At 42.1% G+C, this 1,153,433-nt stretch overlaps 2 protein-coding genes and 1 pseudogene across 13 annotated transcripts in view; 1 reads left to right on the top strand and 2 right to left on the bottom strand.

Moving 5' to 3' along the window:
* Window positions 1-263,634, top strand: part of NTM (neurotrimin) — a 929,477-nt gene extending 665,843 nt beyond the window's left edge. For 3 of the 6 annotated variants that reach the window (XM_037000867.2, XM_073239476.1, XM_073239475.1), the window contains 8 exons: window positions 97,987-98,219; window positions 152,546-152,671; window positions 242,072-242,206; window positions 244,137-244,257; window positions 248,482-248,633; window positions 251,749-251,784; window positions 257,018-257,050; window positions 261,890-263,634. In XM_037000867.2, coding sequence (XP_036856762.2) covers window positions 97,987-98,219; window positions 152,546-152,671; window positions 242,072-242,206; window positions 244,137-244,257; window positions 248,482-248,633; window positions 251,749-251,784; window positions 257,018-257,050; window positions 261,890-261,990 — 937 coding nt within the window. In that variant the 3' untranslated portion in view covers window positions 261,991-263,634. The remainder of the gene's footprint in view (window positions 1-97,986; window positions 98,220-152,545; window positions 152,672-242,071; window positions 242,207-244,136; window positions 244,258-248,481; window positions 248,634-251,748; window positions 251,785-257,017; window positions 257,051-261,889) is intronic. The other 3 variants (XM_073239473.1, XM_037000868.2, XM_073239474.1) reach the window with 3 other exon arrangements.
* Window positions 135,877-136,364, bottom strand: LOC108393611 (ubiquitin-conjugating enzyme E2 C pseudogene; annotated as a pseudogene).
* Window positions 263,635-312,961: 49,327 nt separating the features above from the next.
* On the bottom strand, window positions 312,962-1,141,288 carry OPCML (opioid binding protein/cell adhesion molecule like). Of its 7 annotated transcripts, none has more exons than XM_073239470.1 (9): window positions 1,141,126-1,141,288; window positions 815,174-815,258; window positions 530,407-530,639; window positions 422,624-422,749; window positions 345,505-345,642; window positions 344,972-345,092; window positions 344,342-344,493; window positions 343,388-343,414; window positions 312,962-330,004 (listed from the first exon to the last, which is right to left on the bottom strand). In XM_073239470.1, the coding sequence occupies exons 2-9, from the start codon at window positions 815,215-815,217 to the stop codon at window positions 329,904-329,906; spliced, it is 942 nt and encodes a 313-aa protein (XP_073095571.1). In that variant the 5' UTR covers window positions 815,218-815,258; window positions 1,141,126-1,141,288; the 3' UTR covers window positions 312,962-329,903. The 7 variants fall into 7 exon arrangements, with proteins under 7 accessions (XP_073095571.1, XP_073095572.1, XP_073095573.1 ...); XM_073239471.1 differs by lacking the exon at window positions 1,141,126-1,141,288 and adding an exon at window positions 816,296-816,410; XM_073239472.1 differs by lacking the exon at window positions 1,141,126-1,141,288 and adding an exon at window positions 815,406-816,287.
* Between the last annotated feature and the right edge of the window lie 12,145 nt (window positions 1,141,289-1,153,433).

Below are 1,153,433 nucleotides of genomic sequence, written 5' to 3'. Positions count from 1 at the left end.
AACTGTAAAATGAGAGGAGTGATATTAGTACTGGGCTCATGGGGCTGTTTTGAGGATTAAGTGCACATTTTGCAGGGGCCTGGCCACGTGATCAGTGGTCAATCAGGGCTCGCTGCCGCTATCGCCATGCTCAATCGCATGATGCCCCGTCGTGGTGGTCATCCCTGGCTCTCGCGTGCCCTGCCAGCTGAGTGAAGACTCATTTCAGCAGGCTCTCAGTGTGGGATACCAGCTCCAAGGAAGAAAAGTCCATGGTGTTAGGGTTCCCCAGAGAGACAGAACCAATAGGATGTATAGAGACATATAAGAGGAGGTTTATTATGGGAATTGACTCATGAGCTTATGGGGGCTGAGGGAGGCTATGATGGAGACCCAGGGCCATGGGTGGTATACTTCGGGCCAGGCCTGAAGGTCTGGGAACCAGGAGCTCCAGTGTCTGAGGGTAGGAGAAGGGAGACTGCCAGCTTAACAAATGGACTTTGCCCTTCCTCTGGCTTTCTGTTCTGCCTGGGCTCTCACGGGATTGGATGATGCCCGTCCACACTGGTGAAGCAGATCTTCACTCAGCCTACAGAGTCCAGTGCTAACCCCTCGGAGACCTCCCGACGGGCACACTCAGCAATCTTGCTTATCAGCCATCTGGACTCCCCTTTGCCCACTTGAGTTGATGCTAAAATTAACCATTGCACCTACTTTACCCAGGCAGGGTGGCCCCTAAAGAAGTTACCTGTGTTTCTTTCTTATATCCTCTGCTCTGACTCCCTGGATTCTCTTCCCATGCTGGGTTAGTGGTCTCCTCCACCTAGGCAGAGCCTCCTATTGTCTACTTTCTGACATGCTTCTTGCTTTCTTTTCATTATTATTTTTCATAAGATTTAAAAAATATTGACATATGGTTGATATACACTATTAGTTTCAGGTGTACAACATAGTAAATCAACAATTATATACATTACTAAATGTTCACCGTAAGTGTAGTTACTCTCTGCCATCGTACAAAGTGATTACAGTATTATTGACTCTGTTCCCTAAGCTGTACTTTCATCTCTGTGACTATCTTATAATTGGAAGTTTGTACCTTTTTTTCCTCTTCACCTATTTTGCTTATCCCCCCAGCAGCCTCCCCTATAGCAACCACGAGTTTGTTCTCTGTGTTTATGAACCTGTTTCCATTTTGTTTGTTTTTAGATCACACACATAAGTGAAATCACATGGCATTTGTCTTTCTTTGTCTGGCTGTTTCACTTAGCACAACACCCTGTTCAGTCCATCCATGGTGTCACAAATGGCAGGATTTCTTTCTTTTCTATGGCTGAATGATATTCCATTGTGCCTGTGCACCACATCCTCTTTATCCATTCATTTATTGATGGATACCTAGGTTGCACCCATACCTTAGATATTGTAAATAATGCTTCAGTAAACATAGGGATACATATGTCTTGAATCTGTGATGTTGTTTTCTTCAGATAGTCACAGGAACGGAAGTACAGCATAGGGAATATAGTCAGTTGTACTGTAATTTCTTTGTGTGTTGACAGATGGTAACTACACTTATTGTGATGAGCATTTAATGATGTATGTAATTGTTGAATCACTATGCGGTACACCTGAAACCAATACAATATTGTATATTAACTATATTTCAATTACAAAGTAAAACATAAGAGCAGGAGAAAAAAAAAAGCCTAAGTCTATGCCTGACACTAGGAAGGCCCTTCATAAGTTCTAATCACAGATTCCTGACTAGATTCCTCTATTTGTCATCTCAGAAGCCAGGTGGGCTGGAGTGAGAAAGACCTTAAGACCAGGATATAGAGCAGAGAAGCCTTAGCAGAGACTGTCAGAGGCAATGAAGCTGAGAGAATGGATGGAGTTAGCAGCCCTGTGGGCAGGGAGTCCCGAGGGGGGCCTGAACCAAGGGGAGCAGAGGTGAGCATCACCTGCAGGTGTGTGGGATAAGACATCAGCTGTGCAAATCAGTCATGCCCTCAGACTGTGCATGTCCCCAAGTGAGTCACTTGATCTGTCTGCAGCTTAGCTTTCTCACTGTGAATGGCAGTATCTGCCACATTCACCTTACAGGCTTTTTGTGAGGATCAACCAAGGCATCCACATGAATGTAATTTCATATATATACATACATGAAATTACTTATATATACAAATATATGTGTATGTGTATATATATATATATACATACACACACACATACATACAACTACTCAAATGTTAGTGGTTTATTGTAATTTCTGTTTCTCAGTTTACCAGTCTGAGAAATAGACCATAGCAGGAATGGCCTTTGATTATAATGAAGAGTGAGTGGGAGGAAGCATACAGCTGAAGGGTTGTAAATAACTAGTACTATCTGGGGATTGCCTCTGTGAGCCAGCCAATGCAGGGAGCAGAGGTGCGATGGGCTAGCTTAAAAGCCCAGAGGCAGACTAGAATACCTCCAGAGACCTAACTCAAAGGGATGATTATTATGAGAGTTACATGCAAGATTTGGGCCAGTTTGGGAGACACTTTTTAGTGCAAGAGCTTATGCCTTCCTCAGCACACCTGCGGGCATGTCTTCTTTCATATTACCCCCAGATTAGTGATAGCCCATGGCCCAAACCGTTTGGTATTTGACCAGAGTATGTGATTGGTCCCCAGGTCCTAGACATCGCCCCTTACTATCCTAGACTGTAGGACAGGCGGTTGGGGGTGGCAGACAGCCTGTTCAAAACTCTCCAGCCATTAGAATCTGGGAGCACAGTCTCTGTTCTCATCTTCTTCAGACTCTTGGAGAAACCTTTCTTCTGCCAAGAGGTGATCTCTTTAACCTGTTCAGGTCTTGAGAGAAGGGAACAGATTTTACCTGGTCATGTGCTTTGGTTTCGGATTTTGATTTAGTTATCAACCCACCATTTGCAGCTATATGACCATAAGCACATGAGCTGAGTACCCAATTTCCTCATTTGTAAAAAAAAAGGGGGGTAAAGCTAATCTCACACTTGTTACAAAAATTAACTTAGTGATAAATGTAGAGGTACCCAGCACAACTCCTGGCATAGTAGGCATCCTATAAATGTTAGTTTTGCCCTTCTGTTCATAAAATAAATAAGCTGGAGGCTTCCATATCCAGTGTTAAAAAACAAAAGGGTTTCATTTGTCAAGACTTGGAGGAATTTGTTTACTAGTCACATTTATCAAGATTGGAACCTTTCTTTGTTTAAAATGCACATATCAGCCTGTATCTCTTTGCTTTCTCTCTCTCTCTCTCTCTCTCTCTTTCTTTAATGATGTGTATGTGTGTATGTGTGTGTGAGAGAGAGACACACAGAAAGGGAGAGAGAAAGGGGTTTGTTATTAAAGGACTCCTTTTGTTTTGTTTTGTTTTGTTTTGTTTTAATTTGTAACCAAGGCAATGTGAGTGAAGTATAGGCAGAACCAGATGGAGCTGAAGACAAGAATGTAGAAATCAAGGCTGTTCACCTGGCTCCATTGAAAGAGCTGATATAAAGGATTTTAGTTTGTCAAATTCCCTCAAATGTATTCAGAATAACCTTAAGCATATTTAGACAGTTATACATTTTGTTTTTGTCTCTGGGCATTAATGTGCTGACTTGTGGGATTATTAAACTATAATTCCCAAGATATATTTCTGTCACTCAGTGGGTATGGATGTGCAATCATCAACAAACCCAAGATTTAGGATATTTGCTTCTCCATGTTAAGTGGGAGCAGAGAAAGGAGCATGACAAATGTCAGATGCGGAGGCAGTGCCCCCAACCGTTCCTGAGTCACTGGGAATTCTGAGTGAGGTGGAAAGGCTGTGCGATTTGGCACTAGAAGACATGAGGACCAAGTCTGGCACTACCATTTATTAACAACTCGGTAAACCACTCTGAGGCTTAGTTTCCTCATCTGTAAAATGGGGAGAATGTCAGTCATGTTGTGAAGAGCAAATAAGTTACATATTTTAGCAGATTAATGAATTGTGAAATACTAATTATAATTATGACATTTATTATTTGTGTCCTAAATTAGTATTCAGTTTTCCCAGTTGGGAAATGAGTACCAGGGTTATACCCTAATTATTATGAAGGCCTGCCTTTCTGTTGACTACATTAAGTTTGTAGTCATGCAATGTTTTAATGCTGGTGGTTGGCAGGTCACACACAATGTGATTTCTCTCTCACACTGCAAATGACAGAAAAACATCTACTCACTTTCTCTAGAACTAAAATGAAGAGTTCAAGTAGGTCAGAACTCAGAGGGACTGCTTTCCTATATATCAGTAATGAACAAGTGGAAGTTGAAATTGAAAACACAGCATTTGTACCCAGGAATTCCACTCTTAGGAATTTACCCTAAGAATGCAGGATCCTGGTTTCAAAAAGACACATGCACCCCTATATTTATAGCAGCATTATTTACAATAGCCAAGAAATGGAAGCAACCTAAGTGTCCATCAGTAGATGAATAGATAAAGAAGATGTGGTACATATACATAGTGGAGTATTACTTAGCCATAAGAAGAAAACAAATCCTACCATTTGCAACAACATGGATGGAGCTAGAGGGTGTTATGCTCAGTGAAATAAGCCAGGTGGAGAAAGACAAGTACCAAATGATTTCACTTATCTGTGAAACATAAGAACAAAGCAAAAACTGAGGGAACAAAACAGCAGTACACTCACAGAACCCAAGAATGGACTAATAGTTGCCAAAGGGAAAGGGACTGGGCATGGGGGGATGGGAAGGAAGGGAGAAGGGGAATAAGAGGCATTACGATTAGCACACATAATGTAAGGGAGGGCATGGAGAAGGCAGCATAGCACAGAGAAGATAAGTAGTGACTCTATAGCATCTTACTACACTGATGGACAGTGACTGTAATGGGGTATGTGGTGGGGACTTGGTAATGGGGGGAATCTAGTAACCACAATGTTGCTCCTGTAAGTGTATATTAATGATACCAAAAAAACCTACAGCATTGCAGTAGCATCCTCCAAAATGAAATATTTAGGAAAAATGAAATACCTGTACAAAATATGTACAAGATCTATATGAGGGAAACTGATGAAAAATATCAAAGAACTAAAAATATGGAGATATGCTTCATATCCATATCAATATTGTCAAGATGTCAGTTCTCCCCAGCTTGATCTGTAGATTCAATGCAGTCCCAATGGAAGTGCCCACAAGCTGTTTGGTAGATACCAACGAACTGATTCTAGAGTTTATATGGAGAGGTGAAAGACCCAAAACGGCCCACACAATCTTGAAGGAGAGGAACAAAGTAAGAGGTCTGACACACCCTGACGTTAAGATTTCCTACGAAGCTACTGTCACCGAGAGTGTGGTGTTGGTAAAATAAGAGACACATAGATCAGTGGAACAGAGTAGAACTTAGAGGTTATGTTTAATTTGACCTTACATGTCACATAGCACATCCCTTTTCCTTTTTTTTTGGAGAAAAGAGCCATGTTCCTGCATTACATTTCTAAAACAAATGTGGCTAGAAATGCTCAAGGGACATTTACATTTCCTGCCAGTCAGTCGCTTCTCTGCAGGGTCTCCAGCTGTGTTTCTTCCCGCTGAAGAGGACCAGTTTATCCAAACCAACAAAAATTATGTCAAATCTCCATGGTGATGCGATCCATATCACCTTATATCCCCAGCACCTAGGACTGTGCCTGCCAAACACTTAATGCTCAAAGTAAATATTTCTGAGCATTATTCCATTCACTGAGCTTAGACACTAATTTATGCCTTTGTTATATAAGTAGAAGTGTGAAAGTGGAGGATGTCTAGAGGCAGGGGCTGATGTTGGATGCCAGAGAATAAATGTTAGGTTTCAGAAATCCTTTTACATTACTCTGCAGACCAAGGAATTGTTGAAAGCCATTTGTTTTGGGCAGGATGCTGAGGAATCCTGTCTTTATTCACATGTTCTTGCTACTGCTTGTATTTGGTTTGTCTCTCTCCAAATTCCTACATGGCCACTAAGAATCTGGGCTCTGTTTTAAAACTTGACCTAATTCTTCCTCCTTCAGACCATGCTAATGGGCTTGCCAAAAGCAAAAGGAACAATCATAACCACCTGTCACTTAACAAAAGGCATTTTTGAAAATAAGGACCACATGCATTTCAACAAAGGTGGGGATTGGCTCACTGTTTAGACCTCACCAAGCTTCTTTCCTGCACCCACCATCCATATCTGTAGCATTATTGAAGTCTGGCATGTAAGTGAAGTAAGGGACTCAGAAGCATATATGGCCCTACATGAAAACATAGACCCTGACTCAGGCAGTTTTCACAGTTTGTTGATTTGGGTTCATTTATGGTTTCTACAAGATTAGAAAGTGGTCGCCCATTATGGCCCTTGGCTTCTCCTTCTGGGTCAGTTCAAGCAAATGATTCAGTTATTCTCCGCCTAGCTGGATGGCAGGGGAAAACCTGTTGCAACATTGGCTGTTCAGGAGAAGTCTGCATTTACTGTGGTCCTCCAATATCAATTGATGTTTTTAGGGAAGAGGAGAGAATTAAGATTGATGATTCTTGCAAAGAATTATGAGTTCTGGTTCAGTGACGTATATAGAATCTGGCCAATGTCTCTTTGGCCTAGGACCATTCTTCTGGTTAAAGAAGATCCAATCGTACTACACTAGTTGGGGTGAACATTTAATAATGGCGATAACTATTGAATCACTATGTTGTATACTTGAAACCAATATGATATATTGTATCAGCTATACTACAATAAAAAAGAAAGACAGTCTAATTGGATAAGTGACAGTGCTGCTACCATAACAGATAAAAAGGCAGATGCTGACGGTGTGTGTGTTAGTATCTGAGGGTGCAGTGCCCTCCCTGTTCTATGGCTTATGACCACCCAGCCTCTCATAATCTCAACCCATAGCAGGGCCCCATTGGTGATGACTTTACCTGAGTGATTCATTCTTTCAAGATTGTAGAAGACCTTTGCATGTTAAGATTTATGCTACTGCTGCAATACATGGAAATCAGATAGACAGGACGCTTTGTGTTTCAGAGGTGGGAAATCTGAGGCCAAAGGAAATAGAAATTGTAAAAATCAGTAAGTGTATCAGTTCAAGAGAGAGGATGCCCTCCTGCATATTGTCATTCCATAGCATCGCTTTCGTTCATTTTCTCACGGATCAAGATATTTTCTTATTTCCTAGTCCCTGAAGTGGCCCACAGCTGTGAGAGAAGATGAACGATATAGGACAAAAGGTTCGGGAAATGAGAGAACCAAGCCATCCTGGCTTTTACTACGGGCATCTTCTCAAGTACAAGGAAAACAGTCTCTGGAACAAGATTCCAGGTTATGCAAGTTCTCGGATGTGACTGGGTTCCATAATAGCCTGAGCTTTCATGGAGCACCGCCTAGGGAAAGGAGCCTGCAAGAGGAGGGGGGCAAAGGCAGTTCTCACTGGATAGTGGCAGCTTTGAGTTTCTGACCAGATTGTTCGTTGCATTCCATTTATTGCTGGGATACACCGTCCCCTTCGTAAGCACTTACATATCTCTTTGCACTCATTGAAGGGTTAAGCACTGGCAATTCGTTCACAGGAAGTGGACTTCCAGGTGATGCAGACAGTGCTGCTGGGGAGGGAGAGGAATGGGGAAGGAGGAAGTCCCTGTGAGAAAGGTGGGGACAGGGCAGGAGCCGTGGTCCTCGCCCTCGCGAATGTACGACTGTATTAGCAGTAGAGTACGCTCTTTACAAATTGGTAGCGTATCTTGTTTCAGTTTATAGTTCTACACCTAGAGATATCTGAAATTATTATTTTGTTCTATTTCTTTATATTTAGATTCTTTTACAAACATTATATTATGGTTCCCCATGTGAGTAATTATTTTTCAGGCACATGATTTTAATGGCTATTTAATACTCTCTTCTACGGCTAGCTCACCATTTCCTTAAATACATTTTAACAGGAAAGGCATGGAATGTACTTTATTCCCAAGTTGGAATGCAGTTAGTTCAGAGGCAGGTTTCTTCTTAACACAGGTTGTTATCAGTGGGGCTGAGGTTTTTCTCTCTGGGCCCTTCTGCTTTCCCATGATGCACCGTGGCAGCCTGCCATCCCAATATTCCTGGACCACCAACTCACTTTCTTAGACCCCCTGGAACAGGTGACCACTTCTTCTGAGCTTTTTCTGAAATTCCACTTTCTCTGGAAACCCATCCAAGGATCCACAGCAGTGACTTAGATAAAAACATAAATAGACAAGAGAATACTGCTGTCCTGGTTCTGTACAGAGTATGTGTAGAAATACAGTTGCTTATACGAAGTTCAGAAACTGAAATAGAATTTTATCTGGGCAGCTGTCTTCCCTACCAAACTACCACCATCCTTACCCCATGACCTTGGCCCCATTGCTAAACGTTTTCAAGCCTTCATTCCCACAAAATGGGGATAATAATAGTGCCTACTTCATAGCATGGTTTTGAGGATTGAATGAGATCAATAAGATAATGTGCATGAAGTGCTTAGCACAGAGACTGACGCCTAGTAAATGCCCACAAACTGGTGACAATTCTTGCTGTTTTGTCATTATTGTTAACATTCCAAGGTTTTCCACAGTAGAGACCATATCGTATTTATCTTTGTTGGAACATCAACAAATGTTTGTTAAACTGAATTAACTGTTCTAAGTTAGAATAAATAAATGAGTAAGGAGAAAAGCCCACAAAAAGTCTGTTCCTTTGTATAACAACACGGCACTTCTGCTGACCAGCGGAGAAAGCATACATCCTTACTGCTGTGAGCTATTATATGCTCTGAATAAACATAAGACTTTCATATGACCTAATGATTAATGACTTATGCACAGAAATTTTAATACCATTAATAAAAAATTAAGCGGCAAGCTTTCCCCACTTCCTTGACAGTATCAGGCTTTCACCTGTTCTCCTGGGGACAACAGGTTTCCGGAACATGCTGAGTACAGAAAATGGATCATTCCCAGAGCACCCCCCCCTGTGTTCTCTGTGTCTTTCTTAGCAGCATGAGGGATAGATGCAGGACTCTCTCTAGGGAGAGCAGAGGGGGTCTTCCTGGCTTGGGGCAGTGAAGGCAGCCGAGTGCTTGCTTAATCTGTCATCTATCTATCAGTCATCTGCTTTTTCTCTCTCTCTCTCATCTATCTAGCCATCCATCTCATATCTGTTCATCATCTCACTTTTTACTGTTTACTCTATGTCAGAAATTGCACTAGAATCTGTCTTGTTTAATCCTTGTAGTAACCCTAGGAGGTTCATATGGTTATCTCAAGTTTACCTATAAAATCCCGGGCTCAGAGACTGTCTCCTATCCTTGGCTGTATGGCAAATACATAACAGGTTTGTCATCGGAAAGAACGTCTGCCTGTTTCCTATGTTTCTGCTTTACCTCCTTGCCTAAGTCCAGTCTCCTGTGTTCGTATGGACTGGGATCTGAAGTGGACATCAATCATTCTAGGCAGGCTGAGCAAGATTCTGGCACAGGATACTCAGGAAGGGATTTGTATCCAATTAACTGAATAATCTTTCAACTCAGAGGCCAAATATCGAGCAATGTATTCAGGCCAGCCTGATGCTGCATCTTGAATATCCCTTCTGAATGCTTTCTCTCCAAACCTGAGGACAACAGTGTTTCCAACTCAGATGCCATTTTCCTCTTCCTTCAAAGGTGTGGTCTTAGAAGCAAAAATAACAACCATCCAAATCCTCAGACTTGAAAATGAGGGGAGTCTGCCAGAGCCCAGTCCTCCCTAAAGTGCCTACAAACATACTAGCTTCCTGGCCACACCTCTGGTCTTGACCCTAGTGAAATGGACTGGATGGTATGCAAGCTCAGCTAGACATTCACATCTTGAGTAAGCTTCTTTCTCTTGGACCTGCCTGTTTCCTCACAAACTGACTTGTGCCAAGAGAAGAGAGCTCTGTCTTTCCCAGTGAACTACTATTCATGGTATTGAGGGCACCTTGCCATCTTTGAGCCATCAGAGAGCTCTCCTTGACACCCAAGTTGAGGGGACTGACTGTGTGAGGTCTCAAGTGTAAGGTTGGATTAACCCTGTATCTGTAAGGTCCTCACTTCTTATACTGACCTAGAATTTCATCCTTAATTGGTTCATTTTCTTTATAACTGTGTAAGTCTGCATGTATGCACCTAGGTTTGTGCTTCTGTACCTACTCTTCTTAGCTACAGTTAAACTTTTAGAAAGAAGAGGCCATACCTTCTTTATCTGCCTTTTGGATGAGTTCAGAGTAGAGGGTCTCATGAGGGTCTCAAAGCATACCACTGCCTGACCAGTATGTATGCTTCCTCTCTGCTGCCGAAACTGAAGGCATTCCCTCTCCCCTCCTCCGGTTCCCAAGCAGAGCCCAAGAGATTCCCTCAAAGAGCCAGTTTTCTTCCATGCTCTGTAAACATCCCTGGGTCCATACCACATACAACCCCTCGTGGGGAAAGGGTATGCCGTTCTCTGATGCTAAAAATAGAGGGACCAGTATTGCAGTGGCGGGTGAATAACAGGGCCATGGACACCCTTGAAGCTTTGCTTGTCTGCACCTCTGGAAACAGAAAAAGAACAGGCTTTTCTCACCTATCAGAGCGGAAAGAGTTCTGCATTTCTTGTCATGATTCCAGAGCCCCTCCGAAGCTGTGTGTGAGAACGCAGAGGGAACGTAGTTGGCGTTTGTGGATGGTTGGGTCCAGATGGCAAACACAGTGGCTCGGGGACCCAGGAGTCAAGAAACCCCAGCAGAAGTCACTCTGACCTCAGGCATTAGCCTCACGCTATCCTCAAAACAGATAAGCAGAGAAACCACACTAGCATCAGAAACAAGAACAACAAAATGAACACAGACTGTGGTCTCCAGAAAGAAAGAGCTGTTTCCGCTAGAGCAAACACCAGCCAGAGAGTCTTTACTTCAGCCCACACTGCTGCTGGGGGATGCCTCAGAAGAGTCAGCCCATAGCCTGTAGGGGATTCTGATGTACCCGAGAGAGTAGGAGGACTTCTGTACTATGGTTCAGCATTTTGTTTTTTATTTTCTTATTAATTATGAGCCCAAAAGAAAACAAAGCCATGTTTCCAGATATAACCAGGTTATAGGAAATCAAATTGAAAGAAAATACCATGGAGGGGGTCATGTCACATAGCCTCTTGATTTTAAGGTTTCACACCTCAGATGCTTACTGACAAGAAACAAACAAACAACTCGGAAACATCTGATAAAAAGGAGAAAAATCAGCGCATAATGTCTGAAAAAAATCCCCAAGTCCCCCCTGGAGGAAGACATCCCCAGATGGCCCATCTGTGGACAACACACAGGATCACACAGGCTAGGCACTTCTGAGGACAAAGGGGAGTGACTGTGTTCCTCTTCTCCCTTCACTGCTGTTGGGGCTGGTTATCCATGAGAAGGTCACTAGATCCTTTTATCCCTACCAGGCTCCTCCTTGAAAGCAGGGCCGGGGTGAGGCAGGGATGGAGACTGCAAAGACGCGGGGCAGCAGGCAGCATCTGCAGTGAGCACAGGGCCAGCCCCCCCGAAAACACTGGTTTGGAAGACCATAAAGTCTCTCCTGCAGAGGCAGTCAGTGGGAGCAGCGTGCTCTTGGCTGTGACCTTGCTGGTTATCAGCACTGTGGGACATGTTTATGGCTTCCATCATACTCGTCGGGGACCAGCTTTTACTTATGTCGGTGGTGGCGTGACTAGTGGGGATGTGATTTGTCCAGGGAAGCCTGCGCAGTGCTGTGTTCAGATAGAGGCACAAGGAAGGAAAACTGCTGGGGAGAAGACAGACCACAGGGGCATGCCTTTCTGTTTGGCTCAGTCAGGAGGGCAGCCATTAAGGGGCTTGTCTCTTTGACATACCTTCCACTTGACAGGGGAGGAGCTGCCAGCTTAGGAAGTCGGCCCTTGGAGGAAAACATCCCATTTCTGAGTCTTTCTGTGGGCTGCTCCCAAGTGTTCATGGGATGATCTCCAGCATCATTACCAGGTCATTTTGAAAGATGTGGTATCTCCCTCCCAGCTTTCCCACTGACCTTTTCTGAATTTCTACACTGGGCTTTTCCAAAGGCAATCAGAAATTTGCTCAGTGGCATTTACCTGAGGCCACTGGCTGTGTGACATGGTTGGGTGACTTTAGGGTTTAGAGAGAAAATACTGGCAGGAGAATGGGGTGGGCAGGGAGGCTAGAGGGGAGATAGAATGCTATGCAACTGTCGGAGACAAGCTGGTTAGCTAATAATCACCCGGCAGGGGCAAGCTGATGGAGACCCACTGTCCAGTCAGGTCTGTGTGGGAGAAATGGAGAACCCAGATATGAAGCCAGCAGGACCGAAAGACCTGCCTGCTTTCACAGCCCCTGCCCTGCCCTCCTAGAGAAGAATATTCCACACAGTTGCTCCTCACAGCCAGTGTTGACAGCCCACATCTTCAAGATTTGTTCTGCTCCAGAAATCCCTGAACTAGATGCACAGGAGACAAAAATGGGAAGAAAGGTGCTGGGCAGTTCTGGCCCTGAAGGAAATACATTCTATAATTATTTATGTTGTATACCAGCCCCTGTGCCCACGGTTGGAGCCAGAAGGGAACTGTCCCTGCCTTAATGGGTGGTACCATGATGCTAGGAGACAGACAGGTGCACAGCTGAGCAAACAATTGTTTCCTGTTGAGATCTGAGTTTCAAGGAGAAGCATTTGATTCGGGAGGGCTTATGGGGGACAAAGCCTAGATTGGAGGGTCTAAAACCCCCATGAAGAAGTTCCCTTCAGCTGAGACTTCAAGGATGGAGAGGACATGGTTAGGGACAGGGAGGATACAGATCTACCCGTGAGCAGAAGGTCCAGCCAGAGGCCAGAACCCCCTGAGCTCACAGACACCAGAAAGGCCCGGGGCGGGGCAGCTAACAGAAGTTAACAACAAAGCTCGCAGGGGCTGTGAGGGCTCCTCTTTGGCTTTATTTACCGCCTTCTGTTGTCTTCCTTTCCATACGTGTATGTGCTGCTTCTCTACAGACACTATCAGCAATTTACATTGTCTCACCCTTCTCTGCGTAACCATGCCTGACTGATAGCAGGAACTCCTTAAGGAGGACTTGAGGAATTCGGAGCCCTACTATGTGTCAGGGGATGGAAAGAATGCCTTGTGGCTGCTGGTTGGCTAAGGGTGGCCAAGAGACAGTCCTGTTCCCTGGTTAAGGGTTTGCCGTCTACAGTCAGTACATGTCAGTTTGAATCCTAGCCCTGTGACTTGGCCAAGTTATTTAGTCCCTCTAGATCTCAATTGCACTGGTGGAAAAATACAGATAATACTTGCATTCATTTGCAAATGATGATGGTGATGCATATGATGGTGGTTAAGATGGTGGTGATGATGGCACTTTCATGCCAGGCCCTGTTCTGAGAGTTTCCATATACTAACCCGTCCAATCCTTAGTGACTTTTTAAGGTGGGTTCTATTATTATTCCCAATTGACAGATGAGGAAACTGAGACCCTGGGAGGTTAATGCACAGACAACACAGGCTGAAACCCGGATGTGAACTCCATGGATCCTGGGTCCTGCATCTGCACTCAGCTACCATGTTGTCTTGGACTTCCCATCTGTGTGGGACCTGGAGGTGCTGGTGAAGCCCAGTCCACAGTGGCCACAAGGAAAAGAAGTGAGGTGCACAGCGAGCCAGTCCTCCTTTCTTGTCCCTCTTTGCATATCATTACTTCTCTAAGATCATTAGTTTCCTATGGTGTTGGTCTCTTGTGTCCCTGTGGTAAGGGTGGAGAAACTTGAAGGGTAGGCTTTGACTGCCTGGACAAGCAGTGCCTGGTGGCGGAGGGGCTGCCAGGTTGCCAGCAGGACTGGCAAGGGGGCCTCATGCAGCAGAGTCCTGGCTAAGCCCTGTTACTCCTCATTGTCCACCCAACCATCTCCATCTATAGCTTTGATCCAGAAAGTGAGGATCCAAACACTGCATGAGCTTTCTCGAGTGCTGAGTCTATTTTAGGGATGATTGTCAGGAACTCTTGGGTGCCAGTTGCTTACTGCGCTGTGATCCCTCAGGATTGGATTCAGTGCTGTGGAAGCTGGCAGAGTAATGGGCCTGACCTTGCTTTGGGGGGAGGATCACTGACTGATTGTACAGTTGGCCCAGAGCTCATCTCCCAGGCTGCGTAGAAGTCAGAGGCAAGAGGATCGATTGAATTGATGGGGGAAGTTTTATCTTTAAAATATGGAAGGAAAAAAATAAGGCCTTTTATATAGAAGTGAATGCAATTATTAATGGAAAATAAAATCTTGGCATGTTAATAAAATACACAACTGGTTTAGAAAAGTGTTCTCTACATCCTCAACAGACATTTATCCAGTGGAGGAATATTCACTAAGCCAATTGCTCTTAATTCTTAATCCACAAAGCTCTGATCCCATGATTTCACAGTGTAAGAACTGGCATGGATGGAAATTGGAACTCACCCTCCCTCCCTTTCTTCTGGGACACCAGAATTTTCTCTAGGTTTGGGAGTCCTGACTTATTTTCTTCCTTAGAGAGGAAAGTTGGAGCACGCCTCCCACCACTGTCTTTGGCATTCAGCGTGTAAATGGCACTTTATCAGGTGAGAATGTGAATCTTGTCAACAGCCCCCAGCTCTGCCAGCTTATCAAAGAAAGAGAGAGATTCAGAGAGATGTACCTAGTTCTGTTCATTCCAGAAAAGCGATAGATAATAACATTTCCAGGCAAGAAATAGCAGGAAATCTGATGGACAGGAATTAAGGCACCAAATGGAAAAGTCAATCGTTTATTCACTCCAACTTTCAAATTTGAAGGAAATGTTATTTGGTTTGGAGGCTCTCTCCTCTCCCCTCTTCTTCTTTCTAGAGGCAGGCAGAATAGCAGAATTATTTTCTGTCTTTACACTTGTATTTTCCATGCTCAGTGAGTTAGTGTGTGTGTGTGTGTGTGTGTGTGTGTGTGTGTGTGTGTGTGTGAATTTTCATTTAACTTGTACTAATGTTTTGTGAATGTGTATTTCTCAATCATGTTGGGTATTCAAAGCTCCCCAAAAATAAATCCGTGATTCCTTTTCTTATGATACCTCCTGTCACCTCTAAAACTAAAGCAAGAGCTACCGTCATAAAATAATAGCTATGCTGCTTTTCCAGTGTTATGCATCTTATCTGTGTTTGATAGTTTTCCACTGCATTTGCATCATCTGATTGAAATCACTAATTGCAATGGCATATCAATCACAACAAAAATAATTATCTACTAGCACTGGGTATGCATGTTGTAAGTTAATGCTTACACTAGCCCTATGTGGGAGGGGCTGCCAAGCTCTTCCTTGTCCAGAGAGGAAACACAGACTTAGAAGGTTGAGTAACGTGTCCAAGGTCACCCATCCAATAAGTGGTAGAGGTGAAATTCAATCCAAGGCATATTGACTCCAGAGCTTAAATTTTAAAAGGTGATGACAATCACCTGGCAAAGGACTTGTCAGGTTACAAATAAAGGAAGGACAGATCCAGGCACTGGATTCAGGTCTTATCAACTCTTATAGCTGTTCTTCTTACCTTGCCAAAGCTAAGAATAAAGAGAATCTAGCCCCCCAAACAAACTAATTCCTATAGGGTTAGGGACCTTCTAGCCCTCTCTCAATGTGACAGAATTCTGGACCAGGCCTGTAGGTGTTACCTTGGGATGTGAGAAGGTAGAGGGTTAGTGAAAGTGGGAGACCAACCTTCTAAGGGCAAAATAACATAAAACAAAGAATAAATACTCTCTCCTCCCCTGCCACCCTATCTTTCAAATGAAATTCTTGCAAAATTCAGCAACCACATGCTTAAAAACTTCAAATAGAGGGTTAATTGTTTCTAAAGCTTCCCAGGTGTTTTCCTAAAACAGAAAGCACTTAATAAGTGTTCTTTCTTTTCCTTGGACTGATTACCCTCATTGGTGGCTTTCCTTCCAGTAGCAGCTGCCAATTCCCTACCCAAGTGGTTGCACTGGATCTTGGTGTCTATTTACAACAGCAAATGATGTGGTTACCCAACAAAAGTCAACCAAAAAATAAAATAAGAAAGCCAAACAAAATAAAATACTGCACCTCCGCCTCCTGCTGTATGAACGACTGGGACTTGGTATGTAGACATGTATGTTTCAGGAGACTCGGGGTTGGCATCTTCGAGTCTTGACTTTTGTTCTTTCTTTAAAAGCAAAGCTGTAGATTTAGCTCCAAAACCATTTGTCTACACCATCCATGGATGAACACAGGTGATTCTGACTTGGAGTCATATTCTCTGAAAATGGCTGCATGTTTTTGAATGTACTTGGATGTGAAATCTTTCTCTGAAGAGTTCAAAGTGACTTGGTATTTATTATGTGTATTCTACTCAAAAAATTCCTTTAAGATGAGAGGTTGATGGTGATAATTTTCATATGAGAGAGAGGGAATGGACGGAGGCACAGTTTGTTTGCAGCAAGTTACAGAGAGGTCAGCATCTCCTTGATTATGCTGGTGGCTGGTGAACAGACTGATTATAGAATATTTGACCTGGATCCAGGAGGGCAGCAGGAGAAGGAGGAGGAAGAGGGGGGAGCGGGCACACCAACTCAGGAACTAGAGATTCAGAAGCATTATTAAATCTACCTTGGATGGAAAAAAAAATACATCTCTTTAGGTAGTACTGGTAACCTTCTAAAAGCTAATCACATATTAGTGTAGCTTATAACAAACTTAGCCAAATGATTCTGTTAGATGGTGGAACTGAGTTGGAGAGAGTGGAGAATGATCAGGTCCCTTCCTGCAGGGGGTGCAGCTCAGAACTATCCCTGGTACAGCAAAAGCTGAGCAACAGAGACGGGTGGTCGTGGTAAGGCATCAGAGGGCTTGGTACAGGGTTACCGAGGCAAGAAGGTAGGCAGCAGAGCCTGAAGAGATGTCCAGGTGCTGGAATGTGAGCTCAGTGTATTCTAAGTGTTCTTCCCTCTGTGCGGAGATAATTCCTTTAGGGAACATAACTGCTGTGGACATTTAGGTGTTAGCATTCTCCTGGTCATCCAGATATAATAATGGCTGTCAGAGCTGAAATCCATGCCAAACGAAAATGTCTGTGTGTTGATTTTGTTTTATTTTGGCTTGGTTTTTTCCTCAGTCCTCTAAGAAGTCTTGCTCAGGTTATTGCCTGCTCGGTGGAGGACACCATTGACCGTAACTGAGGGCAGCACTCACTGTCTGTGATAGGGCACTAATCCCAGAGTCAGTGGCCTCATTCTACCTTCCCAGCATGTTGTCATCACCCCCACTTTAAGGTAAGGAAGTCATAGCTATTAGAGATTCAATAATGAATCCAGAGTCACACAGCACAGAGTGGCTGACTACAGAGCATGGGTACTCAGCCACTATCTCAGGCCTTTCCTTGTGAATTTAGTTAGAAGGGAATTTGAAATTCCTACTAATTGGCTTATATGGGTCTCAGCACATGTCTACAGTGACGTGCCTTTGATCAATAACGAGTATGGCTTTGTGGCTAATTCCCTGCGTTCCAGCCCTGCATCTGCCACTCACCAGCTGTGTAACCTGGGTCAAATCGCTTAAGGTATCTGTGCCTCAGAGGACTGGTGTGAAGATTAAATGAGTGAATATTTATAAGTCATGCAAAACATTGGTGTTTGATATTACAAGGATTTGAGGAAAGCTGGCTGGCCCAGTGAATGAACTCAGAGAGGGTCTGGGTTCCCTGCTGAGCTATAGAACAGAGTGGGTCACGTCACAGAAGTGGACACTGGCATGGAGGTGGGGTCCAGTCAGGCTGTCTTTGTCAATTTCCATTCTCTGATCTTCTCAGTTGGACACTTTTTATTGGCACTAAATTTGTTTTAAAATAATGAAAGCAGATGGTCCCTGTATGCCCTGACCCACTCACCTACCTGCTGCCTCTCAAAGCCACCCTCTCGCCCTCAGGGCTAACTCAGCTGTGGAGTCCATGAGTCTGGGCTGAGGCTGGTTCTGGGAGAACTTGTTTCTGGAGAGCCTTAGCCTCAGAGGGGTTAATGCATTATCTGGGCATATTTGAATCACATGAACTCATGAGATAAAGAAACACACCAACTCGCAAATGAACAGAAACATGTTTATTAGAGTGGAAGAAAAACAGCTTTTTGGCACTGCCAGCATGATGGCATCAGGAGCCGCAGCTGCAGTCTGGGACAGCCGACAGGGAGGGTGAGAAAGTAAACATGTATTTTCAAAGTGCTTAACATCAGGAGTGGGTGTTTCCAAGCAAAGGGTGTGTGTGTGTGTGTGTGTGTGTGTGTGTGTGTGTGTGTGTGTGTGTGCATATTACAGAGAGAGATGCAGAGGGACAGGGACAGAGCCATAGTCGAGCAGCACAGAGATAACTGGGCAGTAGGAGGTGGATATAAGACCAGGTGGACCAGGGTTGAGTCCATCTCTTCCACCCAGGAACTAGGTGGCTTTGGTCCCTTTACTTGACCTCTCTCAAACTTTGTTTCTTTATCTGCACAATCCTAATTCTAATCTGTCCTTGGTGATCTTGTTTCTCAGGATCACAGGGATGATATATTCGTCATCTAGCACAGGACCCAGCACACAGAAGGCGCTCAGTAAAGGCCAGTCCTCGCTGCAGCTCTGTGGTAGAACGTTCCAAGATGCTGCAGCTGGGCTTCTGGGCTCCTGAGCACGAGGCGGCTGTGCTTCCAGAGGGAGGAGGAGGAGTGAGGGGCGGGAGGCAGCGGGACATCGTCATGACGAGCATATTTGAATTTATGAATCCATTCTTGAAGTGGGTGAAGACATATGAAATGACAAATTCCTTGTCTTTTAAAATTAAAAATTGGAAATATTCATCTTTATTCAATAAATTCAAAATATGATTAAACTATACCTTGTTCCAAACTTTGACAATTTAAAATGGAGAGAGGAAAGAGAGGGAGAGAGAGAGAGAGGAAAAATGAGTGGCTATGAGAATGAGCCCTGGGTGACGATCCTGGGTACCCACACACTCCCACCCCTGCCTCGAAGGAGCAACTCAGTTTTTATAACGATGAATTTTCAGTGGAGTTGTCACTGACAGAAAGGATTCTTCTACTGAAAATACAAGTTTGATAGCTAGCAATGCATATCATTTGTTATCTATTCTTCCATCCTAAAATGTAAGCTCCATTTTACATTTACATGATACAAGGGATCAATAGGGCATATAGTAGGTGACCTAGCATATAGGATGAGCTAATGCATGCATGAGTAAATGGATGGAGAGACAAGAGGAAGGGAGAGGAGAGGAGAATCAGACTTTTCTTGGATATAGAAAATGTCCTGTCCTTGAATACTGAAACTATTTTTTCAGTCTTGTCTTGCTCTTCTCAAAATCCCCACCCCATGTTGTATAAATCAGCACATTCTGTCATTTCTTTGTGTGATGTACTCCAATCTCATTAGCCAACTTCTTATACCTATCCAGATTATCCTCAACCTTTGCATGTTCAACTTCTGCACAATCTACGAAGTCTGCAGCATGCTACGCTGAAACCACTTTGCAGATGCCAAATGGGGCCTTGTGCCCCAATGCTGACTGAGCTAGGGCTCAGCAGTGCTGCCGGCCAGCCAGCAACTGGGTTTCAGGCATACCACCTGCTTGGTTAGGAGAGCAGTGTTTGTACAATTGTTTGCATATTTTATTGCATTCTTCCCTCATAGAGAAATGAAAGTGCTGATACTGATAAGAAGCATAAGTTTCAGAAACTTTACACAGTTGAGGTAATGATGGCAAGCACAAAGCACAAATGTTTAGCCTCCCTCAAGTGCTGTCTGGCTATGAGTTCAGTTGAGAAGGAAAAGAGAAAGAAAACACACAATGCAGGAAATATGGACAAATATGAACCCTGAAATATATGGTACATGATGGAAATTTTTAGTTTCTAGGAATGCAGGCGTGACTGGTTCTTTTTTACTCTCACACATGTGTTTAGCCATGTCCTGCAGCAGGGTAAGAATCTTTCTGGCTTCTCTTTCCTCCCTCTTCCTGCTCCAACTCATGATTTATTTTTACCAATACCACCCACGTCTGTTAACATATCCCTTCTTTACCATAAGGTTCTGCAAGGTTTCCAACTACAGTAAATAGACTGAACTATGTGTTTTATTTTCAAGAATTTTAGTAATGTCTTCTCAATTTTCCAGTTTTTAGGAAAATGTTCCTGAAAATAAAAGGCTTGCCACTTCTGCTTCTGCTAACATGAAGACGCCCTTGTACGCTGCCCTTTCTCCAAATACTGAATCACCCTGCCTCTCTCCTCTTGACTTCTAGATCCTACTAAGACTACAGTTTTTCTTTTAAATTGGGTCTTCTTCTGGATCAACTCTAGAGGGAACTCTTAACACTTACTTTGTATAGGGCAACCGTGCCTATGTAGCAGATCCTAAATAAACAGTTAAATTTAATTTTAAAGTGAACCTAGAGTCCCTATGTTCTTTCTCAGCATTTTTTTCATTTACTAAGAATATCCAGGAGACAGGAACTACTCGGTCACTGCTTGGGGGTTTTGTTGTGTATTTTCTCTCTTGTTTTCCTCCACTGACTGTATCACATGATCACCAGGTAAATTACCTAAGGTCATTGCGTCTTGTGCTTGCTTCTCATTTCCAAGATACCTACTTTGTTCTTTTATTTTCATAAAATACCCCTCTGTGCTTATTTCATAATTCCTGTTCTTCTTTATGGGTGAACCATGTTTCCTTATCTTACTGTAGAGATGAAACTTACTTATATAGACCTATTCTCATTCCTTTTTTAGCTCTGATTCCTCTTGAGTTTGACTGCTGAGCCTCTTTTATTTTGTTTCTTCGTTTATTTTTCATAGGATTGGTCTTTTGGACTGCTTGGCGATTCTTGATTGGACACTTACCTTTGTAAGGCCCTGTCTATGCCTTCTGAGGGTGGAGGTGGGTAATCCGCATGGGTCACGGAGCATGCGCTGTATTCAGTGATGATGCAGAAGGAGCGGAAGCTGCTGAGGGATGGTGCACCTGGTCCTGATTGTGGCTGATCTCTGATCCTCCCCAAGTTACCAGCCTTGGGAGCTGGCCCTGCATATGCTTGGCATAAGGAGTAGCCTGTCTGGCTGTTCCCACTGCAGTGGAGTAACTGCTGCCATGTTGCATCAGACGGTCTCCAGACCTTCAGCCACCACTTGGCATGAGCACTTTCTATGGCTGAACTTCCCCATGCGTCCCCTGGTCTGTAGCTTCCCTCTGTGCTGGTGGCTTCACATTGTTCTACATCATTCAGTGATAACTTGGGTTCTTGTTTCTTGTATGTTTCCTCTCATATTTGGTGGGCTTGTCTGGGGCAGGGGGTGTCAGGCAGGGGGACTCTAGGAAGCCATGTAAAACTAGGAGTCATCTCCTTCTCTGAGTCGGAAGCATGCTGACCCAGATTCTCCCCAAACCAGGGCTTTGTGATAAAGGACCCAAATTATGCTACCTGAGCCCTGTCACCTGGCACACATCTGCAATCTGTGCATCTCGAATGGAAGAGGCAGTGGGTGCTTGCTCTGTTCTGGGTGAAATCAAGCCAGTATTCCCCACAATTTGTGTGGGAACTATTGTGAAAACCTGAAATAGAAGAGCAAAAGGGAATCTAAGTGTCCTGCTGGTATAAAACCCTCAAACTTCTTTCACAGAAGTTTTAAAATGATCACCCCTAAGTTCATATGTATATTAACCTAATAATGTGAATGGAGAAAATATGATACCTCCCTGACCCTGGCTGGTGCTATCTACCTCCTTCCATCCCCCCCTCCACGGTACCTGCTCCTGCTCATAATCAGTGTGTCCAGAATCATTCTCCCGACTTCCAGCTTCCTTTGGGGTGTCCACTTGACTCCTGTCAGTTCTCGCCTCTTTGGAGAAGTGGGCTGGTCTGACCTGCTGGGCACATGGGCTGACAGCACCGAGGCTCCTGGCCATCTCCTGCTCTCCGCTGCCTCCGAGGCTCGGCAGTGGGCCCCTTGAGAGTCTGGCCTCACGAGGGGAGAGCCAGACCCGGGAGGCACATTTGTTGCCCTTGTTTGATCCAGGCATGCGATAGACTGAGTGAGGGTCCCCTAAAATCATATGTCAGAGTCTTAGTCCTCAATGTGTCCGTATTTGGAGGTAGGATGTTTAGGAGGTAATTAAGGTTAAATGAGTTCATACGGGTGGGGCTCTCATCTGATATGATTGGCGGCCTTAAAAGAGGAAGAGCGAGAGGTTTCTCCCCACACACACATAAACCAGGAAACGCTGTGTGAGTGCCAATGAGGATGGAGCCTCCTGTAAGCCACCAGAGGGCTCTCCATGGTCCCCATCCCCCCACGCTAGTGCCCTGATCTCAGAGTTACAGTCTCTGGAGCTGTGGAAAGGCAAGTTTTGGTTACTTCAGTCCCCAGTCTACGGTGTTTTGTTATGCAGACGGATCCAACTAGGATGAGGTATCCAGTCTTCTCCAAGTCACAGAACAAGAGAGAGGGAAAGGCCTTAGGGGTCAGGTGATAGCTGCTTCACATGCTCATTTGACAAACGAAGGAACTGACACCAGACATCAGATGACTTTCCCAGCAAGTTGGTAGCACTGGCAGGACTTGAATTTTGATCTCATGATTACCAGCCCAGTGAACGGGTGACCCAAATCTCACGTTCTGAAGCAGACCGAGGTCTATACAAACTAAGCATCCAAATACACCCAGGGAGGTGGCTTTGTGATCAGTTCCCATGAACCCATTTCGGAGCCCCTTGAATCTCTCTCTTCTTACCTCAGCCTTGGATTCTGGTTCATTTTCTCGGGCTACTCCTCTCCAGGATGCCCACCTTTGCTATTCCCTGCCCTCTCTGCTGTCTCCTGCTCCACTCCTCGGCCAGATCCAGAGTGGCACCCAATCCTTTGGGCTCCCTTCTTGCCCTGGGTTCTCCGGAGCCTCTCCTACAGTGTTGGGAGCTGCATATTTATTTTTTCCAGGTTAGGGTCTCTCACAACACCTACAGCCACTCAAGATCCTCAGGCAGGAGCCTCACAGCCCCTCCGGGCCTCCTCAGAGCTCTAGCGATGTGGATCCAGGTAGAGGCTCTCCCTCCTCCTGAGACCAGGCAGGGCTGCCTCCACAGGCTAAGACCCAGTCACGCTGCTTCCCATGAAGACCTCCCCTTGACTTTAAACTTCTTCCCGAGGGCACGATACATCCAGCAACTCAGGCTGTCTATTGGTTCTGCTGCTCTCGTGTTCTTCTGTGCTCAGATGTCTTGTGGTCAGTCCCTCCTTGTTAGGGGACTGGCAGTGGGGCTGTGTGGGAGGACCCAGTTTACCTGGTGCATTCAGGCCTGCAGGCCTAAGAAAGCACAAGAGACGGACATCGCCTTCCCAATTGTTTTCTTAAGTGAGTATAGCCTAGAGTGAGGGCTTCCTAAATTGTAAACACTAATATGCTATGGATGGAAGGGGTATTCATTTTTACTGGGACAGAGGCAATAAGACACAGTGAAATATTTGTCCTCCACTGATGTAGAGAGAGAGAGTTTTTTGCTACTGATAAACTGATAAAGCAAACACACTGTGGAGCGATACAGAAGCATTGCACCTGCCACATGTTATTGCTGTTCGTAGAAACCAAGGGCAGACTTTGACTTCCAGTCACAGAAGTAATGTACTACCTTGGATTTCCTTGAGAATATACCATCTCTTGCCCAATGGCAGGCTCCAAGTATTTCCCTTCTAGGAGGGTGTAGATCTGAAGGGGCAGAAGAATGTAGAAACCCGTGTATTGCCTGCTTCATGTGGTGCGATTAATCTTTTTTGATTTTACATGTCTGCAAATGGTGTTAGTGGTCATAACTGCAAACTATTGCTATTTTTATTGGTCTGGAATGTGAATGTTTGTGTTAGAGCATCTGCAAAAGCAAACACATTTGCTATGTTGAAACATAATGAAGATCTAAGTGATTTTAAGATGGCATTTTGTGAATGGACATTAAAATGCTGCTAGATTTTTATTTGTTTTATTGTTAATGCTGCACTGAAGATACAGTCATGCTGCAGCACAATTTTTTTCCGTTTCTTCTTTTCCTTTGTCTTTTGTTAAATATACATTGAAGTTGCAATTTTTACTCAAAAAACAAGATAGTCATGCATTAAAATAAGTTCATAATCTAAGAAACAAATAAATGTCTTTAGCCTACTGCCAAAGCATCTCATAGTAGTATCAGCTATTTTGTGTCTTACATAAGTAGTATTTTGCTTTGCCACGGCATATTTTCTGTGTACATTTTAATAGGATGGCCAATGTATCACAGTCATCTAAATATCCTTATCAACACCTTAGGTGTTAAACTCACTGATGTTTAGCATGCTTCATGTTGCAATTATAAAGGTCCCTCAAACTCTGGCTGATAAACTATACTAGGTAAGTTCCTTGTGGGGAGAGGCTGTGTTTAACTAATTTTCATACCAGCCTGTACCTAATAGAGTAGTGGCTAATGAATGTGTTGAATTAAATTGAATTATATTGAATCAGATTGAGTTGAACAGAACTAAATTGAATTGTGTTGAATGATGAAACAGAGAGTGAAAGTACGTGGTGATCTGGTGGCATCTGATAATGATAGAATACTGAATTCATATACCCAACTGTGGAGACATTTGATAACTCAAAAGTAAGAAAATTGCCCTCCTCCTATGTTATTGGGTATCCTTGTCAAGAGGAAATGATTGTCACATGAGACCCAAGGCAATTACACAGTTCAAGCATCTGTATTTGTGCAGGGGTACACCATGCCAAGAGGGTTACGAATATGCTTTATTATTCTATAGGTCACCAAGTAGGAGCACCATTTTTGAAAGAACTTTTGTTCAGCAGTAGATGGCTTTGTGCAAGCATTTACAATAAAGTGATGTGAGGGTGTGTGTATCAGATGGGGGTATTGTTTGCCAGTTTTAATTGGTAGATTCAACATCTTCGGCTGAGAGTGCAGAAGCCTCTGGCTGAGACGTTACCATGGTAAATCAAACCATGGTATCTGATTAGTAGACTTCTGAATCAGGTACAATCATTTTAATCAACTCAAGGGAAGTTGAGGCCATCTGGTTTTGCCTCACCTGGAAGTAATTTACCACCCAGGTGCAATAAAATTACCCTGAGGTCAGTAACAGTAAAGCTGCCTCAAGATGTTCCAGCAGAGCGTGAAAGAGGAGCTGTGTGACATAGTAATTTTTATCTGTTTGTTTTTGTACTGTTGAGCTTGGGAAAGTGAGGGGCTAATCATGCAAACCAGAGCCAAGAATAGATTTGGCAGGTGCTAACCCAGCTAGTTCCAAACAGCAGAGCAAAAATCCCTCAAACTCACTGTGGTGAAACTATTTTAATGGTCCAGTTCTGAATGTCTAACACATTTGGATTTATAAAAGGCACTTTTCCTAAGAATCAAGTTTCTCAAAAATGTGGCTGAAGAAAGTGGTGTGCTTTGGTGGAGTAAGGAGTGAATGGGATACATCTTTCAAAAAGGCTTTTCCCTCCAACAGTGTATTCCGGGCATATCTGTTTCACATAGCATCTTAGTATTTTAGATATTCTTGTGATCACATAGGATGTAACCAGCTCTAACCCAAATGTAGATGGTGAGAGGACTTTAGAATCATTAGCTTTTTGGAGTAGTTAGAAAGATTTATTTGACTCATGTGACATTGATTTGTTTTGTCTGCACTTGAAATGTGTGGTCTCTGTAAGTCAATAGAAATGAAGTCCTTTATTGAATAGTAAAAACTCCGTGGAGTGAATTACATGAAGAAACAGAAGGCCAAGGCTCTCAGTCTAAGGTGCGTTTGTTGGGGTGAGTACCAGGGAGGGTAGGATGGGTTCTGGAAAGGAAAGCACAGGGGCTTGAAAACAAGGGGCGGGTAGGAGTTGCAACATCAATTTAAAGGGAAGCCATGGAAAGGCCTGGTTTGGAAGTTATCAGGGTGAAACGTGTGGTCATGGGAAGCCCAGGAGAAGGGGGGCATGGCCCACCTGGTACATCACTGGAGGTCAGTGATTGTCCCAGAAGTGTCATAATCCCTGAGGGCTGAGATTGGAAAGGCCCTGCAGAATCCTTTAGTGAGATGCCTTGTTTTATTCATGAGGGTTGGAGGGCCGGACAGTGGCTGAGGCAAAGCTGGTCAGGAGCGGTCACAGCAGAGGTGAACCCCAGCTTTACAGTACCGTCTTCTGGGACCTGCTGACCTGGCAGACAGAGCCTGATGCACTAATGGATCAAGTCCCTGCCCCAACCCCCCTATGTCCTGATTGTTCAGTTATATCAGTCAGTTGACATGATTTTAACACTGTGAGGATTAAGGTGGAATGGCTTGTTGTCCAGATTTTCTTTGATCACTGGCTCCATGTCATAGAGGCCATAGCAGGAGTGGGAGAAAAGTGTGTCTTCTCCGGCCTCCATGGGTCTGGAGAGGCAGAACACTTAGAAAGAGTCTCAGGCAAGTCAGTCTCCTGCTTCAACTCCTCCAAGAGGACAAGCAGCACATGTGGTAAACCAGCCCCCTCCCCATCTTCACCCGCTCTGAGCTGCCAGTCCTCTTTCCAGAGTCACACCGGAGGGAACCCACTGAACGTGGCCTGAAAAGCAACACAAGTTTAGGGAGCAGAGTGTTCTGCCCCAGAGCCCCTGGTACGGCACAGTCAGCTCTGAAAGCTCACTAACATGGGAGGGAAACTGAGGAGGAAGAGGAGGAGGTGGAAGGGCACCATGAAGGTGTGATGGGAGGGGGGCGCAGGGGCAGGGGGAGGGTTGCCTCTAAGGCGGAGCCTCTGTGGGTTACATACCATTTTTGAGAACCTGGTAAAAATGATCATCTTTTTCTCCAGGAAACAAATCCCAACTATCCCATCTAGGAGATATATCTCTATCTATCTGTCTGTCTACCTTGTGCCTAACTTAACTGCAGTTTAGCAAAGATACGTTTAAATGTATATGTATACATATTATGTATATGTCTGTGTGTATGTCTATACATGTGCATGTGTAGGTGTGTGTATGTATGTATGTCTGTCTGTATCTGCTAAACTGCGATTATGTTAGGCCCAAGTTACCCAGAGGGAACAGAACTTAGATACCATATACAACTCCTCCACTCCTCATTATTGAAAGGTACCAGGGTGAACAACAAGAGGGCAAAATTCAAAGGAAAAAAGACAAATTCAAGGTGACTGTCAGGAACGAAGAGTTGCTGGTGAGGCCTCCCACAATGTAGCAACTACCTTTAAGGGAAAGGATTTGAAGACACAGGTTTTAGATGATTTAAAATGAGCTTCCCTAAAGCTCTGGATAACCCATGTAAGGAACAAACCTGAAAATAGCTTGAGGAGCAGGCAGAGAAGACTAACAGATCTTTACTCTTTGAACCCCTTTCCATTTCATCTTTCTTCAAGCTAACAACTTTACTTTCTGCAGGGAAGGCAGCTTAAGTGACACCACCGTAGATTATGGGTCAGAAAATCGTCCCTCACTATTTCAAATGGATGAACGTTTCATAAAATCAGTGCATTTCCCTCCGTTTCCAGAACATGATTCATTGCATGTATGTTTCTGCATTTCTTCTTAGTTGTGAAATGCAATGCAGTATTATGGATTCATTGTCACACCTTCAAGGATGTACGCAATTATTCTAAAATTCTAAGTACACATTTGTCTCTGCTCTCATTGGATGATGTTAGGGGACTGCATGTTTCCACTGGCTGCTCTGTGTGCAAGAGGGCAGGGTGTGTAACTCTTAGAAAAACATGCAGCTGGCCATCGGGATCACTAGGGATCATGAATGGCAGGCTTTGTAAACATTCCCAGGTACTGAACATTGTGCCATTCCATAACCAGCTCCCTCAGAAGAGATGTCAAGCTCCAAGAAGACAGTTCCTTTCTGGAGAAACTTGCATGATCAGACTACTGCGAGCTCTTCCCCAGCACAAGTGCATATGCAGCATCTTCCAGCTGTTAAGAAATCCTATGTGCCTGTCCACTTTTCTGCCTCTCAAAAATAGTCTCAAGTTAGAAAGGGGCAGTATTTGGAAATGTGTTTCCTGTGCTATCTCCACTCTTAATCTGGGCCTCATTCCTCCTTCCTGGAATCTCTTGTGGCATGTTCCACACTGGCCCCACTTACTTTTGTTCATGTCGTTCTACCACCAAATGACTCTGTCTGAAACACAGAGAAAGTTAATCAATTTCACACTTAAAAATCTTTCTGTGGATTCTACCTCACATCAAAGTTCAGAACCCTTGTCATTCAGGAACTTGGCATTCTGACTTGAATGTACTTTTCTAGTTTTGCGGTGGAAGATAAAGGGTTAAGAGTCTAGGTAGTAGTCCTTGTCTTTCTCACTTGCTTACTCACTCTTGCTGAGTATTGAATCAAGTTCAAGGAACTGTGTAGGTGTGTGACAGACATGGTTCTAACCACCAGGTGAGGCAGATGCTCTTACCTCCATTGCATACACTGAAATCAAGAAAGACCAGTAACTTATCGGTGGGCACCTGCAGGAGCCTCGTTTGAGTTCAAGTCCATCTGCTGCCAATGCCCATACCTTAACCACCCTGCTCTGCTGCCTTTCTTCACCTTTGCCTTTATACTCTTCGGGAGTCTCTCTTTCCTTTCCAAACTAATGTGGAAGGTGGTAGAGTACGCTGGACCAGTGGTTTTCAATGTTTTTAGTTTTTCTTATCAGACATGAAGCACAATTTGACAATCAGTAGAGCACCTCTGAGACAACACCTGCTATGCCATTCTAACTGTATCTTTTCAGCGTTGGTCCTGCTCCACACATTCTCAACACTCACGGATGTAACGGTTCTTCCACATTGAGCAGCATCTTCTCAGAGCATGCTGGTCTCTTCGGGGCTTCTGCTTCTCTTGTGCATCCTCTCTCAGTCCTCTGTACCCACAGCACAGGTCCAGGTCCTTTGGAGTCTTTTGTTTGATTCTTTGTTGCTGTCACCCTGCATTATAGTTATCTGAATATTCACCATTTGCAGGGCTTTTGAATGCGAATCCTAATGTTTTCATCTTGGTTTTCTATGGGGTCTGTATTCATTTCCTGTGGCTGCTGTAACAAATTACCATGAATTTGATGGCTTAGAACAGCACACATTTATTCTCTCATTATTCTGAACCCCATAAGTCCAAAATCAGTTTTACCGTGCTGAAATCATGGTGTGGCAGGGCCATCCTCCTTCAGGGCCATAGGGGAGAATCTGTTCTTTGCCTCTAACCACTTCTGGTGGTTGCCAGCATTTGTTGTCTTAGGGCTGTTATTACTCCAGGCTTTAAGACCAGAATCTTTACATTTCTCTGTTCCATCTTTTGCTGCCTTCTCTTCTATGTGTGTTCAGCTCTCCCTCCATGTGTCTCTTCTTAGGAAACAATGTGATTGCATTTAGGATCACCTGGATAATTCAGGGGACTCTCCCCATCATGGGCTTAACTTAGTTACATCTGCAGAGGCCTTTTTCCTTTTCTCCATAATAACCTTATACTCACAGATTCCAAAGATTCGGAGGTAGATATTTTGGGGAGCACATTTTTCAGCCTACCACAGGGTCAAAAATCTCATCTAAATATCATCAGCCCCCAAAGTCCCAAATTTCATCCTCTAAGTCAGTATGGGTGACAGTCTGGGTGTGATCCATCCTGAGACAAAATTTACCTCCATCTGTGGACCTGTGAAACTAGAAAACGCGCTGTCTGCTTCCAAAATGCAATGATAGGAGAGGCACTGGGTATCAGTTCTGTGATATTCTTATTTCAAATGGGAGAAAATGGAAGGTAGAAACCAGTACATAGCACTTTCAAAAATGTGACAGGGTAAATCCATTAGGGTAGAAGTGCTGGGAATGATCCTCTGTGATTTATGTCTCCACCCTCTGGGTCCACAGTTTGGCCTTCTGGCCCTGTGGTTCTGGCCTCTTGGTTCAAGGTGCAGCCCTGAGCCAACCTTCCTTTTTCTCAAAGGGCAGCACCTGTTTACAGTTCAGTAGTGTTAGAAGCCTGTATCCTGTCTGTAGAACTTGGGGAGGCCAGCAGCTTTCTTTTGTTTTATTATATCTTCACCCCTTTTCAGAGTAAGCTGGCACTATTTCTGCTTTACGATGTTCACAAAACTTTATGGGTCTCTTATGCATATCATGACGATTCATACTATTAGGCAAAAGGGTCTTCCACAGAACTTTTCTGGATAATTCCATCTCTATTCCTGGCTTCTGCTGACATGATTGGGAGGATCCATGAGTCATATACTTAACATCTTTAGCGCTAGTGAAAGGTTGTCCAGCCATATCCTTGGCCTGCTTTTCACGTACATTTTCGTAACAATGAATCCCCTACTTTAGCATCCTTTGCCATTAAATAGACTAATAATTTCTTAAATCACCAAGTCATTTTTGTTTAACAGTTCTTCTCCCAATTTATCTTTTTCCTATCATATATTTTACCATAACCAGACATTAAACATTAGGTCGTGCCTCCCACATTTTGCTTGGAAATCTCCTCATGTAAATATCCAAGTTTATAACTTACAACTTCTGATTTCCACTAACTGTAGGACAACACAACTACTTTTTCTGCCACTATATGGTAAGGATCACCTTTCCTCCAGTTTTCAGTACATGTCCCTCATTTCTTACTGAGACCTCACCATAAGTACCTCTATTGCCCATGTTTCCACTAATAATCGGTTTAAGAAAATGCATACTTTTTTATCATGCATCTAAGAATCCTTCTGGACTCTATCCACTATCCAATTCCAAAGCCAGTTACACATTTTTAGGTATTTGTTCCAAAAGCACCCCATTTCCTGGTGCCAAAATCTGCTTTAGTAAAGGTTCAAAGGGAGAAATAGAACCTGTAGGGGACATACATGAAGGGGTTTATTGCAGGAACTAGCATACTGCCAAGTATTGTGGGGGCTGGCTAGACAAGTCCAGAATCCACAGGGCAGGGCAAGAAGGGCAGACTGGAACCCTCCCGCACAGGTTGAAGCTGCTGTCCATCGTGAAATTTCTTCTTCCTAGAAGTCTCAGTTTTGTTCTAAGGCCTTCTAGAATATCTAGGGTAATCTACCTAAAGTCAGCTGATTTTGAACATTAATCACATCTATAAAATGCCTCCAGAGGAACAACTGCATTACTGGTTGAGTGAATAACTGGGCATTGTTCCTAGCTAAGTGGATGTGTAAACTGAGTCTCACAAGGTGCCATAGTGCTCGCTTATAATAAGTGCTCACCACATGTGTACAGATTAAAATTAAATACTATGGTAGTAGATTTATCCTCATACCAGTGAGGAAACCATATGAAGTACAAGAAATTAAAGAGTCACTAAAACCCATTAGGCATGGTTATAATGGGACTGTAGGGAAAGGCCATGCTAAATGTTTAGAGGGAGTTAAACTTCTAATAAAGTGACCGCTCCAAATCTGGGATCATTACAGCCAGAGGAGCTTCAGGAGGTCCATGAACTTCCCAGAATTATATGCTTTGTGTATGTGGGAAAGAGAACACATGCACGTTTCTTTTTCCTGAAATTAGAGGCACCATTTTTATCAGATTCACGAAAAGTTTCCCTGTTTGAATATTTAAAATATAATGAAATATTACCCTATTGATATGGTAGCTGGGCCATTCATCAGTAGAAATTGGCCTGCTTTAGGAATCTGGACTATGGCTCTAATAAAATCTTCTGTATCCATAACCTGCTCCCATTTGGATAGTCTAGAGTCAACTCTTAGAAAACTCAAAAAGGTAATGCTAAAAATGGTTCTCATGGGAAGTAGTTAGGGCAGAATCAGCAGCTGTCTGTTTCCCCAGAGCCTGCTAGGATGTGCTTTCCTACTAGTAGCCAATGCCTGCTGGCCCCAAATCAATGACTGGGTAGAGGAAGAGAGCAGAAAGGCAACATGACTCGGTGAGTGAGCCAGCCCCAGCCCTTCCCCTGACTTCAGAAAGGGGTTAATGCACACAGATGGCTGCAAACCCCCAAGCAGTCAGCATACTGTAAAACAATATTAACATCGCTGCCTTTTGACTATCATGCCTTGTAAACCCCAGGATATGACAAGCCTCTTTAGAATCTTCTTTGATTGTGTTACTCGGTCTCCCGTAGGGAAGTAGGGAGGGGTAGGGGGTAGATACCAGAGGAAACATATAATTAGGAGTCTCTTAGAACAAGAAGGTTCTCAGACACAAATGCACGAAACTGATTTGTTGCTTTTGGTTATTTCTGTTGGTGGGTAATTAACCCAGTACTGGGAGAGCGCGCCCTAGCTTGGGCAATGGGCTTTGGGAGCCAGGCGGAAGGAATAGTTCCCTTTAGCTATGTTTTCAGAGAAGTACTAAAAAGAGATGTGAGTGGAAGGGGAAGAGCAGGCTTCTGGAGAGATGCCATTATGGTAATGTCAGAATGTCCTTTCAGTCTCAGATAAATCTTTCTCGTTATCATCCTTATTTTTAGTTTTATTTCTGTGAAAGAATGCTGTGTACACAGATCTCACCGCCTCCCCAGGGGAGATCCATGGCTGTGTCTATGCGTCTCTGGCTCTTTCTTTTACTGTAGCAATTCCTCATCCTGCAGGGAGCATGTGCAGATCGTAGGAAGGGGATGTTTTTATTTTACTACTGAGAGGCATAGAGGTTTTCTCCTGGGAAATCTTCTAAAGAGAGGAACAAGTTCCTGACAAAACATGTTTTGAAAGTTACTCAATGGTCAGATGTGAACAAATCTGAAGACTGAGTTATTTCTGAGGCTGGTTTAAGAGTGTGGCCGTCCAGTTCACTGCCTCAGCTTAGAGATGGGCTAGCTCCCCTTTTTCTGGGGACTACTTGGGCTTAGTGTAATTGGCGTAAGAGGAAAGAGTTTGACATTTCTCTAGGCTAAGGGTTTCCAAATTGAGTGGCTGTCTGAATTAATGATCAGGATGCAAATGGGAATTTTTGTATTTATGAAGGGTATCTACTGAAAGTAAAATATTTTGGTTTACTTTTTAAACCTTGGGCATGCAAATTACTTCCCTGGGTCTCAGTTTATCCAACCAGAAAAATGGGAGCAGAGGTGCTTACTCATCCACAAGAATGTTATGCGACTTAATGACCCAATGCCTACGTGATGGTGGGTGGATCAAATGGCCCCAACAGTGCATTGCATTAGTTGCCGTAAATTCATGAAATACCTAGCCCTCCAATAAAAAGGACATTTAGAAATAGCAGGTTAAGAATATTGTCAAAAGGAGAAATGACTTCATCTGCTTTCTAGAGAGGTGCTTGAGAAATATAGGGCCACTTCAATACCACGGGAAGAGGTTCAAAGTGCCCTGACCTGGAGCCATCCTTAAAACCTACAGCAAAGCCTCATGGTGAACGGCACCTGGCTAACCATCCATTAAAGTTGATTCAGTTCGGAAATAAAGCACCAATAATTCAGCTGTCTAGTCGTCCAGGTTCCTGCACAGTCCCAGGTTGCTTTCAGAGGCCAATGTAAATGTTGAGGCCAAGGAGCCCTTCCTACCAGAGGAAGCGCTTTCCTGCCAGCAGTGTCAGAACTCCATTCTGTGTTTCTCCTGTCAGCTCTCATCTCTGGCCAGAAACCTGTTTGAGTTTGATAGGCCATCAGCTGACATACACACCTTCTCTCCCATCAAGCTACAGACTGCTGAGGACACTGCGAGTCTGCAAAAGGGGTTCTTTAGGGACTTTGGGGGATCAATGTGATATGAATGCATGCTATCAGGCCACTGTCACAGTGGCAGTTCTAATTGGCTGAAGCTGTCTTGAAATGTCACAGAAAGATTTATCTCTCAGCACACATTCTCCCTCAACTAATACTGCAATAGGCCATGGGATAATGAGTTATTTGGGAAATAATATTCAGTCTCAGTGGCTTGCTGTTTTAGAATGAACTCGGTAGGTTTCTTGAAGCAGAAGGGCACATGGGACAACACCCACCACTGGCTTAGTGACTGTTGGCGCTGGAGCAACAGGCCTTGTTTGTGTGGGATTTTTGTACGTCTTTCTCAGGGTGCCACCACTGTCCTTGTGGGGACTCATCAGACAGGTGGGTGGAGAAGCCTACCTTGGAAGTTAGGGCTTGTGAAGAAATACGGTACTTGACATCTTGAACCTGTCATATCAGCAGCAAGGATTAATTTCAGAGAAGGTATTTCCGAAAAATGGATTTCCCCCACTCTTTTGGTTTCCCAGGAAAATATATTTTGTTGTTTGAAGGTTCCATCAACTATAAGAGGCTTGTTGACTTAATAACACCTTTTTAAGGCTGGGAGAAGTAGGAAGATGGGTAGTACCATGTTACATGCACATACAGATCATAAGACAAATTCCTAATTCACAAATGTTAAAATGTGAAAGTGTATTTTGCAAAACTGAGAAAAACAGTATTTTTGGGAACCCAATTGCAAAAACCCATTTATATCTTAGATTTGGTCTAGAATACCTTCCACTGGGATTCCCAGCTTGATATTGCATTTCTTTAGGTAGTGAAGGATTTTATCTTTTATTGGTTGTTTTATATATGTTTACATCTTAATAAGAAGAGAATTTCTGATGATTTCAGGCTCACACAAAGCCTTTGTCATCTGCAAACAGCTTTGGATGTTCTGAGCTATTATTAGCTTGGAGAGTATAGATAATTGCAATCTACACAGAAATCTAAAAATAAAGTGTTTATTCATTATCTCTTAACAACTTCTTTAGCACACAGCTTTTTTCCAGAAAGGTTTACAAGTGCTTAAAGGTTGACTCTTTCATCCACCTTCTTTCCCCTGAAAGTTTGAAGAAAAAGTGAGGCAGTCTAAAGGTAGAAATCAGGAGAAAAAAGCACGTGGAAATAACAATCTTATTCATCTGTCTTAGAATGATTGAGAATTGGGTAAAAACCCAATTCTTTTTATGCAGTAGGTAACCTTTATCTTGCTGGCATTTACCTGAACTAAGGTAAATGTTGATAACATTGGTGGGAATGTAATCAATGACATGCTTTCATTAATTTTTTTTTTAAACAAAAGACCATAGTAGTATTGATTATCCCATATATTTTATGCTAAATAACTGCATTTACCTGACTGAATGAGTATGTATTGTTGAAACAGTTGTCTTGCAACTGTAACCTGTTTTTATCAATCGTTCTGCCTGGTATATATTTTTTTCATGTATAACCTCTACTTGATTATCGTGAACCAAAGGTCAACTAATTTCTTCTGTAAAGAACCATATAGTAAATATTTTAGGCTTTGTGGACCATACTGTGCCTACTACAGAAACTTACCTCTGTCACTGAAGCACAGAGGCTCCCATGAATAATGTGTAATCAGATTAATATGGCTATGTTCCAGTAAAATTTATATTGCTTAGCAGTTGGTGGATGGGATTTGGACCATGGGCTATCTTTGCTTATCCTCCATGGTGGTCCAAGATTGGAGAAAGAAATCATGAACACCATCAAGACTTATTGAGGGCCAGCTATATCGAGAGCATGGTTCAACTCTATGGTAGCAAGCTGGGCAACTTTCCTGCTTTTCTGGAGCTAATATTCTCATGGTGAGTAGGGCCCCAAAATGCTAATAAGTAAATAAGTTAACAAAATTATTTCAGTTGGCAAAAGCTTTATGTGGAGAAAAAAGATGAGTGGATAAATACTAACTTATAGTTTAGGGGACATAATTTATAGGGCTTTGAGAATAAACCCATGATTTTGAGACCATACTGACATTTTCTAAGGAATCTTGTCGTGTCCCCTTCAGCCTCGGTGTCCTCATTTATAAATTAATCGATAGCAATGCCTATATGATAGGGTTATGCTGACGAGTAAATACAATTTGTGAAGGGTCTTTCATGAACCAATAGAGCCATTGTACGTTCCTTACATCTTGTTGATGATATTGTTTTTGATGTTGTTTTTATCACCCAAATAACACTCTCTGTTACTGCAAAACAAAATAGAGGTTCTGTAAAGACTTGGTGGATTAGAATTCTTTGCCTTTCATACCCACTTTTGAGATTTCTGTAAGTCATTAGCAAGTTGAAGCTGTTACCTTCATATTCAGTGTTTAATATCCACACTTTGTCCCTACTAGAATAGCTATAATTGTCAGCAGTCAATCTTGTGGACTTGTTGAAAACATGCATAAAAACACAGGGTGAGCTGGTGTAAACCCTCATAAAAAGAGTGTGAAAAAATTTAGAAATTGTTCTTGCTTAGCAGAAGCTTTATAAACCTCCATTGATGAAAGTGATTGGTGACCAACTGAGATCATTAAGCTTTATCATATTCAATCTTCTGTCTGATCCAAGATGACCATCTGAAATGTATACTTACATTCTGGAGGAAGATTTCAATAAAAGTTCAGAGTTTTTAGAAAAAGCATGTCTATAAAATGGACATAGCAAGAAGACAAAATAGCAGCTATCCTTTGCTGAGACCTTTTAAGCCAGGGACTGTCTGGGTGCCCTGGATTCAACTTTGTCCCAAACCCTTATAGCTCCAGGGGGAGGGTGTTCCTGGCCTGGGACAAGTGCCCTGTGAATCTGGTAAAACCAAAATAACTCAAGGGAAAGGTAGGTCAGGAGAAAGGCTTTTATTTCTTACAGTTGCTTGAGTTTGCTAGCCAGGCCCTGCTCCAACCAACTCCTCCAGCCACAGCTCCCGCTCTGCTCCTTCCCTCTGGTCACGGCTCGTGCACCTCTGGGCATGGCTCTGTCTGTCCCTCCAGTCGCTGCAGGTGCTCTCCTCCAATCCACTCTCCCTGGTTCCTGCTAGCAAAACCCTCTCTGTGCTCTGTTTCTCTGCAGCCATTGTGGTGAGCTCTCTACTTCCTGCCTGCCCCTTCTGGGAGGAGCTCCATGGGTGGTTCCTTGGTGATTGGCAGATGCAGGACCAATTATGTACCAGGATGGAGGGGAGGAGAAAATGGTTGTTTTATCTCCACCCCTTGCCCTGAAAGCTGCTGGAAACTGCAGCAGTAAACACCAATTGATATGCAAATTGTCTAAGGCCAGGTAGGAGATTCTGGAAATTCTGCCATTTACCCCACAACCCTGCAATAAACTACCATAATCTTTAAGGTAGTAAACTTCTCATTTTACAGAGGAGGAGATGGAGACTCAGAGAATCTAAGTGTCTTCCTTGAGATCATCTGGCTGGTGAGTGGCAGAAGCAGAATTCAAGCCCAGATATATCCAACCCAAAACCAACCGTGCTTGCCAGGCAGTGATCTCTAAATTTTTTTGACTGCTTACATTCACCAATAGAAAAACAAACCATACAAAACAAAACAAACAAAAAACAATTAAATCACCCATAAAAAGAGTCACCCATAATATATGTATGGACACATGTGTAATATATGTTGGCATTGGCACATCATCCAAAATATGTGTATATTTAAATATGCATACATTTATTTACAATGTATATGGACACATTAAACCTCTGTACCATTCATAGAACATATTATGTACAAATTATCAGATATTCACAAAAATATAAATGTAAAAAGCATGCACTAAAAAATAAATACAGATGGAAGAACTCCTATATTTTCCTCTAAGTGAGAGGATCACGACCTGCTTCAAATGATGTGTATATTTTGCAGACCACTGCCCTGGACCACCCCAATGGGCCATATAGACGCATCCGGTCTAGCAATATTTTGTCTCCCTTATAAATATAGTTTAATCTCTACGTGTAGATCTCCTATGTAGGCTTTGTATTCCAAGAATTCCAAATGAGAGCTGCATGGCCTGGTGAGGCTGGCGTAAGGTATTGGGAACTGGTCCTCATTGGTACAGGGCCTTATCCTTCAGCAAATCAATGGCACATGGGTTAGCATGTCACCAGGAGCAGAGCAGAACCTCCCTCTCAGCTGCTCTGGCTGCTGCGGCAACTCATTCAGCATCAGGGTACCTGGGTGAGTGCTGCTGGACGACCCAGTGTAGGCTCTGGGCATTTCAAAAATGAACTGCCTCTTTCAACACACAAATATCTTGCTAATTTGTAATTAGTTATCAAGGGAGAAGAAACTGAGGGGAACTGGGGATCTGAAATAGTCTCCTAGGAGACACTGGGGAAGAAAAAGCAGCACTTAAAGTGGATGAGTCAGATAGAAACTGGGAGCTGCCTCATTTGGGCATGATGTCTCAAGCTACTTTTCTAAATGCTTTAGATTCAGCAAAGGGTCCCAGTGCATTCTGCCAAGTGTTTTTCCCTTTAATTTTTAAATGCATTCAAATTTCAAGGGGAATTTAATCCGTATGTTTCTGGTTCTTTTACACTTAACTCATCAAAATGTTGTTCTTTAAGAGCTGTTTGATCTGTAAGGCTTATGAGCCTTTGTAATAAGCCTTTTCAAAACCTCTTTCCCTCTTTTGAATGAGCAAATGGAATTGTGCCAATTCTGAATGGAATTTGAATAAAGAGAAGTCCAACTTTAGGATTAAATGCAGAAACTCATGGGTATCTGAGCTGACTTTGCAGAGACATGCACTTGACCCTTGAATGGTAGTAGGACCAGCAGCATCCTGGGTACATTCAGCACAGGCAGCCAGTGAGAGCCCAGAGCAGAGACATGATGCAGCTCGGAGGCCATTGCTTCTGTTAGGAGGAGGAAACCTTAGAATTAGACCTTCAAAGTCACCCAGCACATCCTTCTACTCAGTGGCATTGTGACACAAAATAATGAAAATAATGGTATCAGTAACAGCTAATACTTGGGAACATCACCTATACTGCCAACTGCTTTTCTAGCACTTTATATGTACCATGTCCCTTCGTCCTCATCTCAACTTTATGCACTTGGTGTAGGAGTAGCAACATGCAGTGGATGTGCATTTGCAATTGAGAATCAGCTGACCTGCATTTGAATGAACACTTGTAAACTCTAGTACATTAGGAACATTCCTTAATGCTCCCAAATTGTGCTTCTGTTGACTCTTGTTCCTATTTTTATTGTGCCAAGGCTGCTGATGGCACCTCACTGCTCTGTTATCTTCTGGGGCAGCCCTTTCTGTTGTAGCTACTAGTGTGGAAAGTAGTCCGTCCCTCCCTTTTTTTGTTCCTTTAGTTTTTGTTCCTGTTTCTGTGTCGAAATCTCCTGTCTTTATAAATTAAACTCCTTAGTTTTAAAGTGGAGTTAGGATAACTCCTCTTCTGTGCAGGCCTTCACATGCTTGAAGACAGTTATGATTGCACACCCATACTATTGCTTTCCTTGGTTACTAATCTATATTTGATCTGCACTTCCTGATAGGGACGTGGTTCCTGGCCTCCGTCTTGCTGGTTGCCCTGTCCTGTCACACTAGAATGAGCCCAGTGTGTTAGAGAAGGTCTGACCAGGTCGTAGCACAATTGGACCCTGCTCGATTTTGTTTTGTATTTTATACTCCAGTTGATTTGGTTTTATAATCCTTTAGCTTTGGCAAGTCACATTACCCCTTTTTGTTCATCTAGAGTTAATGCCAGTAATACAAGTGTTGGTTTGTTTACGTGAACCGTTTTGAAGGCCGTGCTCCATTTTCTGTATTTATGCACAGTTTATTTTTTCTTTTTGAAATATGGTTCTTTCTTGTGGATCCCGTTGAATTAATAAAAATAAAGGGGGATTTAATGGTGAGAATGCATATTGTCTTGAGTATTTAGATGGTAACTGGGGAAGTGGTCAAACAGGAAGTCTCATGAATTCCTTTTCATATATTAACTAAATTCACAGCCCCCAGGTCCCATGTGCACAAAGCGTCATGTTGAAGAGTCATTGTTAAGCTCAGGTAAGTTTTATCATGAAGGAAGGCTGAAAAAATCAATTGCTTGTGGCCCTCCCATTGGATAAGCAACTGAGAGTGAGCTTACAGCCTGTGGAGGACATCTTTTCATTTGCCAAGTGACTAAATGTGCCTTTCCGGCAGCAGGCATCTGCCAGCTGTGCTGCATGGCCCACTCAGCTGGATTGCTTTTCAAAGAGCAGGCAGTACCACATCCGGGTACTAAAATCCCACGCCAGAAAAATGATCATTGAGTTTGAGCATTGGCATGAGATTGCCAGCTGCCAAGTGTAGACAACTTTGCTTGACAAAGGCAGGCCTCTTTCTCCAGGCCAATGGGCAACTTCTGGGGAGCCCTTTGCCCACTGCTGGGCACCATGCTCAAATGACTAGGCCCCAGGGCTGCCTGGTAGGCCTGCTGGAGACTCTAGCCATCTGTCCACTCACCTTGAACCTGCGATTCATCTCTATGTTCTCCTGGGCTCTGGCAAGCCTTTTCTGCTTCACTGGCCTATGCCAACTGTGAGCTGGGCAACCCTGCAGGTGTTTACTTAACCTGAGAGCTTTTTAAATTCATCTCCATGGAAATTTCTTCTCTTGCTAACAGTCCTTGGTTTGGATTTTAATCTCAGAAAACTGTGAAATGTGTTTGTTTCATATGATATTTTTCTGAGTGGTTGCACAGATATCTAATCATTGGGTAGTTTATGACAAGTGGGAATGAAGAAAATGGATTAAGCAACAGCACTGCATTCTTACTGTGTATCCAGCCCAGGAGTAGACCTAGAAAAAAAAAATGAAACTGGCCTCTACCTGGTTCTTATGACTAGTTAATATGATAGAGGGACACAGTTCTTGCATAGGAAGTACTATAAGTACATGAAAGACAATATAAGCGGGTGCTAAAGAATTTAGCCCAGGCTGTAAATTCTGTGGCCCTCAAATGAGAAAGAGCCTACAATAGGTCAGAATCATCCAGAAGGCAGGACAGCATCAGGACATTTGAGACGGGTAGGATTTAGACAGTGCAGGAAATGATAAAACTCGGGATTAAGGATGGATCACTGAGAAATTATCCTATGTGGAAACCAAACACACACACACAGGCAGACACATAAATACACTCCAGCTAAGCCAACATTGCGTCTGCAACATTTCCCAGTAACTAAAAGCTATATAGCTGCTGTTGCCAAGAGTGGTGTAATTTGGCACCTTTTTTCACTTCCCAACAGGATGGACACTACCCCTTTTGAGAGCCACAGTAGCTCTTTAAATCTACTAACCCCTGTCAGAAATAAGGTCCAGAATCACCAGCAAAATAGTGTGTGAAATATCCCAATGACTGGCACACAGATGAAAAGTATCTATAATATTTTTACTTTCTAGAGTCCTTACTGTATGCTAAGCACTCTCCCAAGTGCTGTGTATTATATATATGTATATAATATATGTGTGTGTGTGCACATAAATGTATATGTATATTTATATATAGTTTCATGTGACCCTCACAGCAACCTCTGAGGGTAGGTGACATTACTATCCCCATTCACAGACAAAGAAATCAAGATACTGAGAGACTAAGGGCTGAGAGTTAATACATGCTGAAGTGAGGCTCTTACCAGACCTTCTGGCTCCAGGTAAGATAAGCATTTAAATGATGTGCTATATATAATAAAGTCATCCCACTACACATAGCAATCAACAATTGCAAATAACCTTCTGATGTGCTGGCTCCTTGGCCATTCATAACGTTCCTATGGCAGAGGGAGCCTTGTGCCCAGAAGACGGCTGGGGCCACGGCAGCAGACACGTGTCTCCTGAGGGCTATCACCCTGCGTCCAGCTGCTTTTGGTGATGATTTGGCAAACGCTCTTCCTATCTTGTTTTGACGTTCCCATCTCTAGGTCCTTCCCATGCTTCGCAAACCCGTGCTTCTCCTCCAAACTCTGGGATTGTGCCCAACTTCTTCAGCTCCTTACCCGTGGGGTCAGATATCATGTGTTTTGACCACAAACTTCTGTCCTCCCTGAGCCTGCATGTTTGGTGATTTCTCTTCCTTGAAGAGAGACCTAAGGCCCGCCAAAACCTATGGCTCTTTGAACACTGTGTTTGCCCTCAGTCACTCAGCTTCATCCTCCTTTGCTCCCTTCCTCATCCATCCTGGACATAGGTGCAATCCATGACTTCATCTACCATTGCTGATCTCCTCAACACCCTTCTCCCACTCTCCGTGTACCCTGTTCTCCTGGCAAAATTCAGTCCCCCAAAAAATCACATCATGAGAGTTTCCACTGGGAGCCACCAGAGAAAATCATGAAGTGTCCTACAGCGGTGTCTGTGCACATTCATGATCTCTAACCTCCCCTGGACCCACAAGAACACCTAGTGCTTCTGTTTCTCTATGTCAGTGTCTCTCATTCTCCACAGTAGCCACTTCAGTCTTTTCTATAATGCTTAACTCTTCTGATCCTTCTTTGTTCCCTTGTTTCCAGAGGATTGTACTCTAATTTGACCTTTTCTCCTTTGGCAGATTTCTTGTAGGACTCAAACACCCTTTTACCTCAGGGAAGTTCTTCCTCAGAGATGTGTAATTTCCCCAATTATAGTCCATGCCACCTGTTTTTATTACTTGTTTACCATTATCTATAAGATTCAAGAGGTCAAACAACATGTGTTGTATCCTCTGCAACTATATATTTTAGTAGGTGTCCAATAAATATTTGTTGAAAAAAAGGATGGAGGGGTAAATTAATGAATGAAGATAACTACAGATATGCCCTCACCTAAGAGCTTTCATGACCTCTTGCCAGAGAAGCTGTGGGTCCTTCACCTTTTGCACCTCTGTCCCCTCACAGAAGTAAGCTGTTAGCCCCACCTGTACTTGCATCTTCCAGGGGTGCTAGAAACCACAGTGACTCCCACCTTCGTTGGCACCTTCTTTCCTAAGTCTTCTTCTCTGTCCTACATCTTTCATTTATTTCTCTTGTTTCTGTCCAACAATTAAACATGACTAAATATAGCTCATACTGAAAACCCTCTTCTTGATTCTGTATCCAGCTTCTTTTTGGTCTTTCCATAGGCACTGTTTATATTTGATGTCTCTACGTTTCCAGCTCTCTCTTAGTCCTCATTCTACCTGACTCTCTCTACCACTGCCCTGAAACTGTGTTCCTTGCGGCTCTACTTCCTGGAACAGTCATGGAAATGTTGATGTCCCCTGGAGCCAATTGCCAAGTCCATCGTTTTCCCTGGGTTCTGGTGCCATCTCTGTGTCGATGACTCCCTCGTCAACAGCTGCAGCCTGGTCTCTCTGTGGCCCTCAGTCACTATCCTCTGGACATCTCCATGGAAAGACCCATAACCACCTCAAATTCAGCAGATCTAACAGATTGCACTGCCTTTCTTCCCGGCTCACTTGGCATGCAGTGATCTCTCACCCAAAGGATGAAGTCTGAGACTTCCGTAACATCCCAACTCTGCTACCTCTAGTTCCCAAATCTCCCTCAAAGCTGACTGCTGGTCTCCATCCTCACACCCTCCTGTCTAACTCAGGCTGCCTTGATTTCTCACTGGGGTTACTGCAGCAGCTCTTGCCACCTCAGGCTGCCCCTGATGCAGTTCATTCTCTGTACTACAGGCAGAGAGAGCCCTTGGAATGGAACTCTGATTCTGATTCCATCTTTTAACTGTTTAGAACTTGTCATTGATTTTCTCTTATGTTCAGGGTATAGTCCCACCTACCTAAGTGGGCTTCAGGGGCCCTAAGTCACCCACCACCTGATGTGTGCTTGTCCCCCATTTCCACCCTATCCCTTCCAACACATCACCCCCCTCCCTGAAACATACATTCTATTCTCTGGCAACAGTGAACACATTCCAGCTTCCTCCCACACTCTCCCAGCCTCTAGACAGTGCATGCTGGTCTTTGTGCCTGGGACACTGATCAGAAGGTCTGTCATAGCAACACATACTTAGTGAGCCCATGTATTGCTCTTACAGAGAGCCTGGTACACTAGTAGGAACCCAAGATTTAGAACCAGAGACCTGGTTTGCCAACCCGTTCTTCCCTCTGTCTCTCCAGCCATCCCAACAGATACTGAATCATGAGTTCTTCCTTCCTCCAGAACACACTTCACCTGGCTGTCTACTTCTATGCGTCATCAACTGCTGCAGAGAGCCCTCCTGCAACATACACACACTTCTCTGCTTTTAGCCGGTGTATTGTGCCTGAGCTTCCCCCATCATCGCAGTTTCCTTCAGCCAACAAATACATGTTGAATGCCTCTCTCATACAAGGCATTGCACCACACATGGCCAAACTATACACTGCTCATTTACTGGCCTGCATCCCAAGTAGGGAGGCATGCTACATGAGGACTGTGACACAGTGAGCATTTCATAATTGTGTCATGTTGGTAACTAGCACTGCTTCTGGTTTATGGTAGGTTTTCTGTCTGTGGGTGTGTATTTGTTAGCTGGTTGGCTGGATAGAATGATGGCAGGTTAAGTTGGCAAGCCTGGTCTCTCGTTCCACATCTTTGCTTTTCTTAGTGTTCCAGGCTCTCTGCAGGCTGAGGAGGCATGAGTGACTTTGCTGGCCTTCTGACATCCCATGGGGGCACTAGTCAGTGGGGCCAGGGCTTCCTCTCCCTGGCTCCTCTGGGGTGTCTGTACCTCACTGCTCCCTGTGAGAGCCTCTACCATTAAAGATCTCAGGCCTTCTCTTTAGGATGACCCCCAAATCAACCGAAGAGTGCTATTAATCTAAGGGAAAGGCTGAATTATTTGGTTAGAATTTAGCAGTCCATTGAGGACACTGGACTCCACGTGCCGGTAAATAGAGGTCCTTTTCAGCAGAAGAGCAGCAGGCTTTTCTTCCTCTTTTATTGTGATGATTATTATTATTTTTGTGGTTACCATGGAAACAAGCAGAGTGAGAGAACAAAAAAGTCAGGGAGGTTAGAGTGATGAGACAGCCCCCATATGCTTAAGAAAACTAAGCGTGTCTGTTTGTGTGTGTCTGTGTGTGTGCATGCACTGCACTCACTTTGTTCGCCAGCACACTGCTGGGTCAGGGGAAATTGTGATGTTTATTCACGGCACTTGTTACAATCGGGCTCAACAAGGAGACAACTATCAGCTTTTGGCAATTAAGCAGCCTTTGTCATGACAGCTCCATCAGATTAATAGCAGGGGGAGGAAAGCAGAGATGGAGACGTTCAGAATGTGAGCCAGAGGAGTGTCAGAGAAGAAGATGTAACTCAAAAATACAGTCGCGGCTTGAGTTGCTCTCGTTGCCACTGGCGCGGGATTGCTTGGTGCCGTGCTTAGTTTTAATGGGTCACAGGAGAGGCAGCTGCCTGCAGGTCTGGGGTCCTAGAGCTCTGCATCTCGGCTGTCACTTCCACTGCCCCCACCTTCCTGATGCGTCACCTCACTTGGGGATCGGAAGGAAAGCCAGCCGGGGGCGCCTTCTCAGAATGGCCAAGCAGGGCAGCAGAGCACTAACATACTGAGAGAGGGTCTCGGGACTTTTCCAAAACAGGCTTCCACCCGCTGTGTCCCTGCCACCCTTGTGGGACAGTCAGGCTTCCCTCCAAGGATCACTGCGGCCCTAGTATCAGGAGGCACTAGGTGCAACCACAAAAGACCCAGAAAGAAACAGACTTAAAATCTTTGCACTGAGTGATTCATTCTGATTGTCATTTGGGTAGAGAACACAAAAGACAGGAACCAAAGAGCCACTGTGTCAGATTGTACCCCCATCCATGGCACTTAGTGTGCTCTCAGCTGTGTTCACTTGTGCCTGAAACGCCAAGGACGTGGCTTCCCAGTCACCCACGCATCGGGGTGTGGCCAAGGGTCAGGGTCTCATTCATGTGGTTACACGTGACGCTTCCGGACCTACCACCAGATGCTTTTCAACAGGCAGGGTGATCTTAGGAGACTCATGTTACAAACAGAAGGAACCCCAGCAGCCTGGGCCACTTCCCGCCTGCTCAGAGCAGAGCCCACAGTGACCCCAGACGTGCCTGGTGCCCAGGAACACCCACGCTGGATATAATTGAACCAGAGGCTCTTCTGCTGTGTTAGCCACTGGAATTGTTGAATTGACCAGTCAGCACCTACCACTACCCTAACTAACGCAGCACTTCATGGTACAGTGGGAAGAAGGGAGAGGCATTTCCTGCCCTGCCCTTACTGCCTTGACAGCCCCCCAGTTTGCCACGGCCTCTCTCTGGAGAAGAGCGGTCAGGCAGCCTCTCACTGCCCCACCTTCTCCTCCTTCACTACCACTGCCAGGGACTCACCCCTTACCTTTTAGGCTTTTTTCCCTCTGAATGATTAAAAAAATTTTTTTTCTTTCTAACCAGTGGCCTTTGATTGCAAGGAGCAACTCAGTTACACATTACCAGAGTAACAGAGTGTGTTGTAATTGGCCGGGAATCGGTCTTGAAATGTCAAGGAAAGATTTATTTCCTAGTGCAACCTCTCTAGGTGCTAATTTTGCTATAGGCTGCTGGATAATGGTTCCCGCTTACAATGGGCAAGAGTTCCTAATCAGAATACAGGGCTGTAATTGGGTTGAAGGGATTTTAAATCATTAAAGTTGCATTTAGGATGGGGAATAGAAATAGAACCCCAAGATTGAATGACTCACTTAGTATTTAATGAGGGAGTCATGGAGTATTACTTATAATATTCTCTTAATGACCTTACAAGCAATGGAACTCCCCCCGCCCTCCAGGGTCTGTTCACAAGGCACATTTCTGCAGCCTCAGATTCAACACTGGAGCAATTAATTACTGACCCATCAAAGAGCAATCGGGCTCTGCCCGGCCAGCAGAAGCACTGATTTCTTTCCCCACTGTCTCCTCACTCTTCATCTCCCTGACTACCTTGTTCTAGGGCTGCCAGGAGGGGAGTCGACATTAACCAAGCCATAAATCATCACGCGGCTGTTGGAGAGCCCAGCTTACCGTGAGAGCAAGAGGGTGTCTGAGAGGACTGTGTGCAAGGTCTGAGAGCTGCAGACGTCAGAGGGAAGATGGGAGGCTCTGAGTGGGGAGTGCACAATTTGCAGGTGTTCAGGTGCCAGTTTATCCAATCTCAGTCTCTACTTTAGCTCCTTGAAGACTGGATCTCCAGACTGTGGGGAAGCACACGACTTACCACCAGAGTCAGAGAGCAAATGGCATTAAGGGAAAGAGAACAGACTTGGATGTCTCTGGGATCACGCCTTGCTGCTTAGGAGTCGCGTGACCTCGAGCGTGTAACTAAGTGTCAGGCACATGGTAGGCACTAAATAAATGGTAGCTTCCTTCAGATGAGTCAGTTTATTGACTGGCTCACTCAGTGTACTTCAGGTAGTGCAAAGCTCTAGCTCTTATTTTGGATTTTATCTCCAGGCAGATCTGCAGGACTCCTAAATCCAAAATGGAATTCTCTATAAGTGGAATGTCTTAAAATTTAGGTTTTAGAGGCACAGCTTGGGCACATGCACCTATTTTTCCTGCAGGTTCAGAAAGCACCTACTTCCAGAGAGAGCATGTATGTGTTGTTTGTGCACTGGCTGTGGCAGTGCCAGTGGGCCCCTGCCACTGGGGACACAGAGTTTGTCTCTTGGAGAGGGATCTGTGTGGGGGACCATGGGTCAGTTCCCAGGTTAGTCTCCCCTGTCATGTGCCCTCGTTATCAGACTGTTCCTGGGCAACAAGGACTTGGGATTCTGAATCATCAGTAATGCCACTTGTTCCATTCTGAGTTAGGTCCTTAGGGAATTTACTTTGTCTCTTCTAGTACTTAAAAATAAGTCTATAGGTTCCTTCTATGCTTCAGGTGTAATTGCTATTTTCTTGACATAACAGTTAAGACTTTATGATGAGTGACACTCACATGGCCTCCCGTATCGGGCCAGTCAGGAAGATGTCCTAAGTGAGAATGTTTATATTCAGGGCCCTGGAAGGCAGTAGGGACTTCAGTGATACCTGTGAGAGTTCATGGGTAATACAGGTTTTTCTCTTTAAGAGTACAGTCTTACATATTTCACTTGGGTGATTGTGAAGAGACCCATCTCCCATAAATGGGCAACTGGGAAAGGAGACTGACATTTGTTGAGTGACCCCCAATGGGCAGATGGTGGGCTGGCCCTTCATTGCACAGAAAGGATCTGGTTTACTATGCCTGGTGTGCAGGGAAGACATGCCTTGCGTGGCGTATAGCCTTGGTGATAGCCTAAAATTTTCCCTCTACCAGTATTCCCTTTATCCAACCAATGCAAAGAAAGATGTGTGGCAATTATTCTGTTAAAATATTTGTTAGTATGAATAGCCATTGAGCCTACTAGAAAGAAATGTGTCATGATTTGGAAATTTAAAACAGCTAGGATATTCTTTAATTATGAGGTGTTGGCTGATTTAAATTCAGTAACTGTAAATACATCAGTAATATTGGTAATTTACCAAAAATTAAAAAATGATAATGCCCCCTTCATACAAATCAAAGCCCCAACAATGTAATGTTGTGTGTGAACGAACATGCTTTATTTTATGCAATTAGTCTCTTTTTCCCCTAAATTGTGACTCATCTATAATAAATCTAATAATGTCTTAAATGCGAAAAGGCTGTCCATTATTTTAAAAACTCCCACAGAGACGCTTTTGTGTAGATTCTTTGGCATTCTGGTCATCTCCATTACGTCGTCCGTTCTGAAACCCCCAGTGTCTGTGCTTTTCTTTTAAAGAGGACCGCCTCTGTGCAGTATGATCTGGACTGTTAGAAATTCTCTTCATGAGTGGTAGCTGTTACCTACCTAGATGCTAGAATTACTGCAACTTATGCTCCAGCCACACACCTCGGTTGCTCCCAGAGGGTGGCCATTTTCTGCCTCTAATGCTATTGCTGTGGCTTTGGCTTTTCAATCTTTAGTTTCAATTCCAGCCTGGACTGGCACTAGTCCTTAGGGCACCTTTTCTCAAGTAGAAAACGTGCCCTTGTGGGCACACATAGCCTCATAACTGCAAGGCTTCGTAAAACTATAGCATATTTGTGCAAATTGGATCAGAAGCTACAACCCCAACCTACAGCTCATACCTGGATTTTATTCCCGCATGTTCCCTTGGCCAGGCTCCTTTGTGCAATGAACAACCTGTGCAACTCATAGTACGCAGCCCTGTTCTCTGACAACTGGGACTGTTTTGATCACAGCCAGAGCAATGTCTGAGGGATCTGCTACCCATTCACATGAACTGTATGTTTTTTTAGTCTGAACATTAGTTTTGTCTTCTTTATGGAAGCAGAGAGTCCCTAGAAGCTGGTCAGGAGCACCAGCTATTCACTGCCGGCAGAAGCTGCTGCTTATCTCCTTGTACCAACCTGCTTTTTAGAGATCATGTTTTAATTAACTCATGTTTATCAAAACTGAAATTGTAGCAACATTGTAAAGTCAAATTGTAAATGAAAGATAAAGAGGAGGAAGCTCTGCTGACCAGGGAAGGGAGCAAGGAGCTCTCACCCGAGCTGGTGGTTGGCTACAGGCTCGTTGGTGGCAGCCTGCTGAGATGCAGAATTATCAGATAATGTTTATTCCACTTGGAAGGGATCTTGGAGCTGCTCTAATCCAGCGACTTTCAATTTTTTATTTTATTTTATTTCATGACATACGACTTATTCCTACAAGGTCCAATATACTCTGATATATTCTACTGTATCCTGTTTGTTTCGTTACAAAAAAATGCTAGTTCAAAAGTCATCCAACTCATTTCATGATCCATATGGATGCACAACATGGAGACTGAAAAACAGCGATCTAGCCCAATCTGTAAACTTCAAAGATAAGGAGTGAGGGCCAAAGAGGTGAAGTGACTTATCCCTCTGAGTGGCAGAGCTTGTGCTTCCGCCCCAGTCTACTGAATTCTTCCCAGCATCTCTGTACCTGTCACCTGCTGAGCCCCACCCCTGCCCACACCCAAGACCCAGGACCTGGCTCCTTTCAGTGTAACATGGGCTGAGCGCACCCATGAAGTGTCCTTTGGGGAGATAGGTGCCTTCTCACATAAAAAGTGTTGGTAGTGACCACTGGTATTTGGTGCACTGCTCTGTACCCCCATACCACGACAGTCTTGCTGTGCTTCTTTAAAACTGTGTGCCTGCCACCATCATTCTCTCTTACCTGCCACTCACATTGCATCACCTGGTCCAGCTTATAGGCCCCTATGTTTGAGCCGATCCTTCTGAACTGCTGGATTGAAATAGAACAGGCTGTCTTAGGGAGATTACCTTAACTCTACATTTTAAACAAGAAAACGTGGGATACCATGACAGACAGTGCTTAATTTCTCTGCCTGTGTTTGCATATTTGTGCCGCGCTGAAAGGTCTCCAAATGCAAACCTCCTGGTTGACAAGCACACCTGTTTGCCTCCTATCACTCGTCAAAGCAATCCACGGAACAAAAGAGAGTTTAGTTAGTACCTTCCTATAATATTGACCAGCATCATTGAGAACACACGCACTTACTCTTGTTTTCCCAGTGTGGGGATTGATTTGGGAGATGGTGAGCCAGCACCCATGATGCTCTCTATGCATGGGCAGGCCAGGCGTCAGACTGAGGGGATGAGTTGGCCCAAACAGTATAGCAGGTTTAGTTTGTCTCGTGCAAGCCCCCTTTGAGTTCCACCCATTAGCACATGCTTCTGTATTAATTTAACTCCAAAATACAGATTCAGGATGGAGGGCAAGCCATCCGTATTAACTTCGCATGAAACCACTGCCCCATTTCCTTTGCCCCAGGCATCTGGGCACCAACTTCTGCTTGAATGGCTACCTTCACAGAACCCCAGCTTCCTACAGCAACCTGTTATCATCTGCTGCTCCTTATCAACTGCTGCTCCTTAGAAGAGCTTTACTCTCTTCTTGCTGAGGGAATCCCCTCCTTCCTTTCTTTTCTCCCCGTTCACTACCCGTTCCCCACCCCCTCAGGAACACATACAGACCCTGAGCTGCGTCTAGATGTGAGGTGGGCTATCAGCTGTGATTTCATTAAGAGCATCACTGTCAGATTTTACAAAATGAATCATCAGACGGTGGAGGAAGGTATCTTCATGGAAACTAAAGAGGGAAATTTGAAAGTGTTTTCAATTTTATTACCAAAGCATTTGCAGTTCAAAGCAGGTGAAACAATAATGTAATCTTAGCACTGAATGCTCATTTGTATCTGAGTGTTTCAACAAATAAAATGATGGGGGGGAATGAAGGCAGACCTGTTGTCTCCAATCCACTAAATTTAATATCCAGAGTATTGACTGACAGCTTTTTATCACCATAATTAGTATGGATTGTTCCTGAGGTTATTGATCAATCTTTCCTACCTCTGTGGACTTGAGTGCCTTCCTCTTTTGCCCTCCCCACCTTTTATTTTAATATCGATCTTGCCAGTTGCCTCCCCCGACAGGGAAGCTGCTAACTCAGACAAAGGAAACCTCAGGGTGAGCAGAGATGGCTGAGCCACTCCTAAGTGGTATTCCACCTCTGTCTCCTGCGCTGCAAGCCTGTGACCTGATTCCTGGTCCAGTGACCTTCAGCTCCTCAGAGGAAACCACACATATGTCTCTCCCACTGGGTAGGAGCTACATGAAGACAAGTCACAGACCCAGGGGTCAGTACATGCTTGTCGAGTGAACCTCTCTTCTTAAATGTCACCAGGCTAAAGGAAGGAGTTTGGATAGACTGATGAACTCAGCTGTGTATGAGTGTGTGTGTGTGCGTGTATCCATGCACACACTTTGCTCCAGATAATGCTCACCAGCAACCTGAGACCCTCTTCTGTCTCACCAAGTTTCTCCAGTTTGATTCCCTAATTATTTTATTCCATCTTCTCTCTGTCTCTGTCATGGGTGACGTGGTTATAGTTCTCACTAGCTCTTCCCTTAGCTATTGTGATCATTCACTACCTCATCTCGTGCCTTCCTGCCTATCTAACTAACCTCAGCCATTTATGCTTAAACCCTCCACATGGAGGGCAGGTAGATATCTGTAAAATTCATGCTTGTATTAGTCCCATTGAGTGTTTCTTGTTCAACCCCTGGCCACCGCAATGAAGCTTCTGTAACCGTACCCCTCCCTACCTGAAGGTCCTCATCCCCACCACCCCTTCCCCGTACCTCACATTCTGGCAGGACTGTCCAGGTTTGCCTTACCATCTTTCTCCCTCCTCTGTCTTTGCTCATGTTAATTTTGCCTGTAGTAGCCTTTCTATTCTTTTCCTCCTTGACTGCTATTTCTCATCCCTTGGGAATTAGCTCAGCTGGTATCTCTTTAAGGAAACATTCTTTTCGCCCCAGAGTGTTCTAAGTATGTCTTCCTCTGTATTCTGAGGTTTGGATGGAATATGCATACATTTTCCTTTTTGTGTCTTTAACTCAGTAGAAATCTAGTAAACCTCTCTGGGACAGGGGCTCTGTACTTTTTTCATTCTGTTCCCAGTGCAAGGGACACCCAGATACTTAGATTGTGTTTTTTGTAGTGGAAATAAGCAAGCCTAAGAAGAATATCACCCAAGAGTTGGGGCACCCTATATGTCCAACAGGATACGTTCCTTGTGCACAGAGCGTGCTGTGCCACAGAGCTGTACCGGGAATAAGAGTGAGGCTGAGTCTTTTTTACTCACAGAGTCGTGGGAAGAGATGGGTAAACATGCCTCCCGCAGGTAAGGAAGTAACAAGGCATCTGTCTCTGACCATAAAGAACCCACTTTGTAGTAAAGTTCTCACCGTGGGCATCACTTTTTGCAGGACGTTTCCAAAGCGGAGCACACGTTATGCATTTCTAAGGGTGCCCAGCTGAGCCCTCGTGGACTGGCATGACTTCCAAGCTGTCTGGGAAATGGCCCCCACCCCAAGTCTGCCTGGCAGTGTGAAGCCTGTCGTCCCATATCCCCGGCACAGCAGCCCGCCCCCATGGTTACAGGTGCCTGCACACATCATATGCCTTATGATGAGGTATTAACCTAAGTGTGACTCTCATTGCTAACTCAGCACAACAGAGCCAAATTGGACTGTAAAGGCCACACCTTCCTAGGGCCCAAGAGAGCCTGTGGCATCTACAATGCAAATTGGCCCCATAGAAATGAAAACAGTGCCAGGGCTGGCTGTCATTTCGTCCCCATCACGCCTATTGTGGAACATCAGCAGCAGATGTTTCTGGAGGTGACCCCCAGATGCACGTGGGTACACAGCACCTCTTCCTCAGCCCCCTCCATCCAGGCTTTTATAAGACAGATATGACAGACTGATACCAATTGGCACATCTTCTCTGCCAGATTAGAATCAGTCCCTTCTACCATCTTTGGGGTCCATTGTGGATTCAAGGAAAACATACAGAAGGAATGTAATTCACAGCTACAGGGCCAATTTTCCCTTTGCTACTGTGCTGGCATTTCTAATCTCGGGCATTTTCTTGCTGCAGAGCACATAACAACAAATGCAATCTCCAGTTCAGGAACTTCAATATTTTCAAGGGTGTGAAAATCTCTTTTCATGCTCATTCAGTTGTTCACCTTAATTAATTATTTTATATTGAAGTGCATACAATAAAACGCACAAATCCTAATGTACAGTTTGATGAATTTGACATGTGTATACTGCTTAACTTATTTTAAAAGCTAAACTATTAAATGAGCCTTAGATTTTTTTTGTTGTTTTGTTATATTCTTCCTAACTCAGTGACATAACATATGGCTGGGGAAGGGTGGCAAAAAATTAAGGAAGACACCTACTCTCTTTCTTTACTTGAGATGTCTGTGGCTTCTGCATGCATATACTTTAGTCTTGAAGGAATATAACTGTTTTGCCTCCAGGGCTCATGTCCTAACTATACCACTAACTGGCTGTTAATTTAGGCAAGACACTTAATTTTTCTGAAATTTCATTTCCTCACATCTAAAGTTCTTTCTGGGTTGGTGGGAGTGTTAAGCAAAGTAACATATATGAAGAGCCTGATATACAGCAGGAGTTCAATAAATGTATTTCCCTTCCCTTCCCAAACTACATAGAGTCCCTTTCAGATGGCTTTCCTATGGCCTCCCCTTTGAACTTAAAATTGTTTATTAATAGTATCATCCCTTTTTATGTCATGCATATAATGTATATGTGCAGGTATAGTTACAAGTATGTGTGTGTTATTTATGATGTGTGTGAGCATCTACATTTGAAATGTCTACATATCAAAATGTTTACAGCAAACATTTCTAAGTGACAGGACTGTAGAGTAACCCCTTCCTGCCTTCCCTCCCTCCATTCCTTCTTTCTCTTCTCTCTCTCACTCTTTTTCTTCTTATTTACTCTGTCTCTCCAGCCCTCCTTTCCTCTCTTCCTTCCCTGTTTGCTTCCTCCCCACTCATCTATCTTTCCTATAGTGAGCATTTTATAAAACAGTAAAATATATAAAAAATACACTGGCTCTTTAAAAAAATGATCTCACGAGCAGCCAAGTGCAGAGAGCGTCCTTGAAATCGCAGGAGGAAGCCTAGCTGGATTCTGTTTCAGTTGTGTCCCTGCAACTCTCACCATGAGAAAGCCTCAGGTCTGGCCATGTGCAGCAAACCCCCAGTCTGACCCAGATTCCTGTCCCCTTCTGGGAGGCATATGGAAGGATTCACCCAAGGCTCCAACCCAGCACAGCCAACGGAGCATGATTTGGGACCAGGGGTCTGAGCAGAGTTGCAGATGTAATGCGGTTGCTTTCAGCTGCACCCCATTCAGTGAAGCTGAATGGCAGCCAGACATTCAGAAACTCCCATGGGAGTCAGGGATGCTCTCGGTTCTCAATACATAAATGGGTCTGCTTATTAATATGTGCTCTTAGCACAGGAACCCATCTGTATTAGTGCAGAGAAGAAAGGTATTAAAATTCATCTAGGAGAGAAACATGAAAAATCAGAAGGAAGGGAAAAGGAGCAGAGGGCATGAGGAAGTGAGGAGAGAAGGGAGACAGAGGGGAGGGGACCAGGTGGGAGATGTGTGTAAAAAGAGTGGAAAGGATAAATAGAACAAAACAGAAAGAGACAAAGCCGAGGACCTCTGCAGAGAAGCTTTTATCCTAAGTTTCCAGGGTCAAGATAACACTCAGCTCCTGCCACAGTCCGACCACATGGTTAATTGTCCTTAATTATTATGAGTTGACTCCTCTGGGCCCCCAGGCTGGGGTTACCGGCAGTCTGCATTTTCTCTGATTGGCTGCCTGGCCCTGCAGCTTTCTTTCCTCACACAGCCTTGATGGGTTGGCCACCCGGATGGGAGCTGGTTCTTCTTGGTGGGGGATGCTGGTTGTGGGCCCACCTCCACCCTACCCATCTATTTCTCCTTAACCTAAAGATATTTTGAGACCTTGGAAGAGGCAGTGGTCTAGATGGCACCTAGGCATGCCATGAAAAGAGGTAGGAACAGAGTACCATGTACCGGGATACATCAGCCTGCAAAATCCTTGCTGTGAGCCCAGCCCCTCCACACTGAAGGACTGTGGGAAGTCAAGGCAACCCGACAGTGGTCTGGGAGCATGTGCTCAATGGCTAATAGGGTGGATGTTGGTCTGTAATAAGTCAGTGAAATAGTGAGTTTCAATTACTTACATGTTCCCTGAAGCTAAAACAATTGCCATTATCCCACATAATATTGCTTGACCTACATTTTTACTTGAAAGCCTTCAGCTAATAATTAGTTTGAATGTTGAGTTATAAATAAACACATTCATATGCCAGAATGAAAGGGGGAGGGGAGTGATACCCTGCACCCTCCCTCTCTTCCCACCCTTTTTTTCCCCTTGCCTTTTGCATATTTCAACTTAGCTTTGCCAAGGTGATGACCACTGGGGAGGTCTTTACAGGGGCCCTTTCAGGAGTAATGAGGCAACTGGGCTTTTTCTGGGAGAGTGGCAGGATCCTCGGTGCTGGGGAGATTTGAGCCATCTGGATTCAAAGGGTCAAACTATCCGCTGGCAGCAGTTAGCAGCTCCGTGTGGAGAAGCCATGTGATCACAGCAAAGCAGCTGCCAAGAACAGGAGATTAGTAAACAAAAGTACCCACCAGAAGGTGTCCAGGTTGGCCACTTCTCTGGCCACTTGGCATTTGTACAGCTTCCTCTCTCTGCTGTGCCCCATCTGTCTGCACCCATGGCACACCTATATGCTGTCTGCAAAGAGTTTAAACAAACTCAGAGCTGAGTTTGTTGAAAATTTTGAAAAGCCAGAGCCACGTGTATCATAATGATAAGTCTCAGACATCCACAAGTCCCTTCCCAGATGTGCTTGCAGTGTCCTCGATATTTTTGAGTGTTCTTCACTGCTTCACTGCGATAAGTCAAAAGACATGGTTGAGTAAAATGCTTCATTCTCTCATGTTGATCGTGATAGCTTATCAATAGACATTTACAACTAGGTTAGGGAACATGTGCCTGGATTATTTTAGTACAGCTTCTTATGAAATCTTGAGGATAAACTGAATGATGTTCTGAGTTCTGGAAATCTCTTATAAAAAATTCATAAAGGCTGCCAAAACTCCCAAATGTATGCATTTGTTCATTCAACAAAGTTATTTGCCAGGCTCTGCCTCAGTCCCCATGGCTGAGACCAGGTCTCACACACATTACCTCTTGGTAGCAGTTAAGGGGGAATAGCCGTTGTGACCGCAGACCAGATCCCACATACACTCCTTCTGATGTCCAGTTGTGGTCAATGACACAAAACTAACTTTTCCTGATGACTTATACCACCTTGAGGCTTTCCTGTCTTCCACTGTGTGCCAAAGTAGAATGGTAACTCAAATAAAAGCTCTGTGCTTTTTCCGCATGAGTTAAAGGCAGCTTACTGCACAGCCATCTATGATACATACTCATTGTGTCTAATTTTCTCAGTTTCCATGACATGTCACTCTTCCTGTTTTCTTTATACTACTTCAATGGACATTGGTCCCCTACAGCAATCTTGAATGTTGGCATGCTGAAGGACTGAGCCTCGTGTCTTTCACTGACGTACACTCTCAGGATCTCTGTTTGCAGTTACATCTTTGCCTCAACATCTCCAGATTTTTGGGAACAATGATCTGATGGACAGTCCCATGCAAACATATAGTGATAATTCTTACCATGCATTTGAGGGGTGATTACAAGAGGCCATTGTATTTCCTGTTTAAAACAGAATTACTGATTTTTCTCTCAAACCCTGTTAATCACAGGCCATCCCATCTCAGTGAAGAATGCCACTTCCCACTCTGTTTCCCAGACCAAACATGAGGAAGTCAAACATCATTCTTCTTTCATTGTTCCTCCCAGCCCTGCCATCTACCCTGTTTCCAATATACTTTCAAATTATGTCCCTAACCCATATTTTGGTCTTCCTCTCCACAGCCTCTAGTTAAAGTCACTACCATAAAACAAAACAAAATGACAGTCACTGCATGGGTTTCTTAACATCCTCCCTGAATTGGATCTTCTTCATGCACTGTTGTTCTCTAAAAAGAAGTCAAAGACATCTTTTCAAAACATAAATCATGTAGCTTCTTTGCCTAGAAGCCTTCAGACCAAAGCCCTCTCACTCAAATCCAGTCAAGACCTGCAAGACCTGGCCCTACCTTCCTCTGGGCCTCGTGCCTAACAGTGTTCCACCCGGCTTGGCTGCCCTGGTCCTGCTCTGTTCCTGGACTACACCGTATTTTCTCCTCTCTCAGCACACGTGCATTGCTCTTCCCTCTGCTCTTCCCCAGATCTGCATTTGGCTGGCTTTTAGTCATCATTTAGATTTCAGGACAAATGTTACATCTTTAGAATAGATTTCTATAAAACATGGCACCTTCTACCCAGCTCCCTCATTATTCTCTAGTCTGCTGCCCTGTGTGCACTACTTGGAGCACTTACCGCCCTCTGAAAAAAATGTGCACTCAGTTTCAGTGTCTTTCTCCTCCAGCCACTAGGAGAAGAGGAGTTTCCTCTTCTGTGTGCTGGGCCCCTGTGCCTAGAGCTGAGATTGGCCCAAACTTGGTGGCTCCCGAGTTCACTAAGTGAATGAATGGGTCAGCGCATGCATCATGAACTCTTCCATTATTTCGTTTTTCTTTGCACCAACAAAACTTAAGAAATGATATCCTCTTCTCCTCTTCAAAGTTTCTACATGCCTCAACTCCATCCAGGACAGTTATCTCCCTGGAGAGCTGAATGTCAGCCTATTGGTGAAGTGTGGGCCAGTGCACTGTCAGCATGCACTAGCATGTTCCTTGGAGCACATACACTGGGGACATGGGATTTATACCTTTTCCATTTTTTGGCTAAATGGCTTCACTATGAATGTTTTAACTCATATTCATGTTTAGCTGAAGTTTTGTGGCAAGAGTAATTTAAGGAAATTGCATGAAAACATACTATTGTTTCTGAATATATTCTCAAGATTTAATTGAGTAAACATAGGGTTGTTTCTTGAACTTCCGTATTCATATAGAATAATTCACGTGTTTTTTTCCTGAAGAAGAAAACTAGGATGTGGCCTCCCTGCTTTATGTTACACGAGAACTGAGCATGTGGTCCAGAGCATAATCCCAGTTTGAAATGGAATAAACTAGGCTCCTTTGTAGCGATGGTGGGGAATCCCTAGAGCTTGTCATGTGCATATGTATGTATGCATATATACATATACATGTGTCTGTCTACCTAGAGTTTTTGATCTCTTGACTTTTTCTCCTTTCTCTTTTTTTTGTTGGAAAAATTTGGGTTAACAATACTTCAAACCAAAAATACTTTAGAGTAGGGTAAGTGAACAGAAAGAACATATTATCCTGAGCTACTTTTTAATAAGCTTAAATACAGCTTTAATACAGCCTAGAGGTTTAAAACGCAAGGGCAGCCAGTGGGAATTGATGTCTAATGTTAGTGTTGCAGGCCTGAGTCCTAAGCGAGCCAGTCGCCCCTCAGTGCCAGTCTCCTATGTGTAAAATGTGAATTGTTTTAGGAATAACGGTGAGAGTCTAATGAACTGACCTGTAAAGTGTTGTAGATGCCCTCCAATGTCAATGTCAGCTAAAGAAAAATAAGCAGTAGGCTTCAGATTTATTTCATGGAATGACTTCCTCAGTCTCCATTCTACAACAGGCAAGAGATAACACATTTCCTTCTTCCAGCCAGTCAACAGCAACTGGGATTATAGACTGTCTCCACGATCACAGTTATTAACAAAAACTCTTTAGTGCAAGTTGGTATTTGTTGGTGAGATTATCAGTGATCCATGCTTGAGGCAGGAGGAAACTGGTTTGATTCTAACATAGGCACTGTGGCAAAGGAAGAGGGGAACTTGCCTTTTTTCAACAGAGGCACGAAATGACTTTGATTGTTGACTACTGTGCAACAGAAGCTCACCCTTTCCCTCTCATTTTTCCTTCCCCAATTGTCTGGAATGAGCGCCAACCTAGCCCCCACCCCAGCTTGTTTCTGGTCTCTCAATGCATGGCCCTCTTTATGTGGTGCATTCTGGTCTGCGTGTGACCCAGGCTGAGGCAGCGCCATGCAGATGGGTGCATCTTAAACAGACCACAATTGAAACAGTCTTGCATCATTTGTCCTACCCACTATAAGGCATTCAATGGTAAAAGAAAGAAACTAGTGTCCCTTAGCATTTAGCCTAGTTACACGTCTTGAAAGACAAGTTGCATAGAAGGGTAAAGCTAACCTACTGGGTGAGTGGCAGGCGGTATTAAAGAAGAAAGGAAAAAACCCACATTTTTTCCAAAACCATTCACTTAGTAAATAATGGGACTTCTTAGAAAATCCCTTGAGCTTCTCTGAACTGATAGAAAATGATGCCTCATCCTGGTATGGAGCATGGCCAACTGAGGTCAATAGTAGGAAAGCCTGACCTCTATTGGGAGGGCAGACACTGCAAGCTCTATGTGGGCAGTGCTGACCTGGCCCAGGCATCCTTCTGAGAGCAGGCCCGCCTCCAATGCTGACCTCGGGGCTCTTGGAAGGCGACGTTTGGCCTGAATGCCTGTGTTGACCTTGCAAATATTAACGGGCAATGGGAGTGTGTTCCAGCATGAACAACACACATATTACCTGATAGTGATCCCCTGATCTAGGGGAAGGGGCTGCTGATCGACCACATCCTGGGGCTTTGTTCAGGCTGGCTTTAACTGAAAACAATTGCAACTTTGTTTCTGCCTTTTAAAGATTGCAGAGATAATCATCCTTGGCCACAGCTGGGGCTACAGCCAGAGAGGGGTCTTGTTACCTCCAGAAAAGCCTTGGAAGACACTTGAATTCCTGTTGAGCCTACCAGTCCATCTTTTATGATTTTAGACAGAAGGAAAGTTTATTCCAGTAAAGATCTTGAAAGCTCCTCCTCCCAGGCACCTTCCTGGTTATTGTTTGTGTTATTATATCACCTGGCGCATCCCTCAAAGTGTGTTCCTTCTTGTATGCCTCCTGTGCCTTATCTGATTGCCCAGATCTAGGTAAGGATGAGAACGTGCTCTCTCTGCCGTGCTCTGTGGCAATGCAGCCAATGCCTATCTTACCAAGGCACTTCACCTGCATGGTTTGTAAGATATTCAACCAGCGACTTGCTTTTAAAATAGCTTTGGAATCATAACCACAGTTGTAATAAATGCCTCTGTATTTGCATTTAAATAGTATTTTCATGCACAGATCACAAAGAGGAAAGCTATCTTAACTCAGCATCATGACCTGAATTCTTTTCATGGCAAAACCAGCCCGTGTGCACCAAGTACAAATTTCTCCTCGGTGCCTCATTCATATCTGTGTCCCCTGTGATCAAAATAAATGTTTGCTTGCGTTAGGGGGCGGTGCCCAACGGCACTGGTGTGCACTAGGTTCTCAGCCTTGCCCACGCATCGTTGGCTGGATCCCAGGGAGCTGGGACTGCAGTGCCCCTGTCAACGGCTGTGGTGTCCAAGGCTGGGGCAGGCATGGCCTCCTCAATTCAGTAAATAGAGACCCCCGCGTCTCTGTAGCCGTCATTTCCTGAGTACAGGCGCTCTTAATGGGATGCACCGTGTCCCCCTGTGGGTCCACTGACTTGTCAGTCCCTGGGGGCACTGGAGAGACAGAGCTGGCAGGAAAGGAATCTGCAGTACGCGTCAGGCAGAAGACCTCACCCCCATTTATGAGAGCTCCATCCTGATTACCCAGTTTATCCACTGCTGTGGCCTTTCTCACCACTCAAGTCTTTTCATCTTCTGGCAGGAGTTTTTTTTTTTATGCTGTATAGTTGAACTTATTTCATCATCAACATGTTTTTCTCTGTCCCATGGATTCTTGAAAAGACATCCTTTAAAGATGTGTTTCTATTCAGACACAAACTTTTGTTTAAAAAAATAACAAAAGGTGTAAATGTGGAATGTTTTGAAAAGGTCTTATCTTGCTTTAGACATGACGTCTGAAAATATGTTTAAAATAAAGAGCAAGTGTTGTGCAAGGCGTGCAGCCAGGCAGCTGGCCTCTTGGAGCGAGAGCTGCTGCTGCTTTAAACACATTTCTGTCCCTGCGAGTGCGTCTTGTGTATCAGGTCCCCACAACCCCGCTTTTTCTTTGGTCTGGCTCCTGCCTGCCCCACCACTAGAGGGGCACACGGTGCCCTTGGTTTGCAACCTCGTTCAATTACCGTAACTCAGCCACATTCAATGAGATGAAGTGTTGTTCTAAAACTCATGTCACCCTCCTAGACAGCATTCTCTTCCTGACTCGCTGCTGCCCTCTTTCCTTCTCTGATCCCCCTTTCCCGCACTCTCCATTCCCCATTTGCTGGGCATGTGCACATAACACATTCATTATTCCTTTGGCAAAGGGGAGTGTGGGGAATTCAAGTTTGGACTTTAAGGCCTAAACTGCAGTTGTAGATAACTGCAGGGGAAGGATCTCAGACATCCTCTAGTTTATCCTTCTTAGGATGAGGAAACCTAAGTTCAGAAAGGCAGTCCAACTTGCTCAGGGCCACTCAGTAACTCCAGGCAGCTCCTAATTGAAAATTGTTCAGTGGGACCTTCAGAATGCCTTTTAGTTCAACATTACCTCACCAGGTGCACTTACCCGATGTCTGTCAATGCCAGCGCCTGGAACCTTAACTTCTATAGCCCTGTAGTTAAAAGTTAGAGTAGGTATTCTAACATTTTCTAATACAGACTTCAAGAGGCATTCCTGAAGGAGTAAGTAGACTCCTTTCATAAGGGGAGGCACCGCCAGACGGTGTCCACTCTAGCCAGCAGCCGAGCCATGCAGGCGGCCCTGGGAGCAGCTCTGGGCCCAAGATCTGTTGCAGATGCCATGGCTTAATATTCCCATGACCACTTGCTCTTGTTCTTTTAATGTTTTCTTAATTTACAAGACGATGCTGCTGCATTCTTCTCTCTTCATTGATTAGTACTCAAAGCTTTTACGGGTCTGGAAATGCAGATCATTCCGAATGCTGCACAGCAGAGGCAGCTGGGCTCCGCTCCTTCATCACCTCTGGATGTGTGAAGGCCTGCTGTCTGTTGTGGCTCTGTGCAGATAATCAAAGCAGTTCCTGCCTCTCCACTGAATGATCCAGTGCTGAAGCCAGAGGACAAGGGAGCCCGCAAAATGTAGGAAATGTGGTTCTCTGGGTACAGAGGAGAGCAGAGGAGAGCAGGAAGTGCACAGAGCAGGAGCATGGATGGCCATGCTCCTTCACTGGCCTCGCAGCCTCCTGTCCTGGTGCTCTTGTGGCACTCACCGCAGAGTGACTTCACTGTCATTAAGGTTACTTCCAGGCAAGGATTGTTTCTCTACCATGGGCACCTAGCACAGTGCCTGACATGGGGATATGGAATGAATGGGTGCCGGGGTCTGGGAGATAATGCTATGGAAGTGCAAGTAATCATTAATAAGATCAGGTAAGAGCACAGAATCCACTGAGGTGACTTGGCTGCCTACCCTTCTGTACCACATGTGACAAACGTACAGCCCCGACTTCCCCCAGTTCCCTCTTCTTCTGTGGACTTGAAGATGAAAAGCAATGCAATTAATTAAAATACTGCGAATAAATGAAACGGTGTTAAGGGAGAAAGAAAGTGCCATGTGGGGCCCACAGGACAAGCGTCCACTGAGGAAAGTGCTGAGCTTATGCTGACAATGTTCTCAGGCTGCAGCTCTTTCCTGGCATGGATAGAGAAGGCAAAATCCCCAGCTCCACCCGTCCTGAAAGTCCAGAGTTCCCAAGTGACTCATATTCATTTAAAATTCTGCATTAGAAAATGTCTCTTAGAAATCAAGTATGTTCTTTTAAAATGATCATTTTGTTATATTGCAACTATATTCTACCCATCTAGTACACCCTCTAGCTATGCAAATGGTATTCAGTCTTGCTACACCAGGACAAAAAACACATTTGCAGAGCTCGCTTGTAAGAGAAGGGAATGTGGTTTTTGTTCTGTCTGTTGAGCTTGAAGAGGTTGGAAAGGTGTGTCAGGCTTCAGGTGGGGGATGGGGAGCCAGGACACTCCCACCCCTCCCTGGTCTGTGTGTGCCTCCTGGTCTGTACTCCTGGCCATGTCACATTTGCTTTGGCAAGCGTAGAAAGGGTGACATGTCCTTACTCTCAAAAGTGGAGGGCTGTGATTTGGCAAGGGGCTCTGAAATGCCCTGATGCATAGAGCATTACCATCACGAGGGTAACTGGTTTTTGAAGGAGTAGTAGTCCCCCCAGGAAGAGAATCCCAATGGCAGGAGGCTCTGATCTGCCTGGCCGATGTGATGCAATAATAATGAAATAGTAAAATAGCACCACCAGCCACATTTCCTGTCCTTCTTACACTCATTTATTTTTCTCCATCGCACTCACTATCTGATGTATTTGCCTTTTTTGTTTTTTGTTAATGTAAGGTCCATGAGAACAGGGTCTTTGTCATTTATTTATCTTTTTAATTTACTGCTCTATTCCTGCCTCTAAGGACAGGCACACAGTGGGGGCTCAATAAATGAGCATCGTACAGAATAATATACATTCTAAGTACCTGTGCAACTTCAAGGCCAAGCTAAACCAGCAGTGATAGGTGTCTGTCTGATTTATTCCTGTCCCCACACCCTGAAGTACCTAATTCAAAACAAAAGAACTTGGGCCTCTTTGGAACTAACAACTCTCAGCTATCTTGAATTAAATCAATCTTGTCACTCCCATCTGCCTGCCTCCATGTTAGAGTAGATTAATTAGAACATAATATAAAACACATTTACATAGCATCTTTACAATAGTCTCAGGTCCTTTACAGTCTTACAGTCTAATTAAATTGTAGCTTCAAACATGAATTTCTTTAGTTTAAATGCATAAACTAAGCAGGCAAGACTTTCTTTTTTAACCTTCCTATTCTAAAACTAAAAGACCAGCTGATTTCTAAGTCCCTGAGTATTATTAATTACCATTGGCTCCAATCAATGCACACGGTTTATCTAGAAAGCTATTTCCTCTTTAGGTGGATGGCTGGGAATACAATATGTAGTAATCAAGTTTGTGATGGCTGTAGATGGAGAAAAGCCTGGGGATTGGCATTCCCCCCCACAGCCCACCACCACTCCCCCCACCTGTGCAGACAGCAGTCTTGACTCTCTGCAAGGAACACAAAGCAAGGTGGGGGTATTTTCATCACAATCACACCCACCCTCCTCCCCCTCCACCCTCCAGCAAAAATGGCAGAGAAAGGATGAAAACCCCAGCACACGGCCTTCCTCTCCCAAGACAGAGACTTGCAGTGTGGAGCAAGCTGATCTGCATTTCTTTCACCTGGGAAAACTGTCCTCCTGAGGCACTGCAGTGAGGGGGCTGTGAAGAGACGAGAGCCCACCAACTAAGAGAATGATGAAGTGGCCCTTTAAATATAAATCTCTGGAGCCCCAAACCGGTGGATGTTCCCTTAAGTATTCAAATGAGATTGCAGCATCAGATTGGTATGCATTAGGCTGGTTTCAATGAAAATTAACATGTAATTGCTTCAAATGAAGTAAGTGAGGAGGTAATCTGTTCTTAAATTGGATTCCCAGGATTTTGTGGTACCATAATGCAGCTGTGAAATGAAATATATTTTAAGGATGATGTCCTCAAGGGGGTGCAGGGGCTAGGGGGTAGGGGAGGAGGAGAGAGAGTCCGTAGTAGAAGCTTCTCTCCCCCCAACCTGCCCTATCCTTTCTCAGGCTCATCTCCAAATGACAATGGATGAAAACGTGGTCTCCCACCATGAGAAACCATCTACAGACGCAGTCCTCCCGCTTGGCACTGGCTGGCAGGGTGGGTCATGTTTTACAAAGTACATTGGGCAGCAGTAGGAGTCATTGCTCCTTGTGGGCCTGGTATCTGAATATGGGAAATGCACGCTTGACCTCAAGGCTAACCCTTCTGATGCCAAAGACTTGATCTGGCCCAGCAGCAGGAACAAGCCAGATTCCTCTCCGCCGTGGTCCCCTGAAGCCCAGATCTGCCCAGACAAGCACACGTCCACCCCCAGCAGCCGTGATGTGTTCTGTGAAGATGAGCCTGGGAATAGTTAACCTCCTGAGACTTCAGTCAAGATGGGAAGCAGCTGGGTGAGCAGTTAGTGCAGGTTAACACATTCCCTTGTCTGCCTTGGCCATCCTAAGCTGGAAAGGGGCTTTTTGGTCACAGTTGAAGTGAGCTGGTAGTGCTTTGGTGCTGTGGCATCACTTCTTTCTACCAAAAAGCCATCTCTGATGGGCTCTGGGGAACCTTCTGCACCAAGGCCGCAGACGGGCAGAGCTGGTATGTGAAGTGACTCACCCTGCAACGCCAGGCACAGCCGGAAGGGGCTCAAACAGCTGCTCTGCAGCTGGTCTAGAACAAGTGCCCCATAGAGGTGCTGGAATCACAATGGCATGGCTAACTGTGTCTCAGCTCATGAGGATTAGAAGCTCATGATTTATAATATGCTGTATAAAGAATATACGTTTCAATCAAAGAGCCCCCATCAGAGCTATATGGCAGGGAAATTAATAGGAAATTGAGAAGAATGAGATTCTGTGAATTCACTATTGCACCGCTGAATCAGACTCCCACTCTGAACCCCGCTTGCCTTTTCCCCGAGTCACAGCTTGGTTTTACAGCTCCACTGATGATTTTTTTAAATTCCTGTCTTTGTTTCTCCCTCTGTTTATGTTGCTATTTTCTTTCTGCACATGTTGAACAGTGCTGGCTTTAAAACTGATCAGAGCTAATGGCTTCTTCAAATGTACATGTTGTATCTGCCAGGACATGTGACCAGGAAGATATTTGAAAGAATGCCAGGATGTTTCCGTTCTCCTCGGGGGTTGGTGGATTGATGAATTCAAAGCAGATAAAGTGCTGAGAATGAGAGTGAGGATAGGTGAGGATACTCAGCTTACATGGCTGAGTTTAGGTCTCCCTAGAAATAATGGGACGCTTGTGGCTTTTATTTCCCACTGTAGGTATGGCTACAAGGTTGCAGAGAAACCCCTACACAGGGTCTTTGCTGTGGGCAAGAGAGGAGTCACTTGGAATGATGACATTTTAATCGCTCCATATAGGGAATCGGACCCCCAGATGCTTTTTCAGGTAGAATTTCTGTACTACATTGGACAAATCATCTGCGTTGATGGGTTCCTTTCTTCATCTGGGAATAGGAGAACAGTATTTGCCTATCTGCCTCGTGTTTTGCAAGGAGTAAAAGCTGTCTTGTCCTCCAGATTGAGGCACACCAAAAGCAACAAAAGAGAGCTTAGCATACTTTTCTAGATTATCCAGAGATATAGTATTTACTACACAGTATATTTCTAGTCTAATATCTATTGTCACCCCTTCATAGGATCTGACCAGGCAGCTGGGCTAAGTCAGGAGAGGCTGGATGGAAATGGATGTTGTAGGGGTTGTTTGTGTGTGTGTGTGTGAGAGAGCATGTACACTAATGATTAGTATTTGATGATCTAATATCTTGATTAATCATTCAACACCCTATCCTGCTATCAAAACTGTCAAATGATCACTTCAATGTGCTCTTAAGCAGAAAATGCCAGTGGTGTTGTTCCCATTTTCGAGACAGAGAAGGAGCTTTTCACTCTATGAACCTGAAGAAGTGCAATTCACCTTAATCACTGAACTTGTCTCCTGAGATGACATCCATAAGCCCTCTTCCTGGGACCTCATTTGCTTTGAATATAAAATCAGGGTCATGGTGTTAATTCCTTGCTCTTAAAATACAAACCAACGTCAAGACCCAAGTATAAAAAATTAAATATAAACCCAAATGCATAAAGCAATAGTAACAGAAGACGCTACAGTGTAACATGAGATGCTGAAAAAATCTAGATCACGTGTGAGACGCCTGGGGTCCGCAGGGGTGTGATGAGATGTGGCCGATGAGGGACTAACTGGCAAATGCCTGACTTCATTTATTTAAGGAAAAAGACTATGAAGTACATAAAATATAAGTGAAAGGCTGGTCCATTACAGGATCCTATCCCCAGCCCTATTCTTGCCATCCCCTCTTTTGACCTATAAAATCCCCTCCTGTTCCTCTCTTAAATTCTACTTCAGAAGCTTTAATTCTCATTTTATTTTCCTTTCCTGCTTGTAATCTATGTCCTCACACAGCTCTGTGCCCCTCTATTCCAACTGGCAGGCCCGCCCCTTCTGTTCATCCTCTCTCCCTAACGAGCCTAGACTGACAATTTTGCCAATAGTTTTCATACATAATAACTTAAGTGCATCACTTTTCTGGAAACATGTTATCATTAGAGTCCAGTTCTTCTGCTCCTAGCCTTTGTGCCTGGTAAATATATTCCTTTGACGTGTGTTTGGAAGATGGCTCCATTTTATGCATGTGCCATTAGTGCCAATTGCACAAAGCAGAAACACAAATTACCTGCATTCTATAGACATATCTAATAACCTAGACACCATGGACGAGCATTCACATCAGCCTTTGCGTCTAGACACCAAGTGGAAAGAGGGACACATACACTGCCATTAATTTGAACTGCAGGTAAGTGCTGGAGGTGTGGAAGGGCTTGTTTAGGGAACCTGTGGCATAGCCTTGTACTAGGAGGTGTGTGCTGAGCATGAACATGCACCAGGTTGGATGGCAATGTGCCAGCCTTTCTGGGGAGATCTGGGACTGGGGCACTTCAGACCCTGCCAAGGCTGAGAATTAGTATTAAAGGCAATCCCTCGTGGATATGGAAGCTGAAGGGAGGTAAAAAACAGGGGAAGCCAAAGATGGGTGCCCCTCAGTGCACAGACATCCAGAGAGGCAAGTGTGGGTTTTTCTCTCAGATTCTCTTCCAATTGGCTTTATTTAGGCAACTGTGTAGTCAGCTTATCAGCCTCCCCTGGGGCTGCTGTTCAGCTCAAATCTACAGGGTTTGTATGGGGAACAAAATTTATAATGAAGAACCCAGACTCTGCTAGTGCCACCTGCAGTCAGACCTCATGAATTTGTTCAGGGAGCCTAAGAGGTGCCTCCTCCGCTGGGGGACGCAACACAGGCCTCTCTAGAGGTAAATGGACTCTGCAGCTTCTGCTCCTCTGGCCCCGAGCTTCTCTCTGGGGTCTACCTTCCCAGGACAGATCAGCAGTGAAGCCTCAGAAAAGGCAGGAACGGGGCTGACTGGACGACTCCACAGTTCCCTGAGCTGGCCAGGCCCTCATCACAGCGCCTCACTGGGGAGCCCCCTGCAGCCCACCTTTCCCGTGGCTCATGCGGCCTGGTTTAGATTCAGGAGCTCCTAGTTGGTGTTTCTTTAAAGATACTTAATCTTACCCTGCTGAGAATTTCTCAGGTATGGAGCTTGTCACAGTGCTGCTTGGAATGGGATTTTTGATGCCTTGTAACACACATGCGTGTGCACGTGCACGCACACACACACACACACACACACTCAAGCACTTATTCATCTAACAGGAAACAATAGATGGCCAAGAGAATGGAAAAACCTGTCTCTGTGTTTCTCCTTTCTCCTCATTTAAAAAATATTTTGCTTATGTTCTTCCTCGCGGGCCTTCTTGTGTAAATTTCTCTCTCTCTCCTGTACTCTGTCCACTCAGCCTCCCTGCTCCCTAGTCAGGACTCCCCCACAGCTGCTTTCTGTCTCTTTTCTCTCATTTGCACTGAGGCTGCTCAGCTGCCTGAGGGTCAGTGCCGTATACAACTGAGGGATCAGCGTGAGGGCCACACTGACAAGGAAAGCTGTCATCAAATTTTACAGCTTCATATAAAATGTGCTGTCCGTGGCAAGGACAGAGGAGGGCCTGGAAGGGCACAGGTTGTGGTTTGGGGTGAAGAGGAAATAGGAGAGAGGCTCCGTCATAGGTGGGGGTGAATTCAGGTGCTTTTCACAAAAATGCATCCCTAGAGATAGATCTGCTCTCTCTTCTAAACCCAAACATGTCCCTGGAAGACTCACTAGGAGACCCATCAGCTCATTAAAGCTTCCGTGCAGGACCGTCTGTGTGGCCCACTGTACAGACCCATGGAGCTGGAGCACAGCCATCTGAGTGCAGGCATCTAAGACCATCGTATGGATGTGACCTCCCACCGCTCTTCTCTGAGAAGTGGTAGGGGACTCTACTGCCACTGGGTCTTCTCATAAACAATACAGTGTGCACCACAGGTTCGCCTGCCGTGGTCCCAGCTGATAGGAACCACCACGGAGGCTCAGCAGAAAGGCCCCTGTCCTAAAGGCACCATCTACCTGCAGAGGTGAGGGAGGCCAGACCATCTGAATCAATCAGAGAGCCATGTGTGACAGTTAATTACCCAGACCGAGGTTCCTGCACACACAGGTCTTACCCTCAAGTCCCATTTTTCTCACCCATTTACCCAAGCTAGAAACAGGAGGCAGAAAGAAACTTGCTCCATGGACTACAGGCCTCTTGGAGACGTACTACCACAGATGCAGTCCCCACTCTGTGATGCGTTGACTCTGTGTCCCTTAGTGATGGATTAGGCTTCAAGTTCCTTGCGTGTAACGTGGGGGTATTTTTGACATTTCTCTTACAGCAAAGGAAGTAAGAGAAAGTAGGTAAAGTGAAGCACAGTGCCCAGCGTGAGCTGGTTAGCTGTTATGATTGTGCGGCACCCCTTCCTTACCTTCCTCATCTCTGCCACCCTGGAACTGCCCGTCTGGATGAGCACCCCCCTGCTCTCCAGCTCAGGGTCCTGTTCTACCCCAGGCCTCACAGCGCTGGCTGGGATGACCACGGGCTGGGCTTGTATTGCTCTCTCTGCGGCTCCTCATTCTGCTCTCTTGCCGGCAGCAATGCTCTCTTAGAACGCAGATCTGAGCTCTTTCCTGTCCTGTTTGTGTCTGCACATTATATTCCAAATTCCTTCGGTGACCAATGTGGAAGGCTTTTCCTGAACATAACTTGGCTCACCTGCCCAGGTGTTTTACACATCCGCTTCCTACTCAAAGCCTACTCTCCAGCCACTGTCAATAATGGTTCTCGGCTTTATATATCAGGATATCTGTGGAACTTATTTCGAGTATTGGGTGAGTATTAATAACCAGCTCACTTTGTCTTTATTTATAATATGCAGATTTTTTATTTAATTCCACAAGTGCATCTGATATACAGTTCAAGCTGGAAAGAAGTAACACTGTCCCAAACATGCCCTGCTTGTGCCCACACAGCAGGCAGGAACCCTGGCCTATTCATCATGCACCCAGCCCCTAGCACACTGACTGGCACACAGCAGGGATGCAAAAAAGGTTTTGTGGTGACTGGGTGAATAGATAAATAAAGGATGTTTTCCATGATATCTGAGGGAGTTAGACTAAATTACATGAACTCACATGATTCAGGGAGGTAGAAGAGTACACAGTACAACATGCTGGAGTGGGTGAGTATGCACACGGAGGGAGGGGTCCAGGGTGGGGAGAGATGCGTGGGCTGTTGACAGAGGAAGCCCTTTGTGCAACATTGCATTTTGTAAGCACCACAGGTCCCCACGGCACCCCTGTGTGAAGCAGCGGGTGTGGGAGACTGAGGACCAGGGGGTTCTGACCATCTGTGTGTGAGTGTGTGAGATGCATGTGGATGGGAACAGAGACAGAAACAGCCAAGGTCAAGAGGATTCTGAATCCATCAGTTCTTCCCAGAAGGACAGTCTGATGGATCCAATTCATCGGAACGGGACCACTGGAACAGCAGCAGGAGATAGAGGGTCTCTGCAGCTTAGCTGTGGTGAGTGACTCCTTCATGGTAAGATGGTGAGGTACAGGGATGGTGCTGGGGTGTCCAGGGACACCTGCACCCGTTATTTACTGTGGGAGACCAAGGTGGTTCTTTCTTTTTCCCTCCCATCACCCCTCTCTTCTGTGGTAGGTGGGGACGGAGCTGTTTGCGGTCTGCAGAAGCTGACAAAATGAGGCGATCAGATTGGAAATCACAGCTCTCACCACGGCTGGCAGTGCGCCAGTGTGCGCAACTACCTCCTGTGGTGGGGGCAGCAGAAGGGGGAGGAAGCAGCTGCTGTCATTTTCCCCCCTAGGAGTTGTTTTTGGTTTTACTTTTATTTCTCCCAAGAGGAGACATGCTGGAGAGGGTAGCCAAGGCAGCCAAAGAAAGAGAGGAGAAAGAGGGAAGGGCCTGGAATGTACCAGGAGCAAGAGCCATGCAGCTGGGTGGGGGGCAGGGGGCGATGGGCAGAGGAAGGGAAGACTTCCAACATGCCTTTGTCCTGCTTGATGCTGGTTGTGGACCCACATCCTGTCTCCTTGCCAGCTGCCCTTCCTCTGTTGCTAGAGGGGCTCTCTGTGACAGTCAAGTGTGGTTTAACTTAACAGGGCATTCTGGAGATGATCCATGTGCCTGTTCCTGTGACAGGTCGGGAAAGTGAGGCACAGCACATTCAGGACCCATTAACTCTCCCCTCCAGGTCCTGCTCTCAGTCTTTTGTCTGGAGGATTCCAGACTGTATCCCTGCATCCACCTTACAGCATGAAGAATTTACCATTTCTTTGCTTTCGGGCCCTTTGTCCTAGGACTCCACCTGCAGCAAACTGCCCCCAGGGGAGTGGGGAGGGCTGGGGATGGGGGTGTCCCTGAGCAGGAGTCTTATGGGCCGACTCTGCCCTCTGCTGGATCAAAAGGTAGAGAGTGAGACAGAAAAGGGAACTCATTCCAGAAAATATACCCTGGCATGCTTCCCAGGAAAGTCTTTGGTTAAAGCAACCCAGACCCTGAATGAATACAGCTCAATATGCCTGTGATGTATTAATATCCTGATAAGCTGGTCAGAATAGGTTTCCAAATAGACCTATTACATGAATGGCAATAAATACTAACGATCTCTTCTCTCTCTGTGGTTGGTGTATAGAGAAGGATCTACAGTGCAGAATTCCAGGGCCATACAAACAAGGTCTTGGCAAATCTGACCTTCTGACTGATGGGAAGTCCTGAGCGCCTTATAACACAGGTCCCCTGTGACATCCGCATCACACAGTCGTGCCCTTTGCCCACCGCTTTAATGACTTTCTATTTTGTTTTACAACCCGCAATCTGCTGCATGTTCTGGTCAACAGTATCTATCTTTTCTGCTATTGCTTGCTACCTTGGATGCTTTTATGGGCATTGATTCCCTTCACTGGTTCCCCAAAGAGGTTCTTTTCCTTGAGCCAGAGCGTCATTCCAGCGGATTACACTGTCTGCCACTCTGCGCTCCGATTTATTGCCATCCTGGGTTTTATTCTCTCCTACACTTGGAGCCAAGCCTCATTCATTTCATTTTCTGGGGCGAGCAGAATGGAAGATGTTGCTATTAATAGGAGAAAGGATGTCATGCCAGCAGGCTTAGTGATGTCTAAGTTTATGGTCTGCAAGTTTCAGAGCCTAGCTCTGGCCTTAGACACATCCTACTTCCTCCAAGTGACTGAACTGAGCAGGATTCTTACATAGGAACAGACCCTCCGGAAATTTTACAGTCTTTTCAGGCTTTTGTGAACAGATGATACTCTTGTATATGGGCAAGCTCACCCATATATATGTCCTCCGCTTTCTTCTGCCTGTGAACATGAATTTGCATGGAAGAAGGCTAGGCAGGGTTTTGGATGAAGCCAGAGTGCAGAAGAATGGGTGAGAGGGAGAAGGGGAAGAGAAACACGTGACAAGTGTGATAAGTGACATGCCAGGTTTTAGGATGGTTTGCTTTTCAAGTTTCCTAGTACTAATATATGTGAATCCAACGGAAGTAACTCTACGGGTTTTATTTACTTTGATAAACACATTTACTAATCATTCATCACAAATCAAATAGTAGAGCAATCTCTAAACAATGTCCTACAAATAATAAATGCCTTTCGAATATGCTTGCAAAATATTACATCTCAATTGCTGCCAGTCCTGCTCACTCTCTCAGCAGCAAAATTTAGAAACTACTTGGGACTATAAAGAGTAAAATGTCAGTAGCTGCCTCTCCAGGGACCTTCCTCAGCTCACTGTGGACTTGCTGTGTAGATTTGTATCTCCTTTAACATCAAAAGGAGCCACAAAGAATCTTCAACTGGGTTGTAGTTGTGGGTGTAGAAGTTCACCCAACCAAAATGACTCTCTGGCAGACAGTACAGGGTATAGATAGCTGGTGAGTTCAGAAAACACTGTGGACAGTGCTGGGAAGTCTTCTTTGGGATGGTTTGGTGGTTGCAGACAGAGACAACTTCTCTTTACAAAATGATCTTGGGAGAGTAAAATTTGCAAAGGAACAGCATGTGGGGGGGTGGGCAGGAAGGACTGTAGACTCTATTTGGCCATATATTTTAGAAGAAAAATAGTGGAGGTGGTCATATAGGGACTTGGTATCCAAAACTATTTGCATTCTGAAAGAGCAACATTGTATAAAGCACACCACTGTGTAAGAAGTATTCGTTACTATGGGGTCTCTAATGACAGTTTTAGAGTCAACTTACCCAGCTTCTTGCACATGTATCCATCCCAAGCATTTGACTTTATCTCCAGCAAGATAGCAAAGGGTCCAACAACCTGAGTCCAAGATATGCTGTTCCTAAATGAGCCCATATATCAGAACTCTGGGAAACTTGACCCAAACACTAAACACCCTCTGGTCTCCTAGCCTCACTTTTAAGATATGCGTGACTTTTAAGATGGAAATCTTAAGTACAGACCTTAGCTGGGTTTTCTACACCCGCCTAGAATAAGGTGACCATTGGATCAATCTACAATCTTAGGTCAGTTCTACTTCAAAATCTTTGAAGGAGAGACTTGTTAGGAAATGAAAATTTGATTTTTGTTGTTACTGTCTTTGGTTTTCTTCAACACCCACACAAAATAGTTGCCTCCCTCTACCAGCCATTTCAATTTGGGGTTTATATGACACTATTAGAAAGACAAGGGAGAAAAATGTGGAGTATCAGAGAGACCAGAAGTCCATGGCCTTCACCCTGGAAAGTGGTCTACGCTACTCTAAAATGGTTTTCTGTGCTTGCCCACCCTCCGTCTCCTCCATTCCCTTTGTCCTATTCCTCCCATTTCCTGAACTTTGGGATAAAGTTTGACTCAGGCTTTTTATTAAGAAAGATTTGAGTTCTTGTTTATAACTGCCCAGCCACTGCTTTATTCTATGGGTGTTCTGCCCATCATTGAACATTTTTAACAGATTTGGATGAAGCTGAAACTACCAAAGCACATCTTATTCTTAATTACAAAAACCCAATTCCAGAGACTGATAGGACTTGGGGGGCATGCCATTTGTTCTAACACTAAATATTCTTGGAAGGAGAAAAGAACCCAGAGGTGACCAATAATCAGAGACCAACTTGGCAGACAGGACCACTTGCAGCTGGAGAACCCTTGATTAGTGGGGTAGAGGGAAAGAAACGAAGCCTCCCAAATTAGCTTTGTGAGGGAAAAGCTAGAGAGTACCGTTATCAGTCATATAAAGTCACAGGATCAAGGAGAGTGGAGTGTGTTTCCCAAGTGAAACGAAGCAGAAGAATCTACATTGTCATCCCTTTGACTTTTTTGTAATTCTCTTGATAATTACAATGAAAGGAGCAATCATGTTGCTAAATTTACTCCATGCATTTAAATTCTAATTAATATTATTTGATTCTTCTGTGTCCTGCTGAGGTGAAATAAAACATGCTCTTTTACACTTATGCCTCTCTTCCTCCCAAAAATTTGCATAAAAAGTGAAGTCATGTTTGCACTGATTGCGTTTTACTAATTGTCACCCTGGCTTTTCAGTTCCACACCACCATCTGTTCTAACCTCCTAACCTTTCCTCTTTCTGTTCACCTTGGCAAAGAGAGAGCCAGTCAAGGGGTTCAGACTTCCCTGCCCATGAGGGAATAGGGACGTTGTTATGGAGGCAAGGGCTGCAGACCTGGGAAGTCTTGTGGAGGTCCGGGGGTCCCTTGGAGATCTTTGTGTTGTACAGATAAGACACTGAGAGCCTCCAGGTGAGGTGACTTGCCCACAGTCACACATGTATATAGTCCTAGGTTTGGGGTTAGAGATTTATCTCTACTTGCAGGTTGGTTTTGATGATTTCATGAAATATAATTATATGTGAAAGGATTCTGCATGTTGTCATGCACCAGGAACGTTTGAGCTACTATTTCTGTAATAAAATTGCCAAAAATACTCTTATAAAATATCTGCTGCATCCTTGTTCTCATTCTGCAGGCTTCTGTGGAGCATGGGCCGGGGCTTGGTGACTTGTGGTAGCGGGGCACACCCATGCTACGTGTGCAGGCCTGGCAGGCTCCTGGCAGCCTGGCATTGAGTAACCATGGAGAACAGTTGGAGAGATTCCAGTATTTGGGTTGTGCCTGAGGCCAACTGTTGTCTCAGAGACACTTGGTTTAGGGTAGATGTCTGCTGCAGTATGCCTTCACTTCAAGCAATAGTTGTTGACTGCCTGCCTGTTGTAATGGATGAGGTATCATAGAAACACAACTGATTAGGGGGTTTAAAACATAAAAGTAAAGAAAACACACTGGTTCTGCCTTCCCAATTGCATTTGGCCTGGTAAGTGAGATGCAGATGTTCATAAATGCTACGGACATCAATGCAGACATGGTAAGGCAGAGGGACCCTTGTAAAGGAAGGTGTGCAGGGGTGTAGAGGTGGGGATGGGTATTCTAGACAGAGGGGACAGACAGCATGCACAATAGTTTGGAGTCATGGAAGAGCATGCCACATAGACAAAACTACAAGACCATTGCAAACACAAACTGTGATTCGGCTCCTGTTCAAGGTGATGGGTCCAAATGAGGCAGGAGGTATCCTGGTATATTATGAAATATTGGAGCTTCATACTGAAGGCTGTAACTGGAACCTCTGAAGAGTTTTGAACAAATGAGTAAAACAGATTTTTTAGAAAAATCCTTCTGGCATGAAGAGGGAGGGGACTAGAAAGATTAAATCTGGAGCAAGTGGCCAGATAGGGGAGGCTGGTGTGGCCAACCACCTAGGTGACATGATATTGGATTCTCCCCTGAGCCACCCCACTGCCTGGTGTTCAGAAGTTGGTTGATTTGAGGGCCAGTAGGGAATGATTTAGGCTTGTTGAATGGTCAAGAATGGAGTTCTTTCTGCAGAGTGCAACCAGAATCCCTTCCTGTGGAGACCAGTTAATAAAACACATTACCAAAGGCACCAAGAGTTTCTATAGGACTTAGGTAATTATTTTCCCAGTGTTCACTGGAAAACATTACTTCAGAAGGAGCCACGAGAGAGGACTCACTCCGTGGGCTTACGTTTTTGCATTTGTACGGCTCCCCTCCCCTGCCCTCCTCGGCCTCACCGCCAGGCGTCTCCTAATTTAGTTTCCTGCTTTGGTTCCCAGTTGGACGTTGTGCTTTCAGGGTTAAAACCGGGCCTGTTTTTGCCTGTGTCTGTTCCCTGCTTGTCATTCCATTGCCTGTGCAGGTCCCCTGCTTTCTTTCATTTAAGCAGCTGTTATCTTCTTTGTATCATAAACTCTGAAAATATAGAGTAAGGAATATGTTTGGTTCTGAAGAGTGAGCACTGCATCTCCACAGGCATAAAAGCACATAAATAAATGTTTAATGTTGAGTATGGTGATGTAGGCATGTGTGTGGTTACTTGGGAAATAAAACTGAAGAGAGGGGATGACTGTATTGTCACACAGAAGATTTGTAAACAGTCACACCTCCCTGCTCTCACAGAGTTCGGATACTCTTGCCTTAAATACTTGCTTTGACTCTCATGATAACCATAAGAATGGAATGGCAGACAGTTTTCCCCCATTTGACACATATGAAAACTGAGTCACACAAAGTCTCGGGACAGAGGCTTGTCACAGCAGATCAGATAATGAAACAAGGACCTTGCTAGTTCAACTCCCTGGAAATCGGGCCAAAAGCTCTGGGCATGGTTGCTGCTTCCCTTAAATATGAACATACATGGTGAGTTATATCTAATAAAATATACTAATGCATGGCAGCTTCCAGAAGGTAGAGATCTTGTGAAAATCTGACGAACACTAGTCCATTGTCAAGCTTTCGGGAGTTTATTACAGATTCTCTCTTGGAATCCACTAAATCCAGAAAACATTGCTATTTTATCTCAGGTGAAGGGATCAGGAATTGCGGATTCTCAACCCCTATTTTTCTTGAGCTGAATAGCTACATGGCCATAGGCTTGTGAACGACCTGACTTCTCTGCAGTCTTATTTAGACACTGGGGGGCAATGTTCAAGTCCCTCCAAGCACCAAATTTATGTTCACTTGTTAACTTCTCAGGAGAAACACCACTTCCCAAGACCAGAGTGGGTTCCCCAACACCAGTCTATTTCTGTACAACCCCACACAGTACTGTTTCAGATGACCCCTCATACCTATTATCATATGTCTTTTCTTTTTGCCCCTCCTGCACAAGCATAATGTCTGTCTGCATCCATCTTATTCATCTGTGTATCACATTGCTTATGTGCTAGTGCTTAACACAAACCTTCCACACAGTAGGTGCTCAATGGATATTTGTCAAGTGAATAATTCAGATGAATAATTCAGTAAACCTATTCCTACATACCTCAGTTTAGCCACATCTTTGGAGGTAACAGTGAGAGGTGACATGCTGGTGATGAATGAAGGGTAGAGCTGTCTCCCTGGAACCTTGGATGTAGTAAGGCCAGTAAATGGGCCTGAAGAATGGGTAAAGACCTTGTGAGTCCCTCCTGCCGGCCTGGGCTAGGCTGATCTTCTCTTCATAGAGTACTTGCTTAGATATCTGATGTTATGAATAAACCCAACATGTTTTAGAAGGGAAAGCTTCCCAGGAAGGGGAAACCTCAGCATTGACAGTGTTTAGGGCAGTGACTGGCTCCCCACCCCACTGTCTTCTTTCCTGCACTGCTGTCCGGTGTGATGTTCATTCTGCCATTTGCTACTCTCACCCCTTAAATAACAGTTCACACTACAGGTGAGCAAACCCCTCAGCATGGGGTTCTTGGGCTTCTACAGGCAGACCATGATCTTGCTTCTCACGCTATCTTCCTCCGCATGCCTCAGAGCCCTCCTGCCAGACCAGACCCTCCCGTACCACAAATCCACACCCTTCTGTTTAGATTCTGTTTTCTTCCTATGGAGAAGATCCTTTCACATTTCACTCTTTACGCAGATGTATTTTTCATAACATTTCCAGCCGGTGTGCTCTTTCCACACCACCACACCACCACACACCTGAAACCCTCACCAGCTGTCTCTTTTAGCACTGGTGCCTGGCTGGGTTATGTGCCCCTCAGTGTCAGTGGCCCCTGAGGGCCCCAACTCTCTCTGTTCTCCTGAGCTTCAAGCTCAACTCAGCCCTATGTTCTCTCTTCCCAGCCCAGGCATCTTCCTGTCACCTGCTCTCCTTTGCAGCTAAATAAGACTATCCTGGTTCCAGAGCTGAGACACAGGCTCTGAGATGCTAGTTTGTGTAAAGATGACTTATGAAGAAAGGGCTCCTTGGAGAAACTGCAGAAGGAGTGAAAAGTGAGGCAGAGAAGCCCCAGGAGCCAAGTGGAGACTCAGTTTCAGGCAAATACCCAAGAGGGGGCTTTACTGGGTCTGCTGGAAGTGCTGGCAGGTGCAGAGAGCAGCTTTCATGCTCCCACACAGGCAGCCCACCACCGCTATGGGCCACAGTGCCCAGACACCCCCAGTGGACACGAGTGGGCCCTTGGGGCTCCAGTGCCTGCAAGCAGGCACCTGCGGGGGAGCATCGCAGGTGTAGGCTGTGAGAAGCACAGACACACACAACTGGGGTGCAGCCTCGGTGTGATGGGGCCAAGGAGCCAGGCTGCACACTGGCTACTGTGAGGCCCCAAAGGGCAGATGCAGTTGGTCACAGGCCAGGGCCCAGTTCAGCTGCTGCTTCCCCTGGGGCCGACTCTCTGGCTCCAGGCTTCAGTGCCCCACGGGAACCCTACCCAAGGCCTCTCTGCGGACCTGGGCTCCCACTGCAGGAGGCTCTTCCTCCAGGGTTGCCCTTTTTGCCAGCAGTCCAGCAGAACAACGGGTGCATCCTTCCTTTCCTGGGGTGAACACCCCGTGAGACTTTTCCTAGGCCTTTCTTGTGGCATAGGAAAGGTACTTTCAGGGTCTTCCACAGTCCTTGGCATGTGAGGCAGATGAAGCCAGCTGAGTGCCAGTAGGTCCATTCCCTTCAAGGGGCTTCTCCCCAAACGGCCGACCTCCACTTTCTGATGGAGCCAGGGAGGGAAGGCCAACAGCCATGCGGGTCTACGTGCACCTGTGACGCACTGGTTTGAGCTGTCAGAGGGGACAGATGAAGAAAAGGGACAGAACAGGCATCTGATGTGTCTTCACCTTGGGACTGGTCAGTAGCAGGGAGGCCTCCAGAGCAGTGACAGGCCAGAGAGAAGTCAGCTCCTTCCATGGGGAGCTTTTGTCTTTCTGGGGGGTGCCTCTTGCCCCGCAAGCATCAGGCCACTCAGATTAACTGTCAGACAGGTCCGGTCGCCTCTTCTGCACTTAATTATTCCTGCATTCCCTCATCACAGTGAGTGCTGTCTTCCTGGTCTCTGGGTGCCCTTCTCCTCCCGGGCCACCAGAGGAGCTTTGCAGCCACTCCAGTGCACCTGGGTAGGGGTCCTCGCCTTGGCCAACTTTGTCTCAGCCTCTCGGATGGTAGAATTGGCACTTTGTGACCAGGCAGCTGCTCTCCTGGGAGGAAGCCAACCTACTTCTAGCTGTCCGTCATTTCTACCCAGACCCAGGGAACAATCATTTTAGACCCAGTGGCCCCACCAAGAGGTGGAATAATGTGTGGTCAAAGTCATTTAGCAGGAAGACCGAGAGCGCCCTTCTAACCTGGCGCCGTCTTTGTCATTTTGAAAATCTAGCTTTAATCGGCCTGTTCTTCCTTCCAGTGTGAGTCTGTTGTAGCAGACCGCATTCCCAAGAAAGGAGAGGAACAGTTCCGGCTTCGGACTGCATTGCTTCCATTCTGAGCCCTCCCTCCCCTGAGACAGGGTCATGTGTGTTATGCATTCTGTGGGGAGAGGAGCAGGTAGGAAGGCATCCAGTCAGAACTGATTGGGTATCAGGCCTCACACCTGCTCGCTGGAAGGTACACATAGTATGATTGGCCCAGGATGAGGTTTTGGTCTCCTAGGCCATGAGGTTCTTCCCATATCAGTGGTGTTCACATCCTAAATATAGGTGGCCCTTCAGAGATGATAGAAAGGATGCTGAAGACTGAATCCAGCCCTGGGGAAGGGATTTAAAGTGGGTTTCATCAAGGAGATAGAGTTGCAACTAGCCCAGAGATGGAGTCAGGAGCAGCACATCTTTCTCAGCCATTCCTGTCCCTGGGCTTGGGAGGAGCCTGGGATTACCAGACCCCTCCCCTCGTCCAGCCTGGCACAACATGCCAAATATATCCTGTCCTTCTGGCCCATCTGAGTCTCACATCTCCATGATGAAGCCCCAGCTCAGATGGGGGCTTCACATGGTCCAGCTGCTGAGGAAAGGGTCAGAGACAAAGAGAAGAAGACAAAGAGATTGCAGAGGGATTCATTTGCTGGAATCCCATTTCTTCTTCCCAGCCCCTTCCCTGCCAGAGAGGGTGGCCTGTCAGAGAAGAGAGGTTTGGTTTATAACCATCAAGTGTATAACCACTGGTAATTTTTGAGGTAGCCATTCCAAAATTCTTCATTTAGGTTCTCTGGTCTTTCTTGTCTTAGAATAAAGTAAGAAGAAAATCTTTCACGTGGCATACTCCATAAGCTACCTGCAGTAGTCAGGGCTTCTGTGGGGAAAGGATGCATGCTCAAATTGGTTAATTTGAGGAGAGTTGGGTAAAATGGATATTTACAAAGGTGCAGCCAAAGCGTAGGAGAACCCCAGTGGGTAGTGAAGACTCCAGGGCATCATTAACACCTCTAGTCCTATAGGGTGAAAGGAGCAGGTCACAGCTCCCCCCAGAGAGAGGGGGCCACTAGCCAGGAGCTATGGACAGAGAGACGGAGGCGGCCTGTGACAGCCCCTCTCCTATCCCCTCCAGCCCTTCTCCTGCCACTGCCTCGCAGCAGCAGAACCCATGGGGAGCCAGAGGACAGCGGAGCCTGCTGGTGTGATCCAGTACAGAGGGGATCTAGGGAACGGGAACAGCAGTGTGCTCACCCACTGGCCTCATCTCTCCTAATTTTTTTCTTCTACCAAAATCTCCAAATCCCCAGCCTTCTGAAAACATGCTCTCAAATGCTGAGAACATGCCGGTCAGTATTTTGTCACAGCTCCATTCTGCTCTCCCCTTTGCCTGAATGGCCATTAACTGCCCCTTTCTACTGAGTGAGCTCCTTCCAACCTCCAAGGCAACCTTAACTCTCCCAAGGCCTAAATTGCCCCGAAAGTAACCAAGAGTCCTTGAAATAGAGAAATATTGTTTACTACCTGTCCTCCCAGAGCCCCACCTATCACAGGAAGATGGAGCATGAATACTGCAATTAATACATGTGAGAATAAAAGTGTGTCTAGAGGACATTCCTGGAGGATTAAACATTTTCACAGAGAAAAAGTAGTGGGGATATAAAATAACGTTTCAAATGGGCCTTGATAGGGAAGTAGGTTATGCATGATAAGAATCTAATACATGATAAGAAAGGGCATTGGAAATGAGGGAGTCACTGAATCCTAAACGTGAGCCAAGTGCTCAAGGAACTGTGAGAAGTAGTCCACTCTGCCCAGGGCCTGTCACACCTGGAGCCGCAGGGGGTGGGGGAGAGGTGGCTTGTCAGATCATTCACTGGGGCCCGAGGTCAAATGTCAGGTGAAGTCCCTTCTGGGCTCTCTTGCCTAGGAAATGTGCATCTCCGCCAAGGGCTTCAAGAGACTCCACACCTACATTTGGACTGTTTGGGACAAGTTTGGGAAACAATGGAAAGAAAAGCTTCCAGGCGTCCTGGCTTGGGTCACTTAGGGAAAAATTTCAGTTGCTTCCATCTGCAGTCATGTGACAGAATCGAGATGTTGCATCACCTGATCATCTTGAGTTTAGGATCCTTCTTTGCCACATGGGTGTAAAATGGTTATTGAATAAAGTAGGTTGTGGTAGCTCTGGCTTACAAGTATGATATGACCTACTGAGAGGCCCCAAGCCCCTTCAGCATTTAGACTAGCATTGGGTTTTGTCACTGGTATAAATCAAAGCATTGTGGTACGGGTTTCAGAAAAGTTGTGGCCCACCTAATTTGGCAGAGTTTGTTTTGAGACTATGCTATTTTATTTGACGGGGACAGAAAGGACATACGGATAGGTGGGCTTATTGAGAACCTTTTTTGGAGGTCCACAAAACCAAGCGTCTTCCACTTATCTCCAAGACAGGAAAGAAGTGGAAGGTTACAGACTACACTGGTTTTATTTGCACAAAGCATGAGTAGGCATAAATGGTGTGTGTGTATTGTATGTTTATACATGCAGGTTGGAGGCGACATACAGAGTAGTCATCCTGACAACCTGAGCCTCTAGTGATATAGAACCATGATTGTTTTCTCTTCAGGAGTTTGTGAATGGTGAGAGATTTTAACAAAAATAAAAAAAAATCAATCAGTCAAAAGATATTTACTGAGTGTTTCATATGCATTATAATGTTGAGTGTAAGGACACATGAGAAAAAAATAGGGCATGGGCCTTGCCTTCCGAGATCTTGCAATCTAGTTAGTGATGTCACACATATCTGTATATACACCTATGATGAGAAAGTTGTATGCACAATAAATTATATAGTCCTACCATTCGGGTTCTTACTACGTAGGGAGCAATGCATTTAAATGAGTGATCCCATTTAATCTTCTCATTGACCGCATGCAGGAAGAAAGCTATTTCCATTGCAGATGAGTGAAATCAAATCCAGTGAGGCCAGAGAACTCCTTGAGAGGCAACAGGAATGGAGCTGGGACTTGGATTCCAGCAGTGTGACTTCAGAGCTGTCTTCTCCCTCTCCGTTGCTGGGACTGCAGCTGGCCTCATGTGCCTGACTGCAGGATGCACACAGCTTTGGCCTGCCTCGTCCTTGCCCCTCTATTATGAGAGCCCCTTCTGCTCCGCCCTGCAATGGTCAGCCTTGTCATTTTCTCATAACTAAGAAACATTTCATAGCACACATCCATTTTTTAATGGAAAGCAAAAAAGGAGTGGTTGAGGGATGTGACGTGGTGTGAACTGAGTATAAGTTCCCTGTTTGCGTCTCCGATTGACCAAACCAATTTTATGGATGAGTTTAGATTTTAGTAGGGTCAAAATTAGCAGCCCCGCTAGTGAAGGCTTCTCCTGCATAAAGAGACAGGGTGCCCATGGTATTTGAATTTTCAGCAGCTCAAGGACAATGTGTCCTGGCATGTCTGTTGGTTGTTTTTTCCCAGACGTGGAGCTGGAAGATGCACTGCCGCCTGCACAGAACTGAGTATTGGTATTTCTGAGCCATCCACATTATAATGTTTCCTGTGCAGCTTGAGTGGAGGGGCGGGGCATGAGCCAAATGCTCAGAGGACCAAACTTTGGGGCAGCTGGAGCATTTCTGCACGATAAGAGGAGAATGTGACCGGGTGCTGTGAAGGGCGGAAGCTCTTACTTCACTGTAGTCTCGAGCTTTGCTTGAGACGTGTTGCTTTTCAAAAGCTGTTAAAGGGTCATTTAATAGAAAGAACGGTTGGATTACCCACTGTCTGGATCCATTATAGTCCTCAGATCTTCAGGCAGTGTATTTAAGAAAGACCAGTCCTGGATTTTAACCTTTCTTGGATATCTTTCTCTTTATTTCAACACTCTCTTTGTCTATCTTTAGAAGGTTCCAAGCAGATAAATTTGCTCCATTTTTTCCCAATTTCCAGGTTTTTTTCTCCCTCCCTCTCTCTTTCATCAACCCTCAAATCCAAAAGTAGCTTGAGGCCCCAAGTCCATACTTTTATGGTGTTATCTCTGCAGCACTTAACCTGGGATTGCTTAACCATTTTTTTACTATTCCTCTGTATAAATGCAGCAAGTGCAGTAAAGCTGCTATTCATCAGGAAGAGTTTAAGGACATAAAGGGCTACATTTTTAGAGCTTTGGCACAACTGGTGCAGCTGCAGAAAATTACAGGTGTAGCAACTGGCTTTGTGCACAGTGTAAGCACTGTGCTCAGGTGCAAGGTCCGACATGGACCAGATGGCTGGTCCTATTCTGGTCAACTACACATGAGGTTTCATCGAACAAGAAAATCACTGAAGGTCAGTGCAGGCTGGGAACCCTTGATGATCTGTGTTCAGCCTATTTTCTTTAGGAAGAGACTTCTCTAAGAAAGGATCAGGGTACATGTAGATGCACAGGCTGTGGCTCAGCCGTGAGGTGGTAAACAAGTGTCCCTCCCAGGTTTGCTCTCTGTCTACTGGATCCTGGTGGGAGGTTGCATAGGTCAGGCCATGGGCTGCCCATGGGGTCTGCACACAGGAGGGGAGGAAAGCAGGCCTGCTGGGAGGAAAGACCACTCACAGGAACACTGATGGCCACTTGCCAGAAGGCTGTAGTATGGACATAAGGGAGGGCAAGAGGTTTTCAGAGCAAGAGATGCTTGAAGTTTGGGGATTTTCAGGTTCCAGGCTCGATCCAGAATGTGTAGGTGTGCAAAGGCTGCCCTTCTGTTCTTTTTATGTGTGGCAGCATGAGCGGGAAGGATGCTCAGGGTGGAGGCTTGATGTACCTCAAGATTGTGGGGGGAGGCGAGAGGCTTTCAAGGTTTGGGCAGGGCACTGCCAGCTCTTTCTGGCTTTCCATTGTCTTCCTGGCCTGCCTCATGACGACCTGTGACTGCTTCCCTGATGACAAGTGGTCACCTCCAGCTGCAGTTCCCTAGGCTGAGTTTCCAGCTTTACCTGCTCCCAGTTAATAGCATAGTTAGTCACCTTCCTGAGGGAGATGAAATACCATGAAGTGGCTTAGGAGTCATATGCAGAACCTTATTAAGATCTGTCTCTGATAAAAAGGGGGCCTGTTGACTGAATTTCCTACCCCAATCTTCTGCCAAATCCCCACTAAAAAGCATTTGATGGGGCTGAGAGAGTCATTCTGCTCACTTTTGCCTTTTTTCTTTAACCTGGGAGAATTGTCTCCTCTGCATTGTTGTGAAGACTTGATAAATGAGACAGATAATGGGGACAGGTATGAGGAGGAGATAGCGGTTGGCTGCCAAGTTACCTTCATGATCCATCTCTGCAGAAACCAGCATTAATTCTGTAGAGACACAGCAAGACTGATATCTGGCAGTGACAATTTGGACATCTAAACATGACCTTGGATGTGCCCAAAACCACAGCTGAAGCTATGCCAACCCTCAGTGTAGGACATCACAGGGGCCGCATAACTGCACTGGAAATTGGTGTGTTCGGAGCGTTAGCACATCTGTGGATGAACGTCTTGGCCCCGTAAGCATGGTGTGGTGAGACTACTTCGTTTCAGTCAATTTCCAATAATTAGACCCTCACAAGGAGGCCCAGGACAGTCCTCTGGCATTCATCAAGAGTCTGTGAGATGCCCCCACTGGGGACATCAAAAACAATTACTCAAGCAGTTTAGAGGCTGTTGATCAGCATTTCCGGCACCGTGGCTGGCCATTCACAGGGTCTCTGGTCAGATTTAAGCTGCTAGAGGAGAAAATAATGAGGACTCTGCTTCTGGCTTCCCAGAACATATTGGTTACAAGAATGTTCTCTCCTGTAAAGTAATGGAAAACTGTTCAAACAAGAGCCGTTTCCTGGTGCCTGTTCTCTCTGCTGCTCTCATTTCTCCAGAAACCAATTATTGAAATTAATGATTTTCTAAGTGTGGTCTCCAGACCAGAGAGCGGCCCAGCAATCTGTATTTTATCAGTGTTTGCTGGTGATTCTGATGCATGTTAAATTTAAATGTGATAGGGCTTTTGGGCAGCCTTACGGACGTTCAAGAACCCTGAGGCTGAAGAAAAAAAACGGATTCTCTGCAGCTTATTTTCAGTGTGATCTTATTGGATATTCTTTAGCCTCATTTAACCCCATCTGTAAATGTGCAATAATAAATGAATCCCACCTAGTTTTTGAGATGATAAAATAGTGCACATAATAGGCTGGCATGGCACCAAGCATTATGTGACATGTATTCCATAAACATTAGCCAGTGATATGAAATCCACTAATTTCTCTGCTCGAATCCAGACAAGCTTTAGAGCACAGAACACCATTACGTTTATTACTGATAACATCCTGGGTGCCTTACTAGCACTAGTAAGCTGTGGAGTGTGTCTTTATTAACGAATTTCAAGCCACTGTGGTTACAAATTGACATTTCAGGTAAGGCTGCCTGACAGGAAGAGCATCAGGTTTGTGAGGACTATAAGGGAAGGTGTTTCCCTGCCTCTTGCTCACTTTCAGAGTGTATTCTGGGCACTGCCATCAAAGCCAATAGCAAGTCTTGGAGTATACTGTGAATTAGTCCAAACTCCATGTGCATCCTAGTTACTAGAGATCTTATTAAAATGCGGATTCCAATTCACTACATCTGAGGTAGATCCTGAAAGTCTGCATTAATAACAAGCTCCCAGGCAATGCTGATTTGCTGTTTTCTGACCACATTTTTGCACAGTGAAGTGCTAACTCAGTGCTTCTCAAATGCTGATGTACATATATGTGATTCACCTATGCATGTATGCTACTTGGCAGCACCCGGGAGTGTCTAAAACTGCAGGATCTCAGTCCCCAGCCCCCAGACCCATCCAATCAGAATATGCATTTCAGTGAGATTCCAAGAAGCATTCATGAGTACAGTGAAGCTTAAAATCCATTGAGGCCATGTATTTATGCAAACACCGAATCAGCACTCAAAAGGGCCCTGCACTTGGCTAAATGTTCTGCTCTCATCATCTTGAAAGTCTTAATAATTTTTTAACAGAAGGCTCAGCATTTTCATTTTGCTGTGAATCCTACCAGTTATGTAGCTTGTCCTAAACACACTGCTGTACACCTGTAGTTTTTAAACTTTGGTCGGTATATGGGATATATATTCCAACTGGGATAGTGTTAGAAATTCATATTTCAGGCCTCCCAAAGATTCTGAATCAGTTGGGCAGAAGAAGAGACTAAGAATCTGAGACTAACAAACCCCTCATGTGATTCTGATGCAAGCGGTCTGTGCCCACTTCCAGAAATACTGATCTTTCCCTAGTTCCATCTTCTATCATTTCCATCCTGCTTTGTCCAGAAAGCACAATAAACAGCACATTTTCTGGACTCCAGAGCAAAGGTGTTTCTGGTTGAGCGGTTTTCCCACAGGGGCGTTCAGCAAGGCTCCCCGCAGATTTCTGAGTGGCCCTGCAATGATTGTGTGACATTTACACAAATACAGCCTGAAAGGATGCACAGCACAGGATGTATCTCAGCTCAAGAGGGGCCGCCCGAGAAGCTGGTCTGCACAGCAGCAGTGTTTCTTAGGCTTTTTATGTCCAGAGTCCATTTTGAGAATGCAGTGGGAGAAACCATCCCTCCCCACTGAAAAATGCACCATTGCACGTTCAGAGGAGCACACAGGACCAGGAATTAGACGACCTGGATGAGAAGTCTAATGTCGCTTCCTAGCTTTCTAGCCTGAAACAAGTCACCAGACCATTTCAAATGATGGAGTCCTAATCTTTGAAGTAGAGAATGGGTAAGATCATCTACCTTACAGCTTTGCTTCAAGAATCTGGAACTGAGACAGTATGTATGTATGCTGGAGACTGTATGTATGTCATACTGGAACTGAGACAGTATGTATGTAAAGTACTTCATACACTGCAAAGAATGTATGAATTTGAGGCATCATTATACATACAGTGCTGCATTGCTATTTCCAGCATTATAGTTAGGATCAGGGCACTGCGTTTGTGAATTTAGCCTGAGGCCATAGAACGTACTTGGTCTAGTGAGAGAGGGAAATGAATACAGACAGAGAGATGTGATTAGGACTTGGCGAAAGAAGCTGGGAAATTTGTAAGTTAGGAAAAGAGAAGGGAGTTTTTACAATTTGGGGACTCCAGATGTAAAAATAAAAGAAAGAGCATGGGCGGAGCCAAGATGGCGGCGTGAGTAGAGCAGTGGAAATCTCCTCCCAAAAACACATAGAGCTATGAAAATATAACAAAGAAAAATCTTCCTAAAATAGAGACCACAGGACACAGGACAACATCCAGACTACATCCACACCTGCAAGAACCCAGCGCCTTGTGAAGGGGGTAAGATACAAGCCCCAGCCCGGCGGGACCCGAGCGCCCCTCCCCCCGGCTCCCGGCGGGTGGAGAGAAACCGGAGCGGTTTTTTTTTTTTTTTTTTTGGCGAGCGCTTTTTGGAAGCCTTAGAGGGACGGGCCCCCGTTGCTGGGGAGGCAGGGTGGCGGGACCGGTGAGGAGGTGCCTGGGAACGGCGCCGGAGGACAAAGAATATCCTGCGTTTCTCCCTGCGAGACCTGGGGGCGGGTGCCTGAGACCGGTGCCTGAGGACGGAGGAGGTCGCGCGTTTTTCCCCTTTTTTTTTTTTCTCTTTTTGGCGAGCGCTTTTTGGAAGCCTTGAAGGGACGGGGACCCCAGTGCTAGGGAGGCACGGTGGCGGGACTGGTGAGCGGGTGGCTGGGACCGGCGCCTGAGGACAAAGAATATCCCCCGTTTTTCCCTGCGGGACCGGTGGGCGGGTGCCTGAGACCGGCACTTGAGGACAGAGGAAATCGCACGTTTTTCCCCTTTTTTTTTTTTCTCTTTTCTGTGAGTGCTTTTTGGAAGCCTAAAAGGGACAGGGACCCCGGTGCTAGGGAGGCAGGGCGGCGGGACTGGTGAGCGGGTGCCTGGGACCGGCACCTGAGGACAAAGAATATCCCGCATTTTTCCCTGTGGGACCGGTGGGTGGGTGCCTGAGACCAGCACCTGAGGACGGAAGAAATCGCGCGTTTTTCCCCCTTTTTTTCTCTCTTTTTGCCGAGTGCTTTTTGGAAGCCTTGAAGGGACAGGGACCCCGGTGCTAGGGAGGCAGGGCAGCGGGACTGGTGAGCGGGTGCGTGGGACCAGTGCCTGAGGACAAAGAATATTGAGCGTTCCTTCCCTGAGGGACCGGTGGGTGGGTGCTTTTTGGAAGCCTTGAAAGGACAGGGACCCTGGTGCTAGGGAGACAGGGCAGCAGGACCAGTGAGCGGGTGCCTGGGACCGGCACCTGAGGACAAAAAAAAAAAAAAAAAAAAATCGCTTGTTTTTCCCCTTTTTTTTTCCTTTTTTTTTCTCTTTCTTTCTGTTCCCTCTCTCATTGTTGCTGCTGTTGTTTTGGTTTGGAGAGTGCTTTTTGGAAATCTTAAAGGGGCAGGACAGGTCACTTAGACCAGAAGCAGGGAATCTGGGGATCTCTGGGCACTCTAACCCCCTGGGCAGCAGGGAGCACAGAGGCCCCTTACGGAGATAAATAGTCTCCTGGCTGCTCCCCCTCCAACGGGGCTCCACCATTTTGGAGGAACAGCCCCAGCCAGGCCAAGCCCACAGCAACAGCGGAGATAAACCCCAAAGCAACTGGGCAGGAAGCAGAAGCCCTGTCTGCGCGCAGCTGCCCAGCACAAGCCACTAGAGGTCGCTATTCTCCCAGGAAAAGGCTACAAACCAACAAGAAGGGAAGCTCTTCCAGCGGTCACTTGTACCAGCTCTGCAAACTATCTCTATCACCATGAAAAGGCAAAACTACAGGCAGACAAAGATCACAGAGACAACACCTGAGAAGGAGACAGACCTAACTAGTCTTCCTGAAAAAGAATTCAAAATAAAAATCATGAACATGCTGACAGAGATGCAGAGAAAAATGCAAGAGCAATGGGATGAGATGCAGAGAAAAATGCAAGAGCAGTGGGATGAGATGCAGAGAAAAATGCAAGAGCAGTGGGATGAAGTCCGGAAGGAGATCACAGATGTCAGGAAAGAGATCACAGAAGTGAAACAATCCCTGGAAGGATTTATAAGCAGAATGGATAAGATGCAAGAGGCCATTGAAGGAATAGAAGCCAGAGAACAGGAACGTATAGAAGCTGACATAGAGAGAGATAAAAGGATCTCCAGGAATGAAACAACACTAAGAGAAATATGTGACCAATACAAAAGGAAAAACATTCGTATTATAGGGATACCAGAAGAGGAAGAAAGAGGAAAAGGGATAGAAAGTGTCTTTGAAGAAATAATTGCTGAAAACTTCCCCAAACTGGGGGAGGAAATAATCGAACAGACCATGGAATTATACAGAACCCCCAACAGAAAGGATCCAAGGAGGACAACACCAAGACACATAATAATTAAAATGGCAAAGATCAAGGACAAGGAAAGAGTTTTAAAGGCAGCTAGAGAGAAAAAGGTCACCTATAAAGGAAAACCAATCAGGCTAACATCAGACTTCTCAACAGAAACCCTACAGGCCAGAAGAGAATGGCATGATATACTTAATGCAATGAAACAGAAGGGCCTTGAACCAAGGATACTGTATCCAGCACGACTATCATTTAAATATGATGGTGGGATCAAACAATTCCCAGACAAGCAAAAGCTGAGGGAATTTGCTTCCCACAAACCACCTCTACAGGGCATCCTACAGGGACTGCTCTAGATGGGAGCACCCCTAAAAAGAGCACAGAACAAAACACACAACATATGAAGAATGGAGGAGGAGGAATAAGAAGGGAGAGAAGAAAAGACTCTCCAGACAGTGTATATAACAGCTCAATAAGCGAGCTAAGTTAGGCAGTAAGATACTAAAGAAGCTAACCTTGAACCTTTGGTAACCATGAATCTAAAGCCTGCAATGGCAATAAGTACATATCTTTCAATAGTCACCCTAAATGTAAATGGACTTAATGCACCAATCAAAAGACATAGAGTAATAGAATGGATAAAAAAGCAAGACCCATCTATATGCTGCTTACAAGAAACTCACCTTAAACCCAAAGATAAGCATAGACTAAAAGTCAAGGGATGGAAAAACATATTTCAGGCAAACAACAGTGAGAAGAAAGCAGGGGTTGCAGTACTAATATCAGACAAAATAGACTTCAAAACAAAGAAAGTAACAAGAGATAAAGAAGGCCACTACATAATGATAAAGGGCTTAGTCCAACAAGAGGATATAACCATTCTAAATATATATGCACCCAATACAGGAGCACCAGCATATGTGAAGCAAATACTAACAGAACTAAAGAGGGAAATAGACTGCAATGCATTCATTGTAGGAGACTTCAACACACCACTCACCCCAAAGGATAGATCCACTGGGCAGAAAATAAGTAAAGACACACAGGCACTGAACAACACACTAGAACAGATGGACCTAATAGACATCTATAGAACTTTACATCCAAAAGCAACAGGATATACATTCTTCTCAAGTGCACATGGAACATTCTCCAGAATAGACCACATACTAGCTCACAAAAAGAGCCTCAGTAAATTCCACAATATTGAAATTCTACCAACCAATTTTTCAGACCACAAAGGTATGAAAGTAGAAATAAATTCTACAAAGAAAACAAAAAGGCTCACAAACACATGGAGGCTTAACAACATGCTACTAAATAATCAATGGATCAATGAACAAATCAAAATAGAGATCAAGGAATATATAGAAACAAATGACAACAACAACACTAAGCCCCAACTTCTGTGGGATGCAGCGAAAGCAGTCTTAAGAGGAAAGTATATAGCAATCCAGGCACACTTGAAGAAGGAAGAACAATCCCAAATGAATAGTCTAACATCACAATTATTAAAACTGGAAAAAGAAGAACAAATGAGGCCTAAAGTCAGCAGAAGGAGGGACATAATAAAGATCAGAGAAGAAATAAACAAAATTGAGAAGAATAAAACAATAGCAAAAATCAACGAAACCAAGAGCTGGTTCTTTGAGAAAATAAACAAAATAGATAAGCCTCTAGCCCAACTTATTAAGAGAAAAAGAGAGTCAACACAAATCAACATAATCAGAAATGAGAATGGAAAAATCACGACAGACTCCACAGAAATACAAAGAATTATTAAAGACTACTATGAAAACCTATATGCCAACAAGCTGGAAAACCTAGAAGAAATGGACAACTTCCTAGAAAAATACAACCTTCCAAGACTGACCAAGGAAGAAACACAAAAGTTAAACAAACCAATTACAAGCAAAGAAATTGAAACAGTAATCAAAAAACTACCCAAGAACAAAACCCCGGGGCCGGACGGATTTACCTCGGAATTTTATCAGACACACAGAGAAGACATAATACCCATTCTCCTTAAAGTGTTCCACAAAATAGAAGAAGAGGGAATACTCCCAAACTCATTCTATGAAGCCAACATCACCCTAATACCAAAACCAGGAAAAGACCCCACCAAAAAAGAAAATTACAGACCAATATCCCTGATGAATGTAGATGCAAAAATACTCAATAAAATATTAGCAAACAGAATTCAACAGTATATCAAAAGGATCATACACCATGACCAAGTGGGGTTCATCCCAGGGATGCAAGGATGGCACAACATTCGAAAATCCATCAACATCATCCACCACATCAACAAAAAGAAAGACAAAAACCACATGATCATCTCCATAGATGCTGAAAAAGCATTTGACAAAATTCAACATCCATTCATGATAAAAACTCTCAGCAAAATGGGAATAGAGGGCAAGTACCTCAACATAATAAAGGCCATATATGATAAACCCACAGCCAGCATTATACTGAACAGCGAGAAGCTGAAAGCATTTCCACTGAGATCGGGAACCAGACAGGGATGCCCACTCTCCCCACTGTTATTTAACATAGTACTGGAGGTCCTAGCCACGGCAATCAGACAAAACAAAGAAATACAAGGAATCCAGATTGGTAAAGAAGAAGTTAAACTGTCACTATTTGCAGATGATATGATACTGTACATAAAAAACCCTAAAGACTCCACTCCAAAACTACTAGAACTGATATCGGAATACAGCAAAGTTGCAGGATACAAAATCAACACACAGAAATCTGTAGCTTTCCTATACACTAACAACGAATCAATAGAAAGAGAAATCAGGAAAACAATTCCATTCACCATTGCATCAAAAAGAATAAAATACCTAGGAATAAACCTAACCAAGGAAGTGAAAGACTTATACTCTGAAAACTACAAGTCACTCTTAAGAGAAATTAAAGGGGACACTAATAAATGGAAACTCATCCCATGCTCATGGCTAGGAAGAATTAATATCGTCAAAATGGCCATCCTGCCGAAAGCAATATACAAATTTGATGCAATCCCTCTCAAATTACCAGCAACATTCTTCAATGAATTGGAACAAATAATTCAAAAATTCATATGGAAACACCAAAGACCCCGAATAGCCAAAGCAATCCTGAAAAAGAAGAATAAAGTAGGGGGGATCTCACTCCCCAACTTCAAGCTCTACTACAAAGCCATAGTAATCAAGACAATTTGGTACTGGCACAAGAACAGAGCCACAGACCAGTGGAACAGATTAGAGACCCCAGAAATTAACCCAAACATATATGGTCAATTAATATTTGATAAAGGAGCCATGGACATACAATGGCAAAATGACAGTCTCTTCAACAGATGGTGCTGGCAAAACTGGACAGCTACATGTAGGAGAATGAAACTGGACCATTGTCTAACCCCATATACAAAGGTAAACTCAAAATGGATCAAAGACCTGAATGTAAGTCACGAAACCATTAAACTCTTGGAAAAAAACATAGGCAAAAACCTCTTAGACATAAACATGAGTGATCTCTTCTTGAACATATCTCCCCGGGCAAGGAAAACAACAGCAAAAATGAGCAAGTGGGACTACATTAAGCTGAAAAGCTTCTGTACAGCGAAAGACACCATCAATAGAACAAAAAGGAACCCTACAGTATGGGAGAATATATTTGAAAATGACAGATCTGATAAAGGCTTGACGTCCAGAATATATAAAGAGCTCACACGCCTCAACAAACAAAAAACAAATAACCCAATTAAAAAATGGGCAGAGGAACTGAACAGACAGTTCTCCAAAAAAGAAATACAGATGGCCAAGAGACACATGAAAAGATGCTCCACATCGCTAATTATCAGAGAAATGCAAATTAAAACTACAATGAGGTATCACCTCACACCAGTAAGGATAGCTGCCATCCAAAAGACAAACAACAACAAATGTTGGCGAGGCTGTGGAGAAAGGGGAACCCTCCTACACTGCTGGTGGGAATGTAAATTAGTTCAACCATTGTGGAAAGCAGTATGGAGGTGCATCAAAATGCTCAAAACAGACCTACCATTTGACCCAGGAATTCCACTCCTAGGAATTTACCCTAAGAACGCAGCAATCAAGTTTGAGAAAGACAGATGCACTCCTATGTTTATCGCAGCACTATTTACAATAGCCAAGAATTGGAAGCAACCTAAATGTCCATCTGTAGATGAATGGATAAAGAAGATGTGGTACATATACACAATGGAATACTACTCAGCCATAAGAAGTGGAAAAATCCAACCATTTGCAGCAACATGGATGGAGCTGGAGAGTATTATGCTCAGTGAAATAAGCCAAGCGGAGAAAGAGAAATACCAAATGATTTCACTCATCTGAGGAGTATAGGAACAAAGGAAAAACTGAAGGAACAAAACAGCAGCAGAATTACAGAACCCAAAAATGGACTAACAGGTACCAAAGGGAAAGGAACTGGGGAGGATGGGTGGGCAGGGAGGGATAAGGGGGGGGAAGAAGAAGGGGGGTATTAAGATTAGCATGCATGGGGGGGAGGGAGAAAGGGGAGGGTGGGCTGCACAACACAGAGAGGACAAGTAGTGACTCTACCACATTTTGCTAAGCTGATGGACAGTAACCGTAATGTGGTTGTTAGGGGGGACCTGATATAGGGGAGAGCATAGTAAACATAGTATTCTTCAGGTAAGTGTAGATTAAAAATTAAAAAAAAAAAAGAAAGAAAGAAAGAAAAGGGGGATTACTCCTTAACAGGATAAAACTATTGGTAAATCAAAGATCAACGCATGCTTTAAATATCCTTAATGTTGATCACTTAAAGGGTGTCAGATGATCAGCTATGGAGGTACTCTTTTCTGATAATATTCCTTTCTCTTAATTAAAAAAAAAAAAAAAAAGCAGTTACTGTGTGCTGACCTCCAATGAGTTCTGCACAGTGGTATAGAGGGCATGTCAAAGTGTGGGCAAAGGGTCTGTTTGTTTCTAGGCAGAAGATCAAGGCCTAGCTTGGATACCCAGAAAATGAACTAAGATACGATATGAGGAGGAGCTTCCGGCATCAGCACTCTCTGGAGGACTCGTGCCGGGGGATGATCATCAAAAAGCCTCCACAGGGATCCGGACGATGCTGCGGTTGTGGCTGCATCCAGCCCACCGTCTCCTGGACTTGCCATAAGAAGGAGGAGGGAGATGTCTAGGCTGGCATGTGCATACAGTGAGACAACGAATTTGACTGGATCTGTACTGTTGGAACTCAACCAGGAGTTGGGAGGGGTGCAAGTTGTAGCACCCCAAAATCTCATGACTATAGACTATCTATGGTTAAAAGAACATATGGGATGTGAACAGATCCCAGAAATGGGCTGCTTTAATTTGTCTGATGGTTCAAGTACAGTTCGAAAATATCCATCATATCATAGATAAATTTTCACAAATGCCTAGGGTGCCTAAATGGTTTTCTTGGCTTCACTGGAGATGGCTGGTAATTATAGATTTGCTTTGTTTATGTCACCGTATTCCTATTATGTTAATATGTGTGTGCAAATTAGTTAGTAGTTTAAAACCTGTACATACTTAAGGTACTATACAAGAAGATATGTCAAAGAAATAATCAATCCTCCCAAGTTTCCTTCATATGCTACATCTATAGCTTTTCTTCTTCCTTCCTAATTACAAACCTTAAATAGAATTCGTGCCTCATATCGAATTTACCGAGTATCATAATTCCTCCAGGTGGTAAAGATACCTCGAGACAAGTGCTGGGCATAGAAGCCACAGGGCATAAATCTGCAAAGAAGTTAAAAGCTAACCTTTGCAAACAATATGGCTTCTCTCTCACTTACCAACTTTACATTTCCCTGTATGGCCCCGGAAGATGACTGGTTAGCCAGAGACGGGTAAGATTCCTCAAGGGAGGAACAACCTAAGACAGGCACAGTCGCAGGGGGGCCATCAGGTGAGAATTTGGGGATCAACAGAGGTGAGGCTCAGAACCTCACCCCCCCTGCTTTGAGAGAAATCTTCTGCATCCGTGGATGTCTTGCTGCCCTTGTCTAGCCTGGATTAATACTTAGTCCATAGGCACACACCTGATCATCTGATCATCTACATTTGCCTTCTTACAGCACTAAACTATGTTTTCTACCTTTATCTTGCATCTACCTACCACTTCAGCATTTTATTAAAAATAAAAATAATAATAATAATAGGAGAAATGTGGGATCAACATATAAATCAAGTACAAAAATCAAATGAATATTCATATTTGACCTGATGGTTTATAGGTCATATTGCATGATCAAAACCGAAAGTTTCTGTGATGAATGCCCTTGTACTGTTCACCATGTAAGAATTTATTCACTCTGTAAGAATTCGTTCACCATGTAAGAACTTGTTCGTTATGCTTCAGAAGATTGGAGACTGACGAGAATTAGGCTTGAGATGGATTAATGATTGTACATTGAGCATTGACCCCCCTATACTGAATTTTATTGTTGTTAACAACCATTTGATCAATAAATATGAGAGATGCCCTCTCAAAAAAAAAAAAAAAAAAAAAAAAAAAAAAAAAAATAAAATAAAATAAAATAAAAGAAAGAAAATCTATTTTTGCATGTGCAAACAGTTTTGAGATTTGGGAAAATGCTTTTAGTCTAGCGATAATTGAACATTTTTCTTTCCCTGGGTTTGTGAAGAAAAATGGCAATGGTGGTGGTCCATATTTAGTTTTGACTTCAGAGGCCTTCTGTTGGGATTCACTCTTTGACGATGAAGGGAATAACATTTTGTGGTTAAAATCTGGATCTGTGATCTAGCACATATTATCTGTATAACTTGGAGGAATTATTATTTTCTTTATTTTGCAAATCCTTTTACCAACAAAGGCTTCCTCATGGGTTGTTGTAAGTACTGAATGACTTAGTACCCCTGAAACACTAGAAGACAGTGTGAGGGATTATCATCATGCATGTCGTGGAAATCCTTAAGCAAAGAAAGGGCTAATGGTGCTGCCAGGGCCCAGCTATTCTGGGTATGGAAGATGCTTCCAGGTTATAACTATTAGATAGGTAGGGCTTTAGAAGTCACCCTGTGCTCAGGTGGTTTCAGAAGCCCTGAACTGCTCAAGACCCAGATGTCTGAGAGAGCTAATGTTCTGAAGCTGTAATCCCATAAGACCTCTACTGCTGAATTCCAGAAACTGCACCTATGACAAACAGGAAATGTATGTGTATATTGGGGGCAGGGGGCAGAGACAAGGCCCCAAAGGTCATCTCAGCCTTGCCAAGAAGACCCCACTCTGACAGACCCCTGTTCCCTCTGGTCCCTTGACTTACGCATCTGGTCTTCCTTCCAGGTGCACGATTGACAACCGGGTCACCCGGGTGGCCTGGCTAAACCGCAGCACCATCCTCTATGCTGGGAATGACAAGTGGTGCCTGGACCCACGCGTTGTCCTCCTGAGCAACACCCAAACCCAGTACAGCATCGAGATCCAGAACGTGGATGTGTATGACGAGGGCCCATACACCTGCTCTGTGCAGACGGACAACCACCCGAAGACCTCGCGGGTCCACCTCATTGTGCAAGGTAGGCGGAGCTTGGCAGGCCATCCGGGTCCAGCCTGTGGTGAACACTTTTTCCAGGATCCTCAACAGAGATGAGTTCTGTATGTTCTACCTGCCAGGACAACTTCTTAATTGTCATTTTGCTGTTAGAAGCTGAATTTTCAAATAATTTCCCCATTGAATAGGACTAGGAATTTTTTTCTTTTGCTTTTGTTCCAATAATATATTTTCTCAGAAAATTATCTTCTAATTATTGCTTTCTCTGCCTTTTTTCTCCTCTAAAGTTTTTTTTAATCTGACTCTAAGCATGCTTTATTTTAAGACAAGTATTTTTGCTTTCTGGCACTATACATATGCCACACACTCCCACAGCCTTCAAAGAAAGCAGGGCTGACCACAGATGTTCTGGGCACCTACCTGGGATGCACCTCCACAGCCTCCTCCTCCACGGCCTCCAGAAGGCCTGCATCCTCTCTCACTCCCTGCCTTTCTGATCCTGCATTCTTCCCTCAGTCCCTGGGTCTCGTTCTCCCTGGTTTGGTGGTACCCCGAATCCCTCCTCTTCATCGGCCCCAGCTTTTGAGGCTGTGTATTTGCTTCATTTCTGCGTCTCTCTTGGTTGGCTCTGTGTGCTTCCCAGCCCCTGGGACTGGTGCTTGTCTGCTCCCCAGGAAGCAGAGCTGGCCCTGGGGCATTCAGACAACATACCCAGAATGGATGGCTTCCTCACAGGGAGTAAAAAGCTCAGAATCAGATGCGGCTGCTGTCTGGCTGTGAGACCTTCATCCAGTTACTAAGTGGGCCTTAGGATTTCCTTCTGTAAAATGGAGTCGTTGTTAGGAGCTGTGGTGAGCATTACATTGTACATGTACTAATGTGAAAAACATAGAAGAGGGCCTGGTAGAGAGGTGTGGTTGTGTTAGCTATTATTATTATTTCCAATAGTGTTGTTACTTTTTAACTTTCTTAACATCTTTTATAATGGAACAAATACCTCTGAAGTTTTGTTACCTCTGAAGCGTATACCCTCAACAGTGGAACCAGGCTCCTGCCCTGGGGTTCCTTTCTGGGTCCAACTGTGCATCCCCTTCATCCAGCTAAATTGTGGGATCAGGGCAGTAAGCTCCTGCTGCACAGGCACCTGCAGCTGCCCCCAGACAGGGCACCCCAGGAAAAGGGGAAGAGTCGCTGGACGATTGATTAGAGAAACAAGGGGCAGATTTAAGAAGGAGGAAGGCAAAGGAGCTGGAGGAATTAAGGGAAAGCCGACGCAGAGAGAGGCCGGAGGAAGCCCCTGGATCATGGATGTGAGCTGTGCAGCTCGAGGCTGGCTGGGCAGTGAGGAGAGGACGCAGGAAGAGGAGGGACTTGGGCTCCAACTCCACCCGTTTCCTGCCGGTAGGACCTCTGAGCCCCGCGTGGTGTGGCAAAGCTTGGTCAGACCAAGTTGTTGTCATTAATTTTTTTTCCTTACTCTTTCTTTCCCAATGGAAAGTATAAAGGCTTTTCTTTTATTGGTTCTCTACAGGAATGTTTTTCAGACTGCTGGGTGCAAACGGCATTTTTTAAAGGAAATAGAAGCCTCTAATAGAGGGTATTAGAAAAGCAGAGCAACTACTGTTACGTAAGATTTTTGTTTCAGTGTTTTAATACAAAATACTTCTCTTATTGTGCATAGTTGGCCACAACAAGCTTGAAAATCACATTTCTGTGATGAGGAGGCTTCGCAAAGGGTCCCGTGGCGCGGTTCCCAGTCTGTACCCCGGGTGCGTCGGAAGCTGTTCCCTACGTGCTTGCTCAGTGCCTACCCGTCACACACACTTACTGTTGAGAGCAGAATATCTAGCAGTGACAGAGAGATTAGGGACTATACACTATTACAGACATTTCCTTTTGGAAGCAGGGCCTGTGGAACTGGGAAATAGAAGCAATACTGAAAAATGCTGAAGCCTCCTTGAAAACAAGGACCATGTTTCTGACATTTTTTTTTCATAAGCCCCCCCCGCCCGCCCCCCCCCCCCACACACACTTCCGCACAGGGTACTTGGGGGAATGCCTTATGCAAAGTGCATTTAATAAATGTTTATTAAAGCAAATAGGTGGAATTACAGCACAGAAGTCTTATATAGGCTTAGAGAGAGCAGGTTCTGTGTGTGGGGGTTTGGGGAGATGGAATGGGGTCTACATCAATCTCCGCTCATGTCCGAGCTAATGGAAAATGTCTAATCCCTAGCTAGGTGTTTACATCTGTGGCTTGGCTAGGTGGCCTGTTAGCATGACACACCACCCTGAGTATTGGAATCTCATCTTGTGCTAATTTTCAAATGCTGATGGGTGTATTGATCTGGAAACAAGCTGGGTTGAAAAAGGCACTGCTCCTGTACACAGACTCAGCCCAAGCTAACCTGCTGTCGATATGCCTGGGCTGAGTGTTATTGACACTCTAATGAATAGGGGACCATAGTTTTTTCAGAGCCAACCTGTTCCCCCCTCTTAAAAGCAATCAGACAAACTAAATAGAGTCAGTCTCCCCTGTTTCTGTTTTGGAAAGAGGATGCGTCACCAACCAGGATTAAAAAAAAAAGATTTCTATTGGGATCATTTATTGTACTGAACATAAACCCTAATTCCCCAAGCAGAAGCTGGCTGTCTGGATTTTGTTGAAGTTGCTATTCAGCCCTGAACAGAGCACTGCTGGAGTGCAAGTCAGACATAGAAAGTTTTCAAATGTTATTATGGTCATTAAACACACGCTCACGCACACACAGTAGCAACATTAAAAAAGACCTAAACTGCTATTCTACCCTTGAGAATGTCCATTTACGTATATGCAGTCAACTTCATGTAGAAATGAGCCCACACAGAAGGAAATTAATGGCATTGCCATAGTATTGTGCCGGCTGCTTAATGGCTGGGATTCTATCTTTCCCTTTACTATTAAATACCCCTTCTTTCTCACTGAAGGGCCCCCACCAGTAAGATGGCGAACTTCCGGCTTCTCTTCGGGGGTCCTCGGTTCCTGCCGGCGCCACCTGAAGCCCAATCACCTCTCGCCCCCCTCCCAATCCCAGCACCTAGCCAATAGCCACAAGTCCCGTAGAAGTAACACCACAATCACCCCATGCCCCTTCCTACATAACCCAGCACCTTTCCCTAATAAAGCGGAATTCTCCAGTGAATTGCTGCTGTGTGTCGCTCCTTTCCTTTCACTCACTAGTTCTTTGAACTGGCTCTTCTCTCTGGTTGTGATTCAGTGTGCTTGCTTCTTGCTGGCAGCCGAGATGCCGTTGCATTTGCCCAGGGGTCAGACCCTTCAGTCCTGTGTGCTGCACTCACAGCTGTCCTTCTCTGACAGTATGTGATCACTGAGGAACAGCTCTGGTTACTGGCACGCAGGCCAAACCTAGTCCATGAAGATAAATAAAAAGCTGCCTTTGAAGAGTCAGTTCCCTTTCACGTGGAGAAAGTGGACTTGTATATTGTTTGCCCAAATTATCCCCAGGAATAATATAGCTTCTGAAAATATGGCTGTTGTTGGCCACATCTTTCTGGGGCACCCATGTGCTGCAAATGCCTGCAATGTGGGTGTCCTCATCCCCATGCTACTTGATTAGACATTTTAATAGAATTTAGAAATGACCTGTATGGAGATCAGGCTGGTCCACTTATGGGGCAGCCAGATTTCCCAGTGCTATTAAGTACTGGTCTGTTCTTTAGCTCCAGCACAGGCGTGGAGGGCCAGGCGCCTTTCCTTGCTTCGTTTTCCAGAGCTTCCACTGAAAGCATCATCTGCGGTTCTTCAGCCTGCAGGACAGCTGTTCACTATTGGCAAATTCTAGATGTGTGCTGTGTTATCCAGGATATGTTTTAAATCTGTTGATAATACTTGATATCCTTGTAGTACAGGTAAAAAGAGAACTGCTCAGTTCCTTTTTCTGTTTTGCTTTGTTTGTTTCTTTGGTGGGTCCACCTCTTCTATTCATGAGCTTGTAAAAGGTAAGGAAAACCACCTATGGAACTGCATACCCACTTAGGCAGGCAGAACATAATCTTCTAGGCTAGAGTGAAGGAGATCCATTTGACTTATTAAAATTTGGGTCTAATGATTTCCATCCCTTTTTGACCTTAGGGTGTTCTGCTTTAGGTGTGTAATTAATAAGTGCTTGCTTCTAGAATCTAGCTGCATATTAACTCTTTCTCCCCTTGACCCTGCTGCCAAGCCAAGCTTCTCAGAGTATCTAAAATGGCCATACTCCTGTGTCTTGAAAGAGAGTGGATCTTGGAAAGCACAGAGTGAGTGAAACACTTTGTGGGACTGAATTGTTTGCCAAATTAAGGGCAGTGTGAAAGGCATCTCAAAAGCCCTAACTGTATTTCTAAAAGTAAAACACACAGTGTGGTGGCACAGCAAAACGGGCCTGGTAGTCTGCAGGTTAGCCAAGGCCCTCGTTACCCAAGTGCAGGGGCCTGGCTTAGGCCCCTGAGGGGTTTTAATCTCACAGGATTGTGTGATGCAGCGTGTTAGAATACAGTGTTTATAAAAATGGGATATTGGTGTAATAATAATAATAATAATAATAAAAGGTTTTGGCCTCATTATCAGGTTTCAAGGTCTCTGTTTTGTCATTAGTGCATCTAATCACTCTTCCCTTTTGTTTGCTGTAAATGAGCTTTCCTATTTCTTCCTGGGCAGAATTAATCTGAAAATCCCTGCCATTGTTTGAGAGTTAATTACCTGACTTGGAGTCAAACAGCTCTGAAGCTCCTGTGAAAGGAAGGACATGCTAATGTCTGTGGAATGGGCAGGAATGCAGGAAGGAAGCCGGGACAGGCTGTCCCTTCCAGGTGTTGGTGGGGTTCTGGAGAAAGGGGCCCGGCCCTGGAGCTATCCAGCACAGAGGTCACTGGGAAACAATGGAGCCCCCCCCTCCCTCCGCCACCATTTACTTCTTTATTTTATTCATTTTGTTATCATTAATCTACAATTACATGAAGAACATTATGTTTACAAGACTCCCCTCTTCACCAAGTACCCCCCACAAACCCCATTACAGTCACTGTCCATCAGCGTAGTAAGATGCTGTAGAATCACTACTTGTCTTCTCTGTGAAAAGGCATGCGCACTCTTGCCCTTACTTTTTATTATCTTCCTGTTCTTCCTCCCCTCTCACCCTCCTGATATATGTAATAGTGTTCCTTTCCAGTCCTGAATAATTAATTAACCTTGTCAAGCCAAACTCATTATTATGATTAAGAAAACAGGAACAATAACTTTTAATTTCTAGACACCTGTGCCCATAGACTCCCCCACCTCGAAGCTAAACAAAAGAAACTTGAAACACAGCATATCAAAGGGAACAATGTGCTCTAATCCTTATACTGAAGGCAAAGCTATCTGTCTCTTCAACTACATCACCCCAGAATACAACACGCCCTCTTGGCCTGCGAGGCTCCCATACAGCCGAGAAGACTTTTGCACCAACTAATTTCCATTCAGGCCGAGAAGACTTTTGCACCAACTAATTTCCATTCAGGCTGCATCTAGTTCAGTCCACGGTGGAGGAAAACATCATCATACAGTTGTGAACCAACAAAAGTCACCTTCTGAGTACATCTGTGTCCTCCAGGTTTCAATAGCCCTGTGTGACAATAGGTCACATTTGCCATCCCAAAACGCTTTCCCAAAGCACCTCTTCTCTTCCTGTTCTGTTCAAAAAATAGATGAAAATGCCCATTCATTCTGGTTGGAAGACTGCACCTAAAATTGACAAAACTTTCAGAAAGTCAGGATATTAAATTAAATTCCACTACAGAATTAGACCAATCCTCAAAGCACCCTGGAGAATGACAAGTGAGTAGCACATTTACCTGAAATTGATTTACAGAATTTGGACTGCATGCAAATAAGGCAACTCAGTTCTGCCTGGTGAATTTTTAAATTTCTCCATGTAGCTACTGACAATGGTGGGGAAAAATGTGTTAGTGAGCTTACTAACATTTCAGTAAACTCCCTGTAACATGTCTGCTAAGCCAAGTAGGATAGAGACCATTAGACTAAAGAAGGCTGAGAAAACTGCTCTAATCACAGTCATAACGGTTTGATAGTGGCATTTTCTGGGCCTTCTGATATGGCTGGAGGGCCCTCATGATTCCTAAGCAGTGTGGACAACCTGGCAGCTGCCTCCTGATGTTTCTTGGTCAGAACAATAAATAACAATAGTGTCACCCCGTCCAAACCCTTCACACCGCTGATGGCTCTAAGGAGACGGAAAGCTCAGGTGACCTCATTACTTCTTAGCAAACACTCACTGGAGTCAGGCAGCATCCCTGCAGGTAAGCTGTGAGGGCTCCCGTGGGCAGGTCTGCGAGCGACTCCAGAATTCTTACTCCAATTTAGGTGGCTTCACCCAGGGAGACCGAGTGCCTCACATCCCATTGCCATGGCACTGAGGAAAGGGGATCTGACTTCGCCTGGCTCTTACATATCCCTGCAGCTTCCAAAGAAGTCAAGCTGTCATTTTCTTTTGGGGAAAGGACAAACGTCAGACCCTGAATAAGTGGCACTTCCGAGATACATCCCTGTAGATTCCTGTTCCCAAATCATATGCTTCCTGTTGTTTATTAAAAATGAACTTGAAGCAGCTAGTCTTAATGAAGGATCATGTGGGGTATTTTTATAGTCTCATGACTCACTGGTACAGATCTGGCTAATCATGGAATATGTCCCCATAAACCCTCATTGCCGTGAGTCAGAAAGGTTTCAGTAGGCCACGCCTAGAGGTTGTGTATAAAGTGACATCAAGGACAGTATCACTGATCTGAATACTGTGACTGTTACAAGAGGACTCTTAGGTACTCAGAAGATTCGTATCTTCTCGCTTAAGTTGAAATAGGTAGCTTCTTAGGGCATAGGGTGAATTTGGTGACTAAGTCTTTTAGTTCATCTGTTGTCAAATTGAGGATTGTCAACTGATAACTTTCAATTTCATTTAGCAATGTTTTAAAGCTGTGCTTTGGGCACAAAGATTCAGAGAGCATTCCTACTGTGTCTAGCAGAAGAGACCACTATTTTAACAAAGAGCTGTCTTATAAAATAATAAGGATTAGTATGTTCATGCATATAAATACTATGAATACACTAAAAGGAAGTAATTGAATGTATCTGCAAGATTAGACTAAACTACAAGATTGCTTTTCATCAGGGTCTTTAATGGTGACTAAGGCATTCCACGGCATCTGGAGAGGACTCCTTCCTGAGAGCTTTGTCTGTAATCTGGCCCCTCTGCCCCACCCCCTCCCAAGCAGCAACATCATGTGAAAAGCTTGAAAGTCTGGAATTGTATGACACATTGGAGGAGTGAGGATCCTAAAGTGGTCACAGGACAGGGTTCCTTCTGTGAATTCCCTGGACACACGGCCAGAAGGATCACTGGCATCTGTTCTGTGGATAGCCCGTGTGTGGAAGGAAGGGGTGCAGTGAGAAGGATTGGCCTTGGAGTCTTGTAGGGTTTCAATGCAGCCTTAGTCACTTTTATTCCTCAAGGAAAGTTATATTGGATTGTTTTGGCAAAGGATGAATATGCAGAGGGCTATCGGTGGAATAGAAAATTACAGGTACCAGGGTCAATGAACCTTGGGAGAAAGGAAGATGTATATTAGAAGGAAAGAATATATCGAAACCCAACTGTCTCGATATCCCTTGCATGATAAAGATACAAAGGGGGAAAGATTGCCAGAGACTCTTCGACTGCCAGGTCAGTTTTTAAAGCACTAAAATGTGTGTTTTGTAATTACAGTCACAGTGATGATTATTTTCCCATGGTATAGTTAAGGCACCTTTCGTTGTACACTGGCAAATAGACTACCTCGTACTGCTGCTTTTTTCTCTTGTCTCTGTGATGATTGTACCAGAGAAGGCAGGGCACCGCTCAGGATAAATGGAGAGGCAGGGAGGGGTCTGCAGCCCTTAGGACCTGTGCCTGGCCTGGCACCAACGGCCACCTCTCCCTGGTACCTGAGAGCCCATAATACAGATGACGAGGGTCTGCTTGAAATGTGTCCTGGCTAATTTAATCTTTAAGTTGTCGCTACTTGGAGACTATCTTAAGACTTATATTCCTGTTGAACATTGTCCATGGTAAATTAGCATCTAACATTGGTATGAACCTAATTGGCTTCTGCTGGGGTTGGCTCAGTGGTGAAAGGCTTCCGGAATTGTTGGAGCACAACATTTTCCTTTTTGAGAGATCTTCATTTCATGTTATTTGAGAAAGAATTTATTGATTTAAAATTAGGACAGTTTAATTTGGTGGCATGTTTTCTTTATGTCTCAATTATATATTCATGTCTTTGTGGTAAACTCAGCTGGTGGGGGGATTAAGAATTCAAAATAGAGGATTTTCACTTGGCAAATAGTGCTTTCTACTGTGATTAATTGGGAGTCTGCACAATGAACTTCGTGTTGGCTCTGTTGGGGATTGAATAGCTTAGTAGAAAAAAAGTAAATTCCAGGATTTAGGAGTCCTGGATTCCAGTATGAATCTTGACAATGAGTACCTGGAAAAATGACCTATGTCTTTAATCTATTTCAGATTAGACACCCTGCATATAAATTAGAAATGTTTCAATATATCACGTCATCTAATTTGGAGAAAGCTACCAAATAAAAAGGAGCCGAATACCACGGCATATTAACATCCTCCATGTTTGTAATCATTTATTAATAATAAAGGTCTCCGTGCTCTTCATTTCCCTTTTTCTTCTTTCGACTGCTTTAAACAGACCTGGTTCTCTGTACCAAGGACCACATACATGACAGGGCATGTCCTCCACTTCCTTACCATCATCCCCTTTGTTCTCACCCTTCCATTTGGACATGCTGAGGTGGTCTCACGGGGCTATGAACCTGGGCTTCACGTATGTACCACTGCCTCCACTCACCTGATGGACTCCAACTGGCCAAGCCCTTCCTGCTACCCTGAGAAGGGGGAGGCATTTTGATTTGATTTGCTCCATTTCTGTTATGCATAGACTACTGTGCAGGAAGGATGGAAATAGAGGCTGGAACGATGCAAAGGTGAAGGGCCTGGTCCCTATGATCAGGATATACAATGGAGGCGAGGCAGCAGTTGAAGTGTATGAAACGTAAAAGACAGGCTGCTGTGAATGAGCCTTCCTGAGAATCTCAGGAATGAGATGTGGGTGTCCTCCACACTTGGGAGCAGGACCTGGGGGGCCACCAGCAAGGGCAAACAAATGGAAGTCTTTTGAAATGTGTGCTCTGACATTTTTGTTCTCAGCTGTTAAAATGAAAATAAAATCGCTCATCTGCCCACACCCACTGGGCTTTCCATCATCCTCCCTCTCTCCACTCACAACCAGAGTGGCCTTTTCCAACCTGAATGGATGGACATGGGGTGTGGAGATTATCCTGCATTATCCAGGGGTGTCCTAAATGTAATCACATGTGTACTTATAAGCAGAGGAATATGTGAAATAGACACATGCAAAGGAGAAAGTGACATGGTAATGACACAGGGAGAGGGTCAGAGTTGCTGGCCTTGAAGGCTGGAGCGATGTGGCCATGAGCCAAGCAATGCCAGTGGCCACAGAAGCTAGAAGAGGCAAGGAACAGACTCCCTGACATCATCCGGAGGAAGCAGGGCCTTGGTGTTAGCAGAGTGAAAACTGATTTGGAATTTTCTGGCTGTCTCCCGGAGGGCCTGGACAGATGGCGCTGGAGACCAGCCATGCAGCTGGGGGGTGTGCACAGTGACAGTGGGTGGCCCAGTGTGACTGGTAGCCCTAGACCAAAGAGACAGGTGTTCTCAGGAAGTGGTTTGTCAAGGTTGAAAGAAAAGGGAACTTAAGGTTTACATCTTTGTAAATTTACAAGTTTCATAAATTACAAGGTTCATAAATTTACAAGGAAGGGAGAAAAGACTGTGCTGGCTTGTTTCAGTTTGGTATCCTGAGAGCTGGCTTTCAGCTTATTTCACGGAAACCCCATCACCAATAAGAGATAAGAATTATACCAGGCCATGAAGAAAGAATAAAGCTTAAAATAAGACAGGATAGGACAGGGTTAAGCATCAGCAGGGCCTTTAAACAGGAGAGGATACTTGGAAATATTCAGAGAATACCAAAACATGAGATACCAAAAACTGCCTCTCAGACCATGCTACTACATGCCACTCATGAGGAACTTTCTAGAAAAAACAAGAAGAAAGTTGACTGTGCTCCCCAGGCTGACTGGACCTGAATCACACAGGTGCAAGTGTGGTTGGGGGACCTTGCATAGGTGGGTTTTGGGGTCACAGGTCTGGGACCCAGCAAAGGTAAGGGCCAGAGGCAACTGAAAGTCAAATTTACAACATTTTTTAATATAAAATCCTAAATTACATTCATGCTCGTTAGCAGGAATTGTGTCAAATCAGGTGAGCAGGCTTGTTCCATAGTTATAATTACAGTGTGGCTTTCATCTCCTGAGCTTGTTGCTATATCGCTGCTCTAATGAAAAAAGGCAAATGGAGACATAATGAAGAGCTGCTCACCTAAGTGGGTCAGTACAGTCTTACCCCCCCAACCCCTTCTTTGTGGCAAAACTGTTTCTAAAGAGTCATTAGGGTTTAGTCCTTCCTAGATATATACTAAGAATCTCAGCCCTCTCTTTTCTCTTAAGGCAGGGCAGAATGCAGCCTGCCTACTACTCAGTAAAGGCATTTTCAGTCCTCTTCTGGAGCTCAGATGGTTGTTTCTCCCATTCCCTGGATTCACAGGACCAGAGACCACATGGTGGAAATGGGAGGGGCACCACTGCTGTCCTAGTGACCCACTGGAAAATAAATGTGTGCTTCTTACTCCGGTGACTTTGTGTTCTGCTGGCCTAGAGGTCTGAGTCCAGAGAGAGCAATGCCTCCACCAGGAGATGTAACAATATCCCCAATGAATGGAAAGTTAACACCATCGCCTGACCACTTTGCACAACCAGTGCCTCTAGAGTTATGGAAATTGCTCGGGGGATAGGTCCTGATTGCCAAGAGGAAGCCACAACTGAGCGAAACAAAAGTGGTATTCTTATGCCTGGTTAATAAGGCCAGTGGAAAAGCAACAACGCAATCCAGGCAGGACTAGAAATGGTCCAGATGCCTTAGGAATGAAGGTTTGGGTCACCCAACATGTAAAGAACCATGGCTTGCAGAGGTGCTTGGTGACAACAAAGGGAATATAGAGCAGTTAGTGGAGGAAGGTAGTTATAAATACCAGCTACAACCACGTGACCAGTTATAGAAATAAGGACTCTCATTGTCGTGAGTATTTCAAAAGTTCCTCTTCATTTTGTTATGAATATGTTTGCATGTATATATACGTATATTAAGCAAATACCTTTGCTTTCTTGTCTCTCTTGTTCCCTTATCATGTAGCATAAGATAACTGACTTTGCATCACAATTTAAGTGTTATTGATTTTACATCATAGTATTTAAGTTACAGGATGTCAGGAGAAGAGTGAACATCATTGAAAGACTTTACTTCCTCTTCTAGGGAAGAGATTCATGCATTTTCTGTTGTGCATAGAATGGTGTATAATGCTAGGCATAATAAGGACCTTGTTATTGTCTTTATTTGGAGATTAAGTATAATTTAAGGAGATGGGTATGGGTGCCAAGTTAAAAAGGGGGGGACTTGTGATGGTTAATTTGCATGCCAACCTGACTGGGCTAAGGGATGCCCAGAGAGCAGGAACATTATTTCTGGGTATATCTATAAGGATGTGTCCAGAAGAGATCAGCAACTAAATCAGAAGACTGAGTAAAGATCTCCCTCACCAATGCAGGTTGGCATCATCCAGTCTGTTGAGGACTAGAATAGAACAAAAAACAAACTTGCTCCCTTTGTTTGAGCTGGCATACCCATCTCCTCCGGACCTCAGACACTGACACTCCTGGTTCTCAGGCATTTAGACTCCAGCTGAGGCTTACACCATCAGCTGCCCTGGCTCTCAGACTTTCAGACGAGGACTGAATTACACCACCGGCGTTTCTGGCTCTCCAGCTTGCAGAGAGCAGATCATGGGACTTGTTGGTCTCTGTAATTGTGTGAACCAACTCCTATAATAAGTGTATATATACATATCTATTTCTCTGGGGAACCCTAATACAGATAGCAAGTGAGTTCTTCATGCTAAAAATCTTTCTTAGCTTTAGAGTAAGTTTAGCTTTATAGGCGATAGCTGATGACACTGGTCTGTAGGTAGTCCAAGGGGAGAGAGGCCCAAATTAGGAGAGAACAGACCCTAATCAAGGAGTATTTCTTTACAGTTTCAGCTTTGAAGAGTGTCTCTGGGAGGAAAGCAGAGGCAGATAGGCCCCTTGTGGCTCATCATACGGTCCATCCATTCCTTACCACACCTACTAGAAGTTAAGAGGAGACAAAACAAGCTCAGCCTGCAGTTTAACCTTGAGCAAGGCTTAAATGGTTGACTGATTTTCCAGCCCAGCTGCAGTGAAGATTCAGATCAGTAGAGATAGTATAGAGGTGGATAGGCACCTTCCCTTTCTGCCATGGGCAATTCGCCTGCTCTTTGCCACTCTCTGTCTGCACCTCTGAGGCTGTCTTCCCTGTGGGCTCACCAGCACCTTCTTTTTCATTGCCGCATGTGCATGTTGTTGTCCTCTGTCTGCTGCAGTTGGTCATCGTTCCTTGTTTCTCTTTAGCCTTGTTCCACCTTAATGGTCCCCTCGTTCTCCTGTCTGATCCACTCCTCTCTCACTTGTCGCTGCACTGTTCTTCATTACAGCCTCCTGCTCTCAGAACTGTGCCCTCTTTTGTTCACATGCTGTTCTTTCTAGTATGTGCTACACTGTCATTCACCCTCTATGTCTTCCTTATGCTCCTTTCCCCTGTCTCCTATTTCCTTTGTCCCCTGCCTGATGGCACCCTTACCTGTCACCCATTTTCTTTTCCTTCCCAGATGGTAGCTCCACAATCCCCAGCATGCTGTCCCCTCCTGGCTCTGCAAGTCTCAGATCCCCCAACCTGTCCATGAGGGATGTTCTTCCTCTAAAGGGAGTCCATGGTTTCATCTCCAACATCAAGAGCTCACATTGCCATTGTGGAGAGGATAAGATAATAAATGCACCTTTTTATTTATTTATTTTTGATTTCATTTAATAAACACATCTCAAAATTGAGCTGCAGTTTCACTCACAATCTATTATTTCCCCTTGGGAAGCTGTATGCAGCCCCCACTGAAATTCTCTCTCCATGCAGTGCAGGAAAGAAAGATGTATATTTAAGATTTCTTTGTTGAGACTCAAACAGGTTGTGTGTGTACTTTTCCCTAATGTAATGTGTGTGTGTGTGTGTGTGTGTGTGTGTGTGTGTGTGCATGTTTCTATTTATGAGCCAAAAGGAGCTCACAGCTGATTATAGACATGTACTTGGATTCACAAAGTTTATCTAGAGTGAACGTGAAGACCTGGTAGTGAAAGGGCTCAACCCCGGGGCTGAGGACTTCTGGCAAGACTTTGGAAGAAGGGCCATTCCGAAAGGCTGATGCTTTACTCCATGTAACCCTCCTCCGATCTACTCCAAGAGACCGACAGGCTGTGAAAGAACCATCATCAGAAATGTCATAGCCACTCCACCAGCCACCTGGGACCCTTCTCCACAGAGAAGTGCAGGCAAAAGCATGCAGCAGCTGCAGCAAAATATGTGGGCCGAGTCCCAGGGGTCTTCTTTGGTGTCCGCTATGCCCAGAGGGCCCTTCTGCTCCAGTCTGGGGTAATTTACTGGGGCACAATGACTCTGGTGTGCTCATAGATATTCTGGTTGCAGATTATAAGCACAGCTTCTCATCACGTAGCACTGTTAGAGACAACTATAGGGAAGCAGTAGCTGGCAGGGTGTCACCATGCAGTGATAATATTCGTAGCTATACCTTTTTGAAACCCTACTATTTTGCAGTCAGGAATTTGATGAAGCACGTCATATATATTATCTCATTTAATGTTCAGAACCACCCTATGCAGCAGATGCTATCTTTTCCCTCACTTCAGAGAGGAGGAAACTGAACTTACAAACCTGGGTAAGGTAAGAGGCAGAGCCAGAATCTGAACTCAAGCCGTCTGACTCCACACGGCCCACGCTCAGGCACTGGGCTCCCATTTATGAGCAAAGGCTGAGGTTCATCTGATGCACAGGACTAGATCATCAGTAGGGATGGGCTCTATGGGCATGAATCATGGTCTCAAATCATCTCAGACCTGGAAGCCAGCTTGAAGGCTAACTAGCCAGTAATCTCACCTCATTGTGCATTATGATTACTCGGTACCTTGTTCAATGATGGCAGCATTGAGGTCCACTTTACAGAGGTTCAGATTCAGTTTACTGTGGGTAAGGCCGTGGTATGATTATGTTTTAAAAATTCCTGAGTCCTTGTATTTTTCACCTGTGTTAAGAGCCACAGATCTAATACAGGTACACCTCATTTTACTGGGCTTCTCTTTATTGCACCTTGCAGATTCATGTTTTTCACAAATATAGACTTATGGAAACCCTTATGCTGAGCAAGTCTGTTGTCACCATTTTTGTCAACATTTGCTTCCTTGGTGTCTGTAGCACATTTTTGTAATTCTCATAATATTTCAAACTTTTTCATTATTATTTTATTGTTCTGCTGATTTGTGATTAGTAATCATCATTGTTACTACTGTAATTGCTTTGGGGCACCACAAACCACACCCATGAAAATAATGAACTTAATCTATAAATGTGTGCTTTGACTATTCCACTGACCAGCCCATTCCCCCATCTCTCTTCCTTTCCTTGGGCCTTCCTACTCTGAGACACAATAATATTGAAATTAGGCCAATTAATACCCTACAATGGCCTGTAACTGTTCAAGCGAAAGGCAGAGTCACATATCATTCACTTTAAATCAAAAGCTAGAAATGATTAAGCTAAAAGTCATGTTGAAAACCAAGAGAGGTCAAAAGCCAGGCCTTTACTGGCAAGCAGTTAGCCAAGTTGTGACCAAAGAAAAGTTCTTAAAGGAAATTAAAAATGCTATTCCAATTAATTTCTTAATGATAAGAAAGCAAAAGATCCTTATTGCTGAGAGAAAGTTTCAGTGGTCTGGATAGAAGATCAGACCAGCCATACTCGCCACTCACACCAAAGCCTAATCCAGATCAAGGCCCTAACTCTCTTTAAGTCTGGGAAGGCTGAGCGAGGTGAGGAAGCTGCAGAGAAAAGTTTGAAGCTATCAGAGGTTGGATCATGAGGAATAAGGGAAGAAGCCACCTCCATAACATAAAAGTGCAGGTGAAGCTGCAAGTGCTGATGTAGAAACTGCAGCAAGTTACCCAGATCAAGCTGAGATTGTTAATGAAGGTAGCCACACTAAACAACAGATTTTCAGTGTAGATGAAACAGCTTTCTATTGGAAGAAGAAACTTTCTAGGACTTTCATAGCTAGAGAGAAGTCAATACCTGGCTTCAAAGCTTCAGAGGACAGAATGGCTTTCTTGTTAGGGGCTAATAAAGCTGGTGATTTTAAGTTGAAGCCAATGACCATTTACCATTCTGAGAATCCTAGGGCCTTCAAGAAGTATGCTACATCTGCTCTGCCTGTGCTCTATCCATGGAACAACAGAGCCTGGATGACAGCATGTCTGCTTACAACATGGTTTGCCGATTATTTTATGCCCGTTGTTGAGACCTACTGATCGCTGACAACATACCTGGGCACCCAGGGGCTCTGATGGAGAAGGGCAGCAATATTAATGCTATTTTCATGCCTGCTAACACATCCACTCTGCAAACCATGGATCAAGAAGTACTATCTACTTTCAAATTTGATTATTTAAGAAATACATTTTAAGGCTGTAGCTGCCATACATGGTGATTCCTCTGATAGATCTGGGCAAAGGAAACTGGAAACCTTCTGCAAAAGATTCACCATTCTATTGAGAACATTTGTGATTCACAGGAAGAAGTCAAACTATACATGTTAGTGGGAATTTGGAAGAAGTTGATTCCAACCCTCATGGATGACTTTGAGCAGTTCAGAACTTCAGTGCGGGAAATAACTGCAAATGTGGAGGAATAGCCAGAGAACCAGAATAAGAAGCGGAACCTGAAAATGTGACTGAGTTGCTACAATGTCATGATAAAGCTTGAATCCTGGAGGCGTTGCTTCTTTGGGATGAGCAAAGAAAGTCGTAACTGGAGACAGAACCTACTCCTGGTGGAGATACTATGAAGACTGTTGAAATGACAACAAATAATGTGATGTAAGCTTAGTTGACAGAGCAGCGACCAGGGTTTGAGAGGACTGACTGCAGTTTCGAAAGAGGTTCTAGAAATTGTTTGCAATAGGAAGAATTGGTTGATGCAGCAAGCTTCATTGTTGTCGTATTTTAAATAATTTCTACAGCCATGCCAAACTTTAGCAACCACCACCCTGATCAGACAGCAGCCATCAACACTGAGGCAATACCCTTGGCTAGCCAGAAGGTTACCACTTGCTGAAAGCTTAGATGTTGGTTAGCATTTTTTAGCAACAAAGTATTTTTTTAATGAAGGTATGTACATTTTTAAGACCTAGTGCTACATACTTAATATCCTATAACATAAACATAACTTTCATATTACCTGGGAATAGCAAAAAAATGGACTCCCTTTATTGTGAAACCACTTTATAGCGGCACTCTGGAACCACATTATCTCTGAGGTACGTATGCCTGTATTACATATTGGAAAACATGAAGCTGCAGAGGTTAACTGACTCACCCAAGTCAGACCACTGGCTGAGGGCGGTTGTGAGGACCAATCCCAGCTCTTCTAGCTCTCATCCAGGGCTCATTTCCTTGTCCTTGATCAAAGATGAATCTTGCCTGTGTGTGTGGGAATATAGTAAAAGATAGTGTGCAAGGATTCGGAGTGAGACATGACTGGGTTAGAATAGTAGCTGTGTAACCTTGGGCTTTAGTCCTCTGTACTTTGGGTTTGTCTCATCTGCAAAATGAGCATTATAATAAGGCCTGTCTTGAGGTGTTGTGAGGTAATATTGTGGGGTGATAGCAATAAAGATTTCAGCAGCCCATCCAACATGAAGTAAGTTTTGTTATTATATGGAAAGGACCATTCATTAAACACCTTTCTTGCCAGCATTTCTCATGGTATTTATCAGTAATATCAACTTTGGTTTAAAAAAAAAGAAAGAAAATAATGGTATACTATGAGTTCATTGAAGATGATATGTGTTCTTAAAGTGTACTGTGACCAAGTTGATAATCACTAGAGGGGCCTCGCTGAGTCTTGAAGCCAAGTGTCTGGGTTGGCCAGAGTATCACAAGGGTGGATGCTTCTCTGCCTCCCCAAATTCTCAATCTCATCACCAGAGTAGTAGCAAAGACCTTTATAATGCTGATGATGGGGACTAGCCTTAGCACTTACCCAATAGACTGACAACGAATTATTAGAATTATGGAATTATTACTTCTGGGGGCAAGATTGTGTTTCATAATTTTTTTTCAGTTCTATCTAGCAAGGAAGCCATGGTAGAATGGAGTTTACTCTCTAAAGATCTTGTCCTTTAGCTTATGTAATACGGTCCTTCAAGTTTCCCCTTACCTCGTTAGACCTTTCCTAAACAGCTGTTTTATCCTCTGCTTCCCCTCACCTTTTGGTCTTCACACTCTACCTGTCTGATCTTCTCCCTGAGACCACATCATAGCCAATGATCTTGCCAAGCCCATGACTCAAACTATTGTGCTTTCACCAGTGACAGTCACATCCTTACATCCAACACCTGCAAATCTGTGTCTTTAAGATCCTAATGGATTTGCCCCTTGAAAGTGCAACAATATGCTCAAAATTAAATCATCTTACCCCACTGCCCTTGCCACCCTAAATCTTCTTGCTTCTGTATTAGTGATCTTGAAGAATGGAAAAGAGCATATTCCCATTTCCCAGAATAAAGACTATAGGATTTCCTTGATTCTTTCCTTTCCCTAGCATTCCTCATTCAGTCAGTCACCCTCCTGTAAATATCATCTCTCTCCCTCTTATGTCTGTCTCTCCATCTTTACTGTCAGTGTCTTAGTTCAGGTTTTATCCCATTTGACCTGACAGATTGCATCCCCTATGGTCTTTCTCCTCCACTGTGCATCCTCTGTGCTGCGGTCACAGTGATCATTATAGTAAACATTTATTGGGTACCATGTTTGGCACTTAAAATTTAAAAAATCTCATTTAAATTCCACTGCAACCATAAACAGTAGGTGAGAATATGATATCTACACTTTGTAGAGGAGAAACCTGAGGAGGGGTTAAAATATTGCTACAGGTCATAAAACTTCCACACACTTCCAAATAGAACATGGGGTTTGAACCCTTGTCCACTGTGGAAAGAATGTCCATGGGTGTCTCTACACCCTCATCAGGAGGCTCAGCTCTTGTTCTGCTTTCTTAAAATCATCTTGTTGCCAATTGCTTTTTGTGAAGAAGAGTCTTTTTTATTTTATTTCTTGGGGTTTTCCTTGTTTCCTCAGCAATGTTGATTTCATTGCATTTTCATAATATTTCATGCCTTAATTTAATTTATTCAGTGCTATTGTACAGTGCCCTAAGCACCTTGGGAGAAGCGAAATTTTATAAATAAAATTATTATCACCGCTGTTCTGATGGAGCCCTTGAGCTATCTAGTAGATGTATCAATTACTCTCAGTGTTGAAAATTTTCACCTAAAGCCCTTTGTGGCCCATGTTCCCCTTGTCTTTTGCTCCCTTCTTCTGCTTGCTGTAGCCCTGACACTGTGGTGTGGCATTTCTCCTTAGAATCCCCATCAGAATTAAGCAGAGAGCACCTCAGCTGAAGTTGCATGTGATGTATTCTGGAGTAACATGAGCTAGTTTCCTTAACCTTTTTGTATCACTGAAGTTCCAAATCCCATTTGCTCAACCCATAATGTAAGTTTTGCAATTAAGCATCCCTTCTTTTCCACCTTAATGTTATATAAGACCTCATTATCTGTTAGTTTGTGACAGGAATCTCTTCCAGGCACGCTAGAGCTGAACGTGAATTGAGCACACTTGTTTGGAACCCAGGACTTCAAGACTCTAGACTTGGAGACATGTGTAGACAAAATTTTTGCCAGTCTTGAAAAGAAGTGATGCCTGCACAAGTCACCTTGTTATTGACCATCATTTCTAGCACAAGGCTACTTGCTGGAGTCTGGCTGCTTCCTCCTCATCTCGCAGCACTTATGAGCCAGAGATGTGAGAGGACCATTGTCTTGTCTTTCTAGAATGACAGTGACGTTAAAGGATTCACAGGATAAACTAATGGTCAAGTGGGATTTCTCCCAAATCATGCTGTTGGATTTGAACTTCCCTCTCCTATTCTCCACAAAGCATGATCTTTTTCCATTTATTTCACCACACTTTACTCAGTCACCCATTCAATAAAAATTCACTAAGCACTAACTATGCACCAACTATATGGCTGACATCAACAGTGATGGACAGGACTGGTATGGTAGTTCCTTACTCCTTTTGGAGTTTGGGTATTTCACTTCTCCTGTCTTCTTGATGCCCCCCCTTTTCAAACATACATTATTTTCAAAATTTACAGCTGTACTGAAGATTTCTGAAGAAATGTCCTAATTAACCAGGAGCAATACACGGCACTATCTCCATTCTGTGTTTTTTAGAAAATGAATGAAAGTAGTCAATCTGTTTATTACAAATGAGCTCATTCCTATTCAGGCAGCGGCTGTGATGCACCTTGCCTGAGGCTTCTTATGTTATGAGCAACATATTGGCTTTAGTTGTCCATACTTCTTCCGAGCTATACTGGGAGCCCTGAGAGAATGGAAGACACAGTAACTCAGAAGACTTCATTGTACTATACAAGATGGCCATGCATAGTTTCAGTAACAGGAAACACAGTGACCTTGTTCACAGCAGATATGTCCAGTGCTCTCTCCTGGCCAGATAGACATTGTTGATATCTAACAACTCTATTTCCATCTAGTCAAATAAGGATATGAAATGAACTATGACCTAGATATCTAGGTCAGCAAGAAATAGATAGGAAAAAGCCTGTTTTTCCCCCAAGGGAAAAATAATTTCTACTGAAAAATGATTGACCAGAAATATTCAAATTGCTGTAAAGAATATAACATTGAGAACTGCCTAATTCAGTTCAGGTTTCTTGTAGCTCAGAAATATTTTGCAATCCACATAGTGGATCTGAGAGAATGCCAGAAACTTTGCATTCCTAGACAGAGTATTCTTAAGATACATGAATCCCTTGGTGACAATCTGCTTCCCTACTAAGCCCCAGTCACTGTTCACAGTGCTGCTTATGCTTTATGGAGTTTCTCTGGCAAGACACATTCTACCCCAGTTCTACATTTTTTGATGAGTTAGGCTGGAACACTTGCTTGTCACCTCTCTGGAATACACCTAAAGAAGTACAATTCTAAGTCCGTCTTTCCCCTCCCATTTCGCAAACTATATGTTGAACTTTGGAGGCCTTCTGGCATGCGTCAGGACAATCCTGGATTGTTCACTGAAGGCTTGCTTGACCCACTTGTCCCTACTCTATTGGGTATCTCATATCACTCTCATTGTAATTCTGTGTTAGAGCTTTAATAAAAATAGCCAGCAAGCCCGGAGATAACAGAATAGGAATCAATGGGACCTGCGATTGTCTGCATGCCAGATTCTCTTGTCAGCCTGGGCTCCAATCCATTCTGCCAAGTCAACCTCCTCTGGGACCCAGATGTTGGAAAACAGTGCAGCAGCCTCATCTCCCAGGCAGTGTTTTTCTCCATCATTTGCTTTATTAAATATTGATTTTCTGTTGCATTATTAAACCTTAAGTCCAGAGCATAAATTCTGGGCTGATACTTTAATCTGGCTTTCCTCATTTTTTTGGTTTTTAGAACTGATTTTCAGACCAGCTCCCATGGGGAATCTTTAAGTCAACTCAAGGCCTGAGAGAAACTTGCCTGTAAGAATGGGAGGAGCACAGACTTGAGAGGTAGCTCGCCTCACCAATGCACTGCTAAAAAGACTGAGCTTCTGCAAAGTGTGTCTTCACTTCACCCTTATTCCAGAGGTTTCTGCCCATTCCCCTATCCCCATGGGGACTCAAGCCAGTGTATCAGGAAGGTCTTTTGGTTTCATACTACCAAAACTTGAGTAGGAAAATGGTATGCTGAACTGATTTTAGAATCAGACATCACAAAGCTCTTCAGACATTATCTAATCCATTATCCATGCACCCTGTTTCCTTTTGGTCCTTGTCATTCCTAGGATTTGAGTCATCCGTTCTAATCACACTGGCCTTTGGCTTTTCACTTATTTTGGCCTCTGAGTTTTTCTTGTTTCCTCTTCCTCTCCCATTTTTCTGAGGTCTGGTGGTTGAGTAGTCAATTATCTCAATCCATTGTAGAATGGAGCATCACACACTTTATAAAATTTTTTCTGAGAGATGAAGACATTTTCAACCAGCTGAGTTAGCTAGGGTGATCTTCAAATCAGCTCCTTATCCTTGGGATAACTTCCTAGACTGGCACTGTCATTGGTCTGAGCATGAAGATAAGAAGCAGAGGCATCATCAGGTCTTTGTCTTCAACACTGGCAGGCAAACAGGAGAAAAAAATGGAAGTAAATATTTATGGAGTTTCTCTGGCAAGACTGGAACATGTTGTTGTCTACATGGATGCTTGCAGAAAGCTGTGTCCACCTCCCTGTCCAGAATTCTGTCCATCCCATCTTTCTCTCTGTATGCTATTAGGACATGCATCTCCAGAAATCTAGTGTTAGGAAGTTATTCCAGGAACTGTCAATACCTCAATCCAAGGTCAGGGGTTTGAAGAAGGGTGAGAAATGACTCACTGTAGAGTAGAGAGGGAACACACCTAACCTGGGCTGGCCATTGACCACCTGCCAAATGTGAACCTTCAGGTGCTATGGGCCAAGTGGCCACCTCAGATGCAATTGAAAAATATCCTTGGGAGATAAGCTGGAATAGACCATCTACATTTTTCCCGCTTCCCTCATGTCACCAACATCCTTATGCCTCCCAAGAGGAAGAGATATGCTCTTAAATATCACAGAAATCTCAGGCCATGTATCTTCTCACAATTCCTCTTGCCAGAACTGAATTTCTCCATGATAGGTAGGAAGGCAGGTAGGTAGATAGTACCTACCCCTCGTTAGAACATTGTCAGTAATGGGCAACCATCTACCTACTCATGTAGGTCCTACTTCCTTTACAAAATCTCTGTTTTTTTTTAATATTAAGCCAAAATTTGCCCATCCCAAGGTTGCCTCTTGCTTATTTTTGCTGGAACTACATAGAATAAGTTGGATCCTTTACAGTAATGGAAATGCTTGTCTTTTAATTGAGAGATATGAATTTTGAATCTTACTACCTCAGTAAATTTCCACAAGTTACAGGTCAAAGATGTCTAAATATTAGCAGTTGCTATGTTTCAATGTGATATTTAATCTGAGTTCCAGCTTTTTCACTTAAAACAGCTTGAGTATAACTACTCATCAGTTCACTGAGAAGGGGGGTTGAAATGAAAGGAAATGCCTAATATTAAGAAGCATCAGTACTTTTTAATTCAATTTGACAAATGTTTGTTAAACTCTTACTAGTCAGTGTTAGGAATAAGAAAATGAATCATAAATTGCCCCTGACCTCATGGTGGGAATTACAATAATGGAAGATGTCTATTAAGCTCTTGAAGTCTCCTTTTCTTCCCCTAACTAAACGGTTCAAGCATTGTGCACATCTATCATTGTGCTCACATTATCTTTTCACCCAAAAGATTGAACTCTTTTGAGCTCAAGAGTCATTGCTGAGTATCACTTATTTTTCTCAATATGTACAGGATGTTGACTGAATGTCTAATTCTCCATCATTGCTTTAGTGATGTATTTTAGTTTCTTCCCATATTTCTTTGGATGGTAACTAACTTTCTCCCAGAGCAGCACATGCACATGGGGCCAGTGAGTGCTCTGATGTCCATATCATCCCTGCACGTTGCCAATTGCTTTCTTGCACTTTGACTATTTCTAGTATCTCTTTGGTTTCCTTACTGACAGTCGCTACCAACCCAATCTGTGTCATGGTTGAATAATCCATTTGAATTATAGGAATTACCTAAATAATTAGGGTTTATTGGAAAAATGGGCTGAATGGTGCAAACATGTGCAGGAAGCACAGACCATGCCATGAGAAGGGACTGCCCTTGACAGTTCCTCTCTGCTCTTCTCTTTTTGGGGTTATGGTTGCCTTATTTGTGCTTCTCTCCACTCATCTGCTGTCATCTCTTGAGTCTCTTACTTCATGTTTCACTGATCCACACTAACATCACCTCACATGTGGCCCTGGTCCACCTCGGGGCACATTCAGCTTGCTAAACCTCAGCCAGATGAGTTGGTTTTGGTGTTTCAGGTCCAAATTAGCAGGGAAACTGTTCAGACTGTCTTAGTTGGAGCCAGGTGACCACCCTTGTTCCAGTAGCTGTAGTTGGGTGAGGGTAGGAATACTATGATGTATGATGCTTTCTCTGTCTATTCTGGGTTCTGCTATTTCAGAAAGTTGATGGGGTTAAAAAGCAATTGGTAGCTCTAATACAGAGATATTTTGTAATGTTGACAAGACTAAAAACCAAAAGTGGTCTGCTTGAATGCTCTCTGCTTCCTTCTCGTTTTTCTCATCCACCTTTTTCTCTGAGCACTGCCAGGGTTATTTCTCTGCCCGAGACACAGTCAGAAAATCTATCCAAGGAATACAAGACTTCTTTTCAAAAGACAGGTCTTAGGGAAAATGTATTCAGTGACTAGAAATCAGCCTAACTTGAAATATTTGTCCTTATAAAGGAATGAGACAACTAAAATCTACTGACATGTCAATAATTAAAATCAGGAAAGCACTGGAAAGGCCAGCTGTGTTCCATGCCACCTCCCTATTTTCCTCAGCATGCATCCTCCCAAGATGTGTAATTTTCCATCTGTACATAGTGGAGGGCTCCAGGTCACATAGGAATATTGCAAATGGGTTGGAGACCCAACGTCTTTGGGCTATTTCTGTCTCAAGTTATTTTGATTTTTCTACTTGATGCTGTCAGAAACTCAGGAACTGACCATTTGTGCTGGAAATAGCCTAACTCCTGCCCGTTGTTTCGATCGCTTTTGCTATGTTTGATTGGTGGATTTGATTGCTGGCCACAGAAAATTGCATTTGTGTCAAGAGCATTCTGAACAGATCAATGTAGGAGGGAACCAGGCAAGATCAATTGTAATATCAAAGGACTAGTATGAAAAGTCATATAGCATGCATGTCATTTTGTTACTCTAAGTGTCTAAACATCTTCCAGCTTTCTCACCACAATTCACTAGTTGAATTTTATTACCCCATTAGGTCGATTAGTGTCTGATACTGGACATGTAGACATGGAAAATAGACTATGTCAATCCAATTGTCCTTACACAGAACATTTGCAAAATTTGAAAAAATACGACAACATGTAATAATACAAATAATTATTGTGATTGCTCCACATATTTTCCAAGTATTGTGTTGTCTTCTATGTACATTTTTAATTTAAACCTCAAAAGAAGCTTATAAGTTAAATCTCTTCATCAATACCACTTATGATTAAGAAATCAGATCTAATGAGGTTAAATAAGCTGTTTATGATTGCCCATGAGTGCACAGAAAGTGGGTATTGGAACTTCTGACTGCTCCAATTTCATGCTTTTGACTATCTCCATTTATTTTCTTTGCATGTTAAGCCACAAAGTTGTGTACCAATATGATAAGCATTATGATTGCTGCCCCTATTCTTGTTACTTTACTAATTCTACCAGATGTATTTCCTCTTTTCCATGAAGGGTCTCTGAGGTCCTGGGAGGATGGTTACTCAAACTCTTACCACATCTGTAATAGTTGACTGACTTAATGAAGTGGTTTCCCTGTCCATTATCACATCCACCTTATGAAGTAAGTAGGCCAAGTATAATCAGTTCCATTTTTGAAGTGAAGAAAGTGAGTGAGGCTCACAGAATGTGACTAGTGCCCTACTGAAGAGTAGAGCCCCCTGGCTACAGATCTGCTGGTCTTTCCAATTCCTTGCTCTTCTATAGGGTAACACATTTACTTTTAAAGGTATCACAGCCTAAATGGTATGAACTTCTTTTTTCAAATAATGGACTATCTCCACCCTTACTTCCTAAAACATGAAACAACAAGCAGAAAAAAAAAAAGAAAGAAAAAGAAAAAGAAACAGAATGCTTTAGCCAAAGAATGTGTCTTATGTCTTTGTGGTTAGACCATGTCTTATAAAACCTGTTTGCTCCTATCCAACCTTCAATGGAGACATGCATTGGAAAGAGGCCTACACTGGCTATTAGAAGATAAAGTTTGTGACTTGAAGACACTTAATAGTTAAGACTTATCATTTTTTAGTCCCAAAACTGTTTACTGATGACCTCCTGTGTTCTAGGCCCTCAGCAGGTCACTTAATAACTAGCTGACCTTGGATAAGTCACTTAACTATTCCAGGCTTTGATTCTGTTATCTTCAAAATCATAACGCTCCTTTCCCTACTTTAAATAGTTACTTCACGAATAAAATTAAGTCATGGATGTGAACTAGTTAAATCAACTGATGAATCCCTGCATTTATGTGATGCATTGTCTTAAGTTCTCAAAAATGTCTGTGAACGGATTGGCAAACGAAGAATGTATTTTTGTGCATGCCCTAAAGGTAACAGAAAACAATGCTGATAAAATGACATCATGGACTCAGTTGTGTTCAATGAGGAGCAGAACCATAGGAAAGTCACCTCATGCTGCTGTCTTTTTCCTTCTGGGTGGATAGCGCTTCCTTTTGCAGGATTTAACCACTCATCTTTGCACTTGGAACTGCTTGCTCTGAATGGTGCAATTTCTGTGGCATTTTCTTCTTTTTCTTCCGCTTTCTGGCAATGACTTTTTGAAATATTATTTTTGCTTCCTCGATGGCAGGGCTGTATAATTGATAGCCTCTCTGGCTTGCTGGAGCTGTGCATTTAAACCATGCTTGCCTTGGCTCCAATGCCTCAGAGTTCATTACTTTTTGAAAAGCTTCACGTCTGTTTGTGTTCAGATTATTGTTGCTCTGGAGAGGGAGGTTATGGTCGGGCAGGAAGAAGAGTGTGGAGCAGAATTCATGATAATCAAATTCTCTCTTCTCCTTAGATGAATATTTCTGGGTAACAGGACTTCACATTTATCTGACATGGCTGTTCTGAACCAGGTGACCAAGGCCCTTCCCTTTTCCCCTGCAGCATGCTGGAGGGAGTTAAACAACATTCAGTCCTGGGATGTGGGAGGCTGCTGCTTTGCAAATAAAGTGGGTAATAAAAGTGCCCAGGCTTGGTACTAGAGAATGATTTAGTGCAGAATATATACATGTAGGATTTTTAATTAAAGGTGTGGGCTATATTTGGTTCTCAGTGATCCTGTGAGTGGAGGCACATGGCCTTTCCTCTTGAGCCTGTGATCTTCTCTCAGCTTTGCAGTGATCAGCTTATCATTCTCAGCCCATAGCCCTTGTCTCTCTTTCTTTCATCACACAGCCCACCCATACTATTGTCACTTACATATGTCCACACCCTGTCTCCTGTCCTCTCTTTTGCATCTCCATAATCATTAGGACCTCAAATTTGGTCAAGTTAACCAAGATTTTCTAAAATATACCAGAATGTAGTCTTTACAGCTGATGAAGACTAAATTCTCCATGATGAGATGGAGATGCAGAGACTGACTTTCTGGAGTAGTTGTAGGAGATATAACCAGGATCTCATTCAGATTCTGTCAGTCTTTGCTGCTTTCTGCTTAGCCAAAAAAAAAAGTCCTAACTCATTCTTTCTTTGAGAAGCCACCCTTAGATACTCCTATACTCACCCCACACCACCTCAAAAAGCCACTGGGTTCCCCCTTTGAATTTTCAAATATTTTTATTCTTTTCATGATTGTAGTATTCCTTATACCATTTTGTGAGTATCTGGGTGTTTTCTTTGTCCTCATTGCATCCCTTGAGGATACAAGCCAGGATTTTAAACTTTATTTCCATATCATCACCATCTACTGTGATCCCAATATGTTTGACCCTAGAGAAAGTTTCATTGAATAAATCTATGAGAGATATTGCTTAATCAAAGCATATTCAGATTTTTCCTTCAGTTAAGCATTACTGTATGCAGAACAATCTGAAGTATGCAGAAGGGTTGTTCATTCATCTATCCATGGGATGCTCATATTGCTTCTCATTCCAGATGAGAAGTAGTCAAATACAGTGCCTCAGGAGGGGCTACTGCACAAGGTTAGGTGATAAAAAGCAGGCATTTGTAAAAGACGGCTTTTGGCATTTTGATCAGTTAGAGAAAGAGAATCAACCTTCAAAAAAAAAACAGGAAAATCAGTTTCAGAAAGTTTTCCATTTCTATAAGAGATGAAAAACTTTTAAGTTGAAGGCAGTTTCTTTCGTATTTGCAGTACAGTATGTAGGAGTAGAGGTATTGTTACATCTTGACATTTGAAGGGTGTAAAACGGGGGTATATAAGTAACAAAGGATAGCACACATATGCTGCTGTTTAACAAATAATAAGTATTTAAGGGATTCTTCTCTATACATTCCAAAGGACTTTTCAAATAAGACACCGAGGGGGTGGATTTCCTCTCAGAGTGCTTGAGATGGAGTATTGTATCTACATATTCCTTAGTATCCTGGGAGTTGGAAGAATTTTTATCCCTCTGATCTTAGTCAAGTATACAAGTCTAAAGTTTTTATTGTTTGTTACTCAACCTTCTCCTAGCATGATATATTCCACACTAGATTGTGTGGACTACAATAGCTTAAAACTCAATGAAGTGGAGGTGATTATAAGAATCTGAAATGCTGTGACATTTTGCTGCCAAAAAGTAATTGATTTATTAGAGACATTACAATGTACGCATGATTCAACATAAGAAGTTCCTTTGAACTTGTTCAGTAGCAAATCCTGTGGGAGATTATTTGCTTTCAGCACCATGGACAGAAACTCTCTTTCCTTCAGATTCAGTTGGCCTTATACAAGTATATATTGGAGCTCAACAGCAGCACTCCAATCCAGTGACCACAGTATGATCCAATTTAATAGCTTTAACAGTTCCAACTGGTGAATACCAAAACCTTAATACATTTTTTTGCACTTACGTTGCTACAGAATGGAACAAGGGATAGGATCGATGACACTGTTATGATACTATCATTGCTGATAAAAATAAGGATAATGTTTCACAACAAATTAGATAAAATACAGAGCATTTCAGAAGACATTTGAATTTTCCTAACCACAACTTCTTAGTAATGCTGTACTTCAAAGCTCTATTCAAGGAGCCATAATTGAGTTCAATGCTTCCACACCTGAGCAATGAACCAAACAGAGTAAAATAATGCCTAAAGCAAATGAAAACCTTGTTGTTGAAATCAACAAAGCTCCTGTGGGACATGGATAAAACACTGGGAGAATTATGATCTCTGTGCTAATGACTGTGAACTAATATACTTATTCTGACTAGGTAAACCTCTAGTTAATTCCCAGTTGATGCAGGCAACTGTTCAAAAACTTAAAATAGAGACACAGTCTTAATCCAGGATACTGTTTGCTTCCTTATTCAGTGTTTCTTGATTATAATGTCCGAAAGCAACTCTATTACTCCTCACACACATGACAAAAGAAATGAATAAACTAATAGTGGAGTAATTCAGCGGCTTTGCTGAATAACTTCTATTAAACTGGGTTATAGAATACATACATATCTATGTTGATGCCTGAGTTAAAAATATTTACAGAACATAAGATGCCATAAGTCTTAGATCACATGTGGTTCATGTAATAGATAAGGAAACCCTGAATTATCAGGATCACCAAGATTGAGATCTCAGGGATAAACACATGGCTTATACTTACTATTTGTGTAAAAAGAGTGAATAAGGATAAACTTAAATATGTAAGTTAGCTTCTTTCTTTTGCTTTTCATAAAAGCATCAATGTTTCCTTCTTACTTAATAAAGCAACCATATCACTAAACATCTTTCCCATTTTCCCCTTCCTGTCAGGAGCTCAAAAAGCAGTTTGAAATTTACCATAAAAATTTATGTTGCTATTTATGCTTGATATTTGAAGTATTCTCCCTTTCCTTGGACCTTACCTTTTGTGTTTTAATTTATTCTTTTATTTAATATTTTCTTTGTAAGATGCCTCAAATTTATTGTGGAAACAGTACAATATAAGTAATTAGGAATAACTTATTTTAAATATGCCCTGGACAACTGAACACTTGTGCTTTTTAGGGATGTGGATCATTTGTCCATTTTAAAAACTGGAGGTGGGGGTGGAATGCTCTTCATTTGTCCACAAAGAAAGCATGATGAGGAAGAAGATAATTAAAAATTAAAAGAAAAAAACTTCACTAATGTACATGTAGGCCATCTCATAGAGGAAATACTTTTATTCAGAGAAAAAATGTTTTAAAAATATGGAGAACTGTAGGTTATGTGAATTTAGCATTTCATTTGTCCACCAAAGCAAATAAAAAGTTGAGTGTTTCAGTTATTCAGTTCAAACAATTATATTAGTTAAATAAGCTGAATTCACTTTTTAATCCATATTCTATTTATTTACCATTAATTTATTGAGTACCTGCTATGTTACAGGCATTCTGTACTGTCTGGGTATTCAAATATAAAGGAGAAAGGCTGCTCTCAAAGAGTTTTTAGGAAGCTCTACCCTCTGTTAGCATGTTAGCATCTAATAACAATGAACTGTGGTAAGATGCCAGAGCAACCACAAAGAAGGTCAACATTGAACTGTTTCAAGGTAGAGTGGAGGGGAGGCTTCCAGATCTGAGTCTGGATTTGAAGAGGTAAGATGAGTTAGCTGTGTACTTTTCCCAATCCAAGGAACCAGAGTGAGTGCATGAGAGAGAATTCTCGCGAGGTGGAGATAGACAAAGATCCTAAAATATATCGTAAGTAATAATGGTAGAAAGACGGTGGTAGGTAGACAATGGCTATGAGAGAGAGAGAGAGAGTGTGTGTGTCAGAGAGAGAGAGGGTGTATAGTTGGATGCATTGCAGTAAAGAGTGAGATTGGAGAGGTGTAAGTGTGCCAATCCTGAAGACCCTGAGTTTATATACTCAGTGAAGGATTTTATGCCCTCTAAACCTGAATGAAAAATGAATACTTTAAAATATGATAAGCAGATGATATTTTCATTTCTGAAAAGATAATTCAAAGTCATTTTGGAAAATGGTTTAGAAAGGGGACAAAATTGACTATAGTAACTTTAGGGTAGTAGTGAGAATGGCCTGAGTTAAGCTAATTAGCCACCATGGTGGAAAAGATACAGGGTTGAATGGCTTTTGTTCACCAGTGAGGATCCATGGGACTCAGTGACTGGTATGGGAAGAAAGGGAAAATTCCTGGATTGAGGGTTGGTATAACATGTGGCCACTGAGAGCAAACTGGTTATTTTAAAGTCCGGCTGTTTACCATGAAACGTTTCTTAACCTCTTTGTGCCTCAGTTTCTTTACCTGAAAATGGGAAATGGTAGTAATTGTAATGTTAATTTGCATACACTTTCCTCCACTGGAAAATCTCATTCCTTCTTTGAACCTCTTTAAAGAACATAAACACCAGTTTAATAGTTCTTGGAATGTAAAAGAAGGAGCAGGTTTGGAGAGGAAGGTGATTCATTCTGCACGGGACTTCACATTCACTTTGTATCTGTATTCACAGTGTAATAAATAATTGCATAATCTGAAAGATGAAAGAGGATGAAATGATCCAATAGAGAGATGTTGGAGATCATTAGCAAGGACTTTCAGAAGGCAAAGGGAACAAAGGGAAGTTGATAGTTAAGTCAAACATGACTTTTAAAGAAGCTACTAAACTATGATAGATTATTATTAAAGGCAGAGATTAGCTAAGAAGTAAAGTAGATAACTTCAAAGGAACAAGGAAAATGAAAAAAAAGTGTTTAAGTCCTTAAGGGAAGAGGATGAATGATGGAAATTTTGTACAACTGAACAGCTTCCCCTAAACAAGTCGTTCTGGTCTGTCCTTGATTCCAGACCTGCATGCTCTTAGGTTTCCAAGCCAGAGTTAAAAAGAAAACAAATCTTCACAGATTTTTCTGTAATTTGTGTCCTGGACAGCTACGCACAAATAAAAGGACCTGAGTTACTAATCTCTGTACGTCCAATACATTTATAGTCACCATAATTGGTAGTTCAGCAGAACACGTCAGTCCACCTATCCTTAAAGGATAAAAGAAAATACAATTTGGTGAGGCTTGTCATTGGGCTTTCTTTATTTTTATTCTTCAAGTAATCAGCCTCAAGTAAACATGGGCTCTTTCCTGGAAAGAGTTTCAGAGGAATAAAAATAAAATGCATACAGAGAAAAGTGATAAAGTTTGGTTTATTAGTATGTGAGTATGGTCAGTCATCCATATATAAATTTACGCTACTTGCTTTACTTAAGGATCAGAATAAGGTACAAATAAGGAAGGTACGCTATTCTTCTAAGGACCCCAGTAATTTCCTAGTGTCAACTTCCACGATGTCTTTTCACTTTTTTTCTGCTAGAATTGACATAGTTGCCACCACTCTCCTTGATATTCTTTCTTCCTAACTTTTCATGAAACCACTCTCAGACTTTCAGCCAACTTTAAACCACTCCACTCAGTTTCCTTTGTTTGATAATCTAGATCATTCTCTTAAATCATCCATGCTGGCATTTCTCTGAGTTCCAAACTGAGTCTCTTCCCTTCATGTCTTTCCCAGGTGATTCTACTCAGTCACGGCACTAGCATGAAGGTATTGATCTGAGCAGTCATCAGGGTCTGTTCTGCTTCATTTCTTTTCTAAATTCCCAAATGATTACAAGTCATCTACTAAACATCTTATCTTGTATGCCCTGTGGACAACTTCAACTCGAAATATTCCAAACTGTTCTAATTATTCACTGTACCTAACTGGGTTCTTGTTTTCGATCAAGAGAGCTTGATGCAGGATGATGTACAAAAGGGAAATTGATTGCAAAGATATTGTAGAACTCATGGAATTGATGGAGGGTTGGTTCAAAAAAGGGGAAGAGATCAATATACAGAAAAAGTCACAATATGAGCAGAGTTGCACCAGGCACTGCAGCCACTGCAGCCAACACAGGCACCACTGGGGCCCTTCTGAGCATTAGATATCTCATGAATTTCAAACTGTCTCTACCTTTTTTCATCACTTGCTGTAAAGTCAAAGTCCTTGGCAAGAGCATCCATTAGACAGAGACCACTCGATATGTCAATTTTCCAGCCAACAAATTGTAAGAGCACAACTCTGACCTTGCAATATTTCAATGTGGACTCACTATCTAGATTTTTTAAATATAGGAAGATGGTTCAGATTCTAGATAGTAACTTGAAGGAATGGTAAATGCCCACTGAATATTTCATGAGGTAAGTCTTCTCTTTAGGTATTTCTCATCTCCACAAATGGCACCAAACATACATTCAGTCAAGTAAGCCAGAAACCTGAGAATCATCTGCAAGGTTTTATTTTTGTTTATTTTTCTTTATGGTACACATCTACTCTGTTAGTATTGCTTATTTAAGTTACTACATCTTGCCATTCTATCTACCAAATATTCTTTAATTCTGTTGCACTCTACTCTTTCCCCTCGTAAGTCCACTCCAAGTCATTTCTGAAGAGGATTTTTAATACTTCCCAGCAATGATGACCTTATGGGTGTTAAGGGTATGGGCCCAGTGTCAGACTACTTGTGTTCAAATCAAACTTTTCCTACTCTCTAGCTGGGTGACCTTAGACTTTACCTAATGTTGCTCTATTGTATGTAAAATAAGGTTAATAACGACTGCCACATGGGTTGCAAGGACAGACTGAGGCAGTATGCTTAGAGCATTTTGAATACTCAAAAACAATAGGCATTCAATAAAGACAGGGTAACACTAAAAGTGAAAAGCAGTGGTGAGTGGGGTGGGGAACATTGTAATAATGATTGTAGTAATAGTAGTAACTACTTCTAATTAGTACCTCTCTCGGATATGTACTCTATACTGCTCCCAGCATTATCTTTCCAGAACATAAATTTGATTTTGTTATTCCCCTGCTTAGAATCCTGAGAAAAAATCCAAACTCTTTAGTCAGACATAAAAACTACTGCAAAATGGGACCCCAAATTATCTTCCTATCACCATCTCCTACCACTCAACACCACATATGTTACAGTAGAGGAGCAAGAATAAGTCAATTCACCAACTCCTCGGCATTTCGGAGATGTACTTCTAGCTTTCACGCATTTGGGTGCGTAACACTTTCCTTTGAGGCCTTGGAATTCCCATGTTTCCTGTAAGGCTCAAATGCATATGGCAGCTTTCTTTGCATTTTCCCCCAAGGCTCCCTCCCTATGTTCCCATCACAGTCACATGGCAGCACTCCAGTACTTTTTGCATATATCATTAACTTCTGCATATCTGCTGGCACACCCTTGCAGTGAATGCTCCTGTCTTATTCATTCCCTTCTCTGTTATGCGGTACTGGCGCATAGTAGGTGATCAGGGAATGGTTGTTCAACTACTGCATAAATGAACACATTTGTAATGACTCTGTGAAGACCCAGAAAAGTTCAGGAAGAGGTGTACCAACTGGTTCGAGACGAGTGCACCATGGTACACTGGCTCCACTTGATAATGAAATGAGCAAACCAAGTGTGTGAGGGCCTTAAGGAAGTTCCACCTTAATCACTTACAGTTTGTAATTGGCACCATGCACCTTCCTAAGACTTTAACAGGATGTGGGAAGACATGGTCCTTTTATCTATAATACTCTCCTTTGATGTCTTAGAAATCTCAGATTTCCTGTAAGGTTCAAATACATGGCAGCTTTCTTTGCATTTTACATTAGAATTTCCATTACCTTAGGAAGTCTGGATTAACAGACATCACACTAACAGGGCCCAGATTTGTGAGCAACATTAAGGGGAAGAGCCTAGGAAGTGTGCATTTACTAGCACACTGTTCCCAAACAGAAATGACTACCTTGATAAACACAGGTGCCATTTGAAGAAGTCCATGTTCCTTGAGAGAACCAGGGAAAGCACATATTCTCTAGATCTATGAGGCTGTAGAAACCTTAAAGCTACAAACTCTTAATTAGGCTAAGGCCAATTATTTATTGTATTTGAAAATAAAAAGTGCTGTTGTTGGAAACTAAATTACCTAATCGGGAGCAAGAAGAAGAGATGAACTAAATTTAGGAAATCTCACAAATTTAATTATTGAAAAATAATAATTTTATAATAATGCACGAACACTTTTTTTATTCTGAAATATGATACTCTACCCAGACAGAATTTCTGTGAAATATTAAGTTCTGGAGACCAGAGTTGGGAAAATACTGGTATAAAATATTTCCATCTCAGTCACTGTGCTCTGATTTAAAATAAAAGATTTTAGTAGGTAATTGGAGATTTTAAATCATTACATAATAAACAAGTGAATGCACAACACAAAGGTACAGTACCCTCATTTCACTGATTTCCCTGCAATCTGGGCCAACAGCATCAATTTATCCATTGACAAATGGCAGCCGTGACTGCTTTAGGATCTGAGGCCTGCATCCCTTTAACCTCCTGCAACGCCAGCAACGTTATGAATGTTACCTGCGTTGTTAATGAGGAAAATCATTTAATCTTAGCACCTCCTATACATACCCTTGAACTAAAGTAAGAAAGGAAAGGGTTCTGTATTTCAAATGTTTCATTATGTTTTTTTGAGAGCCCACCAGGAACGGGGGTATCCATAGTTTTTCCTGCTCCCTATCCGTGTCTACCAATAGACAAAGGGAAAAGCCACCAAAACTTGTGCCCTGCTTAGGCACTGGAGAAAATGTTCTCTCCCTTTTTTCCCCAATTTAACCTTCTTGGAAAAGAAAAGCTGAGGCTGGGCTGATCCAGCTGACCCACTGGCTACTTGCAAAGCAGAGTCCTCTCCCGTCTCATGCTCTTTGGACCCTTCTTATCCCAGGTGTAGAAGACACTTGCACATCCAGGTTCTTGCAGTACACAGACAGGTAGGGCTCTGCTCCCTCTAAGACGCTTCCAGCTACTACTGGATAATTAGATCAGATTGGCTCTAAGCAAAGAGCTGCTTCTTTTCACTTCAAGAGGAAGGGACCAGTGAGTCCCTTTTCCTGCAGGCCTTGTCCACTCCCAGCTCTCCTGCCCTGGCAGTAATACTGGTATAGCCTTTAGGTCCCACCTGAAGCCTTTCTCAGCTTTCTATTGTTAGAACTTAGAAAGGAGAACCAGGAAGGGATTGGTACCCTAAAATTGCAATGCTGTGTATTTTGAATTCATGATATTTCTGTCACATGAATTTGATGGAGAATCAACTAGTTCTCTGGTAAAAAGAATATTTAATTATAGGCAGTTGGCCTTGAGTTGGGTGAGTACAGTATTAATGATGCACTGTGTCACCATGGACCTGTTTCATTTCCTGGGGTCAGATTTTGCAATTTAGGAAGCAAAGTTCTTGAGAAACTGTCTTCCGTTTTCAGCTCATCTTCCTGTTGTTTTAATTCCTGTTGATTTGGATTATTATTGTCCTCTACCTCACACACCAGATTTATACATTGTGACAGCCTTATGATGACATCTGATCTGCTATTCTCTCAGTTCCTCTAAAAAAGTCGTGTGTCTGTGTTCAGTGCTGTAAAAATAGAACAGCTCCTTGACAAAAACAGAAAACAAAACACTCTAAGTTCTCAGTGTTGGAAGATATTACATGCTTAGACATCAAACGCTTTCTCTCTGCCTTCCTCTCTACTGCCTTTGCTCTCACTCATACCCTAACATGTGGCATGCATGTATATATGTACATGTATGTGTATACCTAAGTCTGCGTACATATATACAAACAAAATGTATATGCATACATATTCTGCAAGAGATATCAAACCTTGCATTGTTCCCTTTAATGCCCTGTTCACACTTTTCTTTCTCAAGATAGGAAATTTTCTTTTATCAGAGCATTGCTCTGAAATAAACTCTGCATTTATGATGCCCGTAAAGAGTTTTCCAGTGCTTGTCTAATGAGAAGCGATACCCAAAATTAGAGCTTGCTGCCTTCCAATTATCCCATTGCATATGATTTTGTTATACCACAAATAGTTATTTTCTTCTCTCCCCAATAGCTACATAAATGGGACATGGTAATCCATTCCAAATTAAATGGCCAGGCATTGCTAATTTTGCTGTATATAGTAAAAAAAAGAAAAGAAAAAAACCCTCCATTATTAAAATATATGTACATATATTGTTAGCCATTAGTGTCTGCTGGCCACAGTCAGTAACATAGCTCCAGATCTCTGACATGGGAGAAAGTTGAAGTTAGTTCAACAGCTTCTCTGACTGCTGAGAGAAGCCCGAGTTAGGGTAGAGAGGGGCTGCAGGGCTTCAGGAGCATCAATTACTTTCACTTTATTTGGGGGCTTGGATTTTCTGATGTTGACACTGCTTTGTGCTCAGGCAAATAATGGGTCAAGCACTTAAAAGCAGACAGCTGTGCTGGATTTGATTCATCCTAATCAAAAATAATGGCCACACTTGCCTATTAATCTCTTTTCCATCCTAGAAATGAGAGATTAGGGGAAGAATGAAGTCAAATCTAAAGTGTTCTGCCTTAGATGGTTAGGAGGAGATTGAAATCGATAAATCCTAGGCTTTGGGGAAGCACACTTGATTTCACATTTACTAAAGCAGAAAGAAACACAGGCAGGAGCCGTTGGTGACCAGAACTTGACCGCTGAGCTATTGCCGCAGCTCTCTCCTCACGGAGGTCTCCTAGGGGCACCTGAAGTTTTACTTGATTCCCTCTCATTCTGATGTTCTGCCTATGAGGAGCATAAATCATAGCGAGGTGTGATCAAGCAAATTGGAAAACAGAGCTGCCAAAGGTAAAAGAAATTGCCAATGGCCAGCAGACCCCTGAATACATGAGTTTGTGTATTTCTAACAGCCCAAACCTCGTCAGTGGAAATCCCATCCAGTCTTAGGTTGCTTGGGCAGCCTCCGCTTTGATTTGGCTCTGGGCTCACAGCTCGCTGAGCAAACCGCAGGTCACTGGAAATTCATAGTAGTGGCAGCGGATAGAGACACCATCTCATCCTCCACACGGCCATGGCATCCAACAGCTTGTCTCTCCGTCCCGGAAATGTTCTGGTCTGCAGGCATAGAATCACAGCCGCACCTTTTCTTTACTGATGTGAAAACACATTCACATAAATTGCCTGATTTGGTTCCCACAAAAACTCTACAAGGCAAGGCAGTTGTACTCATTTCTATTTTGTACATGGAGCCCGTAAGCCCTGAGGCATCATCCCCCCTTCGGCCCCGAGGTGCCCTCACTTTTTTTTTTAAACCCAAAATGGATTTATTTAATATATTCACAAGGGCTCAACCAGACTTAATTTAAAAAACAAAACAAAAATGACACCACAGCTTAAGATACAGAGTTCTATAGAGAAATCAAGGAAAGGACAGACCATCTAAGGAAAAAATAAAAAGACAACACAGGAGAGAGGCTGGATCAGGGTTCTTGGCTGGAAACCTGCTTTGAGTAGGTTTCTTGAAGGTACTTTTTAATGGCTGTGGGGTTTTTCCAGAGCTCAGCAGCATGTGTGTTCAAAGGGCTGTCAATGTTGGGCTCTCCGAGCAGGCTCTGGATGGAGAGCAGGATGGTCCTGAAGTCATACAAGGCAGACCACTTGTCCTTCAGGATGTCCGGGCAGAAGTTACCCTGGGTGTCCACGTTGGGGTGGTAGCAGGGTGTGAGGAACCTCACCGTGGGTGCATTGTAAGGGTAGACACTGGGGAACTCCAGAGAGAGCTTATACCTCAGGTCTTCGTATACTGTGCCAGCTGCTCCGTGGATGGTCCCCACCCATTTGTAAAGGTTGTCTGATTCAGGGAAGGCAGAAATTCCTTTGTTGCCAGAAATCATGAGGGTCATCAGTTCCTGCTATAGCCTCTTGACACTGTGGTGTCACCCTGGTGCCAGTGCCTGTCACACTGCTACTTCAGGTGGCTCTGGCAGGGGCTCCCTGTGCTCTCACGAAGGAGGGTTGGAGGGCCTGGGTGGCGGCATGGAAGGCACCTGTGGTCGTGCATTCAGAGAGCGTTGTGCGGTGGAGACAGGTATGTGAACACAGCCACCCCCTTTATCCCTGCCTTGGAGAACATAGTGTATCTCTAAAAGCCAGCATCCATATATGTGCCATCTCTCAGTCTCCACTGTGTGTCTGATGAAAATGGAGCTGGCACGGTCCTTGGCCTTTCTAATCTCACCATGAAATCCCATGGGGACATGTGTGACTCTGAGGACGTTCTCAGAGTCTTGCTTCTCTATTTTTCATCTTCACAGGGAAGGACATTTATCAGAGGGTGGGATTTTTTTTTAGATTGGGTGCCCTGAGAAAATAAGAGAAGTCTCCAAGTACATTCAGCAACAGCATATCCGGCTTCTCTGCAACCCTACCCCCCTAACATTTTTCTTAGCTGTTCTGTTTTAGTTAGTGCCAGTATAGTGCTCCCCTCCCACATATCCCTTTAGGGTGAAATGCCTGCTCAGTGTGCTTTGGAAAGGCAGTATATTTTAGGCAGCCTGATAAAAGACTCTAATAGCCCCAGATTAATGCATTCATTCCTAGCCGATTGAAGGATTCATTACAGCGCTCAGGCTGAGGCTTCTCTCTGACGAATGTGCCCTGGGTAATGAGCCATTCAGCAGCTGCTCCCCTGCATTGCTGGTAACCTGCAAGAGGGGGCAGTGAGATAGTGCTGAGTAGATAGTAGGGAAAGGACAAGAGAGTGAAGAGCTTCAGGCGCCTCCAGGCCCTGGAGGGCAAGTCAGTGCTGTGGACGCGGCATCTGCCTCTGGAGCAGAACTGGCCAGCATCCATGGGGGATGTGCCGAGGAATGTGGCGATGCAGAGAGCACCACTGTTCCTTCAAGGGCTGAGAGATGACCTTCATGGCACACAAAGTATGTCTCTGCTTTGAAAGTGAACCATGATTGGACAACTAGAAGGCAAATGATACGTAGGAGAAGCTTCCAAACAATTGCAACCTGTGCCTCTAAGAGGGCAAAAGAGGCACAGAGTCAGGGGAAGTGAGGAGCCCTCTGAAGCATTAGCTAGCACAATAGTTCTGAGGGGAAGGGGTGGGTGTGTGATGGTGACTTTACCCTCCCAGGGACATTTGGCAATGTCTGGGGACAGTCGTGGTTGCCCGAACTTTGGGGGTTGGGGAAGTGAGATTCTACTGGCATCAAGTGGGTAGATCAGTGATGCTGCTAAGCACCTTACCATGCAGACAATAGCCCCCAGCAAGAAGCGTCCAGCCCAAAATGTCAGAAGTGCTGAGTTGGAGGAGCTCCAGCTAACCAAACCCCTCCTGTTAAAGATGAAAGCTGAAGCCTGGCGCATCGCAGCTGGCTCAGGGTTGCATAGTGGAGAATGGAAGCCTTGGGTCTCCTCTCTCTCAATGACTTGCCCTTAGAACCAGGAGGCCAACTTTCCAATTAGGTCCTGATAAGTACTTTCGGACATGAAGTTGTTCCATCTTCTCCCAGACTCCAGAGCCCCCTTCCCAGTCCACATCTCCAGTAAGGAAAATTCCACCACCTGCCTTTATGAGCTCATGCTGGTCCCTAACCACTTTGGTCTAGGCAGATATCTTTTGGGGGTTAGCTTATTATATCTGTTATGCATTTTAGAAGTAGATGGTAGTGCTGATAAAAATAGGAATTGCCAGAGAAGCTAACACTAGACATTATGAGATGCTGTATGTGCAATGTTGTTGCAAACAATTTCCCCATGAGGATGAAATGGAGACCCCTTAAACTGTATCTCACAATTATTAAATATTGATTCATCTCAGCAGGGCCCTGTGCCTGATTTCAAATGAAGGCAAGTACATTAACTTGTGCTAATCTCATCTAGATCCACAGCTTGCACCCTTGATGTCTCTGCTGACCCTCATTCTCTGATTGACAGTGTAGGTGGGAGCTGATTTCTTTGCCAACCATTCTGACTCTAGGAATAAGCATGTATGAGTTTATATCTGGAGTTTTGGCCATGTGGGGGCTGAATGCTAGAGCTTAATAAGAGACGAAAGAAGTTTACTTGGTGATGAATAGCAATTACAGGGAATTAGATTAGTATCAGTGTCTGGCGTAATCATAAAGATTTTCTGGTGCCAATGTTTGATGGCATTGGGAGGTGGGGGAAGCGGGGGATGATAGAAAGGAAGAGAAGCCAAAGATAAGAACAAATATGCAAGTCCATAGTGTGTTCTTAATAGAACTGAGATTTATTTTTCTGTGTGTCTTTTTAAGCCTCTAGATAGATCACAAAAAATACAGCCAGCCAGAAAAGAAATAGCCCAAATGTAATTTAAAGGACAGCTTTTTAACCAATACTTCAGCTTGAAGACACCTGTCCTATGTTCCTTGATGCCCAGCTCAGGGAAGAGTATTAAAGTTACTGATTTATCTTCAGTAGCACAGACCTATTTTTAATTTATTGCCCAGTGACAGGGTTTTCGTTTAGTTTTCCTCTGTTACTCAACACAACCTTCTCTGTAAAAGAAGAGCAGCCTATAGCCCACTGTTTCCTTTGATATCCTGGTGCCTTAGAAGAGGAAACTGAACTTGGACTTTTCAAAGGCGTGTTGACACTTACTCTGGTTTCTTGACAAGCAGTCATTTTGCACTAGAAAACATGGCTGACCTGCCCTCCGATTCATAATAGATGTGTGTGTATATACACGTATAGCACCCATGTGGCTTTTGGGATGTGTGTGGCAGTAATAATTTAATAATCCCAGTTAAATAGTTAGGTCAGACCAGAAATATGTCTTTTAATAGCAAGGAGTCACAGGAAAGATAATACATATGATTCAGTTCAAGCACACAAATGAACAGTCATTTCCGGTGCCCCTATTTGCAGAGAACCCTGCTCCAGGCTGTGAGATGTAAAGGGAAACATAGGAGAGAAATAAAAATATTGTGGATCTTTCTTTATAAGTCTCATATTCTAGGGAAGGTGCTGAGTACTTATGGCAGCAGTTACTGAGACAGACTATGACGTGCTTTTTGAGAGTGGTTTGAACAAAGACTGCAAGAGAACAAAGAAAGGAGAAATTATTTCTGACCAAGGGAGTTTTTGTCTCCAACAAATATTTATTGCATCACTACTGTGTGCTCGGCACTATTCTAAGGGACAGGGATAGAGTGGACAACTATGGGCCTGGTCCTGTTCTCATGGAGTTTACAGTCCAATGAGAACAGATAAACCACTGAACACATAAATGAGCATTTCATGGAGTGGATATATGTCATAAAATTACTGAGGCAGACCAAGGGGATGGGGCAGGGAGCTGTGTTAGATCGCATGGTCTGGAAGGATGCAGAGTAAGTAGCAATTGAGAACTAAATGACAAACAGCTAACCAGATGAGGGTCTGGGAAACAGTGGAAATGAAACAGAAACTGCAAAGGCACAGGGGAAGGGGGCCAGCTTGCTACCTTCAAGGAACAGAAGGCAGGTGTCGGGACTGGAACTGGGTGAATTCTGGGCAAAGCAGTCCATGGTGTAAAGCCAGAGTTCCCCAGAGACCTGCTGTGCTGAGTCTTAGGGGCACAGGTGTGAACTCTGAATTCCATCCTAAGCGCAATCAGGGGCCATTAGAGGTGCTTGCCCAGGGATGGTGTGATCTGATTCACACTGTGGTTGTTTTTCATTACGCCAGCTGTGATGCCTGGAACGGAAGGTCCATGTAAATAGTAGAAACTGGAAAACTAGAAAAGAGGTTATAGACATGGTAGTAAGAGGGAGGAGAATGATATCAAGGCAGGCGGTATATATTTGGTTTGGTTGCTAATGTATTTTGTTCTCTGGAGTGTGAGAGACCCAGCTTCCTGCATAGCCTTTAATTAGTTTCTGGATGATGACATCTCCACTGAGAAGCAACTGGTAGCATCCCTCCAATCTCGGGGGGAGATAAAAGAATCTAATAAAGACATTTGGTATTTCTAGATGACGTGTTGACAAGCTTTGTATTAACAAGAAGTCATGTTGAAACTTTTTCTCTCCCAGCTGCACGCCATCTCTAGCTCCAGCTCTGTGACATTTCACAGGGGGATTAACAGAGCTGCTGCATTTGCTGCAAACTTGTAGCTTAAAACAGACCAACCCTCATGCTACAGGGGAAGAGGCTGCACCTTAACCTTTATGAGGGATTTAGTGGCAATAAGGCCTAAGAACAAAAAATCAGTTTAAAACCAACCGACAAGTCCCTTCGGACCGCTATGGGGCCACTGTTCAGGCTTCAGTATTCAAAGCCAGACAATAAGATGTTCCCTCCTTGCCTACTTTATTCCCAAAGACTATGGTCATAGAGAGTGTGGACACAACTCAAATTTTTATTCTGGCATGATAATTCAAAAACTCCAGAGACTGAGAGGACTCTGAAATAAAAGGGTTTATTGAGCCACTACAGATGCAACCAAATAAGGACTAAGACCTGCAACAGGAAGTTTCTTCTCCAGCAATGATAGCAATTAACAGAAATAACTGGTCCTCCAGAATCAAGAAACAGGACATTTATGAGGTGTCTAGTTGTCTAAATTCACACTGGCTACAGATAAGGAAGGTGGACTAATCCAGAGCTGGGAGGGCCGGAGTAGGTGGTTAGTCCCCAGAGAAGGTTTGTGGATTGGTTGTTGATGGTGATCAGGCCCCTGTTCATGTGCAAGAGAGATGTGAGGGTCCTGAGGACCTTCTAGATGATTGTTGAATGACTTCATCTAGGAGCTGGGGTTTCTGGTCAGCTACACCCGTGGCTGTTGACTGAGTACCTTCCCTGTCTCTCTCCCCCATTCTCTGGCCCTCATGTCATTTAATTTTAGGACCTCTCAGAATTTTTCCTTACTGGGTATAAGTAACATCAAGAATCTGATGGACAGAGTCAGAAACTTCCCTCAGGGCTGTCTACCTCCCTCTGAACCCAACCGGGCAGTTTCTTGAGGGGAAAGAGAAGTCAGTGGAGGAATGTGTACCACCCATGGCCAAGGGTGAGGGGGGTGGGCTTCAGCAGAACATTCCACTGCAGTCAGCACAATTTCCTGATGCGTATGTTCTTATAGCTCATGTTTGAGTGCATGACTACCAGTGGTTTTAGGCAATTAGGAATTAAAGTGCTGATGACACCATCTAGGCAGCTGAGAATGTAAGTGAGCTTGGCGCTGTTGGCGGCTAGCAGACTGACAGCCCAGAGCTGCAGGGGGAACCCCCAGGAGGTGGGGCCACCATCTCTGCCAGGTTCCTTCCTTCTGACTTGCATGGGGCAGCCTGGGAGAGGGCAACTATTGGTATCTGCCCACCTGGGCAGATTTTAAGGGCAAGAGGAGAGTGTGAGCAGAGGGAATCATTGCCAGGAGTCCAAGATTCTGGCGACATGACCATACATACTTACATATTTTACTTATACTATCTCAGATGGAGAAACATGAACTCCACCCTGGTGTGAGATGATGACGCAGACTATTCTAGAAAGACCATATGTCTCTCCACAAGCTAGGTGTCTAAGCAGAAGCAAGGACACCCAAGACACAGAGCTAGCTTACCTCTTCCTGAATTTGGAGAAAAGTGACCTCCACTGAAAATGAATACCACCACAGGAACTGCAGTCCCTCAAACTGGAATGTATCTAAAGGGATCCTCCAAACACAGCCAAGGCTGCCAGGGTGCCAGCACTATGTCTGCAGCTCCATGGGGTCAGCCTCTTATTTCCCCGGAAATCTTTGGAATTTGTGCAGAACATTTCTCTGGGGGAAGAAACAGTGGGTGGGGTCTGGGATATGATACAAATGGCAGGTACAGTTGGATAGCTTTCCTTAACTGGTCACTGGAGTGTCATGGACATTAGCTGCATGCTTGCTTTGGGGAAAGAGACATAGTAAGATGTCAGGTGCAAAGGGAACAAAGGAAACTGCTTAAAGAGGCCTTGCATCAGAGTCACACTGGATATAGCAAGGCTCCATCTGCTAGGAACAAGAGCAGACAGTTTCTGGTAAGAACTTAGAAAGGGGAGGAGGGATCAGAAAGTTCTTGCCAACCCCTGCCTCTGAGGTACATGTGAAGAACTGTGCATGTCAAAAGATGTTGCAGGCATGCTGTGAAGAAATCTTGGCCAGCCATTCCATATTGGTTTTGCAGAGGACATTCATGCTCTTTACCACCAATTGACTGAGCTCTGCATTATCTCAACTCACAATAGCATTCATTTGAAGAGTGATTAGCAAGATCACTAAGTGCTTCAATTATACCTACATATTTTATTTGATCTCAGAAAACCTGTAGGAAGAGCATGGGTGTGAGATCTACCAGTTTTTAGATTAGTGGCTTTGAGCCCATTATTAGCTATTTAAAGCCTGAATGTTCTGGACTAAAGGGGGACATATGTGGGAAGTAGGTAATATTTACTAAGTGTTCAACAGATACTAGTTCTTTTCTGTGAGAAATAATCATGAGAAAGTAATATCATCCTGGGTTTCTATTTTTTTCCATGTGAAATTATCTGAGTGTGTCAGGTTGTTTATTGATTCCCTTTTTAGTAGCAGTATTTTAATTTTTGAGGACTTTGAGTTTGTGTAAATTTTAGCTTTTTTTTTATTTTTTAGGGACAACTTATTAGAGAATATACAATTGCCTGACTTCCTGTGTGACGGCCTTGGGTTAGTTGTTTAACCTCTCTGGGTTGCAGTGTCTTGTCCTTACAATGGGCAGGATGCTTATGAGTTACTGTGGGGATTTAAGTTACTGTGAGGAAGAAGCAAAGGCCATGGCCTCGGCAAAGAGCTGGGCATAGGAGGTGTTCATTAGTCCCGTCCTTCCCATCCCATCTTCTTCCTTCATAAACTGGTCCCTAAAGATCTGGTCCTGTGTGGGCATTGGGGGTGGGGGAGTGCATGAAGCCAGTCATGTGTATGCACCCTCAAGCTCACCATTCACCATGTCCTGTCCTGTCCATGCATGGCAGGTCCATATCATGATTAGAAATCACTCCATTACGTTCCCACATTAAACAATTGATGAAGAAATACTTCCCAGCAAGTTTTTGCATGTTGCCAAATATAATGGAGCACTTATGGTTACAGATAGGTTGCTGTGAAATTCAATTTACTGTATCATGGCCAGAAGCAGGAAAGCATGCAGTGAAGAATGCATTGGTGTACTTTTTACTCCTATGTCTCTATCAGGAATGACTGAACTAGGTCAGGGAGCCGAGAGCTCATCAGAACTTCCACATTTCAGCTGATCCCATGAGGAACAAATTCCAAACTTCAGCACCAGTGGTTTATGACTAATCCCACCTAAATCGCTAGCTTTTCTCCCTGGGCTTCATGGTTTTCCAGCAAACATGAGTGATTTTAATAAGGAGAGAGAGGAAAAAAAATGAGATGTAAGAAATGACAAAAGGTAAAAGAAATGACACTGCTGGAGGCCATTTCGTTGTGGTACTCTCTGCATTTTCCAGTTCTCTTGGGGATCTGAATGTCTGTAATCTGACTGGTCCCTTCTGGAAGGTGAAGGCAGCAAGCACAGAGCTAGCAGGGAAGTAGGGTCCTGATGCACATCCCCAGTCCGTGCTGCATCCCAGGTCCTCACTTAACAGATGTTGTTTATCTCAGAACCACTGGCACATCTGATGTAGTGGTTAGCAACCACTTTGGGTTATCCATCTCAACCTATACCCAAAACAGCCTGCCCCTGCACCTAACCTTTGTATCTGTTCTCATATTGGCCTCTAGAGGTGCTTATTAATAAAGCACATTTCAGTAGTATTTCACGTTTAAAACTTGTTTTCTCACAGTTTCATCTGTTCCACAAAACATCAATTTTGAAGTGGCAAGACAGGTGTTGCTATACTTAAAATAATCAGAGTTAAATGATTTACATGAGTTTATACAGCTAGTAATGGTTGGTCTTGGACTTAATATCTGGTCTTCTCATGCAAAGGTTAAGGTTATTTTTTATCAAAATAATACTATGGATTTCACATTACTGCAATATGCATTGTATCATATACATAGTTCTATAGGAAACAAGGAAGGAAAAAGGAAGGCCAGAAACAAGGACCGACTAGTCCTTTCAGTCAAACTAAGTCAAATGAGCACCTCTCTCTGTGGACTCAGCCATGAGTTTATGTGATGCTTTCTCTGCGGTAGGAGAGAGACAGCTAGGGACGCCTGGATGCAGGCAGCGGCAGTTACAGAGCCTCTCAGAAGAAAGCTCTCATGGGAGGCTCCAGCTCTGCTTCAGTCCACACTGAGGGGCAGAGGAGCAGGAGAGTGAGGATTAGGAAGGATGGGTGACCAAATAGGCAGGAGGATGAGAAAGCTAGCGACCATGGGAAAGTCCACAACATACACTGATACAACCTCCCATCCAGTTTTCCCACAGAGAACAACCCATGTAAACGAACAGCGAGGTCTCCCTTTCCTGTATGGGTGTACAGACGTTCACATGGCCAAGTAGATGGGGAGGCAAGATGAGGTATGGGTCTGCACGTGGGTAACGAGGTCAGTAAGGCCCAAGGATGCAGTGCTGTGAACCTGAATTCTACTGGACTTTACTCTGTATGAAGAGAATATATTTGGGATCATATATAATCTATTTTCAGGACTTACCTTCATTATTATCTAGGTAACCTTGAGCAAGTCAGTGAAGTCTCACTAACCCTTAGTTTCATCATCTGTGAATAGGAATAATAATAGTACAGCCTCACAGGAGTCTTGTGAGATTAGATCAACTAACTGAGTCTGGTTCCTATAAAGTGTTTAATATGCAACAGAGATACATAATGAATCAGGGTCTGTATACGTGATTTATACATGTCAGTGTCGTATATATGCCTGTATATATAATATGTATGTATATATAGTTTCTGGATTTTTTTAGTGTTTGCATCTGAGATTCCACATGCATTTATTATTTTTCTAATCCATATAATCCCTTATTAAAAAGCACAGTAATTTTCAGTTGTGTGTCCTTGAACAAGTTCCATGACCCTGAGGATATAAGTATCCTCATCTGTAAAATGTGGGAAGGGAAATAAGTAGGGTGACCAACACATCGCCAGTCACCTGGAACATTACCAGTTTCAACACTTAAAAGTCTTATGTTCCAGGAAACTCCCTAGTTCCAGGCAAACCAGAATAGTTGGTCACCTTAGAAGTAATATCTACTTGTGGGATTAATACAGGGGTAAAATAAAGTAAAGGTACCACTTGTAAAACACCTGTTATACAGCTGGTATTTGCTAAACAGTAATTATCAACATTATTATAGATGTTGAGAGTCTTTGGGGGTTATTTAAATCTCTTGAGGAAGTACAGTGATTTAAATTGATTTGCATTTCCATACAGCCTTGTAAAAACACCCTTAATTCATTCATTCAAAAAATATTTATTGAACAACTGAGCCAGATACTATGTATGTGCTGAACCCTTCAACAAACAAGACAACCAATGGAGCTTACATTTTATTTAGGAGAGAAGACAATTATGCAACAGTCTCATACGGAAGGTTCTTTAGAAAAGCTGATCAAGGAAAGCTTCATAGGGGTGCTAAGATTTACAGAATAAAACAGACCAGCCTGGTGAAGAGCAGGGAGGCTGGCAAACAGAATGGACCTGAATCACGAGAGGCTTGAGGTATTTCAGGAGGAAAGGAGGCCAGTAGAATGAGAAAACAAGAATGACATGGATTAGGTGTGTGGAGGGAGGCAGGATCTGTTCATGAAGGGCCTTTGATGCCAAGGAAGGTGTTTTCATGCTCCATGAAAGGGATTCACCTCTTTGTTCAGTCTGGATGAAGGAAAGAAGTTTCTAGATCAAACATATCTTGTAATAGTCTGTATTTACAGTTTAATAACTCAATTTTTTACTAAACTTTGCCTTGGTCCATAGTGACCAGTTTTAAAAGATGGATTAATCCACATACCAAAGTCTGTGTGAATGTGTCTTTCAGAGCTCTCTGATCTACAGTGGATATTCATGCTTCAGGCCATTGACAGACAAGAGTGTCTCTGTTTGGGATCTGGGAACCAGGGAAGTTGAGGATCCTCTACATGGTTCATCTGTAAAGAGAAAGGTCCCAAGGCCTTAGCAGCGAGTCAGCCCACTGTGAAAACTGTCCCACGTTGCCATGGGCATCTCAGATCTTCACTAGGGAATGGTGCAGGAAGAGAAGTGACATAGGAAGCCATCTGGGATTCATAGATATGCATGTGTCATGCAGGGTAACCTGGTCCAAACAGCTTATGTGCATTCTCAGCCCCACAGGACCATGCAGTGCTTAATAAAGCATCTTAATTTGGATTTAATAGGATATCTGCTGTGTGCTAAAAACAGAAAATTGCTAATTATTAATGACATAATTATTAAAACTTAACACCTGGGCAGTTGAAGCTAAACCAAGAGTGGGGAAGTTCCCTAGAATACTGTTTTAATAATTATCTTATTTAATTATTTACACATTTGAATTAAAATTCAACAAGAGTCAGATTAAACCTTAATATAATGTCCTAGGTGGGGAGCTGTATCCAAAGAGTGTGGCTCATTGGGTTTCTGTCTTTTTTCCAAACATAACTAATCACTTCTCAGTATTCCTGATTCCATATTGGTGTGTTTTCTAGGTTCAGACTTCAAAAGTGATCAGAGACATCACATACGTGGATCTGAAGACAAGCTGATGACTTTTTAGTGGACCATGGGTTCTTAGCAAATCTCATTTACCCTTGTGGCTTCAGTCCTGGCCCCTCTATTTATTTTTGGATTATAACCTGCAACCTAGCCCCAGATCTTTGGTTGTCTAACTGCTCACAGGATAGTTCTGCCCGTGCACACCATGTCAGCTCACTGTTAGGCTGTCTGAAACAGAATCAAACTGTCTAGACTAATGTCCTCCCCAAAAGCAAATCTCCATATAGCATCAAGGGATCTGCTAGCCCAGCCCTCCAGCTGCTGTTAGGTACAGAGGCATTTATTTTGGACTCCATCTTTCTATTTTCTCCATCTAGGCAATCATCAGCATCTGCAAATTTCCCTTGTGCTCTCAAATCCATGTTTTCTTTCTATCCATATAGAGCCAACAGTTTAAGGCAGGCCTTGAATGTCACTCTCACATACATTGATTTCTTTGACTTCATTTTCTGTCTATTCCCCTCCCTCCAACACATTGTTACTAAATTATTTTGCTTAAAGTGCATTTTTAATAAAACTATGGCATTCTCTTCTTTAAACTGTTTCAAATACTTGCCTTTGCCTATATATACAACAGAGTTAAAATCTAGTTCCCCACCAATCAGACTGTTCCATAATTTGGCTATAGCTTACTTCTCCAATCTTGTATCCCATTCTTCCTTGAGTAATTTAATATTTATCGTATGCCCATTCTGTACAGACACTGCCTATGTGTGTTTGCTAAACACACACAATATTAAAACTCACTTGCTGAGCACTTTACAATTCTAGGCACTTCTATAGGTGCATTTTATAAACTTACTCCTTGAATTCACAAGAACTATGGGAGGCTCATCTATTGGCTTCACTGCATAGGTGAGGCAGTGAGGCCCACAGAGGTCACCCAGTTTGAATATACTAGGGCCAGGATATCAACCACGACTCTCTATTGCCCCAACACTAAGTACACTTTCTGTCTTCACACACTGCATGGGTTTCTGCCTTCCCATCTTGTCCCTACTTGAAATATTTCTGTCCTACATGAAGCAGCTTCACTTTTTCTGTTGAAACGACTGTCTCTCATTTTTTTTAACCTGAAATAGATTGTAGAGCTGAGATGAAACCACCCTGACACTCCTACTTGCTCTGATCCTCCTTCTGTCTAACTCACAGATTTACTGTTTGCACCATTCATTTGACATTCAACCACACAAAATTTTGTGACAGTTTACCTTATTATTCATTTCTTCGGGATGTTTATAGGCACTGTCTCCCCAGGCAGATTAGAAGTTCATGGAGAGCCAACAGAATTTGCATCTCTCTGCATCCATTCATGTGCCTAACACCCAGTTGGGAATAGTAGGTGTTCCCTAAATGTTGGTTGAATGACTTATGTCTCAGCCTCCTCTAACAACTTTTCTTCCATTACCAGTATGTGGGGCCACAAAAAGTCTTAGTAATAGCACTTTTATTGTGTTGTTATCTTTTTCTAGAATGCCTTACCTCCAGTCCCCATCAGAGTTGATTAACTTTCACTTAGCTTCCTAGGCTTAACTTAGGTGTCACATATCCAAGAAGTTTTCCATGATATCCATCTCCAGCCTAGCTTAGGTGTCTCTCCTCTGTTTCCCTCAACAACTTACATATTCCTCTATGTCATAATACATTAAGGGAATATGCTTCTGTACACATTTTAACATCTCTAAGCTATGAATTCCTTTCGGACAAGGACTGTGTCTTTTTTGTGTTATGTTCTTAGTGCCAAACACAGAACTGATATATGGAAGTAACCAATGACTATTGAATGAATGAACAAATGAATGAATAAGTGAAAAGAAAGCATGTTTGTTTCTAGTAAGTTTCTAACAGCTTTCATGATGAAAGGTCAGACATAGAATATATTCATGGGAACAATTTAATAATACACATAGCCTTATCTCAGTTGGTTGAAACTTCTATATGAACATGGATTATCTGAGGCCACAGTGCATAAAATACAATTCAATTTTAAATATCAACAATGTGCCAGAAGTTGCCACTTAGAAAATGATTTTTCTAATTTCTTTGTGTCTTAGTCACTATGCCAGTTTGGTTCTGATAATTGATTGCACCTCTGGTCAGACCACCTCAGCTCTATGCCATGAATGGTCTACCTTTCAAATTCATCCAGGGGCAGTTTTCCACCTTTGAACTATACTCTTAGGCAGGATTGAAAAGACAGCAAGCATTTCACCAACTTCCACTTCATGAGTTGGATACTTTCCAACTGTGGAGGGAGACAATTCTAGATGATTCTTCCAAGCATGAGGTGTGATCGTCTCACTTAATATACTTACTGTGCTGACAGCTCTGGCCCAGACCACCTTCTATCCTACTTGGGGACTGTCCATTGTTCTCTAGTGTATGATTAGCAGATTAGCTATCATGTAAGAAGCCAGGAAAATGAACTCCCAGTAAGCCCTTCCAAAGCAAGAGTAATTCATTACCCAGCCTGATTTCCACTTAAAATGTACTTTAAGCACACTTCCAACTACAAACCCTAAATCACCCTGTGTTCACAAAGTCCATCATTTTTTATTTTATTGCATGGCGTTGGTGTGACATAATCCCTTGCAGAGCATCTCGGAGTGCTTTACAGATCAATAAATCACTTACCTGCACAGCTGAAGCAACGCCTGCAAGGCCAGCACAGTCATTCTGCAGGCAGCCTGTCCTCCAGGAGGCAAGCAAAGCTGTGTGGGTGCCAAGGATGGGCAGGAGCAGTGGCCAGGCAAAATATGGGTCAGGGGCATGGTGGCATAAGAAGAGAATATGCCAATTAAAACTGTGAATAAAATACATCAAGTTTAAATGATTCTATAACTAAAAGAGTTTACAAATCTGGAACCTTCAGACAGTCTGCAAATCAAGTGTTCAGTCATTAAGTCATCAATTATCTTTCTGTCCTGGAAGATTCAATCTAGCTTTTAAATTGACATAGCCATAAATTGTGGTGTTATGTCTTAGAAGTCCTGGATCATAGAGCCATTGTTCAGTCCCCTACCCTGACCACATTGAAACCCCATTGTCCCTGTCCTAGGAAATACCTGTGAAAGTGCAGATAAGTGTGTGTGCAAGTACACACACACACATACACAAAGCCTCTTTACCTGAAGCCTGATGTGGATTTAATTCTAAAAATGATTAATTGGTGCTCATTTTATACAAGACATCCTGTTCAAGTCAGCAGAAGATAAAAAGATGAGTAAGGCTCTTGCTTAATATCTTATATTCAGATAATATATAAACATAGAAGAAAGAAGAGACAAATGTAACATAGGCAAGTTAATATTAAATGCTTTGGAGGAGCTATGGGATCCCCAGGAAGGAGAGATCACATCCTCTTGGAGATCATCTGGGAGACTTACAGAAGGGTGACTCAGCCAGGCCTTGAACAATCCCAATGGGTGTAGACAGTTGGAGGGAAGACTAAGTGATCAAAATCACCAGCCAGAGAGAAAGGGCGTGGGCATGGGGATAAGGAAAGAGAAGTGGGACATATGTTCATTAATGAGCGTTCCTGATTGGTCAGAGTGCAGAAAAGGACGGAAAGGCAATATTCAAGAAAGTGGGAAGAATGAAAGCAAAGAGAAGGTATCTGCATGATACCCCGTATTCATGGAGGGGAAAAAGCCATCACAATTAGGAGTGCGTGACTAATAGTTCAGCTAGAGGAAAGACCAACACTGAAATTTTCAACCGATCTGATTCCCATGTGACGGTCACACTTTGACCTTGGAACAGGGAAAAAGGCTGATGTTGAGGTTCCCTGGAAGCTACAGGAGGCCAGGTGGCATTGTGTACTCAGTGGAGCATGTGCCCGGAATTGCACCCCAGTGGCTCATAGAAAATGCTTATTCAAGATAGGAACCTAATGGAAAGCAACCTAAGAGCTGGATGGAGGGGCCACTTAGTTTGTGAAGAACTGATGTGTCGTAACCAGTGTCAGAGATGATATATGTTAATCATCCAATCAGAGGTTGTTACAAAGAGACAGCAGTCGGGCAAGATGGTTCCCTTGAAAAACCGCTATAATTTCATCCTATAAATATGTGTTGGGCTTTTGCTGTGGATATAAATATGGTAAGTCTTGGCTCAGGCTGTTACAAAGCTCATGGGTATCTGGTGGGTGAGAGATGCTAAGCAAATAACCATACCACAGTGGGATAAATGCTAAGAATTGGAGTTTGGCCCCAATAAATGACACCCTTACTTTATAAACCAGTCGGCAGGTGAGACAAATGAATAGTCATACACAAGCCAAATATCATGTTCACTAGTGGTAAAGAGGATACTAGAGAATTAGGCTTGGAGAGTGAGTGATAGTGAACTTCTAATTCTGAAACTCCAAATGAGACTGCATGCAGGCGGATGCCAGCTGTGCTGTGGATACACCAGGCCCTGTGGGACACTGACCCTGTGAAACATGCATAAGGAGGAACGCAGCAGAATACAGCTTTCTAAGGGAAGCCTGGTTCCAAAACAGAAGACTGATGTAGTGGAAGGTCCTGCCCCAGATTTACTAATTAGAATAAGCCCCTCCCACCTTTGGGGAGATGAAATTAGGGTACAGAGGGAAAGAGACCAAGGGTGTTCTGGCTAACTGGCTTCCCTCGGACTCCTCACCAGGTGTGCATGATGTCCTCCGGGAGCTCTGGCGAGAAGCAGTGGTAATTTGAATTGGAAGGAGGGCAGAGAGGAGTCGGGGCTGGGAAACCTGTAGCAAATGGGCGTCCACTGGACCTTAAAGCATGACTGGGAGTTTTCCAGGGAGGACAGAAGAAACAATGTAGATTGAAAGTACTTGATGACCAGGAAGGACATGATGTACTGGGAGTCACAAGGTGTGGTGGAGGGTGCGTAAGAGTTGAACCTCTTGGAATGTAAGTGGAAACACAGGCTGGTGCTTGGTTCTGAATGGCCTCAGGTGCTGGGACAGGAGCTTGGATAGTATTAGGGAGGCAGTGGGGAGCAACTGGAGGTGTTCAGGCAGAGAGGTGATATGATCAGCATCGTGTTATATAAATGCCTTGAATGCAATGTGTGGAGTGACTGCTGGATGTGTGGGAGGTGGATGGGGGTAAGCATGCAGATAGGAAGAGGGGGAGGCTAGGGAACCAGTTGCTGCAGTGTTTCAATAGACTCCATCCCCATTTGGACTCTCTGACTGTGTTCAAATGGAGGAAACAGGACATAAATCCAAGGTAAAGTATTTTTTTCATGTCTAAGGTAATTCCTCTAATTTCTTATCATTTTTTCTGATGGTACTGATATTTCATTCCCTGTCAACTACCATTTTAAGACAACAAAGAAATGTTTCAGCAGAATTTTTATTTTCCTTCTACCTATTTTGTCTCCACAGTATCTCCCAAAATTGTAGAGATTTCTTCAGATATCTCCATTAATGAAGGGAACAATATCAGCCTCACCTGCATAGCCACGGGTAGACCGGAGCCTACGGTTACCTGGAGACACATCTCCCCCAAAGGTAAGAGGAGCAGTTTGCTGTGTCATGTCACAAGAGGAAATGGGAGCATCGTTGGCCATGGCCAGCAGGTCATGGTGTTGGTGACTTAGTCCGAAGGCTCTTACACGTTTAGAAACTTGATAACAATATACTCATGACTGCAGAGAATTCTGGGGTTGTCTGCCAGATATGCATATCCCCTTAAGATTTCAGAAATCACATTTGATTGTCTCTCCCATCCCTGGGAAATCAATCCCAGTTGCTTCTAGGTGAAATAGTGGTGAGATGTTCTGGGTGTCCTTCACTGGTCGGGTTTGATGACAGCACAATCAGCTTTGGCGACATTGTCCAGCTGATTGTTTTAAGAGGTAGAAAACAAACATGCAATGATGAACGAGAGCTTTTGAATGGCCGTGTTCCCGAAAGGAAAATGACCAAATCTGCCTCCTCAGCACTGCCAAATATGTGGTCGTCAGTCCATTAGCTGTTTTGTGGTTTTGTTGTTGTCCTACTCTAATGAATCCTAGATAACATACAACTTAATGTGTGACTAGAGTGCAGAGTTTACTTTGTCTAAATGTCTAGATGTTTTGTGGACCAGATTGGACAAAGTATTATTTTGTGCTTTCATGGATTGAACATTAAACCTTTAGAATTTAAGGCAAGAGGCCATTTATCATTAAGCTAGCTTTTATACAAAGTACATCAAATTATTTCATTTGTTCTTAAATATTTACTGAGTGCTTGTAATAGTCCAGGCACTCTTCTAAGCACTGGTGGTAGAGCAATAAACCAAAACACACAATATCCTGCTCTCATGAGTTCATATTTTCATGAGACAAGTGAAAAAAGAAGAGAGGGAGGGAGAGAATAAACAATATAACAGGTGGGGATTAAGATGAGAAAATGGTGCAGTATAAGCAGTACACAGAAGGATAAGAAGTTTGGTCAGGGAAGGACTTTGAACAGGTGGCATTTAATCAGAGCCATGAATTTGGATTCTTAATTGCTTTGCTTGTTGCTGGTTAAGGAGAAACATATTTACGTGAGTGCGTCTATATGTATGCATGCATGTATAAGGGAATATGCATGGTGAGCAGTGCAGGATGCTAAAAGAACCATAGTGGTAGTTGTTTTGGTGTAGCATGTTGGGTCCCCCAAAAGCAGACCGTGAGAAGGTGGCTGGTGGAAGAAGCTTATCCAGGTCCTCTGGGGATCAACCCCTGTGAAAGGGGGGGAAGGAGGCAGGACTGGGCAGAGGATGCAGCCCAGTGGAGGATCTCATCTGGTGGGAAGTCTGTCTTTTCTGGGAGTTCAAAAGTTAGGATTACCTTTCAGAAATGGCCTCTATTGGGGTGAGGGGGGTGGCCTTTCATGCCAGCACAGCAGTCAGTCACAGATGGGCTGCCTCCACCTCGGACCGGGTGCCTCTCCTGGTATGAGACAATCCCCATGAGGGGCTGCACTTGGAGAGACCCCCAAACAGCACGGCAGTCCAACAGGGCAACATTCTCCGTTCCCGAAGAGGGCCACGCGGCACGGTGTCCATACGCTTGGACATTCAGAAAATCAGTTTGGGCCTATATCCTAAAATATCCCCACATTTCCAATTCCCTCTCAGACAGTGACATTTGCCCCGACAGAGGTTCTCAGAGAAAGTGTGGAATAGTCAGTGTGCTGGGCCTGAATTGCTGGGAGCTGTTCCGCCCCACCATTGCTGTTGTTACCCTTGATCAGAGGGTCTGAGAGATTCCTCACGTTTCCCCCAAAGTCTCGATGTGAAACGGCCTTACAGATGGCCTGGCTCACAACCTGGAAGCAGGCTTTTGCTGTGTGTGAGATAATTAGTGATGGGATGTGGCTGTGGCACCCATGGGAGGGAAGGGCATCCAAGTGGGCAGACGTTCGAAGTCCAGGGCACAGGCCATTCATCACTGCTTAACGCCAAATCCCCAGTGCTACAGGATGCAGGGCGGCTTGTGCTGCAGGAGCTGCGGATCATCCATCAGCTCAGGTAGATGTACTGTGCCTTCTGTCAGGGACGCTGTGCCTCTCTCTCCTGCATGTCCCCATTGTCTCCTGTGTGACATCTTTTCTGATTTCCTTCTCTGGCCTTTCCTGGGTGCCTTTCCCTGCTCCTCTGTACGTCTTCTCCTTCTGTGTTCCCACTTAGGTTTTCTCGTTTTGTTCTTAACTTTCCTTTCTCTCCAGCCTCCTAAATAATTCTACTTTAATTCTGTTTCTTTCCACATTTTTTTCTTTCTCCCCCTTTTCTCTTCTCACAATTCCTTTGTCTCTCTCTGGCACTGGAGCCCTCTTCCGTTCATCTTGCTGAAGCTCACACTGCTGTACCATAGAGCCCTCCCTCTTTCCGTGTCCCCAGAGGATTCACCTGAGCCTGGGCCAGATGCTTCCCTTTTACCGGGGTTTTAGCTGCTATGGAAACAGAAGATAGATCAAGGGGAGAGAAGCAGGATAATCAGCATCTACCTGTGGATCAGAGAAATTTAGAGGAACAGCTTTCTCCCGATCCCTGGTTCAGATTAGCTATCCCAGATTCAAACTGATGAGACACGCGGAGCAGTAACTAATCACCCTGGAACTCACCAGGGGTGCCGTTCTCCTGGTGACTGATTATTTGGAGATCAGAGATGTCATTGGGCTGCTGCCAAATCTGAACTGAAGCTGGAGAGCCTTAGCAGTCAGACCTTCATCTTTCCACACTAAGTATTTCCAGAAAGATACCTATTGTAAATAAGTTGGGACAGGCGAGGGGTGCCTTGGAGAAAACGATATACTCCACCTTAACGAAGGCTCCAGAGACAGAGAGCTGTTGTCATCTTTTGTCCCCTTCTGTGCAGTTAGATCATGTGTCAATCTAGACCATTGTTACGTGTGTATCCCTCAGATCTCTGAGTGGATAGCTGCTGGGGGCTGAGCACATCTGGCAACCCGATGGCTTCATTGCATTTTCTCTCTCCTGACAGGTCTATTTGTTCTGTATGTTTCTGAAATATCCTACATTCTTCCATCATAATTCATATGATGCTGCTTGCACCTCTTTAGCACTTCTAGCCTTGGCCACCTTTTGTGTGGGGAAGATTCCTATATTGGCACATTCCCAGGAGGCCAACATGAAACTCAGGTGGAGGTATGCATCCGATCGCTGATGTGTGGGTTCTGCCCACAGATGGAATCAGGGACCACTGAGTGTACTAATGGAGCACCCCCTTTGGGTGCACGTACCTCTACCGTTCACCCATCACAGAATACACTGAAAATAAAATCTCACCGAGGCTACTGAAAGGACACCCGGTACCAGTATCCGGATATTGGCTGGGGCCAGAGAACTGTCTGCAGAGATGTCCTGATTTCTGGTTCACGAGTTCTTTAACACCAGGGAATGTGTCTTCCTCATCCTTGATTTCTGACCTCCCAGCATAGCGGCCAGCACCTAGAAAGCATTCAAGAAATGGTTGTTGATTCAGCAAATCAGGACTTCGAGTTGTCAGTGCCCCAAAGGAACGAGCCTCCTCTCCCAGTCCCAAGGTGTCGTCCTGACCCTTGATCCTCTTCCACTTTGATGTTGCCATCGAGACTCGGTGTGTCTTCCGCTGAGACTCTGCTCGTGCGGCTTGTGCTGCAGGAGCTGGGGTTGCCTGGTCTGCCCAGGGACTTCAGGCCTTTCCGGGTTCTCCCCTAGCAGAGAGCCTGCGGGAGGCAGGGCTCCACTGCTCCCTGAAGGAAGACTCCTCGTCAAGTGCTCTTTCGCAGATGTTGAGAAGGCTCACGACTGACTTTGAGGTGGATCTTCTGTGAGCTCCCGTCTGCCCCGTCCCTGCCTCACTGCGGTCACTCTCCTGACGGGTGTGTTTCTCTGACACAGTCTCCATCTGGCCTTTCTAGGGCCCTCGACCCTTTGGGTGTCTCACTGTTCCCAACCCTACCTGTGCCTCCATAGGCCTCAGTGGCTCCCAACAGTCTCATTTAAAAAAATCCTGGACGCTGTCCAGGAGATTTCGTTCAACTGCATATGAAAATGTGTTGCTCCTCATGGGTTAAAACAATGAAAATAAAAAGAAAGAAATGAGTACAAAAATGAGAAACATTTTAACATTTATCCTCACCCCCCACACCGTGTGTGACCTAAGGTGGTACAGAGGTTGATCGGTTTTTCCAAGGCCATAGAAAGACATACAAAGACCAGGGGGCAGAATTAGAGCAGGGCCCTGGGTCCGCTGGGCTCCAGACCATGCCCTTGTTATGGGTGCTCTCTCTTCCCACACTGCATGCCCTCCACACGGCGCCTGTGACACAGACTCAGCAGCCTGCCTCAGCTGCCAGATCTCTTCCCTTCCCACCTGAGCTCTTCTGCTGGACTTGAAGAGGCCCAGTGGGCAGTGGGTAGCCCTGGGCCTTGTTTCTCAGAGTTTAAATGGCACCAAGTTGGTAAAGACAGAGTCACCCTTGGATGGGAGCTCTCCTCGCTAATGCCCCGAGCCCTGCCCTCCCCCTGCCACATGTCCAACTATTTTCCCATTTGTGAGCACTGACAGGCCTTCTTCCCCAGCCAAGCAGGACACTGAAGCCCTAATTGGCACTGGAGGTATCACAGCTTGAGTTCAACCAGAGCTGGCAGGCGCCAGGAGTCCGGTGACAGCTCTGCGAAAAAGTGTTAGGAGTAGGGCTCTGGCATGCCATCGGCTGACTGAAGCACCCTGGCACTAATGAGCAGCCTGTCAGTACCAGCACTGGGGCCCCATGTGGCACAGAGATCATTAGGATGGCAGACGAGAGAACCTTCTCCAGCAAGGGGAAGCCAGGGATGGCAGGGAAGGAAGACAAAATAGAGCTAAAGTCATCCTCTTACCTACAGATGGTGACTACCCAGGAGAGGACCAGAAAAAGGAAAGAGAAAGATGTTTCTAAAAGATCTCAAGCCAATCTGGACAATTACAGTCTCACCCTGCAATTAATCGATACAGGGTATAAATCCATTATGCTGTGGGGGAACCCAATGCCTAAATTAATTCTCCAGTCATGGCCACCAGGCTATGAAACCAGGAGTAGCCCAAGTTCCCAAAAAACAAGGGCCTTGGGACAAAGAAAGCTTTGGGACCTGTGTCTTCTTGCTACTTGTCAGGGCAGGCTTCCTCCCTTGGGTACCTGCTGCCCCGCCAGCTGCCTGTCTATCTTCTGCTGGAGAATTAGAGTCTAAGAAAGATAATAACAATAAGAAGTTTTTTCCTCTGTTCTTTGATCTCAGAGGTGGACATGGGAAATGGCCAGTGTGTGCTCTATTTCTCTGCTTCCTGAGGGCAGGTGTGAATTTCCCAGCATGTCCATTCTCTGACTTTGAGCAGCTCTGCGCTTTATGGAATGTCTGGCCCTTCTTTGAAGCTTTGGTTATCTTCAGTGGCTCCAAATCCACGTGTGGAAGCTGCCTGGTAAAAGGTGGCAAGTCTGTCCAGAAAAGATGGGCTTTGAAGCCTGTCCCACTGACAGAATTTCCTTCCACTAACCACCAGGTCATGCTGGGGTGGTGACAAACCTCTCCAAAGATGCACTTCTTCATTACTTTTTTCTTGGTTCTTGACATGACACCTAGAGTTTTCATTATTTGGTCTAATATTTGGTCCATTATATAATGCAGTATTTTTCTTCCCTTTTTAAAATTAACTCTTTTGGGTGAAGAATTTAAAACAAAGTCAGTTTTAGTGGGTAAAGGGTAAGCTACAGGATCTTCACTTCTCCACATCATTCTTAGCTGTCAACTGCATGTGTCTCAAACCAATGAAGGAATTCTGTAAGAAAAGTCTCTCCCCAGTGGTCAGCCCCCTGGACCAAGCCTTAGATTCTTCATCTGCAAAACGGAGATTGTAATGCCTTCTTCACATGGATGGAGTGAGAATAAGTGTGTTCAGTCTTGAAAGCACCTGGCCTGGTGGGGACACATAGTGGGGTGACTGACAGCACTAGTTTCCATAGCCTCGGCCAGCCCTTTCCTCTCGCTTCCATTCCCATGAGCCAAGATCAAAAAGGGGAGGAAATTAAAGTTATTTTCTCTGAAAAGGTTGATTTCCTACAAAAGACCAAGCCCAGTCTATTGCTATAATGGATGGATATGCCAAGGTGCCTGATCAGCAGCTCCTGACCCCCACCATTTTCTAATTAATGTAGGTGCTTGATTAAAATTCCCAGAGTACCACAAGTAGCTCTCCCAGGAGAACCAAGTAATTGTAATTGTAAAAGGCATTACAGTGGTCATTGATGGTGGGAGAAAAAATAATAATTGCATCATAATTGAAAGTGGCAGATCTCCTGTCCACAGTAACAGCAGAGCATACGGTATGAGGCCCAACCTGTACTGAGAAAGCAATTTATTATGATAAAGATAAACCAGTGATACAACCTCAAGCATGGGGCAGAGCGATCCAGGAACTCATTAAGCAAATGGCTTAAACATAGGCATACAAACCAAGGTGGAAGAGAAGAAAGCAGAGGAAGACATTTGTAGGTCACTCTTAACTCCGTAATTCTCTCTAACTGTAAAATTACCACTAGATAGATGCAGTTAGGGTAAAATTTGCCAGTGTCAATAGGCTTTTTGTAAGTTTAATATTTATGTTCTGGTTAAAGCAATATTACAGCTGTGCAGCTTCCTACTTCAAAGAAGATGAAAATCATAAAAAGACTAGGGGAAATTAATGAGTGCCGTGGGCCTGGATGGAGAACATATGAAATCAAGGCTCAGTCTAGAAACCGAGGGCAGAAGCGCACACCACAGACACTGTTTGTGGTTTTGCCCAATTATTTTAAAGCTCTTGAAAAATGTTGTAGCATCAGACGTCTGCTGCATTCAGACACTGCTAACAGCATCCTCCCCCTGCCCCCCCTCCTGAGTCTGAGGCTATTTATGCTGGAACTTGGTGACCGTTACCAGGCAGAACTGTTTAGATAGAACAAAAAAGGAAACATAAAAGCAAGGAAGTTGTATCATCCCCGCAGATACTCACCACCTCTGGCTCAGTAAGACGCAAGGCTTATTAAAATGGTAGCCGCCCCCCACCCCCAGGCCAGGAGACCCCATCTCTGGTGAGCGTCCATCATAAGCAGCTCTACTTGAGGTCGAGAAGAGCCCCACAGGGCCAGCCCTCCCCAAAACCACAGCGACCTCCTCGCCATTGCACCCCAGTGGACCAGCTGAAGGCTTCGGGTGTTTCCTGTCTGGGATCCACTGTGGAAGCTTTGAGACAATTTCTTTTCAAAATGCCTTTGTCGCTAGTACTTCCATGTGTGTTTCTACATTTGGCCCCTGAATCTTGTTCTGACCTGGGATGACTGCTTGTCCCCTAGAGTCTAAATTACAACCAGAGCTCCTATCATTCAAAAATAACAAAAACTAATAGCTTGCGATATTTAAAAATGTGCTAGGCAATGTTTTGAACATTGGCACATAGTAGTATGTGTTTCTCATACCTCAGCGTGACACAAGGGCTTAGCCGCGGTGCTATGTAGCACCATTCTCAAAGGGTGGTCGCTGGACCAGCAGCATCACATGGATTATACCGCAGACCGAGGGTGGGACCAATAATCTGCATTTTATCTAGTCCTCTGGGTGACCGTGATGCATACTCAAGTTCAGAATTATGGTTGTGGAGCATGTATTTGCTCTATGTTGGGTACTCTGCTTGGCATGCATTACATCACTCAGTGTCACAAGTGTCCAGTAAGTAGGCATTATTTTCATTTTAACAATAAAGAAATGGAGATTTGAGGGGACAGTTTGCCCACAAACATTAAAAGGCCTAGGTCAAATTCAAATCCAAGTCTTTTTGACTCCAAGATCCATATTCTTAATGTGAATCAATTTCCTGATTTCTGATCCATGGCTCCTTCTAGATCTCTAGGCCATGTCTCCTCTTGGGTTCCAGGTGTCCTGCCAGCCTGGGGCCTATGGTGCATGGGTTGTCCCCTTTTCAAAGCATTCCTGCAAATGCATCGACACCGTGGCCATACCCCAGACTCAGGCTGGACACTGCTTGGCCTCGGCATCCTGTCTTCCCTGGTAATATCAGGCTCTTCTCCGTGGATCTTTGCAGGGAGGGATACCTCTGAGCAAATGATATAGCCCACCCAGAGTGGAGGTTCGTCCTCTCTTCAGTTCTCAGCTGAGTTCTCACCCTCCCACCGAGTGGGCCTCTCAGGGCTTCACCCTCTCTCTGCTCCTCCCCCACCTGGCTCCCGGCCATGGCAGTGATACAGCTGCTTTCTGACTTGGTTTATTTTTTCTTCATTTAAGTATTATCACTTATTCACACAATAGTATGTCTTCTTCTTTGATTGTTATTATTAGGTTGTTTTACACTTTAACAGCTTTAGACATGAAAAGAAATTGCTGGACTCCAGGGTATGTCTTTCATTATCTGACAGCACTCATTTTCCCTACGTGTCCTTCTGGTATTGGGCATCTTTATCTTCCTAGTGGTGTGAAATGCGTTACCTGTGGACAGCTGGAAAGGAATGAGCAGAATACCAATTCAGTTCCTCTGATATCAAGGCTCTAGCCTCCACCCTGGTTAGGTTCCATAAGTTATCCAAATATACCACAGTTGTCCAGGTCACCACCTTGGCACATGGGGTGGGGAGGATGCAGCCGTTCCTCCACTAGCATCTGAACTTCTTACTTCTCTCCAACAGTGACTGATTCCTCTCTGCTAACCTCCTCCCCTGGCCCCAAAAAACAAATCCCTCTTCCCTCTACTAATAGAGAGTTTAAAGGAATGACTTTGGACTTTCTGGTCCCTCCGTAATTGATTCTAGACTCCTCCTGTTTAACTGAGCTCAGCCCCAGAGACCTTGTGTTCCTTCTCTTAATTCCTTGCATCACTGCTTTGCCCTTTACCGAGTGGTTCACAGGGTCACTATGGTTGAAGATATTTAACCAGTCATCTGCATGATAGAGGAAGATGAATGGCTTTCTCTCTCCATTGATTGATTTCTTCCATCATACACCATTCCAGCAAAAGAATTAATCAGAGAAAGTAACGTAGATTTTGTCCCCAAAAAAAGTCCTTGACAAAACCATTTTCATTGTTCATACATGAATAAGCAATTTATTAATTGCTTATTGAGTGCCTACTGTGTGTTAGGCAACTGTCGTAGGCATTGGAGACACAAGATTCAGCAAAACAGAAAAAAAAATCCTGGCTTCATGGAGATTGTATTCTAGTGTGGAAGATAAAAAAATAAGCTGCTGGCTAATTAAACCTTGTAATGTGTTATGTGATAATAACTGGAAAAATGAATCTGGATAAGAAGCAAACAGCTTATCAGGCCTGTGTTTGGGGATTGTAATTTTAAATAGAATAGATGAGGATGGATTCACTAAGAAGTTATCCCATAGAAGTTGAGGGAGAGACGTTTAGATAATTCAAGAAGGAATGTTCTGGCAAGGCTAACAGTGAATACAGAGGCACTGAATCAGTACCCACCTGTCATGTCCAAGGATCATCAAGGGGACCACGTGGCTACCAGCAGATTTATTTATACCTGCCCTCCTCTCCATAGACTATAAGTTGCCTGAGGGCAAGAAGCAGGCTTTTCCTTGCTTACTGCTGTGGGGATCAGTGCTTAACATTTGCCTATAAAATTATGAGCAATTAATCAATGTAATAAATAAATGACTGTGTGCATAAAATAATCTGGAATTTAATGTGAGTAGTTGAGCAAGCATGTTGGAAAATCACAACAGTTCAGTCCGGCATTGTGTCCTCTTAAGTAGTGACTTTCATGTTCTGGAGAATAAAATATCCAGGCCAATAACCATAGTAGCATATGGGAAGACAGAAGGGAAGGTCCATGGAGAAGAGGGGTCCAGGGAGCTGACAGTACAGGTGTCTGACAAATCATCAAAGGGAACAGAGAAGTCACCCAGATAATGGCCAAGGTTAGTGACAAGTAGGGCTGTGAGCCAAGTGTGAAAGCCCTAAAAGAATCATGAGGAATTCAGACCATTGGTCAGCAAAGGAGAAGAGGGGCAGGCGCAGCATTGCCAGAGGGCAAGGGTGCAAGGGGCAGGGCTCTCAGTGAGAGAGTGAAGGGGCGGGTCTCCCAGCGCCCTTGAGGAGGCAGGAGGACTATCACCCTGCCTCCACCTGCCAAACAAACCACCCAGCAATTTCCTGAGAGGGCTACAGGGGAAGCACTGCCCTCCAGAAACAGATGGGGTGCAGCCTGGAGGCCAAGAGCAGCATTTTGCTCAAGTAGTGAGTGTTCAGAGGGCTTGGTGATCTGCCAGGGATGGTGGGAGAAACAGGGATATGTGAGGAATGCCATTCTGCAGGACCCTGAGGAGGGAGGGAGCATTAAAGGCTGCCTGGTCACCCTGGCAGTGAGATGGGAGGCATGTGGGTTGAATCCCAGCAGTCCCCAGGGGAAGAAGTGAGGCCACACCTCACAGATTCTGGCTGCAGCCTGTGCCTGTAGTAAGAGACCAAAATCCCTCTCCTCTGTGAGCTTTAAGGTGGGGTGGTGACACTAAGTAGTCCTTGGCAAGGTGAAGCCTTCTTGTGATCCAGAGCAAGGCTTATCAACCTTTAGGAAGCCATTGAAAGGTCAAGGCAGAGACCAAGACATAATTGGAGTGGAGACTAGAGCATGGAGGGAGAGGTATACAGAGGGCAGAATTGCTGGAACCTGGTGACAGGCTCAAAGTGGGGGAGAGGGACGGGGGACTGCACTGAAAAGGCCTCCCATGTTTCTGGCTTGGCCCCCTTATTGATGCTTTGGGGGACTAGGATTATCCATCGAGCTTTTCTCCCATGTGGTACTGGGGGAGATGTGGGGAACTAGCTGCTGTCTGATTTATTTCTTCCTCTTGACCCATGTGGCTTAGTTCCCTTTTCTCCAAAAGTAATCCTAATAACCCCAGACTTATTTATTTATTTAAAGAATCAGGATTTATTAGGTTGAATAGAAGTGGTAGAGTACAATAGAGACAGGATAGATAGGCAGAATCAATCATCTTTTATTCAACAGATATTTATTGAGTACCTAAAACATGCCAGTGCAAATCTAGGTCTTCAGATTGTGTTGGACACAGCATTCAAGAACCTCTGCCCCATGGGGTTACCATGGGGAAGAACAGGTAGTATTTGACGTAAAGAATGATAGGTAGTGCCAACTTAGGTGAAGTGTTGAAAGTCGGCTTGAGCAGAGACCCGGAGACCTGAGTGAATGGAGATGGCGAATGGGACACGTCCAGATGGTATTCTAGGCAGAGGTACCCACAGTACCAAGGTCAGGAGCTGGGAATGTGTTTTTATGTATGAGGAACAGCAAAGAATGTTGGCACAGAGAGATTACATAGTGTACTTTCAAGAGAGCCAAGTCTGGTCATGTAGTTCCTGGAAAATCATGTTAAAAACTTTGACCTTTATTGCAGTAGCAATCATTGGCAAGCAGGAGAGTGAAATGATCATATAAACGTTTATAAAGAGTCATTTTAACTGTTTGAAGAGGAAGACAGGGATCGAGAGGAAAGTAAGGGTAGCAGGTGGGACACCACTTAGAATGTTGCTCTAGAACATCAAGAAATGGTGATTCCACAATGTTTCATCTGCAGTATATTCTGAAATTAAAGCTGGTGAGATTCGCTGATGGATCGGATGGGTGTTGCAAGAACAAATCAGGAATCAGTGATGACTCTAAGATCCAAGGCCCATGTCACTGGTGACTAGAAATATCTTTCGCTGTCACCCAGAATGCAAAGAGGAATGGGGTCATCAGGAGAAATAAGGAGCTTGGTACTTTAAATGTAAGTGGAAATGTTGAGTAGATAGTTGGCTATACAAGGATACAGGGGCTAGAAAAATAAATCTAGGGGTCATCAGCAGTAGGATGGTATTTAGAGCCATGAGTCTGCTATCACTCCCTACAGAGTAAAGACAGAGGAGATTTCTGTGGACTGGGCCTTGGGGCATTCAAATACTTAAATGGAAAGAAGAGAGGATCTGGCAAAGGTGACTGTGATGGAGTGACCAGAGAGTTGTGAAGGAGCTGAAAGCCAAGAGAATGTTTCATGGAAGGAGGGAGTGACAAATAGCACAGGTGTTATTTGGAAGTCAAGGGAGATGGGGACTGAGAACTGATATAAGGCACTTCTATGATGCATTGGCAAGAATGGTTCTGGTGAAAGATGGTAGATGCAAGATCAATGGAAAGGAGAACAATGTTTTGAAGAAATGGAGAGAATAATAAAATTTGTGAAAAGTTTTTCTATAAAGGGTAGCAGACTATGGGTTAGTGGTTGGAGAGGAGGATGGGGTCAAAGAAAGCCTTTTTCCCAAGGTCTAAGTACACACCCCCACCCCCTGCCAATGCCCAGAGGAGGCTCCAAAGGGAATGAAAGAGAAAGGCCAACAAAATACCCAAAAATCATGAACAAACAAAACCCAGGTCCTCCAGCTGTTTGGAGCAAATGTTTCGGCCCTGCAGATCTATGCCCTAGAAACTGGGCTGCCTCAGTGTTGCTGAGTCTAGGTCAGGCAGGGCAGAGGAAGCAGATAATCCCGGTGTTGAGTCTAGAATAATGTTAGAGGTAGCGGGGAGTTCAGCTCCCTGGAAGGAAGTACCTCCTGGACAGGTAGTGACTTCTCCACCTAATTCTGGATCACAGGTAAATTCCCGAGTATCCATCCAGTATGTTTCTCCTCAGAGTCTTACCATTGCTCTCATTACCCTAGAGGCGCACTGTGTAAAATACAAGGATTAGAGGGAATGGGTTCCATGCCTCCTGCATCTCCGTTTCTCACCTGAGCCCATTGAAAATCCGGGCAACTGAGCGTGACTGCAATGTTTTCCTCAACATAAGTCTGCTTCCTTGGGCTTTGCTGCCAGGCATCCACACTGACCAGCCCCTGCTCTGCTCTTGAATGGTCACATTCCTCTGTGTGTGGATCTTTTTTCTCTCTTTATCACAGTACTTCCCTAGGCCTCTTGATTTTGGTCACTCAGGTGTTGTCATGGCGATGACATCCTCAGCAGAGTGAGGCTGCTCATGTTGTCATGGTTATAAGGACCTCTTGATGAGAGCCCTACTTTATTGTCTGCATGATGACAGCAGTAAGGGACCCTAGGATTTCTTGGCAAGTCTGAATTCTTTAGGCTGGGAGTTAGTCGTTCTGAGCCTAAAAATGCAAGTGGCGGTAATTAGAGAAATAGCAGCAGTCTTCAGTAGTTCAACTCTATCCATTTGAAAAGAAAATTGAAAAAGAGGTCATCACCACCATCCTCACCATAATTACCTTCCTTTCCTCCTCCTCCTTGTCCTAGTACCTAACATTTTTTACTGAAGGTTGGCCAAGTTCCAGGCACTTTTGTATGTGTTTTACATACATGAACTCTTTAATTTTCTTGACCACCTTAAAATATAGATGCTATTACTGTGCTTTCATGAATGAAGGAAGCGAGAGCAGAGAGCTCACTCCGGCAACTGGCTCAAAGGCATGGCCTCCTCTGCAAGGTGCCCAACACTTTAACCAGGTGGTTTGGCTGCAGATGCCTCACTCTGAACCCACTGTTCTGCTGTCTACTCTCATCCGGTTCTACTGTTGACAGCGAATCGGCATGAATCAGCACAGCTATCAAAGGACTTGCTAACTCAAGCCATGTTTTTTTGCTAGAATTCAAATGTTTATATCTTTACAACACTTTGACGTTTGAAAATATTTTCATTTGATTCGCTAACGAGGTTGGTATTGCTATTAACTTTATGGTAGAGATGAGAAAACCCAAGTTTGGAGAGTCTGTGATTTCCCAAGGAAACTTGGCTGCTAAACTGTATGTCAGACTAGGCCTGAACACACAACTACCTATAGGTTCAGAATCTAGGGTTTTGTTACACCTTTCTGCATGCCATATTGTATTACAGAGCCTGGGGAGGAGAGTTGCCAGACCATGTAAGGAGAATGGTTATGGAAAGAGTGATTGGCATGTCTTGCAGTGTCACTCTTGTCACTGTACATCCTGCCGGGCCCTCCTTAGTCGACGCCTGGTGACTCTCCTGTTATGGTGGCAACTCTCATCTATCCCAACATAGGCAGGACAGCAGCAGCCTTCATTCCATCCCATCTTCTGTCATTGATTCTTGACCACTTTGAGCAAGTCGTGTAACCTGTGTGGGAAAACCCCAATTAAAGGTTAATTGCAGCTCTGTGTCTATGCTGATTTTCAGAAAATGACAAACACAAGCAAGTTCCCTGGAAGCTAGCCTTCTAGAAAGTACAACTTTTAAGGCAGAAGCAACTCAGGCCTGAGTTGATGGACCCTGTCATTCGAGTACAAGGGAATTGTGGGAGATGTGGGTGGGATGACACTAAGATTAACAAATGTGATAAAAACAACATAGTGCAGGCTTTTAGTGTTCTTATTATGTGCCAGCGCTTTACCGGTATCAGCTCGTTTAATCTTTGGAATTGCCCTATGAATTTCAATACTATTATAATACATATTTGACAAATGAGGAAACTGAGGTGCAGAAATGTTAAATCATTTGCTGAAGGCCAAGTAGCTGGTATGAGGTAGAGCTGGAAGCTGAGCCTCGCCTCCTGGGTCCACCTGTAGGTACCAGCATGCTCTTTCATGCGTATGGACGAGTCTTAGGATCTGGGTCTGAGCATAATCAGAGGCATGACCTGGCGACTTTCAAGGCTTGAGTTGATTATATTTTCTAAACAGTGTCTCCCTGGACACATTGCTCACCCTCTCTGAGCCTTTAGTCATCTCATCTGTAAAGAAGATCATGATAGAGTACATAGTCTAGGCTTCTTGTAAGGATTTCATGAAGTAACACATGTGAATGCACGTCTTATGCCTGGTATAAAGTAAATGCTCACTAAATGTTTGTCAGAGAGTGGAGGCACCAAAGGTAGTGCTATCAGCAAGCATTCAGGGCATGTAACTAACCCTTATCCTAAACAATAACATGATCTCTTATTTTTACAGATGAACAGGCTACTCCCAACACTTGAGTGAGGTGTTGTAGGTCATATGGGCAAGTAAGATATGGATGTCCAACCCAGTGCCTTTCAACTACACCCCATTCCATCCAGTGTAGAATTCAGCCAATACTATTTTTAAATGATCTCTTGGGCTGCCATTTCCTTTTGACAGTGTTTCCAAGAGCCTCAGTTTCCCCTTGAGTCAAGCCTACAGCCTCTTCTAAGTTCCCCAGTGGAATCGGGCTCCTAATGAATGTCCATGGAATAGAGATAGTTAGTACCTGATGGCCTGCTGACTTGTCCTGTACCAAAATAAGCTCACAATTAGCATCATCCAATTTGGATGGGAACAGAAGTTTAATCAAAGAAACAAAAAGTGACTGAAATTTAACCAAAAGAATTAAATTGCCATAGGTTTTAATAAACAAAAAACACAAATGGAAAATTCTATTTCTACTATAAAAAAAATCACTTACCTGTCATGTAACAGTCCAGTCCTGACCTGGGGTGTGTTCTTGTCATTTCAATGGGAGCAATGTTCCAACCACATCAAATCAAGCTCATACAGCTATCAGCTAGGATGCCCACCTGCAGGGATGGGAGGCATGACAAAGAGCCTCCTCCATCCCCATTTCCCAAAAATGTAGCTTGGACAGAGGGTCAGGGCTGTCCACAGGACTTGATAATATGAAGATTTTTTCTGCTGTCTTGATGTGATTCTTACACATCAGTTTTGGGGGCTTTTCCCATGTGCCTTTTTAAATGAAAACTCCCTTCTCTGCCTGGCTAATCGATAGGGCAGCCTAGCGAGAGAAGGCCCGTCTGCCACCCTCTCTTCCCACGCCTGGGCTGCTGAGTGAGTTGAACACAAAGTGAGAGAGAGCCAGGAGGGTCACAGCGGTGTCTCTTTCAAGATACCAGTTAGATACAAAAGGGAATTAAAAACTTCATGGTGAGTTGTTATCACTTTACCCAGGTCTCGCCTCAGAGAGCTCTCCAGCTGGAGAGTGCTGAGAACTCAGCCCTTTAGAGCTATTACAATTCATATTGACTATAAACTTCCCACTGTGCGAATAAAGGCAAGGGGGAGCTTGCTAAGTGCTCAGAGGGGCGGATGTAAGTTATTTCACCATCTGATGATATACACCATGTTGGGAAACATTAAGAGGAAAACAAAAAGGGAGACAAGAAAGAAAAGAGTGGTCGGGAAGCTGGCAGCTGATGCCCAGTGCTCCCTGGTGAAATCCTGGCTGAGACACATGGGTGACACGGAGGGGGCCATTCTGCAGGCACTTGTCTTCACTAATGAAGCTTGGTTTCTCTGGTCTATGCTTGGGGAAAGGGGAACCTTCAACACACAGATGCCCACCTGACATGCCAGCGTCTCACAGGAGAGAGGGTGGCAAGGAAGTCTGGAAAGTGAGGGGCACTTTTGGCAGGACATCTGGTTTGACTCGTGGCTGTGCCAGTTACTAAGTGGGTGACCCTCCACAAACCAGTGAACCTCACTGAATCTCTGCTACCTCATCTGTAAAATAGGATCACAATATGAGATTGGCAATCTTACATGGCAGGTGCTTTGTAAACACAAGACATTATGTGCATTTTCGTCCTTAAAAGTTCTGTGTTAATCAAGCGTGTGTTCCAGGGCAATGCCAAGAAAGTCAGGAAGGCAAGGAGGTGAGATGTGAACCCAGTACAGAGCAAGCTTCTAAGACAAAGATATTTTTATGTTTTTGCAGGACAAACTCAAAAAGCAAATGATGTCATTGTTGTTTCTGACTGTTGTTATAACAGTAGCAATTATCACTTGTTCCCATTAGCTTTGTTAAGTTTGACATTTATTTATGCAGAGTCATTCATCTGAAAGTTCACCTAAGCATTTCACAAATGCTACATAGACTGTAGGCCGAGTGAGGAGAGTCGAATCTGGAACTTGTTCAAAAAGAGCAGAACAGTAGGGCACACTGTGCGGAACAGAAATCACAAGACAAATCGCAGGAGACAAGGAAGGTTTGCATGGAAGCTCATACAATCTGGCCTGCATCTTTGATTTGTACAGGACTGAAAATCTCAAAACCAGTGCTGGTTCTCGCTGCCCTATTTCATGACACCCTGAGATGCAGACTACGGTCAGTAGACCAAATCTGACCTGCTAGCTGCTTTTGAACAGCCTGTCTGTTCAGGAAGAACTTTACATTTTTAAATGTTTGAAAGAAACTAATGAAGAATAATATTTCATGAAATGTGCAAATTATTTGCAATTACAATGTTTTATGAGAATGTAAGACAGTTTTATGAGAACACAGACACACCCATTTGTTTATGGCTGCTTCTGTCAAAGAGGGTTAGAGTTGAGTAGTTGCAACTAGACTGCATGTCCTACAAAGCCTAAACTATTTATTATTTGGCCCTTTAGAGAAATATGCTGATATCTGTACTGCATGAAGGCTAGCTGACTCCTGACAGCTCTAATCACAGCTATTAAAATTCTTGTTTTTATCCACACTCTCTTCTTTGGTTCCCTTTTCTTCTCATCATTCTGTGACTTTACGGTTATGGTAGTCCTCATCCACACCAGTATGATCCTTCCAATAGTGGTCCTCCCAAGAAGGGCCCCAGGCCAATCCTCAGGGTCTCCTCTCTGGCTTACAGATGTTACACTTCACCTGACAGCTATGGCTCATCTTGCTTTTGACCTCTGCTGCCACAAGGCTCTTGCTTGTCTGGCCCCAGAAGAGTGCTTCTTTGATCTGCAGACCATTCTGTGTTGTACCTCCTGTGTCTTCTTTGGAGTGGCCTTTGTCTGGGGTGGGTGGTGGAGCATCATGAAAAGTCAGCCCTCGCCCCTGGTCTTTGATTTGTTAGCTTAAAACATGCTTGCTGATCTGTTGTTGATTCTGGTTTTCCCCTTGAGGAAATTTGTTCAGATGTTATTGCTGTTTTTCTCTTTCAGGTACATTTTATGGTAGCATCTGCACCTGCCTTCACTAGGGGTCTAGTGGGTGGTTGCCATCTCCTGGGAGGAGCATGTTTGCATGAAGTCACCACCTTCCAACCATCCCTTGTATTGCTGACTCCTTAGCCCGCTGGGTCCACATCTGTATTTGACCATCAGACCAGCACTACCCATCTCCTCCCTTTTTCTGTCTGTGATTCATAGCACTGAGGTGCCAGGCCTTATGTTTCCTCAATAATCAGTGTCCTATGAGCATTACTCAATTTAATACATTCCTTTTGAATTCCTCAGGCATCTCTTAGATGATGACTTTCAGAATCCCATCATTTTGATTTCCTAGTTTCAAAAATATTTTACACATTATTATAATAGTGATAATTTGACCAAAGAGAGAAAAGGATGAGTCTGTCAAAGAGATTTATTTTCTGTTGAGAGGCACTTTGAAATCCTGTCACTCACTTTTAAAAATGAATCCCAATTCTTACATCAAACATTGATTAGTATTTGCTGCTAACTGTTGGAAGTACAGGTGTTATTTATATTCTTCTTCATAACTTTTCTACTTTTTAAAATGTTTAATATGTTTGCAACAATTTCATCATCATAAACTTGACCTTTAGAGACAGACTTCCAATTTTAAATTCTAGGAAGATATGCTTGGAATAGACAAGACATCAAATTAAGAAGGCTAGACCTTTGGTGAACCACGAGAAAACACGCTCTGTCTTAGACTAATTCACACCTGAGGACAAAGCCAGGATGCATTAATTGATTTCCCTGTTTCCGATAATTCATAGAGATCCATATGACTTAAGTCTCTCTTTTAACAGAAGTCAGAGTCATGTGTTCTATAGTTGTTGTCAAAGGGATAAAACAAGGCTCAGATTCTAAGGTCAACCCACACAGGTTTCCTGGTGCAGAGGTAGTCACCTCTGCTTCCATCCTCAGGGAACACTACTAGAATCATCTTCAGCCCTTTGGGGAGATGAAAAATGCTGGATTCCTATAATGCATCAGTGGCAAACAGAGTGTGTAATCAAACACCTATCAAGCTGTAATTGGTATGTGCATATGTGCATGTGCCTGTGTGTTAGTGTGTGTCTATATGCATACGTATGGGTGTTGTGTGCACATGCATGCATGTGCACAGACACATGTATATATGTGGTGTGCACATGTGTGTACTTGCATGCACGTGTGTGTGTGTCCGTGGTGTGTGCATGTGTCTTTAGTTCCCATGCATCTCTAGCCTCCAAACTGTTCTTCCTCTTGTATTCTAATTAAATTGGTTTGTAAAGTGATGATGTTTTAGACTTAACAGATGCCTAGATTCACCAGTAGTTTGGGTAGCACTGAAATGGGGAGAAAAAACTTTCAAAATGAAGTTCTTTGTCTTTTCTCTATTTTTTCTCTTTTTCTTCTCCCTATATGCCACAAAAGAATTCTGTGCTCCCACAGAGTCCCTTGGGCCTTTTTATCAGTTTGCTGAGGTAATTTATACTGAGACACAGGGGACTCAGAGAGACTGTCCCCACCAGAAGAATCAATGGTTAAACAGCTGGCAGAATAAATGGATGGCTTTTCCTAGATGGTTCTACAAAATACTATGCGGGCCTATTATTACCTCATCATTAGGATTTTAAAGTGAATCCCCTGGGAAATCTTGCAACTAATTAATTCTCACCTTTGCGTGTATTGTCTATTTGAACAATATGGTGTTTTCAACAAATACCAGAATTTAATATTTAATGATACCCTCAGTCATCAACGATGCTGAGAACCTAATTTTTAAATACCTGTCATGGAAGTGCCTACTTAAAAAAACAGGAGTATAAATGCTCCTTTACTCAAAGAATTTGATGGCTGTATGTATACAGTACAGTGTGTGTGTGTATATATGTGTATATGCACATATATGTTCACTCATCTAATTCATGATACTTTGATCCACATGGCTACTTATGAAATAAAATGCATGTTCGATGTTGATTTTCCTCTCATTGAAGTTATTAATAAGCATCATTAAGTAACTTTTCTTGAACATTGACTATTTGCTAAGCCTGTGCACAGTACTCAACATCTATAATCACATCTAATCTTCATAACAGCCCAACAAGATGGTACCATTATATTTCCCATTTTACAGACAAGAGTATTGAAATCTCATAATGGTTAAGTGAATTTCCAACGTCACGCAGTAATACCTGCTCTGGCTATTGTTCAGTATGTCTTATGGTATGGAAACTAATTTTACATAGAAGGAAATAGCACAGAGGGAAGAGCATAGACTTAGTATCAAACAAATCTGTGTTTGGATCTTAGGACCTCCGTTTCACCTTTTTGGCCAGTTTCTTCATTTATAAATTGGGAGTAATCTTTATCTCTAAAAGTAGGACTGCCTAAGTATTCAATGTCAATTGCTGGCGCACAGGAGTATTTAACCATCAGCAACAATGATTACTAACTTTATTATGAGTAAATGATGGGGAAAGACTTATCTATACAGGTATCAATTTAGGGATGGATGAGCAATGAACACTTTGGAATCGAAATCAGAGACAGAGAAGCCCTGGTGCTGCTGTGGGAAGGCAAAGTACAAATGCTGGCTTAGTGTTTTGTAATCATGTGAAAATACGTCCATGAGTTCTTTGAGTCCCTCCCATCTGATGGGGCTGAAGCCCCTTTCCCGGACGATGGGCTTGATATCATGACTCCCTCCTATGAATGGAGTGAGGCGGACACAAGGCTGGGGGATGTCCGAGGCCTTGAGGCTTCTGCTGGCTTGTTGTGAGACACCATGTAAGAAATGCAATTACCCTGAGGTTGCCATGGGGAGAGACCTCCAATTGAGAGAAGTTAAAGAGCCCTAAGTTCTCAGGCTCAACTTTTGGGGTCAGAGTGAATAAACCTTGGTGAGAACTGAGACTCCATTCACCCTTTGACCCATGACCTCATGCAAAACCATGTCAAGATTGCCTGGCTGAGTGCAGACTGCTCTAGCTTCTTGAGCAAAATATGACCCTGTTTTGAGGGGTTTGTTACTCAGCAATAAACTACTGGAATGTGGGCACATCACACAAGGGAAACAAACTCACTCACTTAGGTACCACATCCATCTGTTTCTGACGTTGGTGTCTACTTCCCTTGCACATTTTCCCTCTGGCCAGAGACAGCATAGACCTAGTGATGTTGGTCACATTGTGGTCTTTCTGGTGCCCGCAGTTTATGGTCTGATCTCAGAATCTCCTTCTGGATTTCAGTCATTTGTGATGAGCCGAGCATTTCTCTCAGGCTTCTGGGAGCTTCCAGAATGGCAGGAGGCTAAGTCAGGTTCTATGTCTTGAGAATCAGCTCACTGTTCTCCCTGCTTCTGGGCTGCAGCACCCATAAAAATGGGGAAATTTGGAGAAGGCTGTCCTGTAAATGTCCCTAGATTTCCAACATTCTCACTCCCTTATAAAAAGCCCCACTTAGTCTCACTATCTCAGGCTGTAGGGGCCTCTGTGGATTTGATGCCAGTCCCTCTTTTCTGGCATTCATACCGTCCCTGTCTTTCCCTATAAATCAGACACAGGATAAGTAGAAGCATAGAGATCTCTCTCTCTCTCTCTCTCTTCATAGCCAGAGGAAATCAGAGAGCCGAGAGAGATTTGGAACACTTGAGTGGAAGATAAAGACTTCATCCTACTATCTTAGCCTAGGCGCCAAGTAAATTAACTGAACCATTTCAACAGGCTTGAATTCTGTCAGCAGCTCAACCATCCCCTTGTTTACTGTTGAAATAATTACTACTTTGCCATAATATTAGCTCTGAGCCGTGACTCCATTACCATTATCACTGGAATATTACCCATTTATTATCTCCCAGCAACCCTGGAAGATGAATACTGGGCTTCAGAGACCAATTGTTTTACAGCAGACAGGATCTTGGTGTGCATTGTTTAATGAGGTAAACTGCATTATAGCCAGTATTAATTTGGCTGTGGCGCACTCCACTAAATCACTCTTAACCTGTAAATCTGCCACTGTTTTTGATTTGCACTTAATCAATGAGGAGGGGGATATCACTTGAGAAGGGGATTTTGCTGGAAGGGGAAGAGAAGAAAGAGTGAAAGTGGGGAAGCCCACAGTCCTGTGTGCAGGATGAAGCTCACTCCAGAGCTGTCAGGGGGCCACAGTACAGGAGGAAGCAGGCAAAGGCTGCTCCATCCCTGTACCTTTGGACCAAAATCCCGAGAAGATGAAAGGTGATTCCATGTCCTAGACAGGATGAGTGTGCCTGCATCCCACAGCTCAGGGGTTCTGAATCCACAGAAACCACTTTCGAATCACTTCTAGCTTTTCTCTTCTTTTGTTTGACATCCTCAGTGTGACCACAGCAACCCACAACAGATAGATAGGAGCAGAAGACAGACAATGAGATTGTTTTTCGCTGTGTCTTTTCAATGGGAAGCACACAGCTCTCTCCATTTGGTGAGCCCCCAGGAGCCTGCATGTGGGCACACAGCACTCACTGACTGCGATGAAATGCAGCTGGAAACACACCAGGGGAATCAGAGCAGCAGATAAAAGGAGTTTCTGCATCATTCCTGCCTCGTCACCTGCATTCCTGCTTGCCAAGCTTTCAGAGGCATCTAATCACCTGGGGATCTTGTTAAAATGATTGTTCCGATTCAGTAATCTGGGGTGGGGCTGGAAACTCAGCATCTCTACTGGAATACTGATGCTGCTGGTGCTCAGACGGACCACTGTCTGAGAGGTGAGGACACCTGACAGAGCAGGAGCTTCTTGCAGGAGAAGGAGCTTTCACCTCTAGAAATGCCAGCACTGGCTTTTTTTCAGAGCATGCCCACAGCCATCTGATAAAAGAATAGCATAGTCCCCGTTTCAGAGGTGGGCACATGGAAGTGTGGTGCTTTGCTCCATCAAATGCTGGTGACTTCCACCCAGATCTGGGGATGAGTTAGGCATGAAAACTTCCCACAAATACTGTTGCAAGAACTATAGAGAGCAGGAAGACTGCCAGCAGTTGGTGCCTTCAGTTTTGAGGGGGGACAGCATTGTATTCCTAAAGAGGCCTAAGGCATTACTTTTATATTACATATTGACAAAGTACCAAATGGGCTTGATTACAACTTCAGACTCTTGAAACCTCAGTTTAATCATCTTCTCCAAAGAGAGATCTATTCTGTCCTGCCACTTGTGAGTTTCCCCAAGTCACTTCTTTTCTTGATCTTGTAAACCTTCTCTCTACATAACCTACATAAACTTGAAGCTTAAGTAATTAACCCACATCCAGTCCAAGTACTCAAGGTTGAAATTAACAAAAGTGTTTAAGGAGTGGAGTTGACATGCTTCTCAAAAACCTGTCTCATTTTACTCCCTGTCCATCTTCCCCAGTGCCACTGAACTTTTCTGAGAGAGACAAGAGAGAGAAGGGGAGGGAAAGAGAGAGAGGGTCTTTGTGATTTGATAAGTAATCTCGGAAGCAACAGGAACTGGCAGACAGTATACACTGGGAATATATTTTACTGTATATTTTCCATTTCAAAGCCTTTTTTTCTATCCATCTTGAAAACTTAGTGTTATTAGAATCTTTATCTCAGGGAATATCTGTTGGTGCATGTGTATTTGTGTGCCATTATATATGTGTGTTTCATTCTTTATAATATCAGAATAACAATGATAATTTTCTTTTAAATTTAATTGTAAACAAAGAAAAAGAACAGTACCAATTCAATTTCCTATTGTCTACCAAACTGTTCCACTTAGTGGTTGGATAACATTTATATGGTTTAGGAGCATTATGCCTTCCTAGTTCATCTACCCATCCATCCATCCATCCATTTACTAACATTTATTTAGCACCAATATGATTACTAATGGTTCCAGTGAAGCTGGAAAACAAAATAAGTAGAAAAAATAGTGAATGAAATATGGTTACTACCCTCAGGGACTTCACAGTTTAAAGGGAAAAGCAAACACATAAATACTTTGTTGTGATGCCACATGGATAGTCCTTACCTGTTCTCTACTTTCTGTGATCCTATAGACAGTTTGCTTTACGATTTACACATTGGTATTATCTGTAATTCCTTTTATTCAGTCAGAGACGAAAGTCCATGTAGAATCAAGCAGGAAGTTCAGAGTGTAAACTTGGACATAATATTCAAACAGTGATTATAATAGTCCTCTTGTGGGGTGGAGCTCTAATACAACTGAAACACCAGCTCTTTCTCTTGAGTTCTCCAATTTTAAAACTAGACTATACTAAGTTGGTTATTCCACCTCAAGAACATTTTTGTAAATTCCAGTGCTAGATTGTCTTGTTCCAAACATGGGGGACCTCTTGGCTTACCTTTGTACTGCAGCTGTCCACTGTCCTCACTACATGTTTGAGAGAAAAACACCAGCCTGTCAAAAATGTTTGCCACTGGCCATATTCAAGACTTTAATGAAAGTGTTCAAAAAAAACCTTGAGAGATAGTGAGATGAAATTAGAGAAAAAAAATCCAAACTCTGAGTTCAAGGGATCATTAATAAAAGATGCTTTGGCATACCAAGTTGGCAAATGGAAACAACCATGAACGCTGGAGACAGGGGATCTGCAAGTGTTTCCTTAAGATGTAGTTAGTAAGATATTTGCCTATTAACTTAATCTTGAATCTGTGTGTGTGCGTGTGTGTATGTATACATAGGTTTAACAGTCTTTATTGAATGTTAACCACGTGTTGGATACAAAACTCTGCATTTAATATAATATTATTTAGTCTTCATTCCCTCCTAGCAATACAGTTCAGTGATGTCTACTTATATAAACCAAATTAACTAAGGGATGTTTTGACTATTGAGCAGGGACCTAGCATCAGAACAGGGCAGAGTTGTAAATACAGACATTGTTCTTCCTTAATTGGCCCTGTCCAGGAATCCTTGCCTCCTACCATGACCTATTACATTTTCTTTATAAAATGAAGCTAATAATGAATTGCTCCTACTCTTAATACTCAAAATATCTATGATATAGAAATAAACTTTTTGGACCAGACTTAAAAGCTAGCATGAAAATACACAGTTATTCTGCATGTGTTGGTGTGTAAGGCTTTTATCCATCAGTGCACCCTCCTGTCCTGCTCCTTCATTTCTAGTATATCCATCAAGCCCAATTGCCCATAAACAGTAGAAATGCTCTGTTAAGAAGCAACGTTTGGGAGGAAAAAGGTAAACTAGCCTTTGTTGTGATAGTCTCTGTGTGTTATGCTGTGTTCTCTCTCCCTTAGAGGCAAATTGCTGTGGGTAAAACATGCATTATGCTATCAGATTCCATTCCTGCCATTGTTCAAGAACTCTTTGCACAGGCACCGTAGATTGTGGTAGTTTGATACCATCTCCTTGTTTTCTTTCATCGTGTTTTCCTGTCTCTCAACCAATCAGCAGAATTCAGAAGCTCTCTGCAGGTCTCTCTGTCCTTAACCCCAGATGAATCAGTCCAGCCTTCATCATCCTGGGGAACCCTCTGGAAGTCCAGCCTTCTTTATTTGCTTTATTATTATTACTTTTTTATCCACTCTCAAGGGAATCACCATCCCAGCAATTAAAGGACATACAAGATGACTGAAATCTCTTTTTGGCTTCCCTGGAAATGCGGGATCATCCAGAGTAAATTCTTCAAGCCTCTCAATTTGCAAAGACAAGTGGTAAATTGTAAGCAGTTCTGCTTAGTTTAAAAAGTGGGGAGAAGCAAGTGGGAGAAAGAAAGAAAGAACAGCAAAGAAAGAAAAGGAGTCATTTGGGCATCTCCCTGGCCTTTCCTCTACCCTGGTTTACTCAAAAAGCAAAGAATCCCCTCCCAGCCCCCCGCTTCTCTTTCTTCCCCAGATGCCGATGTCCACAGCAGGGTCAGCCCGTGCTGGGTTTGAGGCGGGTTTCACAAGGTCCAAGTAGCAACTGCATTTGAAAGAAAGCCAGAGCAGCTATGAGTATCGGAGATTCATGAGATCACTCCACAAATTAAAACCTTTTATCAGCTTCTAATAGCTGTGCAAACTAATTATATTTTGGCCAAACTTTGCCAGTGACTCCCCCGAGGTATTATTATAAAATTTTGAGCTTGGAAATGTGTCCCCATTCTGTCAACATGAAGATGTTTCAGCCGCAGGAACTGGCTCCTCCTCATTTCTGCTCCCATGATGTGCTTTGCATAAACGGTGGCATTTGCACACCGGTGTGGCCAGGAGGGGGACAGAGAGAGCACAGCTGTATTTGAGAACACATGGTGGGGGTCGGAGGGGCTGTCTTCCCAGCAGTTAGACCTCTGACCTAGGGGCTGAGGTTCAACAAGAATCTATTTTTGACCCAACATTTTAAGTAGATACTGCAGGGTTCTGAGCTTACGATGTAAAGCCACTAGCATTGTTGTTGAAACAGCCTCTAACTTAGGGGGGAACGTGCTGCCTCCCTTCTAAGAACCTCCATTTCTTCATGTGCTTGAATGGCATTCTAGCATGTTGTCACTCAAATCCTTGATCTCAGAGCAAAATCTGGAGGAGGGAGAATTTCTCAGAGTTGAGGAGTTCGAAGACCCAGATTTGTCTCTGGGGAGTTAGGTCTATAAATAATGAGGGTTGAAATCCTATGTGATTCAAATAAGAATGAAATGGTCAGTTTGCAAGTGTTTATCAGACACACTTCAGCCATGTGGCATTTATTAGAGATACACACTGGCACTGCTGTGTTTGTGTATGCCAGAGGACCCTTCCCTGTCCCTACCCTCTGCATGGCTGGCCTCAGAAAGCAGAATCACTGGTGGCAAGTGTAGCCTTATTCATGCACAGAGTCCCATCAAACAGTAAAAATTAAAAGTGACTGGAGACACTCAGGGTGTTCCCTCAACCTTCGCCTGCAGCACAGAGCCAGAGACAGGAGGCACTGCTTATTTCTGTTGCCGGCTTCATTTACTCCAGCTGAAAGCAGAAAACGGAGTGCGATGACCTTCCTGAGTCCCCAGGTTCCTTAGGACAGTGTGCTGGGACCCCTGCCAAAGCCGATCATCTGCTTCACTCTTCAGCCAACCAGAGGCCACTGAGTGGCCATGGCCACGGGGTCTGGAGGGCCAGGGGTGCTGGGACGCTCTTGCCCAGTAGTCCAAGGGAGAGTTTCAAGGCTGGTCTATTGGTGGCAGAAGAAGATGTGGAAGGAGACTGCCAGGGTCCACACCCTCCTTCACCACAGGATCCCAGATTCATTTTTATCTCTGCCATCTGCCATCCCATCTCAAGGGTTCACATGATGGGTTCATCAGATTCTTGAATTCTTTCCATTTGTCACTAATTACACTGCAGATCAGTAAATCATCCCAGGCTAGGGCTGACAGGGAGAGGAATGAGCCCTCTTCCATGTGGAGCTGGGGTTCCCTGCCACACCTGCAGTCATCCAATCAGCGCCCCGTGCAGGTGGGAACGATGCCCAGGTACGTAGGCCCCAGGGACCTCTCTGTCCCCGAGCTGGTCCTGCATGTGTGTTCCTCCCTGGTCCCTGTATCAGGGAATACAACCAGACTGGAAGAATTTAGGCATCTTGTCTTTGACCGGAGGCTTTGATTGCTGTGTGGATATTGAAGGCAGCTGAGGGGAAAGGTGATGTTATTACTTCTTCTGGAGTTTTATGAAGTCAGGACAGCACTTCTCAAATTTTGTTGAAATTTGAAGGCTCTAACTGACCTGTTCCTGGATGAGGTCTTGATGTTCTCTTTCCAGCCTTGCTGTTTTAATAAGGACATGGATTCCTTCTGATTAAAACCATACACAGCCACTCTATATGCTGGAGCTACATGTGCAGCCCATGTGTGCAGGCCTGTGATCTCTCTGAGTCCTGCAGGCATGGTGTGGTGGGCTGGGAGGGGTGCCCCCAGAGCCTCAGAGCCCCCAGCCCTGTGTCTCCCAACCCGGATCATTCACTGCACAGATTGCTGGCTAATGGGGCGGAGCCAGCTGAAGTGCCTTCTATTAATGGAGCAGAATATAAACAGAATAAAGCCTTCATTTCCCAGGCTGTGGTTTCATTATTAATATACTTTACAGTTCACAGGTTGTACGTTTGCGCCCGTGTTTTCTCAGCTGGTGTAATCTGCAGCTCCGAGTGAGAACAGTCATAAAATTTTCATTTCCAGTTGAATGTGCGTCCAATTCGCCGTGAAATGTTCTATCTGTCGTGAATATTAAGTGCACTGGAGCAATGGCTGCTGGATTAGGTGGAGAGGTTCCCTGGTCCCTCCCAGGCCTAGCAGAGGACAGAGGCTCACCGTGCCTCTGGGTGACTTTTACTGGGGAGCTGCATGGCGTGAAGCCTGTGGGTTTGAAGCCAACTCCTGGATCTGTGGTGAAGGAAAGGCAAGATGGAGTAAAAGTCAGCTGATGGGGCAGGAATAATGCAGACTGTGCACCTCGGGGCCCATGAAAAGCAATTGGATAAGAGGCAAAAGAGGCCTGGAAGTTCAAGTGCAGAGAAGAGAAGTAAAGGGCAAGGTCATGAGAGGCCGGGGGTGAGGCAGCAGGGACTTGCAGAGGAGAGGGTAGGCCTGCATGGAGAGTGCACACAGGAGGCTGGCTGATTGGGCCTATCAGACAGAGCCAGCAAGCATTTTATGCACAGTTCCTTTACACGCATCAATAACATGGTGAGGGGCCAGCCCAGTGAGGGAGGAATGCAGACAGGCAGGAGAGACAATCAGGAAGTCATTTCTGTCTGATGGCCAGTGGATGGACTTGGTCCTAAGAACAGAGGGATCCTGCTGCCCCCTGGCCTGGAGTGGAAGGTGGGTGCCTGACAATACTAACTTACTGCCCTCACCTCTCCTGAACCATCTGTTGCTATTCCAGCTAGTCTGGATCTCACGTCTCTTCTCTCGTCTTCTTCCCACTGCAAAATTGTGTCTTTCAGGGCTGTGACCCCTCACCTCCCCCAGGGGCTTAAGAAGCACCATGGGGAGCTGTGGTGGTAGGCTGGTGGCAGGGGCGCCCAGGAGTCCCAGCTCCGGGTTCCACAGCTTCGCTCTGACTGTGGAGGCCCTTTCCTCCCAGCCAACACCCACTGTGAGGGTTTGATGTGGTGGCTGCCACCCCAATCTGGAGGGGAAGGAGGCAAACAGAAGACTGAGCTGCAGCACGTGGAGTCTCATTGCCGCAGGCCCACAGCCTCCTGCAGGGACCCTGGGGGGACACTGACTTGGCTTCCTGAGCTGAAGTGCTGACCCAGGCCGAGGACCCAGCCATCACTTCCCACCCCGCCAGGGCCATCTCTAAGCCCAGCCAGCTGACCTGGTGAGAGTGCATGTGCACGTGTGTGTGTGTGTGTGTGTGTGTTTATGTAGACACACTCACACCCATACCACCTTGGGCTATTTATAGTTAAAGCTCTTAGTGGCTCAGCTGCGGCTACTTCCTCCATGTTTGGTAAACCAGAACAGCCCAGAACTACTCACATGCACACAGGGGTCTTCCTAGCCCAGGCTTCCTTCCTGTCTCTGCTCACCGCTGCTTTGCAGGTCCCCAGTTCAGGCATGGTTTATTTATGACTCTGCAGATGCTGTTCCCTCCGCCCTGAACACCAGTCCATGCCCCATCCCCACCTCCCAAACCTCATGCTCACCTTGCAGTCTTTCCAGAGTTGACTTAAATGCCCTTCCTTGGGGGACCCTTCCTTGGCACCTGTTTTCACCCTCAAAGCACAGTCCCACCTCAGGGCTGCCCATGAGCTGGAGCTGGACATGTGCACATCTCAGCTGCAGGGGTCACCTTACGGTGGTTTGCTATCCATTTGCCTGGCCAGCTCCCTTGAAGGATGCTGGGTTTTCAGGGCAGGGGCTATAGAATAGTGAGCTCAGAGCCTGGGAGCATAGACGCAGAATTAGATGGACTTAGATGGAATTAGATGGGGCTTCAACCCCAGCACCGCCACTTAAGTGCCATGGAATGCTGGCCAGCTAACTCATATGGCCTACGTGTGCCTCACTTTTTTCATTTCTAAAATGCAGATAGTTAGCTTCTTTAGAGGGCAGGTTGTAAGGAATCAGGGAGGTAATATGTGTAATAGAAAATGTAGAAAGATACTAAACATAAAAATGTGCTTATAAATGTTGGTTCTCTTCCCTTTAACAAATAATTCTTCTTTTCAGTAAATGTTTATTAAGTGATTACTAAAAATATATAATTAAGTCCGACATTAATTATGGTTCAGATTCAGATATTAGCTATGCAGAAGGTAAAGGATCATCCAGAGCAAGTGCGGCCAAGGTCTTCCGGGAGGAGCTGGGCCCGACGGGATCCTTGATCTAGAGATGAGTGCCCTTCTCTTCTGAATTTAAGAGGGTCACTCTCTACACATTGTAGGTAAATCCCCTCTTCTCTCATTCCTTTTGTTTACTGGAGCTAAAAATTTAGCTGACACTTCCTGCCACATGAAGATTTACGCTGTGTCTTCAACATCAAATTCGAAATCACTAACCTCTAAGAAAGGTTTCTTCCAACTCTGAAATCCTGGGATCTTCTCAGAACTCCACCTTTTCCATAGGCACTGGGGAGAGGTGTTAAAATGGCACTGATGTGGCATTAAAGGGTCACAGCCCAGACCATCTACGCATGAGAGGAAATGGAGAAATTAAGAGAAAGTGCTCTCAAAATATGCATGCCTGTTGAATCTTTACTTCCACCCCTTGTTGCTCAGAACTCCTCCCCTTAAACTGCGTTCAAAATGAATTCCACCAGTGGCCCATTCTCAGGGAGAGACAGGGCAAAAAATCTGCACATCCTTCTCCAGGCTTGTCACTGTAGAGTTGAGATAATAATAGTCTTTTTCTGATCCCCTGAACTTTCCCATCTGCTTCATAAAACAATGGCAATTTTTTTTCCCTTGCTCTGTCTCCCTCTCTCTCTTTTATTTTTATCCTCCTACACTATAATTTAAAACTGTGGCAGTGCTATAGCCCTTGAGTTTTTTCCCTTTCTTCTCCCCTTGCTTTAATACATGATAGTTATTTAAAATGGCCTTTCTTCTGAGCACCAGGAAGCTGCCTGAGCAAGGAAATGGCCTTGTGCCTTTATAGTGTGGGGTAGGGCCAACGGCCCCACTCTCACCCAGGATCCAGTTCACTTCAGCACAGCCATGAAAATCACAAGTGTTTTTTGTGTGTTTGTTTAGATTTCCCCCAAGGCATTTTTAAAGAAACCATCAGAAGGCAAGGTCCTAGAAATGCCCCTCAGTTTGGAATGCCCATCATGTCAAGCTGGGGACCCTCAGTGGTCTGCAGGCATCAGGTCCAAACAAAGCATTATCAGCTGGATGCAGGAAGTTGTGTGTCTGTAGATGATTCCAGGAGGGGAACATTTGTCAGCAGCCAAGTGCAGAGGCATTCAGCTGTTGCTACATAAACTTCTCCTCATCATCTCTGCTATTCACATCCACCGTTGTGCATCTCTGCCACAGCTGTGTGGGTGGTGCACATGTAAGGGCAACAGCCAGGGGCTGCTTTCCTAGGGGAAATGTCATTTATTTTAGTTATCGTGAAGGAAGCCATCTGACCCTGGTGTTTCCCATGCAAGACTGCAATACCCCCTGTGTGCTGGTTTGGGTCTCTGGCAAGTTATCACTCTGCTGGAAAAGCCTCCACATACTGCCTGTCTGTGTCGGTTCATTTCCATGCATGCACCTGTACCTCCACAAGCGATTTTGGCCTTGTCTTTTCTCTCTAAGCTCTCTCCAGAGTCCCCTCTGAACTGGCATCCACAAAGCAATCATGTTATAAATGATCTTCATGAAGGAAGATGCCATTGCAATAAAATACAGAGACAGAACAAGTCTCAAGGCTAGAAAGTTGCATGTGTGTGAGTGTGTGTGTACGAGGGTGGGCAGGAAGGTGCATCCCGGCCCTCACGGGGAGGATTAGTCCACTCGGGAGTTTGCAGGCATTCCACCAGCTGGAGAAGGAGCTCTCTAGGGAAACCAGGGATTGCCTGTCCCCAGCTGGTTTGCTGGAAAGGCCACACACCATCTGCTGGAATTGGACAAGAGTTTTATCCTAGCTGGAGTGGGCTGTTTCCTTGGCTGTGGTACCCAAAAGGACTGGTGGCATTAGGAAGTAGCTGGAGATCTTGTCTCTTGGTTCAGGGTATTGGACTAGGTCCTGGATGTCATTGCTTCAGTCCTTTCTTCTGTTTTGGGATTTCCCTTCTCTTAAACATTGGAAATGATTTTTGAAATGGTGTAAAATAGAAATATGAAGATATAAGAAACTACACCTGGGTTTACTCGTAAATGAGATTCCCAGCCATCAAATGGTGACAGAGGGCAAGGCCCACAGCCACATACCCACCTCTGTCTTCCTTTAACTTTTCAAAGGGTAATTTAATCAGTTATATTCATCTTATTCCCTGATAATCCAAGGATGTCAGAATATCTTAAATTCATCTGTGTCCAACCAAGTTCATTGTTGTTGCTGACATAGAGTTTAATTAAGAACATATACTTATGGTATTGTTTTATACAATTTTCATTTATCATGCATTTACAAATCCTTTGCTTTTCATTCCCTGAACCTTCATCTGGGATTTTGTTACTGTTTTTCTGCTTAAAGTACCTTCTTTAGGGTTTATTCTGGTGTAGGTCTGCTGTTGTCATATTCTCTCATTTTGTTTAGTGAAAATGACTTACTTTGCCCTGATTTCTTAAAGGTACTTTTTTTGAGTATAGAATTTGGAGTTAGAAGTTATTTCCTTTTAGCTTAATACAGGTTTTTTTTGACTCCCAACATTATTTTCGAGGAGTCAGTTGTCAATCATAATTTTGTTTGTGTGAAATTTATCCATCTTTCTCTCCCACTTCCAATAATCTTTGTTCCTTCTAAGACCTCCTTTGTTTTTGTTTCTGTTTGCAATTTGGCTATGCTGCTCTACAGGTAGATTCCTTTTTTTTTTTTTAATTTTGCTTGGGATTTGTTGGTATTCCTGAATTGATGGATTAATGTTTTCTTTAATTCTGGAAAATTCTCAGCTATATGTCTTCAAGTACAGTCTCCTGTTCTATTTTTCTTTCTTTGTCTCCTTCGAGGATTCATTACTAAATGTGTGTTAGACCTTCTTTTTTGTCCCTTACTCATTATTTTACATTTTCTATATTTTTGTCTCTTTATTCCACTATGAAATTTTTCTTATGTATCTTACAGCTAACTGATTCCCTCTTTAGCTGTGTCTCAGCATTTAAGACTTTCCACTGGTATTTTTAATTCCAGGTATTATATTTTTTCATTTCAAGAATCATATTTTTATTGACTCCCCAAAATATGCTATTTACTCTTTATAGTTTTATTTTTTTCCATGAAAAATTTTCAAGTGTGCCATGTATTTCTTTATATAAAATTAGCATAGCTCTTGTATAGTCTGTGTTTCATAATTCCATTATTTAACATATATTCAAGTCTGGTTTTTGTTGTCTATCTTATGCTGCTCTCACGTATAGTATCTTGTTTTCTTGTGTGCTTGGTTGTATTTTGCTGTGTTCTGTTAATGAAAAACTTAAAATAACTTGAGACATGGGATTAGAGTGCCTTCTTATAGGAGTGGTTTGGGTTTATGTCTGCAAGATGGCCAGGGAGCTCTCTTTAGAACCACTTTAAGCTAAATTAAGGTCTTTTGGTTCCCCTATAGCCCAGGTAATTCAAACCATAATGTGATTCCTTGAAAGAGATGTTAAGCTTTCAGCTCGCTCTCATTTTGGGAATGCAGTCTTCTGAGGTCTCAGTTTTTGTAGAGAGGGTTTCCTGTTAGATGCCCCCACTCCGAAAGAGCCATGGGCTCTGATTTCTGTTTTCTGGCCATTAGAGGTTGTTCAGACTTGCCTAACTCAGCAGATACCCTCAGGTCAGGGGCCACTGCCTCTTGATTCCTGTTTTCCCTATAATTAAGGATCTGGCAGTTTTATCCCAGGAAGGAAACTCTTTGGAGATTTTAAGAAAGATGTAAAATGTCATCCAGCTCTTTCAGTTGTTTTCAACAGGCAGTCTGGCTAATAACCCTTCCCAGAAGTAGGAAGATCAGTATTTTCTTAACTCAGAACCCACGTCACCTTTCTGTCCATGTGCTAAAACTTGTTACTGTGACACTGAATGTCCTCTTTGGGAAGGAGAAAGGCATGTGAATAGCATTCCAGTACTCACTGGCTGTTTTTATCCTTCTGAACCTCAGGTTCCTTGGTTGTGAAGTGGGGAGACCAACACCTGTACCGCCTACCTCACAGGGTTATTAGAAGCTGAAATAGCATCATGAGTTTTGGTTTTTTCATTGATTTGATGGTGTCTATGAAAGTGCTTTCTGCTACGCTGAACCTCCTGCATATTCACTAGGCTTAGAACTTGCTTGCTTCTCAAATGGGTTTGTTAAATGACAAAAACAGACTTGAGGAGGGGGAGGCCTCTGGCTGCCACTGTCTCCACCCAAGAAAATGACTTCAGGCCAAAAGTGACAAAGCCCAGCATTGTGAGAGTGAAGTGCCTCTGAGCCTGAGGCTGTGGCCGCACCTGCCCCGCTGCCTGTGCAGATAGAGTCTATGGGCACTGGGAAGGTGTGGCCTTCAAGTGGGGTCTTCCTCGTGAAGGTGTTCACCTAAACTGAGCCTCCTCCTCTTAGGGCCCTTTTCCCCCCCCCCGTCTCAGCCCAGCCAGTCACTCTGCGGCAGTTCTCCTTGACAGAGCTAGTTTTCCTCATCTTTATTTTACCATGTGTTCCCTATCTTATGAAAAATTGGAACTCCATCTACAATCAGCCCTTCATCCTGCCTCCCTATCACTCCCCTGCTCCTCACTTCTTCCCACATATTTCTGACAGGCATCATGTAACAATTCTTAATTTGACGAGCCGGATACAGCACCCAGGCACAGCAGTGAGCTGGACAGGGCTGATGGCCGGGTCTGGTTAGCAATCCTGCCCTCTGCACAGAACCCACCCACCCACTGCCCACAGCAGGGTACCTGGGAAGCGGGTGGGCAAGGAGAGAAGTTGGGGTTGGGGCAGGAAAGGAAGCCCCCACAAGACCAACAGTGTCTGTGAGGAAGCCTGGAGAAAGGGAGCTACACAGAAAAGCACATGAGGCTCTGGGTGGGGTGGGAGGTGGGGTCCAGAACAAGAAGCTCATTGCCAGTTGAAAAATCGGGACAAAGACTATTTGCAGCTTCAGTACTTGTGGGTGAGAAGCACGGCTTGGATATATGGAAACCTGGGTCTTTTCCTGACTGATGTAAGGCTGAGTAAGCAAGGGCTGTGTCTGTATACACCTATTTCTGAAATTTGTGTTCAAAGTAATATCAGTGGTCTCTTAGCAGGAGACTGTAGGGAGGGAGAAATACACCATGAGCAAATAAGTTTAAAATACTGTGTGTGCTCTCCTACCCATTTGGAGACTCATGATGTATAAGAATCCATCAAAGATTCTGCAAAACCCTACATTTAATTCGTTTAACCCAAAGTTTCTCCAACATGCTCGATGAAGAAGTCTTTCTTTTCAGAATACTGATTCAGTAACATCTTGCAGGACACTTAGAATTTGATTAATCTGAAAACCATTAATCTGAAAGCAATAGCCATTCTGCTTTTTATGGATTCTTCATAAAACAGCATGTTTCCAAAATGGTGGCCGTGAGCAAAACTCTGCCTGAAGCACAAAAATCTCCTCCTGTCTTAGGCATTCACTGTCTGGTGATGATAACAATTCCTGCTTATGAGGGCCTGCTGTGTGTCCCGTGTCCTTTGTCCAGGCATGACCTCTAATCCTCCTGATGACCCTGAGGGAGGGATAGCATTGTGCATTGTGCCCCTTTCAAGGATGAGAATACTGAGAATTAAGCTTGTTAAGTCATGTGCCCAAGGCCCATAGGGAAGCCAGGATTCGATCTCAGGTCTGCTGATTGTAATGCAATGCTTTTCTACCAAATTATCCCAAGATTGAACTTGGAACATGTTTACAAAACAAAACAGTTTAAAACCTGGACACATTCAGCAGCCTTTCGAAAGTTATATACAAGCACCATTTTAATGTTAGTTCCTGAAACAAACCTGTGAATTATCTAGCAGCATTTTTCTTTTCCACTTGCAAACAAGGAAACTGAGATCTGGAGAAAGTGCCCTGACTTGCCCAAGATCACATGGCCAGCTGGGTGTCAGGGTCAGGCTGATCACCACTGATTACCCTGGCTTCTGGCCCAGAGTTCTTTTTACCAATGGCAACTCTTACTCCCTTCATGTAATTGACAGAGCAGAAACTTCTTGTCTGGTTAAGATTCACCCAAGTATTCAAGTGAAGATGAGGACACACACAACCCCCTGCCACCACCAATACAACCCATTCCTTATACGAGAGAGCATCAAGCTCGAAGACTCTCCTATTCATCTGTGTGTGCTGGAGCTTAGCCCGGTGCCTAGAGCAAAGGGTGATTGTCCAGGAATCTCCTGAATTCTCCTGCAATGTAGAATCTGGAGAAATGAAGTAATCTACAGGTTTACTTTATGAACTCAAGCCAAGGAAGGGCTAGAACTCAGCCCCAGCACCCTCTGCCCCAAGCCTCATTCTCACATTATGTCCTCTGCACCCCTGCCTGCATTCCACCACCTCCTTCTGGATCTGAGCTGCTAAGTAAAGCTGGCGGTGGGCAGTGTCAGGTCTCAGGTGCTGACAGTGTCAAGTGCAGCTGCTGGCTCCAGGCTGAAATCATCATCTGCCTCACCCTTTCTCTCAGAAGCTTCTTCTCCATCTGCCTTTACCCTTGATTTCTTAATCCTCCTCAGTCATGTGTCTCTTACTAGCTTTACTTGTCATCTGTGATTTCTCTTCTCTTGTTTTACCTAGAACTGTTCATTTCCTCCCCACCTTCTCCCATGGTTTGGAAGGCCAGTCTTGCTCTCTCACCATCCCTCCAACACATGCCCTGTAAACATACTGTTTGACCTCTCTTCTCGGCTCATCAAACTTCCTCATAGTACTTCTTCACACTTCTGCCCTGGCATTCTCTCTGAGTTACTTCTACCATTCTCTTTCCTTGAGCCATTCCTTCCTCATTTCTCTCCATTTTTTTTCCCTCTTTATGTATTTTTCCTCTTCTGCCTTGACCTGTCTTTTCAAGAACATCCATTTCTTTCTCCAACATGCTCCCTGCCCCTCTGCCATTTGTGTGGGAGCCCCTTTAATTTCTCCTCTCCTCTGTCACTGATTTCCTGATTGCTGGAAGACAGAGTAGCTCCATTCCCTGAGACGTCCCCAGCTGGCAGGCTGAAGGCAGCCAGGACTTCGTTTTCAGTATATCTGGGTTTCCAGTGGAGTCAGCATCCCTGGCTCCTGCTTGGATTCTCCAGCCTGGGGTTTCTCCACATTAGCGCTACTGACGTTTTGGGCTTCGGATTCCTTTGTTGTGGGAAGGTTGTCCTGTGTATTGTATTTAGCAGCATCCCTGAGCTCTGCTCACTGCCTGTTAGTAGCACCCACCTCCCAGTTGTGACAACCAAAGATGTCTCCAGATGTCGCCAAGTGTCCCCTAAGAGGAAATTACCCAAGTCTAGAACCACTACCATAGCCCACAGGCTGCAGCCTCATTTTCAGAATGGTGCCAGGGTGAAGACACAGAAGAAGCAGGCAGTGGACAGCATGGACTTGAGCTTTTGCCTTTTTGTCATTGATTTTGGTAACTTGGTCTCTGCTCTGACCTTTGTTACTCCCTTCGTTCGTCTTTTTATCCCTGTTCTCTTTAGCCTTCTTTCACCATAGTCCAGATTTCCTTCTCACATGACGACACGACAGTCTTGAGTCTCAGTCTGCTAAGAACAGCCTGATTAAACCCTTTCAATGATTCTTACACAAGAGACTCTGCCAGTGTTCCATCTGAACCATCAGAAGGTCAAGGTGTCACTCAGCTGCTCAAGGGAACTCAGCTTCTTGAATCCCAGGTGGTTAATGCCTGTTTGATTAGCTGTAAAACAAAATCCAGAAAACGCCAAGAGGCAAATCTCAATTTGCCTTTCAGAATGAAGCTCACTGCCCAGTCAGAGAAGGGGGTGCAGAGGGGGTGGTTAGTTTCACAGCTGTTACATTTGAACAGGTAAGCAAGCAAATAGACTCAGTTCTACCATGGCTTTTCTCACTGCTACACCACCTGAGTCACCTTCAATTATCAGCTGCTGACTTCTGGCTGGAAGATAGCTCAGTGCTATTTGCTGTCCTCTCTGCATTCCCAGTTAGGTGCCCTCCCTCCATGCCAGGCAGCCTTCCCTTCCCCTTTTCCCATACCATCCTGTTACTTTCATTCTAAGCTCCACAACCCACAAGCTGGTCTTGGTTACATGTGTTCGCCATGCTTCTCTAGCCTCTTATACATCTTATACATGACTGAGAGGTCATATATCTCCCTCCCAAATCTGCTAAAAAAATTTAGACCAAAAAATAAAAGAAACCAGACGTGCCCAGTGAACCTTCCCCTGCATAAGATAAATTCCCCCCATGTTCTCTTCTGTCTCTCTGAAATGCCCCCCGACATTCTCTTCTTCCTCTCTGTATTGCATTTATACACATGCATAGTCCACCCTGGAAGGCAAATGCAGAGTATTCAGTCAAAGCATTGGGGATGGTGGGTTCCCAATAATCACCTTCTCCCATGATGCTCTCCTGCACATGCCCTATGGTTCCAACCTGTTCCAACCTGATTGTTGCCTTGCTTGCCAAACCTGTCTTTCATATTATTTTCCAAATCGCAGTGTGGTCTCCCCATGTGGCGCCATTCATTTGGGAAGACAGCAGTACTGACCCCACAGTAATTAATAATTACTGCACAATCAGGAATAGATGGGGCTGAGCGCCCAGGGTTCCCCTGGTCTTTAGCGATCACAGACACACCATGCCCAGCAAGCTGACCAGGATTCACAGTGTCATCAGTGGTCTGGGCCTCTGTGCTGTGGGCTTCCATCATGTGTGTGCTTGCCTATCTGATGGGGCCAATTCATGGCTTTCCATCTCTGAGTGACCTCACTTTGCCCACTTGTCTGACTCTCTTTGCCTTTCTGAGCATTCACGGCTCACCAGGCTGTTTTTACCCCAGGTCATTCTTAAATAGGAATGCTCACTGAATCCAGCCAGACCCTGCACTTGTTTTTCTCTGAGCCTGTATCAACAGGGATGGCATGTTCTCAGGTGGGGAATGTAAAAGCGGTGTAAAGGGGGCATGTGTGTGTCTACACAAAGCCCCTCCAGATGGTCTGCAGGAGAGGCCGAGACGGGCTCATCAACAACAGTTTCCAAAGCACACAGCTCACCTGTGATGCCTGCTGATTCCAACTGGACAAGAGTGGGCATGCCTCCCGTGGACGGTGTCATTGTCGGGACCCCCAGCTCCCACAAACAGGATGTGTGTGTTTGTCTGGCTGACTTTCTGCAGGAGCATCTGTCACTCTCCAGCATTTCTTTTATCATTGCAGCAAAGTATTTAAACAGTACCCACTGAACCCCATCTGTCACTGAGCCCCATCGCTGTCAGGGCCCTGCCTCCCCAGGTCTGTGAGGAAACTTGCCGGCAAGGCTCTGTGCCAAACAACAGGGCAAATTAAATCAAATCGCGCTCTGGCACCCAGGGGGAAAATGCACATCAGCTTTGACTTATTGCATGGAGCACACTTACAAGAGAGAAAGCAGCGGCTTTTGTCACTGCAAGGGGCCATGAAAAATGAATTAGGGCCTCTGCTGGGAGAGGGCATGGAGGAGAATCTTTCATTCTGAGATGTTGTCCTCTCTCACCTTGCAAGAAGGAGATAATGAAAGAGGAACTTGTGGTGGGTCTAAGACTCTCCAAGGTTCCGAGGTTTGGCTGTACCCTTCAAGTACTCCTGAGTGGAGGAAGTGAGTGCGTGGGGAAAAGAGCTCTGGGCAGCATGGTAACAGCCTGTGCCGCACGCACGGCACTCCCAGAAGGCAGGAAGGTGGACAGGCCCAGCTGAGAGTGAGCAGCACCCTGCAGTGGGGAGGGATGCAGGCAATGAGGGGGTCCAGGGGGAATGCCAGGTGTGGTCCTGATCCTGCAGATCAATTCAGGATGAGCTGGAGAAACTGGCCATGACCTTTCCACACCCTCATTGTAGGTCACGTAGTGTGGGCTGACTGTTCTTTGAAACTGATTTCTTTTAATCCTCACGTTCCTACAAGGTAGGATTATTTTTGCCCATTTTACAGATGAGGAACCTTGAAGAGTTTCAAGCAATTGCCTATAGCCATCCAATTTGTGTGTGGCAGGGCCAGGATTCAAATCTGCATCTGTCTGATTTCAAAGCCCATTGCCTCCCTTTATAGAATTTCCTCTCTGTCTCCAGGCTCCCTGTGAGACACAGCTCATTTATTTTCCTATAAGGAGGGAGGGGCCTTTGATTTCCTAATAGATTGCTCACCTGCCATCCTAATGGGGCTGGCATTCACTGTGGGTTTAGCTGCAGAGCCTTACCCACCAGATCCATTTGTACTTTGTGACAGTGTGGAACACGTGAACCCAGGCATTTCTAATAAAGGCCTTCACAGGCAGAGATCTTGACTGCAGATAGCATGACTCCATCTTCCAGAAGAGGACAAGCCCCACAGACCATCTTTAATTTGATCCTAGGCTGGATGACTCAGCCTTATGCACCGGTAGCAGGCAATGTGCATCAGGGTATTAGCTGGTCTGCAGAAAGGACACAGGACTGAGATTTTCTCTCTCTTGACCTCATCTCAGTAGCCTTCCCTGCTGTAAAACATCATTCTGTCTATTTATATCACCATGTGGGCTTTTCATTGTTTGTTTAAGAAAATTCTATAGTTTTGCCTTGGATAAAGTTGCTTCCAAATATGGGTGATATAATTTGAAAATACAGAGAGAGAAGATGAATCAAAATAATGAAAGAGGAACTTGTGGTGGGTCTAAGACTCTCCAAGGTTCCGAGGTTTGGCTGTACCCTTCAAGTACTCCTGAGTGGAGGAAGTGAGTGCGTGGGGAAAAGAGCTCTGGGCAGCATGGTAACAGCCTGTGCCGCACGCACGGCACTCCCAGAAGGCAGTTCTGGGAGTTGCAGTCCCCATACCCAACTATAATAACGGTACTTAATAGCAGTGAGCTAAAAATTTGGTACACATCTGTGTCCTCAGATTTGCCTTGTCCAGTTTGCAAGTCAACTAGATTATTTTTGCACAACTGGATAATGAAATATTTTTTTAAAAGTGGTTTTTATTCACAATGTAGCTAAATTGACTTGTTTTGGCTGAAGACCTGCAGAAAAGGTCAACAAGTGGGAAAACCCTTCGTCTCCAGAGCATGGCCTGAAGCACAGCTGAGTTTTTAGGTGTTGGCAGCGGAATGCCAGGGAAACTTATGTGCAAATGCATCCTCCACCCAGCAAGTCATAATCCTCATCCTGGTTTGGAGACTGGCTTATAGGAGTCTTGCCCTCATTGCATCCTGAGAACTCCTTGTGGGCCAGTGTTCTTTAGGAGAGGAAGGCAAGAGCTATGGGCTTAGGTGGGAATGGTGTCGTGGATAGAGCTCATGCTTAGGAGTCTGAGGATTCGAAGCCAGTAGCTAGCTCTCCTTATTCTAGCTGCATGGTCTCAGGTATGCCTGTTAGCCAGATGTGATGGTGAGGTGGTGATGCTCATTCCATTAGCTGACCTGGCACACTAAGCCATTGTCACTTATCTTCCTGTAGGAAAAGGTAGGTTTTCCATATGGAGAACTAACCAGAGTAGCTTCATTTACATACCAGAATTTCCAAACAAGCTCTTAACAGTCTTCAAATATACTTATCTCTCTGAGACTCAGTTTCCTCATCCCTAAGGTGGGGGTGGTCATGATACCCACCTGACAGTGGGTGGGGAGGATGGGAAGAGGATTGGGTGGGAAGCACAGTGATATGTATGGGGGTCCAGGCACACAGTCCAGGGATGCATATGGGTGACACCACCACCCTCCCCCCACTCCTGTGGCCCTTGTAACACTGCATGGACTGGGGTAGACCAGCAGGGCAAGTGCCACAGAGAAGGGAAGATCCAAAATCTCTGGTCAGAACTGATTAAATGTCCAGCTGGTAGTTGAAACTGCCCACATTTGGAGATCTAGTTTAGATGAAGGCATTTCTTCCACGCCTTTAAGATTGAAGATTGGAGCCTAGAAGGCCGCACAAGCACAATAGGAGAGAGAACGCAGGTACCTCATTGTCTGGAAAGCAGATGGATTGCAGGCTTTAGTAGAATAGGAGCTGCCAGTCAAGCATTTTTAATAGAACAGGAGAAGATAGATTTCAATAAAAGAAATGAGTATAAATATTGTGAGTGGAGAAAGGGAGAAAGCAGAGAGATCATGTTTGACTAGTCACAGTGGGGAAACTTTTTAAGAACTCTAAACTGAAAACTCTCACAGCTGCAGCAGGTGACTGGGCTGACAGCTGCACGTCCAGGGCCTGCTTGGGGGTCACCCCTGAATAAGACTGCCACTGGATGGCGGAGACTCAGAACTGGTGGGCTCCAACCAGATGGAAACCCCAGGTGTGTGCAACGGCCCTCGGCTGCCTGCTCCCTTGGCAGCCCACGGGCAGCTGCCTGCAGAGTCTGCGGCTGCTGCCTCACTGTCCTAGAGGCGCAGAAAGGATTCACTCCAGGAGGACTGCACGGCAGCCCCACAACCATAGCCCCACAGGTTTCTTCCTTAGAAACTTCCTGATTTACCCACTCATGCAACCTGCCACCTACTCAGGTACCCTGTGCCCTGCTCCTTCCTGTGCCAGGTTCCCAGGGGAAGCAGGGTCTCCCTGACACTGTGCAAGAGCTTGCCTTGGCCTCCTGTCCTGACTCTGTCTTGCTGCTGGTCGATGCCCAGGTGGCCTGACACCCAGGCTACACTTCACATCGAGGACAACTGCTCCTTCCACTCACGAACCTGCCCCCTTCCATCTTCTGCTCCATATGGACATCTCCTGGGTTGTCACCCTCCTCGTGGACTAAACCTGTGACTGCAGACTCCTCCTGGATGTGCCCTTCTGCCCTGGCCTTGTCTGCCACTTTCCTCAGCTCCTTTGCTCTGGCTCCACTCCCTCCCATTCCCAGTTTGTTACAATCAAGGCTCATGTTAATTCAAAGTCTGTCTCTCCCCACTGCTGGTGCCAATGATAATTCAAGGATGTGGTTTGAACATAAAAGGTTTATCTTCGATTTTGTGGTAGAAGCACAGCCTGGATCACTATGGATCCCATAGAACTAAAATCAGAAAACACGATATCCTTTTGGCTGGAGACAGGAAACTGGGATTTATTGAATATCTACTTGGTCCGAGTCTCTCTTCTTTCTTGCCTGGAGTTTACAACAGCCTACTAACCTTAAAACTGCCACATCTCAGCCCTGCTTTGGCCTATTTGTGGCTCAGCACCCAGAGTGACCTTGTTAAAGTTGTGTCTTGTCACTCAACTGCACAAAAGCCTACAGTCATCATCCTTCATCCCCTGCAAAGAACAACCCTGATGACCTCTCCGGCCTCATTTCCTCCATCTCTTCCCCTTGAGACCTCTATTCCAGCCACACTGCCTTCTTGCTTATTTTTCCCAGATGTGCCATGGAGATCCTGCCTCAGGGCCTTTGCACTTGCTATTATTTCATGGAATCATCCTTCTCCAGACATCTACATGCTCACTTCCTCATTTTCTTTAGCTTTTGTATCAAATTCACTTCAGTGTAGTTCTCTGAGTTTCCTGTATCACTTCATCCTCTTATCACAGAAACACTATCCTACTCTGCTTTCTTACCTCTCAACATTTATCACATCTGTATGCTATTTATTGATTCACCAATTTTATTTGTTTGTATCCCCACTTTGAGGTGTAAGCTCCCTGTGGGCAAGACTTTTGTCTGTGTTTTGTTCGTTATTCTATCTCCAATGCCTAGTACAGTGTTTAGCATGTAGTAAGTGCTTGACCAATATTTGTTTAATTAATAAAACACACATTCACCCCTGCCTGCTTTATAGTTTGATAGCTGTCCTTCTGGAAAATGTTCTGTACATTTATACATATGTGCATAAATAACAATATCATACATAAGTGTGATTCCACTGTACTCAGAGTTAGTTGTATAAGTACATGTTTTAAACTTAACAACCTAATGAGTAATTTTTTCACATGCATCTACATAGCTAGATGGCATTCATCTTGGCACTGTACAGGTCATAATATAACCCTGTGGATATTTATTAATCTTTTTGATATATAGTCACTTCTAATGTTTCACTCTTTCCAAGAGTTCCTCCCTGAATAGCCTCAGACACACATATTCATACATATATATGAATATTTAGATGTGCTGGATTCCTATAATGGAATTGCCTGGTCAAAGGACATGTTTACTTAAGAAGTTTACATTACCAGCCAGATTGCCCTCCAAAAGGGCTGTGGCATTTAGTTATCTCACCAACACATGGAAGTGCCTTTACCAAGCCCTTGGCTCATAACAGATACTCAACAGTTCACATGTCTGCCAGTGTGATAGGCAGGAATTGTACCTAATTTAAACGTACATATCCCTATTACTAGGAAGCTACCATGCATATTGTTTTCCATATTTCATACTTTTATTGGATATTTGTATTTCTTCTGTGAATTGCTTGTCCATGTTCTTCATCCATTTTTCTGTTGGGGTGTTTATCACTTTGTAAAATTGATATTCAGAAATATTGTATATATTAAAGATGTTAACCCTTTATTACAAATGTTGAAGATATCTTTTCCAGTCTGTCTCTTGTCTTTTAGTTTATTTTATGGTGTCATTTGTCATACAGCTGTTTTAGATTTGTATGTCATAAAATCTGTCAATCTTTCCTTTATGGCTTCATCATCTCATGTTTCACTCAGGCAGGCTTTCACACACATATACTGTATTGTGTATTTCTGTAAACTATGTTAAATCCCTTAAAAAAATAAAGGCAAGACATAAAGAAATGAATGAATTAAAATAAGAAGAATTCCTCCTAGGCACATCACATGGGAGACAGAGGCAGCTTCTATTTATACAACACTTGTACTTCCTAAGTGTTTTCAACTTTATTATCTCATTACTCAGGTCTGCAATTTATCCAATAGACAGAACTGCCAAAGGCTCCCTCGAGCAGCTGCTCATTGTATTTACCACCATTCCTTCTGCTGCCACCCCTGGAGGGATGTGCAGGCCCCTTTAGGTTTGTCACATGGGGTTCACAGCCATGTCCCAAAGTTCCAGACTGCCTCCCAGAAGCCCCTGGTAGGTCATTAGTGAGGAGATGCAGAGGCAAGGAACGGCGCCACCTGTGAGGTGTTTCGGAGGCCCCCATTGCTGAGTGGTCACAGACCCTTCCTTCCCTGCGGCATCTGGCCTGATGGTGACAGCGCCCAGCTACTTCATCCCTAACATGGAATTCAGCTTGCGATGGCAGGATGTTACAGATGCTACTCTCAGTGAGCAGCTGAGAACCAGAGCATGGGGGAAGGGCAGGAGGGAAGGGGGGAAACTTCTCATCCCTACTGTAGTCCAAGTGGCCCTGTTCTTGACAGCTTAATACCAAGGTTCTGAGCAAAATCTTAAAATGTTCAGATAAGGACATGCCGAGGGAAGGAGGCAAGCCCTCGAAGCCCAGAGGCCGGGGTTAGTATATCAGACAGGCTGGGGACAAGGCAAGTCACTTGAACTTCTGTCATTGTACGCTTCTTTTCACCACTGTGACACTAGAATCTACTCTTAGCTTGGAGGATTGTTGATTGAGAATTAAATAAAGTTACACATCTGATGCATTTTAAGCATAATTAATACTCAAGAAGAGCCAGCTATTTTTATTAAAAAGTTAGAAGCATCAAAATCATTGGTATGGCTGCAAAGGGATGGCTTTTGTGGGTGAACCTCAAGGCTTTGCCATTTCCAGCTGTGTGATCTTGGGTAAATTACCTGACTTCTCTGACAGTCTAAACTTCTTTCCCAGACCAAAGGGGACATCAAATCTGCTCAGACTTTGCTCTAGAAACCACACCAGCTCTCCATTGCCTCCTGAACCCTAACTCGTAGCAGGGTTATACCAGTTAGGATTCTTTGTTTGCCAAAAACCTGTGCTGATCCTGACTAATATAAGCTAGAGAGACTGCAGCATTAAGAATTTGGGAACTTACACAATTTGTAGAAGGTTGGGAAGAATCAGGAAGCATGGCAGCTGAGGAGAAGGAAAAGAATGAAGCACACAAGTGATAATTGTGATGATGACGATGATGACGATTACGATGATGACAATGATCACATCGATGACAATGATGATGATGACGATGATGATGACAATGATGATGATGACGATGACTGCAATGACGATGACGATGATGATGACGATGATGGTGATGATGATGACAATCACTGGGAGATTAAGAAAAAATCTCAGAGCACTTGCTCAGAGGGGCAGAGCTGGGACTCAAAGCCAGCAGTGGGCTCTCACTGTGCTCCTCACCTGACATCGCTAGTAGGATTCCCCACCTTACCTGCCTCAGGTTATTGGAAAAATGGAAACTTCGGTCCAAGCCTTTCCTGCTAGCTGCTTATTCAGGGTGTGGACCCAAGCAAGAAAGAGCGAGTGAGGGCAGCAGGTATGAGGGGCTGCCATGCTAGAGCTGCTTGGTTTCACAGTTCTGGACCTGGTGATCTGGTCTCAGGAATGACTCAGAGTGATAACCAATAATTGCTCAGACAACAATTTGTCACCTGGCTCCTTCCCACCTCTTGGCTCTGGTGGTTGAGGCCCACCCTAAACAGTTAGGTGTTAACCCCTTATCTCTGGCTGGGTCTCTCTGCCTCCCAGAAGCCAGAGACTCCCTGGGGCCAGTCTTTATCCCCTTTGTGGATGATGCTGTCTGTAGGCTCCTGGGTCTCTGGTGGCAATGGCCACTGTGGCTTCATTCTTATGGCCACAGAAGAGTGTGTGTCCAGTCTGAGGTCATGGCCACTGAATGTGCCACAAACAGCCAGAGCATCCTGGGGTGAGGTAGAAACTGAGTGCCATCTCCATCTCCATTTTATTTTTTAAAGAGTAATGTTATTTATTAAAATTTTAAGTTGGAATGGCACACACCAAAACGTATCCAAACCAAAATCTATCTTTGGATGCTGTATTTATGGACAGTTCTTCTTTCTTTTTCAAACCTTATTTTCTAGGGTAAATTTTATATTAAACATATACTATTTTTATGATAGAACTAATACAATTATTTTTATCAGGGAAATATGCATAAAATAACCTTTTCCTCTTGTGAATACCTTTAATGAATGTTAACTACATTAACCATCTGTTTATAAACCTCAGATATTTCTAAATTTACACAAAGCATATTTAAGAGGATATAAACTCAATGTGAAATGCAGTCATGGGTGAATCTGAACTATGCATGGACTAATTTTTACTTGTGAATATGATTTTTTTTTATTTTGGTATCATTAATATAAAATCACATGGACAACATTGTGGTTACTAGATTCCCCCCATTATCAAGTCCCCAAAACAGAACCCATTACAATCATTGTCCATCAATGTAGTAAGATGCTTCAGAGTCACTACTTGTCTTCTCTGTGCTATACTGCCTTCCCCGTGCCCACCCTATTTTATGTGTGCTAATGGTAATGCCCCTTATTCCCCTTCTCCCTTCCTTCCCACTCTCCCTCCCCAGTCCCTTTCCCTATATAGTAACAGTCAGTCCATGCTTGGATTCTGTGAGTCTGCTGCTGTTTTGTTCCTTCATTTTTTTCTTTGTTCTTATGCTCCACAGATGAGTGAAATCATTTGGTACTTGTCTTTCTCACCTGGCTTATTTCACTGAGCATAATACCCTCTATCTCCATCCATGTTGTTGCAAATGGTAGGATTTGTTTTCTTCTCGCGGCTGAATAATATTCCATTGTGTATATGTACCACATCTTCTTTATCCATTCATCTACTGATGAACACTTAGGTTGTTTCCATATCTTGGCTATTGTGAATAGTGCTGCGATAAACATAGGGGTGCATATATCTTTTTGAAACTGGGATCCTACATTTTTAGGAGTGGAATTCCTGGGTCAAATTGTATATTTCTTTTTAGTTTTTTGAGGAACCTCCATACTGCTTCCCATAGTGGCTGAACTAGTTTACATTCCCACCAGCAGTTTAGGAGAGTGCCCCTTTCTCCACATCCTCACCAGCATTTTTTGTTACTAGTCTTTTCTATGTTGGCCATCTTCACTGGTGTGAGGTGATACCTCATTGTGGTTTTAAATTTGCATTTCCCTGATAATTAGTGATGTGGAGCATCTTTTCATGTGCCTGTTGACCACCTGAATTTCTTCTTTGGAGAAGTGTCTGTTCATATCCTCCACCCATTTTTTAATAGGGTTATTTACTTTTTGGGTGTTGAGGCATGTGAGTTCTTCATATATTTTGGATGTTAACTCCTTGTCAGATACGTCACTTTAATTATTGTTGTCATTCGTCTCCATATATTGGGAGAAATATATTCTCCCATACTGTAGGATGCCTTTTTGTTCTGATGATGGTGTCCTTGGCTGTACAGAAGCTTTATAGCATTTTGTAGTCCAATTTGTTCATTTTTTATTTTGTTTCCCTTGCTCGAGGAAATACATTCAGGAAAAAGTTGCTCATGTTTTTATTCAAGAGATTTTTGCCTATGTTTTCATCTAAGATCTTTATTGTTTCATGACTTACATTCAGTTCTTTGATCCATTTTGAGTTTACTTTTGTGTATGGGCTTAGACAATAATCCAGTTTCATTCTCTTGCATGTAGCTGTCCAGCTTTGCAAACACCAGCTGCTGAAGAAGCTGTCATTTCCCCATTGTATATCCATGGCTCTTTTATTGTATATTAATTGACCATATATGCTTGGGTTTATATCTAGGCTCTGTAGTCTGTTCCACTGGTCATGAGTCTGTTTTTGTGCCAACACCAAATTGTCTTGATTACTGTGGCTTTGTAGTAGAGCTTGAAGTTGGGGAGCATAATCCCCCCAGCTTTATTCTCCCTTCTCAGATTTCTTTGGCTATTCAGGTCTTTTGTGGTTCCATATGAATTCAGAACTATTTGCTCTAGTTCATTGAAGAAGGCTGTTGGTATTTTGGTAAGGATTTCATTGTATCTGTTGATTGCTGTAAGCAGAATGGCCATTTTGACAATATTAATTCTTCCTACCCAACAGTACAGGATGAATTTTCATTTATTAGTATCCTCTTTAATTTCTCTTAGGAATGTCTTGTATTTTTCAGTGTATAGGTCTTTCACTTCCTTGATTAGGTTTATTCCTAGATATTTTATTCTTTTTGATGCAGTTGTGAATGGAATTGTTTTCCTGATTTCTCTTTCTGCTAGTTCATTATTAGTGTATAGGAATGCAACAGATTTCTGTGCATTAATTTTGTATCCTGCTACATTGCTGAATTCAGATATTAGATCTAGTAGATTTGGAGTGGATTCTTTAGGGATTTTTATGTACAATATCATGTCATCTGCAAATAGGGACAGTTTAACTTCTTCCTTGACAATCTGGATGCCTTTTATTTCTTTGTGTTATCTGATTGCCATGGCTAGGACCTCCAAAACTATGTTGAATAAAGTGGCGAGAGTGGGCATCCTTGTCTTGTTCCCGATCTTAAAGGAAAAGCTTTCAGCTTCTCGTTGTTAAGTATGATGTTGACTGTGGATTTGTCATATATGGCCTTCATTATGTTGAGGTACTTGCCCTCTGTACCCATTTTGTTGACAGTTTTAATCATGAATGGATGTTGAATTTTGTCAAATGCTTTTTCATCATGTATAGAGATGATCATGTGTTTTTTGTCCTGTTTGTTGATGCGGTGGATGATGTTGATGGATTTTTGAATGTTGCTGGGATGAATCCCACTTGATCATAATGGATGATCTTTTTCATGTATTTTTGAATTTGGTTTGCTAATATTTTGTTGAGTATTTTTGCATCTATGTTCATCAGTGATACTGGTCTGTAGTTTTATTTTTTGGTGGTGTCCTTGCCTGGTTTTGGTGTTAGAGTGATGTTGGCCTCATAGAATGAGTTTGGGCATACACCCTCCTCTTCTACTTTTTGGAAACCCTAAAGGAGGATGGGTGTTAGGTCTTCACTAAATGTTTGATAAAATTCAGCAGTGAAACTGTTTGTCCCAGGAGTTTTGTTCTTAGGTAGTTTTTTGATTACCAATTTGATTTCCTTGCTGGTATTTGGTCTATCAGATTTCCTGTTTCTTCCTGGCTCAGCCTTCAAAGGTTGTATTTTTCTAGAAAGTTGTCCATTTCTTCTAGATTATCCAGTTTGTTAGCATATAATTTTTCATAGTATTCTCTTATAATTGTGTATTTTCAGTAGTGATTTTTCCTTTCTCATTTCTGATTCTGTTTATGTATGTAGACTCTCTTTTGTTCTTGATAAGTCTGGCTAGGGGTTTATCTATTTTGTTTATTTTCTTGAAGAAACAGCTCTGGCTTTCATTGATTCTTTCTATTGTTTTATTTTTCTCGATTTTATTTATGCTCTAATCTTTACTATGTCCCTCCTGCTACTGACTTTGGGCCTCATTTGTTCTTTTTTTTTCTAGTTTCATTAATTGTGAGTTTAGACTGTTAATTTGGGATTGTTCTTCCTTCCTGAGGCAGACCTGTATTGCAATATACTTCCCTCATAGCATGGCCTTTGCTGCATCCCACAGATTTTGCAGTGTTTTAATTATTGTTGTCATTGGTCTCCATATATTGCTTGATCTCTGTTTTTATTTGTTCATTGATTCATTGACTGTTTAGGAGCATGTTATTAAGTCTCCATGTGTTTGTGGGCTTTTTCATTTTCTTTGTGTAATTTATTTCTAGTTTCATACCTTTGTGGTGTGAGAAGCTGGTTGGTACAATTTCAATATTTTTGAATCTACTAAGGCTCTTTTTGTGCCCTCGAATATGGTCTATTCTTGAAAATGTTCCATGTGCACTTGAGAAGAATGTGTATTCTTTTGCTTTTGGATGCAGTGTTCTGTAGATGTCTGTTATGTCCATCTGTTCTAATACATTGTTCAGTGCCTCTGTCACCTTACTTATTTTCTGTCTGGTTGGTCTGTCCTTTGGAGTGAGTGGTGTGTTGATAGTATTTGTTTCACATATGTATGTGATCGTTGGGTGCTTATTTATAATTGTCATATCCCCTTATTGGACTGACCCCTTTACCATTATGTAATGTCCTTCTTTGTCTCTTGTTACTTTCTTTATTTTGAAATCTTTTTTGTCTGATACAAGTACTGCAACTCCTGCTTTTTTCTTCCTACTAGTTGCATAAAATATCTTTTTCCATCCCTTTACTTTCAGTCTGTGTATGTCTTTGAGTTTGAAGTGAGTCTCTTGTACAGCATATAGATGGGTCTTGTTTTTTTATCCATTCAGTGACTCTATGTCTTTTGATTGGTGCATTCAGACCATTGACATTTAGCGTGATTATTGATAGATATGTTCTTATTGCCATTGCAGGCTTTAGATTCATGGTAACCAAAAGTTCAAGAGCAATTCCCTACTATCTAACAGTCTCATTTAACTCACTTAGTATGCTATTATATGTGCATAACCAAAAGGTTCTTTTTTTTTCCTCTTTTTCTTCCTCCTCCATTCTTTATATATTAGGTACTGTATTCTGTACTCTTTGTCTATCCCTTGATTGCCTTTGGGGGTAGTTGATTTGATTTTGTATCTGCTTGGTATCTGCTTTCTTTGCTGTGGTTTTATTTCCCCTGGTCACAGCTATTTACCTTTAGGAATACTTCCATCTATAGTAGTCCCTCCAAAATGCACTGTAGAGGTGGTTTGTGGGAGGTAAATTCTCTCAGCTTTTGCTTATCTGAAAATTGTTTAATCCCTCCTTCAAATTAAATGGTAATCATACTGGATAGAGTATTCTTGGTTCAAGGCCCTTCTGCTTCATTGCATTAAATATATCATGCCACTCCCTTCTGGCCTGTTAGGTTTCTGTTGAGAAGTCTGATGATACCCTGATGGGTTTTCTTTTGTACATGATATTTTTTCTCTCTGCAGCTGCTTCTAAAAGTTTGCCCTTATCCTTGATCTTTGCCATTTTAATTATTATATGTCTTGGTATTGTCCTCCTTTGGGTCCCTTGTGTGGGAGATCTGTGCGCCTCCATAACCTGAGAGACTATCTCCTTCCCCAGATTGGGAAGTTTCCAGCAATTCCTTCCTCAAAGATACTTTTTATTCCTTTTTCTCTCTCTTCTTCTTCTGGTACCCCTAGATTGAGAATATTGTTCTGTTTGAATTGGTCACACAATTCTTTCAATATTCTTTCATTCTTAGAGAACCTTTTTTCTCTCTGTGCCTCAGCTTCTTTGTATTCCTCTTCTATAATTTCTATTTCATTTATTGTCTCTTCCACTACATCTAATCTGCTTTATTCAATCCCTCCATTGTATTTCTCATTTCAGATATGAAATTTCTTAATGATTGAATCTCTGACTTAAATTCATTCCTGAGTTCTTGAATATTTCTCTATACCTCCATGAGCATGTTTATGATTTTCATTTTGAACTCTCTTTCAGGAGATTGGTGAGCTCAGCATCATTTTGTCCTTTTTCTGGTGTTTCTGAGATTTTTGTTTGAACCAGTTTCCTTTGATGTTTCATATTTGTATGTGGCTCCCTCTAGTGCCCAGAAGCTCTAGTGTCTGGAGCTGCTCGGGCCCTGGAGTGATGTGGGGGGTTGCAGGGGAGTGGTGGTGGTGCCCTGGGGGAGGAAGGAGCTGTTTCCTGCTTCCCAGCTGTAGTGCCTGTCTCCACTGTCAGAACCAGTGGGCCGAGCACACAGATGTAAGTCTCTGCACTTTGGGTCTATAGCTGCCATAGGTGGAGCCTCCCTCTGGCTGGCCTGATGCCAGGCAAGGACTGCCATTTTGCCAGCCTGTGCCAGCTGGCCAGGAGGAAGGTGCAGAGGGCTGCATATCACAGTGGGGGCCTTTGAGCTGAATATCCAGCCAGGGGTATGGAGTGCCTGAATCTCCTGAAGGTTTCCAACCTGCTGGGCAGAGTGTGCCCAGACAACCTTGTCCACCTAACCCTTCTCCTGCACAGCAAGCTCCATGCAAACCCTGCTCTTTCAGCAGTCCTCTTGCTGCTAGGAAGCCTCTCAGACTGCCTGCCTTTCCTTTGTCCCAGAGTGGCCAGATGTGGATCCCTGTCCTCCACAAATGGCTGGAATCTCAGTTTCTCCAAGTATTCCACCTGTCTTAGCTTTCCAACCCCACTAATCTCCAGAGCACCATGCAATGTAGGTTTGTGCTCCCAAAGCAGATCTTCAGGGCTGGGTGTTGAGCAGTTCCAGGCTTCCACCCACTCCCAGCTCTGTTTCTCTTCCTCCTGCCTGTGAGCTGGGTTGGAGGAAGGGCTTGGGTCCTGCCAGATCAATTCTTTGGTACATTACCCTATTTCGTGAGGTCTGCTCTGTTCTCCAGGTGTATGCAGTCTGGTGCAGCCTTCTTACTTGTTGCTTTTTTAGGTCCATCTATATTTGACTTCACATGGAGGTCACTCTATCAGGGCCAAGCCAAAGCCACACATAATGAGGAAGGAGGTCTTTAATCTCCTCCTCTCTGATGGCAGCATGATCTACAATTTAAAGACAGAACTCGAAGGCTAGAAGGTTTATGTGATTTGAGTGAGGTTTTATGGCTATTTAGATGTGGTGCAAAGAATCCAGGTGCCCCAGACTTCCTGAGGGAAGACTTCTGAATTTTTGCCTTTTATTGGTAGTATAGATCTAATATGCTCATGACAGTTTGAAGTCACATGGTAAGAGCTACAGAAAAGAAAAACTGTGGATATGTGTGGAGAAAGATGGTGGCCACCGATTTTGGAATAAGCACATTTGGAATAATGACTGAGTGTCTTGGTTCAAATTTGAATCAGAGAAGCTCATTAATAGATTTTGACTTGTTAATATTTCATTTGAAACCAAATGATCTTTTCAGTGAGTACAAACACTAAGAGCTGTTAGTCCTCATCAGGGAAATTGTGATGAAAACATCCAACACTGATGCTCAGGTAACACAGAGGAAAGGGGTGCTCACAATTTATCATACTTTTCATTCACTAGCACCTTGTGATAAGAACAAGCAATACCTTATGTGTATATACTGTGTTTTCTTTCCCTGGAGTCGTTAGATCAAAGTAGTCTCCTTGTGAAAGCTCATTTAGTCTCATAGCAAAGACTCAGTAGATGAAAGACTAGATGTACAGCGTGGGAGCACAAAATCAATTAATTTGGAAAACACTGTGTGATATATTACAGCTGGTTACTTAGATGCTGCTGCTAAAATACTGTAAAGATCATTGGAAGACATGCTATCATTTAGATATATACATTCCTCACCCTTTGGTTACACAAAGCTCCTTAAATCTACTGAATTACATAATCTTGCTCACCCACACTTTCTTTATCCGTATTCAGTGGGTTTCAAATATACATCTAAGCCCTCAACTTAGGCATTTTCTTGAAACGATCTTTCATCTTAACTTTTCCCAGATGCTTATTTTTTCTTTACTTAAAAATGTATGCAAAAATCATACCTTAAGGTTTCCCCCATGGAATCCAAGTGGGTATATTGTTCAACATCCAGGATAGAAGCTAATATGAAAGAAAAATCATCCAACACATCACTGAGAAAACTCTCTTTTCCTCTTGTCTCTGTTGGGTACAGGCTCTTAAAGTCAGAGACTGAATCCTAGAATTTAGCACAAATATTCTCACCTACATTACTACCAAATTATGAATTTAATAACTATCTATTGCACACTTACAGTGTGCAAAGTTCCTTGCCAGTGGGGAGCAGGAGATACATAAATAGAAGTGACCTAGCATGCTTTTCACCTTACATATACATGGTAGTTGGAATTCATCCCTACAAGGTGTGTCTTAAAGGTACACTTTTGAAATCCTTTATCTTTCTTAATAATCACAAATCTAAAGTAGATATAAGTGATTAAAAAGAAAAAGAAAGCATGTACCGAGTATCCCTTTTGCCAGACACTGCTAGTTGAATGTTTATTATTATTTTATTTTATATCACAAATATGACAAGTAGATATCATCTTTATTTCTCAAATGAAAAATTCCGACTTCATGATAGTTCAGTAAAGACTTAGCATGCATATAATAATCAAACACCTCCTGTATCATGGTGTTTTTTTTTTTTTTAGAACATTGGCATAGGTTCTTGTTTGATGAGAGAAGAGGCTGCCTGTATTTTGAGGGTGGGCTGATGACTGTGATTATTGCGATAATTATTTCAAGGGTGTGTGTGTATGTGTGTGTTTGGGATGGAGCTATGAATTTAGAATGAACTCAAATCATTTTTGAAGGTAGACTGGGCTGATAATTTTGTGGGTCAAAAAGAAGTCCAGTTTGCTGAGAGGACAGTAATATTGATAATGACATATCTAGCAGACAAGAAGTTATGGGGAATCTCGGTCAGGGGTCTGATGGAGGTGAGAGAAAGCTGGCAATAATTTTGAGTGACCTGAAGTGACCTTCCAGGCATGGTCAGTCATGATAGCTCAGCCTCAGATATAATCGCAGGATCATCAGAATCTCCATTGCTCCTAATGCTTTTAATCCCCTGATTCCAGAACAGAAGCCACATGAAGGGGCCCAGGGGATGAAATTGAATCTGAAGGCAGACTCCATGTGTCCAGTTTAATTAAATGTCAGAGAGGCTGCTGTCTGAAGCAAAAGAGAAAACTCAGGAGAGAGAACTCAATTGTTCTGAAGCAGGGAAGCTGAGTACATACAGTAGGACAAGAAATAACATAAGGAAAAACTACTATCTTATGTGCTTGAGAACTTGTCTACCATTTAGACTTGCATCCCATTGCAGATCTAGCAATCAGGAGATGAGAGAGGGTAATACTTGTGATTTCTTAAAAATTATTGACCAAAGATAATTAAATCTTTTCTTTGTGTTTCATGGAAACAAAATAAGCCAAGCTCAAACCGGCAGACTGGCATGCTCTCTTCACCAGGAGACCACTGCACCATCTATTCCCCCTGAAAAGCTGCAACTATTTCAACAGAGTGTGGTACTTCTCTGTGTAGACTTGTGTTAATAAAATACTTAGCAGTTAACAGTCCCATCTAAAATGGCAGATGTTTATCTAGATCTCATATAATTCAATCTGCACAACAACCCAGTGGAATAGTTTTTTTACAGGCCAGGCCAGAATGTACACCAAAAATTGCACAGCTCATAAATGATACAGCCAGGATTAAAATCAAGATTCCTGACTTCCAGTTTGGTTCTCTGCATTATGCAATACTGCACTGAGACTCCCAGAATGCTGCTGCTGAGCAAAGAAGGTGAGAAGTCATTGTGTGATTTGGGGGTCCTAGCAAGCCGAAAATGTAAACATTTTCCTGAAATCTCATCACTCAGGAACCAACCCTGCAAACACATCTGAGAGATGTATGATTTACTTTGTCAAGCAACTGGTTTATTGAAATCAACTTTACTGAACTGTAATTTACGTACAATGAAATTCAAACATTTTAAGGTTGATGGCTTTTGACAAATAGTGTACAGTCATGTAACCACCACCTTAATCAAGATCTAAAACCTTTCCGTCTACTAAGAAGATGCCTTCATGCCCCTGTACATTCTCTCTCCTTAGCACCCAGCCCCAGGCAACCACTGATGTTATTTCTGTAACTATGGCTGGAGTGTCATGTACATGAAATCATATATATTCTGAAATAATATATTATTCTGGATGGACTTTTATCACTTAGCATAATGTCTACATGCGATGACATGTGAGATTCCTCCATGTCATGGCATGTAGTATCCCATTGCATTATCACACTCTAATAGTTTGTCCATTAATTTATTGAAAGAGATTTAGACTATATCTAGTTTCAGGCTATTATGAATAAAACTATAATGAGTATTTGTATGCCTGTCTTTGAATAAGTATATATTTTTATTTTCTTGGATAAATACCAAGGATTAGAATGTCTGTGTCACATGGCAACTCTATCTTAAACTTTACAAGATATATCAAGACCATTTTCAAAATAGTTGAGCCACTTTACTACCAAAAAAAAAAAAATGAATCTTCCATTTGATCCACATCTTAGCTAAAATTGTGTCATATTTTGGTGTTACAATAAATTAATTAGATTATAATATAAAATATAACACATTAAAATAAATAAATATGGTCATCATCATTATTAAGATATAATTAACTGGCTTACAATTCAGCCATTTAAATGTGTACTATTCAGTGGGTTTTTATGTATTCACAGAGTAGTTCCAAGTGTCATTATTTTGTGATAATCAACACAGTTTTAGAAAAAATTTTATTACCCTCCAAAAGAAATTTGTATTCTTTAGAAGTCAGTCACTCTTCCTCTTACCCATCCTCAGCCACTAATCTACTTTCTGTCCCTATTTGTATATGTCATATGAATGGCATCATATCATGTGGGATCTTTACTTGTGGCCTTTATTGCCTTAGCATGATGATTGCCTTAGCAAGGATGATTCCTATTATAGTATTTATCAGTACTTCACCCCCTTAGTGCTGAATAACATTTCATTGTATATACCATATTTGTTTTTATCCATTCACCAGTTTATGGGCATTTGGAGTGTTGCCACACTTTCGGCTGTTGTAAACAATACTGCTGGACCATTTTTTTGCAAGTTTCTGAGTGTATATACCCATTTCTCTTGGAGTATATACCAAGGAGTGGAATTGCTGGGTCATACGGTAGCCCTGTTTCATCTTTTGAGACACTACCAGATTATTTTTCCAAAGTTGCTGCACCATTTTCCATTCTCACCACAGTGTATTGGGGGTGTCAAATTTTTTATACTCACACAACATTGTATTATCCATCTTTTCAAGTATAGCCATCCTAGTGAACTGTTACTTCATTGTGGTTATGATTAGCATTATATTCATGGCTATTGATGCAAGTATCTTTTCACATGCTTCTTGGCCATTTGTATATCTTTTTTGGAGAAATGTCTATTGAGAATGTTTGCCCATTTTTACTTTGGTTGTCTTCTTTTAGTGAGGTGTATGAGTTCTTCGTATTTTCTATATATGAGTCCTTTATCAGAGTAATGGTTTACAAATGTTTTCTCTCATTCTGTGCATTTTTATTTCACTTTTTTCATGTTGTTCTTTGATATTATTTTTTTAAGCTTTAAATTTTGATCCAGTCCATTTATGTTTATTTTCCTTTTGTTGCTAATGCTTTTGGTGTCATATCTAAGAAACCACTGCCTAATCCAAGATCATGAATATTTACCCCTGTTTTCTCTTGAGAGTTTTAGTTCTTACCTTTTCCATTTTGAATTAATTTTTGTATACAGTGTGTGGTAGGGTCCAACCTCATCTTTTATGCATGTAGATATCCAGTTGTCCCTGCATTGTTTGTTGAAAAAATTACTATTTCCCTTATTAAGACACCCTCTTTTGACACTCCTTTCAAAAAGAAATTGACGGTAAATGTGGGGGTTTGCTTCTTAATTACATTCCATTGATCTATATATCTGTGCTTATATCAGCACCACAGTGTAGTATGTTTGATTTTGTGGTAGGTTTGTTTGATTTTGTAGTAAGTTTGATTACTATGACTTTTTAGTAAATTTTGAAACTTGAAAATATGAGTCTTTTTTGTTCTCTTTCAAAACTGTTTTGGCTATTCTGTGACCTCTGAATTACCATATGCAATTTATTATCAGATTGTCAGTTTCAGCAACAAAAATCATCTCATTTTGTTAGTCATTGCTCTGAATCTGTAGACCAGTTTGGGGAATACTGCTGTCTTAACATTAAGCCTTCCAATTCATGAACACAGAATGTCTTCCAGTTATTTAGATTTTCTTAATAACTTTCAATGATGTTTTGTAGTTTTCTGAGTATGGGTTTTGCATTCTTTGTTAAATTTATAGCTAAGTATTTTATTCTTTTGATGCTGTGGTGAATTGAATGCCTTTGTAATTTCATATTCAAATTGTTCACTCAAAGTGTATACTTATTTTTATGTTGATCTTGTATCCTATAATATTTCTGAACACTCTTATTAGCTTTAATAGTTTTTAATGGATTCTTCAAATTTTTTTTTATATATAAGATTATGTCATCTGTGAACAGAGATAGTTTCACTTTTTCCTTCCAATAGCCCTGGATAGAACCTACAGTACTATGACGTCAAATAGAACTGCTTAATAGTAGACATTCTTTTCTCATTCCCGATCTTATAGGAAAGCATTCAGTCTTTCACCATTAAGTTTGATGCTAGCTACGGTTTTAGCAAATATTATCAGGCTGAGGAAGTTTCCTTCCACTCCCAGTGTGTTGAATATTTTTGTCAGGAAGGAGCACTAGAGTTTGTCAAATGCTGTTTCTGATCTATTGAAATGATCATGTGTTTTTTGTACTGTGTTCTGTTGATATGGTATATTACATTGCTTGATTTTCAGATGTTGAGCTAATCTTGCATTCCTGGTCTAAATCCTATTTGGTTTTAGTGTATAATCATTCTTACATGATTCCGGGTTTTATTTGCTACTATTTTTTGTCGAGTATTTCTACATCAGTAGTCATGAGACAGATTGGCCTATCGTTTTCTTATGCCTTTTTCTGGTTGTGGAATCAGGGTAATACTGGCCTCATACAATGAGTGGGGAAGTGTTCTCTTGTATTTTTTTCTTTTTAAAGAATTTGTGAAGAATTGTCATTTAATTCTTCTAAATGTTCAGTAGATTCCCCAGTGAAGCTATGTGGTTGTGGCTCTCTTTGTGATTTAATTTTAGCTACTAATTTAATCTCTTTGTTAGACATCTATTCAGATTTTTAAATCTTTGTGAGTCAGTTTTAATAGTTTCTGTGTTTCTATAAATGTGCCCATTTTGTGTGAATTATCTAGTGTATTGGTGTGTACTTATTCATCATATTCCTTTATAATCCCTTTTTTCCTGTACATTTGGCAATGATGTCTCCTCTTTCAATTCTGATCTTAGTAATTTGAGTTCTTTCTTTTTATATTGTTGGTCACACCTTTAATGGCTTGCCAAACCAACTTCTGGTTTTGTGGATTTTCTCTACTATTTTCTACTTATCTATTTCATTAATAGATGCTGTATTCCTTATTATTTTGTTCCTGTGCTTTCTTCAGATTTAGTTTACTTTTCTTTTTCCAGTGTATTCATATAAATGTTCAGGTTATTGTTTTGAAATCTTTCTTCTTTATTTTAATATAAACTTTAAATGTCTCTCTAGGTCCTGCTTTAGTTGTATTCCATAAATTTTGATGTACTGTATCTTCCTTTTATTCCATCTCAAAGTATTCTCTTATTTCTCTTTCACCCATTGGTTGTTTAGGAGTGAGTTGTTTAATATTCAATGTTCGTAAACTTCCCAAATTTTTCTGTTTTGATTTCTGAATTCAAGTGATTTTGGTCAAAGAAGATAATTTATATGATTTCCATCCTTTTAAATTTATTGAAGCTTGCCTTAAAGAGTAACATTGGTCTACCTCAGAAAATATTCCATATTCCAAGGGTGTTTACTGGGTGGAATATTTATCGGGTAGAGTATTTTCTATGCCAGTATACACATTTTTGCCGTACAGTGAGTGTTAAGTGTTTTCTCATTGTGGTTTCAAGTTAAGTTTTTCTGCTGAATAATTATGTTAAATATATTTTAATGTTTTTATGGGTCATTTATATATCTTCTTTTATGAAATATTCTCAAGTTGTTGCCTATTTGTAAATAAAATGTATGTGCTTACTCAGTTACAAGAATATCATATATTTGAGATACAAGTTCTTTGCCAGCTATGTATGTATTGCAATGATTTTTTTTCCTCATTCTTTGGCTCAACCTTTCATTTTCTTCAGATACCTTTTGAAGAGCTAAAGGTGTTACTTTTTATGAAAACTGAATTGTCAGCTGCTTCTTATATAGTTAGCTTTTTTCTTATACATAACTTTTGTGACCTAAGGATCTTTGTCTTATCTCAAGGTCATGAAGATGTCCTGTTTTTTACTTCATGATATTTTATAATTTTAGCTTTTATATTTAGATGCGCAACCCACTTGAGTTACTTTTTATATGTTGTAAGAGAGGGATTAGTATTATGCTTTATCTTTCTGATTCAGATATCTAGTTTTCCAGAACATTTTTTGAAGGGACTACCCTTTCACCCACTGGGTTACAGTAGTGACTTTGTCAAAAATTAGTTGATGATATATGTGTGGGTATTTTGGGACTATCTATTCTCATCCATCAATCTATATATCTGTCCTTACAGTTATCCACAATGTATTGATTATTGGAACTTTACAGTAAACCTTAAATTTGATAATATAAGTCTTCCAAGTTTATTCCTCTTTTTCGCCCAAAATTTTTGACTAGTCTAGGTACTTTAATTTTTCATATGTATTTTAGTGTAAGTTTGTCAATTTCATTAAAAAAAAATAAGCTTTGGTGTTCTTATTGGTAGATATTTGTTCTGAAGGAGTTAATGTAGCAGACCCAACATATTTCTAAAGATAACTCCTTGCAAAGTTGTCCTTTAGGTGGTATCTGGGAACTTGGTTGTTAAGCAGTTCCTTATATTTATATAAAACTCCCTGACTGATAAGGGAAGCTTACTGGGTCTAGACTCTTTCTACAGTGTGGTTTATGCTGCACATCTGGAAGCCTGGAATCTTGGCACACACTAGGCAGAGGATGACTACGTGACCAGCCCAAATTAAAACCTTGGGCATTGAGTCTCTAATGAGCTCCTCTAGATAGAAACATCACACACTTGTTGCTGCGTACTCATTACGATGGAAGACTGTGTTCTGCGTGGCTGCTCATGGGAGGGAGAGAGCACGCAGAATCTCACACGGATTCCTCTAAACTCCAACTGCGCCTTTGTCCCTTCTGATTCAGCTGTGCAGCCTCACTATGTTCCTGTCTCGGCCATTAGCACAACTACATGCTGAGTACTGTGAGTTCTTCTAGTGAATCTCTGAGTGTGAGACTGGTCTTAGGGACCCCTGACAGATTATTCTATTCCAGTATGTTGATACATTCACTTATTAATTCTAGCAGGATTGTGTAGATTCCTCATGTTTTCTACATGGGCAATTATGTCATCTGCAGTTTTATTTCTTTTCTTTTCTAATCTGTAACTCCTTCCATTTTTGTTTTTTTATCTTACTGCCCTAGTTAAGTCTCTTATTGATCAGAAGTGGTAAGAGTACACATTCTGGCCTTGCTTCTTATTGAAAGCAGAAGACTTTCATGCTCTCATTATTAATTTATCATTAACTTTTCAACTGACTTATGACTTAATGACTTTACCATTGCTTGATATTTTGCTAAGAGCATATTTCCCCCAAACAGGAGGTAAAATCATAGCAAATACTATGTGAGGACCTGGCAACTAGGATTGAAGGGGGAGACTATTGATGAGGATAAAAGGAATTGAAAGGTGTTGTGCCATCTGAAGAATTGCTTAACATTTTTTTGCAGTTTTTCTTTTAAGTTGCCCTCCTTCTTCTTACTTACATATTTTGTAGTCCTTAGCCTAATGCCTTAGATAGTAGGTTTTCAAATGTAATAATAATGATAATAAGGCTTTTAGAATAGTTGAATCAAGTCAGTCATTATATGGAATTATTAATAATTGTGTCAGATGTCATAATTGTATTTGGCAATGTAAGATCAAAAGCATTACTTTTCAGATATACTCAAAGGTAGGAAAATGATATAATATTTGGGATTTACTTTAAAATATTCCAGCAAATAGCAATAGTAACTAACATGGAATTATCAGAATATGATCATTTTAAAAGATGTGTGCTGTGTATATCATACTAAAAATCTTTTAAAAATATTAATCACTTGTGCTAAAGTTTTGAGACAAATAGGTTAATTATGGCTTGGGAACTTTTATTTTCTGAGTTCCAAGAAATGAAAAGCATATTGGCCAATTAGTTTTTCCTAACAGATTATTGAGAAGTGTAAGAGATGCTAGTACTGACCCATCCTCAAACAAGATAGGAGAAATGTGTGTAGAAGGAGAAGTTTATCTCACTGTCTCATCTTCCTCAAGCCACATTCACTGCTAAACTCACTAGGATCTGATGTCTAAAGTCATCACTGCACTGAGAGACTGAGACCACCATGGTTCCTCTAGTTGCCAAATCTAATAGATGCCTCATCATCTCACTTCAACTGTTTGCCTGCTTTTGTTTATAGACTGCACCATTTCTCTTGGATTTCTATTCTTGGGCTTGGCTTCTGTTCCACTTAGCTAATGCCCTGTCAGTGCCCATTCCCAAGCTTAGTGTTATAAAGCCAGCATTTTGTCACGCTCACAGACACCTTGAGCTTGAGCATGGTGGAGACAGCTTGTCTCTGCTCTATGATGTTTGGGAGATCACCTTAGAAGACTGGAGGCTGGGCGGCTAGACAGCATCAGGAGTGGAATGATCCTGAGACATCTTCACTCACCTATGTAATTGCTTATACTGACTGTTGGCTAAGACTCTGCTAGGCTGTCAGCCAGGCACCTAAACATCGTGTCTCTGAGTAGTCTGCCGGCAGGACCTTAACTGGGCTTCCACACAGCAAGGCGGCTGGGTTTCTAGAGAACATGGGAAGCTGTAATACAATCCTGCCAGGCTATCAGGCAAGAGTGTCACCAGCTCCACCTCTCAAGGAAAGGACCATGGAAGTCACTGCTGTCCAGTGTTGTCCAGGGATCTTTGAAAAACACCTCTGCCTTGGCCACATTACACTCTTCCATTGTTCCCTTCCCTCTTTGAAATTTCTTTCTTTACCTTAGTTTCGACTCTATCTCCTTATGCTTAAATGACAGTAACTTCCAGTGTGGGGCTGATATGAATCCTTTGCTCTTCATTCTGCATTTTTCCTTTGATCTCATTCCAGTTCCCCGCCGTGACCACCACCAATGGGCAGTCGCTGTAAACGACATAACAAGCAGACCTGCGTAGCTCAGAGTTGACTAGGCAGCTCCACATCCACATAAACTGTCCCGAAGACACTCCCATTGTAATGTCCTACTTATATTACCCAGATGGCATTCATTATTTGTTTCCCCTAGTCTTTATTAGTGGGAATCTCACCACTGTCCTGTTGCCCCAGACAGGGAATTGTGGGTTATCTTAGATTCCTTCTGTTTATTCCACATATCTTTTCAATCAGTTTCTAAGTACTGTAATAACAGCATCTCAATTTCCAGTCCTTCTGAATAGCCTGTCAATACATTCATTTCTCTCTATTCCCACTGCCTCTGCCTAGTTGAAGCTCACATTATCTCTTCCTGGGATCATTGCACTATTTCCTTTACTAATCCTTTGTCTTTTAGACTTGTTCTCCTTCATCCTCCATCCTGCTGCTAGAGGGCACTGTGTCATATATATTAATTATGTTATTCTCTTGCTCACATTTTGTACATGGTTTCTCATGCTGCTCGGGAATACCCTAAAACATTTTTGCTTGTCATATTTGATAACCTACCCAAATGTGCATATTTAATGAACGTCATTCTTTCCACTACTGCATGTTAAGCCCCAGGAACAACAAATCACTTTAAAACATCTCTTCGAGTGCCATATTCTTTGATGTCTCGGAGCCTTTGCACATGCTATTCCATTTGCCTGGGATCCTTTTCCTCCCTTTGTCTTCCAGGCTTTTTGTTTATATTTGGCCTTTTAAATATCAGTATAAGTGTTACTTCTGCCACGAATACGTCCCTGATAAGCAATCCCCTTCACCTACAGAGATACACAAACTCTCCAAAATTAACAACTGAGGTAACTGTAGACTTGTGGATATAATATTCTGATGGTAGTATTTCCTCTGCCTACCTCCAATATAAAATATCACCATGTGTTATAATGGTTGTATACATGAATCTATAGGCTGTAAGTCTCTTAAATGAGAACTCTGTTTCAGCAACCTCTTATTTATTAATTCTATCAACAACTAATGCTAGTAACTCCTACCACATGCCAGTCCCTGTTGTCAGAACAGGATGCCATGGTAAACAGGAGTTCACTTACAGTCTACCTCTAGCTCAGAAAATCTGTGTTGAATTTTTAAATAAACAATGAGGTACTGTAGATGCTTACCTGTGTTGTTAAACAGTTAATGAGAAGAAACGTGCCTTCATGGATGTTAGCTGGGGTCGTCAGAGAAATCCTTATATGTGCATAAGGCAGGAATTGTGCCTTAAATTTGTTACTAAAGCTCCCTTGATTTATGTTAAAGGCTGTTGATATGTGAATCCCAAAGAAAAAAACATTGCTAATGTAGTATCGTGAAAGTCCTGGAGTCCCCAGCAGACACATGCTGTCCACGTGGCCAGGCCGAGCCCAGTGCTTTTGCTTTTGAAGCTCTACTAGCCTGAACTCCCCTAGGGGACACCTGGTGTGTCACCCAGACCTCCTGCTCTCCCAGTGGTCTTCCGCTGGTGGGCTCTCTAGGGAATTCCTCCATTTGCTTCTGCTTATGTAGATCACACCCAGATTTCAAAGCAACAAATAGGAGTTTTTCACCTTTTTGTAGAGTTGGCTGTGATTGCCACAGGGCTATGAAGGCTCTGGAGGTAAATCATACTTGAGGCAAAGAACACTATTTCCCTTTTACCAGCTTTTGTCTTTTTTTGTTGGGGGAGGTGCTCTATCACCTTGTAGACATTTTTATAAGAGGCATAAATCTTTGTTTAATTTTATTTGACATAATGCTGCTTTAAAAGTGCCATAGTGCCAGAGTATCACTCATTTAGTAACGCAGTTCTGCTCACAGCTGTAAAAGAACAAACACCCTACGGGTGACCAGTGGTCATTTAGAGTGTAGACTCACATTTTCTGTGAGGCCAATTAGTTCACATGCCAGTTAGTGAAGCATAATCACAAGCCTGAAGGGTGCAAGAACTTTTCTTACAGGGAAGTAACATTGTCACTTTTTTCTGTATATTATCATCATTTTAATAAATACCTGCCAGTATCTAGCTAAGTAAATTCTGTGTATACAAAAGTACCAGGCCTCCCAAAAAAAGGGGAACATAATTGAAAATTATATATTATATGTGTTTCATAATTTTACTTATGCAAATAACACAGAAACATTTGCCCACTTTCCATTGACGCTATTTATTGGGTCCTCATAGATGATTGAAGTCCTTGCCCATCCAGTGGGCCCTGATGGCGGAACAATCTTCTTTCATGAGCAGGACCGCAGTCTCTTCTTACTAGAAATCTAAAAATAGAGAAGACTGATGCCCAAAAAGAGCCCATGGAGCCTATTCCCAAAGCACAGAAACACGAGGCCCAGGGCACGACTAGGCAGTACGTGCTCACTCACATACAGGTCAGTCATGGTGTAGTTTTCTTTTAGGTTTGGAAAAAGGGGTTAATCACATAATCTAGGGAGCATTCAGGAGCACAGCCTTGTGAATTCTCACAGTCACAGGTAATATCAAAAATTAGCCTCACATGATGAAAAGAACAAGAAAGCTGTGAATTCTTTCAAGTCTTAAAAAACACTACTGTGATATTAATAACACAAATGAAATGTATTTTTACTAACTCCTACCTCTAAAATTTCAAGCAGTGTGCTTCAAGCCCACATCTAATACTGTTATGTTTTATTGCCAAAAGTAACGATGTATTGATATTTCAGAAATGCCACAGGGCCTTTATGTAACTAGTTGCTATTTTACCTCAAGAAAATAAATAATGCTCCCTGTTTTTACTTTTACTTATCTGGAATAAGTAGCTATTGACATCTTCTGAAGTCAGTATAAAGATTTATTTACCTGAGTGCAAATATTGACCAATAGGGAGCCTGGCTCAGTGTTCATATGGAAGGACAATAAATTGTGATATTGACTGGACTGAGACATCAATATTTGCATTGTTGTAAACATTTAAAAAATCTCCATGAAATATTCGTCAGGAATTCTCATCATCGGAGTAGCTGAACCAGAGCTGTTTGGGGAATAGCTTGTGTCTGGGAGTGAGGGGGTAACTTGAAATAGCTATAAATCGTTCTGGTTTCCAAGCTTACAGAAAAACAGATTTTTTATGGTGATGGATAATGGTGATTATTAGGAGCTTTCAGATGACAACCCAAAACTCCACCCCTAAAGAAAGGATTTTTGTCTAAAACAGCTCCCTGAGCAGAAATATCCTCTGTGATCAACTTCTGTATTGAAAATCTCATTTTCTGAAAAACATCTGATCCATAATACAGCAAAACATTAACTCCTGTTAGACTAATTCATAACTTGGACTATTTATACTCAGATGAGAAGAATTTTTCCTTCGTGTTTACCTTGCAAAGATGGTTTAAAACTGATTAGTATAGGTAAAATGGTAAATTGAATACTTACTCAGTTTAAGAGAAAAGTCTACACAAAATCTTTTATCTACCTGTGAGTGTCTGTGTTCACCTGTAACTTCTTAAATATAAGTAATATGTGTGCACTTCTGTAGAATATATAATTTTTAACTGATTGTTTGCATAAGTATGTGGTGGCATACCTTTGTCAGCATGCATTCACATTATTGTATGCCCTTGGAAGACAGAAGAAATGGGCTATTCCTATTATGTAGTGTGCAAATTAAACTTCCAGTGAATTCTTAACTCCTAATTATTTTCAAGTCTGTAAAGCCATAACCTACTTTGGCCAGCCCAGTATATTCATTGAGTGCCTCAAGGTAATGAGCCCCAGCTTTCAGAGAAACACACAGACTGAGCATCTCAGTGCAGGTCTGATGCCTGGCGTCTTTGTAAAAAAAGGCAAGAGTGACAGCGTCCTGAGCAGAATCAGAGAGCTTGCGGAGATGAGCCAATTATGATGCCTGTTAAGTTTGAGCATGAATGTGGATGGAAAATTTGGCATTTTAGAAAATATCTGCATCATGGGTGTATTCCTACAGTATGAGAAAGAAGAAAAAAATGCAGAAAACATCCAATGCATCCTGCAGTTGCTTGAATCTCTTCTGTCGGCTCTTCACTGTGCCCTGTTCTAAGTCAGTCAGGGAACTGACAGTGCTTTCAACAGAGGACTGCAGGAGGAGGCCATGATGGGCAAGACTAACATGGGTCTTTGCTGTTGAACGAGAAGCTTCTGAGGGAAAGTAGGGATTTTCCTTCCATAATGGTGGCTGCAGATGAGACACTCAGCTCTTGACAGTTCCCATGACAAGTGTCTGTTCTGCCGTCACCTGAGGGGCTCCACTTCCATCTGCCCCTCCCACCCCTTGCCTGGCCTCCTCCCTCTCACCTACTCCCTCCTCTTGGGGAAGCTGCTCTTATCCAGCTCTGGGCCTATGTGTCTGAATAGATGTGCATGTGACTGGGCAGAGGGCCCTTGAGCCAGTCATGTGTCAAGCTGTGAGTGTGGATGAGGTTGAAGTTCTGTGAGTTTCACAGGGAAAAATATCTAGTTAATAAGAAAAAATAAACCACTAAAAAGACTTGAGAAAGGGATCTGGGAGACTGAACAACCCCTAGAGAATACGATTATAGGAAGTTAAGTGCAAATGAATCAGGGACTTAGGATTCCATGAAAGTTTCCCAATTTAAAACTGAAAGATAGATTTAAAGGGAAATAAATGGCAAATTTAAGTATTCTGCTAAGTAGAGAAATAGAGAAATATGTTAACATATGTGTATGCGTGAGCATGCATGTGAGTATGTTCCAATAGGCTTACAATTTTATGAGTCTGTGTGGATGCCCAAAGAGAGAATATAGCAAATGTGAATAAAAGGAAAACCACAGTGCTCTGGGGATGCATTGCATGTCTGTGTGTCTATTTTGAAGAATACTGAAGAATGATTAAAGCTATTTATTCAATAAACATTTGTGTGGGTGCTGGGGACAATATATATATATTATCCCCAGAGACAATGCAGTTTAAAAGTAAAATTTTAGTCCTTTATATGCTTTGCAAAACATAGTCTCCTCTCCTGTGAAAAACCTTCAGCACTGTGGCTATACACAGAGCATACAGCTAGTGTTTCTCTGGAAACCGAAGCAGATGGTTCTACCAACCAGTGTAAAGGGGAGACAGTCTACACAGGACACAAAGCAGAGAATGGAGTGATTGTCAGAGGAATCCAGAACCGAGGGCTATGGAGGCCAAGAGGGTTGTGAGCTTTCCAAAATCCCCAAACTATTTGAAGGAACACTGAGTTTCTCAGTGCATAGAAGATCCAGATTTACTTAAATTTAAAGGACAAGTAGATTTTAAGAAGCTGTAAAACTTGGAGACATCCAAGATTCTGACATATGAAATAAATTTGTTTGGCATCTATAATGTTCAATGCACTATGTTAGCTTCTAAAATTAGCTACGTTTTAAGTGTACATTTTTGTGAGTTTTAACATGTTCATAGATTCATATGTCCACCACCCCCAGAAATGAACAGAATACATACAGCCCCATTATCCCAAAACATTTATTGTGCTGCCCTTTCATAATCAAGCCCTCTCTTAACCTGTGTTGTTCAGACTGGATGGTTTCTATCCATCTATCTTCAGGTTTACTGACTTTTCACTGTGTTATCTCCATTCTGCTACTGAGCCCTCAGTGAATATCTAAAATTCAGTTCTATTTTTTTTATTTCTTGTTTATTTCTTCTAGTTCTCTGTTAGAAATTTCTATCTCCATATTCATTTCAAGCATGTTCACTTTTACTTCATAGGGCATAGTTATACCAGCTGCTTTGAAGTCTTTGCCAATCACAGCGTAAAGATCTCCTTAGGGCTGGTTTCTGTTAATTGTCTTTTCCCTTGTGAGTTATTTAACTTTTCCTTGTTCTTTGTATGATTAGTAACCTTGGATTATACCCTGTATATTTTGAATATTAGATTTGTAGACTCTTGATCCTGTTAAAGTCTCTTGAGCATACACTTAGAGGTAGAACTGGCTGTTTTTACCACCAATCAATTCAGGAGGTTAATGCCGTAAGTACTCACCCTCCCTCTGCTGATTGTGGTTGCGATGACAGTTCCATTTTCAAAGTCTTCACAGTGTTATGAAGATGTGTTCTCCATTGGTCAACTATAATGCTGTGTGGTTGTATGCACTACAGTGCAGTTCTCAGAGCTCTTGGTATACTGTTTTGGGTGAGTCCCACACATGTTCAAAGGGGAATCTGAGAGTGTATTCACTTTTCTATGTGATCTCGTTCTTGACCTCCCTTCTTTCTGTGATTCCCTCTCATTCTCTGGCTCCCCTGGGCCCACTTTCCCTGACTTCTGCCTAGAAAGCAAAAATATTACTTCCCATTAATGTTTCTCATGTCCTATGTTTCAAACTCCAGAGCCAAGTAGTGAGACAAAAGAAGGGAAAAATAAAGAAACGGACATTCCTTCACATTTGTCAGACCACATGGGCCCCTTTCCCCAGGTCCTCTGATCACAAAGAAGTTGTTTTCCTTTCAAGAGCTAAGTGTTTATCTGACCACTGTTAACCACTGCGATTGCTGCTGTGGGGCAGCAGCTCCAGGAGTGAGGTTTACTCCAGGGCAGAGCCAAGAGGAAAAAACCACCACAAAAACTGGGCGTGTCTCTCACTCTCCCCATCTTGCAAGGTTCCCCATTCTCCAGCCTCAGACCCAAAAGAGGGCATTTATTTTGAAGCCTTTTCTGTTTGCATCTACTGCACAGTTTCAGGATTCTGACTGCTCTGAGTCTAAGCCAGAAAGATAGGGGAAAAAAACATAAAAGAAACAAAAAACAAGAAACTTACTACTACATTGTTCTTTCTTCAAGTTTTGATTTTCCTCCCCAATCTGCTTTCTCTTGTTTACTTTTTGGAGTAGCCAGACATATATTTTTTACTGTGTCTGTCTGCTTATAATGAAAGGGAAAGATTAGATAAGGTGTGCTTTCTCCATGTTAACTGAAACTGCAAGTCCTATGAAGAATTAATAATAATAGTAGTAATAATAATAATAACTAAAAAAATCAGTCCAATTCTTCTATTATTACCATGCATGTGTAATGTTTAAACAATAGCAGTCAACAGACATCCACTACTTACCTGCCCTTGATAAACCACTGGAATAGGGAAAATGGAAGCTAGGAGTAATGGAAAAAGGTCTACACAGTCAGGTATGTGTATCATGCGTTATCAAAGAATTTAACAAGGGTGCATTCCTTCATTTTGGGGCTGTGAATACATATTTGAATGCAGAGTAGGTTAACAGAGTGTGTCCATCCAAATACAGAGAGAAGATTAATGTTGACCTAGGAAACTGTAAATTCATTGGAAGCAGGGAACATATCAGCTAAAGCATTCATTCATTCATTCAACAACTGTATATTGTGAATACTGTATGCTGTAGACACAGCCTTTTGTTAACTTATATTCTGAAGGGAAAAATAGATAAACGACTAGACCATTTCAATATGATGTAATAACGTATTATCTGTAGAAAAAAGCACTGGAGTTCTGATGTACTGTGAAGACGGAGGCAAGGAGGTGTTATCCCAGGGGACCCAAAGGTTAAGGAAGGATTCTCATAAGAGATGTAATCTAAGTTGTGACCTGAAAGGAGAAAAAAAAGAAAAAGAGAGACAGCTTGAGAGAGAAAGTGTTTCCAGGTGATAACATGAGGAAAACTATGGACAAGAATATAAGATGACATTCTTCTGGAACTGTAATTTTTTTCAGTGAGATGTGAGCCAAGTACAGAAATATACTGTGGGGAAAGAATAAGAAAATAAAGAGGTGTTAGGTTATGATGGGCCACATAGTCATTTATGCTGAGTTTGGGTGACTGGATCAGATGTATATACCTACCTAATAGTATTATTGAAAAATAATGTCTGTAAATAAGCTTTGCAAATTAGAAAGTCCAGAGGCTATTTCAGTAGTCCCTGAAGTATAAGGTGATAGGGGTAAAAAAAGAAGAGGATAGATTCAAGACATATTTCAGAGGTAGGATCAATAAGACTTAGTGATGGAGTCAGTATTGTGGTCAGGAAGAGGTAAGTGTTGAGAATGATTCCCAGAATCTTCTTTTGAGCAATTGGGTCAATAAAGATGCCGTTTGTTAACAGGAGAAAAACTGAAGGAAAAGAAAGTTGGAAGGAGAAAATGAACAATTCCATGTTGTACACATCAAATTTGGATGCCCATGAGACTTCCAAGTAACTCTTAGGTAGGGCATTGCATATATGAGTCTGGGACCAATGAAGAAGATATAAGCTAGAGGTATAAATTCATGGTTGATTGCTATAAAATTGCATGTTCAAAGACAAGGCATAAATAACATTACCTGGAAAAGAAAGAATTTCATAAGATCTGGCTCTAAAATTTCCTAGCACATGGAGGTTGGATAAAATAGTAGAAACCAGTAAGGGAGATTTAGAAGAAGCATCCAAAGAGATAGAGGGAAAATCAGGAGAAAAAAGCCAAGAGAAGGCCATTTAAACATTGTCAACCAAGTAGATTGCCACCAAGAAATCCTTAAGAAAACGCTAAAAGTGTGCAATGAATTTGGCAACTTGCCAGTCATTCATTGACCTTCATGTGAGTAGGTTCAGTGAACAGATGTGGGCAGAAGGGAGGATGAACTGACTAAAGAGTGAATATGAGGTGAAGAGTTCTAGAGAGCACACTTGGACAACAGTTTTGAGAAGCTTGGCTGTGAAAAGAGGCTGTAAAACATGGAGTCAGTTGGGGGAAAGTGGTGTTAAGATAGACATTCAAGGTGAAAAATATCTAGGTACATTACAACTATGAACTAAGGCTGGAAGAGCAAACTTACTCTTATCTCTTGAGCAGAAATCATTTGGTGTGCCTAGAATGATATGTTTAAAAATAATAATAAAAGGAAAATCTTTGAGGCATAATAAATAAATTGGAGGGCGTGAAGGCATTGAAAAGTGAGAAGGGAAGAAATTATGGATCAGAAGGCAGCACTGGCTTCTTGATAGAAGGGGATAGAGCTGTGCGGTCAGACAGTGTAGGAAGAGTGGAGGTAAAGGAGTTGAGAGTAGTTTCCAGTGAGGGATTGCAATGAGGGGTTATGAAATCAAAGTTTTCTAAAACTTAGGAGACAATGAGATGACAAGCACATAGAGGTCTGTAGATTTGATCGTGAGAAAATGAGAGAAGCCTGGCTTTTTGGTCTCTGCCTCTGTAAGTTGATCACCATTAAAGGATAGCAGAGGTGGACGGGATAATGATGCGGCGGTGAGAGGTCTGCAGAGAACAAAGAAGGGAAAATAAGCCTTGAGAGAGAGCCACACAGAGTGTGGTTATCAGGGAAACACTGTAGAATTTCAGGACAGTGATGAATGCTCACTTGAGGTAGGTGGACATGGACGTGTGGTGAAGTCAAACTGCTTGTCAGTGGGAGATTCCCAGAGAAGACACAGGGAAGACAGGTATTTGGATCCATCAAGAGTGCGGTTTCTTCAGGCTAGTGGAACGTATATATAGAGGTGAAGGAGTTGTGGATATTTCTCAGGGAGAGATTACAATGATGGGCCATAAAAACCTAGGTTTTATCACATTGGATATAAAAATAAAAGGAACTAAAAATTGCTCATCAGTGGATTTGAGGCCTCAGTGAAATAAAATAATTCTTCCCATAAAGTCACTGAGCACATGTTTTGGCAAAGACAAGAAATCATGGATAGTAAGATGCTCAAATTCATGACCTCCAAGGTGATGCTGTTTCAGACAAGTTCCAGGTGTGACTGTGTAGAAGTGAGCAGAGGAAAAACTCATTGGAGATGAGGACATCGATAATGTGAGAATCAGGTTTTTGATGGATTATGTTTCTGGACAACAGAGTCACAGAGCATGATGATGGGAGTTGGGATGGAGATGAGGACTCTACGCCGGGAGCAAACATGCTCAAGGTGTGGGTCGGAATGACCAGAAGGTCAATAAAGAGGGGCAGTGTGGTGAGGCAGAAGAGCGCATAATTATTTGGGTGATATAAGCCTCGAGGGTGCAGGGTTTAAAAAATAATGGAGCCTAGAAATTTCATCATAAAGTAAAGATACAAACTGACAATAAAATATATCAGCAGGCTCCATTTGACAGGCAGGATAGGTGATGCCCAGTCTGTATGACAGTGAGGCGGAGGTCTCTGTCTGAGAAGAAGGTGAGGATAGGCAGGAGTGACTGATTCTGCAGTGGAGGATGTGGAGAGCAGGGTGGAGGCACTGTGAAGGGAAGAAAGGGCGTGGAGTTGAGTCAGATGCAAAAGTGCAACATGAGACTATGGGAAACAGGAGGAGGCTAGAGAGATTCAGACTTGCACATCAGGGGTCCAAAGACTACCAGCCAAATCCAGTAGGCCGTCTGATTTTGTGTAAGTCCTAAGGGCTAAGAATGGTTTTTACATTGAGTAAATTTCATCAAAAGCAGAATATTATTTTGTAACACATTAAGATTATGTGACGTTGAAATTTCATTGTCCATAAGAAAGCTTTATTGGAATGCAGCTTCTCTCACTCATTGTCATATTCTCCATGGCTGCTATAGAGGTCGAATGGCCTGCAGGGTCTGAAATATGTTAAGTTTTGTCTTTTACAGAAAAAAGTTTGTTGACCCCAAAGGACGTTGAGGAGGGTCTATTGGAGAAGAGTGGCTACCAAGTCAATGCGAGGGTCTTCAAAGTGTCATCGGTCACTTCAGTGTTCAGGCTAGCTGTTCCCAAAGACTTCAGCAAAAGAGTAGTTGTGGTTAACACTCCCAGAGGGGTGCCAATGGCTTTGAGCATTGATGAGAACACAGTAGTCATGCGAGTGAGCTTCCGATTTGTAAGGAACTGGTAATTGCCTTTAGCAAACACGTGCATTTTGCCTGCTTTCTGTTTTATATGTAATTTTGTCATCTGCTTATCTTGCTTTTTTACAGTCTTCTCCTCTTCTTCTCTGTCTCTCTGTGTCTCCCTCTTTATCTCTCTCTCAGCCCTGCCTTTACCAACTGCTGACACCATCGTGCATTCATGAGCTCCTGTCCATTTCTCCACCTCACCATGGAAGTGTCACTCAAGTCTTAGATGTGGCAATTAATCTACTGAAGTAGAGAAATAGAACAGAAATAAAGGATAACTTGAGGCCATCAGTTAAGATTGTTAGTTTTTTCAAGTCAAAGACTAAGATTGTTAGTTTTGGCTGGTGATCAAGTAAAATGTTCCTTTATCACATCTCTTGGAATTATGAGAAAGGGAGTTTCTAGGTTTGGATAAGCCCGGAGGAGTGGGAGTTCGTGCAGTTTAGGTGGAGCAGTTGAGGACAGGTGCGTGGGGACGGAGCAGAGCGCCGTCCGTGGCAGACGAAGCCCCAGATCCCAAGAAGGAAGGAGGGCGGGGAAGTCAGGTGAGCGCACGTGTGAGAACAGGGGCATTTGTCCCACTTGCTTGTTCATTTTAGTTTCAAACTTCTTGAAGCAGGTAATGGGGGAGCTCAGGATGGTTCTGGTGCTCCGGCACAAGGTTGCCACATTAGGCTGAGTTCAGTATTTTCTCAACAGAAGCAGCTGTTGCTTTAAACCACATGCCCAGTGGCCAGCTTCCATTCTTGGCATAGTGCCGCTTGCTGGAACGCTTGCTGTTAGTGTTTCTAACGTGGAGGCTACCCTACCCCAAAGTGGAGTCCCATTTTGTGTCGATGGCAGCACTTTTTTTCCTGCCTGTTCCAGAAAGGTACAGAGCCTAATCACACACCCAGCAATCATCCCACTACTAATTACGTATAGACAGAGCTGAATCACCAAGCTGATTCCACTTGGACAAGATTCAGCTGAATTGATGATGACATAAAAAAGCTCTCTGAGACACTTCTGATTAGGGCACGCAGATCCTAACTCATTCAGAGGAAGCAGGGACATTAGCTCCAAGAGCCTTTAACTGAGGGCATTTTTGGAGATGGCCAGACCTGGCACTTTCCTTATTCACACCAGGTCTAGCTTGAAGAAGGTTTTTTTTTTTTTAGTCCTCTTTAGGAAATGTGGAGAAAAAAAATATTTAACCTCAGGAGATGTGAGAGGTCTCTTTATATGTCTAGCACTTTATCAGACTGAAAAAAAAACATTCAAGGATAGATATCTGCTGTTTTCTTAACAGTCACCAAAGAGGGCTTTAAATAGTTCACTATGACAGCCAGAAGAGCCCCCAGAATTAGCAGTCAGTTGTTCCGTTCATTCAGTCTTTGACCATATAATCATTTGGTGCCTTCTGTGTTAAACACACTATATGTATTAGTATTAGAGATATAAATAAGGTTCCCCTCTCTCTTGGAATTTTGAATCCAGTGGGGTAAACATATGGAAATACATAACAATGCAGTGTGATTAGTGTAACACTAGAAACAGACAAACAAAAACCCTGTGGAGAGGAGGTAAGGGAGCTTGAGTGTCAAGAAAGAGTTCCCAGAGGAAAGATATCTAGGTTTTGAACGAAGCATAGACATTTGAAAAGTAGACAAAGAGGTATTAGATCTCTGGCTGAGAAGAAGATACCAAAGCATAGATACACAGCCTAGTGCTGTAGGAACTTACCTGGTGCATCAGTGGGTGCGGGAAGAAAGAATTTAGGAATGCTCGTAGAGATGGAGACAAGCGCCAGCTCACAAGGAGCTCTTACAGCCTTGTGAAGGAGGCGCATGGGGCCATGGGAGGATTTAAGCAGGGCTGAGATGGACTCTTTTTGGTGATTATTTTGACAAGAATAACAATAATAAACTGGAGGTAGGTTGGTCAATAAATAGGGTGTTGTAATAATCCAGAGTAGATAATGGGTATCTGCATTAAGGTAGTTAACAATGATAGGAAAAGAGAACACATTTGAAAATCTAAAGGGGCTAAAGGCAACAGAATTTGTTGATCAGAGGTGAGGAACTAGAGAAAGAGAAAAACCAGATGGGACTCTGTTTTGTCTTAGGAGAATGGGGAGTTTACTGTGCTACCAACAGAGAACAGCAGACACAGGGACAGGAGAGAGGTTGAGAGGCAAGATAATGAACTCAGCCCATGGTCTGTGAGGCACTCAGAGGAGGCTTTTGGTTGGCAGTTGAGCAGGTCCTACTGGGATAGGGTGTAGATGTGGAAATCACTGATAATTTCAAACTTATAAATGAGAATGACCCAGTGGCAGGGGACAGGACCTTATTTAAGGGCAGGGTAGCCTTCCTCCTACAGACTGATCCTTCTGGCATTTGTTGACCACCTATTATGTGTCTCTCTGCTGTGCATGTGCATGAATTTTCTCTTATAATCTTTGGACCTGACCTGTAAATGATACTAATGTCTGCATTTTGCTAGCTAGGAAACTGAGGCTCAGTAATTTACTCAGGGCTACCTGATTGCTAAGAGAAGTAGCCACAATCAGGATTCAGAGACACTGGGCTGTTCCCAGTCTCACACATTCTGTCACACATGTTGTCTTGTTTTCATACCTGTGTTCTATCCAGGACCCAGGTGGGCATATCCACATTCACATTCTGTGTGAAATGAAGGGAGGCAGAAGGAAGCATTAGTAGTTTAATTAATGAAAGAGTAAATTAACTCTTCCTTTCCAACACTCTCTTTTGTTTTAGAGTTTTTGTGTCAGAATTCCACCCATGTGTAAGTGGCACAACAAGATCAGGTAAGGTCAGGGCCCAAGCACATGAGTCTTGCAGTACCATTTGCCAGCAAGGAGCTCTGGTGGTGGGTAAATTTTCAGAACTATTTGGAAAGATTTTACTTTATATTTTTGTATGTGTGTTTAAAGGCTATCATCAAATATGGAAAATACCAAGGCTCTCAGTCATGTCTTCCTTTCTCTCTGGGCCCATATCACCCACACCAGCGGGCTTGCTGCTATTCTATATTTCCATGTGATTTTCTCAAGTCACTCACACACATCCTGTCACCTGTGACCATTGGGAACACTAGGACATTTCCATCTGTAGTACTGGTGGCACTTTGCGGTTTCCTCTCATGAGCTGATCTGAATTTTTCATTAGGTTATCTTAATTGTAGAGTCATTCTCCCTCCCCATCTTTTCTACTCTCTGTTTTCCCCCAAGTGTCATTTTGTCATTGGATGTTTGTCTACGAATAGAACACGTCAGGAAGGCCTTCACTCTGTGCTGTATCTGAGGGTGTTTTGAGAGGCCCTTGCCTCCCTGCTCCCTCCGTGTGTGGCGGGCGTTTTGTTGAGCACCCAGTGGCTGTGCATCTCCACGGGAATGAGAGAACCCTGCGCACTCCATCCCTTCCATTCTAAGTCTTGATGGGAAAAGAACTCCCTCCTTTTAATAATACCGCCCCCCTCCCGTCAGGTATGTCCATCTATTCTTCAAAAGGATTACTTACAAGTTACTTACCTTCCCATCCTCCACAAAGTATTTAATGAAACACTCGCAAGGCTGTGCTGTACTCCTACAGGTATGCCTCTCTTCCTATCATCAGTTATAGTTTGAAGAGTTTTTCTGTCTTCTTTTTTGTGGGGCTGAGTGCTGATAGAGATTTGATTCTGTGCCGTCACTGGGAAGTGAACCAAAGGAACATAGAAGGGTGGACAGTAATCTTTTTGTGCTCTAAGCGCCACAAACACATACGCACACATGCGTCATATCATCTCCCGAGGTCAAAAGCCCCTGAGGTTAGATCCTACAGTTCTCAGATAAAGAGCCCCTGTTGTTAAACAATCAAATGTCTTCATGGTTAAATTATAGACTGACTTTCCTGAATGCTCAGCTTTCCCAAGGCAGCTCAGCACCTGGGCTTAAGGAAGCTCCCTGCAAGTGGACTTTTGACCTGAGGAAGGGGGTAATAGTGTCAGGAGAGCCTTAACCCGTTAGGGGCCTCTCAAGGAAAGCCGGGCAAGGGATTTCAAATAAATTAAATTCTTCACATGTCTCATTACTCACTACTGGCTTACATTTCTGAAGATTTAGAAAAAGAGAAACTAAACAGCCAAGATACTGAGGTAATATGACACTGAGAAGTTCTATATTTATCCCCTATCAATGTCTTTCAGATCAAATTGGCTGAGTTTACAAATCAAAACCTGATTTAGTTATTTACTTATTTATTTATTTATTTATTTTTGTAGCAGCCATCAGCTGCGTTACTGCAAATACCCAGGTTCCAGACAGCAAGCTGCAAACTCCAAACATCCAGCTGCTTGCTTTCTGGCTTTGATATCATCACCCATAATAGAGGGTCTGCATGCAAAACCAAGCCGACAAGGTCACAAACAGGCCTACAGCAGAAGAGCGCACAACTCCCAGGGCCCAGCCGGCTGCTGAGGTCACATCTACCAAGAATACAAGCATCATACCATGAAGGGAAGGGGTAGGCCTCAGACATACGCAGGGCCTGGCTCTGTGGAGGACAGGGCTCATTGTCCTATAATTACATTTGGGGCTGCAGCTCCTCCTTCACACAAAGCTAATGGTTATTCTCAGAAAATTTCCCAAAGATTTAAGGAAATTATTTTTTCTTCCTTCTATATATCTGTAAAAAATATATAACATTTCATATATGCCTATTCACACATATGCAAACATATACATATATTCAGTTTCAACTATCAAATGAGTTCTTAATATATGCCAAGATTATATATAAGCAAAACCTTTTGCTGACAGAGATAGACAGAAAGATAGGTAGGTAGATAGAAAGATAGAGGGATGGATGGATAGATAGATAGACAGATATAGATAGATGATAGATAGATAGATAAATAGATAGATAGATAGATAGATAGATAGATAGATAGATAGATAGATAGATAGATAGATAGATAGATAGATAGATGGATGGATAGATGGATAGATAGATAGATAGATAGATAGATAGATAGATAGATAGATAGATAGATAGATAGATAGATAGATGTAGATAGATGATAGTTAAATAGATGATAGACATTCAATTTACAGTTGACATCTGTTTATGTAATATTTTTATTGGATCTCTGTCACTTTATGATAGAATCATGTTATTAGATTAATTTTTAATCTGTCACTTTGTTTTTCCATCTTAAGCAAAGAGGATAGTGAACACTGGAGCTGTTTGGAGGATGGTATCTTCTTTGTGTAAGACATGATGTAAGGAAAGCTGTAACAAGCTGGAGGAGCTCACAAACAAACAAGTCTCAGGAATCCGATGGAAAGCTGAGGAAAATAAGTTTCCCAAAGCAGTGTCCATGTGAAACAGTTACAAATCTGAGGCTGGCAGGCAGGGAATGACATGCAGACACCACCACGCATTGTACACAGAAGGACCACAGTTCGTGTTACACCAGCAGCCAACACTGTACTGTGTTCCAGGGCAATGCCTCTCATAAATGGAAGCCAGCTACTGAGAACAATTCAGTCTGCCTCTTCCCCCAAAATGCTACCTGTATTTACCTGCATTTGTGATCAAGGGTAATTTTCTCATCTGCTCTCTGAGGCTGTACAGTGCTATAATATGCAAAAGCAGAACTTTTTTCCTAAAGGAGATCTTATGAATTCACTCCTTCATGGAGACCCCATTAGACTCACCTTGCCACCAGCCAGGCCATTTGTATCCAGAGGAAAGATCAAGGAGAAAAAAAAAAAATATATATATATATATATATACAATGTGTTTATATCTTTTTATTCTTCATTGTGAAATGAGAGACATTTCTCAAGCCCATGAGCAGCTACACAGTGTATCTGCTTTCTTAGAAGAAATGATCCTGAGAAATTGTATCTCTTGTAAATCAAATCCTGTTTTAAGTGAAGGGAGTAGAACTCCCTAGTTAAAGGATTTGTGGTGAAACCTTTGTCAAGTTAGTTATTATTAAATCTCTACTAGAAAATCAGAGATCTGATTATTCTTTCATTTCTGCCTGGTGATTTTCTTGTATTAAGGATCATGTATGTTAAAATGTGCTCAGACCGAGTTGTGGCATCAGGAAGAATGATGGTCATGATAAGTACCATTTATTGAGGGCCTACTATGTTCTGAGTACTTTACACATATTCACTTATTTAATACCCTCACTAACCTTATAAGGTAGGATGAGGTCACCATTTTACAGGTGGGGAATCTGAAGTGCAGAGGATGACCTCCCAGCTAGTGTGATCTAGACCCCGTGTGAGGGCACAGGAGCTAAACATAGCCTCACGGTGCAGCCAGGGGCAAGTGATATGGGCACCAAGTGGTGCTCCAGCCTGACCTCAGACCCTTGGAAGCAATTCTGTGTAGAGAGTTCAACACTGACATCACGTCTGGAACCCCTGTTACACTGGTAGTCTGCCCTGTGAGAGAAGGTACCTGACTGGCTTTGTGTGTCTGATCCCGCAGCACAAGGAGTGCATCACTGCGAGGCTGATGCAGCCCTTAGGGCCAGTTTGCATGCCTGGGGACCCTCAGCCTGACCTCAAGACTTTCCTCTGACTGGTCCTGGGAGTCCCTACCATGTGCTCAAATACAAGTCTCCTCATGCTCTTCCCCTTGCCCTGCCCCACGGAGCCCCTCGCCAGGGCCTCTGCTGGCTCAGGAGAATGGAGGTCTATTCTAATCATTGTTGCCTGTGCACTCACCTTCCAGGCTGCACGGGGTCCTCAGGTGGCAGGGAATATGGAGGCACCCCTGATTCATCAGCAGGTGTTGACAGTGGCCCACCTCTAACGTCTTCTATAGCCACTGGCCCTAACCCCTTGCTCCAGCACATCTCAGACCCATCCCTCCAGGCTTGCAGGGCTTAGTCCCAAGGAACAGTAACCAGGTCTGTCACATTGTCCCTCTCCAACCGATCTCCAAGCATCTGAACAAAGCATGTCTTCTTCCGTCAAAGCACAAAAGCGGCCATGATAGTCAGTTCATAACAAAGGCACATGGAGGGACACCAGCTGACCTGTCCTGTGAAACAGCTGCCCCTGGAGCCCCATCTGAGTTGAACAGGAACATCCTGGTACGAACTGAGAGGGAAAGTGGGAGCAGGGGCCAGAGATCCAGTCTAGTATGAGGCTAGTCACAGTGTTTGAACTAATCATTAAAATAATTCCCTCCAACTCTCAAGTTCTGGGATTCTACGTTCTTTATTTTTCCAGTTTCTGAGGTCCAGTGGTTTTTATCTCAACTGCTATATATGCCATAAAAATATTTAGCAAGGAGACAGCTGTGTCCTCTCCTCTCCAATGCTACAGCTGTTCTGACAAGCTTATTCTTGGGTGCAATAAGAATGATAATTGTGGCTACTACTATTTTGTGTTGTGAAGGATTTTAATGCCCAATTTATGAATTCAGAAACCTGGGGTTTTCTTTTCCAAAGGGGTATTACTTCACAGGGATGTTTTTGTCCTTTGCTTGGCTGTAATCTGCTGAGCTCAACCCTTTGGACAATGTGCAACTCCTTTGGGGATTTGGGGGCAGGTGTAATTATGTTTCCAACTTGCTTCATTTCACTGCTGGGGTTGTCAGATTCCACTTAATGAAATAGCTGTGCTTCTCAAAAGTTGGCTGTAAAACAAATTCTGTTAGATAAATCATACTTCCTCGGCAATCTATGTTTTTAAATTAAAGACACATACCTCTGAGGAAATAATCGGCCCCAAGACTAAATATGCATTCTACTAAACACTCAGTAAACCTTTTAAAATCACATATTTAAAGGAAGTCTGTTTTGTTAGAACACTAATAGCGATGATACTTTTTAAAGTCGGGAAATACAAATATTGCACTAAGAAAAATTGCCGGAAGTGACCCTGTCTAGGGAATAGAGCCACATAAGGATCAGGAGAGTGACATGGGTCCCCTCTTATTTTTTTCAATTGAATTCAGACTATAGTTCTGAGTCTGTCAGTCAACTGGTTTATTAATAAGAAGTTTACAGATTTCAAATGACGTAAACTACTTTCCCAGGTGCCCTGAGAACCAGAAAAGTCGAAGACTTGGTCCCTGCTCTCAAAGAGTTCCTATTGCCTTAGAAAATAAGACTAGTGCATAGAGCATAAAAGAATTAGAAAATACTATCATATTTACAAGAGCTGTAAATTCTGGCATCCAGAGACCTGTTGTGCTCTGTCACTAACCAGATACAGACCTCTCTAAATTGTAGTTTCCCACATGAAAAATATAGGGCTTGAACAAAATCACTAATTCTCAAATTTAGCTATACATGAAAATTTCCTGGTAAAACTTTGAAACTTCTCATCCAGGAGATTCTGCTTTAGTCGGTGTGGGTGGGATCTAGACATCTATATTTAAGCAACTAAATTGGTTTTACTGGAGTCAGACTGTGTTCTAACATGGCAGCTATGGAACTGTATCATCATTGATGTCACTTTAAGCTCTTTAGTTTCATTCTTTTATGATTTTAAAGACTAGAGGGACTCTTCATGCAACAGGTGTGCAGGGCAGTCATAGGCACTGAGAGTCAGGAGATGGATGGGAATGTATTAGTCTCCTCAGGATGCCATAGCAAAGTACTAAAAATGGGAGGGCTTACATAAAGGAAATGTGTTGTCTTACTGTTCTGAAAGCTAAAAGTCAAAAATCAAGGTGGCGGTCAGTCCCTGTTCTCTCTGACAACTATAGGGGAGAATCTTACCTTGCTTCTTCTAGCTTCTGAAATTTGCCGGCCATCCTTGGCTTTCCTTAGCATCACGTGGTCTTCTTCTTCCTGTGCGTCTTCACATCATCCTCTCTCTGTGCACAAATTTCTCCTTTTATAAGGACACCAGTCACAGGAGATTAGGGACCACCCCAGTACTGCATCATAATTTGCTTACCTTTGTAAAGACCCTGTTTCCAAACAAGGTCACATTCTGAGGTGCTGATGCCTCAAAATATCTTTTGGGGGATTACAGTTCAGTGTATAGCAGGGTGTTTTTATGGAAGAATTAGAATTTGAAAGCGAGGTGGTATTTGCTTAGGATGACAGGAAGAACGTAGCTTCCAAAGTGGTAGAAGCAATCTGTGCATAAATGGAATAATCATGTCTGTCCAAGATGAAAACTAGCATGCTCTGGCTTCAGAGTTGTAGTAGAGGAGGTGTTGATAATAATGATAATTATACTGGCTTTCCATCCTCAAAGCGACCTTAGGTAATATTATTCTAAATGAGTCATAGAGCTGAAGACAACGGTGGTGCAGAGGACTTAGGTAGCTTGACATGTCATAAAACTTGTGGGTAGAGGATTATCTGATCCCAAACAAGCTTTTCACCATAATTATCTGTTGCCTTCCTCACGGCGCTAATGCTAGATAAACTCGGATGAGTAGATCGGGGCTCCTTCATGAAGGACATTGATAAGGCAGCAGAGTTTGTGTTTGATGTTATAGAAAATAGGGAGCCATTTTTAGTGTCTGAAGAGGTGTGACATGATGAAGGGGATATTTTAGGAAGATGAGTGTGTCATTACCACTTAAGGATTCATTTTCTTTAGAAAAGAAAGACTTATAAATGAGGAGCTATTGACCATGAAGAGTTTCTGATTTGCTTCTTCCTCACTGGTATCTCTTAACCAAGAATTTCCTTTAGCAACTTTAAATGCCCTTTAAAGTATATTCTCTTGATCTTTTTTTTTTCCTCTGATATTCTGTGTAAGTTCTTGATACGAGTGATAAATTATTTCATAGCCAGAGAACAAATGCTGTTAAAGGAAAACTTCCCTGGAATCATGAACTCTTATAAATTCAGATTTCAATTTAGTGAGGTTTTTTTGTTTGTTTGTTTGTTTGCTGGTATTGGTTTACTTGTTTGCTTTAAGCAGCACCTATGGGAACTTCCTTTTTGGTGGTTCAAAGTTCAACTGTTACGTATATAGTGATCAACCTCATTTTGTTTTTGCCGTGTATGCTTCTGGTAGAGAAAAAGTATGTGAAGACAAAGGTGAAAATAATGATAATGAAAGCTAAACTGTATGAAGCATTTTATTGTATACAAATTAGTTTCACGTGCTTTGCCCAGTTTAATCAGAAAGTGTGAACGTAGTAATTGGTGAGTAATGGAGTCATTGTGGCTTTCCTGTAATTCTACATTTGGTCTGGAAGCACATGATAGTAAAATTTAGCCTCATTGTTTTTTCCAGGATGACATAAGTATAGATCCCCAACCTCTGTAAATAGCAACCTGGATCAGTAGGGAACATTCACTTCCCCCAAACCTTAAGCCGTCTAACTTCTTTCCCTATATAAGATTGCCTGATATTATTATATAAAATTATATGTACACTAACACACATGTTCCCAAAGAAAACTTGAGTTCTTGATTGTGATTACCCTGATATTTGTGTACTTGCATTTCAGCCAATGACTGCAAACCTCTAACTTGCTTCTCTATTTGGGTATCCGTACAACAAATTCATAAATCTTACTGTGATCACATAAGAACATATTTGGATTATAGAATTAAAACAGATGGATGGTCTCTAGTTGGAGAAAAGAGTAAGAGACCATGTCACTTTGTTTCCTTGCTTCAATGGTGTAGTGCATGGCCTCCCAGGAGATCTGGGGTCCTAGCAGTCACTGCTTTGACACTGGAGCTCAATCCAGAAACAGCTGTCCAGAGCTAATTTATTTCCTAATGGTACGGCACTGTTAATTTATAAATTACATTGGTAATTCAAGCTATTATTAATTTCAGATGGTGTAGGGCAAGCCTAATTAAAATATGACACCAATTGCCACACATATGTACCAAGGACTACCATTTAAAATTAATGGGAATATTAAGTGTGACACTGATTCTCCAAGATGCTTTGCACAGTAATTATAGCATTCCAGCAGGGAAAGATGTGACAAATGTAGGCTTGAGGTGGGGAGCAAATAAACAATGACAATACAAAATGAATCACACATTTTTCAGTTAAACCTTTCCTTCTCATTTTCTCTATCTTTCCTCAAATCAAAGTTAGTACTTTTTCCCCTAAAGACACTTAGAAAACAATAACAATAAACGCTACTATGATGATTAGAAGTTTCTTACTGGTTGGGATTATGAGTCTTTATGAGTTTATGTGGTTGTCCTCTCTATATCTGGACTTTCTGTCTCTGTTTTCTACTTATTAACATTTTCCTAGTTATTCCTGTGAATTTAATTAACACTTGTTTGCTATGATAAATAGAGGCCGTTCTTTTACTTTTCTGTAGGTAGTAGAGGCAGCAGAGTTTCTACACATATATAGTGTGGATTCCATGTGGCATGAAGATGCATAAGGAAATGCTCAGGATGGCTTATTATTAGATGGTGGCACAGACTTACCATGACCAAGGTGTGGGGGCAGAGTTGGGCAGGTAGTGGCCCTTCTTTACAAGATAGGTGTCTTGTTTTTGCTGCCGTTGTTATTGCTACTGTTGTTATCTTGACAAAAATGGTGACCTTAACAATGTCAGAAAACAAATACAACCATAACTTACCTCCTGCATATGTCACTCTTTGTACGGTGTTAGTTTCTTACTGTTGTCATTTTCATGCCTTGGATTAGCAAGTTCACGTGGCATGATGGAGGGCTTTTATCACCTGGAAAGAAATGTTCCTTTCTTGACTTTCTCCTCCTGTGGGCCCACTCATGTTAATATAGCTTCACTCCACTGCAGTCTGCACCCCGAGGCAGATTCCAGGATTACTAACTAAAGTACTAGGTGTCCAGCACACCAGAATTCTTAAAGTGCTTTTGTGTATATATATAATATACACACACATTTTGTTAGTCCAAATAACCCTGTGGGGAATGAGGACTATATATTATGCCTGGGAAAATGTCTCAGCTTAAGCTTGTTGTCCCATAACAACTATTAAGAGCACCCTCTTTTCCTCCAGTTTACGTGACAAAATATACCATCATGTTGAATACCTTTATTTAACAGAGGAGTGGGATAGTCCTGAGATGAAAGCATGTACTTTTTTTAATGTGAAAATGTTCTTTTAAATATTGAGGTACCTGCAATAAAATGTAGGAATCCTGTTGTACATTTTGATACATTTTGACGTATACATACACTTCTGTAACCATCAACCAGATCAAGGTATCAAACATTCTTACCGATTTTCCCCCTTTACCATTTGATCCATCCCCCTCCACTTGGCCGATGGCAACCACCAGTCTGTTCTCTGTATCTATGAAACTATTTCTGTTTTGTCTGTGATTGATTTGTTTTTTAGATTTCACATGTAAGTGATATCATATGGTATTTGTCTTTCTCTGTCTGACTTACTTTATTACTTAGCATAATACCCTCTAGGTCCAACCATGTTGTCACAAATGGAAAGGATTCACCCTTTTCTATGGCTAGTATTCTATTGTATATGTTATCTTTATTATCCATCCATCTATGAATGGACACTTAGGTTTCTTCCATATTTTGTGTAAACAAGGCTCTGATAAACATAGGGGTACATTTATCTTTTTGAAGTAGTGATTTTGTTTTCTTCAGTTAAATTCCCAGAAGTGCAATTGCTGAGTCATATAGTATTTGTCTTTTTACTTTTTTTGAGAAACCTCCATACTTTTTACCACAGTGGCTGTATCAATTTTTATTCCCATCAACAATGTATGAAGGTTCGCTTTTCTGGATATCCTTATGACAACTGTTACTTTTTATCATTTTGATACTACCCATTCTGTCTGGCGTGAGGTGATAGCAATGATCAGAGATATTCTAATTGGCTTTGGAAAATGTCTGTAAAGGTCCTCTGTCCATTTTTTAATGAAATTAGTTGTGTTTTTGGTGTTGAATTATATGAGTTCTTAATATATTTTGGGTATTAGCCCTTTATTGGATATTTAATTTGCAAATATATTCTCCCATAGAGTAAGTTGCCTTTTTGTTTTGTTGTTAGTTTTCTGTACTGTGCAGCAGTTTTACTTTGATGCAGTCCCATTTATTTATTTTTGCTTTTGTTTCCCTTGTCTGGGGAGACATATCTAGAAAAAAATGACTAATGCTTATATACAAGAGTTTACTGCCTATGTTTTCATCTAGTAGTTTTATGATTTCAGGTGTTATATTTATGTTTTTAATCCATTTTCAGTTTATTTTTTTCTGTGGTGTAACACAGTGATCCAGTTTCATTCTTTTGCATATAGTTATCCAGTTTTCCCACCACCATTGATCAAAAAGACCATCCTTTCTCCCCACTGTATATTTTTACCTCTCTTGTCATATATTAATTGACCATATAATTGTGGGTTTATTTCTGGGCTCTCTGTTCTGTTCCATTGATACATGTGTGTGTGTGTTCTTACACCAGTACCATACTGTTCTGATTACTGTAGCTTTGTAGTATAGCCTAACATCAGGGAGTAGGATACTCCAGCTTTGTTCTCTTTTTTCAAGATTGCTTTGGCACAAGCAGTTACTTTTTTTCTCCATTGCCTTTCTTCATGGAAGCTAAAGCTCAAGTGATTATGGGTGGGAATTGTGAACCCATCTTCTAGGCTTTCCATATTTGGAGGTTTATATCAAGGTGTCAGGTAGGATGACTAGTAGGTAGAGGGTTGTTATTGTTTTTCAACAGAGAGCCTGAGTCTCAGGATGGTGAAGGGACAGAGTAAGATATGCAGCCGTGTCTTCTTGCTCTTTGCCCTCTGCCCTGTTTGTGTTTAGAGTACGGAGTCCCTTTTGATGGTTTGTCTTCAGGATCATGTAACCAAGAGCTCTAGCAGATTGAAGTTTAGAAAACTGCATTTTGCTTATCTCATTGTGTATCTACATTTAAGAACAGAAATTTACATTTATTTTATAAGTATTTCCATTGCCTTTTATGATTGTGTGTGTATGTATGTGTATAAATGCTAATGGGATATTTTAATTGATCCATAGTCTGGGTTGAAGTGATCACCTACACACTTTAAGGTTCAGTCTCAATGATACCTTGAGATCCGAAAGAGTTAATATTTACAAAGGTTACCTAACTTAAATCCCAGAGCTCACCTGCTAGGTAAGATTTGGTCAGTGTAAGTGATTATTAATCACTTACTGAAGATCGGTAACTCTCTAGGCACTGTGTTTAGTCCAGGTAGGGACACAAACATTTCTGTGGATCCAATGGAGAACTTCAGACAAGTTTTTTTTTTTAATTGAAGTATTGTTGATACGGAATCTTATATTGATTTTAAGTATACAACACAGTGGTTCAACAGTTACCCACATTATTAAATCCTCACCTCAAGTACTGCAGGTACTATTTTGATGGGAGCCGCGGACAATCAGGGCAGGGAGCGTCAGGACAGCTCATCAGAATCCGAACTCAGAAGTGGCACATTCTCTGCAGACATAACCATCTTATACTTTGTTTTCTAAGTTTATGCCTTCGGTGTTTTTTTTCTCCAACTTCACCACACCTTCTCCTGTAGCTGTGGGCTTTGTGAGTGAAGATGAATACCTGGAAATCCAGGGCATCACGCGGGAGCAGTCGGGGGACTACGAGTGCAGTGCTTCCAATGACGTGGCTGCGCCGGTGGTCCGGAGAGTAAAGGTCACCGTGAACTGTGAGTGGTCTCAGGGACCCCGTCCTGCACCCGCATGGGCCTGGCTGCTATCATAGCCACAACTAAGAGCCAGGTGGCAGAGCCAGCTGCTGACTCAGCACAGTAAATAATGCAGCACCTTGGCCCATTCACTGCTTTCAAGAGCAACAAATCCAAAACTCTAGTTTTAAAAGACAATGTATCCCAAAGGAGTTTAACACAGTCCCGAACTTGACTTATAGTCAGTGCATAATTTATATAACTGTGTCTTTGAATCCCTGTTTTCTCCATACTTTACTCATAACATTTCCAAGCTTCTCCTTCTTTAGACCTGTCATCTCCATAATAGGGAACACAAAAACTAGATGTGTAAAGGAAATACTATAATTTCCATGTACGGTACATTATTTTATCTCATCCTTTTACAATGATCTAAGTTAATGTACAAGGTATATATTCATAATTTACATATAGATTAACATATACATATTAGAGTGTGTATCTCAAAACCTGATTTTGACCAATAGAAGTACAGAATCCAAAAGGTTTGGGGGCCACTGCTCTAGACCCCTCATTCTCTTTTATCTACCATCCAAATTCTCTCTACACCTTTCCTACTCAACTCCACCTTCTCGCTCTCTCACCCTTTCCCTCTTAATTCCTCATTTTGTACATTCAGTTCTTTATGACATTTTGAACATTCTCTTTGCTATGCGCATTCCAGGAAGTCTTGTGACAGAATAGAACGCAAGGACTGATCCAACAGACGGGAAGCTTTTCCCTTCAAAACTTGGGTGGGGCAGACATAGAGGAAGAATATTATGTATTGGTGACTGCTCATTCTTGACTTGCATAGTTTGGTTTCTGTTGTAATCTGAACCTAATTAATGCTTTAAGAAGCAAGGAAATAGGACTAACAGCGCTACCATTTTTTATACCAAAATTGGCAGCACAGTTTCTGTTAAAAAAAGAGGCTTAAGATGACTAGCCGTTGTTAAAAAAAATTATCCTAAAGAGTAAGGAAATGTAAGCAAAGGGTAAACTTAGTTAGGAAAATAAGTGAAAGCTAGGGATAAGTCAGCACATGAAATATGTACCACTAGGTGGCTAGATGCAGGTCCAGAATAGCTAGGTGTTTGGCTGAGTCGCTAAAACAAAGAAGGGAAACATTTGCTTTAAACTTTATGTCCATAAAATAAAAGCAAACTCACTGTTTGGGAAAAGCCCTGCTTTTCCTGTTAGTGAAACCCTAAAGATATTTCTCTTTAGGGTCTCCACAAATAGAGCACTTTGAGATATAGTCAACAACATCACATATGCTATTTCCGCAGTAAGTAGCATGGCGAGTTTATTATGGCCGTTTGTCATAATGTACTTCCATGCAGACTGTAGGATGGTTAGGTAAAGACTTCAAATGAATGTGGGCCCAGTATCTGGATCTGGTTTGGTCTGACTTGACTCAGGGATACATTTTAGAATACCTAGAATGACTGATCTATCTATCCTTCAGGCAATTCTCTGTGAATATTATTTCTTGCAACTGAGCTTTTGATGGGAATTGAGTAGTTCAGGGTTATATACTCTGGCAAGAACCTAGTGTGCAGAAATTCTATAAGGCTGATTAAAGGTGCTGAGTGTCAACCCTTGGAGCATAGGGTTGATGGCTTGGCATCATCCTATGAAAGTTAAAAAGTTTAAACAGGAAATATGCCTGAATACCTGGTCATCCCACTTTTGAAGAAAGAGGAACAGAAGTAATACATGCTAGGAAGACCAAATTTTCTTTCAGAACAACCCTGAATGGCTTCATTCTCTGGCACAGTTAGTACAGCAATTTGTCAGCTCCATGAAGCTGAGGTAGGAGCAGGGAGTGAACCACAGAATCGGTGAATGAGACAGGCTGCCTCACTTCAGAATGCATTTTACAGGACGACGGGTCTTCTCTCTGCAGATCCACCATACATTTCAGAAGCTAAGGGCACAGGTGTCCCCGTGGGACAAAAGGGGACACTACAGTGTGAAGCTTCAGCAGTCCCCTCAGCAGAATTCCACTGGTACAAGGATGACAAAAGGTAAGCCTCCCTCCCTGCCCACCTCCCGCGCAGAAGGAGGAAAGCGTTTTTCAAGTCCTAATTCCAGGTGGTTGCAAATGAATTCCCACAAAACCCTCTTCTCATGGGCAGGGTACCTCGTGCCCATAAGGGGGAAACTGTGTGTAAACACATCTTTTCTTATTATTAGTGGACTTCACCTTTGTTTTTAATGTTGCCATGTGCAGTAAGCTCACCAGCCAACAGGCCTGAGAGTAAACTTTTTTCAGAAAAGCAAGATCTCAAAGGAAACCAAGAGGCCTATGTAAGGCTTGTAAATTTTTTATAGGCCAAGGAAATAATGTGTTCGGCCGGAAGCTATTTTTAACACGTTGTCAGGCTCGCATTAAGAAGTAAGGGTGCTCACAGGGTGCTGGGAGTGGCTAGCGACTTAGCTGTTGCTAGCCAGTCTCCAGGCCAGAAGCAGACAGTATCAGTGGCAGTGAATAAGAGAGTCCGTGACCCGATTAAGCCCTCCCTTTGTGCCCAGGTTGTTCTTTCCCTGCAGGAGAAAGGAGAGGGGGCTATTCCCTTCTCTTCCATTGTGGCAGCCATCGTAGAGATATTTGTTGTGATTCACTGAAGATTGTCACCGCAAGGAGTTATCAAATAGCACGTTAGCACAGGATCAGCAGCTCTGCGCAGCCAGGCAACATGACAATTACCGTTATCAAAGAGCTTTGTGAAGGGGAATGAGCAACAATGGGAAGAGCTGCCCATTTCAGAGCCCCTGCATAACAGACGGGGATGGGGGGCATGCAAAACGTCCTGAGGGGTGTGTGGGTTACAGGGGAGGAAGAGGTGACAGGCCAAGAGGCTGAGAGAGCAGCAGAATTGTGAGAAGGGGAACAGAGAGCAGTTTTGGGCCCAAGGTGTCCCAGCCGTTGCCCGGACTACTGAAGACCCCTCCCACGTGCCTGCTTTATCCAGAGGTTGGTCAGACAGCAGAAGCTCTTCCGGCCTCTGAATCAGTCATTAGATTTTGTCTAGAACCCTCTCACTTACTCATACGATTCATTGTGTCTTCTCCTAATCCTTCCGAGTGAGATGTAGTGCTTGTCATTGCTAAGTACAAACGCTGGCAACCTCTTAGTGAGGTGTGTTGCGTTCATCCAGCCCCTTTTGTAGAGGAAGGGACTGAGGTGGAAGGAGTAAAGCAAACTCAGACAGAGCTAAGGAGAGACAGCTGGTTTCCCCCCACTCCATACAAGTATTCAGAATCAAGCAGAAGGGAGCAGCGTTTTCCCAATAAATGGACATGGTCATCTCTCTTAGGAATCCTTCCTCTTTGTTCCCCCCTCCCTTCTTTCATATAGAAGATGTGTCAGAAGAAAACAAAAACCGTGGAGCTGCCGGGTCAGTTCCCAAACCTTCAGGTGCCCAGGTCTTTGTGAAAACTAATCAGCCACATCCTGTTCTTATTTTGTATGGAAGAAAAATGCAAGGAAAACATAGGGGAAAGCAAGGTCTTAAAGTATGTGGAGACAAGTAGAGCAGGTCATAGGCAAAAGTGACCACGGGGGAGAAAAGGGAAGAGAGAGCTCAGTTTTGCAGGCTTGTGAGTCACAGGAGGCACCGCAGCCTGCGGCACCATTCACCCGGGTGGAGAAGGCCAGATAGAGGCCCGGGGGAGGTTCAGAGGCCTCTGGCTCAGGCACCTTTGCTTCCTCCTCCATCTGAATTCTTCTCAAGGAGGCTCCTTGTCTCCCCACTAATGGAGTCTGGTCAGTTTTCCACTGGCTCCTCATTTATTTATTTCCAGTATTCTCCCATTGGTGGAGTTGTCTGTCCTCCTGGCACCCAGCTCAAGAAGACCACCTCTGCCTCTGAGGTCCTTGCCACTGTCCCACTTTCCTGGGCCACCGAGGAGGGCAGGCTGCCTCCTCCAGGTAGCGCTCAGAGGGCATCTGCATCTGCCCAGGGGGAGGTGAGCTCTACCCTCGCTCACATTCCCAGCAAGATAAGTGTACTTCTGAGGCAAAGCAGATCCCCAAGAGATGGGATCGGGCAGATATCTCAAAATGTAGGGTAGAAGACTTCTGATTGTGGACTAGTGCCACTCAACTGCATGCCGCCATGTGGGTCATCAATCAAAGGGAGAGGAGATAGAACGCGGTACTTAAGGGCCACCCATCCATGTGACATGAGCCAATGAAAAGCTCGCAGGTTCATTAAGAAACCGAAGCACGGTAGCAGTTGTGGGCTGGGCAAAGGTGTGACCACACAGAGAAAGGCTAGTGTGCCGTCCCAGAAGCTGCAAAGTGCCGCAAAGTGGTGTTTGGGCACTTTACACTGTTTCTAGCTAAAGACACTTCGGAGCTGTCAAGCAGGAGCCTGCTTCGGCGAGTGCCTTTCTCCACTGCAGAGCCGAAATGTAATTCACAGTTTGGTTCTGATGTGAAGGCTTCTTCCCCAGCCCAGAAATGGCATCAAAATGGCAAATGGGATCAATACGCTTGAACAGTTCTGCAGAAGCCTCCTGGTGGGCGGGCTGTAGCACCCTCTTTGGACAGCACCCCCTAGAGGATCAATATCTACATAACAAGCTGGAAATATTACTGGCTTCTGGCTGCACAGCCGGACGCCTTATTCCATTCAGACAGCGCTCACATTTTAATGAAGTTCGTGGACTCAGGCCAGTTCATTGACCCCTCGCTTATGAGAGAAAGGCTCCCAGAGGAAAACCTACATAATGAAAAGCAAGGCAAGTTCCTCCGACCAACCCCCTGACTTCCCTGGAGACACATGTTGGGTGAGAACTGAAGCCAGAACCTGGCTCTCTTCTTGGTGGTGGAGAGAATCACTCCAGACTCCTACAGAGACAACACCTTCAGATAATGATCAAGTGGCTGTCCTCTATGCCAGGAACACACTGTGACTCAGGGACAGGCAGTGCTCTTGACGTCTGACTCCATAAAAATATATTGTGTTGAATCACATGTTAAAGTTTACAAAGATGTTCTCATCATTGTCTTGCTGAGTTTCACTTTCCATTTCTTCCCCAAATATTGTTTTTCTTGGTTTAATGATGCGGCCATTGCTCCAATTCTTGTCCCCTGATTCTGTTATGATACGCCTCCACCTTGAAATGGTTTACTGTCTGCACATCCTGCCCCAGCCAGGCCCTAAACAAGGCCGTTTAGGTTTGTCTCCATGTTCCCTGGGACTCTCCATTTAGAGAGATTTTTTTCCCCAATAGCATTTACCTTTCCTGTAATATAGACTCAGCTTCTGGACAAGGAAGACAAATTATCTCAAGGAAGGTAAAAAGTTTGGCTTAAAGCCTGTTCTCTGAAATAGGACACTCCAGAGGTTTTAAAAGGAAGAGAGGTGGTCTCATAATTTCCCAGTGGACATGCAATTGTCGTAGGAATTGTGGCTTACAACCTCGAGAGAGGGGGCAGTGGCCCTGCCAACCCTGACAGCAGGTTTCTCCTTACCTTCTCCATCTGCCCTGAAATGGAATCCGTGGTTCTAATGAGTACGTCTAACTGTTTTCCCCACTAACTCTCTGTGGTATCTCTTTGCAGGCCCCTACAAATTGCCTTAATGGATTGCTCAGGGAGACTGTCCTGGCCCATGGGGTCATGTTCTTAAGAATCTGCAATCCTTCCCACACTCTAGGCAGATTACCTCTTCCAAGCCCCTCAGAGTCCCCTGATGTCAAAATGCTCCCTGGTTCTTTTACCTTATTCACAGCCAAAAGCAAGGTATTATCTCTAGAATGTCTCAAGTTCTTGAGAGAAAACTTTACTCCCAAGATGCCTGGGAAACATCGCCCTTTCAAACCCCTCCAGTGGTTGTTCTCTTTGAAGGTGGGTTTTTCATTTCCATGGTTTTCGTCATCTTCATTGCCACCATGATCCACAACAGTGAGGACCAGGTCACGAGCACCTACTGTGTGAATAACATCATGCTGAATGTCACACAGCTAGCGCGTTACGTCTGCTGAAGGCATTTGCCTTCAGAGGACTTAAATATCTGTATAGGGAGATGGATATCTGTACAGGCCACGAGTGTCCCCAGGGACACACAGCAAATACAGTTACATGTGTCCTTGTGTGTGATCTTGCTGTGTAGTTGAACGGAGGAAGAAGTGGTTATAACGATGTCACAAAGGGGTCAATGAGATCCTTCATTCCCAAGTCTGCTTTCTATGAGAAAAATATAACCATCTCCTTTTCTGTCTCTCCCTTGTTGTCTCAGGCTGGTTGAAGGAAAGAAAGGGGTCAAAGTGGAAAACAGACCTTTCCTCTCAAAACTCATCTTCTTCAATGTGTCTGAGCATGACTACGGGAACTACACTTGCGTGGCCTCCAATAGACTGGGCCACACCAATGCCAGCCTTACGCTGTTCGGTGAGATTGAGCCCTGAGCTGGGCAGGGGGAAGGGCCATGGGGAAGGAAGGCCTTGGGAAGAGGCTGGGGGCATGTGGGAGAATTAGGGGTGAAGTGGGGTGGAAAGAAGGAGCAACGAAGGGAAGAAAAAACTAGTGTCCACTTCAAAGCAGATGCCTGGAGAAGGGAAAAAAAGTAAAAAGAATGTTCATATTTCATTCTATAATGGGAAAAATCCTGAGACAGGAGAGAGGGGAATTGGGAAGCTGAGGTGACATTTAATTTTTCCTTCTCAGTGATATCTCTCCTAAACTGGCCGTGGGGATTATAATTGGACATAATAGTATAGAACCCAAAGAGGATATTTATGATTTCACTATGTTGTTCAAAGGATTAGTGTAAAATGTTAACTATTTCTGAAAGTTTTCCTGGCCATTGGAACATGAGAGAAACTAAATTATATTTATGAACATAGAATCCTGGACCTTGGGATCCTGAGTAATATTAGCTTTAGAGGGAGAATTAACATAGAAAATGGGATTTCCCTGGTGCTCCATTTGAGTCAATGGATGCTGTCTGGCTGGATTAAGATATGTTTGTCCAGCCAAGACACCATCCTGACAGAATCCCATAGTCATTCATGCATTCATTCATTAAACAACTATTTATTGAAGGACTAATGAGTGTGAGGCAAATTGCTCTGTGTTCATTGCATGTCTGATAACTGCACTGGCTGCTAAAAGAATGTAAAGGAAACAAATAAACCAGCACCCTAATTAGACCTTGTGTGTCTCCAGCTCCCGTGAGTGGGACAGTGACACAGGCGTGAGCTTGCGTTGTGTCTGTGTCAGCGGACAGGGCTCCAGGCACCCAGGGATGGCTTTCATCTCTTGATGGAGACAGATTCTCCCTACAGAACACATGGTTCATTTATGGTCGCTTAAGGGGAAAAATCCCTCAATATCCAACACATTTGGTTAGCTTAGAAGCTTTCTAATCCATTCCCCTAGACTCCCATGTTAATAATCACTCTTGAATGTGGTGGAGAGGGAAAGGTGAGGAAGTCAGCAGTGATTGGCAAGAACACACATTCCTTTTATTTTGAGAATGTCCGAAAATCTCATAGCTTCCAGCTCCTTGCCCTCAACCCCTACCCCTGCCACATCCCCTCCATGGCACATGCACTCAGCTTGCCCCCCAAGCAACCTGACTCCATTGTTCAATCTCTGCTTCCAAATCACATTTTATCCCTCTTCTGTCCAACACATAAAATCAAGCACGGCTGGGAGGAGGGCTGGGAAGGGGAAGGCTGCCTTTGACCCCAAAGCTGGTAGCTCAGAATAGGCACAGCTGTGATTAGTGTGATTGATCTGTCTGACATCTCTCACACAGGGATAGTCATAATTGCCCCTCACGTTTGTCAGGCCCTTTGACTTTTTGGCAGGTGTCTGTCCACGTCCAGAGAAGGGCCATGATTAGAGAGGAGCGAACCCCTCCTTCTCAAGCCCTGCACATCTAAGGCTCTCACTAGGCCCCCAGTCCTGCCCTCCATCTTCCGCCCACAGTGGTCCTCGTTCCTGTAAACAGTCTCCCTCCTCTTTGGACCTCGCCCTTCTGATTTGGGTGCATGAAATGGTTTTGCAACTGGCTTTATCATTCCTGTCTAATTCCCTGGCCTCTTCCCCTTAAGCCATTTTAATATCAGAAGAAGGAGAAGCAGCAGACCTTAAGAATGAATTTGCTGGCATTTGTGACAAGGAATGTCGTGAAGCTTGTGTCATAAATCTGCTCTTTTCAGCAGACCCATGTGTGGCAATTAAAACCTCTGCCTTCATGCCATCGTTTTGTCAGTATTCACCCTGTGCATCATTTGGGACATTCCTACAGTTGCCAGCTTCCTGGAGTCTAGGGTTGTCAAAAAAATAAAAAAAAAGCATTAAAAAGTGATAGTATGTATTCAAATAATTTCAGTTGAGACTGAATCAAACAAAGGTGAATGTGTCCATATGGGAATGTTCTTTAATGCAGGAGGTCTAAGATCCATCACATGCTAAATCTCTAAGAAGGAGAAAAAGTTTGGTACATGTTCCCAACTTAACCAAACAGAAACAACTATTTTAGCCTCAGCTAAGAGGTCAATTCTGAGGAGCCCATCACAGAAATGCTCATGGGTGTCATAGTTCCAAGGTTCTAGTAAAGCCCATTAATGTGCGAGACAGGCGTTTCTACCCCACTGGCACTCACTGAGGCTAGTCCAGACATTGCAGCCCCTAAACTCATTATTGAAATGCACCATCAATAAGGCTTTGTGACAAATATAAACTTATTAGAGAGTTTTCCATGTCATTTCCCATTGTCAGACATCACAGCTCAGAGCCAAGAAACAGACATGGACAGGTCAGAAAGCAGCACTTACTTTATGTGAATATACAGACTTTTTGGTGAAGGATAGCATCACAGGAAACAAGCAAAATTATCATCATTTTGCCACCAACCTGTGCATAAACTGCACACCCTTTTCACAAGGCCTGAAGTTGTGAAGTGAGAGGTGCCGGCACTGGGCTCAAAGTGTACTTAAATTAGACAGGGGCAGGGCTGGTCCTTGCAGGCAGATGCAGTAGGGTCCTGCATACCTGAGGCTGCAGAGCCCAGACGAGGCCCAGAATTCTGCTCCCACCATCCTGAATCACCACGGTTTCTCAGAGACCCTTCTTCCTGCCTCATGCCATAGGATCAGAAATTCCTGAACTTGTTCTCCCAAACTCAAACAAGTGGGGAGGATGTGGGACAGAAACCTCACCTGCAAAAGGACTTCAGTCCTTTGTTCCCAAGTCAGTACCTTATCCCAGCACCAGCCGGGAGTCCATCCATCTGCCCTGGAAACCGTCCTATGGCCAGCAGCTAGCTCCCTCCCTCCCTGTGTCCAGGTTTGGAAGCAGAAAGCCCTTGAGTGTTTCTCATGCTACCTCTTGTCCTACCACCCTTGGTTTTTATGTCTTCCTTTATTTATCCATGCCTGCAGAAATGTTTGTAAAAGTCAGTATACAAACTATATATGACATATATATAGCTACTGTATATAATATATGTGTTTGTTTTCATTTTTCTCTCCTGTATGTCCCTCACCCGATTTAGAACTAAATGAGCCTACAAGCTCAACTTTGTTGCAAGGTCAGTATCCCCCATGCCGGACGGTTTCTCTCCCCTCCCTTTCTCCCAGAGCCCCCCACCCCTGCCCCGAACCTCCATTACCCAAGGCTCTAATCTGTGAAGTTGCTTAGAGGATGACAGTGGCTTCAAAGATGTTACTGGGAGCTTAGAAAATCCTAAGGAGAGCCCCCTTTTCTCTGCTCAGAGCCTGTGCACACTTCCCTGGAGGGCTTGGGAGGAGCAAGGGAAAGAAACATCATGAACACCTCAAAGCCCAGAGATCTGGGTGGGCAAAAGGTTGAGAGAGTGAGGCTGGCCCAATAGGAAGACAAATCCAACCCCCTGTGCAGTGTCTGTAACGAGTCCTATTGATTATCCCTCAGCAACAGAAGCGACACCATGTGCATGAAAATTCAAATATTCCCTAAAATGCATCACCCGGCTCCTGAGGAGGTTCTCCAGGGGAGGAAGGTGGACACTGCGGCCAATGAGCAGCCATCTGGAGTGGGATCCCTCCGAGTCCTACCTCGGAGCCTGACATCTCATACTTGCATGCTGTCAGGCACGTCACTGAACATTACTTAGACTCAGTTTCCTCTTCTGTAAAATAGAGTTGATCTGCCTTATCTACTTAGAGTCGTTCCAACATTCAACAAAGAATGCACATTGAAAAGGCTTTGAAAACTGCTGGGTGCGCTTCGAATCATTAGCGTCCAGTCTCCAGATGCAAACTGGAGGACAGGGACCTCCCTCGGTGTGACATCACAGGGGTTCATGTGCTCCTTGGAGCTCTTTTCCCCTGCCACTCTGCACCCTCGTCCACCTCACGGTCTGCCCCGGGGTATGACTCCTGCATCTCTCGCCTGTTTGCAAAGCCCCTCAGACTTCCTCAAGGTTACTAGCCTAGCATAAGTGAGTCCCTGGGCCTGTGACTGAGCATCTGGGCAGCGGGGCGCCCAGGTCAGCAGTAGATGAAACCCGGGCTGAAAGGGCAGCTGTTTTCCTCAGGACGGTGCCAACCACACAAGAGGCTGGCAGGAGGGGAGCTGTGAGGACAGCGGGGGGATGGCTTTTCCTGCCTTCCACGCCAACACCCTGACCTTTCTCCTTCCACCTCTCCCTACACCCGTGCTACTCATCAGTTCACATCGGGCTGTTCAGTCACCGGAGGATGGCATCAGACCTAGAAGGTGGGGGTGGGGGAGGAATGGAAGGGAGTTACATGGGAGGCTGTGTGACAGGTGAGGAAAATATTTTTATGGTGAAAAGACTCAGGCGGATTCACCTGAGTGACGTGGAGTGCCATGGAGACGGACCACAGGCAGGAAAGCCAGACAAAGACCTGAAAGAGAAAGTGATGTCAGTGTAAATACTCAGGTTCCACGTATGACTTGACTTACATGTATCAGACCCCTGTGCAAGGATGTCCACAGAAGTAAGAGAGCGTTAGAAAGTAGCCAACATAAACGGTGAAAGGGGAGTGTGAGAGTCAGGCTCACGCCGATGATGGCACAGGGTGACTTTCAGAACGAACCAAGCTCGTTCTGATCACTCAGTTCTTAGTTCTCAGAGTGAGTGGGTACATTTAAAACAGGCAGTGGTTGCTAAGGAGTTAGTATTTAACTGATGGTATAGATAGAGGGCGTGTTGTCCCACCCCAAAGCCAACAATAAGAAAACCAGCCAGAAACAAGCAAACCACCCCCTGGCTGCTGAACCCCGCAGGTGCAGGAACCCCATTATCAACCCCCTACCGCTGAGGTGAAGCTGTCCTGCCTCCCCTCCCCCTGCTGTCAATGCTGAGTGTGGCACAAGGATCTCTGCGCCAACTCTCTGCTCTCCTTTCTCAGGCTGCTCTCAACCCCTCATCCTTGCTGAGTGCAGGGCAATGGGTCAAGGCCAGAAGCTGTAGCTTACAGATATCTGGAACATTCCGAGACTTGGATTCGTAGGGTCTTTAGTACAGCTGTTGGACTCTTTCATACAACTAAGGAATAATTTAGCGGAAAATAGGCCTCAAACCTGGGGCATTTCCCTCACTCATCTGTGTGCTTTATTTCTGTTTGTCCGTCTGTCCCTCCTCCTCTGCTAGTCTCCCATAGAACAGAGAGCTACCTATTTTCTCAGGGAATACCCCCAAATAGTGCTCATCTTATCTCAGATAGACCAAGCAAGTTTTACATGAATGCACAGATTCCCTCTAACTGGGAACAGTTGACTTTAACAGAAGTCTTTGCTACTCAATATCTGGATGGAGTAGAAAGATTTTGATAAGAGAATCATCCCTCCTCAGCATTTTCTGCTGCGCTTGAAGTATTTCTCTGCTTCCCTTTTGCAAACACAACAGATTGCATGTCACCCTCTCGTATTAATATTTGGTGGTGCAGGACTCCTGCCATGATAAATAAGGACTTAGGGATGAGCCACCATCCCTCACTGAACTCCCTCACAGGCAAGTGTGCCAGGGCTGCGCTGCAAACTCAGCGACTTGGGGGCTGTTCATTTCCCATCTACGGTCCTTTGTCTTTTATCTCCCAGGCATGAAGGCAGATTTGATGGTATCAGTGGGCTGGGAGAGGTTGGCTGATTAATGTCTGTGAACCTCACTGTAACCATCAAACCCACTTATTAAAGAATGGGGGAGTAAGTAAACTCTGTATCACAAGCAAAAAAACTGTAGTAGGAGAGATGATCTGTTCTCCCTGGCAGAGGATTAAAGCTTGTTAATTGGGTCCATCCATCCAGCAGTTAACATTTCTATGGCACAAGTGTCTAAATGCAGAAGGTGTAAAAACAAAAACAAAAGATCTTTCTAGAAGGTTCATATATGCTTCCTGGCATGAAACCAGCTTTCCTCTAGCCGCCAGAACCAGGCAGCAGCCCTGTAATTTCCTGGATACTTGCGTTCAGCTACAAGCATTGTCTTTAGTGACAAGAGAGATCACTGGTGGGTTGACCAGAGATGCTGGCTGGAGTCCTTGAGGCAAGTGGTTCTTTTCCTTTCTCTTTTCTCTCATTCTTTCTGTCTTTATTTTGACTATTTTTTTCCCACTCTACCTGCCTTCTCATTAATAGAGCAGCAAAAAGATTACAACATTCAGTCAAGCTCTTGGTGAGGAAAACACATGCTTGAGTTTCAAGGGATTGTTTGTTTCCTTGATAGCGAAGGGTTAGCTCACACATGTGGGTGTGTGACTCGTGCTCACTTTGGAGACTCAGGCAAGGCTCAGACTTCTGCACTTGGACCCCATGTCAAGAATGTTATAAAAAACAGCATTAGCATTTCTACATCTCCTTTCAGTACCAACTGAAGGGAATGAACTGTAGTGCAGTCTGACGAGTTTAGAATAAAATAAAAAATATCTTGGCATATTCCCAACATCACTGCAGTGGATATAAGGGGGACAGGGCATTCTAGTTAACCAGAAGAGTTGGAACACTGCTTCCTGAAAAAGCCCAAGGAAAACTTCTAGCCAAGGTTAAGCATGAGATTCAAGGTGGTCCTTTACCTTTACCTGGGTGGATGCTAAGGAGTGTTGGTCTTGCAAGGAGTGCTTGATGGAGAGTCACCGAAAAAGTAGCTAGATGGGAACAATTCAGTTGAAGTTGTTTTCAGATCTTTGTCTTATGGAAAACCACTTCTCCTATCTAGGAGAACTTATGCTTTCTTATCTTTCTGAAAGTTCCAGCACGTCAGACTACCAAGGAGAACCCTGTCTTGTGTCCTTCCTTCCACGGAGTTTAAACCACAGCCCCCCTGCCCACCCTGTGGGTGACACTCCCTGAAATGTACCCTCCATTTGCACTGCTTGTGGTTTGGGGGGTGAAAGGACTATGACTGCTTTGTCCCTCCAAGATCCTCTCCGGCCTCTCCTCCCTCCTGCGTATTGCCTCCTTGCCCAGAGAAGCCAGTGGCTCCTGAATGAGACAAGCCTTTCCTTAGCTTCTGGGCTGGGTTTTAGGGCCCAGCAAACACTGCAAGGGACTATCCTTGCTAACCACAAAGACAACCGGCACCCCTGCTTTTCTCTGCCTCCCTGGCTTTACATCAGATCTTCTTCTTTGGATCACCCTTGATCTTTGATCATAGATCACCCCTCCCATCTTTCTCAGAGTGGCTTTTTAGGGTCACCAATGTCCATTTAGACCAAGAGGGATTGCATATGTTAGGTGCTATTAAAGAAAGGTTAAGAACTTGAATGAGCAAGTATGTATTCATCTGCTTTTGGTCAAATGTTTTAGTGGAGTTTAGGCTGAGTTACAGTGAGGTGGTCTTCCCTTCTCTGTGCAAGGAAGGACCTTTGCACAAAGAACAGTATCGCATGGTGCAAAAGACTTTAATGTCATTTTCTTTTCTTTTCAGCTTTATTGAGGGGTGAGTAAATAAAAGTGTAAGATATTTAAAGTGGACATCACGGGGCTTTGGTATAAATATACATTTTGAAAGGATTTCGTAGCCTCTCTACATCCAGATTGAACAAACTGCAGATGCTCTAGTTACAATCCCTACAAAAGGCTCTATGGATTGTTGTGAGATCTTGAAGTTGGTGAAATGGCAATCATTCATGGTGCCGTCAACAGAGAGGACCTGGCATCTAAGCATTTCCATAGGTGGCTCCCAGCGAGGGCCAGGGTGGCAGCCCAAATGCAGGTCTCATTGCCTCGGGGTGGCCCAGAGAGATGAGACCTCTGGGCCCGCCTGCTATAATCTGACTCATCAAGAGGAGTCAGGTATCAAAGGTCTGAGCTTCTCTGGCAGTGGAAGCAAGCTCGGCAATGTTTCCCAAATGCATAGGTAAATCCCGGTCAAACTTTTATATGTCCGATATCGCAGGGGCACCTAAATCCAAATCACTATAATATAATCTATTTGTATCAACCAATTATGTACTTAAGCCCTACAGACTTTAACTTATCAGGGTATGATCTTGTGGCCAAAGGCAGAAAGTTGGTTTAGAAAGCAACATTGATTGGCTTGGAGCCCCAAGGTATACTTTAGTCCCTGCTAAGATGAAGCAGCCGATTGTCCTCAGACCAAGGAGCCATTCCAATCACTATTCCTCTCCTTCCTCAGTCCTCAACTCAGCCCTTAAGGTGGCTGGCTCCCCTGGCCAGGATGCATGTGTGAGGGCTCAGCTGGGGTCAGGACAGCAAGGGGCCAGCGTGGGGCTGGCTTGTTCCCAGAACACATAGGGGCAAAGTGCGTGCCTCTGACTGCTTTACCGTAACAGTGACTTGTTCTTAATTTCTTTTAGAAGTGAAAACTACTGCTCTGAGCCCTTGGAAAGGTTGGTATACACATTTTCCAGGCAGCTGCTGCCTCAGTGGGGATGGGCCTTCGTCCGACACCTTCTCTTTTGAGCTAACCCCAGGAAGTAGCCCAGGAGGAACCCTCCCTGACCTTGGGCCATCTCTGTGTCTATGCAGATTAACCCAGCCCCAAGGACACCCCATTCTCCCTGTGTAGCTTCCACTTGCAGAAGTCTAACTTCTCTTAGCTGGTGGCACTAATGAGCACCCGTCAGTGCCCAGAATAGCTCCGTGTCTGTGCATCTCTGTAGCAGGCCTGCCTCTCTCCTTGCACAGGGATGCACTAATGTGATGACCTCCTTAGACCTGGGCCTTGCATGCTGCCCTTTGCTTACCCCATTCTCTCATTCTCTCTCTCTAACTTGGAGCTGGAAGGGACATGCTGGGAGGGAGGGGAATGTGGAAGGAAGGGGGAGGTTCTTGGGTGAGTCACTTGGCTATGAATAAAATGCATCTTATTTGAGGCTCTCATTGCTGCCAGATGTTTCTGACGGGTAATGGACACTCATCACAGTTCTCTGGGACCCTAACTGTCCTGGTAATTGGTCTCTTTAGGCCTTCACAGCTCTCTGATGAGATAGAGGCAATAAAGGCATCCAGCACAGAGGGGAGGCAAGGCTGGATGAAGAACAGAGCCTCTTCTGTAAGGCCATGTCACCAGGCAGATGGGCTGCGCTGTCCCTCTGGCCAGCACAGGCTTTGAGAAGGCCTTGCATCTGCCTGGTACGTGTGGGATGGCCTGTGTGGCTCCCACCTTACCTGGTACCCAGGTGTGGCAGGCCCTGTGGCCTCATTCTCTCTTCTCTCTTCATCCTCTGAAGATGTGTGAGTTACACAAAGTGACAGTTCCGAATTAGTGGAAGGGAAATTGCACTTGGAGACAAGTCAAGGGACTGTGAGGAAATCACTTAAGCTCTCCAAGGTTGTTTCCACATATTAGAGCAGGAGATAATAATCCTCATCTTGTACACAAGTGTCTTTAAGAGGCTGGGAACACCCTTCTGACTGCAAGCAGTCTACCTGAAATCCTAATATGATTTCACATCTGTGAATACCCTCCTCCAACCAGAGATTTTTCAGTGATTTTTATTAGGAGTAAAACTTATACAGTAACTTTTATGGTTAGAAAAAGAGGGTAAGGGTGTTTGGAAGAGAAAATTGAGTTAAGGCAGAAATTAAAGACAAGGTAGGAAGAGTGTTTTGTTGTTTTTGGCTTAGTCAGTCTTTTGTTTGTTTGTTTGTTTGTTCCCCACATAGAATCTTAAGAGAAAATAAAACACCAAGTAAATATGGACACATCAGCACATGTTGCAGTGTTCTGGTTCCTTCCTTCTTTCAACAAATGTTTATTAAATAACTGCCATCGGCCCTGTTAGATACAGACCGTGACCTTAAGGAGCTTACAGTATAGAGAAGGCAATAAATGTTATAATATGTAAAGAGAATTATAATAGAGTGGTGTGCATTTTAAAAGCAGGCCGCATTTGGTGCTGTGGAAGCAAGCCAAAGCAAGTCAAGGAAGGCTGCTTGGAGGAGGTGGCTGGGGGCTGGAACAGAAGCTGCAGCAGGACTGGAAATGAGTTGGGTGTAGAGCTCCAGGGAGAGGGGCAGAGGGTGTGAAGATGGGAAGGAAAGGGGATCTCTGTAGCACATGTGCCTCTGTGTGGCACATGCGTGGTTGTGCTGCATGGAACAGGGGCAGAGAGAAACTGAAGAACGTGTGGCTGGAAGAACAGCTAAGGAGGCAGACAGCAAACAGATGCGCAAGTGCAGTGAGTGCCCTGCCAAGCAGTTGGGAAGTTTTGTAAATGCAGTAGAAATGAAATAGATTACTAGCATAATCAATTTGGAACCAGAGAACTATCACCCTTCAATAAGCATAAAGAATAAAATCCAGGGGTCCAGACAACAGGTGGCAGTTCAGTTTGTGAACATATTCAGAAATTGAAGGGAGAGCTGATCCAGCTGTGCCTGGAGAGGCAAGTGGAGCCCCCAGCGCTGCCTGCGTGCATCGCCTGGGACTCTGGGTGGCCTCTTCCCCCTGGCCAGCTTCATCACATGAGCTTCCCCTGGCATGCCGGAGAAGGATGGGCTGAGGAGAGGACAGGGCATGTGAGGAGATAGGGGCAGGTGGCCTGTGGTCCTGCACAGTGAGTGGCAGCTCCCCTGCCGACCTGGGACAAGAGAGCAGAGAGGCCCCAGAGCTTGTCCAGGGAAACAACACAGGCAAGAAGGCTGGGCACACCTGGTGGTCTTTACCTTTTTCTATGGGAAGAATTTTCTGACAACAGGTAAGGACGCCTCCCTACCCACTCTGTGTGGTGCTTCGCAGCAGGCAGCCAAGCCACAAAGGAGTTCTGAGGGGCTGAGGAATGAAAGGGGACACGGGTGCCCAGAGAGCACCGCAGGGCCGCTTGCCTCTGTGAGATGCCTACTCACGGCTGCTGCGCCTGCAGACAAGGCTGTCCCCTCTCCTACCTGGTAACCAAGCTAGGCCCCTGCTGGCTTGCATGTGGGGCTTGTGGCCTTCTCCATCCTCCTCTCTGGAGACTTCCACTAGCTGAGCAGCCCTGAAAGGTGTAAATTCAGGGAGAAGCAGAGAGCATCTGAACTCAGGGAGCTGGGATTTATCCCTCTTGTCTCTTACCGTGGAGCATCTTCATGGCCAGGGCCAGGGGTGGAGACATGCACTGGGGTAAATGGGGAGTGGGTTTCAAAGAGCTGTGTGTAGCACAAATGCTCAGGAGAGCAAAAAAGATGAAAAAGAAAAAGAGCTGTGAGCCAGCAGATGCGTGTGTGGCCCGGATGGTGTGCCAGGTGTACAGAACACCTTTGGAATCACTATGCAGTGAGCAAGCAGGCAGATGGGATGCAGCCACTAGCTCTGCCCAGCTTAATATGAAGCCTGGCTCCACAAAGACCAGCTGGGCCCATGGCTCAGAATCAACCTTTACGGCCTGGAGTCAGCATCAGGCACAGGCACAGGTCTTGCTGCAAATGATCTTGGAGTGGCTCGGAGTGGCTCAGAGTGACAGGCCTTCCTCAGAGAGAGAAACAAATAACCTCTTCTCTTAGAAGGCCCGGGTAGAGGTGGGAGGGTCTTCTCTCTGGAGATCCCAAAGAATGCTATAGATATCAGAGTGATTGCATGTGACAGAGGGGTTTTGTGGTGGTGCTGTATGTAGAAACATAGTCATTAGATGGTAGAAGAGGCAACCAATTAGTGATCAATGGTGAATGATGTATGTAGCTCACCGGGATGCCCAGACTGGGAGGAGGGCATTTGAGGGCAGATGCCTTCAGTTCTGTGTTGCCCAGATGTTCACCTCCCTGAGGGGTGGAATACAGAACAGGCGTCTCATGTGTTTCTCAGCATGAAAACTTGCACTGCCAAGAAGTTTTGGCCGTAGGAATACTGTGGACCAGACACCAGAGGCACATGAGGTTGTGAGACCTGGTGCATTTCTAACTCCTGACTATCTACTTAGCCAGAGCCCCAGAAACAGGGATTTGTCCCAGAGGTCTGAGAAATAAAATCATAAGGGCAGTGCTTCCTGGCCAGGAGTTCTAAGACTTGATGGCATATTTCCACAGAGGGTCAAGAAGCCTGGTTTGATGCTGATTTGCTATAGTCGGAAATGTGTCCGATGTTCATTATCAGAGTCAGGCAAGCATGTTCTAGTTTTGTTCCTTCACCCCTGGTGAGGACATGGGCTTCGGGAGGACACCAGCTTCAAATGCCTCCATTAAGTTCCAAGCAGCAGCATGCCTAAGCAAGTGCAGTCTGAGAAGGTGCCCTGCTTCGTTAGGCACCTTATTCATCTGGGCATCCAATCTTGTGCATAGTGTTCATGAATCCATTTGTTACAAGTGTTTTTGGCCACAGAGCCAGAGTAGCCAGAAAGCTTATGCTTCTAGCAGTAGGGAAGCTGCTGCAGAATTTTATGAAGTCATGGTTTTCCTGCCTCATGCATTTGGCTCCATCTTAAAGCGTATCTGTTTGCAGGCCAAGTTGGTGTGACCCTCCATGAGAGATGTCATCCACTTCCCGCCCTCTCACACTGTGCTATGGCCAGCTCTGCCTCCCACTGTCCACATAAAGCTTTCCTTACTCCCAGCTACACAGCAGAAGGCCAACTGTTTCTTTACTTATTCCCACATCCTCTTCATGTGTGCTGGTTCTAGCCTGTCAGGCTTGTGGTGCTTGAGCTAGTCCTGCTGTTACCTTATCCAGATGGGAAAGAAGCCAAGCGCTCTAGGCGGAAGCCCAGGGCCTTGCCCTGAGATAGAGTGATTGACAGCATGGATGCCGAGTCCGACACCACAGCAGGGAGACAGACAGTTGTGGCCAAGAGGTCCTGTCCTTCATGACAGGTTGAGCCACTGGAGGGTCAAGTGAATGTTTAAGGCAACCAGTGCTCAGAAGTGGTTGGAGGATGGTGCAAAGATCACAGAGCTCTTACAGTACTGCAGCTCTATGTAGGATATTAATTTATGCACCACATTCTTCATGAACTTGACCCTGAACTATGGCCTTAGCATGCTACGACACAAAAAGGAGTAATGGCCAATGGAACACACCAACCAAGGCCTCAGTTTCTCTCCTTGCAAGAGGCTTCCCATGTTGCAGCGTTCACCCATGTGATCACAGCTGCAGAAGGTCCATTGCTAACACAGGCTCTTATATAGGGAGCTGGAACAGAAGGCTTCCAGTGGGAGGCCTGCCTCATCAGAGGCATGACCTAATGGCAGCAGACCAGGTAACGGGCATTTCAGCTCAGGGCACGCAGCTCATGGCCAGTGTGTTCTCTCCACAGGCCCGGGTGCAGTCAGCGAGGTGAACAACGGGACATCAAGGCGGGCAGGCTGCATTTGGCTGCTACCTCTTCTGGTCTTGCACCGACTGCTCAAATTTTGATGTGAGGGTCATTCCCCCACTGGGGAAAGCTGCCGGCGCCGCGGCCACCATCACAACAGCAACAGCAACTCCGACAGCAACACGAGCATACCCGTTTCTACACCAGATATCAGCAAATGAATTCCAAGAAATAGCCTGAGGGACACAAATTCGAAGGAGGGGAACAAAGAATACTTTGGGGCAACAAGTCTAAAAGGAAATTGAAATCGCCTTGCAGTCCTTGCTGACATGTAGGTACAACTGAGTTTTCTTTCTTTCCCCAAATGGGAAGAGCGCACGCCCGGCTTCGGACCCACATGCAAGCTGCACTGTGTGACCTCGATGTGTTACCGGGGTGGGCAAGGGCTCAGCTACTCTGCCCACTAAAGTGCCCCCGCCAAGGAAAATTCTGGAGCCGGCCATCCCAGATTCAGTAGAGACAAAGAGTGAGACGTGCAGGCCCCACCGTGAGGCTGAGGGCCCTTTCATAGACTGCCACTATTGTGTGTGTGATGAAATGCAAAATATAAAAAAAAAAAAGAAAAAAAGAAACAGGAAACTAAACAAGACAGCCTGCCAGCTACAACAATCCCACAATCAACAGTCACAAAAGATATTGTTAAACTTTATTTCTCCCCATTTTATTACATGGACATTATGGATAATAAGGGATTCTGATTCATGATTAATTTTATTAATTATATTTTCTGATATGAGTCTAGAACTTAGTGCAAAAACAAGACAAAACTAAAAAAAAAAAAAAGTTACACACATGAAAAGGGTGATGAGAAGTATGTCTGTTAAACATTAAAAATGAGTAGTGTACTTCTAAACTAGGTTTACAACTGGTGGACCACACACTGGGCACTAACCCACCTGGTGAGGATTCGGCAGGTCCACCAAAAAAAACCACATACGATTTAACCAACCTCTCCACCAGCGCTACAGATTTCTCCTTATTCTGGCTTTTAATGCAGGAACCACTATGCTTCTACGTGCTGTTTAGAAACGGAAGGGTGATGTGCACTGTCTCTTGAGTTTCTTGGCTCTGCTTCTTTTGATGATATATATTATACAGTATATATATATATACATCTATTTTTTTTGTTAGAGTTCTAGCCATTTAATTTCTCAGCAGGGTCCTGTCTCAGACATACTGCATGCTGTATATGGCGTTAGCTGTGTGTTGATCTTCTAAAAGATGATAGAGTTTACTGGTAATTGTGTAATCAGCTCCTGCCTTTTTCTTTTTCTTGGGTTATTTACATGTCAGAGACATTTATAAAAAGTGCAAAGAGAACACAGAGAGAATGCTAGTCCCAGGCGCAGCCTCTGCTCCGGGGGCGCTCCGAGAGGGGAAGGCCTTCACAGGGCGCCTGCGTCTCCTCTCTGTCAGGCCTCAGCATGAACCAACACAAGCACCTGAACCAACTAAACAGTCCGTCACCACTTGCTTTAGCCCATTGTGGGAATTTCGGATGCCTTTGTGACCACTGGAGAATCGAATCCTCTTGGTTTCTTTTATTTAATTTTCCACCTTTGTGTGCGTGTGTATGAAAGAGAAGAAAATGCAGTTTTTAGGTACCCTCTTTTTCCTCCTCCCCGAAGTCTGGGAACCGGAGAGGCCTCGGGGAGGGGTCCTGGATGTGGTGAGGGAAAGTGGGGTTGGGGGCTAGGGGAGGGAGGGGTTGTCTCTGACTTGACATTAAAAAGTGTTCCATGTCCCTCTTCACCTGGTGTGGTACCTCATTCTCGGGCAGGGGGTGGTGGAGAGCCGAGCCTGCCCGGCTCAGGGGTGCACGCAGGGGGATGGGCTCCTGACTCGCGCTGCCACCCTTCAGACCCTCCTCCAGGTGGAGTGGGCTTTTTCTGTGGGTGTGCTCAGATGGCAGATGGCAGGTCAGGAGGCCACTTTCAATCTCCAAAAGAAGAAAAGGCAGGGTGGGTATCCTGGGGAGCGCGTGTTGAATGCCTTCAGGATGTCCCACAGAGGCTGGCAGCATCCTCCGCAGGCCCAGATGCCTCGCCTCATAACCTGGGCCAAATGTCAAGGCCAGTTTGGGAAAGGCTTTCATGTGTGATTATTTCTGGGATGCAGCATATTGCAGCTACCACCAAAAAATAAAAAAGAAGAATAAAAAAGCTTGAAACCTTATGGATTGGTATTGAATAATCCCAACTTCCACCAACCAGTGTTTTGGGGTCTCTCTTCCCTTCATGCCTACCCCTCAAACCTTGCCTCTAGTTGCAAATTAAGAGAAAAGGTAGAATTTAATAGAAAACAGTATTCAAATCATTTTAACCGATTCAGATTGATTCTGGGAATTAAGTAAGTAGCTGACGATCCACTGAGAGGAAGAAATGAGGTCAGAGATGACACACTGAAGGATTATTTGTGTTTTCAGGGGTCAGTTCCATCTGAGAGGAATAGGAAATATTTAGAAAGAAGTTTTATTTCCAGCTGCTACTAGCAAAATTGAGAAGAGATTGTGTACTTCATGTTTCTTTGTGCCTTTTGGACCTTCCACCCCCATCACTAGGTGCCAGACACCCCACTTCTCCTTGGCAACATGGGTGGCCAGGCCTCCCAGATTTTGACTGCATTGATGGTATTTCTTTCTTATGTCCCAGAACTGCCAAAGGCAAGGACTTTAGGTCTTCTCAGAAAGAGAGTGGGTGAATGGGATTTACTAGCTGACCGTGCCTGGAACTGCTAAGGATGCTGATGAGAGGATTTGGGTGAAGATCATGGCTCATTGGAGGAGAGTGGGAAGAACACAGGTAATTTCCATTTGTTAAGCCTGAGCCCAGACCACTTCTGAGGAACATGTACTGAGGCACCTGCAGTGAGCGGCTTCCTAGACTTTGCTGGGACAGGAGAACCCAACAGCCCAAAATCTCCATTTGAATCAGCTTCCTTGTCCATAGTTACTAAGCATGCTTTAGATCACTCCACCACCATCTTCCCGGGACAGATTGGTCAGTCACAACCAGCTCTATAAAGTGACACTGATGAGGAAGATTGAATTTTACCTATGTGCCAACTCGATACACCTCCTTCTGCTGCAGTTCTTGAGAGCTCTGGTTATTCAAGTGCACATCCCTTATAGACCCCATTTTGCTGTGACTGATGGCTTCAGTTGACAAAACTCCCTATTCTTCCTCAAAAGGGGTTTCCTCTCATCCTTTGCTTAGTGAACCCCACAGCCCCAATCTGCTGACTTTCATCCTTTAAAGAGACTATCCAGCTGCTCATGAGAAAGACCTTTAACCAGATTTAGAGCTTCATTCAGGAGGACATAGCTTTGATAGGAGCTTCTAGGGACCACTCTCAAGCCTGTGTCTTCTCAGGGAACAGGAGCTTGGCAAGAGTGTTCATTAGAGTGAGTAAAGAAAAGCATCATAAATAGTATCTACAGTCATTTATCTCAGCACAGGTACTGATGGAAGACTGTTGCCACAGGCCAGCCTGGATCTCAAATATACTAGACACTTGAGACGCAAGTCACTGTCATACATTAGGATTCATCCACTACTGTAATATTAGGATATCCTTTGGAGAAACCGTGATTTATATTTGGCAGATAACCCATAAGAGTTGCTCAAGTGTGTAGTAGGGGATGTGGGGGATGCTCAAGCTCTAACCCACTCTGAGCAAACGTCCCTGTAGAATCCCACTCATCTTTCAACAGAGTATCTGCTCCTTCCCAGCCACACTGCTGTGTGATTGTTCTCAGGTTCTGCAGTTAAAACTCTCCCCACAGTCTCTTCCACAGAGGGGTTCGGATATCTAACTTGAAGTGCTGTGAGTTCTTGTCTAAGAACCGACTCCTTCTGAGGAGAGAGACTTTCAGAGCTACATTCAAGGTGGATGAGCCACAGAGGAATGTTTCCGTGGCTGTGGATGGTGATAATGATGGTGGTGATGAATGACGGTTATTGCTCTTGAGCTGGAGATAAGTTAGCAAGTGAATTAACACTAAAATTGGGCTGAGGTTTCACACATTTCATTGGACTGACCCTGTCTTTAACTTATACCTTTGAACCATGAGTTTAGAAGGAAAAATAGTCAAACATCCTCAACAGGAATGACTCTTTAATGTGTAGATCAGCCAAACATCTATGATTTTTTTATTCTTATAATGGTAAAAATGTGAGGTACTTCTCATGAGAGGAGAAAAATCTATGCCAAAAAAGAGATGTGGCAGAGTAGATGGTGCCTGTTTATGATGAGCACACAGTTGTGGTACTACAGGCCAGATGTATTTATGCTGGTCTTTTACTCTTCATCAAATAAGCAACTTAAAAGGCTTGAGATTGGTGGTCTGAGAGAGGCACTCAATAATACATTTTTCCAGCATTTTTTTTTAAGTTATTTTAAACGAAATCCCAGAACTGATTGGGATTTGATTATATAGAAGTGTCTCCTTTGTCATCTGTAACTGCTTAACCAGGCCATTCTACGGCATTAATTCTTACTGCTCTTAATTCAGACTCTGTGTTTCCATGCGTGTCCAACCCTATCTTCCTCTAAGGAAACAACACAGATGAATACTCCCCAAGACATGTGAATAACTAAGTCTCTGGGTCTCTGCATCCTCAGTCCCATTCCCCTGTCTCCTACACTCCACATCTCTCCCGTCATACCCACATCATGTGACCAGAGCAACATGGCTTTCTGGAGAAAAGACTCCCTAATTCCGCTTAAGATCACTTGTTACAATATATGTCTGGTGCATTTTGGTGCATCGTTCTTTATGAAGGAGGCTTAGTTTGGCTTTCATTTTGGAATGTTGATTTTTTACCCTCATGCAAACCTTCCAATAACTTAAATATTTGAATCTGCATATTGTGAAAGTATCTGGTCTATTTCTATACTTTATTTGAAAATGACTTATTCCTCTGCCAGATTATCTGTTTGATTAGAACATGTAAGTTGGCTATGGTCATCTGTAGCTCTTACCTAGTTTCCAATGTCTCTGATTTGGGGATTTCTGGGTATCAGTGTGGTATCTGAATACAGAACTGAATTGCTAATCAGTAGACTAGGTTCTAGTCCAGATTCTTTTACTAGTCCAGATCTTATTACTAACTAGTTGGCTCCCTTTCCTTATCGTTTTTATAAGATGTTATGATGGCAGCTTGCTAATCATTATTAGTCTTTAAAATCTAGTAATCCAGTAACTTCAGATTTTATAAGATTTCTGCAAGAAAAATTTGAGAAAGCTCCCTTTTTGATAAATGACAACTGAATGTGTGAATCTGAGGAAGTTTTACAGTCAATGCAGCGTCCTTGTTTCCAGCATGGCTAATAAAAAGAGAAAATGCATAATCATAGCTGCATTTCTGCAGATTTTTGCAGTGACTCCTTAGGAGAACATGAGGCATGGACATTGCAGCACTTGGAAAGGAGTGTTATTGAAAAAAAGACTGTTTTCTTTCCTTCTTTTTTTTCTGGAACAAGAAATGATGCTAGCCCCAAGCTTCTGTTCAGCTTTGCACTCTATATGACACCCATCTTGATGTCTGGGAAAGTAAATGACTTTGGGACTAGGCCACGTTCTCAGAGGTCTCACTTGGAATGCATGTGTTTGTGTGTGTGTGTGTGTGTGTGTGTGTGTGTGTGTGTGTGTGTGTGTGTGTGTTATTTACTGTAATTACTTAATTCTTCAAAACATTTAACACCTGTTATTCCCAAGATTCATATTCAAAATAACAGGACATAGTGTGAGAAGAGAGGTCTCCATAAAAGGATTTGAATGGTATCACATCATCCTGATAAGTGTCCTGTCGAAGGGCCCAAAAATGTCTGTGCAGATCTCACTTAGCATGTTCGTATATTGTTGGTTCATCTTTCATCCTGCCCCCTAGACTTTGTGCTTCGTTTTTTAACTTCTCTGTATAGAGCAGTGGAAAAAGCTCAGACCGAGCTTTGCATTGGAAGATGAGAACCCAAGTCCCTTCCCACAAATGTTTGTGCTAGTTGCTCTCTGAGCCCTAGTTTCTTCTGAAGCTTCACTTGCAGAGCGGATGGGAGGATCATATGGAGCCATCGAGCTACACCTCTGCACTCTGTGAACTGTCAAGGGAAGAAGAGCAAATGTGACATAGCCCACACGGAGGTGAGGGGTCCCTGTCTTCCCTTTGAAAGGTGAGGGAGAAAGAGAAGGAAAAAGAAAATAAATGCTTTGTCATGTCACTGAATCAAAGCTAGCACAATATCGTTCTCCTCACTCATGTTCACAGTTCTTGATATTTCCACTTGGAAAGGAAGACAAACAGGAATTAAGATGTACAGTGAGAAATGCTGTTAAACACAAATTCTTTTCTCTAAGTGTTCATCTTAGAGTTTAACAAGCAAGAAAAATGAAAATAAAATGACGAAATAGAGAAGAAATCCAAAAAGACAAAATTTATCCTTGAATGTATTTGCATGAGGGGGTCTACATATAATACATCCAATGTGTCCTGTGGTGTTAAAAAGTGAGTTCTTAGAGGGTAGAGGTGAGATTCGGCCTCCTTCCTCACCAGTCACTCTAAGCACTGTTCCTAGACAGGCTTTTGGCAAAACACAATCCAATTTTACATAGTAAAGGTATCATGCGCTACTGCATGCCAATGTCCCCTCATTTTTGGACATTCTGGACATAGGTAGAGTAGAGAGAATATTAAATTGGCAGCCAAAAGATGCATTCTAGCCTAAATGCAGGCTGAGATTTACTGTGGGATCTATGGCAGGTCACTGCAGGCCTCAGGGCCATGATTGCCTAACTGGTAAAATGAACACTGGACTAGCTGGTCTCAGAGGCTCTCCGAGCTCTGAAATCCTCTGGACAACCTCTGCATTCTTCCATAGTTAACATCTATTTCCCAAAACAGGAATAGTTCATGTCCACACTGAAGCCAAGGCAAAGCCTTCAAGCAGGCATTGGCCACATGGAGATATCTAAGAGGTATCTCTATTCATAGTAAGGTAGGAGGAACCCCTTTCTTTTTCTGGCACGATATAAAGGTTGAAAAAGCTACCTTTGGATGTTAGGCTACTCTTTGAGAAACTGAAGAACAAACCTAGACATCCTCTCAAAACAAGAAATCTAGACAAATACAAACAGATGAAACCCTCTAGGTCGTTACAGGCTCACCAATGAGATCCATGTTAAATAGCCCTGAGTTTCTTGCCGGTTGCTTAAACTTCTCAGATATACGCAATAAGAATTGTGTCCTACATGCTTTAATTTTTAACCAACTCTCTGGGAGCACCCAGGGAGTCCCATATGGATTTGAGCCCATCATTTAGGATTCAAACCTGTAATGACCATACTATGTAGGATATTTCATCCCAAACTCTTTATGCTGACTGACTCTTCTCAGTGTCTGTACAATTACACCAGTTTAGGTAAAACCAAACCTGTGTGTGTGCTCTTATTTTTAGTAGTGATTCTGCCTCTTCCTTTCAGCCAAATGGCTCAGAGCCCACTGTGAACCAAGGAAATCACATCAGTACTGTCTTTACCCCAGGCCTGGTAGGCTTAAGGTTATCAGGACATTTGACTTAATAAAACCTAAGTAACCAAACACTCCATGTTCCACAGTGTCGGGATAAGTCATTCCCACTAGCACTTTTTCTTCACAATGTGGGTGTGGGATGTCCCCCTTCAAGGGAGAAACACATTTTTTTATTTACTAAGCATTGATTGTGCCAACACTAGCACAGTATGTGTGCAAGAGGGTCAAGCACACCATGCACCCAGCCCTGGTTCTGAACCAGGAAATCAATATTCCACCGTGTAATTCACTAGTCAGAAATGATCGCCCTCTATCACAGCAGCACAAGGGCAGTAAATTCATTACAACGTGTTTGCTGCCCCTTCTCTCATGGAACTCAGCACTGCTGTTTTACAGATACTTCAGACACCCTGGCCTCCTGATGATTTTTGCATTAATACATGTCTTTTTTCCCAGCCACATATAGAATCATTTTTCTAAATTTTGACACACTAAGAACATCTATATTAATGTCTCATCAGTCCTTGCCTTCAGAAATATAAAAGAATAATCAGTCAGGTAGAGTCCACTGCATAGGATGGTCTGAGCTCCAAATCCGATAATCAGATTAGAATTTGTGAGAAGGAGCATAGACCATTTTCATTAACAAACATTGCCGTGTTAAAGGCACATCACTGAACTATCAACGAGAAAGCCTTTCGAATTAAATAACCCTCTTAACCTAGTTCACTCAGGTTGTCCTTAGTAGCATTTTATATATGTTTCCCTTTATGTCCTTTTCTTTCCATCATTTCCTTCTTCTAGTACAGCCTACCTGTGCCCTAATAACTTAAGAAACTAGATATCTAAGAAGAACCAGTTTAGAAAAAAGACATCAATTTCACAGGATTTTTCCAATACCCCCTTGTTTACACTAGGCATTTAGGAGCAACATAATGACTTTTAAAAAAATTAATGTGATCTGGTTGGCCTATACCTCGGAATATGAATTACTAGTACTTTGACTTAGATGTACAATTCTCCCATCAATCTGAATCATTGTCAAGGGCTTAGCTGACATCTAAAGCAGTTCTTTGCTACAAGTTACCTCCATAGATCCTAGCCACTTGGTTAACTTTAGTCAGGAATGTTGGTTGGACTCAGGCACATTCATTCAGCTTTAGCCATCTGATGAATAACTCAGATTAGCCACATGAATAGCACAATTGACAATGAACTTCAGATTCCATTACTTCAAAAGTTTCTCGAAGAGTGACATCAGCAACATGGCTAATAAGACGTTCTCATCATATTTCCTCTCAATAACAATTTGATATCTGTCGCTGGACAAATGTGCCTTTGTGGGAGCTGTGGGATCCAACACCACGTGCCAGGGGGCTGGGAGGCTTCTCCCTTTGTGTTGGGAAATAGGCACGCAGATGTCAGTCCTGGCCTGGGGCCCTGTGATGGCCCATGAACCAGCTCCAGCCGCAGCCCATGAGCCCCAGGAGAACATTGTCTTAGACAATCATCTGTAAACCTGAGAGCCTTTGTGGAAGTCCAGGTTCCAGCAGAGAAGTTCAGCACAGCATTAGAGCTAAAAATATGAGTTTGGATGCCCTGGATAGGGTAATAAGAACAGGTTGATTTTCCCTGAAAAATTTGTATCCTTAGACAGCACACCCCATAGCCAAGAGAGACCTTCTGGTTCCATGATTTCTCCCATGGGGAAAATAAGAATGTGAGTGAGGACTCAGCTTCCCCAGATGTGTGGGGCATGGCCAAAAGGGCTGATTTCTTTATTGCTCCATCCAGAGTATTGAGTCATGAGCTACATGATCCGGGCATGGAAAAGGCTGGAAGAGAAGCAGAAAGGACCCCAAGAGCATTAAAAGGATGTAGATTCTACTAACTGGCTTCAGCATCCATCAAGAAGCCTTCCCATGAGTTGTTATCAATACCTTGGCCATGGGTTCCCCCGTTGGCTCATGGCCACCCCTACCATCCTGCATGCCTCACCCTTAAGCCCCCACACCCTGTGGCTGGCTCTTTGTGCAGGCTTCTGACAATGGTAAGAGTAAACTTTAATAATGGCTAGTGAGTATGCACAGAAAGCTGGCCCAAATCTATGGGCCAGGGAGAAATCACAAAATTGAGGTTTAGTGCTACTACTGGAAAGACGAAAGGGAAGCATCAGCATTTGGCCTGGTGCATTACAGGATTGAGAGACACCATACACTCTTAAAAGTTCTGGCAGAAGAGAGAGTAAGAAGCATAGAGCAGTCATATCCATAGGTCTGGGAAAACCTCAGAATCCCTAGGAGATCTGGCAGAAGGTATTTTTCTCCCAAAGTTAGTTAGTAAAAATGGAAAAGATGACTGCTCCTGAAATATGAATATAGAAACACAAAACTTGAAAGAACATGAAATATCAAGGAAACATAACACAACCAAAGGATCGCAGTAATGTTCCAGTAACGAACCCCAAAGAAATGGAGGTCTGTAACTTCCCCAATAAAGAATTGAAAGTAGCTATTTTAAGTAAGTGCAATAACCTAGAAGAAAACACAGAAAAGACAAGTCAACACAATCAAGAAAACAATACACACACAAAATGAGAAGTTTAACAAAGAGCTAGAAATTGCAAAGAATCAGAGAAATTCTGGAGGTGGAGGACATAGTGAATAAAATTAAAAATGCAATAGAGACCATAAACATCTAAATGAATCAAGCAGAAGGAAGAATCTGTGAATTAGGAGACAGGACTTTTGAAATTATCCAGAGGTGAACAAAGTAAAAAGAATGAAAAATAATGAAGAAAGACTATGTGATCTATGAGATACCACCAAGAGAAGAAATTTGCAAATTATTAGAGTCCCAGAAGGAAAAAAGAGGCAGAAGGGAATGGAAAGTTTATGTAAAGAAGTAATAGAAGAGAAAATGTGCAAATCTTTGGAAAGAGTTGAATATTCAAGTTCAAGAAGCTCAAAGGTAACCAAACAAATTCAAATTCAAGAGATCTTCTCCAAGACACATTATAATAAAACTGTCAAATCAAAAACCAAAAACAAAGAATCTTAAAAGCAGCAAGAAAAAGAAGGTTATAACTTATAAGGGAACCCTAATATGGCTATAGGTGAATTTTTCAGAGAAACTTTATAGGCCAGGAGAGAAAGGGATGATATATTCAAAGTGCTTTAAAAAAAGGAAAAAAAAAAAAAAAACCTCTAGCCAAAATTACTCTGTCTGGCAAAGCTGTCCTTCATAAATGGAGACTTCTCAAATAAAAAGCTAAGAGTTTATCACCACTAGATTTGCTGAAAGTACACTAATTTGTAACATGAAAACATATAAAAATATCCAAAACACTGCTAAGGTAAGTATATAGTCAAATTTATTAAAGCACCATATTTTAATATGGTGGTATGCTAATCATACAGCTCCAGCATAAAGTTACAGAGCGTAAGTATTTTAAAAGCTCTATAGTAAAATGTGTTAATGAATACACAGTATAGAAGTAAGTCATGACATCAAAAATATAAAGGGAAAGGGTGTAAAAGAGTAGAATGTGGGTGATCAAACTTGTTAGTATAAAACAGTCTTATTATAAGATGTTTTATGTAAGCCTCATGGTAACCACAAAACAAAACCCTATAGTAGATAAATAAAATAAAATAAAAAGAAGGGAATGAAAGTATTCCACTACAGAAATGCATCCATTTCAAAGGAAGAGAACAAGAGAGGGGGGGAAAGAAATAAGGGAACTACGAAACAGCCTGAAAACAATTAAAAAGATAGCATCAGTAAATCCTTGTCTATCAATAATTACTCTTAATGTAAATGAGTTAAAATCTTGAAATCAAAAGACATAGAATAACAACAAGTATATAAAAAAGCCCCAACTAAATGTTGCCTACAAGAGACTCACTTCAGCTTTAAGGACACACATACACTCGAAGTGAAGGGAAAGAAAAAGATAGCCTATGAAAATAGAAACCATAAGAAAGGAGGGGTAGCTATACTTCTTATCTTATACAAAGTAGACTTAAGCCCAAAACTGTAGCAAGAGGAAAAGATCAATCATTATACAATGATAAAGGGGTCCATGTAGCAAGAGGATATAACAATCATAAATATGTATTCACCCAACAACAGAGCACCTGAATGTATTAAGGAAATACTAACAGATCTCAAGGGAGAAATAGACAACAATCCAATAATAGTTGGGGACTTTAGTACCCCATTTCCAACAATGGATAGATCATTCAGACAGAAAATCATAAATGCTTTAGACCAAATGGACCAAACAGACCTATACAGAACATTCCATCCAACTGCAGAAATAAGCAAATTCTTCTCAAGCACAGATAGAACATTACCCAGGACAGGTCATATGGTAGGTCACAAAATAAGTCTTATCAAACTTAAGACTCAAATCATACCAAGTATCCTTTCTGATGACAATGGTCTGAAACTAGAAATCAATTTCAGGAGGAAAGCTGGAAAATCCACAAATAGGTGGATGCAAGACAACTAAATCAAAAATAAAATGGCAGGAGAAATAAAAGAAAGAGAAACAAATGAAAATGGAGAAACAACAGTGAGATATCACCTCCCACCTGTTAGAATGGCTATTATCTCAAATTTAACAATGCTGGCAAGGATGTGGAGAAAAGGGAACCCTTCACGCTCTGATGTTGGGACTGTAAATTGGTACAACTACAATGGAAAACAGTAGGGATGTTCCTTAAAAAATTAAAATGGAGCTATTATATGATCCAGCAATCCCACATCTGAGTATACATCCAAAGGAAATGAAATCAGGATCTCAAAGAGATAATGGCACTCCTATGTTTATTGCATCATTAATAATAGCCAAGACATGAAAACAACCTAAGTGTCTACATATGGGTGAATGGATAAAGATGTGATATGTGTGTGATTGTCTGTGTGTCCATGTGTGTGTTTAATGGAACATTACTCAGCCATGAGAAAGAAGGAAATCTTGACATTGTGACATCGTGGATGGGCCTTCGGGCATCCTGCTAAGTGAAATCAGTCAGACAGAGAGAGACCAAGTACAATATCCCTTATGTGTGGAATCTAACAAAGCTGAATTCATAAAAACAGAGAGTAAAATGGTGGCTTCCAGGGTCTGAGGGAAGGGAAATGGGATGTCAGCAAAAAGCACAAACTTACAGTTATTAGATGAATAAGTTCTGGGGATCAAATGGACAGCATGGCAACTACAGTTAACAATACTGTATTATATACTTGAAAGTTGCTTAGAGAGTTGACCTCAGATGTTCTCACTGGGGAAAGAAGTGGTAATTATGTGAAGTGAGGGAGATGTTAACTCACCCTGCTGGGCGATCATTTGGTAACATATAAGTATATCATGTCATCTATTGTATGTCTTAAATGCACACAATATTATATGTCAACTATATCTCAATAAAGCTGGGGGTGGGTGTTCCTTCAGGTAAGGAGTGGGTCATATTGGAACCCCGTTCCCTAGTGGCCAGGGTTTCCGGCGTGAGAGTTACTCCTTAGAGGTTCACTGCAAGTTCTCACTTCAACACAAGTATCACGTGGGGACTTTAAAACTTCCTTCTGGATCATTATGACTCCACAGAGAGTTAAAAGGGGAATTCAGTAGACTTGTTGTTGCTGACATTTAAGTTTATAGAAGGACTTTTTCACCCAGTTGTTTTCCTTATATTTCTGAATCATATTATCTTCCTTCTGGGGCATTTGTCCCTACAGGTAAACAAGGATCTTCGAGAAATCAATGACCTGCCACCAATAAGGAGAAAAGTAGGTTGCACTTGGAACTGGATAAGAAGCCTCATGTATACATTTATCATCCACTATTTATTAAGGACCTAATGTATTACAGACATTGTACTAGGTACTGGGGATAAAATGATGTGCAAAACAAAAATGGTTCCTTCTCCTGAAACATTTCCAGTCTAGTGGGTGAGAGAGTCAATAATAAATTATCACACAGACACACGCAGACATACACTACAAATGTGCTTTGCACATGGTGCTATGGACACGTGTAACATGAGGGGCCATATAGGAGTCCAGGAAGGTTTCCTGATGAGGTGAGATTTGATTTGAGCTGCTAAGGTGAGAAGGAGTTCTCCATGTAGGTTGCAGAAGAGAATGGACAAAGGCACCACAGGGTTCAACGGCCCTGAAGTAGGAGAGAAGGTGAGCATAACAGAGAAAACCTTCATCTACAATTTTATTCTTCTCATATATATCATTTCAATTATTTTTTTTTTCTGGTACAGGGAACCTTTGCATGTATAATTAAATGCAAATCAGATAACTAACTGCTATTTATCTTAAACACAATAAAAGCCAGTGAACTTTTTTTAAATACAAAGGTTTTTGTGTGTTTTAAGACTTGGACTGTTTTCCAACCTGAATGCAGCCCATCTGAGTCACTGGCGGAGGCACCTGTTAGAATCTCCAGGGGCAGGGCCGTGGAGTGTGGATTCTAAACAAGTTCCCAGGCGAGTTCTCACAATCAGTAAGCCCAAAAAAGCAGAACTTACGGTTCTTCCAATTGTCTTTATTTCTATACATAGCATCAGCAAACATGGCTCAAACCAAAATCCTAGGACTTTGGCTTCCTCTTTCTCACCACCCACACACAATCCTTCCAGAAATTCCACCATTTCTGACATGGACTTCACTGTGTCCAGTTCTGCCAACTTTACTACCATTCCTTCAAGCCCCTGTTGTTGCTCCAGCTACTCTCTGCCAGCCCTCAGCTATCCCACATGAGCCCCTAATGGCCTTCCTGTTTTCTGTGTTTCTACACGCCTACTGGAGTGATATGAAAACAAACACGCAAAACCTATCATTCCACAAGTCATCATAGCTCTTGATTCATTTGAATCTGATTATTCCTGGCAGTTCACCTTTGGGCTGCTTCTCTGACTCTAATGTTCAGATCTTTATGTTCAGGCCCAGAGAGCACTTGTCAAGGTGTCTGGAGGAAAAGGCAGGGTTTTATAGGGGGTCTGACTCTGCAACTTGCAGGTCCAGTCTTTGAACTATACCATCTTTAGAAAATACCACTTTAATTCAATTTGAAGATACACCTGTTTTCACTTGAAAATCTTGGAAGTTGGAGATGTGTCTTAAAATCAATGACACATCACAGTTCAACTGGCATTGCTTTTTTCTTGTGGTATATAAAAAAAAGGCATGTATTACATCTGATGGCTGTCAGAGTTGGTGAAATACAGTACTTGTTGAATGCATGGATGGGAGTAGGAGGTCAGTGGAGCTTCCCCGGGCCACTCTGCTTTAGACTTAGCCTCCAGGGGAACAACACATACACAACACATGGAATAGTTTGGAACAAAAATTAGTAGAGACCTATGTAATTAATATTATTACCATCAAATACTTATGGTTCCAATTCATTACATTTTACTGTATTTAACAAAAATAACTTAAGAGAATATTACATTAATGTATATCTAACCCTTGCTTAACATTTCTTGATGACTAATAAGAATTTAGACACTCCAGTATTTCTTATGACCTGTTATTGTAAAACTTTTTAAGGCATTAATTTACCAATTTTCCATCAATCTGGCTGTTTTGAGCTAGATTGTTCTAATTTTAGCCACTATTATTCTTCTTCTCTGTGAGTCACACACTTAAACACAGCCTAATGTTTTTTTCTTTTAAATTTTTTATTGAAGTGTAGTCGATATACAATGATATACTGGTTTCAAGTAAACAACATTGTGATTAAACAGTTGTATACATTATTAAATCTTCGTCCCAACTAGTGTAGTTACTATCTGTCAGCATAGAGGTTTCGGAGCTATTGACTGTGTTCTCTAGGCCATACTTTCATCCCAGTGACTAATTTATATTATTAGAGATTTTGTGCCTCTCTATTCGCTTCACCATTTCAGCCATCTACCCCAACCCTCCCTCACGGTGTCCTCCAGGCACTGCTCAGTGTCTATGACCATCATATCTATTTAGTGAGGATTGCTTGCCTCTCCACTTGTTGACCTGTATTTTATTTATTACTTTATGTGGATGATTTGAATTGGATATTTGGGGGTTTGCAGATGACAATCAGTGAGTGAGGAATGTCTGCTTATACAGTCATGCACTAGTATTGGTATTAAAAATAAAAATTTATGCTCATCTATTCTTTGCAGTTTACCAAGTACTTTCCATAGTCTCTCTCATTAACCTCCTTTAAAGCTCTCCATGCAAGGAGAGACGTGACCTTTCACCATCTGCATCTTCTTAATTATATCTCTGTGAGTACTCTCTGGGATCTGAAATGACGACTTCAGATAGACCCAAAGTCATGAATTAGCCAAGAGGACACTGGGTCAAGAGTCTCAGCAAATTCTGGAAGTGTGTTTCTGATTGCTAATGAGTCTGCAGCTGTGGACCAGAGCTTACCAACAGGGGTTCCATGGCACCTGACAGACAAAGATTCTGACAGAGAAAATCAACAGGCCAGGGCCTGGGCAGCTGGAACCCCTGAGCTCATAGCATCTAACTGCAAACGAGTTTGTCCATTTCCCCTAGCATTCTATACACATGTTCCATGTGTGCAATGACACATAACAGTCTGGAAACTGTGCAGACTTCATAGCTGATTAAACCTTCCATCTGGGCTTTACCAACCCAGGCATGCTTCACTGCACAAGCTTCAGGCATGTCATTCCCTCTGTATGAGGAAGTACCACGGAGCTGCAGAGGGGGTGCCCAGCCTGCATGGCTTCAGCTGGTGCCCTGCACCTCTCTGTAACATAGATGCTAAAATTAACTCACCATCCAAGTGCGAACGTTGCCTCTTTTCCATGATTCCATGCCAACTTAGGGACTTTGAAAAACTTTGAGGCTTTGGAAAATGTCTAGGAATAACCTGATCATCTCTGGAGCACTAAACTCAGAGTAAGAATACACTGCATAGCTGTCATTGTGCCTTCTTCTCGTCTCCCAGTGACTTGAGCAGACTCGCACAGACTTCCCTTCTGCTGAGATGAATTTAATAGTGAGATTTCCGGGTAGGACCGATAGTGCTAGGACCAGTGTCGCGACCCTTCAGGGGCCGAGGCAACACGCCCAAGGTCTTGATTCTTCTCTAGGCTTTATTGTCTAATCTCTCGCGGCAGTTACAGCAGTTGTCGGGGAGCTCCTCTCCCTCCCGGCGGGCTCCCTTATATTCAGTCACCCAACCAATCCGGGACAGTATCATGCGTGACCTTTAAGCGGATAGGTGTCATGCGCCACTCTAAGCGGGCAGCACGAGCTGTGCACGGGTACGGAAGTCTGCTGGGCCAATCCCCAACAGGGAAGAGGGGAAAGGGTGGTGAGCAGGAAGCTTTAGGGCGTTGTACAGCTAGAGTGGGGCTCAGCCTCGGCCGTAGGCCGGGCCCCCACAGACCAGGACTTGCCTGGCCAGAAACATCATTCTCTGTGGCTAACCCAGCATCACTGAGCAAGAACCCATGACTAAAACCCACTGATACAATGCAGGGATTAGCTCTTTATGTTAAAAAGAATTAGTAGTCCAGCCATTAAACAGAGCTGTAATGCCAGAGGCTTTAATACCCTCCAGGAGACCACAACCTTTGGGAGTTTTTACCTTCAATTCCTTTTAATTCCAAGAGGCTTTCACCCTACTGGCAGTTCCAGAGTTACTGCTGAGGCTTAGGGAAAAGCTGTTATGAAAAGCTGAGGTTGTTGCTAAGCAAAGGAAATCTCTCCCAGGCAACTGACAGAGTAAAAGCAACACCTGGTTAAAGTGAAATTGGCAAGAGAGTTCCTCTGACTTTAAGCTACTTTTGTAAGGGTGAGAGTTCCATCCACCTAATATAGAAAAGGCAATAAGCATAGAAAATCACAGATCCACCACACATGCATTTCCCCAGCAGCGGGGTCAGGGGCAGAAATTCGGCAAACCATGAGGGTGAGCAAATTCTGTCTGGGTGTCAGGGTCCGGAGGGCCTTAGCAAGTCTTACACACCCAGGCGTCATGTGTGCCATGTTACGGAAGGGTGGGCTGTGCGGAGGAGAAGCTCTTTCAACCTGGCATCCTCAGGGGTGCTCCTCCAGCAAAAGGAATCTGTGAGGAGAAACGGCTCCTCGTAGTCACAAGGCCGTCAGACCACGGCTGGTCTGAGTGAAAGCCTCCTGACATCCAGTGTGTAGTTGGTTTTGAACGAGAGGAGCCCGGAAGAATCGGTCAGCCTGTTGTCCTTTGGGGGTTCTTACCCAGGGCTCAGTACCATGCTGGGTGTGTGAGGAAACACAGGGGCGCCTGCTCAAGGTCTAACCCACAAGGGAGTCTCCTCACGGCAGCAATGATACAAGAAACGGAGATTTATTGTAAAAAATAGCAGAGTGTGGGGACATGCCAACTGGGGTCACACAGCAAGTGCTCAGAGGAGATGGAGTCAGGACAGGGGGTACTGGAAAGGCCATGGAAAGCCATGGGGTAGGACTTGAGTGGGGCAGAAAGGCAGGGTTTGGGCAGCAAGAGGACAGGACGTGGCCTTGCAGCAGGAGAGCCACATGAGGCAACTCTGAGGGAGTGGTGGACGGAACCATCAGCACTCTGTCTAGTAAGAAGAGGCGTACGAGGTGGCTGGGCCCACATATTGCTCCGTATTTGCCTTCCTCTAATGCACATCAGCAAAGACCCTACAGAAAGGTCGACTGGCAAATGCACTCAGCTTATTGCTGTATAGCTTTGTGTGGGGAAAATGGAAGTGTTTGACCAGAATTCCCACCTGCCCTTAGTAGTGGCCACTGTGTATACGTAGAAGATCCTGTTTGCACATCAAGGGGATGTTTGCCAGAAGGGGAGCTGCTAGCTAGTCACAGAAGTTGCGGCCCTGTGGCAGGGGGCAGCATGGAGAGGCTGTCTTCTCCTGAGTTCCTGTATGTAACTGGGCAGAGACCCGCTGGTCAGCAGGGCCCTGTCCACAGAGTTCCTCCTGGAGCACGGGGTGGGGATTCAGGTGCCGAGTGCACTGCAGCCAGAGGGAGAGAGCTTCGGAGCCAAGCCTGAGGCCGCAGGGAACTCGCCGGGAGAGAGAGAGCCAAGCCGTTGGTACTGGAGCAGGAAGAGACTGAGTCATGAGCCCCTTAAACGTCGTCATTTCCAGTCCCTTGCCCTTGTTTTCCTTTGGTCTCATGAGATTCATATATAGAACGTGCTCCCCCTTCCTCCCCGAGCTACAGAGTGCAGCCAGGGGAAACCCCCAGACCCAGACCTGGGTGGGCTCCTGGTGGGTCAAAATCTTACCATCTGTTTACTTAATAATTTGTGACCCTAAGAGATGGAGAAGTTGCTTCCCGTTCTCCTTCGGCTGAATCTGACTCTGCTGGAGTGGTAAGTTCTAATGGGCACTAATACAGAGGGAGAAAGGGGGAGTTACAGTCTGAGACCTGGTACTTCACACCTGGTGCCAGGGTAGAAACGGATCTCTGACAGTTGGTGAAGCAGGGGCAAAACCAGAGCAGGGCAGACTCCAGCCCTACAGGAGCTGGCCTGGGGGTCTCCTGCGCGGCCAGACCTTCAATGTTTAGTGTTGGGCACCTTCCTTTTGCCCGTCCAAACCATTCCTTCCTTCTCTACTGTGCTCTGCACCTGGGAGCCTGGCATTGACTGGCATCCTCAGCTAAGTCCCCTTGTTGTCTGGCTACAGGCTGGATTTGGCTGGTGGGAGGTCACCAGCAGATCGAAAAGGTAAGGAGTGAGAAGTCAGGCTATTTATTTCCTGGGTCCTCCCTGACAGGCTGAAGTTGGCAGTGGCTGTGTTCCTCCATAAAGGCCTCAGTTCCCATCAGTTGACTCTCTCCACAGCTATATGTCAAACCGAATTATCAGAGCCTCCCCATGCCCTTGACATTTCAGGCCGAAGCATAGTGGTAGTAGCTGCTCACTGTTACAGACCTGGAATGTCTCACTACCCCTTGATGGTTTTCCTTCTCCCCAGACACATCATTGTACCTGAGCCCTACTCTAATCCCTCTTCAACCACCCTTTTGGGGTTGCTACCGGCTTTTTGCAAAATTCCTGAATGATTTGTGTATAGCTTGAGTCTCCAGGGGAGGGTGACTGAAATGTCTAAAAAGGTCAAGGGCATTTTGGGAGACTAGCAGCAAGGGCCATGTACCAGCCAGTGTGGAAGCATGTCCATATTTTAGGAGCTACTCTAGTCACACAGGCGTGTGCTGGCTGCCTGTCACCCCCATCCTGAGTGTTACCTGCTCCTATCTCATCTTTCAAATAAAGAAACTAAGACTCAAGAAGGTCAAATGAAATGGCCCATTATAGTTTTCCTGTCCATAAGGGTTTGGGGTTTCAGCTTACAAATCCTTTTAGGATGGTGAATGCCACATTCTATATATAAAACCATGACATATAAAGGAAACATGTAAGAAATTCTTTCAAAAGGGTCAGGACCCTGACTGCATTTATGTTCTTTACCTATGTTTTTTTTTTTCAGCAACTCAATGAATTTAGTTTCTCTGCTCCCTGGGAAGAGCCTGTATCATAGCAGAGACTTTGCCTAATTCTTTGTTTTGGTACAATGTCTAACATGTTTTTGGCTTTTAATGAATGTCTATGAATAGTGCCTATCCATGGGGGTCTCTGCACTCAATGAGATCACTTGCTGTTTCCTATTACAGATCTATAATACAAAATAAGGGATTGATTTTTTTTTTTCCATGTGAAATCATAGTAAGCTCTTGAGAGGGCTTTCAGAGGTCATGTGGCTCAGCTCCTTGTCTCCAGCCAGGACTGGGCTTGAACCGTGACAATCAGACCAGTGTCCCCATGGACATCTTTTATAGGTCCCTGGAGGGCCCTCCGTGACTCTGACAGCTGAGCAGCATGAAGTTGCCTCCCCCTGTGTGATCTAATTCCTCCCTGCCACTCTGCCTGCAAAGTGTGCACACAGTGGGGAAAGGCAAAACCAGTTACCGGCTGGGCAGGAGGAGACGGATGGTTCGTGAGAGCGAACCAAGCAGAGAGTACAGGAGAGGGCTGAGAGATGGTGGGCATGCTTCTCCGCAGTGGAAAGCAAAAGCATGTGCTGTGGTAAGACCTTCATGCATTCAGCCACGCAAGAGACAGACACTGATCATCCCTGTGTTTGGGGCACAGTATTAAGCACTAAGGATGTAGGAATGAGGGCAGATATAGGCACAGGATGTAGGAATGCGTCTTGACCATGAGAAGCATTCCTTTTAAGAAGGATGATGACTAGAAATACCGTGGTTTTTGGTTTATTCCCTCCCACATTCAGATGGGAGGACTTGCCTTCAGAGCTTAGGATATGACCAAGGGAGCTCTGTCCCTCCCCCCCAGGAGGCTTACTGACCAGCAGGGCGCTAGGACAACAAATGTTTTAACAGTTACTCAAATACAGTGGCACAAATGACTTCTGTTTCATTTTTCTACTGGGGACCAGAAAAGGCTTCCTGGAGGAAATGACATTGAAGCTGAGATCTAACAAATGGGCCAGGGTTAACCAGGTAAAGGTGGAGCGAAGACTGGGATTGAGCCTTCCAGGCAGAGGAACTGACATTGTGCAGACACTGGAGCAAAGAGCACACATAGGGACTGTGGGTGGGAATGCAGATAAAGAAACAGTGAGGGATGAAACTAGAGAGATGCTCAAGAGTGGATGGTGCAGAGCATAGAAGCCTGGGCAGGGATGGGCTGGAGTCAAGCCCTGACAGTGGGATACCAATCAGCCTCCCTGGAGTGCTCCAACCCCTTTGACTGTGATCTGGCCTCCTGCAGCACTGAGGACCGCTATTTCAAGGGAGGTCCACCTTTGGCTCATGACTCTCTTGAGGTAGTTACTGGGGATGGCCCTGGAGCTGAGTACAATCTGCCTGGGTCGAGTCACATCTGAAAACAATGCTATACCCAGTGAAACATCCCCAGTCAACTCACTGGGTCCTTCCTATTAAAACGTAATTATTTCCATCACCAGAGAATAAGCCTCCCAGACCAATAGACAACTGAAAAACCTCGAAGTCGGGCTCCAAAGTTGGTAGATTTAAGATGGGAAGGGTGGGTACAGAGGGGACCAGCACTCCATGCACTGATGCAGTGCCTTCACAGAAAGAAGCAGCTCAAACTCCTACTTGTAATGGGATCTCTCTGGGGAAAGACCTGTAGCAGCTCAAAAATGGGCAGGAGACACAGTCTGGGGATGTGGAGCCTTCTATACACCAGCAAAGCCTCAAGCTTGGTCTGCAGGTAAGCAATGGCTAAAGCTGCCTCCCCCATCTTCACGGGGCTCTAACACCCACCAAGTCTGAGCCCAGTAAGGCATGCTATTAGGACTCCATTTTTCAGGTGACATCTGTCCCACGCAGAGGGAACCAGCCCTGCAGCCCTGCAGCAGGTCAGCTTCCAGCACCCACAGGCTCAGGCCAGGGCCCCCGCCCCTCCGTGCCCCCAGAGGGCCAACATGCCCTGAGAAGGAGCACTTCATGTTTTCCTCACAAAACATAAAATATTTCATTCATCCTTTCCTTAGACAGCATAACCTATTCAGCCCCTGCCTTTCTGAAAGAGGTTCCAGAACGACCTCCCTCCTAAGGGACTCATCCAAGCACTTCCTGAGTGTCCAAGGGCAGCCACCCAGTGATTTCTAAGGAGATTTTTCTGAATTTGCCAGTGCTGTGAAGAAGCTAGCACTACCTCGCAAAGAACAAGGTGCACATATAGTTCATCGCAGTGGCAGACCCTGTTCAAAGGTGTTTAGGACTATCCTGCTCAAGGAGACTAGTTTTGGGAGAGTGTGCTAGTCTCAGACTTCCACTTTCAGCCCTGGTGAAAAAGCAGAACTGCACTCTTGCCTTAAGCAACTTGAAAACAAATTGAATTTGGGAACCCAGATTGCAGTCAGTGGGTGACAGCCGAGGTGATTCAGGACGGCTGTACATAAGAGAAAGGGACAAGTGGGTGAGGTCAGCGATGCCCAAGCTTATTGATCAAAGAGAGTTTCCAGGCTTCAGTACAGGAAGCAGGCGCCCTACACTGAGCCCAGCAGTCTCCTCAGCTGAGAGGGTTTGGAGTTCAGCGAGGCTGACACAGCCAGAACCCACGGCAGAGTGTCACAGGCAAGCAAGCTGCTCAGAAAAAAGAGGATGGGGGATGTGCACAGGTTCCCATGGAGTTTCCTGGAAACTGGGCGTGTGACCACATATGATCATGTGAGACCCAAAATCCAAGAAGTCCACTAGAGCAGGGCAGGCAGACAAAAGGGCCACACATCACACAGGGGTGGGAATCCCAGGTCCGCCACATAGAGTGCAAATGCCTCCTTACACAGACCTGCTTTAAAAAAAACTCAACTGCTTGACACTACAAATGCAGATTCCTACTTATGGAACAGACCGCCTGGGTGTTCCCAGGCCGACTCGGAGAGGAAGCAGATGCAGGCATTGTTGCTGTGCTGACTTCCAGGACGTCCCCGGACATGGGATCCCTCCAACAGGTCAGAGGGGAAAGAGAGGCTGGATAAGTGTAGCCATTTCTTAACTACTTTCTCCTGGAAGCCACACATAGCATGTCTTCTATCATCGTTTGGGAAGAAATTTGTCCCACTGGCTCACGGATTCTCTGGTTCACCATCAGTGGGGGCTTGGTTCCTGCTGCAGACAGTAAGACAAGTCCAGCCAGAGCTGTTTTATTTCAATGACTGATCCTAGAAAGAAAGCTGAGGGGTAACTGGTGGGAATTAATATGATTGCCTTTGAAAGATCAAGTCAGGACTGAAAAATTACTCCCAAATCAGAAGTGCACTACCATTGTTTGATTGCCTATCATGCCATTACATGTCCAACCCAGGTCACGCTTTAACCAAACTCAGATGAACTGAAACGGGCAGTTGATGATTCAGCTCCAATTTCACCCTTGAAATCATCATAATTTGTCAGCAACCAGAATGTAAGGAAATAAGTGGCAAATTCATGTTTGTGCAAAGTAGTCAAAGTTAAGAGATATGGCCTTTTTCTTTTTCTCTTCTTTTTTTTTTTTTTTCCCATGGTCAGGGATAGTGGGGCTGTACTGTCATTACTCAAGTATCAAAGTTCAGGAAAAATATGTGTTTGACCTGGCACTTCCCTTCACTGCTCTTTGGTGGCTTCGATCTGGCCACAGCCTTGGGAGAGGCATCGGTGGCAGGAATGCCAGGCTGGCTGCATGAAAACACATAAATCACCATAAGACAACTCCCTTGATATAGCCACAGCTCCAGCACTCTTCTGGAGCTGTGAATCAAAGCCACAGAAATCTTTCATTATGAACATTTTTTCCTGATCATCAGCCGCAGGAAGAAGATTTAGTCTGATTTCAGCCGCAACAGGGCATGGGGGAGCTGTGCAGTAGCATCACTTTCTATGAGCACAGGATGTGTGATATAAACTCTGGTGGGTCGGTCCTGGCTCAGCCTACACTGGCTGGGCAGCGGCAGGGTCCAAAGGTCCCCAGGTATTTATTTGCATGAGAGAAAAATAGCACCCAGAGCACTGTATTGTGTCACACAGCCTGGGCAGAAGGTGGGAGACATCACAGGCAGGACCTGATGGTGGGACTCCTCTTCCAGCTCATGGTTCCATCTAAGCCCCATGCAGGGAAGCAGGCTCCCTGCTTTTGTGTGTGGAAACATTGTATGTGTCGAGGAATAAAATCATGTGGCTTCTCAGGATGTTTTTGCACCCTTGAGAGACAGCATTTTAAACACTCCTTGAGAATCTCACAGAGGGAACCAAGAAGAGTGGAGATGGTGTGGTGTCGCACCATGCAGCGCTGGCTGCCAGCACCTTCAGTGGAGCCTCAGGGCGAGAGTGGGAGAAACCATGGCCTCTGGGAGGAATGAGGGGAAAGAAGAAAACTAACCGCCTTGGGAGACTTGGCAGGTGGGGCTGGGCCAGGGAGGAGGGTGTGAGGTCCTGCAGTTACTCAGATGGGCGCAGAGGCCAGCAGTGTGCATGTCACAGAATTCACAGGACATGAGGGTGAAGCCTGGGTCATTTGTGGGATAGTCTAAGGGATCTGATGCAGTATCTGGGGGGAGACTGGTCAAGAATTCATTTGCCTCATGACTAATTGCTATTGTTAGGACAGAGTCAGGAGTATGCTGTCACCAGGGTGTCGACCTGCCGTGTGTCTCCTCAGAGTAGATTTACCTTCAGCAGCTGGGTCCTGGCATATCCCCCAACAGCAAAGACAAGCTGTTGGAACTACATTGATGTTGAAGGAGTGCTCCTGAGGGATGACCTATTAGAAACTGGACTTATCAAACAGGATGCAGAGCCTATGCAATTTTTTACGAACTCTTAAGTGGAAAAATGTTTTTACATTTCTCAAGAACATCAGGAGAGGAAGACCCTGGGAAGGTAATGCATATGTCAGAATCTATGTGCACCCAACTTCTAAACCCATGGAAGACTAAGCTGGACCTAGAAAGAATGCCTATGGCAGATGCATGAAGACAATGGCAGGGTGTGTCTACTGTGTGGACAGCTGCGTAGGCACTGTGGCAGGTGGAGAAGAGCACAGTGAGGCCCCAAGCGAAACCACACTGTAGGAGATTGTAAGAAGTGCAATGATAGTGCCTAGAAAAGAATTTATAAGCCGTGATTCTACCAAACCATTTAGATAGCACAAAACTGGCAGGTCCCTGAGGCAAAGCAGGATGATAATTTAAGAAGTCCACAAGCCCCTGCACAAAAGGTCATCCGTGACCTCAAAACTGCTCATGCCACGGTATCTGTCACCAAGGGTTTGATATGGCTTAAATGGCAACTGGTCATGTGGAGAATGTAGGAACCTGCAAGTCAATGTTCTTTGCTATGATACAAGAGGTAAAGAAGCCCTGAACGCTTTGGAAATTAGGAGGCTACACAGGTGGGAGCATGTGATAGAGGTGGGCAAAGACGTTCTACTGGGCCTGTGGACATTAGACCTTCCTTAGCATCAAATGACACTCTTAAATTTCTCATTTGGAGCTGAAGGTTCACTTTAGTGAAGTTAATTCTGGAGGAGGAAGAAGAGAGTTGATGGTAGAAGTTTTCAGATAACAGGAGAGGCAGGGGAAAGAACAGCTGAAGCAGGGGGAATAGATGAGGCTGTCAGAGCCCCCTGAGGTCAGCCCTTAATCCCGAAGTCTTTGCGAGGGGGGCAGCTGTCTTGTCCTCCAGGCAGGGTGTTTTGGGTACTGGCCCACTACTTTCTGTCCTGAGGAATATGAACACAAGCAAATCAGCCGCGGGAATTACCCTCTGGTCTCTATGGAGGCAGGTGTGCAAGGGACAGGGGCTCAGCCTTTCTGGGGGTCTGTCCTTGCAGCTACTTCCCTGACACTGAAGCCTAAGGGGGGCACCACTCAGACCTCAGAGGAGTACTCTCGGGGAAGCCTGAGAACTCTGGGAGGGCACTTGCTTCTCTTATAAGTAAGGCAGGTGCATTAGCTTCCTGTCGGTTCTGTAACAAAGCAACCCAGCTTCCTGCTGGTTCTGTAACAAATCAGTCCATGCATAATCACCTAAGACAGTACAAAGGTATTATCTTACAGTTTTGGGGCTCAGAAGTCCAAAATCACTCTCACTGGGCTCAAGACCAGGTGTCAGTGGACTGTTCCCTTCTGGAGGCTCTGAGAGTGAAATCTATTCCCTTGCCTTTTCCAGCTCCTTAAGGATGCCTGCATGCTTTTGCTCATGGCCTCTCCTGCATCTTCATAGCCAGCAGCCTGACATCACCTCGGCCTCCGACCTCTGCCTCCTTGGTCACATCGCCCACTCTCATTCTAACCTTGCTGCCTGCTGCTTATAGGTCCTCTTGCGATGTCATGGGCCCTTCCCAAATAATCCAGCATGACGTCCCCGTCATAAGATCTTCAATTTAATCAACAGGCAGTCCTTTTTGTCAACTAAGGTAACCTCTTCACAAGCTTTGGGGATTAGGATGTGGAAATCTTTGGGGATAGGGTGGGGGCATCATACAGTCCAGCACGGGCCTAATGGTGATTTGTGGCAGCTGACAGCGATGATGCTGTACCCTTAGTGAGCCTCTTGGCCAGCAAATGTCCTCTTGAAAGGATGGTGATGAACCAGAAGCGCCCAAGGGAGAAGACATCACGATGCTTGCAAGCAAAGGAATTCATGAAACAGTTTCTTGAGAGGTGTCTTTTTTCCCCCATGGATGCAAGTGACCCTGAAAAGGTCATGAAAAATAGGGAAGCCCTGGGCAGAGAGAACTGTATCACTGCCCACAACATTGGTGTTCAGTGATAACTCAAGTTTTATTTAGGACAGAGTTGGTATTACACTGCATTTGTTTACTATGATGCGATTATTTGGGAACTCACAGACTCTAAGTATGGGGTGAGGAGCTCCTTCCAGACACATGGCAGACAAAGATACTGGCATAAAACCTGGAACTTGAAATCTTGAGCTTGAGAGTGGGTCTAGAAAACCATGTCCATCCATCTAGCCAAAATTCATTTCTGGGCTCACTCTCTTTGACTCAAAAACAGCTGCCGGCCAAGAGGCCTTGGAAAGAGCTTCCCCAGATCAGGACTAGTGGGCAATGACTGTGGCATTCATGCCAGAAAGCCAGTACTGGGCTAGAAGAGCCTTCCCCAGTGGCTCTCTTTAGGAAGGCCAGAACTCTGCTTAATGCCCAGCATAAGCGACACTGATTCTTGGAGCGAGGCATGGAGGAGGAGCAGGGCCCTGACCCCTTGGAAACCTCACTGGCTGCCCAGCTGGGGGAGTGTGCTCAGCAGACATCTCCGAGCTGTCTGCTCCTTCAGGGTCTGCCACGAATAGGAACCACCTTGTTCAAGGCCATGCCCAGTCTGAACGGCCCACATGCAGTGACAGTAATGCAGGGGCCAAGCCCGCAGCCAGTCTGGATAGCTGTGGAATACTCTGTAAGGAAATACTTTTGCCAGAGCTCCCTTCCAACTTGACCGAAGTTTTCTTGAGCCTGAATAATGGTTTGACCTTTCACTATGCCCTGTTTTTCATCTTCTCCCTTCCTTTAACAGAAGTTGATCCTTAATAAATATCTTGTACTCCAGACAGCACACGGTTTGGTTTTGGCTAAAGAGAAGTCACCTTGCCTCAGAGAAGCATGAGCAGCTTTTGTAAGACCTGAAATTGGGAGCACAGATGGGCCTGAGCAAGGCTTGGCGGCAAGGAAGGGCATTATCCTGGGGGGAAAATAAATCTAGACACGGAATGCTTGTTCAAAGCCAAGTGCCCTGGGAAGATCTGGTGGTGGCAGCGTGTGCCATGATGGCAAGCTCCTTCGGCCCGGCCACCTGGCAGGGTGGTGTGCTTTAAAGGAAAGCAACTGAGCATGTACTCATGAGCTAAGAAAGCAGCAGCCTCAGAGGGCAGGCATGCAGTCCCACGCAGAGCCAGCAGGGATTTCAACTGGCAAACGCCTTTCAGCAGCATAGACAAGAGTTGTTCTTAGCAGTGACAACATATTGCAGCCAGAAGGAATGGCAGAAGACCAGTAAGTTACATCTGTTCCGTGTCTACCTGTCATTTGAGAAAAGAGCTGTTGTCCCCCCACCCCCACTTCGCCCCTCACTCCTTGGTGGGACTGAGTGGTTTCCTGGGGTTTTGGACAATTCAGGAGGCTATGCCCTTTAGACAGTGAGGCACTGCTTCCCATTAATGATTGTCCTCGGGTGATCAATTAGAAATATACAAGAGATGCGGATGTACTTGCATCCCAAACCAGCAGAGCAGATCATAAAGATATCATGTATTTACTCAATTGACACTATTGCTAATGCATAATGGCAAATTAGTATTAGCACTTATAGCTTCCATTTCCCATGTGTGCAGAAGAACTTATTTGATTTTCTCTCAATGTAAGAGAAGTTAAAGGTCATGAGTGTGAAGAGACGGGCATGGACAGTATGGACTTACCTTTCTTCTCCAGAAAAGAGGGTAGAACACAGACAAGACACACCTTTGGTTTCAGGAGGCCCCCTCCTCTCTCCTCTTCGTCCTGGCAGCAGGTTGATTACACCTGTCCATAGAGTGACTTCAGCAGTCAGAGGTTTTGTGCAGTTGGCTACTGTTGCACATAGATTGCCATGAGTTAATCTCATGAGAAAGATTTTGTGTCATGAGCCTGTGTCACTGTGCACCCCTCACAGCAATGTAACAGTCATGGTGATGATTTTTATTATTATTCCACTCGGGCAGGGTCTCAGGAAAGGGAGTTTCCCAGGATGAAGGGGAATGGGGATGTTTCAGCTGCTGTTGTGGCTATGAGAGGGATACAGAAGTTAGGAGTCTCTGAAGGAAAGTCCAGGTCAGGGCATCTCATTTGGGAAGTGAATCAGACCCCGTCTGACTCTGATCTCAACTAGGTAGGCACCAATGACACAGAGGACACACAAAAGTGGTGCAGACAACAGGATTGCTGCTCTTTCACCTGGGAGCCCTGTGTGGCCTGAAGAAGACAGTATGAGAAAAGGCAGCACTGCAGGTCTCTGCTGAGATGGCCGGAGTCCCTCCATCTGTGTTTGAGGCACATGGCTCTCAACAGTCTCCACTAATTAGCAGTGTCACAGTCAGCTCTGAGGCATGTCAAAGCAATTTGTTGGCAATAATAAAGCAACAATCTTTTCCAATGATTTCTTTTTTTATAAATTAGATTAACATGTTAAGATTCCTTTGGTTGCAACCGAGAGATAGCCAAATTGAATTAGTTTAGGAAGAGGAACTTACTGCAAGCTCTACAAAATTCCAAACAGGGGTACAGCTGGCTGTCAGTTTGGAACAAGGCATCTAATGTCTCAGGGCATGCACACTTCACCCTTCAAATCTGCTTTTCTCTGTATCTTGGATTCATGTTGGATTCACTGTATGACAGCCTCCTCTACACAGTAGGAGACACAGCAAGAAACTCTTCATAAACCTCACATGTCACGCATTTTGCCAGCAGAGCATCCTGAACCTCTGGTCCATGCTTCAGTTTGAACATCTCTAAGGAATTATTCCTATAGGTTTATCTGAGGTCATGAAGCCATTGCCAAAATAATCAGCTGCGGCCGCGGTGTTTTACATTGTGTTCACCAGACTCCAGCAGACCACCACACCTCCCAGGTGAGCCTAGTTGCCCCAGACCTGATCTCCACATCACTTAAGTAGCCATTACTCTGGCCCAACTCTGCACATCTCTCTGACACCCTCTCTATTCTGGTCAGAAACTTACAGTCTGTTCATAGAAATGTCTCAGAATCCTGAATCCTTCCCTAAAAGAAACTTTGATGTTTTTCTCCTAACTTCCCTCTAAAAATACTACCATTCCAGTTCCTCTCTCAAATGTGGCTGATTTTTCTGTCTCACTGTCCCTGAGATACCGCAGGGTCTATACTCCTTGCTTACTGTTGCTGCCTCCAGACCCCTTCTTCCTCATTCATTAGAGGGTGGAAAACATGCTTTATCGGCACCCTCTCTGCCTCCATCTTCCATATCCATGTGGACCATTCAGCCAACATCCTGCCACTGTATTTGGGTTACACTTGGGCCAGTAAGGACCAAAGGGTTGCAGAGGACAAAAGAGAAGGTAAGTGTAGCTAAAAAAGTAAAAAGTTAAAAGTTAAGGCCTCAGTTCATCCTTGTGTTATGTATGATTGTTATACAGGTACTGCATGGACAGCCTCATAGGAACTAGAAAAGGTCTCATTCATGTCAAAACCAGAAGTGCCATATTTAAAGAGTATCATCTTTTTCCCATTTGGACAGTAAAGGGAAGTTAAATAACTTGGCACCACACGTCTTGAGCACCGGGTCTTGCACATTAGACGGTAATTTACATCTTGGGCCCTGCCCTTGGGCTGGATTCCCGAGGGAAGAGGCCCTCTTCCTCATCTTCTGATCTCCTTCATCCACCACAGCACACGTCCTGGAGTCCCCTGCTAACTGCAGGAAAGAGCCAACCTTTGTGAGATGCCTGAAGATTTGATGCTCATAGAACTATTTATAAAGAAAAAAATATGATGAAAAAAACATATTCCACGTGACTAATAATACTTTATAGATCATCTTTAGAAAGCCAGCCAATCCCAAGCCCTGGGATTAAAATTTTGTGACTTAGACATTTTTCAAAACCTACTCTAGAGAACCGTGATTAAGCTGCGCTGTGCTGAGGGGTCTGCGAACAAGGCTAATACCTTACATGGCTTTATTGGTTTACAGTTTGCAAAGTGCTTTTCAGGTACATTATCTTATTAAATCCTCTCCATCAAGTTTGAGAGAGTGAGTGGTAGGTTTTATTACTCTCACAGTGAAGAAAGTAAAGCAGAGACTTTAAGCCACTTGGCCAAGGTCATATAATAAGTAAGTGGTAAAGCCTGAACTTAAACTGGGATTTTTGGTTCCAAGAACAGTAATCCCTCCATTGCTTAGCACTGCCTCTAGGTACAACGAGGACCTCTGACATTGCAGAGACTGTAGGTAACAAGTGAGGTTGTTATATGACACTACTATAAAAAATCCAAGATAAAAGCCACCTGTGCTAATAAGTGTGAGAATTGCCTACAGAAACTGGCAACACTTTAATCCTTTCATTGCTTATGCTGTTGGTCAGACCCTTGTATTATGCCTGGTCTGAATCTGTCTTTCAAGAGAGATGTGCAGACACATGAAAGCGACTCAGTCTGTTATATCTGATCTAGGAGAGAATATTATAGGGAGAATTATGTTCACATCTCCACAGAGGGTACAGCCTCACAGGAAATTAGCAAGTTGCAGCAACACAAATATAGGCTAGACGGAAGAAAAAACTTACTGATTGTGAGGGCTGTGAGCTGCAGGGAGTGTGTTTCCAAAGCAGGATATGAAACCTCTATCACTACAGATTTTAAGAAAAGGAGAAATTCTGTTCAGAGGATGTTGAAAAGGCTGGCAGCCAGAGGACATATGAAATCAGCTCTGCTTCTGTCTCCTCCAGGCGGGGCGTGAACTCAGTGACCTTGGAGCTTACCCTGACCTTTCAATTTTCACACATCTCCCTCTCCGACCTATGTTACTGTGAACTTACTTCTTACAAGTACATTTGTTTTGCTCTCTTTCTTTTATAAAACGTGTGAAGTGTAACCTAGGATCCGATTCTCAAGGAAAATCCACTGTCTGAAGGGTACCACCTGTTGGTGGTACCGCATGTGGAAACAGAAAACAGAAACGAAACCATCTGTGTCTCTCCCATCTGGGTTCGTCACATTTTGGGTTCCAAACCCATAACCACATCAGAAATATCACTCAACCCTTTACAAGTGTTTTAGTTGTTCTTTCCACTCTTTACCAATTGCTTTATTCTGTACTCTTCCTCGGCTCTGAAGTTATCATATTTGTCTCTTATTATTAATATATATGCTATGCATATGTGTGTACCATTGCTAGGGTTCATGTGATAGGTTAAAAAATGACACAGCTGTTTCCCATTCCTGCATCCATACGCCCTTGAGATACATGATACTGAGAGGCCTGAACTGAGTCTGGACTCATCATTAGGACTTGTTTGGCTTGTGGATTGTCAGCAAACCTGACGTAAGCAGAGGCTGCAGGAGCTTTGGCCTTGTGGCTTGTCCTCTCATGCTGCCCCTTTTGAACCTCGTGACCACCCTGTAGGAAGCTTAGGCTGGCCTGCTGAAGACTGAGAGTCCACAAGCAGAGATAAGCAGAGGGAAGCCATTCCCGTGGAGGTGCCCAATAGGTCACCTGACTTGCTGACTGCCAGACGTGGGCTAATTCCATCCTAGACCATCCAGAACTTTGCCACTCACCCCCTGACCTCAGTCTCATCAAAGACCAGCAGAGAATAACCAAGACTAGGCTATCTTAGACCAAAATATCCACCAGCTAATTTGTGGAATCATGGACTAAACATGTGATTGTTTTAAACTACTTAGCTTTTAGTTGGAGTGTTACACTGCTATAGATGGAGTCTGTAAACTTAGAAATGGCATGATTTGTTTCTAATCTCTTCCATTTTGGGTTGATCTTATTTTAGAAAAAAAACTCAAAACCTAAGACCTAAAATGCATACAGAGATGAATGTATGAAATGCCCATAGGCACAACACTAGATTTTCATATTGCATTTGTTTCAAATCATTCAGTGTATAGAGAATTAAAAATAAAATTGACCTCTTTACAAACCCATTCTCCATTTACTTTTTTTAACAATTGCTCTTAAAAATTTGGTGTGTATTTCCTCTGTCTGAGCTTTTGAACTTTTCTTATAAATATATATACATATATTTAAACAGAAATATGTATAAATATGTATAGACTAATCTATATTAAATTATATATAAATTTCCTTCATATATAGGTAAACCTGAATTTATTTGATCCCCCATTAATGGAAATTTGGGGTTCCTTCCAACATTAAAAACCATGTGTCTATAAAGATTCCTGTATATATCTCCTTGGGCACATATGTGAGTGAGTATTAGCTAGAAACAGTTATTGAATCATTTAATGTTTTACTTTCCCAACTATATGAGAAATTGACAGCTCTCCAAAATAGTAATGATAATTTAAGTTTTAATTAGCCATGCATAAGTTTCAATTTCCACAAATGAAACAAATACTTGATTTTTTTTCAGGCAAGGGTGGGGTTGAAGATTAAAATGAACATTAAAATATCAGAAAATGATCTCAAGAGAGTTGTGTACAAACAACATACATAGAATAAATGTTAATACATTTTTAATCAAATGAAAATAGTACCTTGTTTAATTTGCATTTTATTGATTACTGATATAGAACTATATACTGTGATGTAAATTAATGTAATCAATATTTTTATACAATAGGTAGACTTCCTTCACTCTTTTTTTGAAAAATTATTTCCTCTATCAAGTTTGTAAGATATTTACATGTATGCCCTTTAATAATTTTATGGTTTTGCATTGCATCCATGTAGAATTAAGTTTTGGGTAGAATGAGAAAGAGATCATACATTATTCCACATGGCAAGGAAATTATTCTTGTACCTTTTTAACTATTTCTGCTTTCCTCATTGATTTTTGAAAACATCTATATTAAGTGATAAGATTTTTTAAGTGCTTGGCTCTGGTTGTAGGTTTTCTATTCTGCTCTGTTCATTTTTTTTGGTCTATTATTACAACAATACCACATTCTTCTAATTACTATAACTTGAAAGTAAATGTTGACAAATGGTAATATAAGTACCTTTGTTCTTATTTTGTAGAATGCTTTGGCTATTTCTGTTCATTTACCATTTTATTGTAGGCATGTTTTAAGTTCCACAAAAAGTCATTTGACATTATGATTAGAATTTCATTGCATTTAAAGATTAAATTAGAATGGTTATATATTTGTAATGCTGAATTTTCCTATCAGAATAATGGCTATCTTTCTATTTCTTAGGTCTTCATTGATAGCCTTCATGAGTTTTTTATTTCTTTCCATAATAGTTCTGCACATCTTTTGTTTGATTATTCCAAAGGACTTTGTAAAATTTTTTATTGTTATTGCAGATAAGATTTTTCTTTTCTGTAACATTTTCTGTTTGATCATTCCTGGTAAAGAGGAATATTGTTAATATACTCAGATTTTATCTGGCAACTCTTCTATATTTTTTATGTCTTTAGATTATTTGGGATATCTAGGTACACAACCATATTTTAAATGAGTCAAAAGGGATTTGTACTCCCCCTTTCCAGTTCTAAAACATTTTTTTTCTTTTTCTTCCTTATCTTGCCATTGTTTAGACCTGCAATAAAATGCTTGATATTCATTTTACCACCAAATATTTATTGAGAACCTAACATATGAGAGATGCTGTTTAGATGCTTGCGATATATAGTACACAAAACAGGAAAACATTTCTTCCCTCAAGCTGCTCACATTCTAACAGGAGACAGATATGTGTGTGTGTGTGTGTGTGTGTGTGTGTGTGTGTATGCTATAAGGAAAATATAAACCAGGATTACAGGTCCCTAGCTGTATCTTTAGTTGTGATTATCAGGGTAGGCCTTAACAAAATGAGATTTGGGGAAAAACTTGGAGGAGGTGAAGGAGTTCACTTTGCAAATGCCTTGGGAAGAGCATTCCAGGCAGAGGGAAATTCTTAGGTTCAAAGCAGTGAGAGAAGAGAAGAGAAGAGAAGTTGCTGAATTCTGGATTTTCTGGATTAGATGTGATTTTTTCAAAAAGCAAGCTCTCAAGAAAGATTCTAAGGTTTCTAGCTTAAATTACCAGAAAGCTGTATGTTCTCTCCACTGGAAAAAGAAAGACAAAGCTAAACAGCTTACAGGGGGGAAGAACAAGAATCTACCTTCAGACACGGAGAGCTTGACATGTGGGTAAGACATCTGAGATGGCAATGTGCTATTCAATTTGAAGTTTGAAGTAGAAGTCTGGCTGGAGATACAAATTTAAGAGACACTGGGAAAAAAATGTATTTAAATCAGGAGAGTAGATGGAATCATTAAGATTGAGGACTGAGCCCTGGGGCACTCTAAAATTAAGAGAATGTAGAGAAGAAGAGGAAAGGTGAAGGAGAAAGAACAACCAGTTAGGAAGAAAACTGAGGCGACGGTATCCTAGAAGCTAAATGAAGAACGTGTAATGAGGAGGAGAGAGTGAGCAGTGATGTCAAGGGCTGGACACAGGTCAAATATGATGGTTCTAAATATTAACCATTGAATGTCATAATGTGGAGCTTTGTGACCTTTACGAGTTCCTGTCTAATAGAATGATAGTGACAAAACACTCAGAGATATGAAGAAAGACTGGAGAGAGAAATCTGACACGGTGATAATCGGTAACTCTTGAGTTTTGTTATAAAGGAGAGCAGAAAACTTGAGGCCAGAAGGAGAGAGAGGAGGAAAAATAGGAGGAAGAAGTAGAAGGAGAAATGGATGAAAATGAGAAAGAGAGAGAGAGAGGTGAGAGAAAACTACTGAGAAAGAAAAACAGAGACATAGAAACAAGGAGAAATAGCCTGTTTATATGCCGATGGAAATATCAAATAGCAAGAGAATGTAGTGTTGGTACAAAGGAGAATTGTAGGCATGATGTCCTTAAAATAAGTGAAAGGGGTTGAGGTTGAGTGTACAGTTGGAGAGCTTGGTTTAGATAGAGCTACTAGGGAATTTCTAATCCAATCGTGGATATGTCCTTCTATTCTGCTAAAAGTCTGTTTTGATAATGACTGAATATTAAATTGCATCATACTATTCTCTGTGCCCTATTTAGATAATCGTAGTATTTTCCTTTTTTTATTTATGAGGTATATTACTAACTTAGCTCATGCTGAATAACTTTGCACACATGGGATAAATACTACTTAGTCATGAGCTGATTTTATGCACTTTATTTCCAATATTCTAAGAATATTGCTTATATGTTTATAAATTACATGAACTTATGATTTTTTTTGCACAGACATTGTTCAGTTTTGGTCAATAATAGGCTAATGTTTAAAGTGAGTTGTGTAGTTTGTCTTAAAAAATTTATTCCCTAAAACAATTTTATGTGCTAGGAATTACTCATTTCTTTCTCATTCTTGAGGATTTAATGAAATCTGTAAGACTATCTAGAACTGATGCCCTTTTAGTAGAACATTTGACTAATAATTTAATTCCTATCACGGTTATTGGTATATATTCAGATTTTCTACTTCTTCTGGAGTCAATTTTGTGATTATATGTATGCTTCATATGCTTTTTATTTAATGGTGGGAACAAAGTTGTTTATAGAATTGTCTTAACTGCACCTTAATTGTGTCACTTTTTCCCAAGATTATTTTGGAAGATCCATATTTGCATATAATGTTTTAAAAACTAATCTTATCATGAACATTTATTTTTACTTAGATATATGCAAGAATAATAATAATGATTATTTCTAATTCCAAGAGAACCTATATACTTAAGTTTAATTCTGAAAAATTCTTTGAAACTTAATTAATGTATATATACTACAAAGTTTATGAGTAAATTTAACATTCTATAATACCAAATAAGTAAATATAATTTCCCACAAATGACAATCAAAACAATCATAACTTAAAGTTATAATCATAACTTAACTAATCATAACTTAATCATAACTTAAAGTTATAAATATAAACCACTTTAGTTGGAATCTCTAAGGAAAATTTCTTGTAAAGGAAACTAGTTAGGAAAGCAATTTTATGGTAAAATATAAGATAAAAAAGTAGATATTTTTTAAAAAAAATTTACACCACCCTGCTAAAAAGTATTCTTGTATCTACAAACCTTCTATCTAATGTTGTCTCTTGTATCTAAGAACTTTCATTATTTAACATTGAAACTAGTAACCTATGATTTATTGAAATTTAAACTGAGGCTGAATTAATGTCTTAGGCACTTATAATTTTTCATTTCCACTGTCTTTCTTTCTTGAAGTTTTCTATTGGTTATTTTAATTCATAGAATTGGTTTTTGGCTTGGTTGAAAATAGATCCATTTGTTTTTTTTTCTGTCAACCATTTTTGCTATTTTTATTATTTCTTCATTTTGTGGTATATTTTTCTTGGTTAAGATTTGTGCCTGAATGCATAACTTCTTAAGTAACTCAAGTTTCAGATATTTTTAACTTGTGTGTTTAAAGCTACAAAATTGCATTTAAAGCCATAAATTCCCTCCAATGACTACTTTAGCTTCAATATGCAATTTTGATATACAAAGCTTTTTTTGTCACTCATGTATAGATATTTTATAAGCCTATTGTGATTTCTTCTTTAATTCATGAGCTACATAGCAATATATTTTAAGTTGACAAATATATTGGAAGAAGTAATTAAGATTGTAATTTTGCTGGTAATATTGCATCATCATCAAAAAACTCAGTCTGCATAATATCTTTTCTTTTGAATTTGTGATAAATGTATAAATATACATTAAAAACCTTCATGACAGTGGTGGCTTGAGCCAACATGATTTCAGCTCTAAAGAAAAAATATAAGCTCTTTGCTTCTGCCTTCTGCTTAGGTGTTTTCTTACAAGAGTCTTGTTTTTGAGTTGTGGAGGTGAAATGAAGCATGGAGCCCAATGAGGAATTGAAAGAGGGTGAGGGGAGGGTCCCAAGTGTCGTAATTCTCCCTAGCCAGTCTCTCCAGATCATATCAGTGAAATGGGTGACAACAAACTTGGCAGATCTCGGAATCCGTGCTCTCCTGGGCATCTCTGCTGGCCATGCAATCCTGTGTCGTCTCCGTGGATATTTCAGGCAGAGTTGACAGCCATCATCAGGCGGCTCAAAACTGAAACTGGGGCAGAGTTGGATTCGGATTGCGAAGCAAGACTTCTGGGCCTTTTAGCAAGTCCTCTTCTCAGTGTGCTTTCTTCCTCCCTAGGGCTAGTCCACGTAAAGGTTTTCACTATAAGTAATCCTAGAAGTCCCAGGTACTGAGCCATGAATTATAGACTTCGTGTTTCTCCTGCCTCATTGCAAAGTGGAAGCTGACTCAGTAAATCATTATTTCCATGGCTTTGCATCTCTCTTTGCTTTCACTTTCCTTTATGTACCCTCACTGACCTGGTCTTGCACTACTGAAATAAAAAGTCAGCGCTGTAATGCATAATTCAGGTTCTGTTGTTTGGGAATCTCAAACCAAGGCAATTGATAATACAAATGAAACCTTATATCCTTAAGATTGTTTTTGAGTTGTATTATCTACCTGTCTGGAAGCAATATAGACTTTATTGTTGGTAGTTACTGGAATGATAATAAACTTTCATATGGAGTAGCATTCCAAATGATTTAAGCTTTCATTGGTGGTTAGTTGGAATAAAACGTAGTTAGAATGCAAGGCACTGGAAGAACACGTTTCAATGTCAGTAAGTACAAGAACTGTGAATATTACAAGGATTGTGGAGTTGGTGGATGATTGTGATACCACTGGAGACTGAAAAAATAAGTCTGGAACAGTTTTGTGCCAACTTGGCATGTCCTTAAACTAGATGGCCTCTCTGGTAGCTGTAAAGGTGACTCTTATGTTCTGAAGTCTCAGAATAGAACAAGCTGAAAATTAGACCCTGAATCTGAATTAAGTAACAAAGGTGTAAAGAAGACTATGAAGGCATAGAAGTCTTCCACTATAGAGGCAGCATCCTAACAGTGAGAGACAGGATCTAGAGACATGCATGGAGTCATTTTTATGCATGATCCTAAAAAATATTGAACTCACAAGTTTTCCTGAACAGTCCTGCTAGGGCAGTTCTCAAGAGGAATACTGTCCCTTCTTTCTCAACAGAAAAACATACCCTCCCTTTTTGGGGAGACCATGTGATAACCTCACATAAAGAATTTGCTTTATAGGATGATTATACTCTCTGCAAGGTTACCTCTGAATTGTAGGCTGATAGTAAGAGTCCAATGTAAGCACAAGTTAAAGAATGGAGGAAAACAGTAATTTCTCCAGGAAGATAGAATGCACACACTGAAAGGATTTCAGGGCCTAGCAGTATGCAGAGCAGGAAAGTGGAGAACACACATGGAAGTGGGTCTTAAAGGTATTAAATCAAGGTTGGGTTGAGCTATAAAGCAGGATCATGGATAATTCACTAATTTAGGGCTACTCTTCCACAGTTCAGGCATCAAGCTTTTGGCAAGAACATCTGGAGTAAATCCTAAAATTGTCTGGAAGGTCTTCTGGAAATTTAGACTCAAAAATGACGTGCGCTGAAGTATGTAGATATGTCAGCTTGAAGAGGAGGTTATAAGAGATAGGGAGATGGGTAGTTAGGGTGAGTTAACTCTATTTGACTGTGGATCCCACCATCTGATTACACCCCCCGGAGAGTCCAGAAGACACACTTCACTAGGCAGTAAGGATTCAGTGGTGATGGGTGCATTGGGGTGAAGAAGCTGAGTAATAGCTGTCTTCTGAGGGATATAGTAGATTGTGGGTGCTGGCTTAGCAACCAGTTTGATGTGGCCTTTTGCATATCAGTATCAATAATGGGATCATAAAATGACAAATGCCACATGGCAGCACTCAACCATTACAAGCAAGATGAATATAATTGCTGTAATAAGCAATTAACCCACAAGAATATATGGTGGTAGCTAATAGATCATGGTGTCACTTAGGACAAGATGGAAGGACAAAACACTAAGATATTATTCAGTTTATATAATCAGGAAAATAAACACTGAAATAACAAGTAGGAGCTTGGTGTTAACTGCCACAGCAGTAAATCACACTACCTCATCCAGATATCAAATCTTAACTAATTCACAGAATCAGAACTCATTGCTTGAAGACAACGCCATATCCCTATCAGAAATTGCCCTTAACTCCACTTTAAGTATTTTCAGTAAATATTTCTCTGATACTTTCCAGAAAATACTTTGAGAAAAGTCCTTACTAGGCAACAGGGAAATAGCTATTTTTAGGATTGTTGACTATTGAGTCTGAACTACATTAATGTCATGGAATGGGAAAACAACAAGGACCCCATAATTAAGATAAGGGCTTCTGGAAGTCAGTCGATAAATACATTTTGGCCTATGGTTAACTCAATTGTAGTTTCACTGAGTGAGCAAATTCATCATGTGGCTATTTCCTGGGACTGCAAATGTATAATTCGGGTAGATTAGTTTAGCATCTGGTTTCCTGATCTGTGGATATTACAGTAGGTACTAGTCAGTGTAAACTTCTGCAATAGCTTTCCCATCATTCCTCTTTTCCCCATGGCCTAGGAGAAATACTGTATCCCTTGAGAAAAAGCAAATATTTTTTATATTACAACTAGAGACATAAAAAGAAGCAAAGGTAATTGTCTCAAGCATCTCTTTAATTTACCTGTCTGGCCCTTACAAAAATAGATCATGGCAGATGGTTGTGGAATATAAGATAACTTAGTAAGATGATAGTCCAGATCATAAGTATTTCACAAGTCATCTTTGTTGAGAAGATTAATGCAGTTTCTGCCATTACGAATTGTGGATCACGACTAATAATTTGAAAAATGTTATTGCCTGTGGTGTAAATCTGATAATTAAAAGGACAAAAAGTAGTTTGCCTTTATGTGGCAAGGAGGGTAGTAAGTATACCTTACCGTCCTGCTCTAGGACATGTTAAATAGTTTGCTATATGTCATAATATAGTAAGTTCACAGGGACTTTTATTTTCTTGATGTTCTGTCAAACATCAAGCTCATGAGCAGGGATTCACAAGTAGAAACCTAGAGAAATGCTTCTCATGCTACTTGTAGCAAAGGTTGGTTTAAGAAAGTTTCATTGTGTTTCATTTTGTTTTATTTTAATTCCAAGTATTCACAAACCAATACTTTAATTTAGTGAAATACAGAGAACCAAATGCTTGGATGTTGTGGAAATGTCAAAATGACAAATAAAAGTGTCTAGTCACTCTCACTTCCTATACTTATTAAGTTATCTTTTAGACCAGTTAATTTATCTTTTGGATTTATTTTTGAACTGGCAATAAACAGTTCATAGACCAGCAGCAGATTGAGGATCATATTTTGAGTAGCAGTTCTGTAAATGCCTGTGTAAGATATATATGTATACCTATGTACATACTCATATTTATACACATACATAACATATATATTGCTTTTATTTGTCTATTTGTATATGCATGTATATCTGTACATATGCAGATGTATGCATACATAAACACACATACCAACCATTCAATAAGAAATTTTAAAAAGTAAAGATATTTAGAAAAGTGGCATATCAATGAAGATTTTAGGATTTTAGTTATCCAGTGGCCTGGAGTATGCTGTGACATGTAAAGTACAACTTGCTGCATTTGGTACCTCCTTCAACTAAATAAGAGCACTTGGTTGTTCTCCTTGGATTTTGGAAGTAAAATATACTTCATTTGGGAATATTGCTTCACAGTATTTACTGAGTCATCCACAGACCGCCATAAAAGGGTTTTTGGTAGGTTCACACTGTAGGACATGCTCTTCTGCCTCTAGGGCCATATAATTCAGGTGATTAAAAGACCTGTAGTAGAAAAGGATGTTACATGAAATTTTTTCCAAACTCCAATACAAGTCACAGAGAAGACATCTAAGGTTCTGGCACAAAGCCATGATTTGTCTACCAGAGAACTTTCCACTTGAAAAACAGCTTCTAGTGAGATACTGGGGCATAGTAGACTGAGCTCCTGATTGCAGAAACCAAGTGACTGTAATCTGCAATGGCAGAAGACCAAGAGCCCACCTCCAAGCATAGAGGCACATCTCAAGTTCTGTCTGACTTACATCTGCTAATAAACATTCCACTGACCCAAGAAAGTCAGAAACCTAACTTAAAGTCAAGAGGCAGAAAGTACATTCTGCTTACTCCAAGGTCAAAGAGTCACATGTTCAGGTCAAACATCAGTGGAATCAGGATGTATATTCCTTTCATGGAGGTAAAGTGGGGGAGTGGATATTTTTTAACAATAGCAGAAATAATATAACTTTTACATTGGACACACTGATCAGAAATCTACCATGGAATTGAAGGGATACATTTCGAAATAGCTTAAAGAGATCCAAGAAGCACATGTGTTATACAAACAGATGTTCTATCTTACCTCTGTTCTCTGAGCCTGTATTTACAACCTCATCATGATGTGAGAAGGTTCCTATTGACCAACTGATGGGAGAGGAAAGGAATTTGATCTGATTCCCAGATGTCAGTACAAAATGTTAGTGCTGACAGGAAATGAAGTGCTGCCTTACCATCTGGAAGACTTGATGTACTAGTGAAAGGAAATCCTTGGGATAGAGCTAATCATCTTTCTAAGAGGAGAAGGTGGCCAGAAGATATGAAAGATAGAGACAGACTTCTAACAGAATGGCTTGACTGCTTAATCACAGGCAGGACAGAATAAAACTGCAAGGATGCAGATAAGGAGATGTGAGTATGAATTGGGGTGAAGGACCTTTGAGTGCATGAAACAAAGTGTGGAGACCTGTTTTTGTCATACCAATGTCAGGAGAGAATATGCCACGTAGAGTAGCTGCTCGATAACCTCATGGGGAGGACAAGCTTCCCAGTGGAAGTCAGCTTCTTTCCTCAGCTACCTAGATGCATGGCCAATAGGCTATGTAGGCAGAGAGGGGGACTATGAATAAATCCAACAAGCTAAGCTTGTCTTCACCAAGGCCTGTCTAGCTGGTGCCTCTGACAGCAGCAGAAACAGACACTTGACATGACTCCTTGGAGCCCCTACCAGCCATTCAGCAGAGATAACTTCTACTAGACTGTTTCCATCATGGAAGAGCATAAGTTTGCCTTTATTAGAATAAATATAAGCATGTACACGTGCCTCCACCATCACCGCCATCCAAGGCATACAGAATACCTTGTTCAGAGACATGCTATTAAAAAGAATGCTTCATAGCAAAGGGCACATTTAACAGCAAAGGAGATTCCACAATGATCTCATGACTGCAAAGTTCACTGTTTTGTCCTGTCACTCAGAGGTAGCCAGACTCCCATAACAGTGGAATCTCAGGGGAGGTACCAGCAGGAAGGCTTCTGTCCTCCAGGATTTGGTATATGTGTTAAATCAACCACCGATATATAGTTCTGTAACTCTCTCATTATCACACCCTGTGGCTCAGTTGTAGAATTCCTAATGTTGCCTCAACCTTGAGCTCCATTCAAGTCCCAGTTTACAGGGTGTGGAGATGCTGCCAGGGGATTCATTTGGGGTTCCACTGAACTAGGAGCTGCAAGTGCCACGTGGCTAATTTGGGCTTCTTATGTGAGTGGGTACCCAGACAAAGAATGGTGTGAATGTAACTGGTGGGGCACACAGGTCTTGTTTACCATGAGGAGCTAAAATTGATACTATATTGTAAGGGTAAGTGATTATAGTTTCTTCACTAGAGTATCTCTTAGAACTCCCATACTTGATAATAACTGTTAATGAGAACTCATAACAAACACAAACCAAAAAGTACAGAGAAACTAATAGCTTAGATGCCTTTGAGCTCAGGGTCAAGATCACCATACCAGGTATGTAACCCTGACCAGCCTGATTGCTTTCCCAGAGTGAGAGAAATCTGGAACTGCTGGCAGAGGAGACAAGTGAAGGACATCAGCTTCAGGCTTGGGACCAGATGCGGCAGCGGGCAATGTTCTTCATATCATTAGCCCTTTTTGCTTACATGTTTCAAGAGCTCACACAGTTTGCTATAACCTTAAAGGAGACTCTATAAGCAACCCTTACCCTTTGAAGAAAGCACAAAGGCATCATTTTTCTTACAAGACATACATGCACAGAAGCACTCAGGATGGAGGTCCTGTATTATGGGAGGAAGGTGAATTGGGTAGGTACACTCGCTACCTCTGTTACTACCTTCCTACCAAGCCCTGCTCTTCGGCCACTACTGCACAATGTTTTTGCTTGGAATTTGTAGCTCCTAGTAATGCTCTGAACTTTGATGAAACAGCACACTGCATGGTGTAGGATGTCATCTCCCAACTGGTCATCAAAGGGGTCAGATGGTGCAATATAGAAATTCAGGAGACTTTACACTGCCCAGAACACTTTAACTAATGGAAAGCAGGGGCTGGAATGCACCTGAAAAAATAAATTCTCCTTTTTCCTCTCTCCCATGGACTATTCCAAGGCATAGTATTTTCATGTACACCATCTAGAGAAGACCCACGTGTTGAGCAGCAGCTGCTAAGTGCCAGCTTTGTCTCTTCCTGCTGCATTCACTGTGAAGCAGCAGCCAGGAGGGTAAAGTGTCATGCTCTTTTACTGAAGTCTCTTATTGTTAGATTTCACTGTTCCTCCTTCCTGCTATTCTGGGTCTGCCCAAATAAAGCATCAGAGTTCCTATTTGCCAAGGCATCTAAGACTAAGAGGTGAGCCTTCTTCTGTACACAGGCATTCTAACCTCTCACCTGTCCCAACTAGTAAGAAAGATCTCCCTAGTTCTACGTGAAGGCAACTCTCCTTGCTCAGTAAAATCCACCCCCCTGTTTTCCCACTTAGTTTCAAGTATTTGATTTGCAACTGTTTACACTGTCTCCTACCTTACCTTTTTCTCTCTCTACTGGATCATTCCCTGCAGATCACAAACATGCCAATATTCCCCATCCTTACCTCCTCCTCCAACCATCTGTTCCTCAGATATCTTTTTAGGGTAAAGCTCGTTTAAGTAACTCTGTTCTTTCCACATCCTCTACATCTATTGATTATCATATGCCAGGATTTTGTCCTCACTATTTTACTCACTCAAACTGTAAGACAGTGGCCTTCCTCTCAAAAACTAAATTTTTCCCAAGTACATGAGTCAAGCGTCAATCTTAATCTCGTTACGTCTTCTGGCAGCATCTGCTCCAGTGGTCGCTGCCTCTTCGAAACACATTTTTTATTTGGTTTCTCAGACCATCCCTCTGTTCTCTTCCTACCTCAGTGGCAGCTCATTCTCATCCTCCTCTTCTTGATTATGCTCTTATTCCTCATCTTTAAATGTTGGGTTTCAGACCTCTTTTCTCTATCTGTAATTTCTTCCTAGGAGATTTTATCCAGATTCTGGCTTTGTATCCATTCAGTCTCCTGATAGCTGCCAAATGTGTGTCTCCAGCTCCTATTTCCCCCTAAGCTCTCAACTTATGTATTCAGCTACTTGGCAACTGCACGTTCAAGAGAAACCTCAAATGCATCATGCATGTACCTGGACGCACATGCACGCACACACACACACTCTTCCACTTAACATCCAGTAAGATAGAGCCACCCTTCTTCCAGTCATTCAGAAAGAAAACAGGAGGCATCACTGATGCCTTGATAACTCTTTCTCTGCCATACTCCACTATGTGAACATTAGCAACTTCATTAGCATTCTCTTAAAAATAAACCCTAGATCCAAATATTTTTCATGATCCTCACTGACATCACCTAAGAGAAGCCACAAAAGTGTCTAGCCAGGATGACAGTGATATTTTCCCAATAGTGCTCCCTTTTTTCTCTCTTTCTTAAAATCTACTCTTTACAGAGTAACCAGGAATGTTAATATAAAAATGTAAATGAGATCATGTTATTCCTAGATCACAAGCTTCCAGTGTTTTCTCAACACACTTAGGTTAAAAAAAAAAAAGTTGTTCTTACAAGATCCTACAAAACCAGGCCTCTGGCAACCTTTGTGGTTTTGTCGTTAACTGTCTGTCTTACACAGATTTAGCTTGACTTTTTGCCATTTCTCAAACATCTAAGCATGTGCTTACCTCCGGACCTTTGCACCTGCTGTTTCAGGTGCCTAGAATGCAGTTTGTTAATACCTTCATGACTCGTTCCTTCACAGCTTCCACATCTCTGCTTGGTCCATCTCTTTTAGTCTGTGTTATGTTCCTTCAGAGCACTTATCACTAGCTGCCAATTATTGCATATTTACTTGAATATTTTCTGCATTTCCAACTGGAAAATGAAGTCCATGAGGGTTGGGATAAGGTTTTATTTATCCATGCATGAAACATTTAAATGAGCACTTGGCTCAAAGTTAGTATTCAATAAGTACCTATTACATAAATATATGGTTAAATTAAATGACTTAATTGTTCTTTACCGTTAACATTTACACATATACTCATATGTAGACTTGCATATTTATTTAAACCACTTGTTCTTTTTTTTGTATACTTATAATGTGTTCTTCAGGAATTTTAGGTTTCTCCCAATTGTTTTTTTTAAATTTAAATATTGTGATGTTAGGTTTTGTATATATTTTAACATACAAATTATGAGCTCATTGTTCCAGATATTTTCTTCTGTGAGGGTTCTGTGTGTTCTGTGGATTGTGGAAATGTCCATAAGAAGAGGCTTCTAGTTGCCACTGTCAAACTCTTATTAATAATGTAGGTTCCAGACAAATTTTATTTAATATGAAAATGTGGGTCTTACATCCTAATGCAATTAGGGTCTCTGATTTCTCGCAGTGGGATCACTTTTCCCATATGGTCTAGAGGGAAGCATTGCCTTCCTGCTTACTTCAGGCCAGGAAGTGAAGTTTTCTCCAAGTAAGCACATTTTCCAGATTCCTGGCTTTATCCAGGGAGCATAGTTAATTGTCTGTCACACTCAGGACTGATACCTGATGTATCCCACATAACATTACAACCCCATGGCGTGTTCTCCTGCCTGTCTTCTTTTACAGACCCTATCATCTCAGCTTCTTCTTTCTACCATGTTTTCCATCTTTCCTCTGGAAAATAGAGTTAGTCTCTTTTTGATTCCCAGGCTTGGCTACACATGATTTCTTTTTAAAAAATATGTAAGTGTTTCAATGTGTTTGAAGTGGAAGGTGGCTCTCCATTATAGTTTGGGAGTCTAAACTAGAAATTTCACACTTGATTTAAAAACACCTAGGACCACATCATCAGCTCAGAGGTTCACATTGATGTAGCGGTGATCATGAAAATTATATAGGAATGTGAGACTCTAAAGAGGCAATTGGTTTGGAAGCACATCCAATTGTCTGCAAAGAGGTAATGATGGTATATTCATTTCCTATGGTTGCTATAGCAAACCACACAATCTTGGACATTTAGAACAACATATATTTTTTCCCTTACAGTTCTGGAGGCCAGAAGTCAGAGATCAGTACCCTTGTGATGAGACCAAGGTGTGAACAGAGGTTCTTGCAGAGCATCCATGTCTTGTCTCTTCCAGCTTCGGGTGGATGTCAGTATTCCTTGGCTTGTAGCTACGTTGTTCCAATCTTCAAATGCCTCTCTTCTCTGCCTTTGCATCCTCTTTCCTCTGCATATTAAAATTCCTTCTGCTCTTCTTTTATTAAGGATACATGCAATGGCATTTGGAACCCACTATATAATCTAGGATAGTCTCTCCATTTCAAGATCCTTAACTTCTTTTTTTTTTTAAGATCCTTAACTTTTTAATCACATCTGTAAACACTCTCCCCCATTTTTTTTCCTATATAAGGGTAGGTTCAGAGAGTGCAGATTGGAATGTGGGTATCTTTTAGGGGACTATTTTTAAACCTGCCACAGATAAGTATAAATAGAAAAAGTTGCCCCTCCTCTCCCAGCATCTTAAAGCAACAATTTCAGAAGGACAAAGTAAGACTCATAGAAAACATGGAAGCCAAGACCAGACTTATACAGAGGAAGAAAAAAGGAGATGAATCAAGTCACAACTGGAAATTCAAATCAGAGATGATAGTTTTGAGATGATTGTGTTCCCTGGGTAATTCTAGGGAGAAAATTGGTACAAGGAAGATGATAGAGCCACCTTCAACCTTCCCAATTCTCCATAGCTCAACTGGGTTTTTAGGCAACAGTATTTACTTTGGAATTAAAACAGTTCACAGCAGGTATGAATGGCTAATGGAATAAAATTTCAGAAGCACAAAGAACACATGGTTCCTGAGGTGAGACAGAAATCAATACATGCATTTCCAGTTCACTAGGGTCAACCAAAGGTCAACAAAAAGTGCCTCAAAATAAGCTGAGGCCTTTGGTGTAGGAAGAGTATATTTCCTAAATTTGGGAAGGGAGAGAGGGGAAGACCCTGGCCTATAGGGGTCACATAAAAAGAAAGGTGTGGTTGCATGAAGTTCAATAAACAATAATTTTCATTCAGGTCAAAAAGAAATGAACAGAGGTCACTTGTGTCAAGGTAGAGTCTAAATGAGTGTTGTTTTCATTTCAAAATTAAACACAATAAGAGTGTTCACCGAAAACAAAAGCAGTCAGAGAAAAGATAGGAATTGTTCTACAAATACATTATGGTTTCTTGAGATTCAACATAAGGACGAGGCAAGCTACGTTTCAGACATAAGGATCCACATAATTGGTCCACTTTCTCCTGACACTAGGAAAAATAGTGGTGAGGTGGGTGGCTGAGGACTTTTAATGGAAAGGTGAGGGAAACCTCCACACTTTGAACATGATCTCTTACTCCTTATAGAGACCTAAGGCTAGCAGAGCTCATCTTTTTCAAAGGCAAATAAACACGGAATAAATAATACTTGAATAATAATCTTTAATACATATAATAAAAAGCATAATAGTTTATATTTAAATAATAAATAAATAAATACTGGTCATTTACAGACCTCCGTGTGAGTATCTTCAGTAAATGAATCCAGTTGCCTTCCTGTGCTCCAGCTCTCAGGACTGAAACACAGACATTCAGCTGGAGTGTGTGCTAGTTTAGAAGAAAAGCGAGGGCCAGCCGAACCTTGGGGTGTCCCTGGAAGGGAAAACTGGAGCTGGGAGCTGTGGTCTGCCTCAGGGCAGGGAAGGGAACCCAACAAGCATTTATTTTCAGTTACATGTCAAGCACATGGCCACTTGTAGGTCACTAAAATTTTCTGGACAAAATAATAGATGGGAAGACTGCATCTTACAAATGCAAGAGAGCTCCTCAGAGCACAACGGTTAGGGTCAGAGGCAGCGGAACAGTCTAAACTTGATTTCTTTGTCTTACTTCCATTTTCAGGAGGATTCCAGGGGTTCTGGGAGGTGGGTTTTGAAAACAACAAAGGAATGCATGTCTTCATGTCCCTTACATGGCGATTGCCTCAGATCTGGGGGAAAAATGTAGGAAAATTCCCTTTCCTGCTACTGCTCCCTCTTTGAGGTGGGCTTAGCCCCTCTACTGCACTCTGCTTACGTCCAGGCCTTAGCACTGCTGCTTCACATTCGCCCCTGTTCCGGTTTCCCCCACTGGGCTTCCTAAGAGCGAGAGCTGTGTCTTCCTTAGGTCACTTACCTGGAGTCCAGCACAGAGCTGGTAATAGATACATGGCACAGAAACTGCGTGCTCTCTCAGGTGCAGTTCCAACATCACTTAGTTCCCCGGGGGCAGTTCTGAAGTTTTCCGTGTTCAGGCCCCCTGCCAGGTACTCATACATAATCTTCATTCATTAATTCTCAAGCAGCTCTGAGACACAGCTATGATTATTCTTAATTCCACAGCTAAAGGAAACTGAGGCTCAGAAAGGTAAAAGGACTTGCCTGAGGTTACCTGGCAATAGGGAGTGTTAGGTTTTGAGCACATGGCATGCGGAGCTTCCCCCACACCAAACTTCCTTTATGCCCCTCCACGGACACAGCTCTATCAGGACCCACAGGAGAAAACATGGCCTTTGCACAAAGAGAGCTTGAGATAAAAGAAGACAAAGAGAAATACCCAGGGATACTTTAAAAAGCAGCCAATGCAATGTAAAGGTAAAGGGCCAACTGACCAACTCGCTGGGGAGACCCGGGGTTTAGGAGTGAACCCGGCTAAGTGGGGTTAAGCAGAGGAGGCCAGGTTTCCTACAGGAGGTGACATTTGAGCCAGCACAGCCACCAGGTCTGCACTGCAGAACTGGCTCACTGAAGAGCAGCTCTGCTCACTGGAAGCGGGTGTAATTAAGTCCTTCCCCAGCAGCTGCAGAGCGTGAGTTGCCGGTGTATTGCTAGTGCCCCCCTGTGCGCAAAGGAAGAACTGGAGCGGCTTGAGGGGCAAAGGGGTGGCACTGAAGCCCTGCGCCCTCCACCAGGACCTGCATTTCAGGGCTGACTTCCCCAAACCAAAACTGTGAGACAGCTCTTTCAGACTGAGTAAGGAATACCAGCTGGTCTCCCCACCAGAGTGAGACCCTCCCTTCTCACCACCCCTACTGTGCGCCTCTGGGCCTGGGGGCCTCAAGGGCTCCCATCTCTGGGTCTGGTGTGGACAAGGCCGAGCTGGGTACTCCCTCCAGGCGAAAGGCAAGGTTTTCACTTCCAGGCCCGGGCTCTGTGCAAGGGCAGCCCAGTCTAGGTGAAAGAGCCGGGACTGGGATTCAGAACGTGTAGGCTAGAGATGTCAGGGCTTTTGCCTCATTTTGTTTTATTGGGAATTATTTTTTTTTTCCTCTGGATCGCAGCTTCTCCATCTGCAAAAAAAATACTAAATCATTTTGGAGTTGCCCTGGGTGTCAGTGTTCATGGACCCTCTCGGGCCTCCTTGGGTGCTGCGGGACAGTGGTACTTGTTAACCCTTCCCCTCCATGGCCCTCCATTCTCTCCTTTCCTCTGGAATCAGTCATAAAGAATTCAGAAGGTATAATGGGGCTGGTTATTTGGATTAGAAAGTGAAAGAGGCATTTACTGAGGAACCTCTGGCTGCAGGCTTAGATTCCATATTAGAATATTCAGCTATCAACCAGAAGGTAAGCAGCATTGCATTTTTGTTCCCTTACTTTAATTCAATTGACTTATATTTATTTAGGGACCATTATATGCCAAATGACATACTGCCAACCCCCACCCCAACACCACCAAGCCAATAATCTGGAGAAGATACCCATTTGCGTCTTAGTAACTGTAATACAGAATTTTATCTTTGCTATGATTGCATCTCTGTCAACTTACCTATGTATGAGGATAAAAATTGGAGAGAAACAGAAAATTTAAAAAAAGACAAGAGCTGATTTGATAGGGTGTTTGGAATGTGGGAACGGGCAGCTTTTATTGTCATCTATGCAAACACACACTAGACTGTAACAGGTATGTACAGACGGAAGGAGGGTATTAGTCACCGGATAAGACTGAGGCAGCACAGTCGCCTTTGTGACAGCATCTGGAAAGTCTTGGTACAGATGTCATTTCAGTATCAACATTAAAGGAGGAAGTTCATATACCCAAGGAAGCAAGCCGTGGAATAAAAAATCAGATTCATTCATTCATTCACAACTGAAGATACACAGATAATTAATACACAGTCCATGCCCTGGAGGTAAACACAGAGAGAATAAACATGAAGGAGTCAAATATTCTTTATCAAATGAGCACACATCCAAGAGAAGTGTTTTCTTAATTAGCAATTAGTGATACCTTCCCACCTTCACAGCTCACTGTTTATAAGCAATCTGTCAATTGGAAGTATTATTATTATTATTAATATTATTATTTATTCAGGACTTTCTGGGAGAAGTGGGAGGGAGAAAAGAAAGTGAGAACATGGCATTTTAAGTGGAGGTCTGGGATGGAGTGGTATCATTTGGAAAGCAAGGCTCTAAAAAAGAATTTGTGAAAACTTGAAAAAATCTTAGCATGCAAATTAATCTTGAACTCACCCACTGATAGCAGCAGCCTCCCTCTCCTCCCACACCCATGGCAGTCTAAATAAGGATATATGACTTGTTTGATTTACATTCCTTTCTCTCAGCAGCATAAACTGCATGCTGGTCCTCTCTGTCCCTCGCGCTGTGCTGACACCAGACCGGTTTTACCAGTAGCTAGAGGCGCATGAAATCTCTTAGCCCTCACATACACTTCCTACTTGGTTGTGATACAGAAGCAAGACCAACACTGGGGAAAGAAACGGCTTATATGGAGAACTGGGGATCAGGCTGTACTGTCTCCTTGCCCTCTGGTTAAAATTCAGGGCAGCCTGGAGAGAGACAGATGCTAACCCTGTCTGCATCATAGACCCTTGACACCAAGGAAAAGTTCATGGGAGGCCTGAACGCCACTGGACGTGGGAGCGTCTCCCACCCCTTCCATCCCTTGCCGGGGGACAGCCCCTTGCTGGCCAGTTACACGCTGCCTCAGTGGCAGGTCTTCAATGACTGGGCACTGACTAAACGAGCTCTGGAACCCCAGGCCTACCCCTTTTGTGAGTTCCTATCATCTAATAAATGATTTGGTTCAACAAACAGGAAAGCAAAACCCAAACTTCGCCCCATCACCACCATTACCATCAACATTTTCACTCTCCAAAGAATTCTGGGCTTTACTTCATAGGAATAAAATAATCCCTTTTGCCCTGGCCTCCCTACCCTGCTTCGCATAACATTAAGCATGCCTGTGGAAAAAGAGTGCCTTACAAGAAACTCCATGGAAAGCCCATATGTTTGTTGAAGGAAAGACCTTGACTTGGTGTCGCAGGGAAGTCAGATATGAAACTAAAGTCAAGAAGCAAAGTAAGTTTTAATGCACTCTGCACAGAGTGACAGAGTGGGTCTGCCTGAGGTGAGACAGGCCCGGCTGCCCCTTCTGAAGCTGCTTTTATGTGGGTTTGGCAGGGCAGAGAGGTCCTTGATTGACAGCTGTCAGCTCTCTAGGCTTGTTCTGATTGGTGAAATGAGGACATGGGCTGTACTGTCCCATGCTTCTGAAGTTTCTGATCTGAGGAGACCCCGGACATTTCCTGAGTCCCTCTTGGACCCTGTGGCTTCATCTGATTAACTCCCCGAGTCATTTCTGGAGGCCCTCTCTCCTTTTCGTCCTGCTCGTTTCTGTCTTTCAGCCTAATAGATTTTTGTTTGTTTGTGAGGGGCTTCCAAAACAAGCTGCCATCTTTAGCGTCCTTTTCTCAAGCTCAATCCAAAAACAAAATTTCTGTAACTAAAACAAATGAAGAAATTAGAGCAGAAAAGTTTGACAAAAATCTGACTTTTTTTTCCTTTTAAGGATGTATCGAGGTTAAAAATGAAAACAGACAGACAGCAGCCTCTGCAGGAGAAAGTATATCAGAAAAGGCCCTGCATATTGCTATGCATTTCATTTTTTAAAGCAATTACACCTGCCCTTTAAAATCAAGCATGGGGAAATGGATGTGGGTCAAAGACTGGGGGCTTGCGGAGGGTTAAATGCCTTTTTCTTCATCAACTGTGTGCTCTGGGGATGGGAGAAGAACCCTGGTCAATAGACAGATATATTGACTTGTTATTATTTAAAGTTGTTTAACCAGGTAGAGATAAACGAAAGCTTTCAGCAGCTGAACTACCACACAAATCACAATTAAGGTGGCATATGTGTTTGGAAGACGTAAAATCAATTCCCGCGAAGATAATGTTTTAGTCTCTATTTGAACTTGAAAACAGAAGTAAATTTTCAGCAGCAACAGCTGGACTTGTTCCATCCAGCAGGCTCTGTATTAACTGTACAAGAAGGGCCTTTATTACCTCTTCTAATGGTTTTCCTCTATGGTTTTGTCTTCATCAAAAAAGCCAAATTGATTGCCGCGGTGCTGTTTGCTGACGTGGTGGTGAGGTGAGCAGCGGCAGCCCGTTCTGTGCTCACCCGCTCTGTCTTTGACCTCCCCCTCCTCTCTGAGTGCCTCTGAGTGCTGTTCACGGTTTAAGGAGAGAACAATGGGCCCCTGGGGGCTACGGCTGGACTGGGTTGGGGAGGAGGGAGGATTTGGCCTCTTTTTCAACTTCACTCCCTAAGGTAGTCTTTCCTGAGCTTGACTGGGTGGGGAAGTCTGGGAATAGGAAAGGGAAGCATTTGTGCATCTACAGTATTCTCAGTGATTTAATCACCCTCCAAAGGTTCTCCCTGTGTGACCTCTAAGGACTGCACCTCACTACATAACATTTTAAACACATGTCTGCATATATGCTGTCCTCCTAATTCTACCCTATACTCCCTGGAGGCAGGGACCACATGCAATGCCACTGGGTTCGTTATTGGATGTGGTGTATGGTTCTGACACACAGTAGCTGTTCCTGTGAAGGGGGCCATGGACACTGGGAATCCATTGGTCCAAAGGCAGGCATCTAATTCACCTCCTCATCACATTACCCTTTTCAGTCTTTATTCATGCCAGTTCGTGGGAAGCAGGGCCAGGTTAGTGTTTCCCTTCTGTTGAATTCTCCCTGTCTTTAGTGTGGGATAGAAAGATGCAGTATAAGCTGGATGGCAATGAGCGTGGGGCATGGGTTGCCCTTCTGGGGATGATGGGGCTCATCTGTATCAGTAAGAGGAAAAATGGGCTGAAGATGTAGAAGTTTGACTCCGCAGAGAAGGAAGAAGGGGGCAAGGACTTTGCAGTTGCAAGGTGAGGACAGAAGCAGACCAGCAGGGGAGAGGTGACCAGTAAAGGACTAGCAGCCAGGGACTTGGACGCCAGACCTCATCTGGTGCGAACTAGCGAGCATTGACTTCTGTGCTGTGGATGCTTTGTCTAGAAAATAAATAACACGAGTGAAGCCCAGGTTTCTTAAAACTTATGCATTTATAAAACTGTAAGATTGCTATTGCAAGACAAACAAAATAAACGAAAAAAAAATTAAAAGAGACTAGCTGATCTCTTCAGGCCCATTTCCTTTCAGACAAAGAAGTATCTCTAGTATCTCTCCCTGCTCAATATTTCTAGTATCTGTGTGTTTCCAGCCCATGACCGCCTGACCACCTCCTGCGTCAGAGCTCAGAATCACAAACACGGACCACTAGGAAAGCTCTACCTCCCTGCTCTCCTGCCTGCTGGCCCTTTATCCCTTTCACTCTGTCTAGTATATCTCCACAAAGCCTCTGCTCAAGGGCTGTTTCAATCATGTTAATCCTCAGCTCAAAAGCCATAGGTTTATTCATTCAGTAGATACCGAGGTTTGCCACAGAGCAGGCTGTGTTATAGGTGCTTGGTAAACAGCAAACACACAACCTGCTATCACTGAGTTAGATGTAGTGGAGGGTGACAGGGTGGATAATAGACACAGAGAGAGAAAGAGATGGGGAGAGGTTTTTACGTAGACATGTATTTATACGTATTTGAAGTCAATGGTTCCCATTTGCCCAAATGGAGGTACATTTGGCTAAATAGAGCCTGTATTTCATCATCTATAATCTATTTTTCTGGGTTGTTTTTTGATGATCTCTCTTGTTTTATCAGAACTAGAAAACAGAGAAAAATTCTTCCCTCTTACTCGTATGATACCCTGAAGCCTAGAATTAATTCTTTCCTCACCTCGATTCTTTGTAGGATTGACAGTTCCCTCTTACATGTTGCTTCTCAAAGTCTCTCAGACTTGTGCACTGTTTAGGGTCAGATACATAGAAACCAACACTACAGGGGCTTTACTCTTCAATGGAAACAAGGAAAGAGTTTCTGCTGAAGATCACAGACATTTTTTGGACTTGACCCTTGGAGCCAGGAGATTGTCTAAGGATTCGCTACCATTTTCTTCTAAGAAACAGAACTTCCTGCCTTCCTTTCCTGGAAGCTCACAAAGAAGGTAGCCTTACAAAAGACTTATGTGACCTGCTCTTGTGTATGTAAGATAGAGCCCAGTGTGTTTTGGAACATGGGGTCAACCCTGAGAATGGGGCAGTTTTGAGTTGAACCGGAAAGAGTGTGCTGTATGGAGTCAAACCGACCTGCTTGGGACCCCCAACCCTGCTGATGTATACCGCTGTGCCTCTGAGCTTCAGTAAGGGTAAGGCACCACTCCTGAGGCTGCTTAAAAAATCATATGAATTAGTACATGTCAAAGCTCCTTTGTTCCATGTATCATGCCAAGAAACAAAAGTGTTAGCAGTCTTTGGCCCTTGCTGTGGTCTCTCCCTCCTCACCCTGCACAGACATTGCTATTGTTCTGCTTTTGCTCAAGGGATGGGTCTGTTACAATATAGCATTCCTTGTGTACTTCACCATGCTGCAACAAAAAGCATATTCCTGAGGCATCATTCTTCATCGCTGTGGTACCTTCTACCGCTTAACTCTCTTCCTTAGCAGTTTCAAGTTTCTTAAGGTAAGAATTAAGCAGAGGGAAGGGGCCAGGTTGAAGAGACCGGACTTGCCCACAGAATAGAGATCAGTACAGGAGAACAAGGCAGGGACAATGGAGAATTCTGCGAGCAGCTCAACCAAGTTGACATCAAAGAGGGCTAATTCAAACGCTTGGACTGACTCAGGCGCTGGAGCCACTGTCATGGAAGGTGGAAACTGTAAGACGGAATAATCACAAATGGGCTCGTCCACGCTGCCAGCCGCAGCACGGACACTGAGACTCTGGCTTCATCAAGAGAAGAACTGGTGTCTTTGTATCTGAGGACCTCCGATGAGGCCGTTTCCTGTCCTAACTGACTTGAACACACAGTGACTATGTCTCTAATAAGCTGGTTCCCCTGAGACCTTTACCAACGAAGAGACAGAAAATGAAGTGATTTAGTCTTGTAACCAGAGCAACCGTCCCCTTGCAAACTCACCATGCAGGGAACAAGACCAAAAGTAAAAAGAAGCAGGCCCCATGGGTAGTGCCAGCCTGCCTTATTCTTCAGGAACAGCCAACCCAGAAAGCCCTTCCGTGGCCTGCAGGGTCTGGGGGTCAGGGAATTCATAGACATTCTTTATGCATTTCTTGTTAGTTCATTTATGCCCCAGTGATTGCATGTAGACAGAGGGAAAAGGGGAGAAAGAAGTGGATCTTATTTAACACTTCGGAGCTAGACACTTAGCTGGACACTCTTTCCTATAAATCCTAACAACTAATTTGAGGATATGATATTTAAGCACAGCCATCCCTCACACTTATGCCTTCTAGAACATCACATGTGGTAAGTGTGGGGGTAGTTTAGAAAGGGGAGAAGACAGAGCACAAGGTGAGCAAGGAAATTCACCTATTGTCCACCCCTCTGAGCCAAGCATCTATAGGCCAGGAGTTTGCAGGTATGTTTCCACCGTACCTTCTCTTACACACCTCACCACAGTCTCATGGCATAGTTACTATCACTACTTGCAAACAAGTAAGCTGAAGTTGTAAGGGATGATGCTGGAAGCTCACGGGTACACATCTAGTATATGACCGAAGCAGAACTTAAACTCAGTTTTCCCTCATTTGCAGATCTTACTGCCTCATCTCAGAGCAGCATATAGACATGGGCTCAGATGCACATGGCTCTGTGTCGACACACATTAATAGGGCAACCTGGAAAAATCATGTTGCCATAGGATGCAGCCAGACACCATGCCTTCCTGCAGAGATTCAGCAGTCCCTCATTCAGGAGGGTGTCTCTGGGATCACTGGGAAAAAGCTAGACAGAGCTTGAAGAACATCTATATTCCTGAGTCATTCAAGTACAATGCATTCCTCTTGGTCATAGGGAGCTTTCTGATGAAGTTTGGAAGCAGAAGAACCATTCTGAAATATGTTTGCAAGCAAGAGAGCATCAAATAATATGGTAAAACACAAAGAGTTCTTGCCTCACTGTAATATGACAGATGAGTTGTAATAAAACATGTCTGAATATTCTCAGTACCCAGCCAGTTAATCCTCACTAAGGGAACGGTGGTTTGGCCCTTTGCATTAGACATGAGAAGTGTCAAACCCCATCTGCGTGGTGGGACAGCTGTGCCAGGTCCCCCCCTTCCCTGCTTAAATCATCTGTTATTTCCTGACTGCCTAATCAGAGAACTGCTCTCTATCCTTCCATCACAAGCAATAAAAACAGTACCTTTCTTAGATAAAATCAAGATGCAGAGGAAATGGAGGATGAGAAATGAATTGATGATCCAAGGAACTAGAGTCCTGGGATTAAAGTGGGAGCCAGAGGAAGGAAATCAGAAATCCCTCCTAGATGACAGTGCACGTAAGTAGATGACTCCGGAAAATGCTGATGGTGTTTAAACCTCCCCACCTGGAGGACCTAAGGATATTTGAAAACGGATATGCCAAAAACTGGATGGGACCTCATTATCCTCCTGTTTCCAAAATCATGGTAAAGGTCCATCTTACACCCAGCTGGCTAAATTGGAAACCTGGAGTATTCTCCCCATTTCACCCTATGCATCTAGTCCTCATCTGATTTACACTGTAAACATCATCCCAACTTACCCACTTTCTATTGCTCCTCATCATTTCTCACCTGAGCTATTTCAATTCCCCCTAATAGGTTTCTCCCTTGCCAGTTTGATCAATGCCCACTAATCTGCCCTCCTGCCATGGCGATCTTTCTAAATTGCAGATACGATCTAGCCACTCTTTAGATGAAATCCTTTCTTTTATCCCCCCTTTCAGGGCAGAGCCCAGCATCTCTGCATTCCTTATACAGTGGTTAAGGTCCTCGCTCTTGCCTACCCTTCTCTCCTTCTCTCTTGCCTGGCCACCTCTGCCACACCCCTCTCGGGATAATCTGCACTTGCAGTTTTTTGACCTTGCTGTGCTTCTCATACACGTATGGATTCATCAAGAAGGAGCCTGTGCCATTACTCACTTGTCCCCCTTCCCTCCATTTTCCTGGCTACTTCCTTTTGACCCTTCAAAACTCAGCTCAGTCATCTTCTGGAAGTGTGCTTTGAGTCCTGCTGCCTGGTTATGGACCCTCTACAGGGATCCTCTAGCCCTTGAACAACCCCTACCATGCTGTGCAGTACTTTTAAATCCTCCCCCAGACTGAGGCTTTCTTAGAGACAAATGCTCTTTCTCCTGTTTGTATCCTCAGTCCCTGTCATGTATGAGCTACCTACATAATTAGATGACTCCAGAAAATGCTGATGGTGTTGAAACCTCCCCACCTGGAGGATCTAAGGGTATTTGAAAACGGATATATCAAAAGCTGGATGGGACCTCATTATCCTCCTGTTTCCAAAATCGTAGGATGGTCCATCTTCCACCCAGATGGCAAAATTGGAAACCTGGAGTATTCTCCCCATTTTACCTTATGCATCTAGTCCTCATTTGATTTACACTCTAAACATCATTCCAACTTACCCACTTTCTATTGCTCCTCATCATTTCTCACCTAAGCTATTTCAATTCCCCCTAATAGGTTCAATTCCCCCTGCCATGGCAATCTTTCTTAGAGATATGTCTTCCTGCAGAGATTCAGCAGTCCCTTGTTCAGGAGGGTGTCTCCGGGATCACTGGGAAAAAGCTGGACAGAGCTTGAAGAACATCTATGTTCCTGAGTCATTCAAGTACAATGTATTCTTCAACCAATAATACATGGTTATCAGATTGAGTTCTGCTTTATTTTTTTCCAACATTCCTATGGGATTCTACCAAAAATCTTCCCACTTTCCAAGCTTGTACCCTTGAATGATCCAAAACTCAGATATTTGTTTCTCCATTTTAAGCTTCAATTAAGCAACAGCATAAAATTATTGTTTTCCATATTTTGAAAGAAGCAAACATAGTTGAGGTTATATCTTAACAGAAGCTCAGGGAAATAAGCAACTTATATGCACCAAGTACTATGTTAAACATTCTTACCTGACGATTCTCATAGTCCTCTGAGGTGGGTATTATTACTGCTGTATTAACAAAAATGAGACTGAAGTTCACACAGGTAAATGTAAATAACATAACTTGGGACTTTGAAGTCAGAATTTAAAAATGTTTCCCCAAACTGCATCACACTATGTCTCTAAAGAGAAAATACTTGATTAGAGGACTTAAACTATGTAAAAGGAAACATGCCTCATAGGACATCACAAATCTAAATATTCTGAAACAAGAGACACTGTTAAACACTTCATTGCAAATAAGTCAGGTATTTCATCCTAAATTCCAGAGTCTTAGACAAGTCTTATCTGGAGAAACGCAGTTTGGAGGGGACTATTTCACAAGTCCAGCCTTGGTCTCTGCCTCTTACCCTTCAAGTCTCTGCCATGCCATGCTCCCATAGTTTCCTCTTTTGCTCATCAAAAAAGAATCATGGAGCCTTGAGGTGTAGTGAAAGATAATATATTCAACAATCCCCTGTGGAAACGAAACTTTATATTCTAACCAGATTCGACATTCTCGATGATTGTCTCTCTCTCCGGGAGATCCTGTGTCAACTTTATCATCAATTGCAAGTGTGTGTGGCCCTCTGACCATGTACAGTCTAACTCGTGGTACTCATCCATCTAACAGATACCTATTCACAAAATACTTGGACACTGAATGTGCCATAATCCTGATATCCCACTTACTTTTGTAGCAATACATCCGTTCACCATATCCAATGCCTATATCATCTGTCTATATACCAGCTTTTCTTCACTGGGTGTGTGGTGGGAGAGAGAAAAAGCTTTGTATCACTTCCCGATATATGCTCTGACCACAGTTGTTTCTCACATCTCTGTCATAATACCTACAATATTATACTGTAAATTTTCTTGTTATACAGCTCTTCTCACATCTCAAATGTGAGGAGTTCCTCACTAAATGCAGTGCATGAACAAAGGAATAAATGGGGAAAAAAATTTCTTTAAATATCCTAATGATGAAATGAATATACTAAAGGAAGTCAACATCATTTATAACCTGAAGGTTTTAGTTTTCAAAACTTATCATAGGATTTGATACCAATGAGTCCCACCCCCTAATTTTAATCAAAATAAATGATTTGTTCAACAGAAAATTAAACAGAATAGTTGCCAGTCTCTCCTTTTCTTTCAGGCATTTGTTATGGTCATTGCATGACTGCATTCCTAGTCCTGGGAAGTTTAACATTAACATCTGCTCATCTGGGTGTTTCCACTCCCTGCCCAATTCTCCATCCTCTTCCTACTATAATAAATCCTTACAGGAACAAAAATGCTCTTAATATATTTCCTAAATTACCTCTTTATGTATATATTTTTAAAAGGGTGTGTTGTGGGAGAAGATAACAAAAATGCATCCAGTCGTTTAGCAGCTGTGCTTAAGAATAACTGGATAAAGCCTGCCTTGCAGAATGGAGAGATAACAGCACAGATTTTCATTACCTTGAAGTGGGTTGGTAAACAGGTATGTTGCTGAAGGCTAGTTGGAGGATGCTTGGTGGATGGATAGGTAAGGGAGGGATAAATGGTTTAAATAAATAGATGGGGAACAATCATATGAGGGAGGTGCATGAGTGTATAAATGGAATAAGCATTAGATAAATTGGAAGATAATATGTGAATGAACAGGTGAGTGGTTAGCTGATGGAGGAATAAATTGGTACATATGATTGATGGAGCTGTATGGCTAGATGGAGAGAAAGCCTGATAAATGCTACCAGCAGGACAGCAGACGGAGGGTGCATGTGGTACGAACAGGAGCAGGAGAGGGTCAGGTGTGGATGGGAGGGCAATGATTAAAAGCAATAGTAAGAAAGACAGGGGAAGAAGAGGAGCAGCAAAGGTGTTAAGATGGTTAAGGGAGCCGGAAAGCCATTTCCTCAACAAGTCATGCTTTTGCAATGAGTCTGAGGAAATTGGAAACTCTCCATCATTGGTACCAACTATTTCCTTGGTATTTTAACTTATAAAGAACATGATCTAGTCTATCAAGTTACCCTGTAGGGGAGACTGAGTCATAAAAGGTCAGAGAGTAGCCCTTCTCTACCTTAGGAAGCCAATGAAAACCAAACCTTATAAATCTAGCTCAGGGTCTTGGCCAGAGAAGCTAGCTGTGCTGTAAAATCCACTGAAGAATTTTAACCCACTTTCTGCTGAATTCCCAACACGTAATCAATCATTGGTCTTGTGATTCATCAGAGGCAGTCTTGAAAAATTCAGTGGTTGAAAGAGAAACAAAAACTGTCCAGAAAACTCTAAACTGGAACATACTAGGGGTGTAAATTCACAAATGGTACAGACAAAGAAGAAACAAAGACTAACAAGGTCAAGTGTCCAGCCCAAGGTCACAGACCTAGTCCATGGCAGAATCAGGAAGGGTTAGTTGACATATAAACAGGTGATGAGAAGCTGAGTTGTAAGAAAGAGGTTAATATCCATTTCAGATGAATGTGTGATAAAGATAGAGAGGAGTTGGAGTTTTATTGGAAGAGGAAGATGTTTCAGAACAGGCAGCCAGGAACGGAGCTTCTCCTCCAGGTCTCATTTTCGCACCATTACCCATGTGTGTACTGCAATAGAACCTAAGACGGAGAACAGCGGTACATACTTTTAAAAATAAATACTTTAAAAAATATACGTACATCATAGTCACTGTATTTTCTCATCCCTATTATTGTCAAAGGGTGCTTAATTGAGTGGAATGAAGCCACAGCAACTGTTAAGGAGTGCCCAAACTGAGAAGTACCTGGTCATTATTTCTCTGAAACATCACTTCTGATTTCACTTTACCCTGGGTCAGTAAATTATTCAGGATTTGAGGCTGTGGCTATATTTTATATCATTTGTAAATGGCATAGATATTTGACATACAGGTGTAATATGAAAAGTGTCTAGATTGCCTTCCATTCTGTGTATGTACATGCATCATAAGTGCATGAGTGACAGAGAGAGGGAGAACAGGTTACTGACTTTTCTGATTCCGTCTATGTCCCCAAAGCTGAAAACACACATAGAAGAGGAACATACCCTGTTTCACTTTTCTCCATTACTTGATGTCCAATGAGATAGCCTAATAAACAGCCCCCCAAAAGTTACAAATTTCTTTGAACTTTATTGATACACTGCACAATCACAACCATCTCGTATTCATCCTGAATTAGAAAAGGTTACAACTACAATGTAACATGCACAAAGTTCAGGTAGTATATTCACCCTTAATACAGTTATTGACAGAAATCAAGTCTCCATTGATTTTTTTTTGAAGGAAAATATAAGAAAGAAAACAAAAGCAAAAAAATCTCTAGAAGGCTGACAAAATTATACTCTTGCATCATGTCATAAATTTTTAAAGCATCTGAACACAGATTTTTTTTAAGGATAATTGTGAGAATGGGCACACCCATTGTCTGACACAGCTATAACGGCACCATTGAAAAGTCATAATTATTTTTTTTATCTAAAGGACTCTGAACTTGACAGGTACATTTTCGTAAACCCACACATTCCTCACAACTGCACTTTACATGTCACAAAAATTTTTGAATGATTAAAAATGCTCCCTTTAATTAACACAAGGGCAGCTATTATTACTTATTTCTGCTATTATTGATAAATCTGCCAACAGCATAGAATGTGGTCCCTAAAGGATAGTAGAGAGTTCACAATCTTCCTTTCTCCACTCTACAGTGTGGAATGACAACTGTGTGCCTTAAAAGGGCACCTTTGAAAGAAACAAAAAGGAGTCTCTTTCAAAATACTGGAAATCAGGCTTAGCTGACTACTTTCAGGATGAAGACAATGGTGTCTAATTAAGTCCACTCCACATTCCTTTGGACTCCAAGTGTTCTGCACCTGAAGGCTAAATTACACTGGCTCAGCTCTATCTTTTGACCACATCTTTTAATTGCAAATCTATTTTCTTCCTTCTTTCATTTACTTCTCTTCTCTTAAGTAAGAAATGAGGGAAATGAGACTAGCATTTTTATTTGTTTGCTTTTAGTGATCATTAGGAGTTCTCATCATATGGTATCTTTTTGAAAATGTTGCCTTCCTACTTACACACCTGTGAAGTTTTACTGAAACGGCTCAACTGGTTTGTCTTAAAAGACAAGGACAAGGAAACTTTGGATAGCAGAAGGGAGGCAATGGGGTATATATTTCTGGGAACAGGGCTTGTGCAAAATAAAAACAACAGATTCTCACTGTTGAGGAAAAGAAAGGAAAATTGAATACTGCCAACAAGAAAAAATTTATGTTGCTTGTTCTAATTCCAAAGAAATTAAACTTTTATTTGTTCATTTTTATTTTTTGGGAGAAGGAGGGAGGGCTGGTTCTAGGTGTTGTAAAACCATTTTTCTGATGGGAACTCAGGGTCAAATTGGGGGAGGTCGGCCTGCTCCCACATTCCACCCATCTTGTGCCTTTCCTCCCCGCCTTCTGCTGACAGGGTTGATAACAACTGCACAAGGCTGCAGGGGAAAAAGCATTTCATTGGCACTGGAAGTACTGCCCCAAACTACAGTATTCGATTTACAACCACTCCTGATGCAATGCAGTAATAAGCTCTCTGTGAGGTTGACTGCCCACTTGGAGGTTCTCTGCTCTTTACATGTAGAGCTCTTCCAGTGTGAGTAGAACTTGCAAACTCCTCCAGGTTGAGAGCAAGTTCACTGCATCGATGCAGAAACAGATCGTGAAACTCAGCCTCAGCTGTGGAGTTCCTAGGGCCCCAGAGCACACTTCCCACCCACGTTTTGAGAACTAACTGCCCAACCTGTGAAACGTATCATCTCGTATGAGACCTGGGTGTCCGAGGAAAGAGGCCCAAGCCTGTGTTTGATACAAAACCTTCCCTTTTCTTCCACTCAACTGAGCATAATTGCAGCAGAACAACCACTCACAATGCTCGCTACATAAAATACATGCGCATTTTGATGACCACTCCCCTGTATGTCCCGCTCCCCCAGTTAAAAAAAAGAATGAGAAAAACTAAATGCACTTGCTTAGACTTGCAGACGACTGTATCAGGCACTTGACATTCAACTACTGAAAAGAAGCTAGGCCAGAACCATAACACTAGTACTTTCACTGGCATTACTTTGGTGGGAATACATATAAGTTTGTTGTGTTGGGTGAGGTTCAGAGTAACTACATTATGGAATATCTCTCACCTCATTTGATAAGCCTTATTTGGTTTCCTTCCCATGTGAAAGACCCGTGAAGAACTATAGGTTCCTGTAGGTTGTTTATTTTCCCTCCTTTACCCCTATTCCAACCCCCACCATTGGCACCTTGAAAAATATCTATCCAGCTGGCCTTATCCATTTATATTCCATATGAAAAGTTGAGAAAGCGTATGTAGTACGGCTATTTCCTTTAGCACGCATTACTGCTTTGTATATTTCAAACTGTTGGCTAACAGCTGTCATATGGAGTCGCCCCACCAAAGTAACCCCAACATAGGAGCTGGAATATGTCTATCATGAAGAAGAGCCATTTTATTTCCCAGGGCCCAGTTTCCTTGGGTATTATTTACTTGGTTTTCTTTATCCCAGACAGATGAGGATTGACTGTAGGATTTTTTTTCCTCTGAATGTGGCTGAAATAGGGAACCACTAGAGGTGCTTCCTGGTATCCTGGTGTAGAGAGAAGTACAGAGTTCTACAGTGACTCTGAGATCCAGCCTTGTCTTCAAAAGGTTCTGGTGATCGTCCTGGCCAAAGACTGTGTTCCTCTAGAGCAAGTCTTGGAGTGAACAACATGTACAGCTTGTCCATTTCAAGCACCGTGTACTCCAATACCATCCACTTTCCACAGCCTCCACATTTATTTTACTCCAAAGTAACAACTTTATTATCAGTAGAAAACTGAATGACACATTTAGTTCTCATACAATGTCTGACACCAACCCTAGTCCAGGTGCTGAATGTGGTGACAGATTCTGAAACACTGATGTCCAACCTTTAATTCTGGCTTCGTGGCTGCTCATGACTTTCCCTGGAACCTGGAATTGATAAACTGTTTTGGGCACATCATCTATGTTGCCAGAATCTGGCTCCTGGCAGCTAGCTAGGAAATGCAGATGTCTGTTTACAGCTGAAAAATGTAATATTAGTTTCACTTGTACCAGCTCTATCATGAAAGTGCCTAACTTTTTGTATGCCAGCACTGCAAGACAGTCTACATTTGTATTTGTCTAGGTATGTGTGTAAATATATATATATATATGTGTGTGTGTGTGTGTATTTCCCCACTGTGTATGTCCTGTTCATGTGCCATAATTGACAAAAAGAAATAGGTCACTTAAATTGGAGAAAGAAGGTCAGTTAAGCATTAAAGGAATGGACGTCAACAGAGCTCGTGTTATTATCTTGTAGACCATGAACCTGAAAGAGTTTTCCAGTTGAGGGCAGGTCTGTGGACAGTCACTGATGATGCTTCTATATAATCCTCTTGTTGGTTCAGTGCTTGTGGCACAGGCTGAGGGAGGCACGACCTTGTGTGGTTTCCCACATCATTCCTTTGAATCCCAAGCTCCTTTGCCGGCTGGGTCTTTCTTGTCCCAGGAGATGATGCAGAAAGGTCAGGTCAGCTGTTATTTGTATGCTGGGTCTGCTTTGAATGTGGAGAGCTGAGGACATTCTTCCCCAAAGCCACTGGAGAAGCAGCCTGTATCAGAGGAAATTGTGTGTCACTTACACTTTCCCACTTCTGTTTGCAGTGTTGTGTTAATCAACGGCTTGGAAATTAAGTCAGTTGCTCAAGGGCCCTCAGCTCAGAAGAGCTTCCTGAAACAAATACCAGAGTTGTCAACACACCCACCATGTAATTGGCTTCCATCAGCTTTTTGCCAGATAGTTTTCAAACAGATTAAACCAAAACTGGGGCAGGGAGGAGACCGTAGCTGCAGTCGTCACACTCAGTCAGCTGAACTGCTCTCTCACATTGCAGCGACAGACAGTGGTCTTTTTTTTTTTTCCTCATTCTTGCTGTTAAGAAAATCCAGCCATGGAGTAAGTCCCAAAGATTCCTTAAAAAGACATTCTTAAGAGGCCAAGGAAAGCATGAAGGTTGGTACCTGGGTCCTTCAAAAGTGAAAGAAAGAAAAAAAAAAACACACAGTACCAATCAAAGCTTTTCCAGGGCTGATCTGCTTCTCAAGAAGATATTTTTGGAAACACAGTCTCTTCTGGGAATAGCGTGACTGATGAGTGGATTGCTACTTTGGTCCATCAGTGAATGGTGTCTACTTTGGGTGGATGGGATACCACCTTCCAAAGTGTCCACAACATATTGCTTTTCTGTGGTGTTAGCCTGTGAGATCATTGGCTTTCACATGAGAGGCTGATAGGTAATTCTGAAGATGCCAATGTCTGCTATAGGTAGAGGAGAAATGAATACAGTGGAATAGATACAATATGATTAAGATTAATATGGTGATGAATTGATAGTGAGTAGTGGAGAAAGAAATGGAAAGAAGTGTTAGATAATCACATTGGTAAACTGAAAAATAGAGTAAAAGAGATTGCTACAGAGGAAGGTGGGTAGGTAGATAACTGGATGGAGAGGTAAATCAGACAATCAAACAGATAGATAACCATATGATTACATTGATAGATAGTTTGATAAAACCTAAATAATCAGCCATCTATGGACCATTTTTAGTTGGTTGGACAGCATCTTTTAAAGAGAAGTACTGTCCTCAAAATGTCTCCCATTTTTGGTCATTTGGCTTCTAGATTTTTAGTTTTGGGTTGTGTGCAGAGCCCCAAACCACTGATCCCTATAACTGGTGGAGAAATCATACAGGACAGAGTAGCTAGAGAAAATGGGAAGATTGTACAGATATGGATACACGGAGATAACTTCCCAGAAAGAAAGGATGTGCACCCAAATGAAAACAAACAGGCAGGGAGGGTTATGTAAATTATAATAAGGAAAATGGTCCAAAGTGTAAAAGACACAGATAACAAGACACTTGGATACAACTCTGGCTGTGCACCACCTTATAAGTCAAGTTGTGTCTTCAGGGTGTTTATCATGAGGCACAGTTTCTGCCCAGATGGAGCTTATGGTTGGTGTTGGGTGGAGGGAGGTCCGCAGTGATGATGATGGGGAGAGAAGCAGAGGAGGAGGAAGGGCCAGGGTAGCAAGGAGATATTCCATTTTTGGACACACGAATGCATCATTATCCTACACATGGTAAAACCCTGCCCACCCCTCCCCATAACCCCACTCATCCAAACTAGAAAACAAACAAACAATCAAATAAACCAAAAGAGCCAAAAAAATGAAAAATCAAGAAGATAAACAAACAAAAGGAAGCCCAAAATGGTTTGCCCTCCGCAGTGTAGATTTAAGTCTGTGATATGGAGAAGCAGGCGTTGCTCAGAGGACCTATGGTTTCTTAATCAAAACTTGACGAAGAAGTGGGCAAAGAGGGTCCCTGATAGCCAGAGACAAGCCAGCGCTCTAGAGGCCGAGTTTACACCATCAATGACTGCTCCAGGCCCTGTGTGAGGGAAAGAGAGACAGAGCCATTAGCATGCACCCAAAGGCTGCTGTACTTGTTCCCTGGCAGACAACTACACAGTCATGCTTCTCTGTAAACATTCCACCACCTCCTACCCCCCTCCCCCACCGACCCTTCTAAGTCTGGACAAGGCAGAACTCAAAAGGGCAAATCACTGGGGTGATGACCTCTACAGCCTGCTCTCAAAAACAGGAGTTTAAAAAATGAAGTGCATAGAGGGAGGTAACAGCAGTCAGGTAGGTCTATGTGCTGGAAAGTTAGGGCAGCAGACAGGGCTAGATGGTATGGTGGGACCTACAGCTGCCTCTATCTTTGGAGATAGTGTCCAGACAGACAGGGAGGAGAGGGGAAAGGTCAGCGTGGGGGAGGGAGGAGAAAGTCCAGAGTGGAGAGAGCTGACAGGGAAGAAGGGAAACGAAAGGAAATATTCTGTGAGCAACGGGTGTCTATAGGGGTTGCTGTGGCCACCCTTTCATCCTGTGTGCTGAGAAGCCTCCTCCTGAAAGAGTCAGGAGGAAAGAATAATTCTGCCTGAGAATTTTAGAGACTGTGATTGGATTTATTCTGACTGTGAGCAGTGCCTCTCCAGAGGCAACGGGCAACACTCAGTTCGCCGTCTCAACTGCCACCTGGTGGTTCAGCCTGATGGGGTTCTCCCTCTACCCCTTCCTCCCTTCTTCCCTCTCTCTGGCCCTTCTACACAGCCCTGGTGAATCACCCACGGTCACGAATGCTGCTCCTTTCCCTTCATCTGCTCCCTCAAGAAGGTAACCCACATGGACTGGGATTGTCGAGCCTGTTCCAAGGACCCAGGGCAGAGGAATCAGTGTTTAACCACTCAGCATTCTCCCATCACCTTTATAAGAATTTTCTAAGACTGGTGTCATAAGCAAGACTAACAGCTTGCAAGCAGAGAGTATTCTAAGGAAAGCAAAATCAAGTATCAGCCAATGGGTTAGAAGCTGTCCAAAGACATTCCTGTCCTGTAGGGCAGCTGACAAAGGGAGGGAGTTGCAGGCAAGACCTTGCCAAGCCAGCTTCACTGATGCTTTTAGAAATAAATTGGCTTATTGGAAATAAGCATGACTGCTAAGGAAAAGCATCCGTGGGGAAGGGTCTCTTCAGACAGGACCCAAGCCATGTAGCTTGCTTGTCAATGTGATGCTGTGGATCTGTACCTTGCCTGGGAAGACACTGATCTTCCCTTTTGCTTGGGGGAGTGTAGGTGTTCTGTCAGTGGTGAAATCCAACTGTTCCAAGCCAGGGACTTCAGCATGGATACCTTTTCCTCCTCTGATTTATAATTTACACAATTCTCTTACTGACTAAAACATCATATTTATTTGATAGTTTCAGAATCTGGCTTATATTGCTCTGAAATTTTGTTATAGGGTATTCACAGATAAGGGTGGGAGCCCAAATCTAGTGCTATGATTCCATGAATATTTATGAAAAGTAGCCTGACTCTGGGGCCTCCATCAATCCAGGCATACATGTACCCTAAGGAATCTTGCCGGCCTACAGAGTGTACTGAGTTGGAAAATGTCCAAGTGAAAGCTCAAAGTAATTCTGTATAATGTCTTCTGCAGAAGACGAACCATTTAGATTTTTTCTAATGAGTTTGTAAGGAAGTGAGCAATGCAGATTTGTAAGATTCATATTTCTTTTAGATTGCCTTTCATATATATATATATATATATAGACAGGTAAATATGACATACATTAGTGTGTGTGTGTGTGTGTGTGTGTGTGTGTGTGTATACATGGTGTGTATGTGTCTTTGTCTAATTCATTAACTTAAGAAACAATTGAAGCCCTAATAAGTTCAACTTTACAGAGGTCTTTAGTGGAGGAATCACATTATTCTAAGTTTTATCAGTGGATTTGAGCATTTCTATGGATGCCATGCGACCAGCACATGGTTGGATATAGATAAAACCAACAGGAGAAGAGAAGTGTATAAGGAAGGCAGAGCCGAAAAGCGTGAGGTACAGAGAGAGAAGGAAGCCGAATCAGTAAGAGAAATGAATGTTTCAGGTGGCGTATGGCAATTGCCATAGGATGTTCAGTGGTGATCGGGCAGACGGTTTACAGCCGCAGCTCATCTTCAGTTGAGTGTTCCAAACAGTGGAAACCATGAAGGCGACCTAGTAGACATAGAGGCTGCTCAGCTTGCTTAGTGTGATGATGATAACATGCATTTACATTGTGCTTTTTCTGTGGCAAACAAAACTCTAAATGCTAAACAGCTATTAACTCATTCACTCTTCACCAAACCCTATGAGCTTCTCCCTATGGACATTCCCATTTTATAAATGGGGAAACTGAAGAACAGAGCAGTTAGGCACCTTGGCTGTGGTCATACAATTTATACACCTAGTGCTGGATTAGAACTGAATTACTCTGTCTGCAGTCTGTGCCCTGGTTGACTACAACTCCACATACTCGCTATGAAAAATGATCCTTTGTGCATGTTTATCCAGCAACCACAGCATCCTGTGGTAAGAGGAAAAATGAATGGGGAATCCAGAGACCCAATTTCTCTATGTGACTCTGCTGCTCCCTGGTTGAATGACATCTCCTCTCTGGTCTTGCTTCTACCATCTGCAAAATTAGAGGAGGTTGGGATGGCGACCTCTAAAGCTCTTCTATTAGCATTCTGAGTTATTGTATGAATGGAAACTCTACATCCGGAGCTAGAAGAGACAGCTGGTGAGCAGCCAGACAGCTCTTTCCAGCTGGTACTGAACCATCACCACTCATTGTTGTGTGCCTCAGCATGTCATCTCCTGGGACAGCAAGGGGGCACAAATATTCCTAGACCCTACAGTTTCCTCTTTTGTGGCCTCATTTTCTATGAACCTTCAGGACGTTTTATTCTTTAGCAGGTAGGATAAGCCCTACCTTATAGTATCAGATGATGTGGCAATTTATTACCAAAGTGCCTTTGGTTAATGAGTCTGTGAGAAATAGCTGAGCTACTCTGGCCAATGAGCTAATCTAATCCACTATGATGGAGATCAAAACTAGCAATGCTTGCCTCATTCCGATCCTGGACACATTTGAGATTTGGCAGCTAGACCAAATGCCAGGATTGTGCGACACATACAGGAGGGCTTCTGGGATTTGTTGAGAACAGGGAGAAAGTGGCTCACATCTATGTGCCACCCTTCAGTTTGGAGAAATATAAGACAAAGACCATCAGCAATGAACTGTCTTTAATTTATCTTTATAGTCACCCTGATTCTACTGGAAATGAGGAAAAGAAAGCATCTGGGTTGGGTCTTTTCCATAGGGCTTCTATTTGCTAAGGCCATTCATCTGATTAGGCAAATGCATCTTTGTGCTTAATATAGAAGCAATGGATTGTTGCTTTTCAGCTAATGGTTCTTGTCCCATGATCACTCAGGGCTGACTTTTGGTCTCTTAGGCTGGTAGGCTTTTGCAAATGTTAGCTCAGTGAATCTGTTACAGGGAAGGATGTGGTACTGGAGGAACACGTAACCTGAGTTAAGCAGGGATAGCAATAAAGCTTGAATGCATGTCTTCAGATGTTGGGCCGCATATGGTTTTCCTGTATTTTGGTTTCTTTGGATAACAGTTGTATGTATTTCTCCAAGTATTTGGAACCCAAGATAATATTAGTTCTAATTTCAATAAACATGGTCAGGAATTCAAATGGTGTTTCCATTCATTTCTTCTTCTCCTTCTCCTTTTCCCCTTCTCCTTCTTCTTTTCCTTCTCCTTTTTTTGGTGGAAGTAGAGAGAAAAGTAGTTCTTATCCCACACTTAGAATCCAGAATTTGGAAATGTGAAACAAATTTTCAATTATGTATTCTACTAAGAAAACTTACCCTGAACTGCACCTGGATAAAGGACATGGGTTTGAAGAAAAGATGGGAATGGAAGAAAAACTGAGTAGTGGCCATGGACCTATAGGTAAGACAAACTAGGGACCTTAGGAAATGTTTTCCATAGCTTCCTCCTTGGCTTCGCTACCTTACCTTTGCAACACTGAACATCCTTTGGGGTAATGGCACTAACCGCTGTAAAAGTGCAACTGATCCTGGCACCTTTGGGGTCAGACCAAATTGGGTTTAAATCCTGACTCTGTGGCTTGCCAGCTATGTGAACTCAGACAAGGTACTTTCATTTTCTCATTGAATATAAGGGTAAAATACCAAGTTTACGAAACAATTTCAGAGGGAAAGGTAGACGTAGTCTCTGCCTTCACAGGGCTTATGCTCCGGTGCCGCCCAGACTACCCTCCATCCTAGTCTAAATCAATCAATAAATCAATCACTTTTTAAAACCCTCTCAGATTCTGTGATAAAAGCCGTTTGGAACAAATAATCCAACATCCCTTTCATCAGGAACACCCTTCCTTTTGGATATTCTTAAGAGGATTGAATTCAAGAGTCAGAGGCCACTGAATTTGAATTCTGGCTCTGCTCCTCCCTAGCAGGGTGACTTTGGATGAAACATTCAACTTCTCTGAAATAGTTTTTGTTTTAATACATACAATGCGGGTGGGGCAGTAGTTTTACCTATCCTTGCAGGGAACTCTAAGGATTAGTTAAAATGATGTATAAGATCACCTATGTATTGGATAAATAAACATTAGATGAATTAGAACCAACAATAATTACTGATCCCTAAAACAGCATCTTTTGCAGGGATCCTGCTGAAAGAGGGCCCATGAAATGCCAGATTCTCAAAGGTAACTGTCAAGCACGGGCTGGAAACAATCTTGGCTGGGACTAGCAAGCAAGTGGCCTGATCTCCCCTTAAAAGACCTGAGGTGTATGCTAACCACAGTTAAAAGCTTCTGTAGGGGGCCCAGCTATCCTGAGCAAGTGTTTTTAGAAGCCTAACTCTTTCTCTGGACAAATGCTACACTTAAGGAATCTTTATTTATGGTTAACAGTGACTCAATTCTGTTAGAATGGCTGTTACAAATATCAGGCTTAATTAAATATTCTTCAGGATAAATTGGAAGTGAGAACGTGTAATTATGCCCTTTCTCCTCACTCCAGCGAGGCCACCTCGGCCCTTTTCAATGCTCAACATTGTTTCCTTCATGCTTGAAGTTGAGCAGCTTTGAAAATAAAAGTTTACATGATGAAGCAAAACCACAAAAAGTTCACACACTGTCAATGGCAACAATGATAACCACAGAACACCGCCTTGGGGACAGCCATGCACACAAATACAAGTTGGTCTCCAGCATGTAGGAAGAAGGGACAGAAAGACAGAAATGATCAGGAGAAAAAATCCAGGAAATGGTTAATTGGTGTGTGCACTTTGGGCCAGAGGAAAGCTTTTATGGCCAGACTAAAGCTCAGCAGGGTTAAGACAGGTAAAGAAATAGACAAACAAATTAATACATAAAATAAAGTCCTCTTTGGAGAAGTTACTTATTTTGTTAAATTAAATATATTAAACATTCAATTTTTGAAGAGCAAATTCAATTGAGGGCTTAACAAAGAATTAACCTGCAGGTCTAGCTACCCTGGGAGTAAGAGTTTGCTGCCCTGTTCAAGGGGAGGCTGATCACCCTCTGGAAGAGCAGGCGCTGAGAAATCAAAGTACCCAAACTCAGCGCAAACCTCCCAGAAAAATGTATCACCTTACTGATGAGATCCTGCCTTGTAAGAGATTTTGAAGCTTAAAAATGGAGTGTACATTACGAGCAGTAAGGTATTGCAGTGTGTCACCGTTTTTCCCCCTCTCATGATTGCAATGAAAATACAGCAACACTGGACTGTAGAGCTGTGATTCTACTAAAATAGCAGGTGGTAGGCTGATGGCATTCAAACAGGAAAAGAAGAAAAAAAAACCCACAGGCAAGTTGAACTTGGTGATAGCCCAGTGAGAAGAATGAAGTATCTGAAGTCTAAGAAGATACATTTTTTTTCTGAAATTTGCATCATTTTTATAAGTATGAATGTGAACTATGTGACCTTCCTAACGAGGAACCAAAACGATAATGATGTTCTTAGTGATTAAAAGAGGAGCAAGGAAATCTAATTAGAGGATGTATTGGTGAAACAGAAACCTATTTTCAGCAGCACCAGCTGATGAAGGCAGGTCATTCCCTTCAAAGGGAACTTGCCTCCATTGTCTGTAATTACAGCAGAAAACATGGCACCGTGTTGTTTTACAAGGAAGATTAACCAGGCTTTGTGGCACAAAGAAGACAAGCAGATAAAGAAGCAAAAAAGGCAGCCATCTTTGTTTTGTTCTTTTCAGCACTCCTGTTTTGTGTTTATTACAAACAAAAGCTTAAGAAGTTCATTTCAGAAGTTAATTCAAATCTGTCAGCTCATCACAAACTTGAAAGAGACAAGACTTTAGTCTACACGGAACCATAAGCTCGTGCGTGTGTGCTGACATCAGCACCCCCTGAATGCTCAGTGTTAAATTCTAAATGCTTAGGCTAACAGCCAGATGTCAATGATTCAGACAGAGGAGGGTGGGGGTGCAAGGGAACGACAAGGAACCTCATCAGGAATGAAATGTGAAATGTCTGCATATTTTTTTTTCTAATATGTTGACATTTTGCAGGTTGAGAAAAATACAAATGATTACACTGCAGTCATCAGCCAAAAGCAGTGGTATTTCTCTCTGACTCATTCCCTCCCACCTGGATTTAAATGGTGGATTTGGAAAATAAAAATCATATACATTATCAGGAGGAAATGGACAAATACGTGGAGCTTTTGATGTGTCTGCAGGAAGAAATCATTTGATGAACGTCTTCCTAAACAGTGAACTGGGATGTTCGATACAGTCTGCCTCATAAGGAAGACTGGGGGAGAGGGATAAACCTAAATTTCAAAATAGAACTGGAACATATGTGCAGCGGGAGTACAAGAGAAAGTGTCCGAGAAATAGTGATTTGGCCTTCCTGGGGAGAGAACAAGGCCTTTTGAATATTTGGCTTTCCTTTGGTTAGTGGGGAGTTTCACACTCTCTAGAGACCATAACAGAAACCCCCAATGAATGAAAGTTGTGTTTATTAATTCAACAAACGTTTACTGGGCAATAGACATCGCAAGATACAGTGCTACATCCTTTAAATGCAGAAACAAATACAAACAAAATACCAGCCTGAGGGTGAGCTACCACAACCCAAAAGATGAGTGATTCTTCAAGGCGGTTCAGAAATACTTTGGGGATAGGGTAACATTGAGTAGAACGTTTGTTAAAGGGCAAATATGATTTTATCAGGCAGGGAAGAGGGCAAAAGCCTCCATCTGTGACCCTACAACATGCAGGAAGAGAGAACATATGTACAGGAAAGACACGAGTGATTAAGGTTAGACATGTGGAGGTCAAACCCAGGGTCGCCACTTCCTTTCGGGCCAAAGCCCTATCTGTGGGAATTCAGTGTCATCACTAAATTCTCTGAGCTCCAGGCCCTTCTGTGAAGTGGAAATCATAATAGTATCTATCTCAAAGTGTTCTTTGCTGTCTAAAGTCATGTCTGCCTGACACTTAATAGCTGGTAGCTTTTTCATTCCACCAGCATAGCACTTATTATAGCCCATTATTCTATTGTAATTATCTATTTACTTGTTGCACAGGGTTGGGAACTTTGTTCCTCTTTGTAATTCAATGAAGATGAAGAGAGCTGAAGTAGCACGTGTGTTGTGGGATGTGGGCATGTCTGGTAGGGGCCTTGCAGGTGACTAGGACTTGAAGCTGTAGGGGAGATGGGTCTCAGAGCGAGAACAGCCCCTCAGGCCTGCTTCCCTTGGCAGTTTCAGGCAGGGTGTGAATAGACTCAGAGTTTTGGGAAGGTCACTTGGCCCTGAAGTGGCAGACAGACTGGAGAGGCGTTGTCAAAGACTAGGGAACTGGAAAGAGATTCTCTTAATGGCCCAGGTTAGGCACACACCACAGAGTGAGGATGGATAGAGGGGAGAGCGCGTGGGCTGGGGGATCAGGGGACGGGCTGCAGCCAGCCTGCTAGGACTCGCTGCCTGGTGGGTGAGGGGTAAGGGAGAGGAGGCACAGGGACCACAGACAGTCTGGAAGATGCTTGTAGGTGAAGCGAGAAGTCATACATTGTGCGAAGGAAGTTAAGATCATTCCCATTAGACACCTGAAGACAGAAGACCTCTCTCCTCTCACTGTGATACTAATGACAGGCCGTCCTGGGGGCAGGTGGTAGAGCAGCTATATGCAGACTCAGACACAAAGGAAAGAAGAAAGCCACCACCCAGTTATATCACAGAAGGCAGGTGCGGGGTGTTGGGGACCAAAGGGAGGTCTGGAGCCTAGAGGGCATTGGATGTGAGAACACAGGTGGAGCGTAGCCCATGGAAGTGTGCCTGGGGCTGGAGGTGAAGAGGCCCCGAGCTCTGACTCTCACTTTCAGAGGTTAGGAGGTGATGAAAGAGGACATGTTAGACTGGTACACAGGGTGAGGAGGGGCAGACTAGCGAGAGTCCTCGGAACTCACCCCTCAAGACTCACCTGGGACCACCAGGGGGAAGGTGTGGTTTTTCTCAGACCTTAATAAAGGAGGGAGGTGGTGGGAGAGGGCTGGAGGGGACAGGGTGGGTGCACTGGGGCTGCAGATCAGCCCAGGGGCTGGTTGGGGTTGCCTCTAGTTGAAGCAAATCTGGTTTGAAGAGCCAGACCAGTAGGTCTATTCGTTCTGGCAGAATGGCCATTAGCAAAGAAAATGTAGATTCTGTCCTTGTGGCTTCCTGGGGCCACAGCCTGGCTGCTCTGAGGGGGCTTGAGGCTTTGCCTGAAGAAAAAATCCAGAACCCAGATGCTGCCTTAACTGGGCTATTTTGCCATTTTCATTTGCAATGACTAGATTCCTATGAGTTACCCGTATTCCTGGTATTTAACTCCTAATGCAACTAATTTGTGTCGCTATGATTGCAGAGATAAAGTGTGAGAAATCTGTTTTTCTCTCTGCAGTAACCCTCCTCCTTTCTGGCTGTTTGTGTTCTCAGTCCCTCTCCCCTGCCAGTTCCAGTAATCCAGGCGTTTCTATGCCTCATTAAGCGCATCACACTCTGTGGTGCCGGATGTAATCAAGTTCAGAATCTTCTCTCTTTTCTCTCTGAGGACAGGAGGATGGGGCCTCTTGCTCAAGACTCAGTGGAGGCAAAGTGGGCTGGCAGGTTGAGAGAGAGCGGCTTCAGGAGGAGAGCCTTGGCCAGCAGGCTAAGCCCTGCCATGCCCTTGCTGCATGCAGGCCTGGTGGACTTCCCGGAGCAGGGCTCCAGGTGGGCCTTTCAGGTGGTTCGCATACACTCAATAATGCTTACAGACTCTTAGAACAAGTTGCTTTTTCATGAAAAAGCATTTTCATTGCCACCATTTCCAAGGTTGTTGATGATAGGTTTGAAGACCTCTTTTATACAGTTTTTCCATTGTTTTTCAAACTTAGAACAGAGACTTAGAAAGCTGGAAGTAAGCCAGGAGTCCATCTTGCTCTTGTTTTGGCCTTATCCATACAGCAGAGTGTCATTGTTTGTCAGCACCAAAGTTAGGACTAGAACCCAGTCTTCCTTGACCCCAATTCTCATTTTCTCTCTACAGTCACCAGGGCTCCAGGAAGCACAGGGTCTAAAAGCCACTCTGAGCTGGTACTCTTCCTGCATGACCTGTCCTGTCTGTGTGGCTTTCGAAGGGGTGGTAACTAGCATGGGAGAAAGAAACGTATCAGTGCCAACCACTGATTTGTCTGTGAGTATCGCCCACTTACCAAACTGTTCTCTCTCACAGTTTGCCTAATGGCTTCCTGTTTCAACCCACACACCAATCCATTGTTTCTATAGTCTTTGTCTTGTGTGTTCTTTTGAAATAGCTTTTATCCCATTTTCCTTTGTTCTTTACTGTAGATGGGAAATACATGAAAGATGTGTTTGTGTGAGAAGCCTATTATGACTGAGTGTTCCGATGGGTTCACACTGCAGTCAAAAGGGTCTCCAAAGCCAAACATCCAGTCTGTGAGGGCAAACACCAATGCTTGCCTGGGAGTATGGGATGTGTGTGTGTGTGTGTGTGTGTGTGTGTATTTGGGATGTATGAGCACCTGGGCTGTACATGTCAAAGTTGTCCTTTAAAAGAATGGGTTCAGTTTGCAATAGAAGAGGGGAAATGGTATGGCAAACTGATCCAAGCAGACTAATTGTCAATATGGGGCTCCATTCAGAAGGTCACACACCAATATCTTTGATGGTTTGTCAAGTATTGTGAGTTGCATTGAAATAGTAGAAAGAGCTTGTGTGGTATTAATGCCGTATCCTCATCACTTCGAACAGTGCCTGGCTTCCTGCAGATAGGGAGGCTTGGTTTGTTGAGGGAATACTCAAAACACTGGAAACAGAGTGCATAGGCTTAAATCCCAGCTCAAGCATTTATAAGGCTGTATGAGTTGAGTAATCTGCCTCACCTCTCAATGTCTTCCTCTGTACAATCAAGATTAATATAGCACTTATTCTTTAGAGTCATTACATGAAAAAAAACATGTAGAACACACAGACTAGTGGCCCTGCACATAGTACGTGGTTGGTAATAACAGAGGACCAGAAAGAACATTCATGGACAGCTGAAGGGTTTGGTCAACTGGACAATATCAGTCTGATCTTTTGTTGAAGCTATTGCCTCTCAGGCATAGTATCAAAGAATTTGGCTTCGTGGGGGCCATGGAGAACATCTTACTGAAATGCTTTCACAGATGAAAGAACCAAGGCCTACTGAGATTGACTTTCCCAAAGCAATTTAGCCAGTGAGCAGCAGAATCTGGCCTCAGAGAGGTTCTGAGACTCCCACTCCAGTCCATCACATTTCATTCCTGACAGCTGAACTCCTCCTGTTCCGGGTATCACCAGCCCAGCCCTCCAATCTCTGCATGTATACACTCATTCATTCATTTAAGAAAATTTCCCTGACCAGCTACTATGTCTAAAATTCTGTGCTCAGCTCCAAGGATCAAACCAAGCATGGTCCTGATGCTCATGGAATACACAGGCTAAAGGGGAGAAAGACTTTAATCAAACAACCTAAATACAATGAAATAAAAGTAAAATTTCAACTGGAAAGTGAAGTATGTAGAGACAAAGAGTCTATCTGTAGTGTTAATGCTGTATCCTCATCACTTAGAACAGTGCCTGGCTTGCTGTAGGTAGGGAGGCATGGTTTGTTGAGTGAATACTAGTGAGTACCCTGTGCAGAGTACAGCATTCAGAAGCATTATATGAGAGAGGTCAGGGAAGGCTTCCTTCAGGAATAGATGCCAAAGTGTGAGTAGATGTTAAACAAGTGAAGAGACATAGGATGAATTTCGGGGATCAGTGGTGTTGTAGTAAAGGACAGAGGAGACTTTGGAGGAAAGAAAAGCACAGTCCAGTTGAGCAAAAACACTGGCAGCCATACCAAAGGAAGCATGGATAAGATGGGCTGTATCACAAAACTGTTGGCAAAAAATTTCAGTAGCAGCCAGGATGGTTTACATTGACACAAGTTTTCAGTTTGTCATCCCTCTATAGTGAGTACTATCTTATTGATAATTAACAATGACAGTCTGCAGGCCAGGAGATATTATCCCAATTTTAGCTGAGTAAACTGAGGCATGTAGTCTTTGTGAGATGTCAGTGTCACACATCTAAACATAGCATTTGTGGGAGTCTCTCTCTATGACCTTGTTAGTCCTCCCACCAGCCTTCGAAGGTACCAATCCCAGTAACATACATGAGAAAGGTGAGGCTCAAAGGTTAAGCCACTGGCTGTAGCCGGCTAAGATGGGATGTGAAGTCTTTCCTACAGACTGAATTGTGTTCCCCAGATTCATATCTTGAAGCCCAGCCCCCAATATGTGTTTGGAGATGGGACCTATAAGGATTGATTAAGGTTAAATGAGGTTATAATGGTCAGACCCTGATCTGATAGGATTAGTGCCCTACCAAGAATAAGAAGTCACCCCAGAGAGCCCTCTCCCTCTCTATTTCTATGTCTTTGTCCCTCTCTCCTTCTCTTCCCATACTTGTCCAGAGCAAAGGCTAGATGAGGACAAAGGGCTGTCTACAAGACAAGAAGAAAACCCTCAGCAAAACAGATGATAGATCTTCCTGGCCTTGTTCTTGGATTTCTGGCCTCCAGAACTGTGAGAAAATAAATTCTGTTGTTCAAGACATTCAGGCTGTGGTATTTTATTTTGGCAGCCCTAGCAGACTAATACAGTCTGAGGACACATTGCTGTTTTTATCTGCCATGACGTCCCTCTTGCTTTAGTTCATGGTAGAGAAAGGTAGTTGTCAGTCCTAGGCTCCTTCTCTTGGCCACATTCCCCACCCTGTCAATCTCACTAACTAGGGGGTAATGGCAGGATGAGTGGCAGTACCCCAATTCTACCCTTTCCTGCTGGTTTTGTCAAGACCTAGGAATGGGCATTCACAGACATCAAGGTGTGGTCAGAGCTAGTGGTGTGGGACTGTCTGGGATCCAGAGCTGTGGAAAGTGACAAGTTTCACAGTTGATTTCTGGTCTGGAAACTTCAGCAGTTACCACTTTCTATGTATGTGATTGAGATTGATCATATTAAAGTATGGCTGGGAGCTTTCTACCTCTGGAAGCAGAGCTGAACACCAGCTGCTGCTTTGTCAAGGGTGCCAGTGAGCAGGTGTGTGTGTGTGCATCTCTCTCTGGTTATCCTTGGGATAAACACCCCAGTATCTGATGGGGGGGTCCAAAGCGGGAGCTCACTCAGCATCTTGTACTCGTGAGTTACATGCACTTCAGTGTTACTTAACCTCTTTGATGTTCCTTTTACTCATCTTTTAAGATGGGGAATAACCAGTCTTCTACAGCACTAACATAATAGCTAGAAACCAGTAAATATTCGTTAAATGTAATATCATTATTATTATTATTAATGATCCAAGTACTTCTATTTTAAAATAAAGTATTTAGACTTAAGTCATTATATTTTTCCCTTGGGGCTTAAAGAATAAAACATTCATACTAGGGACTTCCCTACAGAGACAAACATTTAAAAATCCATTGGGTCTCTGTGCTGGGTTGTTCCTGGTGCAGCTCTGTGCAGAAATAGAATAATACTCATCACTGTTAAAGGCCTCCAAGTAGAAGTGTATTGGTTTTAGGGGGAAACACCCTTTTTCTGAAATATGTGATATTTCACCTGTATGAGTGTAAAAGCCATCATATTCTACACACTTGTTACTGAACTGTGCAAACCAAACCCTGAAGTCTATCCACTAAGGAGAAATAAACCGGGGAGGTGGAGCAGGCAGCCTATCTTTGAAGAAGGCTTAAACTCAAAAGCATAAGCATTCAGGCAGGCAGAGGAAGGAAGGAACATGCTGTACCCACCTGCCACTGCTGATGAGGGGCTTATTTCTAAGACACACACAGCACAATGCACACACAATGCAGAGAGAAAACAAGAGACATAGATCACACATTTCAGATGGTTGGTGGACAAAGTTTAGTTCATGTCAATGCTCAAAGCTTGTACGGAGTCTGAGATGCAGGTGGAAAAATGAATACTTTTTCATCCTACTCACCATATGCTCCCCTGTAACCAAAGCTCAGCAAGTAAACAAATACATACAAACAGGAAATATCACAGCAAGCTGGCCCTGGCTCATGGTGTGAAATGTTGCACAAGAAGATGGACACAGCAGCATGGGAAGATTGAGTGAGGGGGAGATAGGGGCTTTCAAGGGGGCCAGTCATGGCTCCGGGGACCTCTCTATCCATATGGGAGGAAAAGTCCTTCAGAGAAGAGTTTGATGCTCCAGCTGTGGACGGAACAGTCACTTTCATGAGGACTCAGACGACTGCTGTATCCTTTCCAATGAGTGAGAGCGTAACAGGGTGATCGACATGAGCATCATGGTGGCAGCAGTTCACTTGGTTTAACACCATGAATGTAACCCCCAGAATCATAGATGCTTACTATAGAAAGGATTTTTAAATTATATCTAATTGACCCCTCAGACCTTTAGGCAGTACTGCAATTGAGCTGTTACATGGTTCTTTCTTCTTTATGGCAGCCACCATTCAACTTGCTTCAGAATTTGGCTTATTCCTTTTGCAAAGTGCAAACCTTGCCTTTCAATAGACCAGGAGACAGCAGTCAACTGGCAAATAGCACTGTCTCACGTGCTAGGAGAATGACAGGGAGGAACATTTCATATCTAAGGGTGCGAGGCTGAGCAGCATGGATGGACACAGGCCAAGCAGACTGAGCCGTCCCCCTCTTGAGCCCCTGGAACTGCCCTGCATGGCCTAGCCCACTGCATCCGGGCTTCCTGCACTCACCATACAGTGTTATGCTGGCATTGGTGTTCCCGAGATTGTTTGTGGCCACACAAGTGTAGTTCCCGTAATCCTTTTCTGAAACATTGAAGAAAGTCAGAGTGGATATGCGGCCTTTGTTCTCAATCCTCACGCCATCCAGACCGGTGGCTAGCCTGCAATGAGAAGGTATTGTTGGCCTGGTTCCACAGACAGTAACAGCGGGGAGAAGTGCTAAGAGAACTCAAAGATGCCATAGATCAGTCCTACAAGGGGCTCTCCTCCTCCCAAAAACCCTCTCCTCCACCCAATGCAGTCCTTCTGTCTCCAATCATGACACCACGGCCTCCATTGGGAAGGAAAAGGAAAGGATGCTCATGCTCTAAAAGCTAAATTTGCTGGCCTCTGGTCATTAAAGACTACTACTGTATCAACAACTGATTGGTTTCTGAAACAAGGTCAATTCATTTTGCACACTTTTCAGTTTCCTCAGTGTTCTGTTTCAGGTTCTAACAGGTGACTCTGTTATAAAGGAGGCAGTAATGAGCCTCGGCTTTGCCATTTTTTCCCCCATTACTTTATTATCCTCCTTCTATGCGGGGAAGGATCCATCAGCTCTGCTTCAGACATGTCCTATTTCCATGTTCATGGTACCTGGTGTCTTCCTTGAACCACTGGAATTCAGCCATAGGCACTGCAGAGGCTTCACAGCTCAAGATGCCCTTCTGGCCAACTGACACACCGGTGTTCTTGGCTTTTGAGATATAGGGAGGGTCTGTGGGGGGAAAAGTGCAGAGTGGTTCCATGAAACAGATGAAGGGCACATCCAGTCACCTGCTCCTCAAATGTATTTCTTGTGACACTCACCTTCCAAGTTAAATAACCATTTGATTTTTTTAAGTAATTTATTGCTTAAAAATATTGCATTTACCCCAGAATTCTCTTCAAAAATCAAACCAATTCATAGTTAACAATTCTCCCCAATAGCTCAAAGCTCTGACAGTCACAGGAAGCCTCTCAGCACAAATGGCCATGGAGATGGTGTTGGGCAGAGCAATCTGGTCAAGCACTTTCCTGTGAGAAACAACTTAAGTCTATCAGAAAATGGCCTTGACATTAACTAGTTTGTCCCCTTAGCCCCTATGCCCTCTTTTGCCCTGGAACTTCTGGACAATGGGTCAACTCACAGTTTACAGTAATTTGCACTTTTCGCACATCAGGTGCAGCAACGTCATTGAGGGCACTGCATTCATACTCCCCAGACTGGTCCCGTCTGATGTCAGAGATTTCCAGGTATTCATCCTCACTCACAAAGCCCTGGCCTTCTGGGCGGGAAGGAATGCACAGGAAACAATCAAGAAACTTTGAAACCACAGATAGAATGACATTCACATTTAGAGCTTAGAGGACTGGAAATAGGGAAAGCCATAGACATGGGGCTTGTACACCAAGCCAAAGGTTATAGGACATGTTGGCCTAACAGTATGGCATTTGAAGGATGAAATTCACTGTTTTTGACTTGCATCACTGTGTTTTTGTCCGAGTCGCTTCAACATTTTAGAGCATTTGAGAAGAAGGGAATATCATTCTTTTTCTGTCTTATTTTTATGAGGATTAAATAAAAGAGTAATGTGAAATAGCCCAGCACATTCTTAAACTTTGATATTTTAAGGAGAATTATCATGATCATTAATATAGTGAAAAAAATGTGGGGATAACTTTAGGCTGTGTTGATATGGGCATCTTAATTTTTCACTATGTAAAAATGCCTTTGTGTATCAGATGTGAACTACTTGAACAACAAATAAGGGACCATTTGACACTTTAGTAACAAACAGATGCAAAGCAGTCGATTTGGTCTCAAACTGTGCTGGAGAAGACAGAGCGGTGAATGAAGGAATGAAAGAAGAAGCACTCAGTGACTGCTCTGTCAAAGGTGCCGCTGAACATTTGCCAACAGAATAAATGTGATACCCCACATGATAGATCTATGGTTACCAGAAAGCCTCATGGACTTAATACCCGGCTTTGTGAAGTATTCTAGAGGCTTTATTCTTAGGCACTTGTGCAGCTTGGAATTCATGATCCAAAATATTCTGGGGCTGCAAAATGTGCATTGCTTGCAGTCACCATTACATGCTCCTGCAGCAGTCTGGCCCCTCTGCCTTATGCTTTTTCCTACTCCCAGTGGTTCAGTGCAAGGAGAACAGAACCTCTGTGCTCAAACCTAGACATTGCAAGTTCTGTCAAAGCACCAGGCTTCTGTGAAAACCCAGCCAGCACAAAGATCAAGGAAAAAATGAAGCCATTTGCATTTCTTACAGTCTTGCTGCCCATTCCTTTTTCTGCTCCAAGCATTAGAGGGAAATTAGTTTTCAGGGTGATAAAACTCATTGTAACTTTTCTCACAACTCTGTGGAAGCATGTTCTGATCCAATGGGTACTCAGTCAACTAAGCCTGGGACTGCCGTGGGTGTGGGGCAGGAAGGTGGGGTGTCTCCTAGCGGGTGGGAGAGTGGAGGGGCGAGGCATAGGGAGGCAGGTGTTCTGCCATTGTGTCTTTGCTCCAAGGCGAAGCCTCAGGGAGTTTCCACCCCCTCTGCCCACTTCCCCTGACCACAGGCCTTTCAGCTCTTGCTGCCTTCCTTGCCTCCACACCTGCCCCAAGCCCTGCCCACCCAGGCTCTGCTGTCAGTGTCCAGATGCTGGCCAAGGCATCCCTAGAAGGGGTGGGGCCTCAGGCAAATAGTTTTCAAGGCCATTTAAATCATCCCAAGTCATCACCATCCTTTCAGCCCAATCTCATGCTATTCCATGAATGGTATCTGCAATGGCCAGCAGGAGCAATCCTTTGCCAGGCCACACTCCTGGAACTTGGACCAATCGACCAGGAACCAGGACAAGCCCACAGGTGTGAGTTTTTGGATCTTGGGGGAATCTGGTTAAACCCATGTGAGGAGCAGCTAAGGGCAGAGGTTGAAAAATGCACACCCTGAAGGGGAGAAATGGGTCCATGGGCAGGTCCACACACTCCCAGTCTAGGATGTGAGGGTCTCTCCTGAATGATACCACCAGCCTAGAGTGGTCCCAGGTACCAGGGGTGTCTTATAAAAATTTGAGGAAGATGATGCCGAACAGTGTGCCTCCTGGGGCTGGGGTAGGGCCCTGCTGGCTGGGATCTCAGGTGGCAGTGCTGGTTACAGCCCTCTACCCCATCAGACATTAAATCACTCAGGCTAGTCCATACACCAATTCCTCAAGATTCATTAGAGGGATCTTCTTATTCTTGTTTCCTTATCCCTCTCAGACTTAATAGAATCTCAGAATTGAAAGAGATTTTGAGAGCACTTATTTCAGGAAGTTTAATAAAGGTAAACATGCTGCCATTATTGCAATGGTGCTGGCTGACCAAGCTAAGTATTTTTAAGGACTAAACAACAGTGAACTAGACACTCCAAAATGACTTTTCAGATTCACCATACCTTTTCTGCAGTGAATAAATATGGCAGAATTGAAAGTCTGGTTTCCTACTACTAAGACTCCCTTATACTTTCAAAATGTACGACAGTGTGTCACAAGCATTTAACCAAATAAGTGAGCTCCCTGCAGTGGGCCTGGAGAAGCCTCAGGTAGCGACACTGGCCCCCTTTCCTTGGAGAGAATGACACAGACCTATATCATGTTCCTAGGGTCCACCCGACAGATGTCTCACAGGCCTGGATAGGGCAGGTCTCTGAATACAAGCCAGCTTGGAGGTGGCGGCTTGCACAAGGGAACCAGACCAACTCAAAGAAGACAGAGGGCTGTCTCCTGGGACCGTGAGTAATTCTCCACATGTATATGAGTAGATTGATCGTGGGTCCTTCCTGGGAGAATTATGGGACAACAGAGCTACCATGTGGAATGTGGGGATTTATTTTCACTGTCTGTCATGCTGACTTTATAGGACAGTTATGTGACAGCAAAAAAGGACGGAAAGCAGACTGTTTCATGTAAAATGGGGATCGTTAGGATGATACTACCTCATTAAGTGAGAAAATGGGTTTTGTCAAGTTTATACTATAAAGCAAGTGCTTCTCAGATTTTAATTTGCATATAAATTCCTCCAGGATTTAATAAAAAATATATCGATTCTGATTCAGTGGGTCTAGAGTGGGGCCTGGGATGCTGTATTTCTTGCATGTGCCCAAGTATTTCCCTGTGACTGGTCTGGGGTCCCCACTCTGTTGTGACTGCACAGCGCCACCCAGCTCTGGTCTGGGCTCACCCTTGCTCACACATTTATAATTACTGGGTCTGTGAAGTGGCCAGTTGTTCAACAAAGCTTACTGAGTATCCTTTATGCTGAGATCCTCGTGGACCCACCATCTCAAAAGATACCCTTTTAATGGAATATGTGGCTTGGGAGGGCTCACCAAGGATTGGACCCCTGAAGCTAACTTTTCCCATGAGTCTTCATGATCTTACAAAACATGCATCCTCTCAGTTCTCTTTGCTAAAACATCGGATGAGAACGATGGAGCTCCTCTCCATCTCAAGTCCACTGAAGTGACTGAGATGTCATTCCCCTAACTATCTTGAATACAGGGTGAGATTTTTAAAGCAGAACAAGCCTAGGTTGCTAACTGCCTGGAGACCTAGGCAACTGCAGGGTGCAATGCATTCCCTGCCCTCTGCAGTTCTGGTTGGGATCTAAAATTCCCATTCCATGCTGCAGAGAAAGGGCAGAAGGCAACATGTGTGTTAATCCTCGTGGCTACGTGCCAGGAAACCAAACTGTTGCCTGGAGGCACAGGAAGGGAACCAGCGGCATGGAGAGAGCCGTGAGGGAGGCACGGGAAAGGAGGGGGGGTGGCCGGTGTGAGGTAGGAGCAAAGGCAGGCAGGGGTTCAGCTTGGGTCGCCTTAGAAAGATTCTGAAGACACACTCAAAAAGGATTAAAAAAAGAAACAGAATACAAGATGGCAATATTTCCTCAGCAGAATGTATGAAAACAGGAGTGCCAAGGCAGCCCCACAGTTTTGTTTTATGGAGAGAGGCCCTGTAATGAGCCAATGACCACAGGCATTCCCCGCCAGCCCTGTGCATCCAGACATCCCGGTACAGCATGGTCAGAAGCAAAAGGAAGTGGACTCTGAAACACTGGCAGAAATATATTAAAGACATAGAGGTTATTCTCTGCACAGAGGAGTGCTTCAAAGAAGGTAAGTTCAATTCACTGCATTAGCAAGATTATGATCTGCAAGGATATAGATGGGGCCATTTATCAGGGACGTGGGAGGTCCCAGGACCAGGGGCCCTCAGATGCAGGGTGCATGCTCGGGCACAGAGTAAGCCCCCTGGTTCTGTGGGCACAAGGGTTCTGTATATGCTGACTTAACACAGTCACAGAATGCAAAGGAAAGCCATGTCTAATGCTCCTGCTTAGAAATGGAGGTGCCGTCGAAACACTGCCTTGGGGACTGGATCCTGGCACGGCTGCAGTGATTGGCTCATAAGACCACAAGAGAAGCATGGAGTTAAACACTGGGTGGGCAGTGGAGGCGGGGTGGAGACAATGTGGAAGACAAGGTCCTTGACCTTGGGTAGCCTGGAGGCTCAGGAGCCCAGACTGGAGCAGTTTGTATTTTTTTGTTCCCAAAGCTCAGCTTTTTAGTTCTTAATTATTTTTAGATCCCTCAGGGAGGGTATAGTAGGTCAGAAAGATTTATTCAAGCTAGAAGAAACCTAGGCATTTGGGAATGAAGAGATCAAACAGGAAATCCAGAGTGAGCCCTGGAGGCCCCCTGACCTACTTCCTCTCCTTTCTTTACGCCTTCCCGTCCCATCCTTCCAGCCTTATCCCTTCCATTCCCCATGTTCCCTTCTTTCTGCTCAGGCAATTCCTTAGACGTATAGAGCTGGAGGTACCAGGGGGCGTCCAAGATTTCAGGCTCCCACCTTCTTGCATCCTCATCCCTGGCAGAATGCTTTCCCGTCTGTGCGACCACCCCGGGGGGTGATTTCCAGGGGGCGTGGCCTATGCTTTGGCTAGACATTTCACACTGCCTAAAAAAGCCATTGTCATTGTGAGATAAACCCTTTCTGTGTTCTCCCTTTGAGATGATTCTAAGTCACTGCCTGGGTGCCCCCAGCCCCACGGTCCTTCCTCATATGCCACAGGAAACCGCTGCTCTATCTAGGGAAGCTGCTTTGTGAGGTTAAATGTCAGCACCTGTCACAGCTTTTGCCGTGACACCTGTCAGGAGGTGACTCGCAGTGGCACAGGCCTGGGGGCGGCTGCCTCAGAGGACGGGAACAGGAGGAGGAGAGCAGAGAGGAGGGGTAAGAACGGAAGGGGCCTCAGCACAGAGGGGGAAAGGCACGGGGCAGGAACGGCTGGGAGACTGGATGGGCAAGCAAGCCAGAAGAGCAGCCAGGAGGAAGCCCGTGGGAGCAGGGAGGGTGCTGGGAGCCCCAGGGGGCCCTCCGGCTCAGAGGGCAGGGTTTCTGGGAAAGCAAGGAAAGAAGTTTTCTTGCTGCCCAGCAAGATGGTTTGATTGATAGTAAATTTGGCCAGTTAGAATCAAATGCCCAAATAGTCACATACATGCTTCCAACTTGTTAGGCCACAAATAACATTTTTGATTAATTTTAAACACTAGCTTCTTGCCCATGCATCAAAGCTAGGCATTTACTCAAGTGCTCAAGGAACTAACATTTTATTCTTGCAAGGGTGTCACTGTGCTTAGAAAAAAGTGTGGGTTGACCGGCACGTTGTGTATCCGCTGGGAATCCTGTCTAGAGGGCTGGAGCAGGGCAAGGTCAGAGGAAGGACCTTCTCAAGGAGTCGCCTCCCACTACATGGGTGCCCTGCGGTGTACAGGACGAGGTCGGTACAGTCAGTAGCTCAAGAGGGGATGTGTGCCTAAGAACTGTCACTCATCCATCTCTCTCTCCAGGATTCTGGCCAATAGCACATAATCACATAAAATGAGCCATAAGCAGATCAAAGTATCTGCTTCAATGCTGTCAAGCTGGCCTGCAATCTGGGCTTGGCATCCACAGCTGACATGGGGTCTTGTTTTTCTCCTTAAGATCTGAAGACAGCGGGACTTGTGCAGTAGGGGCACTTGGCCTGGGTGCTCAACCATGAGCAGAAGCTGGGGCTGACAGTCAAGGCTGCACTGAAGTGGAGAGACCCAGGGTGAGGTCCCCTGAGGCCCAAGCAGAGGTGGGTCAGGAAGGTGGTGGAGAATCAGGAGGGCTGCCCTCTCGTCTAGGTGGTAGCCTGACCCTTGCCCAACTACGGGCAATGGATGCCTGAGCAAAGACCCTTACCAGTTACATTAGTCAGCCAGCACCCACAGGGGAGACAAAGAGCAACCAAAGTGGGAGGGGTCCTGCTCTCCCTGGGGAATGTTCTTTCTGGAAGTCTGTGGACTGGGAATCAGTTTCTCCTTCCTTCCTAGAGCCCTCTCACTGTCATTCTCGATCACGTACCTCCAGACACGAGCACCTCCTGCTCTTGGAGGAGAGAAACATCAGTACCAGGCTAGGGCTGGAGCCAGGGAAGGGGTCAGCTCTTGGGATAGCCTGGCTCACATGACCTCAGTCTTGCACTGTTTGTACTTACATCCTAAATTGCAGCCATCCCACTGTCTATTGCAAGGAATTGAGAAGGAATCACACCTCCCACTTATTTGAACTCTTTATGCATTTCATGTAGGATAAACATACAATATTTGTTCACTCTACCCCATGCTTACAGGTTTGGAGACTCTGAATCCCTCTACCCTCTCCTTCGTGATTCACTTAACCTTCTCTGTCTGCTAGTCTCCTCTCCATCCTCTCTGTCCCCTCCCCCATTCCTGACTCTCCTGCAATAAGCAACTCAGGCCACCTCCTCAATTAAACCAGGAAGCGTGGACAGCCATCCATTCCATCCTTGCTTGCTCCCAACTCCCAGATACACCCTTCACTGCACTGGAGTTAGTGAAAAGTGTGATAAACCCACTGTTACATTTTCCTTTAATTAATATAAGCAAAAGTCATTGTGCTAAAGTCATTTTGGTTTGGAGAGTGAACCTCGGGGTCAATACCCCACTTGCTGGCAGTGACAGAAGTTCTTTGTCCCAGGCTTTCTGTCGTTTCCCAGGCCGTGGACACCAGAACCTTCCCCATGGGAAGGGTGGCTTGCCCCTCTCAGGGCTGCCTTGCTGGCTGCCTTCCCTGAGGCTGACAGTAAGTTGGTTAATGACAAGATCACTGTGTAACTGTGAAACGTAACTGAGCTTCCAGTGAGGGAAAACATCCACAATCATGCTCCCACTAGCTGGGGGTGCACAAGAATCCCCAGCAGTCTCGAGTTTCCTAAGTCCTTGACATTTTCTGATGGGAAGATGGGGATGACACAAGAAGAGAAGGACTCAAATGACTCATCCTGTAGGACTTTCCAGAAAGATGACTCCAGATATACTGGGCTCTCTACAAGGAGAAGAAAAAGCAAAAGTGAGGGTTTCATCCGGTAGGTGGGCAGGAAAAGGAATGCCAAACCACCTCTCTGCTATGAGGTCTGGAAGCAGTGCTGAGAGGTCCTGTCCTAGGTGACACAACAGAACGACCCTAAGAGCACTTTAAAAATAAATGCATTTGCTCATGCTCAGACTGATTGTCCTGGCCTGGCATCAGCATCCTCTAAAACCATCCCAGGGATCCAGGGTGCCAGCCCTGGTTAGTACACGAAGATTTCTGTGGCCTTCACTTTCCAGTGCATACTCCCAGACATCCTCTGCCGAGATGGTGCTCCGGGCCTGCTAATACAACTCTGCACACCCCAGAGTGCACCCAGGACCTCTGTTGACTGTCTTTGGCCTCTGTGAGGGCTATACAATCAGGATGGAAGCAGGTGAGTCCTGGAAAGGGGACCTTGCAGCAGTGCAGGTCTGGAGCTGGGCCTGACAGGGTTTACTGCCGTCATCAGCCCGTATGGATAGGGGATGCTGGATCCTCATACACGGAGCATGAAGGCAGTAGCAGCTTCTTCCCAAAACATGGTGAAGATGTGTGTTTAGCTGGGTTTACTTATGTCCTTTTTTCTGAGATGTTTATAAGAATCAGAACAGGAGACAACACTGTTGACCCAGAGGGAGTTGTCCTGAGTGAGCCATACAGAAAGTGCTAGCATGGTTGCAAGGATGGCCCACATCCCGTGGGTGGAAGTTCAGAGATCATGCCAGAGAAAGAAGAAAGGAGCTGGACACAGAAAGACAGACAGACAGCTAGAGACAGTGGTATAGAGAGAATGAGAATACAGAATGCAGAAAGCTGGAATTTCATATAAAGGCAGACAAATGGCTGAGCACAGAAGCTTAAACCCATTTGGAGAACAGAATAGCCTACGTGGGTTAAAAACAGCTAACATTTATATTCTAAAATGTTTCTAAATATAAACAGAAATAAACCATGCAGACCAAAAGGACATGCAGGTTGAAGATTTAAAAAATTACTTTTCAAAAGTTGAACTTCAACAGCTGATTAACAAAATGTTAAGGACATTTGAAAAGTTCTATTCAGTATGTGTCTTCCTCTTTTATTACTATTATTTGCACTCTGAACTAACAGGGTTATTTCATTATTCATAATTAAAAAGTGAAATGAATTCAGTGCTTTAGTCCAAATAAAGTACTTCTTTAAAAAAACATCAGTAATTAAAGAAAAAAAATAAAAAGGAGCTTGAACAAGGTCTTGAATGAGATACTGCTTATCTCATTTATTTATGTCTTAAGATAAGTTTGCCTGGACCTTGCTGGCATTAGCTTAAGCAGTAATGACCAGTCACCCAGGCCCAGTTTCTCTAAGAAAACATTTTGGAGGAACAGAGACATCCTGTGCCATGGAGTGAGTGGTCAGTGGGTCTCTAATAACAGAATTACCTGAGGGTGATTTCGAAAATTGGCTTCTTGAGCACACAGCAAACCTATCGGGTCAGATTCTGGTGGGGGAAAGTGCTGTCCAACCTCTTCAGATTATTTCTAATAATAGAGCAACATCAGAGTACAGCCTTAACTCCTTACTTGCCATGGGTAAATTAAAATTTTCTTTTCTTCCAACACTAACTGCACCTGGCTTGTTCTTCTTGGGAATAATGCTTTTTCTATAGCAATGTCAGGAATGCCTTTGTTATTTTTACAGGTAAGATGACGAAACACTTAGGTTTGTTGGGACAGTCCCAGTTAACACTTGTTTTCCCAACGTGATTATTAAAGATCACCTGCTCTCTTACTATGCTGACAGACAGGGGGGCAGCAACTTGATAATATGGGTGAATGTTGAAACCACAATGTTGATTATATGAAACCTTCATAAAATTGTATATCAGTGGTACTTTGATTAAAAAAAATTACCTTCTGCTCTCAGAAGTGTTCTGGTCTGGATTAAAAATTATGTGGCTGCCAAGCTTCCACCCTGTAGAAAAGCCTGCTGTGGGGCCCTAGTGCCTGGGTGGCTCTCATCACCTTACCTTGCCTTGGGGCTGTCCCGACACTCGCACTTTCAAATCCAATGTGAGTGAGGGGTTTGGTCCCCAAGTACATTGTGGATTCTCAAGTGTAGGATCCCGTATGCTCTGCTCCTTAAAGCTTGAGGCTACCTTGTTCTCTGCAGGTGCACATGGAGAAGCTGCTTGGAGACCAAGCTAAGTAGAGGGAGGGTCAGCACTGTAACCCCCAGGGTTTCTGGGGTTCTAGAGATCCTGGTCCAAAGTCCTGGCGGGTCAGATATCAGACCTGAGCTTTCTGAAATGGTTTGGAAGGCCTGGAGCACATCAGAAGCAGCCCTACAACCTTTCAGGCAATGGAAGATATGCTCTTTAAAGGGAGATGGAGCGTAGTTCCTGCAGGTGAGGCCTTGATGCAGCCCGACTCTTCCTGCGTCCTCTCTCTCTTTCCTTCCTTGTGTTCTCTTTTATCCTCTGCCCATATCAGTTCTCAGAAGCATAGCTGTGTGACAATGATGCTGATTATCAAAGTTCATTAATATTTTTTAAATATTTGTATTAGCTTCCAGGCAAAATACCCTCTAAGCTAAGCAGTGCACTGGGTATGCCAGCCACAGCCAGAGATGGTTTGCATGCTCCGCAGAGCATGAGGCCTGAGCTCGGAAGCATCACAGGGAGATAACTGCTCACACTCAGCTATAGCATGAGCTGAAAGGAAAGGATTAGTTGCTGTGGGCTCAGTGGGTAAGCCTTTCCCTTGGCGACCAAGAGCCCCCGATGTGATGTTGGGTCCCTGTGGAAACTTTATTGGAAGGGCTGTCTGCATCTGCACCTTATGCTCTTCTCAGCAAGTCTGTCTGCCTCTTACCATCCAACCTGAACTCTTAATTAAGCTCACCTTTTACCAAAGGCATCTATCTTCCTGGCCTCCTTCTTAGCCTACTCACCATGGAAGCCACATTACACATGGCCTTCTATGACTCTGCCAATTGTAAGAACAAGCAGAAAACAAACACTGAATTGGAGATCAGAAAACCCGGGATCTAGCCCCAGTTTTGTCATTAACATGCTATGTGATTGAGTAACTCCGCTCAATTCAGTTTCGGAGTTTCAGCACTCCAAAACTCAATTCGTTTTTTTCTATCAAATAAAAAATTTGCACTGGGTTATCTCTAAGGTCATTTACATATTATAACAGATATATGGGCTATGACCAGGAATCCTAAACAATTCCTTAAATTCTAGAATCTGATGGCCATGGTGTTGATGGGCAGAGCTCCAACCCAGGAGTTCAAGGTCGCTGACCTATAAGGAACGGGCCTGCAGTCAGGCACACTGACCTCAGCTGCCCTAGCTTTATCTGGGGTCTTGACACTACAGGCACAAAATAGAGACACCGTGCAAAAAGGTGCTATCTGCACTGTTTTAGCTGTTCTGTGATGAGGAGGAAAGAGGGATTTTGACAGTTATGAAGGACTGTGTGTGTCTGAAGGTAATGTCTTATATGAATAGGGGAAATCAATTATTTCCTTTCCTTTGTAAGACTCCTCTATTCACGTGGATTTTGACAAGCAGCTGTTCTTCCCACCCTACCCCGCTCAATGGGTAGATGGGAATAATATCTGATAGGTAACACTAATCATCTGCTCATAGATTTGAGGTCCATTTTCATGGGTTTGAGAATATTCTCCAAATGCAGGAAAATGATGCTTCTCTCTGCTTTCTGTCCTTCCCTGCCTTCACAAAACTATCCCTTCTTAGTTGTATGGCTCACCTCACTAATCCATCCTAACAGAGAACAGGTACTGACAGGGAGAGGCATCTCACCGTAGTAGAGGCATGGTGGTCTGCACTACCGGACTGTCCCTTCACCTGCACTGCCAGAGCTGGCCTGCAGCCACACCAGAGCAGAACCAGTAAGATCGGAGGGGCCATGTAACGGTTTACGTAACGTGACACCCAGACCGGGCTAATGGATTCTCAGATAGCTGGTAAGTATTATTTCTGGGTGTGTCGGTGAGGGTGTTTCCAGAAGAGATTGAAGTTTGAGTCAGTAGACCGACTACAAGATTGCCCTCCGCAGTGAGGGTGGGCATAATTCAATCCATCAAAGACCTGAACTAAGCACAAATAGGGAGGAAGCCAATTCTCTCTCTCTTCTTGAGCTGGAATGTCCATCTTCTCCTGCCCTTGGACATCAGAGCTCCTGGTTTGGGCCTCCACACTATGAGAAGTATGCCAGCAGGGCCTCCCCGCATCCCCCCGTTCTGACACCTTTGGAATGGGACTCACACCCTCTACCACCCTGTTTTCAGACCTCTGGATTTGGCCTTCCTGAGTCTCCAGTTTCCAGAGGGCACACCCTGGGGCTTCTTGGCCACCATCATCACATGAACCGGTTCCTATAATAACTCTGGTCTTATCTATGTCTTTATTTTTCCTCTTGGCACTATTTCTCTGGAGAACCCTGGCAAACACAAGCCTAAGGGAAGCTCAGGAAGCAAAGGTGCTGGTCTCCACTCCACCGGTGTCAGCCAGGAACTCTGGGAAACCCATTTCACTTCACTCGGCTTCAGTTTCCTGATCTCAAAATAAGCGCATTGGACCAGCTCATTTACTGGGTCCTTAGACACCGTCATTTTTCCTACTTAATTCCTGGCAGTCTTTCTGGCCTAGTTCCTAGGGATTCTGTATTCTTATCATCTGTCTCTGGGCAGCACTAGCATTTGATCAGGGCCTGAAGCTTCTGGGTAGTGAAGTTTAGAGGTGGGCACATCTTGTTTCTACTCTTGAAACTTAGGGCTGGCTCTGCTTCTGGAAATGCAGAACCCAGCACACCTGAATGGATGGGATGTGAATGCTCAGGCAAAGGCTCACCAACCTCTAAACCCCCTCAGCAGGTCCTGTCGTGTCTCCCTTCCTGCCTGTATTTCCTATGCTCAGTGTTCACTCACATATGTCCCAGCACGCCTCTGCCAATTTGACGCATCATACCTGGAAAGAAAGGAGAGTCCTGTGCATTCCTAGATTTTTTTTTCCCCTACTGGCTTAGATTAGTTTGTCTGGCTCAGTTTTGTTTTTGTTACCTTAGGAGGCCTTCTTGGCAAACAATGTCAGTCTGGGGAGAAAAGCAAGGGGGGTGGTAAGGGTGACTGGATTCTAACAGGGCAAGCCTGGGCTGAAGAGTCCAGGACAAAATCAGAGAGGTCAGAAGGGACTGTTGTATACCAAGCCATGCAGGCCAGGGACTTGGAGCCTTGTAGCTAGACTGGTGGTCAACCACTGTCCAGGACAACCCATAAAGGGATCTTCTGAATGGGTCAGGGTGGATAGTATCAGCCACCTTTGTAATATGGACCTTACTTTAAGTTTACTTACACACAACTCTAGAGGCTTTTTCCCCCCATTTAGAGCATATTGTACCGTGATCGTAAGTCATGGAATTAATGTAAGTAACAGTGTAGTATTTATTTCATCCTACATATTATTCATATTATTCACACATGAACACCCAGCTATGCATATGAAATGCATGCATTATAGTAGAGAAACATTCAATAGAGATGGTAAAACATAGAACTATTACATACCAATTCCAATGTGTGGGTTTTCCCCCAACACTAAGCAATTCAGCAACAGCTGGGTGTCTTACAATTCAACTCAATTCTGAAGTTAACTACCTGAAGATAGTATCAGATGCCACAGGTTAAGGGTTCAGTCTTCAGTCCTGCAAGACTGCACCCTCCACATACACTTCAGGTACCAACTGCAAGGCCAGGCTGTTACCCATGCTTCTGATCAATTAGCTAGAGTTCATAGATTCCCATGACCCTTCCTTGGGTTTGATTAATTTTCTGGAGCAGCTCAGAGAACTCAGGGAAACATATTGCTTACTGCAGTACTGGTTTATTAAAAAAGGGTATAACTCCCCAACAACCAGATGGAAGAGATGCAAAGGGAAAGGTATGGGGACAGGGGCTCAGAGGTTCCATGCCCTCTGAGTGCTCCACTCTCCCTGAATCTCCTCTGTTCATGAACCTGGAAGCTCTGAACCCTGCCCCTTTGTGGTTTTATGAGGTTTGATTAAATAGGTATGGTTAATTAAATCATTGGCCATTAGCTATTGAGCTCAATCTCCAGCCCATCTCCCCTCCCCAGGTGGTGGTCGTGGGGTGGGGGAGGTTGGGGGAGACTGAAAGGTCCAGCCCTCCATTCATGGGATTGGCCCCCCTGGCACCAGCCTCCATCCACCCTTAGGTGCTTTGTAAAAGTCACCTTATTGACCTCACAAAAGATATCTTTCTTTACATTACAGGAGATTCCAAGGGTTTTAGGACCTCTGTGCCAGGAACTGGATAAAGGCCAAATATGTATTTCTATCTTGTCACAGCCATTCTTTTCAAATTTTCCTCCTTATTTAGAAAATAGCACTGGACTAGTTCACAAGCCATCTCTACCCTCTGTGCATATTTAAGTAAGTTACTTAATCACCCTGGGCCTCATTTTCATCACTGGTAAAAATAAAGGTGTTGGATTAGATTATATTTTAAAAGAATTAACTATAATATTTGATAAGCAATAGCTAGCTGAAAAAATATTGTGTTCCTTCTAGTCACTGACTTAAATTGTGTGTGTATGTGTGTGTGTGTGTATAAAGAGAAATAGAGCAAAATAAGGAATAAACCTCACATACAATCTCATGAGAAGAGATAAAGGTATAAGAAAACCCAAAAAACCTTGAGCGGAGCAAATCAGAAAGCAATTCATCTTGAGAAGAAAACAAGTGATATTTACATTATTAAATCACAATTACAAAGCCAATCAGCTGCAGAAGATAAGTGCCCATTGCCATCCATTATTACTGAACTGAGCATAATTTTTCAATCACCAGCAGATTGTAAATGGGAGCTACAGCTCATCCAGGAACTCTTCCATCAGAGAAGTTATTAATCAGATATTAACTTCTGCGAATGATCAAGGACGCCGATGAGGCAGGAGGGAAGCAGGACTCCGGGAGAACAGGAGGAGAGAGCCAGGCTGACTCCTGCGATGGAGGCAGAGCGGTCGGCCACCATCTGCCAGTGCTCATGCTGCACGAGGGAAGCACGTGGCCACTGGGGTTTTCATTTCAAACATCAACACATGAACAGATAAAAATAAGTAAGAAGAGCATAAGTCACTGGCTATTGAGTTCCCATTGCAGGAGCGCTGCAATGACTACAGATTGCATCGGGCTTTACTGTGAGCGGCCTCCGGCTTCAGGTCGCATCTCGGGCTGCTGACTTTGTTGAGCTCTCCACCTGTGTCCCTAAACTTCAGGGTGTTTCAGTCTTGGTGGAAAGTATGGGGTGCCTGGTCCATCAGAACCTCATTTAAATTTGGGAGAATAAGAAAGCACAGACTTTCTTCTGTGCTCCATTGCTGTGCTGGAGTTACCCTGTGGGTCTCAGTGTTTAGTGGCTTGAGGGTCCTCTGGCCCTCTGTTCCCTATCTTCCTCTATCATACTGCTTTTGAACACTCTGGCCCCAGTGCACTTCAATGCCACAGTAGAATGAGGGACTGCAATTCCCTTCAGCTGCTATGGGTCCAGTCCCCTGCTTTGTGACATGGCAAGCTGATCTACCCGGAAATTACTGTGTGTTTTGTTCTCAAATCTGAGGAAGACCAGATGGAATGAGAGGGGTTTTCTTTTTCCCACAACCCAAAAGGTGCTGGGTTTTGTGGACTCTCAGTTCAGAGCTTGTTGTTACGCTAGGATTGTCAGTGACTTTTCTGTCTCGGGGTCTAATGCAGTTGGTAGTCATCCAGAAGACGTGTATTTTGTTTTAAAGAAACAGAACAACAAAGGGTGTAGGCTCCGATGGGTGGGTGAGGGCCAGCCTGGGGGCAGGTGGAGAGTCGGGTGGGTTTGTGGATGTGGGTCCTTGACCGGCTGAGTCCTACTGCTTTCCTAGACAAATGCATGGTGAGTGACAGCAGCTCAGAGAGGGTGACAAAGAAGCTTGATCCAGAAGCAGAGGTCCAGTACCCCCCTTCGCTGTTCCTCCATTCAGGACTGAACGATTTTTACCACCAAGGACTGAAAAACTAGAGGTCCTTGTCTCAGCATTCTGGCCACTCTAGAGAGGAAAGACAGTCCCCCAAAACATGACTTAGATTTGATTTCTCACCTGCCAGGCCAGTGGGGGCTCAACAGATTAACTATAAATGCAGCAATGATTCTTGTTCTTGTAACTGAATTTTAGGGGATAGAAATCACATGTGCAATTTATACACTAACCCCTCTATCCCCTTCCTTTCCCCTAAGTAAGGATGATTTTCCTTTGGGTCTCAACTCAGATTTTGCTTTCCTGGTGAATGTGCTACACTAGATATTTCCCTTTCAACCTTCCAGAAACCCTTGTCACCCTTCTTTGCCCTGCTTTTTTCCTGAGTAGGCAACTTATGTGGACTACACCAACAGGATCCCTTGCCATTGGCTTCTGGTTGGGGTGGCTGATAAGAAGCTCAGCAGGTGATTGGAAAAAGGGGAGCAAGCTCAAATATATATGCATTTTCCAGCAAGTCACCTCCCATACCTGTGTCATATCATCAAAGGTCATGACTTGTCTCTAGTCTCCACACAGCACCCCTGTCCCACTCCAGTAGCTGCCTGGCCTCACTATCTGGCCCAGAGGCATGAACAGTCCTGCTGTTGTTAGCTTTGGGTACTGCACTGTCTGTATGGATCCCCTTCATTTCCTCCCCCTGTAAATAATTCCCTCACTGAAGCTGCCTACAATTATTCTAAGCTGAATATGCCATCTGTTCCTGCCAGGACTCTGACTCATGGATCCCAGAGTCTCAGATGTCCCTTCTCCAGGATCCCGTGGTACCTGCATTGTCACATTTATCACTTTAGTGCAGTAATTATCAGTGTGGTGACTTTACCCCCTACGGTACATTTAGCAGGGTCTGGAGACCTGTTGCTTGTCAAAACTAGGGCTGGCAAGCAGGTGCCACTGAAATCTAGGGAGTGAGGTCACATGTGATGCTAAAAACCTTCCCATGCACAGCACAGTCTCCCACCAGGACTCATCTGTATCAAAATGTCAATAGCACTGAGGCTGAGAACCCTGCATCAGAGCATAAGAGTCAATTTAATCGCCTGTATCTCACACTAGCAGGAAACTCAGTGCATGCAAGGCCCATCCATCTCATCCTCAGGTGCCTCATGCCACTGTCAACACATGGCAGAGCCTCACGAATAGCTGTTGAAAATATGAGACATAAATAAGTTAATTCAGTAATGAAACCCAGTCCCTGTTTCCAGTGCTGAGGATAAGATTGATTGATTCATATTTAAATATAAACCTAGTAAGAAATAACACTATCAGTGTGTGGAGTTTAACCCCTCATCAGGATCCGAAGGAAATATGAGGCACTGGTTATTTAGTTGGGGCAGGATGGGGCAAACGGATGTCCCTGGGAGGTAGGTCGCTAGGGCTTGAGGCAGGCATGCAAATGCTCATGCATGGCCTAGAAACAGTTCAAATAGGGTGGGGAGGCAGGAAAATTCTGGAAAGTATATTGTACGTTATTTTATCACTCTTACTGCTTTTCTGAGAAAAATTACTGACGGCTCTTGGTGAGTGGATTCTGGTTCCAGGGGAAAACTGCACTGTTAAGTGACCTCACGGAAATTGTAGACATGAGTCAATGGCGAGTTCATGCTTTACTTTCTTATCATACCTTCCCACTTTCACATGATTAGCAGGAAAAGATGCCTAGTATGTGCAAAACACATGACAGGCAACATAGTTTTTTGTTTTTGTTTTGGTGAGGGTGGGGGTTAAAATACCTGGACTGGCAAGTAGAAATCACTCAGTGAATATCTATCGATTGTAATTTTCTTAAGCACATTGTTTTTCATAGGGTCTCATTTGTGTGATCTTTCATTTTTGACTCCAAGTGACTATAGAGTCATCTTTCAATTCTAGTTCCTGCTTTATAGACACAGCTTCTTCTAGGCTATAACCTGCTCTTGGGAAATAACGTTTGAGTAAATCAGCATTTGTGCCCAAGTCTTTGGAGAGGTCAGCAACAGGAGAACTTATCCTAAAAGTTTGATTGTGGAAGTCCGATTCAGAGGGTGGGGACCAGAGCTCCATGAGTCAGAGGCCACTTGCTGAGGTCAGGCTTCAGGGAGCTAGTGTCTAATCAGGAGCCACCACGCACCCACGCTCCAGCGGGCAGCCCCTCCAGAGTGGGGATGCTCCCCTGCCTTCCCCAGGGGCTGCTCACAGTGACAGCCCCTCAGAGGGGCTCTGGGGTGACGACAAAGCACAGAGAGGGGGGGACCAGCATCCAAGGCCTTTGCGGGGTGTGGTGGCAGCCATGGCCCTCCCAGTGGAAATGAAATGGGGTTTGTGGTTTGGGGTAACAGATTCTGGGGGGCCTATTTCAGAGAGGCGAGAGGGGCTGATTTCATATCCAATCAGGCCTCTCTATAGGAAACAGGAGGGGAAATCCACACCAGCACATAAATTGCTTCATGACTGTGGGGACATAGAATATCCACACACAGCCGATATGCACACCACCTAGAAATGGAATTTGTCAGTCTAAAATGTCAATTTATTTTTTTCCCAGTAGGGTTTAATAATCAAGTGCTGACCCCAGACCGAATAAACATGTCAGGGGCAGTACCAGTATAACATCTGATTCACCTGCTTCCTGTGAAGCATTTGTAATTTTATGAACAGAATGTAACACCATTATAATAAAATGCATCACATACATTTGGATATATTACAGGTTGAACCCTTCTCCTAAACTATCACAGGGACATTCTTAAAGGGCCTGATCTAAATCCTATGATCCTAATACCAGCATTGAAAAGGAGTTTCTGTGCTCATCTCATTTCTCCTTTACTGTAAATTCCTTCAATTCAGCACAGGATTAAACACTGCTTTTCTCTGAAGACGATCGTACACTCATCAGCTGGGTGCCTTGAAATACTGGGAAGTGAGCCTGGAGCATCCAAGGTACAAATAACACCCATGATACAGCTCGGGGTCCTCTGACCCGGTCACCATCACCTCACTCCCAGAGGAATGTCCTGTCAGTGATGATTCGCTCCCCAACTCCTTGGTCTCACTCTGGCATCGCCCTTAAAATAGCTGAGTTCAGTCAGTAGAACTCTACTGGGAGCTTGGGAGGGGAATGGCAGCAGAAGTGGCATAGAAACCTACTCTCCTCGTCGGCTAGAAAGCACATTCATTTCTCATCCCTTAGCGTCAGAGAGCCATGGACCCAGTACTGTTGATAGGACACTTCATTCAGGCCCAAAGGAACCTTCACCTTCTGGCTATGGCCTCAGTCTTTAGACACCCAAATATTGGGAGAACTGAGTAATTTGCAGTAAGACTGAGAACGGATTGTTTCTTGTCATAACCACTTGCAATAGGGCAGAAACAAACAGGATCTCAAACCACCTTTGCCAAGGGTGAAATCTTCCAAGTTGCTCTCCGTCAAGATCCCCTTGAGATGTCACTCAGAGGAGTACATTTTTGCTCTACTCTGCCAGAGACGGTCATTGGTTACATCTCAGCATTGTCAGTCATTACTTACAGGTCAACAGAATCATGACTGTCACAACTTGAACTTTCTAGAGGGTTTCAATGTAGATAATACATTATATGAAAACGCTACATTTAAATCATCCCAAACTCCAAAGAAGTTTTCTTCTTTTTAAATATCTTAAGCCAATCATATATCAATGGAGACCTTTGTCAAATGGATTCATTCATAAGTCCTGTTTGTGAAAGATTACCTACTGTATTCACTGTAACGCTGGACTTCATGGAGCTTACATTTCAGTGGGAAAGGAACAGATATCAGATGATATGACAGATCATATATGCTAGTGTTTAGTGGCTGTCAAACTTGTTTTTAAATAGCAGAATGCTCTGCCAGTGACATCCTACACTGAAAACTCATTGAGTTATAAAAGCTCAGTTGCTTTGGGGTTGGGGTGAGGGGTGCATTGGAATGCAGAACCCTCATCTCTGGCTCATTTCATAGCCATTCATCCTCTCCTTCCCTTACTCCCTCTCTCCTTTCTCTCATCCTCACAGAGGCACCTGCGGGGTTCAGAGGAATGCCTAAATGCCTATGCTTTTTATCAATTGCAGTTGGGATAAACAGGTTCCCATTGTTAAGCAGAACACAGTGTAATAGGGGAACCAATACATAAATAGGTATACTATTAACTAACAATGGAAGATTTCAGTAGCAAGTCAGAACAAAGAAATGATGCCTAGTGCTGTGTGAATTAAACAGCTAAGCGGTCTAATAATTACTAAAGGAATGTTAAGGATGGAGAGGTCACACTGGGCTGGAAATTTTTAAATGTATTTTCAGCCAATTATTTTAGGGTTTATGCATTTTAATTGGAAGAAAATTCCATGCATCTAGCCTAATAGCCCCTTGATGCATTTTGTTCATTTCCAAGTATACTGTTGTCAGTAGCAATAGAAGATAGCTGAAAAGACTTCAGGCCTTCCCAGTCAACCCATGACCACATTATTCATCCACTTATTCAACAAATGATAAAGGATTCCCCTGGGTTTCATGTAGAGGGTGGTGGGGGTAGAGGCCCAACTTACTTCCATCAGAAGGCAACATAATTCACCTAAGTCATCAAGTGTGGAGGTCAGAACAAGAGTGCATATACGGAGTGCTTTGAACTTGTCAGAGGACTGTTATCAAATACAAGTGTGGTATTACTGTACTGTTTAACCAAGTCCAGCTAAAATATTTAGAGATTTAAACAATACTTTTTATAATATGCTTTACAATTCCCTGGTTATGTATAAGCATACTAATCGTAATTGTTCAGCCCGCAATGCCTGTGTCTGGCAGTAGGAGTGCAGACTGATAAGACACTCCAAGCTGGAGGCTTAGGGTCATAATGATTAGAACAGGAAGTGTGACAAATGAAGCAAAGGAGACCCAGACAGCAGGTACAGAACCGGACCTGAGATGGCCCCCAGGAGGAGCTGAGATGGGCCAGAGACCTGGAGAATGAAGGGGAATCAGCATAGCCAAGGAATTCAGGAAGGGCCATCCAGGCAGGGTGGTGCCCTGTTCAAGGTGCACAGACAGGAGGAAGTCGGGCTGCTCTGAAAGCGCAGAGCAGAAATGAGGCCAGATGAGAATGGCCTGGAACACTGCCCAAAGGACCAGCCACTTCCAACAGGTAACAAGGTGTAAGACGCATATATTATCTTTGAAAGTTTATACTATAGTTGTTGAGTGAATTTTTCATAAAATGCTTCATTCCTTTAACATATGTTTATTGAGGTCAGGTGGCTTGGAGAAGTTGAATTGAGCGCAGTTGCAACAGAAGCCTGGGCTTCTAATAAGGTGCTGAGAAGGCCTTTGGAGTTTGACCTTGATCAAGGCCACGACCTGGTCTTTATAGCAACTAGTGGTTAGATATTCTAGGGACTGATTAATTACTGATAACACTGCAGCAAATGATGTAGAACTCCTGTCTTCTAGTGGAGGGACAATGAGTAAACGATAACCAATAAATAACAAATACAACATCACAGGGTAATAAGGGCTGTGAAGAAATGTCAAAATAACAATAATAATGATAATGATGAATAAAATGTGTTGTGTAATTATTGCTTGACAATCACTTGCCATGCTTCACTTGTTTTCCCTGCTACAGCCAAGGCCGTGGTGTACCCACCAGAGTCACTCTTCCGGACTGAAACACTCATTTCCCTGGGTGTCAGGAGTCCTGTCTGCTGAGTCCCTCTCAGAGAATCGGCGTGGGAGGTGGGAGGCCCACCCAACGTTATGCCCCTTCACTGAACCCCTCATTGCTGTAGATGCAGGGACCCCTCAGGATGGACCCAGGCTTCTGTTCCAACTGCATTCAGTTCAGCTTCTCCAAGTCACCTGACCTGCTTCCCGCATGCTTTTCGGGTTGTTTGAGACAGAACACCCAGTGAAACTCAGTGACTACTTCCTGAGGACAACAACCTCACACACTTGCAAACCTTCAAGAAAATGAAGCTCATGCCAGTGCTTGACCAGGGTCAGCAGTTAGGGAGTAGTGCAGCTCTTACCAGCCACATTTAATTGATTCATAAGCTGGATGCACAACTAGCTACTGTGGCTCCGAGGAGGTGGTGACACATGCATGACAGACCATACAGTGCTATCCAGAACCTGTCTTGGAGGGTACTTATCTGACAGGAGCACTAATTCCCAAAAACATCCCAAACATCTCAAGGCATTCATTCTTTCATTCACCAGTACCGATGAACACCTTTGGGGCAGGCATCATTCTGTGAATGGGGCCACATGGGGAACAGAGCAGATGTGTAAGAGCTTAGACTACTGGGAGGAAAGCCTGTCCATAAACCAATGAGCCAGTGGCAAAGGAAAAATACACCAAGCGGACTGATGATGGGGAGAACTATGGGAAAGGGCTGCTCTACCCTGGGTGGCCAGAGAGATTCTCTCTGGAAGGGAATCTTTAAGCTGAGACCTAAAGGGAGTGAGGAAGTGAGACATGAGGATTTGGAGGTGGTGGGGGAAAGAAATGTTTCTGAGTATAAAAGAGATGGATGGCACACAATCGATGCATCTAAAAGCATGCAAACTCATAAAGAATACCCCTGGAGCCCCTGCAGACCTGACTTACTCTCATGTCAGACAAAAGCTGCATAACCCTGGTGCTGGCCTGTTCCCTGGGCTGATGTGGTCTAACACACCCTGACCAGGGGCTACAAAATGTGGATTATCACCTAGATTTGCCATTTAATTATTCTGCCCTTTCCCCTGCAACAAGAAGACGACATCGTTCTTCATCAGTTTACCTTCTGGATTGGTGGGAGGCTCTGAGGTGGTAATGGCCTATCAGAAGGAAGAGTTTGTCTGTCACCATAATAAAGTAGTTCTCAGACTTTCTGGTCAGGACCCACTGACATGTAAAGAAAGTGTTAAAGACCTGAAAGAATTTGTTTTGTTATATAATACTTACTGATACTTAGTCTATTAGAAATCATTTAAAATACTTATTTAATGATTTGTTTTAAAATAATAAGCCCATTACATTATAAGATAAGCAACATATTTCTATGGAAAATAAGTATTTTTCCAAATGAATAATTAGATGAGTTTTTACATTTTGGCAAATACCTTGAATGTCTGCCTTTACAGAAATCAGTTAGATTTCTGTGTCTACTTTGCATTCAGTCTGCTGTGAACGGTTATTTTCATTGAAATATCTAAGAAAATGTAGCCTCACACAGAGGTGTAGTTAGAAAAAAGATTATTTAAGTAGCGTTTTCAGGTAATTGCAGATTTTCTTTTGTGATATATACTAAAACTTGACAAATGGTAGTTTCCAAATGCTTAATTTCAATGTAGAATCTGAAACCACATTGATAAATGAACATTTATATTCTTTTACTTTAAAATCCACTGCTCTGTCTTTCCCTCTGAATAGTTCTTTTATCCGTGCATCATTTTGGAACATTATTGGTAATTTAGAAAAATTTTCATTCACTGAATTATGTAGATATTCTAAATATTGACACATTTCCTTATACCTAATAATAATAATAAAAGAAATAAATTCATCTGTTAATGTCACCACCAATCTCATCAGAAAAATACTTAGGCATTGAGAACCTTTAAGTTCTTGGTAGTGAATACAAGTTTTCCAAAATTCTAGTGAAATCTTGGAAGTTCAAATTCTATTTTTGATAAAAAATGCTGTCCAGTTGTTTTCCTCTAAGGAACAGGCTCACATTATTCACTTTGAAGAAAATATCTGCCAGATAACGAAGTCTGAATGACCACAGTGTATCTGCCAGCTGTTCTTTAAAAGTGAAAACACCCTTCTCTGGAAAAAAAAAAGTGAAGCTACTTCAGCTCGCAACTCAAACTACCTAACAAATGATTTCTCCTTGAGAAAACATTGTACTTTGTGATTTATGCATTTATTCCATCCCACAAAGTATTGAAAAGTCATGTATCCCAGTATTGAAATGTGTAGCATTGATTTTTACTGCTTCAACAAGAGCATTCTTAAGTTAGAGTGTCTTTTTTGTTTCTTTTTATTGTGAATGTGTGGTGGTGAAAAACACCATGAAGACTAGCAGAGTTTGATGATGCTTAATTGATTAATGATTAATGCTAAGATTCTAGCATGTATACCCACCGTTGTCTTTGTACCATTAGAACAAATGCCAACACATTGGAAAAAGCAAATCATGTCTTAGTAATACCATGAAAATAATTTTAATCTCACAGACCCCCTGAAAAGGTCTTGGGGACCAATGAATCACAGGGTCAGTGAATCACGTTTTGAAAACCAATGCCAAAATAAAAACTTAGATGCACTGAAGTAGACAGGGCAGGGACTGTGGGAGGAAGACACGTATTGACTAAAGATAAATGAAATTGCAGCAGCAAGAATTGATGACTGGTATCCTGACAGCAAGGAAGAATAAGGAAGAACTATAAAAAGTAGACACATGAACTCAAAAGCAAAGCAACTGGGGGTTCTCTTTTACAGGAGCAAATAACCTTGCACTTCAATAGCTCCAGAGGGTATCACTGAAACCCAGCACTGTCCACTGAGCACTGTTCACAGTGATGACCTTGAGTCAAGACAAGGTTAAAAAATAGTCAATGAACTACATTTAAGAAGCCAAGGAAAACGGGGATTTCTCTTGGAAAAAAAATATTTCCATAGCAATCATTGGGATTTTTTAAATTGCTTTGGGGTTTTATTTGTATGTCTACATGTGTGGACTAGCTCATTTCAGATGATGGATAAACAAAGCATCTCAGTAATTAAATAAAAGCCCATGAAATGAGGTAGGATTACTTATTCCACTTTATAAATGGGCAGGAGCACTGAGTGAGATTGATGACCTGTGTGAGGACATCGAGTGAGCCAGAGGAAAAGCAGAGTGTGAGTCAGTCTCTGATCCCACACAAGTACCCCTTCCACAACCCATTCCTGAGGCTGCTCAGCAGATTGTCCCCACCACCTGTGAAACTGACATCCTCAGCATCTCTGGGAAATTGAGCCCCACCCAGAAGGGCCCAGGAGAGCCGGGTATTCGGGGAGATTGAACTTGATCTCTGCCCATCAGTCATCCCGAGCTGGGAGCTAGTGGCACTGAAGGACAGATGATGATTTATAACATCTAAATAATGCAGCCGGGTGTGCTTCCTGGCCAGAGCTTCCTTGTTAGGCACGCTGAGAGCAGGTTCCTCTGCTGTGAGATGCATGAGAACATAATTCAATTACATTGCATCTATGTGTCTGGAAGGGAAGAAACAATGGGCACCCAACAATAAAGACAACATATCTTAATCAGCCTGATCCATCTCCTAGGCAAACATGTAATTCCTGGCAGTAAAGTGAATTTCCACAGACACAGGGTGGCCAGTGATCAGGCCTGGATAATTAGGTTTTTCTGGAAAGCAGTCCTCAAGTTTGCAGCTCAAAATTGTCCCCAAAGGTCACATGTCGGGAAGGACTGTAGTAGCAAAGAGTTCAAAATCCCCAGACCTCAGGGAGAAAGATGGCATTTCAGCAAGACCACAGACACATCTTACTTGCTGCTGCAGCGTGCGCTTCTTGGGACATGTATAGGAAGTGACTAAGGAGTTTCCCCCATGCCAATTATCTGGATTAATCAGGCTTAAAAATTACCACATCAAGAAGCAAAAACTTTGGGATAGTTGACTTATCTGCATATTTGCCTCAACGTTTTCCTTACAGTTTGGTATAGATATCAACTGGGAGCTGTGCTTTGGAGATCTCATTACATCCTTTCTCTCAGTATTGGTTCATTTCCTTCCTGCCCCGTTTCGTCCCCTTCAGCACTGCCTCTTTCTCAGCACTGTCACACACTCACACAAACATTATTTTCTATCACTGGGCACACAAAAATAATACTTTAGGGCCATTGTCACATACACAAATGAAAGCGTTTAGCTTCTTAATCTTTTAGTCTCTAGAGTTGAGGCCCAGGTGGCTCTAAGAAACTCTCCAGGAAACTCTAAGTTCTTGGGACTCAGAGTGTGGTCCCTGACCAGCAGCCCTGGCAGCATTACGGGGCTGGTCAAAACTGCAGAATCTGAGGTCCCATCCCAAGTGTCCTGAATAACCTTTGTAATCTAACAAGATCCTGGGGATTTCTTAGCCGTGTCACCTTTTGAGAAGCACTGCTCCACTGCCCTTCAATGTCTGAGAAACTTTGAGAGCCAGGGGAGCTGGGTTTAGCCCTACGCTGTCACACTGCAGAATAGCTTCTATACCATTCAGCCTTTGAGGACACCCGTCTTCCTATCTACTGAGGGTGGGGCTTAGCCTAGATACTTAGTTCCTAACGTTGGCTGACCAATCATCTATACCACTGAAGTCAATTTCTAAAAATACAGATTACTGGGCCTCTCTCCTGGGGATTCTAATCCTACAGTTTCTGAAATGCAAATAGGCTTGGGTCCCACTATTCTAGAACTGGGCAGATTTCCCAAATTCAAAGAGATGTAGGTTCAGATTTAGCTTGACCACATAATAAGAAAGGCCATGCAACCTGGGACAAGTTACTTCATGGCTTTGGGTCTCAGTTTCTTCATCCTGAACATGGAAATATTATTATCAACTCCCTAGGGTTTAGAAGATTAAAGAATTTATGCCATTTATAGAGATCACTTAGTACATAACCAAAATGTGTTTCATTATTTTCCCAATCTCCCGCTTATCTCCCTGAACCCCCTTCACTCTTTCCTACACTGCATTTAAACACATGGAAAATGTTCCCCTTCGGGGTTTGTGCACTTGCTCTGTATCTATCCTTCCCCGGCCTTTCCCTGGTCTGGAAGGTTCTTTCAGAGCTACTTGCTCCCTCCTGCAGGTCTCTGCTCAGAGGTGAAGCCTTAGATGACTATTCCGCATGAAATCACAAATACTCCCGAGCATTGGACCCCCAGCTTTCTTCGCTGGCCTATGTCTTTATTAGAGGACTTCACACTATCTGATGTTATATATGTACTTTTTTATGCCTGACCCCCTTCCCCACTCCCCCACTGCCTCCCACCTGGCCACTAGAATTAAGCTCCGTGAGGGCAAGAACTTTGCTGTATCTCTAGTGCTTAGAAAGTTGCTTTACACTCACTTGTGAAATTAATGAGTAAGTAAACAGCTTTTTCCATTAATCAGATATCTCTGTTCTCATTAATCATTTCGTGTTTTCATGGACCTTGCCTTACCTAATTTTTATCTGGAAAAACAAGCAAATCTTTGATGCTCTCTCAGGACTCTTCAAACAAACTCCATAGAGAATAAACTCCTATGTTTATTAATAATAAATTAACCGTATAAGTGGGATCTGCATTTTTTTCTTCCTTTTCTCTTATACCCTTAATAGATGAGTAGACTCATTGATAAAAGATTCAAACCATGAAGAAATATATTTAATAAGATGCAAAAGTGGTCCCTATTCACAACTACTTTCTCCCAATTTTTTTCCCCAGAGGAAAACAGTTTGACATTTGTGGTGCATCCTAACATTTTAGTTCCTGAGCAGTTACACATATGGAAGTACATATATACACATCTTTGTATTTTACATAAATGGGACAAAAATATACTTACTATTTTGCAAATGCTTCACAACATGCCTTTCCATGTCTTACTTTTTTTATTGGCTGAATAAAAAGATATACCACAATATATGTAATGTTCCTCTTAATGGGCATTAAAGTTGTTTCTAATTTCTCTCGATTAACCTATGTTGCTATGAACATCCCTTTACACCTCTGTTTGGTCATATTACAGAAATTTCTTTAGAAAATATTCTTAGAACCACTTAATTAAAATTTGTGTTCTGTGCTGCCAAATTGACCTACAAGGGAGGTTACGAATTTGCATTTTCATCTATGTTTCTTGAGGATGCTTGTCTTCCTGGTCCTCCAAAGTCAAATTTTATTTATCAATTTAATCTTTGCCACTCCCATTGCTTTAAGATATCACCTTATCATACTTTGTAATGACTTGATTTCTAGTGAAATACATCATCCTTTTTTATTTTTTACCACTTATGTTGTTCTACTACATATTTCCTATTTATTTACTTATTTTTTCAATTAGATTATCTTTTCTTTTTCCTTTCACTAGATTTATAAGAATCTGGTAAGTGTTCTCTGTATATTTCATTTTTTCTTATAGATATTGAGAATATCCCCTCCCACCACTATGTACATTTTAATTTCATATATGCATCTTTCTTTCTTTGTAATAAGTTTTAACATGGCCAAGTCTCTCAACTTTTTCCTTTATAATTTCTGCACTCTGAGTTTTGCCTAAGACATTATTCCCACATTCAAGGTTGTAAAAATATCCTATTTGAAAATGCTTTTTCACTTGTATGTTTAATTCCTATTGGAAATCATTCTAAACAATTTCAAACACTTTTAAAAATGCTTTGTTTTTTACCACTAACCTATACATGTCTTTAAAAATGAAAAAATAAGGTAGTAGACTAATTTATCATACTCAGGGCACTATTTCACATTCCTCTCTTTTTCTTTCATGTGATTTAGGAATGATTTTGATGTGGACTCCACCAACACATACTCGTGGAGAGAGAATTTTTGATCTTCTCAAGTATGTCAGCATCCCTTTCCAGCAAGGCCTTCTCTCCCTTGAGACTCATACAAAGTGTCTCGTGGATAGAAGACAACAGCAGAGGGACATGGCATGGGAGAAAGCCCAGGTAACTCTGTGTGAACAAATAAAATGCTTATCAATCCTTGTCAACTCCTGTTGTAAGAAATGCCTTTAAATGGAATAAATTGAAAGGACCAATTATGGTCTGAGCTGAATCAGCAGTGTGGAACAGTTGGCCTCAGCAGCCCAGGATCTTATTTCTTACTAGGTGTCTATAAGCATGTGTAAGAGCTGGTGTAGCAAGCGCCTCCAGCAGAAGCTCTGTTGGGGGTGGGAGGGGGGTGCCTAACTGTAGATTAATCCCTTCCCTACCCAGAGATTGCACCCCCTGTAAACACCCGGGCCGGCACCTTGGTCTGTGTCCTTAATATGTAGCAGGTATGCAGTTGGCTATTGTGGATCAGATAGTGAACAAAAGAAACTGAGGCAGGGAATTTTAATTATACATGCACAGATGTGTATTTGTATGGAGGCTTATTATAACGTTGGAGCTTCAAATATGAAAAAGGAAGGAAAGGTAAAAGGTCACCTAATATCTTTTCCTTTGTGGAAAGGGAGGGGACGCCACTGAACAACAAAAAGAGGAAAAGATAAGACCCTTCTAGGCTGAGGAATGTAAGACTATAGGATAATAAAATCGAGCTGATGCAGTTTAAAGACTTCTCATTACCTGGCCTGAGATATGGTACTATTGTTGCTAGTGGTTGGAGATTATTTCTCAGCCTGCCTCTGGCTGATAACAGACTCGTCCACTGGCCTGAAGGCTTATTGCTCTGCAAGCAGAGACAGCGCCTTGGACCGGGGCAAACTGGTTTTCAGCCACAGCCATGTGGCTTTGGCCTTTCCTCTCCCTTCAGTGGGATTACAAAGGAAAATCAAGAGTTTCTATCACTTGAGAGGTGCTCTGGGACTTTTACAATCCTCCCCACTCACACTCCCATGACCTAATTTGGATCAGGGTAATTCTGAAAATAAAATGCTGAAGTTTTCTTTTCCTTGAGAACAATGTCACATTAGTCAACTTAAAAAGACTTGCTCACAGCACAAATTGTCTGTACAACTCATTTTGTCCCTTAATTATATTCCACCTTGTTTTATTATTTAAAGGTATCATGTGAGTTAAGTGTTTCTAGATATATAAAGTGTTGGAGCTGGAAGCACGTCACGTCTAGAGATGTAGTTTAATGTTCTCATTTAATAGGCTGGCACACTGAAGCCAAAAAGCCATGGAGAGTAAGCTCATCAGAGAATATTGAGTGGGGAAATGAACCTTCTCCCCCCCTCTCCCCAAGGTAACATTGTGAGAAAGAGGTTTTTGGGTCAGGTGGAAAGGGGGCCAAGGACCGCAAAAATTGTGGAGCTTACAGCCTCTCTCAAAATAATGTTTCATGGAACTAAATGAAAATCAAAGATTTCAAACTCAACGTTCAGAATCTTCCATCCACTGTTCAACCTGTTTCTAAAGACAGGGGTGCTGACAACGTCAGAACAAGGTCCTGGCTGGGTGCCTCCCAAGGTTGAGTAAATAAATTCCAGGAGGTGAGTGATATCCCTCTCCTCTCTGATCTTCATGCTTACAAATTTATATTTATACCTAATCTCATTACCTCTTAGCCCAAAAGGAGGAAGTGCTGCTTATGTGGACAAACCTAATCTCTCCATCTGGCTTCTCAGTTGGGCCTCCCATGCCCTCTGCCTGGACCTTATTCATTCAGTCATCCCTCTTTATTTTCTAAAGCTTTCACTCTCTTCTGGATTTTTCTTCAATTTGTATAGATGCCCAATACCCCTCATTAAAAAAAAAACTGTGAATTCCCCTTTAGCCAAAGAGCATACCTCCTCTTTCCTCTACAGACAAATGAATTATAAAAGAATGCACATTTTCTATCTATACACCCCTTACTTCTCCTCTTTACAACTTTATGAAAAGCTTCTGACCTTCCCACTCCATTTAAACTGCCTTGGCCAAGGTCCACTATATAAATGCAAGAGATTCTTTTCAACCTGGCCTTCACTTGACCTCTTCATGGAAAAGTCCAGGACACCATGGACCATTCCATCATCACCATCATCGTCATCATTTAAATCCCTTATCGTTGACATGTTCTTTTCTCTTTGGTTCAATAATGTTCTCCTACTTCCTAACATTCTCATTCCTGGTAGTGCCTCCATACAGACTACGGTTTGTCCACCCACCCAGCTCTCAGTGTCGGTAACCCTCAGGCTCGGTCCTCAGCCCCTTTGTTTTCTTGCTCCATGAAACACTCTTGGTGTTTCAACTATCATTTGCTGCATAAATCAGAATAAGACAACCCTGACTGTAACACAATCTTACATTTTTCAAATGAGGAGAATCAAAACAGAATTTTGATCATACTTAAGAATTTAGATGAAATAATCAAATAGTACTATATTCATATTCAATTACTTAACCTAATTAACATACACATTTAAAATAACATATGATATAAATATACCATTTTAGCTATGTTGCTTTTTCCCCCATGGTCAATTCAACTTTCCCCAGGGGTCATGACACCAGCCTCTTAGATGTCCCTAAAGGAAGTAATAAGTCATTCAGCACAGCTAAAATACAGCATCTTCATTCTGATGTTTCAACTAGAGCACATTTTGACCTTTTGAATCTTCCTATGATGCCATTAATGGAAATTAAATCCTGAATTACTACTACCTTTAGTTTTCATAAAATGTTTGTTGTTTTGTTTTTCTTAGAGGTGTATATTTTGTGATTTCCACTTATGATGTGGCTTTTTAAAATGATTCCTTAAAATGATCCCTGTTAAAATATGTATCTAACACTTGTAATTTTTAGGTCACAGCCACAAAAAAAATTTTTTAATCAGCTTTAATAATCTTTAACCTTAAAAAAAAATTGACTCTATCAGATAATCTCCTAAGTATCCCAAAGTAGCATTGATTGGAGGTAGTTTCAGGTTAATGTGTCTGCCCAAACATTACTTCATTGCTGTAAATAAGTAATTAAGAGAGCACTTTGGATTACAGAATGCTCTAGAAGGACTTCAAAGGTAAAACAACTCTCTCTCTTCCTGGGGACTAATTTGAGGGGAAAATATCACATTGAATTAGGTCTCTTTGGTAAATGCAAATGAATCTCAAAACAACATATATCTTCCAGAACTCTCCTATACTCCAGAACATGGGTTTAACTGCATACTGTGCCAGCCATATACAGACACCAACAGGCACCCCAAACTCAAAATAGTTAGAATTATACCCATTATTTAACCTCCAATTAACTTGTCTTCTGTATCTTATCAAAAATAACCACTACCCAAACCAGTTAGCGATGTCTGAATTCTGAAAATATTCTTAGACTATTTACATTTGTCTTATTGGCATTTATTCATCAAACAAACTTATGCTGAGCCTATATTCTGCTCTGAGCCATGTTTTAAGTGCTACAGATACATCAATCAATCAGAAGCATAAGACCAATGTTATTGTGAAATGTATAGTCTGGTAGGAGGAGTTAGAAACAAAATAAAGAGAAAATGCCACAGGGGAAATGAAGGAAAGCGAAAATAAACTATATAATGATGAAAATGAAATAAGATGATGTGTTAGAGAATGACTGCATGCTACTTTAGATCAGACCAGAGATGAGCCTGAATAACCAAGAAAGGGTTAACTATGTGCAGAGACAGGGCAAGAACACTGCCGGCAGAGGCAGCAGCATGTGTGCAAAGGCCCTGGATGGGGAGGAGTATGGCAGACGAAGGCCAGGAAGAAGACCGGTGAGACGAGACCAGAGCAAGCAAAGGGCAGGGCAGCATCATGCATTTGTGTGTGTGTGTGTGTGTGTGTGTGTGTGTGTGTGTGTGTGTGTGTGGTGGGGGAATGGGGGGAGGGTGATGGTTACAAAGTAAGACCAGAGAGGTAGCTAAGGGTGCAATTTAGAGGAGATGTTTGAATTTTATGCCAAGTGCTCTTGAAGTACATTTCAGGATTTTGAGCAGATCAGTGATGCAATTTGATTTGTGTTTTTTAAAAGACAACCCTACAGTGTAAAGCATGTGTTATTGGGGAGGATACAAAAGGAGAATGGAGACCAAGGCAAAGGCAATGTTTGTAGTTCAGGAAGAAGAAGCTAGTGCCTGGAAAGAAGGTGATGGCATGGATGATGGAGACACATAGGTAGACTGAGGGTGTATTCTGGAGCTAGGGATACCAGGATTCCTGAAAGATGGGTATTTGAGATGAAGGAATGTGAAGGATTAAGGAAGACTGCTGTGTTTCTATATGAGCTTTGACTACATGGATAGTTGTGTCATTTACTGAGACAAAATGAACTAGGGGAGGAACACTTTGGGGTCTGCAGGAAACCAAGAATTCTGCTTTGGAGTTCAATAAATTTAAGATATCTACTAGACACCTAACAGAGATTCCAGTAGGAAAAGTAGTATTAATAGTATTGGTAGGAACAGCTTTTATGTTAGTATCTCGTAAGTGTGGTAATGGGTACTACAAAGATCTTAACTGCAGAAATGACTAAAATTAATTTGCCCATGGTCACCCAGTTATCAAATAACAGGCCTGGGATAGAGACCCAGAGTGTCTAGTTCTCAAGTTCATGCTCTTAACCATTAAACTAAACTCCTTAGATGAATTTTGGAATCATCATATAACTGCAGTTCAAAGCCAGGAGATTTGTTGGGATTATTTATAAAAATGTAGAGACAGAGAAGAAATGTTACCCTAGGACTTAGATCTCCAATACACTAACACTTTGCAATTGAACAGAACTGAAAAAGACCTCTGGGAAGCTAGGAAAGAACCCATGAGAATATGGGCATCTTAAAAGTCAAAAAGGAGTGATTCAAAAAGTTATTGGTCAAATATTTCAAGTAAAATGAGAAATAGAAAGTGATCGATGGATTTGATAACATGTAGTTAAACACTGACCTTGATAAATGTTCTTTCTTCAGGGTGGTAAGGCAGGAGGAAGGAGGCCAGAAATACAAACTGGGGGAGGAGAATTTGACAGGCCCAGTACTTCATCTATGTAACGGCGGTGGGAGCAGAATATTTGGGTGTAGAGGCCATCTCAATGGGTGATTGACCTTGACCTTTCTGGCAGCCTGCTCATTGCCTACATTCCTATTCTTATTATTTAGTTACCTATCGCTGCAGAACCCAAAGCTTGGTGGCTTGAAACAGCAATAACGTTTTATTACTCTCATGGTTTCTATGGGTCAAGAATTTGAGAGTGTCTTGGTTGAGTGTTTCTGGCTCAGGGGCCTTCACTAAGGTTGTCATCAAATCAAACCAGGCTATGGTCATCTGAACGTTTGACTATGGCTGGAATGTCTTCTTCAAAGTAGCTCATGCACAGGACTAGGAATTGGTTACTCTCCATGTAGGTCTCGAAAGGTCTGATTAATTGTTTCTCACACCAGGAGGTCAAGGTGAAAGCTGCAATCCGTTAGATGACCCAGCTTTGAAAGGCATACTCCACCCTGCCACTGCACCCTATCGTTTACACAGCTCAGCCTCATTCAGAGTGGGAGAAAGACCCACAAGGACATGAATATCCGGAGTCGAAGAATGCTTGGGGGCCATCTTGGTCACCATCTGATTGGTAAACCTTAGAAACCAAACCTCAATCATTTCCATGTCCCTGTACTTGGCTGAGCATCCTGAGCAATCCATGCTATCTTGCAGTGGGGATGTCATGTTACTTAACAAAAATTCCAGGAGAGCTTGAGCGCAAGCTCAGCTGACATACACCTCTTTCGCTTTTGCTTTTATCTTCTGCTTTTTCCCTGTCTGGAATCTGGACACAATGTTTGGAGGAGCCATACCTCTATTCCATGCAGGCAAGCCTTATGTGCTAAAGAAATCTCTGGAATGCTCCTCTCTTTCTGTGAATAAACATTCCACATTCAATACTCAGTTAAGGGATCTCTCTCAGAGCATCTTGCTGACAAATATATATATAGATATCTTTCCCCTACCCTTCTAGGCCTCCTTGCACTTGGTATGGGAGTCCATTGCAACACCGATTCATCTTTTTCTTACATTTATTTGTTTATAGTTCTATCTTCCATTACTAGAATATAAGATCCATGAAGTCAGGAAAGTATCTTAGTTATCTCATATCCCCAAGGCCTTGCACATAGTAAGCACCCCACAAAAATCATTTGCATGTATAAATAGTCCTAGTTAATATCTACCCATAGATAGCCTAGGGTTAACACAATCCATTCCTGGCTGACTTACCCATCCCCATGATAGCCTGTCAAGGGCTCATTATGAAGGACAATGCTCTGTAATGAAGTCTTCTTGCATATCTTTGGTAATAATCATCATAGAGGGAGAAAATGAGCATCTCTCTGTAATATTTATATTTCCTAGCAGCAAAGACATTCTCTTCTGTAATTCTGCCTGTAAAAGCAGCAAGAAAGCCAAGAATATACAAGTTCTCCATGGCAACTGGATCACAGCAGCATGAACCTGGGCCAAGGTTTCAGATAAATGGACTAAGTAAAGGTGAGCTACCGCCCGCTTGATCAGTGCCTTCCAGTGGGGCTTGCATGGAGCCACCTCGGCCAATGAGGACCCAGAGTCCACAGCACCAGGGCTCCATGCACTGTGACTGTAGGGGGCGGTGGAGGGATGGCCCCATGGCATCTGATCATCATGTCAAAGTGCTGAGTTGGGAGTCCAGTCTCAGCAGATCAAAAAGCCACCAAGTCAATCAACTATCCCCACACCCACTTGAAAAAAAAATGCCTATAAAACACCTCTTATGTTCTCAACGTTAACCCAAGAAGATTTTCCCCAACCCACCACAGAGTTCTCTCTATTTATCCTTAAGCTCTCTGATCATTTATCGCAACTGCAAGCTAGAGAGCCCTTTCCTTCACTCAGCTTGGAAGGGAACCAGATTAAGCATCTGGTTAGAGGGAACACTTGTGTAATGTATGGTGATGAAAACCTTCCATTCAAATCAGTCAGCCCCTCCATCAAGGACCAGAGGTGCCACACACACACACAGCCGCAGCTGAGTGAAAGACCTTTGGCAAAGCCATTCTCAGGAGCAGGGTCGCAAACCAAGCAAAGACATTTGTGAAAACTCACAAAGGGGAAATCAACTTACGAGTGGGTGGGATAGAGCCTCCGGGTAACTCCTGACACCGAGCCCCTGTCTTTGGGGCCCTCCCTTACAGGAAGCCCGGCTCTGCAAGTGAGAGCCTCACAGACTCACACAGATGAAAGAGCTGTCACTAAAGGAACTCTAAGTGGGTCAGTGATCTCACTCACTCCTTGCAGGTGCTACTGAGGAAGTCTTGATTGTAAACTCCTGTGTTTGGCACAAAACTATGACACTGATGAGGAGGTTGCATTTTGAGAGGTCAGGGTTTCCTAATGGTAGAGGAGGGGCTTTTCTAAAGCCCCTTCACGGCTGAAGTCAAAATCAAAATTAGGGAGGACTACACTAAGGAACAACTTTGCAAGGTGCCTGAAAAGCATGAAAAAGGTGACGATTCAAACCGACCCTCTGTATGAAGAGACCAACAGCCCTTTCTGCAACCCAAGGCCAGTTAGTCAGTGGGACCATGAGTGCACATGCCAGGGCTTGGCAGGAAGGATGGGAGAGGGCTGACTTCAGGTGAGGGTAAGAAGCCCACTTGTGCTCTCAGGCAGGGACAAGCAGCCCCCTTTTTCCAGCGGACAGACCATATGTGCTGCCACAATCATATTTATAGAATCCTAATCACAGAGGCAGGAACATTTGGAAGGAAAGCAGACTGGTTGGGTCAGGTAGCCCGCCTGCTGCATTTGCAGCTTTGATCCCCAGAGTAACTTCCTTGGCCCAGTGTTTATCCTGTTTATAATTTGCAATGAAAAAGCACAAGAAGGCATGCATTCTGGAACCTCTGGCCAAGGAGAGATCAAATTAAAGGAAGAGGGCCACCTTATAAAGTAGAGGAAAAAAACCAAGGGGGATATAAGAAAGCAGTAAAGTCAAACACCAGCCAGCTCTCAGCATCCCTGTGGCCAGTCCTTGTCAGTCCTTGATTGCCCCAGGCGTGCCCAGTAGCAAAGACCTGTACCCTCTGTCTTTGCCCAGCCCAACCCCACCCATCCCTGATGAAGCCTGTGGACTCAAATCTCAGCCCCACTAGTGGGCAGAACCAGAAAGTCTTCTGCAGTGACCACAAAATGACTGAGGCCCTCTAGCCTTGGTCTCTAAGCTCACTGTTGGTATATAATTGGTATGCTCACTCATGTGATTGGTCTTCTGTCTCGCTTCTCTATTTATACTCATTTCCTCCCCAGTGGGAGGTCTACTCTGAACCTCAGCATGTTTTACTGGGACCAGGACACCTACCTCACTCTATGGGCCTGTCCCCCAAAGTCCTCAATTGTAGTGGCTGCTGGCAGTATAACAGCTATCCCTGGCACCCCAGTTTTGTGGCCCTGCTTGTTAGGAGAATGTGCTGCTCTGAGTGCACAGCAGGTGTCTGCCCCCCTGGGGTTCCAGTATGAGTCTGTCTCAGCCCAAAGTTGCATGCCGAGTGTCCTGTATCACCATGGCTGAAGGCATTGCTCCTGGCTGAGCAGCTGCTTTATTTCATGAGCCCTGGACCATTGGAACTTCCATATTCCCTTCCCTCCACCTTCTCCTGGGGCCCCTGACTGAGTCACAGAAGAACCCGTGGAATAAGAACACGGAAAGATTTTGGAGGTGTCATTTGAAAACTCAAGAGATTTTAGGGCTAGCTTGAATTCAAGAGTTATGAAATTTCTCCTATCACATTGTATTAAGTGGATCGCTGAGTATATAGAAAAAAGGGTGTTGGAGAGATTTTAAAACTTGCCTTACATGTATCTCTCTAAAGAGCAAATTAGAGAAATTCATTAACCTCCTGGTATGAGCTGAGTTGTAGCCCCCACCCCAAATTCTTATATTGAAACCCTAACCCCAGTACCTCAGAGCAGGACTATATTTGGAGACAGAGCTCTTAACAAGGTGATTAAGTTAAAATGAGACTCCTAAGTGGTCCCTAAACAAATTTAAGTGGTGCCCTCATAAGAGAAGATCTGAACACACAGAGACCCCAGGGATGCAGGCAGACAGAGCAAAGAGAGATGAAGAGGCAGCAAGCAGGTGGCCGTCGGCTAGCCGAGCCGGGAGACCACAGGGGAAACCAACCCCGCCGACACCTGGACCACGGGCACCCAGCATCCAGAACTGTGAGAAAGGAGTTTCTGTTGTTTAAGCCCCCGGCCTGTGCTCGTGTCCCAGGGCAGCCTCAGCTGCTTCCTTTTAGTACCAAAAAGTCCACCGTGCAGTGCTGGATTCACACGCAACGGCTCCTACATTAACTTAAATACACATTATAAAGGAAGATCTACAGATCGTCCCATCTATATTTATCTATGATAGACAGACAAATAGATCTGTGTGGCCCTGGGTGAGTGTCCTGACCCCTCTCAGCCTCCACTTCTCTTCTGTAAAATGGAGATGATAAGAGTATGTACTTTACTGATTGTTGTGAAGAGTTGTCTACCACTTGGAAGCCCCTGAACCTATAAGCATAAGTGACACAAACAATACACACATACGCTCATCCTTTAGCCACATGCATTGTATTTATATGGAACCTTCAAATCCCAGAACCATGCTCAAAACTCGAAGGAGCCTTAGAAATTACATAGCTCTTCTCTATCTTTTAAGCATTAAGCCTCCTTTTAAAAAGTGTTCCCCATGTATCCTATTTTTTGAAATATTTTGTCTATCAAACATTGCATTAGTTTTTCCAACTTCTTTTTTATTACTATTATTAAATGCAGGTATCCTTTTAATCTGTTCATTATGCTTAACTGATATGACTTCAGCTCAAAATAGGTAATTTGACCATTTGTGGACTTTGACAAGATTTATAAACATTGAAAATCATTCACAGACTCTTGTGCTCCCTACATGGACCCCTGTGAACCCAGGTGCCTCAGGCTGAAGACCACCGATGGAGCCCAACCCCTGTGTTCAAATGAGGATGCTGAGGGCCAGAGGGATCTACCCAACATGGCTCTTGAGTCCAGGTCCCCAGGCGCTGTCTGGAGCTCTGTGACCCCATGCTCCTAGCTACACAGCCTCCACCCCAGTGAGCCTTCACTCCTCAGGACAGACCTGTCAGCTGACAGCAGGGGTCAGAACCCAAAATGACCCATATCTCTCACCAGAGAGCAGCAGACACCCTCTTTCCTCTCAGACTAAATGAGGCTGTCACACAAGGAGACAGATTTCAAGGAGGGAAGAGATTATTAGTCAAGCTGGGCTGGGAGCTGGAGGCTGGTTTTGGGAGGCCTTTGGGGGCAGGGCATGAGTTCTGTGTCTGACACAACTTTGATTCTAGAAAACTGGGAGGGACCAAGAAGTGGCTTAGGGCAAAGGTCAAGGCTGCTCAGTGTTGTTTTATATGCAGGCTTAAGAGGAGGGGGTCCCTAGGAATTTACCTGAAGAAAACAAGATCCCTGATTCAAAAAGACATATGCACCCCTATACTTACCACTGCACTATTTGCAATAGCCAAGATATGGAAGCAACCTAAGTGTCCATCAGTAGATGAATGGATAAAGAAGATGTGGTACACATACACAATAGAATATTATTCAGCCATAAAAAGAAAAGAAATCCTCTCATTTGCAAAAACATGGATGGATCTAGAGGGTATTATGCTCAGTGAAATAAGCCAGGTGGAGAAAGACAAATACCAAATGATTTCACTTACTTGCAGAGTATATAAACAAAGCAAAACAGAAGGAACAAAATAGCAGTAGACTCATAGACACCGAGAAGTTTCTACTGGTTATCAAAGGGGAAGGGTTAGGGAGGGTGGTGGGTGTAGGGAATTAAGGGGCACAGTAATTCACAATCACAAAATAGGGTGGTCACGGGGATGGTAGAACACTGCAGAGAATACAGTTAATGATTCTGTAACATCTTACTACACTGATGGACAGTGGCTCCACTCGGGGGGGGGGGTGAGGACTGGATAATATGGGTAAACGTTGCACCACTGCATTATGTATTTGCAGACCAACATAAAATTGTATACCAATGATACTTCAATAAAAAAAGAGAAAGAGAGAGAAGGGGGTTTCTCTTAACCTTGAACACAGGAAGTAGGGCAAGAGATCAAGTCTGATGCACAGCCTATCTGAAATGAAGAACACCCATTTTTCTGGAGTGTGTTTGTGTTTTTTTCCCAGGGGCTGGGGGTGGAGTGTGGCATGCCAAAAGGTAGGGAGCATGGACCGGTGTATTCAGGCACTCACTCACTTCAGGAAAGAGGATTCTTTATTTCCTTTTAATTGTGAACTCTATTACGATACATTGAGAAATTGAAGAAGTTTTAATTTACAAGCGAGGACTCCCTAAAACCATTTCTAAAATCAAACGGTAAATCAAATGAAGTACACATTTCTATCTGAGGTGACTAAAGTTATTTGCTGAGAAGTTACTTATCTCATTTTTAAATGTATGGAGGGACTTTTAAGTTAAAAAATAATGACGTTTATTTAAAGGCATTTAAAGGTGAGGATTTCTAGCCTGCTTGAAACCCAGCAAGTATGCAGAGCATACGAACATACACAGTATTACCCACACTGAAATGAAGGACAAGGCATGTGCAGTAATACACTATGGTCTTTAAGAATTTGGACTGGAATCAAACAGACCTGGGAGCAAACAGCAGTTGTCTAAGCCTACACTCTGTTTTTCCATAAGTTTCATTAGTTTTCTAATTCTCATCCTATCAACCTGAGAATAGGTTAATGAAGGTTAAATGATGATATGAAAAAATACCAATGACATTACAGAGCACAGAATACCTGGCACATAGTAAGTGCTCATTCAGTATGGGGTACGATTCTGGTGAGGAGGAAGAGGAAGATGAGAATCGGCAAGACGAGCAGGAGGCGGACACACGAGGAAATTGAGGAGGGGGTACACAAATGCCTCCTTAACACGTGTTCCCCAAAGAGTCATTTGGAACAAGGATATCATCAGTTCAAGCAGAGAATGTAAACATGCTGTTGAGGGAATAAAGTTCTTTTAAAAAGAAAGCCGAAACCATTACGATCAGCATGTGTGATGTTGGGGGGGCGGCACGGGGAGGGCTGTACAACACAGAGAAGACGAGTAGGGATTCTCCAGCATCTTACTACGCTGATGGACAGTGACTGTAATGGGGTTAGTGGGGGGGATTTGGTGAAGGGGGGAGCCTACTAAACATAATCTTCCTCATGTAATTATAGATTAATGATACCGAAACAAAAGAAAAAGAAAAAGAAAAAGAAAGCCAAAGCATACAACGACTCATCAAGCCTAAATCTGTGTTTAAAGACTTGTTAAATAATAATTGATTGCTGCTGTCTTTATCATCAAAAATGATGCTGGTAGAGCCTGGTAAAGCTATTAACTTTGCTTGTTTTTACTTGTTAGTTTCTAGGGTTAATTGGTGTTGCTCTTAATACCAATTGGCTGCTTTAAGGGTCTAAGAACAGCATCTACTAGTGAATAAACAAAATGTCATCCTGAGATAAAAGCAATGTGAATTGGGCTAAATATAAGAGTCAATGATGTTCTTCATTCACAAATTAAGGGCTGTTCATCAGCTGCCCATGTATCAGAAATGTGTTCTTTCACAATGAGATGGGCAGAAGCATGGAAACGACATACATTCAATTGGTTCTTCATGCACTCTCCAGGACAGTTGTGCAAGCTGATCCAAGAATAAGCACCTGGGAATTAACCATTTTGTTCCCAGAGATTAGAATGAACACTGTCCCTTCAGTCATAACAAATGGGTAACTTTGCATTTTCTGTACTTTTCCGAGGCAAGTATTCATGACAATGCAGGACCATGAGGTGATGACAGATCTCAACCAAAACTGCTACACGAGGAGAGGATTCCAATCATTTTTGTTTCTTTTGTATTGAGGTTTAATTTATATACAATCAAATGCATGGATCTTAGGTGTTTAACGTGATGAGTTTTGACAATTGCAAGCACTCGTGTAACAATCACCCCAATCAAGAAATGGGGCATTGCCTTCAGAGAATTCCTTCACTGTTTTTCCAATTTCTGCTCACCTTGCTGCACCAACCCCCTTTAACCCAAGGCAACTGCTGACTTGATTTCTGTCCTTATGAATTAGTTTTGACTGAGATCTTTATATTAATGAACTCAATATGTAATCTTTTGTATCTGGATTCTTCTTCTTAACCTAATTTTTTTTCTTTTTTGAGTTATCTATGCTATTGTGCAGATGGTTTCTTCCTATTGCTGACCAGTATTCCAGTGATGAAAATATGTATGTAATTTGTGTTTTCATTGTCTACTGATAGACATTTACTCAGTTTCCAACTATGAATATTATAAATAAAATATTCTTGTTTAAGTCTTTTTCTGGATATTTTTACTTATTTCTCTATTTTCGTATCTAGGAATGAATTTGCTCTGTCACACTGCAGTGTGTAACCTCCTAAGAAAGGGCCAAATGGTTTTCCAAAGTGTTCACCCAAAGTTTTACACTCTCAGCAATGACTTTTAATGCACAAGGGTTCCAGCTACTCTACATCCTCCCCAACACTTTACACTGCCAGTCTTTTTTATCTCAGCCATTGTAGTGTGTGTCAGGTTTTCTTGCTGCTATAAAAGCATGGTGATTAAATACTGAGATGAAAACAAGAGTCCCCATGTATCATACAATTGCCTGTGTGGCCCCAGTGCTGTGGGATTCTGGGAAAGAGCTTCCTGGACCAACCACTGATCTATGATGGTTTATTAACAGTAATAAGCATGTGTTACCAAGGTTTCAGTGAATTGACAAGACAGCAAAGGAGCCTGAGAAATAAATTGCTGAAAAAGGTATTATGAGTTTTAGATTTTTAAAACCAAACTTTTATGTGGTCTTTTAGAAAATAATTCTGTGCCAAAATAAGTTCAGAAAGTGCTATATATTGTTTCCCTTCTTAGTGCTTACAAGGTATATCACCAGCCCATTTAAACCTCAGCAAAATGCTATACCAGTGAGAGTATTTACTTCTATTTGGACTGTTGTCTTCCAAGTTGTTTGTCAGGGCATCTATGTATGTATTATGTATGTATGTATGTATGTATGTATGTATGTATGTATCTATCTATCTATCTATCATCTATCATCTGTCTGTAAATCTATCAATATTCTTTCCACCATTTTGGGAAATGTTGGTTTAAAACATTGATGGCAAGCTTTAAATCAGTTTCCTTGATTTCAGTCAGTTTAGCAAACTGTAAACCAAGGGGAGCTTGTGAAATAAATATATTTGAAGAGATTGAAATTTGGGCAACAACTTGTTTGTTTTTTCATATTTACCACAAGCCCACTGGACAGAGGCCAAGTCTAATTCAATGCTTATTGAATTCCATTTCATATTACTGCTACTCAGTAAACATTAATTATTAGTGATAGTTGACTAAATGATAATGGTAATAATGATTATGATAAAAATGCAGTATTTTCAACTTTGCCATAAACTAAAATATCTGAGAGAAATCTTAAGACAGCCTGTAAAACCCAAACACAGCTGGGCTCTCTTGTCTCCAGTGGGGATTTTTCTCCCTGAAACAAATAACAGTTGCTACACAGAGAAAAACAGGTTGTTGCTGGTCACTGAGAGACTATTGCTCAACCCATTGCGGATCTAGAGACAAACCCAACTACCAGGATTTTCTAACATATGCTCGCGATGGTCAACCTCATGGTGCCTCTTTAGGGTTTCCCAGGTGGTGTTCCTCATTGACTTCCAGGTCCTCCATGAGGGGGTCCTGCTGGACCTGGGGATGCCATCTGCCACCGTCTCCAGCATTCCCACAGGACATCCCCCTTTCGCTCATTCATCTGTTCCCACAGTCATTCAACACATATTTCTCCAGAATTGCCTGTCTAGCAGACCCTGGAATAGGAAGGTATACTAGACAACTGTGAACAAGAGACGTCTCCAGGAAAATTAATGTCACTTCATGAGCCACCTTATTCTTTCTTCTCCTGATGCTTCCCTTGATAAGACTCCCTTTTCTCTTCCTTTTTGCTTGTATAAGCTTCACTTCCATTTCAAGACCCAGTTTTGGGTTTATTTCCTCCAGGAAACAAGCTCGGATCATATCAGCTTGCCAGACAGAGTCACAGGAAGGTCACTGACTGGAGGAGAGCTCAGAAACCTTCCGGGTCAGCATCCTCACCTTACCGCCAAGGACCCTCAGGATCAGAGCCCCTAAGGGGTGGTCCTGGGCACATCGCTCACGTGACTGCCCGTGATTCTTAGCTTAATAAACAGTAACAGGCATTTCTGTTTTCTAATGTGCATTTTAGTTTAGTCTTCTCAATTAGACTACTTTCATGCTTTGAACAGTGCTATCCATGTAGGTATGTGTATTTTATTCTGTTCTCTTCTCATTACTTCCGGGATAAAATCCGAGCTTCTTAGCTTGATGCGTGTAGGTTTTAACCAAACTGGCTCAAACCTACTTGTCGAGCCTCACCTGCTGTCTGACTGCATTCGCTGCCTCCATTGCCCTGGGCCCTTGCACATGCTCATTCTTCTCTCTCGCTGCCAGGAAAGCCTAAGGATTCCATACCCAGAAAACATCTGCCATTCCGAGAGATCTCATGAGGATATCACATTTTGTGTGGAATATTCTTTGATTACTTCCAGGAAACAAAGTTATTGAAGGAACTGAGATGCCATCGCACTTTCCTCCTACTTTCTCCTGCTGGACTGTGGTCCTCTGCTAACACTGAGAGCACTTGGAGAACAGGGGCTGTGTCCTCCTCCTCATCCCTTCTTAAAATCACCCATTTTCCACGCTGCGAGGAGGGCGTTCTGTTTTCCTCTCTCCTTGCTGGGACTCCACGTCGGTTTCTTTGGCTGGATGTTCCTGTCCTCCCCAGTATTCAGGTGTGGAAGTGCTCCCGGGCGCAGAGCTCAGCTCTCCTCGCCTCTTCACCCACTCCTTCAGGGCGATCACCAGGTGCTCTCACTTTAAGTATGCTTCATACACAAATGATGCCCACCCTCATATCCTCACCCCGACTTTTCCCCAAAACACGGATTTTATACGTTCTACTTGTGGCTGTACTCCGGTGTCTGACAGCAGTCTCATGTTTATCCTGCTTGAACCAGAATTTTGTTTTTGGTTCCCAAACCGCCCCTGTTGCAGTTTCCTCCTTTCAGTTAAAGCCATCCTCATTCTCCTTCCGATGCAAGCCACACCCCTCAGCTCCGTGCTTGACCCCCCTCCTCCTGTCACACCCCAGGTCCGCCGCTCCACACCCAGTCTGCTCTCAGCTCGCCCTCTGAGAGTGACCGCACCTCGCAGCCCTCCGAGCCTCGGCTCGCGCGCCCCACCCCTCCCCAGCACGGGCTGCCTCACTGTCCGGCCCTTCCTGCCCCCTCAGGCCACTCACCACAGCCGCTGGCGGCTGTCTTTGAAAGTGTAAGTCAGAGAATGTTCTCCTGCTCAAAACTTCCGATAGTTTCACATCATGCTCAAAATAAAATCCAGATTCCTCACAAGGCATGGAGCCCCCCGCGGTCACGTCCCTGTGTCCGCTTGCACACTCCCGCCTCACTATCAGTCTCTAAGCAGAAGGCATGCTTCTTGCTCCAGCTTTGCACGCCACTCCCTGTGCTGGGCTTCAACACCCTCAACACCTCCCTGGAGCACTGGCCTCAGCTCAGTTCTATCTCTGCCCTAGTGTCACTTCCTCAGAGGGGCTCTAAAGGGTGTTCCCTGACTATATGTCTAAACTGGGAACTCAGATGCTCCCCTCCTTCTCACGTGTTTTATTTTTAGTCATAGCATCAATCACCACCTGAAACTATATTATGTATTTAATTCATTCATCCACTCATTCATCCATTTAATCCAGTGAATAACTGTTCAGCCCCTGCTTTGGGGGAATTGTTGACCCAGTGGTGGGGTCCGCAGCAGGGATCTAATGCATAGACTCCTGCTCACCAAGATCGTCCTGCTGCTTGAGGAGGACATACTACAGTTGACCAAGCAAATGAATGAATACTGTGCTGGAGGCAGTAGGTGCTGAAGGAAATGACGCTCAGCAACGGAGATGTGGAACGCGGGGCCAGGCTGTGCTTTCTAAAATATCCAGTGGATAAGCGGGGGCTCACAGGCAACGTGACACTTGAGCAGAGATGCTGAAGGAAGTGACAGCATGAGGCACCTGTGCAGCCAGGAAGAGGAGGTGACAATCAGAGGAGACAGCAGTGATTCGTGGTCAGGGACCTGCAGGTCACCTGTGCCTAGAGCAACAGAGGACAGAGTAGTAGGAGGTGAAGACAGAGAGGTGACCATGTCCAGGTCGTGTGGGACTCTGCTGCCCACTCTAAAGAGCTGGCCTTTACTCCGAGAGAGAAGGCAGGTGTTGGAGGGCTTTGCACAGAGGGTGGCCTGATCAGACTTCTATTTTAAAGGTTCGTTTTGGTGTGGAGGGGCTTGAGAGGCGAACAGTCAGAAGGCCATGGCAAACCACTGGGAGGGGGCTGACAGAAGCTGCCATTCAAGGGGTAGGAGGGAGGAGATTCCAAATTCTGGGTAAATTTTTGAAGGTAGGATCGGCAGGAATTGCTGGTGCACTGGGTGCAAGAAAGAGAGAGGAAGCCTTACTCCATTTTGTACTTTTTGTTTTTGGGTCTGGAAATCTAGAAAATGGAGTTGCCTTTTTCTAAGATGGGGAAGAACAAAGGAGGAACAGGTGGAGAAGGGCCAGGAAATGAACGGCTTCATTAGGCCTGGGGAGCCCAGTCGGACTAGCAAGCGGAAATGCCAAGCAGGCAACTGAATATACGATTCAGGAGTTCAGAGAGAGGTTCAGGCGTCATCAGCATATAAAAAGCAGGTAAAACCATCGCACTGGACTTCTGTATTGTCCTTTGGCCCACCCGGAGGGCAGTGACTTTGTTTTGTGCCATTCTAACTCCCATAGCAGTGCCTGACACATAGTCCTTGCTCAGTATTTGAATGAATGAATGAATGAATGATTCTCTCCAGAGGGTGAGCACAGTACTGGCATACAGGAACCGGGACTCAAAACACACTAGCTGCTCAATAAATCCTATGTGAATGGCTGGCAGATTAAAAGTGATCCAGTAAAGAACTAGGTGTCCTGCTCTCAGGACCAGAGTTGAGAACAAAAAGCTACAAAATGTCATGTTTCCATCTTTGTCTTTTTCTTTGAGGCTACAGTAAGTTTGGACGATGGTGAAATCTCTGTGTGAGACTGGGTAGACAAGAAGTTGGACTGTGCTGGGAATTACAGCTTGGTTGTAGAGCCAAGGGAGTGATGAAAGATGCCAGGACCAGCCTCCTGGTAGGATGGATGCAGAGGTTGAGCTGGACATGGGGAGGCTCTGAAAAGAAGTCATTCCCTCCTCCTACCCAGGCACTGCAGAGAGGTTCTGCCCTGATGGTCAGACAAGGAAGAACTGTGCAAATACTTCCCCAAAGGCAATGTAATTTCACCCTGATGACCCAGGGTGCAAGATAAATATTCTAGAAGCATATCAGTATCTTTTCCTGTTACTGTGCCCTCTCAGTAACTTTTAATTCAGACTGCTTCCCTGTCTATGTCCCTTTACAGTTTTTATTTTTCCTTTCCTTTTCTCTCTCTGCCTGGCTGTTCCCTTTCCCTCTCCTTCCTGATTCCCACTTCTTTGTTCAAAAGGCCTCCAAAAAAGTAAAAGGGGGAGAAAAGATGCATAGAGCATCCCACTGAGAGGGAACTGAAGAAAAAGAATAGCCAATTTTGAAGAGCTATTCCCTTTTTATTGCAATGTTTTGAGCCTGCCCGTATCAAATCTTTAAAAGAAACACTAACATTAATAATACATAGTTCCCTTTGTTCAATTCAATTTTACCCCGATCCAAAGGGCTTGGAATGCAAGGTACAGGAACTTGTTTACCCCATGCTTCACAAATAACAGGATGATTGCTCCTTCCCTGTTCCTATAAGCCTCTTTTCTCATCTGTTTTGTTTTCCAGGTGCAAGACAATTTCCGCTGGTTGCAGGAGGACTGGCACCCTCAGCTTGAGCTTCCTGAGCGCCACTCCTAGCTGTTGCCAGCTGTGTTTCCTGCAGGGGGCCTCCCACCTGGCTATGCCTTGGCTGACTGCCAGGCCTCCTGACTTGCCAGCCCACTTTATGTTCACGTGCTGTGGTCACCTTGAACCCTAGGAAGTAGTGGTGACTGTTGCCAACTCCCTTTCAAATCCAAGAAGTTGTTCTCAGTCATATTTCTATAAATGCAAGAAGGAAAATGCACGCTGATCTGTATTGGCTTTGTCGTCCCATACAGCCATGAGTTATGCACACTTCCATGGGCTGCTAGTTAGAGTAAAACTGTAACAATGATCTCTTTAAAAATAGATACTTTCTCCTGTTTTCAGTAGTGTTCATGGTATCGAGGATTTTGCAAAGAATGAAATGAACTTTTTTCTTTACACAGAGCTGAGTTCAAGCAAAACCTGATTGTAGTGTATTTCTTTTTTTCCCTTTTTGACAGCAGAAGAAAAACAGGGATTTTCTTTCCCCTCCCTAACCCATGTTCTTTCTTTTCCTGTCTCTGTCTAGATGGATGGCAGTGAAACCCTAATAATTCTCTAAGAAGCTGGCTCTGCATGAGGATGGGAGACAAAAAGCTCAACAATTTCTGTGTCTTCAGTCAGCAGAAGGGAAGGAAAAAATCCAGCATTTTCATTTTGGAAGATGTCCATGTTTTTACTGACAAGTAATCTAAATCCACAGCCGAGAACATGGCCATTCAATGAGAGCATCCCAACCAAAAGCCAAATAATCCTGTTTTTCAAAAGAGCATTTTTTTGCAAAAATATCCCTTCCTCCCCCTCCAGACAAACACCAGATCAGGAGATGTCCCATGGGGAATAATAGAGCATGGATCCTGTAACTTTCTAAGAGCCTTGGATATTTGCCTTTAGGAGAAAAACAAGAAGAAGCTCTTAATTGGCTTAGACTCAATTTCAAACTACCTGTGCTTTGAGAATGGACCTCAGACTGTGTGGGAACAAATTCCAACTAGAAAGGATTTTCTCTCAACCATGTGGGCCACTCATTTTTTTTCCATCATCCTACATTTCTGTCTCCTTTTGTAGCTTCTCTGGATATTCAATTTGCATCTAGGTTATTCTAATCCACTCTGTTTCTTCCATTCTTTCCATTCTGTCCCATTTCTCTCAACGAAGCATTTATTAAGCATACATCCATTAGGACTCTGTCTCTGACTTTTAAGAGACCCAATTAAGCAGGAGTGATGAGGGCAATAATGCTGATATGGATGATTGTCATAAGCCAGTAACAACATCAAATAGAATATTAATGTTCTAAAAGAGAGGTGCAAAACATACTCTGGGATCAAAAGGAGGAAGTTGAAACAGCTGGGAATAGGCTGTGCAAGGACAATAGAACACTGATTTCTGCTCAGAAATCAAACCCATAAAAGTAAAGCTTTAATCCAGGAGTGCATCAAATTAGAATGTGTTTATCGGCTCCCTCAGGACAGCTGGGAGGTTGGGTGATTATCGCCTCTCACACTCACATGTTTGCAAGGACACACTCACACAGATTCAGTGACTTATATGGGATGGGTGTTATAAAAAGCGGCTTGAGATAAGTGTTCTAAGTGATCCATAAGCCAAGGGACACAGTCCGTTTCTCCTTTCACTGACTCCTTTCACACAGTTTGACCCCTGATTTTGTGCCAAGTGCTGGGACAGGCACTAAAGGTAGAGTCATGAAGACAGGAAGGCAGTCCTTGTCCCAAAGCACTGAATCTCTTTTTAGTGGGGGCAGGTCTGAATGGCCCTCCCAGGCCTTGCCCGTGGTGGTGCCTGTCACACTGTTCAGGGCCTCCACGCGGTGGAAGAAGAGCCAGGCTCTGCCCTGTCCAAGCTGGGCAATGGCCTGAATTCATAGATAGGAAAGTGCCTGAAGGGTGAAGGATTATTAGAATCAATTCTGGAAGAATCTCAGAGCATGTTGGTGATAAGTATCACCTACAAAATGCGCTTTTATTCAGAGTAATATTTCTGAGAAGAGTCAGAAGTGAATGCATATTTTATATTTTTTTCTGAAAGTTCTTCCTGATGCTTCATGATTCTTATTGGAAGAATCAGTTGCTTCCTCCGGAGACCCCTGCCTTTTCCTCTTGAGCTGTGAAGGGTGTAGGATGAGACGTACAGTTGGCCTATGAAAACTCTCTTCTGACCAATCAGATATGCTGTCTTATCAACTTGCACCAAGTAGTTCCCCAGCTGGCTTCTAACAGAACTTCAAATCACCTAACAAGTTCAGGATCATGGAAATAAAACTAGGAAAATACTTGCAAAATTTGTGCCACTCAGAATTTGTTACTAAATGAAACCAAAGAAAACCAAGATTAAAGTTTAAAGCTCTACAATGCCCAGACTAAGAGAGTCTCAGGATAATATATTACCATGATATTCCCAGAGAAAACTAAAGTTGTCTCTCTAGGAAAAGTCAAAGAAAAGATATGAATGGCCCTGATAGTGTCTTTCAGAGCCCTCTGTCAGGACAATGGGATACCATTCCCTTGATAATTATTGTGTCCAGGTGTCTTGCATACATTCATGCTTTAAGCCAACAATAATACTGTACATGGACTTATTCAACATACAGCCTCAAATCCCTGCTCACAAATGTGTTCCAGGCAAGCAAAGTGCTTGATTTCCCAGCTTCTCTTGCCACTGGGCATGGCCATGTATGCTATGGAGGCCTTCTCCTCTTGAATAAAATAACAAGCTCCCCAAGGGAAAATACCTTTTCCCTTGTTCCCCTTCTCTCTGTTTCTTCTCTTGAATGTAGGCATGATGGCTGGAAGCATAGTAGCCATCTTGCAATAACGAGGTAAGAAACCATGAGAAGGAGGTGTAGTGACCTCTCACCCTGCTCTAGGAACTCTCCACTTTCCTTATGTGAAACAAAGAAATCTCTTTTTTTTAAATTACTTCTTGGTTGTCTGTTCCTTGCAGCCAGACGCATCCAGGCACTCATTTATTCACAAAGAAAATATTTATCAACTGTCTACTAGTTGCCTGGTACTGATACAAGAGCACAGGAAACAAAATAGACTCTGCTCAACTACATATATCCTAGTGTGAAATAAACAGATAAGATAATGGTCAGTGTGTGTGTGTGTATGTGTGTGTGTGTGTGTGTGTGTGTGTGTGATGGAAAAAAAAACAGTAAGGAGAGACGGGAAGTGCTGGGGGATGACAGGCATGTTGCTATTTTATAGAGGGTGGTCAGAGACTATCCCACTGATTCAGACCAGAAAGAAGTTTGGGAACAAGGCATGCATATTTTTGGAGGAAGAACTTTCCAAGCAGAGGAAAGTAACCATACCCTGCAGTGAAAGCATGCTTGACACACTTAGGGAGCAGAAAGGAGCCTTTTTGGCTCAAGTGCAGTGAGAGAAATAATGGCAGGAGATGAGGTCAAGAAAGTCACCAGGCCGGGTGACCAAGGCCCAGCCATGGTAAAACCTTTGGCTTTCACCCTTTCATCCTTCAGCTACTATGGATGTCAGAGACAATTACAGTGTTATTTCAAAATGAGGGGTCCAACATTCTGTAGTTAAATATCCTTATTTGTAGTCAATGCACACGAACAGAGCTCTCTGAAAACTTTCAAAATACATGGATGAGGATGCCACATCTCTAATCAAATGGAAGCTGAAAGTATAAAGAGAATTTCGTACTTAGAGGACATGAGGTATGAGTCTAACTACACTACCTTTTTTTTAATAGGTTTCATTTTAAACCTCTACCCTAAGTAAAGTTATAAAAGAGAAAGAAAAATATTTTTATTTAGATAATCCCATTTCAGTTCAAAAAAAATATTGGTTTCATTATTCAAACAATGTCTTAAAGTGACTTAATACTGCTTAAAGTTTCAAGAAATAAACTAGGAGATTTTTTACGCAGAGGTAACAGTATAACTGAAATTCAAGACATCAAGAGCAAAGGCCACCAATCAGCTTATATTCTTTCTTTCGAATCTCATAGTCCCTTTGTATATCCAGAGGTGTCCATATTTTCCTCCCATTTTCAAAGGACTCTGACCATGCAATCATTACATTCAAAGAACCATCAATCACAACAAAAATTTGCGCCACACAGCTTCAGGTTCACGATTTGTCTATTCAATTTAAGACAGAACTAGGCAATTTTTACCTGAGAGAGCATCTAACAACAATGTCTAAGGATACTGACACCCATCCCGATTGCTTGGCTATATTCACATTCTACAAAGAAGGTTTGAATTTTCATTTTTAGCAACTTGGAGGAAGTCTGAAGAGGGCCTTGATATTTTAAAATGATATGTACCAGAATGCAGTAGATTGTTTTATTGGTAATGGGACACCCCATAGACTTGAAGAGGGATGAAAATTCACATTTTAAGAAAATTTGGTTGTTTCAAATCTTAGAAGAAATGAAAGCCAGCAGAGATGAGAATGTGCTGCAGAATGGATTGGGCATAATTCCAATGGATATGCTATTTTGGTCTTTCTGGGGTCTTAAGCAAAAGTCATGCTTTCAGAATTCTGTGCATCTACTTCTCTTCTGGATGGCAGCACATATTGAAATTCAGGCAGGGTCTTACAGCAAGGCAGGCAGGACGAGAGGACAAGAACAAAAACTAGACAAGGCCACTGTGGGCTGAAGGTGGAGATGGGATGTGCCCAGGTATAAGGTTTGAGGACAGGATCCATAACAGAATACAGGAGCAGAATCAGCACCAAGCAAAGAGCAGATGGATAATCTGCAAAGTGCAGCTGAAAGGGTGAATCAACAGCCACCTGGCCAGGCAGCTGCTCAAGACTATCATATTATCTTCCTCTGGGAAGCTGAGACTGACGGCTTGTCCAGGGCCATGGGGTCTTGCCTTGGGACTATGCCATAGTTATCTCTGCTAAGCCTGACACATCGTGATGATCTCTAAGAACAAAAACTCCACCAGCTGTCTGTAGAGAGGTTAACAGCTCAAACTGGAAACCATTCCTCACACCCAAGTGAGGTGAGCACACCGATGGTGTATTTCAGGTGAGGCAGAATAATTTAGTGTTGAAAAGCTCAAACCCTTTAAATGCTTGTGTTTGAATTCTGTTTTGCCGCTTGCTGCCTAGGTGATCTTGGGTTCTTAAATTACCTCTCTGTACCTCAGCATCTTTAACTGAAGAATGGGAACACTCACAGTTACTCTACCATAAGGCTACCTGAGGACAAAATGGGTTATTATTATCAAGGACATGCTGGCACACACAGAGAGCTCAATTCGTGTTAGCTTTTATTTTAACCGCAGTCAGTTGGTGTCAAGGTATGCTTCGTCAACGGGTAGCAGTATTCAAACTCTAACTGACATTTAAAGACATTATTCCAATTCCTAGGAAGTAGATTGGAAAGGTGAAGGTAGAGTCTTAGACTCAAGGGACCAGAGGAACTGAAGTAAAGCTCTATGGATCCCACCTTGGGCTTAAAACCATGTTTGGAGAAGCAGTGAAGATGAAGGTAATAAGTTGTGAATTGCAGTTATAGAGTTGCTTAATTACCTCTTACATCAAATACAGATTACATCAGGACACTGATGTTGAGTCTGAATATGGGAAAATCAACCGGTTGGTTGGGAGTTTAGAGAAATTAAGTTTCTCAATAGATAGTGCCTTACAGGTACCACCCTGTCTTGGTCTTATCACACTCCCATACGCTGTCAACCTGAGATTGTTAACTCCTCTAAGATTTAGTATTTACCAAGTTTGCCTGGTTGCTTATTAAATATATAATCCTCAGGACTATCTCCCAAAAAATATGATTTGAAAAGTCTGGGTGAGGCCTGAAATGTATGATTTTACAAGAAAATAAGGAATTCCTATGATCAGACAATTTGGGAAACACTATACCAGGTGGACAGGTGAGCCATGCACTTGACCACGGGTCCAAGAATTGTTTCCCAAACTAGCCACCAACAGGAGCCAAATGGCTCTGAAGAAGTTGACCCAGCATTCCTCTGGTCTGGCTGCCTAGTCCCTCCATGAACTGTAGATTCTCATGGTTTTCTCCATCTAACTGGACTCCAGGTCCCTGGTGCTAGTGCAAGGGGCTTGTGCTTCAATAGCATAATTTCTTCCTTTCCTCTTTTGTTGGGACCTAACATTTGCCAAATGGTCTTGATTCAGTCAAATCTCTGGGCCTTTCTGGAACACATCACCTCTACCCAAGAAGGTGAACCCAGACAGATGGAGAGTCTTTCATGCCAGGAGGCATGGGTGGCATGGTTAACTATGGTCATCCCACACAGTCACACTCACTCCTAATGCGAACTGTGCTTCTCACCAAAATCAGTGACTGATTTTATCCATTTATAAGTTTGAAAATAGGTCATCTGTTGACATGAACAGAGTGGACAAGGGAAGATAGTGGGAAGACAATTTAAACTAGTTCTTAGTTAATTAAACTAAGAAGGTCTTGGTGTTGAGGGAACGGTGAGTAGAGAGAAGACTCTCATATTTGGTTATATCTTGAGACAATTTCAGAGGAATCTGTTTCTGAGTCATGTTTCTGTGTGAACCCTGGGGAGGATAAACAAAGAAAATGTAGGAGAGATGGTGTGGCATAGGCCTGCACCATTAAATGATACCGTAGGAGCTCGGGCAGGGAGAACACACGTTCAGATGAGACCAGCAGGCCTGCCTTTTCATTACAATCTCTTCAAGGCGATGTGTGCTGGACGCTCTCAATGGGACTATACAAGTCATTTCCTAAAGCATCGATTTCTATGCACTGCCTTTTGCTAGGCTGACCCCCACAGCACTTGATCGCTTGCTCTTAATAACCGTCTGTCCTCCCTGAGCTTCTCAGGCAAATTTCCACTCATCTTGCCGTCTTTGGTCTTTTCTTTCTCCTTCTCTTCTTAGGCTTTACATCTTTCTAATAAGTTTCTGTTTTTCAGTCTCTCCCTTCCTCACCTCGCCCTCTTTTTAAAAATCAGTAGCCTCATCCAGCCAGGACCAATGTGCCCTTTCTCCTCACAACTCCTTCTGTGCTCACCGTTGTCTTCCGGTGTTGCTGGTTCCCTCTCCCTCCTGTCTGCCCTCATCTTGTTTCTCTTAAGCTCCTGTGCTTCCGGATACCCTTCCTGGTCCCTTTCCTCCGAGCACACAGGGCTGACAGAATGGGGACGCCAAATGCAGTTACAATAATATTGGCAGCTCAGGGGAGAAAACTGAAAAAGGAGAAAAGCAAAAAAAAAAAAAATAGAGGCTTTTAATTAGATATCCATGCAACTGCTTCACACTTAATATGCTAATTTTAAGCCGTTAGATTGTTAGGTGAAATGAGGTTTATTTAAATGTAAAAATGGCTGAGAGATGGAAGGGTAATTAAGTAGCACTGAAATGTAAACCCATGTTTCACGATGATGATGCCTCTAATAATATATGAAAATGAAAAGATTCTTCTCTAGGAAGGGAATGGTGAGCCTTGGCTTCCTGCACGAGGTGGTGGTGGTGGTGGTGGTGGTGGTGACAAGGACGATTTTTATGTGGTAAACTCTGGTTCCAAAGTACTTTCCTTCCTTTATCATATTTGATCCTCATAGCAATATTCCAAAGAATGTAGGGCTGATTGATTAGCTCCCTTGTACAGAGGAGATCAAGAGGTTCAAAAATTGTAGTGCCTTATTCAAGATATCCTAGCTGGTAAAAAGTAGAGTCACCTGGGGCTCCTTCTCCTATTTTACACAGACAGAACTGGGGTCTCAGTCCCAGTGAAAATGGTTTGACTGTATAGGCAATGTGAAGAACTTGAGCTTTGGAAAATAATTTTTTGTACCTCCCTTTGCTGTGGCATTTAATTGTCACTTTGGGGGTGGCAGAAAAACTGCTACTCTACCTCAAAGGTTCTCCTTTGTGACATTATCACTGCTTTAAAACAATGCAGTACTTGTAAAACTATAATTCGCAGCATTCACCACACTAATCATTACTGCTAGGATGTATTGATCATCTATGTGTTGTCAGGTAATGTACATTTTTCTGTCTCCACTGTTGCATATAGCGCTTCACTTATAAAAGCACAATTCCATTAGCAAATAAAAATCTAACAGTGCATTAAACAAATAAAATGTATCTCAAATTAATTCCAAGAATATAAAGATATGTCTATAATGTAAGTGTAAACAGATCTAGAAATCCTAAAAAGAATGAATTAATAAAAGTTAAACATTTATTTATAATCTCTCAATAAGTGAGATCTCTCTGAAAATAGAAGCTAGCATCATACTCATTGGAAAATAAAAACACTATATACAATTGTATGAAAACAGAAATAAGACTAAGTTACAATTATAAATATTCAACATGTTTTAGGAAATTCTAGCCAATGCAATGAGACAGGAAAAGAAAGAAAATAAATACATAAAGTACTTCTACTAAATAAAGACAAAAATGATCTCTATTTAAAATTGATATGATTGTCTACCTCAATAACCCAAGGATTATACATATTTTAACCTGTTTGAAAAATTTGAGAATATGTAATGTTGGCTATCTTTTTAAATAAGCTAACACAACAATGGTACAATGGTATCTTTCATATACTGTTGCTTAAAATAGAGATATCTGCTTCAAAGCTGTATCAAAGGTTTTTAAAAAACTGGAAAATCACAAAGTAAAGACCCAAATGCATCTTCCCTTCTTACTAAATAACTTATGAATATTTAGGAAAAATATAGCATTAATATTTTTAGTAAAACTAAGATTTAGGAAGAATATAGGTCCTAACCAGAAACAATGCTACTTATAAGGAAATGGAGTTGGAGTGATTAAATTTTGAAATCATGGCATAATGTAATTTTATGATAAAAGATTGCAAAGGAAGCATACAACCCTGATTTTTCTTCCTGCTCAGATAATAAGGGTTTAACCCAGAGAGGACCGAACAGTCATTAGTAATACAAAGCTAACTCAAATGAATGGATGTATTATTAGTTATCTATTGTTCAAAAACAAGTTGCCTTAACATTCAATGGCTTAAAACAAATAAATATTCATTATCTCACACCATTTCTGTAAGTCAGGAATTTGGGAACCACTTGGCTAGATGGTTCTGGCTCAGGGTTTTACTTGAGGGTGTAGTCAAGATATAATTGGGCATAGCTGTCATCTGAAGGCTTGACTGGGGCTGGAGGATTTACTTCCAAGGTGGGTCATTCAGAATCCTGATAACTTAGTACAGGTATTGGCAAGAGGACTCAATTTCTCATCACAAAGACTGTCCATGTCCTCATGTCCTGGCAGCTGGTTTCTCTCAGAGTGAGTTGTCCAAGAGAGGAAGCAAGAAAGAGGTCACAGTTGCCTTTTATAACTTAACTTTGGGATTTTTATGCCATGACTTGGCTGCAATAGTTACACAGACTAACACAGATGCAATATGGTAAAGAACTACAGAGACATGAAGATAGGAAGTTGGGAACATTGTGGGCCTCCACGAGGCAACTATCAGAATAGATTATCTAAAGTAACCCAATGCACTTGTAATATCAGTGCAGCATCAAACTAGATTAGCAAATAAGTATTCCTATACCTTCATTTATTCCATTTCTTCAACCCCGATTACATATCAGAAATCCCAGGAACAAAGAAAAAAGTGCCGTTTCAATAAAGCAGAAGCATAACTGGTTGGAAGCCAGCTAGACTGGGAAATGAACCAAGAGCACTGCAACTCAATATATATTTCAGGAATAGCACCAAAGTGCAGAGGGTGGGGAACAAGGAGACAGCCACACACCGCACAGATTGTACCATTTTTGAGAATATGTATTGAGATAATATTGTAGAAAAAAGGAAATGAAGCCCACTCACAAAATTTCAGATTGTTCTTAAAAAATAACTTCCATTGCACAAGAATGTGAATGCATTTGTGCAACTGAACTATACACTTAAAAAAGCTTAAAATCATCATTTTTATGCTCAGTAAATGTTATCACAAAAGATATTTTACTTCTAGGACTCTAATAAAAATTTTAAATCATCTGGCAACCTCAAAAGAAGCAAGAAAAGATGGCATCCATGGGAGGATTAAGGAGACAAAAACTGAAAAAGAGGATCTGAGAAGAAACAGGAGCTAAGAGGTCCAGTTAGGTAGGTAAGGACAGCAAGTAAGGGGTCTTCAAATAACATTACTATTAAATCTACATTGGAAGTAAAACATATTAGATGTGAAGCTTCAAGAAATCAAATGAAATCCAAAACTGAGGAGGTCTCCCTGGCTACACAGGAAAAGACAATTTGACAAATCTAATGAGAGAGAGAGAAAGATGACTGATAGGAAGGAAAGATAATGGACAGCCAGCATGTGTATAATTAAGGTTCCTGAGAACAAACTACGCAGAATCAACAATCAAATATTTAATAGATACTCACTTTCTTACACCGAAGAAAGGCTTGTGTATGCAACAATGAGATTATTACACATTAGGAGAAGCAGTTATCGAGGGTACTTCCATACTTCTGGAAAAAGTTTTAAATCCAAAGATAAAGGATTAAGCAGTAAGTGAATTACTCATCAAATTACAAAAATCAGAAACTAAGGCCTTAGAATGCTCCACTTTATCACTAAATGCCAAATAAGAGAGTAGTAACTACAGGAATTTTTTAGGGTACAGCTTGTGACCTTTGGGTTTTTTATTCAGCAAAGATGTCACTCACATTTTTTGGCAACAAAAAGATCTTCCTAGATATATACTTCTTGAAGTATGTGGTGCCTATGTTGTTTATTACTCTATTTCCAGCCCCTACCACAGCTATTGTTGCAAAAAGGTTTTCAATAAATATTTATCACATGAAAGAAGAAATACCCTAAGAATTAGAAAATAACATATCTTTTTGGTAAACTTTTTGAAATGTATTCAAAACAACTCGGAGATACAACAAAGGGAAAAGCTAATGAACAACATCTACAAGGCTTCATGAAAGGTTAGTGGAGATCTGTCTTAAAGATACTAGGCTAAGGAACTGCTCGATATTTGACAATTAAGCTCAGTGGAAGTACAATGTTTCATACATAATCATGGACTATAAATCCAAAATGTGGTTTTGCGAAAGATCAAGAAGCACAAGTGTTAAGATAGGAATGAAGATGGAAGGGAAACCACTGCTGTTCTTGCCTCAAATAGGAGCACATGAAAAAATATTTCACCCAGATTGAATAATTAGATGCATATCGGTTAAAAATACTCAGAAACTTAAATGTAAGTACCAGTATGAATAAAAGCATGATATATTCATTCAAAAGCCTCTAGAGGATCAAAGCAAAGAAAATGTGTTTCAAATAGTACAAGGTATAAAACATGAAGAATACTAGACAGAACAAACGCACAGAACAAAAAGATGACAAGGAACAAACACATCAGCGTTAATAGTATCTGCTAGTGGGTTCAACTCACCACTGAAAGAGAGGCTCAGATGGGATTAAAAAGAGAGGAAGAAACAGGATATCTTTCTGTTCTGTTTACAAAAGATACACTGAATCAGAATAATAGTTATGTTTTCTTTAAGGATGGGCAAATGTATTTTGAGTATTAAAAAAATCAAATCAGGAAATACAATATTAATGTCAGATAAAGTTAAATGCAAGACTAAAAACATTAAGTTGTAATAAAAAGTCATTTATATTGATAAAGGGAACAATTTGTAGTGGTGCTTTTTTTTTAACTTTACACATGAAATATATACAGCAAAAAAATAATATAAATGCATGAAAACACCACATTAAAATCTTATATCATCTACTCTTGGTTTCAAAAAGTTTGAGGAAGAAAATTCAATATGGTTATATACAATCTGAATCATAGAATTATCTTTCTGTGTGGAATATATTTATAATATTTATTCTATACTATATATATGTACTTACGAAGTATTTTAGACTACATAACTGGGTATGCATGTATATGTATGTATGTGTGTATAAAAACAATATATATAGTTACACCTTATTATATATACATTGCATATGTTTATATAATACCTACTGTTGTATATTCATACATTAACATAAGTATTTACAAATTTGACAGTCAGGAAGCATTTATCAAAATTGATTGTACAAATTTCCAAAACTAATTCAAGAGATAAAAATTCTTGATCAGTGTGTTAGAAAAAATTGCCAAAAATGTACGCACAAACTAGGCCAGGACCTGAATGAGTGCATAGCCTATTTTTATCATCTAAGTAATATAAATTCCTTATTCTATTTTAAGTGATTCAGAGAACAAAATGATGGAAAGTCTACCAATTCATTTAGCTATGGTATTATAAACAATACTTAGCAACAAGTTTCTTAAATATATGGTAAATTATAGACATCCCTACTTTGACTATAAATGTAAAAACAGTAAATAAAATATCAACAAATGGAATATTTCAACATTAAAAAATATAATACCATTATTTATATGCACTTTGATGATGGGGAAAAATGCATACAATTATTTCCATAACTTATCAAAAGATAATTTGATAAAACCAATTCCTGTCTGAACTAAACATTTTTATTGAAATGGTAACAGGGGTGTTCTTTAATGTGATAAAGGGTCTCTCTGAAGTCAGCATCATACTTAATAGAAAAGCACTAGAAATATTTCTACTACAAAGATGAAAGACACAGATCTCAATAATGATTACTATTAACTATTGCTTTGAAATTTCAACAGTACAAACTATACTTAAGCTGTTTCTGAAGATAATTACAAAGAAACATTTTTCAACTAATTTTAAAAGGCCAGAATAACCCTGATACCAAAACTAGACAATAACATTATAGACCAATAGCCCTTATGAACACATATGCAAGATTCTTAACAAAAGTTTGGCAAATTCAATTCAGTAATATAAAAAAGAAAAGATAGTGCATTATGAGCACATGATGTTTATCCCTGGAAGGTAAAGTTGGTTTAGCATTAAAAAAATTATTAATTAGAATTCATCATGTGATCATCACAGTAGATGCCAAACAAAACATTTTACAAAATGGAAAATCCATTCACAAACAATGAAAAAAACAAAAATCTCTCAGCAATCAGGAATAGAAGAGAACTTCCTCAATCAGATGAAGCCCATCTGTGAAAAATCTACAAATAACATTATACTTAATGGGAAAAAAAATATTTTTCTTCTAATCAAGGATTGATAGAGACAAGGATGCCAGTTATCATCATTTATATTTAATCTTATATTGGTAGAGAACTTAGCTGGTGTGGTGTAATAAGGTAAGAAAAAGAAGTGAAGCATATTGATTAATAAAGAAGAAATAAAACTATCTTTATTCACAGAAGACAATCATTTATGTAAAAAATTCAAAGTAATACAAAAAAAATACTAAAACTAATCATAAATTTAGCAATGTGATAGGATGTAAGGTAAATATACAGAAGTCAACTGTATTTCTATATATTTTCAATTAATAAATGAAATTTTAAAAATACACTTTGCAATAGCACTCAAATCATGGAACACACTGGAAGCTATAAAACATTGTTGAGAAAAAATTAAACAAGATCTAAATAAATAAAAGAATTCATTTTATAGTTTGGTAAATCAATACTGTTATGTAATCAGTTTTCCCCATTGACATATAATTTCAGTGTATTTCCAGTCAAAATCCCCCCAAAATTTTTTTTTTGGTAGGTATTGACAAAATGATTCTGCAATTATGTAAAAATACCAAGGCATATATAGGCCAATATCTTAAAAAAGAGCAAAGTATAATTTACACTATCTGATTTTAGGACTTAATGTGAAGCTATAGTGATCAAAACAATATGATGCTAGCATAAAGATAGACATATAGATCAATAGATAAAAAAGAGTTCAGAAAGGGGCCCAATGAATATCCAATGGATTTTTAATAAAGAATCCATGGTAATTCATTAGAAGAAGAATAGTGTTTTCAACAGATGGTGTTGGATTGCTGGAATACCATATAAGAAAATTAAAAACTGAATCTCAGGTTTTAAGACCTGACCTCCACTATGCACATAAATTAACTCATGTGGATCTTATACCTAAACAAGAAAAGCTAAAGTTTTACAACTTCCAGAAGGAAGTATAAGAGACAGTCTTTGTAACCTTGGGTTACATTCTATGAGTAAGAAAAGTTATGTAAAACAGATTTAAAACATTAAATATTAACAAATTGACTTCATGAAAATTAAAAACTTTGGCTCTTGGAGAAGCACCACTAAAAAATAAGAAGCCAAGACCCAGGCAGAGAGGAAGTATTCTCAATACATATTTATGATATAGGACTTGTATCTAGAATAAATTAATAACTATTATAATATACAATAATTAGAAAATAAACAATCCAATTAAGAATAGTCGATTTCAATCAACACTTCACAAAAGAAGATATTCTAATGGTCAGAAAGCACATAAAAAGATTCTCAATATCATTAATCATCATAAATATGCAACTTAATACCAGAATGTATTTTACCTTATACACTTATTAGAATATCTGTACATAAATTGTCTTAGCAGCTTTATTCATAATAGTCAAAAAGTAGAAACTGGAAAATAGGTAAACAAATATTGATATGTTTATGTAATGGAATACCACTCAGCAATAAAAAGGAAAGGGCTACACACAATAACATGAATGAAATTCAAAAACTGAGTGAAAGAAGACAGGAGAAAAAAAATACATATTCTAAGACTGTATACATTTTATGAATTTTTCTATAGTATAAATATGTTGTGTATATGTGTATGGAACTTCAGAAAGAAGCATAATATATAATAGTAGAGAACAGATCGACATTTGTCTCAAGCTGGGGGAGGGGCTAGGTTTGGATACGAAAATAGGCAGCTTGTTGAATTATGATAATGCACTAATGTGCTATATCTTAGGGTGGTACTTACAAAGATGTAAAAATTTGTCAAAACTAAACAATCATAGGTGGATCTTGAGGGTATTACACTAAGTGAAATAAGTGTAGAGAAAGGAAATACTATATGATATCACTTATATATGTAATCTTAACTCACAGAAAAAAAAAAGTGATCAGATATGTCATTACCAGGGGCAGGGAATGCAGGGAATGGGGTGGGGGTTGCAGGAGAATGGGTAAAGGTGGTCAAAAGGTACAAAATTCTTACTACACTGATGGACAGTGACTGTAATGGGGTATGTGGTGGGGACTTTATGACGCAGGGAGTCTAGTAACCATAATGTTGCTCATGTAATTGTAGATTAATGATACCAAAATAAAAAAAACAAAACAAAACAGAAACAAAAAAAAATGGTACAAAATTCAAGGATAAGATAAATAAGTGCTAGGTATATAATGTACAACATGATGACTACACTTAGTACTGCTACGTGGCATATTTCAAACTTGCTGAGAGTAAGCCCTAAAAGTTTTCATTATAAAGGAAAAATATTTTTGTAATTATATGAGATGATGCATGTTAACAAAACTGTGACAATCATTTTGCAATATATTTGTATCAAGTCATTGTGCTGTACAACCAGAAACTTACACAGTATTGTATATCAACTATATCTCAACAGAACTGGAAGAAAAATAAAAACCCTCATCAATCTACCCTTAAAATGGGTACATTTTATTTCATGTAAATTATGACCATACAGAAATGGATTTTATAAAGCCTGTGGTCTTACCTTCTATGCACTGCCTATGTAGCAGTTCACCATTTGCTTCCTATATACTATCTAAGACTCATCTTACATCACTTTTCTGGGGAAATAACATATATAGCAAAGTATAGATGTTTTCTTGGTTCTTGGGCTTTATGTTGATCAAGACAATCAACATAGAAAGTTGTTAAGAGGCTAAATTGATTTATCTTAGAAAGCTAAGAACATTACTACTGAAAGAAGAGTCCAGGTACTTTAAGCAAGAAAGCAGACATCTGGGTCACCAAGAGCTTCGGAGGAGTGAACTGTGAGGAACACCAGTAAACACATCATCCAACTATTTTACTATCTGTTAGGTAAAACATGTTGGGGCCACTTTGAAAGATTTTGGTAAAGATTTAGCTTACATTAAAATGTTTTGTTTTGTTTTGTTTTGTTTTATTGGCGAGTATGACCAATCCCGCTTCCTTATAAAGCAATATCCTAGTAGGACCACCAAGGGGTACCACAATTTTATTGGGGTTATAGCAATTTCACACTATATGCTCCAGGCACACTGAACCACTTGTGTATTTCCAATCACACTATGCTATTATGCTATTTCTCATTTCCATGTCTTTCATCTTGCTGCCCCCACTGCCTGCGATGTTCCCCTTACTCATATTCTTCTCTTTCCTTTGGCTAAGTCTTAATCAGTTTTTAAGAGTCATATTAGTCACCTGTTCCAGGAAGCCATCCCAGATTCTCCTGTATTTCCCAGTAGGAGTTACAGGTCGTCTCTTGTGGATGCACAATATTCTGAATGTATAACCAGGCACCTATCAAACTGCTATAATTATACGTTACTATGTCTGTGTCTTTCACCAAATATGAGCTCCTTGAGGAAAAGTATAATGTTATTTACCTTCATAACCCCTGTATCAAGCATAGTACCTGACACATACTTTGCACTTACTAATTATTTAATTATGGAATGAGTGCATGAATAAATAATTGAATAAATGTTGTTTTCAACTGCAGTCAGTTTAACAAGTCTAGGCTTCAGATTCTTCCCCTGTAAAACGTGTGTGCTAGCCCCTGTCCTTATTGTATTAATTTTATTTTATTTTAATTCTTCTGGCTGTATTTTGACAGAAAACATTTGTGAATGCTAAATGAGATAAAGCCTTAGTGGCAAGTCACTGAATTTAAGGGATGATTTTGGTGGCAAGGATGGTGACAGTGACAGCAAAGTCATTGTAATGTTTTGTTGGATTGACACTTGCAGTCAAAGGAGGCGAACAATGAGAAATCCGGAGTCCAGCAAGAATGAAAGTCTTGACAGTTATCAGCAACCAGAAATAGTCATGGGGGATGTCTGCTGAGACAAATCCTTGAAAGATCAGTAGGTCTTAAGGTTGAAGACAGGTGAACTTTGAGAACACAGGTCAGGGGTTTTGAGGAAGCAAGAGCAGGAAACGGATATACTGGCCGGCCCGATGTGTCGGCACAGATACTGCTTCCCTGTCCCCTTTTTGGATTATTAGTTGGAACTGGAGGGTCTAGGCACTCAGATAGTGGTGGCACTTCCAGCTGGAAGTGGTGCCTAAGACCTCTAGGTACATTACATCTTAAACAGAACAAGAGATGATGGAAATACTGGGATTCTCAAACTATACTTGAAGTGTATGGCTTCTGGGACAGGAAATGCTGCTAAAAAGATGTCTGGAGTGTTATGGAAAGTTTAGAATTGAGTCAGGAGGGAGAAGAACAAGAGAAGGGTGCTAGGGAAGGGGGAGAATGAGTGGGCAGGAAGATGAAGCTCTAAATATCTTGCTTTATGATGTCCCCAAGCTCCCTGCAGCCCCATGGAGCTCTGAAAAAAGCCTCATTTCTTCATTAACAATGCTGGCAGCATCCTTACTGTTCATAAGGGAGGCAGAACCTTTCACTGCAGATGTAATTACAGCATCCGGTTCCAGTTGTGCAGGGACAAATAAGCATAGACTCCGTGGAGCAGGGGGAGGCCCTCTGGGGCCCCAGACGAGAGCCCTTGAGGCTACAATGGGGCCGAAAGCAGAGGTGAGCTCAGCAAAGCTTGTGGGGAGAGAGAGAGAATTCAGGAAGCAGAGCGCATGGCAGTTCTGTTTATACCAGTTACTCTATTCAACATTTCTCTTAGGAAGCAAAACATCCAGGGTATCATTAAAAACAAACTATTTCCAGCACCCCTGGGGCTTAGTCTAACCAATACATGATTGTGGAGTGGGGAAGCTGTTGATAGCATAAGGAAAAAATAAGGAGATGCAAACAAGGAAAACCAAAAAGAAAAAGCAGAGATGGCTTCAGTATCTCTTCTGCTGACTAATGAGGCTTTGCAGGCTTCCAGGAGGGCAGTGGAGGGGGCCCTTGGCTCTGCTGAGGTGGGACATAGCCGCCTTAGGGAACCTCAAATTCCCTCCCAACTCACTCAACCCCAGCTTTTGTTTGTGTGTGAGTCACTCACAGCCTCCAGCTGCGAAGCGCAGATTCAAAGTGACACTCAACTATTTTTGCTTAATAAGATCAGTTCCCCTCGATCTTACTTATGTCCAGTGGAATTTCCCTCTGCAAAGCTGGAACACCCTAAGACTGGGTAGCCCTGTTTCTTCCTCTTCCCTCCCTCCCTCTAAATCACCTGTAAAGAGAGGCAGCTAGTGAAGCATGGTCCTTATCTTTAAACGGGGGAGGAAAAAACTTTTCCCCACTACTGCCATTTCTAGAGTCATACCTTCACCCTCAACCCTTGTCATGTTGAAGCGAAGACTCAGCACAGACAGGAACCTGCAGGGGTAGGTGCTCTGAGGGGGAAGACAGGAAGATAAGAGCCTGCAGAGACAGGGAAGCTAAAACTCATGACTGTAAGATGCTAAAGTCATTAGCTCAGTTCATTCGAACTGAACTGCATGTGATGAGATAAGTCATCCCAACTGGCGGCATGCATCTTCTTTATGAAGTGAATGAGTTTTCCAGCACAAATCATTGCCCACAAGGACATGACAGATCAAGAAGTGAAGAACATCTTCCACATCACAGATCAAGGTCATCTGGAGACCCAGGCTGATGGGAGTCTCATTATTGGGTTAAAATGTGATAGAAACAAAACCTTAGCAGTAGGACTCTCTGGTACCCAGGACAGCATAGAAGTTTTAGCGAAGGATGGATCACGAGAGATGGTGGGGAAAAGGAGAGAAAGCACTTAGTGATGAGACAAAACTCCTGCCACCTCCTAATACCAGTAGAATGCAAGTGTCTTCATGCCACGCATAGGCATTCCCTGTTACCATGGAGAGAAGGTTTCCTAGATCTGGGGACAGACTAGTCTTGGCAGATCCCACTGTTTTCTCCTTTCTTTTTCTCTGGCTTGCTCTAGGATCAGTGTAGGATTGATAAGTAAGCATGCTTTCATTCAATAGGCACTTTCTGATCAATTTTGAAATGCAAAGCATTTTGCTGCTGGGTGCTAATTGCAAATTTGTGGGTCCAGTACTTGTTCTCAGATAGCCCAAGTCTACAGAGAGGGAGGAATCAGCTTTGGCCAAGGTGGCATACACCATCTTCAGTAATAGTAAATTCATGAGTCAACTAATTAAGACAAGTCACAAGTCACATTTGCCCCCAGGATGAAGATGGAGGTGAGGTTTATGCTGCTTATTGTTGTATCAATGCACCTATTGCAGCAGGCGTGCCAGCCACACCCCATGATGGCCTGAATGAATGTCCGGCGTTCAGATGCAGAGGCAGGGATGGCCTCCTGTTGTTGATGGCTGCATAACTCAAATCCAGAGTCTATGTGTATGTCTTTACCTGACTCTTGCTGATTTAGATGTGGAATCCTTACGCAGAGCTCCTTAGTTAACTCCTGGGGTCTCCTCCAACCCATGGTGGAGACAGTGGCCCTGGAAAGTTCATCAGGATCCTAGGCAGCCCCCTCCCTATCTGTTTCATAATGGAAGAGGCTTTCTCAGAGGTGGTGGGGCACCAGGCATACTGTGTGGCAGGGCTATGCTCACACCTCCCTCCCTGTCTCTAGGTTTAGCACAGGGATCATGATCTGTTCACCTTGGTTGTACACTGCCTTTGCATCACAGGATGAATCTAATCAGAGCTGCTTTGGCTGTAAGTGCTGGAAACCCAGTTTGAAATAGCTTGAGTTTGAAAAGGTGGTTTACAGGAACTTCAGCCTTAGAGAAGTAGCAGTTTTTACAAAGAGGTGTAAATGGCAGTGAAAAGGAGTTCCTAGGCCCATGGGTGCATACATCTGGCCCTGAAGGTTGCTCGTCGAGGAGGCAGCAAACTTCGCTGAGGTTCCTTCAACATCTGGCCAGATGAAAGAGCTCAGGATCTAAATTAAAGTGCATTATCTCCAAAGGTGGCTGCAGTATGTTAGTGTGGAACCAGGCTGCTTATTATTTTCTATTGAAGCTTATGGTCTTTTATTCAGCAGCAAGACTCACCATGGACCCACTGCTGAGGCCAATTAGATCTACAGAACTTGTAAAGCCAGTCTCAATTTTATCAGTGTCCGACTGATTTCAATAGCATAATTTGATACAGCAATTGCAGAGAGAACGCTTTACAACAGACGGTAGGCAGCAGTGGGTGCCTTCCCAATTCTATTTTTACTTCACAGTTAGTAGGGCTTTTTGCTTGTTATGATATATATTCATATCCATTCGTACATTATAATCTAAAAAGTATTTGGAATAGATACTACCCAATTCCCTTCTCCCTTCCTCCATAAAGGGAGTTATTATTTACTGCTTTCTGGTTTATAGGTGGCAAAACTGAGACAGGTATTGTGATTTGGTAGATTTGCCTAGAGAATGAGTAGATCAGAAACGAAATGTTCCCAGTTACATCCAGACACAGGAACATCTCATTTCCAAGTATTCTTACTTGCAACTTTCTTTGTATTTTCTAGTGCTTTCAGAATAAAGACCCAACTTTAAAGGGCTCTGTGTGATCTGGCCCTTTAGTACCTCATCTCCATCCATTGTCTCCTGCTTTCTACACATTCAAGACACAGTTCTTTTGTTTCTTGAGGAGCCTCATTACGTCTCACCTCAGGGCATGTATACATGCTGTTCCTCTTTGCCTAGAAGGTTTCCATACAGCCCAGCTCCAAAGTATATATACATGCCAATTCCTGCCCCTAGGTCACTCCTACTCATTTTCCTTTCTCAGTCCAAGCATCACTCTCTTGGGAAAGACTTACCCTAGCTCTGCTCACACCCCGTTGCCCATCTTCAGAGTCATTAACACACTCTGAAATTATATTTTCTTGATGATGTGATTAATGACTATCTCCATACCTAGATTATAAGCTTCAAAAGGACAGGAATCATGTCTACTTTACATATTGTTGCTATAGGAGCAAACAAGTATGCTTAATGCATTGAATGAATGAATGAACGAATGCAAAAGAGAAAAACGGAGCCGGCCTTGCAATAGACAGCAGGCAGCGTTTCCAGTTCCAATTTTACGTTTGAGTAAGTCGGGCTTTTTACTTGGTATGGCATGCTAATATCCATTCTTCTTATAATCTAAAAACTCAGTGAAGAAGCTAAACATTACTTCAGTGCAAGCCTAATTTCCAGCTGGCAATTTATGATATACATAGTTTCCCAATTCAGTGTGAGGAGTGTGATTAGTAATAAGTACAGTCACATATCAAGAACCACCCTAACCACATTGCTCTAATCAATTTCTCTCAGGTGAATTATTGCCCCTGGGCCCTCAGGAAGACAACCCTAGGGAATTATTATCTAATTCTTAAAGGGGGTTTTCCCATCTAGGAAGGAAGAGAGAGGAACATTACCAAGACGTCGTGAACCCATGCTTCCCAGTGTCCCAGGGTGAAATTTCCCTCTGTGGAGACAGGTTCAGGGCCATCAGCTGCATCAGGTACACAGTGGTGCCGGCTGCCTGCGTCCATCTGCCAGGATAACTCACTCTGTCCTCCCCCCACTCACACAAAAGAACTTCGGTCTCCCAATAAAGAGATTCTCAGGAATTTATGACTCAATCAACCCACCCAAAAGGAGCATAAATGGGATTAGTTTTAATATTGTTAAGTTGCAAAAATACAAGCATATGTGCATGCCAAAGCGAAAATGTACGCAAGCAAAGGGGGAAAACATATGGGTACCCATATGGTGAAAAGCGCATTGCTAGACCTTCATACACTTCTCATTTACAACAAGAAGCAAAGTTAGTGAACATAAATTTGCTTTGCAAAAATGTGAGAGGAACAGCTTGTTTGCCCATAACTGTTCCACTGAGCAAGATATGTATAACCTTGATTTCTCATCTCAGACACCTCTTTCTCACACTCTGGGGATTAATTAGGCTCCAAACACGACTTCAGATTAGAAACAAGGATGCAGGCTGCCTTGGAGAGGGACAAAGAAATAGTAGCATGACTGGAAGATGTAGCGGGTCAACTAATAGGCGATTCTTACCAGTGGCTGGAACTCTGAAGGCTTAGAAGACAAATGGGGTGGGTAGGTCTCCGCAGGTTTATTTTAATTGAAACAGAGAAACAACAGGGACCTATAGCAGACAACACAATGAGTGTAGTTTCTTTTGGAGGCTGTGCATTTCTTAGTATGAGTGGTGGCTAGAAAGTGCCTAGACATTGGAAGGTTGGTGTGGAGTTAGGGAAGGAAAGGTAAGATACGGGATGATGCTCAAAACTAGTGAGCACCCTTGGGTGCCCCAGATAACAAGCAGATTATGATAAAATACTTTATTATACCTGTTCCAAAATTTTTATATTGTACCTATTCCAACCTCCTTGAACAGGATAAAGATCTCTAGACTTGAAAACAGGAACAAAGTTCCCTCTCATAGAACTGCCACTTTAGTTAGCTGTAAGTCAGGCACCATTACTTAACCCTACCAAGTCTATCTCCTTACCTGTGACATAGGCAAAATATTCCTTTTCTGACCTATTTTAGAGAGCAGTTGTCAACCCATTAGAAATGATGCATGTGAAAATGTTTTATGAAATATTTTATAAACAAACTATGAAAGCATGTTATTTGTGAAAAACCAGAGGTTCATTTTATTTATCATCCCTGTCTTTTTAACTCTTTATTTTGAAATAATTATTGATTCACAAGAAGTTGCGAATACAGTAGAGAGACGTCCCATGAGCTCATCAGCAGCTCCCCCAATTGTGGCATCTTATATAACAAAAGTAGGTTATCAAGCCAGGTTATTGATGTGGGCACTCTGCCTTGTAGAACCTACTTAATTTCACCAGTTTTTGCATGTCCTCATTTTTTATGTCTTTGTGTGTGATTCCATGATGTCTCATCATGCAAATGGGAGATTCATATATGCATGTAACAAGACAAGTTATGGAATTGTTCCATGACTTTAAAGAGTTCCTTTCTCTCCTCTGCCCCAGATTCAGCAACCACTGATCTGCTGTGCATCTTTATAATTTTGCCATTTGAAGAACATTATAAAAGTAGAATCACACAATAAGCAACCTTTTGAGAGTGACTCATTCAGTATAATGCCCTAAGGTTCACCCAAGTTTTTGATGGTATTTTGAATTAATTCCTTTTTATTGCTGGGCAGCATTTCATGGTGCAGATACACCTCTTTGTATAACCATTCACCCATCACAGGACATTTGGGTTGTTTCCAGGTTTAGCTAATACAAATAAAACTGCTTATATCATTCTGAATTTTTAGCTACACCAGAGAGACACTGAATCACTAATGAATGACCGGAGATTATTAAGAAATGAAGACAAAGACAGAGGTAGGAATAGACCTAATAATAAACATGATAATAGAGAATAAAAACTTGTAATAATAAATATTATCACTTTTCTCTGAGGGTTCCTGGGGCATTAAATGAGCTAAAACATGTAAAGTGTTGTAATAGGGCTGGACACACAGTAAACACACATTATACCATCATAACCAGTTTCCAGGCTACTTGTAAGCTACAAGGATTCTGAGAAAGAATTCACATAAAATCATGACACAACAGCAATTTAGAAAGACCTGTTAGGCACTGTATATGTGTCCAGTACTGTCTCATGCCTTCCATTCATTTTCTCTTTTGACCCTTTAAACAGCCTGAAGAAGTTGGCATAAATAGGCCCATTTTGCATTCTAGAAGGTTGAGGTTCAGGAAGAAGGGGCGAATTTTCTAAAATCACTCTGACTGTTGACTGCTCAGGCCAGACTTCTGTCTCAGGTCTTTAAGACTCTGAAGTCTGTGTTGTGTCTGTAAGATGACATGACCAGCCAAAGGGAACCGGCCCATACCCATGAGTGCAGGTTACTGATGCTTTTATTTGGGATGCTGAGGACTTGGAAATTTCTTTTAAGTCTTTCTCCTCAGGAATTTCTAGCATGAAACATCAGGGTGGTAGTGCAGTCTTGGAGCAGTACGTTTTGTGACCTCAACCTCTAGCAGAGTGCACGGAAGATAGACCCTCTCAACTAGGTCAGAACCAGGGATCATGATTTTGTGAGAATTACATGTGATCCACACATCTCACAGCCTCACACATCTAGATGAAGCAAAACTTTGCTTGCCTTTCAACAGCTATCGCCAGTGCCATTTATCACTTGCATGAAAGCTCACGTCTTTCCTCAGAGAAGATTCTCCCCACCACGAGACTCTTGGTCAGGACTAATCTACTTGGTTATATGGATTCTTGCTCATGACAAACTAAAAGAAACATAGCTGCTAAAAGGAAGACACCCTGACTTCAGGAAGAATTGACAATTAATAGTTCATTGGAGAAAAGGAAGGAAAAATAGAGGGACTATGAAAAGCAGACACAAGAATTTAAACAGTGTTTTAGGGCCATATTCCCAGTTAGCCCAGTCCTCAAATGCTGATATACAAACAATTGCTGTGGACGATGTTGATGTGGCATTATAAGGATGAGGCTAAATTTCCCCCACTACACTAAAGGAACCAGAAGATAACATGATACAGTTTTTAAATGCTTCCATTATAAATGACTCACATCAATGATAAAGGAGTCAGCCTTGGTTACCTGGAAAATTCACTTCTGTGAAATAAGTCATTCATTTGCTCCCTGAGGTATTACGACTGTGTATGAGTAGATTATCAGAGCAGCTCACTCACAGGTGAATAGCTGTCATCTTAAAAATCTCCATGGAGAGGAAACACAAAAGACGACTTTATTATTTTCCTCAAACATCTGGCATTCCCCAATACGTCATTGGAAAGGGGGCCAGGTGTGTAAGGCATTATAGTAGATTATTATGGCATTGTAAAAGGGACAGACAAGCCTCTTTAAAACACAAAAGCCTCTACTGTCTCCTCTGCCACACCTATCTTTGCAAGTTTGTTTGCACATTATATATGTTTTTTACATGCATAAGCCTTCCAATGAGTGCTGGCCCAGTGCCCCTCTCATATCCTTCAGGAAGGGAAAAGAAAATTATCCTTGGAACCCACCTGTTTCACAATGCATTCTAAGCACACTGGTCACCTGGCAATCTACTTTGCTTGCCTGCCCATTCTTTTTGCTCAACAATTCTTTGAGGCAGAGCTCTATAATTCCATCATCATCCTGTGGGTAGTCGGTACAGATGTTTATATGTATAACAGCTGTTAAACAAGTACTATGTTCTCTAGCATATCTATATGCTAGAAAATCCATATTTTTTTCCTTAAAAAATTATCTGATACTGAAAATAAGTTAAACATAACTTTTTTTTCACCATTCTCAGTATTTATTTATTTATTATTAAGGTTTCATTGATATACAATCACATGAGCAACATTGTGGTTACTAGATTCCCCCCATTATCAAGTCCCCACCACATACCCCATTACAGTCACTGTCCATCAGCACTTTTTATATCTAAGGCTAAAGAGTAAATACATGGGCAAATGCTCAGTGTATCAGTTGCAAAAGCCCTGAATGCATGTTTACACAGCATTTTTCTTTGAGGTGTTCACAATACCTAATAATCATGATCCTATAAAAATTTCCAGCTTTCCTCGGAAGTGAGCCAGATTATCCTGTGGACATCTTGGCGTGATTGCCAACATTGCAAAGGAAAGTGGGGGTTAAGGGGAGTCTCCAGCTGCGTATCTAGTCGGGAGATCAAAGACACTGGGAAGTCTTTAGGTCCACATCTGGAATCTGGGTGTTTTTTTTTTTTCCCAGAACTTTTACCCTACTTTCATAAGTGCTTGTTTTTGGTCTGTTGGTTTGTTTTTAAGTGAAAATAAGACTAAAACACAAAGTTAGTTCAAAAAGTTCCCAGGAAAGTGGCAATAATGGAAATATTCACACCAGGGATATTGGCAAGTGCTCGGGGCTCCCTCTCTTTTCCTCTCCGCAGCCCCATTCGGTTTTAAACATTCACCAGGGCACCAGGACCTCAAACCATTCCTCTCTCAGGTGTCTGTCACTTCAAGGACAGATTATGTTCCAGTGTTTTGAGCTGTACTTTCCCCCCTTTTTTATGTCTATTTACTTTTTATATTTCAGAGATTCTCCATAGTTTCTGATCTACAAGAGCTTACCTTATTATTTTTTAGTATGACAATTGAATCACTACTTATTGAATCATTAATCTTTACCTCTTTTCTGTAATTTCTAGGGATTGGCAGCATGTGTTTGATCTGTTATTTTCAACCATAAGCATTGTCACTATTCTTAATCTTTAATAATCTGTTCATTAAAATATTTTTTTCTAAATGAAAACTTCATTTCTGTTATGTAGATCTTCAAACATAAACGTTAGATTTCAAACACTGCATTCGCATTTTAGGACCATACCTTTCCAGTGAGCTGAATTCTTCCATGTAATCCTATTGGAATTTCAAAGGAGATGTCACTGCAGCTTTGATTTCTTATTCTTGCATGTTGAACTAACCAGTAAATTGTTCTAAAAATGCTGTTTGATGTCCAAGCTTTTCCAAAAGACTCCTCACCTCCAAGTGAGGAGTAGCCTTCTAAAAAAATATATTGGTACTCACCCTGCAGATGTGAATTTTAAACTTGCAAACCCTCCAGGTTCCAGTGCTTTTCAAATTTGGGAAACAATGCCTTGAGTTTAAATGGTTTAAATGTTATTGAGACAGAGGAGAAAAGACAATAGGGGAAATGAAAGACAGCAAAGAGGAGGCCTCTGCTATGAAAAAACAAAAGACAACTTGAAAGTAGAACACAGCCAGGGAGATTTAAAAAGAAGAAGGATAATCTAAATTTAGGATTTTCCAGGCTTTTTTTGAGGCTGAATTGCAACTATTATAATGTATAAAAGATTGGGAATGTGTATGAATCTCCCTTATTTTAAGAGGGAAATCTTTACCAGTGTACCATCATAAAGAATTGCTTCAAAACACTTACACAAAGTCAAAAATGCCTTTCAAAAGATTTCTAGGCTTAGAGAACTATGTATTTAGGATCAAATAAATGTGTTCTGAGATTTCAAGCATTTATAAAGACATCTGACTTTACCGAAACAGAAATTGTTCTGATGGTTAGACATATTTTTGTATATAATATAAATTCAAAATTTTTCCTGACTTTAAGCAAAATTCCCATGGGGCTATGTCTTTGGGAACACAAGCTATTGTTGTGTTTACATTAAAGTTGAGCTTTGTGATATCCTTTATGTATACTTTAATATTTGTGTCAATATTGCTTTATCATATTGACATTTAGGGCTTCAATATCTGAGGTCTTTATTTAAAGAATGTTTGGATTTATTAGCATTTTCTTTCCTTATAACAAGGCAGGGGCTAAAGCATACACTCTTGATTTGCATGAAGGAAATTAGACAGGGAAAGCTTAAATGATGCTCCTAGTAACAAATACAGTCTCTCGTCTGGTACGTGCTGCTCACGTAACTGTTGTTTCAAACTGACGGGAATATTTCAGGTCATTATTTCCTCCATCTCTATATGTAGATTTTTCAATTTTATTGATATTTAATTTTGGTACAATAAAATGGATCTCTTTTTAATACACAGCTCAGTTAGTTTTGACTACTGTAAATACCAACATAACTCCACTCAAGATGTAAAATATTTCCATAGCCCCCCCAAAACTTCCTCGTGCCCCTTTGCTGTTCAGTCTCCCGAAAGCCCAGTCCCAGTTAACCACTGACTTGATTCCTGTCACTGCAGATTAGTTTTGCCTATTCCAGGATTTCATATAAATGAAATCAAAGTATGTATTTTTTTGTGCCTCTTTTCATTCTGCATAATGTTTTTGTGATTCATCTGTTTTGTTATGTGTATCAATGGTTTGTTCCTTTTAATTGCTGAGATGTTATCTGTTGTTTAAATATACCAGAATTTATCAGTTTACCACTTGAGGGTTTTGGCTTATTTCTGTTTGAGCCTATTATGCTATGAATATTTGTATACAATGTAATTTGTATTCACTGAATACCTAGAATTAGAATTGCTGGGTCATATGCCAAGTGCATATTTAGTTTTATAACAAATTGCCACAGTGTTTTCCATAGTGCTTACAGCATTTTACAGTCCCTGAGCTAATGTGTGTCAGTTGCTCCACATTCTCACCCACACTAGATATTGTCAGTTTTGTTCATTTTTGTCTTTCTGTAGTTGTATAGTGCATGTCATTATAGTTTAGTTTTCATGTCTATGATAAATAGGTTGAGCATATTTCCATGTGCTTCTTTTCCATTCACATATCTTATATGAAATGACTGCTCAGATTTTTGTTCATTTCGAGATGGGTCATTGGAGTTATGCTGTAAGAATTCTTCATATAGCCCAGATGTACATTCTTTGTCAGATATATGTATGGTGATTGTTTATTCCCAGCTTATAGCTTGTCTTTTCATTTGCTCTCAATGGCGCTTTTAATTTTGATGAAACCGGTTATGAGTTGAACTGTGTGCCCCCATAAAAGATTCCATGAAGTCCTAATCCCAGTGCTTTAGCATGTAACCTTATTTGGAAATAGGGTTTTTACAGAGGTAATTAAAATAAGATGAGGTCACTATTATTGACCTAATCCAATATATTTGGTGTCCTTATGAAAAAGGAAAATTGACACAGCGAGGCACACAGTGATAATTGCCTGATAATAAAGGTAGGGATGAGGGTGATTCATCTACAAGCCAAGAAATACTACAGAAAACCAGCACAGCACCAGAAGCCAGGGGAGATGCATGGAACCAATTCTCCCTCACAGCTCTTGAAAGGGACCAGCCCTGCTTACTCCCTGATTGGGAACATCCAGCCTACAGAACTGTGAGAAAATACATTTCTGTTGTTTAAGTCATGCCATTTGTCGTACTTTGTTATGGCAGTCATAGAAAAATTATACAAAGCCAAATTCATCAATTTATTTTTCTTTTATGGTTAGAGCTTTTGGTGTCCTAGAAAAATCTTTGTCTATCTCAAGGTGACTAAGATTTATTCTTATGTTTTCCTCTAGAATTATATTTATTTTTACATCACACACAGGCACCCTCCATACATTTGTCCATTCACTGGGTTTCATTGTTTGGGTTTTCTCACACCTGAGGGAGCACTTATTTCTTGCATAATTTCTAAAATTAATCATAGTTTCTAGTAACAGTGTAAATATGTAAGGGGGCCCTGTGCCCATTTCTTCAAGTTCAACTAGAAGTAAGGTTCAGTTCCAAGGAAGAAGGCCCACTCATTAAGGAAAAGATGGTGATAACTAGTCACCATAGCAATCACTGAATGCCCAGCACAGGTAGTGCCCAGGTGCACATGGTCATTTCTATCAGCCTTCTTTCACTCAAGCTGGACAGTTTTTGCACAAGTCAAACAGACTGTCTCTGTATAAATGTCCTGAAAATACTGAGTAAGGACCTCCTTTTCTCTTGGATACACGGTAACACCCACATTTTCAGTGAACATTCTAGCATTCAAACACTCTCTTTCAAGAAAGGACAAACCATCAAGTGACCCATGCATCTCCACCTTGAGAAACTGGTATCTTTGTTGGAAGTCATTTCATACAGCACCTCCATTCTTCATAGTTGGGAAAACAAAAGTCTTCCATGAGAAAATAACTTAGTCAATTTTCTCTATTGATCCCTCTTGTGGAATGGCACACTCAGTGACTGAAGGCTGTGGCCTGTGTGTTTTAACATTACTGCATCCCAAATACAGCACTACTTTCTGATTCCTGAAGTTCCTTTGTGCATTAGCTTCAAGTCTTCAATATATGACTCTGAAAACTTCCTACAGGAAGAGGCTTACCCTTGACTGACAGGTGTCTCCATGTCACAGTTGGCTCTGGTCTGCCAATAGCAAGACACAGCAGGGTCACGCTGCTTCCCTCATTCACAGTGATGTCTGAGGAGATATTCATGATCTGGGGAGGAACTGTAAAGAGACAGAGGAGAAAAGCAGTGCGTGAGAATGATTCTCAGCACTCAAAAGGAGGTGTTAGCCTATACTATATTCGCATAGCAGGGTTTTATGATGACTATTATTCTCAGTAATAACTGTCAGATTGTTGACTTGCCAAGGATGTAACGATTAACATGTTTGCAGTGCAGTCCTGGTAGAAGCATCTCTGTCTTACTTCTTGGTGTGGCAGGAGACACGTATGTATGTGGAATTTGGGGTAAGCAGAGGAATTGGAGAAAGAGGCATTACTGCTTGTTGATTGAAAGGCAAAACCATAGGGAAAATACTGAGCTTTCTAAGGTTCCTGCTCATTCTTTTTAGTGGGCTCCTGCCTTTACACAGATAAACCATGAGTAGCCCCAGCTCAGCCCCACTTTCCAATAGCCTACAAAGCCAGCCACATTGAGTTAGTAACCATTCCTGACCCTTTTGCATTCTTTGACTTTGCAAAAGTCGTTCCATCCTGGAATTCTTTTCTTTCACACTTCTTTACCTGACAATTCCTGCTCATTCCTTAAAATATATCCTTTAAAACTCAGTGCAATTTTCTCTGACTTGCCAGAGTTAACTGCTTTCTCCCTTAGACCCCACCAGCAATATATTGTCCCTGCCATTATTTTTACTGTAAGATCTTATTATAACATGTATTCCTAATGGCATCAAATTGCAGTGGTTAGGAGCTGGGCTCTGGAGCTCAACTTCTCACCTGCTGAACCACCTGGGACAAGGTAAACTGCCTTTGCCCCTTCCAGGTTTGATTTTCTCACCTATAAAATACAGATGATAGTAGTAGCTAAACTCATTCTTTTGTGAGGTTTAAGTAATGGCTCCACAGGGTGCCTGATACACAGGAAGCACTTTAATAAATGTTAGCTACTAAGATGGCAATGATGACAACAGCAGCAATACAATAACATCTTTCACAATAAATCGCTGACCTCTCGTGGGCCGGGTCCCTGTCCTTTAACTGTTAGCATTGCAAAGGTCTGGTCTTGCTGTCTACCTTGCCCTATCTTCAGGTCTGATTCTTAATGCATTCCAAAGATTGACACTGGAAAAATACCTAGATCCTTTCTCAACTCCTACTTCTCCTGGCCATTGTCCTGGTTGAGCTTCTCACAAATTTTCACATGGGAAATGCAATAGCCTCCTACATGGTCTCTTTCCAATTTTGGATCCCACCAACCTATACAGTCCCTGTGGCCAGAACAAGTTTTCCAAGCAATGACCTAATCAAACCAACTCCCCTTCCTGCTCCTTTAGCTCACCCAGGCTCAACAAGCTCATAACTCATGCTCTTTTGCCTGACTTAAGCTCTCTGTTCTCTAATCTCCAACCAACGACAAGCCTCATCTCTGCGCACTGTCCTCATTAACACAGCTCATTGCAGACACTGGACCCGGCTCTTCCTGGAACAAGGCAAAAGCATAAGTAATTTCCTAGTTTTGCTTTTCCTGTTCTTCTTTGCATTTCCTACCTGAAAAGATACAACTCATCTTTCAAAGGATCTCAAAGGTTACTTCCCTGCTGCAGTTTTCCCTAACATCTCCCTCCTCGGAGATCCTCAAATCCTCAAAACAGAATCCTCAAAACAGAATCACCATTTCTCCCTCCACATTTTGTCCAAAACTCCCTTGGGGAGGAGACAGTAGAGTGAGTTGCTTGAAAATAAGAATGGAATAGCACACATTTCTCCTTCCTCAGTGTCTAGCGCAAGGCCGACAAGGGTATTGCTTAGGTTCTCTTTGAAAGAAAGATCCAAAGAACAGATTGAACAAATCCCCAACTAAGAGGTCTGGGGCTGAGTATGCGGGGCTTTTAATGGAGGATTTCAGATACCTAAACCTTTCTTCTCAATTTTCTTTCAGATTCTCAAAATAAAACGAAGGATGACAGAGGAGTCTCCTAGCCTACTCTTACACTGATTTATTCAAACTGCCAGTTTAATAACGGATTATTAACTACCAAACAGGTAGAGTGCTAGTAGATTCCAAACCTGACAGAGTCAGTGACAAATGAGAATTATGGCTGAGGCTTGATTCAGACAACTTTGCAGCCTGGAGTTTTATGCTGCTGAGACCTTAGAGGTAAGTCTTTTCAAGGAGAAGCCATAAGTAATATGTAGAACATATGAGTTCTTAAGGGAATCAACATTAGCAAATAAATAACAATTACCTAGCTTATAAATCTGCCATATTTTGGATTGTTTCTGCAGTAGGATTTGGCCTGAAATTTCATTGCACATATTTTACCCAAATACACACTGGGAAAAAATAGTGTACATTCTAACTATGCTGCATTCTCTTGAGGAAACTGTACTCCCTGTTTTTCAGTATTTTCTAGCTTGTTAAAAAATAGTTCTGGGCTTTGGAATGTCAATACTTTTTTCACTTTTATAAAGCAACAACTTCAGTACAACTTCTAAAGTATTCTCAGAATAATGTCTGCTTTAGCTGGTTGTGTTAGGCCACCTGAAGTTCTCTTTCTCTAGACCCAAGATTCTCCCTGGTGGTAAGGTAGACACAGCTTGGAGGGCATAGTCAGGTTGGTGGGGGTGGTTTAATAAGTGCAGCCATGATGCAGCCAGGGATAGAGCTCTAAACTTTTCCCCTGATTCAGAGCCATCACTTCCATAAACACTACATTTCATCTAATAGCTTAGGGGTCCTAGATTAGGAGATTGTTGAAAAATTCTACGGATTTGTAGCATAGCCTCATTTCCCAAGGTGCTCAGTCAATGTCACCCCTTAGGAAGAAGCTCCCTGGAGTGGAATTGCGAAGGTTAATGCAAACGTTTCCACCAAGCCCCAGGTGTGCATACTTGGCAAGTCCATTTTCTCAAAGGAGGATAATGTGTGCAGTTTGAAGGGTGTTTGTAGCCAGTAAGAAAGGAAGGACAGAGAAAGAGTTAAGGGAATGGAAAATTCTTTCTGTTCTCAATTACAATATCCTTATATTAATATACAATAATATGAATTACTTATTAATATTTAATTTGATTGTTTTCAAATTGCTTATAATACATTCTGTCATGGTTTCCTCACAAAATATGAGATAAATAGAACACATATTCTCACTATTAAAACTTAAGAAACAGAGAGGCATGGGAGGGTTAAGTAAATTGCCTAATATTGCATGGTTAGGAAGTGGCAGAATTATTTCTATTATATTAATGCTGCTTGTTAGTGACCAAGCACAATATTTATATTTGGATGTTCTACTTCCTCTGCTGGGAATGTCCTCCCAGAGCATCTTCTCTTAAAGCATTTACCCCAGTGAACAAAACCATCTCATTCCAGCCAGCCTCCCCAGCATACTCCATACTGCCGACAGCAGGCTCCAGCCAGCCATCCTCGTTTCTCCAGGGCCATGTGTTTGGCAATACATTCAATAATTTTACTTCAATTTAATTACTTTTAATTGCTTTCAAATACTTTTAAATTTTAATACTTGTAAATAACTTTTGTAACACAACATTCTCACAATACTTTTAATTAGTTTTAAATCTCAGTTGAATCTGGCCATACCACTATGACCCTCCTCCTGTTTCCATAACTTTTGAAGAAAAGAGCACTTGGAAATGACTTTGAATCCTTCCAAATATTTTGATAGAAAACTGTTGTTTGATTTGCAGACATTTATCTGTGGCAAATATCTCTATCTCTTTCTCTTTTTCTATATCTAAATCTAGATATAGATGTATTGCTAGTGTTTGAATTTGCAAGATAAAGAAAAAAACATACAACAATTTTATCTAAAATGCTAAAATCAGTCTAAGAAAATGATAAGACCCATAAAAATCTAATTAAAGGACTACAAGTAACACAGTGTGTTTTCAGTCCCATCTACAGACACTGAGGAGCCCATGCCAAGCTGGTAGCCCATGCCGAGTTTGATTATCTTCTCATTGATGACGGTGGAATACAACAAAGCCTTCATATAGTTGTACAGATCATTCAATGCACAGCTTCAAGGACCTCAAACTGTGGTCATTTTAGATAGATGGATAGGTAGATAGATACACATTTATAGATAAAGATATAAATCTAGACATAAAGTATTGTCTGTCTCTCTCTGTATATGTATGCTTATACATATACATACATACCCATCCAAGGAGACAGCAGATTGCTTTATCAGATTACAGTCAAGTATCCTGAGGAAGAGGCAGATTTCCAGAGGTATCTTTGGGCTTTGGGATACCATGGGATATTTACACATTTTCTCTTTACCTTCAGCCTGGCCAGCTGCTCTTAAATACACCAATGTGTCTCAAACCTGACCCTTTCTGTAGAATATCACTGCCACTGGGCCAGTTCAGAAGCTCATCTTCTCTTCCTTAGGATATTGCAAGTCTTTTCATTTCTCAAACTGCCAGCATTGTATGATTCAAAGCCCCATACATTTACCACAGTTATCTCTTAACTTGTTTCTGCTGAATACCCCCAGCACCTGCCCTTTGCTGAGACTGGAAAGTCCAAATGTCTTTGCAAGATTCATGAAACCATTCATTCTGGCCATGGCCTAACTACCGGTTTCTTGTCCAACAAGAAGCCCTACATAGCTCTCTGGGGCTACCTTATTCTCTCATCTGTGTCTTTGAACACACTCTTTCTTCTGCTTGGAAAACACTCCACTTTGGTGCCATATGAACCACTCATCCTTCAACACTCAACTCAGATACGAGCTCATTTATGATGCCTTCACTGCTCTCTCTTCTTTTCTCAAGATGTTCTTTTTTATATCTTTACTATACCATTTATCTTTGCAACTGAGCTATTCTGTGGCAGGGATCAACTGTATTTATCCTTCTTTTCCTGTTATATAACACAAAACCTGAAATGTAGCAACACCTCCACCCACCCTAAATGTAATGTATGAATGCATAGGATTTTACACCAGGTAGCTTATAATCTGTCAAGTATTTTCCATCCTTGAGACTGACATTTGCCCTTTCATCTTCCTAAAATACTCACTACCTAATTCTTACATATTTTTATTTTCTTCTGGGCTTGGTTCTAATGTTACTTCCTCAGAGAAGGCTTTGCTGATGAATCCAGTCCTCCCCAACCAATAAAACTGAGGTCCTCATGTTACAATCATTCACCAACCTTTACATTTTTCTTGGTAATTCTTATGTTGTTCTTATATTGTTTTGTGTTTTTATATTCATTTGTATGATTATTTGTCTAAGGCCAGTCTGGCTTTTAACTATAGGCTTTATAAAAAAAACTATGTCCCTGGTACTTAGAACTATGCTGGCACATATTAGGTGCTTACTAAAAATTCACTCAATGAATAATATACTGTGCGATAAATATATTGAGTGCTTGGTGAGAGACCAAACCGAGTTAGAAAAGACTTTGCTAAAGGTGAAACATATGTCTGTGCAAAGGTAACTGGCAATGAAATGTGTGATTCTGGACATATTAGCACCACCTTACCTAAAGTTGGTAATGCAGATGGGAAGGCCATACCATAGCTTAGGGTTCTGGAGTCCTACAGACCTGTATAACCTTGGATAATTTGGCTTAACCCCTCTGAGTCCCTGGTTATCCATTTGTAAAATGAAGACCATGAAATGTACTCTCTAGGTAGTTGTAAGAATTAAATGGAGATGTGTATAGCATACTAGTGCAGTGCCTGGAAATATGGAAATACTTGATGAATATTAGTTATTGTTAATCACTTTGATATATTCAATTTTGATATTACTCATGTTATTTAGAATCAAAAAGGTGGTTTAATCTGTGTCCAGTTGCTTTTTTTCCATATCTCAGTTTCTTCAATTTTAAGTCAGGGCTTATAGATGAAGCTCACCTTAACGCTGGGAAATTTTCATTATATATGGTTCCAGAGTAAAAGTAAATAATTGTGAATTTCTTCCTTGTAAGATGAACTATTGAACCTAAGAAAATGCAGAGAGCAAATCACATACGTTTGTATAAAGAAGTCACTTGGCTCTTCCATATCTGTTTCCTCCTAGATGGTGTCTGTTTCCATCTGTAGAACTTCAGCACCACGCCCTGTTATTTCCTGGGCAGTAATTCTACCCATCACAACCCTACCCTGCCCTCTCCAGGCATCCTGGTTGAAGACTAGGTCTGAAATTTTTATTCAAGTGTGAATGTTACCATTTTCTTTCTTAAAAATCTTGTCATTTGCAGCAATAGGGGCTAAAGTTTGAATACCATTTCTTTCCAACCAGTTTCTGTGTGATTTTTGGAAAAGTTACTTGAGCCCATTAAACTTCAACTTTCTCTACCATAAAATAGACATGTAAATATATGCCACACAGGGATGTGGAGATTAGATTAGAGATAATGACTTTCAAAGGCTTAAACAGTTATTGGTGTTCTCATTTTATTGTAATTATTATTCCCATGGAATAACAAAATATTAAGAGACCATGTGAAACCTAGTATAAGTCTGAAATGCTTTCTTCTATGCACAAGACTGTAAAAATAGTATGGTAAATTTACATTCCCACCAACAGTGTGGGAGGGCTCCCATTTCTTCACATCCCTGCCAACACTTGTTATTTCTTGTCTTTTGGGTAGTGGCCATTCTAAGTTGTATGAGATGGTATCTCACTGTGGTTTTGATTTGCATTTCCGTAATGATCAGTGATGTGGAGCATCTTTCCATGTGCCTGTTGGCCATCTGTAGTTCTTCTTTGGAAAAATGTCTGTTCAGATCCTCTGCCCATTTTTAATCAGGTTATTTGTTTTTTGGGTGTTGAGGCATATGAGTTCTTTATATATTTTGAATGTCAACCCCTTATTGGATGAATCGTTTATGAATATATTCTCCCATACTGTAGGTTGCCTTTTTCTTCTGCTGATGGTGTCCTTTGCTGTACAGAAACTTTTTTAGTTTGATATAGTCCCACTTGTTCATTTTTTTATTTTGTTTCCCTTGCCTGAGGACATATGTTCAAGAAAAAAATTGTACATGCTTATGTTCAAGAGATTTCTGCCTGTTTTCTTCTAAAAGTTTTATTGTTTTATGTCTTACATCTTGGTGTTTGATCCATTTCAAGTTTACTTTTGTGTATGGAGTTATATGATGATAATCTAGTTTCATTCTATTGTATGTAGCTGTCCAGTTTTCCCAGCACCAGTTATTGAAGAGGTTGTCTTTTCCCCACTGTACATTCATGACTCTTTGTCATATATTAATTGACCAAATATGTGTGGATTTTTATCTGGGCTCTAGTGAGGGCAAGGATTTAATAATCTGGGTAACTGTTGGACCACTGTGTTGTATATTTGTAACCAATATAAGATTTTATATCAATGATACTTCAATAAAAAATAAATTAAGAAAATATAGTAAAGACTTCTAAAGAATTAATATTTAAACTTCTAGGGTTAACTTTTTTTTTGCATTTTAACAAGAGAGCTTATTTCATAAAGTAGAAGCAAAACTATTTTTGGAATTATAGCATGCATGAGGCTAGGTCTTTCCAGATGTTGTTTTTGTAAATAGTGTGATATGGTGCCAGAAGCACTGCATGAAATGTCAGGAAAAGTGGGTTCTAATCTTGGTTCCTCCATAGCTACATGATCTTTTCTAAATCACTTACCCATTTGGATTAAGGGTGTGCATGCGTGTGTGTGGTGTTCACTTGTTTGTTTTAGTATGTTTTGAATGAAGAAGTTGGATTTTGACTTCTCAGGTGCCTTCTGGTCTAAAATTCTGTAAGACGGTGATCTTCCAGCAACAACACAAGCCCAAAGGGGCTGCTCCCATAAACAACGTGATAACAGCACCAATAGCAATAACAAAATAGCCAGCATTTCCTTCTTTGTACCTGGCATCAAGAGCTCTGCATACATCATTTCCTTTACACACATCCCTAGAAAGTACTCCTTTTAAAAAATCAGCACAAGGATAGACATGCAAGTTAATGGAAAAGACTTGAGAGTCTAGAAATATGTCCACTTTTATGGTCAATCGATTTTCAACAAGGTGCCAAGACAATTTAAAGAGCAAAGAATAGTCTTTTCAGCAAATGGTGCTGGGCATCTGGATAACTACAGGCAGAAGAATGACATTGGACCCCTACTTCATGTGGTTTACAAAAGTTAACTCAAATTGCATCAAACACTTAAATATGTGAACTAAAAGAGTAAAACATAGGCCTGCATCTCTGTTACCTTGGGTCAGGCAATGGTTTCTTAGATATGACACCAAAACACAAGCAAGAAAAGGAAAAAAAAATAAATTGCACATTATCAAAATTTTTTTAAAAAGCTTTCAATTTTGTGAAATTTGAAACAAAGTTTGTTCTTCAAAGAGCACCATGAAAAAAGTGAAAATGAAAACCCACAGAATGGGAGAAAACTTTTTCAAATAATATATCTGATAAGAGACTAGTATCTAAAATATGTAAAAACTCTTACAATTCAATAATACAAAGACAATTTTTTTAAATAGATAAAGGATTTGAATGGACATTTCTCCAAAGAAGATAAACAAATGGTCAGTCTATACACAAAAATATGTTTAGCTGCACGATTCATCAGGAAAATGCAAATCAAAACCACAATGAGATCCCACTTCACTCCCACTAGAATGGCTATAATAAAAAACACAGATTATAACAAGAGTTAGTGAGGATGAGGAGAAATTAGAATCCTCACACATTCTTGCTAGAATTACAAATTGGCGCAACTGATTTAGAAAACAGCCTGGCAGTTCCTTGAAAGGTTAAAGATAGAATTACCATATGATTCAACAACTCAACTCCTAGGTATATACCTAAAGGGGACAGAAACCTTTGTCCATACAACAATTTTTACACAAATGTTCATAACAAGATTATTCATGATAGACAAAAAGTGGAAATAACACAAAGTTCATCAACAGATGAATGGATAAACTGTATGGATAAACTGCCCATACAGTGGAATATTATTCATCTATTAAAAAGGAATGGAGTGCTGATACTGCTTGTTTTCATTACTTGCCCATGGAACCCTGGCCTTTGCAAGACAACTCCTGCTGCCCAACCCTATCAGCCTGCTTGGCAGCGATATAAACCTGCCCCTGCTATGCTTACTCATAATCCACCATTTTCACACACGCTGTGCCCTCTGCCCATGTGCCTTTGTCCCCACCTATCTGTCTGGTGATGCCCTACTCATGCTTGAGAACTGATATTGAGGCAGAATCACCTCCCTGCATCAGCTCCTCCCACCCTGGACATGAATGTAAGTGAGTCTGTGCTCCACAGCTCCCTCTGCATAATGATGGAATGTGCTTATTCTAAAGCATTGACTGAGTGCCTACTATACCCTTGAGGGTAGAAGAGTGGACAGACAAGGTCCCTTCCCTGGAACTTAGGAAGCTTAGTGTCTACCGGAGAATGCTGACCCTTATAAGTAATCCCAGGAATCAATGTATGGCTGCCACTGTGGGTGCTATGAAGTGATGAAGGCACCGTGATAGCCCAGAATAGGGGGTCTTCCCCAGCCAGTTAGTCTGTGTGAGGGGTTTGTTCTGGGCAGAGCTAGGAAGGGGATCAGCTCCACAAAGGCTCTGCTGAGATAGTGAAGCATGGTTCCTTGGCTGACTGTGGCTGAAGTGGTACACAGACAAGGGCCAGAACTTACACACTGCTGGAGGGAATGCTAAGGTTTGTGCCTGTTTTTATAAGAGAAATGGGGAGGGTATGAAACATCTAAAGGTGGTGGCAGTGATGCATGCTGCAAGCAGGACAGGTTTACATGGCAAACAGGGAATTGTTGACTTCAGTGTGGACTGCAGACTGGAGCAGAACAACTGTGGGGGTGGAGGGACCAGCCAAAACAGTGTCCATCAGGGAGGAGGTGGCTATGTGGACAAGTGTGGGAGCAGGAGAGATGGGCAGAGGGGTGCAGATGGGAGAGGCTTTCAGGAGGTAAAATGAGCAAAGCTTGGAGGTTGGCAGGCTATGTGGTGAGCCTCAAAGAGCTCCTCACACTGTTCCATTTCATTTCTCTCTTGCACACTAGACTGGACGATCTCCACAACCAAGGACTGCTATCTGTCCATCTCAGTATCCTGAGAGCCTCTCACTGCCTGGCATCTCAGAGGTGCTCCAGCAGTGGGTGGTAGTACAAAGAGATTTTCCAGAAAGTGAAAGCTCTCAGGATCCAGTGGAGGCAGCCAGAGAACAGGGATGAGGCCTGATTGCATGAGGTCACATCCTAAGGATTAGCAGGCAGGGCCAGATTCATGTTATTTGGTTTTATAGACTCTGAGCATGAACTTGGACTCCCGACATGTCCTGGGGTGATATGGTTTTATGTTATGCAGGGTAAGATTAAACCTGCTGTACTCTGATTGCTTTTCTCTTCTTGGTTCTATTTTGATGGGAGGAATGGTAGGGAGCGAGAATGAACTGTTATGGATGACGGATACATAAATACATGCCAGGGACCGGGTGACATCACACACCCCTCCGGCTTGGCTGAGGTCGTTTGTAAGGATTGTCTCCACAGGGTCTCTTCCAGACATTATTTATAGACTTAGACACACATTTCCTATTTTTAATTTGCACAATTCAAGCAACTGACCATGATCAGAGAAATTACATACAGTCAAAGAGTTTTTCTCATCTCATCTGCTCTTTCCAGAGCACAGAGATGCCCTCCCTCTGGGGGGTTCTTTTTGTTCCTTCCTCTCCTGACTTGCTGCCTCCCCCTGCGAGTTCTCGCCACACACACACTTAGATTCACAGGGTTTAATTTACATCACACAGTTTTCAAAGAGAGACCTTAGGGATCACCTAGCTCAACCTCCTCATTTTGCAGCTAAGGAAACACTTGGATCCTGGTCCCAATTCTGTCAAGTATGTGTTGTGGGGCGGCAGGCAGGTCCTTTGGCCTCTGCTGACCCACATCGCTCTCACACCAGGACCTTTGGTGCCTCACTTCCCTCAGGCACTGGTTCCAGGCCTCTCCTCTCCTCTCCACTCCCTCTCTAACATTGTCACAGGCATCTTTTGTTAATGCAATCTGGGCTCCCCTCTTATTCATGGTGTGACCTTGAACAAGCTACCAAATATAATCGCCATTTACCACCTGCAAAGCAGGGTAATGATCCTAGAAAACTCATAGAGTACTCATGAGGAATGAATGGTAAATGAAGAGAAAGGCTCTTATCACAGTGCCTGGCACATGGCAAATGTCAATATTATGGGCTCTTTCATTCTACACTTAATTCTAGGCTTTTTTTTTTTTCTTTGCCAGTGACTCACATTTTTGTGGGACTTTCTTAAGTGTCAGGAGGTGCCATGCAAAGAATCTGCCATGCACCATTTATTTTACCCTTGTGAAAACCCTATGAAGCAGGTTTACTGTTTCCTTCCCACTTAAAGGGGGAGGAAATAAAGGCAGAGAGGTTAAATAAGCTGCCTAATACCACACAGCCAGAAAGAGGAGAAGCTGGGATGTACACCCAGTTTTGACTGATGTCAGAACCCAGGGTGTCAGCCACTGCTCGGCCACAGCCCAATGCAATCCAGGTCTGCCTGGCTGAGCCCCAATCTCTGCACCCTAGCTTTTTAGCTGGACACAGTGTGTAGGTAATGGGGAATTGTTGCAGGGTTTGGAGCAGAACTGGCCCTCACTTTGATTATCTGAAGGCAGATAATGCCAACACCTGCCTCACTGAGTAGGAGGCAATACCATGTCAAGTAATAAAGGTAATGTTGTTCTAGCATCTTCTTAGCCATGAGCCTCTTCTCATTTTCTGACTCAGATTCCTGGACCCCTCATCTAGTTCGCCTGGAATATCCCCACAAGGACGAGGCCTGGGGTTTAGGGTCCCCAGCCTTTCACTGCAGAGTCCCTGATGCCTCAGCCTATAGCCTATGCAGCTGTATTTAAGTTGTGCCTGGTTGGGGCAGGTGGGCGTAGAGGATGCCTGGGCTGAGAATTAGGCCAAGTGTGTCTCCTGGTAGGATTTCCTGACCCCACCCCCATCCTGCCTTTAACCGCCGCCTTCCTGATTTCTTTTGCCCACCACACCTGTTAGCAGGTGTTTGCTGATATTACCTTTGGTGTCCCTGTTGTCCCCCTGTCCCAAATCTTAAATGTTTTACTTTGAATGGGGAGGAGTAGGAAGGAAATGGGCTTTATCCATGACCCATGTTCAGAGTTATTCCTATAACCCTGCCTAATACCCAGTCTCTGCAGGGTCCGGAGCGTCCCTCTGAAAGACCACATCCCCAGGCGGCTGGTTCTTCTAACCTCTCTGAGACACCTGCCCTGCTCCATGCAGCATCCTGGCACCTGGTGGCTTGGGAGTATTGAGTGGCTTCTGCCCTGCTCTGCACCACCCACATTCTATCCCAGAGCTTTCTGGTGACAAGGGTGGGCTGCTTGTCCCTGCTGCGCTCTGCAACCTCAGAGCTCAGGCAGTATCTCAGCTGAGCTGGCCACACCTCTGGACACGGCCTTGCCCTTGGGCAGTCCACCAGGAATCAGTCTGGGCATTCTACCCAGTAATTTCTCTGCCTGTCAACTGGACACTCCTTTTTCTCTTCCCTCCTTCACCTCATCTGTGCTGCCACCTCATCCCTGTCTCTGAAAGGACTCAGTGTGTGCCCAGACCTGGGATACAGTTGAAGAAAGACATTCCCTGGGATCAGACACAAAAATACTTCATTGTGAGAGAAAGTGTGACTTGGAAAATCGGAAGAAATGGGTATTCATCCATAATTGGATACCGGATGCTGCCAGGAGAAGGAAGAGGTGGGACCCACAGCTCAGGGCTCGCTCTTCCATTCAGTAGATGCATGGAAATGACAACTCCCTTACTCTCCACCACTCGCCGTTTCCATCTCATGGGACACCAGGATGATAAAAGTTTCCTAAAAAGGTTCTAGTGTGAATCAATGAGATCATCAAAATCAGTATACTTTAAAAATGTAGAATGACATATATCTATAGTTCAGTGCTCCCACTAGAGAAACCAAAAGCTATATATAATCTTGCTTCTCAGGGATTCCGCTGGTTTCAAACTTGATGAGCTTTGACTCTGTCCTTTGCAGTACAGGGATTCGCTGTAGCCTTCACAGTGACGTGACCCACATCATACAGAAGATACAACATCTAAGCTTTCTATAGGATGGGTTAACCTTATATATCCCCCCTTTTATATTCACTAGCATGACAGGATTCCTAATATGAAAGAACATGCTTGGATTTCTAAGTGTGAGGAAGTCAGCCATTAGACCTCCTCTGTGATTGTTATCTGAGTCTTTCCTCTAATCTTTAAAACCTCCTTCACTTCCAACAAATCTGTAGAATCTCAAAATAATGATTGCATCCACATTTCTTACATTGGGGAAAGGGGGAAGGCGTCCGTGACTGAATATCACTGATAAAAACATGATAACTGAGTCTCATTACAGCCAAAGACAAGTCTCATATTTTAGCATTTTTATTAAAGCTTTTTAAATTACTGAGTGTCTGGTATATTCAATACCAGCCTAAGTGATTTATATTAGCCTATCCCTAGCTACTCCATCTAATAAATAACTTGGCAATCTCCTAACCCATAAATATCTCTGGCCCCAGCAAAAAGCAATTAAAGCAAGTTGGGGGAAAAAAGTGGCTTTTCAGTGCTTCAGACTGCAGTGTCACTGGACGCTTCCAAAATAATTCACACCATTTGCTGAGGGAGTCAGATCCCTGGTACTTCCCACTCACCCACCAGGAATTTATGTTCCTTTCCCTTCAAACCCCAGAGAGACTGAAACTATCTTTAAATGTTTGACATGTCATAATGATGCAGTCATTTTATCATGGAAAATATTATTTCCAGAAACAACTGTTCTATAATATTTTAGACAGCTTAGGCTGAAAATATTGTACAAAACCTTTTTGGAAAGAAGTTGTGCCAAAAATGTTTAAAACACATTAAGTAGCAAGTCAGCCGCCTAAAAGGTTATTAGAGGCTCCAGTGTCACTAGCCCAGAAAATATTACAGGTTAATAAGGTTCAACCAGCAAGCCAGGTAAAAAGCCATTGATATTTACGATAGTGGCTTCAAGTTCAGTACTTTCAGCTGCCAAAGGAGGCCGCACTGCCTGAAAAGCCTCTTCTCTGGCCTTCCCTGACCCTCCAAGGGTGTGTGAATGCATAAAATCTGGGTCCTTAGTTCCTACTTACATAAATGAGTGTGCTCAGCATTGCATCCAACACACCAGCACACAAGTAGGAGAGAAACGTCATACACCCAGCCATTCCTTATTGTCAGGGAAGCTTATAAGAAACATTGCCTTGAGTTGGAAAGGATGGCCCCAGCCCAGGTTTTATAGGGATTCTCTGAATTACAACCCCAAAGAGCCCATGGCATACCTACCATAAATTTCACAAAGCCTTTCAGGCTTTAAATCAACTTAATTTGATGTGTCTTCTAATAATATTTTCTATCACTTTATTGAACATTGTCTATTTTTACGCACTGCACTTCCCAGATAATGGCCACAAGCATAGTGTTGGGGACGGGCAGCAATTGCCTTATATAATTTCACAGGAACCTAATAATATAGTATGTACAAGTTTTTTCACTCCAGGTATATTAAAAAGGTACACAGATGTTAGACAGTAGTAATGTCACCACACTTGAACTTGATTATAGGGCTGTGAAATGGGGCAATTCAGAAAGAAAATACTTTTCTCCCATTGTTTCTTTCATTATGAAGAAGAAAGAGCAGTAACTTAAGCTTTGCTTCCATAGCCCGCTGTTCAAAGACCTGAGCAACACGGTGAGGGGTTTGATAGACCATTTATTTTTTGCTTAGAGAAATGTTCTTCCCTTTCCTTGCAAACAAGAAATATGGTCCAGCCAGATGCTCAGAGTTCCCCAGGACTCTGCAAGGTACATAGTATCCTGTTTTCAAATTATTCAATCTTTTGAAATGTTAGTATATGTTCATGATTGAAACATTAGCCTACTTTAAAAAGTACACACAGAAAAATTTGATCTGCACTTTGACTCCTACAGCCCTTTATTCTACCGACTCCTACAACTCATTGGTATTTTGCTATCCATCCAATGTTTACTTGTGTCAACAAGCAAATAAGAAAATATACTATCATCACCCTTCCTGATATAAAAAGTAGCAGAGCATATATACTGCTCTTGCCATATTTATAAAAATAATCTTCCACCTTTCAGAGCGGCTTTGTAGTCCTTTGTACACATGTACTATGGTTTCCTTAACTAGCGCCCTACCACAGATAAATGCCAGTTTCGGTTTCAATCTCTTGCTATTACGATGCCACTCAAACTACCTCATGTGTGGGTGTGCGTGAGTGTGTATGTGTTTTAGACTGTAAGAGTGTATGTTTGGGACAGAGTCCCAGAATAGGTACTGCTCTAAAGTATAAATGCGCTTGTATTTTTGATGGCTATTGATGGGGTGTCTCCATCTTTCACCGCCAGGACAACTAGATGAGCCGATCTGCTTCCCCAATAGTCAACGGCATGTATTGCTAAACTTTCAGATTTTTGCCAGTACAGTACCTGAGAGGTGGTATTTCTGTGTGGGTTTAATTGTATCAGGTCATATGTGTAAGGCTGATTTGTACTGTTTTCTGTGAACTCTCCATGCCCTTTGCCTAGGCATACTGGCCTTCCCAGTATCCTTTTCAACAAGTCTTCTGCATATGTCAATTTATCATTAATTTACTCTGTGTGTTAGAGCTCAGCCTCAGGAGACAAAGGGCCTGGCCTCTTTCTTGGTGCTATTTCATTGTGCCATTTCCTTGCTGTGTGATCTTAGGGAGTTTATCAACTTACTGTACCTCAATTTTTTTAAGTCTATGAAACAGGTGTTTGATGAGTACCCCAAACACAGGGGTAAGGGTGCAGTGAGAGAGTACAGGTGAAGAGTTCAGGATGGTGCTGGTTGTGCTGTCTGACGCTCTGCCTCACATGCTGCCCATCCCCGCGTGCCTTCTCTGCCTTGTGGATAGAAAGCCTTGGTGTATGTCAGCTTTGGGCAAAAGAATGGGCCATTCCTACCGTCCCCTGCCACAGGGGTTACAGACTGGGTTGGGAACCAGCAGCATTTGGTAAGAGTCATGCTATTCATTCCTCTCTGCAAACAAAGACACCCATGCATGTCACCAAACATAAAGGCCCCTTTGCATAGATGTCACCAGCAGAAATGCCAGAGGCTTGCAAGACACAGCAGGATGAGTGGGGGAGAAATCACATCTGGCATGTATTCAGTGGGCCAGTGGGCCCTCACTTTATTTGAGCTAAAATTGATGAAATACCTTCTTTCCTCTTTGGAAAATATATGAGAAGAAATCCTACAGTTTGACTAAGGAAGATGCTATAATTAAGGGGTGGTAGTGTCCTAGCTGATCTTGACAACACAGGCATTTATCATGTCCCTGAGTATTCATCTATCACACAAGACACAGGGGCTGGGCTGAGTTGGAATAAGCTGCCTGTGGGCATCTTATGGAGAGAGAAGGAAGGAACTCTGTGCTTTGGCTTTAGGTGTGTTAAGGTGGCAGTCAGAGGAGATGATTATGCCCAGAGATTCTCAGAGATGGCAGAGGCAGGGGATCTGTCAAAGTGGACAGCTAGGTTCCAAGTCCAGTTGGGAGGACGAGGGTGTGTTAACTTCTAGAGAAGATGAGAAGATGAAAACCTCCCTCCAGTGCAATGGCAAGGACGTCATCAGATTTATTCTCTTAGGAAAAAGGTTAGTTTGATCAGACACCATCTACTTTATTGGAAGGTGTTTCTTTTTAAATCCTTAACAGATATCTCCTGACATTTTTGAAGTTAAAACTCCCAAGGAGAAAGTTTTCTGACACAGCTGTCCCTCGTAACAGTGATGCCACGTGTATCCACTGACAGCGGAGGGACCCTTCCTCACAAGAGCTGCTATCCAGCAATACGCTCTGGAGGGAGAAGGAGGGAGGGCCCAGGCAGCCCTCAAGCGATGCATGATTAATTTCCAATGGCTGTCCTTTCTCCTAGAGGTGTGAAAATGAGAGCTTAGGTCTGGAACCTGCTGTGGTTCTTCTCAAGGTGATAAAAACTCATTACAGTTAGAGACTGTCCTACTAAAAGTGCCAAAAGGAAAAACACACGCATTCGGAAAGATTCAGAGCGGAGAGTCGGAGCTTATAAATAGGCTGCATGTGTGCCCTGCAAAGACTCAGAACCGTTCCGCTGTTTTCTCCGCCTCACGCTGACCAAGAGTCACTAACCTGCCAGGCTTCATGAGGTGCATGTTGAGGCTGGGTGGGGAGAGGTACGTGGAATAAGTGGGACTAAAAAGATGGAAGAGGAAGCGAGTAGACTGGAAAAGAAATACGATGAAAAGGAAAGTGGGTGTTTTGAAGAGCTGGCCCTAGCTTAGAAACAGGCACGGAATGCCTGCTCCACCTAAACACACGCGCACACACACAGCCCTGCTCCAAAAACAAAGGAGGGTGAAATAATGAGCCCCAGGTTGGCTGTGGGAGGGCACGCATGGGCTAGGGGACCCCCCCCGTGGGAGGGCACGCATGGGCTAGGGGACCTCCCCCCCCCGCCATTCTGCCCCTACCACCAATGCCATTTACATTCATCAGGGCATTTTTCCACCAAATTAAGTGGTGCATAAAAGGTAGATAAGGCAACAAACTAGTTCTACTAATAATGTATCAAGTAACAATATTTAACCAATGGCCACAGAGCGGAGCTGGCAAGGAAGAGATGCTCCTCTATCCAATTCCCTTAAAAAAAAACAATCAAGAGATCTCAAGGTATCTCCTGGTTTAAGAGGGATGCCTAACTCTCAAGAATGAACTAAACTACTTTAAGACGTGAATCATGTTAAATTAAAAACTAATCTAAGATTTTATCCCTTATCTGTTTTCTAGAATACAACTCTGGCTATGTCAATGTTCTCTTTATCTTTTGTTCTATTTCTTTCTTCACCCTTCTGTCATCAAATAATGGCTAATGGAATTGGAAGACAGACATATTAGTAAATACATGTGGATTGTATACACAGGTATAGCCACCTTCCTCTCTCCCATGAATTTGATTAATAACTGCCATACCCAGTGGGTGGGATCATGTGAGTACAAACTCAGCTTACATACACAGAATGGCTCCCAGGGCTCACTGAGACCAGAAACTGACCTACTCTATGATAAAAGCATCTCTAAAGCTGGAAGCACAGGGAAGATTTTGAGAGAAGGCTGATGGCAGTTTTTATCCACTGCTGTCTAAGGGAAGAGAATGCCCCCACCGGGAGAATCCATCCGTGTGGTTTCTGTGGCAGAAATTATTTCTATGAATCACCTGATTCTACCACCTGCTAATTTTAGTTGTTTCCCACTTAAGTTTGGTCTGGGGAGGAAATGGACTGATACCGAGATGCCTTGGGTTAACCAGTGCAGCAGGTCTGTTTCATTTGCAGATCAATAAAGTGGGATTTGAGTTTTCTTGCTTGTTTATAGAAATGCCTGACTGTGAGCCTCCCTGAGAGACGGTGTCTTTCTCAGTGTGCCCCAAAATAAATCTCTGGGCCTTCAGATCCAAGAGGCACATCGGTGGGGGTTACCTAAGAAGCTGGCTTTGTGTGCCAGTGGGGCTGGTCAGCCGGCCCATGTCCTCTGAAATCAGGAAACAAGGTAGGGGGAACAGAGGGCTGTGCCAGTCCTGCCCTTAATTCAGATCTTGATTTTCCAGGGTTTCTGCGTCTGGGCTTGCTTATCTGTATTCTCCAAACAGTGGCACAGGAAGTCACCTGGAATGCTTGGGAGAACAGACAGCAGGTCATCTCCTCGGGCTATAATTCAGCTGTTTTCAGTGGAGCTGTGCATTCCCATTTCTAACAGGACCCCAGGTGACATAGATGATGCCATTCTGGGGATGGCATTTTGGAGTCCCCAGACTGTACAGCCACAATGCAACCCTGTTAAGTTGGCTGGTAAGACAGCGTCTGGGACCACTTCCCCACTCATAGGAGAGACTGCCAATTTAGGAGGAAATGGAAATGCTTCCCCCTGCTTATGGAGTTGATCCCTGTCTTGTTCTCCAATATCCTCTTCATTTATCTGTAAGTTAATGCAATAGATGTACTATATATATATATATATGTATATGATAAACATGCAATATAATCTGTAAGCACTGAATAGCAACTTCAATCATTTGAAGATTTTTTTTTCCTAAAAGGAAGTTTTTTAAAAGCATCCTGAATGCAATAAACAGTGCTGTCACTCAACACGTGTGTTAAATTCCTTGAGAAGTGGGAGACAGACTTTAACATTCTCATAATCACGGACATAGCTCTTATTTCTTGTGTCTAGAACATATTTATTTATTTTTTTCTCCACATGCCAAACTCCTACACACTCCATGAAACCTTTTCTTAGTTATCTCTTCCTTTCTAATGCCTTGCTAGATCCTCTTTCACTAAAATGAATTAAACATCCTATTCTACTTCTCTAGCCTATGCTTTCTTCTGTTGATGCCCTTCACATAGTAAAATTTATTTATGGTCCTTACCTATTGCATATCCCTGAAAAAACAGGAAGCATTCGCTTGCCTCCCCTAATGGATGGGAGCCACTCAAGGCCCCTTCTTGTAATTCTCGGTACTAAACAGGGCATCCTTGCTTAACAGACATAGAATAATTGTTTGTTGTTCTGAACCAAATAATGGACACAGAACCATGAAGAAAACAAAGTTGCTGATTTAATAGGCTTGGTTATTTGCCTTCCCTGGGGACATCCATTTATTTCTAAGTCACTGTGTACAAAAGATTAGAAGTAAGAAGGGGAAAGAGTGCTCTTAGCGATGCAGTGACAAGTGACACTCAGAGGAAGGAAAGCGGTAGATCTGCCAGTGAAAGGAGCTCAGTAATGTGGGGCCATGGAAGGGCATACCTGGGTGGCATGTCTGTGAGACAGGGGAATATAATTAATTTCCATTTAAAGTATGATGATAAGTAAACAAAATACGTTAAATTAATAAGGTACCCTGTTTTCAGGCAGGGGTATTTATAATACGCTTTTAGCAAAGTATATAAACACAGTCTAAAAATGTAGAAGTTTTCATGTTTAGAAAGGAAGACTTCATTATCTGGAAGATTCATTCATCGGGAACATCTCATTATCTAATAACACAAAATGAATAATGCATCCCTGTACATTTTCCCTGGCTCCCCCATATTCTTTCCTTCTCAAAGACTCCACCGGTCTGACTTCACAGATGAAAGTGCCTGAAGCAGAAGTGGATCTACCATGTTTGGCTTTGAATGCAGAATGAGAGGAGAAAAGACAGTAATTTGGACACAGCCATCCCCTGTCCACTCCCATCCTCTCCCCGCATCTCTACTCCTTGCCGTCTTGGCCTGAGGGCCCAGGGCCATGAAGGGCTCGCCATGGAAAACAAGCCTGCATGTGACCTTTGTGAGAATGTTCTGCTCTGCTGTCGCTTCCTGGGACTGGCAGATGTGAGAGCAAAGGAGACCTCGCTGAGACCCAAAATCTACGTTATTAAACGTGAGGATGAAAGCACCCCTCCACAGCCAGGACTGGCGAGTATCTGCCAGATCCCACTCTCCTTGGTTTCAAGTCTGACTGCTGCTCCACAGCCATCAAACTGTGTGTTGATTTGAGCAAAAACTCAAGGCCAGAGGTACACAATTATCTGTGGGTTCTTGCTTCCCCCCAGAGGCAGCAGACCCTGGCATGAGCCCAGCATTCACTCTTCAACTCTGAGCCACATCAAAGTTTCTCAGGGACAGAACCAGTCCGAGGGTAGAAGCAAATGAACCAATTCCAGCAAGCTGCTGCCACAGGAGTCAGAAGCCAGCTCACTCCTGAGAGCCAAGGAAGCACTCCTAAAGGGAGAGGAGCAGGCACCGGTCACGCAGTCCTGGCTCTGCTGAGGTGGTGGTCGGGGAGAGTGGGACCCCTCCCTCCACACCCCCAGGCCCTGCTCTCATAGTCTGAGGGTCTCAGAGGCCATCCATGCCATTCTCCTCGCTGCCAGGCCTCAGTAACTCACTACAGGTCCCACATTTCCTGAGACTTAGCAGAGGAGCTGGCCTGATTAGAGGGAGACACCAAAAACTCTTCCCATGTGGTTCTGTTGCCAAGTACCAAGTTTCTCTTTGACTTTAAATGGTTTCCACTAAAAATAAATAAGAATTGGAAAGAGGAGGAGGCATAGGTATTCTTTTTGGCCTCAAACTCTAAAGCTCAGAGAGCCCTGGAGTGGAGATTAGTTGGGAGTTTTCTATGACCTGCTTGGGATGCACTCAATGCTCTTCCCAGCCCAGGACCTTCAGGGACACACAGTGACTCCATGAATGTCAACTGGTCCATACTGAAATGGTGCAATCACTGAATAATTTAGACCAGCATGGCCCACTTGAGAGGGTAGGAGCTAGACTCTAGAACTATAAGGAAAAATTGTATTTGACAAATCAGCTAACCTTAAAGAAAAACATAATTTGTTGATTGGGGGAACCAACACATTTAAATTAATTGAGGCTTATTTTGAGAAGTGATTTGGTTTCCAGAGATGCTTCTAAAACTTTCATGGCTGACCAATGCACAAGTCTGACAATGGGAGAGGAAGGCTGAAGGTACACGACCCTCTGAAGAGAAGCGAGTGAGCAGCCGTGCCCTGCTCATCCACACTGGGCGTTTTCATCCGAAGTCTGGGCCTCTCCGCACACCTGTCTGAACAAATGACAGTTTTTGTGATCTTCATAACATCAGCCTTCTATCTGCTGTGTGTAAGGTTGCCTACCAGCTGTCATGACGGTTTCTTTTCAAAGATACTATAAAGAACTTTAAAGGACTCTACAAAAACACTCCGGGTTCTAATAAGAATTATAATTGTTAATAAGGGATCCAGGACATATTCATTCTAAAATGGGCTTAAAATTGCTTAACAAAAAGTACAAGCATCTCCTGGGATGGCAGTTAGGACATTCTGGGCCTTTGCTGCGATTTTTGGAATCGTGAGACTGTAGAGCTGAGAGAAACTAGATCAAATCACCTCTTCCTACAAACAGGAAATGAGGGTTCCCGAGAGAGAACACTTGCCTGTCTGAGTCTGTTCTGGCTGCTGTGATGACATGCCACAGACTGGGTGGCTTATAAGCAACGGAAATGAATTCCTCACAGTTCTAGAGGCAGGAAGTGTGGGACCCAAGTGCCAGCATGGTTGGGTGAGGGCCGTCCTCGGGTCCAGACCCCTCACTGTGTCCTCACAAGGAGGAAAGGGTGAGGGAGCTCTCTGGCGTTTAATGGGGCACAGATCTTTCTCAGGGTGATTTTATCACCCCTCAAAGGCCCCACTTCCTAATAGCATCCGCTTTGGGGGTTAAGTATGAATTTGTCAGGGAGGGCGAAGGGGCAGCAACATTCATACCACAGCACTGCCCGAGGACGCACCAGCCAGAGAGTGTGTGGGACTTCATGTCACTGATGAGCTGCTGGCAGTGGGACCAAAACCTCCTAGGAAAGTGGTAGGAAGAGGTGGTTCTGCCCATTTTTGCTATGGAACAGAATCCAAGTTCACAGCCCTCCATCTCCCACTGCCATGGAGACAAAGTCGGACAGACAGCCCCCCGGCTCCTCTAGTCCCCCCAGCCCTGGCTGGCCTGGGACTACTGCAACCTTCACGATAGGGTCCTTAGTCCCCCTGATCCCTCCATGTCCTTTGCAGAGCTGCTCTTCACACTGGCTTTACCTGCACAGAGAATTGTAAGAAAGGGTCAATGTGCTTTGGGTTGAATCCAGACTCTCCCAGGTGGATATTCGACTTCACTTTTCCTCTAACCTACCCTCAACGTGAAATTTCATTCACTTGAAACCCCACGATGAGCAGAGTTCTGACTCCTTCTCACAAAAGGAATGTATTTACTTAGCCCTCGGCGTTTCCTTGGCGGAGAATGAGTTCCTTAATTTATATGTGAAATTGATTTTATAGAAAAAGATATTTTTTAAAAATCCTAATTTTACCCTACCTGATGGGATATGTAGAAAAAGAATGGAGACTCATAATAAAATAAACAACACCGATTTTTACTTCTTTTATTGTCTTTACAACTGTTTTTATTAAGTACAACACTCAGGGGAAGTGCCAGATTAGATCCATGGGAGCCAGAAACCAATTTAAATTCTGCACAAGAGGCCATGGTCGCCAGTGGTGGATTCCAAGGTCTTTTTTCCTCAATCATGGAGAGAAACAGAAGTCTCACAACCCTTAGAAACAAGCTAAAGAGGTTATCTATATAAACGACGCTGAGTAAAACCGCTGTTTTAAAACTCTTGGTTCGCTTTCTGCTTTTATCAATCCTGCACACAGAAAGAGAATCCTGCACACAGAAAGACTCACTATTTCCCTGGGAAGCTGGTCACATGATCTGGCTGCCAAGCCCCCCAGCTCTGAGGGAGGGGGTGCTCAGTACCTGGGCACCGGTGATGCCTTCCGGTGGGAGGAACAATTAGGGAAAGCCTCTCATGTGTACTTCAGTCCACATCCTTTATCAAAAACCCAATTCAAAATTCAGCTCTTCGAGACAACCCATCCCCGTTAACCTCTCCTAATGCACGCCTTTCCTTAACTTGTGTTTCTATTGAGCAGAAGTTAACTGAGTACCTACTGCCTCCTGGCACTGTGTCAGGCACTGAGGTCAGACCTGTGAGTGAGGTTCAGCACCTGTAGCATCCAGTATGGAAGCAGATAATGGGAGAAGTACACACAGTGTGATGCACAGAAGCAATGTGTAGCTGGCAAGTCAAGAAAGGCTTCCCAGAAGCAGTGACACTGTGGGTTCTTTTGGAGGTATTTATCAATAACTAGCTTTAATTTATTATTTTTAAATGTCCACTCTCATTTGTCATCTGAAATTTTCTTGTCCTTTCTATTGGGTGGAACAAATGAAACAAAAAGGAAACACATACACACACACGGAGTATGATTTAGCCCTACTATGTGCTGGGCATGCAAGGAGATAAAGAAGGAAGACGTACCTGACTTTTTATGATAGTTTTGCTTGTATTTGAGTTTTCTTTTCCCTTCTGTATATTTAATCTCTGTCTTTTCATACTCAGCTTAAATTCCCTCCTCAGTCATGGAACCCTTTCTGACCATTCTGGCCTGTATTTATTTCTTATTTCTTTGATTTTTTTTTTTTAGTGGATATTAAGTTAGTAATATCAACAGTTAGAACAACATGAAATTGGCCTCTATGAGATACAAGCATGTTTATATGACTCTTCCTCTCCAATTCTCCTAACACATCTTTCCAGAGTGTATACGCCTCCTTTTTCAGATTTAAAAATACAAACACAGCTAATGATGAATAAGAAGCTAACCACAGTGATAAGTCACGTATAAGTAGTGCAGCCAGAAGTCATCTTTAGTTTCCTAATCCACTTTTCCCACGATCCTGGTTGATTTTCCTCTAATTGCTGAATGCACTGCCTTTTCAGCTGGAACCTTGATTTCTGTGTTTTGATGGCATTCCTGACTCCTGATGTTATCCCCCCAGGCACCCCTACCCCATCACAGAGCCCAGCTCACAGATGACCGTGAGCCAGAAAACACTGCCAGCTGTTTAAGGATCAGTCAGTGATTCACACAATGACTTCCACTTATACTTAGTTTGGGAAAGGGAAGGGAGAATGAGAACCAAAAAGATGTGAGAAAAGAGAAAAGAGAATAGAGGAAAAGGGATGGAGACAAATAAATGAAAGGGAGAGAGAAGAAAGAGTGAGCAAGGAAAGAGGGAGAGAAGCAGACGGGAGGGAGGAGAGAAAAGCATTCTCCTCTTCCACAGCCAAATCCTTCCCAGGCCCTTCAGGGGGGCAGGTCTGCAGAAAACCAAGGCAAGTGCTGTAAGGTTATGGGTAATAATTGATGTTTTTGTGGGGCAAAAGGGAAAAGGAGGGGTTGAAGATGAAAGAAGTCAGGAGGGAGATGGGAAAGTTTTCAGGGTCACAGGATACATTTATCAGAAGCTTTTAAAGAAGTGTTTAAGAGCAGCTAAGCTGTTGCTATGGAAATAGGTAAAAGCTAATCCATTATCTGCAACCTCTGGATGCCACAGGCTTGCCGCTGGGGGGCATTCTGCTTTTTCACTATTATTTCTTTTTCTTCCTGTTTTCTATTTTTTTTTTTACCTATCTAAACACATCACTGGAATTATAAGAAACAAATTAATAAAAGCTGAAGGAAAGGGAATTTGACTCCTTTGGAGACTATATTAACACATGAGGGAACCTTCACCCCATGTGTCAATTTGTAAAATGAGAGGAGATTATTTCAAGAAGATAAGACAAAAAAAACAACAATATACGAACACCTGAAGGGATAAATGTCCTGTTCCTCCGAGAGCCACTCTCGTCCTTGGCTGCATCCTTCAAGTTTGTGCAAAAACCCATAGAAGGTAGCATATGCCTCCTGGTTTAAACCCAGACTGTAACCCTTGACTGGAGCCATTTAAGAGGCTTTGAAACATCAGGAAAGAAATTGTAGAAGCCATTTTACAAGTATCCTTCACATAAAAGCTGGTATTTAGCTATTGACCGATTCTAAAGCAAATTTATGTAAAGTTGGTATCATTCCCCACAAATATACATGTCTGAAATACAGATCTTAGCAACACACATTTTATATGTGCATATTTGTGGGAAATGCTAACAATGTTAATAATACTAATACCATGATTATTCCATATTCTTACACAGTACTGTTTCTTCAGCATTTCCTACGTAATAAAAGTCTCTAGAAGGAGACCTAACTACTAAACACTGCATCTAACTCAGAAACAAAAGTCTGTACTGTGGGGTCAGTACCAGTGACTCCACACAGGCAAGTTGGTTATGTTTCTCTAGTTTGCCTATAAAGTTGCTATCTCACAGCTCTATCAAATTCTTAGTAATTATCAAAAATTAAAATCTAATACCTCTTCCTACCAACTCCAGTGGTTAATCATTCATTCATTTCCCTGAAGCCTGGAAGTTAATTCAGTCTCCTCCTGATTTCTTTATTCCAACAGTCAATAGGTCCCAACATCTGGCAATATTCATGGTCTAAAATGACTTGAATTTTTCCCCATCCCTCCTTCCTTCCACTACCATAATCTTGATTGGAGCTTTTATCATTTCTTATCTGAACTACCGCAACAATCCCCTAAGTGGTTTGCCTGCCTGCCTCTAGATTCCTCTATGTCATCCTCCACGTTGTTGAGAAGGCAACATTTCCGAAACGTAAATCTGGTTGGTCAGTTGGCTCTGTTTTTTAAAATCCTTCAGTGGCTCCTTCTCTCCTTCATCAATTACTTGGGACAATGGAACTTGCCAGCCCTTGCCTAGTGCACATCTCTACATACTGAAGAGCTGTTCTGTCCTGCATGTGCCCTGTGTTTCAGGACAAGATGCCCTGTCATCCCCACTGGATAAAAGTGCCTTGATGGCAGAGCTATATCCTGTTTTCTCTGGGTCTCCTCAGGGCCTTGGATAGTCAATAATACCAGGAAAAATAGACACCTCGATAAATGTTTGTTGATTGCCAGTAGCAGGATTCAAGACCTCACTGTGCTAATGGAAACCATCATAGAGCTCATGCTCCAATCCACTGTGAAAATTATTCAAGTTCAAGGCTTCCCTGTAAAATGAATTCATACCTTCCTTAATCAGTCCTGTGATTTTAAATTCTGAATCATGAGCTCACTTAGGAGACATAACTACTGAACACTGCATGTAACTCAGGGACCAATGACAGCACGGAAGAGCAAGGCCATAAGCAGCCAAATAAATGTACTGACATTAAAATTTAGAACAAATTATGGTGCATTCTGCAGCAGATTTCCCTTTCTGATTGAAATTACTGGTCTGTAGAGCTACTTGTCCAGTGCCCATACAACCACATCCTTAGCAATTCTTTGACAGAAAGGGAGTTACAAAGGGTCACACCTGGTCTGGGCAAAAGTGAAAATTTCCAAAGGGAAAGGGAATGCTGGGAGCACTTTGCAGAAAATTCCCTTTTCTCAGTCATGCACGAACTGAAAGCTCTGACTGGACAGAGTTATAGGATAATGCATTTGGTTATAAGGTGGACTCTTCTTTGAGAAATGATGATTAGTGCTCCAAAGTAAGGGCCTGGTAATACAGGTCCCTCAAAATTAAAGAACAGAAGCACTGGAAGTTGATATTTTCAGGGCAAAGTCTGTAATTGCATAGAGCTTTTAGAGCAATGATGGATTAAAGAAGTAGGAGCACATAGATCTTCTATGAGGCACTATTTGGAAACTAGCGCTCTTAGGAAAAGAAAAGGAAAGATAGTGTGAAAAAATAGAATTGGAAGTAAAACCCTGGGGAGTAATTTTGTTGGAGCTTGTGTGACTATAAGAGAGTGGCTCTTGACATTTTGTGACTAAAAGGGAATCTGTAGGCCAAATTGAAGAATTGTCCTTCCTAATAGTCCAGAACAACTAAAAGCAAGCTCTGTTTAGCATTGAAAAATGAAACTGGAATTGATGGCAAAGACCAGAATTGCATGCCCATACTGTGTCTGATTCATACATAGATTACCTCCAAAAGTCTCTTGCCTATTTAATAGTGTGCTTGAGAACATAATAAGGGAGAAATAAAGAGATGTGAGGAAGGGAAAACCATGGTCTATGAGGCAGAAACTTTTGAGAGGATGAGTTCTGCAAGTACGAGTGATGCTGTCTAGGGGAACTTTTGGTTGGGGCTCTCATTTCACAATAGGGCTAATAATTTGACAAGGCTGAGAACATGTAAACAAGGTGGCCAACACTAAGCCTAGAAACTGGCAAAATGCAAATGCCATCAATGATGGCCTCCGATCCTGGAAATGACTTCATACAGGCACTGAGCTCAGTAAGTGGAGACAGAGGTCAGATAACACATTAGCAGGCATGGTCACCGTGTGAATCGCATTCTGTGCTGTATTCACTTTGCAGCTTTTCATCAGCCTACAGAGAGGGCCTGCCTTTCCTTCTTAGTGGCAAAGCCCTCCTTTTTGGGGACACATTTAATTTTTTTTTTATTCGCTAAATGACAACACACATTTTCACTTTAAGTGATACCGTAAGGCATTACTTGAAGATACACAATTATTACCCCCATCTCAAAAAAGGAGCTTATGCAGACAGCCAATAGCAAATTTAGTATTTGAGACCAAGGAGTTTGAACACAAAGCATGTGTTCATTAGCACTACTTCATGCTGTGGGACAACACCATGCTATGAGTTAAAAGAATTTAAAGAGTTTAAAGAATCTGTGTTTAATTTGTAGTTGTAAGTGAAAACGAAGGGAGAATGTGATTGTGTGTGTGTGTGTGTGTGTGTGTGTGTGTGTGTGTGTGTGCATGTGTTGGGGGTAGATGCCAGACCCATCTCCCATGGTCTCTCATTTAGTTTTTGTCTTTTTCAAAATTCACCTTCTCCAAAGTCCTTCCATGATTGGACTTGCTTTAAGGAGTTTTACTTTCAACTCCCATTTACCCCATTATGAAGGGAATCTGCTAAAGCCTGTTCAACAAGTTCATTTTAAAACACTGAATTATGATTGGCAGCTTTTGCATTCTGATAACATTTCATTGATTTGCAGTTTCTGAATAGGTGAAGACTATTTTTGGTGGCAGGGGAGAGGGGGAGATGTTGCAGGAATTATCTCCAAAATGATGACTGCAACAAGAAATGCTGCCACTTCCAGATACCAGTGCCCTGCGGGGAAAGCTGAGATGACCTCACATGGGTCAATCTAGAGAGGGAGATTTACAATGTCAGTTTCTGAGGAGCATCAACCCACTGATTCCTTTCATGGATAAGGACACTGAGGCCAACAGATAAGAAGAGACTTAGTCAAAATCACATTAGAAGTTGGTGATATTTCAAATGGTTAAAGGCAAGTCTTCTGACTGAGCCCCCTCTGGGAATCACTTGATCTGACATGGTTGGCTGGACCTTAGCTGTTAGGCAATAAATTCTCCACGAGTCAAGATGCCCTCCCTCTCTTCCTCTGTTCTTTAATGAAATGCATCTCCTTCAAGACACAGCGCTCACTGCCATGGCACTTGTGAGAACCTAAGGATAGCTGGGAGCTTCTCCACACACACTGGAAGGCCCATGTTCTGCAGGGCCACCTTGTAAGAGGAGACATGATTTGGTGACTCAACCCAGATTGTCTGTTCTCTGCATGCAAAGACCTAATCTCCTATTTCTTTTGAATCTCTCCACAGTGTTTTCTGTGCAAAGGCTGAGGAAATATTGTTCACTGACTAACTAGTGGAGGTTGCCATCTCAGAAGCTCAGTATATACTGAGGAGATAATCCCATTGAGGAGATTACACTGAGGAAACAATGCCACTGTATCTCCCAAATTTCTCAAAGGAGTGTGATGGGCACTTAGAAGGTAGGCTCCCAAACTGATGTGATAAGGAGTTCATTTGCACCCCTCCTAAGGGATCTTTCCCCTGTGTGCATGGATGGACATGTTACGTACTTCATAGTGTTTAAAAAAAATAGTGACTCTGGTATCTATGGCTGTGTTTTATGTCCTGGGTTAAACATGATGGGAAACCTTGGTAGGCTTCACATCACTGATGACTGACAAAGCCAATGGAGTATAGTAAACAAAAAGTATATAACTCAGGACAAAAGACCCTACTCTACTCCTGAATCCTCCACTCCCTATACTGGGATCCTGGGCATGCCACTTCATATTGTAGAACCTCTCTTTCCCCTTCTGTAGAAAAGGAATAGTGATCGCAAACCTCCCCATGCAACACTGTGGTGAGACTCCAACAGAATGTAAATGAAAGTGCCTCGGAATCTAAAATCATTTTGTTATTAAATAACCATAACCTATCCCCACCATCTGTCAGAACTTGAAACTCAGAAATGGAAAGAGTCATGGAGGCATCTTCCACTGAATGTTTCTGCCCACAGAACCCCAGTAAGGCATTCCCCTTACTTTTCGGATTCTACTTCAACCCAAGTATCTTTTCCTCCACATTGTCACTATTGCCAAAACATTCATGCCCAGTCAGTTTCTCACCCATAACTTTCTCCATGATATATGCCTTTAAGACCAGCTGGTGACTTCAGCAATTCCCACACATGGACCAAGTTCTGGCTCTTCATCTTGAATGTTAACTTAGGAATCATATATGCTTGCTTTCATCCCCGTATTTGACCTTCTTCCAACCCTTAGCTCTCCATGAGTCCACTAAACTTATAAGGGCTCACAAGAACCACCATCCCAGTGCCCGCTCACAGATTCCTGCCTTGGCTATGTCCCCACTCAGGGCCTCACTTGGGTTCACCCATGTACCAGACTTGACATCAGCTACTGGGTAGAGCTCTCGGCCCCACCAAACCACCTCAACAGCTTTTGACATTTCCTAAATGACTGACATTTCACAGTTACAGAAGAATCTCTCATTGCATCTAAAGCCTAGATGGGTAGAAAATGAGGGCACTTTCTACTTTTATTACTTCTACCACTTTGCCAAGATAGGTTAACTATTTAGATTCTTATATGTATATTAAGTCCCCAAATTTTACAAAGCATGGTTCTAGGCACTACAGGTGATATAATCTGGCAGGGAAGAAATGCAAAAGATATATGTACTTTGGAGAAATAAACTAAAAATCTTCTCTTTTTCTTTGTTTAATCCTTTGGTGAAAAAACTGGGGTCTAAATTCAAACAACTCCATTGTTGATGTGTAATTAAGGAAACTAGAGCTGGTTAATGTAGGGTTTACAATTTGAATTAGCTTGTCTTTGTAAGCACAAAATAGACAGGGGAAGTGTCTGAACACTTATCTGTTATAACCTCTATTCCCTCGGTGTAGCTCTTTTTATAGATGTTTTGCCCTGGATCACCCCACTAGTACATCAAGAAAGGCAGACGGTTAGAAAATGTTACCTGTTAATAGATTAACATTGGGTTAAAATGTTCCCAATTATCACAGAGATCTAAGATACAATTCCTTAGAGACGTGTGAACTATCACAAATGAGTTATTCAACTTATGTCAACAATTTTGGTTGAGGGATCATTTTATTCCAGACATTGTGATAATGTTGGGTGAAACAAGAGTGTGAAAGACGGTCCACTAAAAGCATATGTGCTGCTGGGAAATGCCCCATGCTGTATCATTCTTTTCTATTTATTACTCTGTGAGGCATTCTAATAGAGTTTGGAAACAGGGGCTGTGGAAGAACACATCCCAATCTTGGAATATCAGATGAAGATCTCCTAGAAATCAAACCATGTCTAAGTTGGCTGCAAACCTTAGTACTTACTACTGTAGTGATGAATTGTACTAGGACAGCATCCTAGGTACAAAGACCAGCATATACAGACCCAGAGGCACAGAAGAACATATAGCAATTGTATCCGTTAGGGTATTTTTGGTGATAAGCAATTCCTGGAGCAAATAAAGCAGTAAAGAGAACACTAAGATACAAATATAAGCTAGTATCATAAGCCTGAAAGCAGACGTAGAGGAGCCTCAGGAGTGGAGTGTGATCGGGGACAAAAGTACAATAGGGATCCGAGAAGCCATCTCTTTGGCCATCATTTGCTTCTGCTTCTCAACACATCATTCTTTTCCTGAGTCATAAAAAAGTTCACGTGGTGAAAGGTTAATATGGCCAGTGGCCACTGAGTTCCATTACCATCATTGAAAACAGCTGATTTCAAATTCTTTGAGAAAGGAGGTCACCTATCACAGGGTGGGGGAACTGAGGAATGATGTGGAGGGATGATGTTTGCTACAAAAGTGGAAAACAGTGGCTGTACCGAATGATGGTCCCATCCACAGTTGCAGGAGGAGTCCCTTTCCTCCACATCCTTGCCAACACTTGTTATTACTTTTCTTCTCGAATATAGCCATCCTAACACATGTGAGGTGAGAGCTCATTGTGGTTTTGCAGTCCCCTGACAATAAGTGATGAGCATGATTTCAGGTAGCTGTTGGCCGTCTTCATGTCTTCTTCAGAAAACTGTCTATTCAGATCTTCGGTCCTCTTTTTAATTAGATTGCTGCTGTTATTGTTTGATATTGAGTTGTATAAATATTTACACGTATTTTCTCCCCCCCCAAAAAAAGTGGAAAACATTGTGAACTAGAGAGACAACCAGATAGTTTCCACTATAGTTGTCAAATGTGATTATGATTCAATTCCTGAAACTTATTATATGACTAGAGGGGATTCCAGATCATAAAAGTATTAAAACTTATGCTTTAAATAGTGGATTTTACTCTCAGGGCAATGAAAAAGCATTCTGGGTGGGAGAGAGAGAGTTGGATAACATTTTGTGTTTGTTTATTTAGAAGCTAGATTCAGAAGTAGGTAAGATCTTATTTGTGCTTTAGAAAGATCACTCTTGCTGTTGTTTGGAGGATGGATTGGAAGCAGTTAAAAAGCATTGGTCCAAGATGGTAGTACTGATGACTAAGGTCCTGTTAGTGGGCCTGGTGTTGTATATAACACTGCATTTGTTTTATTTTGGTCATGTATGTGTGATCCACAGGCAGAAACCTGGGAAAGTAGCAGCATAATTAGGACATATAAATGAGAGGACTATGCAGTTAATGTGACACATGGAAATGGAGTCTTGGACAGAATAAAGGAGGGTCACTTCCTTTCCTTCCTAGTTTCTTAATGTCTCCCTCCTCTCTCTCTCTTTCTTTTTTTCTCTCTCTTGCTTTGACTAGTCAAAGGGAAAATCACTTTTCTATTCAGCTCTAAAATGTATTGCATAGATATGTAAAAGCCAAGAGATATAGATGGATATAATAGTAACGGCATTAATCACGTGCTTTCATTGCCAGGAATTTACCATAAGGAAATAATTGGTGATATGCACAATGTTCCTTGTCCAAGGTTGTTTACTCTCATATTATTACTAGAAGGAGGGAAAAAAATAGAAGTCCTTGTATTTTCCAATGATTAGGGATGAGTTAAATGAATCATCTTTATAACATAGAATACTATACAACTGTAATGGGCTGAATTGTAACCCCCCAAAATTCATGTGCATTCCAGAACCTCAATATATGACCTTATTTGGATATATGGAATCTTTACAGATATACTTGTGCTGAATTAGGATGGGTCCAAATCCAATGACGTGGTGGCCTTATAAAAGAAGGGAAATTTTCCTCACTCAGAGGAAAGAATGTCATGTGAAGGCAGTGGTAGAGATTGGAGTGATGCAGCCATACATACAAGGGTGCTAAAGATTGCCAGGATCCACCAGAAGCTAGAAAGAGGCAAGGAAGGACTCTTTCTTAGAGCCTTCAGAGAGAGCATGGCCCTGCCAACATCTGGATTTCAGATATCCAGACTCAAGAACTGTGAAGTAATATCAGTTGTGTAAGTCTTGATGCTAACCTTGCATGGCAGAAGGAATGGGAGAGAAACCTGGGGTCTCTTTTACAAGGGCTTTAGTTATTTTCAAAGACTCCACCTTCTAATACCAACACATTGGTGATTAAATTTCAACATATGAAATGTGAAGGGACACAAATATTCAGAATATAGCCCAAAGAGAAATAAAAAATCTTAAAAACTACCAGACAGAAAAGTTAGATAACCTGCAAAGAAACAACAATGTACAGATTTCTTAGCAGCAGCTACAGCTATCAGAGACAGTGGGCTATTGCAATCAAGGATCAGGAGAGAATAGCAGCCAATTTACAATTACATATCCAGCTGTAATACCATCCAAGAGGGAGGAAAAAATTAAATCATTTCAAAACATCAGAGGAATGATGGATCTTACAACCCAGACACCTGGGTCTTAAAGGATGTATTTAGTGAACAAAACAACAAAAACAATGAATCCTGATGACAGAAAGGGATTTAAGCAGAGGTCACAAAAGAAGTCACTAAAATACAGGCAAGTCTAAATATTTATTATAATTGCAATAATAAATTTCACATTAAAATAAATACCTGAATCTAAATTCCTAGATTAGCGGTCAGCAAATTATATCCCATAGGCCAAATCTGGACTTCCTCTGTTTTCATAAATTAAATTTTATTGAAACACAGCCGCACTCATTCCTTTATGAATTGCCCATGGCAATTTTCTTGCTATAATAGCAGAGCTGAGTAGTTACAATAGAAATCATATGGCTTTTAATGCCTAAAGTATTGTTTGGTCCTTTATAGAAAAAGTTGCAGATTCCTGCTCTAGATCACAATGCCATGGACATATCTGAGGTGATGATGGGAGGCAATACTCATGAGAAAAAGTATATACTGACGTGAAAGTTTACCAAGGTCCTCATTTTTGGAAGAAGGCATGACATGCTGATTTTCTTTAATGTCAAAAACTATAAATTATCTATGTATGCATACTAAAATAATAAAGGTAAGCATTAAACAATAGGAATAAAATACATTATCCTTAAATGTGCAAATTCAAAAAACAAGAGAAGAATTAAATTTTAATAACTATAAATTATTAGAAAATCAGAAAAAAGGATCAGGGAAAATAATAGTAAATAGAAAATACACCACAATATGTTTCATGGATGTATGTGCATTTTAAAGTATTGAAAAATATGTTGAAAGAGGAAGGGGTCAGGCATAGAGGGGAAGGTTAGAAAGGCTATAAAGTTACCATCATTTTTTCCTATAAAATTTGGGTTGCTTATATTAGGAAGAGACTAAGTAAAATGTGAACCATTGTCAATTTTAGGAATGGGGATTAAATGTTTTAAGATCATCTTTAATTTTATGTACTTTTTAATTTATCCAAATAAAATAATGACTTCAAACAAAGGTTACAGGATAGTGTGACTGCAGTTCAGCCATCTCTGTACACCTGCACACTGATGCATGTCTGCATAGCAGGTTGGAAGCATATACAGGCCACTTCCATAGCAGTACTACTACAGACCACCCTTACAGAGCATAGCCACAACGATAAATACTCTACCAAGAGTTAAAAGAAATCCCAAATTAGTAAATTATGGGTCATTTCACTCACTTTGAAAAATGGGTGGTGGTGCTAAGGAGCAGGACCAAAAATAAGACTAGTTGGACAACCTTGCTGGTCCTTTGGTTAGAATTTAGAAAATTTCATCTTCTGCTGTTCAGACTGCAATTAGTTAAGTAAGTGGCCATTCAGACTGTTTAGTAAACCTGTTCTATAATATGACCCAGGAGAGACTTCTGTTCCTTTTTAATTCTCTTTTTTCCTAAAGTTCTGAGTTTAAGATTCAACAGTCTGGTCCCTATCTTATTAACACTTAGGAAAGGACAGCCTTCAGTGAATTAGCCATGTTCATGGTTATACTGGTACCAGTGCTTAACAGGTGAAAAACAGGTAATGGTCCTGGACAGTCCAATAGATCATTCTGTATAGAGAAGTAGGTATAAAAGATACGTTGAAAGTATGAATACTGGTATTTTACCGTCTTCTATAAATGGACTCTGCCTTATTCATAAGTCTTATGAATTCATGAGCAGTTCTTGAATTTGAATTTCTGAGTTTTCAACAATGAATTAATTACCCTGGCTTCCACACAGGAACATCCAGCCCACTTAGCTTTTACTGCGATGTCTCCTGTGTTTGTTTACAAGTGCAATTAGAGAACCTTATTTTCCAAATTGACTTTGCCGAGTTAAAAGTATAGTCTTCAGCCAATTCTTTAAGTCTGCAAATCATATTCTGAGAGAAAAAAAGAAATAAAACACATTATAGCTAGAGCCGGAAGGAAAACAATAGCAGTAAATTCTACTAGAGGCAGAATAGGATATTACATATCCATCACTAAGCAAAAAAATTGAAAAATACAAAAAAATAAAAATAACTCCTGATTCATTCTTAAGTCCTAATGGTAACTGTTCTGCATTCCTGGAGCTTTGTAACAAAAAGCTTTTGTCCACAACTTGTATTAATTTTGAGGTATGACAGTTCCAAAGCCTCAGTAATGTATAAGCCATCTTTGCTGAATGTAACATATTAAACAGTTCACTAGGCTTACAATGGTTCAGACTGTTAAAAATAAAATTGTACCAGTAGCTCTGCTCGTCTTTGTGCCAAAGCAATACAGATGATTTTTGAATAAAGAAAACAACAGTGTTCATCTGAGCTTGCTAACAACACCCAATGACACATGCCATTGTACAATATTCTGACTCTATCGCGAACACCCATTAGGGAGCATTACCATATGCAATATTGCATATTCAGGAACTGACAACAATTGATGCATGGCTGGGAAAAAAAACAAGGTAGTAAAGTCACACTTGGGTTTTACCCTGTGGAAATCATTCTGCAGGCTTGCTTCCTGCTCCTCTTGAATTAGTAAGCCCCCACCTCACCAAGTGGAAGAAAAAAAAATTCTAACAAGATTATCTAGTTATTTCTAAAAGAACAGCAGCAAACCTAATTCCACCCTGACTTTATCTCTGCCATGTGTCTAGGGTAGATGGTAAGGATTGAATGGGAGCCTATACTGAGCAAGAAAATTTGGTAACGTAAAGTACATATCACAGGGACACGGGTGCCACTCAAGTTTCCAGGTTGTCTCTATGTACCTGCCTCCCCTTCCAATCAAGGGTTTCTGTGTACTTTCTACAATGAATCAAGGGCTTTGGTTTCTCCTCACAAGAGTGTTTTCCTTGCACAGTTAACTACAAATTGGCATGACGTGGGTGGGATTGTCAAGGGCACAGGCAGGCTAAAGTGTTTGTGTGTGTGTGTGTGTGTGTGTGTGTCTGTGTGTCTGTGTGTGTCTGTGTGTGTCTGTGTGTGTGGACAGAGAGAGGAAAGCTGTGAAAGGTGAGATTAGTAGTCAATCAGCTATAATTCTCAGCCGCAGTGGTGATGAATAGTTTATGGGCAAGTAGCAATGTAACTGGAAGTATGTGGAAACACCAGGCAAAACCCTTGACCAAATGCCTTTTGGAGGCCAGAGGCCTGGGCAGCTCAGAGTCTCGGGGAAAGTGCATCGTTTGTCCTCTGAGATTCCCAGGGCCTGAGGAATTCATTTGTACTCCTACTGTTAAGAGCTTTTGCTCCGTACAGTGGCACATAGGGACGGGCTGTTCTGAGAAAGATGATCCAACTCTGATAGACTGAGACATGCTGAAGACGGAGTTGAATCTCAGCCATCTAATGGGCCCAGTGAGGCAGTAAATTTCACAGCAACCTGACACATTAATATAGAAGTACAGTCTGTTATATCAAAGGGAGATTGTCTTAGTCCTTAAGGGGAAACCAGCAACCCACAAATGAAAAGTGTGTGTTGGTGACTTGTGAAAAATGTCGTTAACAGTGTGAGCTGGAGTGGAGAGCTGTGTGCCTTCCTGGATTGGAGTTCTCACCAAGGGCTGACCCCAGCCTTCCTGCACACCCCCCATCCTGGGGCTCAGGAGCCCTGCTGTCTGCGCAGCCATGAGGAAGGGCCGCCAGCACACATTTGTTCCTGTGGCACCACGCAGGCTCCAAATTTCTGAAGCTGTTTTCTCCCTTGGGTCTTTGTCCCATTGTAGCTGCTTAAGAAAATAACTTAATTACCCAAAAAAAGGGAGACAGTTTGGTAAATTACAGAATGCCCACATGATGATCATTACAGACCAAATAGAAAGAAACATGGGAGATATTTATGTTTAATGCTCAGTGGAAACAGACTATAACAATACTAGGATAGAGGTAACATGACAAATGTATAGCTCAGGAGTGGATGTAATATGTGAGAATAGAACTAGCTGTGTTAGAAGAAAGATAATGTGTTTTTTTTCATTTTGAAAATTCCCTTTATCCTTGTTGTAACATTATATTCTTAAGGCATATATTTTTAATAAGCTATGGGCAACAGGAGCTAACTTAATTTATTCACACCTTTTGCCTTTCTCACTTAGTCATTATCTAATGCTAATATTTTTAGCACACATACTAATTTTCACCCGAAGCTCAGCCTGTACAAATTATAGCTGGAGAAGGAAGTCACTCTATTTCTCACCATCATGACTCAATCAGTTTTGCCCTTACTTTACTCAGTCTTCAGCTCTTTCAGAAATAAACCAGGTCCTTAGGCAACATAAAGTTCATTTAACCAAATCAATATACACTGGTCACACTGGTTCCACAGAGGAATTACTCCATAGGGGACTCTTCCATCATTCTGTTTTATTTTGTTTTTGTTTCAAATATTGCTCTAAAGGTTATTTAAGAGAAAGACAAGCTTTGATTGAATCATGTCAGCAGGGAGGAGGCATCTAGGGGGATTTGGGACTGATCCAGCAGGCACTGTGTGTGATTTGGAAGAGAATCCGAATTGACAAACATTTGGGGTTATATCATTGTGAGTCTCTAAAAGAAAAAAGCTCTTAAATGTGACACAGAGCGATGACTAAATGTGACTCCCTCAAATTCAGGAAAATACGTTCCCCATACCAAGAATTACAAATTGCTATTTATGGATCATTATACAAGCGAAGCAACAATCACGGGTTTGATGTTTGAGGAGTTACTTATTTTATTATTTCTGATGTCTACCTATCTAGATTTTAATATCAAAACTAGTCAAGTTTCCATAGAATTAAACAAATCAACTGTGTTTACATTATCCCATCTGTCCAATACAAAAAATCTGGTAAAATCATAAAGATTGCAGGCTAATGCTTCTCCTGGGCTTTGGTTTATTTTTGATTAGATATAAAGTTACTCCCAACTGGATGACAGTCTCCAATAGGAAGAAGACCTGTATCTCACTTATTCTATTCACATACAGGTAACAAAGTTTATTTTGAAAAGTAAATGACTTTGCCTGCCTCTGATGGCCAAGCAGCCTGGTGGGGCAGAAAACTGAAGCAGAGATGAGGGGCTTAGCTCTCAATCCTGCCCCCGTTCCCCCCCCCTTAGAACAGAACATGGACTTGACACATGCCAGACATGTCTAGTGAACAATCCTAACTATAGAGAGAATTGAAATTACCCAGATTTTCTTTCTTTCTTTTTGGACAAAAGATTAGTGGCAATGTCTGTTGGGAGAAACTGAAATGAGGCTGCTTCTGCTTGACTAGGATGAGGTCCAGGGATGCACATGGTACTGGGGAAGCTCTGAAGCCTCAGCATACTATCACATGGGAAAGGATGTGCCTTACAGCTTGGTGCAGTGAGTGCTGAAAAGTTTCAGGTATTCTTATGCCCTTGCTGAGGACCACCCTATCCCCAGTCCTAGAAATGTGGGTAGAGCTATAAACAATCAGCCCAGAAACTGCAGCTCTGAATGAAACAAACTGGTCTCAGGTTCAGTATTAATGAACCAGCTGTAACTCAGTGACCAGACAGAGCTGTTCCAGTATGACCAACATGAAAAGAAGTGGTGTGACAATAATGTAAACACACGTCTGTGTGTGTGTGTGTGTGTGTGTGAGAGAGAGAAAGAGAGAGAGAGAGAGAGAGAGAAATAGAGACACAGGGAAACTGCAAGCAAAAGTCAGAGTCTTGCCTAGAACTAAGAAGGAGAATAATTCTCTCATAATTTTGGCTAAAAAAACAACCTAAAAAGAATGTTCATTCAGTAAAATGGAAGCTTATATCAGCATAATGACATTCTGTAAAGGAAGATTATAGACCTAAGTAAACAAGCTGAAGACCAAATCATAATAATTGCAGAAAATGCATAAGAATGATCAAGGAATAGAATAGGCCCTGCTAAAAACCAAAATCGCAGTATAGCAGAAAGGTTCAGATAATCCCAGTCATGCAAACAACAGCAGCAACAAAAATACATCTATTAAAGTAGTTTTGCCTCTTGGAATATTCAACGAAGCAAATGAAACAGATGTTTTCAAAGATAAAATGTAAGAACATGTTCACCCAAATGAAGAACTGGATCTAAAAGTTGGAAGATCAGAAAGGGTCCAGGAAATTGTGACATAGAGTAGTCAGTTCTGAGACATACTTTTCATTTGAGCTAATGAAGTTTAAAGGTAAAGAAGTAATTGTTCAGTCATCTAGGTGGCAAAGAAAACCACCTACAAGAGGGAAACACAGGCTGAACTCAAATTTTTTTCCATAGCAATATTCAATGCAACAGACAGTAGGAAATGTTTACAGTCCTTAAAGAAAATATGTTTGATCCAAGATTTTTACACTCAGCCTGGATTTGGTGGTTCACCAATAAAGCGTCATGAAAACATTGTCAAATGGGAAAGAATCTAAGGAATATAATATGAATGAATGCCCATGTGTAGGAGGAAATCCCTACAAAATAACAAATTTAGTGAATTAATTCACAAATGGAAATGAATACCTTGATAATGGAGAAGACATGATAAAAAACAGATAAATAAGGTAGAATCATTTAAAATAACTATGGGGAATCATGGCTACAGAACAAAATAAGCATTTTACATATCTGCATACATAAACATAATGTGATTAACAGAAAATCAAGTGGTAGGAAGAGAGAAGATGGAAGAAAATATAAATATGGTTGTGTCCGCACCTTCAATGGAAGGAGACAGTTGATACTGCCTAAATATAATGCATATTTATTTTTAAAAAAGAAACCTGGATACAGTGAAACCAGCTTCTTAGTGATTTTCATAATCGTATCTCCTTAACAGTAGAGAGATAATTTAAGAACTAATATATTTATTTGAAGGTTAACTATTCCTTCATTTCCACTTAAATTTCTTTTTCAGTCTTTTTTGATAAATTCAAATGAGAAGTGCCCTAATACTTTTATTAAAAATAAAATATTGTTTCAATTCCATACAGTATAATGTTCCATTCATCTGCAGAGCTAGCTTCCGTTTATGTGTGCATTCTGCTCTCTGTAGACCAGCAATGATCTATGGAATGTAGTTACAAAACAGAGCTCCTGATAACAGTGAAGATGATTACATCCCCAAACAGTAACTGACGGATGATATGACACCCAAATCAGAGAAGTAAGATAACAGTGATTAATATCAAAATAAAAATTGTCACAATGAGTGACAAGATCTAAGTGGTAGTGGAGAGAGGGGTCCAATTTTCAAAGAGGCATGGAGATGTGTACTAAATCACGATGTTCTTAGAAGCAAGATAGGTAGGATTGGCTCTATTTGTACAAAAGAGAATTCAAGTGCAGATGATAAGGAATCTAAGGGTAGCTACCATAAAAAGATAACTATCTTTTGCCAAGTTTCTGGAACTTAAATGGTTTTCAGACTCAGAACTCATTGAAAGAAAGAGATCTGGCTTTCAGTGAGAAAGGACCCTGTAATATGCTGGCAAGTATACTTAATAGTAATCCACTCAGTCCTTCTTAAAGAGACTTGACCTCGAACCATGTTCTCAGACATCCATGCTTTTGGAGAAAAGTGAACTGTTGGACACAGGGTCTGAACTGACAATGATACTCAGGATCCAAATCACTATCTTGCTCAAATGGCAGTGTATGGGGGACAAATGGCTTCCTAACCAATGACAACTCCAAGCGATTCCAAGGACCCACAGACAGTCATGCCACAGTCCCCAAATGTATGACTGGGTGAATAACTGATAGCTGGTAGAGCCCTCATGATGGGACTATGGTAGCTCCTAATAGATGGCTCTTGTACCTGTTAAGAGCTACCACAGTGGGAAAGCCAAAGTGGAAATCTCCATACCTGCCCCATTCCAATGGCAACTAAATAGCAAGTGAAAAATGAAACTGCATCCTAGGTGCTAATAAAATATTCTCAATTTCAGAGACGTGACGAATATATGAATGTTCCCTATCATACTCTCATTTACTTCAGAAGACTTTCTCTTACAAAAGCCAGATGGATCACAACAGAGTACAATGAACTGCCACCAACTTAACCAAGTAGTAACCCCCATCCCAGCTGCTTGCCAGAGGTGGTATCTCTGCCAGGGCAGATTAAAACAGACTGTGGGGTTTGCTATGTGGCCAGTGACCTGGTGAATGCACTTTTTCTCTTTCCTACTGGAAAGGAAAAATGGGAGCATTTTGTATTGTTGTGGACTGAACAACAGCATACTTTTATGGTTTGTCCCAGGGATCTGATAACCTGCCAGCCTTCTGACATATTCTCAAGACCCTGGGACTGCCTGGATATTCTGTAGAATATCACATTCATCGACTCCATCAATGGTACCATGCTCATTAGAACAGATGAACAAGGAGTGGCAAGTATATTGGAGGCCCTGGTGAGGTGTGTTCACTCCCCAGAAAATGAATATGCCCAGCCAAGACTCAAAGGTCTACAGCATTGCTAAAATTTGTAGGGATTCAGTAGTCTGGGACATGCTAGAATATCCTCTCAAATGTAAGGGGCAATTATTGCATTTCTTACCTCTCATCACTAATAAAGAAGCACAAGGTTTGGGAGCCTTCTGTAGGTTCTAGAAGCAGCACATTCTTCACATGGACATACTGATCTGATTTATTACTGGTTGACATGGAAGGATGCCAGGTCTGTCTGAAGCCTAGAATAGGAAGGAGCTCTGCAGCAAGTCCAACCTAAAATGCAAGCATTCCCGGTACATGGGCCGTAACACCAACAGGCTCCAATGCCAGAGTATTGGAGCTATCTAACATGAGAAAAGACACAATGTGGAGCTTATGGCAAGCCCCAATATGAGAAAAAACACAAAGACATAGGGTTTGGGGAAAGAAAAAAACATGCCATCTCTAACACAAAACTATACACCATTCACAAAGCAACTTCAGGAAAGCTATTTGGCACAAGAAGAACAGACCATCTGCCCATAAGACATCAAATGACCGTGTGGTCAGAGGTGTCCATCACAGTGTGAGTTCTGCAGACACACCAAGTCATAAGCTTGGGCAGCCCAACAGCAGTGCGTCCTAAGACCAGATACGAGTAGGGTCACACCACACCCACAATCAGGTAGCTGAGTCACAAGTTACCCATTGCTACTGTGATTGTGCCTTTCCCTCAGCCCACACTAATGAAATGATGCTGAGGTTGTGACCATGTGTTAGAGGAGGACAAAGAACTTGCTTGGTTCACAGATGAATCTGAATATTTGATCCACCGATAGGAACACTGTGTAACACTGACTTGAACCAGAGTTCCTAGTTCACAACAAAGTGGATGTAGCCAGGGGCATAGGGCCATGGGAATCCTATCATTTTATCACATTCAGCACTTTCCTGAAGTTCCCCAGTTAAAAGAATGGTGAATGGCTTCTTAAAATTGCAGCTGAGGTGTCATTTTGGTGCTGATAACCTGGTAATAGTGTAAGGAGACCATTTTATGGGGCTGGATTCCCAAGAGGTGGAATACATAGACTCAGAAGCCAAGGAGTAGAAGTGGGAGGGACCCTGCCTCCCTTGACCTCAATGATACACTTGAAGAATCTGTTCTTTTCATTCTTGTAGCTTTAGGTGAGCACAGCTATCGAGGTGCTGGCTCCATACTTCTCTATCAGGTCTCTTCAGGCCCCTCATGCAGAGCAGCAAACAAGAAAAAAATCGTCATATTGACAAGGGGAAGTGATCTTGATTCCAGGAAGTGATAAGCTGTTTCTACACCTTAGGGAGGTCAGGTCAGAATATGTTTGGAGGTCAGTGGTCCTCTGGGGTATTTCTTGGTACTTCATGTCCAGTTTTACTGGCAAATGGACAACTACAGCCACCTGAGATTATAGAAGCCTGGAGCCAGACCCCTTCCTGAGAGTCTGGGGTCACGCCACAAGGCCAAATGTGTAGAACAGCAGACATGCTGGCTGAGGTGGGGGGAACCTAGGATGGGTGTTGCGGGAATCATGAATGTCAGTGAGAGTTTCACATCACTGCAGCAGAGGGTGCTAAAGTCCTTCCCTCTAACCCAGGAAATAAGACCACCCCAATCCTGGAGTAGCTGTCCCTTCTTGGTGACCTTACTTTAGAAGCAAGTCGATGTGAACAGCACCAGGGGTGGGCCCTGCTGCTCCACCCAGTGCCCCTCTTTCAGGCTCCTGCCCCCTGGCAACCAGGGCTGTCCACTGAGTACTCAGAGGGCAGCTAAGAGCTGAGAGCCTCCATGGGAATCACAGGTGGGAATGCCCAGCCTGAGGCCATGGCCCCTCAGGAGGGAGCCACTGCTGATGGCTCGCAGCTTCAGGAAGATGTTACCACGGATTGATCAAGGTCTCACCGGCAGCCCCAGGTAGGTCAAATCCTCTCTCTTCCCAATCCTGTTTCCCTTCTGTATTGATGTATCTCTCACCCAATAGACCCTCTGCTTGCAAGTCTGTCCCAGAGCCTGTCTCCAAACAGCCCAATCTAATAATGAGCCCAGTCCCTGAATAAGTATAATGTAAAGCTGAGACATAAACCTTCATTGTCTTAAGCCACTATAACTTGGGAGATGTTTATTAGCACAACTTATCTTGAGTTACCTTTTCTCTATAATGAATAACTTGTGATCTTGATGTTGAACATAACCTCCACAGTTATCAAAATTTGGTAATAAAAGATATTTGGAAGGATATGCAGTCCATCCACTATTCTCGGCCTTCTAGAGTTTAGAACCAGTCACACAAGAATGCATAAAACCTGTTTAACGCTCCAAACTCCAAATCTCCTCTACTCTTTTTATCCCTACCCCCAGACTGCTGTCATAAAGAACACATTCATGTTTGCCCTCAGCTCACATGGAGATGCTATTCAAAATGGTTAAACAAACCTCTCTATTATTTTCACATTCAATAAATATTTATTTACCGTTCCTTTTGTGAGAAACATTGGGCTAGACATTGGGTAGTTAATCGTGGTCCCTTTGAATGATGGAGAGTTACACAAGTGAGTGAGTGAGTGAGATATTTCAGATTCTGATCATTGCCAAAATGGAAAGAAACAAACAAAACAAAAACGGTTGCTTTAAGGCAACAAGAGAATCTGGTTGCAGCCTGACCATGAGATCAGAGAAGTTTCTCTGAGAATGTGACATTTAAGGGGAGGTCTGAAGGACAAGCTGAGCCAGCCAGGCAAAGGCAGGTGTGTAGCACTCGGGCTGGCCAGTGTTTCGGGGAAGGGCTTTCCTGTCTGACCAAACAGCAAAAAAATTAAGATGGGAGAACAGGGGAAAGGTGAGAATGAGTGATGCACAGTCAAGAAGGGGAGAGGGGCAAGACGAGGTTGAGGTGAAGTCTCCTTTTCTGGAAGACATTTTACTTAGGCATTTTGACAGGAAAACCTATGCTTCTCCCAGACCAGGGATTGGGAAGTTTTCCCATCAGGAGCCAGAGAGCAAACAATGAGGATCATGTACATATGGTAGGTTACATATACATCTCTCCATTTTTTAAAATAACACTTTGACAATGTAAAATGCTTCTTGGCTCCCAGGTGGCAGGTTGACTGCTCTCTGTGGGCCTTGATCATCTGACCCCTGTCCTAATGGATTGTGTATTTCCACTTACCGGCAATGTGCATCTTTTAACCATTCACTTTCCCTCTTTGCTTTGGCAGTCAGGAAGCTCACAGCTGAAGTGCGTCTCACTTTATTAGTCATGAAGGGCGTTAGAACACTTACTTTCATGTATAAACTGCGAAGTTATTGCTTATTCAAACTTTATTTTTTTCTTGACCCAGATCACTTCACCTTTAAAAGAAATATGTAATTTATTTTATATATTTCTATAAGCTACTCCAAATACTTCCCAGAATTAAGTGGAAACAAGTGAATGAATGGATGAATGAAAGATTCTAAGGCTAAAACAAAAGCACCCCTGGAGACAACGTCCACGTGGCACAGTGGGGCTGCACAGAACTGGAATGGGCATCTGAAGCTGTGTGTTGAACCCGTTGTGTTCTATTATTTTCCTTTTGGTCATAACCATTAAAAAAAGCCAGAACAATCATCATTTTTCAGTACCTATGGTTTTACTAGGCAATGAGATAAATGTCTTACATGCATTGTCTCATTTAAACCTCTCGACCTCATTTACCCCATGAGACAGGTAAAATCCATAGTTCATGGTTGAAGGAAAACAGCTCAGAAAGTTCATGTAGCCCCGTGGTGTAAACCAGGTTTCCTGGACCCCCAAAACCTTGCTCTTGAGCATGCGTCTACATGAATTAGCGGATGGCAGCTGTGTGTCTGCTGCTCCCTCAGCACACACTCTCCCAGCACAAACAGCAGAGCAGGTGAGTGCTGGCCAGGCGGGGGTGCTCGCTGGCCAGGAGAACCTGCCCCTCTGTGTGCTCTGCTCCTGGGGCACCCGCTCCTCAGGGGCCTCCCACAGACTCTGGTTCCCTTGGCAATTTATCTGACAGCTTGCTGAACACTAAACACAATTTTTAAAAAACATACTTTTTTTAGTTTATAAGGCTAAGGCAATTATCTTGATGTCTTCCTCAATTCTCTAGAGGAACCACTATCTGCCAAAAAACTTTAAAAAACAACCTATTTAAAACCAATTTCCGTTAGATCATAGATTGCCTGTATTTCTCCCCCATTCCTGCTTCTCTCCTATTCAGATTTGTACAATGCAAGATTACTGTTCAGTAGGAATCCATCCCCTTCCGCTAGTTATCCTAGATCGGAGGTCATGTACTTTCCCATCTGTGGTTCCGTAATCATTTCCACAGCAACTCAGAGGTGCATTTGGAAGCTGGGAGGGGCGGAAGGAGGAGAGGCACTTTGGAGAAATGCAGTCCTTGAGCCAGGCTGGGGCTCTTAATCCGGAACAGTGGGAGTCCAGACGCGGAATCATTTTCTCCCTCTCTCTTTCTCTCGAGAAGTGTATTGCATATACTGAGGAGTTCTTAAATTAAACACCGAAAAATCTGCTTCATTACTTGTAGAGTAAAAGGGGACCTGCACTTTGTACCTGTTATGTTTGACCTTTCTATCAATTTCCTTTAGCTGTATTTAAACACCTGGTTCTCCAAGTTCTAAAAGAGGTTTGATGCATGGCATCCTGGTCTGATGATCTAATAACAGAATTAGCAAATCGACCTCTGAATTTTAATCCTCCTCTGTGCTGAGGAATTTGCATTTGGCCTTGAACAAATCAGATTCTCTCTCTTTGCTCAGTCTCCTCATCTTTACAATGGGGAACAGGAGGATCATATCTCTATGGGTGTTTGTGAGGATTAATTGCTGTAAATGTGTAAAATGCTACAGAAGTGTTAATATTATATTCTGTATTATTAGGAAAATAAAAGAATATATTGTTCCTGCATTATCAAGAAATGTTAGCACATATACATTTCACTAGAGACATTTATGTGCTCATGTGTGCATAAAGATAGGAAGAAAGATAGATGGGCACACAGATTGATACTATACAGTGCAGGATAAAACTGCAGAGCTCTGTGGCATGGCAATCAAATGTGATATACTCAGGTAGAACAAGCAGCAAGGGGAGATGAACACTTGAAAAAAAATACAGATCTGCTTCTAGGCAAGTGTCCTTAATAGTAAAAAATGAGAGAGTAGAAATACAGAAAATGTGTGTTACAGAAACAGAGTTGTTTTCAAATAGAAAGCTGTAAGAGGAGCAATATCAACTCATCAAGCCAAAGTAAGGGGAAAGCCTCACTGTACACTTGGTCTAAGTAAGGGATGTTTTCCAAAAGCGGCAGCAGCCAAAAGCTGCTTGAATAGCATGCACCTTCTTCGGACTTTATAGCACATGTGTGTGGAGGCCTCATGTGCTGGACAGCTACCTGGGCCAGCATTGCAGCATAGCGGGGCCCCAAGCAGGTGACGGGCAGGCAGAGGGCAATGGCAATGAGGAAAGAACCCAGCCCAGGATGACCTGGGGACCCAGTTGACATCTGGGGAGAAGACTTCGAAGTATGGGGATCCAACTTACCCAGAATACATGAGCCAAGACAAAGGGCTGGGGCCTCAACTGCTGACATGTTTATATTGCGCCAGCCCAGGCCTTTCAGAGGCTCTGAACTGCTAATGCACATAAACTGATGTTTCCCTCAGAGGGTGAATGAGGAATCCTCAGCCGAGTGAGTGTCCTGGTGGGACAGATTTGCAGTGCTGGCTGGACATCTCAGTTTTCCACCCCATGATCTCCCTGACACAATTGGCTGACATGTTCTGGAAGCAGCCTGTGTCCTTAGACCAGAGCATCTTCTCCATGACACAGCTACCATGTTCATTATGCTATTTTCAGAATAAAGGAGAGGCCTGGAAGGTCCAAAGACCTGGGAAAGGCCAACCAAAATCACAGTCTGTTTATGACACACCACTTGGCCTGGGATCTGGTGATTTGGATGCGCCTGGCAAATGGTAGGCACACAAAGTATCTGCTCGCTAATTTATCTAACTGTTATTTAACAACCTGCTGTGTTGTGGTGTTGGGCATAGAGCAGTAAGTAAAACATAATTTTTCCCTTTGAAAAGATGATATATTTGCGGATTTCTGGAAATGGGAGATAGACAAGGAACACAGAAGGAAATACATTAAAATGACAATTATTTTGGGTAGTAATGTGGAAGTTCAGAAAATCAGAGTTTAAGTGACCATGGTGTGGCTGAAGTCTAGGTGGGAGGGTCAGGGAAGATCTCTAGGAAGAGGGTCATTAGGCAGAACCTGTGTGAAGGTCTGGGAGAAGGGCATTCCAGGAAGAGGAAAGAGCAGTGTCAAAGGCCTGCAGAGGGAAAGAGCTTGGTAGGTTCAAGGACCAGCAAGAATACAAGTGTGGCTAGTGGGAAGTGTGATGGACAGGAGTAGAAGAAGAGGTGGTGGAGTAGGCAGGTGCATATCCCTCAGTAGCCTGTAGACTATGGCGAGGACTTTGCATGTTATTTCAAGTGCAATGAGACCATATTCAAGGCTTTAATCTGCAAAGTGATGCAGACTTGTTCACAGTTTAAGAACTGCTTGCATTGCTGGGGATGGACTGTTGTGGGGCTTAGGGCAGGGGGAGTTGCAGAGAAAGGCGAGCCAGGAGACCATTCAGTAGGTCATGGAAGGATGACTGTTAGCATGGACATGGGGGAGAAGTGGTGGGATCTGAGATAAAGTTTGGGGGTCAGCCAACAGGACTGACAATTAATTGGATATTGGTGTTTGGAGTTTGGGGAAGAGAATCAAGATGACTCCTAGGATCAGTGGAACAAAGAATGAATTAATTATTTGCTGACTAAAATAACTAATCAATTCATTAATGTTGCTTGTCCTGGAACAAAGAAAAATCAATTCTAAGAGAAAGAAAGCTTTATTAGATAAAAGAAAAAAAACGATCATAATAGTTAACATTTTAAGAGGATTTGTTATTGCTAAACAGTGTCAAGAGTGTAAATATATTTTGTCATCCAATATTTCTCACAATGTTAATGAAGAAAGTTGTATGTCATTCCATTTCTGCAGGCTTAGAGAGGTTAATGAACTTTATTAATGACACACAAACAGTAAGAAGGAAAGCAAGCATGCGTGCCCCCAACCTGTGTTCTTGACCACGTTTCTATACCGTCTCCCACCTGTAAGTCTACAAAGCTGCTGAATATGCAAATGGTGATATGAATAAATGCATACTTAACTAAGATTTAATATTTCTTGCCTTTGACACAGGCACATTGAAAGAGAAGAGACAATGCATTTGCATAGGTCCTAAGTATTCAAATAAGTGAAAGTTAAATAGTATCAAGGTATCATTTTTCACTTACTGAATTGTCAAAACATTTTTTTAATACCATCCCCTCTTGACACAGACATGGGACCACTACGACTGTCCTATGACACTGGTAATTACTGCACTCCTTGAAATATATGTACATAAGAGGAAAGATTGAGAAGAAATAGAGCAATAGTTAGAGTAATGAGATTCTTAGGTAATAATATTTATTTTTAAAATATGTTGAGATATATGCGCTTTCCCAATTTAAAAATTACCATTTATATTAACCTTCAAATCACCTTTCCAAGAATTTTCATATCTATAAGTTTCCAATTTAAAAATATTTGTCAGCTCATGAGTATCATATTTATTAGAAAGCCTAATGAGCATAAGATATTATTAGGAAATCTAATGAACAGGAGATGTGGAATAGATACCACAAAGCAAGGACCAGTGAGAAAAAAGGGTAAACTTCAAAATGGATAGGCTGGTTAAACTCAAGATATTCTGTTGGTCATGGGTGAACATGGAATTATAGAGAATATGTGCAAGTCTAAGCTGTTGAGTTATGGAAACGAATGCACAGCCTGCTTTTCATGAATGAATCTTCCTTTCAAAGGCACATCAACATATACTCCTAGAGGGTATTCTCTCAAATCAAATGAAGGGGATTATAAAAAGAATTGCCTTTTCCTAATGTCACCATGTCATCAAAGACACCAAAGACTTGTCTGTCACCCTGGTATTGGACAAATACCATTACAGCAAATCCCAACATGAGAAAAATAGCTCTAAGAATTTTTGAGCCATTCTCCTTTATGTCCTTTGTACATATTTCGGTCACAACACTTAATACATCACTTTTGCAATTGTCTGCCTCTTCCCCTAGTGAGTGAAATCCTTGAGAACAGGACCCCTACTTTTGACCTTTATCAGCTACTAGCTAGCACAGTGTGTGGCTCTTGGCAGGCAGAGCATAAATATTTGTTGAATGAATGAATGAATCAATAAATCAATCTAATCCAGTGCAGTCATCTTACAGATGAAACCTAAGTCCCCACGCTAGTTAATAGCAGAGCCTAGACTACACAGGATGTTTTTTATTGCTCAGATTTCCCAATCCCTAGTTTATTGCAACCACTGTGTCTATTTCAAGCATGTATGCATAATACAAAACTAATTCAAAATTGAAAAAAATGTCCTTGAAATTATTGATAGAGATTTTGATTTGCATTGGAAAACACCATTTTCAATATATGCAATCAGAGTTTTGTTTTTTAGTGAACTGAGGGACTGATCTCCGTGATGGCTTCTATTTGCGGCTTGTGTTGTGGTTTGTAGGAGGACTGGGAAGAGGTTTTGCATCAGGAAACAGGAGGAGGAGTGGGGGAGGAAGGAGAAAAGCATATTGAGAACATGATTCAGGGAGAGGAGGATTTTAAGAGGTAAATTAAAATATATAACATGTTGTGCAAGTAATAATATTTCTACAAAAATGATAGTGAAATGGAATGGGACCAGGCATCACATAATAAGTGTGTCCCCATCCTGCTGCATGAAAATCTGTGGGCAAGTTATTAACAAGCAGATGGTTCTCCCTAGCACACCTGTCTGTATCACAACCCTTTCACTTTCCTTTTTTTTTTGCTGAATTGCAGGTTTCATTAATGAAAACTCTGAAGATTCGGAAACCTATTTTAGTTCTGGGAGCTGCCTATAGACAGGCAACTACAGTATTGAAAAGGTAAAGCCATTTGGGGGAGATGGGACATGAACTTATTGCATGGACTCTGCAAAACTCTCTGAGCCCCACAGAATTAGGACTTCTGCATCCAGAATAAAATTGAAATTTCCTGCTATGACATTTAAAGGTCTTGGAGGAAATCAACACTAGCACTTAGTCTGTTAAGGCTTTGAGCATCAATAGGACAGAGCAGAGGAATCAACCACAGAATTTTGGAACTGGCTTGCCTTCTTGGGCTGTGTCTATGCTGTGCTTATGTTGTTTCTCCCAGGGAATGATAAAGGTTGGATCAGCTTAAGACATGGAAAGCATATGCATCATTTGATTTGGCTGTGAATCAAATACAGCTTTTCCTAACAGATATTTACTCTCTGTTGTATTTGCCCACAATTTCAACGAAGACGAGGTGCATTGTTACATAGTTAAGAGATGTGGCCTTGGAATAGTTCAATCTGGATCTAATAGTCAACCACTGAGTCCTGTCAACCACTTGGCTGTGTGACAATGAGCAAGTGATCCAATCTCCCTAAGACTGGATTTTCATATACATAACATTAGCATAATAATAGTATGCCCATAGGATTTTTGTGCAGATTCAGTGAGAAAACGATTATAAAGCTTTTTTGAGCTTGATATTTGAGCTTAGCTTATTACAGTGCCCAACACAGAGTTACGTAATCAGTAAAGTCTGGGCATTATTATTATTATTACTATGCTCGGACCAAGTATGGATTACAAAAATGCCTAAGAGACCAGGTATCTTTGAATGGACACACGTTTCCCTCTCTCTGTATCTTTCTTCCTTTGTATCTCCCCTTCCTTCTGTGTGTTTTTGAACAAAAACTGCCAGCCCACGTTCTGCTTTACAGGTTTGTCCTCAGGCAGCAGTCATTCTATGAAAGCAAACCATCTCTTCACCTTTGGGTTGGGGCTGGTAAGAAAGCAACCTAGAAAGATGAAATGACAAAGGAGCAGGGGGACTTTCCACACCCTTCTCTCCCAAAGGTCCAAAGGAGCAAGACAACCTCTAAGGGTCAAGTGTTGTGTGAGTTGTGTTTGACCCCTGGAGAGATGTCTGAGCCAGGCCGTGGGACAACATATCTAGGAGGTGAGGCAGAAGGGTTCTTGCTTGTGTGATTAACAGACATGTCACCCAGGGTGAACAGGGCTCCTCGTCTTAGGGAAACTATCTCCTTGACTATTATCTGTCTTTCCCAAAGTATGTGGAAATGGCATTTGGCCATTAAGAGGTGTAACAGAATGAATCCATAGGAATAGGCTTCCCATTCAAATAGATGTGCTGTAAATGGGCTGGATTGCTTAAGAGGACCTAGAGGCTGTACTCATCTCCCCCAGGCAGCAGAGCTACAGACAGTATTTCTGCTCACACGGATGTTTCCAGCATGCCCACTTGAATCACTTGAACTTCCAGTAGCTATAGCACATCCCCTCCTCGCTACCTCTACTTGCCCCCCCTGACATAGCATCTATGTAGACAGAACTTAGTATTTATGGAGGCACCATCTTTTTAGTTAATATAGAATGCAAGAAATGTCTACTCAAAGTGTTTGATAATATATACAATCAAAGAAAGAGAAAGAACCAATATACCATTTCGTCTGTGAAGTCTAAGCCTGTTATTCCTTTCATTTCTCTAGCAAATTTTCCCAGCCACCCTAGCTTTAAAACAGCTTGATTTGGACTTATTATTACTGTTTCTTTTCATAACATGCCATATGCAAAGATATTTAATAACAGAGGCACATTTTCTCATTGTTGAATATGAATAAAGCTGAAATAAAAGAGGATAACATCAAGGCATTTAGAAGAGACTATATTTAACCTGTCTTTAAGAGTTTTCAGTGTATGGCTCATATACATCTGTTTGCCCTGATGATTCAAGAGCTCCTACTGGCCTCTTATTCTTCATTTCTTCTGCTAACAAGCTTCAGAAATGACCCCCAACTTACCAGAACCAAGACAAAGAAAATGAAAGATCGCATTCCACTCTAGGCTTTGAGCTCCTAAAAGGTTTTGTGGTGAGTATTGGCAGTTGCCTATTAAAACAAATGATTAATACTGAGGCCTGAAATGCATGAGGTTTACATAGAACATGGTGACCATAGAGAAGGTAAATGCTGTTCTCAGGGCATGTGAGGTAGGGCCTGACCGTGGTCAATCATATAGAATGGATGGCTCTACTGCTGCAGAATTCTTGAATTTATTTATATAAGATACGACATATATTGATAAAACATACAAGGATAAAACAAATACAAGCATACTTTATATGTATGCATATGCATGTGTTTTATTTAACATGCTCAGTACATACATTTTCATGTTGCAGTTTTCTTTTATTTCATTCCTTTGGCATGAGCTTTTTAAAAATATGCTCAAGTCTCTACCTGGAATGCCTTCTTGCTCCTTTACTACTTTACTCATTTCTCTTTTTTTTTCAAGACTGTGCTTAAAGGTCATCTCTTCCATGAAGCTTGCTCCAACAAGTCTCTCTTCATTCATGGTTTCTTCCATTCTGTCATTCAAGAAATAGTTATTAAACACATGCCAGGGGTCAGGCACTGTGCTGGAGGTTTGAGTTGCAGGAAGGAAGAAGATGCTAACACAGCCTCTGTGCTTGGCTCTGTCCCCACATGATCACCATGTACTGACCTCTTTTATATACCTATCATTTTTATTGCAATTTTTAGTGTGTCTATTTCACCTACTAGAAAGTCAATTTCTGAGAAACAGTTTTTTAAAAATTATCACTTCATTCTAGTCCTTGCATGCTTCCTGGAACATAGTAGGCTCTCAATAAATTTGTTGAAATAGAATAAAATTTTTAAAAAGAAAGATGAGGCATAGGAGATATACAGAAGCTCAATATTTCAGACTATTAAAATAATTTCCCAGCACACCATTTCTATGAACTGGAATTGAATATGCAACTAATAGTCACCATGAAAACAAGTATCAACACATTTTAAGAAAAAAAAATCTTCCCATTTTTAGCTCTAAGCAGTGCTTAGAAAATTTCATCAACACATTGTAATATTAATCAAGAATAAGTTGGTACATAATGTTTGGTGTGGCAAAAAATGCATTTGCACTCTAATTTGTTTCTTAGAGAGGCCACAGGGAGAATGCAATGGGAATGGTCTGCCTCTGAATTCAATACAAATAACTCTCTGATTGACTGTCCTTTATAAATTGAAATTTGAGTCACTTAATATTCTTTCTCCCAACATTCTGTCAATTATTTGTGTACACTTTCTAGTTTATATTTCTTTTTTTATACTAAAGCTAACCTTTTGAAAGATTTTCTTCACTATTACTTGGCTCATATTTGGGAGATTCTCCTCTCTCCCTTGCTCAGAACCAAGTTTTAAGGAAGGGGAATTTACCAGTTCTGCAACCAATTTAATTGCCAGTCAGTATATAAAAAGCCTGAGCCACACACAAACCAAAGGTCTCTGACCCAGAAAAAAATTCCCACATGACAGGCTTACATTTTACTTTCCCAGACAGGTTTTGGTGAGTCCCATTTACTCCATTACCAAAATGTCAACTTGAAAAAAAGCCAGCAATTACCTATAACTAGTCCTATATAAAGGAGTCTACAATCTTGATCTGTATGCATTTTTACACAAATGGTGTCATACCATAAGTATGATTTTTTTTGTTGTTTTGCAAGTAATCTTTTTACAACTGAATACTATTACTATAATTCCCTGTATAACAACATACTGAGCCAGTCTACCTTTTTTCTCTGCAGCCTAATATCCATAGTAATACTGAGCCATGATGTATTCATTCACCTTCAAGTGGACAGTTAGACTATTTCCGGAGATGTTTATGGTAATCTCAATCAATGGTTTTCAAGCTTACCTAATTGAATTGTCATGTTTTATCTTCAAATGAAATATTATAGAGCTCTCCAAAATACAGACCACAATAAATAAAAGACTTCCTCTAGTTGAAGTTAAAACTCAGGGAAGAAGTGTATGTAGGGTCTGGACCCCACCTGCTGAATTTTGTTTCTTTTTTCTTGAACTGCTCTACCCCGTGTGCTACTGTAGCAGACTGAGGTGTCCTCACCAAACCCTGGCACTCCCAGACGTGGTTGGGAAAGCCTAAAGGATCAGGACAAAAAATAATCTAATGATTCTCTGTTCTAAGCAATAAAGGTATCTGACCCATTGGACCAGGTGTCAGTGAGGAAGTCACTGAAGTAAATATCTTTCGACTTCCAACTTGAGGTGCTTACACACCTGCAGACTGTGTAAAGTATAATAGTGACAGCATTCAGGAAAGCAGTCTTCACACGTGCATAACTGTGGAAGGAATGAAGGCCAAAACAAGCGTTTCTGGCCCTCTGTGTAGAGTTTCCTCTCTAATTATTCAAGATGATGAGTGGCAGTAGTTTATTTGGTATGAGATGGACTATAAGAAGTTCTTTATTACAACAAATTTGTCTTCCAAATTATGTTTTCCTTAGGCTAAAAATAAAGTGCATTTTCAACTCCTCTGCACACCAACTGAAAAGAAGAGCCAGCAGCTCTGACATATGATATATGACAGCTAGAAAATAATGTGGGACTAAAATCTATTTCTAATTCAAAATGGATAATTCATGCTCTGTTAAATGAGAAATTATAAGAGTAAATACTCTGGTTATTGTTTTCTACAACATGGAAATTCCTCATCATTTAAATGCATATTATACTCCATAATTTTGTGACTTATATCATTTTCATACTTAATAGATTCTCAGAAAGTATCTGTTGAATCAACCAGTTAACTTTAAGGAAATTTGTTTTTCAATTGTCAGTGTGCAGTGTATACACATATTAAAGGGGTATGAGGGAATTAAAGAATATCTGGAATGTTGATCACAAGAGCTGAGTATGAAATGACTTCTTCAGGTTAAAAAGTATAACAAAAAACTGTAATACAAAAACTGTCTGTAAACCATCTCTATGGGGGCACAGTTGTGAAATAATTCCTTCTGCTCAGACCTCCCTCTTGGTTTTTTTTCTTTTTCTTGACCTCCTCCTGGATCTCATGCCTGATTCTGGAACTTTCTGTATGGCTCTCATCTGCTTTCTGATATGTAGAGCTCCCCACATTGAAACCCCACCTAAGATTTCTTAACAAGACATTTCCTCATAGTTACATAACCATACATCTCAGATTTTCAAGAACAGCCCAGTTTTAGAGTGATCCATCTTACTTTCCCTAGGAATACATTCATTTGTCAAAATATGTGCCTTGATTAGGAAATATGACCATTATTTCCATACTACATAGCTATCTCTCCCTTTTGAACGTCCCCTTACATCTCATCAAAATTACCGTTCTTTCCAAAGATAATTAAATAATATTTGATGAAATTAAATCTTGCAAAGTGGGGAATGACCACTTTGTAATAGTTGTGATAGTTGCCTTTTTAAGAGGAGGCTTAGTGAAAAGCCATGAGGGTCTAATTCCAGCAGATATGTATTGGTCCGTGCAGATTTTTCTAGCACCTACCTAATTAGACCTTACACATAGATGCAAACGGCTCACTATTTTTTCTGCTTTTTAGTTGCCTTATATTATTTTCCTCTAAATGAGGTACAGGAGGGAGGGATACACCTGTTTATAGGTACACACAAAAAGAGAGACTACAAAAGGCCATGGCATTTTGGTTGCAAACAATAGTTGCACTGTGGTTTGTTACTGTATCAATATTGTTCTATCTTCATTAATGCTCTTAATCATAAATATTCGATGCATTCTCTATTCCCTCCAGGCACTATGAGTTATGTCTGCTCAGAAAGACACTTTCCTCATAGGCTGCCACTCACTGCCATTGTGAGAGACAGGCACTTCAGCATTCACTATGCAAGTGTTTACTGAATTCACAAACAGGAGACAGCTTCACAGAAACACACATCTCAGTGGAGCCTTCTGCACAGATGTCAGATTTCTGTAGAAGCCTCCCAGAGGCACACAGATCCCACAATGGACTATTTTTAGTTCTGATAATTAATATTGGAGGAGAAAAGGAGGAGGATGAGAATGAAGCTCCAGCAAAAAAGCAATTACCACCTATAGCATATATTCTCACTTACAAGATATATTATTTTCAAAGAAATAAAAAGAGAAACCTTCCCCAAATCTATAGGTTTTTATACTATACCTTGCATGAAGCAGACATTCAATTCTTCCCCTTCAAAATCCTAGAAATAGCTTGGTTGCATAGGTTAATATATGCAGCAAGTGTTATACCAACATGGGTGTTAATACTACAAAAAACAAAATGTTTGTTCTACGTCCCAGAAAGCAAGAGTTTGCTTCCCTCACAATAAAGAATCAGCAGCAGCAGCAGCTGCTGCAGTAGAGCTTCTGGCAATGTCCTCCTGCTCCCTTTTGTGGGGTCCCCAGCGTATGTTCTTTTAAGACTTTTTCCCCATTCCCTTACAACTTCACTGGCATTGGTCTTGTCTAGGAAGACTTTGGTAGTGTCTGTGGATTCATCCACATGTTTCAAGTCAGGGCACTTTTGTCCCACCTAATTTAAACCCAGTCCTTGAGGAATTGCAGAGCAATCTTGGTGCCCTTCGAAGTCCAAAAACACAGTAGGAGCCACATTGCAGCCAGACAACATTTGCCTATGCAGGAGAGCTCGTTGTCCACTTTCCCTTCCCCCCCAGTTTTGTGCTGAGGTCCTGGAGGGAGGAGAGATGCATCACTGAGAACCACTGACTCTGCTGATCTGATTCAGTCCTCTCTTCAGTGGACTGCTCTGTTCCATTTGGCATCACGATCCTTCCTTGGACTCCATACCCTCTTCTCATCTGTGAAATTTGCACAAAGTTTAGTCTTGCTGGCAGCTTCTCCTCCATTTCCATCAAAGCCTGCTCTTTCTCAGGCTGACAGAGAAGTGTTGGTATTGTATGGGATCAGGGCTTTTCTCACTGATCGGTATGACCAGCTTAGACTCTGCCAAGACATACATTTGCATTTTCATGTATCTCTTGTTATGTCCCATTGATACGTCATAGGAATCTCAAGTTCAGCACATCCAAAACTGACCTGAATATCTGTTCCTCTAAGCCAATCTCTTTGCCTGTGCTTACAGCTCAGTCACAGGTGCTACAACCCCTCAGTCAGCCCCAATAGGCGTGCACATGTCTCCTATGGCTGCTGGCTCTCATACGCCACATCTAATCTCTCACTGATCCAAGCGATTTCATCTCCAAAGATTTCCAGAATCCATATATTCTTTATCTCTACCATCAGTCCCCTGCTTCAAACACTATCACCATTGCCTGGACAGCTTTAGCAGCTTCCTAGGGTCTCCCAGCTTCCACACACTCCTTAAGAGGATAAAATCAAAGCTCCTTAGCATGGTGTATGAGCTGGTGCCGGCTCCTGTCTAATCTCATGCATGCCTAAAGACTGCCATCCTGCTGGTACACTGCCCTCCAGCTTACCGGGCTGTTCAGAGGTACTCTCGTATGTGTTGCTTTTATTATCTCTTTAATTGGTTCATACCTTCCTCATAAACTCGGCCACATCTTACATCCTAGACTTAACAATTGTCTCTTAACCTTTAAGTTCCAGCTCGAGCTCCATCCCTGATAAAGCTCCCAGAAATCCTGCAATGCTTCTTGCTAGCTCTATCACCCAACTTACCAGTAATAGAATCTACTAGAAAGAAAACTCCACCAAGGCCCTGGTGCTGGGTTAAACATAGCTAGCAAATGTTTCCAAATATTCATCTAAAAATCAAGGTCCACAATATGAAGACAAATAATAGCTCAGATTCAGGTGTGTTTTTGCTCCCTGCCTCAGTCCTCAACAATCAAGTAAAATCTCTAGAAGTCATCAGGGAAAATTGAGGGCACCATGATTTAGGAACCAAATTATTCTTTTACATGTTTGTATTTATTTTCATAGACATGTTGGGAGAAATCCATACTTTTGCTTAGAGTTTTCCTCTTACTTCCCCTTACATCTATCTGTGCACCTTTAACAATCACAGCAGGCCTGTGAGCTTCCCCCAAGTTTCAGCTTGGGGTTCCCTGTTCTTCTCTTTCCACTCACTGCTGCCAGGCCACTTATTTCATCCCCATTGCTTGAGCTATCAATTCCTGTGGATGATTCCAAAATCGACTCCCACACTGACTGAACCTCTGCACTTTGGGCCAGTTTTCTAACGAGAGGCCAGGCTGCTCTCCTACTGTCCTACTGTCCATTCGAACAAGACACTAAAACAAAATTGATCCTTCCCACTCACATCACCCCTCCTGGTAACTTTCCTGTTTTATTTGTTGGCACCAAACATTCTAAATCACTCAACCTTGAAAATGCAGAATCAACTTCGTTTCTTCTTCTATGCCTCTCACATTTAATCAGTAACAACAACCTTTTTTTAATTAAGTAGCCCGATTTAATTGATGTGGAGGGCATATTAAAGCATTGATAGAATGTAAGGCCAAGATGCTAGTATAGAAACAGGTAGAGCCCTAAATTCGGAGCCAAGGTACTGAGAATTCATTTAAAAGGACACTTTCGAAGGGGCTGAGTATACTATTATAATAAATAAGTTTTAGTAAACATAATCTGGTTTTGGCATGTAGAAGGGTGGTGGTGGGTTTGGTAAAGCGACTTAAAACACAAAGGATCATAGCTCAGTCACATACCAGCTATGTGACTTTATTTAGGTACTGAGCTTCTCTGAGCTTAAGTATCCTGGGTTTAGAATAAATATAATATTATCTATCATAGGAACAGTCTGTGGGTTTGAAATAATGCATACGAAAGCACATATGATAGAGCCAGCACATTTCCGTCACTAAATAACCTGTTGCCATGGTTTTACGGATGATTACTACGAAGCAGGAGGCTTCTGTGATTTCCTGGCTGCTCTGGCCTTCAGCCCTGGCCACAATTTAGCTTATTTCCAAAGAATGTTGTTATTGCTCCTGGATACCCTCAGCCTCAATCAGTGCCCTGTAAGACCTGTGTCCTACTGTCGTTTAGACCACAAGCTCCCTGAGAGCACAGCCAAGCCTTGTTCATCTCTATATTGACAAAGCATAATCAGCAGGGACACAGGAAGATCTCAATATGTTTTGAATGAATGAATGAATGAATGAGCCAAAGTCCAGTTTGCCAGTGACTAGCTTCCTTTCAGCCCAGCCAGGTTTACAGCTATTTGATCAGCAGAGTATTTCTCCAGGTCTGTGAACACTTCTGAGTTACCCATGGCACCTGTAAGCAGATGTTATCTGGTACTTGCATTTTTTTTCTTCTTCCAAGTGCTCTGAAGAATACTCTGAATCTGTTCAAATTGGCAGAAGGAATTTCCTCTTATATCTTCAAGAAAGAAGGTAATAAGAATGCTTCAATGCTATTTACATTAAAAGTTAATGTCTTTATTTATTCATCTACTTTTATGGATCTATTGCGCCTTCCTAAATCCATCTTCAGCTATTTGGGTTTCTCTCTGGACAGAGCTGTCCTTGCTCAGGCCGGATATATATAGAGAAATGGGCAATTAGCTGCTTTATAAACTGCCTGCTGGGGAGACAGTCTTCCTGCTGAGATGATGGCAGCCGTCCCAGACCTCCCAAACAGGCTCTGCCTTCCTGACCTCCACCCTGCTCTGCTAGACCTTCACTGCCTGCTTCCCCTGCACTTGGCTAACATCTCCTGTCACAGGGTAATGCCTGGATGATTTAGCTCTGTAATCCGGAGAATAAGGCACACAGTCAGAGGCTTTTCCTGGAAGGGCTGATCCCAGGAGTCCTGCCAGGGGAGCCACTCCACCCCCTTGTGTGTCTATATAAAATTAAGCCTACCCTACAAGTATCATCCCATCAATCTCCAAGCCTTTCCCCTTTGCCTATTTCTGGAATCATGAGACTATGGTTCCATCCAGGAGCAAATTTGGAGATGCTCCTGAATTTAGGAGTTGGAGAAAGAAGACAGAAAGACACACGGAGAACTGGAATGAAAGGATAATCTGTCAATGAAGTAAGGAAAAATCCCCTGGGCTTGGACCAGAGTTGATATGTGAATGAGTAGCACCCCCTTTTCATGTAATTATTTCTGTAAACGCTTTTGGAGTCAAACTGAAAAGAGTTACAAACATTGCTTCCTAGGGGAATCCATCAATCAGGTTTTAGTTTCATAAATAAGTGTGACATAACTTGGAATAAAAGGGTGACTTTTGCCTTACAATGGAGCTTTGTTTTCAGGTAAGCCTGAAGTTTGATTCCAATTGCATCACTAAGCAGGGGACTACTGTTACCAGTGGAGTGCTTGAGTCACCAGTAGATGTCCAACGAATGATAGTCATTATTGTTATCATGTTGCTGTTATTATTATTATTTTGCAAATTATAACATGATCATAAGTGGGATATCCTACAGCCACTTAGGCCTTTTATCCTCTTTCATTGTTTCCAGGAAGGAGGAGGCTTTCTAGGTTGGAGGGCACCCAGCTTATAAAGCAGGCATCACGAGATGCTGGGGGTGATTCATCTCTAGACTGCTACATTGATAAAGCATAGAGCGGTGGCAGGATTTTTCACAATGAGCTTTTCTCCCTGAAGGGCCAAATACTGCCTAAACAAACAGTAGGAGGGACTCCATAATACTGACTGGGCCAAGCTGAACTGTCTGGACCAAGGTCTCTGCATCTTAGTGATCTGTGTCTGATGCACTTCATAAGGAACTCCTGATAGAAGCTCACAGTTCAGTACTTTAATCACCCAAAGAATAGAGCACAGACTTGCACCACTTGCTTTCCTAAACTGAGGATACATCATGCAATGTCAAGATGGAACTCGGGTTCCAGCTCTGGCTCCAGGATCTCACCAACTATGTGACCTCGGGTAACTCACCTAATGTCTCTAAATTCCTGCTTCCTTCTAGGTGAATCAACAACATGGATGCCATTACCAGAAGGAGTAAATAAAGACATAACCAGGGTTAAATAAACCAATAGTATATAAAACATAGACCACAGTGCCTGGCAGAAAGCACCCACTTCAATCCATTCTCTGTGTTTGACTTGTACATGCCACTGTGGACCTATATGTCCCATCTCTTTTTTATAATTCTGACCAGTCCAGGGATGAGGGATTGCTATTTGTATTTCCTCCTAACACTGGAAGCTGTTCAAGCCCTTCCACTGCAGCTTGTTTTCTTGATTTTAATTAAGTAAGGCTTTATGCTACTTGTTTCAGTAAAGCCCAAGTACTAGAGAGGAGGTTAGCTGGTTGAACTCACACTCCAGAGTGTTTGTTAGTCTGAGCTTTGCTGACAGTGCTGGGCAATCTAGCTTGGCATCTTGTGGAGGAGAATTGATAAAAATGATTATGGCACTCTTTATAAATAGAATTTGCAGCAGAAATAATCAGGATAATGATGTAGGACTAGAGCTGGACAGTCAAGCAGCCCTTACCAAAGGTGTACTTCCGGAGACCAGCCCCTCCCGGACCCTTCTACGGGTGCCTGGTGGTCTGCAGGTGACTGCGTGAGATTCCTCCAGGGAGTTCCTTTGATCGCTGCAGGATCACCACATACTTCCTGGTTCCTCCTGCTCCCCTATAGATCTCCATTTTGTACTGAATTCTGATATGTCTGGAGTCTTTGTCTTTCTTGCCATCACCACCACTACAACCCTGGTACTGGCCTTTATTAGTTCTTTTCTGGAATATTGCAACAGCCTTCCAGCCGGTCTCCTTGTCTCCTGTGTGACTGTGCCGTAAGCTTTCTTTCATACTTGAGTGAGGCTCAGTTTTTTATAAGCTAATCCTGGGGCTTCTCTGACTCAGGTTCCTTCCTACCTCCTTGCTGATGCAGAATCAACTCCGTACCTGTGTGTAGATGGCGTACAAGGGAGGGGCCAAATAAAACCTACCTGTAAGACTGCCCAGTCTGTGTTAGTTACTTAATCTAGTGATGAAACAAAATAAGTTTTACGTTTATTCTCACATCCTCTTTAAAGAGCCTGAGAATCAGAAAATTTTGTTCACTCATCAAATGCCTTAGAGTGAACATTTGAACTTACGTTGTCTAAATTCCAAGGTTGCACTCTTTCTACCAGCATTTTGAAATTATTCATGATGGGCTCCAGGTAACATTTCTGGCCTCGTTTCTTCCTCTGCCTACACTCTTACTCCCTGTGATGAGGCAGACCTAACAGTCCACAACTACCCAACAGGGTATTAATACCCAGGACTCCACATCTCTGCACTGACTGTTGAACACTTAGCATCGCCATTCCTGACCACCCTTTGCCATTATGTATCAATCCCTACTCTTCCTTTAAAGGATCAGTTGGAATGCCTCCTCATCCAGAAAACTGTCCTTTCTGTGTTGGTCATAGTTATGGTTCCTTCCTCTGTGTTGTTCTGCAGAAACAGTGACCCTTCCCTTCATCCTTTTGTGTTAATGCTACATCATCATTGCACTTGCTCACACGGAGCCTGCCTGTGCCTGCTCAGTGCCTGCAAATGGTCCGATCCTTGTCTCCATGGCCAGCGCCTGACACAGAAAACGTATATGGATGGGCTCAAATCTAGTTTGACCGAGTGAGAACAAACAAAAAAATATATCAATACCAGAGATTATTTTTCTCCTTGTACGGACATTTTTGTGTCTCTGTAGTAACCATCACAAAAAGTATATTTTTTCCCTTGTAAACTCAGGTTAGCTTAACATTTTTCAAATAAATTCAACAGGGAGAAGGCTAAAACAGCTCTGCATGAATCAAGCAACGAAGCATGTACACGAGAATCAATTACTCGATATTCCAGTTTCAAAAAATATTGTACTGGCATTGGGCTAAATTATAAACTAGCTTAGGTACCCCCAGAAGCACATCCTCAAGGCCCCCTCCCCACCTCAAAAATATAACAAAGTGCTGGCATCAAGGGGGCATTTCTTAGCTATTTCTTAAGATCTGTTAGGAAACTCTGTCAAAAGCCTCGAAGGAGCCAAACGTCTATACTAGAGGAGTCTGGTTGTGACCCCCTTGCCAGTCACTTTTAACTAAAGTTTTCCCAAAATAAGTTCTGTCAGTTTGACTCTACAGCTGCACAACTCCAAGCGTCCAATCATCACTGATGCCATCACGTATAATAAAGTGCACTGAACATAAGGGGTCAAAACCAATGCAAATTGCAGGCACTCATATTGTGCTGTCTCAAGGAATGAGTGGCTACCAAAGGGTGCTGGAGGGAAAGAAACGCGGAGCAGGTGTGCGGTGACTGCCACTGAAGGCTGCTGCTTGGAAGTGGAGGTCGGCAAGAGGAAAGGCTTTGTCGTCTGTCAGTACTTGCAGCCAAAGAAACCACACTGTTAACTTGTGAAAGAGACTCTGCTTAGACATTTCAATTGAAAACTGTCGTTTGCAAATGCTCAATTACTTCTCAAATGCAAAGGATGACTGCAAATTTGTGATCTATCCTGTAAGCCAACAACCTCGGCCTCCTTGAGTCAATGGAAAGAAAAACGTTGTACATAGAAAATTAAAGTGGTCCGATCAGTTTGTGTTGACCGTGATTTTTCTGTCTTTCCGATGGCTTATTTCTCTGATCTCATCTGTCCCTCAAGGGAGACTTCGCAGTCACAGACGCATGGCACTGGGAGAAGTGTCTTCCTCTTCCTTCTCAAGAATCACTTTAGTTCCAGGGGCATCGCTAAGAAATCACCTGAAAATTACTTTCTAATGTTAATTAGGAGAACTCCATGGTGCTTCTCTGGGCTTATTTGAAGACCTAACTCATTTGGATTTCACATGCAAAGTTTGAAGCTATGATTATTTTTAATGGGGATGGTTGCAGTTTCTAACAACATCACATGTTCCTTCTAATTTGACATATATAGCAGAATAATTTGGGGTCCTAGATTTAGACCCAGAGAGAACATAAAATTGAGTATGGGAACATCCTTACATGCTCTGATTCTGCTGGCCTCATCACCCAGAATGTTCCCCCACCTATTTCTGGTGCAGCTCAAATTCATGGTGCAGCTCAAATCCCTTCTTCTCTACACAGCCTCCTGTGATATCTGTAACTTGAAATGATCGTGTCCTCCCCTGAATTTCCTATATCGCTTCTTCATCAATGTTTTCATAACATACATGGCTAATAACCGTTTGGTATCATTAAGGCTCTTTTCTTCTATCCCCAAATAGACTTTTAACTTATTTAAGGACAAAGGTTTTATTTTATAATAAAGCAAGCAGTATGCCCTAGAAACTCACATGCTATTGTAATGACAGGAAAAAGTCCCTTGAAGTCTTTATCTTGTAATGGGAGGTGGGTAAGGAAAGGAGGGGACTGTAATTTGAAAAATGATCAGTATTATGAGAGAAAAGCCTAGTGCCCTACAGATTCAAATGAGAGGATAGTAATTTAATTGGAGGAACCAGTAATTTGTCAAGGCCCAGGTGACCACCTATCTGGGACCGAAGGGTTTCCCAGAAGGGAAGACTTGTGTTTTTACTGAGGAGGTCCCTGGCAAACCTGGGTGGCTTGTTTAAGAAAGGCAAGGCTGAAGTCTACTCACAACAGTAATAGAAGAAGGTATTTATGGCACAGGAAAAGACAGCCCCTACCAGAGAGGATTTTTTCTTTCAGGAAGTACCAAGTAGACTGTTTTCAGTGGCATACATTATGTCAAAGGGTGTAGTGAGGCATAAGGCTAGAGAAGAGGACAGAGGCTTTGTAGAGAGAGATCAGGGTAAGAACTTGATACATTCATTGATTGGAAATGGGAGGCATGGATAACCGGAGCAGGGACACTAATCAATAATTTGTCTGGATTTGTCAACAGCCTCTTTTTGACAATTTCCTTTACTACCATCCTGATGCCAACTCCTGACCCTTCCCATAAACAATTCCCAGAGAGAGGCGGTGTCAGTCTCTCCCTGTGTCAAAGAAAATGGCTTCCTTTCCTGTTCACAAAAGCTTCAAGTCTGCTAAGTACTATGTCATGATGAGCAGATGAAAGAAATTGAGGATGACAGTAGATCTTGTACAAAACATATTGTTTGGAAACCTAATGGTTTTGGGGGGCCAGCCTAAACTGCTGTGATTCATCCTACTTGGCTGGCCTCCAGAAGGGCACCTCTGGACATCAACACGAGTGCCCCTGTTGATCTGCTTCCGGGGGAGGCACCCCCAGGTCATAGGCCACCCTGAGAGCCTGGGCCAGGTCAGGGGAAGGACTACTGCTTCCTGTGGAATCAAGAGTTCCGTCAGGAAAGCACAAAAGCTGCAGCCAGAGTTTTTGATCTTGACATTTGATTATTTATACTGTCAAAAAAGTGTACAGTTTACTTCCTCCAAGTTTCTCTATGACTGTTAAGGGATATGGTAGCCAGCTCTTTATGTGTTTACCGGGGGCAAAAGAAGAATAATTGGGTTCGTTTGCATTGCATCAAGAAGGATTCAGGCTGCAGTTCAGGAAGAACTTTCTGACACATTAAATTATCTAGAAATTAAATGTCATCCGCATTCAAAACTTATTTTCTTAAAACAGACTTAGGTGTACTAACTTTCTACACGGGTTTGTTGTGCACTATTTAATAATGAACATACACTTATTATGTACAACTTTGTGATATCAGTAACTGATGTTGGCCAGACAAATTAATACAACTTTCAGTTTTGTGGTCCAAGTAACGTTACAAACTGAACCAACCTACCGCATCTTTTTTTTCTCGAGCTGGATGTGAATAGCTGATTCAGAAACCTGGTTTATCCTGGGACTTTCTTCAGTGTGCTAATTCACTCATGCTCCACTCTTCAGAACTGGGAATACTTGGAAGGGAAACCACAGCAGAGACTGGAAGCTAGGAGCTGATTAACAGGCAAGGACAGAAGACAAATGGTAGCACAATAAGACAAGTCACATTGGGGAATTAGTGGCTTCAGAAAAGCAAGGCCTTCAGAAGCCAAAGCGGGGACAGCCAGAAACAAAGGACCCTTGGAGGGCTGAGTGACTCTAAGCAATCAAGATGTGACGAAGCTGAGGGAAGCGCCATGCTCAGCCAGAGTAAACGGGTGTGCATAGGGCCTACAGCAGTCTTGGTAGATGGCTGCCTTCTGTCTACTCTCGACTCTTTGTTGTTCCTCATGTAGGAAGTTCTAGCCCTAGAGAGCGATAAATGCTCCAGAAGTGGCTTCTGTGGGTTGCAAGCCACAACTTCATCTTGTTAGACAGAAAGACAAAATATGAGCAGGTAGAGGGAGAATAAGGCCAGCAGAGCCCACTAAAAGTGACTCTAAGAGTTAACCAGATAAAACCAGAGAGCCAGACAGGATTCTCAAAGTCAGTGAGTTAATTAGTTGAAGTTCCAAAATCCAAGAGCAACTTGGAATGTCCAGATAATCTCCAGATAAACAAAAGTACCAGAGCACAGCCCATGGCTTCATTGTATCAACTAGATACTGCCATTGTAAAAGCTACTTAGCCTGCAAAAGAAGGCCCAGCTTATTCTTTAACTTAACCTACGTACCATTCTTTCTCTTCTTCCAGCCCCTTAATCAAGTGACTTTGTAACCAGGGCAGGAGACAAATCTCTGAAGGGCAAATAAACATATGTGGACAAAGAATGCTGAAGTCTGAACCAACACAGCCACCTAAATCACCCTATTCTTAAGACAAAACTTCAAAGGAATTATAAGTCACCTGTATACATCATACCTTATGCTGACTCCTTCCCAAAAGCCCTATAAAACCTCAGACCCTAAACCTTAGAGGTGTCTCCTCTCTGACATTGCCCACGTTCCCCTTTCTTCAGGTGTGTCACTCTGTGTTCTATTCCAGATAAGCAGGGAGGGGCTACTGAGAGCTCTGATTTGGGCTTGCAAATTCCTGTCACCTGGGTGACCTGGACAAGACTGCAGCTAAACAATCGTGCTCTTTAGTATAGCCTTCCTGAAAATCTCCTTTCTTTGCCTTTGGGAAGTTCTCAGAACATAATCTCACTCCATTCAGTGCTCTGTGACTCCCCTAAATCCTGGGGTGGTGGGACTTGGTTCTCACGTTGTGCAGATTTGAGTAGATGTGGATTTCAGGTGACCCTGGCTTTAGGAGTTGCAAGGGATCTGCCCTGTGTCAAGCAGGAGTTCAATGAGCTTCCCTTTCCTACCTCTTCCCTGCCTCTGTTCTTTGTTCTCTGCTGCCTACAAGGAGGCTGCCATTGCCTGCTACACTTGCTTCCTCACCTTGCACCCTGACTTCCCTGTGTCTCTGAACCAAATTCCTCATTCTAGAGAACCAAGCAGAAGATGGTTAGAGAAAACCTAGAACTAAGCAATGCCTCAGAAGCTTACTCCTGGACAATACCCCATTCCCAAAAAAGTCATTTAAAATTAGACAGGGAAGAATGGATGAAAATAAATGGGAGGAAAATCACCCCTTTTTCTTGCAGACAACAGCCTGGGGTGAGCTGTAGCTTGAGGATGGTCCACTTTATGCACATCTAGGCTTCCTGAAGGGCCTCAGGAGATTTGGCCGAGGGCTATTACCCCGGAGAAAAGCGGCAGGTATTATAGTCCTACTCCTCAGAAAAAGATAAACCTTTTGCAGTTTACATACAAGATGCATACCGTTCTACAAAACGAGGCACTCCTTGTTCAAGAATCTCAGTCAGGGCATCATCACTGAACCTTGGATCAATTCCAGCAAATCTCAAAGATAGCTGTATTTTCAGGGTGTTGCAAGAACTGCTAAACTCAAGGCATGCATACACAACAAAGCAAAACAGCTAATTGATTTTATGTACCTAATTGTTCACCTAAAAGAAAACTCTTGGGAAGCTTCTCGGCTGAACTGTTGAAACTATACCTAACCACTCTAAAGAAAATGAAGGAGACAGATACTGGAATTCTGGGTGTTTGTCTCACCTCCTTGTGTAACACATCTTAGAAGTTTCTGCAAATATTAAAAGATCAAGATAAAAGGCCTTTTATGAGGCTGGAGAAGGAGCAGCATAATACTTTGTATCAAATTTAGAGGATGCATTTTTCACTTCAAAAAAACAGTAATTGTTACTATTACCAAGGCTTGTAGAGTGACAGGACAAAGAAGGATTCTGGGAAAATATCTGATGGCTGTTGGTGAACTTTCTGGGGGCATATAGTATGTGGGTATGCTTGCATGGAATGTGAGACCCAGTCTCTCAATATCTCAGATGTGTTGGAGTTCTCTCAATTGTTTATTTTTAAAAGTGAAGTATGTTATCCAAAACAAGTTTTCCATCTAGTAACCAGATCACCAGTCAACAAAGCCAATGTACTTTTTGAAATAGACATGATAAACATTGCGGCCACCCCCCACGGTAGTGCCCAAGCCCTGCGGCACATGGCCCCACTTACAGTGGTCTGCCAGCTGCCCGGCAGGCCCACGCTTGACATGCAAGACATGATCTCTCTGTTTCTTTCCTCTGAACACCCGTCCTTTCCCTGCATCTGCCCACATTTTCCCCAGCCAACTCTATGCCCTCAGTGAGACTCTGCCATCATCACAATCACACCGTTTTCAACCTAAAAGCATTCTCAGTGACCCCCCACTCACACTCCTCATTTGAATCTTTTAAAACTGATGCCCAAAGAAATTGGGCTTGCTGAACATAACAGCAAGATAAATGACATTTTTGGGCCCTCCCTGTCCTTTGCACTGATGTGTCCTGACAACACACTGGTTCATGTATGTGTCTTATCTTCGTATCTCTTGCTCTCTCACCATGAATGACACGCTTCTTTAAGACAGGCCCACCTGGAATGATGAATTCTCGCAAACTCTAGAGGGAGGCCTTTGCACATATGGATCCATTTCATTGGGATGAATAGAGAAAAAAAACAATCTTTCCGTCAAATTTGATCTATAGTTAGCATTAACATTTTTAGAATGGCATTGGTCATAGGGCAGGTATTTCCTAAATAAAATTAGATTAAAGATCTTAAAAGCTAGAGGTTGTACCTAAGATAAATTAGTCATGGGGAAGCCATGTGTTCACTTTCATAAACTGTAAAGTCTAATAAAATACTGAGGTTTATATTTTTATCTATTTTAAATCTGACTGCTCTAAGAAGCATTTCCTAACTTTCACCATAGCACTCAGTATTTGAGAGTTTTCATTGCCAAGGGGCTGATTATCTGGAGTGTTCAATTCAAATTAAAATACAACAGATTTATTATACATATGAATAGCATACATATATTTTATTCAGAGAACAGATAGATTCTACAAAGGATTAAAAAATGGGAAAAACAGTTTTTGAGCTTCAAGGAGTTTACCTTCTTTTAAAAAAAAATTGTGTTTATGGTGTGGGATAGAACGGAAGAGAGGTCAAAAATAATCATTTTGTAAAAACAAGAGGACTACTGGCTTCTGCTAGGAAGTAAATATTTGCGGGTTCTGACTTAATAATTATATATATATAGGGGAAAAGACCACAAATTGGAGGTCCATCAGAATTTGCTTAAATCCTTGCTCTGCCTTTTTATTCGTGATGTATCCTTGGGAGAATTGCTTCATCTCTCTTGGCCTTGGTTTGCTCTTCAGTAAAATAGAACTAATAATAGCATCAGCCTCAAAGAATTAGTATGAGAAGCAGATGAAGTAATACATGCAAGTACATAGTAAAGTTCATTGCAAAATGTAATAAATACAAGCCACTATAGTTTCAGGAATAGAGTGTATAGAGAAGACGAACCATAGGCAAAGCCTGTTTCTAGAATATGAAGAAGATGAGCAGCTAGAAGGAAAAAATACCAAGTAGACTGGTAAAGGCAAAAGCCAAAATTGCAAGAGGTATGAAAGGAAAATGACATGAAGAAGAGAGTCAATGACCACAATTGAAGATCTAGGTGTGTTTATGGCGACATGGATGAGTAGAAATAAAGTGATCACTTAGAACACGTTTTTCTAGGACATTGACCGACCCAGAGAAATTCTGCCTGTGCTCAGTAAGCAAGTTTGTGGTACTTAACCATTACTTTCTGACTTCACCTTTGAAGACAGACTTGCAGCAGAATGTTTTAAAATCAGATATAAACTATTCTTGTAAAGAGAAGGTCTTTAACAGCAAAAGCTCCCCCACCCCCATCATTATACAGTTGGCTAGATTTTTATACATATGTGTTGAACAAATTGATAAGAAAATTCATAGGTTGCACTACTGAAATGTAGCTCTCTCTTGACATACAGCCACAGGATATGACTTTCTGTTACCGGCCATGGTGATTTCTAGTTTATCTATTAAGTGTAGAGGTCTGCACACAGGACATACATGATCTACATTAATGTATGGACTAGGTCCACCTGGCTAATTTATATTCCTACATAATAAAAAAAGTGGCTTGTAACCTACCTCTTCCTTATATTTCCCTCCCTTTTACAAAGCTTTCTGTAGACAAAGGCACTGAGAAGCATCGCAGACATACCTTTTATAGTCCTTAAACATGGTAATATAATTAGATGTATCTACTTTCTTCACTGCATTGTTAATAGCACAAGGATAGGACCTTTATGTTTTCATTTCTGTATTTCTAAGCACTTGGTCCATGCCAGGCCAATGGGAGACACTCTATGCATGTCTGCTCAGTGGCTGAGTATCGTCTCTCCCTGTATCACACCCTATCGTACACTTATTTTGCTTTCTTAAAAAAAGTGTTCCAGTTTACTAGTTACTCACTTAGTGCTCCTTATGGGAAATGAATATAGAAGGGCATGCTTCTTCCTGCCACTGTTCACTTCAGGGTGGCATATGATTAGCATCAAAGACCCATTTGCCCTCCCCAGCATCATGTCCAATGAGGCAGGTGGGAGAGAGGTAGCAGCTCTAATCCCCCAGACCAGATCACTAAACCCTGCAGTATGGAATATCCTGAGCAGGCCTCGACTGGTGGTGCAGCACAATGTGGTTAAGCAGGCCTGTCAGGGCTGATGGGCCAATACAATCTGCAGGGCCAAGCTCTGAACGTAGGCATCCAACCAGAGCCTGTCTCACTCATATGCTGCTGGCATCTAATACTTGCCTGGAACACAAAAGACACTTAATAAATGCCTGTGGAAATATGAGGAAATAAATAAATTCATTGATTATTTAAGAGGGAAAATGGCAGGTGGAACTTAAGTACTGTAAAGAAAGATTCAGACAAAGGCCAAAATCTTCAGACTAGAAGAGGGAACAGGCTATGGTACTGTGGTTTGGCCTCAGAGGGAGTTGGCAGTGGATGTTCGGGGTGCAAATCTGTGGACCATGCTCAGCCAGGGCAGCAGGCTCAGTTCTTGAAACCGAAGTTCAGGGTAGTAACTGAAGCACTGAAAGATTAAGGTCTACAAGCTCTGACCAGCCTCACCAGCTAGGCTGACTCCATACTGACTCAGAGAAAGGCAGACATGTGATGTCAGGTATTTCTCCCACTCAGCGATAGAACTGGGCATAAAATTTGGAAGTGGACTGTTCTCAGTCATGAGGCCTATAAAGGTCTTATCTACTAGGATTAGAAAAAAAAAGCATAAATAGGAAGGAAGCAGGCACATCATTAACAGAACTATTTTGTACATCTTATAGACTGAGATCTTCACCCAGATAGAGTCATGAGAATAAATCAACTTCCAATCCACTGGGAAAATTCTGGTTCTTTTTCAAGGTTAAACAACTACAAAGATAAGAAATATATAAGTATATACATAAGTATATAGAATATATAAAGGTAAAGATAAGAAAAAATAAAAATGTTTTCTAGCTGCTGAAATACTTGGCTAACCAGTGGTGTGTTGATGAAGCCAGATTACATGAATGATATTCAGACGTCTCAGCCACATTTTTTTCTGCTAAGGTATTAGAACCTTTGAAAATCAGTTCTTTTTTTCTTTTTTAGATTACAAAACTGGATTTTTTGTTTTTTTTAGTTCTTCTCAAAATAAGGGAGTAATATTTAAGAAGCTTATTAGTGAGTAGACAGTACTTTATCTGATAAATATAAACCATCCGTGGGCCTCCCAAGTGTCTTCCTTACCATCTCCCAGAGAAACAAAGTTGGGTCTCTACACATTACAATAAATCTTCAGTGCTTTATCACCATGGGTCCTGAAAGAGGGCGAATGCAGTGTCAAGAAAATTATTCAGAGATTTTCCTCTCCACTCACAGTTCTGTAACCTTAATTTAGTGTATCTTCACATTTGCTGTTTGTTTTCTGAGCAAAGCCAGAATAAATGCAAGTCAGGATGCATTATATGGAAAGCTAATTTACTTAGACGTATGATCACCGTGGGACAATGGATCCACCTCTCTACGCCAGAATATATTCTAAGAAGAGGCTGAAGCTGCCTTGTATTCCCAGGTAACAGTGGTGGTGTAGCTGTGCTGGTTTAGGGAAGTGCAAGTTTCATGCACCGGGCAATCTAGGCCCTTTCTTCTATCTAAAGTATCAGCCTAATGTGGCAAATAAACGCATGGTGGTATGTTTACCTTGAATCACCTAGATAATTGCTTTAATTCTGCATTTCACTTTACTAACACAGATCCATTCATTGAAAGGTTTCAGAGAGGCTTGTTTAAATCTGGATTTTAAGGAAACAACAATTTTCTGAAGCATCATTCATCTGCAGACAATTTAGAACAATTTTATTAAAGCAAAATAATAAAAGCACTTAGATCGACCTTAAAAATATGAATATAGCAAACAGGTAACAGGGTGCACAAAACACTCATTTGCATACACAATCAGGCATTTATGGAAGAATGTGCCCAATTGTGCATGCAAAGGCAGGTGTCATTTGCACTTTATTGCTTCAAACAATGGACATCCTGTATCCTGGGGGTCTGCTTTCCGCGTGCGGTTTTATAAATTTACCATTTCAGCTTTTTTTCCCTTAAATGTGAATGTGGTCTGAAAGCTGCTAGCTCAAGTTCAACCTCCTGCCGTTTGTTTCTGTTTAGGGAGATTCTAAGTGATGACTTATGATCATAATTGTGTTGCAACCTTTTTTTTTTTGCCTTCCAAGGGCAGCAGGGTAGAGCCAATAGAAGAAATGCTACGAGTTTCAGGAAAACGCTGCTTGTTGACAGCAGAGATTATCCTGTTTGATAAAATCAATTTTGATGACAGCATAATCTGAGATCTTCCTTGAAGTTGATTTTATCAAGATAATAGATTAAGTATGTCTGACAGCTAGATATTGATCAACAAAATTTTAATTTTTTTGTCAATTTCTCTGCGAGGCAAGACGTACATTATGAATTCATGCTTTTATGCTTTTAAGTAAAACTCCATTTTAGAAAGAAAAAATTTCATGACAAAATATACTGGAAGAAAAAATAAATGAGTTACTTCTCATTCTAAATCATGTGCTTCAAAGAAGAATGTTCACATGAGCCATCAGTCATTCCTGAGCCTTATCAGCAGTTGACTAAAGGTGTTTTTGTTTGTTTTCCCCTCAAGAACAAGGGATTTGAGAAAACAGACTGGGAATAAATTAAATGTTCTTAAGACTTTGCAAATCTATATGTACTTTTCATTTTGCAGTGACAGGGGGACTTTTATTCTATTTGAAAAATAAGGAGATTCCATGGTCTTAGGGAAATCTGGATTTTCAGTGTTTATAAATGTTTAGAGGGAGGAGGGCATCTAAGTAACTGCTCATCACTGTTCTACACCCAAAATGCTCCATATTTTTTTCTCAGTTACAAACTATATTGGATCTCCAAAGACAACTGCATGGATCTTAAACCACTGAGTTGTCCAGAAAAATGTTCCTCTTTGAATTTGAGCTTCTCTGCAGAAGATCTTATATAAAAGAAAGAGAATATTGTATTCTTAACTCATGTGGAAAGATGAATTCAAATTTCGTATTCTGGTCCTGAATATATAGCCTCAGTTTATCCTCACTAAGAAGTTGGGTGATATAGGAAAAAGTGAATTAACTTTCTGTAACCTGGTTTGGATGTCTTTGGATATGAGAAAGCAGAGCTAAATAATCATCTTGTCAGATCTATTTCTCTGTCAGTCTGTTCAATGTATGATCCCACTTTTGAAGCAAACAGTAGGAAATGGCCTCAGGAATAATAATATTTAAGCTTGAATTCCCTTGTGTCTTCTTTTACTTTGTAAAATGTAATATAAACTCAAAAACACCTTCAGTTATCAGGAACTCTATGTGAAGAGCTGTCCCACAGACACTTTTCACATCCACAGATATTTTTTGCATAACTTTTCTGTGTAATTAAGGCTAGTGCAGTTGTTTACCTATTCAATAGCTGTTCCCATCACAACTAATGACAATCTTCTTTCTGTGTGACATAATTTCCTCTAAAGAGGCTCAGAGGCCAGAAACTCCCTTTTTTTGCATCTAGGGAGGGCATGGGCAGGTCATAAAATCTTCATTAGCAGGATCTGAGGGGATGTTTGAGGGAGGGTTTCCAGAGAAATCTTCCCTTAACAAAAAGAGACACAAGAGGAAATCCCCCTTCCTTCTGCTTCTCCTAAGTATGGCTGCGTCCCTGTGCTTGTCTGTGAATGTCACCACCGTCTTTTAACTATGATGGTACAAATCTGAAAAAGAAAACCCCCTCCTGAGAAAAAATAGAAAGAGCCTGGGTATTAAGGCTGTAATTGTAGTCCTGATTTCCACCCATCCTCTGACTTTACATAAATAATACATGTCTTTATTGTTTAAATATCTCTTGGTTGGTGTTGGGAAGGAAACACTTCTTTGGCCACTGCCGATATTCCTTTTGGCTGAGGGAGACCCCTGGCCTTTCCCATACACACTGCTCATCCCCAGTGGAGGAAGAGCATCTTGACGTAATGAGGGATTTAGAGAGAGAACTGCGGGATATAGCAGCCCTTTCCTTTCTCTTGGGAGCCCAGCTGCCCGCAGACATCCCAGGTTGCGGTTGCACAGTGGGCGAGGCCAGGCCTGGCCTGGGTGACCTAAAAGGCCCGCTCAACTGAAGATACAAACCGGATTACCCCCTTGCAACTTTTATCAGAAACGAAGGTGCTCTGTTTACTTCTACCTACTGTCTCCTTATCCGTCTTTTACATTTTCTGAACTTGGGCACAGAAAAGAGACATTACTAACAGTCTCCCTCAAACACTGACAGCTGGGCTGGTGTTACAGCAGCAAGCACTTGTTATGGCACTTGTTCAGATTCTGATTAGACGGGGATTCTGATTAGATGGGGGTCACCTTTGAAGCTGGACAAACGTCCTTTCCTTTGGTCGCTCTGCCATCTGAGCTTGGGCTGAGCAACCGACTCACACATCATTCTGGCTGCTGAAGAACTGATTTACTTGTCCTGAAGGCACTTGGGATAAATTTGTCATCCCAGATTTTTTTTCAATATGGTGAGAACATCCTTAGGTATCTGACAGGTGTATGGAAAAGGCTGAATAGTCATGTTTCTTTATATTCTGTGGTGGTGAAGCTCCTCCCTGCCCATCTGAACAGTTGGAAGGAGTCCAGAGTTGAGCAACAGCTTTACTGAGGACAGTGACTGCAGGAGGTATGGAGATGGGGGAATTTGCATAGTTTGGCTAAGTGACAACTAAGAGGTGGATATGACAGCATAGATATATGTTCTACTTACCAAGAAAAGTCATTACCTGCCTCACTGAAGGTGGGGAAACAGAAAAACACAGAAAGAAATTGATATATTCATGGAAACTTTCAGTAAGAGACTTCTCTGGGCCTACATTATATTGTCCTGGAGACTGAGCAGCACAGTGAAGAATAATACAGCAGAGGAAAAGCATCTTGATGTAAGGAGGAATTTAGAGAGAGAATGCAGGAAATAGCAGCCCTTCCCTTTCTCTTGGGAGCCAAGCTGCCCGCAGACATCCCCTGTTGGACAGTGGGCGAGGCCATGGAGAGGACAGACCTCAGTTTGAATCCCAGCTCTATTACATAAAAGATACCTGATCTTACAAAAGTTACTTTATCTTTCTGAATATTAATGTTCTCATCTTTAACATGAAAATAGTTTTACCTGATCTTCTTATGTCATACAGTCATGAAGGTCCAATGAGTTAATGAATGCAAAGGTACTTTTAAATCATAAAGTGTTATATAAATGTCAGATATGGCTTTGATGGCAATTCCACAAATTTATGATCCTATCCCTGCCCACCCTCCAGAGCTGCTGGGATGAAGGTCGGGAGTTCCCTTAGGTACCTAACGAGATTCCCACATCTCTACAGGACAAAATCATGCCAAGGTTCCCTTCTGCTTTGTTCAGCTGGACCCAGAACCCCTATCCTAGAAATATCTACAGGAGGTGCTCATTCAGGGTGGAAATCATTTTACCAGCCCAGTCCAGATCAAGATAACTGCCAAATGCTCATTTCCAGTTAACATGCTTTGTCACAAACTGTAAAAAGTTTGCTTTGTCACCAAACTGAGCGGAAGTAATGACCCAGTGGCCTTCCTTAGATTGTTAGCATTCAAAGATGTCTTGGGTTTTAACAGAAAAAAAAAAAAAGACTTAGTCTTTGATCTTAACAAAAATCTCACTATGTTATACTATTTTCAGATATTATCTGTTGTATGCTTTTAAATATATTTCCTCTTATTGCCTATTTACTGACTTTGCTATTACACTTCAGCCATAGAGTAATATATTTAACTAAGCAAGTCAAATATAAATATCTTTTCCTTTTAAAACTGGTTGTTAGGTTTCTTGTCTTGGTTTAAAAAACATACTTCCTTAACCTAGGGATGCATAGAGTCCAGCTATACATATTCATAAATTTTCTTTTAAGGTTATTTTGTCCTTTTAACATTTACAGATTTAATCCACATTTAAACTCATCTGGATTTTTTTATTAAGATATAATTTACATAGCACAGATCTTAAATGTACAATTTGATGGGTTTTTAAAAATTTATATACTCAAGTAACCACCTTCTAAAGCAAGGAAGGAATTGTTCCCCCATGACATTCCTCCCCGGAATAGTGAGCAAGTCACTATTTTGAATTCTGTCACTGTAGATTAGTTTTGTTTGAGTGTCATACATATGACTTCATAGAGTATATAACTATTATGTTTGGCTTCTTTCATTTAACATAAGGTTTCTCAAATTTTTCTTTAAGCATATATGCTGGTAGTTTATATGTTTTGCTGAATAGTATTGCATTGTATGACTGTATCAGAATTTGTTTATCCATTCTCCACTTGATGTATATTTAGGTTGTCTATGGTTTTTGCAATAATGAATAAAGTTGTTATGAACATTTTTATGAAAGTCTCTTTGTAGACATATGTTTTCATTTCTCTTGGGTAAATAACAAGGAGAATTGCTGGGTCACGGAAGAGATGCCTGTTGAAGTTTGTACAAAACCACCAAATGTCTTTAAAGTTATTGCACTTTTTTACACTCCTACCAGCCGTGAATGCCAGTTACAATTGCTCCTCATTCTCACTAACACTTGATCTCACCAGCCTTTTTAATTTTTGCTATTCTAGTGGATGTCTGGTGGTACAGTCTCTCAACTATGAGAACACACACACACACATACAAATACACATACGTCTAAACATGCACACAAACATCCATGTGTACTTGTTCTGCCCTTTTACTTATGGGAACATACACAATCTCTCATATTACCAAACATTCTTTACCAGCACAAAATTTTATTATAATTCATCATTTCTTTACTAATTAGAATAACATGTTTTTACTATCCTAAATAACAATGGGATGAATGTCTTTATACATTGACATTTGGTTTTTAGTTACTTCTGTAGTAAAAGTTAACGTGTGTAATCACTGGCTTCAAGGATAAGAATGTTTTAAAGGCCTGGGGGCGTACATACTGAAAAACGCCTTTTAACATGATATGCAGCCCACCCATAAGCACGGCACTGACCTTTTCACCGCAACTTTCCCACTACCGAGAGTTCTTATGTTTTTTAAATGCCAGTACAGTAATAGAAAAATGGCCTTTTAATATCTAACATCTTCATAATAAGTCAATTAGTTTATTTTTGTGAATAGGCTTATGTTTATAATTTTAACATCCTCTTTCTGAAACATCTATTTTTGACTTTAAAAAAATCTATTAGCACCTTTTATTTTCTTTAAATCATTATTACCTATTTGTAGGATAATGATGTTAACCCTCTGCTTGACATATTTGCAGTCAATACATTTTTTCACTTTTCTTAACTGTTTTATTTTGGGTTAAATTGGACGACTTTCCACAGAGCAAAGATGACAACGTGCCATAAACAAGAATATGATGAACTCAATGCAGCACCTGGGGCCAACTAGGAAAAAGCAAAATAAAGCAAAAGCTCATTTTTAGGTGTTTCTGACATTTTAAAAGAGGATTTTATTGGTATAATAAAAGAAGTTGTTATGTAGCAGTATTTTGTTACTAATTTTTGAAAATACCTTTAGAATTGCCCCAATTTTTATATATAATAAAGACATCATTAATGTAAATAAAACCACAGGAAAGATTAAATGTAAATCAGCTGATCATATTTAAGGTCGAGTCTGTATGGCCAAGTGGAAAGTGTAGGCAGAGATTTAGATGTATACACAGTTCTCATGGGTATTTTGGTTCTTCTGGTCAAGGTGGGCTACACGAGGCAAAAGTTATCAACTGCATGCAGTATGTTGGTTTAATCAGATACCTGGAATTTGTTTTGATCAGGTATGTTAAGACGCATAGACATGGACATGACTGTCTGGAAGGAAGGTGTTTATCATATGCAGAGATGCGTAGAACTAGGAGGCACAGCACAACACACATGGGGAAGTACCAGGGGCAGCCGGGAGGCAGAGGGAGGGAGGGACGAAACCTGGATAAGGGCCTTTATTGTGGTTTCTAAGAAAAGGGAAAGCAAGGCAGAGTATATAGGCTTACGGTTGTCTAGTTGGAATAATTTGTACAGGATCTGAGGTAGGTGTGGTTGTCAGGTACCTGGCCGTGGGGTGACTAGGGCAGTGCCCTCTGGCCCCAAGTGTGGGAGCTCAGTAAAGGAGGTGGTTGGGGGTGGAGGATCTGGATTGGTTGTGTGCATATGAAAAGTGGCTTGCTTGCAGAGGAATTGTTTACTGTCTCTAGGCGATGGTTAATTCTGGAAAGGGTCAGGAAGACTCCAGATGCCCAAGCACCAGAATACAAAAGACAAAAGCAGGATCAATACATATGTTAATGGAATCTCTCTTCTCAAATATTTTTATATTGCAAATAGAATTTGAAAAATATTCTTTTTCACAGTGTCCAAATATTGCAATCATACTTTTCTTCTAGCCTCCTTATCCAAACACTCTCCCATTTCAATCACTTTTACCTCTGAAATGCACCCTCTATTTCTCCCTTGGCCTTCTTTGCTCACCTCTCCTTTTCATCTCTCCCTATTCATGTCATAGTTACTGTCATGACCTCCCCTGAGACCTTAATTTCTGTTTTTTCTCCTCCCTCAAGTCTTGGGCATACTGAGACAGTCTAATGTTTAAGCACTGCTTTTCTGAGATCACTCATTTGCTTATGGAAATATCCATAACCTTTCCAAATACTACCCTTTCTTCAAGGCCCAATGCAAGCTCCACCTCCATTTCAAAGCACTGTCTTACTGTCATCAAATCCCTCCTCCCATAAGTAGTAATAAAAATTCACTCTAGATTTGCTCTATTATTCTTCATTTGCAATGCATTATTACTGCCTTCAAATTGAATGCTCCATGAGGGTAAATGTTGCATTTTCCATCCATTTCTAGATGAAGACTGTGCTTTGTCACTATCTCTCTACAGAGAATGTTGATCCTCGGACATCCAGCTGGGAATCACCTGTCTACCATTTGAACCTCAGCTCGTTAAAAACCTCCATGCCCACGCTAGACAGTTAGTCACCCTATAAAGCTATTATGTTTTCCTTGAATACAACTGGTATGTCAGCATTTGATCAGTTATCTGCTTCCCACTTCTGTCTCCATCACTGCAGTGTCAACTATGGAAGGGCAGAAGCCACAGTTTACACAGCCACATCTTTACAGCCCAGCAGATTGTGAGTATGCAGGAGACGTTCTATAACTGAAGCATTGATATTTAAGACCAGGAATCCTGAATATAACAGCTATCCCCATCAATATCCCTGCTGTAAGGATTGCTACAATAATTTGGTTTGAATCATTCTTTTTCATTCCCTTAGAGGACACTTTGCATTTTATCTACCATTTAAGTGAATCCAATCAATTTATTTGGAATGTTAGAGTTATTAGATAATTTATATCACCTTTGTGATAATTTTTTCAATAGATATAGTTTTTCTGGTCGTTATATATTTTATATTTCATGTTCTTAGGTTTTTAAAGCAATTTAATACCATTCTCTCTAGTCTGCTACAAAATATTCTCTAGTTGAAATATATAATGGGATATGCTTATTTTTCTCTCTAGATTTACACTTCACTATTTATAGCCTTTCAGTGTTAGCAGGTGTGATGTCTCGTCAATTTGAATATATCGTAAAAAAGGTTGTTTTAAAAAATACACACACACGCACACACACATATAATGTTCCATTGAAAATGTTCTGTTCACGAGAGATATTTTCAGCAAAAGAACAAATGTGAAAGAGTTTATAATCCCAAACCATGGAGGCTTGATTAGTAGCACCTTATACAAAAAATCTTAAACCATACAGCAAAGAACAAATTTATTTGAATCCAAGACCCACGCCTACGTATGGTAGAGTCATTTATTTAGGCCATGTCAAGATGCCCTTAGTGGATCATTATTTCCAAGAAGAAAATCTATTCAAACAGATAAGCTGATTTTTCATTTTTTCCCAGCCCTTTCCTATATCTTCTGAACACCTTATCTGCATTCATGATAAGATAGGTATATTTTTTAAAATCAAAATCTAGTCACATTAATCATGCATCTCTCCCAGCCTAAAACCCTTCTGTGGTTTCCAAATATCTAATCTTTGCATTTAGTTCCCCATAGCATCAACTTCTGCCTTTCTGTCTGGCCTTATCTCTTGCCATATGTTCCAGCCTTCCAAAGCTCCTTAGAGTATCTTCAATGGGCTGCACTGTTCCACAGGTCCTAGCCTGTCCTCCTCTGTCAGTTGGATTTATTCCTAATCATCCTTCCAGAATCCATTTAGTGTCAGCCCTTCTAGAAAATGTTTCTACTTCCCCTATACGGGGATGGCCATGCTTCTTTTAGCTCCATTGTACCCTGTTCATACATCTGTTATGATACCTCAGATGCATATCTATTAATACCTTTGTTTTATTATTTCAAACTATAAGCTCCTTAAAGAAAGGAGATGCATATGGCCTGGTTCCTACCTCATAAAATACTCAATGAATGTTTCCTGAAAAAAAATACATGGAAACAAGTATTTAAACATACAAATAAAATGAAATTTACTAAGTACAAAAAATGCATGGAGAAGATAGCCTATAGCTCCAGCAGCACTATTAGGGGTGCTTCAAATTGGCTAGGGGCTGTGAGGCCTCGTAATCACCACAACAGTTAGGAATTATGGGAAATGTGCAGCCATGGCTTTGCCCTCCTTTAGTATAGCACAAGCACATGTTGACAGCTCATGGATGCCATGCACGGTACAGGTGTGGGGGATATGGGATAAAAGATTCTGTGTCTAATTCCAAAATCAGACTGGCTCATGGTCTGTATCTGAAAATGGAATAACAAGCAGACAGTTAGAATACACATAAGTCCTACCACAGTGGTATATGTATGTGATGTGGCAACAGATAGGAAAGGCATCTTATTTAACCTTCAAGTTTAAGAAAGGCTGTCATGAGGACATGACATCTGGTCTGCATTCTAGGGCATGGACAGAGGCATAAGGAGCTGATGATGGTCGCTATTCATATAACTTAACTCAACATTAAAAGATACTATGACACTCTTCATGGGGACAGTCAAAAGGGAGTAAGAAAGGAGGAAAATGGGTGGGATAAGTGGAGTAAACCAGATAATAAAAGTGGTAAGAACATGTATTAAGGTGTTGGTTGTGAATATAAAGAAAAGTATTCAGGTAACTAAAATACTAGGAAAATGGATTTAAACACATTGGCGATTATCTGTCTTTGAAGGACTAGAGAAAGGGAAGTGTCAGAGACAGTCCCCTTATTTAAGTCTTTGGTTACTGGCTAGGGGGTTGGTTACCAGTTAAAATACAGGACACCCCATTAAAGTTAATTTAAACCTTGAATGGTGTTGGTCAAATCATCATCTTGTACACCTTAAATGCATACAATTCTAATTTGTCAACTATAAAGCAATAAAGCTGGAATTTTTTTAAAAAACAAACATTGAATGGGATATATGTATATCAAAAATGATTTGCTGCTCATCTGAAATTTAAATGTAACTGAGTGCCCTATTGTTGTTGCAGCTTTTGCCAAATCTTGCTCCTTTAATACGGACTGTGTATAATAACAGAGAACAGAAAATAAAGAACAGGAGGAGTAGGTACCAGAAGTAAAGACTCGATTTTGGACCGATTGAGTATAAAGTGACTGATAGGATGTTCCAGGTTGTTTGTGTAACAGACAACTAATTAGGAGTTCAAGAGAAACATCCGGACTGCAGAGCTATGAATAAAAATCTGAATCAGTGAGATTAATATGGGAGTGTGCAGAGAAGGGCTATGGTACAGTCTCAGTGACCTCCAAGGCGATACAGGGAGGAGGCATCGTTGGAAGGGTAGGAGAAGGCATGGTGGAGGCATATAGACATTGTGGAGTGAATGAGATCACAGAAACAAGAAAAGAGTATTCCCATAAGGGAAGAGTAGTCAAAAGCTTCAAAATCTAATGAGAGAATGAAGCTGAAGAATAAGTAGGGCAGCTACTTGGATGTCAATGATGACCTTAATGTAAATGGGTCAGTGGGGCAGAAGCCAATTATACATGATTGTACCTCCTCAATTCTCAACACTTGAAACTAGTTGCTGAACTCATTTGCCTATAGTTGCCTTTATGTAAATCCTAAGGTTATTATTTCCATGAAAAATTAGTTTTATTACTTGACATATTAAGCCCTACAAACAAATTATGAAAAAACAGTTGGAAATTCCAAATATTTATTGAATGCCTGCTATGATCTAACAAAAATACCAGGTGCTACAGATAATGCTAAACAATGTTGAAATAATTCCTAGCCTCACAGAGCTAAGAATCTGAAATGGATGTACCAATATATGTTAAGTTGAAAAGAGTACTCTGTCCAGTACAACTAATGATCATCAAATACCAACTTTTAAGTTTATATATATAAACTCTGAAGTTTGTTTGGTCCCAGGTATTGAAAACATAAAACAGACCCTTCAGCTGAAGTGAAAGCTATTTTTAAATCTTTCTTTTTTTTTAAGCAAAAGAGTAACTGTAGTAAAACAGTTTATCTTTACTATCATCATCTTAATGTATTCTAACCAGTCATACCTGTCCAGATTGAGCCCTTGTGACAGAAACCAGACCTTGGGTTCATGGGGAAGTAGCAGCCATGGTCTATGCCAGCCCACCCATACATTTTCAGGGTATAGCAAATGATATATGATTCCCAGCCCTTCCAGATTTTCTCGTTAAAACAGTGTATATAATAAAATGAAAATAACGATGTTACACCTACTGTGTAACCACCTGTCAGTAAATTTATGAACAATTAGAAAATGAAAGTACTTTCCAGGGAGCAATTTGTAGAAGCAATAAAACGCTCACTTTTTTCAGAAATATAATAGGACAACAAGTTTTCTCTTTTTTTCCCCTAAAACAGCTTTTGCAGTAATTCATCAGTTCTGTTTTGTTGTTGTTTTTATTGTTTCAGTTCTTCAAAATGCACTAGACAGGCATGACTGTGGGCCGTGGAGGAGCCATTTAAAATTTCCAGGTGAAGGGACGCTGAGAGCCCAGGCTGCTTCATTTCGTAGGTCGTGGCACTTCTCAATAAACCTGGGTTTATGGACACTGTCTTAGGGATTTTGCCGCACAGAAACAGATGCTAGCGTTTTCCCTTGTGGAGCAAACGTTAAGCCCAAGACATCCCTTCAGAATGTATGTCATTTCACCCCTTGATTTCATTAGCAAATGATCTGAGGTCTCCACCAAACATCCTTCAATAATAAAAACTGAGAATCGTAACTACTAAAATGTTGATAGTGTTTTATGTTGGGTGATGAGTCTTTCTTTTACATTACCTGTTTGAAAGGTAGCTCAAGTGAGTATTATGCCCAGTTTACAGTTGAGGAATTGAGGCTAAAGGAGTGACAAAGAGTTGCCTGTCTTCTCAATAACCAGAAGGACTAGGAATCAAGTCCAGGTTTCTGACTCCCTTTCTCCTCCCCCTGCACCAAAATGCTTTCCCAAGACCAGTGAAAGAAGAGTAATGTTTTCAACCTTAATAAACAGAAGAAAAGGCACGAGGCACTATAGGCTCCCAAACAAAATGCGGTGCCTTGGAGAGGGAGCCCCCTCTTCCTGCATCTGGCAGTCCCAGCCAGGACCCTGAGCTCTCAGCAGTGCATTGCAGCCCCCTAGTCCCTGGGACTCCTCTGCACGGAGATCCTGTGCTGGGGCTGCTGCACGGATGGCACCTGGCCTCCTGACCCCAAACAGACTCGGCCCTGCTGCTGCTGAAAACACCAATTTTCTAACACAGCCGTGTTTTTCCTCAGAGCAATTGGCTAGCTCCTTTGCCTCTGCTATTTCACCCTTCCTTTTAATCTTTTTTATTTTTATTTTTCATCTCAAGTCCTTCTTTTTTTGTGCTTTTCGCTTCTTCAGTGGCCTTTTTATAGATTTCCACGCGCCTCTCTCCTCTTTTCATGTTTGGCTCTTTTGTGAGAGGCCTCTTTCTCCTATGTCTTTGTTTGTCTGACTCCTCTTTCTAGGAAGCCTTTCCCCTCTGTTCATTGTTACTCTCCCTGAGATTCTTCTCTTGTCAATCCAGGGACTTGAGTTTTGATCTTTTTTGCTGGACTAAAAGCTTTGTCATCCTTCCGTGTTTTCTTTGTGAATCGTTTTTTTTTTTCTTTTTCCTCATCATATTTCTTGGAGCAAAAAGGAAATATCTTTTAGCAGTCTGTAGGATCTGTTTGGTGGCTTGCGTTTTGACCTAAATGTTTGTTGTCCCTTTGATAATTCATTATTTTAATTGTAGCTGTTGGGGCTCTAGTGACAGAAGGAGACAATGGATGGTGCTTTTCCCAGCAAATGAACACCAGCCCTTTTCTTTCAGTGTCTACAAATTCCTTGGAGGACAAACTTATTCCATGTCTCCTAAACAAAAGGTTTTAACAGACAAGTCCCAATGCTGTGCATTCTGATGCTCTTTATCCACATGCTTTCATGGCAACTGACATCTGCTTCATAAAACCTCAGGAACAGCAGGTTTGGGATGTGTGTGCAGTAAATCTTATCCCAAAGTCAGATAGGAAAGGAGACACAGAGGGAGTCATCTCAGAGAACTCCCTCTCCATTCTTGCTGGCAATGTATTGTTTCAAGGCACAGTCTCTCTCTGGAGCTGGTGTGCAGGCTTCCTGCACGGCTGGGAGGGGCAGCACCTGCCCCGTCACCAGCTATGCCCCTTCACCCACTCATCCTGGGGCAGTGCCCAGCAGCGAGAAAGTCTCATCTTGAATGCCTTGCCATCCTTTTCTTCCTAACTACCCTTTGCCTTCATTTACTCTGTCCTGGGATTGCACCACAAAAATAAAACAACAGCATGAAATCCCTGCCTCAGTACCTGTTTCCTGGGGACCCACCATTGAGATAGCATTTCTTAAGATTTTAAATGGACTTGACTGATATTATCAATCCATCCAATTTCTACAGAACTGAAGTATGAGGGTGTCAACTGGGATACCAGGACCAAGAAGGAGGCAAAGAAAACTTACCTGAGAGTCGGGAATAACTAAGCTCTAATCTTGCCTTTCTTAGTTGTGATTTTGGTGCATTACTCTATCGCTCTGAGACTCAAGTTTCATTTCTTTTCAAAGCTCTCAAGGATATAGTAGAAATGTCAGAGATACTCTATTAAGGAGACTTTAATATCAAAGATAGAATCATGTGAAATTGCTGCTCAGTAATCATTCAACAATATGTTTCTTTTCTTCCCGTTCCCTTTAAAGAAAGGCATGCTCTAGAATTAAAAAATAATCTTTCTCAATATTATCCTGATCATCATACTACTATCACCAAGATTTATAAAGCAGTGATATGATAAAGAGATTTAATGGCAAATTAATAAAAAATAAAATAGTGAACTAATTTGGTTGTTCATTCAGAGGGGGATGTTTTCCTCTTTGTCTAAGGCCAATTTTCCCAATGTTTTCATGCCCATTTTCTTCCAAACCATCTTCTACGTCATTCTAATTTCAACTCTTTCTGGCGCTGATAGCATTCATCTGTTAAATCATAATTTATTCATCAGATGCCAATTATATGCTAGTCACTGAATTTGGGACCAGAAATAAAACAGTGAACAGTATAGTCTCCACCTTATGGAAATTAAATTCCAGCAGAAACATATATATTTATTATAAATTTTTGAAAATATATGTAGCAATACAAAAAGGGTTCTGAGAATGTTTTGGAATTCTACAATAGGCAGGTGAGGCTTAGTCAGGAGGGTGAGCAAGGCTATTAGGAAGTAGCCATTGAGAGGTGAGCTGAAAGGTAACAGGAGCTCACTGGGTGCCTGGGGAGTGAAGAGAGAGCATCTAGAGACAAAGCAGCCAATGCAAAGGCCCTGAGGCAGGGGAGACATGAGAAGCAGGAAGCACTGCATAAAGAGCACGTGGGGGCCTGGAGCTCAGAACCTAAAGGGGAGCTTGCTTTCACATCAGATTAGAGAGGTAGCTGTGCTTCAGAGCTCCTAGGGAAAGTAGGCTGTGCTAGGGACTTTTATAATTTTGCTAGAAGCAATGGGAAGTTATGTTGGTGTCTAAACAGTGTGTGTGTGTGGTGTGTGTGTGTGTGTGTGTGTGTGTGTGTGTGTGTGTGTGTGTGTGTGTGTTTGTGATATTATTAAACTCCTTTAGGAAATGGTTCCAGCTTCAGAAGTAAAATAGGAGGTCGTCAAGAGCAGAAGTGAGAGGTGAGAGGTTACCAGGGCTGGGGCTTGGTGGGAGGAAGGGATGGAGTTACTGTTTATGGGTACAGAGTTTTGGCATGATGAACATATTCTAGAGCTTGATAGTGGTGATGTTTGTACAACCTTGTAAGTGTATTTAATGCCACTGAATTATGTACTATGGTTGAAATAGAAAATTTCATGTATATTTTACCACTTTAAAATTAAAGAGAAGATGTGGATAAACAACTTTATAGGCTTTCGTAAAAATTCAAGTGAGTGACAATGGTATCTTGTACTAGATTGTTTGGTAGTGGAAATGGAATGAGTTGGACAGATTCAAGGCATCTTTTTGGAGAATGGTGAACAATGGGATTTAGTAAGGCAGAGGCCAAATCTAGTCCTTTCCCCTTGGGTGCACAGCTGAACTATATTTTCCAGCTCTCTGGGAGATCTAGCCAAAGAATGTGAGTGGAAGTGGTGTGTACTTCCAGGGGTCTGTCCCATAACAGAAAACAAATCAAATCAATCCCTCTCCACATCTTTTTATGCCTCTTGTTTACCCTCCTCTCCAGTCGGCCTGCTAGATGTCTATGACCAGAGTTGACATTGTCACCAGCTTTTGAAAGGGACAGTTCTCAGTCAATTTGATTCCTGAATGTTTACATGGAATCTAGCCCTTTCCCACCTCCCAAATAATTGGAATGTCTGAACAAGCAATACAGTCTTATTGTGTTAAGCCCTTAAAACCTTAAACTGTGAGAAGCTGGTGTTACCTTATTTGATAACTGTTCTGGTTTGAATTATGCACCCTCCCCCACCCAAATTCATATGGTGAAGCCCTAACCCTCATATGACTATATTTGGAGATAGGACCTTTAGGAGATAATTAAGGCTAAATGAGGTCATAAGCATGGGGCCCTAATCTGACAGAACTGGTGTCCTTAAAAGAAGAGGAAGGAACACCAGAGAGCTCTCTCCACACAGGCACACAGAGAAATGGCCCTGTGAGGACACAGCTTAAAGACCATTTTCTACAATCCAGGAAAAGAGCTCTCACCAGAAACCAACCCTACTGGCACCTTGATGGTGGATGCCCAGCCTCCAGAACTGTGAGAGAATGAATTTCTGTTGTTTAAGCCCCCAGCCCGCCATACTTTGTTATGTAGCCTAAGAAGAACAGTACTGTTGGCTACAGGGCCCCAAGAGAGAGAGGCGTGCAGGAGGGTGGCCATGTTCCTGGTTCACTCAGCTGGGTGTATGAAGGTGCCAAACCCTGAGGGGAGCACTGGTGTTGGCCAACTTTAGTTCTCTTCTGGACAGGTTGACTTTGAGGTTCCCCTAAGGCATCCAAAAGGAGATACCAAGTCAGTCTCTTGCAGAGGAAACCTTTCCTCTACTTGCAGAGGAAATAAAAACTGACAGACCACACTAAGATATATTTAACTGAGCGTTCAAACATTTTCCTAATCGTGGTGTGAGTGTATGTTCCATCTCCCTTCAAGAATGAAAATTTCTTTGGACTTTCCTCCATTCTTCCCCATAGTTCCTGACACAGCACAGATATAACTGGCATTCAATAAATGACAAAGTAGGTTAACTGATGATTGTTGGGTGTCCATGGGTTGTCGATCTACACAGAGTACCTAAGGTTTAGGGTAAGACAACATTTCCCAAAGCATACTTTAATTAATAAAAAAGAAAACCCCAAAATTAAATGATGACTACTCTCTGCCTTGTCTGTGTTCTCATTCCCATTAAAAATACAAAAATAAGAGCAAATTTTAGAATTAATGTGGGGGTCAATTTAATTCTATTCAGTAAAAATACTACAAGCACTAATACTAAGAGAATACTATAAAGGGCTGTCAACCAAGTTGCACCTTTAACATGCTCAATCCACCTCTTATCCCCCAAAGGCAGAGTGTAGAATGTGGGAGGAGGTGTGGAAATACCCCTACGAAAGGCAATTGGGTTATTTTACCCTCAGTACGTAGCCAAGTGACAAAATGCCTCCGTAATACAAGGATGATGCTGACACATTCTCATTGAACATATATTCACATAGCAGGTATGAAATATTTGGTGAAGGAAGGAATGAAACAATGGATAGAGTATAATACAAATCCATGTGTGGACAAATAAAAAAAGTATTATAAAATATGTAATTCCCGGCATAAAAATCTGGAATTTTAGAGCAAGAATGGAATTCAAAGACCCTATACTTCTGGTCTCTTATTTTATACAGCAAGAAACAGGTCCAGGAAAGTCAATCCATGTGCCTAAGATAGCATAAATAATGAATGTTGGAGTAGTTTTTAGATCTGTGACTCACCACACTGTGTTCTCATAACTAAGTGATTATTCTCTACAAACAGCAGTAGACCTTTGCATTTAAAGGATGCTAGCAACATGGCCCTACCTAAGGACCTTACATTTCTCAGAAGAAACCAAATGGATCAGGGACCCAGTAAAGCTTTCAACATGGGACAAAAGAGCAGGTTAACACTGTGAAAGCTCCTTTCTGCAAAGAGATGTGCTGAATTTACTGAAAGGAAGAAGCCAAGGACTGAGGAAGTAGGCTTACTTGAGAGGCCAGAGGGCATGCGCCCAAACGTGAGAAACAACCGCCTGAGTCCTCACCTGAGGACCAGCATGGAGACACTGCGGGATGTGCACATGGCTAGGCAGGAACCCAGCTGGTTGACCCATGTGCTCCTTCATCACCAAGGCTCACACTCAGGCACTATTCCTAGAACAGCAATGGTTGCACACACACACCCCCCCACACACACACCTAGTTGTGTTCTATGGAACCTGAAGTTCCTGAATCCAAAAGGAATCCTTTCTCTGATGAGAGCAGAACTTTGCATAATCGTCGTGTTTGAGGCCAATGGGGTGTAAATGTATGCAAATGTACTGGTGAAGTCCGCCGGGCTCTCAGGCCTTTCCAAAGAGTCCCTCCCTGATGCAAAGGTAGGTGGGGTGGCCTGCTTAGAGTTGGGAGGAATGCGAAAGGGACCGAAGAAGGCAGAAGGGTTAAGAACTGGTAGAAGAGGAAAGGGAATAGGTAATGTCAGAAAGCGCCAAGTGGGAAAGAGATGTAAACATAGCCCTCATATAAGTAGGCAACAAACTAGGCCCAGAGAGCACAGAGATGGCATTTTCTCAGTAGCTGCAGCCTGGGGAACATTTACTCTCAGAGACACAAAATCACTGCAAGGCAATAGTTTCTGAGGAATATAGGGGCATGTTTCAAATTGTGTTATACCTAGAAGTTATTTTCCCCTTCCTTAAGTCAGGGAAATCTATAAAACCCTTGTTTCTACAGCCACAATGGGCACCTTGTACCTGATGTTGTTTCTGCTAGAAACCTTACAAGAACCTGTTTGCACTGGCAGTTGCCCTGACAGTATTCCACAGACTCTGCAGTAGCAAATGGGAATAGAAACTGCCAGAACAGCGTTCATATAATAGATGAACTCTTGTGTGTCCTGGAGTACATGCATTGAAGACACACTGAAAACCCACAGCAATTAGTTACAGCAAGTCTATAGGAAAAAGAAATGAGCAGTGTGGTGTTGGCTGGGAAATACCAGTGGGTGGCTTGGGCTCTGTAGGATGGAAGAAAGAATTAGCAGGCCCAGATTCAGCAGGAGATTAGAGACAGGCCAGGCTGGAATGGAGATTAAACACTGTCTTAAGCACGCTTGACTTATGAGTTCACTTACAGCTGATTGTAGAAGGAAGGATTGGTGGTCCCCACCAGACTCACACGATAGCTATCCCTGTATAAGATGTGATCTGTAGTTTATTTTTGCATGCACACAACATGCCCATATCAATTTGTTTCTGTTCCCCTCAACCAAGTGTTTTCATCCACCTTTTATCATTAAATGCTTATTGATTGCTCATTACATGCCAGACACATTTAATAAGCATTTCTGATCATCTAATCTATGTTAAATCCTGTGTCATACATGGGAGGTAAACGTTTTTGTCTACAAGGAGGTGAAATCTTTGTCTCCATTTTCACAGTGGGGGCATCAGATGTGTCACTCAGTGGTCAGAGCACAGTGTGATAGAGCTAAAGGGGGTGGGATTTGGAAAGTCTGAGCTCACACCCCGAGGTATTTATAAGGGAAGTTCCCTGAACCTGGCAGACACAGGTGGGGTGCTTTGGGGGCAATGTGAGAGAGGTGACCATCCAGGCACACTGCCCCGCCTAGTGAAGATCCAGAACCTGGAGACTTCTCTTCACACGTACACTGTGCCTCTGGAGCAAAGGGGAGGTCAAGCTCGTCATTAAGGGACTAGATCAGTGCAGTGGGGTCCCTCCTACCCAGTGGCGAAGTGTGCACACTGTCCAGGGCACCACACACCTGCCAGTTCAGAGTCGACTGGTACACCCTGGACCTCGACCAAATCAGGAGTGGAAGGGTGACGGCGGGCCCTTCGAGACACCCAAGTAATGTCAGCTGAGACACATTTAAAATGTCATCACCTCATCACATACATTCCTTAGGGACACATTAGCTAAAATAAGGGCCGAAGGCAGTGCGGTTGAAGATGGAAACAAAGATGCTCAGTGCTGGTGAGAACTCCCCACCAGTGGTGGAGGGTGGGGGAAACGTGCTGGGAGGCATTTCACCTTCCTCCTGCCCCGTCTCCCGCCACAGCCACGCCGTTCCTCAGTGGGAGCCTGCAAGGAGTTCACGTTTAGGTCTCTCCCATCCAGGTACTTCCACTCCCTGCCTGGCACTTTCTCAAAGTGAGTTACCTTTGTGAGTTGCCCGAGTGCCTGCTGCTTGGCCCCCTGGTCTTTCGCAAAGCTATCCTTGGGTTCCTTTTTAATGGCCTGACCTTAATTGCATTTTCCTGTATGTGCCGTGGCAGTCAGCATGCCGTTTAATGAAAGATTTTCAGGCTGCTGGGCCCATTCTTCCCTCCCCACCTACATCTTACACAGTAGAAGATTTTAAGCCTTATTTTTAAGGTGATTGATTTGGTGTGTTTTCCACTCTTCTTCCTGCTGTGGGGACATTTTGCCTCAATGTGTGATAATTTTTTTTAAAGGAACTTTGATTTTTTCCTGTCCCCTCACTTTCCACCCTGCTGCTGCAGAACCACGGACCAGGAAGCTTTATTCCTCAAGCAGCTATTTTGTGTTCTCTGATTCAGTTATTAGTTGTTGGTGTTTTGGATTAGGGTGGCCAGGGCTCAGGGGTTGTCACTTAACACTCCCATCAGTGGGGGTTCTAAAGTGGGCACTTGCGGATGTGAGTCCTAGAGCCACAGACATTTTTTTTGAAACTGGACAAGGACATTTTTAACTTAACAATTAATTTTAATTTAAGTTTATTTTATTTTGAATGTGATAGCCATGAGAGAAGTTCATTACAAATGAACTCTACCATTTGCTTCACAGTAGCAGCCCTTTGACGATGTGGTCTTAGGAGGGCTTCTGGGTTTTGCATTTCTTTATGTAAGTCATGTTCATGCAAGGATGGAAGGCTCTTAAGGAAAACAAAACCTTTGATGAAAGTTTGATGACGATTCTGTGATTATTTGTCTTTTGCTTCAAAGCTGTCTGCTTCATCTCTTAATTCCCTCTCAGTAAGTATGATTACATATATATTGTCAGAAGCGCCTCTTGGACAGGTAACTATAAAATCATGACAACAATATCAAAAACAGATGAGAAGAGAATATTTAAAAATCGTAAGAAGAATGACATAAAACTGAGGATAGAGGATATCACACACACATTCATGTAATATTCAGCCCATGGCATAGTTCTTCATTATTCATAAAATCCAATGTAACTTATTAAAACATATGGGGCTAGTGGCTATATTTTTATGTGATAAAACTAGATTAGTATGATTAGAGGGTGAATAGTTCTAAGTATTACTGGATTAACCTAACATAATGCCTAGCATGCAAACTCAGCGGCATTTATGGAAAATAACCTAGCAGCCTAAAACAAATAATTTTAACATCTTTCTTTCTTTAGGACCTAGTACTAAGTATAGAGAACTGTCCACTTAATGCACTGACAATCTTAGGAAGGAGGCAGGGCAGGCTTAATTTCCCACAATTTAGATGAACAAAAAGAAACTTAGCCAAGTTAATAACTCATTTGAGGTCACAGAGCAAGCAGCTGAACCAGAAGTTATTCTGTATGTATCTCTATACAAATTTTGTATACCTCCTACTCAGAAGCAGCCTGGTAAATGGGTTTCTTTTCTGTATATGTTTGAATTAAGGCTTTGGTTACCATCAATACTGTTTTTTCTGTTGGATTAACCTTGATATTATAGACCTTGAGAAACACAAGCCAACCGGAAGTTGCCAGAGATGTGGTGGATTCTCACTGGTGGTGTGAGGGGGGAAGAGGGTTACCCCATCATCCAGGAGCCCTGAAGGAGCCTGCTGCTCCACACGGTGGACCCACAAAGGACCTGCTGGACAAGCTAAAGCAAAGCAGCCAGAGAGAAAGTGGAGAGTGGGCCATTGTGGAGAGAACCACTGGGTGACCTGTGCATCCAGGTGCCACATGGGCTGCACTGGCGAAACCCATGTGGACAGACTCAGGAGCCAGGGTGGTTGAGCTAGGCTGAGGGTCCCCCCTCCATCAGGAGAGGAATCCTCAGTACCCTGGGCCTTGGCTGGACTCCGTCTGTCTCCACTGTCCCCTTCTCTTGACCACTGCCTGTCTCATTGTAGATGAAACAGCAGGCATGTGCAGTCCCTCCATTTCCCCTGACACTTTTTTTTCTGTTGTTCTGGCCAGAAGCTGTCACCCCTTGTCCTCTACTTCCCTGGGCTACTTCCCTATCAAGAGAAACAACAGATGCCTGCCCCAGACCCCTCTCTTTCAACAAACTGCGTTTGACCTGCTTTGCAGAGCTTTGTACCAAGAAGAGAAGTTATGTGTGTGGGTGTTGTTAATAGTGAATTAAGTTTAAACTCTACATCCTGAATCAAAATTGACTGTTAACTCTGTATCTGAGGAAGACCAAATTTCTTGTCCTGGAGCAACTTGCGCCTTGAAAATGGTAAACATTTGGACTGTTACTACATCTCAGGCCACTGTGGGGTTTTTATAAAGCACTTTCAGCTTCATTTAAATGTTTCGTTTGGCATTTCTGGGACACAGAGGATCCCTTCTGCCAAACTGTAAATTCATTTAAAACCTGTGCTTCCCCCTGAAAAATTCTAGTAACTGAAAGAGCCAATAACAATACTATAATTAATGATTAGCCCTATTTTAAAATAGAGCTTATTTTTTCATTACTGACATCAATTAAGGTGACATCGTGAGTGCAGTATTCTGCAGCTCTGTTAATTGCCATTCACACATCAAACAGGGAACAAACCTCTGCTTGCAACTAACAATAGTATAATAATAAAACTCTAACTCTGGGGTGATGCATGGCTCACTTCTTGGGGATTTTAGATCACTCATCAGATAGCTGTTATGTTGTTTTTGGGGGGAGGGTGTTGGGGGGCAAATCTATCTGAATAGAAATAAGGAATTAAGGAGATAATAAAAGAAAAAGGAGTTAGAAAAAAGAAGACTTGGAAGAGAGGGTAAAATCTCTATTCTAACAATATCTTCTTCTAAAGCTGTTTATGATAAAAAGAGGATTAGGTGGCTCATATTCCAGCTACATTAAATGAAATCCCAGGACCCTTTCCACAGATGCTTGCAGGCCTGAGCACATTGATCCTATCAGGACAAAATAGCCCTTGGGAAAAGGAATCTCCTGGCACTGTGCCATTCAGCTCTTATAAACTGTTAACCGTGGTAATGAACCAATCCAAGAGACGTATTAATAATGACATGAAGAGACACATTTATTGTTGATTGTTGAGATGGTGGCAGATTTATTGCCAGCTTGCCAGGAGGGAGGGCTTGGCCCAGCAATGGTGCAATTAAAAACAAATTGAGTACAGGGACAAAAAAAATCAATAATCTAACAGGGCAACTTTTAGTTTGCAAAATACAAATATAAATTAATTGACCTGAACACAGTTGCTAAGTGGTTATTAATGTCTGCTTGCTGGCCAATCAGAGCACATGATCCATCCCTTTATGTTGATTGCAGCAGGCTGGGAGCCCACACTTCCAGCTCTGCCTGCCAGGGCTACTGTCCTGGGCACCGTGGTGGGGGTGATTTCCAGGGCCACTAGAGGAAGGCGGCTGTGCTGTGTCAGATCTTTCCCCAGAAGCTCTAAATTATGGATTATTTTTAAAGGTTTCACTAAAAACTTCTTTATTCAATAGAAATGTTTTTGGTTCCTATAGTGTACAGTGTTCTGTATATACTGAATATAGGGAAGACAAAGGCAATACATCTAAGGTGGATGCTACATTTATGGTGTGGTCTCCAATAACCTCTAATTTAGGACCTTTTGCTATTATGTTTATGGATTGGGAGCATTTAATATAAATTTGTTAAAAATCTACCTATGTGATCATGCAATTCAGATTGCAATCCCTAAGCTATGCCCATATGGAAAGTTATGGGTCCAACTCTGGCTCTTGCCTTCAAGGAATTATAATCCAGGAGAGGAAAAGTTATATCTCTCAATGGCTGATAAATGAAATGGAAAGTTACAGGTATCCTAAGGAAGTGCAGGTAAAGTGGCATTGGATTCCAAAGAAAGACTTCGGGGGCACTGAGCAACTATAAAACCATTCTGTGCAATATGCTAGCCACCAGCATGGGTGACTATTTTTAATTAAGTTAACTAAAATTAAGTACAAAAATGTAGTTCCTTGGCCATACTAACCATGTCCAAGTTTCAATAGTCACTTGTGACCAACTGCTACCATACTGGACAGTGCAGATATAGAACATTTCTATCATCACAGAAAGATCTATTGGACAGGCAGAAGGTCTATGGATAGTACTGCTTGAAAAGGTCTGTAGAAATTGGAAATCCAGAGAAAGGGTGAATTATATGAGAAATTGAAAAGAATGTGGGATACTGGGGGTGGGAGTTTTACAGGAACAAATTTGGCTAAGTCATGCTTAAGATGTAAAAGTGGAATCATAAAAAGTAAGAGTGGAAAACTGGTTTTGGTCCTGAATAGTTTAGCACTTAGAAAAAATGAACTATGAAGTTTTGACTTTATTTTATTGTCAACAGGAAGTCATGAAAATTATGACTGGGGAAGCGACATGATCAAATGTGTGCACCAGGAGTATTTAGAGAATGTTGCTTAAATGAATTATAAGGAGGCAGAGACTGAGGACTGGGTAACAGTTAGGGCCTGGCAGTGAAAAGTCACTGGAGAGTAAGATTCTGTCCTTTGATGGAAGTGGTTGTGGGAACGGAAAGGAAGAGAATGACTTTATTGGACATGACACCTGTCTTGATAGAGAAGCAAAAGAATGAAGAGCCACAGCTGAAGCCAAGGTTCTACATAAGGATGGTGTGTCCAGGAAAGAAATGTGAAGTAGGAGAGGAGGAGCAGGTTTTAAGAGAAGTAACTAAGTTCAGTATGAAACATGTGAAGACACCCATGGGATACCCAGGATGAAGAGGTCAGGGAATAATCTGAAATAAGAGACTGGAATTAGGTAAAAAAAATTGGAAATGTAGATTTAAAAGTTAATAGTATAGACATGATACTAACTCCAAGGAGGTATACTCAGTAAAAATAAAGTAGGAGAGAAAAAGGCTTAAGAAGAACAAATTTCTACTGCAGAGACATTAGACTGAAATCCTTTAAACAGAAAACCGGGCAAGGCCTGCATGTGCATTGTAAGTAAACTGATGTGCCAGTCTGGACAGCTTGTTTCAAAGGGGTGGAATCAAGAGGAAATTCCATGTAGAGGTGAACGGCAGGCTTTCACTGTTGACTGGGCAAAGCTCCAAATCCCATCTCTGTGCACATCAGCTGGTCACCTAAGGCAAGTTCCTCAGCCTCTCGGAACCTCGGCTTTCTCTTTCACAAAATTAGGAAAATGCATCCCACCCTCTGGGGGTAATTGGAAACTAGAATTGGGTTGTGCCTACAAAATGACTGTCATACTAGGCACCATGGTTTATAATTATTAAAAAACAAATCCTTGAGAATTATGAAGAAGGGAGGAGGAGGAATAAGAAGGGAGAGAAGAAAAAGACTCTCCAGACAGTGTATATAACAGCTCAATAAGCGAGCTAAGTTAGGCAGTAAGATACTAAAGAAGCTAACCTTGAACCTTTGGTAACCACGAATCTAAAGCCTGCAATGGCAATAAGTACATATCTTTCAATAGTCACCCTAAATGTAAATGGACTTTAATGCACCAATCAAAAGACATAGAGTAATAGAATGGATAAAAAAGCAAGACCCATCTATATGCTGCTTACAAGAAACTCACCTTAAACCCAAAGATAAGCATAGACTAAAAGTCAAGGGATGGAAAAACATATTTCAGGCAAACAACAGTGAGAAGAAAGCAGGGGTTGCAGTACTAATATCAGACAAAATAGACTTCAAAACAAAGAAAGTAACAAGAGATAAAGAAGGCACTACATAATGATAAAGGGCTTAGGTCCAACAAGAGGATATAACCATTCTAAATATATATGCACCCAATACAGGAGCACCAGCATATGTGAAGCAAATACTAACAGAACTAAAGAGGGAAATAGACTGCAATGCATTCATGGTAGGAGACTTCAACACACCACTCACCCCAAAGGATAGATCCACCGGGCAGAAAATAAGTAAAGACACACAGGCACTGAACAACACACTAGAACAGATGGACCTAATAGACATCTATAGAACTTTACATCCAAAAGCAACAGGATATACATTCTTCTCAAGTGCACATGGAACATGACCACAAAGGTATGAAAGTAGAAATAAATTCTACAAAGAAAACAAAAAGGCTCACAAACACATGGAGGCTTAACAACAATGCTACTAAATAATCAATGGATCAATGAACAAATCAAAATAGAGATCAAGGAATATATAGAAACAAATGACAACAACAACACTAAGCCCCAACTTCTGTGGGATGCAGGCGAAAGCAGTCTTAAGAGGAAAGTATATAGCAATCCAGGCCCACCCTCTGGGGGTAATTGGAAACTAGAATTGGGTTGTGCCTACAAAATGACTGTCATACTAGGCACCATGGTTTATAATTATTAAAAAACAAATCCTTGACTGCTTGCTTTATGATCACTTGTACTGCACTTTAATTTCCCTGCCTATAGAGAATTATTACTGAGAGAATACTGAGAAGCTTTTTGATATGTTTATGAGAAGCCAAACTAGGAATAAGTACAAAAGATAATTAATTTTGACAAGACACTGTGTTTGAAGTAAGATTTGTTAACTAGGGGCTCAAAACCATGTTTTGGAAGGCAAGTCATACTCACCAAATATGTGCACACCTGCTATACAGGAAAATATCACTACTCGGCATTCACAGATTACTCTGATGCTGAGCTATGATTAACTAATCCTGTGGGTGGTGACGTTTGAAATCTTATGTGGGATCCTGACAACATGAGGGTCCTGATGAACTTTACTCTATTAGAGGCATGTATGAACATTGACTAATTTATCATCCTTTCGAAAGTGTGATTGCTTCCCCCTGCTTGCAGCAATAGGAAAGATCTCTTTGTCTTTACTTGAGCTATTGACAGACTAGACTCTCCAGAAATCAGCTGAAGTTAGCATACAAATTGAGCAGAACATAACAGGAATTTCATATTCTCCTCCATCTCCACCTTCATGATGATTTTAAGAACAAGCTTTATGACTCTTCTGTTTATTTAATTCTATCTAAAATAAAGCAGATGACAGCCCCAGGCCCTGCCACTCCTTTCTCTGGCCACTCTCATATATATAAAATATGGCATATATTGCCACACCAGGTGCAGCACTGGCAGTCCCCTCTTACATCATGCAGAAGGGTAGTCTCTTTTCTTCAGAACCAGCACACACACTTTAAAAACCAGGACCCTCAAAGAGAAGTGTTGTCCTCCTGGTGGACAGGGTCAAACCGTCTTCAGCCCTGACTATGTCTTCATTCAATGCCAAATTTTTATTTGGTCTCATTCACTTTTGAAAATCTCAACTCTTCCTATCCCTATAATGAAAAGATTACAACTGTTACAGGAGGAATTGAGCGTCTATCTGCCCTCCCTTCTAGAAGGGTCGAAACTCAAGTTAATGGTGGATAGGATGGATTTCAGAGGCCACAAAAGAAATAGCTATGAAGCATGTGAAAAATATGTGTGCATGCAAGTGTGACTCTATGTGTGTGAGAGAAAGAGAATGTATGTGTGTGTGTGTGTGTGTGTGTGTGTATGATATCTTAGCTTCTTAGCAGAGCAGCGCAAAGTGCAATATTTCTCCTCACAACAGAAAACTTGATATAAGGAGAAATATATTTTTACAAAATGTACTTTTCATCTATGTTGTCAGCAGCTACGTGTGGAAAGGTGTGGCAGCCTAGGAGATTCAGTGGAGGCAGACATTAATACTATTCAAGTGACATGATGTGTCACATTCGATGGCAGCTGTGTAGCACAATCAGAAAGAAGGACCAGGTCAGGTGTAGGAAGAGTGTGCATTGCACCTCACCCCAACCCTGAGGCAGAAGACCCAAGTCAGGTGTGGGTCTCCCTTCAGATGAAGGACAATTCTGGAGACACCTTCCTTTCTGGGTGCAGCGGGTATTCTGAGGGCACCAACTCCCTTCCTGACTCCTTCTGCCTTCTGAGTTTACCCAATCCTTAAATGAAGAATGTAAAGGTATATAACACCATTGGATGTGACTTCTGGACATTACAAATGTCAGCGGATCAGGGAAGGAGAGGGCGTCTTTCTTGTCTCCCTCTTTAACCAAAAAGGCAGTCACTGCCAAACGGGAGCAGTGCTTGGGGCCCCCACTAAGAGAGGAGTTAGCAAGAGGGACTCAACCCTAGGGCTCCAAAGAAAATACAGATAAGAGCCAGAATAACAGCATACTCTTGGATTTCCCAGTCAGCCAGTGAAGACAGAAAAGGGACAGAGTCCAGAGATGCTTGATTATCCGAAACTTCTCCAGAGAAATGACATTAACAAATCACAAAATGAAATAACGAGAAAACAAAACTAACTAAGAAACGTAAACATCAGTTCAATCTTTCTGTTTCAAAACCGAGGAAATGATGCCCAGAGAAGTCTTTCCATTTATTTTGTACGGTAGACCCTTTGACCCGTGCTCTTTATTTGGACACACACATCGAATTTGCAATTTAGAAATCTCATCTTAAAATCTTATTTTCAAGCGCAAATAAATAAACAATATACATAAGATGAAGGCATATGCATGTGTACCTAAAAAAAAATCAATGACATTGAACTTTCTCCTCCCTGCTGGGATAAGAAGCCAGGAAGGAACATCCCAGGATGCAGACCTAGATGTCAGGAGCAGAGCTCAGGCCCAGGAGTTACTTTTTTGATGCTCATCTCATTCTCTCCACTTTCCCACCCTACCTCTGTGAAGAGCAAGTGTGATTATAATTTAAAATAGAGGTCTAATAAATTAAATTTATTTCAGGTTGACTGTCTTCTTTTCTTTAGGCCCACAATTGCACATGTTAATTTAAATGACTAATATTTGGGAGAAGAGGGGAAATAGGCAAAAAAAAGAGGTTAGTTACAAAGGAAGAGCTGGAAATAGGGCCTTGGGATGATTGTGATGTGTGGGCAGCCTGCCTCCCGGGCCTTGCTGGGATCCTTGGCTCATGTCCTGCTGTACATCCACCCTGACCCTAGGTCAGCCTGGCTCACTGCACCCCACAACTGTCCCCTTTGTGGACACCCTTCTCCATAGCACCTCAGAACTTTTATATTTCTCTCACAAATCATAACATTACCTGCCCTTTCACTTAGCTATGAGTTAGCAGTCTGGTGTCGAGAACAAAAACACGATGTGAAGTGGCTCTTAGCACTTACTGGCTAGGGTAACTTGGATAAATCCCTTCCCCTCTCTGCATCTAAGTTCTTTTCTTGGAATGTGGTGACTTTCTATTCTGTCTCCCAGGGCTTTTGTGAAGAACAATCATAGAGATAATGCATGTGAAGTGCTTTATCTGTTTGTATTTTGATAGCTTTTTTTCTAGAGACAAGTCTAGTGAAGGGAATTCAAAGCATTTAGTAGCTCCATCAGCTTTGGGCAAGTTTTTAACCTTTCTAAGACTTAGCTTCCTTATTTGTAGAATGAGAATGGGAGGAGACTTTGTAGGGTTTGTGTGAGGATCAATTGAAATAAGGTTTATATTCAGTGTGCCCAATGCAGAGGTGGGCTGGTGCTCAGAAGAATCTAGGACTGGGCTGGTTTGCAAGTCAGACTTCTCTGCCTGCTACACTCACCTTTGGGAACCAATCCCTCACCTGAGCTGACTGCAGGCCCAAAGGCCCAAAGTCTTTTGCAGACACAGAAATTGCCTAAGCTTGCTGGTGAAGCTCACATGTGAGAAATTAACATAATTCATCATTTTCTAGCCCTTTGCATGAAATTAGACTTAGCAAGAGGAGTTCATTCCATGAAAAGAAATTTCTGGTAGTAATCGGATTTCTGAGCTAGCCAAGAGAGCAGACAGAGAATATCGAAGATGTAAAGATCTACCAGATCTTCCTGCTTATTTACCCCCGATGATGACAACCACCACTGGGACACAAGGAATCCACAGCCCTTCCGAATGCTGAAGAGCGTGTGACAGTTGGACTCACAATCAGAGCCTAGATTCTCAAGGGGGCCAGAATTTTCAGCACTTACATGGGACAAAGAGGTAACATTTAAAATGTGTATCCCTGAAGGGATGAGCTACTAGTAAATTAATTATCTTCTTTGCCTCTCTCAGCTTCTCTATACCGTTTATTGTTAGCTTCAGTTTCCCACTCCCAATGCCGATTTTGTGTCTTGACCTTTGTCCTCAGTTCTGGTAAAATGCAATATCACTAGCTGGAATAATTGGGGAAGAAAAGAAAGGATAACTGGGAAGTCCTGAAGGATCTAGATTAGAGAAACAACTTTGGACGTGGTTGGCATTGGAGGAGGTGGACTAGACATTGATCTGGGGTCAGATGACTATGGTTCAAGACCCAGCTCTGCTCCTTACTCATAGGGAACCCTGGCAAGCCTTTTGACCTCCATGAGCTTCAGTTATATAATTTGCGAAATGGAGGTAACAGTAATCACCCTGCAGTCTCCCAGAGCTTGTTGTGAGGGTCAGATGAGGCACAGATTGTGACCAGCTCTGTACAGTTCTAAATAAACCCAAGTTATCCTGTTAGAGCATATCTCTTAGCTCCTCACCCTGAAGACCCTCATCCCTCCACAGAACTGTTCCCAATTACTGTCCACTCTAAGTCACCTAGAGAGTGTCTGACTCATGCCCCTATGCCTAACTGCATGAAGGGGCTTTATGATCACTGCCTTCTTATGCCTTTCCATTTGCTGTATCAATCTGTTGTTCTGTTCATTTTACAAACATTTGCTGAATATCTAGCAAGGCTCAGACAGTGTGGTATGTGCTGGGGAGAGATATAAATAAATCATGGTGCCTGCTGTTCTCTAAGAATAGTTAATCTAAGACAACTTACCTACTCTCATGCTGGTAGACTCACAATGAATCTCAAGTATACCCCTTCTGGCATGAATGACACCTGTTGCTTATTTCTATATTATCTGCGGAATGTTTGTATTTTTTTAATCCCTAAACCTAGCCAACCTAACACTTTCCTTTCCTGGTGGCTCAGAATCCTAACTCCATAATTACTAGTGAGGCCGTCAACATTTCCCCAAACCCAAAAGGGTCGATGACATGCTTTTAATTCTTCTTTTTTCAAGGAAAGAGGATTAAGATTCATCCTCTCCATTTCCTTGAAGGAACCTTCTCCATTCCTACAAGCAGACCTGCAGCCACTCTCATCAGAGCTTCTGGATGGTGGACGGAACCTCCTGCTTGTCCCCGGGTCTCCAGCTTGTCTCCCCTTCACCTCAACCCCCAGGGCTGCCAGACTGATCTTCCCACCCTGACTCATCTGACTTCACAGGGACACCTTCCCTTTGGTCTTTGCACCCAGGCAGCCATCTGGGTCACAGTATCACGCACACACGCACTCGTGCAGTCCCTGCAAATGATCCCCCTCAGTGGCTAAGCTGCTTTAGTTCAGGATCAGCGATCACATTTTAATGAATGCAACTTCTTCTCTCAAAGAGAAGAACTTGAAAACTAATTCCATTAGCTATTGGGCAAGGCCACATTATAAAATAGTAAAGAACGGGCTCTGAGATTAGCGCCTGAGCATCTCCTGATTCCTCACATCGCAGGGACAGGAGCAACAAAGCCGGGACCCCGTGGATCGCTCTCCCTTCTGCTGATGGCACTTGGGTGTTGGCAGAGGCGATGAGATTCTAACATTCTCAAATAGACAGCAGATAAATAAATGCCTTTAAAAAAAAAAACAGACAAGTTGTAGCTCGGAAATTTTTCAGTTTTTCTCATTGCAAAATCAATACCCGTCAGCAGTTTGAAATTAAAGGCAAGATTAGGCCTCAGTTTTATACATGCCTTATTGTATTCCAAAAGCTTTCTACTCAGTCAGATAAATCTCCTTTAAGAGGATTAGGAAACTTTCATTATCTTTATCTAACCTGAACTAACACTAAGTCTGAAAAATTAATCTATGGACTGGACAAAAGCCGGTAGCTGCTGGGAAGCGGGAGGGTTCTCGGACTTCTTTCTAATTGAGCAGTGGGGCCTCTGCTTCCACCCACTGGAAATTCAACTGGTCTCCAAAGAAAGAACACGTCACCCCAGTGCTAACCAAGACAGAGAGAAAGAAGCTCCTCAAGCTCCTTTTAACCTCTCAGTAAATGTAAAGACCGATCTGCCAAGCGTTCCAAAAGGAGGTTCTCTCCTGCCACCTCTGCCCTCCCTGGCTTCTGCATTTGATTTCACAGGTCACCTTACACCCCCAGAGCTACAGGGTCACTTGGCCTGGAACTGCACCCTGCGGGGAACTGCCCTCTGAAGAACCCACCGTTCTGCATCTTGCCTGTTCTCTGACTCTTTCTGGCCCAAACCTCAGAGGCCCACAGGAGACACCAGTGACTTCCATATCCCTCCAGCCCAAGAAATTGCTCCAAGTGCCTTTGGACAAGCATTAGCCCTGGAGCTCTGCACCACTAGCCTTTCACAGTCTGGATTGACTCTGACATGCTTACACAATCTGTCTTATTTCCTGAAAAGTGATAGCCTTGTTCTGTTTGAGCCTGTTTCTGTACCACGCCTGACAGTTCTTTTTTATTTCAGTGCTGCATTTCCTGAATTTGAAGATAACTTTGCTGTCAAGGCCACAGAGGTGCCATGGAGGCGTCACTTTCAATGCAGAGAATTTCAGCTCCTCTGGAACCAAGCCCAGGTGGCAGGCGGGGTAGTGAGAACTCACACGCCCTTGTTTCCTGCACCCCCGGAAACTGTCAGCAGACATTCCGGCTCATTTCCAATGACTCATCTCCCTGAGTGCCTCCACAACCCCCTCTAAGAAACCTCAGATGTGACAGGTGTCTTTATCTCCAGATGGCAGGCCGTCTTGTAGCTCCAGAGCAGTGATTGTCACTAAGCTTTACCCCTGGGTGGGACAAGCATGGAGAATGGGAACAGCAGAGTGTGGTGACATCTGTTAGACGTCAGGCCGGTGTGGGCGGCTGAAAGCACGTGTGGGGAGAGAAGGGCTGGAGGCTGCACTGAGGCAGGGCTGAGCCATACAGCAGCCGCAGGGCCTGCCGGGAACCAGCAGCTGCAGCAGATGGAGCTCTGGCCCAGCATGGGTCTACAAATGGCCCACAGAGCTGGAGCCCTGGATGGTGTGCTGGCAAAGAGCAGCTCTAGCTGGAAGAAAAGAAGCACCATCCTGAATGGTACAGTGATTGAAGCCAGCAGAGAAGCTGACCCTCCCCAAACTCTCCATGAAAGCAGAGGAAGTGAGCAAAATAGAATTTCTTAGAAAGGCAGAGGTGAGGGAGTCCATATTAGCTAAGCAAAGGTGCCTTACACATTTCACAAACTGAAAAAAACAAAAACAAATCCTTCGGATCTACTGCAAATGGCATCTGAAGAAAAGCAGTTACTAAGACTAGATCACACACAGCAGCTCCTTCCAAGAGCTCGGCTTATGGCTCCAGGGTCCGTCCAGGAGGCCCTGGGAAAGGCCCACCTGTGACGCTCAGCGTTGGAGGAAGGATGCCTGGGGATGGGCACTAGTCTGCCGGTGCTTCGTTGTTGCCCCGAGTCAATACCTGGCAGGAAGCGTCTCACACAGCGGTGGTGGGGGACAGGTAGTTGGGGGCAGTTCAAAATAAGTTCATTTGTATTGCTGCCTTGCTCTCAAATGGTTTTCACCTTTTCACAACTGCTGTCTGAATGTGTTTTGAATTCTTAAATAGTTAACATTCTTATATAGTTGATATCTGAGATGCTGACATTTTTTCAGCCCCACTTTTTTTCTTACAAAGTGACATTTGCCTGACGACTATTATATAGTTTGCCTGGGTTGTACTGATTCAGATTTTTTAAAGGAGAATGGGAGAAAATGTTAGAAATCCCCCTCCTTTAGTAATACAGATTTATTTTCAACGTAGACCTGGAGAAAACATGTTGACTAATGGGGCTGAATGAGTGTAGACACAGCAGCAATGCCAGGACTGGACTGAACAGCACCCAGAACCCCATCTGGAACATGCATAGCCATCCACCAGGCAGGAACAGTCACAAGTCATGTGATTTCACATCAACATTATTGATCTTGTATTGTGCAGTAAGTCCATGAGAGATAATTAAAAGGCACAGAGAATAGTCCCATATGTTGTTTGATATATCTTGCCTAACTTCAGAGTACTAAGTAATTTAAGAGAGTTCAACCACCACATGCCAAACAACTTATTAATAGGAACATAAGGACCAGAGGCACAACTGAGGAACTTTGCGAAGATATTCAGTACTCAGTCAAGAACCCAGCCGGTGGGAAAGAATCCTGGATATACACTGGATCTCTGGATTCTCCAGAGGAAATGTTTTTTGTGTCTTCATATGTGAGTAGAAGCGAAGACAAAGATGATGCCTCCCCTCCAGTGTCGACAAGAGCCCCAGCCCCCAAACCCAGCTGTGACTCACCTTGCACAATGAGGTGGACCCGCGAGGTCTTCGGGTGGTTGTCCGTCTGCACGGAGCAGGTGTATGGGCCCTCGTCATACACGTCCACGTTCTGGATCATGATGCTGTACTGCGTTGGTGTGTTGACCAGGATGATCACACGAGGGTCTATGGACCACTTGTCATTCCCAGCATAGAGGATGGTGCTGCGGTTTAGCCAGGCCACCCGGGTGACCCGGTCGTCTATGGTACACCTGTGAATGGGGAGGAATGGAGAAGGACAGAGAGGAAGCAGGGGTAGGGGGGTAGAGGAGGGGAACATTGAGGAAGGAGGGAGGACGGAGGGAGGAAGAGAATGTTGGAAGATTAAATTACAAATGTGACTGTCATGTTTTGAGGAGTAAAAGAAACAACAACCCAGTGCTAAGAGGAAACAATCAATTATTGATGAAACTTCCTAAATCTAGGGTACCAGTGGCCTGAATCATCCTGAAGAACTGGTGACATAAAATCATTTTTATTTGATTTAAGAACATATTATGTGAATATCTTTGCTGTATATTTGCTTTCCATCTTATTTTTTCCCCTAGGCTTATATGAAAATTAGTTTATATTTCTTGAGCACATTTACCACCTTGTGGGAGAAGTGGCCCAGGGGCAGAGGGGAGAGAAAGTGGATCAGTATTTCAAATAGGTCACAGATAATCTACAAAGCAAATACTTAACTTCTTGCTAGTCAAAAATGGAGCATATTTACCTACAGATCTCCCTGGTGTTAATAGTTTTCTTGTTACCCCTAAGCTGCTCAAAGCCTGCAAACTACAATTTGTAACATGGACCAGTAGCATTCACCTTAGGATGCCAACAGTCTTTGAGGAAATCATGGCTACCTCTTAGGATTTTAGGAGATGGAGGAAAAACAGTGAACAGAGTCCCTCCTCCTTCTGACACTGGTCTCCCCACCCACTGGAAGAGAACAATGTGGCCGACCTGCCTGACTATCATCAAGGTAAAGAGCTGACCTCTCCCTTTCACACCCCTCCCCTGCTCTTCCCAACAACTGGAAACTATGAATGTAAATGGTATTTGCGTTTTCCAGTGAATGACCTGCAGGCTATCAGGTTTAATGCATAAATCAATATGCCTGCTGGTCAGGAAGAAAATTTGCATATGTGCCCCAGAAACTTAAAAGCTGTGAAAGGAAAATGGAGAATGTGGGTCGGCAATAAAATACATGGTTAAAGGGCCCACAACTATAATGTTCTAGTTAGAACTGGAGTTGCGGCATCCGGGCAAATTGGAAGGTGTAATTGCAGCTGCACAGCAACCCCATGTATCCTAGCTGAAAGGCTCTGAGCCGGGCACTCTGGGGACAGGAACATGATTCCTGCACCTCCCGGTGAGGAGTCAGGGAAAACACACTGCCTGCCTCACCAAATCTGAGTCCATTTTGACCAAGAGATAGCATAGATCATTCTGATAGGGCTCAGGGGACAGGAAGAGCCCCACAGACACTGGCGACGGGGCAGAGAGCACACACAGGTGGGCATGCCGTTTTCCCTTGGCAGACGTAGCCTGAGTGGTCAAGGGAGCAGAATGATATGGTAGCACCAACATTACAGCTGCTGTTGAAGGCCGAAAGCACGCAGTCCAGATAGGTACTCTCCCTGGTTGGTGGGAGGCATACAAATAACACTGGCTTCCAGTCACAGAGGCCTTCTTATGCACAGGGCCTCCTGTCACTCAGCAGGTGCAGGTAACCACAAGGTAAGGGCGGGGTAATAATTAGGCGCTTTCAAGTATGGCAGGAACAGATTTTTCTCTTCAAAATTTTCTTTATTTGCTGGATTTTCAAACTACAAAAGTAAAACAGCCATGTTTAAACATGCAAACCACTATAATACAAAGATGCATCAAGGCCCAACTAACCATTCTGTCCCCACCACACTGCAGGATCCCTGAGGTTATAATTTTGGTAACACCATTACTTTTTCCTCCAAATCTCAGTTCTTTCACGTACATATTCACTTATCTAAAGATTGTGTTAATGTATTTTTGCCTGAAATGGAATCATACTTGAAGCCTTTGTTTTTGACTTGACCACAGGGAATCCCTGCACACCAGTTGCTGCAGATGTGGTTCTGTAATCGTTTCTAGGGAAGACCAAGGTCAGTGAGATGAGTTTTGGGAGCCTAGTGGTGTTCACCATTAGGACCTAATAATTCAGGATCAGCAAGTGACTCTTTCCACCTTCCTGGCTGTCCCACTGGTATAAAGCAATGCTGGAGTCATGTTTCTTCCCCATCCTGGGACCTCAGCTTCACTTTCTGCACGTTTTCCTTTTATACAACTTTCTGCTTCCCTCATGAAGACTAAAAAGCCCTAATGGATCCTCCCTGCTTTCCTCTTTCAAAAGCATTTCTCAGAAAAAATAAAAAAAGCACCTCATTCACTTTCAGACAAGCGTTAATGTGCAACTTTTCTTAATGACAGCTGTATTATCATAAAGACCAAATTCCTGTTTGAATCACTCTTTACGATGAAGTTCTGATTGTCCAATGCCAGGGATGGGCAGCTGGAAGCAGGTGGTACACCAAGACTGGGTGATGGGATTCATCGCCCCGTCCCTGGAACCACACAAAACAGTGGCAAAGGGCAAATATTCTTGCCTTTATTTAGGTCAGTTATGTAAACACTTGCATATCCTCAAGCTGACAGTTTTTTTAAATTTAATTTATAATTACAAAGGATGTATTTTTTGGTCTGTGGAGAATATTCACATTTTAAAGTTAAAATATCAGAATATTCCTTTATATACACACCATACACATACACACACACACACACACACACACACACACACACACACACACACACTTTGAATGGAATTTAAGTACCACAGTGATTTTGATACTTATGATTATCTATTTTCAAAATTCATGAACAAGCACTTCTTTATTAGTTATAAAATGTACATCATTCCTTATTTTAAATTGAACTTGTGTTTTCATTATAGTCCCCTGTAGGATTTTATCTTGATATAATATCTTATGCTTAAAAATCTCTTATTGATCAGCTATCATATTTATTTGCTTGTATAGATAGAGGGATGGAGTTAAATTTAAATTTCTTTATATTCTATGACCATAAAGCTCTATCTGATTAATAGTATTTTCTTTTAGAATGAGCTATCATTACAAGGATAATATTGATGAAGCAACATAAATAGATTGTGTACATGGTTAAGTAATAACCAAACATAAAAAGTAAACTTCTACTGGAAGTATAGCTTTTAATGGGACACGTGAGGCTTTTTTAAACTACCATGGATAAATGTCTTTACTGCTAAAATGAAATAGAGTTCTGGATAAATTCTATTCCTATTTTTGCTTTGAGCAAAATCTAGTTCACATAAATAAGCAGATAAAAATGAAAATCTTGCATAGCAATGCCACTCAATTCTTTGAACCCCTTCCGAGATATATGCAAAAAATCACATAGTAACACAACTTCAAAAATGATCTTAATGATCTCACAGCTGACAATTCAATTAGTTCCTCCTTCAATTTCTTCTAAAGCAATGAATTAGAAAATAACTGACTTGCAGAGGGTTTTCTAGCCTAGGACTAAATGCATTCAACTTCTCAATATCTGGACAGTATACTGATAACATTTTACTGGGCCTTATCAAATGACTATTAAGTATATGTTACTGTTTCACTTAGAAGCACTTTGTTTATCCCAATATACTCAGAAAGGTGGGGAAAATTACATTATTTAATTTAGGGTTGTCTTCTGTCAGAAAACCTCTGTTTCTCTGAGTTCTAATTCTAAGATGGAGGGGGCATCAGCTCTGCCATAAATTTTTTGCTGATGAAATAACACGCCAGCACCTTCAGCACTTCCGTACTTCGCTTTGGCAGAACTCACCTTCAAGAGCGATCGTCTGTTTGATAATTGTTGGACAGTGGAGGTGACAAAGAAAGTGAAAGGAAATTCTCTCTTGGACAATTCGTACAGGGGAAGCAGCCAGGAAAGCAGCATCAGGATTACAGCTCTGTCTTGGGCACTTGCTTGAGCAGGCAGGTTGATTTTAGGAAAGATATGGTCTTGAAATGTATTTCCTTAAAACTATCATTGTCTTTAATAAGACGTACGGCTTTAGACTGAGGACACATGGTACAAGTTCGAGTTGCCATGGGGTCTCGTGGGGGATGACTTTGAAGCAGGTCAATGAAAATCTGCCTACCGGGGTCAGAACATCCTCAGCGCCCTGCTACGCAGCCCTTGGGAAGCCTTGCGTATCCCTCGGGGAGACACACTCCCAGCTGGATGACCAGTGCCCAGTCTCCCTGCTCTCAAACCTGGGCACGGAGGGCCAACAGAGAGGACAACCTGGATAACTCCATCTCTGAAGGCCATGCTGGTTCACTGAGTCTGCACAGCCCTAGAACCTGAGGCATGAGAAAGACACATGGTAGAATGAGGCTTCAGTTGAGGATAGTTATTTTTCCTCAATGCTTCTGTGCTTCATAAGAAGGTAGAATTTCAAAGTTTCTTGCTTTCTCCCTTCACAAAACGGCTCACTTTCTGTCCTCTAAGCAGCAGGAGGAAGAACTAGAAGAAGGACTTTAAAAAGTCTGCATAGGTGTTCTTCCTAACCAGGCTGCTTGCCTGTTGTTTGTGGCTATGTCCTGTGGTCTCATTAACAAGAAATACCTGGAGTATGATTTCTGATATTAAGTAAGGGGAATCCAAGAAGGAAGTCAAGAAACATTAATGACACTTTCTGATTTCTTAAGAATTCTTCCAGGTATTTAAAACTCTTACTTCCAAGCTAATCCTACCTACTTGTCCACAATAAGGCAGAACTCACAAGAGCTCTACTTCAATGTCCACAACCATGTAGTGTTTATTCTGTGCCTCACACAGTTCAAGAACTTTCCAAATATTAAATCATTTCTTCCTCATAACTACCCTTTGAGACATGCTCTGTTATCATCCACATTTTCTGCAGATAAGGAAACTGAGACACAGAGAGTTTGGGGACTCTGAAAGCCCACAGCTGGTCCAACCAGAGCAGGAGTTGAAACCTAGTATCCTGGTGTTAGAATTCCTGTATTCAAGGCCTGCGATCTTCTCCTCCAAAAGGAAGAGCCAGTGAGTTGAGAATCCAAGTACTAAGGCCAGCAGGAGTTGGTTGGCTTTATCCAATCAGTTTCCCTCAAATTTACGGCACTTACTTAATTTTCTCATAAAAAATAAAATAGCTTAGGGGAACAGGACAGATATTCCAAAGTGCCTTTTGCACACCCTTGAAACATCTCAAGCTACATGTGAGGAGACTAATGGAAATAAGAATCAGAAAGGGCAAAGAAATGCCTGAAAAGCATTGAAGTAAAGAAGCCTTGTGGGCAAAGTATCAGTTCCAACTCCATTAAATATGGAACAGGGGATTAAGATGAAGAGTTATTTTGTACTGTTTCAGAGGAGTGGGTAGAAATTGAGGGAAATCCAGGCCTCAAAACCATGGTTTTCAAACTTTAGTGTGCACCCAGAATCACCTCGAGGGCTTTTAAAACACAGATTGCTGAGCTGGACTCCCAGTGGCCATCCCAGTGGACTCCCAGTGGTTGGATGTGGACTGAGAATTTGCATTTCCAGGGTCCCCAGGGAGGCTGCTGCTGCTCCGGGACTCCTTTCTGAGACCCACTGCCTTAGAGAAACCAGACCAAACAGGTTGGAATTTCATCAAATAATAAAGTCTTCTCGAAAAGGGAAATCGGTCAGCTTTCAGTTTTCTGTTTGTGTCCTTTACCACTGTTTTTATTTTTATAATTTGCCTCTGAAAAAAATAAAATAAAAAGTGCCATGATTCATTTAACAGGTATTTACCGAGTGTCTAATGTCTATGAGACCACGTTTCTGGAGCTGAAAAACAAGCAGGCAAAACTCACGTTCCTTGCAGCTCTTCCTCATAATGAGACAAAGGAAGCATGTCAGTAAATAAGTATATACTAGTTTTGGAGAATTACAGGTAGTGAAAAATAAAGCAGGATAAGGAATAGAGAGTGCCATGGCGATAGGGAGCATACTGAGATGGAATGGCCAGGAAATGCCCTCTGTAGCCTGCACGCTAGATGTTGAAGCGTTTACAGTCTTAAATCTGAATGCAAAACAACTCACATCTGAAAATAACATCTAACTTAAAAATAAGAGTGACCTTTCACATAGATAGCTGCAGGAATATTTATCTGATCTGGGTAGCTGGAAAGTAAGTCTCTAAAACCAGCCACACAATTGCTCTTTCCTATATGGATAACTTTGTAGATGTTAGTGTTAAAACAATTTTTCCTTGACAGTTGACATTCTGGCAGTTTGAGAACCTGAGGCTGACTAGAAAATGCCTTTATAGTTCCACCTTGATATTGGGGTAATACCTCAAATATGTCGCACACCTCTTTGCCTCAATGAGTAGACAGCAGCAAATAGAGTTTAATCTGTAGTGCAGATCTGTCATTTTTTCACCTCCACTTTGTTCATAATGGATGTTAATATAAAAAATCCTGTACCTCTTCATAAAATTGACAACACTGAATTCATTGATTTATATGCTTATTTGTTGGACTGTAAATGCCACAAAGGGATAACAAGTCAGTGGTCTTTACTTCATACCACCAGCCTCCCACAATCCGCCTGGCCTCGAGTAGGTGATCAGTATAGATGTAGAAGAATTAAAAGATGGAAAACAGTGCTTTTCAAGTTGGTGTCAAAATAACCCACATAAGGTTATAGACAATAGCACTGCATCATATACTTGAGAGTTGACGTGAAAGTAGGTCTTAAAGATTTTCACTGCAAAAAAAAGAAATACTAATTATGTGATGGGACAGGGATGTTAGCTTATGCTATGGTACTCATTTTGCAATAAATAAATGCATCAAATCAACATGCTGTAGCCCTTAAGCTTAAACAATGTTATATGTCAATTACATCTCAATAAAGCTGAGGGGGAAGAAGAACGCACCTAAGGTGAAGCAGATGTCCTTGGAGACACATGTATATGTGTGTCTCTCTGTACACACATGCACACAAGGTCCACAGGTTCTTTACTTGTATTTCTTAATTGTTTTCATTTCTCTAATACTTTGGGAAAATATAATATATACATATTCTGGATGTCGTATGACCATAATTAGATTTAAATGTTCAGATTTGTGTCCTAAATGGCTTCAGAGAATGCTTCTTTCATGATCTCAGGCTAATGAGAAAAATACAGAGGTGGACTTCAGTGTCAACAATGCATTCCTGCCAAGGGAAGCTGAATGATGCTTGCGTCCCCTGTAGGAACACAGGCTCCCAAAAGGTGAAAGGAGCCCAGGTGGAAGTAGAGCATAGATGTCACATGCACCTGCTGAAGTCCAGGTGATGTTCTCATGACAGTCAGCACCATATCACATTACAATTTGGAAACGAATTTTAATAAAACATTATCTAGTCTACAATATTAATGTTATGGGTTTTAATTTTAATGGTTATTTATGTGTGCTATTTATAATTTGGGATTATATTTAGAATAATAAAAGGGAATAAGGTTAAAGCATTTATACATTGTTTCATAGTTTCATGTAGAGAAAATTTTAAAAATTATGTTCCCAATGGGAATCTTTGAGAACTTTGTCTCACCCCACCCCTTCCCCTGTCTTTAAGTGTGCTAAAGAGCAGTTCATTTAAGAATTGCTGATAGAGGTGAAAGGGTTGAATGTTAAAGTCCCCAAATGCATTTCTTCGACATTTCTTTTCAAATTTAACCGCAACATTAGTTAGTTTCTATGGGGGTTTTTTTTGTTTGTTTTATTTGCCTTTTTCATGAATTGAGAGTTAACTAAATTTCAGTTAAGAACCTTGCATGTTTCAAAATATATTAATAATGCCAGTTCAAAAAATGGAAAGAAGAAGACCTTGCTTTAGAGAATTCAAAGACCAATACTAAATGAATTTTTTTAAGTAAACGAGGGGAGGCAAACCAAATGAAATATTTTTAGGTCAATTCCCAAGGTTCTCTAAATTACACAAAGCTCTTCTCCTGGGAAGCTTTAACTACTCAGTTATTTCCTGACTTACAAATACAGCCAACTCCAGAGCATCAACAAAGACCCTAAATTATGTAAGGGAGAACTTTATGATTCAGATAGTCGAAAATTCAACGAGAGTAATAACTCTGCTAGAGCTAATATTTGCTGATAAGATACTGGTAGAGAATATATATGAGAGCCTCTGCAGAAGAGTGGGGAGGGATGAGAGCTGCTTAGGAGAGTCCCTGGGAAAATATTTCAGTAGTGCAAGAGATTGACTTCTGTGGCTGTCAGACACATACCATCTGTAAATTGTTCCTAACTGGAAGACGGCACACACCCACGGCAGCTGCAGTGGGTGACTCACATAAATGCTCAGAAAGGTGTGTGTGTTGGGGTGGGAGTGTGGCAGTGGGGGAGGGGTGTTATCCAGAGAAAAGGAGAAAACATACAAATGCATACACGATGAGGGCCCTAGGAAATAGAGCATTTGAAACAATGCCACGGAAGGTGCGGGACTTTCTGAAAACAGTCTCCCTTGAAGCAGAAAATGAGCTGCAGGATGATGGCCGTGTTGTGGTTTCAGCCATGACTGATGATATATGAGCCATCAGAACAGCACTCGGTGTGTCCCCAGGCAGGCCGGGGGAACTTCCAGGGCCCGCAAGCACAGCAAGGGCTCTTCCTGAACTTCACACATGTCACCGGCCCCGTGAGGAAGCCAGGAGGAAGGCGGCTCAGGACAGAGCATCTGCTATGATCAAGGAAAATGAAGGGAGTGATTGACATGGAAAGATGGCTCTGCAAAAGGGGCGGAAATTGCTTATAGTCACAAAGGGGGTTAGATTGCATGACGGTGGGAGGAGAGAGGAGAATTCCTCTCATGGCTACAGGAGGTTGAGGATAAAGCACAGAGCTAAACATAATGAGGAAAAGAAAAGGGTAGGCAGAAAGGCAAGAGAAAGCGCCTGCACAAAGTCATGAATGATCCAGCTGGCTTCTTCCCAGACTGCAAGTGGCTCTGTACAGTCACAGGGTATGTTGGGAAGATAATTTCATTAGTTCCTAAGGAGACAGAGGCAAAACCAAACTAAAAATAACAGCTAAAATCATTATAAGAGACAGTGCCTGCCCTCAAGAGTCCTAAGTTCTTAAACGTATCACAGAACGCAAGATCAGATACCTATCTCATTCATGGATATAATAAAAAGTCTAAATTTACCCATTCATTTAACAAATGTTTATTAAGCACCTACTACATGCCAGTTATTCTAGTAGACCCTAGGGATAAGATGTTGAATAGTTAATTCACTGAGTCTTCACCCTCATTGTACTTTCAGATTTGGGGGAGTAATATACTATCAACAAACTGCCATAATACCTGCATAAACTGACCTGAGATCATCGCAAGGACACAGAGTCCCACTCAGATGTGCAGCCTAGAGATAGGCTTCTCCCAAGAAGTGATGATTACCCCAAGACTGAAAACTGACAGCGAATGCCAGGCACAGGTGTTGGTTAGAGAGAGCATTTTAAATGAGATGTGCAGGCCTGGGGCAAAGGTTGATGCAGGTAAGGGACAGAATGGAAGCCAGAGTGGCCCAAACCAGGCAGATGGGGAAATGGGTAGATTCCAAGAGGCTGGGGAGGTGCACATCCCTGCAGGAAAAAAGTCTGAAGCTGCTTCTAGGCATAACAGGGTGTCAGTGCATAGGCTGAAGTAGAGGCATGCCATGGTCTAAATAATGCTTTTGACAGGAAAATGTGGACTTCCTTTGGAGAATGAACTGGAGCAGGACAAGAGAAAGAAGGACTAGGGATGGAACTATTGCATCTCTGTAGACATGAGAGAAAAGTCAAGTGACAGGAGGGTCTGCAGCTTAAGGAAGGAGTGGGACAGGCAGGTAAGGAGTGGCCAGAGCACGGAGATCACAGCGTTGGCAGTCAACCCTTTTGAGAATGTTGGAGGCAAAGGCGGGAAGAGACATGAAGCTGCAAAGGGTGGTAGGCTCTCCAGATGGCTTTTATTTATTTATCTGTTTATTTATTAGATTGTTTTAAGATTATAAACACTTAGGAACTTATTAATTCATTTTATAACCGTCCACTGAATGCCTACTAGGTACTAGGACTTTCAAACTTTTATATGCCCACAAATTACCTGTGCATATTGTTAATTCACTAAGTCTGGATGGGGACCTAAATTCTGCTACGAGCTCTATAATTACGCTGATGAGCTGGGGACCCATCTGAAGCACTAGAGATGCAACTGTGAATAAGACAAGAACCAGCCTTCTTACATCGCAATACACAAGTACATACTGGTGACCTTAATCTTATGAATGGGAGCGTGAGAAAGGGGGTAGCTCACAGAGAAAAGTTCCAGTAAAGCTGAAAAAGTATGGAATCTAAAGCACACAAAGGAAGGGTGTTTCACCTGTTGAATCATAAGAAAAGAAAAGAAAAAAAAAGAGAAACAGCCATGTTTGTGGATCTGGCTAGAAAGCATGGAGGCCCCTGAGCGACAGCTTCTTTTTCTCCAAAGTGGAGTTGAAGGTAAAGGGGCCAAGGAGGAGACAGAGAAAGGGAAATGCAAGAAAAGTGAAATGTCTGTTGTAGAAAATGACAGTAAAATTATTAGGGAGCCATGCTGGAATTTGCAAGCAGTGCTGAGGTCCCATCTGCGGTTGATGGCCAAGGACCATGGCAAGGCTCTGCCAGCTCTGAGGATATTCTCTAGCACTGCTCAGCTGCTCTGATGCAGGCATGGAGGATGTGGATGGCTAGGTTCACCCAGTGTTGGAGTATGCCAGATGAGCAAGGGAGAAGCAGCCAAGGATGAAAGCAGTTGAAAAGTACTGAGTAAAAAGAGAGGTCCTGATGACCTGAGAGATCCAATCAGAGGGCCGATGGATAGAGAGAACGTGTTGGGTCCCATGCACTAGAAGTCTTAATGAGGTGCTTGACACAGTGAGCTGGAATGAAAGAGACCAAACATGATGGGCTGGACAGATGACTGTGCAATAGTGGTCCTTATCCATGGGGATTAAATTGACGTCAAGGCCAGGTGGATTGTCTGGGTGGATCTTGATAATAATGAGTGGATGGTGGGAGCAGAGAGTTCTTTATAACCTCTGATGATGTGTAAGTGGAGCATTGTAGAGATAGAACCCTGTGGTACCACCTAGGGAGAGGACCTTGGCATCAGACAGGTAAGAGCTCCACTACTTACTAACAGACAACCTTAGACCCGGCATTTTGTTTAACCTTGTGTTTCCCCATCTGTGAAGTAGGATGAACGTGTTTACCTCATGGCATCATTCAATATTATTATGAAGCTGAATGAAGTCATGCATGCACAACAGTCAGAATTGTACCTGGCAAACAGTCAACATTCTTTAATGAGAGCTCTGCTGTCTCATTTGGAAAAATATAATTCAATCTCTATTGTCTGGGAGTGTATGTTAGTTTAATCAGGTGATACTGAATCCATTCGCTTATCATTTTCCAAGGAGTTCTGAAGGCTTCTCTTTCTGTATTTTCAAATCTCTAAAGAATGAAATTTGACTTAGGGTTATTTGAGCCCAGAATAACCCAGAATTATTCTGCTGGCTAATAGATGGGAAACAATATGAGATTTCATTTTTAGCGCTACCTAGCAAATTGATCCAGTGCTATTTTAGTCTACCTATAGATTATTTCACTTCTAATAAGATTTTCTTTTCTTCTGAAAAATTCTTAGTCTTCAGAAGTATTCTGTACTTGATTATGTAGAGGTTCTGCTGTAGGATTTTATGTCCCCTCTATAGTTTATTTTTTCTTATCTAGACCCACTGGGACAACTTCAATTTTGTATTTTTATCAGGCCTCTTTCACAGTGTGTTGACACAGTTGTTGATGGGCTGGTTTCTGGATTGATGATCAGTGGTTGGTAAAATGCTGTATTTCTACAAAATACATAATTGAGAGATCAATCAATACAATTGTGCACACCTGAAAGAGAACTCCGTCGGCCTGCAGGCCCTGATAGCTCATGCCATGGTGTCCTTGTCTTGGGCAGCTTCACTGTATAAATAGGACAACCCTCAGTCTACAAGAACCAGGTACCCAGAACATTCCATTCTCCAGCAGACTGAGATATTCCTGAAATCAAATGCAAACTGGGAAAGTGCTGTAGAGGCTGGGAGGAGCAGGGTGATGGGGTAGGGCCACAGCTGAATGGATTGTTTCAGGTCAGGAGCTTCAGAGCAGTACATTTAATTCCTTGAAGAGACATTTATTGCATGGACATGACAGGACATGAGGAAAAGCAAAATTTATTCTAAGGGCCTCACTCCCAACCCAAGGGACCCCATCAGCTGGTAAAACAGTTATTCAAAGGCAAAAGGCAGGATGCATCTTAGGGTAGATGAAGGTCAAGCCCAGATTTTAGCAAAGGGTCTCTCAGTAGAAGAATTCACTGAGCAGCTCATTGGGGTTGGGCATCTCATAACTGGAATCACCAAATGGCTTTAGGATGCCTTCTTTTATTCACCTTTGAGACTGTCTTAAAAGGCAGTGCTACAGCACACTGCAAAGACATTTCAGAAGCAATGACCCCCTAGAATAAAGAAAAAATGTATCTTTGAAGATAAGGATGATAAAAGTCTCTCTTTTCCCCTCATCCAGCCCCACATTCCTTGCTCCTTGGGTCCTTGCCAACAGGGACGAATTCCACATGTGGTTGTGAAAGGCAATGAGAGTGTCTGCTGTCACATCTGCCCGCTTATTACAGGAGCTGTTGCAGGAACTGCCCGTGGCTACCCAGGGATGCCTTGAGAAGCCACCCAGAAAAATTCATATTATTTATGTGTCGCCTGGCTCCCACTCCTCTGTCCTTTCTCCACCTCCTCAACAGCTTTAAAACTCAGCCTTCCTATTTGTTCATTATAGTTGGCGAAGAAGTGAGCAAGATGAAATTAAAATGTTTCCCAAGTATACACCATTTTAATTCCATTCAATAGATTATCCTGACATATTTACTCACAGCCATGTCTGTCTCAGTATCATCCATGGAAAAGTATAAATTAAAATTTTAAATTAAAAGCAGAGAGTCGGGGGAGCTTGATATCTTTTTGAAGAATGGAGCAAGTCAGCCACAGGCTCCCTGCATGACTGTCGTGGGAGCAAAGATTCTGGCACTGCAGAAATTACAGCCCACAGATTTCCCTGCAAATACCTTCCCGCACAGAATGTAAGGGATCATGGAATCCCAAAGACAGACAAAACCTCAGAGGTCATTCTTCTTTCTCCAGAATGTGCATAAACAAACCTCTGCCCTTTTGGTTCAGGTGAAACTTATCAAAAACTGCTAAAAGACTGACTTAAACAAACAAACAAAAAATGCTGAAAGTTAATTAGCATTTATCCTATCTACAGGATTGCTGTGTTATATACTGGTGAAGAGAGTAATTATTTTCACATTCCAGTTACATATTAATAATTTAGCAAACTCCTGGCCCTTTGTGGGCATGTTTTCTCACTTACAAAATGGAAATAATTTTTAAAAAATCAAATTGTGGTGAATACTTAACAAATAATCCTTTCAATACCGTTAGCGCAGTTCTAAGAGCACAGTAAATACTCAGACATGTTTGCCATTATATTTCTGTAATAACTCAACACTAAAGAATAATGACACTCCAAATGTCATAATAATTTTACTTTCCCTTAGTGCTCACTTTCCAGTGTACACATGTATCAGTTAGGAGGTTTGGAAAGCTAAGTAGGGAATCTGCCTCTTTGGATCCCAACCCATCGACCACACTGTCTCCAGTTTGGAGAGAGAGGTTGTATGTGTGCAAGTGACGGAGGTAATGAGGCCAAGTAGGAGGCCACTAAGTTTGCTTGATGCATCTTGTACCATCCTGAACAGACTACACATCTGAACAAAAGCTTATGGGAGTTTTTAAAAATAAAACCCTCATTAAACAGATAGATGGGCAAGGACAAATGGGGACGAGGGTCGGAAAGTGACACTTTCCTCAGTCCTTCTCCATTCTTGCAAGCACTACTCCTGCAGGATGTCACCTCTGCCTGCTTAAAAATATATTCTATATTTTTTTAATAAGCCAATCATCTCTTCCAGAAGAGCGGCTTATTTTAAATAGATTATGCAAACTACCTTCCCTTAAAAAAATAAAATAGAAGGCTGTCAACCTCCCTGTGGGCCACGAGAGGTCCAGAGAGAGATGTTCCCTGGGGGCAGTTAAGTTGCTGGGCTGACTTTTGCAAATGTTTCTACTTCTGGTCCAGAGAGTTGCTGCTTTTAATTTACATCAACTAAAGTTCTGTGCCACATGTTGCTAGTCTGGGAGGAAGAGACTATTCTTGCTCCTAGGACTCACTGGATTGCTCAGAAGGAACCAAAAAGAGCAGGAAGTCCAACATGAAAGCACTGGAAATCTCCAGCCTTCCCCATTGTACCCCAGTGTTGAGTAAAGAACAGAAACACACATGCCATTATGATCTAAATGTGCACAAAACCTTGAGACAGGCTGAGCTTATGCAGCTCTGTATAGAAGAGGATCTTTCCATAGAAACTTCTTTATGAGAAGGTTTGAGAAGGTATGCCATGAAAAACAAAATTATTCATCATAATGTGGGAAGGCTGAGTGTCCTCGACATGGATTTTCAATAAATATACGGATAGAGAAGGAAAGAGAGGGTGCGAGGGAGGGAGGGAGGGAGGAAAAAATGAAGGAAGGTAAAGAAAAGAAAGGAAGGTTTTTTTTTAAAAGTAGAGGAAGAGAGAAATAATGAATATTTTGATTGGTTGAAAAACTGTACAATTGACTTCTTACTTTTCCACTGAGGGAATATACCTTCTTAATTGTGCTCTATTCAGGTGAATATTGAAAATAATTTCGCACTTCCTGAGCACACATTGACTACCAATTCCTATTATTCTTTGACAATTGCTTTGTAACACTTCATTACCTGGCACACAACAGATCTCCTGTCGGTGCTCAAAACTTGACCTTACACTGTCCTTGCCATCATTAGTTGGTCCTGGGCCTCACACCCTCCTTTCCCCATGCTCACCTCCACTAGCACAAGTCCTAGACAGGCCACATGTCCAGAGAAAAGAGCTTCCTTCCACTTAAATTAACTGTGGGAAAGCAAGCAGAGCCTGGTTAAGTTAAGCCCTAGGGAATTCCAGCAGAGTGGAGAATTACTCCTGTCTCAGTTCATTATAATGAATAATAAAGAGATACTTACATGAGCTTTTTGGTAAATTATTCATCTCATGCACTGAAGAATCAGGGCAATAATACATAAGGGAGACAACGGATGCATCTGCATCTGGATCCCTATAAATACTCAATCTAAAGCATTTCCAATGACCCATCTTCTCCCCTCATTAAGGACTGAAGAGGTGAGGATCTTGGAAAAAAGGGGCTTAACTCAGACATTTCCGCCCCCCTCTTTGTTCTGTATGTGCAGCTCCCCATAAAGCTGAGGCTGTTTGTAATGTATTTGTCATTTTATTGTAGTTCCAAAGTCACTTGAAGCAACCAGAGGAACTCGGCAGGATACCCACTCCGCTTTCTGCAGCCTTCTTCAGGAGGTGATTATGGGAGTGAGAATTGTTTCCAAGCCATTCGGGCTCCTCCAGGACCTTCCACCCACTGTGTGTGCCAGGATCCTGATACCGCTCGCCTGCGGCTGGACCCAGCGTGTCCTGAAGCAGACAGCATTCCTACTGTCCTCACTGCTTACTACTACATTTCATTCTCTCTGTTAATTGTTCATGCTTAGGATGAAACACACTGACACATTTTGAAAACCCTCAACAAGAGTTTTACTATCATTCATGTGCCAGGATAAATGAACATGGGGGATGAGAAAGTTTGGGTTCTTAGATTTCTCTCCTTCAAAAAACAGGAGGTATTACTCTTTATAGGCCTTTGCTCATCAAGCTTTAGAGAGTAAAAAAGTCTAATTTTCATTTGTCCTGTTGATACTTCTAGTCATTCATACCTAGTAATAATAAGGTTAAGGTTATAAGGTTACTAATAATGGTACATTTTGCACATGACACTTGCTGGTGAGTGGTATTTCATCCTTCCTAACATTGGAGACAGTTAACCTTGTACTCCCACCTTGGCTTGTCCTCAGAGAACATGGACAAGGCTCAGAACCAATGCTCACAAAGCAAAACAAAATGAAACAAAACAAGGGAATGGATGAGGGTGATGATGGTGGTGGTGGTGGTGGTGATGGTGGAGATGCAGTGGAACATACCAGGATAGACCAAAGAGAGATCAATGGGACCTCAGACTTCCAAAAAATTGTTTAATTGTTCTCAAAACTCAGAGAAGAAATCAACCAAGAGTCATCTTTAGCCGGCAAGAATCAAGAACCTGAACAAGCATTCTGAATGCCCTTGATGGCCAAGAGACAACATTTAGCTAATGATTTAATCCAGGTTTATTAGTTCTATTCATGCTCCAGTGGAAATGAGGGACAATAAGAGGAGACCTATTTTAAAAGGGGGAGAGTGTCCTTGGAGGTTCAGGGAAAAGCCACATTCTGTTGTGGCCACTGAATATTGGGAACTAGTATGAACACTCGTCAGTGACCACCTAGAACTCTACAGGGAGAATTTTCCCACCTATATGTTCACCTGTGATGATTTGTCAAAACAGCAATCTTAAATTTTCCCAGAAGCAGAGTTGGGACCAAAAATTGAATAGTAACTAAACAGTATGATCCAAAAGTGTAGTGGTCTCTGCAGTTCATGGAGCTTCCCTCCGTCCCTCCTTTCCTTCCCTCCCTCCCCCAATTCTTCTCCTTCTTTCTCTCTCTCTCTCTCTCTCCCCCTCTCCCATTAGCAATTTATCCTAAGGCATTCTTTAATCTGTGCTACTTACGTTCTATCCTTTTCTAATTGACCAGTATTATGAAAAATCTATATTGTGAGCATACAGGCAGTATATGAGTGAAGGGACTTCTTCAAAGTGTTTAGATAAAGCAGACAAGCTCTGACAAAGCTAGATAATAAACCAGGCCAGGAGGTTTTCCCTTGAAGGAATCTAATTAAGAACAAAGGCAAACATACATTAACATTCTCCTCAAGGCATCACATTCACCTCTGAAGAAATTTTATTGTTGAAAATCCAAGAGAAAACTTAGTGTTAGAGCAAAGATGGGCAGCCAGCGCAGAGATAGCTAGAGAGGCTTGTAATTTTGCTGCAGGTGGAAGGGTCATCTAGGGAATGGAAATTCAAAAGCGGCTGAAACGTTTAAACTTGCAGGAAGCTAAGCCAGGCCCAGCAGATGGCCTGGGAAGAAACCTGGCATCATCATTCAAGGCTGAACTCTTTTGGCAGGGGAATAGCCCCAGTGAATTATCAGATTTATTTTGTTTTGTATTTTTTAAATGGAAAATAGGCCGTTTTAAGTTCTGATCTCTTGACAAAGAGGAAAAGTCGTCCCAAATCCATGTGAATTCTCCAAGACACCCAAGGTGGGGTGCTCTTGTCTTATAAAATTAAATTAATTTCATAGACACCTTTTGGTAGCTTTGAGGGGTGATAATGGCTGCTCTTTTATTAAAGTTTATTAAATTCTTAAGATCATAATACTTCTGAGCAAAATGTTTCACTTTATATAGACAATTCAGGAAGCTTATAAAAAAGTTTATTAAACCAGCACGGAGTTCATTGTAATTATTCTAATGTGGAATCATCAGGATTTTGAAAGACCTTCTTACACTGAGTTGCAATTACCTCTCTAATGCGCACCTGCATGATCCTGGCTCTTCCCTTTGTGATACGAATAAATTCAGGGTTTCTTCCTCATACCTATTCTTCATACATATGAAAATAATATATATTATTGACTCTAACTTACCTCATTTTGAGGTTAAGCTTTTCCAATTAACATCTTTAAATAAGCCACTATTTATTTCTCAATACCTGTGTACTATGGCTAAAAACAGTACCCCCCAAGAAATGAAGCTTGAGTCACATTAGGAAGCAACCAGAAGGCAGACTTTAGTGATTTAATTTTTGTCATGCCTAGAATTATGAAAGCACACACATGCTTTATGCTGATGCTCTACACAGACACACATATAAATAATATGTACCTCTAATTGCACCCATACACCCCAGGAAAATATTTAGTTGTGTAATCAAGTATGTTCTGAATAAAAGAGATGCTTAAACACTTTTATTCAGCATTGTATTAAAGGCTGCAGCCAGGTTGATTATGTAAGAAAATGATATAAAATGCATCCGGATTGGAAAGGAAGAATTAAAACTATCTTTCTGCACATAAGATGATCTTGTATATAGACAATTCTAAAGAATCCACTAAAAAGCTATTATAATGTTCGAAATTCAGCCAGATTTCAGAATGCTCAACTGTATTTTTATACACTAACAATTTAAATGCCTGAACATAAAATTAAGAAAATAATTCTATTTACATTAGCACCAAAAAGAATATGTTTAACAATATGTCTAAACAATTTTAAGAAAAGAAATGTAAAGCTTACAGTCTAAGAACTAAAATGTTGTTGAGAGAAATTGAAGAAGACCTAATACAGATAAAGGCATCCAGTGTCTATGGATTGGAAGATTTAATATTATTAAGATAGCAATATTATTGATCTACAGATTCAATTATATCTCTTTCAAAACTCCAGCTGGCTTCTTTGCAGAAATTGACAAGCCAATCCTTAAATTCATATGGAAATTCAGGGGACCCAAAGTAGCCAAACAATCTTGAAAAGAGAGGAAAAAGTTGATGACTCATACTTACTCAATTGATGACTCAATTATACAACTTAGTACAAAGTTATGATAATCAAAACAGTGTGGCACTGGCAAAAAGGCAAATACATAAACCAGTGGAATATAATCGATAATTCAGAAATAAACTCTAACATTTACAGTCAACTGATTTGGGGCAAGAATGCCAAGGCAATTGAAAGAGTAGTTTTCTTCACAAATGATACTGGAACAACTGGGTATCCAGAAGCAACTGAAAGAAGCTGGGCCTCTACCTCACACCATATACAAAAATTAACTCAAGCCCTTAGTTATTAAATTAAATCAAACTCAAAGATCTTAATATTCAGAGGTAAAGTTATAAAATTCTTAGAAGAAGAGATGGGTATAAAAGTTTGTGACCTTGGTTTCTTAGACATGACACCAAAGCATAGGCAACAAATGAAAAAAAATAGAGAAAGGACTTCATCAGAATTAAAAAAGAAAAACTTCTGTTACTTCAAAGAACACAATGAAGAAAGGCAAAAGAAAACCCACAGAATATTAGAAAATATTTTCAAATTGTATATGTTTTTAAATGACTTGTTTCTAGACTATATAAAGAGCTCTTTGAACTCAACAAAAAGACAAAAAACCCAATTTAAAAGATGAACTGAATAGACGTTTCTCCAAAGAAGACATGCTAATAGTCAGTAGGCACTGAAAAGGAGCTAGACGTGATGATCATTAGTCATCAGAGTAATGTAAGTCAAAACCATAATGGGATATCACTTCACACCCACTCAAGGGGCTATATTTTTTTAAAAAAGAAAAGAAAGAAACAGAAAACAATAGCAAGTGTTGATAAGGATGCAGAAAAACTGCAATCCTAATGTCCCACCTGTGTGAATGAAAAATGAGGCAGCTGTTTTGGAAAACGGTGTGGCAGTTCCTTACAAGTTTAAATATAAATTACCATATGACCCAGCAGTTCCACCAGGTATATATCCAAGAGAAATGGAAACATCTGTCCACACAACAACTTGTACATGAATGTTTATGTAACATTATTAATCATGGAGAAAAAGTAGAAGCAACCTATATGTCCATCAAGTGTAATATAATGTAATGATATTCAGCTATAAAAAGAATCAGATACTGATACATGCTCTAACATGGGCGAAGCTTGAAAACATTAAGTGATAGAAGCCAATCTTAAAAGACCACCTACTGTATGACTTCATTTGTATGAAATGTCCTGAGTAGGCAAACCTATAGAGACAGAAAATGATGTATTGATTGCCTAGGGTGAAAAGGGAAAGTTAGGGGGAAATGGGGAGTAACTGCTATTACACAGGGTATTAAATAGGAGGTGATGAAAATGCTCTAAAAGTGATTGTGTGGGTATTTGCATAATTCTGTGAACATACTAAAAAGCATTAAAATGTACACTTTAAATGGATAAATTGTGTGGTGTGTGACCTGTATTTCGATAAAACTTATTAAAAATGGGGGAATCATGCTTAAGCCATGTGCTATTGGAAGAGATATTCTCACTGCTTTGTTAATTTGGTGTTTAGATGATCAAAATTCATCCTGTGCATGTGAACATGTGAGTCTTATTTGATATTTATCCCAGGGAACTGTTTGGGGATGTAGAGTGTGTGTGAGAGGTGATGCGCATCCAGAAAGGAGTTCTTCAGTAGATCAAACAGCAGAGAAAACTTAACCTCATCTTCCTCCAATATGCCTTTTCCTTTGCGGATTCAAGATGTTGTATAAGCCCATTCATATTTAAGAACGTGCTCGGGTCTATAGGTGGCAATGCTACATGTAGCTTTGGTAAATTTGGAGTGCTGTGAACCACTCTGGTTTATCCTGGAACTGTAAGGCCACAGTCAAACCTTCGTGCAAAGGATCTGCCTCCCACTTGTCCCCTTAGGGTGGGGCTCCAAATGCTGTGGTGATTCCCATCCAGGTTAGTGCCCACCTTTTTCTGAGTCCCTCTCATTAGCCCACTTCCTCCCAGGTAACCTGCTTATTTCAGTAATGATCTTCTCTGGGCAATTACCACCATTGCCGAGAATAAAGGAATGATACTAGCGGGCAGTTCTTCCTCTGAAATATGAGGGGAAATCAGCCCCTTGACAAGACGCTGAAAGATAGCCCACCATGCAGGCAGCTGTTCCCTTTGCCCGCACGGACACAGGCCTGATATACCTCCCTCAGGGCCAAAGAGTACCAATTCCAGGCTAAGGAGCTTTAAAGAGACGAGAATTCTGCCTAGTGGAAGATGCATGGAGCAGAGAGCTGGGGGCAGTCTGGGCTGTGCTACCATTGCTGTAATTGTAACGATTCTTCATTCTTAAATGCTAATTTTGAAGTTTTCCAAGGAATTATTTTACTTAGTGTCAACAATACAGATAACACTGTTGATAAGCTCTTTATATTCCAATAGAGAAACTGGTCAGTGTCTGCTCCGGGGTCCTATTATGCAGGCCCCCGCTTGAATCATTCTGGCAGTGTGTGCCCGGCCTCATTAATGATATTGACAAGCTACGCCCTGACATGCAGGACGCAGCAGCGAAGGCTGCCTGCCTCCCTCCCGTGACGCTCTGCTTCCTCCCTCTGCATGCCCAGTGGGCTCTGCTCCCAGGCAAGCATGCGCCCAGCCTGCCATTAGTGAGGGGACCGCTGCTGAGTAATCTCCCAAAACACTGGATTCCGTCAGCCAGGAACCCTGGAGTCCGTGGGTCCTTCCCACGCCTGAAGGATGAATCAACTGAAAGAGAGTGAGGCTAAATGATTGTCCATCATGTTTTGATGCTGAAGGACTTGCCCCAAACGTCTCATTTTCTGCTGGCTCTTCCTACTTAAGCTGACAGTCCAGTAACAAAAGAGACAACGAAGACCACAGGTGCTCCTGGTACCCAGAGGAAGGAGCCAGGTGGAGAACTCCACATCTCATTTATAGTTTATAACATATCATCTTTCTTTGAAATAGTTTCCTTTTTTTTTTAAACACTTGGAAGGTAAAAGTGAGGCCAGCTTCTTTAAAACACACTAAAAGGAATAGAATCTGAGCTAAGATAAAGCAATCAGCTACAGGATACTAATTAAGCACCTGCATATTGAGAAAGAGTGTTAAGCACCAAGGTCTGCCTGTGCAACGGTGCTCAGGCAGTGTAAGGAGGTGCTAAGGAGGTAATTAACCTTTCCTCAAGAGAGAGTACCAGCAACACAAGGGAATTTTCTGGGCTGGGACCTGTGCAAAGGACCTACATCCACCACAAGTAAAAGTAAAAGTTGATATCTCCCCAGTGAGATTTTCCTATTATCAACAGCATATGTTAGACACTAATTTCCACTCCAGAGGCCATGAGGATGAGTGGGCTTCTCTCACACGGGGCCCGGATGGTGCCACTTGGGCTGCATGCAGGGGGTGCTCCCTCTCCCACTCTTCACCAACACACTCCATCCTCACAAAGATTCCCCACCACACAGACTGGGAACAGGCAAAATGACCCTTCAGGGTCACTCAGAAGAACTGAGCTTCACACTCATTCATTCTGACTCTAGAGAAGATATTCTTAACAGTTTAATACACAACTTAGATCCAAATAGTTGAAGGCATTTTTCTTTACATTATGCTATGCTTTAGTGTGACACTGAATGACTGGTAAGGAAAAGAAAAAGTTGATGGTATGATATTTTCTTAGGAAAAGAAGTCTGTTGGTTTGTTTCTTAAACTTGAAGATGGTCCATATTTCCCCAAAATGCAGCTCTCATTCTGGAGGTCACTCAGGTCACAAAACCGGGTATTAACTACAGGATCTGCTACTCACCAGATGTACAACTTTGGATGAGATTGATTCTCTGAACCTCAACTTTCTCCTCTTTAAAACTGTGGTGGTTTCATCTTGGGTTTTTGTGAGAATGAAATGGAGAGTTTGTAAAGGAGGTTTATAAACTATAATGCTTGAATCCAATGCTTATTTCTATGGCCCTGTGCTCCTGTCATTCTTACTCCATCTTTAGGCAGTAGAACGCAATGTCTCTCAGAACAGCATTAAACACATTTGTGCCAGTTCATGGACCAGGTTGGCTGACTGATCCTGTGAAAATACAAAGCAGATCCCTGGGCAAGTGACCTTGGACAAAGTCACTGTGTGAAAGATGGGACTACATTACATCGTATCAAGACCCCTCTCAGCCTTAACAGTTTGACTTAAGTACTACTTACAGGTACTTCATAATTTCACCTTCCCAAGTTGTCCCTTTTTGAATATTTCTTCCCAACTGCTTACTAGTATTTCATCTTTTAATATTGGTACTCTACTTCAACTTTAGTTAAGTAGCAAATAATACGCCATTTATTTCTAATTTTAAGTCACTTTTGTAAACAATGATGTGTTCAGCAGCTACAGAATGCAGAGCAAAGCCTAGTGAATTGAGAGATTAAAAAAAAAGAACTTAACATACTGTCCTTAATGAATGTATAAAATTGTAGAGGAGACTTGCTGTTTAACATTGATAATTATAAAAATCAAGCTGGCGACTGTCATCATTTAAGTGTTTATTAAGTATATGTCAGAAACTGTTCAGATCCTTTACATGGACATCTATGAGACAGGTGATATTATTTACTTAACAGATAAGTAAAGTGACTCCCAGAAAGGTCAGGCGTGTTGACCTCAGTCATGTAGTTAGTAAGTGATAGCTAGCTTGACTATAAAACCCATGCTTTTATCTCTAACTTATGTTACATCTCATGAGTTTACTAGAAAACAGAATATGGTGACACACAAGTTTATAAAGCCATTTCCATAGGGGGCAAAGATACTAAATCTAAATTAAATTTATTTGTTGGTTTCTATGGACTTTAATTTATATTTTTCTACCACCATAGAAAAAAAAAGACACTAGTACTGTCATGAAAATAAAGATTACAGATTACAATTGTGAAACCAATGGACTCATTAATTCAACAAACATTTCTTGAGTGCCTATTATGCACTGAATACCATCTATGCAGAGAATCAGTGGTGAAAAATGTTCAAAAATCTCTGCTCTTCTGGAGCTTTGCTGCTGGTATATATTTTCTCAAGAACTAATAAACAGACAATAAATAATTTTATAGTCACTCTTACAGGATGATCAAATATCTCCCCTGGTTGTTTTTCTTCATTTGAATTTCTCACTTATCTTAAAGGTAGAGGAAAACTATTAACAGTTTGAGCTCAAGACTGGTAGAACTATCAGGTATTTAAGAGTCATAGCCTCTGCTTTCATTAATAGCTCTTTCATTAATCCATCTTACCCTAGTAAAAGAGAATGAAATCATTTTCATGATAGTGATGTTTATATAGGGTTGATTTTTAATTTTATGTCAGGATAATGCCCGAACATAATTAAATTACCTATTGTCAGTGGAAATTTTAAATGAGTATTGCTGGATTAGACTTGCTCCCAAAAATACTTATAATCTTGCTCCACCTACCCCACACGGGAGTCCACTGCACTAGATGGGAAATAGATTTTCCCTCTCAGTTTCTGTAGTCATTCAAATGGCTCTTAAATACTTTTGAATGGTGTCAGTCTTAGTTGAATTCAGAAATACATATGACATTTCCCCCTTGCTTCTTTGACAAACCTTTAGAATTAGTCAACTGAGAGATTTGCTGTGGGTTTCTGAGTTCTTTGAAGATGAAACAGAGATCTTCTTTATCAAACTTAAAGTCTAGGCTTTAGTTCTTTCTAACCTACATTTTCTCTGGTTCAGTTTTCATGACACACCCGTCACGACATCCTGGTTTGGAGTCACTGCTCCCTGTGGTGTGAGTTTTTCTTAGACAAGCTGTAAGAAACTACAAAAAAGAAGACCAATGTTTTAAAATGAAATGTAGCAACCATACTCTTTGGGAAGAAAACGTTAATTACATTTTTGAAGGAGTTATAATTGGATTTTACTTCTCCCTTTTCTGATAGTGATTCTAGCTACCAAGTTAACTTACTCCCAACATCTTTTAGTCAGTCAATTTGAGAAAAGGAAGAAAGATTTATTTGTAATTATCAGAAATAAACACAGTCCCCGCAAAATAAACACAAAGGAACAGACCTGGCTTGGATCCCACCTCGTTAAAGATGCAAATTAGGATCAGACCATGGGAATGGGAAATTTCACTAATCCTTTCTCAACAATGTAAATCATTAAATTAGCCTGGGGTTCAGTGACATCTGCAGTGTGTAACTTTGGGTTTTATACAGGGGATCCCTAAAGGAACAGCAACTTCCTTGGGGCCCCTGTTATTGGTCTAGTTGGTATTTATTTTAAGTCATGGGCACAAGGCATGTTCACTTAAAGCCTCTTCCCACCTGCTGCCATTATCATGCCTCCCTAACCTATAGAGCTGTCCACTCCCTGATTCTGGCCATCTGTGTCCTCTCTCTAATTCCAGTTGATAAGCATCAGGCTGTCCTTTAGGTGTTGGCCCCAGGTTCCCTGAAGCAGATGTGTGCAGATCATCGATTCTAACTCAGACTGTGCAACTTGCCTTTGGGGAACAAGACAAGTCCAAATTCAACAACACTGAAAATGAAGATAGACATCGTAAAGCCTTACACGGGGAGATGGATGATCTTCTAGGCTTTTAGCAGAAAGCCTTGACTGGCAGAATCAATGATGGTCTGATCTGTTCTCACCAAAAGGACTGCTGAGGAGGATGGGGAAGAACCCACAGTCATCCCCTGAACTGCTCAATATTAACTTGGAAATGATAAAATCTGATGGACTTCATGGAACAAATACTCCTCCACTCCTCCAACCCCTACTCCAAATGTGAAATTATTCCAAAACACCTGATCTCTTTATACAAACAGTTTCAGTTTATGGCCAGGATATGAATTCTCTGGAGGAAAAGTGTAGACATCTCCTGCTCTTGCAATTCCTTTGGTATTCAAAAAACTGCAGGTGGGACATTTCCTGTTCCTATTGCCCAATGTTCCAAGAAGTTTCCTTATGCTGTCCATTTATCCTAAATTCTTAAAACTCTTAAAAGTTTATATCTGGGTCCCTATGTATTCTATTCTCTCATGGTGCTTAGGATGCCCTAATCGGGACACATCACCCACAAGTCGATCAGCAATCTTTCCTTTCCACTGAAACCCCATTTCAGAGAGAAACACTCCTTCTTGAAGGAGTTCAAAGTATAAAAACTGTGGTGCAGAAAAATCAGACTATAAGCAGATTTTCTGATAGCTCTGCTGGAAAATAGATACCCATTCTGGATATCAGGCATGTTTTTAAAACTATTCAGTTATCCTCTAAGATATTTCTGTGTTTCAGTTTCATCAGTGACAGAAAAAAAGTGTAGTTTCATTGGACAGAGACTCTAATTCTATTTTGAATAGGATCTGATGTAAATGTTGTAAGTGCGTTATAAACACTGAATGCTAGGAAGAATGCCAATGCCCTTAGGAAATTATTTTACTACTTCATATGCACATTCTTAGGAACTTCCTCCCTCACATTGAGACCAAATTTCCCTTGATTTAGCTTCATCCTACTAAGGTCAGTTTTGCCAGCCCAAATATTATGTTGATTTGTATGCCCCTGCTAAAGGCTTGCACTTCTATTTCTCAATCTCTGTAGTGCTTATAAACTGCTCTGCCTTAAGCTACATATATAGATCTTTTCTTTTCATTTTTTCATCTAGATAGCGAGAAGTGCAGTAGCATTGATTTGCAATTTGAGATCCCTGACACAAATCCTATGTTCTGCAAAACTTAAACCACAGCCTTTCTATTGCACAGAAAACTATTTTTTTAATTTCTTTCTTTCCTATTCTTTCTTTCTTAATCTCTCAAATACTCAGGGAATTAAAATCCAAACTCATATTTAAATCAGCTTTTCCCATGTTAATCTCCCCATTTTATTTCATATCATAGTGTTTTCCATCTGAAAGCAACTCTCCTGTTTGTCACAGAATCAACTTCCAAATTGAAGTGGTAAGTACCAAGTATTTAGAAAGTGATTTGGTTCTTGCAATATCTCTAGTCTAATTTACATCAGTCACTTTCTTTTGCATGCGACTGCTTCCATTCACTCTGAAAAGCGAGGGCTAGACTTTTTTAAGTTAAATGTTTGATATAAAACAGATATTCTACTAATTTGCTTTGCAAATTGAGCTCCCTGATTTAATGTGTAATGCATTCTCAGAGACTTTAAAGACCTAGAGATAACTTGCTGTGCCATTCACACAAAGTCACTTAACCATTCTGGTTGTCATTTTTCCTGTCTGGGAAATGGTGATTCTAAACCTATTTCTTCAGTAGAAGGTAGTTTGTGGAGATTCCAATTAAAAAAAGTTTGAAAATGTTGCCCTTTTTGGATAAAGAAAATGCATATCAGTTATTATCATTGTTTTTCTGTTTGGAATCCTATTTTTTTTTCCTGATTGTTGTCAAAAACTACAGTTAAAAAATCTCTTTATTATAGTGAACATTCAACATAAGTTTTTCTACATACATAGAAAATACAAATGCTGAATGGATAAGCGTATTTTTCATTACTCATCTTCCTTACCAGGTAATAAATGACAAAACGAAAGGAGAACAAGACTGCTGAACTGATGACCATAATCTAGTCCTACCTTTATCACAAACTAGATACGCACCCTTGGAAAATCAAAGAGCTTTTTGGGCCTCAGTTATCCAATCTGAAATATCAGGGTATTAGATGAGATGGCTAAAACATTTTGAATTAGGGGCTGTCATTTAGAAGTTGTCTTTTTAATCTCTTTCAAGGAATAATACTATATTTAATGGAACCTGAATATAATGATGGTATCAATATTTTTGATGGACTTGGTACTGGATGACCTCACATTAAATAGATCCAGGCTGCATTTTCAGCAAAAGAGCACATTGTCTAATATATTGAAATGCAAAAAAGAGCTCCTTTTTTGTGTGTTTGGGAAAGAAAGTGTTAGTAAAATGAGTTGACTGTTCTGTGAGCTCTGGAGCTGCTTCACAGATCATACACAACACATAGTAAATACTGAGACTGCTGTTTCAGTCCATAATGTAGGTCTCCATAATTATTTTTAATACATTTCCAGGCCTATTTTCAGAATATACAAAGAAAGCACTCAATAAAGTCATTTAAATTGTGAAGGGTAATTTGTTACCTTGGGATTTTCACTGGATTATGTGGTGAGGTTTCTTCACTTGGAGTAAGACCCCTCTTTGTGTTCTCATTGATTTGGGATGATGAGTTTATGAAAAGCAAAGACTTTTGGATGAATGACAGTCCAAATTCAGCAGCTAATGGTGATGGTTTTGTTTTGAAGAGTAGGACAAAGACTGTGTATTGATAAAATTGTGATTCTAGAAGCCAAACTATTCCCATTCCTAGTTAGGGATATTGCAAGAGAAAAATGCATGCAACCTTCCTTATCCATGGTTAAAATGTAGAATCAGAGTCAAGGATGACTCAGAAGGCAATTTGCTTGGCTATATTTTTTACTATGATGGTTCAATTTCACAAAATGATATTTAACAACAGATTCTGGAGGGCAGTGAAGACATATCAGGAGACATGGAAAACAGAATTGCACAGATATGGAGACACAGTCTATGGAGTCAGAACACATGCATTCAAACCCAACTTGACCACTAACTTACCTGTGAGATCTTATGCAAGTTGCTGGACCTTAAACGAACTTTTTTTTTTGAGAGGGCATCTCTCATATTTATTGATCAAATGGTTGTTAACAACAATAAAATTCTGTATAGGGGGGTCAATGCTCAATGCACAGTCATTAATCCATCTCAAGCTTAGTTCTCTTCAGTCTCCAATCTTCTGAAGTATAACAAACAAGTTCTTACATGGTGAACAAATTCTTACCTAGTGAATAAGTTCTTACATGGTGAACAGTACAAGGGCAGTCATCACAGAAGCTTTCGGTTTTGATCACGCATTATGAACTATAAACAATCAGGTCAAATATGAATACTCGTTTGATTTTTATACTTGATTTATATGTGGATCCCACATTTCTCCCTTTATTATTATTTTTCTTTTTAATAAAATGCTGAAGTGGTAGGTAGATGCAAGATAAAGGTAGAAAACATAGTTTAGTGTTGTAAGAGAGCAATTGTAGATGATCAGGTGTGTGTCTGTAGACTATGTGCTAATCCGAGCTAGACAAGGGCAATAAAACATCCATGGATGCAGAAGCTTTCTCTCAACACGGGCGGGGTGAGGTTCTAAGCTTCACCACTATTGTTCCCCAATTTCTCACCTGATGGCCCCCCTGCGACTGTGCCTGTCTTAGGTTGTTCCTCCCTTGAGGAATCTTACCCGTCTCTGGCTAACCAGTCATCTTCCAGGGCCATACAGGGAAATGTAAAGTTGGTAAGTGAGAGAGAAGCCATATTGTTTGAAAAGGTTAGCTTTTTACTTCTTTGCAGATTTATGCCCTGTGGCTTCTATGCCCAGCACTTGTCTCGAGGTATCTTTACCACCTAGAGGAATTATGATGCTCGGTAAATTCGATATGAGGCACGAATTCTATTTAAGGGATGTAATTAGGAAGGAAGAAGAAAAGCTATAGAGGTAGCATATGGAAGAAAACATGGGAGGATTGATTATTTCTTTGACATATCTTCTTGTAGAGTACCTTATGTATAGGTTTTAAACTACTAAATAACTTGCGCACACATATTAACATAATAGGAATACGGTGACATAAACAAAGCAAATCTATAATTACCAGCCATCACCAGTAAAGACAAGAAAACCATTTAGGCACCCTAGGCATTATCTATGATATGATGGATATTGTCCAACTATACTTGAACAGTCTGAGAGAAGTCAGACAAATTAAAGCAACCCATTTCTGGGATCTGTTCACATCCCATATGTTCTTTTAACTGTAGATAGTCTATAGTCATAAGATTTTGGAGTGCTACAACTTGCACCCCTCCCAACTCCTGACTGAGTTCCAACAGTATAGATCCGGTCAAATTCATTGTCTCACTGTATGCACATGCCAGCCTAGACATCTCCCTCCTCATTCCAATGACAAGTCCAGGAAACGGTGGGGTGGACGCAGCCACAACCGCAGCATCGCCCAGATCCCTGTGGAGGCTTTTTGATGATCATCCCCCGGCACGAGTCCTCCAGAGAGTGCTGATGCCGGAAGCTCCTCCTCATATCGTATCTTAGTTCATTTTCTGGGTAGCCAAGCTAGGCCTTGACCTTTGCATAGAAACAAACAGACCCTTTGCCCACACTTTGACATGCCCTCTATACCACTGTGCAGAACTCATTGGAAGTCAGCACACAGGAACTGCTTTTTTTTTTAATCTTTAATCTACACTTACATGAAGTATACTATGTTTACTATGCTCTCCCCTATATCAGCTCCCCCTTAAAAAACACATTACTGTCACTGTCCATCAGCATAGCAAAACATAGAATCACTACTTGTCCTCTCTGTTGTACAGCCCTCCCTCCCCTTTCTCCCTCCCCCCACTACACATGCTAATCTTAATACCCCCCTTCTTCTTCCCTCCCCTTATCCCCCCCTGTCCACCCATCCTCCCCAGTTTCTTTCCCTTTGGTACCTGTTAGTCCATTTTTGGGTTCTGTAATTCCGCTGCTGTTTTGTTCCTTCAGTTTTTCCTTTGTTCTTATACTCCTCAGATGAGTGAAATCATTTGGTATTTCACTTTCTCCACTTGGCTTATTTCACTGAGCATAATACTCTCCAGCTCCATCCATGTTGCTGCAAATGGTTGGATTTTTCCACTTCTTATGGCTGAGTAGTATTCCATTGTGTATATGTACCACATCTTCTTTACACATTCATCTACCGATGGACATTTAGGTTGCTTCCAATTCTTGGCTATTGTAAATAGCGCTGCGATAAACACAGGGGTGCATCTGTCTTTCTCAAACTTGATTGCTGCGTTCTTAGGGTAAATTCCTAGGAGTGGAATTCCTGGGTCAAATGGTAGGTCTGTTTTGAGCATTTTGATGAACCTCCATACTGCTTTCCACAATGGTTGAACTAATTTACATTCCCACCAGCAGTGTAGGAGGGTTCCCCTTTCTCCACAGCCTCACCAACATTTGTTGTTGTTTGTCTTTTGGATGGCAGCTATCCTTACTGGTGTGAGGTGATACCTCATTGTAGTTTTAATTTGCATTTCTCTGATAATTAGCAATGTGGAGCATCTTTTCATGTGTCTGTTGGCCATCTGTATTTCTTTTTTCGAGAACTGTCTGTTCAGTTCCTCTGCCCATTTTTTAATTGGGTTATTTGTTTTTTGTTTGTTGAGGCGTGTGAGGTCTTTATATATTCTGGATGTCAAGCCTTTATCGGATCTGTCATTTTCAAATATATTCTCCCATACTGTAGGGTTCCTTTTTGTTCTATTGATGGTGTCTTTCACTGTACAGAACCTTTTCAGCTTAATGTAGTCCCACGTGCTCATTGTTGCTGTTGTTTTCCTTGCCCGGGGAGATATGTTCAAGAAGAGGTCACTCATGTTTATGTCTAAGAGGTTTTTGCCTATGTTTTTTTCCAAGAGTTTAACAGTATCATGACTTACATTCAGGTCTTTAATCCATTTTGAGTTTACCTTTGTATATGGGGTTAGACAAAGGTCCAGTTTCATTCTTCTACATGTAGCTGTCCAGTTTTGCCAGCACCATCTGTTGAAGAGACTGTCATTTTGCCATTGTATGTCCATGGCTCCTTTATCAAATATTAATTGACCATATATGTTTGGGTTAATTTCTGGAGTCTCTAATCTGTTCCACTGGTCTGTGGCTCTGTTCTTGTGCCAGTACCAAATTGTCTTGATTACTATGGCTTTGTAGTAGAGCTTGAAGTTGGGGAGTGAGATACCCCCTACTTTATTCTTCTTTCTCAGGATTGCTTTGGATATTCGGGGTCTTTGGTGTTTCTATGTGAATTTTTGAATTATTTGTTCCAATTCATTGAAGAATGTTGCTGGTAATTTGATAGGGATTGCATCAAATCTGTATATTGCTTTGGGCAGGATGGCCATTTTGACGATATTAATTCTTCCTAGCCATGAGCATGGGATGAGTTTCCATTTGTTAGTGTCCCCTTTAATTTCTCTTAAAAGTGATTTGTAGTTTTCAGAGTATAAGTCTTTCACTTCTTTGGTTAGGTTTATTCCTAGGTATTTTATTCTTTTTGATGCAATGGTGAATGGAATTGTTTTCCTGATTTCTCTTTCTATTGGTTCATTGTTAGTGTGTAGGAAAGCTACAGATTTGTGTGTGTTAATTTTGTATCCTGCAACTTTGCTGTATTCCAGTATCAGTTCTAGTAGTTTTGGAGTGGAGTCTTTAGGGTTTTTTATGTACAGTATCATATCATCTACAAATAGTGACAGTTTAACTTCTTCTTTACCAATCTGGATTCCTTGTATTTCTTTGTTTTGTCTGATTGCCATGGCTAGGACCTCCAGTACTATGTTAAATAACAGTGGGGAGAGTGGGCATCCCTCTCTGGTTCCTGATCTCAGAGGAAATGCTTTCAGCTTCTCGCTGTTCAGTGTAATGTGGGCTGTGGATTTATCATATATGGCCTTTATTATGTTGAGGTACTTGCCCTCTATTCCCATTTTGCTGAGAGTTTTTATCATGAATGGATGTTGAATTTTGTCAAATGTTTTTTCCCATTCTATGGAGATGATCATGTGGTTTTTGTCTTTCTTTTTGTTGATGTGGTGGATGATGTTGATGGATTTTCGAATGTTGTACCATCCTTGCATCCCTGGGATGAATCCCACTTGGTCATGGTGTATGATCCTTTTGATATACTGTTGAATTCTGTTTGCTAATATTTTATTGAGTATTTTTGCATCTACATTCATCAGGGATATTGGTCTGTAATTTTCTTTTTTGGTGGGGTCTTTGCCTGGTTTTGGTATTAGGGTGATGTTGGCTTCATAGAATGAGTTTGGGAGTATTCCCTCCTCTTCTATTTTTTGGAAAACTTTAAGGAGAATGGGTATTATGTCTTCTCTGTGTGTCTGATAAAATTCCGAGGTAAATCCGTCCGGCCCGGGGTTTTGTTCTTGGGTAGTTTTTTGATTACCATTTCAATTTCTTTGCTCCTAATTGGTTTGTTTAACTTTTGTGTTTCTTCCTTGGTCAGTCTTGGGAGGTTGTATTTTTCTAGGAAGTTGTCCATTTCTTCTAGGTTTTCCAGCTTGTTGGCATATAGGTTTTCGTAGAAGTCTTTAATAATTCTTTGTATTTCTGTGGGGTCTGTCATGATTTTTCCATTCTCATTTCTGGTTCTGTTGATTTGTGTTGATTCTCTTTTTATCTTAATAAGTTTGGCTAGAGGCTTATCTATTTTGTTTATTTTCTCAAAGAACCAGCTCTTGGTTTCGTTGATTTTTGCTATTGTTTTATTCTTCTCGATTTTGTTTATTTCTTCTCTGATCTTTATTATGTCCCTCCTTCTGCTGACTTTAGGCCTCATTTGTTCTTCTTTTTCCAGTTTTGATAGTTGTGATGTTAGACTATTCATTTGGGATTGGTCTTCCTTCTTCAGGTGTGCCTGGATCGCTATATACTTTCCTCTTAAGACTGCTTTCACTGCATCCACAGAAGTTGGGGCTTTGTGTTGTTGTTGTCATTTGTTTCTATATATTCCTTGATCTCTATTTTGATTTGTTCATTGATCCATTGATTATTTAGTAGCATGTTGTTAAGCCTCCATGTGTTTGTGAGCCTTTTTGTTTTCTTTGTAGAATTTATTTCTAGTTTTATACCTTTGTGGTCTGAGAAATTGGTTGGTAGAATTTCAATATTTTGGAATTTACTGAGGCTCTTTTTGTGAGCTAGTATGTGGTCTATTCTGGAGAATGTTCCATGTGCACTTGAGAAGAATGTATATCCTGTTGCTTTTGGATGTAGAGTTCTATAGATGTCGTTAGGTCCATCTGTTCTAGTGTGTTGTTTAATGCCTGTGTGTCCTTACTTATTTTCTGCCCGGTGGATCTATCCTTTGGGGTGAGTGGTGTGTTGAAGTCTCCTAAGATGAATGCATTGCAGTCTATTTCCCTCTTTAGTTCTGTTAGTATTTGTTTCACAAATGCTGGTACTCCTGTGTTGGGTGCATATATATTTAGAATGGTTATATTCTCTTGTTGGACTGAGCCCTTTATCATTATGTAGTGTCCTTCTTGATCTCTTGTTACTTTCTTTGTTTTGAAGTCTATTTTGTCTGATATTAGTACTGCAACCCCTGCTTTCTTCTCACTGTTGTTTGCCTGAAATATGTTTTTCAATCCTTTGACTTTTAGTCTGTGCTTGTCTTTGGGTTTGAGGTGAGTTTCTTGTAAGCAGCATATAGATGGGTCTTGCTTTTTTATCCATTCTATTACTCTGTGTCTTTTGATTGGTGCATTAAGTCCATTTACATTTAGGGTGACTATTGAGAGATATGTACTTATTGCCATTGCAGGCTTTAGATTCATGGTTACCAAAGGTTCAAGGTTAGCTTCTTTAGTATCTTACTGCCTAACTTAGCTCGCTTATTGAGTTGTTATATACACTGTCTGGAGATTCTTTTCTTCTCTCCCTTCTTATTCCTCCTCCTCCATTCTTCATATGTTGTATGTTTTGTTCTGTGCTCTTTTTAGGAGTGTTCCCATCTAGAACAGTCCCTGTAGGATGCCCTGTAGAGGTGGTTTGTGGGAAGCAAATTCCCTCAGCTTTTGCATGTCTGGGAATTGTTCAATCCCGCCATCATATTTAAATGATAGTCGTGCTGGATACAGTATCCTTGGTTCAAGGCCCTTCTGTTTCATTGCATTAAATATATCATGCCATTCTCTTCTGGCCTGTAGGGTTTCTGTCGAGAAGTCTGATGTTAGCCTGATGGGTTTTCCTTTATAGGTGACCTTTTTCTCTCTAGCTGCCTTTAAAACTCTTTCCTTGTCCTTGATCCTTGCCATTTTAATTATTATGTGTCTTGGTGTTGTCCTCCTTGGATCCTTTCTGTTGGGGGTTCTGTGTATTTCTGTGGTCTGTTCGATTATTTCCTCCCCCAGTTTGGGGAAGTTTTCAGCAATTATTTCTTCAAAGAGACTTTCTATCCCTTTTCCTCTTTCTTCTTCTTCTGGTACCCCTATAATATGAATATTATTCCTTTTGGCTTGGTCACATAGTTTTCGTAGTGTTGTTTCATTCCTGGAGATCCTTTTATCTCTCTCTATGTCAGCTTCTATACATTCCTGTTCTCTGGTTTCTATTCCTTCAATGGCCTCTTGCATCTTATCCACTCTGCTTATAAATCCTTCCAGGGATTGTTTCACTTCTGTGATCTCCTTCCTGACATCTGTGATCTCCCTCTGGACTTCATCCCACTGCTCTTGCATTTTTCTCTGCATCTCATCCCATTGCTCTTGCATTTTTCTCTGCATCTCTGTCAGCATGTTCATGATTTTTATTTTGAATTCTTTTTCAGGAGGACTGGTTAGGTCTGTCTCCTTCTCAGGTGTTGTCTCTGTGATCTTTGTCTGCCTGTAGTTTTGTCTTTTCATGGTGATAGAGATAGTTTGCAGAGCTGGTACGAGTGACAGCAGGAAGAGCTTCCCTTCTTGTTGGTTTGTGGTCTTCCTCTCCTGGGAGAATATTGACCTCTAGTGGCTTATGCTTGGCAGCTGTGCGCAGACAGGGCTTCTGCTACCTGCCCGCTTGCTATGGAGTTTATATCCGCTGTTTGCTGTGGGCATAGCCTGGCTGGGGCTGCTCCTCCAAAATGGTGGAGCCTCGTTGGAGGGGGAGTGGCCGGCAGGCTATTTATCTCTGTAATGGGCCTCTGTGCTCCCAGTTGCCCAGGGGGTTAGAGTGCGCAGAGATCCCCAGATTCCCTGCCTCTGGGCTAAGTGTCCTGACCTGCTCCTTTAAGACTTCCAAAAAGCACTCTCCAAACCAAAACAACAACAGCAACAACGAAAGAGGAAAAAAAAAAAAAAGGAAAAAATGCGCATTTTCTTTGTCCTCAGGTGCCGGTCTCAGGCACCTGCTCACCAGTCTTGCTGCCTTGTTTCCCTTGTATTGGGGTCCCTGTCCCTTTAAGGCTTCCAAAAAGCACTCGCCAAAAAAAAAAAGAAAAAGAAAAAAAAAATGGAGAAACCTGCGATATTGTTTGTCCTCAGGCGCCAGTCTCAGGCACCCGCTCACCGGTCTTGCTGCCCTGTTTCCCTAGTATTGGGGTCCCTGTCCCCTTAAGTCTTCCAATAAGCACTCACCAAAAAAAAAGGGGAAAACGCGCGATATTCTTTGTCCTCAGGCGCCGGTCTCAGGCACCCGCTCCCCAGCCTTACTGCCCTATTTCCCTGGTATTTGGGTCCCTGTCCCTTTAAGGCTTCCAAAAAGCACTTGCCAAAAAAATAGAAAAAAACCGTTCTGGTTTCTTTCCACCCGCCAGGAGCCGGGGGGAGGGGCGCTCGTGTCCCACCAGGCCGGGGCTTGTATCTTACCCCCTTTGCGAGGCGCTGGGTTCTCGCAGGTGTGGATGTGGTCTGGATGTTGTCCTGTGTCCTCTGGTCTCTATTTTAGTAAGTTGTCTTTGTTATATTTTCATAATTCTATGTGGTTTTGGGAGAAGAGTTCCTCTGCTCTACTCACGCTGCCATCTTGGCTCTGCCCCCCTTAAACAAATTTTTATCTCATGCAATAAGCTATGTAAAATTGCATCCATGAAATGGGGCATTTTCTTTTGGCCAAGCTAACTTTCCAAAGAAGTTAAGAAGGAATTATAATTTGCAGAGTACCTTCAGTTAACATTCGCAGGGAAAGAAGTTATGGGAGTGTTTTTATCTAATGCTGAGCACAAATGATGTGTCCTGCGACATGTGACAGGCATATAAACAGAAGCAGCATTCTAAGCAAGTTTCACAAAACTTTTATGTCTTGATCACATTGGCTCAAGGGCTCAGAATGTCAAACAGAATGTGAGGTTAGAGGTCACTTAAGCCAGTGGCTCCCAAACTTCAGTGTGCACCAGCATTATATGGGGGCCTGTTTAAACAAAATTGCATCCCACTTCCAGAGACTTTGTACTATTTGCTTAAACAGTAGGACTGGAGTAAGGCCAGTGGGCTGGCAGTTCTTACAAGTTCCCAGATAATGCTGATGCTGCTGGTATGATGAGCACACTTTGAGGGCCAGTGTTTTAGACAATGAGTTGATATCTTCTAATACCTATTATTGTAATGACATCCCTATAGCAGTGAGTTAAAGGAAAGCAAAGAAAGAGCTCATTGCATGGAATGATTAGCTTACTTCTTCCTCTCCAAATACCAGTGCTTGAGGCAGAAGAAGAGAAATGAGGTGGTTAGTGTACCAAGCCATTCTTTTTTCCTTTCAGTGATAATGCATTCATCTCTTCAATCATTCATTCAAATATTATGTGTGCATGGAATGTTTGATTGTGTGTGTGTGTGTGTGTGTGTGTGTGTGTGTGTGTACCCATGCTTGCATGTATGACAGACACAGAGCTAGATTCTGGGTTATAGCACAGAAGAGAGACAAGGGTCATGACACTGGGGTAATGACAGTCTAGCTTCCCCTGAACCCTGACCACTTCCATATAGCAAAGTGCATTTGTGTAAAGACAACATGGGAAATAGACATTACAGAACCTTTAAGGTTGATTCACCCTTCCTTCAGAGCATTAATAAGATCAAACATTTCTACAGGGCTCACTAAATGGCAGACACTGATCCATGCACTTTTGTGAATTCAGCCTCACAACAGCCCCAGGAGGTAAGGTGCAATCGGAATCCCCATTTAAATACACGACACAGAAGCACAAATGATTCCTTCATTACTGTGAAGATCATTTTATATGTTACACAATATATACTTGATGAAAACATCTGACTGAATGAAATATGAACCAATGATGACTGACTGAATAAATGGACAGCAGGCATTTAATGGCAAGACGACATTTCACTCCCTGGTCATCTAGTAATGCTTCCTGAACTTCCTCGCACCGCTGGAGCTGCTGAGAGCTTGTGGTCCATGGGGTCGATCTCAGACAAGTGAGAACCCCTGTGGAAATGGTCTGTTGATAAACAGGATTATCAAAGGTCCCTTGCAATTCTGTCTACCTCCAAATTATGTCTCCTAGCAGCTAACTCCATTTCCTTTCCCAGCAGGATGGCCTCTAAAGTGTCACAGAGCTTACATAATGTGAATTTTGTAAATGTAGGATAATAGTTATTGAGTGTTTTCTACACATCTGGTGCTGGCCTGGCCCTCCCAGTGACAGCACCTGGTGCCCTTCCATAGGGAGTTTCAAGCATTTTGTGTCAATAACTTATATTTTTTCATTCTCTTGGCAAATTGGGTGCTGTTAAGTGGAGAATAAAGGCCCATGCATTCCCAGTGTCATTACCAAATCTGAAGAACATCTGATAATTTTCATGATTTAGATGTTCATCTAATTCAGCATGAGAAGGAAACAGAATTTGAAACCAATTCTCCTCTTTCTCCCAGACAATCATTTCTATGCTCATGACCAGCCTAGGGTGCTATTTCAGAGTGGGCTGAGGAATCGGGGCCCCAGTCGACAGTATTGATAGATTCAAGGGTGTTGATTAAGGAACATGATATGGCAAAATATCCTCCTGGTTGCAACCTAGTGTTTGCAGAATCATAAGCTTGCAGAACGCGTGCTTCAATCAGCTGGCTGTGTAAGAATTCAATCATCCTTAATCTAACACAATGCAGCACCTGCTCCCCAACTGATTTCTAGTGTTCTTCAATCAAAAGCAGCAGAAGAAAAGCATCATTTATCGCAAGCAATGTTAGCAGACCTGAAAATTCAAGAACCTGAAGTTCAAAAGGAAGATCAGGTTTGCCTTTTACTACTCTTTCCCTTGTTGTGATGTTACAGAAAGAGTAAGCTATTGTTCACAAAGAAACTGGGAGAGGGTTGGGTATGTCCAGCATTATATTTATTCCATATAAAATGAGTGCAGTAATTAGGGACAAGCAATTAACATGAATGGCAATTCATTCAGCTCTTGCATCTATAGGATCACCACGTTTTGGGGATTGGCCAGTTTCCCTCTAAGCTACAGCATAGAGCACAGAGGAGAGAGGTGACTGGTAGGCTATATTAAAAAGCACCTGGCCATGTTGTTACCTGTTCAGGCTCAGACAGAGAGCCAGCTAGCCACTTGGCTGGAAAATTAATAAATCGTCCACCCAAGGGACTTGCTTTTAGTGTGTTATAGGAAAGAAGCCACAAGTATTATTCATCTGAGATTTTAAGCCTGCCTGAAGGCAGGGACTAGTAAGTCTTACTCACAACTTCATACCAGATGTTTAGAATGGCACCTGGTTCATAATAGGTGCTCCATTAATGTTTGCCAAAGGAATAATTAAACAAAGCAGACACCACCAACTTTCATGTGGAAAGATGCCTTCTACCACCCAAGTGCATGGCAAAATGAAGAAAATCCATTGACTAGTGCACTGAAATTGACAATGGATCCACTTTTTCCATTGACTGTAAAAGTTCCCCCCAAATGAAAATAATAGTTTTCCTTAAGCATACACTTAGTAACTATGGAAACTGTGCTTTTGAAATTCAAGCCCTTAATCTGATAGTACAAACAGTATTTGACTTGACATAGAAAATCTGTGACTCTTAGAAGTCATGGAGAATTTGGTTTCACTGGAGGATGGGTCCTCAGCTCCCAGCTCTTTGCCCAGAAGGATGATTTTACAGCAGGTGGAATTCTCGACTAATTATCTTCAAAACAGCTGGACTACAGGATAACCTCTATCTTAATGCACAGTACAAGAGCAAATAGGATAATTAAACTTTGATTTCAGACTAGGTTGACAAGGGGAGTGAGTGGGGAGACTATTAAAAATAGAAGGCAGAGGGAGACAGCACATAGTGGCCTCATAAAATCCCTCATCAGGATCAAAAATAGATAACTTAGTGTGAAAATTCTGCAACTAATTTTGATAAACTTCTATGTCAATCTGACTATTCAGTACGCTTTGGGGAATACCTAATTAATTCTACTGGGGCCCTAAATGATTTAAAATAAACAGTAAAAAAACAACCCCTTGGTTTCATGAGAACCATGCAGCTGACAAAATCAGCACCTAACTAAGCCTCCTGTGGGCCAAGGTAATAACAGTCTCCAAAGGAAGAGGGTGTGCCATGAAAAACTCAGCTGAGGGATGATGAAACCACACTCAGGGTCAGTGTTATGAAGCATTCTCGCCAAATGAGAAATCTGTAAATTACCTGGGTAAGCAATCAGCTCCAGTCTATAATTGCCAATTTGAGAAAATTTCACCAACAATTAAGCAAAATCAAATAACCCATTGGAGGAAGTGGAGGGGTGACAGGTCACCACCTTCTCCTTCTCGTAAAGGTTCACTATAATTTGTTTGTATTTTCCTTTAGAAATTGAAATTCATTCTCTCTTATTGAACTGGAAATAATCAAGGGCCAACAAGGGAGGAGCCAGACACATCTGAAGTATAGTCGGAGTGATTTGGTTTCAGCATGAAAATAAAAGTTATGTGAGTCTGGCTGGAAATTGTTGTGACCCAAGAATAAGAATCTTAAATTCAAAATCAAAAGCCCATATCATTCAACTTTCTAGTTTATCATATCAGATCAGTTCCATAAATTAGAATGCAAGTCAAGCTCAGTGCAGGAAGGTTGATGGAGGCTCCATTTGACTGTGTTCCCAGCATTCCTCACAGCTCTGCCACGGGTAGTGACAGATCCTCGTATAGTCAGTTACGCTCTTTGGAGTTCAACTTCCCTCTCCTATAGAATAAGGTTCTTTCCATGTCTTAAAATCAACATTTTTCCTATAAATATTTAATGAGTCCTTGCTTTGTACCAGGTACTGTGCTAAGTGAAGAGGATATAAAACTAAGTGACAACGGTATGCTCGATACTGCTAACAGCATCCTAATATCCTTTACCCCTTCCTTCCCTTCGAAGAGAATCCCAGGGGTGGTCAAGGTGCTCATGTGCCTCACAAAAACATTTGTCTGCCTGGACTTTCTTGCAGCCAGAGATGACGCTGTGACTTAGTTCTGCCCAAAGAGAAGGGAATTCTTTCATTTTTACTGAATTTATCTGTGTTTCATATGCATATTTACTTTCCAGATATGGTTGCTGCCACTCTTCCCTTCCTTCTGTGCTTTTGTTCTGGTCTAGAGTGAAGATAAAGGTTGGATTTGGAGCAGGCATCTTGAGACTAGGAAATATCAAGAATTGAAATAAAAACCATAGACTTTAGTTGGCTTAGAGGAAATAAAGACAATATCTGGGACACTAATGGCATGCAAGAAGCTCTGCCTACCTCTGCAAAGGACCTTCATAATTTTTTTGTTGTTGTTGAGAAAATCAATTCCCATTTGGACAGCCACACTATTTGTATTTTTTTACTTGCAACCAAATACAACCTCAACTGGTGCAATGTGTCCATGCCCTGATGTGCTCAGGGGATAACAGAAACATACACAAACCAACTAAAATAAAATGTGGTGAATGTTATGAAATATATATCTATAAAAAAAAAGATGGAGAGAGTTCAAGACACTTTGCTTGTCCTTTCTGGTTATGGTAGTCAGACAAGTCTTCCTGAAATAGAATACTCTGTGTGATCTATGAGGTGTGAATGCTGCTAGTCTGATGAAGGACTAGTGGTAAAAAAAAAGAGCATAATCAAAGACATGGAGGCATGAGTAATAGTATAAAACCATACAATTCAAAGTGGGCTATGGATCATGAGGCCAGAGAAAGAAAGTGATAAGGGAGCTCAAAGTGATAAGAGCTTGTATAACACACTAACAAGCATGGGCTTTATTTTGAAGAAGATAGTGGGGCACTGAAGGGTTTCCATGAGGGGGCTGTATAACTTCCCTAGTCAAATCTAGGCTTGGGTGATGCATGAAAAAAAGCAGTTGATAGATTTGGGTGCCCAGTATTTCATTAATGACATGTAAAATGGACAAGCTAAGATAACCTGAGCTAGGAGCTTCTGGATCAAGGTGATCTCACTAGGTACACAAATTGATTACTTTACTTTCCTGACACCCCATTAAAATGATAGTAAAATAAAAAAATTAACAAGACTGGTCACCAAATATCAAAGAGAATAAGGGAGGCATCATCACTGGAGCAGGAATTTCAATAAATTCTTGGAAGTATAAGAGAAAGAGGAACACAAGAGTGTGCTAGCTGACGTGTGAGCTTGTCAAGTAGAATTCCAGAGTGCCTTGGGATTGAAGGCAGAGGTATGGATGGCAGGAATGAGAAGTAGGGTAAAAACAGAGGAAAATACTATTCACGCACAAAACAGCTGTACTAATTTGTTCCCTGAGCCCTTCCTTTGCACCCTTACACATGCAGAATGCTTGCAGCCCAGTACTAACCCCAGCAAATAAAACAAATGTCTTCTCTTCAAAATATTAAACAAGCTGCCAGGAAATTTACCATATTCTGTCATTTAGGAATACCTAAGACTAAAAGTAAGTTCCTCATCTGTATTAACACATGTGCAACCTGCCATTAATAAGCTTAATCACATAGAGCACCTAGAACTTTAGATTTCATGGGAGAAATCTAATATGAAAACAGATCTACATTTCCAATAGAACAGAAAACCCACACTAGTTATGCTGCAATATCAGTCTAGTCCCTCACAAACATGTATGTTCCATTAAAGATATGTGAAATTATAAAATCAAAACCTGCAGAATTTTTTAATAGCCAATTAGCAAAGAGAACTGGCTTCAGAAGAAACGGAATAGAAGAGAAAGTGTTTCAAGTGTTTCTAATGTGTGTGCTCAGACACTTAAGATTTCACATACTATACTAATAAAAATAAGACACTATGAAAAAGTAATAATCAGGAACAAATAGCAGGCACATGGAATTAAAAATGTTATTGTATAAAAGTAAAATTAGTAAGGTATGTGATAAACTAGAGGGAATCTCTCACAACACAGAGCAAAGAAGACAAAGATTAAAAATCTGTATGATGAGGCAGTGCACTGCAGTAGTTAGGAGAACAGCCTGCAGAGACAGGTTACGAGGTAGAATACTGCCCAGTATATAATAGCATGGCACCTAGAACATTCTCTTTATCTCTGGTGTCACAGTTTTATCTTCAAATTAGGATATTACTATGTACCTGTTAGTATTATAAGGATGAATGAATTAATATAAGTGGGTTGGTTAGAACAATTCCCTTCATATAGCAAGCACTACATTACACACACACACACACACACACACACACACACACATGCATTCAACCCAAGAAGTCAAACATTGACACATAAAAGTTGTAGAGTTAGAAAATGGAGAAAGTAGGGAAGATGAAATTATTGAAGACATAACAGAAGAAAACTGTTAGAAGAACCACACTTGGCTGACTGTCAAGCATGATGAATAAAAAAGATTCATACATAGATACATCATGTATATGAATGTTCAAAACGCTAAGAAAAAACACCTGAAGTCTTCTAAAGAGAAATAAATATATTTGCCTGCTGTAAGGTCCTCTACAAAGGATTGGTCATCAGGGCTGACAGTAGTTTTCTTATTTTGAATCCCATACAAAAGAAGCTAAATGTAGCAAAACAATTTTAAAACTAAATTTCTATGTGCAATGAAAGGGGGGAAATTATCAAATATATATTCAAGTACCCAGAAAATTAGACTGTGGCATATATTTTCTGAGGATGTTATTTGAGTGTGTACTAAAGCCAAATTAGAGTTAAAACAAAGAAAGCCTGTCTAGAATTAAATAAGGATGAAAACAGAGGGCAATGTGTCATGGAAGAAATGGTGTGATTAAACTAGGAACTAATGGAAATTAGTCTTAAATTAGCAGCAGTGTGATAGGCCAAGAAAACAAGTAGTCCAAACACAAGAACCAGAAGTCAGTGGGCACCCATAAAAATGCCTTTAGGAAGAATAAATGGAAGGTATTAAAGATGTGCTATGTGTGTGTGTGTGTGTGTATCACACACACACACACACACACACACATATTTATTTTCCTAGAAAGAAAAATTTCTAGAAATAAAAATTCCTAAAAAGAAAAAAAGAGAACATTTCAAGTCAAATGACCAAGAGACTGTCACACTGAAGACCTTGAGAAGGAAAGTTATCCTACAGAAAACATTATTTATTAAACTATAATGTAAATGCTCTCTATTGGCTTTAAATCTCTAGAATCAACTTATAGACAAAACACATGAAGTGTAATATGGTTACAAAGCAGAAGGTAAATGTCCGTGCAGGTTAAGGTCCACCAACAGAGATTGGAAAATGGGATTGAAGGCACAGGGCCGAGCCCGGTGCTCAAAGCTCCATCTTGTACATGGTGACTGAGAGGCAGCAGTACAGAATCAGAGACTGTTTTACCATGTGCGTGCATTACTTTGATAACATGGAAAAAAAATGGTGCATTGTACATACTTTGGTAGAGCCAATCACTCGGCCCCTATTCAGACTCCACCTCTTTCTGTCACTCAGAACAAAAGTGGATGAAAAAGCAGGAGAGGATAAGCGTAACAGAGCCCCAGGACTCCCAGCCCTCCCCACCAAGGCACAGTGCCTTTCCTGCTTCTAGAACATTTCTCCACACTGCATCCTTGCCTTCTCCACATATGTTGGAGATGATGCCTGCTGAAGAGAAGAGATGTTGTATTTGAGGAGACCAGCAGTTAACCCTCTGATTATGAGGTGAAGATGTAAATCTACTCGGGGGTGTTCACATAATTTAGGAACATTCCATTATGTGAGCTCCACACCCCGTGTCCCAGGAGCACCCGCTTTAACGTTGCAATCACTTTAGCATTTCGCTTCCCTCAGAAGCCTCTGAATGAAGTGTGTAGACTTGGGGGATCTGACCCTGGTAAACTGGCAGTGTGTCTATGCAACCAAATTAGTTCATCTAATTAGGGGTTTATTTGTTTGAGTTGTACATGAATACACCAAATTACATTATCGGATCATAGTCCTGCTTCTGATTTATTCCTTCTTTGTTCTTCAAGGCTTCGTACATCTAAGCAATTAACCTCTCAAAGAGCTGGAGAACACATAATTATCCTCATTTGTCTAAACGTCACCAAGATGGCCGCCTTTCAATTAACCTTCTGGGGATGGAAGAAAGTTGGAGTGATATAGTGATCATTTTAACCTTACTGTATGCTTTTTAAATGTAATTTAATTGAAACGGCCAGATGATGGAATAGTCAGATACTGTTTCTACAGGTAAAAGGATCAATGGAGTTTGAGAAAGGGAGGCCCGGGAAGTTGACGGAGCTCATGGAAAAGATGACACTTTATACCAGTGGGAACTTAGGCACAGCTGACATGGAATGTATCAGTGAGCTTCCGAGCCAAGACCATGGGAATGCCAGAACCAGACGGTAACAAACATGTAAGCTCTACCTCCCATCAGCTTCGGCAGACTGCGGGGGACCAAGGAAGAAGGATATTATTGCTCAAGGCAGAAAGATTAAGAAAGGGGAAGAAGCTGCTGTTGAATGCCTAGTATCGGCCAGCATTTTGCTAGGCACTTTAGGTCCCAGATCTCATGTGGTTGTTTTCTTGCCCATGAATATACTAGATGATGTCTCCTTAGCCACCGCAAACTGATGAAAACAAGAAGAGGACACACCGATGTGTGAAGTGTGGATAGCTACATCATTAGATTATTCAGGGATACAGCTGAGAAATGGATCACAGGGGACTGTTTCAACCAATCTGCAGAATTCTTTAACACACTGGTATCAGTTGCCCTAATACAGACATCCCTAGAATGCCTTACATGACCTTTCCTTACACAGGCCCCGAGAGTGTGTGTATATTTCAATTCTGATATGTACAAACATATCACACACTAATTGGTGATTACTCAGGTTGTGTTCTGTTCTGCGTACACTTTCAAAGAGGAATATTAATAAACACTCAAGTTTCTAGAAACTATGTCACAGAGAAAATCATGTAGGAAATGGAAATATTGAACTGGAGCTTCACCTTGGGCAGGTATGACAGCTGTCTTCAGACAGAAGAAGGTCTGTCATGTAAAAGAGAAAGGAGACTGATTCAGAGGAAATAACCAATAGGTAGAATAAAGTAAAATAAAGTAAAACCAATAGATAGAATTTCCAGGATGACAGACACTGCAACTTCTATTTAGTCAAAATCCATCTACTGAGATGTGTCCTGGTGGAATGTGCCCTGTGTTTGAGGCACTATCAGTTATCATGTGTTCCTGTCACAGTGAATATTCAACGTGGGTGCTAAGTGAGCATTTGTGCACTAAATGCTGGAAAATGGATTTCTGTGTTAAATGGATAGGCTGAAAAACTCCAGTTCCTTGTGACACTTAAGTTACAAATCTATGAACACCAATCTTCATAAACACGAGGCTAATGATTACACTTAGAGTTAGAGGAATTAGCATTTTCTGTTTTTCTCAAGCACACCACACTCCCTTCCCTTGTAGTCCAAAATCCTCCAAGTACCATGGGAGTACCCTATTTGCATAAAAGTATAATGAAAATTAGGGGGGAAAATCCTTAAAAGTCAATTGCACTTCTATATGTGCAGATCTCTATTTAGGATGTAAGTTGCGATGCTAAAACATTCCTATTTCCTTATATTCAGCTATGACCAAGTCTACCATTCACCATTATCTGAAGAACTGGAAATCAGACACATAGGTAACAGAGCTAAAACTCACCTGGATCTCTCCTACTCTGTTGCTGTAATTGAGGTACAAGTGAGTTACTTAGATTCTGTCAATAGAAAAGGTCAGAGAAGATGAATATATTTTTTACTCCTCAGGAAACATCAGAAGTTCATTAATTGGAAGATGGAAGATGGAGTGAAGGTAGGAAATTTTCTCAGTGACTCAGAATAAGGCAGCTCCAGATAACTCCAAAAATTAGATGCAAATTTAATACCTTTTCTTTACCCTTACCACATGGCCACTAGTACCACAAGACATAAAAAAAAGAAGACTTAACACTTAAACACAACAATTTCTTCCTTTCTGAATTTCTTTCATTTCATGTTGAGAATATTTAAATGGAATGGCCATCTATCCCTTGACTTGAGTTTCTTATTTTAGCTCCGTGGGTCATGTAGTTTCACTTTCCTTCAAATAAGAATATCTTAGAAATGGAAAGGGAACCTTGCCAGTTATCACTCCCCTTCTCCACAACTTTTTGACAAGTGCTCTGACTTCCCTCAGCAATATTTGTCAATAATGCACAGCAGATGACCTGTGACTCCACCTGAACTGATGGAGCACCTTTCACTTGTCTGAAGGAAACAGGTCAGTATCCAGTGTAGTTTGGGATAAAAGGTGAAACTTTTCAAGCAGGCATTGTTTTTCTTCATGTTCTTAACAACAACAACAAAAAAAGTATTTTGAAATACTTTACAGTATTTCAAATAGAGGTGTTGCAAAAATAATAAATACAGAGAGTGCCTGTAAATCCTTCACTTAGCATCTTGTGGAACTATAGTACAATAATCAAAATGAAGACATTAACATTGGGACAATACTATTAACGAAAATACAGGCTGCTTTCATATTTCACACCCATGTCCAGACCCACACCCACCATCCCACACTGTGCTATTGTCCAGTCTTCTGTGTCTCCTTCAATCTGTGACTGTACTTGGGTCTTTCTTATATTTCATGACTCTGACTTTGGACAGAGTAGCAGCCAAGATATTTTGTGGAATGTCCTTGAATATGGGTCTGTCTGATATTTTCTCATGAAAATTGAGTAAGGATACCACAGAGCTGCTGTTCCTTCTTAACTTGCATCATATCGGGCAAGACATGGAATCCATGTGATATACCTGTGATGTCAACTTGGTTACTTGGCAAGGTTATATTTAGGTTTCCACTGTAAAGTAACAATTTTTCCCTTTCCACAGCCTGTTGTTTAGAAGGCAGTCACCAAGTCCAACCCACAATCTGAGGGGTGGGGATTAAACTCTCCTTTCTGGAGAGAGTCATAGCAAATTATTTGTGATTTGTTAAAACCAGCATAATGATTACTGTACACTGGGACGAGATACTTTGAGGCTATGAAAATATTCTGTTTGTCCCTAATGTTTCGTTCACTAATTTGAGCTTTTCATCAGTGATCTTGCCTCAAGCCTGCATTATTTTTAACATGAGTTTAATGGGTTACATAAATATGTTTAAATAAATAAATTATATTGCCTCAGTTAAGAAACAAATGCTTAGCAATGACCAAATATCTGTAATACAACCAGTAATCTCATAAACCTTCCTCACTTGTAACTTAGAACCCAATGAATATATTGTTGTGCTTCTCCAACTCTGGTGTTCACTGGTGTCATATATGGAATTTGTTAAGAATGCAGACAGAAATATGTTGCTGAACATGTTCTTCATGTAAAACATATTCAAGTGGGCTAGAATCTTATATAAACCAAGAGAGTGAGAAATAATTGTCTATTAGGAAGAATCCAGGGATTTTTTTTCAATTAAAAAACTAATCGATGATAGAGTACAAACTAGGGAGGTATTTAAAGTAAAGGGTTTGGGGTATTTATTCCGATGCAAATTCTCTGAAGGTAGAAGCTGCCCCTTCTCTCAAAAAATCAGTAAGTAATGGTCTGTGTGGTGGCACACATTATATAGAAGATATAAAGATATGTATGACTTGGTTCCGTCCAAATTTACTCACAGTCTGGTGGGAAAGATAAAACAATTAGTTCATGAGCTGTTTAATAGCTGTCATATGGTCAATACTGGGACTGGCTTTAAAAGTAATTGAAGAGTCAAGAAAGGAGAAACTGGAGGTAGCTAGAGAAATCAGGAGAGGCTTCACGAAGGAGGCGCATTTTCAGCTGCCCTTTAATCTGATAGAGGAGAAGAGGAGGCAGAAGTTGGGAAGAGGGAAAAGCCTCAGTTAAAGGTTCAAAACATGATCAGCACCAGTGACAAGAGAGGTGGGAAAATGCATGAGACCTGCTTGGTGGGCACTGAAAGCCAAATTATACAATCTGGACTTGATGTGAATAAAACAATAAAACATCAGTGGGGTAGCTTAACTATGGGGTGGTTTAAGAAAACCAATCCATCTTGTATTGCTTTTCTCTCTCAAAAAACCCTCAAGCATTTCTCAGACAAGGACACTCATTTAATGTTGATGATGAACTGATAGAAAGTCTTAAAATGATCTCAGTAAATGAAAAAAATGTAAAGAACCTAAACGAATATTATTTGCTTAAGACAAATATGAGCATGCTTAAAAGATAGATAAAAATGCCCAAAACATATACTGGGGGTTGACTGCTGCATATGAGCATGAGGAAGGTTCTAGAACTTGACACAAATTTATAAATCAGTTTAAAATAAATTACCTGATTTTGATTCTCACATTAGTCCCTTGAACTGGATATTACGTTCATTTTAACTTTGAGGGAATTTAGGCTCAGAGAATGTTAGTGACTCACCCAGGTAAACAGAGCTAACAACTGGCAAAGCCAGATCTTCTAAGATCTCATGCAGTGGAAATCATTAAATCATGCAGCCCCACTGTGTGTGTGTGTGTGTGTAGGATGCATACAGTGCATGCATATCTATGTGCACTGTGTGCACCATTCATATGGGTTATACATGTTCACATGCAAGGAGAGCTTTCCTTCTCTTCCCTACTCTTTCCGCATCACTCTTTCCCTTAAAATAACAAAGTGCACATACAATGATGGGATACACAAGGGGTGAATATACAACCAAAATATCAACAACTGTCGGTCTTAAATACCTAAGATCCCTTGAGCTCTCACAACTGGCAAAGCCTATTTGAAAACACCTGGAAGAATTATATTGTTTATACATCTACCCTTCGTATTCCCGCACTCTTAACGCTCTTGTCTCATAGGTGGTAACACGGAGCTAGTCCGGGAGAGCAGGAAGAGACTGGTAACAGCTATATCTCGCAGAAATGTACCATGGAAAATGAGACTGATGTTGTTTGCAATTGATTTTGAAGAGGCGAATGGGAGGGTGAATACAATTAACAGAACTGCAGGCTACTCAGGACTCCAGGCTGGTTTTCTCGAAACCCATAAAATGTTCCACAGGTGCTCCCACCCTCCCCCACACCTCTGCTCCCCAACAAGTGGTCAGGCGCGAGCTTGCCTGTCTCCATGGAGAGGATGAAGGTCACCACTTAATAAAGCTCCCTTTTGGTGGAAAAGCTGTCATAGTGAAATTGTCTGTATTTATTTTAATAAAAGAAAGGTTTGGTTGCGATAGTGTCTGACACTGGGCACACTCTTCTCTCTTTTAAGTTGTACAGTCTAATAAATATGTATCATTTCTAACAGAAAGTATTGGGTCAAACTCCCCCACTAAGAACAGGGATTAAGAAGACGCTGTGCCAGCTGCTATTGCCAGCTCTGCTGCCGCGTGTCAATAAAACTCAGAGGTTCATCACATTTCATTCGTTGACAAGCGTGGCCTTCCAATTCATCTCTGAGCTGCCGCTTCCCGCTCAGCATGAAATCGGGCCCACCAAAAAGCAATTTCAGGTCCTGCTTCTTGCAGGCTTTCCAGTTTTGATGTGGAGCTTGGCCTGGGCAGTCTGGCAGTCAGGGAATGAGAGGGGAAACAACATGCAGTTCACAAAAAAAAAAAAGTTTTAAACCCTACTGGCCCAAATCAGCTTAAAGCACATGTCTCTTCAGTCCTGGTGTAGGAAATACTCGTCTCTCTCTAAAAATGTAGCATTTAAACAGAGTCCATCTCTGCTTTCCCGGGGCCAGGGTCTGCATGTGCTTTCATACCCCACACGTTCACATTCAGAAAGGCATGTGTTTTCCTCCTCGTTTCCAACATTCCTATCCCCTTTGTTTCCTCTATTCTATCTGAAAGAACTTGGGAGTTTATTTCAAGATTTCAAGACAGCCGGTCATTATTTCATTCTGAAAATGTAATGTCACCCAGAACAAGATGCTTTATCATGAAAGTATAATGACACTGTGCTACGTAATTCATCATACACTTTATTTGCCGATTCATTAATGAACCCATCCAAGATTCTGAGATAATGGCTTCTAATTCTACAGGTGCAATACTTTGCAGTAATTGCTCTAAATTACAATTACCTTTCCCAGTTTCCAGGAAAGATTTGCTAAGGCATCATCCCATCTATCAGTAGGGTGAATATCTTTATGATCCTTTTACTAATATGCCATAAACTCTAGGAACTCTAGGAACAAAATCAACATGCTTTATCATTATAGTCACTGCCTTCTTGGAAACACACAGCATTTCCTTTAAAAAATACTTAGAATTATAAAAATGGTCTTACATTATAGTGGAAAACTTAAAACACGGAGGGGAAACAATTGCTCTAAATCTCCTATCCTAAGCAAAATTACGTTCTTGGATGTATTCAAACTTCAGTCCTCAGACCCAAGATGGGTTCAGCCAGAAATCTGGAACTGGCCAGAGATCTGGTGCTCCATCCCATTTCTTGTAGCCCTGGGGTTCATCAACTGAAGTGTGTTAACAATATGAACACCAGGCAGGAAAGCAGTTGTCCGGGTACTGTTTTGTCAATGTGCTCCCCGAGTAGAAAGCTGTTTGACAACAGCATTCTAAAACATTCATAACTGTTGACCCAGTAATTCCATAGCAGGGGAGTTCACCCATAAAAATGGGTCTCTCTCCTATCTTCCCTGCAAAGATCTTAGAGAAAAAGTTATCTTTGAAGTGTTATTAAGCACAATGGAAACAACCTAGGCAAACCATAACAGGAGATGGCTGGTTAACCTGCATTCTGTCTTTGGGAGAGAAAATTATACAGACATTTGAAAATGCTTACAAAACTAGGAATTGCATGTGAACATTCAAGTTATAGCATAAAAACAGCATAATGCCAAACTTATAAAAAATGTAGTATGAGACTGAAAGATGTTCAGTGTTCAGCACAATGGTATCTACTTCTCTCTAGCTGGTAGGGTTAATGGTAACTTCTTTGTACCTGCTTTTTTATTTTTTTCTCCTGCCCTCTCTTCATGAGATTGAGACATGTCTAATGAAGATATTTCTAATTTTTAAAAATTCTGAGTACAAAACATTGATTGCAAAGCTACTATTGGACACACAGCAATACCGCTGGACACCTCATTTGCCTAAAATGCTGTCTGCCCGTAAATAAGTCTGCAAGTAAATAATGCACTAACCACACAGCCGTTTCCAAAATGCAATCCTGGGAAGATGCTGCAAAACCCTGTCTTCTTCTACCTCGGCTTCAAGGACAGGAATAAGAAGCGTGCAGACACTGGCAAGCTGTAGCCAACCTTGCAACACAGTGACATAATGAAAGTATAAAAGTGAAAGTCAAAATATCATTTGATAAATCTTGACATTGGGCTCTGAAGCTTGACAGGAAACCTATAGTTGGTGATGTTGCAGCTGGAGTGGAAACAGGCCGAGAGCACTGACTTATCGAAGACTGTTTTAATGTTTTATTTGAGTAATGGGCCTTGCAAATTAGCACCCCTGCGGCCTGAAATACATAACTTTCCAAGGACATACCAGTTTTCAATTCGACAGGTGATACGGGAAACAGTCCCCAAGGGGAGGTTTGATTTCTGTACTTTTCAGACACAGTTATATTTTATTCCAGCTAGGATGGTATGGAAGATAGCAGAGACCTCTGAGGGTGATCTGAGGGCTTGGAGAGGAAATGGAGCAGAAAACAGCTCACAGACCAAAGGAAGGGAAGGCTCCTGGGAGAGAAAGCCGGAAAGGCTGCTCTAGTCTCCGTGACACCTAATAGGATGTGTGCCACCTCCCTGCTCACGGGTGGGAGGGGTGGGCAGCTAGCAGACACATCACCCTGGTCCTCAGAGGGACTTTCACTCCCACTGCTTCCCTTCTTAATGACCCTTCCCTGCCCCTAGTCTTCTTGATTGCAAAGAAGTAGGATAGAGACCAGATTGCAACCAGCTTTTCACAGAGGGTACTTCCGTTTGCTCACCCACTCACTCGGCTAATCAAATACTCATTTAAGGCACACCTACTATGTGCCAAGAACCATATTAAATTGTATGGATAAGCAGGGGCATAATGCACAATTTCTACCTGTGAGCTATTCACCAAGTGGCAGTACCCTAGGGTGTCAAGAATAGGGACTTTGACATTGGGGATACTTGGATTTCATTCTCAGCTCTGCCACCGCTAGTTCAGTGAGCTTGAACAGTTAAGCTCTTATCTATGTAACTGGGATAATGAGACCCACCTGAGAGGTCAGCGGAGGACAGTGGGAAAGGTGCATGGTGAGGCATGGCTGCTGTTCAGTACAAGGTGTTTTTTTAATGACAGGCCTATCTGACTTCCCAAACAAATTTTACGTTTCTTAAAAGAAAACTCAGTGCCAGTTACTTTTCACATTAGCTATCTGCCAGGGGATTCAGCACAGATGTAGTTTATAACACAAATACATATACAGATGGAAAGAGAGGGGGTGATGTGCCAGGTGCAAAAGCTGCTTCTGGAGTGAGCTGAGGGTCTGCACTGCAACTCCCACCTCATACACAGTGGGGATGATCATGCAGCAGGACCTGCAACCACATCCTGACCCCCAGGGTCACCAACCTGAGACTTCCAGAGGCTCAGAAGCCCTGTCCAGGAAGTAGACTGCAAGCGCAGGTGAGCTGTGCTGCAGTGACATAGATATTCCACACTAGAACACTGGGGACACAAAAACCATCTATCTATCTATATTTATCTATCCAGCTGTTGTCTGTCTAGGTATTATCATCTATCTATCATCTATCTATCTATATACGGTATCTATCATCTACCTGTTTCTCTCTATCATCTATTTATTTATATCTATTTCTATTGATCTTTCTATATCTGCTGTCTATCAAATCAGTCTGTCCATCCCTGTCTATCGTGTCACCTACCTATCACCTATCTATCTATTTATATTTTTCATCTGTCTATCATGGCCTACTAACAACAGCGAAACTCCCTGAAAAAGTGAGGCCTGTGAAGGGTTGTATATGGAAGAAAACACTATCAGGAAATTTTAATTTAAATTACTTCTCTAGGAAATCCAATTTCATAAAATTTCTCTACAATATGTGCACTCTTCCTATTTGACATTTAATACCTACTTTTTACAACACAGAGGGAGATGTAGTTTCTATTAAAAAGAAAAAAGCCAGCACTCTGCATGTAATTCCATAATTTAAAATTAATTTTTCAGATATGTCTAAAATTGAATGATCATTTATTAAGTACCTAGTAGAGATTTGGCATTATGAATTACAAAGTGTGTCCCTTATGTAAACAAAATTTTAAATGCTTCAAGATATGAGATAAAAAGAGCTCTCTCTCACGAATATATTTTTTAAGCTGTCCCAATAGGAAAATGGATAAATTTGTTTTGACATGAAGCAAATTTCACAGAAAGAAGAATTTATAGTCACTAAACATATCTTAAAATGTTCAGCCTTACTCATGAGCTAATAACTGAAATTAAAACATTAAACTGCTTTGGGCATTTATCATGTTATGATAATAATAGTGAACAAATAAGAATCATTTTCAACATCAATGAAAATAATAATAATAGTTGAGGATATTGAGAATGGCTGTATGGAATTGGCACTTGCCTTCATTGTGACAAACGCATAAGCTCTTATGACCACTGTAAGCCAATCTGGATGCTTTTTTTGATCCAATAGTCTAACATTTTGGAACCTATTAGAAGGAAATAAGCAGAAGTGAGAATATATGTTTATTTTCTAATAATGAAATTATTTCTAATAATGAAAAAGTTTAATTTCGAATAATGAAAAAAATGAAACAACACACTATTAAACAATGGGCTCTAAAGAAATCATGTCACTGCTATGGAATATTACATAGCCATTAGATTAGGGTTTTAAGACTATCTTATGCCCTGAGAAATGTTCATGGAATTAAGAAGGAAAAAACAGGATATAAAATAGTATACAAATATCACTGACACTACGCAAAAGAAATTCATACAACATGGCAGGGCATATACCAAAATGTTATTAGTGGTTTACTTCTGGGTAGTGGAATACTGAATTTTTTTCTTCTTCTTCATGCTTTCTATAATTTCAAAATTCTCTAAAATTAATGTTATCATATTATAATAAAAAGTTAAACTTATAAATCATCCCTCATTCAAATGAATTAAAAAACTCAGAAAATAAATAGAAATGAAAAGGCCTTAAAAAATGTATCTGTTGGAGAGTGATAGCACCTCAAAATAGATTCTTTCCCCACCATGTGTGTGGCTCCGTCTGGGAGAGGGAAATTAAGTTTGAATTTTGGAAGTTTGGAACGTTCAAAGGATAATAAAACCGAAGTCCATGAGCTGTGATATGTGATGAACAAGAGGGTGTCAGTTGAGAATCTTTAATGGGTCAAGTTTACAAAGAACAGACGGAGAGTTCTGCAGTTCTCATGGATTCCTATCCCACAGTCCTCTTGCATTCTGAGCTGCATGGAGAAAATCTCCCTTTTCATACTTTCCACAAGGTGGAGTGATAGCAAACTCATCTTGCAGCCTAACTGGTGACACAAAGAAATGAGGCACAAAAATCATTTCATGTGCAGAGAGTGTGAGGGCCGAGCAGCTTCACTCCAGTTTGGAGACACACTCTTTGACCTGCTTCCTTTTCAATCCCTGGTTATGGCTTGGTGCTGAGTCTCCCGGGTATCTCAGAAGTGGATTCTCCTAAACTCAAGGAATGGTGCAGAGCAGACTTCCTTCATGATAATATCTAGTACCAAAGATTGGCTCAGGTTTTATGTCATCTGAAATATTTAAAGTTGGGGTAGTTCTTTCAAGAAAACAGGATGGGAAACTACAAGTCCTAAATTAAATATGAAATGGGTATTGAGAATGATAAAATGCAATAGACAATAAATTTGAGAACACTGTAGGGTGTATTTACAATAGTTTATGCTGCATGAGGGCAAGGGTAGAAATTCTGCCAGGAGAGAAGTTCCATTCTGCCTGGGCACAGGTGAGAACTGCATCTTCCACTGCACTTCACACTCATGAAGATGGCGCAACCCTCCCACGGGCTGGTTGGTTTCTCGGCCCCACGCACCCACAGCAGGAGGCCCTGGGTGACATGTGCACACCTGAATATGGCCACGGTGGGAGGTGCGCTGCCCTGTGTGTGGGCAGTCATGCTCCTGGAGGCGCTGGGTCCCAGGATGGTGAGGACCTCACTAGCAGAGGTGCCTGGGCCCGCTAAGCACGTGCTTATTAACCTGATCTCCCGTGTCCCCGCTCAGCTTCCCTCACCTGATCCCCTTGGAACCAACTGAGAGAAGGAAGGGTAGCCGAGGGGCTCCTACTGAGGGTCCGCCCAACTCTGGAACATGTGCAGTGTAGGAGGGGAGAGCTTTCTGATGAGTAGGGGAACCCCAAATGAACCTGACAGGGGATCAGTGAGAGTCCCCAGCTGGCTGGAGTGGGACGTTGTCTGGGGATTTGCTAGATGCTGTATCACGCATGCTTTCTGGGCATTCTTCTCCTGCCTCTTTGATGGGCCAGAGATAAGTTTCATACTCTGTGTGTAGTGGGGGTATATCCTGCATGGCAAACATTTTGTGTCTTTGTTTTTGGTGGGTGGGGAAAGGGTATAAATAACATTTTCATCTTCTGAGTTTGGAATTAACTGAGAAGTGAAAGAGGGGCTCCGCATTACTGTGCCAAGCGTATTCCTGATAGAAGAGGGGGCAGCCTGTCTGTAGCTACCCCAGGTTTGAAATACTATCTGTATTACATATAATATGTAGTCGCACGCAGGCCTACAGACCAGAATGTCAGCATGCTGTGGCCGGGCTGTTACCCGGGAGAATCCAGGACTGGTTGATTTTCACGCAGGAAGATTCCTTCTCCCAGGCTTACCTAGAAGAGGAAGATACCTGTCTTCGGTGGAGACAAGTAAGGAAGGGATAGGGAGGTAGGGAAAGGCCTGGTGTTCTCTCAGAAATCCTTTTATATTAAAATTTCAAACCAGGAAAATGGGTGTCTTCTAGCATAAGCTATGAGGAGATGCACATCGAACTTTATCAGATGGGATGGAATAGGCAGGGGCAGGATTCTACCAGCCACTAATCCAAATGAGCTCCCTCTCCCAGTGCTAGCTTTGGCCTGAAATGGCTCTTCCCCGACACATGGTTCTAGGAAGGCCAGGGGTGAGCTCACACAGATGTCTGATGCAGCAAACTGGCTGGAACTGGTAGGAATGATGTGGGCGTCCACCAAAGACCTGACACAGCACAGAGAGAACACATCATCAGTGGACTGGACTTGCTCTGTGCTAAATGCACCTGCAGAGTCCTTGCACTGGGAACAGATACACCCATTATAAATAAATGAATTAACCCTTTGTCAGTTTAGATGATGTGAGAGAAACTGGGTGTGTTGTTAAAAACAGATTTTGGCCCAGTAGATCTAAAGATCAGACCCTGACTAAGGTTTCTGGTCAAAATACCTGACCTGGTTGCATCCTGAAAGCCAGCCTGTTAACCCAAACCCTTCTGCAAAGGACACGCCGACTCTATCCTGAGGCTCTGACAAGCCGCCTTCTGACCTGTTTTGCAGTCTTTACTTAGTGCCAGGAAAAGATAAATGATCATCCATTTAAAATTCTGAACTGATTTCTCCAAACATTATTTTTAAAATCTCTAGAAGTTACTTGCAGTTAAAAATTGGATTTGCCAAACAGACCTGTCAATTCAAAGTTACTGATGGATCCAGGCATTTAAAAGTCTCCACTAGTTCACTAGGCATGGCTTTCAAAACCTCATCAGCACACATATATTTCTCTAATTGGCTCACTATTTACTGGGGAATTTATTCTGGATGGAATTAAGGAGATACGATTTCTAAATGTCCATTTTATTGTCAACTCTTCTTAAATGGCTGAAGACTGACCTAGGATCCAATTATTGAGATAACTGGCAAGAAAATTAGCTAGAGATATAACATCATCAGAGGTGACTTATTTATAAAATTCTTTATAAAATGTCACATAATAATAGTTTTACCTTGTGTGTGTGGACTGTTTTATAACTGCAGTTTGATATATGTCTGGTGTTTTTCTCTAATAGCTTTATGCACACTTTTTAAACTTAAGGCAAACTTACAATTCTGGGCAAGTCAATAAAAATTATCTTCATAGAAAATTTAATCAGCAATTACTTAAAATTGAATTTAAATTCCAGATCCCTCATGTATAATCCCTACTTCTTCTCTTTGACATTATCCCTCACAGATTAATATCTTAAGATCTGAAATGTGGTTTGATTGCTCATTTATTCATTCATTCACTCATCCATTTTTTCATTCAACATTATATGCCAGAGACTTTGTTTAGCACTGGAAACACAAAACTGCAACATTAGTATTGTTTCAGCTCTCACAGAGACCACAGACAGTAGGAGTGTGTGTGTCTGGCAGGATACTTAGTGCAATGTGATGCATGTTATACCAGATGCATGTTTAAGTTTTGTACAATATGCATGGAGTTGGAAAACTTCATAGGCGAGGCAATGGTTCAGACGGCTTCACCAGCAAACAAGGAGAACAACTGAATCACATGCAAAATCAGTAGACAGGACAAAGCCTTGAAAGGGTGTAAAAGAACACCGCTGCTGTGGGACCGGCATGGTAGGAAAGAGTGTGCGGGAGAGGCGGTGCCAAGGAGCTCGGATGCCAGATGAAGGGCTGCAAATGCTCTGGTGTCAGGGAGCCCAGAACCCTAGAATTTTCAACAGAGAAGTATTATAATCCAATCTTCATTTGGGGAAGCTTTTTTTTGGTGGCAGGGGGAATGGCTGTTCAGGGAAATGCGGGGAATGAGGGAACCCTGTGTTTGAGATGGCAGTGAGGAACCCCTGTCAACCTGCTTCCGTGCAGTGGGTGGAGCATGGATGGCAGTAAATGGAGACCGAATAGGAAATCAGGAGGAGGGGGACGTAAAACAAAAAACAGCGTGGGCTTTCAAGACATTTGGAGGTGAAGGGAAGGAGAGAGAGAGATCAGTGACTGCAAAAGGGTACCTGTTTGAAGCTATTTGGGGATTTTTTTTTTAAGTTGGGAGACATTTATCTGCAGAAGCAAAGAGAATGTATTTTCTCTTTCATCTTTCTAACAAGTATCTAAACTCATATCACATCCCTTTTATAAAGTTGCTATGCAGAGGGGCTACATACTGGTGAAGCAAGTTCCTGCATTTCAAAAAGATATTCTAATCTAAAATTGTTGCTTTCTTTTTCTATTTGTATAAAATAAAAAACCTCAACAGATAAAAACATAAGCATTTCAAAAAACTATTCCAATCACCTACCATGCTCTGGTGTCTGAAGTATAGGGAGAACCGCAGAAAGGACAGTAGAGTTGGTAAAGGACAAAACCTGTTTTTGGTAAGTCTGGACTAAGAAGTACGCAGGTCCTAGAGAAGAGCTGGTTTATTATAACAACATATTTAACTGACATACTTGTCTTTCGGGGCAGCTGTATATCCCGCCACCCACCTGTTTATCAGGAGTCATTCGCAGTTAGAGGGAGACCTGAGTTGGCTGTTAGTCCTTCAGGAGGCTTGAGTAAGGGTAAGAAGAGACAAGTCCCTATTGAGACCCCAAGGCCTTGCCTGGCATCTAAAGGAGGAGAGTTTTAACACTATCACTTTGGTGTCTCTAAAATGTCATATTGCTTTATTTGCTATTTCTGTATTCATGCAAATTTCACAGCACACTCTTGATAACCTATAATTAAATTAAAATCCATCAAGAGAACCATGAGGGATGGAGGCTGATTGGATTACATCAATCAGCCCCCAGGGAGGATGTTGCAGAGCAGCCTCCACTAAATTACAGACAATGGAACATTCTAGACCAAGGAGAGCACTTGAAAATGTACATTGTTTAAAGACAACATGATATACAAAGTCTACTAAGCCAACAGCAAAAACAAAAAGTCAGGTCACTAGGAAATGGTTATTTGTATTTCAAAGAAATTTACCACAGGGTGCTTTTATATAAAGAATGACTATAGTGCATAAAAAATTTCATTTATTTACCAAAAACAGCTATTAATGCCAAACTTATCAACAATATTTTGAGAACATTCATCTGGTTTCTTCTTGCCTGACTTCACACTTTAGGTGGGGTGAGACATTATAATAGGGTGGCTAACAAGTGGTTTTTTACCAAACAGATGTGGGATAGGATCCAAGCTCTAGCACTTACTATTATATAACCCAGGGCAAAAATAATCACTCCTTCTAAACCTCTCAATGATGTGCCTGCTCCTTATGGTGATTGTGAAAAACAGAAGAGCCAGTTATATATATATATAAAACCCAGCACAGACTGGCATTGTAGTTCACATTCAATAGTTTTAGTGGTATTTTTATTATGAAAGGTATGGCAGGATAGGGTGTTGGAATATTTACCTGTATTTCTTTCATTCCGTATTAAATCCAGCTACTGTATCATCCCTTTTCCCTACTCCTCCTTTCTCACCACTACTTTCCTGAAGCAGCAAAGACACTGCAGGCCTGCTACTCTCAGGCATGGCTGTCAGCAGCAGGAGGTGAAGAGAAATGATGCAATTCATGGTCTGAGAGTTTCTCAAATGGACACAATGCATAAAACATTTGTAAAACTACTTAAGGATCTAGAAATGTCCCCAGCCTTTTCCTCCAGCTCCAAAGGAAATAAAAATTCCTGGGGCTTGAGAGGGACTCAGGAAAGCTGCCAAGGGTGGAAGTGGTGGCTTCCCAGGCTGTGAATGCATGGAACATGGATTGGGTGGCATGTTTAGGTGGAGAGGGCCTGAGACAGTCACACAGAGCTTCCTGAAGCTGCCCGGTTATTCTCTCCTGTAAATTGCTGAGCAAGAGCTTGCAGAAGTACCCTCGAGATGTCTTAGGGACACTGGGGGCCAATGACTGCGGATATTTCAGGGAAGAATCCCAGGACAGAGGATGCCCAGGAACAGAAGCCTCTTCCCACTTCAACCCTCCCCAGCGAAACGCACTGAGCAAGTGCCTCAAAGCTTAAAGGTCACCCTGGAAGAATTGGGAGAAAATCCTGACCTGACCTGTTGATTCTGAATTGACTATGTTCCTGCCCCAGGCAAAATGGAAACAGTGATTTCAGTTGTTAAAAGCAATAATAATAATGAAGTTACATTTCTGCAAACTTAGCCTGGATTTTTGGCCTGTGGGATTCTCTCCAGTTGTAAAAGAAATATTAAATTGATTCCTTGTAGAATTAAGGAGGTGGTTGGGTAGCATAAGCAGAGATTTACCTTAGAGATAATGCAGATACTTCAAACCACTGCAATAAAACAAATACTATAATAAAGCAATTCATATGAATTTTTTGGTTTCCCAGTGCATATAGAAGTTATGTTTACAGTATACTGTACAGTATGCAATAGCATTGTCTAAAAAAAAAAAAACCAATGTACATACCTTAATTTTAAAATACTTTTTTGCTAAAAAATGCTAACCATCATCTGATAAACTTTCAGCCACTCAATCTTTTCACTGGTGGAGGGTCTTACTTACCTCCATGTTTATGACTTTCTATTCATCAGGGTGCTGAAAGTTGGGGAGGCTGTGGCAATTTCTTAAAAAAGATGAAGTTTGCCATATCATTGACTGTTTCACAAATGATTTCTAGAACTTTTTTCAAAATTGCAGTCAATCCTCTCAAGCCCTGCTGCTGCTTTATCAACTCAGTGCATTAATATTCTCAATCCTTTGTTGTCATTTCAACAATCTATACAGCCCCTTCACCAGGAATAGAACCACTCTCTTTGCTCATCCGTAAGAAGCAACTCCTCATCTGTCAACTTGTATGTTGAAATTGAAGCAATTCAGCCACATCTCAGGCTCCACTTCTACTTCTAGTTCTGTTGCCAATTCTGCAGGTTCCATTACTTCCTCCACTGAAGGCTTGAACCCCCTCAACATCATCTGTAAGGGTTGGAATCAACTTCTTCCGAACTCATGTAATGTTGATATTTTGACCTCTTCCCATGAATCATGAATGGTCTTAATGACAACTAGGATGGTGAATCTTTTCCAGAGGCTTTTTGGTTTACTTTGCCCAGATCCATCAGAGGCATCACCATCTATGGCAGCCTTACAGAATATATTTCTTAAATAATAAGACTTGAAAGTCAAAATGACTCTTTAATCCATAGGCTACAGGATGGATGTTGTGTTAACATGCATAAAAACAACATTAATCTTGTTGCATAACTCCATCAGAGCTCTTGGGTAACCAGGGGCATTGTCAGTGGACAGAAATATCTTGAAAGGAATCTTTTCTTTTTTGAGCAATAGGTCTCAACAGCAGTGTTAAAAATATTCAGTAAGCTATGTTGTAAACAGATGTGCTGTCATGCAGGCTTGCTGCCCCATTTAGAAAGCACAGGCAGAATAAATGTGGCATAATTTTTAAGGGCCTTAGGATTTTTGGAATGGTCAGTAAGCACTGGCTTCAATTTAAAGTCACCCGTTGCAATAGTCCCTAACAAGAGAGCCTGTCCTTTGAAGTTATGAAGTATTGACTTATCTTCTCTTGCTATGAAAGTCCTAGATGGCAACATCTTCCAAAGAAAAGGCTGTTTCATCTACATTGAAAATCTGTTGTTTAGGGTGGCTGCCTTCATTAATAATCTTAGCTGTATCTTCTAGATAACTTGCTACAGCTTCTCCATCAGCACTTGCTGCTTCACCTTACACTTTCTTTCTTTTTTTTTTTTTAGTTTTTTTAAAATTTTGGTATCATTAATGTACAATTACATGAGCAACATTGTGGTTACTAGATTCCCCCTATTATCAAGTCCCCACCACATACCCCATTACAGTCACTGACCATCAGAGTAGTAAGATGCTATAAAATCACAACTTATCTTCTCTGTGTAATACTGCCTTCCCCGTGTCACCCTCTCAACACTATGTGTGCTAATCATAATGCCCCTTTTTCCCCCTTATCCCTCCCTTCCCACCCATCCTCCCCAGTCCCTTTCCCTTTGGTAACTGTTAGTCCATTCTTGGGTTCTGTGAGTCTCCTGCTGTTTTTTTCCTTCAGTTTTTTCTTTGTTCTTATACTCCACAGATGAATGAAATTATTTGGTACTTGCCTTTCTCTGCCTGGCTTGGGTCCCCTTATTCCCTGACAATTTCCAACAATATTGAAGTTAGGCCAATTAGTAGCCTAATAGTGGCCTGTATATGTCCATCCATGTTGTTGCAAATGGTAGGATTTGTTTTCATCTTATGACTGAGTAATATTCCATTGTGTATATGTACCACATCTTCTTTATCCATTCATCTACTGATGGACACTTAGGTTGCTTCCATTTCTTTGGCTATTGTAAATAGTGCTGCGATAAACATAGGGGTGCATATGTTTTTTTCAAACTGGGCTGCTGCATTCTTAGGGTAAATTCCTAGGAGTGGAATTCCTGGGTCAAATGGTATTTCTATATTTAGTTTTTTGAGGAACCTCCATACTGCTTTCCACAATGGTTGAACTAGTTTACATTGCCACCAGCAGTGTAGGACGGTTCCCCTTTCCCCACATCCTCGCCAACATTTGTTGTTGTTTGTCTTCTGGATGGTGGTCATCCTAACTGGTGTGAGGTGATATCTCATTGTGGTTTTAATTATACTTTCATATTATGGACACAGCTTCTTCCCTTACACCTCATGACCCAACCTCTGATAGCTTAAAACTTTTCCTCTGCAGCTTCCTCACCTTTCTCAACCTTCAAAGAATTAAGGAAACTTAGGGCCTTGCTCTGAATTAGACTTTGGCTTGAGCGAATGTTGTGTTGGTTTGATCTTCTATCTAGACCACTGAAATTTTCTCCATATCAGCAATAGGGTGTTTCACTTACTTATTGTTCACTAGTCTAGTGCTTTGAATTTCCTTCAAGAACTTTTCCTTTGCATTCACAATGTCGCTATTTGGCAAAAGAGGCCTACATTTCGGCTGGTCTCAACTTATGAAATGCCTTCCTCACAAAGCTTAATCATTTCTAGCTTTGATTTAAAGTGAGAGACATGTGACTGTTCCTTTCACTTGGGCACTTATGGGCCACTATTAGGCTACTAATTGGCCTAACTTCAATATTGTTGGGAATTGTCAGGGAATAAGGGGACCCAAACAAAAGGAGAAAGAAGGGGAGTAGTCAGAACACACACATTTATTAAGTTTGTCTTCTTATATGGGTTCAGTTCATCTTACCTCAAAACAATTACAATACCAACATTAAAGATTAATGATAACAAACACAATGATAACTAAAAAGTGAAATGCATGCAAATTGCCAAAACATGATACAAAAACGCAAAGTGAGTGAATGCTGTTGGAAAAATGGCACCCATAGACTTAGCTGATGCAAAGTTGCCATAGACCTTCAATTTGTAAATAACACAGTTATCTACAAAGCACATAAAGCAAAGCACAATAAAACAAAGTGTGCGCGTATATGTGGGCTGGCAGGATGGATGAAATCAATTGCCACGTCCCAGGAGCAGGTCTATGTGACAGGAAACAGTGACTCAAGCACTGGAAATTTTTGTGATAGAAAATGACCAAGTGTGTTTTCCTGCTTCTATTCCTGTAAGTTAATACTTCAACAAACTTCTAGGCCATGGTTCCAAATGCCTGGAATGCCTTCCAACCCTCACTGTTCCCTTCTCAATGATGCCCACCCCAGTTTTCCAGTATAAACTCGAATGTATAAACTTGAATATACTTTCCAGTATATTCAAACTCGATTTTCATGTCCTTACATATGAACCTTCCTGACCCCTTGAAGAATTAGCCCAGCTCTCCCCTATGCTCCTGAAGCAGCTGGAATGTGGAGCACACTTACCAGCTCTTACCATTACACTGATGGCTGGCATCTACTGGGAACTTACTTTATGCCAAACACTGTCATGAGCACTATATACACATCAGTTAACTAATTTCCTCATCCTTTTAAGGCAGGTGCTAATTTCTTCATCCTTTTGAGGTGAAGGCACTCTCCTAAGGCCTCGCAGCTGGGTTATTGGATTGTAAACCCAAGCAGTTGGAGTTGGTACTCCCACTATTCAGCACCTTGCTAAATCAACCACCCTCTGTGCTCAGAGCTTCGTTACAATAGAGGTTCTTCTCCCTGTTCCTCCCAGTAACTGTGAGCTCCTTTGTTTATCTGGCCCATTCACTCAACATATCCATACAGAGCCCTCCTCCGTGTCAGATGCTCTGGAGGAAAGACCTCTCTTGTTATCCCTGTAAAGCCACAGGCCTTCAGCATATGCTGCATAGGTGGGAGCCCCAGCTGCACCCTGGCTGACTTGAGGCCCTAAAGCCCATGAGGAATCATCCTCATCCCAACTGCACACTAGAATCACCCGGCATCTTCAGAAAATATTGACGCCAAGTCTTACATCCAGAAATTATGATTTAATTGGCTCAGGGTGTGTCTTGGACATTGGGCTTTTAAAAATCTTCCAGGAGTTAAAACCTTTGCTCTAGAACATCCCATCTGAAAAATACTTCACAGGGTGAAATATTCCCTTGCTGCCATGTAAAATTACTTCCCGAGAAGGACTGATTCCCTGTTTTAAAACTCTCTCCCCTTGAAAAGAAAAATAGGCATCGTGGTACCGTCCAGGACTGCTGAAGCTGAGGGCAGTAGGACCCACCGGGGACTAATGGAGAACCCTGGGGAGGTCCTCTTTGGCACGTGGCCTTGGAGCACAGCTCTGACAAGAAGGGACATCTGAGATGAATGGGAGGGCTGGCCTGCTCTTCAGAGGCTTCCTATTAGAGTTGGAAAGCGGGGAAAATGTATTTGTCATTGCAGCTCACCTGGGATCTTCAAGAACAAGTTTGATTTACAGGGAGAACTGGAGAGAAACTAAAGCATATGACCCACTCTTAACTGCCATGACCGCCTGGGATGCATGAGCCACTGCCAGTCTGCCTGGGGGCCCCTGCATGTCCAGGCCCCCAGTCAGGCTCCCTTAGTCTAGGCAGTAAAGGAGTCGTGAATTATTTGGCAATACGCTGGGAGCGTCCTGCCTGGGCGACAGAAGTCTCAGAAATCCTTCCTTCCTTGTACTAGAGTGATGTCAACTCACAGGGGAACCCGGTGCCCTGGACCTGGGGTGAAGGCCTGGCTTGGGGATGCAGTGCTGCAAGAAGAAAGAAAAGGTTGAGCTAGGAAAATGGGAGAAGGACCCACGAGTACATAACCTAAAACAACAAGAACAGCTACTACTAATTACATTTCTCACTAGCACTTTTTACCACCTGACAGCATAGGATTTGCTTGTTGGCTTTTTGAAGTTCTCTCCCCACTAAAGCATAGCCTGCATGGTGACAGGGCATGTCTTGTTCCTGCTGTAACCCCAGTGCCAACATAGAGTAGGATAGACATAGAGTAGGTGCTAATAAATATTTGCTGAATTAATGAAATGAAGTAGTACTTATGGACCATGCATTAAGCCCACATGAACTCATTTGATCTCAATAATAACTCTGAAAGATAAACATAACTAATGCCACTCAGGGATGAGGACACAGGATCAGAAGTCCATAAATTCCCTCAAAACACACAGTACCTCTGTTGTCAGCCACCAGGCTTGTGCTCTTTTTATTATCCCAATGCTGTGCCCCAGTGAAATAAAGAAAAAAGAATGAGAAGGTAGAAGAGGTGGAGGCAGAGATGAAATAAAGACAAAAGGAGAGAGAACAAGTTCACGGGAAAGAACTAATGATCACGGAATTAAGGGCAGCCACTCTTCTCAAAACCTCCAATGAAAGAGACACAGTTTCAAAGGAAAATCAAGAAAACTGGGGTTTCTTCTGACTCACCAAACTCTTTGTCACTTCATATGGCACGTAGTGAATTTTATGAAATATTTTCATTCAGCTCAGGTAAACACAACCGCACCTCATGCATACCACGGCACCTCGTTTCAAATTCTTCATGTGTTGACAGCTAACAAACACTGCAGCCGTATCTCATTATGTCCTCGAGCTGTGGTAAAACCCAACTGAGCCTTCCCATTTTACAGATTAAAAGCACACATACATGCAGCCACCCAAAGTCGGACAATGGTCACATGACTTGACCAAGGTTGAGCCTGGGTCAGGAACAACATGCTGAAAGATTCTAATTGTTATTTCTGTATATTCTGAATCCCCGACAGATGTGCTGTCTCCTATATTCTTCTAAGTTTTATTTGCAACAGTTTAATCACTTCCCATTGGAGAAAGCTATTTTATATATATATATATACACACACATATACACTTTGAAGCTATTCTATCTATTAAATCAAAAGGGGTCCAGCTTGAGAAAGGATTAAGACTGGTTCTTGATGCTCCGAAAAATTAGCCCAAGTGGTTTGTATTCAAACACTACCTGAAAAACCACCTTGGAGTTTGTCAGAAAGCAGACCACCTTTATTGGTTGATGAGTGTGGGTATTTGTCAGGGGCCAAGTGAAGCAAGAACCCACGCCCTGAGATACCACAAAAAGGAGGGAAAATCTTTTCCGATATCCCCCTACAGAAGGCAAGCAGAACTCCTCTTAAGGTATTACATGGATGTTTTCCCATACACAGTCTGTCTTGAATCATCACCCTGAAGACAAACAAACTGACTGTAATTTCTTGGAAAAGAGGATGTGAGTTTTATTTGCCATTGTGACTTCCATGCAGCCTTCTGGGTATACAGCAGGTGCCCAGTGCAGTTGACTAATTAATGTTAATAGATAACACAAGCCCATGTATATGGTAGACATAACTTAGGGCTATATTCTATTGTAAATTACCTCAACAGTGGTAGAGACAGCTACAAAATAAAAACAAAACAAATAATCTACTCTTAATCAAAAGGCAAACATTGGCTAAACATCCTAAAAGCAAACAAAGTATAGCAGCCATGGGACAATAACTCTAATCCTCCCTTCTTAGATATTGTGTCAATTACTTTCTTCACTTGAAATGTAACTTTGATATTATAAAAATGTGGCAATGGTACTCAGGCAGATCACTCCCTAGAGAAGCACCTGGGTGATGAACTGTCAAAGAAAATGTACAGTGGAGAGCTGATCTTGTAAACTGGACCAAAACTAGATGAAATATTTACTGGGATCAAAGTGGATGGTACCACTGCTTCAAAAATAAGCTAAAAATTTGAGCATCCCTCAACCCTATCTGTGAGACAGGCACAAACTCAGCACAGAAAGTGACTGAAAATCTGTTCATCCAATAAAGGAGAGCTCCAGGAACTAGACACAAAGATTCCAGTCAGCCACCAGGAAGTTGAAAACCTAATGCTGGCTTACAACCTCACAGGAAGCCCACATTTGCAGAGAGAGAAAATCAACTGGTGAATATGAATCTGGAAAAGTCAGTATGTCAAGAAAATATTTGGAAGGATAAGCTCAGAACAACTGACATCTAAGGAGTATTGGTGGAGGATAAATGTGTGGTTTTTGTTTTACTATGTTTTATTTGTTTTGTTGTTATTTACATCAAGAGCTGTGTTGCCCAATAATAGAACTGCCTGTGATGATGAAATGCTCAAAAATCTGCTCTGGTCAATAACATAATTACTAGGTTTTGTTGGGTACCTGAAATAGGGATGGTGTGTTTAAGGAACTGAATTTTTAAATTTTAATTTAATTTAAGCAGTCAATCATATCTTGTAGCTATTGTATCAGACAACACAAGTCAAAGGCTCAAGAACTAGCATAATATCCAAGAAACTCAGGTTTAGAGATGAACATGGACCCAGAACAAATAGACACAAATAATTGCTACAATAGTCTACTACTCCTCATCTGGCAGTGATACCAGCCCAAGTCAATCTCAGTCTAAAGATCTAAAAAGTGTGGTTCTCTTAGATAAGACAAAAAATGAATTGCAATGCATTGCTCTATATACTTCAAAAGACAAGACAGTCTATGACAGAAATTTGAGCTACCTTTATAATGTGAACTCATTCAACAAAATGTACTGGACATTTATCTGCTATGTACTGGGCACAGTATGAAGCCATTATAAGTTTAGATGTCTTCATGCCATGTCTTAAGTGATCAGAGTGTGCTATGGTAGTACATAGAAGGGATTCTAACTCTGATAGGAGATGAAGGAAAGATTCTCCAGAAAATATGACTCTTGAGTTGATTCTTGAAGATGAATAGGCAGCTAAGGGGATAAGGAATATAAGAGAAGGACTTCTACGAAGAGGAAATCATTTAAACAATAGTTAAAAGAAGCAAAACTGTCAAACACATGTAGGAATTGACAAGCAACTAGATGTGTCAGGTTTATTAAGTAAGGGTATAAGTAGTGTGATGAGAAGTGAGGGTGGAAGTGAGGACAGATAAGTCACAGGAAGTGATAATATACTACATATGGTACCTACTAAGACAATGGATCATGGGCATCTATGCATGGTCTTAAAAGTATTATGTTAAGTGGATTGCTCTGTGTACAAAAAGTGTGGTGGGAGAATGTTTATAGGCAGAAACACTAGTTACAAAAAAAATGTTTGAAGTTCTGATGGGATACAATGGTAGGCAATGTGAAGAAGAGATGGGTAATTCGAAAAATATTGAAGAACACAAATCAGTAGGGTTCAATGACGTAGGTGTGGGGGATAGACGAAAGAAAAAATCATGGATATATGCTAGGTCTCCAACCAGAGTACCTGAGTGGGATTGTGGTGTCACTAAGAGAGATGGGGTTATAGATTAAGTGGCAACTAGGGAAGGACTTCAAGAGTTTATTTTGAACATACCGAGTTTGAGGTTCCTGTCTGAGACATTTCCATTTACACATCTCAGGAGGTCCAGGCTAGGGATACAGACATGGAGAGTGTGAGCATGAAATGGTAGTTAAACCATGATGGTAGATACGAGCACGGAGTGGACTGAGTGAGAATAATGAGGAGGAGAAGGTGGAACACTGGGGTTCCCCAGTTTTGGAGGGGCAGCCCTAGGGAGAGGAGCCTAAGAAACAGACATGGAAGAAAGGTCCAAAGTGGAACGAACCCCATTAGAGGTTGTTGAGTTGTAAGAAAAGAGGAGACAGGGAACAACTGATCTGCATGAAATAAAGCAGAAAAGTCTTGAATGAGAAGAATGGAGGTGTGTGTACTGGGTTCAGTATTTAGAGGGCAGTGATGGCCTTTGCAGAAACAGCTTCAGAGAAATTTACATGGGGAACAGGAACAAAATAGTGGGGCCTTAGGAAGCAAAGGAAGAAATAGAATTATTGGATGTAGCAGTCCTGGAAGGAGAAACACTAAATTGTGGAAGGTAGTTTCTCTGTAAGGTGACATGGGGCATTCGGAAGGTGGTGAGGAGAAGGCTTCACCTCTTACAAATTTTTCACTTTATTCCAATTATCCCAACCATTTATTTTACTTTATAATTAAAAACACAAATATAGATAAAAATCACCACAAAGATAAAATGTTTCTGGGAGCATACACTTAACAAGGATGGATGACTAAGACAATTGAAGCCTCAAGTAGAACCTCTTTTAGAGATTTAAAACCACAGGATTCACATGACTTAGGAAAAGTTGTTAAGAGGAAGGAGGTGAAGAGAGGGACAGATAAGAGACAAAGGAGATAATTGTTGGAGCAATGACCCATAGTGGATGAGCAGAAAGGAGATTAAAAGAACAAGTGGAAGGGTTGATCATATGTGGTAAGATGCACTTCGTTTTTAGAGTTTGGAGGAAAGAAGGTGAATGCAGATAAAATTCTTGGCATGTATAATTGGTTGAATAAGATAAATAATTGTGCAAGGCTGAAGACCCAGCTGAGGCTAGAGGCAATAAATTCATAGTGGCACAAACTCAGCATTATGAGGTTTTCTTCAGCTGTGATCTGAATAAAGAACTGAGAATTTGATGGTCATACTGAAGTACTATGGTAAGTGTTGTAAGAGGACAAAGTCACAAAGAGGAGGAGCTATGTAGATAAATAATTTAAATGTTCAGCTTTTGGATCAAGTCTGAGGAAGACATTAAATGAATCCAGAAAGGGCTGAAAGATTTTGAGAGAAAAAAGGGCTTAGAATATCTAAAATTGAAGACAATGTATTAGGAAGAAACTAAAAGCACAGGTGGCTAGAGAAAAAAGCAATGTCAAATCGTAGTGAAAATCTTATAATTTTGAACTAGATTCAACCAGGAGTGAGTTGCAGTTCTGCCATTACTTGATGTATCACCTTGAGAAAATTATTTGAACTCTCTGTGCGTCAGTTTTCTTATCTGAAAGATTATGTTTATCTGTGTTTTTATGAAGACTAGATACAACAATCCATCTATAATATCTATCATAATTCTTGACATGGTAAATATGAAGTAAATGGCAGGAAACAAACATGTAAACACACTGGAATTTCAGATTTTGAGGTAAAGTATCTTTCTGAGAGCCAGTCTCCAAAATGGTCCCAACAATCCTCAAGCACCTGCCCACACTGAATCATGGCTGGCCTACGTTTCCAGTAGATGTATACTACCTAATGGCATCTGACTGGCAAGGCTAGGCCAAAAAAGACATTGCAGTTTCCACCCTGGTCTCCCCTGGATCACTTACTCTAAGACTGCCAAGTGCCATACCATGAAATCATTCAAGTAATACCTGAAGTCCACATGTTGAGGAACTGGGGCATGCCATGTACAGCCAGGACCCACTTGGCAGCCATGTGAGTGAAATACTATGGAAGTCCATCCTTCACTCCAGGTCATGCCTTGGGATGCAGATCATGACAACAATTTAATTAAAAACTCAAATATGTACAATCCAGCTAAGTCACACTTTTTTTTTTAAATTAAGGTATTACTGATATGCACTCTTACGAAGGTTTCTCATGAAAAACAATGTGGTTACTACATTCACCCATATTATTGAGTCCCCCTCCATACCCCATTGCAGTCACTGTCCATCAGTGTAATAAGATGCCACAGAGTCACTATATGCTTCCTCTGCACTACACTGTCTTCCCCATGAACCTCTCACACCATGTGTGTCAATCATAATACCCCTCAGTCCCCTTCTCCCTCCCTCCCCACATGCCCTCCTCCAACCCTCCCCTTTGGTAGTCCCTTCTTGGAGTCTGTGAGTCTGCTGCTATTTTGTTCCTTCAGTTTTGCTTCATTGATATGCTCCACAAATTAGTAAAATTATTTGATACTTGTCCTTCTCTGCCTGTCTTATTTCACTGAACATAATATCCTCCAGCTCCACCCATGTTGTTGCAAATGGTAGGATTTGTTTCTTTCTTATGAATAAATAGTATTCCAATGTGTATATGTACCACATCTTCTTTATTCATTCATCTGCTGATGGACACTTAGGCTGCTTCCATAACTTGGCTATTGTAAATAGTGCTGCAATAAACACAGGGGTGCATATGTCTTTTTGAATCTGAGAACTTGTATTCTTTGGGTAAATTCCTAGGAGTGGAATTCCTGGGTCAAATGGTATTTCTAAATTTAGTTTTTTGAGGAACCTCCATATTGCTTTCCACAATGGTTGACCTAGCTTAAATTTCCACCAGCAGTGTAGGAGGGTTCCCCTTTCTCTGCATCCTCACCAGCATTTGTTGTTAATCTTTTCAATGCTGGCCATTCTAACTGGTGTGAGGTGAAATCTCATTGTGGTTTTAATTTGCATTTCTCTGATAATTAGTGATATGGAGCATCTTTTCATGTGTCTGTTGGCCATCTGAATTTCTTCTTTGGAGAAGTGTCTGTTCATATCTTCCACCCATTTTTTAATCATGTTATTTGCTTTTTGGGTATTGAGGCATGTGAGTTCTTTATATATTTTAGATGTTAACCCCTTGTCAGATATGTCATTTATAAATATATTCTCCCATACTGTAGGATGCCTTTTTGTTCTGCTGATGGTGTCCTTTGCTGTTCAGAAGCTTTTTAGCTTGATGTAGTCCCATGTATTCATTTTTTATTCATTTCCCTTGCCGGAGATGTGTTCAGGAAAAAATTGCTCATGTTTATATTCAGATTTTTGCCTATGTTGTCTTCTAAGAGTTTTATGTTTTCATGATTACATTCAGTTCTTTGATCCATTTTGAATTTGCTTTTGTGTATGGAGTTAGACAATAATCCAGTTTCATTCTCTTGCATGTAGCTGTGCAGTTTTGCCAGTTGTTGAAGAGGCTGTCATTTCCCCACTGTATGTCCATGGCTCCTTTATCATATATTAATTGACGATACACACTTGGGTTTATATCTGGGCTCTCTAGTCTGTTTCATTGGTCTATGGTTCTGTTCTTGTGCCAGTACCAAATTTTCTTGATTACTGTGGCTTTGAGAAGAGTTTGAAGTCAGGGAGCTTAATCCTCCCAGCTTTATTCTTCCTTCTCAGGATTGCTTTGGCTATTCAGGGTCATGTGTGGTTCCATATAAATTTGGAACTATTTGCTCTAGTTTGTTGAAGAATGCTGTTGGTATTTTGATAGGGACTGCATTGAATCTGTATATTGTTTTAGGCAGGGTGGCCATTTTGACAATATTAATTCTTCCTATACATGAGCATGGTATGCATTTCCATTTATTGGTATCTTTTTAAATTTCTTTCATGAGTGTCATGTAGTTTTCAGGGTACAGGCCTTTCATTTCTTTGGTTAGGTTTATTCCTAGGTATTTTATTCTTTTTGATGCAACTGTGAATGGAATTGTTTTCCTAATTTCTCTTTCTGCTAGTTCATCTTTATGTATAGAAATGCAACAGATTTCTGTGTATTAATTTTGTATCCTGCAACTTTGCTGAATTCAGACATTATATCTAGTAGTTTTGGAGTGGATTCTTTAGGGTTCTTTATGTACAATATCATGTCATCTGCAAACAGGGACAGTTTAACTTCTTCTGTACCAATCTGGATGCCTTATATTTCTTTGTGTTGTCTGATTTCTGTGGCGAGGACCTCCAGAACTATGTTGAACAAAAGTGGAGAGAGTGGGCATCCTTGTCTTGTTCCTGATCTTAAAGGAAAGGCTTTCAGCTTCTCGCTGTTAAGTATGATGTTGGCTGTGGGTTTTTCATATATGGCCTTTATTATGTTGAGGTACTTGCCCTCTATACACATTTTGTTGAGAGTTTTTATAATGAATGGGTGTTAAATTTTGTCAAATACTTTTTCCGCATCTATGGAGATGATCATGTTGTTTTTGTCCTTCTTTTTGTTGATGTGGTGGATGATGCTGATGGATTTTCGAATGTGGTACCATCCTTGCATCCCTGGGATGAATCCCACTTGATCATGATGGATGATCCTTTTGATGTATTTTTGAATTTCATTTGCTAATATTTTGTTGAGTATTTTTGCATCTATGTTCATAAGGAATATTGATCTGTAATTTTCTTTTTTTGTGGTGTCTATGCTGGCTTCATTGAATGAGTTTGGAAATATTCCCTCCTCTTCTACTTCTTGGAAAACTTTAAGGAGGATGGGTATTAGGTCTTCACAAAATGTTTGATAAAATTCAGTGGTGAAGCCATCTGGTCCAGGAGTTTTATTCTTATGTAGTTTTTTGATTACCAATTCAATTTCCTTGCTGATAATTGGTCTATTCAGATTTTATGTTTTTTCTTGGGTCAGCCTTGGAAGGTTATATTTTTCTAGAAAGTTGTCCATTTCTTCTAGGTTATCCAGTTTGTTAGCATATAATTATTCATAGTATTCTCTAATAATTCTTTGTTTTTCTGTGGTGTCCATAGTAATTTTTCCTTTCTCATTTCTGATTCTGTTTTTGTGTGTAGAGTCTTTTTTGTTCTTTATAAGTCTGGCTAGGGTTTTATCTGTTTTGTTTATTTTCTCAAAGAATGAGCTCCTGTTCTCATTGATTCTTTCTATTGTTTTATTCTTCTTGATTTTATTTATTTCTGCCCTAATTTTTATTATGTCCATCCTTCTACTGACTTTGGGCCTCATTTGTTCTTCTTTTTCTAGTTTCATTAATTGTGAGTTTAGGCTGTTCATATGGCATTGTTCTTCATTCCTGAGGTAGGCCTGTGATACAATATACTTCCCTCTTAGCACAGCCTTTGCTGCATCTCACAGATTTTGCAGGGTTGAATCATTGTTATAATTTGTCTCCATATATTGTTTTATCTGGTTTTATTTGGTTATTGGTAAATTGGTTATTTAGGAGCTTCCATGTGTTTGTGAGATTTTTTATTTTCTTTTGTAATTTATTTCTAGTCATACGTTTGTGGTCTGAGAAGCTAATTGGTACAATTTCCATCTTTTTGAATTTACTGAAGCTCTTTTTGTGGCCTAGTATATTATCTCTTCTTGAAAATTTTCCATGTGTGCTTGAGAATAATGTGTATCCTGATGTTATTGGGAGTAGAGTTCTGTAGATGTGTGTTAGGTCCATCTGTTCTAATGTGTTGTTCAATGCCTATGACTCCTTACTGATTTTCTGTCTAGTTGATCTGTCCTTTGAAGTGAATGGAGTGTTGAAGTCTTCTAGAATGAATGTATTGCATTCTATTTTCCCTTTTAATTCTGTTAGTATTTATTTCACATATGTAGGTGCTCCTGTGTTGGGTGCATAGATATTTATAATGGTTATATCCTCTTGTTGGATTGATCCCTTTATCACTATATAATGTCCTTCTTTGTCTCTGTGACTCTCTTTGTTTTGAAGTCTATTTTGTCTGATACAAGTACTGCAACTCCTGCTTCTTACTCCCTATTAGTTGCATGAAATATCTTTTTCCATCCCTTCACTTTCAGTCTGTGTGTCTTGTTTTTTTATCCATTCAGTGACTCATGCCTTTCAATTGGTGCATTCAGACCATTTACATTTAGGGTGATTATCGATAGGTATATGTACTTACTGCAATGCAGGCTTTAGTTTCATGGTTACCAAAGTTTCATCAGCTAAGTCACTCTTAAATTTGTGATCCACAGACACTGTGTGAGATAATACATGTTTCCTGTTGTTTTAATCCACTGAGAACTGAGAGTAATTTGGTGCATTGCAATAAATAATTAATACATTAATGTGATATCTTTGATATGCTATAAAAAACAAAATTCAGGCAATACAAAAGCTAAGAGGATATTTAGATGAGTGTTAGCAAAATCCTAAAGAGGGTTAAAGAAACTGTTAGCACAAGTGTATGGCTCTTGAGAAGGCCATTATGAGAATTTAAAGAAGGTGAGGAAAATGTTACCATAAATGGGAAGATATGGAATTGTTTTTATGCAGGTAGAAAGTTTAATGAAATTGTTGCCTGCAAAACAAAGAAAGGGGAAAATGTACCTAATGAACTAGGTGATCTAGGTATGACTTCAAGCCAGGCTGGGGAAGGTACCATCTGGTTTTTCATGTTGCTTATAGTAAAATGACATAGGACAGAGATACCCTAAATTAAGACACCCTATTAAATATAAAGGAGTCAGGCCTTACTAGTTATGAATATTCCTAGAATCTCTGCATGGCAAATGATGTTAAAATTTAAAAGCAGCTTCTGGGAATAAATAAAGCCTAGGATATTGTCTGGAAAACTACATTAAAAATGAAACTGAGGATATGGCTACAAAAACCTCTGTTGAGGTCTCAGAAACATCTAAGTTGGTGCCTCAGAGAAGCAGTGAAACAAAAGGGTTTCTAAGAAACTTTAAGCTCACCAAAAGCCCAAGATAGAAAAAGGTTTGTCTAGAAGAGATTTCTGAGTGTTGCTTTTGTCTAATAATACGAACAGAATCATATTCACAAGGGACACCTACATTTTTACAAGAATTGTGTTGATAGGAATCCTGCCAGTGTGGATTGAAAAAAACAGAGACAGTACAAAATCAAAGAGGAGTTTGGATGTCTAAACATCTACATACAAGAAGAAAGCAGGAAAAAAATACGCAGTTGCAAACACACGCTACCTTTAGTGGAAAAGGAAGGATGAGTCAGAAGGTAGAACTGAGAGCTTAGAGGGAAGAGCCAAGAGCCATGGCGGATTATTCCCTGGCCATGTGTCTAAATCATGGATCTGTCGATGGTACTTTGCTGGATTTCAGAATTTCTATGAGCCTGTAAGGCCTATATAATCTTGTTTCCTCTTAACTGAATAGGGCAATCTATACCAATTGCACTATGCCTTACCCATCATTGAATGTTGAATGTATGAGAGTGTGTGTATGCTGTGGTGGTGGGGAGTGAGCAGATAACTATCTCTTTAGTTCACAGGTCTTCAGTTTGAAAGAAACTGTACCAAGGACTTATACATAAGGAAACACACCAAAGGAACATCATCCTCACCTGTACTCTGCCTGATGTAGATGATAAGATTCTGGATTTCAAGCTGATGCTCTAATTAGGTGACATTTTTCAGTGCTTTTGGAGAGGTGAATATATTTTGTATCTTGAAAGGATGTGAATCATTAAGGACTAGAGGATGATCTGTGGTACCACCTTTTAAAATGTCTTCAACCATCCTTGCCTTCTGGTAGTTACGCCCTTATAGCAAACCCTCCTAAGCTGAATTATGGTTGTCCAGGGTGTCCAATTCAGCAGAAATGGTGGTATCTGACTCCTGAGGTTCATTATAAAAGACATTGTGGTTGCAAGGATATCAAACAGCTTTGGAGAGGCCCACTTGATAAGGCTCTGAGTCCTCATGCCCACAGTCCACATCAACTCACCAGGGTATGAGGAGGAGATCCTCCAGGCCCGATCCAACCTTCAGGACTCTGCCCCAGCCCGAATCTCAACTACAACCTCTTGAGAGATTTAAAGCCAGAACTGCCAGCTAAACCACCCTGAGTGCCTGACTCAAAGAAATCACCTGAGATTATCAATGTTTACCATTCATTTTAAGGTGCTAATTTTCACAGTAATTGTTATATAGCAATAGATAATTATTACCATTCCCAAATGATGAAATATTCAGTTTGTGGCTGGGGAATATAAGAGATAAAAGTGAAAAGGATTTTGTCCCATGGAGGTGAAGATAATACCTCGAAGTTAGAATGTTGAACTGTTCCCATGTGGACACTGATGTCTCTTAGATCATCGTATGACCTGGAGCAGAAGAGCACACTTGCCTAGTTTCCAAATTCTTCAATGAGGGTGGGCTGGTGGGTTGCAAGGAGCCCAGGGGTTATAAAAAGGTTAGAGGAAGCATAATGAAAGAGGTTCAAAAGAAATGGACTTCCCCTTGATTTGATTTTACAAGGACAAGCAATGAATTCTTAGAACTCCATTTTGTCTCCTATCATACTTATTCTCCTGAATTTTTGTTGTTTCACAAATATAATACCAATCATAAAGACAATTAGAGTGAAAAATCACACAATCCCAATGTTTTACTCATCATGGACTCTTTTAGATTTTATATATGTGAATGTGAATAACCATATAGATATAGAATAAGTAAAATTTATATTTTTTCCTTTTTTCTACTGATTACTATGATCATTTATACACTATATGCTCTTCATAATTTTTACTTAAAATAATTCCTTGAATGAATATAGAATAATTTGCTTAGCCATTCTTATATTGCTGACTTCTGCTTTTTCCCCAATTAAAAATCATGCTGTGTGGAGACCTTCCTCCTCCTTTTGGTTATTTCTTCATGAGCATTTTTCTTGGCTGAAATTGCTGGGTCAAAGGCCTTTGGTCATTTTTAACAGTTGCAAAGCAAGTTTATTCCTTCTAGTCTAGAGTTAGAATAAACTACAAGATGTTATGAGGATTCACTAAAATGGAAAAAAAGACAAAAGACAGTTGAGCATCAGAATATTACTCCTTGCTGAACTGCTACCCCATAGAACACAGGTAGAGACTGACTGTGTGACACTTGTTGGACCAACACCATTAGCATCTCTGTGCTCAGAGTGTAGTTGGGAAGCTTCCTTACATTTCACCTGTATAACTCATCCCCTCTTCCACTGGCTCCTCCCATCATCTGATAAATCAGTATCAATCAAACACTTAGGCCACAGTCTGGGAATACCTAGATAGCTGTGCTGCACACAACTAAGAAAAGAGCATGCACTTGGCATCAGGCAGGCATTGGGCTTGAATGATACGTGTTATTAGTGTCTCTTAAGAGAAGAGGACACAACCTAAGAAGTGTTGTGGGTTGCTTATGATTGACTAATGAGGAACTAGTGAACATTAAAACATCAACTCTGTCCATTTTTTTTTACAGCATATGTAGTCTGTGGGGGCTTAATGCCTCATAATCAAAACAAAAAATAAAACTAATCCATCTTACTTGCTTACTCATTTCTGAAAGAAATAGTTTTATGTCAAGGGCCTTTCTTGAGTCCAATTTTTTAAATGTTGGGTTCCTTTTACCGTCTTCCTAGTGCACATGATTTTATGTGTCTGATGGCACCTCTTACCTCCCATTTAGAACCAGAAAATCCCCCAGTATCAGAGAGTTCCAGGCTTATCTATGAAGTGCAGATCTTAGTGTCTGGCCTGAGAAGTTAACTGCCCTTGCCCTCACACACTCACAAATGCACTAGTGCACTCTTCCTACTTTGTTCTTCAGATTTGAGGTGCCCCAAAAGTACTTTGAATGACTAGTTCTGTAAGGATACTCCTCAGTTTATGAAGAAGATCACAACGTGAAGTGTGAACTACAGAGAGAAACATAAAACCTGTCTGCCAGCACCTGCAGGGTTCCTCAGTTGGCGCTGTCCTTCCCAGCTCAGCACAAAGTCAGAAAGCAGCTCCCTACAGCCCTACAGATTATGAGCCAGTTTGTCATACTGTAGTTTTTATGGCTTCCAGTGTTTTAAAAATACCAGATGTGTCCTTTATTGAAAATGGTCTGTTTTTAAGCCCCTGAATTATTCTGCAGTTGGATCAGCTATTTTACAATAATTAAAAAAGAAAAACAAATAAACACCTATAGTGGTATGTGGTGCATTCAACCTGCATTGTAAATTCAGAAAGGTGAAGATGGTGAAAAGGGTGACTAGAATTCTATAATCAACTTCACAAACAGCTGTGATGATCTGAAAAAGAACTTCCCACAGGCACAGGTCCATCAGCTATAGCCAAGAAAAATGCTACACAGATGCAGAAAATGCCATGAGTGGGACATAATACCAATCTAATAACTCTCCTGGAAACCACCCCCTCCCCCAGCTTGCAGGCAGATGATAAAAACGTGCATTTGTGTATATTGGGAGCAGGGGCAAGGGAAGTGGTTATATAATAAGATTGAAAGAATGAGGATAAAAATTTGTGTTCATTATATCATTTTCTGAATTCTTAAATGATGTTATCTCCCAAATGTACTAGATTCCAAAGCTAGTTCTTATCATCGTCATCAGTACTATATACTGAGTCTCTGTAAGCTGTATGATGAGTGTCAAAATCAAACTCCTCTCTACCCCATCAGCATCACTTCAGAGTTAGGGTAAAACACAGTCACTTGATTTCTTTCTTTTCAGTGTATTTCAATATTGACTCAGCTTCCACTGTGGGTGACACAATCATGAAGAAAATAGATATTCTTATTAGATTCTTAGCTGTTGCCCAATCAAGAAAACAAAAGAAAAACCATTTGATCAGTATTTGGATATAACCTTTCACTCCTACATTTTAATAGTGCTTATAAGAGTGAGTTTAGAAAAAGAAGACAGAACCATATGTTAAAGAATAATTAGAGAAAGATGCTAAGAGTAGATTCTACTTATTTGTGGTGCCTGAATTTTAACTGAAGAAGTAATAAGACTGATAACATACCTATTATAGATCTATATATGCGTTCACTTAATTAATGTCTGTTACTGCCCCTGCCATCTGACTGTGGGCTCCATGGGAAGGGGAAGACCAGACAAGCTTGGTTCGCCATTACTTCCCCAAGGCCTCGCCCTGTGTCTGGCACATCATAAATACATACATTTCATCAGCTTACATTTGTTGAGTTAATGGAGTTGGTATTAAATAAAATAACTTGAATATGGTTAGAAAAGGTAGCACAAAGTGTTAAGTGTGTCTGCCCTGAGACATTCTTCAATGTTTCTTCAGACTATTTCTGTACCATCTGCACTAGCAGGAAAGAAGGGCCTAGAGAGCCCTCTTCAGTATAATTTATTATATTTATGTAACACCTATCACCTTGGTATTGTATCTAGGTCAGCGATTTCCCAAAGTTTGTTTCATAATATCCCAGAGTATTTCTGTGGGGCCGTAATGTCTTAAAATAGTTTGAAAATAAAATTAATTTCCATTCCACATAATATTTTAAAATAAACATGGTCCATAAAGGGAAGGTATTGCAAAATCGAAAACGCAATTCTGAATTACAGTACTTCCAGAGAAGTTGGCAACCGGAGATCTAGTCCATCCCAAAGTAACTGTCAATTCATTTGGTTTATTTTTTCAACCAAGACTTTTCAAATGTTGACTTTGTGTCACACTTTATGCTAGTTACTTGAGATATAATGCACAGCACCTGGTCCTTTCCCTAAAGGAGCTTGTTTAGAGGAAGTGTGATAGGGATATGATACGACATAAAATTCAGATTCAAACCCAACATACATTGGGTGTCAGTGTGAGTTATGCAGACCCCATTATCCTATATTTCCTTCCATTTCCTGATGTCTGTATTCCTCCTAACTAATGCTACCTAAGGATGCCTCTGATAGAAGCTACCCACTATATCTTGAGTCTTACAGAACTTACCCTGTCTCCTGGATTCACTTCCGTTGCACAGCATCTGAAATTGAGGTGACCAGACCCAGTCAACCTTCTTCAATCCGGTACCTCCAGCATCTGACACTTAGCATGCCTCAGAGCATTTCTAGACACCTCTCAGAGTCAAACTAAACTTCCTCATCAGTAAACCAATTTTGTTACCCAAATACTTGCATTCCAAGCATATCAAGGTCAAAATTCTGGAAATATTTGTGATGCTTCAGGATATTAGAAAGAACACAGTTTTTGGAGTCATAAACCCATTTGAAATGAGTTCAAATCCCAGCTCTGCTGGAGGTGCTCACTGGGCAGTATGACTAGATTTCTCCTGCAGTAAAAGGCAATAGTTGTAACCTCTTGGAACTGTTGAGAGAATTAAAAAAGGATACATGGAATGCTCTTACAACAGAGCCAAAGACAGTGAAGTTATTTAACAAATGTGCTTCCCTCCACTCATAATACTGTAAGCCACTATTATAATGATTTTTGACTCTGATCACTACAAGTATGCAAACAATGGCATTGTTCTAAATGTATTTTAAGATGAGCATTCCTAAAAACATCATGCCATGATAATAACTAAAAAAAATGACTCTTTAGTGAATGGTGCAAGACAATGGTGTGATTCTCTGTGCTGTGAATATGTGGTCAGTGATATTATAAGTGCTGCCCACAGGACCAGATGCTAACAGGTCACTGCACAGGCATGATGGTGCTCTTACTAGTTATGCCACAATTCCTGTCACGATTCCTGGTCATGTGTTTATATATACATATATGTATATATAAATACATATATGTCTTAAAATATTGAAATAAGGTACATTAATGCAAGAAAATTATATATTAAGACACCTATTCCCATCATTAATCCAAAACAAGTTAATTAAGAACTTGCAGGTAAATTTTGAAGTGACAGCATGTCTCAGTAAGAATTTTCTCTAAATTTGCCCTCTGCCCAGTTACCCTCCTGCTTCCTCTCAACTCCTAATGAATTCCCAAGATAAATGGTGTCATCAGTGTGACTCATCAGCTTGCAAAACAGTGATGGGGCCTGTTTCTAATAGGCAGGGTTCTGGTACCTTAAAATACCATGTACTTAGGTGGGGCTTTCTCTCTTCCACTTTACATTCAGGAATTGGTGAACACAGCCAAGACGTTGTCTTGAGCTCTCATTCTTAATGCTTGATAATACTGGTTATTACTTCTAGTTGCTGAACCATATGGCAAATGGCAAATACTAAAGATTTAAGTTCAAGATGAGAGGGGAGGCCCCATTAAGGACATGCACACCCTAGCTTAACTGTCCCAGATTTCTGCTTGGATTTGTTAGGAATTGGAACAGCCAAAAATAAAGTGATACTTCCCACCCCATCCTCCACTGTCAGTCCTTTTATATCTCCCTTTAGAAGCCCTCCAAGGAGAGATTATGAGAAGGCTCACTTGGGCCTTTCTAGCTTCATCCCATCCTACCCTGCTTTAACATCACTGTGCATTTTGAGTTATTCTGTTCCCCCAAATAGCAAAACTAGAGTGAAATCCAGCTTCAAACAAGAAGCCAAATCTTAGGAACAGAACACTTAATTTACTAATGATGGAATAGAATGGGCATCATTTGGTTTTCAACTTAAGACCACAGCCAGGTCTTTCTGCCTGAAAGTATTTTTAGAAATTGCACCAAAATATTTAATGATATCATGGAATTTTCTTTCCTGAAAATGGTTTTCAAGAGGAATATACCCTTTCCATCTCCTTGATCAGGTTGGAAGTATATATAGTACTTCTCTTTCTGGAATTGACAAGAAAACTCAAATTTCTCTATTAGAGGACAGCGGACAACATGAACAGATCAAGCTTTCTGGCCTAACTGTTCACTTCACATCCCTCAGAATAGGGGGCTGTCTTCCTGTGGCTAAATCATTATTATTTTCCACCAATGTGTCCCCTCATGCTCATATTAAAAGCAGCTTTAACATTTCCTGTTATGCCACAGCAGCATTTATATGACATATAAAGACTAAAAAAGCTCAGTTTTGTTTTCCCAGATTTCAGTTACCCGTGGTCACCGGCTGTCCTGAAGCAGATGATCCTCTTGATCAGAATCATCAAAAAGTCAAAAGCAGCCTGATTTACGTCAGGATGCCTACATCATTGCCCTCACTGCATCTCATCTCATAAGCACTGTATCATCTCACATCACCATAAGGAAAAGGATGGGTATAGTACAATAAGATATTGTGAGAGAAAGACCAGATTAACGTAACTTCTATTACAATATATTGTTTTAATCATTCTATTTTATTATCAGTTATTGTTGTTAATCTCTCACTGTGCCTAATTTATAAATTGAATTTTATCATAGGTATGTGTGTATAGGAAATAACAATATATGTAGGGTGCGGTACTATGCACATTCAGTTTTCAGCTTCCACTGGGGGTCTTAGAATGCATTCCCCTACAGATTATATATCATTTCTATCTTGCTACAAACTCAGCTTATGTTATGGGAGACAAGAGATGAGAAGACTATTCTTTTAAGCAGAAGGTCTTTGCAAAATAGTATATTCTGTATGCAATGTTTTGTGTTATTCTATTCTAATTACTTCATACTAAAATATACTTGTAGTTTACATCTACTCTAGTCTCTGTCCACCTCATGTACCTATTTTGTCCATTGTTAATATTCACTACATTTTAAAACATATTATGGCTTTTGCAAAGGTAGTAGAGGACAAGCAAAGAATTGAATGACAGAAAATGTATACCTGTGTTCCATTTCCCCTCCTGATTTTAAGCAAGCCAACTTAATTTCTTTGTACCAGTCCAAAGTGTCCTGGCTCAAGTCCTATGCATTTTCTTCTCTCTAAAGACAATCCTTGAATTATAGCTGGACTTTTCCAGCAGTCACCAAGGAAGTCCCTGGTTACTTTTGTTTGAATGCTTTTGCCTACCTACTTTGAACTCTAAGAACATCACTGCACTGTATACCTCTTGTCTCTTAAACATGTTCTTTGTAGTATTTGGACTTAGCTCTCTACTGATAATTTTGTCTGTGTAGCCCGTCTAGCCATGATTGATGCCAGCCAGATCAACATAAATACCAGTGCCATGAGGCTGTGTGAAAGGTTCCAATGCCAGGTAGTTAAGTAAAGTCCTTTACCTAGTTCTGAGAAAGAAATGAATGCCAGAGGTGTGCAGATGGCATACGTTAAGCATTGGGCATCTGCTGTTCATTGACTCAGTCTGAAGCTGTGCTAGGCACTGCTGGGGAGAGCCAGACATGAGATTCGACTGGGAAATACAGAGAAGTTTACAAACCCAGACAATAAATAGCCATGTGCAAATTAATATAGTACAAATTGAGTAAATAAAGGCTGAGGGGACACAGAAAATATAAAGTGGGACAATACTCCAGAGAGCAAGAGTTACAAATTCTCACTAGAGGCTATAATGGCGAAACTAAGTTTGAACTAAAATTCATGAGCATGCTCATTTAAGTGAATGAGCTCTCATAAATATAAATATTCAGTACGTTGAAGAGCAGGCGGTTCCCTGAGGAGTCACCCTCCCCGCCCCCGGGTAAGTAAATGTCCTCGGGCAGGCCAGCTGCTGCATGCACATGATGTTTCTACCAATTTCATTATGTTTTCATGCTCACATGGCCACGTGGACCTCCAGACGCTGATCCGAAAGACAGACTTCATGGCATTCTGCTGTATTTCAGTGATTACCCACTTGCTTATAAGGAGAAGGAGCTAGAGATTTGGAGTTAAACTCTTCTACACCAAGGCCTGGACCTGTGGTCCAGCACAACAGGCGGCCCCTAAGAGCTAACTCATAAGGCTCTGCTCCATGAAACCCATCAGCACAAGGCTTTGATGGAGATGAATTAGAGTTTACTAATGATTAAAATATTGTTAATGATGATATCAAGATACTTGAGGCTCTGAAGGGGAACTTTGAAAATGAGGTGTTACCAGAATGTCCAGTCTTAAGCACTTGTCAGGTCATGGTTTTTAAAAGTGCATTCGCTTTTTCCAGTATCCATATAACCTTTCTCCTCTCCCTTGCTGTTTCCCTGGCAACCATTTAAAAGTGCTGCAAAAAGGCACTGCTGTCTTGAAAAGAAAAGAAAGGAAAGGACAATGGTCCTAGACTCTCTCTGCCTTTAGGGCTGTTCTCTATCTTCCCAGCCACTTCCCTGGCGCTTCGGGGTTTTGCCAAGCTCCCCCCCAATGGGCAGCTGTAGGGTGATTCAGAAGGGGGCTGCCCGGCCAGGCAGAGGCTGCTCCTTGGAGATGCTGGTTAGGGATTCAGGGTCAAGGAAAGGGCCCTGTGACTGGTCGGGTTGTGGGGGGACTTACAGCAGAAACACAACAAAGGGGGCTTTCAGGAAGGCTCCCATCCCGCCTCAGAGCGCTCATCTTTGCAGGAGACTTGGTGCAGTGACACTGGCTGTCAGGCCTGCCCTCCAAGGGAGCCTGCTGGAGGAAATGAAGTTTTGAAGGCCTTCTGGCCCCGGGGAGGGAAGGGCTGCTGCACAGATAGAGCATTAGTGGCTGTTTTGAGGGTCTAAGGGGGTGCCTGGCACCTTCATGTTCGCCCTGCCTCCCCACACCTTCAGTGAAGGTTTTTCTTTTGAACAGACGGAAAGCTTCCTTGTTTCCCTACCTCCAAGATTCCTGGCTCCAGGACACATACAGAGAGATGTGATGTTTTACAGGACTCCCTGTCATCCTCCCAACAAAGCCACAGCTCACAAAGGTCAGGCCTTGAGGCTTCCATTCATTTTCTTGGGCCCTTTGTTAAAGACCCTGTTTCATGAAAGGAAGGGCAAAGTAGGAGCACCAGCAATGGGTCGGGAGCTATGCGGAAGTACACAGGTGGCTGCATTTAATCTCACTAGCGGCTCTGCGGAGATACGCTAGTCTTATTTTCATTTTCATTTAATCCCTGCCCCACCCCAGCTCTCAGAGGTGAAGCTGTTTGCCCAAGGCCCAATGGCAGCACAGAGCTGGGTGATAAACCCTGATGTAACCCCAAAAGGTCATGCTGTTTCCACTAGGCTGTGTGGCTTCCCCAGCCTCACCTACCAAAGGGCTGAAAGGACAGAGACACACAGGGGTGGATCTAAGTCATTACTGCAGCGGATCAGAGCAAGCCTTTTGTAACCCACCCAACTCAGTAACGCTGATGTGAAAAAGGGGATTCTACAGAATTCCATTCTGACTGATACTATTTCAATAATGTAGCATCACAGAAGTAGGTACTGGCCTGCTTAGTAGGCACTGCCCTTAAAGTGCTGTCCTTCAAGAGCAGGTGTTGTCTGAAGCCCTGTGGTATAAACAAGTGAGACAGGGACCCTGGGTGTAGTCAGAACAGGGTGAGGGCCTCTGGAAAAAGCAAGGTGGAATATTTGCAGTCAGAGCAATGTAACTACATGCAAGGAAACCCTCTACCAAAACTCTGTTAAACATTAAGCTCTAGAGTCATTCTTCAGTGAGATCAGTTGGTGTACCCCAGATAAAGGAAAGTAGCCCATGTTTTTATTATGCTAATTGTTTGTAATCATGTGTAAGATTCACTTTAGCATGCTAAAAGAGACTTAATATCTCATCAAGGACAAACATCCTCAGGCCACTTTTAACAAGTCCACACCCTAAGTCCTCTATCAGTTCCAAAAGTCTTCAACTGCCTATAAATCCCCTAGACAACACCACCACGGGCTCTCTTGTCCCCTCCTGGCATGAGACAGGAGCTCTGTTCTCTCACTTTATCTCTAAATAAAAGCCTCTCCCTGGGTCTCCTACCTTGGGTGTTTGCTAAGTTTATTCTTTGACTCCGCAAACAAGAACCCCAGTGTCACAAGGACCCTGGCAATCTGCAGAGCTGGGAATGATCATGTGCTCTGGCACACACTGGCTGCGGGACCTCGGACAAGTCCTCTGAGCTTTAGTTTTCTTATTTATAAAATGGAAATAATATGAAATCTTTCCTCAGTTTACACAAGGATTAAATGAGATAATGTAAGCAAACTATATGTGGGATAATAATGGTAGCTATTATTACTATTAGTTTATATTATAATTGTGGTGATAATAATTGAATAGAAAGGCAAGACATAATATGATGAAGTTGCAAAATAAGAGGCTCATTTTTAAGAACCATCAGTAGAAGAGGGATGAATGAGAGCTGGTATTCAGGACAAATTCATAAAGGAATTGAGTTTGACCTAGGATTTTTAGATCAAAAGAGACCAAGAGGTATTTCAGGCAGCTATGGAACTCACGATCAAAAGTGTGCAGTTGTGAATAGGCCGGTTTGGTCAAGGAAGAGTGACAGGAATCTGTGGAATGGTAAATGGAGAAAACATGGGGAGATGATGGGCCTGGTGACAGAAGGTCGTAAAGTTGACACTTGTTCCCATAGACAAGGTCAGTCTTCATAGCTTTGTGTCAAACAAAATCCCCATAGGGAGGACCCCTGGTCAACTGTAACGATCCGAGGAAATCACTTGCACTCACTGTAAACCGTGGGCCCACGGGGGCCCACTAGGAGATGACACAACACAAAGAACAACCCAGAGTATCTTCTTCAGTCCTGAAACTTTCCAAGTTTGGTGACATTTATTAATCAGTGCCACAGGTAAAAGACCAAGAGACCCTCAGAAGACAGAATCTAGAAGGGAGGGCACATTAGAAAGAGATGGAAAGATAACTAAATCAACCTAGATAATAAAGAGGTATTAGCACTGTCAGGAGGAACTCATCCACTGGAGTAGGTTGTAGCCAGTTTAATCGAGGATACAATATGCTGTCTTATGACTTAACGACATTTTAATGGGATTAGCAAGTAAGTGCTCAAAAGAGTTTGTGTCATCCTACACCAAGCCCTTACCTTACTCCAACAGGACTTGGGAGTATTTTAACCATTTTATTATACTCATTTATTTTTTCAACTTCCTGCCTTTTTGGGAAAAAATATAAAAAGATATTGAAAGCAAAATTGAAGCTGAGATTGTTCAGTACTGTTATCATAACAGATTGGCAGTAGAATGGGTGTAATGCATTAGAGAATTACTGAAACACTAACACAATATTTTGGTTAGTTAGCCATGCAGATTCCACTTTCAGCTGGCTTTACGAATTCCTATTTGGTTCACTGCATCTCCCTCTGTTCCTAAACCCTCTTCACAAATATTTCTAAATGCCTGTGATCTACAAGGTGCTGTTTTAGGGACTAGACATAGAATAATGACTACAAGAAAGCTTTCTGGAACTTTTCTTCTGGTGGGCACTTAGGTCGAAAAGTAAATAAATAAAAAATGTCTATAGTGTAATGAAGAAAAATAAAGCAGGGAAACAGAACAGAAGGTGAAATGCTGAGTCTGAGTTTGGACTGTGCATGGGTGAAAGAAGAGACCAGTGTGGTTGGCTGCAAGTGAATGCTGGGGAGAGGGAGAGGAGATGCTTCAGGAAGGCTTGGCTGCCCACTGTTGAGTGTCTGGCTTCTCCTTTGAGGGAAGTGGAATGCCATTGGCAGGTTTAAACAAAGGAGAACCATAAGCTGTTTGACATTTTGACAGGCTTGTTCTCCTGCTCTGTGAACAGGATAAAGCTGAATGGAGCCAGGCTAGGAGAGAGACTAATGGACACATGCACCAGGGTGGTGGGAGAAAGTTGCTAAGGAGTGTAAAGATTCCAGGTAGATTTAGGAGGAGAACTGGTGGGACTTAATGGCTTAGATATTGGGTATAAGATATCAAAGAGGAATCAAGGATAGGACCAGGCTGTTGAGCCTGAGCAATAAGAATGGGATTGCTGTTCGAGGTGAGAAGCAAGGGTAGAGGGGAGGCAGGTGGACAAGGTGTTTGAGTGTGCGGTGTAGGTGTGACCATCTTGATACCCAAGAGGCTACTTTTTGGCAGGTTAGGTTTGGAAAACCTGTTACACATTCAAGAAGAAGTCATGGAAGCAGCTGAATAATGAGTTTGGGTTTCAGGTGGTAGTTCAGGGCTAAATATATAAATGTGGATACCTTCAGCATACAGATGGTATTTAAAACCACGGAGCTGGAGAAAATCCTCTAGGGAGTTAGCAGAGACAGAAAAGTGAATAGAATGAGAACTGGGCTCTGAGAACCCCAGAATTTAGGGACTGGAAAATGAGAATTCAATGAAGAGACCAAGCAGAGGCTGTCACTGATGTGCCAGAGACCAAGGGAAGACACAGTTTTTAAAAAGTGAGTGGTGAAACCTCTGTAAAACTGGGCCATGAGACTTGGTAAGGTGGCTGTCATTAGCAGCACAGTCAAGTAGTTTTGGAAAAATGATAGGTATGGACTGTAAGTCTGCGTCTCTCAAAAATGCACATATTGAAACCCTGCCCCCTAGTGTGATAGTGTTTAGAGATGGAGTCTTTGGGAGGTAGGGTTAGAGGAGGTCAAGAGGGTGGGGTCATGATATGGCTGATGTTCTTATAAGAAGAGGCGCCAGGGAACACACTTCCTCTCTCTGTAGCACGTGAGGACACAGCAAGAAGCTGGCTGTGCACTGGCCGTGAAGACAGCCCTCGCCAGGAACCTCACCAGCCACCACCTTCATCTGGGACTTGGAACCTCCAGAGCTGCAAGACAGTGGATTTCTGTGTTTAAGCCACCCATTTCCTCTGGCGTTTTGTTAGGGCAGCCTGAGCAAACGAAGACAGTATGGAAGAGCAATCTGAGTAATTTGAAGAGAAAATTGGATGAAAGATATTGGAAATAATGAATATGGAAAGTTCTCTTTAGGAGTTTTCTGTGACATGGAGCTGAAATATGGAGTGATGGCTGGCATATAGTTATAAGGTCAGGAAAAGTTTTCAAAGATGGGATATATTAGCATGTATGTGTCTGCTGCTGGGAACAAACAGTCCAATTAGGTAAGGACTATTGGTGATGCAAGAACGGGCAACTGCAGGACACAGAGCCCATGTAGAGACAGTCTGTGATTAAAACAAAATAAAAAAGCCTGGTGGTCATCACTGCAAAAGAAAGGAAGCCACAGGACCGGGCTGGCAGATTTGGTGGCAAGGATGTGTGCATATTCTCCTGTGATGGCAGCCGTGTTCTCCCTGAGATAGCAACAAGCCGAGAATGAAGAGGGAAACGAAAGCATAGAGATCTTTTATTGAATTTCACTTATGTATACATAGCTATTTGTCTTGCAATGGATTTGAATATTCTGTACAAATCCAGGTACAATGTTTTAATGAAAAAAGGAAAATCAGGGATGTTCATGTGCTGAAACAATAATCCTGACCTACCGCCAAACACCTGCCTTAGCGATACAGAATGCTCTTTGCAAGGAAAGGGCTTATCCTGCCTTCCCACCACCGTCATTCAAGGCCTGCCTGGGGGGTGTTAACACAGTTGTTTCCCATGCTTCTGAGAGGATGATTCACGTTCCTGTGTGGGCAACATAATATACCAAGAGGCTGTAACAACTCACCAGCTGCACAGAGGACAGAACACATACATTCTCAAGTGCCCTTTTCATCCAGGGTCACAAAGCAAGAACAAAACCTGAGCAAGCCTATGTGTCTAGTTGGAGCTAAAATTCAACCTCCATTATGACTTCCTTTACCAAACTGAGCTCCTCCACCTCACCTCACTCTGTATTTCCTTCTAATATTCTTTATGACCTCTCATTCTGCCTTGAGATACCCCTCTGCACACCTGGGGTACCCATTCATGGGGCTGGTGACCAAGGCCATTCCTGAGTTGCTCAGTATGCTCCTTAAAGCATTCAGACCCCAAACCTCAGAGAGTAGCTGTGGATAAAATGAAGGTTCCTGTGGCCAGGATTCTCACCTGGCCCTGGTCGGCTAGCTCACTACACACATGTGGGCAATACATCATTATTGACTCTAAATAAAGAGCTCTGTCCAGGGCTCTGGGTGACAGGGTGGCATGATTGCAAAGCTGCAGGAGAGCAGAGCAGAGGCTGGAGTGGTGTTAGCACCAAGGACAGAGACTGAGATGGCTGTGGAAGGCAGAGAGGCCCAGAGGCAGAGACTGGCTTGCTGCATGCAGACTTGCTCTAAGTGAATGGGATTCTAGTGATTGACCTGCCACTGTGGAAATAAATTTGGGTGTAACCCTTTCACCCCAAGAACATTCTACTGTCATTTCTTTGGTCACACTGAATCCATAGTGAACTTGCCCAGGGCTGAAACCCATTGGCAAGACACTATCTAAAGGGGACGCATTGCAGATGAAAGTCAGAATTCTGGGTTGTGAGGACATAAGAGATGATTAGATATAATGCACTCCACAGACCTTGGAGAGAGTTCAGGCAGATACACACACCATTGTCTAGGCGTTGGGGGCCTGTAGGCTGAGGATCCATTCATAGTAAGAGCCTCCATTTACAGAGCACACATTTTTCTTTTTGGCTTGGAAAGCACTTAATACTCACGATCTCATTTAATTTTCACTCTAGATTTAAGACATAGAAATTCTTAATCCCATTTTCCAAATAAGGAAGCTGAAGCATGGAGAGGTGGTGTTAACTTGGCCAAGGTTTTAGCAGGTAGCAAGTAGCAGAGCTGGAATTTGACCAAATTCTGACTGCATCTGAAGCCCTGCGCTCTTAATCACAGCTTCTATTCTGAGTTGTGTGCCTCCCACTGAATTCTTGTTTATTCAAGCTCTGTCTGTGAAAGCAAAATGCCAGTCAATGCTTGACTCACCTGAGATGGAGAGTCCACCGTTTGTGCTGTGCTTACGACCATTAATGAGGAGAAACCAGTCTCTACAACAGCAAAGCCCGGTAACACTATCTCTGCATTTCAGTGTGCAGATGGGGAATTGGGCATGCGGGCTAATCAACCCACATGCACACACAGTATTTAAAAGGCACAAGATGCTGCAGAACAATAATTCTCTAGAGACAGGATGCTGGCAATGAGCAAGAGGCTAAACGGGTGAACCAAAGGCCCACAGACTCAGAAGTAGCCTTGGTGTGATTGGCATTTGTGTGCATGGGGGACGAGCGGGTGGTAATTTTTCTGCAGTTGGGGTAATAGATTGGTTATGTTAATTAATTGTGTATTTTGAAGTTTGTTGCCACTTCACACTAAGCATCTCCTTAAAATTAAAGAGAGAGAGAGAGAAAAGCAAAACAAAAAAACCTAATCTAATATTCAACAAACATTCTGCACCCAAACAGCATATCTTTGTCTGAAACCTTAGTTCCAAGAACCACTTACAGGCTTTCATCAACACATTATAATATTAATCAAGACTCATAATGCAGAGTGATTTGCATGCCAACAAATATATTTACACTGTAAATTGTTTGTTGAGGAGCCTTAGAGGGAAATGCAATTCGCTGCCATACAACTGAATAATAAGAAAAAAATCCCCTACTAAAATCCGGAGAAAATAAAGAATCTGTAGAATTTGATCCTCTAGAGCCTTGAGTAAGAGATTCATTAGCATTTTATCTAATTCCTTCTGAAGAATTTAGCTCCCAACCTACTGAATGCATTTTTAAAGAGAATCAGTTTCAGTGTAAATTTGGATAGGCTTTTCTCCTCTGACTGGCATGTACTACAGAATATGTACCATAATTGCAGCATTCACAGGGAGACAGAGATCAGACAGATGATGATGGATGGATAGATGATAGACAGATAGATAGATGATAGATGATAGATAGATAGATAGATAGATAGATAGATAGATAGATAGATAGATAGATAGATAGATAAACAGAAGGATAATCTTCCTGAGATGTGCCTGAGAATGTTGTTTAGGTTTCCCAGTTGTGCCTTGTTGAGTCGACCTTCTAACACATTTGTCTGCTTCTCTCCATTCCCCATCACCACCTCTGTAATTAGAGCTACTAATCACCTCTTTCAGGGACTGTTGTCATAGCTGCCTTCCTGGTTCCCCGCATTTACTCCTGGATTGTGGTTCCAGTGTAATAATTTGTAGCATCCAAATTCTACTTATGTGGTACGAGACCAGTTTGCATGGTGTGCTGCACAGTCACTCTCCTCTCAGTTGTCTGCACTGCCCAGCCCACCTCGCCCTCCCATCAGCCCTCTCTCCTCACTCTCAGCCCCATTTGGAGCCCACCCTCTTTCCTTGGCTTCCAGCCTATCTCAGGGACCCTACTGACACACTATCCCAGTACTCCATGCTTTTAATTCAGAGCACTTATCACAGCACTCAATTAAACAATTATTTTAATTCATTGAATGTAAAGTCTATCTCTCTCATTCCCATTCATTTTCATAATGTACCCCTAAATATTCTGAGAGATGCAGCACAGTGTACTGGGACATTGCTGTGGGAGAAGCAATGGTCCTCACTCTTTTCCTTATTTGGTCCAGATCAGTGCAGTGTCCATTGTGTACAGATAACTGTTAAGATACAGATACACACACACATACATGTAATAAGCCTGTCTGGTTTTTAATCCCATCTCTACCTTTTGAAAATGAATTAGAATTTGGGGCAAGTTACTAAACTTGTTTTTTCCCCTCTAACATTCTCATCTGTAAAATGTAGTTAATAATAGTGACTGACCCACAGAAAATATAAAGATTAAATGAACCAATACATGTAAAATATTAACAAGAGTACCTAGTCCCTAGGAGTACCATATCAGTGTTAGTGGGCATCTTTATTATCACGAGTGTAGACAAAACACTGTGCTTGGCACTGTTAGGAATAAAATTTAATGAATTAGCAACCTTGCCTCCAGGAGCTTGCAGTTTAGGAAATAAAATAAAATAAAATATAGATAGCAAGTCTTAGCAAATTGGTCAGTTAGATATTTAGCACACATAGCACTAAATTGCAGGAAGGAAAGTCATTTTTGTTGGTGTGATTACTGAAAGACCCTCTGCAGGAAGCAGAACTTGCTCAGTGACTCAAAGAATCTATTGCTTAACCAGCAACCTGCCAAGGTTATGTCCACTGAGTCACAGCATCTCACAGGCACAATGGGCAAAGATAAGCCTATAATTCCCAGGTGGCTCTGATTATGCATTTATTGCTCTGTCCCCTTGGGCTTCATTCCAATTGTGACCAATGATTTTAATTTTATTTCCTGGCAGGAAAAATAAAGAGCCATATTAAGTTGCAAGTGGAAAGAAGTCCTAGCTGGAGTCAGAACCTAACCTTTGCATATTCATTCAACAAGCAGACATCCATTAAGGTCTGGTACTGTGCCTGGTGCTGAGCATGTCAGCTGCAGAGGGAAGGCCAGCCAGCCGTTGGGCTGCTTCAGGGCACAGAGCAGGTAGAAAGTCAGTCCTTCAGGTTCAGTCTTCTAAATGCGGACAGCAAGTGACCCTTCCTGAAAATACAAAGACTAGTAAGGTGTTGCATGCATCTTTGAAGGAGTCGGTCTGTTGCAGAAAAGTCTTGAAAGACTTTCATGCAAGAATGCATAATGAGCACTGGGCAGTTCTCCAGGGGTGGCTGCTGAGGGGAGGCAGAGGGCAAGAAAGAACAAGGGGGGGATAAGCATGCAGATGGCTTCAGAATGAAAGGTATCCCTGAGCTGAGTTTGGAACATGAATAGCTGTCCGCGTGGTAAGAGGAAGTGTGATGTTCTGTGCAAAGGGAGCAATGTAAGAAAAAACTCAGGAAGACGCTTGGCTTGCTTAGGAAAATCAGGCAGCTCAAAATAAGGAGGTTCTCCCAAAGGTTCATCCACAGTGTGGCAGGAGTGGGTGAGTGGGAGGGAAAGAGGGGTCTTGGAGAATGGGGGTCTTTTGTTCCACATTAACAGACCTGGACTTTATCCTACAGACATACAGAAACTTTTCTTTGTTTTAACACAAAATTCAAATACACATAACATTAGAGACAAGTAAAAAGTTGAATTATATTAAAAAATTATTTAATATAGGCAATTTTCTCTGGCTCAACCCAAATACAATGAACAGTCCTTAGACCCATCATATAAATTCACAAATTCCTAGGAGTCTATCATATTTGCTTTATTATCTTTCCCTGAAAAATTTTAAATTATAGCCATATAGCATTTCTCTCATAAATATTTAGTATGTATCTCTGAAAAATAGGTATACCTATTTAGTTATCATACCTAATATAGTTATCATACCTAATATAATCAACAAATGTCCATATTATCTAATAATCAGTCCATATTCAAATATTTCCAGTTACCTCAAACATGTACTTAACACTTGATTTATTCAAACATGGATCCTCTAAGAACCATAGATGTACTTAGTTATTATATTCCTCAAGTAAAGGGCTTTTAAACAGTAGTTTCAGGTAAAACCTTTTGGGCTACTCTAGTTTTATTTATAAAATAAGGATTTTGCAATATTCTAAATGCCAGAATAATTTGTAAAATTATTGTACTCATAAATGAGATAAGAATTATATATAGTCTATATCTACCCATTTTTTCAGTTAGTTAAACTGAGATATGGCATGGTTGTTTGAATTTTCCTAGGTCATACAGTGGGTCAGTAACGTGTGAATATTTCATAAGTCCTTTGCACAGTTAAAATAAAACCACAACCATAAACCATAAAACAAGAATCTAGATATAAGGTGATGCCAAATTACAGTTATTCCTATATCTCTGGGTTAAAGGTACCTCCAATGAGAAACGCACCACTCTTAAATACAGTAGTGTGGCCGCAGCCCACTGTACCACAGTGGGTGGCAGACTGCACACAGAAGGAAGTCTGTCCAGCTTCTAAGAAAATACAGGGAACACCTGTAGTTGGTTCCCTGTAAGACTAAGTAGTTGGTTGAGAAATCCTTCAGGATCCTACACATAGGCTGTCAGAAGCCCTGCTTGGAGCATTTAGCTTCAGTCAGATGCTGTGGTTCAAGTAGGAGCTCTGACCTATTCCTCATGACCACGTTGGAAAAGGCTGTATGGCTCAAGAATCAATTATATGAATCAATTAAATAAACAGTATGTCCTAGTAGCACTAATTGTATGTATTTATGTGTGGGGGTTGGGGGGAGGGAGGCAGTGTACCTTCCCATTTAGTTCTTGCAATAATTTGATCCTAGAGATGTTCCTAACTCTAAAACACTTTGAGCAGGATCATTGTAATAAGGACGAAGAAGGTAAAAAAGTGGTTAGAAGGTGAGAAATAACTGTACAACTTGGGAAGACAGTTAGTGCTGTTCAACGCTGAATTAGTCTGGGTTTTTTGGCAGCTCAGACAAAAAGAAGCATGACACGAGCATGTACATTCTCAAGCTTGCCTTTCCTTCCATAATCAATTGCAGAAAATGTCACTTGCACCGCCATCCTCATCATCGTGTCATCACCATCAGATGCGAACTTGTTTAACACCTGTGCTAAGAATACCTGCAAGGTTACCTCATCCACTTTTAACACCTGTGTTTACTGTGTATCATGCAAATGGCATGTTCCTAGTAGCATGAGAAATAAAAATCAAAACCACACCCTTACAATGGGATAATTGACATATTGGCAATTGCATGATTTCTATGGTAATTAATATAACTAGTACTCTACTGAGAATCAGAACCTACTCAAGGTCTCCACATCTGTTACCTCATTTAATCTACTCAACAACACAGAAAGGAAAGCACTGTTCTCACTATATGAAAGAGGAAGTTGAGATCCAAAGCTGTTGAGCTAATTTCCTACAGTCGCACAGCTAAGAAGTGATAAGAGTTAGGATTATACCTAAATCTGTCTAACTTGAAAAGTGGTGCCCTTTCTACTATGTTCTGGGGCTTCTTATGATGAAAACACTCTTCTAAATAAGAAGCCCAGAAAGAGTTCAATGGAAGAGGGGGCACTCTGAGGAAGATAGCACTAGTGCCACACATAATGACCACATCTGACGTGATGAGTTGTGGATTTCTGATGAATGAAGAAAAAGAGAGAGAAGGAGGAAAAGCAGGCACAAACCATGCCACGCAAATGGTCCTGGTGCCTGTGTGGCAGGGCCTTGGGTCATGTTGACACAGCACTGCTTGGCTAAGTAAATGGACTGTCATTCCAGCCAGGAACATGGCCACGGTACGCTGAGGTCTCCCTCACTCCTGCCAAGCCTTTCCCTTTCATCTCTTATCTCCTATCCTACCGCAGAGAGAATTCATTTTGTGCACAAATACAGAAATCCAATGTTAAAGAAATCAACCCATGGCTACCAAGCCAGAAATCTTTCAGTCCCAGAGGGCTTGCTAGGGCTGGGGACCACCGGGCGCTGGGCCTCCAGCGCTCAAAGGCATGATGACAGTCACTGTTGTAAGGAAATTAAAACGAGTGTTTTGAGATGTTCCTTAAGCTGCTGGATAGCTGATTAGCAGGAGGCATTGCTCTCCCGGCACAGAGATTTTCTAAAGAAAGAGGGGTAGAATCCTAAAGAAATGAAAGAAATACATCTTATCAGCTTCTCTTTGGTGGTAAGCTCTGCATGGGGAGTTGGTACTAATATGCTGAGGGCTCAGGGCCAGCCCGAAGTGAAAGTGCATAAAGTGGTTGAAATTCCATTTAATATCTCCTATCTTGAGATGCCCCCACACCCACTATTGCTTTTCTCCCCTGACCCAGCATGTAACGCACATGCTCAGCCTGTGATGCTTTCCTCATCCTTACTGGAGAAGTACTCGTTCCTAAAATTGGTGGCATCAAGATTAAATATGTGACTCTGCAGACAGAAGACCTGGGTTTAGACATTGTTTCCCATGCCAGAGACATGGCTTAATCCCCAGGGATCAGTTTTTCCATCTGTAAAATGGGTATATCAATTTATAAGATTGCAAGATTATCATGAGAATTAAGTCAAATAATATGTGTAAAGCTCTAATCAGCGAACTGGGCACATTGTAAGTATTTAGAAGAAATATTTACTCTCTTATTCCACTTGCTGTGTTTCTATAAAGGACTTCTGTTCCATTTAGCACAAGGTAGCAGGATTGGATGTACACATCTGTTACTACTAACCTCTCACTCATTTCTTTCTAATGAAGGAAGAGTAACTTCACTGACTGGTGTGAGTCTGACATTCCCTGGGCCACATCTAAGGGTAGTTAAGCTCAAATGTGGCCTGGTATTCTCCCTTTCTTTGGCCAAAGCCATATTCTAGAAGGCAGCTTTAGCAGGGCTTACCATCCCTGGGGCAGGACCCAACAAATGCCTTCTAATGCTGGTCCAGGAGCCTCCTTTGTTTTCATTCTCATTCTCCCCACTTTGTGTGTGCTGGGATGTGAAGCAGGACGCCACCTTCCACTCAAAAGGCATGAGAAAGGGCACCTATTCAGTACTTTACTGGTGCAACTTCTGCCCAAGAAGGTCGCAAGATCTAGATATATGGTGTAGATGGCACAGGCCTAAGATGCATCATCCAAGACTATGCCAGGAGCCCCGGGTCTCAGAGTAATGAAGTTATGATGACTGTACTTTGATCCACATCATAGTTTTGTGTCTGTTCTCCATTGTCACAGGACTTCAAGAAGAGGGCTGATGTGAATAATAAATAAACTAGAAAGCAATCAGTGAGTATAACCTGCAGTCTAATTACAATTAGTAACATCTAATAATAATGTTTTATTATCCAAAATATTCCCTAAGGGAGTCCTCCCAGGAACTTTTGAATGTTAATGTGGGATCTCTAAACTTGGGATATTGGATACACCACAAGGGAACAGACTTGATAATGGTTATAAATACTTTCTGCCAAGGCCCCCTGCTTAGTTCCTTCTCTTATTTCCTGACCTGTGCATGCTCTCACCCTGTTTGCTTCTGAGTCTAAATTTGCAACAATCTTTTCTCATCAAGAACTTCAAAGACAGGACTGGTAAAAGATGAACAATACTCCAGAGAGAGATTTTTAAAATATATTTTGTATTGCCCTCTTTCTGCTTTCTGGAAACTTTGATGCTCTGATAGCACTGGGCACGTCTGGTACCCTGATCTTGGTTTTTAATGCCACACCCCACTCAACAGAACTAACTAGGGTCCCTCAGAGATATGCCTGACTTCAGGAGAAGAGAAAGCAGAAGACAAGTTGAGGAGGTCATGTTGTGCCAGAAAGAAAGGAGGTGTTCAAAGAATGAGGACATACTCAAAGGGCACAGAGGCCAGCTTGATGGGACACAAACCAGTCAAATCTAGCATGATTTGAACATCAAAACAAATAATAAACTGATTCTAATCCATTGAATAAAATAAAATTTCGTGATCCCCTACTGATAATTAACAAGCCAACAACTATAGAAATGGGAAAGGGAAAGCTCTTCCTTAGAGTACAATACTAACTGAATTGTATGAAGAATGATGGAATTAGAAAAAAGAATTACTACTTTGCAACCATACTAGTAACAGCTGAGTTTGGTGAGAATCATCAGTAGATGTGAAAATCAGTGGGTAAATGTTTGATGAGAGGAAATCTTACATAGTCTCAACATATCAGCAATTACTTACCAATTTCAATGAGAAAAATATTCACATTCCAGGACAACTCTGGAGGACCCAACCTTAACCGAGATACTAGTACAACTACCACTAATGACACACCAGCATCAGGCCCCTCCCAACATGAGAGGACAAGTCACGTATATGGTATTCCAGCCACAAACTGCATAACCTGAATACAGGCACAAGGACATATCAAACTAACTCTCACTGAGGGACAGTCTACAAAAACACCAATAACTTGAAAAACAAAGATGAGCTGAAGAAACTAAAGCAATATGACAACTAAATGCATCATGAGATCCTGTACTGTAATTGAAAAAAACAATGTTATAAGGGACATGACAGAAAATTGGAAATTTTTGAATAATAACTGTTTATTCAATAATACTATTGTATCAAAAACCCTGATCTTTATAATTATATGAGGATTTTTTTTTTTTAGGAAATACACATTAGAATGTAGGAGTAAAGGGCAATGATGTCTATAGCTTACTCCATAATGGCCAAAAAAATGTCAATACACACATCTACCTATCTATCTATCTATTTTGCATCATCTATCTATATCTAGCTAACTACATGTCCATCCATCCATGTAGATGATAAAACAAATATGACAATATGTTAACAGTATGCAAAGCTTTTGAGACGTTAGTGTTTTTGTAATATTCTCGCAATCTTCCTATAAGTTTGAAATTAAAGTAACAAGTTTTAAAGAAGCTTATATTTGTAGAGTATTTAGTTACCAAAGCAACCATACATATTCCTTTATTTGATCTGTTCAAAGGAGCCTGTTGCTGGTGTGTGTATGTGTGTGTGTGTATGTGTGTTAGGTTAGTTAGTAACACCCTCATTTTATACCTGGATAAACTGAAGCTCAGAGAAGTTATGTGATTTGTCTGAGGTCAATAGCTTAATATTAGCACATGAAATCAGAAACTTATGGTCCAAGTTAAGCATGCACTTAAAGCTCTCGTAATTTCTGCTTAACTCCCACTTAACTGGCATGCTGAGCTAACTGGCATTCTCCATTCTTCCTGTCAGTCATAGTGTCCGACATCTATGGCATGCTGAATTCCCATCCTGCGCCAGGCCTTTTCCTTTATATTACCCCGGCACAAATGTGTTCACTAATTGAACCTTACACTTACCAAGAGTCAGTGTATCTTTTCCCAAATCTGTTCCCACCACTTATAGTTTTCCATATAGTCACACAATTTACCTAAATTCTTCATCAACTGATGCAGTGTAAGAGTAAAGACAGAATTTCTGTTTCTATGAAAATTAAACTGAGTATTTTGGAAAGATTCGATCACAGCAAGTGGAAAAAAAAACCTTGCAGTTGAAATAGATGTGGGAACAAACTATAATAGATTAGGGGAAAAATAATAATAAAAGTCTAAAAGTGTTTCCTACTCATTTTACAACAGAACCTTCATCCTTATGCCCAACTCTAACTAAATCCAAGCTAAAAATCATGAATAATGACATATATATATATATATATATGCTTGGTATATTTATAATGGTTCTACATCATTGTTATGAATGACCAGTGTACATAGCTTTTCCTGACAACGAACTGCCCGCTCTTCCTATTTGAGTTATGGAAGGGCTGGACCATCCCAGTTCTCTACAGCTCCACTCCCACAGCTCTGGGTTACATAACAGACCATCTGTGATTCACAAATGGGAAAAGCCTTGTCCCCAGTTCCATTTCCATGTGATGCTAGTGATTGATATGTAGTAGGATTTCTGTGATCCACTCCACTCACCCTCCTGCCTCTAGACCCCTGATCTATTTATCCCCCCAAATATGAATCCCATTATATCAAGAAGTGAATCATTGACATCTCTACAATTTGGGGACCTGTTACTAAAATAATATAACCACATAGATCCATATTGAGTCCTCTCATTCTTCAACCTGGGAAACAACTAAAGTGTGTTGCTACCATGTGTCAACCATTTGCAGGCCCTGAATACTCATAATAGATTTATTCTAAATGCTGGCCTGCCCTGGCAAGCTAGGATATACCAGATAAAAGCTGATGTATTTCATGGTGGAAAAGCATCATTCTCTATCTTCTTTCTCTACCTGCTGCCTAAATAAAAGGAAGGGAAAGGATAGCACATCCTCCGCTCTGGACACCAGCCTGGCTGTCAGCACAAAGTCACAGCTTCTGGTGATCATCCCTGGCTTGCACTTGCGTCCCCATGCGCAGCCGCAGGTAGGAGGGAGCAGAGAGGGGCAGCCAGCCAGGAGGAGAGAATGAGGTGCTGAGAAGGGAGTGCTTCATCTGATAAAACTGCAAAGAGCAGCTTGTACCATAGAGATAGGATCTCCAAGTAATAAATGTCAGGTTTATGAACAATTGAGCCGCTCTATTCCCGACTGAAATTGCTCTTTAAGGTCAGCCCCTTAAGCGCTCCCTCCGGTGACGAGGCCATTCTGACAAGCTGGTTTGTGGTGGCTGCTGTGTCACTGGGAGTAAGAAGGGACTGGGGTGCCGTGGTGTTGGTTTGCTGTTGGGTGACTGGGCTCTGCAGTGAAAGACGTGATGAATACGTAGAGTGCCTTTCATAAAGAAGGACATCTAGGATCGGCACAAGCCCATCTGTGAGTGGCATGGAGTGGTGGTTAATGCTAGAACCACGCTCTGCCAACAAGAGGAAACTACAGTCTGTCTCAGCTCCCATGGCACCGAGTACCACGGACACCTTATTTCAGTACCTGCCTCCTTCCCCCAAAGTTGGCATTGCCTTCGGGCATTAAAGCTAAGTAGACCAAGCAATATAAATCCTCAACACGTAACAGGGAAAAGCAGAATGAAACCATGTGTATGTGCACAGGCGAATTTGAATGCACACACACCAAACTGAACTGACCGGATAGTTAAAGGTCAAACTGCCAGACCCCCTCTTACCCGGTCCCTATCCCAAGGACAAACACACCTTCGGTTCTGTTTCCCCACCACCAGAGAGAAAGAAGATAAGTGGGATACAGGTTATGGAAGTGTACACCATTCTAGTCCATTGAAAGCCTGCCTGGGGGTACACACTGGTGTCTCCTGGATGTTATTCTGAAGACTTTTGCAAAGGGAAATGGGGAGGAGATGAGCATGAATGTCTCAACCCTGGGCTGATATGCTGTTGAGAGTGACTCTGGGGAAGGAGAGGAAATGATAGTTTGAAATTATTTTGAAGTAAGAGCCTTCAGATCTGATATTTTGATTTGATAAAAGAAAGGAACATGTTCAGAATTTCAGCTTTTATTATGAAACATGACACAGCAATTCACAGGCCAACAAATATTTACTGATCACTTAATATGTGCCAAGCACTGTCTTAGATGCTGGAGATAATGCAGCACAAAAACCAATAAGAATTCCTGCCTTCCTGGAGCTTATATTTTAGTTGAGTGCATGAAGCCTCCTTGTAGCCTTGTGGAAAAGAAAGCAAGCATTAGGAGTCAATCAACTTTGTGCTGGGATAACTGCTTTCAGAATAAGGAAAAAAATAACAAGAAATACATCCTAAAATATGTCTCTGCTCTCTCACATGTCCCCACTTTAGAGTCCAGGTTTCCTTGCTTGCGAAGCACCCAGAAATGGTAAGCTTTTCATAGGCAAACGATCTCACACCAGCTTTTCTTGCAAGGGTACCTAAGACCCCACCCCACTGTCCAAACCACCTAGTTTAATATTAGGTGAAATAAAATTTCTCATCCTTTATTGCAACTGAGGAACCCTGTTTGCTTTGGCGTGCCATTCAACCATGTGGCCCTTCCAAAACAAGTTCCTCTGGCATGCTAGAAATGGTGACAGCTGGGACCCAACCAGCTACTGCAGAAAGACACCGGGGCAAACTTAGTGGAATAAGGGCCTGGAGAAGGGAGGCTCAGAGGGTACAGTGATGGGCGCAAGAGGATACAGAGATGAGAGCCATTCTGTGAGTTGATTTGTGTTTCCTGGGGTTACTGCAGCAGGGCCTTGATAGACCATATGGTCTGGCCTTGACCCTTACATCTCTGCATGCCCTCAGAGCAGCAGCCCTCACTGTGGCTGGCTTCCCCTTCTTGTTATTATTGGCACTAGGAGTTCTGATCACAGAGTGGTTCAATATCATAATCCAAAGCATTAGATGGAAACCATCTGGAAGAGCAAACAACTTTAACCTTGAGGGCTACTTGAAAATAATCTTCATCCACTGCGTCCTGTGTTCACATGGAAAAATAGGTTGTTTAGAGCATATTTCAAAAAGCTTCAGGGTCTTGGGAGCCATCCACCTCAAAAGAGCCTGACATTTAACCACTAAGCTTTGATATCTATAGAATGCATTTTTTTCCTCTCTGCTTAGTGCCAAGTTTCCAGTAACTTGCACGATGGGGATGCAATAAACAGGGCCGAGAAGGTAACAAACTTCACCACAGGATGCTAAGGAATGGAGAATAGAAAGGCCATGCCTGTAATAAATCAATTAGCCGATAATTCAGCAGAAGAAATACAGTCAACTACACCGTGATTCTTGCTATGGACTCTGAAGGCAGAAAAAGGAAAAGGTGAAAGTGGAAGATGAGAAATTAATTCCAGGATTATTATTTCTTTTTCATGTCGAGGCTCCCTCGATTCCCTTCTAAAATTCTCAGTGAATGCTAATATCTGTAAATGTGTGCATGGCATCCTTCAGGCACACATTGCTTTCCATGTATGCTGTATTCCCTAGTAGGTTTGTGAGACTTCTTCAATTAGCAATGACAAAGACAAAATGTATTTCTGCAAAATGCCAGAGAATAAGTAAGTCAATGAAAATACACAGACGATAAACTCAGAGCTCTGTTTTATGGTTCTCTGACTTAACTATGCAGACTGTGATTCTTTACAAGAAATCATACCTCCTCAAGGTGACTCTTCAGGAGTTTTGTTCTGTTAGGAAAGATGGGGAACATCTCATGTCTATTTAAAACCCTGTGAGAGAGGAGCTGAGGCTCCCTCTTCTTGTAAATGGAGCATAGCTGTGCTCAGTTAGACAGGATGTTAAAGCGGCTCACGAGTGAGTCAGGAATAGTCCCCACTCTTTTCTCTGGATTTGATCCACTCGGTCCAAAGCCCAGAATTCTACCTGGGGCACAGCCATTATAGGATAAATGCCATTTTCCAAAATTCTGATTCTGAGATCAAAAAATGTGTCCAGTATTTGCCTTTCTGGGAGATGAAATACTGAATAAGATACAGGGATAAAGTCACCACTTGTGCCATCTAATGTAGCAAGAAGAGGAATAGTTAATAACTAGCAACTACTATTCTTGCTTAAATCCTTATCTAGAATAGAAAAAACCTAGCTATCAAAGCTGAGATTTAAAATTGTACCCTAGTTATGATCTGCCTAGAAAATACATATGAAGTGTACTCAACAAAATGGCGCTTGGCATGTCATGGTGACTAACAGATGTACACCAGGAGACAGTGTAGCTTCTCTGTGAAAATCTAGCAGGACCCTTCCCTGGAACATGGGATTGACTGTAAGAGTTCTGGTGGGACCAATATGCCTTTCAGGGACCAGGCATGGACTCTGCTAGGTCACCAGTACCTTTGTGTGAATGGGAGAAAGGCCCACCTTCCCCCAGCATGTCACAGCCCTGCTGGGAACAGGGCCTGCAGATATACATCCTGCACAATGGTGTGTGTGCTGCATCTCTGGGGGTTCCAGGAGGTGGAGCGAGTCACTGGACTGACTACAGGCCTCCCTTAATCTCACAGCCACCCCTTTATGACCAAGCATATTCACTTCTGTTTTATATACCAACATTATAAATATATTTTATTTTCCCCCCAAATGACTCCACTGCTTGAATAAAAACACTGAAGGCTGCCGTGAGGGATTTGGTTCTCTACGGCTCAAAACGATCCCCAAGGGAGATTTCCCACAGCCTTAGCTAATTGGCAAAAGACATCTGCAAAACCTGAGCAGCATCTCTGGGCGCAAAGCCCATGTGGTCATAGCCCATCTTAGCTTCCCTTTAGTCCCTTAGTGCCCATCTTAGAAGTCTGACCTGACTTGCACGGAGGAAAGAGGAGAAACAACTCTCAGGGCTCTGCTATCAAATACTGTGGTTGCCTTGCTCTGATAGGAGGTGAGAATTCAGGGCACAGGCATAAATCACAGAGATGCAGAAAGAAGCTGGGACTGATCGGCAGGAAGGCACAGAGACCTAGCACTCAGAAGAGGGACAGACAGACACAACAGGGGTGCGGAGAAGTAGTATCTGATGACACATCCTCTTTCCCAGCCTGCAGCTCCCTTCTAGGAAGGAAGCCAGCATAAATTCTCCCACTCAGCAAGGCCTAGATAGACCCGAAAGAAAACAAAAGGAGATTAATCTCAGCATTGCAGATGCCCTCACCACTCTGTTAATACCCGCCTTCCATCGAGGGTTTGATTTGAGGAGGGCTTTGCCAGTAGTTGAAATGCCAACCACAGGTTCCCCCCTCTTCTACCACATTTCATTTTATTTCTATCAAGCAGTGCTTCTGATTGCCTCAGTCTGGAGGGTTGGCAGCGCTACATTAACCTGCCGGATCTCAGGGAGAGATGTGGGCTGCCAACGTGGCTATCAAAGGACCTCTTCTGTATTTGCAGGTTCCTGGAGATGCTGACAAAAAGCAGCAATAGAAAAGCCTCAGCCTCATGGTGGCATTTTCTTGCCTCACAATTAGCCTTCACTTTGGTGAACATGTGGTGAGCTTTGCATCAAAAACTCTCCCTCACCCTAATGCTAGAAATGTGTTCACTTCTGGAAATGGGCACAGCATAAGATTCAGAGTACCCGTTCCCACCCTCTCTCCTTCTTGTTAGTCAGGTGCACGCTCTTTTCTGGGTCCCCTCTTTTCTGGACCTAACCTGCTTCCCCTGGCTTTCTCGTTTGTATTGCCTGTCTTTCACTCTTGTCTCTGCCTGTTCCACAATGGGTTAAGCAATTCCACTGAGCCTAAACATACTTGGAAATAACTCTATCAATCATTATGGGAGCTCGGATATGGAGATTATTGCACATGCACATTTTAATTGAGCTCTGTGAAGAGAAAGCAAGAAAATGCTCTGTTCTTAGCAACCACTAGCATGTAGCCATAGTAGAAGAGTAAGGATTTGACTTTCAAAGATTTCTGCTCTGAAATCCTGTCCTACAACACAGCCTCTCTGGATAAATCTTGTGTTGCCCTGTCAAGTTTACCTAGAATCTGGGTCATTTTGAGCAGACTGTACTCTATATGTTAAGCTTCACTAGGGTCCATTTTAAATGAGGCACCTTCGAGGAGATTATCTGGCACACACAAATGCAGGGCTGATAGGTTCTGAATATGCAGCCTCGTCTATTCTTCTCTGATATTCACACACTGAAATAATTCCCCATTCTTATTAACTCAATTTATTACTAATGCACTAAGTGACATTCTAATGGCTTAAAAGCACTAAATTATCTCCCCCAATACTTTACATCAACGTACCAGTGGCTTATTCATCATACAGGTTCTGACCAAAAAGAATGGACAATGTAACCAATAGATGATGAGATGGGACTTGTGCACTGCAAATTCAAAAGCCTATCTCTGTCTGCAACTCCTCTGTTACTGCAGACATCCACCCACAAGCCTTTGGTGGTGCTCATTCTCTGTTTGCAAAATAGAGTTAAGACATACCACCTATGTCTCCAAGGGGTACAGAGATGATCAATGGAAATCTGTTGCACAAATTTTCAGATCTCTGACGATTTATTTCCAGTATTCTGAGTTAATTGGCTTCCCTTTTCCTAGACGTCACCTTATTTTCCCTTCCCCATAGGCTCACCAGGGTCCCCACCATGCTGCTTCTCCTGCAGACTGTGAGTCCCTTCAAGGCATGGATTGTTTTCTGTGCCTCCAGGACTGTGCACATTGTCAGGGACGGACACAGAGGACGTGGTTAAATTCCTATTGATGAATACATATAGCATCATTTAATACCCTACGAATTTATTTACAGTTGGCATGCCCTGTACCCCAATTCACTTTGGAGGGCAGGGACCATATCAGGTATTTATGTTTCCTCCTATCCAGCCCCACTAACATGGTTTCCGACTTGGTGAACACCCAGGAAGGATTATTGTCAGAATGAATATGAGAACAGTTTTCTGTATACATACAATTATCATTTTTTCTTTCTAATTCACAGATGATCTTGGAATATTACTAAATGGTTAACTTAATCAGCCAACTTGCTTAGTAAAGATCAATTGTTAACTGGAGTAGCATCTTTCTGGATGCTGAATTACCCAGCTTGGCTTGGAAAGCATACCGATGTTTACTGTAGCTGAAGCATACTAGTTAAAGAGCTGATTTAAAGGCTATCAGAGCTACTTGTTGTTGGAGTTTTGCTTGATGACATTGAAGGTTTGCTTGCTTATTGGGTTTGATTATTTGCATTGCGTGATTGTAAGGTATATCACTCCCGGAATTGATTTGATGTGTTGTGATTGCAACAGCTTTTTGTTATGTGACCTGATAACTGATTGGTTCAAGTGAACTTTTCTGCAGAATTATCTATTCATCTTCCATCAATAACCACCACACAAACTGAGAGGAGCAATGACAAACTGTTCACGGGTAACATCAGTCCCCCAGGCATCCCTGGCACTCAGATAGCAGTGCACTCTGTAGAGCAGACCACTGGGCAAGTGCCACTGCAAAATCTCCCCAGTGTGTGCAGAGACATCCTGCTGCTATTTCTAGCACTGTTCATGTTACTGCGTCTCAGCAGCATTAGCAAAAGTGCCCTGTGATGCTGGGCCCTGTGTATCCTGCAGAGGCTCACAGAGTCTAGTAGAACCGCTCAGCCTTTTTCAAAGAGTACCTGCCAGTGTGTGGCTCCATGGGGAGATATAATAAGGGATGCTGGTTGTACCACATGACAGAAACAGTGCCAGCCACCACAGAATGTTGCTCTTTAAGGTAACAAAGGGATTCAGGCCAGGTTGAAAAAAATGAGCGAAGTAACCCAGTCTAAGACAGTAGAGGCTGTCAGGTGACCTCAAGGCATCCTGTTTCTTTCAGGAACTTGTCTTGTAGTGTTATTTAACATTGTATGGCATAGCTCATAACATCACACATCAGCACTTTCTACATACATGTAACACCTATATAACAAACGCTGGTGGTATCATTCCATTTTACAAACAAAGACTGTGGTTACAACAGGTTTCATAATTTGCCTGAGACCAAACAGCTATTTGCCAGTGATGGATCCCAGGTCTGTGCAAGAAAGCCACTGCTGCTTATTGCGCTCCCCACTGGGTCCTGCAGAACTTAACTCTATAAAGCCCTGTCATCACTAAAGGAACCTGAGGTCCAGACAGCCAATGTAATTTAGCAAGACAGAGTGGTAACTGGCTGCAAGGTTGGAAAAACTCATCAAGGCACCCTTGACGATGCTCCTGCACTGAACCAAAGCCTTGCTTTGCCAACTAAACTAAAGCCCCCTAACGAATGGCGCCCACCTTATTCACTTGGCTATATGCACCTCACAGAGCATTATATGCAAAAATACTCACCAATTAATCCCAGGTAATTTATATTCCAAGAAAAGGAGCCCCATCAGTCGAGAGCTCAGTCCAGAAAGTGTTCACTGCAGAACTTCAGCAGGGTCTGCCCGGTCACATGTCCCATTTATCATGGGCTGTTTCAGGGTTATCTGGCTCAGGTAGCCAACTCCCAGAAATCTAGCTGGAGTGCACACAAACAAGTCTTAATGAACATTACTTTTTGATGTCCAACAAGACGATACGCTGAACTGTAAGGAGCGTGAATAAAGCCAGTGGGTCGTTTACCTGAGAGGGGCAGGCCATGGCGCTCCAGGAGCACACAGTCATCTGGGGCACATGCCAGCCACCCAGTTGAGTTATTAATATATGAACTTTGCTACTGCTCTCCTTGCTGCCTGCTGATTTTTATACTATGTTGCATAATTAATCTGTCAACATTCAGTGACAGGGTATAAATATTAATAATATGATCACACAGTTAGCTGTTCCCTTTAAAATTCAGCGCTGAGGAGATAAATCAGCCACTTAATCTTGCTGGATTCAGGAAAGGGGAGGAAAAAATGGGGGGGGGATGGCAAGAGGAAGGAGAGGGTCCAAGCTAATTGGGAAAGGGGGCATCCTTATTTGAATCTGTAACACTTGCAGTTCCAGATGGGTGTGTAAAGGTACACTACTTTGAAGCTAGCTTAGTTCTTTTATTCCCAAGTAATGTGATAAACCTTTTCTCTCTTTTTTTCCTTTTTACTTGAGGGACAGAAAGCTCTCATCTTTCCATTTGGCATCCTTCTTCTCTGAATCAGGATGAGCTGCAGTAACTTCCAGGAGAGACCTAAGCCAACCATCCTCTTTGTTTCCTGAAAGAAGGGAGGTTTGTATTCTCCCGGAAGATACCAACAATAATTTACGAGATTCACAGGACAGCAACGGCATTGAAATGCTTCTGTGATTAAATAAACCAGGGGGAGAATGCATGTTGTGTCATTATGACTTTACATAAAGTGTCCTTTCCCATTCAGTTTGCCAAATGTTTTCTGTTTGTATTAATCAAACAGATCCTAAAAACTTCACAGTTTCCAAGAACACTACTGAGGTGGCCTTCCCACAGTCTCTGTCCTGGCCCCCAGCTACCCACACTGTCAGTGGAGATCTCTCCACTCTTTCCCACCTTTCACTCTACACAACCACTTATTCATCAACAGAGCATCTAATTGATGGTAGGTACCATACTAAGGGACACAGAAGATTAAAATAAATTTTAAAAAGGAATCGAATGAAAATCATGACCTCAAGGACCTAAATAGCAGCAACTGTTACATTGATAGGAAAACTATTCATACAGCAAGAAAAATGCAGATGCATTTTACATCCTTGCTTTTTGATGGAATTTTATGATCTCATTCTGGTAATTATATTTTTCTAGGGCATTTGATTTATTTTTCCAGTTTACTATCCCTGTAACTCACTCTTTCACCACCAGCAAATAAGATCATGGAAATGAAAACTGAAATGGACTTTGAAGTCATCCAGCTCCACCAAGATATTTCCCAGATGAGAAAATCAAAGACCATAGAAATAAATGGTTATTCAGAGTTACAGTCTCAGTTATGGGAATAAATAGGATTAGATCTAGACTTCCCAACTCCCAGAGTTTACTGCCTATGTTTTCTTTTAGGAGTTTTATGGTTTCAGGTCTTACATTTGGGTCTTTAATCCATTTTGAGTTTAATTGTGTGTATGGCGTGAGATAATGGTCCAGTTTCATTATTTTGCATGTTACTGTCCAGTTTTCCCAGCACTATTTATTGAAGAGACTGTCTTTTCCCCATATATACTCTGCCTCCTTTGTCATAGGTTAATTGACTACATAAGGGTGGGTTTATTTCCACACTTTCTATTCTGTTCCATTGGTCAATGTGTCTATTTTGTCCCACTACCATACTGTTTTGACTACTTCAGCTTTGTAGTACAGTTTGGAATCAAATAGTATACCTCCAGTTTTGTTCTTCTTTCTCGAGGTTATTTTGGATAATCATGGTCTTTGTGGTTCCATGCAAATTTTAGGATTATTCTAGTCCTCTGAAAAATGCCACTGATATTTTGATAGGGACTGCACTGAATCTAAAGATTGCTCTAGGTAGAACAGACATTTTCACAATATTAATTCGACCAATTCATGAGCATTGTATACCTGTCCATTTGTGTCATCTTCAATTGCTTTCATCAATATCTTATATTTTTCAGAGTACAAGTCTTTCATCTCCTTATTATTGCTAGTTATTTTATTCTTTCTAATGCAATTGTAAATGGGATTGTTTTCTTAATTTGTCTTTTTGTTAGTTCAATATTAGTATATAGAAATCAAACAAATTTTTGTATATTGCAACTACTGAATTCATTTATTGATTTTAATAGTTTTTTGGTTAGTCTTTAGGGTTTTCTATATACAGCATCATGTCATCTGCAAATAGTGACAATTTTACATCCTTTCCAATTTGAATACCTTTTATTTCTTTTTCTTGCTTGATCATTGTGGATAGGATGTCCAATACTATGTCGAAAAAAAGTGGTGAGTGTGGGCATCCTTGTTTTGTTCTTGATATCAGAGGAAAAGCTTGCAGCCTTTCACCATTGAGTATGATGCTAGCTGTAGGTTTGCCATATATGGTCTTTACTATGTTGAGGTGTGTTCCTTCTATACCCACTTTGTTAACAGTATTTATCATGAACAGATGTTGAATTTTGTCAAATACCTTTTATGCATCTATAGAGATGATCATATGGTTTTCATCCTTCCTTTTGTTAATATGGTGTATTACATTGATTGATTGATTTGAGGATGTTGAACCATCCTTGCATCCCTGGAATAATGCTACTTAGTTACAGTGAATGATCCTTTTAATGTATTTTTAAATTCATTTTGCTAAAGTTTTGTTGAATATATTTGCTTCTATCTTCATCAGGGATATTGGTGTGTAATTTTCTTTTTTTGTAATATCTTTGTCTGATTTTGGTATCAGGGTTCTGAAAGCCTCATAGAATGAGTTTGGAAACATTCTTTCCTCTTCTGTATTTTTGGAAAAGTTTGAGAAGGGTATGTATTAACTCTTTCAAATATTTGGTAGAATTCACCTGTGAAGCCATCTGGTTCTGAAATTTTGTCTGTTGCAATACTTTTGATTACTGACTCAAGTTCTTACTAGTAAATATTCTCTTCAGATTTTCTATTTCTTCCTGGTTCAATCTTGGAAGACTGTATCTTCCAAGGAATTTTTCCATTTCTTCCCAGTTGTCCAATTTGTTGGCATATAATTTTTCATAGTAATCTCAAAATTCATTGTATTTCTGTAGTGTTGGTTATAATATTTCTCCTCTTTCATTTCTGATTTTATTTATTTCAGTCCTTTTACTTATTTTCTTGATGAGTCTCACTAAAGGCTTATCAATTTTGTTTATCTTTTCAAAGAAACAGCTCTTGATTTCATTAATCTATTAGACTATTGGGGGTTTTATTTAGCCTCTATTTATTTATTTATGCCCTGATATTTATTATTTCCTTCCTTCTACTGATTTTGAGCTTTGTTTTTTTCTTCTATTTCTATGTCCTTTAGGTATAAGGTTAGATTGTTTATTTGAGCATTTTCTTGTTCCTTGAGGTAGGCTTATATCACTATAAACTTCCCTTTTAGAACTTCTTTTGCTGTGTCCTAAAGATTTTAAACCATTATTTTTCCATTTTCTTTTCTATTTTTTTTAGTTTCCTGTTTGATTTCTCCCTTAACCCATTGATTGGTAGCTTAGTAGCATGTTGTTTACTACTGGGACTGCCCTGGTGGGATGGATGGAGCTGAAATTGGATCAGGCCAGAGGATTCTGAGGCATTCTGCATATATATATATATATAGGGGACACTCTGGAGGATGGCTGGAGCCCAAGCAGGTATAGGCCAGGTGTCCCTCATTGCACCACATAGCAGGCACCGTGATGGGACTGCTGGCACCAAAGCAGGTGCAGGAGTGAATTTTAATTAAATCCTTTTATCATCTAATTCTGATGTACATTTAGTAACACTGTGAGTTGCACTCAAGTTGTATGTTTAGGTTGAAATGTGCTACAATATACGTCCCATTGGAAGACTGGTTCCCTATAATACTAGTATATATATTGAGATGACTTTGACTTTCCCTTTACCCTTAAACTCAAAGTCCATGGATGGTCTTTGGGAGATCCTTGCACTCTCTGAAACTGTGTTCAAAATTTGAATGTATAGCCTTAAAAACTTTTTGGGTGGTGGGTAGGGAACTCTTCAGAGATTGTATCGTATTCTCCAAGTTATGGGTTATAAGAGATGGATGAGAGATATACAGATGTATAAGAGGAAGAAAGCTTTTGGTGGTCTGCATCAAGTGGAGGAAGCCCTCAGGCTCCCCCAGTCTTTTCTCCAGCAGCTTTCAGCCTGAATGTGTAGTTTCCCACTGCGGTGGAATGTTAATGAGGCCAGAGCTCCAGTCTGTGTAATACAAATAAGGAGCAATGGCAGATTCTGCCATCAACTCTCCATCACTTTGTTTTACAGGGTATAGAAATGAAAGGGATACTTTAGATTAACAGATTTGTTTAATGGTCTGATTCATTCATTCCAAACAGGCCAAAACTGTTCTGTGATTCTCCTTTTGCTCTTAACCTTATCAGGTTGCTTTCATGCATAACGACTTTTTTCTTCCTCCTTGTTTTTTTGTAGCTTAATTTTGTATTCATAACTGCTGCTCTGATTCTGGTGTAAATCACGTAGTGTGTGAGAAAAATTTTAAATGTGTGTGTGTGTTTCCCAAGAGAAGTGCAAACGCTTCTTAAATCCAAAGCAGTCATAGCAACACTCATCAAAAAACATTATCAGGACTTAAACACTGTGAGCTCAGTAAGCAACCGAGGGGCATGCGCTTTCCCTGACCTACTGCACCACAGACACGAGCCCACTTGCTCACCGCGGATCGCCACATTAATTAATGATGAAGATCTCTGCCCCACACTGTATGGAAAATACTGAGAAGCGTTTGCTGGCTCTAATGAATGCAGGGATTTTAAGTAGAATCAGCAGGTGCCAGAAGTAGGAAGACCAAGTACAGAAGCTTTTTGATGGGGCATTCAAGGGCTTTCACTCTTGTATATTAATAGTGCATTGTTTTCCTCTTTTTTCAGGTTTTTTTGCTCAAATTCCCTTTCACACCCTTTTCCAAGCTTGATTTCTGGAAAAATGCCATAACCGTGTTTGATGCTGTGGGATTTTTTTAAGCAAATGACAGAAAAAAATATGGATTGGAAATTCATAGTCCCCCTCACCAAATTCATTAGTGTCCCAACTCAAATGCACTCAGAATGGTTCTGACAGGATCAGATTGTGAGCAGGCAAGGATTTTTATGAAAACTGATAAGTAGCTCAGGTCTACACAGAAGAGGGGGATTGGAAGTATATGTATGTGTGCAATTAGCTCCATTTTGTTTTTTAGTACATGCTGGCAAGTGTGGGAGGTGCTGGACCAATTTATTTAATTTTGGAAACTCTTACTAGCTAGCTAATCGCGAATGTCACTGTATAAGCTAGTAAACAAGAAAAGACGTACTTAGTCTATGGACCTTTAGTTCCTGACTACAGGGGCATTTAAACAAAGAACTCCCTGTGAAATGTTATACACAAGTTGTAAAAAAAGATTTTGTGATGGATAAAACATTTGACATATGTATACATATATATTTTTTTCATGTATTGTTCTGTCCCTTCCTATAAAGGATTTGATGGAGCTTATCAAGTATTATCTACTGGTTGGGACAATTTTATAAATTAACATCAAATAGATGTCTAAAAACAGGGAGAGTTAACTAGGGCTTTTCACACCCAGAAGGATTTGTGCAAGAGGACCAGTCATTTCTTTAGAACATAACATGAGAAGGTTTTACAGAAGAAAGGGCATTTGGGAATTTTTTTTTGTGGAACCAGCAGGAAAATAATCTTTAGGTTAAATAAACTTTTAAACCAGACCTCTGTACAAATTGAACATACCCCAGAGACCACAGACACACCAGCAAAGCATCCAGTGGTTTCTTCTATCAGCGACTCAAGTGACCCAAATAGTTAAGATAGCTTGCTGCTTCTGCTATGTTTTTCTTAGAGAAGAAACAGCCAGAATAATTAAGTCACTCAATTCAGAGCAGGCTGCTATGTCTTTAGTTTCTTCTGCAGTAGCTCTGTACTACTTCGAGTCTCTGCAAATTTTTGAAGTAAGAGTTTTATTTTTCTCTTAGCTCAGAACCTTGGGCTGCTGTCTGAGAAGGTCAGTGGTGACAGACAAATCAATTCATTTAATAAAAAGATGTGAATGAAATGAGGGGAGGTAGATGCATTGAGATGTAGGAGCTGCAGGTGTGTCTCCTTGTGAAGTTATCTCGCACTAATTGCCAACTGGGTTTCCATGGAGACTGTTCTGCACCCAACACCCAGGCCAGTCCATCAGCCCTCCCATGGCATCTCCGCTGGCATCTCCGTACTCACCAGTGGAGATGGATTATACTAATGAGGCCAACTTTTCTGCAGTTTTCACAGTTTCGTCTTTCCTGTCTCTGCTGCAGGATGGATGTTTCTTAGTAGTGTGAGTGCTCAGCAAAGAGCAGCCTTGGCCAGAGAAATGCTAATTCTGGAAAGCCACTTAATTAACATGTAATATCACTTACACATGAGATTATGGTTATGGCTTCTATAGGCATTTGTCTTTTCTTTTTTTTGATTCCGGGTGAAATTCAAGAGATATAAAGATCAAATGGCTTGCCAAGTTCCACCCTAGATTCTTTGAATAATAAAAGCACTTTCTCCTGAAGATTCATTTCCTTAAGGCAGGGGAAAAATGCTTCTCTACTTTTCTTTCTAATAGGCAGGCTGAAGCAGAGTCAAGGGAATAATTGCATCGTTTAATATGTGTGTGTGTGTATGTATGGACATGCATTCACTCTATGCTACATATTGACTACATGAAATCTATTCATGGTCACCTCAAGTTTTATAAGACTTTGTCCCTGTGATCTCTTTCATTTCATTTCTAAATATCTCAATGTCCCTACCTTCTTATGTGAGGTAAGTTAGAGCATAAAAGCCAGACTAGGGGATTCACAGAATAGTGGATACAACATGAAAACAGGTTACCAGACTCAGCCTTGGTTGTCCTTCTGATGACCAGTCATGAATTTTCCATGTAACAAGCTTCTACATTCCTTCAGTATATCAAACCTTCTTCCTTACTGAAGTAAAGCCATATGCATAACAGACTAATGCCCCAAAGGCAGTAAATCATAACACAGAGACCAAATTTAAATACCACATTATAACAATTCTACAATGGATCATTATATGAAAATAATTAACTCTTGATTTTCCTAAATGGCTTGCACTTTGCCATATTTTATTCCTAAACAATTTAATCTCTCCAACATTTTGGAGTTCTCTATCTGAGTTCTCTAAAAACACAATTCAATCATAACGTTGCCTTAAGAAAAAATATAAATACATCCTAAGCATGTAAATACATCCTAAGCTGAAAAAAAATACAGGTATGATACTCCCCAAAGGCATTATTAAATTAGTTCCGAATCATTATAACCTTTCGAATGATGTAACTTACTACCCTCCCCCTATTCTAAGAGCATAGGATTGTTAGCCAAATTTATTAAAAATCTAAGTGAATCTAAGTAAAACTCAACTCTAATCCCAGGGTGAGAAAAACCACCATGCAGTAAAAAAAGCTGTGAAATCAATTCTATCCAAAATACTTATTCATCCAGCAACTGCTATGGGAGTATTTTTAAAAGATCAGTGCAACCTTATTACTTTTAAGTGGATATTTTTAACTTACAGAATTTCTAAGTAGAAGTTTTGGCTACTTGGATTTAATAATCAGAAAGACCTGAGAAGCAAAAATCATTTGCATACTAACAATGAATAGAATGGGAATCTGAAGGTCCAGACCATACGCACACCTGCAGCAACCGGCCCAGGAAACCAACCTGTTAGCTATACTAACCAGCCCAAGGACCCGGTGTGACAGCCGTCAGACTTGTAGGAAGACAGGCTGCTCTCTTTACTAACAACCCGGGAGTCCAAACAATAATGCCTGACAATCAATCCTAAACAGCCTGGAATAGATTAAAAACTGACCACTTTCCTAATTTGTGTCCCTGCCTCCCAAGCGGAAAAAGCCCAATATGCACCCCTGACCAATTATAGGTTGCCTGCTTCTTCTTTGCCTTCCCATGTCTTCCCCGTGCTGGCAGCCTCCAGTCAGGGCACACAAATATGCCTCGCCTTGCTTCGGGCCTCTGTCAAAGGCAGGGGGTAGTGGCTGACTCCCTTGCTATTGCAAGTTCTGAATAAACAGCCTTGGTTAGCTTTCACTTATTATTTCCATAATGATAATTTATCTTAAAAAGTTTATTTTCTTTTAAGTGGGTTATATGCTATACTTAATGTCATGAACACGTAATTTCTTTGCTTAGGAAAGCTTTTCTTCTTACATTGTGCCAAAAGAAACTGAAGTTGAGTTCACATAGAATGTTCATAAATAATGTGGATGTCATAACGGTGACCACTGCGCACCAATCAACAACCCATCTGACTCACTGCATGCCAAGAACCGATCACAGTCCTTGACATGTATTAATGCATTTACTTCTCAGAGCAGCCCTGTGAGACAGGGGGCAACTCATTTAACACAAGAGAGGCCTGACAGGTCAAGCCCATGCTCAGTCTCACCAGCTAGCATGTGGCAGGCCCAGACTTCTAACAGCAGACCGCTTCCACATCCATGCTTTTCACCCCTATGGTCATGGTCTAAATCCATGAGTCTTGTCCTTTCTTGAAATAAGGGGAGAAGCCTACAGGCTGTGAATCTTTGCAGAAATGTTTCCACTGAAAGCAACAAATATACCTTTTTCTCATTTCAAAGAAACAATAACAGGACGAAAAAAAGATATTCCCTATTAAATGTGTAACAAGCAATCAAAATTATCTACAGGATACAAACCATTTTTTGAAGGATACAAATAAAGGTTATGCCACTATTCTAGCGTGACCAGCTCTGTGCTTCCTAAGCACACAGGTAGCCTGGACTGCCTGGATCTCCAACTCTCAGGCCTCCTGGTGCAGAATGAGGCAGGCAGGCAGGCGCACCTTCTGGAAGAGTCCACAGATGATTCTGATGTGCACCTGGGGATGGGGACCTTGGGTCTAAACTTTCCCAATACCCAGTTGTTTCTGATCATATAAACAAAGCATAGGGTGGATTAACAGAAATTCAAAAACTATTTCACCCAGGGAGCTGGGAGTCGGGTTGGGGTTCCACGCTCACATCCCATGTCCGGCAGAGCTCTGGGTTTGGGAGGCAATCACTGCTCCCATGGGCACTGGAAGAGGGTATAAATACTGGGAACAATATGAAACACAATTAAACATACATCCTCTGTATTCCTCTCATTCCATCTCCATCTGATCTCCTCAGAGACCAGCAGGGGCTGTAGACTTTTTCCTTTATTGGATTTTTCCTCTAGCACTGAAAGCTTTCACTATGTGGTGATCGTGGAAGGGAACAGTAATGAAAATTGTCATTAATGGAAGTAAATACTGTTCATTAACTTCAGCTGTAACTCATCTAAGAGCTAAAATGACTTCATAATTAAAGTGCTAACCAAAATTAGGCATTAGAGTGTAATAATTAATTTAAAATTGCACACAATAGTACAAATCTAAGGTAATAACTAAAATGAAAAGGAATGGGGAGACAATATTAAAGCTATAGATATCTTTCAGAGAGCTCAAATAAAATAAGTGATTTCCCTGTCACTTCCAAAGAAAATGAACAGCTTTGACTCTGACACCTGGCATTTCCCAGTGTGACTCCCTTTACTATTTCTTACCTACCAGGAAGGTAAAGATAATAACATTTACCTTTTGTGTCTCTCAGGAATATTAATATTTGAGAAGGACTTGTAGATCACTATGAGAAAGCTACATTAAGGAATGATTATTACAACATAGGTTTAGATTGCTATCACTTATGGAATTAAATTATATTATGTTGGTTTCTTTATCTGGTCACCAGACATGCATATAGTAGGTTTCAAGCAGTGTCTGCTGAACTGAATATATTTCACATCTTATATCCAAACACTGGTTTGTTTATTCTTCTTCAAAAGTGGCTTCCCACCATGTAGATAACTTAAGAGCCTCTGAAGTCCAGTGTCCCTGAGACTGTTTGCTAGGGCCAGGTGTGGCATGAGTCTGAAGGGAGAGAACAGCACGCAGCACACAGAATGGAAGTTCATCTGGTCCAGACTAGTCTAGTCTCCAATGTCAGGGGGCATCGGAGTCACTTGAAAGCCTCTCTAAACACAGGTTGCTAGACCTCACCCCCAAGTTTCTGATTCTGGTACGGGGTGAGACTTAGGAATTTACATTTTCAACATGATCTCAGGCAATACTGATGCTGCTGGTTGGAGAACCAGACTTTGAGGACCAGTGATCTAGGCTAAAATACATCTCTGATATTATCTGGTAACTAGGGATACTTATTCTGATGTATGTTATACTATAAAAAAAGTGCTTTCAAAAAATATCAGCCATAAATATTCTAATTGGTTATATAAGCCTGAGCAACTTTTCTGAGCCTACCTCTCTTTATCTGAAACAAAAATATGCATGTAGTTAATGAATGGATATATAGAATTTGCTTATTTTATGAATGATCCCTTTTGTTGTAAACAAAAAGCACTGTATGAATACTTGTGACAAATAATTCAGTCTTTACTGATGGCAAATCATAGCCTGATTCATTTTTCATGTCTGCAAAATGAAGAGAATAATCTTGACTGGTTTAACGAACAGGTCAGTGTGAAGATGATGTTAAGAAAGCACTCTGAACACTACAAGCACTATTCAAGCTTAATATAGGCCCTGGGAATATTTATTATGTGCCTCTTTACAGCTGAGCAAAGAAGTTCCCTATCTTTTTTAGACTCTTGTGCTCAACTCCAAAATGCTCAAGTTCTTTAGAACTTAGTCCAAGCCCTCTTCTCTTCTCATTGCTCTCCGAGTCTAAATGAATTTAGTCGATTCATTCTCTTTTCCAAGAACCAAAATGTGTTTCTACAGCCCAGAACACTTTGTGTGCTTATGAGCAGCACATCCGACAAGCAACTTCATATATCCACATAAAGATTTAAAAGGCATCCCTAACTAACTAGGTCCAAAACTGAACTCTTGCTCTTTTCTCTGATATCTACTCTTCCTCATCCATGCCACTAATCTTATCAGAAATCTGAGAATCCTCCTGACACCTCCTTTAATCTCAATTCCATGTCTAATCCATAATCAACTCTATTAATTCTGCCTCCCAAATATGGTTATGCACCTCTCTGAAATCCCATTACTGCCACCCAGAGGCAAGATAACATCGCCTGTCTCCTGCGCTAATGAAAGAACTTCCCCTTAATTAGTCCATTCATTGCCCTGCTTCCCCTGACATACCTGCCCTTACAATCTCACCTCCACATGGCAATACTGGGATGTCTCTGAAATTTCATTGCCATCACCATCACCATTGTTGTTGTCATCATTATCATCTAACATACAACATTTCCTACAGGATAAATATTTCAGAAAGAATGTTATATCCACCTACTTACAGAACTACAACCTTTGAAGTATTATCATCTCACTTTTTAGAGATGAAGATAAGAAAACACAGAGAGGTTGAGCAAGTTGTCCAAGGCTGCACAGCTTGTAAGTGGCAGAGCTGTGATTCAAACCCAGACAGTCTGATAGAATCCAAATTGTAGCATACCCTCCCCTCACATGTTTCCGCATTTCTCCCTCTTTTGATGAAACTCTGTAATGGCTCCCCAGTGCCTTAGGAATCAAACCCACTGTCTCTACCAGGGATCTCTGGGCTTCATACAGCCTGGCCTCAGCATTCTTCTTCAGCTTCACCTTCACACATTATCTCCTCCACATGCTGCAATCTAGACATGCTGGCTCTGTTCATCCATGTGCACATGTCAAGGGCTCTCCTGCTCTGGGGTCTTTGAGCACGTTGTCCCTTCAGCTGAATCTCATTGCTTCAGAGAGGCTTTCTCTAACCCTCCTTTTATTACACTGACTTCTCTTTGATAGCGCTCAACATAATGTCTAAACATTTATTGTGCAATGGTTTAATGCATATATGGCTTTGGGCGGTGGGAGTGGGGAGTAGTCAGGATGGAGGGTGCCCTGTCTGCTACTGTCCAGGCAGTGTTTAACAGACTCTGGGCAACGTGGACAGTAATTCCTAACGGAAAATAAATATGAAAATAGAACGCAGAAAAGCAGGCTGCCAGTATTTGGGGAAGGAAAAAGAAAGGAAAGGCAGTGGAAGATCAGAAAAAAAAATGCTGAGAATGAGAAGAGGTTACATTGACAAGAGAAGCCATCAGGTTGGTTTAGATAAAAGATGCTGAGGACAGAATTTGATACTGACCGCAGCTAAGGGTCTAAATGAAAGGACTAACATGAGCTATTACTGGACAAATGGGCCAAGAGGAATAGAGTGTCTAGGCCTGAACCTGGAGGTTGTACTTGAATAACGAAGCAGAAAGAACACTAGGTGTCATGGGGAGAGAAAACTGAGTGAAAGAGCTCAGAGCAGCAAGGGAGGAGAGAGCCTGAAACAATCTACACAGGAGAAACCCTGAATGCATCTTCTGTGCTGTTCTAAGCAAGGCTGTCTGCTGCAGCCAACGTGTAATTAGCCAATCTCAGCATCAGCCCTTCTGATCTGGCTGAGGGCTTACATGGCTGCAGGCACAAAATTCCCAAAGGGCCCGTCTGAACACTGCTTTAAGCAGCTCCTTTAGACCACAACAGCCTTATTCTAGGGCATTATCTCGGATACCTCAGAGGACTTTCTAGGAAACAAGACCAAGAGTTCAAAATTCTTCACAGGTAGAGAATAGGAAAGCTGTTGACCCATGCACCACGGAACATGAGCACATGGAAAAACGTGTTCATTTTTGCTGGTGCTCTGCTCTTATTGGCGCCTTCAGGAATTCTGGGGCCCTCTCCATGACTGAACAGTGCTGTGGTAAGTGTAAGGGCTGGTCTCTGCTGTGCAGGATGCCATGCGGGGCTTCATGGAAGTGAATTTGGCACCAATTCATAGGAACCTCAGAGAAAAATGCCTAGTCTAGGCAGCAGATGCTAGGAAACTCAGCCTCCACCTCTTTAATCCAAGGCTTATGACACACACCTACATGCCTTTCAGACAAGAACCAACTTGGATTGCTAGCTGGAACCATTCTCTTCCAATATTTTGGCTTCATTGGAAGAGTGAGAACAATATTAGCCACCACAGAAGTCACACAGAAAACAGGGCCAGGAGAAATGAGATTTAGATCTGGCTCTCTGTGTGAGCACCTCATGAAAACCCATAGCTGTAGCTCAAGAACAGTAATTAGGATATAAATAGTAGCAGCAGAGGCCAATAGTCATATTGCTAATATCTCCTTTGTTATTCTGAAACAAAACCCATCATTTCCTGAGACCGGCTGGGAGGCATTGTAAAGCGCCAGCCTACAGGGAGGGATTGACATTCTCATCGGACTTTGTACCTACCTACCCCAGGGCTGGAGAAAACAATGGCTGTTTAAGGACAAGGAGAGCGGGGGCCAGCTAGATGGACTTGCCCAAGATCACACAACTGCTCTTGGAAAAACGAGTGTTCCACCTTCTTTGGGCAACTCACCTGTCCCTTGTTTACTGAGAGGTTCTGAACTGCTGAGGGCAGGTGATGGGGGTACTTCACGCCCTCTGCCCGTGGGCAGCACGACTCTCACAGAGTGGTGAATAAGCGAACGAATGAACAATTGTGCCAGACCTTTCATTCCAAAAGCCAGACCTTTTGATTCCAAGCCCAAACGTCTCTCTGTAAGAGAATGCTGCCTGCCTAAGCCATTTACTTGGTTAAAAGGGCTAGATAGTAGGAAGCCTCTTCATTTTCTTTGGTTTCCTTTGTCTTCTTTAAAATAGGGCTTTGTGACTTGCTTATTGGACTTTCACGGTATAAAAAGGAAGGGCATTGCTGTCGTGGACCGAGTGACCATGACTGCTAGTGTTGCAGTTACTGTTTTCTGAGCTTCCACCACTTCCTCCAGCCCCTTGGTCCTGGCTGGCAGGCTGACAGATGGGGGAGGAGGAATTAAAGACAACTTTGATCTGTGTACTGTAAACACTTCATTATACTGTGAGGATATTAACCACCTCTTTCAAAGTCAACTCAGTTCCGAGAAAAAGTGATGAATTTAAGGTCTGAAATCATTAAGGCCTTTTGCAACCTCCACCCAGCTCTCCTCAGAGGAGAGGAATGGTTGATTCCACACCACCTGTTTCCATGAAAAAGGATTCGGGAGTTTGCACATGTTTTCCTTTCTGCTGTTAGAGTACCCCTGTTTCCTTTGAAAGGCTGTCTTGGCTAGGCACAGAAAAGCAAAGCAGGCCGGGATGGAAGGGTGGAGAGGTGCAGAGGAGGGGATGATAGCCCCCTCCGCCGGCGGCCCCCCCAGACCACAGCCCTGCGGAGCGAAGTGGAAAGCCTTCTGGGAGCTCCGTGTGTCACATTAAACTGAGTGAAAGGGTGGCTGCAGCAACTCCCTGCCTGTCAATCGTGTTTGTCTCCAGTCCATGGAATTTTCATTATTCATTATTCGCCAGGCCTGGACGGCACAGTCGCCCCAGCCTCTGACTAATCCCCACCTGATAATGTATTTCTGATAAGCATGACGGAGCCCAGCGCTCCTGACAGGATTCACATTGCCAGCCGGATAAAGTGCCATTTACATGAAGCAGGCACTGTGAATTTAGATCACAAAGATAAGCGGGGGGCAGCGGCTCAGGGTTGAGCTGCGCCGGGGCCTATCGATTGGAGTCTGGGATGCCAGCTCCATCCCTCCCCGGCCCAGACACAGGCGTGTCGGCTCGCGGGTGCCAGAGGGACTCAGCTGCTGTGCCCTGCCTGCTCTGACACAGCCTTTCTCACTGGATGCCCCCAAACAGGTGATGAGACCACCCAGGCACCAAGGACCGCAGCAGGCCGGCCGCCGTGCCTTCCTGAGGGTGGTCCTTCCAAAGTCTAGGGTATGCACATATTGTATCATGAAAATATTTACATGGCTTCCTCACCAAATATCAAAAGATATCTCAGGGCATCTTTTTGAGGCTTCTGATTCTGTCCCCATGTTCCTAAAGGCACAGAGAATGTACCTGAGGGATTCGTGAATTGTTCAACATCATTTGTGAAAAATGCAGGATTAGCACCAACCAAGGGGATCATATCAATTCTGATCAGTTGAGGGTGTTTATTGCTCTTTGGGGCTGATGCCAATTCTCTTTCTGTAGCTTCAATGTGGCCTGAAAAGTGACTCCCTGTGAGGGCAGGTGCAGTGGTCAACCGGACAATGAAAACACACACTCCTGAAACCAGTGTCAGCTCCGAAACATGTCTCGGCTCTGCCCCATCTCCCAAGAGCACTACCACCCCAAAGCAGGCCCCGGCCATCTCCCCCTGAGCTCTGACAACTTCCTATTGAAATCCCCTGCTCTCAGATCTTGCCAGTCGAACTCTGCCTCCTGCAGCCCCTACAGCATCCAGGTGACACAGGAGCCTGACTCCATATCTAGCCCTGCAGTGGCTCCCTAAGCCCATGGAGGAGGCCAACTCCTAGAGCAAGCCTTCCAAAGCCCCTCAGGAGGAACCAATGCCCGCTCCAGCCGCATCTTCTAACTGCCTAATTCTGACCATTCATTCAATTTGGCCTAAACAATGCAGCCCTCTAGAAGTCCCCTTATTTCCACCTTGCTGTCTCTAACCTCATGCTGTTGCTGTGTCTCAAATATCTTCATTCCCAGTTCACCATGTCTCCAGGCAAACTCCTTCTTAACATGGGAACTGCAGCCCATAAGATGCTGAACATGTTTCTACATGGCCCTTAACACATTCTATTCTAATGTTCTCTCTAACAGTCTGTTTCTGATACTAGAACTGAATTCTGTGTACTCCTAGTATCTGCAGGGCCCAGGGCAAGAGTTCAAATGGAGGTCTACATGCCAGGTGTAAACATTTTAAAGTCATAAATCAAGCCATCACATTGTAAAGAAAATATATTCTGTGTTCCTACCTTGATTAATATTCCTTCCTAATGGCCTGAAAGGATCTAGACTTAGACCCTTTGGACTCCCCAGAACTCTTCGTTGTAGCGGTACCAGGAGAGCCATTCTGGTTCTTGGCCTGCTCCTAATCCACCTCTTCCCCTGGATCCACCTGGCTCTAAGAAGGATCTGCGTGCCCACTAGGGGCACCCCAGGGCACAGCGCCAGGCTCTGACCACAGGCCTTGAAAATAATCATAGCTTGAGCCTAGAGGGGCACATGCAGTGGTATGCCTGTCTAGGAAGGATGGCCTTGGGGAAGAGACTGGGTATGATTTTGGTTGTGAATTTATGATCTCAGTACCTAGAACACCTTATAAAGGGAGACCACAGGATACAAGTGGCCATCTCATGGATATATATATATATATTCCTCCCTTCAAAGGAAGAGGCACAGCTGAAAGGGGATAGAACTGGGAGATGTCCAGCATGAGTGTCCCTGTTGCCTAGGCAAGGGCAGTGCTGTCCCTAACCCTAACACTGCCAACTCCCAAGGGAAGCTAAATAACTGTGGGTGAATAAACAAACAAAAGAATGAATATATTATTTTTTTAAAAGCAGATGATGAGGTTTTACCTTGATGAACAACAATGGGTAGTTTAAAAAAGTAACTACCATTTAAGGACAATAACAATGAGGCTCTGAGTCTGGAACAGAATGTGTATTTCAACATCATCACGCACTTTACCTGGTAAGTTTAGTCAGGGAGTTAAGTACATTATTTGGTTAGTGAGTTCATTTTATATTAAAGTAATAGAGAATGACATAATGGAAAGAGCATCGGCTCTAAAATCAGCCTTACTCTTTATGGGCCTTAGTTTTCCTGTCTATTTGGTAGGAATATTAATAATATTATGCAGTGAAAATATAATTAACACATCTAAGCACTGAGCCTGCAAATAAAAGTTTTCCTTTATCCTTTTTTCCATATCTCAGAGAACAATATTATGAGTAGTAGGTTATAGGGTCAGCTACTACTCATAAGTTATTAGATGAACTTGAATAAACTGAAGCTTAAGCTTGACAAACATGATGGGAGACATATGGTTCAGCAAACTCAGTCAATTATGGCCTTACATCCTCCTGGAAACACATAGAAGTGTTAGAGACAATATCATATGGTATGACAAAAATAATTAAATATATACCTGATTTCAAAGGAGAAAATAATTCCCTAGTGAAAACAAAATAAGAGGGAATTCAAAACCAGTGGGCTAATACTGTGAAAGGTTATTAAACTTAGACTTGGATTCTAGGTTGGAAGAGAAGGTTTAAATATCCATATGGAAACAGATGTGAGCAAGGGTCCATACAGAATGGGAAGTTGGAACACAGAGCCCTGCATGAATATGTGACTCCCAAACCCTGTCATTGTCATAGGAAACAAATAAAAGAGGAATAAGAAACCAAGCAAGCCAGAGAATTAGGGAGCTTGTCTTCCCTTTAGTCTGAGTAAAAGGAATTAAGAAATCAGATCTTTAAAAACATGTTGTATATAGGCGTCATGACTGAAATCACATAAACTCTGGTCTGACAGTTGTGTAACACTTCAGGCTTCTATTAAACAATTGGAAAGTATGTCCTTAAGGAATAATCACAACCCAGTGCCCAAGGGATGGGACTCCCACAGGAAACAGAGAAACAAGTAAACAAACAATCCCCACTGAAAAGAGCAGACTACAGAAAATTACAACTACTGAGGAAATAAAACACAGAGACATGAAGATAAAAGGGGATACTGGTACACCAAGACCAGAGGTGAAGGACAACACAATTACATTTAAAGTAATTAAAAGAAGACATATAAAGAATGGCAGGATATTTTAAAAATAACATCGACATCTTTGTTTTAAAAAAGTATTTACTAAATGGTAGTCAGTGTGGTAAGCATTTTATAGGGTTTTATCTCATCTGATCTTTTTAATCTTTACTACAATCCTTGAGATCAATACTATTACTATTCCATTTTTAGAGATGTGGAAACTTGGACACAGTGATATTAAATATAGTTTAGGATTATATTGCTCTTAAACACTGAGGTCAGAACTTGAACTCAGGCTGTCTTGCTCCAGGGACTTTTCCATTAATAACTGCAGGCAACTTTAGAAATACAGAAAATGAGAAAGATCATAAAACTAAAACTTGATGGCTAAAGCAGGAGATTAGATACAGTTGAAGAAAACAGTAAGGAAATGGAAAATACACTTGAGGAATTCACACAGGCTATACCATGGAGACATGCAGATACTGCAAATATAAAGGGTGGAAGATATGCAAGACACAACAGATTATAATGGAGCCACCAACATATTACTCACATCATTTTCATAAGTCTAAATCCTTAGACTTATGAAAGATACTCATCTCTAGGCAGAAAAAATAAAAAATCTAAACATGTATATCATGTTTCATATAATGAAAATATATTACATCAAAGACACAGTTTATCTTAAAAATTACAAAAAATATATATAGATTGCCTTAAAATGAACAAAAGTTAGACTAACAGCAGACATTTTCTCAGCAAAAACAAAGGGCAGAAAGTCATCAAGTAATCAAAATAATAAAATAATTTAAAAACAAAGGAAAGTTTTCAACATAGAATTTTATACTCAAATAAGCTATACATAAGAAAGCTTGAGTAAAGTCTCCATCACCCAGGCAAATAATAAATTCATGAATTTGACAAGCTTGTTCTAAAATGTATGTGAAATTCCGAAAGATGCTTACAATTGAAGAAGAGGAACAAAATAGGACTCATGCTTCCTGATTTGAAAACATACTACAAAGCAAAAATAATCAAGAGAGACTAGTACTGGTACAAATATAGATAAATAGAAAAATGAAATAAGATTCAGAGTAGTAAAACCATACATCTATGGTGAGATGACCTTCAACAAGGGTGACAATACCATTGCATGGGAAAAGAAGAATCTTTTTAACAAACTGTGCTGGAGAACTGGGTGGCCATATGCAAAGAAATGAAGTTGGACCCCTATCTGGCATCATATAGAAAATTAATTCAAAATAGACCATAGACCTAAATGTAAGAGCTAAAACAATAAAACTCTTAGAAGAAAATATAGGGGTAAATTCTTATAACCCTGAATTGGGCAAGATTTTTTAGCTATGACATCAAAAGTATAAAAAACAAGAGAAAAAATAGCTAACTTGAACTTCATCAAATGTAAGTTTTTTGTGTGTGCTTCAAAAGACACCATCTAGGAAGTGAAAAAGAAAACACACAGAATATGAGAAAATATTTACAAATCACTTTTCTGAAAATATACTTACATCTGGAGTAAAGAACAATTACAACTTAATAATAAAAGCCCAATTAATAAATGAGAATTTTCATAGACATTTCTCCAACAGAGAAGAATAAATAAAGCAGATGTACAACTGGCAAACAGCATATAAAAAGAAACGTCATTGATGATCAGATCAAACTGCAAGTCAAAACCACAATGATGTAGCACTTCATAATCACTAGGAAGGCTGTAATAAAAAAGATAATCACAAGTGTTGGTGAATACTTTGAGAAATTGGAGCACACAGATATTACTAGCGGGAATGTAAACTGATTCAACTGCTTTGGAAAATATTCTGGAAGTTCCCTAAAAAGTTATATATATGATCAAGAAATTCCACTCCTAGATATATAACCAAGGGAAGTGAAAACATTACCTCCACAGAGAAATTTGTATATTAATGTTTCTAGCAGCATTATTCATAATAGCCAAAAGGCAGAAGCAACCCCAATATCCATCAACTGATGAATGAAGAAGTAAAATTTTAAATGCATATGATGGAATATTATTTAGCTACAAAAAGGAATAAAGTGTTGATATGTGCTTCAGGAAGACAGTCACAAAAGTAACTGTGATATGGTAGCTATAATATGATACAGGATCAAATTATATGATTCCATTCAGAATAGAGAATCTATAGAAATGGAATATAGATTAATAGTTGTTTAGGGCTGGAAGTAGGGGTGGAGGTTGGAAATGGAGGGTAGTGGGATGGAGAAGAGCAAGGAACAGGTTTTCTTTTCTAGGTAATAAAAACATTCTAAAATTGACTGTGGTGATGGTTGTACATATGTGTGGATAGGCTAAAAAAACCCATTGAACTGTACATTTTAAATGAATGAATTATATGGTATGTGAAATATATCTCAACAAAGCTATTTAAAAAAGAAAAAAAACAATTTCTTAGTTTCAGATGATTAGTAAAGATTATATTTTAAAAATAATAAATAAAAGGAAATTGAACCCAAAATGCAAGATGGAATGTAGGAGGCAATGATCAAAGAACTTCATAAACACACTGATATCTATAAATAATGACTGACTGACTATTAAGAAGATATGGTAAGAACTGAAATTTTCTACGGTCCTACTGTACTTTAGGAAAGGAAAAGAGGTATTAATTAATTCTAAAATTTAAGTCAGTCACATTAATTAATATGCTTAATAATATATATAATTATACATTATATATTATGATATTATATTTATATTGTTGTATTATACATATTACATATATCTATATTGTATAATAATTATTATATATATATATTTACCTGATGGCATAGAATGTGATTAGTTTTTTTACATGTGTTAGATATGCTTAAAGACAATAAGTCTTCACTAAATTTGGGGTGGGTAAAACGTCCTAAATATGTTCAATAGAAAAAGATTTTATACATACAAACACACACACACACATCCAAGCAATAGTCATTCACAGAAGATATATATGGAATAGATATATTAAAGTTTAAAGAGAAACTATGGAAAAAAGTCAAATAGCTTAAAAGTATAATCTGGTACATAATTTTTAATATAATTAAATAACTACAATAGCTAAAACGATGAACATTCTTGAATGATGAGTCTATGCCGGACATCATATTAATCCCAGTAACTAATGCATTAGCTCAGTGCAACCTTATGAGGTACATACTAGTAAAATTGTTGAGTAAAGTTGAAAAAGTCCAAAATTATATTGTAAATTTTTAGTACATTACTCCCAGAAACCATTATGTCAGGTATACAAAATACAATGACCATATTTGACCAAATAAACATATTTAAAACCTAGCATTTCAAATTTAGAGACTGCATGCTCTCATCAAACACATGATATGCTTAAAAATAATGACCATGTTCTAGGACATAAGCTTACAAAAATTACCATAGACTCATTACCATACAGACCATAGAGCATAAACAGAATGAAACGAAATTGTTAATCAGTAACTAAAAATGGGTGAGTAAAACCAACTACAAGCTTATGCTTGAGTATTACAAAACTTATCTCTAAATAATCCATTGATCAAGCTAATTATAATAAAAAGTATAAAATACATAAACCAAAATGATAGTAATAATGCTACACATAAAACTACTTGAGCACTATATAAAAGGAAATGAGTAGCCTTCAATGTATATATCAGAAAATAAGATGAGAAATTAATGATTTAAATGTTCAATTCAAACAATTAGAAAAGAAAAATATAGAAAACCTAAGGAGAGAGAGGTAGGAAAAAAGATGGTGGCATGAGAAGTGAGGCAGAAATCTCCTCCCAAAACCACATATAATATGAAAATATAGCAAATACAACTAATCCTAAAAGAGTGACCAGAAATAAGACTGTACTAGCCAGCTCACATCTGAGAAAAGAGAATATCTCATGGAAAAAGGTAAAGTAACAAAGCCATGATCCGGTGGTGCCGGAGCTCCCCCCATGCCCAGCTCACCAGTGAGAAGAGGAGAAACAGAGCAGGGAGGTAGTAGAAGCCCAGGACTGCTAAATACCCAGGCCTGGAGATCTACTCCAGGAGTGCAAACTGACTAGACATAGTGCTCTAGACATTAGAAGGGTTGGAAAGGACAGTCAGGCAGAAGACAGGGAGAGACTGAGATTCCAGCTGCTTGTGGAGAACAGGTTCCCACAACTAGCTGCTCGGGATAAAAGAAATGTGGGTGCTTTGAAATATTTCCCAACAGTGAGAGGGCTGCTAAAGAGAAAAGGATTAAACAGAGCTTGCTGCTCAGGGGAAGGAACTGGTGGAAAAAACTGTCCTGATACAATCATCCCAGCAGGTTGGGAACTTTCAGGAGCTTCAGATGCTCCATTCTCCTGGCTGGCAATACAGCCCCATGGCTCCACACTGGGATAAGCAGCCTGCTGCTCATTCCTCCAGGCTGGTACATGCAAACAAACTTGCTGCCCCCACCACAGCTCCAAGCCAGCCAGAGGGCAGCCCTGCCTATGGCAGCTACAGGGGCTTAACACAGAGGCTTCTCCCTACACACGGCCCACTGGCCTTGACAGCAGAGGAAGGCACAGAGGCCAAGAAGCAGGAAAGAGTTCTCTCTTTCAAGTAGGTACTGGCACTGCTCACTTGTGACCCCTGCCATCACTCCAGGATTATGAAAAGGCAGAAGAAACTTGTTCATTCCAAATTCCTTCAAGCACCAGCAAGAGGGCTCAGTGAAACTGAAATCACCAATCATCCTGAAAAACAATTCAAAATGAAAGTCATAAACATGCTGATGGAGCTACAGAAAAAATAGTCAAGATATAAGGGATGAATTCAAGAGACAGACACTTTGAAAAATACAGTAGCTGAAATGAAACATACAGTGGAGGGATTTAAAACCAGATTCGAAGAGGTAGAGGGGATGGTAAATGGAATAGAAATTAGAGAACAGGAATACAAAGAAGCTGAGGCAGAGAGAGAAAAACTGATCTCTAGGAATGAAAGAATATTAAGAGAACTGTGAGACCAATCCAAACAGAATAATAGTCACATTATAGGGGTACCAGATGAAGAAGAGACAGAAAAAGGGATAGAGAGTGTCTTTGAAGAAAATATTGGTGAAACTTCCTAAATCTGGAGAAGGAAATATTCTCATAGGCCATGGAAGTGCACAGATCTCCCAACACAAGGGACCCAAGGAAGGCAACACCAAGACATAAAATAATTAAAATGTCAAAGATCATGGACAAGGACAGAGTATTAAAAGCAGCTAGAGAGAGAAAAAAAATCACCTACAAAGGAAAACCCATCAGACATCAGACTTCTCAGCAGAAATCTTACAGACCAGAAGGGAGTGGCATGATACATTCAGTGCAATGAAACAGAAGGGCCTCAAACCAAGAATACTCTATCCAGCAAGATTATCATTTAAATTTGAAGGAGGGATTAAACAATTTCCAGGTAAGAAAAAGTTGAGGGAATTTATCTCCCACAAACCATCTCTACAGTTTTAGATGGAAGTGCTCCTACGGCAAAATAGCTGTCACTAGAGAAAATAAACCACAGTAAAGGAAGTAGACCAATTAATTACTAACCAAATGCATAACTAAATCAGCTACCCACAAAGTCAGTCAAGGGATACAAAAAGAGTACAGAATATGACACCTAACATATAAAGAGTAGAGAAGGAAGAAAAAGAAGGGGGAAAAAAGAATAGCTTGTTTTTATAATAGCATAATTAGAGAGATAAGTTAGACTGTTAGATAGTTAGGAGTACCCAAATATGTACAACAAATACTAACAGAATTAAAGGGGGGAAAAGAATGCAAGCTGCACCTGAACTTTGGTAACCACATACCAAAGATTGCAATGGCAATAAGTACATATCTATTGATGATCAACCTAAATGTAAATGGACTGAATGCACCAATAAAAAGACAGAGTTACAGAATGGATAAAACAGCAAGGGCCATCTATATGCTGCCTAAAAGAGATTCACTTCAAACCCAAAGACATAAACAGATGAAAACTGAAGGGATAGAAAAAGATATTTCATGCAAACAATAGGGATAAAAAAACAGAAGTTGCAATACTTGTATCAGAAAAAAATAGACTTCAAAATAAAGAAAGTAACAAGAGACAAAGGACATTATACAATGATAAAGGAGTCAGTCCAACAAGAGGATATAACCATTATAAATATCTATGCAGCCAATATAGGATCCCTACATGAGTGAAACAAATATTAATAGAATTAAAGGGGGAAATAGAACGCAATGCGTTCATTTTAGGAGACACCACTCACTCCAAAGGACAGATCAACAAGACAGAAAATCAGTAAGGAGACAGAGGCACTGAACAACACATTAGAAAAGATGGACCTAACAGACATCTGCAGAACACTCCACCCAAAAACATCAGGATACACATTCTTCTCATGTGCACATGGAACATTTTCCAGAATAGATCACATACTGGGCCACAAAAAGAGCCTCAGTAAACTAAAAAAGATTGAAAATGTACCAACTACCTTCTCAGATCACAAAGGTATGAAACTAGAAATAAATTGTATAAAGAAAACATAAAGGCCCACAAACACTTGGAGGCTTAACAAAATGCTTCTAAATAATCAATGGATTAACAACCAAATTAAAACAGAGAACAAGCAATATATGGCATCAAATGAAAACAACAGCTCAATGCCCCAACTTCTGTGGGTCCCAGTGAAGGCAGTTCTAAGAGGGAAGTATATAGCAATTCAGGCTTATCTCAAAAGAAATAAGAACAATTCCAAATATAGAGTCTAAATTAACAATTAATGAAACTAGAAAAAGAAAAAATGAGGCCCAAAGTCAGTAGAAGGAAGGACATACTAAAGATCAGAGAAGAAATAAATAAAATAGAGAAGAATAAAACTTTACAAAGAATCAATGAAATCAAAAGCTGGTTCTTCAAAAAAATAAACAAAAGAGATAAACCCCTAACCAGACTTATCAAGAAAAAAAGCATTCACACACATAAACAGAAATCAGAAATGAGAAAGGGAAAATCACTGTGGACACCACAGAAATACAAAGAATCATTAGAGAATACTATGAAAAATTACATGCTAAAAAACTGAATGATCTACAAGAAATAGAAAACTTTCTAGAAAAATACAACCTTCCAAGACTGACCCAGGAAGAAACAGAAAATACGAACAGACCAATTACCATCAATGAAATTGAACTGGTAATCAAAAAACTACTCAAGAATAAAATCCCCAGAACAGATGTCCTCACCGCTGAATTTTATCAGACATTTAGAAAAGACTTAATACACATCCTCCTTAAAGTTTAAAAACTAGAAGAGGAGGGAATACTTCCAAATTCATTCTATGAACCCAGCATCACTCTAAGACCAAAACCAAGCAAAGACACCACCAAAAAGAAAATTACAGACCAATATCCCTGATGGACACAGATGCAAAAATATTCAACAAAATATTAGCAAACCAAACTCAAAAATACATCAAAAAGATCATACATCATGATCAAGTGGGACTTATTCGAGGGATGGAAGGATCATACAATATTTGAAAATCCATCAACATCATCCACCACATCAACAAAAAGGACAAAAACCACATGATCATCTCCATAGATGCTGAAAAAGCATTTGACAAAATTCAACGTCCATGCATGATAAAAACTCTCAACAAAATGGGTATAGAGGGCAAGTACCTCAACATAATAAAGGCCATATATGACAAACCCACAGCCAACATCATACTTAACAGTAAAAAGCTGAAAGCTTTTCCTCTAAGATCAGGAACAAGACGAGGATGCCCACTCTCTCTACTGTTATTCAGCATAGTACTGGAGGTCCTCTCCATGGCAATCAGACAACACAAAGAAATAAAAGGCATCCAGATTGGCAAGGAAGAAGTTAAACTGTACCTATTTGCAGATGACATGATATTGTACATAAAAAATCCTAAAGAATCCCCCTCAAAACTACTAGAATAACTGAATTCAGTGTTGCAGGATACAAAATACACAGAAATATGTTGCATTCCTATATACTAATAATGAACTAGCAGAAAGAAAAACCAGGAAAACAATTCCATTCACAATTGCATCAAAAAGAATAAAATAACTAGGAATAAACCTAACTAAGGAAGTGAAAGACTTATATCCTGAAAACTACCAGAAACTCTTGAGAGAAATTAAAGAAGCCACCAATAAATGGAAATACATCCCATGCTCATGGGTAGGTAATATTAATGTTGTCAAAATGGCCATCCTGCCTGAAGCAATCTACAGATTCAATGCAATCCTTATCAAAATGCTGACAGCATTCTTTAATGAACTAGAACAAATAGTTTTAAAATTCATATGGAACCACAAAATACCCCAAATAGTCAAAACAATCCTTAGAAGGAAGAATAAAGCAGGAGGATTATGCTCCCTAACTTCAAGCTCTACTACAAAGCCACAGTAATCAAGACAATTTGTTACTGGCACAAGAACAGACCCATAGATCAATGGAATAGAATAGAGAGTCTAGATATAAACCCACACATATTTGGCCAAGTAATATACAATAAAGGAGCCATGGGTATACAATGGAGAAATGACAGCCCCTTCAACAACTAGTGTTGGAAAAACTGGACAGCTATATGAAAGAGAATGAAACTGGATTACTGTCTAACTACATACATAAAAGTAAACTCAAAATGGATCAAAGCCTGAATGTAAGTCATGAAACCATAAAACTCTTAGATGAAAACATAGGCAAAACTCTCTTGAATATACACATGAGCAACTTTTTCATGAAAATGTCTCCTCAGGGAAGAAAAACAAAGGAAAAATGAAAAAATGGGACTACATAAAACCAAAAACCTTCTGTATAGCAAAGGACACCATCAGTAGAACAAAAAGGCATCCTACAGTATGGGAGAATATATTCATAAATGACATATCCGATAAGGGGTTGACAGCCAAAATATACAAAGAGCTCACACACCTCAACATCCAAAAAGCAAGTAACCCAATTTAAAAATGGTCAGATGATCTGATCTGAACAGACACTTCTCCAAAGAAGAAATTCAGAGAGCCAACAGGTACATGAAAAGATGCTCCACATCGCTAATCATCAGAGAAATGCAAATTAAAACCACAATGAGATATCACTTCACACCAGATAGGATGGCCAATATCCAAAGACAAGCAAGGAACATGCTGGTGAGGATGCAGAGAAAGGGGAACCCTCCTACATTGCTGGTGGGAATGTAAATTAGTTCAACCATTGTGGATAGCAATATAGAGGTTCCTTGAACTAAAAAGAGAAATACCATTTGACCCAGGAATTCCACTTCTAGGAATTTACCCTAAGAAAATAGGATCACAGATTCAAAAAGGCATATGCACCCCTATGTTTATCACAGCACTATTTACAATAGCCAAGATATGGAAGCAACCTAAGTGTCCATCAGTAGATGACTGGATAAAGAAATGTGATACATATACACAATGGAATATTATTCTTTGAAGAAAACAAATCCTACCACTTGCAACAACATGGACAGAGCTGGAGGATATTATGCTTAGTGAAATAAGCCAGGTGGATAAAGACAAGCACCACATGATTTCACTCATTTGTCAAATATAACAACAAAGCAAAAATGGAACAAAACAGCAGCTGACTCACAGAAGCTGAGTATGGACTAGCAGTTACCAAAGGGAAAGGAGTTGGGGAGGATGGGTGGGAAGGGAGGGAGAAGGGGAATAAGGGGCATTACGATTAGCACACATAATGTAGGGGCACAGAGAAGACAAGTAGTGACTCTATAGCATCTTACTATGCTGATGGACAGTGACTGTAATAGGGTATGTGGTGGGGACTTGATAATAGGGGGGAATGTATTAACCACAATGTTGCTCATGTGAAACCTTCATAAAATTGTGTATCAATGAGACCTTAATTTAAAAAAGAGAAAACCTAAGGAAAGCAGAAAGAAGGAAATTAAGATACAAATATTATTTGCATAATAAATATATACTGTATGTATTATAAATGCATTTATACTCATGTAATGTAAATTATTTATAGAAGTATTAAATAATTTTTATTTATATAATAAATGAGTGATGAAAAAGATGATCAATAAAACCTATTTCTTAGAAGAGAATAATTAAAAGCACATCTTTTATAAGATTGACCAAGAATAAAGATGAAATGAAAGTACGCAAATTAGTAATACAGGCTGTCTTTTGTAAAGATTCAACATCAGTTTTCTAAATCATAAGAAAATACCATGATAGATTTAAAGTCTGTGATGCATAACAATAAGCAAATTTTATTTAAATATTAAATAATCAATATTGATTCAAAGAACAAAATTTTTAAAAACTTGATTAGATTATCAGCAGTAAAGCATTCTATCAAAAGGCAAATTATTTTCACCATCAAGCAATGGATGGTTTGACTGGTGGGTTCAGAGACTTCAAACATCAGTAACTTCTATATAATAGAGTCTCTTCCAAACGATGTGAAAGGACACACACATACGTGTGTGTAGTTGTGGTAGCCAGCCTCTGAGATGGCCCGGTGTTTCTCATCTCCTGGTGTTTAGGCCCCTCCCTTGATGCATCATGGATGGCCTGAAACCAGTTAAAAACTGTGGAAGTGTCACTGTCAAGGTAGGTCATAAAGCACATCACAGTTTCTGCGTTGGATTATTATTCTGGTGGAAGCCGAAACTTGTGTCATGAAAGCACCCAAGCACCTTGAGGGAGGCGCCTGTGGAGAGGCACTGGGGCTTCCTCCCACCAGCCAGTACCAACCTGCCAGGCATGAAAATGGACCCTCCAGCCCCATTCCAGCCAGCAGATGCCTGCAGCTCCAGCCGGCATCTTTCCTGCTACCTTTTAAGAGGTCAGAACTATCCAGCCAAATCTCTCCCCAGTTTCTGATTTAAAGAAACTTTGAGATATTAAAACAAACCAAAAAAAAATGTTTATTGTCCTTTTAAGCCACTTGGTTTGGGGTGTTCTGTTACTTATGGACAAATAATTCATTAGTATATATGTAACACACAAACTTGTAAAGGACATCATAGAAAAGGAATACATATAGGCCAATCTTATATTTGAAAGTGAAAGAATCCTAAGGAGAGTTATCAGCACATCAAATCCAAAAGTCTATGTGCATATGCATGTGTGCATGTATATGTAACTTAAATCAGTCATAAAGAAAACTGGGTATATTTTAGGGATGCAAGGATAATTACCAGTAGAAAATCTTTGCAGTGTTTACCAGATCCCAGATAGTTATAGGAGAAAAGCATCATAATATCAAGAGGCAGACAAAATACAATGTAATAAAAGATTATAATTATTGAACAAAAAGAAAAAAAAATTTTTATCACCCAGAAATACAAGGGGTCATTCTTAAAAAATCCTCCATCCCCTATAAAATTAACTCTACTAAGAATCTACAGTAAATGTAGTACCTGGTGGTGGAACATTAAAAGCATTTCTTCAAAGTAAGGATAAGAAAGCTACAGACTCTATTATTCCACATTTTACTTAAGAATAAAGCCTGTGCAATAAAAACACCAAAATAAATGAGGATATAAGAAAATCTTAAATAAAATTGTCATTATTTATAAACATATGATCAATGACATTAAAGACCTCAGAGAATGTATGAAGTGGTTAAGTTTATGTGTCAATGTAAATAGGTCATTATACCCAGATATTTTGTCAAATAATATTTCAGATGTTTCTGTGCAGTCAAGTTTCGAAAATGAGTAGCATTTAAATCAGTCTATTTTGAATATAGAAGAGCATCCTCCACAATGTGGGTGGGCTTCATCTAATCAGTTGAAGACCTTAAGGAAAAGACTGACATCCCCTGAAGAAGAGGGACCTCTGCCAGCACACTGCCTGTGGACTCAAAATGCAGCTGTTCCTTGACTCTCCTGGTTGCTGATGTATCCTGAAGGTTTTGGACAATCACACAAGCCAGTTGACATAAATCTCTCTGTTTCTCTTTATGTATGCTCACACACACACATCTTACTGGTTCCATTTCTCTGGGAACTCTGACTAATGCAACATAAGGACTATTGCACTTACAAAATTTTAAAGAATAAAGCATACAAAATCAGGTATAAAAATGATATTGTTTCTATACACCAGCAAAAAACTATTAAAAAATTTAATCTCATTTGGATGGTATATGACATGTACACAAGACCCCACTTAAAATGGCAGCAAAAACTAAAAGGTATTTAGGAATAATTCTATGAAAAATAAGGGAAATATTTCTGCTAATAGAAATCTTTGAATGAATATAAAAAGAAAAGTTATATTATGTTCACTTACTGAAGACATAATATATCTAAAATATTATTTCTTCCCAAATTAGTTTATAATATCATGGATTTTGGTATAGTGGGGAATTTAATAAGCAGTTTCTGAAATTCATATGGAAAATCAATGAGCTAAAACAGTTCAAGACAAACTTAAAGAAGAAGGGAGCCTTATCTTGCTGGAGTCAAGAATTACCTTGACACTGCAAGTATAAGAACACTAAGATATGGATGTCATAATAGAAAAAACACAGCAATGGAATCAACCTACACATATATAAAATTTTTCATATAGGACAGATGTGACATTAAAAATCAGTTTGGGTAGGATAAACTATTTCAGTAAGTGATAACAGGAAAATTTATTTTCCACGGTAAAAAATAAATTAGACCCTTAGCTTAGCCATTTACACATATTCATTACCTAAAGAACTAAAGAGTTCTAAAAAGTCTAGAGGAAAATACAGGGGAATATAGGGAAACAAAGATTCATATACAGAATATATGGAAAACAAAAATCTTCCAAACCTGGAAGACACAGTGAAATAACCCGACTGAGAAAAAAAAATTTGGATAAAAGATGTGAACAAGCAATAAGCAGAATAAGCTTGAATGGAGAATAAATATTTTAAAAGATGTTAGGCCTCAGAGGAGAGCAAGGGAATGTAAATTAACTCAAGAAGGAGTCCATAACCTTCAGATTGGGAAAAAGAAAGAGAAGAAGAAAAGAAAGAAGAAAGGGAGAGAGAGGTGTTCAGGGGAAGAAAGGAAGACAGGAAGGAGGTGTCAGATATCACCAATTGTCAGAAAAGGTATGGAGAAAAAGGAAAACTTACATGCTCCTGTGGGAAGAGTTAATTGGTTAAGGAAAAAGCCACTTTAGACAGGAATTTGGCATTAGCAAGTAAAACTGAAAATTCTCACACAATCCAACAATTCCACTTTTGGCACATGCCAAAATCCTAAAGAATCCATCAGACATATGCAGCCATATCTTGCATATGCATATCATATGCATAATACCTGTACAAAGACATATTCTTTGTAAAAGCAAAAATTTGGAAGTGTCCTAAATGCCCATCATTCGAGGAAAAGATAAATAAATTACATAGATTTAACCACTGCAAAAGTTCATAGGACTTAAAACAAATGGGCCAAATTTACTTATATGGACATGGCTAAATCACAAAAATTATAATGAGTGGGAAAAAAAGAGAAAGTTACAAAAGATATATATAGTTGATGCCAAATCAGTACTACCTGTTGTTCATGATCATGTAAATGTGTAGAAAAAGAATGAAAACAACTTTGAGAAGGACACATACCAAATTCAGGAGAGTAGTAACCTCTGGAAGAGGACAGGGGAACAGAATTGGGTCATAGAATACAGAAAGGCTTCATTTGATTTTATTGTATATACCAGTGCATATAGCAGTAATATATTTTATTTATATTATGCTATATCTATAAAGATCTGAGACAGAAAATGCAAAAACTGTTTACATTTCAAATTTTTGGTTGATGAGCATCTGAGTTTTATTTCATATATTTGAATTTTCTTCATCTTTCAAATAATTCAGAATTTTTTAAATTTAGTAATAATTAATTTTAGATATTTACATCAGAGAAGTCTGTAAATTAACAGAAAAATTCTGGTGTTTATTTTTTGGACCTGTTTTATTGTAATAGAATTCACCCATTAAAAGCTTGCAATTCTCTACTTTTAGTAAATTCAGAGTTGTTCAACATTTCCATCTTACCAAAAGTAAAAATCCATGCCATTTAACAATCCCTCCCCACTGTCCCTCAACACCTATCCCCCACCTTGGTAAACCATTCACAAACTTTCTAGATAGTTCATGTATGTGGAATCATGAAATATTTTTTTTGAGGGAGTGACTAGCTTCTTTCACTTAGCATACTATTTTCAAGTTTAATTCACAGTATAGCACGTATCAGTATTTCATTTGTTTTTATGGTTAAATAATATCTAATCATATGAATATACCAAATTTTATTTATCAGTTCATCATTTGATGACCATTTAGATTATTTCCACTCTTTGGATATTATGAACACTACTGGTATGAATGTTGGTGTACAAGTTTTTGTGTAGATGTATGTTTTCATTTCTCTTGAATGTAATACCTACAGGTTGAATTGGGAGGTGATACAGATTAATCTTTTGAGGAACTGCCAGATTGTTTTCCAATGAAGTTGAACTATTTTACAGTACCACAGTAATGCATGGGATTTCCAGTTTCTCAACATCCTCACCAACACTTATTATTGTGTTCTTTTCTATGATAGTCATCTTTGTGGGTGTGAGTGGTATCTCATTGTGACTTTGATTTGTATTTCCGTTATGGCTAACTCCAGAATCTTTTAACATGCTTATTGGCCATTTGTATATCTTCTTTGGAAAAACAGCTATTCAAATTGTTTGCCCATATATTTTTTTTTATTATAAGATTATTTGTCTGATTGTTATTGAGGAGTAAGAGCTGCTTATATATGCTGGATAAAAGTTCATTATCAATATATGATTTGCAAATATTTCTTCATGTTCTATGGGTTTTCTTTGTACTTTCTTGGTGGTATCCTTTGAAGCATAAAAGTTATGAATTTTATAAAATCTAATTATATTTTTATTTTGCCATCTAATTATTTTTTTTATTTTGCCACTTGTGCCTTTAGTGTCATATATTGGAAGGTTTTACTTATGTATGATATAATAAGAAATATATATATTTTGCCTTAATACATGGCTCCTCCTAGAACACAGCTCCTAAAATCTCTATAAATTCTAAAGTGAAAGAGCTATAGGAGCATCTTCTATTGTAACTTAGTTCCCAGCTAAATTATAACAAGGTTATAACTTTGTTTCCAGTTATAATAAAGTTATAACAAAGTTCCCAGCACCTGAAATAGCTGCAGTGTCTTCCTTTTACATAAGAAGCCCCTTTCAATCACACTTGAGTTTATGTTACTGAGGTAACTTTAAGATAGCCCCTAAATAACCACAGGTTGGGGGCTAGTCACCCCCAACTCTGTGATTAGAGGTTTGGAACTTTTAGCCCCCAACCTCCATCACCAGGGAGAGGAGAGAGGCTGGAGATGAAATTAATCCCCAATGGCCAATGATTTAGTTAATCATGCCCATGTAAGGGAAGCCTCCATAAAAATCCCAAAAGAACAGGATTCAAAGAGAGAGTGAACTAGAACACATCCGTGTACTAGAAGAGAAGTGCAGCCCCCTAACTCCGTGGGAATAGAAGCTCCTGTGTTTAGGAGCCTTCCTGACTTCACCCTTTCATCTCTTCAACAGGCTGTTCATTTGTATCTTTTATTACATCCTTTGTAATAAAACTGCAATTTAGTAAGTAACTCTTTTCCTCAGTTCTGTGTGTGGTTCAAGCAAATGGTGGAACCTGTGGAGGGCTTATGGGAATCTCTGATTTGTAGCCAAGTTGGACAGAAGTTGCAGTTAACCTGGGGCCTGCAGCAATTACTTCTGAAACATGTGCAGTCTTGGGCTGAGCCCTTAACCTGTGGTGTCTGTACTAACTCCAGGCATTTAGCGTCAGAAGTGAGTACAGTTGAACGTCTCCCAGCTGGTATTGAAGAATTGGTCAGTGTAGGGAAAAAAACCACACATCTGGTGTCAGGAGTTCTCTTGGAAGCGCTGGGTATGAGCAGAATAATAAATAGAAAAACTGAGTTTTACTCTCACTACCCAATGTATAGATTTATTCCTCTATTTTCTTCAAGGAGCTTTAGAGTTTTAGCTACTACAGATAGGCTATGATCCATTTCGAGTTAAATTTTATATATGGTATGAAAAAGGGTTCTGATTTCATTATCTATATGTACCTAGCCAGTTGTTCTTGACCCATTTGTTATAAAGATTATTCTTTCCTCCATTGTACTGCCTTAGCAACCTTGCAAAAATCAATTGATTATAAGTGTGAAGATTTATTTCTGGATTCTCAATTCTGTTCCATTGGTCTACTGTCTATCCTTTAGCTGGTAGTACATTTTCTTGATTACTACAGCTTTGTAGTAGGTTTTGAAACTGGGAAGTATGATTTTTCGAACTCTAGAATTTTGATAAGCATTATGCTGAATCTGTTGATCAATTTGGAAAATACTGCCTTCTTAGCAATATTAAGCCTTCCAATACATGAACAGTGGAATAATGGATGTCCTTCCATTAATTTATGTCTTTAATTTCTTTCAACAATGTTTTGTACTTATCAGGGTATAAGTTTTGTACTTCAATTGATAATCTTTTTTCTAAGCATTTAATTTGTAATGTTATTATATATGGAATTGTTTTCTTAATTTTATTTTTGAATTTTTCATTGACCTGTGTAGAAATGCAGTTGATTTATTTTTTGTATATTGATTTATCCTGCAATCATGCTTAACTCTTTTAGTAGTTGTGATAAAGTTTTAGTGGATTCTTTAGGATTTTCTGTACACAAGATCATGTTATTTGCAAAGAAGAAATTGTTTTACTTTCTTCTTTCTACTCTGAATGCTTTTGTTTCTCTTGACTAATTTCCCTTGCTGGAAACCACAGTACAATGTTGAATGAAAGTAATGTGAATGGACATCTGGTCTTGTTTCTGATTTAGAGAAAAAGACTTCAGCCCTCACCTTTACGTATGATATAAGTTGTGAGCTTTTCATAGATGACTTTTATCACATAGAGGAGTTCTCATCCACTGGAATTTTAAAATTGTTTTTATCAAAAAGTAGTGTTGGATTTTGTCAATTTTTTTTTGGTATCAGTGAGCTGATTCTCTGTTTTTTGCCCATTATTCTGTTTCAATAATGGATGACATTAAGTGATTTTCATTTGTTAAACAAACTTTACATAGTGTATCTTTTTTAATATATCAGTACATTTGGTTTGCTTGCATTTTCTGAGGATTTTTGTACCCATATTCTCAGAGATATTGTTCAGTGGTTTTCTTTCATATTGTATCTTTGTCTGTTTTTGGAATAACGACATCATAGAATGAGTTGTAAAATATTCTATGATCCTGCATTTTTTTGAAAAATTTTGTAGAGAATTTGGTGTTATCTTTTCTTTAAATGTTCAGTAGAATTCAAACATTTAAAGAAAAAATTAAGGTGAAGCCATCTATCCCTGAGCTTTTCTCTGTCGATAGTTTTTATTTATTTTGCATTACTAATTCAATTTATTTACTTGTTACAGGCTTACTCAGATATTCAATTTCCTCTTGAGTTAATTTTAACAGTGTGTGTCTTTCTAGGAATTTGCCCGTGTAATCTAAGTTACCTAATTGTAGAAATACATCATTATAATCCTTTTGATTTATATAAGGTGAGTAGTAATGTGACCTCTTTAATTTGTGATTTTAGTAATTTGAGTTTTCTTTCTTTTTCTCTTGATCAGACTAGGTAAAGGTTTGTCACTTGTTTTTCTTGTGTTTAAAACAGACCCTGATGTCTGTTTATATAAGACTCAGCCTATCCTCTGAGCTCTAGACTCATTAATTCAAGGAATATTTCTTGTGTGCTGTTACATGCTCCACAGTATTGTGTGTGCTTGTTATACAGGATAGATGATGTCCCTGCCCTCAAAGCAAGTACATTTTATGCTGAATTAGATTTCCAACTTTGAAATTTCCATCTCCCCATTTGATGTTTCAAAGGCATTTCAAAATGAGTATTTCCACAATGCTACTCTTCATTTCTCTCTCTCCACATCTATCACCTCCCCACCACCACTGCTGCCACCCTGAACCCAGCCTTCACCATCTCAATCAACAGCACCACTCATCACCAATTTAAGGCAAAATCCTAGCAACCATTCTTAGTTACCCCTTTTTCCTCATGACCACCAGAAAATCTTTCAGCTTCTGACTCAGATATTTCTATCTCGAATACGTCCACTCCCTTCACCTTCACTCATCCAAATCATCACCATCACCATCTCTGACCTCTTATCTTGCTTCCTCCCTCTCACCCACAGTCCATTAATTACCTAGAATCCAGGGTGATTTACTTAATTTAAATAAGATCATGCCCCCCTCCACAACCCCTCTTAAAGCCTTCCAAGGCTTCCTATTGTACATCAAATCAAATCCAAAGTCCTTGATATGGACTCAGCCACTCAATCCTTGTTTGCCACCCACCAGCTTCATTATGAGTCACTCCCTTATTTCCTCAGTATTGTCTATGCTCACTGGCCTTCTGGTACTCAGTGACCTTTTGTTCAAGGGATGAATGAAGAACTGATCATTAAGGATTCCTTAGAAATGATTTCTAAAACCTTTGTGATCCAATGACATCTTAATTATCTTCCTATTAGAGAGATCCTCTGAACTGTATATCCTGAATATTACAAAAACCAGTGGCAAAAAGTAAGCATAAATTTAGAATATGCCCCAAATTAGATTATTCTCAACATCAGAGGCCCCAATATAGAGACTGCATTCCTGTCCTGAGTTCTAGAGCAGTGCATCAAGTCAAAGGCATTTCAGAGATTAAACTCCCTTCTGTTCCAGGAACATAGCAGAGTAAAAGTCCCTCAGTTCTCTCCAGAAATAAAGTCTGGTTTCCACAGGTGGAAGGGGAAGGGAAGAGAGTCGCTTTTGACACAATTCATTTTGCCATGCCCCACCCTCTTTTGATAGTAAATGCTTTTTCTTCCTAACATTGATACTTGACTTAGATTTAAAAGTGGAAAAATAAGGACCATTAATTTCTTTCTTCAAATGTTCATAACTGCTTGATAGAAGGTCTTTAACAAGTTACCACTCTAACAAGCTGCTGTTGTTTTTACGTTTGGGAACGGCTCAGTCCTGCACATAATAACATCCTCAAACGGCAAGTGCATTAAGCTGTGACAGCTTTCCACTGACCTAAGCAATCGCGTTAGGAAAACACCATTAGCAGCTCCCTCCCTTCTTCTGCACACCCCCTTCCTCCCTACCAGTAAAAGCTATGTTCAATACCACTATTAAATTACCCTTAGAAATACGATCCTCAAAAAAATCAATGCCCATGTGTTTTAACACTTGTCACCGATAGATCAAACGGCCAATCTAACATATACTGCTCTACCCAGACGTTTGCATTTAACTAGCTTCTCTTGCTTACACATTTATGAACTCACTGTCACACTAGGAGAAAGAAAAGCAATGGGTGGGAATGCAGGAAGAGAAGAAGAATGAATCTCACTATCACTCTAAGCACTCTTGCTGTATACATTGAGGACTTAATAGTGAATGCAGAACAACCTGGTGGATAAAAACGATGGTACAGGTAGCAAGGAGCCGCAACCCTAGAGCCCAGACTTGCTATGATTCACCTTACAATGCGCACCCCTTACAATAATGAATTTGAATGGGCTTCTTATTCTGATCATTTCTTCTTGCTTAATCATGACCCACTTTCTACCAAAGAGCAGGATGGTACAGTTATTAAAACTAGTGAGTACATCAATTGACTTTGTAAATATACGAATTTAGGCAGATGACTTAATCTGTGTTTTAATTTTTTAATTAAGTATGGCATTTAAAACAATGTCTGGCATATAGTAAGCCATTAGCTATTAACTACCATTATTTAGTATGTCTTTGATAATAAAAATTACCATTCCTGATAAGGATACTTGATACCAATCATGTAAGTCTACCTCTAGCCCTAGTGGGAAAGCTGTTAGACTGGCCCCTATGGCAATAAACAGCTATAAAATACATGACACGGCTGTTTTCAGACGATGAACAGCAGGCAGCACGAGGCTACAATGTCTAAGGAAGGGTGAGTCCCAGAGCTGCCCAGGTTTCTATCTCCAGACAATTTCCCAACCGCATGGCGGCAAAGCTGGAGTTACAGTAGAGTGCGGTGTTCCTGCTAAGGTGAGGTAGCAGAGATCTCAGTTCAGCGTGGCTGGAGATGTTGGAGTCCACAGGGTAGAAATTTGGAGAGGAGGACACTGCAGAAAGGGACCTGAGAAGTCTTTCAGCTACAAATCTGTGGTCGAAAGAGTCTCTCACTGGACAAGACAGCAGTGGTTTACCAAGTGGTGGCTGCTATGTAATTAAGAACAGAACATAGGTACTATAGGCACCACTGGGGAAAAGCAGTACTCAGAGATCTGGAGTTTGAACCTTGTCAGGATGATTAGATCTACTCCTCGGCACACTGCATTCCCACTGAGATCCAAACGGGTGGCCCTGAGGAGTAAGAACCATGTGCAGAGTGAGACTTACTCCAGGCCCTCTCAGCAAAGCCTAAAAAGAAGCCCTAACAAGAACCAAATGGATGCAGAGTTTGGAGGCAGAGTCTTGGAAAGCTAGGTCAATGTCACCAGCCAGTGATGGAAAACAAGAATCAGTGATCCGCAGAGTAAGGTAATAAAATCTAGAGAACTTACAATATATTATCCATAATTTCAATATTCAATCAGAAGTCACACTCCTAAAAAGAAGAGTGAAAGATGAGATCCATACTTACGAATAAAAATAGCCAAAAGAAACTAAAGCCAAGATACCCAGATGTTGGACTTAGCAGATAGACTCAAAGCAGCTACCATAAATATGTTCAGAGAGGTAGACAAAAATGTGTTCAAATCATTAGAGGAAAATGTGGTCTAAATAAGTAAGTACACAGCGAATCTCAACATAGCAATGAAAACTATTAAAAATAAAAAGAACCAAATGGAAATTTTAGAACCGGAAAGTATACCACTGAAATGAAAGACTCACAGGACGTACGCAATAGCAGATTCACAAAGGCATGAAAAAGTCAGTGGAATGGAAGTGACATGAACAGAAGCTATCCAATCTTAAGAACAGAAAAAAAAAAAAGATTTAATGAAAGTAAATAGAGCTTCTGAGTCACACAGAACACTACCAAATGGTTAGTTTACATGTAAGTGCTGTTCCAAAAACAGAAGAGCAGAAAACTATTTGAAGATGTAATGGAAGAGAACTTCTCAAATTTTATTTTAAAAACCCCACCAAGCTAAGACCCAAGAAGTTCAGCAAGCATTATGCAAGATAAAATGCAAAGAGCCATACCCTGGCATATCATAGTCAAGCTACTGAAAACCAGAGGAAAAGAACCAGTGAATACAGGTTAAGAGCAACAACATTCTGACATCTCATCCTTGTACGGAAGACAATAGAACGAACTCTCTAAATTGCTAAAAAGAAGAAAACAGTCAACACAAAATTCCATGGCCAGTGAAAATTTTACAAGCAGGAGCAAAATAAAGACCTTTCTTTTTTAGTAAGTGAAAACTAAGAAAAGGTACTGCCAGTAGAATTGTCCTACAAGAAGTGCTAAAAGATATTCTTTCATGCAGAGGAGAAGGATACCAGGTGGAAACTCAGACCTATAGATGGGAATGAAAGGTACCAAAATGGTGTGTAAATAAGTAAATATAAGTGACTATGCTCATTTACTTCTCATACTGTCCTTAAAAAGCAACAAGTTAAAGCAAAATATTAATAGTATATGGTAGAGTTCAAAACATATGTGGAAGTAAAGCATATGATAATGACAAAATAAATATGACAAATATAACAAAAATAAAGGGGCAGGTATAAGTGAAATGAACAGAAACCAGTGAGAAACAGGAAGTTTCAGGCGTGCAGTATAAAAATGTTAAAGATGTGTTTTGTTAGTCATAGAGAAAACACTAAAAAAACAAAAAATGTATAGCTAAGTAATTAATAAAAGGAAAATTGGAACTCTAGACATACTGAAATAACATAAAAGAAGGTAGGAAAAGAAAAATAGAAAGACAAAGTACGAATAAAAAAATAATAGAAATGTGGTGCACTTAAATTGAACCAAAACAATAATTACAGGAATAGACATTAAAATCCCAATTAAAAGGCAGAGATTGTCAGAATGAACAGAAAAGAAAAAAAATAACTATAGGCTATCTACAGAAGATGCATTTTAAATACAAAGATATAGACAAGTTGAAAATCAAGTAATGAAAATGTGCAAATAGTAAGCACAAGTTAAGTTTATAGGGATATATTAATATCAGACAAATACCAGGAAAATATATATTATAAGAGATAATGAGAAATATTACTTGACAAAAAGAACAATTTACCTGGAAGACACATCAATTGTAAATATGTATTCATCCAATAACAGACTATCAAAATCCATGAAGCAAAAACTGACAAAATTAAAGTGAGAAATAGAAATTTCACAGCTAAAGTTGGGTGTTTTAATGCAACTCACTCAATAATTCCTAGGCAAAAGTAAGCAAAAAATTCAAAAGGAAGTGGAATGCCTAAAATTTTCAAGCAAATTGATCTAATTGACATTTACAAACATTACACCATACAATGACAGAATACACATTCTTTTCAAGTGTGTTTGGAATGTTCACCAAGGTAGACTCTATCCTCAGCCATAAAATAAGTTTGAATAAATGTTAAAGCCTGAGTTGCAAATTAAATTAAAAAACAAACATTTCTTAAAGCCATGGGCCAAAGAAGAAGTCACAAGGAAATAGCAAAATATTTTCAATGGAATAGTAATTAAATACAACATATCAAAATTTGAAGGATGTAGCCGAAACGATGCTCACAGGGAAATTTATAGTTTTGAAATGCCTATATTACAAATTAAGACTTAAAACCAATAATCCATGTCTTCCCCTTTAAAAAGATAGAAAAAGGACAATCTTAAACCTAAGTACATAGACACAAAGAAATAATAAATGTAAGAGAAAAAAATCAATTAACTAGGAAACAGAGAAAATGGATTAACCCAAACTATAGCTGACAAGATTAATAAAGTTTACAAAAATCTCTAGCAAGAATAATCATGGAGAAAAGAGAAAAGTTAGCAACATCGGGAATGAAACTGAAGATAACACTAGAGATCCCACAAATGTTAAAAGGATACAGAAATAGCACTAAAATCTTTATGCCCATGAGTTTGACAATGTAGATGAAATCAACAAATTCCTTGAAAAAACACTTTTAATAGAAAAAACTGAAAGCCCCATATTAATTAAAAGGATAGAATCAATACATTAAAAAATTAACTTTCCATAAAATACATTCCAGGCTTAGTTTCACTGGAAAATTCTGTCATTCATTCAAGGGAAAATTAATACCAGTCTTACGCAAACTCTTTTGGAAAATGGAAATAGAACTCTTGCCAACTCATTTGTCAACCAGTAAAACTCTGATTCTTAAACTTGACAAAGACATTAGAATGAAAAAATTATGTATTGCATGGATATATATGATTGTTCGTTCATTCATTCAAGATATTATAAATGATTTTTATGCCAGCAGTGTGTTAGACTAAACCACATAAAATTGCTGTGTCATTTAGCTGTAGGTTTAAAACAATGTCAAATAGCAATTTCATTTGATTCAAAGTTTATATTAGGCACTGGTAATATAGCAAGTTCACTACCTAGGGAGGTTCACAGTTTAGAGAAGGTAGGTATCTACACAGATGATTACAAGAGAGCGTGTTAAGTGCTGTGGCTATAGAAGGATGAGGCGCTATCACGGTACTGTGAAAGCATGGATGAGAATCCCCACCTGCTCTTAATATGAAATATAAATAGGGGTTCACCAGGCAAACTGAGAGGTAAAAAATCCCTGGCAATGGGAACTGAATGAACAAATGCTCAGAGCCGTAAGAAAACGTAGGTCAGGGATATTTGAAAAGACTGATATATCAAAAAATGTTAAAGTACAGCGGAAATAATCGAGAATGGTGCTAGAGTCATGGCTCATGCACATGGAGGCTGGATCCTGAAGGTCACCATATATTTTTCCAAGAAAATTTCATGATAATTTTGTGATCATATCTCCCGGATTTGGGGTTGATCCAAGCAATGAGATATCCACTTCACTAGCAATCGAAAACCAAACAGAACTGTGAGGGGGCATGATTGCCTTCTTTCCTTACCTTATATTCTCCTTCCACATACTTGCTGCTGACTAATTACTGAAACAGATTTGAAGCAATTTGGGATTCCATTGGCAAAGCACATGGAAACACATTGCTGAAAAGAATTCTTTTAACACACAGTAACACATCACCGATTTTCCTATTAACATGGCTTTTGAGCCTGCATCAAGAAATTCCCTCAGTGGATCAGGGCCTCTGTCCAAACCACTATACTGAGCAGCCCAAGCGCATACTTTCAGTTATGAATATAATTCATAGGTCAATATCTTGTTGTAAAATTCCAGGAGAAAAGTGTTGCTTTGTCCCCCACACCTCCATAACTAGTAGCCTCTGGGAGGACACAATAAATGCAGCTGTCTAAAGGGCTTAAAGAGGAAATGCCACCCACTCTTGGGATTTAAAAGGACAAGCAGAAGAAACCAACATTAAAGCTAAAATAATTTTAGTTAAGAATGCTGTCTTCCTTCCTTACTAAACCATTCACTGAAGCTAAGAATCAGCAAAAGTGATGAATTAGACTTATTTCCCTCATCCACAGTGATGGTAGCATTAATAGGCAGTAAAATAGCCAACTGAGGCAGGAAGATAGAGAGAAGCAATAGGCACAAACGTGAGTAGACTAGACAACGCAAACATTAGCCCCCCACAGCAACCCCGGATGGAGGGCTGTCTTAGGAACTTCATTTGAGCAAAGCAGCTACCTGCAATAATTAACACTTAACATATACTCACTATGTGCCAGGCACTGAGCTGATTGCTTTACCATGATTACTTCATTTACATTCATGTGGACTTATGGAGCATATTTTTTTATGTTCCTTGCTATAGATTGTAAATATTAACACTGCTTTTAATATTATGTTTCTAAATGATCCCTAGGGTTAATAAGAGACTGGAGTACCCAATGGGCAGAATACACCAATGGCCCATTTATTTAAAATGTCATCTTAAAAAAATAAAAACTTTAATTAAAAAAAATGCCATCTCCAAGTATCTATTTATGATGTACAGTTGAATTCTTCGAGAACTGTTTTCTGAATGGTGCACAGTCATCTGCATTTAATACCCAGTGATTCTGAATGGGGCTGGCTGAGAAGGTAGGTCTCAAAGTGCTGAGTCTTTCACCTGTGCTCACAGGTACGCAGGCTCCTCACTCCATTTCCTCCAATGGGCTTCCAAAGACCATTTCTTGTGTCGACTGTCAGAGCTGAATGAAGTGAAATCAAGAAACCATGGATGTATAACGGCAGGTCAGATCTCACATGACATTTTGTCGTGGGCACACCTGTGAGGTATTCAGAACTCCCACTCCCAGTTAAACTTTGCCTAGCTGGATAAAGTAGTGGGAAGAAAGAAAAAGTTCTAGTGATGGAAATTTCTGAGCATGGGCATGTTTAGACTCCAATCTGAAGAAAATATGAAAGAGCAATGTTAAATGTGGAACTTGGTAGGCATACCTTCAGACGTGTTCTTGGTACCTCAAACACACAGCACCTGGTGGTGAAGAGTGGAAGGTGGTCACCTGTCACACATCCTAAGAGCTGGCTCTTTACAGATGCTCCATCTCAAGGCAGGCTGGCTCCTTAACCTCAGTGTGATGGCTTTCTTTCTTGTTTATAAAGACCTTCAGTGAGGGGAAAACTCATACAACCTACTTGGGAATTCATTCCAGCCTTTAGCAATCTTCAGCGTGCTTCTGAGAACCTCAGCTGACTGCTTCACCGTCAGTGTAAAGGCACTCTATATGCCTTATCTGATACAGTCCAGGGACTGCCCACCAAGAGTAGTATACTATCTACCAGCTCCTTTCACAAGGGTTAGATTCTTGTAAGGTCTCCCCAAAAATTAATTAGCCAATTAGGCTGCTCCAAGTTACAGTCTAAACTCATGTCCTTTCTAGTTTGGGAAATGGAGAGTGTGATCATTATTCTCTTGATTAAAATACCTACCCAGGCATAAAGATTATTATTAAACTTCTCTTCCCTTTTCAGCACCAAGCAATTTCAGTTCTTTTTACCTTTTCTTAGACCTGATATTCATAAAATCACAGGTTCAGAAGGGACTTAACAATATAACCCAATCAATAATAATTTCCAGGGCTGATCCAGACCCCCTTCGGTCTTCATCCATACCATGTCATCCCATCCACATGAGTTTTCTAGAAGAGCCTAATTAAGCCTCAGAAGAGTGTGAGGGAGGATATGTGGTTGTTTTGGTTTAAAGATCTGCCCTGGACATGTCAACATGCTTTTCTTTCAGTTACGGTTTTATGTTTTTTTCTTGTGTCTATTTTTATAGCTTTGTTAGATATCAGAATAAGGACAATCCTTTGTCAGCTAATTACAGCCGCACATGTTAATGAACTCCCACCATGCTACTGCCTTAGAGTGTTGGCATCCCTACAGGAAATTAATAATCACTTTAATCACTCAGGGACTGGGAAGGTCAGTGCCCAGTAAGGGTTCAAAGGCAGAGATGGCAGCACAAATACACCCAATTTTAGAAGCATAAAGACAACAACCCATGAGTTTCAAGAGTAAAACACTCCATCAACAAGCAGATGGATTAAAGCATCAACTGGGTCATAGACTAAGGGAACATATTCACAGAACAATGTGTTGCTTACGCTCATATTAATGTACAACAATTTTGCCATCTCTTCTATGTCTTGTTTCATGTCTCCAATTTAAACATAGTGACTTGACATATCAAATATCTGCACTAAAGTGGATCACCCCAGATTTTAGCCTAAAATCTCTCATTGCTAGCTGTTCTTCAGCTTCACCAGTGGCCATTTTAACACAGCTTTGTGGATTCAGAATCTTAAGGATTGAAGGACACTGTGAGGAGGCACATTTGGATTTAGGCCAAGCCCCTGTGCAGGTAGGATGGAAGATCACTGACCTACTCTACCCTCCAGCAGCCTAGCAGGAGAGTCCTTACACTGATCATTACAAATTAAAAATCCTGTTCCTCAGTTTTACTGCATCTGAGAGGTGATCCTGACCAACAGGAGGCAATAAAGGTAGGAACAAGACTTGATAGTATAGGTTCCACTAAATGTTCAACATTTAGGAAAAAAAACAACCAAAGCAGCAGCATTTCCTTGGCATTCAGAAAATTAATACTGCAGAAACCAGAAAAGGAGGAAGTTTTAAAGTCAAATTCTGCAAGATGTGTATGAGCTGAAAGCTGAGGAAAGTCTATAAGAGATGCAATTACATGGTTATTGGAAAGATTTTAGAGTATAGTTTCAACAGTATGAGGTAATAGAAAGCCACATGATCATCTCCCTTTCCTCTGCCAATTAGAAGCAGATCCAAGATTTAGAACTCAATTAATATTCCACTTCCAGCTAAATGTAATTGCTCACTCATCAGAACCACAATGATCTTGACTATCTTATCACTAATTCATTTCCTCTCTGTTATTACAAAGATTGTGCTATTAGTTATCTTACTAAAATTTTCCTGGAGGGCAATAGTCTATTTTCACCAATATATTTCTGTTTCCTTAGTATTTAATATAATGATTTGTACATAGTAGGTGTTCAAAAATATTTGTTGAAAACAAGATATATTAGATCTCCATGAAGTCCTATAATTTGAAGTTTGCCCATCTTAGAATTTAGTAAATGAGACCTCCCTGAACATAGTAAGTTGCTCTATGAAAGATAAAAACTCTCAAGTTAATTTAAAATACAACTTTTACAAAAATCAATAAAATATTCCCTTTTTAACTCATATGAGTTGTCTTTTTTATAATTTCATTCCTTTTGAATTTAATTTCTATGAATTTGGCACAAGTTTATTTTTAGATAATTTTATATTTTGATGATATCTTAAAGAAATCTTCGTTTTGACTTTATACAACTCAAGGATCATGTCCACTTGTATCATTTTTTAAAAAAGTTTTGAAAACCTATAGCATGCCTAGAAACTGCCTGAATTACAATTAAGTACCATTTCTGAGGTCCATTTTTAATGTAGTATTTAGAACTCTGAACGTATTTTTCCATAGAAAGAATGTTAAGAAACTTGATTAATTTACCAGGTGAACCCACAAATGGCTCTTTTGAGTCTACAGAATTATCAGTGCAATAGATACTAAGCAGCTACTATAAACATCTTATTGCATAAGGTACACCAAAAATCTGTCACCATCAGGAACCCACATCATCAGTACTACAGCCTGTAGTAGGAGATCTCTCTTCTCTCTTCTCTTCTGCATCCTTATCGTAAATCTCTCTCTTATCTGAATCCTATCTTAATTGGAGGGAACATCTTTAAAGGTCCCCCACTGCTGGGGGTGGTGTCAAGTCCAAACACCTCTGTATAGAAACTCCTCATGGTCTGGAATTCCTCCAGCTCCATCTATCAGTGTTGACCGTTCAAACTCTTCCTCCCAGCAGCGCAGAACTATCCCAGTTCACTAAGCTCCCCACCTTCTTTCCGACCTTTGCTGCTTCCCCTGTTGTATTACTCCCCCCATCCTACCTTTCCTTGGCTAATCACTATTTGCCCTCAGCTTTAGTTTAAACAAAGCTCATGCTAGAAGTCAGTATTCCTCTCCCTTCACTGAATAGTTACTCATTTTATGTGCACTAATAACACCCTTTCAAAGAATGTGTCCATGGTATCGAGATTATCTTGTTAATAGTCTCCTTCACAAACTAGACCTTCAACCTGCTAAAAACAGCAAGTCTGTCACATCAAACCCCCATATCTAGAACAGTTCTGAGTACAAAGTGTGTTTAATAAATAATGAATAAATGTTGGATGAATGACAGCAATCATTTCCAGTTCAAAGGTCCCTTCACTCATTCACTCAAAAAAAAATTTTTTTTTTTTTACAGGACTACTGACTATATTCTCTATGCTATACTTTCATCCCTGTGGTGACTGAGATTTTGTGCTTTTTAACGCCTTCACCTTTTTCACCCACCCACACTAATCCCTCCCCGATGGTAACCACCAGTCACTTCTCAGTGTCTATGAGTCTATTGATGTTTTGTTCATTTTGTTTTGTTTTTAGATTCTATACACAATTGAAATCATATGGTATTTGCTTTCTCTGCCTGGCTTATTTCACTTAGCCTAAAACCCTCTACATCCATCCATGTTGTCACAAATGGCAGGATTTTTCTTTTTTATAGCTGAATAATATTCCATTGTGTATATGTACCACCTCTTTTTTATCCACTCATCTGTTGATGGACACTTTGGTTGCTTCTCTATCTTGGCAATGGTTAATAATGCGGCAATGAACATACAGGTGCATACATCTTTTCAAGTTGGTGATTTTCTTTTCTTTAGGTTAATTCCTAGAAGTGCAATTACTGGGTCATATGGTATTTCTATTTTTGTTTATTGAAGAACCTCCTTACAGTTTTCCATTGTGGCCCCACCAGTTTACATCCCCACCGACAGTGTAGGAGGGTTCCCTTTTCTCCACATTCTTGCCAATACTCATTGTATCTTGTCTTTTGGATAGTGGCCATTCTGACTGATATGAGGTGATAGCTTATCATGGTTTCGATTTATATTTCTCTGATGACTGTAATGTGGAACATCTTTTCATATGCCTATTGGATATCTGTATGTTTTAAGTGGAAAAAATGTCTATTCAAATCCTCTGCACATCTGCACATTATTTGTTTTTTTGATGTTGAGTCGTATGAGTTCTTTAGATATTTTGGATGTTAGCCCCTTATCAGATACATTATTTACATAATATATCATAAATATATCTCCCATACCATAGGTTGCCTTTTTGTTGTGTTGATGATTTCCTTTGCTGTGCAGAAACTTTTTAGTTTGACGTAGTTCCCACTTGTTTATTTTGCTTTTGTTTTCCAACTCAAAATATTTTTGAATGCCTACTATACACCGATTGATAGTAGGCACTGGAGTTACACATACTAGGCACTGAAGAGTAATAAGCTGGATTAATTGCCTGCCCTAATGGAGTTTAATGTAATTGGAATTCACTGTGGTATACTACAGGAAAATTAGGACTTTGGACCTCAGATTAAATGGTAATAGAGGATCCTTATAGCAGCTGCTCCACAGGAGGCGAGGATTCTACTGGTGTTTTGAGACAGGTCCTAAAGACACTGTCCCAGTAGCACAGAGTGACTCATAAATGTTCTAAACTAAATGGAATATGACTGCTTTAGAAGTGAAAAGGTTATACTTAATCACTATGAAGACTTCATTGCAAATTTAAGAAGCTTCTTTCTTCAAAACTTTCAGTTTCGTTTCTTACCAGGTTTTAGAGACCCCCTCCATAAAACCCTCGGTTGTAAGTTGAAGTCTTTGGCCCAAGCTATTATATGGCCCATCTGTGTTTTTTTAATGGTTTCTTATCTCTTGGCTTCCACGCTAACTAAATTCAATTCATTTCTCATTCTCTCATGAGTCATTTTTCTAAAACATTTATCAGATTATGTCTTTCCTTTTGATGACCCACCAGGATTTTCCAGTTTTTATAGGAGAATACAAGGCTCATCATCTTGACCTATTGGTCCACAAGTATTTGTAGGATCTTATATTATCATTCAGATGCAGAGACTTTTTAAAAGTATGTAAGGAAGTGAGGGGGCTATACAAATATGCAGTGAATCAGAAAAAATATAGCTGTGAGATAAAGGTTAAAATGTTTCTATGACTGCCTTCACTCTTAGGATCAAGTTCAACATCCTTAGCAATGCAATTAAAGGTCCTGAGCACCCTGACTCTTCACTTCTATCTTAGATTTGTTTGCCCCAAATATATGTGCTCTTTCATGCTTCTCTAAGATTTCTGTGGGTTGAGAAGTGAAGGGGATGATTAAGAAGAATCGATATAGGGTACTCTTTCAGGCGGGCTTGCTGTAAGGAGAATGAGAGAGAAGATGTTGGCTAGGAGGACATGGGGTTGAGATAACATAAAATTCTTATTTGAATTTTTTCAAAAAAATCATGTTTATTTGTTGTGACATAGAAAGCAAGTTGAAGGTGGATGTCTAGGAGAAGAAAAGGACATCGACTAGAACGAAATCCAGAAAGAGAAAGGAATACAGGCAGATAGAGGGGAATGTGCTAAATGCTCATCTGAGATGTACCAAAGGGAGAGAAGATGGGCATTAGATGCAAAGCAGAAGAGGAAGAAGCAGTTTGAGGTCATTCATAGCTGCTGGCCTAATTTTCCTCCATAAGAAATAGAAAATGAGGTCAGCTGGTGAGAGTGTGAAGAACAGCAGTGGAATCTGGAGGAAAATGAAAAGGTTTGGGATACCTTCACTGTCAAATAAGGGATCGGACTAAGGACCCAGGCGGGGTCTAAGTATCATGAGCAATCTTGTGGGACGGTATTGATTGTGGCGTGCATGGCATTGTGATTTGACATGATCATAGACAAGCAGCCTCTCCTTGGTTAGTTTTGCTCTAGACCAGGGCTTGGCAGACTATTTATGTAAAAGGCTGTATAATAAATCTTTAGGCTTTGCAGCCCATATGGTCTCTGTTTCAAATACTTGATTCTGCCATTTGAAAGCATCCACAGACCATATGAAAATGAGTGAATGTGTACCAATCAAGCTTTATTTGCAGACACTGAAATTTGAATTTCATGATTTTCATGTACTATGAAATATTCTTATTTTGATTTGTTCTCAATCATTTAAAAATGTAAAAAAACTATCCTTAACCCAGTGGTGATAAGAAGCCAGGGAGCAGGTCGGATCTGGTCCTGGGCCATAGTTTGCTGATCTTTCTCTACAGTCACATCACAAATGCTTTTCCTTTCTGTTCATGTAGTTCTCCCTTCACATCTATTTAGTGACTGTGCAGTCCATTTACTTCTCATTCAGTTCTCATGACTGAACTTTCAAACAAAACATACATGCATTTATGTCCAACTGCAGATAAAGCTTCTTGTTTATAGCAGGAGAGATACTGGGTGTTCAGGGAGCAAGGCTACTACTCACAGGAGACAATGAGAACTGGGAATCACAAAGCAAACTGAAGAGCTTTGAGAGGGCTGTTGGTCTACTGTGGTATTGTGTTATAACATTTCCATGACCCAGATATAACACGAATATGCAGCCTGCATTTTGTTATCCTACACTAGATAAAAGCCTCCTCTCTCCATAGCTATAGCCCTCTTCAAAATCAGTGGGACAAGAGGGAGAGAGGTTTACTGGTTAATAAATAAATGAGGGGAACTTCAGCTCTTTACTGATGTCATAAAAAGCACAGATAAGTAGAGAGATGGCATTAAGTAGACTCCAGAATGGGAAAGGAAGTTTCATCTCCTAGAAGCATCTGTGTGGTCTGGTCCTGTCCCCGTAAAGGGAATAAGACCCTTCAGTTGCAGACTCACTGAAGAGGGGAGTTAGCAGCAACAGTGGATGCTGGCTCCAGTGGTATTAGATGGGGGTAGTACTTGTAAAGATGATGGATGTTGCGAAATGGTAATTTTCTCTGTGTGGTGGCTATGACAGATCTGTGGCCTGATGTGATGGTTGAGGTTTCATTATTCAGTCTTAAAGAAAAAATGCCATGTCATCATACAAAGGTAGTTTCAGATGACGGGTCAGGTAGGGGCTGGAATATCACTTTACCTTTGACGACAACTCACCATGAAAGGAGAATGTTTATTTAAAACTCAAATCCACCAAGCCCATGGAGGCCAGGATATATAATTTTATTAATGTAAATTTCCAAAGAAATTTGCTTTGCATCTCTCCTGACTCTGTAGTCATAGGTAGGAAACTTGGGGATACATGGGGTGTTTTAAGCTCTTCTTTTCTTGTCTTTGGAAGAAAAAGGATTTGTGAAGCAGATAACTGGCTAGGTAGATGGTACTAAAAGAATATAAGGTTTGCTTTTCTGGAAAGATGCCTATGTCATCACGGAGGTGACCCCATGGCAGGGTCAGAGAACACCTCATAATTCCCGGAAATTGAATAGCGAATTTTGCAGCAGATAACTTAGCTTTACCAGGAAGGTTTTGGATTTAAATTTCAGGGGCTAAAGAGGGATAAAATTACACAAAACTATATTTTTAGGAGATAATAAGTGTAATCTAACAAAAAAAAAATGTATAATATAGGAAGTGCCTAGTAATTAACAGGAGAAAACACTGTGACTACAGAAGTCTACATATCAATGCAAGGAGTAATTGTAATGCAAAAAAATGAACTTTAAAGTTTACTGTAAAGAGGTAAACTAAGATAATTTAAGTATCACCAAGACATGATGAAATAGTGACCATATAATAGCAGTACAAGTGTGGAACTCATTCAAAGTAAGATCTGACAGAAAAGGAGGTAGAAAGAGGCAATTTATATTAAAAAAGCATAAACCTGAGACTAGATAGTTCATGACTGTTGGAGCCTCTCTAAGTACTGAAGCATGCTGAGGACTAGAAGAAGACGGTCCAGACCCAACCATTAACAGAGTAAACAACTATAGAAACTCTGAGCCTAGAAAGAGGGAGGTCCCACATAAAGCTAAAGAACTGCATTCTCTGCAAAACTTTCTTTTACTTCCCCATTCTTACCAACAACCAGATATATCATGCTCTCTATCATTGCCCTGTTCTAGCTTATACATCCAACTAGCAGCTTTTAATACTCTATTCTGTGATCACTCGTTAAACAGCCATTTCCCTGGCAAGACTGAGTTACACGTTTGATTGTTATTTTATTTCTTTAAACCTATTGTCAATGACATTTGTAAAAAGTATTCAATAAGTGTTTGTTAGATAAATGGACAAGGGAAAGGAAAGGATCAAGAAAACAGAGCCAAGTTGGAAATAAGAAAGCATTGATTTGTACATCAAAATTATGGGGAACATAAAGCATGGGTGAAATCCAACAATAATAAATTTTAGCTCCTTCCTTTATTGTTAAAGCAGTCCACAGAATGTAGATGTAGGGGGGAGGGAGTAGGTAAGTAAAATAGGAAATTAGTTTATATACAGACTGGATACCTTAGAGAAAAGAAGCTGGAAATAATAAACCATTGGTCAGATAACCTGGGGATTCCAGTTTGGGTAGATTTGGTATGTAAATGGGACATTGCGTTTTTTATGTTTCATATACATGGTTTTGATAAGCAACCACAATCCAGAATCACTGAATTAGATGAGCAAAAAAATGCATAAAACTTTTGTTTCCAGGCACCATATAATAGTCTTAACAGATTAATGTTCTTCCTAATACAATTTTAAAAGTTGTATAATTACACACATAATATTTTTAAAAGTAACTTGAGAGCTGCAGACATACAGACTAGATAAACTCTGATGCAGCAAGAACCACTTCCCCCACCTGCAGCCTGGGCTGGGAACAGGGCTTGGTTCAGGCAGAATAACTCCATGCAGAAAAAATGAAGCAGGTAAGCTTTTGCCACTAGTGTGAGACTGGAGTGACAAAGTGAAATCCTCAGGCACTTCAAATGCATGGCTGGTTTTCACTATGAGGTATCCCCCAAGGGCGGCACAGGAAACTGGATTCAGGTCAAAAGCTTCTGTGAAGGCACATGAAATTACATGCAGTTTTGTAGCGCTTATGATGAAAAGATCCTTTTCAAGGTTCCCTGATGCATTTCATAATTTTACTTTTCTGTTGAAATTATCTATCCTTTCTTCTTTTTGTCTATTTCTCTATTTCTTAAAATATGTTGCAGTGGTGAAGCTTATGTGTCAACTGGCTAGCCCATAGTGCCCAGATATTTAGTCAAACATTCTGGATGTTTCTGGGAAGGTGTTTTTGGATAAGAGTAACATTAGAAAATCAGTGGATTTGGAGTAGAGCAGATTGCCCACCATCATGTAGGTGGGCCTCATCCAATCAGTTGAAGGTCTGATTAGAACAAAAGACTCATCTCCCCCAAGCAAGAGGGAATTCTGCAGCAGACAGTCAGGGCACTTGAGCTGCAGCATTGTCTCTTCCTGGGTGGGTGACCTGCCAGTCTATTCTGCAGATTTTGGACTAGCCAGTCTCCACATCATGTGAGTCCATTTCTTAAAATAAATCTCTCGCTCTTTATATATGGCATATGTATATATAAAATATATAATATATTTAAAATACATAATATTAAATTATATTAAATGTAAAATTAAATACAAAAATATTTTTAACATTAAATGTGTATATATATATTTATAACATATATTAAAATACTGCTTCTGTTTTCTCTGAAGAACAGTGACTAATATACATGTTAATCATAGTTATTTTAAAGTCTCTCTACTAAGCCCAATATAGGAATCATATATGGGTCTATTTCTATGATATCTTTTTCTCGAGATTATCAGTCATATTTCCTTGCCTTTCACATACCTGGTTTATTGTTTTGTTTCTGAGTTCCTTTTTGATACCAGGTATTTTGTACATAACAGAGAGAATAAGGAATAGGAAATGTCTCTGAAGGAAAATAACATCTATAGCTTCTATGGCTCCCTATATTCCATGTCTGGTAGTCAATACAAAATCACCAGAGGCAAGAAGTATGACTGATAATCAACAAAGAAAAAAAGAAGTCATAGAAGCAGGCCTACAGATGGTACTTATTGGGAGTTAGCAAACCAAGACTTAAAATAACTATGACTAGTATAGTAAAGAAAAAGGGGAAAATGGATGAAGTACATGGAAGAATTGAGAATTTTAACAAAGTATTTGACTCTGTTAGAAAAGAATCACAACTAAATTCTAGAACTGAAAGATACAGTACCTGAAATCATAATATAGTAGATGGATTTAATAATGGTTAGACATGGAATTAGCAACCTAGAAGATAAGCAATAAAAAATATCCCAATTAAACTGAGAAGTAAAACTAGTATTATACAATATGCTACCATTTGGGCACATAAGGAGAAAGATACATAGTTTTCTATAACTAAAATGACTCTGGAAATACACACCAGACCAAAAACTAATAACACAGATTATCTAGAGGAACAAGGTTGCTGAAAGAAAAGAGGAGGGAGAGAGTCTTTTCATTATTTTCATTGCATTCCTTTTAAAAGTTTATTCTGCTGCCTATTGAAATAAGATGAAACAATAAAGTAAAATACAAGTAAACAGAAAGGTCTGATGTGTTTTCTTAGAACAGGTACAGTATCACTGAGGGGGTCAAGGAGGGCAGAACAATGAAAATGTTAGGAGAGAAAATAAAAGACAGAGAAGTGACAGCTTTATGGATGGAGACTGTCACCCACATGGGCACAGGACATGTATGCTGTTTTGCTAAACAAATTGGCAGACTTACACTAGTTCATTCACTCATCCATTAATTCAACAAATATTTCGTAGGTGCCCGTACTGCACCAGGCACTATGTGAAGGACTAAGAAGACAGGGTGCGAAAGATAGGCAGGTCTCTGACTTCAAGTGGGGAAGTAGACATCACAAAAACAATTCTAAGCCTGACAGGTATTTAAAGAGAAAAAGAAAGATAGACAAAGAGATATATTATGGAGTGATAAACATAGTAAACACATTTACTCAAAGCTCCATTATATTAAAAGAGGTCCAGATGATATGTTTCAAATTAACCTTGAAAAATCCTTGTCTTTTAGAAGAAAGAGAAACTAATGAGTAAGTTATATTTGGACAAGACAAAGTATTAAGTGATTTGGAGAACTGTAAGCTGCAAGAGAAGAGAGACTTGGTTTCTCTACTTATACATGACATCATCCCCAAAACAATGAGGCAGTGGCAGACACAAAACATTATTTGTAGAATAATCTAATCAATAAAAAGCCATAAACTATGCATTTGCAAAAAAAATTCTAAAATTTTTGTTACAAATGTATGTTTCAGCTTTTTGTGTTGAGCAGGTTTTTGAGCATGGGAAATATTGTTTGATGTTAGTTATAAGAATATTTCTTATTGTTTATAATAGTAGAAAAACTACTCAGGAATTTATTGAATGAAATATAGTTTTGCCATATGGTGAGCTACTATGCAACCATTGTGAATTATGTGGTAGAAGAATATTTGAATGACACAAAAATTTCACATTCTATAAAATGAAAAGAGTGGGTTACAGTAATATAATATTCTCCCCTTTTTGTTAATAAGATGCAATATACACATGTTTGTACTCTGATGCCAATTTTTAGTTTGAGTTGTGGGATAAGGTTTACTTTTCTTTTAATTATCCATATTTTCCTCAAGAAATATAATGAGAGGCATATCAATTCATTCATTTAAGCATATTTTAATTTCAAAATAACCAACCAAACAACTTACATAACAGCATCTTTTACTGGCGGCTGTCATGCTGTTCATAATGGTCTGGAGGACTAATAGGAGCGAACTTCCTTTAATGATGTGTGTTCACCCACAATGCTGAGAGTCTGGAGGTATTTCTGAATCTTATATTCCTCCTCTCATTCCAGTGCTTTCCCTCTCTGTATCTCCTCTCTGGAAATGTTAGCAGGTCTTACACATAGCCTGCACACAGTATGATTTGAATGAATGAATAGAGGAATCAAGTAAAAGAAGAAATAAAGAAAATGAAATGTCTGGTATGCTTCCTTCCTCACACCAGCTTGAGTTCTCATGGACCAATAATATTCAGCTCCGCTTCCCTCTGGATAGTGAGGGCCCCAGGTTCACATGCAAGTATGATGACTCTACTACCGTAAGCTCTTACTACCTACCTTGTCATCATTCTGTGAAAAACACAGAAGTAGAATTGGAGCAAAGCATTTCCTATTCCACATATGGATATTTGTGGTTGAATAGAAATACTTCACCCAGTGTCTTACCGATTCCTAAATAGACATCCAAGCTCCCACTTTAAGGAAACAAAAGACATAAAATAGATAGATATAAGATAGATAGATAGATAGATAGATAGATAGATAGATAGATAGATAGATAATACATACATACATACATACATACTTAGATAGATGATAGATACATACATACATACATAGATGGATGGGTAGATAGATAGATAGATAGATAGATAGATAGATAGATAGATAGATAGATAGATAGATAGATAGAGATAGATGACAGATATATAAAGTGTGCTTTTGAAAATACACTGTCTAGTGCTATACCCTCCTTTGCTGCACACTCACGCACTGAGATGTTGTCATTGGAAACCAGAGAGTTTAGAGGGATATGGCGGGGGGACACAAGGGCAAAGTTTACAGAAACTGTTAAATTCACTATACACATCTAAACATTAATGCTATATCTCTGGCAGTTCAGTGACAGGAGGAAATGCTAGTAACAGAACAATTAAAACTGTCCCAAAATTATAAAGTAAAAAATCATATTCAGCCGATCCTTGCCTTCCCAGGACACTCACAATCTGTAGCTGGTACAATGTTGTCTTTCTGATGGGACAAATACCTAGCATATATGTTCAGCTTAAATACCTAGCATACATGTTCAGCTTAGCCATTTTAGGCCTCTGGACCAAACATCATTAAATGTTGAACAAAGAGTCCACACTTGTCAAATCAACCTAATTGCAGGTCACTTAGACTTATTATAAACAATGAGTCCCTAGAGGCTGGGACCACCCAGCTGCCCTGGCTGGAAACAGGGTAAGAGGTGCTGGCATGGACTGCTTTCTGCCCACACTGACATGCAGAAGTGCCAGGGTCACAGGTTAATCTTCAGATACATTTTTCAGTCAAAGCCTCAAGTTCAAATGACTTCCAGTGGTATCTGGACTGTTAGCTTAACACAGGCAGGACAGGCTGAGCTTCTTGTAGCTGAGACAGCACCGGGCTGGCAGTGTCCCTGGAGTCGCTTCTGTCTCATCCCTAGTGAGCAGAACCAGACATCCCTTAGGCACCAGACAAGACAAAGCGGAGGCCCCCTGGGGACGAGCTGCAGCTCTCCCTGCATGTCAGCCTGTACGTGCATTCCCCAGCTGCCTCTGGAAGGAGCATAGAAAGCAGAGGGGCCTGTTCTGGAAGACGATAGGCTCCCATGTGCCACCCAGAGCAAGAACTTTGGACAGCTACAGGCAGGAGGAACAGCCCATTTAATGTGCTCTGATTCCCTCCTGTAAAGATGGGGAAATTATCTCCTTGCCTCAAATATCTTCATTAAAAATGCATTTAAGCTGTGAAGCTCCACGAAGGGAAGACCTGTAGTACATGAAAGATGAGCCCCAGATTGCTGATTGGGCTATTTTACATCATTATGGTAATTAAGCCAGCCAGGCTGTTGTGCTGACTTCAACACTTTCTTCCACTTGCCTTTGTCTCCAATTCAAGGTATTCTCCCCTCTCCTTCCATCGTTCAGCCTTCTTCCTTTCCTCCCCTTCCCACCCCGCCCCACAAGCAGCTGCTCAGGGCCCTGGCTGGCCTGTCTCATGCATATGCATCTGACTTGGGTCTGATTCCACCGCCCATGGCTTCTCTGCCAATTCCATCCTGACTGGAGGGAAAAGGCAAGAAATGAATGGTAATTACAAGGTGTGAATGGATATTGCATGTCTCTATCTGATTGCCAGTGAAACCAAATAAAAATGGACTATAATCAGCCAATTATCAGGACACAGAGTAAACAAATGGAGACTTGTCTCTGATTTACTTTTCCTTGCTTACTTTTTATTCTCAGGCCAGTGAACCTGGCTCAGGGCATGGCTTGAGACCCACGATACTGTTTTGTGTGGCTCCCTGGGATTGTTCCGGAGCTAACGCTCCCCAGACAGTGTGCAGAGCTGCCCCCTGCACAGTGGAGGATGGGGACAAACGAGTCAGGGCTGCATAGCCGCTGAGGACCCCTCAGCCCTCCCTGACCTGGGGGTGACTCTGCCCTCTTCCCCTTGCCACCAGAGTCATTGAAACTCCTAAGTTTCCCCACTGGAGTAAAGTGTTTCCATATTTCTTCCTGCCTCTTGTAAATACCACACTTCCAGCAATGGATGCAAAGCCCTGCTCTCAGGGGCGCCAGGCAGATCTGGAACATTCCCCTGAAGACTCAGGATTCTCTGAGGTGGGTTTGGATGAATGGATGACAAAGAGAAGCACGAGAAAGGCTTGTCATCAGCTGCAGGTGCTCGCGTGCTGCCCCATGCAGAAGCGCTTGCAGCAGCCCAGCAGGCCTCCTGCCCTGCCTTGCAACGCCAAGTCCCAGGACACTGGCGGCACAGACACAGGCGAACAGCAAGAACAAGCCCTTCTCCCTTCCTACTGTTGCCTGCGGCATGTGTCTGAGATTTTTGATAATGTAAAAGTATGCCACGTGTTTGGTCCCACCTGCATGCAGGCCTTGCCCAGGAACAGCCCAGGGAGTCTACAGGGGCAGCTCCGTCTGGAGGTGAGAAGCCAGCGTCTCTGTTGCTAAGGCTTTACCCCGCTGGCCTAAGTCCCTAGCTGCCAGGACTTCTGGAGCTCACTTCACTTCTCCAAATCTCAACTACCTTGCTTGTATATGAAGACTGCAATAGTATCCACTTCTATCCACTTCATGAAGTTGTAAGAATTAAATGAAATAGTGCACGATTTCTCTCTCCAAGTGCACTTAATGAATATTCATTATTACTTTACTACAATGTATGTAAATTGTCAGTTAATCTCTTAATGCATTTCTTCATAAATTATATGCCTTGCCAATTATCTCAAGAGAATACCAGACCTTATTTTTAGGACTTTGACGGGCCTGCACTCTGCTTGGTCATCCTGTATGCTGCTCTAGTACTACCTGTCTACTACTTGCCTGCACACCGTGTCTCCACATCATTGTTTCTCCCAGCTTCCTCAAACCTTCACATCTCCACACCCGCTGCCATCTATCCCCTCTCAGTAGAACTTCATGAGCTATCAGGAACACAGAAGTACTGGCATGGGAGCCAACCTTTTCTTCCTATCGTCCTATTTCCAAACTATGGGCACCCGTCCCATGCTCTCTTCCTCCCACTTGTTAATAAAGATGACAGGTCCCAACCATTCTTGATGGCCAACACCCTCCCCCACATTGAGATTCCAACCCTCTTGCCTGCCTGCTCATGGACTTCATGACCATCATCCTTGTCCCTCTTTCACACCATCAATACTTGCTTATCTCCTGGGCCATTCCTATCCGCATCCAAACCTTATCTGGGATAGCTCACCTTAATTAAAAAAAAAAAAAAAAAAGCAAACAGAAGCTTTCTCTTTAATGCCCAGCTCTGTTATCAACTCATTTCTTTGTTCTGTCACATAGCAAAACACCACAAAAAAGTTGTATACACTCTTTGTTTCCACTTAATCTCAACCTGTTTTCCCTTGAACACATTCCATCAAGCTTTCATCTCTGTCACTCCTCTGAGATGGCCTCTCAAGGTCACCACCTACCTCCATATTATTGAAACTGTTCCATGATGGGCTGGCAACATTCCACACAGATGACCACTCTCTTCTCGAAAAACACGTGTTTCTTGCAGCACACACTCTTCTACCTAACTAGCTGTTCCTACTCTGGGCCCTTCACTGACTCTCCCCTTCTGTTGGACAGCTACTTGTTGGCATGCCTGAGAATTAAATGCTGCAGCTCTTCTCTACTTGTACCTTCCTTGTCCAGGCTTCTAGGCACTATCAGCAAAAAGTCTGTGTCCTGGAGACTCCCCAGTTTAAATCTCAGCCCTGAAAGCTTAGTGCTGACTGGACTCCCCATTTAAATGTCAAATAGGAATCACCAATTGCATCTATTTTATTTTATTGCTTTCTGCACCATCACCCACCCTCTCCAAACATACCTGGTCCTTCTTTTCTGGTGTTCATTCTCTCACTGAATGCCACTGCCATTCACATAGCTGTTCCAGACGAAGACTCAGTCATTACCCTGCATTTCTTTTCTCTCTCCCATTCTCTTCACATCAAATGCATCAGCTGCCTCTGTCCATTCCAGCTCCGACATGTAGCTTGAATCTGTCCTCTGCTCTCTGTCCCCTCGGTAGCCCTCCCAGGCCACGTCTGTCTTAGACTTCACTTGGACCTTTGAATGGTATGATCTCATTTGCCTTCAAAAAATCCAATGGCTTTTAACGTCAGTTAGGAAAAAAACAGAAAGAAAAAGCCAACCCGCTTTGATGTTTGCAGAACCTCCATCCATACCACATCCCTCTGCTCACTGTGTGCCCTCTTACTGGCTTAATTTGATTCTGCCTGCCTAAAGCTGGTGCACTTTGCCTTCCCTGGGCCTGGAAGGCTCTTCCTGTATATGTTTTGCTTAGGATACTGTCTTTCAGATCAGAAAGGGTCCCTTTGATACCAAATCTACAGGTGGGATTCCTCTTACCTCCTTCAGTCTCTATCACATAGTTATTTTTTTCCATTCTTCACTCGCTTGGTCATTATTTGATACTACCTTTTAAATGACATATACACTTGGTTATTATGTCTCCCCGATTAGACCATGAGCCCCAGGACAGTAATTACCTGCCCATTCTATCCTCCATATGCCCAACACTTTTAAAAGTACCTTGTGTATAATGTAATTTAAAACATATTGATTTGTTAAATGAATGAATGGATGACTTACAAGTCTAACTTAATGACTATATATGGGCCTCTAGATACCTAGCAATCTAAGATGTTCATAGCCCAAACCTGAACTATGCCCACCCTGAGTATTTCAGAACCACCTCCTTCTCTCTTTCTCCATCCTCCTTCTCACTCATGACCAGGACATACACCTGGACTTAAATCCCACCTCCCCCATTTGCTAGGTATCATTGGAGACATTTTTAAAACCTGCTATGCTTTTTTTTCAACAGTAAAATTAGATAATGCCTACTTGGAAAACTATTGTGAAGGTCAGTGAGATACGATTATAAAACCCTTGGGTCTGGCACATAATAGGCTCTCAGTAAATGACAGTTCCAAAACAGAAACAGTCTCACAGACACTGAGAAGTAACTGGTGGTTACCATGGAGGAGGAGGGTGAAATAGGTAAAGGGGATAAAAAGGCACAAAACCTTAATCATATATAAATTTGTCACAAGGTTGAAACTAGAGCATAAAAAATACAGTCAACAGTTCTGTAACTTTGTTCTGTGTTGATAGACAGTAACTATACTCCTTGGGGTAAGCATTTAATAATGTAGATTCCTACTGAATCACTATGTTATATAGTTGAAACCAATATAATATTGTGTATCAACTATACTTCAATAAATAATAGAAAAATTGAAAAACATTTAAAAAATAAAAAATAAATTCAGTTCCTTTGTTCTTTCCCCAGCATAGATGATTTCAATTTGCCATCTGAAAACAGGGTTAGGAAACCACAACTCTAATTAAACAAATTTACAGCAATGTGTGAATGACTCTTGGCCATTTAGCCGTCCGAGAGCAATCTTAGTAACGTAGATGCATTATTAATTGGTAGAGTTTCTATTAATTCAACAGTAAAGGGAAAGTTCCGACAGAGGAAGGAATGTACCTTTGGACCAGGATGGTGGGACAAATGGAATGTGCCTACGAGCTAGCGGGTCCCCTCCCATGAATTGTTCTCGTTCTTCTTGTTGTTTAGGTTATTTTTGTTTCCCCCTTTGTCCATATCTCAACCTACTACCTCTTGAAGCACTCAGGTTTTTTGTTTGTTTGTTACTTTCAGGGTTTTATTTCATCCTCTCTCCATTTCCACAAACATGCAGGCCCAGAGATGGCGCAGCAGTCCTGCGGAATGGAAGCCCTGTTTGTCTCAGAGATAGTACGTGTGGTAGAGTTTACAGACAGGTAATTAGATGCACAGCTGTGCTTTCAAGTGTGCTCCTCCGTACTTAAAATGCTTGCTCGTCTGTCACACAGTTATCCAGCCATCTGAAATTTCAATATAAGACAAGCTCTTTTTGGCCTGGAAACTATGAAAAATGCATTTGAAAGAACAGGTTTTTGATGGCAATTGTCATTAACAACTTAATTTTCAAATACATTTCACAGTGCATTTCATGACAGAAAAGGTTTCTTATCTTCTGAACTTTCAGTCTGCCAGGCTGGGTGGAATGGTAACAGTTTCCTTTGAACACAGGTAGTGAAAGAACCCCCAGAGACTGGCATTGCAAAGAGAAAATGCAAAGAGGGGGCAGGGATGCAAAAGACATCTGTGTTTGCCTTTCCAGGCAGGGCCACAGCCATGGGATCTGTCCTTTTCCCTTTCTCTTTGTCCCCAGATTATTTTGTACAGCAGAAAAGTATCGTTTATAAATCATGTCCATAGCACTTCCAAAAATGGTCTCAATTGTTTTAACTATCAACTCTCCACTTGTCTTATAAAAAGGTATTTCTCCTAATTTACCTCTTCCTGCATTATTCCTACAGAATTTCTTTCAGTCCTGATTTTTCTGAGAGTTGGTAATAGATAAGAAAGTACAGAGCCATAGGAAAGTTTGTTAATTTGTTGTTACTCTTTCCCTATTAAGAGGCAGGGTGGCACAAAATTCTCTTGTATAAACACACAGAAAGAGGACTTGTCTGAATACTTTTGGTGACTATAAATCACTTTACTAGAAATCATTGCTCTTGAAGCCAGAGGTGCAAGAAATAGATACAGGCAAAAAGACAGAGGAAATAAGAAAAACAAAAAAACAGAGGAATAGGCCAGTAAGTCTCCAAATGCTGATTTGTTTAGTATCAGGTTCTTCTTAATCCTTTGTAACTTAATTTAAGATAAAAAAATCTCTAGTTCCACTTCTGCTTCTGTTTCAAGGAAAGAAAATTACTTTTTAAAGTTCCATGACCCATCAGGACAATGAAAAAACAGGCCACAACTGGGAGAAAACATTTGCAAAAGACACATCTGATAAAAAATGGCTTTCCAAAAACAAACAACACAGAAAGAACTCTTAAAACTCAACAATAAGAAAGAAAAAAAACCAATTTTAAAAAATGGCAAAAGATCAGACAACTCACTGACTATGACATAAAGATGGCAAATAACAGTATGAAAATGTGTTCAACATCATTCCTCATTAGAGAATTGCAAATTAAGACAAATTAAGACACACCGATGAGAATGGCTAAAATCCGGAGCACCGACAACACCAAACACCGATGAGTGTGCGGAACGTGAGGGTTCATTCATTGCCGGTGGGAATGTGACATGCTACAGCTACTTTGGAAGAGTCTGGCAATCTTTCACAAAACTAAGTTTGTTCTCACTAAATGATCCAGTAATCACACTCCTTGGGATTTACTCAGATGAGGTGAAAAATTATGGCCACACAAAAACCTGTCCACGGTGTTTATAGCAGCTTTATTCATGATTGTCTGAACTTGGAAGCAATCAAGTGGTCTTCAGTGGGTTCAGGGGTAAACAAATGGGTATATCCATAACATGGAATATTATTCAGCATTAAAAAGAAATAAGCTATCAAGCCTCATCTAAGAAGGCTACACATGGCACAATCCAGCTGTAAGACATTCTGGAAAAGGCAAAACTATAGAGACAGTAAAAATATCAGTGGGTGCCAGAGACTAGAGGGGAAGGAGCGGTGAATATAGGTGGGTCATAGGGATTTTTAGGATGATGAACCTATCCTGTAGGATATGATTGCAGTGAATACATGTCATCACATATCTGTTAAAACCCAAGGAATGTACAGCACATAGAGTGAAGCCCTGTATAACCTAGACTTTGATTGATAATGATGTGTCAGTGTTGGTCCACAATTACAGCAAATACATAGCGCTGCACTAATGCATAATGTTAGCAGAGAAGGCTGTGTGTGGGGAAGAAGCTATTATGTGAGAACTCTCTGTACATTTTGATTACTTTTTCTGTGTACTTAAAACTGCTCCAGAATTAAAATATGGGGTATGTGGAACAAAGAGGGCTATCATTGTTTACCACTAGAAAGAAAAAGTAAAGCTTTTCTATTGTTCACTATTTTTGTCTTCATATCATATGCAAATGGCAAACTCTCGGACATAACACCTTGCCAGGAAACACTCTGTCTTGTTCCCAAAGAAAGCCAGTGCTCAATTTGAAGTTAACTAGAATATCTATTTATTATTCTGAAATGATAGAGCTACTTAGTGAATTTCCTAACAAGTGACTAAGTAGGCAGACAGCACTGACCAGGAAACCAGATTTCAGTAGGCTGACTATGTGCTTGACTTTGGGCCACACCTTGGACAGAGTAGATGGACTGCCTATCTCTATAAACTAAGAATACCCCCACTGATTTGAAAGAGAGGGAAACAGAGGCATAAAAGTTTAAACAATTTTCCCAACAGCCTAGCAAGGAATTGGAATAATTGACATTGAACACCCAGATTACTTCAACTTCAAAATTCACCTACTTTCAACAGAAGATTTTAGTTAGGATATTATTTGTTCCAGTATTAAAAGAGTGAAGTCAGGCTATACCTTTTTTCCTACCAACCTAAGTATAAGTTGGCATTTCTGCAGGGGCCCAATTAGCCCCTAATGGTAACTGTACTAAGCTAACTCAAATAGAAATTTGATTTAAAAATCATTGCAGCTAGGATATACTGGGTGCCCATCATTTGCTAAATGCCTTATATGGGTTAACTCATTGAATCCTCACTGTAACCCTAAGATAGATACTATTATCGTCTCTATCTGACAGCTAAGGAAACTGAAACAAAGCAAGGTTAATTGGCCAAAGGTCACCCACCTAGTAAAGGTTAGAAAGAATATATGTCAAGTCTAATAACACGGGTGGATGTGTAGTAAATGGTAGCTGTTATTAAGAATAAATGGATGAGCAAATATTATTGCATGAGTCAGTGAATGGATGATGGAAAAGTAGGATAGGGCTTTTTTCCAGGAAAAAGCATAAGCCTGGAAATTAACATACAAAACAGCTACCTTGTGCAAATAGTTTTTGAGAAAGGCCTCTGGTTTCTCTTACTGACTCATCTAAGGAGCAGCAAAGATCAGAAATCTACAGGCATGGGACCCTACCGCTAACCTGCTGACCAGTGTGGGCTAACATTAACAGCCTTACAACTCAGCTCTGGTAACATCCTTCATGTCCGCCTGGTAAAAACCCCTCTGTCCTAGGATTAGGACTCACAAACTACTGTATTCTTCTCATATCTTTCTCATAAATGATCTGAATCCCTGCATTTAGGCCCTCATCTGTCTACATCTGTTAACATTAACTGTATATAGATAAAACACCTTCAGTTTTAATTCTAATATTAACTGTGTGTTGATAACCTAGATTTTAGTTCAGGCAATATAGGCAGAGAAATAATATATCCTCCATTAACATTTAAAACAGTTCAACGACTGGAGATACAGGGTGTGTGTAACCTCAGGTTTGCAATAGCAGAATACAACCTGTACTGAATCACTTCTTTCCCCAGTCTATACTACTGGTAATGAAGATGCTGTATTTGTACTGGCTCATGCACTGCTGCTGCTCTCAGTCCTCAATTTTGCCATGTAGTGTTTTTCATCAATTGCCCATATGGTTACTGCACATCTGATGTTCCTTCCAGTCCTATAGGATCAACCCTGACCTGTGCAAACTTCTCTGAGCTTTTAGCCTTTGCCAAATGGTAAATATATGATTTGCAATTTCATCTCAACACAGTCAGGAAGCTGTGTTGGACTAATATTCTACTTAAATGGAACCTCCCCTATCTGGCTATGTGATTAACCTACACACAGCTAGTGCCTTTCCCTGCACTCCCACACTCAATCCTCACTCTATCCCAGAGCCCTTCTGCAATGCTCACTTTATCACCAGACCTTTTATTTGTGCCCTTCCCTCAAAGGACACCAGAATCCAAAGTTATGATGCCCAATTACAGGCAGTACCCAGAGATGTTGGCTCATGGATGGAATCCAGAGAGATTTCCAGAAGATTCATTGCTGCAGCATAACCCATGAGAAGCAGAAGGTAAAGGATTACATTCCTCTAATGAATTCTGCCTTTCTACTTTTTCCCTTAAATTGTACAAGTGTCTTGCCTTTCTAAGGACAAGAAACATACATGGGTGTTATCTTCTCAGTGAAAAATGGAAATATGTTTTAATTTACAACTACAAGGGATTGTATCTCTTCACATCCAGCAATCTTGATATTCAGCAGTATTGGTGAAAGAAAGTGCAGAGGAGGCATGACTAAATTCAATAGTTTTGATGCAATAAAGATACATTTAGAAAACCTCTGTGTGAAGCAAGGATTTCTGTAAGTTCAGAATCAAATTTTTCCCACCTGCAATTTTTTTTTTTTCTTATAACTGAGCTAGAGTCATAGACTCAGATAATGAAGGCTTAATTTTGCTCACTGACTCGTGTATCCTCGTATCACAAACCTGTCTCACTACATGTACATGAAAGCAATTGGGCAAATCATAGCAATTACACTTGGCATTAAAAAATAAAATAAAATACAAGAGGAAATTTCCAAAGCATAAGGTTAATATACCTCACTATCACCCAGCGAACAGAGGTCCAAACTGCAAACAGCAAATTGGTGTTTAAATGTTCATTTACCAGACAATGGACGGCAGTGATTCAACACCCTTGGGAGAAACCAGATAGAAATGATTTTCAGTCAAAGGGGAATAATCTACATTCATGAGCCCACAGGTGATGAGGCAGTCTCTACCCTGGCTCCGTCACAGGCAGATGAGAACTGCTATTTCCAGGCACATTAATGCAGCTGTGTCAGTTTGTAGGTGAATCAGTCCTGCTTCATCAGACACATCAACAGCCAGAATCAGAACTGCCATTTTCCCTCTTCTTAAACATATTTTCTTAATTGCCATCCTTAAATAGACACTGTTCCTCCAGCCTCTCCAAAATCATCCATCATAACGGATAATAGGGCCAGAAATGACCACTGTAGTCATTTTCCACGACCCTTCCTCCCGACTCCCTCCCAGCCATGCAACATCCCCCACACAACAGCTCCCTCTCTGATCTCCTCCCTTCAAGGTTTAAACACTTCAAAGTTAGGCTGTCAGACTGATGAGAACCCTGTACAAATCTGGGACAATGTAGACCTTTATTGCTGTTTGAAGAATTTCCTTTCCTGCCCTGTCCTGCAAAAGGTGCTCATAAATAGCAATTGTTTTGTCTTTCCAGGTGCACCCCCTGCCTGCCTTCCTCAATTTCCTTCTTCACTTCATGCTTGGTCTCAGAGAGGGCCCTCCTTACTCACTGTCCAGCCCGGGAGAAGCAGGCCTGCCTCCAGTCCTTCCACCGTGCACCTTCCACCTATGGCACCTTCACCGCATGACAGTGCCATCTCACACAAAGACCATGGATCTGGTGGCCCTGTTGAACTACAGCCTCCTGCAAGGTTTTAAGGAGCTAAAGATTCCCTAGTCATGGCCCTACTGCTTCAACCTTTAGCCTCATCAAAAGGCAAATAAGCATCAAATTGCATGTTTGTTCCCAATCTCTTTTCTCGCTTGTAATGAAAAAAAAAAAAAATTATCATGCTACTTAAAGTTTCAGAAAGAACAGTCCAAAATAAAGGAAGGGATGATCAAATCCACATTCTTTAAAGCTGGAAGCCCAAACTTCAAACCATAACTGGAAGAAACTGAGCCTTTTAAAAAGTTAGTGTATGATTTCTTGATGATTTCTTTATCCTGACTGAATGATAGATAATCCTCCATTTATGGACAATTATTTGGCCCATACAGACCCCTGACAGACTTCAGATAATATCTGTTAGCTTTGTTAAATTGTATGCAACTTGCACTCACATATACACACAGAGACACATGTACACACACAGACACATACACACAGACATATATATATTAATCAGCATTAATCAAATCTTCAAAGGAGCACTTTTTTTATTAAAAAGAAACTCAAAAACCTGAAAATTAGTGATTCATACACATTCCTATCATATATGGTTTTAACAAACTGCAGTGAATAGGGTTTCTCAGATGTTTAAAGGTAACCCTATAAAAGTATTTAGGATGAACTTTAGTTTGGAGAAAGGGTCTAATCAGAAAAAGAAATGAAGTTTTAAAGGCAAAAATGCCTATTTATTCCAGTGTAATAAACAATTTAGAACAAAAAAAGTTGGTAAATCATGACCTTTTGGTGTCCTGCTACCAGGTAATTTTTTGAATGAAGCTTATGAGACTTACTAAATTGTTATTGTACATTTCTAGGTCATTAACTCCCAGCTCCTAGCTCCCATTTTGGAGAAGTTATCTGATGTCAGATTATGTTCCACTCAATAAGAAATAGGCCTTCTTCTTAAATAGGCAAAAGAAAAAAATGGGCAAAATATTGAAAGTCACAGGAGACAGACTCAAAATGCCTTTATGGGCTTTGGGATTCAACTTTAACCTTTTCCTTTCTGAAAAGACACACATGGAGAAAAAATCTTAAATCCAACTTGAAACCCTAAATCGAATTTGAACTCTAAGTGAACTCTAAGTCCAATCTGAAAGCTAACATAACCTTTGTGTGTAAGTTTGCTAAGGCTGTGTAACAAAGTACCAGGAACTGGGGATCCCTAAAGCAATGGCAATTGATCATCTCAAAGTTCTGGAGACTGGGAGTCTGAATTCGAGGTGTTGGCCAGGCCCCGCTCCCTCCAAGCCATCTGAGGAGGGTCCTTCCTTGCCTCTTCCAGCTTCCAGTAGCCCCAAACATTCTTCAGCTCATGGCGGCAAACCTCCAGCTACTTCCATCTTCACACAGCCGTATTCCCTCTGCACCTGTGTCTTCCCATGGTGTTTCCTCTCTGTGAGTCTGTGTTCAAATTGCTCTCTTCTTAGAAGAGCACCAGACATCTTGGATTAGGACACATCTTAATGAACTTAACTTGATTAAATTTGCAAAGATCCTATTTCCAAATTAAGTGACATTCATAGGTAACAGGCGTATGGACTTCAAGATATTTTTGAATCATGTATTAGCTTAAAATTTTACCAGCTCAATGGCATTAGTATTAAAAAGACCAATTTAGATTTAGAAATGTGCTGCAGTGATGTTTATAATTATAAGAAGAGGTTAATTAGGCATTTCAGGCAGAGTTCTCTGGTGGGCAGCCCTTGGAAAGAGGGCAACCAGGGGGCCACCACCTTTCCAGAGCCAGGGCGTCCACTCTGCAGGATCATAAAATCAATTTAATCAACTCAACCAAAGGTGATCAGGCTGTGAAGGACTGATTCATGCCCACCAAACTGACAGGGCTCTGACTGATAAACCAGCATGACAGTGAGGAATTTCCCTGGAATGAGACATGGGGAGATCATGCCCACCGGCTATGGTCTTCTCCTGGGCAAATAGCCCTGGGGAGAATAAGTTACAGATGAGCAGACTACTTGTTAAATGTAGAATTAGTAAAAAAAAGAAGTAGAAATATCCTTAAAGAAGATGATTGAGTTGTAAAATATTGAGAGTTGTCCTCCTGTCGGCCAGAAATGATATAATCAAGGAACTAGGGAATCTAGTACTGTGTACACAAGAAGTACTTAAATAACGTCTATGCAGTAGGTTCACAGACTGAGACCAGTGATCCAGACCCAGTCTATGTCTCCCTACACAGCACCAGGGATGCGGCAGGCTTCTACTCTGGGTTTACTTTTTCTAGAGTCCAAGCAACACTTTCTATTTGCATTTGTTTCATGATAACTGGATGTTGTACATCTCTGCCCCCTGACACATTATAAAGCTCTGTGAGACACCCCTGTGTTATTCTGTTATTCAATTCCAAGGCCCTAGAAGAGACCCAAATACACAGAAAACATCTTTTTCCATCTTTCCTTTGATGGCCATATACAACCCAAATGCAAATGTCCACATTTAGACCAATCATTGGCACCCTCACACCTCTCCTCTGTGCCCACAGCTTTGAAGGGGACACCACTTATACATGAAAATACCCATCCTTAATAAAACCCAAAACCTTATCTTTTATCGTTCATTATTTCCTATCAAAAATGAGGTGGGCTTTGACATGAATTGTCTATGTGCAAATGTTCACCCCTTTGGTCCAGATTCTCAGCTTTCTCTGGTTAGGAAGTGGAAAATTGGAGGAATTTATTCTGTACAACTTCATCCTAACGTGTCTATAGATGAGTCTATATGCTGGCTCCTGAACCAGGGTGGTGGTATGGGTAAAATGGCAACATTTCCAGAATCTCTCACCTGGCCTTAGTGCATCTCCATATCAGTAGGTAATTAACAAGGGGGAGCGAGGACTACCTGGACCAGAGAGGTTGGGTGGGGTCCCCGTTTTGCAGCCTGGTCGCAAGAGACATGGGCGAGCAGAAGTGGATGACTGCTTGTGAACAATAAATGGCTTTCTCCCACTTTATTTCTCCCTTTGACTGATTTTGGTTCAAAGGTATTTCATCCTGGGCTGGGAAAATATTTTCCCCCCAGAGTTACATCTGGCAGTAGTTGGCAGGACCTCTGAACCCCAAATCTGCCATCATAAGTGCAACACTTGGCAGGCTGCCCATAGAGATGGTAGGGATATACCCGGAAACCCTCCTGTGGATGGTGGTGAGGCCCCAGTGGCTATAGTGATAGAGGGTGCAGCTTCACCCAGGAGCCCCCTATCTGTGGGTCTTCCAAGTGGGGCGTCGCAAGTGGGGAACTGATCTAGGGTAAAGCACCTCTTAGAGGGGTGGGGCCTTCCCCAGAACTGGGGAAGGGTGGAGACACTGGAAGCTGTGGAATTAGCCCTCCATGAGATAGAAGACTGCTTAAAGGCCCTGAGTGGCCGCGTAGCAGCCGGGATTGTGGGATGTCTATTTACCCAGATAGTGGAAAGGGTTATCAAGGAGAGAGAGAGAGACTTCAGCAGGAGAGAGACACACTTCAGGGTATCCCCTGGAAGAGCTGGGTGATGACCTATGGGATTCCCTTAAGGAAGAGAGACAGTTATTGAGAAGGTAGGTCATGCACCTGGAAGATGTGTTAGCAGCGAGGGAGGAGGCAGCAGGAGAAGCTGCATTGCAGGAGGCCTTGTGGGAGGGGGAGGAAAGAGTGGTGCCTTCAGCCCCGAAGACAGTAGATGAGATGTTGGGAGAGGATGAGGGGGTGGGTCTGAGGGCTGATCTACTGCAGAGGCCATGGCCCGAGGCACCTGTGTTAAAGCCCTGCCTGTTTATAATTAAGAAAATTAAAATGCAACAACCACAGGCTCTTCAGGGGCAGAAGCTGCCCCCTCCCCAGGTTGTGGAGTACTCCACGCTCTGCCGCTATACCCAGGGTGAGCTGCTGGACATGAGCATCCGGTTTCATCAGAAGCTGTTGGAACCTCTGCCTCCATGGCTTTTGCATCTCTGTTATATGGGGTTGGAAAGCATTGTCAAGTTGGGTTCTGAAATGGGTAGACTGGCTTCCCTGATGACTCACCCTTCTCTCTGGAAGCACTTGCAAAGTGCCCGTCACACTTCAGGGAATCAGGAGCTTCTTCTGGCTTGGCTGACAGCAGCTATGAAGGCAGTTTGGCCTAATCAGGGTGACTTACCATATTTACCCACTAGCTGGAAAATGTATGCAGAGCTCCAGCAGGTGTTACAGGAGCATGGCATGAAAAATATCATCTATACTACAAACCCCCAGGGCCCCAATGAGTAACTGTTCATCATAGGAATGAGAAGTCTGGCGCTCCATAAAGCTCCCCTATCTCTCTGTGTGTCCCCAATGACTATTCTTGAGTAATCCATAAGTGAGGCTGCCTGCATTTTAGCAGATCTGGGGAAGGTTGAAACACTAAGAACACAGAAGGAAGTATGGGTTATGACTGAAAGGAGAAGGGATGGGCTGTGAACAGCACCAAGGTTCAGGGACCTGGTTTGTCTGTAAAACTCTTATGGGTTGTCTGTTTGGATAAAACTAATGTTATTCATGAAGCAGTCATAGACAAGGTCCAGGCTTTCCCTACCCCTACCACTGTGGCAATGTTACAAGAGTTTTTGGGTCTTTTGAGCTATTGGACAATGTTTGTCCCTCACTTGGCACAAATTCTGAAGCCCTTATACCAGTTGCTGTAAAAGGGCATCAGGTGGAACAGGGATGAAACATGTTCAGCTGTTTTTACTGCTGCTAAGCAATCAGTCAAGGTCATGCAGGCCTTGAGTGTAATGGACTCATCAAGGCCCCTGTGAGCTATGATGTTCAGGTAACCAAAGATAGTTATGGATAGGTCCTTTGGCAACAGCTTGAACAGACATGCCAACCTAATGGATTCTGGTCACAATTATGGAAAGGGGCAGAGTTCTGGTACACCTTGATAGAGAAGCAACTGGCTGCTGTGTACCATGCCTTACTGGCTATGGAGGCCATCACCAGAGCAACTCAAAGATGATAACCACCTATCCTATCATGGGGTGAGTGTGAGCCTGGACTCAAAGACACAGAGTGGCATGGCACAGATGCTTACACTGGCCAAATGGGGTTCATATTTACAATAGCATAGCAACCTCTCCAATAGCACCTTAAGTGAACTCCAACACTTATTGGGGCCAGTGATGCATACCAGCGGAAAGCAGGAAGAACTTGCTTTTGAGCCATTGGTAGCCGAGAGTTCTTATCAGGGGGGAAAAGCCCCTATACCTGAAGATCTTGATATACAGACAGCTCCAGCTGTGGGAAGCCCCCAAAGTGGAGGGCTGCGGCTTTCCATCCTAAGACTGAGACAGTATGGATGGAGGATGTTAAGGGGAAGAGCAGCCAATAGACTGAGTTGTAGGCAACATGGCTCATGATCCCCCAGGAGCCCTCCCCCTATAGTTGTCTGCACTGACAGCTGGGCTGTCTATCAGGGCTTGATCTTGTGGCTAATGACATGATACCATGCCAGCTAGATGGTTGGTCACTGGCCCCTTTAGGGGCAAGAGCTGTGGAAAGACCTATGGGCCTCTCTGGCCAGACTAAGACAGTTATGTACCATGTGACTAGCCATTTGCCTTTGGCATCCCCAGGGAATGATGAAGCAGACACATTGGCACAGGTGCATTGGCGAGAAGAAAAGGCTGCCTCTGATGTAAGTCCAATGGTAATATCAGTGTTTGTGGCTCATGGGGCAAAAAACAATGTGGGCTGTAGCCTGTTGGTGGGGCTTGCCACTGACCTTTGAAGAAGTCAGCAGAGCCCAGGAGTGCTTTGTGTATTCTAAGAGGTACTTATACCGAGTCCTGTAGCAACAGGGGACAATAGTAAAGGGGCTGATACCCCTTGTCTATAGACAAGGTTGCAGATAGACTATATTGGGCCTCTGCCCATATCAGAAGGATATTGGTGAGCCACGACTTGTGTGGACACAGCTAGTGGACTGTTGGATGCTTTTCCTGCACTTTGTGAGGATCAGCAAACCACCAAAAGGGGCCTAGAGTATCTTTTTGCAGCTTCTGGCCGGCCGCAGGTGATTAAGAGTGTAATCAAGGCACCCACTTTACTGGACATGCCTTACAAGAATGGGTACAGCAATTAGGAATAAAGTGGAAGTTTCATGTACCATCAACCCTACTGGGGCAGGCATGATAGAGAGGTACAATGATTCGCTGAAAACTGGCTTTAAGTCAAATACCAAAAATCTACAGGGGATAGTGCTATGGCTTGTGAATGAGAAGCCCCAAGAAGGAGCCTTAAGCCCTGTGGACAAGCTAACAAACATTGCTGCCTCTCCCAAATAGCTGTATGTGCAAACCAAAGAGGAGTTATTGAAGCCAGGATATGATTATCAGAGCAATATCCTGCTGCCAGCCCCAACTGCATTAAGCCCTGGAGACTCTGTTGAGTGGACTTGTCCCTGGACATTTTGATGCCCAGACCAGTGATATCTGGTCCTTATGAAACCTTGGGGAACAGGCCTGGAAGCTGGCCTCGTGTGTGTTCCTGGAGTAACATCAGAATGGCCCCCAAAGATCATGGTAGTGAACCCAAAACGTCTAGGAGGTAAGAGTACCTTACGAGGAAGTTTTGTTTTATCTTTATGGCCAGTGCACGTACCTCCCGTATCCCTATATATTGATCCATCTTTAACTCCCACAGGGAGGGTCAGGAGTGCAGATTTGGTATACTAGAACAGGACACAATCCCTCTCCTGCCACTGTCCTATCACTGGACTACTCTTAGATGCATCTTACCTGATGGACAAGATTTGCCTATGCTGGTGTGATTAAAACATGTATCTTATCGCCCTTAAGTCCCTGTGGCCTGGTCTCACCCACTGGCTACAGGTGCCACATGATAATTGCTCTGAACTCCCTACCTGTTCAGCTACTGCCTGTCTGTGGAATGGGCGAGCTACAGACTAAAACTGCACAGGCCTTTGAATTTATGTGAATCCTCTGGCTTGAGGATTATCATGATTTTATTGTTATTGTCATTGTAGGTTATTAGTCTGGTTACAGTACTCCAGTTTTCTTGCAGAGGGGCCATTGCAGAAGGTGGGAAAGTGAGTAGATTGTGGGGCAGAGCAAGGGCATATCTGGACCAGAGAGGTTGGGTGGGGTCACACTTTTCTGCAGCTGGGTCACAAGAGACGTGGCAAGCAGAAGTGGATGACTGCTTGTAAGCAATAAATGGATTTCTCTCACTTTATTTCTCCCTTTGACTGATTTCAGTTCAAAGGTATTTTGCCCCAGGCTGGGAAACTATTTTGCCCCTGGAGTTACAGGTGGTAAGAGATGTATTTCAAAATGAAAAATTAAGCAGTAAGCACATAACCACCTATATTCTTTAATAGGGAACTTAGGCAGATATATTTAAAAGGCTTACCACCCATATCCACAGCGTGTAATCCACATATAAATATTATGTTGGCCTTTTCCAAATAATGAAAAATACACAAAGAGAAACACCGTATAGAATCTCATCAGGGTCAGAAGGACTAATACTCTGCCTGCTCAGCATTGTCTACTGGGGTAGACCGAGTGTTCTGCCAAGAATTATTTGTGCAGTGTGAGCAGGCATTAGCAGCCCCTTGTAACTTCTGTCCCCTTAGGGTTCTCTGAGAAATAGCCTATCTGTTTTAGGACTCTGACGCTGAAGTTGTATATGATGTGTACATATGAGATTTTAATGGCAGTAATTAAAATATTATAACTTTTAAGAGAACCTCTGGTGCTATTTCATCTATTTGAAGATAAATTTAGCCTCATTGGATTATGGCAGTTCAAATCAAGAGTTTTACGAATATCACACGAGCTTGAGTCTTCTTGTCATCCTTTGCCCACCAATACATTATCTGCTAATATTTGTTCTATATTAATACAGACATCAAAAGACAGATAGAGTCAACCACTGAGAGCTGGAAGCAAAACTGTGCTTGACATGACTGAAAAAGGCTTGAAATTTATTTAAGCCCCAGCAGGAAAATCAATGAGTAAGGAAAATCTAAGCCATAGTCCAGACCAGAGTGATGCATGCATGTTTGTGTTGGGAGGGAAGATGGGACACCCTGAAACAGGAGAAGGCAGAAATGGATTCAAGGCAATTTTAAAATTTTCTTGATGACAGTGTCTGTGGGCCATCACACAGACCATTCAAAAAGGAACCACGAGAAAATAAAGCTGACGATTATGGAAGGAGAGTTCATGAGATGGAGAAACAGAGATGTACACATTTTAAAAATAATATTCATGAAATCTTAGGAATGGAAGAGCCTTTCAGTAGCCTTCTATTTCCCTCATTTATGTATTTATCCACTGTTACATGTGTCAACCTTGCCATTCATCTGACAAATAAATTATCAAGAACCTAAAACTGGGGTCTATGCTAAGCTTTAGGTAGAGAGTGGGAAAATCACAGGGCCTGTCTTCAGGGAACTCATTGTCCAACAGGGTATCAAGAAACATATGTGATCAAGTTAGAGAAAGAAAGTTAAATGTGTGCAGACACAGTCCTGTATATCGCAAAGGACAGTGGTTAGTTCTCACTGGTGATGGGGGAACAGGAACGGTCTCACAAGGAGATGGTGCCCAAGCGGACGCTGCAGGACAAATTGGTGTGCACAAGGCAGGAGAGACAGGAAGTGCATTCCAGGGAAAGGGGTAGTGTAGGCTAAATATCAGGGGCTCCGAAGGTCTTTGTGCCAACACACCTTCTGCTCTTCTCTCACCACTTTGGGCTTCTGTGAAGGCTCAAACTCCACCTGGCATTTGATGCAGGAGCACCTCAAGCTCCTTATGAGGCTGCTGTCACATCGCCCTATTTCAGTCTCTCCTAGGATTTCTGTTGTTTTACGACATTTTTCTGGGGTTTTTTTTGTTTCCTTATTTACCTGATTCCATACTGCCCACTTTGCCCTTGATGAGAGAAGGAAACTTGTCAGTCATGTTTACTCCCGTATTTTCATGCCTAGAATATTCTAGTTAAATGGGAGGTCACTAGAAATACTTACTGAGTGACTAAACGAATATATATTAAAAGTGTAATATGAGCCAGGCACTAGGATATGGTCCTTGCCCATCACGGTATTAACATTCAAAGGGAGCCAGTCAGGTAATAAACAAACAAAATGCATGACTATTTTTAAATAGTAATAGATTTTATGAAGAAATGAAACTAATGGGGGTAGAATCAAGGGGATGGGGTGGTAGAAGCCATGAAGTTACATAGGCTAGTTAGGGTAAGACACTCTGGAAGAATGATGTCCTGTTGACACTGGTCCTGAGTAAATAGCATATATCCTGCTTACAGGTAATTTACGGTATTATAGAAGAACAGCCTAGCTAATGGCAATGCCAGAGACAGAGCTAACAGTTGTGATAATGGACCAATAACTCTATTATATAAGAATCTTGAAAGTATTATTAGCATAATTTTATCTCTGATTGCATGTAATACAATCACAATCTGCTATATTAAATTTATTTTCAGACAGCAGACTTCTTAAAATTTATTTTTGCATTATGCAAGTACTACATTAATGCATTCCCTTTGCAGAAGATTCAGACACCATAGAAGTACACAGAGCAAGAGAGAGGGAGTTCAGAGATTAGGATCATTAATTGGGTGACCTCCCTACTGGGGACCTGAGGAAGCTGCGTACCGGTAAGAGTGTCTGAAGAGGTCACCCAGAGCCTGGATGGAGGAATCATCTTTTCAGCATCCTCTAAGAAGAGGAATGAAGTACAGTCAAGTATACGGTTGTTAATTTGCGGCCGGAAGGGGATCCTTGAGAATTTATTCAAAGACATTACCAACCACATCCCAACAGAGAAAACTGTTGCTGAAAGATTTTCTGCAACACACTATTCTATGAACAGGGAACTGGTCTCTGGAGGAAACGAGGGGCATGAGCTGCTTAGCCTCACAAACACCACATTCTCCTCAAGAGAAAATTCACGTAGCCATCCACTTGTATTTTCCCACGGGGAATGCATTTTCATCAACTTCTTAGCCTGACAAAACCTGTTTGTCTTATCAGAAAAAAAGAGATCTTCCGGTGTTCTTTGAATGGCCTTGGGAAATCAGGTGGGACCCAGGGCAGCGCCCCATCATTGTCTGCAAGGCACTTTATCTCAGCAAAAGATCACAGGAGGGGACACTGAGGAATGTGACTCACTGGAAACATTGAAGCCAAGCCGGCAAGCTCTCGATGCTGAGCACAAGGCCCCAGTGACCCACTCCTGGCTCCCTCTTGAGACATCCCACTTGACCCTCCCATACGCTATGCACATGGCTGCAATGGCTACTTTTTCCTAATTTTCCAGCAAGCTTGAATTAGAGTCGCTAGAGCTCTATAATAAGTTTGCACAGGCTGCTAATTAAATGCTACTTGCCACCCATCCCATATTAATTTCATGTGAAATGAGGGCAAGGTGAGAGAGGACTGCTCACGCAGTCCCCCGGGCTGACCCACCACATGGCCGTTTGTTGACACTGATTATTTAATCTGGAATCCTTCCCCCACCAAGATTCCCTCCTTCCTCTCACCCCCTGAATAAAATATCAAACTGATGCTGCAAAACTGCTATTTTTAGGAGCAACAGATGCAAAAATGGTTGCTTTCTCAATTACTCGGCAACTGATCCAGTGGTTCCAAGACAGAAGCTAATTAAAATCTAATGGCAATAAAATCATTTCCAATTCTGTTTCCCTTCATCGACTGCTGGAGTAGCGGGTTTCTTGTTTGTGGACAGAGCCCCTCTCATCTATTACTTCCTTCTGCTTTGTAGAAAGCCATTCCTGATGCTATCACAGAGCACCCTGGCTATGGGAGGCGGCACAGGCAGGGATTCGGAAGCCCTTGAGGAAACCAGAGGGAGAACGTCCATCATGACATGGTGGGCCAGAGGTTGGGAAAGAAAGGAGATGAAAAAGGAGTCAGAGTGGGAACCAGACAACTTAGGATGAGAAGGGACAGAAAGGGGAAAGTCACAGCACCTGGTGGAGAGTGGTCTCGGGACAGTATTTAGCTTGTACGTGTGCCATTATGGCCTGCCCTGGGGACTTGCTCACATGTGGGGAGTAGCAACTGACATTTAAAGATGGGGAAATTTTATTTTAACATTCAGATTTCTGGCCTTCTTTGAAATATTAGACAAATCTGGCAATGCTGTATCTTTTTACCACATGGCAATGGGGGCTGAGAAGCAGTCATTCTCGTCAAGGTGGAAAGTGGGGTGTGGGCGTTGTGTACCAGTTCCCACTAGGCCCACTTCACTCATTCCCATTAATATTGGCCCCACAGGATTCGAGTCTGAAATTTTGCTAGTGAGTGGAAAGCCCATGAGGGTCTGAAGATGCAGATCTAAATTTGGCCCCTACAGTGGTAGGAAGCCAAGCCAAGAAAAGGGACAATGTTTTTTTAAAGCTTTAAGAACACAGAGGAATACCAGGGTGCTTGAGTTTAATGGAATGTAGCGATGTACACCCCACAGGGACCCAGTCATGTGGAACATCTTGTTGATCTGTCATGTAGGCCCATTAGTTTACAAGAGAGTATCCGGGTACCCTTTATTGAGATAGGGTAAAACATAACTACATCCTGGCTAGACCTATAGTACACCAACAGCTCCCACCACAACATTCTTGGGAGCTGACTCTCTTTCACCCTTGTAATGAATGTATACAAGGCACGGCCCCCCTGCGCTTGGGGCTTAGCCTTCGAATATGAATCCACTGAGCCAGTGCCGGCCTTAGGAAACTGCTTCTTGCGGAACGTCTGTCTCAATGTCCGGACACCTTGTTCGTAGTTCCTGCAGTTTCGGCAACACTACCACTGGTGATGGCAGCCTTCAGGACATGTGCTTTAGTGTTCCTCAAATCTCAGTCCCCTAATCCAGAAGAAAGGATGCAGTAAAATCATTATTGTGCAGTTGCTCAAAAGTACTGATCTGTCTTTAAATCCTCAGGACATTATAAGGCGTCATTTGCATCTGTTTTTATAATGTTATCTTTCTTTTTTTTTTCTAATAAACTAGGAGAATTCTTTTTTAAGGAAGACAGTGTATAAAGAACATGGTGGGGCTGGGTGAGGCTGATTAGAGAAATGCTGATGAAGGTGGGGAAAGACCATAGCAGAGAAAAGGAGGGAAGGAGAGGAGGAGGGTGGGCAAAATGCCTAAGACAGCAGGGCCCTGGTGGGGACGAGGCTTTGGGGGCCTGCAGTAAGCTGAGGCCAGCCCTAACCTCTATGCAGTGCCCACCTTCTCCTACCTCAGACTGTTCATCCTTAGGAGGGGAAACAGTACCTACTCCCTACGCTTGTTTGAAAATGGAGGGAGAAGAACACCTATAAATTACCTGGCACAAGTAAGGGCTTCATAAACTTTAGCCATTAAATTAGCCATAAAAAGGCTGCATGCAATTATCCAAGACTGCACACTGTGTAGGGAAAGTGCACTTTTTCTGTTCTCTTTTTATTTTTGCAAGCTAAAATGCCACATTCTTATCCCTTTTTAAATACAGTGCAGAAGTTTGGAATTCACTTACCTAGTACCTACTGAATCCCCCGGGCCTCCCCAAACCACTAATCACGCCCTTAAGGGAAGAGAAGGGGGCAGGAAAGGCTCTCCTGGGGACTGTGAAGGCACATAAAAGTGAACGCCAAGGATCTGATGAGCATGGGGCTGGGTAGACACATCACTGTTAATGGGGCCCGTGTAAGGGCCTGTGTAAGGGGCTCCAATGAGGAGAAAGAGTTCCTTGCCACTGTCCATTGAAAATGTTCAAAAATTCCCCCAGAGCTGGGAGAAGGGAATGAGTAAAGCAGGTAAAGAGTGTCCCTCAAAATACTGTATACCTTAATCTACATAAAGAGCAATCTACAGGAACAATTTATAGTAACTCTTTTTTATAGACTGGAACTCAAGAAAGAACATGATACTGTCTTAGACCTAGACCCAACTTAGACCTAGATCAATCCCATAGAGAGAAGGCTATTCAAAAGTACATGGTAAGTGGAAAATTTGAGGGGACAGCCTCTGACAAATACAGCGGGAATTCAAGAGCCATGGAAATGGGGTAGACATGCAAGAATGAATGTAACTGGCAACTTCTGCTCTGCTCTTCATGAAGTCTGCTTTATTCCTTCACCAGAAGCCCTCCTCTTGGGTGCATTGTGCTTTCCTATAACCCTATTTGCAATTTTCCCTTTCGTTTTCTTTCTCCAACATTCCAACATAGTCATCTCGAGCTTCTAGAAGGAGCTTGCTGTCAAGGCTCCCCTCACATGGGCAACATTTCCCTCAAATGACTGCTTCCCCATTATTAATCCTTGAGAGAGTTTGCTGAGGGTCACCCGGATGAAACGATACGTGTATTGGCAGGAACTCAGAGGTGCTCTCGCTGCATTACTCAGCAGCTCTGACCACGGCTTTCCTTTCCAGCAATATTCACTGCAGCTTAAGGGCTAAACAAACGCTGTTTGAGGACCAAAGAACTGAAACAATTTGCCTCTACGCAGTTGTTGACTGTAGGGCTTGGGAAGGCAGTGGCCCTCACATCCCTAGGGAGAAACCCTGATGATTCCAGAACCAGAGAGACTTCAGAGTATTGCTGTTCCAGTACTTAATGTTTGCTTACCAGAGTTTTTTCACTTGTAGGCACTGTCTCTAACTCCAGGCCTATAAATAGAAAAGATTCCTCCCACGAACCCATTCAAGGATTCTGGCCAATCCTGGTCACAGGCATCCATCTGGACACATTGCCAAAACCTCCTGTGAACGCAGGGACATGCTTCAAGCTGAGCCCTTTCTTAGACACCAGCTCGTCAACCCTCTCATTTAATACATGAGACTTAAGTGTTAGCTTGTATTAAGACATTAGAGGGTTAGAAAAGCTACATGATCTGCTTAGGTTCACCAGCCAAATGTGCTGGCTCCCAGGTATATGGATTTTCCAACTACTCATGCATGGGTGGTTCTCAGGTTTTACAAATTTATCAGTTAATCTCTTATTTATAGACATGAGTTGCCAGAGACCAACTCCATTCTTCTAATATTTTAGAGTGTGGCTCATAATTGGGTGGGTATCAGTCTCACCTGGGAATCTTTTTGCCAAAATAAACAAGTCCTTACCATCATGATTCTGATGAAACAGAACTTTGACAGATTATTTTGAAAAAGCCAAACCATAGAACAAGAAGGAGGACTGTCAGGCCCTGCATTGGCATTCTTGTGAAAGCATGTGTGCATATAGAAACATGTATCCTTGGCACTCAGAACAGAACCTGGCACAAAATAGCTACTCAATTCATATTTGTTAAAGAATGAATAATGGCTTCAGAAAAAATTTTCCAGTCTATAAAATGTTGAGCACAGGTATTAAGATCACAGTGGAATTTCTATATATACTAGAAAAATCTATCATACATGTGAAGAACAGGGGCATTGCTGTAAACTATGTTGCCACTGACCACAGCTGTTTAGGTTTTGCTGGATTTTGGTAATAGCTTTAGAAGAACATGTTAGAAGAACATAATCCTTTAGAAGAAGGATTAAAGGAAGGCTGCTAGGTATCTAAAGTCTAGCCCATTGAATAGAAATCTAAATATACGATGAAACTAGCTGACAGAGATCTACCAGGTACACAGTTGTCATTAACTGATTCATTTCATAGACATTTCTTCAGCCTATGGCAGGAACTCTGGTACTAAATACAGCAGGGGCCCTGGCTTCAAGAGCTCATTATATGCAGGTGAGAAGATCAAGTAAGCAGGTAAGTGACAGCATCATGTCCTAAATGGTGAGCGCTATTATGGGAATACGCACGGGGTGCCATGGGGATGAAGATGGTGAACAGTGCTGATTAGAGAATGTCCCTGGGGCACAGGCATCTGGACTGGGGTTGACATAAGGGGGCCTGAGAGAAGGAAGAAGGGATTATTCTAAGGAAATGAATCAGGACCTGTGATAGCACAGGTTCAGGAGAAGGGGAGAGTGGAGCTGACTGGAGTGAAGGAGGAGGGAATGAGAAGCGGCTTTGGAAAAGCTGCTGGGTGAGGCGCTGGAATTTTATTATGTATTTATCATAAATATTTTATATTATGTATGTGGGGAGTGGCATAATTACATTTCACTTTTAGGAAGATCTCTACACAAATTTACCCTAGGTCAGAAAGTTGAGAGATGAAACCAGCTTGGGAATTTGTGTAATTAATCCATAGGTGAAAGATGATGCTCTAGAGTGCAGAACCCAGGTCAGGCACTGACAGCTGTTTTTACAAAGGGCAGGTGGTAAATATTTTAGGCTTTGCAGGACTCTGTCTCTAGTGCAATTATTCAGCCCTACTGTAGCTAGGAAGTACCCATAGGTAATATGTAACAAAATTGAGCAACACTTTGTCCCTGTAAAACTGTATTTACAAGAACACAAGATGAGCCAGATTGGTCTGTGGGCTTCAGTGTGCCAACCCTGTTCTCCGCAAGGGAGTCATCCCCTCTGGGTATTTTGACTATATACTATACTGCTCACGTGTGGACTCATTTAGTTGATTCATTGCTACCCACATTAAGAGATGTAAGAAAGGTATGGGATATAAACAGGAAATGTTGTTTTTTAATTTCATTATATTTTTGGAAAAATATCAACAATACATACCTGCATAACAACAAACACAGACTCAATTCCACATACCTGTTCAATTCCTCTACTCAGTGGCATAGACCCAAGGCCCGAGGGGGAGCTCTACAATGATCATCTCTGAGAAACCGCCAAGTACTCATTGTAACGTGAATCTCAAATCATTACTTGGCAAGATTCCTGGTGGTTTTCTTTTAGCCATCAGTACCTCACTGAATGGCTAAATTCATTTGCATTTTTTTCTCCTAACAAAGTTAGCACTTGAGTTTCTGCAAGTAGAATGGCCCTTCACTGCCACTTACCCTGTGCTTGGGCCACCTCAGTTACTTGTAACTGATGAAGCCAAACTCCTTTTAATAACAGCTTAAAAAAGCAATATTTAGGAAACAAAAAATGGAGCAAAGCATTACATTTCAAACTCAGACACAACTCTAGAAATGTGCGGAATGCTATCTAGGGCAGCGTCACTGCACTGACTGGTCTCGTATCAGTAGACTTAAGGGTTAGCTTGCACATCCCAAGTGCTCTGGGCCCCCGTTGGGGGGGGGGTTCTTCAATAGATGATAATATTTATGATCCCAAATGGAAATGACATGCTCTCATTAGGTCCTAACTCTCAGATTTCTATCTATTCACACCCCCAAGTACCTCCTTGAAACTTCTGTTCTCTGTGGATTCCTCTGGATGTCATTGGTGGACACACTGAGCACCACCTGCTCCCCACCCCACCCCACCCTGCCTCCTCCCCTCACCTCCTTCCCTCCCTCCCTCTCTCTTCCTCTGCCCTACGATTTTTCTAGACCTAGTCATGAACTGAGGTTCATTTGCCCTTTCCCCTGCTCTGTCTTCCAGGTGCTGAACAGCTCTTCCAGGTGACTGGCTGGGATAGAGCACGGGGCTAAGCCCCAGCCAAGCCCCCTGGCTCCGCATGCACTCTAACACTGCCCTCTTCTGTCTCATGCTTCAGCATGCTGAGAGCAACAGCTCTGCCACCAGCCCTCCTTTAAGGTGTCATGGAAATTGAAAGTTGATTATAGAAAAGGGCAGGACACATTTCCATTAAGCATCATAAGGGCAAATTTATTTATAGTATCCTTTAGAGCTACTGTTGATTAGGTCTTTTCTTCCAGGGCTTCAGTGAACTTCCTGGTAAAAGTGTGTGAGGGTCCAGGATTTACAGCCAAGGGTTCTCTTGTCTCAGTGGACTGAAATGTGGTCACTGGAAGCAGACACAGCTGCCAAAGACCAATCTCCAGAGTTGGGACTGCTCTCCTAAGAGTTTCTCATTGCAGTCTGAAGACACCAGTGTTAAAATGGTTCCAAATAAAAATGGAAAAAATTCTTTTAGCTGGCTAGTATGAAGTATTTTTTACTTCCCTCTCATAAATACCTACTTGTTCATAGACATTAGAAGGAAAAGAAATATAATTTCTGAAAAGCTTTTAAATAGCCAAGAAATAGAGCAAGTCTAAGAGGTAACTTTTAACTACACCACCACACCATTCACATTGCACCAAAAAAATTGGTAAATTATAGAATCTTAGGACTATAGGAGACTTAGCATTGATGTATTTCAAGAGCCTAGCATCTTCTCCTAACCTGCTAAGTGGTCTTCTAGTCATGGCCAATAATTGATTGTTGAAAAGTTACTTTGTGCCAGACCCTGTGTCAAATGCTAGGGTTACAGAAGCAAGACTCTCAACAGTTATTCTCCTCAATTTTGAAAACTCCTAGTGACAGGAAACTTCCTACATACACAACTCTTACTTGAAATAGCTCTGCATGTCTGAAGTTTTTACTTAAGCTGCTCATGCAGTTTCCATGTATTGGCCCTATTCCCATCCCTCAAGATCCACAAGCTCTACTTTTTCTAATTATAATCTATGGCCCAATCAAACAATCTCAATCTCCTCCTTGACAAATTATTGGACAGAAAAAGGGAGTGTATAGAAGTGTTTTCCCCCAGTGCCAGAAAAAGCATGAGATGATATCCTTCTGAACTGGTCATAGATGAGATGACCCACCTTGAAGAGTTAACCATTCATCAGCCTAAACTGTCTCTGGGAACCTGAGGGCACACTCTATACAAGGCCATGGACACATGCCAGCTGACGGTACTTTGGCATTTAAGGGCCAAAAGCAGGCCACTTCAAAATGTGCCACTTTGGTGTACTGATTACTTTGACTTAAAGTGACTGGAAAGACAGCCTGTGCAAAAGGGATTCTCTGGCCCCCTCTGTCCTGCCCACCCTACCTTGAAACTAGGAAATAAATCTCTCATAGGAAAGGTGTTCTCCCTGCACCATGAGGCCAAAAGGTAGAGAAACAGGCTTATCATCAGAGACAAATAATTCAAGGTAAAAAAAGCTTATGGAAACAAACCTTGTGACTTTTTACTAATTTACAGCCCAAGCCTAAATTCCGTTTAGAATTCCTTGCTAATTGAAGCTCCCAAACTAATATGTTTTCTTTGTCCTGTCAATTCCTCATAGATCTATTGTCTTTTTGTCTAAAATGTATAAAAATTTCTTGCCTTAGTGTGAGTAAAATTACAGTATTTCCAGAATCTCTTGCCTAATTTTAGGGCATCTCCATATCAACAGGCGTTTCTAAGGGGTGGAGAGAAAGTAGTTCATTTCCATATCAGTGGGTAATTACCTGGGCAACCGAGGGCTTATCTGAACCTGCGAGGTTGGGGGGAGTATTCGCTTGCTCCTGCCACAGCAGGAGAGAGAGAGAGAGAGAGAGAGATGCTAGATGGCCTTTTTGTAAACAATAAACAGGTTTTAAACTTTATTTCTCCCTTTCACTGCTTTCGGTTTCAGCTAGGTATTTTGCCCCAGGTTTCCTCTCCCTGGAGTTATATCTGGCAGTAGTCAGCAGGACCTCTGAACCCAAAATCTGTCTAAAAGGGTGTGACCTTTGGGTGAGCTGCCCCTAGAGATGATGGAGAGATGCCCAGAACCCACCCTGGGGACAGTGGGGAGGCCCCAGTGGAAGCAGCAACAGAGGGTGCAGTTTCATCTGGGAGCCCCCTACCTGTGGGGCTTCCAACTTGGGAGCCCCTAGTGTGAACTGGTCTAGTGTAAAGCACCTCCTAGAGGGGTGGGGCCTTCCACAGAACTGGGGAAGGGTGGAGACACTGGAAGCTGCAGAATTAGCCTTCTGTGAGATAGAAGACTCCTTAGAGGCCCTGAGTGGCCGTGTAGATGCTGGCATTATAGGGTCTCTTTTCCTAGAGGTAGTGGAAAATGTTATCAAGGAGAGAGAGAGGGCTATCGAGGAGAAAGAGGGGGATTGAGAGGGTTACCAAGGAGAGAGAGGGACTTCGGCAGGAGAGAGACACTTCGGCATTGCTTGGAGGAGAGGAGCTGAGCGATGACCTATGGGATATCCTGAAGGAGGAGAGACAGCTATTGAGAAAACAGATCATGCTCTTTGAAGATTCCTTAGCAGCGGTGAGAGGGGAGGTGGCAGAAGAAGCTGCACTGCAGGAGGCCGTGGGGGAGGGAGAGGAAAGAGCGGTGCCTTCAGCCCCGGAGATGGTGGAGGAGCTGGTGGGAGAAGATAAGGAGGAGGAGCCATGGGCTGATCTGCTGCCAAGGCCACTGCCGGAGGTACCAGCCTCTCCTGTATTAAAGGCCTGCCCCGCTGTAATTAAAAAAAATACAAACAAAACAACTGCAGGCTCCTCAGGGTGAGGAGCCGCCCCTCCCCAGGTTGCTGCACCCCTACACCCAGGGTGAGCTGGTGGACATGAGCATCTGCTATACGCAGAAGCCATGGGAATCTCTGCCTACATGGCTTTTAAGTCTCTGGGACACAGGGGTGGAAAACATTGTTCTGCCGGGTTCTGAAATGAGCAGACTGACTTCCCTGATGGCTCACCCTTTGCTCCGGCAGCAGTTGCAAAGTGCCCGTCACACCTCAGGTAGTCAGACACTTCTGGAATGGCTGACAGCTGCCATCAGAGCAGTTTGGCCTAATCAGGGTGATTTACCATATTTACCCACTAGCTGGAAAACGTATGTAGAGCTCCAACAGGTATTGGGGAAATTGGGCACGAAAAAATATCATCTATACTATGGACTCCCAGGGCCCCGATGAGGAGTTGTTCACCATAGGAATGAGAAAGCTGATGTTCCATGCAGCTCCCCCATCTCTGTTTGGGTCCTTAGTGACTATTCTTGCCCCCCATATAGGGCAATGCATAAGTGAGGCTACTCGTACTTCAGCAGATCTGGGGGAGGTTGGAACAATACGGGCACAGAGGGAAGTATGGGCTACAACTGAAAAGAGGTTCAAAAGACCCTGTGAAGGTCTTGAGGACCCAGATGTGGGTCAGTTTAATAAAGACTGGGGTAGTAAAAGAAAAACTCAATGGGCAGCCCAATAGACTCTTGTTAGAACTGTGGCGCCAATTAAAGCCAGAGCAGCAGTTCCAGCCACTGAGGCCCAGGACATGGAAACCAGAGTCAAGGCCCTCATGCCCAGCCTGTGTCCCTACAAAACTTCCTAGGGGACAGTACGCAGGATTCTCCTGGGCCCCCATCCCCACAGGAGGATGATTGGGCATCACGGTTCGACTGAGGCGGGGGGGTGTCAAGGATCCCACCTTAGGGAACATGGTGGGGGACTGGAGGCCACATGTAGAATTAACAATTCATTGGTCCCCTGTGAATGTACAACGTGTCCTGGCACTGGTAGACACTAGGGCTGAGTGTTCTTTGACTTATGGCTACCCTGAGCATTTTCCTGGGACCCCTGCTGTGGTAGATGGCTATGGGGTAAGACAATTAGAGTGAGGAGAGCCCAAATCCCATGGGGTTAGGGTGTTTACCCCCAAAGGAGTATATTGTGTACATTTCTCCCATCCCTGAATATATTTTAGGGATAGATATCCTGCAGGGCCTGTGGTTACAGACCCCTGAAGGTGAGTTCATACTGAGAGTAAGTGTGGTAAAGGCAGTTCTGAGGGGGTATGCTAAGCACCCACCTGTACCTCTGCCTGTACTTTGGGTGACAAATACTAAACAGCATAATTTGCCTGGGGGTCACAAGGAAACTGGAGAAACTCTACAGGAGGTGGAGAAGGTGGGCCTCATAAAGCCCATTCAGAGTTCTTTTAATTCTCATGTGTGGCCAGTGAAAAGCCAGACAGCTCCTAGTGTATAAGCATGGATTACAGGGAACTGAATAAAGTCACACCCCCTTTGCAGGCTGCTGTCCCCTCTATAGCAGCCATTCTGGACACCCTCAACCATGAGCTGGGAATGTATCATTATGTAGTAGACCTTGCTAATGCTTTCTTCTCTATTGACATAGCACAGGAAAGCCAGGAACAGTTTGTCTTCACGTGGGAAGGCTGGCAGTGGACACTCACTGTCCTTCCACTCTCCTACCATCTGTCATGGACTTGTAGCCCAAGACTTGGCCACATGGGGGAAATCACAAATGGTAAGGTTGTATCACTACATCTGATTCTCTTGCAGATTTAGAAGGGGCAGTTCCTAGACCGCTGCAACATCTAGAAAAGAATGGGCTGTGGACAGCACCAAGGTTCAGGGACCTGGTTTGTTGTCTCGTCGGGTAAAACTAAAGTTTTTCCTGAAGCAATCATAGACAAGGTCCAGGCTTTCCCTAACCCTACCACTGGTTCAGTATTACAAGAGTTTTTAGATCTTTTGGGCTACTGGAGAGTGTTTATCCCGCACTTGGTACCAATTCTGAAGCCCTTATACCAGTTGACACAAGAGGGCATCAGGTGGGACTGGGGTGAGACATGTGCAGCTGCTTTTACTGCTGCTAAGCGAGCAGTCAAGGTCATGCAGGGCTTGAGTGTAATGGAGTCATCAAGGCCCTGTGAGCTAGAGGTTTATGTAACTGAAGATGGTTGTGGATGGGGCATTTGGCAGCAGCTTGAATGGACACGCCGACCTATTGGATTCTGGTCACAACTATGGAAAGGAGCAGAGGTCTAGTACACTTTGATAGAGAAGCAACTGGCTGCTGTGTACCACACCTTGCTGGCTATGGTGCCCATCACAGGAACAGCTTTGACCAAGGTAATAACCACCTATACTATTATGGGGTAGGTATGAGACTGGACCCAAAGGCCATGAAGTGGCATGGCACAGATGCCTACACTGGCTATGGCCAAATGGGGCACATATTTAAAGCAGCATAGTGCCCTCTCTCCTAGCCCCTTCAGTGAAGAACTCCAATGCTTATCGGGGACAGTGATGTATACCAAAGGAAAGCAGGAAGAACTTGCTTTTGAGCCATTGGTAGTTGAGAATTCTTATGAAGACAGAAAAGCCTCTATACCTGAAGATGCATGGTATACAGATGGCTCCAGTTGTGGGCAGCCCTCAAAGTGGAGGGCTGTGGCTTTCCATCTTAAGACTGAGACAATGTGGATGGAGGATGGAGAGGGTAAGATCAGTCGTTAGACTGAGCATTTGGCAGTATGGCTCATGATCCCCCAGGAGCCCTCCCCTATAGCTGTCTGCACTGACAGCTGGGCCATCTATCAGGGCTTGACCCTGTGGCTTCCTACATGGTACCATGCCAACTGGATGGTTAGTCACCAGTTCCTTTGGGGGCAAGAGTTGTAGCAAGACCTATAGGCCTCTGGTCAGATTAAGACTGTTACCATATATCATGTGACTGACCATTTGCCTTTGGCATCCCCAGGGAATGATGAAGCAGACATATTGGCACAGGTGCACTGGCTGGAAGGAAAGCCTGCCTCTGACATCAGTGTTTGTTGCATGCGGAAAAAAAGACAATGTGGGCTGTAGCCCATCGGTGGGGCTTGCCACTGACCTTTGAAGAAGTCAGCAGAGCCGGAAGGAGTGCCTTGTGTGTTTTAAGGCGCACTTACACCATGTCCCACAGCAACAAGGGACAATAGTAAAGGGGCCGATACTCCTTGTCAGGTTACAGATACACTATATTGGGCCTCTGCCTATATCGGAAGGATATTGGTGTGCCATGACATATGTGGACACGGCCACTGGACTATTGGTTGCTTTTCCTGCACATCATACAGACCAGCAAACCACCAAAAGGAGCTTAGAGCATCTCTTTGCAGCCTCTGGCGGGCTGCAGGTGATTGAGAGCATGTTCAAGGCACCCACTTTACTGGACATGCATTACAATTATGGGGCAGCAATTAGGAATAAAGTAGCAGTTTCATGTACCATATAACCCTACCAGGGCAGGCATGATAGAGAGATGCTTTCTTCTCTATTGACATAGCAATATGTCAAAATATGTCAATATGTCAAAAATCATTCAACAATAATTTGTTGAAATCTGGCCTGAATTCAGACACCAATAGTGGTCAGTTCGCTTATGGACAATGCTATGGAGTTTGAATGAGTTGCCCCAAGAAGGAGCCTTGAGCCCTGCAGATATGCTCACACACCTTGCTGCCTCTCCTATACAACTGTATGTGCAAACCAAAGAAGAACTGTTGAAGTCAGGATATGATCAGCAGAGCAACATCCTGCTGCCAGCCCCTACTGCATTAAACCCTGGAGACACTGTTGAGTGGACATGGCCCTGGACATTTCAACACATGGACCAGCAATGGCTGACTCTTCTGGCACCTTGGAGGAAAGGCCTGGAAGCTGGCCTCATGTGTATTCCTGGAGTAATAGCAGAGTTGCCCCCAAAGATCATGGTAGTGTATGCAAAACATCCAGGAGGTAGTTTTGTTTTATCTTTATGGCCAGTGCATGTACCTCCTGTAGCCCTATATATGGACCCATCTGTAACTCGCACAGACGGGATGGTGAAAGTCTCATATACTAGATCAGGACAAGATACCATTCCTGCCACTGTCCTATCACAGGAGCACTCTCTTGCATGTATCCTACCTGATGGGCAAGATTTGCCTATGCTGGTGTCTTAAAAATAAGATACATGTCATTAAAACATGTATCTAATCACTCTTAAGGTTATTTTCTTCTATAGTCCTTGTGGCCTGGATGGGCCCCCTGTCTGCAGCTGCTGCGTGATGACTGCTCTGGACTCTCTACCTCTTCAGCTACTGCCTGTGGAAGGGACGAGCTATGGACTTAATCTGCATAGGACTTTGAACCTAGCTGAATCCTCTGGCTTGAGGATTATCATAATTTTATTGCTGTTGCTATTGTATGCCATTAGTCTGGTTACAATGCTCCAGTTTTCTCACCCAGGGGCCATTGCAGAAGAGGGGGGACGAGTAGATTGTAAGGCGAGATTTCTGGAGGGGTGGCCTGTGGGTAAAATTGCATCTCCATATCAACAGGTGTTTCTAAGGGGTGGAGAGAAGTAGGTCATCTCCATATCAATGGGTAATCACCTGGGCAACCAAGGTAATCTGAATCTGAGAGGTTGGGAGGAGTATTTGCTTGCTTCTGCTGAGGCAGGAGAGAGAGATGCCAGATGCCTTTTGTAAGCGATAAAAGGGTTTTTAACTTTGTTTCTCCCTTTAACTGACTTTGGTTTCAGCTAGGCATCTTGCCTCAGGATTTCCTCTCCCCAGAGTTAACACTTGTTCATTTCTTTTGGTCTCAGTTTCATTATTGGTCCTCCATTGGTAGGAAATTAAACTTGGTCTTTATCTCCTGTTAATCTGCCTCATGTCAATTTGATTCTTAGACCAGCCAGAAGCACTTTGAGGGGCAGAGGAAAACACTTCCTCAGTCACAGTCAAGCCCAGGATAAAAGGAAGGGAATCAGATAGAGCAGGCACCTACAGAGCCAGCAGTCTCATTCTATTTCTATGCTATTAAAAAATTTCTTTTGATAGTCAAATGTACATCCATTTACATTAGAATAAATAAGAGGTATATCTTCCTGTGAAAATACATTAGCAATGTCCTTGGAGTAAGGCTGCGGAATTGTGCTGAAATGTAGATCGTCATTAGGATTAAACACAGCTGAAATGACTTAGTACATATTTCTTACCAAGGGCCACCCAGAATCATGGACCCTCTCTTCTTTAGATTACAATAAATGTTAATGATATAGATTTGTAATTCTTGTTTTTTTCTCCCATAGGTATCATTGTTCTGGACAAGTATTTCTCCTAGTTTCTAGAGGGACACAGGAGAGTCAAGTACGGACTTTATAATGTTGGACTTCATAACTGTTTTGCACTCTTTTTTAGGAACTCAGATCCTGCTAAAAACACAGTTTTTTTGCTCAGGTATTTGAGCCTGCAATTAAACTTTTGAAGTATGGTCTTTGGAGGATTCTGTGTTTCTTTTCTTCTTCCCTTTTAGTATTGATTTTTCTCCTTTCATTTGTTGATGCTACTTCTTTTCTTGTTGCTGGGGATTTGTTAGAGCCACATCTGTACATGATTTCTTATTTATGTTTGTTTTGTACATGAGCATCAGATGTTTCCACTTATAGCTCCCCAATCAGTCAGAGTTCTGTGGTAGTCAGAGCCTTCGCTCAGGCAGAATGAGGAATCCTTCCCCTCCCCCTCTCACAATGCAGGCTCGTCGGAGAAAACAGGTCCGACTGCCTTGCAGTGGTGGTGATTGAATGTTTACTGTATTAAAAAATAAAATGGCATAAGCATACAGCACTGTGGATAAAGTGAAGGTTCCTATGGCCAGGATTCTCACCTGGCCCTGGTCAGCTAGCTCACTACACACATGTGGGCAATATGTTGTTATTGACTCTATATAAAGAGCTCCACCCAGTGCTCTGGGCGATACGGTGGCAAGGCTGCAAGGGTGCCGAAGAGCAGAGGTTGGAGTGGTGACAGCACCAAGGACAGAGACTGAGATCACTAGGGCGGGTAGCAAGGCCCAGAGGCAGAGACCAGCTTGCTGAATGCAGACTCACTCTGAATGGACAGGATTCTAGTGATTGACCTGCCACCATGGAAATAAATTTGGGTATAACCCTTTCACCCCAAGAATGCTCTACTGTCATTTCTTTGGTCTCATGAATCCATAGTGAACTTGCTCGGGGCTGAAACCCATTGGCAAGACAAGTATTAAATTGCCAATGCTGGGAGCTGTGGGCATCAGGGGGATTAACTGAATTTTATAAGTTGACCATAGGAAATTGAAAAAGTTTGTAAATGTTCCCATGTGAGATCATGTCTTTGAACAGAAGGAACTACTCCAGGTATTCCATGAGAGCATGTCCTCATTTTCGTAACAAATCATACTTCTATTTTAAAGGTACAATGCCACCTATAAGGAATATGCTCCCTGTGGTAAACACAATTCATACAATTCTGAAAAGGTGATGGATGATGGTTTGTACTGCAGCATAGTACATATTCACACACCTTTCCACTCACCTTGGAAAACAGCAGCCATTCCTGAGCTATTCCAAGCAAGCTCATCGTGAGAGATTCTCTGCTTTGCCTGTGTGTTTTGGGAGGGTGGGGGAAGTTGTCATTTCCCTGAAGTCATGAGATCATTGGGTGCACCTGTGCTCTGCAAGCATCTTCCCAGCCTACCAGTGAGTTCTGTGAAGACTGCAAGAGTAGGACATTGTGACTACAGCAGATCTGGGGGGAACACGGAGTATTGTGAGTATGACACACTATCGACCCTGACACAATATTGGGATTGATTTAGAAGATCCAAATTCTTGTCCTTACTCTAGTTTTTCTCTGCTGTGTGATTTGGGCAAATCACAAAAGTTCTCTGTCTTCATTTCCTATAAAATTGTAATAACAACACCTCTTCTTTTTTTCCAGAGTAATGGTGAAAACCAAATTAAATCACACCAACAAAAAATTTATGAAGTCCTCGGCAAATGTCAGGCAGGACTGTTACTGAGCAAAGTTGGTAAATGATTCAATCCACATATTCTATCCTTGTCTTGTCCTCACACAAACAGCACTGAGCAATTGATGCTGCTTAGTGGGACCATAGCATGCTAAAGACAAAAATAAGCAGGATCAGAACTTCTTGGGCTGTGGTTCTTGTCTACTAAAGTACAGTTGGTGCAGTGCTAAACAGTCTGCAAGCTCTCTTACTTGCATTGTCTTATCTTATCAACCTCAAGGCATAAATACTACTTTCTCCATTTTATAGACATGGCAACTGCTATTGAGGCAGGTTAAGTAGCTTGCACAGTCACACCACTGGTTCTTAGATGAATTTAAGAATTTAAGGGGAAGATTTAATCTGATCTAACACTATCACATAAAGATACCAACTGTCTACGTGACCCTTCTATGTATTCAACGTATATTTATTTAGCACCAACTGTGTGCACAACACTCTTTTAGTCACTCAGGATGCACCAGTGGCTAACAGCCAAATCTTCTGCTTTCATGAAGCTCATCTTCTGGAAGCAGGTGGCTGGCCATAAACAAACACATAGCTATGCAATGTGTCAAACATCAGTAAATAAGTGCTGAGAAAAATCAAGCATGGTAAGGAGAACAAAGAGGGATAGGATGGATGAAGATGCTATTATTCTATACAGGAGGAAGCTCTGAACCAGGAATGGCTGTGTGCAGAAACCAGAGTTGAGCTCAGGGACTGAGTTGCGCAAATATTTTAAGGAAGGGTATTTTTAGCAGAGGAAACAGCAAGCACAAACAGATGTGCAGCCCTTAAGTGGAACCTAGCAGGCCTGTTCCAGGACCACCAACAAGGGCAAGGTGATCAAAGTGTGTCAACTGACCAAAGAGGACTATCGTAGGTACAAATGAGATTGCTTACACAGTGGTAAAATGGATTAGGTTAGTTCTTATGGGCCTAAGGATTTATTGTGAATGAGTTGAAACTGATTCATGGATCTCTGGAGTTACTTGCTTTTTCATTTGAGCAGGTGGGATATCAGTTCCACTCCATCTTAACAATTTTAACCTGGGTATGTTTAATAGTTTTCCTAAATACTTTCACCTTCAATCTTAGAGTGAGGATAGGGAGGAAAATTTTTTTTCAGTTCTAAGTGGGAGGTCTAAATTGGATTGCATGCGTTTCATCTAAAATCTTGTATTTAGCTCTCCCTTTTAGTGAAATAATCCTCCCAAGAGGCATCCTCACTAATAAAGAAAGTCTGAAGTCCCTACTGGAAAACTCCCCTCCCCTGAGGATCCGCTTCTCTTGGAACGGAAATAAGGCTTTCTCGCCCCAGCGGTTATAGATGACTGTGCACACCTTATCCCAGCACACCAATCAGGTGGCACTTAACATATTCCCCAGACATCTTGAGAAATTAGATCAATCTCCCTTTGCCCATTAAAAGGCTCATAAACAGTTGCAACATCAAATTAGTGCTGGTAGATTTCTCCAACTTGGAACATGTTAAAATTCACAGTTGGATAAAAAGAATCAATTAGGGCCAGACAGGGTGTTAAAAGTTAAACAATTTGTCTACCTTATGATTCCACACTGTGGAAAGGGTGCGTGCGCATGTGTGTGTGTTTATAATTCAGTTCAGATTCAAAATTGCTCATGTGTACAGTCTGTATAATTCAATCCATGATTGAAGCAGAAACTACCCACAGAGTATTGTTTGGAAGAGTCAGAAAAGGCTTGTATTTGTAACTTTGTAATTTGTAATTAAGCATATTGTAGCTTTCCTATCTCCTAAACCTGGGCCTGCTGAGTTTAAATTTATATGGAGGTGGGCAATTATTCAGCAAACAGACTCTCCATCCAAATAATAATAATCAAGCTGAAAACATCAGACCTAGCTACATGCCTCTGCTCCTAAACTCATTAGGCAACAGACAATTCTCCAGCATTTTTTTCCTACTTCTAACATTCTTTCTAACTGTAGGCAAAAAAGAATGCTAAAGGAGATAACGAGTAGAGGTTATTAACCTAAGATCATAACCTCCTAAGGTGTCTGAAGAGAATTCAGGGAGGCTTATCAATTTCAATGGGGCGGGATTTACATCTTTATTTCCACTGTTGTCTAATTGCAGTGTAGCATATTCTTTATATGTGAATATAGGGAAACTACCACAGTCGTGAGAGCAGTGCCTGTGGCTTTATCACTGAGAGAAAGCACAGTTATTTTCATATCAGATTATACTTGTTGTCAATATCCTTTCCCACTGGACATTTCTTCAAATTTATGTCGGACTCACTGCTAGAGTTTATTTAGTACATTAGTCATGAAGTGCATGCTACATCACATTTGAAAATGATTTGATAACTGCATTCTTATACAATCAGTTTCCTTGGCCATCCTATGTGTATGTCAAAGGTTGTCTAGAGCTTAAAAAATGACAAGGAACCCTAGGTCTCAAGAAACATGGGGCTGCCATTCCTGAGACTATGCTGGTGACTCCACCCAAAGGGACTTCCCCTGCCTTCCTTCACTGTGTCTAAATGTCTACCAATAAGAGAGTTCACTTCGAATATGATATTTATTCCATGCACATAATTAACAGCACACGACATTAACTCATAACATAAAAGGAAACGAAGAATATAGTTGGTTATCAAGTAGTTATTATCCCTAACACTTTGCTAAGTATTTTACTTAAAATTTCATTTAATCTCCAAAAAGCCATGAGTGTGTCCTATTATTATCCCCATTTGATCGATAAGGATACTGAGGCTTTGCCCAGGAATACCCAACTAGATCCTTTTGGGAAGGAACGATGGGGAAAAGGTATCTAGACTGAAAGTTTTCCAAGTGTGATCTGCAGACCCCTGTGAGTTCCCTGCGACTTTTCAGAGGGTCTGTGAGGTCAGAAGTGTTCTGAGAACAATTCTATGACAGCATTTGCCTTTTCCATTGGGTTAGCATTTGCACCAAACTGCAAAAGCAACGGTAGGTACAACTTCTGTGCCTTGGCATAAAACCAAAGTGGTGTAGTGATTGTTTCTCATTGCATGCCTCACCACCATGCCTGCACAGAAAAAAGAAACAAAGAAACAAAGAAAATGCCTGTTTCACTGAAGAATGTCCTGATGAAAGAGTGAAACTTAATAATTTCATTATGTCTTGAACTTTCTTTATATTTTTAATATTCTGTGTGACAGAATAGGAAGCATATATACAGCAATTCTGCATACCAAAGAATGATGACTGTCTAGAGGTAGGGGGTGACAAGCTTTGGTCTGAGCTTACATCTGGTCCACAAAGCCTGAAATATTTCCTCTCTGGCCCTTACCAAAAAAAAAAAAAACTGTGAACAGGAGGGAAGCAACTGTGGGATCACTTGAATTGTGAGTTGAATTCATTGCATTTTTCAAGACACACTATTTTTCCTTGAATGAACTAAAGGCGAACTATAGTTCTTCAAACTGGTACCTCACAGATGCTTTCTCAAAAATGAATGAAGTGTCACTTCAAGAAAACAATTGGTAATATTATTGCCAGTGATACAATCTGAGCTTTCATGGGCAAAATGAGGGTTTTGGAAAACTTGAATTTGTCACCATAAGCTTGACAACTTCCAAATATTTAAAGACTTTTCAGAAGAGATGGGTGGCCTTATTAAATGAGTGTTATTTTTTATTTTGTGTAATGACGTGTCAATACTTGGGAGATCTGCATAAACTTGGGGAATCAATATTTTCCAAAAGACCATATGATTTTACAAAATTGAGCATGGTAAAAAATCCCAGTGCAAGAGAAATCAATGGATGATAATGAGATGAAATTTACGTATCATAAAATTCACCCTAAGTGTACAATTCAGAAGAGTATTTAAGTATGTATGCAGAGTTGGACAATTACCACCAGGACCTAATTTTGGGACATTTCTATCACCCCAGAATAAAGTTCCTTTCCCACTTAAGTGGCTTTCCATTCACACCTCCAATGCCAAGCATCCACTAAACTACACTCTGTCTTTATAGAGTTGCCTTCTTTGGATATCTCACATAAAGAGATTATAAGCTCTGTGCTTTTTTGTGACTGCTTTCTTTCACTAACTGCAGTGTTTTCAAGGTTCAAACATATTGTAGTATCATGTATCAGTACTCCATTCTTTCATATTGGCCAATAGCATTCCACTATAGGGATAGACCACATTCTGTTTTCCCAGGTTTCCATTTGGGGGTTACTGTGAAAAATATTGCTACGAACATTTGCACACTGACCTGTGTATGAGATACACTTTCATTGCTCCAGAATCAACACAGAGTAAAACTGCTGCTCATACAGTAACTCTGTATTTAACAGTTTGAGAAATGGCCCAAGTGACTGCATAATTTTACCTCCTCACCAGTAATAAATGAGGGTTCCAGTTTTCCCACATGCTTTCCAATGCTTGGTACTGTCCAACTTTCTATAGCCATACCAGTGGGTGTGAAGTGCTACCTCATAGTAATATGGATTTACTTCTCCCACCACTGATAATGTATAGCATTTTCCATGCCCTTATGCACCATTACATATCTTCTGTGGAGAAAAGTCTATTCAAATTCCTTATGTACTTTTTAAAACCACTTATTCTGACATATTTACATGTTCATAGGAAGTTTCAAAAATTGTACAAAGACCCATGGATTTCAATGTAACAGCATCAGACAATTTAATTGATGTGGTTTCAGACTTCACACTGCAACTCTCCTTTCAGAATTTACCACTCGGTGAGTTTTGGTATAATATCAAAGAAGAAATTCCATACTTAATCTTAAAAGTCTGTAAAAATACTTCTTTCTTTTCCAAATACAATATTTTTGAAGCCAGATTATCTTTACATACTTCAAACAAAATGATATATTTCTTGAAAGATTGAATGCAGAAACAGATACGGGAATGCAGATGTTTGCTAAGAAATTTTTTAAAATGCCAGGTCACTTCTCATTAATTTTATTGAGGAGAAATACAGCTAGTTTTCCCTGAGATGTGTTCATTTTAAATGAATGAATAACTATTCATTTTTTTCTCAGTTTTCTAATACAGAAATACAGATATAACCCACATGAACAAAAGCTCTTTGAAATCTTCCTCATCTTGAGGATGTAAAGGGGAAGGGGTCCTGAGACCAAAAGAAGTGTTGAAATTGCTGATCTAAGCCCCTGGGAAGAGAAAGTGAGTGAGTGCCGAACCTCGAACCTCGGGGAGATGAGGCCAGCACTGCCCTCCCTAGGGGAGAGCATGGTTGTCTGAAGGGAGACAGAGGGGAGGCACTACAGGTTTCCTTACATTTACATATACACATGCATGCAAACAGCCACCCACTGACAGGAGGCTAGGAAGGAAGGGCTCATGAGAGTTTTCTGTTTACTAAAAGCAGTGTTCTGCACAGCCCGAAAGTTCAGGTCCAAACTTAACCCCATACAACCCTTAAGTCTCAGAGCTTCTTACTGAAATGCCATGCCAGGGCCCTTCTCTGGCTATTCTGATTCCCCTGCCTGTGAAGTCAGGACCCCAGGTTTCCCTCTGCTCTTCCACAGTGGCCCCAGCCCCTGAGCCTTCTTTTTCCTTCCAAACATCTGCACAGCCTCCTCCTGTCTGGCTGCAGGCACATGCAGCCCCCTCAGCATCCCTCTCTCGCTCTTCATGAAAGAGAGCGTAGGTGCCCTTGAAAATGATGACATATTGCCAAACACTGCCGCAAAATAGTGAAGGGCAGCAAGAGGAACCCGCACAGAAAGGAGGCTGGGAGCCTCCCCACAGGGCTGGTGAGGCCCCACCCGACCCGGACGGATCTCCTGCACGTATAGGATACACAAGAATAGAAGAGTGTTGGCTCCGGCCTTGGAAATCGAAAAAGTCCTGACTCTGCCAGCTTCATTTAGCCTTTCGAAGTCCCATTTTCTCATCTACAATATGTGGTTTATGAGTTCTGCTAATATTCATTGAAGAAATACAAATCTAAGTGTCTTTAAATATAAAACTTAATGTAAGTTATTGTTATTAAATCTAAAAGCATGTTTCATACCTAACTCAATGGATCATTGTATTTCATAAATAACATAAGTGTATTTCACTGTGGGGTAACACGGCATAGAAATGCAAAGGATTCTGAGTATTACTGTTAACATCTATAATAATAATGAGTATTATTGTTAACATATATACTTGGAAATCAAAAGACAGCATTCTATATCCTCTTCATTCTCTGATCCAAGGACACTTGACTTTGATGAATTTAAATACTGAATATATTCCTTTTTTCCACTAATGGATTGGATTTTTATCTGAAACATGAATGTTTACTTTCTTCATTTCATTTCACATTTGCTCAGAACCACAATAGAAAAAAAAATCAAAGCAGCTGAAATTCCTGTGATTTAAAATAATAGTGATAATGATGGTGATGAATGAAAGTTCTATCAGCACCAAGGAATGGCAGGCTGAAGGAGGTAGAGGAAGGGCAACACTTCAGTGCAGCCACAACACAGCAAACAGACCTCGTATGCTGTGCTGCATTTCTCCATATGCCCCAGCAGTAAGCATTAAGGACTCAAGGTCACAGATTCTCAGAGACGTGACTTCTCAAGGGAAAACCTTAGGTCATCATGCCTTAAATATGGGTGACTATATTTGGAAGAAAACATTTAACTTATTTCAATTGTCTCTTCTGTGCATAGGAAGAGAATCAATTTCTAAGTTAACTCGGTCCCAAGCCATCTACAGCTGTATAGATTAGATTTCATATCCTGAAATGCATTTTTCAGGAATGCAGGAACTGGTTTGGACTTTGGTTATGAGCGAAATCTTCTCTGTCCAACAAGGCTTCCCGGTAGCATCTGTGTCTCCCGGAAGAGCCACGGTGAAGTTGAGCAAGTCAGCATTTGACAGTCACAGACGACACCTACTTTGCCCAAAAGAAATTTCCGGAACACACAGGAAATTCTCACGGTAAGGGTCAGAAACAGGCTGACTTTTTGTAAGAGCTGAGCATGACAGAAGACAACAAAAAATATTATCAACTTCCTAATTAGCCTTTACATTTCAGAGACAGTTTTCAGCAGTGTATTTCCAGCATTGCATATGCCCTCAATTTTGTAAAGCTTGCTGTTTCCAGCACACACAACGATAGGACCAGTGTTGGCTCTGGTCTTGGAGATCTGAAAAGTCCTGACTTTGAAATCTAAAAAACCTACCCATTTCCCCCATTCTCTCAGCAGTACTATGAGCTCAGCTATACATAAATGTGTATCTCAGCTTCCTTTTCATTTTCTGCTTTCCATTCATTAAAAGAAAAAAAAACAGGGAAAAGTGCAATAAGGCATTTAAATAATTGTACCAACAAACATCATTATACAAGGACAGAAGACTTGCTGAAACTGGACTGTCGGCCTCCAGACAATGCTTCATAAGATCCCTTAAAAGGGATTGCACTCACTCAGAAAACTCTGAATGTGCAAAGAAGTTTAGGGGAGATGAAACCGTGTGAGTAAACATTTTTGAAAAGCAAAATGTATGGCAGGTGGTTTGCCAGGACTGTCTATTGATATCATTCTATTTTAGAGACCTTAATACCTTGCAGATGATCACAGGATCCCCGACATTTCTGAACCTGCTGCAGAGCAAAGGCCTGTAAGAGCCAGTTTTCATCTCAAAACTTGACTTTCACTGAAAGTTCACTGATCCATGTCCCACTTGCCTTACTCAGTAACTGATTTTTAAGTGGAACACCATTTGACGTGACTTTTTAAAAAGGGTGTTCTTGAGTCATTTTATAAAGGCAAAATATGATAACCTTATTAAATTACCTGCCCTTGTAGACTGGGTAATGTAACAGGCCTGTCCCCTGAAGGGCTGTATTGAGACAAGATGCATGGTGAAAGCAACGGCAATCTATTGTGTCCGGCTTCAAGGTGAGTCTGACAAGAGGAAAACTTTCCCTTTCAAAGCCTCTTGAGGAAGAAGGTCTCTTCAACCAGAGGGACTGAAGCAGGAGAGGCAAAGCTTAGGGATATTTTTAGTATCTGGGGGTTAATTTTAATAAAAAGCACTTTGAACTCTTCAGGACATTGAAAGACCCGAGATTCGCATCATAACTTCACAGGTGAGTGTCATTGTCCCACACATTAGATTTCATAGCCATTTCCTCCACCAACTTTGAAATTTGACCATCAGAATAATAGAAGGCATTCAAAAGTATTTTTTTAACTCTCTGAGGTAGTAAGCAAATTTTTTTTTTCTAACAGGCCACAGAAAATCCAAGTCCTAAGGAAGTTGGAGAAAGTGTAACTAATACATCTGCACAAACCAGGGACTTGCCAGGAAGTTCGTAGGCTTTTTCATTTACTGGACTATTTAATGCTGACGATGGTCCCCTAAGAGGGATATTTTTATTCCCTCTTTTACAGATCAAGAAATCAAAGCTCAAAATGTGAGCTATCTTGTATAACTTACTTAAGTTAAATCTAACAATTTATAAACTGCAATGCCCAGGATGTTTTACAACAAGGCCCTTACTTGGGAAAATGAGGTCTAAGGTAAAAACAATGGTGTTTAGAGCTAGGCATACAGTTTCAGTTCTGGGCTTCTTTATTTTCTAGCTGAGGGGCACCAGGTGAGTCACATCTGAACTTCAGTTTCCTTGGCTAAAAAATAGGAAAATAATTCCTGTCTGTTAAGGTTGTAATGAGTCCTCAAGAAAACTATGTATTGCTATCCACATACATGTGCATATATACACAAATACAAGGATTCCCATACCTACATACCTATACAGGTTTGTATATGTGCATATCACAGAATCTGGCACAGAGAAGGCGATTCAGTCATTGAACTACTTCATTAATTTTATTCTCTCCCTAAACTAGCTAAATTGGTTTGGAAAATGAGTTTACTCCTACTGGATGCTGACATGTATTTAGCCTTTAATTTTTTTTTCTTGAAATCATCTCTTCAAATTAAATGATATTAACCTGAATATACTCTTAACTTGGATCAATAATCATTTCCATTTTCATATGTTTACCAACTTTGCAACTTAGAATGCAAAGCAAAGATGGCCAGGGAACTAGAACAATCTAGTTTTTAAATAACTGGCAAAGGGGCATGATGATTTCAGAAAAAAATACCATGCCTCTGAGAAATAACTTTTTCTGTGTGCTATAGTACTTTTCATTATTAGTATTTTTTGAAGCAGCCAACTATTTTTAGGACTTATCCATGTAAGCTGTTTGTTTGTCTATATTCGAACCACAGATGGAAACAGGATTGGCTATTTGGGCTCATCTTCTGTTCCCAGCTTAGCTTTGTTTCGAAATATTCCCTGGTGTCTGGGTTTCCTACTAGTGAAAGTAATGCAGTGAATTTCTCAGAGTCGCACAGGGCTTGGGAGGTGAGGATCACAAAGATCATCACATCTAACTCCTTTACTTACACATAAAGAAAGTGAGAATAGGAACACTACAATGGCTTCTCAAAGGTCAAATTGCTAGTTGGGATAAATCCAGGATTAAACACATGCCAAGTTGAGGGCTCTTTTTCCATTGGTTGTGGTCAAGTATTCTAGCTTAGGACAGAGAGAGCTGGAGAGGAGAGCGGGCTGGGAGAGAATTTCAGACATGGCGATACTGTAACTTCAAAGCATATTAAGATTTTCATGGGGTCCATCTCCCAGGCTATGCCAACCTTTCCCAGCTTTCAATCCTGGCAGCTCCAGAAAAAAAAACAACCCTTGACTGCTAACTCTTCCTGAAAGCTTTTCTCTTTGGATTAAAATATTTCAAATCCTTAGACACAAGTGTGACCTAAAATTTCCAGGGTATTCTTTCATAAAAGAAGATTATTAATCATAAAGCTAACCCTTTATGCAAAATCTTATCTTGCATGGTCACACTCAAGATATTTCTTTAAGGTGAAGAATGTATTTTCTCTGTAGAAAGCATTCCTTTTACTACTTCTAAGATGACTCTCATGATGACAATGTATGCACTTCTGTTGGAAGCAGAATCAGTGCCTGCTTCCCAGGACAGACCGTATAGATCAGACCCTTACTGCATGCAGTTAGGCTGCAAGGGGCATCATTTGGCCATCAATGTGTTTGCAGCAGGGAATCCTGAGTTCACTGAGCCCAACTCTGACATTCAGTCTGGCTGTGGGAATCAGATATACACTTGCATAAATTAATACACATGGGAGCTTGCAACAGAGGAACAAATGAACACACTCAGTGGAAAACAGAGATGGGCGGTGAGGGTATGGCAGAGCAGGTGGGTTCACATCTTTCCTGTTGAATTGGTTTTGGAGTCCGTAAAGAGAGAAGGGTGTTTGAATGAGTCACATTTATGAGACATTGTATAATGTTCTGACATGAGCAGTGTGCTCTGGGACTCCTGTGATAAAGTGGGGTAAAAGGTCCTTTCCCGTCTCCCCAGATGTCATCCTCACAGCACTGAGCAGGTTTCATTCTCTGACATCCCAGTCAACATTAGCAGAAAGTGACTCTGGGCACAGGAACAACCTGGCAACATGTAGAAGAGTCAACGAGATGGGCAGACAAAGGAACAGACACAGATCTGCTCCAGGGCAAACATATTCGCCTGCACCCGCACAGCGCTCAGGACGTGCGATGACCATACGCAGGCTCCAGTGGAACGTGGGCTTACTATAGTATCTGCAGGCTGGGCAGCCTGGGAATATGTGGATTTCATGTCCAAATACAGAAAATAAATAGCCAGTGGAATCGTCGACAACCCTTTTGTATTAAACAATAACAAAAGAACTTCAATTAACTAACAAGCTTGAGCAGATTCCACACTTTAGGCACCGTACATCTTTTAATTATACTTTTGTACATCCTGTCTAGTGATTTCTTTTTCCTGTACTTGTGCAAAAGTGAGCCTTAACCCCTCCATGTTCCCACATCTCAAGCTCTTCAAATCCCCATCATGTCCCTGCTTCCACAGAGCTGGCCTAAGTGCCCCCTATTGATGCTCCTTCCCTGTGTGTCCACTCCCTGTCCCTCCACCTGGACAGTGCCTGTGTCCCTCACCTTCTTCCACTTCCCCCTTTTTAGTCACTTCTATGCCCCTATCTCTTTTTTTCAGCTTTTACAGCTCCTAGATTTAAGCCTACTGACCACTGCAGGCATTGCCGACACCTGGTTCTTATTCATTGACAAAGAGAGAAGGGACCCTGGCCTCTAGGAGGTGTGCAATGTCATTTTTGAATTAGTTTGTTGTTAGTTGCACATGCTTGAGTTGGGAAACTTTCCAAGTCCGAGCAATGAAAGATGGCAGGAGCATCAGGAGATGGTGAATTCTCTGCCTTCAAGACATGGGTAGGTTGGTGGTTCAGGGAGAACCCTGTAAATAACACCAAAGAGTCAGAAACTGCCTCACAGCAATTATGCCATCACAGAAACAGCACTGGACTTGGAGTCAGAAAATGTGTTTAAGGCAAATCCGTCACCAATTTCCTGCGTAACTTCAGTCAAGTTCCTAAACACCCTGAGCCCCAGTTTGCCTGTCTATAAAATAAAGGTAGTGATGGCTATGTGTCCACCTCACAGGGCCCTGGTGATGCTTCGGATTATGCAAATAAAAGCCCTCTCACTGCAAAGCATTATGTAAAGATTAGGTCTGAAAATTCTCTGCTCTTGGTAGTCTATAAATTGCAGGATCCAATAAAAATTACAAGCAGGAATTCAATAAATTTGGATGAAATTATGACTCTGATTTAGGAGAGGGCAATGTACTTCAGAATAAAAGGAAAGACAGATGCATAAAATCACCAGTCACAGGTGAGGATGGACCACAGGTTTCCCACCTTATTTCAAAATGGTTCTCTAGTAAAAAAAAAACAACTATTTTCTAGTAAAAAGAAGAAAAACAACTATAGAAGGTTCTTTGAGATTCTTTCTGAGAATGGTTTAAAAACAAAAACAAAACTGACATAGCTGGAAAAGCCCTCAGAGGTTATTACTTTAATAGACAATTATTGAATATCTTCTGCATGCCAGGCATTATTCTAAGGGCCAGAGATGCCAGGATGGAGGAAGCTAGGGCCAGCTTCCAAAAGTCTCATGTCCAGATCTTGGAGAAATAGGCAGCACATCCCTGCTGAAATAGAAAGGTGAGGCAGATTAGGAGCAGTAGCCTGGCCAGGCACTACCTTTTCTCACATGAGTCATCATTTTTGGTTTCCATTTAGTGAAACAAGCATAGTTACTCATGCACACACATATATGTAGTTTATAATTCTGAAAGTGAGGTGGTTTTCTGTTGTTGTTGTTGTTGTTGTTTGTTTGTTTAGCAAGTCAAAGGAGGGAATGGAATTCCAAACATGGTATTCCAATTTAAAAAAAAAAAACCTTTAGGGGAATTTCTAACATCTTCCAGATCCAATCTCAACATTTAGTTTTAGAAAGAAAGAAAAAAAAATGTATACATTTATGTACATCTTCTTACAAACTGAATTGAATATCAAGTAAACACATTTGTAAATATTGAATATGGTCTGTTTAATGAGAAATTCATTGTTCTGTAAGTTTTTTTCTTTCAATTCAAAAGGTATATTTTTTAAAACCATACAGAGAAGGAGACGTACTTTTCTATTTTTCTTAGAAGGCATTTTTGCAAACACTGTAAGAAGTCTGTGAAAAATGTGTACTACAACTGAACAAATAGGAGAAACTGAATCCCTCACTTAACTCAGCAGAGGAAATAGGGCTCCAAGTAGGCGCCATCCCTTCCGGCCTCATCATTAGCATTTAAACAGCAAAGCACATGGACATGTGTCTGAAGCAGCGGGAACCCAGCCCACTGTTTCAAAACCACAGTGACAACATTGTTCAATGCAGGTGACACCCCCCTCAGGGCTAATGCAGCCTCTGTAGATGCACACCCAGCAGCGAACAGCTGGGACATCCCCCAAGACCAAGGCCAAATGGGGAGTAACTATCTGACGACATGGCCAGATATAACTGTGATGTGGCCAGAAACCTATCCTTGAGTGATTATAGCACTGCAGCCAATTTCAGCTGCTTTATTATTATTAGAAAAAACTCATTGATAATGTAGAAGGAAACGGTAGGTCATCTGGCCCCTGAGAGTACTTTATCCAGTTGAGCAGTAAATGTTTCTACCACTTCCTGAGAGAAGCAATTCCATGCTCTAATAATGGCTATTGCCAGGAATCTGTTTATTCCTGGTGGTCAGCTGACATTTTTCCTGTTACTCTTAGAAGCTTCGTCTCCTTGGAGCACTCTTAGGATCAGCCCTAGCCATCCTTTTCTCTGCCTCCCAGGAAGAAAAAGTAGCCTAAGAACTATATAGCACATAAAAAGCAAGAATCAACTTTACTGTGATCCTAAATTATAATGAGCATTGCCGCATGCTTGCACATATAATTGCTTTTCATCCTTACAGCATTGTGATGAATTCACAAAAGGGTATAAACTGTTTGATTCATGAAGAAACTGAGGCAGAAAAAGGTTAAGTCATTTGTCCAAGTAAAGCCATTGTGAAGCTAAGGTTCTGCACCCTGTGGGCGATGCTATGACATTGGTCACTGAATGGGCAAATGCTGACTTTAATGGGATCATGTTGGGGACGCAGCTTTGCTGTGGATGCAGCTAGCGCCCTGTAGGCTCTGCAAGCCTCTCTCTACTGCACTGTGTGCCAAGCAAAGTATCTCAGTGGGTCACCAAAAGGTTTATTACTTTTCTTGCCAATTTTCAACTTTGTTTCTCAGACTGTACCAAGAGAAGGGAGCCATCATAAGAGACAAGGGACAGTTGTGGATTGTGAAATATCTTTTCTCCTTGTGTTTTGGATGCTTTATTCATTTTTCACTGTGGATGTTCCATTGTGATTATGTTTAGTTTCGACTAACAATGTTAATAATTAATACTTGCACAGCATTTTGGAATATACAAAGGACTTGAATGTCCCCTTACAGGTTATCACTCCAATACTGTAAGGCAGACAGTCGATTTCATTATCCTCAACTCAGAGATGAATAAAGCAAGGTTTGGGGACCTTGAGTAACTTTGTTCAGATCAAACAGCTCTGAACACAATCTTTGTGTTCTAACTTCAAACCCCTTGGTCTTATACTGCCTTGTGCTACTGCCCATTTGTATTCACTGATCAACTTCTAAAGGTGTGAAATAGCAGCCAAAAGCCAGGTGCTGAGAGAAACAAGCCCAGGCTCAGGTATTTTCTTACCACAGCGCCTCACACATCCCATTTACCTCCACTTGCTTAGATCCTTTGAGGTTTAAAAGCTCTGTTGCAAGTGGTGATAATTTTGTTCCAATTAGAGGGAAATCTGAAAAAGTGATAGATGAGCAAAGTGATCTAAGTCCTTCCAGCCACATAATTCAATAATAATCTGAATTGCCTTTTGCACAGTCTATGTTGCAACTGGTTTTATTTTGCATCTGACATCTTGATGGTTATGGAAATGGACTTGGGGAAGAGCGGCACTGGAAGAGAACTCCATTCATTAAAATGACAGCATGCTTCCTCTGTCATAGATTCAGAGCCTCATACCTTAAGATGCAATAGCCAAGAAGTGCTGAGAACAAAGGCTATTCGACTGGTGACTGTAGATTAGCTAGCACAGGAATCTCACCAAGATAAATAGAAGTTATTTTCATTGAGGATGAAATAAAATGGTTGTTTTGTTTTGGGGCTGTGGAAGATGATATAAAGTTAAACCCTCTGCCAGCAGAGCTTCAGGAAAAGTAGACTGCCAGACAAATTGAATTGATTTCTTTATAGAAGTGGCTGAAAATAGAGCATGCCTGAGAATGCACCCCAATTTTCTTACATTTTAGCCTGGGCTTTCAGGAAGGGAGGGTGAGGGCGAACTGAGCTGAGGAAGTGTTAGTTTCTGGGGCAGACCCATAAACCCCGTTGTGGGGCTAGCTCAGGGAGTCAGAACTACTTCCTGCCCTTACCTTTCCATTTCTCTGACCCTTCCACCCACTGCCAACCTGCTCGGGTTAATGGTACTTGCAACCCTTTACCTGTGTGTAACGATGCTTGATTTAATAGCGCTAGCAAGGCATTTGGAGTCCCCCCAATGAAAGGCAGTGGAAAAGTACAAAATGGTATTATTATCTAGGTTAATGAGCAGTTGTTGGAAGGCGAAGTGAAGAGGGTCAAAGAAAACGGCACCCAATCTGCACGTCGAGAAGTGACAATGGAGTTCCCTGGAGGCTCTGCACTCAGGCCAATAGTACTTATTAATAACAGGCAGAGTAACACTTTGGTGTCTTTCAGTGAAAGGGACTCTGAGAGTGCACAGGGCTCTGCTAGCATTAACTTATTAAGCCCCTCTGCTTCTGTGGGAAGGGGGAGGTGTGAAGTGGCATGTTCTTGGTTTCACAAACGGAGAAACTGAGGCACGCACAGCTGTCTTTTCTCAATTCCTCACGATCAAGCAATGAGGAAAAGCAGAGAAATAATGGAGGGAAGGTATTTTTAGCCAGTGAGATCATGCTTGCTTTCTAAATTTTTTTCATTGCTGCTGTAATTTATAAAAAAAAATGTGTTATATAGGCTTAGAGGCATTGAATGCATCCGTTTCCTTAAAAAGAAAAGTACATGAATAATCAGGTGATGTGGATCACAAAAAAGTGTCAGTTCCAGAGACACCATGTGGCTTGAGGTAAGTTATATAACTTTTATACACATCAACGTACACAGTTTGTAAATAATTGGAATGAACTCCTTTCCTCCCTTCATTGCCTCTCAAATGGGACTAAGAGCTGGCAGAGTGAAGTGTGGAGCACAGCCTAAGACTTTGTTCTGTCTTGTGGGAAAGAAAACTTGCATGTTGAATTTCTGTAAGGGAAGATACTCTAACAGGGTATTTGTTTCTTACAGCCCCAAGAACCATGGCCAAAAATCCAAGGAATGGGAAAGGAGAGGCCGTGGCCACGCACATCACGGCAGGGCCAACCGGCTGGATGTCACTGCACGAAGAACAGGGGTCTGTGACCCAGGGTGGATTTAGGCTACAGTCTTTGAGTATTACTGCCTGATTCTGAGAGTAGCGTATTCATGTGTGTGCACACACAAGTGTGTGCACATGTGTGCCCTTGACCTCTGATTGAATCTCAGGGCAGGCGGGGGATGTGTGGGCACAGCTGTCCCTCTCACAGGACACGGTGGGGTGGAAGGTGTGCTGCTGGGGATCACAAGGCTTACAGGGCCTCCAATGGGAGGGTGACGGCGTCTGTAAGACCAGAGAGCACTGCTCCAGATGGCGGGGTGGCAGTGCACTGCCCAGTCGCCTGCAGAAGAGAAAAGCCCCCTTCTGAGGAAGATGGAGCTGTGCCCAGACAAGAAGGTGAGACTGGACCTGGAACCAGGGGGCCTGTCACCACTGCTTTCCTGTTTCTCATGGAAGCATCCTCGGGTTCTCAGTGAAGTCAGTGTCTATCCAGCCTTGTATTGGGGAAACTGGAAGGTTAGGGTTGTATCAGGTGGGAGGCAGAGACGGCTTGGTGGGCAAAGACTTACAGTGGTTTCTATCTGCAGGGCATATCCCACTGGCTACCACAGGAAGAACCACTCCAGGGTGCCCAGAGCTGCTGCAGGAGGGAGCACTAAATGCAGATGAAGATGAGGCCTCAAGAGTGGAAGGTATAAGCTGTTGTGTCCCCCTCCCCACCAAATACTCAGGGGCAGGGGCACTACACTAGGGTTACACCATGCTGTGCTCAAGAGCAGGACACAGATGTCTGTGAACAGAACTTGTGTAAATGTGCTTATACATATATACATTGAAGAAAATATCTACAACCTGGGGAATGACCCAGAAATGGTAAAAATGTGGTGATGGGACAATGGGTCTTTTTTCTTTACACAAAATTTGGTAATGTTACCTTCATTACTAAACATAGGAGAAATTCCATAGCCTTGTCTGTGGCCCCTATTTGCTACAATTTCCTACCTTGCATCAGTGATCTTCTGCAGACTACCACTTCCTCACTGCATTCTTACAGCTCAGGCTACTTTAGCTAATTTTGTGCATCTCTGTGGTATCCCCAGCATACATTACATAATGTAGGCATGATGCATATGGGTGACTTAACTACCTCAAAGATTCAGAAAAACCACTTGACAGCATTGGCAAGTCAGAGCAGGGCTGTTATTCTCATGTCCTTCTACAAAGGGTGACAAAAAGCTAACGATACATGTCTGAGGAAAAACAAACACTACACATTTAAATTAGTGTAGAAGTTATAATGATTACTGCATCTTACATTATTAGGTTAAATAATATTTGTGGGCTCCTGTCTTCTGTACTCGACTGTCTCCTACCAACTGCATGCTAGATTCTCTAACCACATGACCCTGTTTCAGCAACGACATAAGCAGGATCTCATTAATGCTATTTAGAACAAATGGGACTATATCAAACTAAAAAGCTTCTGTATGGCAAAGGACACCATCAGTAGAACAAAAAGGCATCCTACAGTATGGGAGAATATATTCATAAATGACAGATCCGATAAGGGGTTGACATCCAAAATATATAAAGAGCTCGTGTGCCTCAACAACAAAAAAGCAAATAACCCTATTAAAAAATGGGCGGAGGATATGAACAGACAGTTCTCCAAAGAAGAAATTCAGATGGGCAACAGGCACATGAAAAGATGTTCCACATCACTAATCATCAGGGCAATGCAGATTAAAACCACAATGAGATATCACCTCACACCAGTTAGGATGGCCACCATCCAAAAGACAAACAACAGCAAATGCCGGCAAGGATGTGGAGAAAGGGGAACCCTCCTACACTGCTAGTGGGAAAGTAAATTAGTTCAACCATTGTGGAAAATAGTATGGAGGTTCCTCAAAATACTAAAAATAGAAATACTATTTGACCCACAAATTCCACTTCTAGGAATTTACCCTAAGAACAGGATCATCGATTCAAAAAGAATCTGGCTTACAATGCATGCTTTCTTCTTGGGGTGAGAATCGCAGCACAAAGGCATCTTATCACTCAGTTTGGTGAGGCGAGAGATGGGGGGTGGTGGGCATTGGGAAAGAAGAGGGAATATGGTAGAAGACCAGGACAGAGGGTAAGAAGAAAGAAACATAAGTGAAAGAGCAATAAAGATTCAAGAAGAAAGGTAGAAAATTAACTTAAAGGCTGAGGTGAACAGTTGCAGGAAAAAAACAAAAGGAGAAAGGGAAATACATATTTATAAAAAGCCAGTGAATAGTCACAAGGAAATGAGAAAAGATATGGAAGGTGTCTAAATAAGACATATGCACCCCTATGTTTATCACAGCACTATTTACAATAGCCAAGATATGAAAGCAACCTAAGTGTCCATCGGTAGATGAATGGATAAAGATGTGTAAAGATGTGGTACATATACACAATGGAATATTATTCAGCTACAAGAAAAAAACAAATCCTACCATTTGCAACAACATGAATGGAGCTAGAGGGTATCATGCTCAGTGAAATAAGCCAGGTGGAGAAAGACAAGTACCAAATGATTTCACTCATATGTGGAGTATAAGAACAAAGCAAAAACTGAAGGAACAAAAAACAGCAGAATCACAGAAACCAAGAATGGACTAGCAGTTACCAAAGGGAAAGGGACTGGGGAGGGTGGGTGAAAAGGGAGGGATAAGGGGATTAAAGGGCATTATGATTAACACACATAATGTAGCGGGGGCATGGGGAAGGAAGTATAGCACAGAGAAGACAGGTAGTGACTCTATAGCATCTTACTACACTGATGGACAGTGACTGTAATGGGGGGAATGTAATAACCACAATGTTGCTCATGTGAAACCTAAGCATAAGATTGTATATTAATGATGCCTTAATAAAAAATATAAATATATGAGTATAAATAAAAAATAAGAAATCCAGCAATTGGAGAGTGTTAGTAACTTGATCATGGAGTGGAGGGCTAGTAAGTAGCTCCCAGGTGGTCAGCCTGATCTCAGAACCCACAGATGCTCTTTCCACCAAATGTGACATTATTGCTTCAGTATTGCCATGTTACTTCAGGGCAATGAAATGGAGCCAATAAATACTATGTCATTTCCTTATTTGTTATGTTCATTGTTTATTGTCTGTTTCCTGCCACAGAATAAGCTCTATGAATGCAGGTCATCACTGTGACTGTGACTGGCTCAGAGTACACACTCGATAGCCTTATCTTGAATGAATGAATCCCACTGTTACTGCTGGAATCACCTTCAGCTTTGCAAACTACTCCAGAAGAGCAATGATTCTCCTGACTTTGTGACTGCATCTCATTAATGTGTGTCTTTCTTTTGTTTTTCTGTTTACTGGTAAACCAAATTTGCTCCCCTAGAATTATTATCAGGTCCATTTTCCAAACCTGGTACTGGCTGTCTTTTAGTTGTCTCTAAATTAAGTCTCATCCAAACTAAAATTTCATCCCATCTTTCCATAACTTCCTACCACCCTTCCAGACTTTACTTTTCCTCATTAGCATTGCTTACTTTCTAACCTATTACACAGTTTCAAACTCCTTTTCTGTTTCTTCAAGGGCAGGGATTTTATTGGTTTGTTTGCTACAACACTGCCTGGCATATAGTTTGTGATCAGAAAATGTATGTTTAGAGGATGAATAAAAGAAAAAAAATTCTTTTCATCTTCAAAGATATACAAATTGATGTAACCTGTACTCTGAAAGCATTTTAAGAGTGCAGTTGTTTTCTCTTAAACATTTTGTTATGCCATTAAACCAGCCTTCTGAACAAGATTCTTCCTGGGAGACTAGACTCAGTGGGCTGCTCCCCAGCTGGCATGCTGGTAAAGTAATCACAGGTTCAAAAGTTGCCAAGTACATAATCATATTGGAGCCCTTCCTGACCTGGCCAGCTGTGCAGAGGAGAGCAGGGCACAGAGTCGCTTCACTCCACAGGTGAGGAGCAGCGACTTAGGAGGTCCACCTCACCCAGTCTGCAGAGCTGGGAACTAGGAGGGCAGAGATTTGCCTTCTAGCCACTCAATCCCATAGGGAAGCCTTGAAGAGTGTTCATTCCCATTTTATAGGCAGGAATATGAGGCCCAGAACTGTTAGGTAACTTGCTGCTAGTCAGACGAAAAAGATACGAGATCCCCAGTTTGTCTACACTGCTATTCTTAGGTGCTAAATTTATATCTGTGAGATGATATTGAGCGAATAAAGGGCTGTATGCAGAGGGCTCTGCCTTCCGGATTTTGTTAACATCCTACATTACTCAGTTATTTCATGGCCAGGGCCATTAGTTACACCAGTGGATGGGACCTTTCTCTTCATCAAGGAACTCCTATGTCTGGGAAGTCCTGTGGCCGGCAGTGCAGAGGCCGTTACACACACATCTTCCTGCAAGAACTTGCAAGCTTTGCTGGTCCTGCTCAAAGCCAAACCCTGCAGCACAGAGGAAGCCACTTTACATGCCTCTGCTTCATTGTCTTGTGAAAGCAGTGGCCCTTCAGGCTGAGGTTCTTCCCTTGTCAAAAAAAGACACTCCCTCTTCCTTCCAGGAGTGGTCACAAGTCTAATCAATAGATTCCCATGGTCATTTTGCAACTAGGTTGAGTTTAGATTTCATGCAGATTCTCTCTTAACCACTTTATGATAAACTTAATTAGTTTCTGTTTCTTCTCCTTTAACCAATGTTTCTGTGCATTCAGATTAAAATTAAGCATCCTAGTAGATTTAAATATTTTGATGATAAGTCTGGAACCAGGTCAGAAGGCACGCTTTCCTTTGAGAAAAGCATTTCAGTTTCTTTGCGAATCCAAGAGCCCTGCAGGTGCAGGTAGGACACACCCCTCCACAGTCCCCTGCTCCTACTGCCCTCCTGCCCCTGGGGGAGAGGAATGGTTTACAATGCAAGCTTTCTTCTTGGGATGAGAATCACAGCACAGAGGCATCTTACCACTCAGTTTGGCTGGGCGAGAGGTGGTGGTGGGGTGCGCATTGGGAAAGAAGAGGAAATATGGTAGAAGGCCAGGACAGAGGGCATGAAGAAAGAAACAGAAGAGAAAGAGCAATAAAGATACAAGAAGAAAGGGAGAAAATTAACTTAAAGGCTGAGGTGAACAGTTACAGGAAAAAACAAAAGGAGAAAGGGAAATATATATTTATAAAAAGCCAGTGAATAATCACAAGGAAATGAGAAAAGAGATGGAAGGTATCTAAAGTAAGAACTTTCTTAAGTACAAGGAGAAGGTGACAGCTCAAAAATGTAATCAAAGCATTAGTAACTCAGTCTTGTAAATTTGTTTCAAAAAATAAAATACTGCTCAGATACAGCAAATGTACCTCTCTTCCTTGCCCCTGGGTTTTTAAAAATCAGTAACCAAAGAAATAAGTAATTACCTTGTCACTCTCTTGATCAGGCCCTTGAGTTCACACCAGCCCAGAGGCAAGCTTCCTGTTATTCTCCATTAAAAGAGGGATATGTCCTTTCAGGGTACAGGTCCCCCCTCCTGAGCCCCTATCTATTCTTAATGACTACAATCAATTATATCCTCCTTTGCTCCCCATGACATTTTGTCAATCACAATCCGGGCAGCTGTTTTGCTCTTATTATTATTATCATTATTATTTTCAGAGCTTGGCGAGGTTGATAGAAAATCTATCTGTATCCTGCACATCAGGATGGCATGGATGATTACCTTGAAGAAACCTACAGCAGTGTTAAAAGAAAACAGTCATTGAAATGAACCAAAGGAGCAACTAAGAAACATTTTTTCTTTTTTAAAGGACAAGCTATCTTCTTTGGAAAAATGTCTTTCAGCCACAAGCTATTTGGGAATATGAGTCAGATTGTTCTTAGGAAAAGGCTTCTCCCTGTGCTTGCCTCAGGGTCTTAGGAGGAAACAAAGTTGTTACCACTGATCAGAGCAGACAAGTAAAACCACCAATAGATGGACCTTGGTTAAGAAACACAGAACTGAGGAGACTGTATGAATCCACCAAGGTGGATTAGTGGAAAAAATGGCTTTGATGATCTGTTTTCAGGTGAAGTACCTGGTGCTATGCAGGTCTGGAGAGCAGGGGTGAGAAATCTAAGAATGCTTACTCATAATTTAAATGAATATGGAGAATATGGATTCAACACTTAGCACAAATAAAACGCCTTTCTTAGTGACACAGATCCAACGTCCCCCTTCAACCAAATACTAACCCAGGTAAATATGTAAGGAACAGTTTCAGATCTTAATGGAATGTTAGGATTGTCTGATGTATAATCTACATAAGCTTTTAAGGATACCAAATGTTACAGTTTGAATATTTCCAAAGAAAAGAGAATATGTACTTTGAAATCCATGGAACTTTCCATTTTTGCAGAAATTTATGATATTTTGCTTTAGATAAAGTAGAAAATACAATGCATCCATGCTATATACTGCTGAGCCCCACTTTTCTGTGTCAGATTGAAAAGTGAAATCTCTTGGCATTTAAACTCTGTCTCTATCCCCTCAGTCAAATCAATTCTGAGTCTTGGTTTTCTCCTCTGCATGATGGGAATAATAGCAAACTTGCACTTTGCATAAATCAATGATTTATGCAACATAGGTGCTTAAAAAAATGGTACCTTCCATCCATCTATCTGCCCATTTATTCATCCATCTAATAAATATTTATTGAAGTGTCTGTGCAGACAGTGTTCCGTGTGGTTGGGAGTCACCATCTATCAAGACAGTGTGGGTTCCCTTGGTAGCTTTACTGAAGGGATTGGGGTAGATTTTCCAGTACCAAAAAGCATATTGATATGTGTACCACATTATGGAAGCCCCACTGTCAATAAATAATTGTGGAACTTCACACTCAGGAACACAGATGGGATCGATTTTAACAAACAAAACTTGAGAACTGATAGAGAGTTTGAAGTGCTTTGTGTAAAGAGTCTGCAAAAAAAAAAAAAAGCAAACCTCTGTTCTCGCAGGTCCTGGTAAGGCACTGTTCGCAGGATGTTTACTACTGCCCAGCTCCAAACAAAGTCCAATACAAGCAAGGAAAAAATAATCACACTGGCTTCACAGAAGTTTGGTATTGACAGTCCTTGGCAATCCTTTCTTCCTACTACAGCTTAGCCCAGCAGGTTCTCAGGGAGAGGAGGCTCATGGCCCACCCAAGGAGGGGTGTTTTGAGGGCAGACGTAATGGCTTTTAAAGCACAACCTCCAAAGTACCCTACCAATTCCTTGGCACAAACCCTTTAAGATCTGAGTTCAGGGCCATCCAGTTCTGTCTCTTTAACACTGTCAGGCAGGACTACATGGGAAACATCATTACTCAGAATTTCACCTTGCAAATAAATAGCTCTGAACTGCAGCCAGAAGCAATGGAATCTCTCAAAGACATTATCTGGAAATAGTCGGCGAATGGCACCTCAAGCCCCATTAATCATCCTCATGCTTACAGTACTTCTTAATAGCTTTTATGGTTTATTCTTTGAACGCCAAAAAAAGTGTGATTTTTCCTGGTTTATTCTATTAAACAGAAATCAATATCTAATATAAATGTGCCGATGGTAGGATATTTGGAAAGGCTAGGAATGAACTAGTGCCCCAGTTTTATCTTGCCCTGCCCAGAATGGAAGGTAGAGACTGAAGATTAAAAGAAAGGGTAGAAACGCCTGGTGCTTTCTAAGGAATCAGAGTGCACAGCTTCATGAGAGGAGTGTGTGCACCACTCTTCTGGGTCTTTGGGGGTAAAGGATGTAGTTTTTCCTTTTCAAGACAGGGGACTGCAACTGCACACTGTTAATGAACTAAGCCAAAAAGATGTCTCGTGCTTTCCAGGGAGTGGTTTTAAACAAGGAAATGAGACTGCTGGTGGTCGTCCTTGTGGGAGGAAAGTAGCAGGAGCTGGGCCTCAGATGCTCTGAAGATTGCACGCAGCGGAAAGCTGCTAACTGCCCAATCACATCGCAGTGTGCCAAGAGGCAGCAGTAGCCTTTTAAAAGTGGTGTATGTCCCACAAAGTGAGAAGCAGCAGACACATTCTGCAGAGATGGATGTGCCAAATGTGAGACCCGCCTTTTCAACCTGCAGAGAAGGTTTGAATCAGTCAGTTCTGATATCCACGGTCAGCATGTTTGATGGCAGTCATCGACAGGGACCAAGCTGGCCAGCCAAAAAAAAAAAAAAAAGAAAAGAAAAATACCACTTATCACAGAAAGCCTCACTAAAAAGTAGTTTTCTTAAATGGCATGAAATCTCACTTGAATAAGGGTGAAAAGAAAACCTGAGGTCTTCAAGTAATGAAAAAGTCAAGCCTGGTGTGAAATAATGACGTCAGCCTAGAGCTGCATGTAACTCCAGGTGCTCTGGAGTCTGGTGTCCGTGTGGCTACCTCAGGAGTTTGCCTGACTTCTGGTTCTTAATTCATTATTTGTAGAAAGGGGCGGCAATCATCTTACTTACTTCACACCCTTGTTCTAAGAGTCTTCATAGGTACTGCGTAAAAGATCGAGGCTAGGACACGTAGGTCTCAAAGTCCCCAGGGACCTCCTTTCTGGAGCACTCCAGCCCTGTGGGAAGCAGGGTGTGGGTGTAACCAGCTTCCTTCACTGCACTCACAGCGGATCTTATCAGATTCTTCACTAATATGTGACCCTACCCCAGACTTCTCTCCTTATCCAAATCTGGGGTCATGCAAAACAGCTTTACATCACAAAGACTGAGGATCTAAATACTAGTGACAAGACTAATGGACAATATTATCAAGTGTAGACATACGGTCACAAAAGCATCACTGAGAAGCTTCTACCTCTAACTGTTTGCATTTTATTTCATTCCTTTTTTTTCTGACAAATAAAAATAATGACACTAACATATGCACTATTCCAGTAGAATGATCTTTATTTGCCTGTGGCAGTTCTCTGATGATGGCTGGCATAGGAAATGCTGACCATAACCTTCACATCTGGAACATTCAAGCATTCTCTACAGTTTTACAATGAGGACAGCATAGAGCATGATGAAAATTCAAGGATCTGAGCATTAAGTGCTTCTCATTCAATCTTGCATACTTCAGTTAAAAGGTAAACTCATCGAAGGCTCATAGGTGAATGAGTGGCTCATGCAGGAGGCTGAAATCATTGTTTAGCATAGGTGACAAGAGGTATCGGAATAATGTTTTTCAACAAATCTCACTTCAATAGTTCAAACTTGATATCCATGAAATTAGAGTAAGTGAGCTGTTCTCCTTACTGAAGTCCAACGACTAAAACAAAGCAAAATGGAAATTGCTGGCTCTGTTTTTATTACTGTTCTGTGGATACTTAAAGAGCTTCTTCTGTGTGTTGTACATTGTACTAGGCAACTGGGCAAAAGAGACATGAAAGACTGGTAGTCAACGTATCAGTAGCACACAGGCAATGCTGCAAAGCCCTGTGTGGATCTGAAGACCAGTAAGGCTTTGATGAGTGGAGGAAAGATGACTCCAACCTTCCCTACCCCACAACTTTTCAGAAATCAACAAATTCAAGACATGCAAAGAACCACAAAAGCTTCTGTATGTTCCAAAAGCAAAATGGGGTGCTATTAGAAAAGATTTAAAATAGAAGTCAGACTTGGCAAATTATTATAGCAGCCCATGAACCAAATTACATTTTGCAAGAATTAAAGTGGGAAAGATCTTAGGAAGGTGAGCTTCTCTGCCTTCAGAGTGACATTTTGTGATAAAAATGTGATGAGTGAGAGTAACAAACTTTAGTGTGAAGTTCCACTGAGCATTACTTAAACTCTAGTACTGAGGACTATATAGTAACTCCCCACTAACAGCTATGCCCAGAAAGAGCATAATGAATTAACCGTACGACCAGCCTGTAACTTGTAAATAGATTTTTCTTCTATTTGTATTTGTAATAATAGTGGGATATATTGCAAGAAGTATTTCCTGCATGGATCATTTTGGGAAAACAAACAACAAAAAAAATCATGCACTGTTCCATCATACCTTCTTTATGGTAATTGTGGCAATTCTGAGTCTTATTTCATAGAAACATAAAGATTTCAGAGACATGCCAATTACACGTTTTCTTCTCCCCAGAATTAGTCCACATTCCTAATCTACAGACTTTAATCCAGCCTATTCCCAGATGGACATTAAATACCTTTTCCTTTTCCTTATTTCCCCCACACTTCCAAATCCTATCACTCATCTCATTATATCCCTTCATCTTTTTTATTGTTTCTTAACTTCTCTCTTTCAGATACCTGGGCTTTCTCTTATCAACTTGCAAAATCACTGAGAACATGAAATTAAATAATTGAAACCTGTGCACACATATACACACACAGACCACACACAGAATATCTTTTGAGTGTCTGGCACCTATTGTTGAAACTCTTGCAAATCTGTATCTGTACCTATATGTCTCTTCTGATTGCAAGCCCAGTGGACCTTATCTTTTGATTAACTTGGTACCTTATTTTTGCCCCATTATAATACCACAAAGATATTCAACTTTCAAAAAAAGCTTGAGTTGATTATAATAACCATAACTGAGACACACAGAGATTAATTTGAATTAAGCAGAAACTATAAAGATGCTCAAAATAGAACTCAGAATACTGGTTTGCCATTCTGATGCTCAGCCCCAGGTAAGGCCGTGGAATATAAAACATTGTTAGCACATTTTACAAAAAGTCAATTAAAATGTATGAAATGAAGTGAACACCCAAAAGGAAATGGGATTCAGAAAATGAACTGGTTAGCATTTACAGTAATTACTACCGAATTACTAACCAAATTGCTGGTAGAGGGGTTATATTATTCTACTTCTTATAATGTTGCATACCAATTTCAAGAAATTGTACATAATTTCCTTGACAGAGTCCAGATAGTAATTTGAAACCAGAATCCATTCAGGGTCTCTACACTTCCTCCCCTACCTACAAAATGAAGCTTGATCCTGCTTAAACCTGCAGACAACACACCCAGCCCCCTGTCCATTCCCAGCCTCTTGCCACTTTTGGCCAGAGTAATATCAGGGTGGAATACAATGCCCAAAATCGTCTTTTTTAAAGCCTGACCTCATAAACTGTGTGGTCATCATGTGACATGATTTGTTAAGAGGTCCAGATAAGCTGTCTTTGCCACTCAGGGGTCATGGCTGCCTGAAATGTCAGCATTTAACCTTTAGTTAGGGGAAAGCACTGTCAAGTAATTAACTTGATCCACTTATGGGGACATTTGGGAGAGGAGGAGCTCCCCAGCTCTAGGGAAATTTTTGTAAAATGGGTAAGGGAATGAAGATCTGTATAAAGGATTTGGTTGCTGGAAGCAGATGCTGAACCGAAATCTGGGATTTAACATGTCCATTAAGATTCCAGGAAGAAGGAAGCGGGGTCTGGGAGAGGAGGCAGGCAGGCAGCCAGAGATGCAGGCCGAGCACAGCTTTAGACAAGCTGGTGGGAGCTGTGAGCCAGCGATCCCCATCGCACCTGTCCCTCATGTACCACAACAGTCTGAGGCGCACACCCCTGCTGGCTGGGCTGTTGGATCTGAGCTGCCCTGGGGCAGGGCACATGAAGCCACAGAGAGGCAGTTTCACTGCAGCTCAGAGGACCCTGATGGAGGTGACAACTGGAGAAAGGTCTCTAGTCATAGTCCCCACCACCTGACAGCAATCTGTGCAAGGACTCATGCCTGTGCAAACCACAGTCAGGCTGAAGGCATTCCCAGGGAGCTTCTACTCTGCAGCTCTAGTTAGGCCCAGACCTTGTATGAATGAGCTGAGCAAGATCCCAACTAAAAAAAAAAGAAAGCTATCTTCAGAGAACAAGAAATGGCAGGGCCAGCTCTGTCGTAAAGGATACACTGGTGATTGCAAAACTGTTGTTGTCTTTTCAAATCAGCCTAAACTGGATTTCCCAATTAGCAGCCCCAACTGTGACTGCAGTTGCTTGGCGGATGTAGTGCTGAAAAGTTGTGCTCACAGATAAGAGAGAACCGTCTAACAGAAGGCTACCACATTTCCCCTTCTCCAAATCTGGGAAACGTGGCTGATTTGCATATTTAGCATACATTTGCATTCTGTGTTCAATAGCCCCTAACTCTAATTATGTAAAATAAGATAAATTAGTACATTTTACCGTCATTGCGTTCTAGCCCTGGGGTTAGGGGCTAAGGAGGCTTAACCCAACTTTGTCCTCCTCCTTCTGGCTTATTCCCTTAGGGGGTCAGAAGTCGTTTGGTGTTCAGGCTGGAGACATTTCAGAGAAAAACCACAACCATGGAGGGAGGGAGAGGGAAGGAAGAGGAATGACCAGTAATGTCCAGGAATGGGGTTCTGCATTTCCCAGTCTAATCCTAAATAACAAGGAAATGTAAAATGCCAACTTGATAGAATGCCAACTCTGTTAGTAAATAAAAAAATGAACCTTGTAAAGATTTTTCTAGGTAAATATAAGGCAAATCACTTTTAAACAAAACGAAAAGCACTACAAAGTCAAATGCAGTACATTATGTTTTTAGTAACAAATTCCTATCAAGATGGAAATGAATGGGTTTGTAGATGAGAAGCAGGCCTGTGCAGCCACACGAGCCTTGAAGAACGGCACTGAATGGCCAGGTGGAAGCTACCATTGCTTCCACTCTTAGTACCAATCCATGTTCTCCTATATTGAGTGATCTCATGTCCTTCTGGAGAAATACTCAATAATTCTAGATACTTTCAGAATCTTGATATTCATTAACATGCTCTGTTCATCATACCTTAACCCCTTACCTCATGTAACATAGAAAGCCCACTGGAGTTGATGATATGAAGAACAAGAAATACAGGCTGTCTTGCCAATGGGTTTTGGCCCCAGGAAAGTTTACTATGGAGTCAATGCAACCAAAGAAATGACAGTAGAATGTTCATGGGGTGAAAGGGTTATACCCAACCTTACTTCCATGGTGGCAGGTCAATCACTAGAATCCCATCCACTCAGAGCAAGTCTGCATGCAGCAAGCCGGTCTCTGCCTCTGGGCCTCTCTGCCTGCACAGCTGTCCTCTGCGCCTCTGTCCTCAGCGGTGCCACCACTCCAGCCTCTGCTCTGCTCTCCTGCAGCCTTGCAGCTGTGCCACCGTGTTGCCCAGAGCACTGGACAGAGCTCTTTATATAGAGTCAATAGCAACGTACTGCCCATACCTTCCTCTTGAAAGAGGAACGTGTGGTGAGCTAGTCAACCAGGGCCAGGTGAAAATCCTTGCCACAGAAACTTTCATTTTATCCACACAGACCCAGATTGCTATGAGACACACAGAAAGTTGACAGAGATGTCTCCTGATTACAATAAGTTCTATAGGAGAGGTGTGTGAAAATGTAATGCACGCACACAACACCCAATGCCTAGACCTCTGTGAGGACTGAAAAAGCAGGGGTGAATAGGCCATTTGAGGTTCCCAACAAGAAAGAATGCCTCATCTTGCTCAAACCAGAAGAGTCAGGAACTCACTAACTCTATAAAGGGGGTGAAGACTTTGAGATAGTGGGGATCATGCATAGAAAAGCATTTGCATCCATAAGTTTGAGTGCCAGTGAAAGGATTCCACAGTATATAATGCATTTATGGGGATAATGAGAAAGAGATTTCAGCTATGATGGCTGGGAAAGAGTTCACAGAAGGGGTGAGACTTTCCTGTTAAAGCCAGATTGGTCAGATTTGAGGTCTGGTGCCCCAAAACGAACAACCTGCACAAACAGAGGTGTGGCGATGGATTGCATTGGCCTTATGCAAGAAATGAACAGACTATTTAACTGGAACCATGGGAAGGAAGCAGCAAAATGCAGGCCAAGGGCCTAAGAAAAATATGATGAAGGCCAGTTAAGTGTGTTTGTTTGTTTAATAAAGGGGAGGAAACGATCACATTCAATAACTTTGAGGTCAGGCACTGTGCCGGGTGCACATGTTTGGCTACCCTTTGTGGAAAGCACAGATGAGTGAATTAGAAGATAGCTGAGTGAGTGCAGGACTCCATAGCCCTGGCAACTAGGAGGCTGTGATGGAGCAGTGTGGTGCTCCAGGTATGAAGGATGGACTCTCAACTAGGCTGATTCTGATGGGAATAAACAGAAAGGACAAGGAGATAAACGGCCTTTTCAAGAGGAACTTACAAAGCATGATTTGATTGAGGTTGGGGTGATAGACAAGAATGTTGCTGAGGTTTTGAGCCTGAGTAACAAGGAGAAGGACAAGAACAGGGGAATCAGGAAGCTAAGGGAAGGCAGGGGGAAGGGAACTAACATTTTATATGAGCCAAGTTGTTTTTCTGGTATTTCCCTGTCAATTTTACATTGTTCAGCTCACTGAATCCTTATACAACTCCAGTAAAATAAAAATCATTCTTTCAAGTAAAGAGATTACAAATCCGGGAGGTGGTGCAACTGTCCAAAGAAAATTAGAGCTGACTCTGAACCTAGATTCATGTGCTCCTGGCTCATCTCAGCCCTTCCAGTCTGCCCAGGGTGTTCCAAAGAGGAATACGCTTTGTAGAGACGGACGTGGTGAGTCTGCGATGATAGCGGAGGCTCCAAGAGGAACTATCTAGTGGGTAGTTAGCCATGATAAGGTCACAGATTTATAGGGCCAGGAAGAATCTTAAAAATTATACAATCATATAGAGACAGAAACCAAAGGTCCAAAAAAAGATTAAAGCTGAGGCTACCCATTTGGGAAAATTAACACAGTAGGCCATGAATGAAATTACCATATGAGGGAAAATACATATTAGAAACATAGTGAGTGTCCTTTGTGTGCACCCATCTTCCTGGGACAGGGAATGAGTGAACCTCACTAGATAGAGCAGGATTGTTGCCAAAAAGAGGAAGAGAAAATGAGGTGGCTTTCCCGTCAGGGCAGGCAGATTGTTGAGAAGTAGATAATCAAAAATGTGGAATGGCTTCAGGAAGTCAAAGAAAATGAGGTAATTGTCTATGGTTGTTAGTAGTGTGTTGGTTGCCTTCCAGAGAATACTCAAAGAAACAAGGAAGATAACAAAAGGAGATAAATACCAGGGTTGAGAAAGATTGCCTGGGGTTGCTTTATTTGACTAGATCTGAAAAGAAAATGTCATTTATGGGAGACATGTAAAGTGGGAATTCTGGGAAGATACACCTTGGTTCACTGTGGTTTAAAGAGGGAGTATCACAGCATTCAGAACTGCATAGGGTTTTGGTTTTGAGATGAAAACTATTGACAGCTACATACAAATTCAGAGCAATCCTCATATTTTTGTGCAAGATTTCAATAGTGGCTACAACTAAAGATTTGTTGCACACATAAAAACAAGAATTTCAGAACATTACAAAATTGTTTCTACTAAAATATATAAGTGGATATACCCAAAGGTGTGATTTCATAGAATGAGGAAAAGGTTGCTCAGATCAGTGACACATCAGTCGAAAAACTGCAATTTCTAATAGGAGATTGTTTCAAAAGGGAAAGGCTTACATAAATCTGTACCCAACTGGTGATCATCAAAAGGACACAGGAGTCCAAGCCTAGTCTGAGCTGTGCAACTCTAGTTAGGACATTTGTCCCAGGCAGAGATGGCAGCTACTAGGATCATATGCTACCCCCTTCTCCTCTACCTCCCCCTTCTACCATATAAATCAACTTATCAATGAGCCACAAATGCACCCCACCACCAAATGCCATGGACCCCCGTATGAGCCATGGCATAAGATCCCTTCCTAAATGGACTGTGACATTATCTACAGAGCGATATTGTGGATGCCACTTGAAAGAGATGTTTAAAATGTGGGAACTGGTAAGTTCTGCATTTCAATGGCTGCAAAACACAATGTGGATACCTACTGGCAAGTCCAATAGGCTAAAACCACATCTTGTTAATTACTATTCTCTTTGGGTGACTGAGTTAATTTCTGCCGGTGGTTAAACATGCTGTTTATATTGCTTTGGTTGGGGGTCAGGAACTGCAGAAAGAAAACACAATTAATTCTCTAATAATATCATCTGTTCCACATGACATCACATTTTATGTTATTTGTGTATGACACCTAGGACTGAGCTATGCAGAAAATGAAGTCGGTATTAAGGGTAAAGGAGCTTTCTCAAATATTAAAAAAATAAAGGCTTCTTTTATTATATTTGTGCTGTGTTTGAAAAAAATACAATTTCATCTGGCACAAGCGATAAAGAAATTTTTTTCTCCTTGGAGGCGCTATGTAGAATTTTCACTGACTTAAAATATTTGGGAGTGTTAAATTCAGAATAGTTCAAATTCATGATAGAAAATCAAACAGTAAGAAGATGGTAAAAGGAACAGAAAAATTATCTTGGCATTTAACAATTCCCTGACCCTGACTCCTCATTCCCACTATCCAGAATTTATAATGCAAGAATTTCTTATGTATATTTCCAGAATTTTCTTAGGCATATACAAGCCTCCCACAGAAACACATACACACACGTGTGCATGCACAACTCCCTTTCCTTGCTCTGTTACGATAATGCCACAGTACACACACTGCTTTGCAGTTAGGTTTTTTTCACCTTACAATATGTCTTGGACATTTTTCTTAACAAGTATAAATCTACCATATTCCTATAAATGTTACATACTATTCCATTGTATGGGATATATATTATATTTTATATAACTAATCAGTCCCATATTGATGGAACTTCTAAAAATTATTTTATTTATAAACACTTATTTTTTATTTTATTATCTGTAGTATAGACATTTGTTAATGTCCAGTTATCTGTTGCTACATAGTAAGTTACCTCAAATTTAGTAAACTTAAACCCTTGCCATGCTATTGTGGGCACAGAGTCTGTGGGTCAGGAATTTGGACAGGGCAGGGATGGCTCATCCCTGCTGCATGATGTCTGAGAAGTCTCAAATGATTGGAGGCAATGAAACCAATTGGGTCTGCAATCTCTAAGAAGCCTTCTTCCTACACTGGTCTGGCACCTTGGCAGAAATGGCTGGAAGATCCAACTCCATCCACAAGCTTCTCCAGCATGGTAGCTGGGTAGTCAAACTTCTTCCAAGATGGATGGCTCCTTGTGACAACTGCCTCAAGCCAGCTGGGCAGGAGCTGACAGCCTTTTCTGCATGAACGTCAGATTCATACAGCATCACCTCTCACATATTCTATTGATTATGAGCAGGTCATAATGTCAGACCACAGTCACAAAAGGGGGAAGCTTCCCTCTTTCATTTCACTGGAGGAGGAGTAGCCAGGTCAGCTTGTAGAGGGACACATGGAGTAGAAGATGTCACTGTAGCATCTCCAGAAATACAGTCTGCCACAACTGCCTTAAAAGCATGTCTCTTTGCCTCTGTCCTTCAAGAAACCCTTCCTGCCATCACAAATATGAGAGCATTTTCTAACTCCTCATGTACACATCCCACAATGCTGCCATGCCCTGCCTAGATAACACAGATGGTGCAATACAACAGAGAGAGCACTAGGCCCTTGGTGAGTAGACGTGGATTCATGTCGCTGAACTTCTCAGAGACCCAGTTTCATCATTAAAAGGAAAGGATTGAACAAGATTAGATCCAAGTCATCCTCCCTCAATTATAAAATTCTATTGTTCTAAGACCCTTCCTGTGTATTTCATCTCATGATGACTTATTCTGAGGAGAAACAAAGGCTAAAGTGGGCAGAATGTAGCTGCAGGTTCCCAGGCTTTGATGCATGCATCCTAAGGACAAGGCCTCACCATGCAGCCCGAACTGCAAGGTATACCACACAGCCTGTGTGTGCCTCCAACTTCCCACCTAGCAGCTGTGTAAGAGGAAAAACATACTGTGATGTTTCTAAATGTGTAAGTGATGATAACGGTACTCCTACTGGAATTCTCCAACAGAGAAAATGGGGGTACCAAGATTGATTGCAGTGTGTCCTCACTTGTCCCTTCCTTTTCATTTTCAGAGCAAGAGACTGACCTATGAGCCACAGGTAGGGCTGATGTCGTAAGAATGCTTTCTACCTAAGAAGGAGTGTCATGGACACATGGACATAAGGCATGGCTATTTTAAAGGACACTGCCCAGACTGCAGTACCTCTGCTGTATTTTCTGCTCTACTTTGTATTCACTTTGCCTAAGTTGTGCCTTCTAAGATATATTTCTAATCTCAGAAATAATTTATCTTAGGGGTTTATATATAGCATATGGAAGGTTACATCCAGGCCATAGGCTGGGTCTTATTGCTCCTAAGACCAGGATGGAAAGGCCTATCTCCTGTACAGTAGGATGTGGGAGTTCAGAAGAAACTGCAGCCCTTGCAAAAGTACCCCTGAGAGAAATTACTGGCAGTGACAGAAGGGTGGATGAAAGAAAGATGGAAGGAACAAGGCAAAGCAATGTATAAGGAGCTGACGAGTCTGGGTACAGGCACAGGGGTCAGGGTATCTGGCTCTCCTTCCGTGGCTGGGTTGGGGACCCCAGATCTGCACCAGAAAGGCCACACCCACAATACGGAGGCATTTTGGCTGGACCAGGGACCCTCAGGTCAGATAGGGAATATTCTAGGTTTCTCCTTATTTTCCTGGCCAAGTACAAATTTATTATTTAGGTCAGAGCAAGTGGAATGGGTAATATTTTCCACAGATCAGGGCCTATGCACTATCTCTGACATGTGACAAATAGAAGGAAGCACTGCCACACCTTCAACTTGCTCAGTGAAGGATGGAAAGTGACCAGGAACGAGAAGGAGTCTGTGAACACCTTTCTCTTCATTTATTTCAGTTTCTCCCCCACCCCTCTGCTGTCCTTGCAAAGCAGGAGAAGGGAAAGGAAATGTCATTTCTCTGGAGATGCGACAAAAGGTTACTTGCTTTGGAAAAAGGCTCTGTCTTAAATAAATGAAAGTTGTCTGTATTGTTCGTTTGTTTGTTTGATGCCTCTTTTTTTTTTTGACTCCTTCTCAGTCACCCCATAAATCACTGAAAAATCACCTTACCATTCTCCGAATTTGTAGGAGTTCCTTACTTCTGCACAAAAGCATAAGAATGGGCCAAGGCAAACATCTCTAATGTCTTCTTTCAAAACCAAAATGCATTTTAATAATTTACAGCTGAGCTCTTTCAGTCACTTGATAAATTATTCACAAATTTTACAACAAAAAAAAAGAAAAAGAAAAAAATGTGTTCCCTTTACAAGTTCTGGAGCATTAAATCATGTCAGACTAGATGAAAAGGACAAATCAGTCCTAAACTCTTAGAAATCATACATTTTACTTCTTCATCTGGGAGCAGTGCCGTAGTTTATAGGGCACCTGGCAGATGGAGATGGTTTTTCAGGACTTATGTCCAGGCACAATGGGAGGATGGTAGTGTGAAGTGGAAGAAGCTGGCCATCAAAGGGCCTTCAGGGAACATCTACCTGTTGCCTCAGGACTCCAACTTCAAATACCATTTCAAAGAAATCCTTAAGGAAACACACAAATAAAGAAAGCAGGCTTGCTCAAGACAACTCACAGGAAGTTCTGGGCAAAGGGGGAAGTTGCAGTGACGCTGGTCCCTGCTGATCTTGAGTTCAAATGCTCCTGGTCAAGAGTGAAGAGGTTGCACACTGTTCAAACACTCCACAGGTATAGCCTTCGGAGGCTTAACAGGAAGGTGCTTCTGATGCCACAGAGTGGAGAATCTCCACTTAGAAGAGACTTTTAAATCTATATCCAGCATGGTAGCAAGACACCACCAACATAGTCACCTTCCAGCTGCTGAGGACATTGGAATCTTTGTAAGCAACTCCCATTTTCTTTAAAAAATATCATTACTGAATGGTTAAAGTGATCAATAATGAAAGACAGAGTAGAACTAGCAGGTTTTCCTTCCAAATGTTTCTGAGAAAGATTCCTTCCTGAAGCCAGTGCTCAGAATATTATTGGCATTCATATATTTTGTCATCAGTACCTTTGTCCTCCAACTCCATGGTTTCTTTTTGCTCTGCTGGGGCTTAGAGGTGTGGCAGGCTTACAGAAGAACTCACTAATGTCATACTTCAACTAGGACAGTGATGAAATTCATCTGAATAAATACAGTCCAATTATTAGTCTAATATAACGCTGGTAGAAATTGCAGACATAAGTCAAAGTTCTAATTTCATGTGTACAAAATGAGAGTAGACCTCATTAGCTATGCACCAGTTTAGTAGGCAGAAATGGGGCTTTTTTAAAAATTTAACAGTGGCAAAACCTGACGTTTGATATTTTAGGCAAGGGGTTCTGGATGAAGCTTCCATCCTCATTAACGAGGCAACTTTTTAGTTTGATGAGCTTTTGTAATTTTTTTCCCGTCTTCCATCCCTTTATAATCTAATTTTCTTTCACGCCCCAAACTCTATTTTAAGGAAACTCTGATGTCAGGGATATTTTTGGAGGCATCTGAGTTTTGATTAAAATAACTTTCTTTCACTTCAAAGAAGTCCTATGATGCTAGAACTATCTCTATGGACGACACCTTTCTTCACCCTTCAAATCTTGTGCTCAGCTGCTGGGGGTATCAAGTAACAAAAGATCTGATCTTTTAGAAATCATGGTTCTTTAGTTCTAATTCAAGACCTCCACATCAGTATCTGGAGATCAGAAAAGCAAAGAAGCGAAAAAAGAGAAACAGTTGAGTTTCTAGCGTATGCTATTTATTTATTTATACATACAACGTTGTACCTAAAGAATTTAAGAGGGTTTAGCAATGATGCATACAAAAAAAGCAAGATAAAATAAATTCAAAAGAACACAAGTAAGTGACTCTAGGGGGAGACCTAATAAACAGTCAGAACTTTGCAGTCTAATATAACACTAACATTCTTACATCTCCACCCCTTACCTTCTCCCCTAAGATATGTCAGCATAATCTTACCTTATTTTTGTCCCACTTGGTAGGATTATGCAATTTATCAACAACATCCAAATTTAGTTGCCTTAAAGGAAATCAACAAGCATAATTTAGAGCAGTTAAATAAATCAGGTAAGGTAGTTCTAGGTGCCTGTTGATTGCTTTTTAGGGAGTGTATGTTAAAAAATTTAGTTGCCCAAAATCTCATGGACATAAACATGAGCAACTTCTTCATGAACATATCTCCCCGGGCAAGGGAAACAAAGGCAAAAATGAACAAGTGGGACTATATCAAGCTAAAAAGCTTCTGTACAGCAAAGGACACCATCAATAGAACAAAAAGGTACCCTACAGTACAGGAGAACATATTCATAAATGACAGATCCAATAAAGGATTGACATCCAAAATATATAAAGAGCTCACACACCTCAACAAACAAAAAGCAAATAATCCAATTAAAAAATGGGCGGAGGAGCTGAATAGACAGTTCTCTAAAGAAGAAATTCAGATGACCAACAGGCACATGAAAAGATGCTCCACATCGCTAATTATCAGAGAAATGCAAATTAAAATTACAATGAGATATCACCTCACCCCAGTAAGGATCACCATCATTGAAAAGACAAACAACAACAAATGTTGGCGAGGTTGTGGAGAAAGGGGAACCCTCCTACACTGCTGGTGGGAATGTAAACTAGTTCAACCATTGTGGAAAGCAGTATGGAGATTCCTCAAAAAACTAAATATAGAAATACCATTTGACCCAGGAATTCCACTTCTAGGAATTTACCCTAAGAATGCAGCATTCCAGTTTGAAAAAGACAGATGCACCCCTATGTTTATCGCTGCACTGTTTACAATAGCCAAGATATGGAAGCAACCTTAATGTCCATCAGTAGATGAATGGATAAAGAAGATGTGGTACATATACACAATGGAATATTACGCAGCCATAAGAAAAAAACAGATCCTACCATTCGCAACAACATGGATGGAGCTAGAGGGTATTATGCTCAGTGAAATAAGCCAAGCGGAAAAGGACAAGTACCAAATAATTTCACTCATATGTGGAGTATAAGAACAAAGGAAAACTGAAGGAACAAAACAGCAGCAGAATCACAGAACCCAAGAGTGGACTAATAGTTACCAAAAGGAAAGGGACTGGGGACAATGGGTGGGAAGGGAGGGATAAGGGCAGGGAAAAAGAAAGAGGGCATTACGATTAGCATGTATAGTGCATGGGGGACACGGGGAGGGCTGCGCAACACAGAGAAGACAAGCAGTGATTTTACAGCATCTTACTACGTAGATGAACAGTGACTGTGAAAGGGTCTGTAGGGGGGACTTAGTGAAGGGGGAACCTAGTAAACATAATGTTCTTTCTGTAATTGTAGATTAATGATACCAAAATAAATAAATAAAATAAAAAATAAAAAACAAAAATAAAAAAAAATTAAATAAAAATTTAGTTGCCCAAAAGTTTCTAGTTCTCTTGGTTCGATTGTCAACTTCACGTCGTAGGAGCACAGCCATGTGGATACTCCTCTTCTACTGCAGATACGAGCTCATACATCATCTCAGGGAATATTCTCCAAAACTGGAGCTCAAGTAACAGCTCTTACTCTCACCTTGAGCACCCTTTCCCCATGGCCTCATATTATTTTCCTTAAAACACTTAATAATATTGAAATTATTTTTAGGGGCAAATGGTCTCCTCCTACCTTACCCTCTCTAGAGTATAAGCTCAATGCACGCAGCCATTTGTCTCTTGCTTGCTCATATGTCTCCAGTGGAGAACATGCCTGGCCTAGAGTAGGTACGCAATGAAAATTTGATGAAGAATGAATGAATGAATGAATGAATGAATGAATGAATGTATGTATGTATGTATGTTTGGGGTAAAATCTTGTCTCCACTAATTTGGTTCAAACACTGTCCTCCACTTTTGTTAGCAAAGAACTTCCCATCCCTCTTGCCTCCAGCACCCATCCCTGCTGCACTGAAGGAAGCATCCCCCTCCTGCCTCTCCCTTTACCAGTGTTCTGGTCCCACCTTCCTTCTTCTCAAGCATCTGCTCTGTCAACCTGCCAGCTCCATTTCCTCTGGTTCTTTTCTAGCAATATTTAAGAATAGTTACATCAAAGCAAGCTCAAATATTAAAACAAGAATGTTCAAGACATTCTAAGAGGTAGGAGTTTTTGGCCTAAATCATCACCCAGAAAGGGTCTATCGTTCTGTTGAGTAGGAATGGGCTAAAAGGAGTTGGGGAGGTGGAGAGGCCAGAAATTGTTCAGTTTACAGTGAAAAAGGCAATGATCTCCTGGTAGAAGAACAGAATCTAAAAACAGAACCAAGAGCTTCTGACCATCTGGTCTAAGAAGAGAGTCTGGGGTCACGGAAAAGCTATGTAGTGTGGGCAATGGATGTTAGGCATGTAAGATATTAAGAGAAATATTGGAAAAAAATTTTAAGATACTTTGATGTTCCTTAAAGACAGAGAGACCCTTCATGGTTTTCAAAACTTGCTAACTCCAGTGGATGCCCCTGGACCCTTGTTTTTTTACCGCACTAAATCATTTGGCCATCCCCTTTCACAGCACCTATGAAAACCCAAGGCCTAAGCTTCCCAGGATGATTCACATCCCATCCTCTGGAGACACAGACCTTGGAACCACTGCCACTGGGAGAGTAGTTAGTCGCCGAGTGCATCCCTATTCTCTGTTGCCCTGGGGACACTCAGCCAGCCTGGTACTCACATTCTTGTTTGATCCCCTGGGATCATCAAGCTCTGTGTGTGGCTCCTTATAGGTTCTCATCCAGTCTTAAAGTGAGAGGGAAGTACTTTCCACAGTACCTCCCTTGGGAGAGGTACAACTCACAGACCATCCTGAGCTCTCTATGAGAGAAGCCACAACACATCTCTCTGATTTCCAACTCTTAGCTTTGCCAACCTCTAGCCTTTAAAGGCTATAGGTGAACAATTAGCAAGATTGTAAAACCAGTTTGACAATGGTTTAGTCAACTCTTTTGCAAATATGGCCACCAGTCCAGGACCATGGACTGCAATATGGACACAGTTGGTAGCCACTGCTATGAGCTTCAGTCAAAATTGAAAGAGAATCCCGTATTAAACCACAGCTGCCAAAGAGAGTGTGCCTTGTCTCTTGCTTTGTATTTCCATACATTCAAGGCAGAGCTACAGGCTGTGTTTACATACTCTCATTGTCAAAGTGCTCTAGAATTGCTTCTGTGTCAGACTCTCTCCATTAAACCGTAAGCATCTAGAACGTAAAGTGTCTTTGTAACACACACATACACATGCACACACATACACATGCACACACACACACACACACACACACACACACACACATACAACAACCACAACAATGATGACTTATTTGACTACTCATATTATTCCAATCGTAGTTGTGTTCTTTTTTCCTCTACCCAGCCAGGTGTCTCATAAGAATGGTCTGTGTTGACCATCTCTATTTCTTTACTTCCCACTTAGTCCTCACCTACTCAAAATCTAAGTTTTGGTCTCATCCTCGAATGAAATAATGTCATTATGTCACATTACTACCATGCTGTCATTTAGTCACCAATTATCTTGTTATTAAATCTAATAGGTCTTTGTACTTGACTTTCCAGCAAATATTTGGTTCTTTGAACAATTCTCACCTAGAAACAGTCTTCACTGGATTTCTCGTATTTCAAGAGTTTTCCTTTTCCATTCACTTCCTGGCTGATCATTGTCTTTCTTTCCTCTGAGTTCAAACCACTAAATATTAAACCTCTGCAAGGCTCTAAGGCACTGTCTTCATTTCTTCCTTTCCTCCCTGTAGTTAAGCCATGCCCATATCCCCACTTGGCAGCCCACAACCCTCTTCTGAGCAGCAGCCCTGCAAGTCTTGCCTTCTTTTTAGCAGCAATTCAGAACAGCCATGTCCAAAGAAACTCACAAGTTCATGACGCACTCTCCAATGGGGTCTTATTTCTGAGTTTTCTAAATGAGTGAGTGGCCCACGAACCACTCTTTTAGGCAAGTTAAAACACTGGGTGTCATCCTTGATCCCTTTCTTTTCATTCTTTCTGACACCCAGGCTACCACCAAGTCTTACTGATTTTAGCCCCAAAGGACTCCGGTCGGGGCACTTTTCTCTATCTGCACCCTTCGCTGTAGTGTATGCCACCATCATCTCTCAACTGAATTACTGCACTGAATCCCTAAGGTACCCTCAGGTGTACTTGGGCTGCCTCATATTTATTTCCCACAAACAAATTTAAAAAGTCCATGTCATTATTTCCCCTCTACCCACCCCTGTTCATACCTTCTATTGGCTTAATAAAAATGAAGTTTCAAAATGTGCTTTGATATTATCTCTGTGTTCTCTGCTTCAGCTGTATTGATCTGCTTTATGCCCTCCTGTCCCAGAGCTTTTGCACATTCTATTTTTTCTGTAGAAAACACTCCCTAACCAAATGAACTCCAACTCATTTAGTTCTTAAGTAACTAGGCCAAATCCTCCTCTTGAATCCCTCTCCCTTAGCACCAGGTACCTCTCTGTTAAGTGGACCTGCACCATAACAATGTCACCTTGGCCTGTGTGATCACTTACTGTCTGTCTCCAATTTTTGCTCCTTACTGCAATCTCGATGGGCAACACAATGCTTGACATACAGGTAAAGCTAAATAAACATCAGTTAATAATGAAACCTCCACCAAAATAAATTACCAATAAAAAACAGTGTCTTCGTAATGTAAATAAATGATAGAGCATGATCATTTTGCTTCCTTTAGCCTCAGTTTCCTAAAGCATATAACTATTTAGAATAACTATTTTACAAAACTATTTTAAGGATTAAGTAAAAAAATGCATTCAAATAGCCTAACTTAGTGCTTGTCACGTAACAGACTCTCAGTGGAGGTTAGCTTTCTTTGTTTCTCTGCAGAATATACCCACATAATGACATGAAGTCAGGTGGTAAAGTACCATTAGCCAGGGCTTGAAATAAGGGCAACAAATGTGGGGTGTGGATTCACCACTACTCTACTTGCTGCACAAGGCACTCCATTTTCCCCAGGAAAGCCCCTCTCGGTGATGGGCACTGTGTGTCCTCGGTTTTCACCTTGCTTTCTACTTCTCTTTCACAGCAGAAGAGTCATCAGCAGAGAGAGAAAAAAAGATAAAGAGAGATAAAAGAGAAAGAAATGACAGCTTCAGAATGGCAAGTAGATTATTCAAATGCATTATGATTTACACATGACAGATGTGTTCCTGAAAAATATGTGTAAATGAAAAAAAAATGTGTAAATGGAATCATACTTCAAATTCACAAGGGAATCTTGATATTTAAAGGATTGCTTTATTGAATCCTTTTGGAAAAGAACTGCCATTCTGACAACTAACCTCTCCCCCATGGATGTGTCATGGGCATTATGTAATCCCTTTTTACTCCAGTCTTAGTCAAATTTATGTATGGCTTATGTAAATGAAGATATTTTTAAATGTTAACTTCTGATGAGAAGCCATCAACTAGGAGGCCAGCTTGGAGGAAGCATTCAATAAATCAAAGCTGCAGACCCAAACATCTATGGATTATAACTTTTTGGAGTTTCCCTGACTTCCTCCAAGAAACCTGAGAGTTGAACATTCTTGACTTGTGAAATGAGGCTGAATGAGCTGAGGGGCCTTGCTAAAAGTCACAGAAGTTATTATCCTAGATAGCAAGGATCAGGCTTAAGAAGTCAGGGTCTGGGAATGAGTTGGTCAATGGCTCAATTAGCTTAGAGAAGTAAAGAAAAAAAGGACTTCTGCATGAGTGCTATGTGAGTAAAAGGCTCAGTGCCACGTACCGAGCAGAGTGTCTGGCATGGGGTGGGTGTGCATCTGGGGCTATTTCAGTGCTTCAGCTACTCAACTGCTTGCAGTGCATTTTACTAGAAACAAAGGACAGAGACCAGAGGACCAGACACCAGCTCTCACTGGGGCAGGAGAAGAAAGGAGGAGCTAAGAAAGAGATAATGGACATGTTGTTGGGTTACAAGGAGGAGGCTCGTGTCAGCCAAGGCTGCCCACATGTGACCAAAGAACAGGAGATCTTTAGATAACATTTTTGCTATAAATTAGACCATGCTGAGCTCTGCAACTCTGCTAAGGAGTTCTCATTTCTTTGTTATTTATCTAATACCCTGAGAAGACTGATATCTCAGTCAAATGATATATGGCTTCTAAAAGTCAGTGTCAATGGTGGAAAGAGGAAGAGGTTAGGAGACAGACCCTGGGTCATAGGCATGACCTGCCATTAACATCAGAGTCAAGTCCCTAAGCCACTCAGAGTCGCAGTTACCTCCAAGCACATGAGGGCAGATGGATAAGTTTGAATGCGTCTTCCAGCTCTAAGAATGCTAAGAATTTCTAGCACCAGACAAAGTGCCTGGCACCATGAACATTCTTTTAAAATTAGTTACGATCTCTCACTATGGAGAAAAATAAGAGAGAGGAGGTAAGGCATAAATTGGGGCTTTGAAGCCAGCTCATCACTGTTCTGCAGGATTAAGATGGAATGCTACACAGTAGAGCAGGAAACACCTTAGGGAGTAGTCTCCCTGAGCCTCTCCACTCGCTGCTATTTTACCTCCTCCTCCTGTCATTGCAGGGGGAAAAAAAGGGGTGTGTGTGTGTGTGTGTGTGTGGTTTTCAACAATAGTAGTTGATGGAAGTGGTATTAAAATGCAGCTCAAATATTTGTCTTTGATACATGGTCTGCTCCATCTGAAATCAGAAATTGGCTATGTGGCTTCAGGAAACATATTATCTTACAACACTTTAATGTCAATATATACTCCTGGTGAATGGGTACAGGGCCAAAATTGCCTGGTGAGTCTGGGAAGCTTTGCCTTGGGCTGGCTAACCCAGGATGGTCCTCCTTTACCATGTGGGTAGGAGGAGAGAGGAGAGACAGGCTCCCACAAGCTGGAATAAGCCTTGCACACCCCTTTTGGAGCTCAGCAGTTACCTATCTACCCATTCAGGAAACACTTTTCACCCATTTGGCCATTAATATAGCACAAAAGCCAAATAAAGGAGGATGCATTTCTATCTGATCGAGTGACAAATCCCTTGAGCTCCCCAGCCCTCACCCATGGCCAGCTTCCTCACTCCAGAAAATTGCAAAATAATAATAAAAAACCTAAATAACAACAGCAGCAACTAAATTATTTCTCCATCCCAATTGATTCTTTTAGATGGAATGTCATCTTGACAGATCTCTTTTGATCGAGGTGTCTAATTGAATAGAGTTCTCATTGCTCTTGAGTTTGTGACCTCTGACTGCTATGAAATAAATGCAATTTGGAGAATTATTTCCAAACAGCAACTGCTACTCCTCTGGGAACTTAGTATTGCTCCTAGTTTTTGAAATTGTTGGTGAACCACCTACTGCCTAAGCTATTAAAACTAGGTGTTTTGTTTGGATTCCAGGCTAATGGCTCTATAAATTCAAAAGCAAGAAATACCGCAAAAGCCTGCAGAGGATCCTGCACTTAGGATCAGGAGACAGTTGGGAGGCTGCTGCCCACACCCGGCTGGCCAGACTCCTCAGATCCTGACCTAGTTAGCAGGCTATCCCCTAGGCAGTCAGTGGTAGTAATTAGAGCCGAGCATGGAAGACACGTCTAATGAGACCCCTTCAGAGATGGCGAATTTGTTGCGATTGTTATTTTTCTGTACACCTAAAGCTTGGACTGAGTTTGCCACAATGTTCAACAACGAGACAAAACTTTTTGGAGACCCAACAGAGTTCCAGGTGTGTTCAGAAACGCAGTAAGTATGTTTCATAAAACTGGGTTGCCTTTCTTTTTAGAACTTCAGCTATTTCTTGTGCATTTATGGAGCTGAGGTACCTTGCACTAAAGTCCTAGGTGGACCACCTCCTGCGGCTCTAAAGACACTGCTATAGAGTTGGTGGCAATACCCCACCTGTTTTGCAATCCCTGAGGCTCAGTACACTATGTAACTTGTCCAGTTACAAGAGAGACTGGGGCACAACCGAGTTTGGAAAGCAGTTCTAACTCCTGTTGAACCACCATGCTATGTAAATAATTTCCAAAGACGGAAAGGTGAGGATAAATGGGACATACTCACCCTTGTGATGCAGAATTAGGAGACTGATTTCATATTAGAAGACTTCAACAGAAGCAAGGTGACCTAGAGGTTTCAAAAAAAAAGTGGACCCTTGGGTCATACTGACTTTTCATAAATCCTAGCTCCAGTACTTTCTTGCATGATAAGTTTGGATAGCTATCAAATGTTTCTAAGCCTTGTTTTTTACATCTGCATAATGGGAATAATATCATGGTTGTTTTGTGAAATTAATTAATTAATGTACATAAAAGCAGGAAGCCTGGTACATAGCCAATGCTCAATAAATGGGAACTATAATTTGATTAATGATGCATGTCTTAGCATTCATAGCCTTCAACAACTTCTCAAATGCACACATTTTCTAAATTACAAGGAACATTTCAGATGTGAACATGAAGCCTCTGTATTTTGGAAGGGTTTCTTGAAATGCAGCCTAAAACGTGACTTTTATACACCATGGTTCTCTTCTTCTTTCTTCTCCCTGCCGCCTTTCTACGTTCTCTTTCCCTCTGCCCCTACCAGAACAGGGGCACCTTTCATCAATGTATTAGTCCATGGATAAATTTGACTCATGCTAGGAATGAAAAGGAATATTCTGTCTGTGTAGCCCGCAAAGGCCCGTGGGGTAGATTCTCATTAGAATGCCTTACAATAATATCAATCAGTATTAAAAATGTATGTTCTACTCAATTTTTAAAACATCTTAAATAAATCTTTAAATAAAGCTATTTTGTTTTATCTTCAGGGCTCTGTGAATAGTAAGCCCTAAGGGGCCCTTGTTCCCCCAAGTACAACCCCCAAAGTGTTTCCTACAAAAGCCTGCCTCAGCGCACAGCTTTCTGGGGGGTCTCTGAACTGATGAAGTCAGTCTTTTGGGTGATGTTAATTCTTTGTTTGGTAGCAGCACAGTACCAGGGGAAAAAGGACATTATTCCGTTAGGCTCATTTACTATTCAGAATTGCTTCACAGGAAGCATCTAGTCAACCGATGCCCTTGAGGTGCAAGTACTCTTCTAATGCCATCAGAAAGGTCAGTGTGTCTATAGAATGGGGAAGAAGTGCGGTGCCCTTGTTACAGGGCTGGGACAACTCAGGGGAGGGCTAAAAATGGAACTAGTTATTTCCAGAAAGGAGCATGCTGCCTCTTTTATAAATACCTCTTCTGGCTGATAAAGATCGCTTTCCTCTGCATACCCACTAAAATCTCCTTGGTTGAAACCCAAATGCTTACAGGGGTCACAGTAGACTGGCTAAGTGAGATGCAATAGAGAAGAGTGGGGATTGAAGAAAAACGAGGGATTCAGGATGTTAAATGAGCTTCACATTTCTTTAAGCAGTAACAAGAACAGTATGTCTTCCTCCTAGAACAAATGATGATTTCCTATCCTAACCATTAAAATCCACCCAAAATACGACACTAGTCTCCTATGAACCAGATTTTCACGTCCATCATCTCACATCCCACTTATATATATCTTATGAATTGCCATCCATTTTTACTTCAAAAACTATCATCAATTCATGTCACTGGCTCCCCACAGGGGCATGCAGTTCCCTCTGCAATATGATCTTTACATATTTTTTCAGTCCCACCTTCTAGCATTCTCTCTGAGCAGTAAAAGCTATTTCCCATTTTCTGGTCATTCTATAGGTTCTCCTCTCTCTATGTATTCCTCATGCTGTTAGCTTTTCCTGAAATACTATCCCTTCCACTTTGTCCTTTGCTTCAAGAAATTTGACTTCTTGTAAATACGACTCCATCCATGTGACCTCCTTAAAAAAACCACTTCCCTTGACCTTGTCCCAGCTCTGGTAGAATAAACCACTTGCTCACCCTCACTCTGATTACTCTTTGTTCTTTATTACACCAGCAGCATGCTGTAGTCTAATTAGTAGTTTGTGTGACTGCCTCTCCCGATAAATAGTGGCATCCTTGCATGTAGGAGCCTTGTCTAATTGGCCTTAGTATTCCCATATCTATGCCTGCTGACCGATAACAGACAGCAGAAAGACATTGAATCAATCAATGAATCACTGAAAATAAAATTTAAATAAATGAGATCCAAAAAAAATAGAGCACTCCTAGAAGCTATTTTATAGGGAACTTTATGGTTGTTTCTTGAAATATTTTGTTGTCAGGGGTCCGGTGCCAGGGTTCGCTATTTCCCAAAAGAAGCTGGTGGTAACCATCATCAACAGTGGTGCTTTATTCCAATTTTAAAAAGAAAAAACAACAGTGGTGTGCACCTCTAGGAGAAAAACAGAACAGCCATGGAACTAAGAGCAAGAGGACTTTTAGAAGGAAGAGGGAGTCCAATCCATCACCTGCCTCATGACCAGGAGACAGACAACAGGGCCACGATGTTACTAAGAACAAAAAATGAAAGAAATAAACCCTCTCCCAAGACATGTATGATCTCAAACACACACATACACACACACACACACACACACACACACAGAGCTGGGGACAAGAAGCCCCACATTAGGATCCCCATTGCCACCAATTAGTGGTTTAACTTTGGGAAAGTCACACAATCTCTCTGCGCCCTTGTATATACATTATTTACTAATTTTAAAATGTTTGTGTCTACGAGCTCAGTTTCATTCCTGGCCTAAAAGTCTATGCATGCAAGCCTCTCCCATGTTTTTCCCATCAGCCTTTCAGACTCCTCAGTGAGAGCTCCCGTGCTCGCTCAGGTTGCAGAGCCTGAAGGGTCCAGAATGACTGGAGGGCTCACCGTCCCTTGTCTGACCACAGTCCCAGCAATTCTCACCAGCCAGTTTGTTCTCTTTAGTGTAAATAAGGAGACAAGATGCTTCTTGGTTTGACATACTTAACTAATGGATTTGCACCTACAATAAAATTGTATCTAATTTTGCACATTCATATTAGCACATGAGCATAGAGGAGCCTCTTAGAGCAGAGTCTCTTTGGATTCTCTAGACATGCATTTTTGGGGTCAGAGCTAAGAATGCTCAGCCTCAGAACATCAAAGACATGATGCCCAAACACCACCAGCTTGAAGGATCCAAACCACACCACGTGACTCAGGTTTCCCAACCTCTGTCAACCCCAGTTAGGACCTCACTCTGGTGTCACCTCTCAGTCACTCTCCTTCTAAGGGCAAAGACATCTCAGAGACAGACATGTCAGTGCTGATTCCTGCGAGTCACACACGGCCAAGATGCAGGCAAATAGACTGTTTAGCTGCCACCCTCTGGAGTCTCTTCCAGCTCCCCAGTCCCACAGTCACAGGCAGGGTGACTGCACAGAAGGGTACATTTACCTACATCTCACACACCCACACTTTTAAGAAAATAGTCAGTCTAATGGTTTGTTAATGATTTCAGATGCAATCCGAAGAGCTCAAGTGCTCAGTGTCATGGAAATTTCACGCAGGTCAAAACATGTTTTATGTGTTCTTTAGGTCCAAAAATAGAAGTGAAGTTCAGGCTTCATTGAAAATCCAGGAAAAGGCATTTCATCTGAAAGAAATGTGTTGGGCCAGGAAAGCATCTGTATCCTGTGTGCTGAAGGCTCTGGGAGATGGCAGCACACCTCAAGTCCAAAGGGACATTAAATGACAAGATCACCAACCCTTTAGTGTTGCCGTCTGCACATCCTTCCACAGAATTTGCAAGAAGCGCCTCCCTACTGACCACTAAGTCTGATTTCAATTGCTTGTGGAAGTGAAGGCGTGCACACGTGAGGGGAAATGCTTCTCAGGGCATTTCTTTCTCCCGTCAGCCTGTCACATCAGTGTCAACCATTGTCACTTGGAGCAGGAAAGCTTAGGGCCCAAGAAATGCCGAGAAAATGGCAGCCAGTGGGCGGGGCAATTGCCAGCCTCCTCTTGCTAATATATGCAGCGGATGTGTGGCATTTCTGACAATATTGCTTCTGCCTCACTTGCCATTTAATGTTAAGAGGCTTTTGGAGTCTACTGCATTTAAAGAGTAATGACTGTTTTCAGGGTAAATGCTCTGTTAAATAACCCTGGATTATTGTGTGGTGTTATTACATTTATAAAACGGCATTTCAAAAAATAATAATTGTTTTAGAGTTAATTGATGTTTTTAACCATCACTGTGTGGAGAATTTTTATTCAGCAGACAGGGAGTGAGCAAAGGAGAAAGAGATTTCCATCCAGAGAGTCTGTACTGAAAATAGAAATCACTCCTGCATGGGAAATCCTGGAAGTGGAGGTCCTCCTCCTCCTCCTCCGAGCAGGGCTTTCAATAAGCTCTTCTCGGTGCAATTAAAGCAGCCACAGGACAAAGGTATGTCTCAGCTGCATTCCCAAATGCAGTCTGCAGGTGTCGGGCCTGGCAGTGGTGCAGGGGGCAGTGCGGGCCTTGGCACGGGTTCCCTGGCCATTATGCCCTGGCATGGGCAGGCCTGGCCCCTGAGCAGCCTGAAGCAATAGTAAGAGCCTGGAGCTCTGCAGAGCAGTGACTTTTCAAATGTGAAGTTAATTACACGGCCGAGAGTCTCAGAATTTCCTAACTGCCAGAGGCAGAGTTGAATGCAGGGATATTACTGAATAAAAACCTAGGAATTCCAAAGTCCCCACCCTGGGAGAGAGTGCACAGTGGGCGGCCTTGAACACACCCCCCGGTGTGGAGGAGATGGTGTCACTCTCTTCCTTTCTATCAAAACTCTCCCATCCCTCCTCTTCAAGTGTGTCTACAGGGGACTAATTCTTACTGTGTGAGTGAAAGAGTTGCTCCTCCTCACCTTATTTCCTTTTACAAGTATTTCTCTGAACGAGGAATTGGGTATCATTATTGTGATAGCTTTAAATATACATATATGCACACACAGAGAAGATTTGCACAATGGAACTTAATGCAGTTCTGAAACCTTTTATACCGGCAGTTCATTTCCGAGTCCCCTATCTATTCTGTCATCCAGGGTGATATTGTGATTTATAATAAGAAATATGTATTTGGTGTTTCCACAATTTCTGGCTCAGCCTCACAAGCCTTTGGACTTGACTAAGTGAAAAGAGCAAGAAAGGTGCCTTTTGTTACGGGAATGAGGAGACTCTGGAACCCCACTTAAGGAGGGTGGCTGCTTGCTGGAAGCACCTATATGATTGGATGGTTGAAACTTTCTCCCACCCCTGATGACCTGGAGGTGGAGGCGGGGCTGGAAGTGGAATTAGCCCCCCCCACCCCCATGTCCATGATTAAATCAGTTATGCCTGTGTAATAAAGCGTCCATAAAAATCCAGAAGGACAAGGTTCTGAGCACATCTAGGTTGGAGAACTAGGACTCTTCCATGTGTCACCACATCAAGCCCCAGACTCCACAGGACAGGAATTTCGAGGTTCAGGACTTTGCCCTATACGTCTCTTCATCTGGCTGTTGATTCACATCCTTTCACATCCTGTATAACACATTGGTAATCTAGTGAGTAAGCAGGTCTCCTCGGTTCTGTGAACGGTTCTAGCTAATCAATCAAACCTGAGGACGGGTTCATGGGAACCTCCAGTTGGCAGCAGTTGGTCAGAAACACAAGCAACAACCTGGGCTTGATACTGGCATCTGAAGTGGAAGGTGGTCTTGGGGACTGTGGAATCTGATGCCATATCTGCACAGATAGTGTCAGAATCAAGTTGAATTCAGAACTGAGTAGAACTGCCACACAGACAGCAGGGTGTCTGAGAATTTCTTGTTGTGGGGAAGCCTACACACACACACGCACACACACACACACGCTGAAATTGGATCCAGGAACCTAAAAGATGCAGTATGTTCGTACACCTTCAGAAATATTGTAGCTGCCTTCCAGTAGCTCAATAATGACAGTACATGAACAAAAAGCTGGGCTAGGTTGGCGAAAAACAGAAGGATGTTGGAATGTAAAGATGGAAAGTGTGATGGACACCTAGTATGAAACCCTAATTTTAAAGATGAAAAGATTAAAATCAAAAATGTTAAGCATTTACCCAAGATTATATATCTGAATATTAGAGTTGCAACAGGGACCCACATCCCTGACTCCAGAAATCCTCTGTTTCTCTCTGCTCTACACTCTTCCACCAATTCTTACAGAAATCCACAAATTAAGCAAGTCCATCACTCTACCCTCATTCACAACCTCCTCCATCCATAATGAGCAGGGTCAACTTGCTGAGATATTACAAAGGAATTCTGACTACCTCAAGAGCCGAAATCAGTCATTTGAATAACTGATATGTGTCCCGCCTCTTAGTTGCCAAATAAGGAGATGAGGCACCAATTCTGGGAAGTCAGAATGACCCTGCAAATAATCATTCCAGGGTACACTAAGGGACACAACAGAAAGAAGCTGGAATCTCTGAATCTACAGGATCCGTGGAATCTATGGAATCAAAGCACTTTTGATTCTAAATCCTGACTTCTCACAGATTCATCCAGACATCAGAAGGAGAGTTTTCCTGATTATTTAGGTAACTCCCTTAAGACTAAGCTTTGGATTGACATGATATGTAAAAGAAAGTCAAACCCGGAGAGCAGTGGACACCACCAGTCAGAAAAGACCACGTCAGTAACTCTCCAGCCAAACATGGTACCACGAGCTTAGCATCACATGCACAACTGTGGGAAGTTCACCTCTGCCTTCACACTGCACAAGCTTTTTAACCTTTCACACTCCAAAGTCATCCAAATATGAGAAATACTGCTTGGAGACTGTTTGCAGAAAGCCCTTTTTCTTCTCCACTTACTCTCTAAAAATGAGAGAGTTAGCAGTTTTATTGGACTGTTTTTGTAAACAATTTCTCTCTGTTTACTTAAAGATAAAGCATTTTTAACATTTTTATATTTGGTAAGAAGGTATGTAGAGTAAAGGTAGCTGGTGAGCTATCCTTTGTTCCTCTTCAGGACAGAGGCAGTGGAGGAGGTAGACCTTAAACAGCTTGAAAAAATGAAATGAGCTGAGACACCCTGTTAGTATGGGGCTCTGAGGACCATTATATTTGGAATCTTCACCATCCTGTACAATGTCATGGAATAACATGGAATCTTTTTCATATATAGAAGAAATAGACACCTGCAAACTCCAATAAAAGAAAAAAGCAAAGACAAATAAATAGATAAGACTTCAGACCTCTTGACTGTAATATTAAAATTATGACCTTATCTTTCATAAAGCTAGAAACTACAGTGGTAAAATACCATAAGGAAAATATTTATATAATACAGTTAACTAGGAACTCTGTAGGTGAGCAAGATAATTTTGAATAATAATAAAATCATTATGTTGGGACCAATATATATAAGTCCCCAGGATACCACGAACTCCTTTCTAGCTCTTGGTTATGAGACCAGAAAAACACACTTTGTAATTTACTTCATCATTACACTATTACCAGTGTCATTATTATAAAATGGTATTTTGTAGAGAACACTTACACAAAATAAGTTAAATAAATGTTTGGAAATTAGTAATCAATATACTTAGAAAAATTTTTTTAAAAAACCTAAAATTTATTTAAGCATATACTAAAGACAAAAGGTTGGCCAGATTAGTATTTTCAGGTACTGCCAAAAAAATTAACTTTTCCATCATTCTTTAACTATTGTTTGGATCATCCAAAATTCAAGGAAACCAATATTTCTTCATCACAATCTCGTCCAGGATATTTACTTGTTTCAGCAACCTCCCTCCCTTCCTTTCCCTCTTGCCTCTCTCCCTCCCTCCATCCTTCATCATTTATGTTAATAACATCCATTGTGCACATTACTATCATTCCCAAAGCTGAAATACAGAAAGCAGTTTCTGGAAAAGATGCAGATAAAGAGAAGAAAAACTGAGAGAAGTTCTCTTGAATTGTATAATGGATACTTAGGTAGTTAAGTATTAAACCAGTTTGCTGGCCCAAAAAATGGACATAGAGTCTCCCTTGATGCACAGGGGATTCAAACTCTAAGGTAGCTTTCAACACAATCACCTTTTACTCAATTTCTCAAGTTTAGACCTTAATCTCTTACATCAACTACTTGAGTGACACCTGCTAGGGTTGTTTCTTTGCTTTTGCAGTGGACTTTCATGTCAGCCCACGTCACTTCATCTTCCAGATATTGCTGCTATAACATATCTGTTAAAACATCATGACTTTGTTTAAAACCTTTCAGTGATTTCCCCCCATGGGATTAAATTCATGCCACATCTTCCTATACATCTTCCTATGGCCTTCTGGAAACAAATGAACAAATTAGCAGAGAACTTCTCACTATATACCAAATATATTAGGGACCAATTAAAGCTTTCATATTTATATTCTTAACTGATCCTTAGAATAATTCTTTAGAAGAGATATTGATGCAGTTAGAGTGGCCTGATCATATAATTTGGAAAATGTTATAATCTTCAATTTGGAAAATATTTTACCTATTACCATAACCTCCTTTTTTTCCTGTTATTTCTTTTATTATTTAAAAGTAAAACATAAATAAGTTAAAGACTGTCACAGCTACATTGATTGAAATTGATACACGGCAACGTTATGAGATTTTATGCATTTGCATTAGCAAAAGTAACTTAAAATCAATGATTTGGAGAGAAATTATTCAGGAAATCTTAATGACTTATTATAGTAAAAACACTTATAAGATCGCATCCATTAATGGAGGACGATTACTGGAAAGCAAATTTATTATTCAGGAAACCAATTAACTAGTATTTAATTACTTAAAACTCTGATCCGTTAGTAAACATTGGTACACTTTGCTTACAAATATCACTTCTGATTATGGTTCATCAGGAAACAAAATGACTAATGTTATGTCATTGACAGCAATTTGATTCGCTTCACAGACCCCTTTTCTGTCTTTCTCTGTGAATTGCTAATGTGAAGAACCAGAGAGCATTAGAGTTAGAAGACAGATTGCGGTTATCAGACCCACCCTCCCCTCCCCTCATCTTACAAGGAAGACTTTCAGGCTCACTTTGGTGAAGCAGGCTGCCTAAGAATACACAGCTGACTGCAGGTAGCCCTGGGACCAGAATCCTAAAATTCCTGGCTTCCTGAGCAGCTGCTCCTCTGGCCATGGTTCCCTTTTGAAATAATGCACAACACAGACTGAAGACCAAAGGGCATGCACGCATCCTCTGGCTTTTCTTCTGTTTGGAGATAGTAAACCTCCTGTCTGCTTTAGAAAGTCATGAAACTCAGTAATTCTCTCAGCCGCAAAGGAGAGGATAAATTACCTAGCACTCTAGGCTACCTCCTCACCTTCATTTCACTAGGCATCCTTTTGATTCATTTTCCAGCATTTTCTGCATTGCTATTGGCATAACACCCTATCAGTGCAGTTAATTACATCCACTTGGAGTGTGAAGGACAACTCGATTGTCTCAGAGCCAGAGGCCATATACTCCATCTCACCGCTCTCACAGAGCAAGCCTCCAGTTGTCTATGCAGCAAAGAGGCAAGAGGGACAGCCCTTGCCAGCATGCTGCCATCCTGGCTCCCAGCTCCAGGTCCACACTGGGGATCCTCAATGCCTCCCCAATCCAGTGACCTCCCAGGTTCAAGTGCACTTTGTCTTGTCCATTCTGAACTTGGTGACAACACAGTGTGATTGTGTGTGCATCTGATTGTACATCCTCATTATTTTCAAAACTCTCCTGGAAAAGCAATAAATAATGTGGTTGTTTACCATATGATATGATTAATCCACTGTGACCATAAATTTCCTATTCTAGTGTAATGTTCATGTAATTGTTTAAATTCACCAAATGCTATCCAATTTCTTGCTTCTGTGTGTGGAAGGATGAACTGAAACTCAATATACTACCACTACGGACTCAGTATCTTTATCCTTTTGCTCTGAATCTTTGAATTTAACTGCAGGCTGAGAAACCAAAGGGTTTCCAGGGAAGGGTGAGCTGCTGCTTCAGAAGGCAGGCTCCCCACTGGATCTCAGTCACATGGAGGTTCCTTCCAAGACCAGGACGTCCAACTGCATGTGATGTGGCTGAGTCTTGTGCCAAAGCAGAGCAGCAGCTGAGTTGTTAAAAAAAATCAGTCAATGGGGATGAGGCCCCTCCCACTGCTATGGTCTTAGCTTGAGAGACAGGTCTCTCTCCAGCAACTGACTTATCTTTATGAGACAGACACAGTGACTCATGTAACTGGTCACATTACCCTCTGGGCTTTGATGACCGGAAGGTCCTGTGTACCAGTTTTGTTCTTATCTTCTCTTTATGTCACTACCCATTTTCCTTTATCTCTAAAGACATTTCTTAAATGACGTCAATTCAGTGTATCTAAGAGATTCATATAATAAAGATGCATATGAAGCACACAGACCCTGCCTTCACCTTACTTCCTCATTCTCACTCAAGGAGGACAACACCAAGACACATAATAATTAAAATGGCAAGGATCAAGGACAAGGAAAGAGTGTGAGAGAAAAAGGTCCAATCAGACAGAGCAGCAGCTCCCACGAATCTAAAGCCTGCAATGGCAATAAGTACATATCTTTCAATAGTCACCCTAAATGTAAATGGACTTAATGCACCAATCAAAAGACATAGAGTAATAGAATGGATAAAAAAGCAAGACCCATCTATATGCTGCTTATGACATAGACTAAAAGTCAAGGGATGGAAAAACATATTTCAGGCAAACAACAGTGAGAAGAAAGCAGGGGTTGCAGTACTAATATCAGACAAAATAGACTTCAAAACAAAGAAAGTAACAAGAGATAAAGAAGGCCACTACATAATGATAAAGGGCTTAGTCCAACAAGAGGATATAACCATTCTAAATATATATGCACCCAATACAGGAGCACCAGCATATGTGATACTAACAGAACTAAAGAGGGAAATAGACTGCAATGCATTCATTGTAGGAGACTTCAACACACCACTCACCCCAAAGGATAGATCCACCGGGCAGAAAATAAGTAAAGACACACAGGCACTGAACAACACACCTCCTCACAGGTCCTGTATCTCCCCACTTTCAAACATTATACAAAACACATGCTCTTGTTTTGTAAATATGTTGTATGTATTATCATACAATCTGCTTTTTTACTTCCCAGTAAGAGGAGTGAGTTTCTGATATCCTCAGGAACTGCAACAGCTCCTTCTTTCTAAGAACTGCAAGACTGAAACCATGTAGCCATTTATTTTGTATCCAAAATTTTTGCCCAGCCACCTTTCCACCTGGGGTTAGAGCATAAGGGATACTTCCTGAAGATTTATTTTTCTAAGTCCCCTTTCAGATACTAAGACTGGAAGTCAACTGGTATCGAAGTTTTCAGTTTTCATAGATATCATCAATGGCCTTCTCCAAAAGATTCACAAATTTATATTCTCACCAATAGTATTTAAGAATTACCTTTTCTTTGAGTCCCCTCTGACACAGACTGCTTTTTTATTAGTTTTGGAGAGGCAATTTGTATTTTCTTTTAATTTATATTTCTATGATTACTCCCGAGGTTCAGCATCTTTTCACATATTTATGTAGTATTTCATTTCAATGATTTTCTGATTCATATCCTTTGTCTATTTTCTATTAGGTTATTTATCTTTGTTGCTGGTGATTTGTAGCTGTTCTTTACATAATCCAGATATTAATGTTATAAATATTGCTAATCTTTTCTCCCTGGCCTACTACTTGCCTATGTTATCTTTTCTGTTTTGGTCTTTTATACTTAATGAGGCCAATCTATCATTATATCAGTATTTTTCTTCATTGCTTTTGGGTTTCTCATCTTAATTACAAACTGTTTCCAAACTCCCAAGAGTCTGTGTACATGCATGTGTAAAATTTTTTATTGTCCTGATTCTGTCAGAATTTTTTATATTTATATTAGTACTCAGCTCTGTTATCCATCTGTCATTTATTTTCTATTGTAGTATGAGGTGTAGCCTTACCAACTTTTAATTTATGATAACATATATTTTTGTATCCTTATAAGACTGCATATTCCCTTGAAAAAGGGCACTATAAATAGTTGATTCAAAATCACCTTTCCAGGATCATTATTGCCAAGAGAGATAGCCTCCTTCAGGGGTTTGTGCTGACAACCCTGCACAGACGGCCGCTTTTCTCCATGACTCTGGATTCCACAGCCTAGCGAAGCCGTGTCAGCATGAAACATGAAAACCAGAGTCACGGACTGCTCTTCTCTCCTCCTGCTCATATGCTAACATTCTAGAGTCATGGACATCACTGAGTTCCTGTGCGTAGTTGGCAGGACAGAGAAAGGTACATAAAATTCTGAGTTCCTAAACTTGAACATACAATATGAATATGCAAGACAGTAAATCTGAAAAGCAAGAAGAAAATAGAAGATGCACGTAGTCTGTGAAAATGTATATAAGGTAAGTAGAACATTTAGGTTGTCAGGAGCTGAAGGAAAGTGCCAGAAGAAGAGGCATGCGTTAGTTGGCAGGGGAGTAGGGGGAATATGTAGTGAGGGTTACGGTAAGGAGAATGTCCAAGTCTGTGGGCCGCATTTGATTGCTATAAATAGAAAGTACAGAGTGGGGCTACTGCGCACCTCCACCTTCATGCAGGGCTTCAGAAACTCACTGTAGTGTGCAGGGTATGGTCCTGGAAAGGTAGACAAGAGACTAGACCCTTCCAATAAGTGGGAAATTAAACTGTCACTAAGACAGTATTATCGTTCTCATTCATATTTTATTGTAAAATATGATGTGAGCTTCACATCAGGCCCCAAGGTTGTTTTACTGACCCTGGATTCTGGAGATGAGCTCCCCCCCAGTGCATAGAGAATATGCCCCCACCCCACATAATCAAGTCCAAGCCACCATAACTAATCCATCATCTGTGGCCAGCAAGGCTGGCCCCGGAGTGTTGATGTGGAGTTAATTAGACAAATATCATAAGCTAAAGTCCAATTGATTATTAAGACACCATAACGAGGATTTAACATCAGAGCATGTACTGGAACCACTGTATTATACCTTGAATGTGCCCGCTCACCCTCAAAAACTCTGTGGAATCGTCAGCTGACAATTAGCATTCAATAGGAGCTATGGACTGTTTTGATCACTGGTTTTAATAAGACAGTTATTGCTCTTTCTGTTAATTGATATCTATAAAGTTAAAGGCTGGGCATCAGGCATATATGTTCTTGGTTGACTACAGGGTAGTTAGCAGGTTTCCTTCGTCAGCCTGACTTGCTCTTTGCCATCTGTGCTCTAAAGGAGAGTCTCTCTGCCTCCATAAGGAGGGCTGGACCAATAAAGCATCAGCCTATAAATAAGCAAGTGATGCAGTGTGGAGTGAGGTGCTCTTTCCTGGGAATCTGGGGGACGAGAGCATCACTGAACAGTGTTTGAAGGTACCACCTGTCATTTAAAGAGATTCTAAGTCTAGAAGCTGTGAGATCTAAGGTCGCCTTGGTATCTGGGACCAGGGAGCCCTAACCCTTCCCTGGAGTCTGAATGAAGAGCTCACTGCTCTGCCCTGGGTCCTTCTCATTTCCTTACTATGCAGGGGCACCATGGCTGTGCTCCTCAATCTGTGTCATGTTGGGCAGGTTTTTTCACGGGGATGGTGGCAGTGGTTAATATAACTCAAGGGCCTGCTCAGATCACTCTAAATGAGATAAATGAAGTAACAGACTTTACAGCCACTGGTTCCTGGTGCATAAAACAAGCTTTCACTCTCTGGTACTCCAGCATTTGGGGGACAAGCTCCCCCACTTCCATCTCCATCCCCATGTGGAGTGGGCATTTTTGTTGTTGTTTAGTGTTTTCCTATTTTATGAGGGCTAGGTCTATGTCACTGGTTTGTAAATAATCTCACAAGAAGGTAAAACCATAATGTAATCTTTAATTTGGTAATTTAATTACATGAATAATGTCTTCTTTTACCTCTCTTATAATGCCGTTCTAAAATTCACTTTTTAAACTGTTTTGCATCACTTTATTTTTTTGATTCCGTTTACTGAGGTATAACATTCAAAGATCAAAGCACATAAAGGGCAATGGCCTTAAGAGAACGGCTCAGTGGTTTTTTTCTTTCAACATATATGCTTATGTAATCACACCCAAATCAAAATTAGAGCATTCCTATCATGTTACATGTTTTTCTCATGCCATTTTTAGGCACCGAACCTCAAAACTCTCTACTATTACTTGAAGTAACTACACTGACTTCTACCACCATTGATTTGTTTTGTCTTTGTTCTTGAGCTTCACATAAATTGGGAACATACAGTGTGTACCCTTCCGTGTCTGAGAAATATTCATTTATAAAAGTAAAAATAAATATATCAAAGTCAGGGTCTTTGGTCTATTTTTTTAATCAATTAACTCTAATAACCCAATCCTATTTTCTGGTATGTTTAGCTGAAGTTTATGGTCTTTCTTAAAGAACTAAGACATTCTTTATTAGGATTCCATGATCACCAATCTTACAAGTAGATTCATATGAGAATGTTTAACACAAAGGCTAAAGAGGTATCTATTGCATATCCTCTTTCTCAATGTAAATTTGCCAACATAAAGTGCTAGAGGTGCAAAAATAATCCTCTTTGTCATTGTATCCATTTTACAAAATAGGAGAGTTGAGAGTAGGAAATATGACAATATGTTGAGTTGACTGTTGTCTGATCGTTGAACATTATTGTCTATTAACTGCAGGGAACAAGAATTACACTGAGTTAGGCTGAGACACTCACTGTGGATTTGGATAAAATGCACAACAGCCAGAACACCACTATATGAAAAGTGGCAAGATTTGGTACATTAAGTGGTATCAGAGAAGACCACCAAACCCAGAAATAGGCAATGTTTGGGAAGGTGAGCAGACAGGTAGGGTCCTTAAGTTCTGAGCCTGGATTTAACTGCAAGGCTTGGGCCCTGGTAAGAGACTTGCATAAAAAAAGAAGGGCTTCAGCTTTGGAGGAATTCATGCTCTAGACCAGAAAGGAAAAGGACACATTCTAACAGTGGTTCTCAAACATGGTGCTTGAGCAAGCATCAGCGTCACCAGGGAACTTGCAAGAAATGCAGATGCTCAGCCCTCTCCCCAGACCTCTGAGTTGAGGCCAGGACATTTCACAAACTCTCTGGGTGATTCCGATACTGGCCCAAGTTTGGGAACCAGTGGCCTAAACGGAGAGAACCATGGTGCCAAGTAGAGCCTTCGCAGTACTTACGGAGCAATGTCAGAGCTGGGTTGGAATTACGGAAGACAGTGATGAGTCCCAGGGCAACAGGAGGCAGAAACGTAAGTGTAGGGGTTGGTCTTAGGCATGAAGACAGAATCAAGTAGGACTTGGCAATATGTGTGCACCTCATCAGAGGACAGGAGGACTTACAAGGTGCTGAGCTGCTTTTTCAAACCTTCCCCACCTCAGAATTATGGGCTTTTGAAAGGAAGACCATGGTTGTTTGTCACCATGCTCAGTGCCCAAGAAAATGTTTGAACTCCTGCGACAGGAGTTGAAAAAACATTTCTGGGATAAATAAGAGATAGCATGAGTGAGTGAAAGAATGGATAAATAAAGTGGTTACAAGCAGAGCATCTGTACTGTAGGAACCCAAGTGTATGGAATGTGCCCTGTGGGCAAATTCACTGAGCAAGGAGATTGGTGGTTGCCAGAGCCTGAGGAGTGGGGGTGGGAGGGACTGCTGATAGGAACGAAGCTTCTTTTTGGGGGCATGAACATGTTCTGGAATTAGATAGTGGTAATCACTGCACAACTTTGTGAATATACTAAAAACTACTGAATTGTACATTTTTAAAGGGTGAATTTTATGGTATGTGAATGATATCTCAATAAAAATAATTACATTTTTTTAAAAAGCCAAATGTGTGAATATCAAACAAGGCATTTTAGAAGAAACACTCTGTAAGCCAAGTTATTCTGGGAAGACATCGGGAGTCTTATGCAATGAAACCTAACAAGACAAAACTGCAAAGACAAATGAAAGGCTAGAGCGGTCCCACTGCCACCCTCCCCTCCAGACACAGGCTTGCCAGCACCAATACATCAGTGGCAACGAGGCCCCAAGAAGGTGTGCAGCCAGCTGCACCAGATGCATTATTGTTCCTAAGTCAGTGTTTCCAAAAAAAATGGTTATCCCGATAGCATAGGGAAGAACACAAGACCAAACCCAGCATCAGAGGTAGCTTCTAGGACCTCCCTGCCCACTCAGGCTCCTTCTCTCTGAACTGAAGGAAATAAGAACTGTCAAATCACCCCTCAGGAACTTTGGAAGATCAACGAGGTAACTCCTGGGAAAAATGCTCTGTTAATGCTAAAACAGAAGAAATCAAAAGTTGCTTTGTGGGGGAGATGGAGAAAAAGAGTGTGAAAAGAACATACCCCAGGAAAGAGGCTGGGCCTTGGATCCTAGGACTGGTGAGCAGGAGGAATTCCCCAGGGCCCACCTTCATTCCCCTAAAAAGCGGAGAAGGTGCCCAGAGGTCCCGAATACAGACGGACAGCCAGTGCTCAGGGCCAGAGAGCTGCAGCCAGTGTCTGGCCTTCCAGGGATATGAGCCCCTTTTATGAGCCACCTTGTTATTACCACCTATTTCTTTTTATGCTACTGCCAAAATACCACCATTAATCTTTCACACTCCCTGAAGGCAAAACACGGGTAATTGGATTTATCTGGTTTTCAAAATGGTTAGGTTCCGTAACAAAATAAATAAATAACTGACCTCAGAAGAGAGGGGTGCCTCGTCAGCCCGGTGCTGTCATGTCCCCAACAGAGCCTGGCCTCATCAATCTCAGCTATCTGCTCCTAGCACCTTTCCCTGCCTGTCCTCTGGCTAGTCTCTGGGTGCACCCTGGCTTGATTTAAGAAGTCTCACCACTCTCACCCGTTCAGCTCCAGAAGGTTCTCCCTGTGTATTACTGCCCCTGAGGATTTTTCTAACCAACCTGACTGTGTCTCTCCACTCCCTTTAACTTCCCATCTCCTTCGGCATGTTCCTTTCCTGATGGCAGTGTGTGGGGCTGTTTAAAACTCCCTTTCATCAGCCTTGAGTCATCCTGTTTCTCATCCTCAGCTTCCTTTAGGCTTTGTTTTTTGCACAGTCAACACAGCGTGTTGATTCAGATCTCATGGCGACCACTGAGCATCCTCACTGTTATCCTTTTTATTGGGTTGGATGGCTACAGTGCACAAATGAGGCATGAACTTTTTGGTTTGTCTCTTCAACCCACATGTATTAGGTTCTGTAGAAAGCACCTTCCAGGGACCTGCCCAGGTCACAGCCTAGCACTCTCCGAGGATGCTGACCCCCATACCCATAAGCCACCTTTAGACCACAGGACCTACGTACAGGGCTATTTGCCAACCCAACAGCAACTGCCCACCAATAACATGCTGATAGAGCCTGCCTCCCACTGTGGGGGCTGAAAATGCCAGATACCCACTTTCCGACACCATTCTTCCAGTGAAAGCCTGGACACAGAACGCAATCCTGGCCAATGACACCACAGGGAAGTCTGCTATGTGGGAACTTCTGCAAAATATTTTCAGAAGAAACACTGCCATATACCTTTAATGATTACTTTTAGGCTTTCTTTTATGTGATGTGCAGAGTGGCTGCAGCCACGCTGTAGCCATAAAAGGCCATGGTCTCAGCACTTCAGTTGATGGAAACCAACGCTGGGACTGCATCTGTCCATCATCCTCATTAAATGAGATTATAAATACTACCATATTTACATCACTCCTAATGTTATGTTTTATGTCTTGGAGCTAAAATTATCCAATTTTATACATGATATTTTTCCCCTTAGTTGGACTAGAGGTGAAAACTCACCCCAACGTGAGACAGATTTTATTTCCTGAAATTTGCAAGTGAGAAAGAGAGATTCTAAGGAATCTGCAGATGCTAGCTTGAACTGAGGATCTGTGAACTCAGAAGGTGTAGGATGGCCATCCTCTACCCTGTGGACATGAAGAAAGCTGATAGGAAAAGGAATCAAGAAAGCAGAGATGTAGATGTACAAAAAGTAGGAGTAAGAAACCATGTGACCACATGGAAAGAGGCAGATAACAGAATGGCTGCTGAGTTAGCCTCATTTCAGAAGCCAAAATTCTCCACTTCTCATGGGTTCCTTGTTCCCTATAACACAGCCTACTTCTCCATTTAAACAGTTTGAGTGGCTTTTGTGAATTTGAACAAAAAAATGAAGACAAAAGTTATGCTATACTCATAAGTATAGATACAGAAATGAATGAGATATTTTGTCTGCCCTCCAGGAACCTAAGTCCTGTGAATGGGAGACACATATAAATACTAGAGAACTTGACAGTTTATGTTACAGTTAGTGGTAGGAATGGGGGGAGAGTGAGAAGAGGTCCCTCTGCACATTCTTCAGGAAACACTGAGAAGGTCAGATACAACTTTCCCAAATGGTACACAGAACTAATTTTGGTTGTGTGATAATAAAATTCTTGAGTGTGTGTCTCAGCATTCTAATTCTGTATGTCTGTGGCCGGGTGCAATAATCTGTATTCTAAAAAATATTCCTGGGAGTAATACAATAATTTACAAGGAATAGATATTTGGTCATTCAGATGACTAAAATATATTTATCAGATGTATATTTGGTTCATCCCCAATTCCTGAAAACATTTCAGAGCCCTGATGGTGAAATAGGTGTCAGGTTAACAATGGTGACTTTCAATGCTACCCAAGGGCGGGGGCTGGTCGCCAGGGGGACCAACCATGGTCTTAAAAGGGGTTAGAAATTTCAGTCCCACCCCGAATCCATGGGGAAAGGAGAAAGGCTGGAGATTGAATCAGTCAACAGCCAATGACTTCTTTAATAATGACTATGTAAAGAAGCAGTCATAAAAACCCAAGAGGAGAGCTCTTGGCTCATTTACCCTTTTCTGGAGAGCTTCCTTGCTTGAGGAGCCAGAACACTTCCACACGCCACTGTGCTGGGCCCCAAGCTCCACAAGGACAGCAAGTCCATCGTTCAGGACCTCACACTATATGCCTCTTCATCTGGCTATTGATTATGTCCTTTATCGTATTCTTTAATGAACTGGTAAATGGGCCTCCCTGAGTTCTGTGATCTACTCTAGCAAGTTAATTGAACCTAATGGAGAGGTTGTTGGAACCTCCAATCTGTAGCCAACAAGTCAGAAGCACAGGTAACAGTCTGGGGCTTGTGATTGGCATCTGAAATAGGAAGTGGGGGCAGTCTTGTAAGGCTGAGCCCTTGACCTATGCAAATCTGATGCTATCTCCAGACAGACAGTGTCAGAATTGAATTGAATTCTTAGACACGCTGCTGGTAACAGGATTGCTTAGTGTTGCGTGTTTCCAATTCTCCACATTAGAAATTGGGTCTGGAGAACCTATTTACTAGGTCATTATGATACCCAAGCAGACTTGGAAAGCTTGGAAACCATTGAAATAAATGGGAATGAGGAAAATCAGGAAAGACTGGCAAAGCAAGTAACATCTGAGTGGGGCCTAGAAGATGAGCAAGACCTGCCATATGGAGAAAGAGGTTGGAAAAGAAGTTTTCAAGAAGAGAAAGATTTCAAATCACTACACAAGTGAAAGTTGTTCATGTTCATTATTATTTCCATCTTTGTGTAGTCACAAAAATATAAATGTCTGATTGCAACTACACAATCAGGAAGGAGATGAGGACAGAGAAAGAGATGCTATAGAACTGCCTCTTGTCAAGCAGATATATTAAAATGTTCGATTTGCAGAGTATTGTGGGAGGAGGTACTTGAGACAATTGAACTGAAACTGGAATTCCTTCACTTAAGATATTAACACCCAATTGAAGAAAAATAAAGTGTTTGTGTGAGAAAGAGACAAAAACAGAGACAGAGAGAGATGACAATGGAGACAGATAAATCAATAATGAACAAATAATTTGATTACCAGTGAGTTAGCTGCGGAGCAGATGGAGTGAACATTTCATTCCACTGTCTTCTTATTTGCATGGTTTCTGACAAGAAGTCTGATGTAATTCTCATCCTTTCCCCCTTTGTAAGTATTGCCTCCCTTTCCCACTCTTCATATCAGCTTCTTGCAAGATTCTGATCTTTGCCTTTGAATTTCCTTAGTTTGAGTATCATATGCCTAGGTGTAGTTTTTTGGTATTTATCCTTCTTCACATTCTCTGAACTTTCTGGACTGTGGTCTTGGTGCCTGATGTTAATACTGAGAAATTCTCAGTCATTATTATTTCAAATATTTTTCCTGTTCCTTTCTGTATCTTCTGATAGTCCCATTTCATGTTTATTACAGTTTTTGTAACTTTTCCACAGTTCTTGAATATTCTGTTGGGTTTTTTTCCTCAGTCTTTTCTTTCCTCTTTGCCTTTTCAATTTGGGAAGCTTCTACTGCCATATTTTCAAGCTTACCTATTCTTTGCTCATCTGTGCCCTGTCTACTAATGAGACTACCAAAGGCATCCTTCATTTCTGTAACAATTTTTACAGCATTTCTTTATTATTATCTCTTAGAATTTCCATTTCTCTGCCTATATTACACATCTATTCTTGCATGTTGCCCTTTTTTTCCCATGAGAAACCTTAGTGCATTAATCACAGTTATTTTAAATTTCTGATAATTCCAATATCCTTGCCATATCTGAGTTGGTTCTTAGGCTTTCTCTTTCTTTTCAAACTGTGTATTTTTTGTTTGTTTGCTTTTGCCTGGAGTTGGGTATTTTGCTTCCCCCTATAGTTTAGGCATTAATAAAACCCAATGTACTTAAGCTCTGGTAATTTCCTTGAGGGCAGGCTTCTGTTTTAGAGAACAGAATGTTCTGGGTATATTTCTAAATGGTTATGTCCTTCTATTAGTTTTCTCATCTTCACCCTGAGAACCTGTTAGGGCTCCTGAAGGTAAACCTCACAAAAATGTGAGACCTATCACTAACCCCAGGCTCAGCCACCTGGAGTTATTTGTAAGTTATTCCATGCTCAATCTCTAGCAGTCAGTCAATCATCCTTTCTAGTGTTCCTAAAAGAATCAGACTACAGCAGTGGTTTCTTCTGAGGATAAAAGGATTCTCTCCAATCACCAGGTTTTGGGGTGGCAGTTTATCCCATGGCCTCAACTCTGACAGATCTAAGAAGAATTAATTTTCAGTTTATACAGATTTTCTCTTGTTGTAAGGGTAGGGGTGGTGATTTCCAAGCTTCTTATGTGTCAGAGCAGAAGCCTGAAGTCTGTCTACGATTCTCTGTTCCCTACCAGTCATTTTCTTCTTACTGTGCTCCAGCCCCTTCTTACTGTTCTTACAACATGTCAAGTGTATGCTTCCTATGGACCCTCAACCCTCTCTGTTCTCTTACCTTAGACCTCTTCCCCCAGACATTTGCCTGACTCACTCTTGCACTTTGATCAGTTCTCTGCTCAAATGTCATTTTACAAGTAGTTCCTGACCATAGTGAGAAATAGAGCCACCTGTTTGTCTTGATTCATTTATTATTCTTCAGTGCATACATCACTATATAACATTATCTTCTATTTTAATGCTCTTATTACATTTGTCTTTCTGACTGAATGTAAGCCCTGTGATATCAGAGGCTTAGTCTCTTTTGTTCACCACTGCAATCTGGTTCCTATATTACTGCCCAGAAAATAGTACATGGCATAGAGTGTTCAATTATTATATCAGTGGATAAACACATCAGTCACCCCTGGTCTATGAGAAAATATATGAATGACCAATGTGAAAAACACATGAAAAGACACTGAATGTCATTAATCCTCATGAGAATGCAAATTAAAATTTTACAATGGTACAATACTTCATATACCCACTAAAATGGCTAAAGATCAAAATTAAAAAGACCTACAATGCCGAATATTGGGACTGCAGATCAGTGGAATTCTCATACATTATTAGTGAGAATGTAAATTAGTATAATAACTGTGGAAAATCATCTGGTTATTTCCTTAAAAGTTAAGCCTACACTTATCATATGACTCAACAATTCTATTCTTAGGTATTTCCTAAGAAAAATGAAAATATATGCCCTCATAAAAACTTACATTCAAATATTACTGTACCTTTACTCATAAGAGCCAAAACTAAAAACAATCTTAATGTACTCTGATAATTAAATGGGGAAAAAGGTGGTATATTTGTACAATGGAATATTACTAAGCAATCAAAAGGGAATGCATGATAAGCAATAACATGCATGAATCTCAAATACAATACCCTGAAGGAAAGGAATCAACTGTTAAAAAGTATTATATTCTATAGTATGCTCCCATTTATATGAAATTCTAGAACAGAAAAAATTAATATGGTGTCAAAAAGGAGATTGATGTCTGCCTAGAGCTACAAGATTGACTTCAAAAAGTCATAGAAGGAAATGCCAGCAAGATGCTAGACTAGGAAGTTCTCCAATCCCTGTTTCCTCAAAGAAACAGTGAATAAAAAACTAGAAACTGAAAAAGATGACATAATAGAGGCTCTGGAAATCAATCAAATATCATAACAACCAAGCAAACCCAATCAAAAAAATTCAACATTTAAAATGGTAAAAAATTTCATGTTTTTTTTACTTGTCATGGCACCACAGTGAAGTGCTGATTAGAGGAAGCAGTGGCCTGAACCTCTATCCAAACTAAACATAAAACTAACAACAACAAAAAAAAGGAAATAGTAAATATTAAAGAAGAGATCAATGGAATAGACAACAGAAAAAAAATTGATTCAATAAACCCAAGAGATAATTCTTTGAAAAGATTAACAAAATTAACAAACTTTTAGCTAAGATTAACTAAGCAAAAAGAAAGAAGACTCAAATAACTAAAATTAAAATGAAAGAAGGGACATTACAACCAATTTTTCAGACATTAAAAGGATTACAAGAGAGTATTATAATAATTGTATGTGAACAATTTGGATCATCTAAATAAAATGGACAAATTCCTAGCAACATACAACCTACTAAAAGTGAATCATGAATAAATAGTAAATCTGAACAGACTTATAATTAGTTAGGGAATTTAATCAGTAATCAAAAATCTCCCAACAAAGAAAAGCCCAAGGCCAAATGGTTCCACTTGTGAATTTTAACAAGGATTTAAAGAAGAATGAACCATGGTCACCCTCAAACTCTTCCAAAAAATTAAAGAGGAGGGTAAACATCCAAACTTATTTTATGAGGTTTGCATTATTCTAATAACAAAGCTAGAAAAAGACAAAAGATATGAACACTACAGACCAACATCTCTATGATCATTGATGCAAAAATCCTCAGCAATGCACTAGCAAACTAAATTCAACAGGATGTTAAAACATTATCTACTACAACCCAGGAGAATTTGTTCCTAGAACGCAAGGATGGTTCAACATATGAAAATCACTCAATGTAATACACTGTATTAGCAGAACAACAGAAAAAAAATCTAATTGGTACAGAAAAAGCATTTGATAAAATTAAACACCTTTACACCCTTTCATGATAAAAACTTAATAAACTAGGAGTAGAAGGAACTGCATAAGCATAATAAAGGCCATATAGGAAATATGCACAGTTGACATACTCAGTGATGAAAAACTAAATCTTTTTCTCTAACATCAGGAGCAACATAAGGATGCCTTCAACACTTCTATTCAATATGGTACTAAAAGTCCTAGCCAGGGCAGTTAGTCAAGAAAAAGGTATAAAAGGAATTCAAATTGGAAAGGAAGAATTAAAATCATCTCTGTTTGAAGATAACATAATTTTATATGCAGGGACTCCCAAAGAGTCCACAAAAATTGTTGGAACTAATAAAAGAATTCAGCAAAATTACAAGATACAAAATCAACACATAAAATCAGTTATGCTGCTATGCAATAACAATGTACAATTCAAAAAAGAAATTTATAATAACATTAAAAAATGCTTATGGACAAACTGAACCAAGGAGGTAAAAGACTTGTACACTGAAAACTACAAAAAAGTTTCTGAAATAAATTAAAGAAGACAAAAATTATTGGAAAGAAAACCTTTGTTTATGGATTGGGAGACTTAATATTTTAAGATGTCGATACTACTTTAAGCTATCTAGAGTCAATGCAATTCCTATCGACACACCAGTGATTTATTTCTTTTTTTGCAGAAATAGAAAAATCCATCCTAAAATCTATATGGAACCTCAGAAGATCCCAAAGAGCTAAAATAATCTTTAAAGAGAACAAAGTTGAAGGTCTCACACCTCCCGATTTTAAAACCTACCAGAGAACTATAGGAATCAAAACAGTGTGGCATTGGAATGAAGAAAGAATAGGCCAATGGAATAGAATAGAAAGACCAGAAATAAACCCTTCATATATGTTCAAATTATTGTCAACAAGGGTGTCAAGACTCCTCAATGGAGAAAGGATAGTCTTTTTAAACAAACAGTGCTGGGAAAATTGCATAACGAAATGAAAACAATTAAGTTGATTTTACCTTACACCATATACAAAAAGTAATTTGAAATTGATCAAAGACCTAAATGTAAGAACTAAAGTTATAAAACTCTTTGAAGAAAACACAGGGAAAAGCTTCATGACATTTGATTTGGCTGTAATTTCTTGGTTATGACACCAAAAGCATAAGCAAAAAAAGAAAAAATGGATAAAATGGACTATCTCAAAACTGAAAACTTTCATGCATCAAAAGACATTATCAACAGACTGAACAGGCAATCTAAGATGAGATAATATATATGCAAATCATGTATCTAAGAAGGGATTAATATCCAGAATATATAAAAAACTCTTACAACTCAACAGCAAAACAATCTAATGGGCAATCAACTTAATCAACTTGAATAAACATTTCCCCAATACATGTATAATATATATAAATGGCCAATAAGCACATGAATATCATTGACCATTAGAAAAATGTTAATCAAAATGAAAATAAAAACTTCACTTCCATTAAAATGGCTATTATCTCCCCAAAATAGAAAATAAGTATTGGCAAGGATGTAGAGAAATTAGGACCCTTATTCATTGCTGGAGGGACTTTAAAATGGTGCAGCCATTATGGAAAATGGTATGATAGTCCCTCAAAAATTAAAGTGAATTACCCTATGATCGATCCACTTCTGGGTATATACAATTCTACTTCTGGGTATATACCTAAAGAATTGAAAGCAGGATCTTGAACACATCCATGTTCTAGCAGCATTCTTCACACTAGCCAAACGGTGGGTGGGAGCCACCCTAGTGTCCATCAACAAATGAACCAATAAAGAAAATGAGGCACACACGTATAATGGGATATTGTTCAGCCTTAAGAAGGAAGGAAATCCTGACACGTACTAGAGCATGGATGAACCTTGAAGACATTATGCCAAGTGAAACAGGCCAGTCACGAAAGAACAAATGCTACAATACTACTTGCATGAGGTTCCTAGAAGGAGTCAAATTCATACAGACAGAAAGTAGAAAGGTGGTTTCCAGAGGCTGTGAGGAATGGGGGAAGTTAGTGGTTAATGGGCACAGGGCCCCAGTTTGGAAAGATGAGCAGAATTCTGGAGATGGATGGTGGTGAGGGCTGAACATAATGTGAATGTATTTAATGTTACAGTACAGGATACTTAAAAAAGGTTAAAATGGCAAATTTCACCTTATATATATTTAGCCACAATTAAAAAGAGGGCATTGAGGGGGATGAAATTGGTCTGTACCTTTTGGAGTGGAGTGACATGGTGGACACAAATATGCGAGTCTGTCTAAGTGAACATTTAATGTGGAGCATTTTAAGTAACTGTTACTGGGCCCTCCTCCCTTCTTCTCCTTCTCTCTCCTTTCCGCCCCCATGCCCTGATCTTTGGGCCCCTTATTCTGCTAATATATTCACTAGATGTGAGTGCTTAAAGGCAGAGATTCAAGTATTAATTCAACTTTATAATTTTCACGCTGCCTAGCACAGCACTTGGCATAGTCAATAAAAGCTGCTTGTTTAAACTGTGAATTCCGTAACTTATATTTTAAACAAGTTAATGCTCCTGCTTACTGTGAGTTTGCTACATGTCAGACTTCAATCTAAATTCTTACAAAATGGATACCACATATTCCTGTCCAATGTCCCAGTGATGTGGGGATATAATCCCTCTTTTTTAATCAGGAAATTGGGGCTTAGAGAAATTTAGCCACTTATCCAACCACACACAGCCAATAAGTACCAGAGCTGGGATTAGAAGTGAGCCTTTTGACTACAAAATCTGTGTTCTTAACCTCTTGATAAAGGTTCTACTTTATCTTACATTTCACTAAGTGACCACTGACCAGCCAATTGGAAACAGTATATAATCAAGAGACAGCCTACAGGCAGTTTCCCCTGCAAGGTACAGCAGAATTTGCACTGCTAAGACATATTCATGGATATCACAGTGAGAATTTATTATAGAAACAGCTGCATTTCAGACAGCCTAGGAAATGGGACCATACATCCCTTCATCCCAGCATGTCCTCGGCAGTTTAAGATTACTCAGATTGGCTTTTCCATCCCTTAAAGTTTGTGGATGTACTTCCAGAATGTGCCATCATCAGTTTGGTAACCTTGATCAAAAGGGAAGGTTCAGGCACACCTCTTCACAACTGATCAAGATTTCCTGCCAGGGGATTTCAGAACATTGTGAAATTCACAAATACTGCAATTATAGCAAGCAGGAGAAGACAGGACAAGTTAAATACCAACTATCTAGGGAGAGATCATTATCTCAAACAGGATTCAAATGCCAGAATCAGGTTGTAATTTCAGTGACTTCCCAATTACTTCAAAATGAGTAAGAATATCTTCATTAAAAAAAAGTAGATATGCGTGTGTGTGTGTGTGTGTGTGTGTGTGTGTGTGTGTGTGCACACGTGTGCACTTGGAGGGCAGAAAGGTAGTGATCATGGACAAACGTTTATCTTTTTTTTTTTTTAGAGGGCATCTCTCATATTTATTGATAAAATGGTTGTTAACAACAATAAAATTCTGTACAGGGGACTCAATGCTCAATGCACAATCATTAATCCACCCCAAACCTAATTCTCATCAGTCTCCAATCTTCTGAAGCATAACGAACAAGTTCTTACATGGTGAACAAATTCTTACATAGTGAATAAGTTCTTACATGGTGAACAGTGCAAGGGCAGTCATCACAGAAACTTTCGGTTTTGATCACGCATTATGAACTATAAACAATCAGGTCAAATATGAATATTCGTTTGATTTTTATACTTGATTTATATGTGGATCCTTTATTATTATTATTATTTTTCTTTTTAATAAAATGCTGAAGTGGTAGGTAGATGCAAGATAAAGGTAGAAAACATAGTTTAGTGTTGTAAGAGAGCAAATGTAGATGATCAGGTGTGTGCCTGTAGACTATGTGTTAATCCAAGCTAGACAAACGTTTACCTTTTTGACAACCTTGGAGCACCCATGGCATTTTAAGTATCATGCTGCACACTGGAAACACAAAGATGAAGAGTGGATATTAGTGTATTTAACAAAAGGCACGGAAGCAGTGAAAACAATGGGAAGAGGTATATTTTTAGAGATGGCGTAGAAAGCACAGGACAAAGCTGAACACAATTCCTTCCTCCTCTCACATGGCAGGGTGACTTGTAAACAAGTGTCTCAGTGTGAGCATGGCCACTCCAGTAAAACACATGGCTGACCCAATTCCCTGAATAACAGATGCCAGCTCTTCCTTTTTTATCCATCCACTGTTTGAAGTTCCAAACAGTGAGCAACAGACCCGATGTTGGGATGGCATAAATCACAGTCATCCCCGTCAAGGTAGACAAGCATCTGCTGTGGCAGTTCATATATCTGACAATGACCATGAATGGTTTAATTGCAAAGGACCAAGACTTAGCTTAGCACTCACTTGCTGCCTGCACTTGAGGTGGTCTCCAAAATAGGCATTCAGTGTGAGCACGCATACAGTCAGCCCCGGCAGGTGCATGAACCACCAGGCTGGGAGGGAGGGGTGAAAGGTGGACCTGGTCTTGGAGAAGAGGTCCTGGCAGGACAAGGAAGGAACCCTGATCATCCAGGGCCGGGGGCAGGGACAACACAGAGCAGCAGGACATGGATGAGGCCCTGGTGACAAGGAGGGTGACAGCTACAGGGCAAGTGGGAGGTGAGGTTCGGAAAGAGCCTAGCAGCCAGGTAGCAACTGAGCCCTAAATTGCTCTTTGTCTTTACTTAGGATGGGTGCTAGATGCCTACCTGTGTATGGTCTGTGGCCTGGACAGTTGGGGGTGGAGACCCTCACACACCAGACACTCAGCTGGTGGGGAACAGTAATTCTTGTCTGCTCTCCCTTCCTCCCCTGCTCTGCCTCTGGTGATTCAGCGATCCCACTTCAGGCTCTTTTGTGCCACACACAGGCCCCTTCCCCTCCTCTTAAGCTCCTTAGTCTTCCTTCAACTGTTCGTAGACAGCTAGGGAAAATCTCTCCCCTACTCTGAGCCCTCTTTCTATCTTTGTCTTTCATTTTCTTTATCTATCCTCCTTTCTTCATCGGTGTTGATGAAAATGTACCCAATCATCAGAGAAGTGGCAAATGCATATACATACTTGAATCAAATAAAACAAAAGATATACACCTTTAAATTGAATTTGGCACACAGGAAACAATAACACAAACTCCAAAACTTTTAAAAATACACAGGAATATCTTGCAGAAAATGTTTCCATACTATCTCCCTCTAATTATGCCTACATTTCTTCGGTATTGGCATTCAAGATAAGCAGAAAATTATAATACTCATTTTTTTCTCTTTTGTGTAATTACTTCTACAACAACATTGTTTTCTATATTATTCTTCACCGCTAGTCTATAGCATTTTGGATAATTATGAGTTAAATTATCTTCCGTGGGCTAGTCAGAAAACTTGACAGCCACTTAAAACATTCTTTGTTCCTATTATTCAGTGGGGACTTGGTTAATCGGGATACCATAAATTTTCAGACCCACTGAAAATGTTTAATATTCAAAACCAATTTTTAAACATTTTATTGATCAGCGCTTTTATGGGAAGCCAGGTCACATCCTTCAGCATCTCTTTGATTTAAGCAAAATGCGCCGTCTGCAGAGAAGAGGAGGCCATGAGGGGTCAGGTGGTTCTCTAGGGTATGAGTCAGTGGCAAGGTGAGTACAAGGCCTACGGTTCTCTGTCTTCACAGCCTTAATGGTTTAAATTAAAATATGAATATAACAGTGAGGAAAGAGGATTATGAAATGACATAAAAATGCTTTAAAAAATTACTTCTCTTCATTCTCCACCACCATATAGATACTCATCTCCTCAGTTGTCATGGAAATGCTTTAGCATTGGTGGGTTATCAACAGGTCACCTGCCTACTTTGTGTTGGTTGCAGTGTCCTTAGAGATACTGTGGGCACTGCAGGAGGTCATGTAACAGGAAAGGACAGCACTGAGGACAGGTGCAAAGTGAAGCCACAGGTTATGTCTTGTCAGTACACTCAGCCCTCAGGCGGCTCTCAGTGTTTGCACTTTTTGCAGCATTATTTCCAGCCCGAGAAGATAAAGCAACATGTACTATTGTTCAGGTGAGGGACTTAAGCTCCAGAAAATGAAATGAGACTGCTCACAGCAGGACAGCAGACAGACAGCCCTCAAGGGAAATGCACACTCTCTGACCCTTGGATCAAATACCGGGGAACAGAAAGGGTGCTTTGGTTTGTACTGCGTGAGGCACACAGAAACTTTCTCTGTTCTCTATACCTGGGCTACCGAGAAGAACAAAAGTCTTCCAGGAGCAAGTCCAGATGTTGACACATAACAATGTGACCAAAGGCAAGCGACCTAACTTTTCTAAACCTCAATCTTTAAGACTTTAACAGGGAGTCTAAATATTCTGAAAATTGCATAAAACAAGTAATTGGCCTGGCATCTAACACTTATTAGGTAATAGGTAATAAAGCTTTTTTGTTTTAAAAGCCCCCCTTGAGAATTTTATTAAAGGGTAGATGGTATGATCCCACAGGGAGAGTGACATAAGTCTCAGATACTTCCCTATCAAGGAAATGACACACAGATCAAGGCAGAGTAAGCCCTGAAAGCTTCAGTTTTCACGTCTTAGAAGAGATACAAGAAACTCTAGGAGTGTATCATCTCCCCCAACCCACTCCAAACCAACTTTCTCTCTACTCCACTAGACCCATCAGCAGAAGCATCTTTCTTCAGGGAAAATAATAAACAAACAAGCAAACCTGAAGTAATCTGATGCTGTCTTGCCTGGATTAAAAAGAAATTAAAAAAGAGAGAGAGAGAGAAGATAACACTGGTTCCTAACTTAGTAGGCAATGCAAATTTCTGCCAGCCCTGAAGATGTCTTGGACCATAATTCTCTCTTATCTCATTGGCTGTGAACACTGCTTCCCCTTAATGAGTCATTTTCAAAGTCCTCTCTCAGGGAGGTCAAATAAGACCTTTTTGGCTCCTGTTGGCTGCATCTCACTGCTGGACCCCATGAGATCTGTAACACACACTGGCCTGTGCTGCTGTCCTCTCCGGGTCCCTCAGAGCCAGCCACGTAGTGGCACAGCAAACAGGCCAAGGGAACAGTCCCTGGAAGGAAGGGAAAGGAGAACCGCAGGACTAAACTGAACCCAAGAGCCAAAAAAAAATGAACCAAAGGGCCTGATAAGAGCTGCTGAGTTCTCCAGAGGAATTCAGGAAGCCACAGAACAGATACTTTGAATGCTGAGAACTTCCTGTCCCATCCCCAGCTTTAACATTTGGGTAATTATGGGGGGTGGTGTGTGTTGGGGAAGGCAGATGCGTTCCTACTGATCAGTGACATCAGGGAGTGTCCGAGTCTTGCCGCCCTGCTCTTCAGGCCTGCTGGGTCCTGCAGCTGTGCTCCAGCCCTGACACACCACCTTCCCAGGCAGAATCACTGGGCAGCCTGTCTGCCGCTACTGCCTCCTTGTCCTGTGTATCGCTTTGCTTCTACAGCAGGGCAGATCTCTGCAGAGACAGCATCACTTTCAAATGCATGACTCTACTGCTACTAAAATGATTCCTCTCAGCTCCTGTCCCGCCCCCAGAGATGGTGAAGACTTTCACAACTATTCCAATCAGACTGTGACCATGGGTGGATTTAACTGTCCCCTCTGGCAAGTGACTTAAGCAGAATCAAAAGTCCCTCAGGCATCCCACATCATAACCAACTGCTGTGCCTGAATGTTCCAGCATCATATTTTGAAGAGAATGAAACCCGTTAGCTATAAAGCACTTCATTTGCTGTAGAGGTCATGATACATTATAAGAGACTGAGTCCCATTAAAATGGATTAAAGTATTCAACCCACATGTAATTTTTTAATCCTTAGTATGCACCGCCGCATCTGTGCTCAGGACGTAAGACATGGCTCTTAACCTCCAGGAGCTCAGGCCAAAGCGCACCTGAAGGTCACGCCCGCACTGAGTACATCTTGGAACAGAGATCTCCACCGAGTGTTAGGGCAGCTCGGATGAGGGTGATCCTTGATCACAAGCAGGAAGTGGGATGAAGAGTGAACCTTGGAAGAGAGTAGCATATTTTAAAGGTGTGTAGGTGTGTGGGGGAGGGGGGAAAGGAGGTAGAGCAGAGGAACTGGGAAGAGATGTGGAACATCATATAGGCTGTTACTGAGGCGTCTGGACTGGCACCAGTTAACAACCTGCATATATATGTTGCTTTATGGTTAACAGAATAATGCCATAGGCTTCATCACACCTGAGGTCACGGACTGGGCAGACACAATTCCCATGTGTACAGATCTGAGAGGAAGTGCTCAAAATCACATAGTTGGTTAGTGCAGATACAAATCAAACTCAGGTCTGTAGGTCTTTGAGGCCAGGGCTCTTTCTGGGGCACAAGGAAGACCTTGGGTGCCGAGGAGACATGTATGTGGTGCAGGGTCCTGGGATTCCAGCCCTGCTCAGATGCTCTGGGGCAGGACAAGGCCTCACAGCAGTGGTTCTCTGCCTGTCTCCACATTAGAAATACTGGGAGAGATGTTTTAAATCCTCACACATAAGCCCAGCTCCAGAGGTTTTAATTTCACTTGTCTGGAAGCCTGGCAGTGGGATGTTTAAAAAGCATCCACAGTCACACCAGCCTAAGGCAACACCACCCTTCAGGAACGCTTACGGCAGACTGGCACTTCCCCGCATCTTCCCAGACCCTGAGCCAAGACTTTACACTTACCCTTGTCCTATTCAGTTCAGGCAACTTAAACACTGAAATGCAAGAGTTGTGCACTTGTTTTGAATAACCTAGTGGCTACTCTGCATTTTCTAATTTACACAGAAAGAAAAGCTGCCGATGGTGAGTGCAAAATACAGAAAAACACTCTGGCGAACAATAGGATGTTGTCCTTGGGAGCCTGACTGCCCCAGTTGCTTGGGTGAAATCCTGCTGTTCAGATTATTCCTTGGCAGTAGTTAACCCTTAAGTACTTGGTTCTGAATGGATTAGCACAGAACTCCAAATGAAAATGCAGGGACATTTTAGAAAAGACTACGTATAATTGCAGATCAGCAAAACTGACTACCCTGCCATATTAAAAACAACAAAAAGATAAACACACACACACAAAAACAAACAGTGTGTTTGTGGAAACTTTTCCCATTTAGTGGAACAGTTGTAGCAACAACTCCAACCTCCATCCCAGCTCTAGGTGCAACCTCTATCCATCAACCCTCCGTACACCCCCTCAAACGGTTCATGTGCACAGATGATGGGTCCCACTGAGAAACAAAAGCAGGTTTAGAGGAGATTGAGGCCCATGAGCAAGTGCATCTGGCCCTCAGCCTGCAACCAAAATGGATTAATAGCCATCAGCGGACCACACAAGCATCCTGGGCTCCTTTCTTGACAGACACAAGACTTCTAGATACATGTCATCTCTAATCTAATGGAAAGGCGCAGAACATTTTTAAACCAACAGCGGATAATTGTAATGAAATGATTCTGGCGAAGAGGGCCCATTTGCAATAATGAATTCAACTCAGATTCATAAAAGGTATAATTCAGCCTTTGTGAATACCACCTTCATTTTCCATAACATCTCTCTTCCAAGAAGGTGAAATAACGCAACATTCAAATAATTATTTTTACTTTCCAAGTAGCTCTGTGAGTAGTTATGAGGAAAATAATATTGCCTCACTTGTATAAAATGTGTTCCATTCACATTCAGAACTCCAGTGTCACCTTTGGCATGTCGCTTTCTAACGTCCCTCAAAGAACTAGCACAACAAACTGGCATCTCCAAGCCAGGAAATCATCTTTCTCTAAGCCGTGCAATTTCTCAATAGATAAGGAGGACCCAGCTGTCTCCATTCCTTTGCTTTTCCTACCAGGTATTTGGGCTTCTACACAGCAGTATTCAAGATTTAGAAACAGGCTAGGGGCACCCTGATCCAGGGCAGCCACATTTGAAAAGTATTTCTGTGGCTGATGGGCATGGAAATCATCCATGTTTTCCCAATAGATTCTGAACATTTAATGCATTCAGAACACTAAATTCCCAAACACTGAATTCCCAGTGGAACACCTTTAAGGGGCCTAAAGAGTGACCATACTTGAGAATTACAGTATCTTAAGGGAAAAAAATCAAACATGAAATGAAATATGATACATTCATCTAGGGCTGAGGCAGTGGACTTCCTGAGGCACACAGCTTTCAGTCAGTAAACCAAAGGAGTATGGAAAACAAAAGAGAGAGGCTGGGATCCCCAGGAAGCCACAGGGGCTGTTTATGTTGTTTTAAGAAACACTGGGACAGTAGTGAAATAAGAATTTCAAAATATCAGAGAATAAGAGTTAAGTGATAAAGGCAAAAATAAAAAGAGAAGAGAATGAGTAATAGACAAAAGCTTATAAAATGGAAGCCTCTGATAAAAATTAAGGAAGAAAGTAATAAAAGAGAAAACAAGAAGCAAAAAAAAATAGAGTATGTAAGGAGATTTAAATGTGTACACTGTACTGAATTTCTCTATTTCAGGACAGATTATACAGAAGATGAGAGGCAAAATCAACAAGAGACGTGCTCTCTTTTAAAAAATAAAGCATGCAAACAGGTACAGATAGCAGTTACACTCGAACATGTACGGGTTTTCTTTTTCCCTCCACGAAGAACAAAAAGCAACTATTCAGCTTTTCCTTTTTTTATTCCCATTCCCATTACCAAACCCAGCTGCTAAACACTAGAATTGAAGATCATGAAAACAGGCCAGCAGCTAGTAAAAAAAGGTCGAGCAAAGCTGGCCCTCTGCTGGTGAAATAGTCTTACTGCATCAGGAAAAACAAAGCAGGAGTCTTTTAAGTTTCTAGTTTAACTTTCAGGGGCAGGAAGAGGACAGAGGATTTTGTAAAGTTCATAAGTGAGGCCTTATTCAAGTTGGGCCTTTCTTCCCACAGGAGTAGATTAGAAGATCAAGAGGTATGTGGCAGCGTCGACATCCCTTCACACCTACTAACATTTACTCACGATTCCCTGGTTAATGTGCACTGTAGCCTAGGTGCTGCTCTATATTTGAGCTGACTGGTCTACTGCAAATGTGCATCCACAAGTCAGTTCTCAGGGAATGGAGTCCTGAACGTCTTTGAGACAGTGAAGTAGGCATATCACACTCCAATCTGGGACAGACTGTGGGGCACTCACATGGCCTAGAGGGTTTTGCTTCCTGTGGTAAGGAGGGAGGTCTGTCTCTCTCCCCCTTTTTTCCCCTTTTCTCCAGGGCCCCTGACCACCAGCAGACACGGTGTGGGGTCTGTTCTCTAACTCAAAAGAAGGTGCAGCTAAGAATTACCCAAGGTGGCAAGAAGCCAACCTCAGTGCCTGGGCTTGGGAAAGAATAGCCAGTGCATCAAGGCCTTTCTTTCCTTCCCCAGGGAGAGGCTTGTCTAGATGCAGAGAGAATTCAACAACAGGAGCCAAGGAACAGGCAGGAAAACCTACCTTCATTTGTTCTTCAGGGATGCCAGGCTTTTTGGCTGCAGAATCTGGGGCAGAGTGTTTTATTTTCACTATAACCATCAAAGTCATAGGCAGGGCAAACACATTCAGCCTGTGTACACTGTGAGCCAGAGTAAGCTGGGACGTCCCTGAATCTGTCTCCTAGGACCAGAACTGCCTCATTAAAGGTATAAAAGATGATATCTGCTGAGCTGGTGGAAAGTGGTGGCTGCATTTTTATTAAAGTCTCTGCTGCAGCAGGCCCAGTCCCTAAAGGTTCATATTCCAAGAATCTCCACCCCTCTGCCTGGAGCATGTAAGTGATTCTCTGTAACTCATTAAGGTAAAACAAAAAGCTTTCTATTCTGCTTTTCGCACAACAGTGATGTCCTTGCATAAAAGCTACATGTTTCCTCTCCTTGGCCCGAGCCTGCAAAAATAAAACTGCCCTCATAATTTATAATAGGGGCCCCTGGAGCACCACACAGGATGATGCGCATGGCTGACTCTCGAGCAGACCCATAAAGGGCCATGGCTAGCGCTGGCAATTCCATTCCAGAGCTTGCGTTTTAGGGATCTCTCTGACAGCAGCAAGCTTGCCCATCCAGAGGATTATCCTGCCTCCTAATATATCTTCAGGCCTGTAAAAGAGCCACCAGTGAGCTTCGACTCACCAGTCCCCTGCCCCCCTTCCCGGCCCCCAGTATTTCAACTCTAGGGCTCTTATGTTCCCATCCTGGTGCTCAGGCAAAAGTGAATCTAGCCATGTCACGGCTTCATAGACACCTGGAGTCCCCAGCATGGCCCTAAGTGTTCAACTGCAAGATTGTGGACCAGAAAAGCCAGAGCAAAGGACAAACCTGTCCAGGAGGATGGGCGTTAGCTGCCACAGTACACAAGTGGGCCCCTCTCTCCGGCCTGCAAAAGGCCCTTTCACGTGCTGCAGTCCCCACGCAAGCCTTCTGTTCTCTCTCTCCTCCTTGCCTGGGACCCCTGCAATCACACCCTCACATCCAGGGGGCACAGCCCCCGCTGAAGTACAGCTCCCTACCTGAGGGTGGCGCTCTCCCCCTGCCGGACCGTCACGTTGTCCATAGCTTTGGGGAAGGTGGCATCTCCGCTGCGCACCGGCACTCCTGTGGGTACAAGGAACAGCAGCCTGAGAGACACGACCACGAGGCACTTCCAGGACAGGAACAGGGACCCACAGACCCCCATCCTCGACAGCCACAACTTCCCAGAACTCTGGCAGCGGCGCGGTCCTCGTCCCCTGCCCCACACACCAGCGGGTCTCAGAGAGCGCTGGAGGGGAGCCCGGGGAGGGAGCGAGCCAGAGGCAGGGGGGAAGGAGCAGCAGTCCGGGCTCTCCGGAGTCTAACGGTTCTTCCTCAGATCCTGCCTCGGCTTTCCAGCCTCACAGAACCAGATGCCCCCTCCTGCAGCCAAAAAGAGCTTTCTTGACGCTCCCCTGGGGTGGAGGGAGGCAGCCGGGAGAGGAAGGAGGTAGGTGCAGGGATGAAGGTCACAGATTGCTCGTTCTCTGCCTCTTTCTTCAAGATGCTACTTTAGGATTCAGATGGGCACGTTCTGCAGAGGTCTGGCATCAAAAGTTTATAACCCAAAGAAGCAAGGCAAGTGTCTCTGACATAAAGGAGATGTCATAAAAAGCTGCTGCTTCAAGGAGAGGAGAAATGTTTTATTAGATCACACACATGTGTAGATAGTTGTATTTTAAACCAGCCCAAGTCTCGAATCTGGAACCCAGAGGCGGTAGAAAGTTCCAGCGCGGGGACCCGCAGCCGTCCGAGCCCGAGGATCCTCCGGTCCGCGGACGTCCTCCGGCAGCCCGGGCGGCGACTGGAGGCCAGCCCGGCCCGCGCTCGCCCGCCCGCGGAGCGCCGCCCGGCGCAGGCTCCGGGCGCTCCGGAGCTGGGGGCGGCGCCCCCACCTCCTCCGGGGACGCGGCAAGGGACGCGGGGACGCGCGACGCCACGCTCAGCGGCCGCCCCCGGCCTCCGCGCCGCCGTCCTCCCGGGAGCGGCCCCGACGCGCGCGGGCCCCGGCCGACGGGGTTGTCATGGCAGCAGCTGCACCGCTGACCGCCACTTGCTCCGGTGCCGGCGCGCGCGGGCGGCGGGCTGCGCGCTGCGCGCTTCTCCCGGCGGGCGCCCACCTTAACCCCTGCCGCGCCGGTGCCACGGGCCGGCGAGCCGGATGGCGAGCGGCAGCACCTCTCCGGCTCTGCTCCCTGCGACACCCGAGCCGGGCGACGGAAGGCTGCGCCTCTCCCGTACGCTTCCAGCGGGTGGCGGGCGGGGACCGGGTTGGGGAGCGGGAGGGGTGGGCGGGGAGGGAGCTCTGGGGAAGCTGCAAATTGCAAAGTGACGCTCACACCTTCCCCCTGGAGCCGGTGCAGAAGTTGCCAAGCCCCACCCCTGAGACGAGCTGCGTTTCCCACTCTCGAGAGCGGACTGTGTGTGCGTCCGCCGCTCTGCTGCCCGGTCCCTGCTGGGCCAAGGCACAGCCGAACGCAGAACTCCTCTGGGCCTTTGCAGTAAGGCGGAGCACGCTTTCTGTTCGGATGATCCACCTCGGAAACACGCCTGGCCCTTACGCTTGCTCGCTGCCTCACAGCATGCCAAAGAGGCCCTCCGCTTCCTGCTCCACGCTTATTATCCAAGTATCTTACTATGAAAACCGAAGAGGTGGGAAAAACACATGGAGGTCCTACAACGTATTAAGGTTGACTTTCATAAACTCCGTCTGTGGCTTTATGATTAACAAACGAAGTGGCACGGTAATGGTATTGCGGGGAGACTTGGTGATTAGGCATCCTTAAAGGCCAGCCCACCAGTTTCTTTGGATTCTTAACTGGAGAGCCCAAACTTTTCTTTGGGCTTGGCATGTGGCTTTTTTTCTACTCCCCCAGTGGAAGCCATCCCTTACTGCATAGCTCATACGTTTGCATCCTAACTTAATGTTTGCTGTATGCATTTGCTTTATTGTAGTCTTTTTCAAATCCTTTTGTTAAATTAGGCTGGGGTCTGAAAAGTTGTTAGTGAAATTTAACTCAAAAATAAGCTTTAAACTCTCTAGTTGTTGAAGGACCCAAAGGTATACTACCTGCTCTCAGTTTTGAGGGGCTGAGCATAAACAAATACTGCCTCAGCTCCCCCTCTTATAAAATGGTAGCCCACATACTTAGTAGGTCTAAATGTTTAAATAGATCATCATACCTCAGAAACAAAGAATACTTCTTACTAGGCAGGCTATATATGTTTTAAATGTGTTAACATATTAAAACATTTATCAGCTCCTTTCCAGAAAGCAGAAATTTGAAGAGGCCAGAATCAGGCTGACCACTCACCCGTGAGCTCCTAGACTGTAGGGCTAAGAAGTGTAATTATGTCAGGAGGATAGGCCAACATCTCACAGCGGAGCCAAGCTACTTATTTTGGGGTCACCCAGCAGTTTTAATGAGACACATCTTTCCCTAAGATTTGAGTGTACCTGGGTCTTCTGTATACATATCACACCTAATCATTTAAATTCTGAGATGCTCTGCCAATCTATGATTTTGTGGGGGAGATATCATTCACCTGTAAGGCTTGCTAGAGACCAATATATGCGTTTCTAGAATGGAAGGCCAAACCAAACTGTAATGGGAAAGAACAAGAGCTGGAGTTCACAATGAACAAAGACTAAAGTACTATATTATCAGAAGTTTTCTCTGAAATGCTTGGCTGAGTACTGTGATAGGAAGACCCCCACATAAACCCCTCTGGGATATATGACATGACATATATAAGTCATATTTTAGGAGGGCAAATTTGAGCACTGACTAAGAGTGTTGGTTCTGAAGTTGGACCGTCTCTTCAGACACAGGCCCCTCAACCCTTCAGCCATGTAACTGGTGCTAAATAATGCCTACTTCAGCTATCTCAGAGGGCTCGGGCATGCCTTGAAATGGCCCAAGATTTTGTTTAAGGTCTGGTAGGACAGCAGGCATAGGGACAGCTGCCTTGAAAGAATAGTTTATTAATTACTTAGTATTCCTAAGAGGAGGGACACAGCAAGCCAAACAGGGCCACATGGGGCAGCACCAGCGTGGGTTAAAAAAGGAAAGCAGGGCCCAGAGCTTTTCTTGTGGTTTCCACAGGGAAGAATGGGTGAGATGGGGAGGCAAGCCTGAGCAGGTTTAGGATTGGGTTGTTTGAATAATTCTGGGGGTCTCCGGGGTATGGAGTGCTCTTCAGTTGTCCCTACTGGTCCCTGGGGTGGGTTATGTCATGGGAAACACTGGCTTGCTGTGTGCCAGTTGGACAAAGGAGATGGTTGGGGATGTGGGCTCTCGCTTACTGGTTTGCATATGAAAGACATGTTGAAGGTACGTTGGTTGCTGTGTCTAGAAATCAGCCCTGAGAGGGGCAGTCGCTCCAGAATTAGCAAGAAAACATCATAAAATACAGAAAAAAATTTAAAACATGATTAATACAAGGTGACAATTAATGAGGTAATGCATGTAACACATTGCCAAAGAACTTGGCATACTGGATGCATTTACTCATCATAAATTATGATTATGTATTGTTACTCTCACTTCCCTGTGATAACAACTTGTGACATTTCCGATAGAAGCAAAAGGATGTGAAAACCCTGTGTACAAACCAGAGCGTCAGTTCGGACCTACAGACATTGTTTTTAGGGCAATTTCTAATAGAAAATGCAGCACTGGATCCGGTGCAGCGCAATGACTTTGGAAAAATTAAAGCTGGAAAGTGACGTGATCTGACTGCTAAAGTTTTAAAATATGACTTTGGTTGTGTGAAGAATGGTTTGCAAGCATACAGAATAGAAGCAGGGAGGTTTTCAGGAGTAGAGCAAGGGAGAAGAGATGGCGGTGGCAGTGGTGATGGAGAAAAATGGAAAGTTAAGGGGCATAGTTTGGAAGTATAGTGTTTAGGACTTCCTGGGAGTTTGGATTCTGGGATTTAAGAAAAATAAAGGGATTCAGGATGACTCCCAAGTTTTGGTTGGTAACTAGGTGGTACTATTTCTTGTGATAGGGAGGACTCTGTAAAGAATAGAGTTAGAGAGGTCCAGGCTGAAAGAATGAGTAAAAGGTTCTATGAGACAGTCACATGGAGATGGCAGGTTGACAGCTGGAGAAAAGGGTCTTTCCAGTAGAGGATGGAGGACAAGACTAGTACCGCATCTAGAACCTACTTTCACACTGCTACAAAAAGTTGGTGACATTCCTTATGTTCTGTGTGTGTGTGGAGGGGGCATGTTATCCATGGAACCCTCATTCCAGATTGAGGGGGCCCTCTGCCTTTGTTTGCAAATTACAATAGGCCCTTCATCTTAAACTTTGTCTCAATATATTTCCTCTGCTGGGTCGGTCACATCTCAGCTTTTGAAAGTAGATTCTAAGATTGTTTTGGAATGAGGCCATGAAGTTATCAATATGTTTTTGAGAAAATCCTGTTCACTTACCCTTAGTGTAAGTCAGGTGACCCAAGTTTTAGTCTGGTGTCTACTGAAACTTACCAGCTATAATCAAGTTCAATGGAAAGCCCCCTTTTTATAGTGTCCTGAATAAGACTAGAATACTGACGGTGGAGTCCATTTGAATCCTACCTCTGAAACTTACTTCTGTGTGACTTTTCACAATCCTCAGGAAACTAATCTTCAGTTTCCCATCTCTAAATAGAAGCAAAAATAGTAATGACTGTGTACTGTATTTGTGAGTGCTAAATGAGATACTGCACATAATCAGATTCCTTCCTGGCACTCCATTAGTACTCAGCCAATGTTAATTCTTATTACCTATAGAAAGATGCCAGATTCCCCCAATGCCACAGGTTTCTTCTCTGTAGTGGTCTTTGCACTGATACACTCACTGTTCAGGACAGGGCAGGCAAATTCCCAATTTCTCTGAAGGTTTTTTATGTATATGACATGGGGAACAAGATGGGTCTGTCTCTGACATTAAAGAAAAGCCAATTTTAAAATTAGAATTTGCCTAGGGATCAAAAGTGGTTATTAATAAGGTTTCATTTTATCATGGAGGTAAATTGCCCAGATGAGGATGGCTACTGGGGAGTCTTGTTGGGGAACCCAACAAACATGTCTGAATTTATCTGATGAAATTTGTATCCAGTTGTAAAAACAATTTCAGAGTGCGTGTTATTCATAAATAGGGAAAACTTACAGCTTGTGTTTATCGGAGAGAAGATTGTACCCAGCTGCTGTGTGTGTGCATTAGGAGGAAACGTAAAGTAAGAAGCCTGTGTATCATGCATATTTATATTACAGAAGCCCACCTAAATGAGTGAGGACCCAGTGGGGTGGAATGATGGGGTGTCATTGGAGCTCAGTCCAAAGAAGTTGGAGGGTGCAGTAAATTGGAAATGTTGGCTAGTGATCAAAGAGGTGAGATTTTTAGGCTCCAGGAGATGCAAGAAATGGAAACAAGTGTCAGAACACAATACTTTGGGTGAGACACAAGTGCCATCCTCTATAATCCAAAGCAATCTCTGTAGAATAGCTACCTCCGTGCTCAGTTCTGGGTAGAAAGGAGGAGCTTCAATCCTCAGTGTCTCTTTGTACTCTTGCAAACTGAGGTAAATATATGTCTAATGGTTTTCCTAGTCAGCTGCCCACTTGAGGCAAACATTCAGGTCACTTGAATCCTCATTTCTTCCACTTCCATCAAAGACCATATTACACCCTTTCTAACACAGGACTGATCTGCTGCAACAAGTGAAAAGAACTGATACTGGGCATTAATTAAAATTCATGCTTTGTATCTAAGCTCTGCTACTTATAAGCTCTGTGGTCTTGGGCACATTCCTATCCCCCTGAGTTTGCATCTTCTCATCTGTAAACATGGTTCAAAAGAGCTTCTTCACAGGCTTGTGGTGGGAATTAAGACGGATGATCCATGTGAAAGTTCCTGGTACAGAGCCTGACACCTGGCAGCTACCAATGACAGTGAACATCCGATTTGTCTTCTCCTCTACACCAAAATGACTGAAATTGACCAAACCAAACCAAAACAGACATTGCAAAAATATCCCAGTGGAAGGAAGGAAACCAACAACGAGAACCTGAAATAAGCAAGCGACAGACAAGCCCAAGGCACGCAAGATTTGCATTGTGAAAGATACAGATGTTTCCCAAGACTTAGACAGTGATCTAGTTACTGGCAGTGGAAGAAGCCAGCTGATATAATATCAGTCCCCTTATCCTACTCTTTTCTTCTGTGTTTGTGTGTGTGTGTGCCTGAGCATAACTGTCTTTCTCCCATTAGATTTGCAAAGTCCCTGAGAGCAGGGTATTTGTCTTGCTCATCCACGAATCCTCGTCTGTGGACTGGAGCTTGGCACAGAGTAAATACCAGCAAATATTTTGCTGCTTGAGGAAACTGATATGTACTATCTATAATATGTAGAAAGTAAGTGAAGCTGACAGCAGAGAATCCAACCTCATCCCCACATGGGATCCCCTTACTATGCTCTCATTTCCTCCTGGGCGCACCCCCCCACCCCCCACTTCTCAATGTTGGGACATCACAAGGCATCAACTGCATTAAATCACCTCTTCTAAAGAAGCTGGAGACTCATATAAAGGGACCAATTTCCTCAAGCCACACAATAAAATCAGCCTCATTACTTAAAAGTCACACCTCATATAGTTCTATAAATCAAATAACAAAAAACATTCTATTGAGAGCTACAAGTCATAAAATGTGTTTTTAAATGTTCAGTAGGAGTTATTACTGTCTCCCGGCTCCCGAATCTCACTAGAGCTTCCACTGTGACAGGTGGAGGAAAATGGGTCATTCCACCCAGGGGACCAGGGTGAAGAAGAGAGTGGCCATCAGGAGTTGCCTTGTCTGGCTCTAAATCTGGGCCTGCCACCTGGGAACTGGGGAGCTTGGGCAATGGACCAGACTTCTCTGAGTCCAAGTGTCCTCACTGGTTAGTTGAGCAACACTCTACTTTTATTTCTTTGAAGAATTGAACAAACTGTATGTGAGATCCCCAGCAGAGGGCTTGACATGTAGTGAGGGCCCATTAGGCAGGTGCTCTGATGTTCCCTCACCTGGGCTCTATGCCCTTTCTGCTAAAATGCATCTAATCTCTCCGTCTTAGATAGGAACTAGAACTTGTGTTGTATATGATATCTTGGTTGCTTGCAATCTTATCTCATTTGCTAAACTTCTCTTTCTTACACTTTCCATTTATTTTGTTGACTAATTCAGTCATTTTTTTTTTAACCAGGACTAACTGAATATATAAGCACTTTGCTGGGCTTGAGAATACAAAGAATGTGGTATATTACTCACCCACCAAGAGTTTATAGTCTTGTAAGACAAATAAATCAATAGTGTAGTACAATATGAGAAGACTTAAGATAAGGTTATGCAAGGATGCATCTCAGAGTTGGACCATCTAAACTAGAAAGGTTGTTAGAATGATGCTCAAAGGAAGCAATGCCAAATTGCTCTTTAAAAGACTTTGTGTTTAGCATTTAGGCTGTACCTTGGTTTCTGATGTTGGCAACTCATAAATGGTATCACAAATCACAGAGAAGTTGTAAGAACGGTGGAAACTGAGTGAAGGGTGATAAATGATACATGCCTAACATTAGTGATGGTGAAACACCCAAGTGAAGATTTCTGTTGACATTTGAATATTTAGGTTTTGAGCCTGACAAAAAAAAACAATGTTTGCAGTTATAAATTTTGGAATTATCCTTGTAAGAATGGGAGTTAAAGCCCTAAATACTAATGAAGTCACTCAGCAAGGACGGAGTGAGATGGTGTCTGATAAAGCATCAGTAAGTGGAAATTCTGGGCAACACAAACATTTAAGAGGTGACTGGAAGAACTCACAAAGACTTGTTGAGAGTGACCAGAAATGTAGAAGGAAAAGCAGGGATCAAATAGCCTCATAAAGATCAAGGAGGAGACTATTAAGATGAGAGTGGCTAGCAGCGTCAAACACTAGAGAATTCAGGAACGGAAAGCGTGGATGACTGCACTTCTAGTCTGGTGCGGTGGAAGACTCTGGCGATTTTGGCAGAAGCGGTTTCACCAGGGAGACACCAGCCGAAGTCAGGTGTTGGTGAGCTAAGAGGTGATGGAATCTGAGGAATGGAGAAAGCAAATGTGGTCCAGGCTTTCAAGGTCAGCAGTGGAGGAATGAGGAAGGACAAAGTGCTACTCTAGCTGGACAGAGATATGGGTCTGAAGGAAGCTGGAAGACTAGTGTTATGTTTTATTTTCTCTTCAGCGTGAAAGACTTGAATATTGAAGTATGTATCTGAGACTCAGAGTTACCTGGACAGGTCATAGACCTGCTTGTGTTCATCACAGCACTTTGTACGTGGCTAATGATGAACAGGATGGTCGAATGGTGTCAGGTCACAAGTTCCACCTCCGGTCTTACTCAGGGAACAGACCAACCAACCAACATTTAAAAACTATTAACAGTCAAATCATCACCACCACCACCATGCTACAATGGGCCAGAACCTAGGAGACGCACGTCACAGATACTACTTAATGTAATCCTTTGAACACCTCTGTTAGGAAGGTATTACTATTATTAGGTTAAGAAACCAAAGCAGAGAAAAGAAAGATTATTCCTACTCATTTCTAGAAACTCAAAGTAGAAGATACTAAATCTTTTCCTGCCCCCTCTCTTTTCCTGCTATGTCAAAAGACCCCATAACAGTCCCTGACATATAGCCCACTTTCAATAAATATTTGTCCAATTAATAATAAACATAGTTAAGTATCTCCAGCCTATATCCTGCAATCTTACAGATATTATAGCTATTTGAGATTCATATACCAAGTATTAAATAATCAAAGATATTTGCTGTCATTCGGAGATTGGATAAGATTTTATTAGCAGAAATGTAGTTTGAGGTGAAGAATAAGAATAAGAGTGGTTCAATTTGTATCTCTCCAAAATCCCTATGCCCATGTACTACTGATGTCAGACCACAGAATTATTTATATTGTAAAAAGCTCACACATGTGGCTGTACCACACAGCTAACAAGCAATGTGGATGGGTTTCAGATATTAGTATTCTAATTAATAAAACATAATTATAATAACCAGAAACACAGACTGTGATTTACATAATCATTGTGATATATGGCAACTTGGCATAAAGAATAAGCCTTGTAGAGTGTAATAACATCACAGAGTCCAGCTTTTATTCATTTATTTGCCTACACTCCTAAACTCTCACATGTGCACTCATGTTCTGGTAACATTTTAAAAATGTATTTTTATTGGTGGCTTTGGTCAAGAATGTTTGCTGTATGCTGGATTGGATAATGTCTAAAACTCTGCTAGCCTGTAAACACCAACACTATCACACACATATGTGGGATCCATCTCTAAACAGCTGCTTTCCATTATTAATAATGTCCTCCTTCCACCTCTTAACTGAGGGCCAAATTTTTTCTCTGTTTGTAATCCCAGAAATCTGCCTCATCTCCCACCTGCTCTAGTGCTCGAGGTCGGGGTTGCTTTACTGGCTGTGTATATACTATATATATATACACACACATAGTAAATAGAAGATAGATAGATAGATAGATCTCCAATATAATTCTACAATTCAATAGAATATATCTCTATATTGTATCTATTTATTTATTGAGATTGATTTTAAGGAATCAGCTCATGCAGTTGTGAGGCCAACAAGTCCAAAGTGTGGGGGGTAGACAGGCGGGCTGCAGACTCAGAGAAGAGCTGGTACTACAGATGGAATCTGAAGGCTGTCTCCTGGCAGAAGTCACTCTTCTTTAGGGGAAGTCAGTCTTTCTACTAAGCACTTCAACTGACTGGATGAGGCCCGCCCACATTAGAAGATTAATCTTTACTCAAAGTCTATTAATTTAAACATCAATCTCATCTTAAAAATACATTCACAGAAACATCTAGAATAATGTTTGACTTAATACCTGGATACTGTGACTTAAAGAAGTTGATACATGAAATAACTATTACACATCTCAGTTTCCCTTTGAAGCAATCTTCCTAAAAGGATTAAAACAAGTATTCTTTCAGTAACATCCTAGAAAAGAAAGAGGATGATAAAGCCTCATCCACCCTCTCCCCAAGTACTTTTACCATGGGCAAGCTAATGCCTAACTTATTTTTCTCAAAAGACAGAGCCCAGTTAGAGTTCAAGGGATTCAAATGGCAAAACACTCGGAAAGAGTTAGCAAACTGGTATGAATGGATTTTACAGAAAGTGCCATTTGTTGTTCTTTTTCAAAAATGAGTGAAAGAGGCTCTTAATCAGGGTGGTACAGAAGCAAGAGATTAGATGCCGTAGAGAAATAGAAAGAAAATGGGGTATAGAGAGGCCCAAAAAACCTTGGTAAGAGTCGTCAGTGTGCACTTGGCATCAGTTTGTCTAGATCTGCTCTGGAAAACATCCAGAACCTGTGTACAATAAGGCCACATGCAAACTCGGATTCAGAAGTGCTATCTTTCATCTGGGGATGTGGAAAGGAAATTGGAAAGAGAAAGGCAAATGTTATAATAGAGGGAAACATGAACCCCTCCCTGTCCCAGCTCACCTGGAGATCTCCACTGTTCTCTCAGCGTGAAGCTGGGTGATAGCCTGTATTCTGCTCCAGAATGGAACATCATGCAACAGACTCACTGTTCTGCGGCAAAACTGCAACCATCAATTGAGGAATGGAAATAGGAAAACGTGTCTATCTTGGCTCTAAAACTGAGCTTAAATACTCTGTTTGGACCCCTTGGCCTTTATCAGAAAAACTGAATTACTAGGTATAAGAACAGCAGAGAGAGAATTTAAAATCTCCTACTACTACCTCTGCTATTAATAATAATCATCATCATAATACTTAATGAACACATATAGCATACCAGATGCTAAAATAAGTGACTTCTATGTCTAATCTCATTTATCTAGCCCAAGATGCCTTGCCTAAGGACGCAAGATCTCCCTCTAAAGTTCCAGTCCTTTTCTGCTTCCCATGGGATACTAGAAGTTTGGTGCTTTTAGCATAGAAAGAATCCCCTTATCAAGAAACCAGAATCCCACGTGTGAAAAGCACAACTGTTGTGGTGGGAGTGGGAGTTTGGAATGGGGCCAGGAGCAAGGGTTGCGGATGGTGAGGTTAAGAGGGGAACAAAAGACAAGGCAAGCGACTGCTTAAGCGGAGGGCAAAGCAAGACTGTGAAATAAAGCTGTGTCTTCTGCTCGATTTCCCCCTTCCCCTCCCCTCCCCCTCTCCATCTGTCTGTCTTTTCCCTTTTCTCTCTTCCTCAGTCTCCTCCTTTCTCTGTGCAAATCTTCATCTGCTAATTTCCATCCAACACGTTTATGAATTAATTCCAACACTTTTTTTTCTCTCTGTCAAGATACCCTGCTTGCTAACCTCCCCCACCCTTTGAAACATGTGCAATTTATTCCCCAGACTGTTTTCCCGACAACTCCCAGACATAGTTATTTGCTCTGACATCTTTGTGCCTGCAATCAACCCATGCCACTGAGGGTCTGCTGAGAATAGAGGCCAGGTCTGCAGCTGGACAGTCTGGGAACCATGCAATGGGCTGAGTGAGAATGAGGCTGAGGACACAGGGAACCTCAGGAGAGGAGGAAGTGGCGCTGTGGCAAACATCCTGAGCTGCAGGCAGGTAGCAGCAGAGCTCCCAGGTTCCAGTGGAGACATGGGTGACTTCCTTATGCAAGTGGCAAGGGTTTTTCAAAAATAAATCCTCACATTCTCATCTTAATTAACACAAACTAATGGTGCTGAGCAGGGGGTTCTAAAAATAGTTGTCTTGGAAATATATAAACTGGGACAGACATAAACAGCACACCAAGATAAAGCCCAGTGTCTTTTTAGCACTGAAATGTCTATGCTTCTAGGCACACTGAAACAATTGAAGATTAGATTCTAAGGTTTTCACATCTTAAGTCAATCAAGAATAAATGCATTTTAAGGATGAGCAGCACAAAGAAATGGGTAGTTCTAAAGCAAAAAAAATAAAGAGCATTTAGAGTGCCAGATGTAGTAGTTCCTATATACATGTTTGATTGATAGACTGATTGGTGGATTGATGGACATGCTTAAGGTGGAAGAGCCGAAGAGCCAAGAGAATGCTACTTGTAGACTAGGCAAAGGGGAAAGAGCCAGCTCCAAGCACACTGCTAGATGTAAGTAGCTCCATCGCGTAAATATGTCCAAAGAATGGTAGATACAAATACACAGAGACAGCTGGTGTAAAGGGACCGAGTGGATTAGAGCTCCTGACTTTGGAGAGGTTCAGCTCTCCTGTGTTCAATATCCTCAACTGTAAAATAAGTTATTGAAATAGACCATTTGCAGATCCCCATTCAGATTTAATACCTTATAGATCCATGACCATAACTGGACCACTGGCCTTTCCTGAGACATGTTCACATTTTCATTTCTCTCTGTTATAGCCCAATCTGCTGCTCCTATCTCAAATACCCTCCTGTGCAGATCAAATTCCAAAACTCACCATTAAGACCCAGCTCAAATATTACCTTTCCTGGACAGTTTCCCAGTTGCCTAAACATAAGTAATTCCTTCCTCCTCTGCACCTGCTCAGAATTTTAGCCTTCCTTACTGCAGGCTTTCTGCAATACATTTGACCTAGTTGAGCACAGGGTACTTTCTCTTTGCTAATTTGTTAACAATCAGGTCTATGTCTATTCTCAGCACTAAGTTACAATGCTCAGCAAAAAGCCGGTTCTCAAATAAGGTTTACTAAGTGAATGAATGTAACTCTTTTCTGCAGGAGGTCCATTTTCATGGTCTGCTTTTAACTGGATTTCATAGTTTGGTTTTAACTGGATTCTTATAGCACTGCACAACAGAGGGCCAAGGAGGCTTCTCGATGAATCATCTCAGGAAGAAAAACTGAACAAGAGGAAAGCAAACTCCAGAAACTAGCTTGATTATTGTACCCAGCCCAGGCCTGGGATCTCGCTGCCTGTGCCCCCTTCCCCGTGCGAAAACAGCATTTCACAGACAAAGGAGAGTGTGCCTGGGAACTCTTGTCTCTTTGCAATTAGCAAGCTCCCACATGGTAAACAGACTAATTTTGCTCTCATATCAGCAGTTTGCCTAATCAGTCATTTCCACTTAAAGCTTGAGGAAAAGGTTTTAAGTCGACTATAGTGTGAGAGAATGGAAAATTGTGGGCCAAAGGAAAACCCTGGCTGTTATTCTTAGATTTGTCGTAGAAAGGGTGTCAAATTAAGGTCATGGCCATTTCTTTCTTTCTAGATACTCCTCCGATGTGCAAATCCATCTTTAAAACCACTGTTTGCATTGCACTGCATTGGTTGTTGCACTCGTACTGTTCTGACTTGAAAGACAGCCCACCTTCCAGAGATGGCCTGCCAAAGACTGTGGGGGAACCGCTGTTTGGATCCATTCATGCGCAGGCACTTAATTGCCTTCAGTTTTTCAGTCTTTGTCTTATTTTATACAACATTTTTATCAGGAGCTCTCCACCAACTTAACATCTTGCTTCAGCAACTCTGACCTCCAGAGATCACATGCCCACAAATCAGCCTTCCCCAAGTGGATGACAAGCAGACATAGACTGTTTTACCTACTAGACAGACCAGCAACCCTGCCTGACAGATCTCATAGGGATCTATAAATGTGGACCCACAACTGTGACACTTGATCCTGTCCCTGCACCTCAGAACGTGGGATATTGGCATGACATTCTCCACCCACATTTAGGACCTCTGAGACATGAGAGGGCAGTTTCGGGTTACTGGGGAAATCACTGTGTCATAGAATTTTGGATTAGGGAGGAACCTTAGACATCATCTTTGCTACACTGGAAATGCTAATGTGTGTGACATGTGACTCACTGTCACCAGGTTTTGTTTGGGCTTTTCCATGGACGTGGAGCTCACTGCAGCACAGATGGTCTTACAAAATTGACAGGAAGCTCTTGCTGTTAGAATATTCCTTCTTTTTTATTTGTCCCAGTATTCTGACCTAGCAGAAGAGAAATGTGAGGCAGGAGAGAATGCCAAGGTTTAGTTGTCAGCAAATATTAGTTCTTCTTTCTGTCATAATTACAACATTATTATTACTAATTGTTGCCATGGTTGTCATGGTTGTTTAATTACTATTATTACTAGTCTACATTTGAACAGTGTCTCTGTCTTGGTTACACTTGAGAGTCAGGTGCATGGGATCTCAAGGCCACCAACTGAGCCTTGACTCCTCTGGCATAGCACACTTGGAACTGAGTTCAGTTATTTCTCCAGTGGATGTTGGTCTAGGCCATGAGTGTACGTTGCAGAATCAAGCCTGTTCCCATTCAGCAAGCAGCAGTTGTGTGGGGGAGGGAGGCCTCCAGAGGCCGGTAGGTAAATCTTTCTGCACTGAACATAGAGGGCAAGACATACTTACAGCTGTGGGAGGAAAGCTACAGTTCTGGAAGCACCCCGGGGTGGGGGAGCAAATAACAAGCAGAACTAGAGAAAGGAAACATGGCTAAAAAGAAAAAAATCCCCTCTGCATAGAGCTTGTCTGAATAATGCTGACTCCAAACACACAGGAAAACACTACTTAAACAAGAAAAGAGAATTGCTAGCTCAAGCTGGATTCACCATCTCCTCCTTGTAGCAGAAATGCTATAGACAGGCGAGTACCAGGCCTCAGCATGACATGGTAAGAGTATGGACTTTGGAATCCTTTTTTGGGCTCAAGTCCTGCTTCAGTCACTGAGTGGCATCAACTGAAGGCATAACCTCTAGGAGTCTTTGCTTGCTCACCTGGAAACTAAAAATAGTAATAGCAGCTATTTAGCAGTGAGGTGGTTTCATGAGATAACTATGGAATGCCTAAGACCCTCATTTAGAAAGTCATTGCTCCTTCTCCACCTCTGAACTTTCCCACCAGTCCTTCCTGTCACCACCCTCCTTCTTCCGACTCCATCACTGCTTTCAAAGCTCAGTCTAATTCCCTCTCTTCCTTGGCTCTCCAGTCCCCGCTGAGGTCCTCTCTGCACCCCTCCAGCATATAATGCAGATCACAGAGTAACATTAATGTCTGCTGTGAAGACTCTATCACCCCTTTTTTTTAAGGCCAGAGAGGAAATTATTCTTACATCCATCTTGAAAGTGAGAAAACTGAAGCTGAGCACATTTCTGTGACATGTCAAAGCCACATAGCTGGAAAGTAGTGGATTCAAACTCAGGTCATTTGAATTCCAGTCCCTGCTTTCTTTGTATTTTATATTTTATATTCTTGTCTCTCAAGATGTTATTCCTATCTAATTAGAGAGTTTGTTTTTTTCAGGATATTAAGCATTTCCTATATTTTCTATATGTCTCAGTACATGGGTGACTGCAGGAAAATAAGCTTAGATAACCAGAGTGCATACCTGGACCCTAGCACTTCTAAGCTGTGCAGCCTAGGGCAAATGACTAACCCTCACCAGCCTCATTTTCCTCACAAGAAAAAAAATTAAAAGGAATGACTAGCAGTCTCACTACTTTATAAGGTTGCTGTTAGGATTCAGTTCATTAATCCTTGTTAAGCACTTAATACATTCTAATTCCTATGGTTGTGGTGGACACAGGGATGAACTACTCATGTTCTCCAAGGAGACACGTAGTGAGTGGCCCAGCTGCTGGCAGCTCTATCAGAAGACAGCCTTCAGGGACTCCCTCACCAGCAAGGAAGTCCCTTCCTAACACCACACTCTTCCCAGGTTGGCCCACCTTCAAGGACTGAGCAAGGCCAGGAAGAAAGGCCTGGCCGTTTCCACCCAAAGAGTCCTGATAGGACTGGGTCACACTGTGACCTCTGCCCACCCTGCTCCTGCCCACCCCACCCAGTTGGGCTTCTGTTTACTTAGGTAAGTTTGCCTCACAGGTAGTTGTGATAATCGGATAAAACACTGTGTGTCTGTGCTGGCAGGGCACCTATTAGAGTGTTCTATGAATATTTGACAGTTGATTGACCTGTAAGTGCAAATGGGCCAGAGATAGCAGAGTGCACTGGCCATGCTCTGCGAGAGAAGAGCCACAGCATGGCCAGGCTTTCTGGATGCCAGAACAAGGAGCTATTATCTCAGGAATTGCTTTCTCTTATACCTGCAATTTACAGAGGTACCCCTGTTCTCACTGCATCGTAACTATTCATAGATCTTTGTAAAGGTCCTGAAACAATTTCATATGGGTGTTGTATCTTTACTACATATTATTATTTTACTCATGGCTGAATTTTTTATTTTTAGCTATCATTATTATGTCCTCCTACCAAGAGTGATGTTTTAAACACTTGCCTAAAATCTGCCGTGGAAAGAAGAAACATAGAAATAAATAAATGAAAATGAATGCTTTGGCCATACTAGGCTGCTGGTCTGGGTTACAGATGTCATGTGTCTAAATTTAGCACTCCAGGACTTTCTTAACTTCATGTACTCAAGGGGAAAACAATCGTCACATTTGGAAAAGTCATTTCCCCGTGTGCAGACCTACCTCAAATTCATCCCACTTTACCTGACAGCTTCTCACAGTTTGTCTCAACCCTCTTTCCTCTCCTTGGTAGAAATGTAAAATCTTTAAGCTCTGCTCACCTTCACTATGAAAAGAAAAGGCAGAGACTTCCAGGCTGAGCCCAAAACCTGTGCTGACCCTGTGCTCTGCCTGAAGAAAACAAGCCCTAAAGCCATCGCAGAAGACTGAGTAGGGCCAGATCAAAACTCAGCATCAGCCACATAAGCTCCGTCAACATGCAATGAACCTGGTGGAAAACTGTGGGAACTGAGGGAAGGGAGTGAGTCAAGAGACAGGTTTCCAAGACGAAAGAACAAGGGTGAGGAAAAGAGAGGAGTCAGTATGACTCACCCACTCCTTCCCTGTTCAAGGCTAACTATGCTGCTGCCAAAAATGAATGTGGATTCGGTAATGACAGGAGCTGGTTTTCAAAGGGTTTAGCAGTGGCTTACAGCATGTTCAATCTGAACTGACTTCAACAGGAGGGAAGTTAAGATTGGAAGGTAGTCTGGGGATACCTGGGAACAGAGTTGGTTGTTACTAAATGACACAGTTGGCCAGTAAGAAAATGCAGGGAGAAGAAAGGCAGGAGACAAAACTGCAGAGCCACAGCATCCAGGGAGAGAGGAAAAGAATAGGATTCAGTGAAGAAGATGGAGAAAGTGGTTTCAGAGGTTTAGCCTGAGGACCAAGGGAGGGTCAGAGAAACTAAGAGGAAAAAAAATAAAAATAAAAAAGCATGGGCTATCCTGCCCTGTAATGCAGAATCAAACGTGAACAAATGTTTGCCAACCTTTGGCAATTAGCAGGCCAGATTTTTCACACTGGGAAAATGAGGTAACCATGCTTCAGTGGGAGGCCAGGTTCACATGGGTGAGTAAGCCAATTGGAGATGGAGCACAGCAGACCCATAGACTACTTCAAGAGGTTTACAATAAAGAGAAAAAGAAATAGAAGAGCAACTTGAAAATGAGGAAACACTGAGAGAAGTTTGTTATGCCACCCCTGCCATGTGTCTGGTTTGTAATCAGTTTTGGAACTTGAGTGTATTTGTAGATGAAGAAGAAGAAAAAGAAACAAACAATGAAGACTTTATTAAAAAGAAGAAGTCATGAAAGAGGCAGGCTTCCAGTTGGGATGAGGGATGAAGGGACAGAAACTGGAGAGAACCAGTGGGTGGAGCCACGGGAATGCCTTCCTACAAGGAGACGGTGGCACTGCAGTCCCACAGAGGGCACCATGGCCTCCACATCCTGCTTGGTCATCACAAGCTCTGACACAAGGGTCAGGGAGAAAGGTGCATGAAATCCAGGTGGTTCACTTGCTCCACTGGGATAACAAATAGGCAAGGGCAGCAGCCCTGGCCTGAAAGAAACTGTCCAAGAGGAGTGTCTGGGTCACACCACCAGGAAGCCATGAGAGCAGCAGAGGTGCGAGGCTGAGGGCGAGGACATCTAGAATGGAGAGTGAAGAGAAGATGACGAGCATCCGCTGCGATCCCAAAAGCAGCTGCAGTTCATTCATTAACATTCATCTTCCAAGTTTGCATCAGGAGGGAAGTCCCATAGAATCCTGGAGACAGGGCCCTCTCAAAATATATGAAGACATAGGTGTGAGTGGCATAAGAGTGAGCTCTGAAGGATATAGAAATGGGCTGTGCAAATCCCCTTTAAAGAAAGATTCCATAGTGTCACTCTGCTATGAGTACTGGCAACCCCTTCAGGGATCACTCCAACTGCAGAAAACTTCCTTGCCCCAAATCATGGCCTCCAGGGACTGACTGAGGTAGAGTTGAAAGGCCAAGCCCATTCTGCCACAATATGGGGCAATTCTGCCAGGCCATTGTAGCTTCAGGACTTCGAGTAAGGTTGGTTGAAGCCGCTGGTTCTGCCTTGCAGCTCAATCTCTTCTACCAGATTCTGTGTCCTTTCTTTTCTTCCCCTCTGAGTGGCAGCCCCTAATAAACATCCTAAAAACTCAAGTTTGATATTAAGTGAGATATTAAGTAGACCGATGGAACTGGAAATAATTCACATTTCTATTTTCTTGGAGTTGCTGATATCGAGATCATTTCTGAAGAATGTGAGAAAAGGTAGAGGAAGGAAATGTGTATTTGGAGGAGCCACTGTGGGGAATGTGAATTGGAATTGATATCCCCGTGACAGAGATGAGCATTTGTGCTTCCTATTTTCATTGCATTTCCTATGTTTTCATTTAAGTGGAGGTGTCAATTACATTAAAAGATCAATAGAAGAAGAAATCTGTACATAGCAACCATGGAAATCACCAGGATTTTCCCAGTTTTGTGAAATGCTCATACCAAAATGCTGTATGTTCTCAATACATACAGAGTCCAAATCCAAGGTAAAGGAAATCCATGTATTAATGATTTTATGTCAAGACCCTTCATTTCCCCTTGTAGGAGGAACTATTCGTGCTCTCCCCATGTACCTTAGACCCTACCATTTCAGTGTGATCTAGATGATTTCCTATTTCTAGTATCAGTGTATCAGTGCCTGAGGGCCTTTGAAGAACCACAGAAAGCCATTTTCACAGTGCAAGGGCAAAAGGTCACAAGTGTGAGTACCACCCCCAATCAACAATTGACAGGAGTGACTGTATAAATAAACTAGCTCCTAACCTACATTTGGAATAATTCAGAAGCACACATCCTACACCATCTCCCAGAGTTCTTCAGAGAAACTAACCATCAGCGGAACACTATGGTACCTGGCTTAGTAACACCCTCTTTATTGGAAGCCCACCCTCCCCTTATTACTCTCTCACTTCCCTGAGGCTGTTCCCTTCCCAACACCCTCTTTGCACTCTTTATGTCATATCCCTATTGCATTCTTCTCTCTCTCTGTTCCTCTTTCTCATTTTCTGTATATATACAGACACAATGCTTTGTTGAGATATAATTCACATACCATGCAATTCAATGGTTATTGATATATTCAAACAGTGTAGCTATCATCACAATAAATTTTAGAATATTCTCATTTTCTCCAAAAGAAAGACCATATCATTTAGCTATCATATTTAAGACGGTTTTGACCAAACTAAGATCACAAAGATTTACTCCTGTATTTTCTTACAAGAATTTTAAAGTTTCAGCTCTAAGGTTTAGGTATCTGATCCATTTTAAGAATATTTTGTATTTGAGGTTCTATTTCCTTTTGGGTCAATGTCAGTAGCTTGTGCATCACTGGGAATTTGTCTATTTCATCTAATTTACTGTCATACAGTTCTTAGTAATATTCTCTTATAGTTCTTCTTATTTCTGTGAGGTTGTTAGTAATAGCCCTTCTTTTATTTCTGATTTTAGTAATTTAACTCCTTTTCACTTTAACTTCAAATGTAACCATTTCCTTTTTCTGCCTTCTTAAATTATAGTTTACGATACTTTTCCATTGTCTTAAGGTAAAAGGTCAGATTATTGATTTGACATTTTTCTTTTTTTAAATAATGACTTATAAACCTGTAAGTTCATTTCTAAGCAAGGTGTTAGCATACAGGATACACTGATAACACTGATACATTTTTTTATTAAGGTATTATTGATATACTCTCTTATGAAGGTTTCACATGAAAAACAATGTGGTTACTCCATGCACCCATATTATCAAGTTCCCCCCATACCCCATTGCCGTCACTGTCCATCAGTGTAGTAAGAGGCCACAGAGTCACTATTTGCCTTCTCTGTGCTACACTGTCTTCCCCATGATCCCCCCCACACCATGTGTGCCAATCATAATACCCTTCAATCCCCTTCTCCCTCCCTCCCCACCCCTCCCCTTTGGTAACCACAGGTCTCCTTCTAGGATTCTATGAGTGTGCTGCTGTTTTGTTCCTTCAGTTTTGCTTCATTGTTATACTCCACAAATGAGGGAAGTCATTTGGTACTTGTCCTTCTCTGCCTGGCTTATTTCACTGAGCATAATATCCTCCAGCTCCATCCATGTTGTTGCAAATGGTAGGATTTCTTTCTTTCTTATGGCTGTATAGTATTCCATTGTGTATATGTACATCTTCTTTATCCATTCATCTGCTGATGGACACTCAGGTTGCTTCCATAACTTGGCTATTGTAAATAACACTGATATATTTTTCACATTTTTATTTTCATTCATCTTGAAGTACTTCATAAATTCCCATGTTATTTCTTCTTTGATCCATTGGTTACTTACGAGTGTGAACATTTCTACATATCTGGGAATTTTCCAAATTTATTTCTGTTATTGATTTCTATTTTTATTTCATTAAGATCAGATATTACACTTTGTATGATTTCAGTCCTTAATGATCTTTACTCTATGTTTTGATGTATTTTATTAGTGGTTGCTCTAGGGCTTACCACATACACCTTAATTTTTCAGAATCTACTTCTGATTTATACTAACTTAATTCCAGTAAGTTACAGAAACATTTCTCCCACATAGTTCTATTCTTTCTTCCCACTTTTTGTGCTGTTATTTTCATATGTATCACATTTGTATATGTTATAATCCAACAATGTTAAAAATTATTATTTTAATTAATTCTGTGACTTTTATAGAAACCAAGAGAAGAAAGAAGAACTTGTATATATTTATGGAGTTTTTTTTGTATTAACTAGTTCTAGGTCTTTGTATTTATTCTTGGGGATTTGAGCAGCTCTCTAGTATCATTCCTTACCCCCCATACAATTTTGCTCCCACCCACCTCTTAAACTGTTATTGTCAAATATATGGCATTTCTATATATTATAGGTACAATAATATAATTTCAAATATACTATTTATGCAATTGTTTTTTAAATAATTTACTAGATGAAAGAAGGAATAGGCATTTATATTGTCTTTTATAATTACATAATTACCTTTGTTGGTGATGTTTGGGCTTTTTTGTGTGGGTTTGCCTTATTGTCTTTAACCACTTGTTTTCTATGAAAAGAACACCCTTTAGTATCTCTTGTAAAGCAATCTGTAAGCCACAGACTCTCTCAGCTTTTATTTATTAGGAGTGTCCTTATTTTGGGACAGGGACCCTGGGTGTAGTCAGAGTAGGGTGAGGGCCTCTGGAAAAAGCAAGGCGGGGTATTTACAGCCAGAGCAATGTAACAATGTGCAAAGAAGTCCCTATTGAAACTCTGTGTTGAGCATTATGCAAAGTCAAGGTCACACTAATTCTCTAGGGTAAAGATACCAGACTGATCAGTGAGATCAGTTAAAGTTCAAAAGACCAGGAGCAACTTGGCCTGGAATGTCTGAGTGTTCCACAAATAAAGAAGGGTGTCTCCCCATAACCGTGACTTCACTGTATCTCAACTATAAACAGCCCTAGCAAACAGACAACAACGCAGCTCACTTCGGGGGAAGGGCAGGTGGTACAAGTCTGCACCCCTAGCCTTTTATCAGTTCCCAAAAATCCTCAACTGCCTATAAATCCCCTAGACAATGCACCACTACGGACTTTCTTGTCCCCTCCTGGAGTGAGCCAGGAGCTCTGTCCTCTCACTGTATCTCTAACTAAAAGCCTTCCCCTGGTTCTCCTACCTTGGGTGTTTGCTAAGTTCATTCCTCAACTCTGCAAACAAGAATCCCAGCATCAATTTCACCTTTTAGTTTTAAATGTTAATGTACCAGATGTAAGATTTTTAGTTGACTTTAAAAATCATTTTAAATATGCCATACTGCTGCCTTCTGGCCTTAATTGTTTTTAATGAAAAGTCATCTGTTAATCTTATTGGGGTTTCTTAATATGTGGTGAGTCATTTTTCTCTTGCTGCTTTCAAGATTTTCTCTTTGTCTTTATCTTTCAACACTTTCAGTAAGATGTGTATGGGTGTGGGCCTCTTTGTACTTATCCTACTTAGAGTTTGTTGAGCTTATTGGATATGTAGCTTAATATTTTGCACCAATCTTTTGAAGTTTTCAGCTACAGTTTTTTCTGATCTTTTTTTTTTCCTGTGGGTTTTTCTCTCTCCTCTCTTCCTGGAACTCTCACTTCATGTATTTGATGTTCTTAAGTGTATCCTACATTTCTTTGAAGCTCTGTTCATTTTTCTTTATCCTTTTTCCTATTTTTTAGATTTCATGATTTCTATCAATCTCTATTCAAGTTCAGTGAGTTTTATTTCTTTCTTCATTTTTGCTAATTGAAATCTACTCTTGAGCCCCTTTAGTAAATTTTTCATGTCAGTTATATTTTTCAACTACAGAATTACCATTTGGTTCTTTTTTACAATTTTTATATCTTCGTTTATATTCTCTATTTGTTAAGTCATTGTCATATTACCTTCCTTTACTTCTTTCAGCATGTTTTCCTTTAGCTCATTGAAGATATTTGTAATAGCTGCTTTGAAGTCTGTTAAATAATGTTAGACCTGTGAGAGGGCCCAGATGTCATATTTAACAGACTTCAAATGCCTTTGTCAATTAAAATGTCATACTATTTTGCTGGTGTGTTCTAGCTCCTCAAATAGACTATCGCCTCCTTGGGTACAATCATTACTTTTTGTTCTATTCCTCACAGCAGAGTATGATAGGGCTTTTAACCCTTTTCACAAGGTGACCAGTTGTCATAAAGAAATCTTTTATTCTAGGTATGGAGAAAGAATACAGGCTCAAAAATTGTATTCTTTAAATTCCTCTGGTTATTGGTGCTGACAAGATCAATGAATATCTTACTTCCCTTGAAAACATGGCCAAAATATTATTTTGTGCATTACAATAACTTGTGCATAGTAGGTAGCTGGCCAACATTATCAATATGTTTGAAGTAAAAATCTTGAATGGCTGAAATGTACTTTGCTGTACCATTTCTCCCCTTATTTTGTCCCTTTTCAGTAACTAATGCTTGTTGATAATGTGCTGAAACAAACAACAGTGGACTTTCATGACTTTATCAGTGTCATGAGCAAGTGTTTAAATCTGCTTCACACACTACTTTCATCACGTTATTCCCACTAGGCCCATGGGTCCAACCCCGCCCCATTCCTTCTGCAGTGCTGATGCATGTTGCAGAGTAGTTTGGCTTGACTTGCTATATTTGACTTTGAATAGTGACTTGGAATGGCCCCTCTATGGAACTTCCAAAGGCTAAGAGCTTTCTCCCTTTGCGTGACTGTACAAAGGTGACAAGATAATGAGTGTAGTGTGAAGACACATGGTTATCAAAACTCCAGGAAGGCCTGTCCACTGCAGTCCCTGGGCTGAGGACAGGAGCTTTGCCATTACATTCTCATTTTTCCCACTTTTTTATTTACTCTCTAAATACCCCTCCTCTAAAACACATGAATATTGGATTTATCATCTGTTTCCAAATCTGGAATTGTGGCATCCTAAGACCACCAAACCTTGCCATTCCCAACCTAAACCCCATGCCTCCTATGTAACTTACTGTACTTCAATTACTTGTATAAGAGCTGTTGTGCCACTGCTGTTACTCCTCTGGAAAAACATTGTTGTAAAGGCTCATGCTTTCTTTGAGGCAACGTTAGCAGGAGTTCGAAGGCCCAAGCACCCAGAGACAGGGAAAGCATCATTTCTGTTCGTGCTGGTCACCTAGGCATTCTGTTGTGGCTTCCTGCTCAAGGCAACTTCCCTGAGTTAGTAGTTTCCTGACATTATTGGTTTCATGATTTTGATAGCTTCAGTTGAGAATGGTGGCAGCTTCTAGATTGTAATATAGGATCTGTTGGTGGCCCCAGTTACGTGGTGTGGCTTTCTGAAAGTTTGACCTGTTTTTAAGCCCTCTTAATGAATGGGCAAGCCCTTTAATGCCCCACATTAAACAACTCTCTGCTAAAATCAGTTGCAATGTATTCTGCTTTCTGTAACTGCAACTGACTGACACAAGGGCCAGGCACCTACAGGGGTTGTCTAGAAGCAACAGGCAGTACGCAGCTCCCAAGGTCCTATTCATTGCTGAGTGAATATGCTCCACAAGATGTCAGGAGAGAAAGCTCCATTGTTCATTTTCTGGTGCTGCATCTCCTTGTGTGCATTTTTATTAAAGCCATCCGTTTGTCATGTTAAGCAGCTGTTGCAACATAAAGAGAAACTGTCAAATAATATGACATTTGGAAATGGTGACATTTTCCTTTTAATGTCTTTTTCCTCCATTTCCTTCTTCCCTCTTTTGAACTATTGCTGCAGTGGCAATAGGCAAGGACCGTTGGCCTGACAAGTGGCTCTGTTTACTGCTGAACAAAAACAGAACTAGGAACAGGCCCTTCCTTGTTTTCAATGAGTTCTACAGTCTTCATGGGAAACTACAGCCCTCTGCTCCCTCTGCTAGAGGAGCTGAGTACTCATATCACAGAACAGAAATTGGTTAACTTTGGCACATAATTTTGTTGATCAGAAAGAATGTCATTCACTCCCTAGAGCTGCCTGCCACCTGGAACCACAGGTTTGGAACCATGGGTAAACCCAGATCTAAGGAGAGCCTGACACAGCCTATGCCTGGCACTCAACTCCAGCTATCTCTCTGCCCCAAGCAGTGCCAGCAAGTCTGACAGTTTTGTGTTTGTGGCTTGTTTGTTTTTAATCAACTTGTCTGCTGTGCCAGAGCCTGCCTTGGCAACCGTTTTCTACTCATTGATGAGGCCTCTTCATCCCCACTTTGGGCTCAGTGTTGGCCTCAATTTTAAGACAAATTCCTCATTCTAAGGGATTTATGAAGTGCACAATGCCAGCCTGGCTCTGACCAAGTGGGCCTTGTCAGAAAATATAATCACCCACCTCCCCCAAAATCACTAATTCAAATACCCCATGCTTATACCACAGGTACTTGTTCAACTATTCCCACTACAGTGTGTCTTTGACCACTTTGGGACTTCCTGACTATTAACTCTGTTTTATCTCAGTTCCTAAGATCCTTACTCTCTTCATTTCCCCCCTAACCCACCTTGGATTTCACGATTGGTCTAACACCCTAAACTCCCTTGCCCATCACTCTTTCTGTCATAACCTTTCACCAAATTTCAACCCCAGATGAACCTAGCTTTCTGCTTTCTCTGACCCTGTAGCTGAGATGTCAGGCTTAGTTAAGGACAAAACAGGGCAAAACGATTCCTTAATAAGCTCCTGCTCACCAAAGCAAGTGGTCCTGCAGCCTCATCCCACAGTTTTTCTACTGTTCATTGGCCAACTCATACTGCTGCTTCCACAATGGCTTTTCTTTTCACCCTTTCCATTCATCTTCATCTTTTGAATTTGCACTCCTATCTCCTGCTCTCAGTAGATGAACATCTACTTTAGACAAAAAGAGAAACGACCATGTGGGAACACCCTAACCTTCCCTTCCAAGCACATGGACCCAGATGTCTTTATCTTCTCCTTCCCTCCAGTTGCTATAGAGATGCTGCCTCTCCCTCATGTACTGACCGATAACTCTACCCATGCTTTGCATTTCACCCCTCTTGGTTTACCAGGAAAACAATTCTAATGAATACTCCCTGTGTTTACTGCATATTCAGCCTCACTGTCTCAAATGTACCCTTCCCATTAGCTTTTAAATATATGAACAATTACACTAAAGTAAAAAAAAAAATTACCTGGACCTTCATCTTCTTCCAGCTATCTCCCTGTTAAACTTCTCTTCATTTCAGGCAAGTATCTCAGAGAGTTTTCCACGCATACTCTTTCCCATTTCTTATCTTCTAGGGACACTTCCACATGCACCTCTATAGACCTGAGCTCATCACTCCACCAACACAGCTCCTCCGGTGGCCACCAGTGAATGTAATAGTACTATTTCCCCTGGATATTCTGAGATATTCATCTTCTTGACATTTCTGCATCTTTCAACATTTTCTCCTCCTACCTATACTACTTTTTTCTTGATTACCTCATTTTTTTTCCTTTGTTTTCATTGCAAGTCCATCTTTTACCACCTGGTTTTTGAATCCTGGAGTTCTTCAAAGCCCTTATATCTTTCTACTCTATACTTTCTATGAAGTCTATGGCATCAATCGTGACTTTAAGAAGATAACTCACTGACTTGTCTGTTAACCCCATAGCCTTCTCTTTATAGCCCTCTTTATAAATATACACACACACACACACACAGCTGTTACTTTAACATTGTTTCTGGGACTCATTCACTCATTCTTTAAACCGTTCCTGAGCACCTACCATGAGCCAGGTCTCTTCTAGGTTTTGGTAATACAGAAGAGAACAAAAAACACAATGTCATTCCTACATTTCCACAGTGGGATAATAAACAATAAATAAGTAGAAGATAAAAATAAAAATAATGAGATATGATAAATGCTCTGAAGAAAAAGCAGAGCAGCAGACTAGCAAGTCATGGAAGTTCTATTTTAAATTGTGTGGTTATAGAAGTACTATCTGAAAAAGGGTCTTTTGATCAAAAATTCAAAGTGAGGGGTGAACTGTGTGAAGTTTTGGAGGAAAATAACTTTCGGAAGGGAAAATAGTAACTAAAAAACAATCGGGTTGGAGTATGTAAGTGAGTATATAGACACATAAATTCATCAAAATTCCTTTGATTTACTCAACTCCTCCAGCCTGGATATTCACCTAGGTTTCCAAGCAAGAAATCGCCCTTCCATATTCAATTCATTACTAAGTCCTATAAAATTTATTTCTCTCAAAATCTTGCTTTATGCTACCTAGCTAGATATTTCCTGTTGCCAGCAGCTGCTTCTTTTCCTCCTACTGTGTTGTTCCTACTCCAGGATCTGCCCTAACATAGTAGGCTTCTCTTCCAGGTAGCGGTCTCTTCTGGGCTGCACTTAACACATACCTGCCCAGCTATCTCCTGAAACATATGACCAAAGTTGTAATCAGAGAATCAGTAATATCTGCTCCTGACTCGTGTAACTTGCCCAACATCAGGTGTTACTTATGTAGTCATGAGAGAATGAGTTCTTAAGAGATACATTCCATTGAGGAAATCGGAATAAGGGCAAAGGTGCCAGGATTTCCAGCTGATTTGCATGTAACTGGTTATTGTCCTGTTCTTACAAGGGAGTGGACAGCTGCTGGATTTGGGTATAAGGCTGGGTGGAATGAAGCTGGGGGAGAGGCTCAGAAGGAAACCACAGGATTTGATGATGTCTCATATCCTATTCTCTTAATGAAGTGGTGTTTGCTGAAGCCATTTCTTCCATTCGGAATATCCCCTATAAAAAGTGGACTCATTTATAATCCCTAACAGTTGATGTGACCAATATCATGTCACCTCTGACTTGTGTTTATTTCCTTTCCGAAGGCCAAGGATGCGGTCAGCACATTTGGTAACAAATGGCTCCAAATTCCCATCAGATGTTCAAGTTGATTTGCAGAAAAATGGGATGATGATTTTATAATAGCTAATAGAGCTTCTGATTTAACGCAGCTGCTAGAAATTAGCAAGGACTCCACTGCAAGCTTCCCAGTCACTTATAATAACAGGATAATAAATCATCCTCAGTACTTTCTGGCATTTATGATTCTATTAGAAACATAAGACCTGGTTCAACTACTCTTCTCAGTTTGTTTTATATTTATTTATTAAATTACCTTTTAAAGCTCAAGAAAAAAAGCACCACTCTCACTTTGCTGCCAAATATACAAATGTGTGATAACATCTCCATGGAATTCCTTATTTCTAAAGGGCGTAGGGAGAGAAGAGGCAGATTCTTCAGATGAAACCATCTAAACTTTGTGCAATTTCCATTTGTTTTGGGAGCCATATGATGCACTGCAGAAAGCACTGGATGTTTACTCTGAAGACCCTCGTCCCATATACTTGCTCCTCTAACCCCTGCCTGGATGATCCTGGTCCGATCTCTCACTATCTCAGGGCTTTAACTCTCTCATTTATGGAAGTGGGATTTCCATCTCTCCTCATTATCTATTTGCAAGGTAGTTGGTATGTCTAACAAAATCATAAACGTGGAAGTGTTTTGTAAATTGTCAAGCTCCATGGCTGTTAGTTATTTCTGTTTATGAAGGGCTTTGTTTTTTTGCTTGTTGGAAACACTTATTCAAAATAAGAAGCACCGATTGTCAAGCTATTTACAGCTGCTTTGTTCCCCCTGCCCTAGACTCCTAAGGAAAATTTATCTCTTTTTTTTCTGTTGGATCTCTAAGCCCAATTCTCTACTGTGTCAATAACAGCTAAATAGTACCCCAAAATACCCAGGATCTGGAAACAGGCCATCTTCCTCTTAGATTTAGCTCATAGACAGCTATCTCTTCATTCTGCATTTCTCAAATCATGAGAAATCATGTATCAGCCTCACCACACATGAAGTCACATTCAGGCTCATGTGGCCATATTTTTTTATTTTTATAAATACACTTTAACAGAACCTATGTCATCTGGTCCTTGAACTGTAAATATAAAGAAGAGATATTTAGAAGCAGTGGGAACCACTGTACCCAGCAACAGCTGGTAGACAGAATTATACAGACGTGCACAGGAGTCTTTGGTGACCTACCTGATCTATGTACCTGTTAGAATAGGAAGCCAGTTTAATATATTTAATTCAATTCAAAAAAATATTTATTAAAATACCTTTCCTCTGCTTAGTGCTATGGTGAATAGAAATATGATACAGTTTCTTGCCCTAAAGGAATTTATAATCTCATTAGAGAGATAAAATATGCACACAGGAAGTCACTGGAGGACATCATGAGATGATACGTGATTGATGAAGAGCTGAAATGGTCCAGAGTACACATGGAAGCCCTGGTATACAAGGCAGGCACTGAGCTGAACTGAGAATGTTCTGTGGGCTTGGAGAGGAAAGAGAAGGAATGGAGAAATAGCACTGCCAGACTGGTGGAGGCGAACTCAGCACTGGGGGGAGGAGGATAATTAGCTAGGTCCCCAGTCTGTCTGTGGCAGACAAGGGCATCACATTCTGAGCAGAGGCAGCACATAGAAATGTCAATACTTGACAAACGTTGAGTGGTAAAGAAATGGATGGGGCCAAGCTTGGGAAGGCTTTAAAAGAATTTGACCTTTAACCCCTGATGAAACAAGAAGCCACAAAAGTGTTAAAGAAAGCACTGATATAATCAGATTTTGGTTAAAATAGGTCAGAGTGGAGGGAAGAGATGTGTAGCATGGAGACCTTTGCCACTGAGAAGGCTTCACATGACAAGAGGTTAAACTAAACCACTGTAAATCAGAGTTAGCAGTGGTGCAGAATAAGTACATTGTAACCGTGTCCCAGAGAAGTTCCTCTAAAATAGGTTCCAATGTGTGCGGTGCCCCCTGGCATGTGCAGCTTCCGGCTCTGAAGATGGTATTAGCAGAAAGTATTCCTGAGGTCAAACTGGGCAGGCTGTGTCACTAAGGAGATATTCAGGATGAGGTGAAGATAGGTCCTCAGATCTCATCTCTTTGCTGTCCCCTGAGGCCTCATCTAGTCCTGTGGCTTTAAGTATCATTGCTCTGCTAATGACTCATATGATATGTATCTCAATCTTTCTCTGAATTTCATAACTGAATACACTGCTCACTCACCCTCTCCATTTGGATTTCAAGTAGACATCTCAAATTAGGCATGTCTAAACCCAAACTCTTTATTTTCTATCCTTTCAAACTTGCATCTCCCACATATTCCACATCTCAGTACATGTTACCTCATCTTTTCAGTTGTTCAAGATCAAAACTCTGGCCTCATTCTTGACTCCTGTCATCATCTCATATCTTATGCCCAGTCATCCACATGGCCAGCTCTCTCCTGGGGTTTCCACGTTTAGGTCAGTGTCTCTGACTGCAGGGCCCCTCCCTCCCTCTCTCACTCCTTTCCAGCCTTATTTTTCTAGTACTGTTTCCATCCTGAATGCTGTATGTTCCTTTACGTATTTACAAATTCATGCATTTATTTTCTCCTCCACTGGAACAAAACTTGCTTAATAACGCTAACACTCAAGAAAAATGTGGGAGTTGGATATGTAGACTTGACAGACATCAGAATGTGAGTAACATCTGAGGCCATGGGAGTGGGTGTGTTTCACCAGGGGAAGATTAGACATGGAGAAACCAATATTTAAAAGAAGTGGGGAGGGAAGAATGCTAATGGAGAAGGAGACGAGAGGATTGGAAAGGCTCAAGGAACCCTGGTGACTCAGAAAGAGCAGAGAGCTTGGAACTACTGAATGTAGCCATTTTGTCCAATGTAAGATAAAAGCTGGACACTGCCCTTTGGGTCTAGGTTTCGAGGCGATGTTGGAGACTGTAAAGAAATTTGTTTCAGCTGAACAGAGAGAGAGGGTGGCAGCCACGGGATAGAGACCTGAGGAAGGATGGGAGGTAGACAAGTGGGTGGTGGATGTACCCTGCTGTTTCACTGACTTTGTGAAGGGACAAAGGGAGACAGGACAGGTCCTGAGTAGGCAAGGTCCAGGGGCAGAAAGGTATTTCTTGAGGTCTTACCAACCTCTGTCTATGATCCAGTAGCAAACAAAAGACAGAGAGAGATCTTAGCTGGATAAGCAAAAACTGGCATACAATGTCAGCAAGGATCTCCCTTTATTTTCTTAATTACCAGTTTATGTTTAAAGTTCCTGCAGAAAGAATTAAAGGAAAGTTTGGCATTTTATGTTACTGCCAAAGATATTATATCAGTAATAGTCTGACATCTTTAATCCATTCAACAAGAAATTACTTGTTTCCCCTAGAACAAAAATAGTTCTAAGAATGGGAACAAAGAAAGATGCTTATATTTGTTCTAAGTATCTTATTTTCTTAAAAAAAATAGCCCCTCTGGATTTACTACTGATAAGTACCTTATAATGAATTGTTGGCAAGGAATGCACTTGAAGTGCCTTTAGCAAATTTAATTCTTAAGTGTATAATATAGTCAGAAAATTGACTCTAAAAACAAGCATGTGCATTTCCATCTCTATTCTCCCTTGGTGGGGTCTGGGCCATCCTTGCTCAGCTCATAGGTAAGATACAACTTGCCAAATGGCACAACCCCAAACTCTTTCTGGGTTTGAGGAAACAGGCCCAAAGGTTTCCCTTCAATTTACTAAGTCCCTGTAGCAAGAAAGAAAGTGTGCGAATTTTGAGATACATGATGACTTCATTTATTTCACAAGCATGTGTTAGGCATTTATTTTGTGCTTTGCACAGTGTTAGGCACAAGGGAGAATATACAGAAACTGAAAAGGTACTAGGCTATAAAGTACAGTAGTAGAATAGAGTGTGCTCAGTCCCACAGCAGCAGAAAACAGACACGTTGTAGTGGAATGATTAGGAAACAGTTTGTTGTATTTGGGAGTGTAAGGCTGTCATGCAGACAGGCCATGGTGGGGACACAGCAATGCCAGTGGTGGTGGAGATGGACTGCACGTGCAGAGATGGGCTCTGTATGGACAAGTCGTATCTGGATTAGCTGATGAAGGCAGAAAGCTGTAGCAATGATAGATATATGTGTGTTCCATTCATCTGAGGGCAGAACTGCAGAACTGAAAATGGCCTGACATCACCATAGAGGAGACTTGGGAGGAAGCTGGGAGGCATGAAGAGGGCTGGTGGGAAGGGAAGGAAAGTGGGTCTGATGCAAGGAGCACGCCAGGAACTCCTGCACCTTTGTAAACAGTTAACAATTGACTATTGGCTGAAGAGGTGTTTAGGGAAAATTAATCTGACAGCTACATGTAAGGATAATTAGAGAGGAGAGATTTTAAAGAGGGAAATGAACAGGCAGCAATGATTACAGTCTTGGCTCATGAAGTGAACTTGGACTTGGACTTGGCTAATTCCAGAAAGACGGTTAAAGGTAAAAGTTAAGCCACACCACCAAATAAGAACTGACAGAAAACCATGATAACTAGATCAGGGTTCAGTGACAGTCCTAAATTTGGAAACCAAAGTAACAATGAAGCAAATGGAAACTCATTTTTATTTAGCACATATCAAGTGCTACATACTGTGTTAGCTTTTTCACATTTTTAATCTTCACAAACACCCTTGTAAGGAGAAAATGCAAATCAGTTTAGAGATTTAAATTATTTGTGCAAGGGGACATTTCCTTGCAAGGAATTGGTGGGGGTACAATTCAAACACAAGCCTCTTGACTCTAAGCCCAGGGATCTCTCCACCATTAATGTCCTGCCAAGACTTAGCCTTGATTTGACTGTGGTAATACACACTTCGAAATTTATCCACCTCTGCACTGCTACACCTTCCCACACTCCAGGCAGCTCCAGCTACTGCTGCTCCCTGGGCAAGTCCAGCTTCCTCTACTTCTGCTACTCTGCCACCATCTCCTCTTTCTTCCTTTTGTTCCTTCCTTGCCTGTCTGAAGATTCAAACATCACCTACACTGTGAAGTTTTTCCACTTCTCCCAAATGTAAGTGATCGCTCTTATCCTTAAACCACCTCTACCTTTCTCTCCCTCCTGCTTCTACTGATAATTACAGTTCTTTGAGTGTTTGTCTCATCTACTACACTGCATCTTCTGGAGAATAAAATAAGATTTTTTATCTATCTAGTGATCTTCATAATTCCTTTATAATTGGAATTTGTTGGTCAAAAGAGAGCAGGTAAAAAATGCAGAGAAGTCAATGTATAGGGCTTAAGGAAAAACAAAATGTAGTGTAGTTACACACGTTTAAGGGACAATGGGGTAAAATGTAAAAATCACCCTGGACTTGGTGACAAGAAAGCTGGGTTCTTTGGGCAAGTCACTTCAACACTCAACACAGTCCCAGCTCCAAAGTCTGAAGGGGTTTGGACACCTAGCAATCCCTAAAACCCCAACTCGTTTTAATATTCTGTTTCTGACATTTGCTGGCAGAAAGTAGAAATCCAGATGTTGATCACCTTGTTAAACTCAAATATGTTCACTTTCTAATGAATCAGCTTCACTCTAATGGTCAACCTGAATAAACCAGTTTACTGTCAGCCCAGTGTAAGACAGCTCGGCTGGCCCCCTAGGGTGGGATTGCACCCTAGAGTTTTCTTGGAAGCCCATGTGAATAAAAGTCGATATCCTGCTCCCAGACTGGGCAATGTGCTGTGGCTTATTTGCATAACAATTATATGCTTTATGAAGGCGAGTGATTGGAGCAAGCCTTGCCAAATGATGGTGGCTTTCTGAATGAAGCTGACATTTGTGTCTGAACAGCTGCTGGTTGTACCCTCCATCTTCAGTCACTACCTGGAGAATGGCACCCACTTCCCTCCAACTTCCAAAGTTGCTTTTCAAAGAAAGTCACCCTAACATCTCTCCATGTCAAATTCTCTCTTAAGCCATTGCCAAGTGACCTTTCCCAAGCAGGGCAGCAGAGATTCTCACAGACCACAGATTTGGAGGAAGAACAGAGAGAGTGGCCATCCCAAAACAATGCTGGGTAGATGCCAATAGTGAGGTTGGTGCCTGGCCTGTGTTCCCACAGCATATCTTGCAAATTCTAACCTAGCATTTATCTCACTGGAGAATGATCATGACTTACTTATCTATCACTGTGGCTTAATTCCTTGAGCTCATAGAAAATATCTTGGTCTTTTAGAAAACACTCCATAACTCAGGAGTTACTTGATAAACACTCTCTACATGAATGAAAGTATAATAACCATTTTACAGGTGGAGAAACTGAGGACAGGTAAGGTTAAGAAAGCCACTAAACAGCACATATTCAGTAAGTCAGGAGAGGAGAAGAGTGGCACATCTCTAAAATGACTTGGGAACATCTAGCCATTCAGAATGGGATATTTGAAAGCACAGATTCAGGAATGTGGCAGGACTGTTACCACAAATTCAATAAATAAGAAATTATAGGGAGAGATTCAAGATGGAGATGTGAGAGATGAGACAGAGAACTCCTCCCAAAACCACATATAATATGAAAATATAGTTAATACACCTAATCCTAAAAGCACAGGAAAGAAGGCTGCACCAGACTGCATATACCTGGAGAACAGAGCAGACCTCATGAAACAGGGTAACATATAAAGCCTTGATCTGGAGGGACCCAAGCCCTTCCCCCACCCAAGCTCACTGGTGGGAAGAAAAGAAATGGAGCAGGGAGGGAGTGGAAGTCTAGGACTGCTGAACATCCAGCCCTGGAGATCTGCTTTGGAAGCACAAACCTACATTGCATGGTGCTCTGGAGTTGGAGTTAGTGGGGTTGGAAAGCTAAGAAAGGCAGAATGCTTGGAGAGATTAAGGTACAACTGTTTGTGGAGGACAGGGATCCACAACTGGCTGCTCTGGGACAAAGGAAAGGTGAGTGTCTGAGAGGCTTACGAGCAGCGAGAGGGCTGCGGAAGGGGCAGGGATTGCATAGAGTTTGTTGCTCGGGAGAAGGAATAGGTGGGCAAGGTTGTCTAGGCGTGCTCTGCCCAGCAGGTTGAGAACTTTCAGGAGCTTCAGGGCCTCCATCCCTCTGGCTGGCTACCCAGCTCCAAAGGCCCCCACTGTGATACACAACCTGCTGCACCTTCCTCCCAGCTGGCATTTAGTGAAGGCTTAATACCCATCCTCCTTAAGGTTTTCAAAAAAGTAGAAAAGGAGGGAATACTCCCAAACTCATTCTACAAGGCCAGCATCACTCTATACCAAAACCAGGCAAAGACATCACAAAAAAAAGAAAATTACAGACCAATATCCCTAATGAACATAGATGCAAAAATATTCAAAATAGTAGCAAACCGAATTCAAAAATACATCAAAAAGATCATCCATCATAATCAAGTAGGATTTATTCCAGCGATGCAAGGATGGTACAACATTTGAAAATCCATCAACATCATCCACCATGTCAACAAAAAGAGAGACAAAAACCACATGATCATCTCTATAGATGCTGAAAATGCATTTGACAGAATTCAATATCTACTCATGAGAAAAACTCTCAACAAAATGGGTATAGAGGGCAAGTACCTCAACATAATAAAGGCCATATATGACCAACCCACAGCCAACATCATACTTAACAGTGAGAAGCTGAAAGCTTTTCCTTTAATATTGGTACAAGACAAAGATGCCCACTCTCCCCACTTTTATTCACTTTTATTCCTCGCCAAGGCAATCTGACAACACAAAGAAATAAAAGGCATCCAGATTGGTAAAGAAGAAGTTAAACTGTCCCTGTTTGCAGATGACCTGATATTGTACTTAAAGAACCCTAAAGAATCCACTCCCAAACTACTAGACCTAATATCTGAATTCAGAAAAGTTGCAGGATACAAAATTAAATTAATACATAGAAATCTGTTGCATTCCTATACACTAATGATGAACTAGCAGAAGAGAAATCAGAAAAACAATTGCATTCACAATTGCATCAAAAAGAATAAAATACCTAGGAATAAACCTAACCAAGGAAGTGAAAGAGGTATATTCTGAAAACTACAAGACACGCATGAGAGAAATTAAAGAAGATACCAATAAATGGAAAAACATCCCATGCTCATGGATAGGACAAATTAATATTGTCAAAATGGCCATCCTGCCTAAAGCAATCTACAGGTTCAGTGCAATCCCTATCAAAATTCCAAAAGCATTCTTCAATGAACTAGAGCAAATAGTTCTAAAATTCATATGGAACCACAAAAAATCCCAAATAGTTAAAGCTATCCTGAAAAGGAAGAATAAAATTGGGGAGATTATGCTCCCTGACTTCAAGCTCTACTACAAAGCCACAGTAATCAAGACAATTTGGTACTGGCACAAGAACAGACCCAAAGACCAATGGAACAGACTAGAGAGCCCTGATATAAAACCAACCAAATATGGTCAATTAATATATGATAAAGGATCCATGGACATACAATGGGGAAATGACAGCCTCTTCAACAACTGGTGTTGGCAAAACTGGACAGCTACATGCAAGAGAATGAAACTGGATTATTGTTTAACTCCATATACAAAAGTAAACTCAAAATGGATCAAAGACCTGAATCTAAGTCATGAAACCATAAAACTCTTAGAAGAAAACATAGGCAAAAATCTCTTGAATATAAACATGAGCAACTTTTTCCTGAATGCATCTCCTCAGGCAAGAGAAACAAAATATAAATGAACAAATGTGACTACATCAAGCTAAAAAGCTTCTGTGCAGCAAAGGACACCATCAGCAGAACAAAAAGGCATCCTATAGTATGGAAGAATATATTTGTAAATTACATATCTGACAAGGGGTTAACATCTAAAATATATAAAGAACTCACATACCTCAACACCCAAAAAGCAAATAACACGATTAAAAAATGGGTGGAGGATATGAACAGATACTTCTCCAAAGAAGAAATTCAGATAGCCAAGAGGCACTTGAAAAGATGCTCCACATCGCTAATCATCAGGGAAATGCAAATTAAAACCACAATGAGATATCACCTCACACCAGTTAGGGTGGCCAAAATAGAAAAGACCAGAAACAACAAATGCTGGTGAGAATGTGGCGAAAGGGGAACCCTCCTACACTGCTGGTGGGAATGTAAACTAGTTCCACCATTGTGGAAAGCAATATGAAAGTTCCTCAAAAAACTAGAAATAGAAATAGCATTTGACCCAGGAATTCACTCCTAGGAATTTACCCAAAGAAAACAAGTTCTCAGATTCAAAAAGACATATGCACCCCTATGTTTATCACAGCACTATTTACAATAGCCAAGATATGGAAGCAACCTAAGTGTCCATCTGAAGATGAATGGATAAAGAAGATGTGGTACATATATACAATGGAATACTATTCAGCCATAAGAAAGAAACAAATCCTACCATTTGCAACAATATGGATGGAGCTAGAGGGTATTATGCTCAGTGAAATAAGTCAGGCAGAAAAAGACAAATACCAAATGATTTCCTTCATTTGTGGAGTATAACAATGAAGCAATGAAGGAACAAAATAGCAGCAGACTCACAGACTCCAAGAAGTGACTAGTGGTTACCAGAGAGAAGGGGTGTGGGAAGGAGGGGGAAGGGAGGGAGAAGGGGATTGTGGGGTATCACGATTGGTGCACATGGTGTGTGTGGGGTCATGGGGAAGACAGTGTAGCTCAGAGAAGACAAGTAGGGACTCTGTGGCATCTTACTATACCGATGGACAGTGACTGCAATGGGGTATGGGGAGGGACTCAATAGGGTGAATGTAATAACCACATTGTTTTCCTTGTGAAGCCTTCATAAGAGTGTATATCAATGATACCTTAATAAAAAGGGAAAAAAGAAATTATAGGACACTGAGAGGGCTATGATGAAAAAAAATATATTCCCCAAACTGGAATAAATACCTAGCATTTTTCCTGGATCATAATAGGTGGCCTACTTGATAAAGTTTTTTAGCGAAATCCAGGATTTTTCAAATAATTTGAATTTGGAAATTATACATGGTATTAAGCTTATAAGGATTTTGGATCTGTGTAGTTTTAGAAAGGCTTTTTTCTATTAAATGAAAATTGAATCTTTGTTTAGGATCTGAAATATCAAAACCAAGAATGAGTCACAGAGAATTAACTATGATCAGAGGGAAAAAAAAGTCCAGTAAACTAAAATTGTAAGTTCCCTGAAGATTCCATTATCCTCTGGAGGGAAATTAAGCAAACTTACTGAAGATGTAGAAGTAATCCCAATAATGAGTCTTGTAAAATTTTAACCTCTTAGGGCCCATCTAATGCGTGATCTTACGGGTTATACAAACCAGCACCCTTAAAGTAATGACCAAAATCAGTCAAGGAGACCAAGTAATGGTACAGCACAGGACTTCAATGCAGGTTTCTGAATCTTCCTTCTCTAAGTGATTCTGTGATTCACTCACTCTCACATTCATTCATTCTCTCACTCATTCATTTATTCTTTCAACCACACTTTATACCGATGAATGTGCTAGGCAGTGGGGAATATCATAGTGAGCAAGAACTGACCCTTGTCCTCTAGGAATGTACTGTCCTGTGTAGAAGGATTAGTGATTAAGAAATTTAATAAATAAGAATAGCACACTAAGAGGGCTATCAGGAAAAAAAAAAGATAGAGAGCTCTCTGAAAACCCAGTTCTTGTTGGGGAGTAGGTCTAAAGAAGCCATCCGGGAAAGATGGACTTCTACACTGCTACTCTGAGGAGCCAGCGTGGAGCGGGAGCGAAGACAGCTTTCAAAGCAGAAGTGAAAACATAAACAGAGATCCCGAGGTCCTTGCATGTGTCTGAAACAACAAGTACTTCCCCGGGGCTGAGATTTGCAGGAGTAGAAGGTGCAGGGAGAGCTGGCCTGAGAGAAGGATGCAGAGATACCCAGGGCTGGCTTGGGAAGGAAGCTCAGGTGCTAGAGTTTGGGTCAGTTACGAAAGTGAGGTTGGACTACTGAAAGATTTATAGCTGGTGTAGGGGGTGACACAGCCAGATTTGTGATTTGAAATGATTTCCTAACCACAGTTCGGAGAGCGAATTTTGGGGGGACAAGAGTAGAGTCTGAATGATAGCTAGATCTAAAGCTGTGGTCATGGAATGGGTATGGGGAAAAATGAAGGGTTTGAAGATGTGGACAAATTATTAAATGAAAAAAAGGAAAATACTGACAATTTACCTGATGAGTTTGTTGTAAACTTACATAAGATAATGGATCTGTAACTGCCGTATAAACAATAATATGCTGCTCGTTATTATTGTCAACAAGATGGGAAATGTGGGATTTTCTTTCAAACAGCCCCAATAATAAAGCAAAGAGAGTTGTCCCATGCCTTCGAAATATTTCTCTCTCTCTTTCTGCAAGGAATAATTCGATAACAGAAAAGGAACATGATTCTGCAAGATGGATGAGGGTGGTCAGTGTCCCACAAGCAACCACGTGGACAGTCCACTCACCGGCCAGGCCTTTGCTCCCCTCCTCTTCGGTTTTACCCTCAGGATAAAATGGCAGTTTTATTAATATTAATATACTTGCATGAAGTGCTAATTTACTCCGTCATTTTCCTAATTAGTTCTATTGAATTGTGAGAAGCATCTGCATGAATAATGAATCCCCATATGCCTTTTCTAATGTGTGTCTCATCTCTGCCAAGAGAAGTAAAGAAAGCAAGAAATACCTGTAGTTCTCTGATCATTTGGGGGAAAGATAGCCTGCTTTCTGAGAAGATGGTAAAGGTATCAAGAAGGTCCATTAACTGAACCTGGGCAGAAATTGGGATGACTGCTCTGCCTTTCTTCAAGTAAATAAATAAATAGACAGTTAAATAAATACAAACAAACAAATAAATAAATAAACAGATTGAGGATCTTACTTTTTGCTTTACCAGCTCTGCTATTTCCTCTTAGAATATAGAATATAGCCTAATGAGTATAGCTTTCTTTCTAGTTATATGATATATGATACAATCTCATTCCATGTGCTAGTGTCACAACATGGAAGATTAAAGGCAATGAGGTAAAGTCAAGAATAGTATGTGTATTTGATCAAATAATTTAAAAAATCATGCTTCCTTTATTCTCTGGGATAATTTCTCAGTTGTATTAAAAATAGAGGTATTCATACAACTGATAAAAATTAATGTCAAGAATATTTAAAGAACCCCTAATAAGTCATTGAGGGCAGAGCAAACCAATAGAGAAATGGGTAAAAAAAGTGAACAGGCATTGCATAGAAGAGGAAACACATATAAAGAGATGCTTTATAAATTCTAAATTAAGAGTTTAATTGCATAACATTTTACACAGAATCAATCAGTAAAAATTAAAATGTTTGATACTACTAAGTGTTGGAGAAGATGTGATTCCTCAGGATCTTTATACATTGGTGGTAAGAGTATAAACTGATGCTTTGGTAAGCAGTTTGCCACTATCTTCTATATTCAAACATTCCCAGACTTTCTGACCCAGAAATTTCATTCCACAGTATATATGTTTATAGTAACCTGGTTCATAACGGGAAAACAATCATAGAGTCAACCTAAATACCCATCAGCATAAAAGTGGACAAATCAGCTGAAGCATATTCACTAATTAGAATATAAGGCAGTCAAAGCAAAGGAATTGAAGCCCAGCACAAAAATAAGGATCATCTCAGAAACAGAGGAAGGTGAAAAGCCCCCCAAATTACATACCTCAGGATGCATGCCTTTTTTATGAGGATGAAGAACAACAACAACAACAAATTAATTTTAAACAGTCATATATATGTCTTGAAATTGAATAAAAATGAAAGCATGAGATGAATTCTGCATGATGGTTGCCTTGGGAGAGGAAAGATGGGTGGGAGGATGAGGTGGGGTTGGTGGATGGAAAATTTGCTTGAGATATAGGTTGATGCCAAGATCTTAGCCTTTGTGTGTTTTGGAAAGGTTGTGGATTTGTGTTTGCTTATTACATTATTTTTACAAAATAATGATAAAAGGGAGTCATTCATAAGATACTGATGAGAGAATATCCTGGACCAGAGGCTGTGAATAATCCACTTTTCTACACCTGAGGTTCATTTAGAAAAGGAAACAGTTCAACCATCAAATGTCCTTTACCCTGATATGGTAGTTTTTAAAGAAATAAAGATCTTTCCCCTGTATTCTTGATTTAGGTAACTCTCCAAAAGAAGCATTTATTCGATCACCCTGAAGTGATTTTCCCTATTTACCAAGGTCATGGCAAGAAAAGAAAGGCAAAGGAGCAATAGTATGAAAGGATATGTTTGGACTGGAATGGCTGAGGTGAACTGAGTCTAGAGAAATGGGCAGAAGGTCACAGCATCTTTGTGTGAGATCATACGAGCTGAGGAAGAGAACACAGGTCAGACTGATCGCCATACCAGCTACAGAGTCGCCATGGTGATGGACAGCAGGCCGGGCGATTCCAGAAAGATGCTGTCCAGAATCTCAGGTGCAGCTTGCTGGGGTGGATGGTTAAAGGGGGTGCACCTGCATTTCCTGTGACCCTAACTCACTTCAAAGAATGTTCTTACAGCATTCATCTAGGGCATCTCCTCTCCCAACATTTTTGTCAGTGCAACTCAACATAGAATCCAGAGAATGATCACTTATGTCAACAGCAACGGCACATTACAAGAGTATAGCACCTCCCTGTATGCTGTCCAGTAATTCTCACAACAACCTCAGGAGGAAGGGCATGTGTTCTGTTTTATTATCGCCATAGCAAAGAGCAGGGGTCTGGAGAGACCTCACGTTGGCCACCTAGAAATGAGAATTTTGGTCACCAGCCTGCCCTGTACTTCCCAAGATGCCATCTGGAAAGGATGGGGCTGGGCAGAAACGGGGAGCTCAGACTAGTATTTATTGAATACATATGTCCATGCACTACCATCTTTATCTCACTTAAAATTTACAATACTCCTAGGAGGTAGGCACTGTCATTATCTCCCTTGAAGGATAAGAAAATGGAAAATTCAGAGAATTATGTTATCAGCTCTGTGCTCCATTTCCTTATCGAGATTATAGTAGTACCTAACTTCATGGAACTATTGGAAGGATTAATGAGATGAAGTAACCAATGGATTTACTTTATTAAAAAATTAATTGCGAGGGGCGGAGCCAAGATGGCGGCGTGAGTAGAGCAGTGGAAATCTCCTCCCAAAAACACATAGAGCTATGAAAATATAACAAAGAAAAATCTTCCTAAAATAGAGACCACAGGACACAGGACAACATCCAGACCACATCCACACCTGCAAGAACCCAGCGCCTTGTGAAGGGGGTAAGATACAAGCCCCAGCCCGGCGGGACCCGAGCGCCCCTCCCCCCGGCTCCCGGCGGGTGGAGAGAAACCGGAGCAGTTTTTTTTTTTTGTTTTTTTTTTTTTGGCGAGCGCTTTTTGGAAGCCTTAGAGGGACGGGCCCCCGTTGCTGGGGAGGCAGGGTGGCGGGACCGGTGAGGAGGTGCCTGGGAACGGCGCCGGAGGACAAAGAATATCCCGCGTTTCTCCCTGCGAGACCTGGGGGCGGGTGCCTGAGACCGGTGCCTGAGGACGGAGGAGGTCGCGCGTTTTTCCCCTTTTTTTTTTTTCTCTTTTTGGCGAGCGCTTTTTGGAAGCCTTGAAGGGACGGGGACCCCAGTGCTAGGGAGGCACGGTGGTGGGACTGGTGAGCGGGTGGCTGGGACCGGCGCCTGAGGACAAAGAATATCCCCCGTTTTTCCCTGCGGGACCGGTGGGCGGGTGCCTGAGACCGGCACTTGAGGACAGAGGAAATCGCGCGTTTTTCCCCTTTTTTTTTTCTCTTTTCTGCGAGTGCTTTTTGGAAGCCTAAAAGGGACAGGGACCCCGGTGCTAGGGAGGCAGGGCGGCGGGACTGGTGAGCGGGTGCGTGGGACCAGTGCCTGAGGACAAAGAATATTGAGCGTTCCTTCCCTGCGGGACCGGTGGGTGGGTGCTTTTTGGAAGCCTTGAAAGGACAGGGACCCTGGTGCTAGGGAGACAGGGCAGCAGGACCAGTGAGCGGGTGCCTGGGACCGGCACCTGAGGACAAAAAAAAAAAAAAAAAAAAAATCGCTTGTTTTTTCCTTTTTTTTCCTTTTTTTTTTCTCTTTCTTTCTGTTCCCTCTCTCATTGTTGCTGTTGTTGTTTTGGTTTGGAGAGTGCTTTTTGGAAATCTTAAAGGGGCAGGACAGGTCACTTAGACCAGAAGCAGGGAATCTGGGGATCTCTGGGAACTCTAACCCCCTGGGCAGCAGGGAGCACAGAGGCCCCTTACGGAGATAAATAGTCTCCTGGCTGCTCCCCCTCCAACGGGGCTCCACCATTTTGGAGGAACAGCCCCAGCCAGGCCAAGCCCACAGCAACAGCGGAGATAAACCCCAAAGCAACTGGGCAGGAAGCAGAAGCCCTGTCTGCGCACAGCTGCCCAGCACAAGCCACTAGAGGTCGCTATTCTCCCAGGAAAAGGCTACAAACCAACAAGAAGGGAAGCTCTTCCAGCGGTCACTTGTACCAGCTCTGCAAACTATCTCTATCACCATGAAAAGGCAAAACTACAGGCAGACAAAGATCACAGAGACAACACCTGAGAAGGAGACAGACCTAACTAGTCCTCCTGAAAAAGAATTCAAAATAAAAATCATGAACATGCTGACAGAGATGCAGAAAAAAATGCAAGAGCAATGGGATGAGATGCAGAGAAAAATGCAAGAGCAGTGGGATGAAGTCCGGAAGGAGATCACAGATGTCAGGAAAGAGATCACAGAAGTGAAACAATCCCTGGAAGGATTTATAAGCAGAATGGATAAGATGCAAGAGGCCATTGAAGGAATAGAAGCCAGAGAACAGGAACGTATAGAAGCTGACATAGAGAGAGTAAAAGGATCTCCAGGAATGAAACAACACTAAGAGAAATATGTGACCAATACAAAAGGAAAAACATTCGTATTATAGGGATACCAGAAGAGGAAGAAAGAGGAAAAGGGATAGAAAGTGTCTTTGAAGAAATAATTGCTGAAAACTTCCCCAAACTGGGGGAGGAAATAATCGAACAGACCATGGAATTATACAGAACCCCCAACAGAAAGGATCCAAGGAGGACAACACCAAGACACATAATAATTAAAATGGCAAGGATCAAGGACAAGGAAAGAGTTTTAAAGGCAGCTAGAGAGAAAAAGGTCACCTATAAAGGAAAACCAATCAGGCTAACATCAGACTTCTCAACAGAAACCCTACAGGCCAGAAGAGAATGGCATGATATACTTAATGCAATGAAACAGAAGGGCCTTGAACCAAGGATACTGTATCCAGCACGACTATCATTTAAATATGATGGTGGGATCAAACAATTCCCAGACAAGCAAAAGCTGAGGGAATTTGCTTCCCACAAACCACCTCTACAGGGCATCCTACAGGGACTGCTCTAGATGGGAGCACCCCTAAAAAGAGCACAGAACAAAACACACAACATATGAAGAATGGAGGAGGAGGAATAAGAAGGGAGAGAAGAAAAGACTCTCCAGACAGTGTATATAACAGCTCAATAAGCGAGCTAAGTTAGGCAGTAAGATACTAAAGAAGCTAACCTTGAACCTTTGGTAACCACGAATCTAAAGCCTGCAATGGCAATAAGTACATATCTTTCAATAGTCACCCTAAATGTAAATGGACTTAATGCACCAATCAAAAGACATAGAGTAATAGAATGGATAAAAAAGCAAGACCCATCTATATGCTGCTTACAAGAAACTCACCTTAAACCCAAAGATAAGCATAGACTAAAAGTCAAGGGATGGAAAAACATATTTCAGGCAAACAACAGTGAGAAGAAAGCAGGGGTTGCAGTACTAATATCAGACAAAATAGACTTCAAAACAAAGAAAGTAACAAGAGATAAAGAAGGCCACTACATAATGATAAAGGGCTTAGTCCAACAAGAGGATATAACCATTCTAAATATATATGCACCCAATACAGGAGCACCAGCATATGTGAAGCAAATACTAACAGAACTAAAGAGGGAAATAGACTGCAATGCATTCATTGTAGGAGACTTCAACACACCACTCACCCCAAAGGATAGATCCACTGGGCAGAAAATAAGTAAAGACACACAGGCACTGAACAACACACTAGAACAGATGGACCTAATAGACATCTATAGAACTTTACATCCAAAAGCAACAGGATATACATTCTTCTCAAGTGCACATGGAACATTCTCCAGAATAGACCACATACTAGCTCACAAAAAGAGCCTCAGTAAATTCCACAATATTGAAATTCTACCAACCAATTTTTCAGACCACAAAGGTATGAAAGTAGAAATAAATTCTACAAAGAAAACAAAAAGGCTCACAAACACATGGAGGCTTAACAACATGCTACTAAATAATCAATGGATCAATGAACAAATCAAAATAGAGATCAAGGAATATATAGAAACAAATGACAACAACAACACTAAGCCCCAACTTCTGTGGGATGCAGCGAAAGCAGTCTTAAGAGGAAAGTATATAGCAATCCAGGCACACTTGAAGAAGGAAGAACAATCCCAAATGAATAGTCTAACATCACAATTATTAAAACTGGAAAAAGAAGAACAAATGAGGCCTAAAGTCAGCAGAAGGAGGGACATAATAAAGATCAGAGAAGAAATAAACAAAATTGAGAAGAATAAAACAATAGCAAAAATCAACGAAACCAAGAGCTGGTTCTTTGAGAAAATAAACAAAATAGATAAGCCTCTAGCCCAACTTATTAAGAGAAAAAGAGAGTCAACACAAATCAACATAATCAGAAATGAGAATGGAAAAATCACGACAGACTCCACAGAAATACAAAGAACTATTAAAGACTACTATGAAAACCTATATGCCAACACGCTGGAAAACCTAGAAGAAATGGACAACTTCCTAGAAAAATACAACCTCCCAAGACTGACCAAGGAAGAAACACAAAAGTTAAACAAACCAATTACAAGCAAAGAAATTGAAACAGTAATCAAAAAACTACCCAAGAACAAAACCCCGGGGCCGGACGGATTTACCTCGGAATTTTATCAGACACACAGAGAAGACATAATACCCATTCTCCTTAAAGTGTTCCACAAAATAGAAGAAGAGGGAATACTCCCAAACTCATTCTATGAAGCCAACATCACCCTAATACCAAAACCAGGCAAAGACCCCACCAAAAAAGAAAATTACAGACCAATATCCCTGATGAACGTAGATGCAAAAATACTCAATAAAATATTAGCAAACAGAATTCAACAGTATATCAAAAGGATCATACACCATGACCAAGTGGGGTTCATCCCAGGGATGCAAGGATGGTACAACATTCGAAAATCCATCAACATCATCCACCACATCAACAAAAAGAAAGACAAAAACCACATGATCATCTCCATAGATGCTGAAAAAGCATTTGACAAAATTCAACATCCATTCATGATAAAAACTCTCAGCAAAATGGGAATAGAGGGCAAGTACCTCAACATAATAAAGGCCATATATGATAAACCCACAGCCAGCATTATACTGAACAGCGAGAAGCTGAAAGCATTTCCACTGAGATCGGGAACCAGACAGGGATGCCCACTCTCCCCACTGTTATTTAACATAGTACTGGAGGTCCTAGCCACGGCAATCAGACAAAACAAAGAAATACAAGGAATCCAGATTGGTAAAGAAGAAGTTAAACTGTCACTATTTGCAGATGATATGATACTGTACATAAAAAACCCTAAAGACTCCACTCCAAAACTACTAGAACTGATATCGGAATACAGCAAAGTTGCAGGATACAAAATCAACACACAGAAATCTGTAGCTTTCCTATACACTAACAACGAATCAATAGAAAGAGAAATCAGGAAAACAATTCCATTCACCATTGCATCAAAAAGAATAAAATACCTAGGAATAAACCTAACCAAGGAAGTGAAAGACTTATACTCTGAAAACTACAAGTCACTCTTAAGAGAAATTAAAGGGGACACTAATAAATGGAAACTCATCCCATGCTCATGGCTAGGAAGAATTAATATCGTCAAAATGGCCATCCTGCCGAAAGCAATATACAAATTTGATGCAATCCCTCTCAAATTACCAGCAACATTCTTCAATGAATTGGAACAAATAATTCAAAAATTCATATGGAGACACCAAAGACCCCGAATAGCCAAAGCAATCCTGAAAAAGAAGAATAAAGTAGGGGGGATCTCACTCCCCAACTTCAAGCTCTACTACAAAGCCATAGTAATCAAGACAATTTGGTACTGGCACAAGAACAGAGCCACAGACCAGTGGAACAGATTAGAGACCCCAGAAATTAACCCAAACATATATGGTCAATTAATATTTGATAAAGGAGCCATGGACATACAATGGCAAAATGACAGTCTCTTCAACAGATGGTGCTGGCAAAACTGGACAGCTACATGTAGGAGAATGAAACTGGACCATTGTCTAACCCCATATACAAAGGTAAACTCAAAATGGATCAAAGACCTGAATGTAAGTCACGAAACCATTAAACTCTTGGAAAAAAACATAGGCAAAAACCTCTTAGACATAAACATGAGTGATCTCTTCTTGAACATATCTCCCCGGGCAAGGAAAACAACAGCAAAAATGAGCAAGTGGGACTACATTAAGCTGAAAAGCTTCTGTACAGTGAAAGACACCATCAATAGAACAAAAAGGAACCCTACAGTATGGGAGAATATATTTGAAAATGACAGATCCGATAAAGGCTTGACGTCCAGAATATATAAAGAGCTCACACGCCTCAACAAACAAAAAACAAATAACCCAATTAAAAAATGGGCAGAGGAACTGAACAGACAGTTCTCCAAAAAAGAAATACAGATGGCCAAGAGACACATGAAAAGATGCTCCACATCGCTAATTATCAGAGAAATGCAAGTTAAAACTACAATGAGGTATCACCTCACACCAGTAAGGATAGCTGCCATCCAAAAGACAAACAACAACAAATGTTGGCGAGGCTGTGGAGAAAGGGGAACCCTCCTACACTGCTGGTGGGAATGTAAATTAGTTCAACCATTGTGGAAAGCAGTATGGAGGTGCATCAAAATGCTCAAAACAGACCTACCATTTGACCCAGGAATTCCACTCCTAGGAATTTACCCTAAGAACGCAGCAATCAAGTTTGAGAAAGACAGATGCACTCCTATGTTTATCGCAGCACTATTTACAATAGCCAAGAATTGGAAGCAACCTAAATGTCCATCTGTAGATGAATGGATAAAGAAGATGTGGTACATATACACAATGGAATACTACTCAGCCATAAGAAGTGGAAAAATCCAACCATTTGCAGCAACATGGATGGAGCTGGAGAGTATTATGCTCAGTGAAATAAGCCAAGCGGAGAAAGAGAAATACCAAATGATTTCACTCATCTGAGGAGTATAGGAACAAAGGAAAAACTGAAGGAACAAAACAGCAGCAGAATTACAGAACCCAAAAATGGACTAACAGGTACCAAAGGGAAAGGAACTGGGGAGGATGGGTGGGCAGGGAGGGATAAGGGGGGGGAAGAAGAAGGGGGGTATTAAGATTAGCATGCATGGGGGGGAGGGAGAAAGGGGAGGGTGGGCTGCACAACACAGAGGACAAGTAGTGACTCTACCACATTTTGCTAAGCTGATGGACAGTAACCGTAATGTGGTTGTTAGGGGGGACCTGATATAGGGGAGAGCATAGTAAACATAGTATTCTTCAGGTAAGTGTAGATTAAAAATTTTAAAAAAAAAAAAGAAAGAAGGAAAGAAAAGGGGGATTACTCCTTAACAGGATAAAACTATTGGTAAATCAAAGATCAACGCATGCTTTAAATATCCTTAATGTTGATCACTTAAAGGGTGTCAGATGATCAGCTATGGAGGTACTCTTTTCTGATAATATTCCTTTCTCTTAATTAAAAAAAAAAAAAAAAAAAGCAGTTACTGTGTGCTGACCTCCAATGAGTTCTGCACAGTGGTATAGAGGGCATGTCAAAGTGTGGGCAAAGGGTCTGTTTGTTTCTACGCAGAAGATCAAGGCCTAGCTTGGATACCCAGAAAATGAACTAAGATACGATATGAGGAGGAGCTTCCGGCATCAGCACTCTCTGGAGGACTCATGCCGGGGGATGATCATCAAAAAGCCTCCACAGGGATCCGGACGATGCTGCGGTTGTGGCTGCATCCAGCCCACCGTCTCCTGGACTTGCCATAAGAAGGAGGAGGGAGATGTCTAGGCTGGCATGTGCATACAGTGAGACAACGAATTTGACTGGATCTGTACTGTTGGAACTCAACCAGGAGTTGGGAGGGGTGCAAGTTGTAGCACCCCAAAATCTCATGACTATAGACTATCTATGGTTAAAAGAACATATGGGATGTGAACAGATCCCAGAAATGGGCTGCTTTAATTTGTCTGATGGTTCAAGTACAGTTGGAAAATATCCATCATATCATAGATAAATTTTCACAAATGCCTAGGGTGCCTAAATGGTTTTCTTGGCTTCACTGGAGATGGCTGGTAATTATAGATTTGCTTTGTTTATGTCACCGTATTCCTATTATGTTAATATGTGTGTGCAAATTAGTTAGTAGTTTAAAACCTATACATACTTAAGGTACTATACAAGAAGATATGTCAAAGAAATAATCAATCCTCCCAAGTTTCCTTCATATGCTACATCTATAGCTTTTCTTCTTCCTTCCTAATTACAAACCTTAAATAGAATTCGTGCCTCATATCGAATTTACCGAGTATCATAATTCCTCCAGGTGGTAAAGATACCTCGAGACAAGTGCTGGGCATAGAAGCCACAGGGCATAAATCTGCAAAGAAGTAAAAAGCTAACCTTTGCAAACAATATGGCTTCTCTCTCACTTACCAACTTTACATTTCCCTGTATGGCCCCGGAAGATGACTGGTTAGCCAGAGACGGGTAAGATTCCTCAAGGGAGGAACAACCTAAGACAGGCACAGTCACAGGGGGGCCATCAGGTGAGAATTTGGGGATCAACAGAGGTGAGGCTCAGAACCTCACCCCCCCTGCTTTGAGAGAAATCTTCTGCATCCGTGGATGTCTTGCTAACCTTGTCTAGCCTGGATTAATACTTAGTCCATAGGCACACACCTGATCATCTGATCATCTACATTTGCCTTCTTACAGCACTAAACTATGTTTTCTACCTTTATCTTGCATCTACCTACCACTTCAGCATTTTATTAAAAATAAAAATAATAATAATAATAGGAGAAATGTGGGATCAACATATAAATCAAGTACAAAAATCAAATGAATATTCATATTTGACCTGATGGTTTATAGGTCATATTGCATGATCAAAACCGAAAGTTTCTGTGATGAATGCCCTTGTACTGTTCACCATGTAAGAATTTATTCACTCTGTAAGAATTCGTTCACCATGTAAGAACTTGTTCGTTATGCTTCAGAAGATTGGAGACTGACGAGAATTAGGCTTGAGATGGATTAATGATTGTACATTGAGCACTGACCCCCCTATACTGAATTTTATTGTTGTTAACAACCATTTGATCAATAAATATGAGAGATGCCCTCTCAAAAAAAAAAAAAAAAAAAAAGCTAAAAAAGAAAAAAAAAAAATTAATTGCACAAAGCTTATAAATGGTGTGAGTATTAAACCCACCATATATGATTCCAAGTCCTTCCCTTTCTACTAAAGCCATGTTGTTGCCCGATAGAGGAATGGGAACACATAACATAAACAAGTCAGACTTGGCCAGCTGTGCAAAGGACACCAGCAACCCAGTTCTGAGACCCACAGTCCACAGAAAAAGTTCACAATTAATTCTCACCAGATAGCCTTCTTCACACCTGCTGGAATTCCACATAAGGCATCTCTCCTGTACTTGCCTATTATTAGAGCCACAAACAAAAAATCTTTTGACTGGCAAGAGACCAGGACATCAATTTTCATCCTGCATCTGCTTTAAAGAGTGGGAGTGAAGTTAGATTATCAGTGACATTTTCTCAGTGGAAGGATTGCCTGGATCATATTTGTATTCATTTTCATAAATGCAATATACAAGCCACTAATAGAACAAAATCTACTAATTAAATTTCATTCAATAATGCATTTTTTACCTTAGCTGAGCAGTGTCCTTGTATGTTTCTGCCAGTGTAGTGCTAATAATATCTTATTTAGCTTATCAGTGGTGCTTATCATTAAATTTGAAATATTAACAAGCATCAGTGAGCCCAAAGTGACAGCATAGTAAATAATTTGAAAGGGCTCTACACTGTAGACCTATTTTTGCTTAATTTAATTTATGTATTAAAAATTAGACATATGGATTTGGAAGGATGCTGGCTTGGCTGCCATGGCAGCCCAAGTCTTCAGTCTATGCCTAAAATAGGAGATATAGAAACAGCAGCAAATCTGAGGTACACGTGCCTCTAAAGCAAAGGCATTTTTTTCACAACTGCTTCATATTTTGGATGAACAAACTGTTGATTGTCCACCCCAAGATGGATTTTTGATGTCTGTGTTCATTGTAGCTTACCCTAGAGTTTAGACTTTTGGGTTAAGTGGTTTATTTGGAAAAGGTGTGCAAATTTCACATTTATCTTTTGAAAAGAATTATAATATTTATATTGTCAATACTATGTGAACAGCGCACATGTGGGAGTTTGGGGAGGACGTGGCATAGATCAGTCAAGGAAAAACATATTTTGAACAAACACTGTGACATCTGATCTCATAAACCCCTTAAAGGGCAGGAAGAACCAGTGCTACTGTGATTATCCCATGGTACTGACAAGGAAGCTAGGACTCAGAGAGGCTAAGCCATCTTCCTGAGTCACAAAACGAGGTAGAAACTAAACTATGATTAAACTCAGATGAACCCCCAACATCTGTGCCTAGAAGCCTCTTCCAAGCCTGATGTTCCATGAGGTTAGGCATCTGCTTCTGAGCCCTCTTGCTAGCCATCCAAATATCTTTCAGGGAAGGAAAAAGAACTTCCATTAGTATTGGAATAATGTCTCTATCTCTGTTTGTATTTCTTGACCCAGTTTCATTAATTCATTTATATATTCGTTTATTTATGCAAAATGAATATTTATATAACTCCTACTTCATGCCAAGCAGTGTTTTAAGCATCGGGGATACAGTACAAAACCATGAGAAAAGCTCAGTGTCCTCATGGAGTTTGTGCTCTATTGGGAGAGGCAGGCAATAAGCAAAATAAATGCTCACAGTACACGGCACATTCGGAAGTGCTGACTGAAGGGGAGTGAGGGTGGCTAGAGGGAGCAGGAAGTATTGGAGGAAGTGTGGCGGCTGGGATGACAAGGAACAGGACTCAGGTAATGCAAGGTCATTTTCCCTCACCGGCTCTATCACAAGATCGGGGTCCAACCTTCTCCTCCCCAGCACCCTCATGCCACCAACACATCTCTGCCTAAAGCTCAGACTGTCCTTTCAGGAGACAGAAGGACATTGGAATTTCTATTTGTTCTGTAATTGCTTAGAGCAATGTTGACATCCAGTGGTGAATTAGATTAATCACAGGTGCCCACACCTGCTTTTTAATCTCCGTGTGTGGCCTACGCGAGGGTGGCAGGGCTAGAGGACTGGCTAACAGTTTGGTAGCACAGTTCAGCAGGTTCCCCTGCAGAGCCACACACTCCCCGGCGCCTGCTTTCCATATTGTTAGTAGGCTGGGTCACCTTGGTTGCACCAGCATGCCTGCTACCCTACACATGTGTATGTATGTTATCTTTCCGCCTGCTGTGTGTGTATACACACATGTATTTGCTAGGTGTTGATTTGAATCTGTGTATAAACGTATATTGTTATGCATGACAAGTTGGATGACCTGCTGTTCTTCCTCACATGTTACACTTTCTGTCCTAAAGAGGCTGTTGTTAGGAACGTGGAGAGATAACGACCTTGCATCCTGATTTTGTCCTTTTGCATCTGGCTGATGTTATATTGTCTGTTTCTAATGGAGCAGAAATAAGCATGGGGGCCTTGGGCTTACTTCTTGGGGAACTAACAGCCACTTAGATGCCAGCAGGAGAGCGCTGCCCTCCATTCCGACTCCAGTCATGAAGCCACCTTTCCTTTTCTTCCTTCACTCCTGGGGCAGCACCCTGCCCAAGTCCACACTGACGAGCCCCGGCCCTCTAAGAGACTAGAATTTAGAGCTATAGTAGAGCCAGAGAGAAAAAGCCTCTGCAATCAGATTTTACACCACCCTTAACTTTAAATTCAGCACCTATCAAGATCACATGTCACTACTTATTAATTCATACTTTTTATGTGTTCAGGTAATTTTTATTCAATATTGACAACCCACACAATTTTCCCAGTGCAATCTGAGGCCAAGGCCACCCCTCAAAGCTGCATTTTGAAATCCTTTTTACCTCTGAGTATGGGAAAAGGGAAGGCAAAAAGAGGCCCTCTAACGAGTTTAACACGCTCCACAATTAAATATTGATTGGAAATTCTCCCCGAGTATTTTTCCTTCCATCTCTCTGCCTCCACAGGGAGATGTCTAGATGTGATTCCTAAGCTGTCCCCATCCAGTGATTACGTTCATTAGGACACCAGCCTTGTGGTTAAGCACTTTCCTTACCGCTGCACGTTTAATTAGACAACTCTTCCCCAGAAATTATTTATAGCCAGGCTCCAGAGCTATTGTTAGTCCGAATGTAAATAAGATTCAGGGCGGGCTTCCCAGCGCGCAGCTCCGGCTGGCGCGCTCCTGCCATTAGCGCGTGCAGGACCGCGTCCAGGGCTTTACGGCCAGAACTCAGGGCTATTAAAAAGCCCAGGCGCGATTTTCTAATTAAACTTTTGATACAGAACTACACAAAAGACTAAATCTACCAGGTCAGCGTTGAGTACATGGAGGAGGAGCAAAGGAGAGAATAGGGAAGAGGCAGGAATGGGGGCGGGGTGACGATGGGGGTGAGGAAGGCCCATAATTTGATCAAAGACCTGGGCAGAGACTTTCACGTGTCAACGTGCATTTGCAATGCTTGATGGCCCAAAGGGCTGTAGGGGGACTTCATTTCGATTTCTGTATTTGGTGCAGAATCATACCAACAGAATGGAGCATAGTCCCTGCCCTCAATGTGTTTACTTTATAGTAAACGATACACACATGACATTAAATGAGTTCAGACATTCTGAGAAAGAATTATAGTAACATCGGCAACCACTATTTATTGAGCACTTAATAGATGCATGCAATTTACACACCTTGTTTCATTTACATGCACACCTGTAAGGGTTGAATGTTGCTGTAATATCCATTTTCAGCTGAGAAACAGAGACTCTCAAAAGACAATTCTGAGGATCACACAACAAGCAAACAGCTATGAAACACAAGGCCCCAGGTAATGCTTTGTTACTGCTGGCTGGTACCCTGTGAGAAGTGTATCATAATCAGTGTGTAAATTGGAACTAAAGCGGCAGAAAGGAGAGAGTGTTTAATGTTATGGAGGGAAATAAATGGTGGTCAGAGGGCTTTCCGAGGGGACGAAGGAGGAGCTGGGAAAGTGAAGAATAAAAGCAGCTGTGCTAGGCACACTGGAAGGAGAGGGAGATGCGCTGTGTGACCCCCTAAGGGAACTGACTGCGGCTGCTTACACAGGGGACTAAGGCTCCGACAGAGAGAAGCAGTGGTAGTAATAGTTGTAGTAATAGTAGTAGCAATAATAACAATATTAAGAGAATGTGGAAAGTTGGAACTGGAATCCAAAATGCTAAAGAAGCTGAAAACACTTGATTTTTTTCTCTTTTCTCTTTCAAACGTCGGCTGTGCTCATATGATTGAGGCAGGGGTAAGGGAGTAGAGGGGAGAAGGCTTGGAGGCACAGAATTAGATTCCTTCAACCAGCACCTCGCATCTACCCTCTCGGCTAAGTACTCATTTTGGATGAGAATTCTACATAGACTTTCCCCTATGTCACATAGACCTTAGCATATTTTTAACAAATGGCAATCCTCATCCTAGATTAGGCTCTTAGGCAAGCTGCACACCTGGGCAAGCACAGGGACAGAGAAAATGCCTTATTTGTGTCCCCCCTCCCTCCTCCACTTGCTCATCCCAGGTCCCAGCACATGGGACATGGAGGCAAGTATACCAGTGGGGGAGGAGGGTAAGAAGAAAACCCAGCTCACACCTGTCTGTGCATTTTCCTTTCCTTGAACCACAAAGCAGATAATCGGGCCAATAAAGTCTGCCTAGGTAGTACTTTCCTTTGACCTAGGGGAGACAGAATCGTGGGGAGGCAGCCTTCTGTGACTACCTCTTGCAGCCAGTCAAAACCATCGCACTTCCAGTGGAGAAGCCAGGGATGTCTATTATTTTAAACACATAATTGATTCTAATTCATCACTTATCACTCAGTGACAGATTTTTATACAGTTTATTATCTCTGTCGCAGCATGGGGCCCTGAGGGGCGGTCTCCTATTGTTCCGTGTGTCCTGGTGCGGCCTCAGCCATGGCTGCTCCCGTTATCTGTCTGATTGAGTTAGGGAATCTGGTATCTCAGGGTCCCCAGGTCACTGTCAGCATTGCACATCCTCCCACGGCAGGATTAAAGGAGCCTTTTACCCTTCTCCTCCCTGACCTGCCTGTCACAGTTGGTCTTCTTGTTTGCTGATTAATTTGGGACTCTGGGTCCCCAGGACCTGGGAGATAGCTGTCACTCCTGTCCTCTCACCCTCATACACATCGAACATGAGTGCTCCCAAGGCCCTGGGAAGGGAGAAAAAGACACAGATTAGATAGGGCAGCCTTCTGATACCCCGGCTTTCGGGTCCTTCTGTGGCTTTACTATCAGCCCACATGACCAAGCATCCCATCAGGTTTTCCCTGCCCGTGTAAACCGTTTTTGTTCTGTCTTGGTAAACTGGATGCATTTCCCTCTAAGAGGACCACCAGCAGGCTGCTGTCCTGACATGGCTTCTCCTGGGAATGCCGCTCTTTTCATCTGCCTTTGCCTCGCGCGGCCACGCCTGTGAGGGGACTTGAGGCTGAGCTTGTGTGCCTGGCATCCACAGACCAGCCCTCCAGACCACCAGCTCCTCGGACACAATGGAGCCAAGCAGGACATCTGGATGTCAGTTGGAGGGGTGAGGAGCCCCTTCTTCCCATTCCACCACAGGGTCTCAAGGGAAGACTGCTGGCTGGGCTGGTCCACAGGAGCCAATCTGGCTTCCTCTTATTTTGTTTGCTTCAAAGAGGCTCTGTGTTTCCCACAAATTTCAATTTGTTTCTCCCACTCTTGAAATCATGACTGACACAGCCACATCTTGCAGGCGATACTGTTTCTAGGGTGATGCTCCATACAAATTCTGTGTCTCCAGGTTCACAAAAACTACGTCTTCTCTCTATGATCCATTTGAGACTCAGCTGGTTTTAGCCCACTCCAGAAGTTTGTGTCCTGTTCAAACTGAGACCAAGAACTTGCCTGGCCTCTAGAAAGCCCCTTCCTCCTGCTGCCTGTCAGAGTCCACACTGTTGGCCTTGGGCACACATCTACTCGTGGATCTGAATGTCCTGTGGCTACCTGTCCATCCTTCAGGACCCAGGTAAAATATCCATTCTTTGTGGCAACCCTCCTAGAGTTCCCTAAGGAACATACCACATCTGGGCTCCGTCACATTCCTTCCCATGCAGAACATATCCCGTCAATGTGCAACAGCCCATTATGTCTTCGTCAGTAGATCCTGAGTGAGGTAGTGCTTCCTGAATTTTTCCAAGTGATTTGATGGCACTCACCCATGGCTTTGTCAGACACAGTGTCATCTTACCACTAAGAGGGAGTCTATGTTTACTTGTTAGTATGGCTGCCATGGACCTGTTCTCAGCACGCCCATGGGAAGATTTTCTGTCCGTTCCAAAGGCTCATCATTCATACTAGTGCCTATAGGGCCTCTCAGTCTTCATCAATTTCCATAGGTTTTAATAACTGAGAGGGTTATTAGTCCCCTCCAAACAATTCACATTATGGTTGAGAGTAGATAGAGCATTTTTCTGGGGCAAGCCCCAAACCTCAAATGTGCCTACAAGTTTTATATAAACAAAAGACCTCTGAAGTTATCCAGCCAAGCCCCATCCTTCTGCAGATGAGGGAACTAAAGGTCAGGTGATAATAAACTTGCCCCAAGTCAACTAGCTGCCGCTTGGGAGCAAAGGAAGTCCATATTTCCATATTTCTGTAACGTGCACTTGGGGCATCTGCCTGCTTCTTCCTCGCTGCCCTGCCCCGGCTGGTAGCAGCCCTTCTCAGCTCCTCATTGGTATGAGCTTTGCCTCTGGAGAAGGAATTTGTGCCTCTAAACCTACTATAATTTCTCTTCCAGATCACACCTTCCCCAGGTGGGGAGTCCCCCTCTTGTCCCAGGCCCCCTCCCTAGAAATGACACTGCTGTTTTCTACAGTGACTGCAAAGCACACAGACTCAGTTTAGGGACAGTTAATTTCCAATTCTTTCCAGATGGGTTGGAATAATATCCCCAGGTGGTAAATACATTATTAAGAAGGCAGTTTGGTGTGAAATTGGCTATTAAAATATAGATAAAGTTTAATATATTGAGCTCCTTGTCAGAAAAATCACTTTAGAGGGAGCTTATTATTTGTTTGATATTAAAAGAGTCACAGCTCTGCTCCAAGTGACAAATGGAGGGGGGGAAATGCCACCGGTAATGAACAAAAGCTTTTTAACATTTAAATTTAGGTTTTTCTTGTAGCTCTGCATGCTGCCGTGAGCATACCCATGTGGTGCAGCCAGAGGCAGGCATCAGAAATGTCAGGAACTCAGGAGCCAAGGAGGCGGCCAACCTGGCTTTAAACAGCTCGAGTCTTCCCCAAAGAAAGAGCTATCAGGTAGCAAAGTGCAGTTATGGGGTGTTTCCCTTGGCAACACAGTAGAATGGGATAAGGGTATATGTCAGGAAGGAAAGTCTAAACACCTCCTTGTTTCTTCCAGAGTATCCCAGCAGAACAACCTCAAATGCAGCCCGTTTCAGGAAGCCTGCCGGGACTCAGCCCAGAGGACTTGAGAAGTCATCTTCCCTATAAAGATCCTTCACTAAAGCCAAAGATATTAAAAACTAAAGTTGATGACAAAAGAACAGTGTGTTAGAACTTCAGACTACAGACCTGGATATATGTATTTGCTATGAAATACCCTTAACCGGGACAAGTACTTAATAGATGCTTAACAATACCATTTTCAACATCTCTACTTGGGGACATCCATAATCTCTAGTTGCAGCTGGCTTTATCATTCCTCATCCTAGCAGCATTCCCTAAGAAATATGCAGAACTCCAGCATGGAGAAGCAGAGGTCATAAAGGATACATAAAAACCACAATCCCATTTCATTCAAAGAATAAGCCAGTAACTTTAATTTCAAAAAAAAAATTTCTAAGGAAAGAAGGTAGAATGGTTAGAGGTTTTTAAAAAGAAAAAAAAAATACTCATGTCTGTTCTCCACATAGTGGAAGCCTTTATTTCAATATTTAGTAGACCCTCCATACATTTACACATGTGCACACAGGCACTCGAATCCTTCTGAGATGGCACATCTCTCCTCCTTCCTCAGAGTGAACCTTCCTAACAGGAAAAGCAGTCTTTGTTTTTTTAGGCTGAATTGACAGAAGGGAGTCTCAGCAGAACTTAAAGAAGAGTGCTGTGATTTTCACCTAGACTCCATTGTTGTGAGGATTACATTTTAGTCTTTCCCTAACACCATGGCCACTGATTGTAATGGAACAGTAAGTGGCAGCAGTCCACGCAGAACTGTCCCCACTAGCCAAAACCCAGCCAGTCACTGACTGCTTTACTGCTACCTGCCTGGGGGGTGGAAGAGCAGCACGCCAGAGACGTGGCTGTGATCAGTGAAGAATGAGTGGCCAGGGCTCTCTTGCATATCAGCTTTCCCAATATACTTCAATCAAACATGGCCCAGTAGAGACCCCTGGGGTGCTGGGGTGGGAGCCTTAAGGCCTCTAGGGCACCTCTGCTGCAGAGCACTTAGCTATTGATCCCAGTCTCAGCTGGCCCAGGAGGACCCCTGCCTGTGCAGCTCTGGCAAAGAGGAATGTGCTCAAAGAGATCCTCTCCATCTGTCAAGCACTTTCGCTCCAATATGGTATAATGATTACAATGAGAATCTTTTTAGTTATAAGTAATACATTTCATCTTTTAAATGACAAGTGGCTGGGGTTGGAAACTTAGTTTTGACAAACAGAAAACTTGAGCACAAGTGGTTTGAAAGGGGTGAAATACCTAGGTCAGATGCTAAGACAGTTGAACTCTTGGGATCTGGACAGGAGTTAAAAACACAGAAAACTACTATTTTGAAAGCCTAGGAATAGATCCAGGGCTTCCCCCTAAACTTACTCTACTGAATATTCCCTCAGCTTGATGAAGTACTATTATCCCAGGTTGATAGATGAGGAAGATGTTACAAAGGTTAGATAAGTGACCAAAGTTACAGAGCTACTGGGGGCACAGCCAGGATCCCATTCCAGGCCTGGAGGAAGGCGAAGTGCCTGCATGGTTCAAGGGAGTCTTTTGTCTTTCAGTTCTTCATTCATGGATTCATAAGGATTTGTGTTTGGCTCTTGGCTCACTGCTTATAGCCGTCTTCCCCTGAGTAAGGCTCTTAACACTTCCTTCTGGGGAGGGTCCTTGCTTTCTTTACCTGTACAAGGGGATGATGATCATGCCAGTTCTGTGTGCCCATGGGGCTGCTGGAAGGATTAGGTAACATGGTAGATAAAAAGTTCTCCATAAGCTCTGAAGTGTTATTCAGCCATAAGACGTAATTATAATGCCACCGTTCACCTTCTATATAGGAATTATTTCCCAAAGGTAATGGTAGAGAAAGAAGATGAAGGAGGAGTGAGAGGGAGGGAAGGAGAGAGAGATTGATTGAATGTAGATTGTTCTAGAAATCAATCCATCTTGAGAAGACCTTACATTCAAAGTTTGCATGGTGCTGGACAGCTTCAGGGTGACTTGCAAACACGTGCTATCACTGGACCTGAAATGACCCATGAGTTGGACTTAACATGTTCCCTACATCCATGGGAGAAAATGAGACCTGAAAGTCATTATGCCATGTTTGAGATACCATATAATATTAAGTATGATTTTTTTCATTCATCAGTGAACGTGAACATATGCTGAAGATAGGAGAAGAAAAATGTGATAGGAAAACAAAGAAAATTAAACTCAGTACGCATTTTTTTCCTTTAAATTGGGAAAATGTCACAATTAGTACTTGTACTAGTTTTCTGTGGCTGCTGTAACAAATTGCGACAAATTTAGTGGCTTAGAAACGTATTGTTTATATACTCTTTAAAGCCAGAAATTTCAAATTTCTTTCTGCTTTGTCTTCACATCACTTTCTCTTATGCCATAAAATCTCTCTCTGCCTCCTTGTCATAAGGAGGCAAGCAATTACATTTAGGGGCCTCCCACATAATCCCAAATAATCTCCCCATCTCAAGATTCTTAATCATATTTGTGAAGAATCCTTTTTTGTCGTGTAAACTAGCATTCATAGCTTCCAGAGATTAGGATGTAAATATCTTTTGGGAGGAAGCATTTTCAGTTTACCACAGTATTGCTATTTTACAGGAACATACTTGGAAAACATTGCATATTATTGCTTCTTGTAATGAGTTAAGGTGACTAACACTTGAATATCTAATTTTCTGGAGGACACAGAATAGACTGAAGTCTGAGTAGTGAATCATCAGAGAGTGTCCTTTGTAGTGCTTACAAAACAAAACTTCCCCCAACAGATGGACAAGTGAACAAAGCAGATCTGTGCTTACAGCTTGTGCCCTACCACTGACAGTGTCAGAACACCCCCATGCTCCCAGTGGGCATTCTGGACCAGCAGGTTGGTGGTATCTCACCCCCGTCCCCAGGAGATGGAACACTCCAGCTCTTAGCCTGCCCCTGAAGCTGGTACTCATCTCTCGCCCCACTGAAACTGGGCAGGAAAGTGGAGGTGAAGGGGAAAAAAGCAGGGACATCGGCAGCTGCACTCTACTCTGGGAGGAAGCTGGGCACCCACGTGTTTCCACAGAGGGAGTAGACACCCCAGAGCGTGGGTTTCACTCTCTCTGCTGTCTAATCCAAGGCCGTCTCCATCTGCCTCGCCTGGAAGTCATTTCCCACAGCCCGGGACCCTTGGGACACAGCTGACTCCTTAGAGACTCCAGGGAGGAAAGAAAGTGTGATTTTGCTGTAGCTCTGACTTACTTTTTAATTTTTTTTTTTTTTGGCTCTTTTGGATTCCTGTGGTGTTGATGTTTTATTAATGGTTCTGCGTTCTCTTGGAGGCAATTGGGATCCTGTCTATCACCTGCAATTGACAGCCGAGCACCAGCAAAGTGGAAAGAGGAGTTCTTGGAGAAGGAAAGCAGGGACCAGTCTGGAAGTGCCCTCTGCAGGCCACTGAGGCCTGCCCTTGTCCTGCTGCCTGCACCTTGTCATTCAAACACCTTCCTGTGAAAGCCAGCACAGGCATAGCCCATTTATAAGAGGAAGGCTTTGCTCTGCTCTCCCTGTCAGCAGGTGTGGCGACCTGTGCTCCTGCTTTGCTGCAGGGTTCCCTTGGTGTTAGATGACATTAGCCTTCTGCAGATTTGGTCTACACCAGACCTTGGGTGGATAGGATCTTGGAACCTAAACCGTATCTCCTTCCTCCCATGGCACTCCTCCTGGCTCGGCCCTTCCCTTGGATCTGAGAGGAGCTGGATCAAATACCATCCCCCAGACAAAAACCAATGCACTGTGATGTTTCTGTCTCCCTATCCCTTCACTAGCTGTTATGGACTCTCTTTCCAGGGCCTGCCCCTTCCTGTTACCTCCACTGCACTGAGCTGGTCTAACACTGCCAGCGTTTCCCAGCTAGACTGTGCATCCTTCTCTAGGAAGCTCCTTCCAGCTTTCTTCCTTTCTAATCCACTCCCTGCAGTCCTCAGAGCCATCTTTCACATATGCTGTTGCCTTGCTAAAATCCTAATGCCTTCCATTCAGGTTAGAAAGAAATCCAAATTTAGAATAAATCCCTGCATGCTCTGGTGCTCAGCAACCTCTCCAACCCCTATCCTGGACCCTATTTCCCACCAAATCCCTGTTGCCAATCAGTTTCTGGGGAAGAGAAGATCCTAAAAGATTAATTGTGGGACAAGTGAATGAGTGAATGAATGAATGGCTAGGGTCTTTCCCCAGATTGCTTGGAAATAACATGACAGCAAAGATGATACAGATCTAGTCAACATATGAGGTTTCTGCCTTACTCCTGTGTTCTCCATTTCCACCCCCTCTCCCCACCTCCATAGCACATGGGTATTTGTCTTTTTCTGTAGAAGCATGTGACAGGTCATACTGAATAAAACTAGTGCAGTTGGTCCACTGAATTTGCAGAGGCGAGACACACTTCCAGGAAGATTTATATAGATATAAAATATGTACGCGTGTATGTGGGTGTGTCCCTTTTCTCGGGGACAACAAATGCATGCCAATTCTTTACACCATCCCTTTCTGGTGGTCACCGATCCAAGGAGAAACCTTTAGGCATGGACAGATACTTATCAGAATATTAAACACATCTGACCCAGATTTCCTCTACGGATCTCTTCTGGGAATCCCATCTTTTTTAACATCCTCCCCACCCCCTGCCTCCACCAAATCTCATCATTTTATAAACTTCTTCTTACTCAGTATCCATAGTTACCTTTGTCCGTAATCACAGAATCCTGGAATTTCTAGGCATCCGTTGGGCTAGCTGTGGCTCTATGACTAAATTGTGGCTAAATGTGAGTAGCTTCCAGGATGTGTTCTTTTCCCTGTACTTCTTCCTTCCCTCTGCCTGAGAGAGAGACCTCATGGACCTGGCAAGATTAGCCATTTGGGATACCAACGCAACCTGAGGAACGGAGGGTGCACAGCAGAAGCATGACACTGGTCTGTAGCAGAACCGTGAGACTGGTCTGTAACTCCAGGTCACCGTAAGACCTTGGACAAAGTACTTCATTACTTTTTGAGCAAGTAAGTTCTATCTTGATTAAGCAATCAAACTTTTTTTGTCACAGATTGACCTGATTTGACTTAATAAACTCTGAGATTTTGCACAGGTTTTGGTACAGAGAAGTGCTGAAAGTTGCTGGCTGACTTCCATGCCTTGCTGGCCAGAACAGTGTGAAATGCATTCCTTCAGAAGGCAGCTGATGCCCATTCCCTGTCCCTCACATCTGCCATTTCCAGTTTTTCTATTAGAATTGTTTCTATACCTTTTGCATTATGAGGTGTAAATATCTATGCATTGACCTGACAACACAGCCCTACACATGCTCCCAGAACCTTCCATAGGTGTGGGTATGGACATGCCCTAGGAGAGGCCAGGCACAAAATGAGGGGCTATGACATCCCTGGACATAGGTGGAGGGCCCCAGGCATGTGCATATGCTTGTCAAAAGGCTGGCTAACATGGAACGATGCTTGCAGTCAGAGCAGGAGACCCACCTCATAATTGCCTGCAAAATACCTGAGCTATTAATCCTTCACCCTCAGAAGCAATCATATTCACTCAATTTAAAACAGGAGGTGGGGAAAGGCAGGGGAAGAAAAGTCCTTCTCTTTTCTGACTTTCATATCGGCTGTCAAACTAGTTCAAGGGCAGCCATATCCCCAAAGCATTTTCCTCACACTTATCAGGCACCTCTATAGGTGTAACCCCACACCCCATGGCCTCAGGGATTTTGCCCCACAAGACACAGTCCAACTTATTTTAGAGTTTGTGCTTGCCTGCCCCACCCCCTTCTTTTCTTTTAGCAGTTCCCTGTTATATTCAAAACTACCTGAGCGCCTTCTAGCTGCTGCAGAGTAAGGCTCCATCTATAAATGACCTCAGCAGCTCTCTGGATTGATTTAACCTCTGTTATCTGTGTGATTAGCTCAGCCACAGAGCAGATACTTGGTGCTTATCAGCCCATTAAAGAGTCAAAGAATGCTGTTACCAGTTTTTTATCTCTAAAATGCACACAAAACCCTGCTGATTATTCTATTAATTTGTTAATGAACCTGTCCAGTAGACAGATTCTCTATTCCTTTTGAAGACAGGGTGGGGAGTTGAGCATTTAAAGGGGTTTGAGCCCTTAGAGCTGAAACCTGAAACTTTGGAAGTGCTTGTTGTAATTGAGATACACATGCTTATTTTCATTTTGTATGTTTATTCTCTTTTAATCTTTTACTGAAATAGTAGGCATACAGAGAGACAAAGAAATTACACCAGAAAAAAATTCAGTGTCTGATAGAAACAGACTCCAGCCCATGTAGACTGAAGCAAAGAGGCCAGGCACAGAATTCTGAAGCATATTAACACATGTATCAAATCTGCCTGGGGCCAGACCTCTCAGCTTTTCTTCAGTTGGTATATGGATGCAATTCTATCCAAGAACAAAGGATTCTGGGGAAAGTAGTTTATATTTTTCTTGCATATATTGTCCTGTATTTAGGAACAATTGCATGTTTTTTATCTTCTTAGATGCAGCGAATTGCAGGAGGGCAGATACATGCTTGAAGTGCACAGGGCTGCTGTACTCTAGCGTTATCATCTCAGTGGGATCTAGTATGGTTATGTGCTCTCTGCTTCTTCCAGTCATTCACCAATTCCTAAAAATCTTCAGTTTTCCAAGTCTTTGGGGCAGAAAGAAGGCTTACGATAGGATCAGTGACCAAGGAATCCTGAGCCATCCCACTGGCTACAGAATTAAAGTCAGGTCATAGATTAGCTATTTGTGATTTATGCTAGAGAGTGGGTGTGTCACAAGGGTTGGTAATTGATCACTATTCATCCCTGCTGACTGTTAAACAATTAAAATGGAAATGGGAAGTAGGTGATGAACAAAACAGATTCCCATTAAAATTAGAGCAAAGTTTCAGAATCGTTCCAAGATTGTGCTGAAATATTCCTCTCCTGATTTTTTCCATGATGTGTTACCCAGGTCCCCTCCAGGACAGGGACACTCATTCCCTTAGATGCCAGAGGTATTGGTTTGGAAGTTTCCCACCAGCTGACCCCCTCTCTGGGAACTGCTCTCAGAAGAAGGAAGTCACCTCGCTTCATCCAAGGTCATTTTGCTTCATCTGAGGTCACACTGTGTCATTCGAGGTCACCTCAAGTCAAGGGGGTAAGCCACTTCCAGGGCATGGGTTGTGTGGGAATAAAAGACCTGGCCCCTTCCCTCATTTGAGGCAACTCTAAAGGGCCATCTCGGCTGCAGAGTCCCCAGGGGACTGATTGTCCTCTGTATTCCTGCAACAAAATCCAGCCTTCCCTTTGGCCAATCCTGATTGCTTCTCTCTTGTTATAGGCATTGTTTCCAAAAGCAGTCTTGAATAAACTTTCTGCATAAAATTCTCCAGCTAAGAGTCTATTTCTGTGGACTGCTGTGGAACGCACACTACAATATCTGACATGAATGATCTGTTCATAAAAACACCTGATTAAAGAGTCCCAGCAAGAAGACTTAGGAATATTTTCCACATGGTTAAGGACATTAGTATGGATTATGCACTGATATGGACTGATGGCTATTTGGACGTCTATATTCAAAGTGTTGATTACTTAACCGGAGTTAACAGGTACCAAAGCTTCCAGTGTGATAAAACACATTCTTTAATGCTGTCTTATTTAGCATAGATTATTTAGGTTAGCATTTATTACTCTTCATCTTTCAAGAAAAATGCTCATTGTGTCTACAGCATACAGATACAATCCCTGATGTCATGAAACTTTACATTTTGTAAGTAAACAGTCACAAAAGGCTAGCCTATCCAAAATATAATGGTATGCATTTAGATAGAGCTGGCTAATGTGAGAAACAATAGAATGTAGAATAAAAAAAGATGCTCACAGTCTAACAAGTTGATATGACTGGAAGCACCTTAAGGAAGTCTAGTACTTTAGCTTCTAAAGTCACTGGTACTGACATAAGATTGGTGAACCTGGTTTAACACGGTGCAAAGAACTCAAGTGACTGAATTCCACCCCATCCTGACAGAAGGAGGCATCAGTCCTCTCTGCTCAGCACCAGGTGGACAGTGTGAAATGCTATGCTCAGCCCCGGGTGCAGCATTAGAGGGCTTCAGGGGAGGATGCCCAGAATGGTGAGGGACCCCAAAATGCAGTTATTTGAGCACTGGTTCTCACTAGTCCCTTTTCATAATGAGCAACTGAAACCAAAGAGTAACCCAGAGCTGTGATCCTATTTCAGTATCTTTGTGTATTTAGTTCCCACTGTCCTTTAAACCTTGTCCACCTGGAGTAAATAGTCCTTTTCATTCTTCAGGAGAGTTTCCAAGTTCCTCTTCAAAGGAATCAACTTCTTCACACTGGGGAAGTTAGCAGTTCCTGTCGACATGTGGCCAAGGGACAGGTTGCCACAGGTCTGCCACAGCCCAGCATATTCACAACTCTCTCCCCTAGTTACAGTCATGTTCACAAAGGCTGCCAGTGTGTCATACCACTGTAGCTCCAGCACGTAGCACAGCGTCTGATGTATGGAAAGCAGTCTCCACTATTTGATAAATGAACGAGATGTGTGACCAAGTAGACAAACAAATGAAGAAGCAAATTCTAAATGCCAGAGGAGGCAGCTTGGAAGTAAGTCGACTTGTAAGAGGTGAAAGAGTCTTCAAATATTTAAAGAGTTACAAAGTATCCTTGCAACAAAATAAAAAAATATGGACTGGATCATAATTTACTGGAGTGAATCTGTGATTAATTTAATGACTTTGACCAGAACTTTCTGATTAATGAATTACTGGCTATGTGGAAAGAGATTTCTAGTGATGCCTCTGTCTCTAGCCTTATCCAATTCAATATTTTTGGTCTGTATCTTGAATTAAGGTACAAAAAGCATATTTGTCAAAATTTATGGATGACACAAAGCCAGGTGGAATAGTAAATAAATTGGAGGACAAAAACAGGAGCCAGAAATACCTCAGGAGGCTAGAATTATGAGCTGAGTTTACTAAGCTGACATTAAAGAGAGGGAAATAGAAAGTCGTGCCTTCAGATCCCGAAACAACTGTAAAGTAGAAATGAGAAACATGTAGCTAAGCTGCAGCGTTTGTAAAAATCCACAGGGAATTTAGCTGAGTGTAAGTTCATAAGGAGTTCACATCAAGAATCATCTTAAAAGAGAAAAGTTAATGCAACTTTGTAAATATGCTTGGTAGTGCAATAGCTGGAACTTTTTTAGAAGGATGTAGTGAACTGCTATAGTTTATGTTCATCAACTGAACATGGCAAGGGATCTTGAAACCATGTTGTAGAAGGAAATAAGACTCCAGGAGGGTAAGTACAGAGACAAGAACATTTGGTAGAGATCCTATAGTTAAATTAATACCCAAACGATGTACATCTTGCAAATAGGACAAGATGCTTTTTGTCAAATGTAAGTGGTAGAATGATGTTTAATGGCAGCAGTTATAGGAAAATTGATTTTGATTTAATAGAAGGAGGATTAATTCTAAATACTACAGCAGTACAACCATAGCATTGACCACCATGGGAGAAGTGAACTCCATTTTTACTAGTGACTGGGTTTTGAGATTGCAACTTGCATAATACTCAGTAGGGTCCTTCTGGTATAGATTCATCTATTGCATGGATAATTGGAGTCCATGGACTTTTGGATTCTTGAGATTCTGTGATTCTACCTGAAGGAGACATGCTATAAAACTCCAGAAGTCATGAGTAGGATCAATCTAAGAGAAAACTTTCTAAAAATTAAAATTATTTCAAAATTGAATGAACAGTGATTTCCTTTTCCCTCCTGAGGTATTGCTGTAATAGGAGCCCTTATGTTTGAGAAGAAGCTGGAATAGATGATCTGGAAAGTTCCTTCAACATCCAAGATTCTAAAGTACAATGGAAAGACTTCGGGAAATCAGATGTGGGTTGGTGATAAAGTGTTGCCAATCATGTAGTCACTGTTAGCCCAACGTACTCAGCTGCAAAAGGGGGCAACCATTGCTTCTGTCTATCTTACGAAGTTGTTGAAAAGTCAAAAAAAATAGCACGCACTGAAAGCTTTTAGAAAAGTTGGCCCAAGGTTAACTTGCTCCTGGCATCTTTGTTCGTGTTGCCGTTATTTGGATCTTCTTGCTCCTTTATGCACCTGGATTGCCTGCACTGCTCACTCTCCCCTAAGGAGCTGTAATTCATCCCTGCCGGGTAGGGACGGCTCCTGCCTCAGTGGTTGCATTGGTCTAGAGCAGGGACAAACAAGCTTTCCTGCAAAGGGCTAGATAGTAAATACGTAAGCTCTGTGGGTGATACAGTCTCTGGGACAGCTACTTAACTGCTGTTGTAATATAAAAGCAGCCATAAATAATATGTTAACAAATGACCATGACCGTGTTCCAATATAGCTTTATTTGCAAAACAGGTGGCTGGCTGGATTCAGACCACAGGCTCTAGTTTTCTGACCTCTGATCTAGATGAATGGTTCTCTACTGGGGGCCATTTTTGCCCCACAGGGAATAATGGACAATGTCTGGAGACTTTTTTGGTCTTCACAACTGGGAATGGACATTTTACTGGCATCTAGCAGGTAGAGATTAGGTATGATGCTGTTAAACATCCCATAATACACAGGACAGCCCTCACAACAAAGAATTATCCAAATCAAAATGTCAATAGTGTCAAGGTTGAAAAATGCTGGGCCTAGAAAAAAGAAATAATCCTTTGTACTTATCTGATGTCCTTAGCATCAAATCTCAACCTCCTGCTTGATTTCTGGAGCCCTAACTGCTACAGAACCTTGGAAGATTTGGGTTTGAAGCACTTGGAAATGAAGAGGGAAATGTGAATCTTTTGGTTAATTCAACTGTAAAGCATAATAATATATACATTCCTCGGAGAGAAATTTTCTTTTCTTTAATAATGGTGCATGTCGCACATAAAAGAAACTCAAATCATAGTTTAAATTAATTAGATTAAAAACAGAGGTAGAATTGAGAGAGCCTCTAATGTCAAAAAAAAAAAAAAAAATAGCTTTCTGGTTAGACTTTCCCATAACATCCTGGGGATATTTTAGCATTCTGACCAGGACTCCCAGATGGCTCATTTCCTGTTGGCTAGAGGTTCATCTGCATCTGAATTGGGCTGACATCTCCCGCAGGAATTAGCACCAATGTTATCTAATCTACTCCATCATTCTATAAACAAGGAAATAGGCCCAGAGAGGTTAGGTAACTGGCTCTTGGTCACATGGCTATTTAGTGATAGAACTGATAATAGAGCCACTTTTTTCCTGCAAAGCCCACTCTGCTTCCCCACATCATTTGGACTCTTCTGTACCAAAAAACAGGCAGATTATTATTGCAAGAAACAACCTCTCCTAGAGCTGAAAAAATACAAGAGCATTCCCTTTTTCATGACCTGAATCACTTTTTGGTTAGTGTACAATATCTCAAAAATGAAATGTTTAAAATAATGCAATGAATTAGGAAATACTAGTTTAAATGATGTACACATCCAATTTACACCAGCCCCACAAAAATACCAAATTTCATTAAAATGAAACTCAATGCACTATATTACACTTAAATATTCCAACAGAGGTTTAAACATTTCTTTGAAGATGAAGTATTTTAGGATGATAAAGATAATTACTCATTGTAAGCATAATGGTCCATTTGACAGCGGGAATTAAATGTAAGGATAATTTCTAATAAAAATTAAAAACCTCTCTTCTACCGCTCTGCTTTGTAACATATTTTTAAAAAAGAGATGGTCAAAAATGCCCCTGGCTTTATCCCTTCCTAAATCCACTAAACACCGTATAGTCTGGGCTCTTCCATATCATCTAGTAAAGTCACTGAAAGGTCCTGTGTCATACTGGAACCGCAAGGTGGCGTATGTACCTGAAGGAGGTGATGAATCGGTCCCCAGGAAATGTCAGAAAAACATAGCACTACATTCTGTTCCAATTCTTGCCTTTTAGCCTGTAAGATGTTCTGCTCCTGCTGCTTCCCCCTCTCAAGCTGGCTATTCCACCACAGGCCCTGTTCCCGTGAAGGAAGGTAGGGCAGCTCTAACGGCTTCCCAGATCTGGAGAGCTGCTGCCCACATCTACATTTCCGTGCAGGAAAACACCTTTATTTTTCTTTTGTGATGCACAAAATGTGCTAATACACATTTTGAGACACATGTTCTGCTTTGTCCTCTGGGACCCCCTGGACTCAGCAGATGAGGTCTGGGGGAAGAAGCGAGAGGGGGAAATACATGATTTTAATGTGAATTGAATAAAAATGTTTCCTACATTAGCCATGGTGAACATCAATGTTGGCCTGTTTATTTATAAGTTTCTAGCTTGCACTGTTCTCCAAAATTCCCAGAACTAGAAGAGAAGAATGGATCAATTCATGTCAGTGCAAGCATTCATGGAATAATGTATAACAATCACAATGAATGAAGTATAACTACAAGTAACATGTAGAGTGAAACTTAGCAATGCAATTACAAATACAAAGATTACAAACACGTGATGCCCTCTCATAAATTAAAAAGAAAATACCTGAATAATATGAACAGTATACAGTTCAGAAATGTGCATAGATACTATAAAACCAGATAGGTAGGTTGGAAAATAGGCCGATTGATAAAGTGATTGATTAATTGATCAGTAAATAGGAGATAGAAGGATAGAGCAGGATACACACTGGTAGAGGGGGGTTGTCACTGCTCCAGTTTCTGTGCTGGGTGATGTGATTAAAATGTGTATTATATTAGGAAGGAGGGAGAATGATAAAAAAAAGCCATGCGTATAACAAATGTGGAAGGGTGCCATGAACTCATAGTTAGTGAATCCAATTCCGTGTGCCTGAGAACCAAAGAGAAAGGAAAATCCGACGAGATGCTCTTGTGCCTAGCAACTTCTAGGACCCTCTTCCCAGGTGCAAGGTGCTGCCTGACCTCTGTGATGTGATGTGAACTGCCTGCCCAGGGACTGCTGCCTGACCTCCAACATCATCTGTGGGCCGTGTCATGTACAAGATTCAACTGCAATAGACTCTGATCTTCCTCCCCACAGCTGACAAGGCCTTTCCGGCCATTCTACGTCTTCCCTCACTTCTCTACCTAACAAACTCCTACTCATCCTCCAAGGCTTCGTCTGTGTGCCCTCCATGGAAACTGCAGACATCCCTCACTCCTGGACCACCAAGCAAGAATGACCCTGTTCCTCCTGGTTTCCATAGCTCCTTGTGTTCATTTCTCTAGTAAGTGCTCAGTGCATCATATTTTAATTGGCTGTGAATCATTGGCCTCTCTTGTATTATGAAGTTCTAAAGGAAAGGCCTACATCTTCCTCATATGCCCTGAGCATAGTTTTCTACTGCCTTGTATGAAATTACCAAAAATGCAGTGGTTTCATGTTGATTGCTATCTCACAGTTGTGCAGGTCAGAAGTCCAGGAGGAGTTGGCTATGTTCTCTGCTCAGGGTCTCACAAGGCTGAATTAAAGTATTGGCCAGCCTGGGCTCTTATTTGTAGATTCTGGGAAAGAGCCTGCTTCTAAGCTCATTCAGGCTGTTGGCTGAATTCATTTCCTGGTGTCTGTGGGACTGAAGTCTCTGATTCCTCGCTGGCTCCCAGATCCAAAGGATTGCATGCATACTTTAGCACATGGCACCTTCAAACCCAGGGAAGGCCTGCCAATCCCCCTGGTGGCAAAATTTCTCTAATGCCTCCTTCTGTCCGTAGCCAGAGCAAGTTCTCTGCTTTTAAGGGTTCATATGATAACAGTGGGCCCTTGATATTCTTCCTGTCTTAAGGTCAACTGTGACATATAACATAACATAATCCCTGGAGTAGCTGATATCTCATCATATTCATAGGTACTTGGGATTAGGATGAAACATCTGTAGGAGGTCATTTTAGAGATGTTTGCTGCCACACTGTATCCACTACAGTGAATAAAAGAAGAGAGAAGAGAGAAAATGCAAGTCTGTAAAGCTTCCTTCAGCATGCCCCACTTGCCCCACACATGCACACACAAAAATCCTTCCTATTACACCCACCATGACATGCTGGGAAGTACAGTCCACCCTGTGCCTTTATAACCTGGCCTACATGCTTGGCCCAAGGAGATGTTAAGAGAAATGTCCTCAGAAAAGACAAAGAATAGGGATACATTATTAACCATCACTGATGTTTTTCTGAGTACATTACAAAATAATCACCACCATGTCCTTGTTGAAATACAGAGGTCTGGACCCCACTTCAGATCTAATAACTGAGGACCTCTGAGGTTGGGATGCCTTGCAATATGCACTTTTAATAAGCTCCCTAAGTGACTCTCAGGTAATTTAATATTCGAGAACCGCTTTTTCTTCTCTCTGCATCCCTCTCTTCTTTCGATGATGCCTTTTATCTTTATTGCTTATTTATGATACAAGTCAATATTCAGCTGGGCAATTGCCCATCTTTCCTTTATCTCAGAATTCCAGCAGAGAGCTGACTCCACCACAGTCTCGCCGCTTGCTGGCAGTTGGAGGAATAATAATATACACTTTCTTGGAGTGATCAGTGAATAAGTGGCCGTGAGTCGTTCTGAATGGCACTCTTCAGTTTTGCAGAACCTGTAACACTGATCCAAAGAAAACAAGTGAAGGACACCAGATACTTGACACCTGTAGCTGTGACAAGAGGGGGGCACCTGCTAGGGGGCTGGCTGGCTGCTGAAGCATTGGTCTCTCTTTGTTGTGACATACAGTAGTTCTGCTACAACTGTCCTTTTGTTAAAAACAATCGGTCTTTTATTTAAGAGTCTAGTAGCTAAGGCTGTTACTTTGCTTTTGAAAAACATTCTTAAAGGAACAGAAAACGTGTCTGATCTGGAGGGGAAGGAATACACCCACTGTTAAGATGCAGACTCAATAGAGCAACTTCTGGGACCAAAAACGGATACACAAAGTGAGAGGGAAAAATGTGAATATCTATGTCTTTATCTTTTTCCCTCTTTGTTTTCTTGCCTTTTTCTTTTCTCTTTTTCTCTTTTTTCTATTCTTTTCCTTTTTTTTGAAATGTGTCCAGCATGGACAGACAAAGCATAGCCAGAAGCACTCCTTCCAACCTCCAGAATGCATGTTGCTTCAGATATGCCCTTCTGAGGTCAGGAAAGTCTGACCCTCTTTTAAAGCCATATTACCAGTGAAAAAGGAGGAAAAGAGACATGAATTGTGCGCCGAGCTGGATTTAGAGGTCAGGCAGACCATTGTCTGCTGCTGGGTTCACACCAGCCCTTGAGCAGCGGCAGAGCAAAGAGCACCAACTGTGTGTATGTGCTGGGAACAGTCTCCACCTGATCCCAGAGGGTGGAAGAGTCTGGGGACACAGTAGGTCACTCCAGCCCTGTAGGCCCCAAGGCACACTTTATGTGGTCCCCAGCAACACGCCTCAAAGACAAGGGCAGCTCAGGTGGCCCCACCAGAGTCAACCTTTAAACAAGGACTGACACCATCAAAGTGGTGTCCAGCTCCTGGGAGGCCCACAGACGGTGCTGAGAACTGCAGCACTGCCTTCTCAGTTGCCAAGTCTGAGCAGAGCTCCAGAGCGCCCGGTGCACCTCCTGTTCTCACGTCAGCTGGGCTTTGTTCTCAGAGGCAGAGTTCCTGTGAGTGATTATGAGCTCCACAGGCTGGTGAGATGAAAGAGGCCAGAGCAGCAGTGCCATGCTTTTGTTTCCTGGCCTGTTGGGGGGTGACTTTGGTGGCCTTTGGAAAGGCCTGGCCTAGAAGATCCCGAGGAATGGACGTCCCTTTGTCAGCACTCAAAGCTGCAGACTGCACTGTGATAGCACCAAACGTGTGTTGGATGTCCTCGAGTCTTTGACGGTTTGAGAAGAAACTCTAGGTATCTGAACAATGTTTGGGTGGAAATGGGGATGGATAGCTGAGGTGTGGCTCATCCCCAAGCGACCTGTGAACCAGCCCTCAGTGAGCAGAGAAAAGAGTGGTCAGCCAGCTCCCTCCCCACGCCTCTCCACACAGACGCTACTTGATATTTGAATCTAAAGGTTAATTAAGTGCAGCTGCCAGGCAGAAAGGCCACAATCAATTATCATGTCTTCTTGTCTATTCCAGCCTATTCTTAATTATGTTCACTGGGTTTGGGAAAGAGGTGTTTAGCCAAGTTTTAGAAAAAGGGAGCTATTTTGTTTTGAGCAGACAGACCCTCCTAGACCACAGCATTCATCTTCATTGTCCCTTGGTGTCCCGTGGCTGTCTGTCACAAGAAAGGGACTCTGCACAGAGCTTGCTGGTGGGCTGTGGGCACAGAGGTAAGCTGCATCCTCAAGCATTTCCTGTATTGGATTTCCCTGATGGGGGGCCACCCTTGTTCCAACCGCCAGTGTTCCCCGGCATCACCCACCCAGACATGCTGCAAGGCTCGGGGCTCTGGTTGAGCACACCACCTGTGTGTCAGCTTTCCCACGCACACACGTGCTCCCTGTGTGCACATGTTCACGTGCTGAACTCCCGTCACAATTAACGATTCCAAATTCCAGGGCTGCTAACCAAAGCAGCATGGCCTGTGTTCTCATCAAGGAGAACAATTCCTGTTGAATATTCCCCTCCTGGGCCGGATATGGCCGGAATGGCTGATGGTCTCTGTCTGGCTCTCCAGAGCTAATGAACGGCTGCTGCCATTACAGCACAGGCACTCGCCAGATCAGTCAGAATGACAAGCAGCAGCTTCTTGCAGGGACCCGGGGTGTTCTACATAAATATACATAGCAAGACAGTGTAGGAAGTGGCCTGCCCATCTCAATGAGCCAGGCGAGGTGTGGCCTCCCTGGAGTGAAATGGAAGGCTGTCCTCTTCCTTCTGCATCCGGACTGCAGCACCTTGTCTTCTCCACCCGTCTTCTCACCACACTGTGTGTGGCCACATGGGAAAGCTCACTGAAAGCCCTCTGCCTGCCTCCAACCCACCCCGTTCCTACTCTTCAGGGTCTGCTTCAAGGGGATTGCTCATTGGAAGCCCCCCTTGACGGGGCATGAGTGCACTCTGAGGGGTGGGGTGGCAGTGGTCCTGGGGGTGCTTAGGTAACAGTTTGATCTGCCCCAAGCTGTCTGCACCGCAGAATAAGCAGCTGGAATCTTTTTCTTCCCTTTTCTGGGAACTCAGGGTAGACAAGTGGGCAATGGGATAAAACGGATCCCTTTCAAGATGGATAAAAATAAACCAACTTCTGAAGCCTTTGGCTGGGGACATTAGAGGGTAATTTTCCTGAGCTGGAGATGAGACCAAACAACTTCAGGCTCAAAAAATGACTTAATAGTATGAAGAAGCAAAGCTTTCCTTTTAAGATTTTAGTCTGTACGCACCAATTTCAACAAATCCCATTAAGAACTTGCTTTTTTTTTTTCTGTCTTTTAGAAAATGTTGCCTTAATGACCTGAGTAAGGAATGGATTTTATCTTGTTTTCACTCAATCCCCTCCCTTCTACCCTTGGCATACACAGCCCCTCATATAGATCATTCTATCTGACATCACAGGACATTTAGCCTAAGGCACAAGTCCATCCTTGTCCATTCATTGATGTGTTCATTCCTATGTCTGGTGTAGAACTCACTCACTCCTTACTTCATCCTTTTAGTCATTCAACAAACACTCATCAAGCACCTGTCATTGGACCAGACATTCGTCACTGAGAATATAAGGTCCCCATGGAGCTTACAGTCTAGAATGAAGATACATTGATACATCTGTGGGGAAAATGGACGTTCCTATGGCCAGGATCCTCACCTGACCCCAAACTACTTGATGATGTGATTGGCCACCTGCTAGGCTACTGCTTCCACAGTAGGCAATAAGCCATTATTGACTGAGTCACCAGCCAGTGCTCTGGGCAGAGGCAGAGACAGAGGAGGATTACAGACCTGCACACTGTTGGATGCAAATGTGATTTTAGTGCTTGACTGATCACCGGGAGAAAAAAGCTGGGTGTAAACACTTTTACCCCAAGAACGTTGCATTGTCATTCCTCTGTCTCACTGAATTCATAGTGAACTTGCCTGGGGTTGAAACCCTCTGGTAAGACAACATCCCTGTAAATGAATGGATGCAATAGAGTGTAGAAGTCATTGACCTTTGATGCTAAAATACTTTTCCCCCAAATATTTAGGCCAGAACATTTTCTTAGAAATAATTCTAACTCCAGACAGGAAAGAGACCATCATTAATAACAATGTCAAGGGGCCAATGGAGACTCTCCAAAAACAGCCACCAGTTAACACTTCTATTCAAGACTTGTTGCACAGTCCAATATTTCTGTGACATCTGTTGGTTCTTAAGCTGAGGACTTGGTTGTATTGTGTGGTCAGCTCAGTTATAGGTAAGATCTACTCAGCAGCAATTAGGTGGCTGCATCTCAGCTGCAGAAAGGACAATCAAGTGAGCAGGCAGTATATCGCTCTCTCCCTTGCCAAGTACAGGAGGGAGAGACTTACTTAAAAGTCTGAGTCACATGTCATTGGAGAAAAAGTGGCGATAAGTGGATGTCATTTCTAATCTTGCTTCTCATGGACAAGGCAGGGGACAGTAAGGAAATGGGAAATGGCAGCTGGTGGCACTCAGCATTCCAGCTCACCCATCCTTTGATCCTTATTTAGCCATTAGAAGAGGCAATTAAGCCAGTGTCTTGCTCACACAGCCACTAGGGAGCTGGTTGAAAATAATCTGCACCCAGTGCACACAGGAAAATAGCACACCCTGAATTGTTGGCATCAGGGGACACCTAAGCATCCACCTGCCCATGACACAACAGTCTGCTGGGCCTTGTGCTCCAGAACAAAGCAGACTGAATGCTTACTCCTTAAGAATCTGCTTTCTAAGCACTTGCAGTGATCTGGATACACATGGATAGGTCAAACTGCGGTGAAGTGAAACCATGAAGCTAAGCCATAAATGAGAGAACGGTACTGATGCCCTACATGGGACTCAGACGATGGATTGCTCGGGCATGGGAAGATTCTGGGTTGTTAATTAGCAGTAGGACCTGAGAAACTACTGTCTCCTGACAGGGTGGAGGGGGCTGGAGATTTCCTTGCTCATTGAGATGCTAAGTTTTCCTGGAGAAGCTGGCCTTCAGGAGATATCTAAATGATCAGGAAAATGACTTCCTACAATAAACACTTGAAAGAAATCAATTGCTTAGAAATCTTGATGGCCAATTCCTATGATGGGAACCTTAATGAATGAACTTCTCATTCTTTCCTTTTCATGCCTTTTGTCTGTTTTCTTATTTGGTTTTTTAACCAACAAACATATCTTGAATATATATATAACATGCTCTCCACCAAGGTGTAGGAAAATTTCTAGATAAAAATTAAGCATAAGGGGTTGAACGATGGATCTCAAATTTTTGGATGGGCTTTTGACTTGCCCTGTAGAACACTCACACAATACACCTGATATTTCTGCTTGCTGCACATTGGTACCCTGACAAGTTCTGCACAGACAATCTTATGCAGGCTGCAAACTGCCCTAGGAGATAGGTTCTTTTACAGACAAGGAAACTGAGGCACAAAGGTTAGGCCATTTGCCCAGGGTTACCAAGCAATTTGTGATAAAGTGACCTAATCTAACCTAAATCTGCTCTTTGAGGCTTACCCATTAAGCCCAGACAGTCATTCCTCCATAGTTGCTTTTTGCAGCTAAGAGAGAGAGAAACAAGAGCTTTGAAGAGTAAATGCTTACAAGCCTGGGGTCATCACAACAATCCATAAGATGCTATTATTGCTTGACCTGTTTGTGGATGAAGGGTGGGTACATGTTTGTCCACACTTTATGTCCCCTCAGATTCATCTAGTTAATTTTCCCTTCCATTTTTTTTTTTAACTGAAAGGAAGAAATTAGACATTGTTCTTAGGTGGGTTATCTTTTTATGGTCACCTGCTCATTGCCCTCTGATCTGGTGCAGTGGCTGGGGACTCAGTGACAGTAGTAAGTTCAGAGCCTTTTAGCACACTGGTAGCTATTAGGTCAGAGGGCTTAGTTAGCCCTATTCCAATCTAGATGCCAGTAACTGTCTTCTTAAAATAGCTTTGGCTGGACTTTGGCTTCCTCCTGGTATCCCAATATGTAGTTCAGCAGAACTGTGCAGGTAGACACTAGACAACTGCTGTGTTTCCCCTCCAGGCTAGGTGATGGATTTCTCCATGCAGCATTATTATGTCTGCAAAGCACTTCACGAAGCTCAGGGATGAAAGGAGTTATAAATGAAAGATATTATTATTAATAAGAATGTGGATGAAAAAAGGGAAAATGTACTCGCCCTCACTATCCATCACCTTGCCACAGTTCACCTAAAGACCATGATCTCCTAGAGCCTCAAGGAAAGCCTATTTGCAAAAATCAATAACTGGTTTTAAAACATAGATCTAGGCTTCACAAGAGCTGACTACTCAGGAGTTTCACATAATTCTATACAACAGTCAATATTAACATTACGGTCTCAAATAAAGATTGAATTCAAATTTGGTTAAGAACTAGTTTTGTATGTTAATCATCTACCAAGTGATTATTCAATGTATTTACTGAGGGTTTTGAAAAATAAGCTGTGAGAGGAAAAAAGAAAAGAAAAAGAAAAGCCTGCATTGAGTTTCTTGATGTGAGCTATGATGTGAGTCATACTGATGGACTCACATTAGCTTGGTTCTCCGGGTTTTATACAATTAACACTTGGGGAAATCGAGTCTCATTCTGCGGTGGCAGGAAGCATTTCCAGTCTAAGCATCCGAAGGTAAAGAAAGAGTAAGTCTTGTTCAGCTGGCAACATTGATCAAGCGCATACTTTGTGCAGAGACCCAGAGCGCATGGTGCAGAATGTTGAGTATCACTAGGCATTACAAAGGAAATAGTAGGCACATCCATCCCTTGGGATTATTTCCATGGGGGAAACTAAGCCAAATACCAGTTTACAGGAGCATACAGCACACGCGCGTGCGTGCGTGCGTGCGTGTGTGTGTGTGTGTGTGTGTGTGTGTGTGAGCTAGGGCATCCCATGCTGTTTTACAGGACATGGAAGGGAAGATGGGGAGATTGGGAAGATTTGCCAGGGATTTCAGCCAAGTTGGGAGGGATGCAGAGAAAGTAAGAGAGTGCTGTGGAGAGTTTTGATGGAAGTCAGGAATGTTCTTTGGGAGTGTACTTAATGGGCAAAAGAGTATACATATCCACTGACCTCAGTGCATTAGAATGTGAGACTTCACTTAAGGAAGAGGAGTGGACACTCACAGACAGAGTGGTTTGGATTTCAGGGTCAATAAGACATACAATTTAAGAAATGCCATGTGCCTGCTATTATATACCCTTTGCACATAATTCATGTACAACAAAGAAATTACGTATGAATTTTTGTTCTATGAATATTTAACTGCAACTTGCAAGACATATCAAGCAAGTCTCATGCTTTCCCCAGACAATTCTGATAGTGGTGAAGACATTTCATCAATAAAAGATTTGGGGGAAAGTTCTTTTGCTCTGCATTTTTGTCAGCCCTCATGCATTTGACCCTGGGTTAGTAAGACCGTTTAGTCAAAGATAGAGAGTGCAAAATCACTCTTCAAGACAGTTCTTCCACTGCTGTGGGCAACCTGGTGAGAAAAAGGACCTTCTTTCATGTTCCTATATGTCAGTGATTCTCCAAAATACAGTGCATATAAATCACTTAGAGAACAGATTTTATATATGGGAATTTCTGAGCCTATAGCCTGTTCAGATCCTGTGGATCTGCACTTTAACACACAACCCTGATGACTGTGAAGTAGGAAATCCTCAAACTATACTTTCAGGCACTTTTGTAGGCTGATGTGGTGAGGTCTCTATGCAGAATATACATAGACATGTTATAGCTCATTTCCCTCCTTAGAAAGGAAAATGGGATTGATTCGGGAGTAATTAGATTATGAGGCTGCAATATACAGCTCAGCAGTAAGCATAAATATACAAATATGGAGGGACACATTCTATAGTTCACAGAAATGTAAATTATTTTCCTTTGGGCAAACATATGCGGTCTCTTCTCATTGAGAATTGTACCTCCAAGTATTGGGACTGTCTGTTTTTAATGCTAGCATTTCTGAAAGCGATTATAGCTGTTATTAAGTTCTTGATTATACATTTTGGTGTGAATTGGCTTGAAACCATCACTAGGCAAATGTGCCACCAAAATATGTGGCTCAAGTGGAGTTTGGATAACTATATTTAAGAAATTAAGACTTTATAGGCCTTAATTCTTTGGTCAGTCAGTCAATAGGGTCTCTTGAAAACACTGGATTCTTCAGTCAATAGGGTCTCTTGAAAACACTGGATTCTTCAGGTAAAAAAGCAAGGCTGGAAACTGGAAAAGAGTGGGTTGCTTGGTTATTTTTGTGTTATTTTGATGGGATATTTTAATTTATTATTGTTTCCCTTATCACAAGTTGAGAAAGTGTGGGCAAATGTGTTAAAGTTGCACATAAAAAAATCTCAGGAAAAACCACCTAGCTGAATTTGTCTTTAGTAAATTTTACAAATAGTGAAAAATTGTAATCTATAAAGTTGTTGAACCAGATTATAGAAGTGGATTGTGGAACCCCATCACACACTCAAATACATACAGAATGATTGGGAATTTTGGCTTGTTCAATGGGTAAATCACACCACCAGGCCTTTGGAGCATGGCCCACGGTAGTGCCCTGATCAGATGAGTCCCCTGACAGATGAGTGAGCACAGCCGTCCTGTCTCTTCTGTAGGGAGGCCTGACAGCACCCTCTCCCCACCCCATTCCCACTTCCCATGAGTTCCCAGCCTCATCCTGAGAATACTGGAGGGAGCAGCTTTTGTCCTACGTGCATGCTTTTCTTATCATGTTTCCATCTGACGTCTCTCCTTTCCAATATCTAAGGCTGGTCTAAGTGCAAACTAGATTTCTTCTTGCTGAGGTCAGGGTGACACATGCTTTATCTCACAACATGCTCCTCACTGTTGCTTACTCCCTGGATCCCTATGGATTTAGAAATAATTTATTTTAAGTAGTTTAATCAGTTGTATCTTTACAGGACTGCATAGTATGCCTGTATATGTTGTATTAATTCTTAATATTCTTAAAAATGATTAGGTTTTTTAATACATTGATTTTTCCTATTCTCAGTTGGTATGTATTGGACACACATATGAGTGTCCTGATGTACACAAGTAATGAGATACATCACCGACAATGATAAATTTTATTAAAAATTTTTTTCATATCATTAACTTTGAAAAATATCCCTTGATGGGAAATTGTAATGTAAGAGCTGAGCCAGGTTACAGAGAGCAAATGGGAACTTAAAATTGGGGGATGTGTGGCTGACATGCATGGGCAACTTCAAATCCCAGTTTACCACTTAGTAGCTCTGTGACCCTGGGGAAGTGATAAAGCCTCTCCATGTCTTAGTTTAACGGTGACCCACTGGTCACAGTTTTCCTGGGACTTCCAGTTTTAATACCAAAAGTCTCATGTTCCTGGAACTCCCTTAGTCCCAAGCAAACAGAAATGGTTGGTCACCCTACCAGTGCCTCCCCTGCATTTAATGCAGGAGACAATAGTCATCATATTTGATGTAGGGCTGTTATAAAATATTTCATAAATGCCAAGAAAGTGCTGAAGAGAATTTATTTCTTCTGTATATGACTTAGGTTCAGTACAGGTTGAAAAAAGTTAATTGCCAAAGACTTGTTGGCCAAAGCAAAATGAAGAACTAGACAGGTGTCCCAACTCATAGGATACAGGCAACTGGTATTTTTAGTGCAAAGACATCTTTCCCTGCACAGGAATTTCTATATGCATCCAGGCCAGGGTTGCCCAAGCACCCAGGGAGTCTGGGTGTTCTGGGCCATGCCATCAGTGAATCAGTCCCTGGCATGCTTCCTGCCCTGTGCTAGGGCAGAGAGGGGCTGTACTCTGAATGATCCTTGACGGTGGTCTTTGGGGGAGATGCCGACTGACCTCTGCACAGCTCTGCAAGGCTGCATGGTACTTTCCCACTTGGCATCCCATGAGTCTAGGGAGGCAGGGGAGAAGTTATCTTAATTCTTCAAGGGAAAAACTGAGATTCAGGAGAATTAGATGGCTTGGTGCATGGTCACACAAGAAATGACAGGATAGGGGTCCGGATCTACAGATTTTCGAGTTTTTTCTGTGTGTGGTTGTGTGGTGTATACTGTATCTGTGTATGTTTCTTTGGTGTGTATGGTGTGTGCTGTGTGTGGTTTGTGTGTTGGTGTGTGTATGGTATATAGGTTTGTGTATGTGCATGTGTGTGGTATGTGTGCTGTGTGGGTATATTGGGGAGGTGTTTGCACACACAGTATATGTGTGGTGTATGGTGTGTGTGTGTGTGTGTGTGTGTGTGTGTGTGTGTGATCTCAATAAAAGCTTGTTTTTGGAAAGAAGGCTGAAGGAAATAGATAGAACCAGAGTCAGACCTTAATGAGGCATCAATATGCTATTACAAACCCTAAATGTAGTAAATTAATTAAAAAACAAATAGTAAAGATAAAAGAAAAATCTACTTCCTAACTACTTAAGGAGTTGGTCCCTCCTTCAGGTACATAAGTGTGAAGAATTAACCTGTGAGCTGTTAACATCTCCCACATTTTTCCTTAACCACTGATTTTTGCTGCTATGTCTCTCAAACTCAGGCACCATTCATTGTTATGCTTCTGGAGAATTTGTTTTCTTAGAAGTGTTTCACTTCTAGTGCCCTTTAGAGAAACAGAAATTATCTAGGATCCAAGGAATTATTTACTAATGATGCAATTCTAGGCTCTGTGACAGGTTAGGAAAGATACTTTTGGAAAGGATATATTTCCACCCCCTTTTTCTCTCTTGCCTCTCCTCAGGGTAGATGCCAAAGTTAGGTCTTGTTCCATATGCTCACATGATACTTCCATAGATAATCAGCCTGTCCAAATTGCATCATTCTGACAAGCACACACATCACCTCCAGTGAGATGCAAAATTTTATGACCTGTTTATAATATGCACACAAGTGTGAGTTGATTGATTAGGGATGTGATGTGTGTGTTTGTGTGTGTGTGTGTGAGAGAGAGAGGGAGTTTCTTAAATGTGTACCTGTGAACCCAGCTCCCACATAGTTAATTAACAAAGCTCATTTAATTCCCATAGCAATGTAAGTAGGGATCTTGCCACCTTTATATCACCAAGGAAGGAGATGAAACACAGAGGAAAAATAATGGTCAAATTCTCCATAATTTCAAGAGGAGGTATGAGGGTCTGGCCTCGGCAGACTGGCTCCAGAGATCTGTTCCTGCTAGTTGCTAGCCATGCCCTGACCACAAGGCACACACCAGGGTGGGTGGAATTCCTGCTTATAACAGCAATGGAATACCAGTCCATGCCCTCATGAAGATCTCAACACTCAAGACATGTTAGACACAACCAACAGCCTGCTGTGGCAAAGTAACATCCTTGAATTCCTAGGCCAGAACTGTTATATTCAAAGAGTTATAAACTATGTAAAGACACATGCCTCTCATCTCATCTTGCCCTCCCCTCCCAGACCTCCAGGGGCAATAATGGTAGATTGGAAAATAAGGTAAAACTTATGCCCCAAAGGGCTGTGTCACATTCTGACCCTACCACCCCTAGTCTTTTCTATCTGAGCCAGATAGTCAAGGTCTCCGAGCCTCATTCCCTAATTTGTAACATAAGAACAGAGCCCTCTGCCCCATCTACTTAGCAGAATCAGCATGGAGTTCTGAGAAAAGAACCCACATTGAGACCACAACAGAAAGTTCAAGGTGTTATTAATATTCACAACGGACATAAAATAATGCAGCACATAAAATGCAGTGCACTGCTTCATAAAATTTACCTAAAATTGATATGCTAGCTACAATATTCATTAAACATTTAATTAGAAAGACCGTTCTTTTTAAATTTAAAAGGGTTATGTGGAGATGATTTCCATGGTCTGGGCCTCCTTAAAAAGCTATCCAGGAAGTTTGAACTCCTGCCTCTTTTATCCTTAATGAATTTCTCTACTAAGCAGAGGTATCAAAAATCATTCCATTAACCTTTGCACCGTGCTCAAAGTCTGGTCTTCCCCTTTTTCCAAAGAAAGCATTATGGTAACTACACATTGAAAAGTTTCATTAAAAAAGACCCTTTGCCTGTTTCTCCCTCTCTCGTCTTCCTAGTCCACAAGATTGTCAAGTCGGATATGAATTCTGAAAGGTGACCTCACAGCCCAAGTCCCTAAGGCAGGGTCTTTGTTTAAAGCGTGATGATTGTATTGCCAGTGTTGAGCATGGGGGCTGGCATTTAACAGATGTTCAAACATACCTTATTAAAGAATGGATGGATGGATAGATGGACAAATGGATGAGAAGCTGCTCGAGAGCAAGTATGGTCATGGAAGGGTGGTCATAGCTCTTGGTTCAGTGATGGCTGCTGAGGGGTACAGGGAAGTTCCGGAATGATGGGACTTACATAAAGCAGCATGGCAGAAAAATATATTTTCTTCTTATTGCCTCCATGAACCACAGCCCAGTCAGAAATATTGGAACCAAGCTTTCAGATGGGGACTTCAAGAACTCTTAAAAGGAATTAAAATACAGGTTATCTATTTAGAACCCAAAGATTGAATATTTATTGGGTGCTCCTTCATGCCAAACACGGTACTTTGTTTTTTATGAATGTTAACTCATTTAATTGTCAGCCATATGAGGGTTAAATTACGATCACCATTTTTCTTCAGCTCAAAGAGATCACATTCTCTGCCCGAGATCACAGAGTGAGAGCTGCCTAGAGTGGGTATCTACTAGTTTGGTTTGACAGTTTGACCAGCATCCCTCCTTTCTATCAGCTCTGAACACAGTTTTTATTTTTGGAACAATCTTGTCTTTCTCTGCCCAGTGAGTTCTGGTGAGGTTGGTCCTCCTCTGGAGAGGTCGGAGGGCATGCGACCTAGATCAAATTAGTCATACTACCAGTCTCTCTGGCCCAAATGATTGGCCCCATATTGAGCATATGACCCAAGTCCCTGACTTCCCTGACTTTACACACTGCTCAGCCCCTTGCTCTACCTGCACACCCAGGTGAGGTTCTAACCAGGGCACTTGTGCTGGGATACTGCCTTCACTGGAGGGCTAAGGTCGTCACACAGAATTGCAGTTGAGCACAGCTTGGCACACACCTTCCTTCTGCGAATCAACAGGGGTCTCAGGAATAAACCGAAGTTGTCACATCCTCTATTGGCCTTCCTTGTAAAAGCTTAGGAACTTCATTTGGTGGCTGAACCCTCAAGTTTGTGTGATAACCTGGGACACCCAGTCCAGAACTCAAAGCAATAAATGGCCAAAGACTCTATTTAAGCATCTTCTTCCAGCAACAATGCCAATCACATGTACCAGGTAGGTGTTGAATTCCACTCTCTTTTTAAAACAAGAACCTAGTACATTTTATGAACTAAAAGTGTTATGAACTAAAGGCTCCCCATGGACTTGCATTCCCACTTTCAGAAAGCTAGAATTTCGCAGTCATCAGCCTAGGACCCCACTGCTTCTCTGACTTCACCAATTCCCTCCTGAAGAGAATTTTATCTCAGAACTGCAGTGAGGACACGGAACATAAATATATATAATTACTCTACATTAATATAATTAGCCTGTCTCTCTCCTGATCCAGAAATGGTTGTCCATTTTGAGCTGATAATGGTTGGAATTATTTATGTCCATTTGTTCAAGGACTAAAAATGGATTCATGTAAAAAAGAATACAGAGATATCACCATGGAAAGGTTGCTTTCATCTTCTCCCTCCCACTGCTCCATCTGGGTTCCATCGCCTGCCTCCTTGGGAAATGAGTCTGGCAGGTTAGGGGAGATTAGACTCACACAAGGCACTCTGTCCATTTATTCTCTTTGATGAATTAGCAGCAAGCAGGCAAGACAAAATACTTCAGTTGTTGGAAGCCGACACCTCCATCCCCACAGCGGCACTCAGACTGCCCCTCCTCCTCTGTGAGCACAGGGCCATGTCTGTGATGAGATGCCAACCCACTTAAGACTATGCTGTCATTATATCTTCCCTACAAGTCTGCTTGGGAATCTCAGGCCCTCCGGAAATTACACATATCATTTGTATCCACACATTCTGAAATCGAAAGCAAAAGTAGATGTAAGCAGATGATTATAGATAAATATCTTCTTATTTACAACTTGCAGGGAATAAAGCTTTTCTTGCAGCTCGCACTGGTTTTTTTTTCTTTCGGCCCCTCTGTTGAACCAAGTGTGCCCAGGACTGTATTATGTTCTGCATATTTCATTTCATTTCATTATCAAAAGTCAATGAGGTGAAAATAGGTAGGCCCATTTTATATATGGCAACACTGAGTCTAAGAAAAGTTAAAAAAGTATATATATTCAGCTAGTGGTTATGGATATGGAATCAGACTACCTGGACTTGAATTCTGTCCCTGAAGATTACCAGTTGTGCAGTCATGGGCTATGTTTTCGCACTATAAGATCAGGAAACTTCAGTTCAGAAAATAATTAAATGATCTAATTTGCCTAGGAACAACTCATGAATGCATGCAAGATGCTGGATGGCCAAATTTGTTTGTCTCCAGAAATAGTCACCTTAACCGTCATCTTTTATTGCCTCCTTGGTGAAAAAAAATGATTTAGTTGTGATTGAAATAAGTATAGCAATTAATTTAGGCACAGATCCCATCCAGTAAATGGGAAAGAGAGTGCTTGCCAATGTATGATTGCAGCAGTGCTATTTTGAGAAAGGGGGTGGAGAGGGTGCTTTTCCAGGAGGTCAGCCTGCTTTGGTCAGTCCTGAGGGCTTAGCATTTCCCTATCACCCCCTTGAAGTGTGGGGCTGTCTTTGAAGAAGCAGATCCCAAGCAGTTACCCCAAGACCAGTGGCATTATTCCTTAAAAGGAGATGTGTGTGTGCATGTTTGTAGAACAAAAAGGGAGTGAGACAGAAAGAGAGTAGCAAAGAGGAAGAGAAATAAACGTGTATATGACACTGAGAAGCCAATTACAAGTTGTATGACCTTAGACCAGCCTCTGTCACATATCCAGTGCTTAATACACGTAAGGTTTATTCAAATGGAGTGCAACATTTTTAACAGTACAAGATCTGGAGTTAGATTGTCTAGGGTTGAATGTCAGCTTTATCTCCTTCTAACTATCCTCCTTCTAACTCTGTGACCCAGAGCAAATTGTCTGTGCTGTGCCTCAGTATTCCCCACTGAAGGCTGCTGCCATAAGGAGAGCGTGAGGACTAATTAGATGTAAAGAGCATTTAGAACTGTGACTGAGATACAGTAAGTGCTTCATAAAGTTAGTTGTTTTTGTGTGTCTATTGTTTCTAAGGCATAAAAACCAGTCTATTAGAGGCCTAGCCTGAATTTAACTTAGAAAAACTCTCCATTCTGGACCTGGATCTTGTTTGTTCTTGTATGGGTCACCTACACTCTGGCAGTGCTGGCTCCCACAGGCACCAGCAAACGCAGGTTCTCAACGCTGGCATGATGTGGGGGAATTCTTTGCAAGGATTATCATCTCCTCCTTCCCCTCATGCATCTCATCCACCCACCATCACTGTCAGGTGAACATGGCCTTCAATACTGATGGGTAATACCCCAGATGAGAAGCAAAGATGCACTAGGAGCCTCGCTTTCCCTTAGCATTATTCCTCCTCTGGTTTATATAGGGACAGCAGTACGGACATGCACTCCTGTTCACTGATTACCTTCCCTGCAGGAGAGGAGTGTGCAGGGCGGCCTGCCACCCCATCTCTCATGTTACTGGGGGTGGTAGCAAAGCTTCCCTTTCCTAGAGAAACTTCCTGCTCCAGCAACTACAAAAATCATATTGCAGGTGCATGATCATGGATCTCTCCAGCAAACTCCATCTGTAGGCTTAGTTCTAGATCAAGGAAATGGGCCCTCAGGGCACAGGGAACACTTCCCAGCTCAGGTTGAGAGGAGACTGGATACCAGGGCCCCTCACACAGAAACAGGCAGTAGCAAGGAGTCAGGAAGCCGGGCCAGAGCTGTCCAGCCTAGATCATTTAGATAGCCCCACGTTATCGCTCCTTTACACGCATAGCGCCACCTCTCGGCACATGCATGCGATTTCTCTTCCATGCTGTGCTGTTACAGACTGAAATTGTTACAACTCACATGCATATGTTGAAGTCCCAGCCCCCATTATCTCAGAAGGTGTCTATTTGAGATAAGTCCTTTAAGAAGTGATTGCATTAAAATGAGTCTGTTAGGGTGGGTCCTAATCAAAGCTAACTGGTGTCCTCATAAGCAGAGGAGATTTGGACATACACAGAGGAAAGGCCATGTAAGGGCACAGCAAGAAGACGGCCTTCTGCAAGCCAAGAAAAGGGGCCTCCAGAAAAACCGACCCTGCTCACACGTTGGTCTTGGACTTCCAGCTGAAAATAAAGTGTGCTGGTTAAGCCCCGAGCCTGTGGTACTTTGCTATGGCAGCCTGGGGAGACTAATAGGTCTGCCATTAAGAACAGATTTTTCTCAAGGTAGTTGAGACCTTTATAAAATAAAAGTTCAAACTCTACTCATGATACGAGAGTGAGAAAAAGAAGAAACTGATCACCAGGAGTGGTTGGAGGACAAGGAGCCATGTTTGCTCCACAGGATCCCTACCCAAGTGCAGAGAAATTGAATGAGAATTTCCCCAGTTCCCATTCTTTCCCAGAATAATGTGGACGTGTGTGTGTTCATTTTCTAAAAAAGCAAACTTGAAGCAAATTCTTATTATGTGCCAGGCACTGCTTAGCTGCCAAGATTGCAAAGATCAATAAAATATTCTCCATGGTCTAGTGAGAGAAATGTTAAATTTTATTGTTCACATTTGTTTACATGCCCACATACCGTAATTAGATGATCAGATATTTCTTTTACATTGTTATAATCTCTTTAACCCATATTCATTTGGCAAATATACAATAAGTATATTCCAGCATGTCTAATGCATGCCAAACACAGGAATGTGTTTTGGGGTTCTGTGCATGGCCCTTTTTCATTGGACGTTTGCTTTAAGTATTGCCCTGAGAAAAGATGAGGAATGCATCCTAATGTCTCCTATGGGCTATATGAAGCTGAGCAAAATAGTTAACACCCAGGGAGACAGAATCAGAATTCAAAAGATCTTGATTTCTGGGGATAATTGTCCACAGCTAATTTGGGGACATTAATTTAGGACAATGTCCTGTATTTGGATAAAGAACCAGTAGCTGGAGTCCACGCCAAGGTGGGGAAAAGGAGGGGCCTCATTTGTCAGCATTAAGAACAAACCTGGAAATTTTAGTTGTATTGCATCTCCTGTCTTTCTGTCCATTTGCTACCCCTTCTCCCTCCCATTTCTGTGCTTGCTTCCTCTGCAGTGCTCATGTAGGAATGATCTTAGAGGCCACAACCCCTGTTTTCCCTTCCCACATGTGAGGTTTCTCCCAAGGCAGTTTACTGCAGATGAGAAAGGGTTTTGTACCTGACCCTCTGCATGGTCCCAATGGGAAGCATTCATACAAGGCTTACTCAGTGTTCTGGAAGAGGGCATTGAGGATAGATGGTAAAAGGCTGAAAATCATAAGGACAGGCTAAATAAATGGTATGTGAACAAACATAAAAAGATTAGACGTATTTCGGTCAACAGAAGTTAATTTCAAAATAACTCAGAGCACCACCCTGAGGATAAAGATTATAGTCATTTTGGGAAGCAACTCCAACAGGTAAGAGTTATAAGAAACCAAAGATGAGATTCAGCCTAAGAAAAAAAAATGTTCGAAATGGGAGTTAACTATATTGCCAGGTCCTGAGCTCTCTCTGTTATTGGAGGTGTTCAGTTTGCAGGCTGCAGGACCCTGTGCAGGGCTTGCAAAGGGATTCTTGCACTGAGTGGAAGGTGGTTCTGAATGACCTCTCACGTTGGCTCTCAATTTTGGATCCTCTTCTGACCTGTTTGGTCTCTATTTTATTTGGAGTTAGGCTGGAGTGGAAAGTGCAAGCTTCTACATACGGGTTTATTTTGCACCTTTTTAGAAAGCTCGTGAAGTTTATACTTAGCTCAATGTCAATTTTAGGCACCCACAGCTGCTGGGTAGGAAATTCAGATCCTGCAGAAGAAAAAGGGGATCCAGCTGTCTCTCAGATTCATCACCCTCTTGTGTTGGCAAGGTCACTGTCACCTTGCAATTAGCACTGACCTTCAAAGAAAAGTTGCTCTGTCATCTGGCTATGCTGGCTAGATACTCAGTGGGCAGAAAAAGGGCCAAGCCTCTGAAATGGGTGGAATTTGTGTGAATTAAGATAACCTTTATCTGGATGGTGAGTCTGAGCACCTGGCATGCTCTTGCCCAGTCTAGCTGTTTGGGGGCAAATCTTTGAGAAAAAGAGTCACTCAGCCATGGGCTTAAGCACCGGATGAATGCAAACCGCTGAGTTGAGGATGTGAAATCCTTCTGCACATTAAATTTCATGTTTCAGTAGAAGGGTTTTAGAGACCCTTAAACTACTGCCCCAGGTCCCTGCAAATGGGAGTGGTGGCCTCCTCTCCTCACTCTCCCGACACTTCCATGGCTGGAGGTGAAGAGTGGGAAGGGCTCCAAGCAGAGAATGACTGGAGCACCAGTGTGTCCCTACAGACCCCAGCATGGGCTCCGAACCTGTTCCTTCTCTTTAGCATTTCCCCCAGAGGCTGCTTCCAGCCCAGGTGTGACTCTGTCTCCCAACCTCCTTCCCCTTTCACTGTGTCACAGAGTATCTCTGGGCTCTGGGATCTTTATGCATAAAATGTGGAAAAAAACTAATAACTTTCCTGCTTCAGAGTCTCTGCTTAACCAACACGGGTTATTATCAGTTGATCATGGTTATCAACATCACAATTTGCCCTATATAAAAGTATTTATGATTTTTAAACTTTTTTTTCTGAATAAGGGCACCAACAATTGAACTGTTCTGTATTGTCAGGCCCTAGAACAAAGCTATTACATGATGTCTAACCTAAGTTTCTCAGAACTCCCTGTGTGGGAGGTATTACTATTTCCCCTTGTTATGGAAGAAACAACTATAGCCCAGAGAAGTTAAGCACAATTCCCTGGATCACACAGCTAGCAAGTGGCGGAGTTGGGATAAGATCCCACAACCCTCTGCAATCTGAAGAAGTGAGTGGAAGACCAAGTGTTTTAAAAAACAAAGACTGGTTGAACAGTCAGTGCTGGTCCCCTTATTCTTTTGACTCACTGTTTCTTCCTAGTTGCCAAAAAAACACCACTGTTTTTGGTTGAAACAGTTCCTCCCCCAAGTCCCTGTGATCTTGGCAAGGGTGCCAGACTGAGATCTACAAAGCTGTCCTGCCATTTCATGCTGCTTCTCATCTGTGACAGTTTCGGGAATCAGCAGGCCCCACACCTGTCTTTTTCCTTTCAGCGGAGTTCGCAGGAAAGCAGCAAATGCTCCCTTCCCTGCTTGTCCTGCTGGCAGCGGCTTGTTTCCTCATCCAGGTGTTTAGAGATGTCCTAATGCCAAGGCCTTTTCAGAGCCTTCATGGGCCCAGGATTGGCAGTGAAGATGCCAGGGAGAGAGGAAGGAGAACAGACCTTCTTCTCACCATGAGCAAACGTGAGTATGTATGGCCCTGAGCAAGGGGTGCAGAGGGAACAACACCGGCAACCAGCCAGCAGGCGCCAGCTTCTGGCCCTTCAGGACCACAGTGCTCCAGCCATTTCAGCAGGCATCCCGGAATCAGAACTGGGGGAGCATCATTATGCTCTCCAAATTCTCCCTCAGGCCTCGCCCCGCGTGCCTTCCAAAGCCCTCCTGCACATTACAGAGGCACTCAGGTTGGGGGAATTCTGAACTTTAGAGAGATGTCTGAACTCAGGGTTCTCTTACCCAGTGTCATTTTATAAGTGGGTCTATACTGCCCGGGGCTGGTGTGGGGAGTGTCAGGCCAGGGCATGAGGGAGGTGGATGGTGCTTGGCTCTGTACCTGGAGGAGCTCAGAGCATCTGGGCTGGTGCCTGGGGCAAACTGCATCATCCCCCTGGGTGCTCTGCAGGGGTGAGTCTGATCCACAATCAGCAGACAGAAATTAGGGCTTGTCGCTCATGGGAATATCTGGGAGGGTGGAGCTCCCCTTTCCTTATCTCCTCAACTTAGCAAATGAACCATGTCCAGAATTACTGGCCGTCTCAATACTCAAAGCTCAAGCTCCTTCATCTTGACTGTGGAGAGGAAGGTGTTCCACTTCAAGGCATTGTCTTAAAGGTGCTATTTGATATCCCTGAATAAGAATATTCTCCTTTCTGTGGATACCTCCCATCACCTCCTCCCACACTGCATTCCCTGATCTGGTCTGGTTCTTCCTAAACTCATTGCTAGTATTCATCCAGTTTGACCCATACCCTGTAGCCTAAAGCCACCCCCCGAAACACAGCTCTCTTCCTCCAACGCCCTCCGTCACTTCCTGTCTCCCATTGCTTTAAAGCCATACTTCTTTGTCTATTAGTTACAGTCCTTCTCCATCTGGCCCCATCTGTCTTTCCAAATGGATTTTCTACTTCTTCCCTGCAGGAATGTTTTATTTTAATTCTATGAGTGTGAGGGAAGAGGAGGGATATAGTTCTGGGAAGGGCTTCCCAGCAGGGGTGGCTTTAGAATGAATGAGGAAAGATAAACGTTGCCACTGTGCGAAAGTGGGTTGGAGGCCACACAGGTCTTCTCCCACCAGGAGCAGAGTCCTGCTGCGCGGAAGGGGGTCCCAGGCTTGTTTGTGGGGCAGGTAGTCATCCAGAGCATCCTGTGTTTGCTTGTCTCCCCTTTCAGGCACTACAGGAGCTCAGCAGATGCTCTCGTATTAATACATGAATAATACTGCCAGGATGGGGGAAGGGAAGAGGGTGGAAGTAAAGGAAGGCGTATCCAACATTCTGGGGAGTGATCTGTACAGCCTAAAACAGAATGCCTGTGGATTTCATAATATAAAGAGCAGAGCACACAACCAGACAGAGTATCTTCTCACCTGATAGAGATCAGCAGGGAAGGAATCACAAAGCTTTGCTGTTGGATTGGGTTATAAAAGGCTGAAAAATACTGCAAGGCAGCCATTGAAAAAGCTAGATGAAAGGATTAACTGCTGGGACCGTTTGAGTTCAAATCTCAGCTTCTTACTTAAACCCCAAGCATTTTTTAGCTGGTGACCTTGGGACACTTACTTAGACTTTCTACATTTCAGTTACTTATTCATGTGTGTGTTTTGTTTTTCAAATCTGTGTGATGGGAAATACCAGTAGCACTCACTTCCTCGGGTAGCTGTGAGGATAAAATTAGATAATGCCTATCAAGCACTTGGCATAGGCTTTTGGATGCGGTTCTGTGTTCAACAGATCGACAAACCTAAGGTGGTGGCATCACGTTATTTTTATTGATCGAATCAACATTCAAACAGAAGTGAATCTTCATGGTTCAGATCTACCTCCTGATGCGTTCAAACTTCTTTCCTCTGTATTTGCTGTGGCTTCCAAGGGCTCCAGCCACCTATCCTGCCCTCTGTAGTTTCTTTTTGATTATCAACTGTCTTTAAACCATTTTGTCAAGAAGCTGATGGGGAGCAACTTCCAGGGAAGGAGGAAGACATCATGTCCTGTGCTTCCAGCATCATAGCCTGTTCTTTTCCAGCAGGTGGGTCACATAGAGCCCCTGCTCTCGACTCTAGGATAACCTTTCAATGTCACTAAGAGGAAACGTACTGCACCCCTTGGATGCCGGTCAACATGCTCTTCTGTCAGTGGGAGGGCATCTCCTGGGAATGGAGCTGTATGAGTTAGGGATGGAAAAAGATGGAAGGATATACACTAAAAAGACATAATTCTGTCGAATTCAAGGCATCTCCCATGTTACTCTATACGAACAGGCTGATCAGATTGGTAAAGTCATTCTCTTTGGACCCCTCTAACTCTGAAAGGTAGGGGTCCTCCTGGCCCCTCGTGTACTCAGAGCCCTCCAAAGAGGCATAACTGCTTGTATTTCACAAGAAGGAACTGTGACTTGCTTCCAAATCCCAAATGCCTCGCGCCTGGGATCAATAACCAGTCTTGTCGGCTAACGACCTTTCCACCCGCTCACCGAATGCATCACTCAGCATGCTATGCAGAAGTGGGGGACACTGGGAGCCCACTCATTCCCTCGCAGGACACTGACTAATCACCACCATTAGGCCCACATTCTCATGAGACAAGGGACCGCAGAGAGGCCCCAGCGCCTGTTTAATGAAGGCAGGCTCCCCAGACAAGACAGCTGCAATGCTCAAGGAATGCCGCCGGCCGCACCAACCCCGCCATTCATCTCCCCCTCCACTCACCTTCCCCGCCAAGCAACCTTTCCAAGTATTAATTAGGAAGGGCCCTGGGAACCTAATGGACAGAAATGGCCTCATGTGTACAAAGCAGAGGAACAGTAAATAAATATGCTGCTCTCGTGTGCCAAGCATTGAACAATTTAGAAGCCCTTGGACAGACATGTTCTTGATTTTTTTCAGGTCTGCTAAGTAGGCGTATCATATTCTCCATTTTACAGATGGAGCAACAGAGCTTCCAGAAGAAACCCAAACAACTTGATTAGTGACTGCAAGTGCTAGTGTCCTACTCATAGGCATCTGCCGTGTGTCCCACGGCACACCGTGAACGGTCTAGGTCGTGTTCTAGTCCCAAACGCTGTCCCCATGTGGGCTTCGGGCGGCTCAGAGGAGCACCCTAGTGAGCTGTCTCTTTAGGTAATTGCTGTACTCTTTCTTTTCTATTTTACCCAGGGCTCTGCTGCTAAATTCTTCAGGGGAGCCAAATGGTGAGACCGTGGCTGCTCTCCAGACATATCAGAGGACCCCTTTAATGGGCAAGGTTAATGCTGGGGCCCTGAGAGACTTGCTGAAGCAGAAAGCCCAGCACAGCCAAATCATATTTCTGTCACAGGGTGAATTTAATTCTGCAGACATACAAGCCACCCCCTCTATTTTTGGTGTCAACCTGTTACTGTAATTTAATTATCAAGGGAGAAAATTAGGGGATGAGATTCAGAGAGAAGAGAAAGTGCCTCCCAAGGGCGGGTCCACACAGCAAAGGCTGCCTGCCAAGCCCTTGCAGACCCCCCGCCTTGTCTCTGTGAGGATGCCTCCATGTCATTCAGCATCTCTCCTAACCCGCCCAGCACTAAGGATTTCAGACCCCTGCACAGCGGCGATGGCTCAAGCAAACCCAAGCGGATTCTCTCTCATCTCCCGCATGATCACCTTTCTTCTCATTTGAGAGTCTTTATTACCAGGGAGGATGCAAGGGGCCGAGGGTGCCCAGCCAGGCTCGTGGTCCAGCAGCAGTTTCTTCCCTGGCTGCTAGAGAAGTCCTATTTTGATTTGAAACCTGCCTAAATTTCCCCTGGAATTGGTCGTGAGAGAACAGATATGAACCCCCACCAAGCGTCCTTACGGAGCTATTCTTCTCATTACCTGCTTCTCTGAGGATGCTGGGCTGGCCAAGGGCCTCTACCTTGCCAGTCCTCTGCTCCTAAATTAACTAGCCTTTCTGTCTGCCATCTTCATGAACCCCCTGCTGTTCCCCAAAGTGTTAGGTGACAGCTGTGCACACCCAGGAATATAGATTTTCGGCTTTGCTGTGATATTGCTTTAGGAGGATCCGGGCTCTGGTCCACAACGTTGGCGTGGGTGGGGTTCGACCACGTGCATCCTGAGAGGCAGAATGCAGAGCCTTTTTTCTTGTGCATTCTTGTCTGTCCACTAATGCTCCCAAGTGTGAGTGATTGTGTGGCTGTTTGTATTATGTGTTATGAAAAGGACAGAGAAAAAGGGACAGAAAAATAATGGGAGAAATTCAGACAAACTGTTCACAGCAGATAGAGTTCAAATACATGCAAGCCAATAAACGCTTTCAATAGAAGGAGTATATCTAAGAGTGAATTCATCTGCTAATATCTTCACTCATTCATTCCTGAACTCAATTAATAAATAAATACTTATCGGTCACCTTCCAGATGCCAGGCACTGTGCTGAGAGGGGCGTCCCACTACCGGTCTCATCAAGCTTTCACTCCTGTGGCAAATGCACATTTGACTAGACACTTAAAACAGGGTGTCACGTGCTCTGATGGGGAAGTCCACAATTTCTGCTTTCATATGGAGAGGATCAGAAAAGTTTTCCACAAGAAATTCAGGTCTAGCTGAAGCTGGTAGGGTCAGTAGAAACAGGCCAGGTGCAGAGGGTGGGCGTATGTTTGTGTGTGCACACGTGTGTGTGAGTGGGTGTGGGTGCGGATGTGCAGGCGCCCACCCATGTGCATCTTCGTGCTTGAGGTGGGGGCTGGAGAAAAAGGGCAAGAAATATGTGCAGACACAAACGGTACATAGGAAGACACTAAGAAATGAGGTGAGAAATGGTCAAATCATTCAGTGCCATATAAGCTGTAATAGAGTTTGTAAAATATTATCTATTTCTAACAAATACTGGAGGAGGAATGTTAAGAAAAGAAAGACATGCTTTGATAAGGGGTTTTTAAAAATGTCTAGTTCCAGAGTGTAGCAATGATGACTAGGTTTGGCGGGAGGAGGGGAGACCATTTTGGAGACGGATAGTATCAGTCTGCCAATAAGTGGTGGTGCCTTGAACTAGGATAGGGGTGACGGAGGGAGAGAAGAAGATAAAACATATTAAGATATACTGTATTAGGTATAGCATAATACTATATATACTATATACTAAAGATTTATATATATGCATATATATACACTTTATATGTGTGTGTGTGTGTGTGTGTGTGTGTGTGTGTGTGTGTGTGTGTGTAGCAAAAGCAACAGGATTTTTGGCTGAAAGGATGTGGGAGGTAAGGGAGAAGAAATAGTCATGGATGAATCCTAGGTTTCTATATGAGCAACCAGGTGCTATTTGTAAGAAGTGAATCAAAAGAGGAACAGACAAAGAACACAGATAAATAAGGACTAAACATGCTAAGCTCAGAGCATCCATGAAGTCTCTACTGGACGCATCCTTTAGGCAGCTGGATCCGGAACTCCAGTGACACAGGCTGGAGGCAGGGGCTTGCTGGTGAACACGTGGCAGCTGTCTCTCAGAAAGAAGAAGGAAAGCCCTGGTTTTTAATGTTGGCCCATTTCCGCGGCATGTACCCTCCCACCAAGGCTACTTTCGAGCTATCAGTGTGATGTCACTGAGTGTGGGGTTGGGAAAGGATGGGACGGTTGGACTCATGAACCCTCTCCAGCACACCACTAGCTGAAGGTCAAGTTTTGAGAGTCCTTAGCACAGGGAGCAAACTGAGAATGTGGGAGCAGATAAGATGACCAGGAGGGAGGAGGAACAGGAAACAGGACAGCCCAGGGCAGTGAACCGAGCCACACCAGTGATCACAAGCCCATCTGAGGAGGAGGCCACAAAAGGGGTGGAGTACAAGCGGCTGGTGGTTAATAATAAGTCCTGTTTATTGATTATTTACTTCCTACCAGAATCTTCTATGTGTTACTTCTTTTGCCACACTCAGTTCTAGGATGTAGATGTTATTGTCATTCTTATTTTATAGATGAAGAACAGAGATACAGAGAGGTTAAGGAATCTGCACAAGGTCACACAGCTAGCAATTGGCAGAACCAGGCTGTGACCTCTGGCAGGCTGATCTGGAGCCTGGCTCTTCAAATTCTTTTTATGCCAGGGGAGTAAGGAATGAACCTTTACAGTTCAAAGGAATGGAGGAGGCGCATCATCACAAGGCACGATTGCAGGAAGGGCCTTAGACATAGCGCTCACTTTCATAGGAGGAAACTGAAGACCAACCCTGAATTTCAGAAGATGATCTGAAAAGAAATCTCCCTTCTCTCAGTGCTTCCCCATCTGTTGCTGTAAACAAAATAATAATACAAAGCTTAAGAATCCACATAAGTTATTTTTAAGGAAAAATATTGCTGCCCAGGAGTAGCCTCCAGGAGGCTAGCCTGCAGATCTGACCCTTGCCCCAACATGTACCCCTGTCAGTAGACCAGAGTCCTTCTGAAATTTTATTCCCAATTCTGTGCTCTTTTAGTTTGTACCTGCATACAGGTTGGATTTGATTCATTTCCTGCTATCCCCACACATGCACTTTGCCTCCTGCAGTTAGGGCTGGCTCTTCCCATCATGGAGAGGCGGATTCACGGGGGCTTTCATGTTGCTATGGTCTTGCATTCCAGTAGGCATTTAATAAGTGTTTGTTGAATGAACAAATGACCCACCCACCTCAGAGGGATAGTCGCAGATGGCTTCATCAAATTCCTTCCTAAAATACAAAGGCTGCTGGACTGGATCCCTGAAACAGAGTGGCAGCTGCTCAGTGAAGCGGCAGGGCCATTATAGAGGTAGAAATGGGGAATTCAGGCTCTTTAAAATAGATGGTGGAGGAGAAAGTGGCAGGGTCCCACTGCTCAGCGCAGGCCCAGCAAAGCTCTCTGCTGGGGAGCTGGGTCCTCGTGGTCTCTGCAGTGTCTTCCCTCTCCCCAGTCGGAAGCATCACCCATAACCGGGCACCACATTTACTGAACATCCGGTGATGACTGCATCCTCTAGAATATTAGATACATTACTCTGGGCTTTTCTAAATTAGCTGAGAGATGAGCACAAGACTGCCTACTGCTAGACAGCTTCATAATGGCTAGACAGCCTGCCACAAGGAAGGCTTCTTTGCAAAGTAACTTGCAAATCAGGGCACAGTAATGGCTCAGTAGTCACCTGCTTCAGATGGCCCTGTAGCCAAGCAGGAGGACAGCCAAGTCCCTGACAGTCAGTGCAAGTTACCCTGTCACACAGGCATCAAGATGCTGGCCCTGGAAGGGATTATGGAAGGGGAAGACAGCCTGTTCCTGCTCTCCTATGGGACGTGATACAGGGAGGCAGGGCTCTTGGAGTTGTCATGCTGCAGAGACGCCAGTCCAGGGCTGGCCTGAAGATGTCTGAGGGGAATCGTAACACCCTTTGGTTCCCAACTTGCTGTGTGTTCTCAAGTGACTTATTTAGATTCTCTGGGAACACTAAGAGGAAAGCATTGTACCTACTTCTTACCAGGTCTGTACCATTGAAAATTTTCCAAAAATGTCAATGCTGAAGTTCCTTGGAAGGAAGCAGTGTGCATGTGGAGATAAGAAAGAAGGAGTAGTCCACATCTGACAGCCTGATGACTGATCATTAAATGTCATATTAGCTGGTCGACTGAAGAGCACCGTGTACTCATGCCCTCACCACCCAACACTCAGGCACCTGCTCTTGCTCGAATGAGCATGGCCTCTCTCTTGTCCTCTGCTAATAGATATTCAGTGCCAGGAACGTTTTATCCAACATCAGAAAGCATCGGAGGCGTCACATGGACAGAAAGCCAAGGTAGTGCAGCACAAATCCAAGGGTCTGCCAGCTAATACCTTGCCCACCTTTTTTTCTGCTTCTCCATTGGCATGGGGGGGGGTCTGAGCAGCACAGGCTTGGGGTGCCCACGTGGTGCCCCTTTCAGTCTTTCCTCTGCCTAGCTATGGCCTGTAGCATTTTAATGTCCCAAAAGAAGATGAACAGAATCAAAAAAAAAATAAAAAAGGTCTGCTTAACAGCAGTCTCCTTTTGGAGATGTAAATATTCATAAACATATCAACTCTTCCAGACCCATCACAAATAGAGCTGCCAGTGACGCCCCTGCTGCCTCAGGCGTTGTTCTAATAAGTTAGGAGCGGGGAAGTGGAAGGGGATATTTTTAACTTAAGAATTTTTTTCCCAGAAACCATTTTGAAGTGCCCTGCTGGGAATGAAGCTGGAAAGAAGCTGTTTTCTAGAAACTGAGAATGTTTCAAGCAGAGCTGTAGGTCAGATCTGAAGGGGTGAGTGCAACAGGGTGGTCTTACCCTACATTTCCGTTACACAGGCCTCCTGGGTGCTCAGGAAAACAAAACCTGATCGCAGCTTGCAGGCGCCTAGAGGAAAGATGTGAGTCTATCTTCTCAGCTGCCTCAGACAGGACAGAACTTTCAGGGGAACCCCAGATGGTTGGCAGGACCAAACAGAGCCCTGAGTATTCCTCTGAGCTTCTTTGCCCAGTCACTGGGGTATCTTTCTACAGAGATGAGGCTATCAATACTACAGCTTCTCAACTGGTGTAGCCACAATTGCATTATCTGGGCATAAGTCCTTGATAAATATGTTTCTTTGATTTGGTTGTTATTTATTATTCAATAACTGTCCTATTATACTTATTAATGGGGTATTTGGAAGACATCCCTGAATGCCTCTTCCACTTGTTTCTGTCAAGAGGATTCTGCCGGATCCATAATAACACCCGGCTTGTGGATGACACCGCAGCCCACGTGCCTCACTTGGGGTCTCAGTCCTGAGTCCCTTGCAGTGTAAAAAGAGGCAGGCACCTCCTGGCCATTGATCACAAGCCATCCATCACTCAGTTAGACTTTGCTGCCCCCTCACTCCACTCCCTCCTCTTGTGTCCACTCCTAACACACATGCACAATGCTTCCTTCCAAGGAACTTCAGGGAGCCTTGAAGGATGGCAGCTCAGAAGCAGACAGGGTGGGAAAACGAGAAGGGATTAGAGAGAAAATAGATTCATGAGAAGACAGATAACAGAGTTGTTGGGGCTCTGTTAATTAAAAAGCAGCAATTTGTATGAATTCTGAATGTGAAGCATCCCCTGGGATATATTAGCCAGGCTTCCTTAGAGAATCAGACATGCTCAATTTCCACGTCGTAACACGCTGCAGCCAGGAGACTGTGGAGAGTTCTGTTCTATTTGTCCTTGTTTGGAAATGCTAACACCTTTGGGGGACCAAGGCCACAGGGGCACTGCCCACTGCCCCCCAGGCTCTTGCACAAGGCTCGAGGTCCCAGGCTTCTGAAGGGGGTAAGACGCAACCCTTCCCCAAATGCAATGTCCTGCTAAGTCACTAAGGGACACCACCTACTACCCTAACCCTAGTGATTATTCTGAGAATGATTCCAGGCCAGGTACGGTTCTAGGAGTTCACATAGTTAACACATTTAATTCTCACATGAGGCAAATACTCTTGTTATCCCCATTTTATCAGAGAAGAAATGGAGATACAGACACGTGAACTGACTTCATCAACTAGTAAATGGTGAAATGAAGTTTCAAACACAAGCCGAGTGAAGACAAGCAGCCTCTATGAACCACTGCACCCCACTGGCTGTCATAAGTGCTATTACCATTTATGAGAGATTTCTAAAATTCTATAAAAGAAAGCAGCCCAAACATACCAACCACTTAGAGCCAGAAGCCACACACTCTAAATCGACAGAAAATACCTGCCGCATAAAGAGCAATGTCAGTTGATTGCAGGTTAATTAATCTCATGACTTTTTGTTACCTTCAGAAGAAGTGAAAGGCTCCCTTGTCTGTGGCATTTACTTATTTGGGGAAAAAAAATATTTTTTCTTATGGGCTCATGCTTCCTACCAACAAGACACCCAGAACAAAGAATTATTCAATAGTAGGAGATGAAGCAGATAATGAAAGAGACACTTTGCTCTTATGCCCCAGAGGGATGCTGCCTTTCGAGATTAAGGCAGGGAACTCTTGAATCCAGTAACAACGGGATTACTCTAGGCCCTGGCCCTTTGAGGATGTTTAGAACATGTTTTCTGGAATGCCCAGCATGTATAACATGTGTTTTGACCATGAATTTATAAGTAAGCTAGTACTGTTTATCAACCCAGTACATTTAAAAGTACAGATTATCTTACTTCACAAAAAGCCAATAACATATAAAATATTCCCTGTTGACTCAGAATTCATAGCTTCATTAGCCATTCATCTTTATATAAGAGTATTTATTGATATAAGCCTGCAATATGACAGATTTTACTCTGAGCATGATGGACACCACAGTGACCAACATGGGTGGACATTGCTGCCTTTAAGGGTTTTATGATCTGGTGACTTCCCTTTGAAAATGGAGCTTCATGATAATATACTAACATTGGGTTCTTTGTGATTTCCAAATTCCCAAGAGTAGAATTTACCCACAGGTAAGGTCTCCCCATTTTTAAAGCCATCCAACCAGTTGAGTCAGGCCTGCATAGGATCACCTTCCTTGGGATGAACTTGAAGTCATTGATTGGGTACTTCAGTCACATTTGCAAAATCCCTCCACAGAGGCCCCTGCATTTGTGCATCATTAGATAACAGGGAAAAAAGATATATGTCTGCTACAGAACGGCCGCTGCTTTCCCTCTGCCCTCTAGTTCTCCTGACAGAATCTTCCCTGCAGCCCAGCTCACCAGAAAACACGAGAGAGGAAGTGCTGGGGGCCATAGTTCATACCTTAACTTGGATGCAACCAACTCAGATCATCTCCTTTCCCTTGTAACAACTAGGCAGTGATAGAGGGTGTTATCAGAGAAAGTGCCTGAGATGCCGAGCAAGCCAGGCCTTCTGCCTGGTGAGGGCAGTCTCAGGCAGTGGCTTGAGCCCTGGGCTGGGGGTCAAAAGATGAGAGCCAGCTGGCCTGTCCCTGACTGATGGTGTGCCTCACCTTCCCTGGCCTGTACCATTCAGAGAATGACACCCCCAGCAGCTCTTCGAACGAGTTGTATAGAGCTCTAAGCAAAACAGAACAAAGTGGAAGTGGTTTGCCTGTGATGGTTATATTGCTTCCACCTGGGGTGTCCTTCAACTAAAAGAAAAGCTGGCTTAGGCAAACTTGGGAGGTGAGAGTGCTAAGGAGATCATAGTGAGGCGGGGCAGCGGCATGGGGCCAGAAAGAGACATGTGTATACAATCAAGATAGATGGCCACCTCAGGTACGTTTGTGCAACAATCCCAGCCAGAGAAACTCTAAATCAATCTATTGGGGAAATATTAATGCTCTCATTAGGAGGCTTAATTATTCACATCGGCCTCTGGTTCTTCCCATGACATTAATTCCATTTCTGACTTCGTAATTCCTCTTAAACTTGAGAGACACCCAATAGGTGCTCTCAGTTCTTAGAATGTTAAAATATTTTGCATCCAGTCAGAAGACATCAGTCTCAGCCACCCCTCCCTCCTCTGCCTCATCCAGCCCAGCCACACACACACCCCACAGCTTATTTCCTCTGAATATGGGGACCAATGCTCATAATGTCTTCCATGCACACTTAGACCTTACATTCCCATCTTTTTCTCATTCAAAGTAATAACAGTGGAAATAAATCCACAGATATTGATTTCTATCTGCCAAATACTGCTTTACATGCCTTAAATATATCACTGATGTCCACCACCTAGGAGGTAGCACTGTTTTATTATCTGTATTTCACCAAGAGGGGACTGAAATGCAGATGGTTAACAGTCACCTAACAAGGAAGGGGGTGTTCTTCATCTGGACAGTGAATTGCCAAGATACTTACCATACCTTGCTCCTCTTCCAGATACCTCCCTATAAGGTTTTACTATGTAAAAAATTATAATATAATAATAATAATTCTCTAGATGACTGTTCGAGAAGAAGGCATTCTCTGTTTTTATAGAACAAGTTCGACCTTCCTGATTTTTTATTATAAGCTCCTCCCATTATTACAGAAAACTCAAAAATATTTTTGGCAATTAAAGGCCCTTCGGCATCCTCACACTGATGCTTCACACGCTGCAGAATTTCAAATCATCTCCAAGAAAGGCTTGCGCTCCACTCTCCACCCACTTGAGAGTTTCCCAGGTGGATAGTTCTGCCACAGGCACCACTGTGTCAGAAGCAGATACACCCAAACAAGCTTTTGTCCTGTACCTGTCTTTCCCCAGAGCTCTGCATCACCTTACAGAGAGTCAGTGGGGAGGAAATCAACCCCTCGGGGTTAGACAAAGCAGAGCTTCATTAGAATCTGTGGGGATTTCAATTCTGGCTAACTGTCAAGTTCTTACCCCCAGGGGACATAGAGGAGAGAGCTGAGACTCCTGTACCAACGCAGTTTTCCCCTTTGAAGAGCATCACATCAGAAACACTGTTCTGAAGAGTAGGACATTAATCGAATTCACTATTTCCAAATAAACTAAGGGTTTTGGAGAGTTGGAGAACTTTAGGAAGGAAAAATAATGATGAGTTTCAAAAACATGGGGAGCTCTCCAGCTAAAATTCAAATAAAGTAAGTAACCAGAGAAGCAGGGCAGCATTACAGTAGAATCTCTTGCAGTTCCTCATTCATTCAAAAACTACGTGTTTTAAACCTGAGCCTAGGATGGCTCCTCCACTATGCAAGGGGCTGTGTTGGATGGACTAGCCTGGGAAAGGTCTCTGTCTTCATGGAATGGAACCTTCGCAGAGCAGTAGGAAGCTCACCTTCACACTGTCTGTAAGAGAGTAGATGCCTGAATTCCTTCACGGGTTAGTGGACACTTTTGCCTGCCTGGTATTTTTTTTCTTGTTAACAGCCTGGATAGTCACCTTGAAGAGCAGCCTCAACATCCATATCAGTGCTGTGCTCTGGAGTCAGGCATGTGGCCCAGCCTCCCCCCGGCACCCCCCTCTGAGCGATTGCGATGTGGCCCTGGCACCAGTGATCGTTTCAGGAATGAACAGGTGACACAGGTCATGCCACCCGTCACCTGTGGCTTTGACCCCTGGATTTTCCTGTTTTATGTAAGCCATGAGCTGCCAAAGACTCCCACATGGAGACACCTGTCCAAGAATGAAGGCGTCAGAGTGGGAAGCAGAGACCAGTGGTACAGAGAACGAGACTAAATCCCAATCACATTGTTTGAGACCCTGGATCCTGTTACACCTGACGTCAGACGACTTCCAGATTCTTGAGATACATGAATTAAACTTCCCTCACTTTTCTTTTCATTCAGCCAGTTTGAGTTGGGATTCTATCTTTTGCAACTAAAACAGGTCTTAGCTAAGGATGGTTAAGAATGTCACTCTTTCAGCTGGTCTTCTAAAGGGAACATAGCAATCTGCTGGGTTTCTAAGAGACATTGATTTAGAGGCAGACACATGTGGGTTGTGTTACCCGTTCTATTATTACCAGATTGAGGAGCTGGTTCCTCTGTTCTCACACCTGTATGCTGATGATAATGTCAGAGCTTCTTCATAGTTTTGCTGACAGATTCAGTGAAATGGAAAATTCTGGGCACAGAGCCTGGCACATGTAAGCACTCAATAAATGGTGATCCTTATGATTAGGATGATAAATGGTTGTGATCATAATCACCATCATAAACGTTAAAATACTCTCCTTGACTCCATGCCCTTCCCTCCAGCAATTGCCCCCTGCTCCCTACAACAAAACTCTGGAAGAAACCACCTGTGCTGTTTTGCCCTTTACAGTTTCTATCCCCTGATTTCGATCCACTCCCATCAGCCTCTGTTCCCATTATGCTGTGAAACCGCTATTGTCAAGGTCGCGTATGAACTGCATGTCGCCAAAACAATGATTAAAATTTCTCCTATTTCACTCACCCTTCAGGCGCATTTACCCGGGTGGACACATTCGTTCTCCGGCAGCGTTCTCCTCCCTTGGCCTCTGGGACAGCGCTGCTGGCTTTTCTTCTGCTTTCTCTCCACCTTCCCTCTCAGCCCTGAGGGCTCTTCCTCTTTTTTCCGGTCCTCTCTCTCTATACTCACTGGGAAAAGTATTTATCCACGAATGGCTTTGAAATGCATGCCTGCAGAGTCGGATCCTCCACTCAGGTGGATTCCCAGCCTCACTCCCAGGACCAAGACCAACGGGGCTCTCTGAACCCAGCTGACCCGCCCCATCCCTCTCTGCCTCCGTCTGCTCTTCTCCTGGGGTCTCCTCCCTGGGGAGTGGCACCCCCACTCCTGTACTCCCAGGGAGCCCTGAATATCCTCGTTGGCTCCTCTCTTCCTCATCAGATCTGACCCGTCAGCAGGTGCAGGCACTGACTTTACTACGTTGATTGCGAACCTGCTTCCGTCTCATCTGCCCCACCTTTCCGCACCAGCTCAGCACAGGGCCGCTCAACAGCTTCCGGCTGCCCGCGCCTCTCATGCCTGATCTGCACTGCCCGGGGGCGCGTGGAACCTCCAGTGGCATCCCGTTGTGTCTATGACAGTATCCGAGATTCTTAAAAATGCCCCAGAGGCCCACATGCCTGCCCTTCCTTGTGCGCTCACTGGGGTCACGCTCAGTATGCCCCAGGCGCCCTCCCCCAACCCCGCCACTGCTCCCGAGGCCTCTCCTAGCTGGCTCTCACTGTTGAGCTCTGTGCTCAAATTTCACCTCCCGGGAGAGGCCTTGCTTGGCCACTGCACCCAAAGACTTCTCTTAACCACCAAATTCAGGCTTCCTTGTGTTCTGCCTTATTTTTTCCAGATTTGTTACAGATTCATTTCCACCTATCAGTTGGCTGCCTTCCTAGGTCGGACTAGCACAGGTGAAAGACAAGCAGGATTTAAAGGCAATGGGCCAGGGGTCGTGACCTGTCAGTGAGCAGCAGGCGAACAGCTGAGTCCTCTCCATACTCATGACACCCTGGAGAGCCCAGCTCCTTTCAGCCTACCCTGGCAACTCGGAGCTGAGAAACATACTTTCAAATGGTTCCTTACCCCCTGGGCAAGCTGCCTATATTGTAAAAGGCATAATAATTTTTAAAAACTTGGCATTCAAACTACTCAATAAGCCCAACTGTCACGGAATGTGGGAGAAAAGTTGGAACGTGAAAGGAGCAGATAGTAAGTTATAAATAATTTTCATGCTGTTTTTGGCATCTACTAAGAAGTCATCTGTGGTCATTCCTGAACGTATGATGTAAAATTGATTGTAATTTCATAAACTACCTCATGCTCTAATAGGAAAAAGACAGGCATAGTGACCGTGAGTACAGAATGATTAGCTGCATAAACATCAATACCTTCTTAGAGCCTCCCGGGAATCAGAAATCAATAGGGAAGCCAGATCAATGCTAAATTCCTCCCAAGATTCAGTGAATCTCTAACAGTAGAGAGATTGTCTCTTTCTGTGAAAGTGGAAATAAACCGGGACATGTTAAAGAATAAATCTACTATGAAATTAACTAGTAATTCCAGGGATCCCCAAATACTAAATGTCTGGGGAAAACCCAGTTTTCCTGGACTTTATCCTACATCTAAGACATTGTTTCCTGATTAATTCAACCTGATTCTGATCACACCTAATCTCTGCCAAACCCTCAAGCATGTGCAGCATTCAGATAATTCTGTATTAATTTTTAATGGCTATATATGGCTTAGTAAGTGTGAAATCTCATTCATGGACATTGTTTTCTTCATAAAGCAGATTGACAACTCCTCCAGGAAGGAGAGATTTGGCCTCTCGTTTTGTTATCCTCTGTCTTTAATTTTTCTTGACCAAGGTCTGTATCCTGTACTTAGGTAGCCAGAGTCAAATGTCAAATACGTGGCTCCAGAGCCTAAGGGAATACCCCTTATATAAACTCTTGCCTCCAGAGGGGGAGTGTAGACCCTGAGTTGTCAGGAAGTTTGATTCAGAACGGTACAAGGCCAAAAGCTCGCTAGGTCTGAAGCAAGCGCATTGGTCACCTGTGCTGCTGACTCTGTTTCTGGTTGGAATGCTTCTCCAGTTCCACTTCCCACCCTTTCTGCTCTGTCCTGAGCCCTTGGAGACCGATCATCATCCGGGCTCCCTGGCCCTCGGCTTCTGGGTGAGTCGGCCAGTGGAATGTCCCGGCAGGAGGTGGGCGGTGTCCACAGCCCAGCACAGGTCAGGGAGTCCCTCTTCAAAGCCCGCCCAGTGCCGCACCATCACACGCATGCTTCCAGAATGCTGCCCACACTTCTGTCCTGATCCCTTCATTGTGCATCTTTGTTGAACATGGGATTTTCTTCAGGGCTCCTCTCTCCAGTTTTCACGCACACATGGGGGCACCTTTGCTGAGCAAACGTGTGCTGAACTCCTACAGCATACAAGGTGACATTCTAAATATTTGTAATACACAAAACTAATAAAACACCCTTCCGTCTCTAACACTGTATGCCTATCTCCGTTATAACATATCACGGTGTACTTTATTTTGACTGGTTCACTATCTGCCTTCCTGACTGGACTAGGATTATCTTGAGTGCTGGAACCACGTCTGTCCTACTCAGTATATACCCAGTGCCCAGCCCGTACCTGACTTGAAGCTCATTTACATTTGTGGCTACTCTCAAATTTTAAGTTGAGTAGTAAAGCTAGGTAAATAATTAACTATCATTTAGTGTGATCAATTGTATGTGATAATGTGTTTAAATGTAGCATGATGGAAATTATCAAAACACAGAAGGGGGAGGGTATGATTCTGACTTGGCCAGATAGATGAAGACATAAGGAAAAGGATCTTAGACAGGAGGTGGTGTGAGATTTAAAGATGAGCAGAAGCTTCTCAGAACGGGGATGAAGGGAGAACATTCCAGGCAGAGGCACCCTGAAGATGTAGAGGATCACAATGTGTTGGGGTGGGGGGAGTGGTGCACACCCTGTGATATCTGATACACTGAAATACAGGCATTCCTAGGAAGAGGAGAAGCAATTTAGGCATGCAAGGTAAGTTGCATTGAGACTGTGGTACACCAGGGAATAAGTCAGACGGTCTCTTCTTGCCTCGGTGTCCATGTGATGGTACAATTCCTAGGGCTTTCCTATTTCAGTAGAAAGAACCTAGTCCCCCCCGTCCCCCCTACACACACCCTCACCCCCCACCACCACAGCAGCATCTTGCAGAGATTCTATCTCAGAGGTCACGGACATTACATAGGGATAGCCCCCAACCCTTAAACCCCACTCCGTTTGTGATTCTCAGCATCTCCCAGCAGGGGGCAACAGAATGCTCATTTCTACTTTGTGCTTAAGTGTTTGTTAATTGCTGAGGGTGTACATATAACCTAAATATTTTGAAGAAAAAAATAAAAGAGAAAGATGTCTTTACTATACAGAAAAAATACTGTATAAGTATACTTCATTGTAGAGAACTATTACTCACGCTTCAGGAGACAAAGGAAACCTGATTGTTTAAAGATACAGGGTGGGTTCCAAACTGGTTGCAGCCTCCTTGAGGTAGGTCACTTCCACAAGGGCCAGTCTAAACCAGGAAATGAGAGACCAGGGAAACTGCTTGCTGTAAGCATCAGGCCTATGCTAATTTTGCAAAGACCTGTGTCTGTTTATCATTCCAACTAACCAAATTTTCCGCCAGGACTAACTTGAGGATTTTAAGCCAAATGACTCAGTGGTAGGAACTATGAATTCTATGCTATATTATTCAGTGATCAATGAAGCAATATCATAGATCAATATTACGGGTTTGTCTGAAATTTGTGTTGCCACACTGATATCTCTTATCTTAAAGATAAAAATATACCTAAAAAATTTCCCCAAGTCCTGGTACTCAAAGGATGTACAGATTCTCTAATGTAATAGTTCACCAAGTATGATCTGTAGATCTGCGAGGGTCTCCAAGACCTATCAGGGTGTCAGTGAGGTCAGAACTATTTTCACAGTAATAGTAAGACATTCTGTACCTTTTTTATTGTGTTGATATATGTACTGATGATGCAAAAGCAATAGTGAATAAAACTGGCAGATCTTTGGCACAAATCAAAGTATAGGCAGCAAATTGTCCTACTTACATTGTGTTCTCCACCACACATTTGGAATTTCATGTAAGAATATTCTTCATTAAACAGTAAAGATATAATTCTATTAAATCTCAGCTCTTGAGTATAAATGTTTTTAATATTCTGTATGGTGAAATGGGAAGATCACACCAAGTACCTTTCCTGCTCCCTAAAGTACTGTGGTTCTTCAAGGTTATGCACTTGTATTGGCCTTGCAAACTGAGCTACAGCTGTTTTCAAGGAGCATGCCATTTACTTGAAGGAATGAAAGCTAGTCTATGGTCACTTAGACTTGGGTGCTTGGCAGTCATTTCCTCAAAAGTGGATGAAGCCAGCCAGTCAATTCATGGCAAACAACTTTTTCCCTAACTTTTTTTTGTCAATGCTAAAATTTGAGCTTTCAGATGAAAATCAAATTCTGGAAAAAATTCTGGGAAAAGGAATTTTGGCAAATCTTTATTAGCCACCATTGTCTTTATAGCTTCTGATACTCAGACTTTTCTGATGAGATCCGTGGTGATAGTTCCAGCTGAGACGTGACGTTGAATCCTAGATCTGCCACCAGCTGTCTATGAAACCTCTGCTGAGCCATCCCTCTCTCTGGGTCTTAGATTCTAAACTTCAAAAAAATTGAATGAGAATAAAGGGTTTGTGAGTTCACTTCCAATTCTTACATTCATATTCTCTCCTCTCCTGTCCTTTATTCTTTTCTTCTCTCCTACTCAGGTTCATAGCTTCTGAGCTTCTCAGACATAAAAAAAAAAAGATACTTACTACCCTGGGAAACAGAGCCCACAAAGCCATTTGGGGGAATCATCTCTCCTTCGTTATCACTGGGCACTGCTCCGTCAGTCTGAAAACAAAGGATTCTGACACAGTACCACAGCCACATGTCATTACACAAGGCCACAAGGAGAAGGGCAGTTCTCTTCCATGCGTGAACATAACTTGGCACCTGTGAGCAGGCTACTGCTCAGGCCTGTCTGCTCCATGCTGCGGGCAGAGTCACCCCGAAGAATGGGAGGAGATACTAGGGAGAGGGGAGGAGGCAGCCACGAGGCCTTAGCGTTGCCAGTTCCACTCTGCCAGGGCACCTGCTGAGATCCTGTGGTGCAGCCTGATGGGAACTGCCAGGCGAGGGGAACAGGCATCCTGTGGGGAGAAAGCCTCCTCATTCAGGACACTGAGTTCACATGAAAGATGCTAATGAAGCCTTACAACCTTTTAGAAGTGCGCTCTTCAGGGCCCATGTGGAAGCCTGGCAATTCTGTGCACAGCAGCCCCTCCCAAACGCTGTTGACTGGGGCACTGGCTGCTTGCAGAGAGGGTGGTCGTGCCAGCTGCGGCCTGTACCCTGCTTTCCTCCCTCTGGCTGGATCCAGCAGGCTCCCTGTGCTACCACTTCGCTTTTGCTGTGGCTGGATTCCCTTTAGTGTATGTGAGGACTAAGGAAGGGGAGGAGGCCGATGCCCTTGCTTGGGGCCACGTGCTTTGGTAGATTTTCCACAAGGAAATTTTCCTCTTGGGGTTAGTTTCATCTCCGTTTAAAATCATCTGCTTAAGTGTCCAAACAGTTAGGGGATTGTTAGCAGCGTCCAAAGTGTTCTATCTCCTCCTTTTGCTTCCCTTTAGTCTGCAGAACTGGCAGCCAGAAAGGACAAATCACAGGGGATGTACTTGGGTTCCTTATATCTAGATTTGGAGGAGGAAGGGAAAGGGGAAGTGAGGGTGGAGGGAGTCCCAGACACAGACAGGAAACATCCTTGAGGGGCTGCGCTGCGTTCAGCATAACAAACTATCATCAGGAAATGAGTGTTCCGATTGAGTTTTGATGTAAACACTAATATTTTCTCCACTCCTCTATTCTCTTCTCAGGCAAGCTCATGTATATTTCACTATGTGTCCTGTCTACTATTACACTCATACATCAAAGGATCTGAGGACAAGGAGCCTGATTTTGAAAACATTATTCTTTTAAAGATTTATCCTCTCATCTTGACCACCTCCTTAGCTGGAAGGGAGAGATTCTCCATAAATTATTTTAATGTGCTATGCAAAGGGGTTCTTCTCACCTCTTCCTCTGGAAACTTTTCCACAAGTATAATTAAGCAGGGCTCTTGATTTCATTTATTTTCTTCTTTTCATCTATATACATTTAGGCACATTCATAGATGGCACAAGAGTAAAATCAAAAGGGGAGGTGGGGATTAAAAACTTTGAGAATGACAATGAAACGTTTAAGGATGCCCGGTGGAAGGAGGGCATGGAATCTTATTGTGCCACAGGAAGGGACACTAACAGTACTTTTTAAATAAATATCTTAGAAATAGGTGTAAAGACACCTGTTAGAGAGCCTGTTCTACATTCAGTGTCATTTCCAGGGCGTAGCTTGTGCTAATAGGTCTTCCCTAAGAACACACTGTCAGAACAGGATGAAGCAAAGCCTCTCACGCCTGACCCAACCCTCTCTTACACTCAGAAGATGTGCTTCTATATATCTCACCCCACCTGTCCAACCTTAGTTCTTCCCAATTTGCCAGACCCTGGAAGGAGGTTCATGATCACCTGCTGAACTTCATCTTCAGTCTCATGGATCCTCGCTGACTAGTAGAGTTAAGTCAATATCAAGTGTCTGCTGGTGCCTTTTCTCTTTGACCCTAAATGGCACCGCTGATACTACAAACATGCCTGGGAGCTTTCTCAGAGAATTGTAATTTGCAAATAATAGGACCTAACAAAATGGGGACTGTCTTCCTTTTTTGTGACACACTAGTTTTCAGCTTAGGATTTTCCAGGTCAAGGGTTTGCATAAAAGCTCGCCCAGAATGTTTTGCCTTGCCCAGTTCCCTGCTCTTCCTTTCTCTCCCAATAAATGAGGTCCCTGATTCCCTCTAATGCATTTAATATGCCACTAAGACTGTGATGGACTATGTACCATCCTGGGAGGTGACACCACATCGCCTGCATGCATTGCTAGTTCAGCTTTGATCTGTCCCAGTTGTGACACCACTGACAGCACTTCGGGTAACTGTACCCAGGCATGGTCCTGCATCTGAGACACTGCCTTACTGGGCTGTGGTCCACCCAGGACTCTCTGGGAATGGACTTGGGCCTTGTGTCTGTCATTACCGCGTGTAGCCAGTCTGCAGCAGGAGTACTGGTGGGCTTTCCTGGCGTGGCCGCTCTGAGATGCCCCTGAAGGACTCCAGGGTCTGTAGAGACAGTCACCCGACCCTGACATCTATCTGCTTGCTGCCCATCACTGCACTGCCCCTGCCTGGGTTTCTGGAGAGCACGTTGTCCTGTTTAATTCTAGTTACTCACTCAGCACGTGCTGGGGATTTATCCATACAGAGACCAGCCATCCCCAGGGCAGGTCCTGTCCTTCCTGCCCCTCCCTGGTTGCTCGGGTCTATAACACTAACCAGAATGGTGGCGGTTCTGAGCTAGGGCCTGCGGTTCATTCCATAGAAAGGGAGACAGAAGTAACCGAGTGGCTGGTCCTCTGGGGCTCCGTGTATGTGCCCCCAACCCTCGGCCACTTTCCCACCTCTCGTGTCTCCTCTGTGAAGTCCACCAAACTAGACAGCTTCCATGACACCAAAAAGGAAGAAGGTTACAAAAGGTCTTAAGATCTATATTCCATGGGCTCTGTTAAAATTTTCAGTGGTGTTCATGCATTTCAAACTATGAAGCATGCTTCTGTGTTAGCACTCAATTTTAATAGGATTTGAATGATGATTTTGGGTCCTATTTATATGCTGTAAGGTTTTCATCAGCCTCCTTCTCAAAAAAGAGCAGTTTGTGATCATTAATATGAGACAGATCTTCAAAGCAGTTTCTGAATTGAGAAATATTTCCAGGATGTTTTTGTCAAACTGGCTAACCGTGAGCAGGATTTGATCACTTGAATGTGTCAGTTATAGACAGAGCTGGGAAGATGTGAAATCTCTTTTTTTTTTCTTCGAATAACCACCAAAAAAAGAGCCAGTTACCTAAACCCCTCGTATTTGGGCCTTTTGTAGGGAGTGGACCTGAGGTAAAGGCAGGAAGCAGCCTGAAGCCAAGGGAGGGGAGCACAGGATGAAGAGAGGGCCCGGGAGAGGGTGAGGACGGCACCTGCATGCAGACACAAGATTCCCGGCGACTCCTGTAACCAGAAGGCTGAGGAGCTGGAGGAAGGACGCCTTCTCCTGGCTGTTTCCCAGCTCATCTGTGGGGGTTTGTCTCCACCTTCTGGGAAGTAGCTCACATGGCATGTCCTCCCTGACTGGCTTCCTGGCTAAGTCCCAGCTGCAGGTGTCTTTCCTTCAAAGTCTGCCCTTGTTAGCGGCACAATGGGTTGGTGGGCCCACCATATGGGAAGGGCAGAAGTGCCCTTTCTTTCTAACTGCAGCTATACAGAAGTTGGCAGTGCCACTTATGGAACCATAGGTGCAAAGAGCAAAATGGGGAGAAAGGGCTGCAAACTGGATCCAGAGCCTGTGTCCAGAAGTGCCAGGTGACCACTCAAAGGACATCTTGCTTCAGTGCCCTCCCCCCCATTCTAGATTGCCCAGGAGACGGAACATGGGCTGTATGCTATGGATCTGCTTTGTGAAATCCTCTCCGGGATGGGGAGGGGTTCCAAAGCTGCCCCTTTATTTAAAGCAGATGAGTGGGACTTGGAAGTTGTCCCAGGAAACGTGTTTAGGATCAGGCCCACAAACACAGATTCCGTGAGCACAGGGCTGAAATCTCATTTTCTTCTGTAACTGCACTGCCACATGGAATTGGCAGTGAATGTAACAAAAGTGTATACGTTTGCTCAAAAGCATTTATTGGACACTTACTATTTTGCTGTAAAAATATAACACTGAACAAAACAGAAACAAAGCTCTGCTGTGAGCCGATGTTCTCCCACTGAGGTAGACAGTCACCAAGAGCCACACCTACAATTTATATGTTCAGTAGTGATCAGAACAAGGAGGAAATAAAACAGGGAAGGGGGAGAGGGAATTGCTAGGGGTCAGAAGTGAGTGGGGTGAACTGGGAGACTGGTACCCCCACGATGGACATACCTGCCGGCACCACTTGGAAGAGGACAGGATGTCCAGGAAACTGCCCAGTCTGGGTGCTTGGAAAACAAGGCGCCTTGTCAATGCTGGACATGAGCCACGTGCAGTCCTACTGGGTGCGGGATGTTGCTGCGGTAGGAGTGCCTCTCTGTGCCGAGTCCTCGGCCAGACAGCTGAGCTAGAGCAATGAGGGAAGGGACACTTCTAACCAGTGTGCACAGGAGTCCGCCGAGCTGACAAGGTCAAAAGGGAAGTGGCATTGGAAGGGGTGTTGGTGACATCGTCCTCGGGGAGGACGGGCTGTGTTCTGGGCCTGCCGTCTAGCCAGACTTCCTCCCCAGATGGGCTATCTCTAGGGCACTGCCCACAGCGAGGAGGTGCCCAGAGCAAGAGGCAGTGCTGAAAACAGTCGGCAGCGCATACAGGATTCCTCCCGGGTGGGTAGGAAGCTCATGCTTTTTCTCAGTACGGTGGCCAAACTTGGCCCCCCAAGAGCACGTGTGATGAGCCTCACCACAGGGCCCTGTGGTCTGTGACAGTGGTGCTCTGTACCCTGTCCCTCCCTGGAGGAAACTGGGATCCCAAGGCCGTTTGCCAGCCTCTCCCTGGCTGTGTCCTCAGTGTGGACAGGTACTTCCAGTGGATGACAGCATGGGCTGTGAACGGTGACTGCTTTGCTATTCAGACACTGCCCGGGTGACTCGGCCAGTGTGTGTACAACCTCACAGGCCACGTGCTACCATGTAGTTCACCCTCCTGGCTGTGCTCCTTTGTGCACAGTGCCCTCCTGTCTCCCTTCCGTCCTCCCAAATGCTTCATCCCTCAAATCCTGCAGACACTTTCCCTGACCCTCCCCTTCACGCTAACTCTCAGAGGCGCCTCTAAAGGAACGCCATCTGGGTCTTGCATGCTGTGTCTTTCCTGTGGCTCCATCATCCCTCCCCAAATAGAGTGTATGCTGCCTGTGGGAGAAGGTCCTTTATTCATGCCTCACCTCCTGACAGGAGAGTGAAACTATCTCCTGTACATAAGGAGTGGAGAGGCACACAGAGCTGGAAAAATGGCTGCCCTGCCAGGACCGTGTGCCAGCAGCTCCCTGCCTGCAACACTGCTGACACAGGAGCGCCGCGCCCAGGGGGAAGGAGGATGCGCTGGAGCCGGGCTCTCTGACCTGCACTCATGCTAATGGCCATTCCTCCTGGAGGGGAAACCAGCCCTGTAATCAGAGAACAAACTGGGATGTTAAACCACAGCCATTCTTCATGCAGGAGAGCTGCTCTTTAAACACTCAAAATAATGGGCCAACTGCTGAAAATAATGCCAAATCCTGTCCACCCCATCCTGTTACAGAAGAGGGTACCTAGACCCAGAGAAGGCCTGAGACTGGATTGGGGTTCCTTGTAAGTTTGAGGAATGTAACTCAGAGAGCCTGACTTAAGTCTTGCCATCTTCACATTACGTCAAGCCAATCCAGTTCCACGCTCCACCTGTGGCGTCCAACAAAAGTAGAAGTCAGTGTACACATTTGTACAAGCTACTGGAGGGCCCTGGGACTCCATTTGTCCTTCAGATGAGGCTATCACTTCACACTCTGTGTATCTCCCACATCCTTGAAAGTTGTGTTGAGATAATACAGATGAAAGTCATCTGAAAAGTAAACCACGACACAAATAAAATGGAAAAATTATTAACATTAAGCTATACATCTGGGTCTAAGGAATCACCTGTCTCTTACTCCTTACCTGGTTGCTCATGTAAAGTGCTTTAGAAATTGCGGAACACTGACACATATATAGTAACACATTCTCACAACAATCTTCAGAGGTATGTATAACTAGAACCATTTACCAGACTAGAAAAATGAGGCTCAAAGAGGTGAAGATATTGCCATTTGCTCAGGGATCCATGGCTAGTAAAGCGTGCAGTTTGAACTTGAACAGGATCTTCTGAATCCAGATTCCAGATTTCCTACTGCAAATCACTGCTCGATGTTCCTTTCATAGTCACAGATTCTAATGTATTTGGGGGTTTTCCTGGCATTAGGAGAAGGAACTTGAATCTGGGAGCTCTGACACTCAACTCTGGCTGTACCCTTGAAAGAACTCAGGGTCAGCAGAATTTCTTTTTCAAATGGAACAAACCTGTAGGCTGAAGAGAACTACAGAGATGTATCAGTCTTTCTTATTTTGCCAAGGGGTAAATTAAGACCCAGAGGGGCAGACAGATTTGAATTCTGCCTAAGTGCACCTTGGTGAAATGGTGAGCTGGATAAAAGATGTCTTTTGTAGCCTGGGTTGTCCTTCCTTCTGCCCGGTTATATCTTCCCCCAGGGATCAGCTAGGTCATCTCTGATTCCCCAGGGGCTCATACCCACAAATGTCTTCCCATTTCCAAAGTGAGGTACTGTCCACCCTGCCCCTCAAAATCTGCTCTCCCTTGGGAAAATGCTCTTGATATATTCCTACAAAATTCTATCAACTCTGTTCCATGGTATATGGAGAAGTTAGAAGGGATATCTTGGAAGGTGGAGTTGTAGATAATTATTATTTTCTTCTCTATATTGTTCACTATTTTCATGGCATTTTAACTTTTAATAAAGAAAACATATTTCCTTTCTAAACATGAAATAATGCTTATTTCTTTTTAAGTCTCAGCACATTGTAATTGATCTGATAAACTTATATTAAAGTATCAAAGATAGATGCTTTCAGACTATTTGGATTCCAGACTCAGCATTATAACCTAGTATAGTCCTTTATCCCAAAGTATACCAATTCTAATGGAAAATAAAGACATTCTGGTTTATTGGAAACAGAGTTTAGAATTGGGAAAGGGTGGACATGGGTATGGGGAGACAAAAACATCCTTTAACTCTGCTTGGATAATTTACCCCTCAATTGGCACAAAAGAATTTTTATCTATAATAGATGTGAACCAAGAAATCCTTTTTAGTTAGATTTTTATGTACTAATGGGAGATTTATAGCAGTAGTGTTCTTGTTCTATGTCCAAATGGTAAAGGAGAAAACCAGTTCTCAGCCCATTTCTTTGTGGAAATTCATTCCCCCATTCTCTCAGTGCTTTCCTAGTTGGGTTCTGATATCTGATAAACACATGTTCATCAATTACCTGGCACAAACTGTTGGTGTCTTGCCCCATGTCATGTGAATTTACATGTTCGTGGTGGGCCTGTCAGGACAGCTTGGTTCAAAGGAGTTATGCTAAGGAAGAAAATTTCAGGCACCTGACACGTAAATGCTGGAAACATCTTTTAACAGATGGGCATTCTGTCATGGCCTGGACATACGTACACATGAATTAATGCATCTAGTTGACATCTTATTATGTTTGGTTAGCCCAGATTCTTTATAGGCTCATTTTTCCATGCTGGTGTCAGACAGAGCAATTGAGGGCCAAGGTGCCCTAGAAGAAACCTACCAGTAACCAAAGATAGGTAACGTCATTCTTTAAAGATCTTACCCAGGAAGTAACTTAAGCTTAGTTCCAAATGGAGAGTGAAATTGACAATCAGAATCAGAGATAATTACATTATCATAGAATGACACAGTTTGGAGCTAGAAGGATCAAACTTTCAAGAGCATCAAATCCAACATCTTAAGCTATAGAAGAGGCAAAAACACAAATTTACTGAGATATGAAATGGGAAACACAATGGGGAGGGGAAGAGAAAAGAACATGAGCTTTTGAGCCTGAGAAGCATGTATTATAACTTTATTTACTGGGTGTAGTAAGTTGGATAACCATGGAAAGGTTATTGAAAACCACAAAGCCTAAGTCTCCCCATCTCCAATATAAGTATAATAAGAGCTAAATTAAAAATGACTGAAAGGGAAAGTGCAAATAAAATGCTTAACATTATGCCTGACATACAACAGTCACAGACCTAGAAGGCGGCTCATGGTTTAATGTGGTTTCCTCACCCAGCCGGGGAAGGCTCATGCCGGAATTACCTGGAAGAACTTTTCCAAGCACATATGCCAGCCCTTCCTGTCATGACAGAGATGGGGTGACACTGTCAAGACCACAGCTGGAGTGCACAGTGAGTGGACACTTTGGGTGTATTGGAACACAAGTGTAAATACCCTGAGAGGATGTGATAAGACTATCAGACAAAAGATGTCCAAATAAAGGTGTGTCTGAGTCTGTGAGAATATGAGTGAGCACAAGGGGAAAGGGGGGTGAAGCTGTGTGCGAACCCTAATAGGTAGTGTGTGGAGGCATGTGTGCCTGGGTGCTTGTGCATGCCTGCATGTGCATGTGGGCTCCCAGAAGGGACAAACGGTGGGGCCTCAACCACACTCCCTTTCTTGTGCAGGTGCTAGTTTCTGCATGTCTGTGTGGTTTCACAAACATGAAGGTAGAGGTGATAAAGGCTATTAACTCTTACAAACTCTTACAATAATTACCATGATAGAACTGCTTTCTCATTGCAGAGCCCAACTTGGTAGCAAGCTCAGAGGAGGAGGGAGGCACATGAGCAATCCTGGCACCATCCAAGCTGATACCACGACTCTAGCTGGGAGAGAAAAAAATTCTACATCTCCTGATGAACAAATGCCAATCCCCAGCTCTCTGCTAAATTCCACTTCTAACAAGTAGTGGTGGCTGTTTAGGCGGTGTCCTTAGTACATATTAACAATAAATAAAGCTTCAATAAATATGCAAAGCAAAAACTAATTTAAATTGACATTTGTGTCGGGTGGGGTGAGAGAGAGTCCTTTACACCATAAAGTGATTTAGGATATATTACCTCGGGCATCTGCATTACAAATTTACCTCTCATTACAGCTATGTTAACGGGAAAAGGCAGCTTCTCAACAACATTCAAGACAGAGTTTATTAGCATAAATTTGCATAATAATTAGCTCTGCAGCAAGCAAAGGCTGTCGTGTCTTTCAAACAGGCAACTTTCAATGTCAATTTTCTGTGCTTCGCTGCTTGTCGTTGTTCTGACTAAAGCTCCTGGAGCCCCTTGGCCCTAGTTCTGCCAGTTGCTAAATTCTCTCCAATTGCTCAATTTGGGCTCAAGATTTCACAATCTCCTGGGAGAAAGAATGCCATGTGTCCACCTGGGGACTTGGGTGGCCAGAAACCCAGTCTGAAGTTCTCCTGCATGTGGTCAAAAGAACATGGTTATACACACTCACTTCCCACTCTCAGTTACTAAAACACTGTGGAGAGATTAAGCGGCATGGTTAATTTCTAAAGAGGATGCAACCCCAAGAAATACTCTGGTGATTTTTGGAGTGTATAAAAAATCCATGTTGTTCCTCACAATTTCTTTGATAATTACGTTGTGTCTAAGCTAAAATTATAATGAGCTGCCACTGCCTGGGCTCCTGCTGGCTGTGTGGTCAGGGCAGGCAGCAGAAAGTGGGATGAAAATTGCACCAGGGCAACACTAAAGGTTCATGGGTGGAGGGTTGAATGATGTTGGTCCCCTGAACTCTGTCAGGACCAAGAGATGGGCAAGTGAGATCACACCCAGAGCTCCCATTTTTTTCTGCAAACTTCATGACAAGCACCAATCTCCTGAGATGTACCACCCTCCTCCCCCAGCAAACCAGGGTCCTCCCATCCACTGGGATGAAATGGATGTTCACCTGCAAAGAAAAGTGGTTCTCCCCACAAGGCACATTCCCAAAGGTCAAATGAGAGAGAATGTTTTTAAACACAGCCCAGATATATTCCATATGACAACAGCCCAGATATGTTCCATCGTCAAAAAAGGGAATCTTCTATGCCACCGTGTGGCAAGTACAGCTCCTTGGATCTCACCAAAGTGGATGGCTGTGCTGCATTCAAGCCCAGTGATACTGATCAGAACCACCAAGGGGTTACAGTGCCCCAGGGAGACCAATACAGAGCTCAGACATCTAGGCAGTTCCACAGCTCAGCCCAAAAAATATACAGATTAAGTTACTAGTCCAGAAAAGGGCTCTGCAACGTGTGGGGAGGCAGGATGGGGAGGGAGAGAGGTATTTTGTAAAGCACATAGCCATGATCCCTTCTCACAAGTGGAATGAGAATAAAAATATATTTTATTGAGTATTTGGTGTATCTGAGACCCCATTTATAAAATCCTCATATTGTCCCAATTGATAAGCTGTAGTAGTTGCATATTTAAATGTCTAAATTGAGACTTGAGGATCTTTCTGATTTCTAAGCACAAATTCTTCCCAGGGAACAGCAGCAACACTGACCCAGGACTCAGACATTCGTCTGTATTCTCATGCTACCTGTTGTGTAATGTGGGCAACTCAGTCCCTGAAACTCAATTTTCTCAAATGTAAATAAATAATAATGAAGTTTTAGAGCTGGGCAAGGTGCGCTCTATTGTCAATTCCATCGGTTGTTCAGTTTTTAAGTGATGTGGGTGCTCAACTCTTAGAGTTTTGCTAAGCATTTGGACTCTTCTGCAGAAAAATGCACCTGTCAACAATCATTAAAATTTTTGAAACCTTAGCACTCATGGGCCTCTTATGAAATCTTTGCCTCTTGCCTGCAAATCCAAGAGTAAAGCTTCATGATATAGCCCAATCCTTTCATTTTATAAATGGGAAACAGGCTCAGAAAGGATAAAACACTTGTCCAAAGTCGCAGAGTTTGTAAGTAATTAAGTCAAGATTGCAATCCAGGACCACCCTGGCTCACAATCACTCTGTGTTCCTGAAACACCTTGCCCTGACGCACAGTACTCGGTGAGATGGGCAGCACAGAATTATGAAATAGGAAGACAGAACCTACTGGTACTGGTGGTCGGGGTGATTCCAGTTTGCCCTTGATCAACAAGGGGGTTGGGGTGCCAACCCCTGCACAGTCAAAAATCTGCATATAACTTTTGACCCTCCTGACATTTACCAATAAGCTACTGTCCAGTGGACACCTTATCAGTAACAAAAATAGTCAATTAACACATATTTTGTATGTTATATACTCTATTCTTACAATAAAGTAAGCTGGAGAAAAGAAAACATGATTTCAAATTGCTGCAAATGTCAAAAAAATGTTCCCATATATTTACTGAAAAAAAAATCCACAAACAAATGGACTGGTGCAGTTGAACCCTGTGTTGTTCAAGGGTCAACTATATCAATGTGAATGGATTTTTTACATGGTGACAAAAATGTCCTAGGATTAACTTCTGGTGATGGCTATACAACTTTGTGAATATGCTATAAAAGCCACTGAGTTGTATGCTTCAAAATGGTAAATTTTATTGTATGTGAATTATATCTCAATTTAAAAAAAACTGCTGTGAAAATCATTCAAAATGCTATTAAAGAACTTTGCATTTAAGGAAGTAAATTGGAGGATAAACATTTAAATAATTCAAAAACAATGGCAGCATAATCCTCCTGTGAGTTTTAGAGATGGGTAAAAGCATTCAGAAAGAGAAAATGGAAAATGTGAATATGATTAATGACAGCAAAAATAATTTGTCTTGAGTTATCCCTGTGGGATATCACCCAAAGGAAAACTCTTTCTCATACTTACCCCACTTATCTCTAGGGACGGCTTGAATATCAAAAGTGGAACAAGCCTATACAATATAAACTGTACTTTGTAACTTCTGAATTATTACCAACTAGAAAAGCATAATTCATTGTGTATTAGAGAAGAGCTAAGGGCTAAGAGAGTGAGTTAACTCTAAGCAAAACACTGATCTGAAGAGGGGACAGAGCAGGGTGTTCTGGAATGATCTAGCAAATCTCCATAATGAGTCTGGGATGCATCTCTGACACGCCCGCTCCCTCAACAAACATTCGAGTTCTAAGTACCAAAGACTCCATTACAGAAATTTAGCAAAGATTTTGAGTACTGTGATAAAGACTTTACTAATGCTGTCATTATGTTTCAGCCAGAACAGCAGAGCCTGAGACAAGGGTTTGTGTGAAGATTATTTGTGGAAGTGACCCTGAGTGACAGGTGTAGGAGATGGGGAGGCATGAAACATGGAAGGAGGAAAAGCCAACACAAAAGAAGGATCTTGAGTAAGTTTCTAAATCAGAACTGGGTGGGTTTCAGGTGAGGTTCAATCCTGCAGAGCCCTTCTAAAGAGCCATGTAAATGCACTTCAGGATTACTTGCCTGGGGTATGGAGAGGATAGAACACACCTTTCACTTCCATTTGTAATCGGTTGTTCCATGCCTTGCTAACTCTCTGAAACTCAGGTTAATGTCTGAGTGCCTAGAAGGTTCCTGTAGGCACCAGCCAAGCCCCAGGGCTGAAAAGCTGGGGTGCAGCTGAGGCGAGGTGCTTTGTGTTTGTGAGAAGCTCCTCATGCAGCATTGGCTGAAGTAAAAGATGGACAGAAGGGAAGTGAGTGGTACACAGCATGTGTTGGACACACATAGACATCTGAGACCAAAGAGAAGCAGTGTCAAGAGACTTTATAGCAAGATCTCAGCAACAGAAACCCAAGACCTTGAGAGAGAGGTATGAGACCTGGGAGTCCTCACCATTCAGATTGTTTGCCCGAGAACTGAGCCAATACTTCTGGACCAAACTCATAGAATCTAGATGGCAAGCTCTGTGATGTTGAAGACTATGTCACCTGCATCTGCCCTGCGTACTCAGCATGAAGACATCAGTGCTGATGGGGGACAAGTTCTCAATGGACAGCTAGTGAGTGTGAAGTCACAGCATTGTGAGGAAAGTGAAGAATCTTCTGAGCTTCACATCCCAACCCCAACCATGCTGTGGCCAACCAATTATAAACAATAGCAACAAACAGTTACTCTTCATTGACCCAAGCACACTGTTATGTACTTTATAAACCTTTTCTCATTGAAAATGCACAAAAATCCCTTAGAAGAAGAGCATTGAGTTACCATATCTGTTTTGTAAATAAGGAAACAGGCTTAGAATAGAGGTTCAAGGTCACACAGGTGGTATAGAGCACAGCCGGAAATCAAAAACCGTTTGACTTATCCCAAAATGTATATTCTTAAATATTAGTCTATCCTCCATCCCATGCCATCTATTCTCTACATGAATGACTTCAGTAATGGGAATCTCATTCATTATTTGCCAAGATCATTTGTTCAATCTTTAGAGTCCTTGAGGCCATACTGAATGAGTCAATCGCATTGTTATTCTCTAAATATGGAAATCTACTTGAAACATCTATATCTTTCCATATCCCAGTTCAAATGATCATCTTTCATTTTTCTAAGACCATCAAGTAAAAGAGCTGTGTTGCTTTCCCAATATTTGGCCTCAGATGTTACATGAGGGATTTGTGTGTCATGTTTGAGCTTGACTAGAAGACCTCTGAAATGCTTTTTATTCAGAGATTTTTTTCTTTTGATGCTGGTATAATGGTGCCTCCTTTCTTTACTTTGGCTTCTAGGAGGCTCAGAGTTCTGTAATTCTACTTAACCGTATTTCTGGTATTACTTTGTTATAGCATGTTGCTGTGTGTCTCAGTTCCCTTTTAGGTGGAGAGGAAGCTCTAAGCCCTTAGCCTGAGGGGGAGCATATGCAGATTTAGAGATCCTTTAGTCTAGCTTCCTTGAGGAAAGAACCTAAAACCTGGGGAGAGTAATACCCAACAGGAAGCCAGGCTCTGGGCCCCAGGGTCCCCGATGAAGCTGATAAGGTTAGACTGGTTCACAGATGGTGAGTTATAGGACACCCTTGCTATTGTTAATCTAATTTGTTTATTTACTCCTGCAAAAATATGAGTAACAATACATCTGGCATCTGGTCCTGATACATGATCATTCATCATTATCTAATCCCTTTGCAATGCAAACACAAGCTTTTAAGCACTTTAAATGCTGGAATAGATGGAAATAAAGCTATCAGAAACTGTATCTTTCAGGTGCATTTCAGAAATTGTCAAAAAGGAAGCACAGAGGTAACTAACCATACCCAGAACCTGTAGCCACCTCATACTTTCTCTCAGACATCCTTAGCTCATATCTAAATGTTATCTACCACAAAACTTCCAGGCAGGGGAGTTGACAGTCAAGAGGAAGAAAGTAGTGAGTGGGTCAGCTGTGAACCTCTCAGGTGCCCTGCTGTTGGGCAGCCCCAGATGCTGTCTGACTGGCAGAACAGTGGGATGCAGCAGACGTACCTCTCTCTCTCTCTCTGTCTGTCTCTCTCTCTCTGACTCTCTTTCCCTTGGGTAGTTTCAAGGATGCAAAATGTTGACACTGACAGATATAAGAGGTGACTGTAGGATCAACATCTCTATGACATTGCCAGGACTAGTTTGGCAATCTGCTGTATGCTTCCCAGCCTTTCATTACTAGGTCACACAGAAGTCAGGTTTCTCCAAAGACAGACCAAGAAGAGGGTCCTTGGGTCTCAGAGCCTTCTCCTTAATAAAGGAACATATGTGGGTAAGACTGCACAGCAGGCAAATACCTTTGTTCTTTCGACTCCTCTCTGAAGAACAGAAAACATTCCTAAAAGGTGCCGGTGCATTAGGAGAAAGGTGTGGGATAGTGTTGAATTGTGTGCAGCTGCAAATGTTGCACGACAGCTTCTGCTGTTGCTGGGTGTCCTTCTCTGAGGTTTGCACATGCAGAATGCTTTATGCACAGTGCCGCCTCTCATGCCTGAGGTTCATAAGAAAGGTTTGGCCAAGAAAAAGCATGACCCATTTTCTCTGTGGACTTACCCCATGTCTGAGGCACTCTTAACCTAGCAGAGCAGCAGAGAGTGGAGATCAAGGCCTACATGAGCTGGGATTTCTCAAAGCATGACTTCCAGACTGGTGAATCTGTGTGGAAACTGGAGGAGATGACAGCAATGGAATCTGCCTTTAAAGCCCAATCGTCCTGTGTTTCTTTTTCTGTTTAATAAATTAATTGAATTATAAGCCTACTGTGTGTTCTTTGAAATATCTTGAAAAAATTTTTTTAATCTAATGTAAAATCCATAGCTTCTGCCTTTTCCATCTGCACTGATATTACTCATTTATAGAATTTTGGAAATATATCTTGTTATTCCAAAGCTTATTCCTTTTATGTATATAAGATCTGTGTATGTTTCTTATTTCTTTTTTCCTTATAGAGACGATAATGGAATATATAGCATTTTATACTTTATCTGCTTATATTTTGTAGACACCTTTTCAGGTCAATATATGTATGTCTTTGGTGAAAAAAATTGGCTGCCTTTGTCTAATTATGTGTTTACTTTTCCAAATAATTTGTTCCCTGTCCCCCATTCCCAAAATGTTTCTATGTTAATGACTCCAGTTTTTGAGGAGTGGGTCATTTCTGGGACAAATTGTTGAATCTCTCCACTTCTCTGTGCTGTGCAGACTCCCAAGCCCTCACCTGGGCTGGCTCACCCTTGTGAAACCATGCGCGAACACAGGCCAACATCATAAAGATACCGCGGCTCAGAGAAATGGACTCAAAGTCAGTCCTCAGGTTGGTGACGGAACTGGATGCAAAATTTATCTCCTGACTCCCACTCATAAACTTTTTGAAATGTAACACAGGAATTTCACCCAGTTCTCTTCCTTCAAGCAGGTGAAAACCCAAACAAAGTAGAATTCAACCGTATGTCAGCTCTGATTGACTGTGAGTGGCCCAATATTTAAAAGATAGTGTGGGAAAATACTCTGAGATCAAATAGTGATGGTCGCTGTAGGACCAGAGGCAGCACATGTGTCTTATTTTGCCCTTTCTTATTAAACTACCTACAACAGGTGGCTGAAGGCTTCTCCTTGAGGGAACAGACAGAACTAGTTTTCTGGACACCCAGAGTTGGTCTCTGAGTCCTGTATTCCCTAGTGTGACACTAAGGAAATCAAACAAGGTCAACTTCCAAGCCTCTTATACCGCTTGCCTTTTAAGAACTGTCCCAGAACAAGGGTCATAGGGTATGAATGAAGGGATGAAGGGATGAAAGGAAGGAGTCCCTGTGTGTACCCGCAGTGGTGATGCACCGTGAGGGACGTGATGCTCTCATTAGCCTGTGCCTAAATGGAAAAGAAATCAAATAAAAGGCAACAGAATTTGGAAGTTTAGAGTCCTGATTTCTACCCCTGCTCCTCCTCCTGTCCAGGCCCCTTGTCCTCTTCTGCACCGTGAAGGAAATAGGCAACCCCTGAAATCACCTCCTGCATAAGATTCAGCAATGCGTGGAGTGGGGATTCTCCTGCAGAACTGTATTGGTTCCATTGGGACACCAGAGGGCACTGCATGCACATAGGTGTTCAGAATCCCAGTTGTCACTTCAAATTTACCACCTAAAACCATGAATCTGTGATTGGAGGGTGACCCCACTCCTCCCACTGCCCACCACATACACACATCCTTTATCCTGTGCTATTTTTTTCACTGCTTGATAAATACAAAGCACACACTTATTACAGGGTTATGAGTGACAGATTTTAGTGGAAGTCCTGAGCCAGAAAAGACTCTTTACTGGGTGGACTGTTATCCCTGAGATCCCCAAATATGTCCTACTTGTTCTCCCCCTTGTTCATCCTATCACCGGAACTCTCGCATTCTCCACACCCACCTTTAATTCCCAGTTCCTGCCTCACCCAGTTTTCAGCACACAGGTCTGCCTGAGTGGCTCCCTGTCCCTGCCTCTGGATGCAGGCGTTTGCTGTTGGCAGGAGTATTTGATACATCATTGCAGAAACTTCTGGTATATGTTTGTGCTGGGGTGAAGTCAAGGGAGACACATTTCAGCTCAGCAGAAGGAAAACCTGACCCCTGACCCACGAGAGCTCATCATAGGGTCATCATGGAATATTTTCCTGTTTCCTGGAAGTGGTCGAGGCCACACTTAGATGATGCAGGGATGCTCAGAGAGGGCCCGCATGTTTGATAGTATCTGCATAGATGGCATTTAATATTATTTCTAACCATTAATTTGGTTATTGTATTAGTGGATTCAACTTGTGATCTCCAATTTGATTGCTTTTAAAATAAATTTAAATTCCCTTTATGAATAGGGAAAAAGTTAAAAAAAAATAACCTGAAGTACTCTAATCTTGTCCCTGGGTGAAGAGAAAGTGACTGTGGAAATCCCACCCAAAGCAGTGGGAGGTGGCCCTGGTTACAGGGACCGCAGGGGCCTGGACAGGCAAGCCTGGGCTCTCACCCCCCACCACCCCGCACCAGTCAATGTGTGACGTCATGGACTCAGGGGCCACCCTGTGTTTGGAGTGAATCATAAGAGCTGAAGGCCTCACCCACCTCTCACGTCCTGAGCTTCTCCTGCCCACTGCTGGGGCTGCTTTTGCTCTCTGAATGTCAGGGACGTGCTGGGATGTCTCCGCAAGAGGACAGGAAGGCAGGCCCTTCCCGCCTAATGAAGCAGCTCACCGGGAATGCCCTGTGAACTCTGACCATGTTAGATAACCACTTTCACAGAATGAATTCCACATGAGAGCGTGTGTCTTACCAAAGGTATGAGAGCCCAGCGTTGCCAGTGAGTGTGAGCAGAGGAATGACAGGAGAGGGAAACTTGTCATGGGCCGGGAATAGGGTCCCCACACTCACTCTGCCCACCCACGTTCAGGACCGCTGACCAGCCTGTAGGTGGAGCTGCAGCGGCCCAGCCAGTCAGCTGACCGTGAATAACAAACACAGGCCAAGGGCAGGATGTCTCAAACCATGGTGCCCCCCACTTGGGGGTCTTGTCAAAACGTGGGCTCTGCTTCAGTAGGCCTGGGGTGGGGCCTGAGACCTCTCATTTCTAACCAGCTCCCAGAGAATGCTGCTGCAGCTGGGGGAGCCAGTGGGAAGCTGAAGTACAATGCCAACAATTCTGTGGGTACAGTGGACCCAGGAGGTCATTTCCATTTCCTGTGGAAGTGACTCTTATGTCTTCTGTGGAAGGTTTTAGGTGTCTTACTGCCTGAGACCAGGGTACTGGCAGAGAGGACACCACGGGCCTGGGATTGTGCTTTCATGTCTCACAGGCTCCTCTCTGCCCTCACACCTGCAAGTCTCTGAACCCTCCCTCCATGCCCATCTTCCCACCTGGGCTGCAGAGGGCTCACTGAGAACAAGGCCACAAAGGCACCCAGCTGTGAGCGTCCTGTGAGCTCTCCTGCTTCCCTCCTCTGAGTGGCTGGCTGGGGATGTTCCTCTGTGTTCGTTCATCCATAACTTACTCCCCCAGGAGCTCCTACTGCATGCCAGGCTCGGATCCAGAAGCTGGGCTTTCTGCCCAGAACTAGCCTTGTTCATGGACCTCAAAGTCCAGGGGGAAGAGGCTAGTGGGTACAGGGTACAGCGTGGAGAGAGGTATTACCACCACAGGCCTCAGCTCCCCTGTGGTGGGAATTATTTGTGACAGTATATTAACAAATGGAACTCTGAGGTTTTAGAATTGGAAGGGGCCACTGAATGTTTACATCCTTCCCATATTCATATGTTGAAGCCCTGATCCTGAATGGGGTGGTATTTGGAGACAGGTCCACTGGGAGGTGATTAGGTTTAGATGAGGTCTTGAGGGTGGGCCCCTCCTGATGGGACTGGTGCACTGTAAGAACAGACCAGAGAGCTGGCTCTGTCTCCCTGCCACGTGAGGAGATGGCCCTCACCAGGCCAGACTGTGCTGTAGCCTCAGCACAGCAACAGGGCCTGGAGCCCAGAGAGGCAGCCCAGTCATCCCAGACAGGCCCCCCTGCAGTGTTCTCCTGCCCCCCTCATGATTTCAGGGCTCCAGGCCTTTCTGGCATCACAGGCACTATAGGAGAAAGCAGGGGTGGGAGGTGGGGAAGGGGGCCAAAGCCATACTTATAGAATTTAGAATGCAGGTTCTGTCTAGGAAGACCAAGCTGGTCTGGTGAGCTTTTCTTCTGTGGAAGCTTCCCTCTGAGGCGCCCAGGTGTAGTATGAAGAGGTGTTCTCCTTTCCCTCTGGGATGCCCTCACCCCAGGAGATACCTCTTAGGCCACTGCATCTGAGGCATTCATGTAAGGGAATGACTCCGCTAAACTGCCAGTTCTGTGACAGGATTCAAGTCCGATTTTCCTCTGTCCTCAGTACCTAAGCCAGGTGTGCTGTGAGGTCCAGCTCAACCATCACTGAGGGCAGAATAAGTGGCACCTTTTACACATATGCACATTTGATGTTCGAGCCCATCTTTGATTCCACATGTGGCATTGGGGTAGGTTTACCTATGTTCTTGGGGAGACAGATGGTAGCTTGTGTCAGACCCTCCCAGGGAGACTCTGACAAGACAAATAACCTATACAGTGCCTATCTGCTGTGGATCCTGCCAGAGCCCTGCCGGGGATCCTGTGGGAGCCCTGCCGGGGGCCCTCTCAGCACCCTCTCAGCCCCAAGGGAGGTGGAAGAGTATGGTGAGCACAGATTCCAGAAGCATATTTCAGTGGTACCTACCACTAGGTCAAGATTCTTACTCCTAGGGGGACAAACTGAGGCTGAAGAAAAATCTGGACTTGGCTGCAACCATGGCGTGTAGAGTCCTATGTTGGAGTCCCTCAGACACACTCTTGTCCTGCCAGCCTTCAGAGCCCAGCTCCCACCAGCCTCAGACCCACCCTCTGCCTTTGCAGGGGTCAGTCTCTCCTTCTGGAATGTTCTGCTCTGTTAGCAAAGTCTGTCCCACCCATTAACCCCAGCTGTAGTGCTGCATCCTCTGGAAAGCCTCCCTAGACCCCCAAGGAGAAAGACCTGGCCCCTTCCCTGGAGAGTTCACACATGGACTTGTATTTCACCTAGGCCGCACTGTGCGCAGCTGCTTATTGGAGCTCCTCCGTCTGCTTGGAGCACCTTAAAATCAACGGACTATGTCCGGATGGTGCTGGGATGCCAGGGCCCTGCTGGTGCTGCCGGGCCAGGCCTGGGAGTAGAGAAACCTGCCGCGGCTCGGGGTTCAGTTCCCACAACAGCCTCTAGAGGGAGGCCTGCATCTGAGCTCTGTAGCAGTGCCTGCCTCGCTCCAAAAGTTCTCCCTGTGCAGGGCCGCCGCCAGGGAGAACCAGCTGGAGCGGGTTCTCCGCTCTCGGGTGGGCCGGAAGGAAGGCGTGCAGTCAGAAGGAGGCGGTCAGCGCTGCCTGGTAGGCCGGCCTGTGCCTGGCCTCCCCCTCGTTCCCCAGTGCATTTCAAGGGCGGGGCGTGCCCCTGCCCGCCCTCCCCTCCTGCCCTAGGTCTCCAGAGCAGCGCAAGAGAGCACCTGCGCTCAGCCTAGCGTCAGCCACCGCAGCTTCAGCCTGGCGCGTGGGAACAGGAAAGGCAAGACCCCTCCGAGAGCACGGCAGCCCCCCGGCCGCAGGCCTCTCTGTCCCTGCTCCCCACGTCCTCCTCCCGCGCCTGTGGGTTTGTGTGTGTCTCAGTGCCTCACATTCGCCTCTTGACCTGGCGGCTCACTGACCCTGAAAGTCTTTGAACCGTCCTTGAGCCGTGCAGCTCGCTGAGACCAGACCCATTTTAAAAACAAGGGCAAAACAGGACTTGGCCAAGGGTTTAATGACAGCACATCCTGAAGAGGTACCAGCGGGCATCAAGCAGATGCCAAGGAAGCACAGGAGGCCAGGGGCGCAGTGCGCCTGGACACTCACGCGCAGCGGCGGCAAAGGCGCGTTCCCACCCGCCCCAGCTCAGCCACCACTGTGGCCCAACGGATACACATGACCCCACGGAGGCTTCGCATGGTCCTAGGAAAATTCAGGCCTAGCATTTCTTTAGGACATGGAAGGGTATTAGAGAAATAATAGAAAAACACGTTATACAAGTTTATGCTATCTTTTCCCACTGGAAGGACTTAGAACTTGACGTGAGTCTTGTGTACCAAGAAGTTGCACCCCAATGCTGGGGCTCCTCATCAGCCCTTGCTGCCTTCTGCTACGCTTACATGCCCACTCACTCACAAGCACACACCCATCCAGAGGACACTCCCACACCCATGCACACTCACACACATATGAACACACACAATCTCAGGTATGAACACATACCTCAATGAGTTGTATGCACAGTCATGAAAGGACAACTTTATGCCTTTGCCTCCATTGATACAGAAAATACTTAATGTGCTTAGAATTTACCATGAAAAGGGCATATATCACTGTTTTGCCAGCCCTGAATCTTTTCCTTTGGGGAACACCCCTCCCTATGATTCTGAAGGGATGGTCCCTTACATGTTCCCATGAACCCAGCCCTCCTCTTGGAAGGGACTGGCCCTGGGGCTGGGGACAAGGCTTAATAGCTGTTAGGGGGACAGAGGTGAGTCCTGCTGCCTGGTGGAGGGTCTGCCTCGGGGGACCGCTACCACCTCCCCGCATCCCCGCAGTGCAGAGACCAAGCAGATCACAGGGGTGGAGAGAGGCAGAGTCCTGACGAGTCACCTGGCTCCAAGGTGAAGGCAGCCAGGAATTGCACCCCTGAATTTTTTAATTCATTGAGCCAATAAATTCACATTTTAAAAGCCAGACTTAGCTCCCTGCATTTTTGCCACTTGTAATAAAAAAAGACCTGGGGAAGCATATTTAATGGAAAAAGTATCTTATGTTCTGTTCTATGTATTCTGAGGGATATTAGCATGAACCTGGCCTTGTTACGAGAGGGATGAAATCACATACCCAACTAAGGGGAAGACCAGGAATATGGGGAGCTGCTCTGAGATGGGGCTGAAGCCACACCAGGGCTGTGGGGTACAGGAGCTCACCTCGGGTACAGAAAGGATGGTCCCCAGGAAAGGTTTTAGAGAAGGGGTTGATGAATTTGGTAGAGTTCCTAATCTTAAATGATTCCTCCTTTCTTTGAATTATTATTGTGTAAAGAATTCATTTGGCAATTAATCTTATACAGCCTTATGACATCTTTTCTATTGTTGCCTGGAACTGTTATTTTAATCTTTTGTTGCTAATTAACTTTTTGCATCCTCCAGCCTTGTTTTCCTAACTAGATGGCAAATTCTTTGGGAGTGAAGATATATCTTGACTATTTTTAACTGACCAGCAAAGACCAGATCTTACACTGCATCTAACCACAGATGCAAGAGACCTGGAGAGTAGGTTTTATTATTCTCATTTTATGGACAAGAAGAGTCACACCTGAAGTTAATAGCTCCTCTAAGAACAAACAGCTAGCAAGTAACAGAATCAGGATTTATACCTGGAAGTTTCTACTCCAAAGCCCACCCCGCAGACCCTGGCACACTGCCTTACGCATGAATGCACTCCATAAACATCATTTGATTCTCCTCATTCTTAACCCTCAGTGTTTTATGATGTATAACTAAAATTTGATGTAGGTCAATTTTTAAATCCAAGTTTTAGTTTCCCATGATTGGTCTTAAGCTTCAGCTGAGAGGTACAGCTTAGACAGAGAACTTCTTACCTGGGAGGCAAATATTGACCCAGGCATCTCATGAGCATGTCTAAGTTTGAAAACTTGAAGCACTCTGTCCTTTAAAATGAAATGTAAGGAGATTAAGCGTTGCTTGGAAGCCTATTGGGGGTGCACAGCAAATTGTCATGGGAGGACCTTTGAGAACGTAAAGCAGACAGGAAAATGGTGCTTGACCTGGAAGCAAGAGACCTGGGTTCTGACTCCAGCTCTCTTGCTGAATCTCACTGGGTGTCCATAGCCTTACACACAGTAATTCAGGCATTAATGAGCACCTACCATGCACTATACATTTATTATATGAGTCACAGTACAAAAAACATTGACAGGAGCAACCTTGGTCACATGATTCTTCTGCTCAAAGTCCACTTTTGCTTTCATTACCTGCAGAATAAAGACTAACCATATATTATGTCATTTAAAGACTCAATACCTTTTTCCTAACTACTTTTCTAGCTTTTCTCCTTCACCTTCCCTTCATGTAAAAGTCAATTAAGAACTCCTTGTCATTTAATGTTCGTGTTCATCCCACCTTTTGAATTTCACTTCCCTCATATCTTTGTCCATCAAAATATATTAATCTCTTAATTCATTCATGTGCCCAAAGTATTTCATGAGGACCTAATATGTGCCAAGCATTGTGTTGCATGGTAGGGCTATTAATCTGCCTACCTGAAGCTTTCCTCTCATTACCTCCTAGATAAAACTTCATTCTCTCTCTTCTCCACTCATGTTCCAAGCTGCTCTGTGTTCTATCCTGCTGCACGTGTACCACTGCCCACATGACACTAAGCTCCTTAAGATCAGGGACAGCATTTTCTTTACCTTTGTGATCCTTTTGGTACCCACCACAAAGTACAGACACTCTCTTTGTTGAGTTGATTTGAAAGAGCTCTTGACTACTTTTGGCAAGGCAAACCATACCTAGCAATTAATTAATAAGGCTGTGCTGTAGCCTACTTAGCACTATTTACATGACTCATATAATGAAGTACCAAAGCATATGTTACTGATGAGTAGAAGAAACAGCAATATGTAATAGAGTGTTACACAAAGTAAAGGAACACCTGTATCAGAAGAACCATCCATGTGCACCTCAAAGAACTGCTGGAATTTGGGCTAAGACTTAAATAGGTATTCCAGGTTGGAAATGGAGAAGAAAAAAGAGACTTTCTATTATAAACCTAAACTGAGAATGAATTAGAAAAAATAGAACGCAATCTAGGAGATCACATATATGCTTAATTTGCAGTAGTCAAGGCATCCGTGGAAGCTAGTTACATCATTTAGTTAACCTGTCAGTCCATCTGATATCTAATTCAGCTCCTTCCTGCTGCTGTTGAAATCCCTGTTCTCTTTATCAATCCTTAGAGAAAATAGAGGGCAGTTAATGATCCCCTGTTGTACATTTCAGAAAATGGTACAAAACAGTGCTAGAGAAAGGCTTTTAATAATATATTTCAAATATGCAGATCCAAAAGTGATAATTCTAGTGCAGCTTTAAGATTTTTTCAAATACCTTATTCCATCTGCCTTGCTCTGATGGTTTCTGTGAACACATTTTCATTTTCTAAATCTGGAATTAGTGGAATCTACGTGAAAAGAGATTACAGTCAAACAATGTTCTCAATTCGAGGTGTAATTATTTTTTCCCCATTTTAAAAGCCTAACATAAAATGTGATGTTCTTTTTTTTTTTAACTTTTCAAAGGACATCAACTGTTTTATGTCTTTATTTTATTTTATTTTTTAAATCTGAGCTTCCTACTACCAGGAGAATTATAAATAGGAAAAGAAATGCAGATCATTTCAATATCCAGATTGCAATAAAACGTCCATTTATTGTTTGATAAATATCCTCTTCTTCTTGCAGCTGAAAATTCTGCCAGAGGAACTGTGCTTGCCTTTCCATTGGGAAAAGGAGGATTCTATGTTGCCCTTTATGTTCCTTCTCTATTCCCCACTCCTGTCCCTGAATTGGGCTGTGATATTCTTTTGTTTCTTTATGCTTTTAAAGCACTACCCTTATATATCATGATGAAGTGAATCTTCACTGTGTTTGATCTCCTTGATGCTACATTAACCCTCAAACCTAAGTATACAGTTGAACCTGCCTCAAATGATATTGCACTTAGAGTCACACATCAAAAATGTTAGCACTGAGAGAATCTTTCGAGAGCATCTAGTTCAAACCTATAATTTAACACAGATGAACTTACGACCCAAAGAGGTTAAGTAAGTGGAGGAAGGTCATATTGCTGGTTAGCAGAGAGCTCAGACTACCATCTACTTGCTTCTTACATTTCTGATTCAACATTTTTATTCCATTTATCTACATTTTCCAAGCTGTGCTTTTTAGAATAGCAATTTCCAGGAAGATGTTAATAGGCATTTTAAGTGGAAAAAAAAAAGCATTCTAGGCCAAATAAACTTATAAAATACCAGATTTACCTGGTGTTTTATACATTTATTTAATAGGTTTACTGCTGGGCTTCACAGAGAGTTTAAAATGTTCATTTTTTACAACTCCCCAAGAGAGAAATATGTTATACACAATTTGGCTAACATATTTGCATACAGACCTTTTTAAAAGTATTATTTTCTGAGCATTTATTACTACATCTCAGACCCTAATGGAGCAGAGAACAGTGTTTGGGAAATGCTGCCTTCTCCTAGGGTCCTGCAGAAGAAGGGTAGGGTTGGACTGATGTCATAGCTCATGCCCATACCGGTTAGTTGAGTCACCCTGCATTTGCAAATTATACCCCATAAACCTGAGTTCTCATCTGTAAAATGGAAACTAACCTAATCTTACTAGATTGCGAGGAGACCGTACAAGTGAGTAAGTGTATAGACTACAATCATCAAACTGGAGTTGTGACCACATACGGAAGTATTTACTGCACAGCACAATGAAATAAATACATGAAAACATATGTGTGAAGAGAAGATGAGGGTAAGAAACAAAATACAACTACTTAGAAAGTTAGTACAAAAATGTGTTTTAAAGTCTTATATGAATGTGAACAGTGGGTGAGGAATTTGATTCTGCTATCAACCTAAGAAAAGTGGAAAACACTCTTACCTCAGGAAAACAGTCATGTAAAAATAAGCATGCTTCTCAGGAGAACCACAGCTTTTCTCAGTAATGAAGCTGATCAGAAAACTCCGTGGTTTTCATCAACTCTTAGGAGCACAGGCTTTGAAGTCACATAGACCAGGGCTTGAAATCCACCTCTGCTTCTTGGTTATTGTAGCTGAGAGCCACAGTCTTCTCTTCCATTGGGTGCACAAGATGTAAGTGCCCACTAATGGAATGCAGTGCCCACGAAGTGGAAGAATACATGCCAGTTGACAGCAGTGAGCTCACAGTGAGCGAGAGTTATGGTAGACCCTTTCCTCAATTATGCCTTTCAGTAGAAAACAACATTTTGTTGAAACAGAAAATCTGTCTCTTTTGTCCTTGGCCTATAATGAATTAGGTAAAAATATCATAGGAGATTATAATAAAAATAATTTGATAACAAGCTAAAACATGCAGTTGTCTTAGTTTAATTCAAGTAATGGATTAATTACATAACCTGGATAAATGAATTCCTGCAACTGGACCTTTAATAAGAATGGAACAATAGAAAAGGATAGGATGTTTCGAGTTAACACCTGGAACACAGGTAATGTATGTTAACAATGCAGAATGATCCATGGGTTGACCCTCATTTGAGTCAGAGATACAGTTGGCAACTCTTAAAACAAGGATAATAAGGGATCAAGTCCCCATGTTCTAAGATACAAAGCAGAATGACTATGATTTTATCACAGAAAGATTTCAAAGCAAGTGATATCAATCATCCACCACAGCAATGAAGATATTTCCCAAAGTTCCCATAAAAAAGTTAGTATTAAGTAATGTGGTTTCTGAGAGAACCTATGCACAGATTGCCAAATGTATAACAATATAATGGAATGGTTTGACCTGGTCTCAAAATTTGCTAGATCTAGGACGATTAAATTTTGAAGGACAAGTGCCAAAGAAGAAAAAAAATGAACAGCTGATCTTGAGCCATTCTTTGTGACAACAGTAAGTGAACAGGACCAATTTCCTCTTGAAATCATTCATGCTGTGTGACAAGTATAGATACACACATATCATCTAGAAATACATCAAACAGGCATATATTATGCCAAAAGAGGAATTCTGAGTACATGTTGAGCAATGATTATATTTCAACAACAGTGGTATCGTCTCCCAAGGTAATTTCTTTGAAGGAAACTTTACTTGCCTAGATAGATGTTATATTATGTTTGAAGTAAAATGATTAAGTATTTATCTTATGCTCCTTATTAATTAGAAGCTTCTTTAGGGCTAAGCAATACTTGTATTAATTAATGAATCCACTCACTTGTTTGGAGATATTGATGGGGTACTACCAGGCACAGTAGAATTATTGGTCCTAAAGGCAAAACAAAGGGCTTCTGAGAAGTTTCTTGGTCTCTAAGGACACACAATTTAGTTGTTCTGGGAGTCACATAGCTGAGTTCACTAAGAAATCAGGAAGAATATGATAAAGTGCCTGATAAATTAAATATACAATAACTACTTATTAAAGTTCATGAAAGTGGGGTACACTTGGAACCAAAGCTATCAGAGAGGGTGTTGTTGAGAAGAGGGACTTCAACCAGCCCCTACTCTGCCCCCAGAAAGCCTAGTGCCTTGCAAGTGGATAGAGATATTGGGGGAGGGATTAAAGAAGAAGGGATAATATGACACAAAGTTTTTATTAAGATCCAAAATTTGACATCTACTTTCTTGATTTGATAGAGATACTTATTGAGCACATGCCATGTGACAGGTACTGTTCTAGGTGTTGGGAGTAAAATGATGAGGATCTCTATCCTAAATGGAGCTTGCAGTCTAGTGAGAGACACAGTAAATAATTATCAAAAACCATGCATATAAACTGACAAGACTCTGTCATGGACCAAACTTCAGTTAAGCTCTTCTGATCCCCCTTTTTGACTTGGCTTCAGCCATTGCCCTTGTCATCGGTCTGCTGAGGCCAGTTTTAGCAACCAGTCCTGCTATGCCATTTCCTTGAGAATCCCCCCCCACCCACCTTGATATCTAATCAATCTCTTCTTCCTCTAGGTTTGATACTTAACCAAGCTCTTCTCAGTCATTTTCCATCCAGTCTCTCACCTGCTCCTGGGCTACAAATCCCCATTTTGCCCTGTTGTCAGAGCTGAGCTCTGTCTTTCTGTCTATTCCATAGTCTTAACCTTATTGCAATCATCTTGAACATCTGGTGTAAGTTTTCTCTTTAACAAAATCTAAAACTATAATTCTGTTAATCTTGTGAGATTTCCCTGGGGCCATAAGACCATAGGATAAGGATACACAAGGAAGAATTTCCAGAGGAAATAACTACTGGACTGCAATTTAGGAAAGAGCTGTAGTTAATCTAGAGAGACAGAGTGGGAAGAATGCTGTGGTCAGCGGAAGCAGTGGTGTACACGTCCTGGAAGGCAAGTCTGCTGAGCCAACAGAGGTCGTGTTGTCTACAGCAGGAGAGGCAAAGAGAAGCGTGTTTGGCTTGAAGTCATACTTCACAAATGTCTCCGTCCCAGCATATCCAGACATGAGTCCACATCCTTCACTGCTAAATCTGTTCCTTCCTGCTCCTTATTCCATGCATCCCACACCTGTCATTTCTGCATCATCACTATTACCAGCATCACTCTTCATAGTTCAGGTTCTCATCACGTTTCACCTGAGTTATTAGGTTGACCTGCCCACTCACCACCCATGCTGCACACTACCAAGACGATCTTTCTGAAAGGTAAATCTGATTATATTATTCTCCTAATTTAAATCTTTGAGGGGGTCCCACCACCCGTTTCCCATCATATCTCATAACAGGCATTTCAAGGTGTGTACCTTCCTGTGTTTTCAGCCTAACATTCTTCTATGTCCACAGGACCTAATGGACCCTGGAAACTACCCAGGGGTTTCCAAAGACAGCAGGCTTCCCCACATTTATGTACTTTTGTAAATGATGTTATTTTTGCCTGGAATATCTTTACCCTCAATACCTCTTTCCTGCACCGTCGTGTGTCATCACACACCCATACACATGCATACGCACACCATATCTTTCAGCACTCAGCTAACTCCCCGCATGAGTCATGCCCTCCCTGCCTGCTCCTTCCTCCACATAGCTCCTTTGTATATACTTTCACTCTTTTACCTTTCTCTAACAAAACTCTCAACACATGACTCTAAGTAATTTGAGGACAAGGATTCAATTTTGTTATCATTATATGTTCAGATTCTAAAATAATTATAGTGAATAATCCTTGACATTTCCCATCTGATAACCATCATTTTCTTTCTAGGATGGGCCTCCAATGCACAGTTGTATGATTCTAGTGCCCATGTACATACTATATGATGCTGCCATCTGACTGTGGTTAAATGGTACAAGGGTGGGCATCTAATATAAAGTGGGCTAAGCAGAAATCCTTGAAACTTTTGGAGTGGTAATTATAAAAATGTAAGTCAATCACAAAATAAAGCTCAAGAGCTATCAATTATCTTATTCTTTCCATGTAGACGAAGTTAGTATTATATTATTATATAACTTCTATATGATAGAAGTTAGTATTACCAATCTATAATACAAGATATAAAAAAAGAAATCCAATATACAGGAAGAAGCAATGGAAAGACAAAGTGAGAGAACAAGAGAAAGAGATTGGGAGAGACAGAGAGGGAGAGAGATGGCCTCATAGAAGCATTTGAGTTCCTAATGCCAGTTATCTCTGAGGCCTAGCTGTCCACTTTTGCATCCTATAGTTCAGTTATGAGAGATAATCCAGTGTCCTTGTAATAAATTCCACTACTTTCCTAAGCTAGTTTGACTTGGATTCTGCAACTTGCATCCAATACCTTTGATGAACACATAGTAACTGTGTGTAATCATTATAGTTTATTCATCACCTGTTATGTGTCCAGTACAACCTTAAGTAATTTATACTGAAAACAGTCATATTTAATCCTCACATTATCTATGAAATTATAATTACTTTCAGGAAAAGGTGGGGCTTGAATTCAAATCCAATTCCATGTGTCTCAAAAGCCAGTAGCAAGCAAGTAATATGCATGTATTAGATACAAGCTTTAAAAAATATGGATTTAGTGGAGTACAGGGCTTACTTCCAGAGAATGCCACAGAGTGATGTTGGATGCAGTTTTTGTGCTGAAGTTAGGGATCTGCATTTAACTTTCTGAACAACAGCCATTCCAGTGTTTGAATGCAGTGGCAAAGAAGGACTTATAACACAAAAGCCGCATCTGCATTAACTTCAGTCAATTCATTTCACTTTTAAAAAGCCAGAAGAGTCAAATCTTCATTTTTCTCTTAGAGGAAATATAAAATTAAGTCAAAATCAAGAATATGAGTGGGGGCCAGCTGGACTGGCCAGGTGGTCTTCATTTCTGATAGTTGTGATCCGAGTGCTAAAAATCAGGAGCCCTGGCATGTCTAAATATTGGCCTTATTTTTTAATAACAGTATTCTACTTGTCTGGATCTGGGATAAACTGTTTCTGAAAAAATATAGGTGTGGCTATATAATTACCTACCTATACAGGATGATGTGCGAATAACGTAATTACTTTGTCTTTGAGGCTCTCGGATCAAAGTTTCTTTAAAAAAAGAAGTGGTACTTGCTTCTGTCAAGCAAGCTAGTCACAGGAAATAGGTAACACAAGACACCCAGGCACTGGTGAATACATTTAGCTAAATCAGGTTGCTTACAAGGTCAAATTTACCAGTCAAGGTTTAGGATGCTGAGAACTACAGAAGGAAAGATTCACAAAACCAGAAGTGAATGTTCAGATTACTAATTTCAGATCCACAGCCCATGATACTTCTTCTGAAAAGCCCAAGGCAACCTTTCCTGTGCCTTTGAAGGCCATTCCTTTTTGCTAGGCCTAGTGTTCCCTCTCTCTTAATGATCTACAGCAAGTGACACATGGCATTGCTGGTGTTTCTACAAATGCAAGTTTCTCAGAAGCGTTTCTGAGCTGTTTAATTTATTAGTAGATGATGTTCTGCTACTTTGTCTTGATGCAAGGGTTTGGCTGAATGTTCAAATCACCAGAACTAAGGACAATTCCTTTTTCATTCAAGGAATAGCAGGAGAGAACAAGACAGTACCAAATGACAACTTATTAGGAATCAGTGTCTGCAGTGAACTATATGCTTACATGTTCAAACACCTGCCTTAAAGTTCTCTTGAGATGCTGGAAATGAGTTAGCAACAGCAGGGTCCTGAAGCATGTATCTAGCAGATGTTTGAGGTAGGGAGGGAGACTTCATAGAAACATGAACCTAAGGAGAGTACTGGGATACAACATTAAATTTTTACTTTAGTGACGCTGGACATTTAAATATCAGCAGGTTTGTGCAAGTATTTCCTCTTCTGGTTGCTGCTATCTAGTACAAAGATCAATTATACAGACACCAACACCAATGTATCCTATCATATAATATACATTATATTCTTGAGGGGAAAACAATAATATCATTAGATGCTAGAGATCTCCACGCTATATTGGCACCTTGTTCATCTAGGCTGTTCTATTGGTGCCAGGTGGTATCTCACTGAATCAATATACAGTGAGTCGTATACATCTTCTCATCTAGTGAGGAAGATGTTTTTCAGACACATATTCCCTTAAAACATCCCTCTTTGCCTGATTTGTGGAAGTTAGAATGATTTTAATGTAAATGCTTCTTGCAACAGCACATCTGTTTCTGGCCTGGTGAAACATGACAGAAGAAAGACTGTAGAATCTAAGAAGGCCAACAGAAGGACAGAGATCATCTCAGAATTGGGTTATGGGAAAGAATTAGAAGAAAACCATGATATTTATATCATTAGTGTCTTGCAAAATATCTAATAATTAGTAGGTGATTTTTAGGGACGGAGCAAATAACTGATCAATTGTGTGATGAAAGAAGGGCTATTAAGCTTTAAAGGAGAATTGGAAAGCTTATGTATTTATGGATCTGACTTTTTCCTGATTCTCCTAAGGTAGAGATTAGTTCAAAGGTCATTTCTTAGATCCAAATGAGAAAAGGAACTATCTGGCAAGTAAATTAGAAAGATTTAATTTGTAAGTACTGATGCCTTGAATTATAATAAAAAAGGCTAAACCACCCTATCAAAGCTAACAGAATGGTTTAGAGCATGAGAAATACTCCTAAATATGTTCTATGTAGATAAATATATGCTCTACAACTAAGCCAATTTTGATGATCACTATCCAAGACTGTATGTCTATAAAGGTGAAAACTCTGCTATTTCTCTAAATGTAATAGGGTTATGACCACAGGATATGGAGCAGGAGTAGAGTCCAGGCACCATATCAACTTCTCAGTAGAGAGCCAGCCTTTCCTCTCTGGGGAGTGAAAGAAAGAATTGTCAGTGGTTACTGGGAAAGTGTCCCTGTGAGGGTGTCATGAGCTTCTCATACTGGGATACAAAAATAAAGACATAATTCAAATCATTGCTACTTCAAAAATTATTACTAAAACCATAACACTACTTTATTCTAATAGTGATCTGGGGATACCTATTTTGAGACACATATTTTAGCTTATGTATTTGTTTAGGCTTATATTACATAATTGTCAAACTACAGTTCCACTACTTTTTCCACATTGGTCAAACTTGACACATTTTTTGCTTTTCACATGGAGTACTTCAGGAAACTGAAAGCATCTTCCTTTAATAGAAGGAAAAACTGAGTCACCAAAATCTACACTGCATATATTGAGATTGAGTAAGGAACAATCTCAGGTATGTCTCCATCTAAAAGTTGCCCTTTCTATATCAGGGAACCTAATGACTAATAGCCTTGACAATGCTTTGCATTCAACTTCCAGATTTGCAGCAGACTCTGTGAGAAAAGGGATCAAAGGAACAGAGACATGTAGGGAGGTGTGGATTAGAATAAAACAAAATGTGATGGGGAAAAATTACAAGGTGAAAAAGCCTTTTGTTCATACAATGGAACATAATTTTCTAGTAGACACTTTTAAGCTTGTATTTTATCACACACTGTTCTTTTGCAAGATTTCATGTGTTGTGTTAAAATGAATTTCATTTTGTCCCAATCAATGAATCTCCCCACTTACTATTATCTACAGCCCTTCCTAGCAGCCAGGGTTCTGGCTACACTCCAATACCAGGCTGGCATTATAGTAAGTAAAGTTGCTGTTCAATCCAAATGTTCAGTCGAGGTAGCTGGGAAATGTCACCTACACCCAGATAATTTTAAAATTCCTTTTCTCTCTCTCTCTCTCCCCATGCTCTGAAATTACCTCCAGCTTATTTGTCTGACTAGAGGTTAATAGAACACTAATGATGTTAATGAGCCTTTCACACTGCAAGTTTTTTCAAGAAAGAGATATAATAGCTGTTTTCCTTCCCTTTTAATCTTTTTCATATTTCAAGAGTTACAGGCTGAGACAATTAGCAACATGGGCAGCTCTGTCTCCCTGCTCAGTCACAGCCCAGTGGGGCAAAGAGCAGGAGTCCATTAGACCGCTTCACATGTCCACAGGTGAGATCTCATGGATGGATGCAATACACTGCTTCTTGCCAGAAGGCATAATGCTATTCAGGGAGAAAGGAGAGAAATTAGCAATCTGTTGATGAAGCTTTTCCCTGGCAGGCAGGCAGGCAGGCAGGCAGGCAGGCAGGCAGGCAGGCCGGCAGGCAGCAGGGGCTGTCCAAGGTACTGAAAAGTCATCAACAATTCCTGCCTTTTTCGTTCATTAGACTGAGGGCCAGGCCTGCTTGAGAGCCACAGACCTGACGGAGCTCACAGTTTACTTCACTGAAGGCTCCAAATGTTTAGTTACTTAGAGTAAATTTACCCTAACCTCATAGGATACTGACAAAAGAAGGAAATTTTCATAAAACAAATTATTAGCAATACTTTGCAACTTCTTGGGCATTTGTGCATTTGGTGGTTGTTTGTCTTTCTACACTTTGGAAAGGATGCATACTAGATGCATATGGTACTTAAAACATGCTCTCATAGTGCTGTTAATATGGGAAAACACTGAAATTAAAACATGTCTAAGATTGAACTAATCTCAATTGTGACTCAGCTGGTGTTAGGTTTTATTTCTGGTGAAAAGGGCTTCTAAATGCCTTTAGAAAATGTTTCAAGAAGAAATTAGGAGCACTCAAGGGAGAGGGTTAAAGAATGTGACATTTCACTTTTCTTTAGATTGTTGATTTCTTTTGTATCTAAAAAGTAGATTTTAATTAAATGAATCATGGCTCACAACCAGGTTACAGAGAAAAAAATATTAAAGTTCCAAATCAAAATCAGGAACTGTGGGCATAATTTTCTTATAAAGGTCGCTTCTAGTCAGAATTAAGCCATTAATGACAGCTAACCCAAGGTGTAATATAAAGCAAAATATTAATAGGCTAAAACTATTTTGAACCAATTATAGTCTATAGAGGTATAATGGGTTGTTAGGCACATTAAGAATGTTCTATGCATCCTTAAATTTTGTGGTTTAGAGGTATGCTTGGAAAAACAGAGGTCTGTTGTCCACCTACTATGCATGTTCAATCAACTTAATGCTTAGTGAAGCGATAACTAAAAATGAAGTATCAGTCCTAGAGCTGAAATATAGGGGGAAATACAATTAGGAAAATGATTACATAACTGTGGTGGTGATTAGAAGCACAAATTCAAGGCAAGAAACTTTTATTCAGACTAAGTATAGTGGCTAAGGGTTTATTGAAGAGGTCAGAAAAGGTAAATAAGATTTATATAATTGAATGAACAAATAAAGGGTTTCCAGACTCAGAAATGAAGAAATGGTATGGATACATACAGTCACTGACCATACATGCATGTAAAAACCATTGTTTAGTGTCAGTGGCAGTTGTATTGAAATGAGTAGAAACAAAAGGTAAGGAGATCTCCTAAGAGAAAAAAAATTACAATTCACACATAGATCTAAAATTGAGATGGAATGAATATAAATATTAAGGCATAATCTGAATGAAAATATTAGGACTTGATGACAGATTTGATTTAGTAGAAGAAAAAGAAGATAGTCTCAAAGACGATTTGGACATTTTAGACAGGACTTCTGGAATTATTGAGTTATAAGTGGAAAAAATATCAACATGTTCAAGGGCGCTATTTTCAAATAATGTAATATTTTATCTAGATCCACCATTAATCTAATGAAACTGAACCATTTTAATGTTTAATTCCTTATTTTCCCATTCTAACATTTGTCTCAGTTCCTCAACAGCACATACATACTCTTACATCAATTTGACAATAATTTTACCAATTTACTGAAGACAAAATCACTGGAGAAAAAGAGGTTTTGAGCACTGTACAGTTGGGTATCTTAACCAAAGTTTTCTCCTTGGGGGTTTGCTCAAACCCCTTTGGGACTGCAGGTTTCTAGAAGGCGCACACTCATTTAGTAAACTCCGTCACAGTCTGTAGAGTGCCATGCAGATACATAACAAGACTTTCTGCAAAAAAATGATGATGGTAACTAGAAATAGTCTCAAAGAATTTATCAAATGCCTTTGATGGTAAAAATCAGAGCTAAGGCTTTTATGCACATCACATCCTTGTTTTCTAAAGAAATAACGAACCCCCCCAGCAGTGTAAGGAGCTACAAAATTGTGTATATGGGGCTGCAGCGTATATAGCAATGTGCTCCATCCAGATGGCAAATGGGATGATGGTAAAGCCAGGATGAGGAAGCAACTAATGATACTTCAAATAGCAAACCGCAAAGCAAATGTAAGCACAAATGACATATCCAGGACCAGACAATGAAGCACATGTCAAAGTCAGCTGCTTGGAATGGGGGAGGAGGAGACAAAAATAAAAAGTAAATATATACTACATAAACATAAATACAAATGCATGCTACTACTTCAAAAGCACTCAGTGTTCTTCAGATCAGTCATCATCTGCACTTTTGCCTCCAGTTTCCCTTGGCTTAACCTCACCCAACATGGAAGAGAACGTAGACCACCCACTGCACTAGAGGCAGAGATGTGCTCTTTGTAGATTGTCTTGAAGAGAAAACTCCCCCAAGAACAGGTCCCTTGAGCTCAATAGGTAATAAAACCCTTGGTAAAACATTACAGTTTTAGGTATTCTCATTTGGAAATGGGGGAAAACAAGTCTAAGGTCGTCCAGGGGAACCATGCCTGCATCAAAACTGTGTACTCTCTCTAACCTCAGACCAGCCTGCTTTTCTCCATTCAGACAGAGGATTGCAAAGAACACCCTTCCCATGGTAGAGCTGTGGCCACTTTGGGTATGCCGATGGTACACACACATGGCCCCATATTTGAACAGAAATGCCAAGCACAGGTAAGTAAATTATTAACCAGAACTTACAAGGATTGAAGACTTCTGTTTCCTTTTTTATTAGAGGGTATCTATCTGCATTTAAAGGTGTTGCTCTCTGATAACGGGGAGGAAAAGAGCCCTTCAAAATCGCCTGGACAAATGCTGAGATAATGCTTTTCAAACAGACAAAATGCCCTCACTGATTTATAGAACCCTTGCTGTCCTTGTCAGTGCTTCTGGAACACCAGATACAGGCTGTGAGAAGAACCCTCTCATAACAAACATTTCTGGCCCTAACCTATTAATCCAGACAACCTGTCAGCCTACCGGAGCCAGAGTTCCTGTCGACATGGACAAGACAGTAATACAATAGCGGGAACTTCTTGTCTTCATTGTTATTGCTCACCTTTCCCTCTTTGTATCACAGATGCTTTGTCTAAATGACAATAAAGATCCTTAGTGACTCAGTTTCCATTTTCATATTATCATTTCTTTCACTGGCTGCTGTTTATCACTGACTGCCTCAAAGTGCTTTCAGGAAAATATGCCGTCATAGCAGAATGATGCTCTTTTGACATTGAAGATTGGAATCTACACAAATGTTCTGTAACAAATCATTTTAATGTTTGCCTACTTGTCTTAATTTATTTTTTATTTCTGATTCTCAGTGTACTTGAGACAGAGGGAGGTTTGCTTCAGCTCAGGGAGACATGCCACAAATCTAGCTGAGACCACAGATGGTGCGGGTTGGGTTGACTACCTCTGTTTCAGTCTTGAATGGCTATTGGTATGCAGCACACAACCACACATGCTCATCAAGATTGTTAAAGGAAAGGGTTCAGGACTCAGAAAAGCACAGCAGCCAAATTATTCTTGTTTATGGCAGGAGAGGGTTCACTTTAGATCAAGACAGAAGTATATTACCGAAGAAATAAGCCTTGAAAGAGGCTTTCTTTTTTTTCCCTTTTAATTTCAGAGAAAGGCTGGCATGCATTTGCGGATCAATGTCAAGGTGTATTTTCAGTGTGGGCCAAGAGGCAAATTTGCTATGAATTAATATGCAACTCTATTTCCAGTCTTAGTCTTAGTCTTGTTGTTTTTCCAGGTGGTCACATATTACTAAATTGTAGGATTAGAGGTACCAGACACTTGGCTACACATTTCTTAGTGGGCTACTGTCACACATTTGATCTAAAACTACATAATAAAAATTCAATCTTCCCTACTAAAATTCTAGTCAGCAATCTAAAGTACCTCAGGGAGGAAAGACCCCTGTAGTCTATTATACCAACTCTGGGTTAGAATGTTCTGTGCTAGAGCTTTCCATGGGGATAAACTGGAAACACTGCTGTTCCAGTAAAAAGTCACTTTGCACATATGACTAGTTCTTCCATAACGAGCCTACACTAAGCATCTGCCAGCACTTCCTCAGGCCACTTTCCTCTATAGACTGAATGCAAATGCATCACCTTTATGAGGTTTTAAGTCCTTTCAAGACAAAGACCATATTTAATTAATTATATCTCTCATGTTATCAAAGGCAGCACTTTCCAAGCTTTAAAGTGATCAAAAATATGTGTTAAACGCACAATGAAATATATCTTACTAACTAACCACAGCAGGTAGAGAACAGCTTTTCTGAGTATTTGCAGCATAGGTATCTCCATAGGAAGTCTTAATGTTTTATTGCTTTACACCCTTTGTAAGCTTCCGGGCCTGTGAGGACTCAACACCCAAGCCGACTGCTTCCCAACACGCCCTTGGCTGGACTGCTCTTTCCTGTGACTTCCTAGTTGCTCTTCCTGTTCCCTTTTGGGTTAATTGGCCTCTCCAGCTCACAGAGTTTTTGTTTTGCTCTCTAGTCAAGTCCTTATCATTTACCCTCTTAGCCCCAAGAGAGTGCTTTATGTTAGCACACCGGATAAGCTGACCTCCTGGGCACTGCTCCAGGACGCATCCATGAGTTTGTACCATGAGAAAGATGCTGGAAGATCAGACCCAGAAAAGGGAGATGAGTCACTGCATTCAAGAGTGAGAAGGTAAGTTAGGGTTGATCTCATTCAATCCTTCTATTTTACAACCAAAGAAAGTGAAATAGGAACAGAAAGCAAATAAAATGCATGATACTTCATTTCAAAAGCTCTCTGGCCCAGTGGTTCTCAACCAAGAGTTTCCACAGAACATTTGGCAATGTCTGGAGACAGTTTTGATTGGCATTATTTGGGTAGGGGGTCCTAGCTACAGCTACTGAGTAGAGGCCAGGGAGGCTAGACTTTCTATAATGCACAGAAAAGCCTACACCTGTTAAGAATTATTCAGTCCAAAGAGGCAATACTGCTAAGGTTGAAGACCCTGTTGTAATCCATTAAGGCAACATGATACCAACAGGCAAGGATGGAATAAAAAAAGTACACTTTGCATTTTGGTTTCTAGACTACATTCTCCACAGAGCAAGAACCTTAGGGTAGTGGGTTACTGAAGATTATATGGCTCTGCTTAAACATTAATGAGCAATTGTGACACCAAAGTAACCTCACATTCATCAAGTACAGAAAAGACGTGGCCTCCTGTGTCTTGCCTCAGCCTGGTGTTCCCAGAACTTTGCGCTTTGTTAGGTCACCTAGGCTTTGAGTACATATCAGAGGTGACATGCCCTTCAGGGTGATCCTACATTTATTTTGAGACCTAAGCTGGGTTGATATATTAATGCAGGAAGTACAGTGTTTTGAGAAGGACTTGACCTAAAAATCAGCAGGTCTGGTTCTTAATTTCAACTCAGCTGCAGGATTTGTGCATGACCAGAGCAACCTAGGTCTTCTCCATTCTGGGGCTCAGATCCATCTTCATCTATTAAATGTGATGGTTATCAGAGCTGGAAGCTCTGATAACCTATAGGATTCCTTCTCCTTCCCCAGCACCTCTCTCATTCCTGAGAGCCAGGTGGGAAATATGCTATGTAGTAGTGTTCCCCTTTATGAACTGGAACTTAAGGCTAAGTAAGGAGAAGAGGTGGCCTGGTACACAGACACTAATTGGGAGAAATCTGGTGAAGTAGATAAGGTCATGGACTCTTGAATTGTACTGGGTTGAAATCTCATTCTTGACATTTGTTAACTCCATGCTCAGAGCAGTTATTTAACCTTTCTAGCCCTCAGTTACATCATCTGTGAGGTGGGAATCATCATAATACCTACCCACATGGTTGTTTGCAGAAAAAACTGAGATAATATGCACAAAGTGTTCAGAGCAGCCCCCAGTAAGGAGCTAAGTAAATGGAACCAGCCAATGTGATTTGATTTCTGCATCAAAAGTTAGGAATGTTACTTTCCCATCTACGTCAGCCTGGTCTCTGCAGAAAAGACAATGCTGAACATAGTTTGGGGTCATATATTTAATTCTATGTGAGTGAAGAAAAAAACACATAGATATGCTATAACCCCCAGCAAAATTCTATTGTGCCATTGACAATATAACAGTAAAAAAACAAATCATTTACCTCTTGGCACAGTAGCTAGTTTCTCTGTCTATTCTAGTTCCACATGTCCCTTCACTGTGATTTAGATGAAGAGTCAAGTGTCCCTGAGCAAATATTGCTGCCTTTCTTTTGTTTGTGGCTGGGGATAAAGGCTTTCCATGACTGCACTCCCTGTGTCCCCACCCTCCAAGAGGTCACTTGGCACATTTCCCCAGTGTTAGCTAAGGTGAGGTTATTGTGGATGCCAGCTCACTCATTAGTCCTACTGGCATCAAGAGCTCCACGACACAGCCACTGCACTATTTAACACCCAGGAGGGAAGTGTTTCGCTCGGATGATTCTTTCATCCTCTTTGCCCATCTGGACTTCCCTTTAAACTCATGGAGCACCACCTGCCTAGGAAAACAGTGAACTCAGGTGACTTTTCTTTTCTGTGCAGAGAGGGCTTCCAAAAAACACAGTTGGTGCCAGGAATGGGTTGTTTGTTTTGACTTTTGCTTTTGTTTTCATTTTTGTTCTTTTTTTTGGTGGGGAGGAAGTACTTCTCCTTCAAAGGTGATATTGGTCCTATCATTTCCTAGGGAACTGCATTGACATTTGATTAGCTTCCCATCTGTGATTGACACCTGTTAATAACCTGCAAGATGGGTAGAGGGTGCTTATATTGCCAGCCAGAGTTATCTATGACTTTATTTTTCATCAGCTTTGTCACTCAAGGGCAGTGAAGGATATTATTTTTTCTTTTTCTTAAGATGTCATTATAGATCAACAGACACTGGACTAGGGAAATTGTTCTGTGCATCCACTTTCATACTGATTCTTAGAAAAAAATTGCCAAGCTTGCATATAATATTCAAATAATGCATTTATGCACTATTTTTACCTTAGTGTTGATATGGTGATAGGCAGCTTGGTGACAAAGCTATTTATTCCTTATATTAATCCTGCGAGTATGGTTTCAGCCAAGTCTTTTTTTTAATTGGACTTTGTATTTTTATAAAAATTGAATAAGACTTAGATCTTTGAAGTTCAAATTCAGAGACTTTTGGCCAAAAAAATGAAAAAAAAATGCTGAAAGAAAAAAATTTATCTCTTATCACTTGGAAAACCCAGTTGAATATGAACACATAAAAATGAATTTAGTCTTAAAAATCAGTTACTGTGATGCCTACTATATAACAGAAAAGAAATGAGTGCGAAATGAATAAAATTAAGAAAAACTAATTTAAAAATGAGATCAGTTTTGGTTTTTTTCCCAAGCCATAAAACCTTCACACAATTTTCTAGACATGAGCAAAAAGAGCTACCTTTTAGATATTGTTTTTTTCTCAGAGGAGAAAATGACATTGGATTTTTTAAGAATAAAATATGTCCCCACAGCAGCCCTGAGATGAGGGGTACTTGCCTCACATTATTTTGATAGATCAGTGTCCCCAGGTCTGGTGTCCTGGCTGAGGACGAGAAAGGTGGCTTGTGTGCTGCATGTAGTTCACTAACACCACATGCTCATGCTATAAAGCACATTTTCCTGTCACCAGCACTTCAGAAGTACAAGAGTCTGGGTGAGCCAAGGAGGGCCAGGGGAAGGACACTAAGGAACTTTTTAATTACACGAGGCTCAAGGAAGAAAGAAGTGTCATCATTCTGCCTCAGAGGTTTCACTCTGTCTGTGTTAGCCAGCAGCCCCTGAGGAAAGATCCTGTGACATGTGTCTTCTCCTGCTTCATGCGAGGCATGGACAGATCATGGTATTTACAATTCCCACCAGCATTTTATCTAAAATTACAGAACATATATGCCCCTTTCATTTTCCAGGTCTCCTGACCAAACTGAAAATACACCAAATGCATTTTTAAATGCCTCATTAAAGCCCAGTGACAGTGGTGAGTCTGCTCCAAGTCACCATTTAAAAGAGAGAGGTTTTTTATTTCACCTTCGCAGAGCTAAACTGAATGGGTATAAAATTTTTTTACCTTTGTCTCATTTTGTATATGCTTTGCCATTTTGCCATTTTTTTCTTTTCTCTCAGAATTACTGTTTAAGTGGAATGTAGATTTTTCAGAAAATAAGATTCATTGGAAGAGTATTTTAAATCAATCAGTTGATGACTCTATTTGCCTCAAGCATGATTTTAGACCCGAGGATTCTGAAACTTGAGCAGGAGAGGAAAGGAGAGGAAATATAATAAAATTACTGTTGTTTTCTAATAGTTTCATGCATGTACATCTTTATTTCATTCTTTCAAAACCACTGAGGGATAGGTACATCAGATTTAATTACACCCAAGAAACTGAAGCTCAAAGGTCATACAGAGCCAGGATATAAATACAGATTTTCTGGCTCAAAGTTCACTGTTCTCTTACAATAGAATAGAAATGTAGCTCAAGAAGAAATAAGAAACTTGATCTGAGGCCAAAGCCAAATACTGGCAATAGCTAACCACTTTCCTGTTCTGTTAAAGGTTAAGGCAATTTTACTAATAACTGAGGGCTGAGAAGTAAAGCAATCCTAAAAAGATCTTGGGATTTTTCTCAGCTGTCTTGACACAGATAAGAAGGCATTCATGACTCTTTCCCCAGAGTGTGAACAAGGCTGCTTTTTTTTATTATCCATTTCTGGATTTCTGAGAGCTCTGATTTTTGAGCTTCAGGCACATATTGGATTCTTTCTTCATTAGGGCTCAAAGCTAATTCATTGTTCTTTACTGAAAGACCTATTTTTTAAAATTTTGTTATCATTAACCTATAATTACATGAAGAACATTATGTTTACTAGGCTCTCCCCTACCCCAAGTCCCCCCCACAAACCCCATTACAGTCACTGTCCATCAGCATAGTAAGATGTTGTAGAATCACTACTTGTCTTCTCTGTGTTGCAAAGCCCTCCCCTTTCCCCCACACCCCACATTATACATGCTAATCATAATACCCCCTTTCTTCTTCCCCACCCTTATCCCTCCTTACTCTCCCATTCTCCCAGTCTCTTTCCCTTTGGTAACTGCTAGTCCATTCTTGGGTTCTGTGATTCTGCTGCTGTTTTGTTCCTTCACTTTTTCCTTTGTTCTTATACTCCACAGATGAGTGAAATCATTTGGTATTTGTCTTTCTCCACTTGGCTTATTTCACTGAGCATAATACCCTCTAGCTCCATCCATGTTGTTGCAAATGGTAGGATTTGTTTTCTTCTTATGGATGAATAATATTCAATTGTGTATATGTGCCACATCTTCTTTATCGATTCATCTACTGATGGACACTTAGGTTGCTTCCATTTCTTGGCTATTGTAAATAGTGCTGCGATAAACATAGGGGTGCATCTGTCTTTTTCAAACTGGAGTGCTGCATTCTTAGGGTAAATTCCTAGAAGTGGAATTCCTGGGTCAAATGGTAAGTCTATTTTGAGCATTTTGAGGAACCTCCATATTGCTTTCCACAATGGTTGAACTAATTTACATTCCCACCAGCAGTGTAGGAGGGTTCCCCTTTCTCCACAACCTCCCCAACATTTGTTGTTGTTTGTCTTTTGGACGGTAGCCATCCTTACTGGTGTGACGTGATATCTCATTGTAGTTTTAATTTGCATTTCTCTGATGACAAGCGATGTGGAGCATCTTTTCATATGTCTGTTGGCCATCTGAATTTCTTCTTTGGAGAAGTGTCTGTTCAGCAACTCTGCCCATTTTTTAATTGGATTATTTGCTTTTTGTTTGTTGAGGTGCGTGAACTCTTTATGTATTTTGGATGTCAAGCCTTTATCGGATCTGTCATTTACGAATATATTCTCCCATACTGTAGGATACCTTTTTGTTCTATTGATGGTATCCTTTGCTGTACAGAAGCTTTTCAGCTTGATAGAGTCCCAAATTGTCTTGATTACTATGGCTTTGTAGTAGAGCTTGAAGTTGGGGAATGAGATCCCTGCCACTTTATTCTTCTTTCTCAGGATTGCTTTGGCTATTCGAGGTCTTTGGTGTTTCCATATGAATTTTTGAACTATTTGTTCCAGTTCGTTGAAGAATGTTGTTGGTAATTTGATAAGGATTGCATCAGATCTGTATATTGCATTGGGCAGGATGGCCATTTTGACAATATTAATTCTTCTTAGCCAAGAGCATGGGATGAGTTTCCATTTGTTAGTGACCTCTTTAATTTCTCTTAAGAGTATCTTATAGTTTTCAGGGCATAAGTCTTTTACTCCTTTGGTTAGGTTTATTCCTAGGTATTTTATTCTTTTTGATGCAATTGTGAATGGAATTGTTTTCCTGATTTCTCTTTCTATTGACTCATTGTTAGTGTATAGGAAAGCCACAGATTTCTGTGTGTTAATTTTGTATCCTGCAACTTTACTGTATTCCGATATCAGTTCTAGTAGTTTTGGAGTGGAGTCTTTAGGGTTTTTTATGTACAATATCATGTCATCTGCAAATAGTGACAGTTTTAACTTCTTCTTTACCAATCTGGATTCCTTGTATTTCTTTGTTTTGTCTAATTGCTGTAGCTAGGACCTCCAGTACTATGTTAAATAACAGTGGGGAGAGTGGGCATCCCTGTCTAGTTCCCGATCTCAGAGGAAAAGCTTTCAGCTTCTCGCTGTTCAGTATGATGTTGGCTGTGGGTTTATCGTATATGGCCTTTATTATGCTGAGGTACTTGCCCTCTATAGCCATTTTGCTGAGAGTTTTTATCATGAATGGATGTTGAATTTTGTCGAATGCTTTTTCAGCATCTATGGAGATGATCATGTGGTTTTTGTTGAAAGACCCATTTTTATAAAACCCAGTGTGAGAATTTTAGACCAAGTTGTGCGTGTGCTTTGTGGGAATTTGGACCTGTGCTTGGGAAAAGACCATGATACACACTATTGTCTATATATGACTCCCCTCATCTTTCATCAAAAACAGGACATAACTGCAGGTTGAAAATACTAATTCGTGATGTTTGTAATTGTTGAAGAGTTTCCATGTACTTTATCATCTTGCTACTCACAAAACGTGTGCAATAGACTTCCGCCAATTATATCCACAGTGACATCCTAACACGAATTTCCCTGGATTTGCTTGCTGGACTTGAACATCTAACAGATGTTTGCATTCAACTTTTGTTCTCCCCCACTTGCTTCTCCCACCATCCTCCCAACCTCAGTAAACAGCAATAAGATCTTTCCAGTTGCTTTGGCCAAAATCTTGAAGTCGTTTTGATAGCTTTTGTTCTTTTCACATCCTATTCCCTTTCCCTAAAAAATCCCACCAGCTCTGTCTTAAAATTATATCCAGAATGTTATCATTTCTTATCACCTCCACAGCTATCATCCTGGGCCAAACCAGGGTCTCCCAACACTGCTCTTCTATCATCTCTAAGTCTGCTCTTAACCCATAGCCAGCCTGATTTTGTAAAGGTATAAGCCAGATCATGTTAGAAGCTTACAACAGTTCCTCATTTCATTCTCAGTATTACATGGTCTAACTGCACCCCCACCCACCCACATACACATCCATAAGGTCTTTTCACAAGATATAAAATCCAGAAGGACAAAAAATTGGAATCTACTTCTTTCAAAACATTATCTCTGGGGCAAAGAATCCTTCTTAGCATAAAGTAGGTGCCAAATAAGTACTCATTGGATGAATGAGGGGGAGGAGTTAGGGGCTTTATAGAGAATAGTGATTAGGGTTAAAGAATAGGTTATTTGTGGTGTATTAAAAAGATAATCCCTCCCCTTTCATGTTTTCTGAGAACTAAGTAAAACTCTGTGGCAACCCAACAAAGTTAAATGCTACCCTGACACTGTTCAAAGAGGGACCTCACTGCCATCAGGGGTCAGGACTGCGGGGCAGATGGATGCTTTTCTCCCATGGCAGCAGCCCCTAATGAGCCTGTCCTCTGAGCCCTTTGCAGATGCACCACATTTGTCTGTCCACCTACGTAGTATGCGGTTATGAAGCAAATGAGGGTCCCTGAGAAGGCAGTCTCCCTGGAATTGACTTCAAGACCTAGAATTTCCCTTTGCAGCCATTCTGAGAAGAGAACAGATCTATCTGAGGTCTAAGGTGGTGAAAAGCAGAGGTTTGTAAACATCCACATGCATCTCTGAGACATAAGAAATCCATTCCTCCACATCACTGTAAAAAATATTCAGTTCCCACTAAAAAAACAATGATGAACCCAACCCTTTAAGGTGGCTGAAGACTAAGGAACTACAAATTTAGCTGAATTGTGATTATATTTCAAGTCTGCTTTGAACTTTTAAAATTTTGTGTAAATGTTTTTGTAATTGTTTAATGTATTTTTATATAACTGAATTTAGAGCAAAAAATTAACAATTTCCCATATGCATTTACACAGATTCACCAGTTACTAACATTTTGCCTAATTTTATTTACTATATGTGCTCATGTGCTTACTTTCTTATAGTTTTATTAATAATTGAGAATAAATTTGAGCTATCATATCCATTTATTCCCCAAATATTTCAGTGTTTATTTATTTCCTAAAATTGAGAATGTTTTTTACCTAACCACTGTACAATTTTCAAAACAAGGACATTTTTAGCATTAGCATAGCACTGCTATCTAATTCATAATTTATACACAAATTTAATCAGTTTTCTCAATTATATCCTTCATAGTTTTTAGTTTTCCATCCTCCTGGTCTAGGAGTCAGTCCAAAAGCACTTACGACATCTAGCTGTTGAGTATTTTTGGTCTGCTATAATCTGGAACCATTTCTCAAACTTTATTTTAAATTTTAATGATGTGAAGACACAGGCCAGTCAACTTGTAGAACGGTCCCTAACTTAGGCATACTTGGTATTTTCTCATGTTAGACTCAGGTTACACATTTCAGCAGGAATATATAGCTGTGATTTTACAGCCGTCTCTACATCTCCTAGAGGTTTGGCCCATTCCAGGTGATGTTAACTTTTTGATTAGTTGCTTAGGGTGGTGCCTGGCAGGTTTTAATTATGTCAAGTTCACTACTCCTTTTCCCTTGGGAATTATAGGGAATTTGTAGGAGGAGGCTTTAAAACTAGGCTCATCTCCTTTTCCTCATGGAGCAGGCGTCTGCTGGTTGGTACACAATGATGGTTATTACCTGCGTCAGTTACTGCTGTGGTGGTTGCAAAATAGTGATGCTCCAATCTCTTCTTTTATTCTGCATTACAAATTAGAATTATACTGTGAGGGAGATTTCCCTTTCATTCATTCACTAATACAGTCAGTTATCTGTTTATTTCCCCACAGACTCACTGGTTCGATTTTTTTTAAGGTATCCTTGCTATACACTCTTACAAAGGTTTCCCATGAAAAACATTGTGGTTACTACATTCATGCATATTTTCAAGTCCCTCCTGACACCCCTTGCAGTCACTGTCCATCAGTGTAGTAAGATGCCACAGAGTCACTACTTGTCTTCTCTGTGCTACACTGTCTTCCCTGTGACCCCCACACACCATGTGTGCCAATCATAATACCCCTCAATCCCCTTCTCCCTCCCTCCCCTCTTACCCTCCAACCCTCCCCTTTGGTAACTGCTAGTCCCTTCTTGGAGTCTGTGAGTCTGCTCCTGTTTTGTTCCTTTAGTTCAAAAAGCAAATAACCCGATTAAAAAATGGGCAGAAGATATGAACAGACCCTTCTCCAGAGAAGAAATTCAGATGGCCAACAGGCACATGAAAAGATACTCCACATCGTTAATTATCAGGGAAATGCAAATTAAAACCCAGTGATTCAGTTTTACTCAGTGGATTATAATCTCTCATTTCTGTTTGTAATCTGTTAAAAGCCATTTTTTAATTTTGATGATCAAACTTTGCCCAGTGGGAGTCCCTTCAATCTTGTTCCTGTGTCCTTTTAAGTGTTCCCAACTGTATTTTTCATTTGTTTGTTTTTTATTTTTTTTGAGCATGTCTTTATTTTGTGGCCCTTTCTTTTTTCTTTCTACTTTCTTTTGTCTCTTTCTGAGAGCATAGTCCGCTTTTCTAATCTAAACAATTTCTTTCACTTAGTATTCCACTGTAATTGTTCATTTCTTCCATTTTTAATTTTCTTTCCTTTTTCCCTTCATGCCTCTCTTCTTTCCTTCCTTCCCATATGCCTATTTGATGCAGATTGCTTCAGAATGCCATGCTCACATGAGAAGTAGTTGAACCTGATAATTGCTCAGGTGAGAGCCTGATTTTAAACCTAGAAGGTGGATCTCATACTAGATAATTTACTTTGTCACTGGCTCAGAGTCACCAGTCTTAATAATCACTTCAAAGTAAAAAGTGACTATTATCAACTGCAGGAAAATAAAAATGGAAGCCATGTAGCCCTGCAATGGAATATTAAACTAGAGGAATTGCTTAGATTAGAAGCTGACTGTGTTCCAACTCGTGAACAATTGTGACAATAGAAATATTAATGGACTGTAAAAGCATCCCTGGAAAGTTTTCCAGGACTTTATCAAGTTGAGTGTCCAAATAATATACAAAAAGATGTTCCAGAAGGGGACTGGTGTTCTCCAAGTCCCCAGTCCTGGGAGAGGTTGAGGTGGATGGATGGAACACCAAACAGCAGCTTTTGTTTTCCACCTCAGCCTATGAGTGCATACATTCCTCCAGCGGGAGAAAACACTCCTCAGGAAGAAACATGTCACAGTCGGAGTCCCAGCAACCTTGTTAGCTAACTGTGACTCAGGCGAAAATTCTGGACTATAATAACTGCTTTTGAATATGTCTCTAAAAGTGGTGGTGTGGCATCTGTCTCCATATTTAAGATGTCTTCTTCTTGCCAGAGACTATATTTGACATATCAGAAATGTGTCTACATCCTGGACATTGTTAATTTCATCAAATCTGTATGGAGGACTTTTCAAAGAAAAATCTATCCTTTAAGGGTTCAGGGCCCAGTGCTGGAGTAACGACATTTAGGTTGCTTAACAGAGAAATAAACTTTATCAGCATCAGGGCTGGCTTTCCTTTCACGGCACTGACCCAGTGACTCCGATCAGAGTGGACGGGAGACTGGAAGGGCCTTCCCCTTGCACCAGCTTTTGGTGCAGAAGGAGACGCAGAATGGAGAGAGAGGAGCTCAATAACAAGACCCATAAAAGAATGACAAGCAAGCGATGGAAGGTGAAGTGGCCTCCTACAGGCCACCTTTATGACCATCTGTCTTCACATGACGCTATCTTCCCCCATGAAATGCAGTTTTTTTTTATACTGTATCAAAAAAACAATTCTTCACCCCCAACCCCCTCAGTTTCTCAGCACAGGACTTCTGCTCTGCCCTGCACGTGAGCTCTGCAGCTGGGGAAGCGAGGGGACAGGCAGGAAGCTGTTGGCTGACTCTTCCTTGCCTGTTCTCTCCACGAATTGCGTGCTGGCAGCTAGGAATACAGCAAAGTGCCCTCCTGCACAGACCCAGGCGTGGATGTGGTCCAGTTAAGACCTTCCACCAAGCAGAAGGCTGGTCTTATTTTTAATTCACATATTAAAATACAGTGATTTGGCACTGACTAGCAGTGTGATCCCTGAAGGCCAAAGGAAGATTGATATTCAATGTCAGGCTCTAAACAATTCCTTCCTTTAGATAACCACTCTGTTAGAGGCCAGCTGGGAGTATAAATATCACATCATGCCATGGCTTGGCAAGTTTTTATCGGTATCAACTGAGGTGACTTGTAGCACCATTGTGCCTCAGGCTGTGGAACTGGCTCGTCACTGCAGCCAAGCCTGAGGTGGGCACCTCAGGCAGGAGGTGCCCTGAGCAGAGCCCTGGGAGGCTCAGGCACAGCCTCTCCTTGGAAGCCCATGTTCTTTTGTTCAGCTACTAGGCAACAAGTCTCTATATCTATATGTCCTCAAAGATATATTTGGAAGCACATTCTACCCCACAAATCACTGATTTGTAGGAAACGATGCTAAAAATACCAGACTGGCCAGTGGGACTAGGAGTGCACCCACCCCTTCAGTCAGATGCTCCCCAGTAAATCTTCACCAGCACTTCTTGGTATCAAGCCCAGCACAAAGCACCAGAACCACCCAAGTCAGTGAAACACTTGAATATAACCGAGAAACTCATATAAACCCAGAAACAAATATGGTTCAAAGCAGCATAGGGTATATTAAAGGGATAGGCAGGGTCTGGAGGACACCTTCAAGGGGTAAAATTCACATGTGGGGTGGGGAGGGAAAATCCCAGATGAAGTGATGGAGCTGACTTGGAAGTGGAGAGAAGTGTGCCTATCAAAGAAGAGAAGGCACAACATGTGTGCAAGGGTGAGGGGGTCAGCCTGGAGAGCCAAGTTCTATCTTTAGGTCACACGAGGTGTCAGGGCTGCAGGGGATTGGGTGATGTCCTGGCAGATGCTCACCACTGAGAGCCCTGGCAACTAGCAGAGGTTCTTAAGCAGGGGAGTCAGGAATTGTGTGGAATCCTAGGAAATGGAAGCTCTTTCCATTTGTTCGACAACTTGGGACCTGACCTGGATGTCTGGAACAAGACCTAATTCTGGGCTTGCTCCACTGCTGCTGGTCAAAGCTCCTGAGCTCTGGTCTTGTAACTATAGTCCCAGCCCAACTGGCGGTCCTTTAAGTCTTCTCGGCTGTTGAGCTGCTGCTGGAATTATGTGAAGCATGCATAACATTGCCAAACTAAATGTTTTGCATCTAGATATGTATAGGTGTTATTTCTGTTTCAAAACTAGTTCAGTTAATAAACAAATATTTATTAAGCATGTACTATATAGCCCAGGTACTATTCTAGGTGCTGAGGATGCAGTGAAATCCATGCCTTCATGGAGTTTAACATCTAGTTGGAAAAATATAAGAGCTAAGTTTTATTGAGCATTTACCATGGGATGCGGGCACTGTTCTAAACACAATTCAACAAATTTGATCCTCACAATTCTTAAAGGTAAACATTATTGCCTCCATACTAGATAAACTGAATTACAGGCAGGCTAAGGAGGTTACTCAAGGCCACCCACCTAATAAACTTTAAGTAAGAGAAGATTCTCTCTCTTAAAGGATAAAATCCAAGTCCAGAGAAGGTTAAGTAATTTTGGGAACATCACTCAGTAACTCTGATCTGTCTCAAACCTTATGCTTTAACCACTCTACTATAACCACATATACCCTAGTGGGTGGGAAATGGTCTATTCCCAGGGCCAGAGCTTCCAATAACGAGGAGGATTCTGAGTACCATTAATGATTCTGATAACTGCCTACAATTCCATTTATTCACTGTAACTCACCAAACACCCCATCGTATTCATTTCTGTATGAGATTTATAGACCAAACCATAGCATTTCAGCTAGTCTGTAATTGCACAGTTATTTCTTCTGGCAGGCAGAAACTTTCTAGAAAGGCTCTCCCCTTTGTTAAATCATGAAAACCTGGGATATTTATTTACTCATCTGCCTCATTATTAAGTGCCTGTCAGGAATTAACAGTCATTATGTTGCCCTGAAATATCTAGGAGGGAGGGTGGTGGCAGAGGACAGGTAGGCCAAGGGTCAGCAAAACCTAAAGACTGTTGTATCTGTTTATTACCATTCATGCAATCCCATTTTTACCCTCAGGCTGGTGAGATCTGGGGAAACAATTTACATAGATCAGATTGCATTCACCTAAATCTGTTAATTCACACTGGATCACACTAAAGTTTGTTTCTTGCCTACCATTTAAGGCTCTTGAAATCTGTTAGTGTATTTTCCAGATGAATACCATTTCATTTCTTGACAATCCTTAAGACCTTCTAAAATTTTTGAGAAAAAAAATCTTTTATATGAGTACAAATATTTAATAAAAGTGGTCTCAGAAAAATGCCGCAAGGAACTTCTAATGCTAACAGTTCTGTTTTCCGGAAAGTGATCATGTGTAATTACATTTTGCTTTGACTCTTAGAAATCATAAACTCTAGTCCCATATCTTTGTGATTATTTTAAAGCCACTTTTCTTGATGTAGAGCCTGTTTAAAAGCTTATTTGAAGATCAAATATGAGGCTCCCCGTATCCTCATATTTACCCATATAATATTTATAAGAGCATTTCAGGAGTAGCATAGCTATTATTACTGGCAATAATAGAGATAATCCTAGTGGAAGATAGCGAGTTGTTCTTGTTCATTGTAATATGTTTTTGAAAAGAGTATGTATGGTGGTTATCATCTAAGCATGAATGGAGCTGCAGAATCCTGAATTCTAGTTCTGGTTCGGCTACTAAGTGGTTGTCTGACCCTGAAAGGCAGCAGTTCTCATGGGGAATCAGTTTTCTTGTCCATAGTAGGAGTGGTAGGGTGACATCATCTCCATGTAAAATGGATTTTGCAATGCCCTCCTGCTGGTGAGTAATGACTTGGTGCTAGAGTACAGCTTTTCTGACTTCTGAATCAGCGTTCTAGCTTCAAAATATTAGCACTGAGTTCCTCCACAACTTGTGGCTGGCAGGCCTCTTAGTTTTCATTGACTTATTGGGTCTATCCCAGTACTGTGCACTGAGCATACTCGGATGATGGGTCTTCGTTAAGTATAGGGGAGGTGTGCAGAAAGCATTACAGAATCACTTGGGGATCTATTAGTTGACTTTTACTTGCCTTCTGCCCACCTTTCCTCTTCTCTCCAGCATGACTCGGCCTTGATTTACCTAGTCATCTATTAATTTTCAGATGATTCTAGTATGCATCTCTCATTCAGACCTAGAAGAAGCCCAACTAGGAAATTCAACCTATCTGCTTTCAAAGGCAAATTGGAAAGCTGGCGTTTTTCTCACTAATGACCTGGCAAAAGCTCATTGGCACTGCTATGGCATTTTATCCAGTGCCCAGCTGGTAATTCTTCCATTCTCCAGCTGCTTGTTTCCTATGAGGTATTTAAATTGTCTTTTCATTTGAAGAGTACTAGCACATTGCTTTTAAAATGTGAAGATGTTCTACAATTTTCTTAGAGGCTTCTTAAAGCAAGAATTACGTTTCTCCATGACGAATTCCTAAGAAGTCACCTGGAAAAAATATTTCAATCCATAGAATCAATTCCCTCTTAGACTGTTGTGTATACCATGAAACCCCAACGACATGGATTTGAAGCATCTTCTCCCATGACTTCATTCAGTAAGAAATTCCCTCAATTCCAGACACTCTATTGATTATGTGGTTCTGGATAAACCAGCTCATTTGGGTGACAGATGATTCTTGCCCTTGCATCACCCTTGTGTTTTGCAGACTTTAAAAGCTTCTGGAAAGATCGTGAATATTAAACAGAGACATTAAACAGGCAGAGTGGAGAAATTCTCCTGCTGGAGACCATATCCTTGTTTATCAAGGTCTGTTTGTATTTTACATAGATGTGTATTTGTTGGGCAGTCTTTTTACTGTTTGCCCTGGTGGAAATGACAACACGTACCTGCAAAGAAAGGTAAAAGGAAAATAAAAAATAAAGACAAAAATTTAAAAAAAAGAACACTTAGCTTTTAAGATTTAACAAGGGATGTATCCAAGCCGAGGGCAGCATGCCTCTGAATGGCAAGCTACTCTGGATGGGCTCCCTGCCTCCGTCCTCTGAAGCCGCTTTATCAAGGGCCATCTGGTCAGCTCAGCATGCATGGAGGAGCCACACAGGGGTCCAGATGGATGGGTTCTTGGAGAGATCTTTAAAAACCCAGGCACCCAACCCCTGAGTCACCATATGCCAAAAGGTCACCTCCACTGAGTAGCATCCTTCTTGGTTCTCGCTCAGTGGTTTTGCACCGGGGGTCAGCACACTGGTGCTTTCAGAGGGTATGGAGTTTGGGAGGTGCATTCTTACAAGTACTCTAAGTGTAGTATCATTGATAGCAGCTTTAATATCTCACCCAAGGTTTCTGAATAAAACTGAGAGAGGACATGGAGGATGCTGAGGGGTCCCTGCCAGATGAGAGCAGGCAAGATCCCCAGGCGAGCTCACACGGTTCAGGCAGAAGGTCCCCAGTTTGGACACTGTCCCTCCCCAGTACTGCCAACAATGGCTACCATGCCTTCGAGGCACAGAAAGTGGTCTTATCTCGATAACCCAAAGGCAGAAAGCTCAGAGGGAAGGAAACAGTGAAAAGAAGAGTGCAAAGCAGAGGGAGAATTAGTCCCTTCTGCCTAACACTGCAGCCATGCCCTTAAAGAATACAAAAGATATTTTAGGGTAGTGCACTTATTCCCTGTTTTCTGAAAACACAGCATTTCCTGAAGGCAGGAGGTTAAGCAGTGTGACATTTATGGTGCTCTTTCAGCCCAGCCTCCCCATCCCTGGGCTCTTTGCAAAGCGTTCAGCACATCAAGGCACAGCCTCATTTGGAAGCCTGAAGCCTTGGACATCTCCTCTGCCCAGGGGCCCTGAGCCCCTCTCTATGGCTTGTCTGCTTCATCGCGGGTTCAGCGGACATTTCCCAGAGTGGCAGTTTGATATAACCTCCAGCTGGTGACTTGCTGTGAGTGGCACACGCTTCACAAGAGCCCCTCGACAGAGTGGCAAATCTCATTAAAGCCTGACATTTGCTGAGCATCCCCAGAGGGCAAAGGTTCCCGTTCCAATCACAGAGTCCCACTGCAGGGCCCAGCAGGCGGCATGGTGGCATTGAGACAGAGCTGTCATCTTCAGTTATCACCAGGGCCCTACCACTTCCTGCAGCCCTGAAGGGCTCTGCACCTTTGAGGAGCCCTTCCCACTTGTGAGTCTGAAATGCTCCCCTCACTTCTGTCGTCCCTACCGCCTTCCTCCCAGCTGTCTCCTGGCACAACAGTAACTTCGCCGTGGTCTGTCCAAATCCAGCATGGACACCTATATCATCATCCCATGAAATTCCTTTTGACCTTGCCTCCTGCACAGGAGACACCGGCAGATGCCCAGCAAGAGGCACCTCATCCCTATACACACCTGTGTGTACTACTGGGCAGCAGGCTGTGGTTAAAGCCCCTGTGCTTGGGGAATTGATGCAAATAAGAACAGAGGCCGAAACGTCTATGTTCTCTGTTGTCTTGGAATTGGACCTGCTTCAGCCACTGGGGATGCACCAACCGGTTGGATTCCTGGCTACGAGAAGCACAGGTGGGACCAGCTCCCTTTAATGCTCTGGATGTGTATAGACAGTATCCACGCCCAGGGAGTCACAGGGCTCACCTCTGCACGAGGCTTTGACATATACATTTGTTTAAATCCATGATCTGTCTCTTGTCCCTAAGTGAAAGAATCCCTTCCCCTGGGTTAATCTGTGGTTAATGGATCAAGGCCATTCCAGTATCTACGTTCGAGTTTTACTTTCTTTCTCTTTTTTCTCTCCTTCCCCACCCACCAATGCCACATAAATACTGGCACCTACTATGTCAACTGTGTGGTGATCATGTTTTACACATAGAATACCTGATTTTTACCAAATTGCAAGATATTTATATCATCATCTGATCACCATTACCACTCTTTGAATGTTTTTATGTCAACTACATACAGAAAAATACAGAAGGAAGTGGACAAATTCTCATGTACCCACCATCTAAAATTCAAAAGGATTACATTTGACTTTTTTATCTCATAACTCAAGAATTGAAATCCTACACAATTTAAGTCTTCTCTAATCCTATAGAGGCCGCTACTGCCACAAATGTGGTATGTATCCTTCCTGTCCCTATTTTTATAACTTTTTTCAGAGAACAATGCATCTATGAGATGCTGAAAAGCTTGCCAAGGTTTCACAGGTAAACAAAGGATCAGGAACTGGAATGCCAGCTACGTCTTGGATTTCTGAGACATGGGCATGTGCACATACATGTGGGAGGTTGAAAGACTAGTAGAAACAGAAAAGATGCAAAATCATCACTAAAACAGAAGGGCTTTGAAACGTGGCAGGTAATAAAGGCACAGATTCTTTGAAATCTGGGATCCGGCAGACAGGTGACTTTGGGGTGCCTGCCATGTTTCCACAGGACTTCCGACCTTACTGGCATGAACTCCTTTCCAACTCTATACTTTCAAAAGAATTTTGGTAGCATTGAGACACTAAGAAAGAAGGGTAATTCTGAGATGTTCTTGGAAGTGGCTCCTCTTCTCTCTTTCTCTTGAGGAAGAGCCATCATCTTCTACTTTGAAGTTCCAATGGATCTTGCTATGTCCTATGATGAATATTCTTCAAGATCCCCAGAAACTTAAAACTTTATTCTTCTGAGGTTTCAATATCTAATGATTTTTGGCCTCCTTTCGTATGATGATAATTTCAGGCCCTCTGCCTGTCTCATAGAGTCATTAGGGAAAAATGAGTCACAATCCATTTACTTAAGGAATATTTACCAGCTCTCTGCAGTGTGTACAGACTTGTGCTAACAGCAGGGATACAACTGTGAACAAGACAAATTGCTGTCCTCATAAAGCTTATAATCTATTTGTGAAGAATAAAAGAACAGCAGAGTTTTAAAGCATATTTTCCTAAAGGGTCTATGCAAGCATCAAAGACAGGCAACTAAGCTATATATACAAGATAGAAGAAGCTTGTAAACTGACCCCTCAGAGACAGGTGGAGCTGGCCAGGAGAGGAAAGGGGCTGACTATGTGCTCTGCTCCATATGAGAAGACAATGTGGTTTCTTGGGCCTGCTGGTTCTGCAGTATAAATACCTGTCAGTCTGTTTAAGCACAACAGGACTAATTCTTGAAATTTTCCAGAAACTCTCTACTCCTGTGCTCTGACTCCTGATATTTTCCTTTATACCAGGTTATCTTATGCATTTATCTCCAGCATTTCACAGTGGCTGCTGGATATAGAGGCACAGTGAAAACTGATGGAATGAAGGATTATTCTGGCATTTCCCCCTGCCCCACCCACATTGTAGCTGAGCAATTCACCAAACACCCTTATGGAGGTGGAATCCGGATTTATTGCTGTTCTTACAGTCATCCTAATTCTGACCTTGCAGAATTTTCCTGAAAGATCTGGCATAAACCTGTCTCACACTCTCTCCATCCCTTTCAAATATAAAAAGCACAAGAGAGGAAAAGGGAGGAAAAGAATCCCCAGAAAATGGTTCATTCTGTTCCTTTTAAAGTCGATTTTTCTACTTCATTCTCTAAGCTAAACTCTCTGCTCCACAAATGAGTTTCTCCTTCCTGCAGAGGGGATGACTCCGACTTTCCGATGGTAAGAGGTACGTCAGAAGCGTGCATCAGAGGGAGAGTTTATTGGAGTGCTGGCTTTGAGGCAGGCTTCCAGTGGGCGGAGGTCTTTGTTGACAGACTGAACCTCGGGGCTGGGGAAGGTGCAGACTCCAGGCCCACCAGCATGGCTCTTGGGAGAATGTTCACTTTCGGAACCAGCTTTTCATTGACCCTCGGAGAGGGAGAGCGGCCAGGAGGGCCAAGAGAGTTGAAGGAAGCAGTGTAGCCCATCTGTCTCCTGGGGCCCTGGGCACTCTTCTGTGCATCAGAGGTCTTCTGCTTCTGGCCACAATGGAGAAAAAGGACCCATTTTCCTCTTCTTTGGTTGGAACAACTGCAACACAGTTATATAAAATGATGATTTCTAAGGCCCTGATCATCAGGCAATGAGAGACGGGGATCCATCAGAGATGGAAAGAAAGTAACCCCGGCAGCTGCTGCAGTTTATTGACCTGGGATGGTACCCGTGAGGTGGCGCAGGGACATGGGACAAGCAACTTGATGAACTTTGCCTGCCTATGATGGAAAATGCTGAGATAAAAACAGTATAGTAAGAACAGGAGGGACCCCATCTGAAAGCTAAGATTCCATTTTAAAAAGCAGAGAGTTGAGAAGTAAGATTCCTAACATATTCTCTGGTAATCAGGCAATAGCCCAACAGTCTACCTTAAAGCAGGGCAGGCAGTCTTAACTGACATGTCCTGACTGCTTGAGGGTAACCACTCTCTTGGAGAAGAACAGGATAAATAAATATCTTGTGTTGGGTTTATTTAGCAGAATTAGCTGGAGGACTGATAATAAAGGAAAGGAGACATGGTGTCTCTCACTAGAGATAAGTACTATGAGACCACAAGTCAAGCCAACACCCAACAACCCCCACCCACCGACCTTTGCCCCATTCTTGAAAGCCTTAAAAGACAGAATCCCCAAACTTTCAGTTCACCTGCCCTACTCTGAGGATGCCTGCACTTTCCTTTCTTTAAGTGCATACTTTCAAATAAAGCTTTCTCACTACTCAGATTATTATGGTTTGTCTCTTTGCTATTTCATTTTATTTCCAAGTCTTTACTCTATCTCCACTTTACTCCTAATAAGTAAGAAAGGGTTGCTAAGAGCTCAGATTTGGGTCTACATGTTTCTGTCGCCTGAGTGACTTGGACAGAACTGCCGCTGTGCAATCTGCTCTTTGTAGCCTGCCTGAAAATCTCCTTTCTTTGGGAAGTTCTCAGAACATAATCTTACTCCATCCTGTGCTCTGTGGCTCCCCCAAACCCTGGAGTGGTAGGGGCTTAGTCCCCATGCCGTGCAGAATCAAGCGGACACAGGATGCCAGTCGACCCTGGTTTCAGGAATTGGCAGGGGAACCTGCCCTATGCCAAGAACTGTTCTCTGCTGCTTGCAAAGGAGCTGCCATTCCCTGCTGCTCCTGCTTTAATGAATTCCTTCCTTACCTATACTCGCCTGACCTGTTTGAGAATTTTTTCTTGCCCAGAGTCAAGAACCCTCCCCTGTCCAGGTTCAGAGTTCTCCTAGTGCTTCACCTAATGCACAGGGAGAAACCTCCCCAGACGCAGCTGCCCAGCAACACCAGGCTAAGGAAACCAACAGGGCCTTGAGGTTGAAGAGATGGAGTTGAGAGTGCAGAACCACAGAAGCGAGGACTTGTAAAACAGTCAGCTGCACGGAGAGGGCATTTCAGAGATCTGTCCAGAGTACCCCTCAGGTGCTGATCAGAACATGCATGGAAGGTACCTATGGCTACAGAAAGAACCACCCAGAGTTTAGCAGTAACAACACACAGAGCAAGGAAGAACATTCCCACCTGCCAGACTGGAAAGCCACACAATTCACAGGTATTGTGTAGAATACACAGAATATTCTTTAGAAACAGGGAGCAGTTAGTTCTAGAATGAGCATTACTCCAATTTGGCCTAACAAATTTTAAACAACAAGACCTTTAAAAGGATCAGGTTCAAATTAATCATGAAAAAATAACAGAGGCAGTTAAAGGATAATAAGAGGATATCATTAAAAAGTTTCTGCCAATAAACTTGACAATTTAAAGGAAAAGCACCCTTCAAAGACACAGACTATCACAGGCCACGCATGAAAAATAGATAAATAGGTAACTTGAACACTACTGTATCTGCTAAAGAAATTGAAATTGTAGCTAAAAATCTTTCCACAAAGAAAATTCCAGTCCCAGATTACTTGGGTGATGAATTCTATGAAATACTTAACAAAGTATCAAATTCTATCAAATACTTAAAAAATACTTTGCAATTCTAAATAAACTCTTCCAGGATTTTGAAAATGAGAGGCTATTTCCTGATTCAATTCAAGAGTCAAGCCCAACAGTGAAACTAATCAAAGATGCTAAATTTCTTCCAAATTAATCTATAGTTTCCATGGAATCCCAATGAAAATCCTGGCAGTATTTTTTTTTTAGTAGATATTGACATACTGATTTTTAAATTTATATGAAAATGCAAGACCTAGTATAACCAAGGAACTTTGAGAAACAAAACCAAAGTTAACTAATATTATCTAATTCTAAGACTATAATAAAGCTACAGCAATGAAATAGTGTGGAAATAGAGAGAAATATAGTGGAACAGAAAAGAGTCTAGAACAAGGCCTACATGCATATGAACAACTGGTTTTGACAAATGTGTTAGGGCAGTTCAGTGGAGAAAGAATATTTCTTTCAACAAATGATCCTAGGAAAATTGCATATCTATATACAACATATAATGGACTTCAAACCACATTTCATACTGCATACAAAAATTAAAATGGACTGTAGGCCTAAATATGAAACACAAAACTTCTAGAAGGATCCATAAGAGAACAAACTGGTAAATTGGACTTGATTAAAACTAAAAACTGTTCTTGAAAGACACTGGTTAGAGAATGAAAAGAGAACTAAATACTGGGGTTAAATATTTGAATATTTGTAGTTTAAAGGACTTATATCCAGAATATTAAAAACCCTGAAAATTCATTTGTAAGAAAACAAACAAAAAAACAACTCAATTTTAGAAATTGGCAAAAGAGTTGAAAAACACTTCACCAAATAAGATACACTGATGGCAAAGGAGCACATGAGCAGATGCCTAACATGATTAGCCATAAGGAAAAGGCAAATTAAGCCACAATGAGGAACTACTATACACTTATTCACATGGTAAAATTTAAAAGACTGACTATATCTGGTGTCTACAAGGATGTGGAAGAACTGGACCCTTCCTACAATGCTCGTGGGAATGTGGAATGATACAACCACTTTGGGAAATAGTTTGACAGTGTCTTAAAAAGTTTAACATACATCTACCAAATGATCCAGCCATTCCTCTCCTGCATATTTACCAAAGATAAATAGAGGTAAATGTTCACAGAGAGCTATGAAAAGGTTAATCTCACTCTTGTTTATAATAGCCCCAAACTAGACACAATCCACCTGTTGATTAACGAGTGAATGGATCACCCATCTGCAGCAGAACTCTGCAATGGAAAACCTCTTGGCAATAAAAAGCAATGACATACTGATAGACACATTTGGCTGAATCCCAAAATAATTGTGAGTGGAAGAGGCCAGACCAAACAAAGAGTACATATTCCATGATTTAAAAATATATATGTATTGAAAATGTAAACTAATCTTCCATGATAGAAGATAATAGTTCCTAGGGTTGAGAAAGGGATTAAAAAGGGAAATTATAAAACTTGTAGGGAGTCTTCTATCATCATTGCCTTGATGACGATGGTTTTGTGGTTGTATATATTTACCATAATTTATCAAATTATATCCTTTAAATATGTGAGATTTCTTGTATGTCACTTGTATCTCAACAAAACTGCAAAAAACCCAAACCCCAAAAACAGACCATGAAGCAACTCCAAGGGTTTTGCACTAGGTTACATGTGGTAGGTGGGCTTAGGGGGAGCCCACGGTTGGCCTAGCACAGCCTAGACACAGAGGTAGTCAGGAGCCAAAGCTACAGATCTGGGAAGAGGAGCCAGTGGCTAGCATGTAGGACATGCACTTTTGGGAAGCTCTTTGAGGGCTTAGAACAAAAGTCAGGAAAATTAGAAAGTTTCTCTCAGGTTGTTTGGTGGTTAGCAACTCAGAAACTGAAATTCTGCCAGCAAAGGAGGTCTCACCCTGCCACGCAATTCTCTGCGTTGTTAGAACTCAGAAGGCATGGCCCCCAAAGGTTGCCTGATGCTAATCAGGGCTTAAGTCAAATCCAGTGTGCAGATCTTCAGCTCTGACATCATCCTCAGGTGGCCCCAGCCCTGGGGTGGCGGTGGGCCTGGAGCCTGGTTCAGAAGCAGGGTCCTGATTGGGCACTCAGAGATAATTGGCTTCTAACTCCGATCCCATTTATTCTTCCCGTCCCCATCCTGGAAAAGCAATCTTGGCTTCTTTGTTGTTAGGCTCCACATCCTCTTACCGCCAGCTGCTGAGCCTTTTTTGTCTGTTTCTTCTGTCCTTTGGCGTCGCTCTCATTCACTCCCCTGGCTCTTCCTTTACCCCGGGGTTGCTGCCACCCGGTTTCCCTGTCCCGCCGAGTCTCACCACGCCCCTTCCCAGAGCTCTCCGGGCACGCTTTTCCTTTACGCTGGGAAACTGTTTTCCTTTACGCTGCCCACAGGGCAATGTGGTGGCTGCCCTTCTCTTCCCTTGAGGCGCAGCTACAGAACACCTGCTCTTGCTATTTCTTTACAAATCTATTGTCTTGTTCTCTCTTAAACTAGACTGTCAGCTTCCTGAGGGCTTGCCTGACAGATGTGCCTCTCTGATCCACAAGATCCTTGAATCACTGATATGTCACTAGGCTTTCTGCAGAACCCCGAGTATGAGAGAATCCCTCACTCGTGGGGTGGGGCGGGGAGCCTGGAGTATGACTTTACACATCAATAAGACATATGTATGAATCTGTTCAAGTTGTTAATGATTCACCATGAAACATCCACTACCACCTGGGACAAAGCACCTGACTCACCGCTAATGAATACGCATACACAGAGTATGAGATAGCTCCCGAACCCATTTCAGCTGCCTTTGATAATACAGGCTCCTGTATCATCCCTGCCACATAATGAAAACCTCAGCCTGAATTGTATCAATGCAAATCACAGGAGCTGCCTGCAAGCTTGTGTATTATAATTTATCTGTTGGGGCAATAAAAAGATATCCCATTATCAGCCTTGTCCACTTAACTATTAATAAGGCTCCCTCAGGCTTTTCATGCCCCCCCGCAGAGTCCCCACTCTCCTCTCCCGCTCACACAGCAGGAACCTCAGAGGCTGCTTAACTTCCTACTTGCAGACTTTACTAGGGAAAGGTGTGCAGGTCCGTTTCCATTTATACACAATGAAATCCACACAAAATATTGTAAGAAGGCTCTTCAGTGGGAACCCCAGTCCTTCAGAGAGGCCCCCCTGGGAGTCTTGCTACATTCGCCTCCTATGTTTTTGCTGCTCATGGCAGTGGAGTTAGGAGGAAAGGGGGCCTGGATTGGTTACTGTGGGGGACTCCCCGCCAGTCCTCTCTTCCGCTGTCCCATAAGCTTAGCCCATAAGCTCCTACCTGACGCTTCCTCCATGCTGGGCTCCAGCCCTGGTTCTCTGCCTTCTTTGCTTGCTGAGCACGTGTGTGAACCCTACGAAAGCAAAAGCTACGAGTATGGGGTGGTGTTCTTCTCCCTGAACCCAAAGTCACCCAGCTGGGAGGGAGCACAGTGCACCCAGTCCTAGGAGCAGCCAGAAACCACTCACATGGTCTTTGTTTCAGAGCTTCTGTGCTGAATTAGTCACTTTTCTTTACCTGTATTTTCTGGAGTATTTTTTTTTTTTCTGTTTCCAGTTCTAATTTCTCTTCCATTCTTGCATATTGTTCTTATGCATATTTGACCCAAATTTACTGATTCCCTTTCTTTATTGAATAACAGCTTCACACTCATTTTAGAATCAAGTGAAGTACACAGAATTGTACAATCGCTGAAAGGGAACCTCACAAAGAAATGCTCCAACAGGAACTGTTCTTCCTGGTTAGCCTAACTTGCTAGGATTGATATTATAATAATATCCTGGACTCATTTTTGATAGTTCCTCACATTTTTGATTGCCCTTATCATCTCTTCCGACCTTACAATAATAGTCACAACAATAAATAACAGCGGAAGTGTTATTTATCCCTGCTTGTTCCTGAGGAATTTAATGGCATTGATATTAACGAGTGTTAGATGGTTAGCAGCTGAAGTTGTCCAGAAGCAAACCCCGTGGCTTTTATTGCTGTGCTGATTCTGTCCCATCATGCTGGCTTGCTCTAAATTATCCCACTTCATCTCCCTTGCCCTCCACAGAACTGCACTTTTCTCAACAGTTCGTTCAGACTGGACTCAGTTTTCAGATGGAAGGAAGGTTTCCTCTCTTACACAAAACGCTCTGCTAAACCTATCTCCACCTAGTCAAACCTCCTATGTGGTCAGTCACCTGCATTATCCTACATAATCCCTGTGACAAGTCAAAGCGGAGTCAGGGTCCCAAAATACAGACAGAATTTGATGCTCTGCGGAGATAAGGTCCCGGCCAGGATCCATGGTGGGGCCTGTGCCCCCAGACTCCTAAAGCAATGTTCTTTTTGTTCTTCCCTGTTGCCTCTGCAAATAGCAACACTGCTGATAGGCTTCTTTGTTTTATTTAGGGAAGGACGTGAAGAATAAGTTATCTTCGAACCACAAGAGAAACAAAGGTAAGTAGGATGTAATTACCCAAGTTGGAAATTTGCCACCCAGAACAGCTGCAGAATTCCGTGATGGGACAAAAAAGCAATATTGACCAAGAAATATCACATTACCCTTCACAGACCATTCTGATAGTTTGTTCCTTGCCCGTATTTATTCAAAAGGCCCAAGGATCTATCTACTTAGTATGAGAAACTCATTACTGGCATTTGCAGATGCTCAGGGACTTAGTGTCTTAGGTTGAGAGCAGGAGACAGGTAAGAAAAATTAATAATGCATACAGTAAAACCCACGTAGTTTTCTCTCTGTAAGAAGGGCTCTTGTGAAGCGAGGTAGGGAAGAGAGAGTCTGGGACGTTATGCATGATGAGAAAGAAGGCAATGGCAGGGGAATGAAATATTTGACTGTGAGGCTGCAGCCTCTCCCACCAAACCCAGACCACCCTCCAGCTAGGCCGGAGGAGCTCTCAGTCCAGGCAAGCCTGTGGCTGGTTCTCTCTGTCTGCAAGGCTGGGAGTGTGTGAGCTTTGCAGAGGCTGTCTGGGATAAAGCCCCACAACCCACGTTTCCAGATCAATACTGAAGCACACCAGGAGTTGATAGCAGCCTGCAATCTTCCAACACTAAAAATAGGGCTGTTTCCTTGTGGGCTGGGTAGGCTTTCAGCAGGCAGAGGTGGATGGAAAGCCGCACCAGGCAGAGGGCTATGTGGGCTGGGAAGAGTAGGAAAACTCAGGGAAGAAGAGGGAAGGAGAGAAAATAAAGGATGAAGAGCATTGGGACGGGATATGCTACATTGGAAAATGAATTGGAAATGTGGGTGTCGCTGCATTTTGAGGGCATGTGTGTGATTTATTTGTTAATTAAGTAAAACCACTGCAGTGTGTGTGTGTGTGTGGGGGGGGGTATGCATGTGTTGGATGCAAAAATTGATATGTTTTGGGGGTGTTTTAGGGGATAGTACTTTTTAGCAAAAGAGAATATCATCAGAAATCTGCCTTTTAAGAAGGCAAATTATCTTGGGAAAACAATTATGACCAGCGCCCTCAAAAGAATTTGCAAATTTCCAGGACCAAAAAGGCCAGAAGTACCATTAATGTGAAGGATGGTTTTGTCATCACTGGTTTAGGGCCCATTTAACAACAGGAAGCTTTAGGTACTTGTGCAAATGTGCTAAAAAATATATATAAGAAGAAATATTTTTGTAGAGCATTTGGCTGAGCCTCTCTTGGAGAACTTTTCTAATTATTCATTTTTCCTAATAAGTTCAAGGCTTGATCAACTAACTGTTCTGCCTGGGAAAAGCATTCACTGTTTTGGGAAGGTAAATGAAGCTGTGTAAATGGTGTTATGTACATGTTTATTCATTTGTTTTTCGACTCTACTTAAAATTGTTGTGTACATTATTCTAGAATTTCACTTAGGCACAAAGAAGAATAGGGATTTAACAATTTTACTCCTAATTATGTTGATAATCCTTGACTTTCTGTTTGTTTGCTTAAATAAGGCAGGCTAACTGATGAATAAAAGGGATGTCAAGGAGCTGTAGATGTCTTTCACTCATTAAATGCTTCATAAGAGTCAATCTAATGCTGGCCACATGGCTTCTGCTATCTGCTGGTTCATAATGTGGGGCATCACCACGCTACCACGTCATGCTGCTCTTACAAGCCCACGCTGTGTGTCAAGGGTGCATGAATCACTTCACCGTCCTGGTCTACAAAAAGGGTCACTGCAGCCTAACATTCTGTCTCCTGCCCAGAGAAAAGAACCCAGATGTGGTCGTTTCTATTCCTCCTCTTTCCATTAAGGGTGAAGTTTCACACCTTAGCAGCAAATTGCACTTTCCAGCAACATTAAGGGCTCTTAGGCATGCCAGAAAAATTGACTTCCAGTTAAACTGACAACAGTCTAGAGGGGTGTGCAAACAGAAAATTACATGCACCAAGAAGCTAAAACACAGGTTATTTTTAAGAGTCCTTTGTAAGAAGGTAGAGGTGCCTCTGTTCAATTAGGGTAGCCAATCAAAGTAGAGGGAAAGAGTCTTTGAAAGTCTATTGATCACCCCCTGCCCCTACTCCAATATAGTGGACACACAGCAAGGTTTTGCTTCTGATTTGAAGATTTCCTAATTTCTCAAAACCAATTTTCTTCAACTGCAAAATAGAACAATCAGTTCTCTGCTCGTGACTCCATTGCACACAACTTGCCTTCCATAACCATTCTTCTTCCTCCCCCTGAGTCACAAAATCCTGTGTATGCTTAAAAGAAAGACACTCCTCCCACAAATGGGAAGAACAGCTCCCATCCCAACCCAGGGATAATGTTACGGTTGTAATGGCTCCAAAGCCACATCTTCGAGTGAATCCCTGAGGTCTCTTCCCGAACAGCATTCCTGGAGATGCCTACGTAATGAGCTTGCCTTTCCTGAGCTCTCAGCCACCACCAGGGGTGCTCAAATGGTAGGCAAGTCTCTTCCAAGTTATAAACCATCACACTGACATGTGTCTCCTCTGTGGCCAAAGTAACAGACTCCAAATATTAAGTACATGAAGTGTGTCCCAATTTATAATAGGATGCATTTTGTAGGCATTTGTTCATTGATGTATGGAGCTCAGTGTACATTTCTCTAGATATAATGCTATAAATGAAGGTCAGGGTCTTCTACTGGCTCAAAGGATCATTTTAACCTTTAATGATACTGAAATATTATTATGGTCCTGATACACTAATAATTAAGCAAAATGTGAAAACAAACTAAATAAATCAGTCTCCTTTTGCAAGAGTTCATTTGAAGACAGAAACTGCATGATATTCATCTTTGCATAGCTCAGTGATAATTGCTGATAGCACTTATGTGGGACTTACTGTGTGCCAGACACTGTTGTAAGTGTTTAAATATATTCATATAATCCTCACGTCAGCTTAATGAGGTAGGCTCTATTATTGTCCCCAAAGTACAGTTGAAGAAACTGAGGCCCAGAGAGATTGCCCAACTTTAAAGAGCCAGTAAGCAGTGAAGCTAGAATTTGAACCCCATCTGTTTGTAGAAAGCAAAAAGAGGCATTTATGGAACATATACATGTGAGTACATAGCTAGCTTTATCTGTATTTCAGTTCTGATGCCTGGATGTAGGGATAATTCATTAGAAGTGAGGCAAATTAGACTGACATTCTTTAATGGGCGTTATTCATGTCTTAGTGGCTGTGAGAACCAAATGGGAGTACTGCCTCTGCTGTGTCTAATTTGTCATGTGGATGGAGGGCTTGAGCTTTCCTGTGGAGGTACACCAATAAGAGTCTTCTCACTTGGATCAGCCATGATTAGTAATTTATATTTTCCCCTCACAAATGAAAATAAATAGAGCCAATTGTGATTTTCCTGAGGTGACTGGGGAGCCTTTATCAAGAGGGAAGGGAGGAAAAAAATGAACTTAAAGTGAATGTGTGAACTTGGGAGAGATGGCCTTGCAAGGTGACATTACATACGTGGGGGAAAGAGCACAGGGGGACAGGTGTGTGCCTGGATCCACCCAAGGTGGGCTTTCTCGGAAGCCCACCCATCCATGGTACATTCTTCAGTGGGCATCTTTGCTTCCAGACCCATGCTCACAATATGCACATATTTTTCCCCCTTTTTCTCTTGTTCCCCTTCCCCTTTTGTTTCAACAAGCATCCCGATGTTACTGGGTACAATGGCCCTCACGGCTTTGGGCTCCCACATTCTCCCTCGGCAAGGGCTCCCCTAGCTTTTTCCACTCCTCTGAAGCCCTAAACCTTTCTCTGTCCCCCTCATTACCCACAGGCTATTGGGCTTCACCACTGCCTCCTCCACAGTGATGACTCCATATCTTATTGATCCCATATCCTGGCACTCCCTCCTGGGCACTGTACTTGGGTGATATCTGCCAAGAGCTGAACTCTGCTTTCTCTCCAGGAAGGGGATAAATTACTGCACTGGACCCACCAGTGTAGCTACTGCCTTCATCCTCTCCAATCTGAAACTCAACGTATCTGGAGCTTCAATGACCTTCTCCTTCCCTTTCAAAATGTTTTCCTCCTTATTTCCTTAATAATACTTTGTCCCCCTAGAATCATCCACGATGCATATTCTACCTTTCTTTATCCCCTAAATCTAATCCATCAACAAATCTGGTCCATTCTTCTTCAAAACCTCTGTCTCATTCAGTATCCTGTGTTCTGATCACTACCACCCAACTTCCAAGCTGGCCTTAATACCATACCAACATTTCTAATATGTAAGGGAATGGGCTTGCATGGGTTAGAGCCCAAACTCTGGCTTTTATTAGATTAATTAAATAAAATAGTAATAGTACATACCACAAACAGTGGCTGATATGATTAAATAGTCACATGTTGATTAAATTCTCCATAAGTAATTGCTTTATTATTTACTTTTCTTTATTCCCACCTCTATTGCATTTATCATGACCTCTAACAAAAGGATAGTTTTCTTAACATACTGTCTGATGCACAACTTCACTAACTAAAAACCACAGAAAGTTCCTAAATGCTTACTAAATAAAATCAAAACTCTGTAGCCTGGCCCTCAGTGGCTTCCTCAGTCTGCTCCCTATCCACCTAACTATCTTTATTCTCCTCTGGTTGGAATGATTGATTCACTGGTCCCAAGACCAATGACCATGCCATCTTTGCTGTTTGAAAATCAAAGCAGCTTCAGATTGGAGTAGAAAACCCATATAAAACATTGCATGGACAGACCCAGTTGTAACTTCTTCAACTTACTCTGACCGTGTTTTGCATTTTTTTTGGCATTGCTAATGTAGTACCAAGTACCTGTTATCTTTTGTTGATCATTTTTATCCCTAGACTATAAGGCCACAGAGGTCTGAGATTTGATCTTACTCATATCTCTTTTGCTGGCAGTACATTGCACACAGTAGGTTCTCAATGACTTCTGTTAAAACAGAGTGGATGAGATGCCCACTTATATTGAAACGCAAAGGGATTGATAAATAAGGAAAAGATGTGAAGGGGGTATTGCAGAAAGAAAGTAGGAGTGTCATGTGATGGGTGAGCAGCTGTAGACGTAGCCCTGCTGATAATGGGCATTCTGATGGTTTCAGGACAAGGTCCAAGCCCTTTCTCTATGGCTGTCTGTGTGACACAATCTGGGAAGAGATTGCCAAAGGCCTTTTCACATTCCTGGAAGGTACACCCTTCAATGTGAATGTCATTGTGCAGCCCACGCATAGGTCATGCTGCTGGGATTGTCCTCCAACATGATCAGAGACCATGTGCCTCGTGAACAGTAAGTCACAGTGTGTACTGAGTACATGCTCCATGTGGAGGTCTCAGTCAGTGAGTCTGATTGTAGAGCGTAGCTGATCTTGGACAGATGCCATGAGGAGCGAGTACCCTGACCTATCTCTCTGCTAGGTGGAATGATAGATGGCATATGAATAAAACCCTATAGTGACTGGGCCCAGGACAGCTAGGATAGCCACCAGACCCATTTCTCCTTCTGGGGCATACACAGTGACATCACACAGCTTCCTGCATTTAGGGAACATGATCATTCGTTTTCCTAGATGGAGTTTCACACACTGTGAAAGCAACATGGCAATTCCAGGCCCCAGCCGTGCTCTGTCTCCCAGTCTCTGTGGCAGACTGGCCAGCATGATGCTGAAACATACTGTGAGGAGGTGTCAGACCTACAGCATGGGAGGTTTGTGTGTACGACTGGCCATGTGGAGCAGAGACTCCATGCTGACCCACAAAGTGTTATGACATGTAAAGAGAAAAGACAACTACTTTTGCATTAAGTGCTAAGATCTATGGGTTGTTTACTGTAACACTTAGAATTATTTAGACTAATGAATACTCAGAGCACTTCCACATATCTTTTCTCAGTTCAACCCCAGAGCAAATTGGGATAAGAAGGAATGAATATGATCATCTAATTTTCTTTGTGAGACAGGTTTGTTCTCTTGGTCTGTCCTACATCCCCCAATCAGAACTTAGGATTTGGGGAAACTACTTATCTTTCCTCTTGAACACACTCTCTGAAGTTGAGAAACTATTGTTTAATGCATTGTTTAATGCATTCCTTCCACAGACCTACACACTCCATTTCTGTGGCACCAACTTCAATCCCAGTTTATAAACTGCGTCACTCTTCTCAAGAGGCAGGAAGCAGGAGGAGAGAAGGCAGGCAGAGCCTCCTCAAGAAGCCTCTTGAGACGGGGCTGCATGAAGGCAGAGGGAGCCCGCGCGGGCCCTCGAGTGCATGCTGTTTTGTCTGGTTCTCGTTTTATATCGGAAAGTTAAGAGATGCCACTTAGGGTCTGCTTGTCTCCTTGTATCCTGTCCTCCTCTCGCTTCTGACAAGAGGACTTTGAGGGGAATTTCAAGAAGGGGCTCTAACGAGGGGCATCTTCCCTTGCCTTGCAGGGTGGCTACATCAGTTGCTGGAAGAAAGGGCAGCAAGAGCAGCTCCCCTCTGTGGGCTGGTAGCCAGGGATTGATAAGGATCTAGCCTGGCCCTGACCATCCCGCTCCCCTGCCACCTGCCTGTCATGACTCTTTAGTGGAGCCTGGCTCATGCTCCACGGGAGCTGGTATATCGGTTTCAAACACCTCTAAATCCAGAAGTGATGGCAAGTGGGGACAGATTTGATATGAGTGGACCTGTCAAGAGTATCCTTCCTGCGAACCCAGGGAAGTATTCAGCCAGCAGCAGTCAACACAGTGGCTGGCACACAGTCAAAGTGTAATAAATGTTTGTTGAGTGAAAAAATGAATGAATGATTTTGACTCTGGTGTTATTTCCAAAAGTGTATATTTATTTGTTGATTACCAATCTTATTCTAAATGGATTGAGACAAATGTTCAGGTGTCTATGTTCTAACAATTGCCACTAATTTTTATGTGTTGCTTGTTAATAGGTAGGCAAGAGATGCATCTATTATTTTCTAGCAAAACAATGTTAGGAGCAACAGGTCCAAATTCAAGCACTAGATCAAAACAGTGCCCAGACACCTGGGTGAGAGACAAAGGAGAGTGAGCAAACCAGAGTAGTGAATTAATTCAAGCTTCTGGGGAACAGGAACAGCTACTTCTTGGGTATCCAGGCAAGAAAAATCCTGGGCTCTTAGTCATAACAGGGGACCGGATGAGAACTGAGTCCTCAGGTGGCCTATGCAAATTGGCAGGAAATAGAGGTGAGGCCAGGCGAGAATTCATTTCCATGAGTATGTTTTGAGTTCCTAAAGTATGCTTGCCTGATTCTTTGGGGGAAACAAAGAGCATTTTGTTTACCAATATCTGTGAAAGAAACAAAAGCGATGGTGATATCTACTCCTAATTAATCTAAGGCTGACTATGATTAATGATGAGCGGTCTGTTAAGAGTTACAGGAAACTGTGGGAATGTAAGAGAAAGACATATTTTGTCAAGTATGGGGAGTGGTATATATAAAAGGGTAGTTAAGAGATATGGAATTTACTTAACTTAGTAAGTTAGATAGGATGCTGACTGGCATTACAGAAGAAGAAGAAAATAAGAAAGGGGGTTATGACAAGAAGGAACATCTTAATGGTAACCCAGAGAAAGGTAATTATTAAATTAAAGCAGGAGAGTTAATTAGAGGAGTGGAGAAAAAGTTTTGCTGGGAAGAAGACTAGCATGTTTGGTAGGGTCACCTTGTTGAGAGTTTTACACGTGAGGCTTAAGCATCTACGTTTTGCTCTGCATGTAATAAGCAGCTGCTGCAGTTTGGGAGCCTAGGAGTGGCTGGACAGAAGCTGTATTTTAGGGAGATGCACTGGATGAGAAGGACCTGGGAGGAGGGACTCATTTGGAAGTGGAGGCCCGGCTGTGGGGCCCTGGGCTCACGCAGGGCCCTGGCAGTTTGTCAGGATGAGTCCAGGCTGGAAGGAGGAACCAGATGGGGTGGCTGTGAGTTCCGGCATCTACTTCTTTCAGGAAGAAAGAAGGAGAGGAAAATTCTGGGAGTTGGAGCACAGAGACAAGGAGGAGGAGGATGCCACTGGGAGAGTCTGGGGCGCAGGGAGAGCAAGTTTAGACCAGATGGGCTCATTCACTTTTCTTAAAGTCAGGAGCCCTAAGCTAAAAAGGCAGACAGACAAGAAATGGCAGATACTTGAAGATATTTGAATGTAATATGGGAACAGAGAAGGAAAAATCATAGAGTTTTCTTCTGTTCTAAAGACCTGTTTCAGTTTGAATGCTGTTAACTACACTGGTGATCTGCACTCACCGGTGGACCTTTCCCCAAGCAGCTAGCTGCCCACCACCAGGAGAGCGCTGCCCGCCTTCATTGCGAATGTGGACCCCTGGTGAAATGCCCTGTCTCCTCCAGCATGCTTGCATGTCATGGCTCATTTCTAACAGCCTGAATGCTGGACCAAGGAACGAGTCTCACTGGGTACAGCCTCCCCACATTTAACAGGTTCCCATATACCTCCTTGTAATTTAAAAAATGCTAAGTTTAGGGTACAGGTAATGGAAAAGAATGAAAGGAGTTCAAATTGAATTCAATACTTTAATTTTACCACCATTACAAATGCCAACGTGTTCGTTTCCCTAGGCCTTCAAGAAGTTAGAGGCCTCAGTGCTGGGCTTCAAATATACATTGCAAAAGCAAGAACAGGACCATATACCATTAATAAATACCTTACATATTATTAAGAATGTCCATATACAATTTTAATAATGGCAGCTCTGAGAGACTGTATTATTTCCATTTTAAAGTGCTAGCATGGATCCATGATTGAAGCAGTGGACTAAAAATTCTGAGCACTGGGTTTTACCACAGGCAGCCCATTCAGTGTTTGTGCACTGCCAGATCCATCATTCAGCTTTTCTGGGACTCTGGCTGCATGACAGAGAAATGGGGCTAATGGTGCCCAATAACGGCCTGCTTGATAAGGCCATGGGATGATGAATGAGCTGACCTCTAGATAAGACGCTCTGAGCTCCGGGAAGAAGCCGTAATCCATCAGCGTGCAGGGATTTTCTCCATCAGAGCTCTATCTCCCACCTCACATGTCTCCTGCAAAACCAGAGGACTCACTATCCTGGCCCAGTAACACGACAGGGCTACAGCAAGTGTTCAGTGGACACAAGGGGGAGAAAAAATCACGTTTGAGATTAAACTTCTACGAACAGCTGTCCAATTTGTCAGCCGTTCCCCTCCTGACCTCTGCTGAGCACTGAGAAGCAGCGGGGGCTCCCCCAGTGCATCTCTCCTCTGTAGGAGCTCGATGGATGGAGCATACTTAAATTAATGTCTCCAAGGCACCCCTATCAAATATTAAAAGATTAGAACTCCCTCAGTCAGTAAGAGGGCACAGGACCCAATCCCTGAGTGTCAGGGGCTTCCGGCTCCTCTCAGCTGGAACTTTGACCAGCTTGTCAGAGGGATGTTTCTGTTTCTGAGGTTATAACCCTCATGCCTGAATTGCTGTGCCATTGTCCACATTCAGTTACTGGCTTTGGCACCTCTGACCAGGCACAGAGGAAAAGAAAGCTTGTGGTCACTCAGAAGTGAGAGAGGGAGGTGGCAGAAGACCGGGGCCACAGTAGGTCTCCAGGTGTTTGAGGAGTTACCCAGTTGTGATGGGCTGGAGGATGGGTTTGAAGTGGGGCTACATCTAGGCTGAGCCACAAGCAGCTGTGTCAGCAGCCAAGAGAGAGGAAGTGCCTTCAGAGCAGACAGAGGAGAAGCACCCTCCTGCTGCAAAAGGTGGAGAACCATCACCTGAGCAGGAGAAAGGCCGATTCTGCTATTTAATAAACAGCCTTTACTCGGACATTAGCAGTAAGCGGGGTTTGTAAAATAGGTCTGGTAATGTTGAGCTGGGTGGGTTTGTGGGGATTAAATGAGGAATATATCCATGATCAGGTGGTCTGCAGTACACTTCCTCAGGGTTCAGCAAATGCTCATGTGATGCACCTCACGCCAACTCACCATGTCTTGCTTCTTTAATTTTTAAACCATGTCTACAAAGTGCCAGGTACCACAGCAGTCAGGTCTTGACTATACAAAGCTGTGCATGATAAAATCCCTGTCCTTGAGGAATTCACAGTCTAAAACTCCACTGTCCATCAGTTGTGAATACTCAGCTGCACATGGTCACGTTTAACTCAAAATTGCCCAGCTTCCTGTGGGCCCCACAGTGGTCACTTAGCAAAGGCCTTCTTCCTGCCTGTCTCCTGCTGCCCCTCCCATTATCTATCTGATGGTGGTGGGGAGGAGCAGGGTAGATTGAGTGTTAAAGGTGAGAATTTTGCCCCGTGGGCACTCAGAGTCAAGCAGCCAGCTTTCCACAGTCCACCCCCAAAGCAACTCTCTAAGGAGCAAGCTAAGTAGATTCTGCAAAATGTTAAACCCCTTTCGAGCAAGGAATCTCATTTCCCTCTTCCCTTCAGGAGTTTCACTGAGAGTTGCAGCTCCCACTCTCCAGGTCCAGGGGCTGTGAAGGGGGGGCTGCCCACTGCCTCACTCTATCCGGGCCCAGTGACATTGATCAGCTAAGTTGTATGGAGAGAGCTCTGCTGGAGGCAAGGAGCTGGGTGTGAGGTCCATGGACCCTCACCTCTGGACCCTTGATCCTGACTGCAGTGGTAAATAGAAACAATCACGCCATCCAACCTCCCCTGAAAGAGAAGGGAGAATCACGGCAGGACACTGGGTGCTGTGGCCCTGGGTACCATTGTGGAAACTGTGCCACATCTCAGGAGATCTGACCTCTGGGGCTCCAGAACAGAGGTATTGAGGCAAAGACTCAAGCAGGGGACCAGGGAGACCACACCAGTTCTTGTCCAGTCCCATGACTCCCAGAAGTAGACATGGGCCACAGTTCCCATGTGCCATCCCTACACAGGGCAGAGACAAGGCCCAGCGTTTAAGTGATTTGTTCCAGGTCAGATGGCAGTAAGCTTCGGCCTTGACAACTACGCAGTGCAGATTCTGACTCCAAATATGGAGGCACCCTGACACCAGAAAACTGCTGGAAATGATGGTCAGAAAAGGAAAGTAGGGAAGGCTCGAGTAAGGGCAGAGAGCAACCACCAGGACTCAGAGTTGGATCCTGATTAACCAAGCACCCTAGCACCTTCAGGCCTGGGGAGGAGAGGGGATAAGGGTAGGGGAGAGGGGAGGAGAAAAAGTCCTTCACTCAAGACCAATCCCATTATTTTCCTTTGTTCTGAACACAATTCACGTGCTCTCTGAACTAGGAAAAGCAATATACCCAGACAGTCACCTCAATCCTATTTAGCAGTTAAAAAATGCTGGACCTCCTCTGCAGGTCTGCTGTTTAGGTTTTGTGGTTTGTTCATGCTAACTTTGTTATGCACCGTGATATTTGCAAATGGGCCAACATAAATTAAGAACTGGTAATGCTAACATTTGTGGCAGGTCCTACAGGAGACTGAGATAAACCCTGAGGTATGGACAGAGAAAATCTTCCAGTTCAGAATTAGGTATTTCCCCCTGCGGATTCCATTTTCCACTCTTCCCAGCCTACCATTCGAGCCAAGGCAGAGAAGGCCCAGGCAACATCCATCCTTCCCACTTCAGGGACAGCAATGTTAATTTCCTAGCAGAAAAGATGTAAAATTCAAGTCTCCTCTCTTCCATCCCCTATAAGCCAGTTGATAAACTAGTTTCCCCTCTAAATTCCTTCAGCGCCCCCACCCCCCACCCCATTTGCTGCTGTCTATGGGGGAATAAGTACCAGATTTTGGTCTAATAATCAGCTGTGGGTGCCTTATCCATTTAGTTATGAGAGCGTCTGACAGGATGGGTGGTGCTATTTGCTCACTGACACCCCCGCCTGCACCTCCCAAAGCTGCACAGGTGACTTTGAGGCTGCTGCAAGCACATCACATCAGTGAAAGAGTCCTCTAGTCTGAGCAGTAAACCTCCAATTTGGATTCCACACCTGCCTGTTCAGAGGAGGCTTGTCTACTTCAAAGTACAACTGCTTGGTGGGGGGCAGTGAGGGTGGGGAGAGAAGCCATAGAGGATGAGTATCAGAAATGCTTACATGAAACCATGAAACGGGGGAACATCTAGAACTTGTTTTCTAAGATAACTCCATCCCTGCTACAGAAGAGCACAGCCTGAGGGGCTACGCCAGCGCCGAGGAAGCGAGTGTCCCTGGGTTAACACTGCTTACCCAGCTCAGCTGCTCCGCCCTGGGCCAGGCCAGCAGAGCAGTCTCCCTGCGCTACCTCATTTAAACAGTTGGGAAATGTGGCTTAGGTACTTTTATCTCTCTTACTCTCCACCACAGTCACAGACATGCCAAGCAGCCCTTTGCAGGCACACAGCTCATACCAACAGTTAACACAGATTGGACCCTCTTCCTCTCTGCCAGCCTTGGGCTGACCCTCTGCGTGGATGACCTCACTGTTTTCTCCTACAACCCAAGGGATGCTATTGTCATCTTACAGAGTGGGGAGCCCCAGGTTCACAGACCTTATGTAACTTGTCTAGTTGACACGGTTACTACATGGTGCAGGTAGGGTTTAAAACCTGGTCTCCAGACCCTGTGCTGTTGCCGATCAGTAAATATCAGGGTTGCAGGAATCTGAAGCCATGTCTGTAGCCTTCCAAATGCACGTGCTTCAAGCTCTGTCACTTGATTTGATTTGCAGTGCTTGATAGTGATCTGTTTAAAAAGTGAAACCATGTGATGCTTTGGCACCTGACTCTCTGTATACAGTCTCTGCAGCTCCCAAATGCAGGTCCCAAGCTACCTCATGACACTGCACAATCCCCTGCCTCCTCCAGCACTCATTTTACAAGTCTCTGCAAAGATGCCTAGGCATCTCATAAAGCCTTCTTCCTCTTTCCTGTCTCTCCCCAGTTCTCTCACAGCTGCAGGAACCTCTAATGAAGCCCATGGTCCTGGGCATGAAAATGAAAGCAGTACTTGCATCTGAAGCACTGCAGAAGCAATCAGGCCGGGCTGAACCGCTGCAGAGCCAGCAGAGCGGGCGGAGCTGCCGGGCCGTGGGAGCGGTGGAGAATGGCTAGGAGCTCCATCAGGAAGCCACACAGTCCCCGGCCACGGGAACCATTCTCTAGAGAGAGTGGCTTCTGAAACTATTTCAAAGACATTAATAATTCATCAACCCCAGAGGGGAAAGAAAAAAAATTTTAAAGAGGAAAACAAAGATCTAATGGGCCTCAGAGACTCCCACACAGTTGGCAAAGGTTGTTTTCATATTCAGCTGCTGGAGTCCAGGAAGATGGGGAAGGAGGGGGGAGGAAGGAAGGAATGCATTTGCTTAAAAAATATATATACCTTTTAAAGAGAGAACTGCCAAAATGATAGGGCCTTAAATGTGTACAGCTCTTTAGGGTTTATGAAAAGCTTTCATACATTTTGATCTTTAGAAACTTCACTGAGAATAGTGCAGTTATAATTAACCTAATTTCCCAGATGAGGACGCAGTCTTCAAGAGCCCTGGTCTCCTGCTCCTCAGGCCAGGCGGAATTCTGCACAGCACGCAGACTCCCTCCTCACCCTGGTATTTGCTCCCTCGCAGGAGATGTGAGGACCTTTAGAGAGAAGAGCCAGGAGACCAAGCGGGGAGCTCTGGATGTCAGCACACATCTCAGCTGAGATCCTCAGGGGCGTAAAATGACCTCAGAACCAGGAGAACCATCTACTTTTCCATTCCAGTCCCCAGGAAAGGGGCCCCTCTTAGTGAGCCTTGGCCACGCTCCTGGGGAAGGCAATGCTTCCAGCTCTTGACCTTCCAGAGGGCTTCAGTGATTCCTGCATGAAGCAAAACATCAACCTTGTCCATGATTAAGAGGAACAGAGACAAAGATTTAAAATATAATGTGCCAGCTAGATGACTTCTGTTTTCACAAGCTCTTTTTGCCAGGGTGTTGGGGAATCTTTTGCAAGATTCCTTCAGACTACAATGTCATTCTACAAAATTGAGGAAGAACTTAAAAAAGGAGGGTCAGACATCCCTTCCTTACTTTCTCTCTGCTCCACTATCACTCCCACTCTACCTATCACTACTCCCAAGGAAGAGGGAAACGGTGTTTGCCTTTTTTTTTTTGCAATTCTCATTTATCGACAGTGAGAGAGACTCTATTGCTATCTGAAACTGTGTAGTATTTATTATTGCCTGTGAATGTCCACTTCCTTGTTCCAGAACTTGGAGTTTCTTTGATGGCACTCATTAGAGGCTTCTGCATCAACATGCACCAGGAGCATCTAATTGCCAGCAACCTTGACAATCTCTATGCTCCCCACCCATCTCCACTCCTGCTTTGGACGGAAGTGACCCCTTCTCTGCCAGTTGGCGCACAGAATAGTCTGTTTTGACTCCTTTCCTGATACAGAGACATTTCTTCAGTAACCTGGGAGTGTTAATGTGCTAATGCAGGTAAATTGTAATTAATTCCTCTCTAATTGATGCGTGGGACTACCTAGTCCCCTCATTTTCTTCCCTTCATTCCTTTATAAATATATGATTTGACAGGTTAATTTGAAAGCAAAAGTTAGATTCTTCACAGCCATCTAAGCAGAAGCCCCAGAACACAAATTGCTGTCTAGTTGTGTGAAGCATAATAAAAGGGTTGAAGTCAGGTTATCCTTTTTTTAATCGCCATTTTGCTAATTTAATCTTTTCCCCCTTCATAAGGTAATAAAATATTCACGTCACAGCCTGGAAACCTCCGCAGCGTTTGGTGAGGGAGCAGAACCCAGGGTGCTGTGCAAACCGAGGTGTGACCTTTCCCGGGTCGGGCCACCCACCAGCGCCATGTGGGCGGTGCCCGGGAGTTCTGCTTTGGCATCTGAACCAGGACTGAGTCAGGCCTCCCACGTCCTACCAGCTCTGAGAAATGTGCTGAGATTCCTGTTGTTCTGGGGAGAAAGCAGCACCGCAGCCGGGCGCCTAGAGCCACGTCCTGCCGCGATGGCCGCACGAAGCCAGCTGGGGTTACACAGACTTCTCCACAGGGGAACTAATCCTCCAGGTGTGGAGGGAACCCAGCTGCCTCAATGGCAGGCTCAGGTGATATTTAGCCAGCCCTTTGCAATCACCCTGATGCATGGCTGGGGGCTCAGGGTGTTGAGCCTTCCACTCAGTAAGCCAGTGCGTCTTGGTGGGCAGACTGCATTCTACTTCGCCTCTGGCCTCACTTCCTGACAATTTGCTAGAAAGCTCTGTACACCCAGGCCAGGTCACTTGAGCAGTCTCCTCCTCCCTAGAGAGCTGGCCCTTCTTCAACCAGCCTATTTATTTAAAGGGTCCAAGGCGACCTGACTTAGTTCTTCTTCCCAGAGAGTTGGTTTAACAGCAGAGGGGCAGATACACATGATGAAGTATCTGTGGCTTCCATATAACTTTCTTCGCAGGCCTCTGTTTTCTCCTTTCTCATCATCCAGGTTAAAAGCAGGAACCAAAAGAGAAGAATGCTGGTTCATCTCTGCAGGCACAGTAAGATGACTGTCCCATGATATACAAAAGTACACATCTAGGTTCCATCTAGATATTGAAATTAGAGTCTCTTTAACTAAATGCACCGAGAGGTAAGCCAAGGAGATGGTTTCACCAGCTGATACCTTTTCCTTCTTATCGTAGAGAATGTGGAAGTGCCTGCTCTTTGCTTGGAGAACCCTAGGGAAGAAGGAGCAACTCTTAGGAGGCAGGGCATGGACTGAGGCCTAGTAATCCCCATGGCTGCAGAGATCAGGCCTGGAAGCATCTCAGCCAGAGAGCTCCCACCAGAGCTCCAATCTCAAGCCCAGCCACCGTGTGTCTCTGTCAGGTTCCTTAGGGCAGCTGCTGAACAGACTGAGACCAGAAAGGACATGGGTGACGTCACCACCATCTTCACAAATGTCTTCATGCTCCGTGTAGTTCATTTTAATTTTAGTAAAGAAGATGTTGCCATGATCAGGTTTATCTGGCAAATAATGTGACAAAATTAGTGGTGTGATAGATGCCTCCTAATCATTAATTTCTCTTCCTCTAAATTTTATAAAAGCATGTGTTTTAGTGATTTAGCCCTTCTCTACTTTCCCATGTCACGGGGAACATCTATTTTTATAACAGACTATGCAATTATGACTATTCTTTCACGTAGAATTTGGTTTCCTTTTTTTTTTTCCTGTCCAAATATTTGGGAAAATTCATTCATTGGGGAAAAGGTGTCTTTCACACCTACTGTTATGCTTAATTGTCAGCATTAAAATATCTTAAAAGGCTGCCTAGAAACTAAAGAGAACATTGTTTTGCAGGGAAACAACTGCAGCACATCAGAGAATAAATACCATTGAAAATGTAGAATGGATCGAAGGGACATTAAAAATTGAGAATAAATCCAGATTAAAACGTGGGTGACAGAAAGAAAACAAGGGAAGAGCAGGTGAAATGAAAGACATAGGCCTTGTGATGCCTTGACTTGCAATTTTTTTTATTTTTGAATCTCAGAGAACTTTTAACTAGTCCTGTTACTTGTGTCTTTCCAAAAGAGTCATACAAGATGGGATCAGATCTTACTCTGTTTATCCTATTATTTGCTTAGTATAGGTTGCTAAGTGTTTGCACAAAAAAACAAGCAAAATCAGACATGTTGTGAATGTGTACTCCGGGAGAAATTTGCCTCTTGTATTACTGTGAAGGCTTCCTAGAGTCCCGGGAGAGAACTGGAGCAGGGTAAGGAGATCCTTGCTGTCAGGGTGAGGCCCATGAAGCTCTGAGAAGCAGGCCTCTGTCTCCACCTGGGCTTCTGTTTATTTTGTTGCTAGCCACAGTGCCCCTTCTCCTTCCCTCGCAGAGGGTGGTCTTCACTCAGGGCTCCATTTCATACATCCCTCTCCCCTTCATGCCATCCCCCTCTGTCATCTGCTTTCCATCCTACCACATTCCAGGTTCACTTTATAAAGTTTAGAAGATACATTTTTACGGCTATCTTCTTCTTAGTGATAATGCTGACCATTTTACCTTGAAGCACTCCCCTACTTTGGCTTCCGTGAAACATCTCCTAAAATCTCTCCCCATTTCCTGGCCATGTCCCTCCTTTCCTCTTCCCTGGGGTCCTGCAGTTTCTGCATGGCAGTGCTCCCCAGCACCCCGCACTTTGTGCGACACTGTTCCTCATCCATCCCACACCCTTGACATCAACTATGCAAATGGGTCCACAGTATATGATCTGTATACATCCATACATCTATATCCAGGCCAGAATTCTTTTCTGAACTCAGTTACAGTCAGCTGCCTACTAGACATCCCACTGATCCAAATCTAAACCTGCATCTCCTCCAGAGCCGGCTCCCAGACAGTTCCTCCCCCTCTAGTCTCTGTCTTCAACACGACTCCTCATCCCCACTTTCTAGAACCAGAACTGTGGGAACTGTCTTTGCCTGGATCTCCCTCCCATCATGTGCTGACTTTTCTACTTCTGTAGTATCTCTCAAACCTCCCTCTTCTCTAATCCCACTGTCTTTCTTATTTAAGCCATCAGAATATCACTAGACACCGCCGTCATTATTAATTTCTTGCTGGCCCATTTTCTTGTCTGTCAAAACATCTTTTCGAAATGCAGATCTGATCATATCACTTTCCTGCTTAAGTTATTTCAAAGTCTTTCTTTGTTGAGGATGAAATCCCAGCTCCTAAGCATAGTAGACAGGCCTTCTGTTTGTGGGATGTCCCCACCTAACGCCATTACTTACCTCATTGTGCCCCCTCTCTTTTTCTCTTTAGTCTATTCACCTCAAGAATCTAGCAGCAAGCTGAAGCCCTCCCGTTATTGGCTGCAGACAGGGACAGCCCCTTCGATGCTCCTTCTCCACAGTACTATAATTCCTACAACGACCTTCACAGTAACACTTGACATAAGCATTGCATCCATCTCTACTTGCTCCCCTGTTTATCCCACCAGGCCAAGAGCTTCCTGGAAACAAGAACTACGTTTCTGTATCACCCCATAGTAAGATGTCTGTCACATAACAGGAGCTAATAAAACATTTGTTGAATTGTTTATAAAATAAAAGCAACATATAATAATTAACCATATAAAGTATTATAAAGACTAATTATAAAGTACTATAAAGAAAATCCAATGTTTATTTTAAAAGGTATCTTCCAAATAATGTCCCTTGGTTAAATAGCTATATTAATCCCCAAGGCAGAATAACCTATCTTTTAATTTAACACACACACACAACCAAATCAAACCAAAACTAGACTGAGGTTTTTATTGTTTTCTTTTTTTCTCGGTGGTAATAAATATTTTGCTCAAAAAATCTGACTCAGACACCAAAAATATTTATACCATGCCAAAGCCCCCAAGAGAAACCTGGGAAACCCCGAGTTTCTCAGTCCCTTTCAGAGCACCTTCCTCGGTCAGCCTGTCCCCTTTTCACTCTTAAATCTCTCAGTCTGTGAGATCGTTTAGAAAAACGCATCCTCACAGACGCGGAGGTACCAGACACTGGGCTCCAGCTACATTGGCATATTTGCATTCTGCTTATCAGGTCACCCAATGGCAAAGTCTATAGAAGGAGCCAGCAATTTCTCCCTCATACTGAAGATAATGAGCAAAATAGCTCTTGCTGAAGGACAAGAAAACGTCGGAGCATGTACAGTATACTGCCGACACCATGGGCAGGCTGTCATAATTATGAAAAACCATCACCAGACCTTACAAATTAAAAGCTGCGGAGAAAACTTCTGCCCTAGTGAGTTTGGAAGGAAGCATCTCATGGTTCATCAGAACCAGGCAGCTGCCGCAGGAGCTCATCCTGAGTGCAGACGGCCTGGCCACCTCCCACAGGCTCCCAGGGAGGGGGGTGCACGCATCAGATGTCAATTTCTAAGCAAAGGGGATTGCTTTATATTCACTTGGGCTCTCCCTGCAGAGTTGACTTTTATTACCAGGTTAATCACCAGCAGGCTTAGCTAGGCAGTAATAACCAATACCCCAACCTTCCCAGTTTTTCTTGCTCCCCCTCTTCCTGTCTTTTCCATCTCTCCTGCCCTCTCACCTGTCCCTTTTTAGTTAGCAGGCTTCCTTTGGCTGCTGCTGGGTGCATCTTCTCAACCAGCTCATGCAGGGAATGAAGGAAGCTCATTTCAGAGCCAGTAATCAACTCCCCCTTTGGATCGAACTGCAAACTAAAATTGTACCAATCTGTCTAAACAACGCAAAGAAAATGGGACCTAAATCGTCCAATTTTGGTGTGTCCACCTAGCTTGCTAATTTAATTTTACTTTCCAAAAACCTGAGACCCAGCCTGGTACTGCTTCCTTCTCTGTGTTGATCCAAGAAAATGAGAAAAGAAAAAAGCACATCTCTAAAAACAAATCACTCTGCCAGCCCCATCAGGCACTGGGGATGGAAGAGGCTACATCTCCAGGATCTGTATTCAGTGGTCCGACTAGGGCTAGCAGGAAGGGCAGAGACACGGGAAATTGAAAAATAATAGGGGAAAGGCGAAACAAACGTTTCAGCTTTGTTTTAAATGTGCATTTGGAACTTGGCTCTGGAGAGAGATAAAGGAGGAGACAAACATTTCTAGGCAGGGGAAGGATGCTTGGCCTTCTTTGGGGATTTACCAGGGGGAGCTGCAGCATTGCAATCTTCTGTTCTGCACACTTAGTTCAGAAAGGCCAGGTACACCTCTTCTCATATTTCAGTTTCTCGATTCCTGAAATGAAAGCCCTTGCTGATATCCAAAGAAGATGATTTGTGTTTCAGGACAAAATATAAATGAGAGGCTTAGATGAGAAACCGAAAACAAACAACAAAATCTCATCAGTAAATGATAATTATAAGGGAGGTGTCAAGAATACAAATACTGTATTCCTAAGTGTCTCAGCTTCATTTCTAAAACCTAAGCTCCATGTGGTGTGAAAGCCCCTAATTAGAAAGAGCTGGAAAGTCCTAAGAACTTGAACTTAGCGCAGGCAGGGTGTGCCACTCCCTCCTGTACAGAAGGTGGGCTTTTCCCACAACCTGAAGGAGTGGGGCATGCTGTTAGCACTCTGTGGATTTGTTCCAGGCAAGATGATGAAACCCAGGACTGTACACACCACTGTCATGCTCCATTCATCTAGATTTGTTAAGAACAGTTGCATTATTTCCCAGTTCCCACAATGCTTCAGGAAGCCTGCCTTGCCTTTTCCTCCCTCTCTTCTGCAAAATACTCCCAAGGTAACTGAGAGTGAGTTAAGTTATCTGCCTGATGCTGAGAGAGACGGATGCCACGGGGGATGTTTAAGAGCACACCTAGGCACTTGGAAGCAAAACCTGCCCATTCTGTGTTCTGACAAGCCCTTCTGAATGTGCTACTTTATTCTCACGCATGCTCTGCACCGAGTGCTGAGTCCTTTGGAAAAGGGAGAGGTCAGAGTTCTCCAGGGTATAATGCATACATCAGTCAGGACAGGCTGTGTTATGCTACAATAACAAATGACCCTGGATCTTACAGCATGACACAACAACCCTGCTTCTTGCTCAGGAGACACATCCCTCTATTCTACAGGTACTCATTCTGCACGAAGACTGGCCAAGAGTCCTCAGTGGGCAATTAATAGTTCCACATTACAGGGAAGAAACGCATGCCAACTAAAATTTTCTCTTGGAATTGACACCATAATTTCTGCTCATAGTCCTTTGGCTAAAGCAAGTCGTGTGGCCACTCCTGAGTTCAGCAGGGTAGGGATAATCCCGTCCTCCCCAGAGAGGGAAGGCCAGTGTTTGCACTCTCCTATAAAAGCAGTCAGTGCTGCCACCTCTGGAATGAGGAATGGCCCCGCCACTGTGGAAATGCTCACAGCAGCTATTTTCTTCAGCCCAGCTCCAAAGCCAGCTCAAGGTCATGTCCCCAGAACAGCCCATTCCAGCATTCCAGCCCCCAGTATCCCACACACTCAGGGTGTCACAGACAGGGTTTCATTCTCCTGTGAAACATTTGTTACCTGGCCTCCTCAGTTCCCAGCAGTCCCTGCCTTACTTTAGGAATAGAGGAGCAAGGACAGACAGACACCAATTGTGAAGGATCTGGCTACCAAACACCTTGAAGAGGCAGCCATTGGGCCACTGACATTTGATCTTTTGGACAATCCCAATGGAAGGGATCATGTGCTCTACTATGCTTTATTTACTTCAGGAATGCAATATTATACTCATCAAAGAACTTTTAGGAAACTTTAATGTGAAATGTGCAACCACAGATTATACCTTGTCTCCAGATCTCTCAATTTACCATAAACAGAGATGAAGAGAGATAAAGAGGTAAAGAGATAAACTATCCAGCCAATTCTACTCAAAGTAGCTAAGCGAGCAACCATTCCCACAGCCATGGCCCTTGGGCAGGGCGTGCAGAAAAGAATATAGTAGTAATTGGACATGTACCGAGTGCCAGGCATTAGTACTTAGCTCCCACTTTCCGTCCCAAGTAGACAGGTCCCAGCCCATTAGAAAGCTTCCGCCATAAGCTGGATTCCAGACTACATCAGTCCTGAACCTGCTTGTAACTAAGTATGCCGTGTCTCATCTGTGTCGATCCTATTCCAATACCAGCTGTGAACCTGGGCTTCAAGCTGCCTTGGGCTGCAAACTTGATGGGCAGTTCTAAATTCTACCTTGTGCCCTGACCCTCCTTCCTGATTCCCAGCCTTCCAGTCCCCTGCTCTGGTGCAGTGTCTCCATGCCTGGTAAAAGACACCTCCCAGATCTGGCCTATTGTTAGAAATGGCATAAAGTTAAATGTGATTCATTCCCAGAGGAATTAACATTCAAACAAAAGGGCATTGACAAGAAGCCTACATGTCAGAACATGTACCTGGGAGTCACTCCTGCTGGGATGGGGAGGGAGACTGAGAAAGAGCGGGCGGCGGGTCAGCTTCAGAAACAGGCAGAAAAGGTTTTGAACCAGCCAATAAAATTAAGACAAATGTGAAGAAAGCCTAATACGGATATAACTTGCTTAGGCGATGTCTGGGAAGGAATGTGAACCCTGTACTGCTCAGCCAATGAGGAACCAGGGGAGGGACTGACATGCCAAGGAATAATCGCTTGTTGTAACTGCCCTGAGCATGCCTGCTCACCAGACACCCAATCTTGCAAGGCCACCATTGAAGCCTCACTCCCTGTTCTCTTTGACTCCGTGTCCACTTTCTTACTGAGTTTGGTCCAGTGGGCACATTTCTCACACTGTGATCTTACAAGGCTGAGTAGCCTTGACTGGACTTATTCCCAGCCTGGAAGGATGTGCCTTGGTCACAAGAAGTGAACTTGTTACTCATTTCCTGAAGAGAACTGGAGAAGTCAGATGATGTACCAGAAGGAGACAAGGCTGATGAGCACGTGGAATGTCGTAGAGCCATGTGGTTCACCTCACTAAGAAGCAGGCTGTGTACCCTGCACAGTGTGGACCCCGCCCTGGAATCACCTGGTACATTCAGCCTAATGGGAACTGGGCAGCAGGTGCACTGAGGAGTAGGCGGTGGGCTGGCAAGAGACGTTATAACCCCTGCCTTATGTCTCCTCTGGTTTTTTTTTTTACTTCTCTAAAGAGAACCCACTGAAGGAGATTGAGGCAAGCCAGGGCACACTGTTTACTCTCTTTTCTCAGGGTTTCTGTGGCCACAGGAGGGAAAGGCAGGTGGAGGCAGAAATCCTGACCAACTGCAGAGACAAGACAAAAACTACAAAGAAAAAAGTTTTAAAACAAAAGTTCAGGGAGTCAGTAGGGTAGTCAAATGCATGCATGTCCCTGGAATTTATGGGAGAGAGCTAATTGAATTGAAGTGGTGACAGGAAGGATTCACAGTGAAGGCAGACTTAATTTCTAGAAGATGAGGCTCTTAGCTGGGAGAGAGGGGTGAGGAAGGGAATCCAAGATGGGGTGGTGGTGAGGACAGGGGGGTGGGGGTCTGAAACCATTGCTTGATGGTCAGCGGGAGCACCTGCTTGTATGCATAAAGTAAGAATTAAGGCAGGTAAAACAGCTTAGGGAAAATTCATAGAGGATTTTTACAACTTCTCTAAGCTACCTAATATTGAGGGCCACCATGTAACAGGAATGGCTTTTCATGTCAGTTACATCAAACTAAGGACTAGAAAGGTATGCTATGTTGGAATTTGACTCATTACTGTAGTAAATATAAAAGTAGGTGCTTCTTGTGTTGAAGGCATGGATCTTACACCTGTATCTATACTTGGTACCTCCAACCCTCAGTAAGACTATTCTACGTGCATTGTGGGGTTTCAATACATATATAGCAGACACCAAATATATACACAGATCGTATCACAACACAAAAGGAAATCAAGCTGAAAAATGGCACAACCAAAATCTGAAAAATGTTTTCAAAATCCAGCACAGCACCTGGCCCTCCAGTGACACTTTCCTGCCAGATCCGGGAAAACAACAGATGAACAGGACTAATTTTAGGCCTGGGAGAGGAAACTTCTTTCGTTTTTGCATAAACTGGTATTACATTCATATCCAACTATCCATAGATTGACCTCTTCCTAAAATGTAGAAGGACAGGACCTGGATTCCCTGCCAGAGCCTTTGATAGCATCCCCGTTTACCAGCCCCTTCTTGTTCTTTCCATTTGAATTTGTGTCAGCTCACGCTCCGTCACACCTAGACCTTGAAGGGGGTGGGGGGGGATGTGCATGCAGTGGAGTCTCAGAGGCAGGTGGACGGCTTTGCAGCCAATAAAACCAGCAAAACCAGGTGATATCCCCTGAGAACTCAAAACTGCTAGGGCTGGCCAGCCAAGGCCCGTGAGGAAACATCTCAGGGTGATGAGCTGGTGACCCACTTTGCCCTCCACTTACTCAAGTGTTTGTTGGCGAGAGTTTACGGATATGAAGGTAAAATGGAACACCGCTGAATTCCAGCATCTTTGATTCACATTTGCTTTTGTTAAAAAGAGGCCCATGTCTCAATCCATCTGACCTTCACAAGCAAGGCTCCCCTTTTAGTCAACGCCCAGTGGTCCAGGAGAGAGGATGTGTGGATTTGGAGACTGTCACTGACAGCTTATGCAGGAACTCACCCGCCAACAGCTGCACCAAACCATATTTGATGGTAAGTAAATAGCTGCCACATTCATCTCAAGAGTATCCATATGTGGGGAACTTTGCAATTACAGCAAAAAAAGGGAGAAAAGGAAAGGGTCAGTGGTCAGGTCAACTAGAAAGATATACCAGCGGCTGGCATACAGTTCCTGTTCTGCCCTGGATTAATTTGCTTATTTCACATGCTCTTGTTTGCTTACTGAAAGTAAGGACTTAATGTGTTTAACTGGTATGTATACTGATAACCACAAGGAATTTCACAGTGAAGCATTTTAAATTCAGGAGAAGCCCAGAGTTTGAGTCCTGACTTTTAGTAACTGGCCTTGTGATCCTGAGTTTACTACCTGTGTCTCTGCTTAGAGTTCTACAAAATGGGTGCATGATGATAAAGGTTCTCCTAAATCATGAGGTCGTTATGAAGATAAAATGATAACAGGAGCTGTGAATGTGAAACTTCGAAAAGTGCTCCAAATATGAGATGATATGGGTGTGGTAACACTAATTATATTTACTCGTGGGTTGGTTCTTAGCATATTTCTTATGTTTCCATTTTTTCCCACGTCTTAACACTCTCATTATTTTAGATGGTAAGCAACTTAGTCAAAAGCCACACTTTCTTTAATTTGGGGGTCATCATTTTTACAATACAGTGCAAATGTCCAAAGTTACTTAATACATGTTTCTGGAAAGCTGGTTTATAAAATTTTCTAGGACCATTGAGATACGGCCAAGGTTAAGTTTTCTCTGTGTTGGCCATTGGATGAAAGTTGGAAAGACAGGAAATGTAATAAACCTTAGTTACTAATCCGGAGCACATGCTAACAAAACTTTGTGTAGTATCTATAAAATCTAGTGTATATACGTAGTGCTCAGGAGTGAACGTTTTTTTCCCCTCTTCACTCCGATGGAGAAAGCAAAAGGCTCATTCTTATCAGAACTGAGGGTGCGTGTCCACAAAAGTTTACAAAGCAGGTGTGATTCTGAAATAGTCGTTTGCCTGAAGAATACCTCTTGGCTGAACTTCCTGTTGATTTCAATATATGGTGACTCCTATGGTCTGTCCATCTCTTTGGCTGTTCGGACAGCGCCCTCTGGTGGCTCCTTTTTCTCCAAGCATTCCACATGGATGTCCAAGGAAAGACAATTTAATTTCAGAGTGCTCTCCCACCCCTTTGTGGTCTTTCGCAGCACAGAGAAGTGCCCCCTGTCTCCTGGAACACTGACGTAAGTGTATTAGGGAAATAACAGCTCGGATTCAGGTGAGCAGGCACCATTACCCCTCCCAAATTTCATTTTGCTTTTGCTATCCCAGCAACCCCTGCCAGACTTTCTTGAAAAACCTATCATACAGCTTTCAACTTAGTGCCTGTGCAATATGCATAAATTCTCTTCTGTTAATGAAGCGAGGAAGGTCACCCTTCCCCTTCTAAGGGGTTGATGTCTTATCCCCAACATTTCTACTAGTGTTGGCAGCCCTGTTCCAGGAAGGGCAGCCCTTGGAAGCCACCCAACTGCACGAGCTAGTGTGAACCTTTATTAAGTGACTCCGGACCAAGTGGTTACTGAAAAGAAGTTGTCCATATCAGAGCAGCCACGGTGTGGTAACTCTAAGAAACCCTCTGCCTGAGACACATCTTAGAAAGGCAACGGCACAGGTGACAGGATTTTCAAGTTAAACAGGTGGCTTTGGATAAGTAACTAATCCTCCAAGCCTTATTTCCCATGCCTCATGCCCTCTTCCCGACTTGTTAATGTCCACCTTGCAGGGCTTTTATGAATACTAATTTACCACCTGTAAATGAAGATTGTAATATTTTTCAAATAAGTGAATAAATATTGAATGGATTATCTGATATAAATTTCTGGGCACACTGTAAGTGCTTTTGGAAAGGTAAGATCTCTGTGCCCCTGCTGAAGATTTCAGGTAACAGGATGCATCTCTCTAAGCCTCATTCGAATAATGGGGGCCATTTCTTCCTTACAGTGCTGCAGGGGCGAGGGTCCGTAAGGCCCCAAGCCCAGTGGCTGCTTTGCAGTCAGTACTCTGTAAACATTACATTGTATTCGGTTTATTCCTCAGGAATTCCAGGTAGCAAAAGAAAGATCTTCTCCCAGCCTTACAAGTGGGAAGGAACAGAATTATCTGTATACACGCCTGTATTGAGAGGCATGTGTATTTCACCAGGTTTAGAGTCCCTTGCTTTCCATAAAAGACTGAGTAAGAATTCCAAACCAAACTTGCATTCTGTGGAATGCCAGATGAAACCGCTGCTAAGTGGAGAAAAGAGTCTTTCAAAAGCTTATTAGAATGGCTCTAAAAGCTCCTCAGATGCCTAATGTTCTTAAACAGCATTTTAATGATTTAAGGGTAAATGAACTAGAAACCTATGGATTTAATTTCCCTTGAAATACATATACATTTAAAAATTAAGAGGTAACATTACTCGGAGCAAAACATATTTGTGATTTGGTCTCAGCCAGAACACTTAGTGGGTGAACTGAGCTGCCACCCGGCTGGCGTGCTGCAGCCACGTGGCCTCGGCAGTCTGTGAAGCTTGCAGAGGCTCAGCCACAAAAATTGATTCTCCGGTTGCTGGAGGACAATGGCATTCCTATCCCAAGGCTGGCCTGAGCCCTGAGGCTATGCTAAAAGGGTCTCTTGGTCCCCTCTGCTTGCTTCAGCCAGCAGTACCCACTTGTACAGAGCTTAGGAAAGACAGCTGCCTTTCCACAGAAGCTCCAACATCCACACAGTGGCCAGAACCTGGTGAAAATGTTTCTTGCGTGAGGACTCTCGCATCACCACATTAGATCAAACACGGCTCCTGGTGCCCACCTGGGTTTTCAGAAGGATTCATGCCATCTTTGTTTCTGAACCCAGAGCTTCATACTTCTCAAGTTTTAAAGGGTTTTCTAATTTCTCATTTGTAAAGAGTCAGTTAGAATGAATTTCCTCCAAGTTCCCATCTAGTTAACGTGATGTTCTTTTCCCTGAGGGTGGAGACTGCCCTAGGGTTTCTCTTTGTGTATCATGCTTGTCCTACCACACAGTTCCAAGGAAAGGAGACAGGAGCTGCGTGTTTCTGCAGGCCCTCCCTCCAGCTTATGCTCTCCCACACCTGTCTTCCCTCCCGGGCTCACCTCAAGGGCTTTCTCCAGGATGTTAGTTCGACTGCTGCAAAACACACCGGTCCCTAGACCCTGAAATCAAACACTAGTGCCCTCTGACCCAGTCGACTTCAACTGCACACTATCTAGACAAAAGCAACTGGAGACTGTATGGAACCATCTAAGAATGGGTAGATGTTGTGATGATGGAGAAAAGGCATCTTGAAAGGTGCATTGAATGCCCATTCTGCATCAGCTATTGTCCCGCAAACTATATTCACTCACTCATCCCGCGATTCATGGTCAGACACTGCATTCCTCACTCTGAGTGATAGTCATTCTCTGTCTTCAACCAGCAGAATCTAAACACCTGCTCTCTCCTCCAGAGAGGGCTATGGGAAAAAAAATAAAATTATGAAGGAATGACCACTGCCTACAAGACCCTCACAGTTCAGTGCGACAGGCAGTGTTTTAAAGAAATCAATGAGGGTGACTAACATCGATGTAGTAATTCCTAGGTACTAGGACTGTCGTATATTCCTTACATGTATTAACTCATTTGCTCCACACAAAGAGGGATGTACTATTCATATCTTGTTTTATAAATGATGAAGCTGTGACACAGAGAAATAATGACCTTCCCAAGTTCGTACAGCTAATAATGGCTGACCTGGGTCAAACCCAGGAACTGTTTGCACTCTTGAATAATTGAAGTTATAATGCTGGCGTATGCCATGGGAATGAAGAGGAAGGAACAATTACTTCCGTAGAGAGTAGAGATGATGAGAAGAATCATATATGAATTATATGGATAGGTGTGCAATATATACTGGCTTCATGAGCAGCCTGGCTCCAAGCAATGCCCTGCTCCTCACTAGACCTCCTTCTTTCTTGACAGGGGGAAGTGTGCAGGAGACGGACCTGACAAACCTGAGAAGCAAGCCAATTTGGATACTAAGCCCACAATAATTCAGATGTGAAACAGATTAAACTCATTTGCAATTACCAGACCTGTCCTCTTTGGGGGGAGCGTTCAAACATCTTAGCAAATCCATTCAATGAGTCCTGGCATTGTTTTGGATCACAGCCTTTGCATCTTTTGCATGTTATCTAGAAGGAAAGAGTGTGATTACTGGCAAATCGGATTTTTTCTCCCCAGTGTTTTGTTGTCTCTGCCCTCTCATTAGCAGTCCAGGGTTCTCAACAGAATAGTAAAATATCAGCCCATAAAATCGAGAGGTAAAAAAGAGTTAGGCTAACTAGCCATGAAATGCTTTAGAAGAGTAGGTGCTGAGAAAGCACGCAAGTACATATTGTTTTCCTCAAAAATGATCGGATTTAGAGTTGGGTGGTCAGAGCTAGAAGCCTGCTCTGGCACTGAGGAGGTGTGTCACTTGGCACATGTCCTCACCCACTGGGTCTTCATTTATTTGTTTCCCTCATTCCTAATAATGGGTTAGTAATAAGTAATTATACAGTTGTTGAGAAACACAATACAAATAAGTGAAACCGCTGGATCCATGTGAGGTATTATTGGTAAACATAACCTTACCTCACTCAGTTTAATTTCAAACAGATCTAAAGGCTGGTGACGTTCTAATTTGGATCAAAAGTTCTGCCCACTGTGGCCCTTGTTGAATGCCTGTCCCACAGGCTAGCAATCTCACAGGCTAGCAATCTCCTTGGGGAATTCTCGCAACTTTCTCTTTCTACTTTTTTCCTCAGGTTACAAATATGCCTAAGGTTTTCCACTCCTAAAAAAATTCCTGTTCAATTTTAACATTTTTCTAGACTTCACCCTGAGATCAGTATCTCCTTCACAACCTCCAGGATGATGGCAGTCACTCTTGGGTTATCAGCCGCCACTCACAAGCTGGACACTTCCAAACTTGTCTCAGCATAGACCTTTCTGCAACCCTTAACTCAAATGCAACATGCCCATCATCTAACCCCCATACTCTGATTTCTTTTCCAGTTTTTCTCTCACTTGGCATCTGTACCACCCACCCAGCCACCTCAGCCAGAAACTTTCATGTTTTGTGACCCACCATTTTCCTTTACACCTCCATCTTTCTTTTAATTCACTCATCCATCATTTTACTCTTGCTCCTTCTTTAAGGAAACTGCAGAAAACAGTTTTTTCCCTGAGGGTTTTATGCTCATTTTCCTGCGTTTTTAAAAGAAGGTGTGAAAGCTAGAAGCATGCCAACAGTGACGAGTGATCCAGCTACGTATCCTACCAGTGCCAATAAGGAAAATGGGAGGAGACTTCTCTTAACTGTAGGTGGGAGCCAGAATGTTGCATGTCACTCAGCGTCCTCGGGGCTGGCCACGCGATGTGCTCCCTGACTTGTACAACAGCAGCCGTGATATCAGGGAGAAATGCCGGGGATGGTCTTTCCTCCCAGAATGAGAATGCTCTGCTGTTAGCAGAATAGCCCCTAAAAGGTCAGGCGCAGGGCCACTGGCAGCAGGAAGAGTCAGTGAGTGAACAGGAGGGAAGCTGGTTCTGGCTAGATGGTCAGGAAGAACCAAGCGTGAAGGTTTTCGTGTGGCCCCATGTTCGAGGGAATGGTGTTTGGGGCAGGCAGTGGTCAACGACTAACAAGAATAGTGTCCTGAGAGCCAAGAAGGCTGAAAGCTGAAGGAACAAAACTGAGCTCAAGCTGCCAGGGAATGCTAAGTAATAAAATAAGGAAATATAAAATATGGTACAATTTAGGACATTCATGAAGAAAGCTTTGGTTCTCTCTGGTACAAAAGCATATGGCCTACATCTTTCCAGAGGCCTTTAGAAAACAACAGCTCTTCCAAAGGTAAAAATTAATGTTGCAGAAAGGAATTGGACCACCCAGACCCATATGCCCTAGTCACGCACACCACCTTCATTATGATGCTCTAGGAGCTGTGGTATATTCTTATTAATTCCATATTAATACATCTACTTATTGCCAGAACCCCATGAGAAAGTACTCATTACTTATCCATCTTTACAGGTGAGGAAACCAAGACGTAGAGAGAGAGCAAGCGACTTTCCCATCATCCAACTACAAAGTGATGGAGTCGGGTTTCAACTCTGGCTGGGCCCAGAGGGTAACTGAACCATTTCAACAAATTAGTTCACCAAACTGTGCGAGAAAGGAGAAACTCCTTTCCTGAGTTTAAAACTCAAAGAAAAATATACAACAATATTTTGTATGAGAGAAATAGCACTGATTTCTGCCAATTTTCTGTCAAAAATCTAATTTTGGAGAGCCAATTGTTTCTTGGTCCTGAAACAAGTTTTGCTGCTGTAATATTACCCTTCTTTATTCTTGTAACCATTTATTTATTTATTATAATTTTTGTAATAACACTTGTGACCCCTACCCTCTAAAGATCCAGCAATAGTAAATTATGTATATTTTAAATGTATTCACATTTTCTATTATAATTTATATTATATCATATTTACTTTTATATTACATTGTATATTTTTTATATTTTACATATATCTTATATATTTATAATGTGTATTATAAATATATATGCAATTTAATACTCAGAACTACAGGGCAAGTTGAAAAATATGCATATAAATATAATATATATGTGTGTATTTATGTGTATATATATATATATTATATATAAAAAAGATATAGCACTCTTGAAAGCAAAGCCAGAAATATCTTGTAGATCAGAAAAGGATCACAAATATACCAGTGAGTGAGTGGGGAAGAGATTCTCAATTTAGCAAATGAAAAGGCAGTTTGGCAGGATGTACAGATAAACTTATTTCAGATTAAATGCATGGGACATAGTTACTAAAAAACGGATTTGTTTTCTATCTGAAATTCAAATTTAAACTGGTTCATCTGTATTCTCCCTTGCAGCTCTAGAGGAGGTGGAAGTCACAGGCCCACACAGCTCTGATATTAGACACAGGCAGGGGCAGCCTCAGGCCACCAGCCCCTTACACGTAGAAGGAGCTCCATCCTGGTGAAGACCTGGAGGCCAAGGCCAGGCAGCTTGCCCCCAGAAAAGCAATAGCTAACTGCCTCCTCATGAGCAGTGACTGGCTGAAGAGGAGAAGTCTGGATTCAGGCGCCCCTTGGTAGGAACCTGGTGCAGCCTGCGGGCAGCTGAATGACCTTGGGCAATTAGATTAGCATCTCTGCACAGTGTCTTCATCTGTTACCTCCAAGTATCTAAATTAAAAACAGGCAGCAAAGAGAACTGAAAATGGCGTTCCTTCTATAGGATTTAGGATTTGACATAAGCTACGGGCAGGGGGCTGACTATGGGCACAGTTAGCCTTGGGGAACCCAGAAGTAGACCCTGGAGGCCACAGCAGTTGGAGAGCTGAAAATCACCCTCTGGCACAGGCTGAATTGAGGATGAGATTTTCTAACCCCATGGGAACTAAGGGGCCATCCAGCTCATTGTTTTACTTAAGAATCAAATGTCCAAACTCACATTTTCCACTTGTCTACAGTTACACTGTTGCTGTAAAGGGATAGGAAGGCATTTTCCGTTTGCTTTGTGGAGCCATTATCTCCGTCTTTTATTATCTCACCTGATTTGTTTCTCAATGCTGTTCTAGCCCATTTTTCCAAAAGGCTCTTACTTGCCATTCCTAATACCTATAATTTACCTCCATCTTCTCCATGGCCTAAGGTTCATTCAATGAACCCTGAAGGTCAATAGTGTGTTACATCCATCCCCTCTCAACTGGAATTCTCCCATAACCCGTGATGCAGAATAACCTGTCACTTTCAGTATTTTTAGGTTTCCAAACCTCATGTTTCATTTTTGTAGAGGATGCTAAGAGGATGAGGAAAATGCTGTAACAGAGAGGGAAAATCAATATCCCACGGGAAGTCAAAAGCTTTGACTGTTTGCTCTTGTGTCTGATGCCAATTGTATAGGAAAATTTTGCAACATCGAAGACTGCTTACCTTTTCCCTAAGGGTTAGTGGAGAATCCTTATAAAGATCTGGTCTCCCACAAGAAGAGGTCAAAAGTTTTAAAATGTTCTTTAACACTGAAAGTCTTGCAAGATGTCAAAGAAATAGCAAAGGGTGGGGGACTGGAGGGATCTGTGCTCCCTCCCAAGATGGGGGGAAATAGAGGTGGGGGAGAATAGAGGTGAAGAAGGCATACCACTGAGGAGCGGGTGGGGGCTCAGATCTAGTGACTGCAAATCAGGTGGCTTATTTTATCAGTCTTAGAAAAAATTCATAGGAATTGATTTTATGTTGGTCTGCTCCTTCTGTGAAATGTGGGTCATGGTAGTTATTTGAAGGCAGACATAAACCCCCTGTATGGAAATAGCATGTACATGCAGATGCTTTGAACTCAATGGGAATATTAACCCTCTTTTAATTAAAAATATCCTGTAAATTATTTTTGAAACTACTCTCTATTGGAATTGGCCTTGAAGGTAGACTTGCTCATTCAGTAGTTGCCGTTCCAAGCACCTACTCCTCAGTCTATCAAAGGCACAAGGGAGACAGTGTGATGACTATGACAGGTCCTGAATCAGAGAGGTGTGGGTCAGCACAAAAACATAGTTATTTACTGTATAATATGCTAAGTGCTATCATAAAATAGTACAAGAAACTATGGAGTACTTGGAAGGAGCCTATAAGAGAAGTATGGAGGATTAAGAAAGGTCCTTGGAAGAAGTGACTTCTACCTGAGACCTGAAGGATGTGCAGGAGACAGATAGTTAAAGGAGGGAAGACAGTGCATTTCAAACAGAGGGAACCACATAGGCAAAGGGCCCCAGGGAGGGAGAACATGGCAGTGGAAGGCGGGCACAAAGAGCTCAGAATTGCGGGAACCTGCATGCATGGGATGGGGTGGGCGGAAGCCTGTACCAGACTTCTGACTTGGACGTCCGTGTAGATGGTGATGGCTGTTCATTGATCTGGAACAAGCAGCAGGAGCAGCAGATTTGAGTGCAAAGACAATCAGTCCATTTTTTTTAATGTTCTGATTTTGAAGTTTCTGTAGGGTATTCAATTAGTGATGTCCAATAAACAATATGTGGTTCTGAAACATGTAAGAAATAGTTGTGCAAGAAATAAAGAAACCACTAAAATAATAATAGACATTTGACAACTACCCACTAGATTCCAGGCATTGTGTTAAAGATGTTAAATACATTATCTTGTTTCATGTTAATACCAATTTATGAGGTAGAAACTATTTAGAAATGAAAAATAAAAGTTTTAGAGATATTGACTGTTTTGCCTGAGATATAAATTTGGAAATTATAGTCCCAACACTTAAAGGCTAATTTAAAAAAAAGAGTCCAGGCTTTGATATTCAAACATCATTTAGATAATTCAAAACCAAAATTATTATATGCAAACTTGATCTTTCACTTTACCATAGACTTATTTCCAAGAAACATCAGCCAATTCCAACAACCAAATTTATGTTAATAAAAAAACTAAATATATTTAAAAGGATGTTTCATATGAATTTCAAAGATGTTAACTTCTTCCATGTTTGTTTAAATATTAGGAATACTCTGCATTGCTTTGAATTCACTTATCAAAATTATTGTTGTTAGCAATTTTACATCTATAATCATATGGTTATGTATATGATAACATTTTGTGTCTGCCTCCCTCTGTAGATCAAGACTGGGATTCAAAGAGAGAATATAGACAGAAGTATATTGCACACAGTAAGAACTTGAAATAAAATAAAAATGAAAGAGCAAATGAATGAATGAGCATCTGCTAGGCCACAGATTTCTAGAATGAGCAGCAAAGTGTTCCCAACAATCTTTTCCCTATAAAGAAATTCTGCAGTGGTAAATAGTTTACCAAAGGAGGAAGCCACCAGCATTCAAACCACATCATCTTACAAATCACCCCCCAGGTGCCTCTCATTACAAAAATTTGCAGTAACATGAGGAAGCTGACATAATGGTGGACATCTCCCTTCAGGAAGTACATGAAACATTAGCACTAACTTAGTTTTAATCCTGTCCAGGTTTAAGAATCTCTAAAAATGGGTAAGCTGGAAAAAAAAAGAATTTTTTCTTTGTCACCATCCCAGCCTCCATAGCAATATAACAGAGCCTAAAGATGCAGACATTGAGTTTATGAGGCAAATAATGAAGTTGATAGATGGGTCTGCACTCTGAGGAGTGGAATGAAGATCGGACCAGGGCCGGCCGGCACTGGAGCAGCCTTCTTCCTTCCATCCATCCTACAAGGATCCCTAGTCAGCCAGTGCACTGAGACTGACATAAATCAGGCGCAACAACGGATGAGCATGGAGAAATGGCCTGGCAGCCGCGGCACTGCAACCATAAATCAGGAACTAATTCAATCCTGTGAGATGCCTTGTTTGATTAATTTATGTCAGCATTTTCTGTGTTGTCAGACTCAGTCCCTTGTGTCTTCTCTTATCCCCATTCTCCACCTTCTCTAGCACAAAGAAGTGCCCCTTCCTGCCACGGTGAAAGGAAGAAAGAAATGCAACACTGGCCTGCCTAGCTTCTGGAAGGCTGGGGACTGTTAGCACCATTTCCTCCCAAAATTAGAGAGATGAGAAAAGAGGACAGGCCCTCACAGTGAACCTAGTCCCCAGGTCAGATAAAACAACCACGCTCTTGTTTACCAAAAGCACCATTTCTTGTACCTTATAATAAAAGAGGTAAAAACTCTCACCCCCACCTGTGGAAGACAGTATGGTTTTTTAGTGAAGTTAGAAAATATATATCATTGTTGAATTCTCCTAATGCAAAGGCGATTATGAACATTACCATTTATAATTTTGAAAACTAGGCACCACCTGATACCCAACAATTATAAAAATAATTGTGTTATACCTATATAGTAAATATGTATTTTTGCTTGTATGGAAAGAAGTTAATTTTTTTATGGAAAAATGCTCATGGAATGTTGGTTGGTAAAAAAAAAGAATTAAACAGTGAATATATAGTGTATTTCTGCTGTTTTCTGGAAAAAAACCGTATGTATGATTATCAACATTTTCATCTATTATTTTAAACTATTCCCTATTACACTTTATGTTCAAATTATTTGTAATGAATATATATTTCTTGTGCCCTAGGAAAAAAAAGTATTTTAAGAATAATCTTACCAGGGCTGGAAAGTAGGGTTCCAAAATCCTGGAAGTAGAATTTAGATCTATTTGTCAAGAGCTTGGGAGCATTATAAAAAATTTACTTCGTGTTACAGGCTCAGTCTGAGTGCATGTAAAAAGGAGTCTGTGTTGTGTTTGAGAGGACCATGGTCTATGTGGGCAGACAGAAGAAGACCACAGCTCGATTCAAATGGAAGACGCAATGTTCAGAAAGGATGTGGCTGAGAGGAAGGACTTGTATCTGCTAAGAGTCCACCGGAGTCATGAGCAATAACAGTGCGTTCTATTTTAGGGCTGGTAGTGCCAAAGTTCTCTCAAAGCCTGACAACTCATCTCCTCTACTGCTTATTTATTCTTGTTATTAAGAATGTTTATACCTTTTTGCTTGCTTTTGTATAAGCGAACAAGTATAACGGAAGAGAAAAAGAGCAGCCAACCAGGTTTTCCATTATGGACTACAAGCCATGACAGGTGACATCTATCAAGAACACAATTTCTCTGTTCACATATTTAATTAGGAAACCTGAAATTGAAAAGAAAGGACAGGAAAGGATGATGAGCCCTAAAAGAAAATTCTGACTGTAATTTACTGACTGCATTTTTTGTTGTTGTTTGTTTTATTTAAGACTGTCTAGTTTAAAGCGTCTCCAGATGACCAGCATTAGGTATAACCACCCCACTCAGGACAGATGTGCACGATATAAATGCATATACTCAGAATCTAAATTCTGTCTTCCTTCATAGAGAGAGCTATGAACCTACGTGAAAGGCAAGTGGGAATGTGCAATGAATGAGAATCACATTGGGAGTCTGGTCCTTAGGTTATTAAAAAAAAATTCAATTAACCTAGAAGAGTTAGCTAGCAGCTGACGTTTATGGGAGCGCAGTATTTCTCAAATCTGGCTGTCCATCAGCAATAACTATGAAGTTTTATCAAAATAGATCTCCTGGTTCACTATTAAACACAGTTTCTGTGGGTGAGATTCTGAGTCCATATTTAAAGTGGGTCCCTCTATGATTCGGTATATAGCCAGCTTTAGAAAACACCAAGTTTGACATGTAACAAAACACAAACTCTTAGGTGGAAGTTAAGGAGAGCCAAGTTTTAGGTTGGTCTAAGCAGATGTTTTGATGTAGTCCTTACAAAACTGAAGTCTTGTAACTCTGGAATAGACGGCTTTATGAGGTAATGAGGCTCCCCTATAAAAAGGGAGCAATGCAGTAGTCCTCGGTTATTTTGTATTTATATAACTATTTCAACACAAAATTTTCCAGCATGGAGCTGGTCAGTTAATAATTACCACAGAATCTCTACTGGGGTCTAAAGGAGTTGTCCCATCCACAGAGACCTGCACAGTTGTCCCCAAATCCCTTGGCCCACTTTCAGCACCTCTTGCAGTGTGAACAGAGCTGTCTTCCAGGACCAAGCTCTCCCCTGCCTTCCATTGTCTTCCGTCCTCCCGAGGGGAAGTTCGCTGGGCATGCCAAGCGTGCTCAGCGCCACCTTCAGGCTCTGCTGTGCCATCACTCCTCCTGAGCTGTATCCTCTCAACAGCAGGTCACATGGTGCCTTCAACTCAGGCATCACTGTAACCCTGTCTGTACTAAATTTTTGCAAAAATTAAGTTAATATTCATTAATATTGAAGAGCACACCTGCAAAGGGCTCAAGGAACATGGTGTGTCTCTGCATATCTGTTGAGAGGCATGCAGGGGCTGGGTGCATGCCCAAAAGGTCTAATAAGGGGTGGGGAATGAGGCTGCATGACTATGGAGGTCTTTAAAGGATTCTCTAATTCAAAGGAAGTGAAGATGACTGTACGTTCTGCCAGAGCCCTGAGAAAATCAGTAATCCTAAATCACTAATGCTAATTTATGATTTTGGACAGGTTGCTTTAACTTTATTAAGCTTAATTAAATTCACTGAAATGAATGAGCAAATAAATAAACAAATAGAAATCCTGCTACCTTCTGGGTGTTAAAGATTGCACCTGAGCCAAGCTTTCCTAGGGAGAGAAACTCCAGAATCTAATTACTGAGGTAGCAAAAGAGAGTGTCCAGCTCAGACCTTCCCATGACTCAGCCCTCAGGCAGCACATGACTTCTCAAACTATCCCCCCAATCTCAATAACGGCGGGTGCTACATGAGCTGCTCAGCAAATGTGTAATCTCTCTAGGCAACCGGTACCACACGTTCACAGAAACGGCCCCAAAATTTGATATCCAAAGCCTCACATTAAACGTTCAGAATCACTTACTGCGGATTTTCATTTACTTTGTGAAGAAGAAAGAGAGTAACGGAGACCAGCGTGTGGGGTCATCTGACCATTTCAAGATGCATCACCCTTTTGAGACAAAAGGGAATAAACAAGGGCTGGCAGAGGCCATTCCAGGGTTTAAGGCCTATTTAAGATAGGCTGTATTGATATGCATGTTTTAAGACTCATTTTGATTGGTCCAGTGGTATTATTTTCCAAGGATAAGTGACAATAAATGTCATTAGTACTTCAGAGTCAGGATCTTTTACCATGACGAGTCCTGACACTAATACTCTAAGGCTGTGAAGTGTCCCAGGGCCTCACTGGTCTCAGCGCTAAACGGGTGTCCCAGGCTGGAATACGCAGGCGTGGTGAGAATGTGTCATAGAGCATAGCGTCTCTGCACACTGTCCGGGGGACGTGAGAGGGCGCTGCCCCCAGTGCGGAGACGGCTCCACGTCTCACCATCTGCTAGCTACCTGCTGAAAGACATGAGTCGCAGTGACCTTCCCAAATGGCCTGACCCAGCCACTGGGGCCTTCTACAACCCAGAAGGCTATTCTTTTAACATGAGAACATATTAGATACTTGCTAGATACAAAGTGTGTAGTAGAACCATGTTTTATCTCTTGCAGAGACTGCAAGCTGGTTGTGAGGAGATAAGGCATAGAAAGCAAGAAAAGGATTGAAAGAACCCCAGTTTTGGAATGGAGACAATCACTATGCTGTACAGTTGCACCAACAGAACATGTGTGCTTTAAGCAAGCGTCTGAGTGTACAAATGAGCAACACAGACATGAAGAGGCCGAGTTTCAGAGAGGAAGGTAGTAAGAAAATTCAAACAAGATAGATTTCTCCACAGTCCTTAATGATTTGGGGGAGTTTAATAAACCCAATTGACATAATTATTGCTCAAATTCTGAGACAAGGAGACTAATTTAAACATGTAGGGCTTACACAAACATGTGACATATACAGATATTTCAAAGAAAAACTACTCTACCTTGGACTTCTAGATTGTTTTGTCTCACTGTCTCCAAAGATGGGGAAAACTCTGACTTAATTCCCCTTACGTGGGGAAAAGGTGTTTTCCTAGATGGCTGTCCAGTCCATTGCTGCTGCTTTTCCTCTGGGCGACACCCTTGGCATTTACTACCCTGTCGGTGATCAGGTGTAAGTTCCCTCTGTCCTTCACATAACAGAAACCTGGGAGGAAATGTCTGATTTGTCTGTGTGATGTTGGCTCTGTGATGTGTTTGGAAATATGTAGGCACCTTAAAGATACAAATATGAAGTTAAGGTAAGTAAATAAGATAATTGAATAGTTAAAATAGGAGAAGAAGTCTGAGTAGCCCCCAAAGGGAATTCCTGGGAAGGGAATGAACTCTGCTAATAATAATAATAATAATGATCTAGGGATTGGTGGCATTTCAGGAAATTAGTGGTGGTACCAGTGAATTGAGCCATGTGGGGTGAGAAAAGGCCTCTTCTCCATGCAGATGCCCAAGGCCGTCACGTGGGACTTGTGGGGAAGGGGTTTCCTTGCTACTGTAAGAGGAAGGGGAATGATGAGCAAAAGGAGCAGGTACCCCTGAGTCCAGGGAGAGTGTGAGGCAGACCGGGCCTTTCTTTCCATCCCTCTGCAGCACACATGGTCAGGTGGCTCTAGAATACTGGGCGCCATGAGGGCAAAGAGAACGTGTTCAATTACCACAGAGCTCAGAGTCCGCGGGGCGTCAGACCCAAAGAAAGACCGTGACTACTGATTATGTCAAGTCAGGAAGGGGATGTTAGAACTGTGCCTTAAAGTTGAACTAGAAATCTGCTGGGAAGAGCAGAGGAGAGGGCCTGCCGGGGAGCAAGCGCGAGACATGCAGAGGTGACTGTGGGTGCTTCCTGGCGGCCGTGGGGAGTGTGCCGTGAGGCAGGCTGGGAGGCGAGGCTGATGGAGGGCCTTGAACAGCACAACGCTTGTGCGAGGCCAACAGAAGCCCACAGAAGTTGACCAGAGGACCAAAACATGGCCCAGGAAGGGCAGCAAGGGTGAGGAAGGGTGGGAAGACCAGGGGACAGTGATAAGCACCCTAAGTCCTCACCTGTCAGAGAATAGCACTAAGCATGGCCCTTCACATGCAATTAACCCCCTTCTCCCCACCTTGAGAGAAGGGGTCGGATAAGCCAGCACCTGCGTTACCGTACTGCTGCCTGGCAGGTCTTCATGGGGTTCAGGGCTGCCCAGTCCCTGGGTGACCCATTAGTGAGTAAAGCGTGTCTTGGCTGCTGATGGGGGTGAGAATCCGACAGTTCCTATCATGTGGAGGTGAGCATGTAACCTCAAAGGTTGATTACAAATGCACCAATAAATGGATTTTTTCCCCCAGAAACTCCCCCCCCCCTTCATGCTTCACATCCTTGCTCAGTGTCAATCCAATTAAATTCAGAACAAAATGGTTGTCATGTTAATCATCTGCCAAGAGGGCCAAGGTCAGTGCGAGGACAGGGAACCACAGCCCTTCTGCTCCCTGCAGTGTGGGCTGCTTTCAACCCAAGGAAAAGAAAGTAAGAGGGACCCTGAGAGGAGGGGCAGGGGTCTTCTGGGAAAGATGGAGCTCAGGCTGGAAGACAAGATGATGGATCAGAAGGGGACTGTGAGCAGAGTGCACCACCTGCCCTGGTTTCCAGCCTACGACATCGTCAAGGACTTGCTCAGCTTCATAGCTACAGGGAAGTTGTGAGCCTCCATTATGTTAATGCCCCGTACGTAACCTGGGAATGTGTGTGTGCTGTGTCCATCAGCTATGACTGTGTAGAAAGCAAAAATGCGTGAGGTAAAGTAGGATTCAAAAACTTTTCTTTCCCAAAGGGTATTATGCCCACACAACGAGTACATGAGTATTTATACCAGCCTTATTAGTAACAGCCAAAAACTGGGAACAACTCAGACGTCCTTCAATGGGTGAATGGTTAAAGAAACTGGGTCACATCCACACCATGGAATCCTACTCAGCATTAGAAAGAACTATTAATACACACATAACTTGCATGAATCTCAAATAATTTATGCTGTGAAAAAATGTCAATCCCCAAATGTAACATACTGTATGTTTTCAATTATGTAACAGTCTCAAAATGACAAAATTATAGAAATGGAGAATAGATAAGTGGTTGCCAGGAGTTAGAGATGGTGGGGGTGCAGAAAAGAGCTGGGTGTGGTTATGAAAGACAATTCGAAGGGTCCTAATGGTGCTGCAACCATTCAGTACTTGACTTCGGTGGTGGATATGGGCAATAAAACTACACATAGAAATAAATACACACATATGCATACATACAACTGTGTACAAGTACAACTGGGGAAATCTGAATAAGACAAGCAGATTGTATGTTTGTCAATATCCTAGTTGTGATATTATGCTATAGTTTTACAAGATGTTAGCACTGGAATAAGCTGAGTAAAGTGTACACAGATCTCCCTGTATCATTTCTTATGACAACATATGAATGTATAATTAACTTAAAAATAAAAAAAAACTTTCAATAAAAAATGACAGGGGGAAAACATTACGCATCAGTTATACCACTGTTCTGCCGAAGCAATGTTTATTTGTGCTCTAAAAACGAGCCATAAAACTAAATTTTAGGGTGAGCCACCTTAGCCTAAAATAACTGTTCTGTATTGGATATCAGCTGCTGGCCCTGTGCATGGACCGTTGGAGTTGGTCAATGTACCTTCAGTCTTCAGTCTGGAGAAAAAATATGACAGGCAAAAAAGCAACCACCAGACAAATTACTAATCTATGTGCTCACATGTGTGGTGAAGATTTACATAAATTAGACATATTTCACACTCTCTCTGCTGGCCACTTTTTAAAAGCCCCATCTTAAAAGGCAACAGCCTGGTACTGATCCCTGAGCAAAGTAATTGGAAGGCAGCCCTGATACTCGCCTACCCTTCATCACTGGCGTTACACTCTCTCTTACGACCTCCTCCCGCATGGCGTGGTTTCTCTTCCAATCTCTTCCTTCAATAGGGCCTGACGTGAAGAAACAATTTTCTCACTGGAGAAGCTCCTAAACACACCCTTTTTGAAAAGTATGGTTATTGCTCTTCTGTTTCTTCCCTTTAGGGGTTTAACACCTTGAGATTTTCTAGAAAAAATGTGAAGCCACCTCTAATGCCAAATAATTTCCCTGCTCTCTGTTGATGGCCCATCTTCAGTATTTCACAGAGGAAAATCCATGTAACAGGAACAAAAGAAAGCTTCCTTTTCAAGATGTCAATCTTGTGAGAGATGGCTAATCTCCTGTAGCTGAAATCCATGCTAAAGCGGGACCAAAAGATTAGCCATTCCCTTGATTCTGTATTATTTTGATGCTAGAAAAACACCTTAACCTTTTTAAAATGTAAAGAAAAGATGCAGCAATGCAGTTTGTGTGGTTATCTAAGCTGAACAGATCTCTTATTCTTTCTTGTTAATACCAACTCCGGGCTAACTCAATTGCCAGCTAACTGCCAGTCATACCCTCCAAGGACGACATAGCAGGGAACAAAGGAGGAGACAATCCTCTTGCTGTGGAAGGTTGCCAACTGTATGCTTAACCTAGAAGAATGTTGCCTCAGCTTATCTCTAAAGGGTATCATAAACCTCCAGCAAGAGATGCCAGGTGCTAAGCATTTCCCAGGACTGCTAAGAGTACCATTGCCACCTGCCAGAAAAGGAGGAAGCTGGAGCCAAGATACCAAGGGGTAGCTCACCTTCAAGAAAAGCAAAGTGAAATGAAACAACAAAGTTCCTGATTAATGAGTGTAAAAATATGTGGTTAAGAAAGATTCACATTACAAGAATGTCAAGGAACTTGGTGGAATGAAGCAAAAGAATGTGCATATGGTGGGTATTGAGGATGATCATAAATCCCTGCCCTCTTAGAGAAGAAAGAAATGTCTTCCTAGGGAGCCATGAGGGGGCCGACCCCAGATCAATTAGCCATAAACAGTCAAGGTGATTGTCCAGGTGTGTCAAGAAAATTTAAAAAGTGCTAATTTTGTCAACACCATCATATGAGGTAGGTCACTATAGAGACCATATGGTGCCATTTTTAGCTCAAAATAAAATCTCATCATTATAATTTCTGTGGGTCCACATTTCTGATCATTAGTATCAATTGAAAAGAAAATGTCATGAATTCCAGTCACATGGGATTTCAGGTAGACATGAAGCTATAAGAAATAAAATCTGTTTTGACCTAAATCCTTTTAGACACTGCCAAAAGTAAACAGGAAATATGCAGTGGCTGTATATTTTCTGCTGGATAGAACAGAGAGAGGAAAAACTCTAAATCTCAAACTGTGTTCCAAATTCAATCTCATTCCACAAAACCACATCTCACTGTCTAGGAAGACCTTCACTCCACACAGGAGAGTTCCTTAACCTGTAGGATTTCCTAAAATAAATGCATTCTGGTTGATAGCTGCATTCTGAGCTGAGAAATAAGACTCTGCTAGTAATGCTGAATTGCAACTTCATGACTGTAAAATATTTCTTCTAATTGTTGTAAGTATCATCCCCACCAATAAAGAATCTCTTTGCAGCCTCACTCTTCCATTCATTTATTAAGGATCTACTATACGGGAAAATTCTACTTGAGTTTTTGAGAAAATATCATATATAAGACAACAGTCATGTTATTTTCAGAGATACAAAGAATTATAAGGATTGAATTTTTGCCTTTAATGTCCTTATAATATATTTGGAGATAGCAGATTCAAAATACATATACATAAATAAGAAGTAAAAAGCAGCATATGAGTTAATGCTAAATGAACTATTCAGCTCATGAACCTGAGAGAAACTCATTCCCTGAAGAGAAAAGAAACTTTTAAACAACTCCAAAGAGGTGCAGAGACTTCCTGCGCATCTACACTCTAAATAAACACGTTGGTTTTCAATTATGCACAAGCCTCCTCTCATTCACACTGAGCTATGATTAACCAGTTCTCATCAGAGGCCCACTTATTTACGCAGCACAAACCTATTGTTGTGTTTGATGAAATTCAGTCTAGTTATCTAGTTCATTGGAGATAATCTGAGATTGAATAAATGAAGGAGGAAGTAGAGCCTCAGCTATCAACCCTAATCCTGGAGCAGAAGGAAGAGGGTTGCAAAAACAGACGCTTCAGGTCAAGAGCAACTGGAGTCTACTCTCCAAGATTCATTAACTCATCTATTTGTTCACTCATTCAACCCTTACTGAGTGCCTACTTTGTAATTAGACACCACTAGATGTGTTTGGGTGATACAGAGACGAATATGATACAAAATAAGAAAAAGCAATGACTACTATAACAAAGGAAAAGTGTAATGTACAAGCTCAGAGGAGGAGTGACCTCCTATGGAGATTAGATGCGACTTCCTGGAAGATGTGACCTTTGGGCTCTCAGCCTTGCAGGATGAAGAGGTTATGAATGACATACAGCCTGGAAGGGATGGGAGAGAGAGCTTTCTGTGATGAGGTAAGAAGATAAGCAAAGGCATGAAGGTCTACATACTAAGATCGGGCTTAGCACCAAGGTCCGTTCCTTAGACAGAAGTGTACTCTGCTGGCCCTTCATTATGTACTCATAAAAATCACCATTGGCAGATCTATAAAATCCAGGTCCATTAAATTAACTATCTAGTTAAAGTAATTAAGATAGAGAACTCTACTTCAGCTCATAGGACAGTAGATCTTTTTTACCAAGTAGGCAGCTATTCACGGAAGACACTGATTGCAGGGTTATTAAATCTCAACAAATATGTTTTTAACTATATGTCATTTAACATAAAGCAATACAATGACATTTTCCAGGATAAATGCAAATCTCTTCCTAGGCAGGTAAATTATTGCCTCCAGACAAATAGAGATTTGTTTCCCACAGGGCATGTCTGTCTCATCCTAAATGTTTCCTTACTAAAGTGTGCTTTCCCTCATTTCTCTTGGGAGTTGAGTAAGTGTTGTGTACACCTTGTATATATGGAAATTTTGTTTGATGACCAGCTTGATTCCCCACCAATCTTGAATCTATCATATTTCACTGCAGAAAATTTCTGGAAACTTCTATGAAACAAATACTATAAATCTTTCAAATCTCATACACAAAAATATCTCAGGTACAGAGAAGCCAAATGTAAGGCATGCATGTGGCATGTTAATGATAAACTCCACACCTTACAAAGAGTATCAATCTATCAATCACTAGATTAGCCCTCCAATACCCTATGAAAGGTGAGAACTGACACTCCTAATCAGAGTTCATTCTTCAATTACATTGGGATAATCATTGTCCAGAGCCATTTATTTTTAATAAGATTATTTGATCTCCCACATTAAAAGGTCTTTTATTACCAACCATCAACACCATAACAACAGTCCTAAATGTGAAGAAAAGCTACTTAAATTAATACAGCTTTCTGACTTTATTTCACTGTGTCAGTAGGACCCCTCTGAAGAGTTGCTGCAGGCTTCAGCCAGTTCCAGCGAAGGCAGACAGCCTCTTACAATGGATGCCAACAGAAAGGATAGAATGTTTGCATGGTGGGAATATGGGGGTGTGGGAGGAACAGTTGTGTGTAATGTATAATCGAGAAGGTTAAACCTACTAAGAAAACTCAGTGAGAAAGAGGGGAGCAGAGGATACACAGAAGAATGAAAAGCAGGACAAATAGTGCATTTTGATTCTTTGTTCCCCATGACTGTTTTATTTCAGGATAAAAAACAATGGTCCATAGAGGATATGATGCCTTCCCCGTTCATGCTCCCATTTTCCCAGCATGGCACAGTAGGAACACAGGCTTTACCCCCATTCCATAGATAGAGACACTTAAATGCAGGTGGCTTATAAATTCTATGAAATGCATGAGGTATGTTAATCATATAGTTATTGATTAAATTAAATTCCCAAAAGACACACATGAGTACTGCTTTTCAAAGTGCTCACTTCAGGAGTATTTGCATTTGCTGCAATGATGGTACAGCCCAGCTCTGAGTATTTGCAGTGTATCTCTGAGTATTGCTCTAGTAGGTTTAGAACCAGAAATCTAGTCTCAAGCCTTACGACTCTCTCATTCTCCAAAGTTAACAAAGGTTTATTTCTGACCTGGATTAACTGAATGGCAAAGAATGAAATTATCTCCCTAGAAACTGTCAACACAATTATCGTTAGGAATTTATGAAGTTCTGGTCTGGGTGCTGTCATACACTAGAAGGCTTAAAGGGGCCTTCTTGCCTCTGGAAGAAAACATTTGTACCAGGCCTTTAGGTAGGTCTCTCTTCACTTCTGTCCTTACTGTTGACTCTGGGAAAGCCGCTGCTTAGGATAAAAGAATTCCATCATTGATTCTGAGGAACGGTGGGAAAATAGGTTCAAGTGTGCCTTCCTGTTATCTGGTTCATAGCTATCCTTATTGCCACAAGGTTAATTCGAAAAAGAAGAAAAATAGCAGGAAAAAAATCTTTATTTCTTTATCCATAGACAATATATGATTGAATAACAAAAAGTTTGAGATTTGTCCTAGGTGAACGATGAAAGGAAAATGACACAGATTCAGAGGATAGAAAAAATGTTTATTGTTTTAAAATGTGCTTATATGAACACATTTTTTAAGATACGGAAGACTGAGTATCTAGAATTTTGGAAAAAAATTTAGTAGTTGAGAAGGAATGAGAATCATCCCTTTTACTTTATGTTTTTAACTGTAGCCCTTTACTTGCCCCAGATTATAGAAGGATGGTCCCTGAGCTATGCCCGTTGGTGAAGTTCTGCTGCACTTAGATGTGACATGGTGTACTTACCCCAAATACATTACCTTTCCACCTCTTACTCCTTGTAGAGGCTGAATTTCTGTATTTACATACTAGCAAGAAGCCATTTTAGCAATTAATTTGTACAGGAAACTACCCATGTGATATTCCCACTTGTATTTCTAATGTACCACAAACTCAGTGCCTCCACAACAGAGCTCTTGGCCTTTGTCCCCTGATTCCCCAACCATCAAAAGGGCTGCTTCTGTCTCTGCTCCATCTGGTTAAATGGTACCACCATCCACCCATTTGCCCAGGTACAGGGCTCATCCTTGTTTTCTTCTTTTTCCCCACCCTTGAATTGCCATCTTTCTCTCTGTCCTATGTGTTCTTTATTCAGTAGGTATTTTAAATCTGCCTCCTCCTCTCCACCTCTGCTGCCACTGCTATTGTCTATCGTCTCTCACCTTGACTAATGCAAGAGTCTCCTGGCTGGTCTCTCAGCTTCCAGTTTGGTTTCCCAAATTCATCTTCCACACAAGAGCTAGAGTGATCACTTTTAAATGTAAGCTTTTGAAAATGCAGTTTAAGTTTACTGTCCTGGAATAAAAACAAACCGCTTGCAGAGTTTCCAAGGTCTTCTGCCATCTAACCACTGCCTGCGTCTCAGCTTCCCCCCACTCCTCTCTGATTTGGTGTCTAGGATCTTGCCACATATCTTCTTGCTGTTCCTTGAAGTTGTCTTCTACCTCGGAGCCTGAGAACTTGCTGGCCTCCTCTTTCTTGTGTCTCTCAAAGCTTTGAATGAACGGCTTGTTCTCTTTGTTCAGTGTTGGCTCAGATATCACCTCTCTAGAGAAGCCTTCTTTTCCCAGCCGATACTAAAATAAAGCTCTCCTGTACCTCATTTCCACTCTGCCACATCACCCTGTTTATTCCTTCAGTGTAATCATCAAGCTCAATCAACAGTTAGTTTATTTGTTTGCTACCTTATTTTCTAGTGTCCATTCCATGAGGACAATGTAAACGCCATGAGGGCAGGGACTGTGTCCATCATTTTCACCTCTATGCTCCTAGGGCTTGGCACTGTGACCCACTTATAGTTAAGTAAGTATTGATAAGTAAAGGAACAAATCAAGACCTGGATAAAAAGAAAAAGAAAATACTATGGTTTTCCATAGGCTTATATAACTTCTGAATATTAGGCATGTAACTGACCTAAAAGACTGTCTGGCCCAAATTCTCATTTTTTTTAATAGATGAGAAAATGAAGATCAAGGAAGAAAATTCTGGATTACATATGTGCTGGCAGTTTTGGCATCTAATGTTCCTCTCAATATTCATCTTTTATATTTTAATACTTCCTGAAAAGTACTCAGGAAATATTGTATACAACATACTAGCAAGATCTTACCTGATAAATACAATATCCACTGTGGTACATACTGGAATATTGAAAAGTCATGTGGTCCCTTTCTCTTATTGCTTATAAACAAGAGTCCTTCAGACGATGCCAGCATATCAGATAACTGGTTATCCTAAGGCTGCACTGGGTTTCACAATTCCATGTCTCATCCCCCCACATTATATCCTTTTGACATTTTATTATATAGCATACTACCAACCTTTTAATATAAATTAGAAGATATTCACCAGGTAGGACTCCCATCAATTCACTGTTGAGTCCCAAATGAACCAGTTGTCTAAGTAACTCAGGAAAAGCCATAGTTACTTCACATCTATCCCTGGGGGCTGTTCATAGCTAGGAAAATTAAGCATTCTTCTAATCGAACAGAGAAAACAAGGCGTGGTTGCTGCCTTCTATTGAACAGACACCACACAGATGCTTCATCCTTCCCTAGTTATGTTTCCACCAGATTCTGAATTTTCTTCCCGAAATGAAATGCTTCATCATTTCCACATAGTTCCCATTGGTCACAGACAGGCAAGAGCAATAAAGATATAATCCTGCAGACACCAGCAAATACGAAAGTTCCCGATGAATTCCAATCCTGAAAGCCAGAGTCCAAACACGTTGTGACCAGCTGGGAATTTGCTCTAAGCTATTATCAGTCCCCAACGTCTAAAATTTTCCCTACAGAGACAAGAGATGAAAAAGCCGGACACAAGCTTGGTTCCATCTTGCAAGGCAGCATATACAAACCTAACTGCTGCCTTCTCCAAAGCCATTCTAAGGTATTACAGGAAGAGGAAGGAAGAAGGGAATCAATGTGCATCATAAATGTTTTGGTGATATTTTGGGATGACCATGCCCATGATTTCCTGTTGCTTTCTTTAATTTTTTATAACACCTTTATTGAGATATAATTCACATAACATAGTAAACCATTTAAGGTGTATGATGCAATGGATTTTAATATATATTCACAGAATTGTACAGCCATTGCTACTATCAAATTTAGAACATTTTAGTCATCCCCCAAAAGAAACTCTGTGCCCTTTAGCAGGCACCCCCGATTTTCACCCCTTACCCCCAGCCCTAGGTAATCACTAGTCTACTTTCCTACAGACATGCCTATTTGTGAACATTTCATATAAATGAAATTATATAATATGTGGTATTTTATAACTAGCTTCTTTCATTTAGCATAATGTTTTCAAGGTTTATCCATGTTACAGCATGCATCAGTACTTCATTCCTTTTTATTGCTGAGCAGTAGTTCATTGTATGGATATACCACCTTTCCTTTTATTTATCCATTTATCCATGTATCCATTCATCATTTGTACATTTGTGTAGTTTCCACTTTTTAGCTATTATGAATAATGCCATGTATATGTTTTTGTGTGGACACATGTTTGCATTTCTCTTGGGTATATGCATAGGAGTGTAATTGCCTGGTTTTATGGTAACTATGTTCAAACTTTTAAGGAAGTGACTGACAGACTTTTTTTGAAAATAGCTGTACCATTTTATGTTCCCATTTATTTAAGGGTTCCAGTTTCTCTACTTCCTCTTAAGTACTTATTATCTTTCATTTTTATTATAGCCATCCTAATGTGTGTGAAGTGATATCTCGTTACGGTTTTGGTTTGTATTTCCCTAATGATTAGTTTATTGGCCATTTGTATATCTTCTTTGGAAAAATGTCTGTTTCAATTCTTTTTAAATTCATTTTAAAATTGGGTTATTTGCCTTTTTATTAGTGAGTTGTAAGAGTTCTTTCCTTGTTGCTTTCTTGCTAATGATTTTAGATGACAATTTAGAAAGTTAAATTCATATTTCACAACATTAGAAATCATTAGAAAACAATAAATTCAAATTTTATCAAAGGATGAAAGTGTCCCTGTGTAACTCCTCTCATCTCCTACAATTTCATAGATTTCCACTGACATGCCTATTTTGTATTGCATGTTGAAACTTGTGTATGGTCATATTAGTAAATGGCCAAGGCTTTGAGTGAATGGCCCACTTATCTCTAACCCAAAGTGTAGAAAACCTTAGAGATATAAAAAAAACACTTGAATTGTCTACTATTTAGTCCTGAGACAAAATTGAAGTCATTTTTATTTGAGTGATGTAGGTTAAAAAGAGCAGTGAAACATTATTACACAGAGTAAGCACACATTAAGTGTTGAATGAAGGAATATGATGTGCTTAGGCCTTTGTCAGGCATTGAGTTTTAAATGCTTGGCTTTGTTCATTTAGGAAAGCATATGAAAGGGGAGAATTATTTCTTTCTTAGTTGGAGGGCTGTTAATCTTTTGAAGCCAGAGCCAATGATACTAATACCTTAATAGTCTTGAATGTTTTTCCAATTTTGGGCACAGGGAGTGAAGCTTATCTGCAGATTGATAGCCTATCTACAAATGGATCCATTTCTCTTTGAATTTGAACAGACATTTTCCAAAGAAGATATACAAATGGTCAATAAGCTAATCATTAGGGAAATACAAACCAAAACTCTAATGAGATATTATAGCTGCACATTAGGATGGCTATAATAAAAGTGTAAATCATAATATATACATGAGATGGTTTTTATCTAGTTCTGGGAAGATAAACAGATCTGAGCCATATGTGACTATGAGACCAACTTCTTACTCATAGATCTGGAAGGATGTTTAAAAGTCATTCATTCAGCAATTCTATTGTCCTTGCCCTTCACATTAACTCTCTGAAGATTAACTACATTCCTAGTATTTCCTTTGTTTCTATTCCTGATTACCTGCTCTTTGGTCCTTACTTGGCATACTCAATTGTAAGTAATAAAAAGGGACAGGGCTCCAATTTCTGCAACATATTAGCTGTTTGATTGTGGGCAAGTCACTTACCTCTCTGAATCTCAGTTTCTTTTCTCTTCCATAGATTTGAGATGCTAAATATAACATGTGTTTTCTCTCCTTTCCAGGATTATTGTGAATACCACTGGAGATAATAAGGGAGAACACCTTGCAAGATGTTAAACTCAAAATAAATGTTAACTGCGGTTGCTGTAATTGTTTAGCAAACTCAAGCCAACCCATTAGTTGATTCTGCTTTTTCGTATTTCCTTTGTAGCTCTTGTTAACATGACATTTGGAAAGAGTTTAAAACAAACGACTAAAGTAAATTTAGAGATAAATGGCTGGTTTTTTGGTCTTATGTTTCTTTTCTGCCACTACAGAACATAGGAGAGTTTGAGGGAAAATGCTTCTGTGGATACATAGATATTGCTTGAATTTGACCCAAAAGAATGAAAGAGAGTGTTTTGTTGGTGGTGCTCCTTGAGGTGGTGGCCACATAAGGGAACTATTACAGCATTCTTCTATGTTGCACTTGATAGAACCTGTTTCTTTCCAACTCATAGTTGGTGGAACTGGAAGAATTCTGATCCTGCATTTTCTAAGCTATAATACCTCTTTGCCTCAACCAATATAAATGGCATGAAAGCAGGCAGCTCCTTGATGGGCTGGCTTCCTTTTAGCTGGCCAAAGAGAGAAAGCCAACAGGTAAGTGAAAGCTTCTTCCCTGAAGATGTAAGTAGGCTTTTTTTTTTTAAGTCACTAATAAAGAGAGAATCTTAGAAGGGGTCAAGCCAAAGCTGATTGAATTAAATCAAGGGTAACTTTCAAAAGGCAGGAGGTAATTCCCAACTTGGAAACAAGCCAGAAATGAGAGATTGCCCCCATTTATTCCACTCAAAATGCCACAGGAGTTGAATGACCACAAAGACAATATTTTTCCAGGAAATGAAAACCACTAATGGACATTATTTTGGTAATTCAAATACTATTTTTTCATGATAAACACCTGCTCCTTTTGGAAACAGATTTAATGGTGATGTTTACCCATTTATATTCGTATATGCTAAGCTCAGTGACAGCACTCAATAAATAATAAATAATGATAATAATCCTGATCCAAAATCTTCAGGAGAAAAAAATAAGACTCAGAGATTTATTGTTAGCATATCCTGTAAAAATCGATCTGACTCTTTAAATAGAAGAAGTGCCTTGAAGGAACATAATACATTGATTTATGATTCAAAGAAAATGTAGTTTTAAGAATTACAATAACTACAATAATAAAATAATCAATGTCCTTCATGGCCCACAATTAAAAGAAGAAAGAAAGGAAAAGAAAAGAACACCCAAAATAGTATGTTACTATTTTAGGAAAAGAAGAAGATTTCATGAGCACTTTTAGATTATTGAGTTCAGAAACAAGATCTGTCACAGATATAAATGTCTACTTTTGTTTGCTTTTTGAGGAGGTAGGTTGCCTAGCTCAGGTGAGGAGAGAAGCTAATATACCTCTAACTACCTCTCTCAGTCCAAACCTAACTTTCTCAACCAGCTGAAGCTCGTGCCCATTGGTTCCGTTACCAACGATGCCCATGCTACCTGTACTTCAGATCACCTCTTCTCAGAATGACGAGCCTCTTAAGAACCTCATAACTACTTTCCACACCCAGGCTCTCCCACATTAATTCATCCTTCATTTTGGCCTCCACAAGGAGGTTCATAAAGCACAAAAGGTCTCCATGTCAAGATCCTTCAATGACTGCATATTGCCTGTGGAATGAAATTCAAAATTTGTGCTTAAGGCTGGCTGTTCCCATGTTAGCTTTTCAGTTTCACACCCCACTACATTCTCTCTTCAAAATTTTGTTCTATTGACACATTCATGAAGACCCTTACACTCCATGCACTTACCTGTGTCTGTGGTTTTATTCAGACAGATTCTGTATGGAATTCACTTTAGTACCTGCTGAGATTTTTCCTTAAGTGGCAGCTCAAATGCCAACTCCTTTAGGTAGTCTTTCATGGTTCCTTTATTTAGTATTGATCCCTGATTACCTTGCACTCCAGTGGATTAATAATCATAGCATTTTTATAACATTTATTTAGATCTTCTTTGTATAAAATTAAATGTATGCATAATTCTCCCCAGTAAGTTGTTAGATTCCAGATAGTATGAATTTTGCCTGTAGTAGGTGCTTAATATATAGTTATTGAATTCTATTGCTACAGTGGGGAGGATACCCATGGGAAAAATTCTAACAGCTTGATATTTCATGACCTACATCGTTTAGTAAATAAGAACATGACTATGTCCGTGTCTAGCTTCATCATAACATTGACAACCATTTCTCTAATATGTAAACATCTCCTCATATATTGTACATGGCATATAGTAGGTGTTCAATAAATGCTTATTGAAAGTCTATTACTAAAATAGCATGAGAACTCATGAAAAAGGATGCTGGGAGCCTCAAAATGTACAATGTAGGCCATCCTGTAAAATCCAGTTTATCCTTGCTATATGCCTCATTCTGACTTTGATAAACATTTCTTTAGTATATTGGAGTTTTTTGGATTATATTTCCAGGATTCTTATGGCACCCAATCAAGTGCCATTGACAAAAATCAGTGATTATGTTCTCTCATTAATCACACAGTTAATAAAACATCTCCATGGTATCTATCTCGAATTAAATTATATGGGAAGAATTATGGGATTAAAAGTTATCATGAAAATGGTCCTTATCTTCAAAAGGATCACATTTACTATCATATTTTAAAATTTTCTGCTTATGTGTCTTTATTATCCCATTATATTATAAACTCCCTGAAGACAAGGATCACATTTGTCTTTATAACCATATTCTTCAGCAGCAAGCGGGGTCTTGATGCATAGTACACATTCAACTAATGTTTGTTACCTGAATGATATACTCTATCATATTAAATCAGCAGTGGCACTTAGGAGTAGCGTCATTGTAGACGAGGATACTCTACTTTCTCTCTCTAAGTTTAAGCAACCCCAAAGACTTCCTTGAGCTTAAGTGATCAGACAATACAAGTTTAAGTCAGTGATTTGGGACAAGAAAGTTCCGTTTCAAATATTCATAGGCTGCTGAGATGAATGCACACCTGTGTTTTACCAATTGAAAAAAGAACTAAATAGGATCAAGGAAAATAAATATAGAAGGAACAAGGGAGCTTAACTAATTCTTCATAATGACTTTGGGGTTTATTGCATCAAGCCAGGTGTAGAATTTCGTGAACTCCCTAAATTGATTCTGCCCCTGAGCCTCAAAAGGTGTTATCAGTGGATTTCTTAGGCACCTCGGTGATTTTAGTATCAACTTACTGCATCTATTCAAGCAGCTGCTCACTCTGACTCCTCCTCTTTCCTCCATGGGGACTCCAGTGACTGGGTTTCTACCTTCTACCTGACAATCCTTCCAGAGGGTCTTGGGAGATGCTCATGCATATTAATCAATGCAAACATGACAGGGCAAAACTGAGCTCCTTGGTGAAAGCTATTTTTTAACTTTCTTACAGGCCGACTGCTTCTTGATACTGGAGAGGAGAGTTTGGTAATCTACGCACCAACTCCAAAATGTCTGCATTGCCCGGAACCAGACTTTCAAGTAAAAATACTTTGCCCTATAACAGGACTGCTCACTGAAAGATTTACTGACAATCAAATAGTATTCCTTTCATCTTATGCAAAGGTCAGACCAGAGTAATGGAAGAAAAGGCTGATGTTAGTGAGGAGGGTGGGGAACAACTGGGGCCCTACCAAACCTAGAGTAAATAAAAGCAAAAACCAGTTCGTGAGCCAAGATACCTGGTCAATTGTCCAGCTGCACTGGGGTGGGGCACTTGTTGATGACCATCTGAAATATTAACAGGTTATTTATTTATATGTCTGTGGCATACAGAATTTTTCCTGTAACTGCAGTGACCCCAAAGCCTTACTGGAAGCAGACGTAATTCTTTGTACAGTTTGACGTTACTCAAAGAGAAGGCATCTCACCCTTTCTGAAAAAAGACAGAGCTTAGGGATCACACAACTAAGGAAGCCAGTCAACAGAGAATGACTTGCCTTGGGTGTATGGTCTGGATCCAAATCAGCATACTACTAGAACTGTGCTGTGAAAATTGAGTTAAGCTTTTCCCACACTGGATGATGGATTCCATCATCTCCACAATAATGCATATTCATTACAAACAAAATAGCATTTTAGCAGAAAAATTTTTCTCAACTAGAGTACCTCTTTCCCTCTTTGGCATCTTAAATGATACTGTCAGGGTATAATAGATCCTTGGGATCTTGCTCTATGAAATCTGAAAGGGGTTGAGAGGTGTAAATAAAGTATAACTATACTTCTGGAGTGATATATCGCCCTTTATCTGGGAAAAGATCAGCTCTTTGGTAGAAGATCATTAAACCTTAATACCCGCAATCATTAAAGGCATAAACCATGTCATTTCAAAGTTCTGTACCAAATTCAGCACATGACATCTGCCTAACATGTAACAATAGGAGAGCTGCCATAAGACTAAGCCTGCTAGTGTGGACTCATTTCCACACCTCACTGCTTCTCACCAGGGACTCAGGCCTGGAAATGTTAAGATAATAAGCCGTTCACTGCAATTAAATGGTATGACTAATCACAAGAGTGACCAGTCTTTAGGCTGGCCAAGGAACTCTTCTCTCTGGAAGGCTGACAAATGGTGTTTACCGCAGAGAATTCCTAGTCAATTGCTGCCCTGCTGCAGTGTATTGATCTAGCAAGAGCTTGAGATCCAGTGAATCTGAGACATCAGCTCTTCCACAAGTGCCTGTATGGGATCAATTTTACTGATCCCTTGATTAAATAAGACAGGCATGACCTGAGTGGAATAGCTCCCAAATTAGCTTTTTGTCAAAGAGCAGATAAGGGAGAACACAGGAATCTTTTCTGGGAAGCTCAGGCCTTGGCTTGTCCTGAAAAAATAGGCATGCCAGATGCTGAAATGGTTTCCTCCAACCTCCAGGCCCACCCCTGACATGCAACCAGTAACCCAGACAGACGACCTCTTTTTAAGCTACTCCTTCCCCACTGTAAGGTAGTCACACTTTTTAAACTAGCTGAAAAATGAATGAAATTGATTATTTTTCAACTTTCCTGCAAAAAAACAAAAACTCATTTGAGTATCTTTCCAAAATGAGCTCAAAAGATTTCTGCCCCATTCAATGATTTTTATATTGACAAGTATGATGAAACTTTTGAAAACCCTATTCCATTTTGATTGTTGTAGGTTCTTGTATGAAAGTAAAACATTCTGTGGGAAGGTGTATTTTAAGAGCAATATGTGTGAAAAATCTTCAGTTTTATAGTGTTCACACAGTCCCGTCCTCAGTCAAGAAACTGAAATGGATGGTTAAAATGCAAATTTGATCATAGCTTTCATAGTTTGCACAGTAGGTATATTAAACAAGTAAAGTATGAATACAAAAGAAATAAGACTCCCACTCTATTCTCCTCTGGTCAGATTGTATCCAGGAACCACATGTCATAGAGGCCAAAACAAATAAAAAATAGCCAGAACTGAGAAGAGCCTCTCCATCAGGTTCTCAATGGACATGAAAAAGAACGATGTCAAGGGAGACGGCATGGTTGCCTTTGAGTAAGTGAAAAGCTGCTGTGTGGAAGTGTCATCACACCCACACTCTGTGGCCACCAGGGCAGAATGAATACAGTGTTGATTTCACTGGGAGGCATGGGGACAGTATGTGAATCTCTGAAATCCATCTGTTTGTATCTTAAAATAGTTTATATGAGAAGGTACACAGCTCAAAGCTTTTAAATAAAACACTTAACTTGCCTATACACAAAGTACAAACAATGTGATGGGCAAGAGAAAAGCAGGATTTCTTTGTTGGAGAAAAAATAATGCATATAAAAAAGAATAAATGTCTTAAGCCAGCTAATTGAAAAGAACAGAAGGCTCTAGTTTACACAGAGTTTGGGGCGCACTGAAGTCTTCAAGGGCAGAAGAAATTCAAGAGAAGAATGAGAATAGCCTAACCTTATGTAAGAGGTAGGAGAGAGAGTGAGCAAAAGAGATTTTAAAACAGAGTTCTTTAGAGGATCTGGGATGAGTTTCTTGCTTAAAATTATCTCGGGGGGAAAACAAAGATAAAAATATTATATTTCTATTTGTTACCTTTGGAAATTAGCTTTGCTTTTGTTATTGTTTTATAAGTAATCTTATTTTTTCAGTTTTAAGAGAATTCACTTTCTAAAAGATGTAAGGTACACCATTCAGCACTCCAACACAGATGCATGGCTTGCCTGGTGATGGAAATCCAATAACACAGAGGAGAGGGAACTAGCTAGCTAGCTAGATGAACTAAATGAATTCACTCTCAACCTCTCAACACAACTGACAGAAGAATTAATGCTGCTGCTATTTCGATGTTGATTTCAAGGAACCTTGGCTCTGCCTACACATTTCCATCCATCCCAAGCATTCTATAAACTATGAAATGTCCAAGCTGCTCTTAATTGTAGATTTGGATCATAGTCCTTTATCAACACTTTGATTTCACCTAAAACTTCCAGTTCTTAATTAATGCAAACTACCAACAAATACTGTAGTTTGTTATCACTTGTTTATTTCAAGAAAAAAGAAAAAAAATTGTCTAAGTCTACTACTTAGAAGTAGAGTTATCAAGAAGGCAAGGTCCCTAGAGTTCTTGTTTATTATTAAATCCCCACACTTAGGAAAAATATAACATGCAGTACAATGCTCAAAAATATTTCTGAAATTAAAGAATAAAGTTATTCAGTCTCTGCACAGACTCCAGAGAGCTCTCTGAAAAGTAAAAGTCTCTATTACAGCCTGGGCCCAGACTACCTTTCTGGCCTCTTTCATGCTGCTGTTTAGCACCCACCCTGCCCTCCATTCATGCTGAATTGCTGTTCATTGGTGAGACAAGCTCCATTTACGTCCAGCCTGTATACATGCTCCCATCTGCCAGAAAGCCCTGCATACCTGCTGAACTCCTACTTACTCTTCCAGAACCACTAATAGAATCATCTCTCCAAGAAATCATCCATGACCGCAAGAAAAGCTGTCCCACCTCTGCAACCCCATGCAATCCTAGGCATGCCACATGTACAGGGGGCTGCACACTGGTTTGCAAATATGTATGTGTGTCTGTCTCCTTTAAGAAGGTGTCCATGGCTTATCTTGAGGGACAAGGGGAGCAAATTTATAGACATTCATTGTACAACCTCTTTTGTTGTCATTATCTCTTGTTTTTAAATTATAGATGTTTTTCTCATTACACAAAAAGGTTGGAAAAATACAAAATCACATAGAGAAAAAGCTCCAGCCTCTCCAATCCCATTCTTTCAGTGGTGGCCACTTGCATCAAATTGTTGTGTTCTTCAGGAGGTTTCATTTTCTGTTCATAGGATCACTCAAAAATCTCTGGTTTTATATCTAATCTATAGATATAAACCAGATATTGACATAGGCAGAGACATAGAGATATCAGTATAGACGCATTGTGATATTTTAAAAACAAGTGAGATAGATTTATATATGCAGTGACAGGTCAGGCTACTATTTGGCAAAAGCCACCTTTCCTTCTTTCGGTAGATGGAGTGGAAAGACCACTAGGACCCTGTCTGATCCTACCCCTCAGTCAGCAGAACCCCCCTCCATTCTCTCTTCTCTGCTGCCGATTTGTTCTATAAACTTGGGCAATTATTTCTACTCTCTGTATCTCATTTACATCATATGCGCAATAAGGAATTGAATTAGTGTCTTCTATGTTCTTTCCACCAGCAGCAATAATCTATGGTGTCATGCTTTACGAAGTAAGAATGCTGGCAGAAGGACCTCACTCTCTGTGCCTGTATCTCTTTCCGACATAGAAAGAACCAAGCACACCACTCAGAACAAGGTCTGAGGGTTCTCTCATTCCCCCTCTTGCCTAAGCACCAGAGACGGGGCAGAACTGGCCTGCAGCCTCTCCTCTTGTTTTTGATGATCTCAAGGCAATGCTCCTTACAGAGAAACTTCTTTAAGTAACAACCTGACCAGTCCTCTGAATTAGGGCGCTGTAACCAATGTGGGAAGCTCAGCACCCAACATTACTGCCCACTGGGTAATTTCCTCAGAAAATCTTAGATGCTTGGGCAAGAATGTACAACAGAGTGGGTGACAGGGCAGAGATACAGGTTTTGGAATTTCCCTCCTGGGTGTCTAGCCTAGTTCCTCTTCTTCCTACCAGTATTATTTTAAACAATAAGTAATAGTTGCCACATTGTTTAGTATTTCCTATGAGCCAGTGCTGAGTGCATGACCCGAATGTATTTATGTTTTACCAAAGGGACATCATGAAGTTCTACTATTATATATGAGGTACTATTATGTTATCAATTTAGAAATGTGGAAACTGAGGCTCAGAGAAAGATGACAGGCAACTCACTCAAGACCACAAAGCCAGGTGTAAATTGATGGTGGGGTTAGAATTCAAATGCAGGTCTCACTCTAACCTGTGCTTTCAGTTATACCCCATCTTGGCAAGCTACTCAATCTCTTTGGACCTTAGTTTCTTTATCTTTGTTCTGACAGGAAACGGGATTGGCTGTGAGTTCCTTGCTGCTGTTTCATCCCTCATCCTCTGCGTTGGAGTGAGTACTCGGCCAAGAGTGGGCATCCTTGCCTTCTAAGTGGATGCCATGAGGGATCTGGAAGTCTAGGTGGGAAGGAAGATATGGTGCATAGTTCAGAGATTTTCTGCACATGACTTTCCTGTCTTGAAATACAGCTTATAGGTAGGTGGTGGTGAATTATTTATATAAAGATGTAGAACTAGAAGATGAATTATCAGGAAGGGTTAATAATCTGCAATCTCTGGCCAGACCTATCTGTGAATTATTGTAAATTCTGAACTTGTGGAGGCCAAGTTAATGAGGCATTACTGTATCTATCTGCCAAATTATGCTAAGAGTTTTTAAATAACATAATTTTTATTCATTGAAAGATTGTTTAAAAAAAGGCAATGGAAAAGGAATTTATTTCATCTTAACAGTTATATATTCTGAAAAAGAAAGAACAAGACAGAATTAAGGCAGGTCATTATCTGAATGCTAAACTAAAAGAAAAATAATACACTGGTCATTTGACTCACCATGGAAGTTGTTTGTAAACCCAGTTTGAAATGTCTGTTTCAGTTTTCACAGGAGTGGGTAGTTTCTCTCTGACCTTTGAAGCCTACCTATCCTTACTCTCCATTTTCTGTTACTCTAAATATGAAAAGAACTGAATTATACAGCTTTCACATCACATGAGGCATATCAAACCTTTATAAAGAAAGATATTATGATATCTGGGCACCAGGGAAGATGTAAAGACTGTCGCTGGGCTGACACTTTATCATTTCCCTGTGGCCTAATCCAGACCTACAGCATGTCCTTCACCAAATATCTGAGAAAAACAAATAAATACACAACAGAGCTGAAGGAATAGTGACATATATATATATATGTATGTATGTGATGTTGGGTGACTTGGGAATACAATATATAATTAGTTCCCTGATTCTTCAAGATTACAGACACTTCCTAAAGAACAATAGCCATTTTAGTTTCCCCAAAGGCAAGAAAGTGACAGGCTAGGGACCAGGGGGAATGCTTGAGCTCTGCAGCTGTTATTTCTCAGAAGTGTGAAAATCAGAGTGCATCTGCTGATAATGACCTTCAGTTAGGACAAAGTAATGATCATTGTTTGTATTATCCATTGTAATAAAAAATCTCAACAAGATTCCATTTGGTGTAAGTTTTTTTTGTGTTCATAAACTGAGAAAGATTGAAGCACACTGAGATATTCTGATGGACCTGAATTCAAATCCTGCAGCACAGTGATGCAATGACACGAAGAGTAAATTAGGGCTCTGGACAAATCCTGCCTCCAAATACTTGCTAGTGCGGTAATCCTGGACGAGTTTTGTATCCATGCTTTGCCTCAATTTCCTGTCTGTGAGACAGAGATTCTAGTACTGCTGTGAGGAATACAAAAGCTAATACACATAAAGGATTTTTGAGCAGGGTCTAGCCCTGAGAGCAAGCATTTAATGATCGTTAACTCCTCTGTAAAGCAGGAATGATAATGATGCTAGCTCCACTTGGTAACATTGTTTTAAGGCCTGAAAGAGACAATGTACAAAAAATGCTTCAAAAAGTACCTAACACAACATAAATGCTCAACGGATGGGGGAACCATTGCTACTAAAGAGCAGAGTAATTAAAGACAGTGAGTAAAACTTGCCTTACTTTTTCTGTCTGTGCCATCCTCTCTTAGGTACATTGATCTACTCAGTTCTGTATCTACTATCAAGAAGCTAAGGGACTTTTAAGAAACTGCATAACTTCTGGGGTCCTCACTTTTCTGAGCTATGAAACATCAAAACTAAATGAACAAAGGCCCCTTTCAGCTGTAAAACTGCTGGTTTCTAGGATTCTTCAGTTAGAGTTCTAAGTGCGTGTTAGAGAACAGGAACAAGGAGAATCTGCTGTTCCCTATCACTCCTTCTGGAACATCCTGTGCTCCTGGGAGCATTTGCAATTCTAAGCCATCATGTAAATAAAGGCTAGTGGGTTTGGAAGGCTGTCTACAGGCTAGCCCAACAAACAAGTGCCAGTATTACTGAGAGATGAGCAGGGCTACTAGAGGTCACATTCTCCTATCTTGTGCATCTCCTGTCCCTGGGCCATGGGTATGCTTATTTGTCAGCTTTTGTCCAAGGGGGCCAAAATGAAAACCAGAAATACATTCATTCAGAAGAGTCTTCTGGTAAGCAAACCTGTGAATGAATAGAGCACATACTTGTACCCTCCCTGCTCCCACTTACATACTCATTGTAGCAGTGACCTACTGACAGAGTCTAGGATTACAAGGTCGGGGAGCTCGGAAGTGCTGGATGAAGCCCTGGACCAGACGGTTCAAGATGTTGCTCCTGCAGTTCGCACACCTGATCTCCCAGAGGAAAGTCATACAAGATCTCAGCTGAAATTAATGACTTTGATGCTGAACAAATTAACTGGCTGTAAGTCAGAATATCAGCAATTGAAGGCCAGTATTTAGACCCTTCTCTTAAGAATGAATAATAATGATTTCCATTTTAAATTCCTTGGACTGCAGGATCTTGATTCTAACTTTAGATCCGCCCGTAGTACTGTGATCTTGGGAAATTCACTATCACTAGACCCAGTTTTTCCACCTGTGGCACAGCAGGGGGTGTGGTGCTGTCAGTAGAATTAGATGACTTCTTGGATTTCTTCAAATTCTGATTCTAACCATATATTCGGTTCTGAGGTGGATGCCCAGGCGCCATAGGGCTGAGGTGCAGTCAGGATGCTCCCAGAAGGTGATCACAACACAGGAGGAGGGCGGACTGTCAGATGCAATTTTCAGGCCCTGAATTCTGGATGCACTGCTGTCACTATGATTATCTTTCAGTATGAGAAAACCAAATGTCCCTCATGACTCCCTTTCCTCTTGTCACATCCCCTCATGCTTTCCTGCAGCCACATTGAACCTGTAATACGCTCTGTTCTAGCTGCATTGGGCCTTCCCTCATGCTGCTCTTTTACCTGGAGTATATTTGCTTCCCTTTTCAATCTATTTAGTACCTCCAAGCCATGTAATTAACACATCAAACTGCACTTAATCACCCCGGGCAAGGTGAGGCGCCCCTGCTCTGAGCTCCCATGGGCATCTTATGCTTTCTCTGTATAAGGAACACCTACAACTTTATATTACAGTGACTCGCTTTGTTGTTGCTCTGCCTACCTTGACTATAAACTCCGTTGGGGAAGGAATCCTGTCTACCTTGCTTACTATTGTACCCCAAGTGCTTAGTGCATGCTTGTGACCCAGGAGGTACTCATCAAGCTCTTACTGTATAAATACGCAAGTATAAATACATAAGTATGTGGATTAATATAGGGAAGAAGTCTGTATTGTATGAGTTTTGCTATCGTTGGAATCACTGTGGAGACAGGTAAAATAAAAAAACAAATGGGCACCAGCCTTGAAATCCCTGAGCAGACAAAACCAGTTCAGTCATATATAACAAAGCTTAACTTCACTTATTTTGCAAGACTAACCTGACCTAGGTCATGTCTTACTTATGCTGCTGGAAATCATAAGCAAAACGTAAACTATTTCCCAAGGTTGACATAGGTAACTGCTGACCAACCCATTTAAGGAAATTCTAAAATTGCATCCAATCACTGTGAGGAATAAACAGTCCCTGTTTTCTTGCCATAGAAGCTGCTTTTTATCAACATACGCCGAGCCTCATTCCATGTGTTGGTTTGCGTGCTCCCGGTTTGCAAATTGTCTTTTTGGTGGGTGCACAATGAACTTTTACTAACTACAACTTGAGTGATTCATTGGTTTTACTTCTGTTGTTTGTGAGCTTTTGACAAAGTAGCTGGGCCATAGCGGGAAGAGCAGTAGGAAAGAACTTTGGATCCTCTCAAGTAAACTTTGGACACTGTATACGTACAGAGTAACTCATTAAACCTCTCTTAATTACTCTGTGTTTGCATGAATAGATTGGGATGATAAAGTTAAATGAGGTATATTGATAGGGCATTAAAAATATAACACCAGTGTTGGATATCCATGTATCTATACTAACGGACATGAAGTAGGAAAGCTTTAGCATACATTTGACACACTTCTCACCTTCTATTTACCCTTTTTTTTTTTTTTGCTGTTCAGCATCATGCACCCTGTACTTTACTTTGGATGTTTGTAAGCCCTGGTTATCCCAGAAGGATGCCCATGTGAATCAGGACATTGCTATAAGACTGAAAACATATTCTCTCTCTATCAAGGGCCTCCTCAGGACCAGAGGACTAAATCACAGGCTGGAGCAGGTTATAGTTCAGGTGTCGGGCTTCCCTTCCCCTTCCTTACAAATCCTGCCACCTCACGCCTACCTGCTCTAAGTTGTCCCAAGGTAGCCATCCCTGCCTTAGCATCCCCATCTGATGTCTCCAAAACCAAACCATCCATTCTTGGAGAAAGGCAAACTCATGTGGGAAAAATAATAATAAAAAACATTTACCTGAAAAGCTACCCTGTCTTCTCCACATGGCTAAATCATATTATAGATACCATTTTTCAAGAAAGCTTTCTTGAACCATCCTTCTCTCTCCCAAACCATGTCAGGTCCTCAGTATACACTCTTAAAGCATTCTGCCCCTTCCATCATATCATTTAATTACAGCTGTAATTGTTTAATGCCTATTTCCCTTCATAGATTACAAAACAATAAGAGTATAGTGCTATATAAGTCACATTTACCCCTAAATCCCAACATATAGTATGATACCTGGAATGAGAGATGCCCAACAATTATTTGTTGCGTGGATGATTATGAAATAGCACAATTTTTCAATATTAAGAAATTTAAGAATGAAAGGCTCACATCACACATAAGAAAGTGCACATTTGCCAACTGTCTTAATACCACATTGTAGGATTGAAAATAAAAAATGCAGGTGTGTATACACTGAGATACAAATAGCACACACATCAAAATAAATATATAGGGACAAATACTACCAATTTGAATTTGAAAAACATGATATCATTCCTCCAAGGGAAGGGTCTAGCAGAACATACAACACATTATATTCTAGATACTTGACTCTTGATGTGTCTTTCTTCCTCACCAGATCAGTTCTTGAAGAAGAACATTTTTTACTCAATTTTGCAACCACATTGCACCTATTACCATACATGGCAGGCAGTTGGCTTTCATGAAGTATTTGTTGAATGAATGAATGAATGAATCAGCCAAAGACATCTAGGAGAGTAACTAAAGAAATAATCCCAAATTGAAAGCCTCAGTCAGTCCCCCATTAATGCCCTCATTAGGTATGTGGAAACATAGAAACTCTGTTTCTGAGTTTCATCTCTGTTTATTATTAATAAATGACTTCCATAGTAAGCATGACTTTCCTCAGAAACCTAGTAGGTTTCAAGAGATAGAAATCATTGTGATAAATTGGGGAAAAAAATAGCAGGAGCAGATGTCTTTCAATTCAGTTTAAGTATTCATGTACACACACACACACACACACACACACACACACACACACACACTCATGTATGCTGCAGGAACCATTCATAATGTCTTTCTCTTTCTGCACGTGCCTGACAGATGAATCCGGGGCTGCGATGCACCTCATTTGGCAAAGCTGTCACTCACCGTTTTGTTCATTATGGGGAAATGAAGTCCATTTCCAAGCAACTGGGGGACACATAATAATTGGGCTCTCCAAAGCCTTTTCACTTAATTTGCTCGAGTTGTATTTACTTTTTTAGAGGATTATGTGTTAGCAGCTGATGGACAGAACATCAGAAAAATGGAGGCAAATGGACAGGATAATAAAGCAAATGATGCAGCTCCCTCTGCGTCCTTCCTTGTTTTTTCTTTTTTCCAGCCAGCCCCTCCTTTCCCTTCTCTCTTTCCAGGTGTGCTCACTGGGGGATTTAGCTGCGGCACCTTTACTGACACAACTGAGTTCCGTGGATAAGATACCGTCTGCTGGCCTGTGTTCTCTCTCTGATGAGCTTCCCTTTGAGCTCTTTGTTATGAAAGCCCATATGCATTGTGTGAGCTCTGACTGAACCTCTTCCCTTTTTGGCTAGCAAAGGCATGGAAACTGAGCTCAGAGGGACATTGTCTCTTTGTTGCTCTCTTCATCCCCAGTTCCACCGTAGTAAAAGCAATAAGGAAATAGTTTCAGAGGAGTGGTGGGTTCCTACAGGCATGACAATTTAATTTTGTTTTAGAGGAAAGACGGGGTGGAATGAAGCTGTTTTCTAGTGAAATTCAACCTGGACCCTAACTCAGAAAGAGCAGGATTCAAATTCTACTCTACATCCTAACAGATGTATGATCATAACCTCTCTGTACTCTACTGGATTTACTACTTTTATTAGATGACTTAGGATGAACTGCAGTTCCTGGTTCAGAGCAGGTGTTTAGTGAGAGTGATTCAGGTCTCTTACACCTGTTGGTGCCCTCTAGCAGCATGTCCCTAGACCGAACATAATCATTGCCATGATTTCCTTATTTCCGTAAGAGGAAAGGATCTAGCTAAAAACAAAAAAAAGGGAATAAGATATAGAGGGAAATCTATTAACTACAACTATGTACTAACAGAGATTAAAAGAAGTGTCATTCCAAATTCAGGCTTGCCCATTGCAACTTCAGCTGCCTAATCATCTGGTTGATAAGCCTCTTAGGAGTCAAATGTTTCTCTAAGTTCTGATTCTTTTCTGCCTGCTGATAATGGTTTTCTGGAGCCCATGCAGTGGGCTGGCTATTATTTATCATCTTGAGGCTTCTAAATGGGACCGTAGCACCCAGTGTCCAACACTCCACTCTCCATGCAGTGTCCTTTTGATTTCTTTAGTGACTGAAACTTGGAAGTCCTGTGTCCTCTCTGTCACTTGCCTGGAACAATGGATCTTCAAAGTTTGTACCTGCAATGCATGTACTTCCCACACTGCAAGAGACATTGTTGGTAAACAGCCCTGGGCCCCTTGATATTTTTCACATGCAGAAATCTGCATATAAACCAAAGGAGCTATGAGTGTATGTGTGTGTTGGGAGCTGTGAAAACCTTGAACCCTTTCAAGGATTTGTGACATGATCTGATTTAGCATCAGGACAGTAGGAAGTAGTTTCCCAGGAGGTAGCAGAGGGACTCAGAGGCCCTCCTTTTAGCTGCACCTGCAAATCCTGCACCAGAATGCATCCCCAGGATAGGGAACCACACAGCTATGTCGCAAAACAGAGTATGTGGATTAAACTATCACATCACCATCACATGATGCTTTCCACACAATATCTTTCTTAAGTCTCACAAAAATCCATGCAGTGGACAAAGCTAAGGCTTAAAGAGTATAAGCATTTAACCCAAACTCACCTAACTAGGGTAAAAGAGGACAGAGTCAAAGGCAAGACTGTGACTTTAGAGTTGTGATAAAAAATACTATAAAGCAGTCCATGTCCTCAAACACAGCCAGGAACTCTGGGCCCTCAGATGACCAGCTGACTGATGACAGAAGCCCGGCCCACTGTCACCTTTATGGTATACACACCCATCAGCAGAGCCTCTCAGAGGTGGAGAGGTGCCAGCAGAGCAAGAGAATCAGGATTATCCACCTGCTTGAATCCGAGCAGGAAAACACCTGCACCTCCACCAGTCACAAAAGTGACAACCACCTGCCGAGTCAACCAGATCAGCAAGGACTACAACAATAACACAAACTGTCTTGCTCTTCCCACCCCCAAAATCAGATGGTCGTGGAAAGTTCTCCCAATGGTCTGTAGGGCTGGGTGTAGTCCTCTTCCTTTTCTCCTCATTGCAGTGCACATCTCACCTCCTAAACTCTCCTTCAGTGTCCTCATCCCATTACACTAACTACTCTGCTGCTTATCAAACATGCCAGGTGCATTTCCGCACCAAGACCTTCACATCCACTGATTGCTCTTCCTGGAAAGTTCTTTCACCGTGCTTAGCCAGCCCTCACCTTCTCCAAGTCTCTGCTCAACTGTTCCCTTTTCCAGAAAGCCTATCCTGAACACCCCACTGAAGCTGCAGCCTGCCTTCCTCACTCCACTGCACGGCTGATCCCTTATTCTCTTCTACTTGTTTAGTTTTCCCAAAGCACTTGTCATCTAACAATCTCTATAATTTACTTCCTTAATGTTAGTGTTGCTTTGTTTGTCTCCTAGTCCAGAAGCTTCATGACCTACAGTTCTGTGTCTGTTTCATCCATGCGCCTAGAATAGTGTTTGAGTGGGTGATTGGACTAAGAAATCTTGCTTAACCTTTACTTTTTTTTTAATTTTTGAGACACTCAGGGAGGTAAATAATAAAATGAAAATTCAGCTATGAGTTTGGATGAGTCTGAAGTTGTGGCTAAGACAGCATTTGTGTGTTTATTAAATAGAGATAGATGACTAAAAGGAGCTTGGGAAAATTAGGTTCTGAGAATCTATAGCCTGGAGAGCATGCAGGTCTTGGTTTGATGGTGTAAACCTTCTAAAGCATACCTCCTAAAAGAAAAGCAAGTTTAATGTTAACAGTTAATTTGCAGAGGATGACTTGCAAACAAAAACACCTTAGGAAACAAAAAGACAAAGCTACTCTTATAAAAAATACTTAAATTTTTATTTGGGTTGAGAGAAAATCTAAAATTGAAAAACGAACATAATAATTAATTTAGTAGTAATAAGAACAATCTAGTATTTTACATGTACATCTGGGATCATGATGACAGCCAGGGCCTCTCCACTAACCAGGGCAGTGAAACCTGGTTAGTTCTCTCTGTGCCCTCTGACCCTCTGGTTCTCCAGCTCTGTGCTTCCTGGCTCAGTTCTTCTAGTCAGATGTCTTTAACTCAAAGAGCTTCCATTTGTCCTCCAAAATCTTATGCACAAGTCATCAACTCTACAAAGTCTTCCTTAATGCATCAAGTATGATTCATTTTCTAGTTCCTTGTGCTGATTTCTACTCCAGCACATCAGCCAAAAATGTATTAGGTGGTACTGTGATGTAGTAGATTGCAAAAGTGGCCACAAATTCCCCACATCCCTATATGCAAGCAGCTTTGTAATGTGACTTTGCTGACACTTTCAACAAAAGGTATAGTTTATTTCTTTATTTCCTGAAGCTAGGCTTGACCACATGATTTGCTTTGGCCAATGAGATGTTAGCAGACTTGCATCCAGGAGAGGCTCCTATAGCTCTTGCTCACTGGGGCATATCTTCTTACTGCCCTTTGCCTGTGATTACTACCAGAGGAAGGAGTCCCTGAGGGCCTGTGGGATGAGGAGAGAAGGGGAGCCAAGCCGCCTCACTTCCTCAGCTGACATCAAGCCAATGGACAGACAGAAGTGACATCTCCAGCCCAGCTGACCCTCCCGCAGACCTCAGAGTTCACATGGGCTGCCCTGGACTAGAAACACATCTTAGCCCATCCAGAGTCCTTGAGGAATAATAAACATTCTCTCCTTAAAAACCACTAAATTCTGGGGGGTAATTTGTTACATGACAAAAACTAAGTGATACATGAGATGTATGTTCCCACCAGAATACAAGGAGTTGATGAGCACCTCAAATACAGGAAATGAGTATTTTTCACCTTCGGATCCCCAGGGGCTACTGAGACCTCGGCACACAGTAAGCCAATATCTGTTGAGTTTAACTGCATTTAATCAAAGACATTCTATCAGACAAGTAGGCTAGACTAGTGTTTTGGAAATTAAGGGGTATTTGCCATACACAATGATTTTATATGGTATGTGAGTGGAAATTAAAACAAAAGTATATATTGATTTAGTGAATATTCTTAAGGGGTAACTTGCACATTAAACCCAGTATTTCATAGAAATTATGGTTTAGGACAGGCTTAAAATGGTGGTGTCACGATAACTGACGCCGGCCACATGAGCATAGGTGTGAGACTCAGGGATGCCCTAGCAGGTTTCAGACCCTTTGGGATGGAATCTGGCCCCATAACTGTTAAGAGATGCATAACAGCATCTTTAGTATAGATTTCCATACTTTAAAATTCCACGTGCATATCTGTACCATTCTTTTCAACCCCACATCAAACTGTTACTCTGATGGAGCCTCAGCAATTCTAAAATCACATCAATGATATTGGGCTACACACCTTACATTTTAGTGGTATTTTGCAATGGAATACTGGACATTGAAAGAGTAGGAAGTCATTCTATAGCTGAATACCTCCACTGGTTACCACTATAAAATAGGTCAAGATCAAGGTGATTCCACCCTGTAATTTCTCATCTCTCAAGCTTGGTTCCCTTTCCTTTTGAACCCACAACACCCTGATAAGTTAAGAAGAAAGAAAAGGCACCATGTTCTTAAAAAGCAGCAAAAGAGAGCACACAAGATCTGTAATGGACTTTTTATTTTTGCCAAATGTTGCTCATAATGTTTAAATGCTAAAGAAAACTGTATTAAAATCAAGCAGAAGTATGACCTTAATGGAGCAATAATGATAATAATAATGATGAATAATTAAAAAGATGATTTTTCATGTGTAACCAGTGCATAATGAACACAATGTAAGAAGACAGCTCTATAGGTTATGATTAAGGTAGAAAACTTGGTATCTTACAGTATCGTTATTTCAAATGTGACTATCCTCAGAAGGAAATTATAAATTAATTTAGCAAAATGAGGCTCTTTAGTAATAATTTGGGGGTAAAAAATGCTGTAAAAGTATGATATTCCAATTTTAATAATAATAAAAATAAAAGACAATGCCCAAAAGAGGATCTAATAAACCCATATATCAAACCATAAAGGTTTTTCTAATCCACATTTTCAGATTCACAGGTTGAATTTTTTCTGATATATGCATTATAATATATATAATACATGTATATATTATGTATCATTATAAATATATATATTATCTCATCATTTATGATAGAAGAAGGTTCTAAAAGCTTAGACTCAATTCATACACTTTATGTGGTATGTGTATAAACACATGTACTTATTTTAATGTGGGTATAATTATTACTCAATTGTAGCTTTTAATGGGAAGATCATTAGGAACAGTTAAATCTGACTGCATTTAGCTTTCATTGAGACTCTGAAATTATTTTTTCAAAACGTTCAGGTTCTGAAAAAAGGCAAACTGTGTTTGTCTCAAATAATCTTTCCTTAAATCAGACTGGTATTTTAAGGCAAATTTAATCCATATAGTTCATACTCATTTACACTTAAATTATCCAACTGGAGCTTTTAACAGCTATTTAATGTCCCAGACACCTTTTGAGCTTTTCAAGTGAGCCCCTAAAAGCCTGTTCCATCTCTTCCGCCCTCCTCTCTTCAGTTTAAGAGGTTGCATTCTGCTCAGAGTAAACAAATTGAATACTGAAACTTTTAGTTATTTTTCCTCTCAGTTTATGACCTATGAATGTAAAGTGGCTTTCAGATGTGACATAACCAATTTTCCCATCCCTATGAACCAATATGGGGTGTGTGTCACATTACACTTACTTATGAACAGCTATATAGCCAGCAACTGAAGCAATCTCTGGACTCCTCATTGGGCATCCACAGCATATAAATAGATAATTACAGGACCTCAAACTTCTATGACATTTTTCATCTGAAAATTGCCAAGGCTGCCTTTAGAATGGCATGAGCATCCATCTTTGAACTTGCATAGATACAAAAATACCTAGTTATATCTCTAAATATTTCTACCCTCTTACAGATGGGCAAGCCTTAAGCACCGATAAACCAGGGAACCAAAGGTCTTTCCTTCCAGGCTTATGGTCCTCTGAAGTACAAATGAGTTCAAGAAAAGGTCATATTGTATGTGTGTGTGTGTGTGTGTGTGTGTGTGCATGCATGTGTGTGGTGTGTGTGTGTGTGTTTGAGACAGGGAGAAAGAAACAGAGCACGGACAGAGGGAGAGACAGAAACAGAGGCGAAGTAAAAGAGACTTGAGTATTTAAGAATTGCCCAAACACTCATCTCTCTGGAATTGTGTACATGTTTGTGGTTGGAATCTTATGAACTCTAGTCCTCATTTTAGCAAAATGAGCCTCCATAGCTGCTGCTTGTTGATCCCGTCTATCCTTATTCATTTCTGTTCTGTCCTCAAAGACTGCAGACACTGTCTTAGTGGAGGCTTCAAATGTACTTCATGCACCATTTTCCTAATTTTCCTTCCCTATTCTCAGTTCCCATTGGATACTCAGTGATTCCACATTCTATTTCCTGAGTCCACTGCAGCATGTTTTCATATCTGATGAGAAATATTCATCAGAATGGCCTGGGGGAACAGTTGGTGAAGCAAGGAGAGAAATTCATCTGGAAGGGAGCTCCAGGGAACAGACATGGCAGGCCGGGCTGACTTGCATCAGGACGTCTACTTTGATCACTGAAGGAGCAGAGCCCAGGCGAGCAGGCCTGGCAGGAAGACAGTGCCCTGGCACAAAGGGCTGCCTCACCCACCTCCAGGGTACTGGCCCACCCTGCCTGCCACCGGGAGAGCAGGCAAGGGCTGCTGTTCTGGATCACTGCATTTTCCTAATAAGACTTTGCACAAGCCGCTAAATGAAGCTGGCTGCCTGGTTGAGTTCCATCCCAGCCCCATTTCAGTTTACCCATTTCCTCAGAATGTAATCTCACTCCTCACTATTGGATTCCCTCAGGGCCTTGTAACTGATGAATACGGGCTACCAGGAGGGAGGTGGAGTGGGAGGAAGGTGTGCAGGTGATACAGAATCACAGCATGCCGCGTTTAGAAGGCACTGTCTAAAAAAGCCACAGAATATGTGGATGTCCTGTTGCAAGAGGATCTCAGAAAATACACAGTACAAACCTTGTCTGATATTTGAATTCCTGCATAGGATTGCCCTGCCTTGGCTAAAGCACCTACATCACAGGGAACTCACTTTCTCCAGATGCAACCTTCTTAGAACGTTTTCCTTTGTATGGAGTTGACATTTACCTCCCTGAAAGTGGATTTACAAGCTGTCCCCTGCACCCATGTGTTTTATAAACTCCAACAGGGAATTTCTCTAGTAAATCACCCAGTTATAAAATAGGAATGAGCCACTCTTGCAATAGAAGCAACTTGATTAAAAAAAAAAGATACCCCTTAGGAGCCCTTTAGATGGTACATAATGGATGAATTTGTTGGGAACACCTCAAACAGAAATGCCACGGGCTCTGACCTGATTTCCACTACCCACCCAAGAGAATAAGAGATTCATTCTTCAACTGGTTGTAGCAGAAAAGGTAGTAACATAAAGAACTGTATCTGTCATGCATCACCTGATCTCTATGTTTTATATTCATTATATTTTTCCTCATAACATCTGTTTGAAATTTATATGTATCATTATTCCTACTTTCAGGAAGGAAATTAAGGCTTGACTAAATAATCTACCCAAGGGAACCCTCTCCTTAAGTGACAGAACTGGCACTCAAACTTGGAAGTTTCTTAATGGAAAGACTGTGAATTTTGATGATCATGTAATAATTCATACATGTTCACTTATATGTACAAATATGTGTATATATGTACATTTTTGTACAAGCCTTTTTTATGGTGTTCATATATGAATGCATATATAAATACATGTGCTCACAAGTATGTTTGTATTGATAATTTACATACAAGCAAACACATAATCTATGTATAAATATATATTTTATAAATAATTATATATATACTATATACACCTACATGAGCAAATTCTGTGTGTGTGTCTTAGAAATGGAGCTAATTAGGGCAGGTGGCTTGGTTTGGTTTAATCTATAGATGATGTCAAAGACTAAGTTTTTCACCTGAGTCAGTAGACCGTGCACATCCCTCCTGTCCGCAGGAGCTTGGTTGTTTCCTTTCAGAGAGCAGGGACAGCCCCTCACTTTGAGTTCTGCAGCCCATTTTCACCAACCCGCCTGTTGCTCTGGTTTCTAGTCAGCCCTGACCGTCTCTCTGGGCTAGACCTTTCTAGCACCCTGGCTGGCTGCTCTAGGACTCTTTGCTTCCCCTGACTGCCCCCACAAAGAAATCATCCCTGGCGAGCACTCTCCTTCCATTCTCTCATCATCTTGCCCCTCCCCACCGGTAGGACCGGGAGCCCTTATCTCATTCCCTGCTGGTGGACTCTGGGTCCCTGAAAAGAAGCACATCAGGAGTTCACTGCCTGTTCTTATGCTTCACAGTACTTCTAATTTAAACACAGTGGGGCACCCAAGGGAGTCAAAAGGAGGACACTTTTCACAGGATTGCAGCACCGAAGAGGTGACTGGAGGAATGGGTTGGCATGTGGCCACCTGCCCTGGCCCCATTGGGTTGCTCACTGCAGAAGGAGCCCTCAGTCTAGGTGGGTGTGCTCAGCGACTGGCTGCTGCAGTCGGGCTGCCAGGACCAGGGCTGTTTACAGTTTCATCAGTGAAGCCTTCTCCCAGCCCGGCTCAGGGGAGATGAACAAGGTTGGAACAAATCACACTGAACCTGCTGGGCATTCCGCCAGAGGTTGCAGAGCTTTACTACACTGGGCAGATTTCACTCAAGACTGGGTTCCTGTGAAGGAGGTCTTGTTGAAGCTACTGCAGGCTGAGATGGCAATGTCCCGTGCATTTTAAAAATAAGTTTTACTTTATTTTAGTTGAGAATAAATCACAGAGGATTCCAGGTTTGGCATAATCCAAACTGGAATCAAGTTAAGAAGCAGCGGCTGAAGGTCAATCCAGTACTTTTGATGTTGACGCAGTGCCTGTGTGGGTCCCGAGGCCTGATAACCTAGGGAGGTGGAAGCCTTACAGGCTGTGCCGCTCTACAGGGTTCGCCAACAGTGAAGGAATGAGGACAATGAGCACCACGTAATTGCCATTTGAAGCCAAGAAACACTTCTTTAGTCTCTAAAAGAGAAAGGCAGTATAGCATCCTGTTGTACAGAAAAGCTGCATTTGGGTTTTCCAAAGAGAAACTGAGGCAAGTAAGAGAATCTGAATTACAAGCCAAAGAGGTTGTACGGCTGTCCTCCTATGTGTGCATACTTGGATTGACTGGTGCTGGCTGCCTCTGGGCCACAAGGGGAGGATTAGATTTATTAACTGGTGATGTCTGTAGCTGGCATGACAAGGGTGAAGAAGCAATGTGCATACAATGGCCTCCCCCACCCCAGGGTTGCCTGGAAGCTTGGTGCTGTCAGGATTGTTATGTTTGACTCTGGAGTTGCAAAACTCTGTCCACGGATTTGATAGAGTAAAAACTCTGCAAGGAGTTCTCAGATGTCTTTGTCTTGGTGGTCATCTGAGTTTATCCATTGTGTACGGGCCCTTGGGAAAGCCACTAGAATGAGCTAGTCCCCCTCATATGACCATAAATCCCAATGTCCCAGCAAAGTACCACATGCATATATCCACATGCATATATCCCTTTGCTATTTGTGCAGTAGTATTTGCATTTTAATTATTTTTGTTCCCTACACTCAAGTGTATTACCTTAAAATAATTAGGCCCACTCTGTATTTTGTATTTTCTCCCAAACATTATGTTTCTCTGCCCCAGTTGCCTTAAGTGTTACCATAGATAGTCTGTGAGGTGGTAAATGCTGTTAAATTCATCTTAAATGCAAGTGTAAGGGAGGAAGGAATGCAGCTTTTCTCAATTTGCTTCTATATCTTGCTGCATAATACAATATAGTCAGTGCATCTTCCAAAAGACTTGGCTGATAGAAAAGAGACAGGGTAATGGTTCTTAGAGGCATCCACATTTTGGAAGCAACTTCATTACAGCAGAAAACAGTGTGATCCAGTAGAACTTTCCACAGTGATGAAAACATTCTGTGGCTGTCCTATCCTGTTTTGGTAGCCACCAGTTACATGTGGCTACTGAGCTCTTAAAATATGGCTAGAGCAACTGAGAAACTGAATTTTTAGTGTCAGTTAATTTAGTTAGTTAAAACAATTTAGTAGCCACATGTGGTAAGTGGCTACCATGTAAGTGTTTCTCAAATGTTCACATAGGTAAGAATCACCTGGAGTGCTTGTTAAAATATCAACCACTGGGGCCCAGAGCCAGAAATTCTGATTCAGTACATACGGGTGCAATGTGAAAATACGCATTTCCAACATGTCCCCAGATGACACTGCTGTTGTTTGTCCAAGGGCCTTCCTTTGAGTAGCCCTGATGGAGAAGGCTGAGATGACTTACTCTGTGGTTATCTGGAGGTCGTTTGGAAAGATCTTGAAACACTTTTGGTTGTAATAATTGAGGTCAAGGGTGCTATTGGCATCTTGTAGGTAGAGACCATGCATGCTAACCTCCTATGCACAGGACAACACTCCCCCACCTCTGCCATACAGCTCAGAAGTCAGCAGAGCTAGAGTCAAGAAGTACTGCTAACTGATCATGCCAATCAGATTCTGGCTACAAAAGTGGTTGCAGCACCACCATTTTAATTCAATGTTATCCTGTATCCTTGACAGGCCATGTCATTATTCCTTACCCAGATATTATAAAACCCATGCATTCCTTCATTCCTGAGACTGTTCTGAACTGCGAAGTTGGATGCTAGAGTTTGGCATGTGAGAGGTTTTCCCCTGGCTTCCACAGCAGGTGTGCACCAGGTCGCCAGGTCCCAGTGGGAGCCCTCGCTTGGCAGATGAAAAGCATGCCAGACAAGGGGGGCCAACAGCTCCTTTATCTAGTCTCTGAGAGAAACAGTATGCTGGAATCTCATTTTTGCATGTGAATTACATGAGAGTTCATCTTCAGGAGCTGTGTTGAAGGCATTAACTGAGAAGTGCATTAGGAAATAAAATAGGCATTGGGGCACAGAAATGCCAGAATTCTTGCTTTTCTTCTGAAAAACAGTTTCTTCAGCTTTGCCTGGGTGAGGCCCACAGGTGCCCTTGCTTCCCCAGGGCCTCAAAGAGGTCAGACAGGGACCTTCTGGAGAGGTGAGAAAAGTCCCTGGAGTCCCAGGGGGTCAGAGGCAAGAACAGGTGAGGCCCCGGACACTGCTGTGCCTTCTGGACGTGCAGCAGCACAAGGTTCTTCAAGAGATGCCAGCCCCTTCCAGCCTAATGAAGGAGAGCAAAAGCTGGGTGTTTTCTGCCTGCTGTATGTTCTTCTCAGTTCAGCTCTTAAAATAATTCAGATACTGCACCACCACTAAATTCCCCTCTCAAAGTTTTAGACAGCCAGGTTCCACTCACAAATCCCCTTCTCCCAGAGGACCCTCTGAGGGCATAAAAGTCCCCCTATCCAGAGCCTGCCCTCCTTGGGTTCTACTTCTGTCCGGTTTCTCTGCTTAGCAGTGCAAGATCCCCCAGGCCTGGCTGGTGAGTCACAGACATGAAGGTGGACGGAACTAATCTCATGATTATATTTCCCTTTCAGCTTTTCTGTCGGAAATGAGAATCTGAAATCATTCAGCGACTATTGTCATGGCCTGAACCTGCTTTCCTTTTTTAGATCCCTCAACTATTTTGTAATGCTCAGAGGCCTTCTTGAATGCAGCTGTCGTCCCATCACACTTGTTTATATGACACAGCCAGGGGTTGACCCTTTCCCACATTTGAGGCTTTGATTGCTAATGCTCCCTCCACTGACCCTTTAGCAGCTCAGGATGGAGAGGGTCACCGCACAGAATGGCACAGTGATGAGGTGACCAGCTCTTGCAAGGGAACAAAGTCCTGTCTGCAGAATGACTGAGTTGGAGTAGGTTGGTACCTATAAGGAAAGTTTAGTCCCCAAACATAGTTTGGCCTCATGCTCTCTAATCCTTTCTACAGCATCCTAAATCCCCATCCCCTTCACAGGCCAGCTGTGTGATCTGAGTAAAATCGCTTGGTCCAAGGCTCAGTTTCTTTCTCTGGAACACAGAGCTAACACTAGCTCCATGAGTTGTTTAATGTGTGAATTAGATAACACTTATTCATGTGTCAGCACAGTCCCTGGTCCATAGTGGGCATTCAGGGAACTCTGAGTCCTTAGTATGGCGCACACACCCCTGGGTCACAGCTCCTGAGTCACAGACCTGCTGCACATGCTGAGGTGCAAACCTCTCTGCACAGGGAGTGAGGGACACATATTGGGAGGAGGGACCCAGCTGCCTCCAGATCACTCCGAGGCACGAAGGGACTCAAGCTGAGTGTGCACAACTACACTGAGAATGCTGTCTTTTCACACAATGCTGGTTTTACACTTTGGCTAATGAGTTTTGACCTGTGTGAATTTGGCCTCATAATTATACCACTCAGATTTCCTGTTAGCCAATCAGACCGATGCTGTGATCTCAACCATCTCGCAATCCTCCGTTACCATATCACACCAAGGATTAAGAAAAATAACTAATCTTCTCCTCTTCTGAATGTGTCTTCTGTGAGCAGAACTGGCTCTCTAGGGTGGCAAAGCCGAAGGGAACTTTCTCTTCCCATTTGTCAACAGCAGCTCTGCTTATTTCCTCCCAACCTGCAGGTTCCCAAGGCTAAGGCATCCTGGGTATGACTTCAGAGTCCCCAGATACATGGCCTGCAGTCCTCCCAGGCCAAAGGGGACCATAAACCTGAGATGCTCCTGGCTTGTGGATGAGCAGGGCTGTAGTGGCCAGATAGGGAGGATGATGCCCATGCAAAGGCAGAGGCCCATGAATGACCATGCTGGCACCTAAAGGTGAGCCGAAGGGTACACTAAATGCACAAACAGCACAGAGGTTGGTGCAAGATGGGAGGGGAGGGATGCTGGCAGAGCCAGGTCTATGCTGATGGCTGGCATGGCACCCACTACCTGTGTGACTCTGCTGCTGGGGCAGGGAGTCTGGGCCCACGCTAGGGACAAACACACAAAAAGGGGACCATGTGAGCCACAGACATCAGGCTCTGTCCATTTCTAACATTAAGGCTGTAAATACCTGGTAAGCAGCTGGGGAAGGCCAAGCATCTGAACATGGCCCATACAACCCTCCCTGGACTATGGCATTATAAATTATGTAGCTGTCTTCATCTATTATTCAGCATAATTTATTTTGGACATTTGCATCAGCAGTTTATATACAAAATAAACTAAATGCCAAAAGGAGGGGGAGAGAATTAAAATAGACGTGCATGGACGTGGTGGCGCGGTAAGGGAGGGATGGAAGCACCAGGAAGGGAGGAGGGCGCAGCCTCCAACAAACACAGGTAGTGCAGGGAGAGGAGGAGACGGGAGGCAGGAAAGCGCATGGAATCCCCAGGAGGCGTCACCACCCCTCTCCCCAGGTTCCAGTCTTTTGTATTTTGGGCATTTGGCTTTCACTTGGGGAAGGCCAAACCTTTCACCTCCTTTGAAACTATAAGAATAGGAGCAGAGAACAGCATCTGGCCAAGAGGTAGGCAGCCCAGGCCAGCAGCTCAGGCAGGAGCACGGGCCCCACCCAGTGGAGGGAGAAGGGCTCTCAGCACCTGTCCCCATGGAACACCAGGCCAGGCCCCAACTCTGGAAGGAGGGTCTCAGCTCTCCTAAGCTCTTCGCGCAAGTTCCCTGGTGCAACCACTGTCCCTGTGTCCCCCCTGACCCCCCAACCGGTGCAGTGGTTCCTGATGTGGGAACGGCTTCAGGGGTGAGCCAGCTTTGTGCAGGAAGCGTCTGAAGGCAGTTCTGGGGAGCTGACAGGCTCGAACCGGGAGAAGCAGGACCAGGAGTAGGAAAGGAGGACAAAACAGTTTCTCTGGGTCCCAAGCAACTGTACTTTTTGGTCTAAATGATTAAGCAGGCAGGGTTTTTGTTCTTTCTTTCCTTTTATTTTTTCTGTTCAGTCTCTGATCCTTCCCCTGTTCATGTCTTGCAACAGAGAAAAAAATGGGTCGGGGGAGAGTCCATAGTTAGGGAAACTACAGAGATGGGGTCACCGGGAAAAAGCGGCACTGTGGGACCACTTAGAGAAAGGAACTATGGTTATTTTTCAGCAGAATCAATAAAAGGTTTTGTTTTGTGTTTCTGAAACCTGTAGGGCACAATCGCAGACAGTTACAAAGTACAAGTTTTTCTGTAGCCGAAAGAAAGATGTTTCCATTGTTTCAAAAAATGCCTCCCCACCACACCGTGCTTACGGATCCATGAACGGAAGCACTGGATGGTAACTCTTGCCATTTCAATTTTGCAGGCTGTCCCTTGCCATGTTTGACCCTCCAGCTCCCGTCATTAGCATCCAAGTGTTAAGCCAGAGGAACTCAGTCTGGGAACACCACCAACACAGCCAGTAAGCTGCTATTTAGTTAATGTGCATCACTTGTAGGCTCTGGTTTTGGCCTGAGCACATTTGGGTAGAGCGTAGGGTGGTGGTGGTGGGAACAGGAGGGAAGCGAGGGTGAAGAGCTCATTCACGAGCACTGCCCAGCTGAGATAACATTTAAAATGAAAACGAGAAGGTCCAATGCTTTGTAATCCTCCAGCAGCTGCTCACTTTGGGTGGAGGTTGGGAAGCAGCATTTTGCCATTAGTCCCTGAGCCAAGAGTGGTCAGAGGTGGTTCCTCGTCCCTAAGCCACCTCCGAGGGACCACTCAGCTGTGTCCTAGGGAAACTGAACAAGAGAAAAGAACAAGATGGCTTGTAGTTTGCAGCCATGTGTGTGGCCCCTGGGATGCCCCGCAGATGGGCCTGGTTGGAGCCAGCGATGTCCTGGACCTGCTCACTGTAGCTCGGTGCCCAGGAAGGGCAGCTGGTGGGCTTGTTCCACTTGCTCTTCAACCTGTCAGTGTGCAACTCTTAGCAAGTTATCCATATCCCAGAGACGCAGATTATCCCTCAGCTCGGAGCACACCTCGCCTCCCTGCAGGCGTCCAAGCCTGCCAGAAAGGTGCCAGGCCTCCCAGAGCCCTGCCCAGATCCCTCCCTGACAGAGCCCAAGGAGTGACCCATGGGTGCCTGTTCCAACCAAGGGTGCACCCAGGCCGGCCCCCTTCCTCCCCCAGGCCTATGGTTTCTCCCACTTGAAGAAGAAAGAGCTTTTTCTTTTGCTGTAAAATTACAAATAAAACTAAACTGACTTTGAGCATATTAATGATACCAGATGGTTTCATAAAATGTAAATAGAGCAATAAAAATACAAATGGGGCCTTCCCAGTAATTAACTTTTGATTTACACAGTCCAAAGAGAATTGGCTCAAGTATTGCATTTCTAACATATTAGGTGTTGATCTTATTCAGCCATTCTCCTAGGCTCAGCCTTGCTGGCTTCCCCATATCTCTGCTCTGGCCCTCCACCCCAAGCTGAGAGGTACTTCTATGTTTCATGGCACTGAAGCTTTGAAATCAATGTTTGCAGTCATCTCTCAGGAATGTGTCAACAGGCTGCCTAATTAGGATGGCCAGGAAGTACTGGAGGGGCATCCAGTGTTCTATAAATACACATTATTCTTGTTATAATCATGACAGTAATAATAACTCAGCTTGTTGGGACATTCGCACAGTAGCAAATATTCTCTCATTTATCTGGCAATCATGTGCTTTGCTATTTATGGGTGGAAAATATCCTTTGATGCCAAGGTCAGGTCACTGTGTAGAACTGGTAGAGTATGGATATTCTGATTTCAAATTCACCCTGAGATCAGGAAAATTCACAAAACCATAGTAACAGAAAACTATAGAAGCACTGGTTCTGCTCCAAAGATTCAGGGACTCTTTCCTAGATCCAAATACACCCCTAACTGGCTGGGAGAACTTGGCCAGTGACCTGACCTTTCTGTGCCTCCATTTCCTCATCTTTAGGATGAAGATATTAATATGAAATCCCCCAATTCCTTGAGTTAAGACAAGGAAAGCACTTAAACAGTACCTAGGAAGAGGATGAGTAAATAAAACTGCCCTGACCCCAGCGGAGCCGACAGAGCGCCCTGGACATCACTTAGCCTGTCCTCCACACTGCACAGAACCAAACAAAATGGGGGCCCACAGAGAACAAAGTCTTAATTCCAGTCACCTGGGTCATTTTGATGCAGGATTTCTGTGACCTCTGTGAGTTCAATATAAGATAAAGAGCCTTAAGTTATAGCAAAATAGGTTGACAATTCTTATAAGATGGAATTTCATATCTTAATTAGACATAGGACAGACTTAACGAAAACAAGAAGGAAACTATCTCATAATAATAGCAATTAACCATTAAGTTTTATAATAGACACTAAATAGTCTTCAAAGAGCTTTTTGAGCAATAAGTCTTTTAATCCACAAACAGCTTTGTAAAGTATGTATTTTGACATTTACAGATGAGGAAACTGTACAGAAAGGTTAAGTTGCTTGCAGCCAGGTTGTGCAGTAATGAGGCAGTAAAGCTGGGACATGGACCGTTCTGGCTTGGCTGCAGCTGCAGAGGCATTCATGTGTGTAGGAGCATTGAGCTGAGGAATGGGGTAATGGGACATGCCCATAATACTCTACCAACCCTATGGTTCCTTCAACAAATACTTCCCAAATCTGCAGTCCCTACTGCCTCTAGCTCACTGCCACGTTCACAGCCATCAGGCCCTTCAGGTACTGCAGGTCCTTCAGGTACTGCAGTGAACTGTGCAGGTATGGTGCTTGCCCTCAGGAGCTTCGTCCATGGCTTTTAAATGCTGTGATACGTGTGTGTCCCTTATCTTTACCCACTTCAAATAGTAATGGTTGAGATGAAAAAAGCCAGCTATGATAAACTCTTTCCTCAGCCTCTTCCTTCTACCCCTGAGGGAATTCAACTTGGTGACCATTTTCCCCTGATTAATTAAATAGTACACAAACAGGGTCACTGCTGACCTGCCCTGGTGGCCGGGACCCTGTCCTGTGCACCCCAACTCTCCATGACTGTGGCGGTGATGTATCTAGGTCAATCATACGTGATACGTTAACATCTAAATTAAATGGCTAGGAAGCCTGGAATCCATTACATTCTCCATGGCTACTAAAATCAGGCTAATGGGACCGATTCAATTTTTCACTTATGGATAGAGCTTGAGAGGGCATAAAAGCCAACAAAGATCTAGGTAACCCTCTGCTCTTGGGGAAACAGGAAGGAGAATGGGTTGAATAAACAGTCAGCACAGTCCATAGGAGCTCACCCCCTCATTAACAATAGTAGGGCCCATATGCACAGACACCAAGAGAGGGTCCCTCAGTGGCCACGTTTAGGCATTCATAATATGTTCTTGTCATGATCCAATCTCACTGGGATAGATAGTGATTCCAAAATATATTTCATTGTGTCAATTCCAGTTAAATTATTACATCTGAGGAAAAGAAATTTACCTTGACTGATCTGCTGTGTCAGCTCAAACCTGTTTCAAGGAGACTAGAGTGTGAGCCCTGAAAGCTGTCCTCCCAGGTGGCCCCTCCCTCTCAGAGCGTGCACGCCCCTCTGTGTCTCTGCCTTGGTGGGATCATCGCAAATGTCCCTGAAGGGTCCCCGTGAATTCCAGAGGCAGCCCCTGGGCCATCCTGTTGGGATCCCTGAATCACCCGGGCTGCCCTGCACCGTGTCCTGAGGGGCCTCTATGGAGACACACTCTACAACCTCGTGACCTTAGCACATAAATCATCTGTCAGCTGTACACCCAAATATCTCCATTCTTGTGATTTTGTCAGATCATCACCACTAATAGGATGTTGAAATTCATAAATGCATCTATTTCCAGTAATAGGACTCTGCACTGCCATCTCCCAGTTTGAAAAGAGAGAGGTTTTTGCTGGGGACACGCATCCCACACATCTCAAGAGGGCACCTGGCTTACTTGAATTGGGGAGGTAATTTCCTCCTGGGAGAGGCTGCTGAGATCTTCAATACGGAAAGTTTAAATATATCAGTGGCTGTGAAGCTCAGCCAGCAAGCTAAGAATTGCCCAGAAAATCACAGGATTTTTAAAGGAAGGGAAGAAAAAAGGAAGCTTGCCCTCCTCCCATCACCACCTTAGGCTAGGTTCCTGTGGTTTTGCCTGGAAATTCTGTGGCCCACCAGCATGAAGGGCATCTGCTGAGCAAAGCTAGACGGTACCCAGGCCTCCTGCCTCTCCCAGACAGCTTTCTTCTCATCACCAGGACCAGTGCGCAAAGATTCAGGCAAGGAAGTACTGGATTTAATCTCTCCATCTAAGACTTCCTGAGGGGCAAGAGGTGGGCGTTACGGCCATATGCAAAGGGCAGTCAGGTCAGGCTCCACCCCAGAGAGTAACAGGCCCAGTGTTCATTTCCTGCCCAGAGGGCAGTGACTGAGACTCGGGACTCTGCAAAGAGGGCTGGGGCTGGGGATTATTCAGTTCCCTTAGCACAGATTCTCATCCTTATTAGGAGATCTTTGCCCTTGGGACGGAAGGGATCCCATTCATGATTATACTAATGGCTCTGAATAAGTGCTAAGGAGAGACTGACATTGGCTGTTATGCTGTGAGGACAGCAAATGAGGTGCATATGACCCCAGCCACTGCCTGCAAATTCCACAGTTGCTGCGGTGATAGTGCAATAAATGCCATTCATTCATAGCGCACTACATTTAACAAACACTTACAGATCAGCTGCTCAGTTTATCCTCCCAGGAGCAAGGGGAGGTGAGCATGGCAGGTATCATCATCTGCAGTTTACAAGCTGAAAGAGCCCCCGGTGGAGATCTGGAAAGGTTAACTTGGTGAAGGTCAACACAGCACAAGCCCATAACAAAATATGACTATGTCCCAAGTTCCACTTCTCTTTCCATCATATCTCATGGATATAAGAATCTCAGACATGATTTTAAAATTTATTCATATAGTCCATCTGCACCTATGAAAGGTCAGGGCCTGAGTTGTCCACAAGTCAGGCAGCGCCGGCAGAACTGTGCAGACAGACCTGAGGGCTCAGCGCCCTGGAGGCCTCCCTTCCTGTGGGTTCTCTGTCTTGCTCCATTACCCGTCCTTGGGCAGCCCCTCATGCAAGCCCTTGCTGCCAGGCTACATGGGGCTTCCCACAAATTTATAGAGGGAGATTGGCTCCTGCAGGGCACCTCAGCACAAGCCCAGGAGGCTTCACATGAAAAATGATTGCACCACACACATCAAGCTGTTTAAACCTGTCACTTTAAAATATCCCTTCTCCTCTGCCTGGGTCGTGGGGTGGCAGTGGGGGCGGGAGCAGGAAAGCAGGCCTAGGAAGAGGAAATCAGTTTAAAGTGACAGCCCTTACTTTCTGAAGTCAAACTTCAGCATTTGTTCCAGACTTTTATGTGCTAAGGCCTCAATTTTAAACCAAAGTGTCCCAATACCCTCTCCACCCCCATAACACTCAGTAGGTTTTGTACCTCAACCCTAGATTTCTTCTTAGGAGAAAAAGTCCAGAATGCTAAGAATAGGCTTCCTCTAGTGGCTGAGCTTGGAGCAGACCAGCACAGAAGCATGCCCAGGGCGTTCAAGGGACACCAAAAGGCATCCAGGAAAGCCAGTTGGGCCTAATATTTAATTGCTTTTATTTTCTTAAAAGTTGCTGTTACTAGGTTGCCTGGGGCTAGGACAGGAAGTTCAGCACTCAATTAACATGCACTTCTTTACCCAAGGGCCAGAGGACCTTTCTGAATCTAAAGCCTAGCAGATGTTAATGCTTTGTTCAGCAGGACTCTGCCTTATTCTCACCTCTTCCAGGAAGCCTTTCCACACCAGCCCATTCAGGACACTCAGTTCTTTTAATAAATCCCTAAAGCCTTTTACTGAAAGCCGTAAATGCATACTACTTTGTCAGTGTTATTTTGTGTATGTGTGAATATATAAATCCTTCACTGAATAAGCCCTACTATTCTTACTTGAGTGTCCAAGACAGTGCCTTGACTATATTAGATGTTTCATAGAAGTTCCCTGCTAAGTTTTTTATCCAGAATTGAAATAAAAGAAAAAGATGATTCATGGAATTAGAAAAATAAGTCTGCTGATGCAACTGACATGCAATTCTGCTCACCATTTTTCTAGGACATAGCATGCAGCTAATCACACAGTCAGCTGCTTGGAGAGATTTGTTGAATGAATGAGGAACTAAATGAAATTTAGCAGGTATGAAAACCCCATTTCCCAAAGTCAGTGGAAAGGGAATATGGTGTAGTAGTGTTGTGGAGGTGGTGGACTTGTGAGGCAGACATAGGGTATCTCTTCCCGATATCCACATTATAGAAAAGCATTCCCACTCCCCTGTGCAGTCAGCTGGGGCTGGGCACTGAAGGCAGGCAGCTGCTGCGCCTCCTTCCTTCCCCTCCTTTCTCTGTCTCCACCTCCCTATGGACTCGGAGGGAGGCTGACCTCAGGAACAAAAACACAGGCTTTGAACAGTAACTGGAGCATGAGGCTTTCCCAAAGGGCCTTTCCTCTAGTCACCCACCATACTCAAATCTGCTTAGTTTATGAGATTATTACTTTTAATAAGCCCTTATCCAGCACTTTGCATTTCTGGAATGTTTGACAATCATAACTCAGCTAATTAATTCTGCACAATCAAGGGCATCATACAAATAGATGGTGTGCACACAGATACCCCATCTTAGCCTGACTGCTCATCTCAGTGCACCTGGGTTGAGGAGGAGCCTGTTTCTCTCGGGGATGGACCCACTTCACTGAGCTCTCCACTGCTTTCCAGTGGTGTGTCCTCATGTAGTGGGACACCGCTCCGTGCCTCTGGCTCCGATGATCTTCCATTATTATGGTTACTGTTTCCAAAATGTTGACAATCTGAGTTAAGGGAAGGGAAAGGAAAAGAAGGCAAACTCTTGCAGGAGCCTGTGATTCATATCCACAACCTGCCATTACTCATAACGAGGGTGGGTGTACAGGGCACTTTCCACACATGTGCAAACAGATTTAATAATAAGAGGCTGTCTGCCTCAATGTGTCAAACTTCCCACTAGCTGCACAAGAGAATATCAGGGTAGGCGACATAATGCAAAGCAGTGCAAGGTCATGAGCTCTTCTCTTTGCTATTCTAACATACGATATGATTTTCCTTCAGATGGTGATTTCATAGAAATACAATCAGCCACCTAAAGAGCAGCTAGGGATGAAGCATTTGAGAATAAAAATTAAGCTCCAAGGAGATGGATACAGAGAGTTATTCTCCAATTTTGTCCTTGGTGAACACAGAGAGGAAGTGGAATGACGTGGAGACACAATTGGTCCCTAGACCTCAAAGCCTGGGATCAAGTCCCTGCATAGCCACTGACCAACTGCATGCATCAAAACCACCTAAACTTTCTGACCTTCAATTAACAAAGAAGGTACGTGGGTCAGCAGCACAAATACGTTTTGAGATTCCTAGGTGGAAAAGTGTGTTATCTTGCCACACAAATATTAAATAGTTATTTGGAGAAGTGCTCTCCTTCTGGGATCCCAAGTTAAAAACTGTACATCATCTTTCTTTTATCTCTTTGCATCTCTCATAGCACCTAACTCAGTGTAAAGCACAGCAGGTACCCACTAGCAACATGCTGATTAACAAAGCAGCGATGGAGACCTCAGGCTCCCAGCCAGACTTGCAGCCCCTCCATTTATCAGTTCTGTGACCTGGGCAAGATGAGTAGCTGACTGAGAGCACAGTTTCTTTTAAGGGGTAACACTGTACCTACATTATGTGTAGATTAAATAAGATGATATGTGTACAGAACATTTAAAGAAAAAGCCTGCAATAGATATTAGCTATAATTATAATGAAAGGAGGAAAAGGAGAAAAAGATAAGGGGAAGGGAGTGGAATCAATAGGCTAATGGGACATAAAATGCAAGGGGCTCCATCCAGCCCCTACGTGGAGGAGACCCAACAGCACCCTCATGCAGAACACAGTGGGGTGAGGGGAGAGGCAAAGCACAGTTCAGGGGCTTTACTCCTGGATTTACTCAGAAGTCTGGACTTTTAGTTACCTTGAATATGCCCTATGCTTCCAGAGCCAAAGACGTGACCCAGGAGGTCCAGAAGCTTGACTGCATCCCAACTACAGCTGCTCCCCGATGCCCTCCAGCAAGAGCAATTATCAGCGCCAGCCAGCCCTGTGCTTGGCTTTCCATGAAAAAGGATAATGCTGCTCTTTGGAAAGAAGCTTGCGGTGTGGTAGAGAAAGCCCAGATTTAAACAGGGATTTGATTTTGAATTCTTGATTGTCTGATGGGGGCCCTAGGACAGGGGATACAATCTCTGCACTTCTGTTCCTAGCACAGTTAGAGGCATACCTATCTCACAGGTTTATTGTGAGATGTAAGTGGAATAAAAGAACATCTAATCGATTTGCAAAATATGACTCACTACGAAATCATGTCAATTATTAGGACTTGGGAGTGAAGAGAATATTAGGCTGTAAAAAAAAAGAAATTGCAGGCATGGATTCCTATGAGAAATTAGAAAACCTCACTCTTCACTTTACCCCATTATATACACAGCACAGACACACACACACACACACGCACACACACACACACACACACGCGCACACACACACACACACGCAAACACCAGCCTGTGAGAAAGAGACATTGTGATATTGCTTTGTAGATTTATTTATTTACCTATTAGATAACTTTGGACATCACAAATTTATATGTTTCCAACAGTAAAGACAGGGTGGGAAAAAGGAGGGGAAAGAGACCCTCACCAAACAGGTCTAACTGCTAGCAAGTGAATACAATTACTTTTTAATCAAATACATCATTAAAAGTATAGACATTAGAGCCCAGTGCTGACAGCTTTATGAGCAAGGCATTTGCAGTTAATTAGGATGTACTGCCTTTTGTAGCTGGGATTGCATCAAGGGTGCTGTTGACTCCCACTGTAAAACACCTGCTTCCTCTGTCATAGCACCTGAGTACTTGGGTGTTCTTTAGGTCTCTCCAGCTTTGTCTTGTAGGTAATCATGGGAAATAATGCCACCTTGGACTGTGAAGCAAGAAAGCATCTTTTACAAAGACCAACAGCAAGTTTTATGGAAATATACCCAGAGAAATTATGGACCAAAAGAGGTGCTGAACTTCCTTCCAGACTGGGAGAAGCATTGGGGAAAAGGAATATGCAGCTTAACTTTCCAGCTGCTTCACCATCCTTTATAGGAAGGATATAAAGGGGCTCAGAACATGCCACCCCAAAATCTGTCACTTTGGCATATTTACTATCTTGAGCTGAAGGCATTTGAGAAACAGTAGGCACAGAAGGGCTCTCTTCCCTCCCTATTTCTACCTAAAAAAAGACATGAAATTAAAAAGACATGAAATTTCCCATGAGAAAATTTCCAAGTACATGAAAGAAGGACATGTGTTTCACTAAGGACTGGGAGTTGGTGCCCAAATGGACCTCTACAAACAGACCTACCAAAATAATTCCGATCTTCCAGTAATTTTCTCCCTGTATTTCCTAGTCACCATCCCACAGTTTACTATCCCCAGCCAAGCCCCCAAGATTGAGCCTTGTCATATCTCCACAATTTATTACTCTTTGTTAAAATGGTATATAACCTTCTGGATCTAGTTGCTTCTTTGGAGTTTTCACTTCTTCCTATGAAGCCTCAGTGTCACATAAAAATATCCACATCAAAGAAAAGGTGTATATTTTCTCCTATTAAACAGTTTCTTATCAGCTTAATTCATAGGTCCCAGTTACAGAACTTAAGGGGGCAGAGGAAAAGTATTTCCTCACATACTGGTAAGAACTGAAATGCCCAGGGAGTGTTACTGGCCTAGATCATTGGCCTGCTCACTGTAGACAAGCCAGGGCAGTGGGGCAGGGTGTGGGGAGGGCTGATCTCCCCTGTTCTTCAGTTCTGACCACATGTTGGATAACTTAAATGATTGCAGAGCTGAATTTCTATTACATGGAGAGGGGTAAGTTCCCAAACAGAGGTTTCCTGACTACAAGAAGACAGTGGGGATTCTGATATAAAGAAAGAGGTTAGAATCATTGGATTTCTGTCCACCTTAATGGAAGTAGATATTGCTCCTCATACCAACTCTTCTTTGAAAAAAATCCAGCTCCTCAGCTTCCTAAAAATATCCCAGTTTCCAGTTTTTTATGACTAATAAAAATCTCAGGAAATTGCCTTAAAACCTCTTTGGAGGATCAATTCACTGTGTCTTCTGTCTCTAGGCAGAGTCCTACCAGCCAGTGGAAACTTGCCCCTTTTCAATCTAACCACCATTTTAATATAATGTCTCTTAGAATCATAAAAAATCATAGTAAGTAAACCAGAATATCTAGTGCAAAGCCCAGAAAAGCTAAAGGACTTTCTCAAGGGGATGCAGATAATTTTTAATGGAAGGGACAGGACTGAGGACAGGTCTCCTGATTGTCCAGCCCAGCATTCGTGTCCACGCTCTGTGAGGACTAAGCAGCTCCTCTTATTTTGGCTTCAGGGCATGGCCAGGGCAGCTGACCATCTCCTGCCTGGGCAATCCTGCACGTTTGGGGATAGTTATTAAATAACCCCCAGCATCTCTCGTCCAAGTTAAGTAATGCTGGTTCATTAACCTTTTTTTGTATTTACTCTCCAAATTCCTTAATCACCTTGGAATCTCTGCAGGCCATTCTTAAATATCTAATCTGAGGAGGGGGTTCTCAAAATCCTAAAAGAGGAAGGAAGCATTTGATCATTTGATAGGAACACTCAAGAGTAGCAATCAAAGCCTGGAATCATCCCTGACCAAGCCCACTTCCATGGTGTGGATGGTCTGTTACCATTTCAGAGGTAGCACAGGAGGGAGGTAGGCGGCATGTTCCACCCTAATGCCGTATTAACTGCGGCTGCTGCAGACATTTGGTGAGGTTGCTGGGTAAGAATGACCGACAGCAGTTATCAGGAGCTGTGCACCAAGATAAGAGTAATCAAATTTCATGCTTCAGGGGCTCCACAGCTTAGCTGGCCACCTCAGGGGTCACAAAGAATTCCTTTCCCCACCCAACCATACTATCTTTCCCTACAAATAGTTCTGCACAATCAGTCAGTTGTATTTTGTGTTTTTGTGTTTTCCTCTGAAGAATCCCCCAAAGGAAATTCCTGGGTGCAAGGAACCCAAAGGAACAGACCAACGTGAGCCAGCTGATCTCATGCAAATTCATTCCTATTATTTCTAGCCCCCAACCTAAAAGGTAGTTGGTTATTTATATAACCCTTTCACCAGACATTTACAAGCAGGGAGAGGAAATGAGAACAAAGTCAGGGAAATAAAATGCAAGAAAGGATGAAGAGAAAGGAGGGGAATGAAAAAGCAACCAGGATGGAATCAAACTTATTCAATTCAGACATGACGGCAGTACAAGGAACGCTTGTGTCAGCACTGGCACCCGAGCTGCTTTACAAGATGTGGCAAAAGTCAGAACATATCACATGCAGCTGCTTGTAAGTGCTGGGAGAGAGAGTGATGTTATGAAAATGAATCTCGCCTCAACAGCCCCCCAATATTACTTCCTGTGGTTCTAAACAAATGAAGACATCCATTAGGACTCAAGAAGTCACCCCTCATTGATGACTCTATTTTCTGGCCATGGTCATTTTTGGTGTATGCATCACTGAGCTGTGACAAATGAGTGGTGGGTCAGGAGTCGGGACTAGGTTCAGCTACCAGCTCAGACTGCAATAGCTGATTGCCAATCTCCTCTTTTGTAAAATGGGAGGGTTGGGTAAGACTTTCACTTAGACACCTTCTGTATTAGAATATCTAGCACTGCAAGAAGTCCACTCCCTGAGATGAGAAGCTTTAAGAAAAGCTACATAGTATGTCTGGAAGAAAGCTTCTAGCAAAGGTGCAAAGGTCTCCAGAGGTGATGCATTTAAAGGTAGGACAGCTTATATTTCTATTGCTGCTTTTTATTTTTAAATGATTTAAGCTGAATTGTTTTTGTAAATAACATTTGGAGATGTAGGTCTTCAGGATGAGAGAGCCCACAGTGCCCAGGATACGTGTCCCTTGGGTGTGCTGGGCTTACAGGACCCTGGCAGCTATATCCCTCACCACAGGATCCCTTGTTTGTGACTCAGCAAAGAATCATAAGCATTTATTGAGAAGGTAGTGGACTCCAGCTGCTGTGCCACGAACAATTAAAAGAATGACATGTTACAAGTACTAGGATTAAAGTTAGCACAATATCTATGGGTTGGGGTGGAAGAACAGTGTTCTTTGAGGTCAAATCATGTGAGCATACAAGGGCTCCTTGCTCTGGCTGTGCAGAGCTGTGAGCACATATCCACAAGGAGGTCATAGGCTGAACATGGGTTGAGGCTGAGAGGATGCATCTCTCAACTCACTGCCAAAACCCAGCCAGATTCAGCATCAGAACTATGATGTGGTCAATACCAGTGGAAAATGGGACAGAGCCAGAGCCCTGAAATGGGAACTCACCCTGCTCAGATGGGATAGCTACTTTTTAGTGCATTATTATTATGTGCTAGGTACTGTACTGACACTTTACAAAAACAATCTCATTGAATCTCATAAAAACTGTGATGACGGACCTAGTGGCACTCCTATTTTATAGATGAGGGAACTGAAGCTCATATAGATTAAATAATAGGTGCACACCACTGGGGAGTGTCTGAATCAGGGTACATGTTTAGTCAGCCAGACTATGGGCCATGTGAGAGATGGTCCTGGATACCACCACTGAGATTCTGGGCTTCCCTTCTCAAAAACAGTCTAGACCTGTGTTGTTTTCTGGTTCCGCTGCCCACATGTGGCAACATGTGGCTAGTGCGTATTAACATGTCCTCTCAGTGTAAAATATATGCAGATTTAAAAGACTTAGAACAAAAAAAGAATATATCTCATTAGTAAATTTATGCTACTTGTTGAAATCACATTGGAAAAATGTGTTAAATTACTAAAATTAATTTCACCTATTTACTTGATGTAAATGTGGCTCTACAATTTTGGAATCCCATATGGGGCTCATATTATACTTCAATTGGACAGCTCTGGTCCAGCCGGTGCTCTGATTTCCTATCCACCCAATGGGAAAGTTCAGGCTTGTGACTTCTTTCTGTGGTTGGTCAGAGCAGCCCTCCGTAAAGGGACTGAGGATGGCGCAGAAAACGAGTTTCCTCTATCTCCACATCATGGACCAAATTTTCATTTAAATGGAAACTCTCATCAGAGGTGATCTTTCCCAGTCCTGGAGTGGAGGGAAAAGACAGTATTCTGTGTTCATTAGTTAATATTTGTAAAATGCTTTGAAGATGAAATGTGCTACATAAATGCTAATAATAGCCCATCCTTCTGTACTTCTGTGGGCCTTTCATCTGGAGATTTCAAAGTCCCCACCACAGGCAGGCATTATTGTTCTATTACTTTAACATTAATTGTGCCTCGTTGGGGCGCTAGATCATTATCTTCCTTGCTACCAGCCCTAAGAGAAGCTGGGCAGCAAGCCAGTAGCAGGTGACCTGTGGTCGGGGAAGAGGAACAGCCACAGGGGTCGGGAGAGCGCTATCCTTGCACCCAGCCCAGGTATTGGTGAAGTTCACTCTGGGGGCTGGACTCCCATGTATTCAGAGAAAAGGGGTTCCACAGAGGGGCTCTGAAAACTCACACTAAGCAATGCCTTCCTGGGCATTCTGTCTGCTTTTCCTGAGGGGGTCTTCATCAAGCTGCGCCCCATAGGAAGCGCTCAGTAAGTGCTTGCTGGCTAACTGAGGTACTTGATGCAGAAGGTGTCTGTCATTATTTGTCAGCCTCGGTGGTTATGGGACTGAGACAGGAAGGGTTGCAGGACTTAAATGCAGTGCTCAGTCCAATCCACACCCACTTTCGCTTGGACCCCTACCATCTTCTGTAGTCTACAGCAAGCTGACATGAGGGAAGTGACATTGAATGCTGTGCTTAATCAAGCAGAGGAAGAAAGATTACAAAAATAGAAAGGGGGCCAACTAGGCACCCTGCCCCCTGCAGCCTGCCCCTACCCCAGCCTCAGGTACAGAGTTATTTCAGGGCCTGGAAGAATGTCACAGCCAAAGCCACTGGGGCTGCCTCTCCCGCAGACGCCCCACCCAGGATGCCTGCCAAGTGTGAAAGACCCAAAGTAAGGTCGCCCACTAGGCGCAAAGCCACAGTGTGACATCTCCTCTGAGGAGAAATTCCTTTATGCTAATTAATGCCACCAGGAAGCCAGACAGTGTGAGATGACACAGCTGGATTCCCCACTGCTCAGGAAGAACTGCTGGAGATGCCTAATCTCCCACCAAGAGCATGAGAGAGAAGGGGGGAGGCAGGGAGCTCAGGAACACAAAAGAGCACAGGAGTGACAAGCACCGCTCCACCGAGCGGGGCTGGGTGTGTGTGTGTGTGCGCGAGCTTCTACAGAAAGGAATAAAATGTGTCATTTCAGATTGGATAAGTTGAACATTACTAATTAAGAAATTACTTAATTATGGAGAAGAAAATAAAATGAAGGTATTTTGCCCTTGAGGGGAAAAAATCTTTGATTTGCTAAATCAAGGAAATGATTAGATTCAAACATTAAATAATTGGGAATGGTTTCAACAAAAGCATTAGATGTGCACACTGCACGGGCCTCCTAAGAAGCCCTTCCTTTCCCTCCAAAATCTCGGTCTTATTTACTTCCTTCCTAAAAATGGGTCTTATCCAGAATGGACTGAATACCCTCATCCTTTGACTTAGAAGGGGGGCAAAGAAACAGACTTCCTTGTATGCACCTGTGTCTCATATTAAGGATGCCTATCCATAATGCTTTATTCATCTTCCCTCAACTCTTTTCAATTCCTGCTCACCAAGGACAACGCGGCCCCAGACAAGTTCGCTATGGATTCAATGTGACCAAAGAAATGACAGTACAATGTTCTTGGGATGAAAGGGTCATACCCAACTTTATTTCCACAATGGCAGGTCAATCACTAGAATCTCATCCACCCAGATAGAGTCTGCATGCAGCAAGCCAGTCTCTACCTCTGGGCCTTTCCACACCCACAGTTGTCTCAGTCTCTGTCCTTGGTGCTGCCACCACTCCAGCCTCTGCTCTCCTGCAGCCTTGCAGCTGTGCCACTCTATCAGCCAGAGCACTGGGAGGAGCTGTTTACATAGAGTCCATAGCAATGCATTGCCCACACATATGTAGTGAGCTAGCTGACCAGGGCCAGGTGAGAATCCTGCCCACAGGAACCTTTACTTCATCCACAGACCAGTAACTTTTTATTGTCATTTCCACATTGCTCAACAGTGGGCCTGGAAAATAGCATACAAAAATTGACTCCCAATGAATGAATTCATGAATGAGAACAAATGAATAGAACTGTACTCCTAAAGTCACAACAGCTAGTGAGCAGTAGGGCTAGAGATAACCAACTACTGGTTCCCAACAAGTCTCCTTGACAGATGCTTCTAGTGCATTGCCAGATTAATTATTTTGGTGTTTGTTTTATCATATTATATCACATCATAATAAAAAAAATACTTATTTGTTCCCACTTACAGAATGGATAAAGTCTAAACTTCTTAACATACCAAACTAGCCTTCACTTACTTTTTAGTCATATTAGGGAATCTTGGAGTTGAAAGAGGCCATACATAATGTAGTTGTGGGGAAAATGGACTTTCCTATGGCCAGGATCCTCACCTGACCCTAAACTACTTGGTGATGTAACTGGCCTACTGCTAGGCTACTGCTTCCATACCCGTAGGCAATATGTTATTACTGACTGAGTCACTATGTAAAGAGTTTTGCCCAGTGCTCTGGGTGGAGGCAGAAATGGAAATGGGTCAGGCCCCTGCAGACCTCTGGATGCAGATGTGATTCTGGTGCTCAACCTACCACTGGGAGAATCAAGCTGGGTATAAAGCCTTCTACCCCAAGAACATTCCATTGTCATTCCTCGGTCTCCCTGAATCCATAGTGAACTTGCCTGTGGTTGGAACCCTTAAGCAAGACAGTAATACAACATCCTTTTGAATGTAAGACTCTCTTCTAGGATGTACTTTTCCCCAAACCCAAAGAGAACAGCACTGGTATCCCCACTGGCCTTCAGGGGCACGTCATCATCTCCTATGGGACACCAGTATGGCCATGCTCTGTCTGCAGAACTGTAGTGCCTCCCACTTATGAGCTTCCATGCCTGCATTTCTCAGTCTATTCCCTCCTTTCTACCCTCCCAGTCCTGCCTACCCTACAGAGGGCCCCATATCCAGAGGCTCCTCCCTTGGCACCCCAGAGAATGTTATTCAGCAGCATCCTTCCTTACAGTCTTTTAAGATGTATTTATCACCACTTTCACATGTAGAGTCCTATATTTTCAGTTAGCCCTAATAAAAGTATAAATGTTTGTGATTTACATGGCAACTAAATTGTAAAAAAAAAAAAATAATAATAATCGATACTGTCTCTTCTCACACATAGAAAATAAATCACCAAATATGTATGAAACACCCATGTGAAAACCCTGTGTGCTGGGTACCTTCATGCACATTTTGTAAATATGTCATTTCACCGTGGTTTACCAAATAATAAAATTTTATTACCAGATAGGAAAACTGAGCTTCTGAGAGATAAAGCAATTACAAAGATCAAAGAGTAATTTAAATGACACAGCTGGGATTCAAATCCAGGTGCTCTGATTCACACTAGAGTATTTATGTCAGTGTGCTAGCTTACCATGACCAAAACCACACACTGGGTGGCTGAAAGAACAGAGCTGCATTTCTCACAGCGCTGGAGACTGGACGTCCAAGATGCAGGTGCTGTCAGACTGGCTTCTCCTTGGCTTGCAGAGGGCCACCTCTGGCTGCTTCCTCACCGGGCCTTTTCTCTATGTGCATCCCTGGTATCTATCTCTTCCTTTTCTTCTAAGGACATCAGTCAGACATCATCCCCCTCAAGATCTCAGTTTAACTTCATTTCCTCTTTAAAGGCACTATATCCACATACAGTCACAGTCTGAGATTCTGGAGATTAGGGTTTTAGCATATGATTTTTGGAGGGGACACAATGAGCCCAAAATAGTATCTCACTGCACTTTGTACATAACTTCACTGGATACACAATGAATACCACTTGAGAGGCTGACTTATTAATTTTGGAGAGGTAATATCATTCCTACTTTCTGTGATTTTTTTTTCTTTTTGGTTACCATTTGCTTATTTTTCTAGTGTAATCTTGTGACAACACTATTTGTGACAACAAATATTTGGACTTTCCCCAAGTTCCAGACTCAAAAGAAATAAGGATACATTTTTTTCAAAGTAAAAAAATAAAGTCAAACCAAGTCCAGCAGTACAATCAAAAGAAATTTCACTCCAATGCCTTTGCTTCCCCTTTCCCTTCTCATTTGTCCCTGGTGCTAGAGGAAGTGGGGGCTCATCATGTGCTTGAGGCAGGCGATTATTTGGATCAGGAAGATTCTTGTGAATCTCCAGAATCTAGTGAAACTTGCTGAGTATGGAGCTCAGGGCAGATATGCATTCTTGAAAGTAACGATTTGCTAAAACTAGCTGCATGTCTGAGAGTGTCTAGAACAGTACCAAAGCCCAGAAATGCTCCATGAATATGCTAAGTGAGGTGACCTGAGAGGGCTTTCTGCCATAGGATGGAGAGAGCCTTTCTTGGAAATATGTGGACCAGGCTTCCAGGTGAGCCACACAGAACAGAGAAGAGCTGATTTGCCACTTTCACCTGCAGTTATTTTTGTTGCAATAACCAGCCGCCAAATAACCTGATCCAGGGACGAGAGGTGAGAACCATTCATCCTTCCAGGTGCAATGGAGCGAGGTGCAGTGGCTGATTGCAAATGTGCTCACAGCAAGGCAACAGGGCCTGTGGAGGGGCCAGACATCTGCTCTGAGAAAGGGAGAAAAGCAGATAATGCTGAAAACCAGAGAAAGGCAGAGCCAGGCCTTTGGGCACACAAAGAAGCCAGACACTCCCACAGGCTTATAAATCCCCACATCAGACTCTGCTTTGCACTATTTAGGTCATTGAGGCTCCTTGCAGGGGACCTGGGAGTGGTTAACATGGCCAGACATTTGCTTTAGCCTGCATCCTCCCAGAAGCAGACACTGAGGTGAGGATATAAGGACAAGTCGGTTATTCAAGAGATAAAGGAAAACACCTGTAGGGAAGCAGGGCCTTGCGACAAGGCAAGAGGCAATCACAGCTGGTCAATGGGCCTTAACCCCAGTGGGGAGCTCGTGGAGCCAATGCAAAACACCCACCCACCATGGTCATCCTCTGGAGGTGGGCAGGGCTGCAGTGATGTGTATACCCCAGACCCTACAGGCAAGTGCGGAGGGCTGCTCTGGGAAATGGAGTGGGTGGCGCACGGCCTCCTAGCCCTTCTGACCTTCCTCCTGGTTACAGAGTGGGCTCCAATAGTCAGAAGGTGGGCTCCACGGTAGGCAGAGATGCCCAGATGCTGGCAATAAAGCAATTCACAGGACATGTTAGCAATTAAAGCAATTCAAAGGACCTGGATGGGGTGTGTCCAGCACCTGCTGGCCAGTTATAACACAGAAGGTCAGGGTAGGCTTTTGAGATCAGACTGCTTGACTTGGAGTTCCAGCTTTGCCACTTAGTAGCAAAGGGCGCTGAACCAAGTTACTTCATCTTGTATCTCAGTTTTTTCATTTGAAAAAACAAATAGCAACGCATATTTGGACTCTTCACCAAATGGGCTGGTCCCCATCCCAGAGGGCTCAGTTAGGAACTACTGAGTAATTTCTGCAATGCCCTGAGTATTTGCCAAGCACTTTACACTGTTAGCTATCAGTATTGTTAACTGCTAACATTATTAGGACCAGTAAGTTAACCTAATAAGACAGCAAAGTCTATGTTCCTGAATGTGCGGGCCTAGGACACATAAGTAACAGAACAGGTCTACACAGCATATGAAGGTTTGAGGGGCATGAGTGCTGCCCCAAGACTGTGCAGTCAGGGCCCCTGCCTGGGGGCGGACTCTCCTCCTGCAGTACTTCATGAGGACGTGGGGAACGCCCATACACACCTCTCTTCTTCATGATTTTACTTGGTTGATCCCAAAGTGCATCTAATATTGTGCAAAAAGTGACTTACTGAAACATTTTAGTCAGATCTGAAGGATACCCCTCATCTAGGTTTTTGGAGTATGTGGCTATATGGAACAAGGTGTGGCTTTAATCTCAGACAATTCTCAACTCTCTGAACTACTGGGAAACACCAAAGATAGGAACAAACTTTTGGATCACAATTCTTTATCATTATTTTTTAGGTAGATGCAGCAGATTATCTTAGATATATCCAGTATTGAATATATCTTAGATATATCCAGTATTGAAATGTGTCTCTGTAGATGAAATGAAAGTTCCTGTAGCCAGGATTCTCACCTGGCTAGCTCATTAGACACATGTGGGCAGTACATTGCTGTTGACTCTATATAAAGAGCTCTGCCCAGTGCTCTGGGCAAAATGGTGGCATGGCTGCAAGGCTGCAGGAGAGCAGAACAGAGGCTAGAGTGGTGGCAGTGCCAAGGACAGAGACTGGGGCAGCTGTATGGGCAGAGAGGCCCAGAGGCAGAGACCAACCAGCTTGCTGCATGCAGACTCACTCTGAGTGGACGGGATTCTGGTGATTGACCTGTACCATGGAAATAAAGTTGGGAATAAATCCTTTCACCCCAAGAATGTTCTACTATCATTTCATTGGTCGGATTGAATCCACAGTGAACTTGCCCAAGGCTGAAACCCATTGGCAAGACAGTCTCTATTCCCTAAACACACACCAACTGGCAGCTGCTGAAGGCAAGTCAAAGCTGTATGAGTGGTAGGAGAGGTGATCTGGGAATTACACTTCAGCTGTTGTAGAATAAAAACCACATGAGTGAGGGTAGGAGCTAAGATGGCAGCATGAGTAGAGCAGTGGAAATCTCCTTCCAAAACCATATATATATTTGAAAATACAACAAATACAACTATCCCTAAAAGAGAGACCAGAAGATACAGGACAACATCCAGGCTACATCTACACCTGTGAAAACCGAGCGCCTCGATAAGCGGGTAAGATACAAGCCGCAGCCCGGTGGGACCCGAGGCCCCTCACCCCAGCTCCCGGCGGGAGAAGAGGAGTTGGAGCAGGGAGGGAGAGGGAGCCCAGGACTGCTAAACACCCATCCCTAGCCATCCACACTGGAGTGCAGACACACAGTGTGTGGGGTGCTGGATACTAGGGAAATGGGACAGTAAAACCTGCAAGTGGGTCCCCGCAGCTGGTGTCCCTGGGACAAAGAAAAGCGAGTGCTTTTTGAAAGTCTTAAAGGGACAGGGACCCCACAGCTGGACGGAAGCATCCCGGGACACTTGGCTCAGCAGCTGGGAATCCCGGGGAACTCCAGGTGCCCTGACCCCCTGGGCGGCAGCACAGCTTGAAGGCCCCTCAAGGCAATAAACAGCCTCCCACCCGTTCCTGCTCCAGCGCAGCTCCACCATATCAGAGCGGCAGCCTGAGGCCAGCCATGCCCACAGCAGCAGGGCAGAGCTTCTTTCACAGCAGCCAGGCAAGAATCAGAGATCCCGTCTGCATGCAGCTGCCCAGCACAAGCCGCTAGGGGTCGCCGTTCTCCCAGGAGAGGAAGGCCACAAACCAGCAAGAAGGGACGTTCTCCCAGCAGATACACGTGCCAGCTCCCCACAACTACCTCTATCACCATGAAAAGGCAGAAGAATTTGATCCAGACCAAAATAACAGAGACAACCTTTGAGAAGGATCTTGGAGAGATAGACCTAGCCAATCTTCCTGAAAAAGAATTCAAAATAAAGGTCATAACCATGCTGAAGGAGCTGCAGAGAAAAATACAAGAGCTAATGGACAAAGTAGGGAGGGAGACTACAGAAATGAAACAATCTATGGAGGGATTTATAAGCAGAATGGATGAGATGCAAGAGGCCATTGATGGAATAGAAACCAGAGAACACAAACACATAGAAACTGATGCAGAGAGAGATAAAAAGATCTCCAGGAATGAAACAATATTAAGAGAACTGTGGGACCAATCCAAAAGGAACAATATCTGAATTATAGGGGTACCAGAAGAAGAAGAGAGAGAAAAAGGGATAAAAAGTGTATTTGAAGAAATAATTGCTGAAAACTTCCCCAAACTGGGCGAGGAAACAATCACTCAGATGACAGAAGTACGCAGAACTCCCAACAGAAGGGACCCAAGGAGGACAACACCAAGACACATAATAATTAAAATGGCAAAGATCAAGTACAAGGACAGGGTTTTAAAGGCAGCTAGAGAGAGGACAAGGGTCACCTACAAAGGAAAACCCATCAGGCTATCATCAGACTTCTCAACAGAAACCTTACAGACCAGAAGAGAATGGCATGATATATTTAATGCAATGAAACAGAAGGGCCTTGAACCAAGAATACTGTATCCAGCACCATTATCATTTAAATATGAAGGAGGGATTAAACAATTCCCAGACAAGCAAAAGTTGCAGGAATTTGCCTCCCACAAACCACCTCTACAGGGTATTTTAGAGGAACTGCTCTAGATGGGAGCACTTCTAAGACTAAACAGATGTCACCAGAGAAAATAAAATCACAGCAAAGAAAGCAGACCAACCAAATACTAACTAAAGGCAAAAAATAAAATCAACTACCCACAAAAGCAGTAAAAGGAAACACAAAAGAGCACAGAATAAAACACCCAACATATAAGGAATGGAGGAGGAGGAATAAGAAGGGACAGAAATAAAGAATCACCAGACAGTGTCTATAATAGCTCAATAAGTGAGTTAAGTTAGGCAGTAAGATACTAAAGAAGCTAACCTTGAAACTTTGGTACCCATGAATGTAAAGCCTGCAATGGCAATAAGTACCTATCTTTCAATAATCACCCTAAATGTAAATGGACTGAATGCACCAATCAAAAGACACAGAGTAATAGAATGGATAAAAAAGCAAGACACATCTATATGATGCTTACAAGAGACTTACCTCAAACCCAAAGACATGCACAGACTAAAAGTCAAGGAATGGAAAAAGATATTTCAAGCAAACAACAGGGATAAAAAAGCAGGTGTTGCAGTACTAATATCAGACAAAATAGACTTCAAAACAAAGAAAGTAACAAGAGATTAAAAAGGACGTTACATAATGATAAACAGCTCAGTCCAACAAGAGGATATATCCATTATAAATATATATATGCACCTGCACCCAACACAGGAGCACAAGCATATGTGAAATAAATACTAACAGAACTCAAGGAGGAAATAGAATGCAATGCATTCATTTTAGGAGACTTCAACTCACTCCAAAGGATAGATCCACTGGGCAGAAAACAAGTAAGGACAGAGAGACACTGAACAACACACTAGAACAGATGGACCTAATAAACATCTATAGAACTCTACATCCAAAAGCAACAGGATACACATTCTTCTCAAGTGCACATGGAACATTCTCCAGAATAGACCACATACTAGGCCACAAAAACAGCCTCAGTAAATTCAAAAAGATTGAAATCCTACCAACCAACTTTTCAGACCACAAAGGTGTAAAACTAGAAATAAATTGTACAAAGAAAGCAAAAAGGCCCACAAACACATGGAGGCTTAACAACATGTTCCTAAATAATCAATGGATCAATGACCAAATTAAAATAGAGATCAAGCAATATATAGAAACAAATGAAAACAACAACAAAAATACCCAACTTCTGTGGGACCCAGTGAAAGCAGTCTTAAGAGGAAAGTATATAGCAATCCAGGCATATTTAAAAAAGGAAGAACAATCCCAAGTGAATAGTCTAATGTCACAATTATCGAAATTGGAAAAAAGAAGAACAAATGAGGCCTAAAGTCAGCAGAAGGAGGGACATAATAAAGATCAGAGAAGAAATAAACAAAATTGAGAAGAATAAAACAATAGAAAAAATCAGAGAAACCAAGAGCTGGTTCTTTGAGAAAATAAACAAAATAGATAAGCCTCTAGCCAGACTTATTAAGAGAAAAAGAGAGTCAACACACATCAACAGAATTAGAAATGAGAAAGGAAAAATCATGACTGACCCCACAGAAATACAAAGAATTATTAGAGAATACTATGAAAACCTATATGCTAACAAGCTGGGAAACCTAGGAGAAATGGACAACTTCTTAGAAAAATACAACCTTCTAAGACTGACCCAGAAAGAAACAGAAAATCTAAACAGACCAATTACCAGCAATGAAATTGAATCAATAATCAAAAAACTACCCAGGAACAAAACCCCCGGGCAAGATGCATTTACCTCGGAATTTTATCAGACATACAGAGAAGACATAACACCCATTCTCCTTAAAGTTTTCCAAACAATAGAAGAGGAGAGAATACTCCCAAACTCATTCTATGAAGCCAACATCAACCTAATACCAAAACCAGGCAAAGACCCCAACAAAAAAGAAAACTACAGACCAATATCCCTGATGAACGTAGATGCAAAAATACTCAACAAAATATTAGCAAACCGAATTCAAAAATACATCAAGAGGATCATACACCATGACCAAGTGGGATTCATCCCAGGGAGGCAAGGATGGTACAACATTCGAAAATCCATCAACATCATCCACCACATCAACAAAAAGAAAGACAAAAACCACATGACCATCTCCATAGAAGCTGAAAAAGCATTTGACAAAAATTCAACATCCATTCATGATAAAAACTCTCAACAAAATGGGCATAGAGGGTAAGTACCTCAACATAATAAAGGCCATATATGATAAACCCACAGCTAACATCATACTGAACAGCGAGAGGCTGAAACCTTTTCCTCTGAGATCGGGAACAAGACAGGGATGCCCCCTCTCCCCACTGTTATTCAACGTGGTATTGGAGGTCCTAGCCATGGCAATCAGACAAAACAAAGAAATACAAGGAATCCAGATTGGTAAAGAAGAAGTCAAACTGTCACTATTTGCAGATGACATGATATTGTACATAAAAAACCCTAAAGACTCCACTGCAAAACTACTAGAACTAATATTGGAATTCAGCAAAGTTGCAGGATACAAAATTAACACACAGAAATCTGTAGCTTTCCTATACACTGACAATGAACTAATAGAAAGAGAAATCAGGAAGACACTTCCATTCACAATAGCATCAAAAAGAATAACATACCTAGGAATAAACCTAACCAAGGAAGTGAAAGACCTATATCCTGAAAACCACAAGACACTCTTAAGAGAAATTAAAGAGGTCACTAACAAATGGAAACTCATCCCATGCTCCTGGCTAGGAAGAATTAATATCGTCAAAATGGCCATCCTGCCCAAAGCAATATACAGATTCGATGCAATCCCTATCAAATTACCAACAGCATTCTTCAATGAACTGGAACAAATAGTTCAGAAATTCATATGGAACCACCAAAGACCCCAAATAGCCAACGCAATCCTGAAAAGGAAGAATAAAGTGGGGGGGGGGGATCTCGCTCCCCAACTTCAAGCTCTACTACAAAGCCACAGTAATCAAGACAATTTGGTACTGGCACAAGAACAGAGCCACAGACCAGTAGAACAGAATAGAGACTCCAGACATTAACCCAAACATATATGGCCAATTAATATACTATAAAGGAGCCATGGACATACAATGGGGAAATGACAGTCTCTTCAACAGATGGTGCTGGCAAAACTGGACAGCTACATGTAAGAGAATGAAACTGGATCACTGTCTAACCCCATATACAAAAGTAAACTCCAAATGGATCAAAGACCTGAATGTAAGTCATGAAACCATAAAACACTTAGAAAAAAACATAGGCAAAAATCTCATGGACATAAACATGAGTGACTTCTTCATGAACATATCTCCCCGGGCAAGGGAAACAAAGGCAAAAATGAACAAGTGGGACTATATCAAGCTAAAAAGCTTCTGTACAGCAAAGGACACCATCAATAGAACAAAAAGGTACCCTAAAGTATGGGAGACCATATTCATAAATGACAGATCCGAAAAAGGGTTGACATCCAAAATATATAAAGAGCTCATGTACCTCAACAAACAAAAAGCAAATAATCCAATTAAAAAGTGGGTAGAGTTGCTGACCAGACAGTTCTCCAAAGAAGAAATTCAGATGGCCAATAGACACATGAAAATATGCTCCACATCACTAGTTATCAGAGAAATGCAAATTAAAACCACAGTGAGATATCACCTCACATCAGTAAGGATCGCCACCCTCCAAAAGACAAACGACAACAAATGTTGGTGAGGTTTTGGAGAAAGGGGAACCCTCCTACACTGCTGGTGGGAATGTAAATTAGTTCAACCGTTGTGGAAAGCAATATGGAGGTTCCTCAAAAAGCTCAAAATAGACATACTATTTGACCCAGGAATTCCACTTCTAGGAATTTACCCTACGAATGCAGCAGCCCAGTTTGAAAAAGACAGATGCACCCCTATGTTTATCGCAGCACTATTTACAATAGCCAAGAAATGGAAGCAACCTAAGTGTCCATGAGTAGATGAATGGATAAAGAAGATGTGGTGCATATACACAATGGAATATTATTCAGCCATAAGAAGAAAACAAATTCTACCATTTGCAACAACATGGATGGAGCTAGAGGGTATTATGCTCAGTGAAATAAGCCAGGTGGAGAAAGACAAGTACCAAATAATTTCACTCATATGTGGAGTATAAGAACAAAGAAAAACTAAAGGACAAAAGAGCAGCAGAATCACAGAACCCAAGAATGGACTAACAGTTACCAAAGGGAAAGGGTCTGGGGAGTATGGGTGGGAAGGGAGGGATAAGAGTGGGGAAAAAGAAAGGAAGTATTATGATTAGCATGTATAATGTGTGTTGGGGGGCATGGGGAGGGCTGTGCAACACAGAGAAGACAAGTAGTCATGCTACAGCATCTTACTACGCTGATGGAGAGTGACTGTAATGGGGTATGGGGGGGGGACTTGGTGAAGGGGGGAGCCTAGTAAACATAATGTTCTTCATATAATTGTAGATTAATGATAACAAAATAAATGAATGAATGAATGAATGAATGAATGAATGAATAAATAACCACATGAGTACTCAAGTGCAGCTTGTAGATCCCACACAGAATGAACCCTGGAGTCCAAACTGAGACGTGCCTGAGGCTGGCATGTTGGAATTTCCAGCACCCCCTCCCCACAGCACAACGGTAGTAGAGCATGCATTCAGAGGCTTCATGGGAAAATGCCTCAATTATTTCATACTGGGGACTCTAACAGGGATAGTCCAAAATTCACTTAATACAGATTGATTAAACTCTTATTATAGGATAGATACCATGTGCATTAGCCATTAGGGATATGCAGTCTCTGCTTTCAGACTGTTCACAGTATAGCAGAAGGATTGCAAAGTGAATGTGGAGAGCCAGGTGATATTAGAGCTGTCCGTGGTGGAATCAGGGATCCATGGTAGTGCCAAGGGAACCCTTAGTACACAGTAGTTCTGAAAAGTCCATCTTGAGTTGATGATGCATGAACCGAATTATGAAGCAAGAGAAATGTTCGAGGAAGAATCTTGGGTGGGGGATAGTAGCGAGGACATTAAGTTAAGGAAGCGTTCTTGTGCAAAGAATGGCAGCACAGGCATGCATGGGGGGCATGTGGTCCAGGTGGGGTGAGAACAGAGTGCAGAGTCAGGCAGAGGTAAATTAATGCAGGTTATGAGTGCATGAAATGTTTTGTTATTTTTACAGAAAATACTCAGGACTCTTTCAATGTTTTTTTCCCAGTGTTTCAAAGCAAGAAGTTCCATAATTCTGTTACAGAAAAAAAAAACAACAACACTTGATGGTATTATAGAAAACAGGCTGACAGTGGTTAAGTTTGGAGGCAGGGAGACCAGTTAGGCAACTACTTTCCCCGCAAGAAATTAGAATGATAGTGTCACTGGGGATGGTTAAGACAGAACAAGTTAAAAATCTGTTAAGTAGGTAGACTTGCCAGGTTATAAGAGTAGCAAGAGCAGCCACATGGAGGTCAAGAACGGGGAGTGATTTAACGTGATGGCCAGGTGTCCTGGGCCATGGCATTTGCGCTTTCTGCCAATTGCTGTGATCTGGACTAGAATACAAGCCAAGAATGAAAATAGAGGGAGATGATGACATCAGCTTTTGTAGAGATGAATTTAAGACGTTTATGAACATTCAAATGAAAATATCTAGTAGAAATTTTGGAATATAATTTTAGAGTGCAATTCTGAAGCATAGAAAAGTTTTATAAATTAACACTTGAAACTACAATCACTGAAGATAGAACTGCATTCGTTTGCAGGAGGGCTTACCTGCAAGCAGAACAAGGGATGCCTCTGGCTAGGGTGGAAGGGAGGGAGACGGGGTGGATAAGAACGCAGATAAATGTGTCAGTGGGAGGCAGGAACAACATTTCATCTGTGAACCTGCACCAAGGCCATCGGTTGAGAATGAAAAGAGATGTGTAGGAAGTTTGAAGGGAGTAGTACAGAGTCAAAATAGTCAATGTAGATACACCAAGAAATGCACATTTTAACTGAAAGCCGTGAGTCTATGAGGATACCAGTCTATGCACTTAGAATATGTCCTGGCAGCAATGCTCAGGATCATAGATGCAAAGTAGATATAATGATGTGTGAGCTCAGCAATAAAGTTTTCCAAGGTATTTGTGGCAAAGAGAAAAGGTAAGCAGTGTGTGTTATAAAAAGAATTAAGTAAAACAAAGCAGAAACAACCTTGTACAAAGAATTGTAATCAGGGGGCTGGACTTTTAGATATGAGAGAAGATCAAGGGTCATAGAAAGAAGGGATGATGGTGTCAGAGTGGAGTTTAAGGTCGTGGAAGTTTCAAGTAATTTCAGTTCCAGGGTGTGGCCTGAAGAGTGGAGTCCTGAAGTGGAGGGAAGGGGGCGCCTTTGAAATCATGAGCCTGAAGTGTTGCATGTGTCACCTACTTGGATGTGAATGTGTCTTGGGAAAACAGCAGGACCTCATTACCTAACACAGTAGAGTTGTTTGGGCATATACAACCATTTGTTCCCCCTAGTTCCTTTTGCAATACCACTGGAGCCTATGAGATCAAGGCCTCCACAGGGACAGCTGCTCATGTATCCCCATCTGACCCTTGAACAGGTAGACCTTTTTGAGGCACCCCCTGCTCCAGCAGGGGTATTTTACAATAGGGTGGAGGCAACCCAGACAAAGGCGAAGGAGGGGAAGCTGACAATGTCAACACCCATTTCTGATCTCTTTGACAGGTCATATATTTTAAACGTCACCTATTAGAACTGTCAATTCCATCAGACTCCCTCTGAAGATGTGATGGGAACCAGACAGCTCCACGGTAGTTCTATCATCACTAAGCGGTTCTACAGCACTTCAGAATGTCAAAGCACTTTATGACTGTGCTTATTAATTTTTCTGCATAACAATGCCAGAAGGCAGGCCAACAGTCTGAGCAAGGCTTGTCAGAACTGTGATGAAGGAAAGATGGGGTGGAGCTAAATCAGAATTTAGCCGAGAAGAAGGAACGCAATCCAGCCTACCAGCTATGAGATTGGAGGATGTCATTTAACCCCCAGGGACTCACCTTCTCTCATCAGAGGCCACCAAGGAACCAACCAAATTACCAAACTCAGCTTAAAGAATATCCTCATATAGCACAATTTTTTTTCTATACATAATAATAATTGGTGCTCAAAAACATAGTAAATACATCCATGTAACCTAGAACCCTTCTTACAGAATATGGATATTTAATCTTTTAAAAATGAATTTAAGATTCACACTTACAATTTGCATCTTCTTCTATATTGCTGTTATAATTCAATGAAAATTTTTACTTTAAAAAGGAAGAGGTTTATAAAAGAGTGATTTTTTTCAATGTTTTGGACAGAAGTGTGTAATTCCGTATCAGACACACGATCAATCCAGGATTTGGGCAAAATAAATTTCCAGTCATTGGAAGTAGAAAGAAGAGAGGAAAGGAAAGGAGGGAAAGAAGGAAGAAAAGAACAAGGACATCAAACACAAAGTCTTTTGGAAAATATAATTTTTAACAGTTCATGGTGACAGTAAATGAAACAGTTAAGAAAAATATCATCCTAGTCTTAGCTCTAGTAGACTGAAAGAATGCAGTGTTTATTAAAGACCAAATCAGGTGAGATTTCCCTAATTAGAATTTTCTCAAGCTCATATAAAGGGCATCTGAAAGGAGAGAAAACATTTTTTAAGAAGCAAAGAATGAACTGCTGTTGACAGCTCCTCTTTAATTTAATTACTATTACTATCATTAGCAATGGGCCTCTAGAATTCCGGATGATTGCTAGACCTGAAATTGCCCCCTTTCCACTTCTCATCTGTGCCACATCTGCCAACACAATTATGTACTGAGCAGAAGGACCGGCTTCTTGCAACATTCCTACCAGAGCTGATGGGCCCTAGCATGCCTTTGAGGACAAGATGTTCAGTGCATTTTGTTCTTCCAGGAAAAGACTAGTGGGGACTCTAGGAAACCTATCAGGTTTATATGCAGAATTCCATATTCAAATGTTTATTGCTAAAAGATCATTGGAAAAGGAAATTCTTCACCAAAGCAGGAAACTTCAAAGATGCTCAATCAAACATATTTCCACAGGGTGGGCTACAGCAGGAGAGTCTATGTAGAGACTGTTTATGATGCTCTGAATTTGAACGTGAATGATTTTACAGGACAGAAAAAGAGCAGTGCAATGCAGAATTATTTCCACAGGGTGGGCTACAGCAGGAGAGTCTATGTAGAGACTGTTTATGATGCTCTGAATTTGAACGTGAATGATTTTACAGGACAGAAAAAGAGCAGTGCAATGCAGAATTAGGGATAGAGCAGAAACAGTAATGTCCCAAACAGACAAGTATCTATAGGTATAGAAACAGACCCAGTTCTACCCTCTCAACATTATGTGACATGAAATTCTAATCACCAGTTTTCCCTGATGCTTATTAGAAGTACACAGAGGAGCCCATTCTCTCCGAATCTGTTAGAAAACACTAGGACAGTCCTGCAGAGATGGAAAGAAACTCACCCTCTCCCTGCCAAGTTGGGAAATGGCTGGCAAGGTAAGGAACACCCAGTTTTGATCTTTTCCTTCATCCTCTAGCCTCCAAGTGTCAGAAAGAACCAAACCTAATTTTGTATATTTGGAAACCCTGGCAGAGTTCTCTCATTAAGTTTGTATAATGAAGGCAATGCCATTTCTAGAATCACAATTTCTCAGAAACGTCACTATCAAAGAGTTAGCTGAAATGCTATCTGAGCATCTCGATACACGAGGCGATAGGAGGTGCTAAGGTCTTGGTCCTGAGTCACCCTTAACATGGGGGCTGATGCTCTCATGCCTTCCTAGAATAGCAAAATGCCTCTTGGTTGCTTAGGGAGTGCGGGCAGGAAACGTGTGCAAAGTCTGATGATACTTAAAGACTAAGTTATTTCAGACTGTGCAAAGTGCTCCAAGTAGATGTGAGTCCCATCCTTTGTCCGAGGCTCTGCTGAGAAGGACTGGTCTGATTTCATAGCTGTTTCCACTGATACTAAGCTTCCCACCATGGTCTACTGGGTGTGGGCCTTTAGGAACTGCAGCCTTACGCTGGGAGATTTTTAGAGGGATACCAAGAAAGCCTGTCTAGTAACATCTTTGTGGTAGGGGAAATTTCATTTTTAAAATGAATTGTATTAGGTATCAACAAAGTTGGTCTTTAAAGACGTTAGGATTAATTCCTAGTGGAAATTTCTAAAGTACCTAGCACACATACACATATGCACACATACATATATTCTATTAAAAGAAGAGACTAGTTAGACCAGAAATATAAATAAGAGGTATGGCACAATCTCCAGTAAATTTCTAATAGTATTTAATATTAACAGTTCATCTAGTTTAGGTATGATCTAATCATGGAATTGGTGAAGCTTCAGGGAAACTGCAGTGAAGTTCAGAATCACATTTCCTTTCCTTATGAAGTATATATTTAGTTCATTTTCAAATTTGCTGTTGCTCAGCATTCTTGTAAATTAAGCTGTCACCTATCAGCAACTGAAGTCACCTGATCAGGTGCTGTGATGCTTAGCTGGAGATGGGCAAACCTCTGGAGGTCCCACTTAACTCTCCTAGTTTGGGCAAATCTAGGCATTGTCCCAAATGTTTACAATCCTGGCTATCTTCTTCTATGAATCTCTTTAGTTTTAGCTCTTGGAATCTGCTCCATTAAACCTCCAGTCTGGCTTCTGCCCCTTCCCACGTGCTCCTGGTTTCCACATGCCAGAACCTCAGCCTTTTCTTCTTAAACTTCTTTTAGTTTCCTGAATAGGGGTGTGGGTAGGAAGGATACAATTAATTTCTTAATGAAGCACAACAAAAGAAATACAGGCTATGTCAACCCTAGATATGATGAAAGAGTCCTCCTTTTCTCTTACAGTTTGTATGCATTAGAATCAGTACTGGAGTTAATAAAAATAGAAATGGTAATGTGATTAATGATGAAAACAATAAGTAACATTTTGGGATGTCTACTATATGTTTTATACAGTGCAAGTCACTCTGAATCCTCACAACAATCAAAACTTACAAGCTAAGTTCCACAGTTAAGTAGTGCTTATTATATCATTTCTAATAAAAAAAAGAAGAAAAAAGGTAAAACAATGCAAGAAAGCAAGCAAACAGGCTAAGTATAATTCGGGGAGGTACTTGTTTCAGGATGCAACACTTTCCTTCCTTCCTTCTTTATCTTCCCTCCCTCCTTCCTTCCTTCCTTCCTTCCTCCCTCCCTCCCTCTCTCCCTCCTTCCTTCCTTCCTCCCTCCCTCTCTCCCTCCTTCCTTCCTTCCTCCCTCCCTCCTTCCTTCCCTCCCTCCCTCCTCCCTCCCTCCCTCCCTCCCTCCTTCTCTCCTTCCCTCCTTCCTTCCTTCCTTCCTTCCTTCCTTCCTTCCTTCCTTCCTTCCTTCCTTCCTTCCTTCCTTCCTTTCTTCTTCCTTCTTTCTTCCTTCCTTTCTTCTTCCTTCTTTCTTCCTTCCTTCCTTCCTTCCTTCCTTCCTTCCTTCCTTCCTTCCTTCCTTCCTTCCTTCCTTCCTTCCTTCCTTCCTTCCTTCCTTCCTTCCTTCCTTCCTTCATTACTTAAATTGAGGAACAACTCTGCTCAATGTTCTATGGACAAAAGTTATAAAAATGACTGTGAAGTTCGTTCTGCCGTCAGAGGCACACAATAAGTTAAAGGACAGCAAAAGCTCATTTCACAAAGATACAGTGCAAATGCTATAATTAGGGTATTAAAATTACCAAGGAACATCAAAGAAGAGGGAATTAATTTTCACTAGGCTATTTGGAAAGCTTCAGAGACGACACTTGAATTGGGCTTTAAATATAGATTAGGAGTTAGTCTTTGTCTTGCCAAATGGGTTTCAGCCCAGGCAAGTTCACTAAGGATTCAGTGAGACTGAGGAACGACAATGGAATGTTCTTGGGTTTACTACCAAGTGAAAGGGTTTACTACCGGCTTTGTTCTCCTAGCCACAGGTGGAGCACTAGAATTGCATCTGTAACCCTCCTTCACCTCTGCCTCCACCCAGAGCACTGGGCAGAGCTCTTTGTAGTGACTCAGTCAATAATAGCTTTCTGCCTGTAGGTGTGCAAGCAGTAGCCTAGCAGCAGACTAGTGACATCATCAAGTAGTTTAGGTTCAGGTGAGGATCCTGGCCATAGGAATGTCAATTTTCCCCACAGTCTTCCGGAGAAAAGGTAAAGGATTTCAGGAAGCAGGGAGGGCAAGTGCAAAACCATTAAGAAATTGCGGTGGGTGGAGGGCAGAGCATGACTTTGTTCCATTTCACATCTAAACCTACACTCATCATACTGGAGCACTTTTGGTTGTTCTGGACAAGTCAATGAAGATCCAATTGCATAGAAAAGTTGGGGTCAGAAAACAAATGCATTTGGATGCCACACCACAGAATTTGGACTTCATCCTACAGGCACTAAAGATTCTTCAAAGGAGAATGGAAAAGATGTGTTCCCTAGAAAGACAGCTTTGGAAGCAGACAGACACTGGTAGGAAGAATTGCCTAATACTGATGCTGTTATGATAGTCTAGGCCAAAGAGGGTGAGGACAGCACAGAGAACCTGAGCAGAGTCTGGGAGGGCACAGGTACAGAGCATGACTCTTTGGACTGTGCTTGATGCCAAAGTTGCATTGAAGTGAGGAGAAGAATCAAAGGTGAGAATCAGTAGCTTCAGGCTTGGCCTCTGGGGTGCCTGGGGACAGCTGGAGGGGGGCAACTTTGCACAGAGTGGACTGGAGCTGGGCAGATGCAGAGGGGACCCAGAAAACCAGTGATCTTTCCATTGCTTCATGAGGCCCCCGATGATCTTCATAAGAAATATTAAATTAACTATATGTTTGACAAGCCCATTGAAGACAGGATGGAGTTTAGACACATACACAAAGGAAGAATCTAGCAAACAGACAAAATAATAGGCAGGAAAGCCAAATTAAGTATCTACCTTGATTCAAAGGCATATTGGATTTTTAAAAATCCACAATAGTACTAGGATACCATATAATGAAGATTTAGCTTTAAATATAGCCTAATACACATCTAATTAGGACAATAAAATACAGAAGTTGCTTTGCCATCAACCTGCTAATATAACTCAATTCTGACACCTCTTCTCTCACTCAGTTCACAAGCTTCTCCAGTGATGGCCCAGGCTGTTTAGTAGGCCGGATGGACCTGGGAAGCACACAGCTGGGACTTAGAGTGCTTAAATGGCAATGTCTTCAGCCTCTGCTGCCTAAGGTGGGGTTTAATGCTGTTACACTGGCTAGGTCAGGGCATGACACAAATGCAGGACTTCATTTAGGTTCTGAGTCTCATTAGGAAGAAGAGGCTCCTTCCAACCAAGGTTTTATTTGGGTCTGTTTGGTTTTCCTTTTCCCCACTTTTAACCTGAGACTGAAAAATCAGAAGCTTTTTAAAAAGATAAACATATTTTTCAAAAAAACATCAAAAGGATCGTACACCATGACCAAGTGGGATTCATCCCAGGGATGCAAGGATGGTACAACATTCGAAAATCCATCAACATCATCCACCACATCAACAAAAAGAAAGACAAAAACCACATGATCATCTCCATAGATGCTGAAAAAGCATTCGATAAAATTCAACATCCATTCATGATAAAAACTCTCAACAAAATGGGTATAGAGGGCAAGTGCCTCAACATAATAAAGGTCATATATGATAAGCCCATAGCCAACATCATACTGAACAGCAAAAAGCTGAAAGCTTTTCCTCTGAGATCGGGAACAAGACAGGGATGCCCACTCTCCCCACTGTTATTCAACGTGGTATTGGAGGTCCTAGCCACAGCAATTAGACAAAACAAAGAAATACAAGGAATCCAGATTGGTAAAGAAGAAGTCAAACTGTCACTATTTGCAGATGACATGATATTGTACATAACAAACCCTAAAGACTCCACTCCGAAACTACTAGAGCTAATATCGGAATTCAGCAAAGTTGCAGGATACAAAATTAACACACAGAAATATGTAGCTTTCCTATACACTAACAATAAACTCATAGAAAGAGAAATCAGGAAGACAATTCCATTCACAATAACATCAAAAAGAATAAAATACCTAGGAATAAACCTAACCAAGGAAGTGAAAGACCTATACCCTGAAAACTATAAGACACTCAAGAGAAATTAAAGAGGTACTAACAAATGGAAACTCATCCCATGCTCCTGGCTAGGAAGAATTAATATCATCAAAATGGCCATCCTGCCCAAAGCAATATACAGATTCGATGCAATCCCTATCAAATTACCAACAGCTTTCTTCAATGAACTGGAACAAACAGTTCAAAAACTCATATGGAAACACCAAAGACCCCGAATAGCTAAAGCAATCCTGAGAAGGAAGAATAAAGTGGGGGGGATCTCACTCCCCAACTTCAAGCTCTACTACAAAGCCACAGTAATCAAGACAATTTGGTACTGGCACAAGAACAGAGCCACAGACCAATGGAACAGAATAGAGACTCCAAACATTAATCCAAACATATATGGTCAACTAATATTCGATAAAGGGGCCATGGACATACAATGGGGAAATGACAGTCTCTTCAACAGATGGTGCTGGCAAAACTGGACAGCTACATGTAAGAGAATGAAACTGGATCACTGTCTAACCCCATACACAAAAGTAAATTCAAAATGGATCAAAGACTTGAATGTAAGTCATGAAACCATAAAACTCTTAGAAAAAAACATAGGCAAAAATCTCTTAGACATAAACATGAGTGACCTCTTCTTGAACATATCTCCCCGGGCAAGGGAAACAAAGGCAAAAATGAACAAATGGGACTATATCAAGCTGAAAAGCTTCTGTACAGCAAAGGACACCATCAATAGAACAAAAAGGTATCCTGCACTATGGGAGAATATATTTGAAAATGACAGATCCGATAAAGGGTTGAGATCCAAAATATATAAAGAGCTCATGTACCTCAACAAACAAAAAGCAAATAATCCAATTAAAAAATGGGCAGAAGAGCTGAATAGACAGTTCTCTAAAGAAGAAATTCAGATGGCCAACAGACACATGAAAAGATGCTCCACATCGCTTGACATCAGAGAAATGCAAATTAAAACCACAATGAGATATCATCTCACACCAGTAAGGATGGCTACCATCCAAAAGACAAACAACAACAAATGTTGGCGAGGTTGTGGAGAAAGGGGAACCCTCCTATACTGCTGGTGGGAATGTAAATTAGTTCAACCATTACGGAAAGCAGTATGGAGGTTCCTCAAAATGCTCAAAATAGAAATACCATTTGACCCAGGAATTCCACTTCCAGTAATTTACCCTAAGAATGCAGCACTCCAGTTTGAAAAAGACAGATGCACCCCTATGTTTATCGCTGCACTCTTTACAATAGCCAAGATATGGAAGCAACCTAAATGTCCATCAGTAGATGATTGGATAAAGAAGATGTGGTACATACACACGATGGAATATTATGCAGCCCTAAGAAATAACCAAATCCTACCATTCGCAACAACATGGATGGAGCTAGAGGGTATTATGCTCAGTGAAATAAGCCAGGCGGAGAAAGACAAGTACCAAATGATCACACTCATATGTGGAGTATAAGAACAAAGGAAAACTGAAGGAACAAGACAGCAGCAGAAGCACAGAACCCAAGCATGGACTAATAGTTACCAAAGGGAAAGGGACTGGGGAGGACAGGTGGGAAGGGAGGGATAAGGGTGGGAAGAAAAGAAAGGGGGCATTACGATTAGCATGTATAGTGTTGGGGGGCATGAGGGGGGCTATGCAACACAGAGAAGAGAAGTAGTGATTCCACAGCATCTTACTATGTTGAAGGACAGTGACTGTGAACTTGGTGGCAAGTAGTGATTTTACAGCATCTTACTATGTTGATGGACAGTGACTGTGAACGGGGATGTGGGGGGGACTTGGTGAAGCGGGGAGCCTAGTAAACATAATGTCCTTCATGTAATCGTAGATTAATGATACCAAAATAAAAAAAAAAGATAAACATATTTCACTACATAAAAATCTGAAACTTTTGTAATGAAGCCAAAAGACCATCAAGAGATTTGTATAAAAACAGAGAAATTTACAATGAAAAGGACACCCATTAAAAACAAAAAAAGCAAAAGACAGAAAACAGAACTCTTGCAAATTAAGAAGAGGTGATTAATAAACACAGAAAAATGTGCTAAGGATTACTCACAGAACAAATATAAATGACAAAATGACATGAAATCGTGTTCATACTCAGCACTAGTGGCTAAATATAAATCACACAGCTGCGGCTCTACCTGTTGGAGGGTGGACACATTCAAGGCTGGGATCACTCATGACTGGCAAGGAAAGAATACTTTCAAAGTGCATTTAAAAAACTGGAATGTCTCTACTTTTTTTGTCTATATCTTCTTATTCAAAGATACTACATGGAAATCCCTCTAGATTATCTGGCCTGGTTTGAATTTATTCTTTTCAGAAGATTGCATAAACTCCATGGTGTAAGTATAACCTTACTTATTCTGCCATTTACCTCCTAGTGAACATTTGTTACTCTTTGTAAGCCGACCAAAGCTGATATAACTTCCTCACAGATATATATGCTTGACTATATTGCTTTTATTTCTATGGAATAGCTTTTAAGGTGTTCTCAGCATTAGGATTCCTAAAGCAATCCCAGTATTATATGTATTTTTAGTTTTAACAGGAGTTGTTGATGACAGTGTGACGTATAGTAATGAAGAGCACAGACTCAAGGGTTCAGTTGTCTGGGTTCATCTGTGCTTTGCCCCTGGCCTTAGTCAAGTTACTTAAACTTTCCACACCTCAATGTCCTTATCTGTAATACTGGGATATGATAATATCTTCCTCATAGGATTTTTTACAATTAAATGAGTTACTATATGTAACAAATACACTTGCGTTAATGTATATATGATTATATGTACATAATGTCTATGTGATACATGATGCCTCATCCTAGTAAATGTACCACAGGTTTTGAGATTATTATTCCTTACAGAAAAGACATTGGAGACTATCATAAGAACTCATTTTATAATCTTTATTGTTCATTGTATACTCCTCTGGTAGTGTGTGGGATGAATCTAGGTTATACATGGATGAAATTAATGTTACTCATTTATGATGATTCATTACAACAAGAGATATTGTTTCATTCCACTTACAGAGGTAATAAAAATTCCCTTAAAAATAAAACAGTAAAACATGAATAGCTTTAAATAAGAGTATAGTAAGTATATTGTTACTTATTTTAAACAAATATGGCAAAGAATCTGAAGTTTGGGAATGATTGGTATTCTATATTATTGTCATGCATTACTTCAATTCTTCTCTGCATATGTTCTTCTCTGCTGTGAAATATTCCTCTGTTAATTCTATTAACTAGTAGCTGCTCCAAGTGTTTTCTACCCAGTGGCAGGCTGGTAAGCCAGCTCTCTGAAATCAAAACAAAACTCCAATTTGTACTGTTTGTTGATTTCTGTGAGTAAATATTCCCACCATGGCCAGTTTGACGTTACCAACAATTTAAAGTGGCCTGAAAAATCCCTGAATATCTAGCAGTCAGCTGCTCACAGGTTGAGCTGAGGTGAGCTGGCTCCAGAACACCACTGTCCTACTTAATTGTCAAAGTCAAGGTTTTGGTACTGAAGCAGACAAAACCAGGTACAAAAATAGCATTCAGAATTCTGTCTCTGTAGGTTGTACTTCCGTCTCAATGATCTATAACTTCAAAAATGTGTAAGGAAAGGTTAGTCCTGAATTAGGGTCCAAGACTTTAGGAACAAGTGGGTTAAGTTAAAGGGCAATACTCAGGAAAAGGTAGCCCCATGGGGTGGATCTCGTGTTACCATGACATGAATAAAAGCCTTGGTTTCATAGAAATATGTCTAATAGCGGGAATGGCATGCATTATAAACCAAACCTGGTACCTGTCACATGTGCCAGGTGTGTGTGTGGCGCCACTGCCACATGCCCGGTCCTCTGTGCTCCTGTGACCCACAGAGCCTATGCTGTTCAAGCCTCATGCCCTGAGCCCCAACACCCTGTCCACAGAGGGGAAGGCCTTCTTCAGCTCCTCAGTGTCTTCCCTTCTCTACTCCCAGGGTCTGGAAAATGCGCAATTCAACCATTGTTTGTGGAATGGATGAATAAACAAACAGCTCTCAGAATTAGCAACTTTAAGATACTCTCTTGTTTGAACTTCTTATATGACAGATGAGAAACCTGAATTCTCTCTGTAGTTAGTGATTTTCCCTGAGGTCACACCCCATTAGACAGTAGCAGAACTGAGATCAGAACCCAGGGGTCTCCTTCAATCTGTTACAACATATGGCTCCTTTTTCCTACTTTGTTACCCATAGATGTCTAACCTGGTCCCATCCTGTATCAGTGACAATCTTGTGTTGACTTATACTATCCATTCACTCACCTATCCAACAAACATATCCTGAGCACCTTTTCTGTGCCAGATGCTATATCCTCTCCTTTTTCTCTCCTTCCTTCTCTACTTACCTCACTTTTTCCATCTCTACTTTCTTCAGGGAGATGAATCTAGCTGAACTCCTCTGGGGCAACTTTTAGAAAATATAAGATCAGGACTGTTAAATCCACTGATAACTGCAAATGCTCATTGGCCTTAAGTTTTGCTCTCAGGATTATCCCTGGGGCTGGGCTTTTGAGCATTTCAGGTGGTTCAGCACTGGTCCACAGTCTCTCTGCTCTCTGGGTGACAAGAGAGCCACAAATGCCAATGTATTCCAAAGCCTCCCCCCAAGGTCCGCATGCCTTAGTGCACAGGCAGGGTCACTGGCACGAAGGGTAAAGCTGAAGGGAGCCTGGCACAGCCTCCTGGCCCCATCCCTACCATTTGAGCAACATGCAGCTTTGGAAGGCCGCACATGCAATAGTCATTCTACAGTGACAAAGATCCTTTTATTTCTGTGAATGGGGTAAGGAAGGCAGGAACAAACAAATGATCTGAGCAGGAAAGACTGGTTGTATAAGGCAAGCATGATAGATAGACATCTTTTCCAGTGCTCTGAGAACCAGTGGGCTCTGGTGAGTGAGGGTAGGAGGCGAGGCTCACACCTGTGGGCATATGAGTTTCAGGTACAGCTCCCGTTCCGTCACAGCAGGGAGTGACGATTCATTCACTGTCACTGTGTATGAAAGCCCCCCAGCTGGTACAATGATTCAGGAGGTTTTCCTGAAGAGGAAACCGGAGCCCAGTAAACATGGAACTTTGGGTTCAGTTCTTTCATTGCACCGCTCAGGGGTTAGAGTGGCCAGTGACCCTCTCAGGGATTTGCTGAGCACAGTCACCAGGGACACCTGGCAAGACTTCTGCAAAGTCCTCCTGAAGCAGGTGCCTCAGCCCAACCCCACCCATGCATGGTTCTGGGACTCCATGCCCTCCCTGATGTCCCCAGGGATACCGGGAGCCCCAGCAGCCTGAGGGGACCAGTGCTGACACCCCATGCCCGCCTGCACCCTGTGGGGGCTTCTGAGAACACTTCCTAGGCCTCCACTCTACACGGCAGGAAAACACTGCGGGGGAACAGAAGGACCCGGCAGGCTTTGGGTTTGAAATCTGGATAATCCATTTGAAATCTCAAGGTCTGGGCAGAAGTAATGTAAGAATTAAATTAAAACAGAAGCACAAAATCTGTCTTTCTGGCTCTCATACAACCTAACCTTAGACTTTGAATGTTAGAGCAGATAAAATCGCAATTAGAAATAATTCAATCTTGCCTTATCCTTCTCTGTTTTATAACTAGGGAAATGAGGGCCCAGTGAAATGGCTTGTTCATGGTCCCAGAAAAAGGAGAAGGAAATGCCTTGGTATGCTTTTGTTTTTTAAACAAACACTTTCATTTTCTAGACTTGGTTCTAAACTCTTTTCAAGCATTAACACAATTAACTATCAATCCAAATTTATGGGATTACATAATTCACACCATCACTACCTTCTCTAGCTTCCAGAAGTGAAAACTGAAGTACAGAGAAGTTTAATAATTTGCTCAATGTCACACAGTATATAACTGGATAATCTGGGATTTGAACCTCAGTAGTGACATTATAAAGTCAATGTTTTTTACCATTACCAGGCTGCCTCCCAGAATATTGTAATGCTTTCTTCCTATAATACTCTGCCATTAAAAGTAAGGCTAGTTCTTAAAATCCGAGATGTGGGAACATGTAATGTAATCAATTCCCATGTATTTCCATCTAAATATATGTCTCAGTCTCTTTGACAGGAACAAGATAATTCCCCTCCCTCTGCTTCCAAAGTAAGAGGAGGAAAGTAAAAAGGAAATCACATTTTTCTTATTTTAAAATAAGAATCACATTTAAAAAAGAATGTCAATTATTAAAGAAAATGTACCTTGCCTTAGAGAAAGCCAGGATATAAGGGCAGTTAGGGATTAGATGGCCAAATCAGCTGTTATGCCCTAGGAACTTTCATTGTATATATTCACTGGATGAATATGAGTTAATTAGTTATTAATCCACTTAGCAATTATTTATCCATTTATTATTATTTCATAAGTACCTTCTCAGTTCTGGAAATACAAAAGTGAATATAACAAAGTCCCTGCCTTCATGGAGCAGACATTTTTAATGAAAAGGTGACAGACAAATAAAGCAAATAAAGAAATAAATCAGAACATGTAATATATAGGGCAATGATAAAGCAAGGAAAAAGGGATGGGGGCGTGGGGGGTAAGATTTATCTTTGCATAAGCAAAGACCTCAATAAAATGCAGGACTGAGCCCATAGCTCTCTGCAGCAATGAGTTCGGTCTTTAGAGCACAGACCAGAAATGGAAGCACACTTGGCAGTTTCAAAGACAGCAGGGAGGCTGGTGGGGCTGGTGGCACGGAGTGGAGGCAAAGCAAGTAAGAAGCCAAGTTAGAAAGCTAGCGGGGAGGTAGATCAAGTAGGGGCCTGGAGGCGGTTTTAGAGATTAGGTTTTCACTGTAAATGCAGTGGGAAGCCTGAGAGAGTGAGCAGGGGAACGGGACGACCTGGTTCCCTCTGGAAGAGCCTCCCCTGGCTGTTGTGTTGAGACAAGACTAAGTGGAGGACGGGGCTGAGGCTGGGGCTTGGCAGGGCTGCTGCAGGAATTCAGGCCCAGGAGGCTTAGACCAGAGTGATAACCAGTCTTGGCAGTGATAAAAGGACCATATTTTGGAAAGGTTTTGAAGGCACGCCACTTGGATTTGTTTCTGGATTGCAGTTGTATGGGAATATCCTTGTAAAGTGACTGAGGGGTCAAGGATGGCAGAAATTTTGGTGTAAGCTGAAGGCTCCAGCCCAGATTTCAGTTTCTAGGACCACATCTGGATTGGGGATACTCTGCTCCCCCGAGCTCACCTGATATGTAAATGGAAAGATTAACTTTATTCCTCCATGCTTTGGTACATAGTCTTTTCTAAAACTGGAAAGAGGTGAAACAGAGAAGACGGAGCCCAGAGACTTGAAGACTTCCTGCAACACCAGTTTCTCGGTCTTACACAGCCGAAGCCCAGGCACAGGTGAGGTGGCTGCCTAGCTCCTCTTGGCTTATGGGCTTGATTCTTGTGTCCATCTGACCTGCTTTGAGTGCCAGTGCAAATGCTCAACCAAGTCACCTGAGATAATTCAAATTAGAGCTATGGCTTAATGTGCAGAAAGTCTGAGGATATGGGACCCCTACCCGGCTAGCCAGAATCCCAATCTGACCACTCCATGGTCCTCTGTCCTTCTCCACTCCTAGAGTGTCCAATCTGGGCCATTTGATGACTGATTCCTTGCTTTAGAGTCTGGGAGGTCTGACCTGCCCTGTCTCTTCAATCTTTCTTTCTTGCTGGAAATATTTCAGTGGCTGGATATCCACCAAAACCACAATCTTTACCTATTTTCAGGATAGTATCCCAGCATGACTCTCATGAAGGCTACAGCATGGGCTATATCGGTGTCTATCTATTTGGAAACATCTAGATGCTAGCTAGCATTGCCTCTCAAATGATGACCTCTGAGATGGGAGGACTCTCAATATTTTGTTCACTGTTGTGTCCTCAATGTCTAGGGCAATAGGATATAATAGATGCACAATACACCTGTTATAAGGAAAAGATGGTAGAGGAAGGGAGGGATAGAAAGAAGGAAGGAGGGAAGGAGAGAATAAATCCTCTGGGACTCTCCTATTTCATTGCCATCTTCCCTAAGTGGCCTCTGTGGAGTTTTTTCTTGTGGCTGTGGCGTGGCTCACGTGCAGTGCCACGGGAGGAGCAAGAGTTCCCCAAGGCAGTTCCCTGGCTACCAGACCTCCTTGCTTCTGCTGGTTTTCTGGAGCCCTGATGTCCCTGATCTTATATCTGCCCCATCTTTACCATTCCGCCTCAAGGTGGAATGCCTACAACACTCACTAGCTACTTGACACGGGCAAAGTTACTTAACTGCTCTTTGCCCCAACGTTCTGAAAAATTTACTTAATAACAGGATCCTCCCTTTAAAACATGTTCTCTGCCTATATGAGATTATGCATTTTAAACACGTAGACACATTCTTGGGCAAAGGATGAAATCAATAAGTACTAGGAATCATCCGCAAATAGTTGCAGAGAATGAAGTCTTCTAGTACAGGGAAAAGAGGAATGGGGAAGGTGGACATACAGGGACCTAGCAGTTACCACCTCACAGACACTCCCCTGACTCTCATCCCAGCATGGGAAGCAGGTATTAGACCCATGGTACAGAGGAGAGGACCAAGGCTCCATAAGGCAAGCCATTTCTAAAGTCACACAGCTGGGCAGTGAGTGGATGGGATGTACACCCAGAAACCCTTAGACTGCACGCACTGCCTCGTTTGCCAACTCTGAGCATCTTTAGCAATCTTCTGGGGATTCCCATCCACTTCTTAGCAGCATGCGCCCTTCATATACTTCTAGCTGAGGATTATACTAGGATATCCTGACTGTAGAAAAGCAGAGGGTCACTCCAGCCAGGCGACAGTAACTGTGAAGTCCCTAAGAAGAGTACATAGGCAGATCTGCCTCAAAGGAGCGAGTCTAGCACCAGAAAGTAGCTTGCAGATATCCTACACCAATTAAGCATCTTCAGGTCAATGACACGTAGTAGAACTGGGGAGATTACCCTGAGATTCTAGGGATAAAGGGGTATGTCTGATTTAAAGCCACCCCAAAACCAATAATCCAATCAGGGAAGTGGTCATGTAGAAGAAAATTCATGGAATCTGAAATGAAGGGGTCATTGTTGGATCTTAGCTCAGAAACTTCCCATGGAGGTGACTTCACACAAATCACTTAATTTCTTTAAGCCTCATTTTATTCTATTTAAAACATAGATGCTAGGAGATGATATCACCTATTTGGCAGTTTTATTCAGGTATTAAACAGTATATATAAAGCAAATGACACTCCAGTTGTTACTGCTGCACAGGGTCATCACTTCTTTCTCTGAGAGGGGGCTGGGGTGGATGCCACTTAATCACCCACAGGGTCCCCACTTTTAATGTACAAGGGGCCAAGGATATGGCCTGATGGCAGAATATGGGCTTTTAGATCTTCTTGAGGCATAAGAGAAAGATCTACCCAGGAGGAGACACCAGAAACCAGGAATACATAATGACCCATATTTCCCTTTATTTTTCATATGTCAGATACCAAAAAGCTGCCCCATATTTTAGACAAGGTGCTTTCCAGGCTGCATCTGGAGTCAGTTTGTAGAAGCTCTGGGAACCGCAGGCTGTCCTCAGGACTCCCAGCATCACATGCGAAATGGAGCAGAGGAGGGGTGCTGTTTGATCTTGTCTTCCCTCCTAGACCTTGGAAGGCAACAACACTAAAAAATCCCACTTTAATTTAATATTTTGATACTAAAAAAAAAAAGAAATAAAAATCCACCATTTGAGTTGTTGAGGATGAAAGGTGGGAGAGGTGGAGTTGGAGAAATAAGAATGAAGAGGAAGGTAAAGCCTAAGACAAATTCATCCCAAAGGGAAAGAATTCCTGAAATCAGCATTGACACTGAGGAAAAGTACCTACTTCCAAGTGATGAAACCCCGTATTGCCAATCACTACCTGCAGGACAGGATGCTATTATTTCAAGAACAAAAGAATGTTCTCATCTCCTGGCCTTGATGGAGCTGACAAACATAATCAAATTTGTTCTCGGTGACTTCTCAAGAAAGCAGCGTGCAGAAGGTTTTCCTGTGCCTTATGAGTCAGCAGCTGAGGACGTCCACCAGTCCCCAGGCACCCTACACAGATGCGCAGGCTCCTGGAATGGAGGCTCTTCTCCTGGTCCTTGTCTGAAACCAAAGATGTCCCACATGGTCACAGCATCCCCAGTATCCTTGGGCACTGTGGCTGAACCTACTCACTAGCATTAACCATAAACTAAATCATGTATGGCAAACATGTAAGCGCACTCAGAAACAGTGCAAGCCTTAGACTTATCAACTTAGAATCAAGATGATACAATACCTCCTTCACCCAAGTTACAGGGCATTTTGCAAATCAACAGAAAAAAATGCATGGGATTGTTCTTTATAAAAATGTATACTGCCTTATAACTGTCATCAATATATCACAATTCATTATAAATCAAGCATAAAACATTCAGTCAACTAGGTACTTTAAGAGGATAGAATTCTGCTTTAAGTTAATTATGTGATGGGTCTCTTTTACCACCTTTATGGGTGTACTGTACATCTCCACACTACACAGAAGTGGAGCAAAGCTCAAAGATTTTAAATCACCTAGGGTCCTCTAGAGAGCCATTAGGAGATCTGAGGTTGGAGCCCAGGTCTGCTCTTTGGGATCCATCCACTATAAAGAGCATACTCCAGGGATGGAGAATGACAAGTGGATAACATGACTTAAGGGGACTTTCTGGAAGAGATGAGGAACACAATGAAATTCTGTAACCAGCTGGTAGAGGAGTTGGGAAGATGTGCCTTAATGTGGAGGACAAGATGCGTGCTTTCTTCTCAGCCTTGCTCCTCAACCATCTGATCCCTCTGCTGCTTGCACTGACTTTTCCCACCCTTTGTCACTGAGTGGAATGTGTCTTGACAGTCTGATAGACATTTTCTGTCTCTGATGCTGCCATTTTCTCTTGTCTTTCTAGAAAATGTAACATTGGGAGAGAGGTCTGCATATTTACTATTAATTTCTCCTCTGAAAACATGTAGAGAAAAAAAAACTCATCGTTAATTGTTTCTGACAATATTGAAGGATGTAATATCCCAGAAAGCAAGAGAAAGCAGAATTTGATTACTTGGAAATAAGACAGGGAGGCCGGGTTGGGATAGGGAAGCTGATTCTGTTCTTACACAAGAATTCAAATGTGGGGCTGTGTGCCCCTCAAGGTGCGATCGGTGTCCCTCCTCCTGTTTGTGGGGAAGATCTGTCTGGAGGAATCAGGCTGATATCAGAGATGCTTCCAAAGCTCCTGCCAGGTGTCAGATGATCTGTGAGTTCAGGCTGGGAAAGCCGGCAGTGGGATGAACTGCTGCCACAGTCCCACAAAAACAGAAGGGGGAAATATGCCGGAAGCAATCAGGGCTTTTGAGAAGCAATGAGGCTTTGTGGCATATCCCTCAGCCAATCATCTCACATGGCTTTGCAGGCATCAGATAATTAGTCCCAATCAGTTCACTGTGAATAAAGTAGTAACAGACCTCCACTTACAAAATGGGTAGGGAGTGGAGCAAAATGAGGCAACCTGGCCAAGGATCAAAATAGCAAATTGATAGCAGCACTAGAAAAAAAAAGCCAAAAATATAGACATCAAATCCCAAGTTGGAGTAACCAATCCAAAGCCCTTAAAAGAAAACAGACAAAACAAACATACTCACAAATACGTGAGTCTTCACTCTCTGCAAGCCCCACAGGACTTGGAAGGGGGTTCCCACTGCTCCCCTTCTTCCTGACCCCATGCACTCTGGGATCCATCCCACCTGAGATTTCAATTATTGAGTGATCCAGTCTCTTCTCCTTTCCACTCCCTCAAACATATTGTGAGCCCTCACCCACCTGCATGAATGCCCCCCCCACCAACTCTTCATGACTGGCTGTGGCCTCTCCTTTTGGACTTCTCTTAGAGGTTCCCTAAAGAATCATCCCCCAACCTCTGAATGTGGATTATATCTGCTCCCACAATACACTGTTCTTCCGCATCACAAACTTTGTCACATCGTGTTGTTGTCAATGCCTGTTGGTATCTCCCACTCAAGTATGTAAGCAGGAAACCATGTCTCTTTGGCTCAACAGTTTATCCTCAGGATTAGAACAATACCTGGCATATATCAGAATCTCAATAAATATGAATTGAATGACTAACCAGAGATACACTCCTTGCCTTAAGGAAGCTTTCAATTTAGCGGATAATGCAGACACTTACACACAGCCCAGGGGAATGAGAATGTGTTGAGTATAAAGTAAGAATAGAATTAGCAAGCTTTAACATTTCAACCCAGAACATTACGGTTAATTCATAGCATATGCTATTGCTTTAGATGAGAATTCCATCCAATAGAATCTGGCATCCTGAGAGCTTCCTCAGGTTTCAGGGCAGGTGAGATGTCTAAACGGAGAGACTGCTTTTAAATTCCATCTCAGAGACCTGCTTGTCAATCTTTGAACAGATGAAGACCTTCAAGGTATGTCTATGTTGTCTGTCTTAAAGGCAGAACTATGATTCTGCACCTTGGGCAGATAAGTAATTGTTTGTTTCCCTAGACAGGCTGTTTGGTATAACAGAAAGGACTTTGTAGGCGGTGGAATGCAATGTGTTGGAAAGAGCGTAAGTTTTGGAATTGAAATGACCTTGGCTCCTATCCCAGTTCTGCAATTTACTAGCAGTGAGATTTGGACCAAGTTACAGTCTCTCTGAGCCCTACACCGAGCATTGCTATAGAGTTGTACAGATTAATATTATATTACAGATGTGAGCCTCAATAATTTCTATCAGTGATACATAAAAAAATCCTGTCATATCCTGTCACTCCCACTTTCTAGCTGTGCACTCTTGATTGAGTTTTCTAATCACTCTAAGCCTGTTTTCTAACCTATACAATGGAGACAGTCAAATCCTCCTGTATTCATAATGTAAGGATTAAATGAAGTATGTAGTAAAGGATTTGATTTGGTACCTGGGTATCATAACAAATAATCAATAAATAGGAACATTTATCATTTGTTTTTGTATTGATTATAGTGATATTTTAAATTTTGATCTCCCTCTTTAGTCTATCTAAAAGATATATTTTCTTTTATATGATGTATAGCTTTTGCAGTCATGGATATGATAATGAATGACCCTGGCATTTCCTTTGATTATGCTCCCTCCTGTCTCTTTCCTAGCCCAGCCAAGGATTTCTAAACAAACTCTTTAGGCCAGAGTGGAGTGCCCTGGATATTTAAACCATGTTTAAGGAAACTTCTTACATCTCACTGACTTTGCTGGCTTGTAATTAATTTAGAAATACAATCACCAAAACAGTTTGATAAAACACTTCTCTCCCAGTCAACTGGTAAAATAGAGTCACATTTAGAAGCTCTTATAAACTGAGAGGGGCATTTCCCTAAACATTCAGACTTTGTTCGTAACTATAAGAGGATATTAGGTTGTTAACATAAAAAAATTGGTCTTTTTAGTTTCTAAGCCTTTTTTATGGAGGAGACAGCTGATTTCCCTTTTAGATCCTAGCATATTAAAATTCACAATTAATTTAGATAATACCATATGAGCTGATAAAATATCAAGCAATTAAATAATGAATGCCAGGGAGCCACAGTCATCAGAGATATCATAATACACCTTTATTATAATGATGTAAAATCAGTGTGTTTTCTTATGATTTAATTATAGATTGACAGGAAAAAGTGCAAAACCATAGATTAACAATTTTGAGGTAGCGCATATATTAAAAATTGTGTTTCCAAATCTATGATTACCATTGAGCAGGTTAAATTCACCATCTTTGTAGAAGGGAATTTGTAGATTCCAAATATAATAACTTAGCATGAATAAAGATAGAAGAGCTTTAAGTACAATATGGGTAGATAATCTTCCTTGAACATGGAATAAAACAAAACTGCTAAGTAATGCATGTATTTCTCGAAAGGCAGATTTTGCCCGTCATGCTATTTAGGTTTGATAGTAAAGATTGTTGGTCCCAATGGCTTGCAGTCAATGCCAAATGCAGACTCAATTAACATTGCATTTTTGCTCAATCTAGAGGGCACCGTTTACACTGTAGTGTACATAAAGGGCGCCTTTCAGTGTATGCTCTGGGATAGCTGGCAGTTCTGGAGCCAATGATAACCTGCCTCTTCTTAGAGACAGTAAGTAAGATCTAGAGGCTCAGATGCAAGTCTGAGAACAAGACCTATGGGTTCTTTAGTTTGGAAACCCTCTTTATGTTTAAGAGTGATCATATACTTATCTGGGAAGAAAGCTATCCCTAAGCAGTAAACACTCCATGTACATGGCATTTTCAGTGATACCTTATATATGGTTATTGATCAAATCCCAACTCCATGTACATGGCATTTTCAGTGATACCTTATATATGGTTATTGATCAAATCCCAAACTGGAAATTCTCTGAGGCATAAAAAAAGAATTCCTGGGGCACACATATTTGCAGAGAGCAGTTGTATGTGACTCTCAACAGGGAGGAGGAACTCTCCTCAAAGAACCTCAGAACAGCAAAGCGTCTTCTCCCAGAGAAGATACAAGAGTCAGTTTGAGAATTCCATGGCTGTATTGCTCACTGATGTGCTGACATTCCATTTCCTAACAGCCAGTCTAGTTTTTCACATTGTTATGAATTGGATTCTTTTAACTACTTTTTTTTTTAAATAATGCTTAAAAAAAAAAGAATGACGAGAACTATGAATTTCATTTAAACCCACCTGCTACCCATTTTAGGCAATGGCCAGAGCTAATATGAACAGGTACACAAAGGAGCCCTCAGGGCTGAATTCCAGGTCAGAAGTAGCCAGTATCATTTATATGCACTAAGAGCAGCGAACTGTCTGTCTGACTAGGGAAGCATTGTTGATAAGATTACATTTTGTAAGAGCAAGAAGAATATCCTATCATCTACCAAGGAAGAGAGCACCGTACAAGGGTTGGGCAAACCTTAGCGGCCCTGCAGGAAAGTTCTTCATGATAATGAAAGGAAGGAGTAAAAGGAAAATACCTCCAAGAGGTGTGATTTTATACATCCTATTTTTGTAGCTGGATAACTGAGGTATGACTTGAAAATACAAGCAAGCTTAAGTCAAAGATGACATTCGGGGACTACTGAATGCAGATGATTTGAATCTAATTCTCACATCTTAGTCCGCAATCCTTTCACTGTAGAGGTGCTAAGAATTACAGCGAAGACAGCAGGCACAGACTCCTTGTTACTTTGGTAATTTTGTATCTTATTTCAGGTTGTATTTTGGTGTTTTTTGTTGTTGTGGGATGGACTGATCGATTGAGCAATTAAGAAAGTAAAGAACAAGCCCATTCTCTTAGACCCATTTGGCATGTTGTGGAATGTATGGCATTTCCAGTGCTTTTCCCATGTGGCCTCACACCATGAGCATTAACTAGATGGGAGAAATTAAAATTATACACTGGGGAAAAGGAAAAGAACCTCTTTACTTACCTGGGAAGTGAGTGGTGTCCTAGATGAATGATCTCTCATGTCTCCTCCAGGTCTGAAATGCTGTTTCTCTGATATCGTAGGGAGCATTTTAGCATAAGTACCAATGACAAATTTGGCTTCCATTTAAAATAGAGATCTGGATATCTTGTTTATTCTTTCAGACATGTGCATTCCCATTCTTATTTAATTCAAAATGGAATTTCACTGGCTGAGAGACTGAAAACACTGTGAGGAGCTGATTTTAGTGGTTTATATTTAAACAATGCAGGAGCTCAGAATCTCAGCCAAGAAAACTAAGGAGAAAATTTCCCTCCAATTAAATGGTTCACATTTATCCTCATTTTCCTGTCAAAGTGTGACACATTCCAAGTGTGGAGTCACAGGTAGGAGGTGGTGTAAAGGACATCCTGAGTCCATGTGACATGGTCTCCATCACGCTACTGACTTTATGGAGGAAGCACAGGAGGCCCAGAGAGATTACCAGGAATGTCAGCCTGAGGAAGTGGCTGACTAAGCGTCAGGTCTGCTGCATTGCTGTATCCCAGTTAAGATCTGTGTATTCGATTGTGAACTACCTCTTGAGGTAGATGTAACAATTTGGCATTCACCCAGGCTGAGAAGGGAAGGTGCACTGATCTAACACAGCAGAAAGAGAAAGGACTTTGCAGTCAGGATTGCCTGAACTTGCCATTTTCCTAACGTAAGGTTTTGAATGAGTTGCATATGCTTTCAGTGCCTAAATTTCCTAACCTATAGCAGAAGGGGATGATAATATACCTACCTTGAAATACTTTATAGATATTAAATAGGATAACATATGTAGAGTATCTTGCTGTCTCAGAGCCTGGCACAAAGTCTAAGCAACTCAACAAATAGTCCTTTCTAGCCATGTTTAAGGTTTTGAGGGATTAAATGCCCATGGGCACATACACAAAACAGTCTTTTCCGTTCTTAGAACCTGCATCTTTGCCTGACATTGATGGACATTGCCTGAACATAAATTGAAAACATGAAGGTAGGTGAACCTGAAACTTATTCAAGATAAAAAAACATTTTAGTGGGATTAAATGGTAGGAAGAGTGGCTATCGCCATAGCCATGAGTAATAATCATGAGACTAGTTAGCTTCCACTTGAGCAGCACTTACTGTCTGTGAGGTGCTGGGTTAAGTACTTTATGTGCATTACTTCACTGAAAAGGTACAGCACTATGAAAGAGCTACCATCATTGCTCCCACTTTACAGAGGGAAAAACAGAAGCTTAGAAACTAACTGTTAGAACTAATATTCTCAGCCCTCTGCAGTAATGTCATGCTATTGCAATGCTCCAGAAACCAGTGACAATATAAAACTGCCATCAGAATTATACCTGATACCTGAGTCAGTTATACACTGATAAGCTGTACTGAATCCAGAATGACTTTTTCATTTGTTTGTCTGTGCACCTATTCATTCTACAAAATTAGGTGAGCTTTCACTACATGACAGACGGTATGCTAAATTCAAGGGTTACAAAGATGAATACATATAGGCTCTGCAAACCAAGAAGAGCAAACCTAGTAAAATAACGCATCATGTTGGTATTGGACGCCCATGCATGTCCCCACCTGTGCTCGTCACTATAGACACTCATCCAGGTACAACCCTTTAGCCCAGGGACCATCCCTGAGAGGAAAGTAGTGTTTCACATTGAGTCTCTATCTGCATTACAACAGTTCCCAATCGAAAGGCGAGCTTCTTTTTAGAGGTTCCTGTCTCTTAGCTCTTAGACTGCTCGCTGGCGTAGTTAGGATTAGTGATAAATGGCAAGTTAAAGTGGGCTATATTTAAGCAGTTGTAGGGCATTTGAACTTTAAAAGAAAAAAAAAGAAATGCAATTTTCTAGAACAGCAAGAAAAAAGTCTAATAGCCTAGAACATTATGCAAATTGCAGTTATTTACTATCAGACAGTGTTATAATAGGATTATTGACTAAATAAAATATGTTGCAACCAGACACACAAAGCATTACATTTATGGAATATACATCAGAATGTAAGACTTTCCATATACACAACACTACTTTTAAACAGTATTCTTTGTCATGGAATTGTATTTGTGTTTCTGACCCAGCCTCTCCCCTGCGGTCACATGAAAGGCATGGTTATTCCCTTTGAGCCCAGCAAGGTGATGCTCTGGTGCAGAGCACGAATCAAGAGAAAGGTTAAGTGAGGGGTGGGAGTGGCTTGGAGGTCAGCAGGTGAACTAGGCCTGAACATGCAAGATCACATGCTGAGAACACAGCTTTCTTATTTTACCGAACTCATAGATATACACCAATTTGTTCCCTTCCACAGCTTCAATGCATTTCTTGTTAAAGAACATCTCTTTGTGAAAGCCTTTGACAAAATATCCAAGCATAAAGGAATGAGTGGGACATGGAGAAGCCAAGTTTCTATAAAGTGGTGAGTCAGCAGGGGGCGGAAGAAACGTTATCGCTTCCACGCCTTGTTGGAAAATTAAGGGCCTTCTTTTAAATCAAAATTTCCCTTTGCTCTTAATAAGATGACAGTCTAGAACACTCAGCCTGCTGCTGAGATAGTGACTTCTTGCTGGGTTTAGTTTATTCAAGAGCTCTGCATTTAATCTCAGAAGGCTGCCAGCAGTTTCAAGGAGAGCTAGGGAAAGTTAGAGACAGCAGTGGACTACTGGAAATGGGTTTGTCTGACAAAGAAATTAAAAGCTTGTTGATATGTGAGACTGTTCATTTTATTCTAGCTGGAATAGAGCAGACACGTATCAGCACTTTTTCTTAGGCAACTAAGCGAGCAACAATGGGGAGGGTTAAAAGGGAAGAAGGTGCCCTAAGAACAAGCTGGAAAGACTCACAGGCCTCTGAGCCCGGGGAGGACATGGAAAGTTAACAAATGTGGGCAAGCATGAGCTCCCAGGAGGGACTGCAGGAGGTGGGGGACCGAGGGACACCATGCCCACCATGCACACCAAAGCCCTCTCTCTAGCCCTGCAGCATCCTGAGAAGCTGCAACCTGCCACCACCCACCCCTCAACACATTTCCTCCAACTCATTAAGCCTCTCCATGAAAGGTCAAGATTGTAATAATGTGAGGACCTTATGTTCTTTCTCTTGCAGAATCGGAGTTCAGGAGACAGAAGCTTATTTTGCAGAATTTTTAAAAATTAATTAGTGAAAATTCTTCTTGGGCTTTAAATAGTCCCTCAAGAGAGCAGCTAAGCCAGAAACCAAAGAGAGATGGTCTTTTTCCTTCTTTAGGAGGAATGAGCCCTGTTTCCTAAAGAAGAACCACTTACCTCTCTGGAAGCCCTCTCAGCCTCAGGAATATATGATTGTTTTAGGAGGAAAAGGTTCCATTGCAAGCTGATTTTTCTCACTTTAAGTGAAATCTTTCAGTGAGGGGAAAGCTCATAAGGGTGAGAAATTGTTAAGACCATGGACATGATCTTCAATGTACAAGTTCAAGTTTTACTATTTCAAAATCCATGTAATAGGCCTTTCAAAAGGACACACTAAAATTTTTAATATAGTATGAGATATCCAAATATGTAAAAATATTTTATACATACTTACATATCTGCATTAAGTGTAAAGGCAAGTCTGCATTTCTCTGCTTACTCTCTGTTGTGCCCACAAAGTCCTAACTGGTGGTAGTTGCAAGAATCACTTATTCACATGTTCATTACTGAGCACTTGTTATGGTCTGAAATATGTCCTCCAAAAAGATGTAGAGATAGCCTCCAGTCCCTCAGAATGTGACCTTATTTGGCTATAGGGCCATAGCAAATATGATTAGTTAGGAGCAGGTCATACTAGCGGAGGGTGGGCCCTTTTCCAATATGCCTTCTGCCCTTATAAGGAGAAGAGACAGAGAGATAAAGGCACAGAGATGCTGTACCCCCAAGCCAAAGAACACCAAGGACTGTTGCTAAAATATCAAGAGCTGGGAAAAGGCAAGGAAAAAACTTCCTTTTAGATTTCAAAAGCAGCATAGCCCTGCCCATACTGTGATCTTGGACTTCTAGCCTCCAGGACTGTGAGACAATAAAATTCTGTGGTTTTAAGCCACCCAGTTTGTGGCATTTTGTTTCAGCAGCCCTAGGAAACGAATCTAGCCCTGAAATACTAAGTTTGGTGGGGGGTACATGATTTACATGATTGGTCCCCAGTTTCCAGAAGTTTTGAGCCCAGCTGATAGTGGTCCCCAGGTTGCCACTCCACACTGAGTCACAGAGCTTTTAAAAAGAGTGAGTCAGGGTTAATCCCAACTTGCAGTTTTCGCTTGGAACTTCCACTTCAAATACAAAAGACGGCCAGAGAGACAAAAGAAACCACAGTTCAGATGGCAGACTTGAGGCCTCATTCTTGCAAACCCCAAGTGTCATTTATTTTAATTTGCCTTGGGACACTTCACTTAGATTTTGTCTTTGAAACTTATGTCTCCTGCCCTTACGGTCAGAGAGGCAGCTATGATTTCAGAGGCCTTAAGATCATTTCTGGGTCAGGCCACAATTAATTAAATTGATTTACTGACAAAGCACCTTTCAGCTTCATAGTGAGTTTGCTTGGCAGGATGCACACACACTCTATCCAGGCAAAAGAGAATGGGGAGGCCGGTAAATAGCAGGTAAATGGGATCAGTTGTCAACAGCCAGCCTGGATCTTGCCAACTGAGGAATCCTTTTATTCTCAAAAAAAAAATATGTATGTCTTGAATAACCTGCATCTTTTTGAACAGAAATTCCCAGACTTTGGAGTTTTAATAGACCAGTAAAATTTAAAAGAAAAAAACAAAAACAGAATTTAAGTGTCAAATCTTTTATTTTTTCCAGGTAGAATGTCTCATTATCTCTTATCTATCATTAATTCTTAAAAATAATAAAAGAATTTTTATTCTCAAAGATTGGGAGGGGTATATTTTTAGTTAAAAAACAAGTGTTTACATGACAGGCTGTTGGTGACCTTCCACTGCCTTTGACCTTATTTCACACCTTCCTCCATAGGCTAGGGGTTTCATCACAGACCAGCATCAGTTCATAGATCAGCATTTTGAAACCACTGACCTAGAGAATGTTATCACTATCCATCTTGCTTTTCCTCCACAAACACGGATATGAGTTCTGGCCCCCACCAGAAGGATGACAATTTGAGATTCATATACCACAGCTGAAAAGATTTCCTCTCTCTGCTGGACAGTAAGAATGTTGGGAGCTGCAGATCTATTTATTCATTCCCCAAGCATTGATTGCATGAAGCAGAGTGCCCGGCACGTGGGTATTTACAAGTATTTGTTGGTGAAAGGAAGAAAGCAATTGTACTTGTTGACTCTGTTATCATCTTCCTTGAGATCCATGCTATTAAACTACCTGAACTATTATCCTTTTTATCCTTTGAGCACATTTTTTTCACTCCTGGGATGTTAGATTGTCTGCATCCCTACTCAAGGATGACCAAAGAGAACAAAAGAGAAGAGGGATGGTTAGAGGATGAATAGTGGCCCAAGGCTCAAAGATAGGATTAATCCCAAAATGCAGTATAAAGGAAGACTCTCCAAAAATCAGAAAAAGTATTTGGAAAAATATACATCTTGGAATCAAGCATATATCTCTGTAACAGCAAATGCTTCATGAATGATAATTATATTAGAGAATTCACCCAGAAATGTCAACATGATTAGAAGCATACTTATTAATAAAATATAGGTGGCTTCTTATACATCCCACAGTGCAGCACTGAAAAACAAATTCTGACTTTGGTGAGTCTAACATGCTATGCAAATAAAATGAGAGGAAGAGTGAAATAAGATGAGGACTTGACAGTGATGTCCAGTGTGTTTCCAGCATCAACTGAGTGCTTATGAATTGAGTCCCCTTCGTTGTTTCAGGAGCTCCCTCCTGCTTTCCCGCGTGGCTGCTGCACACTCACCCTTCATAGGTCCTTCATTCTTGGAGCTGACCCCACTTCTCACTACTACAGGGCACATTCTCTGCAGGAGAACTCTCCGCCCCGCCTCTGCCCCCTGCCCTCCTTCCGGCTCACGGTCCTGCCTTTCCAGACCCATCAGGCTTGCGGTCCTTTCCCACTTGTAGACCTCTGATCTCTACGCTTCTCCTTTACGTCTACCTGTAAACATGCTTAAGTCTAAGTTTTTCTTTATAAAGAAACAAACAAAAGACTCCAGGGACTCTCCTTTGCTTCACTTTTCACCTCAGTCTTCTTTTTAAAAGAGTATTCATTTTTCCACCCCATGACCACCCACTCAGTCCTTAGCACACTGGCACATGAAAATATCCCAAATCCATGATGGGTTCATAACTACCAAATTCAGAGACCTTTTTTTATCCCCCATTTGGCTTCTCTACAGTGTCTGATACTGTGGCCTTCCCTTTCTTTTTGAAATGCTCTTCTCTCAGGACATGAAGGCCATTAGTCCATCCAGTTATTTACTTATGTTTTAGCTCCTTTAACAGATCTCTCTCTTATCCACTTCTTCCCTCTCCCCAAAATTTTAGCCATTACCCAAGATCTTTGAATGACCTCATTATTTCAATGGCTTCATCTGTTTCTCTTATGCAGAAGACTTCCAAATCTCTCCCAAGTTTCAGACATATTTCCAATTGCTTCCCATTTCCAAATGTCTACATACTTATCTATCTACCTACCTATCTATCATCTCCTGTAGGTATTTTAAATCCATCTACTCCTTTTCTTTAGCCACAAACAAATTCTAGTCCCTGGCATCCTTCATTCTGATCATTGTGACATGCCCCAGAGTCCTCCTCTCTCTCCTCCGCCAAGCCACGCAGACTCAGAAATATTCCTTATTCATCTTTGACTCGTCTCTATCCTTGACTGACTTCTCACCTTCAAATACTTGTCAAGTCCAGTCATCAACTTTAACCCACTACCAACTCCTGAACCAGGCCTGTACAGTTGCAATCAATTCGCTCCCTGCTCAAAAGTCCTGTTTTCATAATAGCTTGTTTTTCCTGGAAGAAATAAAACATGCAGATTGCTCAACCTGAGGAGTTAAAATTTATGCATTTTATAGAAAATGAAACATAAATATTTTTCTGATATAAAAATGCATTTTATATATTCATTAATTTTTGTATTACCTTAGGCATTTGGGTCACTTCTAGAGAAAGTTATAATATCACACATAAAATGTACTGCACACTGTCTAACTATATAAGCCTGAAAAATATTTCCCTCAAATTCCTCCCCTTCAGGTTATGTGGGTTTTGAGCAGGAGTGGAGGTAATAAATTGGATGATTCTTTGCTATATGTATTCCTTCCAGACCTAGTGTATATGCATCTGAGTACCTACTATAATTAAGGTGTTCAGTATAATTACTTTATTTGATCCTATCAAGAACCCTAGAAGATAGATATTGTTGTCCTTATTTTATAGGTGGAGAAAATGAGATTAAGAGAGATGAAGTGTGTTGTCTAAATTCACTTAGTACCTGGTAGAGGTGGGATTGAAGCATATACCCTGAAGTTGGGTTTAAGGGTATTTCTGGAATACCGTAGCAGCTGTTTTAAAATTCTGTGGTTCTGGAAGTGATCCTATGGAACTCTGAGAGTAAACACAGAGTATCTTGGCCTTCATTTCCATTGTTCCATGTTGTGTATGTCCAGCCTCCACCATGACGAGATTTTTAAACCTGCTTGAATATCAGGGTTGGCTTTATGGGCATGGGAAGCACCCAAAGGCCATGATGAAGAGATGGAAACCATAGCTATCAAATCTGCCTTCAGCTCCTATGAAAACCAACACAGACAAAGCAGGAAGTAAAGGAACTAGGCAATGACTAGTTTTCTTTTGCTGTTATTGTTTTGTTTTACTTTGATTTTTAAGAAAAAAGTGTTTAATGAATCCATTCCTTTAAGATACATAAGGGTGAAAAGCAGTATCAATACAGCAATAATACTAAACATATGGGGTGCCAGTAACTATGTGACTGACTTTTCTCATTGTCAGCGTGTCTGTGTGTGTGTGTGTGTGTGTGTGTGTGTGTGTGTGTGTGTGTGTGTGTTTATGGTGTGATCAGACCAAAGAGAGGAGGACTGAGACAGGACATTGCACTTTCTAGAGTGTGCATTTCCTTCTGAGGACATTAGGAAGCCCTATTTTAGCTATAGATCAAGATGGATTCTCTAAGTTAGCACTAATAGCAATAAACCTGTTTATTCTTTTTGTTTGTTTCTTAAAAAAAAATGTATCAGCTACTCAACTGATTCCAGATTCTATGGTGAGGATAAGAGATGTGTTAACTCTAATGTCCCAGAACCAACACTCACAACAATTTCCTAAAGTCTAAATTATCTTCGTCTTACAGATGAGAAAACTGAGGCTTCCAGCCTTTCAATAACTCACCCCCTTTCACTTGCCCAGTCAACAGCAGATGGGGAATTAAAAGGCAAGTCTGTTCAACTCCACAGCCTGTGAGCTAACGTACTGAATTATAGTGCTGGCGCTTAACCCTAGTGATTTCATAGAATCAAAGTCTTGTTTTCCTGACTTTGCCACTGGCAGCCCTGGGTTGATAGAGGGAACTGAAGCAAGAACCTCAGCAATTCCAAACAGTCATTTGGTAATACATAAGTAACAGTGCCTTTCCTTAAATCTGTTCACGTAGAGAATTTTACATGTCACAAATCTCTCCACATCTATGGGAGGCATCATGCTATGACCCACTCAAAATAGGTCACTTCTCTTTCAGGTCTGAATTCTTGCTACAAAATGCCTGGTGCTGCATTTTGCCAGCACAGAGGTGTGGCCAGAACTCAGCACCTGTGAGCTCTCCCGAGCAACGTGGGCAGTTTCGCACAAATGGCCCTACAATCCAGCATTAATTTCCTGTCTTCCAGTCTGACGGCTCCTGATAAGCAGTTATCTGGCTAAGGAGCTGAAGAGAATCAAGATGTGGTCCTAGCAAACTCCCTACTTTGTTCCTCCTTGCCAGCCTCGGTTGCTCAGAGCCGAGGATGACTCCTGGAGCAGCTTTCAAAGGGAAGCCTCCCCCTGTTCTCTTCACCCCCTTTCCCAGCTCCAGCTTTGGCTGCTTTCTGCTGGTGCCTCTGCCAGCCTAGCCCCACATCACTTCAGAGCATCACAATCATTATTGAAAAATGTCTTCCCACAGCAGGTAGAGAAATGAAATTTTTCCCCATTTCAATTTTTTCCCTTTCTCAAGCAAAGGAATGAAAAACAAAAAGACTAAAAAAGAAATCCAGGGGATTTTTTTATTGAATTTTCTCTGAAAACTTAGTAGAGAAGCTGCAGGTATTAGTGTAAACACTGGTGCACAATGAGTTAATTGCTTATTTCAGAGGAAATAGTCCTGTGGGCATTATCTGTGCCTTTCTCTCCACCAGCCATTCTCACTATCCTCAATCCAGATAAAAATCAAAGAGTAGGACTAAAAGGCAGAGACCAGAATGAAAAACGGGGTCTGACAGAGCAGAACTAGTTATTGAACCTTAACAGCTGAATTGTGTAAAGGCACTGGGAGCAAGGGGTAAAGAAGGCATGGCCCCTGTTTTCCATGAGTTTATACTGATCAGACAAAAGAGTGCCCTCCTGCATTTGCTTATGACCACTGTATGTTTCATTGTATCTTTTCGTCTAGTTAAGCTTGCAAAAAAAATTTTTCTTTTTCCCAGCCTGTCCTTTTCTCTCCTTAGAAATAGTATATTTAAATCTTTACATTAACTTACAAATATCCAGGGCAGTGATTTAACTTCATATGACTGTTGAGGTAGGAAAAATATTGAGCAGAAACTCTAACATTCTTTACCTGTGGGAAGGGAGAAAGTGGTTTCAATAAACTAATGGATCTTCTGTTACCTTAGCTAAAATGTCAATTACCTGATGGCTTTGGAGGAGGACTTCATTGGGGAAATCTACACTGCTCCCCTTTCCCACTACATTCAAGGCAAAATTAGATCCCTGAAAATGTATACACATTTCTAGAATAACCATTAACAGTTGCTCTGTTGACCGAAAATTGTTTGAGATTCCATGTTGGAATAATTGCATCTCTGTACTGTGTATATAGTAGGGTACTGATAGGTATTTCAGGAAGGAGGGAGGGTGTAGTAAGGATGGCAGCACACATGGCAGAATGGTTTGTTGGGGTCCATTGTTATCCTAGTTCCATGAAAACAATGAGGCATCTTAGGTCTTCTGTGGTCTACTATCTCTGCCAGAGATAGAATGCTGACAGTGGTAAATATTTCAAGAGAGTAAGGACTCCTTGTGACTTAGGATCAACTGGTAATCAGAGTATCCTCACCGAAAAGCAGGAGAGAGCAGCCATCAGGGGCTGCCCTCGGAAACTCCACTCACTATCCTAAACATCTTGGGCATTTTTGATCCCTTAGGGAAGATTATCCCAGCCTGGTAGCTGAAAAGTTTCTACAAGGGCATTAGAGCAATCACCTGAGCAATCAAATGCCCACCATGGGCTGGTCTATGCTGAAGACTCTACTTTTTCAGGCTCAGTCCCAGCTCTAGAGACACCTGCAGAAAGCTTAGAATGGGGTTAAGCCCTGTGTGGAATGACAAGCCACAGGTGCACCTCAGGTGGTCCTCATCCAAGCCAGCATCTCTAGTGCTCTTGGGAGCAGATGCCTTGGTGTTTCAGCATAGGTCAAAGGAGAGTGCTCAGTCCTCTCAAGCTAACTCCACTTAACAAATTCTAGAGTAAAAGTTGGGAGAAGAAGGCCGCCAACTACGGGGTTCATTTCGCTGGGGGCAGTGGTTTGGGACACTGCTAGGAATGCTGCCCCTGCCACAAGGACTCTGTTTTCTGACCTGAGCTCAGCTCTAAGTGCCTGTGTGCCTTGGGAAAACTCCCGAGCTTCCCAGGGCTTCTTCTCCTCATCTCTGAGGTAAGGAGTTGGGCCTGACCTTGTGCAGACCCCTCTACCTCTAATATCCTAACGTTGAATCCAAAAGGCCTTCGCGCTCCTTTACCTCCTGCCGTCAGTAATCAGAAAAGCTCTTTTACCAAAACACAGACTCACTAGAAATATTAACAGAAGAGGTCAATATATTGAGCTGCATGGCCTTTTCCTGTTCTGAGAATATTTCATGTCTTTATGTTCTTACACTGAGAAAAACCTGGTCTGTGCCAATCTACATCAAGTGGTGAGGAGAGGCCAAGGGGGAGGAGGGACCCAAACAAAACCTGTGCTCCAGGTCTTCCAAATGGCAAGCTCATTACGCCTGATGCCCTGACAGGCTTAGTGACGGCCTGTCTGGTCAGAGGCCCGTCTGGCCGTCTCATGCTCACACACACGGCTGTGAGTCACAAGGATCACAGCAGGTCTTGGCAACAGACACTGAAAATGTCAGAAAGCCAAAGGGGTGTCTGGGAGATGTCATAGAGAGCTGGGGGAAGCAGATGTAATGTTTTCAGTACAAACAAAACAATAAACAACCAAGTAGGAAATGGCCCGTGTGATGAGCAAGATGGAGACAGGTGGAAAGGAGGCACAGAGGACCAGGTGGAGCAGCTGCAGGGAGACGAGCTGCTTTCACTCAAGGCCACTGGACACTGGGGATCTGGCCCCATTCATTTAGCTTTTATCTGTTTACTACCAACCCTGCTGGGCACAACATACACATGTAGTTGAGGAAAGATAACTCATGCAGGGAAAAGGCCATCGGCTTTAGAAAAGATACACCTTGACTCTTTAAATCTTTACATTATATATTTAAATCTTTGAATTTAAATTATTGAAAAATGTGAAAAATGTGAAAAATCTTGGCTTTACAAGATTTAAAAATCTTAGACCTTCAGTTTCAACATACCTAAAATAAGGATAATTACATGACCCAGTAAAACACTTTAAAGATTTAAGTAAATCATTACAAGTAAAATGCCTGTCACACAGCAGACCCTCACCAAACAAAAGGTAGTAGACAAGGTTCCTGCTCAGGAAAGCTTGGAGTCCATGTAAGGGAGGGGAGACCAACTATTGCTTACAATCCAATGTGCAAGAAGATGCAGAAACCATTGGATGGGAATACAAGGAGAGGGGTCATTAATGCCCCCCAGAGTCATGAGAAACTTCATGAGGAAGTGAAATAACAAGAGGGCTGTAGGTGAGGATCCAGGAAATGGAAGAGCATCCTTGACGTCAGAGGGGCAACGCAAGCAAGATGTGTTTGAACAGTTGAGATGTTTGGGGCTGAGCGGACATACGTGGGCAGGAGTGACAAGCAGGACATCACACAGGCCAAGGCGTGAAGCCTGCGCCAGCCAATTTAAATTGCCTGGTGTTCCCTGAACAGACAGGTTATGATGAAACACCAGATTCTTTTTCAGCCTTGGAGTGACTTTCGAAATATCACTCACTGGTAATCTGCAGGGTTAATGTGACTGAGGGCCAGGCTGCAGGAAGACCCATGTGCACGGGATTCCTCATCACACAGGCATTCTATAGTTTTTGTAATCTCTTATAATGCTTCATTTGCAATAGTGTCAGAATTAAGGAAGGGACAACACTGAGAATGGGGAGGAAGGGTCATATCAAAGGAATAGTCTTCAGCTGCCAATCAAGTCAGCTGGAGGGAAGGTGTTGTTTCCACTTCAACTTGACCCATTTATGGGATCCCGTTTCCTTAACATAGTGTTATTTGAGTAACTGCTTTTAAATGACTTATAAAACTTAAGAAACTTTCCTGTAGTTGGTTCATGATTTGACTCCTTAAAAGGGGTAAATGAGATTTTGCCATTTCCTAACCAATTCTTAACAGACTTAAGTGCATTGTCCTTGTTGCATTCTCTCTCTCCATAAGTCCCTGCACATTATGTAAGTCTACTATGCAGAGAAGTGCACAGCAGAGGTCCCACCCTTCAGGATGACTGACTCAACTGGCGGACACAGCCACATACCACATGTATGCACTGGGCTCAAAATAAAAGTGTACATAGCACACAAAACATATCCTTGCCAAATAAATGTATCACAAAGCTCTGTAGAACCTAGACTTGAGGACAGAGAAAAGACTGAGCAGATTTGGGAAGGATTGGCTTCCTCAAGAAGGAGACATGATTAGTGATGAAAAGAGCAGGTGCATTCAGCTGCTTGGAGAGAAGAGTCTCGCTCTGTCCCACCCTCAGAACCCGGTTTCTAAATCCTTCCCCAAATGCCCTTGAAAAAGCATCACCTCTATAAAAAGTACACAGGACTAGATCATATTTAAGACAACCTCAGTTTCATTGGACTTCTCACCAGGAGTCTCTGTATACTGGGTATCAGTCCACAAACTGAAAGAGGCAGTGTGCTGCGATGTGAGGATCCGCGGCTGATCCTAGCCTCTCTGCTAATTTATTCCTGGTAATTCACTATCAGAGCCTGACTTATCCACCCTTTTCCTAACCTCGAGGTGTTGAGGAGATAAATGCATTTATAAATGAAATTAACATGACACTCTTTAAATTTCATGAAAGAAAGGGACCATTTTGGTTTTAAAAGAGCTACATAAAGCATAATGGGTAATTCTGGATAAATAATGATTCTAGAATGAACCGGCCAATGATTCCTTGTTGAGCACCTGCTCTGCTATCCTAAGGAAGTTTAAAGACCTTGCAAAAAGTAAACCATAGGTTTCCCCACTACCTTAAAGGCTGCTCTTTGCCACTTCATTTTTACAGAACCTCTCCATTAGTACCCATTTTTGTTAACCAGAAGAAACACAAAGAGGATCTTTACTTTTACGGAATGATAAATTGCTTTTCACTTGACGCTTTTTTGGCCCACAGAAGGTTTCAAAGGAATGTTCTACTTTCAGATAGCGGAGTAAAGCTGTAAGTCTCCATGAGAACTAACGGGTAAGAGCCATGTCTTATTCATCTTTTTATCTCCAACTCACTGCCTGGAAGGAGCAGTTTGGGAGAATGAGGATGGAAGGAGATGGTAAGATATAAACAGAAACAATGTAAAGAGCAGTATCTAACCTTCTATTTCATACCATAGACGAGCTTCCAGTAGAAATATAATATGAACCACATACATACATTTTTTTTTGCCACAAACGCAATTATGTGTTCTAGTAGCCACGCTGTAAAAAGTAAAAAAGATACAGTGAAATTATTTCAACATATTTTATTTAACTTGACAAGTAAAAATATTTCAGAATGTTTACTATCCACATTTCCAGGGTTCAAGAGCCTCTGAGGCTAGTGGTCACCGTACCAGACAGAACTATAGGTATTGACTGACACTGAGTATAAAAGATGCAACAAATACATGGGCAAAATTGGGTGTGAACTTTTCTAGAAAAGAGATGGGCAGCCCAGGGAAGGTGCTCCTGACCCTCAGGTGGAGCCAGGAAAGGCTTCCTGGAGGAAGACGCCTGGGGCCCACTGTAAGGGCCTGAAGGAAGTGGCCAGGGGAGGAGGCGGAAGCAGAGGGTCATGAGACTCGGGTAGGACTAGCCATGCCAAGGACGATCTAGGTGGGCATGTAGGATGGCCAGAGAGAGGAGACTGGGGAAGAGGGCAACAGCCAGCTCCTGAAGGGTTCTCCTGCCAGGCTCTGCATGAGATGGCATTCTGCACGTGAGTCATGGGGAGGGGGAGCCCTCACTGGCTCACAGTCTCCTTAGGAAAGACCCGGAGTGTGTAGTCTGTCCAGCTCGGCTGACTTCTGGGGAAAGGAAGCTATATGCTCTATTCCCATTCATTTCCCTCTCTTGGGTAAGTTGTCAGTATTTTATTGGGTGTCAGTGATAGCAGAGCTTCCAAGAGTAAGTGAGGGGTTTAAAGATGTGAGCCTCTGAGGGATTCTTCTCTTTAAACTCCACTCTTCCATGGGCAAAGGTTGGCACAGAAAAGGAGCTCTGGAAGGTATTGCCAGGCTCCTGGTCCAGCTACTGCTCTCTCTCTCTCTCTCTCTCTCTCTCTCTCTGGACTCTGGCTTCCTTCAGACTAAAGAGGTTATACTGATGTGGGAATCGTCCTGCTGGGGCCTCTCCCACCAGGAGACATCTTGAAGTCAAGAGGCAGTGAGCAGCTCCTAAGCATTGGGCCAATTCTACAGGCTATCAGGCTTTAAGTGTCTCAGTATCCTTCCAGCAAAATGGTTATTTCCTCTCAAGTGCTACACAAAGAGAGGGGCCAGACCAAGCTGTGGGCCTGGGAGAAATAGGAAATAAAGACTGGGTTCTAATCCATGCTGCAGCCCATGCAAAAGGGCCCCCATGCAGGCAGACTTCTCAGCCCAGATAGCACATTAAAATCATCTGGGAGCTTTTAAAACGTGTTGATACCCAAGCTTTATCCCAGACCAACCTAATCAGAATCCTCAGAGAAGACTCCTGGGAACCACTGTTTTTGATTAAATCTCCCAGGTGATTCTTAGGAGCTGGAGTTGAGGTCTCTGCTCTAGACCATCGGGCTGGCTCACAGGAGATCTACCGCATTGAAGTTCAGGGCCAAACGCATGGAAACCACGAGTGTACACTTGCCTAATCTTGCCCCTAACTATTCCTCTTGGGATTTTTCAGTGGCTGTGATACAAGGTAGGACAAGAAACGCCCGTGGATGTCCTGAACTCAGGACTTGGCTAAATGTCGTCTCACAGCTGAGCCTTGGCCATCACGTCTCACTTTGCTCCTGTTGAGCTTCTAGAAACAACTATCGCAGGCATGTGGGAAATACATGGAAGGCACTGGGAATGAACTGGGACGCCACAGCAGTACTTTGGCTAAGAGATAGTGAGGACCTGGACTTTCCCAGATGCTGGTGCTGCCCTGCTGAAAGGAAAGCATGAAGAAGAATGGGTTTAGGCCCATGTAATTTTTTTGTTCCTTTTGGGTGATGAACACTGATTCAGGGAAATTTCTCATCACAGATGAGACAAATACTTACGGTTCCAGGTTTCTTCCCCTTTATAATTTGATGACAATGTAATTCAATTTTAAGGGTGACACTTATTCACAGATTTTTACTCTCAGATCAGTATTAGTAGGGTCAGTATTGCCACTCTTGACTCGCAGTTAAAAATGTGAGCTGAGCTAATTAAGCTGAATTGGCCTGACAGGCATGTGGTTAGTTAACATATAAGCCTAGCCTCAACAAGAGTTTATGCTCTATTTCCTTTCCCTGGGTCACTCCACAATTCTAGGGTCCATGGAAGCCTGCTGACAATGCTTCTCTTTCTCAAAGAAACTGAAGAATTCAGGGTCTCCACAGGCATTGGGCCTTACCATCAACTCCCTCTCTGTGCTGTTCTGACCAGGCCACCCCATCACTGTGGTGGTATGCAAAGCAGCTGAGGAGAAGACGTAACCACAGGTGGACACAGAGATTCCCCTTCCCAGCACCCGGTTTCTGGAGTCTTCCTTCCTAACCCAGCATCTCCATCCACCTCACAGCGGCAAAGGCTGCACTTAGGATGGGGCTCTGCAAGAGCTCTTGGAGTATCTCCAAGTTCTGTCTCCCTGCTGCACTTCTCTTACCAACCTGCACCCCTGCCAGCATGCAGGGGGTCCCCTCCAGAGGCCTGGAGGTCAGGTTGGCCAGAGAGCTGCCCAGCTGAACTCCAGAGAGTGGGCAAATGTCGGGTTAGAGGTGACCCTGAGACAGATGCTACCCACAATTTAGGTCACCTGTTGGTCACCTGAGCCCTAGGTGAGTGTGACTTCACTAAACGGACAAGTAAGAACTAAAGGGCCAGCTCATGCCGGCCATCCTATATGGACCACCTGAAAGAAAGAGGCAAGCATTTTGGCAGTTCCTGGGTGATGAGTGGCATGTGATTGGCAGTGGCAAGTACGTGTGAAGCAGGAGCAAGCACAGCCCCCTGGAGCACACAGGGTCGCCCTGCTCACCAGCCTCCCGCGGCCGCAGACAGGAGGGCAGAGCCCCTGACTAGAAACCTGTGGCTGGCTTAGGACTGGGGGTGCCAGGAGATGCTCCCACAGCAAACAGGAGGAGGAGGGCAGGAAATAGACAATCCCCAGGAATGGAGAGGCTGTGCCACGGATGCATAGGCGGCATGCCTTGGGCTCCCAAAACTATCTGGTAGGGCTTTCAGAAGAGCTTCCATTGCCACTGAGTGGTGGAAGCAGGGCTGGAGGAGGACTTGTTTGGATAATTGTGAATACTTCAAACCCTGAGCTGGTAAGGCCAGAGGAATGGGGTTTCGGGAATAATAGCAGCCCACACTGCTCTCTTTCTCAGGGACACCTGGATTTTGGTGCCTCAAATCCTCAAACTAAAGGTATGTCTTCAGACATCAGCATGAAATGGCGTTCAGAGCAACGGGGGTTTCTGAGCATGGGTGTTTCCCCAAGTTTTATAAAATCACATCTCACAAGCAGTCGGCTGCTTAGCTTACACACAACACTGACATTATTCATGCCACATGTAGTTGGATGTGTAAGGCTACGTGGTCAGCCCAGGCTCAGATTCCAGCGCTGCCACTAGCTGGCTGAAGCTCTGCGAAGCAAGCTTCAGGTCTCATTGTTGTTCTTTTGTATTTTTGTTTGTTCTGCAAACCTCCTTAAATCTATGTGCTCATCTCTAAGGTCACGATGACACCTGGTCCCTAGATGAGACAGGTGGGGCAGTCAGCACAGTCGCTGTTCTGGTGCAGACGCTCAGTCATGTCAATGGAAAGCCACTTTCAGGCCAGGTCGCCGAGCCACCACCTGCTCTGTCCCAGCGTGCAGACATCAATTGCCTTGGTGATCTTCTACCCTACCCCCTTCCCCTGGCTCTCAGGGTGCTGCTAGGGGCGCCCTTAATGGGCATAGGTGCTGACTTTCCCCAGGGACAGCTCAGCATCTCCAGGCCTCTTTGAAACAGCACATGGAAGGAATTTCAGCTGCCACCTGCTGCGTGAATAGGTCGTGCTCCTGCCACTTACCTCCCGTACCCCGAGGCACCAGCAGGCCCCGTTCACCATCCTCCCACTGCCCCCACAGCTCCCTCTTCATTTCTGGCAAACGATCAGATCACAGAGGCGGAAGCCACTGTGCGTGGGTATCCCACAGCTCTTCTGAGCCCCGGCAAGGACTGAGCGACATTGTTGAAATACCCCATCTCAACATCTCGTGCTCCACTGCTCTTCTAAAATGTCCGCAAGAAAGTTCAGGGATTTCTTTTGAAGGCATGCACACACACACACACACATGCCAAAAAACCTTCCCGTCATGGCCTGGGGCCAGCTGCAGGAGAAGCCAGCGCCCTCTGAGTGTGTAGTTTTGCAGTCTGGGAAGGCACAGTGGTAGATTACACAAGAGAATGGTCTTACAGTTTTATAAACTATTTATTAGCCCCATCCTGGAGAGCTACATCAATATGGCCATCGGTGAAGCAAAGCAGAAGCTATAAAAATATCATCTATCCCAAACCAGCTCCATAATCAAACAAAGCCCCGTGCTGGCTGGGACAGGCTTGTGTTCTGACACATAAGGGCCTTTTCCATCTTTAAAACAGACCATTAAAACACCAGAACACTTTGGCTCACAGAAGTCTAAATCAAAAGGGAGGGGGAAAAAAGAGCATTCTTTTCTCCAAGAGTAATAATACCTTTCCAGCTCCTAGAAAAGCTCATTGCAATAGAGATGCAATGTTGCTTTTTTTCACTGTGGCCTCTCAGTTTCTTTCTAACACCCAGAGAATCTCCTAGAGAGTCAGAGTTGCCCTTTCCTCTCTCCAGGAATCCCTTTCTTTTCACTCCACATGCAGCACAGAGACTCTGCTGTGATGCTTCAATGTAATTGTGTCGTTTTCCCAATAAGTTAAAATATAAAGTTTGATACGTATGGCAGAAGGGAAATAAGAACAATAGTCATAATCATAGCCTGAATTAGAATGATAGCAGCCTGGTGCCATGTGCCAGTTCCCCGAGGCAGAGGAGGAGAGGCCAGTACATTCATGGTTACTGTGATTAACATTTCCAGCCGGTGCCCCTCCAACTGAATGCAAAGCATGTCTTAATAAGCTGCATTCCAAATACCCTGTATTTCTACCTTATTGCATCTGCTAGAGTGAGATAATATGTAGACTAGAGTAAAAAGTGACATTCAGTGAATGAGCTGCAGAGGGTTATATAAGGAAGCTAAATCACACTCCCCACCACCTGGCACACTGCTTGTGGCTTCTCATCATGATTCTAGAAATCAATCCTCAACTAAAATTCACATATGGGGAATCTCTTCTCTGGACTGTGGGCTAGGAGAGGAGGGGTATGATATGACACTAGGAGGAAGAAGAAAAAAGAAAGGATGGGGAGCTCGGAGAGCATAGTCTGCTCCAAGTTGTGCTCCAGTGAGTCTCTAGAGAAGTCTGAGAACACAGAAATGCACAGCTTAATAAGCCACAGCCACCCTGATAATCCTGCCTCTCAGTATGGGAGACTCCCTCTATGTCATATCAGTTGTTTTTATATCTGGGTAGAATCTGGGCAGGGAAGGAAGAACACAGTATGGACTGAGAAGGCAGGCAAACGTGCACAGACCACAGCCCTTCAGCACTCTAAGAAATAGCACAGTAGCACACAGGTGCTCAAAGACAACCTACCATACTTCAGCAATGCCTGCTTTTTCTCCTCTGACCCCCTGTATCTTTCCCGTCATTCTGGATCTGGACACACACACCCTCTATGAACCAAGTGGGTGCCTGGGAGAAGAGGTCATGTTTTTATTTCTTTACAAAACAAATTTGTTTACTAAGAATTTAAAGCCAGAAAGTTAACTCAGAACTCCATGAACACTTAGGGAAAGGGAATACGTTTCGGTCTGATGGGTACTCACTCATCCTGGGATATGTCTTATAGGCAATTCTTAGAGATCGGGGTGTCCTTCACATAGTGAGAGTAAAAATCAGCCACTAAATAATAAACAACTTACTGTGTATGATCTATCCTTCACGTCACATGGAGAATCAACCCAAGACATAGGGAAGAGCAAAGAGACCTGGTTTCTGGACTCAGGTAGCACCGGTGACCATCATTATCATCTTATTCAAGTCAACTAACCTTTTGGTTCCAATTTACTCCAAAAAAAGGAAAGTTCACAGCTGAGACACATTTCAGGACAGTGTCTTGAGCACTCTAAGAAAGAGCACAGTAGCACACAGGTGCCCATCAGAGTTTGAGCAAGTTATTGAGAGGTCTCGGCTGAGGAGTCTGTTTTCTTTGGGAGCTTCCTCCTTACACCCTAAAAAAAATCTCAGATCACAGAAAAAAATCCAGATGGTTTATGAGGAAGAAAAATATTGCAACAGTTCTTTCACTTCAAACTTCTCTCAGCAGCACAGCTGGATCTCCTATGTGAGAAGAGTTAGGGAAATCTCAGCGAGAACTGCTCACAGTGAAAATGATATGATTTTCTGGGAAATGATGGAAAGAGGTACCGCCCCTCCTAAAAAAGCCATCACTGCAGGTCCATGTGGTACCATAGCTTTAGACCACTGAGGGGGATTTTCATCAGTGACAACAGCATGAAGCAGAGTTTTGCAGAGGCAAATGGGCATGAATAAAAACACACACTTCTGCTGGGAGGCAATCACACCTGTAGACTAGAACAAACCAACAGATTCCCCTGATGCTTGAGCCTGGGGGGCTGAAATCACCATGAGGACAGCCTACCATGCTTCAGCAACACCTGCCTTTTCCTTCCCTTCAGCTTGGGCCACCTCTTTCCCCTATGGTCCCTACTCATTTCAGAAGGTGAATGAGACATGTTGACGCATATCCACAATTTGGAAAAAGTCATCAAATAGCTAAGATGCTGTACTATGGCCACATCACAATCCCCTTGACATGAACCAGGTATGAGATTTGCAGGATGCCACCCCCCTTAAAAAGATGAATTAACATGGATGACACATGTTTCAAGGGCAGGGCGCTGCAAACATCAAGTTTCAAATCTGTCTACTTTCACTGGAAGGATACTTCCATAATGTCACGAATAAATAGCCAAAGAAAAAGGAACACCTAGCTAATGCACAGCTTTAAAAATCTCATTCATTGAGCTTTAAAAATCTCATTCATTGAGCAAATATTTCTTAAGAATCTATATATTTTTAAAGAGAAATAATAAAAACTTCTTTTATGGCAGTGGTAAAGCCAGGCATTCCAGAACAGGCACAGAAAACTCAGGTAAGTGTGTTTACAAAATCAAAGGAAGACTTCACTGTGTGAAGCTCCAGACTTAGCACAGATCTGAACTATAATAAATAGGAACATGCATCATTTGATTCTGAAGATAGGGTAGATGATAACTTCCTCCTTTAAAATCTACATTTTTGAGTATGTAAGGGAATTAGAAATAAGCAGAAAAGATTACTGTGTTTTCCTAATGGGAAATGATGCATTGTTTAGAGCACAACCCTACTGGGTTATTTCATCCCAGGCTTTCATTGCCTTTGAGCTATTTTACAACTCTGTAAATTATAGATAATTGATAGCAATACAAAATAATTCTGCCTATAGACATGGAAATAAATTCTGTCTGATTCAGGTTAAATTGACTTCCTTCCCTCTCTCCCTTGGAAGAAGCCAGTTGCATATCTATTTGCAAAATAATTTCAATATTCCTTTATTTCACATATATTTGCACTCTGACTTCTCTTTGGAAACATATACAACACCTGCCTGGTTTCCTCATTGATGATGAGTTAAGTAAGATATTGTTCATCACCTTTTCTAAAAATGACCACTTAATGAGTGAACGGGATGCCCCATGTATTTAACCTTATAAAAAAAATTCATAGACTACCATGCAAAGGAAAAAGGTGTCAGTGAATGACACAGAACTGGGATGATGAAGGAAATGTGCCTTCTGCTTGAATCAGAGTGAGAAATTTTCTTTAGCTACCCCTGGTTAAAGTTTCAATCAGTTTACCAGATGGAGGGAATTTCTACTACAAATACCCAAAAAACACCATAATCATGTCTGTTTTTTATACAGACTGAGGTCGGAAGCTAACTGTCCATTGTACCATCATGGTTTGTTCCTGGTACAGATTCAGTCATTGTCACCTAGCCCATGTTCGACTTTCACAACTGCCTGAAATAGAAGACCTCCTTTAGGTGCTATAAGATGACATTCATGAATCTACGGTCCCCTTGACAACTCCATTAAAGATTATGAACCTAGAGTTGATAGACCAGTTCTGTGCAGTAAAATTTATGGGACAGTGACTCAATGTGCTAAAAGTTACAGACATAAGGAAACATGTACAATTTTAGTTCTCAGAAATGCATCATCCATTTCCCCTCTGTACTTTTATTTTTTCCTAATGTTCCATACAGCATTCCCAATTATGTATTCATGAACATTATCATCTGGGGATAAGATGGCCTGACTTTTCTCAGACACAGTTGTATACCCAAATGGTACTTAAACAAAATATATTTTCAACCTCTTTTCTTCTTTAAAAAAAAGCCAAACATTATTTGTGAAGTCCTTAGTAGAAATGAAATTATTATTATTCACTTATTTTATGGAGTTCACTTTTAGTAAATAGATTTCGAATTCATGAGAACCCCTATGGTAAGTGATATGCAGAGGTAAAATGTCTGTCTTTTGGCACTCAGTTTCCAGTGATTTCTTTTCATTGCGTCATTGACACTGATCCAACACTCACATTCCTTTTACCATGAACAGATGTAAACCCATTAACAGTGAACAGCCATACCTCCATGTGCCTGGCCGTGCTGCAGGAGCCAAGAGATGCAATGGGACCACTTGGGCAGGATGGATAGTTACTGGCCAAGACTTCCTTCCAAAGGACTGAGAATTGCGCAGGCCTCTGAGCTCTTTCTCAAAGAAGCTCAAAACAATAATCAAATATCACTTACCTAGGGAGAGACAAAAGGGAGAAGAGATAGAGAAAGGGTTAGACTTTACCACGATCATACTATAGAGATGGCCTATTTGAGCCAAAGGAATGTTTAATGCAATTCAGGTTTGCCACAAGCTCCAAGTAAAATTCAAGTTTTAAATATACCCAGGTAAAGGTCAGTGGGGAAAATGGCATATTATTGCCAAGACCATGCAGCTCGCTGTTTTCTCTACGGATCTGGCGTTCTTATACAGATGCATTTAGCGACCAGAACCTGGGCCTTGCACAAGAAGAGACTGGCTGAGGACTCCATTATGTGCCAAAAAAGGGGAAAAATGTATACGACCCAGCTGCCTTAATGATTATGGAGGCTCTGTAGCTATGTGGTTCAGATGCTGAGAAGATTGAACTAATAAAAAAGAAATGAGAGAACTGTCATCACAGATTACATGGTATTTATTCCAAAATCTGTTCATTATAGAAATTTGCAAGACAAATGGGTTTTTAGCAAGGAACGGCAGCATTTTCCTCCTGGTAAGTGCATAACGAGGCACCCAATTTGTCTAGAGCATGGTCTGTCTGTTTTTTTGTTGTTTTTTTTTTTTCAAATATGCCTGGCTCTAAATCCTAGGAAGACTCCTGAAAATATTTATTAGGAGGTTAGCAAAAACAAGTGGAATTTGTAGAGTTCTATATAATTTACAGAGGGCTTTTACAGGCACTGTCTTTTTCCATTTCCATGGGAACATTTTATTGTAGGTGGAAAATGGAATATTATTACCTGATCTTCTCTTTCCCCCAAACTGTCTCTTTCCCCCTCTCCATTCTCCTTCCTCCTCCTTCTTCATTTTTCTTTTAAATAAGTAACATGGGGTCCAATTTAGTTCATCAACTTTCCCAAAATCACACTCTTGGGGAATGAGTGTGCAGGACTTGAGTCTAGGTCTCCTGGCTTTCCATTGTTTGCTCTTGCTGCAATCCCACAGATACTACAAAGGGAGACAGAGGAAATACAGAGAAGGAGATCAAGAGACAAGAGGGAAAGGGTAAACAGAGGAAGAGGGAGATAGTAAAGGAAGGGGAAATAAGGAAGGCAGAAAGAAACAAAGCCAACCAGATATTCTGCAGCATGTTCTTCATTACATAAAGCTGTACACGTAAAGAATGTAAAGAAATAACTGATACATGGCAAATTCCATAAAAGTAGTTGCTATTATTCATTCCTTTATGTCCACTGATCTAAAGAAAACTTGACTAGAAAGGATATCATCTGTACAATGGCTCTTGTTGACCCATTTGCCTTAATATCTAAAGAATACTGGTCAAGGGAGTTACTGTGCTGGAGAAATGTCATTTTACAGGAAAAAAAATAAAATCTTTAAAAGGAATATTTTCTGGGCATGTTTTAATCCCTTGGTATTGATGAATGGCAGATTCCTGGCCTGCTCACCATCAACAAAGTGCTCAGTATTTTCTTGCCTCCTAGCAGTTCTAGTGACATCTTGACTTTCTGAAGCTTCCCTGACATGTGCAGTGCATGTCTGACTACTTGTGTGATAACACATGCAGTCATAATAAAAGGCACAAAACAAGCTGTGCACTGGGGGTTCAGAAAGGTCATGGCATATCAGGCAGGAAGAGGAAACAGTCAACCTCCATGCATAGCTACAAGTTTCTCAGTGCCCTAGATATTATTTGACCAGGGAAAAGAGTTCTTAGACCCATATCAGCAGAAAAAAATAAAAGGAGGCTTTGGGGTAGTATCATGGGATTATCATGTTTGTAACTTTTTATTGGAAGGTAATTATAGCCTTATTCAATTTGTGACCCAGAATACATCTAATCCCCTCATAAATGCATCTTATTCACCATCCAGCACTTTCTGATGCTGCTGGCCAAATAAATGGTGGCTGTTCCTACCTGGGTGATAGCAAGGCTGTTAATTGTAGCACTCTGTGAAGCCTAATTATGCAAAGCAGAGAGGCAATTCTGGAGCTGTTAATCAGAGGTTTGATTCAGAAGTAATTTGTTGCTGGGGCCCAAGGTGCTATTCCTCAGGCCCTTCCACTGTGCTGCACCAGGAGTCAATCCCCTGCTTAAATGTGAAGCTGCTGGGGTTAGATCCAGGCACCTGATTGTTGCAAAGTAGCTTAGGAAAGTCACCTTGCCTATTAATGGACAGATACCTAATTTCTTCCATGTAAGCCACCTTTAATTACAGTGACCAGAAACCAGTATCATCTGTGCACCATCAAGTAGCCAATCATTTATTTCCCAACTGCCTGAAGGCAGAACTGGGGAAAATGGGAGGATGAAATTGGGTTAAGATAAAGGAGGTGATACAAGACACACTTGAAATTGGCAGAGGAAAACCATCCCTATCACCTCTGAATATCTTCAGAAAGAATGTACTGGATAAAGCTGCTAATGAGGATGACTTCAGTATTTGCTCCTAAGTAGATTAAGGGGTGAAATTATTAGGCTGACCCAGATGGCATTTAAGGAGTTCCAAGCTCATTTTAGATAGGAGAGAAGGGATCACGACCTGCCAAACAACCACCACCACCACCACTGTCCAATCACTGAAGACCCACAAGGAGGTCTCGGTGTCCTTGGTATACAGCTACACACCCTTTCACCCAAAAAGCATTCATTGAGCACCTCCTATAAATTACTTCCAATGCTAAGTACTGAAGAGATGAAGACACACATGCCATGGCCCTTTTTTCAAAGAGTTCACAGTCTAATACAAAATTTGTTCAAAGCAAGGTAGTATGAACAGTGGTGCAGAGGCAAAACAGGGACTGTAAGAGAATAAACTTCTGTTTTTTCAAGCCACCAGGTTTATGGTGATTTGTTACTGCAGCCATAAGAAATTAATACAGACATATAGGGTAATCATGCATTTTGAATTTCCCTAGATAGTTCCAGTTTATGCCTAGCATCCTGGAATAATTATAATAAACTTCCTTTCACTCTCAAATATGTTCTAGTTTGGTGATAAAATACAGTCACCCTAGATATGGATGATATTTTATTCTTTGGTGTATCATCCATGGTACAATTAACACAATGCCATGCTCAGAAAGGCTACAGAAACAAAGATACAAAAGTGATCTAAAGGGAAAAGCAGAGGTGAATCATGGAGATTTAAGAGGACTGAGGGCAGAAGAGAACAAGTTTTAGAATAGACATAGAAGGAGAATATTGGAGAGCTTGGTATTCAAAGACAGCATTCTGATGCCAGCCTAACTTTCAAACTATCCCCATTGCTCGTAACACAGGTGCTGTTTTTAAGGCAGAGGGGTCTCCTGTATGTCTCCCAAACATCTCTGCTTATTCTTTCCCCTCACCTCTGCTCCGATTGTATCTGTCTGGAATGTATTCCCCAATATCTTTCCAAATTCTGTCTGTTCTCGAAGGTGACAGCTGCCACAAGTTCTAGTGATTTCTGTTACTTCTACAGCATAGTATTGCCCCTATCACTGATGTGGCACTGATATGTTTTCCTGATCCCATAATAATTCAAGGGTAGGGACAATGTAGTAGGGAGAATAATGGTGCCCAGAGATGTCAGGTTCTAAGCCCTAAAATTTGTAAATATCACTTTGCATAAGGAAAAGTGTCTTTGCATATGTGATTAAGTTAAGGATTTTGAGAGGGAGTTATTACTTTTGATTATCCTCCTGGGCACAAAATGCCCTCAACAAGTCCTCTTGTAAGAGGGAAGCAGAGGGAGAGTCATGAAGATGGAGGCGGGAGAAGCTGTGTGACCACAGAGGCAGGGACTAGAGCCATGCAGTCACAAGCCCAGGGATGCTGGCAGCCACCAGCTGAACAGGTGAGAAACAGATCCTCCCCTGTAGCCTCTGGGGAGCACAGCCCGGCCAACAGGTAACTCTTGGTCCAATATTGCTGATCTTGGATTTCTGCCTCTGGAACTGTAAGAGAATAAACTTCTGTTTTTTCAAGCCACGAGGTTTATGGTGATTTGTTACTGCAGCCATAAGAAATTAATACAGACATATAGGGTAATCATGCATTTTGAATTTCCAGTTTATGCCTAGCATCCTGGAATAATTATAATAAACTTCCTTTCACTCTCAAATATGTTCTAGTTTGGTGATAAAATATAGTCACCCTAGATATGGATGATATTTTATTCTTTGGTGGATCATCCATGGTACAATTAACACAATGCCATGCTTATAGTAGGCAAACAATATATAACAAATGAGGAAAATTTGTTAAGTAAAGGAGAAAAATTATCTGTCATTTTAGAAATAATGGTCACAGCTTTTCTACAAATTTTTGAGATAAGGAACTACTTTAGTTGACTGAAATAAAGGACATGCTCAGAGATATTTGTTACTTAAAGATGGGGTTTTCAATTTGGCTTCACCCAAAAAATCTTGATCTGAGGTTTGTCCTGAAGTGAATAAAGACCTTGATCTCAGACCAGATTTTCAAAATCGGTAACATTGAGAGCTTTGTAGGTATGTGGAGCATTTTCCATATGTTTAGATAAATGTGTTTTTCAGTCTCTCTTGGGTTTATTTCAGAGGAATATATAGATAAACTTATTTGATGATATTGGAAGAGGGATGTGAGAGGCACAGTTAAAATAATCCCTTGACACAAAGCTGAGATAGTGTACACTGACTCTTTCAGAGTAAATATCTACTTGTTTATACATGTTTATATGGGCATAGGGGAAGGAAAACAATCTGTCAAGGAGCAATTTAACACAAAATAGCATGAGATGTTTTTTATAAAAATAAGTTAGTGTAATTCCAGCCAATAAAATCCTTAAGATCTACAGCCACCAATTATATAAATCAAGTAACAAATACATGTGTAAATCACTATGTACTGGGCACTGGATAAAAACAAACAGCAGAAGATCTAGCCCACTTATACAGTTTGTTGGGTACATGGAGAGCTTGGAAAGACATGTGAGACTTTAACCAATCAAAAGACATTGCAATGCTTTATTGTGCTAAATTATACACTATTGACTATAAGTGCTAGAAACATGAAGAGAAAGGACAGTCCATTGTGAGCTACGATCACCATTAGTCGCTTCATAAAGAGATGCAATTTGAGCTGGAGTTTGATAGTATAAGTTTCACATAAGTATCAAAAGTGGCAAGATGGATGAATGTGCATAATCCAGGTAAACATTCTATGACAGGAATAGTCATATGCCACGTGAAAGGAGTATCACATGTTATCTTTGCCTTAATATTAACTGCTAAATTTGGTTTAAAGGTTATGTTGCACTATTTCTGAAATCCCATGGACCTTAGAATTCCTTGGGCTAATAGGAGAATTTCAACCTATCCTCTGAATAGAAATTCTTGTGAATTGAACTTATTAGATGAGATTTTCAGAAGTTAAAGAGATGTGATGTTACACATTGGGATGGCACAATGGAAATTCATTTAAATGAATTTAATTAGGAAAGATCACCCAAAGCTCTTCTTTTCTCTAATACTACTGAACTATAAGCAACTTAGGAATGATTAAATAATTTGCCAAGACACCAGAATTCCCAGCTCTTCCACTGAGTAACCAATCTCATGAAAGGAGTAAGTTTGGATATTGATTACTATTCAAGATACCTGAACACTGGGTGACTTGGTCTAATCTTGGTTATGAGGTATTCACAGATCAATACATATTTGGAAATAAGAAAAAAGAAAGAAAGAAAATGCAACCCAAGAGTAAATACAGTGATGTCTGTTTTTAGATAATGAAGTTGAAGAAAAAGAGGGAAAATGTGAGGCCCTCTAATGTACAGGAAAGACAATTAAGAAACAGAAATGGAAGCTGGCATAAGGGAAAAGCGGCACTTGGAAAGTATTTAAGCATGTAGAACCAATTTCATTACCAGAAGGCAATCATACATATGGCAGGAGAAGAGAAAACTAACAAAAATGTGCCTTATCACGGCTTCCACCTTCAACTACCTACTGCTGAACAGAATGCAAATGATAAACTGGATGGTTTCATGATTGCTGACTGCTGAGTCCGCTATTCGTTGCAGTTGGCCTTTTGGTTCTTTAGTGTTTCATGAGATAATAGAACTAGAAAGTCTAGCAAGAAAACAAAGAACATTGGGATCTTATTCATAACCTGTATCGCAAGGATATTTGAATCCTGTATGGTGTTGAACCAGACTTAAAAAATAGGCTACCACTGCTGTTCCATGATTGACCTTGACCCATTATTGGTGGCACATTATCAATAAGCTAATCTCAGTCATCTACAATTTAGCATAAATTATTGGTCAGAGAGCAGCTTGAAATATGGGGAAGAGGAGAACTCTAGAAAGCAAGCAAAAAAAAGGAAGAGGGCACTGTTGAATAGAAGAAAAGTTGACAAATAGAGTCACAAAAGAAAATAATGCTTATATCAAGTGTCTTTGTGCTGTCCCGGTAACCAAAGTGAACAATGAGAGACTAAAAACTTTATTGCTATCATCCTATGTTCTTGGTTGTAGATTTAAACTTTAAATAACTATCAGAAAAACTTAGAGTGAAGATGACATTCTCAGTCAGGTTTATGCATAAGATGTTTAACTAATAGAGTTGATAAACTCGAGAACTGCCATTCCTGCTTAATGAAGCTCTTTGAAAATCAGACATTCACACAAAGAAGCACAGATGTGCTAGATGACTGAGTCCACAAGTGAGGTATGATTCTGCAGCCCATGGGTGTAACATGCTACAGACTCATGAATGCAGCAAATGTCTGTTGTGAAATGAAGTTTACATTCACTATAATCTAACTCCTTAATCATTAGATAACAAGAGGCAAAGTATACGAATAATAACAAGTGGTACTTATGGAACTCAGTCTCCTGGACTCTTTGCTTGGAAGAATACCAAAGATCTGAGAGGCCACAAAATTAACAGAATAAACTCAGAAAACAGAAGACACTATACTAATCCCTTTACAACAGTCCATGGGCTGGGAACCAGTATGATTTCATTTTACAGATGCAGAAACAATGCCCAGAGAGAGTATGTAACTCTGCATAACTTTCACTTGGATTGCAGAGCCATTCTGTTAGCCATTATATGCCAAGTCTTTCTTGAAAGTAAAAGTGTGAAGGAAACACCATTCTCCAATCACGTGGGCTGAGATGAGAAAAAAGTGGCCTAAAATCCCTGCACCTATCAGTAGAATTGATTTAGGACCACCAAGGTTGCCATGGGAAGTGAACAGCAAATATGCTGGAGCATATGTCTTAACCACCACCTAACTCCTTCCTCACAAAAAACACCTCTGAGGAGTATTTCCTGATAAAAATGAATCTCAAATCATATAAAGAGAATTGATACAAAAACAGGACTCATTTATGGCAATTTGCTTTATAACCAAAATTCCTGAATTCAGTCTTGGTGTCACCTACTCAACTTAAGCCAAGAGGCAGGCTACCAATTGACAAACACACACCACCTCAAGGCTCTGTAGCTCAGTGGTCCCTCCACTCCCCAGCTCTTCCAGTTGAAATGAAGAGTCTCATTCCTAACTCTGCTCTCCCTAACCACAGTCATTCTCTCTTTTTCGTATTTCCAACAAGAGAGAAAAATCTCCTCTTAATATGCATCTCACAGGGGTTTTGTGAGTCTTAAATAAGATAAAAAATACAAGCAAAAGACCAATGACTGTCTCAGAGCAACTCACTGAATACTTGTTATTATGTTGTCCTTCAGATCTATGGGCTTCCCCGCACCCCCCTCCAACAATGACCATGGCACAAGGATGCCAACTTTGGAAAAGAATGACTGTCTCAGAAATACTCACTGTGTGTGGCAAAGCCCTGTGGGAAGTTGAAGAGTCTTCCCTTTGGCTAAGAAAACAGAGAAGTCAAATAAAAAAACCATGAGGTATTTAAGTGTCCTGAACATGGTTGTACAATTACTTTTAATTAAATGAGTAGTTTTATGCAACTGTCTATTACAGCCTTGTTTATCATTTCCCTTTATCTCCCCTCTCAGGCCAAATTTTACTCCTCTCTGCATTTGGATTTCCTGATATAAAAATTTACCCCCTGATCTCCCTCCACCCCACAAATGTACAGGTTCCTGCCTTGCCTACTCTCAGAATAATTAATACTATGCACGTTTCCAGGGCATCCTGAGAACTCCCATCTACAGGTATTCGTTTCAGAGCAGCAGTCTTTCTGTTGATCATAAGCAGTTCATCTTAGAATTACATGAGCGAGAGCCAAGATCAATGGCCACCTGATTTATAGCAGCTCTTACCAACAGCTTGTGGAAATTAGAAATAAATATGGGGTCAAACGACTCACCAGTAATTTGACATTGGTAAATCTGGCTTATTTAGGAGTCTTAAATAATAAGGACCTTCCCATCTTCATTTCAACTGAAAGAGCATCAGTGCATTGCCTGAAGAGCCTTTTAGAGCTAAAAAGGTACTTTAAAGTATATCACAGAAAAAAGAAATGTTTTCCTGCTCTCTTAAATACGGCAACGTAACTAAATTGGAAACACAACAGTGTAACAGTTCACAGCCTTAAATGGCATACAGCAGTAGGGCCATGCAGAGGGGGACTGCTCTTGGTCCTAAAATCATGGCTGCGTGTCTTTCCACAGGCTGTACTACAAGTCAATTAGACAGGTATCTATACATCTGAATACACTAGGAAAGCGGTGAATACCACAACAAAGTGATTAAGAAATTTCATGGATGTAAATGAAATAGAAGCGATGCAAAAATATCAAAAACAATGACAATTTCATAACTGAGCATAGTTATCTTAAGAAAATGATGATGGTGCTTAAATTTGAATGATGATTTGGTTCACCCAGTCCAAAGTTGACTTTGACTTCAATTTACAAGGGAAAATTTTTTGTCACAGAACACTATAAAATATGAGTTTCAAACATACAAAGCAGCTTACCAGAGGTAGTGGTATACAGTGTAAGCTGTAGTCCCCATTTTATGTGAAAGTTGTAGGATAGCTTTTATTAACAAATGATGGCAAAAATGCAAATGTTACATAACTATACAAAAATCCAATACAAGAAAATGTGACAACAGGCCTTAATAAGGTAATCTGGCCCATCGTGTCTCCTAGCAGGTCAGTTAAATCATGAAAAGGTTGAAAGGGGACATTGTACCATATGATGGGGATTCATAATTTGCCTGACATCAGTTTCTCCTCATGGCTAGCATATATTTTTTTGTGCTGCAATTTGATTTTATTTCTTCTGCTTTTATCCTTAATAGAGACACATACTAGACCGTCCTTTAGTTCAAAATCATGTGGCCAATTATAGGGCAGTATTCATGTGGTTGGTGAGCATCCCTGCATCACGCACATGGTGGATGAGGTCAGACATCTTTAAGAACACTCGGTCACTTGGTAATGATACAGACTTGAAGCGGGGGCAGGTGGTCACCAGCACCTTGCAGCCACAATTCTGCTCCCCTCTGCTCACTCTAACATCCTGTGCCGCCTCTATTCTTGAATGTCATGGACACAGCATCTCACAGCATTCACCACTTCATTTGGAAAAAACAATTAACAAGTATCAGAGGGAAAGTAGGATGAATGGTGGTGGTCAAGGTTAGGGAAAGTGACAACCACCAAGCAAAGGGAAGGAACTGGTGTGAGTGAGCATCAATTCAACTTCTAGGCTTTTCAGTAGGAAAAATCTTAGATTCATGGGGATGGAGTGGCATGATTGAGATTACACAGCTAGTCAGGGACACAGCCAAGACAAGAATGAAACTTGCGATTTTGATTCCTATATCCTTTCAGCTACATTATATTGCAAAGTCTCTTTCCACACAGTGCCCGTGAATGCAACGCATATACAGAAGTGAAGCCCTGGAAAAGACTGAAATAGACTGTTTTTTCCATAACCCACTTGCCCTTTCCTGAGCAATTTTTTTCAGCTGTGTGCATGCTTCTCTGAGTCAGGACATTGGTCACCTTCTCTGATCCTCCATCCTCACCCCCGCTAAGGGAAGGAGCATGGTGGAAGGGCAATGGCCCCAATTTTGGTTTCAGATGCAGTTGCCAAGCAGCAAACTGGGATTAAATCAGGATTATTTTGACTCCAAAACCTGCACCATGAAGTGTGCCTCATTCAGTGTGACCATGGGGGCTGAAAGCAGTGGCCTCTATAAAGAGTTGGTATGTAGTAGACCTTCACCCAAGCTTGTATCTCTTCTCCCTCACTTCCAAGTTCCTTTTTCCTCCTTTTTCCTGTGTTCACCTCCCATGCAAATTATCATGGGCTTATTGCTCTTGGAGCATTTTTATTAATCAAAAGACCTTATGTATTATTTTTCAGTCAGTGAACATAGACGGAATTCTGAACCAGGTTCAGCACAAAGAGCTAGAGAACTAACGACCAAATGATGAGATAAGAGCCATATTGGGAAGGACCTTATATGCAATACCAGAAACTTGAGCTTTTATCTTATGGGCTAAAGGGAGATATAGAAGAATTTTTTATTGGGAAGGACCTTATATGCAATACCAAAAACTTGAGCTTTTATCTTATGGGCTAAAGGGAGATATTGAAGAATTTTAAGCAGCAGAGTAATATAATCTGGTTTTTATTTTAGGTGAATCAATCTGACTGCCATGTGAAGAATAAATCAGAAGTGAAAAAAATCACTTGGTATTCCAGTTTCAGGGGTCTAGCCGCAGAAAAATGAGGAAGGTTTACTTTAGGCAGTAAGCTATAATAAGGATAAAAACAAAAGAACTATACCCAAACCTTGTTTTCTAGTTGGTATTTTTTTCTCATAAGAGCATCGATTAGTGATACTGAAATAATTTTATTTGCATACTAGGGTTAAACAAATAAGCAACTATATTATAGATAATGAGAGCCAGGTTTCTCACCTTTGGAGAAACAGCAAACAAGAAGGAGGGGAGACTAGACAAGCTCTGTGGTATTGATTGGAGTCAGAGGTATCAATATGGACTCACGGGATTTTAAAATATATATAGAGAGAAATCAATGAGAGAAGGAGAGAGAGCTATGCTTCTGCATGTCAGTACACAGTCCTACATTCCCTAGCTGTCCACTGAGAGGGATGGGGTGCAATCCCCCATCACCCACAGCACTGAGGAGCACACCCAGCACTGAGGCCTTGGTTTCTAAATACCATTCTCCAGTGAAACTCACCAGGTCTCCTTAGAGAACTGGTGGATTCCAGAGAGAGGATGGAAATATATAAGAAGAATCTGTACCATTTTCCTGACTCCTGGAAGTAAGGAAGTGCTTAGAGAGAGGAATGTGTCCACACTGAAAAGTTATAAGAGCCAACTTGAAAGAGCTCCCAGTGACTCGGGTTGGAAGGACTTGAGAAACAAAAACAACAAAGACTAAAATAGCCATGAGTCTATATTGATACAAATAAATGACTGAGCACATACTTAAATGGAGGAGACCAGTCTTCATTGCAGAAGAATTCCAGTTAACAAATGTACAAAAAAACAGAAAATCATCATTAGTTGCCTACAGCAATAATTGCTTCCACAAGAACCACCAATTGATGCTAAAATTAAAGGGCAAAACTTTAAGCAGAAACAGGGTATGTTTCTGCACCCAAATGTTTGCAAAAGTTAAAAAATAACTTCATAACAGAGATTTCTGGCTGATATTACCTTAACAGCACCAGAGATAATATCACCAGTAAGTGACACATGTCAGTATCACAATCCTGCCAATATCACGAGCTGTGAACAGCATATAACTACTGTGATAATCTTTCCCAGTAATTCATAATCCCATACTAATTATGAGAAAAAGGTTTTACATCAGTAAAACCTAAATTATGGGATATCATACAAAAACAATGAATGGTGCTCTTTGATAGTGTTGAGATTTCAAAGGACAAGGGAAGACAGAAATTTTCACAGATTGCAGGAGACTAAGAAGACATGAACCCTAAGTGTGATGCAGGATCCTGGATTGGATCCTGGGACAGAAAAATGGCATTTATGTGAAAATTGGTGAAAGCTGAACATGTTCTGGATATTATCTAATAGGATTGCACCAAGGTTAATTTCTGAGTTTTGATAATCACCCTATGATTATGCAGGTGTTGCCATAAGGAGAAGCTGGGTGAAGGGTACTTGGGGCCTTTTAAACACCTTTGTA

Source organism: Manis javanica, chromosome 6 (genome assembly GCF_040802235.1).
Source record: "Manis javanica isolate MJ-LG chromosome 6, MJ_LKY, whole genome shotgun sequence".
Taxonomy (NCBI): domain Eukaryota; kingdom Metazoa; phylum Chordata; class Mammalia; order Pholidota; family Manidae; genus Manis; species Manis javanica.
Note: the sequence above shows the minus strand (reverse complement) of the source record. Positions and strands in the feature narration are given on the sequence as shown.

Coding starts and splice junctions, on each gene's coding strand:
- OPCML (XM_037000907.2), bottom strand. CDS start 815,340: ATGGGGGTCTGTGGGTCCCTGTTCCTGTCCTGGAAGTGCCTCGTGGTC. Junction 345,093..345,504: donor AGTGCAAATTACTGTAAACT/GTGAGTTGACCC, acceptor TTCCCCCCACAG/ACCCTCCCTATATCTCAAAA. Junction 344,494..344,971: donor TGGTTCAAGGAAGACACCAG/GTACCATGAACA, acceptor TTCTCATTGCAG/GCTAGCCACCGGTCTGGATG.